General features: G+C 38.1%; 12 protein-coding genes, 2 long non-coding RNA genes, 1 other non-coding gene and 3 pseudogenes across 43 annotated transcripts; 10 read left to right on the top strand and 8 right to left on the bottom strand.

Annotated features, from left to right (window-relative positions):
* Positions 1–57,513: 57,513 nt before the first annotated feature.
* On the bottom strand, positions 57,514–184,259 carry PHTF2 (putative homeodomain transcription factor 2). 4 transcript variants are annotated; one of them, XM_053897926.1, is made up of 18 exons: positions 184,055–184,258; positions 151,787–151,866; positions 114,580–114,636; positions 107,188–107,257; positions 106,463–106,621; positions 99,075–99,240; positions 97,978–98,142; positions 87,680–87,866; positions 85,764–85,919; positions 79,734–79,952; positions 73,180–73,308; positions 71,248–71,520; positions 70,887–71,018; positions 67,915–68,001; positions 64,155–64,310; positions 63,180–63,275; positions 60,958–61,083; positions 57,514–59,924 (listed from the first exon to the last, which is right to left on the bottom strand). In XM_053897926.1, the coding sequence occupies exons 2-18, from the start codon at positions 151,829–151,831 to the stop codon at positions 59,904–59,906; spliced, it is 2,244 nt and encodes a 747-aa protein (XP_053753901.1). In that variant the 5' UTR covers positions 151,832–151,866; positions 184,055–184,258; the 3' UTR covers positions 57,514–59,903. The 4 variants fall into 4 exon arrangements, with proteins under 4 accessions (XP_053753901.1, XP_053753902.1, XP_053753903.1 ...); XM_053897927.1 differs by lacking the exon at positions 79,734–79,952 and having other exon boundaries at positions 184,055–184,259; XM_053897928.1 differs by lacking the exons at positions 57,514–59,924; positions 60,958–61,083; positions 63,180–63,275; positions 64,155–64,310 and adding an exon at positions 66,128–66,273.
* LOC109268134 (diamine acetyltransferase 1-like) lies at positions 114,988–151,867 on the bottom strand (annotated as a pseudogene).
* Positions 184,260–184,469: 210 nt separating the features above from the next.
* On the top strand, positions 184,470–188,563 carry TMEM60 (transmembrane protein 60). The gene is made up of 2 exons (XM_019451290.2): positions 184,470–184,783; positions 187,867–188,563. The coding sequence occupies exon 2, from the start codon at positions 187,917–187,919 to the stop codon at positions 188,316–188,318; it is 402 nt and encodes a 133-aa protein (XP_019306835.1). The 5' UTR covers positions 184,470–184,783; positions 187,867–187,916; the 3' UTR covers positions 188,319–188,563.
* A 7,376-nt stretch (positions 188,564–195,939) lies between these two features.
* RSBN1L (round spermatid basic protein 1 like) lies at positions 195,940–264,221 on the bottom strand. Its single transcript, XM_019451291.2, has 8 exons — positions 263,621–264,221; positions 231,271–231,381; positions 222,395–223,035; positions 206,075–206,212; positions 204,153–204,295; positions 201,123–201,290; positions 199,956–200,064; positions 195,940–199,875 (listed from the first exon to the last, which is right to left on the bottom strand). Exons 1-8 carry the CDS (start codon positions 264,180–264,182, stop codon positions 199,237–199,239), a joined length of 2,511 nt encoding a protein of 836 aa, XP_019306836.1. The 5' UTR covers positions 264,183–264,221; the 3' UTR covers positions 195,940–199,236.
* On the top strand, positions 201,143–219,524 carry LOC109268141 (uncharacterized). Its single transcript, XR_002080492.2, has 2 exons — positions 201,143–201,255; positions 219,114–219,524. It is a non-coding gene; the product is annotated as an uncharacterized LOC109268141 (long non-coding RNA).
* LOC128775725 (U6 spliceosomal RNA) lies at positions 240,142–240,248 on the top strand. Its single transcript, XR_008420705.1, has one exon. It is a non-coding gene; the product is annotated as a U6 spliceosomal RNA (small nuclear RNA).
* Positions 264,222–264,280: 59 nt separating the features above from the next.
* Positions 264,281–417,072, top strand: LOC109268139 (uncharacterized). Of its 9 annotated transcripts, XR_008420508.1 has the most exons (8): positions 264,281–264,840; positions 266,517–266,711; positions 280,777–280,958; positions 340,703–340,815; positions 356,441–356,579; positions 356,731–356,799; positions 359,915–360,094; positions 361,726–362,097. It is a non-coding gene; the product is annotated as an uncharacterized LOC109268139 (long non-coding RNA). The 9 variants fall into 9 exon arrangements; XR_008420509.1 differs by lacking the exons at positions 359,915–360,094; positions 361,726–362,097 and adding an exon at positions 416,671–417,072 and having other exon boundaries at positions 264,284–264,840; XR_008420507.1 differs by lacking the exon at positions 359,915–360,094 and having other exon boundaries at positions 264,284–264,840.
* On the bottom strand, positions 323,956–427,624 carry PTPN12 (protein tyrosine phosphatase non-receptor type 12). Of its 2 annotated transcripts, XM_019451282.2 has the most exons (18): positions 427,155–427,624; positions 385,996–386,104; positions 373,388–373,464; positions 370,768–370,863; positions 369,185–369,223; positions 368,253–368,324; positions 363,989–364,048; positions 362,440–362,582; positions 359,499–359,565; positions 356,322–356,399; positions 356,113–356,211; positions 342,435–342,520; positions 333,873–334,849; positions 329,707–329,784; positions 328,796–328,863; positions 327,841–327,871; positions 324,859–324,966; positions 323,956–324,631 (listed from the first exon to the last, which is right to left on the bottom strand). In XM_019451282.2, exons 1-18 carry the CDS (start codon positions 427,251–427,253, stop codon positions 324,570–324,572), a joined length of 2,349 nt encoding a protein of 782 aa, XP_019306827.1. In that variant the 5' UTR covers positions 427,254–427,624; the 3' UTR covers positions 323,956–324,569. The 2 variants fall into 2 exon arrangements, with proteins under 2 accessions (XP_019306827.1, XP_019306828.1); XM_019451283.2 differs by lacking the exons at positions 385,996–386,104; positions 427,155–427,624 and adding an exon at positions 377,188–377,323.
* Positions 378,879–381,359, top strand: LOC109268136 (transcription factor BTF3-like; annotated as a pseudogene).
* Positions 427,625–427,927: 303 nt separating the features above from the next.
* Positions 427,928–633,050, top strand: GSAP (gamma-secretase activating protein). 7 transcript variants are annotated; one of them, XM_053898188.1, is made up of 34 exons: positions 497,965–498,190; positions 501,684–501,878; positions 520,895–521,060; positions 526,983–527,034; positions 553,863–553,939; positions 555,032–555,088; positions 557,264–557,333; positions 557,659–557,712; positions 564,486–564,574; positions 568,625–568,694; positions 569,884–569,933; positions 579,726–579,830; positions 580,080–580,139; positions 581,096–581,139; positions 583,803–583,888; positions 591,342–591,446; positions 592,122–592,199; positions 595,687–595,779; positions 595,913–596,130; positions 598,368–598,437; positions 598,994–599,076; positions 602,284–602,337; positions 612,192–612,320; positions 613,176–613,234; positions 613,895–613,926; positions 616,235–616,296; positions 619,741–619,836; positions 622,658–622,728; positions 623,424–623,518; positions 628,511–628,630; positions 629,497–629,558; positions 631,506–631,607; positions 631,768–631,867; positions 632,294–633,050. In XM_053898188.1, exons 4-34 carry the CDS (start codon positions 526,989–526,991, stop codon positions 632,383–632,385), a joined length of 2,529 nt encoding a protein of 842 aa, XP_053754163.1. In that variant the 5' UTR covers positions 497,965–498,190; positions 501,684–501,878; positions 520,895–521,060; positions 526,983–526,988; the 3' UTR covers positions 632,386–633,050. The 7 variants fall into 7 exon arrangements, 6 of the variants coding, with proteins under 6 accessions (XP_053754162.1, XP_053754163.1, XP_053754160.1 ...); XM_053898187.1 differs by lacking the exons at positions 497,965–498,190; positions 501,684–501,878 and adding an exon at positions 427,928–428,184; XM_053898185.1 differs by lacking the exons at positions 497,965–498,190; positions 501,684–501,878; positions 520,895–521,060; positions 526,983–527,034 and adding an exon at positions 543,231–543,457 and having other exon boundaries at positions 591,369–591,446.
* Positions 633,051–634,455: 1,405 nt separating this feature from the next.
* Positions 634,456–751,408, bottom strand: CCDC146 (coiled-coil domain containing 146). Of its 3 annotated transcripts, none has more exons than XM_019451266.2 (19): positions 737,444–737,530; positions 735,008–735,177; positions 676,401–676,483; positions 673,030–673,239; positions 665,971–666,028; positions 663,651–663,827; positions 661,698–661,771; positions 660,532–660,759; positions 659,496–659,682; positions 653,266–653,361; positions 652,484–652,654; positions 651,184–651,272; positions 650,930–651,094; positions 648,586–648,810; positions 646,569–646,797; positions 641,194–641,322; positions 640,276–640,413; positions 637,057–637,305; positions 634,457–635,706 (listed from the first exon to the last, which is right to left on the bottom strand). In XM_019451266.2, the coding sequence occupies exons 2-19, from the start codon at positions 735,164–735,166 to the stop codon at positions 635,503–635,505; spliced, it is 2,871 nt and encodes a 956-aa protein (XP_019306811.1). In that variant the 5' UTR covers positions 735,167–735,177; positions 737,444–737,530; the 3' UTR covers positions 634,457–635,502. The 3 variants fall into 3 exon arrangements, with proteins under 3 accessions (XP_053753142.1, XP_019306811.1, XP_019306810.1); XM_019451265.2 differs by lacking the exon at positions 737,444–737,530 and adding an exon at positions 751,172–751,349 and having other exon boundaries at positions 634,458–635,706; XM_053897167.1 differs by lacking the exons at positions 640,276–640,413; positions 737,444–737,530 and adding an exon at positions 751,172–751,408 and having other exon boundaries at positions 634,456–635,706.
* FGL2 (fibrinogen like 2) lies at positions 709,864–716,767 on the top strand. The gene is made up of 2 exons (XM_019451268.2): positions 709,864–710,610; positions 713,091–716,767. Exons 1-2 carry the CDS (start codon positions 709,995–709,997, stop codon positions 713,795–713,797), a joined length of 1,323 nt encoding a protein of 440 aa, XP_019306813.2. The 5' UTR covers positions 709,864–709,994; the 3' UTR covers positions 713,798–716,767.
* Positions 751,409–751,554: 146 nt separating the features above from the next.
* FAM185A (family with sequence similarity 185 member A) lies at positions 751,555–860,110 on the top strand. Of its 5 annotated transcripts, none has more exons than XR_008420252.1 (13): positions 751,555–752,264; positions 754,696–754,805; positions 768,088–768,180; positions 772,575–772,713; positions 790,603–790,644; positions 803,778–803,873; positions 808,761–808,895; positions 832,989–833,053; positions 841,087–841,149; positions 842,092–842,222; positions 848,594–848,651; positions 856,658–856,758; positions 859,897–860,110. XR_008420252.1 is itself a non-coding variant. In XM_019451271.2 (8 exons), the coding sequence occupies exons 1-8, from the start codon at positions 751,814–751,816 to the stop codon at positions 822,542–822,544; spliced, it is 1,083 nt and encodes a 360-aa protein (XP_019306816.2). In that variant the 5' UTR covers positions 751,555–751,813; the 3' UTR covers positions 822,545–822,797. The 5 variants fall into 5 exon arrangements, 3 of the variants coding, with proteins under 3 accessions (XP_019306816.2, XP_053753145.1, XP_019306815.2); XR_008420251.1 differs by having other exon boundaries at positions 841,087–841,162; XM_019451271.2 differs by lacking the exons at positions 832,989–833,053; positions 841,087–841,149; positions 842,092–842,222; ... (1 more) ...; positions 856,658–856,758; positions 859,897–860,110 and adding an exon at positions 822,528–822,797.
* FBXL13 (F-box and leucine rich repeat protein 13) lies at positions 832,068–1,042,752 on the bottom strand. Its single transcript, XM_019451264.2, has 21 exons — positions 1,042,396–1,042,752; positions 1,027,356–1,027,459; positions 1,026,575–1,026,665; positions 1,007,320–1,007,387; positions 1,006,132–1,006,286; positions 1,004,722–1,004,831; positions 1,002,063–1,002,230; positions 957,353–957,448; positions 954,816–954,948; positions 925,803–925,855; positions 921,510–921,610; positions 911,945–912,074; positions 894,872–894,970; positions 894,222–894,339; positions 893,963–894,125; positions 887,919–888,038; positions 886,778–886,904; positions 861,781–861,864; positions 847,434–847,568; positions 842,104–842,267; positions 832,068–832,419 (listed from the first exon to the last, which is right to left on the bottom strand). The coding sequence occupies exons 1-21, from the start codon at positions 1,042,468–1,042,470 to the stop codon at positions 832,233–832,235; spliced, it is 2,481 nt and encodes an 826-aa protein (XP_019306809.1). The 5' UTR covers positions 1,042,471–1,042,752; the 3' UTR covers positions 832,068–832,232.
* Positions 908,635–1,025,955, top strand: LRRC17 (leucine rich repeat containing 17). Of its 2 annotated transcripts, XR_002080479.2 has the most exons (6): positions 908,635–912,004; positions 928,623–929,528; positions 938,507–938,662; positions 955,134–955,259; positions 979,402–979,569; positions 1,025,742–1,025,955. XR_002080479.2 is itself a non-coding variant. In XM_019451262.2 (4 exons), the coding sequence occupies exons 2-4, from the start codon at positions 928,757–928,759 to the stop codon at positions 943,320–943,322; spliced, it is 1,326 nt and encodes a 441-aa protein (XP_019306807.1). In that variant the 5' UTR covers positions 908,662–912,004; positions 928,623–928,756; the 3' UTR covers positions 943,323–943,665. The 2 variants fall into 2 exon arrangements, 1 of the variants encoding a protein (XP_019306807.1); XM_019451262.2 differs by lacking the exons at positions 955,134–955,259; positions 979,402–979,569; positions 1,025,742–1,025,955 and adding an exon at positions 942,925–943,665 and having other exon boundaries at positions 908,662–912,004.
* On the bottom strand, positions 959,330–959,455 carry LOC128775822 (U2 spliceosomal RNA; annotated as a pseudogene).
* A 79-nt stretch (positions 1,042,753–1,042,831) lies between the features above and the next one.
* Positions 1,042,832–1,061,257, top strand: ARMC10 (armadillo repeat containing 10). The gene is made up of 6 exons (XM_019451263.2): positions 1,042,832–1,043,125; positions 1,048,117–1,048,265; positions 1,051,317–1,051,451; positions 1,054,481–1,054,657; positions 1,059,230–1,059,301; positions 1,060,201–1,061,257. Exons 1-6 carry the CDS (start codon positions 1,042,987–1,042,989, stop codon positions 1,060,450–1,060,452), a joined length of 924 nt encoding a protein of 307 aa, XP_019306808.1. The 5' UTR covers positions 1,042,832–1,042,986; the 3' UTR covers positions 1,060,453–1,061,257.
* Positions 1,061,258–1,107,821, bottom strand: NAPEPLD (N-acyl phosphatidylethanolamine phospholipase D). 4 transcript variants are annotated; one of them, XM_019451257.2, is made up of 6 exons: positions 1,107,445–1,107,821; positions 1,085,847–1,086,153; positions 1,070,809–1,071,455; positions 1,067,705–1,067,819; positions 1,064,365–1,064,523; positions 1,061,258–1,062,911 (listed from the first exon to the last, which is right to left on the bottom strand). In XM_019451257.2, the coding sequence occupies exons 1-5, from the start codon at positions 1,107,654–1,107,656 to the stop codon at positions 1,064,395–1,064,397; spliced, it is 1,410 nt and encodes a 469-aa protein (XP_019306802.1). In that variant the 5' UTR covers positions 1,107,657–1,107,821; the 3' UTR covers positions 1,061,258–1,062,911; positions 1,064,365–1,064,394. The 4 variants fall into 4 exon arrangements, with proteins under 4 accessions (XP_019306802.1, XP_019306805.1, XP_019306803.1 ...); XM_019451260.2 differs by lacking the exon at positions 1,107,445–1,107,821 and adding an exon at positions 1,107,148–1,107,390 and having other exon boundaries at positions 1,061,258–1,064,523; XM_019451258.2 differs by lacking the exon at positions 1,107,445–1,107,821 and adding an exon at positions 1,107,028–1,107,388 and having other exon boundaries at positions 1,061,258–1,064,523.
* Positions 1,107,822–1,153,433: the final 45,612 nt, after the last annotated feature.

The following is a 1,153,433-nucleotide window of genomic DNA, read 5'->3' as shown; positions in this document are numbered from 1 at the left end:
AGTCACAATGAAGGGACTGCAAAGAGGAGCAGTAACAAATAATGAGGAAATTAGCATTTAGTTAGCATGAGCTGTGTGCCCAGCACTTTTGCATATATTGTCCAGTTTTATCCTTACAGTAACATTGTATGTTCATAATCTCCCCACTTCTACAAAACTGCTCTTGTTAAGGCCACACTATCTTGAAAACAAAATATGGGTTGGTAGAGGGTGGGGGAGGTAAGGAGGGGATGGGCTACTTGGGTGACGGATACCAAGGAGGGCACTGGGTGTTGAACCCAAGTAATGAATCACTGAATTCTACTCCTGAAACCAATATTGCACTGTATGTTAACTAAAGTTTAAATTAAAAAAAAAAAAGAAAAAGGAAGAAAAAAAAAAAAAAGGCACACTATCTCATTCCAAGACATACTGTAAAGGTAGGCAGCATGTCTCAACTTTGGCACAATTAATATTTTGGACTGGATAATTTTTTGTGGTGGGAGGCTGTCCTGTGCATTGTAGGATGCTTAGGAACATCCCTGACCTCTCCCCACCAATTATGACAAAAAAAATTGTTTCCAGACACTGTCAAATACCCTGGGGCATGGTGGGACAGCCGGCAGGAACAAAATTGTCCCCACTTGAGAACCGCTGAGCTACAATAATCAAAACAGTAAGGTATTGGCAAATGACAGACAAATAGATGAATGAAACAGACTAGAGAGTCCAACAATACATCCACACATATACAATCAATTAATTTTCAGCAAAGGCTCAATGGCAATTTAAAGGAGACAGAATAGTCTTTTCAACAGTCACATGCAAAAAAATACTGTACTTTAAAGCATACCTCACACTGTATACAGAATTTAACTCAAAATGGATCATAGATCTAACTGTAAAATCTAAAAATTTAAAAGACATTTTAAAAATAGAAAAAAAAAGTCACAGATTGGTAGAAAATAGTTGTAAAACAAAAATTTCATAAAGGAGTTGTATACTGAATATATGTTTTTTAAAGTTTTTTTTAAGTTTATTTGAGAGAGAGAGTGTGCATGGGAGGGGCAGAGAGAGAGGGAGAAAGAGTGAATCCCAAGCAGGTTCTGCACTGTCAGCTCAAGGACCCCAATGTGGGGCTTGAACCCGTGAACCTGTGAGATCATGACCTGAGCCGAAATCAAGTCAGATGCTCAACTGAATGAGTCTCCCAGGCATCCCTATTTATTTTTTTTTTATTATTGGATTTTCAGATTTTAAAAAATGTTTCTTTCTTTCTTTCTTTCTTTCTTTCTTTCTTTCTTTCTTTCTTTCTTTCTTTTTTTGAGAGAGAGAGAAGGTGAGTGGGGAGTGCGAGGGAGAGAGAATCCCAAGAAGGCTTCTCCTTGTCAGTGCAGAGTCCAACGAGGGACTCAATCTCACAAATTGTAAGATCATGACCAGAGCCAAAATCAAGAGTTGGACACGTAACCAACTGAGCCACCCAGGCACCTCTATACTGAATATATATATATTTTTAAGTCTGAAAATCCAGGGGTGCCTGGGTGGCTCAGTTGGTTGAGCATCCAACTCTTGATTTCGACTCAGGTCATGATCTCATGGTTGTGAGATCAAGCCCCACGTTGGGCTCTGCACTGACAGCAAGAAGCCTGCTTAGGATTCTCTCTCTCCCTCTCTCTGACCCTACCCCTGCTCGTGCTCTCTCTCTCTCAAAATAAATAAATAAATATATATTTTTTAAATGGATCATAGATCTAAATGTAAAATCTAAAACTTTAAGAGATACTTTAAAAAACAGAAAAATAAAGAGTCACAGACTCATCAAAAATATTAGTAAAACAAAAATTTCATAAAGGAGTTATATACTGAATATATATTTTTAAAAGCATGAAAATCCAGTAGTAAAAAATAAATACTTCAATTTATAAAAGGCACATAATATTTGTAGACACTTCACAAAAGAAGATATACAGAAGGCAAATAATCATATAAAAATATGTGCAACATTATTAATCACTAGGGAAATGCAAATTATAACCTCAAAGAAATATCACTGCACACCTACTAAAATGACCAAAATTTTAAAATTGACATGCATTAATAGCGAAAATGCAAAATGATACAACATTCTGCAAAACAGTTTGGTAGTTTCTCATACAGTTAAAATACATTTGCCATATGACCCTGAAATCCCCCTCCGAGTCACCTACCCAAGTGAAATGAAACCTATGTTCACATAAAAGTCTGTATGTGAATTTTTATAGTGACTTTATTCCTATCTTCCAAATAAAACCAAAACTGGAAAACAACTCAACACCCTTCAGCTTGTGAATGGATAAGCATATGGTGGTGAAATCCACACACTGGAATACTACTCAGCAATCAGCAATAAAGACCAAACTACCGTTGCACACAGCAACGTCTGACACATGCTGCCAGGTCGACAAATCCAGGCTCAAAAGGCTACCTAATGTATGGCTCCACGTTTATGACTCTGGGGACAGAAAACTAAAGGGCCAAAAAAGAGGACAGTGGTGGTCAGAGGCTATGGGTGGGGGAGGTGTTGACCCCAAAGGGGACTTTCTGGGTAGCGAAACTGACTGTGGTGACAGTTCCATGACTCCGTGCATTTGTCAAAATGCACAGAACTATACACTAAAATGGGTGCATTCACTGATGTGAATTGTACCTCAAACAATTATATAGGAGTAAGATTTCTACTCAGACCTTTTATTTATTTATTTTTAAATGTTTTTATTTATTTTTGAGAGAGAGCGAGAGAGAGAGTGCACGTGAGTTGGGAAGGGGCAGACAGAGAGGGGGACAGAGGATCCAAAGAGGTCTCTGGGCCAACGTGAGGTTCAAACTCACAAACCGTGAAATCACAACCTGAGCCAAAGTAAGATATTTAACCAACTGAGCCACCCAGGCACCCCTGTACTTAGACTTTCAGAAAAAAAAAATTAATCACCTAAGAACTTGAATAAAATGCTATGATTCAAGAAAATCCAATCCAATCCTGTCATTCCCTGCTGAAACTTGGCACCCATCATCCCCTCACACACCTGACTTTATTTCCTTCTACTCTTCTCTCTTCACAGGAACCACACTGGTTTCCTTGCTCTTCCTGAAACATTATCATTTTCTTTTGTTTGAATGCTTTTTCTTCTGATATCTGCATGGCTTCCTCCCTCACTGCCTTCATGGCCCTTGTGCAATGTCACTTTATCACAGAGATCTTTCCTGATCTCTCTCTCTCTCTGTCTCTCTCTGTCTCTCTCAATATTCCCTCTCCCCCTTACTCTGCTCTATTTTTTCTCCATAACACTTCTCATGCATTTATTTTTATTTATTTTCTGTTTGCATGCCCAAGAATGTAAATTTCATCTTTGTCTGCTTTTATCGCTTCAGTCTCCTAAGACAGGTCCTGAAACACGGTGTTTCTAAACTCTGGTTGAATGAATGCATAAAGGGATGAATGGGTGCAGGGATGGAGAGAGGGACAGAGGGAGCCAGGGAGTGAGAAAGGAAGGGAGAGAGGAAGGAATGGGTGGAATGGGTGGTGGATTGGTTGGATATTGATTGATTAGATGCTCTCTCTTAGAGAATTTGAATAGAAAACATGAAATGAGAGTGAGCAACCACTGTAACAGTAAAAACAGACACAAGAGGCACTGATTTACCAAAAAGATGAAACGCTAAATCAGAAGCCACAGCTACTTGCTTTTCTGAAGTACTGGTGAGTCACCAGAATAGCTGCATATGATAATAGCATGCATATGATAAACAAACATATCACAATCTGAAACTGCAGTCTCCTTCACCTGAGTCTCCTCTTCTCTGTCTTCTTTACTTCCTTGAGTATCCCTACAACAAACCCCCTTAGACTAAGACACCCTGCATGTGTCACTCACTCCAAGATCCTAACTGGGGCGCCTGGGTGGCTCAGTCGGTTAAGCATCCAACTCTTGGTTTCGGCTCAAGTCATAATCTCATAGTTCATGAGTTCAAACCCCACAGCGTGCTATGCACTGACAGTGCAGAGCCTACTTGGGATTCTCTCTCTCTCCCTCTTTCTGCCCCTCCGCCACTCACACTGTCTCTGTCTCTCTCAAAATAAATAAATGAAGTTAAAAAAGAAAAAAAAAGATCCTAACCACCCACCACTCATCCCACACTCTTTGTGGTAGATTAAGGCATCCATGGTTTTCCCTTCTAGAAAAAGGGTGCCCTATGCAGGTCTCCATGGGTAGGAGTCAGAAGAGTAAAGACACTCTTCTGCCAGCCTCAAAGCAGTGTGACAACAGAATTCTGTGCCCCGAGGACACCCCGACAGCAGCCCCTACACTGGAACGACTTGTCTCATCATGCCCTTTAACCTTGCTTTGATTGGACTTCCTTTATCCTCCAAACTTTTATCCCCACCTCATTCTGACATTCCTTTGTCTTATCCTTTTCCCTGAAGCGCTTCCACCAGAGCCCCCTGAAAATCAGCAGCAAAATCTCCATAGCCATCACTTCTTCTCTGAACTTTACTGAATCATTGTGCTATCACTGGAACCTGACTTCTCCTTCAGATAGTGTTTCCCCTGGATCCTCTCCAGTGGTAGCTGTTTTCTCTCCCATGTCTCTTGTTCCATGAGAATCTCTTTCCTGCATCTCCTTGCCACTCTCAGCCCCTTCTCCATCCTCCTCCCTAAAATGGCTAGCCTTGAATCTCTTGTCATCTGACTGAACCATAGGGATCATCTCTTCTTTTCCAAAATACACATTCATTGCTATAAATTTCCCTCTAAATACTGCTTTTGCAGTACCACATACATTTTGAATTATATTTTCTTTTTCACTTACTTCAAAATATTTTTAAAAGTTCCTCTTGTGGCATCATCTTTGACCCATGTGTTATGTAGAAGTGTGTTGTTTAACCTCCAAATATTTTGAGATTTTCCAGATATCCTTCTGCTATTGATTTCTAGCTCAATTCCATGTGGTCTGAAAATATGTTTTGTAAGATTTTTATTCTTTTGGATTTGTTAAGGTACGTTTTTGTGGTCCAGACTGTGTTCTGTCTTGGTTAAGTCTTCCATGTAAGTGTGTAAAGAATGAGTATTCTGCTATAACTAGATGGAGTATTCTATCAATGTTAATTAGATCCAGTTGGTTGATGGTGCTGTTCAGTTCAACTATGTCCTTAGTAATTTTCTCCTTGCTGGATCTGACCTCACTTAAATTCCATGGCCATTCACCATACTCCCTCCATTGCACCTTGCCCCTCTCTGTTTCTGTGCATTCCCTTACCTAAACCACAACCCTGGCTTAATCCAGCTCTCTGCATATACCTTTCCTGTCTCCACACATGCTGACTATGGTTGGAGAAAAACACCCACTCCTACTGACTGGTCTCTCTTAAAATTCATGACCTATAACCTCAAGTGGGCCTAGTATGTTGCTAAGCCAAAAGACAAACATTCCTTGGTCCATTCTCAGGGATGGACCTATTTCCATTCCACTCTCATGAATGGCTGTTTCATACCTTCTCATTTCTCCTCAAATCGCTAACACCTCCCCCCTAACACTTACCCTCTGCAGATGGCCTCACTTCCTAGCTCACTGAGAAAGTAGAAATTCCCATTACCATATTTACACTTGTATTTGTGCCCATACACTCTATCTCCAGGCCTTTTATCATGAATTGCTTGTCTGTGCCAGTAGCAAATGCCAACCCCTTCACTTATATACTAGATCCTTCTTACTTACTCAATGGTCCAGCAACTCTCCTGCATCATCCATTTGTCCCTCTCTTTGATCCCCTTCATCAGCACATAGGCTGTTTCTTCTTAAAATAGCAGACATTTTACTCCTTGGAGCCCTGCATTTGATTTATCCTCTAGGACAGATGCTGTTCACCAAGATAGCCACGTGACTCCTTCTTCTTCCCAGGCCCTTACGTACATGATACTTCCCAGGGATACCTTCTATAGCCACCTGTCTAAAATTGCAACTCCCTATGGTGGACATAGCTTAGGGTGACTTCCAATGAGCCATGCCCTTGTAGAATCCCACTCCTAGTGGCTGAGGGCAGAACCTGTTACTTGCTTCTAACAAATAAAATGTATCAAAGGTAAGGAGGTGTCACTTTCTTGACTATGTTATGTTATATGGCAAAGTGTTGGGCCCCATATTTATGTTACATTACATAAGACTCCATTTTAGCAGACTAGAGCAGGACCACTTCCTTACTGGCTTGAAGAAGTAAATTGCCATATTGTGAGAGGTCTGCTAGAACTAAGAGACCTTGAGGATCTGAGGGCACCTCCAGTGGACAGCCATCAAAAAGCCAAGGTGGGGTGCCAGTTGGTTAAGCATCGACTTCAGCTCAGGTTATGATCTCACAGTTCATGGGTTCAAGACCCGCATCGGGCTGTATGCTGACAGCTCAGAGCCTGGAGCCTGCTTCAGATTCTGTGTCTCCCACTCTCTCTACCCTTCCCCCACTCATGCTCTGTCTCTTTCTGTCTCTCTCTCAAAACTAAATAAACATTAAAAAGAAAATTTATACATATATATATATATATATATATATATATATAAAGCTGGTGCTCTTGGTCATACAACCATAAGGAACTAAATTCTGCCACAGCCTGAATGAGCCTGGATGAGGACTATTCTCCAGTTAATTCTCCACATGATAATTCATCCCAGCTGTCACCTTACTGCAACCTCTCCAGACTATGAACCGAGGACCCAGTTAAGCCATGCCCAGACTCTGGGACCCCCAGAAACTAAGAGATAACCTGCTAAGTTGGCAGTAATTTGCTATGCAGAAGAACAGAAAACTAATACATCCCCAAACACCCTCTGTTACCCTATTCTGTTTATTCTTTTATCTTAGCACTTACAGCCATTTAACATTTTCTACTTTACTTATTTACCTTGCTTATTGTCTGTGCTTCCCCCTCTACTCTTGAATATAAGTTCCACTGAGATAGGGATTTTTGTCAATTTTTTTCCTACTGTTACATTCTCAGTGGCTTGAACAATTCAAAAAATGTTTGTTGACTGAATGAATAAATGAATTAAATGCTAAGTCTTATTACCTGGGCAGAGGAATTCATTAAGGTCACATATATCTCAGAGAGGTAAGACGTGAGAGGAAAGGCATGTATTATTTTTAACATGTTATTATGGAAATTTCAACCATTGGTTGCACGTGATATGTTCAAGTAATAGCTTCTTACTAGCCTGGCTTATTCCAGGGGTAAATTATACATTCTTAGAGCAGCATTCTTCAACCTTTTGACTTGACTCACGTTAAAAAATACATTTCATGGGGGCGCCTGTGTGGCTCAGTCGGTTAAGCGTCCGACTTTGGCTCAGGTCATGATCTCACAGTCCGTGTGTTCGAGCCCCGCGTCGGGCTCTGTGCTGACCGCTCAGAGCCTGGAGCCTGTTTCACATTCTGTGTCTCCCTCTCTCTGACCCTCCCCCGTTCATGCTCTGTCTCTCTCTGCCTCAAAAATAAATAAACATTAAAAAAAAGTAAAAAAAAAAATACATTTCATGATGCTCCTGGCTGGCTCAGTCAGTGGAGCATGTGACTCTTGATCTTGGGGTCATGAGTTTGAGCCCCAAGTTGGGTGTAGAGATTACTTAAAATTAAAATAAAGCAATACATTTCACATTATGTCTTAGTATACACATATACCCAAATAAATAACAGAAACAAAAGTTTCACAAAATAGTACTTACACTTATACCGTGCTCTGACGGTTCCCCAATCCACTTCATGCTGTTGTACTCCATTTTTAAAAAACTGGATAAAACCCACTGAAACCTTCCAGGCAGTTCTCCATGAAAACCAGTCCTCTGTGTGGTCAAGCATCTCCCAGGTTTGGACTGCAATGGGTTTGAAATAGTTCTTCCAGGTGAGAATGGTGAGGGCATCTTCTGTGCTGCCTGGAAAGCTGACCCATGTGCCTTAGCAGATAGGAGAGCTGAGGGACAGGGATGGCATTTTTCCTGTGGAACTGAAAATCAGTGTGCCTGAGTTGATACTGACCTCTCTCTGCCTGCAGCTGAGCCACAGGAATACCCCAGGGCTGATGCTCATCATCATGTTTGTATGAGTGCTCAAACATTTCAAAGACTCTACAAAATCTAAATAACTGTTACAACTAACCTTCCATCATGGTCATGTCTCAGATGTCTAAATGGTCCCTGAGTCACTGGCATTTGGTTCTTGAACTTCTGATTATAAAGTGGTTTTAAAATCATTAAAACATTAGCCATTTTACATGGTTTCAAATGGCATAACTCGTGAAGCTAATGAAGCAAAAGCTCTTTTCATGTAGCATGAACTAATCCATGAGCCCAGAAAAGCTGATGTTGATGAAGTGCCATTAAATTATGGCATAAAATGCCACCTGCAGGTAAATCTGGGTCTCATTTGCCTTTTTGTAAGTAGTTTTCTATTTATTTGGATATGAAATGAAGACCCAGCATGGGTAGATGATAAATATGCTGCCCCTTCAAGACCAACTTGGTTTTAAATGTATTAGTCCTTTTGTTTAAGTAGAAATTGTTCTAGAGAACATTTTTTAATCCTTTTTTTTTTTTAATCTCTTCTTAAGTAGCTCAAGAGGGCAGCCAGAAGAAAGAAAATGCCCTTGATACTTTTTTCCTTTGCTGCCCTGTCCCTACCACTCTGCTTGAGGGTTAAGGCGCCAAGGTTAAGAAAGGGAAGGTGCTAGAAGACGAAGAATACACAGAGCTCAGGAGTAAATGAAGGCTTTCTAAAGGGTTTCTTTTTGGGTCCCTTCTCTTATTCTCCTGTAGGCTTTGCCCCTGTTTACTGTGATTCCTTCCCTAGGGTCAGATGGCCTCATCTCTCTTCACTTTGTCTCCAATAAAGCATTCCTGCCCTGTTTCTCACTCCTGTGGGATAATATTTAACTTTAAAGGATTTCTCTGCTAAGGTAACACTTTCTGTCACCATAAGAATGCAACAGACAAATTCACAACGTGGGAAATTCTATAGAGCAAATTACCCGATTTTTCTACCATATGAATGTCATGGGGGCAGGTAGGAATAGGGGCATAACCTTGTGCTGGGAAGAAAGGAAGAGGAATTATTATAAGATAAAAGAGATAAGCGGGATGCCTGGATGCTCCCTTGGTTAAGCGTCTGACTCTTAATTTCGGCTCAGGTTATGATCTCACAGTTTGTGAGTTGGAGCAACGCATCGTGCTGACAGCGCAAAGCCTGCTTGGTATTCTCTTCCTCTCTTTCTCTCTCTGCCCCTCCCCTGCGCACGCTCTCTCTCTCTCTCTCTCTTTCTCTCTATCAAAAATAAATAAATAAACAAACCTAAAAAAATAATTTTAAGATAAAAGAGATAAGAGACATTATGCATCAGGCTTAATTTTGTCTCAAAGTAGACACAAGAGTACAATAAATTTCCAACTGCTCTTCACCCAGCTTCAACATTCATCAATATTTTGTTCTTCTTGCTTCAGCTATTCACTTCGATTGCTTGTTTGTTTGTTTCATGAAGGATTTTAAAGCAAAACCCAGAGTTCGTATTATTTCACCCATAAATACTTCAGTATGTATTTCTTCCAGAAATGCACTTTGGCAAGAAGTTTTCAGCCTTCCAACAGCGGCTCTGCTGGGAACACCCCATGACTCTAAATGACAATTTTCTCTAAGGACATTATTGACATTTATAAAAATATGTTGCTCTATACAAACCATCAGAATAAAATTCCTTCTGGGTTTAGTTCAGGAGAAACTCCACAATTCCTCATCGGAACGCTGAAAACTCAGCACATGAGATCACATTTTTCTTTATACAAAACATGCTAGGAAGCTTAAAGACAAATCTGTGGCCAATCACGGCATGTACCTAAACTCTACAATATGAAATTTTGTATTAACATCATTTCCAGCTCTAATACATCCCTCTCCTTGCTGCTCCTTGCTCTTTCTCATCTGCTTCAAATCTGCGTTACCTTGTTGTATTTGTAGATCTCTGCAAGCAGAGGTGAGCTGGTGAATGTCTCACAACTGGTTCTCTGGGGGGAAAATGCATATTTATAAACATAAATTTATTACAAATTTTGCTTCCATAAATGATGTCTAACCCTTATTGTACAAAAATCACATGGTTGTGCAGAATTTACAATAAAGAGTATTGTGTATTTTACCATTATTTGCTTATTATCCTTTAAGACGTGTAGACAATCAATAAAGCAGTAAATGAAACCTTGATTTATAGTGTTTGCTCATTTTCATGGTGTAAATACTCCAAGTACCACCAATTTCAAGCTGCCAGCATGAGGGTGCTGAATGTGGATTTAGGAAGAGATGTGTGGTAGGGACACCATTCTGTAGCATTGTTGTCATGCAGAAACAATGGACATAAACTCAACAGTATGAGGAGCAGTGATACAGAATTAGGAAGTGATGAATGTGAGTATTTATTTTATTTTTAATATAACTTATTTAATTGTAAGTTTCTGTATTTTAATTTTTAATAATGGCTGTGTTTAATAATGGCTGTGTTTAACTAGGGACTTGCAAGATCCCTAGAAATTTAACAATCAATTTCTCCTTAGCCAGTACAAGATGACTCTAGCATGCACCGTCTGTAAGCCAGCTAAAATAATTTTGAACTAGGTAGGTATGAAAAATGAGTAGATCAACACACTTGTAGGGATTCCTGTTAGGGCAGGATTATGGATTGCTATTATAAAATCCTTCTGTGATTAATCCAGGTCCTGGATTAATGACAACAAATATGCTTTTTAAAGTATTGCTGAATTATTTATAAGAGCCATGACATGGAAGTAATCTAAGTGTCCGTTGACAAATGAATGGATAGAGAAAACGTGGTAAATATAAACAATGGAATATTATTCAGCCATAGAAAAGAAGGACATCTTGCCATCTGCAACAACATGGATGGATCTTGAAGGTTTTAAGTCAGACAGAGAAAGACAAATACTGCATGATCTCACTTCTATGTGAAGTCTAAAAAAACCAAACTCATAGAAACAGAGACTGGGTTGGTGGTTGCCAACAGATGGGAGGGTACGGGATGAAGATGGCTGGAGGTAGTCAAAAGGTACAGACTTCCAGTTATAAAATAAGTAAGTTCTGGGGGACGAATGTACAGCTTGGTGACCATAGTCATCAATACTGTTTTGTATATTTGAACATTGCTAAGAGTATATCTTAAAAGTTCTCATCAGAGAGAAAAAAAAAATCTTTGTAACTATGTGAGGTGATGGATGTCAATTAAACTTAGTGTGACAAACATTCCATAATATAAACATATATCAAACCGTTATGTTGTACACCTTAAACTTATGCAATGTTATATGTCAATTATATCTCAATAAAACAGGGTAGAAATAAAGTATTGATTAGCTAAAATGAAAATATGGGAAGTCACTTGGATTCAAGGGGTAAAATATCCACAGTGAGCTAAAGCCAGGTCAGTAAAAGTCAATAGATAATAAAACCAAATATAGCCCAGAATTTGAACTATCTCTATTCAAACTGTAGATGGAAAAAAGTTGAATAATATTTTCTCAGAATTTGCATCCTTAGGCCTTATTTCGCCCTGGTGTGGAGAACACATTTACATAACCCATGCTATCAAGCTGTAGGATAAAAATTAAAACAAGTGGATCTGCTGGAGACAGTCACAGAGGTCACTCTGTGCTCTCCTTTCCCCCTTGAGCTGTTCCTGCCCGGTTCCCTCCTTCAGACTAGAACCCATGCAGCCATCACCTCCTGAGGCCGCAGGGACCCCTGCCTGGCTATTGGCACCCTGTCTCCTGGGCCTGCGCCCTCAGTCAGAGCAAGACCAAAAGCCAAGAACAAGCCAAGTGAAGGTTGCCTGGGACCTGGGGGAAAGGGGTACTATCCTGGAAGGCTTTCTGAAGGACCTGAAAGCAAAGGATGAAATCAGCTCTCCCTCGAGGCAGACTAGTATTTTCATTTGGCTAACATTCTCCTTTTCATAATGAGTATTTTCTTACTAATCGCATGTACATTTTTTTAAATGTGTATTTATGTTTTGAGAGAGAGAGACAGAGTGTGAGCAGGGGGAGGGGCAGAGAGAGAGAGAGGGAGACATGTAATCTGAAGCAGGCTCCAGGCTGTAAGCTATCAGTACAGATACACAGGGCTCAAACCCACGAACCATGAGATCATGACCTGATACGAAGTTGGACACTTAACTGACTGAGCCACCCAGGCTCCCCTTCTTACTAATCGCATGTAGTGCTCCTTCTCCCAACTCATGCTACTATGGCTGTGACCCTGCTTTTCTCTAGAACAATCTGTGGCTCCTCCGGGTGGGCACAATTACTCCAAAGCCTTCCAATCTTGCACAGGTGCACTTCCTTTCAGGCCTCTTTCATACCCCCTCCACCTGCTGCAAGGACCTCCTACAGATGGTTTCATCACTACCCCTTGAAATCCAACAGAGTATGGAGAAATGCTCAAAAAGTAGCTGGATCACCTGGCTTCCACTACCCCTCTCATTTCAAACCCACTCCCCTGAGCTATTTTGCAGCTCACAGTATCCCCTCCCCTTTGAAAAACAAAACAAATGCAATATTAAGAGCTCCAGATTTTGTTTTTTTCTTTTTCTTTCTTTTTTTTTTTAATTTTTTTTAACGTTTATTTATTTTTGAGACAGGGAGAGACAGAGCATGAACAGGGGAGGGTCAGAGAGAGGGAGACACAGAATCTGAAGCAGGCTCCAGGCTCTGAGCTGTCAGCACAGAGCCCGATGCGGGGCTTGTACCCACAAACCGGGAGATCATGACCTGAGTTGAAGTCAGATGCTTAACCGACTGAGCCACCCAGGCGCCCCTGTTTTTTATTTTTCTATTCTACTCTTCCTCCCCAAGCATCAATAACCTGCTTACATGGTTAAATACACACAGCACACAAACTCTTTAAGCGCAGGAGGGACTCACCCAAATGTGCTCTGTGTGTGTTCCTAGAAGACTGGTCTCTTCTCTTTCCTTATTCCCTCTCCCTCCCCTTAGGGACTGTAAACGTAAAAAAAAAAAAAAAAAAAATTAAAACTAAGTGGTGCCATGTTAGTAGCATTATATAATGCCCAAACAGAAGCAAACACAATTCTCTGGAAGAACAAATTAAGCTCAGACAGAATCCCTCAAGTAGGGCACCTGGGTGGCTCAGTTGGTTAAGCATCAGATTCTTGATTTTGGTTTTAGGTCATGATCTCACAGTTTGTGAATTTGAGCCTCAAAGGGGGGCCCCAGAGCCTGTCTTGGATCCTGTATTCCTCTCTTTGCCCCTTCCCCACAAGCAAGTGTTCTGTCTCTAAAAATAAATAAATGTTAAAAAAAAAAAAAAAAAAAGAATCCCTGAAGTAAAACTTACCAAATACAGACAGAAATAAGTCAACATGGTGGAAGTCAGGAGTAACAATACACAAAAAATTTACATCCAGAAGAACCTCAGAGCTACTGGAAACAAAATTATGACACATGAAATGTTTATTTATTTATTTTAATGTTTATTTATTTTTGAGAGAGAGAACAAGCAGGGAAGGGGCAGAATGAGCGGGGTTTGAACTCGAGAACCGTGAGATCCTGACCTGAGCTGAAGTTGGACGCTAACAGACTGAGCCACCTAGGCTCCCTGACACGTGAAATGTTTAAAGGAAAAGACAAAATCAGAAAAGGATCAAGAAATAGAGAACCAGGAAGATTTAAAAATGATTCATAAGAAAATGTTAGAAAGGAAAAATATTATTAAAACTAAAAATGAGGAGTGGGTTAAACAGAAGATTAGAGGTACTGAAAAAAAGCAGCAGCAAACTGGAAGACCAGTCCAAGGGCATTACCCAAAATTAAGCACACAGAGTCATGGAAACAGAAAATCTCAAAGTAAAAAGAGACGAAAGATAGAAGGAACAGGTTTAACTAATGTCCACTTGGAGCAGAGAGAGTAGAGAAGTGTAAAGACACAGCAGCTGAGAGTTCTGAAAAGTCATGGGGCATTAATACACAGATAAGAAGCACATAGATAAATAAAAAGAAATCCCCACTTGAGCATGTTGTAGTAACTCTACAACACAAGAAAGATAAAGATGATCCCCAAGGCCGGCACAGGAAACAGATAACTTGGTTACAAGCGATGGCAATTAGACCAATAGCCCACTGGCTACAGCTACACAGGAAGCCACAGAAGGGTGGGAAAATCTCTTTTGAGAGAAAATAAGAATCATGCACAGCACAGAATCAGTACAGAATCACGTATCTGGCAAAATGTCTTTTAGGAAGAGGGATGAAATTAAAAAAAAAAAAAAAAAATGAGAGACTTTCATCGATAGGACCCGCACTAAGGGAAGGGTATACTTCAGGAAAAAAGGCAGGTCTGAAAAAGGACTGTGAGTAAAGAAATTGGTAAACATGGAAGTAAAATGAACATTAACTGTATTAAAAAATAGCAATATCTAATCTTTAGGGTTAAAAAACCCTCAACAATAGCTTGAAAGTAAGGACGGGGATCTGAGTGAAAGAGGTCGAATGTCTTTATAACGACGTAAAACGAATTATGATATGATTAAATAGTAGCTTGATAAGTGAAGTATACATGTTGAAGTTTCGAGGACTAACAGTAAAAAAAATGGAAATAGAGGGTATAACTTCCTAGCCAGTAAAGAGGGGGAGATGGAATAAGAAAAGTAAGCGAGTTACAGCAATCCATTACAAAGAAGGTAAGAAAGGTGAGAAAAAGGAGCTGTGTATTTCAATGGTGAAATTAAAGATAGACACCAGAAGGAAGGGACTGATTTGGGGCATCTGCAAAAGTATTCTTTCCCTTGACCCGTACATAGGCACCCTTCTGCCCCCCACAAGCCTGGCTGTCTCCGAGCTCAGGAGCCTCCTGGCAGGTGAGTGGGCAGGGGGTGCCCAAGCTCTAGACACCCCTTCTGAGAAAAGATGGAGGTTCTGCCCTTTGGGTTCTAAATTCACAGCCTGTCAGGATCTCCTGAGCGACTCTGGCACAGCTGGATTCTCCCTCTCCCAGCTGTCTCCCCAGAGTCTTTGTTTAGGTGCAATGCAGTAACAGGAAATGTCTGTTTACAGCTGGGGCTCCTGCGGCACAATTAGGGTGAGGTGGATGGGCCTGGACAGAGTCCAGTGGCCTGAGTGCTAATCCCTGCTGCACCCCTTGTGACTGTGTAAACTCAGGACATGGGTATCATCTCTGCATCCATTTTTCTGGTCTGTGCAAATGAGGAGGTTGAACCAAACAATCGGCCAGGTCCTTTACAGCTCTCATAGCCCTCCATTATGTTCATCATTAAATATGCATCAGATACAATCAGTTATAAGCTTGATTTTCTGACAATATTAAACTCTGCTCTTTGTGCATGGCCCTTATAACTTGATGTTTATATAATGTGTTCATTTGCCTACAAAACACAACAGCAATACTCCCTCTTATAGCCTTGTGTTCAGTTTTTGCCTTTCTTAATATCACTTTTCTGGGACCTCAAGTAGGAAGATCTTTAAAAATTAAAAATAAAAAAGGTAAAAACAAAAAACAAACAAACCAGAAACCCTCAGTGACTCTGCCTCACTTTGATGTATCTCCTATTGCCTTTTCTTACATATTCAGGTGCATCACCCATCCAGATGGCTCAGATCTTAAGTCCCTCACTCCGGGGACCTAATGGACCTTTATCTGCCTGGATATAGAAGCCAAGTCTTACTGACAGTGCACTATTAAGAGTTCCAAATGACCTTTCAGTAGCTAAATTAAATGGTCGTTGTCCACCATGATGCTACTTGATTTAAGTGATGCTTTTGATGTGATTAATCACAGAGTATTGCTTCACAGACTGTCCTCATTAAACTTTCAAGGTGCTAGACTCCAGTCTCTGGTGTGTTTAATCCTGTCCACACCTTTCACTCAGACAGGTTTAGTGCTCATCATTCTCATGCAGAGGGCACCCCAAAGCCTAATACTCCCTGGTCCTTCCCCTTACTTATTACCTCCCACACTTCAAGTCATCCACCTGTTTCACTAGAACAACAGTTGAGGAAAGAAGCAGCCTCCTCCTTGACTCCCACCCCCCACTCCACCCCCTACCAGCCATCTTCCTTGTGTGTGGGTGTTGTGCTCCGATGGATGGCCCAGGTGCCTCACTATTCAGAGTCTGAGACTAGGATGCTAACCTCTCACCTCTACCACCCTGGTTTCTTCTCCAGATCTGTGAGAGAATTCTCTCTAACATCTTGGGGGTGTTCACAGAATTACCACGTTAGTCTGACCGCTGGCACCTTGTATGATCTCAATCAAACCACTCATGTGCTATGCACCCAGTGCCATTTGACCAGCCCTTGCCACTTGGCATTACTGTGGCAAGCCCATTTAATACTTGTAGTACTGCCAAGAGGTTTGATATTCAGCTGGTTGGCACCAGTAAGTCCTAATGAGTGATTTATAATATATATCCATTCTCGTCGGTCTGTGCCTATGCCACATCAGCTGTGAAATGTATTAAATGTGACCTGGAGATAGATGCTACTCACGGTTTATAAATGAGGAGATTGAGGCTCTGAGCTGTGTGGGGAGAGTGTTAGGCACATGGCACCTGTTCTAATGGTGCAGACTGCAACAGAAGTGAGGTGGTCCTGGAGCCAAAGGGGTTCGGCAACTTCCTGGTCAAGGTTAAGACAATAACTGTTCTCTTATGTGGTCCAGAAGGTTGCTCCTAGAAGCTTGACGTAGAGTCTATCTCTTCAAATTCTCCTAATTCTGTAAGTACTTCCCTCAATAAACGTGCATAAAGTAGCTCTGATGGATTCTGTTTTCTGCAACTGAGAACCCTAGCTAGCGGATGTGTTTCAGGTGTCAGAAGTAAATTACAATCTGGCAATAAAGGACTGGCAGAAAAGATGGTGTAAAATATGGCTAGTAGCAGGATAAGGGAAAATTGGAGAGAATAATAAAGGGCACTGAAAATAAAATAACAGATCATAAGATATTTTGAAGTCATCAGGGAAAAGAGAGAGCTATATTTAAGATAATATTAATATTCTCTATTACATTGCATATATTACTATGTCAGGTTTAATTATCTGTCCTCCTTACTATAGTCATTTGGAAACATCATACCTACGCTCCCTTGAGAAGAGCACATAGTCTTGTTCAACTTGGTATCTAGAAACTCTGTCTTGTCCTCCTTAAGATCCCCCTGGGCCTAGAACTAGAGTGGCTACAATGTGGCCAGCACTTAATAAATATATTGAATGAATAAATGAATGAATGAGTGACAAAATCCACCACAGTGCCACACACAGAGCAGTTACTGAGTGCGGCAGAGATGGAGGACGCATATGGACATCTCCTGTAAACTCCTAGAGAGCCCCAGTGGAGAAACATGTGTTTATTCCAGGAAAAAGTCTAGAGAGAGAATAAGCAATAATAAAGTCCTGAATGAAGGCCAGAAGTGGGAAGGAAATTGACCTGGTAAGGTCAGTAAATACACTGAGAGGGAAGAAGATGGTCAGAGTAGGGAGGGATGTTTTCAAAATGTGGTCTTCAGATATCTCACACTACAATTAACTGGAAACTTATTTAACAAGAAGATTCTTGTGCCCCACCTAAGACACACATAATCCCTTTTTAAGAGGCCACTCCCCCCTCAATACCCAAGCAGTTCTTAACCATACTAGTTTGAGAAACTGCATATTATTTGCTGCATGTGAAGATAATGTTTCAGCTATAGAGCTGGAAATGTCACCTCTGCCAACCACGAGAGGTGAGAGGAGGGCCAAAGCAATGCATTTGGAGCTTAGATATTGATCTCATCTCCCAGACACAGACCTCCAGGGACTTAAGGGAGAACTAAAGACAGAGTTAGCAGGAGGTATGTCAGTTATGTTGTTTTCAACTCCAAATATCAGAAAGCCCACCTCAAATTGTTCAATTAGCAAATGCATAGTCTCTCCAAACTCAGAGTCCACAGGAGGGTACCTGGGTGGCTCAGTCGGTCAAGCGTCTAACTTTGGCTCAGGTCATGACCTTGCACTTTGTGAGTTTGAGTCCCGCACGGAGCTTGCTGCTGTTAGTGCAGAGCCTGCTTCGGATCTTCTGTTCCACCCCCCTCTCTGTCCCTCCCCTACTCCTGTTTGCATGCACTCTCTCTCAAAAATAAAATTAAAAATTAAAAAAAAACCCAAAAGGGTTAAGTGGCAGGATTGGCGTACACAAGGACTATCTCCAGATCCTCTCTGCTGCCATTCCCCCTAAGGGTATGGTCACTGATTTGGGTCATAGCATCTAAGCCAAGAGCCTTGGAGACCCTCTGCAATCTCAAGTGGCACTGGGTGGTAAGCTTCCTTCATTTTAAACTTGAGCACTGCCACTGCATCTTCATATGTAGGTTTTCCTTTTGGTTCCCAAGGTAAAGACAGTTTCTAATTAGACTACACATCCCTTATTATTGCGTTTTAAGAATTAAGAATTTTAATCTGAATCGCAAACATAACCACCATGACTCCAGCCCTCTTCTCCTCAAACCTCAATTTGGTTCATTAGATTGGCCTCTCTATTTGAAGAAACCAAGAAACCTTACTGAAAAAGAGGAATTAGAGCAAATTGAGTGTGGCATCAAATCCTGAAGTGATCCGGGTCCTACATGCAGTGTCTGCTAATTTCAAAATGAAGTCACTCTTTCAGGCTGGATCAGTATGATGGAGGGCTATCAGTGAAGTCGGTTATTCTGCAGGGCACACACATGACTATTATTTAGAGGTTATTTCTTGGCTCTTCCTGTGTAATTTTGTTAATAGAGACATAAATATATTTATCATTTATTTTGTAATTCAACAAATATGTACTGAGAAATGAAATCCAAAGCAAGCAGAAGGAAGGAAATAATAAGGATTAGAACAGAAATTAATGGAATAGAGAATAGACATGCCATAGAGGACATCAATTAAACTAAAACTTGGTTCTATTGATAAGATCAACATAATTGACAGAGTTTTAACTAAGCTGATCTAGCAAAAAGAGAGAAAATTCCAATTACTAAAATCAGAATGAAAGAGAAATATTACTACGAACCTTACAGAAATGAAAAGGACTATAAAAGAATTCTATTTGCTTAGATGAAATGGATAAATTTCTACAAAGACAAAAACTGCTGAAATTGACTCAAAAAGAAATAGAAAATCTGAATAGATCTATAATAAGAAGAGATTAAATTAGAAATTTAAAAACTACCTACAAAGAAAGTCCTGACCCAGATGGCTTCACTGGTGACTTCTACCAAATATTTAAAGAATAATTACTACCAATTCTTCACAAACTCCTACAAAACACAGAAGATGAAACAACTGTCAGCTATTCTATGAGACTGAAATCATACTAGACAAAAGTATCAAAACAAAATTACAGACTAATTTGTCTTATAGACTAATTTTGTATCAACAAAAGTAGCAAATAGAATCTGCAATATATAGAAAGTATACCTCAGGGCTAAGTGAGATTTATCCCAAAAATGCAAGAGTATTTTAACATCTGAAAAACATCAATTACTGTAATATACCACATCAATAGAATAAAGGGGAAAAAACACATGATCAACTCAATAGATAGAAAAAAAATGAGAAAATTCAAAACTGCTCAGGATAAAAACAACAACAACAACACTACAGGGGTGCCTGAGTGGCTCAGTTGATTAAGCATCCGACTTTGCTTCAGGTCATGATCTCACAGTTTGTGAGATCGGGCTCTGTGCTGACAACTTGGAACCTGGAGCCTGCTTCAGACTCGGTGTCTCCGTCTCTCTGACCACCCCCCACCTCACACTCTGTTTCTCTCTCTCTCAAGAATAAATGAACATTAAAACATTAAAAAAATTAAATTAAAAACCCACTACATTAAAAAAATCAACAAACTAGGAATGTAAGGAAACATCCTCAATCTAATAAAGGGTATCTATGAAAAAGAACACAACTATCCTCATATTAATGACAAAAAAACTGAATGCTTTCCACCTAAGACCAAGTACAAAACAAAGACGTCTGCTTTTTGATGCAGAGGTTGTACTAGAAGTTGTAGCTGGAGAAATTAGGTAAGAAAAGGAAAAAAAAATCCAAGTTGGAAAAGAAGAAATAAAACTATCTCTATTTGCAGATGACATGATCTTGTGAATAGAAAATCTTAAGGAATCCATTAAAAATCTATTGGAACTGATAAACAAGTTCACCAAGGTTATAAGATATAAGATCAATATACAAAAATCAATTGTATATTATACAGTAGTAATAAACTAAAGTGAAATTAAGAAAATTTCATTTGCAATTCAAAAATAATAAAATATTTATGTTAATTTTAACAGAAAAGTGTAAAACATACTATGAAAACTACAAAACACTGTTGAAAGAAGTTAAGAAAATTTAAATAAATAGAAAGAAATATGATATGGTTAAGATGGCAACACTTCCCAAATTGATTTATATTTTAAATACAATGTTTATCAAAATCTCAGCTGGCTTCTTTGCAGAAATGGACAAGCTGATCCTAAATTTATATGGCAATTCAAGGGACCTGGAAGAGCTAAAACTATCTCAAAAGACAGAAAGTTAGAAGACCCACGCTTCCCAATTTCAAAAATTACTACAAAGCTACAATAATTAAGACAGTGTAGTACTGGAATAATGGTAGACATATAGATAAATGGAATAGAATTGAGAGTCCAGAAATAGACCCACCCAGTTATGGTCAATTGATTTTCAAAAAGGGTGCCTAGGAAATTCACTAGGGAAAGAATAGTCTTTTCAGCAAATGGTACTCAGACAACTGGAAATCCTCATGCAAAAGGATGAGGTTGGACCCTTACCTCACACTGTATATTAAAATAAACTAAAAATGGATCAAGACCTAAATGTAAGAATTAAAACTATAAAATTCTTTAAAAAGAACATAGGCACAAATCTATGTGACCTTAGATTAGGCAATGGTTTCTTAAGTATAATAACAAAAGCACAAGCAACCAAAGAAAGAGATAAATTGAACTGGCTTATTACTGGGCAGGACTCTGGTGACCTTGATGAAAGTTGTTTTGGAGGAAAGGAAGGCGAGAAAGGTAACAAGGGTTGTATATGGAAATGGTAATGGGCATAGAGAGAACGCAAGACATATGGCAGGATGTGGCAAGAGATAAGATCTTTCCTTGGTACAAGAAAGAATGAAAAGTCAAATATGCCATATATAGCTATTTAACAAAAATACTTTGTATTGTGATTTGGTTTGCCTCGTGTGCAATCTTTCTAGTGCTGTAGAAACAAAAGTGGTTTCAGTAATAAATGGGTACTGTAACAAATATATATATAATCCCAGTTTAGTTTACACACATACATATGCACATGCATTGAAATAAGATAGAAAAGACACACAAAAAAATTCATAGGGTTTCTTCCTGTTTAGGAGACAAAAGATAATTGTAGTTTTCTTCTTCATAGTTTCAAATAAGAAAAAAATTTACAGAAAACAAAATCAAAGAGTTGTTTAAATTTCATAATGTACAATAGGAATAGAAAAAGACTAGTTTTTCTCACCTATCATCTTCCCCCACTCATCTCCCTGCCTAAGTCCTTCCTTTGCTGAGAGATCCCAAGTAGGCCTAACTTCCTTTTCTACAGGGTTGGTTCAGGAAAGTTTAACCCTCACACATAAAGTAGGAAGGATGAAGTCCCGCGCTTTTCTGAGAAAGGTAGGATTATGTAAGGGTTAAGAGCAAACCCAGAGTTCCTGACCTGGCTCTGCCCCTCATCTGTGCCTAGGACACATAGGTAATCTTCCTAACTGCAGTTTCCTTGGGTGAAATGGGCTAATTTATAGGGCTCTTTTGGTGATAACATGAGCTAATGCCTGTAGATGGGTTAGCATAGTGCACACAATAAAATTTGGCTGGTATCACTATTATTAGTATTATCTTCATGAGATTATTAGTTCGACTGTTTTCAAAGGCAGCAAAGCCCTCTGAATGTTAGAGTGCCTGTGTTCAGCAACAAACGACCAGAATTTAGAGTTTTAACAATATCTTGTGCCTGACCTTACCTGATCTACACAGAAGACTAATCGAGCCCTTCAAATGTCACTCCCAGGATGCTCTTCCCCTGACGTCCCCATGCCTTTAATCATCCATCACAATAGGAGACCTGATCAAAGTCACGAACAGCTTGGGAGCTGAAATCACAGGAGAATTACAGCCTCTAAGATGACTTGAGACTTTAAATCTTACTATTTAAAAAACTTCTAAACTTTAAAAGTTTAAGCAACCAAAGAAACAAAAAAAAAAAAAAAAGAAAAGAGAAAGAAAGAAAGAAAGAAAGAAAGAAAGAAAGAAAGAAAGAAAGAAATGTAATTTTAATATTATCAAGGGAGCTCAGAAAAACCATAGCCTGTAGATCCATAAATCTTGTGCCAAAATGAGACAGGGGGCTCCTCATGAAAATGACAAATTCAGGGTAGACTGAAGCATGACAAGAAGTCATCTTCGAGATGAGGAAGTCCCATTCTCATTTTACAGAAAGGTTGAGAGCAACTTCAGCCCCTGGCTCATGTTTCTTTCTGCACCATTGTTTCTCCCCGATAGTTGACCCACATTGATGAGCAGCATTGGTTGCGGTGTGGTCACACCTCAACCACACAAGCTCTCAGCACAGGAAGCCTCCCTTCAGGGACTCCCGGCTCTTCAGACTCCCTAGGATCAAAGTTGCCAGAATTCCTCAATAGCTGGGAAGGTGAAAGGGGAGAACCCAACAGCAAGCCTTCCAGTTTTTTTCCTTTTTTTTTTTTTTTTTTTTTTTTTAACCAGGCCCATTAAATGGAAAGCAGAGGATCAATTCCTACAGGAAGGGTCAAGGACAGAAAAGAAACTAGAGCTTCCTTGCTCAAAACGTACCCCAGAACAAAACTCTGTTCTCCATTCAAAGCCATCCCACTGAGGGGCTCCAAACTACTCCTGTCATCTTATGCCAGGGAATTCTCTCTAGCGCGCACGCATGCGCTTTTTTAGAGAAAGAGAGAGAGGGCACAAGTGAGCGAGGGGCAGAGAGAGAGAAGGAAGTGGGGCTCACCTGAAGCAGGGCTTAAGCTCACCTGATGTGGGACCTGAACTCACGAACCATGAAATCATGACCTGAGCTGAAGTCAGATGCTTAACCAACTGAGCCACCCAGGTGCCCAGGGGATTCTCATTCTGAATGAATATTACTAGCATCTCCTAGATATGTTAATCCCCATTGTCCCCTCTCCCCACAAGTTCCATTGTGCTGCCTGTTTCTACCTGTCAAAATTCTGCTTATCCTTGAAAACCCAGTTCAAACCACTGTTCTCCATGAATCCATCCCAGATCACCCCAAACAGGAAGTGGCGGTTCTCCTTTGAAACTCAGAAAGAGTCACTGGTTACACAACTTCTATAGTATCTAATGAGGAATACATAGGACAAGAGGCTCCATTTTTAAATACTGAAGGAGACTGGGAAGCCCCTGAAGAATAGGAGTCCTGTATTGAGTTAATATCCCCTCTTAGTACTGAGAACAGAGAAGGGGCTTCATAATGAACAAATGGATAAATGAATGAATGAATGAAAAAATGAACAAACAAAAGAAAGACAAATCCAACCTTCATGTTTTTCAAAAGACTATTAACCCTTAAAAAAAATAGCTCTTAGGGCACCCAGGCGGCTCAGTTGGTTAGGCATTTTACTCTTGGTTTTGCTCAGGTCATGATCTCATGGTTCGTGGGGTTGGGCCCAGCATTGGGCTCTGTGCTGACAGCATGGAGCCTGACTGAGATTTAAAAAAAAGTTTATTTATTTTGAGAGAGAGAGAGAGAGAGAGAGAGAAAGAGATTGCATGAGCAGGGGAGGAGAGAGAGAGAGAGAGAGGGAGAGACATAATCCTAAACAGGCTCCATTCTGTCAGCACAGAGTCCCACGCAGGGCTCCATCTCATGAATCATGAGATCATGACCTGAGCCAAAACCAAGAGTCAAACACCCAACCGACTGAGCCACGCAGGTGCCCCAGAAATAAATAAACTTAAAAAAAAATAAAATAAAAAACAGTTCTCCTCATAAAGACAATTTTAACCCATGTACAGCTCAAACAATATATTTATGGACCCAACAGAAGACCATCAAAATGTAAAGCACATTTGCCACTGACATGAGGTACAACTAACTTTATTATTTCTGTTTTCCCCCTTCCTCTTCAGTAACAAAATAAATTCCAGTCCCAGCAAATGGCAAATATCTATTCTTAAAGTACATTTGGATTTTACTAATTTACTTTGCTTATGCATAATTCAAAGGGGGATTTTACTTCAGTGCTTTATTTGTGCCTTCTAGTTATTATTCCTTCTGAAAACAGCCAGTCACATATATTAGGTCTAAAGCCCTACTAAAGGTTTTTGGGTCTCTCTGTGTGTTTTTAACTTCCTTTTCTTAAGCTTACAAAGTAGAAGCATCAGTTTGGGTGATTGCTTTGTGGTGATGTTCAATTTCTGGGACATTAAGAACCCTAGTGAGGAGTGAGGGGAGGAAGAGGGATAAAATGTTGAAATACCAGAATATAGGCTTATATGGTTTCTCGGAAAAGATCTTTTTTGAGCCAAAAGTCTCTAATTGCAGAGGAAATGGCCTTATTCAGAGTTTAACAGTCACATTCTCTTAAATGCCAGGAACTATATTCCCAGTGCTTGAAAAAGCAGGATTTTTTTTTTTTAAAGAAAGAAATCCATCTTACCTCAGCACTGTGATGTCAGGCACTCTCTATACCATGAGGGAAACTGCAACAAAAATCTCAGTGACTTAAGAGATAAGTATTGAAACCCACAAGAGAGGCAGGCCAAGAATAGAGCTGCCCCATACATCTCAACTCCCCAGGCTGACTCTATCAAGTTGGGTGTAATTATTGTGCTGTCAGTTTCCAGCACTTCTGTGGGAGCAGAGATAACCCATAAGGAGCATAGATAAAGTTGATTTAAAAAAAAAAAGTATTTAATTGCATGCCCAGGGCATCAGAAGTGGTTTATGAACAGGGGACAGGAGATCAGAGAAAAGAGGCCGATGGTCAGACATGGAACGTGGACAATCTACCAGGTGGCATGGTGCCTTGTGGGGAGCCTCCTAAGCAGTCAGACAAGCTGACAATGCCACTCCAGATGTCCTCCCATGCTGCCTTTCCCAATAGCACCCATCTGGCCACCTTTTTGCTTAGGCCCTTATCTCTGGCTTTCCAGAGCTTAGTACAGACAACATGCCCTTCACAGACATCAGAGAGTCAGACTTCTTTGTGGCAAAGGGCAGGAAATCATGGACATCAAAGAGAATTTTCATAAAAGTTGGAAAGAGGCTCCAAGAACAGGCAGGGACAAAGGGAGACTATACAGCAAGAACACAGCCAGACTATGGTCCCAGAACCATCTTGCCAGAACCACGCCCTGGATGCTGGATGACATTGTTCAAGGCTCACCTCCTACTGCTGAGCCCAGCCTGGAAAGTTCAGCCTCTCCCTGTGTTTTTTGTCTGTGGCTCTGCTTGGCTAGGCCTGGCACATGCCCATGTCCTGGCTGCCCTGGAGCTTCTGTGACAGGTGGCTGGCCCTGTGCTCTCCCTAATTTGGGGCTGTCCCCCAATAGGAAAGGTGTTTGGATACTAGGCAGCCAAACACAATCTTAGGAACCACTCTGCAAGGTCTAGGAACCTAAAGTCTAAAGCCTTGCACGTCAGTCCAAAGCCAGAAGTCTTTGGCACCATGGCACAGTTACTCAGACCTAATCTCTTTCTAGAGGAGGCTGTCCCATGGCTCATGACTTCTGGCTAGACCACAGCACTATAGACTGAAAGGAGTTTGGAGACCATCAGTCTGGATGAGGAAACTGAAGCTTCCAGAGATCAAGCTCCTACCTCCTATCCTCCAATCTGAGAGGCAGAGTCTGAATTCACTGCATCTTGGAAGTGTGCAACCTCTGGCTTTAACTTGAGTGGTCATTGGCTATGACTCAGTCTGAACTTGGCTGCATTAAAACATAATGGTTTTACCATCCTCAAAATAGAAACCCAGTCTCTCTCCTGACATTTTCCATCTACCATTTTCCTTGCTGAGTTGTTTCTTAACCTTCCACTAGGGAAGTTTCTTAAACAATTCTGTCTGTTATACTCCTGAAGAATATTCCATAACTGCCTGAGGTGAACTGATTAATATTAGCCAAAATCTGGAGCTCTTCTGTGACTGGTTCTGGAAAAAGAAAGAAAGAAAGAGGAAGGAAGGAGGAAAGAAGGAAGGAAGGAAGGAAGGAAGGAAGGAAGGAAGGAAGGAAGGAAAAGAAAGAAAGAAAGAAAGAAAGAAAGAAAGAAAGAAAGAGGAAAGAAGGAAGGAGGAAGGAAGGAAGGAAAAGAAAGAAAGAAAAAGAAGGAAAGAAAGAGAGAGAGGGAGAGAGGAAAAGAAAGAAAGAAAGAAAGAAAGAAAGAAAGAAAGAAAGAAAGAAAGAAAGAAAAGAAAGAAAGAAAAAGAAAGAAAAAGGAAGAAAGAGAAAGAAAGAAAACAAAACGAAAAGAAAAGAAAAGAAAAGAAAAAACAAAACAAAAAAGAAAAGAAAACATCAGATCTTTCTGGTGTTATCTCAAGAATTTGTTAGGAACAAATGTTCAAGAAAGTAGGAGTAAGACAAAGTGACATTTCCATTTTCAAATCCTTTGAACACTGTAAGATCCAGCCAGTCCTCCTGGTGAGGTCTGTCATGATTTGCCTAATGACTGAGCCCTTATTTATTTAATTCAAGAAACATAAACTAGCTTCATTTCATTAGTGCTTAAAATGCCATTAAGTTTTAGGCATTCAGTGGTGAATGGTTGTTATTTGTGTTGCATAAAGTAGAACATCTATTTGAATTGTGATCAATGCTCTCAAACTAGTCAACCAATGTCTTTAGTATAGTGGGAAGGAGACAGACACAAAGGATGTTAAAATGAGCTCATCAAACAGAAGGATGTACCATCCATCTCTGATGATTTCTAGATTCTTTTTTTTCACATTTAACATCTCCGTCAATAGCAAGGCCTTTGCTTTCTTAGCAATACACAGAATAATGATATATTTTAAAATAGATGGTATCTTAGTTTCAATAAAACACTGGCAAAGTATTTGTTCATGTGAAATTATTGGGTGATTTGGGGAAAAGATAGAAATGTTATACTAACATTTGCATGCGAAAAGTATGATTATCCATAGTGTCTGTGGCACAATGACAGTTCCAAGGATTATACTTTCCTTTGCTTCAGTCCACTGTGGCCCACCTTCCATTTACTCTCTGCCAAGACCAGATGCTCGAAGACTTCCATTATCGTTAACACATCTCACTCTACTAGAGAAACAGACTGATTTGGTGACTATTGCTTTGTCAAATATGGCCTTATTAACCAGAAAAAAAAGTAAAATATGAAAGCTAACCTAGTGATAGATGAATATACAAAAGAGTAAGGCCCTAACTTCAACCATAGGATCAGCAGACTCAGTAATGTTGTTTCTTTTTTCCCCCTTCTTTCTCCTTTTATCTAAAAGAAAGAAAGAAAGAAGAAAGAAACCACTCTGATATGTTTCAATTTCAACAGTAGTGATGATGATCTTCCCTGCTATTAGCACTTCCTATGAGTAAACACATTCAAGCCTCCCAAGGTGATAAAAGTCATCCCTAGAATCCAAAAGATGAATGCCAAGTTGTTTTCAGCTTCTGTATTGTAGCTGAAACATGAAAAAGACATTCACAGCTGGTTCAGAGATGAGCAACAAACGGTTGCTGGTTGCTGATTTTACTAAGAAGTTCAATGGGAAACTTGAAGAATGGGGTTTTGAGTCTGACAGAAATGACTGGGAGCAGACTGAGCTTACTTTGTATTCCATGATTTAACATGTAATTCCAATGATGTTTGTCATTTATTGAGTAATTTCTATTGTCAACATTTCACCCCCATTTTATTTCTGGTAACTAAATAAACCACCACCTTCTACATGTGGAGAAATCAAGTCTCAGAGGGGAGAAGTGCTTCCCCCAGATCTCACCATTCCTGGGGAAGAGCCAGACTCAGCTCTGTCTCCAGGGCCCATTCACACTCTTAACTGGGACCTGATGCTACTGGTGGGTGCTCACAGCTCTTCGGCTCTTCATAGGCTCCAAATTGTGACTTTGTTCTTGAACAAGTAGACTGTGAATCAGAAAGAGCAGCTTCCACAGGCTAGGTCAGAGATTTGAGTGCTACCACACTACGCTGTTCTCGGGAGCACTCTTTATCCACAGGGCTCTCTCTGTGTGCCAAGCGGATGCTATCCAAACCTGACACCTCAGCCTGCAGGTGTTCAGAAGAGATGAGCCAGGGTTCTGCTGGCACATGGTGCACGTAGACTAGTTAAGCGCTTGAGGAGAAGGCTTAGGCGTGAAGGGTCTTCTCAGGGAAGTTTGCCAGTGGTTCCCCCTGCAGCACACATACTGATAGGGATATGCTCTCACTCTCCACCTTGCCCCTCACTCCCAGAGGTTGGGGGGAAAGTCTCCTCTTTTTGACTCAGTCTGAAAGCTTGGGAACTGGAGACCTGAACTTAAGCTCCAGAGTCCTCTCTGGGTCTGTCCTAAGAGGCCTCATAATGCTCATGCAGACAGGACTCCTGTAGACCTAATGGCACAGCAAAGGGTCCTGAGGTGGGTACACATGCCAGACCCCACTGGGACTCTTGCCGCAAAGTCAAGGTAGAATCCGAGTTTCTAGAACATGGTTCAAGCCAAGGAGTTGGGTACCAGTCAGTTTCATTTAGTAGGTGTATGTTGCTTAATTTGGCGTATACCAAAAACGTTCACAATTTAGCATAAATGGAATTTTTAGAATTGTATTTATTGTGAAATAAAATGGTATGTATCCATTGCAGAAAATCTGAACAGCAGAGAAGAGTGGACAAAGGAAAGTTAATATCACATATATTTTCACCTCCAGAAACAACTTTTGCTGACTATTTCAAGTGTTTCTCTCTAGCAGCTCACCCATTTAAGAGCACACAACAGTGATTGTCTTTTACCACAAGCATTAGCTGGATCTATAGGAGAGCAAGGACTTTATATTTAATTCCAAACACAAATTTCTTTGCTTGAATATTCTAGAACATAATAACCACCTGGCATGTTGCCTTTTCATTTTGATAGTACCGATCTAAATATAGCATGTAGGTGTTAAGCTGCATTCAGAAACTATGCCTAAAATCACACTATTCATAGATCTTATTTTTCTGAGTAAACAGATTCAGACTCTACATTTTCATTCAGTCCTTCTGAACAGAAGGGAAAAACACAGGAATGAGTTCCAAAGTCAGTTAGTGTAGAGAGCTTCTTACTAGAGGCTGCTACTTCAGGGAGAAGAGACTCTGTCTTGCATACTAAGCATTTCTGGTGCAGTGAATAAATCCCTCACCTGTGTGTTCACTCTACTTTGTACTCCCAAGGAGCTTGGAAGTGATTATTCAACTAAATGTTAAATCTGATGAGGGCTCCATATCAAGAGATCATCCTCTTTGCTTTTTATTGATTTATAGTCTTTTTGTATCAACCCTGACTCTACATCTCTGTTACACATCAGGTTTAAGAAAAGATTCAGGTAGAAGAAAGTTAGATTTGAAAGGAAGCATGAATGTGTTGGCAGGAATTGGAATCACTGGGAATGCTCTGGGTGCAGCTAACTCTGTTCTTGACATAAAGAAAGTTGGTAAAAGGTTTCAGAACAAAGATGAAATTTAAACCATGTAAATAAAATACCTGAAAAGCAATAGGAGAAGATGAAACTGTCCCTAAGAAGAGAATTGGGGACTCGGAAGAAATTGCCAAACTCCCAGTAATGCTGCAATAACCACGTGGTTGTATTTCTTTTTAAAATCATAAACACAGAACATACAGAGTTTGTTTCACTTTAAGAGTGCTGATTGCAGTCTGATAAGCACCCCACTGAGCTGCCCCACATTCTAGATGCGTTCTGATGGGACTGCCAGTACCAATTCGTCCTCCACTCCCTGTCAAAGGAGCAGGTGCAGAACCCAGTCCAGCTATTCTTGGTTCTTCATGGTCCTGTCCAAGGTCATTGATTTAAAGGATGGTTGGTCATGCACTTTCTTACACCATACACAAAAATAAACTCAAAATGGATGAAAGACCTCACTGTAAGACAGGAAGCCATCAAAATCCTCAAGGAAAAAAGCAGGCAAAAACCTCTTTGATCTAGGCCACAGCAACTTCTTACTCAACACGTCTCTGAAGGCAAGGGAAACAAAAGCAAAAATGAACTACTGGGACCTCATCAGAATAAAAACTTCTTCACAGTGAAGGAAACAATCAGCAAAACTAAAAGGCAACCGACAGAATGGGAGAAGGTATTTGCAAATGACATATCAGATAAAGGGTTAGTATCCAAAATCTATAAAGAACTTCTCAAACTCAACACCTAAAAAGAAATAATACAGTGAAGAAATGGGCAAAAGACATGAATGGACACTTTTCCAAGGAAGACATCCAGATGGCCAACCGACACATGAAAAAATGCTCAACATCACTCATCATCTGGGAAATACAAATCAAAACCACAATGAGATACCACCTTACGCCTGTCAGAATGGCTAACATTAACAACTTAGGCAACAACAGAGGTTGGTGAGGATGCGGAGAAAGAGGATCTCTTTTGCATTGCTAGTGGGAATGCAAGCTGGTGCAGCCACTCTGGAAAACAGTATGGAGGCTCCTCAAAAAACTAAAAATAGAACTACCCTATGACCCAGCAATTGCACTACTAGGCATTTATCCACGGGATATAGGTATGCTGTTTCAAAGGGACACATGCACCCCCATGTTTATTTAGCACTATCAACAATAGCAAAAGTATGGAAAGAGCCCAAATGTCCATCGAAGGATGAATAGATAAAGAAAGTGTGGTGTATACATACAATGGAGTATTACTCGGCAATCAAACAGAATGAAATCTTGCCATTTGTACCTACATGGATGGAACTGGAGGGTATTATGCTAAGTGAAATGAGTCAGAGAAAGACAAGTATCCTATGACTTCACTCATATGAGGACTTTAAGACACAGAGCAGATGAACATAAGGGAAGGGAGGCAAAACTGATATGAAAACAGGGAGGGGGACAAAACAGAAGAGACTCAAAAATATGGAGAAGAAACTGAGGGTTACTGGAGGGGTTGTGGGAGGGGGGATGGGCTAAATGGGTAAGTGGCACTAAGGAATCTACTCCTGAAATCATTGTTTCACTATATACTAACTAATTTGGATGTAAATTTTAAAAACTAAAAAATAAAATAAAAAAAAATAAATAAATAAAGGATGGTCAGGTGACCCAAGTACAGCCAACAATAAAGTCTCCAAGGGATTGGGCCTGTGGATGCTGGGAGAGAGTTAATCTTTGTTTCTATATCTGGACTCATGATCTCAAAGGTCCATAAATGATTAGAGTTTCTGGGGATTATTCTGTGGTTGAATGGAGAACAAAGCAAACAGGAAAGCAAAAGGGAATGTGCAGAAAATGGGAAGGAATAGGAGGGGAGAGAAAATAGAGTGAAGACATGAAGACATTGAACACCTGGATGTCAGAGCCAGCACTAGCTCAGGTTGGTTTCCCATAGTTATAGGAGTCAATAAACACTCTACTGTACTTACGCTAATTTGCCGTAGGTTTTGTCACTTGCAAACAAAGACTTAGAAAGTCTTCTGACTCTCATTTTTTAATGTGGAGAAAGTAAGTTCCAGAGAGGTGTCAGTCAAGATTAGACTGTAAGATGAGGGACAGTCCTGGTTCTCCACACAGTATAGTGCTAACAGACTAACCAGCATAAATAGCCATAAAATCACAGAACTTAGATTCTTTCCCCACACTCCAGAATGTGATTTGTTAGTCTATGCTTGAGCTCATGATCATGAGTATCAGCCTTTGTCATAGCATTGTGATTTCTAGACTCCAAAAGGACCCTGGACTCTCCAAATGTCCTCCTTTCAAGCCTACGTAGTATTTTAATCCTCCTGCCCCTGTTTCTTTTTTCTAAGGGGAAAAAAAAAGAATTTATTTTTAGTATTATTTCAAAGAATCCAAGGGCAAGAGAGCCTTGCGAATGTGTAGACAACAACTGGAAAATGAGGAATTTATGCTACTCTCTGTGTCTCTTGGGAGCCAAATGGATTCTTAACTTCCTTTTATTATTCTTCTTCTTTCTTTTCTCTGTTTATGGATTTTCTCATCTTTGTACCCATGCCCTTCCCCAGCATGAGGGTTATCCAACTTTAAGTTTCAGGCATCCAACAATAGCTACTTCAATACATTTAGATCAACTGTTCTCAGACCTTTTAGTCTTAGAACCCCTTTACACTCTTAAAAATTATTGAGTAATCCAAAGACCTTTTGTTTACATGGGTTATTTCTATTGACAGTTACTAAGTTAAAAAATTAAATAGAAAAAAATTTAAGTATTTGTTAATTCATTTAAAGATAGTGATAATAAACCAATTACATGTTAACTAAATGTTTTTTATAAAAACTGTATTTTCCAAAACAAATAAAACAACTTAAAGAGTAGAATTGTCTTAAATCTTTGCAAGTCTGTTTAATACTTCCAAATAAGACAGAGTAACAGGAATCAGGTTTACCCTCTTTCTTGCAACATCTAAGCAACTGGACAAAATGTATAAAAAGTTAATTCTCAAGACATTTGGCAGTGAAAGACACTAATCTCTGAGACATGGAAAACAAATGAAATGAGTCCTAAACTTGCTGAAGCTTACTGCCTTGGGAGAATTTCCAGGGGACAATGCCAGGAAGGGAACCCAGTAAAAGTTCTGTGGTCTTCGTGAGTTGAGATGGAGCTGGAGTGTGGGTAAGTCAAATTGAATAGAGTATGTAGGGCAGAATACCAAAAGAGAGAGCCATGTAAAGAGAGAATTCCAGAGGTCCCAGAGAGCACCTGTCAAGTATTCAGGCAAGAAGTGATTGGAGAATCTATGTAAGAGAACTACCTGAAGTTAATGAGTCACCCGAAAAGATTGGGAAATGCACACAAGTTTGAAAATATTGTCTATTCCCACAGGCCAGAGTGGAAAACATCATCATTCATGAGGTATCAAAGTAGAGCACTCAGAAAATAATGCCTCAGTTATGGGGAAAGATTAATCTGAAACTAATTATAAACACTGCTCTGGCTCTGCTTTTAAAAGCTTAAAAAGCAAGACCCAAAAGGATCAAACTGTTCCCAACTAACTTATTCACTTCCCAGAACAAAGTTCAAGAATATTTATAGGAATATAAAAATATCCAGCACCCAACAAAGTAAAATACACAATGTCTGGCATCCAACAAATAATCAGGCATGCAAATAAGCAGGAAAATATAACCACAAATGAGAAATAACCAACTGAAACTGAACCAGAAATGATACAGATAATCGAATTAGTAAAAAAGAAATTAAAAGTTATTCTAACTATATTCCATATGTTTAAGAAATAAGGTGAAAGAATGAACAGGTTAAGTAGAGACATGGGTTCATAAAGAAGACCCAACTTGAAATTCCAAATAGGAAAACTACAATGTCTCTAATGTAAAATATACTGGGGATTAATGGAAGATTAGACACTGAAGAGGAAAAGATTAGTAAACTTGAAGATACCACAGTTGAAACCATACAAAATGAAATACAGAGAAACAAAAGTGGAAAAAAGATTAAAAAGAAAAGAAAATCAAAGTGTTGAACAGCCTAATATTCATGTTTCTGGATACTCTGAAGCAGGTTAGGAGATAAAAAAAAATTTAATTTTTTAAAAAAGTTTATTTATTTTGAGAGACAGACAGAGAGAATGCATACAAGTGGATAAGGGGCAGAGAAAGAGGGAGAGAGAGAATCCCAAGCAGGCTCCATGCTGTCAGTGTGGAGTCTGACACAGGGCCCGATTCCATAAACCACAAGATCATGACCTGAACTGAAATCAAGAGTCAGATGCTTAACTGACTAAGCCATACAGGCACCATCAGAAAAAAACAAATTTTTTAAAATATTTATTTATTATACAGTGAGTGTATACATGAATGCATGAGCTGGGGAGGGACAGAAAGAGGGAAACACAGAATCCAAAGCAGGCTCCAGGCTCTGAGCTGTCAGCACAGAGCCCAACATGGGGCTTAAACTCACAGACTGCAAGATCATGACCTGAGCTGAAGTTGGAAGCCTAACTGACTGAGCCACCCAGGCGTCCCAGAAAAAAAAAATTTTAAGAAATAATGACCAATATTTTAATGAAACCAAATTTGATGAAACTATAAATCCACAGATTGAAGAATCTCAATAAATTCCAAGCACAGGAAACATGAAGAAAACTACATGAAATCACTTCATAATCAAAGTGCCTAAATCCAGTTGTAAAAAGGAAAATCTTAAAAGAAACCAGAAAAAAAAGACACATAATTTATACAGAAAAAGAGACAAGGATGAAGGTAGATTTTGTCATGAACACAATACAAGGCAGAAGACAAATGGAGCTGGGGGGAAAAATTCCTACAACCTGTAAGTTCTTTTTCCATGAAAATATCTTTCAAAAACAAAGGCAAAATAAAGACTTTTTTAGACATACAAAAGCTGAAAGAATCTATTCCCAGCAGATCTACACAAAAAGAAATATTAAAGGAAGTCCTTCAAGTAAAAGAAAAAGGTCAGTAGATAGAAATCTTAAACAACAACAACAACAACAACTTCATCTACACAAAGGGATAAAGCAGACCAGAACTGGTAATTATGTCAATAATTATAAATATTTCTTTGCATTGTTTAAATACTTTAAAAATATAACCAATTATTCAAGTAAAAGCAATTATGATGCATCGTGGAATTTATAATACATGTAGAAGCAAAATGTTTGGTAAGAACAAAACGAATTCTCAGAAGAAATGGAAGTATAGAAGTATAAAGTTCTTTTACTACATGTGAAGTAATATAACATCAATTCAAAGTAGAATGTGGTAAGTTTAAAACAAACCCTAAAGCAATCAGTGAAACCAAACCAAACCAAACAAATAGCTATAGCTTAACAAGCCAACAAAAATGATAAAAAACGAATTATAAAAAATGCTCACTCCAAAAGCAAGCAGAAAAAAGAGAAAAGAGAATAAAGAACTAAAGGGACAAATAGAAAACAAATACCAACATGGTAGACTTACACCCAGCTATATCAATAATCACATTTTATGTAAATGGTCTAAATATCTCAATTAAAACACAGAGATTAGAAGACTGGCTAGAAAAGACCCAACTACAAAAAAACACAAAAAACAAAAAACAAAAAAACCCTCTCACTTTAAATATGAAGACACAACTTGGCTAACAGTGAAAAAAATGGACAAAATATATATCATGCTAACACTAATCAAAAGAAAGCTGAGATGGCTATATTAATATTAGACAAAGTAGGTTTCATAACAGAGTATATTACCAGGGATAAAGATGGTCATTTCATAATGATAAAGGAATCAATTTATCAAGAGTTCACAAGAATGCTAAACATGTAGGCACCTAATAATAAGACTTCAAAATAGGGCACCGAGGTGGTTCAGTCGGTTAAGTGTCTGACTTTGGCTCAGGTCATGACCTCATGGTCCATGTGTTCGAGCCCCACATCGGGCTCTGTGCTGACAGCTCAGAGCCTGGAGCCTGCTTCAGATTCTGTGTCTCCCTCTCTCTCTGCCCCGCCTGCTTGTGTTCTGTCTCTCTCTCTCTCAAAAATAAACATTAAAAAAAAAAAAGACTTCAAAATAAATGAAGCAAAATCTGACAGAACTGAAAAGAGAAATAGCTAAATCAATAATTATAGTTGGGGATTTCAATACTGCTTCTTCAATAACCGATAGAAAATACATACAGATAATTCATAAATGTATAGAAAACTTGAACAACACTGCTGACCAATTTGACCTGACTGAAATTTGTCATATACTCCAACAAATAGCAATACACTTTCTTTTCAAGTGTACACAAACCATTTACCAAGACAGGCCATATTCATGATTGTAAAACAAGTCTCAATAAATAAAAGGATCCACATCATGCAAAGCATGTTCACTGACCACAGTGGAATTAAATTTAAAATCAGTAACAGAAAGATTATCTGAAAAATCTCTAAAATTCTGAAACTACATAGCACACTTGTAAACAGCTGATGGATCAAATAACAAACCAAAAGGGAAATTAGAAAGTATTTTGAACAAAATGAAACTGAAAACAAATCATATGAAAATTTGTGGGATGAAAATAAAGCAGTATTCAACAAAAACTTGTAGTACTAAATGTCTATATTAGAAAAAAAAAGAAAGGTTTAAAATCCATGACCTCAGCTACCACCTTTCGAGGCTTGAGAGGAAAAAAACAGAATGGAATTAAAAATCAAAATATTTATCAATGAAACTGAAAACAAAACAAAACAATAGGGGGAATTAATAAAATAAAAAATTGATTCTTAGAGAATTTTAATAAAATTTATAAACCTCTAGCTATACTCATCAGGGTAAAAATGGAATATATAAATTTTTAATACCAGGGATGAGGGTGGTGATATCACTAAAAATTCCATAGATATAAGAAAAATAAGGGGGATAATGAATAAATTTTATGCCAATAAATTGAACATCTTAGATGAAATTAACAAATTCCTTAAAAGGCACAAACTACTACCGATCATAGAAAAATTCCTTGAAAGACACAAACTACTAAAGATCACCCCTACTAAAGAAATTTAATTTGTAGTTTAAAAATCTTCTCCACAGAAGAATCAGAGTCCGGATGGCTTCACTGGGGAGTTCTGCCAAACCTTCAAGGAAGAAATACAATTCTATACAGGGCTCCTCTGGAAAAAAAGTGAAGAGGAGGAAATACTTCCCAACTTATTTTATGAGACCAGCATGACAAAACCAGACAAGATATAATGAGTAAAGAAAACTATGGTCCAATATTTCTCATGAACATAGATACAGAATTTTGACAAAATGTTAGCAAATTGAGTCTATCAATATAAACAGAAGAGAAATAATTGTAACAGAATATTATGAAAATGTAAATGCCAACAAATTGGACAGCTTAGAGGAAATGGATAAATTCCTAGAAACATGTAACCTACCTAAACTAAAGCAGGATGAAATAGAAGATGTGAACAGCCCAACAACCAGCAATGAAGTTGAATCAGTAATCAAAGAACAGCTCCCTACCCCCCACCCTCCAAACAAAAGTCCAGGACCAGACAGCTTCACACGCAAATTTTACCAAACATTTAAAGAAGAGCTAGTACCTATTCCTCTCAAACAATTCCAAAAAATACAAGAGGAAGGAAAACTTCCTAATTCATTCTATGAGGCCAGCATAACCCTGACACCAAAACCAGATAAAAACACCACACAAAAAAGACAACTACAGGCCAATATCTCTCATGAATATAGATGCAAAAATTCTCAACAAAATACAAGCAAATTGAATCCAACAATACATTAAAAAAATCACACATCATGATCAAGTGGGATTGATCCCCAGGATGCAAGGGTGGTTTAATATTCACAAAATGTAATACATCACATCAATAAAAGAAAGGATAGGGGCTCCTGGGTGGCTCAGCCTGTTAAGTGTCTGACTCTTGATCTCAGCTCAACTCTTGATCTCAGGGTCATGAATCTAAGCCCCATGTTGGGCTCTGCAGTGGGCATGGCATGGAGCTGACTTAAAAAAGAAAAATTATAACATATATATAGAAAATAAATAAATATTCATAGTAGCAATATTTATAAAATTCAAAAAGTATAAACAATGTAAATATCCATCAACCAATGAATAAACAAAATGTGATATATCTATACATGGAATATTATTTGGCAATAAACAGGAATGAAGTTATACTACAGCATAGATCAACTCTGAACACATTATGCTCAGTGAAAGAAACCAGTCACACAACAGACCACATATTATATGATTCCATTTATATGACAAATGCCCAGAATAGCAAAGTTCACAGAGACAGAAAGTAAATTAGAATTTGCAAGGGGCTGAGGTGGAGTTTAGGGGAGCAAGAATGGGAAATGATCACTGGATGCACATGGGATTTCTCCTTGGGATGCTAGAAATGCTCAAAAAATACTCTAAAAATACACTGTGGTAATGGTTGCACAACTCTGTGAATACACTAAAAACCACTGAACTGTACCCTTTAACTGGATGAATTTCAATATGTGAAACATATCTCTATAAAGGCATAAAAATATAAAGGAGTGATGCTCAGCATCATTAGTCATTAGGAAAATGAAAGTCAAAACCACAATGAGATACACCATCCACTTACTAGAATATCTAAAACAGACTGACCGTTCAGAGTGTTGGACCAGTGTTGGTCCAGAGCCCCTGGACCTCTCATACACTGCGGGGAGGAATATCCAGTGGTATAACCATTTTGGAAAACAGTTTGGCAGTTCCTTAAAAAATTAAACATACACCTACTATATAACCCAGTCATTTCACTTCTTAGTATTTACTATGAGAAATGAAAGCTTATGTCTACACAAAGAATCATACATGCATGGTCAAAACAGCTTTATTTGTAACAGCCCCAAACAGAAATAACCCAAATGTTCAAAAGGTGAACAGATAAACAAACTCTGGCATAATACAATGAAATACTATTTGCACACACACACACACACACACACACACACACACACACACACAAGAATGAACCACTGATACATGCTATAATATTGATGAATATCAAAATAAGTAAGCTAAGTGAAAGAGAATCCTGAGGAAAAAAACCAAATGCAGTCTCATATATATAAAATTCTAGAAAGGGTAAACTGATTTATCATGACAGAGAGCAGAGCAGTGGTTGTCTGAGGATGGCAGGGGTAGGGAATGAGAGGTGCAAGAGTGAGTGAATACAAAGGGGCCAGAGCAAACTTAGAGATGACAGACACCTGCATGAAAGTGATTATGCTGCAGTTTTGTGATATGCATGTATGCCCAAATCTATCAAATTGTACACTTTAAACGTGTAGTTTATTGAATGTCAACTAGGCTTCAACAAAGATGTTAGAAAAGGAAGAAGATAGCTATACTCTCTTAAGTGTGTCTTTATTTGATTTGCTTTGATGTGTTGTTTGATTATGTGTGTGAGGAAAACTCAAAGGGCACCTGGATGGCTCAGTTGGTCATCATTGAAGTCAGAATCCGACTTTGGCTCAGGTCATGATCTCGTGGTCCATGGGTTTGAGCCCCATGTCGAGCTCTGTTCTGACAGCTCAGAGCTTGGAGCCTGCTTCGGATTCTGTGTCTCCCTCTCTCTCTCTCTCTGCTCCTCCCTGCTCACACTCTGTCTTTCTTTCTCTCTGAAAAATAAATAAACAGTGAAAAAAAAAAAAAAAAGAAAAAGATTCTCTCTCTCGCCCTCTGCCCATCTCCCCTGCTCGCACTACCTCTCTCTAAAAACAAATAAAATAAAATAAAATAAAATAAAATAAAATAAAATAAAATAAAATTTAAAAACTTCCATTAAAAAAACCAAAAACTCAGGGGTGTGCCTGGCTGGCTCAGTCAGTAGAGCATGTAATTCTTGATATTAGGGTTCTAAGCTCAAGAGCCACACTGAGTGTAGAGACTACTTAAAAATAAAATCTTAAAAAATGAAAAAAGAAAACTCATCTTGGCACAGATATGTTACTAGAAAAGAGAGATATTTTCTTAGACTTTTCTGATAATTATAGATACTCTCCTTTGCTACTACACCCAAACTTGGCATATTTTCTTAAAGGTAAGTCACAGGGTAGAATGTGAAACCATATCATGCACATTTTATACTGTTTCATTGAAATCCATTGGTCCGTATTATACTTTTATAGATCTCTTACCTGTACATGATTTTAACCTTGCAGACCCCTGAAATAATCTTGGGAACCCCCAGAGTTCCTGGAACCACACTTCGACAACCACTGATTCAAATTATTCAATTTTTTAAATGTTTATTCATTTATTTTGAAAAACAGACCTCACGCATGTGAGCAGGGGGAGGGGCAGAGAGAGAGAGGAGAGAGAATCTCAAGCAGGCACCATGTTGTCAGTGAGCAGAGCCCTACACAGGCTCAATCTCATGAACCCTGAGATCAGGACCTGAGCTGAAATCAAGAGTCAGACAGTTAACTGACTGAGCCACCCAGATGCCCCAAAACTATTCAATTTGTCAAAAAAAAAAAAAAAAAGGCTTAAATTACCAACTAATATGAAGGCAATTCTTGCAACTGAGCCAACAACAAAGGATCTGTGACAAAGAGAGGAAGGCAGGGTTCATGCTGATTTAAAGACTAGATTTAGTAGGTAGTTTGGATTAGTTCAATTTCGGCAACAAATTGCTACTCTGTCCTCTTTAAATATCCTCTTGAAACAAAGTTCCTAAAAGATCTGCAGTACCTGTGTACCACTGATGAGCACCCAGGGGAACACAGAAGGGCTAAATGTCACTGCCACTACTCAGCTGACATATACTATCTGAACATATCATTTATCTTTAAGCCCTTGAAGCAGGCACAGTTATCACTTGGGTGTGCTGTCAGCATGTGACAAGGATCAGGTCTCCGGGCAAGAGAAGTACCCCCCACCCCACCAATAAATAAAAAAATGGAAAACAGTGATACATTATTTAGGGCACAAAATTTTAAGTTGTCAGCATAGTAGATACATTTGTTCTAGCATCTTTGTTCATGTACTCACTGACAATTGTCTTCATCACTGTCTAAATGCCTTTGACAATGTAGACCAGTGTTTTAATAATGACAATTCTTGCTCCCCAAGAACAACTTGGTGGGGAGTAAAAAAAAATCCTCCTCTCAGAATCTCTAGGAGTGGAACAAAGGTATCAGTATTGTATTTTATTTTTTGAGTCCAAGCCATTGTAACAGGCAGCCAGTATTGAGTCCATTATGAAGACACCACATTCTTAGTAAACGTTTTGGTCTCCATCTGCTGTTCCCCCCTTATTCTCCCTCAGTGGGTACCTATGTTCAAAGACCTGCAATACATTTTTTTGGAATACATAAAAATAGTTACGACATAGACTTTGTTTTGAAGAGCATCTTATAACCTAGCTACATAGATGTTATTCACCATTATGGAGGCAGAATTAGGCTGGTTTACATTATAAACTACCTTACCTTCTAATAAGATGCTTAGAGAAGATAGGAAAAGTAAGTTGTAAACACAAAGTCCAACTGCACAATGCACAAAGAACTAAGTGCAGCGGTTCTGTCACCGGCTAGCAAGGTGGCACTCACAGTCGAATACCTGCTAGGGACTGAAGCAAGGAGGGAAGAATGAAATGGATATCAGTTAAGGATGCCTCGTTCCAATCCTGTAATTCACCTATTTGCAATGAGACAAACCTGTAGAAAATTAAAAAAAGAGTTGCCACCAAGAGCTGCATTTTAGATATGGGTGGAAAAGCAATGGGAGAAGAAACTTTGTTTCCAGAGTTTTAAAATAAAACTATTAATGAGATGTCATCTGATTAATGCCATGGTCAGGCGTAAAATGGCTTAATTAAGACAGACTGGTTTCAGGGAATCAGAAAAACCTGAAACTGAAGAGGGGCTTGTGTTAACACCATGGCTCTGTTTAAAAGTGGGAGTGCTTGGGGGCACCTGGGTGGCTCAGTCGGCTAAGCGTCCAACTTCGGCTCAGGTCACGATCTCACTGTCCGTGGGTTCGAGCCCCGCATCGGGCTCTGTGCTGACGGCTCAGAGCCTGGAGCCTATTTCAGATTCTGTGTCTCCCTCTCTCTCTGCCCCTCCCCCGTTCATGCTCTGTCTCTCTCTGTCTCAAAAATAAATAAATGTTAAAAAAAAAAATTAAAAAAAAAAAAAGTGGGAGTGCTTGATCCCACCAACCCAAAACGAATGAAAGCTCACTTGAGAATGGTGAAAAAAGCACAATTTGCCAAAGAGATGGGTCATGGTAAGAAACAAAACTATACTAAATTACCCGGCCCATGGAAAATCAGTTCCCTCAAATTAAAACAACTGATAAAAACATATTTTGTTGGAATAACAAGGCAGCTAAATTTCTCCACAAGGAAACCTTTTAATTTTCTTTTAGAAACTAGACGTTTATAAATTAAATAATTACCTTGGGAAATTACAACCACAGTCAACTCTCTGAAAATAAAAGTACTCTTAATTCTCCTGCTCATTAGCAGATAAAGAAAATATGGAGAACAACATCTCAGAATGGTAAAGCTAAAGGAGGAAAGATAGATCAACTAATGCTAATTCTAAAACCACCTCTATTCAGGTTCCAGGGTAAACAGCCACTCCAGGTCACACAAGAAACCAGTCTAAGAGCAGATACAAGCCTAGGTTCCAGATACTCAGAGTAAGACCTTCTATCTATGCCATATCTCACTTTGTATTTTAACTGTACGTGAGTAAATATAACTTTCAGGATCACCCACTAAGTAACAAAAGCATATCTAGAATCGCAGTGTTGAGGAGGACCCAATGTATCAACTAAGCCAGTCCTCATTTCCCTGCAGGTGAACTCCACCAGCATCCCTGGGGGCGTGGCATCCACAAATTACCATTCTGCATTGAGCAAGTACTTTGTGTGTGACCAGCCAAAATCTCACAATGCAATTCAAATTACTGTCTGTTGCTTTAAACCTCAGGGTTGATGAAGAACAGAGGATGGGGACCTTGGCTGCAAGCTGTAACATGCTTAAAGACAAATGTAAGCCTTCTACTTGTTTTATTTTCCACACTGAGTAATACTAGTGCTTTCTCCCAAAGCCTTATTTTCTTCCCTTTAATAACTTAGATTTCTTTCTTTGGACAGCTTCAGGTTCTCCATTTCATTTTCTAGTTGGATAATTTCTTTAATTTACTGAGATCTCTCTGAATCCTTGCCTATTTTCCATAAGGGATGCTAATAAAAATAATAATGTTGAATAATTATTGTGAGGTGACTAAGCATGTTCCCTAAGTGGCATGAGAACTTGGGATATGTGCTGCTGAAAGACTTAGAAGAATAAGCAGCATCCTTCCACTGTTCCAAGAAGATCATCACACAACCCTATTTTGAGCTGGATTCCCTCCCCTCCATGGGGACCACTGCTATTGGAGCTCTGGGCTGACAGTAGAAGTTGTCAGGTCCCAGAAGACAACTCCTCAGCCAGACTTTGGCTTGGGAGTCCGGTGGATGGAAAGCAGCTCATGGAAACATGGGGTGGGAGTTGCTGGGAGAGGGGCTCGTCCTCCAGAGAGGTTGCAGATGTGCCCAACGGAGCACGGCTGAGGGGTGTGTGTGGAAGGAGACAGGCACTGAGATCTTAAGGCTTTGAAGCACAGGTGAGGATTGTGAGGCTGAGTCTGGAGTCAGCCAGGGAGGATATCTATGGGAAACATCTCTGAGTTGGCGAGGACACCCATGCCCAACACACACAAGAGGTTGTCAGCCAGGCAGAAGCGGCAGGATAGAGGAAAAGCTACTATCAGAGAATAAGGACCAGGCCATTTCCATACTTTCTAGGCGCTGGCTGAATCCACTGGATTTCTGTATCAATCCAGGGAGGAGGGGTTCCTCCAAACTTAACAGACTGAATTCTTGATAGTCTTTTGAGCAGGGGCTCAGTGCCAGATATAGTTTAATTGAGGACAAAAAAATGATGTTTTGCTGTACAGGAGTGTTGTAGAGCAAGTTTATGCCCATTACACAAACCCTCTCTGATTTCATACTTGCAAGAACTGCATGAGGCTCCAACATTAGCATCTCCCCACCACATTTTACAGAAGACAATCAGGGAAGTAAGGTAACTTGGCCAAGGTCATACACATGCAAAGAATCACAGCTCTGCCTGATTCCAGAACCCATAATCTTTATCATAGTGCCCATGACTTGGGTTATTCTATAATTTAAAAAAAAATCATTTTGCAAATAATTATAAATTAACTCTGTCATCCAACTGAGGTTAATTTAATTATACACATTCTTGGATACAGATTTGTGACATGTCAGGGTTGTTTTGTTTTTTTTTTAAACGTTTATTTATTTATTTTGAGAAAGAGAGAGGTGGGGAGAGGTAGAGAGAGGGAGGGACAGAATCCCAAGCAGGCTCCGTTCTCAGCATGGAGCCCCACACGGGGCTCAATCCCATGACTGTGAGATCATGACCTGAGCCAATATTAAGAGTCAGATGCCTAACCAATTGAATGACCCAGGTGTTCCTGTCAGTTTTTTTTTTTAAGTTTATTTATTTTGAGAGAGAGAGAGAGACAGAGAGAGAGAGAGTCTGCAGGGGACGGGCAGAGAGAGGGAGAGACAGAATCCCAAGTCGGCTCTGTACTGTCAGGGCAGAGCCCCAACGCAGGGCTCGAACTCACAAACTGTGAGATCACGACCTGAGCCGAGATCAAGAGTCAAACGCTTAGCCAACAGAGCCACCCAGATGCCCCAGTTGTTTTTTTTTTTTTTAATTACATAAAAATTCCAACAGAGTCCTTAACATGTACTAAAATTTTAAGTTAACAAAATTAATTCTCAGCCTGGAGCTGGGGACTATGTGTCCCAGTGAAGAATGTGACATCTCAATTTAGTATTCAGCAAGCAACTATGACATGCCAATACTGTAGGAGGCTGTCCTCATCTTTGAGGACAAAATTCAAATTCCTTGGCTTCACAAACTCATCTTCTAGCCATACTACTGCTTGCTTATGACACTTATTTACACTAGCAAATCCATTATAGCATGTACCTCCTTCAAACTAATTTATTTGGATGACTATACCAAATAAGTATTATACTTTCATCTAACATCCAAGTTAAATGAAAGGATGGACTATATTTTAATTTCCATATATCTAGTACCTAGCTCACTGTCTAGCACATAATATTCAAAAACTATTCATGGAATGGATGAAAGAGAAACTGAATACAATTGGAATTTTAAAGTACTTGGCCTGGGGACACCTGGGTGGTTCAGTTGGTTAAGTATCCGACACTTGATTTCAGCTCAGGTTATGATCTCGTGGTTTTGGGGATTGAGCCCTGCATCAGGCTTAGTGCTGACAGCATGGAGCCTGCTTGGGATTCCATCTCTCCCTCTCTCTGCCCCTCTCCCACTTATGCTGTCTTTCTCTCTCTTAAAATAAATAAATAAATAAATAAATAAATAAATAAATAAATGTGAATGAATGAATGAATGAACAAATAAAAATACTTGGTCTGTTTCCCACATTTCCAAGGCTAACATCTTACCCCAATGTCTTCTCCCAAACAGCACAATTCATGTTGTTAGAATCTTCCAGTACCACTAATCTGACCCAGCAGTTCTGGCTGAGAGCAATAGGAAGGATATAAATAGAAGGCAGAATAGCTGCTAGCTCCAAGTCTGCATTTCTGGGCAAAAACAAGTAAATGCATTTGCTAACACTGGGCATATATCCCAAGGGATGCAAACTGGTTATAGCTTTTGGCAACAAGTCTAGTTTGCCTTAAAGCATACCTCTTAGTACCAAGGTTGGGAAAAATACAAATTCTCATATATAAATAATTGATCAAAACTTGTAAGAGAATTTGACTAAAACAACCCTGAACTCCTGAAAACCTATCTGTCAAGGAGATTATTAAATAACTTCAGAAAGTCAATGATTAAATTTGGCAGTAAGAGTTGGATTAGCTTTAAAAGACAATAAAGAAAACAAGCCACTAATTTGAATTTCAGGTCACTGTTGAATACACAGAACTAAATAACTTTCTATAAACTAAGCAGCAAGCACAACTCTTGGCACTGAGTTTGACAATTATTTTATAGACAGAGAGGATGCCTAAATATGCTGAAAGGGTAGGTTGCCAAGCAGTACACTTAACTCGATATGGGTAGAAAGAGTGAGAACTAATTAGAGAAGAAAAAAGGCTCAAGATTGAACAGGCAGCCAAATGTGTAAGTCTTATTCAGGATGAGAATCATCATTCTGTTACTTCAGGTGATGAATTTATCATAAGATAAACAGGACATGTGGCCTCATGATTCGGGACATAGAATGAAGCTCCCACAGTCCGAGACTAATGACCCAATAACACAGTCTACCAAGCTATCACTCAGTTCTCTGCCAGTTTGGGGTAATTTCTGTTAGTTGCTTCTCCCTTCTCCACTATAAGTACCTCCTTTCTACTTTATGGTTCTGCTGATTAATTCATGACTTCTCTTGGGTCTCTGCTTTTCTAGCAACTCTCCCTGCTTAACACAGTATCCTGACTCAAACTTGCGGTAACAGAGAGACACTGGGTCAGCAAGTCACCATCAAGGGTAGAAGTGCCTCCACTGGGCACAGATCTTGTGCCAGCTGGTTTCACAGGTTACTCACAGGCCCATAAAACGGCTGGCTGCTTTAGGGCCGGGCACCAATCAGCTGCATCTGAGGGAAAAGTTAATAGTTTACTCTTGCTATCTGAAAGAACAGCATTCCTATTTCATAAACTGAATAGCATAAAGCGAAGAAGCAATTACCATTACTTTTTTTTAGTGTTCCCAGACCCAAAAAAATAACCTGTTTTAGGCTTTTCAGACATCTTAGGGCTCATCTTGCTAATGGATGCACACAATAAATTGAGGACACAGTTCAAAACTACGGCAGCTTGATGCTGAGATGCTGAGTGTGGTCCCCTGGAAGGAGATTGGGAGTACTACTCTTGGGGCTCAGGGTGCCTACTCCTTCTATAACGGCTGCAAAACAAATGTTGAAGGCACTTTCACTTTTCGCCTTTTCTCATAATAGCCAAAATCCTCTTTGGTTTCTTTTGGTTAGAGGAAACAGGTACTAATGTAGGTCTTTCATAAGAGCAAAGTGGTGTCACACAAACTTTCAAAAAGCAGGGAATACCTGTATAGTCCAACAAAGCTTGATGAACATGAAGAAACAACTTCCTGCTTTGTTTAGACAAGGGCTGAGGGTATGGCGAGCCCTCACAGTGCCATCCAGTATACCATGGTTCCAGCCAACCTATAAACCTGAAACAGTGTTCTCACACTCTAGATCAAAGCAGTTCTCACTGAAATCCAAATAGCTTACAACATCAGACAAGGAAAAGATTAATGATGATGGCAGGGCAAAACCAAGAAGTATTATATAGAAGGGCAGGGACAGAATCCTGAGCACTGATGGACAGATGGCCTCACAGAGCAACACTTGTTCCACAGAGGTGACAAAGGAGGAAAGTGATACAATTCACACATGATGATGTCAATTGCTGATAGTTATAGGATGAGAGGGATTTAGGAGCTGGGGGATGACAGAGGAAGTTTGGAAGAGCCATTGTAGAGAACATACAAATGTACAAGAGACTGATTAAAACAAAACAAACAACCTGTCAAATATACAACTCAAAGGTTCCAGTAAAATCTTGATAAGTGCAATTTGTCAAAAGTCAAGTCAGATGTTCTCGCAACTCAGAGCATGAACAGTGAGCAGACAACTTAAGGTTGAGGGTTGAGACAAGGCAGAAGATAAAAAAGCTCCAGGGTGTTATTAATGAGAGAATCCATATATAAATGAAACAGAGATCTAACAATGGAAAGATATGAATAGAATATACTCCTGAGAATTAAGCAAAATTGTTCATAATTGGATATAACATGTAGGCTTACATAAGAATGAGAAAACTTCCCTTCCATATTTTAGTATGCCTGCTTATAAAGAGAAGGAATTAAATGTTGAATCCTTGAAAAGAACTCTTTGTGTATGATCATTTATATGAAGCATAATTATTAATTATGTATCATATTTGACAGATATGCACATGACACCATATGAAATATGAATGGTTTACCTTGGAAATCCTTGTTAATTGTCCTAAGCCATTACTTATTTGAAGAGGAAAAAGAACTGACCTTTCTGCATAACCCATACATGTCAGTTCCTAAGCTAGGTGCTTTCCATATGCTGTCTCATTAATCCTCCTAGTAGCCCTGTAGGATAGATATTAGTATCACTGTCAGTAATTTACAGCTGAGAAAACCAAAACTCACAAATGGGTAAGTAATTTGCCCAAGATTGTAAAACAAGTTTGACTCCAAAGCATATGTACTTTCCAACAAACCACACTGCAGAGAGTTGAACAGGCAGATGTCAAATGACTTCTGATTTTTTCCTACTGCCAAGGCCTATTACTTTATATTATTACCTCACTACAAATATGGACAGATAACTTATCAGTATCTTTGTTCTCTCCAGAATATTTTCCCATGATTAAGTATTTTAATTATTTTTTAATTTAACATAGTGTAATATTCATTTCAGGTATATGATATACTGATTCAACAAATCCATACATCACCCAGTACTCATGACAAACGCACTCCTTAATCTCCATCACCTATTTGACCCATCCCCTCGCCTACCTCCTGGTAGCCATCAGTTTGTTCTCCATAGTTAAGTCTGTTTCTTGGTTTGCCTCTCTCTCTCTTTTTCCTCTTTGCTTGTTTTGTTTCTTAAATTCCATATGAGTGAAATCATATGGTATTTCTCTTTCTTTGAATGACTTATTTTGCTTAGCATAATATTCTCTAGTTCCATCCATGTCATTGCAAATGGCAAGATTTTAATTTTTCATGGCTGAGTAATATTCATATATATGTATGTATATATGTGTATATATGTGTGTATATATATATATGTATATATATATATATACACACACACACACATATTTTTTCTTTATTCATTCATCAGTGGATGGGCACTTGGGCTGTTGTAGATAATGCTGCTATAGACATCAGGGTGCATGTATTTTTGTATTTTTTGAGTAAATACCTAGTACTGCAATTGCAGGATCCTAGGGTAGTTGTAATTTTATCTTTTTGAGGAAACTGTACTATTTTCCACCCTGGCTGCATAAGTTTGCATTCCTACCAACAGGGCAAGAGGGTTCCTCTTTCTCCACATCCTCCCCCAAACCTGCTGTTTCTTGTGTTGACTTGTTTCTTAAATGACTTTAGCCATTCTGACAGATGTGAGATGATATCTTATTGTAGCATTGATCTGCATTTCCCTGATGATGAGTGATGTTGATTGTGCATCTCTTTTATTTTTTGAGAGAGCTGGGGAGGGTAAGAGAGAAAAAGGGAGAGAGAGAATCACAGACAGGCTCCATGCTGTCAGCACAGAGCCCGATGTGGGCCTTGAACTTATGTACCATGAGATCATTACCTGAGCCAAAGTTGGACACTTAACCAACTGAGCCACCCAGGTGTCCCTGAGCATCTTTTCATGTGTCTGCTAGCCATCTGTATGTCTTTGGAAAAATGTCTATTCATGTATTCTACCCGTTTATTAATTGGATTATTCATTTTTTGGGTGTTAGGTTTTGTAAGTTCTTCATGTATTTTGGATACTAACCCTTTATTGGATATGTCATTTGCAAATATCTTCTCCCATATATAGTAGGTTGCCTTTTAGTTGACTGTTTCCATTGCTGTGCAAAAGCTTGTTATTTTGATATAGTCTTGACAGTGTATTTTTGCTTTTATTTCCCTTGCCTTAGAAGACCTATCTAGAAAAAAGTTAATACAGATAATGTCAGAGAAATTTCTGCCTGTGCTTTCTTCAAGGACTTTTTATGGTTTCAGGTTCCACATTTAGGCCTTTAATCCATTTTGAGTTTATTTTTGTGTATGGTGAAAGAGAATGGTCCAGTTTCATTCTTTTGCATGTTGCTGTCCACTTTCCCCAACACCATTTGTTGAACAGAGACAGTCTTTTTCCGATTGGCTCTTCTTTCCTGCTTTGTTGAAGATTAATTGATCATATAATTGTGGGTTCATTTCTGGGCTTTCTATTTGTTCCATTGATCTATGTATTTGTTTTTGTGCCAGTACCATGCTGTTTTGATAACTACAGCTTTGTAATATTAACTTAGAAGTCCGGAATTCTGATGTCTACAGCTTTGCTTTTCTAATATTGCTTTGGCTATTCAGGATTTTTGTGTTTCCATACAAATTTTAGGATTGTTTGTTCTAGCTCTGTGAAAAATGCTTATGGTATTTTGATAGGGGTTGCATTTAATGTGTAGATTGTTTTGTATAATATAGACATTTTAACAATATTTGTTCTTCCAACCCATGAGCATGGAAGTTCTTTCCATTTTTTTGTGTCATCTTCAATTTCTTTCATCAATGTTTTATAGTTTTCAGAGTATAGGTCTTTCACTTCTTTGGTTAGGTTTATTCCTAGGTATCTCATTATTTTTGGTACAATTGTAAATGGGGTTGATTCCTTAATTTCTCTTTTTGCTGCTTCATTATTGATGCATATAAATGCAGATATTTCTGTACAATGATTTTGTATCCAGCAACTTTACTGAATTGGTGTATCAGTTCTAGCAGGATTTTTGGTGAAGCTGTTAAGGTTTTCTTTTTTTAAATTTTTTTAATGTATATTTATTTTTGAGAGAGAGACGTTGTGAGTGAGGGAGGGGCAAAGAGGGAGGGAGACACAGAGTCTGAAGGAGGCTCCAGGCTCTGAGCTATTAGCACAGGGCCCGACGTGGGACTTGAACTCATGGACCACAAGACCATGACCTGAGCTAAAGTTGGACACTGAACCAACTGACACCCAGGCGCCCCAGCCTTTAAGGTCTTCTATATGTAGAATCCTGTCACCTGTAAATACTGTTAAAGTTTACTTCTTTCTTGCCAATTTGGATGCCTTTTCTTTCTTTTTGTTGTCTGATTGCTGTGGCTAGGACTTCCAGTACCATGTTGAATAGAAGTGGTGAGAGTGGACACCCCTGTCTCATTCCTGACCATACAGGAAAAGCTCAGTTTTCCTCCATTGAGGATGACGTTAGTGTGCATTTTTCATTTAAGGCCCTTAGGATGTTGAGGTATGTTCCCTCTAAACCTACTTTGTTGAGGATTTTTATCATGAATGGATGTTGTATTTGGTTGTATTCAACCAAAATACTTGGAACAATTGAGAGAATAAGGAATATCCCAAAATAATTGGAATAATTTGAGAATAGGGATTCACTTTTCTTTAAATATTTGGTAGAATTTGCCTGTGAAGCCATCTGGTCCTGGACTTTTGTTTTTTGGGAGGCTTTTGATTATGGATTCAATTTCATTGCTGGTTATTGGTCTGGTCAAATTTTCTATTTCTTCCTGTTTTAGTTTTGGTAATTTATATGTTTCTAGGAATTTATCCGTTTTTTCTGGTTATCCAATTTGTTGGCATATAGTTTTTCATAATATTCCCTTATAATCCTTTGTATATCTGTGGTGTTGGTTGTTTATTTCTCTTCTCTCATTTGTGATTTTATTTGGGTCCTTTCTCTTTTCTTTTTGATAAGCCCGGCTAGAGAGTTATCAACGTTACTTTTTCAAATAACTTTTCCAAAGCTCCAGTTTCACTGATCTGTTCTATTGTTTGTTTTTTTAAGTTTCTATATCATTTATTTCTTCTCTAATCTTTATTATTTCCTTTCTTCTATTGGCTTTAGGCTTTGGTGTTGTTTTTCTAGTTCCTTTAGGTGTAAGGTTAGATTATTTGAGGTTTTTCTTGCTTCTTGAGGTATGCCTGTATTGCTATATACTTCTCTCTTAGAACCACTTTTGCCAAATCCCAAAGGTTTTGGACTGTTGTATTTTCATTTTGTTTCCATGTATTTTTAAATAACTTCTTTGATTTCTTGGTTGACCATTCATTGTTTAGTAGCATGTTATTTAACTTAATGTATATGCAGTCTTTCCAGATGTTTTCTTGTAGTTGACTTCTAGTTTCATAGTGTTGTGGTCAGAAAGGCACATGGTATGATTTTGATCTTCTTGAATTTGTTGAGGCCTGTTCTGTGGCCTAATATGTGATATTATAGAAAATGTTCCATGTGCACTTGAAAAGAATGTGTATTCTGCTGTAGGATGGAATGTTCTGCGTATATCTGTTAAGTCCATCTGGTTCAGTGTGTCATTCAAAGTCATTGTTTCCTTGTTTATTTTGTTTAGATGATCTTTCCGTTGATGTAAGTGGCATGTTCAAGTCCCATGCTATTATTGTATTATTATCAATTACTTCCTTTGTTATTGTTTTATGTATTTGGGTGCTTCCATGTTGGGTGTATAAATATTTACAATCATCGTATCTGCTTGGTGGATTACCCTCTTTATTATTACATAGTGCCCTTCTGTGTCTCTTGTTACAGTCTGTTTCAATGTCTAGTTTGTCTGATATAAGTATTGCTACTCTGGTTTTCTTTGGACATCGATTTGCATGATAAATGTTTCTCTATCCCCTCACTTTTATTATTCTTTTTAAAATTTTATTTAAGTAATCTTTACACCCAACATGGGGCTCAAATTCATGACCCCAAGATCAAGAGTCACATGTTCTTCCAGCTGAGGCAGCCAGATGTCCCCATATCCCCTTACTTTTAATATGCAGGTGTCTTTAGGTCTAAAATGAGTCTCTTGTAGGCAGCATATACATAGGGTTTTTTTTTTTTTTTAATCCATTCTGACACCCTGTTTTTTTTTTTATTTTTTATTTTTTAAAATTTACATCCAAATTAGCATGTAGTGAAACGATTTCAGGAGTAGGTTCCTTAGTGCCCCTTGCTCAAATAGCCCACCCCCCCCTTCCACAACCCCTCCAGTAACTCTCAATTTGTTCTCCATATTTGATTCTCTTCTGGTTTGTCCCCCTCCCTGTTTTTATATTATTTTTGTTTCCCTTCCCTTATGTTCATCTGTTTTGTCTCTTAAAGTCCTCATATGAGTAAAGTCATACGATTTTTGTCTTTCTCTGACTGACTCATTTCACTTAGCATAATACCCCCCAGTTCCATCCACGTAGTTGCAAATGGCAAGATTTCATTCTTTTTGATTGCCGAGTAATACTCCATTGTATATATACACCACTTCTTCATCCATTCATCCTTCGATGGACATTTGGGCTCTTTCCATATTTTGGCTATTGTTGATAGTGCTGCTATAAACGTGGGGGTGCATGTGTCCCTTCGAAACAGCATACCTGTATCCCTCGGATAAATACCTAGTAGTGCAATTGCTGGGGTCGTAGGGTACTTCTATTTTTAAATTTTTGAGGAACCTCCATACTGTTTTCCAGAGTGGCTGCACCAGCTTGCATTCCCACCAGCAATGCAAAAGAGATCCTCTTTCTCCGCATCCTCACCAACCTCTGTTGTTGCCTGAGTTGTTAATGTTAGCCATTCTGACAGGTGTAAGGTGGTATCTCATTGTGGTTTTGATTTGTATTTCCCAAATGATGAGTGATGTTGAGCATTTTTTCATGTGTCAGTTGGCCATCTGGATGTCTTCTTTGGAGAAGTGTCTGTTCATGTCTTTTGCCCATTTCTTCACTGGATTATTTGTTTTTTGGGTGTTGAGTTTAAGAAGTTCTTTATAGATTTTGGATACTAACCCTTTATCTGATATGTCATTTGCAAATATCTTCTCTCATTTTGTCGGTTGCCTTTTAGTTTTGCTGATTGTTTCCTTTGCTGTGAAGAAGTTTTTATTTTGATGAGGTCCCAATAGTTCATTTTTGCTTTTGTTTCCTTTGCCTCTGGAGACATGTTAAGAAGTTGCTGTGGCCAAGATCAAAGAGGTTTTTGCCTGCTTTCTCCTTGAGGATCTTGATGGCTTCCTGACACCCTGTTTTTTGATTGAAGTGTTTAGTCCATTTACATTCAAAGTAATTATTGATATACATATGTATTTATTATCATCTTATTACTTGTTTTGTGGTGGTCTCTGGAGATTTTCTTTGATCCTTTCTTGTCTTTCTATCTTTCACGTTTTGCTAATTTTCTTTAGTGACATATTTGGATTTCTTTCTCTTTATTCTTTCCATGTTTATTAGTGGTTTTTGATATATGATTACTATTAGATTTGTATATAACCTTTTCTTTATATAGCAGTGTATATTAAGTTGATGGCTGTTTAGGTTTGAACCCATTCTTTTCTTCTTTCCTCCCCATGTTTTAGATATATGTTACATTTTACATCCTTTATGCGTGTGTGTTTGTGTGTGAGAATTTCTGACTGATTTTTTACAGAAATACTCATTTTTACTGCTCTTGTGTTTCCTAGTGTTATGTTGTCACTTTTGGTCTCCTCTTTCCATTCCAAGAGTCCCCTTTAATATTCCTTGCAGGGCTGGGTTAGTGGTCACAAACTAGTTTTTGTTTGTCTGGGAAACTCTCTTATTTTGATTTTTAAAAAATGTTTATTTATTTTTGAGAGACAGAGCATGAGTGGGGGAGAAGTAGAGAGAGAGGGAGACACAGAATCTGAAGCAGGTTCCATGCTCTGAGCTGTCAGCACAAAGCCCAACGCTGGGCTGGAAACCATGAACCGTGAGATCACAACCTCAGCTGAAGTCGGACACTAACCGACTGAGCCCAACCCAGGCGCCCCTCCTTCTATTTTTAATGACAGCCTTGCTGAATAGAGTATTCTTGGCTGTGATTTTTCCCATTAAGCAGTTTGAATATATCATGCCACTCCCTTGTGCCTTAACAAGTTTCTGTAGAAAAATCTGCTATCTTTATGGGTTTTCCTTTATAAATCACTATCTTCTTTTGTCTTACTGCTTTTAAGATTTTTCTTTATCACTATATTCTGCAAATTTAATTACACTATATCTTCATGTGGGCCTGCTTTTGTTCATTTTGATGGGAGTTCTCTGTGCCTCCTGGATATGGATGTCTGTTCCCTTCCCCAGATTAGGGAAGTTTTCAGCTATTATTTCTTCAAATAAATTTTCTGCCCTCTTTTCTCTCTTCCTCTTCTGGGACTCCTATAATACAGATATTATTATATTCGATGGAGTCAGTTCCCTAAGTCTATTCTCATGTTGCATAATTCTTTCTCTTACTCAGCTTCATTGCTTTCCATTACTTTGTCTTCTAGATCATTAATTCGTTCCTCTGCTTCTTCCAACCCACTGTTCGTGGCATCACGTGTGTTTCTAATCTCGTTTATTTCACTCTTCATCTCTGATTCTTTTTTAACTTTTTTATCTCTGTGGTAAGGGTCTTATTGATGCCTTCCATCCTTTTCTCAAGTCCAGTGAGTATACTTATTATCATTGCTTTAAATTCCCCATTGGGCATGTTACTTATATCTGTTTCATTTAGATCTCTGGCCATGGCCTTATCTTGTTCTTTCACTTGGGATAAATTCCTCTGTCTTCTCATTTTGTCTAGTTTCCACCTGCTTCTCTATGTTAGAAAAGCCAGTTGTGTCTCCTACTCCTGAAAGTAATGGCCTTATGACGAAGTCATGTAGTGCCCAGGGCCTGGCACTTTAGGAGTGTCTCCAGTATGTGCCATGTGCTCTCTCCTGTTGTGTTCTGGATGCTCTATCCTTCAGGCCAGTTGTCTGCTGAGGCTCTCCTTGTTTGCTGTGGGCACTATTTGGTCCCTGGCCTGAATGTGGTGAGCTTCAACTAGGTGTGATCTGGTCTGCTTGTGAAATGAGACCTGTCACCACCTCCACTGTAAATGAGGCCCTGCAAAACTCTCTGGTCAGGAGATGTGCAGGCAGGGGTTTGTGTTGGTCTTCTTAAGGAGGGGCTCGCTGTACTGGGACTGAGGTAAATGTGACTGAGAATGGCAGTTCCACCAGAGTACAGGGGGTGGGCCTTAGATAAGCAAGTTAGGAAACCAGTGTCCACAATGTGTTGCGTCCCACAGGTAACTCTGTGTTTATGCTGAAGGGCAGGGGAGGAGAAATGGTGCTGGCCAATTTTTCTTCCAGGAGAGGTGTCCCCGTGAACACTGCCACTCAGGGATATGCTCCAAATAGTCTTCACACCATGTGCTCCCGGTGTTCTTCAGGTCAGTTTCCACACTGTATATACCCCTGTATTGTTTGCTTGCCTTCTCTCTAGGAGCAGCACAGTGCTCTCCAGGCTCTATCCCAGCCAAGCCTGCTCATCTTTAAAACTTCAGGCCTTAAGCCCCACTGGTTGCAAGAACTCACAAAATTCAGCCCCTCTCACTTTCCAAGCCAATGGCTATGGGGAAACATTCTTCTTGTGTGTTCCCCTGTGCATTCCTCTCCATCTCGCCCTTCTGTGTGACTATGGCTGTCTCCCCTCTGCAACATCCAAAATCCATTTCTCTGAACTTCCTACCTTCTTCAATGTGGCCTCTTCTCGACCTTCAGTTATGGAATTTGTTCTGCCAGTCTTTAGGTCAATTTCTGGGGTATTTAGGATGATTTGACAGTTATCTAATTGTAGTCATGGGATGAGACAAGCCTAGGGTCCTCCTACTCTTCCATCTTCTTTGTCTCTATAGAATATACTTTCAAAGGGAATAAAAGAAAATGTGGGTTTTATCATTAACAAAGCATACCAACCTTGGGCAAGCTTCCTAACCGCTTTTGTGACGACAGGTTTTTTATCTGATAAGGACGTTGGACTAGGTGGTGTCTAAGGGCCTATGTGACTCATTCATTCATTCATTCAATAGACTGAGATTTTTCTATGTATCAGGTACCATTTTATGTGCTAGGAATACAGTGGTGAATGCAGTTAAAATCTCATGGAATTTACATTCTACAAAATTCCTGATCATAAGGTAGTAATTCTCAAGGTGGTGAGGAGTGACAGGTGGGACAAATTTTCCAAGTCACTTGGGGAACACTTTTTAAAAAATATACTGCCTCCTAGATCCACAGTCTCACCCCCAGTAGGTAGGCTCTGTGAGGAGCCAGTGCTATTGATAAGCATTTGAGGTATCCTTTGTACAGACTTGGCAGAAAAAGGGTTGAGAATCAGTGTTCTAAATGATACGGCAATTCAAAGACATGCCAGCCATATGCTCTATTTTGCATTCTGAAGGGAGACTCATTGAAAGAGCCAATTCCAAGCTTAAGGTAAGTTGCAAAGTGCAATTGAATTAAAAGTCCCTGATTAATTAAAGTCCTATGAACACTTGTACCAATCAATAGAAATATTAGAATGCTTACCCATCTTATTTTTGGCCATGATCTCTCATGCTGAACTCATGTGGCAAACTGTTTGATTAAAAATACCACTATCCTTCTGACAATGAGCTTTAATATCCCAGGCCATGGCCAGTTTTCTGTATTTAAATACAAACAAATAAGCAAAAAAAAAAAAAAAAAATTAATGACATCATAGCATTTTGGTGGCGGAAGATATTCTTTCATGTTGAGAATCATAACAAAATCTTAAATGTCGGGAAGTTTTAAAAAATTTATTTCCACTCGTCTGAAATCTAAGAGTGATAACTAAAGTTTATGCTATAGTAAATACAACATTACCATAGAAATATATATGAATTTAAAATGAAAAGAAAACAACAGAAAACCTTCAGTTTAACACTGTCAGCATAGAATATTTTATTTTAAACTTGCTGTTCAAACGTTCAATTACAACACATGTGGCAAAGAAACAACAGTTAACACACAACATCTGCCACAATTCTATCTCTGAACTGCCTTTTCTATATTATGTGATATGTTACAATTTCTTTCAATTTCTTACATTCATGGTATTCTTAAAGGCAGCAAATGTCTATTTTTTCTGCTTTGAAAACAATTCCATTAATATTTTGAAATTGCTTAAAATGACAACTTTTTCCTTTTGGTATTCTATTGCTGCCCACATTAGAGACATAATTCATAGTATTTATAGGTTGTTGAGAGGTATACTGTACTCAATAAATCAACTCCCAACTCTAAGTTAAAATGAACTTCAATCCAAAACAAGCATTTTCCTAAATCAGTATACTCAGCTACCTTTCTCAAAAATATTTCCATTCTGAAATAAGTTTTTTTTTTTTGTGAGATACAATAGTTTCATCTTTTATTCCTAACAGAACTCATGCTGTACTTTTTTTTCTCAAAATATATTTGATATATTCTGTGCAAAATGTTAAGTTCTGTATAGGTATGTACCTTATTCTGAAAAAGTTTATAAAATATAATTCCTAAAAACAACCTCAACATTAGACAATAGAGGAAGAAGAAACATATCAAACAAAGCCTAAGTTTCCACATGAGAAAATAAGTATGTTCTTAAAGCTCCAGTAATACATTCCTTGAAAGAACTCAGAATGCACTTTGGTCATTATTAAACATAGGAGAACATAGGTAATAAAACAAATTGCTTTTGTTGTTTTCTACATAAAGAAAATATACTACACAATGAGGCTGATCAAAAGGAATGGTAAGAGCAAAGTGATATTATGACATGGCTCTGTTCTCTACACATTCCTGATCTTAAGATTATGATTTGGGGATTAAAACTGCACCAATCAAATAAATCATTTACAATTAATTATTTTAATAAATTCCCTAAAACATGGTAAAAAATGTGAGGATATTCAACATGATATACCTTGCACCAAGAAAATTCTATACTGTTTCAAATAAATTCTTTGTTTTAGAAACTAGATACCCAGTTAAAAAAAAATTGCAAAAACATTTCATGTTTTATGTAATTCCTAATATATTCTTGATTGTACAAATGTAACAACTTAAAATCAAGGTCCAATGTAAGATATCACCATATTTGCCCTATCTACCTAACATGCCAACATGATATGTTCTCATTTGGACACTTGGCAAATTGTGTGTGCATGTGTATGTGGGGGGAGTAGGTAACTTTCCAGGTTAAAAGCATCTAAAATAGCCCTTATAAAATTGGAGGTGAGGGGGATGCACCAGGTTAAGTTTAGAGGATAGAATTTGCAAACTGAAGCTCTTTTCTGAAAATTTGGATATAGTTTTATAACTAGCAATCAAAGGAATATTTTATTGGTTCTTAACCTTGTTCTTAAGTTGTTCATTTGAGTGTGTATACACTATAGTGTACCATGGGGAGAAAATTATTTTACTTGAGTAAACATAATAATGTACTTTAGTAATATCAATAGGCACTTCACTTGTGAGATGAGTGTATACCTCACTCAAAAGGATACCATATCATGCCCTAGTACACTATAACATACCCCATATAAAGATACGCATTAAAAGTAACAATTTTAAAAAGTGCACATTTTGAGCATGCACAGTTGGAGCTGTGCAAACAGCCCAGTGTTTCAAATAAATACAATTATTACTAGTTAATTTTTATCAAAATATCTTACAGTATGGTAACCATTTACAATTATTGCTCTATTAAGAGTTTTATCATCAAAGAGCACTTGTTGACCTGTTATGTAATACCATATATATTAATACTGAAGGGTGTGTAACTGCAGCTTAATCAGTTCAGATCCTGGCATTGTTCCAAAATAATTCAAGAGAAACCCTGACTGGATCTTGATTCACCAAAGAACACACTTTATGTGTTTAGCTGAGTCCAATGCAATATTCCAAGTTAAAGAAGTTTTCCTCAAGTAAGGCAAGTTCACGGCATTGATGGAGAAACGGGGCTTAGCAATGGCTTCTATTCTCACGATTTGTTATTTTGTCAATTATTTATGAACAATTACCAGGATCTCAAGTATCTGGATATCAGTTTTATCACCCTTTCGACAACTAAGTACATCAATGCTAAAAATAAAATATAAAGACTAAAATAAATGTAAAAAACAGTGAACAAGTAAAATAAATATAAGAATTGCACAAGACAGTCTGATGTAAACACTTCGATTTCCCAGCTGAGACTCCTGAAGCAAAGAGTCAGTGACTGCTTTCAGGCAGCTTAGTTGGTACTCTTATTCTGGAAAAGAGGCTACATCTTCTTTTCTCTGCATTGTCATGATTTAATCTTCCACAGCTAGTGAAAAAATAATAGAAGTAGTAACCATTAGAGTCAGTTTTTTTTTTTTAATGTTTTTAAATGTTTTTTATTTATTTTGGAGACAGAGAGAGAGAGTGTGCACTTGAGCGGAGGGCAGGGCAGGGAGAGGGAGGGGGACAGAGGATCTAAAGCAGGCTTCACGGCAACAGCAACAAGCCCAATGCAGGGCTCCAACTCATGTACCACGAGATCATTACCTGAGCAGAAGCTGGATGCTCAAACAACTTAGCCATCTGGGCACCCCTAGAGTCAGTTTTAATACTGTAACTTATAAATTATATTACATAATGCTATTATCTAAATTTCATTCATAAACAAGTATAGGTTCTACTATTTTAAACTCTTTTATCCTTGCATTTTCAAGAGTAACTCACCTTAAATAAAAAAGTAAAAATCAGATTTCCCTTGCTTTCTTTTACTGGGAAGTAGCAATATACATATACCACTTGTTTAATATGAATAATCTACACCTTACTCACTAAGAGTTGTGCATATGCTGGGGGATATATGCATTGCTGTGTAATAAATAACTTTTGGCCAAAAAAAGAAATAAGGCTCTTCTTTTCCTTTTTTATCACCTAAATTAGATTCAGATTATGAGTAAAAAATGAATACCTTATTCTATACAAGAATCCTATTTGTATGAATACTGTTCCAAATTAGGAGTTCCATGAGCATTATAAACCAAGAAAATTATTCATTCTTTGTGCACAATATTATGAAAATGATTTCACCACTGTGCATTCGAGATCTCAAAAGACGGACAGGGTAAAATAAATGTCACAAGGTGTCACAGGGCACTAAGAAATAAAAATATACCTGGAAGGGGCACCTGGGTGACTCAGTCAGTTGAGTGTCTGACTCTTGATTGTGGCTCAGGTCATGATCTCACAGTTGTGAGATCCAGCCCCACCTCAGGCTCCATGCTGCATGTGGAGCCTGCTTAAGATTCTCTTTCTCTCTCTCTCTCTAAAAAGAAAAAACAACACAAAAACTTGGAAACTCTTACCTTTAAATTAAATCCAAGCAAGTCACTGATAACGCCAGAAACAGCGGACAGGATGACAACCTGGGTGATGTTATAAAGCAGTGGATTCATTGTAAGCCCATATAATCTAAAGGGACTGTCCAATTCCTAGCAAAAGAAAAAACATAAAACAAAAAACATGAGCCCAGAAATACATTAAGAATCAAGAGTTAAACTAATTCAGGGCAATATACAATGAGAATTTTTGAAAAAAACTTTCATAAAACAGTTACAAATTGTGGATAGTTTTAGAAAGGATAAACTTGGTTAAACTTAAACTATATATATATATATGTATATTATATATATATATACTTTCAGGTTTTTCTTTTTCTTAGAAGTGACTTCCATTAAAAGAACTCTGTGATCTAAATTTGTAACTGCAATTTCCGTCTCAAATGAATGACTAGTAAAGTACTGGTCTAATAATTGCCAAGAGGTATGGAAACATTTTCTAGTGTAAGAACAAAAAATGTAAGAGAATAATACCTTTTTGCACAAGAATTAGAAAAGTAGCCAAATTTTCTGCTATTATTAAAACATACACAAAACTCCCTTTAAGACAATTACTTTTCAAATATAAGAATTAACTGATTCAAAGATTTAAAATTCTATGATTTATTTATTCTCAGATTCAAAGTTATATGGCAGGCCCTGTGTTAAGCTCTAGGAAGTCAGGATTTAGTCCCTGTGCTGACAGACCTTACAGTTGAATAGACATACAAATAATTAATTGTGTCTCCCATAAAAGAGCTATGTATTAAAAACGCAGTGGGTCCTAGAGGAAGGTGCTCCTAAAACTTAGTGGGAGGAGGTAATAGATATTCCATAAGACACATGAAAACATGGCATCTTTGAATGGCTACAGGTTGCCCAGCATTGTTAGGGGCCAACTGCAAGGAAAGAAATCCTTCAAATTTGTAAAACGGGCTACTTAGGTAAGGGTCATTCTTTACACAAATCGTACTAACAGACTGAATTTAATCAGGAAGAGTGTATCAGATGTGCACATGAGAAAGGTCACAGGCAGTAGGGAAGCACTGTGGAAAACGTGCTGGAGAACAGTGAGACTAGAAGCAGGAAGGCCTGCTTTGTTCAATGGATCAAAGCTCAAGTGAGAGACAATGAGGGCCTGACCTAGGATAGTACTGATAGGGAAGCAGACATGAACTAGAGGATATTGGAGAGGTTAAATCAATGGGCCTGAGAATTTCTTGGCAGTGAAGAGTGACAGAGAAAAACCAATCTATATTAACTCCCAGGTTTCTGAGTAGAAGATTGTATATGACTGTGTGTGATCAAAAAGGATCACATTGTTGTGCTTTGTACTTTAGTTTCTCAAATTTCCCTCTACTCTGGGATTGAAGCTGCTTGTAAGTCTCATCCTGTCTAGCATAGTGCCTACACTCTGAAGATATTCAACACATATGTACCAGACAAGCCCACCCGCCTCTCTTCTGAACCTTGCTTGTCAAGGCCTATTATATACTGTGAGGCAGTACCTAATTAAGACTTTTTAATTGACTGAAGAATTAAACGTAATACTGAGAAACTACTAATTTTACACCATTCTCTGAAAACATTATATTCAATTTGTTACAGAAATTGAGATTTTAAAAAACATTTTCCTTTTAAGAAAGAAAAACATTACTAACACTGTAAAGCAATGCTAGAAATATTTTATCAAATTACCTCCAAAGAGTATTATTATGACATCAAATATTTTGAAATTATATTTTTTGTTACCAAAAATGATTAGAAAATTTAAAGGTTTATTGGTGATATATATTTATTATAATTACTCTGTATTACTAATTTTTAAGCTAACTCAGGCCACGCAGAAGACTGCTCTGAGAAATACAAAATGAGAAAATTTCCAAATTAACACCAAATCTCCCTTTTTGAAACCTATTTTAAGTACTAGGAGGCAAAATTTCCAAAGATACCAACCTCTAAATACTTTAAACATTAAAGTCTTAGATTTTCAAAAGTTATTAAAATTTCAAAATGATATGATTTGGATCACACTGGTTAGTTTTACAATAAGTAAAATGTACATGACATGAATGTGTTCAAATATAATTTGGAAACAATTTGGATAATCATAAAAACCAAACATAAGATAGGATCTGCAAACAAAAGACTAAGATAAAATGTCAGAACAGCATATTCCACGTTATATCCATTTTCAGTTTTATTTTTACCTTTAGCAGTTTAGTAGCCAGCTTTAAAACATTATTCACTAGTGTCAGTTCTTCTTTTTTGTTAGGTTTCTTCTCCATTTTCAAGTAGAGGTTTATCTTTTATAAAAAAAGGAATGAAAACGAGGAATGAATAGTTAAAAATACTTAAAATTACAACAAATATTCATTTTTAAAAGGAACTGAAAGACAGTCACTAAAACATTCATGGTGCTTCTCCGGGTATTGAGATTATAGATGACATTAATATTCTCCTTCATACTTTACTGTATATTCCAAATTTCTTACAGTAAACATTTTATAATAAAATTTTAAACTTTTCAGATTAAAGCTGACACAAGAAAGGAAAACTCGATTTCATCATTTAATAGGTGAAATACTTTACTCCTAGAGCCAAAACAAAAGAGTAAGTAATAACTAAAGTAGATCAATTGGTTTGTTTGCTGTTCTCCCCTTTCCCTTTAATTGAGCTCATGTGACAGGATTACTGATTTTTAAAAATCATACTTTCCCTGGCAAAACTACTCAAAACATTTTCACTTGCAGTAAGTTTCTTTGAGTAATTCCTATGGAATGGTAAGGAAAATATTAAACAAATTAATACACAACAAAGTCAACCATCAAAACTCTTATGCTTTATCCTTCCTACTGAATAAAAATTCCTACTTCTTCAAATATGGCTCTGCTAGACTGCCAAGCAAACATATCCCACTAATGGTTTAAAGTTCATCACTTCTATAAATAGTACTTGCTTCTTGTCAAATCAAAGTGAAACAGAAAAACAACAGGTCAGATTTGAAAGCCATATCAAGGCAGGAACATTGAAGAAAGGCTCATGTCCTATCAAATGTCAAGTTTTTCTTTGTAACACAAAAGCAATCTAAAAACAGGTTCCTAAAAAACCTCAAGTAAATGAAAAGATTTTTAGTTTAATATGTAGATTATAGGCATTAACTTATAATAAACATGCATTCTCACCTGTTCAGTAAGTAATATTGAGGTATTGCTATATTTTTTACTTGTCTCTGATCCAAGGGTAACAAATCTTAGGAGAAAAAGTGTTAACGAGATGCACCAGATTACTAGTTCCCAATTGTAGTGACAATCAAGGAAGATCTCATGCACGTGAAGCAACTAAAAGTGTACGAAAAAGGCAACATGAAGCAGCAATGTGATTGAAACAATTTCTTTTTTAAAGGAAATAACATTTTATTTCATACAAATTGATCACAAATATAGTATTTTTATTTTAAAAACATTCCACATTTATTATGAAATATTTCAAACACATCAATAATGTAATCAAAACCCATGACGAGAAGGTAGAGAGGGTAACTGCCTTACTCCCAATTTTAAAGTAAATACCCCTAAGGTACTAAATATCGTATGTACAACGTCTGCTTTAAATTTTTAAAGATATACTTTAAGATTAAGAATAGTACTTTCCAGTCATTGTATTATGAATCTCCACTGAAATTCACCAATTTGTTTTCTGCATCTGTTAAGATGATCATATGTTTTTTCCCTTTTTAATCAACTACAGGAGCTCAAACCAGATTTGTGAGTTGAAAATCTTTGCATTCCGGGTATAAACTATATTGGTCATGGCATATTTATTGTTATTAAGTTGCTGGCTTCATCTTCCTAGTATTTTGCATTGAAGTTAATAAGGAAAATTAGCTCACAGTTTTCCATTTTTATACTGTCTCTCCAGTCAATTGGTATCAAGATTCTATTAGTCACACAAAATGAGTTGGGGAATAGTCCCTTTTTTCTACTCTTGAGGTGTTTTGTGTAAGATTAGAATTACTGTTTATTTGAATAATTGGCAAAATTCAACTGTAAAACCACATGGGTCTAGAGGATTTTTGCTGGTGGCAAAGTTTTAAACTATTGAATCAATACTACTTTGTAGTTACAGGTCTCCTCAGGTTTTCAGTTTTTGAGTCAGATTTAGTACATTATGCATTTGTACAAATTGTCCACCTAGGTTTTCAACTTTAATGATATAAAGTAATTTATACTAGCATTCTTTAAACAATTTCTCAACTGTGTCAGTAGCTTACAGTTTAATACACTATGCTTTCTAAATATTTGTTATTTACATGCTTTAAAATTTCCAAATGTATGAGTTTTTTTGCTGCTGTCATTGTTTTCTACCGTAACTGCATTACTGTTAGATTAAGTGGTCTACATTGTCTCAGCTGAGAATTACTTTGTGTCCAAGTACATAGGAAAGTTTTGTAAACTGTCCTTGTGTTTGAAAAGAATATGTATTCTCTAATTTTAGAACAAAATTTAAACTATCTTGTTTAGGTACATATCTTCGTTGTTTTTTGTTTGTTTGTTTTTTGTCTGTTTAATCTATCAATTACTGAAAGAAATGTGTTAAAACCTTCCAATGACTGGGGCGCCTGGGTGGCTCAGTCGGTTAAGCGGCCGACTTTGGCTCAGGTCATGATCTCGTGGTCCATGAGTTCAAGCCCCGTGTCGGGCTCTGTGCTGACAGCTCAGAGCCTGGAGCCTGTTTCAGATTCTGTGTCTCCCTCTCTCTGACCCTCCCCCATTCATGCTCTGTCTCCCTCTGTATCAAAAATAAATAAACATTAAAAAAAAAATTTAAAAAAAAACCTTCCAATGAGGTTTTTAAAAATAACTTCTTAGTGTTATTGATTTTGGCTATCTGTACATATATTTTGAAGTTACTGGATTACATGCATACAAGCTGAGAATTATAAGACCTTGATGAATTATTCTTTTAATTTTTGTCACGCTTCCCTTTATCTAAACCCCATTGAACTTAGATTACAGTCATTTCATCTGGTATTAATATGAACTCACCAGCTTTCTTATAGCTAGTATTTGCCTGCCTCTTCATAAGAGACAGAACTACTACAGGATGTACTTCAGGAACATGGAAATTAAACTTGGAACAAAAGGCTAACATGCAATAAGGAACCGTAAGTAAAGAAATCAGTCTTTTCCTCCTGGTTGCTTTTATGATTTTTCTCTCTGTTTTGGTGTTCTGTAGTTCTTCCACAATGTGTCTTGAGTGTAGATTTATATTTATTGCTCCTTCTTATTCTTGTTGTGCTTCCTAAATCCGAAGTTAAGGTCTTAGCAACACAGAAAAACTGTTAGCCATTATCTCTCCAAATATTGCTCTCCTTCTCCTTTCCATCTGGAATTCCTATGGATATATGTTGGCTCTCCCATGTTTCAATCTCCTTTTCATATTTCCATCTCTTTATCTCTGTCCTATATTTTGGGTAGCTTCTTCCATTTCCCATTCACTATTTTTAGCTGTCTTCAATCTGCTATTTTTTATTGTGTTGTTAATGTCAATAACTGAATTTTTCGTTTCTCTGAAGTGCTGTCAGTTCTTTTTCAAATCTCTCTGTTCTTTTTTCATAGTGTTATCTGTGTCTTTATCTTATAGTTCTTATCTGATCAGTTTATCATCTGAGGCAGCTGGAGACCTAATCTCCTGCTTGTTGGTTCACTGACTGGCTCAACATGGATGGTTTCTTCAGTGTTTTGAAACCTCAAGAGGCTTCATCTGTGGACATCCTGAGGCCTAGGCTGAAGTCACATTCCCCAAGAACCAATCTTGGTTTTGCTTCTGCCAAATATCCTAGGACCGCTTTTTATATTAACTTCTTGACATGGAGATAACAGGACAAGATCTGTAATGCACATTTTAAACCCTGAACCTCTAATAAGGGCAGACCTACAGTTACATATTCTTAGGGCAGAGACTTATCCCCCCATTCTAGTCAGAGTCCAGGCAGAGTTAGATGAGCTTTCTTATTATCCTCCTGGGCTGGTGGACAGGTTGTTTTTCTTATTCTACCTTTTCATGGAGACCATAGTCCTGTAAGAGGTCTGGTTTACGAGGGGGAGCATGTATAAGGGTGTATGCAGGCTGAGGCCTCATCTTCTGTCCTCTTGTGGGCCTAAATCTCAAGTCTCTAGGATACGAAGATTGACAGTGTACCTCACCTCCTCATCCTAGCGCTCTCACAGCATTAACACATATACTTAACTGCTCTGTTTTTTAGCTTTATCTTCATTTTTGGCCCCTTACTGTCTTATAAACTCAGATATGCATGTAATATGTACATAGAAGAGCTTATATATGAATATTAAACAGCTAAGTTTCCACCCACCCTCTGGACTATACAGTATTTTAAAGCAGAAGAATCTTCAGGTAATCTAGTATGTCACAGTACTTGAAATGGAAGTTTAATTTTATAACGCAGAATATCCTGAGATACTTCTGTGCTTCCTGACTAGTCTTGGACAACGAGAGTTCTTTCTCAGAGCCTGAGGCAGTCATGTCACAGCGACGATTCAGATATAAAATGAAAGAATACTACATGTGAATAAAGCAGAGATTTGTGAAAAACAGTCTGAAACAATATTGCAATTCTAGCCACTAATAAGTTTGTTTTGGGAAATAAAGATAACCAGGTAAGTGACTGAGAAAAAGTAATTACTATATATTCAATCAATAGACATCTGAGACTATGCTAGCCACTGTTCATGACACAGAGATGAATAAGACACATTTATTTATTCTACTGAAAAAAAACCTGCAAAAGGTCAATTTCAAAACTTGTACAACTAGGCTTCCTTATAATATTATTACTGTGGTTGTTTATTATTAGAAAGCCTTCTGGAGCCTAATAATTATAGATATGATTATCTACTTTCTACACAGAACAAGTCAACTCACCTGGGCACAACAGATAAATACAACTGATATAGTCAACAAGAAAGCAGATGAAACTATAACATCAACAGATCGCTGAGGACCTCGACGCTGGGGAAAAAGAGGAAAAATGCTTTTAAATATATTTACTAATTAGCAGCTAATTCCATGCTTTCAATTAAAGTGTTGATCCCTCCCTGCAGGTTGATCATAGCTTACAATGTTGAAAATATACCTAATTTGTTGGATGAATTTTAATTACAAAGTGTTACTATTTCCTGAGGATTTGCAATACAGTAAACATGGTGAATACATAGCATAAAATTCTTAGCATAACTTCCACATTTTTTATTTCCTTTCATTCCAAATATTTTGTCAAACACTAATCATTTATTCAACAGATATTTCTTGAGCACCTTCTCAGAATGAGGCGCTGTGCTGGGCACTGAAAATACAGCACAGAACAAAACACACACGGTCCCTACCTTCACAGGAAGTAGCAGGAAGTCAGACATCAAGCTTATAGCCACAGATATATGTGATCAGTTGTAATAAGTGCTATAAAGGAAAGGTAAAGGATGCTCGGAGAAAACTGGTAGAGAATTTGGTTTAAGTATCACTTCCTTAAGGAGATCTTTCCCAGGCCCACACTCCTAACTCTTACAGGCAAGTTAGGAAGATAACCTGGGAAGATCTTCCTGATACTGTGATATTTATACCAGAATAGGGTGCTCAGGTATGATAGCACATGGCAGTGTTCCTGGCAGAAGGAAGGACAAGTGCAAGAGCACAAAACAGTAAAAATAATATTGCATTCAAAGAACTGAAGCAGTCTGGTATGGCTGGAATGCAGAGAGGAAAGTGTTTCAAAATGAGACAAGGGAGACAGGATATCCTCAGGGGCTAGGTCACGAAGGGCATTGATAAGCCCTGTTCAGATTTTGTCCTTTAAGAGCAATGGAGAACCCTCAGAAAGTTTTAAGAATCACATAATGAAGGGCACCTGGGTGGCTCAGTCGGTTAAGCATCCGACCTCGGCTCAGGTCATGATCTCACAGTCTGTGAGTTCAAGCCCCGTGTTGAGCTCTGTGCTGACAGCTCAGAGCCTGGAGCCTGATTCAGAATCTGTGTCTCCCTCTCTCTCTGCCACTCCCCTGCTCATGCTCTGTCTCTCTCTGTCTCAAAAATAAATAAAAACATTCAAAAAAAATTTTTTTAAAGAATCATATAATGAAATCTAAATTTTAAAAAGATCTCTGGTGGCAGACTGAGGAATGTATTGGAAGGAGGAAACCTGAATGGAGGGAGGCCAGTTAACAGGCATCTACAGTAGCCCAAAGCAGATGATTGAAGGTTTCATTCAGGTTGCAGACATGGAAACAAAGAAGTAAATGGATCCAAGATATATTTTGGAAGTAGAAAGGGTGGAAAATGGTGATGAGTTGGATGTTGGAAATGCAAGAGAGGGAAGTAATAAATACCAAGGATAATTCCTAGGTCTGGGGCTACAGATTTTCCTCGCTAAATTTTAAGCTCCGAAAGGTAAGGCCTTGCATGTCATCAGTAGTGGATGTTAAGTGGTTAGCATTAAATACATGTTTATTGAATGAAACAAACAATGTACAAAAGAATACAACATCTACTTATATAACAGATTGATAATGAGGACGAATTACAGATGGCTTCTCACTAAGCCACGTAACAAAGATCATATTCATCCCTCCACATAACAAAAAATTCACAGTGAGCAAAAATAATCCATGCCAATTTTTAGCATTTCCCCATGGAGACTAACAAATTAAATCAATGAACAGAACAATGAATTTTTTAAATAGAAGGGTAGACAATAGTGCAAACTTTTTTCCACTTCTTTCATTGTTACTTCAAAATAAAAAGCATTAAAGATCTAGGTATATCAGAGGGTTTCTGATCTTCTGGCCAGCTTTATTTAAGGCCTGATTACTCCATGCATAATGAAAATCACTGCATCTTAACGTAGCAAAGAAATAATCCTCAGAAGAAGTGCTTTCCTAAACTTAATTCAGAAGTTTCCCATTTCCCTCCTGAGTTTTTATATCTTACTGCCATAATTAGGAAAGTTATTTTAAAAGATTAAGGGAAAAGAACAGCATGAAGAGAATGGCTTAGAACTGCAAGCTAATATTTTTAAATAGTAATAGGCCACTTCAGTGAGGATACTCACTGATTAGTTTTTTAAATTCTTTTTTAAGCAGTGGGCTCCCTCTGCTGGCTTCTGATAACCATTCTAGGTACGAATAAAATCTTTAAGCTTCTGAATGAGTAGAAGTTGGTGAGATTTATGAAAAAAAGATTAATGTCAAGTCTAAAAAACAAAACCTATGAATAAACAAACAAAAAGCAGAATCAGACCTATAAATACAAAGAACAAACTGATGATTGCCAGAGGGAAGGGGGTGAGCGGATAGGCAAAATGGGCAAAGTGGAGTAGGAGGTACAGGCTTCCAGTTATGGAATGAGTAAGTCGCAGGAATAAAAGGCACAGGTTAGGGAATATAATCAATGGTATTGTATCAGTGCTGTAAGGTGACAGACGGTAGCTACATGTAGTAGTAAGCATAGCATAGCATAGCACACAGAGGTGAATGACTATGTTGTACACCTGAAACTAATGTAACACTGTGTGTCAACTATGCTTCGATTAAAAAAAATTAAAAATTAAAATTAAAAAAATTAAAAAATTAAAAATAAAATATAAATCTTGACAATCTGATCTTGAATGATCTACATAAAAATGTATGTAAGCCTTTCAGACCTCAGGTGTTTTATCTAAAGAACCAGTTAAACATTTATTTTCAATTTCTGAATATGGATTGAAAAGAACACTAAGTATGACCACGCAGCAGCATGTTGAGTACACAGGTGACTATACATTTAGACATATATCCATATTGAAAAAAGAGAAACTCTGAGAGGAAGGCAGCATGTTAAGAGTACTTTTATCACTACCATTCTACCTTAAGATAGGACCGGAGAGATAGCCACATTTTTATATTCTGTACTTTCTTCAACCGGAAATGAGGAACCTCAGATTTTCGAGCCCTCCTTGCAGATGTTAAATGTCCAAACAGTTTTGCAAAAAGTAATCGCTAAAAACAGATTAGGATAGGATTAATTTTCAAGTAGATTACCATAGAAAAACAAAAATCAACAAAATATGGCTTGTTATAGGATTGTATTTGCTTAAGTACTACAAAAACAAAACAGGAAAATAATTAGCGGGTCAAAATAATTTAATGAAATACGAAAATACTTCAGAAATTATCTATTATGAAAAGGATAAAATATTCTCTATTCAAAATTCTATATTATACTCACCTGTTTGTAAGTTCTTTCTGCTACACAGAGCAAAAAAAAGAAAATCCACACAAGAGACACACGAACCACGAAACTTATTATAACCATAGAAAGAACTATGACATCTTCATTAGAACCAAATGCAATCACATAAAGTTCTGAAGCAGAGTGTGTTGTGAGTTGTTCCAAGTCTGTAGCTTGGGAGAGTCGGAAAACAAATGGAGTTAAACCCAGGATTAGAGAGATTGCATTTCCAAAAATCTGGTATCCTATTCCTGGTATATGGCTGTTCACCTATATTGAGAGAGAGAGAGAGAGAGAGAGAGAGACAGAAAGAAACCCAACTGTACATAAATTTTATCTACAGTAAAATGAATTCTATTAGGCATTATTTTATTTATAGCGGTATAAAATCATTTTGTTAAAATATATGAGTTTTAATACACAAATAATGAAATTTAAATTGACTCAAAGTTTGAGAGCATATTACAGGTAGATTGTAAGTCATTATATGTTCAGTTTTTAAAAACATTTCATTATCAGATTTCTAATTCACTAAGTAGATGCAAAAGGATGAACTATTTTGGTCTTACCTAGGTCTGGGGAAAAAATTCTATAGATCTCACTATTTCAAAAGTTAGAAATATTCACAAATACTTCCATATTAAAAAGAATGAGATCTCATATCCACTTAAGCTCAGTACATAAAAAGAAAAATCTAGAATTACACTTATTTGATAAATTTGCAATCTGTGTTTTCCTTCAAAGAGCTCAGTATACAAATGGATATCTCCTTATACTTTAAAACCATTTTAAAAGAAAATGTGTTAGAGGGGGGAAAATTAAATAAAAAAGGGGAAAAAGGGAGAATTATGAAAAAGGAAACTGCAAATGAAATAATGGGAAATATAAGACTGGTAGGACTGGGAGGGATCTAGCTAACTTTCTATCATCATATTATACATTCTGGAAACAACCTGCTAGTTCACAGACAGCTAAGGTATGGAGCACCAACTAGATCCACATCTCCAGAGATTCCTTAGGAGTATGTCATAGGATGGAAATCAATTTCTAGAGCAGTTACTTTAATTTCTGTCCTCCGTAAAGTATGCATAATAGTTCTTACATAATGAACAATGCACGGAAATTTAGAAGTGTAAGTAAAATTGGGGTGCCTGGGTGGCTCAGTCGATTAAGCTTCTGACTTCGGCTCAGGTCATGATCTCACGCTCTTGAGTTTGAGCCCGGAGTCTGGCTCTGTGCTGACAGTTCAGAGCATGGAGCCTGCTTCAGATTCTGTGTCTCCTCTCTCTGCCCCTCCCTCGCTCACACTGTCTCTCTGTCTCTCAAAAATAAATAAACATTTTAAAAAATTTAAAAAAAAGTCCAAGTTAAATCATGCCTAGTTGCCCAAGAGGAATCAGATAAAATTTAATAAGTAGTAATGATTTCATAAAAGACACAATTTCATAACTGATTAAAACCCATAGTATTTGTACTCTACCTCCTGAAACTACTCAAAACCTGTTACCTCTAGCTGCATTTACTTCTATATATTTAAGTGGGCAAGCAAGTATCAATATAAATATTCTATTTTGATTTTTTTAAATAATAAATGAAGCAGGAGGGAGGACACAGGAAAATAAGCCCTCATCAACACTTGTGTATGTCTAGCACAATTTGATCCATGAAAAGCAAAAGAAAGAATAACATAAAAGAAGAAAATTTTAAATTGCATCATCTGTTCTTAGTCAGAAGAATTGAAACACTAAAGCATGACAGTGGTTTGGTGACAAATCACTGTATAAATCACAGACAGGACCAAATACAAATACTTTTTTTTCATGTTGAAGAAATGAGATAAGTTGTAAACATAACATCCTAGTAATTATTTATTATATTAATAATTGCTGTCTTATTCCTGAACTAAAAGAATAATATTTAAGCACTCACTCTGTTCATTATCATTCCACTGATTTCAAGCACAGACATGTCTGCTTTCTTGCAGTCATTGCCTTCCCATACTATAGCACTTATTTTCTCTAATCCCGGGTGGGAATTATGGAGCCAGGGCAAATGACTCTATAAAAAATAAACAGAAATTGGTGAATACATTTGTCACATTTCATAAATAAAACGTGTGTATATATATAAAATACACTAAAAAACAAATTGGTGAATGCATTTATCATATTTTATAAAACAGAACATATGTATGTCTGAACACGGGTATACCTGTATGTACATACACCCAATTTCAAAGACACTAAAATTCTATCTTAACATTAATTAGCATATACATTGAACAGATGGCATAAAAATTACAGTTATAAAAATGTGTACATTAAGAACTTCCTCTAATAGGTGTTAGGCAAGCTACTATTCAAAAATCCTCTAAAATGTGTCAGCAAAAGCCCTTAGTTGTCAATTGTCTACATAGCTACTAATATAGTAGTGTTCAAAAACAAATGGATATCAAATTGTTCATATTACTGACTCTCCAACTTACGGTTGTTCAATACAAAGCACATGACAGCTAAGATTTAAACCTCTCTGAAATACTAAACAGTGATACAATCTCATCCTGGAAGAGACTCTTCCGCATGCCCTTACCCTCATTATTTAATTTAGTTACTTTTCTGTATTTTAATCTAGCATTTCCCCAAAGGATTAACTTTTTTTTGTTCCTTTGAGTATATATTGCAAATGGAAGCACATGATACTAAAAGTACTCTCTCAATGTTTCAAGAAATAGAAAAAGGCAAAAAGAAAAAAAAGAAAAATTGAAAGCCTTAATACAAAGGATCAGATGCTTAAGTTTGTTTTTTTTGTTTGTTTTAGATAATTAAAATAATAAAACTTTGGGGTGCCTAGCTGGCTCAGTCAGAAGATGTGCCTCTTGATATTGCGGTTGTGAGTATGAGCCCCACATTAGCTGTAGAGATTACTTAAAAATAAAATCTTTAGGGGCGCCTGGGTGGCTCAGTCGGTTAAGTGTCTGACTTCGGCTCAGGTCATGATCTCATGGTTTGTGGGTTTGAGTCCCGTGTTGGGCTCTGCACTGACAGCTTGAAGCCTGGAGCCTGCTTCAGATTCTATGTCTCCCTCTCTCTCAAAAACAGATAAAACATTAAAAAATTTTTTAAATAAAATCTTTAAATAAATAAATAAATAAATAAATAAATAAATAAAACTTCAAAATAGGATGTTGGGGATTAAAGACAGCAACAAAATTCAACACTAATCTTTACCTTATCAGATATTCATGAGAAGTTAAAACATTAAAAGATTAGACCCAAAATGGCATGAATTTACATTACAGTATTACTAACTTATTTTTATAACATATTTCATTAAAATAACTTCTAACAATGAGTAGAAGAATCTACTATAGTTATAGTTATTCTCTGAAGAACAGAAATGTGATTAAAATATGGTAAAGGTAAGTTTTTTGAAAACTTAAGGAATTGTTTTCCTGTAGGGAGAATAAAATTGCATTGATTTGTTTTGATTAAAGATATAAAATAGTCATTAATAATACGTAAGAAAACAGATATGGGAAGTTATTATCATTCTGAGTCGAACATTAATTTTCTGCATGTAAAGCTATATATACCAGGTTTACTATAAGCAGAATAAAAATTGATGAATAATTACAGGCAAACCGTAATGCCACTAGCCATATTATTAGCAAAGTTCTTTTACATTTAGTTTACTTGACTATGAAGAAGTTTTCTCTAAAAATTTATCTTTTCCAAAGATATGGTATTTTAATATACACTAACCATCATAGTATATATTTCATTATTGGAGAGCCTTCAAAACTGTTAAGACACTAGTTATTAACTATCCACTTAATTCCACAAATGAAAATTCCACAAAATATTCTAACTAGGATAAAAGTTATTTGTACCGAAATATGTATCAAACTTTCCACGGAAATTTAATCATTATGAAACAACATGGGCTCAAAGGCTAGGAAGAAGAGCTAGAAGCTGAATGCAGAGTGTAAAGCCTGGAGAGACAAGATTTCAACCACTGATTTACAGGCTTCTAATCTTTTTAAACTCTCAGTCTGTTAACAGTGAATTAAAGCCTTCCCAATTACATGAAGCAAGGCATATCAAGGTCTATCTAGGACAGAAATAGGAATTCAAGAAGTTCACCCTCCAAAAGTATTCATTTTGCCCAGTCACCTTTGCAGTTACTTTACTTAGCATTTGATATCATCTTCCTATTTCTAGAAAGCCAACAGGTAGGAGAAAGAGAGCAACTAGAAACTGGTGAATTTAAAAAGACTTAACTGGAAAAAAAAAAAAAAAAAAAAGAAAGAAAAACCCAACCCAACCCTGTATCTGTGTGTGTGAAATATATTCTGAAACCACAGTCTTGTTGCAACATGTGCTGTCTACAGTGTATGAAGAGCAGCATTACATGAAATGCTTTTTCAGAAAGGCTCAAGGAAAACTGAATAATTCCATTTCATAATTTTATCATATAGGTTCTTCTTGGTATATTTTTCAGACTAAAATCTGGATCCTCATTCAAAATCTCAACTGCTTTGTTTCATGTTCATTCAAAACTGCCTGAAAACATTAACACTTAATTGGTTCCATGTTTTATTTCAAGTAAATTCACCATGACAACCGCTTTACTGCAGTTTCTACCTGTGGGAACTGTACCCATTAAAATCTGGCTTCACCTACAGCAAAATGAATTTCACTTGAATATGGCCTCATACTTTATTATATACTCAGCCACGACTGGGGGAGAGAAGTTTTCTGCTGTAGAAATGTTTCAGTTACTATTTCCAAAGAAAATAAAACAAACAATAAAACAGAACTACAGATTTGGTGACATCCTGCCTAGAACACACAGATTCAGATGCTCATTGTTTCTTCGTAAGGAGGTATTTTTCAGTTTTTATGGTGGGCAGAAAACGGTCCTCCAAACCCAATAAACCCAATACAGATCTTAGTCTAATAAGAAAAAACTGGTAGCTTTTCATTAAAGGGAGCTAATTTCCATTACATGGCTACTATTAAAACTGAAGATATGAGCTCATTTTTTAGAAGCCTGAGAATAAGAAATGTGTGTAAAATCAAGTCTTTAATCCGCAAGCAAAACCAATGTAAGTCTGTGATACTGTAATTAATATGCAGAGTAGAACATTAAAAATCGTACCAAAAAGGAGCAGAGTAGTGGGATAGATTTAGGGCCAACTAATTCTGTACAGCATCCTTTAAAAACAATTTGGAATGCTTTGAAAAACCTGTATTTCCTTTCATTCATTTACTCAATTTTTGTTAAACACCTACTAAGTACCAACCACTGTGTGATACAACTATGAGCAAAAGAACACACAGTCCCTGTTTCTATGCCTCTGATGGTGTCACTGGGAAAATAGCTCACAGGCATTTTCCTAAACTTCAATTTCAGCTCTGCCCAGTGACTTAGATGAATATCCAGGTGACTCACCCAACAACCTGTTCTCATGGATTGTTTCTTATTTTTTGCTTCTTAAATTCCAAGGACCTTCAGCTACTCCCATGGCCATAGTCTGGGCCTTGGACTGAATTGCTCGACTTCTCATCTTACCAGGTCTCACAAACCTTCAATTCTAAAACACTTCTGAACACACCTATCCTTCAGTCTATCCCCTTCTTGGTTTCATTTTCTTCTCTATCTAACATTGTTTGGACTCTTAGCATTTCCATTATTTCATGGTCTCTCCTGTTCCTTGAATAACAACTATTTACTGAGCACCTACATTGTATGACTTTGGGTGTGTTATTTAATTCTGAGCCTCAATTTTCTCATCTATGAAATGAATATATAACCATATATATAAAAGATACACTACACTGTTGTAGGTTGTGAAAATTATATGACATAATGCTTCTAGATTACTATGCACAGTGCCTGGCATGTAGTGAATGCTTTTTAAATGTTTGCTTTATTGATTACCACAACTGTATTTCAGAGACTATCACACAACTGTGTGGATTGAGCAATCACAAATTCATGGTTTCAGATTCCATCTGGACCCTCAACAATATGGCAGTGTGACTCTTAATGTGTTCATTGGCTTGAATACATGCACAAACAAACTCTCTTCACTTTTCACAAATGATAACTATGAGCCGTCACCACCAATCCTATCATCTCACTTGTTGTTAACAGACCTCCTGGCCTCCTGCACTACATTAGGCAATAATCCTTTCATCATCTTACTAATTTTTCTCTGTGCACTTACTCCTCCTCCTATTTCAGCAGAAGATGTGATCCCCTTCCTATCAAAGGCAAAACTTCCTAATTATGGTTCCCCTCTAGAATCCTAAGAAATCTCATTCAACAACTTCTTCTCCTGTATCTCTTCAGTCCTTCCCTCCTGGGTTTCCCCTATGTACACAGGTGCTCAAATATCTCACATCTTGGGGGGGGGGGGGGGAGAGGGGGGTGGGGTCAAAACATTCCCTCAATTCTATTTCTCCATCTTTTAACAATGTTTATGGCTTAATTTGTAGCCCAAAGTTTTAAATTTTAGGATATTTGAATTATTGATTGCCTCATTTTGATATTTGAATGTGTTTCTTGTGTTCTTCTTTAAAAAATTCTTCTCTTACCAAAAGTAACAAAGATTTTTCTCCTATATTTTCTTGTAAACATTTTAAGGTTTTGTTTCTTCACATTTAGGAACTATCTGGAATATATTTTTGTATATGAATAATCATTTGATCTATAACTATATACTGAAGAGTTCATTCTTCTCCCAATGGTTGTAATGCCACTTACATCATATATTAGAGACCCATGTAACATGCACTACTTCAGGGTTTTTTATTCTGTCCCATTGGTCTATTTGTTTATACACTGTCTTGGTCTGCTTGGGCTGATATAAGAAAATACCACAGAATTTCTATGGCTTAGAAACAATAGAAGTCTATTTCTCACAGTTCTGGAGGCTCGAAGTCCAAGATCAAGGTGCTGGCAGTTTTGGTGTCTGATGAGATCCCACTTCCTGGCTCAGAGACTGCCTTCTTTTTGCTGTAACCTCATAATGGTAGAAGGGGCAAGGGAGCTCTCTGGGGTCTCTTTCATAGGGTACTCTACATATTCATGAGGGCTCCACCCATATAACCTAATCACCTCCTAAAGGCCCTATCTCCAAATACCATCACCTTGGGCTTTAGGTTTCACCAAAGGAACTGGTGAGTGGGAGGGGGAGGGCATAAACATTCAGTCTATAGCAGACGCCCATAGCATACTATCTTTATTACTGTATGTACTTTCTAAGTAAGTTTTTATATCTGGCAGGGAAAGTCTCCCTGTTGTTCTTCAAAACTGCTTCAGTTATTCTTGACATTTTGCTCTTCAATGTGGACTTTAAATCAGTCTAAGTTCAACCAGACAGGCAAACAAACATAACTGGTGTAATTTTGATAGAAAAAGCAGTGATAATGGACATCTCTGAGTGTTTCTGCCTTTAATAGAAACACTTCTAAAATCTCATCATTATAGGTTTTTAGAAGCTATAGCTCTTTGATAGCTACCTTTTAGTGGATTAAGGAAGTTCCCTTCTACCTCTAATTTTCTAAGAGTTTAGTTGTTGGTTTTATTTTTAGGATTTGATGAAAAGTTAAATAAGAGAAAGAAGAGGAAGAGTGAAAATTTTAAATAACCACCGTGTTTCTGGACTGGTGAGTGGATGGATGGAGATGTCACTCACTAAGATTTTGAGTCCCAGAAGAAAAACAGATTTATAAGGGAAGATGGGGTGTTTGGTTAAATTTGAGATACTGGTGGAACATTCAAAAGAAGATATGCTATAGAGGTGTGCAGTCCAATATGGTACCCTATTCACATGTGGCTATTCAGTACTTGAAGTGGCTAGTCTAAATAAGTTGTGCCTGTCAGGGCTTACAATAGATTTTGAAGACTTAGTATAAAAAAAGCAAAATATTTCATTAGTATTTTTCACATTGGTTGTAAGTTGAAGTGAAAATATTTTGAATAAACTGGGCTAAGTAAAACATATTAAAATTAATTTCACCTTTTTAAACATTTTAAATGAGGCTACCTGAAAATTTAAAATTACATATGTGATTCTCATTATATGGGCTCTTAGGAGATATAAATCTGGTACTGAGATATAGACTTGTGAATTATAACCTTATAGGTGGAGTTAAGGCCATGAGTGCTGGTCTGACCATGAAGTATGCTGAGGGAGAAAAGGACTAATGCATCTAAAACACAATTTGACTTACAAAACTCCATTTACCAACAACCTCTCAGTAGCAACATCAGAGACACAACCATAATATAAATACTGAGATTCTATGTTCCAATGAAGCCAGACCACAGCTCACATAAAAAGGAAAAAAAAAAAAATCACAGGAATATTACTTTAATTGAATGTAAGCTTTTTCTTTACCTCTATAAAATTTGTACATACATTCAAAAGAGCTGGACTGAGAGCCCCAAATAACCCAATGCTGTAAACTAACCTGATGAAAAGGGTCGTCTCTATATTCTTTTTTCACACTTGGATTAATTTGAGGATTTTCCATATCTGTCTCACTGGTACAAGATGACCGGCACTCTGCACAGTGTAACAAGTCTTCCCATAATACATCTTCTGTTTCAGATTCTGGCCTTGTACTCTCAGAATCCTGTCTGGAACTTGAACAGCGAGAGCTGCAACTAGTACCCGATTTAGGGGCATCCTGAAATCAAGATATTCTTTGACATTAATACAATTTATGTACCCTTTCCAAATCAAAGGATTCTATCAGAACCATACTTTGCTACTTTTTGCTGCAATGACAAGTACACTGTCAAATGACAGTGAAATAGCAAAACATTAAAGATATATATTAGTGTTTAAGGAGTAACAGAATTTTTTTATTATCAAAAATCTATTTGATTTCACATCTCAGCTCAAGTGTTATTTTGCATGCAAAGGTTGTGCTTGTTTTCTCTTAAATTTTTATACAAAGTTCAGAATTCAGGCAAGCAGAGACCAGCCTAAGTTCATATGAACTGTATAGTCAATGAATATTAACCAACTTTAACCGATGTGTTTAACGTATTTTGAGTATTAAGAGTATTTTCTTACTCTCATTTTTTTTTTAGCAACAGTGGATCTCATATACCTACTGTTTTTGTTTTTCAAACAGAAGTTCAAGAAACTGATGTAAAACTGGTAAATAATCTATACCAGGAAGATAACTGCCAACTCATGTTTTTGAGGTCATCTATGGTACAAAAGTGAAACCTAAAAGGTACAAGTTACATAATTTCTAATCAATTTACTTCTTTTCCTAGGAATTGTTATTGTATAAAATAAATATTCTGAGTAAAAGTTTGATTTAATAATTGAAAACGGAGTGCCTGAGTAGCTCAGTTGGTTAAGCATCTGACTCTTGGTTTTGGCTCCAGTCATGACCTTATGGTTTGTGAGATGGAGCCCCACATTGGGCTCTGCACTGACAGCACGAAGCCTGCTTGGGATTTTTTCTCTTCCTCTCTCTCTGCCCCTCTCCTGCTCACATTCTCTCTCTCAAAATAAATAAGCTTAAAAAATAATTCAAAATAACTTTTACTGAATAAAGAATGGTAATCCTTACAGCCAAGTATGCTGAAATTTTCACATTTATTTTTAGCTATCCTATGTCGTCACTAAGACTGTCAATTTAACCTCTAAAATGTTTTATGTGTATCTCTTTCTCCTTCTCATGCTATCACCAGCTTTTATCATCTACACTTTGTTTGCTATAAAGAGGCTCCTAACTGACCCCTATCTGAAAGGCCTTCCCCACTTTCCAGATTAATCTTCCAAAAGTGCAGCTTTTTTCCATTCCTCTGACCAAAGTCCTTCTGTGACTTCACACTGCTCTCCTGGATAAAGTTCAAATTCCTTCACCAGCATGATTGTCTTCAAATGTGCTATTCTTTGGACTTTGGTTCTCCACTTGTCCCTACCACAACCTTCTCCTCCAGTGACAAGGGGCTACTCCCCAGCCCCTAAACCTGTTTGTTCTTTGCCACTCTAGTCTCTAATTATGTTCCTACCTTGTATCCTACTCTCCTTTACAACCTACTCAACCAAGCGTCTGGAAAATGCCATCTGTATCCCTTTCTAGGTGGCTTACCTTGTTTCTGACCCTTAGTTTAGTCTTCTACCAAGGGGGAATAAAACCACCTATCTTAATTAAAGGAGACACTGAAAATTAAATGAGCACTGTAGCTTTTAAGACAAACCAGGTACAAAGCAGGGGCTCCACAAATGTTAGTTCTGGAGCCTTCTAATTTTTTTTTTAACGTTTATTGATTTTTAGACAGAGAGAGACAGAGCATGAACAGGGGTGGGTCAGAGACAGAGGGAGGGAGACACAGAATATGAAACAGGCTCCAGGCTCTGAGCTGTCAGCACAGAGCCTGATGCGGGGCTCGAACCCACGAACTGTGAGATCATGACCTGAGCCGAAGTTGGACGCTTAACCGACTGAGCCACCCAGGCGCCCCTGGAGCCTTCTATTTAGAGTGATCCCTTAGTCCCTGAAGTGAGGTATTATTATTTATTTTCATGACAATAAATTTTACATTCCTATTCAGCATCTATAATATTGTCTGTTATTAAATGTTCATGTACTTCATATGCTCAAATAAGTCATAACTCTCAATTATACTGTAAGTCAATGAAAGACAAAAACCATTTTTTTGCCACCCTCACCACAAGTTAACAAAATATCTTGAATGAATGAGACAGGTTATTGATAATTAATTTACTGATATTAGAATGGAGCACCATGAAAACACATTTAGTGTGCTGATTACGGATTTGTGGGAGAATTATATGTTTGAAGGAGAAGTAAAAGTGTTTTGAAAGAGTTGAGCAGGAAAGTAAGTAAAGAAATCAAAATAAAAAAATACAGAAAGAAAAAAGGTAAAAATCAGTCTGCTTTGTCTTATAAAAAGCACTCCAAAAATATATGATTCACTAATGCCAACCAGAATACTTGAAGCATAAGCAGTTTTCATTACAACTGTTTTCATTAGCTAGCAAGGCACAGAATGCATTAGGAAACCAGTAATGGCTAGTTTAAATTTTTTGATAAAACTAGCTAATTATCTATCATTAATTTCTTTTTTTTTTTTTTTTTTTTTTAATTTATTTTTGGGACAGAGAGAGACCGAGCATGAACGGGGGAGGGGCAGAGAGAGAGGGAGACACAGAATCGGAAACAGGCTCCAGGCTCCGAGCCATCAGCCCAGAGCCTGACGCGGGGCTCGAACTCACGGACCGCGAGATCGTGACCTGGCTGAAGTCGGACGCTTAACCGACTGCGCCACCCAGGCGCCCCAACTATCATTAATTTCTGATGTAGATTTGCTAATCAGATACAGAAATGAGTAACAGGATTAAAGCCCTGATGATTATTTAACTGAAACTAATGGGTGATTTTAGGGATAAGAAAATATCTCTAATTCTTTACAGATGCATTTTGCCAAATACTGATTAATAAGTGGGCTACTTTACAAATGTAAAATCTAAAAATTATGGTCTATAACTGATTACATGCCAAACAGAATTTTGCCTGCAATATTTAGGTGATTAATGGCCACTTTGGATTCCACTACAAATTGCTGAATAAGGGCTAAAAATTAGAAATTTCTGAATTGAAGAAAGCAGCTCAAGTTAATAGCTCATTTAATTTGGTTTGCTCTGCTCATTTTAAATCATTTTAGACATTTAGCTAAAACTGAGCATATAATCAAATTAAGGGGAGAAAAAATATTTATTTGAAAGGAATAAGAATTTATAACATAAATGCTTTGTGCCAGGTAATTGTGCAAATCTTATTTAATCCTAACAATCCAATGAGGCTTGTCTCTCTCCACTGTACAAATGCAGAAACTGAGACTCAGAGAAGTTAAATAACTTTTCCAAAGTCACTTAAATATTCTGAGTCCAAGCCCACAGTTTCTTTATTATGACTGCCATCAAAACTGAAACCTAATTTTCAATAGGGAATAAAAACTGAAAGGTATTTGTAGAGTTAAACAAAGCAGGATGGGGCAGGCAACTGGGCAAATGCCTAAAAGAAGGTATCAATTCCACAGGACATCCCCTATGCCAGATAATCAAGTAACTCTACCACCATCTTCCCAACAGGAGACTAGAAGAAGACAACCAGATATACATAGTGGATAGTAGAAAAAGGCAAAAAACTGGGGCAGAAGTGGGGATGGGAGAGTTGAGGGGTGGGAGGAAAGAAGGTTAAGTGAAAGTCTACATATTGAATGACAAGACCACCTCATTTCCAATCTCCTTGATGCCAAACATTACGGCAGCCTAATATAATATCTACCACCCAAACCACCAAAGATTGGATGATTCTTCCTGAAAAACTAAAATCCCCTAAAAAGTGTATCTATAGATATTGACATTCGAGAGCCTTATAACAAATGGCTGTATCCCTAACCACTCATTTTATAGTGAAGACCACCAGTTCCACCCAAGCACAAAGTGCTTCCCAAAATGATTCCTTTGTGCCTCAACCTGAAAGAAAAAAATATCACCAGTAATTTGAAAAGAAGAGAATAATATATACATAAAGAAGTAAAACAATATTACAACACTATGGCTATCTGTCTCAATTTTACTTATTCAAAGGAGGTTTCATTTTGCTTTTTTTTTTTTTTTAATGTTTGTTTGTTTTTAAGAGAGAGAGAGAGAGAAAAAGAGTGCAAATGGGGGAGGTGCAGAGAGAGCAGGAGACAAAGAATCCAAAGCAGGCTCCAGGCTCTGAGCTGTCAGCACAGAGCCAGATGCAGGGCTCAAACTCGCAAGCCGTGAGATCATGACCTGAGCCAAAATCAGATGCTTAACCAACTGAGCCACCCAGGCGCCCTTGTTTTGCTTTTTTAAAATACCTTGTGAGGTTGATTTGAGAGTCAAAATTTTCTTGAACTGAAATGTAGTTTTTAAAGAGATTTTTTTTTAAGTGTTTATTTAATTTTGAGAGAGAGAGAGAGACTGAGCCCAAGCAGAAGAGGGGCAAAGAGAGAGGGAGACAGAGGATCTGAAGCTGGCTCCATGCTAACAGCAGAGTCCAATGCTGAGCTCAAATTCATGAACTGCAAGATCATGACCTGAGCCAAAGTCAGACGCTCAACCGACTGAGCCATCCCAGTGCCCCTGAAATGCAGTTTTTAAAATATGTTCTAGTCTAAAGCTCCTCACTTTACAGATAAAGAATCTGAAGACAAGATTTTATTTTTAGGTAATCTTTTACATCATTAAAAAAAGATTGAAAACAATCAATGCCGATTTGCTACTTATCAGCCTTATTTAACCTGAAACCTGGAAGATTTTAAGCAACATATTTATTTAAAAGTTAAGATCAGTAGAATATTGGTCTGCCCTTCAAGAATCTCAATAGTTCAAAATATAGCTGCAAATCAAGAAGAGCAAAGATTATGGGGTAAAAAAAGTACCTCCAAAGCCAAATAATTTATTCTCTTAGAGAGTGGAGACTTCTTTCTATAAGAGGTCCTGAAATCCCTTCTAGTACCAACTGACTTCTAACGATACCTAGTGTAACACTGAGAAATTAACGAGACTGAATTTCACAAGTATATCAGATGATCCAGGTGAACAGGCAATGAGCAGACACACTGGCATTAGTGTCTGCCTAATGGCAGCCACTGAGAGAAGAAACATAGCCACAGTTACCAGCAAGATTAAACAGAGCTACAACCACAGAGAAGAATGTACAAAGAAGTAACTCTTCTAAGCTTAAAACAATCAAGGTATTCACACTCACAGCAAGCATAATGTATGATTTTTCAAAAGTATAGCCCTAAATCATCCAGGAAAAAATTCTAGTATAGTCTCAAAAGAGGAGAAGGCAATGTTTATCAAAAAGTGACATAAGTGACATCTGCCTTGAAGTCAGGTAATGAAATTTTCTGTCCTTAGAATAAAAACTAAAAATACAATTGAATGAAATTCTTTTTCTATTTAAATAGTTTCAAGAGATGTGAAAAAGCTGGAAAAGGGTTTAGAGAAAACCAAATATTAATAAAGAAAGAATCAAAGAAGAAAAAATAATTGAATTTTATACTATAGGAAACTCAATAACTAGTAATAATAACATGAAAGTCACTTGGAATGATAACTCTACTACAATCAAGAAGCTATAAAGCCTTTCATACTGTGAAAAAGACTAACACAGGCGTTCACAGATTCTCTCTCTCTAGGATGGTTGTCTTTAAACGCAAACAATGAACTGAATGTATGAGAGTCTTTGGAAAAAATGCACAAAACGAGAACAAATGTGTAGCTATCTATCATGTGTGGAATACACAAATCCAAAACTGCTACTCTATAAACCCAGGTCATATAACAAGGTATTCATACTGATGGGATATATTTATTTCAGTAATTTTATTCAATTGTTGAAAAGAAGCTGTAAATTAGTAACATATAAGTAAGTATGTATACATATACATAAGGACAAAGTATATACCTCATTAGGGTAATGTTTCTTATAATGGTGTGATTTTCTGTTTCGAAGAATGTTCTCAGAAGTCCTGTCCACATGACGGCGTAACGGATATCCTGTTTCAGGGCCTTCTTCACTGGAGACTTCATCAGAAACATTTGTTATTGTCCTTTGAGTATCCTAAGTTGAGAGTACAGGAAGAGACTTATTGGTAATTTATGACTGAATTTGTTACTTTAAAACTGTAAGAGTTTAAATTATACATACATACACATATGTCTTCAAAAACCTAAAAGTGATTGATTAGTATTACCTGATTTTCTTTAAAAATGTCTTAAGTTAGTGACTATACTGTTATTTCAATTTTAAGAGTAATTCAACAGCTATTTGTCAAATACTGTCCTATAAAATTTCTGCTCACAAAAGGATGAGAAATAGATTCGAAAATTAAGAAATATAAAATAGGATAAAAGAAGAACAGAGACCATTTATTTAAGAGGAACTGAGAAAACCGAGATGAACTTATTATACTATTTCTACAAACCCAAAATGCGGTCAGTTATAAGCCCATTACTGGTTTAATAATGGCTTATGAGGCAGGGGGAAGTGAATGGCAGTTGTATGTATGTGCATATCAGACAGACAACGTTATGTCCATACCAATTTGTAAGAGACATCCAGAGTTTGGAAATTCTGAAACTGGGAGACTCCAGAGCTTTAGTTTTGATTTTCTCAATAAACTCATATAACTTTAGTAGGTAATACACAGCTAAAAATGTGTTTGAAAGCGGTAGGACTAAAAACTTATCTGGTGAATGATGATAGTGATGTGAAGCTCACAGTATTAAAGAGCTAAATGCTTCCAAAATCTAAAATCAGAGTAAGGGACTCTATTTCACTGCACCCCATGGTATTTATTGTATGCTACTGGTACTGAAAATACATGTATTGTCAAGTGGTAACACATATTTCACTCAAACCTAAAGAAGCAACATAAATGTTCATGCTCACATTCTATATGTAACAGAAGCAAACATCTTTTAATTTGGCCATACTGTTTTATTGTAACAGTTTTTTAAAGAAAAAATTACTTAACAAAAAAACCTGAAAGAAACAAAGAGATATATAATATTACGATAGGCTTTGTTACAATAAATGCTGGATTTCTTTATTATTTTGGAAAAGTAAACAAACAATTGCTATCCTTAACAAATGTCATCAATAAGAATTTTTTTTCAAATTAAAAACAAAACAAAACGAAACAAAACAAAACAGAACAAATGTGCTGACACCAAAGGTAATGAAATGAAAAACAGGTAATATTTTCTTATGGAGAACATGGATGGAAAGCCACATTCCTAGTTCAGTTTCTAAAATAATTTAAATGTTCCATTTAAAACAAATTCTCACACACACAGAGAAACGAGGAAAGAGAAGGTAGGTTTAACAAACATCAGTTATAAATTATAAAGTGCTTTAACATTTAAAATTTTTTTTAATGTTTTTTAATTTATTTTTGAGACAGAGACAGAACATGAGCAGGGGAGGGGCAGAGAGAGAGGGAGACACAGAATCTGAAACAGGCTCCAGGCTCTGAGCTGCCAGCACAGAGCCCAACGTGCGGCTCGAACTCACGGACTGTGAGATCATGACCTGAGCTGAAGTCAGACGCCCAACCGACTGAGCCACCGAGGCAACCCCAAGTGCTTTAACATTTTGGAAAAATTGGAGCCATCAATCAATTCAGAAGGCACCAAGTTACACTAGCAATCAAATTTAATCAAGTAACTTTATTTTCAGCTTTATCAGTGTGATTTGTAAAGGCTACAGAATAAATTCTGGAAAAAATACATACTTCAAAGGTGATTCCGATGTCTAAGTCACTTTCCATCAGCTGATAAAAGATCACACAAACAAACAATTTTAAAAATCACACTTACTTTGCTGGAAATGTTCCTCAGTGTTCCTGTGTGCCACGTTGTCTCTTCTGGTCCAACAGTTTCACACTGAGGTTCATGGCTTTGTATTCCCTCCTCACTGCTTTTAACAGTTTTTTTCCCTTCAAGGGATACATAGCCATTGTCAGTCTCAGTTGATTTATCAATTGAATTCTTCGCTTTCTTTGATCTAAAAAGAAGAAATTGCAGAAGCATGTTATGTAGACCTAGCTTATTTTCATGGGTTACTGATAGAAATTATGCTCTGTTAAAAATTAAATCTGGTAGTTATTTTTCAGAATTTTAATGGCTATCTTATTTTTTACAATAAATAATTTAGAAATAGAATACCTATCATAAAAAGTAAGTCAATAATTGTCAATCAATGTCCTAATTTAGCTTACTTGATTGGTTTTGAGGTCTTAACAAATATCAATTCTAAGAGACATGCCCTAACTTATCAAATGATTCTTGATTAAAATCACTTGGTCTTTATGAAAAATCTATGCTCAAAACTTTGCCCTTTTTATTACAGTTAATAATATATTTTAAATTTTTGTTTAAAAACTGTTTCTAAGGGTGCTTGGGTGGTTCAGTTAGTTAAGTGTTGACTCTTGATTTCAGCTCAGGTCATGATCTCAGGGTTGTGAGATCGAGCCCCAAGTTGGGCTTTGCACCGACAGCACGGAGACTGCTTAGGATTCTCTCTCTCCTTCTCTCTCTGCCCCTCCCCAACTTGTGAGTGCATGTGCTCTCTCTCAAAAAATAAATTTAAAAACAAAAAACAAAAAAACTGTTTCTATAATTATTAGATTAAATTGTGACTGGTGGTTTATCTTGGTTTTAATACTTTTGCTTACCCCAATACTTTACTATTAGTATATATAAATAAATATCTCTGATAAATTCATTGTAGTATACAAAGGAGCCATATAACCTTTTGTAGCATAAAAATATGTTAAGAAAGGGAAAACTTTATAATACAAGTTTCTGGGCACCTGGGTGGCTCAGTCAGTTAAGCATCTGACTTCGGCTCAGGTCATGATCTTGCAGTTCACAAGTTAGAGCCCTGCATCGGGCTCTGTGCTGACAGCTCAGAGCCTGGAGCCTGTTTCAGATTCTGTGTCTTCCTCTCTCTCTCTCTGCCCCTGCCTCTGCTCTCTTTCTCTCTCTCTCAAAAGTAAATAAACATTTAAAAAAATTAGAAAGAAATATAAATAATGGAAGAAGTAGACATGAACAACGCAAAGAAAATAAAGAAGTAACCTCTTTCACCCACTAGAAATACTCTGGAAAAAATATTAGCATCATGTAGCCATTAATTACCTAAAAGGCTACCACTGAAATTCTTCACTTATAGGAATTTAATTATTTTCAATACATAAAATACAACATGTAAAATAATAAACAAGACTTTTTGATTAACAGGCCAATGCTTGAGGAGTCTTTTTCAGAGACTCTCAGAGACTACAGAGGGTGAAAGAATAGCTATCCAAAAGAAATAGCAGAAATACAGTGGAAGTCCCACACAAAATTAAAATGTGCTCAATGCAGATTAAGCCTAAATTATTAAGCCTTTATTATTAAAAAGCAATTGCATTTAACTTTATTTAAATAAATCCCCCTGAATTTTCTGCAGAGTATCAGACTTGCAGGAAAAAAAAAATTATATTGCTTTTTTAAAGGCCAAAAAACAAAATTTTTTAAAATTTCTCAAAACTTTTTAAAACAAAAGTTTTTAAAAATGCACACAAAAAACATATCTTTAATACTATAGTTAACTCAGTCGTATTGGAATCTTTTAGAACTTTGTAGGACCTTAGAACTCACCTATTCTAAATGCTCATTTTGGAAACAATGGATCAGAGATATAAAGAGATCTAAGTAATCTAAGTAACTTATATAAGGTGACAGAACTAGTTAGAGGCAAAGCCAGCATTAGAATACAGACCTTCTGACTATGAAGGTAACTATATTCTCCACACTACCTCCAAGTGCCTCCTCTTGGGGAAATTGCCTGATGGGATTTCTTAACACACTCATCAAAGCCTAAAAAGCTTTTGTTTTATACAAACAGGCCTCTCTTCTTCCTGATCTTCTCCTGCAAGGTTACTAAATGGTACAGACCACACTTCCCATAAACTTCGCAGATGTCTGATGCCTTCTAGTCATTCAGAACACATCTCCATAGAGTTGCAAGACTCAGAAGCCCAATCTCCTGACCCTTTTCTTTCTATATGACCCTAAGAGATGGAGAGACCAAGGGAATGAACCATTGAACAAAGATCACTTAAGAGTTACAGAGGGAAGGAGGAAAATGGATTAAAGTAGAGAGGAGAAAGGGCAAAACAGAAGATAAAAGATGCAGAGAAAATGTGTGACCCTCTCTGCCTCAGGAATAAAGTGATAAAATCATCAGTTATTAATTGTTCCCTTCACATCTCTCCCTTAAACATTGCGCAACATGTGGATATAGAAAAAGACCTAGGGAAATAAAGTCTTGATATTTCAAAAATGTGAGAATTGAAAAGCTAGACCAGTGTGCTGGAAAGGGATCTATGAAGGTTCTTAGAAATTACACTGGGGTGGAAAAACGGGGAAAAGGAGATGAATGGGATGAAAGAAGACTGGAAAATTGGTAGAACTATTAATCAGACAGGATATGCAAGAGGAGAAATTTATCTTAGAAGATGGAAATGCTGGCCCTCAAGGGCCTAGGAACATCCTTAGAAAGATCACTAGGCAGTTGAAAACACAGGCCTGGAGGCCTATAGTCAAAGTAGAAAAAATAGCTGAAAACCTGCAGAGTGAACCAGAACCCTAAAGGGCAAAAAGATAAAGGCCTAGGGAAAAGGGCTTTGAATCAGTAGTAACTGCTGCCTCTGGGATTTTTCTGAGGGGAATGTACTCTTGGTGGAGGGGAGGATGGAAGTACTAGCAGTAACCCATTCCACATACCTTTCTGCTATCTCCCTTCCTCTCTTCTTTATCTCTACTTCCAATCTTCTCTGGGTTGTTTCTTTCCCCACTATCTCCTCAAAGTACATGGAACACCCTCAGGAGACATCAACAGTAAGTTACTAAGCTATAGCAGCTTTCTGATGTTTCTCACAAACTAAATGCAGAGAAGTTGCAAACCAAGCTGAAAGGACAAAGAAAATAGCAAATATAAGTACCACCCTCAGAGTTTACAAAGTAGCTCAAAATACAAACAGGCAGCTTGGCAGTGGCTGGTAGTAAGGGCTCTTGCTTGAGAAGTGCTGCAGCAAAAGACAAACAGGCAGCTTGGCAGTGGCTGGTAGTAAGGGCTCTTGCTTGAGAAGTGCTGCAGTGGGGCAGCAGGGCAGACCGGTGGCAGCCAATAATAGCACCCCATTCAAGGACAATTCTGGGGCAAGGTGTCAGGTGTAGCCCAATGGGGTTTTGGGAATGGGCTACAAATGGAGACTAACTGAATAAATAAGTATACTGAGGACAATGGGAATCAGATTTTTCAGTGATAGAGAAGGAACATGTGAATATAAAGAAAAGATAAACTTTGAGGTACCATATTTGAATTGGAGCTATCATTGCAAAGTCATGGTTTATAATACATCTAAATATAGAAATAAAAGTAGAGGGATACACACACACACACACACACACACACACACACACACACACACACCACTTTCCAGCTCTGCCCACTAAGAAGGTCTGGGAGTTTTAACACCACAACAGCAATGAGCACTTTTAGAACTCAGATCTTGCTTTCTATATACCACCCTCCTCGAAGAAATGGATGACTCCAGGGCTGAGACAGAGGAAGTACAAGCCGAACCTAAAACATTTTGTTGTTCTAGAAAGTAAGAAAGTGATCAAGGAATGATAGGGAAATATGAAAAAGACAAACTGCTCAAAGGGGCTCCACTGGCCAAATTTAGGCCAATCTGATCATCAAAATGAATAATGACATTAACCAATTGAATAAAATGAAAATCTAGGAATAAATAAGGGAAAGCTTATCCTTAAAGCAGAATGTCAACTAATAAATGCAGAAGAAATGACAGAGAAAGTAAAATCACCATTCGGCAACCACCATAATTCAGGCAATAATCATCAAATAGATGCTAAAACTAGAAGGTGAAGGTGGGATGAAAAAGAAGTTATTTTTATAATCTTCATGTGTCTCCACACAGGAGATTTGTTGATTATAAAGGGAAAAGTAAATATACAATGGAGAAATCTGGTAGATATTATATTAAGTGATTAACATCAATATCAGCAGTAAAGGAACAAATTTACTTTGTTTTCCATCTGATAGGATGCAATAAGAACTAAGTATCACTTCTCTGATATTCCTGCCAAAAATGCATAACTTGGGTTTAATCATGAAGAAACATCACACTACTAACTCAGTATTATGCTGCTAAATGTTAAACAACCAGCTCTACAGTCCTTGTTTGTAGTGTTTCCTGATTTCCATGGTGTAAGTAATCCCACCATGGCCAGTTTCAAGTACCAACCAACTGATAATGCTGACCTTGGAGTTAGGAAAAGATACACATATTTGGCACTCACAAGTCATTTGGAGTCAGATCCCAACCAGAGGCAAAACCTAAATTAAGTGACTTTGTACAAAATGACTTCCTTGTAAGTCTTCAGAAATGTTAAAAACGTGAAAGTTGAGGAAAGACTGATGTCTGTTCCAGACTGAAGGAGACTAGAGAGACATGACCCAGATTAGAGCTTCTGCGGGAAGGAACAAAGCTATTAACAGAGACCATCAGAATTTAAATGGGGTCTCTGGGTGAAAGATATATGGGAGTTCTTTGTGCTGTTCTCTCAACTCTTCTAGAAGTTTGAAATTGTTTCAAAATAAAATTACATCTTTTAAAAAGTACAAGCTGATTTGTACCCTGATTAGGGCATTCTTGGTTTGAGCATCACAAAAATGCGGAAAGGAAAGAGAGAGTAGGAAAGCTAAATTCCAATTAATGGAGGTAAAGAGGGTCAAAAACTGGCTGCTCCAGGTGATGTTTAGTTCCACCACTGACTGCTGTGTCGTTCATAGTGCCATTAAGAGCTGAAAGTAAGAACCTCAGAGAATAATATTAGTTTCTCAAAAGGAACACAGGTTACCAAGACTCAGATGCTTTATTACCACATTCCATTGTTTTAGGGAGTAAAGATACTAGAGAAAGGGAGTAGGACTGAGAGATATATTTAAAATACTAATATTGTAAAATTCTACTTAGACTAATTTTTAAAGGGATGGGTACTTCATTCAAGTCAACTTTAAAATATGTACAAAAATAAGAGTAAGTGAATAGCATTTTGATTTTAAAACAAACATATGTATCTAAATCATCGTTCTCTACCAAAAATAAAACACACAGTACAAAAAAAGCTGGTATTAGGAATTAAAGTACTGTAGTATAGAAAGAAATGGTACTTTTTTCATATTATCCACAAAAAAAATCTACCTTTTGACAGCTACATTTAATGCATATAATACACTAACTTGGTAAAAACCAGAGTTAACAATTTTTTTCTTAGATCAACCCAAATACCATGAGTCACAGGCATGTGGGCAATGAGGTTAGCAGTGCGGTGAAAACAGGAGACATACTAGGCCATACTGCTCTTAGTTATTTCTGTGATAGAAACAGTATTTCATGCGTTGGATTTTGAACAAAAAGCATTTGCAAAGAAACAATGTGCAATTCCACTGCCATGGTCAAGGCTTACCATGTTTTATAACTTTATAGTTAATTTTGTAACTAGCCTACTACATTAATCTTTGAATGGCATGACCTGTGTAGAATTGTTTTAAAAGTCTTATGCTTGACAAGTCAAGAAGGATAACTCTATGTCAAAAATACTCTGAGGAGGAAATGACTTTCAAAAATGTAAGCAGTATAATTAGCTCAGTTCCTTTGTGAGATGAATGATGATTTTGGTCTTGTCTGAAAAAATGCAAATAAATGTACAGCCTATGCCATAAATAAATCATGAAAATGGTTGCGTTTTTCAACACTGAAAACTTTAACCAAAAATGTAACACAACTTTTAAAGAATTTACTAGCTTATGAAATTTCAGATCTACTGTACCAAACATGAAAACCAGTGTGTTTCTATTTGAAAAACCTCATCAGGTAATCATAACATTCATGGTACTCTGTACTGCTATAGGGAAAAAAAAAGTTGGAAATGTTTGTTGGTGCTCTTGAAAACATTTAGAGGTATATAAATAGACCCAACTGAAGATTATCCTTCCAGTACTAAAGGATATTCGAGAGATGTTCCTATGGGGAAAGTTAACAGTAGCAAATAACTCTTATTCTAGAACATGGTATGAAATTTCTAGTCCTGCTGTCATTTCTACAAGGTTAAGAATCCAGAGGGAAAGGAAGCTAGAGAGACAGAATGCATAAAATCTCAGACATTAGAAAATGACACAGAAGCCTACATATTACCTCTACTGTGTGCACAGCTATGCATATACCTTCATGATATGCTAACATAGCCCTTCAAAGACTTTTGGGCCCCTGTTTCCCTAGGTATCCTTTGTAACATGCAAATTTGAGAGGTGTGTACCAAATTATGTATTATGTACCAGGTTTATGTATGGTACCTGTAATTTTTCTAGGACTACTCCAAAACAGAGTGGCTCTAACAGAGCTTAATGAGTTAATCTGTGACCTAAGATATAGAAAAAATTTTTTAACATTTATTCACTTTTTGAGAGAGAGGGAGAGACAGAGCAAGAGCAGGGGAGGGGAAGAGAGAAAGGGAGACACAGAATCCAAAGCAGGCTCCAGGCTCTGAGCTTTCAGCACAGAGCCCGACGTAGGGCTTGAACTCACGAACTGCGAGATCATGACCTGAGCCGAAGTTGAACACTTAACTGACTGAGCCACCCAGGCGCCCTTGGCCTAAGATATTTTTGAAAAATCTGTGATATACTGATATTTACATGGTCTTCATCCTTGTCTGTGGAAGACACGCTTCAGCCAGTTCATAGCTTAAATGACTTAAATTAAAAATAAAATTTTAATCCTTATACCAAAAATTTATGGTGGGACTGCGTACCACTTTAATTCATTATGCAGTATACTACATTATGTGAAAAAAATCAATTTATTAAATCTTTAGGTGTTAAAAATAGTCAATATGGAGGTCAGCCATCTGAATTAACGTATAACCAGTTTTACTCTGGCATCTGTCTCTCATCCACCAAGTCAATTTATATTGACTGTTTTTCAGTGATATTGTGATAGTAAATTAAAGGACAGGTAAGAAACCTTAGTATCTGAATTCTGAAGGAGATATTATGCTGAAGAGATATACTAGCTAGATGTAATTCTTCCTATTCAATATTCTTACTAAAACTTATAATTATGCTAATTTATGACTATAATTCTTTGAAATTAAAGTACTAAATACTTAGGAAGTATAGTTGATTTCTACATCTTTTTAAATTGCTACTTTCGTTGGCTTTGTTTTCTTAGGTTCATGGAATCCTTTTACAATAATTCCTAATTTTTTTTCAAATGAGAAATATTATGCCTTATCTAAAAAATTGTTTTATCCTGAAAATGAAATGTACTTAGAAATGATAAATAGGGCCTTCCCAACTTACAAATTCAGGATATAAAAATAAACAGTAGTTTTCATCCTAACATTTACAAAACCAACAGACACTCTACATGAAGCTTAAACATTTGTGTGGTCATACATTTATTTTCCTAGTTATGTTAATTCAGATACCTTAATGGAGGTATCTAGCTTTTCAATTTATTATCACCAGAAACAATTTTAAGTCTCAGTTGGTATTTCAGTTTAAGGCCTTTCTGATTTATCAAAGCTTGAAAGAACAAGACATCATCAAGATTTCAGAACTCAGTTTAGAAATTCCAAAATTAACATTTTTCTTAAGATCTTTTTGTACCTAATATTTAAAACATTCATTCATATGCTAACAAACCCGTTCCAAAATGAGACAGATTAAAATAGTACATCTTTAAAAACATTTAGAGGGGCGCCTGGGTGGCTCAGTCGGTTAAGCATCCGACTTCAGCTCAGGTCGCGATCTCGCGATCTGTGAGTTCAAGCCCCGCATCGGGCTCTGGGCTGATGGCTCAGAGCCTGGAGCCTGCTTCCGATTCTGTGTCTCCCTCTCTCTCTGCCCCTCCCCCGTTCATGCTCTGTCTTTCTCTGTCTCAAAAATAAATAAACGTTAAAAAAATTTTTTTTTTAAAAAATAAAAACATTTAGATTACAAAGTTGTCATTTTAAAGATATAAATCCAAAGGGATTTAGCCATTATAATATCAGTGACTGGTAGTCAAGGTCATTCTATAGTCCAAAAGGAAGAAAATTGAAGTCTGAATCTCATTTGACTAGAGAAACATGGTAGAATTCCAAAGGCACTAACCTATTGATCTACGGGGATTTTGAATACTATGTAATACAATTTTAGTTTTGGACAACCCAAACAACTAAATGATTCCCCAAAAGCAAAACATATATACTATGCTATTTATAAGTGCTCATCAGAAGGTCTTAAGAAACTGACTTCACAGTGATAAAACTTTCACATCCTACTGTTGGAAAGGACAGCTATTTATTAAAAAACAAACAACAACAACAAAAAAACTAACAAAGACAATGAAAGTCAAATTCAAAATAAAACCAAAGCCTGTATCTTTTCTGGACAAAGAACAGGTGGTTGGAATGGTCAGGGGATCCAACTTAATTTCATGTTACTTCAAACTTAGGCTTTGGTACAATTTCCCTCAAAATTACAAGCACTTGAAAATACTCCTAGGATACCATGGCTTAATTGTGTAACGTATGATAAACTTTATCATTAAGAGCACAAACACAAGTTGAGGAAACAATGATACTAGTGAAGGAGTTAACAAAAGTGCTCAAAAATAGTTACGTGCAGTATCCCTTGATTTATTAACTTGGCAAGTTTTATCAATTCTGTGTTTTGATCATAGCTTTTTAACTTTTTTCAAACTTATTATGTCTATGTAAACTATTAATATAACCCTTACATGTTTTGAATCAACCATTAAAAATGACAATACAAGATTGAATTAGGTTTATTTTTGAAGTTTGCTGTAATTATATTTCCCTATTTGGTAAATCTTTGCTGTGATACAAACTACACAAAAAGCCCAATGTATAAAACCAGAATTTCATGCTATGGTATACATTTTATTATTTTAAATAATAATGCCTATATGTTTTACTTCAGATAATTTTACATAATTGAAGCAGGGATTAGAGAAAAATGTACAACTCACATGGCATTAATAGTCACTTTGACTAATAGTGCTGATAAAAATAAAATGACCAATTCAATAGAAGTCAAACAGTATTTGAAAAATCATTAAATAAACCAAAATCAAGAAATCCCAACTAAACATACTGTGATGGTATATACTCATTCTCATATAGATGTATTTACACATATCCCAAAGTAAACTTTATGGTCTCTGTTTTTCCATCATCTGTAGCATTATAATTTATCAAAACAAAATCCATACCAGAACTGCCATATTTAAAAAAAATTTTTAAATGTTGATTTATTTTTGAGAGAAAGAGAAAGAAAGACAGACTCTGAGCAGGGGAAGGGCAGAGAGAGAGGGAGACACAAAATCCAAGGCAGGGTTCAAGCTCTGAGCTCTTCAGCACAGAGCCTGACACAGGGCTCGAAATCACGAACTACGAGATCATAACCTGAGCCGAAGTGGGACCAACTGAGCCACCCAGGTGCCCAATTATAATATTGTGTCTTCCTTCCTTCCTTCCTTCCTTCCTTCCTTCCTTCCTTCCTTCCTCTCTTTCTTTCTTTCTTTCTTTTTCTTTTTCTTTCTCTCTTTCCCTCTCTCTCTCTCCTCTCCTTCCTTACTTCCTTTCTTCCTTTCCTTCTTTCCTTCCTTTCCTTTTCTTTCCTTTCTTTCTTTCTTTCTTTCTTTCTTTCTTTATTTTTTTAAAATGTTTATTTATTTTTGAGAGAGAGAGAGAAAGAGCATGAATGCGGGAGGAGCAGAGAGAAAGGGAGACATAGAATCTGAAGCAGGCAGGCTCCAGGGTCTCAACTGAACCTAAAGTGGGGCTTGACTCACGAACTGTGAGATCTGACCTGAGCCGAAGTCAAGAGTCAGATGCTTAACCAACTGAGCCACCCAGGCACCCCCCAGAACTGTCATATTTAAAGTCATTAATAATCATTAACTGAGACTGAGTCCCAGAAAAGGGATAGTGCATCTCTATGCCATATAAAGCCTTGAATAAATACAAACCCTGATAAAAAGAAAGCCGCGTGCCAGAGGTCTCTGAAGACAGCGCCGACACCATAAGAGGTGCTGGTTCCGTGGCTCTGAACTGCTCCCTCCTGTGTGTTGTCTGTGGTACTAGAACCATCTCCTTCCCTATGTACTTCCAAATGGGCTGCTTTTCTTAATTTCCTTCATCAGAAGAGGTTAAGAGCCGATTAACTTTAAAATTTTAACAACCACTTTCTTGGCAGTACATTCAAAATTTTGATAAAACATAAACACAGGAACTTCAATACACAATAAAATTCAAATAAACTGGATAGAAGTTAATCCAAATGTTAAGGTACATATTTGAGAACAATTTCTATAAATGTTAGGTATTGTTTCTTGCTCTTAATGACAGGTCAGTGGACATTAGGTTGTAAGGATAACACTGGACAGATTTTTACAAAAGCATTTCTTCCCTACTTGAATGCCACTTATCTGCAGAAGAAGGAAGAAGAAAGAAGAAAATTTAGATTGGAAAGAATTATAATCTAACTGATCAATAATGCTATTTATCTAATGAAGGTATTATCTTTTCAAAACAAAAAGGGCTTAAATCTCAACATCCCCATACTGCAAATGTCACAATCTCTTAGCAACGATATTCAAAAGAGGAATTGCTCCAAAAGACCCTTTAAACAGAACTCCATTGTGCTGAGTGGCCAGTGAGACTTGCTACGTTTACTTAATCAAGGGGCAATATGAAACAGCTTCAAATAGCATTTAATAAATAGAATTTGACTGAAATTTTTTCTTGGCTCTTATTGTCAAAGTATAAGTACAAGATTTTGTAAACAGAGAGAATTATCAGCAATTCCAGCTAATATATTCCCTGCAATGATATTAGGTGCCTTGCAGATGAGCTTCAGAAAAGAAAGCAGAAACAACAAAAGTAGGTATGTGGTCTCACAATGGCCTTGAAGCAAATGCACAACCTAAATCTCCTGGCAGTTTACTCTGAAACTCCCTGCTTTATTTGAAAGAGTGACTTTACAAGATGACATTTTATTCAAGTCAAGAACAATCTTAGATTCAAGTTACAGACACACACAAAAAGATCACTTATAACAGAGTACCTCCTTCTTTTACCCCCTGTGCTCAGAGGAGGTTTCGGTGTTCTTGTTGACACAATCTGGCAATGCACAGTTCCCAGGAGCAGCATCAGCCATACTGGCCCAATCACTTCAGTCAGAGGTATGCTATGTGGGCTAGAAGCGGAACAGAATAACACTATTGCAGCAACTACAAAAAGGGAAAGAAAATATGTTTAATTATAGATCTGATAGTCACTTCTTCAAAACTTTAAAAATTGTTCTAACACTGCTTCTTGGCAGATTATTTTTCTAATTTTAAATGAGTTTAAGATGTTACTCCAGACAAGCTCTTTCAGACTATTTTTTCTTTGCCACTGGCTACCCACAGTATTCAGTAATAAACTCCTGGAACAAGATAACATCCAACACAGTCTCTAAAGTACACACTTTAACGCTATAGTGAAAACCAGCTGCATATAAATCTAAGGGCATTCCTAGTAAGATCACAATCAAAAGAACCACTAACTTCTAGTGCTCTTATTTCTTTGTTTTCCAAACAAGGAAGTAAGTCTATGATATGTGTAATAAGGCTATAAAGAGCTTCTTTTCAATAGAAGTTTATCCACTCAGAAATAGTAACATAAATTTACTTGGGTGTATTTTTCAGGAAAACCTCTAAACACTCACCAATACTAAGCACTGTCATACGAAGAAGAAATCTTGCTTTTGCCTGCTCAGCATCCTTTATACTTTCTAGACATAAAAGTGTCTACCTTTTGGGAGTCTGCCCCTTTTATCTGTCAATCAAATGGTCTTATTTCTCTGACTTCAGGGATAGAAATGTATGCTAGTCTTGCCACAGTCTTAATTTTGGGCACAGGAATTAATAAAAAGATGGGCGGGGCACCTGCATGGCTCAGTTGGTTGAGCGTCTGACTTCAGCTCAGGTCATGATCCCACGGTTCATGGGTTCAACCCCTGCATCAGGCTCTGTGCTGACAGCTCAGAGGCTGGAGCCTGCTTCAGATTCTGTGTCTCCCTCTCTCTCTGTTCCTCCCCCACTCACATTATGTCTCTGTCTCTCTCTAAAAAATAAACACTTAAAAAAATTGTTTTTGTTTGTTTTTTTTTTAAATAAAAAGATGGGCATGTGCCTAAGTGGGGCCAATCAGAATCTTTTTCAGGGATTAATATAAGTACTTGAAAGAAGGCCCTTCTCCTAGATCACAAGTACTACTATGGAAATACAAAATTACCATACCACCTCAGCCACCACTCAGAAAAAAGCCTTCTTAAGAATGAGACCAGCATGATGAGAACAGAATCAACAACACAAAAAGACATCACCTGAGCCTCTAGATCCAGCAATGCTTTAATGCAGGGCCTAGGAGTTTCAAATTCTGTTTTGGAACAACTGGAGAATCTGAAAGTTAGGAGATTTTTGCTCATTCTGTTAGGTGTGATTGTTGTAATGTCGTGTAATGTGCCTATTTTGAAGAGATGCATGTTGATGTACACTGGGGTAAAATATCATGATGTATATAATTTACTTCAACAAAATATATTAAGTAAATATTCTAAAATATCAATAATTATTTAATCAAAGAGATGGGCATATGCTGTTTTGAATGACTATGCAACTTATCATATAAATCAGGACTCTTTTGAGAGTGAAAGAAGAGCTGTGAAATAAAAGCCTCAGGACAACACAAGTAGACTTGGACGGTTGCACAGTCCCAGGCAAACTGGAACATACAGCCATCGGGCTATTGTTACTGACCAGTCTATCTAGTTTCCTGGTTTTTTTGTTTTTGTTTTTAATTTTTATAATAAGCAGCAAAAAAACAAAAACAAAAACAACACTTTTTGCAAAAGCTAGTTTGCATTTGGTTTTTGCCACCTGCAACCAAAAGAATCCTGGTCTAGCACACCAAGATGGAAGCTTAACATACCACTTTACCTCCTAATATGTATTTAAAGAGGTCCCATAAAAACAAATTTCAGCTTTATAATCTCCTAAGTAATAAGTTTCTTTAAAAAGAAAAAAGAGACTTAAATTTTTTTTTTAAATACCAATCATCTTTATGAACTACCCTGGAATTTAACTCAAAGTGTCTAGTTGTTTTATAACAAAGCTGAAATTTTGAAAAGTATAGTTTTTGATGTTTTTAATATGAACTCTAATGTGACGCTTATTAAGTCCCTTTACCTTTCTGAGCCTTGTTTTATTTATTTATTTTTTTGTAAAATAAAATCGGAGATAGGTACTAGAAATTCAAGTAAAACACTGTGAAAAGCTCCTTACATAGTGTGTATCTAACATTAGTGATAGTACTTCTATTCACTAACACTAAATTAATTATCTTTAAAAAGAAGGGGGACACAGGCTGCCCAACTGGCTCAGTTGGAAGAGCATGTGACTCTTGATCTCTTGGTCATAAGTTCGAGCCCCAGGTTGGGTGTAGGGACTACTAAACAAATAAATTAAAAAAATAAAATAAAAAATAAAAAGAAGGGGGATGCAAACGCTACTTATGAGGTCCAGAGTTTCAGGCACAAAGAAGAACATCTTAAAGAACTTCAGATTTTATATAACCTCTTGCTGGTTATTTATCTGTATTCTTTCAGCCCTGTGACTACCATCCTCTCTGGTGGGGCTGGGAACCAACTTTATCCCTCTTTCTTTCTTCTGGCTGTGCCTAAGTGTCCATGTCCCTCCCATGGCCTCAGTTCCTGAGACAGTGGTTCCTGTATCCACAGTTCTGGTATCACCTCCATCCTATTGTTCCCCTTCAAGTGAGGGGTTAAGAAGAAAGCATTCACTTCTCTTACATAATGCTAAGTTATACTTTTTGATCATGTAATGAAGTCCTGTGAACTAGACAGAACTACTGGAGATTTTTGTTAGACAGAACTTCTACAGATTCCTCTAAGAGCTCAACTATGACAAAATGTTTATTAGGCACAAAAGTTCCAAAGATTCACATACTGGCCAAGCAGAACTCTAGGGATAATCATTAGAAATAAAAAACCATCTAAAGGTCAATTTTTAGGTCTGTCAGTCTTTGAGATTTAGTGACATATGTGAGCCACTGGGAGTAGAAAGACAAATAAGACATAGTCTCTTTCCCTGCCCCTCCTCAATTTAGAGGAAAAGGGGGACATATAAAGAGTCAAGTGGGGCACTTCAGTGGCTAAGTTGGTTGAGTGGCCAACTTTGGCTCAGGTCATGATCTTGCAATCCGTGGGTTCGAGCCCCACATCGGGCTCTGTGACAGCTCAGAGCCTGGAGCCTGCTTCGGATTCTGTGTCTCCCTCTCTGCCCTTCCCCTGCTTGTAGTCTCTCTCTCTCCCTCCCCCCCCCCCCCAATAAATAAACATTAAAAAAATTAAAAAAAAAAAAAAAAAGAAAGAAACAAGATACCAGTAATGGACTGAATTGTACCCTCTGCCCTGTTCATATGTTGAAGCCCTAAACGGCCAAATGCATAGAGCAAAGGTTGAATGAAGTTGTAAGCGTGGAGCATTAATCCAATAGAGCTGGTATACTTCTAAGAAGAGACACCAGAGAATTTTCTCTGCTCACACACAAAAGAAAGACCATGTGAGAACAAGTGAGAAGGTAGCCATTTACAAGTCCATAAGAGAAACCTCACCAGACACCATCCTGATGGCACATTGATCTTAAGACTTCTAGCCTCTAGAACTGTGAGAAAATAAATCTCTGTCACTTAAGCCACACAGTCTGTGCTATTTTGTTATGGCAGCTCGAGCAGTACCTACAAAGAGTGCTGTAATATATACAGGAAAGACCTATAACTAAATTGGGGGGTTATGAAAGGATTCTCAAAGAAGGGGGCATCTGATGCCTAATCTAACTGAGAGAACAAGAAGACGCTGCTGACCAGGTAACTATAAGGAAAAAGGGTTACCCAAGCAAAGACAGTTGTGTGTCCAAAGGCAGAGAACATTAAAAAAACAAACAAACAAACAAAAACACCCGCAAAATGCTGAAGAAACAGCGAAGAGCTAATTTAGTCTGGTTAAACCTGGGGAAAGATTCAACAAAGGATTGACTAAAAACTTGGCTTTCACTTTGAAGGCAATGGTAACTAAAAAGAGATTTAGACCTTAAGTGGCTGGTTTGGATTTGCAATTTAAAAGGTAAATGGAGGGGCGCCTGGGTGGCGCAGTCGGTTAAGCGTCCGACTTCAGCCAGGTCACGATCTCGCGGTCTGTGAGTTCGAGCCCCGCGTCAGGCTCTGGACTGATGGCTCGGAGCCTGGAGCCTGTTTCCGATTCTGTGTCTCCCTCTCTCTCTGCCCCTCCCCCGTTCATGCTCTGTCTCTCTCTGTCCCAAAAATAAATAAAAAACGTTGAAAAAAAAAATTAAAAAAAAAAATAAATAAATAAAAAAAATAAAAGGTAAATGGACAGGGCTGCCTGGGTGGTTCAGTCAGTTGAGGGTCCAACTCTTGATTTCCACTCAGGTCATGACCCCAGCGTTGTGGGATAGAGCCCCATGTCAGGCTCTCTAATGAGCATGGAGTCTGCTTAAGATTCTCTCTCTCTCTTTCTCTCTCTCTCTCTCTGGGGCGAAAGGGTGGCTCAGTCGGTTGAATGTCCAACATCAGCTCAGATCATGATCTCACAGTTCGTGGGTTCGGTCCCCGTGTCGGGCTGTGTGTTGACCGCTCAGAGCCTGGGGCCTGCTTCAGATTCTGTGTCTCCCTCTCTCTCTGCCCCTCCCCCACTCACACTCTGTCTCTTTCTCTCTCAAAAATAAATAAAAATTAAAAAAAAAATTCTCTCTCTCTCTGCCCCTCTCCCCTGCTGGTGCTTTCTCTAGCTCTCTCTGTAAATAAATAAATAAATGAATAGAAGGTAGAAGATATAAGGGCTCTTGGCAAAAATCTGGGTGAGAAATGATATAAGCAAAAAGCATAAATGTAGTTGAGGATACACAGTTGAGATACTTATGTAACTGAAGTGAAAAACTATATGTAGTTGTGCAAAACCAAGTCTGACTGCATGTGATTCTTTCTACCTTTCAGGAGCTAGGGATGGTTTAGAGAATGAGGACACAACTTTTAATTAAAAAAAAATGGAGGCACAGGGGTTTCTAAGGTGCCAACAGATTTTTGAGGGTCATTAAGGGTCATATCAACACTTTGTCACTGGCTGTGTGACTTGAAGTGGGTTAAGTCACTTCTTTAAGCTTTACTAGGAGAATATTCAGTGTTTATCACTTATGAACACTTATAATGTTAAACTTTGGTTCTGAACTGAAAAAGATCTACCTCATGTCTGTTCTAACCTGTGTTTCTTATTTAACTTTGGCAAGCCAGTAAGTGAATTTCAGACACAACATGTGAACATCTAGTTACAGTGGAAACTTCCTTGCCCTCAAATAGTAGAAAGCACAATGCACAGAGATTACAATCAATGGTACTGATTACTCATTACTCTCATTAGCAATTACAGTTTCTGACTACTTTAGAATAAAGCTTTCTCCTGTAGGTAAACTAGAAAGCATTAGAAGATAGCTACATTTAGATTAAGTTCTCTTAAATCTTTTGGGGAGGACAGCAAACACAAGATGGTAACTCAATAAAAATTGGGATTACTACACCTAGAAAATAGCTGATAAAAATACAGTTAGAAGAACTATCATATAATAGCATTACTTAACAATAACAATAAAGGTCAAATTCTTGAAAGTGATTAAAAATTGCATATGAAAATCCTTGGACATGTTATTACACCCCATTGCAGGCATTCTAGGAATTTATCATAGGAAAATAATTCAAAATATAAGAAAAACTTCACAAATACATTCACTTCAGCAGTAATTCTAATAGCAAAAGACAGCAAAAAGCTTAAATGCTCAATACTGATGTAGGACAGTATATAATAATTTAAAAATATAATTATAAAGACTATGATACTTGTGATTACATAAGGCAAAAAAATACAATTGTTTATACAGAATAATCAAAACTACATAAAAAATGTTACAAAGTAAACTGAAGGGCCAGATTACAGGCAGGTTTTTAAAATTTTTTTCCTATATTTTCCAAATTTTCTTCAATTAAAATTTATCATTTCTTTAATCAGAAAAACACACAAATCTCTCTATTGATAAAAATCACAGAATCTTCATAATTTACTCTCTCTTAGGTATATATGATGTACCTTGGCTCAAAAGAAACAACTTTACCTAAATAAAAGTCTGAAGGCTTTATTGTATTTTCATTTACTTAGAAGATACTTATCTGAAAAAAAAAAAAAAGATACTTAATCTTTTACTTAGAGTTTGTTGATGAAACGTATTTAAATAATCATTCAGGATTACTATCATGTCTTTTTAAAAAAGCAAGACATTAAAAAGACTGAAAGGGTGCCCACTGAATTAAAACCACTGCTTTTGTTACAGTGCTGGGATGCGAGTGGTGTCTTCTTCAAGCCTCCAAACACTCTATAGAGCATCACGTATTATGCCTTGTGCGCTGCTGCTCTGACTGGGCACCAGAGTGCTGCTGTGCTGGGAGGCAGCGTAATGGAGTTGTGTTAAGCATGTGGCTTGGTAGTCAGATGGCTTAGACTCGAACCTGGATTCTACTGCCCCTGGGGACTGTGTGACTTGGGGCCCTCAGGTCCTTCGGGTCCCATCTCTATAAGCTAGGCAAACTACTGGTACCAACACTTCACTGTGCGGTTGTTAGAATTAAGTGAGACTCTGAAAAGCACTCAGAATACTGCCTGGCACACAGACTCTCAATACAGAATGAGGACAGTCTCCAAATATGGTGGTTAGAAGAAAAGAGAAACTATAGCTGATACAGGAAAAATGAACTCACATAGCTTGTATACAAAAAGACTGGTGTGGGAGTGCCTGGATGGCTGAGTTGGTTAAGAGTCTGATTCTGGATTTTGACTCAGGTCATGATCTCCCTGTTTGTGAGACTGAGCCCCATGTGGTGATCTGGGCTGACAGCATGGAGTCTGCTTGGGATTCTCTGTCTTCCTCTCTCTTTGCCCCTCCCCCACTGTGTGCCCACGTGCACACACACTCTCCCTCTCTCAAAATAAATAAACTTAAGAAAAAAAAAAAGACTGGTGTGGTAGGTACATGTGATATGTATGTGCATTTTGAAGAGACTTTCTAATTGTTAAATTACTCTCAATTTGTGTTTTTCTTTAGCCATTTGCAAATTCAAGTTTTCATAAAAATTATAATGGAACATAACTGTTTTCTCAAACATTTTTAACACCAAACCAGCTGTGTCTTATTAAATGAAATATCACAACAAATGTGTATCTTCATACTCCATATAATTAGTATATGTTTTCTCAAAAGCCTTAGTAAGCCTAAAAACATAACATTCTGAAAGTTAAAAGCAAAATGAATTTCTATCACTTAACTATACCTTGAAGAAGATAAAGGACAAGAAGCCAGAAAAAGATGACTTTTGATGTTACTTGTAACCACCACCGGAAGAAAAAGGGAAAAAACACAACTCGAACAATTCCCTTTCTAGTCAGAGAAGTCCAAGGACTTTCAGGTTTTGCCTTTGCAAATGCAGACCCTGAAAAAAGTCAAATAAAATGACAAAATACATGCATCATTCTTTAATTTCCTTAGAGAAAATATTTCAACATTTGAAGGACAGAGAAAACCATGTATAATTTTAGTTTGCACTATACTATGAGTGAGAAATGCCCAATTTTGGGTGGTAGGCACTTTTAAAAACATTCTTAGTGCTATCTTATTAACTTAGGTACTCTGAAAGAAACCATTTTAACTGAAATAACAGCAGAATTTCTCCCAGATATTTTATAAATACAAGACAATGTTCAAAGGTCAGTTCCAATTAGAAATTAAAAATTACCACTTAAATTTTTATAAACAAGCCATATAGTTGGCTAGGCAAACACAAGCTGCTTTTCTTTTATTTCTTGGACTGATCTTTAGTGGGGAGAAAGACTAGTCAATGGTATTTAAATACTTCCACTATGTCTTTCTTGTACTATTCCCACCTTCATTTCGGCTCACATTTCTTTTATCTCTACATATATATTTAACCCACTTTGAATAATGTTTCTTCAGGGTCAATTTCTAATTGCATTAAGCTGTTATTTATTCAAGACTCACCTCTTACAAGATCAACATCTATGAGGTCTGGTTTCACATGCGCTGTTTTCTTTGGTTTATTCCTTAAACCCTATAATATATTAAAAGTAGGATTGGTAAGGGAGTAGATCTTAAAGTTCTCATCATAAGAAAAAAAAAATCTTTGGAAATATGTATGGGGATGGATGTTAACTACTTATTGTGGTATCATTTCTCAATACATATATTTCTCAATATATAAAAATATTGAATCATTATGTTGTACACTTAGAATATAATCTTATATGTCAATTATACCTCAATAAAAAAGTAGAATTCAATTTACATATTTTTAAATCCAGAACAACAGAAAATAATCAAATTCTAAAGATTTCAATTAAAAAAACCCTGTAAGTAATACACTGGACAAAAATATAACACATCACATATTTGTTACAATTGGAACATAACTGTAGTATTGTAATAAATTTTATTACTTTCCAAAAGGATACATTTAGGGATGTGTGTAACATGTGAGGTCTGTTTATTACTAAAAGTAAAATTCTAAAACAAAGACTATCATAACCAGAACTCAATTTGGATGTAAAGCCTGAGACGGTCCAGGAGACTGTGTTGGCCCCAGATCTGCACAGGAGAGTATACTGGGTGGGGCTGGCTGGGAGAGCAGTGGCCCTGAAAAGCCCTCAAGGTGTGATGTTGGGGGTGTGGCTGCAGGAAGCAGAAGATCACAAAGCTGGGGACAGACAGGGATGCAGACTTCTCAGCAGATGCCAGCATGTGGGGGTGATACTAGCTGAGACCCGGAGAGGATGATGCAGATCTCAGGGTCGCCACTACGTTCACATGCCAACCACCAATGAGACCACAATGCCACCTAATCACCTTAGAACTTAGATGCCATGCCCAGGAGGAAGAGGAGGGAAAGCAGGAATCATGAACTGAATTAGTTTAAACCCAGAATTACTGAACACTAAGATTAAGTTTCTGCCATCAGTGTATGGAGCAGGAGCAGAGGCAGAGATCAAAATCACTGAAAAAAAAAAAATCACACTTTATAACTTAAAAAGGGATGTTAAGAATTGGAAGAGCTTAGACTAAATTCTTTAGGAGTCAAGTGCTGAAATATGACACAGTGTGTAGGTAATTTGTTTACTATTCATTCAGTTAATCAGGTAACTTTGTAATAAATTCTGTTTGGTCCTAATCCAAATAACAATGACCCGTAAGGTAATCGTTTAGTTAAGTACTGTTTGCATCTGAAACATAGAAAAGGAGACTATTTGAGCTCAGAATTAACGGAGATGTTTAAATCAAAAATGTACCCTGAAATCAAGAAGGAATTAACCTTAGAACCCCTTCGAATAGTTGTCCATGTGAAGCTGAAAACCACTGGCAGGTACAAAAACAAAAGAGTCAGGACTGAAGACACAGCCATGGTAATTTTATATATATAGTCAATCTTCATATTCATAGATTCTGTATTTGCAGATTTACCTGCTCACAGAATTTATTTGTAACCCCAAATCAATACTTGCTGTGCTTTTGCAGTCATTTGCAGACATGCACAAAGTAAGACTGGCAAAAACTTTGAGTCACCCAATGTGCACATTCCCATCTGAAGTCAAACAAGGCAACAATCTGCCTTCTTATTTCAGTTCTCATGCTGTAAATATGCATCCTTTCACAGTCTGTTTTCATAAAGTGCTGGTTTTTGCTTTTTTTATGCTTCTTGTTGGTATTTTTGTTGTTTAAAATTGCCCTCAAGCACAGTGCTGAAGTGAGTATAAGAAGGCTGAGAGGTGCCTCACTGAGAAAACATGTGCTCCATAAGCTTTGTTCGGACATGAGTCATACTGTCGTTGGCCATGAGTTCAGTGTTAGTGAATCAACAATATATATTAAATAAGATGCCTTTCAACAGAAACATACAAAAACCAAGTATAAGTACTGATTGGTTGACAAAAGAGTTGTGACTAGAGATGGAGCAACGGTCAGTATCTGCTAGTTCAGTGTTTGTGGTGACTTTACACAACTCCTGCAAATAACGAGAACTGACTCCATCTGTATTCCCATTCTAACGTCATGATCGAGTGGCTAGCAGAACTATAAATCACTCCCAACATTTTGCAAATTGGGAAAACAATTCTAACAATACACATACGGAAAAACAAAATTTCTTTAATAGAGCACTAGATGTAGAAAAAAGTTTGAGATTTAATCTTTATTAGTGCCAACAAATTTGAAAACAGTAACATACTTTGATTTACTTCTTTTACACATTATTTTCCTGATAATTTGAAAATAATCTTATTGCCAATGTTTTATGGCAAACCTGAAGCTTAATTTACTGCTATGTACCTATAATTTCTAAAGATTGTTTTAAGAACTTAAAGTCCTTTGAGTGGAACAGTAAATTATCTTGATTTCTGCAATTATGTTGTTTTTCAACAACACAAGATTCATTCTTCTTGACCTTTTTTATGTGGTTCATTTCTTATTTTATATTTTATTAAAATATTTATTTTGAGCTACATTGTAGAATCATAGCATAATTGCCAGTTTTGATAAAACTCCCCTTCAAGGTAACCTATCAGACTATTTAGTGTTAAAAAAAGAAAAACAAAGAAAAATTTCACTGATAAATCTTCTAACATTAATTATTTCAATCACAAAAATAAAAGATATTAGCACCCACAGGTGAGCATTCAAAAAATCTGATTTTAATTAAGTAGATATTTTAAGTTGGAAAAATTTTTAATTGGTTTAGAGTAGACTATATTCAAACAAAATAGCATAGCTTTCAGGTACTAACTATAATTATGGACCACCAAAAGTTTAAATGAACAAAAAATAAAAACCAAGTTAGTTTAAAATAAAAGATGTTAATAATTTTTATTAAAATTAATTAATAAGATTTTCTAGTTTACTGATCAAACTAGAAAGTAGAAACAACTAAGTATTAGAAATATAATTAATCTCTAAGAATCCAAATAATGTATTCTTTATTGAATAAATACTTAAACTCTCATAGTACCTTCCTAAGGTGCAATGACACAAATTACATGAAGTTTTGAATTTTTTTAAATCTGTAAGTACACACAGATAATGTTGAGCCAAAAAGCTTAAAACAGCTGCTTAAATTTAGAAAGTACTTCTGTTCAATGATGCAGACTTCCCATGCATGGAACTATTATAATACTTAGACTCCACCAAAGGACGTAACCATCAGTTTCACTTTCCAGAAATCCTATTTAGTTTTCCCCATCCTGTTTTTCCTCTATAATGACTTTAAATAGCATGGTTCTTTTTATTGAAGTTTTGAAACTCTAGTAAGCACTAAAGCTGGGAGAAATTCCACATTAACTTTTAAATTTGGGTTAAGGTGATCAGAAAATGTAAGTTTTCAGTTATAATTTCTAAAATGTTTAAGAAAAAAATAATCTGCAACTTACAAAAAACTTTGGCAATATCAACTAAAGGTCTCAATTAAAAAAATAAACATTTCCAAAGAATTTACTTTTATGGCTTTCTTTGGTTTCTTTAGTTGCTGCTCACTGCCATGACAGAGAGACAATCGATTACAGAGGACAAACTCAACACATTCCGTACAGTGTTTTCGAAGCACCAGGTGCTTTAAATCAAATATTATATTAATACACAGCAGCTATTTCTCTACCTTCCTTAGAGTAAATGCAAAATTATTTTACACTACAAACAATTTGCCTCCACTAAAATGTTTAGCAAGAATGGAATATTTTAGACTTGTCAACAAATTGGCCCCTTTATTTAATTCAAAATAACAAGAGTAAGTTTTAATACCATTTTTAATTCTTCAATTATAAAGTACTATCTTTAAAGGGAGACATATTCCAGAAAAAAAGTTATAGTTCTTAGTCTTCTCCAAGTTCATCCTGTCAGTGCACAAAGGAATAAATAAGTAACCCTCCTTTACCCTAACCTCTGCTTAGGCATTAAAATAGTTCTAAAAATGAGGAATGCAGTTATTTGTACTGAGCAGCTTAAGAGGTTTCAAGGCATCTTACTAAACCTGTATGCTGCTCATTACTTGCTTGACTATTCCTACTTTTCCTGATAGTCTTGCCAGACTATTGTGTCATGGATCTCTTACTCTCCACTTATATCTCCCTCTTTACCTATTACATGTTGATGTTTCCCTGTGTTCTATTCTCAGCCTTTTCCTCTCATCATCCAATGGAAATCCCCTCACTCCTATAGCTGTATTATATGATATGTTATATAATACACATAGCATACATATACACATTCCTAGATACACACACATTCATACCAAGGACTCCCAAATCTCTCTCTCAAGTACCACCTGGATATTTCTAAAGCACAATTTTAAATCTGCTCCTCTTGTAGTATTTCCCATCACACTCAGTGCTGCCTAAGCAAAGTTTCTAAAACATAAGTTTAATCAGGCAACTTTTTCGGCTTAAAATCCTTCAATGTCTAAAAACAGATAGGGAGGCAAACCATAAGAGAGAACAAACAGGGTTGCTGGCGGGGAGGTAGGTGGGGGGGGGGGATGGGTTAAATGGGTGATAGGCATTAAGGAGGGCACTTGTTGGGATGAGCACTGGGTGGGTGTTATATGTAAATGATGAATCATTAAATTCTACTCTTGAAACCACTATTACACTATGTGTTAACTAACTTGACTTTAAATTAAAAAAAGGAAATACCATATGATTCTACTTATAAATGGAATCTTAAAAAAAAAAAAAGAATAAAAAAGCAGAACCAGACCTATAAACGTAGAGAACAAACTAATGATTGCTGGGGTGGGGGGGGGGCAGGGGTAAGGAGTAGGGAGAGTTGGACAAAACAGGTAAAGAGGAAAGGGAGATACAGGCCTCCAGTATGGAATGAGTAAGTCATGGGAATAAAAAGCAGAGCATAAGGAATACAGTCAGTGCTACTGTAACAGTGATGCAATGGGACAGATGGTAGCTATACTTGTGGTGAACATAGCACAATGTATGAATTTGCCAAGTCACTAAAATATGATGCACCTTAAGTTAATGTAACAGTGCATGTCAACTATACTCAAATAAAATTTTTAAAAATCAAAGTAGCACAGCTCCAGCCATCCAAGATGCTGAAAGGAAAAAAGGCTAAGGGGAGGCTAGTTGCCCCCGCCCCCTCCTGCTGTCATGCAGAAGCAGGAGGTCAAGAAGGTGGTCAATCCCCTATGTGAGAAAAGGCCCAAGAATTTTGGCACTGGACAGGATATCCAGACCAAAAGAGACCTCATCTGCTTTGTTAAATGGCCCCACTACATCCAGCTGTAATGGCAAAGGGCCATTCTCTATAAATGTCTAAAAGTGCCTCCCACAATTAACCAGCTCTCCCAGGCCCTCGACCACCAAATAGCTGCTCAACTACTTATACTGCCCACCCCCACCCCCGACACGCAACAGAGACAAAGCAAGAGAAGAAGCAGAGACTGATGCCCTAGGCTGAGAAGAAAGCTGCCAGCAAAGGTGATGTCCCCTCTAAGAGGTCGCTTGTCCTTTGAACTGGGGTTAATACTGTCACCACCTTGGTGGAAAATAAGAAAGCTCAGCCAGTGGTGACTGCAAATCATGTGGATCCCACTGAGCTGGTTGTCTTCCTGCCTGCCCTGTGTCATCAAGAGGGGGGTTCCCTACTGCATCATCAAGGGAAAGGCCAGGCTAGGCTGTCTGGTCCATAGGAAGATCTGCACCACTGTTGCCTTCACACAGGTTAACTGGGAAGACAAAGAAGCTCTGGCTAAGCAGGTGGAAGCTATTAGGACCAGTTACAATGACAGATATGATGATGAGATCCACTATCCTGGGTCCTGGGTCCAAAGGCAGTGGCTCACACTGTCAAGTTAGAAAAGGCAAAGGCTAAAGAATTGGCCACCAAACTGGGCTAAATGTATGCTGCTGAATTTGCTGCACATCAAAGTTATAAAAAGTTCTCTTTTTAAAAAAATAATAAAATAAAATAAAGTAAAATCCATCCATGTCTCCCTCACTGTATTCCAGATTATATTCAAACTTGGCAGGTAAGGCAGTCAAGCCCCTCCATGATCTGACTCCCATTTTCCTTTCTAGTTTCGTGCCTAACCATTCCAATTTCCTTCCTCCATCCACCCTATTATCAACCAAGCTCTTGAGGATTCCTCAGTCAGTCATGTTCCTTCCTTCTTGCATATTTATTTTCATATGCTCTCCATTCTGTCTGGAATGTTTTCCTCATTCTCCCTAACGTCTGTCAAACTCGGCTCATGAGTCACTTCCTCTATGCAGTCTTTCTTAACCTCCCCGGGGATGCCTCCCCCTGCACTCCCCATCACAGACCTACACCTCCCTTGCCTAACTGAACTGATCACATTTGTAATTATGTATCTTACTACAAAAATAAAATCCATTCCATCTTTTTGTCCCCATGATTTAATCCTATATTTATCATACTATGTGTTAACACCAACTTTAATTCTTCATGAAAAGTTTAAAGATTAAAAATGACCAATGGCAAAGAACCTTGCCCTTTATCATAGATGACTAAATTGTCTAAACACTGAGATTTTTTTTAAGTAACTATTAAAACTGGTTTCCAGTCTAATATACATCTTTCTATACAAGATAGAAAATGTCAAGCAGCTAAAGTAACATTCTCTGGGCTCAGATTAAATTTAGCTCGTGCAGGAACACACAGATTAGTATTATCTATGCAAATGAAAAATATAAATATTATCAAAAAAGAGCAACTGCTGAGAAACAGAATAAATTTGGTTAAAAAATAGTTTTCATGCTAGCAAGGAGCCTATGACAATGTCTTATCAGCATAAGTGATTACATGAAAACCACCTAACACAAAAACACTTTAATTAATGCCTTATTTTCCTAAGTTCTTTTAAAAAATGACTAACTTTTCAGCGAAACTATTTGCGTCCAAGTCATTCTTGTTAGTAGCACCAAAAGCAGATCTCAATGAAGCAGAGCGGCATTTGACAGGATCACTCAGGCGGGAAAAGTCCTGAAACACTTACCAGTTTAATAAACTGTACAGAGCAATGACAGCATCAAAAGGGAGGAAAAGCAAACTAGAAGTATAAGGTGACAAGTGAAAGGGGAAGACAGACAGCTGATAAAAAAATAATCATAAGAAATTAAATTTTAAAAGAACAGAAAGATGCTAAAAAGCAAAAACAATAAATAAATAAATCATCAGAGGTAAAGACACATGATTATGCCAGCATAAGAGTTTACCTCTTTATTTAAAACTTTGGAGTTTATCTCGTTATTTAAAAGTACTTTAATTAAAAGTATATGGAAAGATATAAATTAAAATGTGGTTAATAATCAACTTATAGAACTATGTTTTAGAATATACAAAATGAAATAAACTTGTTACCTTGATTTCTCTTTGCTCAACAGATTTTTCCCATATTTGTTGATCATATGCTCCAATCTATGAAAATAAATAAAATATGACACTGCATTAAATGCTCATCGTTGGTACTCATCCAATAGGTAGAATGACTCTGCTTGCATTACAAGCAACTCAGCATTCATTCAGCACAGATGAGATTCAGCTTTGTCTCAGACTTCTGCAATCAATACTGTACTCAGTGCCTCTCAAAGTATGGTTTCAGGACCAGCAGTTTTAGCACCACCTGGGAACTTGTTGGAAATGCAAAGTCTCTGGCCTCATCCCACGGTTGCTGAATCAGTAATATGACTAATAGCACCCAACACTCTGTGTTTTAAAAATTCCTCTAGATGACTCAGACACACTACTAAAGTTTGAGAACCACTACTCTAGGGAACCTTTTTATGTTTTTATTTTATTTTTAAATCAAAGGGGAGTTTATTAAAAACGAATTAAAACAGAAACTCTTAAGTACCAGTGTGTACATTGTACACACTTAAATGACTCACAAGAATGAAGTCTTTTTCATATACATCAAGATCACACCATCTTGTTGTTTATCAAAAGATGTTCAAGGAGACTCCAAACGGCATACAAGACTACCATCTTAAACAGACCGCATTTCAAATATGCAAACTATGCCACTGGTAATAAAGCTTTGGAATGGGTGTTCATTCTATTATTTGACCACAAACAGGATAGAAAGCAAGATCAGTTGAGAATTTAATCTAAAATAGAATGGAAGCTGTCATTTTCTGCACCAGCATTCCTCACTCCTCTCCTGCCATTTTTAGCAAATACTCTTTGTCTATCTTGAAGGGTCTCCATCCCTCTTTGCTGTACAGATGAGAAGCACCTCTTCTTTTGTAGAAATTGATAGATGGTTCGTTCCATTCTGCTACCAAGAAGTGCACGCTGCTGCAGCGACATTTCATCGCAACCTGGCTTAGGTTCTTCAGAATCTGTGATCCTATGCCAAAGCCTCTGTAATCACTCATTATGAATAAGTCCTCAAGATACAACAGTGTGCCAATCCGCAGGTCATATGTAAACTAGTACATGGCAACACCAACAACGCTGCGTCCTTCCAGAAGCCGGTGCTCCTTGGGCACTTCTGCAACCAGGCAGTGGTAGAAAGGGTGCTCTCCGAAACCATCCTCTAATAGATCTTTTTCAGTTAATGCTACTTGCTCTTCCATATATTCTTATTTGGCCAGTTCCTTGATCAGCCGCAGGATGTCACTGCAGTGGGTGGCAGGGGCTGGGCAGATGACGAATTTAGCCATTCTTGTCTTTTGCTTTTCTTCCTTTTGTGGACCAGGCCCCTGTACTTGAACAGCAGGAGGAGGTGGTTCCTCATTCGTCTCCCAGGAGCGTCCCTTTCTCAGTCAGGCTGGCACCATGACCCGGCGAATCTCTGCAAGCGACGGAAAAGCTTCACCAGACTGAGACTAGCGCGGCACTGGGAATCTTTATTTTAAATAAACACAATTGCTACAGCTCTAGTACCTTCAAGAAAAAACTACCAATAATAAATTCTTTATGGAGTTATTTTTAAAGAACAAAATGTCAATGTTTTACAGAATTAAAAATTCATAAACATGTAGATCACAATTACCATGTGGGTTACGGTTTAAACTGAAAAATAAAGTCTTGAAAGCAATTGAAGACACAGGGTAAACATCGAGTAGTAGAATTCCTTTTAGCTTCTATGCCCATCATTCTCAGATGCTGGAAAGTTCTCTGAAGTACACCTTCAGCGGGGCAGCATGAAGAAACCACTCTTATGGTCCATCTCAGTATTAAGAAACTAAATACTAAGAAACTAAGTTTCCCCTTAGTTCCCAATATCCAACAGGACACTGAAATGGGTCAATAACTTATAGTTTTAACTAAGGATTTTCGCTTTTAGCATTAATTGAAAATTAGAATCCTGAGAAATTAAAATTATTTCAAATAATTACAATTAAGAGACGAAATGGACACCAGAAACAGGCAGAGATATTATGAGGAAATTCAGGAGAGAGCACTTTCTGACTCACAACATCATTCTAAAAGTCCTCTTATTTACACATTAAAAAAAAATCTTGTTTCAAGGGGTGCCTGGGTGGCTCAGTCAGTTAAGTGTCTCACTCTTGATTTTGGCTCAGATCACGATCTCACATTTTGTGGGATACAGCCCCACATCAGACTCTGTGCTGATGGGGCGGAGCCTGCTTGAGATGTTCTCTCTCCCTCTCTCTCTCTGCCCCTCCCCCTGCTCGCACGCACACATGCGCACGCTCTCTCTCTGTCTGTCTCTCAAAACAAATAAACACTCAAATAAAAATCTTGTTTCAAGGAATGAGAAATCGAGAATACAGGAATGGTTTAAAGACAGACATGAAGGAGGTACAATAAAATGATTACATGATTCTGAAAAAAAAATGATTACATGATTCTGTAAGAGCCGTTCATTTTGATTATTCTCTCTCAGACATTATCTTATTCATACTAATTTCTCTGGTCCTTTAAATCCTTTTCTCTTTTTCACTGCTTTCCTGTGACTCCTTTCTTATTTTTAAAATCACTGTGTGATATAATATACCCTGCAAATTAAAATCTTAGAACACCTAGACCAAGCCACATGGACTGAACAACTCACTTATATGTAACCGAATCTGCCATGAGTGTCTCTAAAGCAGGGTAGATAATCAGTAACCAACTGGTTGGACTTAGTGGCAGAGCTGACCTGCAGTGACCAGATGTCCTTTACCCTCTTAAATTCTGAATTCAATCAAACAATCATCTTCTTTAAAATCAGAAGAGGTAAGTATGGGGACATAGATTCCACAAGAGTAATTCTGCTCTAACTTGATAATTCAGAATGACTGGGATTAATCAAAACTTACCTTTAAAATGTGTAACTATTTCAATGGTACTGTATATTTTTTAGTGAAACAATAACCAAAACTAATAAGGAATAGGCACTAATTTTTTTTTTTTTAATTTATTTTTGGGACAGAGAGAGAGACAGAGCATGAACGGGGGAGGGTCAGAGAGAGAGGGAGACACAGAATCGGAAGCAGGCTCCAGGCTCCGAGCCATCAGCCCAGAGCCTGACGCGGGGCTCGAACTCACGGACTGCGAGATCGTGACCTGGCTGCTCCACCCAGGCGCCCCATAGGCACTAATTTGTTTTAATGATTATATTGGCAGTATTTGTTTGCATGTACAAAAGAATGTACTAAATTCTAAAGAGAATTTTAAAAAGAACTATATTTTTTATTTCAAGATGACTCAAGAATATGGACATGGAAATATATGTCCCACCATCTTAAAATCAGGAAGATAAAATAATGTATATGCAAAAGACCAAATCAGAAATACATGTTAATTGTTGGGCTAACTAGGTTTGATACAATCCCAGTACAGTACTCAGTAGCTCCAGGCTTAAAAAGGTTAGGAAAGTCTAATAAATCTTGAGGTGAAGCAGTGGCTAAAAGGCGAAAAGCTTTTTGAAGGCTGAGGCACTTGTAAATAGCATCATGTAATCCTAAAAAAAGGGCAGTGGTGGTGAGGGATATTCCTATAAAAAGGATATAAAGAGGATAAAGATGGCTTATTTTACTGGGGAGTCCATTTTTCTCCCAAAGATTTAATGGGTTAGAGGAAGAACAACTTTTACTGTAACAGAATATGGGATCTTAAAACAAAGAACAAAAAAACTAGAGAAGCATCACTTTCAATTACAAGCAATTAAATGTCTCTCCAAGTGGAAACATCAGTTTTCCTTTGCAGCAGACATTTTTTGTTTTAAAAAATACCACCAGAATGGACCCTTTAGTTACATAAGCAAATAGACTACTTCTCTGAAAAAAATTGTGAGGGTGCTGTGAACCTAAATGCAGGTGCTTTAGATGTTCGTGGCTCTGCTTAGCAATGCATATGCCATTAACAAATTACTCTTAAATAGACATTCAGACCTAATTGCGTCTGAAAATTGCTTGGTTTTTTGGGATATGTGTGTAGCACATCAGAAGTATCGTGAAATAAGGGTGGTGACAGGATACCAGAAGGGCAGGGAAGGAATTCTCAAGACCCCTTCTGGTCTAAAGCCTCATTTAATTCCACGCTGCAATCTGTCACGATAAATCAGAACCCCAGTGGCTGAGTTCAAGCTTTTCCCCTGAAAGAAACATGATCTTATGGTCAATCATCACAGAGCAAGAAAAGAAGTGAAACTCAGACTGAAAAACAGAAGAACCATCTTCTCAAGACTTAGGGTTAGGGATGAAGAATAAGCTGCAGAGCTATGCTAACAAAATTAAAAAACAAATAATTCAATACACTTTCCAAAGGTTCTATTCTACACACAAACACTTGGCAGACTTGACTAAGTCACCTAACCTTAATAACTGTTGTTGTTGTTTCTGTATTTCTTCTACATAAAATTAAGTCACAAAGCTGAGTTCAATTATAGTTCTCTGCAAAAGATCAGGACAAAAAAATTACATTATTTTTTAAATGCCATACAAAAAGTTAAAGGAATCTCAGCAGTAGCATTTGTCCAACAGAAAAGAAATTTAATCAGATAATATGTTCTTAAAAAAAAAAAAAGATAATATGTTTTCCCACTGAGAGAAGAATGTTATGTAATATTTTGGCTACTTCCAAATTTCAGTTACTTCCTTTCTGTTCTCCCCTGCCCTCCACTGTTTGGATGTTTAGAAAAGTGCCCCATATTCTATGGAAACAAAGGGATATACATACAAATAATGCTTTGTTGGTAAACAGACCAACCTTCTGTAAGGTACCTTACAAAATACCAACGTAATTAATGTATGAGTAGTTATATGGCTTTCAAACAATATTCTTCATAACCAACCATCTATTTCAAGGAGGCAAAAACACTTTCTCTCAAATTATGAGAGACTACGTTGAAATCCTGATTTACATTTGATGTGCAGGCAACCATTAAGAAAGTTCATTATCTGGTGCCTGGCTATGATAAGCAATTTTATTAACACTCTGGTTATTACTCCCACAGATTCCATGAACACCTAGGCCTCCGGTGTACTCTTACCCAACCAGAGCTGACCTACAGTTAGCTTTTTTCTCACCTGGTTCCAGACCAAACACTTTGCTCTCTACAAATCATTCTGTATCTGTAACATTCTATATCTGTAACATTCTGTGTCTGTAACAACAGGTCTGGCAATCCTGTATTGATTTGTTACAATACTTCCCATGACAGTAAGGGGAGCTCTAAACTTTCTTCCTACAGGCTTTAATTCCTAATTACTGTGAGCATTACCTCTCCTGGCAGAACATATAGCTAACCACTCCAATTACTAAGATTGAAGTCATAAGATGCAAATGTCTTCATTTCCTGTCTTCTCCATCTCTAGTATCCGTGTTCTCATCTATTACTTCTAGTATTATTTTCTTTCCTCCTATTTTGATAAACTTTGAGCCTTTACAGAGGTTGACTGATTAAAAAAAGAAGAAATTGAGATACTATAGTAATATCAAGTGAATTAAAATTGAATCAAATGAATACTATATATACTTTCTGACCTACAGAAGACTATCATAAAATGAAAATGTAGGGTGCCTGGGTGGCTCAGTCAGTTAAGCGTCTGACTTCAATTCAGGTCATGATCTCACGGTTTGTGGGTTCGAGCCCTGCGTTGGGCTCTGTGCTGACAGCTCAGAGCCTGGAGCCTACTTTGAATTCTGAATCTCCCTCTCTCTCTCCCCCTCCCCTGCTCATGTTCTCTCTCTCTCTGTCTCTCAAAAATAAATAAATGTTAAAAAAAAATTTAAAAAGAAAATAAAAAGAAAATGTACATGTTATAAATCTGAAACTAATGTGGCTAATGTTACATTAAGTATATCCCTAAATATATATAGTAGATATTTAGAAAGATACATGAAAGCCATTATTAATAGAGATTATCTAAAAGAAGTATAGGAGAATACTTTTATTTTTTTCTTTACATCATATTCCCCCTCATAATAGATATGTACTACTTTTGTAAAGTAAGATTCTAACCCAAAGTAATTTGAAGTAACTAAGAAATTAATGTTTCTACCACTAAATAGTATGTTTACAGGGAATCACCTACCTCTACCTATCATCAATCTAATTTTTTATCTTCCTGTACACTGAAACAAAACAAAATGGAGAAGGAGAAAAAGAGGGGAGGACAATGAGGGGAAGTCAGGGATAGACAGGGATAAGGAAGGGGAGGATTGGTGGGTGGAGAAAAAGAGTATCTTTGTCTAGGTGTCTGCCAGAATCAGCTCTGGCTTCTAAGGGAAAAAAAAATTGTAATGAATATGATGGTATCAAGAGTACAAATGTTAAAACCTAGATGATGATGAAATGGGAAACACACATCACTAAGGAATTCTAGAAAAGAAATGTTTGAAAAACAATTTCAAAAGCTACTCTTAGGTGATCTGATTACCCCTTAGGTCATCACATTCAGAATGGCAGTGGCTCAAATATCAAGAGACTAAAGAGAAGGTGTCTTGCTTCTAAAAGGTAGTTACCAATAGTTTAATTAGATTAAGTGCTTAGATAAAAGATTTAGAGTTAACAAATAGACATAAGCAGGGCAAATGGAGGCCCAGATTTGCACACATATTTTAAGCACCTCCTTTCCTTAGAAAATGAACAGATACACCATAATACTATATATCAAAGTCCTACTTTTTCCTACTTCTATCATGCTCAGTTTCGGTTTTTGGAATCTCATTTCAAAAACTCTGAAAAGCAACCTATTAATTCTCACAAACATCAAATTTAATTCAAAAAGTTAACACAGAACCCAAATCCCTTCTGAGTTTGGTCCACTCAATAAACTTAATCAGAGGCCAATCATGTGCCAGGACAAATGAACCTTTGATAGCAAAAGTGTGTGTGTGCGTGTGTGTGTGTGTGTGTGTGTGTGTGTGTGTGTGTGTGTGTTAATATATGAAATTTATTGTCAAATTGGTTTCCATACAACACCCAGTGCTCATCCTAAAAGAAGCCCTCCTCAATGCCCATCACCAACCCTTCCCTCCCTCCCTCCCACCCACCCCCCCCCCCATCAACCCTCAGTTTGTTCTCAGTTTTTAAGAGTCTCTTATGCTTTGGCTCTCTCCCACTCTAACCTCATTTTTTTTTCCCTTCCCCTCCCCCATGGGTTTCTGTTAAGTTTCTCAGGATCCACATAAGAGTGACAACATACGGTATCTGTCTTTCTCTGTATGGCTTATTTTACTTAGCATCACACTCTCCAGTTCCATCCACGTTGCTACAAATGGCCATATTTCATTCTTTCTCATTGCCACGTAGTACTCCATTGTGTGTGTGTGTGTGTGTGTGTGTGTGTGTGTGTGTGTGTTAAGAACATGACAAGGATACCCTCAGGGCAAGAAGCTAAAGAATCTCTTGAGACCACTTCTCAAAAAGAAAATAAAAGGAAAGATGCCTGTGACCTTCGTGATTCTTTCCATCTCTATACTGATAGTAAATATATTCTAGTTTTTTCTGTGACTATATTTTTGTACATACATCATCAACTAGAAGACCCAAATAGGTAAAGGTCATGTTGCTTTTATACCTACAAGTCTCATATTTTAATAGGGATTTATTTTTTTTTTAATGTTTACTTATTTAGAGAGAGAGAGAGAGAGGAAGAGAGAGAGAGCAGGGGAGGGGGAGAGAGAGAGGAGAAGAGGAGAGGAGAGGAGAGGAGAGGAGAGGAGAGGAGAGGAGAGGAGAGAAGAGAAGAGAAGAGAAGAGAAGAGAAGAGAAGAGAAGAGAAGAGAATCCCAAGCAGATTCCTTGCCATGAGCATGGAGCCTGACCCAGGACTTGATCTAACAAACCATGAGATCATGACCTGAACTGAAATCAAGAGTCAGACACTTAACGAACTGAGCTATTCAGGTGCCCCAATAGTGATTTAAATAGCTACACAACCAAAGATAATTTTTACCTTTGAGTCTTTTTTTTTTAATAAAAACAAAATTATCAATCAGAAAATACCCTTTGTTATATTTGGAGTGTTTGTTTTTAATCCTTTGTTCTCTCACTGCCTTAGCTGATTGACTTTTAATGTTTGCTGACAGGAGTAGCAAGGACCCCAGACTGTGCACCAGAAGTGGATTATCATCCTGCCTCCACCATGACAAGTCTTATGGTCTTGGCAAGTTTCTTGACCTCTGAACATCTGTAAAATGGGGACAACAAAACATACTTCACAGAACTAGAATGTAAAAAGAGTGTCTGGTATATAGTTGGTGCTCCTTAAATATTAGTTCTTTCCTTTCTTGGTAAATCAATTTCTCTAGGCTTCAATATCTCATTTTTAAATTGATAAAGTGGAACTATACTTAAATTAATTTATAACAATATTTATATTCACTAATGAGGATTTGGATGGCCATAATTTTTTAATGTATGAGTATGTGGGGAGAAAAGACTCATTACAACTATGAAAAAAGAAAGAACCAATGAAAGTAGCTATAAATGCCTGGGCAAAAGGAACAAAGAACAAAGCAGAAATAAGCTGTGGAGATAAATGTCATTTTGACAATTAAAAAGTCAATGTTACACTTTTTAAAGAATTGTTTACAACTTATAAATTAAAACAGGGCTGTCAACACTCACAATCTAATCTGCCCAGATATCTAAACTATATATAACTTGCATTTTCATAAATTTGGTAAAAAATAAATTGAAGCATTGAGCAATATAACAAAATTAAAGTTACTATGGGCATTCTGAAATTAGACTTAATACTTCTGTTCATATCACTAAACCATACTAACAAAACTATTAGGGCCACTTCCATCAGAATTGTTGATTAACCTTGAGATAAATCCATACCTGGTATTAGTAGAAACTGATTTTTTAGACTTCTTATAACTTTTAATTCCCAAGTATAGCTTTCAGGGCTTATCAAATAGGTTTTCACCGTTCTTTGATCATAACTACTGACTTTCAAACAAATTTCTTTACTGAATGCCTGGCAATCTCTCTCTCTCTCTCTCTCTCTCTCTCTTTTTTTAATGTTTATTTATTGTTGACGGAGAGAGAGCGAGCGCGCGTGCGAGTGGGGGAGGGGCAGAGACAGAGGGAGACACGGAATGTGAAGCAGGCTCCAGGCTTTGAATTGTCAGCACAGAGCCCAACACAGGGCTCAAACCCAGGAACTGTGAGATTATGACCTGAGCTGAAATTGGACACTCAACCAACTGAGCCACCCAGACGCCCCTATCTCTGAGTCTTTATAACTGCTCCTGAAGAACCTTGTTTCTAATCTACTATATTGCGCAGCAATTCCCATTACTTCTCCATTTTCGTGCTCTCTTGTTCTATTCTCTTATTTCTTCACAATGTCCTATTTTTTTAATGTTTATTTTTAAGAGAGAGAGAGAGAGAGAGAGAGAGAGAGAGAGAGAGAGCGCGCGCACACTTGCCAGTCGGGGAGGGTCAGAGAGAGAGCTGTCAGCACAGAGCCTGATGCAGGGCTAGAACTCACAAAAAGTGAGATTATGAGCTGAGCTGAAGTTGGACGTTTAACTGACTGAGCCACCCAGGTGCCCCCACAATGTCCTATTTTAATCAAGATACTGCCAATGTTTCTGATTGCCGACTGCATGCGTGCACATGCACTGCCCCCCCCGCCCCCCCGCCCCCAATACCTAGAGAGGTCAGACACTCAGGTGACTTTAATAATGAGGAAATATGAGGAAGTTGAATCATTTAATTACACAATATGAACTATGAATGAGGATGATGTCAGACAAAAAGGTGTGGTCTGAGGATATGGAAAGAGCTAGTAACCCTTCCAAATGTAAAACAAGTACCAAATTTTTTACCAAATCTTTAATTCTTCTGAATCAACCTTTTCTTAGAGCTCTAAAAAACATGAAAAGCCAAATCAGAGAAGTCTTTAAATCCAATCATTAAAATATTTCACCACAATTCTAGTGTTATTTGGGAAAGGGAAGACATGGGTAAGTATTCAGAGTTAAGATATCTTAATTGGGGAAAGAATTCTAAATCATGGAATAAATATGAATAATTATAAGCAAAGAGTTTCTTTGTAACCTTTGCTTCAACTGTCCTTTATTTCTTCTGCTATTAGTTATTAGCAGAATCATATAATTAATAGTTTAAGTACAGTAAAGAAAAGCTGCTTGAGTAGAAAAGCAAATAAAAAAATAAAACTTTTAAAAAGATTAAAATCTTTGGTGGGGGGGAGAATACAACTTTTCAAGAAAGAAAACAGATTTCTAGAATCCAATCAATTATGAAATACATTTCTAGGTAGCCTCTGACATTCAGACGTAAACATCAAAGTCTGAAAACACATTCTCATCTGGAGATGCTAGAATCTAGGTAATTAGCAAAGATTCTATTCATTATAATAGTAGTTAAAGCTATTTAAAATCTTCCCACATATTTTGTCAATTTATGCATCATCTTAAAATCACACCCTTTCCTGCATTAACCCTAAGAATAGTGTATTACAGGCCACATACATATAATCAAATCATGACCAATTTCCTATTGCCTAGGGAAAACCAGTTAATGATACAGTAAAACACTGACTCAAGTTTAGAAAAAATGTCTTTAAGAGTGTTCATTAATTCAACAAAAAGAAATGATTATAGTAGAACTTGCCTCGAAGAAGTTACAAATCCAAAGAAAAATACTCAGAGAATTAGTTATAATTCAAAGCAGAATCAAGTAAGTACTATTGTACTATACACAAATGAGAGATAGTCTGAAAAATAGCAGTATTTGTAAGGTAAAATGTACAACAGGAAACTTATGGGATGGGTAACTCAGTCAGTTAAGCTTTCAACTCTTGATTTTGGTTCAGGTCATGATCTCATGGCAGGGAGATAGAGCCCCACAAAAGATTCCGTGCGGGATGTGAAGCCTGCTTAAAATGTTCTCTCTCTCTCTTTCTCCCTCTCCCATGTTTAAAAAAATTGGGGGCAGGGGTGCCTGGGTGGCTCAGTTGGTTAAACATCTGACTCTCAATTTCAACACAAGTCATGATCTCACTCCCCAAGCATGGAGCCTGCTTAGGATTCTCTCTCTCCTCTCTCTCTGCCCCTCACCCTGCTTGCACACTCTCTCTCTCTCAAAATAAATAAACATTTAAAAAGGAAATAAAAGAAGAGCAAAGAGAAGAAAAAGAATAAAAAAAAAAACACTGTTGGGAGCTATAAACCTACTAGGAATTATGGCTAGAGTCAGTATAAAATCTGAGCTAGAGTTGGGAAGGTATAAAATCCAGAACTCAGGGGGCACCTGGGTGGCTCAGTCAGTTAAGTGTCCGACTTTGGCTCAGGTCATGATCTCACGGTTTGTGAGTTTGAGCCCCGAGTTGGGCGCTATGCTAACAGCTCAGAGCCTGGAGCCTGCTTCAGATTCTATGTTTCCCTCTGTCTCTGCCCCTCCCCTGCCCATGCTTTGTCTCTGTCTCTGTCTCTCTGTCTCTCTCTCTCTCTCAAAAATAAATAAATATTAAAAAAATAATAAAAATAAACTAAAAATAAAATCCAGAATTCAGCAGCAAAACCTAGGTGTTGGGACAATTTGTGGCTAATAATAATCTAGGGAAACAGAATGGCTTAAGGAGATCAATAACAAAATATTAAGAAAGATAAATATCCAGCTGGGGGGTAGACGTATCAAAGTCAGGTAAGGAGATTTAGAAAAATTAGTCAGGCAAGAAGAAAAGTGGGACAATACACTATAATAAAAGCCAAAAGAGGAAAGAGTTTCAAGAAAGAAGGTAAAATAAGAAGAGCTGAAAATATTGAAATGTTCTGAGGTGGTTAGGCAGTTAAACATGTTCATCTCAAATAATCTTGATCTCATTTAAATAGTAGGCAAAGTCATTAGCTAAGATATAGAAGCTTGGAGTTTGGAAAATGGGGGTCAATAAAAAAGGTAAACAGCAATCATTCCTTTTACCACCAAGACTCAACACTCCAGGATCAGGAGGGGAAGAATTAAACACACGTATGCACACCCTGCCACCAAATACCTACAGTACGCCAGGCATGATGCTATCACCTGGCAACACCCCTCAGTAAGTCTTCAAACGGTATAGCATCATTTCCCTTTCCCCATGCCTTTCCTGAACAATTCAGTGTCAACATCATTAAATAGGGCAGAGCCATGGGAGCCCAAAGCCAGGTCTAACACATAGGTGTGGCTAGGTGTGGGGTACCAGCCCAAGTGGGGTGTAGAGCAGGGGCTTTGTGGTGTCAGGGAACTCAGAGCCTGAGCAGGGTCATGAAGATGACCATATTTTGGGGTTACCCAGCACAGACAGGGTGTTAAAACCCATGCAGGGTGAGGAAGATCCTCACTTGGAGAACATCTATCCTAATGTGGGGTGTCAGAGCCCAAGAAAGATAAAGAGGTCTACAATAAAAAGTTTGAATGGGATGAGAAAGGTATCCATATACAGAATGAGATGGCAGCTACAATGGGAGACTGGTTACATATGTGGAGACTGAGGGCTCAATAGACTGAAAATGTTCACTGTGTTTATTCAGAAATCTCTACCTATAAACCTATTAAAGAAATAAGAGAGGAGTACCTGGGTGGCTCAGTCAGTTGAGCATCTGACTCTTGGTTTCGGCTCAGGTCATGATCTCAGGGTTTGTGAGTTTGAGCCCTACATCAGGCTCAGCGCTGCTGGTGTGGAGCCTGCTTGGGATTCTCCCTGTCTCCCTCTCTGTCTGCCCTTCCCCTGTTCTCTCTCTCTCTCTCTCAAAAATAAATGAATAAACTTAAAAAAGAAACACCTTTAAAAAAAAGGAAATAAGAGTTTACTTTTTAAAATTTAAAAAAAACGTTTGTTTATTTTTGAGAGAAAGAAGAGACAGAGCACAAGTGGGGGAGGGGCAGTGAAAGAGAGAGAGACAGAATCCAAAGCAAGGTCTCCAAGCTGTCAGCACAGAGCCTGATGTGGGGCTCAAACCCACGAACTGTGAGATCAGGACCTGAGCTGAAGCCAGACGCTCAATCAACTGAGACACCCAGGCGTCCCAGTAAGAGATTATCTCAACGACGTGAATGCTATATGTAGTCAGGGGAAAGGCTTAAAAAATAAATTACTGCATATTTATACAATAGAATATTATGCTCATTAAAATTATGTTTTAAAGGTTATTCAGGGGCACCTGGGTGGCTCAGTCAGTTAAGCATCTGACTATTGATTTTGGCTCAGGCCAGGATTTCACGGTTCGTGGGTTCTCACTGCGCTGACAGTGTGGGGAACCTGCTTGGGATTCTTTCTCTCTCCCTTTCTGTCCATCCCCCAATCACATGTGTACTCTCTCTTTCGCTCGCTCTCTCTCTCAAAATAAATAAATAAACTTTAAAAAGTAAAAGGATATTCAGTAATGTGAGAAAATACTTTTGGTATGTTACATGAAAACAGGATAATAGAAAAACTAGATACAATATGATCCTAATATTGTTGGGGGAAATTTCACAAGGTTAACAGTAGGGCAATTGTGTGATTTTACTATGTTTACCTGCATTTTCCAATTTTCCTATGATAGACATGTATAACTTTTAAATCATAATAAAATCTCATTTTAAAACATCAAGAGAAAATGAAAGCTAATCACAGTAATAACAACTGTTAGGCACTGGACTAGATGCTCTTGAACACATTTTCTCATGGAAAAATACTGTTAAGAGGGGCAAGTTGTTAAGAAAGGAATTGCCACTGCACAAAATCAATTTAATTAAGTCTCACTGTGAAAATAAATAAGGTTTTTCCTATGAGTTACAGAATGGAAATTTCAGCTAATAAGTTCTACCTTAATAAAAAAAGAAAAAGTTAAAAAAAAAAAGTTATACCTTAACAATAAAACTGTCAAAGTTGAGTACTATAAAAGGGCAGACAGACACCAATATCCTAGCTAGGATATAAGGGGGAAAAATGGGTTAAAGAACCAAAATGCTAAAATATATACTACCCCAGAAAACAACATTCCCTAAGGGACTCTTGTGGCAGAAGGGTAACTTAAATTGCATTAGGTGGTAAGGGAAGGAATTCAAATGGTTCACACAGGAAAGGGAGGCAATGGAGGGAAGGGAGCCCAATAAACGGCTACATGGTAGAACTGGGAGAACTCCAAGTTCTGGGAGCCAAGGAGAGAAGGCCATCATCAGCTTTTTGGCCTCTATAGCAACCAGCAGGGACTGGCCATGGACTGTCTCATCTGACTCCTGTTCTCCGTTCCCCCTCAGTTCTCCAGAGATTAAAATTAACCCTCAGAGCCAGTGAGATTTACTAGACACAGTGCAGATTTCAGGGGTCCCTCAATGGTCCTCAAATGCCAAGCCCCATCTTTAATAAGAAACTAATTCTTTAAGATTAAAAAGAGCAAGTACTTAGTTGATTCAATACCTATCTCTCATGTATACTTAAGTAAAATCATTAAATCACTAAGCGTAAAGAACTAAGAACCTGCTATACTGTGTGTGAGGGGCACTCTCCAGGACCAGGTCACTGTTATTTGATCCTGCAAGAAACCCTTCTCCACGGTAATCCAAAGCTAGAGAGCTGACCCAAGCTGAGCCAATCAGATTCTCTCCCGATTCAAACGTCAGATCATCAAGAGAAACACTTGGATGGCTAATAGAGGAGAATAAAATTAAACAACAAAGTCCTACAGACAAGTTTCTAGAAATTCTGCTGCTAAGGGGCCCAACATAGGGCTGGTTTGCCTTTCTTTCCCAGGTGTTGGCTGTTGCTGTTGGCGTAGTTTACATGCGTAGTGAAAAGTAGAAGCAGAACACAGTGGTGTTTTTTCCTGGCCCAACTTTAATGAGAACATTGCTGCTAATGCAAACCAACACCACTCTGCATAATTTACAAAGATTGTTTATTTTCCAACTTGCTGGTACATGGCAGTACATTCTCAGTAGATTTATTAATCAAGGTACTGCCCAATTAATAACCTTTCCCAAGAAGTCATCTTGGCAAAGACCGTTTAACTTCTGCTTTTCTACTTAACCAAACCTTGCATCATGAATTGTGCAGACCCCGCTAATGACAGAAAAAAGATCATCACTGGTTTTTATATTAATCACATGAAATAATTCAAATATGCCTTACTTCATCAATTAAGCAGAGGGTCAAGACACATTATCCAGGGTAAATACTAAAGTTCTATTTAACAAACTTGTAACATATCTCCCCAGGTTTTAAACCTTTTATATAGACAAACCCTTAAAGTTTAATTTAATTAATAATTATCTGGGCTTTTCATTAAGTGTTATCTCAACAATTCGTTTATTAAATAAAAATGTAATTTTATTAAAAATAGTTAAAATAATTATTAAAACGAATTAAAATGGCTTTTTAAAAGCTATTTACTACTTAAAACAAACAGGTTAGTTAAAAAAAATAAGGTTTCAGTTCTTTAGCTTCTAAATCATTGAAACACAGTGGAAGACCAAATAACAAACTTTATTCTCTCTTGATTTTACCACTAACAGCGCTGTTCATATTTATATGTCAAACTTAAGGGGAAAAAAACTTCAAAAAGACATGAACTTCATCCTCCCACCTAGTCCAAGAAAGGGCTTTCACTGACAACAAAGGTCACAATTCTCTTAGCCAAATATGCATTTATAAAAATTAATTAACTCAGTTAAATAATAATGACCAAAACCAAGCTAGTCAGTGTATGTACGAGTGTAATGCCTATTTCATGGGGTTGCTGTGATGACTAAATGCATGTAAAGACTTAGGAAAGTGTGCAGCACACAGTAAGTGTTCAATAAATACCACCTGTTGTTATTCAACCAGCACAACAACCATGACAGAGGAAGCTCTGGGCCAACTACTTTACTTACACAATGTCATTCGATTCTCATAACAATCCTTGAAATAGATAGTGTTCCAATTTTTTTTTTTTAACGTTTATTTTATTTTTGAGACAGAGAGAGACAGAGCATGAACGGGGGGAGGGTCAGAGAGAGAGGGAGACACAGAATCTGAAGCAGGCTCCAGGCTCTGAGCTGTCAGCACAGAGCCCGATGCGGGGCTCGAACTCACGGACCGAGAGATCATGACCTAAGCCGAAGTCGGCTGCTTCACCGACTGAGCCACCCAGGAGCCCCAGATAGTGTTCCAATTTTAAAGAAAGCTGAACAGAGATAGAGAAGTTCTATAACTTGCCCAAAGTCAGAAAGACAGCAAATGACCAAACCAGATTCAAACACAAGATGCGCTGGCTCCAAGGGCCTTATTTTTTGTTTTGTTTTTTTTCCTGATTGATTTTTAAGTTATAAGACTCACAGTGTATCCATGTGTGGTACAAATACAAATTGAGTCAACATAATGTTTACTTCAAAAGCTCTCAGATACTGTGCTAGAACTTTCTTACAAACTATTCATAAGTCAACATTTTCACTCCAATTTTAAAGATAAAAAAATTGAGTCTCAGAGAGATTGAAACAACTTGCCCATGGTCGGACAGCTTTTAAGACATAGAATTTGGACCCCATCTACAGACACAGTTGCCCATTGGCTGGCTGGCCATTACGTAGTCTTACCTTCCTAAGATAAATCTTAATTGTCTCTTCTCAAAATAATAGCAGTCTGTAGAAACTGCTATGCCTTAATAGCAGAAACCATTTCAAACTTTTTTTTTAGAAAAGAATTAAGTAAATATATCACCTATTTCAGACATATCCATCCTTCGACTTGCCAAGACTTGTTTTTTTAATAACCACACACCCAAGAACAGCTATCACTTTTTCTTTGTATTCATGATTATAATTAAAAGTCCAATATTATTACTTCTTTTGCAAAGAATAGGCTAAATGCCATCCTGGAAGAGTGGGAAAAGTTCCCACCAAGGCACTTCAGGTAGACTGAGGGGGAAGAACAAAAAGAAACATTTCCTTAAAATGAATATATATTTATATTGTCCTCTCACCTGTACTGTTTAACTATAACAGGTATTGGGCATGCTTTAACACAAAAATGCAACTTGTTTTAAAGTTCAGCCCACCTCGTAAATTCCTTAAACAGGGTTTCATCAGTCTAGTAAAACCAAAAGGAAAATTCCATAAATGTCTTATTGCATCAAACTGTAGATTAAATATTTATTTTACACCTTTTATTGCCCAACCTACAATGATGAAAAAAATGAAAATATTTTTTTGCCGACTGACATCTATTATTTGACATGTTTTCTTAGATGGTCCAGAAAGGGGAAAGAAAATTCCAGGACTACTTCATCAATTATCATCACACTTTGAGGAAAATGGAATAATAGTTCATGATAATAGGTAAGATCAAGACAAAAACAAAAAAACAAACAAAAAAACCCCAAAAAACCTCCTACAACTCAACTAGTAATAGCAGAGTTAAAGCAGGAAATGACCAGTAATATGCCAATCAGCTAAGATTGATTATTTTTTGTGTGACAAGTAATTAATCTCTTTTCCTTTTGATTTTACCTGAAGAGGCCTAAATTTTAAATCACAATTCAAAGACTTTATTTTACAGGATACAGTCAGAATCTTCGAGGAAACCAATACTTCACATGGCAAGGACCATGCCAGTTTAAGTCTCTTGCAGGATTTCCAAAGCTATAGAAATGTCATTCAATATAGACAATAAACAATTAATGAAAAGAAGTAGCCAGGCAAATTAAACCACAGAGACACTACTTCACACCTACTAACGTGGCCATAAATCAAAAGGACAGACAATAACATGTTGGCAAGGATGTGGAGAAATTAAAATCCTCATATATTGTGGGACTGTTAAATGAAGCAGCCACTCTGGAAAATAATTTGACAGTGATGACCTGATAATTCCACTCCTACTTATTTACCCAAGAGAAATGAAACTCAATATCCGTACAAAGATCTGTACATAATTGTTTATGTCTGCATTATTCATATTAGTCAAAAAGTGGAAACAATGCAAATGTCCATTAACTGTGAACAGATAAAAAAATGTGGCACAATGGGATTCTACTCGGCAATAAAAAAATTAAAAAAAAAGAAGTACTCAAACATGCTACAACTTGGGTGAAATTCAGAATCATCATGTTAAGAAGCCAGACACAAAAGACCATGTATAGTATCATTCCATTTATATAAAATGTACAAAAGATGCAAATCTATAGAGACAAAAAGTAGACTAGTGGCTGCCTCAAGGTGGGAATGAGTGACTACAAACAAGAAAGAAGTTTCTTTTTAGAATGATGGAAATGTTCTGAAATTAGATTGTGGTAATGGCTGCACAACTCTATAAATTTAGTAAGAATTAGTGAGTTAGATACTTAAAACAACCGAATTTTATGGCATTTATTTACATATCAATAAAGCTGTTTTGTAAAAGAAGAAATAGCTATATTTCTGTAAGATTTCTTTAACATGACAAACATTGAAAGTGATAAACACACACACACACACACACACACACACACACACAGGCCTTAGATCTTAGGGGAATTTGGAATGAAAAAACTTTTTCATCAAGTTTTGACTCCTAGCAGGCTATTCCTCTCTATCCAGAAGACTACTTCTGTTTTTTGTTTTTGTTTTTTTTTTTTGGTGCCTATGCTAGATTATTATTAATTAATGTTAATCTTGGCCTAACATTCATTTGCATATTGGTAAGATTTACTTCCCAAAGGATTTGAGATATTTAAACGCTATGTGGTGTAAATTACAGTTCATTGCAACTGAGAAAATAAGTTGTCAATATAAAGAAACTGTTGGCTCAGTTGGAGGAGTGTGTTGACTCTTGATCTCAGGGTCATGAGTTCAAGCCCCACACTGGGTATAGAGATCACTAAAACTAAACAAACTTTAAAAAAATATTTAAAAATTGTCTATGCTGTACAAATAGTTGCTAAATTTGCATTATTTGGAATTTTAAGGTTTATTTGAAAATATGCAAATTTTCAAATAAAAATTAAAATTACGTGACATTTCAAATAATTGAAATTATTAAATAGATAATTTTTGCTTGGATGACCAGGTAATTGCTACAATAATAAAGGGTGAGAATGAGAATTTTTTTTTTAAGTTTATTTATTTATTTTGAGAGGGGGAGAGAGAGAGAGTGCAAGTGAGTGGGGGAGGAACAGAGAGAGAAGGAGAGAGAGAGAATCCCAAATAGGCTCGGCACCAGCAATGTGGAGCCCGATGCTGGGCCTGAACTCATGAACCATGAGATCATGACCTGAGCTGAAACCAAGAGTTGGACATTTAATCGACTGAGCCACCCAGGTGCCCTGAGAATGTTTTTTAAAGGCAAGGCTGTAAGCAGACTGAACATCTGGGCAGGCCATTTATATAGTGACTGGAGCACTTAAAAAAAAATAAAACAAATGAAAAAAACTTCTGAGCCTGTTTCTTCAGTAATGTTTGGGAAACTGGACCATGATGTGTAATTCATTGAGCACAACACTTGGTATACACTAGGTGTTTAAATTTTGTTTTTAACCCCAGCCGGGTCTAGAATTACACAAAAATATCATATAATTTGGAGAGAATCTGTGTAAGTGGACTTCATCAAAGTGATCTCTCCTGAATTTTTGGATCAACACTGAAATAAAAGTATGAGTTCTTGATTCCATGACATAGTATTTCAAATACAATGGAGAGCTGAGTTAATTTCTGATTTTTAGATACGTTGAACTGTGGTATGAACTTGCAAATAGAAATGATAAGTAATTAGGAACAGTTTAAGCTATGAAGGAAGGATTTGAATGCTTATATTAATTAGACAACAGCAATTATTAAATTGAAGTATTCATTGGAAAACCAAGCTCTCTTAGCCTTCAATTTTGATTAGTTCAGCAGGGCATTTCTCTAAGCATCACAGGTACAAAAACAATTTCAATAAAGGAAATTTCCAAAGAACAAAACATCAGGAGATGGAGTCAACATACTGTGAAAACAAATTAAACCTGAATACCTGTATCTAAACATTGTTGTTTTTTTTTTCAATTTTTTTAAATGTTTATTTCTGAGAGAGAGAGAGAGAGAGAGAGAGAGAGAGAGAGAGAACATGAAGGAGATGGAATCCAAAGCAGGCTCCAGACTCTGAGCTGTGAGCATAGAGCACGACATGGGGCTCGAACTCACAGACTGTGAGATCATGATCTGAGCCAAAGTTGGATGCTTAACCAACTGAGCCATCCAGGTGCCCTATGAACATTTTTCAAACACTCCAAGAATCCCTCAACTTCTTATTTCTCATTGTCTGCATTTCTATGCAGTCACTTTTGCTTGGGGTTACATAAATGAAGATTTTCCTCATTCACAGGAATTTGTAATGTATCTCCAAGTGAATAAAAAGGGAGTCTTGTGCTAATTTGCATCAAAGACATCAACCAAGGATACTGTACAGATCAGACTTAATATTTATCTCCATTTTGATTTGATTTTAAAAATCCAACCATATCAAACTACAGTCTGTTGACACCATAGTATTTACTTTCAGGGGAAAAAAAATCATTCTATATTAGAAATGAAAGCAATTTTTAAAAAATGGAACCCAGTCTTATTACATGTCCAACTTAAGACATTACCATCTTTACAAAAAGAAATTAAATTAGAAAATATATATTCACTCTAAAATAATTTGTTTTATTATTTCTTTGCAAAAAAAAAAAAAAAAAGGCAGGAGAACTAATTAGTAAGGGCACAGAATTAAATTCCTATATTTAAACTCCAGCCTCATTACTTACCAGCTCAATGAGTTCAGTCAAATTACTTTGAGTTCTCTGGGTTTTCTCATTTATGATAGTAGAGAGACATTTCAGAAGAAATTTCCCATTTTTTCAAAATCTCTCCCCTAACCTTCCCCCTCAAGAAATCAAATAATAATAACATATTTATTAGGAGTTTTGTTTGAGAAACAGTATATATAAAAATTATGCATAACTTGAAAATAAATGTAGAAAAAAGTGTTGGTAGTGGGTGATAATCATTGAAAACAAACAACTTAAACACTACCCAAGATGGCAATAAGAGGCTATGTCTAAAATAACCATGGACTGACTGGGACCCAGCTTGGATGGAAGGTCCCGCCACTGGTTGATGGAAGATATTAAGGTCTCTGGTTTCCACTCCCTTGTCAGTCAAGGCAATTGATATTGTTAATAATAGTAGTAACAGTAACAATAACGAGTTAGCATTTATTATTTATCGAGTACCAGACACATGTTCCATGTATTAGCTCATTTAATCCTTATAACTCTATGAAATAGACATTACCGCATCCCTGTTGCACAGTTAACAAAACCTTAAATTGTACAAAGCTAAACGTAAGCAGCAAAATACAGGAATTCAAATCCAAGTGACTGGCTCCACAGCTGAGCCAGTAGTTACCCACCAGTGATTTCATTCACATTCTTAACAAAACCCACCCATGTTCTCTTTCTTGTCTTGGCTCTGATCACTAAGAGGTGTCTGAAGAGTGGCAGTTAACCCCTAACTGCTGTCAGAGACTTCTGTCTCTCATGTCTCTCCCTGGTTGCCTTCCTAGCAGGGAAGCTATCAGACCCTGTTAAAAGAGCAAATGAAAATACACGAAACTTCATGAAGTCCAACTTATTCAGCCCTAAAAATATGTAAAACAGTTAATATATTAATCACAGTACCACTTTGAGGATTAAATGTGCTAACACATACTGAGCTAACAACAGTAACAGACACATAAGAACTCAAAAAAGTTATCTATTATGTCATTGGATGAATTACCCAATGCTTCCTTTTCCCTCATACTGCAGCATGAAACAAGGAAGGAATGCATATGCCTTATCTACATTCTTTCAGTTTTTATCATAGGATATATTCTCATTTGTTATTCTAAAACATAACCTAACTAAACCACATATAAGTAATATGAATCAAGACTACAGTACCTTCCTTGTTTGCATATTTCTAATAGTGTACTATAAATAGCATAAAAATGTGTATGATATTTTTAAGGCAATTTAAATGCCAAGAGTATTACCATATCTTGGTTACTTAAGTACATTTGTATTTTAGAAAATAACTAACATTATTGCTGTTCATTCATTCATTTGAAATAAAAAATGAGACCCTGAAACAGATCTAAATCTGTTCAATTATTCAAAATCAAAACATTAATTTGTTTGGCTTCCTTCCATTTATCTATATAGGGTAACATTACTATGGAGAAAAAACTTAAGATAAATTGCTCCTGGGTGCTTAGTCCAGATTCCTCAGAATTACAATCTAAGGGAGCTAGTCCACTGTCATCATTGGTCAAGAAAAGTTATGCTGTAATTGTAAGAATCCAGGTGGCTATAAAACTGCTACTGACTCAAGTATGCCTACAGAAGTTATACCTTTAATCTTTAGTATGGAGAATTAAGGAAAAACTCTGCAGAAGAAGAAATAAAATATTCACTTACAGATTTTAACTTTATAATGAACTATTTATCTAGATACTAAGACTGTACAAAAGTACTAATTTTTGTCAAGTGGTTTGTAAAGGATTTGCAGTCTTATGCTGTATAGACCTGTATTAACTTCTTGTATTAAGAAGACAACTGAGGCTTTAAGAAGGGTCAGAAAGTTCTATACCTAGTATTTAGGGGCAGAACCCAAGTTCTGACTTACAACCCCACGTCCTTTCTGCTGAACCACATTCTTTTATGTAACTTGGTCAGCATTTTCCTAAGAATGTTCCACAAATACTTGGGGAAAAAAAACCTAAGTCAAACAAATTGAGAAATGATATCTTCTTTGCCTCTTAGGTAGTAAATAACACTACACGTATTTGCATAATAAAATCCTGTAATCAGAAACTTGTTTATCTTTGTCTAGCTCAGTATCTCCCAAACTCTTTGATCACAAAATCCCTCTAATTTTGCTAATGCCTACTGACATTATTCAGTATGCACTTTGGGAAATATTGCTATAGGTTAAAGCATTATGTTTAGCACTTAATGTAATAGATATTCAGCATACAGACAGAATTTCACACATTACCATTAAATAAGTTACTTGAATTAGTGTCTAACTTGGTGCATGGCACATCCTAAGCACTCAATATAACGAAGAACTACATGAACTAAATAAAAGTTTAAGGTAAGTATTGTCTCCCGAGAGCACTGTTCTCAAAGCAGCAGACATTTACCAAGTACCAACTATAAGGTAAAGCACTGGAATAAATGATGTAGATACAAACATAATGATTCCTACCCTTACAGATTAGCAGGGGGGGAATTAATTATAATGCAAGTCAAGCTGTGATAAATGCTAGAATACACAAATACCACTGTAACACAGAGATAAAAGAAAAATTGAATTTATAGAAAAATTTCCCTGTAATTGCTCTTAGATGGAGCAGAAGTAATTCAGTCTATAACTATACCACCATCTCAACATGTTTATATCTAGGATGATTAAAAAAGGATCAAGATCTCTCTGTAGTTTTCCTTGTCCCTATGCAGAAAGGATCGCTCCCATTTCAAATTTGCTTCTTCAAAGGAACACAGTCAAATACGACTAGACACTCAGAAGCCATCTAAAGAAGCTCCCAATGGCAAAACAGAACAATCTAAGCATGAATAACTGCAACGGTTTGAAGCATGTAAAGTATCTTTAAACCAAGAGTTCACAATGATATTTAAAAACAAACAACAGTGCTGACTTTTGAAGGATGGTATGTAACTACCATGTTACTTGGTATACTTGTAAAAAAGAAGAAGAATCAAGAAATAAAAAATACTACTGCCATGAAAACGGCACACATAACCTTTGTATAGGAGAAGTAGCTTGGGACACCTAATCCAGTCCCCATGGGGTAAGGAAAGATGTCCTTGAAGAAGATACTAGCTTTGAGTTTTAAGGACCAATTTGAGTGAGATTTAAAAAAAAAGCAGATGTGGGCATCCCAAGCAGTAAGGTGAAAAGCAGCATGGAGAGACTTCAAAAAGTTGTATTTGGTGGAGGATGGAGTTAATGAATAAAAGCTGAAGGCTGGATGGGGCTAGAAAGCCAACTGAAACTGGATGTTAAAAAAATTCCTTAAAGGCCTCGGGAAGAAGATTATACCACACGTAAGAGGAAATCTTGGAAGAGTGTTATTCAGTAGGTAAATGACAAGGTCAAATTTTTATTTAAGACAAGTCACCCTGGTGGGTTGTGAAGAGAAAATATTTGACTGAAAATAAGAATGAAGAAAACAATGAAGGAAGGGAGATCATAGGAAATCTGAAAAATATCTGGGAGATAAAAGTAGTGACAGAATGGTGACTGGAAAAACAAACTTAGATGGAAATTTATGTGACTTACCATAATGCTTTAAAGACAATTCCACTGTAGCATTTACCATAAAGTATAATAGTTATTTGCATTTTGGTTCCTCCATGATGCAGAGTTGTATTAAGATAAGCGCTCAGTGCCTTATACATAGTAGGTCCATCATAAATGTTATTTAAAGGTAGACAGATGCAAATTCTACCATGACATTATTTTTTTGGAGAGACAGAGAGACAGAGATAGTCTTGGTCATAAAAGTCTTTAGTGTTAAAAGTCAAACTGTACTAGTAAAACTAAATGTACTGAATTTTCCCCAATTGAAGTCAATGTAATAAGGCTTCACCTAGCAATTTTCCTTTGTTTTCTACCAGTAAATAAAAATAAACCACACAGCAAAGTGTTACAGTGTCCATAAAGCGGTAATTAAAATATATCCTGCTGTCTACCATTTTGAGATTGGAAAAATAAGATCTCATCTTCTTGTTCCCTAATGTTTGAAAAGACTTAAATTTTAATAAGGCCACCTGACTTTCTCTTTACATACTGTCTTTTACCTGGTTAGAGCCACATACCAACCCATTTCTCCATAAACAAGGTAAACCAGAACTCTTTATCTGTACTTCTAATTCCCTCATGGGGTTGGGTGGGGGAAGACATTAAAAACAGAAAGCAAACTAAAACAAGATTCCACTTTAAGTGAATATAACATATCCTAATAAGGATATTAATTTTAGGCAAAAACTAGAATGAGAAATTTTTAAGTTTCATAGCTTCTTCAGCATTTCCTTCTTGTGAATCAGTCCCTGGTATTGAATTAACAGCTTTCATTTGAATAAACTCTAGGGGCCATATGGCAAAGAGCAATTTAGCTTCTAAGTTACTCTGTTAAACAGCATTTATAAATGTTATTCATCGTGCAACTATAAACATTCAGCAGGTTAACACCAGTGTTTTAGACACTCTCAGGCCTTTTCAAAGCTGGTACATTTGCCTAATTTTAGGCAGCCAACGGCAACCTACCAACTTATTTCACCACTATGTCTGTTACCATGGTTAAAGATAAACTCCAAGATATTTAGAATATAACTGGCAAACATTCTATCCTTGGCTAACATTTCTATTTTAAATCTATTCATCAGAAAATGAAAATGGTTAGAAACTAGTTTTCCAGTATGCCATAAAATAATTTTCTTCCCAACTCCCAAGAGGCATAAGAAGCTTTATTCATTAAAAATTTCAACTCTAGTCAAATAATACTGTTTCTTGAATCTCCTCATACCTGTGTAAACAACTACTTTAATTATTAGGCACTGTTACTGGCAACTGCTGTAGGCACATAGATGTTTCCTTTTAATGGAATAACTATTACATTTATCCAAAAGAAAAAAAAATTCATAAGCAAATAAGTAAGAGAACCACAGCATTTCAAAGAGGTTATGTACTATGTAGAAATTCCTATTTCTGACACATCAATGTATTTGCAAAACAAAAACAAAACCTTCTATTTCCAAACACTCAGTTTCTAAAGAGGACAAACATAAATACTAACCATTTAGGTGTTTATGTCTTCACAGTTTAAAAAGATGTTGCAAAAACTTTAAAAATAGATAAAGAATTTTCTACTGAAAGTGTTTTTGTGAAACCAGTACTTCTATACTCAGGAGTACTGAATATAGGTCCCCTTGGAGTCTGTAAACATTACTGGGTAGCCCAGAAGGATATTGCTAGGGAATAGTGAAAGGTTTCTTTCTTTTTTTTTTTTTTTCTCCGATTTTTTCCATTTTCTTTACCCATGGGAGGTGAAGCTGCTATCTCAACTAAGTACAGGTTCTGCTTGTTCAAAAAGTGAAATTCTGTAAGTCATGGTACAGCTGACAAGATCTCTAGACTAGATTTAAAAAACAAAACAAAACCTTGTTCCCTTATCTCTCAGTGTCTCAGTTTCCTCATCTGTAAAATAAAAATATTAGAATGGTTAATTTTAAGGTCCTTCCCATCCCTACTTCCTGATTCCTTAGTAAGAAGTTAGATTCTAGCACACGGCAACCTCAGGGATAGCCTCAGGCAAACACACATGAAGGAAAGAAGGAAGGAAGGAAGGAAGGAAGGAAGGAAGGAAGGAAGGAAGGAAGGAAGGGAAAAGAAGGAAGAAAGAGAGAGAAAAGAAAGAGAAGAGAGAGAAGAGAAAGAGAGAAAGCAAGCAAGCAGGCAAGAAGCAAGCAAGCAAACTGGAGATTTCTGAACCTTAGAGATCTGTCTGCAAAATCAGTTCACTGGAATACTTGACTTTTTACCCAAGGAGAAATTCCCTTGAGCCTTCCATCAGGTTTTGCTTCAGAGCAATGTAATTAATTTACCTTCAGTTCCACTAACTGATTAAACAACAAATGGAGAGAAGTTTATAGAAGTAAAAATTCACAGGAAAGGAAGAGAGATAAATTACAATGCATTCTAGATCAAAGCTGAAATTAATAGACGAAAACAACCACTGCTCAGAAAAATATTAGAAATGGCTATTTCTATTCAATTTGCAGTTGAAGTTAAAGAACTTTTTGTTGGGAATGCAAGCTAGTGCAGCCACTCTGGAAAACAGTATGGAAGTTCCTCAAAAAACTAAAAATAGAACTACTATATGATCCAGCAATTGCACTACTAGGCATTTACCCACGGGATACAGGTGTGCTGTTTCGAATGGACACATGCACCCCCATGTTTATAGCAGCACTATCAACAATAGCCAAAGTATGGAAACAGCCCAAATGTCCATCGATGGATGAATGGATAAAGAAGATGTGGTGTGTATGTATACACACACACACACACACACACACACACACACAATGGAGTATTACTCGGCAATCAAAAAGAATGAAATCTTGCCATTTGTAACTACGCGGATGGAACTGAAGGGTATTATGCTAATTGAAATTAGTCAGTCACAGAAAGACAAAAATCATATGACTTCACTCATACAAGGACGTTAAGAGACAAAACAGATGAACATAAGGGAAGGGAAACAAAAATAATATAAAAACAGGGAGGGGGACAAAACAGAAGAGACTCATAAATATGGAGAACAAACTGGAGGTTACTGGAGGGGCTGTGGGAGGGGGATGGGCTAAATGGGTAAGGGGCACTAAGGAATCAATTCCTGAAATCATTGTTGCACTATATGCTAATTTGGATGTAAAATTTAAAAAAGAAAAAAGAAAATAAAAAAAAAAGAACTTTTTATAAAGAGTCAAAAATAAAACAAAGTTTGGTCATTTAAAAAAAGGTACCCAGAAAGTTCACCCAGCAGTGTAGTATGTGCCTGCAAATACCATGTAAAGTTAGGTGGCATTAAATGTAAGAAACTGTATCTATCCTTCTATTTATTTAATCTATCCACTTTATTTTTTTTAGAGAGAGAGAGAAAATACAAGTAGGGGAAAGGGGTAGAGGGAGGGAGGAAGAAAGAGAGAGAGAGAGAGTCAGTCCTAAGTAGGCTCCATGCTCAGCAAGAAGCCCAACTCAGGGCTAGATCCCAAGATCCTGGGATCACGACCTGAGCTGAAATCAAGAGTCAGATGCTCAACTGACTAAGCCACCCAGATGCCCCAATCTATCTATCCACTTTTTAATGTATCATTTGTTTTGTTTATTCCCCAAACACCTCTTGCCAAAAAAGAAGAAAATGATCTCAGATAAATAATGACATATGCTGAGAAAAAAACTATTTGTGCTAGAAATTACAGCAAAGGATAAAGGAGACAGCAATTAAATGCAAGTACAGAATACAAAAACACACAAAAGATTGACCACTTCTTTTAATGTTTTTCTATTTTAATAGATACAAAAATGTTCAGTTTACAAGAACTACTAACCAAAACCTTTAATTAACCAAATATATTATTAACAACACTCCATATTTAGTGAAAGAGAACATAAGGCACAGGAACTGGTATTTAGCAATATTTACTGAATACCTACTATACACCAACACTGTACCTGGTGTTTACATATTATCTCATTTAATCATCATAGCAATCTTTAAGGATTCTCATCTCAGTATTTTGGACAAAGAAACTAAAACTCAGTAAAGTTAAGAAACTAGTGTTGTACATAATTAGCCCCAAATACAAGTTCCTGAAGCATCAAAGAGATTGATAATTGTTCAAAAGTCTGTAGCAAATATAGAAAAAAATAGAAAAAAAAATGTTCTCATACATTTAATTCAATAAGAGTTTAAATTTTTAAAACTTCACAGTTTGGGGGCACCTGGTGTGGCTCTGTTGGTTAAGTGTCCTACTCTTGATTTCAGCTCAGGTCATGATCTCACAAGATTGAGCCCCATGTAGGGCTCTGAGCTGACAGTGAGGAGCCTGCTTGGGATTCTCTCTCTCTCTCTCTCTCTCTCTCTCTCTCCTCCCCTCACTTTCTGCCCTTCCCTGCTCCCATGTACATGTGTGCATGCTCTCTCTTTCAAAAGAAATAAGCTTTGAAATAAGAAATAAATAAAACTCCATACTTTAACTCAACTGACACAGTTTTATATCTGAAACAACAGATTAATATTTTAAACACATTTAAATATTTACTTTTATATATAAAATTGTTTGGTTCTAATATAAACAATTGGCATTTTAAGAAACAGTCAAAATTTATCAAAAAGTAGATCTGATGACCCTTAAAGATTAGAACATTGAAAAATATACACTGTGGTTTAACTTACATGCAGTTTTAAAGGGAAAGAATGTTATTATTATCTATGATAATTAAGACAATAAACCTCATATAATTAGATTAAATAAAGAACACAAATATCTATGTATTATTAAGAACTGGAAACAGAAAATTGTGTTGAATTCTATAGAAACTTCTTCCTTAACATTTCATATGGGAGGAGCTAAGTGATCACAATCTTAACTTTTAAGAATATAAAGAAAATAGTGAGGATCCTGATCTTCTTCTACTCAGTACAATACTGGTGGTCTAGGACACAGCTACACAAAAGGACATAAATAAAGCTACACATCTCCACACTGAATCCACTCAAACCAATCATATGCTTTAGACATACTTCTGTAGTGGGGAAAAAAACCACATGTCTTCCCAGAACTTTGGAATGTTACCTCACTTCAAAATAGGGTCTTTGCAGGTGTAATTGATTAAGGATCTCAAGATGAAATCATTCTGAATTTAGAGCAGATCTAAATCCATTGACTGGTGTCCTTATAAGAAGAGTCAAGAAGACAACATGAAGATGGAGGGAGAGATTGGAATGATGCATCAGAAAACTAAGGATTGTGTTCATTAGAAGCTAGAAGAGGGACACCTGGGTGGCTCAGCCAGTTAAACAGCCAACTTTGGCCCAGGTCACGATCTCATGGTTCATGAGTTTGAGCCCTACATCGGGCTCTGCACTGACAGTGTGGAGCCTGCTTAGGATTCTCTCTCCCTCTTTCTCTCTGTCCCTCCCCCATTTGTGTGCTCTCTCTCAAAATAAATAAACTTAAAAAAAAAAAAAAAAGCTAGAAGAGGCCCATGGGACAATTTCTCCCTCAAGCCTCCTTACAGAGGGAACCAACCCTGCTGACACTTTGATTTTGGACTTCCGGCCTCCTGAACTGTGAAAAAAAATAACTTCTGTTGTTTTAAGCAACCCAGTTTGTGGTCCTTTGTTACAAAAGCCCCAGGAAACTTATAAAACTTCTTACAGTATCTTGATATAATAACCACTGAGTTAATCCACTTCATTATCACAATAAATGAAACCATGAAAACAGAAACAGAAGCACTCTGAAAAATAAATGCTTTTAAATGTGAGGCAGTGCTATCACATCACCACCACCACCATCATCATCACTATCATTACTGTTGTTAAATCAACAGATATATATGTATAATACTAACCATCTTTTTTAAAAAAATGTGTATCTCCTCACTTTCGCATTAGAAGTCACCTAAAAATAAACTCTCAAATTAAACAAGAAAATTTTATAGTAAAAGTTTCTTCAGTCTGTTTTTCAAAGCTACGTTAGTACAGAAGGATGAGTGACCTGAAAGTCAGTAGACCTGAGTTTTGGTTTTATAACTAATTCATGACTATGATCAAGTTATTAGATCTACAGGCATCAGGTTTCTTACCTATAAAGCAAAAAGTTTAACAGAAACCAGATGATCTCTAAAGTCAAACTATCATGACTACTGCACAGCATAGTTTCTTTCTTCCTTATAACTAAAACTAAAACTCAAATTATTTATGCTATAAATACCCGAACTGGAAATGGATAAAGGTGGAAAATCAAGGACTTCATGACTAAAACGGGGAGAAAAACCTTAAGTGAAAAGGCAAATATTTGAGCAACTAAACTAACCAATCTATTTCTGGTAGGACAAGTCTTATTTTTGGCAAGTAAGTGATATTAAAAAGGAAGAAGTGGAAAACATGATCAGTGACTGAAGCAAGGACAGTTGAAGTTTATAAGTTACACTTAATCATGATTTTATGGTATGAGGGTTAGACAACAAACGTCAACAAATACCCACTGTTTTAACATTGAATATTAGAAGCCTGACATTTTACATTTCTCATTTACAAGTAAGAATCTTTTTTTAGCCTCAAGAGAATTTTTAGAATCCATGAAATAAAGCACTCTGATAAGTTTGGGGAACAATTCATCTGATAAGTATGGTGAATATGAAGTAATAATAATAGAAATAATTCTCATTTATTGAAGGTTTACCCTGTGTGGAGCACTTTGCTTAACATTTTACATATATCATCAGTTACTCCTAAAATAAATACAAAAAATGGTATTTATGTACATGAAGAAAGTGAAATTCAGAGACAATTAAGCAACCTGTCCAAAATCATACTGGCTTTCAAGAACAAGGATTCAAATCTCAGCTTTCTAATCCCAAAATCTATGTTCTTGTTACCCATTAAGATACACAGCTTTGCACAGTGGTCACCCTCAACAAGGGCAGGTTGTGACTGAGAGGGAGGGATGAAAGTTTTGTAGAGCTGGTTAACATTCTGTTTCTTGATCTGAGTTGTTTCATAAACAAGACACAAACAGTCCTAAACACAAACAGGTGTTCAGTTTGTAAAAATTCATGAAGCTGAACACTTAAAATCTGTGTGGTCTTCTGGGTATGTTACACCTCAATAAAATGTATATATATTGCCTTTGCATTAGTCAGAACTTTCTGTTTTGCAAGTAAAAATCCAATTCACACTAGCATCAGCAAAAAGGGGGGGAGGGGTTATTGGCTGACATGGGTAAACAACTCCAAGTTTGGAGTGAAGTTAATCTTGGGGTGAAGTGAATCCAGGGACTAGAGCGCTATGCTGGCCTGTGGTTGTCTCTTTTTTTCCCTATTTCTGACCTGCTCTGGTGCTGTCTCATTGTCTTCTGCCTGCTGCAGACTTTCAATCCTTCTAGTGCCTTGAAAGAAGCAACAGGGTCTTTTTCATCACCTCTAGTTAAAAATAAAAGGTTTGGGGGAGGCTGGGTGGCTCAACCTCTTGATTTTGGTTCAGGTCATGATCCCTTATCTCCTGAGTTCAAGACCCTCATCTGTGCTATAACAGCACAGAGCCTGCTTGGGATTCTCTCTCCTTCTCTCTCTGCCCCTCCCCAGCTTACATGTGTACGTGCTCGCACTCACTCTCTCTCTCCCTCAAAAATAAATACATTTTAAAAAATAAGTAAGTAAAATTACATTAAATATTTAATGGTACATATGAGAATATGGTTCAGGGAAAAAAAACTTAGAAGAGAAAAAGTAATAAACCCATTTGTCTGAGGCTCAGTACTTCAATTTAACAGCCTAATACTAATGGAAATCTATTCTGGTTTCTCCAATCACCATTCTTGAGGCATTAATTTTTCTTCTGAATTAGTGACTGAAGATTATTTTTTTCAATAGGGACTTTCAAATTATTCATGACTATGGATGGCTACAATAGTACCAAATGAAGTTTAAAATAAGATGTTAAAAGAACTTTTAAAAATTTCAAAATAAATCATGCAGAGAATAATTTATTTAAAGGTACCCTGACATCATCTAATTAGATTTAATACTTTAAAACTTTTGTTTTTATTTTCTCCTCGAAATTTCACATCTGATATTAGAGTTCATGTTCACAACAGTCCACAGATCAAGTCATGGTCTTTGGGGTTAGCTAGTGCTCAGTACTCAAAACAAAAATATAAAGATGTCACCATTTTTAAGTGGAAAAGGTGACACTAAAGTGAGCTACAACTAAACATACATATGTTCAAGAAAATGAAGCTGAACATTTCTTTTTTTAAAAGAAACTTTTTTTAATGTTTATTTATTTTTGAGAGAGAGCGCACGTGCACACACACACACACACACACACACACACACACAAACACACGCACGCACGCAAGTGGGGGAGGGGCAGAGAGAGAGGGAGACACAGAAACCAAAGCAGGCTCCAGGCTCTGAGCTGTCAGCACAGAGCCCAACAGGCAGGGCTCAAACTCATGGACGGCGAGATCATGACCTGAGCTGAAGTCAGACACTTAACCAACTGAGTTACCCAGGTGCCCCTGAACATTTCTTGGTTTTATTTATAGCAATACTTCCTACTATAAGCTGAATACCACTGAATGATAGGTCACAAAAATTAAAGAATGTTAAAATACTAATGTTCTAAAAATTATCTAATTGAAGACTTAGAGGGTTCAAATCAGATGCGAAAATTTTATTGTGTTTCTATATTATATACACTTTTCTGGCAATAAGATCCTGAGAATTTGGAAAGTTCATCACAATTTCAAAGGGATGATTGAAAAGCAGCTGAGAATGATTATCAAGTTAATGTAGTGAGTGGTAAGCGAAACTCAAATGAAGTTATTTGCCCATGGTCATATAATCAGCAAGTATCATATCAGCATCAGCAGTCAAGCCTTCTTTTCAATGAAACTTAAACACCTGTAAAAGGACTTTTTAAATAAATACGTATTTAAGAAAAAAACAAATCTGTATGACCTAAGAGGAGTGAAGGGAACTCTCAGGCGGATGGTAAAAGAAAACTCAAAATGGATAAAGGACCTGAATGTGAGACAGGAAACCATCAAAACCCTAGAAGAGAAAGCAGGAAAAAACCTGTCTGACCTCAGCCGCAGCAATTTCTTACTTGATACATCTCCAAAGGCAAGAGAATTAAAAGCAAATATGAACTACTGGGACCTCATGAAGATAAAAAGCTTCTGCACTGCAAAGGAAACAATCAACAAAACTAAAAGGCAACCAACGGAATGGGAAAAGATATTTGCAAATGACATATCGGACAAAGGGCTAGTATCCAAAACCTATAAAGACCTCACCAAACTCCACACCCGAAAAACAAATAATCCAGTGAAGAAATGGGCAGAAAACATGAATAGACACTTCTCTAAAGAAGACATCTGGATGGTCAACAGACACATGAAAAGATGCTCAACATCGCTCCTCATCAGGGAAATACAAATCAAAACCACACTCACATATCACACCAGTCAGAGTGGCTAAAATGAACAAATCAGGAGACTATAGATGCTGGCGAGGATGTGGAGAAACGGGAACCCTCTCGCACTGTTGGTGGGAATGCAAACTGGTGCAGCCGCTCTGGAAAACTGTGGAGGTTCCTCAAAAAATTAAAAATAGATCTACCCTATGACCCAGCAATAGCACTGCTAGGAATTTACCCAAGAGATACAGAAGTACTGATGCATAGGGGCACTTGTACCCCAATGTTTATAGCAGCACTCTCAACAACAGCCAAATTATGGAAAGAGCCTAAATGTCCTTCAACTGATGAATGGATAAAGCAATTGTGGTTTATATACACAATGGAATACTACGTGGCAATGAGAAAGAATGAAATATGGCCTTTTGTAGCAATGTGGATAGAACTCGAGAGTGTTATGCTAAGTGAAATAAGTCATACAGAGAAAGACAGATACCATATGCTTTCACTCTTATGGGGATCCTGAGAAACTTAACAGAATCTCATGGGGAGGGGTGAAGGAAAAAAAAAAAAGAGGTTAGAGAGGGAGGGAGCCAAAACATAAGAGACTCTTAAAAACTGAGAACAAACTGAGGGTTGATGGGGGGTGGGAGGAAGGGGAGGGTGGATGATGGGTAGTGAGGAGGGCACCTGCTGGGATGAGCACTGGGTGTTGTACGGAAACCAATTTGACAATAAATTTCATGTTTAAAACAAAACAAAACAAAACAAAACAAAACAAAACACCAAGAGGGCAGATGAGAGGTGTGACATGAGAACAATCCCCCCAGAATGGAAGAGAAGGACAGAGAATTCTAGGAGGTCATTCCCAAAGGGGGATTTGTGGGGGGAGGCAAAGAACTACTAGAATATTTGAATATGACTGACTACAACAAAAGGAGTTTTATAGTTCTATCAGAGACTTTGGAGAATTAGGAAAATTAAGCAAAAGGAGGAAAAAGTTGCACAGACAGAAAATATCAGAGTATATGGCATGACATAGCTCTAAACAACACATACACAAACAGAAGCTCTGCATAGTGATTTCACCAAAATTTGTAGTCATTGGGAGGATTCGGGTAAGGAATACTGGTTGAAGAGGGACTCATAAAAAAGCTAAATCTTTATCATACAGTCAGAAATCAACAAGTAACATCTATAATGAAATAATCAAGAAAGGGCCAAGTTTAAAACACAAATACCATTAGAAAAAAAAGGAGTGTAATTTAATAGGGCACTAATGCATTTTGAATAGGACAATTATTTGTTGTATTGGGCTACGTTACAGTACAGATAAGCAAACTAAGGCCTGTGGACCAAATCTAACCCAAATCTAACCTGTTTTTGTAAATTAATTTTTATTGGAAAACAGCCATACTCATTCATTCATTCATTTATGTACTGTCTATGGCTGCTTTTGTACCATAGAACAGCAGAACTGAATAGCTGTCACAGATACGTATGACTCTCAAAGCCTAAAATATTTACTATATGGCCCTTTACAGAAAAAGTCTGCCAACTCTTGTTTAGAGTATTGCATGACATTTAGTATCTGTGATTTCTAACCCACAAATATCAGCATTCTCCCAAAAGTAATTAAGAAAACCAAAACTTCACACCCCACATTTGTAACCCATCCTTCCTAACTCCCTACCAGTGATGAGGAGTAGTAGAACTTTGGTTTCAGCTATAAAGAATGTAAAATCATTGCCTCTGGGGAGCAAAGCTCAGAAGTTGGGTAAGGACAGGGAAAGGTAGTACTGGTGGCTATTTTTTTTTTTCCCAATTAGCCCAGAAACATTAATTTTTCAAAGTAGTCACATGTATTTCTTCAAGACAATTAAATTTAAAAGCAAAATTTAAAAATAGAGCAAATAAAATCTGGTTAATGGTTCTGGTGACTCAGTAACATAAAATGTGTGATTACATTTGCTAGATATAATTTGTGACATCTGTTATGGTTGCTCTGGAGAATTTTTTGGTTGCACATATCTAAAGCTGCTAGGTAAACGACCCGCAGATAAGAAGGGTATTAGTGAGCTAACTGAATGCGAGTGTAATATTTCAAACCCTCCGTTACCAAGAAAGGACAGTAAATCTAGCATGTTCTACAAATGATCTTCAGTGAAGTTTGAAATGTTTAACATAAAAAACCAGATAGATAAAATGCTTAGTAAACATTACTAACTCTCATAATAAGTAGGCATTAACAGAAAAGCTTTCAAGGATTTATGTAGGAAATAAAAAAAAAATAAAAAATAATTTTGTTTTAGTTTCATTATTCAGTTTTAAGTTGAATGGAAGTTTAAAGGTAAAGATGACATGAATACAGAACTACAAAAGACAGAATTAATAGTATGATCAATGTCAATACTTCCAATTCAGTACCTTATATGAAACATGTGATCCTGTATATCTGTGGCATGTTCTACACAGAAGAGAAACACATCCAAAGACAGACTGTATTCTCAGGTTTGCTTAATCTTGAAAGCACTCTAATTACCATTTCAATTCAAGTAAACTTACAAATTGTCTGATTTTACCCCATATGAGAAAAGCTTTAAATATATAATTATATTTTGTTAATAGGGACTTGAAGAATAAGCCATCAAAAATGTTTTAAACTATGAAAACAAACATAACTCACTATATTCACTAAAAATCTAAAATACTACATATAACAACATACATTTTAAAGAGTCTAAACAACACTCTTCAGGAAAAAACACTTTATTTTCAAAAAAGACATTTATTCTCTTGCACTTCATAAAAATATTACATTGAAAGCTTATTTTGAAATATATAGAGGACACAGCTAGTTTAGTAGTTAGGACAATTAATCCTAAAACATCAAAATAAACATTTTACTATTTTGGCTTGAAAAACACAGACCTCAAAGGTTTGTTTTATTTTATTGAAAAGATTCAACTGTTGAGTTGAACTTACAAGAAACAGATTAAGACTATATTTTCTAGATATAAAAAGTTATAAAATTACAAGACTTCTGCTAACCTAGCTTTAAAAGAAGTTAATGCAAGAAAAATTTAATGCTTTTATAAAATGCTAATTATATTCAAAGTCCTGGAAATCTGGCTTATATTATAACTGAAAATAATTAATCTAGCTACTTTAATAATGTGGAGTAAACAGTGGAGAAAAACACTGTGAAGCATCATCTTTCTAATTTCTTTAGAAATAAAATTAGCACAAGAAAAACCAAAATGCTCCCATTCCACTCAAAAGATCCTGAAATCTATATGTCATTATTTCAGGTAATATTTGACATAAACCCATAGCACCTTAAGAAAAAGCATGCATTTTTAGAATAAAAATATTTAAAAGGTTGAAAGCTTTGACGATCAACTTACCTTCTTTTGATACCAGACTATAGCATCTGTGACTTTGGACGCCATTTATTCCACTGAAATCACACATTCGTCATTTTAGGCTGTGCAAGAGAGAAAAACACACAGACGACTTTATTTCCAACGTCCAAAATGAGACTAAACAACACGCTAACATAGCACTCTGGTTACTTGCAGAGCAAGGGGTGTATGACTATACTTGTATTACACCCTTCCTCATTACTATTTTAGCAACAGGTTCTCTTAAGTAAACAAAAATCAGTTGCCATAATAAAAGGATCTTTCTAAGAGAATGTAACACTTGAATTTTCTAACAAGATGGATTTTTTTAAATAAGCCTTTTAAATAAATTTCAGAATTTCCCAGGTTATACTGGAACTTCTTCATTTAAAAGTAGAAATCCATTCATTCACTCAGTAACAGATCAGTTTTGCTACAGTTCCTATCTAGGAACTAGTGCCAATTACTGTTGCTAAAGGATGGCTTGATAAAGATGCCAAAGTTTATAATCATATTTAATGCTCCCTGGTACTCAGTAAACAGAACTTCGAACTAAAATCAAATAACTGGAGAAACTTAACTAATTTATGTTAAATACTAACTTGATATCAGGGTTAGTTACAGAGGAATAATTAATATTAAACACTTCCCAGATATCAGTCTGCTAATCTTCAGAAATTTACCACAGACCATTTCATAAGCATATTGTGTGTGTTTGTCTAAAAGAGTTCTGGATTCAAAACTTAATGGTTCCTTAGCCCTGGAGAGAATTAATTCCAGGCTGATTCCAGTTAACTCTGGAATACTTCTTTAGTCATAAGACCAGGCTGGCATGGAGGGTATGGTGTTAAGGATGAGCCTAAACAGGTTCAAACACAAACACTTGCCCCAGAACTCATTACAAACCAAGATCATCTAAGGCTACAGAGGATGTCAGGGAAATCCTGGGAGTAAAGTACCCTAGTGAGCACATGCAGGTCTGCAACTTTAGAGATGCTACTGCTACAGAGTCTGCCCAGAGTAAACAAAATACCAGGTTTACAAATCATTCTTGGAAGCATATGAGGATTCAAATATAAAGAAAATTACTATCCACAAGTTCAAATGTTCAGATGATCAGTCTCTAAATAAAATTTAAGGCAGAATTTACTTGATGTGTGTGTTTTTGACAGTGTTATAAACCAGATTGTTTTATTACCTTTCCTATGATAATAATAATTCCATCTTTAACTGACCAAATTCAACCAAACTATGTTTTGAAATTCCGGACAAACGGAGGAGCATAGAGTCTAAAGACCTGGATTCAAATACTGTCTTCCACTATCTGGTATGTAATATTGAAAAAGCAACTTAATCTCTCTAACCTGTTTCTTTCACTAGTACAATAGGAATGACAATCTGTTCATCCCTTGGAGGGTTTTGTGACTGATAAGATGATATACATAAAATGCCTACCAGAGTCCAGTACGTAGAACAGATGTTAATTATGATTATTTTTATTATTAATTTTATATTTAAAAATCCTGCAAGCCAAGAACTGGGAAGTGTTTATATTTCCTTTTTCAAACATGGCAAAAGGTTTAGAGAAGGAATACCTGTAATCAGTTTTTGTTGACATTTAAAATAAAAATAGCTACCAGACTATCATAAAATCACAATGTCAATTTCCAACTACATGCACATGGGAGTATTTAGAGATTTCAAAGTTCACCGCCATTGAAGTTAGTCAGGTATGGCTACTTCCATTTTTCTCACCAGGGTTTTTGGGGAAGCTTTCCCTTACTACTGATTTAAAATCTCTCATTTTGGGGGCGTCTAGGTGGCTCAGTCATTTGATTGTCTGACTCTTGATTTAGCCTCAGGTCATGATTGATCCCAGGGTTATGGGATCTAGCCTTGAGTCGGGCTCTGTGCTGGGCATGGAGCCTGCTTGGGATTCTCTCTCTCCCTCTGCCCCTTTTCCCCATTCGTTCTCTCTCTCTCTCTCTCACTCTCTCTTTCCCTAATTAAAAAAACTAAAATTAAAAAAATTAAAAAAAATAAAATCAGGGTGCCTAGGTGGCTCAGTCAGTTAAAGCGTCCAACTTAGGCTCAGGTCATGATCTCAGAGTTTGTGGGTTTGAGCCCCACATTGGGCTCTGTGCTGACAGCTCAGAGTCTGGAGCCTGCTTAGGATTCTGCGTCTCCCTCGCTTTCTGCCCCTCCCCCACTCATGCTCTCATCCTCTCTCTCTCTCTCTCTCTCTCTCAAAAATGAATAAACACTAAAAAATAAAATAAAATAAAATAAAATAAAATAAAATAAAATAAAATAAAATAAATAAAATCTCCCATTTTTTTTCCTAGACATCTCTGAGAGTAGTTCATTAGCTTCAACACATTTCATCCTAGAAGTTTTTTCCATTCATTCTCCCCTCTCCTGCCCTTCACCTTTGCCAAATGCAAAAGCAGAAAAAATGGTACAAAAACTATGAGAATCTCAACATTTCACTTTAACCTCCTTTCTCTTTACCTAATCTTTATTGACAAAAATTCCAGGTTATCTACCAAGATAAAAGATCCTCTCTCCTAATCTTCCAGGAGTGCAAATAATATGCATTTCATATACAAAATGTGAAAGGATTTTTTATTCACTCCATCTATTAAATGTATGAGATATTTAATACATTTGGGGAATCTTTAAGTGGTTACATATAAACAGTAATAACTTTTTTAAAAAAAGCTTCAATGAAAGTGAGGAAAACATTGCCTGCTTCAAATAAAATGATCTAAAAGATTATTTTTTAATATACTTTGGTTTACACCAAGCTACACTTAGAAATAAATTTTGAAAATCATTTATAACAGGACACAAAGTATATGAAATGTTATAAACATTTTATTTGTATTTCTTTGGATCTACAGAAATAAAAAGTCAATCTACTTTTTTTTTTTAAACAAGCCTTTCCTCAGTAATGGCAAGGTTTGTTCTGCAAACTCATTTAATAGTTTTTCCATTGTGTCAACAGCCTTTCAGTGACACAAGTGGCTCATACCTATTTTTAAAACAGGTTTTAACAGCATGCTGAGATAGATTTCTGAATTGGACATCTGAAAAAGTACACTCAGAGACACCCAAATTTCATACAACAAGAATAAGTCAACAAACGATTTCATGAATAATTAAGATGATTCTAACAGTCCAGAAACACAGGTTTACAGTCTCTATCATATTGATAGTTCATGCTGTTTTTAATGCTACATTATGACACTAAAGTTAATTTACAGACAAAAAGAGGGGCATAGAAAGCTTACTGGGTACCTTGAATTGAGAATCTTAATCTTTTTTGATCAACTGATCTCAGAGAAGGATGGGTATTAAGATATAGAAATAATCCAATTATAAACCACAGAGCTAACTGCAGACATAACATTTAAATATCAGTATAGACAGTTACTCTGAGCTAATTCTCTCCTTAACACTGCTTTAATCATTATACCTTGTCAAAACACCTGAAAATACTTTACTATGTCAAGGACAACGCAAAATGCATTTATGATGCTAAAGCCCAGGGTAGAGAAAAAGGACGACTACAAAGAGATCGTATGTTGAGTACACCTTTATAAAATCTCACTATCACAAATATAGTAATGCCCAAGGGTATTCTTTGTAGCTTAAAAAAAAGGGGGGGGGGGATTTAACCATTCCCTATGTTAGAACAAAACCCAATCTATCAAAGACTAGGGGCGCCTGGGTGGCCCAGTCAGTTAAGCGTCTGACTTCAGCTTAGGTCATGATCTCATGGTTGGAGAGTTGAGCCCCGTGTTGGACCCTGTGCTGACAGCTAAGAGCCTGGAGCCTGCTTTGGATTCTGTGTCTTCCTCTCTCTCTCTTTGCCCCTCTGTGTGCCCCTCTGGCTCACACTCTGTCTCTCTTTCTCTCTCTCAAAAATAAACATTAAAAAAATGTTAAAAAAAAAAACAAAAAACAAACCCAGTCTATCAAACACTACAAATGTTATAAGGAACTTCTCTCATTATTCTGAAACAAACTTCTCTGCTTTACCATGGTTCTCACCATGCTCCAAAACAACTCATTCATGCCCACCCCTGACGCTTCGCCTGTGCTGTTATTCTCATTCCTTTTCTCCACTCAACCATCCTCTTCAATCAGTTAGAATCCTACTTACTCTAAAATGAAGCTTCTTACAAGTGTTCACTTGGACAAAAAGTGCTGAAGCTTGATGTCTCTTTCAGACTGGTCTGTACTAATAAATCTGGTATTTAAATAAAAATGAAAAGCAGTATAGCCACATGTCATTTGATTACATGTAAACACTGTAAAGGAAAAAAACAGATGCATCTTTCTTCCTTTGTGTCTCTAAATACCCAGTACTTTAAAATAGGCGTAGAGGAAGTAGAGCAGAGAAAAAGCAATGACTAAGCATCAGGAGAATTGGGTTCTAGATCCAAGTTCTGACGCTAAATGAGATGTGCTTTTGAATTAGTTACTGAGTTCTCTGGGCCTTAGTTTCTCACTAGTGCCATCTAGCCAAACATTCCAGAACTCAACAAAGACTAAACAACTAACAATTCTAATAATGTACAGGAGTTTCTCTGCATTCCTTTACTAACTCACCCCAAAACACGACCATTAGTTAAACCAGTGTTACATAAATGGAACTTAACGTAATAAAACCTTTAGACAAAATGGAACATGGGTTATTTTTAAAAGGCAGTTTATGCAAATCTCCTCAGACCCTGATTTCATTATTAGTCTGTTCAACAACCTTGTATCACTGTCTACTGCCTTTACAAACCTATCTAGACCCTCTACCCTTTAGAATTAGACTTTTTAAAATCTCACCCTAACCAACTTACCAACATTACTGCTATCATCTTCTCATACACCCTATTTCATTCATTCATTCCTTTATTCATGCACTCATTTATTTATTTACAACCAGGTTGGTTAGCATATAGTGCAATAATGATTTCAGGAGTAGAATCCAGTGATTCATCCCCTACATATAACACCCAGTGCTCATCACAAGTGTCCTCCTTAATGCCCCTTGCCCATTTAGCCCATCCTCTCACCCACAACTCCTCCAGCAACTCTGTCTGTTCTCCATATTTAAGAGTCTTTTACATGGGGCACCTGGGTGGCTCAGTCGGTTAAGTGTCAGACTCTCGATTTCAGCTCAGGTCATGATCTCACCGCTTGAGGGATCGAGCCCCGTGTTGGGCTCCAAACTGACAGTATGAAGCTTGCTTGGGATCCTCTCTCTCTCTGCTCTCCCCTGCTTATTCTTCCTCTCTCTCTCAAAATAAATAAATAAACTTAAAAAAGAGTCTCTTATGTTTTGTCGCCCTCTCTGTTTTTATATTATTTTTGCTTCCCTTATGTTCATCTGTTTTCATACATCTTGTTTCAACCATACCATATTTTCCTACACTTTTCCACCTCTGTGTCAAAATTAACACTTCTCTTTACAAAACAAGGGGGATTTCCAGAAGGCATCCTAAATTCCACTTTCTCTACAAGTTTCTCCCAAATTTCTCCACTAAAGATTTCTCATCCTGTTCTGTGTTCCCATTATACTTAGTGTATACTCTGTGTACTTGCTGATATGTGGCCCCGTCCCATCTATAAATTTTTTGAGAGCAGTCCAATGTTGTCATTATCTCTGAATTCTCATAATAGCTTTTTTGTATATATTAAACACAATGTTTACCAACCAAATCTAAAAACTGCTAATGAAAGCACACCCACAGATGAGTCCATTTAAGGACCACAATTGAAAATTCTACCCATCAAACTCCTGCACTACTGTGACACGTGCATAAATACAGAAACATACTCTTTCCTAACACTAAGAGGTATAAAAATATTGTGAAGTATAATAAATATGGCTTATTTACTGACATATCACTCAATCAACAAATATATAAATATTTGTAGATTTAAAAAGTATAAAGTAAAGGAGTTAAAGTCAAACCTGCCAACTCTAGTCTAACTTCATTCTTAAATGCTAAAATTAAATATAACTCAGTGACTTCCTCCACAGCTAAAATAAGCCTTTTTTTTTTTTTTTTTTTTTTTTTTGCTTCAGAAACTAGGAACAAAGCTGTTCTGACCTTAGAAAGGCAATGAATGCTAAAGTTCAAGTCAAAATTTGCTACACTGGTAGCAAAGTTGGGAAGACAAGGAAACTCTGGTAGAAGGAACATGGTATGGGCTGAAGGAAATCTACCAGCTTCAAGGCAGCTACTTTCTAATCATGGGACCCACAGATTGTTAAAATTTCCTGCAAAATTTTAAATCTGGAATGAGGATATGATTTCAAAGAAATGTTGTGAAGAATAAATACCACACACTACATGTTTAAAGTTGTTTTCAATCTTAGGACAGAAAAATGAAATGGAAAATAAGGTCTAATAAAAAGAGCTATACATTTCCTCTTTTACCAGTTCATAAAAAGAATATTTGTTTTTTTTTTTTTTAATTTTTTTAACATTTATTTATTTTTGAGACAGAGACAGCATGAACAGGGGGAAGGTCAGAGAGAGAGAGGGCGACACAGAATCTGAAACAGGATCCAGGCTCTGAGCTGTCAGCACAGAGCCTGACGTGGGGCTCGAACTCACGGACCGTGAGATCATGACCTGAGCTGAAGTCGATACTTAACCAACTGAGCCACCCAGGTGCCCCTAAAAAGAATATTTGTAATTCTTATTTCCCTGCATGGAACCAGTGCATAGTCTGTATATTTGAGGCTGGAAGATAACACCTAATCTAAGAAGGAAAATTTTAAGCATGTAACTCTCTAAATCTGTATTTACAAAAACATTTTGTGCTACTGTGAAATCCAAGAGAATCCCTAGAGTGATAGTTTTAATACTACCCACAAAGACCTCTTTGAAACTTCCTGATGGGTACAACCAACCCACCCTGTATGTCCCTTAATGCAACATTGTAAATTTCAGGGTTTCTTAACCTTAGCATATACCCACATCATCTCTATTTCTTGAGCATTTGGGGGGCTTTTCTTTCTTTTTTTTTTAAAGTACTTAATATTTTTGACTGTTGTGCCACTTAGAAAAAATCAATGAGATACAGTCTAAATGGCTTAACTTCCTCATTTACTCACAAGAAATTTTTACCATCAAGCAATCAGGCGCCACTCAAATATAGACATGTTGGGGTGCCTGGGTGTCTTAGTCAGTTAAGCGTCTGACTTCAGCTCAGGTCATGATCTCGTAGTGCTTTGTGAGTTCCAGCCCCGCATTGGGCTCTGTGCTGCCTGCTCAGAGCCTGGAGCTGCTTCGGATTCTGTGTCTCCCTCTCTTCTGCCCCTCCCCCGCTCACACTCTGTCTCTATCTCTCCTTCAAAAATAAATAAACATTAAAAAAAAATTTTAAATATAGATATGTTATTACTGGCCTCTAGTAGAAACATTCACTAAATAAATGGCCCAGGTACTCTTTATCAAAATAATAATGCACTAAATGATATTCAAATGGTTTAAAGATTTAATAGATCTTAAAAATGATTTTACTTAGAGATTAAAATAGTTAACTATACCTCATCAAAAATGCTATGAATACAATTTGAAAATCATTAGAGATATTTAATCTGATCATTTAATAAAAATACTTATTTACTGAATACCTACTACTAATACTGTACTATTCTAGGCACTGAGGATACAAAAGTGAACACCAAACAAGGTCTCTGCCCTGATTAAACTTACACTGCAAAGAGAAAAGACAGAAAATGAACAAACAAGATAACGTGGTGTTGAAGAAGTGCCATAAAAGAAATGAACAGGGAAATATGATTGGGACAGGGTGGGAAACTTTTGAAAAGAATGGTCAAGAAATCCCAGTGAGATGACATGTGAATTGAGATCTTAGGGACGATAACAGCCAACTATATGAAGAATTGAGGGAGGACACCCTGAGCAGAGGGAGGAGCAAACACAAAGACCTTGAGGTGGGAATGAGCTTGGTATTTCTAAGGAACAGAAAGGAAGCCAATGTGACACAAGTGACAGTGATTCAAGATGATGTATTAAAGGGAGGTAGGGGTCATGGGATCCCAGGCACCATAGCAAATAATTTTATTACAAAGATAGGAAGTCACTGAAGTGATTTGAGAATGCAGTAATATTCTATTTTGCAAAGACCACTCTGACAACTCTATAGAGAACAGACTGGACTGAAGAGCTAGAGTGGAAGCAGTGATGCTAGTTAGATGCTAGTTAAGAAAGTCTTAATCCCATGTAGAAGATAACAACATATTGGGCTCAGGTGCAATCAGGAGAGATGGCACTAAGTGGGCAGTTCTGAGTTTTATTTATGGGTAAAATCTACAAGACCTGGAAACGGACTAGGATGAAGCAGGTTGGGGAAAGGGATTAGAAAGAAGAATCTAGATTTTTGCCTTGAACCATTTTCTGAGATGGACACACACTAAAAAAAAGTTTATGAGAGTAAATACAAAAATTTCAGACCTGTTAAAGTGACTAGACATTAAAATAAAGAAGTCAAACAGGTAGTTGGAGAGATGGGTCTGAAGCTGGAGGAGACCAAGAAGGATAGAGATATGGATTTGGGAACCATAAACACATTGTCAATATTTAAAATCAGAGGTGGATTATACAGATATATGCATTTGTCAAAAGTGAACAAATGCATACTTAATTGAAAGATGTGCCTTTCAAAGATCACTTCAATATAGATCATGTGACTGACTTATAACAGCCACTGTTATTAGCAGCCAAACCAAATCTAATGGATACTGTTGGGCATACTTTTGGTTCACTCTTCTTTTCCAACAAAACTTTGTAAACACTGCTCTGGTGTCTTCTGGCTATTGACTGCAATTGAGGAGTCTGCAGTCAGCTAAATTTTTGTCCCTGCTTCTATAGGTCATGTTCTCTTTTTGTCCAGGATGCCAAAATAATTCTCTCATTTTTAAAGTTAGTTATTTCTAAGGTACAGTCAATTTTAATCATTTCATAAATTCTCCCCCCTGGAATTCAGTGTCGTTCAACCTGAAAATGCAGGTTTTATTTCAGAATATTTCTGAGTAATTGTTTCTTTTCCATTTGTTGTAATCTCTGTCAGGGATACACGCTATTCTTATCCAGGACAGTCTTTTCGTGGTCATTTCTTTCCTTTATTTCTTTCCTGTGGCATATCTGTAGAGCTGCCATGCCTTTTTTTTTTTTTTTTTTTTTTTTTTTAAATCTTGATGGTGTTTAACATGGGGAGGGCTGTGCTAAGCTCCTACTTATTCTGATATCCAATAGGTTCTGCTTAACAACTTCAACACCGTTCTCACTGTAGCTGGGATCATTTTTATTTCTGTGCTGACATATGCAGGCATAGACAGACAGACAGACACACACACACGCATGCACGCACACACACACACACACACACACACAGTCTTCAATTTGAGAACTGGATACTGCTTTTCATCTATTTTTCTATAACCCAAAGATGCAGGAAATGGGGTACTTCTGAATGCTGAAATTTCATTAGGTATCTTGTATGAGGATCTATCCCTCCAGTCAGAAGGCTATTACACCTTCGTGGGCTTTGGCTCTTGTCCTTTACCAAAGCGTAATTAAAATGGCAATGTTCCCTGACTCTGTGAGGCTCAGCATCAGTATGAAGATTCTTCCTTGACTTTTCGCTCCCTACGCACCTCTTAGCTCTGCCTCCAGGGGCAGTATTATTGAGCTTGCTTACTGTTTTGTAGGCCTTGTCTTCCTTAGTCTGGCTTCTGGGATTTGCAGCGGGAATTACCAACCTCATCTGACACACCTTTTAGCTTCTCATTCTTTCCTTGGCCTCTAGTTTTTTAAGTATTTGGCATAAGTTCACACATACCCCTCTTTTGTCCTCTTCTATTTCAATTTTTGCCCTCTCCTCTTCCCACCCACTTTTTCCTTCTTTTTTTGGTTTTAGTGAAGAAAAGGTCTGTGATCCTACTTCATTTTTATTCAGAAACTCTACCCTTACTTTTTTTCAACATTTATGTTTTAAGTACTAAACGTAATCTTTTAAGTTACTGACACAACTGAAAAGTAAAATTTAATTATTCTAAGATAGAGTTGTTAAATGTAAAAAAAATAAATAAATAAAAGACAACAGACTCCAAATAGAGTCACTTGTGCTAAACCCCATGTCAGCAAACCAAGACTTAATACCTAACCTAACTGCAGCTTCAACTCTTCCCAGGAATGTCATCTTAAACCAGTGAATCTGGAATTTCCTGGTCAGCACTAGTGAGGTAGTCTGTCTAACAGACCCCTTCCGACCCCCAAAGAAAGATGAATTAATCTGCTCTTTCCTTGTCCCTACTCCTTCTGCCTATAAAAGTGTTCCATTTTGTTCAGCTTTTTGAAGCTCCTTTCTATTTGCTAAACGGGATGCTGCCCAATTCATGAATTATTGAATAAAGCCAAATGGATCTTTAAATTTACTCGGTTGTATTTTATTTTTTAATAAAACTAACAACAGCTGCATTTTTACTTCTGTTATTCCTAACAGAAGGAAGTACAGAGAAGACACCCAGTTTCACTTCTTCTTTTCAATTCAAGACACTCAACAGAAAATATGGGACCATAAATTAAGCTTTTCTGTGAACCTGTAATAAGTACCTCCAAGAAAAAAAAATAAAATGCATTTTCCCTTCTCAAATTGACTCCTCTTTTACCATCTATTCAATCTCCTATGCACACAAGGAACGCTAGAAACTTTTTTGCCTTCTCCCTTTCCCACCACCACTAGTTTTTTATATGTGGCACATAGGAACCATTCAGTAAACATGAAGGAGTAAATAAATATAGTCTACTTTGTCATGCTGCCAACACATCTCTCCTATAACCCTTCCGGGCCCATTATCAGGTCTGGTGCAAGTAAGTCACCATCATCTATTACCAAGAACACTCTAACAGTCTCTTACTACTTCTTCATTTTCTTTTTTTTTACTAAAAAAAATTTTTTTTAATGTTTATTTATTTTTGAGAGAGACAGAGAAAGAATGCGAGTGGGTTAGGGGCAGAGAGAGAGGGAGACACAGAAGCAGAAGCAGGCTCCAGGCTCTGAGCTGTCAGCACAGAGCCCGACACGGAGCTCGAACCCATGGACTGCGAGATCATGACCTGAGCCGAAGTTGGACGCTTAACTGACTGAGACACCCAGGTGCCCCACTACTTCTTCATTTTCTGAACTCCTGACCTCCTCATGTCTATCTCCTCTTCAAAAATATCTAATGATTTCCCATTGCCTAAGAAAAGAGTTTAATCAGGGGCGTCTGGGTGGCTCAGTTGGTTAAGCATCTGACTCAGGCATGACCAGTTTCGGCTCAGGTCATGATCTCATGTTTTGCAGTTTTGAGCCCCACATCAGGCTCTGCGCTGACAGTGTTGAGCTGCTCAGGATTCTCCCTCTCTCCTTCTCTCTCTCTGCCCTTCCCTTGCTCACGTGCTCTTTCTCAAAATAAATAAATAAATAAACTTAAAAAAAAAAAAAGCTTAATTAGTATAGTAGACAACCCCCCCCTTTTTCACAACCTGATCATAGATTTATTGCCTTTACAATCAGTAGCAGCTATCTTCTTCCACACACGACCTCTCAGCTACCCTCTCCAATTTACCATTCATATACATATCCTACAATCTAGCCATGTGGGTTTCTGAATGTACCATACATTTTCATGCTTGCCTTCCAGTCCTGGTCATATTTCCTCTGTCTAAAATAATTTTTATCAGGGAGCTCGGGTGGCTCAGTTGGTTAAGTGTCCGATTCTTGATTTCGGCTCAGGTTATGATCTCACAGTTCATGAGGTTGAGCCCCGAGTCGGGCTCTGAGCTGACAATACCAAGCTTACTTGGTATTCTCTCTCTTTGCCTCTCTCCCATTCTCTCTCTCTCTCAAAATAAACATTTTTTTTAATTAAAAATAAAATAAAATAACTTTATCCCTGTTCTGACCTATTTGACAAGACACATTGGATTCTTCTAGGCCAAGTTCATCAGGAAATTAAATTTTGAGAACATACAAGCAGTAGCATTCAAATGACTTAGTTAGAGAGTAATTTTATAGTTACGTATTTTAAACTACTGGAAAAAAAAAAAGGCTAATTAAACACGGCATTGAACTTTACTCCTTTACGCTATGTAACTGAGGGGTGCCTGGGAGCTCAGTCAGTTAAGGGTCAACTCTTGATTTTGGCTCAGGTCATGACCTCACAGTTTGTGAGTTTGAGCCCCAACCTGGGCTCTGCTCTGACAGCACAGAGCCTACTTGGTATTCTCTCTCTCCTCTCTCTGCCTCTCCCTCAATCATGCTCCTGTGTGCACACTCTTTCTCTCTCAAAATAAATAGACTTAAAAAATATATAATATATAAGGGAAATTACAGCAAAGGCATACATATATATGCACAGGTAAATAGAAAACAAAAATAAAAATGAAGCTTTAAATAAGATGTATGACTAGTAACTAACCTTGCAGATCTGAGAAAGCAGAACATGATAGTGGACAAAAGAGAACATCAACCCAATTTATACCATAAAAATCAACAAAAGCTTCAAGGACTGTGGCCCAGGTTCCACTGGAAGTAGGAGTAAAGGTGGGGGTGAAAGGAGGTCTAGTTAAAAGCTATTAAAGCAGCAGATGTGCATTCTCACTCCATACTATAATAGTGACTATTTCTCCATGCCCCTGTAGATCACCAAGTCACATGTGTATCTAAAGACAGGTAAATACAATATCAACTAAAAATGTTGAAAGTATTTGCCCCTGGGAAAGGGAAAATGTGGGGAAGGTGTTCTAGGGTTGTTATTTTTCCTAAACTTTGTATAACCATCTCTTTGTGATATTTTGATTCATAGTAAGAAATGTAGTTGACCCTTGAACTCAGCGGTTGGAGTACAGACCCCCCTGCAAAGTCAAAAATCCACACGTAACTTCTGACTTCCCTAAAACTCAACTACTAATAGGCTATTGTTGACTAGAAGCCTTACTGATAACATAAACAGCCAATTAACACATATCTTGTATATGTATTATTATGTATTATTACCCTACAGTAAAGTAAGCTAGAGAAAGAAAATGTTATTAAGAAAATGATAAGGAAGAAAAAAATACATCTGCAGTACTACACTGTACTTATGGGAAAAAAATCTGCATATAACTGGACTCACAGCGCTCAAACCCCTGTTTTTGAAAGGGCAACCATGTTTGGTCTTCATTCTTATTACAGACACAGAGCTCCTAAAATCCTCTGAATTTCCTATGGGGAGAATGCTAAAGGGGTCTTTTGTTATGTTAATAAGGTGACTTTCGGAAAGCACCTGAACAAGGACACTCTTTGCCAGTGGAGTCAAAGAGATTGGAACTTTCAGTCCTAGTACTCCCTACCCTTCCCTCAACCTCCTGGGGGCAGAGAACAGCTGGAGATGGAGTTCAGTGATTCAGTCAATTATATAATAAAGCCTCCATAAAAAATAAAAGTTCAGGATTTGGAAAGCTTCCAGGTTGGAGACCATGTGGAGATCTGGGGACAGTTAAGTGTGCGCAGACAGCATGGAAGCTCTAGGTCCCTTTCCCCATATCATGTCCTCTATGAATCTGCTGTATCTGTCTCTTCTAAGTTACATCTTTTTGTAATAAACCAGTAATCTAGTAGGTAAAATGTTTCTCTGAGTAGTGTGAACTGCTCTAGCAAATTAACTGACCTCCAGGAGGGGGTGGTGGGAACCTCCAATCTATATGTAAGTCAAAAGCCCAGGGGATGGTCTGGACTTGTGAATGACATCTGAGGCAGGGGGAGGGGCAGTCTTGCATGACTGAGTCCTTACCTGGTAGGATGTGATGTTATCTCCAGAAAGATAGTGTCAGAATTGAGTTGAATTATAGGACACCCAGCTGATGCTGGAGAATTGCTTGGTGGCGGGGGAAAAACACACACATTGGAATTGGTACCAGAATTATACTCTTAAGACATGTATCTGTGGAACTCTGATAAAAATTACAACTTGAACCAAGTTTTAGATTTCAATTTCCAAAGTTATAGCTTCAGTAAACTGGAATCCTAGTATTCATAAACATGATTCAATTATGTAAGTATATTCCAAAACATTCATTTAACATATCAGACAGCCACCTCTTTCTTACCTAATAGTCTTAATTATTCTCAGATTCTGTTATTTGCAAATTTGCCTGCTAGTTAATTGTTACTTGCAAGGTCAAAATACTCATAGTACTTTCCCTAATCATTTCCAGACACACAGAGACTAGCAAAAAACTTGAGATGTCTGATGTGAAGGTTTCCAGAAGAGGTCAAACAAGATGATGGTCTGTCTTCTTAAGACAGCTTTCACACTATCTTTTTTTAATCTTTTTTAAACCTTTTTTGTGGACTATTTTGTGACCTTTTTTTGCATGTTTTGCTTTTTATTGATTTTTTTATTTAAAATGGCCCCCAAGGGTAGTGTTGAAGTGCTGTCTAGTGTTCCTAATGCAAGAAGGCTTTGATGTGCCTTATGAAGAAAATGTGTGTTAGGTAAGTTTCATTTTCATATTAGTTACAGGGCTATTGGCCATGAATTCAATGTTAGCAAACCAACACTAAGTAAATAAGGTGTCTGTAAACAGCAACACATATGAAACAAGGTTAGGTACTGATCAGCTGATGAAAATGCTGTGACCAGTGGCTCATAGGAGCTTAACCTTGTATTTCCATAGGAGCTTTGCTTCAATGTTCACTAATTCAGTGTTTGCTGCCACCTTATAGAACACAACTACTATGAATAACAGGAATCAACTGTAATTGGAGTTACTGACTGGGCTCATTCTAAGAAGGCAGATGGAGGGTTAATATGGTGAAGTAGAAATGAGAACCAATTTGTGTTCCTGGGCTTCTTTGTCCTATAGTTACAGTGGCCAATTTAAAATTAGTATTTATGGCTTTAAATGTAACCAGAGTACTTTTTAGGGGCAAGTGAACTATTCAGGGAAACCAAGTCATTTTTAAAATGATGAACATATTGCTGGTCTGCAAATCTATTTTAGGTAAAACCGTTATTAATATGTCCAGATCATCACTTCAGATTAATAAAAATAAAATTTGGGGGCTTTGCTCCATATTACTACTAACTACCACACCAAGAGGCCTAATCTGCCTGGAAATTCAGGAATGCAACACAATTTCACAGCCACTAAACTTACATTCTTCTAATCTGAGGGAAATTCCTACATATCAGGAAAAAACAAATACTTCAATTTCTAGCCCATTCAAATCTGTATCACAGAGAAAAGTACTTTATAAACATGCTACAACTACTACTTAAACCAGAATCATGAGCTCAATTTCATGAGCTTTTCATTTTTGCCTAATCTTTTCAACAATAAAAACCATAGTAGGGGGGCACCTGGGTGGCTCAGCTGGTTGAGCATCTGACTCTTGATTTTGGCTCAGGTCATGATCTCACAGTTGTGAGTCCTGTGTCGGGCTCTACACTGACAGCGTGGAGCCTCCTTGGGATTCTCTCTCTTTTCTCTCTTTCCCTCTCTCTCTCTCTGTCTCTTTCTGCTCCTCCCCTGCTCGCACATGTTCTCTCTCTTTCTTAAAAATAAATAAAATTTTTAAAAAAAGACCACAGTAGGTGCTCAATCACTACAACTATTCCATTTCTCTTCTCTCCTTCACAGCAAAGTTTTGCTATCTTCTCCAATTTCTCTACCTTCTCTCTTCAATCCAATCATGCTTTTACTCCCCACACTCTATTGAAAACTCTCCTTAAGGATACCAATGACTTCTACTCTAGTTGCCAAATCCAATGATCAGGTCTTGGGGCACCTGGAGGCTCAGTTGGTTGAGCGTCCAACTCTTGGTTTCGGCTCAGGTCATGATCTCATGGTTCGTGGGTTCAAGCCCCGTGTCAGGCTCTGCACTGGCAGCACAGAGCCTGCTTAGGATTCTCTGTCCCCCTCTTTCTCTGCCCCCTCTCACTTGTGCTCTCTCTCTCAAATTAATAAACATTAAAAGATAAAAAAAATAATAAATCCAATGATCAGGTCTCAGTTGCTCATCATACTCAACATACCAGCAGTATACAATGCAGCCAATTATGTTCCCTCCTCTTGGAAGACTTTATTCACTTAGCTTCTAGGAAACCTGTCTTGGGTTTGCTCTTAACTTTCTGGCTATTCCTTCTCACCTTTTTTGCTGGCTCTCTTCTTCTCCCTAAGCTCAGTACTTAGACATCTTCTCTGGCTTTGTTTAGTCCCTTGACGATCACTTCAGGTATCTTGGTTTAAATACCATGTATGTAGATTACAGCTGCAGCCTCACCTGTCCCCTAAATCCACTAGTTTAGAAAAAGTCAGATAAATTTCCTTACCTAAGGACTTCTCAGAGCCTTTAATATATTACTGTGCATTATAAATATCCAAGAGAAGAGTATGTACACAATATGTCTTATACTTATTTAGAACAGAATCCTTTCCTCATGATGCATCTTGTGAGATATACAATTAACTAAGCCACTAAATATACCATACTAAGCTATCTTTCAAGTAGTTCCAACTTTTCACAGCACAAATTAATTATATAAAAATGGGCAAAATTTCCCTCTGAAGAGGTAATGACTGAGTTTGAAGTTTTCAAGGCAGCTCACTCCATTAGAAGAGAGTTTGCCTCAAAATTTTCCTTATGCAGAGAGAAACTGTGTCTTTCTTAAGTTCCATTCACCTGTATTAGTTACCTACTTTAAATGAGCACAAAACTTATTTATCACATCTTCAGCCTTCAAATAAAATAATGTAATAAGTATATGCTGTTGTTAATCATTTTCCAGATTAAATGTGCCCAGCTCCTTCAATGTTCTCCATATAACATGATTTCCATACCTCTCATGATCCAAGGCATCTTCCTCACCAGATAAGATCTAAATAATTCCTAAAATGTAGTTGGCCAAGAAAATAATTTATTTATCCCAAGAGTACAAAATACAGTAGACTTATAACTTCTACTAATTGGGACATGATCATTTGGTCACGCGGCATAAGAATATATTCACTTTTCTTAGCAGCCACGACACTGGTTGACTCAATAATCATTTCTGAAAATAAAGGTGTATTATACACATCCACACATATACATACACATACGTATACAATACATTTAGCTATGTCCACTGAGAAGGCTTAGAAGCAGCGATTCCTTAGTAGCAATAAGCATATCTAGCAACCAAATCTCTAAACACCATTCTACACTAAAAGAAACCAAGGCTCCTTAGAGAAATGTCTGATTCCAGTTGGCACAGAGACAGTACAAGGTGATTCTGGAACATCTTGTGGGGTCAGAAATTAAGAAGGTGCTCAAAGAATGATAGGGACATTGTCAAAAATTAAAATAAGAATATACTGGTATGGGGCGCCTAGGTGGCTCAGTCGGTTGGGCATCGGACTTCGGCTCAGGTCATGATCTCATGGTTTGTAAGTTCAAGCCCTGCATCGGGCTCTGTGCTGACAGCTCAGAGCCTGGAGCCTGCTTCAGATTCTGTGTCTCCTTCTCTCTCTGCCCCTCCCCAACTTGTGCTCTCTCTGTGTCTCTCAAAAAATAAATAAATGTAAAAAAAAAAAAAAAAAAAAAAAAAGAATATACTGGTATGAATGAATGAATGAATAAGAGGGAAACTTCTCTTTATAGCGAGAATAACACAGAAGAAATTAGAGAATTACAAAAACAAAGTTACCATTTGGCAACAATCTTACTGAGATGTAATTGATACAGAACATTGCATAAGTTTAAGTTGTACATGATTTGATATAATGTGAAGTGATTACCACAATAAGTTCAGTTAACATATATCACCTCAGTTACAATTTTTTCCTTTGTGATGAGAACTTTTTTTAAATGTTTTTTAAAATGTTTTTTAATGTTTATTTATTTTTGAGAGAGAGACAGAGCACGAGCAGCGGAAGGGCAGAGAGAGGGAGACAGAATCTGAAGCAGGCTCCATGCTCTGAGCTGTCAGCACAGAGATGTGGGGCTCGAACTCACAAACTGTGAGATCATGACTTGAGCTGAAGTCGGATGCTTCATTGACTAAGTCACCTAAATGACTTCCCTTTTTTTTTTAAATGTTTATTTTTGAGAGAGAGAGGGACAGAGTGCAAGCAGGGAAGGGGCAGTGAGAGAGGGAGACACAGAATGTGAAGCAGTCTCCAGGCTCTGAGCTGTCAGCACAGAGTCCGATGTGGGGCTCGAACTCATCAAAAACCTGAGCCGAGATCAAAACCTGAGCCGAAGTCAGATGCTAACCAAATGAGCCACCCAGGCACCGCCCACCCCCACCCCCCCCCACACACACTTTTTTTTTTAGTAAGCTCTATACCCAACATGAGACTTGAACTCACAACCCTGGATCAAGAATCGCATGCTCTACTGACTGAGCCAGACAGGTATCTCTGTAAAGAGAACTTTTAAGTAACCATCTTAATAGCTGATTCATGCAAGAATCATCAATAAATATTAAAGCTAATGGGCAAATCTGTGAGTAATAGGATATTTACACAAAGGTTCTCTCCACAGGTATTTTATTAGCTACAAAGAGTGACTTTACCTTGGAGAAACCTGGCAGGTATCACCTTAACTAAATAACCAAAGTTATCATCATCAGTAAAAGGAGAAATTGCAGCATTTGCTTCTTGATATAATGCACTATGAAGAACACACCATTACATCTGTGGTATTCCTGCCCTTATAGAACCAGAATCTAATTTTTGGAGAAAAATCAATCAAATTAAAATGGAAGGATATTCAACAAAATGACATCTCAACACTTAAAAAAAACGTCAATATCAAGAAATACAAACATAGGCTTAAGAAATATTCCAGCTTAAAGGAAACTTAAGAGACATGACACTAAATGCGGCATATGATCCGGGATTTTCTTTTGCTAAGTGGATACTACTGTGACAATTGGTGAAATGTGAATAATACTGGCAGCTAGATAATAGTATTGTATCCATGTTAATTTCCTGATTTTTGATCATTGCACTTTGCTTATGTTGGAGAATCACCTGGTTTTTAGGAAACAAAACTGAGGCATATAGAGAAAAGAAGTATCAGGATTCTAATAAGTCAGGAAAAAGTAATACACGTGTATCTATCAACATAGATAAAAAGGATAAAGCAAATATAGGAAAATTGTAATATACAGTTAATTTTGGCTAAGGATACACAGAAATTCTTTATACTGTTCTTACAACTTTTCCTTCAAACCTGAAATTATGTCAAAAAAGAAAAAAGCTACAATAAGCTTTAATTCAGTTTTTTTTTTTTTTTTTTTTTTCCAACGTTTTTGATTTTTATTTTTGGGACAGAGAGAGACAGAGCATGAACGGGGGAGGGGCAGAGAGAGAGGGAGACACAGAATCGGAAACAGGCTCCAGGCTCCGAGCCATCAGCCCAGAGCCTGACGCGGGGCTCGAACTCACGGACCGCGAGATCGTGACCTGGCTGAAGTCGGACGCTTAACCGACTGCGCCACCCAGGCGCCCCGCTTTAATTCAGTTTTAAAATACCTTTTTTATGTTAATTTTCTACACACAAACTATCAACTAAATACACATAATGCTTCCTTTTATTTTTTTTAAGTTAATTTTTATTCATTTTGAGAGAGAGCATGAGCAGAGGAGGAGCAGAGAGAGAGAGAGAGAGAGAGAGAGAATCCCAAAAAGGCTCCATGCTGTCAGCACACAGTCCGATGCAAGACTCTTAACTCATGAACCCATGAGACCATGACCTGAGGCGGTATCAGGAGTCAGACGCCCAGCTGACTGAGCCACTCATGCACCCCAAAGCCTTCCTCTTATAATTAAGTTTATTTTCTCATTAGTGTGGTTGCAGTGGTAGAGAATAGGATAAGCACAAGAAAACTATCCCTGTGTTTTAATTTAACAAATTTACAAATCCACCTCCATCAAAAGAAAAAGGTCACTTCAGTTGCCTATGATCAATGAGGAGACAGATTTTTAGATACTCTTCTAATATCTTTTTTTTTTTAATGTTTATTTTTGAGAGAGTGAGAGAGACAAAGGAAGGGCCGGCGGGGGTGGGGGCGGGGGGCGGTGAGAGGTTCCCAAGTGGGCTCCATGCTGACAGCAGAGAGCCCAATGTGGGGATAGAACTCACAAACTGTGAGATCACGATCTGAGCTGAAAGTAAGAGTCAGATGCTTAATGACTGAGCCACCCAGCTGCTCCTCTTCTAATATCTTAAAGCCCATTTCCTCCAGAGATTTTTAACACCATTTAATACTTATTACTTCAAAGGTTAAGTTATAATGACTGCTCAAAATATAAAAGATAACTCTGGATCATACCAGTATTTTTAGTCATCGTTACAAATATTTTCCAGTGATGATAAAAATTGAATTATTATACTTAGAGAAATAAACACTTCTCACTATTGACCCTAGTAATATTCTAGTCATATGTTTCACACTCACACAATTTTTGTCATAAAAACTGGATTTATAAAAGAAGCAAATGCAACTAATTGCTCACCTTTTAACTCATCATACATTCCTACATTTGTTTTAAAGGAAATAGGAATGCTGAGGAACATGAACATAAATACATTTATCCAATCAAAACATACGGTATCCTTTGGTTCTGGCTATGCAAAGCTAATACATTATGAAATCATGGGATTTAATTAAAACAATTAAAAAGTGGTACTTTATATTTAAATTATGACTATAAAAATATACAGGGACTCCCATTTCTTTAAAAAATTTTTTTTCTAATGTTTATTTATGCTTTGAGAGAGAGAGAGAGAGAGAGACAGCGAGTACACTAGCAGGGAAGGGGCAGAGAGAAAGAGAGAGAGAGAGAGACAGACAGACAGACAGACAAAGAATCTGAAGCAGGCTCCAGGCTCTGGGCCTGTCAACACAGAGCCTGACACAGAGCTCAAACTCACAAGATCAAGACCTAAGCCGAAGTCGAATGCTTAACAGATTGAGCCACCCAGGCGCCCCAACAGAGACTTTCATTTCTAACCATGATGAGAATATCAGGGGCCACATTAATCTTCCCATCTTAAATACCAAAAACATGGACAAAAGAGTAAAAAGTTTTCAGATACTGTACAACAGGCAGCACAATCTCTGCAAGAGGAAACAAAAGTAAGCCCTCTAATTTCTCTAGTGTTCTGTCCATAGAGTTTCTAGGATGCAGCACTAAGATGGGAAAACCAGAGCCAGAGAGACTCCCCAAATTGAGAAAACAATTGGGCACCTGGTTGGCTCAGTTGGTAGGGCACATGACTCTTGATCTCAGGGACATGAGTTTGAGCTTCACACTGGGCGTGGAACCTACTTAAAAAAGGAAAGAAAGTTCAGTGATACCAAGATAGCTGGAGTTCCAAGGACAAAGTACCAGAGAGGAAAAAGCAGCAAAAAAACCCCTCTGGAGTTCTGCAGTACATCCCCCCACAAGTCTCCGGCTGAATACTGATCAGCACATGTATGTAAGAAAGCCAGAGACAGAAGCAATCAGAATAATTACCAAAGTTCAGAAAGGAATGATAAGAGTTCACAAAGTGAAGAAATCCTGTAACAAGGGGCAACAGCTAGAGCATTCAGAAGAGGATTATACCAGTACTAGGAACAAATTAACCTTACACTAAAGGATGCTCAGGTCTCACCTAACAAAGCTTAAAAAGCAAGCCTTGGAAGATTAAACTGTTTCTAAGTAACTTAACTGTGTCCCAGAAGAAACCTCAAAAATGTAATACAAAGGAAAGGTATTTCCAAACAACAAAATTCACAATGTTTAACATTCAAACAAAAATTAGCAAGCATACAAAATAGGAAAATACAATACATAATAAGGAGAAAAACCAGTTTTAAAAATGGACCCAAAAATGACAAAAGTGATAGGATTAGTTAAGGAAGGACATTACAGCTATTATGTACAAAACACTGCTGAAAAAAATTAAATGAGACAAAAATAAATGCAAACCAACCTTATGTCATGGATTGGAAGACTTAGGATTATTAAGAAGTCCACACTATCCAAAGTGATCTACAGATTAAATGCAATCTCTATCAAAATTCCATGATATTTTTTTTGCAAAAATAGAAAAATCCATCCTGAAATTCCTATGGAATCTCAAAGGACACCAAATACCAAAATAATTTTAAAAAAGAACAAAGTTGAAGGACTCACCATTTATTTCAAAACATTCAAAACAGTGTAGTTCTGGCATAAATGCATACAAAAAGACCAATGGAATAGAACAGAGTCCAGAAATAAACGTGTATGGTCACATATATGGTCAAATGATCTTTAACAAGAATGCCAAGATCACTCAATGGGGAAAAGACAGACTCATTAACAACTGATGCTGGGAGAACTGGATAGTCACATGCAAAAGAATGAAGGTGGCCCTTTATCTTATACCACATACAGAAATTAACACAAAATGGATAAAGACCTAAACCTAAGACCTGAAACTATAAAAATCCTAGAAGAAAACTTAGAGGAAAAATTTCATGATTTTGGACTTGACAATGATTTTTTAGCTATGACACCAAAAGCACAGACAACAAAAGCAAAAACAAGTATGTGGGACTATATCAAACTTGAAAAACTGTTGTGCATCAAAGGATACAATCAACAGAGAAAAAAACCTATAGAATGGGAGAAGATATTTGCAAGTTATATATCTGATAAGGGGTTAATAACCAGAATATATAAAGAACAACTCCTTAACAACAAAAAACCAAATAACTCAATTAAAAAACGGGCAAAGGACTCAAATGGACATTTCTCCAAAGATAATGTACAAATGGCCAAGAAGCATATGAAAAGCTAATCAACATCACTAATCATTAGGGAAATACAAATCAAAACCATGACATATCACCTCACAACCATCAGGATGACTACTATCAATAAAACAGAAAATAACAAGTGTTAGCAATGATGTAGAAAAATTGGGAGCCCTGTGTACTGTTAGTGAAATGGTAGAAAGGTGCGATCGCTATGGAAAGCAGTATGGAGGCTCCTCAAAAACTCAGAAGTAGAATTACCATATGATCCAGCAATCCCACTTCTGGGTATATATTCAAAAAGAGTGAAAGCTTAGTTTTTGAAGACATATTTGCATACCCATGTTCAGAGCAGCACTAATACACAATAATCAAGAGGTATAAGTAAAGATCCCCAAATCTAGGGATCACTGGATAAAGAAAATATGGTAAATACATACATTACGATATTATTCAGCCTTAAAGGAAATCCTGTTATAAACTACAGATGGATGAATCTTGAGGACATTTTGCCAAGTAAAATAATCACAAAAGACAAATACTGCATAATTTCATTCATATAAGGTATCTAGCATAGCCAAATTCATAGAGACAGAAAGTAGAAGGGTAGTTACCTGGGTCGGGGGAAGGAGAGAAGAAGAGTTGTTTAATGGGTATAGAGTTTTAGATTTGTAAGATCAAAAAGTTCCAGAGAGTTGTTTCACAACGTTAATATAGTTAACACTCTTGAACTGGTTAAGTAAAAATGGCGAAATGATTAAGATGGTAAATTTTATGTTATGTATTTTTAACCACGACCTAAAAAAAATCCATCTACTATAAACTCCATTTATTCAAAAAAGTAGAAGACGAATGCATGAGCACTGTTAAGGAGAGACATGGAAGTTATAAACATGATTCAAATCAAACTTCTAGATATAAAAAATACACTATCTAATAAGAAACATACAATGGATAAGATTAACAGCAGATTAGAAATCGGCAGAAGAAAGGTTAGTAATTTTGAAAACATAATAATTGACAGTATCCAAATTGAGACAAGAAGGCAAAAAAAGAACTAAAAACAAAACAAAACAAAACAAAACAAAACAGTATCAGTTAGCTGTGGGACAATATTAAATGGAATACCAGAATGGGAGGAGAGAGTGAAGGGAAGAGAGAAAAACTATTTGAAAAAATAATGGCCACAACTTTTCTAAATTTGATTAAAATGATAAACCCACAAACTAAAGACATCATTTTAAAAGTAGCCAGAGGGGACACCTGGGTGGCTCAGTTGGTTGCGCATCTGACTCGATTTCAGCTCAAGTCATGATCTCACGGTTTGTGAGATTGAGTCCCCCACTGGGCTCTGTGCTAACAGCACATTGGCTGCTTGGGATTCTCTCTCTCTGTGTCTCTATCTGCCCCTACCCAACTTGTGCTCTCTCTCTCTCTCTCTCAAAATAAATGAATAAACTTAAAAAAAAAAAAAAAAGGTAGCCAGAGAAAAAAGACACTTTTAGTATAAAGAAATAGGGGGAACAGTAGATTTCAGGTCAGAAAAATGCAAATGAGAAGACAGTGGAGCATCATTAAAGTCCTATCATTAAAGTCCTGAAACAAAGAAACTGTCAATCTAGAATTCTATACCCAGCAAAAATATATTTGAAAACTGAAGTACAAAAAAAAAAAAAAAAGATTTTTCAGACATATGAAAGCGGAAAGAATTCATCAGCAGTTCAGCTTACAGTACATGCTAAAGGAAGTCATTCAGGCAGAAGGAAAATGATACCAGATGGAAAAGGAATTTGAAAGGAATGAAGAGCCTTGAAAATGGGACAGATGTGGGTAGATATAAGAACCTTTTTCCAAAAAACTATTTTTAAATCCTTAAAAGAGAATTGACCATTTAAAGCTAAAAAACTAAAAATATATTGTGCAATTTAAACATATGTAGAACTACAATGTATGACAACACAAGAATGAGAGGGAGAAATGGAAGCATAGTATTATAAAGTTCTTATATAATATGTGAAGTAGTATTTTATCCAAAAAGAGTCTGTAATAAGGTAAAGATATATATGCATACTACAAACAAAACCCCCAAAACAAAAATACAGCAAAAAAGCTACAGATAATAAACAAGCCAAAAAAAGAGATAAAGGAGAGTCATAAAAAATACTCAAGTACTACAAAAGAAGGCAAAGAGAAAAACCAAAACACAGATGGGGCAATAAAACACAAGCAGCAAGACAGCAGATTTAAACCCAACAATATCAATAATCATATTAAATATAAATGGTCTAAATTAAAAAGCAAAGATTAGGAAATTGGGTAAAAAAAAAAAAAAAAAAAAAGACTGAACTATATGCTATCTACCAGAAATCTACTACAAATATAAACACATCAATAGATAAAAATAAAAGGATGGAAAAAGAGCCACCATGCTAATACCAATCAAAAGAAAGCTGGGAGAAAAAAGAAAGCTGGAAAATCAATACTGACAAAGTAGATTTCAGAGCAAAACATATTACCAGAAATAGAGAGCCATTTCACAATGATAAAGGGATCCAATTTGTCAAGAAATCACAACAACCCTAAACATGCATGCATCTCATAACAGAACTTCAAAATATATGAAGCCAAACTGATGGAAGTACAAGCAGAAATTGGCAAGTCCACAATTAGAAAAGACTTGAGAAATTCTATCAATCAACTTGATCTGACATTTATAGCCCACTCCACCCAACTGTCTTTTCAAGTGCACATGAATCATTTACCAATATGGGCCATATTTTGGGCAATAAAACAGTCTCAATAAATTTAAAATGATTCAAATCTTGGGGCGCCTGGGTGGCTAGGTTGGTTAAGTGTCTGACTCTTGATTTTGGCTCAGATCCTAATCTCCTGGTTCGTGAAATCTTGCCTGCATGGGGCTCTTTGCTGATATAGCATGGAGCCTGCTTGGGATTCTCTCTCTCCCTCTCTGTCTGCCCCTCTTCCACTTCCATGCACACATACACATGCTTTCTCTCTCAAAACAAACTTTAAACAAATAAAAATCAGTAAAATGATTCAAATCTTATAATGTATGTTCTTTGACCACAGTAAAATTAAATCAGACATCAATATCTGAAAAATCCCCCAATATTTGGAAACTTATGTACATACTCATTTATAACCAATGGGGTCAAAGAAGAAATCACAAATAAAATCAGCAAGATTTCTGAACTGAATAAAAATGAAAATACAACCTATCAAAATTCATGGGATGCGGCCAAACACTATTTAGAGACAAATTTTACAACATTAAACATTTATATCATAAGACAATAAATTAATGAGCTAAGATTTTATTTTTAAAATTCAAGCATACCAAGAGCAAATAAAATGGAAATGAAATGGCAAAAAGAATATAATAAAGAATACAAATCAAGGACACCTGAGTGGCTCAGTTGGTTAAGCACCCCACCCTTAATTTTGGCTCAGGTCCTAATCTCACAATTTGTGAGATCAAGCCCTTCATCAGGCTCTGTGCTGACAGTGTGAAGCCTGTTTATGATTGTCTCTCTCTCTCTTCGCCTCTCTCCCTCTTTCCCAAAATAAATAAATAAATGAAAAACTTAAAAAAAAAATCAATGAAATTGAGAACAGAAAATCAATAAATAAAAGCAAAAGCTGCTCTGAATATCAATAAAACAGAAGCCTCTAGCCAAAGTGAAAAGGAAACAATGAAAAAAATACACAAATTAACGGTCAGGAATGAGAGAGGGGACATAGTTGCAGATCTTAAAACATTAAAAGATAGTAAGAGAATATTATGGACAATTTTATGCCAATTTAACAACTTAGATTAAGTAGACGAACTCTTTGAAAGATTCAAACTATTATTGCTCATTCAAAAACAAACAAATAAATAAACTAAATAGCTCTCTATTGAAATTAATTATTAAAATCTTTCCCACAAAGAAAACTCTAGACACAGGTATGTAAGTCATTTAGTATTAAGTTTAAGATACATGGAGGGATCTAGTATTTATTAATTATCATCTTGTGCTGGCACTAAGGATATATTTTAATATGTTTATGTTATTATTCAGCAAAATCATTCTGGAAGGAAGCTGTGGGAAGAACTGATTAATATGAGGCTACATCAAAACCAAGAAAACTAATAACAATCTGGGAAAGAAACGACGAAGGTCTGAAATAAATCCATGGCAATGAGGCGTGAGTGTTCAGACAGGGCATGATGAAAAGATGGATAGCTAGTAGAAAGAAAGATCAGATATAATGACTGACTGGACATGAAAGGTATGGAGAGTAAAGAGTAAGGATACTCCATGATTCTCGGCTTAAACACTGAAAAACCACTCATTAGGATAGGGAATATAGAGAGACAGATTTGGGAACAAGAATATATGTTTATTTTTCAACATATGAACTAATTAATATGAGGCTAATTTAAAACCAAGAAAACTAGTAACAATAATCTGGGCAAGAAACAATGTAGGTCTGAAATAAATCAGTGGCAATGAGGAGTGAGTATTCGGACCGGGCATGATTAAAAGACAGCTAATAAAAGGAAAGATCAGATAGAATGACTGACTGGACATGAAAGGTATGGAGAGTGAAGAAAGAGTAAGGATACTCCGTGATTCTTGGCTTAAACACTAGAAAAACCATTCATTACGACAGGGAATATAGAGGAGAAACAGATTTGGGAACAAGATATGTTTATTTTTCAACATACGATATACTTAGACATTCAGTGTCCAAAAGATATATAGCAGGCAATGGGATATATGGAACCAACACTTAGGAAATACATGTAGTTAATTTGCTCTCCTAGGAGTCCCTGCAATTAAAGCCTTCTCTATAACTGTAAAATTAATGGCTTCTATCTGTTAAAAGAATTTTAGAGATAAGAAAGTGGTTAAGGAGTCTGAGAAAAGAAAGTCCCTTTCTGTACATACTAAATTCACAGTACAAGAGACCCAATTTCAGTGACCTTTTTATTGTCATTTAGAATAGCAAAACCTTATTTATTTACTCTATCTGGTTTAATGAGTCTGACATACTATCTTCAAAAAAAAACACTTCAGAATATGAAACCCTCTCCCCATCTTTTCCTTTGTTTTCTATGTGGCTGCAATAACTCAATTTTTTTATTCAACTTTGCCTGTTGCCTGTATGACATCCTACTGCCTCCCTTTAAGGTTTTATCTGTTTGCCATTTTCTGACTTTCCCATACTCTATTTGAGAATTGTATTTTTAAAATAAAAACACAACTGTTTAACTTAACTTTAACGGCAACAACCATTTTTTTAACATGTCTTATAAGCCAGGCAATGTGTCAAGTGCTTTACATACATTAGCAAACATAATTTTCAGAATAAATATCTCCATTTTATGATTAAATAAACCTGAACCTTAAAAAGATTTCATAATGAGCCCAAGGTCACATAACTGACAGACTGAAGAACTGAGACTTGAACCTAGGTCTATAGAGCATCAAAACTTGTGCCGCATAACTTAGCAAAACGTTTTCTGCTATCTGTAACAGATGTTTTACTGAATGTTTTACTAAGGTGCTTTCATTCATGTAAATATAGAGGAGTGCCCACGACATATCTTCAAAACTTCTGTTGAAATACTTTTAACAGCTCCTTTCCCCTACTGTTTCTGAAACTGGAAAGCTGCATACAGTGCACTTTTTCCCCCCTTTACTTCCTCTCATTAAATGTCAGATTCAATCATGTTATGATTATTATCAGGTAGTGGTGCAGCCACAGCCATTTCCTGCCCAGTTCCTGTTCACTACTCAGAATGAAGTCCAGCACTCTTTCCTTGTGCTCTAAACCTACCTGTTCTAGGAAGCAGTTGGTTTTTCTCATCTGAAATCTGATCTCTGTATTTTGTGTCATTTTTGGCAATCTGTATGAGGCTAACACGTTGGAATAAAAATGCAGCTTTCCTAAATGTCATTTAATATCTTCAATTTTGTCAAATAATTCTGGTCACGAAGTGATCTACATTTATCAATCCAATGGGAACATTTATGGTTCTGTGCTAACCTGAAGGGAAGATACACACATGGGACTTTTTCTCAGGTTTTTAAGAACAGTCCCAATTTGAAACGTTCTGTCCCACTCCCATGTCTCAAATTTGGATTCAGAAAAAGCAGTCAACATATGCAAAGGGTAGTTTGCAATATTGGCTCTATGTGGCTACATACTAGATAAAGGGGTTAAGGGAAGGCAACAGTCACTTTAAGATTCTTCTTTTTTAAATACTCCCAAAATACATCCCACAAATTAAGTGCAAATGCCTCTAGTGGTGTTAAGTCTTCCTTTACAGTTTAGAGTGAAATATCACAATGAAATAATGAAAGCGCTTAGCTGGACATGTTTGGAAATGAAGTTTTAACTGACAGTGGGGAAAATAAGTATTAAAAGGTAAATATTAAATAAAAATACAACAATGCACAAATAATTTCCAACAACTTAAATATCTAAGTATGCAATTTCCAACCACCAAAATTGGGTAGTACTCACCTTGCCCAGCCACATTTATATACAATTATCATTTAAATTTGGCCTTCGCAAATACTTTTTATACAAAGCTACAATTACTTGCCATTCCTTCAACAATCCACATTCCTGTTCCAGGACCCTGCCTCCTGTTCTGTCTGTGTAGAATGCCCTCCTTCCCCAATAATGAAAACTACTACTCACCCTTTAAGGCTCCAGAGATAGCTCCCTGCTAAACCTCCAACCCCTTCTCTACTCTCTCTGAAAATTATTCCGTCTTCTTTATTCAGTGCTTACCAATGTGTCAGTACTTTATATATTCTGTTTAATACTTAATATTCCCCTTTGAAGTAATATTCTCTCCACTTAACAGATAAAGAAGCTGAAGCTCAAAAAGGTTTGCCATCATGTTAAAGGTCATAAAGCCAAATAGGAATTAAAATGGTGGTATGTCTAAACTTCAACTGATTTCTCTTCCATTAAATCACAGATTTATATCACTCTTCTTATAGTACATGTTGTATTTTATTATCATTACCTGTTTAAATATTTCTCTCCCCCACTATGGCCAGGGAAGATGACTCCATCCTTATATCCCCAGCAACACTCAACAGTCCGTACTATACAATGACTCAAAGTGTTACTGAACACCTACAATATTCTTATTCAGTTTATGATTCTGGAGCATTATTTTCCACTGATTAGTCTCCTTGTATCAGGTCTCTAATAAGCCCCCGTGGTGGTGAAACTTATTGGCTTGGAATGTAGGCTTTGTAATGATTGCACAGATTTGAATTCCAACTCCACCAACTTATTAGCTGAGAAATCTTGAACAAATGAATTAACCTAAGTTATGGTTAACTCATCTATAACACAGAACAATAATCCCATACATACCTTATAGCATTATAAAGATTAAATGAGATAGTATGTAAGCAATCCGACTATTTTTCTATCCTCAATTTTTCTACATGCCACTCTAAATTTTCTTTGGCTTAGTTTAGTGAAGCCTTTTTCATTACAAATTCCTTGCAACTTTGTATCAAATGGGCTAGTAAAAAGGTTGGTGGTTTAAAAATTGCCAGGCCATGATGTCTGGCTGGCTCAGTCAATACAGCATGTGCCTCTTGATCTCATGGTTGTGAATTCAAGCCCCACACTGGGTCTAGAGCTTATTTAAAATAAACAATTAAGTAAATAAATAACAATTTTAAAATAACAAAATTAAATTAAAAAATAAAAAATTGCTCAGGCCACCTACTCCATTTTTAGGGCCAACTGTCCAGTGCCAGTTTGGACTCAAAAAAAGTTTATTCTGGGAGGTTTGACTATGCCAGACCTCCATTGTACATTATACTTTTTCCTCTTATTACATTTTCATGCCCTATCAGAAAGTGGTAAAAATTAGAAAAGACATTTCCTACCTAACATCTAACTTAATACTATCCCATGCATGCACACAACTAACCTGTGTGGGAGGCAAGCTATTTCCCCACCAAGAATTTTTCCTGGAACTACCTTGTGTCTGGACTCAGGCATGGCTCATTCTCCTCAGACCTCTAGATTCCTTTCCTCTGGTATCTGGAGACTGAGCCACTACAACTGACAGGGGACACCCATTTCCCTCTCTTCAACTTAGCAATGTTTACTCCAAGAAGCTAGAATTTCAAATTGTTGTGATAATTTACAGTTCTTTAGGCTAAAGTGCATAGTTTCCAAATTCTCAGAATTCCCCCTTACAACTTTAAAAACGTTATGAAAAAAATCCAGTTTGGGAGGAAACAAATTTTTAAAAAATACATGATCTCTAAAAACAAGAGCAAACACCATGTCTATACCGAAAGTCTTGGAGAAAAGAAAAATCTTAAAATGGCTAGTTGGCTAAAGCTAACCAAAAACTATAAAATCAAAGCACACAACAAAATAACCTCAAAGTAAGCAGGATATACCATAAACAAAGACAGCGAGTGTAAATTAAAAAATGTTTAATACATTCACGAATTTAAAAATTACTTGGTATGTAAATGCTGACATTAATAAACTGTCCATATTCTGCACTCCCCTAGTCAGTATATGATGATATAAAGCAGTTCCTTTTTTTTTTTTCCTTTGGTCAGGCTAAAAATAGTGATGGATCTGTGACAGAATGATCTCCAAAGTTACACAAGGAAGGTGTTGAGTTTAAAAGTCATGACACGAAGGAATACCAAAATACTGGCTGTCAACATTAGATAAAAATAAGAAAAGGTAAAGCAAGCTGGTGGACCGCAGTATTGTTTCCAGAGGGGAAACAGCCCTTAAGGCCCCTGAGAGGTTTCAGCACCCGCTCCGTAGTCAGTGCTGGAATCAGAAAACTAAACTGTTGCCTGCTCAGTGGGTGCAGGGCAGCGACCCTCCCTCCAACCTGCGTCCAGCGCGCGCACAGTCGCCCTCTCCGCCCGAGCCCGCTCCTCCGGCCGCTAGCTGACCTCTCCCGCCAGCCCAGGCTCGGCCACCCGATGCCGATGCCCCTACACGCCCTCCAGGACCCGACGCGCCCCCAACACAGCGCCAGGGGAAGGAAGCGAAGGAAAGGGGCCGCGAGAGGGGGCGGAGGGGCGGGAGGCGGCGCTGGGCTTTGGCCCTTCACCATCGAGGCTCGAGGACTGCACGGGCTCGAGAGGAGGGAAGCTGAGCCTCTGCCACCGGTCAAATGATGGGAGGGGACCGCGGCTGACCCCGGCGCGCAGGTGCCAGCGGCTGCCGGGGAAGTCACCAGCGGCAGAGGGCGATGCGTTGGCCCGGAGCCCCCACCTCCATCCTGCCCGCCGCTTTCCTCTTTCGTCCTGCTCCATCCCCAGGATTCTGTCAGAACCCAACGACCTCCACACGGCCCGCCCAAGCACAGAGGTGATGCCGGCTCTTACCGTAGGAGCGGGCGCCGCGCCGCTAGGAGGCGGCTGGGGTGCGCGCGGGAGACTCCGAAGCGAGCGCCGCCGCCGCTGCGGGAGCCGGAGGAGTCACAACGAGGCTGCCGGCGGGAGCGCTGCCTCCAGAGCTGTCGCCCCACCCCCTCTCCCGCAGGATTTTGCGCCGGAGCCTGCAGTCTCCGCGCGCTGGCGCGGAGGGGGAGAGAAGGGGCGGGGCGCCCTCGGGGGCGAAGCCGAGAGCTGGCTGGTCTGATTGGCACTTGTGGGCCCAATGGGACTACGGACACTCCAGGCTGTGCTTAGACTGACTTCCCTCCTAGCCCGTAGCGGTAGAGAGGCGGGCCTAGTGGCTTCTCTTATAGCCGCCTTTTTGACAAACCGGAACGTAAGAAAAGATCGGTTGGTTCGCACTGGCGGCCAAATGGTCCAATTACCACAGGAAAAAAGGCCTCTGAACTTAGATTGGCATCCTCTCTACCTATAGGTAGAGAGGGTAGTCCCAGGGGTGGTGAGAACCTGCCCCGGATGTGGGCGTGGCCCTGAGGTAGAACATAGAGCCTCCGCCGCGGTGGTTTGGGGAGGCGGAACTGAGATCTTTTTCTTGATTATCATGTGACGGGTTCTGGATTTAATGGAGGAGAAAGCGTGGAAAAGGCCAAGGATCCAAACTGGCGAGTTTTCTGATCTTCGCGCCCCATTCCGCTCTCCGGCCAGCGGCGCTGCCAGGTGAGTCCCGGGCTCCAGTGGGCCGGGCCAGCAGTCTCCCGAGGTGCCTTTGCCCTGCCGGTGCCCCGGTGCTGGCTTCCCGAAGCCTCGGGGGGTTTGTCTCTACCTCCCACCCCATCCCACTCCCAGCCAAAAGGACTGACACCTGCTTGGCACCAGGCTTCTGCGTGCGTTTTGGATCTTGTGCAGGAAACCTCGTTCAACTCTCAAAATGTACGGGGCCGCCCAAAGCGCAGAATGGGAACAGTCCGGATAGGGCGGACCGTCAGTGTTTGAAGACTAAGGGCGAGGAGAGTTTAGGAACATCCTGAAGTTATAGGAACAAGTAGGCCCGAAAACCATGTAAGTTGTAAGCAAAACGCTGTTCCTCTTAAGGAAGGTTAAGTTTTCCAAGGCTGTTGCAGCAGGGGCCTTTCAAAAGCTACTCGTTATTTAGAGGAATTCTGTGTTGTGGGCTCATAAGCAGAACTGTCTTTTGGGATGAGGCGAGTTCATTTGGAAGAGGATTGGCGGTAGCGAGAGAAGGAAACGGGGGTGGTGTGGGAAGCACCGTGGGCAAATCAATGCCTGCACACAAAACTGATAGACGCTGGAACTGTGGGCAGAGCCCTTTCGATTTCCATTTTGGGGCGATGCAGAACGTTTTGACAATGAATGAGGAAGCATATGAACTAATAATTATCTTCCTAGTACCAGAAGTAACCACCTAAAATGGGACTTCAGTAGAGCAAATTTTTGTTTTGGAGAAGGCAACCCCCTCCCTTGAGGAGAAAGAAGAGTAGTAGTAGGAAACAACGATTGCTTCAATTAGTGAAGATTTACGAATAAAGTAAAATTAACGTTGTAGCTCAGCATCCAGAATTCTTAAAGCATCATTTAAATATCGACATAGCGCTTCTCAGTTGAGGGCATTTTAGTATAAGTGCATACAGAGCTTTTGTTGCATCCCACATTATAAAACTGGAAGCCTTAAGACTGTGCTGTATTTTTCCACCTCCAATCCTAACGTGCCTGTGTTGAGTGCAGCTACCCTTTGACCAGGTGCTTACTCAGTCTTAACATGCAAAAATATGAACCCTGACTCATCCAATGGCTAGTGGAAAAGTGTGTTTAAGCAAGTGTATTGTAAACTTTTTAAAGGTTCACAAAAATGTTCAGATAGACTGGGAATCAGGATTGAGAAAAACTTCCTTTACAGCATGAAATCCATTTGTAGTTAATAATCAGTACACACCCTTCACACCTCTTCCAAATTCAGCCCATATCCCACTATGGCAGCCTCTGGTCAGGAAATGAGACCTAGAGAAAATGCCTTCCTCGGAGTAAAAGCATCTGCTTTTCATACTGCAGTATGAAGCATCTGCCAGCTAAGTAAATGAGTGCCAAAAGATGGGTATAAGGGGAAGAGGGGTGTTTGGAGATCCATTAAGTCATTATTGTAATAAAACAGATATATGTTCTTGCCCTATGATAGCCACCCATTGTTTAAAGTAGTAGAGATGTAGCAAAGAATATCAAAGTTCTAAAATATAATTAATTAAACATGCTAGTTTAGGGCATTTTTTATTTATCTTATTTTCCTGCATTTTTCTTATCTTCTGCATTTTTACTCCTAGCTCTCATGCTTTTGCTATCTACCCCACCACCTTCTGATCCTTTCCTCTTTCCACCAAGTATCCTCTCTCAATCACTCCTCTGTAGCTTATTTCCCTCAGCTTATAATCATAGATTATTCCTTTACTGAAAAATTTCTTCTTAACCCTTTCTCAGGCTCATTATTTGTCTTATCTTTCATCTTTTTTCTCCAAATGTTTCAAAAGAATAAAATGTTGTCAGCTATTTGCATTTCGTTATCTTCTGTTAACTGCTTACCCAACTGCATGCAATCTGGCTTCTGATTTCCATTCTACTTACTCTTTCTCCAAATGGTCACAATTTAAGTATAGAACATACTGTAAACTTGTATGTGAAGACTAAATGCTTATACCATATTATAGATTAATGAATCCCAATCAAAATTCCAATTTTTAAAGAATTAGTGATTTTAGTAGTGAAAAAATGAAAGGGCGAAATATTCTGGAAAAGAAATCCCATGAGTAGGTACTAAGCTTCCCAGATATTAGAGCATATATCCTGGAACATATCCAATCATAGTCATATAGTACTAGTGCAAAACAAATATAGACCAGTAAGACAAAATAGAAGTATAAGAAATAGCTTCAGGTTGCCTGTCCGAGTCCTGAGTTCAAGCCCCACAACGGGCATAGAGCTTACTCTAAGAAAGGAAAGAAGGGACTAAATTATTGAATAATTTGGCATCTATTGGTAACAAAATGTCAAAAGTTTAAGTGGTCTTGATTATTGGATAGCAAATGATAAAAAATCATGATCTATACCACAAACCAAACAATATATAATTAGTATTAAAAAGAAAAATTCAGACTAATAGCTATTTATTAAGAATTGCAATGAGAAAGTTTAATTTAAAAATATAAGACCCAGAGACTAAACTATGTGAAAACCCAGTATTATCAATGTGTTCTGTATTATTTTAGCCCAATGACCTCTTTACTTAAGTAATTCTACTTAATATCTTAATTTTTATCATTCCCTCTTTATTAAAACTCTCCTCCCTTAGCCTGATACCACTTCCTCCTTTTTCACTACTTTGATTTTGAAAGCTTTTTCTTAGTACATCTCCAAATTAAATGAAAATTTATAGATGTACAAATGTATAAAAAAGAGGTTAAGAATATCCCTGAGATGCAGGAATAAAGTCATGAGTACTTGGAATTGAGTGACTGCAAATGAAAAGGAACAGACTATTCTTGAGACTTTTGTATAGAGCTTATGCCCAGTTGATATACTAAAAATTTTATTGTATTTTGTCATAGGCTTTAAGGAATGATGGATATAATGTTGTCAAAGATGGCTACAAAATTTTACAGGTTTTGAAAGGCAGAATAGGATTTTTCAAAATTAGGAAATCTGTGAGTGGGGGAAGAACCAGCTTTGTTCACCAGGAATGGAAGTGATTTTTTTTCTGGTATCAAAACAATCTTGACTTTTTTTCCTTCTCTTAGGGTATATTTCCCTTTTTTCGACTCTGCAACAGCCTCTTTAAACTGTTTAAATGAGAATGTCCTTGGCTCAGAGAGTACTACTCACCTGGCTTTTCACATTACTCTTCTTGATCATGTTGGTGTTGAAACTGGATGAGAAGGCACCTTGGAACTGGTTCCTCATATTTATTCCAGTCTGGATATTTGATACTATCCTTCTTGTCATGCTGATTGTGAAAATGGCTGGGCGATGTAAGTCTGGTTTTGACCCTCGACATGGATCACACAATATTAAAAAAAAAGCCTGGTACCTCATTGCAATGTTACTTAAATTAGCCTTCTGCCTTGCACTCTGTGCTAAACTGGAACAGTTTACTACAATGAATCTGTCCTATGTCTTCATTCCTTTATGGGCCTTACTGGCTGGGGCTTTGATAGAACTTGGATATAACGTCTTTTTTGTGAGAGACTGACTTCTAAGGACATCATCTCATTTTATTGCTGTTCAACAAGCTGTCATTAAAGTGTTCTGAATCTTTGCAAGCTTGAAGAAATACCAGAGAACTGAGAAAAATAACCAAATGTAGTTTTATACTGCTTCCATAAAATAGTCTTTGTGAATCATGGACTTCTAGTCAATCCAAAGCTTAATTATTCAGTATTTGAGTTACTAATATCCTTATTATCCCTATATAAATAAAGTTTGTTTTTGACCTTATTTTTATACTTGACTCTTGAATAATCTGTTATAAGTATGTGGTCAATTCTTAAAGTAAGTAAACACAGTCTTTAATCTACATTATTTGGGTAGGAGTTTAATATATCATGGCCCCATTATGACCAATGTAAATGGTCATTTGTGCTTGTAATTATGAACAAAGAAACCTAGTTAATGAAATACTTAGGTGTGCCACTTTCATGTTTACATTCAGAATCAGAGTTTGAGAGATTTTTATCTAGGCTAACTGCTTTAACTCTCTCTCCTGTTTATGATCCATGAATTAGAGGTGGCATATTAGAGCAGAGGCTTGCCTCTTTTTAAATTTAGAGGGGCCTTTTATCCTGGTTAAATCAGGACAGGCCTCATTTATGCCTGCTGTCCTCAGTCTCAGGAATTTAGTGCCCCTTTCACTCTTAGAATATCCTGGCTTGAGAATTTATAGATCATCCTACCAAGGCACTTAACCCATTCCAGTGAAGCCTAGGTGACATTACTTAGAAGAATTCCCAACAGTCTTAAGTGTATTATAACCCTAAAGCAGGTGATTGTTCTCGCCCTATACAGCCTTCATTTTTAGCTTCAGAAAGAACCTAAAGTAGTATTTTATTTGTCTTAAAAAATATCTAACACACAAAGTGATTCCTGGCTGCTAATACTTGAGAGGATTGCTTTGAATATAGCATTTTGGTCTAGTTCTCCTTTGTAAAGCAGATGACAGTTTAAGTTATAACACCACAAATTAATGTAGCTTATGAAACTACAGAGCTAAGCTAAATAAAAATTATCAATTACAAGCATTTTGCTGTCTTATAATTGGTATATATTCTATTTTGAGCATCAAAAAATAGGATGGAGAGGGATAGTTAATATGGGGAACATAATGTTCCAGAATTGATCAGATATTTCTAATTCAACTGAGAGATCCAAACCATTTGGTCTCTATAATGATAGATTCAAAGGAGAAAAAAGTTTTCATCTCTTTGAGAAACCAGATAGGATTTTGAAATTCGGCAAAAGCTGTATTTGTGCATGTATTATCTCTCAGTATAATCTCTCACAGGGAAAAGGAAAAGGACAGCACCACATGCAAACAATTAGCTAGGTCAGGAGTCAGCAAAATTTTTCTCTAAAGGGCTATATAGTAAATATTTTAAGCTTTGTGGGCTATGTGGGTCTGTCTCAACAATTCAAATCAGCTCTGTGGCAAGCAAGCAGCCATAAACCATGGCTATGTTCCAATAAAACTTTATGGACAATGAAATTTAAATTTTGTAAAATTTCCACATATCACAAAGTTATTATTCTTTTGACTTTTGTTCCACTTACTCAAAACTATCCATTCTTGCCTCACAGCCATTCAAAAAACAGACCCCTAAGCTAGGCCATGAAACAAGCAAATCTCTGTATGAGATTTTCTAAAAGAAAAATATGGGACAAGTCTCAGAGGATGAGAAACTAGGTAAGAAATATATCTAAAAGGCCATGTAATAACCAACCTGTTGACCCATGAGGATCAAGTAATTGTATCTGAAAGGTTCCCAGAAAGTAGAACTTTCTTAACTTGGTATAATGACACCATAAACGAACAACTTGAAGCAGCATAGTAAGTTATTGATGTATGCCTCCTTGATTCTGGCACCAATTCAGATGTGCTTTATCTCCATACCACCAAGGAATTAATTCAGTTCTGACACTACTTGGAAATAGTATCTCATCTCACAGGCTAAGGGTCCAATTCCAGCAGATGCCTCCTTCTCTCAAACTTCAGATACCAATTACAAATCCAGGTTGTTTCCTGTGCTTCTGACCTACCAGCATTGGATTGGATGTTCACATGACTCTCTCGATAATTTTGCTACAGCAGCTCACAACTCAAAGAAACATTTTACTTATTAGATTACCAGTTTATTATAAAAGGATGTAACTGAGGAACAGCGAGATGAAATGGTAAGGCAAGGTATGGGGAAGGGGCAAGGAATTTCCATGCTCTCTGGGCACACCACTCTTCCCCCATCTCCTTGTGTTCACCACCCCAGAAGCTCTCTGAACCCTGTCCTTTGGGGATTTTATGGAGGCTTGATTACATAGCATATTAAGAAAATCAATGGCCAATGGTGACAGAAGTCAATCTCCAGTTCCTCTCCCCTGGAGTATAAGGACAGGGGGACTGGAAGTTCCAACCCTTTAATCACACGGTTGTTTCCCCTGGCAACCAGCCCCTATTCTTAGGTTACCTAGGAGTTTTCCAAAAGTCACCTCATTTAGTTCAACAGACACCTTATTACACTTAACATTTAAGTTCCAAGGGTGTTAAAATTCCTGTGCCTGGAATAAGGATGAAGATCAAATATGTATTTCTTATAAATCACAGTATCACAGCCTCAGTGGTTGGGATACATTTAAAATATTAATTAAAGATAGGATAGAAACTATGCTCACAGAAAAAGCAAAACTAATGGAATAATAAATAATATGAAGAAAAATACCTTCCCATTTCTTTTTAATTATAGGCTATTACCTTTATAATATAAAGTTGTTTACTAATGGTGTTTATAAAAAGAACACACTCTGCCTTAAGAAAGAAACTTAAACATGAAAGTATGCAACATGAAGTTTCTTCGTGAAGTCAGTATTTTCCAGGTCAGCATGGACAAGAAGTAACTTTAATCTGATTTGGGGTGAAAGATTTATCAAAAATTCTGAGTAAAAGCAACTTGTGAACAAAATAACTTTTTATAAGACTTGGAAATAGAAAAAGTAGAAAATATGAAAGAATGCACAACTTAATTCAGCAATATTTCATTAACACAGAGGATGGGTATGGTGGTACAATCAACTTACCACATGAAACATGAGCCCACCAATGGAGGGCTTTCACGCACCAAGAAAAATAGTTGTGCAAAGCTTTGAGAAGTAGAGATCCGTCCGTGCGCTAAAGTTTACTGTAATTTTAAAAGTTATTAACCTTATGAATTAGGCTGTTTTCCATTCTGCTTTTTCACAGTGCAGCAAGTAAGAGAAACTGATGTCGATTAGTTAACAGAAGTAATGGTCAAAAAAGAAGAGGAAACCATAGAACCATTTTCATATGGGGCAGGCATGTTACTATACACCTGTGTCATCAAGAAAAGAATAGTCATTTCTCCCTTCCTGAAGACAATCAGAGTGCTTTTAGTATTATATTAAGAAGCCACAAACTACAAAAGGAGTTTCCTCTCATCTTGATTGGTCACGTTTGCACAGTAAATGTCAGTCGATCTCAAAGTATTGTTGGTGTTCCTATAATTCGTGACATAGATAGTGAAGGTACACAGGAATTACAGTGTTAGAACCAAGAAAAAAACCACCTCATTACAATGACAGAAAAACTAAAGCACAGATGAATGAAATGTAAATCAGACCATGGTCATTGATAAATGGAGACGTCTAACTCCAAATGCTATTTCCACAAATAGGTTTGCTATTGAAAAAAAATAGAAAGTTATCAGTGGAAGATGCATACCAGTTATCAACTGCTAGGTAAGGTAACCCTGGGTTAAAAGCTTTTATGAGAGGGATCTACTTTACACTTTAATGTTTTACTCTCATTTTGCTTGCCCTATGTTCAAGTTACCATACTATAATCATACTGGTAATCTTATACCTCAAAGTAAATTTACTACCACTATCATGTAGATACCACAAACACAAATTTCTAATCAGGAAAAGGCAGTCTGTGACAAGACAGAAAAAGCAGTCTGTGACAAGACATGATTTTGAATTTCTGGCTCTGGGCAAAATAGTGAACTAGGAAGAAGTTTGTTTTGTATCTCCCTAACCTCTGCCACAACCTCACCTTGATCCCTTGATAAACTTTTTCCTCTTCCCAGATACCTATCATTTGCCCAAAATTAGAGAGCGGTATACAGAGAAGAGATCATTAGTGAGAAAGGCGTGAAATGATTAGGCTGACCCAGAACATAGCTCTTCTATTCTTTTTACTATGTTAATTCCAGGATCAGAAGCTAACACTTGTAGTGTCTACAATATATAAATCAATGTGCTACGTAAACATTTGGCATGTTGTCATTTAATTCTCACCACAAATTAACAGAAAAGGTATTTCTCCCCACTCTGCCATTTTACATATGAAAAATACAAACTAAGAAATTTCTCAACATTATACAAGTGTATTATTCCCCCTTGATAGCTGTACTGCTCAAATGCCCTCAGCATAGTATCATACTAGTGAAGTGGGTTCACAGAGGGTCTGTGAAAACGTGCCACCTTTTTGTCCTTGCCCCACTCCTGCAACAGAAGGATATAGACTAAAAACACTAGTGCATGTTATCACCTTCAAAATTTTCAATTTTTGAATATTTACAGTATCAATAGGGAGACTTTATCTTGCCAAGCAAAACTTAGCAACAGTTAAAAATCTGCTTCAGACTGCTTCTTATATGATTATTTGCAATTTTAATCATTTTAGGTCTAGTTAAAATCTATCCTTAATTTGTAATGAATGTATGTCTGGTTGAAGGAAAAAAGTTGGATTTTACAGGTTTAATGATCTTTACAATATTTACTTCCTCCACATTGCTCAATGGGCCCAGATATTTAACAGGTCGCTTCTTACACTTTATTTGTAAGACCATAGTACAAAATAGAAACTTGGTCTCTTTATAGTGCCTGCTGATCTAATTTTCCTCACTTTTCTTTCTATTGCAATTCTGGAGTTACATTATGAATTAGTCAGAGACAGACTTTTTAGTAGAAATCTACATAATTTGTTTTTCCCACTCCCAGTAAAGGTACAACAGTTAAGGTTCCTTCAAATATTTATTGAATACCAAGTGTATATATTGGATGTTGAGGATACAGAAGGAAAAGAAAATGTAACTTCTAGCTTATGGTTTAGCCAGAGCCCAACATGTACTTAACTAATATGTACACTAAATAATATGCACAAAGGAACACAAGAAGCAGAGGGAAGAAATGGTTCTACACCGACTTTGGGATAAGGGCACAAATAGAACAAATTCATGACATGTGGAAGAGATGTTTAACTAGAATTTCGAAAAAAATAAGTAAAATTTCACTGTGTTATATTCCAAGCAGAGATTTCCCCAGCAAAGGCAAAGAATTTTAAAAGTACACAAGGGAAATGGCAAGTACTGGCACCAGATAAATCTGAAAATTGGGCACACACGTTAATGGAAGGTGACAACAGATGAAGTTGGAAAGGAAGGGCCATATCATGAAGGCTTTTTGGTACAATGATGAGCATTTGGCTTCTATTTAGGAAAGGAGCTATGGAATATTTCTAAGCAAAAGAGTAACAATCATTGTTTGTCTTACAAAGATTGATCTGGTAGTAAGAAAGAATGGATTGGAATGGGGATAAGGGCAGAAGACTGCAGTCAGCCTAGAACATTTTAGGCTATTTTAAGAGTCCAGGTGAGATGAACATCTACTATGGCTAAATATCTACTGTAACAAGAGAAGTAGACAAATTATAAAACTACTTCTGGGACCAAGACAAAATCTCACAATACATTGTATATAGTTAGAAGAAAAGATAGAGAATTCTGATTACTGTGAGATGACTAGGTAGAGAGATAGTGACGCCAATAACCAAATTAGGAGGGATGGAACAGCTAATGCTTGGGGGCAAGGGAGAAGAATTTAGATTTGATTACAGGGATCATTAGAGCTGCAGTGAGAATCCAAGGCTGAGTGAAGTCATGGGGTCATGAAGATAATTCAGGGACAGAGTATAGAGACCTGAGGAACCGGAGACTGCTTTAAATAGTGAATAGGCAAAAGAAGACATCCAAAGGAATGGAAAAGCAAAGCAGAACAGTTAGGTCAAAAGTACGGAGTTTTAAGGAGTAAATGATTGTTTACAAGTGCTTCAAGGATTAAACAGAAGTATTAAGTGAAGCCACTGAATCTGGCAGTCAAACGGTGACCTTTGAGAGAACCACTTCAGCAGGGTGATTAAATCTGAGGCTTAAAACAAAATTGGAGTGAAATGAGGAAATGAAGGCAGACAGAGATTTCCAAGAACTGTCAGGAAGATGGAACAATAGTATAAACAAAAGCCAGACTGAAAAGTGTGTGGGTTTTTTTTTGTTGTTTTTTTTTTTAAGAAGGCAGATGAGATTTTTCACATAAATGTCTGGCTCAGTTAAAAACAAAATTTCAAAGAAAGAAGACACTTGGGGTGTAGAGGGAAGATGTGGAACTGCCTGTCCAAATAAAATTTTAAACACTACCTTATGCAAAATATTTGCAGCTATACTGACTACATTATGCAAAATATTTGCAGCTATATCTGAATCTGCCTAGTAGTGTTAAGTAATACAAAAGCAATGAACTTTATAGGAAACTATATAGATTTAACATTTTAAAAACACACAAGATGTATAAATCCTAAATTTTAAAATGTGTAGAAGGATCCAGAGTTCTCTTATTTTGATAGTGCAGTTCTTGGAAGGCAGATAATAGTAAAAAACATAGAAGTAGTATGTCTTTGTTGTCCTCTTCGTTTCTAGTTAACATATATTCTATATGCCCACATTTTATTCTTGGCTCATTCGCATTTCCTGATTGGGTCTAAAGTCCTAGAAGGGAAGATAACCTGAAATGCAGAATGTTTTTTTTCCCCCTCCTTTCCCTGGTAGAGAATATGATATGATATACAACCTAGTAGAGATATGATATACAACCTCTGTAAACTTAAAAAAGAAAAGACATCACTGCTTTTAGCCTCTTGTGCTTGACATTCTAAAAAGCAATCATTCCATCTGCATTATGCAGTATGTCACAGAACAGAAAAGCCAGAGCAGAGATAGAGATTTACACTTCTCCCTAGTTGTCCTCTTAATTATTTTATCTGAGATACACTGTCAGTGCCAAACATAAGTCTTTCATGAAATAGACAAGGCATTCTAAAAACCAAAATTCTGTTTACATATCAAATTAGTTACATCAGGTGGGAGAAAGATTAAGCAAGAGCTCTACTACCACTCTGAAGATCTAAAACCCAACATGTCAGTTTTTACCAGCTTAAAAGTATTTGGAAAACAATGGCACTTTTGACCTCCCCTCAGGGGAAAGAGAGTCTAGAGGGAACGGAAGTAATTTAGCCCATCATCCTGTCACCCATACCTAACTAGTTTAGCAGTCTTAAAGTAATCCTCAGTATTCTAAAGTTGGCATGAATCAACTTTTGATAATTAAGTTTTAAGAGGAAAAAAAAAGATTTTCAAATTGCAATTCAAGATCTTATGGTTTTGGCTAAAGACAGAGAAACAAGAACTTTTAAAGATGACAAGATGAAAATAAAATGTCAAATATAAGAAAATAATTACAAAACAAAGGTAAAAAGATTACAGTTATCAATTTTAGTATTTATTGAAAGGTGGAAGACAAGGAAAATTCCTCTCAAACTCTAAAAACAAATCTTGCATCTTTGCTAAATGTAAAATGAATTTTTAGATATTTGCTTTACATGACAATGAACTTGTCCAACAAAATACCTGAATGCAAATTTACCAAAACAGTGCTAATCTATTATTTACAAACATGATCTTACCTGCCATAAGTATTTGGGGAAAAAACTGTTTCACTCAGGAACACTAATGAAATACCTTGAAGACCTAACAAAAGAAATAAAATTTTTCCTACCTTCCCTGGCCCCAACTCCCCCAAGTTATATAATGGATTAAAAATGGATATATGTGGGAATAAACATAATATTTCCAATAATCTTACACACATGCATACACACACATACACACACATACACAGTGTTGTGCTAGATCAACCTAATCTTTATTTAAGGTCAACAGCTTTAGGGACAAGGGAGAAAATGAATATGGCTTTAGTAAAGTTTTCAACTAAATATCACGAATGTTTAATTCTTTTGCTAGCTAACCAGCTAACCTGAGTATGGAAAAGATACTACTTCTTAGCTAAAAGGGTATGAACAAAAGTAATTGAAACAAACAAACAAACAAACAAAAAAAGCACTGTAGCAGACACCACTGAGGTACCTTAGTTATTTTTTTAAAGGTCTGTGTATCAATTTAATAATTTACATAATCACTGTTTATATAGCATAAGATCATATAGAAACTACATCTTAAGTGCTTTATTATTCTGGTCCAACAAACTGGAAGTAACCAAAACAAAACAACAACAAAAAAACCTAACAAACTGGTGTTCAGATAAAGAACTGGAATGTACTAACTAGGAAACCATTAATATAATGCAATATTGAAATAGAAGTTATTTGTGTGTAACAAAGGTAGTCAGAAAGTTCTCAGATTGCATCTGAAGAGGATTTTAAAATTATAACCCGTAAGACAAGGAACATAGCATTATTCAAGGTGACAAGGCTATATCTTGAAATCTGAGCCCAGTGATTTGTATTTCACTTCCAGAGAAATGTATGCATTTTACAAAACATTACGTTTTCAAAATATGGACAAGTTTTGAGTATTTATAAAAGAAACTATACCTAAAAGCAACCACTGTGGTTGTTTTAGATACGTCTTTTAGTTAAAAGTTTAAGGCTCATAATGTTTTGGACGGATACCCTAAAGATATTTTACTACTGTATGATCTCATGCATCTATGTGTATACTACTGGAAAACTGAAACGAAAACGTTGTTAAATATATCACCCTTCAATTAAAAAAAGAAAAACAGAAAAACATTTTAACCACATGCTCTCCTACTTCTCAATACTGGTTTGTTACTAACTTTTGTATCCAAAAGGTAGATGCAAACGATAAATTTAGCTTAAAAGAGAAGATTTAAGTGGTGAAGAGCAGGCTAAGGCAGTAACGTATAAAACAAAATCCCTATTTACATTATCATGATTTATACCTTCCTTATCCCATGAAAATTCCTATGTTACAAACATACTGATTTCCTGTAAACCACTGAGATTTCCTACAATATTTGCCTACCCTTTTAAACTGTGAGCCAGAAATATCACTGCTGCAATTATTTTTTCTCCCTAACCAGAAAGATAAGCAGTTTTATGGGTACCACAAATAAGGCTGGGACAGAAACAATTTAAATAGCAACACTAGCCCAAAAGAACCACAGTTAAAAGTCATCAACCAAAGTAAGAGCCCAGAAAAATACCAAAGGTAAATAAAATTGATCTGCAATGAGTAGAATTCCTTATATCAAAGCATACATTAAAGACATTTGTTTGACTTTCAATTACAGTAGTGGAAGCAGTCTCAAATAGTGCTGAAGTCCATCACTGAAGAGATTTGTTTTAAGCTTTAGGTAGGCACTGGCAATCATGTTTCTACCCTAATTTTACTTTCTAGAGCTTTTTTGGGGGGAAAAAAAGTACTCTAAGTTGTTTACCTGCTAAGGTAGGGAGAAGGATCCTTAGAAAAATGAGGTAACACATCTTATTTTGTTAGTTCTATCTCTGTATGGCAGCTGAGTCATTGCCCTTACGATTTTGTATTTGTCGTATTTTCCTCCTGGTCTGCAAGAAAAATGTAAAAAAGGATTTTAACTGCTCACAACTAAACATTCTGTAACTAAAGATTTTTACTCAGCTTCTATGAAGTATATATAGTACAGATGCTGATTAGTAAGAAAATTTTCTCAACTTATTCCACACACTACAGAGAAAATTTACCTTAGGGCTATGCAATCTGGCCACAAAACTTCATTAGTTAGAAGAGTTAGATATCACTAACAGACCTTGTTTCTCCCAACTTTATAAAACTGTTTCTATTACCTAAACTGCTTTCTTAATGTTGAATATAAATATTTTAAAACATATTCCAGGGAGTGAGGCTAGGAAGTTTCACATATTCATCTTATTCAGCAATTTAAGAAGTTATGCAAAATATGATATACATATATATATATTCCCATACATACACACGTATATAAATATGCTTTCATAACTGAACCTTGGTTTTAAAAATGCTTACACAGTGTGGAGAATTTAAATATTCACTAGATTTGAATACGTACATTGCACTCCATTACCACTCTAAATGCATACACCAGCAGAAACATAATAGATCAAATGATTTAACTGAATTGTCAGTTTGTCTTTTTGCAGACCCAACAGAAAACATATTTATTATTATGAACCTTTATTAAGTGGCTCACATTTCAGTATAAATCACACTAAAAAGATTTTTTAAAAGCTATTTACACTACAGTGCTGACACAGTAAAATGAAAAAAAAAATTGGTATAAATAAGCTCTATGGAAAAGCCTTTAAATTGTCAAAAAAGAATTCTGGCTCATATTACAAAATATATATATATATATGTTAATACATATATATACACATATATATACATACATATGTATACATATATATATGTAACATATATATATATGTTATATATATATATGTTAATGTCAGCTCTATTCTAAAACCTACAATTCCAAATCAAATGATTTTTTTAAAGACTCCTTTTGTTTAAACCTGTAATGTTTACAGTGCATCTGGCCCTAAGTGCTTTGATACTTCACAGTTATGGACAGGCACTGAGGAATGTTACAAAGCTACATAAACTCTATTTTGTAACAGACTTAGGAGCAAGTCCTTGGCTTGCTTTCAGAATTCATGAATCTTTATTACATTATTAACTTAAAAAAAAAAAGAATTGTAAATGGTATGTACAAATTCAGCACAAAATGTCATCATCTTTTCTATCTTGATTTGAATGTGCTGAACTAGGTTGTCTTGTATCAACTAGACTTATGTGACTTCCAGGACATAATTCTTCCTTTAAATCTTTGTTGGTATTTTCAAATTTAGAGTCCACGTCAATCTTAAATTCTGTAAATTGAACATGATCCAATTTTGCTTTAACATTCTTGCCATCCATATTCGGTGCTCTAGTCTTTTCAGGAATATAAACATTCACAGGTTCTTCCTTGATTCTTACAGATGGAATAGGTTCATGTTTAATCTGCTGCAGTTCAGATTTAGAATGAAGTTTGTCTGAAAAATTAGAATCCAAGGAGGTTTTGCTTATAGCACAAAGCATGTGGTCAGTGTGAGGTCCAAGAACTGATGATGTGGTATCTGGTGATGTGCCTGTTTCATGAGTAGCTGTATTCTGTACAGTGTCCTCCTCTAAGTGATATAACTTGAGCCGAACATGCCATGCTAAACTGCATACAGCTGAAACTGTCTTGAACTGATGAACAACATTCCTTGGAATAAAATAAATGTCATTATCATACAGCTGAATTCTGGCATAACGGATGCCTTCCCTCCTCAGTTGATTAAGTTTTGCATCATCAACCCACTGGACACACTAAAAAAAGAGACAGAAATACCAGTAAGTCTTTTCCACAATAAAAATTAAACTGAAGACAATAATGGTTAAAGATATACCTGGGACAGTGGAGGTTCATGTAAATCTAACTGCATTCGTTGAACTACTTCTAAGAAATCTTCAGCATGAAAACAAATTACATCTTTGGTTATTCGGGGTTGAGCAGGCCTACAAAAACATGAAACAATGAAGAATCTTCCATTAATGTTTCACTCAGTTAAGTCCTTATTAAATTTTATGGTCAAAACAAAAGTACTTAGAAATAAAGTCAAAATGTTTAAATATGTAAAGACCACTTTACATATTTAAACAAAGGGATAAAACCATGAGTTTTGGCTTAAACATAAGTAGAACAACTCGCTTCATTTTATTATAGCTATGTATAACCGTATTTTGAAAAAGTAAAATAATTTGAATTGGTTAATTATAGAAATCAAAAAAGTAAGGGATTATCTTGAAGGTTAATACTTCAGCAAATTAAATGCTAAAGACGAAATTACTAAATAAAAATTAGAGGTAAATATGAGAAGAGAATACTTTCAATAAAGACATATATAACCGCAATTATGTGTAAAATTCCTAAGTCACTCAATAAATTAAGAGACATTCACTAGAAAAGTGCTACTAAACTATTACCACTCTATTTGCGGAGGATTAACAGTGTCTTTATAATTCTAAAAAATCCCCAAATTCGTCAATTAAGTAGCAATATACAAATACATTTTTATAGAACATGCTAAAAAATGGATTTTGAAATGAAATTCCAAGCAACAGAACTACAAAACAATCATACCAGGGCAAATCATAAACAGATTTTTAAAAACCAGTGATAAAGAGAAAATCTACAACTTATACATTACACTGATACACAGGGAAAGTAGGGTAAGATCATCAGGGACAATGATGACACAGTAAGCACCAAGTGAACCTTAGTTTTTCTTTAACCTTAGTTAAGGCAATTGTTTTTACTTCTCATCACTTAGAAAATCAAATTATTATGGTCCAACCCAAAAGAGTAAAAGCACATTCTAACAATTAAAAAATTTTAGTGCAGTCATACAATTAGTCATACAAATACAGAGAAAAATGGAACTTTCTTTCCCCACAGGAAGGAGAATTACTGAGAAACTTCCCAAGAAAAATTTTAGAACCCAAAAACCTTTCATTAAAATAGCAGCAGTCAAAAAAAAAGAAAAAGAAAAGAAAAAGCAGTAGTTAATACATACCACTCTCCACAGTGCACAGCCTTCAACACTCCAACAGCAGCTGTAGTCTGTCGTTCAAAACCTTGTCCTATATGATCTGCATGGGCTCTTGTCCTGTCTTCAAAGAGCATCTCACGGGGCTCACTGGTTCGAGGTAGGTACTGCAGGTTTTTTATTTCATTGGTAGTTCTGTTAAAATAAAATCAAAGATAGACAGGTAGGAAGGAAGGAAGGAAGGAAGGGAGGGAGGGAGGAAGGAAGGAAGGAAGGAAGGAAGGAAGGAAGGAAGGAAGGAAGGAAGGAAGGAAGATAAATAGAGGAGGTGGGGAAAGAGGCTGGCCTACGTATTAAAGCTTAATCGCCTTCAAACATTTGTATTGATGTCCTGAGGCTTAACTGCCATCAAGGATTTAGTAATTACATAATTCAGACAAAAGGAAATTTTACATCACCTGTTCCCAAATCAAGTTCTATTTTTAAAATGAACAAGTACAAACAAAAATGCATATAATCCCCTCCTTTTTCTAACAGTCTTCACAAAAGTGGCCACTGTAAGGTGGATAAACAACTAAATCATAGATGTTGTGGTTTATCCAGGTTCCCTTCCAGAATCTTTACCTGAGGTTTGGGTCTTATCTGTAGAACCATGCCCCTCATTCAAATCACGTGGCTAATGTAAGATATATTATCTGGAACAAACAGGTAACTTTCAAAAATGGGTTAATTAATATTAATAGAATACCTACTGTATATTAGGTGCTATCTAGGCACTGCAGCTAGTGAACAAGACAGTAGTGAATAAAACAGACAAGTTCCCTACTTTCATAGGAGTTGATATTCCAGTGGAGAAAGACTAACAAATAAATAGGAAGAAAATACCAAGTAGTAAGTACTTCCACAAAACATGCATGATTTATTGGAGGCAGAAAGGAAAACCTTAGCTCCCTCTTAAAGGACATCCACCTGCATTCCCCTATGGCTCACCTAGATAAGCATACAGAAGCTGCTACTTAGTCTCATTCAATGCAAAAACCCTCTAATTTTGCTGCAAAAGGGGAAAAGGGTGAGAACAATTTCTTTGGGAGTCATCATCTTGTTTATCTTCCTATGTGGTTTTCTGTTGCTTTCAGAGACAAATCCAGATTGCCCCCATAATTTTCTCCTCTCATCCTAGACTTAACCCCTAGAATCACTCTTTCTTATTAGTTCTCTAATTTCCCACTGTCCATCTCTACTACCACTGCTCTTTGTGCACTCTTGTATTACAACACACACACACACACACACACACACACACACACACACACACACACACACGTGATGCTACAACATACTTTTTTGCCTTTTGTGACTATGTTCTACAGGTGCCAGAAAGCTAGATGATAATTCCTGTGGAAAGCTAACAGGCTTTCAAGCCTACAATTCTAGTGTCATTAACACCACATTCTAATGAATTAAAACTTTATATGAAACATTTAGCACAGTGCCTTGGGCAATATTGTTATTAGTTGGTCAGACTACTACGTGATATACAATCATCACATATACATGGATTCTAATCCCTGAGGGCAGGCAGTTTCCTCAGAGGGCTGGTGAACTCCCTTAAATCACATGTAAAATTCTGTGTATATCTGCACTGTTCTGGGGAGAGGCTTTCACAGTCTATTTCTCACTACAAAGAATGCTGAAATTAACATTCTTATACATTTACCTTTGGTGATTTCATTTCTTAGGACAGATTCCCAAAAGTAGTAGTGCTGGATCAAATAGTATATATGCATTAAACTTCATGAGCTATTGTTAAATTACTTTCACAGAATGGTTATAGCAGCTCACCTTTCTACCAACAATATATAAATGGTTCTGTTTCCTCATACCTCCCAGCCTCTAATACTTTTTTTTTGCCAATGTAATAGGTAGAAATAGTATCTCATGATTCTTTTAATGTAACTGGCTGAAGCCTATTTTTCTACTGGGTTGTGTTACATTTTTGTTGTGAATTTGGGAATGCTTTTTGTATATTAACTTTAGTCTGGCACACAATATAAATGTTTTAGTCCAGTCTATCATGGTTTTGAACTTTGTTGTTCATGTCTTTTTTCTCACAAATAGTATTACTATTATACTAGATAATACTAGATAGTATTTCTATCTTATTTCTATCTTATTTTCTATCTTATTTCTATCTTTTCTTTCTTATTTTCTATCTTATTCTATCTTATTTAAACCTACTCCTAGGTTTAAAGTTTTTATTCTTTTATTTTAATTTTTTATCTATTATGTTCAAATCTCTGACTTCTTGATAAGGGTTTGAGATAAGGGCTATGGTTTTGTTTTCTTTCAAATGGACTTCAATTATGCCAGCATTACTCATTAAATAAATCTTCCTTTTCCCATCCATCTCATACATTAAGGTCTCAACATATTTTGATCTATTTGGATACTCTATTGTATTCCAGTGATGTTTTTGAGCTTTACAATAATTTTTAATATCGAGTAATACAAGGCCCCCTCACTTATCTTCTCTTTCACAGTTTTCTTGGAAATTTGTTGACTTTACTTATCCTTCCTTCTGAACTTTAAAATCATTAAATCCAGTGCTGGAAGTGTGAGTCCAACTGGAATGCTAAAAATTTCAAAAGACACTCATTTTTATCCAATCTAGAACACAGTAGGGTTTTCCATTTATTTAGGTTATTATTTTATATCCTCCAGGAGATGTTTTAGTTTTCTTAATATGGGTTCTGAATATTTCTTATTAAATTTATTCCAAAATAGTTTATAATGTCTTTGTTGTGAATGACATTTTTTCCCATTCCTACTTACAATTTATTGTAATTTGCCTACATTACTCAAGCCTCATTTATATTTGATATTTTATAAAAAAAAATTAATCAGCACGTGTAGCCATTTTTGAATTTACATTTAAAGTATGCTCTAAACCTTCCCTTCCTTCTTTCTCCAATTTCCAACAAACACACACACACACACACACACACACACAGTGTACAGACATCTATCCCTGGCAATAAAAATTTGTATTCAACATACCTTTTCCTTTTGAAAGGTGACTTTGGCATATCGGCCACAGGGATCATTTGTTCTCCTGGGCGCACCCACATGATGGGACCATCATCACTGTCTTTTCGACTCTCTAATTTTAGACTAGATAGTGTCCCCCATGGCAGTGTACACTAGAGGCAAAGAGTTACACAGAAACCAATTATTTTCAAAATGCATCTTCCAACATACATTAAAGAATACTGCCCCCTTGACAAACTTTCATATATACCTTTATACTTATACATTTAAAACACATACCTATATTGAATATATTCCTATGTATTTATACATTTTCCTTCAAAAAATTCTATTTCAAACATATCAAGAGTAATTATTCTCAGATGGTTCTCTCCTCTAACCCTGGCAGAATATGATTTACTACATTCATCATCTGTTATTCCTCCTTCTACCAAATAAAAGGGTCATATGATGTTAATAAGCCGGCAAAATAAGCAAGTGTTCTCCATGAGAATCCATAAAAATGAACTGAGTTATAAAAACTAGGCATCTCAAAAAAAAAAAAAAAAAAAAAAAGATACCTCTATGAATAATTATCATCAAAACCTAACAAAATGAAAAGGAAAACCAAACCAAAGTCAAAACTTATTTCTGTTTAGTAGTTGCTTGAAGAGGTTGCTAGTCTAAAAGCAACTTTTTTTTTTTTTTTTTTTTTTTTTTTTAAAGAAAAGAGAGAAAAAAAATGTCTAAGGGCCATTGTCCTGGGAATGGTGAAAATGGTATTTAAAAAAAAAAAAACAACAAACATTTATCCTATCATTTCCAAGAAAGGGGAGGATTGTCACATGAAATTTCCCCTGAAAGAATGCATTTAGCTCATTTGCCTTTAAAATTAAAATCTGAAACAATGATGTTTAAATAATGGTATATATTTTTTTTTAATTTACAGTTTATTTTGAGACAGAACGAGAGAAGGAGAGTAGAGAGGGAGAGAGAGAGAATTCCAAGCAGGCTCCAAGCTCAGCACACAGCCTGACACGGGGCTCAAACTCACGACCTGTGAGATCACGAACTGGGCTAAAACTGAGTCGGATGCTCAAGCAAGTAAGCCACCTGGGCACCCCTAAATTACGCATTTTAAAAATACCACTCAAAATAAATGCAATCAAATTCCATGATTTCACTAGTAAAGGAATAAAAAAAATATAAGGGGAATGGAATGGAGTGAAAAAGCTAGAAAAGATATGCATACACACATAGATTAGAAAATGGAACAAGAAAGTGAAAAAAGAAGCTATCTACAGCGAATTATGTAGCAAATATTAGAGATAAAGGGATCCTGTCATATTCTGACCTTTAAATTACTGATGAAAGAACTACACAGCTCAGAAATTTCTCTCTCGGTGGGACAGTCCCAGCAGCCCACAAGAAGAAATATTTTCTAGAATGCAGAGATTATTGAAAAAATAAATCTGGCTAGTAATCATTTAAAAAATTTAAAAGGGCCTTAAAGCCACATAGTCTAAATGCAATGTTTTATGGATGAGGAAACTGAAGTCCAGAAAGTTTAAATGGCTTGCCCATCCCAGGCAAGTAGAGCCAAGATTGAAATACAGAGCTATAATCTCCCAAGCCAGTTTTCCACAATGCCAAACTGCCATTACTTTGTCCTAAACACTTAATTTGTAGGCATCCTTCCTGTACTTTAAATCCTCTGGTACTCAGTTGATACAAAGCTGACAAACGGATGGAACCTAATTTCCTCAAGTGGGAGCAACAGGCAAATGTTACTCTGGTCCACCACTTAGCTCTGCCATTATAATCAGTACCTGAGAGGTCACGTGCACACACACTACACAAGAATTCTATTTCTGAAACAACCATGATTTGTGTCACCCATAGTGTGAAAGTGACACCCACGATTTAGACTGCTTGATACTGTTTTCTCTTACTTTTAAAAATGGTGAATCTTCCAACATGTCAAGGAACTCAGGGAAGTAATCTCCCACTTCTTCATCAACTGCTCCCACCAAGCTGATCTGTCGCATTGGGCCAGCTCTGTAAGTACCGTGAGAATATGTTCTTTTTACCTGAAGGATATGGATTTAATTAAAAGTTACACATAAGATAATGTTTACTATCATTCTGTAACACTAAATTATACTGTCTGAGAACATAAGAACATAATGTGAGGTAAGCAAAACAAAACAAAAGCCTTTACAAACAGTTAAAGAAAAAAAAAAGCATGAAAAAAAATCCATACTAAGGCAAGCTATTTTACCTTCTCTAGCTATTTCTACACACTGCTTATAAAACCACAGATGAGATCAACAGCATAATTCTAGACACTAACTTCTCACAATACAGTTAATTATATGATCTATAAGGCCAATTAAATTATATTAAAAAGTTGTATACCAGTTTTTCCTAAATGCCTCATATCTTTTTATTGGAATTTCCCCCTGAAATGTTACATTTATCCGATACCAGTGGTTTATATGTCTGAAAGGCCACCAGGAATGATTTTCCCTTCTAGATCATACATTATTACCTAGGATCCAGTTTATTTTTATGATTAACTCTGATAAAAACTACTAGAGATTGAGAATCTGGAGTCCTAGGTTCCAACTCTACCTTTGCTATCTACCAGCTATGTGACCTTCAGAAATCACATAAATTCCTTGAGTTTTAGTTTCCTTAAGTGGAATGATTTACCTCAGATTGCTGAAGAACACTTAACAATTATATAAAGCTATAAAGCCACCTGCACAATGCTAGCAAATGGGCGGCATTCGAGTATCAAGTGAAGTAAAACAACCCACACCTCAAGAATCTTGGTACTTGAATTCTAACAAGCACATTAAAATCCTGCAAAGAAATCTATGCCGTTTCATATCCTAATGGGAGTAAACAAAAATCTTTATAAGGCAAAACAACTTCCTTTCATAAACTTTAAGCAAAATCCTAATTATCTTTTTCATCTCTGGATTAGCTTTGGTGGACACTAAATTTAGGGAGATCAAAGTATCTCACTTTGCCTGGGTCTATGGCAGTTTTAAAATTCAAAGTCCTATATATCTCAAGAGGCAAACCTGGAATGGTTAGGCTTTTGTCACATCATGGATACACTCTTAAAAGATATTCACATCACAAATCAAATTCCTATTATCACAGATGGCACAGATAGTCTTATGTACCCAAGAATGTAAGCCCTCCACCCCCATATTAAAAAAAAAAAAAAGGATGACAAAAATTCCATCACAATAAATTAATTTGACTCAAATACTAGAGAATTTCACTTCATTTTTATTATAATCAGCAAAAGCAATTAACAATGATACGTTAATTCCTTAATAAGTTTATTTACCAGAATTCCAAGTTTAAGTTTTGATTAACTGTCAAAAAGTCACTTCTTAGAACCATAACACACTCTTCCAATCCTCAAGTTAAAAAAAAATTGGAAGTTCTGTGTCCCCATTTTGTACTCATGACTTCATCTTTTTTCCTGTATCCCAAAAGTTCTTAGCATCTTCAATACTGAGAGAGCTAAATGTTAAGATCTGACTGTACTCTAGAGGTTCTAGATGGTTACATGTACTAACAGTACCACAAGAAAATTAGTCATCAGTGTGCATTCTGTAATGTAGTCTAACAAAGCTAAAGGTTATTATCAATTCAAAATTAAGCAAATTTACCAGAACGGACATAACATTAATTCTATTAGGTGATTCTGAGTTTGTGGCTTCAGTTTTGGATCTGCATATGATTGTATTAACAGACCTCATGGCCATTCAGTGAAATCAGACCTACAGTGCAAAACTCAAGTTTTCCAAGTGCTTTGAAATACATTATTTGACCTGTAAAGGTCACAGTAAGATAATAATATTTCCACTTCAAACCAAAGTTCTGTGCCTCAAATCTCCTTAATTTGTTTAACTCAGATAACTCATCTAAATCATTAACTAGTTCTGGGGCGCCTGGGTGGCTAAGTCTTAGGTTAAGCGTCTGACTTCGGCTCAGGTCATGATCTCACAGTTTGTGAGTTCAAGTCCCTCCTCGGGCTCTGTGCTGATAAGCACAGAACCTGGAGCCTGCTTTGGATTCTGTGTCTCCCTCTCTCTCTGCCCCTCCCCCACTCGCCCTCTGTCTCCCTCTGTCTCTCTCAAAAATAAATAAAACATTAAAAAAACTTTTCTAATTATTAACTAGTACTAACAAAGCCAAAATCAAGGAAGTCTTTGCCACCCAGCTTGTTCATTCTACGACATCACAATATCAACAACAATCAACTGAATAATTGGGGCAGTGACTCAATGATCAACTAAATAATTTGGGAAGGAGGAATCTTCAACAATCAAATTCTTCTAAAACACTAAGCACAACTCAATTTATGAGCTCTCCTAAAGAAATAGGCACTTTGAACATACTTTTCAAGAAAAGTCAAATGGGTGGTGGTCCACTGGACTTTCTTTCCAAGTGCAAAAATTAAATGTGTGCATATAAAAGATAACACCAAGAAAGAATGCTCTTTAATGTGAATGTTAGGAATCAAAGATAATCTTCTCTGAGGAAATGTAAATATGAAATCGTAACAATTTATGTAATAGGTAAAAACAGGTCTTACTATACTTGAAATAATTTTTTTCGCAAATAACTGAGGTAGTTTTCTGAGTTCTACCTAGCAGTTGCCATGCAATTCAAATTGCTTCCATCCTACAAAAAACAAAAACCTACTAAAAGCATTATTAAACTATAGAGAAGATGAGATAAATACAGTAATCAGAAAACCAGAACTAATTACTAACAAATTTAACATTCAGCCCTCTTAAGAGTATAATTTCTGTGTTTAAATGTTAAGTAAAAATGTATCATTTAGTAACTGAAAAAATGGGTAAAGCTTCTTGGATGATAATATTAAAGACAAATGATAATGTCTTATCTTATAACTTAAGTACTTCACTAACTGACTTAACCAGATGTTAACCAGATGTTATCTTAGCCTAGAATGATTATTAATTGAAAGGAACATATTGACCTAGTCATCTCATTTCAAATTACCTTTACATTAATTTCTAAGTTATAAACGTTGTTGTTTGTTTAAAACTAAAATGAAACGTGCTCGCTTTGGCAGCACATATACTAAAACGAAACACATCTAAATTAGTACAGACTAATTAAAAACTATTAAAAACTTTAACATAATACATTAAATAAATTAGAACAAACTTGAGTCCCCCTCCCACCATTTCTATTTTGAGGCCACCTAAAAAGAGGCTATATCTTTTGATGATGTTTTAAAATATGGTCCTATTATAAGTCATAAATATTTCAAAAGATAATTGGGAAAAACTAAATTTTCAAGAGTAAAGTAATATAGACTCTAGCCGTCAGCTTATAATCTTAAATATTGTATTTGAATCTTTATAGTTCTTGTCACCTCATGGCAAAATACATATATATTATATATGAAATTTACTTATATACATAATTTGCTATAATAAAAGTACAGGTCTCTCTCCTTTTCACCAAAATGTGCTAAAACTGTAAAATACATCCTATTTGTCTACTATTAAAACCACACAGGTAGGGGCGCCTGGGTGGCGCAGTCGGTTAAGCGTCCGACTTCAGTCAGGTCACGATCTCGCGGTCCGTGAGTTCGAGCCCCGCGTCGGGCTCTGGGCTGATGGCTCGAAGCCTGGAGCCTGTTTCCGATTCTGTGTCTCCCTCTCTCTCTGCCCCTACCCCGTTCATGCTCTGTCTCTTTCTCTGTCCCAAAAATAAATAAAAAACATTGAAAAAAAAACAAAAAAACCACACAGGTAAATTCTACTAAAAGTATGGTCTTTATATAAACTATGTATACTTATCTATCATGTTCAAAAACAAAACAGTAATTTTCTTCTAAAACATTTATTCTCCAAATATTAAAGATAATACTCTGATAACTCAATACGATGGATACAAATATATTTAAATTTAAAACTACATTTTAAAAATTAAACTGAAGTCATCAAAATCTTACTTACAAAATTTCACAAAAGTAATTTTGTGAAAGCAATCTTTTAAAATACACTGTAATATAACTTTTAATTATATACCACTTAACTTTGTAATTTCATAACCCAATATTCAAACATAGACTAAATTAGTCGGAATCACTAATTTAATGTTTTAAACATGGCATATTACACATAATAATGCATTCAAATTCAAAAAGTATGTATCTCTTGATAAAATATACAGATGGCACTTAAGTGGTTACAACAAAATGTAAGAATATGATCCACACACCTTTCACAAAAAAATGTAAGTACCTCTTGATTTAGAGGACACCTATTTTACTGCAATACTACATAGCAAATATCTATTCTTACATGGAATGAAATTAAACCTACAATATCATAAGATAAAAAGCTTCAACTCTCCAAAAATCATCTATTTAACAATTGTAACTAAAGGGCAGTGGGAGTTGAGGGGGAGGAAACAGGTAAGGTTCTAAAGAATCTCTGGAGAGCCAAAATAAATGCCATAAAACCATGACTCATAAAAGGGTCTCTTCTGACGTATGTTTCTACATTAGGCACAATCCTAACTAAACTCTAAAATCATAAAGGATAAGAAATCACAAATGTGAAGTGGGGAGTGGTGACAAGAAGCAGGCATACATATTTGCAACTCCTCTAGCATGCATTAGAGCATCAGAATGACAAACCTAGACTGAAAACAGAGTTAAATTGTATTGCATATGCTTTTAAAAAGGGTATTTTCATTAAAATCTTGGTACCTAAAACTATGGGCTTCCATTATCTAGAAAAACCACCTATCTGAAAAATATCACATCCTGATGACACTGGATATGAGATTACTTTATTTGCTTTGACTCACTTCAGTAAACAGTAGTCAAGCCATCAGTTTTCTGATGCAGTTAAAAAGTTTACTAGAAAATATCAAAACGTGTCACTGCTTTAAAACAAATCCTATATGCTGAAAGAAAAATGCATTGTTACAAAGAGTACACATATTTTTCCTCTCAATTTAGGTACACTCAAAAGACAACACAATAAAAGATAGAAATGACATTTTTGCTTATATTTAAATAGTTAAATTAAGCTCATCTTTAAAAAGTGCCTGTTAGAAGCAGATGGAATATTTTTAATCTAAATCTCCTCCCTATAGCTCCCTTCACCACCGCTGCCCCCCCCCCCGCAAAACCTACCACCATCATGATTGCATGTTTACCTTTCCCCTCTCATATTCTTTATAAATGTTATAAAGGGAAAAAAAAATCAGGAATAGGAAACTTCTTGTACCCAATGCCTGTTTAAATGTCAAAAACAAAATCTAAGAAGTTCTGGTTAACAAGAAATGAACTGTTTAATTAAATCATGTTTAAACCGAAATCCTATTCATCATTCCTCATGAAAAGTAATCTTTAAAATAAATTAACAAAAAGAAGACCTTATGATTCTGAGGTCGGCCTGCTTACAGAAAGAAAAAAAGTAGACTTTCTGACAAGAAAAACGCAGCCAAAAATAAATACGTAGGACTCAAAACTGTTTTATTTTATGTATAAATATGGCTACAAGGGAAAAAGCAAATATGGTAATAAGTAATTAAAAAAAAAAACATGAAGAATGACTCATGTGAAACAACTTGGTGCTTCCTAAAATATGTTTCTTGATATGCCAGCCCCTGCAAAGAGGATTCTATACAGTCCAATAAATTTCGGAAACTCTTCCATGTGGGAGGTTTACCACACACAGGGACTATTAGCATTTCTGTGAGGTCTCAAGGTAAACATAACTTATTTGACCCAGCCTTACACAAACTATTCTGGCTTCAAAACCAGTTTTTCTCATACTTGTTTCAGCATGCCTACCAACATCCTGAGATAGTAATGGTTCCACAGAATAATAGTGAGCCATAATAAATACAGAAGATATTACAGATGTTCCTAGCTAGCTAGTATCATCATCAATCTGAAGAAAACACAAAAACAGGATAGTTATCAGAACCAAAAATTTAGGGGGTGAGGGCAGAAGAGGCTGTCAATTCTGCTGGGTGTTTTGAGGGGAGAGGGGGAAGGAGAGGGAAAGTCTTATTTAAAAAAAAAAAAAAAAGCTCATCCCATTCTTACTGAGGCAAATCTAAAATCTAACATAAATGAGTGTGCCACAAGGGGGAGCCATTCCCCATCACATCTGGCATATCCTTTCAAATCAAAATCTAACAGGTAATGACATTTAGTCAACATTCTATTTCAAAAATATCCATGTAACTTCAACTAAAATTAGGATAAAAATATCATTATTCATTTTTAAAACAGTACAATAAAGGAAAAAGTCTCCTTTCTCATTTAGAGCACCTGGCACTTGCTACAGTAATGTTTTGCATAGATCTGCTCCTAAGCATTCAAGGAAGATGGGACAGGCACAAATGGTCAAAATAAAATTTTAATACAAATGCAGCCAATGGTTCAAAGATGGCATATCTAATCATTTTTACTGGCCTAAAACAGTGAATGACCCCAGCAAGAAGCCAACAAATGTTAACTGTCTCATTCTGCAGAGGGACAAAGCTTAACAAATCAGATCAGATTTAATAACTTTCACTATTAAGGTACCAGCCATTTAATCATGAGTTAACATCGTGACCTAAGTTATTTGATACAAACAACTCAGAACCAAGATGAAATAAAACCAGGATTCAGAGTTTGGGGAGGGGAAAGGTGGTCAGAAGATAAGTGCTCTGGTTTTCATATTCTCACAGCTCCAACTACAGTGTTCAGAGTATGTGCTGATTAAATACTGAGTGACAAGAAAGAAACCTCATTTATACCTTAACAGATAAAACTCCTGTCTTACTTGCCTTTTTGTCTTCCTACTATCAAATGAATATTTGAACAAAATGGAGATGGTAGAAAAACTAGGACAAATGTGGAGATTGCAAATGATGGCCAAAAATTCTTCCCAAGCATGTATGCTCACTTTTTTAAACTTTTTTTTTTTTAATGTTTATTTATTTTTGAGACAGAGAGAGAGAGACAGAGCATGAACAGAGGAGGGGCAGAGAGAGAGGGAGACACAGAATCTGAAACAGGCTCCAGGCTCTGAGCGGTCAGCACAGAGCCCGACGCGGGGCTCGAACTCACGGACCGTGAGATCATGACCTGAGCTGAAGTCGGACGCTTAACCGACCAAGCCACCCAGGCGCCCCTAAACTTTTTTTTAAATGTTTATTTTTGAGGGAGAGACAGAGTGCAAGCGGGGGAGGGGCAGACAGGTAGACACAGAATCCCAAAACAGGCTCCAGGCTCTGAAATGTCAGCACAGAACCCAACACCGGGCTCAAACTCACAAATCTCGAGATCACGACCTGAGCCGAAGTTGGACACTCACCCCACTGAGCCACGCAGGCGCCCCTGTGTGCTCACTTCTAAGCAACATGACTGCACCAGTCCTATCATCAAGAAGTGAATCTGGGCCTGGCTATTTCACTTCCTTTGGCCAACAGACATTAGCAAACCCAACAGAAGCAGAGGTTTGTGCACTAGGGATTGCCCTCTTTCTGCTCTGTGGAGTCCTGCACCTGCCACCATGTGTATGAGCCTAGGCTAACCTGCTAGATGATGAGAGAAATGGGATCATCACTCCAGGTGACAGCACAACAACCACTGGACATTCAAGCAAGATCTCTTAAGACCAACTGACCTGCCAATCACCAGACACGTGAATGAAGCCATTCAGCCCCAGCCAACCCAACAAAGACCTTAAGAACTCTCCAGACAGCCCAAAGAATTGTGAGAAATCACTTTAAGCCATTAAGTTTTGAAGGTTTTGTTTGCTGCAGCAAAAGAACTGACAGGCTATTAACTTACAACAAAAATCCATGTATATATGTTTCTGTTCTCAAAAAGACTTTTATCATACACTTTGACAGACATTATATCACTAACCTCAGAGCCACAACACTACTGACATGACATGACCTACTAAAACAACATTATAATTCTACATGGTCTTTAAAATTTTCAGGCAACCTGCAAGGATACAGATGAAGATAGAAAACATAATTACACAAGTAAAAAGAATTCTAAAACCAAAAGAATTCAAAGACTAGGAGGTCTCGATCATCTGTCACTGCCGTGTGTGTGTGTGTGCGTGCGCACTGTGTGTATACACACACACATATACACAAAAAATTTCAAATTAACACGTTTCAAGGATAAAGGCTGAACAGGTGCAAAAATGAGTTTTTGTGAAAACTACAGAGTAATATTACAAAGATAAACACTATAAAGATCATAGGAACGGTTACATAATTTGTCATCTTTTACTTTCCACAGAATTGAGGACAAATGAATTTTGGTTGATCAGATTTTAATCAGGGAGGAAGGAAATTAGGAAGAAGGGAGGGAAGGAAAGGAGGGAGATAAGGAAACAAACTAGTCTCATGAGGATGGACTTAGTTTGGGTTCCACAAGCCACTGGTAGTCAGGACCATCAGGTTGCACTATGAATAGGTGCAGTAACAATTTTATGTCAGCATATACAGCAGCCCTGCTGGTAGTATTAATTCTCTGGGTCTGATCTAAACTTGGGCATATGAGGACCTATTTTAAGTTGAAACAGATGAGGTTTTATTTACATTTTAAGCTTCAATATTTGCACACAGTACAATACTACAAATAAAGGAAACATAAAATACATATTTTAACATTATTATACTGTTTTATCCACTAAAAAATAGTGCTAATTCATTACAGATACTCATTATCATGAATTTCTTTTCTTTTGTTAAAATTTTTTAAAGTTTATTTATTTGTGAGAGAGCGCACACGCACATAGCACAAGCAGGGTAGGGCAGAGAGAGAGGGAGAGAAAAAGAATCCCAAGCAGGCTCTGCACTGAAGGGCAAAGCCCAGTGTGGGGCTCAATCTCATGAACCGTGAGATCATGAACTGAGTCAAAATCAAGAGTCAGACACTTTAAATGACTGAGCCACCTAGGCGTCCCTATCAACAATTTCTTTAATGCTAAGTGCATTTTCCAAACTAAGATTAAAGAAAAACAGTAAAGGTTAGATTTGCACACTTCCTCTCTATGAACTCATTCAATTATCTCTTCTCGCATGTTTCTAGATCTTTTGAATACTGCTTTTTGGACTGGTTTTGACTAAATCTGAGGTTTTTCAGAATATAAAAGGCAGAAAGAGGAATTAAAGGATAGTGAATTACAAAATTTTAAAATTCAAAACTTCTCTATAGATTTTCTTTCCTCCGCTCTGTAAAAAGTATTATCTCTCAACTATACCAGGTTCTAGTAAACCTAACCTATTGAACTTAGTTAATGAGAGGTCATGATCAAATCATCAAACTAGAACATGAATTTGGCTTTGTTTCCCACACCCCGTCTTTGTTATGGTTGATATTAAGTGAAACTACATTCCAACACTGATACCTCATTTTCTTCCTCCCGTAGAATACTACCATGCATGAGTCCAATAATGTTATCTCAACCAATTCTTTTGGTGAAGACAAATGCACATGGCAGGATGTAGGCTAATTCATTTGACATCACCAAAATATATAGCCTCACTATATGATTCTACTAATAAGCATGCTGCACAATGATGCCATAGGTAAAGGGAAGAAAGGTGCTGAAAGAGAAATAAGGTACAAGACATATTTTCAGTTTCTCAAGATGAGTGTTAATGTCATATTCTAAGAGGTACTCAGAACTTCCAAGTTCTCAAAAACAGTGATAAATAAAATGAAGTCCTCAAATACCTAGGAATGAATCTCAAAAGATGTGTAAGATCTGTAGGATGAAAACCAAAAAATATTATTGAGAGAAAATAAAAAACTAATGAAGGAAAATACCATGATCACAGACTGAAAGATTCAAAATTGTAAAGACATCAATTGTACCCAAACTTAATTACAACTTCAATGTAATCCCAATCAATATCCTAAGCAGATTTTTTGTGGAATCTGACAACTATAGAGTTTATACGCAAATCTAAAGAGCCAAGAAAATCTTGAAGAACAGCAAAATTAATACTTACTCTACTAGATATCAAGAAATATTATAAAGTTATAGCAACTAAGACAAAAAGAATAAGGAAATCGGAAAGAGCCCAGAAATGCACACCATATATACGATTCAGCTGATTTATGGCTAAGAGGACATTGCAATGTAGCATGGAATGGGTGCCTTTTCGATAAATGATCATGTCCATTGAGTACTTATATGAAAAAATATGAACCCTGATGGTGACCTCATATCATATACAAAAATCTATTCAGAAGAACTGTAAATTTAAATGCAAAAGATAAAAGAATAAAAGCTTCCAGAAGAAAACTTCAGAGAATACATTAATGACCTGGGTTAGGCAGAGATTTCTTAAGCAGGACACAAAAAGCACTAATCATAAATGGGAAAAAAAAAAACAAAAAACCTTTATAAATTAGATTACATTAAATTAAGAACTTCTAGTCATCAAAGCACTCTTAAGAGTGAAAAGGCAAGCCTTTTCGAGTAAGAGGATATATGTGCAATACATATAATTGACAAGATTCTTATCCTATCCACAATATATTAAAAACTCCAACAACTCAATGAAGAAAAAAAAAGCCAGTAGGGAAATGTGCAAAAGAGTAAACTAGTTACTTTTAAAAAGAGGATATCCAATTGGACAATGATTAGATAAAAAGGAACTTGACTTCCTTAGTCATCAGGAAAATACAAATTAAAACTACAATGAGATACTACTACACAGCCACCAGAATGGCTAAAATGAGGAAGACAGACACCACTGAGTGTAGCCAAAGATGTGGTACACTGCTGGTGGGAATGTACATTGGTACAATGACTTTGGAAAACCTGCAGTATCTAGTAAAGCTGAACATGTGCATACTTTTTGATCCTGAAATTCTAATTTTATATACAGAGCCAACAAAAACAAATACATATGCTCACAAAAACACATGTACAAAAATATTCATAGCACCCCTACTGTAATAGCCACAAACTGGAAACAATTCAAATATTCATCCATATTAAAAAGAACAAATAAATTGTGGTATGGTCATACAACAGAATATCATACAGCAATGAGAAAATAAACTGTTGCTACACACAAGATAGATGAATCTCACAAACATAAAGATAAAAGGAAGGAAGCCACACGGAACAACGCACATACTATTTGATTCTGTCACAGAAATGTTCAAAAACTGGCAAAATTTATCTGTGATATTTGAAGTCAGGAGGTAGTTGACTGGGTGCTTGTGTATGTGCTGGTGGTGGGGTGCAAAGTAGTGATAAAGAGGGATTTGGAGAAAGCTCTGGCTACTAGTAATATTCTACTTTTTAAAATCTCGGTGTGTTCATTTAGTAAAGATTCATCAAGCTATGCATTTATAATGTGTGCATTCTGTGTATATATATATACTTCAATAAAAAGTTTATTTAAAAAATCAATTTAACAAAAGCTTAAAGAAGTTTATCTTTTACAAACATTTTAATGAAAAACGGAAAATAAAACTATCATATGATTCAGCAATTTCACTTCTGGGTATTTATCTCATGGAAATGAAATTACTGTCTTGAGTAGACAGATGCACCCCTATGGTTACTGCAGCATTATTTATAATAGCCAAGACACAGAAAAAGACACAATGTAAGTGTCCATTTGTGGATAAATGGATAAAGAAAATGAGGTGTATATAAGCATACAATGGAGTATTAGCCATTAAACAAAGAAGGAAATCCTGCTGATTCCAGCAACACAGATGGACCTTGCAGGTATTATATATTGAAATAAGTTCAGACAAAGAAAGACAAATACTGTATGATCTCACTTATATGTGGAATCTTAAAACAAAACACAAAACCAAGCTCATAGATCCAGATAAAAGATTGGTGGTTGTCAGAAGTGGGGTGGGAGGGGGTAAGAGAGGGTGAAGGTGGTCAAAAGGTGCAAGCCAATTATAAGATAAGTAGTAAGTCACCGGCATGCAATGTTCAGCATGGTGACTGTAATTAATAATACTGTATTTTATGTTTAAAAGTTGCTAAGAGAATAGAGCTTAAAAGCACTCATCACAAGAAAAAAATCTGCAACTATGTGTGATGGTTGTTAATTTATTGTGGTCATCATTTTGCAATATATACAGATATTGAATCATTAAGTTATACACTAAAACTAACATAATGTTCTACCTCAATTATTGTAATTAAAATTCTCAATAAAAGGGGTGCCTGGCTGGTTCAGTCAGTGGAACATGTGACTCTTGATCTTGGAGTTGTGAGTTCAAGCCCCATACTGGGCACAGAGATTACTTAAAAAAAAAAAAAAAAAAAAAAAAAATTAAAGTTAAGAAAAAAAGTTTTGAAAATCTCAATAAAGGAAAGGCAAGAAAGAAAGAGAGAGAAAGAGAGAGAGAGAAAGAGAGAGAGAGGGAGGAAGGAAGAAAACCTCATGTCCATTAAGCAGTTACTCCCAATTTTCCCTTTCCCCCAGGTCTTGGCAGCTACCAATCTGCTGTTTCTATAGATTTACCTATTCTGGGTATTTCATGTAAGTGAAGTCATACAATATGTGACCTTTTGTGACTGGCTTCTTTCACTCAACATGATGTTTTAAAGGTTCACCCACACTATGTAACAGTATCTGTATTTCATTCCTTTTTATGGTTCAATAATATCCCATTGTGTGCATATATCATAATTCAGTGAACTCCTTATTTGTATATAAAGCATTTGTGGTAATTTTTGACCTTCAGTACTTGCTGAACTCCCTACCATAAATTAACACACTTTTAAGAATCCTCACCCAGAAGTCAGTTGTCACCTATTCAACAAAATGGAAAATTTTAATATCGCACTAAGTCACTATAACAACTCTCTTTGTATAACCTGTTAGTAGTCTATGAAATACTGCTAACAACAGCCTTGTGAATTAAATAATATTATCCTTATTTTGTAGGTGAGAAATCGGAGACAAAGAGCTGAAGTAGCAGGCTAGTGTCACGGTGGGTAAATGGCAAGACCCTGACTAGACCCCTTCTCCTTCCATCCACCCCACATCAGAGTTCAAGCAGCTATTCACACTAACCCAGTCACAACTCACTACAATGACTATAAGATATTACTACAAATTAAATTTTGAAGAGAAGTTCTCACATTCAGGACAAGAAAAGGCTCAAGTTATAAACTGGTTTAGCTCTAAATACATGTTTATAACTTAGTCTCTGTAATTCATAAAGCATTTTCCCAAATAAAAACCTATACAAATGGTTAAATAATTTCCTGGAGGGATACCACAAATTAGGTTAAGAGATGGGGGTTTACTGGGAAGAATCAAGAAACCAGAAATAAAAATAAGCTACAAAAAGTATACTCATTTCTCTCCTATTTGCTCTCTTTTGGATTCCATTCAGTTTCAGATAGCTAGCGCCTAAGAACAAACACAAGGCTACCTGCCCCAGTCGGCAGCAAACAACTTCTTCCTTGGTTTCCTCATTTTGTTGTTTTTAATAATGTTTTTATTTATTTTTGAGTGAGAGAGAGAGACAGAGCATGAGCCTGGGAGGGGCAGAGAGAGAGGAAGACACAGAATATGAAGCAGGGTCCAGGCTCCAAGCTGTCAGCACAGAGCCTGATGCAGGGTTCAAACCACGGACCATGAAATCATAACCTGAGCTGAAGTCAGACATTTAACCAAAACTGGGCCACCCAGGCGCTCCTCAGATACCTCGTTCTTAAAAAAACAAGAAATACCAAATGAGTAGTTCAAAGTAGCTCTTTGCTGGATATTCTTCCCCACACCACAGGAATGACTCAATCTGGAGGATCTTGGGGCAGTGAAACATGGACCTTGCATAGGCAGCTTCCTGCTAGTAACTATAAAGCTAAAGAGGTAAAACCTGTCCTTGCAGCTGACAGATCATATAGGGGCGAGAGCCACAGCTGGTAACCAAGAACTCTAGCATCTGCCTAGCGTTTCCTCTATGTAACATGTATTATACCAAAACCCTGGATAGGAAATGAATGGTAGGTGGCTCTTCAAGGACCCGCAACCCACAACCTGGCCACACAGTGGAACAATTAATGAGTCCCAGTATCTCATTTTAATTCATAACAAAAGCACTTATTACACAGTAACATGAAAATTCTTGTTTAATAAAAAATTCCTAATTTGAAAGAAAATGTATTTGGGAGCTATTTGAAAAGCAAATGTATTATGACATTTGAAAGATTACTGAAATAAACTTGCATAGCATGGCAGCAAGAAAGTTTGTGATATAATGAAAATAAGTGGGACTGGAAGTCAAGAGGCCGAGCATAAAACCTAGCACTTAGACGTATAATAAATGACAAATGAATGATCTAGTACCAAAGGACTATGGACAAGTTATTTCTTCTCTCCCTATTTCTAAAATTAGATTGTAATAAGGCTTAAATGAGTTATTACATTTGTGTTTAGAGCAGTTCTTGGCACAGAACTATTTATTGACTAAATAGTAGATACTATTACTAGATACTAATCGATACTATCACTAGTTCCACCACGAGACAGAGGTGTAATCTCAGACAAGTTACTAACCATTCTAGAATTCTATAAAATGACAGTGCTAATAATAGATGCTCTATAGCTCCCCTTCAGCTCTAAAAGAATATTTACATTCTGATTCTCAAACATGTTACATTAAGGAGTATCTTCCCACAGGCACATTAAAACTTTAAGTACTACTGTATTTTCCAGACAATAGTATATTACAGAATATATACCAAACATACAGTGGGGGAAGGGGGCTTGGACATGTGGATATGACTGGACATCCAGACTATCATTTAAGGTAAAAGACTGTAACTTAAACACATATCACAAAAAGAAATAGAATAAGTAAAACAGTTCTGGATGAAGATTGAGGAGACTGTGTTCTACTCCTGACACTGCTACCAAACTTAAAATAGTAAATTACTCCTATCTATGTTTGTTTGCTTATCTGTAAGGTGAGAAAGGTTGCAATACATGATCACTAAGATCTCTTTGGGACTTTTTTCACTTTTTTCCTTCTTTCCAAACTAGCATAATGTCAATTATTACTTAGAAAACTGGGAACTTTAGCACCCATAAATATGAAAAATTGGCTGATCTCCTGGCCTAAGCAAGCAGTCCCTGATCTGAGAGTGGGTGCAAATTGCAATGGCCTTTTATTATTTTTTTAATGTTTGTTTGTTTATTTATTTATTGAGAGAGAGAGAGAGAGAGAGAGCAGGGGAGGGGAGAGAGAGAGGGAAGGTGAGAGAATCCCAAGCAGGCTCCTCACTGTCAGCATAGAGCCCAATGTGGGGCTTGATCCCACGAACCATGAGATCATGACCTGAGCCGAAATCAAGAGTCAGATGCTCACCTAATTGAGCCACCCAGGCACCCTGGCAATGACCTTTTAGATGAGCCCACATTCACTTTCAAGAGCCAGTGGATTTGATTTTGCCTCTGCTTTCTAAAATAATGTACATTCTATACCATAGAGAAGGGCAGGAAAAGGAAATTAGCTCAATAAATGCACTGATACACTAACCTTCTCACTTAATTGCAGAATTAACTGATTCCTTTGTACTAAAATATATTTAACAGCCAACATTTACTCAGCACCTACTATGTGATGGATCCACTGGTAAGCACTTTTAAGATAGAAAACAAGATAATTTTAAGTGATCTTTAGGTAAGAGTACTGCTGTAAGGGCTGGAAAATACATGGCTACATCCATCACATTTCTTTCATTTCCAAGATAAATCCTTGCAAAAAAGGACAACAGAATCTTATTTCATTATCTCTAAGAAAAAAGAGATTAAGTAGAATCTGAAATTTATTTTTTTATATTACTTATTTATTTTTTTTTTTTTTTGAGAGAGAGAGAGCATGGAAGGGGAGGAGAGGCAGAGGGAGAGAGACAGAATCTTAAGCAGGCTCCATGCTCAGCACAGAGTCTGACGCAGGACTCAATCCCCCAACCCTGGGATCATGACCAATGATGAAATCAAGAGTGAGACACTCAACTAAGTCGCCCAGGCACCCCAGAATCTGAAATTTAAACTCTTATGTTCACATCAGGACAGTAATTTATTCTTAATATTCCCAAAATTGTCATTATAGTCTTACCTTTTTATTTCAAACCCACAGCAAAATAAAAAACAGAAACTTGTCTAAAACATGTAACTAAAAGTTAAAAAAAACCCAAAACCTAAAAACCTCTTACCTGAGCATGAAAATTGGACATAGTCGTTGTCTCTATATCCTTCTTTCCTAATATCTCCATTTTCACTGGTGAATTGGGAAAATTAAATGAAAAGTAGTCTAAAAAGTCAGGTAAATAAGTAGCTGCCCCATGAACAATACCCATTACATAGAAAGCTGCAGAGTTTTCATTTTCACTGAACACTAGACCCACAAACTCTTCTGCAAACCTCTCCATCTCCACAGGAGACAGGTGGGAGAGTTCATTACTGTAGGCGTGGATAACAGATGCGCCTCCATTAGGCTGGTGCTCAATATGAATGAGCTGTTTGAACTCCAACGTGTCCAACCTTTTGAGGTTATTCTGAACCCGTGGCTCCTTTAATGAGACAAATGGAAACTCACTGTTCTCTGGAATTTTGGAATCATAGTTCTTGGTATCCAAATTCTTTCCACTGTAATCCTTTACATTATCATTTAGGATGCCTTTGGCTTCTTGATCTTCAACATCAGATAGCAATCCTGAGCAGATGGTTTGAATAGATTTGCTATACATTTTTGGACGCTTCCGTTTTTCATTCTCTTTGTGTTTCTTTTTCTTTTTCTTCTTTACTTTTTTAATTTGTAAGTCTTCTGCATTTGTTTTTGGTTTCTCCTTCCCACCTGTTGAGAAAAAAATTTTTTTCACTCCATATTTTAGTTACTTAAAAATCATGCTTAAGGAACTATTGTACAATAAATAAGCAAAGTTTACTCAGATTTGAGTTTGTATCTGGGACTTGTTTTACACAATATTGATAAACATAATTTAGTCAATCTCCTTCCCTCTCTACACACACACACACACACACACACACACACACACGAAGGCCTACGACAAATTTGTACCTATCGCGCATGGTACCATTCTGATACGCAGCAGACGTTCAATCAGTGTTTACTGAAGTAATGAATGGATATTTTAGAAAGCATAATCTTCAAATTTAAATGTAAAAAATCAGAAATGGGAAGTTGAACAGAGATCAGTCAGATGTTTCCCACTGACACATATCATCATTTTAATGCATCTAAGTTATTTAAAAATTGCATGTAGTCAAAAGACTTATAAATCACAAAGGGAGAGAACTACTTGCATTGTATGAGCAGCAACAAACACAGCAATTCCTTAGCTGTTTACCATATTTCCTCCTTACTAAACTATTCTTGCATCTAAAATGGACTACTTTAGGGACGCCTGGGTGGTTCAGTCGGTTAAGCGGCCGACTTCGGCTCAGGTCATGATCTCTCAGTCCGAGAGTTCGAGCCCCGCATCGGGCTCTGTGCTGACAGCTCCGAGCCTGGAGCCTGTTTCAGATTCTGTGTCTCCCTCTCTCTTACCCTCCCCTGTTCTTGCTCTGTCTCTCCCTGTCTCAAAAATAAATAAAACGTTAAAAAAAAAATTAAAAAAAAAATAAAATGGACTATTTTAGAGGTCCACTAGATTTTGCAAAGTCCCCAATGAAGACCCAATAAGGCAGCATAAAGGAGATGACAAAATTAGAATAATTTCACATGTCCTAAGCATAAATGATACCCATGTACTAGTAAAGAGATGAATAAAAAAGTAAAACATTTAGGGATTATAACCATATACATTAATAAGCTTATGTAACTAAAGTCAGGTAGATTCTGGGTCTAGAAATTTAGAACTCCAAAAAATACAAGAGTAATTAATGCACAGAGGCTATACAGCTATAGACTAAGTGTACATATAAATGTGTAATTTTATCACAATATATTTATTTCTGTACAGCAAGAAAAATAGGAGAAAGCAAACATCTTCACAAGAAAGTATTATGCTGGGGCATCTGGGTGGCCCAATAGGTTAAGTGCCAGACTCTTTATATATGCTTAGGTCATGATCTCACAGTCCTGAGATTGAGCCCCGTGGCAGGCTCTACACTGAGCCCTCTCTCTCTGCCCCTCCCTCATTTGTGCTCTTTTCTTTCTCTCAAAAATAAATAAACTTAAAAAACATACTATGCTTCCTAAGATAGTATGAGAAAGCCATATGGTAAGAGTTAAGAAGAAAAAGCATTCACTGTTTCTACCTGTTATTTCACTTTTATAGATAACCTGTTATAAATTAAACCTTCCCAATCTGTTTCCTTACCTAAATTTTTCCATATGCACATATAGCTTTTATTCCTTTCTGTCTCCAGTGAGCGAGATGTCCTGCCTACTTTTAAAAAATAAGTCCCTCCCACCAACTCCAAAAACCCTTACAAAAATAGTTCCCTATCCTCTTCTTTTGATCAAACTTCTCAAAGCAACAATCCATGCTGAGGTCCTTCCATTTATTACCTTATTCTTATCCCTTAAATTCTAAGTCTGCTTCAGTCTACTCAAATTTACTTTCCCAGAATGTTCAAATACTAAATCCAATGATATTCTCTCAATTCATTCTTCCTGATCTCTCCAAGCTTTAACAGAATTATCCAGTTCATCCTTGATTTTTTGCTTGACATTACTTCCTTGCTAATTTTTAGTTTAAAAGCTTCATGACTGTCTTTCATCCTGAATGCTGGAGTCATATTAACCTTTCTATAAATTTTATATATTGTTGGATCATATTTATCCTTTAAGTAAACTGCTTTGAAGGGTTCTCAATGCCTACCAAATAAAATACAACCTCCTCAATATGGAATCCAAAGAAAATGCTCTCAGGACAACTGGACAGCTCAGTTGGTTAAGTGTACGACTCTTGGTTCTAGCTCAGCTCATGATCTCTCTCACAGTTGGTAAGATCAAGCCCTGTCTTGGGCTCTGTGCGTGAAGCCTGCTTGGGATTTTCTCTCTCCTTGTCTCTCTGCCTCTTCCCGGCTTGCTCGCAAGCATGTACTATGTCTCAAAATAAAAAACAAAAAACAAAAACAAAAAAAAAAGACAATGCTCTCAAGTACTTCATTCTCTAGTCAATGTGTACTACTTACAATTTCTTATAAAACAGCCTGTGTTATCTTTCTACTACTTGCAAAGACATCTCCTCTTCCGAAAATACCCTTGTCCTACCCAGCACATCTGACTTCTTTCTTACCATTCTTTAAAGACAACTCATGTCATTTTCTTCATTTTGCTTTCCCTCTCTAGTTGGAACTGGAATCACTTCATTCTAAATTCATATAGGGGCACTTGGGTGGCTCAGGTTCCTGGCTCTTTCTGCCTCACTCTTGGTGTCAGTTCAGGTCATGATCTTTACGGCTCATGAGTTCAAGACCCACATCAGGCTCTGCACTGACAGTGTGGAGCCTGCTTGGGATTCTCTCTCTCTGCCCCTCCTCAGTTCTCTCTCTCCCTCAAAATAAATAAAAACTTTAAAATAAATAAATTCATATAGGGGCGCCTGGGTGGCTCAGTCGGTTGAGTGGCCGACTTCGGCTCAGGTCACGATCTCGCGGTCCATGAGTTCGAGCCCCGCATCCGGCTCTGTGCTGACCGCTCGGAGCCTGGAGCCTGTTTCGGGTTCTGTGTCTCCCTCTCTCTCTCTGACCCTCCCCCGTTCATGCTCTGTCTCTCTCTGTCTCAAAAATAAATAAACGTAAAAAAAATAAATAAAAATAAATTAAAAAATTAAAAAAATTAAAATTAAAAAAAAAATAAATTCATATATTTTTTTCACTCATAGGATACCTGTATATCACGTCCTTCCACATACTATATGAGTGAAACAAGTAACTTTTATATGAATTATAAGAAAGAGTTAAGTGATACTTTCCCCCCCTAGCCAGGCATTGTATTCCTCATGACATTTAATACATTGCTACGGATGAACATTTAATAAATCCATAAATGAAGAGATTTCTCTCACCAATAAACTAACTGAGGTCTGTGGGTTTTTTCCTTGTCCCTCCTTCAGCCAAAGTTTTCCACAATATAAATACCACTAAATCCTAATCTTGGAAACAACAAACATAAAAATTCTCTTAAGTTAATAGCAATTCTAAAAAAGGGAAATTTAATGTTAACTTGTAAAAATTCATTACTTCTAAAAATTTATAAATATACAATGAAGACCAAATTGGTATAATTATGTAAAGCAAAAATAAAAATCTTTCAACATTACTGATTACATAGGTTTGTAGAGTCATAAAATGCAAAGTGTTAATTCTCTAATGTCTACACGTAAATAAATGAATATACTAATAAACTCATACTTGCTACCTAGGAATGATCAAAACATTAGATTTAAGTTAATATTTTAAGAACAAAATTAATAATGAAAAAAATTTAAACAGGGAGTTAATCAGCATGAAAAGATAAAATAGGTATATATACATAAGCAAAATCCAAATGCGTCAAAGAAAAAAGCAGTGAATTAAAAAATTATAACTTAAGGGGCATCTGCATGGTTTCAGTCAGTAAGTGTTTGACTCCTGCTCTCAGCTCACTTCTTGATCTCAGGGTCCTGAGTTCAAGCCCTGAGTTGGGCTCCACATTGCGTGTGGAACCCACTTAAAAAAAAAAAAACAAAACAAAAACAGAACTTAGTACTATGTGCTGCTGCAGCGAGCTCCAAAAACAGAACTTAAAGTTTAAAAGGCCTAAGTACAGTAACTAAATGGAAAATATATATAAAGTTGCACAAATTAAATGGGCTGCCAAAATAAAGAATTTCATTTCAATGAAAATATAAGCTTCATATCCTATTATATTTATACCTAACACATGTTTAAAAAGTAAAATAGAAAATATCCAGCCATTAGAATCACATGTTACTTTGAAATGAATTAGGCACAACAGTCTATTTTCTATTCACAAGGATGAATGAAAGTAGTAACAGTATTAAATGGTCAGAAACTGAAAAATGCAAAATAATAAGAAATCAGTTAAGAGAGTCTTATAATGAGCAACAAGGAATTAAATTCCCAAGACAAAGTACTCTGTAATTAAACACTAAAGCGAGCACAGTATGCAGAAGAGAGTTAACATAACATGGCTGAGACTGCTGGTCTTAGAAAGGCCTGCTTACAGGGGTGGCCCTGGGCTGGTATCTGAGAAACTGGTACTTTGGGAATGTCCCCACAATTCCTTGGTAAGAGTGGCTCACTGTATCTAAACTTTCCGTGCAAACAATATGGTTTATGTTGACACCTTTTTCCTTTTGGGAGCCTGGAATTGTACATGCTAGACAAAAGATGCCTATGTAACCAACCCCCAATAGAAACCTTCAGCATCGAGTCTTGAGTTTTCTGATAAACAACATTTCACATGTGTTTGTCACAATTCATTGTTCAAAGAATTAAGCACATCCTCTGTGATTCCACTTGGAGAGGACTCTTGGAAGCTTGTGCCTGATTTCCTTCAGACATTAATTACCCCATGTGCCTTTTCTCTCTACTGATTTTACTTTGTATCCTCCACTACGGTAAATCATAGCCATGAATACATCTATATGCTGAGTCCTACGAGTCCTCTCAGCAAATCATCAAACCTGGGGGTAGTGTTGGGGACCTCTGATGGACACAGGTAACATGCATTCTTTACAAACTGAGGCACTAACATTCACTAGACGTATTTTTACATTCACTAGATAGATTTTTAAGGTTTTATATAATCTGTCACTCATTTCCTTTGTTAGAAAGACACGTGAAATGCAGTAGACATATAGGTAGACAATCTTTAAATACTTTAAGGAAATTAGACCATTTTGATTATCAATGTTCTTCTCTTACACTAAAAGTATTTAAAGCAACATTTCTCTAAATCCTATGATTCTTCAAATCAGACCTATGCTTTTTTTTAGAGGATCGTGTATGCTTTTTTTTTTAAAGGATCGTGATATGTACCCATAACAAAAAGGGTTGTCAATTTGAACCCTCAAAAAGTATAAAAGAATAGGATTGATAAGGGACCTTCCCTCCACAGATCCATAGATCCATGAACATAGTGGACCCCAGACACACACACATACACAGAGCACCACAGACACACACACGCAACGAGAGCCAAAGAAAGATTCAATCAGAGAGAGGTGGACGGACGGACACACACACACACACACACACACACACACACACACTGCCAGAGAGGAAAGAGACCCTCACTTAAATACAGAAATAAACACACACCGAAACAGATACAAAAACAGCATGTATTGTTAATAACTAATTAAACAAAAACTTTAAAAAAATCACAAATCTACTGGCATTAATTTCTACCACTAGAGTTAGTATATTAGTGTTAACAAAAGAAAAAATAAGGGCTGTCCAGAAAAATTGGATCTGATTTCGTATCTAATACGGGAATTAATATTTATATATAACTCATTATCATACATAGAAAAAAAGTAGTAATTAGCTATTTTCAACCTCTGGGTCTTAGGGGAATGACTTTGCTTGTTTTGCATGGCAATATTTTCACTCTTCCTGACATGAATTACCTACCTGTGACCTTTGGTATACTAGTAATAATCTTGGATATTGGCTTCTTTTAACCCTCATTCCCCTTGCTCACCAGCAAGCTTCTTTTATGTGCTATAATGATAAATATCACTCTCAAAAATACTATAATCGTAACACCTCTGTTCTTACAACTTTTCACAACATAAAAATGGCTGAAACATATAAGTATGCTCAGAAAAAGTAGGTGGTAGATGTTAAACATAAAAGGATAAGCTAAATCAGCTTATTCCTTTAAACTATTTCTCATAAAGCAAATAATCCTATTTTGTCAATGAAAAACATTTACAAGATTTATGCACTAATAAAGATTTTTTAGCATGTATATAATTATGTATTTATATACATAATCTAGTCATACTCAATCTCATGCAGTTTTTGATGAAAACCTGGAGGAAATGAGACTGGTGCAGAGTTAAGAGTTAGGATCTATTTTAGATGTCAAACACTGTCATTAAACAATCAATGCCTGTGTGTGCCATACTTTGTAACATTATCAGGAGAAAATAATACAGAAAGAAGAAAGGCTGAAAGGAAAACAGGGCACAAAGGGCACACAGTAGTAAATACCAGCACACCGTCCCCACCAACAGATTCTGTTGTTGCTCCAGGACATCACCTCTCCCTGATCATAGACTAGCAGGGCAAATTGTTTCCACTGGATAATAACAAAAGCTAACACTAACTTGGTGCTTACAATGGGACAGGCACTATTTCCAAAATGAATCATGTTTTATTCACTTAATTATCTATATTTTACCTAGGGAGGAGATAATTTTGTTGTTGTTTTTCAATCGCAAGAGTTAATCTTTCATACATGTTTACAAAAAAGATTCATATCCACTTAATCTGTGGGCCAGACACCATGGTTGGCACTTCCACCATACTTTACCTGATTTAATCTTCACAACCCTGTAAAGCAGTAATTACATTATTATTTACCTTCATTCTATAATTAAGTACATTTTCCCATGGTCATCTCAGAGGTCACTAAGATTCATTTCTAAAACTATCTCATTCTTCCCCTTTATCATTACTAGGTTTCAGTTTAGTTCAATTCAAAATTTTTCCTAAATTTTTCATGTACTTCAAAGTCAAGGTTACTACTGCATACTACTGAAAAATCTCCATTTTCTTAGGCTATTTTAAATTTTGTTTGTATATATAATCTCTAGATTCACGTATTTCATATGAATGGTATGTAAGGAATCCAACATTCACCCAAGTGACAGGAATTTCCATCACTGTACATTCCATTGGATAAGAAAATGACTATCTGACTAAACCAGTAAAAAATGACTATTTGACTAAACCAGCAGGGTAAAGTTAACACTTCAAGCATTAATCATTAGCACTAGAGTGGTCAGATTTGAGTCCCGCCTCAAAGGCTTGCAATCTAATTAGACAACACAGCTAACACACGCTGTCAAAAGAAATAGAATAAAAGGACCACGAACATTAACTAACCATCAACTTAAGCTCTGACCTGTTTCTTCCAAGGTCAAAAGAATTTTATTAAAAATGAAGTTCTGACAAGTAGAAAATAGCCCAAGAACATCTGGAAATATGACAAAGAATGAAATGAAAATACAGAATCTAATATTCTGTTTATCTTAAATAATATAAATTAACCAGTTACTTCATTACACATACAATGCTATAGGCTTTTCTTCCTAATGTATATAATGGTTTATTAACACATGAGTTCAACATCAAATTAATCAAAGTCAATGTATTCTGATCCATAAATTCTCGACTTAATAGGGGCAGCAAATGAATTTGTTAGCTGTCTAGCAACCAAATTGCCATGGATTCTTCTTGCTATCTGACTGAATTTAAGACTGTTCTTACTTCTCTTCTACCACATATTTCCTGGAAGGGTTTAGATTTATTGATAGGATTAGTATTATTACTCAACCACCCAGCCCCATGTATAAACAGCAACTGAAAACAAACATTAACAGAGAAAAGGCAGGAAACAAAAACAGGATATTCTTTAGGTATGCAAGCAACACACAGTAAGAGTATACCTTCTAATTCAGCTCAGAGTAAATGATCCCTGTATGATACCAGACTTTGAGATGGTGATTACTGTCAAATATTTTTAAGATCACTTCTTCTACCATCCATCCCTCTTGTACTAAAATTGTTTTAGCTCTTTAGATGATCTAAACATGGGTAAATACTAGTAATGCAAACACAGAATTAGATAACCTATATTTAAGGAAACTAATAGTTTGATGAAGCTCAACCTTTACTACTTCTTCATAAAGTATACTGAAGAAACATACTACTAACAACATTATGGATTAGAACTCCCTACTATTACAATAACTTTCCATATTCTAACCATTAAAGTTTGCTCGCAGCAAAATTTGGCAACAAACATTAAATCACTAAGTCTGAAAGTACAATGAGCAATATAATATAGTACAACTTACATCACTAAATATAAACTTACTTTTCAGCAAAATCTTTATTTCTCCATTTTCTTTCTTGATCTCATTCATTACTTTATGCTTCTTTTTCTCTCTCTCTTTATCTCTCTCTTTAATTTTGTCTTTGATTTTATCTGAAAGACAAAACAAAGGAAATATTTAAAATCATTTAAAAATAAATAAATAAATAAAATCATTTTATAATTTTTCCCCATGAACCATAGGGCAATTTCTAGAGTTACAATATACCATGAAAAATCGGAATGAAAAACAATCATGCCTTTTGTTCTTCCTCTCAGGTTTGGGGGAAATAGATTTCTGAATTTCCTGTCATAAATTAACATGGAACACATAATATACACATCATATATTGTCAAAATTTATCATTATGAAGATTTGTAGAGATTCTAAAGAAAAATCTTCATTCTAAAGATTATTCTTCATTTAATTCATGTCAACCATATTATTAGACTACCTTCAAATCACTTAAAATAACTGGCTAATTGAGATCGTAAACTACAATGGAAAAAGTGCTAGCTTTGAGGTTGGCTATATCTGAATTAATACCTTAACAATGAAAAAACAATCACAGTTTCTTAAACTATAAAATGGTGGTTATTATCTTTCTCACAGGTTACTGTAAGGATTAAATAAATCAATTTATAAAATGACTACCCAGAGCCTGGTTTATATAAGACTAAATGTGAGTTCCCCTACCTTTGCTTGCATCTTTTAAAAAGGATATGACTGATCTGGCTAGCTGGTGATATTAGGATATTAAGATAAAAGGCATAGGGGCGCCTGGGTGGCTCGGTTGTTGAGCGTCCAACTTCAGCTCAGGTCTCGATCTTGCGGTTTGTGGGTTGGAGCCCCGCATTGAGCTTTGGGCTGAGAGCTCAGAGCTGGAGGCTGCTTCAGATTCTGTGTCTCCCTCTCTCTCAGTCCCTCCCCCACTCTATCTCCCTCTCTCTCAAAAATAAACATTAAAAAAAATTTTTTTTAAATAAAAGGTGTAAAAACTCTAGGAATCATTGATCTGCATTCTAAAAATTTAAATTTGAGTTTGTAAGATTTATTGCCCTATTCTTGTTCAATCAAGCTCCAATGCCCCCAGCAAAAGAGAAGATCTAGAGAATTTTAAAATAGTGATGTAGTTTCTGTTCTCAAAATGCTTCCCATTGATTACAAAGTCATGATTGAAGCACATAAAATCTATAAAATATCTTCTAATGTAACAGAGATTATATAGTGTATATACACAGACTACAGAATTTTTTTTTTAATTTTTTTTTTTTAACGTTTATTTATTTTTGAGACAGAGAGAGACAGAGCATGAACAGGGGAGGGTCAGTGAGAGGGAGACACAGACTCTGGAACAGGCTCCAGGCTTGAGCTGTCAGCACAGAGCCCGACACGGGGCTCGAACTCACGGACCGCAAGATCATGACCTGAGCTGAAGTCAGCCGCTTAACTGACTGAGCCACCCAGGCGCCCCCAGACCGCAGAATTTCTTAAAATCCCCCCTTACTGTCCTTTCTATAAATATTATCCTGAGGCCATAACCACCTTATGATTAGATTACCATCTATATCAGTACTGCCCAGTAGAAATATAATGCTTACCTGATATGTAAATTTGAGTTTTCTAGTAGTCACATTAGAAACAAAAACTAACAGGTGAAACTAATTTTAATAATACGTTTTATTTAGCTAATGAATCTAAAACATGGTCATTTCAAAATGAAACCAATATTAACAAATTACTGAGACATTTTACATTATTTTTTTTTTCCACAGTAAGACTTCAAAATCCAGTGTATATTTTATACTTAACAGCATATCTCAATTCAAAGTATTCAACAGCCACATGAGTGACACTAGTGACTACCACACTGAACAGCTCAGGTCTAGACTACTTAAACAGAAAATTCTTAGAAAAATAAATTAATGCACTTAACAATTTAAAACTTACATTCATTAATAAAAAAAAAATTCAAATAACATCTTCTACCGATCAAACTGACAAAGTGCTTTTGCAAAAATGATAATACTCAAAACAGAGGAGAGGACAGGTGATGGTAGAACAAACCAAAACAGGGACCGACTTAAAAAATATGCATTGCTGAGTATAAGAAAAGGGTTAGGGAAATACAAGTAAGTAAGGTCCTCATCTGTTCACATATAACTTAAATTCTAGAAATACATTAAGCTGTTCTCACACTTCAGATTAGTTTACTTTTTGATGCTTAAAGTCCTTGAGATCCTGTCATAGGCTGTCATCCAGCTATTAAGTGTTTACTCCAACTAGCTAGAGCTTAGACACATATATAAATTAATATTTCCTAAGTAAACATACATTTTTAATGAACTATTTATGCATCATTTAAAAATCACGACTGAAGAAAATAATCTGTCTCTGCATTTATTTTCCCAATCATCCCTGTTAGTTTATTAACCTAAAAGTGTTATTTCAATAACTATTGAACTTTTAAAGTTTATTAAAGTATAATATACACACAGAGAAAAACATGTAAGTATACAGTTCAATTTTCACAAAAATGAACAGCACCTCAAGGATCCCCGTCTTCCCTTCCAGTACCCCTAAGAGTAACCAAGATCCTAACTGCTAACCACACAGATGGAAATAACTACAGAATTTTAATGGCATATATGTATACAAAGACTATGATATAATATAAACTTACCACAGTCACAAAATATAAATATTTTTCAGAATAAAATTAAACTAGCTTCTCAGAAAATAAAATTATAATATGGTTATGACCCAATTTTTTAGTAAACTTAATTTATATACTTATAAATATATTTATTTATAGACAGTATAGACTTTAAGAGCAGTTTTAGGTTCTCAGCAAAACTAAACAGCAAGTATATACAGATTTTCCATATAGAACTGATACCCCTATACATCCCAATTTTAAAAAAATTATAATGTACACACATTCAAAAGACTGAAAAATAACAGTTCAAATTATTAAAAGCTATTATTTTTGGTGGCACCTGGGTGGCTCAATGGGTTGAGTGTCTGACTCTTGGGTTCCAGCTCAGCTCATGATCTCAAGGTTGGTAGGTTTGAGCCTCACTCCCTGCTCTGCGCTGACTGCCAGTGTGAAGCCTGCTTAGGATTCTCTCTGCCCCTCTCCCACTTGTGCTGTCTCTCTCTCTCTCTCAAAAATGAACAAACATTAAAAAATAAATAAAAAATAAAAAGGGTGGTAAAGGACTGAAGAAAAGCAATACAAACAGACCCATGATAAGAATTTGAACCCAGAAGCAAAACAAATATAAGAATGGAGGAAAAGAGAAGGAATAAATGACTAAGCATTATCAAACTAGAACAAGCTGTAAATTACAAAGTTGGAAAAATAAACATTTGCTAAAGACATATAGCATATGTAAAAGTTAAGATATAAAAAATAAAATTGATTAAAATAATTTCAAATAATATAAATGGGATTTTCAAACATATATTCAATTTATTGAATTACCAGTATATTTCAGATTGAATGCACCCAATATATTTCTATTGAGCACTTATGTGCAAGAGATAAAAAGAGTAATAGTGCTGTACTAAAGAATCTTACAATCAACGATATCAGTTGATATTGGTTGATTCTTACTGTTGGTACCACTATGGAAAACCAGTTCTTAAAACAAACAAACAAAAAAAGACCGGTTCTTAAATAATAAAATCACTGTTTTCATCTTGTTATAAAATGTATTAGTCTCCACCAGTATTACAGTCATTATAATATAGAATGAAAACGCACACACACATAAACAAATATTAGGTGAATCGGTCCAGTATAAAGGAAGTAGAACTTATAAAAAGCATTGTTAGAGAATCCTTTTGAGAGATTTCTAATACATCAACAATCCATTTATCTGGAATCTTCAGAATAAATTCACAGTTCCTACATAACAGAAGACTGCCACTGTTTTTTAATCATTCTAATAATTTTCAAAAATGTATTATACTTCCCTGCTTTCAAAAATCTAGGAAATATAGTCTTTTCATTATGACAAAAATTTAAACTCTCACTATCACTCATATTGATGAACTCAAAAACAAATCAAAACAAAATTTACCTGTTCAAAACTAAAAAACAGTATTTGAGTATCATTTAATTTTTATTGTCTTAGCTGTCATTTATCATTCCACATACAAGAGGTGACAGCTATAACTTCTGGCAGTCACCAATAGGCTCATTCTCATCTGCTCTGTCCTAAGAAATTAGACCAGGTCCATCAATACTATACTGTATACAACAGTATGCAGGTTCTCTATCTCTAGCCCTATTAAAACAAGTTTCACACTGTATTCTTTCTAGTTATAAACTTATCTTTCTCCTTATAATCAATCCTCCCCACCAGTATATAGTTTATCTTTGAGAGTAGAAAAGACTCTACCTCAATAAATGCTTGTTTGATACACAAAACAGGTCCTGTGATATAGTAAATTACTGTTATTTTCTGAAGCACATTGTGACTTTCCTTTTATGTGCTCTACGTTGATCTTTATTAATTCTTCCTTCTTTTCCTAGCCATACCACAGCAAGGAAGGAAATTCTTAGCCCTTAAAGCCATCCAGGAGTAGTTCCTCAAATTTATTTCCCCTTCTAACTACCCTGGTTGTTTCTGACAAAAAATCCTGAGATTTATGAAGTTGCTCCTCCAAAAACATTAGGGTTCCACAATTTTTCTAAGTCTCAATAAAGGCTAATAATTTTCCCTGAAAGACAATGGGGTAATTTCTCTTTTATGAAGAATTCTTACAACATAACATCTAAAAAACTAAGAAAAAGAAAGTAACAGTAGGAAAAGCATGTGACTCTCAATCTTGGGGTCATAAGTTTGAACCCCATGTTGAGTGTACAGATGAATAAAACAATAAAGAATTTTAAAAAGAAATAAAAAAAAATTTTAATAAAAAAGAGAAAATAGAAAAAGGTGCAAAGGACATAAAAAAATTTCAACCTTACCAGTGTTCAAAGGAACACAAAACAATATAAAACTGTGGTGCCTGGGTGGCTCAGTCGGTTGAGCGTCCGACTTCAGCCCAAGTCATGATCTCCCGGTCCGTGGGTTCGACCCACGGGGGTTCGAGCCCCACATCAGGCTCTGTGCTGACAGCTCGGAGCCCGGAGCCTGTTTCGGATTCTGTGTCTCCCTCTCTCTCTGACCCTCCCCTGTTCATGCTCTGTCTCTCTCTGTCTCAAAAATAAATAAACATTAAAAAAAAAATTTTTAAATAAATAAATAAATAAATAAATAAATAAATAAAAATAAAAAGAAATTAAAAAATTTTTAATAAAAAAGAGAAAATAGAAAAAGGTGCAAAGGACATAAAAAAATTTCAACCTTACCAGTGTTCAAAGGAACACAAAACAATATAAAACTGTGGTGCCTGGGTGGCTCAGGCAGTTGAGTGTCCTCCCCCACTTGTGCTCTGTCTCTTAAAAATAAACAAACATTAAAAATTTTTTTGAATAAAAAATAAAATAAAAACACAGTAGCAAAGGGGTGCCTGTCTGGTCCAGTCAGTGGAGCATATGACTCTTTGATCTCAGGGTTGGGAGTTTGAGTCCCATGTTGGGTGTAGAGATTACTTTAAAAATAAAATAAAATCTTAAGAAAAATACAATAGCAAAACTGAAAAGCTAAAAACATGAAGGTAAAGTTGAGATAATCTTCCAAAAAGAGAGCAACAAGACAAAGTGGAAAACAGCAGAAAAAAAGGTTACCTAAAGGATCTCTTCAGGAGATCCAATATCAAATTAACTGAAATTTCAGAAAAGAAAAATAGAATTTTACAGGGAAGGAAAATATCAAAATGAATAAATGAGAAATTTTCTCAGAAAAAATGAGTCACCAAACTTTACAGGATGAGCACAGGAGCTCAGTTGGAAGAGCATGGAACTCGACCTCAGGGTCATGAGTTTGAGCCCCCTGCAGGGTGCAGAGATTACTTAAATTTAAAAAAAAAAAAAAAAAAAAAAAAAAGAGAGAGAGGAGAACAAAGAATGGAATTCACAGTGGTAGCCCCCCTCTCCACATACACACCAAGCACATCATCATGAAATTTTAGTTTCAAGAGAAGATCCTAAAAGCCTCCTGAGGAATTAAAAAAAAACACAAAAAACCACATCTCACATAAAAGATCAGATAACAGTGTGGAACTCAACACAATAGTAGATGGTAGAGAGCAATAGGACGACAAGTGCCTTCAGAATGCTGAATGAAAGTAATGTTTAACCTAGAATTATAGGATCTGTCAAACTATCAACCAAGTACAATGGAAGACATGATCACACAAGCAAAAATTCAAACATTGTTACCACACACACCCCCTTTCTTAGGATACGCTTAAGTAAATTAAGGAGTAAACAAAGAAGGAAAAGGAAAACGGCATGAGACCAAGGAAACAGGAGACCCACCACAGGAAGGCACACAAGAAAGTATCACTACGAAAACTGTGTAGTTGGCTTAAAGGATAACCAGTTCAGGTAGAGAGCACTGCACAAACCACCTCCAAGAATAAAAGGGAATTGCCAGATTATCTCTTACTACAGAACACAAAGAATAGGGCAGAAAATGAAGATGCCAATACATATAAATAGAACTTCCTGGACTTATAATGGGATTTCGTCCCAATAAACCCTTTCATTGTAAATTGAAAATACGGGGGTGTCGGTGGTTCACCAACCATGGTTCACAGTTAAGTGTCCGACTTTGGCCTCAGGTCATGATCTCATAATTCATGGGTTTGAGCCTCACAGAGGGCTCTGTGCTGACAGCTCAGAACCTGGAACCTGCTTCAGATTCTGTATCTACCTCTCTCTCTTTGCCCGTACCCTGTTCCTGCTCTCTCACTCTTGCAAAAATAAATAAATGTTAAAAAAAAAAAACCAAAGAAACATTTTTTTTCATTAAGTCAGAAATGCATTTAATACACTTAATTTAACAAACATGCTCAGAACCCTTACATTAGCCTACAGTTGGACAAAATCATCCAACACAAAGCCTATTTTATAATAAAGTGTTGGTTATCTCAAGTAATTTATTGAATATTTCACTGAAAGTGAAAAACACAATGGCTGTATGGAGACAGAATGGTTGTAAGCATATGGGTTGTTAACCCTCATGACTCCATGGTTGATGGGGAGTTCACCTCACTGCCACACCCAGCATCACCAGAGAGTACCCTACCACATATTACTAGCCCTGGGAAAAGATCAAAATTCAAAAATATAGTTTTTACTGAATTATATCACTTTTGCACTATCATCTCAAAAAATTCCAAGTCACTGTAAGTCAGGGACCAATATGTATGAAAAGAAAGGCCATTTTTAACTATTATGAAAATCCAGAAGGCCATACAGAAAAGGATCTCTGACTTGCATTGAACAGTATTTGCAAAGTCATAATAGGCACTGATTATTGCACTTTAACTAAGTTTTATGAAATCACTGGTTAGGAAAGAAGCTAGGTTATAAAAGTGCTAAATTCTTATTACCCTTAACAAGAATGCAATATAGTGTGTCTAAAACCGATCAGTCAAAAAATAAAAGCCACTATGAGCATTTTATTCAGAAATTTGGAATTAAACGATGAGAACTAAAAGAGTTAACAACTGGGGGTAGGGGTAGGGAATGCAAAGAGTTAGGGCCATTTCTCATTATAAACCTTTCAGTATTTAATTTTTAAAAATTTTATTTTTTGAGAAACAGAGAGACAACAAGAGCAGAGGATGGGCAGAGAGAGAGAGAGAGAGAGAGAGAGAGAGAGAGAGAGAGAATCTTAAGCAGCCTCCACACCCGCACAGAGCCCAATGTGGGGCTCGATCCCATAAACTGTGAAATCATGACCTCAGCAGAAATCAAGAGTTGAATACTTAACCAACTGAGCCACCAAAGCATCCCGATTTGATTTTTTAGATTAAATTTTATTTTTAAAATTTACAAAGTCATGGCCTTCCTTTCAAAAACCCATCTCCCCATTCCAGTCGTGAGAAAACCATCAGACAGATCCCAATTGAGGGACATTTTATAAAATGCCTGACCAGTACTCCTAAAACTATCAAGATAATCAAAAGCAAGAAAAATCTAAGCAATTGCTGTAGCCAAGAAGAGCCTAAACAGACATAATGACTAAATGTAACGTGGTACCCTGGGTGGGATCCCTGAACAGAAAAAAAGACATTATGGGGGGCATCTGGGTGGCTCAGTCAGTTTAACATATGACTTCTGATTTTGGCTCAGGTCATGATCTCACAATTCATGAGATCTGGCCCTATGCCAGCTCTATGCTGACAGTACAGAGCCTGCTTGGGATTCTCTCTCTCCCTCTCCCCCTCACCCACTCACTCTCCCTCCCTCTCTCAAAAATAAACTTAAAAAAATTTTTCTTTAACATTTATTTTTGAGAGACAGAGACAGTGCCAGTGGGGGAGGGGCAGAGAGAGAAGGAGACACAGAATCTGAACCAGGCTCCAGGTTCTGAGCTGTCAATGCAGGGCTTGGACCCACGAAATGCGAGATCATGACCTGAGCCAAAATCAAGAGTCAGACGCTTAACCAACTGAGCCACCCAGGTGCCCCAATAAACTTTTTTAAAAAAGGACACTGGGTAAAAACTAAGGAAACCTGAATAAAGTATGTACTTTGGTTAATGATAATATATCAATATTCGTTCATTAATTGTGACAAATGTATCATACAAATATAAAATTTCAAGAACAAGAGAAAGTGAGAAAATTTCAAGAGAAAATTTTTCTATAAATGTAAAGCTATTCCAAAATTGAAAGCTTAATAAAACTTATATTTATCTAAATTTATAAAGGAAAAACTTAATTGTAAGAAAGAAATATAGTGCTTGCTTGCCTCAGCAGCACATATACTAAAATTGGAATGATACAGAGAAGATTAGCATGGCCCCCAAGCAAGAATGACATGCAAATTCATGAAGCATTCCATATTTATGGGACAGACAGTGGCTGTACTTGTGGTGATCACAGCATATGTATAAACTGTCAAATCACTATTTTGTACACCTGAGGCCAAAGTGCCATTGTATGTCAACCATAGTCAAATACACAGACACACACAGGTTTGTGCATGAGGCTAATGTGACATTGTGTGTCAACTATACATGCATACGTAACACAGACACATGCAGTTTGTGTGTATGTGTAGATAAATTTCACTCTATGTAATGGACAGAGTTCCAAGACACTGTTAAATAAAAACAGCAAGTTGCACAAAAGTGGTAGAATATTTAGGCTTTTGAAAATAGGCTACATATTCTTTTCTGTGCATGTATATGTACACATGTACATATGTAAATGCATTGAAAAAAATCTGGAAGGAAGAACACAAAATACCTAACAGGTTTGCTCCTATGGAAGGAACAAAAGAACTTTAAAAAAATTTTTTATTTACTTATTTATTTTGAGAGAGAGAGAGAGAGAGAGAGAGAGAGAGAGAGAGAGAATGCACGCACGCACAAGCGGGGGATGGCAGAAAGAAGAAGAGACAGAATCCCAAGTAGGCTCTGCACGGTGCAGAGCCTGATGCGGGGCTTGAACTCACAAACCGTGAGATCATGACCCGAGCTGAGATCAAGAGTCAGACGCTTAATCAACTGAGCCACCCAGGTGCTCCAAAAGGAACTACTGATTCTTATTTTAGGTAATTCTAAATTATCTGAAATTTCTACAACAGAAAGGGATTCATATTTATACTTATGTAATTAAGTTGTTAGCATACATCTCTTTCCTGAAAGAAGAACTGATAATTTCATGTTTAGACAAATTTTTTTAAACTAGATTTACAGTTGAGCACCTGGGTGGCTCAGTCAGTTAAGCATCCAACTTTGACTCAGGTCCTGATCTCATGGCTTGTGGGTTTGAGCCCTGTGTTGAGCTCTGTGCTGACAGCTCACAGCCTGGATGGAGCCTTCTTTGCATTGTGTCTCCCTCTCTCTTTGTCCCTCCCCTGCTTGCATTCTGTGTCTCTTTCTTTCTCAAAAATAAATTAACATTAAAAAAAAAAATTTTTTTTTAAAGATTTAGAATCACTCAAGGTGCATCAGAAGGAAAGAAATAAGAAAAAAAAAAAAACCACTTCAAAATAAAAGAGTGAATATGTAACCTAACACACAAACACACATGAAAATAATGTTACTTTTTCCAAATTCCTTACTTCATTAAAATTGTTCAAGTGTATTTCTACTTCACTTTTATATACATTATCTCAAGGTTATGTTATAGTTAACAAAAAGAACAAAAGGAGAAAATATGATGCAATTATACATCTATTCTCAATATGTATATATGCATGTACTACTTGTTAGATTTAATAGCTTTTAAGGAAAAGAGAGAAATCCATAAATGACTCATTAAACCACAGAATTCTGTATAAAGAAGGATCTTCATGTAGATTCATTAGATTTTTTTTTTTAAAAGACGTTGTCAGAGGGGTGCCTGGCTGGCTTACTCAGTAAACTCTTGATCTCAGGGTCTTGAGTTCAACTCCTCCCATGGGCATAGAGCTTACATTAACAAATAATAATTAAAAGTAAAAAACAGGGGCACCTGTGTGGCTCAGTCGGTTAAGCACCCGACTTCGGCTTTGGTCATGATCTCATGGTTTGGGAGTTTGAGCCCAGTGTCATGCTCTATGCTAATAGCGTGTAGCCTAGAGCCCACTCCAAGTTCTGTGTCTCCCTCTCTGTCCCCTTCCCGCTCACGCTCTCTCTCTCTCTCAAAAATAAACAAACATTAAAAAAGTAAATAAAATAGGGGCATTGGGTGGTTCAGGTAAGCATCCGACTTCAGCTCAGTTTAATGATCTTGTGGTCCCTGAATTCGAGCCCTGCATCAGTCTCTGTGCTAGCAGCTCAGAGCCTGAAGCCTGCTTCAGATTCTGTGTGTGTGTGCCTCTGCCCCTCCCTCACTTGCACTCTTTCTCTCTCTCAAAATAAATAAATAAATGAATGAATAAATAAATAAAAATTAATAAAATAAAAAAAATAAAGTGTCATAAAAATCCACACTACCTGTTCTTTTTTTTTTTAATGTTTATTTATATTTTTGAGACAGAGAGAGACAAAGCATGTACGAGGGAGGGTCAGAGAGAGAGGGAGACACAGAATCTGAAGCAGGCTCCAGGCTCTGAGCAGTCAGCACAGAGCCCGACACGGGGCTCGAACTCACGGACTGTGAGATCATGACCTGAGCCGAAGTCGGCCGCTTAACCGACTAAGTCACCCAGGAGCCCCTCCACACTACCTGTTCTTAAGGAGTGTTGGTAGAATTTTCTACTGAAGACTTCAGTTACAATACATTCTTGTACCACAAACCTCAAATAGGCTTCATGCTATGAGTTTTTCCTGCTTTGGGTATGTGCCATGATTCACACTGTAATAATACAGTCCATGAAATCAGTTAGTCTGAACAACAACACTGATCTCCTTAAACACCTTCCCCAGATAGGAGTAAGTATAGCTAGAAATAGATCTGAAAATAAGCAATAAATAGAAGAAAAAGAGAAATAATACAGAATTTAAGTGGGGAAGTAGAAGGGAAGGTAACATTACAAAAATGGAAAGAGAAAGATAAAGGATATAGTAAAAAGGGGAGCAATGCCTTCTCAGCCCTTTTTTCTTGGTCCTTACTGCAAAAGACATTACTAACCTCTTCTTCAAAATTCCTCCCTAAGTCTCAGTGGTACTGCACTATCCTGTCTACTCAGTAACTCACGATCCTACCATCAAAACTTGCACATTCTCATTAGGATCTACCTTGGGCATGCTTCTTTCTCTCTTCTTTTTCCATTGAAGAAAATGCATTCCTATGATTCAAACTATAACCGTTAGGTAAATGAATCCTCAGACTAATATCTCAACTCAGCCTCTTGGCCAAGCTCTACCACTTATTTCCATAAGAAATATTTAACACCTTGGGGGGTGCCTGGGTGGCTCAGCAGGTTGAGCACTAGACTCTTGATTTCAGCTCAAGTCATGATCCCAGGGTCATGTGATCAAGCCCCACACTGGGCTCCATGCTAAGCATGGGGCCTGCTTGAGATTCTCTCCCTCTGCCCCTCTTCCCTGCTGGCGCTCTCTCAAAATAAAAATAAAATAAAATAAAATAAAATAAAACTATTAAAAGAAAAAAAAGAAGTATTTAACAACTTGGGATGCCTGGCTGGTTCAGTTAGCAGAGCATGTGACTCTTAATCTCAAGGTTGTGAGTTAGATTGAGCCTTACACTGGGTAAAGAGATTACTTAATGTTTTTAAATCTTAAAAAAAAAAAAAAAAAAAAAAGAAATACTTAACATTAAAATTACCATCTTTCTCATATAAATAAAGTTCAAGCTCTCCTTTTAATTCCTTGTTTATGTTAATGGCACAACATCCTCCAACATCCAAATTCAAAAAATTCTCAAAAACCTTTATAATACTTCCTTAACGTTATATTATATACAATAACATATTATATATAATATAATAACATATATATTATATATAATAACTTTCCCTAACATTAAATCACTTTCTCAGTTGAGTCTATTTTTCCATTGAAATATGTCTATCTTCCTTTCCCTTTCCATAACTGATTACTTATCTTTTGAAACAAGTGATCTTCCTACTTACAGTTTCTCTCTCCACCAATCCACTCAGCAGTGACCAAAAAATATTCCTTGAAAATATAGTTGATCATGTCACTCTCTTCTACTTTAAACAAATGAACAAAACCACCCTACATAAAAAGAGAAAATTCCCACAGTATGCCATTCAAGAATCTACATATTCAAGACACATTTTAATTTCTTCTACTCTTCAACCACATGTATATCTACACAAGATTCCAGACTGATTCATTAGTACAACTTACTCCAATATTTTTGTTAATACCATTTAGTTAGGATGCCTTTGCCCATCCCAATTCTTGTTGACCAAAATCCTACACATTCTGCAAGAATCTACCTGAAATTCAGCTTTCCATTAAGGACTCTTTGGTCCCTTCAACTTGAAATGACCACTGCCTTCTTCTCCCTCTCTTATGATTTGAATTGTTTGTGTACCTTTTTTATCTGCTCTGTTGGATTATAAACTCTTTCTTGGTTATTATATCTAATGTATCTTTGTTGTCTTCTATAGAACCCAGAATAGTGTTTTGCACATAATTGATGCTAAAAATGAATGAGGATTCCAGAGGGCAAAAGAAAAAGGGTTAATATAAGTAGGAGCAAATTATTACCAATAATCATCTGAAGGGTCAGCAATCAGAGAAGACACCCCCCAAAAAAAAGCAACACGCAGAAACAGAAACAAGATGAGTAACAATACAAAGTGCCTCTTACATTGCAGCTAATAATCTTTCCAATTAAATTATACATCTTGAAGGAAAGAAATACAAACAACTTTTCTCTCTGCATTCCCCTACACAATACCAAACATATGGCAGGCAGTAAGTGTTTGTTGAATCATTTAAGAAAGAAGCAGAGGACAAATTAGAGAAACTGTGATATAATTTAAGAAAGTAAATGCTTTTATCAGTATTTTATATGACTCTAAAAATAAGTAATAAAAAAATAGAGCTCTGACAAAAATCAATAAGATAGTGTTGAAGCGGGACAGTTGCCAGAAAGTCTTCCACAAAATTAGTTTTTTTCATAGGAAAAAATTAAAGATTTCACTTATTCTCCTCATTTTATAGAGAATAAAAGTCAGGGCTCAGAGCAGATAAGATGTTCTCATGCACAGAGACTAAGTGGCAGAACTAGGAAAACTCCCAAACAGGTCCGATAGGAGTTAAAAGCTCCTATTACTACACTATAGGAAAGAAAACCAAAAACATATAATAATTCTTTGGACCACAAATGTTTCATTGAATTTAGGTAATCGTAGATAGTTCCTAACTTAAACCTGCACACGGAAGCAGCACCATTTCTACCTCTTCCGCACTACATCTTCATAAGGATATAGTAACATTACAGGGGAAGGAATAACATAGAAATGGGTTTCAGAAACTTGGAAGGCAAAGAAGAAAACCTTCCTTTCCAATTAAAGGATGGCTGAGATGTGACAGGCATGAGGCAGATGGTATTTAAAATACCTGATGCCTCCTCTGGAGTTGTCTGCTCATCCATAGTGAGGGGAAAATGCTAAAAGAGTGAAAGGTCTTCATGGACCTAATTGTAAAAACTGCTACATGTCATGAACCCTGAGATGTGAAAGACTTGTGCAGTTCCAGTAAGTAAGAACCGAAGGACTTGGGAACTGCTAACCTGTGAGAGGGCTGCAAGCTTCTGCTGCTTGTACTTGCAAATCAGGGGCTTCTGCTCACTGAGCTCTGATGACCCTTTCTCTTCTAGTGTTTCCCAATTCTGTGCTTCTATTTTCTTATGAAGGGGAAAAAACTTAGTATAATGACTCATACAGCAACAATGTCCTATATTTTGTACAGTAATGCAAAAAATGTTTCTGCCTGAACATATTATGAGGAAGTTCAGATTGTACAATACTTATCTCTTACTATTCAGGGAAAGGCAGGCTGCTTTGGCTAACATATTGAGACCAAAAAAACAAGGAAGAGAATGTTGAAAATGATATAGTTTAAGACAGCTGTGTATTAAGAAACTCTAAATGTACTGTAATATGTTGGAAATAACTCAGGCTTTGTAATTAGACATATTTAATTTCCAGTTCTGCCACTCACTGACACAAATTACTTACTAATTACGTTGTGCCTCAGTATTAATTGTTAAAGATCACAGCACTTATCTTTTTAGACTTTTTATGAGGATTAAAGGCAACATATGCATTATTTCCAACTATCCCCAGTTTATATTGCAGGCACTTGACAAAAGAAGCTATCATCATTAAATATAAATAGATTATTAGGAAAGCATTTAGTAATATGCATACACTGACAAAATAATAATAGTATAGTAATAGTATAGTAATAATCACAAGAATACAATCCCTAAAAGGAGAACAAAAAAATTAATATAGATGTACCTACATGAAAGCCAAACCAGGCATAACATGAAACAGTGGTCTGGGCGCCTTCTTGTACCATAATTAAAAATTTCAGGTCAGGTTTTCTTCACTAATCTACCAGGAAGACCTGCTTCTAAAACAGAAGTAAATACTTCCTCTCCTCTCTATATATTATAAAAGAAAGATATAAAGTAGCGAGACATTATATTTGGTATCTAGATTTGGTATCTAGATTGTATTCATTGAATTTTATACTACAGCTGTCATATAAAATGTGACCCACATACAACCAGGGGCATTCTAGACCTCTAAGTCAACATTACACAATTACTTTAATTAAAACTATATTCTATAATGCAAACAGTAAACTATATAGTTCTTTTTGTATAATGATGACAGCATATATGAGAATCATTGCTTTTATTATATACGCTTATGTTTTTTCATGCAACCAATTAAAGTTCTAAATTTTAAAAAGTTATGGGGCACCTGGGTGGCTCAGTCAGTTGAGCGTCGGACTCTTGACTTGGGCTCAGGTCATGATCTACAGTTGTGAAATAGAGCCCCATGTCAGACTCGATACTGGGCATGGAGCCTACTTAAGATTTTCTTTTCTTTTCTTTCTATTCTTTCTTTCTCTCCCCCCACCCCCACCCCTCTGCCACTTGTGCATGCACATACACGTTCTCTCTCAAAAATAAGAGTCAAGAGCTAAAATAAAGATGTTTAGCAATATATAATGTCAGAGCTACAAAGAGAATCAAATATCTAGAAATTATTTCCTTCTTTGTTTTATGACATTGTATACGTGTTTTCCTATCCAATTCCTATCCAATTCTATGAATGTTACACTTCAAATAAAGCTCTCCACCTAAATTCCTTCATCTCTTTACTGAAATCCTACCACACTATCCTTCAAAGATTCGCTCAAAAATCCCATCCTCCCTTGCCTACCTGCATTTCCACAAGTACCACCTCTACTTTCCATTTGTCTTGTGGTATTCAACTTACTGCACTAATAATTACTTTTTCTAGTATCCTGCTAGATTAAGGTACTTGAAGGCAGAAGCTTTATATTGTTGTTTTTGTCATTTTATTAAAACCTACCACAGCACCTAAGCACTAAAAATATTTGTCAAGCTGAATAGTTATACCGTGCTAATAGAGATCTCAGATTTCAAAGACAAACACAATGCTTGAAGTACCACAAGGAGTACCATAACTTCCTGAGTATTACTAAGTATCATACTGTAATTCAACTATTCCTGATTATGAAGAATTGGTAGCCTTTCACTATTATATAATTACATACCCAACTACTAAGTGTATGTAGAAAACCCAAAAGCTTTCTTATATACCAGTAACAATCTGGAAGAAACTCCCCAAAATAAAATAAAATGCCAGATGAAAACTCATAATCTGTATTAAAAATCAGTACACTTTATGGAGACATATAACAATACAAGGGTAGGTCAGGGTACCTGGGTGGTGGAGTTGATTAAGCATCTGACTTTGGCTCAGGTCATAATCTCACGGTTTGTGAGTTTGGGCCCCGCATTGGACTCTGTGCTGACAGTTCAGAGCCTGGAGCCTGCTTCAGATTCTGTATCTCCCTCTCTCTCTGCCCCTCCCCCACTCACACCTCTATCTCTCTCACTCAGAGATAAATATTAAAAGAAAAAAAAAAGAATATAAGGGTAGGTAAAGACATACATGTAACTTTTTAAATTTTTTTTTTTTTTTAATATTTATTTTTGAGAGACAGAGTGTGAGCCCGGGAGGGACAGAGAGGAGTCACAGATCTGAAGCAGGCTCCAGGCTCCAAGCTGTCAGCACAGAGCTCGACACGGGGCTTGACCCATAAGCCCTAAGATCATGACCCGAGCCGAAGTCAGATGCTCAAAATGACTGAGCCACCCAGGTGCCCCCCCCCCCTTTTTTTTTATTTTAAACGTTTATTTTTGAGCGACAGAGCATGAGTAGGAAAGGGGCAGAGAGAGAGGGAGGCATAGAATCCAAAGCAGGCTCCAGGCTGAGGTATCAGCACAGAGCCCAACACAGGGCTCGAAGTCATGAACCACAAGATCATGACCTGAGCCGAAGGTGGATGCTTAACCAACTGAGCCACCTAGGTGCCCCAAAACATACATGTAACTTTTGAATATAAAGAAAATTCTGTAATTAAAATCTGCCCTTAATTTAATCAACAAATTTAATGAAACACCCTAAGTGATTAGTGGGTTGGGAGAGTGGACTTTACAAAATAATTCTCAAGTTAAGCAAGAAGGAAAAGTAAGAATAAGGGCACTTTGATCCAAACCTCAAATACAGAAGTTTTCAAAATGCACTATAGTCCTAAAGGTAAAACCTAAAACTATAAAGTATCTAAAAGGAAACATAGGAGAAAAACCCTTGTGATCCTGGGTTAGGCAAAGCCCTCTCAGTTAAGACACAAAAAGCACATTCCATACAAAAAACAAATAAATTATAAAGTGGACTTCATCAAAATTAAATTTTTCTGCTATGAAAAAAGTGTGAAGGACAACATTAAGAGACTGAAAATTCACAGAATGGGAGAATACATTCATGAAATACATATCTGATAAAGAACTTGTACACAGAATAAAGAACACTCACAATTTGAAAATAAGAATAACAGATAATCTGAACAGATACTTCACCAAACAAGAGACAAGGATGGAAAATAAGTACATAAATGATGTTCAACATCAGTAGTCATTAGGGAACTGCAAATTAAAACTGCAATGAAATACTGCTACACCCACTAGGATGACTAAGATTTAGTAAACTGACATCAAAAGTTGGTGGGTATGAAAAAAAGTACAGCAACTTTAGAAAAGTATGGCAGTTTTTTATGAAGTTAAACATAAACTTACCATACAACCCAGTGATCCCATTTCTAGATATTTGCTCAAGAGAATGAAAAATACATATACTACAAGATTCGTCTGTGAACAATTGTAGCAGAAACAAAACCTAAAAACCAGAAACAATCTAAATGTCCATCAATGGTGAAATGAAAAAACAAACCTGTGGTATCTCTATGCAATGAACTACTCAGAAATAAAAGAAATGAGGGGTGCCTGGGTGGCTTAGTCGGTTAAGTGTCCAAATTTGATTTTGGCTCAGATCGTGATCCCTGGGGTCATGAATGAGATGGAGCCCAATGTTCTCCATGTTGAGTGTGGAATCTGCTTAAGATTCTCTCCCTCTGTCCCTCCCCTGCTCACACTCACTCTTTCTCTAAAAAAATAAATAAATAAAAAATTAAAAAAAAGGAATGAATTGATTACTGCAACAACACTGATAAATCTCAAAAAAGGAATATCCTAAATGAAAGACACCAAACATGAAAAAGTGTAGGATTCAACTTTTTTGACAATCTGGAAAAGGATTTCCATTTATAATGCCATTACAGATATGGTAAACACATGCAGATTAAAACCGTAAAATATCCTCTTTGTGTAATGTATTGATAAGCTTCATTTGTTTGACATTAGAGTATATAAAATGTCAATTCTGGTAACTCAAGCTGAGTCAAACACAATACAATTAGTATCATCTACAGAGTCTTTCTAGTTCCTGTGCCCTTAATACCTGCCTTTTGTACTCACTTGACAATTTTACCATCGTCTGTGAGTTGCTGGTCAACATCTCATCCCGTTATCACTTTTCTGCCGTTCTTAGTTGGAAATACGTGCCCAAACTTTCCTGAATAACAGGCAGACATCTCTTCTGAGCAGGCAGAAAGGGCTGACACGTAGTATTACTCATTCATTTCCGAAATAGTTATTGAGGACCCAGAGGTACCCTGACCTAAAAAGAAGAGAACCACAGCCCCCAGTTTTCACAGGTCATGTCTAGTGAAGAAGACAATTAATTGATTAAAATGAAGTGAAGAAGATAGAAGAAGTGCAAGGTGACGTGGGAAGAGACAGCAAGGGGACCTAACCTAATCTAGAGAATAGCAAAGGCCTTCCTTTCATGTGGAGTCCTGATAGATGAGTGTAGTCATTAGCTAGGTGCAGTAGAAATGTGGAACTAGGGAGGGTAGAATAATGGGTACAGAAAGTCCTAGGCAGCAAGGAGCACTGAGGAGAAGCTGAAGAGCTAAACAAGAATATGATCATTCAGAGAGTTGGAGGACATTTTGGGATTTGAACATCATGTCATAAAGAGAAAAGTGACATGATCACATATGCATTCAGATCTCTAGTTATCACTTAAGGCTGTAGCATGAAGAACGAATTGAAAGATCACAGACCTGAAGTAGGGATTCCAATAAAGAGGCAGTTATATAATGATCTAGGGTAGAGATAATGGTAATTTGAACTAAGACTAGAAAGGACAGTGAAAGGACACAGATATGAAAGATAGTGATTAGAACTGACAAGACTTGGCTACAGGTTAGACAAAGGTAAAGTGTAGAATCCAGTTTTAAAGCTTGAGCTACTAGATATATGATGGCATTGAGATAAAGAACATACACAGCAAGACAAATTTGAGTAAGGAAGGCTATGGGTTTTGAACATATTAATTTTACAGCTCTACGGAATATCTAATAGGGATTATGTCAAGGAGGCAGTTGAATCTATGGATCTAAAACTCCAAACTAAACTAAGATTTGGGGAGTGCTAACAACAGACATTAGAAAACCAACAAGGAGATTAGCAAAGTCAGAGAGAAGAGTACTGTAAAAGAGCCCCAAACTAAACCAAATACTAAGATAAGGAAAGAGATAAGAAAAATGGTGGGGGAGGCCGGAAGACGGAGGACAAATGTGAGATAAATTGTTAAATTGTTAGGCCATGTCTAATCTTGATTTTTTTTTAGAGCCCTTTTAAAGGCTGTCAACAGCTGGTTACCTAAGAACTAAGACAGGATCTGAAATTATTTGTTCCTCACAAAAAAAACAGTGGTTGTTACCTGCTACTATCAGTGACTTTTAAAATGGTCCCCTCCACATACACAATATTGAAACATACACACACTCACTGAACAGAATCTCCTAAACATTTTAAAACTTTAGGGGAGCCTGGGTGGTTCAGTCGGTTGGGCATCCGACTTTGGCTCTGGTCATGATCTCACAGTTCATGGGTTTGAGCCCTGCGCCAGAGCTCTGTGCTGACAGCTCAGAGCCTGGAGCCTGCTGTGGATTCTTTGTCTCTCATTCTCTCTGTCCCTCCCCTGCTCATGCTTTGTCTGTCTCTCTCTCAAAAATAAACATTAAAAAAAATTCTTTTTAATTTTTAAACTTTACACATTGACTCACCACTAACTGGAGCTTCATGTGATAAGAACTCTAACATAAGGTACTTGATTGTATCTCAAACTTATATACATCGTTTCCAACCAGGTCTCCTGCAAGCTTACCCACATTTTTTCAATGATATGCTTATTTTCTCCATCTGAAACAATAAAATTAAATACATAAATCCTTTGTTGCTATGTATTTGTATTTATGAAGCCCTATCATACATTCCCTTTCAAAATCTTTTCTGGGGTGTCTGACTCAGTCAATTAAGTGTCTGACTCTTGATTTCAGCTCAGATCATGATCTCACAATTTGTGAGATGGAGCCCTGTGTCAGGCTCTGCGCTGACAACAAGGAGCCTGCTTGGGATTCTCTCTCCCTACTCTCTCTGCCCCTGCCCTGCTAGCACTCTCTCAAAATAAATAAATAAACTTACAACACACACACACACACACACACACACACACACACACACACACACACACACACACACACCTTTTCCTTTCCATGTCCAGGAGTTCCAATCATCTTACTACTAAAATCACTTCACTTTACTACTAAAGTAGTCTCCAATATCCCTGTCTCTAATTTTTCTCTCAGCCAATTCATCCTACATAGTGCTAACAAATCAATATTCCTAAAATACGAATTTGAATAAATTATCACTCTATTAAAAAAACCCAAAAAACTGTGCCTTGCTGTTGCCCACAGAATGAAGTCTGAACTCCTTATCCTGGCAAATAGAAGGCATATCATGGCAAACTTTCAACTGGCATGCTGTGTTATTTCCCAACTTTGTACAAAATCACCAATCCCAGCTGAATGGTTCTATTCACAGACTACTGAACATGCCATCCACACTTCTGCTTCTGTCTCTACGATCTTACTCATACCATTCCCCCTAATAAGCCTGTCTCCATCATCTCCATTTACCTAAGTCCTATTCTTCTTTCAAAGTCTGGTTATTTGGTAAACTAGCTCACAATGTAAGGTGCAATTCTGGATGAAGGAGATTTAAAAACATTAACCCAGTTTGCACAATAGCGTAGAGCTGGGGCTCTGAAGTCAAACTACATAATGATCTAAAACTTAGATTGCCTGTTTATTTAATATCCTTGGCAGGTTACTTAAATTTTCTGAGCTTCCATACAATACTTAAAAAAGGCTAATATCTAACTAAACTTTAAAGAAGTTGTTAAAATTAGATAGAAACACATAAAAGTGCTGAGTACAGTTCTGTAAATGTTACCTATTGGTATTATTGTTATTGTTTCTGTCCTCAAGAAGCTTAAATTCTAGCTCAAGCTGCATCCAATTACTCATTGTATCAGCTTGTGGCCCAACTCAGCCTGACAGAATTTACTAATTCTGATATTTTCATCATCCTCAAAGCAGAAAATTGAAAAATGGTGGCTATTTGCTCCCTCTTAAGGTATAAAGTTCATCAGTGATTTAGCCAGAAAATGAATGTCTGGAGACATCCATTTTTCAGAATATTGTTCCACATGTCAAACCACTGAAGTGGTTCTGATTTAAGTAATATCTAAAGAAAGTATATACCCTTTCTATAAAAAAGCTAACAAGTGTAGCTACTCAAATTTGCAATGCAAAGAGGACAGATAAAATTAATTTCTTAAGGGGCACCTGCATGGCTCAGTTGGTTGCGCATCTGACTCTTGAATTTTGCTCAGGTCATGATCTCACAGGGTCATGAGATCAACCCCACCTGTGCTGCGCATGGAGCCTGCTTAAGATTCTCTCTCTCTCCCTCTACCTCTCATGGTAGAGGTATTTTTTTTTCCTTCAATCACTGAGAACAAGGCAAAGATCATAAAATGATGACTATAACGATGCCTGTTCTGAAGGCATTGATATAATGTAGTTAAACAGGAATTCATATAGGTATATGGCTAATTTATAATAGTCGACAGAGGACATTATGTAATAGAGATTATAATTTTGAAATATATATAGTTTCTAACATGCTATACTATTATATATTTACTATATTAAAAAGACTGGTAGGGGGCGCCTGGGTGGCTCAGTTGGTTAAGTGTCCGACTTCGGCTCAGGTCGTGATCTCCCGGTCTGTGAGTTCGAGCCCTGCATCGGGCTCTGTGCTGACAGCTCAGAGCCTGGAGCCTGTTTCAGATTCTGTGTCTCCCTCTCTCTGACCCTCCCCCGTTCATGCTCTGTCTCTCTCTGTCTCAAAAATAAATAAACGTTAAAAAAAAAAAAAAAAAAAATTGAAAAAAAAAAAAAAAAGACTGGTAGGAATTTCTTATTTTTGGCCTGTGTTACCAATATTGTAACAGATCACCAATTGTAACTAGACTACTACACTCAATCTTTAACTATAAGCATTCTGCAAGTAGTTTTCCAAAATTCAAACTATGGTGAATTAAGAATTCAAGAAACGTGTTTACCATGAAATTCTAGTCAGACCAATGAACTTATTTACTTTGGTACTCCAAATCAAAATAGATTGCCAAATGTTAATCGACATATAAGAGTAGCGATTTATTATGAATTCCTCATTCCCAAATCTAATTCATTTTTTAGTTAGAAATAGTTTGGCATCATTCTTTAAGTCCCAACGGAATGGGTAACTCAGGCAGAAATCATTGATACTGAAGCCATGAGGTAAAAAATAACTGAGAAACTGGATATTCACAAAGCATCAACACACAGATTACAAACTAAATGCAAACAAAAAATGAACTATAATAATGGGGACAATGGGCACCTCAACCAATTTACTAATGGCACAACCTAGATATTATATGCATCGTGATGGGATATAATATGAAATATGCCTATGAAATATTCTCACCAGAACTAGTTAATCTGAATTTAATCAGCCTTGATCTTGATACCTAACTTCCAGGTTATAACAAATAAAAAGAATCAAGTTAAATACCACCACAACATGGGTGTAGATATTAAAAATAAAATCTTTAAAAATAAATAAATAAAATACCAGAATGAAATAAATGTTTAAAAATCATGAATATATAAAAAAAAAATCTACAAGGTAACAGGTATGTTGAACTAGTATCTTCAAAAAGCCAATCTCAGGCGCCTGGGTGGCTAAATCGGTTAAGCCTCTGACTCGGTTTTGACTCAGCTCATGATCTCATGGTTCTTGAGATCAATCCCCAAGAAGGACTCTGTGCTGAGACCACAGGGCCTGCCTGAGATTCTCTCTCTCCCTCTCTCTCTCTCTGTCCTTCCCCGCTGGCCTGTGAGCATGTGCACTTTCTCTCTCTCTCAAAATAAATAAATTTTACAAAAAGTCAACGTCACATGAAGAAAAAAATGTGAGTGGGACGGTTCTAGATTAAGATAAACAGATGTAGTGTGTTTGTGGTACAATGGGGAAATTGGGGGTTATTGGAAGACTGTGAATACACGCTGTATGATTATTTTCTTGAATGTTTTAATGTTATTTTAGTTATGTGGTTACTTTTAGAAGATGAAGGCTGAACTATTTAAGAATGAAGTATCATGGGGCACCTGGGTGTCTCAGTTGGTTGGGTGTCCGACTTCAGCTCAGGTCATGATCTCACAGCTTGTGAGTTTGAGCCCTGCATCAGGCTCTGTGCTGACAGCTCAGAGCCTGGAGCCTGTTTCGGATTCTGTGTCCCACTCTCTCTCTCTCTACCCTCCTCCACTCATGCTCTGTCTCTCTCTGTCTCAAAAATAAACAAACAGGGGCGCCTGGGTGGCGCAGTCGGTTAAGCGTCCGACTTCAGCCAGGTCACGATCTCGCGGTCCGTGAGTTCGAGCCCCGCGTCAGGCTCTGGGCTGATGGCTCGGAGCCTGGAGCCTGCTTCCAATTCTGTGTCTCCCTCTCTCTCTGACCCTCCCCCGTTCATGCTCTGTCTCTCTCTCTGTCCCAAAAATAAATTAAAAAAAAAAAAAAAAAAAAAAAAATAAACAAACATTAAAAAAAATTTTAAAAAATGAACTATCATGTCTTTTAAATAAGTCCGTTCTTACATATGATAAAATATTAACAACTGTCGAATCTAGGAGGAAAATCAACATAAGATCATTGTTATTCTCTCAGCTTTTCTGTATGCTTAAATTTTTTTATAATAAAAATTCAGGAAAAAAGAAAAAGTTGGAAAAAGTTTTAAAGTTCATCTTCACTTTCTTCTTCCTGTTTATCACAGTCTAAAGGGAAAAAAATTAAGTTAACTGTAGCACTGTGTAGTTAGGCTCAGACTCTTGCAGAGATGGGGTTGATCCAAATTCTTTACACATTAGCCATGCAACTCTGAGTGAGCTAAGAAAAACTCAGAGTTTTAATCTAAAAATATTGAGATAATACCATGGCACATGACAAGCACTCGACAAATGCCTTTCCTTTCTCCCACCAAACCCTCAAATTTTATTTCCTAAGCTGTTGTGGCTGACTGCACACTGACTTCACAAGTATCTGCTCCAAAATAAATGTTATTGGGAGTTTTTTGTCTGTTTGCTTGCTTGCTTATTTATTTATTTTATTTATTTATTTATTTATTTATTTGGGGGAAGAAGAGAGCACACACAAGCAAGGGAGAGTGGCAGAGGGAGAGAGACTATTAAGCAGATTCCACACTCAGCAGAGAGCCCGAGGAGGGGCTCAATCTCACCACCTGGGCTGAAATTAAGAGACGCTCAACTGACTGAGCCACCCAGGTGCCCCTTGTCTGCTTAGGTTTACTTTGATGATACTAAATAGTTAACCCAACCCTGGGGCACAGCTGGTGGGAATATAAAATGGTACAACTGCTATGGAAAACAGTATGGCAGTTCCTTTAAAAAACTGGAAGATTACCATATGATCCAGCAGTTCTACTTCAGGGCACATACCCAAAAGAACTGAAAGTAGAGACTCAAACAGATATTTGTACCCATGTTTATCACAGCATTATTCACAAAAGCCAAAAGGTAGAAGAAACCAGGTGTCCATCAAGGGATGAATGTTTAAACAAAATGTGGTATATACCTATAATGGAATATTCGGCCTTAAAAAGGAAATTCTGACACCATGAATGAATCTTGAAGACACTATGTTAAGTGAAATAAACCTGCCACAAATGGACAAATACTTTATGATTCCACTCATACGAGGAAATGCTTAGTCAAATTCAGAGGCAGAAAGTAGAATGGTGGTTGCCAGGGGCTGTTGGGGCTAGTGGGGAGGAGAAAAAGGGTAGTTATTCTTTAATGGGTATGCAGGTTCATTTTGGGAAGATAAAAAAAGTTCTGAAGATGAATGGTGGTGATGGTTGCACAACAATGTGAATGTACTTAATGCCACTGAGTTGTACACTTAAAAATGACTAACATGGTACGTTTTAGGTATATTTTACCATAACTTTTTAAGAAGTATTTTTTAAAAGGAGTTAAGCAATATGTATATATATGTATATATATCTATATGCGCACATCTACTCCAAAAGGAGATATACCAAATCATTAATGAGTTTGGGACTACGGCAGATTTTCACTCTTTAAAAGCATACATATAGGCATTGGTGAAACTTTACAGGCATTATTAGTTCCATAATGCAAAAAGTTTCTATCCTACTTATTTTGGGGTGAAATGACAGATGCTGGGAATATGCTTTAAAATACCAGTTCAAAAAATAAAAATAAGTGGAGGAAAGGAAACGAAACTTGAAGTGTTAAATGTTAACTGTCAAAGCAGTGTGAAAGGTAGACTCAGAATTCATTATATTGTTATGGTTTCTTTTGTATTAATTAAAAATTTTTCATGAGGAAAAAATTAAATTTTTTCAATCTACAGTTCAAGAGTAAATAATATGTACAACACATTAATGTACCTTGAAAAATAAAAATGTCTGAAGTTATAAAAATATTAGTTTAGTTAAGAATGCACTTTTACCACTGATTCTCCTAATCTCATACACAAAGATTTTATGTAAGCTACAATATTTCATAATTCTTTTTACTCTAGCACAAAATAAGCATCCTTATTTTTTCAATACTCTATTTTAAGTAGTTTATGCGTAACTTGGAAGTTTAATTCATTTAAGGATGGTGAAAAATAGCAATTACCAAAATAACTACACCTCGAAAATAAAAATTTCTTTCAAAAAGTTAGTATAGGCCATACTAAATACCAGAAATTCCCAGAAACCAGGATACCAGTAGAAAAACTATACAGGTTATACCTATCTGTAAGTTCAGTGACATGAAATGTCTCTGTTGTGTTAGATAGGAAAGAAGAGTTAGGAGCTAACATCTGTTATAAATGGGTGCTATGTGCTAGATTCATGTAACTCTAACAACCACACCGTGAAAAAGGTATCTCTAGAAAACAGATAAGTTGGGCTCAAAAAGATTAAGTGATTTCATCAATGTTCCAAAAATAGGAACACATCAAAATAAGGCTAAAATTTAAGATCTAGTTTTAAAAAACATACCCAAACAATAGAGAGAAACAGAAACAGAAATTCCATCTTTCATGTAACGAGGAGATACTGTAACTGTAACCTGAAATACAATGTATAAAGGCAGAAAACCGGCTGATGGTAGAATGGTAAACAATTTAGCATAATGGAAGAAGGTTAATGTTAAGTCCTACAGAGATAATACCAAACAATCCTATTTACTATGCAGTACCCTTAGAAAGGCTTAGAAATTGGAGTTGCTAGGGGTGCCTGGGTGGTTTCAGTCAGTTGAGCATCCGGCTCAGATCATGATCCCAGGGTCATGGGATTGAGCCCTGAGTCAGGATTCTCCCCTGAAGCCTGCCTGAGATTCTTTCTCCCTCTGCCCCTCTCCCCCACTTGCACTCTGTCTCTCTAAAATAATGAGAAAGGAAGGAAGGAAGGAAGGAAGGAAGGAAGGAAGGAAGGAAGGAAGGAAGGAAAGAAAGAAAGAAAGAAAAACTGGAGTTGCTAGGAGAAGCAGGAGAGCAGACTCAACCCCCACCGCTCCCATACACACACACACTCTCACCCTCCTCCCTCTCTGTCTCTCCTAAGGGAATGAGAGGTATGATCTCCAGCAAAACTGAATCAGAATGGCTCCAGGTTCAGGTGCATCCCACACAGAAAAAGGAAGAAGTGACATATTCATATGAAAACAGGGAGACTAAATGAAAATCCAGAAACTGAATGGTGAAACTTACAGTTTTCTTCCTTGATCCAGCATTAGAGTCTTACCGTCTAAACTTATTACCTCTGCCAATCCCCTCATCTCCATTATTCCAGTTATACAGATGGACAGAAAAATGAAGGACCTTTATCTGAAGAAATTGAAAACCTTGTCACCTACTACCCAGGGAAAAGAAGATAAAATATGGGAGGGGTGTCCAGCTGGCTCAGTCAGTAGAGCATGTGACTCTTGACCTCAGCAAGGTTAAGTTTGAGCGCCACTTTGGGTGTAGAGATTACTTAAAAATAAAATCTTGAAAAACAAGATAAAACATGGGAGTTCATTAGTCACTAAGCCATGCTCATGCATGCCCAGTGAGCTTTCAAATCAGCTTTGAATGTTCCTTGAGTATGAAGGAATGGCTAAGGATCACGGAGAGCTGCAGAAAGCCTCCAACAAAAAGAAAAAGACCAAAACCAACAACAAAAAAAAATTTTTAGAGGAACCAAAAATAATACAAGAAACAAAGAAATTATAATTAATATTCTTGAAGAGGTAACAGAAGTGCTACACCCATGAAAAAAGAACAAGATGCTACAATACAGGATCAAAGAACAAGAGTTCATAAAACATTGTTTTAAAAGAGAGCTAAAATTTAAAAATTCAATGAAAAGGTTGAAATCTCCCAGATCACAGCAACTTTTTGAGATCAAATTTCTCAACATCAACACTGGAAGCTAGGCAATACGGGAACACCTCCAAACTTTTGAGGGAAAATGATTTCCAATATATAAACCTCTCAATGGCCAGTCAACTGTGAGGGTAAAAATAAAATCCCCCCCCCCAAAAAAAAATTATTTCCAACATACACTTCCACAGTAATAGTAGAGGAAACCAAAATGAAGGAATAAACCAAAAGGAACACATAGGATCCAGAAAAAAGGGACTCAACAAAAGTGAAAGAAATTCTCAGAGTATCAGCTAAGGGAAGTCCCAAGATGACAGCTTTGCAGCAGGCCTAAAGAGAAAACCAGACTAAAGCAGGAAGAAAGACAGCTACAGAAGAGATGACTACAAGAACAAATAGAACTGGTAAGTTTATCTGACAGATCTGACCATGTGGAAAATTGTACTGAGAAGCATTTTATGGAGCTGCTGGAGGGTATAGAAAGATTTTGCTAGACAAAACTAAACAAATGAAAAAACAAGGCATGAAAAAATGTTATACAAGAAAATGAAATTACAGTAAACTATGCCAGCAGTGACAAATATTTGGCCATAATGATGAAAACTCTAAAATTGAATTTAAGGTAAAACTGTGGAATTAACAATATGAGAAAGATAGGGGAAAGTATAGTTTGAAAAGTCTTCCAACATCACTGACATTTACATACCTTAAATTATTCATTTCTAACAGACTCCTGACTATAAAGAACAAACTGACGGTTATCAAAGGGGAGGGGAGAGGGGTTAAAAGCTTAAGGAGGGCACTTGTGATGAACACTGAGTGATGTATGAAATTGTTGAATCACTACATCGTATACCTTAAATAAATAGAACACTGTATGTTAACTGGAATTAAGATAAAAAGAAAAATAACTATTATTCAATTCTTTAAGAGTCTCTATTTTCATTAGAGTTAAATTCTGTATACTTTCAAGGCAAACATTCTGTGAAATGCTCTGGTTTTATCTTGAGATACTTTACAGAATCATTCTAAGGAAAAAAAAGTTAATAAATGCAAAGCAAAAACACTAACAAAAATTAGAAGATCTATACAAGTTTTACTGCTTACTTGAATCATTAAAGCACTTTGTTATCTAATAATACGTTTGTTTTGCTCTTTGCTAGAATATAATTCTAAATGTCAGACACTTCCAGCACATGTCCATTTTTTACCTTCCACATTTACCAATTCAAAAATTTTACCAATTCAAAAATTTATTCACTCCTACAGGAAGATGGAATGTGAATTCTTCAGCAGATTACCTCTATAACCAAAACTGGTTATTTTCTAGTTTTAAAAATTTTAAATGTTTTGCACATCTCCTTTTTATAAGAAATAAATTTAACTTTCACATGATGACTCAGGCTATCATGGAAATCAGCTACCGCACTATGACCAGATGGCCTCACAGGTTTTAGGTGCATAAGGCATCAACCTTTATGCTAAATGGGCTTGAACTGCCACATTTTTGTTATTCTGTTGTTTATCACTCTTAACTTTCAAATCCACTGTCAATGATCCTTACTGTGTCTGGACTAATCCACTTTTTAATTTGCTATGGGGTTAAAAAATCATGTTTCTGACTCAAATAACATTGACTAAGTGGCCTGCCAAGGCTTTTCATACACAGTTTCATTTAATCCATGTAATTCCTGTTAGAATGGTAGCCAATAAAAAAAATTAGTTCTCACTAAAGACTTAAAAAAAAAAAACAAAAAAACACCCCAAAACCAAACCTACTACAGTACAGGAACTTAACTGGTAAATGGGGTAGTGGGCTAGATTTTTTGGATTTTTGTTGTTGTTTGCTTTTTCAGGGAAGATTCATTCTATTTTCTTTGCTTAGATGTCTTTATAGCTCATTTCCTGTTCTGATTCAGATTGTTCAATCATGAAGCTATGGGATAATTGGGGTCACTGAACTATCCTATGTGCTATCCATGAACTATCCAACTTAGAGCAACACTAGAAAGAGTTATATATATATATATATATATATATATATATATGACACAACAGACCTAACCACTCACTAAGATTTTTCTAAAGTAAACTCTAAGCCCAACCTGGGGCTTGAACTCAAGGTCCTGAGATCATGCATCACATGCTCCACCGACTGAGGCAACCAGGCGTCCCCCCCCACCCCCCGCGCCATCCACTCACTAAGATTCTTATATTAAAGCCCACAGAAATGAGAATTGGATTACAAATTAGGATTTTCATATTTGCAATTATATTTATATTGAATTGATGTATGTAATCTTGCTATTTTAATAACAGTTGCTTAAGAGTTTTCTTAATTAAAATAAATTTGATTTAGTTAAATCTGAACTTTAGAAGGATAAGAGTACTTCTTAAATTAAAAGGCAAAGATTTCCACCATTAAATTTATCAAGACACTGAAAAAAATTCTTCTCTTTGATTTTTAGTTTTTTCTCAGTAAAATGGCAGCATTTCTCGCTCTCAAAAAAAAAAATGAAAATCGTACAATAGTGTTTACATCTAATCATATGTAAAAACCCTACATAAATCATGGAAAAACATGTTCCCCACATTTTAATGTAGCAGCAATCATTCCTCATATTAAAGCATAATATAAGCTGTGACCTTCAAAAGGAGGAGCCTAAACGTAAAAGACTACAGAAATTTCTCTTTAACAGCCATTTCATTTTAAGGGCCATTTTTATGCTCCATATTTTAAGTTAGACTTGTGAAAGAATGTTTACTTCTTTATTTTCAGCCATTCCAATACACTGACAAATGTTATACCCCACATTCACTTCCTCATTCAAAGAATTCAGAAGAACAAATACACTGTTTACATACCACAAATAAAACTAATACCAAACTGCAAATGCACAGACTTTCAGGCACTTATAACTTTTCAAGGTAACCACTAAAACAAAATGGCTTTAAAATACTAATCATATTAAAATTCCAGAGCTAATAGTATAAATTCCATCCTCAAAACCACTTTCCTAGAAGCAACACAGTCCAAAACTGAGAGAACTTTACTCAGTGCCAGAGTTCCTGATGGCTATGCTTAGATGTCAAGGCTTTGCTATAAGCAAAACAGCAGGGAAGAAGTAACCCTGTTACTACATACTCCTGTGCAGCATTTTTAAAAACTGTGAAAACTGCCACTCAACCAGAATTATTCATGATTTAAGCTACAATTAGATCAGCAATGCTAAAACTGCTTGACATGTCGTTTTTCCTAAAAAACAATGATACTTTCACAGTACATTTTCAATGTATATTTATAATAAACATCATTATATGCTTTAGTCTTTTGATCACATAAAAATCTACTTTTTAACCAGTCTCCATGTTGTGCCACCGTCAGATCACTATATATCAATAACGAAATAAGTAGGACCATCTATTTTAAATAAACACTTTCGGAAAATTATATGGCTAGTCTACATTTTAAAAGAAAACTGCCTAGCCCTGTCTGAAACGGACGCTCGTGAATTTGCCATTTTCTGATATTAAAACATTTTGCAGTCACTTGATCTGACCAAAAAACGTCAACGCTCCTGATTTTATCATTTGCTGCAGGAAAAAAGAATATGGCTGAAAATTCTCTCCGAAGGGTGGTGGTATTCCAAAGAGGACCCCAGAAAACACTTGAGAATACGGAGCGGTGCAGAAGGTACCTTATGAAACAGCACACTTCGGGCCCTGCACACTACCTCATTTCCCTAATAGGGATGAAAAGCTCGGGCCTCTGGTAGCTTCCAGCTGACGCCAATGCTCTCCACACCCCTTTTTTGACAGGATTTTCTGGCGCTGGAGCCTGTGTTCACAAATACGAATTCCGCGATCACGTCTAAACGGTCTAAATAATCAAGAAATCTTTTACCAGACCAAACCCTTCGCGATCCCATCACCTCCCATCTTCCTCCGTAGTCCAGCACACCTAAGCGGGTACTCTAGACCGAATTCTACAAATCTTTCAGCGCATTAACTGGGAGATAGAAACAATATTTAAAAATGAGAGTTTCGGGCATTCCCCTCGCTGCAACTGAAATTACAGGCTCCATTTCCTGTCCCCAAAGGGACTGCAAAATCGTCCGCTGAGAACGGGACGCCTCCCGCCCCCTCCAGGCTGGCGCCCGCGACCGCCACACTCCCCCTGCCCGGGCCCCGCGGGCGCGAGGAGGTGGCGGGGACGCGGGGACCCGAGCGCCCTCCCCTCCCCCTCCCAGCGCCGGCACCCACCTCGCGGCAGCGGCTTCACCTCCCCGTTCTCCTCCCGGGCGGCCCCGCTGGCCTCGCCTGCCCCGCCGAGGCCGTGCCTCCTCCTTTCCTTCTCTCGTTTCTCCTTGGGTCGGCGCGGCTTGGCGTTGGCCGAGGAGGTGGCGGCCGGGAGCAAGAGATGGTGAGGCTGAGCGTGCAGCAGCGTAGGAGGGACCAGCAGTTTGCGCGGCACCGGCTGAGATGAGGAAGCAGAGGCTGACGAAGGGACCGCGCCAGCGGAAAAAGAGAAACTGCTCCGAGCAGAGGACGGGGAGGGGGCAGCAGACAGACCGGGAAAGCTCCAAGACGCAGGGCTGCCATAGCTCTGAGGCGAAGGTGCCGCCAGCGGCTGCAGCTGCCTGCTGTTCCCGCCGCTGCTCCCTTCTCCGTTCAGTCTCCTCGGCGCCTTCTTCTCCTCAGTCCGGACCTTCTTGGCCGACAGAGGACCTGGTGGGTCCCGGAATGGGGGCTGCAATTTGCCAAACGGTTCTTTCTCCGAGACGGCAGCGGCAGCGCCGTGCACGGGGCTCGGCGGTTCCGCCATTTTGCGCTCCTGTTGTATTTACTCTCCTCGGCTCCCGGGCGCGGGGCAGGGGCGGGCCCTCAGCGAGGGGCGGGCGAGGGGCGGGGGAGGGGCGGAGCGGACGGGCCACCGGCGAAGCCCTCCATTGGACGAACCATGCTGAGGGATCCCTCTGGGAGCCAACCAAAGGCGCGAATCTGGAGCCGAAGAGGCAGGATCGCCAAGGGGACCCGTTTTGGAGGTCACAGCTCCTCTGGGCGCGGCTTAGTGGCGGAGCTTGCCGTGAGGGGAGGGTCTTCCACTTGTCGCCAGCGTGAACTCTGGTGCCCCGTGAGTGTTCGGAATGGACCCCCAAATCTGCCCCCGCCAGGTCGCACTCGACTCTGTTTCGACGACTTTTTTTGTATCACTTTCTCTTCCTTTTTGCCTTGGGGTCCCTTTGGTCCCTCCCTTTCTCTTCGCTCTCAGAAATCCGAGTTTCGCAGATGCTTAGCTCAGAGGAGAAAATTGTGTGCGGAATTAAGTCCTTCCTTCTGTTAGGCAGTTGAATGGGAGGGACCAAAAATCACTTGGTGTCCTGACAAGATTTGTTACAGTTGCTAAGATCGTCAGCTCTAATGCTTTGAGGGAGATAACTTCCTGCAAACCCAGAACTTTCGGATTTCTTCCGAGCTCGAAGGTAAGACCCCCTGGAGAATTTTTCTTTTAAACTTTTATGATACACCCGTAAAGATCTTAATTTTATTGCAGTTGTTATAAATGAACCTTGCTAAGAAAAATCCGTTAGCGATATTTATTGATGTTTGAAAGGCAAAAAAAATTTTTTTGACTGTGAAATAGTGGTTAGCATCCTGAGTGTTCCATGTTTTATAAGCGTGTGTTTTGATTTCTAGCTTAGAAGATAAGGAATTGGGGGAGATGAGGTACAGTAGTACAGTTGCAACCGAGGCGAGGAGTAAGATTTTAATTTCACTTTGAGGTTTCACAGGAGATTAACAAGTCAAAGGAACAGACGCAAAAATAAAAGTCAAATCAGGAAATGAGCAGTCGGAGAATATTCTTAAGTCTTAAAAGGAGCCCCAAGTTACCTGTAACTTTTTGGAAAACAGTTAAAAGTAACTTTCCAGGATTATCATTTCTTGTGACCATATGAAATTGGAATTTTTTGTTTTCCCTTTTTTGTTTGTTTAGAATACTTTGGAGTCAAAATTTAATAGTGGTCCTTTTTTTAGGTGCCTCAGATTTTTAAAATAATCAAAGTATTTACTTCCTTTAATACATATCAGTGAAAGAAAGTGAAAACTTAGTGGTTGCAATTGATTGTCAGCATATGTATTCACGAAAAGGAACATTGGTGGAAAAGCAGACTAAGAGGATGGGGCTGGAAATCATCAGCTACTAACTAGCTTTGAGACCTCCGTCACAATTCTTCATCTGTCAGAGCCTCTGTTTTAGCGGAATAAATTCAGTTATATGATCACTAAGGTCTCTTCCATGCTCTAAACTTCTGCTATATGCAAGAAGCTTTACAAAGTCACACTGAAACCATTACAATTAGAGTAGCTTCTTTTTTTTATTTTAAAAAAAATTTTTTTTAGTGTTTATTTATTATTGAGAGACAGAGCATGAGCATGGGAGGGGCAGAGACAGGAGAAGACACAGAATCCGAAGCAGGCTCCAGGCTCTGAGCTGTCAGCACAGGAACCTGACACGGGGCTTGAACTCACAAACTGGGAGATCATGACCTGAAGTCAGATGCTTAACTGACTGAGCCACCCAGGCGCCCTAGAGTAGCTTCTTAATTGTTGACCTTCCAAGCGCATAAATGTGTCTCTTGTGTATGGTAATATGGTAATTGGAAACTTGTGCCATTTATTTTCTCATCTCCCACATAGAAGTCTAGGATGTCTAACTTTGTAAGGGCCCAGCTACAATGTACTCTCACCTTCAGGAATTTTTTTCTGCTTGCACTATATATAGTCTTTTATACTATTATGCACTCTTATCAGTCCTAACCTTAAATTTGCAGAGCCTGGGCAAATGTGGCTCAGAGGCTCACATACCATGTGTCTAAACATTTAAGTTATAAATCAAGATAACAAACTATTATAAAAAAAATATTCTGGGGCACCTGGCTGACTCAGTGCAGCATGCAACTCTTGATCTCAGGGTTTTAAGTTCGAGCCCCACATTGGGTGTAGAGATTATCTAAAAAATAAAATCTTAAAAAAAAATGTATTCTATTCTAATACATGATGTATCTACTGAAATAATGATCTGGAAGGCCAGGTTTAAATTTAGAACTCTCAGATTTCTAGCATTCTCAGATGCATCCCATTCTCTTCCCATTCCCAGCTTCTTCACTTACCACACCAGAGGAAACCTTGCACGTGTGCATTCAACATGTCCAAGCTTATGTCCACATCCTTCACTTCCTACAAATAGTGATGTCTAATCAGCACGGCTCTGTCTGCCCCCTGATCTGGGCACACATGGTCCCCTGATCTCATGGACTCCTTACACTTTGCAATTGGAGGAAGATCCTTCCAGGTAATTCAGTTTGCACTATTACTGTTATCAGGGTTCAATTAACTGTTTTCTTTCCTGTGTAATCAACCATTCTCTTTCAACTAGATCATTCCTTATAATATTAGGAGAGAATTCCCATCACTGTCACCAATTCCTGTTGGCTTAATCTCTGCTGCCTTGCTGAAACCATCCACTTTTCTCCATGCCCATTGTTGGCACCCTATTCAAAGTACTGCCCCCTCGCACCAGGATAACTACACTGACCTTTGTTGTGATTTCCCTATATTCTTGTTTTCTCAAATCTGTTCTCCATTCTACCCAGAATGCTCTTTTCAAAACCTAAATTTGGTAATGTCTCTTTCCTTGCTTCACACCTGCCAGTGGCTTCCATTGCTTTTAGGATAAAGAGCAAATCCTTAATGTGACCTACACACATCATGATCTAGTACTTTCTTCTGTATCAAGGTAAAAGCTCTTTAGTTTCTAGAATGCACCATGCTATCTTTCAACCTAAGAATATCACATATGTTTCCACTGTGTGGAAAGCTTTTCTCCTTACCTGATGCTTCTGTGATGGTTTGGATAATGAGCATAATGGAGGCAGATATCATGAATACCTCCATTATTTCTAACCTGCATGACTTGATGGACAGTGGTACCATTCACTGAGCTAGGAAACATTGGAAAAGGGACAAGTTTGGACTACTTCCTGACCTTGGACCTGATGAACATGAGATGCTGGTGAGAAATCACTTCCTTTGGATCTCAACTTAAGCCAATTCTCACTTGTTTAGAAAGCCTACCTTTTCTTCCCCATCAAGACTAGATTCCTTGTTTGTTCCTGTTCTTTTTATCCCCATTTCTTCTGCTTTTCATTGTTGTTATCAACTCACTGATAATCTTTCCCACACCTTTTCATTCTCTCCTCTATAACAAGCTCTGTTGAAAACATACCCCATATACCCTGCTTCTCCATCTTGTTTGAAACCTTGAGGACACAGCCTGTACATTTGAAAGTTGTTTCTTCTCAGGGCGCCTGAGTGGCTCAGTCAGTTAAGTGTCCGACTCTTAATTTCAACTCAGGTCATGATCTCACATCAAGACTCCACACTGGTCTTGAGCCTGCTTAAAATTCTCTCTGTCCCTCTCACAGAATTTCAGGTTGTTAGTACTCTTTCAAAGTCATGTCAAAATCCCTCCCTTCTATCAGATTTTGTGGTATGGCTGTATCATCCTTCACTGACTTCCTGGTCATTTTGCCACACTTAATGAAGATTTTGATATTTTGCTTATGTTCATGCCCTGTACCCTTCAGCCAACATTTTAACTGACCTCAGCGTCCACACTTATGAGCCATCCAATATTCTTGCCTCAGTGTTTCTTCTAGGACTTGCATTTCCATCCTGTTTCAGTCACAAAATAGCCCTTTCCTGATCCTTTTCATCACTCTTCCATCTCTGAAATCCTAAACTATAGTGTTTTAATATTCAGGTTCCTCATTCCTCTATACCATACCCTTCGCTTTGACCTCAGCAGTACTCCCAGACTCTAGATCTTTCTTTTTTACCTAATTATGATTGCCAAATAAAATATAGGACACCCAGTTAAATTTGGATTTCAGGTAAACAATGAATAAATTTTTAATATAAGTATCCCCCTACAGAATTTGGAATGTATTTATACTAAAAAGATCATCTTTTTTTAATTAAAAAAAAATTTTTTTAATGTTTATTTATTTTTGAGAGATAGAGTGCAAGGGGAGGGGCAGAGAGAGAGGGAGACACAGAATCTGAAGCAAGCTCCAGGCCCTGAGCTTTCCACACAGAGCCCAACACAGGGCTTAAGCTCATGAACCATGAGATCATGACCTGAGCTGAAGTTAGATGTTTAACCCACTGAGCCATCCTGGTGCCCCTAATTTTTTTTCTTAATGTTTATTTATATTTGAGAGAGAGAGATACAGAGTACGAGCAGGGGAGGGTCGAAGAGAGAGGGAGACACAAAATCTGAAGCAGGCTCCAGGCTCCACGCTGTCAGCACAGAGCCCAACACGGGACTCAAACCCATGAACTGTGTGATCATGAAATGAGCTGAAGTCAGATGCTTAACCGACTGAGCCACCCAGGCACCCCAAAAATAATCTTTATTTATCTGAAATTCAAGCTTAACTAGATGCCCCTTTTTAATTTTCTCAGTAAATCTGGAAGCCCTATAGTAATCCATCCTTTCTATACTTTCTTCACTCTCCAGCCTAGAGTCTATAGTATGTAATTGGTAGCATACGTTTACTAACACCTCAGTTCCTCACACTGTAATTCTCTTCCTCTCCATGCTGCTGGCAACGTCTATACCTGCTCTTCTGTAGCCGGCCTGAGCATTGTTCCCTCTTTTCCATTTAAATGTTTGGCATATGTCCCTGCTCTCGATCTCACTTTGCACACTTCTTTGTGATAGTATGCATCACAGTGTCTTCTGATAGCTCACAAATGCTGACAGTTCCCAACTTCCCACCTGCCTTAACCTTGTATCTGATTACTGACTCTTACCCAGATGCCAAGCAGACATTGCCACCAGTGTGGCCACAAATACCTCCGAGTTCATACCACCCATTCCCATCCTCCCCTGTGTCATTTCCTACATTCCTTACCATTCAAGCTACAAACTTGGGAATCTTCGACTTCTTTTTTCCCTCCTCCTCCACATTCAGTGGGTCACTGTCTCTAGCCAGTTCCTCTTCATTCTTGCTGCTGCTTCTTGCCTTCAGGCCTCAAGCCATCTTGGGTTTTGTCAATGATTTCCTTACGAACTGGTCTGTCTACGTTCAGTCTTGCATCTTCTAAACTATGCTCCATGTTGCTACCAAATTGTATTTCTAAAATGTAAATCTGGAGGTGCCTGGGTGGCTCAGTTAATTAAATGTCCGACTCTTGATTTTGCCCCAGGTCATGATCTCATGGTTTGTGAGTTGGAACCCTGCGTTGGGCTCCATGCTGACAGTGCAGAGCCTGCTTGGGATTCTCTCCCTCCGTCTCTCTCTCTGCCCCTCCCCTGCTCATCCGCTCGCTCTCTCTCGCTCTCTCTCTCTCTCAAGAATAAGTAAATTAAAAAAAAAAAAAACAAACCTTTAAAATGTAAACTCAATTATCCTTCAGTCTCTTCAGGAATTCCCTTTTGCATATGGAATAAAAGTCACTTTTTAGTGTAGATATGAGCCATTCTTGATATATAACCCCACCACTATCTTTCTAACTCTCTTACAGCTTCCCTCTCTTTCATCTATTCTGAACTATGTGTAATTGCTAAAAGAGTTGCACTCCCTGTCGCCATGTGCATTCTGTTTCCTCTGCCTGGAATACAGTAATAAAGCTCTGCTTGCCCTTTCAGATTTAGTTTAAATATCTCCCTTGGCGGTGCTTCCTGACTGGTCAGTGAGAATTGAGCATCCCTTTGTGCCATCATCATTCTACATAGGATCATTGGTCTCTGCTTTTAGCCTGTGAGCTCCTCTTTGGCAGAGATAATGCAGTATTTATATTTGTGTGCATAGTATCTGGGATGGTCAGTGCTCAATAAATGTATATTGAAAAGACCTGTGTAAAGTGCAGGTTTGTGATCTTTATGGTAAGATGGGGACCTGGGGCTACAAACATGAATGCCAGATGGTCTTGGTGCATTCAAAAATAATAAAAATAAGGCAAGCTGAATGTTATCTAGTAAGAAGTGGGGAGGACTGTGGAAAACTAAGAATACTTGCCTTATCTACAAGGTACATTTGCTTCTCAGCTCTAACTGATTATTTCCGTATGGAAATGCAGTGGGCCTACTTGCTAGATATCTAGATTTTTTTAAAGTGAAATTTCCTAAGAAGCTGTGTGAGCCAAACAAAACTTATCAGGCGTGTAACCTAGTGTGACTTCTTATCTAGAAAAGAACAGCTTAGTTTGGGTAAGGTAGCTTTTGAGAGTTTCGTTTGTTAATCCACAACCCTACCTTTGTCAGTTGCTGAAATAGATGCTAAGTAAATGCATTTGGCCCTTGAATGACATAAATGTCAACTACATGGGTACACTTATGTGTGGATTTTTTTCAATAACCATAGTACAGTGCTACAAATATTTTCCTTATTAGTAACATTTTTTCTAGCTTACTTTATTATAAGATTACGGTATATAATATAAACAACATAGCAAATATGTATTAATTTACTGGTATTGTTAAGGTTTCTAGTCAATAGTAGGCTACTAGTAGTTAAGTTTTTGGGGAGTCAAGGTTGTATGTGCATTTTTGACTGCACAGGTAACAGTTAGGACCTCTAGTCCCCGTATTGTTCAGGAGTCAACTTATACTCAGGTTTCCAGCCATAATGTTTGTTAGCAGAGCTTAGAGCTGCCTGCTGCACCTCTTAGAATCTGGTTTCTGTATACATGATGCCCTCCCAGTATTCCTGAGCTGAATTATATTTTCACTGTGCCAGTACACTATCCTCTGGCGTTGTCCTGACACCCTTGGCTAAAGGTCTTTGTGCTTTATAAAACCCCATATTAACCTTAAAGACATCTCTTCTACCAGTCTGGCTTGGACATCTCAAAGCCCTGCTTCTACCACATTGACCTGCTCATCTTTATGTGTCTTTCTGACTTGAGTTATTGCTTGTAAAGAGTGGTTCTGTGCTTTAAGAAAGCCTGACCTTTTCAGCTACCATGTTGTCAGTTCTAATTTAGTCTACGTCTAGTACAGGGGCCAGCAAATTTGTTTTCAAAGAGTCCAGTAATAAATATTTTAGGGTTTGCAGACCACATGGTCTTTGTAGCAAATATTGTTTGTTGCACAAAAATAGCCATAGATAGCATGTAAATGAATGGGTGTGATTATGTTTCAGTAAAACTATATAAAATTAGGAAGCAGGCTAGATTTGACTGCAAGAGATAGTTTGCTGACTGTTGTTTTAGGATTTTGATTTCTACCTTTATACCATGTGAAAAGATGGTTGAAGATCGCATGCCACACTCCACTCATGCTGCATTAGCCACACTAGCTTTCTCTCTTTTCCTTGATCATGCCCATTCCTATCTGAGACCCTTTGCCCAGGCTGTTTCCCCTGCCTGGAATGCTTCCTCCCTCCCACCCCCAACTCTCTATTTTTGCAGGTGTCCTAAAGGCTTTCTTTGACCATTCAATTGAAGGTGGCTCTCTTTTCATTATTCTTTATCACAGTATTCTCTCTGTTTCAGAGCACCTATCACAGTTTATAATTACTTTACAATTATTTCTTTACTTTTTATCATCTCCCTCAGTAAACAGTAAGCTCCATAGGACACAGATCATATCTTTTTTTTATTCATTCCAATTCACCGGTGTATCTGTAGAATCTAACAAAATGTCTTGTATACATTAAACACTCAACAAATGTTTATTGGATATATCAGTATAGATAAATCAGTCAGTGAGTCAGTCTGAATTATGATTTGCCAATGTAATTGTTTTCACCAGAAAATGATAGAATAGTTCTATAGTAGTCTAAAGGTAAAACCACCAAAAAAAGTCAAAATTTTAGCTTTCTGATGAATCCAGTTATGTCCACATACGGGTTTCAGTCATAGTAATTGTTTCCTAATATATTTGTACATTCATGCACTGAAAATTCATACAACTAAAATGCCATTCTATATAACTTTTTTCCCAAAGGTACAGACAGAATGGCTCCAGCTGAATAAGTAAAACAACACCAAGTTATAGCATGAGATTTTATGTGGCATTATATCTCCTACAGGGACGTTCAAGGCTATAAGAAAAACACTGATTATAATTCTAGGAAGAAAGGTATGTTTAGATAATAGATGAAATAGTGACAGGAGTAAGAGGGTCAATTTTGATTCTTTGGTAGCTGTCTTCAGAATTATAGAGTTAAGCAACTAAATAAATTTCAAAAAGAACTCTATTAAATTAGAACAAAACATAGTATCTAAGGCTACTTAGTCTCTTTGTATGTATCTGAAAACCTTTTGTTGTATTAGTGGAGTAAAAAACCTTTAGATCAACATTGCATCTATCCACACCTAACCTGTTAAAAGAACTATTGGACTTACCTTCAGAAAGGAAACTTATGAAGCTGCATATATTACATTATTGCCTTTTCTACCGGCAAATAAGATTTCTATCAAGTTTGAAGTCCATGTATACATATATGGCAAGAACCCACTGAACCATAGATACATCATCAATTTCTTTGGTATACCGACACTGGGCTCTGTAATGATTATGTAAATCCTTTCCCTCACCCTAATTGTAATCACTGAACTTACGAAGTAGAAAAGAAGCTATTTGAGATCCCAGGGTTGAAGCATACTATATGTTGTAAATAGAAGTGTTTCATACAGAAATAAATAAGAGGCATTCAATTATTATGAGATACGAGAAAAAATTAAAGTACCCAAATAGCATTTATTAACCAAATAGTATCCAACATAAAATGTTTTTTAAAAAATAAAGGATCTAGGTGTGTGCCTGGGTGGCTCAGTTGGTTAAGTGTCTGACTTTGGATCAAGTCATGATCTCACGGTTCTTGGGTTCAAGCCCCATGTTGGGCTCTGTGCTGACAGCTGGAGCCTGCTTTGGATTCTTTGTCTCCCTATCTCACTGCCCCACTTGTGCACGCGCGCTCTCTTTCTCTCTCAAAAATAAACATTAATTTTTTTTTTTATAAAAAATTAAAAGAAAGGATCTGGGGCACCTGGGTGGCTCAGTCAGTTAAGCATCCAACTTCGGCTGAGGTCATGATCTCACAGTTCGTGGGTTCAAGCCCTGCATCGGGCTCTGAGCTGACAGCTCAGGGCCTGGAGCCTGCTTTGGATTCTGTGTCTCCCTCTCTATCTGCCCCTCTTCTGCTTGCATGCTCTGTCTCTCTCTCTCAAAAAACAAAAAAAAATAAATAAATAACTAAATAAAAGATGGGGGCGCCCGGCTGGCTCAGTCAGTGGAACATGTGACTCTTGATCTTAGAGTTGTAAGTTCAAGCCCCACTTTGGGTATAGAGATTGCTTAAAAAACAAATAAATAAATAATTTAAAAAATAAAAGATGAATTTGGGACACTGGAAGAGGATTATCTGTTAAATTCAGCAGCCACTTTCAGTTCAGTTGGATATCTCCAAAACTTTTCGGATTTATCATGCAGCTCCTTCTCACAATATTTTACAGGTTCCTCTTCTTCTCAAGCATTAAATAGTAGAGGCGCTGAAATTTCAATTCAAGGACACTTTTTTCCCTCTCACGTTATTTTTCCTGGCCAATCTCAAACATGCCATAACTTTAATAAATTAGTTTTATAGTTACAGCTCCCCAATGGACATCTCTAGACCTGACTGTTCCTGTGTGTTTATGACCTATCTAATCAGCATCTTCCATGGATATGTCAAAAACACCTCAAACTCAACATTTCTGTGGCAGAGATGGCTAGTATTTGTTTGCCCCCTTCTTCCTTACTACCGGAACCTTTATTTCATTTAGTTTGCAATGTGCCTAGGTTAACAAGAAAAAATAGCCTTCCCAACCTCCCTTCCTCTTGGAGATGGCAATAATATGGTGGATGTCTTTGGGTGAGGTTTTCAGGAAGGCCTTTTAAGGGTGGGAAGAGACACTTAGCCTATTTTCCCTTTCCCCTTTCTCTCCTGCCTGGAACTTGGATAAAGGGAAAAAAAAAGGGCAGTAAATGGTCAAGATTGAAAGCTTCCAATCCATATATTTTTTTATTCAACATTTTAGATGAGTTGAATTCTCACCTCTCAACCTGTAGTATCATTTTCCAACAAATATAAGCCAACCACTTGCTCAACCACAATCTTCTTTCCAGTTTGAATATGCACTCAAGTTCAGCAGAAACAGAGCAAAGTAGAGGAAAGTGAAGTTGAAAAGTGTAAGTGAGGGAGTAGCCCACTGTTTAAAGGCTTCATTGAAGAGCCAAAAGGAACCACAAAGCAGAAAGAAGGTATAAAGAGTAAAAGGGGCCAATAAAGTAAATAGAAACCATCTATAAATATGTCTCTTCTGGAGTTAATTTTGCTGCCAGAATTTTAATATGGGAGGACATCAGATCATTTTAGAAAAGGATAGGAAGCCTATAAAATGTATGACAGGAACCTTATTCAATGTTGTAAAGCTCTTAAAAGCATGTTTTGTCGTTCCACTCAATTCTCTGGGAAGAAGGAACTATTTTAGTTGATGACTGGTGGGTAGAGGGTAAAATATAACCATGAAACCTAGGTATGGCAAAGAGGTGTAAAGAAAAATGATAAACTCATAGAATATCTGGATTGAAAAACCAATCCTATACCCAGTTTGTGAATTTTCTTTACTACATACCCTTTCCTTTCTTTTCGAACAGGAAAACTTCACCTCCAGAATAATTGTTCTCTGCTTTGTAGCTTTAGCCACACTATCTGACCATTACTATGGGTAGAAGGATAATATTTACTGAGTGCCTCATGTAAGCCTCATATTTGTGGACATTTCACTTTATCCCGTGCTTTCAAAAAAGTTTTCCAAGGCAATTTTCAAAACTGAGCTCGAATGGCACATTCATTCTGACTCAAAGCAGTTTTCTTTCTAATGTGTCCTGTCTTGCAGGGGAGAGCAGAACTTTAAAGCATCAAAAAAAAAAAAAAAAAATGTTTTTAATTTTATTTATTTTGAGGGGCAGGGGGTGGGGAAAGAGGATCCAAAGCAGCCTCTGTCCTGACAGCAAAGAGCCCCATGAATTCAGGAACTGTGAGATAATGACCTGACCAAAGTCGGCCACCTAACTGACTGAGCCACCTACGTGCTCCTAAAGCATCAGATTTTAAATTCAGACATTTACCAGACCTTTTTAGAAGTTTCAGTTAATTAAATTCCTATATTCTGAAAATGGGCATTCAAAAAAGGTACCATGTTTCTTAGGGCACTGGTGCTTTTTTATCTCCCAGAAAAGAATAGGCCAGCATTACTACTAGGGGAAGGAGTGAGAGTGGGAGAAAGTAGGAAAGACCAACAGACCTATAGAAACAGTGGCCTCAGCTTTTATTTTATTTATTTATTTACTTATTTACTTATTTATTTATTTATTAATGTTTGTTTATTTTTGAGAGAGAGAGACACACACACACACAGAGCATGAGCAGGGGATGAGTCAGAGAGAGAAGGAGACACAGAATCTGAAGCAGTCTCCAGGCTCCGAACTGTCAGCACAGAGCCTGACATGGGTCTCGAACTCACAAACCATGGGATCATGACCTGATCTGAAGTCAGATGCTTAACTGACTCAGTACCCAGGCACCCCTGGCTCCAGCTTTTAGAGAAAATTTATAATTCAGTTGCCCAGAGAAAGTCTGGGTAACCTGAACATCGTGAAACAAGTCTAACAGATTCCAAGGGGCAAGGGGGATGACCCACAGTTAGAAGACAACAGTTTTGTGCAAACACTGCCCCTAGAACCAGAGCATTATGAAGCTATGACTGTCACAAAGTTATCATTTCATTATTTTAGCTTTACAGATTTTACTTTGAAAAGCTTTTTTGTATAATTTGTACAGAGCCATGAAGTAACATGTATCTTGCCTTAGATTCAAGTGCTGGCTCTTGATTCTCATCAGATGAATAACTATCTCTATACCATTTGATTCAAAAATAGATGTATAATTAAACAGCTATACTAAAGAACCATCAAATAAATAACCACTTTTTAAGTTAACTTTTAAATCTAACTCAAGCTGTATTGTAATTCCTATTTTTTTTTTTTTTTAAGAACTGATTTTTAAGTAATCTCCACACCCAACATTGGACTCAAACTCATAACGCTTACATCAAGTCTCCCACTCCACTGACTGAACCGGTCAGGCACCCCTGTAATTCCTATTCTTAGGATTTTAATGTTGGTCTTTTCTCTATATTCGATTTTAATGCCTAAAAAATACTAAGTTCTACACTATTGTCACTGGGAGTTTTAACATCTATTAGTGAAGAGGATGGGAAAAAAAGGTACAAATCTGGTACCTGGAAACCTTGAATACCAAGGCACAAAGCCTCGGGTCAAAGTTTGCCATATCCATCCTTGCCAACAGAGATGAACAAGTCCAACGCCCAAAGTGGATAAACTTTCTTTTTGTAAAGTTATTGTAACTTGGGTGGAATTTGTCTTGAAGTCTTAATCTTGCCATTTGAGTTCACAAATACTAGCAGTGTGCCTGGCTCATCACTTTGATACAGGTCACAAGCGTGGGGAGTATAGATGTTGAGTCTCTTCTTCACCGTGAACTGTCAGCACATAGGCATAGCTATTAGAGGCACAAAAGGTCTAAATACCAAGGGAAGTGCTTCAATGATTATCATAGGAAAATAAGCCTAAAGTAATGCAGCATCAATATAACTACAGGTATACAGTCATAATGTGTAGTGCTTATAAATCAATAAATAACTTAGTTTGGGGGTTAAATACTATTTCTGATACTCCAGGTAGAGGCATTAAACAGAAAAATATAAATACATTAGTGGCAAATGATACAGATTTTTTAAAGATGCGGAGGACATCATTATTTTTATTTCTATTGGGATACTAATAATGCCAATTACCGCTGTATAGATTTGAAAATACAAATCATATTTATCTCAACTCACATTAACTCTTCTGCCTCCCAGGATAATCTCTCATGTTTATGATGAGAGATTTTAGTAATTAAAAATTTTTTTTCTAAGTTTTTTAACATTTATTTTTGAGAGACAGAGATAGAGCACAAGCAGGGGAGGAGCAGAGAGAGAGAGGGAGACACAGAATCCAAAGCAGGCTCCAGCCTCCAAGCTGTCAGCACAGAGCCTGATGCAGGGCTCGAACTCATGGACCCCAAGATCATGACCTGAGCTGCAGTTGGCCGTTTAACCAACAGAGCCACCCAGGGACCCCCAAAATTTTTTTGCGATTCAGTGATGTTATTACTTTCTACAGTTTCTTTATTCCTTGATATACTATGACTTATGCTAGAGGTGCTTGCTTTTCTTACTACCTATTATGAATTCCCCTTTTCAGTTTATTTTCAACTAATTATTAGATAGCCTGCTTTTTATTGTCCATATGCATTAAGTAGTTAGCAGGTACTTATTTTTTTCTGTTTTTGTTTAAGTAATCTCTATACCCAACATGAGGCTCAAACTCACAACCCAAGATCAAGAGTCGCCAGGTGCCCCAAGTTAGCAAATACTTACTAAACATCCACTTGGTACCCAACAGTAGGCTAAGTTCTGGGAATATAGCAGTAGGCAAGGCAGACATGGTCCCTGTCCTCATGGAGCAAACCTTACTATCTAGTCACAAGATCTGTTTCCAATAAGCCTTTCGTTGATGCTTAATTATTCAAGACTCTTCTCTCATTTCTTATTTATTCATACAACAAACAGTAGTGAGTATCTGTATGGACCCAGGACACCATGACGATATAATTGAGAAAACAGACATAACCTAAATTATAGCACTGTCGTTAAAGTAATGCAGTGGTAGCATGAAGTATATACATTGAAAATAGAAAAGGCAGATCAACAGCTCTGGATGGAAAAGAGAATATTCAAGCAGAATTAAAGATTAGTAAGCAGAGAAGACGGAGAAGGACTCTTGAGGCTGAGGAACGAGCATTTGGAAAAAGATAAGGAATGACATGTTCAATATGCTATTCTCTGTAAGAACTTCATTGTAGTTAAGTATAAAGGACACAAAGTGCCATAAAAGGAGAGGAGTCTCTCAAATGAGCTAGAGCCAGATTGTGAAAGGTTTTGCTCACGACTGCCTTGGCATGTTGGAGTCATTGAACACATCTTATTAACTTAAGGGCTTAAATGAGGAAGAATGAAAAATGTTCATGTAACTGTGTTTCACTTCCTTCTAATTGCTCATGGGTTTCACCAGGTGCTTCTTCCTGACTTTAACTGAATAGTTCTGCTTGCCATACAAGACTCGTTTGCATTTTAACTATCATGTAATACTTAAACACTATTGCAGTTATCACAGCTTTCTCACAAACCAAGTAATAATAGGCACAATTTGAAATTTGAAATTAGATTTACTTTTGTTCTCACTAATAAATTGTTTGACTTTAAAATGATACATTCATTTCACACAACTAATCTCTTCATTTAGCATGCAAATACTTTGAAAGTAAAATCATTAAATACTTTGATGTTGGTTATAAAACAATACTCAGGTAGCTTCTTCCTGCTATTTCTCTATTTTTTTTTAAGTTAAAAGTCTATTTTGAAGAGATTTTTGCCACACATATAAATGCCAAAGCAGGGGAAAATGGTTTAAAATACCGTTAAACTAGGGGCGCCTGGGTGGCTCCATCGGTTAAGCAACTGACTTCTGCTCAGGTCATGATCTCACAGTTCGTGGGTTCGTGCCCCGTGTCAGGCTCTATGCTGACAGCTCAGAGCCTGGACCCTGCTTCGGATTCTGTGTCTCCCTCTCTCTCTGCCCCTCCCCCTCCTCGTGCTCTGTCTCTCTTGTCTCTCAAAAATAAATAAACGTTTAAAAGAAATTTTTTTTTAAAAATAAAATACTGTTAAACTAAATAAAGACAATGAAGCTTAAACCAATGGTTATTCTTATGGGAGGCACCAAGTCAATACTTATCCCATTCTTGAGAAGAAATATCTGAATGCAGGATGTTTGTGGTTTTAAAGTAAGTCTTTCCTAAAGTTCAGGAAACATATATTAAGTACTTACTCTATGCCAAACTTGATTTTAGTCACTAAAAATATAAATATGAGTAAAACATGCTTCCTGCTCTCAATGGACTTGTCATCTACTGAAATGTTAAGTTGAACCATATGAAATTGCTTTTTTTAGGTCAAAAATGGTCAAATACCAGTTCAGCCTAACATGTATATGTAAACAGATTTTCCATGATAGAGATAGGAACGAGGTACTACACACACTGAGAGAGTGCTTCATGCTGCCTAGAGCATTCAGTGAAAGCTTCCCAAAGGAGATGACATTTGAGCTGAGTTTTAGAAAATGATTGGGAGTTCACTGTGTGTTTACAGGAAGTGAAGAGAATGAGGGCATTCCAGAAATAGGAAACAGCATGTGCAGAGTTGTTGAAGCGAGAATGAGCCTAGCGCATGTGGGAAATTGCACATAGTTCAGACTGGTTGCAATGCCAGATATGTTGGGGGTGACAGGAGACGAGGCAGGTGAAGTAAGCAGAGGGCAGATGGTGGAAGGTTGGATGTTTTAAGCCAAAGAGCTTGATTTTATCCTTGAAATTGGTGAGATGTCTGTAATCTAGGGAGTGTGCAAGGCAATCTGTCAGGAGTCAGAAAGAAAATATTACTAGTTATATGTATATATTTTTAAGTTTACTTATTTATTTTGAGAGAAACAGAAACAGCAGGAGCAGGGGAGGGCAGAGAGAGGGAGAGAGAGAGAAGCCCAAGCAGGCTCCATCATGCCAGCACAGAGCCCAACATGGGGTGTGAACTCCTGAAACCGTGAGATTGTGACCTGAACCAAAACCAAGAGTCAGACACGCAACCAGCTGAGCCACCCAGGTGCCTCTACTTCATGTATATTTACCTTTGCCTTATCTTTTTCAAATTTCCAATTAAATAGGGGTTATAGGGGGCGCCTGGGTGGCTCAGTTGATTAAGCATCTGACTCTCGGTTTCAGCTCAAGTCATGATCTCAGTTCGTGAGTTTAAGGCCCACATCAGGCTCTGTGCTGACAGCATGGAGCCTTTTTGTGATTTTCTCTCTCTCTCCCTCTCTCTCTGCCCCTCCACTGCTCTCTCTCTCAAAATAGTAAATAAATAAACTTAAAAAAATAGGGGTTATAATGTATATAATTCTTAATGCAGTACTGGATGTGAATAGTGTATAAATAAATGTACATGTATTATGGTGTGTTACAGACTGAATTGTGTTCCCCAAAATTCATGTTGAAGTTCTAACCCCTAGTATCTCAGAATATGACTTTGTTTGAAAATAGGGTACTTGCAGATATAATTAGTTAAGATCACACCAGAGTAGTGTGGGCCTCTAATCCAGTATAACTGGTGTCCTTATAAAATAGATCACGCCACATGAAGATGGAGGCAGATGTTGGACTGATGCTTCTACAAGCCAGAGAATTCCAAGGTGGCCAGCATATCATCAGAAGCTATGGGAGAGGCATGAAACAGATCTTTCCCTCACTGCCCTCAGAAGGAACAGGTGGTGCTGACACCTTGATCTCGGATTCTAGCCTCCAAAACTGTGAGACAATTTTCTCTTGTTTAAGCCATCTAGTTTATGGTACTTTGTTATGGTGGCCTTTGAAACTAATACATGGTGCATGGTTGAAAAGTTTGGAGACCCCAGTTAGAGAATGAGAGCCATGGAAGAATTGGTATATGTTTAAGAGTCCAAACTATATATGTCCTGTCTTTATTCATTTTCTATATTTAATAACTTATTTTAGGGCACCTAGGTGGCTCAGTTGGTTAAGCATCTGACTTCATTCATGTCATCATCTCACAGCTCATGAGTTTGAGCCCTGCATTAGACTCTGTGCTGACAGCTCAAAGCCTGGAGCCTGCTTCTGATTCTGTATCTCTGTCTCTCTCTGCCCCTTTCCCCGCTCAAGTTGTGTGTCTCTCTCTCAAAAATAAATAAACATTAAAAAAAAAAACCGTAAAAAGTAAATAACTAAATTGAAGAGATTTCTTAGCTTATCAGTACTTCTATTAAAGGCACTATAGTAGAAAACAATGTGTTCATCTTTGTGTTTGGTGTAGTTTATGTTAAAGGAAGGAGGAATTAGGAAATACTTGACTTAGTATACTTTAGTTCAAAACAGGCCAGTTTTAGGGAAAAAACTTATATTTAAGAACCCCATTAGGCAGAAGTGGAGCCAAAATCAGAAATAGGGTCCTACCAACAGAGGGCATACCTGTGAACAGTCTGAGAGTTTATCATCAGTGCTGAGAGGACTGTAGGCAAAGCATATATTATTCTAGCTGTGTAATTTTCAAGTGCTAAAGACAACCTGTCCTTTTTATACAAGTTATACATTAGTCATGTGTGTGAGATTCCAAAATAGTATGATTGAGACAGTTTTCAAGGACAGGGGTAACACCTTAAACTCAAATGTATCTCTTTAGAACCTGTGTGTGGGTCAGCAAAATCTGGAAGTCAGCAGTACATTAATTAAATAGCATATTATTTAATAGTAACTAATCTATTAATATAAAACCCAGGTTAGTAGATATTAATTAATATATTAGCTAATTATTATGTTTCTATAGTAATACAAAATGTATTTACACATTAATGAATTTAACATATATATAAATATTTTGTTATTTTAGGTCTTTGTTGGCCATGGAATATTTGATCATTTTTGGCCTTATTTATGCAAGTCAGTGAAAACATTTTGAAGTCCTACTTTTTAAAAAATTCAAGTGTATTTATAATAGCTGTGCCATCCTTTAGACTTTTTAAAGTAATAGAATCATTTCTTCAAATAAACTCTTGTGTGGAAGCCCAGTATGCTCATAACTGCATTAGCAGTATACCCATTATAGAGGACTGGCCATTTGTAGAAATATATCCTCATGTTTTAAATCTTGTTTCTTATATCTAGTCTGGAAATTCTGTACTTTGTGGATATATTTTCTATATTCACTATAATTTAACAGAATGAAAAAGAAATTATATAGAAGAGGATAATAAATATGCTACTGACCTATGATCATAGAACCTGTGCTTGGAGTTGCTATCCAGTAGTGGAACTAGATTTGTAAGAATACATCCATCATCTCTAGTTTAGACCCCTTTGTAACCAGCACTGCAGTCTGTGACCTGTAGCTACCTGGTCCAGAATATAATGTCTACTATCCCTAGAAACACATTTCTCATTAAGGAACTTCCTTTTTGTGCTTCCACTACTGTTCTTTTAACAGTTTCTGTTTTTGCTCTATTCAGCTACACCTTTGCCACCTTTGGACTCAAAAACCTGTTTGTCCAGTTCAATAAATGTTTTTTTTTTTTTTCTCTCTCTCTCATTCATGACTTATATTATTGTAAGCTCATAAATATTTGGAACTGTATATACTTTTTGTATGTTTAGATTGTTATAAAAACTGGTACCATATGGAGAAGTTGGGCATTAGCAGTGGAGTCTTTCAGAATTAAGAGTTTTTGCCTTCATGGTATTTATCACATGGCTATTTTTAAAGAACAAAATAAGTCAGGTAGCCAATCTGACTGCCAGTAAATTGCAATTCAGACTTTTCCACTTTTGTCTAAAATGTACATATAAAAAGATAGAAACGGGGTATAATTTGATCATCAGTGAATCTTTTCAATAAAAATATACCCAGAGTCTTTATTCTTTTTTTGTTGTTGTTATTGAAGTATAATCAACATACAGTGTTACATTAGTCTCAGGTATACACTATGATTCCACAGTTCTATACATTACAGCCCAGAGTCTTATATCAAATAATGTTTATTGAGACCCTACCATGTGCTCATTATGCTAAGCCTTGGGAGGTGGACAGCAAGAAGTCAGATTCAGTATACAGTGGCAAATTAAATGAACATGATCCTGGCCTCATGGCATAGATATATTACAAATACACATATATACACACAGACAAAAATATACTAATATAATAAGTATAATATAATACTCTGATACAAGTTCCGAAGGAAATAAACAGAGTTCTTCAATGGGAGTAAAAGAAGTTACTTTAAATAAAACAGTCAAAACAGGAATGTGAAGTGAAAAGAAAGCATTCTAAGCAGAAAATAGCTTGTGCAAAGGCCTTGAGGCCCACTAAAGTGGGCTTATTCAAGGAACAAGACCTTAAGTTCCATGAGGAAAAGATATTTTTCTTTTGTCTAAAACAACATATGTTATGTAACAATCACTAAAGAAATATTTGTGTACAACTGAATGAATATCTGTATACCTAGGATTTAGTGAGTACAAGTTGAGGTTGAAGAGGTAGGCAAAGATCAGCTATGCCAAGCCTTGTTAAAAATTGAGGGACCGAATTCACATTTTATAAAGGTCACTCACAACTGTGAGAGGAACTGTTTGGTAGAAGAAGGGAAACCCAGGTTCATGATGCAGTGGAGGTAGAGACAGTGGACCAAAGAAATCAGTAAACAACTATGTTAGAGCCAAGGTCAATGGGTTTAACTTCCTGCCCACTTCAGCAGCTTAGCAAAGTGATTGTGTCCAATATAGATCTTTATACCCCTGGAACTCCCATAGCCCTTCAACCCCCAGACCAAGCCTGGAAAGAAATTAACCTTTAGCTGAGAATTTAATCAAGCCCTTAAAGAAAGTAATTTCAGAGTTTCTCCTGAGTCTTTGTGTAATTAAGGGAATGACCATCTTAAATGAAGTCACAAGGACGATCAAGAATATAGATTATTTTATAACTGCCTTGGTTTATGCCCAATGAGTATTTCTTTTGAAGAGATTTTACCACACATACAGAAGCAAAAGCAAGGTACAATCATTTTTGAAATAGTGCTAAGCTAGGGGCCCCTGGGTGTGTCAGTCGGTTAAGTGTCTGACTCTTGGTTTTGGGTCAGGTTATGATCTCACCATTTGTGATTTCGAGCCCCACATTGGGCTCTGCACTGAACGTGCAGAGTCTGCTTAGAGTTTCTCTGCCCCTCCCTTTCTCTCCCTCTCTCTCAAAAAATAAATAAACATAAGAAAGTTTAAAAAATAGTGCTAAACTAAATAAAGCCATGATACTAAACTAATGGTTATTCTTAGAAAAGGCTTGCCTCTCTCACACTTCCTGTGGCAATGTTGCAAGGAAATAGTTGTTTTCATGGAGACTCTACCTGTTGTTCTAGTCAATGGCCAATAGAATTGTGCCTAGGGACTCACAGAGAAGTGTCTGGGATGCTAAGGAGCAATTGCTTGGTGGGTAACTTAGAAGGACATTAAGACAAAGCCTCTTTTCCCCCAACATATACTAAAAATAACCTTGACCAGAGCTGTGAGACTGACAGTTGTTTTATAACATTGATTAGCACATAGGTTCTCAGTGAATCAGGATTTGCTACCTCACAGGGTTAAGTAGCCTGTTTCACTTTTGTATTGATCTAGTCATTAGAGTTACTTCTTTCATTGAGCCAAGGCTTTTCCACCTTTATTCCCACCTGTTGTATATAGTTTTACTCTCTCGATCTCTAGCAAATAAGGCTGATCACTTTTGTTGGAATTTTAAGATTTAATTTATTTTGGAACAGCTGCCTGGGCTACTTTTAATCCTGTAGTATATTGCAAGAGAAAATGAATCAGTGGCAAGAATTAAGCTTACAAGATGCAGAGGACAAAGTGCCGCCTGTGAAGGTAAATTTTGTCTTAAGATTTGCCAGTCCCTGCAGCCCTTTTAATGAGGCAACTCAGTCTACATCTGTCTAGCCAAAATAAGTAAAAAACAGATCATTGCCCTATTCCCTTCCCCTCCTCCATTCCTAAGCCACTTACATAACTGGTAGAAAATTACCAAGATCCCCCATTGAGTTGTAAGGTACCATCCTTCCACGGCCTTGACTTTGGCTGTCCCTTTCGCTGCACTCTCCCTCTGTGTATTCTATTCGGTCTCCTGCCCTCCTTCTTCAGCAGCTATTCCTCCACCTGTTTTGCCTCTTCCAGAAATGTAACCTTTGTGCCATACTTGTCATCTTGTAGTTTAACCCCTTTTTAAGAAAAAAATTCCTTTATCTTCATTGTATCTGGGCCTCTTGGAGAAGAGAGAAATACGCACTGTCCATCAGTCAGTTTGTACCAGAAACAGTAATACAACATGTATAGTCAACTGTACAAACATGTTAAGTTTGGAAAACAGGGAAAAGTAAACATCTATAATCATACCATACTAACACAAATCCATTCATCTGTTTATTTATACGCTTATTCATTCATTCAAGTCACCAGATATTTACTGACTACCTATTATGGTAGTAACTGCCATGCCTTGTAGGGAATTATGTTCTGGTAAGGGAACTGTAGCTAAGTAGAAACAACCACTAAAATACCACTGTTTCGGTATATTTTTATTGGATCTTAATCTTACAGTTTTTCTAATACATTGCAATTATACAGTCTATACAGTCTTGCATGCTTTATTCTACTTTTTAACTTACAGCACATGACAAGAGAGGGGCAAAACTATTTATTCAATATTTTTGCCTGTCAGGAATAAGATCCTATTATTTTTTTTTAATGTTTATTTATTTTTGAGGCAGAGACAGAGCATAAGTGGGGGAGGGACAGAGAGAGAGAGGGAGACACAGAATCCGAAGCAGGCTCCAAGCTCTGAGCTATCAGCACAGAGCCTGATGCGGGGCTTGAACTCACAAACCGTCAGATCATGACCTGAGCCGAAGTCAGTTGCTCAACTGACTGAGCCACCCAGGCACCCCAAGATCCTATTATTTTTAACCTGAGTCTGCAGTTCATATAGCAGACCCTGCTCCTGATCTGCTTCACAGAGCCTATCTCTAGCTATACTGTTTGTCCACCTTATAACTGGGTGAGCTTTGGGTAGATAGGTACTTCTCACTGCCCAGCAGTCTTCAATAAGGGTGCCAGTTGAGCTCACTCTTATTTAATTGGAGGCTGGGGCAGAATAGGCATCAGTCTGTGAAGAGGATCAGCTCTGGGCCAGCTATTTCAGTTCCTTACAGATCAGCGTGCGTGCGGATGATAGAGGTCTCACGACTTGAGCCATAAGTCAGTGATCCTGTGGATGTTTTCTCATCTCTTGACTCAACTCTTCTTCCTTTATTCCTTCATTCCTCCTTCCTTCCTTCCTTCCTTCCTTCCTTCCTTCCTTCCTTCCTTCCTTCCTTCCACAGTCTTATTCTTTTACCTCTTCTCCTCCCAGATTTTCACAAAAGACTACTTGTTTTTTTTCTGGAATGCCACCTCTCCACATGGAAAAAGTGAAGGCCTAGTTCATTTGATTTCTTCTTGTAGTTTTACTCTCAGGAATAGAGAAAGGGGAGGGAATAGGGCAATGATCTGTTTTTCACTTTTTTTGGCTAGATAGCTACAGATTCAGTTACCTCATTAAAAAGGCGGCAGTGACTGGCAAATCTTAAGACAAAACTTACCTTCACGTGGGGCACTTTGTCCTCTGCATCTTATAAGTTTAATTCTAGCCACTGCTTCATTTTCTCTTGCAGTATATTAGTCTTACAAATTTCATAGCCTCAGGTGTCCATTTGGGGTCTGTAGCTTTAGCCCTTGCCTGGTTTCTGCTCTCTTTGTAGTTAGAATCATATTTTAATATAACTAAGTCATACCGTATTTTTTTTTTTTTTTTTACAATTCAGTGGTTTTTAGCATATTCACAAAGTTGTGCGACCATCACCACAATCTAATTTAAGAACTTTTTCATCACCTCAGTAAGAAACCACACATCCATTAGCTGTCACTCTTCATTTCCCTTACTCTTCTGCCAGCCCTAATTAACCACTCGTCTATTTTCTGTCTCTGTAATCTGTCATTTCTTCTGTTGGTAGAGAGGATAAGTGCAGATGGGGAGAAAGGTGAGCTCTGGTTCAGAAGTGAGCTTCTGCTTCTGATTTCTGCTTATCTGCCATCCCCCAAACTTGAAGTTAAATAAAACTCCTTGCCTCTTTGAAGATGTTCTTCCAAAGATTTCCATCTGATCTCCAAAAGATAATTATACATAATATCTGTAAACATAAATATATTCCTAAATGTACTCTTATTTCATAAGTTTGATCTTTTTTCTTGTGAATGAGTGATCCTAGTGCACACACATGCACACACACTCACCTGGCCCCTATATTTCAAAGCCTTCTTCAAAGCCAGACAAAGCCAGACAATGAAGGGCATCATGCCTCAAACACTGTCCCCTAATTTCCTGATTCCTAGGTTTTCCAAATCAGGCTGCCATACTTATATCTTGGTGATTTTTAGATATCTCACAATACTAAGTAACAGTAAAGAGTGGGAGTCAGTAGAATGAACCATGGGGAATGACTTGGGGGAAACACCCCTCTCTGCTATGTATACAATTAGAATTGACCAGGGAGAGACAAAGAGGGGTGGCAGGGCAGTATGAGAAGGCTCTTTAGCAGTTATCTTTTCCAGCTAGAGCATCTTGGCCTACCTAGCATCCCCACCCCTCCAGAGTGGTCCTTTGTGATGTCTAAGCTCCCCTTAACCACCATTGGCTGCAGTGAGTGCCCTGCTGACTAAACAGAGCAGAAGGGGTGTGACTCCCCATTGTTCTGGGAGAGGTATATATACAGAGGACAAACTCCTGGGGTTAGACAACTGAGAGGCTGCAAGATGGCAAAAGTGGTGAAGAAATCATGGAAACCACAAACCACAAGCACCAAGCGGTGGAAGAAGAGGAAGACCACCTCTCAACCCAGATCAAGAGGCATTAGCAAGGTCAGATGACCCTACCCAAGCTTCTCTTCCTTTTCCCCATTTATGTTCCCCCCACCCCACCAGTCCCCTCCCCAGATAATCCTGCCTCTGCCTGGCACAAACCTCCTCCTTAGCTCTCCACTTTCCACCCAGCCCCCATTCCCTTGTCCCAACCCAGTCTCTGGGCTCACCTTGTTGCCTTACCAGGTGCTAAAGACACACAAGAAGATGAAAAGATCACTTCACATGAGTTTAAGAAAAAAATACTCTCCTAAAGTTATAACTACTTCAAGAAGAAAGAAGAGAGCAAGGAGGGCCAATTAATTTCACCCATAGACTGAGCCAAAAGCAGCCAGGCCAGACCCAACGGACTCTGTAGAACTACACCATTCCAAGACAAGACCGGTGCAAACACTACATACAGAGCAAGCTTCAGAGACCTCAGACGGTCTGCGGAGAAGTGGCCAACTGCGTAAAGACTGATACAGATGCTAATATGAAACATGGAACACAAGTGGAGGTGATTAAAATAAAACCAATAGGGTGTAAGAAGCCCCTCCAAAAAATAAAATCAGGCATTCTGCGTAGAAATGAATCGTGTTGCATTACTGCTTAAGATTGTTCCTCAGAATAAGAGAGTGAAATGACAGAGAGGTTTAGCATCTTTGTTGTAAACCAAGCTCTTGGCCCCCTGATGTCTGCCTGAGGAGAAAATGTACATACAGCTTACCAGGGATGGAAAAATGCCCTTTACACCAGAGTCTCTATCCATGGCAGATGAGTTTAACAACTTCCTTAATTCCTTCCTTCACCTATATATGGGTGAAAATCAGCAGAACATAGCAAATGCCCATGCTCACTCTAATAGACTTAAAGGCAAGGGGGACCAAAAAAAAAAAGGAAAAAGCAAAGATGTCCCTAGGAGTCTCTAACGTTGTCAGTCATGATTCACAACTGAACTGCTCAGGTCACTTGGGAATAATTTAGTTGGAAGTTGAAGGTCCCTGAGCTTCACTGGCTCCCTCATCCTCTATTGACCTGGTGAATTGTAACAAAGGACAGCAGCACCAGGCCCAGACACCAGGAGAGGGTACTCATGTGGCCACATCAAGCAGAGGCCTCACCAGATGCTCATCTCTGGAATGATTCTGCCCAGCTTCCCCAGTCTCACCCTGCCTATCAATCATCCATCCCCTTTAAAACCCAGAATGGAGCACTCAGTGTGCCCTGCAGAGTCAGAGTTTAAATATTTTCTAAGGATATAATTTCTAACTTATTATAAATATTGATATTTAAAATAAACTGTTACATTAGTCCTTTTTTTTAAATCTGCAGTATTTTCAGATAAATTCTACCCCTCTTTGCTATGGATTTAAGCGTGGGAGGCGCCACCAGACAGGGTTATTATTTGGCCTGTATTTTTCTCAGAAAACTTTGAATCTGCTTAAGTATTTAAACAAGCATATGGTGAGACCATTCTTCGCCATGCTGTATGAATGAGATGATTTTTTTTTGTACATTCTTAAAGGCTACTATTATCTGATACTGGCCTGAACCATAATGACAAGGGCAGTCTGAGCCCTGTGCACTCTGTGCTTGCAAGATCTGTTAGCTGCAAGCTGTACCCCAGCAGTAGAGCTTATTCGCTCTATATCCATAGAGTGAATATCCATAGTTTATCCATAGTTTATCCATAACTAATTGTATGGAGTTTAAAAATCAGATGTCCAGTATTGAATAGCATCTTTTGTGAACAGGAATGTTTTCACCATATTTTGCTAGTGAAAAATAACACAGGTGTTATCTATATCGATTAGCTGAATATTTTTTATTTATTTATTTTGAAAGTGTGATGGGAGGGGCAGAGAGAGAGAGAGGGAGAGAGAATCCCAAGCAGGCTGCACACTGACAGAGTGGAGCCCAATGCGGGGCTCTAACTCACGAACTGTGAGATCATGACCTAAGCTGAAATCCAAGAGTCGAACGCTTAACCGACTGAGCCACCCAGGTGCCTCTAGGTTAACTGAAATTTAAAATGCTGATGGCATAACATTGAAAACAGTCTCTCCTTCATCACCTTTGGCCCTTTCCAAATTTTTTTTATTACATTTAGAACAAGTTCCTTTGTCTCTGGAAAGATGGATCCACAGAAAACTGACAGCATTAGTTGCCTCTAGGAAAGGAAACTGAGTAGCTGGCACTGGTGTGGGAAGAAAATTCCCGTTGTCTGTCCTCTTGTGTCTATTGAATTCTAAGCCATGTGCATTGCATATTCAAACTTAAAATACAATTTAAAAAATAAGAGTTAACTAATTATGTAATAACTTAAAAAAAAAAAAAGACTTTGCTTGCCAGAATTGTAGTAAGATGTATTTCTTTTGGTTGTCAATCATTAAAACATTTCTCTAGTTCTTGAAGATTTGTCCACCAGTATGCACTGTAATAACATAATGGCAACAAAAAATTACTGGTAGGAAGATATCAAAACATTAATGAAGCCAGATTAGCAAACAGGGGCCCAAGCAAGAAACTAAGACTCAAAGTATCCCAACTTTTTATTTATTTATTTATTTATTTATTTATTTATTTTAATTTTTTTTAACGTTTATTTATTTTTGAGACAGAGAGAGACAGAGCATGAACAGGGGAGGAGCAGAGAGAGAGGGAGACACAGAATCCGAAACAGGCTCCAGGCTCTGAGCTGTCAGCACAGAGCCCGACGCGGGGCTCGAATTCACGGACCGTGAGATCATGACCTGAGCCGAAGTCGGACGCTTAACCGACCAAGCCACCCAGGCGCCCCCCAACTTTTTATTTTTAAAATAAATCCACCAGTAGTTAAATATGTTACAAATACCATATTTGCTTTATCACTAATCTGTTTTGGTCTTCAGTAGGCCCAACGGACACCGAGCTGTCTGGGACTTTGTCTGATCTTGTTAACAGTTTCATCAGAATGTCCTGATAGGACTTTGTCCTGTGAAACCCTATAGCATATTATTCTCCCATCACCAGAGCTGCTGGTGTGGTATCCTCAAAGATACTGCAGACCTGAGGGTGTTACCTGCTTTTACAACTTGGATCTGGGCCCTTTTATGTTTAATCAAGAGAACTCAGCATTAACTGAATTAATCATTAACTGTTGTCAGGTGTGTTATAGGGAGGTCCTGTGGAACTGGCATAAGGGAAGGGAAGAATTAGGGCTCCTTGGAGGAGTTATATCCATTTATAATAAACTGGTGATCTAGTAAATAATATGTTTGTGAGTGTGAACCACACTAGCAAATTAATCGAACCCAGCGAGGGGTTTGTGGGAACTTACTGGTTCTAGGCAGTGGGTGAAGAGCACAGGTAACAACAAGCTGGACTTGGGATTGGACCTGAAGTGTGTGGCGGGGGGGGGGGGGGGGGGGGGGGGGCGCGGAGGTGGGGCAGTATTGCCAGTTAGAATCGTTAACTGGGATGTGATGCTATCCCAGGTAGATAGTGTCAGAATTAGGTTGAAGTGTAGAATACCCAGCTGGGGTCTGAGAATTGTTTAGCATGGTGAAAAACACATACATTGTAATTGCTGTTGGAATCGTATTAAACGCAGGGTTCAGGTGCCAAACAGAGAAGGAACTAGAACACTTAAAGGAGATTATTGTTAGATTATCTGCATTTCTAAGTTAAAAAAACAAATTATCATGAGGCTAATAGAACAGCTTTAAAGTAAAAGAAAATGGTACAGACTTTGTAGTTTCATCTCAGCAGCCCCCCCTTCTGCATGAGAGGTAAAGAGTGTAAACTGGAGAATTTTTGTCTACATGCTTTGCCCAACAAGATTTCCAAAAAGCAGAAGATACTTCAGAGAAATAACTATTTTCCCTGGAAATAACAGAAAGAATAATTAACAGTTGAGGACCACTCTAGGGAGAATCATGGTAGGGATTCATGGTGAACCCCCTGAATAAGTCCGAAAAGCTGCTCACCACACTGCCTTCCTGCCCTTATACAGAAGCTCAAAGATTTACTATCAGAGCTCCTTTCTGTTTTTGCTGTCCTGGATCCCAAAGAAAGCCACCAAATATACCATATTTTTTTCTTAAGATGTTCATCATACTTGATCTAATGATTTTTACTTTTTTTTAATTAAAGTGTAATTGACGGAGTGCCTGAGTGGCTCAGTCGGTTGAGCGTCCGACTTCCACTCAGGTCGTGATCTCACAGTTCGTGAGTTTGAGCCCCACATCAGGCTCTGTGCTGACAGCTCAGGGCCTGGAGCCTGCTTCGGATTCTGTGTCTCCCTAGTTCTCTACTCCCCTGCTCACACTCTGTCTCTCTCTCAAAAATAAAGATTAAAAATAAATAAAGTGTAATTGACATGACAATATCCTATAAGTTTCAGATGTGCATCATAGTGATTCGATATTTTTATACATTACAAAAGGATCTGCATGATAAATCTAGTTACCATCTGTCACCATACAAAGTTATTACAGTACTTTTGACTATATTTCCTATGCTATACATTACACCCCATGGCTTACTTATTTTATAACTGGAAGTTTGTATCTCTTAATCCCTTTCACCTGTTTTGCTTGGCTCCCCCACCAGCCTCTCCCCACTTTGGTAACCAGCAGTATGTTTCCTGTATCTGAATCTGTTTCTGTTTTGTTCATATTTTGTGTGTTTTTTAGATTCTACATATAAGCAAAATCATAGGATTCGTCTTCCTCTGACTTATTTCACTTAGTGATCTTTACTTTTCAATGCAATCCATCAAATACTTTTTGTTTTCTACATTATTTCTATTTAAGTACAGAATTGAATTTAGTTGTTTTAATAATCATATATGCAAAATTCCAAATTATAGGTAGCTCCATTCATCAATTTCTGAAAAGCTTTTTAGTTTGTTTTTATAATATTTAGTTTCTAACTTTCATTGCTCTGGTTTTTGTTTTGTTTTGTTTTGTGTTCTTAATCCTATGATTTAACTTTCTGTTTAGCCTAAACCTCAGGCTTGGGAACCATTTCTTCACATATTTGTAAGTAATTGTTCATCCTGCCTGAATGTCTTGCATTTGACTGAACATGCCTAGTTCTTTTAACAATTTCTCATAGGTCTAATTTTATAAACCTTTAATCAGTTGCTGTTCTCCTCTGAACATGCTCCAAGTTTTTTCTCTTTGTACAGCATGACATGAAAATTAAATATGGTTTCTTCCAACTGAAGCCTGCCCAATGCCAAATAAAGCAAAAATAATTGCTTCCTTTTTTTTCACACATATGCCTTAATGCAATCCTATAAAGCATTTGTCTCTTATTTCGACATAGAGAAGACTCATCCAATTTAACACCAACCATAATTGTTGGATCTCACTTCACTTTGTTTCATCTATGGCTATCCTAGCCGGTATTTCCACATGTTTGTTGCAAGTCACTGGCATATTAAAAGTTAATTGTTAAGTCTATAAAATGATTTCTTCCACATATTCTTACTTCAAAGATTGTTCCGTAAACAGTTGGTATAAATGTGAATGTAATGGTAAGGGTCTCAAGAACTAAGACTTGAATGATTCTGAGGGTTTTTTTGGTTTTTTGCAACCTCAGTGAGAGAACACATTTGTGTATCATGTTTTGATATGAAGTGATCACAAAGAATTTACCCATAATAAGGCACCACAGTTTTGAGTTATTTATGTATATACATGTATGTGTACACACACATACACACACACATTTATGAGTGACATAAATACCACTTTGATCCGATATGATTTCCTGAGAGAGAAGGGTAAAATTACAGCTGACCTGCAGGGAGTTATACATAATCCACAGCCTACCTTTGTGGCCATTTTGAATTATTTTCATTTTTTTTTAGTTCACTTTTCAAATTTTTGCCTATGACTAGATAGAAGAGGAAATTACAAATGAATGCATCAGCATCTATACTACACAAAAATAAAATGTCTATGAGCATTATTATTAGTTGACACCTAATAGCTATGATGGCCAAATGAGAGCTCTCAAAGTAATAATATAAAAATCCTCCTTACATTAGTAACAAGGGTGGGAGGAATCTACCAATTACATGTTTTTATTTTAGCAATAAAATAAGGTTAATTTATATGGTTTTCAATAGTGTGAACTTGTTTTATTAATGTCAATATAGAGTAGAGGTTAGGGGAGAATCATGATATCTTAAAAAAGACATAAGCTGTATCTTGTTAACCCTTACTTGACCAATTTTATTATTATTGTATTTGTAACATTATTAGATGAACATTTAACAAAGTATTTTGTAGTGCAGTTTTCTTCATTTATATGCAAAATTGTTTTGGGTTTTTCTTTTTTCTTTTTTTTTTGCATTTTTTTTTTTTTTGAAATCTGAATGCATCCATGGAAGTATGTCACATAGATAAATATCATCCATCCTTTGTGTTAATGTGGCATAATGATTAAGAAACAATGCTATGCAGGGTGCCTGGGTGTGTCATGATAGGAAGTGGTCACAAAGAATTTACCCATAATAAGGCACCAAAGTTTTGAATTGTTAAGTCGGTGGTTGAGCATCTGACTTCGGTTTAGGTCATCATCTTATGGTTCATGAGTTCAAGCCCTGCGTCATGCTCTGTGCTGACAGCTCAGAGCCTGGAGCCTGTTTCATTCAGGTTCTGTGTCTCCCTCTCCCTCTCTGGCTCTCCCCCACTTGTACTCTTTCTCTCTCAAATGTAAACAGTAAGAAAAAAATTTTTTTCTTAAAGAAACAATGCTATGCTCCTTAATACTCTCAAGGTCTTTGGGGTAGTTCAGAAATCACTACATGTTGACAGAACTTTATAATTAAAAAATGTTTAGTGTTTTTTATTTTGAGAGATAGCATAAGTGGGGGTGGGGCAGAGAGAGAGGGAGAGAGAGAATCCCAAACACCCCCTGAAGAGCCTGGCTTATGTCTTGATCTCACCAAATGTGAGATCATGACCTGAGAAGAAATGAAGAATCTGATGCTTAACTGACTGAGCCACTCAGGCGCCCCTATAATTTTAAATTTCTTAGAGACTTAAAATCCAGGCTACTATTGGAATACCACAAGCATCTATGAACACATCATTTGGGTTACTAGGTAGCGTCTTCTATTCTCTTCCTCTGCTCTTCAGGCTACTGCGGTAATATTTGTATAGATGCGGTAATGCCTCCTCTTGGTACCAAAGTCAAGTTCATCAGTTCTGTCAAAGTAACTATATCCATGCCAAGAATTCCTTGCACTCTCAATGATTCAACAAGATTTTAGGGAAATGGTCCCTTTAGTTTTTCTTCTTCTATCAGAGCCCTCTTGGATTAGAACCCTGGCATGACTCTTGAAGAACATGTCATTTCCCTCAGACACTAGGCCAGTTTTTTGGAGATAATTCTTCATGAAATTTGCATTTCTGCACATAAGGTGGATGAAGCATTGACTGCCCCTTGTTCTGGGCTGTCTCTTCAAGATGTTTGTATAGCAAACAACCTGAGAAGATAGAAATGGTATCACCTGGAGCAAAGAACAAACAAGCTTTTACTGTCCATTATAAAAGGTTCAGATTCCCTAGGCTGAAGGTTCCTCTCCTATAATGCAAGCCCCTGCGTGTGCAGGGAATTGGGACTCAAAACTAGTGTCCTCCTCCCCCACCTCAAAAGCTGATATTCTGGATAGTGCTATTGCTGTAGTAAACCCTCCTTTCTCTCTAAATCAAGAGTCTTATGTCTTGTACCAATATCCATGTGGCAGGCTAACTTTTTGGTTTGCAATCAGGGTAAAATCTCTTACAGAAAAAGATTGCTTACATGTTGCCTTAAACCAAATGCATGTGCTTTTTTTTTTTTTTTAGTGTTTATTTATTTTTGAGAGAGAGACAAGCAGAGAGAGACAGAGTGTGAGTGGGGAGGGGCAGAGAGAAAGGGAGACACAGAATCTGAGGCAGGCTCCAGGCTCTGAGCTGTCAGCACAGAGCCTGACACCAGGCTTGAACTCACAAACTGAGATCATGACCTGAGTTGGAGTTGGACGCCCAACTGACTGAGCCACCCGGGAGCCCCCAAATGCATGAGCTTTGAACCCTAAAAGCCTTTTTAGTCCCTCATGTAAATATATCCTCAGGTAATTGGCTCCACAGTGCTCCAGATAGAACTTCCATGGCTTAATCTTAGAGTGTACAGAGCTCAGGCTCAATATTGGACCCCTACACATCTCTTTAAGTGTGAATTGTTAATAAGTCAGACTCTTCTTTTTATTATGCTCATATCATACCTCTTCCTTGAAATATACTTCTGCTTTATTCTGCCACTTTATATTGCATGTGTTCATGAAGCTTTTCCTGAGTACCCCTGCTGTGTTAGATCTGATCCCATTGCATTCAACAGAACTTGAACTCCTGATTAAGGACTAGGCATTAGCTAATGACCAGTAGCTACTCATGAACACATTCATTACTTGGTCTGCTTATCCCTATATTCTCAAAGCTAATTTCTTTGATTCAAAAAAATTAACATATATAACATATATGAGTTTATTTCCTGGCTTGAAATGGAAACTTATGAAGTTCAGACATAAATATAAAACCAAAACATCTATTTACTAATAATCCAAAGAACATTCTTATCATTAGAATTCTGAAGAACATAAGCCTGTAATGGAAGGGGCTTAAGAGTGTATTAATTTCTGGGGCAGTGCCTAAAGCAATTCTCCTGAGGCCCATTGTACCTCCTTCATATTTCCTCCTTACCCTTTCCCTTAGGAACAACTCAGAATCTTTCCTTCTACAAATTACCATTTTCCTCTCCCCCCTTCTTCTTCCAAATATTATTCCCACTTTCTCTAACCCCAGTTATGGGCTGAATTATTTCCCCTCAAAAACTCAGATGTTGAAGTCCTACCTAATCCCTAGCACCACAGAATGTGACTAGGGGATAGAGTCTTTAGAGAGGTGATTGAGTTGAAAATGAAGTCATTATTGTGGACCCTAGTAAAATATGACTGGTGCCCTTAGAGGAAATTTGGACAGACACACAGGGAGAACACCATGTGAACATAAAGACGGCCATCCACAAGCCAAGGAGAGGGGCCTCAGAAGAACCCAACTTGCCAACACCTTGAATTTGGACTTCTAGCCTCCAGAACTGTAAGAAAATAGATTTCTGGTTTTGTAAGCCACCCAGTCTGTGGTACTTTGTATAGCAGCCCTACCAAACTAACACACCCACCCCTTCCCATCAGCTATGCATTCAGTCTTGCTGTTTGCACCCTACCCTTCCCTGGGACCTTCTATTTCCTCTGTGTTCACATGTCAATATTCAATTCAGCAGACCCTTTAAATTACAAGTTCTTTGAAGGGTACAATGAGTCACTCTTCTTGATGATTCCATTTCCAGCAGATTACCCCATCATGCCACTGCAAGTCCTTAGCATTAGCAGGCAAATCTTAACATGGCTCATGTCTAGCAAGAAAGACTGGTTTTCAATCACTATCTTTAAAAATAAGGAGGATCTTTTCCAGAAGTTTCCAGCAAACCTCTTCTGGAATCGAATTGACAAGTATTGGATTATTTGCCTATTCTTAGCAGGAAGGAATAAATGAATATAGTGGTGTTAGTCCATTTAGAGCCCATCCCTGGAGCTAGGAATTTGACTAGTAGCATCTGTAAGTCTCATAGGCTACAAGGGCAAGGGATAGGTACCTGGACAAAGGATCTGTTAGGAGGAAGAGGAAAATAGATACTCGGTGTCCAACCAACATTGTCCGTTGTACCCAAAATACTGTTCTGACAAATTGATAATTTAAAAAAATGATGTTTATATAGCACTTACTATTCTAGATTAATTTTATGTGTTATAAATAGCATGTAAGATAGATACCTTTAGTGTTCTTTTTTTTTTTTTTTAACAATTATACTTATTTAAGTAATTTCTGTACCCAACGTGGAACTTGAACTCATGACCCCAAATTGAGAGTAGCATGCACTTCCAATTGAGTCAGCCAGGTGCCCCTATTGTTCTTTTTTTTAATTTCAATTTAAACAGTAAAACAAAAAACAAAAGCAATTCTCCCATTTCCCCCACCCTCTCACCTCCGCCTCTGGCAACCGCCAATCAGTTCTCTGTGTCTATGATATATATATAACACATATCTAATATATATATTAGATTCCACATATAGGAGAGATTATACAGCATTTGTCTGATTCATTTCACTTAGTATATTGTCCTCAAGGTCCATCCATTCATTTTGTCACAAATGGCAAGATTTCATTCCTTTCCATGGCCAAACAATATTCCATTGTATGCATATGTGTGTGTGTGTGTGTGTGTGTGTGTGTGTGTGTGTGTGTGTGTTGTGTGTATACATATACAGTAAAACCTTGATTTTTGAGCATAATTCAAAGCACTCATATTTCAATTTCAAGAACCACTGACTTAGTTGTGATCATGTGATATTCTGTGTCACATACTGCTTGTATTGCAAGACATCACTCATTTATCAGTGATTTATAATAAATTATCAAAATTTATTAGAAATGTTTGCTCATCTTGAGGAACATTGACAGAACAAGTTACTCATAAGCCAAGGTTTACTGTAGATATATCACATATTCTTTATTCATCCACTGATTGAAACTTAAGTTGTTTCCATATCTTGGATATTGCAAATGATGCTGCAATAAACATAGGGGTGCATATATCTTTTAAAATTAATGTTTTTGTTTTCTTTGGGTAAATACCTAGAAGTGGAATGCTGGATCATATGGTAGTTTCATTTTTAATTTTTGGAGGAAGCTCCATACTGTTGTCCATAGTAGCTGCACCAATTTTTATTTCTGCCAATAGTGCACGAGGGTTTCCTTTACTCCACATTCTTGCCAACACTTGTTATTTCTAGTCTTTTTGATAATAGTCATTCTAACATGTGTGAAGTGATATCTCACTGTGATTTTGACTTAGATTTCCTTGATGATTACTGATGTTGAACATCTTTCTATGTACCTGTTGGCCATCTGTATGTTTTTGGAAAAAGGTCTTTTCAAATTTTCTGCCCATTTTTTTTTAACATTTTTTATTTTATTTTTGAGACAGAGAGAGACAGAGAATGAACGGGGGAGGGTCAGAGAGAGAGGGAGACACAGAATCTGAAACAGGCTCCAGGCTCTGAGCTGTCGGCACAGAGCCCGACGCGGGGCTCAAACTCACGGACCACGAGATCATGACCTGAGCTGAAGTCGGCCGCTTGACCGACTGAGCCACCCAGGTGCCCCTTCTGCCCATTTTTAATATGGTTGTTATTTTGCTATTGAGTTGTGTGAGTTCTTTATATATTTTGGATATTGGCCTCTTAAGAGATATCTGATTTGCAAATATGTTCTTGCATGCAATATGTTACCTTTTCATTTTGTTGATAGTTTCCTTTGTTGTGCAGAAACTTTTTTTAGTTTAATGTAGTCTTATTTGTTTATTTTTGCTTTTGTTGCTTTTACTTTTGGTATCCTTATTCTACAAATTATGAAATTGAGAGCACTCAAATGACTTGCACTGATACTGCATAAAGATTAATTACTGGCAGATATTACAATAATTTTATTAGCACAGTCCATTTATTTGGGGATGGTGGGATGTGAACCTCAGAGTCAATCCTTGTTTGATTTTGTGGCTTGTATATAAGATCCTCCTACAAGTAGTAAATTATAATTTAAAAAATAATTCAGGTAATTATTCAGAATATGAAATGTAACAATAGCCAAAAGGAGGAAATAGCATAAATTCCCATTCGTAAGTAATGGATGAACAAAATGTGGTAAATCCATGCAATGTGATATTACTGGCCTTAAAAGGGAGTGAAGTCCTGATACATGCTACAACATGGATAAACCTTGGAAACTTTATACTAAGTAAAACAAGCCAGACTCAAAGAACACATATTGTGTGATATCATTTATTTATTTATTTTTAATATTTATTTATTTTTGAGACAGAGAGAGACAGAGGCAGAGCGTGAGTGGGAGAGGGGCAGAGAGAGAGAAGGAGACACAGAATCTGAAGCAGGCTCTAGGCTCTGATCTGTCAGCACAGAGCCCAATGTGGGGTTTGAACTCAGGAACGGCAAAATCACGACCTATGCCAAAGTCAGACATTTAACCAACTGAGCGACCCAGGTGCCCCTGTGTAATATCATTTATATAAAGTGACTAGATTAGTCAAATTCACACAGGTGAAAATAGAATGGTAGTTATCAGGGGCTCCAGGAAAAGGGTAATAGGCAGTTATTGTGTAATAGGTAAAGAGTTTTAGGTCAGGTGATGAAAAAGTTTGGGAGATGGATGGTAATGATGGCTGCACAATCGTGTGAATGTACTTGATGTCACTGAACTGTACACTTAAGAATGGTTAAAATGGATATTTTGCCACAATAAAAGAAGAAAAAATATGTAATGTGGGAGACTATTAAGATCTCTGAGTATCCATTCTTATGACACCCTCCCCACTGTACACTGGATGAGAGGTGAGCACCTGGCTGCCTAGCCAGGGACATTTCCCAGCTTCCCTTGCAACTCAATGTGGCCAGGTAAACTAGGTTTTGACTGATAAATATGAATAGAAATGATAGGTGTAGTTTCTGCTTCGGCGTTCTTGAAACTGAAATGCTCACTCTTAACACATTCTTTTTCCTTACTCATGGGCTAGATTGCAGACATGGTACTGGTGAGCTACCTCAGCCCATGTGGATGAAGACAACTGAGAGGCCCCTGGCTGGCTCAGTCAGAAGAGCATGTGACTTGATCTCAGGGCTGCCAGGTCCAGCCCCACATTGGACCTGGAGCTTACTCAAAGAAGAAAAGACAACTGAAGCAGTTGCTTTTTACTCTGATGTTAAATAGAATCCATATACTGAGGCTAGTAGAGACACATTGTCAACTGGATCCTTGGATAAATTCATGGAGTAGTCTGTCTTCCTATGCCACACTGTAGAAGAGGGAGAAATAAACATATCTTATTTAAAACAATGTATTTCAGGATCTTTGTTACAGCACCTTAGCTTAGACATTAGCTAATATGGCTAACAGTAAATTTGCACTTATGTGTCACTCAGTGTATTTAGCTCCTTATGTGGATTATCCAATTTAATCCTGACCACAGACCTATGATCTAGTCACTATTATTATCCCCATTCTGTGAATAAGGAAATTGAGACACAGAGTGAGTTAAGTAATTTGACCAAGATAAAGCAGCTAGTGAATGGCAGAACTAGGAATTAATCATAGGCAGTTGGCTTTAGAACTGTCTTAAAAAATGTTCATTTATTGGGCACCTGGGTGACTCAGTCAGTTAAGCATCCAACTTTGGCTCAGGTCATGATCTCGCAGTTCGTGGGTTCAAGCCCTGTGTCAGGCTGTGTGCTGACAGCTCAGAGCCTGGAGCCTGCTTCGGAATCTGTGTGTTCCTCTCTCTCTGCTCTTCCCCTGCTCACACTCTGTCTCCTTCTCTCTCAAAAATAAATAAACATTAAAAAAGTTTTTTACATCTTAAAAAAGTTTTTTTTAATGTTTATTTGTTTTGAGAGAGAGTGAGAGAAAGCACGAGCACCAGCAGGGGAGGGGCCGAGAGAGAAGAGAGAGAAAATCCCAGGGCAGGCTCCATGCTGTCAGTGCATAGCCCCACATGGGGCTCAACCCACGGGACTCAAACTCATGAACCGTGAGATTGTGACCTGAGCCAAAACCAAGAGTCCAACTCTTAACCAACTAGTGACTCAGGCACCCCTAGAAGCTGTCTTCTATCAGTTAATTTAATTATATCCTGTGAGAGAATTTGGGATGCTTGGGGTGGCTGAAAACAGGGAATTCCTATTCTGCCAATCAATAGTTTTCTATTTGTTTCGTTTCATGCCCAGTACCTGCACAGGAAAAATGAATTCCTAGAATTGTTGATTATTTTATTTATATTTTGCATTATAGAATCTTAATTCGGGAGAGACATTTTAGGCTTTCTAGGCATTAGACTTTTTTGTATAGTAAAATTTCCAAAATGTCTTTGGAGACTAGCTGGGAGTTTTTTGGGTTTTTTTAAAATGTTTTATTTATTTTTGAGAGAGAGAAAGAGGGTACGTATAAAAGTGGTGTAGGGGCAGACACAGAGGGAGACAGAGAATCTGAAGCAGGCTCAAGGCTCCAAGCTGTCAGCACAGAGCCTGACGTGGGACTCAAATTCACAAACCGTGACATCATGACCTGAGCCAAAGTCAGACACTTAACAGACTGAGCCACCCAGGCACCCCGGTTTGGAGTTTTTTACTTTTAGTTTGGCCAAGGTAAATACCATGGGAAAAGAAAAACCTGTTGTTCATCACCACTACTCGTAAAAGGACATCTTAACACCAAAATAAATAGAAAAGTCATTACAGGGAAAAAAAAAAAAAAGACATTTAATTTAATTGGATAAAATTGCCATTATGAAAATGTCATTCACTGCATGTTTTTATTTGGAGGGATGTACCCATGACTGGTGGAAACTTTGACATAGAGAAGTAGTGTTCTGAGAAAGAACAAGTGAATATTTGGTCTCAGTCAACCACCTTCTGCCAGGATTCAATGCTGGGAGTGTATCTCATCCCACCATGTGGCAGGGAGCCTCGCGCAGCTCCACTAGAAAAGTGTATTTTCTCCAAGTATACTTTAACAAAGGTATCTCTGGGCCATTTGAAAGTCTTTGGGAGCCTACACATCTTACATTTCTTTAGTGAGAGGGCAGCACTAGCTGGGGCAAGAGATTACTTACACCTCTAACCTTTTACAGTTTATGTCCTAAAATTTCTTCAAATACCTATTTTGAGTATAAAATGATGAAATTGTGAGGTAGGGCTCATGAGCAAATGGCTAAGAAAGAATTCTCGAGAAGTTTTTGGTGCAAAAAGGTGGTTTTACTATAGCACGGGCAGGACCGTGGGCAGAAAGAGCTGCACTGGGATTGTGAGGAGTGCTGGTTTTATACTTTTTAATTAGTGACGGTTAGGGATAGTGTAAGTCTCTAAGGAATTTGGAAGCAAGGCTTTCAGGACCTTGAGGGGCTAACTGCTGTTAAGATACAGATACTTATAGTCTCTGAAAAAACAAAAACACTAATGCAGTTAAGACAGCCATGAGTTCCTTGGGGATGGTCACACTCTGTCCGTTTCAGGTGTCTGTCTGTGGGCTGCAAGCTGTAAGGAGATTTAATTTAAACTACATTTCTCTTGCCTTTGTTATCACAAAATACAAGGTGATTTTATGGTTTTTAAATCTCACAGTTGTCCCTGTCTTGATTCCCATTTGTGATCCCTAACAGGAAAACTGATGGATTTGAAATTATTATTTGTGTTGTTCTCTATAGTCACAGTCAGAAAACACTTTGCCTCTCATTCTCCTGCAGAGACAAAAACATTATTAAAAAAAAATCTCATAGTAGCTGTTGAGATAGATGTGTGCTAACTTGATGAAGTTGTACTGAATATGGAAATGCCCTTTCAAAGGCCAAGGAAGTAGCAAAGAAAATTATCACATTGAAAAAGTAATTTAAAAATGGTAGCGTAGGGGTACCTGGCTGGCTCAGTTAGGAGAGCATGTGACTCTTGATCTTAGGGTCGTGAGTTCAGGCCCCATGATGGGTGTAAAGGTACAAAAGGGAAGTAACATCGACAGTAATGATTTGAATTCCACCGACTCTTGCCTCTACTGATTCACAGAAGACATCAGTCCCATTTCAAAACTTCACATTTATTTCTGGGAAGCCCCAGGGCAAAGTGGTCCCTGCTCTGCCCTCAATTGTGGGCAGCTTTCCTGTGGCCCCGACAGCCCTGCTTCTGCCCCAGCTTTAGGCTTCTACAGCACCTGCCACAGCAGAGCCGCCTGCGCTCTGGGGGGATGCAATGTGGGTTTATGCTGAATTACTGAAGCATGTGTGGAAAACATGGTTATATCTATAGTTGCAGTCCCAGTGGTAGGATAACCAACCTATGCTGTTAGTTTTATGTTAAGGCTTATTGTCATTTAAAAAAGAAACAACACAACTTCTTTGGTTAGTAATGACATTAAACGTGTGAAGATTATATTTGGAATCAAGCACTTGCATTCACTCATTGCTGCAGTAATTGTTCATTGAGCCTTAGCATGTGCGGGGGCTATGTTCTACAAGCTGGGATGAGTGATGAAAACAAACAGCCCCCCTGCTTTTGTAGAGAGTATCAATCAACCAGTTAATTGGAGTCCATGATACCAGCTCATTTCTGCAAATGTAACATCTTGTTTCCATCCAGTTTTCTGAGATTCTGAGCTAAAGAATTGGCTACCTCAACAGCACAAATCATTTGGTTTTATATTTTCTCTTTTATAATGAAAGTAGCTGTAAAAAGAGGAGAGTAAAGATGAAAGGTGCTGCAATCTCTTGCTAGATTTTGGATTGAGTCCCTCACTCTAATTGATGGCATTTATACTCCATGCAACCCCTTCTGTAAACCTTCTGATACTGTAGAATGCTGTAGATTAACTTTCTAGGGCGTTTTATGGTATTTGGAAGCCCTCCAGTGGCCAAATACTATACCTAAAAAACAAAACAAAACAAAACAAAACAAAACAAAACCTGCTGTGCTTAAATGTTTAGGTGTGAAATGTACTCATGTTTGCAACTTACTTTGTAATGTATCAAAAAATAAGATGAATTAATATATGAATAGAAGGATGCATAGATGGGTAGATATGTGATCAAGCAAAATAACAATGTTAATTGTAGAATCCAGGTGACAGGTATATGGGTCGCTGTAGAATTCTTTTCAACTTATCTGTGTTGGAACATTATATAAAGTTGAATAGAAATCTCTTTGCTAAACTCCAAAGACTTATACATTGTAGTTGACATTGAATTTAAATTTTTAGACATTTAAACATTTTTTAGTAAAATTGTCTTCATAAATGGATATGGATTAAATTTTCTTAACATGATTAATTTCTAAATGTTTAAAAAGCACTTCTGGGTTTTTAAAAGAAAGTTTATACAGTGGGAATATGAAATAGCTATATGATTTTCTTATTTAAAGAAGTGAGATACCACAATGAGATACACACCTCATGCTTGTCAGAATGGCTAAAATTAAAAACACCAGAAACAAATATTGCTGAGGATGTGGAGAAAAAGGAAGTTTCATGCGCCATTGGTGGAAGAAAATGCAAACTGGAAACTAGAAAACAGTATGGAAGTTCCTCAGAAAATATTTGTTTAATTACCTAATGATCCAATTCTGGTAGTTACCCAAAGAACATGAAAACACTAATTCAAAATATATATGCACCCCTGTGTTTATTGCAGCATTATTTACAATAGCCAAACTATGGAAGGAACCCAAGTATCCATCAATACATGAATGGATAAAGGATATGTGGCAGGCAGCTGGGTGGCTTAGTCAGTTAAGTGTCTGAGTTCTGGTCACAATCTCATAGTTTGTGAGTTCAAGCCCTGTGTCAGGCTTCATATTGTCAGTGCAGAGCCTGCTTGGGATTTTCTCTCTCTCCTCCCTCCCCTGCTTGCTCTCTCTTTCTCAAAAATAAGTAAACATTAAAAAAAAAAAGAATATATGGAATATATATACAATGGAATATTACTCAGTCATAAAAAATGAAATCTTGCCATTTGCAACAACATGGATGTATCTAGAGGATATAATACTAAGTTGAAATAAGTCAGTCAGAGAGAGAAAATTTACCATATGATTTCACTCGTATGTGGAATTTAAGAAACAAAACAAATGAACAAAAAATAGACAAAAACACAGATTCTTAAATATAGAGAACAAACTGGTGGTTACCAGAGGGGACCATGGTGATGGGCATGGGTGAAATAGGTGAGGGGGATTAAGAGTACATGTATCATGATGAGCAGGGAGTAATGTATAGAATTGCTGAATCACTATGTTGTGTACCTGAAACTAATATAACACTATAAGTTAATTATACTGGAATTTCAAAAATAAATAAAATAAATGTTCATCTTCCTAGAATATCTATTTTACACACTCAGGAAATTGTTAGCAAGTTAACTAGATACACTTTTTTTTTTTTTTTTAAATCAGAGAGGCAATTGTTTGACAATTTCTGACAATACCTTTTTGTAGAGGAGGTGCATTCCTCAGGATTCACTGCAGAGAATAAAATCCACTCTTAAGTAATTTAAGCCAAAAGGGATTATTTACTGCATGTTATATTACAAATAGCAGGATTGTAAACTGAGCTTCAGGAGTGCGTCACAAATCCACGCTTTAGAACTGGGCTGGCAAAGGACTGCTGCTCATGTCATGATCAGGAAGCCACTTGCTGAATGTGGAAGCCACCCTTACTGGTTTCCACAGTCACGTCACCTTCATGATAATATGCCCCGTTAAGAAGGATTCCTCATAACCTTGTCCTCCCCTCTGCATTCTAGATTCTTCACTGTACACAAGTGCCTCTAGTTGGTGGAATTTAAATTACATCCATAACTCTAGCTGCAAAGGACTTTGAGAAATATATTTTTAGCTTTCCCAACACTAAAGTCTAAGAAGAGCTGTAAGGAGGAGGATGGCATGAGATGAAAGGCTGTTGGAAACTTTAGTGAACAGATCATAATGAACAGGCTGACAGTATCTGAACACACTGATCAGCATCACCACTGAGACTACCAGACATTATGACCCTTCTGACACATGTAGTGGAAGTCAGTGACAACGTCTATGAAGCATTCTTGCCCAAACCATCAATCCTGACTCTGAGAGCCTCCCAATGCTAGCACCAAGTTTACAAGAAATAGAGGGATACAGGCACATGTTAACACCACCAGAGGAAGGCAGCCAGTGAAATCCATAGTGTGGGAAACTCTATAGGACAAGTGACACAGATTCCTCAACAGATACATGGCAAGGAAAGAAAGCAAAGGGAACCTAAAATTTAAAGAGATTTAGGAAATATATCAAGTAAATGCAGCATGGGAATTTTGTATGGAACTTGATTCAAACGAACCAGTGGCCAAAACATTTTATGAGACTCAGAAATCTGAACACATATTTGAATAATTGATTGTGTTAAAGAATTATTGTTAATTTTTTAGATGCATAACAGTATTGTAGTTAATGTCAACAATCACTCCAATCGCTTTCACAATAACCTCTTTGTTTTTTCAGATTGTTACACATTGTTTCTTTCATAATTAATTTATGGCTGTGTGTTTTATGCCAGAAAGCTTATTGTGCTAGGCAATTTTACATGTTAAATAATTTAATCCTTGTAACAGTGCTGTGATGAAGGTAAATTATTGTGTTCATTAAGAGAAATATCTATCATAGCCTTTCTGGAAGTAGATAAAAACAAATGTCTATTTTAATTTTTTTTTTAATCTTTATATATTTTTGAGAGAGAGAGAGCACGAGGCATAGAGGGCAGAGTGAGAGGGAGACACAGAATCTGATGTAGGCTCCAGGCTCTGAGCTGTCCACACAGAGCCTGATGCGGGGCTCGAACTCATGAACCATGAGATCATGACCTGAATGGAAGACAGACACTCAACTGACTCAGCCACTAAGGTGCCAAAAAATGTCTATTTTAAAGTACACTTAGTATGTCTAGGAACAAAGAGGGAGGCAGGCAGCCTTTCAGAGAAGGCTAGGAACTACTAGGCAAGGTAAATTATCAGATAATATCTCTTTTCAAGATTTGTTACTTTTTATAAAGTAAACATTAGATTTGATGTTTAAAGTATTTTCTGGGTTGCTCAGTTGGTTAAGCATCCATCTTTGGCTCAGGTCATGATCTTGAGGTTTGTGAATTTGAGCCCTGCATCAAGCTCTCTGCTGTCAGTGCAGAGCCCACTTTGGATCCTCTGGCCCCCTCTCTCTCTCTGCCCCTCCCCTGCTCCTGCCTCCTGCTCTCTCTCTCAAAAATACATGGAAATTAAAAATAAAATAAAGTACTTTAAAAATGTTCTTTTATCTCTGAAAGTATGAGAGGGCATCTCTTGTCTCATGAAGAAAAACCCAAAGCACACCCCTAGCTGGCCAAGATGCATGTGAGAAGCACACTGAGAGTCTGTCTTATGAGACACATCCAAGTATGATACCGTGGCCATCAGTGCTCCCTGTTTGGTTGCAGTCTTGAAGTTCGCTCTGTTAATGGGCTTAGGCCATAAACTCTAAAATTCTGTCATAAGGGACAAAAACAATCTTAGACATTAGAGTGGTCTGTGTACCTCCAAAGCTCAACAGTACTCAACAAAATATTATTCCTATTTCTCTCACTAGGGAGAATTTAAATCTAGAGTTTCTCCTTGTCGGGGTGAGAAGCCTATAATGAAAAAAAATTTTCAGAAACACTGACTTAGGCCAAAAGATGTTTTATGTAGAATATGGTGATTTCTCTCTTTTTAAATATTTATGTATGTATATATTTATTTATTTGACTAATCTCTACACCAAACATGGGGCTCAAACTCATGATCCTAAGATCAAAAGTTGCATGCTCTTGCAATAGAGCCAGCCAGACACCCCTAGAATACAGTGATTTCTAAATCATGTTTTCACATTCTTGGAAATGAACATCATCACTTTTACTTTTTAAATTTAATTAATTTTTAAAACATTAAAAAAAATCTTTTTAAAATTTATTTATTGTTTAATTTACATCCAAGTTAGCATATGGTACAACAATGATTTCAGGAGCAGATTCCTTAATGCCCCTTACCCATTTAAGCCATCCCCTCTCCCTGATTTTATATTATTTTTGCTTCCCTTGCCTTATGTTCATCTTAAACTCCTCATATGAGTGAAGTCATATGATACTTGTCTTTCTCTGACTAATTTTGCTTAGCATAATAATATCCTCCAGTTCCATCCACGTTGTTGCAAATGGCAAGATTTTATTCTGATTGTCGAGTAATACTCCATTGTGTATTATATATATATATATACACACACACACATATATACCACTTTTCTTTATCCATTCATCCGTCGATGGACATTTGGGCTCTTTCATACTTTGGCTAGTGTTAATAGCACTGCTATAAACATTGGGGTGCATGTGTGCCTTTAAGACAGCACACCTGTATCCCTTGGATAAATACCTAGTAGTGCAATTGCTGGGTCATAGGGTAATTCTATTTTTAATTGTTTGAGGAACCTCCATACTATTTTCCAGAGTGGCTGCACCAGTTTGCATTCCCACCAACAATGCAAAAGAGATCCTCTTTCTCCGCATCCTCACCAACATCTGTTGTTGCCTGAGTTGTTCATGTTAGCCATTCTGACAGGTGTAAGGTGGTATCTCATTGTGGTTTTGATTTGTATTTCCCTGATGATGAGTGATGTTGAGCATTTTTTTGTGTGTCAGGTGGCCATCTGGATGTCTTCTTTGGAGAAGTGTCTATTCATGTCTTTTGTCCATTTCTTCACTCGAGTATTTGTTTTTTGGGTGTTGACTTTGAGAAGTCCACTGTGTCATTCAAAGCCATTGTTTCCTTGATTATCTGTTTAGATGATCTGTCCATTGCTGTAAGTGGCATGTTGAAGTCCCCTACTATTATGGTGTTATTACCAATGAGTTTCTTTATGTTTGTGATTAAATGATTTATGTATTTGGGTGCTTCCATGTTTGGAGCATAAATGTTTACAGTTGTTAGGTCTTCTTGGTGGATACATCCCTTAATTATAATATAATACCCTTCTTCATCCTTGTTATAGTCATTATTTCAAAATCTATATTGTCTGATATAAGTATGACTAATCTAGTCTAGCTTTCTTTTGGTGACCATTAGCATGATAGATGATTCTCCATCCTCCTATTTCCAATGTGAAGGTATCCTTAGGTCTAAAATGGGTCTCTTGTAAAGAGCATATAGATAGGTCTTGTTTTCTTACCCATTCTGTTACCCTATGTCTTTTGATTGGAGCGTTTAGACCGACATTTAGAGTGAGTACTGAAAGATATGAATTTATTGCCATTATGTCACCTGTAGAGTTGGAGTTTCTGGTGGTGTTCTCTGATCCTTTCTAGTTTTTGTTGCTTTTGGTCTGTTTGTTTTTGTTTTGTTTTGTTTTATTTTGTTTACCTGTCTTTTCTCCCTTCAGAGAGTCCCCCTTAAAATTTCTTGCAGTGCTCGTTTAGTGGTCACAAACTCCTTTAAGTTTTGTTTGGGAAACTTTTTTTCTCTCCTATTTTGAATGACAGCCTTGTTGGATAAAGAATTCTTGGCTGCGTATTTTTCCAATTCAGCACATTGAATATATCCTACCACTCCTTTCTGGCCTGCCAAGTTTCTGTGGATAGGTCTGCTGCAAACCTGATCTGTCTTCCCTTGTAGGTTAAGGACTTTTTTTCCCTTGCTGCTTTCATGATTCTTTCCTTGCCTGAGTATTTTGTGCATTTGACTATGATATGCCTTGTTGATAGTTGGTTTATGTTGAATCTAATGGGAGTACTTCCTCTGTACTTCCTGGATTTTGATGTCTGTGTCTTTCCCCAGGTTAGGAAACTTTTCCACTATGATTTGCTCAGATAAATTTTCTACCCCTTTTTCTCTCTCTTCATTTTCTGGGACCCCTATGATTCAGATGTTATTCCTTTTTTTAATGAGTCACTGAGTTCTTTAATTTTTATTTTGTGCTCTTTTTCCTTAGTCTCCCTCTTTTTTTCTGCTTCATTATTCTCCACAAATTTGTCCTCTATATTACTGATTTCCCACTCTGCCTCATCCTTCCTTCCCGCCATGACATACATTCAAGATTGCAGCTCAGTTATAGCATTATTTATTTCATCCTGACTAGCTTTTACTTCTTTTATCTCTGCAGAAGGGATTCTAATCTATTTTTGACCCCAACTAGTATTCTTATTATCGTGATTCTAAATTCTGGTTCAGACATCTTGCTTGTATCTGTGTTGATTAAGTCCCTGGCTGTCATTTCTTCCTGTTCTTTCTTTTGGGGTGAATTCCTTCATTTCGTCATTTTGAAGGAAGAAGAGGAATTAATAAAGTAAAACAAAAACAAAAAACACTTAAATTTCAAAAGTTAAAAACAACACAAAGAAATCAAATAAACAATGCTAGGTCGTTGGTGTGTTTTGGCCTGGTTGTTCAAAGAAGCTTGAGAGATTAGAGAAAAAAGGGAAAGATAAGAAAAGAAAAAAGGAAAATGTTTGAAAATTTGAAAAAATGAATACAATAAAATAGAATCAAATAAAATGATGAAAGTAAAATCGATTTTTTTAAATTTACAAAAAAGTAAAATATATAGTAGAAAAAATTTTCTTTTTAATAAAAATGGAAAATAAAAATAAATTTTTTCTCTTTCTGTATTCAAGAATGAGAAAAGAAAAAGAAAAAAAAAACTGAATAAAAGGACCAGTGAACAATATGAAGTAAGGTTGAAATTACATCTGGTTTCCCATAAAAGTCAAGCTGTGAAGCACTTCATAGTTCTTAAGCTAAGCAAGCGGGAGATTTGTGTTGTCAAGAGTGCTGTTGGCCCAGTTGGGCGAGGTTTAGTGTAATGGCTCCGTTCTCCACTAGATGGAGCTGCTTAGCTTACTGGGGTGGATTGCTGTGGTGTGCGTAGGCGTTTATGCGCATGCACGAGAGAGGTGAAATGGCGTCACCCAGTTACCCAGTAGTATCAGAACTCTGTGCTCTCACCATTGGTAATCAAACACCCCTCCTTTGTCTTCAGTTTCCATCCACTCCCTGTTTCTACACTGTCTGTGACCAAGCTGTCAGGTTGCCAGGCGGCACCTCCCTTCTGAGTTTTATCTCTAATGTGGCTGTGTTTTCCAACCCCTCACTTCTGAGGGACTGTAGCTTTGATCCTCTCAGGCCTCTGGAAGAGGGTCTTTCTGAGAAATGGCCAGGTGCCGGCCCGCCCCCAGGAATGTTCGCGAGATCGCGCTGCTGCTGATGCCCACAGATTGCAGCTGGGTGTGAGCCCGCCCCAGAAAAGGTTCGTACGATCTTGTAGCAGCAGCGTTTCAGGGTTTATGGAAAATCGCAACACACATCTCGCACCAGGCTTCACTCTTAACGTCCTGTTCCATCACTAGCGACTGTGATTGTTCTCTGGGGTCTGCTGGGACCAAGTGGCAGCACAGCTTCTACCAAATGTCCTTACAACAGTGGAACTGCTTCTCCCCGTGTGGCCCGAGAACCTCCCGGACCCCGCTTTGCTTCTGGCGATTCGCCCTTCCCACCAGAGCACTGCAAGGTATTGAGGTGCAGAGTTTCAGACTCTGCGCTTCCCCTGTTTATAGAATCTTAATGGAATTTAAACCCTCTCCTTTCTCCTCTGTCCCTTTTTTGTTCAGTCCCTGCGGCTGTTTCCACTTTTCCACTTTATCTCCAGCTGCTTTTGTGTGTGTGGTGGGGGAGGGGTGGTGCTTTTCCCATGCTCTCTCCCCATCTCCATCCTCTCTCCACAAACAAAAACAGCTCCCTGCCCTCCACAGCTTCTGTCTCCCCCAGTTCACCTCTCCGCTCTGCGTACCTGCCAAGTTCTGTGGTTCAGGTTGTGCAGATTGTTGTGTTAATCCTCAAATCAGTTTTCTAGGTGTGCAAGATGGGTTAGTGTTGATCTGGCTGTATTTCAGGGATGAGAGTTGCAAAAAAAACTTCGATGCTGTTCCAACATCTTGGCTCCTCCTCCTCCAAAAACATTTTTTTTTCTTAATGACTTACATCCTTTTTTCCCAGATTTCAAATGGTTTTTAAAATCCAAATGCTACCTTGTTTTTCTAAAAATGATCCCCCTGTTGCCACTTTTTTCAAGGAAAATTGTGGCATCTCCACCTGATGGAAAATTGGTAATTAGTTGGTTAAGGAGATGTCAATGGTTGGAACTGCAGGCCTACTTGACTCGAGCTGTTGTTACAGTGAGCTTATTAACTGGTAGTTGTTGGTCTCTGCTGAACTTTGTGCTTCGTAAACAGTCTTAAAACCTGTTGGTAGGTAACCATTTAGAGTTAGTGTCCAATACCTCTGGATTTCAACCCCTACTGTTGCTTATATGGAACTGCTATAGAATTTTCTAGTTTGAACCAAAGACATGAAATTGTTATTCCTTACCCTTAAAACTGGCACTGCCCTGAGGCAATTCCTGAAATGTCACTCTGCTTGTCTCTAAAGTTCATATAACAGGATTGGGTCTGAAAAAGATGCCCTCTTCACCCTGACTGAATCCCACCTCTGTTCACATGAATTTATTGCAACTAATGTGTTCACACTGTATGGAGAAAATTGGGTTAGGCACTCAAGAGCCTTGAAGGGTAATGTGGAAGATGTATTTTTAAAACAGCTAATTTGAAATGATGTGGAAAAAATTGCTTAGAATACTAGAGCTAAGGGAACTTCATGGAAGAGCAGTTGATTTGGCCAGAAGTCAAGGGAGTGATATATTGAAAAGTAGGAAAGTTTATGAAGAGAGTGCTGTTGGTGGACTTTGAAAGGTATGTAACTGCACTTTCACATTGGAAGAAGGTGATGAAGGCATTCCAAGCGGGGGGTGGCTGTTGAGTGGGACCAAAAGAGCAAAGCACAGAGGTAAAAAAAAATTCCAAGGTATATGTGGGGTGTACATTTCTACAGCTGAAGGTCAGGGTGGAGAGTCAGTGGTGGCAGATAAAGCTGGAAAGGTTAGAGACATATCATTGATCTCAAATAACATGCAGAGGCCTTCTGCTGTCATGGTTAGTCCCAAGGGTTATTTGGAGATGTTATTTGAACACATAGTATCACCTAAATCCTTATCTGTCTCCACCCCCACCGCCTTCATCCAGTAGAAAAGGATCAGAATTTGCTGCATTGTGATTTTGGACAAGCTAGTTAACCTCTGTCTATACCTTAACTTCCTCTTTTATAAAATGGTGATTAAAGATAGTGCCTACCTCATTAAATGAGTCACTTACAACAGTATGTGGATATAGGAGGCATCGTATGAGTGTTATATACGTAAGTTATCAAAAATTCTCAAATAATTGTTTTGAGGCATAGAAAAAAAGAAGGATTTTAGATCTGTTTAGATCTATGCTAACTCCCAACCATGGGCTGAAGACTTTTAACAGTAAAAATTATGTATATCACAGCCTTAGTGTAATTGCTAAAAGGACTTTTATGCCTTTATTTTAGAGCTCATATAAATGTTTTTCCAGCCCTAGGAGCTGCTTAGAGAGTGTCATTAAATAGATGGGTACTGGGGTGCCTGGGTGGCTCAGTCGGTTAAGCGTCCGACTTCAGCTCAGGTCACGATCTTGTGGTCCCTGAGTTCGAGCCCCGCGTCGGGTTCTGGGCTGATGGCTCGGAGCCTGGAGCCTGCTTCCGATTCTGTGTCTCCCTCGCTGTCTGCCCCGTTCATGCTCTGTCTCTCTCTGTCTCAAAAATAAATAAACGTTAAAAAAAAATTTTTAACAATAAATAGATGGGTACATTTTGAGGCTCCTGGCTAGTGAGCAGAAAGTTCTTGATCTTGGAGTCATGAATTCGAGCCCCATGATGGGTGTAGAGGTTATTTAAAAATAAATAAATAAACTTAAATGTGTGTGTGTGTGTGTGTAGATAGATAGATACATTTCTAATTAAGGCTTGACTTAAAACTTTGGAAATTCCTTGGCTTTGAGCTAACAGCCTTTTGACATTTTTGGTATTCATTACCAACTATATGTTGCAAAAAGGAGAAAGGACACACAGCTATTTCATATACCTATGGACAGTGGAAAAGCGATAGTAGATAGGAAGAGTGGAATCTATATTAAATATTTGTAGACTTAGGTCATTTTTGGTTTTCCATTGTTGTTTCACTTACATATTGCTGCAGAATAAACCACCATAAAACATAATGTTTTCAAAACAACACCTTATTATTTCTCACAGTTCTGGGGAACAGGAGTGCTAGGCTGGATGCTTCTCTTCCACGTGGTATTGGCTGGGACTGAGTCTCCACATCATCTTTTATGGGTTCTATGGTTAAGCCTGAGCTTCTTTACGTGCCACCAGGGCTCAGGAGACTGGAGACCAAAGTAACCTGGCCTCTTAAGGTCCAGAAACAGAATCAGCCCAGAAACACATGTGCTGCATTCTATTGGTCAAAGCAAGGCATGAGGTCAACCTAGATACTAGAGGTGAGAAAACAGACTCCACCTTTATGGGAGAAGCTGCAAATATTGTGGCCATGATTCCAGCATTCGCCAGTTTTCAGGCTGTATGTTTTAAAGCTTACGGATAACATTTGACTTAAGTAACTAGCCCTTTTTCTAGTCAGTTAACAAACATTTCTTATCTGCTAAAGCCTACACACCTAGTTTCTCTGAAATCTAGAGACATATAGTAAGGTAAGGTTAGTAGTTAGGAGTAAGCATTTGGGAATAGGAACTAGGCTTAAATTCTGACTTTGCTACTTTGTGTGACTTAAAATTACACTGAAGTCTATATTCTTCAGGTTCATCCATTAAACAGGAATATTTACCTGGCAAGGATTTTGTGATGATTAAGTAAGATAATATGTATTCAGGGTTCAGAGATTATCAGGGTACCTGGCATATGGTAAGAATTTAGCAAGGTTAATAATTTTTATTAGATAGGCCTGAGTCTGCATGAAGACTGTTGATGCCTTAAGGTCTTGCAAAGAGGGGCACTTGGTGTTAGGGCCTTCATAAACATTCTCAAACAGTGAAGCCACTCACAGAAGCTTCTGGGTTGTTAGTTTTGTGAATTTTCTTGAGTGCTGTTCCTGATTTTTTTTGGATCCATAAATTTCCTTTTGGTTTGTTTTGCTGCCCCCTTCTGGTAGAATAGAGAAGAGTTCCATGATGTTCCAACGCCTACATCCAGAATAAAAGCTCTATTTGGAAGCCTTTATCAAAGAATATAACTTTGAAAAATTTTTGGTCCTAAGTTTATAAGTGGATTCAAATGAAAGTAAAGTGTAAACATAAAACTTCTACATGTAAATTTCAATTTATTTCTGTTACAGGGAAATCAATAGTGACAGATAGAACAATGACATTAAAATGGACAGCTCACTTTAGGCTTAAAAGATAAGCAGAGTACTTTGTTATGCTTAATAGCAATAGGAAGCTCCCTATAATCTGCATTTCACTTTTCTGAAACAATTAAATGTGTATATATAGAGTTTTGATTTTCAAAAATATTTTTCTAATGTATCAGCTAATGTGTACATTTCAAATTATGACATTGTAGTAACCTTAGATTGGCATTTAAAATTTTTTGCATAGAAGCTGCGTGAAAATGTGTGCTTACTTCAAATACAATCAGAAACGCTAAATACTTAGATTTTATATTTAATACAGTATATTATTTAAATGTTTTTTCACATTTTAGTATTAGAAGACATTGGAAATATTCTAATAGGTTATATATATGTACATAAAGCTAAAATTTAGAAGGCACAATACTTTAAAATGCCACAGAAGTGCTGGGGTGCCTGGGTGGCTCAGTCGGTTGAGCGTCTGGCTTCGGCTCAGGTCATGATCTCACGGTTTGTGAGTTCGAGCCCTCCGTCAGGCTCTGTGCTGACAGCTCGGAGCCTGGAGCCTGTTTTGGATTCCTCCCTCTCTCTCTGTTCCTCCCCTGCTCGTGCGCGCGCGCGCTCTCTCTCTCTCTCTCTCTCAAAAATAAATAAATAAACATTAAATAAATAAATAAATAAATAAAATGTCACAGAAGTGTAGATGATCTGTACATTTGGGTACTTACTAAACAGTCCTGCTGAAGAATTTTTAATGTTTATCTATTTGAGAGAAAGAGAGCATGAGCAGGGGAGCAGAGAGAAAGGAGAGAGAGAATCTCAAGCAGACTCCGTGCTGTCAGGGCAGAGCCCAGTGTGGAGCTTGATATCACAGTGTGATCATGACCTGAGCCGAAATCAAGAGTTGGTTGCTTAACTGACCACCCAGGTGCCCCTGAAGAAGTTTTCAATCAGAAAAACATAATATTGGAGGGTGAGGTGGGCAAAATGGGTGAAGGGGATCAAAAGTACATACTCCCAGTTATAAAATAAATAAGTCATGGGGATATAATGCACAGTGACTATATTTAATAATACTATATTATATATTTGAAAGTTGCTAAGAAAATGGATGTTGAAAGGTCTCATCACACAAAAAAGTAACTGTGGAAAAAAAATAAAAGAATTACTTATAAAAGATAATAGTTTAAGAAATCTAGAACTACTTTCCTGTTTCCTGTTTGGTTATTTGGGCATCAATCTGTAGTAGCTAAAGAATATGTTCTTGTTGACATTTTGGCAAGCACATTCTCAAGTCACAAATGCTACTACATTAAGTCGTGGTAACAGTACCTCTGCCATGCTATCTCTAAAAAATGTAAAATGACTGGAATCTTTAGAATTCCCTGCCCCCATTAATTCAACAAAGCCCAGATTTGTGGTAGTATAGAACAGAGGCACACTTCCTGGAGCTACCCAGGCACGACTGCTTTTCACTGGTTAAATTATCTAAATATACTGGTCATTTGCACATCTTACGTGATTTGTGCACCTTAAAGACAAATAACTGAGGAAACCAAGTGGAGGAAGTCTGTTAAGAAAATACAATTTATATTCAAAACTATATCTACTTTGCACTTTTGGCATAATATGCAAGGGCTGCTTATTGAGTGGATATGTGCCAAAATCTTAGTTAAAGCTTTTGCAATTCTCCATCTGCCAGAATGAAAATTTGAGCTTCTGGCCTTGAAGAGCTGTGTAACAAAGATCCAGTATTAGAGAAAAGAGAGTATTTAAAAACTGAAATTAATTCACATTTCATTATTTAGAAAGCTATTAATAGAATCTTGGGGTTCCTGGCTGGCTCAGTCAGTATAATGTGCAACTCTTGATCTTGAGATTGTGAGTTCAAGCCCTATGTTGGATATAGAGCTTACTTAAAAAAAAAAATTAAAAAAGAAAGCTATTAATAGAATCTGAATTTTGGTATCTAATATGATTAAAAGCAGGTAATTAGGAGATACTGTGTAAGGAAACAAAGGCAGCAAAACCTTTTCCAAAACTAGCACAATAGTGATTTAATTCAATTTAATCCTATATTTAGAATTAAACTAGAACGATTTTATAATTGCAGTCAAGAATACCAAATACAGGGGCTCGTGGGTGGCTCAGTCGGTGAAGTGTCCAACTTCGGCTCAGGTCGTGATCTCATGGTTCATGGATTTGAGCCCTGCATCAGGCTCTGTGCTGACAGTTCAGAGCCTGGAGCTTGCTTCAGATTCTGTCTCCCTCTATCTCTGCCCCCCCCCCCCACTCTCCATCTCTCAAAAGTAAATAAACATTTAAAAAAATGCCTAATACATACTACAATCAGAATACATTTTAGGGCTAAAATATAATTAAAGTGGCATTCTTGAGTTTCTCTCAAAAGCTTCAGATTGCAAACTGCAATCATTCTTTTTATTGCTTCCCTTCACATTTAACACTTTTTTTAGTTTAATTATTAAAAAGCCCTTAATATATATGTATACATGTTTTCAGAACAGAGCCAACTATTCAGTTTGGAAACCATGGATATATTCTTAGGAAAGTACTCCCAGTTAGTGGATAATGTTTTTGACCACTCTGTACTTTCGAGCTGGCTCCAGGAGCAGGGACAAGTATATAAGCAACATATTATTAAGCTCCATTCAATGAGTGTATTGATGTGGGTGCTTTAAATCATATGTCAAGAGGTATTAAGTTTGAAAATATAAAGACTGAATAGAAGAGTGCTTGGGAATGTAAATCAGAACCAGGTGTGGACTATCTTAACATGTGCTATGGTTTTGGATTCAGTTCACCTATTCAGCTGACATTTATTTTTTACTCTATGTCAGGACAATGTTTAAGAAAATACATATATTCAAAATCAGTTCTCCTTTGTACATTTAGCTGTTTTTAAAGTGTGTGTGTGTGTGTGTGTGTGTGTGTGTGTGTGTGTGTGTATACACACACACATACATGCCAACTTTTTACTAAATATCATAGTCCTTTCTCTCAAGGGGCTAGTTTAGTAGAGCAGAAAGTCTAAGTACATTGGTAAATAAATAGGGTGCAGTATAGACAAAGAGAATGGTTCATGGACTTGATGAGAAATAGGATGAAATGAAGGACTTAACAACATACAACAGCTGAATTAGACTTGATAGATGAGGAGGGCTCACCAGAACAAGGACAAAGTGGGGTATTCAAGACAGAGGGTTTGGCATGAGTCAGGTGTAGGGGCTCAGGAAACTCTTAAGTACAGCTGACCTTTGTACAACACAAAGATTAGGGACCCCTATGCAATCAGAAATCTGTGTATTGACTTTTGACTTAACTGCTAATAGCCTACTGTTGGAAGCCTTACTGATAACAGTCTATTGATACATATTTTGTATATTGTATGTATTAAATACAGTGTTCTTATAATAAAGTAAGCTAGAGAAAAAATATATTAAGAAAATCATAAATAGTGGAATACTACTCAGCCACAAAAAAGAATGAGGTCTTGCCATTTGCAACAACATGGATAGATGTAGAGGGTATTATGCTAAGTGAAATAAGTCAGAAGAAAGACAAATACCGTATGCTTTCCCTTATATGTGTAATCTTAAAAAAATGAATAAAGCAGAAACAGACCCATAAATACAGAGAACAAACTGGTGCGTGCCACAGGGGAGAGAGATGGAGGGATGGGTAAAATGGGTGAAGGGGAGTGGGAGGTACAGGCTTCCAGTTATACAATGAATAAGTCATGGGGATGAAAGGTATAGCATAGGGAATATAGTCATTGGTAATGTAATAGCATTCATTGTACAGTGAAGATGGTAGCTACAACTTATGGTGAACATAGCATAAACATAGAGTTGTTGAATCAGTATGTCATACACCTGAAACTAATGTAACATTGTATGTCACTTCAATATTGAAGTACACTTCAATATTGAAGTACACTTCAATAAAAAAATTATTTTTAAGTTTTTAACAAAGAAAATCACAAGGAAAATTTAATTACAGTACTATACTACACTTATTGAAAAAAATCATGTGTAAGTGGACCCTTGCAGTTCAAACCCTTGTTGTTCAAGGGGCAGCTGTAATTCATTGTGGCCAGAGCACAGATACAGAGAAAAGGCTCCAAAGGGCAGCAGCAGGTAGATCTTGGATGGGGTCTTGCATCCAAGTCACTGGATTTCATTATGCACTAGAATCACCTATGGTGCTTGTTTAATTTTAGTATATGTGCTGCCGAAGCGAGCACTATGGTGCTTGTTTAAAATGCACATTACTTATCCCCATTCTAATTCAGCTCTAGGGTAGGACCCTGGAACCTGAATTTTAAGGGCACTCTCTCAAATATTCTAATGCAGGAGAACCTGGGCCACATTTTGAAGAAGTATTACCATAGACAGTGAGGAACCATTAAAGATTTTTTAGGGAAAAGGTAACAATTAGAAGAGGTCACCAGCAGGTCAGACTGGCCTTTTAAGATGAGTCTGGTGGTGGTAGTGAGGAAGCTGGATTGAAGAGATGAGAACCTAGAGTGCAGAATACACCAGATGACTGGGATGGGTAATGGGAGGGAGAGGATGCCATTCACCAAGGTAAGGAACATGTTTAACCTAAATCAAGTTTCAACAAATACAAATATGAAGATTTACCATATTACTGCAAAAGTTCGTTTAAATAGCAAATTCTTCCTGAGGTTTCTGTGCTGTCATGGTTTCATTCCTGGCTATATTAATTCCCTCTTACTGATATCCAGTCTGGACATTTCTTATGAACTTCGAATCTACCTATGGACTATCTACCTCCTGGCGGTTATCTCAAACTCAACATTCAAAATTGAGCTTTTTCCTTTCCCAGCCAGAATCCTGGGAATTTAAGAGACCCTCCCTATCCCTCATACCCATCTAGTTATCTAAATAGGAATAGGAACTCCCTGTTATAAATTCAAGCTCAGAAGATAAAGACAAATTGATATTCAGTAAACTCTTCACATTCAAGAATTTAATGTTCATAGTTTCAATGATTTCAAGTGACCCCAGGGATTCAGAACATATAGTTCTGAAATTTCCCTCAGGCAAAAATCTTAACCACAGACCCCACGAGGCTGTTATACTTAACTAAGTTACTCAGCTAATGACTGAGCCTGGCTCAGCACTGACATAACTATGGCTTTATTGCTCTCTGTTTATCTGTTTATGGAGAAAATGTCCATAAAGTGAAAAGTATTAGAGTGAAAAGTACTATTTATGAAAAATTGCTCCCAAAGGAAAGCTAACTGATAGTGTTATGAAGGAAATAGAAAGATTTAAAAGCCTTTGTACCCTTAGTTATACAAGGTAGAGGTTTTGGATAAAGCAGCAGGATGAATTTGGCAGTGGTTTATCTCAGATACAAATGAGCTTACCATATGCTTTACACAGAAAAAGAAAAATGAGTAACTGTTCTACTCACAGTTCCAACCAGTATAAAAACTAATCCTTGGGAGAAAGCTAAAGCTAGAAAAAGTCAATTTAAAATCATCCTGAGGATAGGCAATAGAATAGAAAGAAAAATCTAGAAACTGACTCACAGATCAGTGGATACATAACTGGTATCAATGGATACCTGACAAAACTGTAACAGTGGAGCAAGGACATTAAATGGTGATTGGCCAATGGGGGAAAAAAAATCATTCCCTGAACAAAAAAATGGAACATTAGATAGAAATACGTACTCCGATCACAACCAACACCACTTTGTACCCATTAGAAAGGCTAAAATGAAAATTAAGGGCACTACCAAGAAATATATAACAATTGGAACAACCACTTAGGACAACTGGCAGTATCTACTTACTAAAGGCAGATATGTATGTGTACCCTATGATCCCAAAATTCCACTCCTCGATATTCTGCCAACAGATGTATGTACTACATGTACCAAATAACACATTAAAAAATGTTCATAGTGGCATAATCTGTAATATTCCCAAACCCAAGCCATCAAAATGTTTGTTAATGGCAGAATGGACACACTGTGGTACATTCATACAATGCATAACTCTATAGCAATGAAAAAGAAGTAACAGCTACTCATATGGTAATGAAGAAATCTCAGAAGCCCAAGGGGAAAGGTTCTTAGTGGCTGATCCTATTTTATTGCTGCATCTAGGTGGTAGTCACACTCAAATGGGTATAAACTTTATGATTATTAGTATGATTTTTGCACTCTTCTGAATACGTTATATATTTTTTTAAATGTTTGCTTACTTTGAGAGAGAGTGAGAGCGCAGGGGAGGGAAAGAGAGAATCCCAAGAAGGCTCTGCCCTGTCAGCAGAGCCTGACTTCAGCTCAAACTCATGAACTGTGAGATCATAACCTGAGCCAAAATCAAAATTTGCACACTTAACGGAGCCACCCAGGTGCCCCTGAATATGTTATTTTTCAATGAAGATGTTCCAAGCAATTCCTTCCCAACATAAAAATGTTTATAAATTATTTTAGTACCATATTATACAAATCATCAAGTACATGAAGGAGCTAAATTCGTTTTACAGTTACACTTTCAGTTTAGGGCGCCTGGGTGGCTCAGTCGGTTAAGCATCTGACTTCGGCTCAGGTCATGATCTCGCTATTCGTGAGTTCGAGCCCTACGTCGGGCTCTGTGCTGACAGCTCAGAGCCTGGACCCTGTTTCACATTCTGTGTCTCCCTCTCTCTCTGGCTCTCCCCCGTTCATGCTCTGTCACTCTCTGTCTCAAAAATAAAAAAAAAAATAAATGTTATACTTTTAGTTTAATTTTTTTTAGGAAAATGATATGCTATAGAGGTGTCTGTGTCTTGTGAATGTCAAGGGTCCACTGTATTCATATTTCCTTATGACCAAAACATGGGAAAAATTTGAAATCCTAAGGAGCAAACACAAAGACCAATGAGCTTTAAAAAAAATTGACGTGAAATGATAGTTTTATTTTCTCCTCTGCAATAATCCTTCTACTCAGATATGGTCACTCTCTTACTTTAGTCTTATAATTTCTTCTCTCTTTGTATAATTTTTTCAAAAGTTTATTTATTTTGAGAGAGATTGAGAGAGAGGGGGGAACCCAGGAGGGGCAGAGAGAGAGGGAAAGAGAGAATCCTAATCAGGCTCTGCGCTAACAGTGAGGCTTGAACTTAAGGACCATAAGATCATGACCAGAACCGAAATCAAGAGTCAGTGGCTTAACTGAGAGAGCCACCCAGGCTCCCCTTTTATCTCTTTCGTATGCAGAGGGAAAATATAGACATCCATTAACTTTAATCCCTGGTGTTAGAATTCAAATTTGGGACACCTGGATGGGATCTATGCTCCAGTTGTAGGATGGGAAGAAACCAGTTCCCCCTTCCTAACCTTACCTCTGTTTGGTGTTTTACTGGATCTTATTAGGCAATAATGAGAAGGATGCCTAGGGCTGACACAAGGATAAGCATTAGAATTAGTAGAAGTATTGGAATTCTTTAATTAAGAGATTAAACTCCATTCACACTCATGACTTAAACACTGGAAGGTGAATACGAACTCTAATTCCCTTGGAATAAGGAATGAAAAACCAAGACAAGTAGGCACTGTAAAATTGTTTCTGTTTTTTTTTTTAATGGCAGGTCAAATATCCTGAAACATACATATATTTTGATAGTCTTCTAATCCCACTTGAGTTCAAATATTAAAGTAACACACACACACACACACACACACTCACGAGCTAAGAGAATTCAATATTGTTCCAAGGCACTTACTGAATCTCCATGACTAGATGAAAACAAGGACAATTAGGATGGACAATTAGACAGTATATAATATAAAAATAACTTTTTGCTTACAATTTACAAAATGTATTATTATTACAATCTTTGATCTCTGATAACCTGCAACGCTGGCTGCATGAATCCAGCAATTTTAAAATTCAGAAACTATTTTCTAAAACTTCAGGGCAAATAATTTACAAATAAGGTACACAAAGATTTAGACCATGCAGAAATTTCTTACATCTTCTGTTAATAATATTTTATGACTGCAACTTTATCAAATTATATACCTACTTGCCCTGTACATATACAAAATAATGCATACATGATAAAACATTAGCAAAAGAGTAGTCCTTAAACTCAATTTATCATAAAAGTATTACTATATTAACATGTCTACAAGCAGCGTGTAACAGGGTTAAGAGACATTAAGGCAATAATACTTGAAGTTACAAAATAAACCATATGTAATACTTTTTCCTAAGTGTAGTATAAGGCAGGTAGATGGTCCTAGCAAAAAAAAATACTAAGGCAACAATCTACACTGCTGTTAGTCCCACGTTTTTAAGATGGAATACTATAAATCTGGCTTTCAGTGGCACTTGAATTTTCCAGTCTAATTTAAAGTGTCTGTTAGCTCCCTGAATCATGTCCATTCTGAAGGTGGATCTCTTGGTCCTTTGGGTTTTCCACAGCGATTACGAAAACCTATAATCAAAATGCCATAGTGATTAGTGTTCAGAAATGTATTTTAATTTACTAAAAACTCTTAATTTGCTTTGGGTAGTTTATTTACGAACCTGAATAAATCATAGCACAAAGTTTGATAAACTTTGCCTTTCTAAGGAAAGCCTGAAACGATGGCAAATACCCTTTTCTCATTCTTGCCAGCATTAACTACATAAAGTTTTTAAATTATTTAGTAAACAAATTACCAATATCTGTGGCCTCTGTTGGACTTTCTGATAGTTGGTCTTTCTTGTTACTGAAAATAGGTGGACATTCTGTACAAGTCTCTATGTGAATACCTCCTGCTGGATGATCTAAAATGCAAAATAAAGATTGTTAATCACCATCATTTGTAGCATCATATATAGAATCCTCTAATGATTTTAATGTGTGTATTAAATTAAAAGAGCAAGTTTTCTCTCTTGGACATCATAATTTCAGAGGCCCAGATAAATATAAATGCAGTGACGAACACAGGAAATCATGTTAGGTGTTCTCAAGGGCACTTAGACATCTTCAGTGAGTAGTTCTGCAACGTATGGATTCTCCTTATGCTCTTAAAATTTTATTTAATAAACTTCAATCTTGCTGTATTATATTTCCTTACAGTACTCATACTACGTGCCAATGTCCTAAGGCAATAATAGCAAGTGAACTGCTTTTATATGGAAATCAATGGCAATCAAGTTCATAGTTAATTGATGGACTACTGGCTTCTAACAGTAGTAATTCTTTGAAAGTTTTACATCAATTAAATTTTAGTTTACTTACTTAATCCCCAATGCATAAGATTAGCAACAAAAGAAATTAACTACTATGATTTATTCTTTCACAACCATTATCATATCCTCTATAACTCTCTAAGAAACTTATGGAAACTTGGAATTCAAGTCAAATAATACATGACCCTTGTCCTTTGGTGCTTGTAGTTTAAACAGAGTTCAGCAAACTTTTTCTATAAAGGACTAGAAAATAAATTTTAGGGCTTATAAGCAGCATATAGTTTCTGTCACCTCTTCTTCATTGATTTTTGCTTTTAAGTTTTTTTTTTTTAATAAGTACTACACCCAATGTGGGGCTTGAGCTCATGAGCCTGAGATCAAGAGTCGCATGCTCTACTGAATGAGCCAGCCAAAGCCCCTAAACAGTTCTTTAAAAATGTAAAAGTTATGGGGCTCCTGGGTGGCTCAGTTGGTTGAGCATGTGACTCTTGATTTCAGCTCAGGTCATCATCTTGCAGTTCATGAGTTCGAGCCTGTGTCTGACTCCACGCTGACAGTGTACTTGGGATTCTCAGTCTCCTTCCCTCTCTGCCCCTCCCTTCTTCGCTCTCTATCCCTCTCAAAATAACATTAAAAAAATTTTTTTTAATGCAAAAGTTATTTGTTCAGCTCAAGGTCAGAATAAAAACAAGTCAAGGCCTAGGCTAGAAGGAGAGACTGACAAGCATATTATTTAGTAGTGTGGTAAGTTTTACAGTAAAATGATGCAGAGTGCAATGGAACAGACAGAAGAGGTATGGAGGTGAAACCCAGTGGTGGTGAGCTATTCAAGGACTGGCTTCTAGGAAGAAATGATGACCTAGTCAAAAGGCCTCAGTTTTCTCAGTTAAATAAAAAGTCATCTACTGAACAAGAGTCAGTAGGATTGATTTCAGAAGAAAGTAAAGATAGGAAAACTCAAGGAAAATAGAAAGTGTGCCAGCTAGAGCGGATAAGATAACCAAGCAAAGCTGGGGGCCCAACTGTGGATGAAGATCCAGAACTGTAGGCTCATCTGGAAAACAGAATAATGATCCCCAGCAGTACTCAGGAATCTTGAGGGATAAAATAAAATGGCACAGGAGTTAGGGGAAAGAAACTAGAGGATAATTTAGAGTAGGACTAGAGTAATGGAGGAATAGTATCTAGATTGGATAAAGAAGAGAAACCAGAAAGTAGTTAACATATATTAGAAAAAAAAAGAATTCAATGATCCACAATAGCAGCAGTATTAATATAATAAAGATATTAGTAATACTATTGCTTCCATTTTGAGTGCCTATCATGTGCCAACCACAGTGTTTGATAGCCCATATATGTGATTTAAATAAGTCCTCACAACAGTTTTTTAGGGTAGGTACTATTATTTCCATTTCACAGAGAAAAAAAACTGAGGCTAAGATAAGGTAACTTGCCTGAAGTCATATAGTAAGTAGAATGGTAAAAATGAAATTGTAAACCAGGTAGACTTGACTCTAAAGCCCTATTCTGTTCTTTTCCTTATGTTGCCTCAGCTAGTAGACAGAGTATTAAAAATGTGTAAGATGGAATGGAGCCCCATTAGTCAAAGATGCAGGGAGAGAGCAACTGAAGCAGAATGGAGGGTAAGGGCAGATGATAGATAAACTGAGGGAATTGTATAGGCTAGGATGTTTTGTTGTTGCTGTTTTTAATTTTTATTTTAGAGAGAGAGAAAGAGAGCACGTGAGTGGGGCAGAAGGGCAGAGGGAGAAAGAGAGAGAATCTCAAGCAGGCTCCACACTCAGCATGGAGCCGGATGCAGGGCTCGATCCCACAACCCTGGGATCATGACCTGAACTGAAACCAAGAGTCAGATGTGGACGGTCAGCCAACTGAGCCACCAGGTGCCCCTAGGCTAGGACGTCTGATAAGCTGCTTTCATGGTCACTGATTTATAAGAATTAATAATAACTTGATGTATTTTACTATGATAGTACAAGTAATGTGGCAGAAAAATATTCTAACTTGGCATTGGAACAGTGGGTTGAGCTACATAATCTTATTGATCTTCATAAATGCGGAAGTCCTACAAGGAAGAATTCCAAAACAGTTTTTAGAGCTCCAGTTCAATAATCTAGGTTAATTTGGGACATCTATTCAAACCACTGTCAGATCTAGATTCTAAATGTTTTTATAAACAACAGAAAATAAAAATATTTTAAAAATAACTTTTTTCCTATTAGCCTGTAACTACCAATAATAAATGCTGTTACTTTCCAGATTAATAATAATATCTGATACAATAATTAATTTGAAATAATTATACTACACAGTTCAGGTTCTAGAAGTGTCCTACATATTCTCACATACAGAAATAACCAAGTAAATAACACACACCATGAGGCATGCTATTTTATGGAGATTAATCTCTCTCTCTATAACAGAAAGAAACAAAATCTAACTTACCACATTTTTCACTTCCAGGGGTTGTCAAGCCCTAAAAGGAAGACATTTTAATAACTATTACAATATATCTCTTTTAGAAGAAATAATAGAAAATGTGGTCTGTTATGACTGTATATCCCAAGAAGTCAAGATCTACCAAAATTTTCAGTGTTAAAGGGAAAGAAAACAATGGTGTTTTCAATTAGGCTTAAAATTTTTAAATGTTACGGTATTTTATACTGGGAATAAAAAGATAGGGGAATTACTTTTTCCTTGTGGATGGAAACTGAAATGCAGGAGCAACTACACAAAGGAACATACACACAACTCCCATTTTGCCCATATTCTACGAATTATGATATACATTGTAACACATAAATAACATCATTATTACAGGTTACCACTATTTTATATATGCCAAGTAAAGTATATTGTTTCTTAATCATTGTAAGATGTGCCCTAATTTGGGGGATATTAAAATATGGGGGAAATATGAAAAATGTTAATATTGATGAAAAATGGTATGGAAACATGGCTAATATATTTAGCTGTCAAACATTTGCTGAATGTGAAAAGGAAACCTCATGTAACCAGACAAACCAAAGGATGGGACTATGTACTTAGTGTTATAATGGAAGGAACAAATTCTAAGAAAGTACTGTGACCCTGAAAATGTTAACTCCTATTCCATTCACACTTCCAAAATGACTTAAAACATGGAATAATTTACAGATTTTAAAAGCAGTCTAGGAAAATAATACTCTGTGATGGCCATATGTAGATCATGTTGCCCTTTTTAAAAATTTCAGGTCTCACATTTTATGTAGGGTTTTCATCTGAAATCTTACCATAAAAAATGCTGATCAAAAGTTATATTTAATAGTCTTAAGGTGACAGTTATTAAACAACTATAAGATAAATTAACAAAAGAACAAAAATACTAAGTTATAGCTGTTCCAATCCCAAAAGGACTCACTTCAGATATTTTTTGTTCGGACTGTTCCTGACTTTGAGGTTCACTCCATTCAGATCTCATAGGTGTATCTGAGAAAAATAAAATCTTACAATTAACATCTTTAATTCCTGAATTTCTTGCATTAAAGATGCAAAAACAGACCCTATAGATTTTTAGAAACGATCACTTCCATAAAATATTTTATTTCTATTAATTTAAGAAAATATAGTTTACTGTTATAAGCTCATGGTAATGTATACATGTGGCAGACTTAGATGTATTTAGTAGTATTGAAGTATACGGCTTCACTTTCCACATTCTTGAAATCAGTTAAAATTAATAAAATATTGGTAAAAGGTAACTTAGGTAAAATTAGGGAGGACCCCACCAAGCACGAGACATTGTAAATATATTAAGCTGTTTCTGTACTCTTTTTTTTTAAGAAGAGACAGAGAAGAAATATATTATCAAGACTTTGAAATATCACTTTCTCCCAGTTCTCAGTGATACTCATGTGGCCTTAAGTGTCCTTCAGTTAACACCAACTGAGTTGACGCCCAACTACAACCCAAATTAAATATTTACTTACCTAAACTGGCACCCAGTGAAGCAATTAATGTCTTTTAATAAATGCTATTTTTAATGAATGAAAAGACACCAACTTACAAATACAGTTATAAATACATTTAAGTAAATTATAGTATCTAATATAAATGCAGCCATTTTAGCAATCTTAGCGAACAAAAAATATTTTAAAGTATTTTTCAAAAAAATTATTTTTCATTCAAGGAGTTAAAAACATTTGTCAATATCAAGTCAAACCTTTTTTTGAATTTAATTATGCAGCTCAATAGCAACTAGACTAAAATAAGCCATGTTTTTCAGAGTTTATTATTACAGTACAATAATAAAAAAGCAGAAGAGACACTCACTATGTTCACTTGCTAACACAAAGGATTCAGGAGTTCTTTCAGGTAGGGGAGGAGGTGAATCTTCACTAACATCAACATCTATATTAAATACATAAAATTCAGACAAATTATGAACTTGTTAAAGAATATTAACTCATTAAAAATGAACTTGTTATCTAAACTAATATAAGAGAGAAAAGTCATTTCCACAATTATCTAAGAACCAGTTTTTAGTGTTTATTTTTAAAAAATGTTTATTTTTGAGAGAGAACGCACGAGTGGGGGAGGGGCAGAGAGAGGGAGATAGAGGATCTGAAGCAGACTCTATGGTGACAGCAGAGAGCCCAATGCAGGACTCGAACTCCTGAACCATGAGATCGGGACCTGAGCCAAAACTGGACACTTAACCAACTGAGCCACCCATGTGCCCCTAAGAGAAATCGGTTTTTAAAAATGCAAATAACAAACAAGAAATCCTCACTACTCAACTTGTTACCAAGTATTATTTAATGAGCAAAGCGGAATGAACTCATTCACTGCTGCGCAGAGAAAATGATTCCTGACTTTCCTGATACCCTGCAGACATCACTGTCCTCTCAGTCTGAAGACAGCCTTCAGTAGAAAAGCCAGTGGGCAAGGGACATCTCGTTTGGGCTTGCAGATGATGTTTTGAGTACACAAAGGAAACCTTTGGTCATTTGACTCAAGCCAGTGTTTCCCAAACTGGAATCAATTGCTTAACTCTCTTCATGAGTTTTGCCATACCACCATACCACCATCTGTCCTCTATTTTTTTTAATTTCTTTTTTTTAATACTCATTTTTGAGAAACAGCACGAGCGGTGGAGGGGCACACAGACAGGAAGGCACAGGATCTGAAGCAGGCTCCAGATTCTGAGCTGTCAGCACAGAGCCCAATGTGGGTCTCAAACCCACAAACCCGGAGATCATGACCTGAGCCAAAGTCAGACACTTAACCGACTGAGCCATTCAAGCGCCCCTGTACTATTTACTTTTTAAGTCCCATTCATTTTTAATTTAACTGTGTCCTTTGGTCATATTTTAAACAGTAATGACTAAAATGGCAAATCTGAAGTGTTTGTTTTCTAATATGCATAAAAGTATTACATTTTTTGAATGTTCATTTAATGCTTAAAATCTTGTGAACAGTGGCATATGACCTACTCTGAGAATACTGACTGAAGCCATATTAAAGCTTTTCACCAGAGCTAAAACAAAATTAGCTCTTGGAAAAGATAATGCACTAAGTAAGCCTCATCAGTTAGCCTTTCTGCATAGGGTAAATGCAGTTTCATTGGAGGTAAAGAAGGAAAATATGAGGATACAATTCCGTGCGTGGGTTCTCCGGTTAGAGAGGATGGAGTGAAGAAAGGGAATGTAAGAATCCTGTATTATTTTGTCTGGGCTTTGACAACTGTTCTCTTTTTAAAAAATGAACAATCTTGCCATAATACTTTGCTATTTAACCATATCTGATAGGCTATGCATTAAAGAGACTGAAAATCAAAGCCTTTTCAGTTTTCAACTAGCATGAGCCAGGTATGATTGCTCTTGTCCTTCCTACATTTATTTAGCCAAAGACCCAAGAAAATACAGCCTCTGGGTCCTACTAAGAATTCCAGTCCAGTATTTTGTATGTCAGTCACTAGTACTGGAACTCTCTCTTGCATATAAAGTGAAACCATTAAAGAACCATCCACTTATCCAGTAGTAATAATCTGAGCCATCATCATTCTTCCCCTTGCCCTTTTATTATTAACAGCTCACAAAAAAAAGATAGCTGTTGGAAGGAAAGGATGCATAATTTTGGTACTCTGGTGCCATTTCATAATTAAGTGAACAAATCAGGAAGGACAGTCTTGCTTGGTTACATTAAGTATCTTTCAGAAATTCTATACCTCTTTTTTTCATGGCAGTCTTTATTCTTTAACACTTTTAATTTCTAACTGTGGCTCATGCTTTTCAGCTTCATGTTTTTCTTTCAATCTCTGGACCACCTTTAAGTTATAAACTTCTATTTTAGAGGTTATCAAAAACAGAGACTGCACATTTTACACAGGTTTTTGCAAATCATAACACTAAATGGGGACTCAGTGTAGCCAAGTTTGAGAAATCTTTCAGGAGGCTGAAGTCAATATTAAAATCAAAATTCATAGCCAGTAATTTTTGCCAGGCAGTAACTTACGCAAAAGGTTTTTAGGTATCAAAATAAAATTGTTCTGTCTAACTCCCTAACAAGTTCTAAAACAAACAAGGAAACAAAAATCTAATTCTTGTGCCAATGGTTCATCTACAAAGTAACTAGTAACATCAAAAACAGGACTGCTTGCAGCACAGAACACTAACACAGGAAAATCTTCAGTTAATACCAAACTCATTTAGCATAGTTTGGATAGGGCAAAAAGAAATCAAGTCACATTTAGAACTATCTTTGCTTTGAGATACAAATAAAATGCAGAGAAGTGAGCTAGTATACAGCAGGATGACTTAAATATCCTTATACAGTACTTTGCATTATTTTTTAATGTTTATTTTTGAGACATACACACACACACACACACACACACAGTGCGAGTAGGGGAGGGGCAGAGAGAGGGAGACACAGAATCTGAAACAGGCTCCAGGCTCTGAGCTGTCAACACAGAGCCCCATGCGGGGTTCCAAACTCAGGAATCATGAGATCATGACCTGAGCCAAATTTGGATGCCTAACCGACTGAGCCACGCAGGCGTCCCAGTATTTTGTATTCTGAAGGAAATTTTTCTATTATCACCGAAAGACTGGTCAGGTGGCAATAACTTTTAATGAGCATATCATATCTTGCATCCTTCCTGCCCTCACACCAAAATTCTATTTCTACCAATGGTTAAAAAAAAAATGTATTTCCTAGGTACAAGATAGATGCATGCTTGATATACTTCAAAAGCCCAAAATGAAAATTTCTCATCAACCCATTTTCTTGTGTAGTTACAACTTGGCAGTTATTTTTCAAGCTCTGAATTTGAGGAAGAAAAAGATATTAACAGTCTTAAATTATGGCAAACTGGTAAAGTAATATTTACTGTGGTAACCATTATCTTCTGAAGATCCTTCAAATAACAGAAGAATCAAGACTACAGATTATAATGTAAATTTAGGAAACTACCTTAGATTCTCATTTACTCTACCAGATACATTCTCAAGATTAAAAAACACAGTATGTGTCAGCTGGGGAAAATAAAGGCACCATAGTACGGGTAGTACTTATTAGGTCAGGAACAGAAAAAATTATCATTTAAGTTCACAGTACTTATTTGGTTGCACATTGTAAATACCAGCCTAAATACCATGACCTTTGGTCATGACCAGAGTCCACTGACAAGTAAATGACCACTGATAATCAATCTACCAGTAAATAGCTTTCGTGTTTATTACATTTGCTCTCAACTTTATGGTCTGTTTAAGAAGGCAGCCAGGATTATTTTAGTGGATCAAAGATGAATTTTAAGAACCAGTAATACATCTTGGGAACCAAGTGCACACATCCTCAAAAGCTAACACGGTTTAAAAAAAAGTCAATTAAATAATAGTATCAATGACGTAGATAAGGATATATCCCACTCACTACTAACTGAATTAAATTTCCCATATTCTGCTGAGTAGTTACAGTTTTGCTTCTTGGTTCATCTTAGAGGTAAAAGCAACCTCACGTGCAAGTATAAAAGGTGTTGTATAGTTAAAAAAGCATTAAACGATGATGAACTAGTATTTGTGATAAACATGGATGAAATTAAATGCCCAATGAAGCTGTCTGACAATATTTGTTACTTGAAGCAGTTCTATCTTCCCTAAATTATTTCTAATTATTCAGTCAGATAAATTTTTGACCCACATAAAATACTAAAAACTATTAACATAGGAGGGAAAACTAAAGAGCAAAAAAATTTTCAGTCACAACAATTGAAATACCTTGCAAACAAAATCTAGTAATGCAATTAATCAAATTAAGGTAACAGAGCTTACTTTATTATTAGTTCTTAATAGAAACCTTTAAAAAAGTATCTAAAATAATGAAACTGTGCTGTAGATTCTACAGTGAAATGTGGAACAAAACAATTAATTGATATAGTGCTTAGAACAGTGACTGTAACACAGTAAAAATATTTAAGTGTTAGATACTGTTATTACCTTTTTCAGCACCTGAATGTATTGTTCCTGCTATATCATGTCTAGCAATGGACATTGGCAATACTTTCCTTGGAGAAATGCTTTCAGTACTAGTGGCAGCAGAAACTGTGGCACTTGCTGTTGAAATACTAGTTTTATTCTTGGTCATGGCACCGTCAGAGTTCCTTTCATCTGAGTCCGAGTCATCAGAGTGAAGAGGATTAGTAAAACTGAGGGGTGCTCTAAAGAGAGGCGAGCTGTTATGATGACCTGCAGGATCATGGGTGTCAACTGGTGTTGTGGGGCTTGGTGTTAAACTCACAGTTTTCATCGTTTGACAGTGGAGATCTGAGGGTTTGCCTTCAGATGACTCAGGCATGGGTAGGGTATTTTCAGGTCCATGAAAAGACCACATTACATGTCCTTTCTCATCAAGAGGCAAGCGGTCTGGCCTTGGAGGTGTGCCTGAATTCTTCTGTGATTCTTCTGGTGGAACACCCGGAACTTTATTTGACTGTGTTGCGCTGCAGTCCACACAAGAATTCTGAGAAATATCATCTACTTTAAGATCCCCTGAACTCAATTCCTGGGACTTAGAGGTTTTATCAGTTATACAAGGTGGAGTCGATTTAATTTTAATTGCATGTCCCCTATTCAAGAGTGTGTTCCCATCAAAACTTTTTGGTCCCTCTTGGAGGGGGACCTTCTTAATCTCAAAACTTAAATTTCGCTCCAATTTTTTATCCATCTGTTCAATAGCTGATTCATTTTTCCCTGGAAGTTCTGCTGACTTATTATAGTTTCTGTTGAGGTCTGTTGAATGTTGTTCTGATGAAACCATGTGCAACACTGGCTTTGGATGGTATCTGTCATTGTCCTGCCACACAGTAGTGACTGTTGGAAACGCTGACGGGGGAGAAGGTGTCAAGATGGGTGGCACTGGATGAGGTTCTGGTGGCTGAAGTATTTCTTCCTTGGCATCCCCTTCAACAAGGCAACTGAAAACATTAATAAAAGGGCATCATAAGAATGCTCATCCTTTCATGAATAAAAAATTATAAACTGTCAAAATTTAATGTTTAGTGAGGCAATATATACTGTTTACAAATACAAGAATTTTCATGAAAAACAGGTCTCCTCCCACAGCCCTTCAGTTACCCAGAGACATCAACTTTCAGCCTTTTTAACAGCTGCTTCTAAGATTCACCTCCATTATTTCAAAATATTTCAAAATTCATAAATTATCTTTTTTCCATAAATTGTTATTTCTTGATCTATTTCACACATTCTCCATTATCTTCCTACTAGGTATCTTTTCTATCTTCCCAATACTGTTACAACTTTTAGCTAGTTCAATCTTATCAATATCGATATCATTCTTACCCATGACACTATGATTTCCTATCTTTTCTTATACAACCTCTTATTTTTCTCTAATAATTGCCGTATGTTTCTGATGGCTCAGTTCTCTATGCATCATCAATAATTTAGCCCTTCTTTTTTCTTCCACATTTATACACCTCTTCTCAGTTGGTCATGAAACACACTATAGGTAATTATCAATACCACACACGTCCCTCTTAGGCTTTTAGGTCCTTGGTGCTCGAGCTCCAGTGTGTACCACTGACTACCTAGGCCCCACAGAGCTGACGTTCTCTCCAGTAGGACTCTCCTATTTTCCAAGTCCCATACATAAGGTACACTTCCTTGTTTTGGTGGTTGTATCCTGCAATTTCTTCTTAAGAACTACATATGGGAGGCAAATTTCTTGAGGCTTTTTATATTTGAGTATTATATTTTCAAGGTTATTGATTTTTTGAAAATATACATTTTAGATTAGAAATAATTTTCCTTCACAATTATGTAATTCTGATTCCTGCTCCTTTGAATGTGAACTGTGTTTTTTCCCTCTCTTGGAGCTTTTAGGTTCTTTTTTGTTCTTGAGGTTCTACAGTTTCACCATGGAACTTTCAGAATCCATTGTATTATAAATTTTTTTATCTACCAGATTGGAAACTTTCTTTTTAAGTTTATTTGTTTTGAGATAGCGCACACACATAAGCGGGGGAGGAGCAGAGAAAATGACAAGCAGGCTCTGCACTGTCAGTGCAGAGCCCCATATGGGGCTCAAACTCACAAACCGTGAGATCGTGACCTGAGCTGAAATCAAGAGTCGAAGGTTGGGTCCCTGGGTGGCTCAGTCAGTTAAGTGTCCAACTCTTGATTTCAGCTCAGGTTCGTGAGTTCGAGCTCCACACTGTCAGTGAGGAGCCTGCTTGGGATTCTGTCTCAAAATAAATAAGTAAAAACTTAAAAAAAATAAAAATTCATGTTCTTTAATACTGGAAATTTATCTTACTATCTTTTTTCTACTTTGTATTATCTCTATTTCATCTAGGTTCCTTTTTTTCCTGCTTATTTAGGTCTATCTTTCACGTTAGAGATGTTGTCAAATGCCTGATCATCCTGGTTCTGTTCTTAAAGAATGGAGTATTATAAATGACTGGAAGATCTATACACATTATGTAAGAGGGAGGTCTTGAAGCTTGTGGCTTAGAGGTCATGTGGACTGAGTACAGCCTTTGCAACAATACTGGTGGGCCACAACGAGTAAAGTGTACATTTCATCTCTTGAGCTAGTTTTTCAAAAGGGAGGTTCTCCCACCAGCAATCTGAGAGCAAAGGACCTGGAGGATGTGACCATTCAGCATACAAATTCCTGTTTTCAGTAAGGCACTACAACACCACCATCAGTTGGATCTGATGTCCTTGAATCCAAAGACCCTCCTGGTTCAGCCACTCCAGAGTAAATCCTTCCTGTGTGTCCAAATGTGAGAGAGGCAGTCATTTGCTCAATTTGATGTAAGGAATCTGGGGTTCTAAATACTCTTAATAGAAACACTCAAGTCTCCTTGTTTTTAGTCCCATCCTACACACTAGTCTTAAAGGGGACCTCCAATTTCTGAGGTTTTCTGAGAGTTCTTTGGAGAATCATGTTGATTCTTGTGGGCTTCCCCCACCTACTGGAAAGCAAGTTTTAGCTTTCCCTGTTCTGTTAGTCCCTTTACATTGGTTGATAAGCTTTCTACTTTCCACAGTTCTGTCATCTTCCTTCTGCTGCCATCCCTCTCCAATTTTGTTTTTAAAATCTTCATACATTTTTATATTCCTTCACAATAATTTTAGGAAGTTTAGGGAGGGACCAGAGTTAAATGTGTTCAAACAGCCTTATTTAACCAATAATCTTGTTAAGTACTTTTGGAAACAGTGTGCAGGATGTTGAAAATACACAATAAACACATTCTTAGCTACTCATATTTTTAAAAAGCTTTACTGAGGTAGAGTTGATGTACAAAAAACTATACATATTTCATGTATAAAATCTGATGAGTTTGGACATATGCATATACCCATGATACCATCACCACAATCAAGGTAATAAACATACATCATCACCTCCAAAAGTTTCCTTGTGTCCCTTTGTGGGTTTTTGTGGCTACTCAAATTTGGTAATTACACTAACAGATTTCTTCCTATCCTTCTTTGATTTAAGGTTGGTTGGAACAAGGCTTAAAACACTTAAATAGCACTTTCATGTACACAAAAATTGGAAGCCCAGCCACAAAAATATATATGCTACAAATGGACTTTCCACTATAGTAACCGACACTCATGTTTTTACTAGATACTCTGATATATGACTTGCATAATTCTTATTGTAAATACTGGTTTTAATATCCTCTGTTTTGAGGAAGGCATAGATTTCACTTCTCAAAAACAAAGCAAACCATTCAGGACCTACCACATGCTAGGCATTATACCAGTACCAGAAGAGGACAGAACAATGAACACAACGGTTCGGAAAAACAGTGAAAAATAAAACTAAAAAGGTAGATTGAAGCTATACTGTGAAGGCTCAGAACTTCACACTAAGACATTTGGACTTTATAATAATAATAAATTATATTTAATTTGTTTGACCAAGTCTTAAAATGAGTGACTCTATAATTTGTTATGTTACATAAAATCAGAAAATTACTTTTCTTACAGTAATTTAGGCTGGATTCCATATGGGGTGGAAACAGTAAGGGAGTGAAGAAAATGACTACCAAAAAATTAGAACACTTTCAAAACAAAAACTTTCACTACTCTCTTTTTTTAGGGAGGTAATACCATATAATGAAGAAAACATTACTGGACTAGAAGATAGGAGACTTGTGTTCTTGGTTGAACTCAGCTAGCCTATTCACATCAGTTCTTTTGGAAAACAGCTATTAATATCCCTGTGATCAAGATTACTGTAAAAGTCACTGTGTTCATGACATCACTTACCACTCTGACATATCACTGACTATCTACAGAATGAATAGAGAATACATGGCAATCTAAAAAAGGAAGATGAGAAAACATAAATATAGGTGTTGTATCAATGCTAATGATTACTTTTGATATAATGATTAACTTAATAAAAAAAGGTTTTTTTGATGTCTTTACTTTTGACAGAGAGACAGAGAGAGTGCTAGCAGGGGAGGGGCAGAGAGAGACAAGAGACACAGAATCCAAACCAGGCTCCAGGCTCTAAGCTGTCAGCACAGAGCCTGAGGCAGAGCTCAAACTCACCAACCTTGAGATAATGACCTGAAGCGAAGTCAGACTCTTAACTGACTGAGCCCCAGGCACCCCAATATAATGGTTACTTTATATTCTATATAGCTTAAACTTTGGAATTGAGAAAGATGTTCTACTTGTGTTTATCCTTTATTTCTTGGTTTTATTATATATTCTGACCCCTATCAATAACTTTTTAAAATTATGCCTGAGATCAAAAGTATTTCTAAAGTGAAAAGAAATAACACAAGAATTAGAGAACTATAGTAAGCATACATATTTTTGCATTTTGCCAAAATCTACCCTTATTTATCTTAAAGAATGCAAATTGGGAATGAATAATTCAATTAGAACTTTAAAATTTTAATCAGTCAAATAAATCACTTTTGTCCTTTATGATTTCCTTTATCCTTCTATTATATTCCCTTCTACAAGTTTGTCAAACATTATTATTTTTTAGGTCAAACATTATATTTTGTTTCAATAATTTGACTTTCTGTATTTAATCACCTGAAGATTGCCTTGGTATTTGGTATAAGGATCTAAATATATTTTTCTTCAGATGATTAGTAATATTATATTATGACTTCATAAATAACGAAACCTTTTCCTTCTCCCTATTTAGTATATATTAATTCCTAACAAGATCTATTCCCTAGTTGTTGGTTCAACTCCATTAACTAGTATATTCTTATACCACTGACAGACTATCTTAACTATTACAGTTTTCTAGTTTTTAAAAGAGTTGGTCCTTGCTTATCACTATTTTCATCCAAAGTTTTCTATGTTATTTCTCTTTGCTCATCCAAGTTAACATTATATTGTCAAGTTCAGAAAAGATCCGGTTAGTATTTTAGTGAAAATTGCATCAAATATGAAAATAAATGATATTTTAAGTATCACTGCGAAAGCTCAATTACATTTAACTTTTCCAATCAAGAACACTTAATTTTTTTTCAATAATACAAATGAAAATAATTCTACCTAAGGTTCCACTTTCTACATAAGGCTATTTCCAGATATTTAGTATTTTGAAAGGGACCTCTTTTAATCACTTCTTATTTGGCTGACCTATAGGACCATTTCCTACTTTTATTCAATCACTTTGCTCCTTTCTTAAAAATTAGCCACTTCAAGGCAATACATTTGTTTAATATACTTGTTAAAAAAAAGAATCAACAAAAGGAAAATAGCATTTCAAAAAAGAGCCGAAGACTTTTTTTTTTTAACAGAAGAAAACAGTGCAGAAGAACAACAACTGTTTTTGTGAAATACAGGTTTCTCCATCACCTACTTTTTCCAGTTGCCATTTTCCCAGAGTTCTTGGTCACCAAAATCCTCACCAAAAAACCACATTCTTTGCTAGATGAGGGTTCCCCAAATCAGGTAACTTCAAAAGCCTCCAATGAGTAGACCTTAACTCCTGTTTTGACCCCACAAATGCCCTCACCTATTCAGGATATTCTAAGAGCCACAGATGTCTGAAAGTCTATTCATTCTCCCAGGCAACCCTCAAAGAGGTTGATATTCATGTATTTCTGGCAGATACGAAATTCCTTCACGGCTTATAGAATGCCACTGTTTTCCTGGTTTTACCCTTGGTGGTTTTCCTTTTCTACAGCTTTCTTTTAGTCTGCTCCTCACAAATGATGGTGCTTATCAGGGTTCTCTCCTTGGTACTTTGTTATATTATATCTACAATATGAAAGACTTTATTTCTGTGCAAGTCTTCCAAATACAAAACCCTCAATAAATCTTTACCTCTCGCCTCGATAACAAAATGTCTGAAACAACCACATTCCATATTCCTTCCAATTCTAATCCCACTTAAAACTGAATTGAGAGGCATTAGAAGAAAGCATCAAGTATACTGTCACTGTCTCTGAAATATTAAATAAAGAAAATTTTACTATGGCACACACCCATTTGTGTCTCTGTAGTAAACCTGTTGACAATTTATAGAAACAGCTAACAAGGTACACTTACAGAGTGCTGGAGTTAGTGAAAATAGAAAATGAAATCTGTTCAAAATCTACAATACTCTTTAAGTATGTATAAACCAGAATTATATGACTGATTAAATCTAATACAACAAACATAAGCCTTCCTCTCTAGATCTTTCTCTAAGAACATGTACTTTAAACAACCAATTCATTTATTTGCTTTCTGTAGCCATACTGAAAAAGAAAGTATACCATTATTACTTTTTAATCAGTCTTACACTGTTGTGATTTTATTTTCAGTTAACAATTTACACTAGTTCTAAAACTCATCTCAACCTGGAACTCACAGGGTATGCCTTTGTGGAACATGAGGAAATTCTGCCATTTGACTCCACTGCATGTATAAGAAAAAGGTAACTTCACATATCCCTAAATAAAATCCTGTCTTAAGTTGAATGAACAGTGTTCTATTAATACTCATTTGCTACTTCTTTATTATCCTTTTTGTTTATTAAAGAATAACAGGAGTCAAACTTTCAGAAAGACTTAAAATTCACAACATTCTATTCATTTTTTCCCTTCAAAATTAGGAAGATATTACCACTGTTTGTTGTTGGAAGTAGAGGACTATGTACATCACAAATATCAGTGTACACTTTGAGAACCTCTACATTGGCTCAATCTCAAAAAAATTAAAAGATATTGGGGTAGCAAAAATGTTTCTTGATTTATTACCTTTATAGCTAGAGTACAGTTTCTTTTAGGATCCCAAAGGACTCATATGTGGGACAAAGAAGTTAGCTAACAATTTATAGATTTTAACTAGATACCTTCCCAGGAGGCTAAGATTCCAATTTCAGTATAGATACCAAAGTGGAAATCAAACAAGAAACTACTACTGGGAAGTTTTGTTAGTGCACAGTTAACCACATCCTGAGCATTTAAATGCTGAGATTGTAAACCCACCTTCATAGGCTTTCTACTGTTCCACAGAGAAGCACATAACATAAAAGTATTCCAGAGACTACAGTAAGTATGATATCTTGCCTTAGTTATCAAGGAAAATTGTATTCTTTTGTATTGAGAAATAATGTCATTAAGGTGTAGCAACTCAATGCCAAGACCAAACCCCACTTAACTTCAGTCAACTTCTATTCAACTTTTAAGGAAAAAAAAAAAAAATTGATGAATCGTATATAAAAGAAGTCCTACTTTAAGGGAAGGCCAATTCATTTGGGCAGATATTTGCTCAAGACAAGACCCTATATAAGTCATTGTAATAGTTAATAATTGTATAGTAATTGTAATGGGAAAACTAACATGTAATGGAAACCTAATAATGTGCCAAGTCCTATAGGTAGCATTTTCACATACTTTATTTCATTTCATTCCTAGGACACTACTTAAAAACAAAATGAACCAAGGATTAAATAAGTGGCTTAATTAGAACTTCAAAGCTAGTACATGGGTGAAAGGACTTGAAACTAAATCTTTCTGATTCTATCTATATTCTTTCCATACTACCACATAACTGACCTAGCAGCTACCCTGAAAGAAAAAAAGAAATAAAAAAGGGTACAAGAATATCTTGACTTTATTATAAATGAGCTTGGTATGAAAGTAATAAAATCCGGACAGAAATAAGCTCATTTTGCTAGTAATGTTACTAAACATCTTCAAATAACTTTTTCAGTGTGCACACAATTTTTGACAATCATTATCACTTTTTCAGTCATTATGCAAAAGTGGACATCTTTTAGAAAATTTAAAATTGTAATTATACCACATACCAAAACATGAACTACTGTCAGTTCAAGGGGATGTTCACTGTTAATGTACAGTGTACTACTGAAATTTTATCTAAAGTGAAAATTTTTAGTACACTAGTAACAAATCAAATACATATGCTATATCCTAAAAAAAAGAATGATAAAAGTTATAAAAACAACTTGGAAATATTCAGAATTTGTTATTTTAATTAAGAGTAAGTAAAAGAAAAATATCCTTTCAAATAAAACGTGACATACAATACCTGCGGGTCCTTGGTGGTTTTGGAGGAGGAGAATCTTGTTTGTCAGGATCCATGGAGCTGACCATATTTTCAGTGTTAATTTCATTCTGCCGAGAAAAAAAAAGCTTCATTAAAGTTAGGAGAAAAATAATTTTCCTTCCTCATGCCACATAGCTGTTTCTAATGTTTATTTTTGAAAGTGAGAGCAAGCGCAGGGGACAGGGGGAGCAGAGAATCTGAAGCAGGCTCCAAGCTGACAGCAGAGAGCCCAACGCAGGGCTCAAACCCACAAACCATTAGATCACGACCTGAGCGGAAATCAAGACACTTAAACCAACTGAGCTACCCAGGTGCCCCTCACATAAGCAGTTTCTTGGCTTTTGAATTTGTAAAACAATGACACTTTCCCAAAATGGGGTTTACATTCTCTATTATTTTAGCTGAAAGGGCCAAACTTCAATGAGAGACATTCATATCAAAAAAAGTCTAGGGGTGCCTTGCCGGCTCAGTTGGAAGAGTGTGCAGCTCTTGATCTTGGGGTCATGGGCTCAAGCCCCACGCTGGGTGTAGAGATTACTAAAAAATAAACTTAAAAAGAAAAAAACACCACCACCACCACAATCTATTTCCAGTTACTGAAAACTCAATTGTGTACCATGGCATTTCAACACATTTCAAATGTTTCCATAAAGAAACAGATTTCCCAAGAAAATAAAGATCAAAGAAGATTTTTTTTCAGGCATCACTACTACTAGAAGCTTAACATGTGCAGAGAAGAAAAAAAAAAAGCCAGTAAAATAAGGCTTATATCTTCCACTTTTCCCAATCTTTTTCAAGATTCCTACTGCTACTTAGTACTTTTAAACAGGTCCCAGAATTCATTTTAATCAATCTTTGCCCTACCCTTTATCACCATGGAGTGCCCTTAAACTCCATAAGCATATATAACTATTATATCATTCTCTAACCAAATAAACCCAAAAAAGGCAGAGAGAGCCCATCCAGAGATATCCTTGTTCTCGCTGGTCATAAGGACCAGTAATATTCATTAACATGGATGTTCCAGAGTCAGTAGTTATAAGAATCTTAGGTTGTGTTTAGGATTGTGAATAGAAGAGTTCTGAAATTATTATATAAAACACTGCCTTGAATTAGTTTCAGCCTCAAGGAAGTACTTCATTTTTATCCAGCTAGGCATATGTTAATGGGTCGGAAGACAAGAATGATTTTCATTGCTACATCTCAGATTAATTTTAGAAAAAAAGCCATCTTTATATAAACTATGATTAAGGAACTCTGAAACTGTAATTGCCTTTTTTTTTAATCAAAATGTACTTTTGCTGGGTTCATCATAGCACCTTTTTTGCCTTTATAACTGTTTCTTGCCAATGAGTTTTTTTGTTGTTTTTTCACTAAGTAGGCCTAACCAAGAAAAAGAGATCTCCACTTTGCAACAATTTTTAGTGCACTGTGTCCTAATATATAATGAGATGTATCAGAAGAGTTTTATGCATCCTAACTCTGCATCGTACTCTGACCAAAACAACAATTACATCATGAGAATGGATGTTTTCATCCTTAAATTAAAGCCACCTACCATAACAAAGCATCTGTTGCAGGGATATCTGCTAAGGCAATGTAGCCATATAATTTATTGTCCAAATCAGAGCTCGTTAAGAATGAAAGTGGGGGCACTAGTAATTATTACACCTAGACAAATATTAAAGATACCTCCGACATATTAATTCATATGCTTATAAACATATTCCCATAATAACATTCAATATTTTTGTATCAAAATCTGTAAATATTCACATTAAATAGGTTAAATAAAGGTTAAGGGGGAACCATATGAAACTGCTTCTAACCTACAAAACTCAGCAATTTTTTATAGTACAATGTGAAAGCCTCAAGTCATGCCAACTTAGATTTTGCTTCCAAATGGGTATAATACCAAACCAACACTCTCACTCTCTCTTCCCTTCTCCCTCCCCACAACTTCAGGTTTTCAGAGCATTTTGGATTTTGAAATAGCTCAATATGTGAAATGCACTGAAGAGTAAGCACTGCAGAGGATACAAAAATGTAAACAACATAGTACTTAACTCCAAGAAGTGTATAGTCTAGTAATAATCACCAAATTAAAAAGTAAAGGGGTAATCATAAAACCATAAAGTGATGAAATCAGAGAAAGGAGATGTTATAAGAAGGTGTGGATATTAAGAATATAGTTGAGAAATATTAAGAAGTTGAGAATATTAAGGCAGTATGTTGAATGGCCTTAAAGGATAGATAAGATATTGCTACACACAACAGAGTATGGAAGGGAATAGGTGGGAAGGGAACAAGAAGAGAAACAAAGGGCATCTGCAAGCAAATGACAACAAATATGATAAAGGAAAGAAAATGTCATGAAGAATTCCTCATTCTGAATAAATGAGAGAATGGTGGAGCCATTAATAGAAAGAGCCAAAAGAAGAAAAGTAACTTTGGGGGAGGTTAAGACTTTTGAACATGTTGAGTTTCATCTTAAGAAAGAAATGAATGTTGCCAATACAGAAATGTAACTCAAGAGAACCACTGCCTACACAGCATGAACAAATCCTCTCAGTTACTGGACTTCACAATAGGACAATGTTCTTGGATTCCTGTTTTACCTACAATAATGTTTGCTCTACTCATATCTTCTGACACTCTTAACTACAGCTTTTGTCCCCATATTTGTCCTAATGTAGATAGCTCTCTTAAGCTGCTTTTATTACCTGAAACAATCACCAACTTGGTGATTCCAACTTTAGAAATAAGGTAATCCATTGGTAATTAGGTTCTAGTGTATCCTTGTTTCAAGAAGAGCTAAAGTTATTATTTTTTACCTTTTTGACCACCTTCACCCATTTCACTGAGGTAATTTTGTGTCTTATATTTACTACATAACAGCCATGTGAAAGGCCACACACAAAAAATCAGAACCTAACTATCAAATAATTACAGATATATTATCAGCTGTAAAATCAAATATTAAAACAAGGTGATTTAAAAATAAAAGACATATTTGAGGAAAAATTATTAAAAACTCAGTATCACATCTAAAATGTACACCACAACAGGGGCACCTGGGTGGCTCAGTCAGCTGAGCATCCGACTTCAGGTCAGGTCATGATCTCATGGTTCGTGAGTTCGAGCCCCGTGTTGGGCTCTGGGCTGACAGCTCAGAGCCTGGAGCCTGCTTCAGATTGTGTCTCCTTTTCTCTCTGCCCCTCCCCTGCTCAAGCTCTGTCTCTCCCTCTCTCTCAAAAATAAATAAACATATAAAAAAATTTTTTTAAATGTACAACACAACAGAAGGACCATAACACAAACTATTGCTATTACTCAGTCATCCTAGAATTGAAAAACCTGGTGTAGGTAACTGGTCTTTTATATACAACATAAAAAAGCATGCAAGCATATCTTACAGATGTTTGCTTACTAATGTATTTCTAAATTCCAAATCAGTAGGCTACTCCATTCTAGAATGAATTTTCGCTTTGGATCTCTTACTCCGGAAAGTCATCTTAGTTGTAAATACCTCTAACAAATAACATTTTTTAATGTTTACTTATTTTTGAGAGAGAGAGACAGAACGTGAGCAGGGGAGGGGCAGAGAGACGGAAACACAGAATCTGAAGCAGGCTCCAGGCTCTGAGCTGTCAGCACAGAGCCCGACACTGGGCTGGAACTCACGAACTGCAAGATCATGACCTGAGTGAAAGTCGGCTGTGTAACCTAATGAGCCACCCAGGCGCCCCACAAATATCATTTATTATAGAGTCTTATATTGTTGGTCAGCATTCCAACCAAAATTTCTATGAAAATAATTCTAGAACATACAATTTGAGAGTTGTTTTGTTTTTTAACTTCGCCTCTAAATTGTCGGAGAAATAATAAACAGATTTATAAATGTTTCTCAGAGCATAGGTTCAGAGAGGTAAGGAAAATATTTCAAATCATTTTATTCAACCATACAGTTCTAAAATAATTTTCCCCGGTTTTTTACATTCCACATTTTTTCTAAATGGCATTTATGGTTTCCAACCACATATAAACCTGCTATAAAAACAAGTCACCCAGATTCAACAATACCTAGAAAGCAAGATTTCTTAACAGGACAAGATAAAAAAATTACACAGAATGATAAGCTGTCTTTCTTCTATCCATTCCTCCTTCCACTTTTTAAATCCATTCACCCATTGAGTTATATAGTTAATACAGTATTAGTCACTACCTTTGGCAAAGTATTTTTTCTCACCAAATACAGCTTTCTCAGAATGGATTCTATAGAGAATGATTTTTCCTTTTTACAGAATAGAAATTGCCATCTTGCCCAAAAGGTAAATCCAGCAGTCGCCGTGTCAGCTTTAAAATGCAAGGACATAATCTAACATTTTAAGTTCAGTTAGCAAACATTTAGTGGGTGTCTCCTATGTATCAATCAATGATATGAGAAAGTAGGTTTGAAATAACCATTAATCTGCTATTAGGTGATATTTCATCTCATCCCATACACTGTATGATCCTTCTTGTATTCCTTAGCTATTTATAAACCTCTGAGCCATTAGACAGAAACAATCTATAACAAAATTAAATCCTAGTGTGAAGTTCAGACTAATAAAATGAAAGTTTAATTTATGAAATAAAACCTAAAAAAAAAATCAAGGTAATAAGAAAACAGAGATGAGAGAGCAATGCAATATTTACCACATATCAGTTTCTGGAGATTACTTAAATATACTTAAAAGCTTTAAATATATAACACTGAATATTGCATTAAAAATATTTTTGAGCAAAGGCAACAACAACAACAACAAAAAACAAGTGGGACTACATCAAACTAAAAAGCTTCCACACAGCAAAGGAAACCATCAACAAAATGAAAAGGCAATCTATGAAATAAGAGAAAATATTTGCAAATCATATATTTGATAAGGTGTTGATATCCAGAATATATATGGAATTCACACAACTGAATAGCCAAAAAAAACCAAACAAAAAAAAAAACTGATTATAAATGGCAGAGGACCTGAATAGACATTTCTTTAAAGAAGACATACACATGGCCATCAGGAATATGTGAAAAAATAACCATCACTAATCATTAGAAAAATGCAAATCAGAACCACAATGAGACCTCACACCTATTAGAATGGCTAGCATCAAAAAGACAGAAATAATAAGTGTTGGAGAGGATGTGGAGAAAAGGAAACCCTTGTGTATACTTGGTGGGAATGTAAATTGATGCAGCCATTATGGAAACAATATGGAAGTTCCTAAAAAATTAAAAATAGAAATACCAAACAATCCAGTAATCCCATTTCTGGGTATTTATCCAAAGGAAGTGAAAACACAAACTCAAAAATATATGCACCCCCATGTTCACTGCAGCCTTAGTTATGATAGTCAAGACAAGAAAGCAACCCAAATGTCCATTGATGGAAGAATGGATAAAGAAAACGTGGTATATGCACATGATGGAATATCATTTAGCCATAAAACAGAAGGAACTCTTGCCATTTGCAACAACGTGGATGGATCTTGAGGGCATTATACTAAGTGAAATAAGTCAGAGAAAGACAAATACTATATAATCTCACTTATATGTGGAATCTAAAAACAAAAAACTGAATTCATATACAGAGAACAGATTGGTGCTTGCCAGAGGTGGGTGAAATGGGTAAAGGAAGTCAAATGGCCGAGGTCAAACTATACAAACTTCCAATTATAAAATTAAAAAGTCAGGGGATATAATGTACAGCATGGTGACTAAATAATACTATATTGCATACTTCAAAGTTCATAAGAGAGTAAATCTTAAAAGTTCTCATCACAAGAAAAAAAAATGTACTTATGTATGGTAATGGATGTTAAACTAGACTTATTGTGGTGATCATTTCACAATATATACAAATATCAAATCACCACACTGTACACCTAAAACCAATATAATGTTATCTGCCAATTATATCTCAATAAAAAATTAAAATAAGAATGTTCTATACATTTAAAAAATGTAATAGAATATTTTTCACTTGTATATACTAAGGAAATGGTAGTCTAAAGCATCTATATTTCTGAAGTATCAAAACTTTAAAATTAAATCTTGCTTTTATAAAAAAAAAAAAATCTTGCTTTTATAAAAACAAATATTTTCCCATTACAGTTTAAAGAAAAAAAAAGCATAGCCTATTTAGCTTTCTGAAGCATTAACTGAATCTCAATTTAAATATTCTACATAGTAATATATAAACATTCTATTCTGTATTAGAAAATATTTGACTATATTCAGTACAGATTATAACAGGCTTTAATTAAACCAAGGGGGAAAAAAGATGGCCATGTATAAGGCCTAGTTGCACAATGATTCCTAGGTTAATACAGGAAATAAAAATGAGGTCACATACATTAATCTTAAAAATTTACATTATCATTTGGCTAATAAAGGAAATACATAGCCCCTAAAGCTCATGGATAATCCATATTGTCAAAATAATCAATACTATATTATTTTAAGACATTGAGACCAGCATTTGGTAACAAATCTCTCATATGTAAAACCAAGAAATTTAAACAAATAGTCTGGGAAAGTGCCAAAAACAATGTGCAAAAGAAAAGGAAAATAAAGGTTATAAATTTTGCGCCTCATTTTACTTCAGTTATCGAGGCTAAGTTCAATTTATTATGTGATAGCTATGTTAGTTTCAGTGATAAAAACGTAAAGAAATTTTATTTAAAAAAATAGCACAATACCTTCAAGGACAAGGTCATTATGTACATACAGCAAAAAAAGACCTAATTAGAAAACAGAGGCAGACATGAGAACACTATGAGAATACAGTATTTTTGTCAGGTCAAAAGTTTGAATATCCAATAAGATCTTTTAAAGCTAAAATGGGAAGATGGCTGCGTAGGAGGACGCTGGGCTCACCGCCTCCTGCTGATCACTTAGATTCCACCCACACCTGCCTAAATAACCCAGAAAATCGCCAGAAGACTAGCAGAATGGATTCTCCAGAGCCAAGCGAAGATGAGAGGTCCACGGAAGAGGGTACGGAGGGTAGGAAGTCCGGAGAGGTGGTGTGCGCTACACGGACTGGCAGGAGGGAGCCAAGGCGGAGGGACGGCCCGCCGGCGGAGCAGAGGCCCCTAGTCTGGCTTGCAAAAGCGGAGGGGCCGGACAGTGTGTTCTGACAGTGAGCGGGACTTAACATCTGGAAGGTTAAACAGCTCTGCTCGGAGAACAGGAGGGCTGGAGGACAACGGGAGGGAGAGCAGTTGAGCCCCGGACGACAGAGCTCAGCTTGGCGGGGAACAAAGGCGCTCGCCAGTGCCATCCTCCTCGCCCATCCCCCAGCTAAAATCCCAAAGGGAACCAGTTCCCGTCACGGAACTTGCTTGCACCGGGCAAACACCCAACGCTGTGCTTCTGCGGATCCATCCCTCCAGCGGGTCTGAATCACTCCCGGTGCTGCAGGGCCCCTCCGGAAGCGGATCTCCAAAGGAAAAGCGAGCTGAGCCTGCCCTTCCCGCCCCTGTGCACCTTGCCAATCCACCCCAGCTACTACACCAGATCCACAGCACCACAAGCCTGGCAGTGTGCAAGTAGCCCAGACGGGCCACACCACCCCACAGTGAATCCCGCCCCTAGGAGAGGGGAAGAGAAGGTACCCACCAGTCTGACTATAGACCCAGCAGTGGGCTGGGGGCAGACATCAGGTCTGACTGCGGCCCTGCCCACTAACACAAGTTATTCAAGGCAGCACAGGGGAAGTGCCCGGCAGGCAGTTCCGCACCACTCCAGGGACTATCCAAAATGACAAAACAGAAGAATTCCCCTCAAAAAAACCTCCAGGAAATAACGACAGCTAACGAACTGATCAAAAACGATTTAAACAATATAACAGAAAGTGAATTTAGAATAATAATCATAAAATTAATCGTTGGGCTTGAAAACAGTATAGAGGACAGCAGAGAATTTATTGCTACAGAGATCAAGAGACTAAGGAACAGCCAGGAGGAGCTAAAAAATGCTATTAATGAGCTGCAAAATAAAATGGAGATGACCACAGCTCGGATTGAAGAGGCAGAGGAGAGAATAGGTGAACTAGAAGATAAAATTATGGAAAAAGAAGCTGAGAAAAAGATAAAAAAAATCCAGGAGCATGAGGGGAAAATTAGAGAAATAAGGGATGCACTAAAGAGAAATAATCTACGTATAATTGGTATTCCAGAGGAGGAAGAGAGAGGGAAAGGTGCTGAAGGTATACTTGAAGAAATAATAGCTGAGAACTTCCATGAACTGGGGAAGGAAAAAGGCATTGATATCCAAGAGGCACAGAGAACTCCCTTCAGACGTAACTTGAATCGATCTTCTGCACGACATATCATAGTGAAACTGGCAAAATACAAGGATAAAGAAAAATTCTGAAAGCAGCTAGGGATAAACGTGCTCTAACATATAAAGGGAGACCGATAAGACTCGTGACCAATCTCTCTACCGAAACTTGGCAGGCCAGAAAGGAATGGCAGGAAATCTTCAATGTGATGAACAGAAAAAAATATGCAGCCGAGAATCCTCTATCCAGCAAATCTGTCATTTAGAATGGGAGACATAAAGGTCTTCCCAAACAAACCAAAACTGAAGGATTCATCACCACTAAACCAGCCCTACAAGAGATCCTAAGGGGGATCCTGTGAGACAAAGTACCAGAGACATCGCTACAAGTATGAAACATACAGATGTCACAATGATTCTAAACCCATACCTTTCTATAATAACACTGAATGTAAATGGACTAAACGCACCAACCAAAAGATATAGGGTATCAGAATGGATTAAAAAAACAAGACCCATCTATTTGCTGTCTACAAGAGACTCATTTTAGACCTGAGGACACTTTCAGATTGAAAGTGAGGGGATGGAGAACTATTTATCATGCTACTGGAAGTCAAAAGAGAGCTGGAGTAGCCATATTTAGACAAACTAGACTTTAAAGGCTGTAACAAGAGATAAAGAAGGGCATTATATAATAATTACAGGGTCTACCCATCAAGAAGAACTAACAATTATAAATGTCTATGCGCCGAATACGGGATGCCCAAATATATAAAACAATTACTCACAAACATAAGCAAACTTATTGACAAGAATGTGGTAATTTCAGGGGACTTTAATACCCCACTTACAACAATGGATAGATCATCTAGACACAAGGTCAATAAAGAAACAAGGGCCCTGAATGATACATTGGATCAGATGGACTTGACAGATATATTTAGAACTCTGCATCCCAAAGCAACAGAATATACTTTCTTCTCGAGTGCACATGGAACATTCTCCAAGATAGATCACATACTGGGTCACAAAACAGCCCTTCATAAGTATACAAGAATTGAGATCATACATACCATGCATACTTTTGGACCACAATGCAATGAAGCTTGAAATCAACCACAGGAAAAAGTCTGGAAAACCTCCAAAAGCATGGAGGTTAAAGAACACCCTACTAACGAATGAGTGGGTCAACCAGGCAATTAGAGAAGAAATTAAAAAATATATGGAAACAAACGAAAATGAAAATACAACAATCCAAATGGCTTTGGGATGCAGCAAAGGCAGTCCTGAGAGGAAAATACATTGCAATCCAGGCCTATCTCAAGAAACAAGAAAAATCCCAAATACAAAATCTAACAGCACACCTAAAGGAAATAGAAGCAGAGCAGCAAAGACACCCCAAACCCAGCAGAAGAAGAGAAATAATAAAGATCAGAGCAGAAATAAACAATATAGAATCTAAAAAAACTGTAGAGCAGATCAATGAAACCAAGAGTTGGTTTCTTGAAAAAATAAATAAAATTGACAAACCTCTAGCCAGGCTTCTCAAAAAGAAAAGGGAGATGACCCAAATAAAATCATGAATTAAAATGGAATTATTACAACCAATCCCTCAGAAATACAAGCAATTCTCAGGGAATACCATGAAAAATTATATGCCAACAACCTGGACAACCTGGAAGAAATGGACAAATTCCTAAACACCCACACACTTCCAAAACTCAAACAGGAGGGAACAGAAAGCTTGAACAGACCCATAACCAGCGAAGAAATTGAATCAGTTATCAAAAATCTCCCAATAAGAGTCCAGGACCAGATGGCTTCCCTGGGGAATTCTACCAGACATTTAACGCAGAGATAATACCTATCCTTCTTAAGCTATTCCAAAAAATAGAAAGGGAAGGAAAACTTCCAGACTCATTCTCTGAAGCCAGTATTACCTTGATTCCTAAACCAGACAGAGACCCAGTAAAAAAAAAAAGAGAACTACAGGCCAATATCCCTGATGAATATGGATGCAAAAATTCTCAATAAGATACTAGCAAATCGAATTCAACAGCTTATAAAAAGAATTATTCACCATGATCAAGTGGGATTCATTCCTGGGATGCAGGGCTGGTTCAACATTCACAAATCAATCAACGTGATACATCACATTAATAAAAGAAAAGGTAAGAACCATATGATCCTGTCAGTCGATACAGAAAAGGCATTTAACAAAATTCAGCATCCTTTCTTAATAAAAACCCTCGAGAAAGTCGGGACAGAAGGAACATACTTAAACATCATAAAAGCCATTTATGAAAAGCCCACAGCTAATATCATCCTCAACAGGGAAAAAGTGAGAGCTTTCCCCCTGAGATCAGGAACACGACAGGGATGTCCACTCTCGCCGCTGTTGTGTTGGAAGTGCCAGCATCAGCAATCAGACAACAAAAGGAAATCAAAGGCATCAAAATTGGCAAAGATGAAGTCAAGCTTTCACTTTTTGCAGATGACATGATATTATACATGGAAAATCTGATAGACTCCACCAAAAGTCTGCTAGAACTGATACATGAATTCAGCAAAGTCGCAGGATACAAAATCAATGTACAGAAATCAGTTGCATTCTTATACACTAACAATGAAGCAACAGAAAGACAAATAAAGAAACTGATCCCATTCACAGTTGCACCAAGAAGCATAAAATACCTAGGAATATGTAACCAAAGATGTAAAAGATCTGTATGCTGAAAACTATAGAAAGCTTATGAAGGAAATTGAAGAAGATATAAAGAAATGGAAAAACAATCTGTGCTCATGGATTGGAAGAATAAATATTGTCAAAATGTCAACACTACCCAAAGCTATCTACACATTCAATGCAATCCCAATCAAAATTGAAGCTAGAACACGGAATCCTAAAATTCATATGGAACCACAAAAGGTCCCGAATAGCCAAAGTAATTTTGAAGAAGAAGACCAAAGTAGGAGGCATCACAATCCCAGACTTTAGCCTCTACTACAAAGCTGTAATCATCAAGACAGCATGATATTGGCACAAAAACAGACACATAGACCAATGGAATAGAATAGAAACCCCAGAACTAGATCCACAAAAGTATGGCCAACTCATCTTTGACAAAGCAGGAAAGAACATCCAATGGAAAAAAGACAGTCTCTTTAACAAATGGTGCTGGGAGAACTGGACAGCAACATGCAGAAGAATGAAACTAGACCACTTTCTTACACCATTCACAAAAATAAACTCAAAATGGATAAAGGATCTGAATGTGAGACAGGAAACCATCAAAACCCTAGAGAAGAAAGCAGGAAAAGACCTCTCTGACCTCAGCCGCAGTAATTTCTTACTTGACACATCCCCAAAGGCAAAGGAATTAAAAGCAAAAATGAACTACTGGGACCTCATGAAGATAAAAAGCTTCTGCACAGCAAAGGAAACAACCAACAAAACTAAAAGGCAACCAACAAAAGATATTTGCAAATGACATATCGGACAAAGGGCTAGTATCCAAAATCTATAAAGAGCTCACCAAACTCCACACCCGAAAAACAAATAACCCAGTGAAGAAATGGGAAGAAAACATGAATAGACATTTCTCTAAAGAAGACATCCAGATGGCCAACAGGCACATGAAATGATGCTCAACATCGCTCCTCATCAGGGAAATACAAATCAAAACCACACTCAGATATCACCTCACGCCAGTCAGAGTGGCCAAAATGAACAAATCAGGAGACTATAGATGCTGGAGAGGATGTGGAGAAACGGGAACCCTCTTGCACTGTTGGTGGGAATGCAAACTGGTGCAGCCACTCTGGAAAACAGTATGGAGGTTCCTCAAAAAAAAATAGACCTACCCTATGACCCAGCAATAGCACTGCTAGGAATTTACCCAAGGGATACAGGAGTACTGATGCATAGGGGCACTTGTACCCCAGTGTTTATAGCAGCACTCTCAACAATAGCCAAATTGTGCAAAAAGCCTAAATGTCCATCAACTGATGAATGGATAAAGAAATTATAGTTTATATACACAATGGAGTACTACGTGGCAATGAGAAAGAACGAAATATGGCCCTTTGTAGCAATGTGGATGGAACTGGAGAGTGTGATGCTAAGTGAAATAAGCCATACAGAGAAAGACAGATACCATATGTTTTCACTCTTATGTGGATCCTGAAAAACTTAACAGAATCCCATGGGGGAGGGGAAGAAAAAAAAAATGTTAGAGTGGGAGAGAGCCAAAGCATAAGAGACTGTTAAAAACTGAGAACAAACTGAGGGTTGATGGGGGGGTGGGAGGGAGGGAAGGGTAGGTGATGGGCACTGAAGAGGGCACCTTTTGGGATGAGCACTGGGTGTTGTATGGAAACCAGTTTGACAATAAATTTCATATATTAGAAAAATAAAAATTAAAAATTAAAAAAAATAAAAAAATAAAACTTTAATATTTAGGTTTAAAAAAAAAAAGCTAAAATGACATCGAACTAATAAACACATGCCAAAAAGGGACTTAATTGTAGCACTCCAATTCTACTTCATTAAAAAGCCTGTACAAAATTAACTATAAAACTATATATTATGACCAAGAACAAAATACAATTCATGTAGAATCAACTTATAATTACTTAGGTGGGGGTAGAAAAGGAGAACAATAGTTAATTTAAAAATTTTTTTATTTTTATTTTTTAGAGCATGAGTGGGAGAGAGGGGCAGAGGGAAAGAGAGAAGGACAGAGGGAGAGACAGGCAGAGAGAGAGAGACAGACAGACACTGAGGTTCTTAAGTAGGCTCCATGCTCATTGCAGAACCTGACATAGGGCTTGATTTCACAACCCTGGGATCATGACCTGAGCCAAAATCAAGAGTCGGACATGCAAGTGACTGAGCCACCCAGGTGCCCCTAGTTAACTTCTTAAAAGTAATTTATACTTGAAACAGTAATGATTTTTGATATAAGATCAACTTTCCTAGCTATATTCTACAGAAAATTATTTAGCTGGTTATGGAGTCCATAAATATCCATTACAATAGAGAGATTCAAATAGGAAGAAGGAAAGGAGTTAACAAAAAAATGAAAATAATTGTCATGGATATTATGTTAGATAAAACACAAGATGACAATTAAAAAGCTAAGCATTACATCTTGGTTAAAAAGTAAAAGTTTTTGGGGCACCTGGATGGCTCAGTCCATAGAGCATGCAACTCTTGATCTCGGAGTTACTAAGTTTGAGCCTATGCTGGGTGTAGAGATTACCCTAAAAAAAGAAAGCTGAAAAATATAAAGAAAAGTTTTCTAAATTTAATAGGCCAAGAACACCTACCACTCCATCAGCAATTTTCTGGGCTCCATGAATTTCATACAGTTGTAGCTGTTTTTCAAACAGTTGGGCAATTGCTCTGTGAACAAGCTCATACTGCTCCTATTATGGAGATGAAATATTAAACAAGGGAAAAGATGTTAAAAAACAAAAAACAAAACAAGAAGACATTTATAAAAATACAGTTTATAAAGTAAAACAAAAAACTATACCTTAGTTTGTACTGCAGAATGCCTTTGTGTTCTCATTTCTTGTATTAAATTAAATACATTGAATTCCTCTGGTATTTTCTGAAACAAAGAATTTAATACATCAACTCTCTTTCATATAGACCTTCAACTTTTCAAACAGACCTTATATACATACTGGATGAGTGAAAACATGTACTGAGAACTACCTACCATCCTTCAGACACTCTTCTTGGCATTGTGGATATACAAAGCTAATCTTGACCCTCGGCAGTCAAGCTGGTGAGATATGTGAACAAATAAATATCCAGCCAAGGCAAAATCATAGTTCAGTGGGAATACAAATGCTGTAACTAACTCTGATTGGTGTGTGGAATGAAAAGTGAAGGAAATATACATAAGCACAGCAGATTAAATATATACTCTATTTCAGGAATTGAGAAGCTTGATGTGGAGATAGCCTAAAAGTGAAAGAAGGAGAAGTATTCAAGGAGGAAAGAAGGTAAGGCTACCTGGGATCAGACTGTAAACAATAAAATTTGAACTCATTCTACAGGCCACTGTTCCCTGTGCTGGCTACATAAGGACCAGCTAAGAAATTTGGTAAAAATACAGATCCCTCAGCTGTGTCTCTAGAGACTGTGAAATATCCCAGACAATTCTTGGTACACCTGGAATTAGAACTACTATAATAGGTAGCACAGACATGAGGAGATTTGATATACATATGTCTACTTTTGCAGCATGGAGGACAAGAGTCTGAAAAGGGGACAAACTGGTAGTAGTTTACTGAAGGAGTTTTTAAAAAGCAGATTTGAGGCACATTTCTGAGGTAGAACTATTAGAACTTGGTAATCACCAAGAATATTTTGAAGTGATAAGGAAAAAGAATTAAAAATGATTCCCAGGCATGGGGCGCCTGAGTGGCTCAGTTGGTTAAGCATCTGACTTCAGCTCAGGCCATGATCTCACAGTTCCTGGGTTCAAGCCCTGCGTCGGGCTCTGAGCTGACAGCCCAAACCCTGGAACCTGCTTCAGATTCTGTGTCTCCCTCTCTCTCTGCCCCACTTACACTCTGTCTCTCAAAAATGAATAAACATTAAAAAAAAAAAAAAAAAACTACTAAAAAAAAAAAAGATTCCCAGGCTTACTGCTTGAGAGTCTTTATATAACATCAGAAGATTTTTACATCAAGTCCTAACCTAAGACAGAAGATTTACCCTATGTTAAGCCAAACACAGTCAAATGAGGACTATGTTCAAAATACACAACTTCTGAGATGACCAGTTATTTATTTTGCTTACTGGCATTTATCTATATGCCTGTTTCCATCTCAATTTTAATCTTTCACTTTTATGTTAAAATGGGTTAGAATCCTAGTTAAATTTTGTTCATTTAAAAATCTTCATTTCGACTATCAGGAGATGATTACAATTTTTGAGGAATACAAAAATAAAATTTAATCCTAGACAGCTTTTGAGGAAAATTTTAAATTTAAATATTCCCTAAGCAAGAGTTTAAAATGGAAAGAAGGCAGGAGGAAAAAGAGAAAGAATAGAGGGCAGAAAGAAGGAAAAAAAACCTAAATATTTTATTAATCCTATTTTATACAAGATACAGATTGAAATATTCACAGAAACATACACTATAAAGCTATAAAGGGGGGTGCCTGGCTGGCTCAATCAGTGGAGTATGTGACTCTTGATCTCAAGGTTGTGAGTTCAAGCCCCATGTTGGGTATAGAGATTACCTAAAATATAAAATTAAAAAAAATTTTGGGGGGGGGGGGGGGAGCCTGGCTTAGTTGATGGAACATACAACCCTTGATCTTGGGGTTCTAAGTTCAAGCCCCATGTTGGGTACAGCATTTACTTAAAAAAACAATACAAAAAAATTTTTTTAACATTTATTTATTTTTGAGAGACAGAGACCGAGAACCAGCAGGGAAGGAGCAGGTGGAGAGAGAGAGAGAGAAAGAGAGAGAGAAAGAGAGAGAGAAAGAGAGAGAGAGAGAGAGAGAGAGAGAGAGAATCTGAAGCAGGCTTCAGGCTCTGAGCTGTCAGCAGAGCCCGACACGGGGCTTGAACCCATGAACCATGAGATCCTGACCTGAGCCAAAGTTGGAGGCTTAACTGACTGAGCCACCCAGACAGGCTCCCAAAAATAATTTTTTAAAAAGCTATAAAGAATTAAAAACCTCTCCCTAATGCATAGAAAATGAACATACTATAGAACCAGCAAAGGAACCAAATCTACATACAATAGGGACAACTTAAGTTTTTCAAATCTGTAATAAGGGCTGTGTTTTATTTACCTGTATATCCTCCAAAGTATTAAACACAGTTTCTCGGAATGAGTAGTGGTAGTAAAACAGTAACAGCAATTGTAATGAAAACTAACATTGAAATGAGCACGTACTACAGGACACCCACGTTCTTTTTTATTTGTTTGTTTATTTTTGAGAGAGAGAGCACAAGCGGGGGTCGGGCAGAGAGGGGAACAGAGGATCTAAAGCAGGCTCTGTGCTGACAGCAGAAAGCCTGATGCGGGGCTTTAATTCACGAACCCTGAGATCATGACCTGAGCTAAAGTCTGACGCTTAACCAACTGAGCTACCCAGGTGTCCCAAGACACCCACAGTTCTAAAGAATTTTAGAAAGGTTAACTTATTCCTTATGAGTTATTAATATTATGACCCCATTTTTCAGTTGAAAACATGGAGGCACAATGAAATGAAGTAATTTGACCAAAATCCCAAAGCTAGTAAATGACAGAGCAGGAATTTTAATCTGGGCAATTTGGCTCCAGAGTCAGCATCCTTAACCACTATACTGTGTATCCACTTAGGCATAAATATTTATAAAATTGGTTACATTTATACCTAGAATATAAAAGGCAATGAAGATTCTGTATTTGGAAAAGTCAACGCAGAGTTTACATTCTTAATGTAGGTATCAATTCACATAGATCAACCAGGAGGCAACATGTCTACCTTTCTGCCCTGTGCATTATCTCAAGGTAATATGCATCATTTATGCCTTCCTTTTTCAGTTCCATTACCTTTATTTCTTACATAGTAAAGCTACTTCTAAAAAAGCAACATGTATAACAACACAATCTATAATTTACAGAAATTAATCATTAAGTTTGAAAATAATAATAGATCAATTGGACATAATGCTATATAAAAATTATTCTTACCCCAGCTTTTAGTAAATTCCATGTATAATCTATGGCACAAATGGCACCTGTTCTTCCACAGCCTGCACTGTAAAGTTTGAAAGAACAATTTCATTTTTGTTATAAAAGAATTAGAAACTAAATGTGGATGAACATGTTAGTTTTCAGAAGCAAAAAAATCATTTAGAAATATGACAAAATTCTACCATTTTAGTAAACAGACTACAACTTAACATCTTTAACATTAGCATTTATACCTGGTTTTTATTAAATTTGGGGAACTTCCAAGATTCAAAAATTACCTATGTGATTCACAGATGACCCAGCAGCCTTCATTTTGTAAGTCTAATTCTAACTCAGAAAATCTTGTCTAGCTAACATAATAACTCACAGAGATAATTTTATTTCATGTCCAACATGGTTCTGATGCCTTACAGTAGAGGAAGAAACAACACATCATTTCAATCTGCAAAAGGTATAGGAAAGACAAAGAATACAAGCCCTAGAAACTGGTTTGAACTCCAGCAGTGATTTCAACAAAAGAACAAAGTGACCAAAATAACAAAAGACCAGTGATGTACTTTCATCTTCTACGGAACTAACAGAACCTGGAGAACGTAAGTAAAATTCTGCAGGTTTTTACATTTTAAAACATGACAAGAGTACTTTACAGCAATTGATTCTCAACTAGAGGGAGACAGGAGACATGCATCTTAGGACTGAGAATCACTCTGAGTAATTAAAGACATTACTAACATCACCAGAATCATTTTTAGGCAGGAAAAAAGTTAGGCAGCATTTAAATTTTGAAACCTTTAGAAATATCAGTAGTTTGTCAAACATGTCATGTGAAAATTCCTGATAAAGTAAATTTATAAACAACTTAGTATGATTTTTAAAAAGCTCTTAAAAGACATCAATAATACTAATTTTTAACTGTTGATACATTTATCAATTCTTCATAGCAAAATATTTCTAGAATTTTAAGTTAAGAATTACTAGGGGCTAAATGACATATATTTAAAACTTTATGGTTAAAAGTGTAACCTTACAAAGATACACACAACCAGACTGATGAAACACAATACAAAATTTAGAAACAGATCTGAGTATATGTAGGTATTACATAGTGGTGGATTCTCCCATGAAACGGGAAAGATTAGACCATTCAATAAATGGTAGAGGGAAAGTGAGCCTAACAACAGCAAAAGCTAGATTCTTACCTCATACCTTAATTATTAAAAAAATTCCAGATAGATTAAAAATATGTTTATAAAAAAACCTACAGAAGTGCTAAAAGGGTAGTTTATGCACTACTGTTACAGATGGACTTTTTCTAAGCATATCTCAATGGACAGAAATCATAAATGAAGACTCACAACTCTGACTACATAACAATTTCAAACTTATGTGTGGCAAAATATAAGCAGAATAAAAACCATGAAAAACCATGCTACTTACAACATGACTAAGAGCTAACAATCTCAATATATAAAGATATGTAAAGAATTTATCACATAACTAAGAGATGAATGCCTGCTTTAAAACAATTGGCAAAGTATACAAATAAATTCACAAAAGAATATAAACTACCAAGACAAAAAAAATGAACAAAAAGCTTGCCTGTCATACAGGCATTAAATCAAACAAACAAAAAATTAATAGTACTGGGAAGAATATAGGAAAATAGGCACTCCCACAAACTAGCTAATTATAATTAGCATCAACTTTATGGATAACAGAATATAAAATATGTATTAAAAGCATAAAAATGTTCATGCCCTTTGACTTAAAAATCTCATTTATAGAGATCTATCTTAATGAAGTAATTACCGATATGCTCAAAGATTTTGCCATGAAGACTAGCCATGTGGACATTTAAACTACTGTTTAAAATACATGAAAAAGGATGGGGGTGGGCATAATAAAGGAATGGAGGTTAAATATAAAGTAGAGCACAGTCATAATGAATTGTAGAGAGAATAGTTATATGATTTAGAAAAATGTACATGACAAATTACATGGAGAAACATTCTGTAACAAATACAGCACATACATGGAAAGGAAATTCACCTCGACTGGAATTGTGATTTCCTTGCTTTTATGTATGTGTTTTCTTTCTTTCTTTCTTTCTTTCTTTCTTTCTTTCTTTCTTTCTTTCTTTCTTTCTTTCTGTTTTCTAAGTCACTACAGTTAACATACTATTTTGACTATTAAAATATTAAATGGTGTATTTATTTTTTTAAAGGAAAACCTTCACATCAAATTGGATTCATGAGCTGTATACACTGGGCAACGATGACAGCACAAGAAATAATTTCAACTAACTTGTAAGAAATCAAGTCAAATTTAATTTCTACAATTAAATGGACTTTTTTTTCTTCTTAAACACTCAACTACTTAACTGAATGGTCAGCTAACCACTGAATTAACTATAGAAAAATATTTTTTTAATTAACCAAGTTGTTAATTGATTCCCACATGTCCCATCAGCAAGTCCCCTTTCTGGCCCACAGCAGCCTTTTCAACACACTAATAGGCATTACAATCAGACCTACTGGATAAGAAAAACTACCTTTGGTGTTCTGTCTACACTAAAAAAAAAACAAAAAAAACCCAACTTTGAACTATTTAATTAACCTGTAAATTTCTGAGTCTGGGAAATTTCATTTACTCTTTATAACAAATGTGAATGCAGATAAAGTCACTTCAAGAGATAAACTGATAGCAGTTTTATGAAATAAGTAGTAGGATTCTAAGTGTTTTAGAAGAATCTAATGTAAAATAAAAATTCAGAGAAGAAAAACTCTGATTCAGACAGCTTTTACTATTTGGAAACCCATATAATGACCTATCTCATTTGGTAATTCCAAAAATTAGGTTTCAAAATACCATACATCACCCATATTATAATGCCACTTATATTCCAAAGTACTTAAATATTTGGAAAAATTTTTTGTACCTGCAATGAATACAAATAGGCACATCTTCATGTTCTTGGTATTTCCTCATTAAGCTTATCATGTCCAGAATGGAATCAAACGATGAGGGAACATCATGATCTGGCCAGTTCACGTAATGAAACTGATACAGCCTACGAGATTCCTTCAAGAAAAAACAGAAATTCAACAATTATAAAAAGACATTACAAATTTTAAAGCATGCAGAAAAGCTGCACATCTGACTTTACTGTCATTTCTGAAGTTTTTATGTGGTATTTAACACTGCCTTAAAAAAGTAAATGATAGGCTATATTTATTGACTATCATACATCAAGTCTTAATCTAAGGGCTTCACATGTAACAATTTATTTATTCCCCATGTAATTTTATGAGGAAGGTACTGTTAATAGTATCCACGATTTATAGGTAAGGAAACTGAGACAGAAAGATTACATAACGTGCCTAATGTTTCACAGCAAGTGACAAATGTAGGATCTGAACTCAGGCACTCTTATCTCCAGAGCATGCATGTTAACTCTAACACTATGTATATTATTTGGTAATCCACAGTAAAGGGATGAGCAATATACCATAAGCACAGTGTTTGAATCTATTGTAATTAGAAAACTAATAGGATATTTAAACTGAAAAAGAAAATTAGAAACAAACTTGTCCAATGCCAAACCCACTTCCTTATTTTAGATGAGTGGTTCTCAAAGTATGGAGTGCTGGAACCATGTCTACTTGTAAAAAGGAAGGTAGGCTGTGGAAGTGTGTTTCAAATGTACCAGTTGAGGAACAACTGTGCACTTGATGGCCATGCTTAATTGTTCATAATGGCTTGAAAAATTAAGATAATAAAAATACAGAGATCTTGGAAGAAGCTGATAGCATTTTCTAATGTCCATCAAATTTTTGATTTCCTAGAAAAATTATCATTTATCATTTTTTTTTTAACGTTTATTTATTTATTTTGAGACAGAGGGAGAGAGAGAATCCCAAGCAGGCTCCACATTGTCAGTGTAGAACCCAACGCAGGGGCTCATTCTTATGAACTGCAAGATCATGATCTGAGCCCAAATCAAGAGGCGAATGCTTAACTGACTCAGCTACCCAGCCGCCCCAAGCAATTATCATTTTATATAGTTCTGAAACACGGAAGTCAAGGGCGTCAAGTGAAAGCAATATATATCAAAATGAAGATTTAGCTTTGATGGTGGTTCATCTATGTCTAAAAAGTTGTAAACTAGCAAAAGTGGGTAAATAATTTGGAAAGAATGCTATAATCTGCTTAATGTAATAGAGAAAAAAATATTTATGGCAAATAGATACAATAAATTTAATTTAGGGAAAATTGTTTTAAGTAAGTCAAGATTTATATTACTTTAATTTGATAAGCTCAAGGCTCAAGACACTAAATAAAAATTACACTTTGATTTTCTTCACTATTTTACATAAGGAAATTTGCTAATTATTTTAGTTAACTATGTAAGACCAGATAGCATGCAATTTATATACCTTCTCTTCAAAAATTTCCTTAGAAACGGTCTCTAAATGGAAAATACTTACATTTTGAAATTCAAGTAAGAGTGTCCTAATGAAGTAGTCTGTTCTTGCTTGTTCAGCTTCCTAAATACAGGAAAAGTGAGTCAGTGAGAACATTGAAACCAAAACATCCACACACCAAAACAAACAAAAACCACGTATTTAAAGTCTACAATATAAAATTAACCTTTGAAATTCCAGATATATCTAGTAATTACAAAAACAACCATTCTAAAAGTCACTGATTTGTCTACTCAACTTTGCTGTTCTGATGGGCAAACAGGTAAATTAATAGGCAAGGCAATATTCTAGTAAATCTTTATTTACAAAACAGGCAGTGGACTAGACTGACCTATGCATAGCGTGCCCACGTCTGGTCTAAGTGGTTACATGCAGCGACATGCAACCAAGTTCCTCCTGGCTAGTCCTCCGTGTCCCAACACTTTACCCTCTTTCTCATCCCCAAATCAAAAGTGCTCCTGATACTGTCTTTTCTCAGTCTCAAAAACTGATTGTCAAGAAGTCAAGTCATGTACTATGGTTATTTTCACCAGCTTGCTTTCTAATTACAAACTTGATTTTTATTTACATCAGTAATAACAAGTCCTGAGTTGCTGGAAACAACCACAAGACATACAAATTACTTTCCATCTGAAATCTTGAAAGAAGAAATTTGCTTCTTCAGTATGGATCAGTCCCAATATTGACAAATCAAACCAGCTATCGCTAATCAAATCAAACTTATTCAAAAGATGATTAAATTATCATTTCGTTCACTCTGAAAAGTCATCCAAAAAAGGTCATAGTTTTCCAAATTATAATCCATTTCTTTACTCATTATAGTAAAGTCTTTTAATTTTTATTTATTTATTTTTGAGAAAGAGCAAGAGAGTGAGAGAAAATATGCATGCGCGAGCAGGGGAGGGGCAGAGAGAGGAAGAGAGAGAATCCCAAACAGGCTCCATGCTGACACTGCAGAGCCCAATGTGGAGCTCAGACATACTAACTGTGAGGTCATGACCTGAGCCAAAATCAGGAGAAGGATGTTTAACTAACTGAGACCCTCCTCTACTCATTATTTTAAATGTTGTTTACTATTCTTGATCCCCAACTCTTCAAAAATTTCAACTCATTTAGCTGTTGAATGTTAAGCACTATACATTTTCACTTGAATTGTAACATTTAGTACAGATATCTTATTGTATTCAAACTTACAAATGTTCAACACAACTACATTGCACAGAAAATAGATTTCCTGAACAGTTCAGGGGCATAATATTGTAGAATACTTTATAGATTGGTGAGAGGGGAGGTGTTCTCTCACAGAAATACATAATGTGGTATGTATTGGTTTTTATCCATTCCAAATAACATGACATGCAGTAGGATTTAAAATTATATTTAATCCACAAACAGTTAATTCTAACCAGGACTTAAGAATACTGGCTGCTTCCGCTCTGGAAAGCAGTGTGGAGGTTCCTCAGAAAATTAAAAATAGACCTACCCTATGACCCAGCAATAGCACTGCTAGGAATTTACCCAAGGGATACAGGAGTACTGATGCATAGGGGCACCTGTACCCCAATGTTTATAGCGGCACTCTCAACAATAGCCAAATTATGGAAAGAGCCTAAATGTCCATCAACTGATGAATGGATAAAGAAATTGTGGTTTATATACACAATGGAATACTACGTGGCAATGAGAAAAAATGAAATATGGCCTTTTGTAGCAACATGGATGGAACTGGAGAGTGTGATGCTAAGTGAAATAAGCCATACAGAGAAAGACAGATACCATATGGTTTCACTCTTATGTGGATCCTGAGAAACATAACAGAAACCCATGGGGGAGGGGAAGGAAAAAAAAAAAAAAAAAAAAAAAGGTTAGAGTGGGAGAGAGCCAAAGCATAAGAGACTGTTAAAAACTGAGAACAAACTGAGGGTTGATGGGGGGTGGGAGGGAGGGCAGGGTGGGAGGGAGGGCAGGGTGGGTGATGGGTATTGAGGAGGGCACCTTTTGGGATGAGCACTGGGTGTTGTATGGAAACCAATTTGACAGTAAATTTCATATATTAAAAAATAAAAAAAATAAAAAAATAAAAAAAAAAGAATACTGGCTGCTTATTAAATCCAGGCAGTTCAACTATGTGTTATAGTTAACATTACAAAAATCGCATTGTATTTATAAAGCAGACTGTCCACACACCTCAAGTCCTTTCTACAGTAGAGCAACCTAGAAAGCAATAAACTTTGTATGGAATTTAAAAGTCATTAAGTAGAAATAATTCATAAAACCATGGACTTCTTGAACTCACCAGTGAAAATAAAATCACAGAAATTATATTTTACTTAACCATGGAAAACATAGTTACAAACCAGCAATTCTCAGTTGGAGAATGTAACAGTTAATTCCATGTGTCAATGTGGCTGGGTCACAGAGCGCCTAGATGTTTGGTCAAACATTATTCCTTGTGTTCCTGTAAAAGTGTCTTTGGGTGAGATTAACATTTAAATCAGTGGACTCTGAGTAAAGCAGACTGCCCTCTATAGTATGTATGGGTGGCCCTCCATCCAGTTAGGGCCTGAACAGAACAAAAAGACCAACCTCGCCCGAGTGAAATTCTCCACTAGCCTACTTTCATGGGCAAGGATGGCTCTTCAGTTCTACAGCAGACTGTCTTTACACTAGAACTGAATATCAGCTCTTCTGGGTCTCCGCCTTGCCTACCTTTTAGCTCTCTTGGCCTCCAGACTAGATCTAAAGCACAACTCTCCTGAGTCTGCAGCCTGGCTGACCACCCTACAGATTTTGGACTTGCCAGCTTCCATGATCCTGTGAGCCAGTTCCATATAATAAATCTTTTTCTCTGTATATATGTATATCCTACTGGTTCTATTTCTCTGGGAAACCCTAACCAATACAGGGAAGTTATTTAATTCTCATCTATGTTTAGTCATGGTCTTTGAGTATGAGTAAATAAGACAACATATTTCTTTCAGGTGATTAAGAAAGATGCCATTGGGTGTAACCAAAAAGCAAATTGTTGGTTCTATTCTAAAGTTCACGTATATTTTACTTCCTTTTTAAAAAATGTTTCCCTTCATTCTTTTTCCTTTAAATTCATTTACTTAGATTTCTGCTGTGTTTTAGAACTTAAATTTATTAACTCATTTCCAAAGTTAACATATTAGGTATATGTTTTAAGTTTCATAATAAATTATCTGCCATATAGGATCAATCTTTCCTTCTAGGATAGCAGTTCTCAAACCCATCTTTGTATATAATTATAACAATTCTGGATAGCATAATGAACGTATGAAAGATTATCACACAAAACTATACTTCAGTCATCAAGGGTCCTTCCCATTTCAGTTTGAAACTACTTTACACCAATTTTTCTTTTTTCTCTTTAAGATCTTACTTTTAAGTAATCTCTACACCCAACACGGGGCTTGAACTCACAAGCCTGAGATTAAGACGTGGTTCACTGACTGAGCCAGCCAGTTGCCCCACCTTTATACCAGTATTCAAATAGAGCACTCAAGGGGTGCCTGGGTGGCTCAGTCACTTAAGCGTCCAACTCTTAGTTTTGGCTAGGGTCATGGTCTCCTGGTTGGTGAGTTCAAGCCCTACATCGGGCTCTGTGCTGACCATGTGGAGTCTACTTGGGCTTCTCTCTCTCTCCCTCTCTCTGCCCCTCCCACACCCTCTCCCTCTCAAAGTAAATAAATGAACTGAAAAGTTAAAAAATAGATCACTCAAAGGACAGTTAAGTTACTGTTTACTTTTTTAATTAATGTTCATTTTTGAGAGAGAGAGAGAGAGAGACAAAGAGAGCAGGGGAGGGGCAGAGATGGAGACACAGAATCCAAAAAAGGCTCCAAGCTCTGAGCTATGAGCGCAGAGCCCGACAAAGGGCTTCAACCCATGAACCGTGAGATCATGACCTGATAAGAAGTCAGATGCTTAACTGACTGAGCCACCCAGGCGCCCCTGTTTACTCTTATATATGTAACACTTATCATCAGCTTATCTACAAAGACTAACACTAAATTAACATAATAAGTTACTAGGAAATTACACATTTATGAAGTCATTTTCAAAGTTAAATTTAAAGCTGTATAAAAACAAACATTATTATTAACATTTATTATAATTAAGTACAGATTTATGTGGAAATACTGAATGCTTGGCTTATGTAAAACTAGGTTCATTCCATATTATATTCTTCAGTCTAGCATCCCAAATTTCTGATTAAATAATATGTATATAAATAGGTACTTACACAAGAAATTTTAAATGGTGCAAATGTTATAGGTTCTTCTCCATACAAAGGCCAATAGCGTTCACATTTTTTCTGTTATTCAAACAAAAAGAAGTAAGTTAATCCATATGATAGAATTTTTCTTGAACTTTTACAAATATTTTGTGCCCAATTATTCAGCTTCTTGCCCTTCCCAGAAAACACAGAAACTGACATCAGATTAAAAAAAAGTTTACTTTAACTCATGTACCATATTAGTATAAGGAAAATTCAAATCACCACATAATTTGTTTTCTGAGTTTGATGTACGTGTCATAATTATAGAAGACCACACTTAAGTTTTACTTAATATTTATTCTCTGTAAATATATTAGCACCTCCAACATTGAAGTCTTTGGAATTGATGCTGGAGGGGATCACAATGGTTTTAAAACTAATTTCACTTGGACACAGTATAAAAAACACCCATGTTGAAAACTTCATATTAAGAATTTTGTTCTCTTTCCTTCTGAAGATAGTATGAACAAAAACAAAAAAATGTAGTGGTATTATCTGACAGAAATCAGAATATTCAAGCTATAACCTGATGATAATTAATAAAAATTATTTTATTGAACTCATTTTCATTTGCTCAATTTTATTCCTGTTTTAAATTACGTCTCTATTTCAGTCCATAAATAATATTCTACTTACAACACCATTAAGCATCTGAAGACTAAGTAATAATATGGTATCTGTTAAGTGTATCATAAAATGAAATGTAAAAATGTAAAAAAAAAAAGGTTTATGTGCCTTTTAGAGATTATTATGTTCCTTGTATCAAATAAAACCAATGGCAGAACACAAAAAAGAAGTATCTACTTAGAATATAATAAAGGACCAGGAACATATATCCCTAGAAATGATGAAACGGACACTCCACAGTTATTTTAAGTGTTAACAGGTATACATACCCTTCCCATCTCAAATTCTCGACAGGCCATTACAATGATCTAAAAAGAAGTGGGGGATGGGATGAGATGAAGAATATATCAGCTAAACACAATTTTACTTTTTTAAATAAAATACAAATTCCAAGAATTACCTTTTATTCCGAACAAAATTATACCTGGCCTGTCAAAATAAGTAGGTTTTTAAATTTTTTTCTTAGTGTTTATTTATCTTTGAGAGAGAGAGACAGAGCGTGAGTAGGGGAGGGGCAGAGAGAGAGGGAGACACAAATCTGAAGCAGCCTCCAGGCTCTAAGCCGTCAGCACAGAGCCCAACGTGGGGCTCGAACCCATGGAGCATGAGATCATAACTTGAGCTGAAGTTGGGCATTTAACTGACTGAGCCACCCAGGCACCCATCAAAATTAAGTAGTTTTAACATTAAAAGTAGGCATTAAAGCAATGTTCAAAATCACGCCTTCTATTTTTTTTTTTTTGAAGTTTGTTTTTTTTAAGTTTTTTTTTTTTAACGTTTATTTATTTTTGAGACAGAGAGAGACAGAGCATGAACAGGGGAGGGGCAGAGAGAGAGGGAAACACAGAATCTGAAACAGGCTCCAGGCTCTGAGCTGTCAGCACAGAGCCCGACGCGGGGCTCGAACTCACAAACCATGAGATCATGACGTGAGCCGAAGTCGGATGCTTGACCGACCAAGCCACCCAGGCGCCCCTGAAGTTTGTTTATTTATGAGAGAAGGAGAGACAGATAGCACGAGTTGGGGAGGGGCAGAGAGAGAAGGAGACTCAGAATCTGAAGCAGGCTCCAGGCTCTGAGCTGTCAGCACAATGCCCGACATGAGGCTTGAACTCACAAACCATGAGATCATGACCTGAGCCAAAGTCAGATGCTTAACCGACTGAACCACCCAGGCGCCCCAAAATCACACCTTCCAAACAAGGGATAACTATATAGCAACAAATTAAATTGGCTTCAATTAGCATTATATATGAATTAAATTTTAGGACTTTTATAGATCTACCTCCGACTTGAAATTATATTAAAATATCACTTTTAGGGTATTTACTTACCCAACCAAAAAGCACCATGAAATATTTTAAACATATTTAATAAAATTATCTGAAGGTTTAATGCATTTAATACTGTCTTTAAACATAAATGTTATTGGATTTGCTTCCCCATCCCAACATTTGACAATGTTTCAAACATATAGCGAAGTTGAAATCATTTTACGGTAAATACTGTATAGCCACCATCTATAGTCTACCATTAACATTTCACCGTATTTGTTCTATCACATAGCTATCCCTCTATCCATCTATATAAATCCATCTTAGTTGGTAGCTGTCTTATTAGTTGCTGACTTTAGAAAAGAAAGTATTATCACACTCTTCTTAAAATATTTTGACTAACTTGTCAGTGTTGAATGAGACATCCTAGACTTCAGTTTCTGTCTTTTTAGTAAACATTAGCAATAAGTAACATATCCTTATGGCTAGAAGGTCTTCTCATTCCATATTCAGTAAAACATCTTATGTCATTACATGTAATACTTCTCAAAATAGATTATGAAAAGTAAATTACTTACTACAACATTGTACTCCCATATCATCCTCCAAAAATCTATTACTGTATTTGCTAACGGTCCTTGGGTTGCCACATACGCTTTTGGCCCATAAACACCCTAAAATGGTTAAAAGTAAATTTCATATTTATTATAGTTACCAAAAATATTTCCTTACCTAAATTTTAATGTTTAAATTTTCTTAGTAATACTCCTCTTTTCACTGGAAGTATGTCCAAATAATTTTAGCACATAAAAGCATGACAAAATATATTCAATTCATTTCAGCTTTTTGTGAAGTACTATTTTTGTGTATGTATTAGACCTGGCACACAGAATTAATAATTAAACTGCTTTATGCTAATTTACAAATTATTATTTACCTGTCTCTTCAAAAAGTGCCTAATACCCCAATACATAGTCCATAAAGCTAACTGTACAGAAACATAAAAAGCATGCTTTGATTCTAAAAACAAGAGTAAAACTACCTAATAGTTCCTTCTTAGCCAGATTCGTCCATAGATACCTTCAATTATCTACTCAATTTAAAAGATTTATTGTGTGCCTATTATATATATATCTAACAACAAACCTGGGAATATACCAAATAAAACAGTGGACTAAAATACTAAAGCAGCACATAGTTGAATCACACGATAAATCAGTGTTACTAAGTGGAATTAAAAACTACAACTTTTTTTGTTTTTAAATATTTTATATTTAAGTAACCTCTACACTCAACATGGGGCTTGAACTTACAACCCTGAGATCAAGAGTCAGATGTTCCACCGACTGAGCCAGCCAGGGGCCCTGAAAAGCTAGAACTTTTAACAAATGTCCTTACAAAATAGTATCAACATAACAACATCTGAAACAGCAAACCACCTACAGATTAGTTTTGGGTTTTGCCATAATTTTAATAAAACTAATTTTTTTGGGGGAAAAAAGTTTTTATTTTAAACCATGACAGTTTATTGTTGACACAGGTAATATTAATATTACCATATACCTTGTACCACCATAATATTTTGATCAACAAAATATTTTTTATATCTATAAATACCAAATATAAAATAAGTAATTATTATACTGTCATTCAAAAACAAAGAACAGCTAATGGAAAAAAGTAGTCTTTTATTTAATCAAGTAGCATTTTGCATTTTTTTTAAGTTTATTTATTTGGGGGGGGGGGGAGGGGCAGAGAGAGAATTCCAAGCAGGCTCCACACTGTTAGCACAGAGCCCAACACAGGGCTCAAACTCATGAACACACCAAACTGTGAGATCATGACCCAAGCACCTCAAGTAGTAGTTTGCACTGGTCTATTGACAGCTATGTATGAACATGACTACTTTTCACCTAAGAGTATCTAAAAAAGGTTCTCTACATAAGGATTGTATTTAATCTTTTTTAAATTTTAATTTAAATCCAAGTTAGTTAACATATAGTGTAATAATGATTTCAGGAGTAGAATTTAGTGGTTCATCACTTACCTAACACCCTGTGCTAATCCCAACAAGTGCCCTCCTTAATGCCCATCACCCATTTAGTCCATCCCCTCCAACCCTGACCCTCCACTAGCAACCCTCAGTTTGTTCTCTGTATTTAAGAGTCTAATGGTTTGCCTCCATCTCTATTTTTATAAGACTGTATTTAATCTTATATTCACTTGTATTGCCACTTGAAACAGACAGTTGCCAAAAGGTTTTCATCTAAGTTTATATTCTGTAATTTTAAATCAGTATTACCCAGTAATTCTATCTAGCCCTGATAATTTATCCTAAGAAATGATTCAAAAGAATAACAATGTTCACTGCAATATTACCAACAAGAAAAATTGGAAACAACCTATATAGTTCAACAACAGGGAACAACCATGTATGTGCATTTCTGTACATTTGTGTACATAAACTTTGTCAAAGGGACAATGGAGAAGATAATTTAGTAACCAGTAAACTGTTTATAAGCTTTAAATGTAAAAAAAAAAGAAACAAAATAGAAAACCATCTCAACTTTCATGAAACTGAGCAAAACTCTAACTTTATGAGTAAGGTTAGAAGGAAATCACATATGGGATGTGGTGTGTGTATACACGTACAATGGAGTATTACTCGGCAATCAAAAAGAATGAAATCTTGCCATTTGCAACTATGTGGATGGAACTGGAGGGTATTATGCTAAGTGAAATGAGTCAGTCAGAGAAAACAAAAATCATATGACTTAACTCGTATGAGGACTTTAAGAGACAAAACCGATGAACATAAGGGAAGGGAAACAAAAATAATATAAAAACATTGAGGGGGACAAAACAGAAGAGACTCATAAATATGGAGAAGAAACTGAGGGTTAGTGGAAGGGTTGTGGGAGGGGGGATGGGCTAAATGGGTAAGGGGCACTAAGGAATCTACTCCTGAAATCATTGTTGCACTATATGCTAACTAATTTGGATGTAAATTTTAAAAAATAAAAAATAAAATTTAAAAAAAAAAGGAAATCACATAAAAGTGTGATTTTATTTTTCTTCGTTTTCTTCCTTTTTTTTTTTTGCTCTTGGTATTTAGGAAATTTAAAAAATTTTTATAAAACTATTATGCAGGAAGACATTAAGTAGGGCAGAGAAACACCATTTGAAGTTAATACATACCTTAATAAAATTTGCATTGATATAGTCTGAATCTTGAGAAGGAGTCTTTAAAGTCAACTTAACTCGGCTGTGATCAACTACAAGGAAAAGAAAAAGGATTTCATAAATTATGTCCTGTTGGTAGACAGGTGTTTTCTAATAAGCCACAAGTAAGATTAAATAAGTAATTCAAAATATTGTCTTTAAAAAACAATTAATGAAAATTGACTCTAGATACCAGCAGGGTAATTTCTAACATCATATTTATAGAAAATAAGTCTATAGTAACAAAAATATGATGATGTAAAGTTGTGTTTTAAAGCTGTAATCAAAATAATCTCAGGAACTCTTTTAAAATACAAACTCCTGGGCATCATCCCACATTTGCTAGACAAGAGCCCAGGGTGAAGACTCTGCAGTTTTTAACAAGCATTATGAGGTAGTGAACACTAACCAGTGATGTACAAGCTCATTTGCCAAAATTCTTATTAGGAAATGTAGCTTTCATATTTCACAAGAAATTATAAAAATTAATTAACTATGATAAATAAATGAATTATGATGATGCATAAAAAGTGCTCAAGGGGTACCTGGATGGCTCAGTTGGTTAAGCGTCCGACTTCAGCTCAGGTCATGATCTCACAGTTCGTGGGTTCAAACCCAGCATTGGGCTCTGTGCTGACAGCTCAGAGCCTGGAGCCTGCTTTGGATTCTGTGTCTCCCTCTCTCTCTCCCCCTCCCTCTCTCTCTCAAAAATAAAATAAAACCATCTTTAAAAAATTAATAAATAAGTAAAGTGTTCAATAATGCAGTTGGCAATAATATTATTAAGTAATGCAAACTTAAGGTAAAAAACAGTTTACAATAAAGTTCAAAAGTGTAAACTTTATTACTTTTATAAAATTGTTACTTTATTTTTTATAATTTTTGAGAGAGAGTGAGCGCTATGAGTGGGACAGAGGGAGAGAGAGAGAGAGAGAGAGAGAGAGAGAGAGAGAGAGAGAGAGAATCTAAAGCAGGCTCCACGCTCTGCCGAGCTAGACATGGGGCTCAATCCCACAACACTGGGATCATGACCTGAGCTGAAATCAAGAGTCAGACGCTCAACTGAGCTACCTAGGTGCCCCTGCAATTTTATTTTATCTAATAAATTATTTATTTTTCATAATTTACATACAAGTTAGCACACGGTGCAACAAAGATTTCAGGAGTAGATTCCTTAAGCCCCTTACCCATTTAGCCCATCCCCCTCCCACAATCTTTCCAGCAACCCTCTGTTTGCTCTCTATATTTAAGAGTCTTTTGTTTTGTCCCCCTCCCTTTTTTTATATTATTTTTGCTTCCCTTCCTTTATGTTCATCTGTTCTGTCTTAAAAGTCCTCATATGAATGAAGTCATATAGTTTTTGTCTTTCTCTAATTTCACTTAGCATAATACCCTCCAGTTCTATCCACATAGTTGCAAATGGCAAGATTTCATTCTTTTTGATCGCCGAGTAATACTCCATTGTATATATACGTATACATATATATATATATATATATATATATATATATATATATATACACACATATATATATGTATACACACACACACACACACACCACATCTTCTTTATCCATTCATCCATCGATGAACATTTGGGCTCTTTCATACTTTGGCATTGTTAATAGCGCTGCTATAAACATTGGGGTGCATGTGTGCCTTTGAAACAGCATACCTATAACCCCTTGGGTAAATACCTAGTAGTGTAATTGCTGGGTCGTAGGGTAGTTCTATTTTTTTTTTTTTTGGGTAGTTCTATTTTTAATTGTTTGAGGAACCCCCATACTGTTTTCCAGAGTGGCTGTATCAGCTTGCATTCCCACCAGCAATACAAAAGAGATCCTAAGAGATCCTCTTTCTCCACATCCTCGCAAACATCTGTTGTTGCCTGAGTTGTTAATGTTAGCCATTCTGATGGGTGTGAGGTTGTATCTCACTGTGGTTTGATTTAAATTTCCCAGATGATGAGGGATGTTGAGCATTTTATCATGTGTCAGTTGGCCATCTAGATGTCTTCTTCGGAGAAGTGTCTGTTCATGTCTTTTGCCCATTTCTTCACTGGATTGTTTGTTTTTTGGGTGTTGAGTTTGATAAGTTCTTTATAAATTTTGGATACCAACCCTTTATCTGATATGTTGTTTGCAAATACCTTCTCCCATTCCATTGGTTGCCTTTTAGTTTTCTTGATTGTTTCCATCACTGTGCAGAAGCTCTTTATTGTGATGAGGTCCCAGTAGTTCATTTTTATTTTGGTTTCCCTTATCTCCAGAGACATGTTGAGTAAGAAGATGCTGTGGCCGAGGTCAAAGAGGTTTTTGCCTGCTTTCTCTCCTCTAGGATTTTGATAGCTTCCTGTCTTAGGTTTAGGTCTTTCATCCATTTTGAGTGTATTTTTGTATTTGGTGTAAGAAAGTGATCCAGTTCATTTTTCTGCATGTCGCTGTCCAGTTTTCCCAGCACCATTTGCTGAAGAGATTGTCTTATTCCATTGGATATTCTTTCCTGCTTTGTCAAAGATTAGTTGGCCATATGTTTGTGGGTCCTTTTGTAGGTTCTGTGTTCTGTTCCAGTGATCTGAGTGTTTGTTTCTGTGCTGCAATTTTATTTTTTAAATAATATATGTATCTGATTTTTTAAAATGAGATTTAAGAAAAAAGTATAAAATAAAAAGTAATCCTCTCCCATCCATAAAGTCCAGGTCTCTCCTTCCCAACAAAGACACTTCTAAGGTTCTTTTTTCCTTCCAAAAGTAATTTTTATGCATATACCTACATACTTAGAAAAACTATGCAAATGCGTTCATAACATATACATGTTCTGTATCTCACTTTTCAGTTAATTGTATAACCTGGAACTCTTCCCAGAGCTAATACAGATCTATCTTGCTCAATGTTATATGAAATCTATTATAAATAGAAATCTCATTATTTATTTAACCAGCTACACTACTGCTGGGCCATTTTTTCCTATTAGAAACACTACCACAATGAACTCACTGCTATAAGTGGTATAGGGTAAGTTTCTAACAGAAGAAAAAAACTTATCTTCTAAAAGGTATATACAGACTTAGACAATTCAGATGCTATATGTGAGAGTGACAGGATGTTATACCTTTTAATAGTTAACTTCTAAAAAGTAAAAAACTCAGACTTGTATTTCTTGAACTATGCAAATGGTTGTACATTTTCATACAGTTATTGGTTATATTTATTTTACCATAAGTTCTTGTTTATATCCTCTGCACATTTTTATCTATGTCTATGTTTTCCTACTGATGTATATGAAAAATTAGTCTTTAGTACATGTAGTGCAAATAGTTTTGTTCTAGTTTGTGTTGATTCTTAAAAACTCTTTATTTAGAGGTGCCTGGGTGACTCAGTCTGTTGAAAGTCTGACTCTTGTTTTCAGCTCAGGTCATGATCCCAAGGTTGTGGGATCAAGCTCTGCTTCGAGCTCTACACTGGGCTCTGCATTGAATATGGAGCCTGCTTAAGATTCTCTCTCCCTCCTTCTGCCCCTTACCCCAGCTCACATTCTCTCTTAAAAAAAAAAACAAGCAAACAGCACCCTTTTTATTTAGAACTAATTTTAGAATTAAAGAAAAATCGCAAAAATAGTAGAGAAAATTCCTATATCCCTCACTCAGCTTCCCTTAATGTTAATATCTTACATAACTATCAGTTATCAAAATCAGAAAATTAACATTGTCACACAACTAGTAATTAAACAACAGACTGCATACAAATTTCACCAATTAAAAACAATATTTTTCTTACTAGGATCCCACATTTAGTTGTTACTTCTCCTTAGTTTCTTCCAATCTATAATAGTTCCTTTGACTAATTTTTTTCCTATGTTTGGAATGAGGTTTTGCATTTTGGTAAGAACACCAGAGAACGATGATGTGTCCTTCTCAGTGAGAAGACACACCAAGGGGTTTATGATGTCAATGTCCTATTACTTGTATGTCAACCTTGGTTACTTGGTTAATAGGTGTCACCTGGTTGTCTCCACTATAAAGTTAATATCTTTCTGTTTGTAGCAATAAATACTTGGGGGGAGATACTTTGAGCCTATGAAATCCTAAAGTAGTAGGAATGCCTAATATTCATGAGTCTCTAGATTAGAAAGAACCACAACATGTAATATGTAAAATGCCACCATCACATTACAGTCCTTCCTAATCCAGAGACAATGAATATTAAAGGCAATTAAAATACAAAATGACGAATACAAAAATGGTAATAAGATATGAATAAGACTTCTTAACAAAACTCTTAAAAGTCAGCTAATGAATAACTAATTTGTCAATGACTCAAATTTTATCTATCAGTACTAAAAGCCCAGTTCTGCTGAGTTTATTAATTTTTGGTGAAATCTTTGGAAATCTGTAGGAAGAGATATCTAAGAAAGACATACTAGCCTCCAATTCAAATTATTTCTCTCTTTTCTATGATTCCAGGAAAGAGAATATGTTTATCATTTCACTTGATGTTCTGATAAATATTCACTAGTTTGGATAATGACAGTTAAGTAACTACACACACTTCCTCTCCCCATGTCTGCCAGTAATGAGGGGTCCCAATTAATTACCCTTAATCATGTGGCATATTAGCCTCTAGTCAAAGTATCTCAAACATAGGACTTTGTACAATAATTGGTTTACCACTGGATCCTCAGTAAATGTGTCTGGGGATTGTGAATCCAAATGACAACAGTGGCTCCCAAATAACAGTCAAAACTGGTTTCAGGCTGCTACATGCAAGCTGGTAATTTTTTAAAAATATTCTATAATGGAAAACTGTATGCATATACAGGAAAATAATGGTATAATGAATCCCCATATAGCAATTACCAAGTAATTAAGAAATTATTAATAATTTCAACATTTTTTAAAGTTTTTACTTAAATTCCAGTTAGTTAACACAGTGTAATATTAAATAATTTCCACACTTGGCACGCCTGGGTGGCTCAGTCAAGTGTCCAACTACTGATTTTGCCTCAGGTCATGATCTCACAGTTCGTGAGTTTGAGCCCCACATCGGACTGTGTGCTGACAGTGCAAAGCCTGCTTGGGCTTCTTTCTCTCTCTCCCTCTCTTTCAGTGCCCCTCCCGCTCTCTCAAAATAAAGTCAACTTAAGAAACAAACAAACAAATAATCTCAACACTTTGCCGAACTTATTTCATCTATCTCTAGTCATATAACATTTAGGGGCTAGGGAAAGTTAATTAAAATACAAAATTTCTAAGTACCATATTCTTCAGTAAGTTTGATTCAGTAAGTTCAAGATGGGGCAGAAAAATGGCTTAGTCTAAAGCACAAGCAAATTTTGTAGTCAGTGCTTTATACTACACAATCATAGGCTATTACTGCCAATTTTAAAAATCAACAGGGGCTCCTGGGTGGCTCAGTCAGTTGAGTGTCCAACTTCAGCTCAGGTCATGATCTCACGGTCCGTGAGTTCGAGCCCCGCGTCGGGCTCTGTGCTGTCAGTTCAGAGCCTGGAGGTGGCTTCAGATTCTGTGTCTCCCTCTCTCTCTGTCCCTCCCCCACACACGCTCTGTATCTATCAAAAAGTGAATAAACGTTAAAAAAAAAAAAATCAACATTAGGTTGGTTAGATAACGTGTCATCACGTTGGTGCTTCAATTCTTCACTGGTGCTCCTAGTAAGTATAAACATATATAGAACTTAAAGAATATTAAAGAAATGAAAACAAGCAATCCTCTCCATGTTTTTGTTTTGTTTTGTTTTGTTTTGTTTTTTGCTGACTGCCACTACAATCTCCCAACAATCCAATTCCAAACAGATAAAACCAAGATTGGCCACACGGGAGACTCTTCAAGCAGCAACTTTTTTTTTTTTTTTGGTCAAACAAACATCAACAACCTATGGCAACAAAAAGAAAAGTATTTGAATATCGTTACCTCCAAAGAAACTGAAATTTCCTACTGGCTAAATACTATGTCTCAGGAGAAAAAAAATAATCTTAATAATTAACATTACAATACACATAGTACACTGATCCATTACTTGTAAAAACAGCTAGCAGCTCGGTTTTAGCCCTCTCAGCAGACAAAGCACAGATCATTCTTGACACAAGAGTATCTAGATATTTCTTAACTCTGAAATTGGCCTCAGTATTTTTTTTTTAACGTTTATTCATTTTTGAGACAGAGAGAGACAGAGCATGAATGGGGGAAGGTCAGAGAGAGAGGGAGACACAGAATCTGAAACAGGCTCCAGGCTCTGAGCTGTCAGCACAGAGCCCGATGCGGGGCTCGAACTCACGGACCGCGAGATCATGACCTGAGCCAAAGTCGGACGCCCAACTGACTGAGCCACCCAGGTGCCCCTGACCTCAGTATTCTAGTATAAAATAAACCAAATCTCCAAGACAGCTCCAGAAAAACCTACATAAACTTTGGACAATAATGATACTACTTTTAATGGATCACAGGCAAAAATGTCTGCTCTTGCCACTTCAAGTCAACATTGTATTAGAGGTTCTAACTAATACAATAACGCAAAAGACACATTCAGATAAGAAAGGAAGTAGTAAAACTGTCATTATTTGCAGATAAAATGACTCAGTATGTGAAAAATCCTAAAGGATCCACAAAAAATTACTAAACTAATAAATGAGCTCAGGAAGGTCATTGGATTAAAAAAAATCAATACATGAATAGAAACTAGATTTCTATGTGCTAATAATAAAGAACTTGAAAATATTTCATTCAGATAGAAGAATTTAAAGAGTAAATACAAGACTTATACACTGAAAACCGTAAAACATTGCGGAGAGAAATTAAAGATCTAAATAAACGGAGAGAGACATTTCATGTTCATAGATTGGAAGAATCATTATGGTTTAAAATGGCAATTCTCTCCCAAAGTGCTCTACAGATTCAATGCAACCCTTATAAAAGCCTATTAGGATTTTTTGCAGAAATTGACAGGCTGATCTTACAATTTATATGTAAGAACTAAAAAAGAACCAAACAAATTTTAAAAAGTAAGAACATGGCTGGAGGACTTCTTGCTTTCAAAACTTACTACACAAAGCTACTGTAATGAAGACAGTATGACACTGGCTTAAAAATAAGACACTGTAGGTGTGTGTGCACCTGATCTCAGCTGGTCTGCCTGAGACCCCCTGAGCACCAATCCTAGTCACCTGCGCAGTACCATTTCTGCTCCAACAAGGCTAAAGAAACTATCATGAACCAGGAGAAACTCACCAAACTGCAAGCACAAGTGCACATTGGTGGGAAAGGAACTGCTTGCTGAAAGAAGGTAGTTCATAGAATGACTACAGCAGATGATAAAAATTTCAGTTCTCCTTAAAGAAATTAGAGGTAAAAAATATCTCTGGTACTGAAGAAGTGGCTATGTTCACAAACCAAGGAAGAATGATCCACTTTAACAACCCTCAAGTTCAGGCATCTCTGGCAGCAAACATTTTCACCATTACAAGCCATACTGAGACAAAGCATCTGACAGAAATGCTACTATCTTAAAACAACTTGGTGCAGACAGTCTGACTAGTTTAGGGAGACTGGCTGAAGTTCTGCCCAAACAATCCGTGGATGGGAAAGCACTACTTGCTACTGGAGAGGATGATGATGATGAAGTTCCAGATCTTGTGGAGAATTTTGATGAAGCTTCCAAGAATGAAGCAGACTGGATTGAGTCAACTTCTGAAGAAGATAAAACTTGAAGAAGTTACTGGGAGCTGCTATTTTATATTATGACTGCCTTTTAAAATTGGGTTCATAGAGCTGATAAAATCTAGATCTGTAATATTTTTAAGCCCAGGCCCCTTGGACACTACAGCTCTTTTCAGTTTTTGCTTATACACAATTCATTCTTTGCAGCTAATTAAGCTGAAGAAGCCTGGAAATAAAGTTTGAAACAAGGTTAATAAAGTTCTTTACCTACTGTAAAAGAAAGAAAGAAAGAAAGAAAGAAAGAAAGAAAGAAAGAAAGAAAGAAAGAAAGAAAATGAAAAAGGGAAACCATGTAGTAGAATTAAGGGTCCAGGGGAAAAAAAACCTTGTATTTATGCTCCAGTGATTTCCAACAAAGATACCAAGGCAATTCAGTGGAGAAGAAGATAGTCTTTTTCAACAATTGGTACAAGAACAATCTTACATACACAGATTATTTCAGATGATTAACTGAAAATGGATTACAGACCTGAATGTTAAAGCTAAAGCTACAATACTTCTAGAAGAAAAATTTTAAAAAACAAAGAAAATCTTTGTGACCTTGACTTAGGCAGAATTCTTACTCAGAGTATCAAAAGCATGATCCATAAAACTGATAGGTTGGACTTCATCAAAATTAAAGGCTTGCATACCTTAAAAGACACCTTAAGAAAATGAAAAGACAAGCCATAAACTGGGGGAAAAAATGAATAAAGACCTGTATTTAGAACAACAGCTAAAGAACTGAAACAACTCAAGAAAATAAAATCAAATCTAACAAAAGGACAAATGATTTGAAAAGACTTTTCATCAGAGGATATATAAGTGGCTAATAGAACATGAAAAGATGTTCAGTTAGTCATTAGGGAAATGCAAGTCAGAACCACAATGAGATACCTCTACACACCCAACTAGAATAACTGTAATCAAAAAGACTGACAATAAAAAGGAACGTGGAGAAACTGGAATGCTCATATATTGCTGGTGGGAAAATAAAATGGTACACAGATACTTTAAACAGTTTAGCAGTTTCTTATAAAGTTAAACATAAGCTACCATAGATCTAGAAATTCCATTCCTGGGTATCTACCCAAAAGAAAGAGAGCCATGTGTCCACACAAAGATTTGTATGGAAATGTTCATGGTAGGATTATTCATAATGTTCATCAACTGGTGAATGGATAAACAATATGTGATATACCCATACAATGAAATATTACTGACTAAAAAGGAATGAACTCATATATGCTACAACACAGATGAATCTCAAAAACATGCTTAGGAAAATCTAGAGACAGAAAGCATTAGTGGTGGCCTGGGGCTAAAGACTGAAAAATGGCCTAAATGATTATTTTAGGTTGATGGAAATGCTCTAAAACTTTACTATGTTGATGACTCTATAAATTTACTAAAAATAACTGAATTGTATATTTAAAGTGGGTAAATTTTATGGTATGTAAATTATACCTCAATAAAGCTATTTAAAAAAATACTGGTATCCAAACACTGAACATGCTAAACATACAAAGGAAATTGACAACTTACATTATTTTTATGACAGCAAGTAAATATACATCTCTAAGTACAATTGCTTTTAATAACATTTTCCAAATTAAAATGACTAGAAATTTATTGGAAACTGACTTATCAATCCTTCAATAATTTAAAAGGAAAAAAAGACACTGCTAGTTTGACTATATAGCACAATGAATAAGAGCTCAGGATTCAGAGCAAGGTGTCTCAACCTCAGCACCCCTGACATTTTGGCCTTGAATAATTCTTTGCTGTGGAGAGGGTGTAGCCTCTGTGTTATATAGGATGCAGGAGCATCCTTAGCCTCTACCCACTAGATGCCAGTAGCAGCATGCCCATTCCGTATCCCAGTTGTGACAACCAAAATGTTTCCAGACTTGCTAAATGTCTCTTTTAGGGGCAAAATCACCCTAGTGGAGAACCAGTGCTCTGAATATAAATTCTCATTGACTCTGTTAGCTGTGTCACAAGCTATTTAATCTATGTCTCAGTTTCCCATCTGCAAAGTGGCACATAATACCTACACCTCAAAGTTTTGTGATTATGGCAAATAATACATTTACTACAGAAACTGACAATACAAATCAGGGTTTCTATTTTTTAGAGGGGCAATTTAGAAGCACACCAGTGAACTTCCCCTGCTACCTCTATTTAAAATTGTTAAGCTTTCTATTCTCAGTTTTCTCTACATGCCTAATCCCCACTGTATTATCCTCAGTACCGCTAATCACCATATGACAGATCATGTATGTTATTTGTATTCACTGTACATTACCTTAACTAGAATATAAACACCACAAGGGCAGGGATTATTGCCAGTTTGTTTTCTATGGAATCTCTAGCATACAGTATATGCTCAAATTTTTTTGTGGAATGAATAAATAAAATATAACTTAAGAAAATAGAAACCTAGAGCTGTTTAAGACTCATTTGCCCAGATGCCAGAAAAAGAAAGAAGAGAAAATGTGTTTTTAAAAGAATGTGCATTGGGACTCCTGGGTGGCTCGGTTGGTTAAGCATCTGATTTTGGCTCAGACTATGATCTTGCAGTTCGTGAGTTCAAGCCCCACATCAGGAGCTCGAGCCCGCTTCAAGGGAGCTTGAGCCCTGCTTCAGGCTCTGCATTCTCTCTCCCTCTCTCTCTGCCCCTTGCTCACTCTCCCAAAAATAAATAAATAAAATAGCATCCCTCTAAAAAAAAAGAGAGAGAGACAGAGAAAGAGAGAGAGAGACAATGTGCATTAATTCCAGAGTACATTAAGAGTATCTCAAGGGGTACCTGAGTGGCTCAGTCAGTTAAACGTCTGACTTCGGCTCAGGTCATGATCTCACGGTTCGTGGGTTCGAGCCCCATGTTGGGCTCTGTGCTGACAGCTCAGAACCTGGAGCTTGCTTTGGATTCTGTGTCTCCCTCTCTCTCTCTGCCCCTCCCCTGCTCATGCTCTGTCTCTCAAAAATAAACAAACATTAAAAAATTTAAAAAAAAGTATCTCGAGATTGGGGTACCTGGGGTGGCTCAGTCGGGTTAAGCGTCTGACTCTGGATTTTGGCTCTGGTCATGATCTAAAGGTTCATGGGATCATGCCCTGCATTGGGCTCTGTGCTGGCAGCTTGGGATTCTCTGTCTCCCTCTCTCTGCCCCTACCCTGCTCGCACTCTCTTTCTCTGTCTCAACAGAAAAAAAAAAAAAAAGAGTACCTCGAGATTATCGTGCTTAATAAAAACTATCCAGAAACCCATACCATCCACCATTCTGAGGAAGACTGGTAAGAAAGTAGAGTGTATTTTCAAAAAGCTTAATGAGTAGTTACTATGTGCTAGGTACAATCCTAAGCATTTTAACATGTATTAACTTATCTAATGATCAAAATAATCATAAAAAGGATTATAATCTTTATCTCTATTTTGCAGATGCAGGGAAAAAGGCACAAAGAGGGTGAGTCCAAAGTCGTATATTTTAAAAATTCTTTTGAGGTTTATTTATTTTGAGAGAGATAGAGACAGTGTGAATGGGGAGGGGCAGAGAGAGAGGGAGAGAGAGAGAATCCCAAGCAGGCTTTGCACTGCCAGTGCAGTCTGACGCGGGGCTCAAACCCACAAAACTGAGATCATGACCTGAGCCGAAACCAAGAGTCGGACGCTAAACCGACTGAGCCACCCAGGCGCCCCCAAAGTCATATAAATAGCAGGTGGTAGAAGCAGGATTTGAACTTCAGAGTCAAAACTCTTCACCATTATACTATGTAAACTTGCCACTTAGTAATTCTGCTAATACTGGCCACCCACAGATCCCACAGCTGAGAATACAGTTGAACAACAACAAGAAAAAGATGAAGGATTAAATGTATGCAAAGAAGACCATGAGAAAGAGAGGGAAGCAGACAAGAGAGGGAAGAGGTCATTTGAAAGAAAGAGATCATGGAAGAAGAAAATTTCAGAAATAGGGACTAGTCAATGGCATCAAAATAGTTAACAGAAAGGGGTAAACACTGAACAAAGTCACCAAATCCAGCATGAAGAAAATCACTGGAAATTTTTTCAAAGACATTTTAGAGAGAACAAGCTTAAAAAAAAACAAAAACAAATTTTTCAAGTATATCTCAATAAGGCTGGAGAAAACAATGAATTAGAGTTGAGGGAATGGTGTCATGGAATGGAGCTGTTTTAAGACAGTTGAAGGGAAAGAAAAAGACTAGTGGCAGCTTTAAGGGACAGCATGCATGATGTAAAGTTTTTATTCTGTAAAATAGGACACATGGAAGTATGCATGCTTTTAGAGTTAAAGGTATTCTGCCGAAAACCATGCTATTTAAGAATACAGTTACATTATTATAATATAATGCTATCAGTCTAAAGTATACTCTCAGAGATACATATTTAGACTACTGAGTACAGCCGACATGCGGGCATGAACCACCTTATGGTTCACTTTTTCATGCATAATTAATGTTCTGATTGTGAACAGGGAATAGATAAGAGTTAATATTTTTGGCATTTTATAAAATTTATTCCATTATACTTACTGAATTATCTATTTTATTTTAACAAAAGAACTTCTTTGAACAGGAGTCCACAAAAGATATTCTTACTTGGATTTTTTTTGTATTTAAAAGTAAGTATCAGAATAATTGTGATGCTTAAAGAAAAAAAAAGCAAACAACAAAAACTACTTTCAGAAGGAAGAACAAGAAGCACAATCACAAATTATTATCTTATAGTGTACCTTACAAAAGAGGTACTAACTCCTTAACAATCAAACTCATTAGGAAGAATAAAACTAGTTTAGGATACAAACTTATTAACATTTCCATTTGTTCTATGAAGGGCATTTCAAACTTACATGGCAGTATGTCCTTATATCTGTTCTTTTTAACATTTTCTTCTTTTTCTCCAGTGGCTGTAGGATAAATCTTTTCTGTTCTATATTTGGTAGACAATCTTCTTAATCGCTTAAAATACAAACAAAAAAATTTAAGTTTATACAAACGTTAATATTTTCAAAATTTTAATGATTTACAAATAGCTCTTTATTGAATTTTGCTAACCCCAATTCCTTATAACTCATTTTCCTATTTTTCCAAGCTCACAGTATTTCCCTATCTCTTAATAATTAACCCTAAGGATAATTGTTTTTTACCCTAAGTGCAAACATAAAATTAATACTCCAAACAGCACTCAAAGGGGACACTAAAATAAAAGTAAGAAATTTGTTTAAAGACATCATTAATAAGCTAAGTCAGAATATTTAACTCAGTCCTTAACTTACTCAAGTAATTTTAGTGTTTAACTATGGGTCCCTAAAACCAAGTAAATAATGCGTAAAAGATTATGTACAAGTTTCTTTATTCCTTCCCTCAATAAACCTTGGGCACCCATGATGTGCCAGGCTCCTTCCAAGGCATAAGCTAATAATTACTTATAAGACACTACAAAACAAAGTTCTTTCATATTGAATTGGAAATGTCTAACAAAGACCAATTCTGCTTATTCACTGCATTACAGAAGTGGTTTGTGAGTTAGTGACAAATTCTTACCACATATGGCAGTAGGGATGTTCTTTGGGCTGGAATATTTCTGCGTGTCAGTAATACACTTCCTGCTTTCAGAAGCACTGAAAGTCAGCATTGTGAATTGTTTAAATTCACTACTCAACTACATTGCTGAAATTTAATTTCAAAGGAGCCTACTTTCTTCCAGGCTTAAAGACATATTGAAGGCATTTTGGTTTTACTATTCAACAAATTATTGAATACAAATGAAATGAACAAAGTCTGGTAACATTTAACTTTTTCACCATTTTACTTTTACAACTTGTGATGCTGATATTTAAGCAGTGAAACATTTTTTTAAATCACAGATAGATTATACATAGAATAGTGAGTCTTCTGTTTCTTTGAAAAACCACTAAACTTTATCATGACAATTCTTAGAGACCTAAATCAGGAATACACATTTTTTTCAGTAAGATGAAAAGACTTATTAGAATCCTGTTCTGCACTGGCACAACACTGAAGTTAAATTCCCCACATTTATGATGCTATTTTCTATGGTAATAAAGTTCTCAAAGTAGGATAGGGGAAAAATTATATTTGAAAGTAAATGGGCTGTTGGTGAGGATGTGGGAAAACCAGAACTTTAATACAATGCTGGCAGAAGAAAACATTAACACAACCCCTAACGAGGGTAATTTGGCAATTTTAAATACATATATCCCCTTAACCCAGGAACTGTACTTCTTAAAATCCACCTGCACAGGTGAAATGATATATCATGCACAAAGTTATTTATTGCAGCATTGTTTTAAAACAGCAAAGGACTACAATCAAAAATGTCTATAAATAGAAGACTGACTAAATAGATTCATTTCATTTATACAAGTAAATATGATAATGACTGAAAACCATTAAGAAAGTTCTTTATATATAGTGATATGGAAATACTTCAAAATACATATTAAGTGTAAAAAGCATGGAACACTACAGTGTATATAATATACTACTGTTGGTGTTAAGAATAAAAATATTATTTGCATGTCTTTGTACATGTGCATAAAATATCTCTAGAAGAGAAACTATTAACAAGGTTGTTGTCTATGGAGAAGAAAAATGAATAGCTATAGGAAATGGATGAGAAAGAAACATTACTATATGCCATTTCATACTTATTAGATTATATAAATGTATTGCCTATTCAAAAAATTAAATGTTAAGGGGTGCCTGGTTGGCTCAGTCAGAGGAACATGAGACTTGATCTCAGGGTCATCAGTTCAAGCCTCATGTTGGGTGTAGAGATTACTTAAGTAAATAAAACTTAAAAAAATAAAAATAAATGCTACAAAAATTAAAGGAAAATAGAAAAGATTGCTCATGATTTTCTTAATCCACATTAACAAAGATCTTCCCAGTTATGCACATATATCTTACATATATAATTAGACTCTATAATGTTTTTTTGTTCAAAGATTTTAATTTTGTTATTTATAGTATCTTAATACATCAAAATATTGTATGTGAATGTAACCTACAGAAGGATATCAATCTAAATATTTGCAGAAACACCAGGGGAAAAGGAATGTAACTTAGGTAATAATCACTGAAAAAAATTATAGAACTACAAAGAAAAGGAAGAGGGGATGTATTTAATTATAAAATATGAATACACTTCTGGAATATCTGCTGCAATCACTCCAAGCATTTCTTTTTTCACCTGATGAATTATGTTATTGAGAAATGGGCAAAATAAAGATTTTATGTGAAATGACTTCCTTTTTCATATAATAAAACTTAACACTTTTGTGTACAAATAAGTATCTCATTTGAGTCTGAATTTTTATATATCCAGTTTTCTTGAAGCCTAGCACAACATGGAATGCTTTCTACTTCAAGCTTCCCATGAAGAATGTTCTATTAAAATAAGCCTACAGAAGTAGTGTACTTAAAAAGTTTCATACACATCAGAAATACTCATCTCTGGTGTAGTATAAATAAAACAAAGATGATCTGTTAAACATAAAAACTTTGTACATTAAAAAAAAAAATCAACATCAAAAAAATTCTACCCAAATGTATCAAAAAGGTATCAGGGCGCCTGGGTGGCTCAGTTGGTTTAGCGTCCAACTTAGGCTAGGTCATGATCTCACAGTTCATGGGTTCTCACAGTTCATGTGCTGACAGCTCAGAGCCTGGAGCCTGCTTTGGATTTGTGTGTGTGTGTGTCTCTCTCTGCCCCTTCCCTGCTCGCGCTCTGTATTCCTCTCTCTCAAAGATAAATAAACATTAAAAACAAAGTTAATATGAGGATAATACCCACACTCAGAAAACAAGCCTCCAAATCTTATCCATCTTTTAAGTCCTGGCTCCATCAAAGTTTCTTATGTCTCTCGTGCAAAAATAATCTTTCCCTTCTGAGTTCTGTTTAGACTATACACATTCTTAAAACACCACTTCCTTCTCTTTATGATAAATATATAAAGAGAATACACTTTACTTCCCCTACTAAACTGTAAGCTCTGTGAGTACAAGATTATAGTCACATTGATATTTAAGGCCCTGTACCCCTAGAACATATTAAATGCTTACATGTTAAATAAATTAAATTTAGAATAAGATTTGAATGCTGGCCTAGACAAAAAATTTTGTTCTTTTAATATATCATAATTAACATCCAAATAGTGCTTGAAGTAGAGATAGCACCAAACCTCATTTAACTACATGAAATGGAAGTATCTACACATGCAATTTCATTTTAACTTCCTGACCGCCAATTCCATTTTCTCTAAGTGAAATTAATTACTAGGAAATTAATTAATTGAGAAACATGTTGTAAATACTAAGGCATCTTATTCGTAAGTAGAGTGCATGTGACAGACTGTGTGAAAATAGCATTAAGGAAAACACTAATAAAATAATTCATTCATTAAGCTTAATAATTATTTAATATAATCCTAAAGCAAGAAAGTACTTTGAATCATTGACTATCCTAATTGGGCGAAAATATAGCTAATTGGCATATTTACATAGGCTTATAAATACCAAACCTTGTGTCATATTTTCTTTTCTTTATGCAAACAAAACTAAAGGCCTTTAAGAAAGATTTCCAATTGTCTATCCTTAAACATCTTGAAAAAGTCACAAAATAAATTCTTTTAAATAATTTATCTCAGAATTACTGTCCTAAAAGACAAATCTGATCATTTAAATTTTAGTCCCTCACTTAAAAATCCTCCAGTGGGTCTATTAGCTCCAAGAGAAACTACCAATTCCTTTTTTAATTATAACACATTTTGAATGCTGCCTGTCCAGTTTCCTAGCTTCTTTTTATAACACTCTCTTAGAGTTTGATGCTTCAGCCATATAGAATCACTTACCACCACCATTGCCACAAGCAACCCTTCACTCCTCAACATCACAGTTTGACAATTTTTACTCTTGCTGGTGAGTTAATAGTAGGACTCTGGCTAACGTGTCATTTCCTTTGTGGAGCTTTCTCAAACCTTTCCTTAACAGCTCCTCAGCTTCCAGCACTGAATAGTCAACAATACATTACCCTATTACCACTTGTGAGATTCAATCTTATATGTCTCATCCACTGAACTATAAAACTGAAGGCAGAGACTAGACTATCTTATTGGACTTTAGAGACCAATGAATTATGTATATGACCAAGATCTAATGCAAATAACATTAAAAATGGGTAATTCATTTCTTTATTGAGCTTTCTTAGACAAGTCATACAGATGTCTCTAATACATTATAATTAAAAAAAATTTTTTTTAACATTTATTTATTATTGAGACAGAGAGAGACAGAGCATGAGCATGGGAGGGGCAGAGACAGGGGGAGACACAGACTCTGAAGCAGGCTCCAGGCTCTGAGCTATTAGCACAGAGGCTGACACAGGGTTCAAACTCACAAACCGTGAGATCATGACCTGAGCCAAAGTCAGACGCTTAATTGTCCTGAGCCACCCAGGAGCCCCTCTAATACATTATAATTTTTAACACAAACAAAACCCAAATTTAATATTCACTTTGTTTTAAAGTTCCAAATTATTTTCTCTTTCCTTCTTTTTTCTTTTTTTTTTTTTTGACATTTAAAAATTTTTTATTTTTAATGTTTATTTTTGAGAGACAGAGAGAGACAGAACATGAGTGGGGGAAGGGCAGACAGAGGGAGACACAGAATCAAAAGCAGGCTCCAGGCTCTGAGCTGCCATCACAGAACCCAATGCAGGGCTTGAACTCATGAGCCGTGAGATCATGGCCTGAGCCGAAGTCCAACGCTTAACCAACTGAGCCACCCAGGTGCCCCATCCTATGAACATTTTAATAGTGAGGTTTGGGGCTCTGTAGGACCTTGGTGGAGTCCTACCTTCCTCCCTGCCCCTCATATCCCACTACACAGGCACTGCCTCCTCCCTCACCCCCCACCACCCCCCACACCAGGGCACACTTTCATAAGAAAGAAAATACTTGAATGTCTTCTCACTCAGTTACCTTTTTGTGAGAACAGATCTTTTTTTAATTTTTTTCTTTTTAAGTTTTTTTTACTTATTTTGAGAGAGACAGAGACAGCGTAAGTCGAGGAGCGGCAGAGAGAGAGGGAGAGAGAATCCCAAGCAGGCTCCACACTGTCAGCCCAGAGCCCAATGCGGGACTCAAACCCAACAAGCTGTGAAATCATGGCTTGATGAGCTGAAAGCAAGAGTCAGACACTTAAACGACTGAGCCACCCAGGCACTCCTCTATTTCTTAAAACACAAAAATTTTATTTCCTTAATCCTAAATCAATAAACTTATTCTCAAAGGCTTCTAAAAGTCACATGCAATAGAACTATGCTCTTTTTAGATATCCATTTGTGTGTCAAGATTTGAGTTCCTTAACAAAGTAGAACAGTTTCACTGTTTATCAAAGACTTTAAGCTAATGAGTATGTGTTGTGTGCTGTTTGTTGTATCTGTCCAGTCAAACAGCTGTATACCGGACTGTCCACTGGGTGTCTCATGAGCATTACAAACATGTCCAAATGGCACTACCATTCCACAGTTGTTCAAGCCTAAAAGCTAGGAATCATCCTTGATTCCTTCCTTTACTCTCTCCTACAACATCCAATCCATCATCAAGTTGTGTTACCTTCAGGTCTAAAAAATATCTAATTCTCTTCAGATTCACTGAACACTTAGAATTCATAATACATTGAGACAAGAAAAGTATTAAACTTAATTGTTGGCTGGATTTTATATCAGGACAATTAAGAAAAAAAATGGACACAAAAAGTAATAGAGCTAAAATGGAAATTAAGCTAACTCAAATTATTTTGGGAATAAAATGGAATATAAATAAATTAAATATTGGAGCTCAAGACTTCTCTTGCTATTACCAGGCCACACACTATGGTGCCAAATTCCTCAATGTCAACACTTAAAAAACAGTATGAGTTCCAAAAGACAATAATTTTAGTAAATATGCACACAAGAATATACAAATCATAAAACTGTACTTCAAGGTGAAATCAAAATGAAATCATACTTTAAGCTTAAAAGTTATATTGTAGCAAAATACAAGAATACCTAACACATAAAATAGTAGTGCATTTGCCACTATTCTGAAAAATTTCTGAAGCAATTACTGGAGAATCTATCTGAATTTTAAAAGGTATGGAACTTGGCAAACAGTTGGAACTAAATAATAACTGTTAAATGAAGAGATTCACCTGGTTTTATACCTGAAATATTTAACTGATCTGTTACTACAAGTTGTATGATCATTAAGTCAAAATATTTTTTAAGCCCAAATACAAAGTAACAGCAACAAGTAGTAAAATCATAGGATTTTCCACTAAAACTATACCATCTCTAACCAGCTTTTCTTAAATCTTTACAAACCTATTTATATAAAAATATGCATATTACTAATACCTGTTACAAGCAACTAAAAAAACCAAAAGGTCTTTAAACTATACATCTGCAATGCCTACCTTTAAGTGTAAAATATGCAACTCTGCCTTTCAAAATTCATCTTCCTATCTTTGCTCATGCTTTACCTGCTGCTGTATAACAGACTAAATTGTCTGCCATTCTTTTTCAGATACCAAAGCTATGCCTTCTCATTTGAAGCTAAGTTAGGATTGATAGTAAAGGGCACATTGTGAAGTAGGGGCCAATCATATGGGTCTTTAGGTAACAAAAAGATTTTATTCTTTGTTCTTGTTGATTTCAATGCTTCAGTTATTTCCCTCGTAGTATACACCAAACAAACTCCTTGCTTTCTTCTAGATCACTACAGAAATTGTCTTGCTAAAACATTTCCTGAGACTACTCCTGGCACCAACCTCCATCTTCCACTTCCTCCCAAAGTGCTTCCTCATCGCTACCCACAGCCCTTTATATACGCGTCTAATCTAGAACATAGCACAATCTACAACAGTTAATATGCCATCAGAACATGGAGTCCCTGAAAATGCACACCCTGTCTTCTTATTCTATTAATACCAGCTACTACCAGCATAACCCATGACAAATAGTAGTAATTTAGATCTTCTCCAGTGTTAATGTCCAAAGAAAATGAATACAAATTAGAATTGACCAGTATACTTACGAAACAAATTTCTCTGCCCTCTTACACTTCATTATCACTTCACAATGGGACAGCTTTGAGTCAGAGAAGCTGGGATTCAATTCCTATATCCATCAATTACTAGCAAAGGAGAACTCAACGTAGCACCTTTATAACCCTTTCTGAAGGGGTAAGCAGTAGACCTTAATTTTGAGAACTTGTTTTAAAATAAACCTCTGCACTACAGACTTATATTTTAAAATAATAAATATGGCAAGCATAAAAACTAAAAGAAAATAAAAGTTATAGAAAATTCACAATAGTCTATAATCGTTTTTTGCACAGCCTAGACAGCAAGCAAAAATTTTCCTTAAAGGAAAGCCTCCTGCTCTTGGGTCAGAAGAGAAAATACAGTGCTTTCTCAAGATGGAAGTAAGTTAGGAGGATGTATGCAAGTTTATCCTCTCTCTACCTCCAAATTATATTCTTGTGGAAATAAAGTAGAAGTCCATTTGAATGACGAGGAAAATAGTTTTGTGATATATACTAATGTTACTGAAATGAAGATATTTAATACAACAAATGGAAAAGAAAAGAGTTCCCAGGTTTGATTACTTTGTTTCTACACACAAGTTCTTACCTTTTCTTTCATCTCTTCCTCAATCATTCTGGTCCTCTAACCATTTAACTCATGAAACTGTTGGCTCCAGATTTTACAGGTCAATCCCAAATTCAAGTGTTTTGTTCCATTGTCTCCACAGCAAATTGCTCAAAAATTCCAAAATTTGGGTATTAAACCTATGGCCTCTGACCATGCCACCCTTCATCTATCTGGTAATGTGTCTTGATTTAAGCAAACACTGTCACTTCAGTCCCCATTACCCTTTAGTTTACACTGGAAAATACTTTGCCAAGCTCAGACTCTTAAAGTGTTCCAAAGCAATCTATCACCAACCTCATTATTCCATAACATAGACTATGAACCATACAGTAAAATTGAGAATACTGAGCTCCAGCTTTAACACATTAAGCCATAATAATATCAACTGTCCAACTAAAAAATTAAGGAAGACCCCCAAATTAATAGCATGGTTACAGAATTTTTACTTATCTTTGCAAAAACAAATACAGCACAGGAAGAGTCACCTTAGAAGTTTAACAGAGTTCAATACATATTTACCACTATATGGAAATAAATTATTTTTTGCTAGGCTACACTGCTTCAAAGCTGTGGTCAACAGACCACAGTTTTAAAGAAAAACTGGCACTTCCTAGTGAACCATTAACTCCTGAACCCCTTAAAATTTTCATTCTTCCCTTTACCACTTCTACTGAAACTTTTATGAAGTCACCAAAAATATCCAAATGACACCAAAATCTCAAAGCCTTAATTCCTATTAAGTATTTAACAAAGATGATCCTCCCCTTTTAAAAACTCCTTTCTTAGATCCATGAAGCAAGGGTCCCTTGATTTTCCTCTTACCCTGCTAATTACGCCTTTCTGGTTCCTCTGCTTCCCAAATCCTAAATGTTGTGTTCTCTTAGGGAACTGTTCTCTCCTCAGATTTCATCTTTTAGCGAGGTTATCCCCTACCTATTGTGACTTTAACAAATACATTTATGAAGATCCAAAAATTTCTATTTCTATCCTGACTTTTCTCTTCAGTTCTAGTTCCATATTCAAACTGCTTATTGAACATCCCCCAAAGCAATTCAAACCTAACTAGATAAAAAGAAATCTACCTGACTTTTCAAATGCTTCTATGTCTCTTTCTTTTCATGGCACCTCTACCTTCCTTACCTCTTCAGCCTTAAGAACTCCTAGTAGTTTTGGGCTTTCCCCCCCTTATCTATCTGACTTGTTTCCTCTCACACCCCATCAATTTCAATTTCTGAAGAATCCACCTCAGTAAGTATCTCCTAAACCTGGCCTTTACTTTCTAGGATGGAGACAAAAAGTTGTTTTCATATAGGATACAGGTTACTTAATTTTCTTTCCTTTAATTACACTGTTTCAATTAAAAATAAAAAGATTTAAGAAATCCTTTGAATGAGGGAAAAGAACAAACTTAGTGGGCATAACAAAATAAATACTATAATTAACATTATTTATGTAATAATTACTTTTTGAATATGATAAACTAATTACATTAATTAATACATGTCAAGGAGTAAAGGCAGAAGAAATGCATTTTTTAACCATGCATGTAAAGCACCCTACATAGCACCTAGCATAGAGCATACCTTTAAATACAGAAAAATTGAGGGGTGCTTGCATGGCTCAGTTAGTTAAGCATCTGACTTTGGCTCAGGTCATGATCTCGTGGTTCATGAATTCGAGGCCCACGTTGAGCTCTGTGCTGACAGCTCAGAGCCTGGACCCTGCTTTGGATTCTGAGTTTTTTAAACAGGAACTGGAGCTGATAATGAGCACTGTGATCTCAAATATCTCACTCCAGTACGGCACCAAATTGCCTCTCTCTCTCTGCCCCTTCCCCACTTGCACTCCATCTCTCTCAAAAATGAATAAACGTTAAAAAAAAAATTAAATACAGAAAAACTGACATGAGTATGTAAGATTTATTAATAAATGAGGAATTTAACAGAAAATTTTCATTAGCTGCTTCAGATTGGCTGAATTGGCAGACACCAAATTATGTTTATTTGTATATTCAAATATACTGCCAAATTTTTATTCTTAAAAAGCAATTTAAGGGGCACCTGGGTGGGTCAGTCAGTTAAGTGTCTGACTCTTGATTTCAGCTCACAGTTCGTGAGTTCAAGCCCCACACTGGGCTCTGCGCTGACAGTGCAGACAGAGCTGCTTGGGATTTTCTCTCTCCTTCTTTCTCTCTGCCCCTCCCCTCCCCTCTCTCAAAATAAATAAACAAACATTAAAAAATATAGCAAAAAAAAAAAAAAAGCAATTTAGTCAAATTTTGTGTGTACCCTAAGATTTGGTGCCATACTGGAGTGAGATATTTGAGATCACAGTGCTCATTACCAGCTCCAGTTCCTGTTTAAAAAACTCAGAAAGCAATTTTTAACTGTACATTGCAAGTCTATTTAGACACATTAGACAAATCATAAGCCAAATTCTAAAATGGTAGAATAAACTGTCATCGACATTCTAATTCTTCCATTATTAATCTACACAGAAACCACATAAGCCCTAATTGTTATATATATATATATATATATATATATCCAAAAGCTTGAAAATTACCTAGCAAACCAGAGTAAGTTTACAAGCTGTATTTTTGCACCTTCTCATTTCAACTCCCCAAGTCTAGTAATAACTAAAGCATTACTATTGAAGGATCTGTTGTGCCAATTTTTCCTATCAATGCATAAAAATGTTCTTGTTTAATAAAAGGTATTTATGTTTTAAGATATAAAAAAATAAGTGTAATGAAGGATCTACTTTAACACAATCATTACCATTTTTCAAAAAGGAGAGACTAAGCAGAGATAAAGTCACGTTAGATTGCCAAACTTTTGTCTGTACTATTAGGTTTTAAATTTGTAATAGAAGCACAGTTTGGCAACTCCTCAAAAGGTTAAATATAGAGTTAACATATAACCCAGCAACTCCACTCCTAGGTATATGCCCAAGAGAACTGAAAACATAACTCTGCATAAAAACTTGTACACAAACGTTCAAAACAGCATTATTCATAAAAGCCAAAATGGGAAACAGCTCAAATGTCTGTCAAATGATGAATAAACAAAATATGGTATATTCATACAATGGAATATTGTTTAGCCATAAAAAGGAATGAAGTACTGATAACATACTCAACAGATCAATCTTGAAAACATTATATTAAGATATACAAAAAGCATATATGATTCCATTTATATGAAATGTTCAGAATAGGAAAATCAATAGAGGCAGAAAGTAGATTAGTGGTTACCACAGTATTGGAGAGAGGGGGAAATAAGATGTTACTGGTAATGGGAATGGGGTTTCTCTTGATGAAATGTTCTGAAACTAGATAGTAATGACAGATGCCAGCTTTGTGACTATACTAAAAACCACCAAAATATGCATTTTAAAGATGTGCATTTTTATGGTATATACGAATTAATCTCAATATATGTGAATTTGCCTCAACAAAGCTATAAAAAAATTTATAAAAAATTTATTAAAAAGTTATAAAAAATCCTTAAAAGGAGGTTAATAGGAATTATTAGCAGCATCAGAGCATGCTAACCAAGGCATCCAGTCCCATCCAGTAGTAAGGAATATCCATCCTCCTCAAAATGAGTCTTACTCAGCCTCTGTTCTTCACTACAGACATTCTCATTAGAACATTAATTTGACAGAGTCAAGCATAACAAGACTGCAGAATCTGGTCTACACAGGGTAACACAAAAAAATCACAATTAGGTCTACTAGAAACTTGTGCCAGTGAACTTAGCACACAACTCTTTCAGGGAAGGATAGGTAAGTATGATGAATAAGAAAGATAAAATGGGGGCACCTGGGTGGCTCAGTTGGTTAAGGGTCCTACTTCAGCCTAGGTCATGATCTCACCGTTGCCGAGTCCAAGCCCCACATCAGGCTCTGTGCTGACAGCTCGGAGCGTGGAGCTTGTTTCAGATTCTGTCTCTCTTTCTCTCTCTCTCTCTCTCTCTCTGCCCCTTCTTCACTCATGCTCTGTCTCTCTCTCTCTCTCTCAAAAATAAACATGAAATACGTTTTAAAAAAAGATAAAAAATGGAGTTTTTAACATGACTTGATGTCCAAACCACACTAATGAAGCTAGCCAATGAATGTGGAAGACTGGATATTTAAGAGAGGAAGACAGTAAGCAGAAAATGGTGAGGGAGAGAGGGAATAATTAGTAAGCTAAGATTAGAGTTAAAGTCTAAACTCTATCACTTCTATAACTCTAACCCAAGGTCAAGAAAGACTCAAATAAAAATTTAAACCTAAACCTGGGTAATTAAACAAATACATTATTCTTAAAGTTTCAGTTTATTTCTCTGCAGAAATAAATTGGAGATTATTTTTTATACTAAACATTCAGATTCCTTGCAAAAAGTATTTGATTCTGACATTGTTTTAGACTTAGTCCTGAAGGCCAGACCACCCTACTAATGAAGATATGTGCACCCCAAGTTACCAAGGGCATGATTTGATCTTCAAATATCTCTTTGTAATAATGATAAACAGTGTTCCTCTTTCTTCCAACATGTAAAACCCAACACAAATAATATCTTACATAAATATACAAACTTATGCTATAGAGGAAATACATGACTAAAAATAACTTAAAAATATAATCTAGAATGGGTTTCTTAACTTTTTTTGAGTTTATTTATTTATTTTGAGATAGAGAAAGAGCGTGTGCATGTGCATGAGCACAGCGGGGGAGGGGCAGAGAGAGAGAGAGAGGGAGAGAGGGAGGGAGGGAGGGAGGGAGGGAGGGAGGGAGGGCGAGAAAGAGAATACCAAGCAGGCTCTGTATTGTCAACACAGAGCCTGATGTGGGGTTCAAATTCACAAACTGTGAGATCATGACCTGAGCCAATATCAAGAGTTGGACACTTAACCAACTGCACCACCACCCAGGTGCCCCAGGTTTCTTAACTTTTTTAAGAAAAACATACAAAAGAAGCAAAAATTTTAAATAAAAGATGCAATATTTTGACAGCTTTTGAAACTGGGGTCAAAGTCACTGAAGAGAATATACTTTAAGAAGAAACTTTACTGGGGTGCCTGGGTGGCTCAGTCGGTTAAGCGTCCGACTTCAGCTCAGGTCATGATCTCACGGTCCGTGAGTTCGAGCCCCGCGTTGGGCTCTGTGTTGACAGCTCAGAGCCTGGAGCCTGCTTCAGATTCTGTGTCTCCCTCTCTCTCTGACCCTCCCCCGTTCATGCTCTGTCTCTCTCTGTCTCAAAAATAAATAAACATTAAAAAAAAAAAAAGACGAAACTTTACTGAGTCAAGCAGAAGATATGTCAACCTGTTTAACAGTCCTATGAGGAAAAATGATAAATAACTGAAACTTCAGCTGATTATAAGAACTATTAATTAAACTAGAAATATGATGCCACATAACTATCCTGCATAAGAGCGTTTTACTTTAAAAATGAATCATAAATTTTGTTTTATTATAATTGGTAACTTTAATAAACTGATGCTTCTCTCTGCTAAAGATGGATATATAGAAATATCTTGATATAAAGAACTCCCACAACTCAACAACAAAAAAACCAAACACCATAATTAAAAAATGGGCAAAGCACTGGGTAGATACTTCTCCAAAGAAAATATACAAATAACCAACACGAATGTGATTAGATGCTCAACACCACTAATCAGCAGGGAAATGCAAATCAAAACACAATGACATATTATCTGACAACCCATTACAATGGCTACTATCAAAAAAATAAAGTAAGTGTAGGGGGACTGTGGAGAAACTGGAATCCTTATGACTACTGGAAGTGTAAAATGGTACAGCCATTACGGAACACAGTATGGCAGTCCCTCAAAAAACTGTAACTTGACATTATCAGATGGTCCACTATTTCCACCTCTGGGGATATATCCAAAAGAATTACAAGCAGAGTCTTGAACAGAAACGTGTACACTCATGTTCTTAGCAACATTATTCATGATAGCCAAGAGGTGGAAGTAAACCAAATGTCCACTGACGGACAAATGGATAAACAAAGTGTGGTACACATCTACAATGGAATATTATTCAGCCTTAAAAGGGAAGGAAATTTCAACACATGCTAAAACATGGATGAACTTTGAGAACATTATTCTAGTTGAAATAACGAGAATATTGTAAGTAAATAAGGTACTTACAAAGTCTTAAAAATAAAAAGTGGAATGGTGGTTGCCAGGGACAGGGAAAGGAGGAGAATGGGACTTCTGAGGACAGAGTTTTCATTTTGCAAGATGAAGAGAGTTATACACATTGGTTGCCCAACAACGTGAATGCACTTAACATTAGTGAACTGTACACTTATAAATGGTTAAGATGCTAAGCTTTATATTTGAATTTTACCACACTTAAAAAAAATTGTAATGAAAAGTAACCCTTTCTTATTTGCTTAAAAAATAAATGTCCAATCCAGTTATAGAAAGGGTACAAGCCGGTTGTGGGTAATGTCATTGAGTATCTCAGATTACCAGGCCACACAACATTCATAGAACATTAGATAGCTCTGATGAATGACCAGTTACAGTTTTCAAAAAAAAAAAAAAAAAAAAATCTACTTTTCCAGTTTGCTGACATACTAGATTCAGACATTTATCGTAAAAGTAAAGAGTGAGATTCAATTATCACCCTCATTAGAATGAATGATCTCACATCATTTTCTCCTAACCTATCCTATGTGCCAGATTTTCTTTTAGGTGCTACAAATATAGTGGTAAATGGGACAAAATCCCTACCTCATATAGCATACATTCCAAAAGTATATCCTGGTTGTGTAGCATTTATTATTTCTGCCTTTTATATCCATCATTTGTTTACATGTTTTAACCCATCCTTACCCCAGCTGCTATCAAAAAAGATTACAATTTCCTGTCTGTCAGAGACAATCTTTTATACTTCTCTTTATTTCCTCAAAGTGCCTAGTGTCTTCCATGTACTATATATTAAACAAAGCCGGCAAGAATTTAAAACAAAAAAATTTTTTTAATGTTTAGTTGAGAGAGAGAGAGAGAGAGAGAGAGAGCGAGAGAGAGAGCAGGTGAGGGGCAGAGAGGCAGGAAGACACAGAATCCGAAGCAGGCTCCAGGCTCCGCTATGTCAGCACAGAGCCTGACGTGGAGCTCGAGCTCACGAACGGTGAGATCATGACCTGAGCTGAAGTCAGACGCTTAACCAACAGAGCCACCCTGGCACCCCAAGCATGGCAAGTTTTTTAGACATAATGGTAACTGATAACCACATTCAGAACATCACATAATCAATAAAATTGGCATTCTACTATGATAGTTATAACACATTTAGTTCACTAAGTTGAAATAATATAGTCTATATAAGTGGAGATACACACTTAAACCCCTTTTATTCGGTTCTTTATTATATTACCTACAATGTCACCAAGGAAAGCTTTCAATCTTTTATCACCAGGGAAAAAATGTGCAGAATAAATGGGTCACATAACACACACATTTAAAAAAACTCATCAACATATCCTTAGAGATGAGATGTGCGTGTGTGTGTATATATGTGTGTATGCCTTACGTATATACATATACATATATAATCTAAACATGTAATACATTAAATTTAACTTCTTAAAATATATACACTCAATACATGCAGATGCTGAAACACTGAAACCATACTGACAAGTTGTGTCATGGATTCCCAAGACCACCCTCAGAGTCAATGATTCATGAGGAAGAGTCCTAGGACTATATACAATCATATTCACAGCTATGATTTATTACAGCTAAAGGACACAAAGCCAAAGCAGCAAAAGGAAAGATGCATAAGGCAAAGTCCAGAAGAAACTAGGGACAAGCTTTCAGTGTCCTCTCCTAATGCAGTCACATAGGACCCATTTAATTCCTCCAGTAATGAGTAATGGTAACACTTGTGAAATGCTGTCTTCCTGGGAAGCTCATTAGAGAGTTAGTCCCACGTGTTTTTATTGGGGGCTAGTCACTGCCTTGCGCGGACTAAAATTCCAGACTCCCAAAAGCAAATCAGGTGTTCAGCATAAACATACACATACAGTAAAGGTATGGTAAGCTACTCTTATCATGGAATGATGGGAACTCTCCCAAAGGTGTAAATTCCCAGAGATTAGCCAAGAGCCAATCTTGCAAGCATGCCATTCTAAGGATAGCAGTTTTAGGTTTGCTATGTTAAATCTATTTTGCACACAATTGGAAAATAAAAAACAAACTCCCTCTCCTCCGTATTTCTTTCCTTATAAGTAGTCAACCATGTTAAACTTCTTTATTAATAGATATTTTGTTTCACGAAACTGCTACAATGAACATACTTGGACATATGATTTTATGCACAGATGCAAATATTGTAAAGAAAAGATTCCTAGAGGTTGACATGCTGGGTCAGAATATACACATCAATTCTATTAGAAGTAGCCAAACTGCCTTGTGAAAAATATTTCACCACTTTACCTTTCTGTCAACAGATCAAGAATGCTAGTTTTTCTATTATCTTTACCAACAATTGCTATGATCATTTTTTGAATTTTACCAAATTTGGTGGAATCTAGTGAACCCCCACAAAATTTAATGTTGATTAAATATTTCTTGAATTATTAGAGAGTTTGGTGACTTTTCCCCATGTTCGGTAATTATTTGCATTTTTCTTCTGTTAATTACCATTCATAATATATGCTCATTCTTCTATTGGGAGTGTTTTTATCAATATATAGAAGCTACTCATGTTTTATATAATCCATCAACTGATACATGTGTTGAAAATATTTTACCTAAATCTATATGCTTACCTTTTATATTACAGATTTTTTTTAATGAGGTCAAATCTGATCTTTATTGTATTTGTGCTTTAAAGGTAAGTCAGGAGAAAAAGCATTCTAATTCAGAATCAGCTTTGCCCCTAAATGATGTTTTCATCAATCTCTTTACATCAACATAATGACTCCCTCTAAGCAACTATTTATTACATTAAAAAAAATTTTATCCAACTAAGGTAGTTTTTTGAACTTGCTTATTTTAAAATAAATTGAAGAAAATAAAAAAAATAAAATAAAATGAAGAAATCTGATGATTCAGCTATTTTTTATACTAAAAAAAGTAGTCTTAGGCAAAGCGGTATGTTTCTGCATTACTCTGTGAGGTAACAATTCTTAGGTATCCAGCTAATTTCTAATAGGATGAGGACATAAGTGTGACTCAATACTACACCATCAGCTTGACTTCTTTGGGACATACAACACTTAATATTCAATGTGTAGTGTGGGTACACTGGCAATCTCTGGGGTTAAATTATTTTAGATCATATCCCCTATAACCAAATAACATTGATTGCTTTAATTATAAATCTTTTGCTGACCAGAACATTTCATGAACACAGACCAAATCTACTTTTATCTGTGGAAAACTGACCTAACATTTATTCTTAAAATTCACAGTATTTTAACCTATTCCTTGTTTGTTGTCTTAGAAAATACTTATAGGGGCACCTGAGTGGCTCAGTCAGTTGAGCATCCGACTTTGGTTCAGGTCATGATCTCACTGCTTGTGAGTTCAAGCCCCGTATCAGACTCTGTGCTGAGAGCTCAGAGCCTGGAGCCTGCTTCAGATTCTGTGTCTCCCTCTCTCTCTGCCCCTCCCCCGCCCACGCTGTCTCTCAAAAATAAATAAACATTTTAAAAAAATTTAAAGAAAATACTTATAAATTCACCAACCACTCTACTATATTAGCTATTTCTGTAAGTGCTATTTTTTTTACTGCTCTTATTTAGTTAATGCTATTAATTGCTGTTTCCTAAAGTCCATTTATTATTCCCACTCTCATTTGTTTACACAGAGTTCCCTGTACTTGTAAAGTCTCTCCACCACAATTCACCTATCCTTATGGATTCATTTTAAAAATCCTTTCTTATAAAGCATTCCATGACTGTCCTAACAGTATATGACTTTTCTCTTTTAGGAATCCTCACTGTACAAAAATGTCAATGTACTTAATGCCACTGAATTGTATACTTTTACAAGTGTTTAAAATGGTGTACATTTTACCACAGTAAAACAAAGCTGCAAAAAAAAGGGAATCCTCCTGGCACTTTGTCCTGTAGTATTGTCCTCAGTTTTGCATTAGTTATTTGTGTACTTCATTATTTCCCCATCTCTACTGAAAATGAGCCTATTTGCCTTACTTTTACATACTAAATTAATGCTACACTCTACTTTCAATACAATTTTATCTTTCAGCGAAGTTGTTACATTGATAAGAGACTTTAAAAACATACGATCATATTATCAGTAGATTAAATATTATTTATCAAAATATACACTAAATAGTAGAGTACTAAAGGCATATGAACAGAAATGCTTTGATTGATAAGTTTGCAGAGATGAAGTCACCTCCCATGTGTGATTAAAAATGGTTCACATGTATATCCATTGATGGATGAATGGATAAAGATGTGGTATATATATATACATATTTGCAACTATGTGGATGGAACTGGAGGTTATTATGCTAAGCGAAATTAGTCAGAGAAAGACAAATATCATAGGACTTCACTCATATGAGGACTTTAAGATACAAAACAGATGAACATAAGGGAAGGGAAGCAAAAATAATATAAAGACTGGGAGGAGGACAAAACGTACGAGACTCTTAAATATGGAGAACAAACAGAGGGTTATTGTAGGGGTTGTGAGAAGGGGAGTGGGCTAAATGGGTAAGGGGCATTAAGGAATCCACTCCTGAAATCAGTGGTGCACTATATGCTAACTTGGATGTAAATTAAAAAAATTAATTAAAAATTTTTAAAAATGGTTCACATGTGGCACACCTAAGTGGATCAATCAGTTAAGCATCTGGCTCTTGATTTTAGCTCAGGTCATGATCTCATGGTTCACATATCAAGCCCCATGTCAGGCTTGGCGCTGGTGGTACAGAACCTACTTGGGATTCTCTCTCTCCCTCTCTCAAAATAAATTAATAAACTTAAAAAATAATTCCATGGTAAGAGACATGGGACACTAACATGTTTAATCCACACTCAAGTGTATTTAAGGTGAAGAATGTCAACAAATAGTTGACAGCCAGCAGATATGTTAACAAATTCTAGGTGTCAGGCAAACACTTATTTCAAAAGTTCTGCCAGTCACTTTCTCAAATTAGGGATGGATGATCATGCTGCTGGTGCCATCCATGACTACACTGAAAGAGGCAATAAAACATAATAGTGAATAGCATAAGTTTTATAGTTGGAATAGTGCTTCCACTCACTACCCATGTGACCTTGGGCAAGTTCAGATTCCTCATCTGTAAAAATAGGACTTGGATTAGTCTGAGGATCCAATGTAAAGGACCTAGTGACATTTACTGCAGAGTTTATCATATAAACAAGATATATAGCATTATATATATATACATATATATGTATATATATGTACATATATATATATATATACACACACACACACACACCTCATTATTTGTGTTATCTGATAAACATACTTTGTAAGTATATTGTAATGACTAATTTATCTAACAAGATTTACCAAGCACCTATCATACAGCCATTGGCTAGGTACCAAAGTATAAAGACAAGATAGACTCAGGCCACTGGATCTCAGAATCTCTGATTCTGGATCTCTGGTCACTGAAGTCCTTACAACCTAGTAATAGAAACAGAAAATAAATATATAACTGCAATATCATATGGTGAATTATAATCGAGATAGATGCGAAGTGCTATGGGAGCAAACAAGGAGAAACCCTTTACTTTGTCAAACCCTGTTTATTTCATCAACAGTTTTCTGCCATATCATATACACTGATGCACCTTAAAAGAGGAAACTTCTGCATGGCATTACCTACTATTTGAGGTCTACTTCTCCCACTGCTCTTACCATGCTGAAGGACAACGTTGGCCATCTGTTTCCTCGTCTACAAAATGGACATAATATCTTGCTCATTTGGTTGTAGTGAGAAGTATGAGAGTTCATTAAGCACAAACTGGCACCACCTCAACATTTGTAGGGCTTTAAAATCATTTTCTGGATTCCATAATCTCTGGGCTTTAAGCCAGCTCTGGTTGCAATGGAAGACCATTTGCTTTTGTGATAGAATGCCATGTAAACAGCAGCACAACAGTGGCAGCACAGAGGATAGAAACGGAAGAAGGGATCCAGGGTTAAATGAGGAGAGAAAATAAACAAAATCAACAGATTAGCTTTTTGACTTGTAATCACTCCCTTCCCCAGTTTTTTTCCCTGAAATGACTATAGGAGGTTTACCTTTCAGGACAACTCCTATGTATGATGGGATTTCACAAACAGGGCAATTCTCCCACTGCTTTGAAAAATAAAATAAAATCTATTCTTTCCTATTAACAACTGCCTAAAACTCCCTTAATATCTTCCATTTCTCAAAAAAAAAAGAAAAAAAGTTTTTAACGCAAATCTGTCACACCTTCTTCTCAGTGCTTTTGACAAGGTAACCCAGGACTCCTAATCACCAAATCCAGGTTTAAATTCAAATTCTCTTTGAAAATCCTCAATCCATTTGGCCTCTACACCACCTTCCAGGTTCTGCTCCTAACTCTAGCAAGCACTGAGAGTTTATCAACCTCAAACAGGCACTTAAGTGTCTCTAACATTCTGTATTCCTTTCTCTTTATTTTCTCTCTCTCTCTCTCTCTCTCTCTCTCTCTCTCTTTCTGTGTGTGTGTGTGCGTGTGTGTGTGTGTGTGTGTGTTTTGAGAGAGAGAGAGAGAGAGCGTGAGTAGGGGGAGGAGTGGAGGGGGGGGATGGTGGGCTCTGCGCGGACAGCAGAGACCAACACAAGGTTCGAACTCACAAACTCTGAGATCATGACCTGGGGCAAAGGCAGACACTTAACCAATGGAGTCACCCAGGCACCCCTCTCAGTATATATTCTTTACCTCAGAAATCTCATCTTCTTCCATGAGTTCCACAATCAACCCATACACACACAAAAAATTACAATCTAGAGGGCCAACCATGACACTGACCTGAGACCTAAACTCAGTACATCTACCACTGAACCAATTCATCAGATTCATCTTTCGTCCTGTATTCCCTATCTCATTACTATCACTTAGTGTCCAAGTTGGCTTAGATGAGTTCTTCCTCACCTTCCAATATGACCAAGTCTTGTGAATGCAACCTCAGAATGCCTTCTGAATTTATCCCTTTTCATTGTCTTCAGGCCCTTCTGCTTCAATTAGTGGAAAGCTTTAAGTGGTCTCTCCTTCTGTCCTTACCCTTCTACATTTTATTCTCCATACAGCAGCCACATGATCCTGTTAAAGTTAACATAACACCTAAGAGTAAAACCCAAGAGTAAGGTTCTCATCTTACTTAGAGTAAAAGCCATTCTTCTTCTTTTTTTTTTTATGTTTATTTATTTATTTTGAGAGAGAGAGAAAGAAAGTGCAAGCAGGAAAGGGGCAGAGAGTGAAGGAGATAATCTGTCAGCACAGAGTCTGATGCAGGGCTCAAACTCACCAACTATGAGATCATGACCTGAGATGAAACCAAGAGTCGTATGCTTAATCAACTGAGCCACCCAGGTGCCCTGAGTAAAAGCCATTCTTACAATGACCTACAAGAACCTAGTCAGCCGTAACTTCCAACCCTACCACAAATCTACTTCTCTGTCACCTATTCTGCTCAAACACAGAATTCCTTCAACACTCTTAACTTAGGTCCATGGGACCTTTAATGCTCTACCTGGAATGTTCTCCTCGCAGATAACCTCATTTCAAGTTTTGGTTCAATGTCTTCACCACCTTTTTTAATAGTATCTCCTATACCTGTGATAATGGTAGATTGATCCTATTCAAAGCCTATTTTTCATCCTTCCATATTTTAAACCCACATTTGACTTTGCAGTTCTTTTGACCTACAAGATAGAATCTATTCCCCCACCCTCTGAGGTGGAAATGGTATTGTAACTGGCTTTGGTCAACAGAATGTGATGGAAGTTACAGTGTGCCAGTTCTAACTTGCGTACTTTCCCCCTCAGCTGCACCTCTGCAACAGCCACGTGCCACAGCCGATAGCCTACTGGGGAATAAGAAACATATAGTACAGTGCCAAGCAATCCTAGTCATCCCAGCCACAGCCAGGCTAGATGTGCTGACAGCCAGCCAACCCTCAGAAATACGAATGAACTCAGACAAGAGCAGCAAAATTGCTTAGCTGACAAACCAATGGCATGTAAAATATGTATATATACGTACATATATATGTATATATATGTACGTATATATACACACACACACATATATACACGTATTTTTTTTTTTTGAGAGAGAGTGTGTGTGTGTGCGCGAGCACGCACACAAGTAGGAGGGAAGAGCAGGGAGGGGAGTGAGGGAGTCTTAGGCAGGCTCCATGCTCAGCATGGAGCCCAATGCAGGACTCTATCCCAGGACTCTGGGATCATGACCTGAGCCAAAATCAACAGTCAGATGCTCAGCCAACTGAGCCACCCAGGTGCCCCAAGAATATTATTATATGCCACTAAGGTTTTGTGGTTGATATACAACATTATTGTGATAACAGATAACTGATATACTCTACTTTTTTTCCTCCTTACTGTTTACTGGCCTCTGTAGCACTTAATATCTGGCCTAGTTATATTTACTTGTGTACGATGTTATTTTCTCTTACCAATAGAATGTATGTTCAATGAGGAGTTGTAGTCTTCAGGGTCTAGGATAATACGTGGTAACAGTAGGCATTCAATAATTATTAAATGAATAAATAAAAATAAGCATGATGAGGGACGCCTGGGTGGCTCAGTTGGGTGAGCATCTGACTCTTGATTTTGGCTTAGGTCATGATCTCATGGTTTGTGGGTTCGAGCCCTACATCAGGCCTGTGTTAACAACATGGAGGCTGCTTGAGATTCTCTCTCTGCCCTTCCCCTGCCAATGCTCCCCCCCCCCAAAATAAATAAACATTAAAAATAAAAAAAATAATAAGCATGATGATTTAATAAACCATTTGGATCTATGTATCCTTGTCAGGTATCTTTTTTTTTTTTTAAGTTTATTTATTTATTTTGAAAGAGACAGAGACAGTACAAGTGGTGGAAGGGCAGAGAGGGAGAGAGAGAATTTCAAGCAGGCTCCCAGTTGACAGAGCAGAGCCTCATATGGGGCTTGAACTCATGAAACCATGAGATCATGACCTGAGCTGAAACCAAAAGTAGTATGCTTAACCGACTAAGCCACCCAGGCACCCAGGTATCTTTTCAATCCAGGGAAGCCATTATATTCAGAGCTAGTCTTTCAAATCACTATATCACAAAGTGTTAAAATCAAGATTTTTACAAAGTATTATAATTTTACTAAAAATTATACTTTGTCATTAGTAAATATTTTTTAAATTTACGTATATTATTTGTTTAGGCTTCATCTCATCCTAATTTTTAATATGTATTTTACAATAATAAATTTTACACAGTTGTATAAGTAATGTATAAAATTATAAGTTAATGAAACTATATCAAGAAGGTGCACACCTAAAAATTTTAAAACTCAAGTTTAGGCAGCTCTTTCTGCCCATGGGCCCTGTCCCCATGCTTTAATAAAATAACCTTTTTGCACCATAAATAAATAAATACATACATACATACATACATAAATAAATAAAAATAAAAAGTTTAGACATCACTGGCTTAGAGGATAAAATCAAAACTCCGGTTACTATCAATGATATCTTCAGATAATTACATTATACACATTATTTTTTTCTCTATCATCCAAGAGAGTCCAAAAGAGAAAAAGAGCAAGGGGTTGCCTTTTTCTTTCACATTTATTTTACTTCTCAATGCCATTTATCACTTTTCATTCCTAACTATCATTTATTTAGAATAACATCTAACACATATTATTCACATTTCAACTAATTCTCACACTGCAAAATACTCCTGTTTTGTGGATAAGGAAACTCAGATTCAGAGTAGTTTAAGTAATGTACTCAAAATTACATACAGTAAAAATGGCTAAGTTTAATCCAGATGAAACTTGTGATCTACCACTGCTGGAATACCCAATATAACAACACCAGGCACTCAAATTGCTAAAATCAAATATATCATAAAGATATGCTACTTTTGTCTGGTCCTTTCTGTCTTGACATCTACTCATTCCTTCCTTAACCTCCTATGATTAAATTCCCTCCCACTAGTATGAAAGATTACTTTTCTTCCCTCTTCTAGTTACAACATATCTTAAAGATAAAAGAGTGACAATTTATATATATATTCAATCTACAGTCTATTTTAAAATAAAATTTTCTTTCTTTTTTTAATAAAATTTTCTAACCCTTCTTTAACAAGAAAAATAAGTGATATGATAATTCTGGAATATACTTAGATATGGCATAGTATTAGATATGGCATAAAAAATATATGGTTTGCAACCAATATAAAAACTGACATATAATAAAGTAGTAACAGAAAATTAAATGTATTAGTTAAATATTCGTCCTATACTTCTAGTTTAGATTAAGTTGCATTTTCCAAAAATAAAAATAATTTGCTAGTCATCACAAGAATGTAGAGTATGGGGGTATCTGGGTGGCTCATTTGGTTAAGCATCTGACTCTTGATTTTGGCTCAGGTCATGACCTCATGATTTCTAAGTTCAAGCCCCACATCAGGCTCCATGCTGACAGTGCAGAGCCTGCTTGGGATTCTCTCTCTCTGCCTCTCCCCTGCCTCCTTGCAGTCATGCACACTCTCTTTCAAAATAAATAAACTTTTTTTAAGAAGATTAAAAAAAAGATTGTAGAGTATGAGAAAATATTAGTATTTTATTATTCTTTGAGACTCTTTACCAACATTAGAATAATCCATGTCACTATAGTCAGTTTTACAAGATTAGTAAGATTTCTAAATATTCAAGTATTCCATTATATTTCCCTTAGGACATACCAGGGTAAAAAACAGAAAAGTATGTTGCATCTGAGCCACTATTAGAGACAGAGACTAAAGAGGTAGGTATAAATGATGCTTCAACATCAAGGCAAGGACTTAGGAAAGGAAAGGAAAGGAAAGGAAAGGAAAGGAAAGGAAAGGAAAGGAAAGGAAAGGAAGTTAAAGAAAAGAAAAGAGAAGAAAATTAAAGAAAAGAAAAAGGAAAGAAAAGAAAAAAAGACAGTCAACAGTGCTGAATGCTAAAGAGGCATCAACAAAGATACACATTACTATAAAGGATGTACTAGATGTGTCCAGAAGATCTGGGGCAACCATAGTAAATGCAATTTCAGCAAAATGGTAGACCTTGAAATCAAATTACAATGGGGGTTAAAGGAACAAATAAGAGGCTGAGGAAGTGAACCTAGCCAATGCCTGCCTGACTACTCAATCAAGAAAGGAAATAATAGTTCCTATGAATGTTGATTTTCACAAATAAAAATTTTTGTTTCAAGTTTTTGAATTATTAAACTTTTTTTTAAAGTTTATTTATTTATATTTGAGAGAAAGTACAAGCAGGGAAGGGGCAGATAGAGAGGGAGACACAGAATCCGAAGCAGGGTCTAGACTTTGGGTTGTCAGCATAGAACCAAGGTGGCCTCGAACTCACCAACTATGAGATCATGACCTGAGCTGAAGTTGGAGGCCCAACCAGCTGAGGCACCCAGGTACCCATCCTCTTTACTTTTCCATAAAAGACCAAAGCATATATTAAGCATTAAAACCATATTTCTCTTACTTTAATAATCTTCTGCTATCCATATTATAAATTAAATAAGAAAAAAATTTTAAACATATAATAATGCCAGTGAATAGGTTTAACGATAAATACTTGGACATACCCAGTTATTTCAGTTGAGAATCCTATTACTGATATCCATCTACTCTATGTTCTTCCTTGGCATTTATGTATAATCTATTTACAGTATTAAAAGAAAAGAATTATAGCGGTGCCTCAGTGGTTCAGTCAGTAGAGCATGTGACTCTTGATCTTGGGGTTGTGAGTTCAAGCCCCATGTTGAGAGTAGAGCTTACTTTTTAAAAAAGGTAAAGAATTACAGACACTGGGCATAAATTACAGGAAATTTCTCAATTACACAGTACATCCGAATCTATTTCTAACACCCATTTCCAACACACATTAACAAATCTTAAACACAAACAGGTCAATGGACAAAGTAGATAAAGAAAACTAGACAAAAGGTAGCAGAGGCGCAAAAGCAGACAGATACAGAGGACAGGAAGAGTGACAACCAGGCAATACATCACAGTACTTAATTTTTAGATGACTCAGGTACTATAGGTACCTGACTAAAGGTACTATAGATTTATTTTATATCATTATTTTATTGATGCGAAATCTGTTGTGAAGAAAATATATTAGTCTTTCAGATAATGCTATATTTCAGATATATATTCAGGGAGTGAACAAAGAATGACCAGACACAATGCTTCAATAAAATAGATCTTTAGAATAATATTTGCTTGCAAAAAGGTAATGTTCTGGTTCTAATATTTGAACTCTGAGAAATTACAATTTAAATTTTAGATACCATAAACATGCAGCATACAGACTACTTTAATTTTATAGTTTTCACACACACAAAAATTTGCCTTTTAATATGTATTGTTATATGCAAAATAACACTCTACCAGAGCCAAAAGAATGTTATCTCAAGTCATAATGACTTTTTTTTTTTAAGTTTATTTAAGAGAGAGTGCGTGTGAGGGATAAGCAGAGAGAGGGAGAGAATCTCAAGCAGGCTCCATGCTGTCAGCACAGAGCCCAACATGGGGCTCAAACTCACGGACCAGGAGATCATAACCTGAGTTGAAACTATAAGTTGGACGTTTAACCAATTGAGCCACCCAGTGCCCCTCAAGACATAACAACTCTTTATCTTTCTTTTTCCCTTCTCTGAAGCAAAGTGGGTAGGGTTTATTTGGGGCTGAAACCTTAATAGTTAATTTTTTTTTCAGTTTTGCTTCAAGGATTTTTTTACTACTCTTTGCACTACCTGCCTTGTTAGTGAACTATCACTCTCTTTCCATAGGAAAAGTCCTTTCCCTTCCATATGTATGAACAAGCTCCACACCTTGTTCAACTCACACAATACTCATGTCACTGGCAAGCTGAATGACTCTTTAAGTAATGTAAAAAGGAGATATAGCAATTATAGTCATTCTGATCTCTTACCCCAAACTGAAATAAAGTGAATGAGATAGATTAAACACCAAAAGGATTGTCTTTATTCAGAATATGCAGTCCCAAACAGTGAAAGCCAAACTGCACAAAGAGAACAGTAAAGCAGGTGCAAAGAAGCAAAGCCAAGTATCCAGTCATCTAGAGACAGAGAAACTAATAAATCATAGAGGGGCTATGAAGAGAAAAGGAAGAAGAGAAGTGCCTAGCTTTATAGATCGCTCTCCATTCCTTGGTTCCTGTGCTTCAAGTAGCTCAACGGCAGTATTCTGTTGCAATAATCTTTTTTTTTTTTTTTCACTTAAGCTAGTTGGGAAGTAGGCTGCAAATAAAAATCTATACCGGCAAAGAATTTTTTTTTTTTTAATGTTTATTTATCTTTGAGAGAGACAGACAGACCGTGAGCAGGGAAGGGGCAGGGAGAGAGGAAGACACACTGAAGCAGGCTCCAGTCTCTGAGCTGTCAGCAAGGAGCCAGACCTGGGGTTCGGACTCACGAACAGCATGACCATGACCTGAGCCAAAGTCGGACGCTTAACCGACTGAGTCACTCAGGCACACCAACAAAGAATTTTTTTTAATTATTTTTTTTAATGTTTATTTATTTTTTGAGAGAGAGACAGAGAGAGAGAGAGAGAGCGAGAGAGAGAGAGCGTGCATGCGCGTACCCGCAAGTGGGGGAGAGACAGAAAGAGAAGGACAGAGGATCCAAAGCAGGCTCTGAGCTGACAGCAGCAAGCCCAAACGTCAATTGGGGTCCAAACTCATGAACTGCAAGGTCATGACCTGAGCCAAAGTTGGACGCTCAACCAATTGAACTGCCTAGGCGCCCCAACAAAGAATTTTTCTGTATTTCTCATGCCCCGCTTTTTTTTTATTGACTTTTCCCGTAAATAGTAAGAATGCAATTGTTGGCCAAAGCAACATCATGTCATAGAAAAAGCATCTGCTTTGATAACTGGGGACAAACTCAGCTCTGCCAACTTCTAATGGCAAAATCTGTATGAAGTTCTTTAATTTCTAAATTTCTAAACAGGTTTAATGTCTATAACTTATGAGTAAACCCGTTGTGTATAATGTGGGAAGAAGGCATCCAGAAAAGCTATTCTTTACTGTTTTGTATTATGGAATCTAGAACTATTTTCCTTTCTTTCTTTGGTTCTGGTCCCAAATATGTAGTCTCAAAAACTCGAGAGTTATCTTATGCAAAACTCAAATTTGTTAAAAAAAAAATCCAAACTAAGCAAGAGGCCAGCCACTATAAATGACATGCCTAGGTCCTACAGACTTTTTAGTGTAATTTTTTTTACAGGGCACTTTTAACAGAAGCCAGCGAAAAATACTGATCTAAACATCTAAGAATCATATAAACAGGGTACTATTTTATCTATCTGGGATAAAGTAAAATTACCAGATTTGAGAATACTGACCATGTGGTTGAAACTCAGTTTTAAAAAGATTTTTCATACTAACCAAATAATACATTGTAAGGGTAAACAACTATGCCATAATAATAAGACATCAAAATACTCCTCACCAAAACATTCAAGAATGCAAAGGCCAACTTCATATTCATTTCATACTCCGCATTTAAGTTGTTCTCGCTGTGGGAATACCCTCCTATTATTTCAGTATACAGGCTTTTCTTATTTTATCCTTTGCCAGCCACTCTGTTCCTCTCATCTCAAACCCACAGTTCTTATCTCTGTGTGTCTGCAAGCGCTGTTAGTTTTCTATCTCTGAAATGCCTTTTATGCTAGTCTACCTAACAAACAAGCAGATTTAGGCTCGCCTGCCTCGTAGGTTTAAATCTTAAACACACTTCCATTAGAATAATATGACATCTTGAATTACTATTGAGTAGTCTCTACATAGTATGCTAGTAGCTTTACATACATATTATCTTTATCTTGGTCAATCAGGTAGGTATTATATCCACAATTTCCCTAGATAACCTGCTCATAATCATAGCACAGCCAAGATAAAAATTCCTGTGTGGCTCCAAACCTTGTTGTCTTTCTACTAGTCTGGAGGTATTAAGGTTTTTGGAACCCAAGACCCTTGAGAATCTATGAGCTATGAACTTTCTCTACCACCTCCCCAATAACAAACTTACACACAAAATATTATGTACAACTTGAAAAAGTTCACAGGCCTCCTGAAGCTCATCCAACACCCCCAGGAAAACTTTCTGCTGTTCTCACAAGTCTATCCACAGTTGGTAAACTTCTTGAGGAAAATGTCCTATTTTCAATTGGTAATTGTAAACACAGTGCTTAGGCATAGTGGGCACTTAAGGAATATCTTTTGTATGAATGGTGGATGGCAAGAACCATAGAAGGATGATAGGGACACATTTTTGCATTCCTCCAGAGTCTACCAGGGTAGCTACTCAATGTTGTTAAATAGCTTTTCAAATGCAGAGTACATATAAGAACAATTAAAGGAAATGTAGATATTAGTAAACATCCCAAAGCCTCTGAGATTAACATGATCCACGTTCCACATTCTCCAGGAAAAACCAAGGGACAAACTACTTATATCTGCCATAAGCCAATTCATAGACACTATAATATTTTACAAATGGAAACAAGACTTTTGTGTATTTCAGAGGAAAGGAAGTAATTGTCAAGGTATGACTGCATGAATCTAAAAAATTTTTTAGACTCTAAAGAATCTAAAATGTAAATATATGACAGGAAATACAAAATGTTGGGAGAAAAATTCAACTATTTGGATGAGACTTAGGGTCTTAAGGGTTAGAATAACTGCATATCACTGGGCTTGCTTTAAACGAGTCTTGAACTCAAATTTAATGCAAGGCTTTTTTCCATGACATTAAAAACTGAATTTTACAGTGGAGATATCATTACAATGAGATAAATTTACAACGGAGAATACTTTAGATAAACTGAGCTAAAATATTTATCCCAGAAAATGAGAATTAATTTTTGTTTCTGAGTTCGGGGTGAACATGGTAAAGCCATTCTAAATTTTTAGTGTTTTGACCTTCAGAGTACTGGCCTATAAGGAAAGTTTGCTAAGAAATGGAAAAAGTATGTTTAATTTAATAGTACAACCACAGATAAGATTTCATTCATTCAGTGGGTAAGCTCAAGGACAAGAAATGGCTTATTCTAGAGGGAAGAGGATACATACTACAGAGTACAGGAGTTTAATACTGCCAAGGTAATGTAAAACTATATTTAAAAGGCTCTGGAATGCCAAGTTAAGAAGTACAGACTTTATCCTCTTGCCTTGTGATATTAAACTGGGGCAAAAGTTACAAAACTGGGAGGACAGGAGAAAGGGAAATTGGGAAGACAGCATATAATTACAGTTTGAAAATAAGCACAGCTTTGATCTGATGCTTCAATTTGGCATAGGCATCCAAAATTCTAATAATTTTAATGGTGATCAAAGGGAGCTTTGAGTTGTTTTTGAACTTACGTGTTTTGATAACAAAAATAAAAACATGTTTCCAATATGGTCCTACATAAATGTATTACTAAACAGAACTAAGTAGCAACACTGGGACTAAAATTCACATATCCTGATTTTATAATCAGCATGCTTTCTATTATTCCACAGATGCCAACACTTGAAAATGGTATTTTAGGAAAGTGAGTACAATATGCAGAATGGATTGGATGAGGCAAGAAACTAGAGGCAAGAAGAGAACAGCTATTGCTGTAATCACTCTTAAATCACCCACAAGTTACAAGGATATTGTTATTTTTGCAGAAACACCAGTGACATGGTATGTAGATTTTATTAATGAAATCTAAAATCAAAAGTTAAAAGTTGATATTTTATTAAAATTAATATTCTAAGATAGTGTCCCCAAAGTATGATTCATGGGATGGGAGATGCATTAAGTGTTTCCCTGAATCCTTATGTATATCAGACAGCATCCAGAAAAAAATATGTACCGTTCTATTTTTCATATTTAGGCAGAAGATATTACAATTAATAAAATCCTATTTACCTAAATGTTTTCTTGAATTCAGTCTAGTACTTTATCTCATATTTTCTTTTTCAGTGGATAATGAAATACAACCACAGTTGTATAAGTACATCTTTATGCATATAAAGGGGAAAAGCAGTTCTCAAGCTCATCTAAGAGACAAGCTCTTCAGACCATTTGAAGAATCCACTTGAAGAATAAATCTCTTACAATTTTTTTTAATGTTTATTTATTTTTAAGGGGTGGGGGGCAGAAAGAAGAGGACAGAGGATCCAAAGCAGTATCTATGCCTATAGCAGTGAGCCCAATGTGGTGCTTGGATTCACAAACCGTGATGATGACCTGAGCCGTAAGTCAAACACTCAGTGGACTGAGCTACCCAGGCACCCCTCTCCATCTCAGAATTTTAAGCTCACTACAATTTCTGCTCATGCAATGGCCACTAATGCCTATTAAGTGCCAAGTACTATATTAGGCAAGAAGGATACACAGATAATTAAGTCGCTAGCCCTGGAGGCTTTCAGTCCGGGAAGTCAGAAATGTAAATGTTTATGAATCTAATGAACTGAGTGCTATAGAAACACAGAAGTGTTTAACACATGAACAAAAAAATTTAACCTGTCTAAATGTTAAGGTCTTACTTTCAGTTTCAAACTGTCAAACCTTTTCCAAACTAAATGTCAAATATTGAAGGGAAAAAAGCTAACGGTATTCTAAAAGTAAATACGGACAATCAAACATTCTTGCGAATTTAACACTTGTAATAGGATGCTGTCTCCAGTGAGCCATATCAGGAGAGTTACTTAAAAGTTTACTTCCACTTGCAAAGTTAGAATACAAGTATGTTTGGCTACATACCCATCAAAGGCTGAATAAGAAACTGAACCAATTGCGATGGGAAAACCCTAAAATTAGCTCAAATGGAAAAACGTGGAAAATACTTCCTATCACTCTAGCTTTGAAAGACACGTTAGACATACATACAGCACCAGTTATATAAACTTACTAAGATATTTTAAAAACCTACAAGCTACAAGATAACCTACTTCACACCCACAAGGATGGCTATAATCAAAAAGACAGACAATAACAAGTGTTGGTGAAGATGTAGAGAAATTGGTAGGAATGTAAAATGTACAGCAGCTTTGTATAACAATCTAGCAGTTCCTCAAAATGTTCAACAGTTACCATATCACCCTTTAATTCTATTCCTAGGTATATACCCAAGATAAAGGAAAACATATATCCTAACAAAAATTTGTACATAAATGTTTATTCATAAAATATATTTTATCTATTGTTATATAAAGAAAAGATTTCAAAAAGTGGAAACAACTCAAATGTCTATCAACGGATGAATGGGTAAACAAAGTGTAGTATATCCATAAAATGGAATATTATTCAGTCACAAAAAGAAATGAAGTATTTCTGAGTCCTACAACACATAGATGAACCTTGAAAACATTATATATATTAAGTCAAAGGACTTCGCCACAAAACATCACATATTGTATGATTCCATTTACATGAAATGTCCAGGAGAGGCAAATCCATGGAGACAGCAGGTAGATTAGCAGTTGCCTGGGGCTAGCGGGGAGGTAAGGGAGGAAGAATGACTGCTAATGGAGGGGGGGGTGTCTTCTGGGGGTGATAAAAATTGATTGTAATGATGACTGCACATTTTTGTGAATATACTAAAAACTATTAAATTACACAGCTTAAATGGATAAATTTTATTGTAGGTGAAGTATCTCTCCATAAAGCTGTTACTGATTTTTAAAACACCTACAAGCCACGGTATTAAACAATTTAACAAACAATGAAAATGTGTATACATATTTTGGCTGTGCAGCATGAGACCTTCCAGGCTTTCAGTCTTTTCTCCCCTCCTGTTTTCTAACATTTCAAATCCAAACTTTAAATAAAAAACTTCAGAGGTCTCATTTAACCAAAAGACAAGTTCTCATTATCTGTCTTTTAAAATCGTATTTAGGGGCACCTGGGTGGCTGTTGGTTGAGCATCTGACTTCGGCTCAGGTCATGATCTTGTGGTCCATGAGTTTGAGCCCCACATCGGGCTCTGTGCTGACAGCCTGGAGCCTGCTTCAGCTTCTATGTCTCCCTCTCTCTCTGCCCTTCCCCCGCTCGCACTCTGTTTCTCTTTCTCAAAAAAAAAAAAAAAAAAAAAGAAAATCATATTTAAACAGCAATCATTTCACAAAAGAGGGCATACAGATAGTTAAAAAACATGAAAAATACCGCATCTATCTTATCTAAAAAAAAAAAAAAAAAGGCAGAATGTGGAAGGGGAGTTCTCCTTCAATCTGTCTTCCTCTAGTTTCTACTGTCTGCTTTCAGAATGTTAGAGTAAATGTTAAGAATTTATACTTGGGGCACCTGGGTGGCCTCAGTTGGTTAAGTGTCCAACTTTTGGTTTCAGCTCAGGTTATGATCTCACGATTCGTTGAGTTCGAGCCCCACATCGGGCTCTGCACTAACAGCATGGAACCTGCTTGAGATTCTCTCTCTCTCTCTGTCCCTCCCGCACTCACTCTCTCTCTCTCAAAAATAAACATTTAAAAAAGAAAAAGGAAAAAAAATTTATACTCATTTTACCTATTTTCTCCTCAACTATAATCTAGATTCTTCCTATATTCCACCCCAAGCTGCTATTTGTGGTGACCAAATCACTCCTATTTGGCAAACAAAATGGGTACTTTCTCAACCTTACCTTACCAGTCCTCCCAGAAGTATTTGATTTTGCTAACTACTCCTTTCCTGAAACTCTCCCAGACTTTTCTGACAGCTTCTGGGTTCTCTTCGCTTCTTTCCGAGCATACCTTCTCAGGAACAGTCACTAACCTCCTTTTCGGACTGCTATTTATTTATTTATTTACTTACTTACTTATTGTTTTTCGGACTGCTCTTTAAATGCTGTTGCTTTCCAACCTAAAACTGGTCACTTTATATGTTTATCTGAACACACTCATTTGCTCCCATACTTGCAACTACCTCTTACATGCTTATATGACAAGTTTCAAATTTTTAACTCCATCCTGTCAGCTCTCTTGAGCCCTACATTTCTACTCAATGTTTCACGCACCTCAGTTTAACACATTTAAAACTAAATTCTCCCCTACCTTGAAATCTCCTCCAACCGTCTTCTGCTTGATCCCCTCTACCTGTTTCTCCTCCCATACTCCTAACCCTACCAAATGATATCTTCTATTGGGTGATAGTATACCAAACCAGGAACCTTGGAGTCATACTGCAAATATTTCTTTCTCCTTTACTACCCACATCTAGTGAAGTGTTAAATCTTCTTTCTTAATCCTTATCAGATCCTTTTTATACTCTTTCTACTGTCTTAGTCTTCTTATATTTCAACAGCTTCCAAAATGTTCTCCTCCATCACTAATTCCACCCTTAATACTGCCATCAGAATCAACTTTCTACAACACAAATCTGTCAAATAACTGCTTCCTCTTTTTTTTTTTTTTCTTTAGAGAGAGAGAGAGAGAGAGAATGAGAAGGGGAGGGGCAGAGACAGGGGAAGAGAGAGGGTCACAGGATCCGAAGTGGGTTTTGTGCTGGCAGCAGACAGCCTGATGTGAGCCTCAACTCACTCATGTGAGAACATGACATGAGCCTAAGTAGGACGCTTAGCAGACTGAGCCACCAAGGAGCCCAATCACTGCTTACCCTTCTTAAAGCATGAAGTGGCTCTCCAGAGACCAACAGTAGTGATTCTTAGCTTTTCTACTAGCACCTATCTGAATGACAGAAATGAAGGCTCATACTAAAGCAGGCTGGAGCCAGAGGGTGGGGGTGAGTGGTTGAAGGTGGAGGAAACACTGCTAGAATGCTCAGCTACTATGTGTATTTTCTTAACACCTGCCCACTATCCATGTGAGTTTAGTGTAGAACTGTTCAAAATTATTATCATTGAACTACAGAATAAATTATAGCATAGATATAAGAACTTTCACAATCTAACCCCTACCTAACTTACTCAGCATCGTTATTAGTCCTTACCATGCATTACCTCATTGGTTCTCAAAGTATGGTTCAGGGACAGCCCACCCCCAGATCATTTCAGAGTCCATGAAGTTAAAACTCTTTTCCTAATAATATTAAGTCATGTTTCCTCACCTATAAATATGATAACGCACAGACTTTCGCACAATAATTTTTAAAAATCAGTTTCATTCTCTGAGGAGTATACAGTAGAGTTTTCTAGAGTACATGACATGTGATGCTATGTGAAATGTAACATTGCAATGGTATGAGTGAAGCAGGGGAGGGGCTTCTATTAAGCCAGACGTAGAAATTTGCAAAATATACAAATAATGCTGTTTCTCACTACCTTTTGTTCTGAATAATTATCTATCACATAGTTAATATGGAATGAGTTTATTATCATTATCTTAAAGTGTACTATTTTTTAAAATGTTTTAATTTGTAGTATAATAAATAAACAAAAGCTTTTTGGGGGCCTTCAGTAATTTTTAAGAATGTAAAGGACTCTTGAGATCAAAAGATGTGAACTGCTGCATTAGTTATAGCAGATTATCTTTTCCTTTTTTTAAAATATAACTTATTGTCAAATTGGTTTCCATAAATTATGGCAGATTATTTACCACTTCCCTAAACATGTTCCACTTTAAAACTTCCATCCTTTTGCATGGTGATGTGCCCTCCCTCCACCACTAGCCTAGTCCCAGCTAGGTCCTAAGAGACCTCAGATGTATCCTGGAGAAACAGAACAAAAAGAACAGAGGTTTGGGGGTACCTGGCTGGCTCAGTTGGAGGAGAATGTGACTCTTGATCTTGGGGTCTACACCTGTGCTGTATATATGTATGTATGTATAGAGATTACATACATACATATATACACAAATAGAACAGAGGTTTTGAAGTCAAGCAAGATACTTAACTCTCAGAGTATGCTTCCTCATGTGTAAAATACAGGTTATATCTACCTCATAAACTGTTGAGTTAGTAAGAAAGGGTGTAAAGTATCTGGCGCAGTGTTTAGTATATAATAGAGATGAAAAATGTTAAGTTCTTTCCTACTTAAAATAACTTATAAAGTCACTAATGTTACCATAGTAAAATAAAAACCGTATAACAATTATTTAATCATAACAAAGCAAATAGGCTGGTCATTTTGAGCAGTTCTGTCAGGATTACCACTTGTAGAACAAATGGTTTTATATAATAAATCCCCTGAAATAAATAACTTCTATGGTAGTTCTTGGGTATCTTTGATAAATTAAGTTCAGATTAGTTTAAAACATCAAAGTTATTTTAAATAGCATATTAATATAGGATGGCTTGCTATTATACCCAGTTCAGCCTCAGAAAAATGTCCTTAAATCCTCTCCTCCCAATATTTCACAAAAAAGTACTAGAATTCACACCTCTGTTGCATTCTATATTTTAAATACTCCACTGAATTCACTTATTATGTTTTTGTTTTCACCTTCATAAATGTAGAGAAAGCTGGCTTTTAAGCTGAAGCTGCCATATTTGTTTGTAGCTTAAGTGTCTTTTGTGATTTTTTTCATATACAACTGTGTAATGTAAATTAGATAAACTTTAGCCTGATCAGAAGAAATCTACTTCTTGTTTTAATGTTTTAGACATTACAAAGCTTTAAAACGCACAAGAAAATGATTGAAAACAAAGCCCAGATACTTCTTTCTTTCTATGTCTAGTTATCTGTAACTGACTATATGAATTAGCCATATGAGAATACACAGACCTTAGCACAATAATTTGTTAGATGATGACCCTAAACGTCAGTCCCAGACCTCAGCCCTGTGAAGTAGCATTTTTCTTCTTTAAAAGATCAGTCATCTGGGGCGCCTGGGTGGCTCGGTCAGTTAAGCGTCCGACTTCGGCTCAGGTCATGATCTCACAGTCCGTGAGTTGGAGCCCCGCGTCGGGCTCTGTGCTGACCGCTCAGAGCCTGGAGGCTGTTTCAGATTCTATGTCTCCCTCTCTCTCTGCCCCTCCCCTGCTCATGCTCTGTCTCTCTCTGTCTCAAAAATAAATAAATGTTAAAAAAAAAAAAAAAGATCAGTCATCCTATTTTAAGTGGCCTGCTCATGGTCAGACAGCTAGCCAATGAAAGAGATGGGAGTAAAACCCAGGTCTGTCAAACACGAATGCACACCACTCTACCTTATACGTTTGTTTACTTGTCATGATCACTGTCTGCCATCTTGCAAAGAAGACTTATAGTCAATGGGGCGCCTGGGTGGCTCAGTCAGTTAAGCGTCCCACTTCAGCTCAGGTCATGATTTCGCGGTTTGTGGGTTCGAGCCCCGCATCAGGCTCTGTGCTGAAAGCTCAGAGCCTGGAGCCTGCTTGGGATTCTGTGTCTCCCTCTCTATCTGCCCCTCCTCCACTCATACTCTGTCTGTCTCTCTCTCTCAAAAATAAATAAACATTAAAAAAAATTTTTTTTTTAATAAAAAAGAAGACTTGCAGTCAAGATAGGAGAAACCAAGTTCTGGACCTGCCACAAATCAGATGTTTAACCTTCAACATGCAAGTAATCATCTTGGTACTACAGTTTACACCATCTCAGTATCTTAGTTTTCTCCTTTCTAGGGTTGGGCTGGGGAGGACTCAACACACCAAGGCCAAAAATAGAAAACTCAAAGAATAGTTAATGACAGGTGGAAAATTTTCAAATTAAAACAAGATACTATTTTCCGATCATCAAATTATCAAAGAGCAAGATAATTAAATGAACACTCATGCATTACTGACAGTTGTATACATTGATACTTCTTCAAAAGGTTATTTATAGATCTGTATTAAATGTTTATATCCTTTTACCTAGTACTTCCACTACTGGAATATATCTTATGCAATACTCCAAAATAAGGAAGCTTTACACACAAGTGTTCATTACAGAATTATGACATTGTAATAACAGAAAATAAATGGCCTAAACATTCAACCACAAGCAAATGGTTAAGCTATAAAATGGTTGCCAGGTGAAATATATTATATAGCCACTGAAAATGACTTTTGCAAGTGAAAAACACTTATCAAAATGTTAAGTTAAAAAACAACAACAACGATATTGGGGCACCTGGGTGGCTCAGTAGGTTAAGCATCCGACTTCAGCTCAGGTCATGATCTCCCGGTTTGTAAGTTAGGCCCTGCGACAGGCTCACTGCTGACCACGCAGAGCCTGCTTGGGATGCTCTGTCTCCCTCTCTACCCTCCTCCGCCTGCTCACATGCGTATGCGTGCTCTCTCTCTCAAAATAAATAAACATTTAAAATACATATATATTTATATATATAATGGAATATATATATGTATATATATACACAAAATGGAAAAAATATATATATGTAAAATGGAATATATCGTATGGTCACACAGATGCATTAAACAGAGACAGCCTTTGAGTGATGGGACTAGGTAGGCTGGATACAACAATGGAAAGAAAACATTTTGGATGTCCACCCACTTCCTAAGAGTAAGGCATTATTAATTAGTCTATAATTTCCAAATTTGAAACAATGAACATTAGTACTTTATACTTGAACAAGATTATAACAGCTAGATTATCTCTAAGGCTCAGTTCTAAAATGCTAAAATTTAAAAATGCATTTTTAGCCCACATAAGATTTGAAGAATAACAGAACACTTAAAATTATTAGCTGATTTTCTATTCTCTTTCCATGGTAGAAGGGCATGGTTTCCCACCAGCATACCACCCAAGGGAAAAAGCACAATCTAGCAGTCTTAATTATAGCTATTGCTTATCAAGTCATGGAATAAAAAAAGCAAGCACTATAAAAGAATAGCCTTAGTCATCAAATCTCGAATGTAGACTCACCTAGTATCCCTAGGTATTATGGAAAAAAAAGAAACTCATTTAGTCCTTCAGAAATGAAATCTCCAATAGGAATCCCTGACTCATCCCCAAAGCACAAACCCCAAGGCTACTTCCCCTGTAGTTCAGAGACTGGGCACCTGTCCTGATGGCCTTCATCACCAAACAATGCTCTTTCCTGACAGGATGTGCCCAGGGATAACCAGATGACTAGCATGCAAAGGAGAAGTGACCAAGGACCACACCACCTCTTCTTCCATAACCAAAATAAGACTGCAATAGACTAATTTTAAACTTTTAAAATATCTTAAGTAAATATTTTCTATTTTTGCTAAAAATATAGAAAAAAGGGACTCCATCCAATTATTGGTGACACTACCCAAAAGATACGAACACAATCAAAATTCTCAATGTAAGATGAGAAAATGTTCCTTACCTTTACTTCGACCAAAAATTAATTTTTCAAAAATACATAGGCTAAATATCAACAGAAAATGTTTAAAATAAGTCATAGATTATTTATATTTTTCTGTTCTGAAAAGATACTAACAAAATCTTACTCCTATCCTCTATTATTGGTCTAGGAAGGCGGGAACCACAAAGCTCAACAATATCATTATTATATTGAGTAAGGTCAACGATCTATTTTATAAGCTGTTAACAATTTTAATGCTAAAGCTTTACTAGACTGGAGTCGCTTTAAAATGTGAAAAAGCATTTCAGGACTAAAAGTCATATCACCTGCACCTTGTAAACAATTAAACTGTACTTTGAAACAAAAACTAGCCAGCGTTTGCTGCTCATTCATTTTTATAGACATTAACTGTGTATCCTTTTTACAATCGAGAATTTCGGAGTTAAGTGCTTATTCTTGGAGTTGTATCTTGCCCAGGAGCAAAATTTTCCCTAGCTTATTTCCCATTCTCAAACCCCGCCAAGGCTAAGGAGCAACCTCTTCCCAAAGTCCCACTTCCTTTTCCATTCCCCAGACCTCCAGAGTTTCCAACGCCCCAGTCTTGCGCAATATCCGTAGGAGCAGCAGCCGCAACCACCGCCTCCTAAGCCGAGAAACAACCCTAAAGGGAACATTGTCCAGCAGAAAAATAAAAGGGGGGCCGGAGGGACAATGTAGGAAGTCGACTTCTGGTCCCACGCCTTTGTATCTGACCCCCTCAATAAGTGATGTATCTAGAGCAATTTCACGAACAAGACTTTTAACCTCCTCTCCAGCCAGCCAGACCAAGCAGAGGGCGGAAAGAGGGGGGCGGGGGGAGGCTGAGAAGGTTATCTCCCAGTTCAGGGCTTCAGCCCGTTTCGTTGCCTCCGCCCCACCAGGACTATTGTTCCCAAGTTCCCCACCCCCACCCCGGATAGGAAGTGATAGTCACATCCCCTCCGCCTTCGACAATATCCCCTAGGGAGTCCGAAGTAGGCTTCCTTCAGGATAATCACCCCCTCCACACACACACACACTTACCCCCTCCACACACACACACACACACACACACACACACACACACACACACACACACACACTTACCCCGTCAACCTAAAGTCACGATGACCCCAACCCCATCTCAAACCTGGGTCTCCAGAGACAAGAGACCGGACGAGGGTAGATGGAATTGGGCAAACCAAGGGATTCCTTACGGACAATCCTTTCCCAAGCCTTGGAATAATAACTGCGAACCCAAAAAACGGCAGAACTCCTCCCTTGCCCACTTCTGAGACCAGCCTGAGCAAAGGGACCCCAGGAGTTAATGCCAACCTCAACACCCCCGTCCCTCCATCAGCTGCGATCTGCTCTCCACCCAGGGTAGACACCTTGCCTCGACCCTCCCAGGAGGGGCAGGCTGGTTAGGGAGTGGGGGTGGAGGGACGAGCCCCCCCTCCCGCCCCGGGTCTGCACCTCCTTCGGCTTCGATTCCCGGCCCGAGAAACAATAGGTGGTCGCCGGCGGCGGTGCAGAGTGCGGGCTCCGCCGGGGCCGCTCCTTTCGCGCCCCTGGCGCCCGCGGTGGGGGCCGCGAAAGCGGGATGGGAGGGAAGGCGGCCGAGGGGCGGAGGCGGTCTCACCTCCCGCCGGCCTTCGAGACCACCCGGCCCTAAGGAGTTGGTGCGCGCCACTCCGCCCCTCTCCTCTCAGCTGCACACAAAGCGCTGGCTGCCCGGGCCGGCTGGGCGAGGCGGTGGTGGGCTCCGGTGCCGGCGAAAGGAGGCGACAGCAAGGAGAAGGACTCACCATGAAGTCCCGGGCGAAGTTGTCCTCCCCATTGTGGTCCGGACTCTTCATGGCCTGAACCCTCTGGATAAATTTCCTCAGGATTTCCACTTGCTCCATCCTCCCGCGTCCCCCCGGCTGCGGTGGCTGGCCCCCCCGCCGCCCGCCCGCCCGGCGCAGAGCTCGCTCAGTCTTCCCCAGCTCGCTTTCCCGGCCCTTCCCCTCCCTCCCGACCCCCGCCTAGCCTCGCCACTCCTTTCGGCTCCTCACCGCTTAAAGCGGCGGCAGCGGCAGCACCGGCCCGGTTCCCGACCCCACAACTTCCAGGAGCAGCGGCCGCTCTCCCACAGTACGAGGCGAGCCGCTGCGGCTAGCGCCAACCCCAACCCCCAGCTTGCTCCATCCTCCTTCCCCGCCCTCCTCCTCCTTCGTTGGGAGACGCCGCCACCGCCTCAGGAACACGGCTCTCCGCTCTCCCTGCCCCCCCCTTCCCGGTTCCTCCTCCCCCCCCCCCCCCCCACCTCCACCAGCACCCGCAGCCGCCTCTCCCCACGGGCGCGGCCCCGCCGCCAACCAGACGCGCGGCCCCGCGCCGTAGCTCCGCCCAAGGCGCTAGGACGCGCCGATTTCACCCCACCCCACCCCGCCCACCCCGCCTCCGGGCTACTCTCCCAAGCCCGCCCTGCCGGTGCTAGCCCCTCTCGGAGTGGCTGGAAGGCTTTTAGCTGTCGGCTGGGCTACTTGACTCTACTTCCGGGGCGTGGTTCCGCCCCGCCTGCTAGTAGGTCTGAGGAGGTCTGGAAGGAGGGAGTCCGCCTCTGAACAGAGTAAATCCTAGTCAGTCGAGTAAGATTTTAGTTGGAACTTGCGGGCTCACGGCCTGCTAGTGGGAAAAGCATCGTTCTAGAGCGCTTCTGCGCCGCCCACAACTGTGGGCTAGGACTACAAGTCCCGACCCGCGGGAGTCCAGGAGCGGGGGCGGGAGAGGGCGGCGGTGGGATAGAGAGGCATGCTGGGAACTGTAGTTGTGTCACCTCCACGTTCACAGCAGGTATGTCTTCATCTTACTAGTGGTTTGGTGACTATTGACGGCAATTAGACATTGGTACTTTGGGGAATGGCTACGGTCAAGAAAAAGGAAACGTTTCTTGAGTGAAAGGACTTTTGCTTTTTTGCAAATCCGTCCAAACCCTGACGAGTGAGCTCCTAGTTGGAGTGCATCCAACACGCTTGTGTTGGGGGTTGTGATTGCTGAATGAAAGGGAATTTGTCTAGCGCTTAGATTCGCAGCCCTTCCAAAATGAGTAATAGATTTTTCTCCATTGAATGGATTGTATAAATCTTTATACATCTTTGTAAATCTAGTGATCAGAATATCCGTCCTAGTCTAATTAACCATTTTACAAAGAAAGTGATTCGCCTAAGTTCCCTCAGCATATTCTTAGCAGAGCCAAAACTAGAACGCAAATCTTGTTTTCAGTACAACGGTTATATTTCCTCTAAGGAAGGTAAACATGTGGTAATGTGACAGAAGTGAAGGATTTTATTCATAGACTTTTTTTTTGGTCACTTATACCCACAAGCATTTTTTACAGATACACTGCTTGGTCAAGGAATTTGGTTAAATAGAAAATATAAGTGATAGCCCCCTTTTCCCAGATGAATGTTTAGAACTACTATGGAATAAACTCCTTCAAGAGAATAGGTATGAGTCGCAGATAAAAAAAATTTTTTTAATAATACAATTAGTGTGTACTAATCCACTCCTCCTCTCAGAAATAGGCACTTGCAGGTGTGCCTTTCTAAATCTCTAACTATGCATTTACATAGAAAAATATACATTTTACATTATATATATTTATATATATTTATATTTATATTATATTATAAATTATTATATATTATTATATATTATATTTATATTTATATTTAAATATATAATATATATATTTATATATATATATAATATATATATATATATATATGCAGTGTAAAATGATACAGGTTTGTTCCATATTTAAAAATTCACTTAGAGGAACAGTTCAGTTTCTAAGGTAAGCTTTATCTGAAACAAGGGTCTGGAGTATTTTACTTTAATCAGTTACTGAGACTCCATTTCACTGGATGGAAAGGTCAGGATCTGGACTTGATCACCTACTAAGATAGCTTGCTGTAGGTACCCCCTTTTCCTCCAGAACTGGAAAAGAAATTAGACTCTCAGCAAAGAAATGGGCAGATGATCAAGAGTACTTCTACTTTTGATATATCAAAAGAATGTACAAACCAGAGGGTGATTTATAAAGACTATATGCTAGACAAGTTGTCTAACGGTCTAGGGACAGTCTGATGGGAAGTGTTACTTGTTTTGAGTTACTGAGTCTATTTTGACTAGTGTTTTTGCAATTTTTTTACTTTTCCTCTTAATTGGCATGCTTCTCTCTCTTTCCTGTAACACTGTATGTTTTTTGAGTTCTTAGCAGCTACCTGTGGCATCTGATGTAGGTTAGGGAGAACAAATGTACCTCTGTGTATTTAAACTCTTTTGCAAGGGCTTGGCAGTACCTTCCTCATTTTAACATACTTAGGTCATGTTTCAATCTACAGATATTTCTTGTCTACCTCAAAATATGAAGGGTTGTAAATATGAGAGATTATGCTGTGTGTGTGTGTGTGTGTGTGTGTGTGTGTGTGTGTGTGTGTGCGCGCACGCACATGCAAGATACATCAGTGTTTTTAGGGATGGCTTCTTAGATTGCATAGCCTGGAGGAAAAACAATAAGCAGTTAGTTATACCATGAGTGATACCAAATGAGTGATACAGATGTTGAGTCGTTTAACAGTTCTGAGAAGAGACAATTGTGAATTGGTTATCACGATGCAGTGGTCCTATCCTTGAAGGATATGTGAAATTGGGTTTGAACGGAAAGAAGAGCTTCCACGTAAGAGAAGTGATGAAACAAAAAGCATGAAGACAGTAAAACAGAAGTTTGTAGCAGAATCTTTATATATGTGTGAAGGCGCTAAAGTGGATAGGGATTGGATTCTGGAGGATGTTGAATGCCTGGAGAATGATGCGCACTTCATATTGTCAGTGGAAGCCACCAAAGGATTTTGAGAATAGAAGTAGAATTAGGAAAATAGCAATCTGGCACTTTTTAGATAAATCATGACTTAATAAGTGGAAAGAATGGAATGAGGTATTAGGAGCCAATACATGAAGCAACAAAAGCTGTAACTAAGGTCATAGTACTTCAATTACAAAGACATGGATGGGGCGCCTGGGTGGCTCAGTTGGTTGAGCACTGACTCTTGATTTCGGCTCAGGTCATGACCCCAGGGTCATGGGATCAAGCCTCAAGTGGGGATCCACGCTGAATGTGGAGTCTGCTCGGAATTTTCTCTCTCACCCTCTCTCTCTCTTCCCCCAACCTCTGCCTCTCTCTCCCCTGCTCTTTCTCACTCTCTCTAAAATAAAAATTAAGGAAAAAAAAAGACACAGATGGAATTGGAATTGAGAGAGACAAAGAACTCAGAGAACTAGATGACTGACTGACTTAGTGAACAAGAAAGAAGGTAGAATTACAAATGACTGAAATTACCAAATTAGAAGAGATCAGAAAGGTTCACAGTACACAGGGCTATGCATGGTATGGGCAAATGGAAACTTTCATGCACAGATGATGAGAAGCAGTTTGTCCATAAATGTATAAAAATGGAAACGTTATGCATGCTTTGGCTGAAAAATTTATAGATAATATTTACAGCTGTATACAAACATATATACTTATTGCAACCCTATTTGTAGTAAAAGTGGAAACAATATACCTTCATACCAAAAGGGACTAGTTAAAAAACAAAATCACATACATATAATTAAGTTTTTTGAAGCCATTCAAAATATGAAAAAAATAATCTTTATATTTTTATGTGGAATAGGCCCCAAGACGTACTTACTAAATGAGACAAGGTAGGCATTGTATTTATGGTATTTATTTACTTTTATGTAAAATAGAATGTGGATAAAATGCTTGAACATAGAACTTTGCAAAAAATACTTCAAAAACTGTTCGCTTGTGTTGGCCTCTAGGAGGGCTTTGAGAATCTTTGGTAGAAAGGAGACAACTTCCAGTGTGTATACCCTTTTATATTCCAAATATTTTACTCTGTGTGCATTACTTTTCCAACAAAATTAAATCTATTTAAAATTTTTTAGACTTCCAATCTAGGTGATAAGAAGAATGGCAATATCTTCTTTATAATTCTTTTTTTTTTTTAAGTTTATTTTGGGAGAGAGAGAGAGAACATGCGGGGGATGGGGAGAGAAAGAGAGAGAGAGAGAGAGAGAGAGAGAGAATCCCAAGCACGGAGCCCACTGTGGGGCTTGATCTGACAAACTGTGAGATCATTACCTGAGCCAAAGTCTAGTCTGATACTTAACCAGCTGAGCCACCCAGGTGTCCCTGCAATATCGTTAATAAAAACATACAAATGAAGAAAAATGAAAGCAGATCTTATTTGAGAGAATTTTTTAAGTAGCACAGGCTAAGTTTCAGAATACCGACCTACAACAGTTCTCAAGAAACTTGACTATCTTGCTCATCGTCAGCCGCACTTGACCCAAATTAACTAATCCCCATGTAAAACTGGCCAGCATCCTGTGACCTGGTGTAGAAACATCATGTTGGCCAAGCAGTTCTCACTGTTCAGAATCCGAACTTAGAAACCTAGAGAGCATTAAACAGCAAGGATAGAAGCTGAATGCCATGGGGTACAATTAGGGCAGGCCTTGTAAGAATAGAAATTATAAAGAATCCAGTTAGTCAAGAAAGAAACATTAAGCAGGCATATAGAGATGTGTAGAGATGTCACGATACAACCCATGTGGCCATGAGAGAGGTGGGGAGAATCCCTGGAACAACTTGACTTAATAACTTTTCAGGACAGGTCTGTTTGGCATTTATTCCAAAAAGAAATTCTGCTTTTCCTGAAACAGAACAGGGCAACAAGAAAGAGCATGGGCTGTGTGTGAAGTGAGAGAGATGAAGTTTCAAACGCCCACTCCATTTCTTACCCAGGGTGTCACTTAAGCTCTCTAAGCCGTGGTTTCGTCTTCTAGGAGGTATGTTTCAGAATTAGTGTGCTACACACATTACCCTCGCTCACCAAAAACACAAAATAAGAAACTGGTTAAAAAAACAAACAGTGAATGATTTCTGAACCTTTTACTTTTTTACCTCCTGTAAAAGAGCCCTTCTTTGGGCTCTTGCCCTACTCACTCGCCACCTTCACTCTGGGTAAAGACATGAGGGATGAAAGGAAAACCAAAATACCGCTTTCAAAATTTATCTTCTTACTACTTTTGTGAAGGTTGGGGGAGGGGGTGGAGTTTGAAACCAATAATTCAAAATGGGTTTCAGGATTATCTACCTGTTTCATATTCACAGTGTACCCTTCCCCCCTCACTCAGGTAAAAGTAATGCTTTATATCTGTATAGAAATTTTAACTTTTGGAGTATTTTTATGTATATTCTTTCATGAAAATTACCTTTGTTATGGCTTTCATGGCATTGTGACTCTTTGCAAGTTGTTCTTTGTTCTTTTTTAACAACTCTGGGATGTAATTTCGCATCATTGCCCTCATTAATAGATGAAAACTAAATAAAACATGGGAGTGGGCATGACTAGCTCACTTGTAAAATACAAATGTCAGACGCATGGCCAGAACCCACAGGTCCTGAGTTTCCAGCTTGTTGCACAAACCACTGAGTCACAATGCTTTAATATCTGGTGTAATTTAAGTGAAACTGCAGATGAGGATTCAAACCATTCCTGAGATTCCCCCAAAGTAGCACTTGTAATATTCACTTGTCATGTATAAACACCTCTTAGTCGTGTCTACATTTTCAAACTAAAGGTCTCCTAACTAGGAAGTTACAGGAGAGTGAATACGGAAGAAGGGAGGGGAATTCTTCTCTAATTTATTTCTGGTATCCCTTACTCCCTTATTCTCGGCCTAGTCACCACAAAAAAAAAAAAAAAAAAAAAAAAAAGCTGTAAAGCTGCTGACCATTTTTAATGTGAGTTTACTTTTGAAGCATATAGTCCAATAGATAGGGAACTGGGGAAAAAGCAGCGTAACTTTTTAGTCTAGTATGGCATAACATTTGTAGAAAAAGGCACATAAAAATGGAGAGAAGTTTGGGAAAGGATGAGATTTCTTTAATCCTTAATATGTATTTCCAAAGCTAATATTTCAGAGCTTTTTGACATAATACTCTCCATTTATTCCCATAACTCTACCGCAAGGTAGGTAAGCCGAGTATGATTATCTCCATCCATCTTTATGGATTAGAATACTACTGGGGATAATAATGCCTAAGCTTAAAGGAATTAAATGATTTGCCCAAGGTCATATAGATGGCAGAACTGGAACCAAAACCCAGGCAATTCTCCACTCAATGAAAATTTCCCAGTGTTGTATAACAAAGGTTAAAGAGTATAGTAATAAATACTAACTGCAGGTGAATGCAGTAATTAAATCTACCCTCTAACTTTTCTTTTAACTTCCAAAGATGTTAAAACATCCATTTCATTTAACATCCAAAGAAAAATTAAAATTTTATAAATAACTTCAAAGTCAAGTACTACCTTAGTATCTAATTAGTGATCTTTCAACATAATGACATTTATTTTTTTTTTTTTTTTTTTTTTTACATTTTCTTATTTATTTTTGGGACAGAGAGAGACAGAGCATGAACGGGGGAGGGGCAGAGAGAGAGGGAGACACAGAATCGGAAACAGGCTCCAGGCTCCGAGCCATCAGCCCAGAGCCTGACGCGGGGCTCGAACTCACGGACCGCGAGATCGTGACCTGGCTGAAGTCGGACGCTTAACCGACTGCGCCACCCAGGCGCCCCGACATTTAATTTCTATATTCAGAAATGGATCATTAGCAGGGGCTGTGAAATATGATTGTACCATATAAAATCCATCCAGTGTATTTACTGGGCTCAGGCCCAATTAGCAACAGAAAGCCCCAAAATAAAACAAGGAAAAATCCCTTTCATTCAGTGACTGCTAATATTTTGGATTAAAAATAAATTGTAGACAGAGAAAAATGCTGAATGGTCTCACTTATATGTAGAATCTAAAAAAGAAAAAAATAAACCACGCTCATAAAAAAAGAGATCAGACTTTTGGTTACTAGCAGTAAACGGTGGAGGAGAGGAGGATTTGGAGGAAGATGGTCAAAAAGTACAAACTTCCACTTAATAAGATTAAGTACTGGGGATGTAATATGCAACATGATGATTATAGTTAACACTGCTATATAATGTATAGGAAAGTTGTTAAGAGAGTAAATCCTAAGAGTTCACATCACAAAGAGAAAGGTTTTTTTTTCCTTCTTTTATTCGTGATAATGGAGATTAGGTGAACCAATTGTGGTAATCATTTCACAATATATATAAGTCAGAACATCATGATGTATGCATTAAACTTACACAGTGATACATGTCAATTATTTCTCAATAAAATTAAAAAAAAATAAATTGTGATTCCACTTACATGAGGTATCTAAAGCATTCAAATTCATAGAAACATTAAGTATATTGGTATTTACCAGGGACTGAGGGTAGGGGGAATAGAGCAGTTGTGGATCTTTTTTTTTTTTCTTTTTTTTGTTTTTTTAATTCCAGTGTAGTTTATATTAGTTCCAGGTGTACAATACAGTGATGCAACAGTTCTACACATTAGTCAGTGCTCATCATGAAAAGTGTACTCTTAATCCCCTTCACCTATTTCACCCATCTGTTCTTCTACCTCCCCCTCTGGTAACCTCAAGTTTGTTCTCTATAGTTCAGAGTCTGTTTTTTGGTTAGCCTCTTTTTTTCCCTTGATCATTTGTTTTGTCTCTTATTTCCACATATGACTGAAATCAGTTGGTATTTGTCTTTCTCTGACTGACTTATTTGGCAAGATTTCATTCTTTTTAATGACATGTGTGTGTATATATACGTGTGTGTGTATACACACACACACGTATATATACACGTATATGCGTGTATATATATGTGTATATATACACGTATATATACACGCATATACGTGTATATATATATCACCTTTTATCCATTTATCAATCCATGGACACTTAGGCTGCTACCATAATTTGGCTATTGCAAATAATGCTGCTATAAACTTGGGGGTGTGTATCTTTTCAGATTAGTGTTTTCATATTCTTTGGGTAAATACCAGGTAGTGGAATTACTGCATCATATGGTATTTTTAATTTTTTGAGGAACCTCCATACTGTTTTACATAGTGGCTGCACCAGTTTGCATTCCCACCAACAGTGCGTGAGGGTTCCTTTTTCTCTACATCCTTGCCAACACTTGTTGTTTCTCATGTTTTTGAATTTAGCCATTCTGACAGGTGTGTGGTTTTGATTTGCATTTCCCTGATGATAAGTGACGTTGAACATTTTTTCATATGTCTTTTGGCCATCTGGATGTCTTCTTTGGAGAATTATCTGTTCATGTCTTCTGCCCATTTTTTAGCTATTTTAATTTTAACTATTTTAATTATTTGTTTTTTGGGTGTTGAGTTGTATCACTTCTTTATATATTTTGGATACTAAACCTTTATTGGATATGTAACTTGCAAATATCTTCTCCCATTCAGTAGGTTGTCTTTCAGGGAATTTTTGTTCGTTGTTTCCTTTGCTATGAAGACACTTTTTATTTAGGTACAGTGCCAACAGTTCAGCTTTTGTGTCCCTTGCCTCAGGAGCCATACCTAGAAAAATGTTGCTGTGTTCCATGTCAGAGAAATTACTGCCTGTGCTCCCTTCTAGGAGTTTTATGGTTTCAGGTCTCACACGTAGGTCCTTAATCCATATTGAATTTATTTTTGTGTATGGTATAAGAAAGTGGTCCAATTTCATTCTTAGACATGTAACTGTCTCTTCTTCCCAACATCATTTGTTGAGGAGACTCTTTCCAAATGCGTATTCTTGCTTCCTTTGTCGAAGATTAATTGACCTTATAATCATAGGTTTATTTCTGGATTTTCTATTCATTATGTTGATCTATGTGTCTATTTTTGTGCCAGTACTACATGTTTTCTTCACTACAGCTTTGTAGTATATCTTGAAATCTGGGATTGTGATATCTCCAGTTTTGTTTCTCCTTTTTTTTTTTTAGTTTATTTATTTATTTTGAGAGAGAGAGAGCCCAAGCTGGGGAGGAGCAGAGAGAGAGAGAGAGAAAAGGAGAAAGAGAGAATCTCAAGCAGGCTCCTCACTGCTAGTAGCGAGCTCTGACATGACGCAGGGCTCAAACTCAACAACCATGAGATCATGACCTAAGCCAAAATCAAGAGTCAGATGCTTAACTGCCAGAGCACCCAGATGGCCCTTATTTTTCTTTTTTAATATTATTTTGGCTAGGGTCTTTTTGCAGTTCCATACAAATTTTGGCATTATTTATTCTAGTTCTGCAAAAAATGCAGTTGGTATTTTGATAGGGATTGCATTAAATCTGTAGATTAATTTGGGTAGTATGGACATTTTAACAGCATTTGTTCTTCCAATCTATGAGTCTGGAATATCTTCCCATCTCCTTATGTCATCTTCATTTTTTTTAATCAGTGTTTTATAGTTTTCAGAGTACAAATCTTTCACCTTCTTGGTTAAATTTATTCTAGGTATCTTATTATTTTGGGTGCATTTGTAAATGGGACTGTTTTCTTAATTTCTCTTTCTGCTACTTCATTATTACTCTATAGAAATGTCGTGGATTTCTGTATCTTCAATTTGTATCCTGTGACTTTACTGAATTCATTAACAGTTCTAGTAGTTTTTTGGTAAAATCTTTAGGATTTTCTATATAGAATATCATGTCATCTGCAAATATTTAAAGTTTTACCAATTTGGATGCCTTTTATTTCTTTTTGTTACTGCTTTGGCTAGGATTTCCAGTACTTTGTTGAATAAAAGTGGTGAGAGTGGATATCTTTGTCTTGTTCCTGACCTTAGGGGAAAGGCTCTCAGTTTTTTACCATTTAAAAGATGATGTTACCTGTCGGTTTTTCATATATGGCCTTTATTATGTTGAGGTATGTACTTTGTTGAGGGTTTTTATCATGAATGGATGGTGTACTTTGTCAAATTCTTTTTCTGCATCTATTGAAATGATCATACGGTTTTGTCCTTTCTCTTGTTGATGTGATTTTTTTATGTTAATTGATTTTCAAATATTGAGTTATCTTTGCATCCTGGGACTAAATCCCGCTTGGTTGTGGTGAATGATATTTTTTAATATGTTGCTGGATTTTGTTCGCTAATATTTTGTTGAAGATTTTTTGCATCTGTGTTCACCAGAAATATTGGCCTGTAGTTCTCTTTTTCTGTGGTGTCTTTATCTGGTTTTGGCCTCATAGAATGAATCAGGAAACTTTCCTCCCTCTTCTAGTTTTTGGAATAATTTGAGAAAAGTAGATATTAACTTTTCTTTAATTCACCTGTGAAGCTGTCTGGTCCTGGACTTTTGTTTGTTGGGAATTTTTGATAACTAATTCAGTTTCATTGCTTGAACCATATACTTTAAAAACCTTAAAATAGTAAATTTTATGTTAGGTATGTTTTGCCACAGTAAAAAGTAAATTTTGTTTAACGTACCAATGTGGAGACACCTGGCAGGCTCAGTTAGTGGAGCATGTGACTCTTGCTTTTGGGGTTGTAAGTTCCAAGACCCACATTGGGTGTAGAGATTCCTTAAAAATAAAATCCTTAAGGGGTACCTGGGTGGCTCAGTCAGTTGAGCATCCAACTCTTGGTTTTGTCTCAGATCATGATCTCACAGTTTCATGAGTTTGAGCCCCACATCTGGCTCTGCACTGGTCCTCCCTTGCCTCCCGTTTACGCTGTCTCTTGCAAAATAAATAAACTTAAAATTTTTTTTCAATAAAATCTTTTTTAAAAAGTACCAATGTGATTTTCTCTTTTTATCTATAACTTTCATTATTCTGTGAAAAATTTTTCATTTCATGTTTCTGTGTAGACCACTGTTAAAGCTGAGATTTCTTTGAGCTTCTCGGTTATTCAGCCTGTAGTCAAACATACATAATTGGTGTTGTTAGGGAGCTATTCAACTCTATAGAGGGAAATTTCTAAACTCTAAACCTAAACCCTAAACTCTATAGGGGGAAATTTCATTTCCAGAAAGTATCATAACACTGTGTAAAAAAATTTTAATGCCCATGGAATTCCACAAGGCACCTTACATGCATATTATGTTTCATTCAGTGAAATCACTAGATGATTACCTTGCCTCGTCAGTGACTATCACATTTCAAGCTGCCCATTTTGTAGCCATATTCAAGTTCATCTAGTAGTTTAAAAGTTGTTTAAAGGCACTTACTGTTCATAGATAGCTCATTTTTCTTAACTTTGAACTATAAGCATTCAGTGCATTAAAATAATTGTAAAATTTTCTTGTATTATGTTCTGCCAGTTACTTTTGTTTGAAAAACAAACCTTAAAAATAGTTTATTTTAAACTTTAAGGTATGTATTTCCTTCATTTCAAAGAAATGAGCTATGTAATTTATCAAAGCAATTATTATCTACCCTCTCCTTGTCAATAGTTAAGTAGTCTCATTTCAAAATTTTAGTGAGATATTTGTATGTTTCTTTAATCCTAACTTGTCCCCTAGAGATCTTTCATTTCCTTTTCCTAGTTGAATGTTTGACATTTGATGTTGCTTCAGTAGATACCAATTTGCTCTCTCAGTTTATTCTTGACTGATCTTTCTCTTGCATGTTACGTAAAGACTACTTTTAAGTATATGTATAATATGTCACAAATCCAATAACGTGTCATACAGATGGTACGGTATAGTGGTTTTATTTCTGATGAGCAATTTATGAGGTATAATATTAATTATGCAATGCTTTTAACAGTTAAAGTTTTTAATTGTGGATTTGTGTGTCTGTGTGTATGTGTATACACAAGATATTTATGATTTCCACCAAAGCCCTCAAAGCTGCCCAGTCATTTATTTATCTATCTCTTTATCTGTTTTTAAGTTTTTATTTTAATTATCTGGTGCTCATCACAAGTCCACTCCTTAATCCTAATCACCCATTTTACCCACCCTTCCCCCAGCTGCTCTTTGGTGACCATCAATTTGTTCTCCATAGTTAAGAGTTTTTTTCTTGGTTTGTGTGTGTCTCTCTCTCTCTTTTTTTTTTTTTTTCTGTTGCTTGTTTATTTCTTAAATTCCACATACTTGTGAAATCATATAGTATTTGTCTTTCTGACTTATTTCACTTAACATTATACTCTTTAGATCCATCCATGTTGTTGCAAATGGCAAGATTTCATTCTTTTTTTATGGCTAAGTAACATTCCATTGTGTATGTGTATATATTTCTTCTTCTTTATCCATTCATCATTTGATGGACACTTGGGCTGCCTCCATATCTTGGCTGTTGTGAATAATGCTGCTGGAAGCATAGGGGTGTATGTATCCTGGTGAATTAGTGTTTTTGTATTTTGGGTGTAGATACCCAGTAGTGTGATTCCTGGATTGTACGGTAGCTCTTTTTTTAACTTTTTGAGGAATCTCCATACTGTTTTCCAGAGTGGCTGCACCAGTTCGCATTCCCATCAACAGTGCACAGGGGTTCCTTTTTCTCTACATCCTCACCAACACTTGTTTCTCATGTTTTTGATTTTAGCCATTCTGACAGGTATGAGATGATATCTCTTAGTAGTATTGATTTGAATTTCCCTGATGATTAGTGATGTTGAGCATCTTCTCATGTGTCTGTTAGCCATCTGGATGTCTTTGGAGAAATGTCTGTTCATGACTTCTTATTTTTTAATTGGATTATTTGTTTTTGGAGGTGTTGAGTTGTATTAGTTCTTTATGCATTTTGGATGCTATCCCTTTATTGGATATGTCACTTGCAAATATCTTCTCCAATTCAGTAGTTTGTCTTTTAGTTTTGTTCATTGTTTCTTTTGCTGTGCAGAAGCTTTTTATTTTGATGTGTCCCAATAGTTTATTTTTGCTTTTGTTTCTCTTGTCCCAGGGGACCTATCTAGAAAAATGTTGCTATGGCTGATGTCAGAGATATTACTGCCTGTGCTCTCTTCTAGGGATTTTGTGATTTCAGGTCTTACATTTAGGTCTTTAATCCATTTTGAGTTTACTTTTGTGTATGGTGAAGGATGCTGTACTTTGTCAAATGCTTTTTCTGCATCTATTGAAATGATCATATGGTTCTTTTCCTTTCTCTCATCGATGTCATGAACAGCACTTCCAACCCAGAAATAAATCCCACTTGATCATGGTGAATGATTTTTTTTTAAGAACTTTCTTTCTTTCTTTATTTTTTAAGTAATCTCCACACGCAACATGGGGCTCGACCCCAACTCCACCATCAAGAGTTGCATGCTCCTCTGACTGAGCCAGCCAGGTTCCCTGTGAATGATTATTTTAAGGTATTGTTGGATTTGATTTGCTAGTATTTTGTTTAGGATTTTTGTATCTATGTTCATTGGAGATATTGGCCTGCAGTTCTCTTTTTTTGTGGTGTCTTTATTTAGTTTTGGTATCAGGGTAATGCTAGCCTCATAAAATGAATCTGAAAGTTTTCCTTCCTTTTCTATTTTTTGTAATAGTTTGAGAAGAATATGTGTTAACTCTTCTTGAAAGGCAGTCCTCTGGGGCTCCTGCATGGTTCAGTTGGTTAAGCATCCAACTTCAGTTCAGGTCATGGTCTCAAGGTTCATGAGTTCGAGCCCCACATTGCTGTGTGCTGACAGCCCAGAGCCTAGAGCCTGCTTCAGATTCTGTGTCTCCCTATTTCTCTGTGCCTCCCCTACTCGTGCTCTCTCTCTCTGTGTCTTTCTCAAAAATAAATAAACATTAAAAAAAATTTTTAAGAAAATAAAGGCAGTCTTCTTATTCATTCTTGGTACCCCCGTGGCTGTCCAAGCCCTATACCCTGCTTCCTCATTCCTAGAAAAAATAGGAATTACCAAGTTTAAACCCATTCCCTCTCTCTGCTTTCCAAGTAAAATTTGGAAATCATAAATTTACCTCATACTTACTTGTTTCTCTCCATTGTTAGGATTCTTAGTCCTTTCCAAGGCTAACCTCTCTCCCTGTTAAACCTTCTCTGCCTTCTTTTATCTCTTCCTAGTTGTGCTGTACAAATATCTCTTTTATCTGTCTCCAGTCTTTCCCTCTCCACTGACTCCCCTTATTCTACAAAATACTCAAGATTCCCATGAACTACTACACTGGCCCATCTATTGCAACCCCAACAATCTGACTACTAGCACACTTCTCCTAAATGGACTTCCTACTTGCCAGGTCTAATGACCTCTTAGTGTACATCCTCTTCCACTCATGTGGGGCATCTGACCCTTTTCAATAAGTATCCTTCCTTCCTTGAACTTCTCCCCTTACTTAGTGTTATTTTTAATGTGACATGACATTGACATAGCATAAAATTGACCACTTTTAAGTGAACAATTCAGTGGCATTTAGTATATTCACAGTGTTGTGTAACTGCCACCTTTGTTTATTTCCAAGACATTTTCATGACCTGAAATGAAACCCTGTGCCTGTTAAGCAATTACTTCCTACTCCTCCATTTTTCTGTCAACCCCTGGCAGCCACCAGGGGTGGCTCTCATCTGTCTCTATTTTTTTTTTAATTTTTTTTTTTAACCTTTATTTATGTTTGAGACAGAGAGAGACAGAGCATGAATGGGGGAGGGGCAGAGAGAGAGGGAGACACAGAATCGGAAGCAGGCTCCAGGCTCTGAGCCATCAGCCCAGAGCCTGACGCGGGGCTCGAACTCACAGACCGCGAGATCGTGACCTGAGCTGAAGTCGGACGCTTAACTGACTGAGCCACCCAGGCGCCCCACATCTGTCTCTATTTATTATTCTTGGTATTTCATACAAAGGAGACCATATAATATGTGACTCCTTGTGCCTGGTGTCTTTCATTTAGTGGAATTTTTTGCTTATCTTAAATTCTAATGTTTTGTCATATTTGCTTCAGATTTAAACATGACAGATAGAAGAACTGAGATCTCTTTTTAGCCCTTCCCTTTCCTCCTTCCCCAGAAATAATTATTGTCTCAGATTTAGAATTTTTATTGTTCCAATGTTCAGTGTTAGATTGAGTGGTGTCTTGCCTTTTAAAAAAAAATTATGGTACAGGATACCTAGGTGGCTCAGTTGGAGAGAAACTTCAGCTCAGTTGGTTAAGCATCTGACTTCATGATCTCACCGTTCATGAGTTCGAGCCTCACATTGAGCTCTGCGCGGACAGTGGTGGAGCCTGCCTGGGATTCTCTCTCTCTCCCTCTCTCTGCCCCTTCTGCTCTCTCTCTCTCTGTCAAAATAAATAAACTTAAAAAATGTCTTAATAAAATAATTATGGTAAAAAATATAACACAGAATTTATTATCTTCACTATTTAAAAATGTACAGTTCAGTAGTGTTGCGTATATTCACATTTTGGTGAAACAGATATCCAGAACGTTTTAATCTTGAGAAATTGAAAAGCTATATCCATTAAATAACAACTCACCTTTTCCCCTTACCCCCGGCCCCAGAGAATCACCATTCTACTCTCTGTATCTGTGCATCTGATTGCTTTAGGTACCTCATGTAAGTGGAATCATACAGTGTTTGTCTTTTTTCTCACTGGCTTATTTCGCTTAGCATAATATCCTCAAGGTATATTCACAATATTGTGTAACTGCCATCTCTAGTTATAAAACATTTTCATGTTTTATAGGAAACACGAAACCCTGTGTCCATTAAGCAATTACTCCTCCATTTTTCCCTCAACCACGTCCATTTTTCATTGATGGACATTGTTTCTATCTTTTGGCTTTGTCAGTAGTGCTGCTATGAACATACATGTACATGTATTTGGAGCAGTAGGTCATATGGTAATTCTATGTTTAACTTTTTTTTTTTTTTAATTTTTTTTTTTTTCAACGTTTTTTATTTATTTTTGGGACAGAGAGAGACAGACAGAGCATGAACGGGGGAGGGGCAGAGAGAGGGAGACACAGAATCGGAAACAGGCTCCAGGCTCTGAGCCATCAGCCCAGAGCCCGACGCGGGGCTCGAACTCACGGACCGCGAGATCGTGACCTGGCTGAAGTCGGACGCTTAACCGACTGCGCCACCCAGGCGCCCCTATGTTTAACTTTTTAAGGAACCATCACACTGTTTTCCAAAGTGGTCTGCACTATTTTACATTCTTCCTAGTAAGAGTCCTAATTTCTTCATATCCTTAATTTTTAGTCATCTTTGTGGGTGTTGAGTGGTACCTCATAGTGGTTTTGAATTGCGTTTTCCAAATGACTATGATGTTGAGCATCTTTTTGTACAACTGTTGGCCATTTGTGTATCTTTTTTGGAGAAATGTGTATTCAAATTCTTTAACAAGTTTTAGTTGAGTTCTTTGTCTTTTTATTGTTGAGTTGCAAGAGTTCTTTATATATTCTAGATACTAAACCCTTACCAATTATATGATTTGTAAATATTTTTTCCCATTCTATAGGCTGTCTCCTTTTGGGTTTTAAAACACTACTCTCTGCTGTTTTCCTCTTAATGCTTTTTCAAACATTAACTTTATTCAGGAGGAAAATTTTGATCTCCCAGTATATTGTTAGTCACTGTTTTATATACTGGCAGTAAAAAATACAAATATTTACTATCTGACACCTTTTTATTTCTTTCACTGTCTTCTGTATTCCTCTTAATGCCTGAATATGATGATTTTCTGTAGTTATGTTGCCTTCTCTGTGGAGGCTTCCCACCTTCATTTTGTTACAGAAAAAGCCTATTTAACCTACAGGACCCAATCTGAACATCAGTCCTCTGAGAAGATTCTGTGATTTCACCAGGCAGAATCAATCACTCCTTCATAGCTCTTACAGCACTTTATGCATTTAACACAATATTATAACCCTTACATTGCTTTATAATTGTTTTTTTATATATGTAGATATGAACTCCTTAACATGTGTTAGCCTCATAGTTAATAAATCTTTCCCAAGTCCCTAGTAAAAGTCTGGCCGTAGCAGTTATTCAACAAATATTAAATGAATTATTAGGCCCTGGATTTTAAAAACTTTTTATTGTGAGAAATTATAATTTTATACAACAGTAAAGAGAATAGTGAAATGAATCACATTCTTCATTAACCACCTTTGACAGTTATCAACATAGGGCTAGTCTTATTTCACTGAATCCCCTTAATTCTCTCTCCCTACAGGATTATTTTAAAGCAAACTTCAAAAGTCATTTCATTCATAAATACTTTTCTGCATTTTCAAGGGAAAAATTGGGACATTAAATATAAAATCGGTGTACCTGTGGCCAACCAAACAGAATCTTCAATTAGTTTTTCCTCAGTTTTAAGAGAACACGACAAATCATAAGAAATTATCTGCAATCTCAGAGTTTAAACTATTCAACTTAGTAGATTCTAGTCTTAAAACAATTCCAGCATAATCTAATGAATTTCCACACTTAGCAAAACTCATATGACAGACTGATATTCACTACACTGAACTTAAGGTATTGAAAACTAAATTATCAAAGAAGTAGCCAAAATAAAATATTTTACTTAAGCAAGAAATATGTTTTTTGTGGCAGTTTAAAAAAAAAACTTGAAAAAAACCCTTTTTGTTGAATCTTATTTCAACAGAAAATAATGTGTCATTGTATTTAGATATAAAATGACACAGCTAAAACCGCAGGGTGTTTTTTAGTTGCATCAAATAATGAAGTAATGTGATATGAGTATTGTTAAGAATATTGAAAATTACTACTCTTTACTTCTTTTAATTTAACAAACATTTTTTGAGTTCTTTCTTTATTTACATGCCCTTTAGGTACTCTGAAACTTATGAAGGGCTTTCCTGGTACATCTCATAGTCCCACTTTGGTACTGTCCTTGGCCAAGCCGCCGTCATCTCTGACCTGCCTTTTATGATCTTTGCCTACCTCTGCCCCAAAGGTTAGAACAATCCTTTTCAGACGTGTCAGGTCACATCCCTCCTCTGCTCAAAACCTCTAGTGTCTTCCCATCCCACTAAGAGACAGCAGGAAATATTCACAGTGGGGCTGGTATTGCTCAGTAGGGTATATTTTGGAAATCTGTGGCAAATGTTTTTGGATATAACCATGATTGAGTGGCATTTAGTGTGGGCGCTCCTAGGCTGCTGGTCCAGCCCACAGATTCCCTAACTTTAAATAATTTTCTTCAATCGTGCATGACATTTTTTAAAATCAGTTTTTGAGATACAATTTAGAAATATAATTTTTGAGGTACAACAGTATAAAAGACACCATTTGGAGTGTACAGTTAGAGGAGTTTTGATAAATATATACACGCAGGTGACCACCGCAACAATCAAGGTATAAAACATTCCCATCACCACAGAAAGTCCCCTCGTGTGTCTTCTGCATGAATTCTAGATGTCCTCTGGACATTTCTGAAGGTAAAAAAAACCTGTTTATAATGATCTGAGCCTGGAACCTAACTCCACGTATATATAACTACAAAATATTTTTTGCATGGTTTTAGTGTGCACTTGCTTTTCCAGAAACACAGCTATCATGTAAATTGAGGGAAGATGATACTCTGTTCAGAATTTTACCAGAGGTTTGCCATTTTGGCAAAACCACATTAGAAACTGCATCAGCGCCATCAATTGTGGCCTTTGAGTTTCCCAAGAATACATTCCTCTGTCAGTCTGCTTTTGTAACTGTCACATTTATAGTGATTCTCCATAAAGGTGACATATTTCATTATATCTTTTATAGTGTTCATGTGTGAACATTTACATATTGAAATATATTATTTTAAGTTACTTTCATTTACTTCTCATTTATATTATGGTTTTTTTCATTTATTTCTCATTTATATTGGTTCCTTTGTAAGTTAGGTGTTTAGGTAGGTTGTATCATCCGTGAGGTCAATTTCAGGATAGTAAAAGAAAGGTAAAAAATGTTATAGAAGGAGAGCATTGGGCCTGTGTATTCTCATCCTGTCCCTTCCCTCCCCTGGAATACCTCCAATGAGATTTATTCACTGTTCTCTGTGCCCCCTTGCTGCAGCCACACTGGCCACTGGCTTCCCTGCTGTTCCATGGAAGCCCGAGGCACATGGCCACCCCTGAGCCTCTGTCTGCATTTGCTGCTTCTTTCCTCTGCTGGAATGCTCTTCTACAGGTATCCACATGATTCATTCCCTCCCTTACGTTTAGCTCTTTGCTTCAATGCCACCTTCTCAGTAAGGCTTCCCCTGACCATTCCATTTAAAATTGTACTTCTACCGTCCAGTATGCCTCATGTTTCTTCCCTGCTGTATTTCTCTTGTAGAACTTACTAGTCTCTGGACAGACTTTATATTTTACTTATTTTTTGTCTCCCCCCCCCTCCTCCACCACACTAAAATATAAACTTCATTATGACCAGCTACAAAATGTAGGTTGGTGCTGGTGAAAAAAAAGTATTCAGTTCCCCAGGAAAGTGGCGTCTGTTTTGATATATTACATAGTCAGCCTGGGGCTCCCTTCTTATCTTGCAGCCTGGCATATTATACTGGCTTCCCCCATCCCTTATTCCTGTTTTATAAAGGCAACAGTGTTCCTGGAGTTTAGAATGGTACCCAGCACATAGTAGGTCCTTGATAAATATTTCCTGAATGAATGAATGTCTTTAGAACTCTAAGAGGAGTGTTTTTGTATGATTTTATCTTAAAGTTTGAAGATTTAAATATTTTTACTTTTATATTAATATGCGTTTCTAGAGAGCAACACAAAGTATATTACCTGGAGAACTGCCATTTACACTCCCTTGTGCTGTAAAAGTTGGTTGATGCATAATTGGTTCTTTAGAGGTCCTATTGTATTCTTTTCCTCATTAAGAGGATTGACAGCTATAACCTAATGTTATTTATAAGCTATACCCATAGGCACATTGAAGTGTGTCCTACATATGGTATAATTAACCTGACTCATAAATTACTTATCAATCATTTGCCCCCAGGTGTCAGAGGCAATATATGGTGTCTTAAGAATAAAACTGGGGAAACATTGTTAATACAAATATACCTCATTGATTTGGGCCCCTACTGTTTCAGATATTGAGTTAATTTGCTTGAACTGAGCTAACATTTTTAACCCTTGCCTAACCCCTGAACAAAAGCCAATCAGTGGTTTAAGGACAATTATAGGAAAATGATCAACCTATTTAAGAGAACAACCTTACTTGTAAGTAATCATTTCAAGTAATCATTTATTCATTCAGCCAGTATTTATTAAGCAACTCCATATTACAATTACTGGACCAAGCATGGGTCTGGAAATATAAGGACAAATAAGGTAGAATCCCAGCTTTTAAGGAACTGATATTGTAAATAGATGAGAATACAAGCAAGTAAACAAAGAGGTACAATAAAATATCACAGTTGCCAAGATAGCAGTCTGATGGAGGACAGAAAGTGATAGAGGTGGGAGTGCGGTGGTCACATCTAACTGCAGTACTGGGAATGAGGCAGAAAAGTCTTCAAAATGAAGATAGTGCTTGAACTGACTCTCTGGAGTGAAGAATGTGGTTGTGTGGACTGAATGGATGAGATGAAGCTATTCTAGGCATAAAGAGCAGCATGATCCAGAGGTTTGCAAAAATCCACCTGGTTAGCAGAATTGTCTGGCGGGTTTAGAGCATATACTACTCCTGAGGGAGTAAAGTGAGGTAAAGCTGGAGTGGTGGGTGGCGGTCAAGGCATGGATGGCCTGGTACCATGGACTAAAGGAATTTGAACTTTATCTTGTAGGTAGTGGAGAGCCAGTGAAGTCCTTTCAGTAGGATAATAACATCAGCTTATTTCACTGATGTGTCAGCAATGGATTAGACAGGTGGAGCTAGGAGTGGTTAAACTGTTATGGTAGTCCAGGTAAGCAATGATTGAGATCCTGAAGTAGGAATGTAGTAATCAAGATGAAGGGAAGGGAGACAGATTGGAGAAATGCTGGAATCAATAGGACTTGATGATTGATTGGAGAGGAATGGGGAGAGGAAGGATTTAGGACAAGAGTTACAATCTCAGATGCCTTGAGAGCCAGACAGATGATACAGATCAATAAAAGGAGCTTCAGCATCCATTGTTGCCATTAAAATTACTGCATGACCTAGGAGCTTATCTGAGTCTAAATGGGACATCTGTTACTCAGCTCTAGCTGATTGTTCCATGTAGATAGAGCCTGATGTTGCCTCCTCTTCTGATTTTTAAAGAGAAGCTGTATCTCTATTTTTATGTGAAATGTCCCAAATCTGAAATGTTGGTTCAAAGTTTTCTAAAGTTCTGTCTGAACCAAATAAAATCAACTTCAGCACATAAGCAGATAGGTTGCAGCCTCTCTTCAGAATGACTCCTGTTTTTCATTTTGAATGAGTAGAAAAGTATGGCACCATTCAGTAAGATAGGAAAGGGAGGAAGAAAAGCAGCCTGGGAGGTGATGTGGGGAAGACATAAATGTAATGAGGATTACATTTTGAACATTCAAGTTTGAGGTGGCTCAACTGAATGCAGGTCTGAAACACAAAAGCCAGAACTGGAAAATAAAGACCTGGGAGTTAAATGTAGGTAAATAGAAGGTGGGTGAAACTCCTGAAGGAAGTGGATTTGCTTATGGAAAACAGTGTATAAATGAGATGAAAAGGGAGCCAAGAATAGAATCTTAGAGAACACTGTCATTTAAGAGGCAGGTGAAGAAAGGCAGCTAGCAAAAGACAAGAAGAGGAAATTGTCACAGAAGTGTGAAAAGAACTGGAGATCAGTTATGTCCCTCAAGATCAGAGAGTTGAATATATTTTAAAAGTGTTAAATTTCTTGAAGTACTCAAATAAGATTGTGTGGGTGGGTGTGTGTGTGTGTGAGAGAGAGAGAGAGAGATTATAGTTGATGAGTGAGGATTAAATTTTGACCAATTGCTGAAGATAATAGACATAACAAGCAGAGTTGCATTGACTGTTTTTGAGAATACAATGCCAACTGAGATCCCCTTGGTCCTGTTTTGATTTTAGCAAACATTAGCCTTTGCTCTTCTCTCCAGTAGAATATTATAGAGAAGTTATTCTGGTGTTTCTGAAGAAACTGCCATAGGCCATTAGCAGGAAGAATTAACCAACTTCCTAGATGGTGAGCTTCTGATAGAATCATAGACGTTTGAAATAGCAGTAAGGCCTGAGATTTGCATAAGCCATTGGGTCTCCACTCTAGTTACATATTAGAATCATCTGAGGGGCTTTTAAAAATACTGTTGCCCTAGCTCTACTCCAGATCCATTAAATCAGGACATCTATGGGCAGGTATTTTCTTAAAACTTCCCAGTTGATTACACAGTTGATTTCTAAATTTGAGAATTAGTGACCTTGTGGAACTGGAGTCACCTTGAACTGCTTGGGGAAAAAGATACAAAAGTACAGTTATTCCCATATTTACAATAATGGCGATTGCTATTATTATTCATAAATTATAGAAGAAAAATACATTTTTTTACCTTCTATAATAGTCTAAATTCACTTTTGTGCCTCCAATCCCAATAGGCTAACAGAAATTTTTTTTTTTAATATATGAAATTTATTGTCAAATTGGTTTCCATACAACACCCAGTGCTCATCCCAAAAGATGCCCTCTTCAATGCCCATCACCTACCCTTCCCTCCCTCCCACCCCTTCATCAACCCTCAGTTTGTTCTCAGTTTTTAGGAGTCTCTTAGGCTGACAGAAAATTTAAGAGCAATCCTTTAAGCCCTCCTCATCCCCCAATTTTGCCAGGTCCTGGTATCTTACACATTGTCAGGTTGTCAGGTATTGGCATCTTGATCGGGTAATGAAGCAGTGCAGCTTGCTGCTGACACAGTTACCACCCCGGTTGTCCATGTGGTAGCCAGCTTCCAGTGATTCTTACCTCCTGACTTATGCCCCCCTGCCCCATCATATCAGGGTTGGTCTATGTGACAAATAGAATATAGGGGTAATGATAGCCTGTGACTTGTGAGATTAGGTCAAAAAGGAGACGTGGCTACCTCTGACTACCCCTCTTGGATGTCTCATTCTGGGTGAAGCTAGCCACCATGACCCAAGAATACTCAGGCAGCCCTGGGAGAGATCCATATGATGAAGACCAGGCTGCCTGCCAGCAGCCAGCATCAACTTACCAGCCATGAATTGAGCCGTTTTGGAAGTGGATTCTCTAGCCCTAGTCAAGTCTTCAGATGACCACAGCCACGGCTGATATTTTGACTACAACCTCATGGGAGACCCTGAGCCAGAAGCACCCAGCTAAGCCGTTGCTGAATTCCCCACCCACAGAAACTATGTAAGACAAATGTTGTTCTTTTAACCCACTAAGTTTTGGAGAGGTAATTTGCTATACAACAACACCTACCTAATGCAGCATGGCTCATTCAGATATTAACGTTGTCTTTTGCTTACATGACACCCCAGGAACTTAGGAATTCTCCTGCTTTTTCATGAGGTGCTTGGAGTATGGAAATTATTGTGGGCTTGTCTATGGCCCTGTTTGTCCCAACACACCATGTAATTATTCTTTCACTGGGATTGTACCTTCCTAGTTTCTCTGCTCAGGAAGCAAGGCCCAAGTTCCCCCTTTTCCTTGAAACACAGACCTATTTGCGGACCCCCTGTTCTTCATTCACAGCCGGGGACATTTTGTTTCTGTCTTCAAGGAATCCTTACCCACCTTTATGGCCATAGTATCTTGTTCTTCAATCTTCTCATCATTTCCAGGACTTTTGGAAATAAAAGTCAAAGCACTTTCTGGCTTAACTTTTCTACCATGTTATAATCCCTTCCCTGAGACAGTGAACACATAGCTATCACTTTAAATTTGGGGCCGTGCAGAAGGGAAGAGGAAAATGGAGGGACGAAAAATCATAGGTAGATATCTCAAAATATATGCTACTACAGTTATCAATATGTGTTGAGTGCTTATATGCACCAGACACCATACTGAATGGTTTAGATATTTTATCTCACTGAATCTTTACAGTAAGCTATGAAAGAAATACTATTAGTTCCACTCATTTTACAAACAGGAGTCTCAGGTTTAGAGTTCAGGCTTTTGACCATTACCATGCAGTTTTTTGGTGAGGATGGGAGAGGGTGGATCTAAGGATTCTCCCCTTTGACGTCATTTGTTCACATAAACGAGTATGCCAATCGGAGCTAATATTTATCTGTTTATTAAAACATTTCTGGGAGCGCCTGAGTGGCTCAGTCAGTTAAGCGTCTGACTTCGGCTCACGTCATGGTCACATAGTTCATGGGTTCAAGCCCCACGTCCGGCTCTGTGCCGACAACTCAGAGCCTGGAGCCTGCTTCAGATCCTGTGTCTCGCTCTCTCTCTGCCCCTCCTATGCTCACACTGTCTCTCTCTCTCTCTCTCTCTCTCTCTCTCTCTCTCTCATAAATAAACATTAAATTAAAAAAAAAACATTTCTGACAGGCAGACCTACTCTGTGCACTTGAAAATTTTAACACTGCACTTCTAAAATACTGAATCAGACAATTTCATTTGGTTAAGCAACCACATAGTTGAGAATAATTGAAAAGCACAGCGGATGCTTGTAAACGAGATAACAAAGAGGTTTGTTTTGCCACACGAACAAATTAGAAGGATTAAGACTCTCACCTCACAGCTAGAATCTTGTCTACAGATATTCTTTGTTTGGTGTAGGGTTTTTTTTTTGGGGGGGGGGGTTGTTTTTTTTTGAATGCCTTTCAGCAGGCCATCCTCCAGTTTCCTGTCTACCCGGGGCCACCTCTTCATATTATATTTGACCTAACTAATCACATAGTTAGGTTTCCTATCTATCCCTGCAGACATTTGAGTTCATTTCTTTTGCTATAGCAATGGGGAGTTAGCTGAGGGTATTTTAAGGCAGAGATAACATGAATGCATTTGATCCATTTTGGTCTGTCTTTACTGTGGAGGATGAACAGTGAGGCCGCATGGTAAGGGGTGAAATGCAGTGCAAGATTAAGAGACCCAGGGAGCCTGGGGATAGGGAAGAGTCATGATTCCTAGGCTCCCACTAGATGAAGCATGGTGCCATTTTCCCCAAATGGAGAAAACAGGTCTTACTCTATACATTATATAAAGTCATAAAAGTGTTCCGGAGCACGTGGGAAGAGTCCATATAATGGACAACAGGAATACCTAGATGAAATTTACCAGGAGGCTTTTCAGAAGTATATTAAATGTGCCTGTAAATATTGTGACATATTTATGCCACCAATCAGGATACATGTAGGACATGTTGGTATGTATCAGTTGTAACAATGAGACACAATGTTGAAAAATGGGAACTGTTCTGAAAAAATCTGGGGCCTGTGGTCACTGTATATAAGAATTACTTTGTTGTCTCATTCGGGCTTCCTCTTGGTCAAAGTTCTCAGTTAATGAAAATATTGACCACCATTAGAATGTGCATGTTTAAATGATCATGTCTTAAGTACAGCTAGTCAGTCTTCAGCTACAGTCGCCCCCTCCCCCATTTGTGGTTTCAGTTACCCAAGGCAAACTACACTCCAGAAGCATATGATCCTGTTGTCAGAAGGTCAGTAGTGACCTAATACTACGTCACGATGCCTGCATCATTCACGTCTCTTCATCTCATCCTGTAGGCATTTTATCATCTCATATCACAAGATGAAGGGCAAGTTACAGGATGAGAAGATATTTTGAGTGAGAGAGACCACATTCACATAACTTTTGTTATAGTATATTGTTATAATTGCTCTACTTTATTGTTACCTCTTACTATGCCAAATTTACAGATTAATCATAGGTATGTATAAAAAACATATATATAATATAGTATTATATTAACAGCATATATATATATATATATATATATATATATATATATATATATTATATATGTAGGGCTCAGTACCACCTGCATTTTCAGGCATTCATTAAGGGTCTTATCCCCTGTGGATAAGGGAGGACTACTGTATTTCCTTATTCTCATCTCAAATAACTTAAAACTCCTTTCTATCATACTTTTCCCTACAGCTATAAATGGGTAGCCAACCCCATCAGCTTACTTGACTTTCCTCTCTTTTTCTCTAGCTCACGTTCACTGGAGATGTTAATGAGAAATATAATGTCTAAAACACAGGAAGCAGGAAAGACATGGGTAAATCTTCAAACTGGATACTCAGGTACTGAGGAATCTTAAATCCACAGAAATCTCTTCCATAATCTATAAAGTGTCTAGCACTCAAAGTACAAGGTAGATATAAAAAGGAAAACCACACTGCAGCAATGTATCCCTGTTATTCTGTACATGTTAGTATATTATAATTTTATAACTTTGGTTAAACCTCATTTTACATTAGAAGTAATTACATCACAAATTTTCAAAACACAATAAACCTACCAAAAATAGTGAGTTAACTACATAGAATGCAAAAATGTATAAGACATGATTTCTTCCTGGAGTTTAACAGAGGCAATAAGACACATTTATGGAAAAATAATAACATAAGCTACTATATGTTGTCAAACAAATACTTCTAATGATAAGTACACACTTTACAAAAAACATGACAAATAGTACAAATGATAAGGAAGTCATATTTTTTTTTAATGAAAGGGGCCCAAATAGGATTTGTCAGTAACAGGGACTTAGGCTATTTACAGCAAATAACATGCTAATACTCAGGAAACTTTACTAGTCAGTACAATAATATGCTCATGACATTCAAGTAATGACAATGGAAGGTAGTCTAAGTTTTTTTAAATAAATAAAATACTGTATTACCAAATTCTATTTTAATTTTTTTGAATATAATTTACTGTTAAGTTGGCTAACATTCAGTGCATACAGTGTGCTCTTGGTTTTTGGAGGTAGATTCCCGTGATTCATCACTTACATAAAATATTTTAATTTTTTTAATGTTTACTCATTTTTTGACAAATAGAGATAGAGACAGAGCATGAGCAGGGGAGGGGCAGAGAGAGAGGGAGACACAGAATCCAAAACAGTTTCCAGGCTCTGAGCTGTCAGCACAGAGCCTGATGTAGGGCTTGAACCCACAAACTGTGAGATCATGACCTGAGCCAAAGTCGGACACCCAACCGACTGAGCCACCCAGGCACCCCTGTATTACCAAATTCTAGACCAAAAAGTCAGCAGTTCATAAGAAAGTCAAATATTGCTCACATTAAAGTCTTTTATCAATTACAGATAATAGATTTTAAAGATATAAAGCAAATTATTGTTTTTAGCATTATAGCTTTTATAGTAACTTGTATTTTTTCTTATCCCAAAAGTCATACATGTGCATGCAGAAAGCTTATGTAAAAATAAGCAAATGAGTTCTAATTAGTAATGAGTTCTAATATTATAAAGTAAATAATTTGACTAGCAATGGTAGCCTAGGTTATTTGGACCAATCTTCCTGATAAAAGTCACTAAAAATGCTAGAAAAGATATAAATAGTTTTAAAGCATTGAAGGTATGGGAAAACAAACTCACGTTGGTGAGCACAGAAGCCGTTTGCTAAAAACAGTTGCTGATCTCTAGCAAATTTCGGCTTTCATTTTGATAGCCTTATGGGGCCAGGGCACAGAAATCAAAGGGCTTGGCCCACACAGCAGAGTCAGTAGGCAATATGGACTCACACAGTTAGGTGAAACTCAAAAACAATACACCTTTGTGGTAAAGGTAAATTTGAGATAAACCAGGGCTCGGTACACTAGCTTGGGAGACTTCTGTCATAGTATTTCAACTCACAACAGTACAGATTTATAATGTTTTTCCATTTGTACAAAAGTAATTAGTTCTGGTTCTTAAATCACTTCTGACATGTCAATTTCTACAACTTAAGGAAGCGAAAACAACCTGAAACACTGAAAAGAGAACTAATCATTCCATCCCTGTATCTGTTCGGAATAACTTTAGGTGTGAGTAAAAGACCCCAAATGACAATGGCTTAAACAAGACAGTCTTTTGTTTCTTTCCCATATAAAAGTCTGGAGCTAAGGTGGTCCAGGGCTGTTGTAGCTTTATTCCCAGAACACTTCATGTTCTAACTGGGCTACTCACAGCCATCACAACCACATTCCAATCTGGAGGAGGAAGAAAGAATCAGGGGCAAAGGATACATGCCAGCTATCTTTTAGAGAAGGTTTCAGTGCCACATTGCGCTCACCTCTAAGAAAGAGAAAAGCAGCCCCTGACATCCAGAGCCTCTCTGGCACTCACAGCAGGGCCTTGGTATTCTGTTAAGCACATGGCAATTTCAAAGAACACCAGCATCAGGCCATAGAAACAAAACTCCATAATTATGCCTGAACACAGACAAAAATAATGAACATTGTCTAAACTGCAAAGTGACCAAACATCTCCTTATTCTGCCTAATATAAACGACTGCTGCTTTGTTACCAGTTACAGCTTTGGTCGTGTGTCATGCCTCCTGATAATATTTTAAGACACCTAATTATAGAATTGCCCCTGCTTCCCGATAGCATGCATTCCAGAGCAAAGCCCTGCATTCTTCATCCTTCCCTAAAATGGCCTAATATAAGCCGAATTCTGTACTAAAGTGTAACACCTTCTCACTGAGTGAGACACCTAGGTTCCCAATGGTTTGCGTTCTCCCTCATCGCAACAAGCAATAAACCCAACTTCTTCAACTACTGGCTTATTTCTGTGGTCTTAGGATGAAGGTTATGGACACCTGTCATTTGCAATAAATTAGTTATAGGACCACACTCAGTTGTGGGGGTTGCTGAGAAGTGTAGTCTTTTCTTTGGGCCACCATGTACTCCGTGTAAATTGGGGTCTCTATTGTCATAGAAAGGAGGGAGAATACATATAGGGACCAGCTAACTGTCTTTTGCACAGTCTCTAAACTTAAGAAAGCCTAAAGGCTTTTCTAATGTGACTGCCCAAAATAAATGTGTGCTAAGAAGCAAGAAGATGCCTTCAGAAAATAAGTAAGCCATATAATTGGCATGAGGCAAAGAAGCCAAGTTGTAGTCTCAGTCTCTTTCAAAAAAAAGGGAAAGATGTCTCAGGTGAGAAAAGCAGACTCCACAAAGGAGAGCAAGCCAAGTACAAAATAGAAATCAGCTGGACCCAAACCAAATTCAAAGAGCACACTGCAGAATAAGACATCCTTTGTAAGCTCTGTTCTAACAGGAGAAAAACAAAGTAATAAAAAATTGTGATTGTTGATGATAAATAAATGTTGGCTACTGCTAACTCCAAGGTACTCTGGAAGCAAAAATGGAAGGAAAGATTGCTTTTGTCTGGGAAATAGGAGAAATCTCAGTGCCAGCCTCACAGAGGAGGTAATATTTTAGCTGCACTATGAAAAATGGGAAGGAGTCTGCTAACAGTACAAGTTTTAGGGCAACAATAATAAATGAATGGATTTTCTTGTATTGGATATAATAAAGGTCATCATTTGTGGGGGGAAAAACATGTTGCCAATGTGATAATAAAAGGAGTAATGAAGACAGTTGGTATTAGTGTTGTCATGATTTTCCTGTTGATGGGGCACTTGGTTGGCTTAGTTGGAAGAGCATGTGACTCGTGATCTTGGGGTCATGAGTTCAAGGCCCCCGTTGGGCATAGAGCTTACTTTAAAAAAACAAAAAATAAATAGTAATAAAGATTTTCCTGTTTAGAAGTTACTTTTGGCATCCTTTGGCTAGTTCTTTGTGTTTCTGTTTGCTACAGGTAAACATACTAGATTTTTTTAAAAATTTTAACGTTTATTTATTATTGAGAGACAGAGCGACACAGAGCATGAGCAGGGGAGGGGCCGAGAGACAGAGAGACACAGAATCCGAAGCAGGCTCCAAGCTCCAAGCTATCAGCACAGAGCTTGATGTGGGGCTCGAACTCACAAACCGTGAGATCATGACCTGAGCCGAAGTCGGATGGTTAACCGACTGAGCCACCCAGGCACCCCTAGATTTTTTTTTTAAGCAGCAAAACAAATATCTGTGGGGTAATTGCTTAAACAAACAAAAAGTTATTGTAATAAAGTTAGCTTCATAGATGTTTCTTCGAAGACCCTTGTTAAAGTCCCTTCAAAGAAAGAATCCCATGGCCTAATGAAGGTATTCTTCACCTTCTGACTTCTTGCAGACTGAAATAAGGCAGGGGCAATGACAAAGTAGGAAGGGAACATTGCCTCTTCCACAGTGTTGGTCCACCACTAAATACAATGTTAGATGATTGATATCTGTAGGTTTGTGAATAATAATAGTAGCTAACAATTTTTGATCCTTAGTATACTAATTCATTTTAGCCTCCAAACAACACTATGAATTATCTTTTATTTTAATTTTAAAGATTCTTAAAGTTACACAGCATATAATTGGCAGAGTTGGCATTTAAACACAGGCATTTAAATTTTAGAATCTGAACTCTTAACCACAAGTCTGTGATGCCTCCAGTTATAACATAATAAATAATGTACTGGCATATTATTTGAAAGTAAGCAAAGGGTTGAGTAAATATGGTATTTGAAGGCAAAAAAAGGAACGAAGTCAACTGTTTTGAGCAACTACGATATGCTAGGCACTGTACTGTGTGCTTTACTTGTATTATCTCATTTAACCCTGACACACCTACTATAAAGTAGATACTATTTTTTTATTTTCCATTTTATAGATGGGGAAACAGGTTCAAAGAGCTTTTTTTTTTCATGTTTTTTCTTCTTGAGAGAGAGACAGAGACAGAGACAGAGTGCAAGAAGGGGAGGGACAGAGAGAGAGAGAGGGAGACACAGAATCTGAAGCAGGCTTCAGGCTCTGAGCTGTCAGCACAGAGCCCGACATGGGGTTCGAACTCACGAACCGCAAGATCATGACCTGAGCTGAAGTCCGATGCTTAACAGACTGAGCCACCCAGGCACCCCTCAAGGAACTTAAATAATTTATACAAAGTAAGTTCAGGTACCTGAAAGGAAAGTTCATGCTCTTAATTACCGTGAAGTGTTGGCTACCCAGTCACCCCCATAATTAACTCTTTTGTTTTAGGCAAAAGAGTTCTTCTTTATTAGTGCTGTTAACCCCTTTGGATTATGCCACTAGTCATTCGCTTTCCACATACATTTTCAATTAACAAAATAGCGAAAGTAAAATATACTCGTTTTAAAATAACTTAAACATGGGGTGCTGGGTGGCTCAGTCAGTTGAGTGTCCAACTCTTGACTTTGCCTCATGGGATCAAGCCCCATGTCGGGCTCTGCATTGAACATGGAGTCTGCTTAGGATTCTTTCTCTCCCTCTGCCCTTCTCCCCCACTCACACACTCTCCCTCTCTCTCTCTAAAATTAAAAAAAAAAAATAATAATGAAATAAAATGTATAGAAAATGAAAATCTTTTTTGTAGTTTTGTTGTTCTTTTCCCTCATCTTTATTATTTTTTAATTTAAATCCAAGTTACCTAACATATAGTGTAATAATGGTTTCAGGAGTAGGATTTAGTGATTCATTACTTACTTATGACACCCAGTGCTCATCCCAACAAGTTCCCTCCTTAATGCCCATCACCCAATAGCCCATCCCCCCACCCAACACCCCGCCAGCAACCCTAAGTTTGTTCTCTGTACTTAAGAGTCTCTTATGGTTTGCCTCTTTCTATGTTTTTTATCTTATTTTTCCTTCCCTTCCCCTAGGTTCATCTGTTTTGTTTCTTAATTTCCACAAAAGAGTGAAATCTTATGATATTTGCCTTTCTCTAGTGAAAATCTCCCTTAACTTTGCCTCCAGTTCTGTTCTGATTGGATTTTTGCCAATACCGTTGAGTCTATTTTCAAAGATACATTTATAAGTGTTATACATATATGTGCATTTATATGTATCTGTATATATCTATACATGTACATATGTGTACAGATACATATGCACACATCTGTGTGTGTGTAAATATATACAGTTTAAAATTTTTTCAACATATATAAATCTACGTCTTTTAAAAAAATTTTAAATACTAAAATCACTTCAACATGCTTATAATTCTATTTCTTACTTTATTAGTTTAAGACTTTGTATTAGTTATCTATTACTGTGTAACAAATTACCCAAAAACTTAAAGGCTTAAGACACATTTATTATTTCATGGTTTCTGTGGGTTAGTACTTTGAGAGTGGCATAACTGGGCGATTCTGGCTCAAGGTCTTGTGAGGTTGCAGATAAGCACTCAGCCTGATCTGCAGGGTGGACTGGGGGCGGGGCCTCAAGATGGCTCATGTGCTGAGACACTGGTTCCCCCTCCATCTTCTTTAGAAATTTGTTAAAATGTCTTGCTGCTGCTTCTCATTTTCTATTGTCTTTGTCATTAGGGGTTTATATGCTGTTTTATTCCTTTCCTATCACTTAAATGAGATTTTGTATAATCGATGCGTCATCTTTAACTGGAAGACCGCCTCATACTATTTAAAGGCTGCACGGTATTTCACGGTATGAATGTACTATAACTTATTTAATCATACTCTTATGGAAAGACATTTAGATCTTTTCTCTTTTCATTTAGATCATCCTTCTTTAAAGATCTTTGAATATATGTAAAAGTGTTTCTATAGGATAAAATTCTATAATTTGTTATCCTAAAGGATATGTGTTTTTTTTTTTTTTTTTAAGGTACCACTAAGGGGTGCCTGGCTGGGTCAGTTGGTAGAGCATGCGACTCTTTATCTCAGGGTTATGAGTTCAAGCCCCACATTGGATATGGAGCCTACTTAAAAAAATTTTTTTCAGGGGGGGTGCCTGAGTGGCTCAGTTGGTTAAGCATCCAACTTTGACTCAGGTCATGATTTCATGGCTCCTGAGTTCAAGCCCCACATTGGGCTCTCTGCTGTCAGCATGGAGCCTGCTTCAGATCATCTGTCTCCCTCTCTCTCTGCCCCTCCCTCCCTCTCTCGTTCTCTCTCTCTCTCTCTCTGTCCCTCTTTCTCAAAAATAAGCATTTTTTAAAAAGTTTTTTAAATTAAAGGTACCACAAAATTGCCTTTCCCAAAGCTATACCAATTTACCCTGAAATTAATTTTTGGTCATAGTTTATACATAAACATTTGAACATCCCAGGACTAAGGAAAAATTCCTCCGTGTTATATCCTGTTCATAAAAGAGTGGGAGGAAAAGAATATATAAGGTGTTTCCACAGCATAATGACAATTCCATCTTTAGCCTATAAACAGGAAGTAGAACCAGGATAAAAACATGACTTCCTCCATTTTCAATGAGAAAAGCAGAACAAACACCCATCCCCCTACAGCGTCCCCCTCTCCACTCCCCACCCCCCCACACACACACAAAGAATCAAGCAACTAAATAAACAGGCTGCCGCCTATAGATAGCCACATTCACAAGTAAAATTAAGGTTGACATTTTAATCAAATGAAAGCCAGCCCCAAACTAAAATGGGATCCCTGTGTATAAGGACATATGCCACTGAGGCCACCTCAGTTTGTATATACAATAACTGTCCCAAGTAGCTGTGTGTAAAATGAGCTTTTTTAAATGGAACAATATGTCACATTTACAAAGAGGGTTCAGTTCTTAAATGAACTTTATGGCAAATCAATCTCAGTGTATTTTTTCATTCTGTAAACATCTGTTTTCTCATATGAATTCTGAATATGACCCCATAATTAGAGTAATTGAAGCCTTTATTTTAAAATTAGCCCATTTTCTTTAAACAACATTTTAAGAAGATATTGTTTTTTCATTCATGCTCACTGACAACAGTTGTTAGAGATACCTCTCCTGTCCCATGTAGGAACCATCTATAGTACCTGGCACAGTCAAGGGCTTCAGGAAAATTCACTTTCTGACCAAGGCAAGGATTTTTCTCTTAGTTTCTGAAGCATTGTTCTTATCCCCATATCTGTTGCCTTTGTGTGTTTCTAAGCAGGAATTTTCTTATCTCTGATGGTACCAGAACCGAGATGGAGTGGGCTTTCTAAAAAGTCAAAATGTCTCCAGATGCCACTGTTCTTATGATGTTACAAAATTGTAAGCTCTTAGAAGGTAGGAAATCTTCTGCCTTGTTCCATGGTTCTCCATTAGTGGCTCATTTTCTCTGTGTACACTCAGAAATATGAATTTTGGGTATTTATTATGAATTTTTCTGCCACATGAAGATAGATTAGTTTTACAGCGTTATCTCAGTAGCTTGCTCACGTTACAGGTAGGTTGTGGGTCATTTTGTATCTCTGTTCAGCCTTCTGGTAGGCATCACATGTCTCCTCATTTAGGACCTGGGCTGAAGAAGCACTCCCTTTGTGAGACATTCCCTTCTCGTGGCCGGATTGGGGTGGGAGTGGGGGGGATGGTTGTGGAGATGACTCTTAGAAACACAATGTCTTTTAAAGCTTTTGCTCAGATATTATGTGTATCATATCTGCTCGTATTCCATTGGCCAGACCCATCATCTGTGACTGGAGGTACATAATCCCTCTTTCAGGAAGCCTGTACCCACAGTCCCCTGTAGAAGATGACTGTATTTTTTATGATGTGGGTGTGATGAGGAGATGAGAAAAAGTGCTACAATTGAGATTGTATTCTTCTGATAGAAAAGGAAAGGTGCCTAGAATTATTAGGCCTCTGTGCAGAAGAGTGGAGGCTTTACTGGTATTGACATCTTGAAAGAAAGAGCCAGATTACAGTGGGGTGAGTCTGCAATCAGATCTCATGCTGGATTGCTAACAGCATAGGGTTTCTTTTCGGGGGGGTGATAAAAATGCTCTAAAATTAGTGATGATAGTTGCACAACTTTGTGAAAATATGAAAACCCACCGAAGGGTATACCTTAAAAGGGTGCATTTTATGGTATGTGAATTATATTTCAACAAATTACTGTGATAAAAAAAATACTTGTATGCTGAAACTGTAAAGTAATGCCCTCGATAATTTAAGGAACTTTATATTTTTCTTGGGTAATGTTAAAAAACATTCAAAGAGATATTAGGTGGTATTTTTAAAACTCAGTTTTATAACATTTTAAATAAATATAATAGTACTTATGAAATCTTTAAGCTTTGTACTATAGAAAATTTTAAATATGTATAATAATAACACAGTATTATAAAGTCCATATACCCATCACCCAGTTTTAACAATTATCAACTCACCAATTTTGTTTCCTTTTTTTTAATGTTTTTTAGTGTTTATTTACTTTTAAGAGAAAGAGAGACAGAGCATGAGCAGGGGAGGGGCAGAGAGAGAGGAGACACAGAATCCAAAGCAGGCTCCAGGTTCCAAGCTGTCATTACAGAGCCCGACACAGGGCTTGAACCCATGAACTGCAAGATCACGACCTGAGCTGAAGTCAGATGCTTAACTAACTGAGTCACCCAGGCGCCTCCCCAATTTTGTTTTCTACTATACCCCAAATTATTTGACATCCTAAGTGTATTTTGTAAATATTTGTAAATATTTAGTACACCTATCTAAAAGTAATAACTCTACCATTTAAATATAATCACAAAATTGCTATTAGAGATCCAAAAACAATGCTAACTTTTTAGTATCATCAGCTATCCAGTTAATATTTTTCTTTTCCTAGTTGTCCTATAAATAATATCTTTTTAACTTGAAAAAAATCTAGTACTATAAATTATTGTAAAAGAATTACAGGGGCGCCTGGGTGGCTCAGTTGGTTGAGCATCTGACTTCAGCTCAGGTCATGATCTCGTGGTTCGTGAGTTCAAGCCCCACATTGGGCTCTGCGCTGACAGCTCAGAGCCTGGAGCCTGCTTCAGATTCTGTGTCTCCCTCTCTCTCTGCCCCTCCCCCACACACATTCTGTTTCTCTCTCGAAAATAAATAAATATTTAAAAAATAAAATAATTACAGTATTCAGAGCAAGAAAGTGAAATTCTTTTATTTTTAAAGTTTATTTTTTATTTTGAGAGGGAGAGAAACAGTGCATGAGCACGGGAAGAGCAGAGAAAGAAGGAGAGAGAGAATCCCAAGCAGGCTCCATACTGCCAGTGTAGAACCTGACTCAGGGCCTGAACCTACGAATCATGAGATCACGACCTGAGCCCAAATCAAGAGCCTGATGCCCAACAACTGAGCCACCTGGGTGCCCCAAGAAAGTAGAATTCTTTAAAAATGACATCTAAACTATTTCCCATAAAAAAATAAGTATCTGAAAGGAAGAAAGGAAACTTCTTCCTGCCACCTTGATGATATATCTTTACCCTGATACTTAAATATATGTATGTGTCTGTGGATGGAGGTGAGAAGGGAGATTTTTTTTTTTTAATAGGCTCCACATACAATGTGAGGCTTGAACTCACAACCCTGAGATCAAGAGTCACATGCTCCACCAACTGAGCCAGCCAAGCACCCCAGGAGATTTTTTTTAACTTATTCTCTATACTATTTGAATTTTCTAACTGTGACTATATATTTTGTTTAAAAACCAATATCAAGAGGCGTTCTCTATGTATTCCACTTTTGCTATGTCCTTTTTATTTTCCTCTATTAAAATATAATAAGTATTACTTTTTACGTAAAACAAGAATGAAGACTGAGACCAAAGACAAGATAATTGTAAGATGCAGTAAGGGTGCACATATACCTTTGGACCCTATATTGTTGTCAAGAACGGGCTACAGATTTGTCTTTAGACTTTATAGTAACCAATAAGAGAATAAGCTGGTGAGATACACAAGATACAATATGAGAAGAAAGTGAACCAACTGCTTAGGATAAGCATACGTAGACCTCTTAATAGAGGCAGAAGAAAATCTCTCCTAACGGTCCTCACAGAAGATTCCACTTTGTAAAGAACATGGAAGCCATACTCTTGACTATAGCTGAATACAGTTTCTAAGGCTGTTTTATAGTATCCCTAAATGTAGGCTGATGACAGCCACCAAAATTAAAATCAGTAAAAGCAATACTGACTCTAAAACGGCAATGTGTGATATAATCCTAGCATTCAATTCTCTACCGGTCTCACTGATCTTAAAATATTTACAGGCTTTGCAAATGCAGATATGTGTGGACTGTGACCACCTGGAGAGCCCCTGCCCTGATTAAAAGGAACACAGCTGCCCTTTCTCAGCTCCAGCAGATGTTGCCATGTGGGGACACTAGTACAGTGTTGCCAGTCCTTCTATATTTGAAATCTCACAATTTTTCAATGTCGGCTTAAATTTTTGAAGATACAGTTTGGGCCAGAGAAAGTATTTCTGTGGGATAAATTGATCTTATTTTGTGGATGGTTATCTAGAGGAATGAACTGATTTCATACCCTCAGATAATCTCCATGAATGTGCTTCTTTTTACACATATATTTGTTCTAGTTTCTTGTTGTTGTTGTTGTTGTTGTGAGTTGGAGTTATTATGATCAGCTTCCTCTTGCAAGAATAGAGTTGCTTAAATGACAGGCATTCCTGAAAAAGAGGCCAAAAAGGGAGAGAAAGTAATACTTTCCTTCTCAGTTTTCATGAAATGATCAATAATCAGCAGAATGTTGATTTCAAAGCTAGCCAGTCTTCTTCCGGGGTACACTTGGAACTCATCCAGAAGACGCCTAGCTTGTTACACAGGGGCCAAAAATGACCTGGTGGAAACATCCAGGAAGCACTCCCTCCTCATTTATGTTCTTCTATTGGCACCTCCCACCACTGATACTAGTGTTGATGTTCTCTTACTCGTAGGTAGCCAATTCAGAGTTCGTACATGATGGTGACTAGAAGGCTTGACCCCTAATTTTATTAGAACCAAAGAGTACTATCGAAATGTCAGTATATTGATTCGTGGGTGTCCAGTTCTTATACAGTGGTTCCACAGCTCAGCCTTTCTGATGAGTGCATATCACCAGGCTAAGTCCAGGACAATGCTCTAATACAGTGATCTTCATTAGCATCTTCTCAAGGACACGTATAAAATGTACATAGCTCCTGGACCGGCAAGGTTCACGTTTCAAGATGACCTCAAATATTCAACTAAGTCAAAGGGAATAAAAATTTTAGAGACCACATCTGGAAATATGTCAGACATGTTTCTTTTGGGACTATAAATCCAGGGAATGATTGAGATGTTTTAAAAACTAATATATAAAGCCATATGATTAATACTATTAATTAAAGGAAGTTTTTAGAGTATTTTGAGTACCTGGCATTACATTAATAATGTAATAAATCTGTTTGGAACTGTTTGACATGTTTGGAGGTAACCACATCTGCTGCTACAGTGTGTCAGTAGATTACATCCAAATAAACACGCATCCCTAGCATTTGGCTCTTGTGAACAATATTACTTATCAAGAGTCAAATTTAACCTTTAACATTATGTACCCAGACATAATGTTAGCTTTAATCAAAATAATTGCTAAATTATGAAAAAAATATGTTTAATTTGACAGTATATAATTATTTATCTGATTCTTTCTAAAAATATTTGAAGTAACGTGTAATGAAGTTCAGAGGCATTAAAAAAACCCAAGAGTAAAAGAACAAAAGTCACTTTACAACAGGGTGGTAGGAGTAGAAGGTGTAGGGATGGTGAATAATTAATCTGAAAAGAATGAGTAGATGTTACAATCAAGTAGAAAACTTAACTCTGCACTTCTTGGTAAAAAGGGAAATATAAGTCGCAACCAAAATGAAACATACTAGTTGATCAAAAGAAACAAATATTGCCGAGCATTAAACTCAAAGAAAAATTGTCCACACAGATCTTATTATATGGAGGACAAACAAAAGTGTCATCAAATTACAATTTTATGAAAGATGTCAAAATAGTCCTTAGGTGGTTGTTTCAGTGTAGGCTTTTGGCAGAAGTCCAAGAATGTAACGTTACATACGTTTCTATGAAAGCTGAAGAAATATAGATTAATTTTGTAATTTGGGGAGTAATTGTAACATGAACAAGTATAGACTCAATAATTACTATGCCTCTTAGAACGTCCACTGCATGAACCATATTGAAGAAAACACGTTTCAAGACTCACAAACCTTCTGAGATCTTTTATTTTCATTAATTCAGCACGTATTTATTGATGTCACTACATATGTGCTTGTTCTGTATATGCTCTAGAATGTTCATGAATATCTCATCATTAGATGGTCCTTAAGTATGTATATATGATGTGTACATCCACTTGGTTCTAAGGAAACATTGTACTTACTGTCAGCTCAGTCTCTGAGGTATATACATATTAAAGGTTATATTCAACTTCTGTTTTCATGAGATCTATAGATAGTTAATTTTTACCCACAGTAAATGGAAAAAATTTCAAGAAAATCATTCATTCCATGGATCTAGTTTGGACAGAATGTTTAAAATTATTAACAATACAATCAATTGTATTAACAATCAATTAACAATACAAACAATTAAAATAATAATAGGCAAGGGATTAAAAATAACCAGAAGTTTCAGACCCTCCAACTTTTATTTGGCTCTGATCTAGCCATTTGTATTTCTGATAAAAATCAAGTGTTTCTGGTCAAGTTCTCCTATATGCATTTATTTTGAGCCTCGGCTTTGGGAACACAGACAGCTAATATACATGCCAGATGATTTTGATCATAATGGGTGATAAAATATTGAAATGCAAACCCTGTGTCAAAACTCCAAAGCATAAAGCTAACAATTTTCTCTACTTCTGTCCTTGGTTTTTGTGGGAAATTATGTGTGACATTAGTTTGACATGGGTGAAGAGCCTTTCCAAAGATAGCAGAAAGGATAGGATTAACTTCACTGAGGCTCTCCCATGAGAGAGACATTGTAAGGCATTATGCTAGGCATCTTTTATAGGTATTCTGTGTTCTCAGATCCTGTCCTTGGCATCTCGTACATGAGAGAACAGAGTTGGGTTAAGTAACTTGATGAACAAAATGCACCACGTGAGGATTGTAAGGATGGCAATAATGTGAGGAGGCTTGCTCCAAAGGGGATTGGGTAACCTACCCAAAGTCCCACATTAAGGAAGTGGCAGAATAAGGCATGAAATTATGGGACCAGTTTAATTCTTTCCTAATACATCATAGGCACTTTTTGTAAGTAAACAAGAGGACACTGTGATGATTGTTAACTTTTTGTGGAGAGAAGGATGTGGTTGGCAGGAGAACAAACTCAGTGAACTAAGTGAACAAAATCCAGTGCTTGAGTTTTCTGTGCTCCCCACCAATCCCTCCCCTTGCTTACCCCCTGTTTTCCTGTCACATGCTCATAAATTTGGGGGAACATGGGAGTTTAGAGAAATCATAAGAGCATATTTTAGGTGTATGAAGTTCTCCCAAATTAGCTTACCCTCTACCAGTTTCTAATTGAAAGTATTTCCATTATCTAAAAAAATTAGGACTGGTGGTTTATTTAAAAATAAAAATACAAAATCGGTTCTGAAAGCCTGAACCTAAAGTTCTCCAGATGGTCTATTTACTAGATTTCGTGCAGAATAAAAATTTTATTGTGTGATGTGATAAGTATCTATTTTTGCTTTGGACAGAATACTTTACTCATGGCATTGAATTTTTAAAACCACAACAACTCCTTTGCCTCTCATTCGAAACAAGTCTTTGTCCTCCCTCAGTATCTCCTATCATGTCTAGTCGGGGGTGTGTTGTCCAGAGAGCTTCTTTCCTTTAGAGAACTTTTCCCATGACATATCTGCTTCTTCGGGGATGGAGATTCCTCAAATTCACTCTCTCTGGGTAGCTGGTTCCAGTGTTTACTCGTCCTTATAGTCAGGAAGTTCATCTTTACTGCATCTACCATATATGTTTCCTCCTGCAACTTTGTCTGGCTCTGCCTTCTGTGCCGATGGCAGCAAGCTGGACAGAAATATACTCACCGGGGAGCATTCTCAAACTCTCAGGCAGAGAACACAGGAAGGAATGGTTGTTGGCTAGGGAGCTGTAGAACAAATTACAATGTGCCCACCATGCCCGTTAGTGACAGTAATCCTAGTCTGATGCTCAGCTCAAACTGGCTGCCCAGTAAGTCTCAGTATCCCTATATTATTCTGTCTCTCTCCCTTCCCCCTTCAAAACAGCTACTTAATAGGTATTGAGTAGAGCAAAGTATTACCTGATGAAGTATTTTTCATTTAAATATGAATCATTGAAAAGACTTTTTTTCTCCAGCAGGTATTTATTTTTTAAAGCAAGCACCTATTGATTAAGGAATAGGGGCACCTGGGTGGCTCAGTTGGTTAATCATCAGCACACAGCCCGTTTTGGATCTTCTGTCTCTCTTTCTCTCCGTCCCTCCCCCGCTCACTCTCATGCTCTCAAAAATAAATAAACAAAACAAAAAAAAAGGAATAAAATGCTTATCACTGAAAGATATTTAGAAGTTGGAGCTAATATTACTTCCTCTCAGGCATGTTTAAAGTTTAGAAATAGTAATAATAAAGTGCTTAGTAGATTATACCCATACAGCAAATAGTGTCTACTATTATTAGATCCTATAGTCCAAATAGTCTTTGATCCTATAAATAATATTTCTATGGCCTTAGCTGAAGAGTTTGCTGCTTTAATACAGTCCATATTAATAATTTTTAATTAGAGTTGACTAATAAGCTCAGTTTCTTAAATTTGTCCTTATAGGTCTGATTGTATATCCTTTAAAGCTTTTAGTTATTTTTCCTTAGAATCTCTCATTATAATATATCTATAAATATCTACTTTTCCAAAATGTCTGTAAGGTGCATACATTTTAAAATGTGAGCAGCCAAAATAGAAACACTATTGCCACTAAGACCTAAACAATGTTGAGAACTAGGGAAGGATAACCTCGTGGTAGTAGATCTTGTAATATTGTTCATACATAATGATATCAGGCATATTTTCAAATATGCTCCTTTCCTGACTCATATTTAGAATGAGAATCACTCTAATTCTCTATTCTTCTCTGTTCTCTCCTGATACACATAAAACCCATCCTATACCACCTTGTGCTTAAGCAGATTATTTTACCACAGAGCCCACTTCAGATCTCTCTCCCCCTCACTTTCTGCCCTGCCCCTGCTCTTGCACGCAGGCTCTCTCTCTCTCTCAAAAATAAGTAAACATTAAAAAAAAAAAAAAAAAAGTATGCTACTGGTACCCTGCAAAGCATCTTCTGGTCTTACCCATGTGTTTTCCTGTTTTGTTAGAAATTTTAGTTTTAATGCACTTTTCCTAGGTTGTACCCATGCCAGCCACTTTGGAATTACTCTTAATTATCATCATTCAAATTATTAATGGAAGTGCAACGTGGCACAGGGTTCAGGACTGATCCTGTAAGGCAATCTTCAGTGCCCAAGTCCTAATTAGCTGTGGTATATCGGAAAGAAGGAAACATTGAAAAGATGGAGAAATATGTGGAAAGGAAAGAGGGCAGAATGAGAGAGACCTAGAGATCCAAATATTCAGAAAGAAAGATACAGATGAGTAATAAGGCTAAATGGGAGAACATGAAAAAGGAAAACAAGTCTGCAACAGAGAAACATATGATAAATAAAGTTCAGTAAGTGGATAAGTAAGCAGAAGTTTAACATGTACAGCAAATCTTGCTTAAAGCTGCCACACCAGCTGTCCATTATTTCTAGTGTCTATTTTAAAATATACTCTTAAGATAATTCTTTAAATTTACCATTACCATTTTAAAAAATTCTCTTCAAAAGGTCAGCTTTTTATATGGAGAAAAATTAATAACATTTCTTTTTGGTTTTGGCTAACATATGGAAAGAGATTTTTCATTTAAGAGAATTGCAACATGATATGCTATGGAACAAGCAGGGGTTTGAGATCCAGGTAGATTTGAATTCAAACATTATCTTTTCTTGTTAACCAACCCCAAAGAATCACTGAATTCTCTTGCCTGAGTTTCCTCATCTGTAAAATGGAACTGAAATTAAAGACTTTCAGACCTGTAATAAAGTTTAGAAATCATGTACATAAAATGTTTTGCAGGTAGTATGCATAAAACAAGTCAAACCTATTTTTATTAGATCATACAGTCCAATTAGTCATTGATATAAGTAATATTTCTTGCCTTGTTCCCTGGCATTTCATTTAATAGCAGGCCTGTGTATTTTCTTATTTTGTGAGCTTAGTATTTTGTCATTAAATATGAAATTTTAATATTCTAAAAATAACCTACACAAAAGAACTCTAAAATGTCATCTAATTCTTTCTTTTTTTTTAGTTTTTTTAATTTATTTTGAGAGAGAGAGAGAGAGAGAGAAAGCAAGCAAAGGAGGAACAGAGAGAGAGAGAAAGAATCCCAAGCAGGCTCTACACTGGCAGCACAGAGCTGGATGTGGGGTTCAAACTCACAAACTTGAGATCATGACATGAGCAGAAATAAAGAGTCAGACATTTAACCAACTGAGCCACTCAGGAGCCCCTAATTATTTCTTTATTGCAACCAGTAATCTTGTTTTGCTAATGGGCACTACCTTAACCTAGTGACCAAGGTAATGTCACTAGTGAGAAAAACTCTTCATCATGTGCCCCCTGAAGTGATGCACTGAAGAAGACACCACATCACACTTATTAAGCATTCTTGCCAAAAGTATATATATTGATTTAATTATGAGGAGACCTCAGAGAAATCCAAATTGGAGGATATTCCATAAAAGCAAATAGACTGGGGACACCTGGGTGGCTTAGTCAGTTAAGTGCCCAACTCTTGATTTTGGCTCAGGTCATGATCTCACAGTTCATGAGATCAAGCCCCACATCAGGCTCTGTACTGACAACATGGAGCCTGCTTGGGGTTCTTTCTCTCCCTCTCTGTCTGCCTCTCTCTCTCTCTGTCTCTTTAAATAAATAAACTATAGGGGCACCTGGGTGGCTCAGTCGGTTAAGCGGCCGACTTCGGCTCAGGTCATGATCTCGCGGTCCTTGAGTTCAAGCCCCGCGTCAGGCTCTGTGCTGACAGCTCCGAGCCTGGAGCCTGTTTCAGATTCTGTGTCTCCCTCTCTCTCTGACCCTCCCCCGTTCATGCTCTGTCCCTCCCTGTCTCAAAAATAAATAAAATGTTAAAAAAAAAAATTTAAATAAATAAACTATAAAAAACACAAATGGATGGTATGCTATAAAAAAAAAATATCAGTGTCACAAAAGACAGAAGAAGCCAGGGGAACTTGCCAGATTAAAGGAGATGGGTTATCCTGGATTGGATCCTGGATTAGGGGGAAATTTGCCATAAAGATCAATATTTTTTTTTTTTTAATTTTTTAATGTTTATTTATTTTTGAGAGAGAGACAGAGACAGAGACAGAGACAGAGCTCCAGGGACAGAGCAGCAGAGAGAGAAGGAGACACAGAATCCAAAGCAGGCTCCAGGCTCTGAGCTGTCAGCACAGAGCCTGATGCGGGGCTCGAACCCACGAACCGTGAGATCATGACCTGAGCCGAAGTCGGACGCTCAACCGACTGAGCCACCCAGGCGCCCCCATAAAGATCAATATTGAGAAATAGGTGAAGTTTGAATAAGGACAGTATAGTAGATAATAATATAATATTGTATTAAAGTTTAAATTTCTGGGGCACCTGGGTGACTCAGTGGAGCACATGACTCTTGATCTCAGGTCTTCATCTCAGGGTCCTGAGTTCAAGCCCCGTGTAGGGTGTGGAGCCTACTTTAAAAAAAATAAAATAAAAATATAATTTAAATTTCTGATTATGTAAGAGAATGTCTGTAAATATAAATACATACATACACACATGTATAGATAGATAAGCAGAGAGAAACAGAGACAAAGCAAGCACTAAAGCAAATGTGACAAACTGTTAACAGTTGGTGAATCTGGGTGAGGAATATCCAGAAATTCTATGTCCTAGTGCAGTTCTTTTGTAAGTTTGAAATTATTTTAAAATAAAAAGTTCAGAATGAATTTATCTTGTTTTATAGAGAGCAACTGATTTTTTGATGCAGCTAGTTGACTTTTTAAGTAGAATTTAGTGAGGAAAGGTTTTATAAGCTTAAATCAGGCCCAAGTCTGCTCTGGCAGCCTATTGAGATTTATTTACCATAATTGATGCCTTATTCTCATGAATGTGCTTAAAAGAAGTAATGAGAGTGATGAGCTCTCTGCCATAATTTTATTATGTGGTTCTTCTGGGCAAGTACAATGTCATGTATAGATCTGCATGTAAAAGTTTGCATTATTGATGGGAACTGAATTGATGATTAACTAGAAAGCAATAGTTACAGTGAACAGTTTTGAGCTCCCATATATAAAAGTTGTATCAACCACATAAAAATTAAGCCTTCTTTAGGAAAAATCTCAATTCAGCACATTAATCTTCAGAGAAAACTGTTTATATGTACGTTTTGAAAAATCATTTGAAATATTTTAGATTTATTTTCTCTTAGAATTTAAGAAAGTATTGCTAATATAACTCTCTGAAATCTAGAAACAAGATTAAATCTTACTTTTTGTATTTCAAAGGATAAAAGGGGGTGTCAAATATTTCACTTTTTCCCTCCTTATTAGGATTGTGAGATTCTTTATAGGTAACCATCAAAATATGCTGTTTTCAACAGCATGAAAATAATACTGTTTTTTGGATTTGCATCATATGTATATTTTCAACTTTGTGTGAATTCATTTTAGAGTATAACTTTGGATTCCATTTCTATTTAAAAACATACATTTTCTTTATAAAACTAGCAAAAAAGGAAGTGCTGATTTATTTAATATGTTCTCCAGTTGAGAATGGTCACAGAATTGCAAGAGTCCATGTGTCATGAGGTCAGTGAAATCGTTTCTGTGTTGTGGAGCCCCAGGATTTTTTTGAGTCCCTGGGTAGTCTGGCCGGATTTCCGGGTTGAGTTAGAACAACCTTTGATATCATGGGATGCCTTGCCCTGGTTGTGCAATGTAACCATCAAAACCAAGCAAACCTGTTCAACTACTTCAATCCTGTTTCTTCTGTATCCAAATCAGGTTATTCCCATACAAACGTGGTTCAATAGGATATTTACCACTAGACAAGAAGGGTTGTAAAAATTTCTGTGGACTTAGTGGATTAAAAAAAAATAGTTTGAAAGTATGCCATGAGCCCACTGGGGCTTGGAAGGCACTCTGAAGAAACAATGTCTGTGTAGAATTCAGGTTCAACCAAGAACAGGTGACATCAGATGCAATTGTTCTTTATGGGTGGCTCTCCCTTTCTTCTTTCTACCCACCTGGGCTATGCGCAAACTCTTTATTTCTCATCCTAGAACTATACCACAGGTGGGGTAGGTGTGGCACTGCCATTGGCATAATACTGGAAGAGATGCTCCTTCTTCCCACTCAGGCCCAACACCAAGTCACTGGTATAAAAATGGATGGGTTTGTTCTTGTTCTGGGGCAGAAAGGAGGAGAGAAAGCCAGAGGGGTGTATGAATTGTCCTGACAAGAGAACATATTAAGTCCTAGTTTCAATCATTCCAAATTTCTTTAGTTTTTACATGATGACCTTAAGAGTCAGTCATCTATTTTCTTTGAAGTAGATGATTCATTTTTTATGCTTTGTGTTCTGCCTTCCGAATTTATTTTGAGAAAAAATGTGGATCAGCTAAGTTTGAACTCAATTTTAACTGGTACTTAATTTGTTAACTCCTCAGGTATTAATCCCTGGAGAAAAAAAAATACAATAATTATGAGCCCCCAAAAACTAGATTTGGAAATTTTATTTTTAAAAAAGAAGAAAAGAAATTGCTAACATTTCTTTGGGCAGTTCTGTGTTGTAACTTTCCACTGCCGACATCTGAAACTTCCAGGGTTACTGTTACAAAAACTGCTCTTGCATAAGGTTTTTCTTCTTTGCTTTATTTTATAATGTTTTGGGCCTGCAACTACTTTACTGCATTCTGAGGACATTTCAGGGTCTAAACCGTGTAAAGATGCACAGGTTATTAATTGTGCCTATGTTCTAAACAAATGATTACTAAGAGCTTACTATGTGCCAGTCACTGTTGTGTGCCCAAGATACAATAATGATGCTCACACTTTAATTGCGAAATTTATATATATCTAAATAATTATGAAGTAGTCACAGAGGTGTTAAGGAAATACTTACAAAGTACAACTAAGACCAGACAATGGAACCACTAATTGTGCCAGAGAGAGTCAAGGAATGTGGTAATATTTGATCAAGGTCTTAAAGGATGACTAGAGATTCACTCAGTGGGTTCACCCAGTGGGAGTAGGCATTCCAATCACAGGGAACATTGTTTGCAAAAGCACAGAGGCCTGAAATGCAAGATAAATCCTGAAAGTGGCCTGGAATCACTGGAATTTAGGGTACAAAGATTAAGCATAACTTCCTTTCACCAGTTGGCTTGCTCTCAGCTGCCTCTCACATTCTCCTCTTAGTTTCATTCCTGCTTCAGCCCCCAATACAACAGCGCTCTTTTTCTCACCCAGCATCTCTGGCCACCGGGTAGGCAATTTCTAGTTTATGAGCGTCAGACTCCTTTCATGAAAGGGCCACACCTTGTGCCTCTGTTGTGTATATTACTCTCTAACAACACCAATCTTGCCTGGTCTGATTACTCCTCCTGTTTATTGGGGTTTGTTCCCAAAGACTTTTGACTGTTTTCAAGTCAAGTCTATCCTTGAAGAGTAAAGATTTGTCATCATTTAGGATAATTAAGGAATATGTTGCACATTCTGAAAATAATCCTGAGAAATATTCCAAAAATGTTTTGAAAAGTGCTGGCATCACTTTATAGCCTTTTAAGGTGATTCTCAGAGAACACTCCTTTGGATATGCAAATTATAGTATATTTTAAAATAGTCACATATTGTTCATTTTTAGGTGTGAAAATGATATTGTGGTTGTATCTTTAAAAAAGTCACTTTTTAGAGATACATACTGAAATAATAAGGTGAAATGTGAGATTTGCTTTAAAATAATTCAGTGGTGGGAGGAGAGGGCAGGCAGTGTGGGGAGTACAGCTGAATTAGTGGATAGCTATATAAGGGTTATTGTACTTGGTCTTGCACATGTTTCTTTGTACATGTTTGAAAGTTTCAATAATAAAAAGGTTTTTTTTTTTTTAAGTCACATTTAGTCACCCTTCATCTTGTGCTTGTAGGTAGGAAAGAATAATCATTTTCACAAATATGAAGATCCATGTTTACTTCAATGTCATCAGTTCATTACTCTCTCCGTATATTGAGAGAGTCTGATTTCTTTTTAAGGACCTCTACTACCTTTTGCTATAAGGAATTTTAAATGTTTATTTTGGAGAGAGAGCACACCAGTGCGAGAGGGGCAGAGAGAGGAAGACAGAGGATCCCAGGTGACAGCAGCAAGCCCTATGCGGGACTTGAACCCACGAACCGTGAGATCATAACCTGAGCTGAAGTCAGGTGCTCAACTGAATGAGCCACCCAGGCGCACCTGCTATAAAGAATTTTAATATGGGGCGCCTGGATGGCTCAGTCAGTTGAGCGTCTGACTCCTGGTTTTCGGCTAAGATCATGATCTCATGGTTTTGTAGGTTTGAGTCTCACGTTGGGCTCTGTGCTGACAGTGCAGAGCCTGCTTGAGATTCTCGCCCTCTCCCTCTCTCTCTGCCCCTCCCCAACTTGTACTGTCTCTGTCTCAAAATAAGTAAACTTTTTTAAAAAGTTTAAAAAAGAATTTTAATATATATATTCATATGTAGATAAATAATCTTTTAGTATTTCTGAAGATAACTAAGTAGACAGCTAAATGTATATTCTAAAACTAACAAATTAACATATACTAAAAATTCTACCTTTTAACCCAAAGAATGCCAGACTTCTAATTTTAGCTTGTCATTTTTTTTTAATTTTTGTACCACCTCTGCACTATGAACACTAATGAATAAATATTGTCAGATGTAAATGTAGAGGTATTTTTCTCTCTGTTACAATATATCAAGTTACAGCAATTTTATTTGTCCTCTTTATACTGCCCACCTCCACCTATTGAAAAAAATTTTTAAGAACTCCAGGCATTCTTGGACAATAAAGATCTTGTGGAAGTCAGGTCTCTCTTTAATTCAAATTGTTGAGCCTGTAAAGTAGCTTATACAGTGGGGTGTCTTCAGGCCCTCTCCAGCATGTAGAATGTTTGCTTACAGGAATGGTATGGAGACTCATTAGGTACTCTTCTTCCCTGGGAGAGCCCACAGGCTCCAGAGCACAGAGTGAGCTCCCCAGTCTGAGCTCACCTGCTGACCGCAAAGAGCCACTGAAGATGAACAGTTAAGGCAAGGTCGTGCTCTTCCTATTCAAATCAATCCTGAACTTATAATACATGCAGTTTGTAGTGGTCTCCTTGCTCCAGATTCACTTTAGTTAACACACCCCTAGTTCTTACCTTTTTCATTTCATAAACCACCTCTATAAATTTCAATGTATACATTTTCTAGGACACTTTCCCTTTAGGTGAAAGTCTCCCAAAGTGTGACAAAGGTTCAGTCACACCCAAATTGCTTGGAATGCTTGGAGTGCTGTCCCCTACCACAGACGTTCTAGAGCAAATCACTGGAGGCAAGGCAGGGGCACAGGGCTCCAGTAATGGTAACAGTGACAACTAAGCTTTAGAGGAGGTTTCCATTTGGCTATGGGATAGTAGGACCAAAAACAATAAACCACCGCTCCACTCCTGCCCACCACCTTCTTTAGAAGTGTATTTTCTGGGGCATCTGTGTGACTCAGTCAGTTTAGCATCTGACTCTTGATTTTGGCTAAGGTCATGATTCCAGGGTCATGGGATCAAGCCCCACGTTGAGATTCTCTCTCCCACTCCCTCTGCCCCTTCTCTTCCTCTAAAAAAATAAAAATAAAAAATTAAGTATATTACCTCAAGTTGTAAAATGCACTGTTGATTTAACAACAGCTTCTGGTGCAAAAAAAAAAAATCCTACATTTTTGCCAAAATTTTAGAAATATTAAATGCAAAAATATCCATCAGTTCTAAGAACAATAACATTGCAGATACATTTACTAGTTGTCAGGTCACTTAATAGTAAGCTCTTTTAAAATACAGACTTAAGTGGTTAGTCATTCTCATCCTTTTATGTTTTTTTTTTTTTTTCCAAATTGTATTTTATGCCAACAAGGAGATACTACTTAGGCAAGTTGTTTTAGGGTAGCAGTCTTCAAATTATACCTATACCTATACTATGGTGTAGGAAGATGTTACAAAAGATATAAAGGTCAGGAGAACTTCAAGGGAATCAAGATTCTGGATATTCCACTTCCCTTTCCACTCCTTAAAATTGATCTAAAAAATACTTACTGGAGAGATGACCAAGATGGTGACATAGGAGGCTCTTCAGCTCCCCTTGTCCCATGGACACATGAAAGTGCAGCTGCCCCTCAAGTGATTCTCACTGAAAGAAACCCAGAACCTAGCCAAGCAACTCTACACATAGGTTGAATAAGAAAATACTCATATCAGGGGCCCCTGGGTAGCTCAGTGGATTGAGCACCCAACTCTTTTTTTTTTTTTTTTTTTAATGTTTATTCTTGAGAGAGACAGAGCATGAGCAGGGAAGAGGCAGAGAGAGAGAGAGACAGACAGACAGACTGTGAAGCAGGCTCCAGGCTCTGAGCTGCCAACACAGAGCCTGATGCAGGGCTTGAACCCACAGACTGCAAGATCATGACCTGAGCCGAAATTGGTCGCTTAACAGACTGAGCCACCCAGGCGCCCCAAGCATCCAACTCTTAATTTCAGCTCAGGTCATGATTTCACAGTTTGTGAGATTGATATGTGCATTGGGCTCTTGGTTGACAGTGAGGAACCTGCTTGGGATTCTCTTACCCCCCTCTCTCTCTGCCCCCTCCCCCCCCCACTTGCATGTGCTCTCTCACACACACTCTCTCTTTCTCAATAAATAAATATTTTTAAAAAAGAAAATACATCAGATAGGAAAGTCTGAGACCCACACTCTTGCCATAAACAACCCCCCCCCCCAAACAGCACTCCTAATTCCCAGCTTCTCCCTGAGGAACAAGGGGTTTGGACCCCACATTTAGTGCCCCATCGAGTGTTCCACTTGCCCACTGGCCCCCAAAACACCTAGCTTTGAAAGCCATTGGAGCTTGCATGCACAAGACCCACAAGACCATAGCCAAAAAAATAGCATCATCAGTAAATGGTGTTGGGAAAACTTGCCAGCTGCATGCAAAAGAATGAAACTAGACCCCTGTCTTACATCATACACAAAACTGCCTCAAAGTGGGTTAAAGACTTGGATCTAAGGCCTGAAACTGTAAAACTCCTGGAAGAAAACTCAGAGGGGTAAGCTCTTTCAAACCATCCTTGGCAATGATTCTTTTTAATGTTTATTTGTTTATTTATTTCGAGAGAGAGGTAGAGAGTGAGTGGAGGAGGAGCAGAGAGAGAGGAAAACAGAGAATCTCCAGGAGACTCCGCAGCTGTCAGCACAGAGCCCAGTGTGGAGCTCCAATTCATGAACCATGAGTTCATGACCTGAGCAGAAACTAAAAGTCAGATGCTTAACCGATTGAGCCACCCAGGGGCCCTGGCAATGATTTTTTAAATTTGACAACAAAAGCAAAAGTAAACAACTGAGACTACATCAAACTAAAAATCTTCTACACAGCAAAGGAAACCATCAACAAAATGAAAAGACTACCTATGGAGTGGGAGAAAATATTTGCAAACCACATACCCAGTAAAGGGTTAATATGCAAAATAAATAAGACATTCATACAACTTAATAGTAAGCAAAGGAAATAACCCAATTAAAAAATAGGTAAAAGACCCGAATACACATTTTTCCAAGGAAGAAAAACAGAATAGAGATGGCTACCATGTACCTGAAAAGGTGCTCCACATCACTAATCATCAGGGAAATGGAAATCAAAACCATATTGAGATATCACCTCACACCTGTCATAATGGCTGTCGTCTGAAAGAGAAGAGATAACAAGTGTTGGTGAGGATGTGGAGAAAAGGGAATGCTTAATGCTTGTGCATTGGTGGTGGAAATAGAAATTGATGTAGTCACTGTGGAAAATTTGGAGATTTCTCAAAACATTAAAGGTAGAACTACCATCTGATCCAACAGTTCCACTTCTGGGTATATATCAGAAGGAAAGGAAATAACTGTTTTGAACAGATATGTGTACTCCCATGTTTATTGCAGCATTACTTACAATAGCCAAGGTGTGAAAACAGTTTAAGTGTCCATCATTGGGTGAATGCATCAAGAAAAGGTGAGGTAGTGGGTGATGGACATTGAGGAGGGCACTTGTTGGAATGAGCACTGGGTATTGTATATAAGCCAATTTGACAATTATATTTAAAAAAAAGAAAAGAAAATGTGGGATATGTATACAGTGGATTATTATTTGGCCTTTAAAAAGAAGGAAATCCTGTCATATACAACAGTGTAGATGAAACTGGAGGGCATTATGCTAAGTGACATAAGCCAGACAGAGAAAGGAAATACTGCCTGGCAACACTTACATGTGGGATTTAAAAAAATAAGGTAAATTCATAGAAACAGAAAGTGGAAAAGTGGTTTACAATGTGTGGGAGGTGAGGGAAGCAGGAAGAAGTTGGTAAAAGGGCACAAACTTTCAGTTATAAGATGAATAAGGTCTGAGGATCTAATGTATAATATGATGACTGTGGTTGATAACTGCATTGTATAATTGAGACTTGCTTAGACAAGAACTTAAATATTCTCTCACACACAAAAAGTAACATGATGGATGTGTTAATTCAGTGGGGTGAATCCTTTAACAGTGTATATAATACATCCAATCACCACCTTGTACACTTTAAATATCTAGTAATCTAATTTGTCAATTATACACCAATAAAGCTGGAAAAAATAATTTTAAAAAGCCTGATCAGCCTGAGGATATATTTCCAGCTCTTCTTCCACCCGTCCCTTCCCTATTATCTCATGTTTTAAAGAAGAAAGGCCCCCTTCTCACGGTAATCTTTCTATAGCTTATTTTCCTACAGTAGAAAAACCTCTGTAGCCCACTGATATAATTAGAAACATAGTGTAGGTATTGGTATGGGTGTTGAGAAAGGGAGTTACACTAACAAATGAGTAACAAGTTCTTTTGCAATTAGATGGTTTCCTACTTTGCTTTCAGTACAATTGCAGGAAGATCTACAATCAGTTGTCAACTGATTATTGAAAACAAATTTTGGTGCTTGGTTTCCCCATGATTTTGGTGTATGACTGAAAGTGCAAAGAACTGAGGGCATTGCTGTAACAAAACTTCTGTTCCCATCTACTTATTTACATAAACAGGTTTTTTTTCTCAACATTTTCAAAACGCAAAAAGGTTGGGGAGATAAAACTAAAGTTGAACCTTGTCTTAATTTAGCCACAAGTAATAAGTAATTATGGCTAAATTGATACCTGACCCAATTTTAGCAAAAATTAGATACTCGGCCTAATTTTAGCAAAACCAGCCAGTCTCCATCCAGCTCATTAAGATACATGTAAAATAAAAATTGGAATTTTCTTTCTAATAACTTAGCAAAATTTATAATCCATGTTGTTTTCACCAATAGTATGCTAATAGTAATTGAAATAAGTCAACCAGAATAATTTGTTTTAATTTTTTTTTTTAATGTTTATTTTTGAGAGAGACAGAGACAACATGAGTGGGGGAGGGGCAGAGAGAGAGGGAGACACAGAATCTCAAACAGGCTTCAGGCTCTGAGCTGTCAGCACAGAGCCTGACGCGGGTCTCAAACTCATGGACTGTGAGATAATGAGCTGAAGTCGGACTGAGCCACCCAAGCGCCCCAAAGTCAATCAGAATAATTTTTAAACACAACTTCATAGTTACCGGAAATAAAAAAATATATCATTTCAACATATATGCCTTTTGTTGTGGTAAGATAATTGACCAAAGTCTTAGAAGAATAAAAATATGTTATATTAGGTTGAAATTTTTTGGTAGAAGCAGAATAGAAATATGAGTTCAAGAAGAAATAAAGATGCTAAATCTCTGATTATTAAAGAACAACTTGTTCATGTTTTTTTTGAAAACAGATGATGTGGTATTTAGATTCTATTATAAATATAATATAATATAATATAATATAATATAATATAATATAATATAATATAATATATAATAAATGAGTATATATATTAATAATATTATATATATATTAATGATAGTATTTATAGTGCACTGGAAGTGACATCCTTTGCAAGTATTTTAACATGGGATGAAAAGTTTTAGATGTCAGCTTAATAATGTACAAGAGGATACAAAGCTTTACAAAATTATTTTGGAAGTGTTTGCAAGTAAAAAGTTTCAAGACCACTATTTTAAGAAACCCAGTCAGAGATCAGTGTGTAGAATGGGGAGAAATTGGGCAGGGCACCAGTTAGGAGACAATTGATTTTTTCCAGATGTAAGGAATTTGAACTGTATTAAGTTCATAGTCATGGAAATGAAGAGAAGCAGACTGAAATCAAAAGCTGCTAAGAAATAAGAATTATTCATGTTGGTCTTCATTTCATCTTAAATTTTAAATACTGTCAAAACAGAATTTTCCGATGTTTTCTATCTGTAGACAGATAGATTTAGTCTTGAGTTCCTTGCTACCCACTTTCCCTCCCTTCCTCCCTCCCTCCCTCCCTTCCCTCCTCCCTTCCTTTCTCCCTTCCTTCCTTCCTTCCTTCCTTCCTTCCTTCCTTCCTTCCTTCCTTCCTTCTCCTCCTGTTCATCAGATATTCTGCTAAGTGCTGTGACTTCTAAAACAGTTAACATCAGGTTCCTAGCCTCTGATAGCTTCCAGTTTAGTAGAGAAGCTTACAGCTAAGTATGATGCCAAGAGAGATATATATGGCCCATATATATCCTCTCTTCCCTTCTAACATGCTAGAGGACAGGGAGCTAAGGCTTCCATTTCCCAGACTTCCTCAGATTCCATATGTGACCCAGCTTTTGCCAAAGCAGACATATGAATGTTATATTTGGAAGACAGAAGTGAGACAGAGGTGGTTCTTCTGCTGTTTCTACTAACAAGCAAGGATACGGAAGCTCTGGTTTTTCTGTGGCAATGTAGCAGGGGCCCCGGTGTCTGGTACCTATTTCTGTGGGTGCCAGGGACATCTATTTTAATGGCATGGGTCTGCACTGAGGCAGCGTGCCTGGAGCCAGGAGTCAAGGCTGCCATTTCCTTATTCCTCAACTTTCTGGTCATTCCAATTCTCTGACCATGGCACAGGCTAGGTACTCTGGCTGGCACGTCTGGTGATTGCTCCTAGAAGCTCATCCTGGAGCCTGTTTCTCCAGACTTTCTAACCATTTTCTAAACATTTAATTCATTATGTTAAATCCTTTTGAGTTTAAATTAGCTAGAATGGCTTTTTTTTTTATTGGAAACCAAATCCTGCCTAATACAGATGAAGCCCATCATTCCTACCAGCCTCCTAACCAGCCACTTGTTATTCCCTAGGTCTCTTTTATTTTCAAACAGTTGTTATTCTCTGGGCCAGTGATAACCCTGGAATGGTACATTACTACTTTAGTTGCTACGGTTTCTCCTCTGTGTGCTTTAATTTTCAGAACTAGTCTCTGGCATATTCTGATAGGTCCTCTTTTTGTTGAACTGGAGTCTCTAATGCCCTACCCTGGTGAAGACTATTCATAAACAGATCTAAATGGTGGCTCCAGAAGTGTTGAACCCTTACATTCTGTTTTTCTGCCTCTGTGTTCCGTTCACCTGCTTGGGACCCCATTACTCCCTTCTTTGTCCTTTGGACAGGGTATCTTACCCACCTAGCTGCTCCTCCACAGTGTGTCTTTCTATAATTGGGTCATTTCCTTTAGAGCATTGATTCTGTTTATTTGGCCTCAGAAGTCCTCTGAAGAATTTATTTAAAATGCAGATTCCCCAACTCAACCCTGATATTAGGTCTGAGGTATACCTGGAAGAATACATTTTTAACAACTGCAACAGGGCATTCTGACCCACTTGGGCCTTGTACTAAACCTTAACAACTCTGTGATGTCAGTGTGTAAACCACTTTAGTGATTAGGACAGAGAGTGGGTCCTAACTCCTTCCTTTTTCCCTGTACTGTGAAGGATGAGAAAAGAGAGAAGATAAAGGTAGCACCTAGGTTGTAAACTTGGATGATTACGATTACGATTATAGCACTGGTTCAAACAGGGAAAATAAGAAGGGAAACCAGTTTGTGGAGGAGATAGTGAGTTCCATTTGAGACATGCTGGGTTTGACATCCAAATGGAGATGATATATTGTTGGCAGCTTGTGATGCATTGATGACTCAGGTCTGGAGGTTATGATTAGTGGGATGGATTCTTTGTTGTGTGGACTTCAGAGAATCACTGTTGTAGCTAAATTATTTCTTTAATGTGGTACATCCATGATTGTCCTGAAGATGACATACATCTATCGGTGTCTTTCTCAGTATGACATGGAATCAAATATATTTTGTATTTTTCCTGAACTGTGTAAGAGGAAAAGTGAGAAGATTCATAGTAGGATAACCATGTTAGAGTTTCCTGGGAGATGTCTAAGATCCAGCTCTTTCCCTTAGATCTCCCCTTCTCTCCCTCAGTCCTTCCTTCCCTTTCCTCCAGCCTACTGACCAATATACATTAGGTATGTAAATTGGGGAAGGAAAGATTATGTAGGATAAATGTAAAAGAAAAGAATAAAAACCAAAACTACAGGTATTATTATACATGTAAATGTCTCATGGGTCTTTGTGTAAAGGAGAATTCTTGAGTTGTCTTCCAGCCTGTTGTAAAAGTTCTGTTTCTTCTCTAGGACTTACCAAGTGTTTAGGAGTGGTTTACAAGTTCTCTTCAAGTGAAATCTTATACAGAAAAAGGATTTCAGAAATGTAACTGTACTTGATTAAGTTCAAATATATACCATTTATTCATTCTAAAATTGTAGCTGAGGTTCTATGAGAACAATGAGGGTATTTTGATGGAGATAAAAGTTCAAAGGCTAGGGCATGTGGACAGTGGTTGTATGTGAGCAAACAAATTTCTTTCCAGATTTATACTGATAAAATCCTGATTAATTCAGAAAAGTAATTGCAAATGAACACTTTAAAAACAACAACGTTTTTGCAATTGTGGCATATTATAAGTAAACTGACACGGTACCAGAGCCCTAGTTCTGAGATCTACCCTGTAATTATTTAACTTTGTCAGTTGGTCAGTCATAAATATTCATTGAACACTTAGTATGTTCTAGATATGCTGAGGTTGTATTAGAGAGATCAGACACCTGGAATTTAAGGCCTAGAAGGGAAAGTAGACCCTAAAAAAAAAAAAAAAAAAATGTAAGTAATTTACAAGTGCATAATTTATAAGTTGAAAAAAATTCTAAGTATGCCAGGAATGTATGACAGGAGACCTTACCTTGTGTAAAAGTGGTCAAGGATGTTCTTTCTAAGGGAATGATGTTAAATTGAGACATAAAAGGTGAATAGGCAAAGGGAAGGGCAAAAAAAAAAAATGTTCCAGGTTGATGGGCCACTATGTGCAAAGGCCCAAAGGTGGGAGAGGGCATGAGCTATTTGAGAAACTGAAAGTCAGTATGGCTTTTCCCCAACAGAGCTGGAGAGACTGACTAGTGAGCTATTGATAGAAACCAAATAGTATAAGACTTTCTAGCCAATGCATTGGGGTAATTTGTAAGGTATTAATTGATGGTTTTCAATGCTGGTATTATTATTAACCTTGAACCCTCCATCACTTGGGCTGTAGGCCAAGAGTTATTCTCCCAAGAGGTAGACGGAGTGCCACAAAGAAAACCAATAACAGAAACTTTAAATTTTTTGCTAAGTCTTGTTTCAAGTCTTATTTCAGATTCTGTGTCTCTCTCTCTCTCTCTCTCTCTCTCTCTCTCTCTCTCTCTCTCTCTCTCTCTCTGCCCTTCCCCCACTTATGTTCTGTCTCTCTCTCAAAAATAATAAAATAAACATTTTAAAAAAATTTTAAGGCAGGGGGAGTGCCTGGGTGGTTCAGTTGGTTGAGCATCTGACTTGGGCTCAGGTCATGATCTCACAGTTCCCAAGTTCAGGCCCCACATCAGGCTCTATGCTGACAGCTCAGAGCCTGGAGCCTGTTTCAGATTCTGTCTGTCTGTCTGTCTGTCTCTCTCTCTGCCCTTACCCCTCTCATACTGTCTCTCTCTCTCTCTCAAAAATAATAAAATAAACATTAAAAATTTTTAATTTTTTTGCTAAGTCTAAACCAAAAAAATAACAGGCTGGGCATTAGAAAAAAATGGGGCAATATGCTTGCTGAGGTGGAATATAGTATAGGGCCTGCATAGGGTACCTGAGAAAAGAACCTGAGCACAGCTTCACAGATAAAGGTGATCCCCAGTGGGCTGTGGGGAGCAGACCAATATTTTCCAGTGTGACCAGAAAGTCACACTAAAAGGTAGGCTGACCAGGAAGTTGCTTGTGAGGCAATGCAAACACTGAGAGCAGCGAGTGTTTAGTGGGGGAGGCACAAGGGATTAGTACCTTGGGGTGGGTTGGAGTCCATAAGTTAATATTTCTTATCATCCTGAGATATCTATATTAAGTCTTGGGCATTATTTGAAAGGTAGTAGAAAGCCACTGGGGGATTTTAAATGGAAACCTGACTTGATGATATCCCTCTAGCTGGGTACAGAGAATGGTTTGAAGTATGTGAAACTGATTTCAAGGGAAAACTGTTAGAAGGATATTGCAGTAGTCTATCTAGGCAAGAGATGATAAGGACAGTAGCAGTGGAGATAATAGGAAATGGACAGTTTATTGATATCTTTATCTGCTCAGGCTGCCATATAATAAAATGTATAATAAAGATGAGAGCTTAAACAGCAGAAATTTATTTTCTCACAGTTGTGGAGGCTAGTCGTCCCAGATCAAGGTCTACCAGCGTTGGTTTCTGGTGATTTCTCAGCCTAGCTTCCAGATGGCTTGCATTGTGTCTTCACATGACAGAGAGGGATCTCTTTCTGTCTTCCTCTTCTTACAAATGACCTCATTTAACTTTGATTACTTCCTAAAGCCCCGTTTCCAGTTATATCACACTGTAGGTTAGGGCGTCAGTATTTGAATTTAGGGAACACAGTGCAGTCTGTAGCAATATATTATATCTTTAGGAAATAGTCCTTGATTTAATGTGAGGATGAGGTGGAAGAGGGTAGGGGAGTCAAGGATGAACTTAGAAATAATGGTGCTATTTATGGAGATTGGGCTCACTGGAGGTAGAGAACATTTTAGGGAGAAATATCTAAGCCTAATGTTTAACTTGTTTATTTTGAAGTACTATGAGATATCAATAGGAAATGGCAAGTGGGTAGTTGGTCATATGGGCCTGGAATTCAGAAAAGACATCTGGGATACAGATGTAGTTGTAGGGTTCATCTGCCTATAGATGGTTGTTCACTATAGGAGTGGAGGAGAGTCCATAGGGTAGTGGTTCTCAAACTGAAATTTGCATCAGAATCACTTGGATAGCTTGTTAAAACACAGATTGCTTGGCCCTACCCCCAGAATTTCTGATATCACTGTACTTTCAGCAGCATATGAATATTTTACAGCTCTTGAAATATACTGGTAAATTGCTTTTCGGAGAGCTCATAGCAATTTATATTTTTATCAGATGAGTATAACAAAGCCCATCTAACTGTACCCTTTATTGCATTGAATATTGTAATTTTTTTAATACTAAAGACAAAAAAGTAAACTCATTGCAATTTTATGTTGCACATCGATGGTTATCTGTGATGGTAAACATTTTTTCACATTTTATTTTTTGTTTATCTTTTTTAAAAGAATACTTTCATTTCTTTCTTTCTCTCTTTCTTTCTTTCTTTCTTTCTTCCTTTCTTTCGTTCCAGAGAGAAAACACGAGTTGGGGGGAGGGGCAAATGGCAAGAGAAAGAGAATCTCAATCGGGGTCCACGCTCACCATGGAGCCCAATGTAGGGCTCAATCCCACGACCCTGGCATCCTGACCTGAGCCGAAATCAAGAGTCGGACACTCAACCAACTGAGCCACGCAGGTGCCGCTTCTTTTTCACATTTTTAAAATGCTGTTTGCATGTCCTTTGGTTTTTGGTAAAAACCCTTTTGTTTTTACATATTTATATTTTAACACATATATTCTTTGGCCCCTTCGGTACACCATTGTATTTTGTGACCAGCATATTTGGGAGATAATTTGCACTGATGAAATGTACCCTAATGCATGTGAGTTGAAAGAATTAGGCAGGTCTTTAATATTCACCTTTGTCAATATGATGAAAATACTCTGCTACTGATACTTTTTCAAGTTGAATAACATAAAAATGAGGCCTAAATGGTGCTACAGTTAGTTTCCATGTGTGTGTTTAGGGTAAGTAAAACCAAGACCTGGTTGTTCTGATTGACACTAAGTTCTCCCATGGCCTTTTAAAGGGGCTGAGGCCCAGAAATTCTTTCTCTTCTCTAAATTAGAACACACTTGACTGGCTCTGACAAACTGGCCATGACCTCATGTTCCTTCTTACACCATCCCACTGCATGTGAAAGCCAGCCCAAATGCTTAGTTAGGCAGCAGTGAAGCTACTGATGACAAAACCAGATCCTGCTGGGAGCTCAGCTGTCTTGTCTCTATGGCTGTTTCAGTCAAAATCGTGTTACTTTTCTGACAGCCTCTTTCAGTCAGCGATGTTAGATGACTTGAAAGTATACTTCAGCGTATGCTTCAAACACTTTTAAGACTCTTTCCTGGCCTACAGTCTCCCTTGTTAATTGGTTATAACCTCTGCCATGGCCCCCTGTCATCGCTTGTTTTGGAACCTACAGTCTCCATGCACTGAAGCCAGGACTAGGTCTGGTTTGATGGCTGTGAAGCAAATGTTCCCACAGTCATCATCAAATTGCATCTCATAAACACCCACCCTAGAGTTAATCATAGAGATACATTCTGGCTATCTGAAGTGAAAGAGAGCCAGCAGATTTTTCAGATAAAACGCACAGAGGTATATATATGGTGTCCCAACAAGGCCAACTCTCTTCATTTACACAGGACATTGGATTTTACAATATATTTTTGCTCTGAATGGAGATTCAGGGACCTTGCACCTCTTCTTAGACTGGGAACAAAGCAGAGCATGATGGAGTAGACTTGAACTTTGAGTTTAAACAGACCAATCGCCTGGTTCTGTGGCCTTGAGTAACTTTCTTCGTTTCTCAGAATTTGTTCCCTTATTTGTGAAATGGGGTAATACATTTCTTACAGGGCTGTTGAGAATGCGGAAACATGTAAAACATTGCAGGTGCTCAAATGTCAGCCCCCTTTCCTTACTGACTAGGAGTAGGCACCACTTTATGAAAGGAGTGGTCAGTGTCACTCGGTATGGAGTGGGAAGGTAAGTTCTCTAATGGATAGCCTTATTCTTGGATAACAATGGCTCAGCCACAAGGGCTTGAGTAATTGTTTTATTGCTTTGAACTTCCTTTGGCCCAGGGCCCCACCCAACCCATGTGAAAATGAATACCACTGAGCAGCCTAGTGTTCCTCAATTGTTAGCACTCTCAACACAAATTTGTAAAAAGAATTTAATTGCCAAAAATCAAATAACTACAACTGAATATTGCATAGGAAGACCAGGATTCCTAGTACATCCCAGGACTCTTACTTGTCATGTCCTTAGCATGACTCTCTCTCTCATTTTTTTTTTTTTTTTTTTTTTTTTTTTTTTTGGTAGTCCATGATGATAGGAAGAAGCAAGGAGGTAGAAAGAGAATGTACCTGTTTGAGGCTCCATCGAAAGCCTCTGATGCAGTTTCTTGCCAGGCGTCCACTTTCTCTTTGCTGGAGATTTTTCACAATTACAGTTACATCATCATTAGAAGGTCTGAAAATCACAAATTAAATAAAAGCTGGCTGGGCTTGGGGTGCCTGGGTAGCTCAGTCGGTTAAGCATCTTGACTCTTAATTTCAGCTCAGGTAATGATCTCACAGTTTGTGGGATACAGCCCCGAGTTGGGCTCTGTACTGACAGTGTGGAGCCTACTTGGGGTTCTCTCTCTCTGCCCCTCCCCAACTTGTGCGTGCGCATGCTCATGCGCTCTCTCTCTCTTTCTCTCTCTCCAAATAAATAAATAAACTTTTAAAAAAGAAAAAAAAAGTTGGCTGGGCTTTAGACCCCGTTAATGTAGGGTTGTGTGGAACAACTCAGCTTAGACTTGTCAAATACTGATCACCTATCATCCATATCTAGTTATTAAAACAGACTTTCTAATTAATCTCTGTGAGCAAGACATAGTCAGTTTAGACTTACTGCTATTTTTTTCTCCAAAGAAAAATTTTTTTTCTGAATTAAAAAAACTTTATTCTTTTCATTAATTTAGGCTGTGTTTCCGCACAATCTCCATCCTCTTCTACTTCAAATTTGACATCTATAATTATTTGAATTATTTTTCCTTTCATCATACTGAATACAGATATGAAAATCAGAACTTAAATAAAATATAGTGTAATTTAGAGGCTGATTATTAACTTTATGAGAAAGATTTCCTTTTCTAGTCGGAAATTCTCTGCTTCATCTAAGTCAGTGGTAAGGTAATGGAAAAGACAGGCAGGGATGCTTGGGGGGAGCTCTGGTCTAGGTTCTAGGGCCATTACCAACCAGTTTTGTCTCATTTGTTGTATCAAATAATCCTCTGGTGCTCAGTTCCTTAGTATCAGGGGGTTAAGCAAGATAATCTCCATAGTTATTTCTGTAAATTCAAGTTACAGGAACTCATCTGTTGTGTAAACCAAGGCCCAAATTTCTGTCTTGGACATTCTGAGTTTCTTATATAATTGTTAGTAGAGTCAGAAATTTCCCAAATTCTGTTTCCCATAATTCCTTAGTTCTACTATTAAGTGTCACTGGTAGTAGAATTCTAAATATTTTATTATAACAACAGCAATTTAAATTCAAGGGCATATGGAGAGAAAGTAGTTCATGTAAAAAGCATACTAATATATCTCATAAGATAATGAGCTTATTCAAAAGCTTGCAAAGTTTCTAACTAATGCAGTATTATGTTTTACAACTTGTATCTATAAAGTCCATTAAGCAGTGCATTTCCCCTTTGATTCAAATTTATGCATGTTCATATTAGTGATTACATTTTTTTTTTCAAATCACACCTAGAGTTCATGACTCGAGTCCTAAATTTAAGTTCATATTGGATTTCAATTCCATTGCCTTCTTCTGATACATTTAAGATACATTGATATTACTCGACCACATTTTTGGACATTTAGGATAACTCTCATTATTTAAAACAAATTTGAGAACCGAAACTCCACTAACCATAAGAATGACTTTAAAAGTGACTCACCCAATTTGGTAATCAACCTGTTTTTTTAAATATTAGGTTTGAATGGAAAATGAAGAAAGCAAAAGGCTATTAATAATGACATGAGGTGGGTGTATGAACAGGTGTAGTAGATTGTGGTGACAGAGATGTGAAATTGCTGGCTATTCTAAAGAACCACATCCCCATTTTCTCTGTCACCTTCTCAGCAAATGGTGGTTTTATGATTCGAAAAAAGATGTACTGAATGTTGAAACGAGACCATCAGAGTCTTTTTTGTTCAAGAGGATGAAAAGGTTTTAATGTAAAACTTCAGGACGCAAAAACAAGTATTATTTCTTTTCATGTGAATATGGATCCATAAAGGAGATCAAACATTTCCACAAGCATTTTTAATGTCTCTGACCAGGAAGTCCTTCATTTCACACATCTGGGAAGTTATCAGGTGTCCCTGACTTTATGTCCTAAATATCTTCAGTTGCCTCCTCTTCTCTGTGTCTTCATCATCACTACGTAGGCTCCTGCCATTATCCTGTCTTACCCGACAACTGCACCAGCTCCCTGTTCCCAACATTAATTCTCCATTCTGTCAACAAGCCCTGACCTTCTCAAACGTGAGTCTGGCCCTCCACTGTTAAAAAGCCATCAGCAAATTCCCATTTCCTTGAGAATAAAATGCAAACCTTCAGCATGACATAAAAGATTCATTATGGTCTGCCCTTCTGTTTAGCTTCAGCTGCCAACAAAGTCTTCCTCTCTCCCAACTTAATTTCTTGGTCGTGCTGAAACAGATTTTAGTTCCCTTAATTCACCTTGCTTTCTCACCACACTTCTCTGCACATACTGCCCCTCTTGCTTGGAAAGCCCTTCCCCATGTCTTCATCTGGGAAACTCTTGCTCATCCTTTATGACTCCACCACCATTCCCTTTTTCCATCTTTAATCACTCTTTCAGGTCGGTGTTACACCAGTGTGTTCCCATGCATGCCCGATCGCATGCTTCATTCTACTCTAAATGGCACTTCATCACTGCACCATAGTGCAATTGTCCATCGCCCTACACTGAGACTCTGGAAGGGAAGGACTACCTTGTTCATTCTTTTCTCTCAACACTTAATATAGTGTCTGGCACAGAGCAGGCATTCTATAAATGTATGTTAAAATAACCAATGCATAAATAATCCAGGAAGGAAAAGTTCAACATGGAGCAACTGTATTTATTTAAGCTTATTTATTTTGAGACACAGAGAAAGCATGAGTGGGGCAGAGACCGGTGGGGTGGGGGGTGGGGGGATAGAGGATCTGAAGCAATCTCCTTACTGTCAGCACAGAGCTCAAAGTGATGCTCGAACCCATGAACCGCGAGATCATGACCTGAGCCAGAGTTGGATGCTTACCTGACTGAGCCACCCAGGTGCCCCTGAACATGGAGCCACTTTAAAATGGGATTAATTAGGACACTGATTCACATTATTTTTAATACTATTGAAGCTGCTATGATATACAACAGAAAAGTGGCCCAAAACAGTACCGAAAACTCACAGTAAACATTATTTTCTACTTGACTAAAAAGAACATTAAAACATCAACAATCTTTCCTGATACTTTTTTATTTTACTTGAAAAGAAAAGGAAGCCTTCTCCCCTCATCATAATTTCATAAATTCATGATTTCCCCTCTCTCAAGCTATAGTTATCAGTGGCATTTAAAATCTCTGAAACTTCATTTATTCTAATTAAAACAGAAGAGGTAACTATTAATTGTAACTCTTCAACCACTTCTGTAAAGTTATTAGAAATTTTATTTATATATTCACAATGTAATTCTGTAAAAAATGCAAGCCCCCAAATAGTATGCTTTCATAGGGAGAAGCAACAGGTGAAACAAGGGTAAATCTCCATAAGCTTGGGCGACCAGGAAGTACGTCCTCACTTTTCTATGTGCCTGTTAATTTCTATACCAGGCCAAGTAGGAAGGCCAGAATGAGAGGTGACAGAAACTTAAGCTCAATTTGGACTTCTCTTTTCTTCTTGAAGTCTAGGGACTGATTTAGTTTCTGGGCATCAGAGGGGCAGGGAGAAGGGGTCTTTGGTCCTTAGTTTCATCCTTTAACCAGCTACATCTCAACACACACATGAAACAAGTGACATGGTAAAATTACAGGCTGTACCCCATTGGCTATTGTAGACATCTGAGCTCGTGAAAACAACAGTGATAGCATACTGCTCTCCACCAGAACCAAGTGATAGATTTTATTAACTAAGCTCTGAGAAGCTCAAAGCAACTTCAGATAAGTTTAAAATGTTATGTAAGGTTAATGGGTAAAATGAGTTCTACATCAATTATATAGAGTTCTACATCTATATAATTAAAATATTATATAAGGTTCAGTGTATGTGATATGCTGAACAATATCGTGAGAAGTGGGTGATTTTTATCAATAGGAAATCATGACCATGAAACAAATCCCGTGGTTTTAAACACATAGGAAAATAATAATGTCTTCGAAGTACACGAAAATATAAGCCCACTTGGAACTTCATACATATCTGTGCAGCCTTATGTATGTAACAATACAAAAAAATCAGAAAAATGCATTCTAAGGTGTAACATTAGTTATTTCAGAGCAGCAGGATCTCTGATGATTTAATAATTTCGCCTTTCATTTTTGTGATTTTCTAAATTTTCTTTAATACACATTATCATTTCTAGAATAAAAATAATTAAATTGCATTTCTGTATTCTACTTTTGAGGGTATTATTACTGAGACAGAGGTATGTGTGTCTGCTCATGTGCACCCATGGTGAGTGTGAAGGTAGCATGAGGGCCGACTGTATTCTAGGCAGTAGAAATAAGCTTAAGTGATGATGAAATTGGGGAGGGCATACAGAGTGTGGATGAGAAAAAGCAGGTACAGTGGAAGGGCAAACCCTATCTCAAAGGGTACTCATTGCCAGCTGACTGCTGCATAGCTCATAGCAACTTTTCATGAGAAGCCAGATATCTAGATTTTTGTGTGAAATTTTTTGATGTTGGAAGTAAATTAGTTTTTAATTGTGAAGCACTGTATCTGCCACACCAAAGATGTCTGTAGGACAAATGTAGCTTCCGGAGAGTGTATCTGGACTTTTCTGCTCAGACCTATTGGTCCATAGTTTGATAAATTAATTTACAGTGCTTCCCAACATATTTGAGACCAGAGCACACATAAAGATATGATAACGTTCGTACAGCACACTGAAAGGAGCTTCTTGTTGCCTGGAGATATCTGAACTGTGGCCTCCTAATGCCTAGGTCTCATCCCCTCTCCTACCCCGGCCCACCCTGACTTATTGAGGAGCTGAAGAGCTATCTCGGACATCCCTGTAACTCACCATAATGCATTTGCATCACCCACTATGGTATGGCCCACTCTACCTGAAAGTGTGGAGGAAATGAAATGAACATGGCTTTCGGTGGTGGTGGAATAGGGAACAAGGTTATGGGGAGAAATCCCAGGATGCAGAGAGCATGTGGCAGGAAGCAGGGAGGGTGGCTGTCTGGGCTGGGGCACCTCAGTCAAGAGCCTGAATCCTAATCAACTTGTGTGAGCTCCTTGCAGACCAGGACTATAAAGGTCTTTGTGTCCCTGGGCCCTGGTGCAGAGGCTAACAGAGAAAGTGCCTAGCAAATGTTTGTTGAATAAATGAAGTGCGGTCCCAGGGTGCTGATTCAGGAAGAAGAGGCCTTACCTCAAGGTTCTACCACTTTTTGGGGATAGAGGGTAGGTACATTCCCTGAATTACTCTATGGACACCTACCACTCCTTTCTCTTCCCTTCACCCCCAGATCCCTTTCCCTGAGGAATTTAACTTATCCTTAGGAATCATACTGGCTTTTCCTACAACCCTCAGAAAATACTCTTGGACTTATTTTTCTTTCTTACGTCTCCTTCCCTCCAACCACCCCCCCCCCCCAAATAGGGCATGATGCAAGAGGAAATGCTAGTTAGTTTAAACCCACTGAGGGTGCACAAGATTTCTATAAAGCACAAGGGCCTAAAGAAAGATTTCCTGGATGGAATCCAGTTTCTGGATCTTCAGCTTCCTTCACTGTCCTTAAAACTGATCTGCCTGAAGATATCCTTGAGGTGTGGTGCTGTTTCCTTTGTCACTGCCTCTTGCATAATCCCCCTCCCCTCCACCTCCCTCATTATGAAAGGGCCTCCCTCCCCCTGGAGAGGTTACTGCAGCCCATTGCCCTGGGGTGGAAGAACCTCTAAAGTGGCAGACAAGAAGACAATTCAAATTATTGGCTTGGATGGTGAGAGGGGGGAATAATTATAATAATCCTTTTGAAACTCAGGAGGTTTTCAGTTCTTTGAACAGAATTAAAGGGGAAACTAATTGAGCGGTCAGCTGGTGATTCATTAAAAAATAATTTTTATGATTCATTACTATGTGATTTCAATTATATAACTCTGAAGGGGTTCAAATAATTGTAGGTCATTGCTGTAATAAAACTTTCAGTCTCGTGTTCTTATGTATGTGACTAAGTTTTTCGGCACTTGAACATTAAAAAAGAAAGTTACATGTAAGTCTAATTCTAGCATAAGTAATATTAACCCACAGATACAAAAGCTCATTGAAAAAAAGGCCCCGTTAGCTCATTAAAACATATGCTGACAGTAAAATGTTAACCTATATTTAACATTTATGTAAATGTGTCATTCGTGGTGGTTGATCAGTGTTGTCATTAAATAACTATAATGGTAACGACAAAAGAAAGAAATGCCAGCATTATAGAACCAGAGAACATTTTGATTTGTATGTGTATTTTTATTGTAAAGAATTATGATAGAATGACCAATCATGGATTTCAAGCATCAAAAATATGTCATATTAGAATAAAATTTTGTGGGGAAAATGGAATGGAAATACGAGTTAAGGAGAAAACATGATGTGAAATTTCTGACATAAAAGAATTTGTTCCTATGTATTTTTTTAATGATGTGGGAATTAAACATCTCTGGTGTTTACATTCCTGGATTATATTTAAGAATCACATAATAGTTTTTTAAACAATATGTCAATAGTTATAATACACCAGATATATAATTATATAATAATGTCAATAGTTATGGTACACATCCTTTGCCACTATTTAAATTTATGATGAAAAAGTTTAGATGCAAATTTTAAAATGTGTGAGGGACTATAAAGTTTTCCGAAATTATTTTAGGGAGCATAGAAGCAGAGCCTAATGACGACTCATTTAGGAGCCAGGGCCTAGGACTGAATCAAATCTATTTTTCCCAGTGGTAATATAGACTCCATCTTTAGAATTATAATAATCACTTTATTTCCTTCTTCAGTGGTTAAAAAAAAAAGCTGTAAGAAAATCTCAGTAATTAGCTGTTACTCAGTAATAAGGAGAAAACATCTAGAGTATTTAGCTTTAAATAACTTCTGACTGCAGATGATTCACAAACTTAAAGTTTTCACCCAGACCTTTCCTCTCCGTTCTAGATGTACATTTCCACCTACCTGACACAAGTCCACATGGCATCTCTGACAGGCAGTTTGCCCAACCATGTCTGCTGTTCCAATTCTGAGGCTGTAATTCCCCTCCCAGAACCTCACACTGGTTTCCCTTCTCAATAAATGTCCCTTCCCTTAGAGTTTTAGGTACCGCGGCCCCCATGCTCTCATTACTGTGGCTGTCCGGAGTGTGGAGGATGAAAAAATAAGAAAAGGGGAAAAAAAAAAAGATTAAAAACAACAAAAAAACCTAAGTGATTTTTTTTCTGTTTTCTAGGAGCATTAGAGATCTCCTTTCTTGCTCATTGGACCAGAACTAGAGCCTTCTTCTGGAATTCTCTCTGTCTAGGCCTGGTTTCCACTTCTGGTTTTGGGCTATCCTGAGTCCCGGCTAGGAGACCCTGGAGAGAAAAGAAAATGGGAAACTCCCTTCTGGTTCAGCAGGACTTCAATTTTCTTCTTTCCCTATCTGCCTGCTACCATTTCATTTTAGAGTACTCATGTATTCTGCCCCTTTTATGTCTGCATTCAGTGGGTGGGACAGGATAGAGTCAGCTTACGTCGAAATGGAACCTCTGTGTTCTGTATCTTAACTTCTTATCGTAGAATAAGCATTTTCCATTTTGATGAAACAGTTAATGGGTGCATACCACACTCTTGATTGGACGTTTAGGTTGTTTCCAGTTTCTCCCTATTATAAATTGTGATGAGTTCAGTTAGAACACAGGGGAGTCTCTCTTTCTGTGGGGGCCTGGGCCTTCCAAACAAATTCCTGTTACAGTGAGACTCTTCACCACTAGACTGTCTTTTAAATTAGCTGAAGCTAGTAGTTGTTAAGTTATAAGCAAGATCAAGCAACTCTATCCATAGTCCAGTAGTTTGAATTTAGGGGCAAATGTATTTGACCTGTAAGACTGATAGCAGTGTAATTGAGGGTGCATGGGTGGTCCAGAGCAGGCAAGCCTGACCTTTACTGAAAAGACACATATGTATATCTGAATAGTCCCATAAACGTTAGAGCCCTCTGACTCTCTCCCTGTCTGTCTGTCTGTCTCTCTCTCTCTCTCTCTCTCTCTCTCTCTCTCTCTCGGACAACCTGGCATAGTAAGATGTTGGTTACTGTGATGTGTTACACCTGCTGGAACCTGCAGAAAGCATTACTTTTCTCTCCTGTGGTTATGAAGCAGACCCTGTGATCTTGGGAGACCCACAGGCTTTCAGATACTCCCATTTCTCTCCATTGCCAGTACACTCTGCCTCTTCCCTGGAGTGGTGGGAGTTATAGCCCTTACTCTCTCCTGGGGTTAGGGGCCCTCATCTTTCCATCTCAGTGAGTCTGCGGAGGGCAGGAGGTGGCATAAAGCTTGTGTTTCTTTCTGTCATGTGTCATACATCCATGTTCTCTGTGTAAGGGCTCTCTTGATTAGAGAAAAAAGAACCAGATTTTAGTTCCAACTTAGGTAGTAGGAAATTACTCCCATTTTCTTCTGTCAGAATTCATCTGTCTAAAGGGTTAGATTTCTCTCCAGAAAGATGGTAGCAATTTACATTTCCACTAAAAATATATAAAAGTGCCCATATCACCACACCCTCACCAGTAATTCTCATTTATAATGTTTATTAATTTGACAGATGAAGCATGGCAGTTTCTTGTTTGAAATGTTATCTCTTTAATTGCCTGTGAAGTGGAACATTTTTCCATGTTCACTGCCAGTTGAATTTCTTCTTTGTGAATTGTTCTTGTTCATTGCCCATCTATTTCCCAAGTGTTATATTTTTAAAGATCTAACATTTTATATTTATCATTTAGAAAAATCAGCAGTGGAAATATGAAGATGTATAACAAAACTCTATTCTCTAGTTCTGAAATCATTTTACTGCATTATTTATTCTAGGTCTACATAGAAGAATGTTGGCAAATTTTGCATTAATAATGAAATCTAGAAAGCCTCTAAAAATCTAAATTAAGATAATGTCCTAAGTGTTCTTCTTACAACTTTTTGAGCAAACCAGTTACCAATGCTCTTCTTCCTGCCCTGCCTGCCCTCTGGTGGAGGTGTTAAAGAGCAGGCCTGGAGATCAAGCAAGCCATAAGGGAACTAGAAGTTGTGAAAAAGACCAGGGTAAGTGCAAATGACACCAGCCGTTGACTAATTGCAGAGCCAGAGTTTGACTTAACAAACCTCTGTTTCTTGGTTTTTCTAACATTAAATGGAGATAACACCGTTTACGGTGGTGGCACCTTTCCATAGGTGCCGCTCTCCACCCGTGGTCCTGCTGACCCAGATGGTCCCTGAATGAGAAAAACATGCCCAAATCTGTATCTGGAAAAGAATACGGTTTGGTATAGTATAAAGAATAGTGGTCCAGGATGTTAGGGTTCTCTTCCCAGCTCTGGCACTTGCTAGATAGTTGAGTGCCTTTGGATAAGTCCCTTAAGCGCTCTGTAAATTAAGAACAATGATATTAATGGGTCTATTGTGAGGCTCAAACTAGTAATGCTAGTGAAAGTGCTTTGTAAACAGTAAACCTCTGCGGATGTAGGGTAATATTAATACAATGTTGACAACTTTTTCTCTCGATCAATATTTAACTTGACTTAGTATCTTTTGTATTTTAAAATAAGAAATAAATCAGTTTATCCTTTTAATCTTTAGCAAATAAATGGAGCCTTTGGTCTCATAGCCATAGAAAAAGCAAATTACATGTCCCAGTGTGACCCAGGTCTGTGTGTGTACTCTCTGATCTCACTTTCATTTTTGTTTTAATTATAGCATTGAAAGAGTAGAAGGTTTAAAATTACACCTTTCAGAACTAGTCATTATTCACTGACTCTGTGTTTCAAAAATATTGCTCATGTCTTTAAAATAAATTATCAGGTTCTTTTATTGTTACCTTGGCCTAAATATAAATTTATTGACATGGTGATGATAATGGTTTTTAGTGGTTTTTAAAACATTTCTTTGAGGCTGTAATAATGTAGAAGATTCAAACATACTATTTAAACATATTAAATATTTACATAAAATTTAAGTATTTAAATTGCTTACACATTTTGTTCTGTGTAGCTGAAGATAAATGTGAAAATACGTAGATTTATAGAAATAGAAGGGTTGAGAGTTTTGTGCTCCTTTCTCTGCTACATACATAGTCTCTCCTCCCTCCCATCCACTTCAGTATGATACAGTAGAAGGATATAAGAGGTAGTTATCTGAAGAGAGATAAAACTGTCAAAGGTACCTGGCCCAAGTCGCCATTATTCTTGCTTAGATATTTACAGTAGCTACCCATCTGGTTTTTCTACTTCAGTATGTCCTTAAAATAGCAGCCAGGACGATTCTGTTAAAATCCAAGTCAGATAATATCATTTTATTTATTTTTTAATGTTTATTTATCTTAGAGGGAGAGAGAGAGAGAGCATTGGGGAGAGGCAGAGGGAGAGGGAAACAGAGGATCCAAAGCAGGCCCCGAGCTGGCAGCAGAGAGCCCGATGCAGGGCTCAAACTCACGAACCATGAGATCTTGACCTAAGCCTAAGTCAGGCTCAACCAACTGAGCCATCTGGGTGCCCCAGTAATGTCATTTATATGCTCAAAAACCTCCAATGACCTTTCCTACCCAGTCCTCTTTTCCTACCCACCCCCTCACTGTCTGGCCAGCCACACAGGCCTCCTTGACCACACAAGGTCCAGTGCAGCTTTGCCCTGGAAAGTGCTTGCCTCAGAAATCTCCAAGAGTGGCTGCCTGACCTCCTTCAGGTCTCTTCATCTTCTCAGTGGGATCTTCTCTTTCGCCTCTTCTAAAATTTCAACTTTCACCCCACTCCTTCATCCCTTCCTTCCATAATGCTTATCACCATCTAACATACAATATGTTTATTTATTTCTTCTGTTTATTATCTGTCTCCCATTCGAATGTAAGCACCATGAGGTCAAAGGGTTTTGTTTGTTTTGTTATCTGCTGTATCCTCAATGCCTGGCTCATAGTTAAGTTCTCAAAAAATGTTTGCTGAATGAATAAATGAATGAATAAAACAAAGACAAGTCATGGTCTTGTTTGATTTGCAACATGTAAAAATTATAAAATTTTCATCAAAACTTTTTTCAAAAGCCAGATAACTTTGGATGGTTTCTGGTGATGAAAAATCTAAGGTATATGTGTTCTCCTCTTCTACCCCCTCCAAATACTTTGGCCATTTTATGTCTCAAGAATTAAGATCTCCATTAATCCATCACTGTCCTGTTTAATCTAAGTGTAATTGTATAAATCACTCCCAGTTTGTCATGAAAGGAGGAGAGAATTGAATAGTAATGAAATATCTGTCCTTTGCTTTTTTTGACACTATATTCTGATGATCTTAGCTTTGTTTAAAAATTTTTTTTAACGTTTATTCATTTTTGAGAGAGATACAGAGCATGAGCCAGGGAAGGACAAACAGGGAGGGAGACAGAATCTGAAGCAGGCTCTAGACTCTGAGCTGCCAGCACAGAGCCCGATGTAGGGCTCGAACCCACAAACTGCGAGATCATGACCCAAGCCAGTCAGACACTTAACTGACTGAGCGACCCAGGTGCCCATCAAAACTAATGATGATCTTAGTTTTGGCAACCCATTTTCTGACTTCTCTTTCTCCCATGTTTCCAAAATGCAGGCACCACCAGAGGATCTTGCTTGGATTTCTTCTCTTGCTTTGTGTATTCTTAACCACTTTTCTGGCTTCTATCATCTCCTTTTCTTAGATGACTCTTAATTTGTAAACCCAATCTTGATATTTCTTATTGGCTCTCAGTTCTGCATGTCCCAGACTGACCATATCCATCTGGCCACCTTTCAAGTTCTCAAACCTTACATATCTAAAACCACATTTATCTTTCTCCTTTAAAACTGGCTCCTGTTCCAGGAGTCCATTTCTGTTAATAACTTCATCTTCTTCCAAGTTTGGAAATGTTTCCAAGGTTTGTAATCGTTCATGACTTTTTCCTTGTTGTCAATTGTCAACCCTTCTTGCTTATATCTCTAGAATATTTCCTGATTCATCCTCTTCTTTGCTTTAAGTAGGTCAGGAATGTGGCCTGAGATTCGGCATTTCTAATATGCTTCTGAGTCAAGCTGGTTTTTGGTCTGTTCACCACACTTGGAGTAACAAAGGCCTGCTATAGGTTAACAGTGGCCGTTTGAACACAGTCTTTCATTTCCTGGTCCATGGCCATATCTAAGAAATACTTAATTCTCTTTCAGAAATAGAGATCTGATATTGCCTGGTCTTGCTTTAAAAGAGAAAATGTCTTTTCTATGTCATAGAAGATTTAGAAAATTACAGAGACAGAAGGTAAAAAATTCAAATCAGCCATAAAGGTCAGTTCACAATTAATCATTAACACTTAGATATATCCTTTTAGTCCTTTATTTCTTTGTCTATAAATATATTTAAGTTACATTTATATTTTTAAAACCATAGAGGAATCATTCTTCCTTTAGTTGCCCAATGTGTAAATATGCTAAGCGTGTTGAATCCCCTGTCTTAAAAAGTGGAATCTGCCTTCTCTATGTGATAAAAATGCTCACTGCTCTGTTTCTTGACCTCTCTTACATCTGGGAACTCGGGACTTGGTGCAGCCAAGCAGATGCATCCTCTCTAGACTTTGATTCAAGAACTGGTGACTCAAAGCAGCAGGGATGACGCAGAATCCGTTCTGGCCAGGGCATAGCAGCAATGGCAGCTGCATCCGGTTTCCAGTGGCGGGAGAGACAGCTGTTCTGTGGCAGTGTGCAGTGTCCAGCATCCAAGGACTTGGCATTGCAAATTACGAGGTCGGTGCTTGGCAGCTGTGGTAATGACTTCACAAAACCAGTTTTTCAGAGTGCTTTGGGTGTGGTTCTTGCCCAGTGGTTTATCTTTCCACCTTTACTTCTTAAATTAGCTTAAAAGTTGACTTAATTTACTGGCAACACATACTAATGATATTAACAATAACTAACTCTTAGTGCTAATTATGTGCCAGGCAAATTTCAAAGTATATTTACATGTAAAGTATGCTTTATGTATATTAATTCATTTAATATTTATAGCAACTCATTGTGTATGTACTAGTGTTATCCCCATTTTACAGATGATGATACTGAGCCACAAAGAGGTTAAGTTACTTGCTCAAGGTCACAGGACTTTAAATGGTCTTGAAATTCAAATCTGGTCAGTCTGACCTAGTTCTTAAGAGCCCTATCTGATACATGTACTGTTTCATAACCTGATTTTTTCATAAGACAAAATTTCATGAGCATTGCCATGTTATTAAATATTCATCTAAATATTTAATGTAGCTGCATAGTGTTCAATTATAAGGATGATTCCTGATTTGTTTAACTTGCTATTTTTGGACATTAAGAATATCCTGTCGCCTAAACTTTTTGTTTGTTTGTTTGGGAGAGAGAGAGGGTGCAAGTGAGTGAGGGACAGAAAGACAGAGAATCCCACAAGAGGCAGAGAGAGAAGTGGGGCTTACCCAAAGTGGGGCTCGTGCTCACGAACCGTGTGATCATAACCTGAGCCGAAGTCAGATGCTTAACTGATTGAGCCACCCAGGCACCCATAAACTGTTTTTGTTTTTGTTTTTGTTTTTGTTTTTGTTTTTGTTTTTAATAGCCATGACTCTCCTTGGGATAAAGTCCTAAAAGTAGAATGCTTAGTCAAAGGGTATTCTGATTGCTTTCCAGAAAGATTATTCCAGTTTACACACACAGTAGTGTGAGGGAGCGTCCTGTTTCCCTCAGGTGTTAATAGCATTGAATATTGTCATTAAAATTTTTTTCTTTGTAATATTGAAAATGATAGACAGTTTTCATTTAGGCCTGAACTTCTTTAAACATTTAAAAATATATGTGTTGGTCATTTGTCAAAAGTTCTTTTGTGAATTGACTGTTCCATCACCTATGGGATAAAGTTGAAACCTTAGAAGACAATTCTAGGTTCTTTCTACTCTGACCCCAACTTCTTGTCTATCTAATTCTCCTATAAGTCCTAAGAATCCACCCTACACATCCTGGGGATTATTTTGTTTTGTATGAGTTGAAACTGTATGAATGTGCTATTTTTATCGGCCAAAAATGGTTGACCGTTGACATTTTCATATGGTTAAATTTTATAAATCTCCAAAACATTTGCTTTCCCACTAGAATGTTTTCACAAATGTCTTGGTCTCTCTCTGCTTGGTGAAATCCTTCCCTTTCCTTATGAAGCCAGGTTCACTGGTCATCCCCTACCCCTCTATTCCTTTGCCATCACATTCCTCTTCCCCTTCTTACCCCAGTTTAGGTAACTGTAAATAACTCCTCTTCACCATCTCCACTCTGCTTCTTGCCTATCATAGCCGTAGAATGGATTGCAGCTGGATAATGAGTTTGCATCTGCCTGGCAGAGGCCAGGCCCTCTGCTGCTCTTTGCCAGCAGAGACTCTCTTATTTATTTTGGCAGTTAACAAAGCTAACAAGGTTTCTGGCTCACAGCAGTTGCACAGCAAATATATGTTGAAGGGAAGAGCTAGTAACTTTCAGGCCCAGGAAGTGCCTTATTAACCAAATAATAATTGCAATTTCCTTCCATGTTAAGTAAGGAAGAGTATGTGTAATGTCTTCTAATTTGCTTGGTTGGTATTTTGTTTGGCATTGGCCCTTCTTATTTTGAATCCTCCCTCAATTTAATTCATTTTTTCCTATTTTCAGATGTGGTAGTTATATTTCAGTTCAAAGAAATTAATTTATTCCATGGCACAGTTCTCAAGGGTGAAAGAACACAATTCTCTAACTAACTGTATAGTAATCAGTGTACTTTCCAAGGAATAAATGTACTTTTTTCCTTTTAACTATATTCATCTTTTTTCTTAGGTAGACTTTTAGGAACTTTTAGTGACTTCCAGGAAGCACTAATGCTATAGATAGAGTTGTATTTCAACAAGCTTCAGGAAACATTAAAAGTAGAATTTTCTTTAATTAAAGTGTAGTTGACATACAATATTATGTTAGTTTCGGGTTTACAAAAAGTAAAAATATTTTTTAAAACCATTAAAAACACTTAAACTGAATCTTATTAAGGTAAAGCCTCTATTTATAAAAGATAACATTGAACGATCAATTTATTTTTTTTTAATTTAAGTCCACGTTAGTTAACATATAGTATGATAATGGTTTAGGAGTAGAATTTAGTGATTCAACACTTACATAACACCCAGTGTTCATGCCAAAAAGTGCCCTCCTCCTTAATGCCCATCACCCATTTAGCCCATCCCCCCTAACCTCCCCTCCAGCAATCCTCAGTTTGTTCTCTGTATTTAAGAGTCTCCTATGGTTTGCCTCCTTCTCTGTTTTTATCTTATTTTTTATTCCCTTCCCCTATGTTCATCTGTTTTGTTTCTTAAATTCCACATATGAGTGAAATCCTATGATATTTGCCTTTCTCGGACTGACTTATTTCGCTTAGCATAACACATTCTGTTTCCATCCATGTTGTTGCAAATGGCAAAATGTTTTTCTTTTCGATCGCTGAGTAATATTCCATTGTGTGTGTATATATATACATATATATATATGTATATATATACACGGGTATATATATACACGGCATGTGTATATATATATACATATATATGTATATATATGTATATATATATACACTGCATCTTCCTTATCCATTCATCAGTTGGTGGACATTTGGGCTCTTTCCGTAATTTGGCTATTGTTGATAGTGCTGCTATAAACATTAGGGTGCATGTGCCCCTTTGAATCAGCATTTTTGTATAAATACCTAGTAGTACAATTTCTGGGTCGTAGGGTAGTTCTATTTTTAATTTTTTGAGGAACCTCCATACTGTTTTCCAGAGTGACTACACCAGTTTTCACTCCTACCAGCAGTGCAAAAGTGTTCCGCTTTCTCTGCATCCTCACCAACATCTGTTGTTTCCTGAGTTGTTAATTTTAGCCATTCTGACAGGTGTGAGGTGGTATCTCATTGTGGTTTTGATTTGTATTTCCCTGATGATGAGTTGCACGATCAATTTAAATTGCACTTACAGGAAGAAAGTCATGGAATCATAGAACTTTAAAGGTAGAGGATATCCCCAAGGTTTTCAGTATGTACTCTGGTGGAAAAATTCCAAGTAGGAATGGAGGAGAAAAGATAATAGTTTCACTTTAGCACTGGCTCCATATTCCTCTCTCCAGTTAATTTTCAAGAGAAATTACAACCCTTACTCATCTTCTCTTACCTACATATCATGCCCTAGTCATGCTTCAAACAAGTGCAGGTAGAAGCAATCTCAATCCAGGCCTCCTTTTGTTTACAGCCTGAAGGGACTGGATGCCCTGGCTCCCCCATGACCCCCAGACATCCAGACATCTTTGGTCTTTTCTTCCTGCTTGCTCATTAGGCATGTGTGTGCTCAGAATTTTGCCTTTCTTTGCTAACCAGGGAACTGGTTCAGTTTTCCAGATCCAAAGATCCAGAAGATCTGTTTGAGATTTTTAAATAGGGGGTGGGAGGTTATAATGAAAAAGATAATAGCAACTAAATGGTAAGAATGTGGATAAATTGGAACCCTCATACACTGTTGATGGGAATGGAAAATGGTGTAGCCACTTTGGAAGACAGTCTGGCATTTCTTCAAATAGTCAAACATAGAGTTGCCATATGATTCAGCAATTCCGCTTTTAGTTATACCCAAGAAAAATGAAAAGATATGTCCACACAGGAGCTGGTACATGAATGTTCATGCAGCATTAATCATAACATCCAAAGAATAGAAACAGCCAAAATGTCCATTAGCTGGTGAATGGATAAATAAAATGTGGTAAGTCCATTAAATGGAATATTGTTTATCAATTAAAAGAAATGAAGTACTGATACATGCTACAACATGGATGAATATTAAAAACATGCTAAGTGAGAGAAAACAGTCATAAAGGACCATATATTTATGATTCTATTTATATGAGATTTCTAAATAGGCAAATCTGTACTGAGAGAAAGTAGATTAGTGGTTGCCTAGAGTGATGGCAGAGGGTAGGGGTGTGGGTGTTCTCTTTGGGGTAATGAACGTGTGCTAAAATTGATTGTGGTAATGGATGTATAAGTCTATGAACATACTAAATGCTGTTGGGTCATACACTTTAAATGGGCAAATTATATTGTATGTGAATTTATGTCAGTAAAACTGAAAAAAAAGAAAAGAGGGGGGCATTTGGGTGGCTCTGTCATTTAAGCGTCCGACTCTTGATTTCAGCTCAGGTTATGATCTCACAATCCAGAGATTGAGCCCCACATCGAGCTCTGTGCTGATCGCACAGAACCTGCTTAGGATTCTCTCTTTCTCTCTCTCTCTCTCTCTCTCTCTCTCTCTCTCTCTCTCTCTCTGCCCTTTCCCCACTCATGCACGCCCTGTGTCTCAAAATAAATAAATAAACTTTTAAAAAAAGAAAGAGAATAGGGGTTTTGTGTCTTTTTCATTTAATTTTGTCTTCTTGTACTTCTGTGGCTAGCTGGACGTTCCCATGCCTAATTTCAAACTCATTTTGCCCTTTGATTCTGCCTGAAGTCCAGCCAATAGCTAATGTGGCAGGGTGGAAATTTAACTCACACTACAACCCAGACACAAAGAGAAAATATAAGTTCTTTATTTAGTCTATAACAAGTCTGGCTTTTCTGAAGCCCCAACTGATGGATAGTGGTGAAACGAATGGCATGGTTAGCAGTCTCTGGGAGGCCACTGTGGTGGAAGAAATGGCTGGAACTGATTTACCTGTAGCAACCACACACACAATTCTTGTTGTGACTAGATCCACTCAAATGACCAATGGACAGAACAGTGTGATGTTCCATGTATATAATTCTCAATTCTTGTTTTGATTCTTGATTCTCTGCCTTGCTTTGGCCTTTGTTTTCTATGTGATTCAAGACTTGCTTTAAACCCTGTGTATGTATGCTCCTTAACTCCCAGTGGCTCTCCAGACATGTGACTATGGGCTCTGTCTTAAGCACTGATTCCCAGGTGATGCATATGTCTCTGAGTTTGCTGTATTCCTGCGCCTGGTCACAAATGTTCAATGTCTCAGTCTCTTAATCATGGCTTCTAACCCCATCTCTATCTGTGATCAGTAGCTGGCTCAGGTGATAAAATAGTTTCCTGAGGCATTAGAGCTGTAGAATATATACACTTAATTCCCTTCTTAGGAAACTATATTTAAAAGTACTCTAAAATGTTTTAAATAAAATTTGCCATAATTTTGTATTGATAATGCTCTGAGTACTTATTATACTATTTACAGTTCTATTTTGTTTGTTTCTTTGGAAAGAGGACTGCCTAACTGTTGATGCTTTGAATGGAGGGAAGTACAAAACAGTGTTATATTAGTCAGCCCAAGAGGAAGATGAACTGTAATGTATATTTGCTTTTCCATTGTTTAATCTTGGCCAAACCAGGTCAGTGAAGTGACAGTTCAGAAAGGAATTCAAAGAGTACTTACTGGCTGCTTTGAGCAATTGATTCTGAAGAATTGTGACTTCTGTAAATACCAACAAATTTCAAAATTGGTATACAATCAGGACTTAAGGAATAGGACCTTAGCATTGATATATGCCCTACTGTCTGAGTGCCAATATAATGGGAAGTCTTTTTTCTTTTTTAACAAATAATTCATTATTTGGGGGGAAAAACAAATTCAAAAATATTTAACATTATATGAATACCTGTTGAATTTACAAAGAGACAAACTTGATTAAACTATTTGACTACTAAGTGAACATGGATTTGGTGTATTTTATAGGATTTTTTTATTCAATAGAAACTATCTATGTGTTATATATAAATCAAAGTCCAGGGGAATATATATGTAAATATATATAAATAAATATGTACATATAAGTAAATCATGACTATATATATATTCTTAGGTATATTGTGCTAAGTTTCAGCTGGATATAATTTTCACAGCAGCCTGGAGCCTGCTTCAGATTCTGTGTCTCCCTCTCTCTCTGCCCCTCCCCCACTCACACTCTGTCTCTCTCTCAAAAATAAATAAACATTAAAAAATTTTGTTTAAAAAAGTGAAAGGTTGATAATGACAACCTAAAACAATTATATTCTTTTGGGTATTTATTTACTTACTCAGATACTCACAAGTTCTTATGAAGTTTAAAAATTCCTGAGACATTTATAACAACTTTAAAGCAGCTATGGAAGAAATACTAATAAAGCATGAGGTGTAATTACATAGATTGCTAAACTTGAATAAATGCAATGATGATAGACAAAGAACAGTCAAGGAGAGGGAAAACTGGAAATGAGAAGAGTGAAGCATTGAAGGAATGATCTAACTGTAGCCCTGGATGAGTCACTGACAGTCAAGGGGAAGAGTGGGGCATAGGAACAACATGTTTGCACAATTTAAGCACCGTGTTGGAATTAATGTGTGTATTCCCACACAAACTCCTACCTCTCATTCCATTTGTATTGGTTGGGATGCAGATTAGATAGACCACTGTATCAAAGGGGCCCAACTTATAATGAGTTAAACAAGGAAAATCCAGAGTCTATAAGGTGGCTTCTCAGTGTCTAGGACCAAGGCTCCTTCTGTCTTGTGGCTTGGCCATCCTTGAAGATGTTGCTTTTATCATTCACACTGCAGAAGATGGTTCACCACCATCCCAACTGGGCCCACATTCTATCCAGTGGGAAAAGGAAAGGGGGAACCAGATGGTCTTATGAAGCCTGAAATGATTATTAGAAAGGGAAATGAAAGAGAAAGGAACCTGACCATGTGTCCAGTATGATTTAAGAGAAGATTGATTTGGAAATTTAGGTAGCATTATGTCCCTTAGGTAACATTATGTCTTTCTAGGAAAAACTGGTCAATCTCCGGGGTACCCCCACCTGTTCTGTTTCTCTTCTTAAGGAGATGCCCTGTTATAATGGGAAGAGGGATGTGGTTTATTGTTTCCCTATTGGGGTGAATTGGAAAGGTTTGGCTGCACACCAGCATTCAGCAAGGGTCAGCCACAGAAATGATCTTTCCAGGGCACTACATGAAAATCAAGGACAAACTTTGATGCCATTGGTATTACTTTCATTTATTCAACACTGGTTCTCAAAGTGTAGTCGCTGGATCAGCAGTATCACCATCACCTAGGAACTTGTGCAAACTCTCAAGTCCTACCTCTGACCTACTGAATCAGAAACTCTGGGGGTGGAGCCCCACAACTATGTTTGAACAAGCCTTCTAGGTGATTTGAGGCATGTTAAGTTGGCGAACCATGGATTTAATGCAACTCACTAAAAGGAGGTGTCAGAATACATATTTAATTGACTGATTCTCTTTCTCTCTTGGTTTCTTTCTCTATTCCTTTTATAATTCCCTGGGACTAAGAAACAGTGAGCTTTCATTTACTTCTCCTAATATCCTACTTCGATAAAGCATCCACTTTCATATCAACCTCACTTAAGAAAACAAGCAACTAACAAACTAAACTAACCAAACCATAAGAATGGGCCCTTTGGAGGCACCTGGTTGGCTCAGTCTGTTAAGCATCAGACTCTTGATCTCGGCTCAAGTCATGATCTCGCAGTTCATGAGTTCCAGCCCCACATGGGACTCTGTGCTGGCAGTGCAGAGCCTGCCTGGAATTCTCTCTCCATCTCTCTCTGTCCCTACCCCACTGGGGCTCTTTCTCTCTCTCAAAATAAATAAATAAACTTAAAAAAAAAAAAAAGAATGGGTCCTTTGGGCTTTGTTGGGGAGAGGAGAGGGAATAATAGGTATTTGGAAAATAGCCTGGATTGCTGCATGATCCTATTTTGAATGCCAGAAACTATTTTGTCTTTGCATTCCTTTAATATAATACTAATTTCCAGCCCTTTTCCTGATGGATCTGACTAATGGATTCTGCCAAGGATACTGTTTTCAGACCAGGAAGAGAAGAGCACATTTTCCACAGTATTGTATCACCCAATTACATCTATTCACTTTTGTTAGAAGTCTACACTTACATTTTTTAAAAAAAAATTTAGTGTTTATTTTATTTTTTAGATAGACAGAGGGTGAGTTGGGGAGGAGCAGAGAGAGAGGGAGACAGAATCCGAAGCAGGTTCCAGGCTCTGAGCTGTCAGCACAGAGCCTGATGCAGGGCTCGAACTCACGAACCGTGAGATCACAACCTGAGCCAAAGTTGGATGCTTAGTCAACTGAGCCACCCAGGCGCCCTAGTCTACACTTAAATTTGATGAGAATGATGAAGAGGACCAGCTGCCTACTCCTACAGTGCTTCACAGAAAGAAATAGTACCAGGCAACAAAAACAGAGAGAAATAGTCAAGAATAGACAATGTCTAATTCTGGCTCTGTTTCTATCCCAGCATCCTCAGTGTGCATAGTTTCCCTTGATTATAAAATAGAGATAAATTCTAAATGCAACATTACATAAAAACACATTTATTTTTACTCCCTCCTCTGCATGGAGACAGTAATTTGTCTTCATCTCAATGTGAGTTAGAATTTATAATGCCTGAATAAAAAATATTTCAATTTTCATCCATTTAGCAATAGTATGTTTCCTTGGGAGAGAGTTGCCTAGTAAACAAAAAAAAATGTGTGGGATGTTAGGCTCTTATAATCACTTAAAAGAAGTGACTCTAAATATGCTACATTAATATGGCTATAAATCGGAAGTTGTCATTTTTGTGAATGGAGAGTTTATGTAAAAAGAGACACGGTTCTTCCCTTCACTTAATCCATTCTCCACATGTCTGACCTTTTGAATAATCATTTTAAAAATATAAATTGCATCACTCTCCTCTTGTGGGGCTTCCGAATGCACTTAGTTGCTGCTGAGACACTACAGGATCTGCCCCTGCATTCTTCCTTGGTGTCGTCTCCAGGCTTTTCCCCCTTGCTTATATTGGCTTTCTCCCCATTTCTTAAAGAAGCCACATTCTTTCATACCCTAGGGCTTCGGGGTGCGCCCTTTGCCAGGAATGTCCTTTCCCTTACCTCTCACCCAGTTAATTCTCGTTTATTCTTAATTTCTCACTGAAAGTTCTCTTCCTCAGGAAAGCCTACTGTGGCTTTAGGAGTCTGCTGACCCTTTCCCTTCATATACATTATCAGTTTGTAGTTATGAATTGATTTGGTGCTTATTATTTTATAGTCTAAATTAGAGAATAAACCCTGTAACATCACAGATCACGTCCATTTTGTTTACCTCTCCAGAGCCAGTGCCTGGCACACTACCTGGCAGGTAACAGGGCTCAATAAATATTTCATGACTGGATTACCAAATGTCTTGTCACACAGCAAAATAGACACTGTGGTTTGATTTATAAATGATCATTTATCCTGAAATTCTAACATTACAGTGTATTGAATTTGATTGTTCCCAAATGAGTTGAGTTCCAGAATCTGCAAACTGGTTATTTGACAGATTACATTTCTCTATAGAAAAGCTGTCATCGTTGGTCCAGGCCTGCATCTGCCAAGAATAACAATTAGAGATCCGTTCACCTCCATTCCGAATATTGGTGTCCTTAGACTTCAGTTTCCAAATCAGGGTTCCTAGTTTTTAGCCTCCACATAGTTTTTGAGGCCTTTGTTGTTGTGAAATTAAGATAGAAATGGTGCCTTAAAAAGATGATTTTTAGTTTATTTTCTCTCAGGGGCTCTTTCATTATTGGAGTGTTTGCATAAGGAGAGAGAAGCATTACTGTCAAAGTGTGCTCAGCATTAGAGGTGGCCTTAAGAAGCTGGGAAAAAGAACATCTTCCAAGAGTATTTGGAAGAGATCTGTCAGCATCCCGTGACAGCTTCCACTGTAGAAATGTATTTGTGTATATGTGGATTGCAGGTGGGGTGGAAAAGGAAGAGAGACATATTCTACTCAGAGGAGGAGGGGTGACCCTGGAATCAGTCCCTTGTACACTGGAGTGTTCCCTGCTGTTCAGTCACAGGGGCAGCTGCAAGGCCCTAGCTACAGTTGGAATGCTGGCTCTCAAAGACGTCAATGGCACCTAAGTGCCACCCACAAACGCAGATGTATTACTTACAGAGCCCAGTATTAGTCCGGCATCATAAGAATTCATTGCAACTCTCCTTCCTTGAGGTCAGTTTAAATCAAGTTCAGTTTTGCCTTCAAGTCCCTCCCAGACCTGTAGAAGCACATTAGTCTCAGAAAAGCCTAAGCGGCTAAAAATTTCCCTACCAGAAATTTCTACTGCAACAGCCCTGACATGTGTTCCTCCAGCCTTTGTTTGAATACTCACCTCCTTCACAGATAGCCTGCTTCATATTTGGACAGGTCTCATTGTTACATATTTAACTTCCTCATAGTGTAATGAAATATGCCTCCCTGGTCTTTCACCTCATTTGTCTTTGTTTTGCCCTATGGAGCTATGCAGAATATGTCTGATCCTCCTTCAACATGATAGTTCTTCAGACATTTGAAGACAGCTGTCAGATCCTCTCCCCTAAATCCTCTTTGCCAGGTAAAATAGCCTCAGATCTTCCAATTGGACCTTTTATAAATAGTGTACTAAAGTGAAAAATGTATGAGCAACCAGCCTAGGCAGACCTGGGCGCTCTTGATTTGTTTTTATTCAGTTACTTCCTCTTTTTGCATTTGTTCCCATCAGTAAGTAGAATAAGTATGATACATCCTAACAGGGCGAAGTGCTTGGCTCAGTGAGTTCATACAGTAAGGAGGGACTTGACCAAGGCAGGGGAAGTCAGCTAAGCCTTTCTTAGGAGGTCAGTGTTGAACTGAACTGATGGATGGGTAATAGTTACCAAGGTGAAGAGGAGAAGAATTGCTCTCCAGGCAGAAGGAGCAACATGTACAAAAGCCCTGTGATGGGTAGGGCATGTGATGGAGGTATAACCTTCTTGGTCTTTAATTTCTATATATATGCAGAGATGGATTATAATACCTTCTCCTTTACTAAAAGAATTATTTCAAGGACCCTTTAGATGGGTATGAATGTGCTTTAAAGTAGTAAAATACTATGATTTTAATCACAAAAAAAAGAATCCCTTAACCCAGTCAGGCCTGTTCCATCAATAGGCATTCCCATGTCTGTCTTTTTGCTTCTGCTCTCCCCATCCTAGAAAGGCCTCTCCTTTTCCGTTTATCCAATCCCTGCAATCTGTATTGCCCATCTCCTCTTCTTATTCGTCTGGGAAGCTACCCTGGGCAGTGAGGCTCAGGTCTGTTTCTGTAGTGCAGTGGTTAAATGCAGGGTCTTGGAGTCCTGAGTTTGAGTGCAGGTTCCATTCCTGACCACCTCGTGGTTCTAGACAAATTGCTTAATTTCTCTGACATTTAATTTCCTTATCTGTGCAAAAGAGGTAATAATAGTAACTATTTCATTCAACTGTTTGTGAGGATTAAGTGAGATATCTGCATCTCTCTCTATATTTATCTCTTTGTATCTGTACATATATGATAGAGCCCTTCCTGATGGTTCTTACTTCCTTGTACTGTACCTCCTATGTGGCCCACACCAACTGGCTCAGTAATTTTAAGGCAGATTCTAAGGATAGAGGCATTGGAAGGAAGCCATATGCTCTGCTCCTGAGTATTTGAAGTCTCTGGTCCACTGGCTGTCACTACTGCACATCCGTGGAAGTGCCCCTCCATAAGCCCACATGTGCATGTGTGCACAGGACCTGTGAGCCACCCACTAGCCAAACCAGGTACCCTATAGCTCCCCAGCCTCAGAGTCACCGTGCATGACCAAATCACCCCAGCAAAACTGCAGAAGGCAAGTTATATTATGCTTTAAGTGGCAAGTAAAATCACTTTTCAAAATGCCTTCAAGTCTAAGGCTTTTCTGGATTAATAATTATTTTGCAGAATCTGATTTCATAAATACAGCTTGACAGTGTTTAATAACAGCAAAACAAATTATTTAATCCTTAAATTAACAGGTTTTTAAAGTTCTTACATTAAAATGAGGTTAACTAGGTGAAATTCTAGTATTATTTTCTAAAACATTGTAACCAGTGTGTCAAGACTACAGTCAAGGTTCTTGTAGTGGCAAGATATTTAATTTCTATTCTATCTTGGAAGAGACATGAAACATGCTAAACTGATTAAGTCAATTGATTTAAGATTCTTTATGTTTACCTCCTGCAGACAATTGTGGTTCAATATTGCAAGTAATTTTCTTCTCTGTAGAATTAAAAGAATGTACAAAACAGAAACTAAATCAGTGTTGTGCTTGCAATTTAAAATATAACCCCCTACCAACACCACTCTGTGTTTATTTCATACTTCAAATACTTCTCATGCTCTGCTAGGTCAGGAACTATAAAAGACATTGTAATGGGTGTCTAGTTCTGCGATCAATAAAGCTAATTTAAACTATCCTCTAATAGGTGAGGTAAAAGATTAGTATTTAGGTCTGGGATTAACAAGTGAAAATAGGCCATTTTGTGATATCTTCAGGGACACAGCACAGTTCAGGGTTTAAGGCTCAAGGAAAATCTATTTTGAGAAAGACATGAGTCGTATACTTCATTATGGACAGATTTGTATCCCATTAATGACGATACCTTTTATCTTCAGTTCTGGAAGCATCATCTCTCTGTTAGGGTATTAACACTTCTTTGCCCCACCAAGCTCAATTTGTCAGCTGAATTTTTCTGCCCTTCCCTTTGGTTTTTGAAGTGGGGACTCCAGTCACATTTACTTTAATTACTGCTTTGACAGATACTAAAACCAAGATCAATGTGCCTATTTTTCTGTTGCAACCATTTTGAACAATAAGTATTCAAATAGTATGTAAAATCTCACTGAAGCATTTAATTCAGAACCTAAAAATGTGTGTACAAAAGCCACTACCATGATTCTGTAGAGTTCAAAATTGACCATTTTGTTTTCTTACGAAATTGGTCAAAATGAAAATGTACATTTTGTTCTGTTCATTCAGTTTTCCCTAATTCTCTTTAATTCAGTTTTATTTCCTTTGTTCTTTGTAGTCTCCCTCTTCCCCACACTGATTTTCTTTCTGCAAATCCTTTCAATGATGGATACTGACATCCGTGTCCACAGTTTTAACACTTTTATTAAATCTAATATCTTTCATAAAAACCCAGGCACACCTTAGGGAATCAGGAGCTTACTAAATGTTCACTTAGCCTCATTTTATGTCTAAATCCCTCTTTTCCTGTTGCTCTAACATTTATTTTATCAATAATTATTATCTTTTGATCAAGCATCATGATAAGAAATGTGATTTTTTCTTTCATTTTTTTTCTTTCACCACCCAACATCTTATTTGGATAAACTTCAAACAGACAGAAAGGTTGAAATAATTGTATAGTGAATATCCATATGCCCACATATACATATTCTATTATGAACATTTTACTATATTTGCTTTACCACCCAGCTGTGCATTTGATCCATTTTTCCATGCATCTGTCCATCAGTCCATCTTAAGTTTTTGATGAAGTAAGTTACAGATACCAGTGTACTTCAGCCTGCATATCATTAACTAGAGTTCTATATTCGTTTACAAATTTTTTTTTTCAAGCGGTATGTCCATGTAATGAGATGTGTGAATATTAGGTTGCCATTTGCTGCATTTGGACAAATGTAGATACCTGTGTAACCTAAACCCCTATTAAAACAGAGAACATTACTGTCACTCCAGAAAATTTCCTCATGCTTCTTTCCAGGTGATCCTCACTCACCTTGCCCCTTCCCCCAGGCAACCACTGTGCTAATATTTTACCACCACAAATTAGTTTAACCTGTTTTAGAACTTCATATAGATGGAATTATAAAGTATATGCCTTTATGGGCAAGATTTCTTTTACTCAGCATAGTGTTGAGATTCACCCATTTTTTTTTAATTTTTTTTTTTAACGTTTATTTATTTTTGAGACAGAGAGAGAGACAGAGCATGAACAGGGGAGGGGCAGAGAGAGAGGGAGACACAGAATCTGAAACAGGCTCCAGGCTCTGAGCTGTCAGCACAGAGCCGGACGCGGGGCTCGAACTCACGGAACGCGAGATCGTGACCTGAGCCGAAGTCGGCCGCTTAACCGACTGAGCCACCCAGGCGCCCCAAGATTCACCCATTTTTTAATTATTGTGTGAACCAATAATTAGTTCCTTTTTACTGCTGAATGGTATTCTGCTATATGACTGTACCAGTTGGTTTATCCGTTCTTCTATTGATGAAACCTGAGTGTTTTTCACATTTGACCATGATGAATAAAGCTGCTATGAGCACTTTTGTACAAGTGTTGTGAATATTATTTTTCTTTGCCTTGGGTAAGTATTTAGGAATGTAATTGCTGAGCCATAGGTGTATACTTAATATTATAAGCAACTACCAGACCCATTTCTAAAATTGTGCCATTTCACACTTCTGTCAGCAACGTATAAGGTTTGGTTGCTCCACGTTCTTGCCAACATTTAGTGTTGTCAGTCTTCGGAATTTTACCTATTTTGGTGGGTACACAATGAACCCATTGTGGTATTCATTGGCATTTCCTGATGACTAATGATGTTCAGTACTTTTGACATGCTTACTGGCCATTTATAGCCCTATCTTTGTGAAATGTCTGTTTAAATCTTTGTCCGCTTTTTAATTAGGTGGTTTATTTATTTATTTATTTTTGAGCCGTAGTTCTGTGCGTAACCTGGATACCAGTCTTTTGTCATATATGTTTGTGAACCCATTTCTTCTTTGATTTTATCCATCTTGGTGTCCATGCTGTAGCATAACTGAACCGGTATATTGTCTCCATAGCTTGTCCAAGACCCTTACAAGTTTTTAAAATAAATACCTGCTATATTTTTCTTTAATGCCATAGGAAGGCAATGGTGGACTCCTGAAAACTGTTGAATGTCAGGAACTAGTTTTTCTATTTGTCCTTCAGTGGCTTATTTTCAGGATGGAAATTAGCACTTTCTTAGTTTACTTTGAAAAATAGTTTCAGGGGCGCCTGGCTGGCTCAGTTGGAAGAGCATGTGACTCTTAATCTTGGGGTCATGAGTTTGAGCCCCATATAGAAAGTGAAGATTATTTAAAGAAATAAAAAAAAATAAAAAATAGTTTCATCTAGTAACCTTCCTATTTATAAAGTGATACAAAATGAAACAAATCTATGAATAATTATAAATCTAAGAAAACAAAACAGCAATGGAACAGGATAGAGAGCCCAAAAATAAACCCACTCATATATGGTCAATTAATCTATGACAATGGAGGCAAGAATATTCAATGGGAAAAAGAATATTTAATAAATGCTGCTGGGAAAATTGTACAACTACATACAAAAGAATGAAACTAGACCACTTTCTTACACCATACACAATAATAAACTCAAAATGGATGATAAATCTAAATGTGAGACCTGAAACCATTAAACTCCTAAAAGAAAGAAAAGACACATTATCCTTAGAAACATGTTTATGGATATGTCTCCTCAGGCAAGAGAAACAAAACCAAAAATAAACTATTGGGACTACACCAAAATAAAAGTCGTGGGGTTTTTTTTGTTTTTTATTTTTTGTTTTTTTTCCCCCCATAGCAGAGGAAACCATCAACAAAACAAAAAGCAACCTAATAAATGAGAGAAGATATTTGCAAGTGATATATCCGATTAGGGGTTATCATTCAAAATATATAAGGAACTTACACATGTCAACACCAAAAAAAAAAAAAAAAAAAACAAGCAATCCAATGAAAAAATGGGCAGAGGACCTCAATAGACATTTTTCCAAAAAAGACATACAAATGACCAACAGACATGAAAAGATGCTTAACATCACTAATCATCAGGGAAATACAAATCAAAACAACAATGAGGTACCACTTCACACCTGTCAGAAGCCAGTATCAAAAAGACAAGAAATAACAGGTGTTGGTGGGGATGTGGAGAAAAGCGAACACTCATGCGTTGTTGGTGAGATGTAAATTTATGGCAACCACTGAAGAAAACAGTATGGAGGTTCCTCAGAAAATTAAAAGTAGAAATACTCTATGATCCAGTAATTCTACTACTGGGTGTTTACCCAAAGGGAAAAAAACCCACTAAATGAAAAGATAAATGCACCCCTACTGGAGCATTATTTACAATAACCTAGATATGGAAGCAACTCAAGTGCCTATCAATAGATGAATGCATGAAGAAGTGGCACACATACATATAATGGAACGTTGCTCTGCCATCAAAAAGAATGAGATCTTGCTATTTGCAGTGACATGAATAGACCTAGAGGATATTATGCTAAGGGAAAGAGAAAGACGAATACCATGTGATTTCACTTATATGTGGAATCTAAGAGCCCAAACAAGGAAACAAAGAAACAGACTCTTAAATACAGAAAAAACAAAACAAAATAAAACAAAACTGGTGGTTGCTAGAGGGGAGGTGGTGAGAGATGAGTGGGAGAAATAGATAAGGGAGATTAAAAGGTACAAACTTCCAGCAGTGCCTGGGTGCTCGGTTAAGCATCTGACTTCATTTCAACTCAGGTCATGATCTTACAGTTCACGAGTTCCGCAGTGAGCTCTACGCTGACAGTGTGGAACCTGCTTGGGATTCTCTCTCTCCCTCTCTCTCTCTCCCTCTGCCCCTCCCCTGCTCACACGTGCTCAAACTCTCTAAATAAATAAATAAACTTAAAAAAAAAAGGCAAGATGTTAGTGAAAATCTTGGAGACTGTAAGTACTTTTGCATCATGCATTGCTACATTGTAATACAAAAGATTGGCAACAATTCAAACAAACTGTTTCATCCATCCAGTGGAACACTTACCCCTTCTCTACCTCCTACTGGATGTGTCACCTGTGTTGTTTTATGTTTTCCTTTATGATTTCATAACCAAAGGGCTCTATAGATGGAAATAACTTTGGGATCATCTGATTCTATCCCTTCATTTTACAGATATTAAATATTATGTCTCAAACAATAGAACTTTGAACAGTTTGAGGAGTTACTATTATACATAGGACTAGACATAGATCTACTGATTGAATAATCTTTTAGTTTCATGTTTTTTCTTCTGTTGTCCAGCCCTATGGGTTTTTGCTTTAAGATGACACTTGCATTTACCCCTTCTTTTCTACTGCCTTTACCAATATAATCTCTAATTTTATCTAAACTGGATTGTCACTCATTTAATCTATTTCCTTTAGGTCCATCCTGCACTCTTTTGTCTCACTGACTTTCCTAATATAGACCTTTCAACAGGCACTCTTCAGAAACTTCAGCGGCTGCTGTTGAATCAGGTCCTAAATTCTCAAGGATCTTTCATACCCTACTCCCACTCTTCTCTTCATCCTTATTTCCCATTCTCCCCAACCTGCACCTGCTCATCAGGGTGGTCTCCCCATTCCCTGGCTGCATGTGAACTCCTATTGTGGTTCCTTTCTTAGTCTCCTATTCTGGTAACTCCCACTCCCACCCCTTCTCTCCAGTTAGTCACTGACATACAGCTCATAGTTCAAAATACAGCTCAAGCTCCATCCGCCTTCCCCATGAAACATTTTCTAATTTCACAACTGCAATGATTTCTCACCCATGAATATACACTGCAACATCCCACCTAGCAATTGACCTGTGCACTAGCCTCCATGAGAGATAAAACCCCAAATCTCAGTGGCTTAACATCATAAAAGTAAACTTCTTGTTCAGTGATGATAGTGTATTTGTGTATTGTAAGTATTTGTGTATTGTTGATGGTGGTGATGGGAGCACTATGCTTGTTACAGCCATTTAGGAGCCAAGGGTGATGGAGCCTCTGCTCTCTTTATTTATGTATTTTTAGTTTTTTTATTTTATTCGTTCTTTTTTAAATTCATTCATATTTTATTCAACGTGGGGCTTGAACTCACAACCTGAGACCCAGACTTGAGCAGAGATCAAGAGTGGGACGCTTGCCCAACTGAGCCACCCAGGTGCCCCAAGGCTCTGCCATCTTTAATACAAAGCTCCCAGAGTTACTTTGGGTCAGGTCATGATCTCACAGTTCATGGGATCAAGCCCCACATTGGCCTCTGCATGACAGTGTGGAGCCTGCTTAAAATTCTCTCTCTCCCTCTTTCTCTGCCCCTTCCCAGCTGTCTCTCTCAAAATAAACAAACTTAAAAAAAATTAAGAGATATGTCTAAACTGTAGTGTTTGGATCTTGATTTGAACAAACGAATTGTTTTTTAAAATGGGAGAAACTTGTTTACTAACTGGATTATTTAATGATAACAAGAAATAACTTATTACTTAAGTGAGATACAGTACTGTGGAGTTTTTTAGGCCTTTTTTATTAGCAATACAAATGGAAATATTTACATGTGAAACAAGAGGACATTTGTGTTTAGTTTCACAAATGAGAGAGAAGTGAGGCATATAGATGAAACAAAACTGGTCATGAATCAGTCATTGTTGAAGCCAGGAGATATGTACATGGGATTTCATTACAAATATTCACCCTATTTTTTGTGTATACGTCAATTTTTCTATAACAGAAAAGATTTAGGAAGAGCAAGAGAAACGAGGTGCACCAACTAAAATATTTTATTTTATTAAAAATATTTTTTGGGGCGCCTGGGTGGCTCAATCGGTTAGGCAGCTGACTTCGGCTCAGGTCATGATCTGACCCGTGAGTTCGAGCCCCGCGTCGGGCTCTGTGCTGATAGCTCGGAGCCTGGAGCCTGTTTCAGATTCTGTGTCTCCCTCTCTCTGACCCTCCCCCGTTCATGCTCTGTCTCTCTCTGTCTCAAAAATAAATAAACGTTAAAAAAAAATTTTTTTTTAATATTTTTTAATGTTTATTTTTGACAGAGAGAACATGAGTGAGGAATGGGCAGAGAGAGAGGGAGACACAGAATCTGAAGCAGGCTCCAGGCTCTGAACTACCAACACAGAGCCCGACGTGGGGCTCGAACTCACGAACAGTGAGATCATGACCTGAGCTGAAGTCAGATGCTGAACCGACTGAGCCACCCAGGTGCCCCAACAATATTATTCTTCTTAAATTGAATATAATCCAGTTGCATTTCACTTTCTGTGTGTGAAGAATACATTGCAAATGTGTTCTTAAAAAAGTTCCCTGGCACGGTTTACCGAGTAGTACCTATGTAGTCACACACAGTTATATATGAAGGGTAGAGTTGCAAGACAGGTTCTAAGTAGTTTTTTGTTTGTTTGTTTGTTTGTTTTTTACTTTTGCTATGGAAATTTTTAAATATACACAGAATAGAGAGAATAGTACAATGAATCCTTATGTACCCATCACTCAGTCCCAATGTCCATTAACCTAAAGCCAGTCCTATTCTATTCTTTCCCTCATTCACTCCCCCTTTTGTATTACTTTGAAGCACATTACATCATATCATGTCATCTTTAGGTACCTGAAGCATATTTCCCTAGAAGAAACAAACGTCTCACAAAATAATCACCGGATCATCACACCTAAAATTTGTTAATATAATTAAATAGGCAGTTGGTATTCAATTTTCCTGTTGCTGTGTATACATCAGCTTTTTTAGTTCCTTTTTTGAATTGGGATCTAATCCTCTCACATTGTGATTATTTCTCCTTCAATCTGTATATTACTTTTCTCTTTATTCAGATTTAAGAAGACAGATTATTTTTGACCTGTAGCTTTCCTCATAGTCTGGATTCTGCTGCTTACATTGCTGTAGCGTAGTTCCAAGTCAGATTTAAATATTAAAGAGAGTGTTCATGCACATTATGGTCAGGTTTCACCCAAAGTGGTGGTATTATTTTGGGCCCTGGTGATAACAGCTAGAGGTCAGGGGAGGCGGCCTTGCTAGTGGATCCCAGCTGGCTGTGAGCACCCTGTGACTGGCTGAGGTGTGCTTGTCAGGCTGAGAAAGCTTGTCTCCTGCCTCAGGCCCTTCCTGCTCTCTAAACTCCATTGGGCCTCTTGTTATGGATACAGTGTCAGACCATCCTCTACTTTTCCTTCAAGGAGAGGGTAACAATTTGTAAATGTAGTGGGCTTCCCCAGTTTATATTCCGAAAAGTCAGGAGTGCATGAATGTGACTTTGAATTCTGAAGAACACGTAAACCATGGTTTCCAGCTAGGAACGGGATGACACAGACTTGACAGTTCGTGATAATCATTTCCACATTGGAACTTTGTCTCTTGTGACTAAACACCAAGTTACATTTAATTTTTCTTCCCCTTCTTTTCTCCCTGGGGAGGACGAAGCTCCTGGGCCAAGGTCATCCTGTATATATGCGGTTCTTTACTCAGCCCTCACCTGTAACTGAGAGGCTGAGGCTATGTCTTCGTTTTGCATTCATCCTGATTTCACAGATCTGTAAAATCTTTGTGCCCCATCTATCCTCCAAACAGACAAGGAGAGGAGATTGAGAGGAGCCAAGAGTGGAGCACAGATGCCAACGGGTGCCAAGAAGAAGCACCGGCACCCTGTCCCCTACGGGGCAAAACCAAGGGAGGTCATTGCAATATCCAGATTTACTTAGATGAATCTCAAGTTTGGAATAGCACCCAGCCAATAGGACGCCTGGGTAACAAGGACTGAGTAAGTTCTGGCAGATGGTCTGAGTGAGGGCAGCATTCTAGAACACTACACATGTCAGAGTGGTGTGAGGAAATTGCTGAGAGGTTTTAAGCCCCTGAAGGATTTGAGGGTGGTGGCAAATTGCCCATGCAACCAGGGGAGACTGTGTGTGCGAACCTTGAGGCTGGAAGCAATGGTGGGGACCATGGACACCACCAGTGGATGCCATATACCACTTGCAATAAACTGTACCTCAGCTCATGTATGTGACCCACCAACGACCATGTGGACAACCACACTACAGAGGCCCCTCATGCACCGATGCTGCAGGGTAGTTAGGGTTCCTGGGGAAGTTGCTAATCCTCAAAAAAAAAGGGAAACAGAAGGGGAAGGAAAACTTTGAATCAGAATGAATATTTACTAGTTTTAAATGGAAAGATACTGAGTTATCTTCAAGTGGCAAGACTGAGCTCATTTTCCTTCCATCAGCAGAAAGGGGACTCAAGAGCTAAGTTTGAATTCCATCAGAAAAAGATAAAGGCACATTCCAGCACATCTGGGCTGTGACTATAAATTTTAAACTCACTACACAACCCACATTTATGTGTTTATTTTTAAATGTCTGTGTGCACTGTATTAAAAGTTTCATGAGGGGTGCCTGGGTGGCTCAGTTGGTTAAGCATCCAACTTCGGCTCAGGTCATGATCTCGCGGTCCATGAGTTCGAGCCCCACGTCGGGCTCTGTGCTGACAGCTCAGAGCCTGGAGCCTGTTTCGGATTCTGTGTCTCCCTCTCTCTGACCCTCCCCCGTTCATGCTCTGTCTCTCTCTGTCTCAAAAATAAACGTTAAAAAAAAAATTTTTTTTAAAGTTTCATGAGGGCACAGACCATTTCTTTTGTGTTGTGTATTCTTAACACCTAACCCAGTGATTAGCCTTGACAGACACTGAAGAAGGAGTTGTTGAATGAATATTGGACCCACACGCCAGAGCTACTTCCACAGTACTTAATACAGAGCAAGCTCATGATAGATGATCTTTTCCCTTCGTTCCTAAAGGAATATATATTTCTTTGGGGACAGTCTATCTTTCTGTTGAAATCCAGTTCTAACTTGAATGGCTCTGAAGGTAAATCAGCTATGTTGTTTTTTATGGGAGCTATTTAAGAAAATGACGTCCTAGTGTTTGTCTTCTCTGACCTTATTCTGTATCCAAAGGGTATATTGGATACAGCAGTAGCCATACCTGCAGATGCTCAGGGTTATTATGTGGAAGATGCTGATAGTAGTGATTGCCCCACCACCCACACAGTCCTGGCCCCTTGATTCCAAAACACTCTCTCCTTTTGCTTCCCAGCCTCAGATTCAGTCTGTTCTCATTCGCCTCTCCTTTTTCTGTGCCAACGCTCTTGTCTGCCCTTCCCCATTCACACCCCTGATCTTCACCCCTCTCAGGGCAGAACTCCTACCTAGCCAGCCAGCAGCCATATGTTTTGGATGGTTCTCATTTCACGTAGAGTCATCTCTGGAAAAACCAAAAGGGAATTTTATTAAAAGATGTCAATGTGCAATTGATTATCTATATCTTTAAACCATTAATTTGTATTCCACTTTATTTATAAAAGTATTTGAGGTAAGTAAATATATCTTAATAAAACATGTGTTGTAAATAAATTCACTAACAAGTAAAAAAAATCTGTGAGCTCTGATTTTTGACTTGGAAAATAGGGACCCCACAGTCCAGTATTTCCTGAACTTGCCTGGTAAGAATTACCTTGCTGCTGGGGCATCTGGGTGGCTCAGTCGGTTAAGCATCCAACTTCGGCTCAGGTCATGATCTTGCAGTCTGTGAGTTCGAGCCCCGTGTTGGGCTCTGTGTTGACAGCTCAGAGCCTGGAGCCTGCTTTGGATTCTGTGTCTCCCTCTCTCTCTCTGTCCCTCCCCTGCTTATGCTCTGTCTCTCTCTCTCTCTCTCAAAAATAAATAAAGATTTAAAAAAAAGAAGAATTACGTTGCTGCTTGTTAAATACAGATTTCCTCAGCTCTTCCCCTCAAGACTGATTGAGTGGGCCTGATTTTTTTTTCTTATGCTTTAGGTAATTCTTTTCATTTGATTTGATAACTTGAATAAAAATCGCCAATGTAGCAGGGATAGGGAGGATGAAAACTCATGAGGAATAGGGACATAAGTTTGTGGGGAGGGACAGAGACCTTTCTGAGTGAAAAGGAATTTGATTCAGTAGGGTTTTTTTTTAACAGTTTGTTTTTTTTGTTTCTGAGGTTTTTTTGTTCGTTTTTTGGGTTTGTTTTTAGTAAACTTTACCCCCAACATGAGGCTCAAACTCATGACCCCATGATCAAGAGTCACATGCTCTACTGACTGAGCCAGCCAGGTGCCCACACACTCTTTTTTCTTTTCTCAGTATGAATATATCTGTGTGAATGCTGATAATCAAAAGCACTCATGGCATTATGGAAAGATCGATGGTGGCAAATTATACTGAACTATCAAAGTTAAAAAAATAAACCGAAAATGTTGGTCAAGCTGTGTCAAGTAGTACCAATTACTTTTCAATGATCTCCTTACTGTTGTATCTTATTATCTTGCTGCACAATTAGGTATAACATCAAATGTGTCCGGTTAAGTAAGCTGTAAGTTTTAATTTGATTAGAACAGTAACTTGCCTCCCTCTGAATACCTATTTGTATCTTTATATATGCCATCTTCGTAGGTTGTCATGTATGAGCATGTTACCTTCTCGATTTTAAAATATTAGAAGGAACAGTGCATAGATAAGATCTTTCTTTATTCTTATTTTCTGAAATTTCAGGCAAACCCCTGTTGGATCAGTAAGTCACCCACTTTATAGTCTGTATCTTTTGAGAATTTTGTTCTTTTCCGCTCCATCCCCTTCTTGAATGGAATTCCACACTTCAAAAGTTACTCCACTTGGTGAAGAACAGCACTTACAGGAAGGGAAACCCAGGGAAACCCTGAAGTTTTGTCCTTTGAGAGCTCCACCCTCTGAGGGCTCCGTCACCCTTCATTCCCTACAGTCTCAGGTTCACTGGGAGGGAGCTTGTGGGGAGGAGAGCCTCCAGGGAGGTTGGCAGGTATGAAGGGCAGGGATGAGATTGGGGGAACTGGGACGCTGGGATGGGCTGCTGCTTCTGAAAGACCTCAGATGCTAGGGATATGTGAGGGCCTTGTGGAAGCTGACAGTCTGGAGACTTCCTGTCATAGTGTCCATTGCTTAGACGGTGAGATTATTAAAACCAGTAATTCCTAAAGTCACAGTTTCTGTAATAGGAATCTCTTCTCTTTTTTTTTAAAGTTATTTATTTATTTTGAGAGGTGGGGCAGGGCAGACAGAGAGGGAAAGAGACAATTGCAAGCAGGCTCCACAGTGTCAGCGCAGAGCCCGACGCAGTGCTTGATCTCACAAATCATGAGATCATGACTTGAGCCGAAATCAAGAGTCAGATGCTTAACTGACTGAGCCACCCAGGTACCCCAATAGGAATCTCTTAAGAAAACAGTACCATGTGAAAGGCGTTGCATAGTGCAGGGTTTAAGGCCCTTGTATTCTCCTCTCCACTTTCATGTCAGCAGTCTGGCTTCTGGTCAGGGACAGCATATTTTCTAAGCCTGTTGCCCTGAAAGCTATTGTCATTCAGAAAAATTCCCGGTACCTTAGTACTTCCCAAATGTTGGGTACTTTTAGAGGTTTGCAGCTGTGCAATTATGACTATTAGTTTAATACTACTCCGCCCGCACCCTACACCCTGTCTGCTTTTATGCAAATAACAGCATGGTGCGGGCTGATCAGGTACCGATGGAATGCAGCATAGACCTTGATCATATTATTCAGGAAGGTTAAATTTTGGTTTCATAGACTCACACTGCTGCTGCCCACATTTACCACTGTCATCATTTCCTCTCTTCAGATGTCCCTACAGAGTTTGGGACATCACTGAAGAATGGAAAAATAATGCCTTCAGAGTTTCCCACCTTTTCATGAATCAAAGGAACATGGCATTGATAGGAGAGGCAGATTGTATTAGAATTATTTGGGCCCTTAGTTGGATTTCCTTCTGGGCTGGATTTCAGTCCCTTCCTTTGTGTCTGCCTATCCATCTGTGAAGAGGGGAAAATTACACCTGTTCCTCATTTGCCTCAGAGGGATGGTACAAAGATTCATTTAAAAAGTCTGTAAAGGTTTTTGAGCACGAAAGAGTTATAAAAAAATATATTGTCGCGTCAGTGGTACTGACAAATATCTGAAATCACTTAATCTGAATCGCTGAAAGTGATTTCAGTCATCAATGTAGAGAGGAATACACATTTTTCACATACTCTGTGTGTTTTTTCCCAAGGTGTGTATGTCTAAGAGGAGAGAGTTTGGAGAACAGATCATCAGCCACAAAGGTAAGTTTTAAATAATCCACTTTCTTTTAACTAACTGTGTTCAGGCTTAAAGCTAAAGGAGATGAGCCAAAGAAACGACATGAAAAAAAACCCAGCAATCCTCAGCTGCACTGTGCAGACTCTAATATTTTTCTGGCCTATAATAAAAAATGACCATCTGAGTCAGAAAAGATTTCTTCAGGTCAGAAATGCTTCTTTCTGTTTTGTTTTGTTTTGTTTTGTTTTGTTTTGTCTAAGTTCTTGTGTAAATCTTTGCAAATCACCTGGACCTTTTTTTATTAAGTTTTTATTTTAATTCTAATATAGTTAACAGTGTTACATTAGTTTTAGGTGTACAAATAGTGATTCAACAATTCTATACATTACTCACTGCTCCTCATGGTAAGTGTACTCTTAATTCATCTGGACCTTATTTATTTTTTTATTTTTATTTTTAATTTTTTAATTAAGTTTTTTATTTTAATTCCAGTATAGTTAACATACAGTGTCTTATTAGCTTCAGGTATACAATATAGTGATTCAACAATTATATACATTACTCAGTGCTCATCATAAGTGTATCCTTTAATCCCCATCACCTATCCCCAACCCCATCCCCCGACCCAACTCTACTCTGGTGACCCTCAGTTCTCTATAGTTAAGAGTCTGTTTCTTGGTTTCTCTCTCTCCCTCTCTCTCTTTCTAGAGTGGCTGCACCAGTTTGCATTCCCACTAACAATGTGTGAGTGTTCCCTTTTCTCCACATCCTTGTCAACACTTGTTTCTTCAGTTTTTGATTTTAGCCATTCTGACAGGTCTGAGGTGATATCTCATTGTAGTTTTGATTTGTATTTCCCTGATGATGAGTGATATTGAATATCTCTTTATGCATCTGTTGGCCACCTAAAAGTCCTCTTCAGAGAAATGTCTGTTAATGTCTTCTGCCTATTTTTTAATTGGATTATTTGGTTTTGGGGTGTTGAGTTTTATAAGTTCTTTATATATTTTGGATACTAACCCTTTATCAGATATGTCATTTGCAAATATTTTCTCCCATTCTGTAGATTGCCTTTTAATTTTGTTGATTGTTTCCGTTGCTGTGCAGAAGCTTCTTATTTTTTTGTAATTTTTTATTTTATTTTATTTTGTATTTGTTTATTTTTTAATTTACATCCAACTTAGCATATATTGCAATAATGATTTCAGGAGTAAATTCTGGTGATTCATCCCCTATGTATAACACCCATTGTTCATCCAAACGAGTGTCTTCCTTAATGCCCCTTACCCATTTAGCCCATTCCCCCCCACCCACAACCCCTCCAGCAACCCTCAGTTTGCTCTCTGTATTTAAGGGGCTCTTATGTTTTGTCCCCCTCCTTGCTTTTATATTATTTTTGTTTCCCTTCCCTTATGTTCATCTGTTTTGTATCTTAAATTCACCTGAACCTTTTTTAAAAAATTTTTTTAATGTTTATTTATTTTTGACAGAGAGACAGAGCATGAGTGGGGGAGGGGCAGAGAGAGGGGGAGACACAGAATCTGAAGCAGGCTCCAGGCTCTGAGCGGTCAGCACAGAGCCTACGCGGGGTTCGAACTCACAGACCGCGAGATCATGACCTGAGCCGAAGTCAGACACTCAACCGACTGAGCCACCCAGGCGCCCTACACCTGGACCTTTTTAAATGATAAGTTTTCCTAAAGATTTGAAAAGTCAGTTGACACATATACTTTATTTTTTTTTAATGTCAATTGACATCACCCCTAAAATTTCAATTGTCAATTATGTTAGAGGCATGGCTATCACAGATATATAGGAAACACTAGTTTCTTCCAAAATATCAATTTACCTATTATTAAATTTTCATTGTCTTTCAAGGAGGTGAGTAACAGCTGTTTCCTGAAAATTGCTAAAATTGCATCAACAGCATGGGAAACAGAGTGAGGAAAAGTACAACAAATAACTATAAACTCCCAAATGCAAATGAACTGATTCCTGTTTTTTTTTCTGTTCCACAGCACTCAACCCTGATCTCCCATTATGAAAATGAACAACAAATGTTTGTTAAATGCCTGCCATGTGTGGGAATAGTCGTTTTCCTAGACTAGCGACATCAGCATCACCTGAGAGCTTGTTAGAAATTCAAATAGGAAGCTTTGAGATTGGAGCCCAGCAATCCGTGTTTTAACAAGCCCTCCAGGAGATTCCCATACATGTTAAAGGTGTCATTTAGAACTGGAATTTCACAGGGTAATGGTGAGGTGGGGACTGGGCTGGGCATCCTGTGGGCAGCATGGGATAGTGGCTGAGCACAGAGCTCATTCCTCTGACTCTTAGGGGGTGCACCTCTCGCCACCTCAGGACTTGCATTTGGGGAGGAGAATCATTCTTCTCTGGGAGTCAGATCTCATTCCAGATAAAATGCTCAAATGGGAGATATTCCAATTTGTGGTTAATACTGTGTGCCGGGAAAACAAAGCTGTTCTCTATTGCTGTCATGACATTCGCTTATGGAGCATGAGGAGGGACCTAAGAAGGAGTGAAAGGGGACAAGAGGGCCCGAAAGAGATTTGATCCCTACCATTACCATGTCTCCTTTCCACTACCCTGTCCCACAACTCTTTCCCCATTTACCTCTTGACCTCCCTGGGTCCGGCATGCTCTCCAGTGAATTTTGGGAGAGCTGAAACAGTGAAGGGGAGCTATGTACTAGAGATGGTGTAGAGAGGGAGGATGCCCCAGGCCAGTCCCTGCCTCACCCTTTAACCAACAAGATTCTGATTCCAAGGGCATGTTGCACCTTCACTAACCAGAGCTGTAAGAGTATTCAACCCCACTTCCTTTTGCTTTTTTTTTGGGGGGGGGGTGCGGAAAGCAATTCCTGGAAATAGAACTTGTCTTTCACTTCAACAGGATGTAACTCTGATGTACATTCCAATGTCAGCTGTTGGTGACCCAGCCCTCAATAGGAAGGCCAGCCCATCCCTACACTAGTCCTTGGCTGAGAGTGCCTGACTGCTTCCCAACTTCCTGAGGGGCACAGAGCTTGTCACTCCTCCACACACCGTCTCAGTAGTCAGATTTAGGGACCAGTCATGCTTGGAATCAGTATTCCCAACAAGAAAGCTTTCCTTTTGGAAATTTTTGATCTTTGCATCATCAAAGAGACTGGGAGAGAGCAGTCTTTAATTTTTACTTATGGCTTAAAATTAATATGTAAATATATGAAAGAGGGGAAACTGAGTGGACTCAGTCACTAGACATCTGAGTCTTTATTTCAAAATCAATTTTTTTGCAAGATGACTACTCAGCTACATACATTGAAAGAGACTAATGACCGAAGGACAGAAGACAGAAGGGTTGGTTTATCTGGGTTCCATATAATCCATATGCAAGGAGATAGATTTGTCTAACACTAAAAAAACCTCAACTAAGTCGTTTTAAAGCAAATACTAGCAACATTGCTTGAATCTTAGATTAACTAGAGGGGTTTAACTATCCCCAAAGAACTATCAGGCATTTATCCAGTGGACTGTGGATAAACCTACAGTTTGCTTTTTTAGGTGGCGGGGGGGGGGGGGGGGGGTGCAGGGGGGGATTGAGGGTTAGAAGTAAATTGGTTTTTAAAAAGTCCCTAATATTCCTTAATCCTCAATTCCATTTTTCTGCGTTTCTTTGTACAGCATATCTATATAGGGTATCTGTTAAAATTCTGGTGTTTCTTTGGTTACTAGAGTTGCAATTTTTCTCCGAAGCCTCTATTGACATATGAACTTACTGACAGAACTTACTGTTCAGAATCATAGAACTGTTTATAACTAAAAGGGACTTCGAAGATTATAGTCCAACTTCTGTTATCTTACAAACAAGGAAACCAAGTCCAGAAAGTTTGAGTGACTTGCCCAAGGTCACAGAACTAGATGCTAGTGCTGAGACAAGAATTCTGGCCTTTTTTTTTTTTTCTTCTTTTTTTAAAGTAAGTGCTGTGCCCAATGTGGGGTTTGAACTCACAACCTCAAGATCAAGAGTTGCATGCTCTACAGACTGAGCCAGCCAGGCACCCCAAGAATTCAAACTTCTTAACTCACAGTCAAGGACTGAGTACATCGCCCTGTTACTTTGCTAGTTTGTTTTTGTTTGTTTGTTTGTTTTAATACCCGAAATTCTTTACCCTCTTGAGATTCCTGGAGCATTTTGCCAGTATGGTGTGAATATCAGGCTTTTTCTTAAGCAAGGAGGATTTGATACTATCAAAGAACACCTACATGGGGAACTGCTCCCAAGGGTGGACACAGATTAGATGAACATTTGGAAAGCTGGAGAGAAAGGTGACACATTGCAGGCTTTAGGCTGCCATTAGGACTAAGTGTTCTGATGGTATTCTTATTTCTCTTTAAGAGCAAGAGATCTGATTCCTCTTCCATTCTTTCAACAGACCCAGAGACCAGTCTTAATTAACATAAATATCTTGGATTTTTGAGAATGAGGAGGGTTTAAATTTAATATGGTTACAAAAATTAAATGAACTGAAGGGGGAACATTAATGGAATCCTCAATTAAACTTGAAAAAAATCACCTACAAACGCATAGTCATTTTGGCTACTAACCGCTTGGATCCTCTTGAAATGCACTGAGCTAGTTATTTCTCTGAAGTAGTCTGTATTAGCATGCACCTAGAGAAAGGGTCAGAGGTTTACGTTTTTGGGGGTTTTTTTTCTTTCTTTTTTTGGCACGGTAAAATCTTTTTCAAAAAGATTTTCTATGATACAGATTTTTTTTAATACTTCAGGTCAATTCATGTTCCCTTTGTATATGGTGATTCATGGTAAGATAAATAAACCACCACTGAAATTTGAAAAGAAGCTACTTAAGGAAGATCTTTAAGTAGCTAATGAGTCAGTGTGTATTCATAGAACTTTGATCAGTGCTTGCAGGGACTATTTTGTGCTGAGAACAAAGACACCAAAGAGATAGGGCCACTGGGAGGAAACTGGAGGGAGTGAAAAGGCTACCATGCAACACTGGAATCAGGAAATTCCCAGCCCTAATAACCAAAGCCAAGTGCAGGGGAGAGCAGCTGGAAAAAATTCGGAACCACAAACAGGTGAAAAATGCAATTCTTAGCAAGGAGAAACACCTTTTATTTTAGATTACCTACATATTTTCAGTGTACAGTCTTGCCCAAGAAAAGAGGTTCATTTGATTCAACAGCTGAAGGACAGCCTGTCATTCCCCCCTCCCCCAACAGCTGACACTCACTGGAGGGACACCAGAATCTTCTGCATCGGAGCATTACATCTTACAACAAAACATTTAATTTTAATTGAAAGTATTTTCCTAGGAGGATTGAAAACACACACCAACCCACCGCTTTCGGGATGGTAATTTATTTATGTAGGTTTTGTTTATTCACGACCTAGATTGACTGATGTGGTTCCTCCAGGAATTGCCCCTCCAAAGGCTCTGACAATAGGTCTTCTGTGGAGGGGACTGCTGGGAGAGCGTTCAGCTTCAGTAAAGACAGCTTTCAGGGAAAGCAGGAGCTCAGGGTCAGGCTGCCAAGATTTTAATGAATTGCTTCAGATATTCTCTCTCATGGCTTCCACTGTGTTCAGAAATCTGAAAGAAAAATAATAAATCTGCATACAAAACACATGGCAGTTGGACATAGAAGTTGCTGCACACACAAATACCTGTTACATATTTCTTTTTAAATGGCTAAGTGCCATTTAAAAAATGTGTACATTTTTTAATGAAAGTGTTTCTGTAATAGTTATTATTTAATCTTTTTCCATCTATTTCCCTATGAAATAAAGTCATATGATGGCTCTGAAAAAAAATGTTTCATTTTAGTAATTTTTTTTCCTGAGGCCAGTTAATGGAAGATTCCTATTAGGGAAAAAAGTCATTGAAGAGGTGAAAAAATACAGTGTTCCATCATGCTTCTGCTTTTATTCGACTATGGCTTATTTTCAGTCAGTTGGGAGTATTCACTTCTTTTTTTTTTTAATGTTTATTTATTTTTGAGAAAGCGCAAGCAGGGGAAGGGCAGAAAGAGGAGGACAGAGGATCCCAAACAGGCTCTGTGCTGACTGTGGAGAGCCCGCCCATTATGGGGCCAAAAGTCAGGAACAGTAGAGGTTATGACCTGAGCCAAAGTTGGACGCTCAACCAACTGAGCCACCCAGGGGCCCTAAGGGAGACTATACTTCTTAAAGCACAAGGTTAATAAGTTCAGAAACTTTCTTTGCATTTCTTTAAATGTAATCTAATTTAAAGCCTTTACATCTTCTGATAATTTGATGTTTTAAATCCACCCACCCATGTCATTATTTAAAGTTTGCTCTTAACACAAAAATAATAGTTTTTTCTCTGGGAAAAAAATAAAAGTTTATTTATTTATTTTGAGAGAGAGCGGGGTGGGGGGAATTGGGCAGAGAGGCAGAGAGAGAGGACAGAGAGACAGAAAAAAAGTCTCAAACAGGCTAGAGCAGTCAGTGCAGAGCCTGACACATGGCTGGGTCTCACAAACCATGAGATCATGACCTGAGCTGAAATCAAGAGTCCAGTCAGCCACTTAACCGACTGAGCCACCCAGGGACCTCAACGAAAAAAAAATACTTTATAAAGCTTCTGAAACACCAGTCATTTTGAAAATATTTTGTTTTTGTTTTTTATTTTTGTTTACACATTTTTTTTACATGTATCTATTTATTTTGAGAGAGAGATGGCTGGGGAGGGGCAGAGAGTGAGCGAGATAACCCCAAGCAGGCTCTGTCTACACTGTTAGTACAGATCCCATGAACCTCAAGATCATGACCTGAGTTGAAATCAAGAGTCAGACGCTCAACCGACCAAGCAACCCAGACACCCCATGAAAATATTTTTGTTTTAAAAATATTTTTCACATCTTGAAACAATCACAAGCTTACAGAAAAGTTGGAAGTATCCTATAAATAACTTTTTTTCTGAACCATTTGAGAGTAACTGCCAATCTGATGTTCCAATATCCTCTAAAACTTTAGTATATATTTTCTACAAGCAAGAACATTCTCTTACATAAACACAGTAGAACAATCAAAATCGGGAAACTAACCTCAAAACATCATTACCACCTAACCCTCAGACCCATTCAAGTTTATTCAGTTGACCCAAAGATGAATTTTATAGCAAAATATCCAGGTCGTGATCATGGGGAGAATTTAACTGCCATGTTTCTTCAGTCTCCTTCTGTCTGAAATACTTTGTCTTTCAGTGGCTTTCATGACCTTGACACTTTCAAAAATAACAGTCCAATAATTTTGTAGAATATTCTTCACTTGGGTTTGTCTGATGTTTCCTCATGATTAGATTAAGGTTATCATTTTGAGGAGTGATTATATACTATAATTTCCATTTGTTCCATTACTGATGTTGTTTACTTTGATCCCTTGATTTAGGTGATGTATACCAAGCTTAATAAGTATTTTGTGGGATAGTACTTGGAAATTATCTAGATATCCTGTTCCACATCAGATTGTGTGTGTGTGTGTGTGTGTGTGTGTGTGTGTGTGTGTGTGTGTGTTCCTATGGTTTTCTTTTTTATTTAACATGTTTGTTAAATTAATTCAATTTAACAAGGAGGCCATTAGACTGAAGTGGCTCTAATGCCATGGTGGCTTTTGTAAGCAAATCAAAATCTAGGTCTATAAATGACTCAATGTTATGAAATCAAAACCCAACGAAAACCAATCACAGTCAACCAAGCTTTAAGCTATAGCCAATCAGTAATTTCCTTACTCTGCTTTCTCCTTTTCTCTATAAAAATTTTCCCCCAGAAGAGCACTTCTAACCATTTCCAGTTTGGTGCTGCCTGGTTTCAAATGGATTTTTTTTCAAATAAAATGTTAAATTTTAATATACCTATTTTTTTTAAGTTCATAATCCTTTGTTGTAATTGTTTATTTTGATACTCAGATTATTCCAGATTTGGCCATTTGGGAGCCCCTTCACACTGACTTCTGTGTACTGACATGTCTTAATCATACTTGAATAATGTTCTTGCTTTCTGGCACTGTGAGATGTTTCACGTGCATCTTTTTTTCTTGTGCCAGGTGTGTTAACTGATACTGGAGGTATTGCTGTTCCCAGGCTTTCAGTGGACAGAACTAGGGAATATATATGTATACGCATTTACCCATATACACATTTATGTTACATCTACATTTCTGTCTATTTCTGTCATCATCATCTCTCTGTCTAGTGGAAACTATAAGTTTACACCAGTACCTCCTATTCCAATCCAACACTATGTAGTTTATTTTAGCTTTTTTTCTCTTTTTTTGTGACACCCTGGCCTAACAGTAACACAACTTACATTATTCTTAATATATTTACTTAACTGATCAATCCTCCTGTAAGTAGCCAAACTCTCATCTCAGCTGCCATTCTCATCCTCCTACAGATGCCCTCCCAAGCCATTTGAAATGTGATACCCCATGCTGGACAACCCCCACCCCTCTGCTACCTACATGGATGCCTGCAATGTTTGTATTGGACTGGATTCTGATACCTCCTACTGGGTGACTCCTCCCACCCCACAAACACTTTATCCACCCTTCTTGGGCTCTGAAATCCAAATTTTGGCAGACACCCTGCCCTCAACCCCACTGTGTAGATGCTTACCTGCCTTTGCCCCATCTGATGGCTTAAGGATGTAATTGTTTAGAAACAGAAGAGGAAAGGGAATATAGGGAATTAGGGGCAAAAAAAAAAAAAAAAGAGGAAGGAGAACAAGGAAGGAGAAAGAACAACACTTATGTTGAAATAGATCACAAGTAAGCAGATTAAGTTTTTGTTAATGTGATATGGTTTAAATACAAAGAATCTAAGAAGCACTTAGAAATGGAGTGCTGTCTGACATAGAATGTAATACGTTTTTTCCTGGTCTTGACAAAATCCATGTATTACAGGTGGCAGCCCAACTTTCACATGATTATATGTTTTGTGGATGATCTTTTCATATTTTGTATATCTATTGTTCTTCCTATTTGAGATACAGTAATTCCACCCAGTTTTAGTATTTGCTCATCAGTAAATTTCCCAGGAACTTGGTGAAGCGTTCTTGCTGCCAGAAATGTTCAGTACCCTTTCTGTTTCATCCCACTTCTTCCCTATCCCATGATTAAATCAGACATAATTCCTTTAGAATGTATTCAGACTGTTGTCTGGTCCATCTTGTTCAAGGTCAGTGCTTTATTTCCCTCAAAATCATAAGGCTATCATTCTTTGTAACATTTTCTTAAAAGATCTACGTCAGTCTTCTTTTCAACAAATTACAGGGAGAGGCTCTCATACTAACATCACAAATGATAAGTAAGCAGATTTAAAGTTGTTCGATCAGTCACTGCTAAATACAGTGTCAGCTCTCTATGGAAACATGTAAAAACAACATATGATGGGCGCCTGGGTGGCTCAGTCGGTTGAGCGTCTGACTTCGGCTCAGGTCATGATCTCACAGCTGGTAAGTTAGAGCCCTGCGTCGGGCTCTGTGCTGACAGCTGGGAACCTGGAGCCTGCTTCGGATTCTGTGTCTCCCTCTCTCTCTGCCCCTAACCCACTCATATTCTGTCTCAGTCTCTCTCAAAAATAAATAAACATTAAAAAAAAAAAACAAAACCATATGATATCCCTTAGCATTCAGCCATCTCCACAACAACACGGGGCAAAAATTGGCACAAACATGGTTCCTTAAAACTTGAACAATACTGTTATTATCAAAATCAGAGTGAAGATGTGTGTGTGTGTGTGTGTGTGTGTGTGTGTGTGTGTATAAAGCTACTTTCAAAATTAAAAAATTAAAGGTTTAAAAACTTTCACATAATTACATTTCTCAGAGATAACTATTGTTAACAGCTGAGACAGTCTTTGGACTTCCATTTGTAGCTGGTAAGAAATAGGACTATATCTTCTATTTTTAAGCATATCTAAGTATGATTCCTTTCTTAGATGAAGAAAGTGTGTGGGATGTTATGTGATTCATTTTAATTTTTAGGACAGAATTTAAAAATACTAAAAAATGACTGTAAAAACATCCTTATCATAACAGAACTTGGAATTGGTGATTAGGGACATATGGATTACCCACCTTGAACATTTTGTAGGTTTTTAAAAATTCTCTAGAAAGATGTCATATTTTTTCCATCTCCAGTTGTTTAGATCTCTAATACTGTTACTAGAGTTACATTAAATAAAACACTGAGAAGTCTGAACATAGGTAAAGAAGATCTTGACTTAGATGTCCATTTATTTTATTAGGATCACTGTGTTCTGATGTGCACAGAGCAGGCTATTTTTTTGGAGGACTCTTGTACTCATGGATCTTGGAGTGAGGTTTCTGCTCTGCACCATATCAAAACAGGTTTGAAACCAATAATTCAGACACAAACAAACAGAAAAGGAAGAAGACAACTCTTTTTTTTTTTCATATATGGTATTAGAACTGTTCTTCTCAAACTTTAATGTGCACATGAATCATCCAGGAATCTGTTAAAATGCAGACTCTGGGGGCACCTGGGTGGCTCAGCTGGTTGAACATCCAACTCTTGATATTGGCTCAGGTCGCGATCTCACGGTTTGTGAGTTCCAGCCCCACATCAGGCTCTGCACTGATGGCATGGAGCCTGCTTGGTATTCCCTCTCTCTCTGCCACTCCCCAACTTGCTTGCTCTCTGTCTCTCTCTTTCTTTCAAAATAAGTAAACATTAAAGAAGATAAATTGCAGACTCTGATTCACTGCCTTGCTTCACCTCTTTCTTGCCTTGTGTTTGCACCTCCCCTAAAAAGTGTTGGCACTTTAATTTTTACCAGGCTGTACTTTCTGGAAGTCCTGGACTACCAGCCTTTTCATTTTTTCTAAACCATCCTGCCTTCAGTTCCTGATTTTCTGTGGTCTGCCACTGGAACTGGTGGCCCATGGCCTGGTTCTAACTTACATAATCTGTACTCACCCCCATGTTAGACTTCTCTCTGGACTCTGGGGTGTCTCCACACCTAGCACATCCCAGCCTATCCTCACCGGCCCCTCCTTGGGGGTGAAAGGAAAGTAGGAATACACAGGTGGAAAGATCATTGCAATAAGCAGCAGAGCTTTACAATTCATAGTGTCATCTGTGGACCGGCAGTGGCAGCATCACCTGGGAGGTTGTTAAAGTGTAGAACCCAGACTGCCCACTCAGAATCTACAGTTTAACAAGATCCTCAGGTGATTTGCATGCTTATTCAAGTTTGAGAATCCCTGATTTGACGTGCGGTTAGCAAAAGTAACTGAAAATCCAATTCAAACGGGCTTAACACAATAAAGGAAATCTGTGGCTCCTGTAATTGAAAAATGTGCTGATAGAATGAGTTTCAAGGGTGATCAGATCCAGGGGTTCTTTTTTTTTTTTTTAATTTTTTTTTTAATGTTTATTTATTTTTGAGACAGAGAGAGACAGAGCATGAACGGGGGAGGGGCAGAGAGAGAGGGAGACACAGAATCGGAAGCAGGCTCCAGGCTCTGAGCCATCAGCCCAGAGCCCGACGCGGGGCTCGAACTCACGGACCGCGAGATTGTGACCTGAGCTGAAGTCGGACGCTCAACCTCAGGACTGAGCCACCCAGACGCCCCAATCCAGGGGTTCTTAAGTCTTTAGGGCTCCGGAACTCTTTTTGCTTATCTGGGCTTTTTTCCCTCCATGCCAACCCCATTCACATTATTTCATTTTATGTTAATAAGAATAATACAAAGATACAGGACAATGTAACTGTTAAAATAAAAAACTTGTTATGATCATACCACTCTTTGGTGGAAGCTACCAGAACTTTGAAATGATAGCCCTTTAAAGCTGAGACCCTTGGCTGCAAGTAAAATAAAAGCCTGACTCAATCTTGTTAAACAATAGAAAGTTTGTTATCTTTAATCTCAGAAAGGCCAAAGGTAGGGCGGGTGCCAAGAATGACATGCCAGGGCTCCCTTTCTTTGCACTTCTCTGGGCTCTGCCCAATTCCATCCGTGGATTCCGTCTTCAGACCAGAGCTAGACTGGTGAAGTTCCAGGAATCATATGCAGGCCTTCAAATACATAAAGGCTGAAAAAGACCTTTTCCCATGTCTCCTTTTTAAGGAGTAGATAAATCTTTCCCAGAAATAACATCGCATAGGTTTCCTTATAGCCCATTGTCTAGGATTAGGTTTCAGGCTCATGATAGAGACCTCTAATTACTTGTGAGCATCCATTCTCTCTGCTCTCTTCAGTAATATTATTCTGATTTTATATGGACATATGGCTCGCCAGCTAAAGACTAGATTCCCTTGCTTCCCTTGCATCTATATTTGGCCATATAACTAAGTTTTAGTCAATTAAATGTAATAAAAATGTTAGGTAGAACTTCCAGGAAGTACCCTTAAAAAGAGAAGTAGCATCCTCTTTTATCTGTCTTCCATTCTGATTTCCGGAACGCAAACAAAAAAGGTTGAAGCTTTTACGGTCATCTTAGATCATGAGGATGAGGATACACTCAAAGAGCTGGTAGAACAAAAAGCTGGAAGAAGCTTGGCTCCCTGATAACTTTAGGGACTTGCCCTCACAAGTATTGTACTGCCCACCTCCAGTTATGTAAGAAAATAAAAGCTTGTATGTTTGATTCACTTTTAATTTAGGTTTTCATTAACCTCCGGTGAACTTAATCCTGACTGATGCACTTGCCCATTCCCAAATCAATCACCGGCCAGAGGATGTGTTACCACCTGACTGGTGGCAAGTGGATTTGGGGGAAGTCAAATGATCACCACATTAAATATTTATTTACTTAAGTACATATTAAATATTTCCATTAAAAAATAAATTATTATAGGGAAGCGGCCTTCTCAATATCTACATATATCTACCTTGTTGTGAGTGAGCATCTTAGTTACTGAACTTTAATGATTATTTCCTGTGAAGGGCAGAGGCACACTTTACCTTCATTTAGATTCTAATGGACATTCTGGTAACTTCTATTCATTTTCATGAAAAAATTCTTAGCTGTGCTTTCAAAGGATTAGCCTCCAAAATGCAGGGTTTGGTTTTGAGCTGATTCACTTTTACTTTTTTTTAAGTTTATTTATTGATTTTGAGAGAGAGCACATGGCGTGCAAGCAAGGGAGGGGTAGGAAGAGAGGGAGAGAGAATCCCAAACTGGCTTTGCACTGACTGCAGGGCCCCACGTGGGGCTTGATCCCACAAACCTCAAAATCATGACCCGAGCCAAAATCAAAAGAGCCAGAAGTGTAACCGATTGTAAGTTCTGCAATTTCTCACTGTGGTCCGAGAATTCCACCCCCAGTCGGGGTGTGGTATTTGGATGACTAGAAATCGTCAGGCTGTAAGGTAAGAGTACTTTAGTTCAGTTCACTGGATGTATTAACACAAACACCAGTAGCAGGAGACTTGTTGTTCTGAGCCCCCAACTTTGTGCTTAATTAACTTTGCTGTTTTATACCAGACACTCACTTCACCTTTTTGAGCCTCAGTTTCTTCTATAAAATAAAGGCCTTGATTACAAGATCTTTAAGTCTCCAATTCTGTGCTATGTGTGGATTTTAAGGAAGACAGTGGCTTATTTCTAAAATCCTCAAGAAGCAGAAATATTTCTTCTCTCCCCAAAAGTCAGTTCCAGTGCCTGATGATTATGTAAGGCAGCTTTCTTTTGTTTCCAGCTTTACTGATGTATAAATGGCAAATGAAATTATATATAAAGTGTACAGTATGACTTAATACACATATACATTGTGAAATGAGAACCATAATCAAGTCAACACATCCATCAATGAGGCAGCTTTTTAAATAAAGAGGATAGCACTGTCTCCAGTTCTGTCTTCTCTAGAGTTGAAGGATAATCCGCTAGGATTCTTCTATTAACCCTTCACAAATCTTAAACCAGTAAGTCACCATTCACCAGTCTTTTTTCCCTAGCAAATGATCTTCTGAGCTCAGCCATTCATGTACTCCTCCATAGTTTGGGCCTCATCTTTCTGCTATCTTGGTTCTTATGTTCTCTATGTTCCTTTTTACTTAATTTTGAAGAGAATTTTTATATAATCACTGCTTGATGAGGATTATGTATGAGGATAATATCAGTCTTGCTTGGCAAAAATAGAGGTTAACTATGGGGGGAAAAAAAACAGAAACTTAACTGAATTTTAAAATAGACAAGGAAAGACTTTATGACAAAAGCAACAAGCTTCATTTGGTATGAAGCATTTGTTGTAGTAGCTCCCCATGACTTCAGTGGTCTTCCTTTTGTGCAGCAGCATTATCAGTAGCCTCAAACCTTTCTGTTAAACCTGCATGCACTTTACAGGTGGGAAGATGTTCTCAGGTATGTGGTGGTAAGTAGTGGGGTTCTACCTGAAATCATCCACTACCTCAGGTGGAGACGCATGTCTCTAGGGCAAAATCAATAGCTTCTTTTACCTTGATTTAGGATAATTTTCAAACCTTAGCCTAAGAATCACCTGAGGTTCTGGCTAAAATGCTCATTTCTGAGCCTCACCCAGGTCTATACTAGAGCCTAAGAATTGTAAAACAACTTCCTAGATGATTGCATGGCAGGCAGTTTTCAGAGCCTAACTTTGAGAAACATCTGATAAGGCTTTCTTCCATCTATTACTGTATTTCTTTATTCTTCAATAACTGTTGAGCACTTTTCAGGTGCTCTGGTAGGTGCCCCTGATAGGAGGCAAAAGGGCAGAGGGATGTGCCAAGACTCGAGATTCGGTATTCACGTCTTGAGGCAGTATATGACTATGAAATGAGGCACACTGGCAGTATCTTTCTAGGAGTTCGGGGTTGGGAATATTGCTGTGGGCTGAAGCTGTGAGAAGGCTTTGTGGATCCAGATTGGAAGGACTTGATTTTTGTTTTCTTTTTTTTTGTTTGTTTTTCAGAGGAATCAGCTTCTGGAAATTAGATCAGTCTGGAGGTGAAGTTCTAGGTGCAAAGGCTGGAAAGTCCCTTAAAGTGTAGGCACTTTATCCTAGGGCCATCAGCTGTTACTCAAGGTCTTCTGCCTAGGGACATGAGGGTAGCCTTGTTTTAGGGAGTAATAACTGGGTGTTGATGTTCAGGATTGAATCTGTCAGTGCCAAAGGCACAACACCCATTAAACTTACTGAGGGTGCATTCATGGGAAACAGAAGAAAGCTAGGGGCACTTGGGTGGCTCAGTCAGTTTAGAGTCTGATTCTTGATTTCCACTCAGGTCATGATATCTGGGTTGGTGGGATAGAGCCCCGTGTTGGGCTCAGTGCTGGCAGCGTGGAACCTGCCTGGGATTCTCTCTCTCCCTCTGCCTCTCCCACTCTCACGTGCACTCTCCCTCAAAATGGGTAAATGAAGTTAAAAAATCAGATCACACACACACACACACTATATATATAATACGTATATATATAAAAAGCAAAGTGGTGAGACTAAGAAAACACCAGATTTATTTGTAGGGGTGGGGATGAGAAGGTGTCCTGCCCAAGATAGAAGAATGAGAGCACTTAGTCACAGCGGGAATCCTAAACAAGTCAACAATTCAGCTTTGTAAAAGCCAGTTCATAAAATCCTAAACAATTCCTTTTGTAAAAAGGGAACCTCTTGAACTGGCAGAGGACCTGTTTATGTTAAGATCGTTAACCCTTTCCAGGGTCTCAGTATCTCCCTCAAAATAGAACTATCTTCTTCACAAGCTCCCCGATGCTACCTAAATACTGCTAATGAAACCTTATCTCCCTGCAGCTGGGTCAGTAGGCCCGGGATACTGCAGGCTTCGAGCCCCGCGATGAACTAGAACCTTCTCAGGTGATCCCGCTAAAATACCTCTCTCTCTTGTCAAGTGGTTTCCAACTTTGCTGCAGAGGAAGCACCTGAGGATTTAAAAAGAAAAGAAAAATAAGCCTAGAGCCTCCTCTAACGCGCAGCATAGTTTAAAAACCATCGGTTCAGCGACATCTCCATGGCCCTTAAATCCCTCCACTCATCTGCCCTCCGCCCGAAGGGCGCACGTAGAGGGTTCGCGCCGGGTGGGCTTGGTCGCCGTGCCCCAGTCCCCTTTCCTCCTAGTCCGCGGTGCCGAGCTCGAGGCTCCGGGCTCGGCGCAGGCCTGCAGGAGGCGGCGCCCCGGGCTCCCCGGGCCGGGCCGCAGCAGAACCGAAAGCGGCTGGCGCGGGAAGGCGGGGGAGAGGAAGGAGGGGCGGGCGCCGCTGGGGAGAAGGGCGAGGTGGCGCGCGGAGCGGAGGGCCGGGAATGCCCGCGGCGCGGGGCCCGAGCCGCCCGCTGGCCGCGTCCGGGCAATGGCTCTCCGTCTGGTCTCCGATTTCGACCTCCGGAAGGACGTGCTACCGTGGCTGCGGGCGCAGCGGGTGGCGTCAGCGGCCGCCGGGGCCCGAGGCGGCGGCCCAGGTGCTGGAGGCGCGCGTCCGGGCCAGGGGCGGGGGGCAGGTGCGGGCCGGCGAGGGGTGAAGTCTGAGTGGTTCCTGCCGAGGGGGTTCCCAGGACCGGAGGGGGTAGGGGGCGTTGACCAGAGGGGGAGCTGCCTGCAGCCCCCGCCAACCTGAGAAGGTTGGTGCGGAAGGGGTGAGCTTCCCTCTTTGGAGTCTGTGCTTTGCCACCCTCACCCCCGGGCACTGGTGCAGGTCGGAGGGGCAAGCCCTGGGCAAGGTCGCGGCTGTACTGCACTGCTTATTCTAGCGAGTCCTCCAGCTTCTGGTTCACTTGTTGCCTAGTCACTCACCTTTAATAGAAAGGCCGAGGACACTAGTGATACCTCAGCATCACCTCATCAGGGCAGGGCGTGGAGGAGCACGATCCTCCGGTCCAAGTCTGCAGGGAGTGGGACAGGGTCTTCTGCGTGCTTCATTGGCATCTCACCTGCCTGGGAAGGTTCATCACCCTTGTAGGGGCTCTGCCAAGACTGGGGGCTCCTGGAAGTTCTTGCGTTATGAGAAAAGATGAATCAAGGCCACCAAGAAGGCCACCATAGAAATACTTAACGGTTGCACAGTTTTTCCTCACATTGGTGAGGTGTGTTTCTGAGCGAAGTGGACGTGCCTCTTCAGATGTGAAGCGCGAGAGGGCAGGGGCCTGCCTGCAGGATGTGAGCAGTGAACTCGAGCCTCCGGTTTTCCAAAGAAGCTCCAAGCCCATCGCCACCAGCCCAGAACACTAGCCTGTGCGGGCTAGCAAGAGGAGTGTGAGACAGTGACAGGTTTGCTGTTCTACTTCCTCAGGGTGAATGAGAACACTTCCTTCACAGTTGAGGCTTTGGTTTTCATCTGTCGCAAAAAATCTTTTGTTTTGGTTTTGATGAGGGAGAGAAAAGTGACTTTTGAGCCTTTCCAGCATTAATCAGTCAAAACTTTAAAAAAAGGGGAACTCTGATTTCTCAGATTTTTTTTTTTCTTTTTAAGAAGCTTGCTGCAAATAATGATCCATTCTCAAGGCTTAACTTCAGCTTCAAAAGCTATGCTACCCTGGATCCCATCTTGTTCACAGGAGCTTTTCAGTGTGTTTGCCCCTGCCCTTGTTTTTCCTTACACGCTATAGACTGCTGGAGGGTGTTGTTTTGGAAGGGTTATCTCGTATCTACAATTTCTTTCTCCTTAACTCTGGTGAAAGTTTTCTCTCCCTGCCTTCTGTCTTCACACCATCCTATGTCTTTAACAGAATTATTTGTAGGGTAGCTTGTCTTGGCCTGTTGGTTGTTAGTTCCAAATAAGGAGTCATCTTCCTGTAGCTTAACGCTTGAGTTTGTTGTAGTGTCATTATTAGTAACGTGTAGCTTTTTTTGGAAAAAAAAAAATTCGTCTCCTAAAGAGTTTTGGAAGCTTTAACTTTTTAAAATACAATAGGCAGCCCCAAGTCTGCTTTCCACCACAAAGTAGTTTTTTCTCTGAGCCTTCACCTCCTATAGCTAAATGGCAGGTGTCTGCAAATGAGAAGTTACGCGAAGTGTGAAATGCCAGTCTTGTGTTTCAGTAATGTGTGTTGTGATTGAAAAGCTCTATGTGAGCCAGTTCAGCTTTAGCTTCCTGTGCCTTTCACTCATCTGTGAAGAAATATAAACTTGTGTATTGACATTCCGCTGAACAGATGCACTTGGGTTCTCAGAAGGTAAACCTACTAGAAATACCAGCTTTTTCTGATATTGGTAGTATTTCCCTCTTGCAGAGCACCTTGGCAAGATTAGTAGCTCTGTTATGCTAACAGAATTGTTACTCCTTTCTTTTTTTAAAAAATGTTTATTTATTTTTGAAGGAGAGAGAGATGGAGTGTGTACAGGGGAGGGGCAGAGAGAGAGGGAGACACAGAATCCCAAGCAGGCTCCAGGTTCTGAGCTGTCAGCACAGAGCCCGATGCGGGGCTCGAACCCACAATCCGTGAGATCATGACCTGAGCCGAAGTCAGACGCTTAACCGACTGAGCCACTCAGGCACCCCCAGAATTGTTACTCCTAAGGATCACCAGTGGGTGGTAGCTCAAAAAAAAAAAAAAAAAAAACACAGTTAATTCCTCTTCCATAATTTGTAGTACTGGCAAGGGAATCTGGGATTCTGATTTATTTCTAGCATGGTTATTACTCCACACATTTGACAAATTATTTTCCTTTCAAAGTCTCAGCTTTTCAAATGTAAATTATAAGTAATTATACCATTGTAATGTCTCTTCTCTACACACTTGCTTCCTAGATTTGAAGACTTAATATTTTTACATCAACAAATACAATTAAAGATTTCTTAGTGGTGCTAAGTAATACTCTCTAAGTATGACATATTCCTGGCAAAATAGCCAGGGAGCTGGACTAAGTTAGCCATGGAAATTAAGTGCCTATGTGATAGTATTTTAGTCAACCAGGGGTTACAGAGTAGGGAGATCAGATTTGGTTACTACGTACGCTACTGGTTCTGGGTTGAATTTGGGAAAACGGTCTTTCCTGAAATAAATAGAAAAAATGTTTCTTTTAAAAATTAAAACAATTATACAAAATATTTTAACACATATAAGCTATACATAACAAAAACCATGTACCCACCTTAAAATAGGATAATATCAAGACTTTGGAAGGCTCTTGTGTCTCTCTATCTGATCCTATTTCTCTATCCTTCACCTCTTGGAGGTAATAACTACTTAAACTTTTATCTTATTTGTAGTTTTAAGCTATATAAATAGGTATAGATCTCCCTATGCAAAATATCATTTCATTTTGCTTGTTTGTGAACTTTAAATGAAAGAATATTATATGTATTTTTTGCTTTTTTTTTTCTTCTTATATTCACAGTGCTATAGGTCATTATTTTTCACTGCTGTATAGTATTCCATTGTGGGAATACACAATGCTATGGTGGACATGGAGGTGCCCTGCTTAGATCTTCCTTTCAAGGAAGGGCTTGTCCCAGGTGCTGAGGGTAGTTAGCAGATAATCTTCTGTCAGCCCCTTCAGGGATTGCCTCCACAGAAGGTTTCCTTCCTCACCCAAAGTCAGGATGTGTTGGGTGTGGCCCACTTTTAGTTAGGGACTAAAGTGGGATATAAAGGCCTGACCATTTTGACTCAACACAGGACAACTTTGACAATCCATTTCAGTTTGAGAGCTTCTCCAATAGGGGATTCTGAGATTACCTGAGGCTATGGTAGCTTGTCTTCTCCCCACTTTGTGGACCTCCTTCCTTCTTCCTCCTACGGGTGTTAATCCCACATCCCTGAACACTCACTGGTAAGTATCATGGATACTAATCCATCTCAGGGTGCTTCCTAGCTTTGCTTATGCTTTTTCTATTGGTGACATTTGGGAAGTTTCTGGGGTTTGCTATTACAATCAATGCTTTTACTCACTTTCTTATGCATGTCTCCCGGTGCAGGCATGCACAGGTTTCTCCAAGGTGGATATCTAACTGGAGTTGCTGAGTCACAGGCTATGTACCTCTTCATTTTTCCTGGGTAGTGCCAAATTGTTTTCCAAAGTAGTTGTTCTTATTAACAACCCCATTTGCAGTGTAGAAATGTTTTTGGTACTCTTGGTATTTCCAGATTTGTAATTTTTTGTCAAATGGGTGAGTCTAAATGTTATGTCATTGTGGTCTGAAGTTGAGCATCTTTCTCTATTTATTGACGATTCAAGTTTCCCTTTTATGAGATGTCTGTTCATCCTGTCCATTTTTCTATCATGTTTTTTTTTTCATACTTTTAAGAGTTCTTTATTCTGGTTTCCAATCCTTGGTTCATCATCATATGTTGCAAATATTTTCTCTCATCCTGTTTTTTTCAGTTTGCTATGGGGTGCCGTTGATAATTGAGAGTTTTTAGTTTTAGTGTAGTCTAATTTATGAGTCTTTTCCTTTTTGGTTTGTGCCTTTTTGGATATTGTAAAGAAATCCTCTCCTATTTAGAAGTTACGAAGACATTTTTAAATTTTCAGGGTTTTGCTCTTTGCATTTTGTTTTCTAATCCATCTGGAATTTATTTTTGTACATGATACGATGTAGGAATCTGACGAGGGGACACAAGAGCCTTCAGAAGTCTTGATAATGTTCTATTTTTAAGCTGGGTGGTGGGTAAATGGTTTGGTTTTGTTATTTATAGCTTACATGTGTTAAAATGTTCTTTTGTAAATTGTCTTGGTTTTCTGTATTAATCGTTCTAGTGACACTAACCAAATAAACCTACCTGTTCTCATTGACAGCAAAACCACTTCCGTGACATATCAAGTTTCCACATATGTATGGGTCTCCCTTCCTGGCTTCTTAATTTTGTTCCTTCTGTCAACTTAAGATGAAGACGTGTTAATAACTGTCTTTATGATAAGTCTTGATACCTGGTGGAGTAAGCCCCCTCACCTCGGCAGTCTTAAGGACCATCTGGGCTATTCAAAGTCCTTTGATATCTTATATATATATAATTTGGAATCCGCTTACCAGATTTCACCAAAACATCTGTTGGAATTCTGATTTGAGTTGCATTGAATCTGTACATCAGCTTTGGGAGAATTGGCATCTTTACAATATTAAATCTTCCAACTATGAACCAAGTATAATTTCCTATTTATTTAGATTCTCTTTATGATCTTAATAAGTCTTAAAATTTTCTTCATGGAAGTTCTGCACACTTTTTCCTAGATTTATTTCTAGGTTGTTATTTTATGTTGCTTCCATAAATGGCACACTTAAAAATCACATGTTCTACCTATTGGTGTATTGCAATACAACAGATCTCAGGTTATTAATTTTTTATCCAATGCTTAATCCCCTCTTGCCATGTATCACTTTCAAGAAACTAAGAAAGTGTATATGGTATGCATATTTCTGAAGGTTTAAATGTCATCTATATTTAAGACCAGAAAGAATGTAGGCTTCTTTGCGTATATATTCTTGCCTTCTTTGATATTCTTAGATCTGATACACAGATTGATTCATCTTTCAAATACTGTAATCATTCATCTTTACCAGAGAAGTGATATATTTTACCAGATGACTGATTCAAGAGTAATGTCTTTTTGTTGCCTCCTATATACCCCCAGACAGATTTGAGGGCCAGAGGTCTGGCTTAGCCACATTGTTTTTTTTTATTGTTCCAGTATTCTCTTGGAAGGCAGCTGTGCTCACCACTATACCACCAGCGCTGCACGCCAGTATTGATACTATCCTTTTCGCTTTTCCTTCCCCTACCTTCCTAGCCTCCTTTTCTAATTGTCATACTTTTCTTATTGCTTCTTAACTAAAGCACCCCATCCTTTTTTTTCTTTTTCATTTCATTCAGAATATGGGTATAAACCACATAATGATGTTTACTTTATAAGTTTAGGAATTATAATATCTCGGCACGTTGAGACAAATACTTATATGAATTATTTACAGCATACACGTGTTGTAGGTATAATCCTATCTTAGCACCTCCTGATCTATATAGGAGCAATTCAAATTTTTGTGTAACACTGTGAGACCCCTCGTTGGAAGACAAATACTTTCATCTGATTTTTGTCTGAATGCAGCTGGGAACAAAATTTACACATTTGGCAAACATCTTCCTATAAAAGGAAATCACTTGTGTTTGGCAAAGAAGAGCTTGCAACGCATGAGAGTATCTGACAAACCAGCTTTGATTTCACGTGAACTGTGCCTTGCCAACACCTTTTAGTGTGGAGGTACTCTCCTTTTCTTCAGTAGGTTCACTTATGCAAGTATCTACATTTTTGCTTCATGAGCTCTGAGGACATTGAACTGTAAAATTAAACCACATTTCCTCATTTGAATTGCTAAACTTCCTCTTCTGGACTTTCCAGTGATGAACTACTGGGAGAAGAGTCAGAATGAATAAGCAAAGAGGCTATTGACTACTTCTTTTTTAAAAGGGTGTGTCTAAACCATGAGCAACTAATCCGGGGAGGATGGGTTAATAGTGTGTGGTGAGACACTGGTGTCTGGATTTCCAACATTGCCAAATTTGTCTAATTCAGATGTTTTTGAGATGAGAACCATGAACTTATTAACTACAGGATTATTTTAAGACTGCAGTTATTACTACGTAACAGATCCACAAAGGCATTATTTTTATTATTTTTCAACTCTATCATGATTACATTATAAGTTGGTCCTAGTTATGTTATTTAATGAATATTGTTTAATATATAATACAAATATGTGATTCAGTGATTCTCAACCCTGGCTGCACATTAGAATCAGATGGGGAGTTTAAACACACACACACCAGAGACTGGGCTCCTCACCAGCCCAATAAAGTCAGGATAGTTCGGGTAGGGCTTGGGCATCCATGTTCTTTTAAAAGCTCCCCTAATCAGGGGCACCTGGGTGGCTCAGTTGGTTAAGCGTCTGACTTCAGCCCAGATCATGATTTCGTGGTCCGTGGGTTCGGGCTCTACGTCAGGCTCTGTGCTGACAGCTCAGATTCTTTGTCTTTCTCTCTCTCTCTGCCCTTCCCGTGCTCATGCTCTGTCTTTCTGTCACTCAAAAATAAATAAACATTTAAAAAATTATTTTTAATAAAAAAATAAAAGCTCCCCTAATCATTCTAACCCAAAGCCAGAGTTGAGAACCACCAATTTAATGGAACAAGCATATATCATTTGTTGTAATCTGTATGGGGATTTTTAAAAATTGTTTAGTGTTTTGGAAATAGATGTGCTTTTGTAAGTAAATTGAATTTTCTTAGCGAGATTTCTTGTAAAGGAGTTTCTTATCTTAGCTGAAACCTTTTAAGTGTACTTTGGAGAGGGTCTCTCCCAGCATCCTTATAATCTTGAAAGAAAAAAAGTACTTCTCAAAATATTGACACATTACATTCCAGAAGTTTTGAGTCATGTGCAGGATGAAAAAAAAAAAAAAAAACTCCCTGAAATTCTCTTTAGATGTCTACAAAATCTACCTTAAAGGATTTTTTTGGTAATTATCCATTTGCCTATTGTAAGCATGATACAGGAAACTTAGTTTATTCTGTTTACCTTTTTTCTGAGTTTGAGATTAGTCTGTGCCACTTTTTTGATATATTGGCCAAGTATCTGAACCTCATTGAAATTCAAATGTTTCATTAGTACAGTGAGCCTGTAAAAGCTGACACAGTGTGGCTGAGCTAAAAATAACTCAGTAAATTGTAAAGTGCTATTTATCGGCGAGCTATTGAATCATACTATTCTCCTAAGAAGACTAGGTGATTATCCTTATTTTTAAATCAGTGGGAAGTGAGTCTGACAGCTCATTATACATTGAAAAATGGATGTGCCCACGTTAAAACAAAAACAGCACTTCGCCCCCTGCCTTTACCTTGCTCTTAGAAGATCCAGGCAGCTTCTTCCTGTGAGGGATGGGGAAGAGAGATGCCAGGATGATTCCCACATTTTCTACAAAACCTGCTCTTTGTCTTTTGAAATGTTTCCCACCTCCAGTTCCAGTACAGGGCTCCAGGTCACCAGTTATCCTGTTTTGTTTTGTTTTTCTTTTTAAATCAGGAATACAACCTGAAATTTGCTCTGAGTTGGAGAATATTTGCCATATGTCTTCTCTGAATATTGAAACTTGTCATGATCAACATAATTTAACATCTAAAACACTATTCATGTGTGGGGAAAATGAGTCAAGTTGAAGCGATTTTGTGGAAATTAGGGAAATATGTATTTCTCTCCAATTAATGATAATTATCAAAGCTGTATCTACTAATGTTTAAATCCCTTAATTGTAGGGACACCTGGGTGGCTCAGTCGGTTAAGTGTCCTCCTTCAGCTTAGGTCATGATCTCACAGTTCATTTAGGCTCTGTACTGACAGCTCAGAGCCTGGAGCCTGCTTTGGATTTGCCTCTCTCTCTCTCTCTCTCTGCCCTCCCCTGCTCACACCCTGTCTCTCTCTCTCTCTCTCTCAAAAAAATAAATAAACATTAAAAAAATTTTTAATCCCTTAATTGTAGAATTGAGAGGAATATACCAAAATTTTGACCAAAATATGATGGTCAGTTAAGTTACAAGTTAAATGTTTTGTATAAAGGACCTTTCTATCTTTCATCAAAATATGGCTTTCATGCAGAAAGGTACACAGATCATAAGTGTACAGCTCAGTTAATATTCACAAAATGAAACAGACCCTTGTAACTAGCACTCAGAGCAGGAAAGAGAACATTAATAGAACCACAAAGGTCTCATATACCCCTTTCCAGCAATCACTCAACTAGCACCATACGTTCATTTTGCCTGTTTTCGAAACTTGTGTATAAATTAAATCATATAGTTTGAACCTTTCTTGGGAGGGGGCAGGATCTTGGCTTCTTTTGCTCAGTTATTTATGTTGAACATCATAACAAGTTATTATGACTATTGTACAATAGGCCATTGTTTGGGTATCCTACAATTTATTCATTCTTTGCCTGATGGATATTTTGGGTTTCCAGCTTGGGCTATTATGAACCATAGTGCTATAGAAATTACATGTGTCATTTGCTGAAATAAGTGTATATTTCCATTGCGATATATGTACAAGTACAGTTGCTGAGCCATGTATGTTCGGCTTTAGTAGCTACTGCCAGTTTTCCAATATATATTCCTGTTAGCAGTGTATGACATTTCACTTGCTTCACATTTCTTGCCATCCCGTAATATGAAAACATAATTAGTTAAGGACTAGTATTGTAATCTTTAGGATAAGTAGTAATACTAAAAGATTGTATAACAAATTAATAAGTAGGAGAATTAAATAAGTTTTTTGATTAATCCAGAAGAAGGCAAGAAAAAACAATTGAGTCGTATAGAAAATAAATAGTAATATCATTGATACAAACCCAACATATCAGTGATTAAATGTAAACGGACCACATACTCTAAAGGATGTTGCTTGTAAGACATATCTTAGGTGTAAGGACACAGGAAGATTCATAATAAAAGGATAAAAAATGTTATGTAAGCACTAATCAGAAGACAGCTGATGTTGCTATACTGTAATCAAAGTAAACTTTAAAAGCAAAAAGAATGTATTCATGAAAAAGGGCATTTTATGGTGAAAAAAGGGATTAACTAGTCCAGCTCCTGGTTAAAAAGCTATGTGTGATTTTTCAGGCACAACCGTATGCAATTGCAAAAGCTTAGGGATGCCTGGGTGGCTCCGTTGGTTAAGCATCCAATTCTGGATTTCAGCATCGGGCTGTGTGCTGATAGCACAGAGCCTGCTTGGAATTCTCTCTCTCTCTCTCTCTCTCTCTCTCTCTCTCTTTCTCTCTCTCTCTCCCTCTCTCCCTCTCACCCTCTCTCCCTCTCTCCCTCTATCTCTCTCTCTCTCTCTCTGTGTGTTTCTCACCCTGCCCCCCCCCCCAAATAAATAAAGAAGTTTTACCTGGCAGCCCTCATGGGGGGAAAGCTGCCCCCGCCCCCCAACCAGACTTGGTGCATAGCCAGTGCACTGCAGTTCTCCAAGGGAGTTGCAATCGACTCAGGCCCCCTCTGGGTGGCCATCATCTTATCCATAGCTGCGTTCTCAGCTGGGGTGCCTTCATTCAGAGGCCTCTTTATCAGGAGCTATCAACGCAGACCTTCTTTAGGTACCTGTGCTGAAACCACCCCAGGAAAAGTTGGGGAACCTTGAAGATACTCTTTCTCCACACTGACTCAGTACTTGTCCATGTTAGCTCTTCTCCCTCTCTCTGCCCTGAGAACCCTGGGGTTCACAACACTGCCGGAGCCTTTTGTTGAGGGCTCCTTCAGCAGTGAGAGATTCCCCACCTCTCTACTGATCTACCTGACCCTCCACCACATGTCATTCCATGGGAGAAAATAAACTGAGAAGTTGATGCTTTCTCTGGTATAGACTCTTCCTTATACTCTCATAGCCAGTGAGAAAAGACTTGACTATTACTTGCTTTTTATCTTGTTGCTTTCATCTGATAACTCTGCTGAGTTCCTAAATGTTAATCCACCAGGAAGCTATAACAGCACTAAATTTTTATACCTCTAATAACATAGTTTCAAAATACATAAAGCACAAACTAATAGCTACTTAAAATGTATTGAAGTATAACATACAGAAAAGTATTTAGGTTAAGAGTGTACAGCTCAGTGAGTTATTGCTAAGCGAGTATATCAGTATACCCAACACATATTGCATTACCAGCACCTCAGAAGGCTCCCTTGAGATACCTCCCAATCACTAGATCTTTCCTCTTCCCTAAAGGTCACTAAGTAGATTAGTTTTGCCTATTTTTAAACTCTATATAACAGAATCATCAGTATGTACTCTTTTGTATTTGGCTTTTCACTAATATTTGTTAGATATGTTTTTAAACATTCCCTGTTAAATATTAACTTGCTGCTATTATCATTTTAGGTGTTTTAGAAAATAATTATGAGAGCTTACGTATACTAAATGTTGAAAGAAACGGAAATGTTATTTATACCTATAAGGTATGTATGCTTTTTTATTGTGGTATGATATGCATGACATAGAATTTACTATTTTAACCATTTATGTTTTTTCACAGAATTTTATGCTATATCTTACTGAGGGGTAAGAATAAGTGCTGGCATTTAACTTTTAACATGACTTTTATTTTATGAGATTCAACAAACTAATTGAAATTGAGTCTTAGGAAATATTTTTTTAAACAAAAATTACACACAATATCTGACCCAGCACTCAAATTTTTTGAATAAATGAAGTTCCATTCTTCAGAGGAACAAATGCTAAGTGAAAGACGTTTAAACCTAATTAATATGTAAAGTTTTGATCTTTGAAACATATTAAATATGATTACATAATCTGTTTAGGTATCATCTGTTTTGAGGCATTATTTAACATGTTTTCAATGTTCAGTGTTATCAGGAATGAAAATTTAACTTTACTGATTACTATAGTAGGGAAACACGAAAGAATAGTTTTAGTGGCCAGTTTGCTTTGCGTAGATGTATTACTGTTTTTTTGTTTGCTTGCTTTTTGTTTTGTTTTTTTTTTGCTTAAAAGTTATTTTAAGTTGGGGCACCTGACTGACCCAGTCAGTGGAGCATGCAACTCTTGATCTCAGGGTTGTGAATTCAAGCCCCATGTTGGGTATAGAGACTACTTAAAAATAAAATCTTTAAAAAAAATAGTTATTTTAAGTTGTGTCTATAAGTATGCTGCATTTAAGGAAACTGTGTGATTCAAAAAGTTTTATTTATAGGAATATCATAGACTTGTTTTAGCCACTCCCAATCTCTATCATATATATTATATTAAATAAAAGGAAGTATAAAAAGATTCACTCCTTTACTATGCTCTGTCCTACTAGCCAGGGTCCCCCCAGTCTGGGTCCCCCAGACTCACCAAACTGTACACTCTTCATTCATTTCACTCTTTGAGCCCCTATTACTAGTTGAAACAGGTTTGGTCCCTTTCTGACATGCTACCTTTAGAGTGCTAATTGCTAATATTGATTGAATTATTGCAGGTTTAAGACTAACAACATCCTAACTTCCTGAACAATGGTATATAATAAATATCTGGTTAATTTTTTTAAGGACAATAAGGGAAATGTCTTCTTTGGATTATATGACTCCCAGACCAGACAAAATGAGGTAAAAATTACTATAATTCATAGATAACTCATTAGTTACTTTATTGTTTTTAGAGATTTTTACTTCTTTCTGCCTCCTTTTTCTAGATACATATTCTCATTTCATTTTCTAAAAAATTTTTTTGCCTCCTCCCTTTTACCATCTCTTGGACCATTATCTTGAAAAATGAATGAATGAATGAATGAATGAAGTGCAAGAACTCCTGGACCAAAACATTACCTGAGGTTTCTTAGTCCTTTGAGATTTAAGCAAAATTGGCTCAAATCAATTATCCAATATTCCATAGGAATGTAGGAAGTCCAATGCCTTCCTGAGATTTGTGTGTGTGCTCTCACAAGTTTAGGATCTCATATTGACCTCTGGCTCTGTGTTCTTCTCCTTAACCTTCACTTCTCTTACTTCTTAAACATCCAGGTATAGAACGCAGCCTCCTTTTCTTAATTTTTCCTCAAACCACCCACCTAGAGCAATGGTTGACGTGACAGGCTTACCTAACTCTCAGTGTAAATACAATGGGGTCCCTTTGTGCCTATGTAAAAGCAACTTACAAATATTAAGGGACCAGGAAGTCTAGAAATGTACCCTGGCACAGAAGGTTCTCTAAACATACTATTACCTGAAAAAAGCAAATTGCCAGAATAATACATTTCATTTATGTTTAAAAAAACTTTCAAGAAAGTATGAATACATATGCATAAACATATATTCATTTAAAAAGATCTGCAAGCCTAGCGAGTAAATAAAAACATGTTTCCTTTTGGAAGGTAGTTCGTACTGGGTGAGCATAGCAGGGAGCTTTGACTTTTTATTTGATGGTGTCTGTGTGTTTTAAACACTGAGACTATACTCGTGTTATTTTATAATTAAAAAGGTAAAACACTAAAAATTAAGTGTGTACAACCATAATTCTTCTTACTTATAACTTAGAATCCCTCAGAGCAAGAGTCAAAAGAGACCAAAATGTCTGAAATGAATTGAGAGCCTTCTTATTCACTCAAAGTCCACTTTTTCTAATCAAGCGTTTAGTGACTTCTCAACATTTTTCAACTTCTGGCCATAGGGTTTTAGTGTATTCTTGGTACTTTTTGTATCTATAGGTACTAATTACTTTCCTAGTACTCCTGCCATGTGTTGTTTCTCTTAGCCTGTTCTCTCCTGAGGTCTAAGACTCTTGATCTTTTCTTACCTTCTCAGTGTATTGTAAGAGAGTTTGCCTAATATAACTACAATTGTCTTTATTTCCTAAATCTGCATGTCATATCCTCCTCCTGTATGACCATTTTCATTTTCTTTAATATTTAATAAGGAAATGGAATCTTGCTTGTTCAAACAGCAAGAAAATTTTTTAAAAAATAAAGATTAAATAAAAACAGAAGATTACTTTGCCAAGGCTCTGAATATGAGAGTCTTAGAGGAGATGCTCTTGTGATTCTGTCTTAGCCTTAGTTAATGATATCATAGTTAGACAATTTGGTTAAAACTTTACTTGTCTCAATAATTATAAGAGCTGACATCTGAATGCTTATTATGGGTGGCAGACATTATAATAAGTGCTTTGAATGGATCATCTCACTTGATCCTTCTAAGGATTTCATGAAATAGGTATTACGATTTTTATTTTACTGATAGAGATTGTCTAAAGTCACACAGCTAGTAAGTGGCACAGTCAGAATTTGATCCTGTGTTTAACCTGGCTCCAAGGTTTAAACTCTTAACCACTTGGTCATGTTGTCTCATGGTTAAGCTTCAGTGCCAACTCTGGTCTATGATTGCAGACTTTTTCTTAAAAAATAATCTGAGGGGCACCTGGGTGGCTCAGTCAGTTAAGTGTCCGACTTTGTCTCAGGTCATGATCTCGCGGTCTGTGAGTTTGAGCCCTACATCAGGCTCTGTGCTGACAGCTCAGAGCCTAGAGCCTGCCTGGGATTCTGTGTCTCTCTCCCTCCCTACCTTTCCCCCTCTCTCACTCTGTCCCTCTCTGTCTCTCAAAAATAGATAAAAAGTTAAAAAAAAATAATCTGAAGCTTCTCAGTATGGATAAACTGGTTCATTGATGGTTCTTTAATAAAAGGTCTTGCCACCATGACACCTGTTTCAGAGCTAAATGGGAATTTGAATTCTATAATTGTTATTTAACACAAAACTCCAAATTAAAAAATAATTTTGTTTTAACAGCATCTCTATACATTTGAAAAAGACTTGCACGTTGTCAGCTGTTCTGTCAATAGTGATAGAACTTTGCTGGGTAAGTTGGACTCTTTTATTGCTACATGTCAAGAACTAAACTACATTTGTTGAGTTTCAAAGTATTGGACTTTTGCTATATTTGACTATTCTATAACAATGATTTTCTGGGAGGAGATGCTCCTGGGAGATTAATTTTGAAATAAAAAATCTGTGGAATCCACCTACAAAAAAAAAGAAAAAAAAAAGACTTCATTCTGCATTACCTTTATCATCCACTGACAGATTTTTTGAGCCTTCACTTATTTCAGGTCTAAAATGGTAAACTTTAACCAGCCACTGCATGGATCACTTGCTAATGGATTATTTTTTTCTTTTTCCATTAGCTGCGAGTTTAGTTCATTCTACTAAAGAAGGAAGAAAGAATGAGCTTCAACCAGGTATGACATAGTTTTTAGTGTCTATTGAAAGATGAAGATTTATTAACTAAGTCACATTTCAAACATCTTTACAAATAGCTTTATCTCAGAATGAAAAGGCAAAGGTCATGAAAATGGTTTTTTTTTACTTTTTTCAAGAGAACAAGAAAATACAGAAAATAATGTAACAGTGAATAGTAGAAGTATTAAAAAGGCATTTAGTACCTGCAGACTAAATAAACACTGAGGACACACTAGAATCCTATGGTTCAGAAGCTGGTGTAAATGGCTGGGCTTTTAAAGGGTTGATATTCCTTCAAGAATGCATTTTTGTTCTTAACATCTGGTGAACTATTGAGCAGTACATAATACACTATGAGTAGTCCACCAATTCTAAATAAAAATTCCCATTTGCCAAGGTCACTTTGTAGTTTATTATCTATGTGATACTCCCCCCTTCTTTTTAACATTATGTGTCATCCATCTGTCCAGAACTCAACAAAGAAGTGCCTGCAGTGGGTCAGGCACTGTGTTTGATGCTGGGAATGCAATGTTATGCAAGAGAGGTGTGGCAATTGCCATGGTGAGCTATAGAGACTAATGGTGGGTGGAGTGCCCCCTGGGGCATGGGTCTCATCTTCAAAGGACGGCAGTAATCCCTGTGGGAGCAGCTTTTCAATTTATCAAGAGAAGTATGGACCTTTATGTAAAATTTTAATTTAATCAAAAAAATTTTAACGTTTATTCATGTTTGAGAGACAGAGCGTGAGCAGGGGAGGGGCAGAGAGAGAGGGAGACACAGAAGCTGAAGCAGGCTTCAGGCTCTGAGCTGTCAGCACAGAGCCAGACGCAGGGCTCCAATACATGAACCGCGAGATCATGACCTGAGCCAAAGTTGAACATTTAACTGACTGAGCCACCCAGGTGCCCCTAAAATTTTATTTTAAATTTTGGCTCAAATATTTTTTTAAAAATTCTGCTCAGGCAGTGATAACCACCTGTGGCTGATGTAGCCCATGGACTACCACCATTTTTCAATCTCTGGTCAAGTTCTCATTTCAGTCCCTTACTATTCCCATCCTGCAGCGCTTCCCATCTGTTGTGTTTATTCGGGGCTTAAGCTCCTTTTGTTAGCATAGTTCCCACTCAGATGTGTTCTTCTGTGGTTGTATGTGATGGAAAAACTTCTTGCACCTTCCTTCCCCGTGGGGCTTATGAGGCAGTCCTGGGTTCCCACAGAGTCAGCTTAGAGGGTCAAGGGAAGCAGAGTCAAGTCTGGATGGGATCTTCTCAGGGACCTTGGCAGAGAGATTATGGGAGATGCTGCTGGGCAGGAGGCTCACCTGGAAACCTCATCATCTATCTGATGATCTATACCATCCTTGCCTTCCCTCCTGCCTTGTTACACGGAGAACCACAACAGCCACCTTACCTCTTGAGTGCCATGTCCCCCTCTTCACATCCTCTGCTCCTCTTAGAATGAAGTGCAATGCTCACTTCAGAACTGATGGAACTGGACTAGTTTAAGTGAAATAGGATCTAAGACATTGGTGTCCTGACCCTAAAACAAAGGCATATGACCTCAATCTCCTTTACTTAAGAAGAGAAAGGCCTCGTCTCTTGTGCTTCTCCCAATCACAAGCCTGGGCATCTCTACACATCCTTCGATTAGCTCCCTGTGCCTCCCTGTTCTTTTTGGCCCCTATTCCTATTTGCCTCTGGAATTCTTTATTATGCTGGTAAACCAGTAGAACCTATATTCTTCACTTGATGTTTACCATCTGTGCTTGATTGTCATGCAGAACAGTGGCGATTATGTACATTACAAAATGCACTTTCAGACCAACTTTACTGTAAATTTTATTAAATTAAATCCTATTCGGATACGCTTACTCTTGAAGTTTGGTGCACTTCTGGTGAGATCATCTGATTGCATCTTTAAAAATACTAAAATGAACGTTGTTAGTTATCGTATTGGCTACCTCATGCTTTATATCTTCTCAGCTCACCTTTCATGCCAGCTGCCATGGTAAGAACCAGCTCCCCACAAACGTAATTCGACAGACAGTGCCTTAACTCTGCTGCTCTACCTGCTTCTTGCTTTGTGCCCAGAGCCCTTGGGAAATTCTGTTTGCTACCTACATGTGTGCCACCTGGAAGCATGGCTGGAAAGGATTCCCAGTAGCATAAGCCATGACCAACCAGGGGCCAAGGAGCTGAAGGATAAATACTCTTCTTTCCATCCCTTAAGTGGATTATTCTGAGGGCACGCTGCATGCAGCTCAAATCCCACAGTGGTCACAAATTGGATTGGGTTCCTTACAGTGGTAGACTCTTCTTCCTGTTTCATGCTGCCCACTCCCTCACGCCAGCCCTCAGGGCTAAAGTGATCCTGGCCCCTGAAATTATTTCTTGTCTTGGTTTGGGTTTTCCCCCCAAAGTAGAGTCTGAGGCAAGTATTTGAATGAAATTAGTTTATTTGAGGGATGATGCTAGGAAATACTATTAGATGAGTATTTAAGCAGAGATCTGAAAGAAGGGAGGGAGCAAGCACATGGCTGTGGGGAAAGCACATTTCTGGCTGTGACCACAGCCAGCACAAAGGTCCTGAGGCCAGAGTGTACTTGATGGATTTGCTGATCAAGGACAGTGAGGAGGTTAAAAGGGGAGAAAAAAAAAAAAAGGATAGTGAGGTCAGTGAGGCTGAATGAAAAGGGGCAAATCAGTAGGAACTAAGGCCAGAGGAAAACGGGGCCAAAGTACAGACAGATCATGGAGACCCTTATGAGATCTTCGTTCAGTTAAGAGTTTAGAAATGATGTAACCAGAAAGCACTGTAGAATCTATTATAATGTTTTGCCCTTTGAACAGTTATTTTGGAAAGCCTTATTTTATTTGTCCATGAATGACCTGATAAGCCATTCAATTATAAAATGTGGTTTGCCTGGAGGTGTTGTTTAACACTCTGTTGCTTATGGGATTTTTCCATTGTAAGTGAGACAAACTGTCACATCTTTCCTATGAACAATACAGGGTTCTTTGGTCCACATATTTTACAGCACAGTTTTTATCAATAGTGCTTCTCTTGTTGGCTGTGGCCATGGCAGAGTTAATGTTTTGTTTGGAAAAGAGGGAAAAAAGAGATGCCTGGCAGTCAGTAGAACATGTGACTTCTGATCTCAGGGTCATGAATGCAAGGCCCATGTTGGGTCAAGCTTACTTGAAAAAAAAAAAAAAAGAAGAAGAAGAAGAAGAAGATAGGGAGCCTGAGTGGCTCAGGTGGTTGAGCTTCTGACTTTGGCTCAGGTCATGATCTCACCGTTCATGGGTTTGAGCCCCGCATCGGGCTTTGTTCCATCAGCTCAGAGCCTGGAGCCTGCTTCGGATTCTGTCTCTCTCTTTCTCTCTTTCTCTTTCTCTGCTCCTTCCCCACTCACACTCTGTGTGTGTCTCTCTCAAAAATAAGCAAACATTAAAAAAATAATAAATAAAAAAGATTTAGGGAAAGAAAAGAATTAAAGGGCCTAGCTCCCCCCTTCACCCTCCCCTGTGGAATTGCATTTGCCCCAAGGCACAGTAGATTCCCCCTGGGCAGCTATTGGGGTGTCCACATGTGTTGGCCACTGAGACTCTCCTGGGGTCCCCTGCGTCATTATAGATAGTTGAGTGCTGTGGATGTTCCCTGGAGCTGTGCTTTGGTTCAAGAGCTCCAGTAACCAGAGCTGCTTCAGAACCATGCCCTACTGGCCTTTACCAACCTTGTCAGTCTTTAAAGTTTGGTGCACCTCTAGTGAAGTTAAATGATCACATCTTTAAAAATACTAGAATTTTCACAGCATATGTCTTCACCAGGTTCTTTTGCCCACTCTATCCTCCCCATGCCATGCCTATCCCTATGCTTTTATTTTTTTTTCAATTTTTGTTCAATTTATTTAAGCTAAAAAGACAGAACAGTTCACTTATTTCTCCCATTCTCCACCCCAACCCCCCACCTCTTGTAACTGCTAATTTGTTCTCTGTATCTATGCGCATGTTTCTTTTTCTCTCTTTCCAAGAGTCCACACATAACAGATACCATACAGTGTCTTTTTCTGACTGATTTCACTTAACACAACGCCCTCAAGGTCCATCCAAGTTGTCACTTTTGATCTTGCTGTCTTTACTTTCTGTGATATCTACATCCTGCCTGGATCCGTCTTGCCCTTCAGTGATGCCCTCCCAGTCTCCCCTGAGATCGGTATTCTCTAACTTCTTAAGACAACTGTAAGTACTTCATGGAATCATGGGATTTCATGACTGAAAGTGATTGTGGAAATGATCTGATTCTGTAGTTTTTTGTTTTTTTTTTTTTTAATAGCAAGGCACTAAAGCCTTGAAAGCTTCATCCTTTCTAGTTGACACTAGAGCTGATATCTCTAGAATCCTGATCCAGAGTGCATCATATCACACCATGAAAGCACATGGTGTGTTATTGAGAGAAATTCCTTTTCCACGATTACTCTTATGATTATGCTGATTATATTAGTTAAGTGTCTGGGCTGCCCTAAAGAAGGGAAAGATTCGTGTAGGAAGATAGTTTCTGTCCTTGAAAATCCTCCCATTTTAAAATCAAGTGAATTTAGCTGATAGCTGGTTATCAAATTCACTGCCAAAAAATCCAAATGTGAGGTGATTCTTTACTTTTGCAATGAGTAGGATCCTCTACATGTCCCCTTAAAAGGTGGGGTTTTTTTGTTCCCCAAATTGGAATATATAGACTTTTAGGACAAGAGATAAAATAGCCAAATGTCAACTTATACTACTTTATTTACTTAGTTATACATACTTCGTATAAAATAATAAGGAAAATAGTTTTTTTCTCATTGTCACATTTCACAAAACATTTCTATTTTTCTTAAGTATCGTTGGCACCAATGTTTTTCTTATTCCTAGAACCCCCTTTTTTTTTTCTTTTTGAGTGATCAAGCAGATTCCCAAAGCTCCTGAGCTTTACCTCTGTCCCAGTTATTAGAAGTATAGTTCTTTCGGGGCGCCTGGGTGGCTCAGTCGGTTAAGCCGCCGACTTCGGCTCAGGTCATGATCTCATGGTTCGTGAGTTCGAGCCCCGCGTCGGGCTCTGTGCTGACAGCTCAGAGCCTGGAGCCCGTTTCAGAGTCTGTGTCTCCCTCTCTCTCTGACCCTCCCCTGCTCATGCTCTGTCTCTCTCTGTCTCAAAAATAAATAAACGTTAAAAAAAAATTAAAAAAAAAAAAAGAAGTATAGTTCTTTCGAACTGGTGTATGATCGTCTCACTGGGATTTTTGTTTGTTTTGTTTTTTATATATTTATTTATTCTTGAGTGAGAGAGTGCGAGCAGGGGAGAGGCAGAGAGAGGGAGACACAGAATCTGAAGCAGGCTTCAGGCTCTGTGCTGCACAGAGCCCAATGTGGGGTTCGAACCCACAAGCCATGAGATCATGACCTGAGCCGCAGTCGGACGCCCAACCGACTAAGCCACCCAGGTGCCGCAGTGTCACTGGAATTTTTATCCCAAGCTGTAAGTACCATTGACCAAACAGTATTTGATTTTCATTTGTTCTGTCCTTGTATATTTCAGATCCCACATAATAACTCACTGTCTTGCTTTCTCAGTAATCTTTAAAAAGCATGTTTATAGAGATATCCAGTCCTTGCAATTGTGAGGCCATATCCCAGGAATTGTTTCACATTCTTTCCCTTAAAATAAAAATGTTTACTTATTTATTTTTGAGAGAGAAAGAGCAGGAGTGGGAGAGGGGCAGAGAGAGAGAGGGTGAGAGAAAATCCCAAGCAGACCCTGGGCTGTCAGTGCAGAGCCCATCACGGGGCTTGATCCCCAGGAACCGTGAGGTCATGGCCTGAACCGAAATCAAGAGTCAGACACTTAACCTAGCCAACTGAGCCACCCAGGCGCCCTACCTAAGACTTTTTGGGTTTTGGGGGTTTTTTTTGTTTGTTTTTTTTGTTTTTGTTGTTGTTGTTTTTCCTAAGCAATGCTATCAGGTTAGTTACTTAAATAGTGAAAACTGGCACTGATTCAATTCCAGGTTGCTGTGCTGTCTCCAAGTTGTATATTATTTTTCAAAATAAAGTCATTGAAAAAGCATCAGAGAATAGTTAAGTCTTTATAAGAACTCAGATATAAGACAACTCCTTCTTCTCTGAGGTTTAGTCTTAGGGGAGGGGAACTTTTGGCCTAAATGTAGATATCTGTGGTAATCCCATTGTAGCCTGTGTCCAAGGACTTCCCTTTTAATTGCTATCTTTTAGGACATTTGCTACAATGTGACACTGAGGAAGTAAGTGGGTCTTTATCAGGGCAGTTCCAGTACCTTTCCCAAGGGAAGCCAAGCCCCTGTCCTCTTAATAGGCACTCTCAACTGTAACATGTTCATGCTTCAGAAATATCTTTACATTTTCATACACAAGCAGTATTTGCCAGTGTGCTGCAGAATTGGAGTGATAGAGAATTGAGTTGTGTTTGCTTAGACTTAGAAACTCAGAGGGCCTATGAAGCTGTGCCAAGTGGCTGAGGAGTGGGCAAGAACTTGTTCCTCACTTGTTCATGAATGCGTATTGCTTTCTCTTTCATGAGGTTTTCTTTATCTGTTGTGGGTTTTAAGAACTGTCAATGTAAATTTTAAGAAAATTACTTTTCCTGGTTGAATAGCTAATACAACAGGTAACGTGTTTATATTTTCCAAGTTCAGACGTACATGGAGAAGATCATGAATGACATTCTCATCTTCTTACTAAAAGCCTCCTTTCCTTTGTAGGATCAAAGTGTTTAACTTTGTTGGTTGAAATCCATCCTGTTAACAATGTGAAGGTTCTAAAAGCAGTGGATAGCTATATTTGGGTGCAGGTAAGCGAGCATGTCCATTTATCACTCATCTCACTAATCAGAAGGTGTGAAACCTAGAGGCAGTGGTGCTTACCAAGTGTTTTCACACCCATTATCACATTCAATCCTCAAAGCAATCTGGTAGATGGGTATGGTTGGAATTATCAGCTCACCTTTTGCAAACACGGAAATCAAAACTCAAACCTAGTTCCTCTGTCTCTGTTATGTCATGGTTTATAATGTTTTTACATGATAAAATACTCTCAACACACATTTAAGGTAAGTTTAAAGAAAAGTTTGTTTGGTGTATTCACATAGTTGACAGAGTACACATGATTAAATGGCTAAATCACTGAATTTGTCAGCTCCATGAAATGGTACAGAAGCACTGTAGGTACAGTGTGGATGGACCAGATCTAGTCAACATTCATTACAAGCACATTCTGAATTTGTGAGTTGTCCTACTCACTAAAATCTATTTGTGACATCAAAGTCAATACTCTTGGTGCCGTCACAGTTATCTACAGACATGTGGAAAGTGGTGAAAAATTTGTCACTCAGCTGAGGTTGAACAACGAGACACTGCCTTCTTGATTGAGTTCTTATCCTATAAATGAATGTCATTTTTATGATCTATTTAGCGCCATGATTTTCACATTTTTGAGCTTTTTGTTGGTGATTTCACTTTTCAAATGTCCCCCATGCATAGTGCTAAAGTGCTGGCTACTGTCCCTAAGCTCAAGAAGGCTGCCATATGCTTTATAGAGAGAATATGTGGGTTAGGTTAGCTTCATTAGGGCATGAGTGCTGTTGACCATGAGTTTAATGCTAATGGATCAACAATATATATTAAATGTGTTTTATAAAAACAGGAATACACACGAAACAAAATTATGTATTAATTCGTTGACAAAAATGTTGTGGCCAGGCAGGAGCCTGTCCTTGTATGTCCCCTAGGAGTAATGGTTCAGCATTCAGTATACGGTGTTTGTGGTGACTCCATGCGATCTGACTACCACAGATGACAGTGGACTGTACATGTTCATGCAGTGCTATAGCATAACTTCCTCGTGTAACCTGAACTCTCTGCTTCTCGTTGCTCCCCCCCCACCCCTGCCTACTCCCAGCCTCAAGCCACTGGGTCTCCCTCTTGCAATGTGTCAGGAGAGGGACCTCTCTCCCATCTCCACCCCCCCCAGGTCCTTCACTGGGGGCCACTGCCTGTTTCCAGCTCCTAGGCTGTATTCCTCCTCCGTCAGGAAGCTGCTATGTTTACACTGTCATCAGTACAGGGGTGACTATGGGGCAGACCACACTTCCCTTTTTTGGTCTGTTCTTGGCTTCCTTAGCATGTCCACTCAGGGCTGAGTAGGCGATGGAGATACTAATGAAGGATTAGGGCAGCTAAAGGGAATTAGAGCACAGGAGGGAAAGGATTTTTATAAGTATGTAGTTGCACAGCATTGTGAATGTATTAACAACTACTGAACTGTATACTTTAAAACAGTTAAAAAGGTGATTTTTCTGTTATGCAAATTTTATCTTAATTAAAAGCAATTAATAGTACATGATGCATGACTGCATCCATAGGCCAAAGGGGAAGTCCCCACCCAAATGAGGTAAAACTCGTACTTGTCTTGAGGACCCATCTCTGTGCCTAGCCCTGCTCCCTGCTCCTCATTCTTATGCTTCTGGAGGGAGAAAATCCTCCAAACCTCCATCCAGGACAACCCCCCCACCTCCCTTTTTCCCTCCTTCTCCCCTTTAGAGAAATGCCATTCATTGTCCACTGAATTTGGTCTTGCCCTGAAATCTGTCTCCCTTTCCTTACCAAAACATTCATGGTGATCTCTGATAGTACATTTCCCCAAGTCTGTATGTGCAGCCTTGACCTCCTTCACAGAGAAACTTGAGCAGGACAATAGTGGTTAGGGTTTGGATCCCAACCCGGTACCTTTGGAGAATCGCCTACCAGCATGACCTGCATCTTCCAAATGGCTCCAGATATCCACCTATAGTGCATATCTTCCAACTGAGTATTAATAATCAGAGTCTAGCTCCATATCTGTGAAGATAAATATTTCCCTAATACGATGTAATCTATATAGACCTCTACTCAAACTGCAAGAAAACAAAAACCTTGCATGCTTTTATAGAGCTGTGTCTAAAACCTGTCTGTCTGTCTCTTTTTATTTTTGAGAATGAGCACACATGCAAGCAGGGGAGGGGCAGAGGAAGAGAGAGAGAGAGAGAATCTCAAGCAGGCTCCGTGCCCAGCACAGAGCCTGACACGGGAGCTCAGTCTCAGACTGTGAAGTCATGACCTGAGCTGAAATCAAGAGGCAGACGCTCAACTGACTGAGCCCCCCCAGGTGCCCTGAAGTCTATTTATATTCTCATTTCTAGGCCTTGCTCTAAGGCTGCCTCATAATAGAAAGGAAAACCACCACCACCTAAATGGAACTTTTAAAATCATGTTCTCACTGATTGCGGCACAAACACCAGGCAAAGGCTTAGAACTTGTCAGCATCATACTCCAGGTCACAGCCCTAGGCAAGTACGCCTTGGCCACCTCTGTAGTCCCAAGGGAGGCCGAATCATCTTCTCTAGGAATATTTCCTTGTTTTGAGGCACCGAGTGTTGGCTCTTCCGCTATCTGTATGGTGTCACTCAGCTTTGCTTCTCCTCAACCCCAGGACAGGCAGTTTCCTGTTTGAGGTGCACAATTTCACAAATCAGGACATAGTAAGTTCTACATTATTTTCATAGCTGAATTCTACAGTACTATTTTATAATTTTGAAGATTTGCCATGAAAAATGGTGTATCGTTAATGTTCTGTTTTTCAATTCTAAAAAGGAAACTTGACTATGGACAATTAAAAAAATTTTGCCAGTTCTAGGGGTGCCTGGGTGGCTCAGTTGATTAGGTGTCCAACTTCGGCTCAGGTCATGATCTCACCTTTGGTGAGTTCCATCTCCGCATCGAACTCTCAGCTGAGAGCTCGGAGCCTGGAGCCTGCTTCAGATTCTGTGTCTTCCTCTCTCCCTGACCCTCCTCTGCTTGTGCTCTTTCTCTCAAAAGTAAACAAATAAACTTAAAAAAAAAATTGCCAGTTCTATTTTCATTTTGTCATCATGAAAAGTTAGAACACCAGGTAATACATTTTGTCAAAAATGTTCCTAGTCTTTAGAAAGGCTGCCGATTATAAAATAAGGACATAAAAAGGCTATGTTCTTTCATAATGCTTTGAACTGTGGAGGGAAACAACAAAATTCACGGGTGGATCCTATCTAGTAAGCTGTTTTTCATGTTACAAAATGAAACTGCTGATTTATAGTCACCCTTTTGATGATGAAAGAATTAAGTCACTGGAGTCATCCCAGGGCCCCTTTTCCCTCATTATCACTGCTGATGACATCAGGCTGTTTCTGGCTGGCTGCTTTGTCCTGTGGGCTGACCCATATGGGAGAGCATAGAGAAGGAGGAGTAGGGTGGATGGAGCCTTTTCTTCCCAACGGCAGTCATTCTATTATTTGAGGCTTGCAAATCCTCCACCACATGCCACATCGTGACTCACTCTTCTGCATTGGAAAGTCCCGTGTTACGTTGTGCTTTGTCTTTTGGATGTGGGACTTTGGAAGTTGTAGGAAAGCCTACATTTACTTGGTTGTCAAATTAAATACTACATTTAATTGCACAACAGATGTATTGACCCCTTTTTTGTGTGCTTGCAAAACAGAACTTTCTGTACTGATGTTTATATTGTTGCTGATTAGCTTCAGAATCACGTTCCAAAATAGGAAGCACCATCTCTAGAAATAAGCTTATACTTTAGCCTTACTGTTTAAATGAATTATGTTGGCCTGCCATCAATTTCCCCCTGGAAAACTGAGCTCCTGAAAGTGTTTCTTTTTCCTCCTTGCTTCCATTTGTAATGTGTGTCTGCAAACTATTCGGTGGTTCCCAGTACCTTCTAGGCTGTGTAGTAGTACAGTGATCAAACACTTTTGGAATATTTGTGTAAGTAAGATAGTCTTTGCTTATGATTTTGGTTCATTTCCTTTTTATAGTTTCTCTACCCCCATGTGGAAAGTCACCCCCTTCCAGAGAACCATCTGTTACTGGTTTCAGAAGAGAAATGTAAGTGTATCTTTAGATGATATATACAAACTTCATGAAGGGCACATCTCCTAGTGAAGTATGGGACTTGACTGAATCTTCTAGATGTTCACTCACCAGTGCTGAAGGTCCAACTGACCTTTGATGTTCATTTCAGATCTAGCACTCCTGTGGAAGGGCTTTTCCTTTTCGCCCCACTGGTCCCCTTAGGCTCTGCTCTGTTTCCCATCCCAGGAATGATGGGCTCCTATATGCATGGATTTCCATGTTTGTCACATGGTAGAGTGTAGACCAGTTGTGGAGGTCACTTTTACCTTCTTTAGTTCATCCTTCTTCAGGGTATCTGTCACCTTGGATGGAGAAGGAGGAAGGTATTAGAAGCCAGTAGAATTTGATAGTAGAATTTGAGGACACATACTTGGTCACATTCTACCTGAAATAAGATTGGGACATCCTCTAATGAAGTTTTTTTCACTTTGGATGGGGAGGGTAGCAGAGAAGGGACAAAATCCACTCGTGGATCTTACCTCGTAAGCCATCTTTCATGTTATAAAATGAAATTGCTGATTGATAATGGGAAGAACAGGCCTGGGGGTGTTAGGTTCATGTTCACTTTCTATGCTCTTGACCAATTATCTGTCTCCCATTTTTGTACCTAGTCTGGCAGAAGGTTAAGTATGGCTAATTCTAGATTGCTTCCTGAGAGAAAGGGACCATCCACAAATCTACCTAAATTGCTGAGAGTTCTCTTATTGTGAAACTGATCCCTGTAAAAATACCCCCCAATATCTTGTATAATGAGTTTTCTCCCCATTATTTTCGTATGATATTTTCATATGATATTTGGAAATTGGAGATAAACCCTGCCAAAGGAACCCCTGTTAGCTCCAAATAAGACTGATGGTGCAGGGGAGGCCAACATTTGAGGAAACCCAGGGGAGCAGAAGGGTTAAATGTCTCATCCATTGTTGACATTGAGGAGCAGAGTAAATGCTAGATTTGCAATAGACTATGGAGAGAGGCTGGAGAAAGGTGGGTTTTGTTTTGCACTTATATTATGAAATTGCTCTCTGTGATAATACTATTTTTCCAGCCAGTTGATTCATCTGCATTGCTTTTATAAATAAACGTTCACCACTGTTAGGTGTAAAAAGGTGCTCATAATTTTCATAAAGGTTAAACTGTCTTTCTTTTGTTTATCTTTTTAAAGATATCGAAAAGTTTCATATCCAAGTCATCCAAGAAGATGGAAGTAGAGTGGTAAATATTTGAAATTTCTCTTGCTTCACAGTTTTTTCCCACAGAGTGACATTTCTAGACTGTTAAGGGTAGAGTAATGTTACAGACACAGACCATTTCTTTATTCGACGTCTTTCAGATGACAGACTTGCTGTTGTAACATGTGAAATAATGTGAGATCTATGAAGGAGTTAATTATCTCCTTTATCTTGACCTCACTGTCCAATCTCAGCCTCCTGAGATAACTCATGACAGCCTGTGTGACTCTTCCCACACCTTTACCTTGCTCATACAAACGTACACATATGCAGGAATTCAGTTGTTTTTACCAAAAGAGAATCTATTAATTTGCCATTTTTGTTTTTTGCTTTTTACTTAGTATATCAGGGCTATCCCCGTAGGTTTTTAATTAGGAATGTAACCTTTTCCACTAATTTTTATGCATACATAGAATAAATGGGATCATAACATATATGCTAGGGGATAATACAGTTCAAATTTTTTTTCCTTTTTTCTTTTTTTCTTTTTTTTTTTTTTTTTGCTTGTATGCTACTTCTCCCTTGTGTTTTCTCCTCTTTTGTCTACAGCCTATTAGGTGTCCTTTCATGCTGTTCTTCATGCGTGTATATATCTCATCCCCACCCCTGACACACCCAGAGGTTTGTTTATTAACCACTCCTTCCTCCTACAACTTTGTGGCATTACCTACAAGTCAACCTGAATATGTCAATTCATTCTTTTTAGAAACACATAATAGTCCCCGGCGTGGATGTACGCAACTTCAATCATTCTCCCATGGATGGCCACTTTTTTTTTTTTTGAGTAAATAAATATCTTTTATTTATTTATTTTTTCAATATATGAAATTTATTGTCAAATTGCTTTCCATACAACACCCAGTGCTCATCCCAAAAGGTGCCCTCCTCAATACCCATCACCCACCCTCCCCTCCCTCCCACCCCCCATCAACCCTCAGTTTGTTCTCAGTTTTTAAGAGTCTCTTATGCTTTGGCTCTCTCCCACTCTAACCTCTTTTTTTTTTTTTCCTCTTCCTCCCCCATGGGTTTCCGTTAAGTTTCTCAGGATCCACATAAGAGTGAAAACATGTGGTATCTGTCTTTCTCTGTATGGCTTATTTCACTTAGCATCACACTCTCCAGTTCCATCCACGTGGCTACAAAAGGCCATATTTCATTCTTTCTCATTGCCATGTAGTACCCCATTGTGTATATAAACCACAATTTCTTTATCCATTCATCAGTTGATGGATATTTAGGCTCTTTCCACAATTTGGCTATTGTTGAGAGTGCCGCTATAAACATTGGGGTACAAGTGCCCCTATGCATCAGTACTCCTGTATCCCTTGGGTAAATTCCTAGCAGTGCTATTGCTGGGTCATAGGGTAGGTCTATTTTTAATTTTCTGAGGAACCTCCACACTGTTTTCCAGAGCGGCTGCACCAATTTGCATTCCCACCAAGAGTGCAAGAGGGTTCCCGTTTCTCCACATCCTCTCCAGCATCTATAGTCTCCTGATTTGTTCATTTTGGCCACTCTGACTGGCGTGAGGTGATATCTGAGTGTGGTTTTGATTTGTATTTCCCTGATGAGGAGCGACGTTGAGCATCTTTTCATGTGCCTGTTGGCCATCCGGATGTCTTCTTTAGAGAAATGTCTATTCATTTTTCTGCCCATTTCTTCACTGGGTTATTTGTTTTTCGGGTGTGGAGTTTGGTGAGCTCTTTATAGATTTTGGATACTAGCCCTTTGTCTGATATGTCATTTGCAAATATCTTTTCCCATTCCGTTGGTTGCCTTTTAGTTGTCTTGGTTGTTTCCTTTGCTGTGCAGAAGCTTTTTATCTTCATAAGGTCCCAGTAATTCATTTTTGCTTTTAATTCCCTTGCCTTTGGGGATGTGTCGAGTAAGAGATTGCTACGGCTGAGGTCAGAGAGGTCTTTTCCTGCTTTCTCCTCTAAGGTTTTGATGGTTTCCTGTCTCACATTCAGGTCCTTTATCCATTTTGAGTTTATTTTTGTGAATGGTGTGAGAAAGTGGTCTAGTTTCAACCTTCTGCATGTTGCTGTCCAGTTCTCCCAGCACCATTTGTTAAAGAGACTGTCTTTTTTCCATTGGATGTTCTTTCCTGCTTTGTCAAAGATGAGTTGGCCATACGTTTGTGGGTTTAGTTCTGGGGTTTCTATTCTATTCCATTGGTCTATGTGTCTGTTTTTGTGCCAATACCATACTGTCTTGATGATTACAGCTTTGTAGTAGAGGCTAAAGTCTGGGATTGTGATGCCTCCTGCTTTGGTCTTCTTCTTCAAAATTACTTTGGCTATTCGGGGCCTTTTGTGGTTCCGTATGAATTTTAGGATTGCTTGTTCTAGTTTCGAGAAGAATGCTGGTCCAATTTTGATTGGGATTGCATTGAATGTGTAGATAGTTTTGGGTGGTATTGACATTTTAACAATATTTATTCTTCCAATCCATGAGCAGGGAATGTCTTTCCGTTTCTTTATATCTTCTTCAATTTCCTTCATAAGCTTTCTATAGCTTTCAGCATACAAATCTTTTACATCCTTGGTTAGATTTATTCCTAGGTATTTTATGCTTCTTGGTGCAATTGTGAATGGGATCAGTTTCTTTATTTGTCTTTCTGTTGCTTCATTGTTAGTGTATAAGAATGCAACTGATTTCTGTACATTGATTTTGTATCCTGCGACTTTGCTGAATTCATGTATCAGTTCTAGCAGACTTCTGGTGAAGTCTATCAGATTTTCCATGTATAGTATCATGTCATCTGCAAAAAGTGAAAGCTTGACTTCATCTTTGCCAATTTTGATGCCTTTGATTTCCTTTTGTTGTCTGATTGCTGATGCTAGAACTTCCAACACTGTGTTAAACAACAGCGGTGAGAGTGGGCATCCCTGTCGTGTTCCTGATCTCAGGGAAAAAGCTCTCAGTTTTTCCCCATTGAGGATGACGTTAGCTGTGGGCTTTTCATAAATGGCTTTTATGATGTTAAGTGTGTTCCTTCTATCCTGACTTTCTCAAGGGTTTTTATTAAGAAAGGGTGCTGAATTTTGTCAAAGGCCTTTTCTGCATCGATTGACAGGATCATATGGTTCTTTTCTTTTATTAATGTGATGTATCACGTTGATTGATTTGAGAATATTGAACCAGCCCTGCATCCCAGGAATGAATCCCACTTGATCATGGTGAATAATTCTTTTTATATGCTGTTGAATTCGATTTGCTAGTATCTTAGAATTTTTGCATCCATATTCATCAGGGATATTGGCCTGTAGTTCTCTTTTTTTACTGGGTCTCTGGTTTAGGAATCAAAGTAATACTGGCTTCTTAGAATGAGTCTGGAAGTTTTCCTTCCCTTTATATTTCTTGGAATAGCTTGAGAAGGATAGGTATTATCTCTGCTTTAAATGTCTGGTAGAACTCCCCTGGGAAGCCATCTGGTCCTGGACTCTTATTTGTTGGGAGATTTTTGATAATCTTCGCTGATAATTTCTTCGCTGGTTATGGATCTGTTCAAGCTTTCTGTTTCCTCCTGATTGAGTTTTGGAAGAGTGTGGGTGTTTAGGAATTTGTCCATTTCTTCCAGGTTGTCCAATTTGTTGGCATATAATTTTTCATAGTATTCCCTGATAATTGTTTGTATCTCTGAGGGATTGGTTGTTTTAATTCCATTTTCATTCATGATTTTATCTATTTGGGCCATCTCCCTTTTCTTTTTGAGAAGCCTGGCTAAAGGTTTGTCAATTTTGTTTATTTTTTCAAAAAACCAACTCTTGGTTTCGTTGATCTGCTCTGCAGTTTTTTTAGATTCTATATTGTTTATTTCTGCTCTGATCTTTATTATTTCTCTTCTTCTGCTGGGTTTAGGCTGCCTTTGCTGTTCTGCTTCTATTTCCTTTAGGTGTGCTGTTAGATTTTTGTATTTGGGATTTTTCTTGTTTCTTGAGATAGGCCTGGATTGCAATATATTTTCCTCTCAGGACTGCCTTCACTGCATCCCAAAGCCGTTTGGATTGTTGTATTTTCATTTTCGTTTGTTTCCATATATTTTTAAATTTCTTCTCTAATTGCCTGGTTGACCCACTCATTCTTTAGTAGGGTGTTCTTTAACCTCCATGCTTTTGGAGGTTTTCCAGACTTTTTCCTGTGGTTGATTTCAAGCTTCATAGCATTGTGGTCTGAAAGTATGCATGGTATAATTTCTATTCTTGTATACTTATGAAGGGCTGTTTTGTGACCCAGTATATGATCTATCTTGGAGAAGGTTCCATGTGCACTCGAGAAGAAAGTATATTCTGTTGCTTTGGGATGCAGAGTTCTAAATATATCTGTCAAGTCCATCTGATCCAATGTATCATTCAGGGCCCTTGTTTCTTTATTGACCGTGTGTCTAGATGATCTATCCATTTCTGTAAGTGGAGTGTTAAAGTCCCCTGAAATTACCACATTCTTATCAATAAGGTTGCTTATGTTTATGAGTAATTGTTTTATATATCTAGGGGCTCCGGTATTCGGCGCATAGACATTTATAATTGTTAGCTCTTCCTGATGGATAGACCCTGTGATTATTATATAATGCCCTTCATCATCTCTTGTTACAGCCTTTAATTTAAAGTCTAGTTTGTCTGATATAAGTATGGCTACTCCAACTTTCTTTTGGCTTCCAGTAACATGATAAATAGTTCTCCATCCCCTCACTCTCAATCTGAAGGTGTCCTCAGGTCTAAAATGAGTCTCTTGTAGACAGCAAATAGATGGGTCTTGTTTTTTTATCCATTCTGATACCCTATGTCTTTTGGTTGGCGCATTTAGTCCATTTACGTTCAGTGTTATTATAGAAAGATACGGGTTTAGAGTCATTGTGATGTCTGTATGTTTCATGCTTGTAGCGATGTCTCTGGTACTTTGTCTCACAGGACCCCCCCCTTAGGATCTCTTGTAGGGCTGGTTTAGTGGTGACAGCTTCCCTCAGTTTTTGTTTGTTTGGGAAGATGTTTATCTCTCCTTCTATTCTAAATGACAGACTTGCTGGATAAAGGATTCTCGGCTGCATACTTTTTTCTGTTCATCACATTGAAGATCTCCTGCCATACCTTTCTGGCCTGCCAAGTTTCAAAAGAGATCAGTCACGAGTCTTATAGGTCTCCCTTTATATGTGAGGGCACGTTTATCCCTTGCTGCTTTCAGAATTTTCTCTTTATCCTTGTATTTTGCCAGTTTCACTATGATATGTCGTGCAGAAGATCGATTCAAGTTACGTCTGAAGGGAGTTCTCTGTGCCTCTTGGATTTCAATGCCTTTTTCCTTCCCCAGTTCAGGGAAGTTCTCAGCTACTATTTCTTCAAGTACACCTTTCAGCACCTTTCCCTCTCTCTTCCTCCTCTGGGATACCAATTATGCATATATTATTTCTTTTTAGTGCATCACTTAGTTCTCTAATTTTCCCCTCATACTCCTGGATTTTTTTATCTCTCTTTTTCTCAGCTTCCTCTTTTTCCATAATTTTATCTTCTAGTTCACCTATTCTCTCCTCTGCCTCTTCAATCCAAGCAGTGGTCGTTTCCATTTTATTTTGCATATCGTTTATAGCATTTTTCAGCTCCTCCTGACTATTCCTTAGTCCCTTGATCTCTGTAGCAATAGATTCTCTGCTGTCCTCTATACTGTTTTCAAGTCCAGTGATTAATTTTATGACTATTATTCTAAATTCACTTTCTGTTATATTATTTAAATCCTTTTTGATCAGTTCATTAGCTGTTGTTATTTCCTGGAGATTCTTTTGAGGGGAATTTTTCCGTTTGGTCTTTTTGGATAGTCCCTGGAGTGGTGCGGACCTGCAGGGCACTTCCCCTGTGCTGTAGTGTATAACTGGAGTTGGTGGGCGTGGCCGCAATCAGATGTGATGTCTGCCCCCAGCCCACCGCTGGGGCTACAGTCAGACTGGTGTGTGCCTTCTCTTCCCCTCTCCTAGGGGCGGGATTCACTGTGGGGTGGCCGTGGCCCGTCTGGGCTACTTGCACACTGCCAGGCTTGTGGTGCTGGGGATCTGGCATATTAGCTGGGGTGGGTAGGCAAGGTGCACAGGGGCAGGAGGGGCAGGCTTAGCTCTCTTCTCCTTGGTGATCCACTTCAGGAGGGGCCCTGTGGCAGCGGGAGGGAGTCAGACCCGCTGCCGGAGGGGTGGCTCCGCAGAAGCACAGCGTTGGGTGTTTGCGCAGATCAAGCAAGTTCCCTGGCAGTAACTGGTTCCCTTTGGGATTTTGGCTGGGGGATGGGTGAGGGAGATGGCGCTGGCGAGCGCCTTTGTTCCTCGCCAAACTGAGCTCTGTTGGATGGCCACTTTTTCAAAATCTGTTTTAGGGGCGCCTGGGTGGCTCGGTCGGTTAAGCGTCCGACTTCGGCTCAGGTCATGATCTTGCGGTCTGTGAGTTCGAGCCCTGCGTTGGGCTCTGTGCTGACAGCTCAGAGCCTGGAACCTGTTTCAGATTCTGTGTCTCCCTCTCTCTGACCCTTCCCTGTTCATGCTCTGTCTCTCCCTGTCTCAAAAATAAATATACAAAAAAAATAAAAAATAAAAAAAATGTACGTTATAAAACGTTTTTTAAAATCTGTTTTATAAATCATCTCAAATGTTTTTTATAGCTATATATATATATATATATATATGGTTTTTTATAGCTATATATATATATAAAGAAATATACATATTTCTTTGGGTTAAATTCTCAGGGAGGGATAATTGGGTTGATGGATGTACGCATTTAATATATTTCAACAGATTTTGCTAAGATTGCTTTCCAAAACACCTTGTAACAATTCACAGTTTTACAAGCAATGTGTAAGAGAATGCTTTCCCTCTACCCATACCAATCATAGCCACATTTGCCTTTTATTTATTATTTTTATTTTTTTACGTTTATTTTGAGAGAGAGAGTGCAAGCAGGCGAGGGGCAGAGAGAGAGGGAGAGAGAGAATCCCAAGCAGGCTCAATGCTGATAGGGCAGAGCCTGATGTGGGGCCCGAGCCCAGGAACCAGGAGATCATGACCTGAGCTGAAATCAAGATCAGATGGCTAACCAACTGAGCCACCCAGGTGCACCTGCATTTGTCTTTTAAAAAAATTTCCAGGGGTACCTGGGTGGGTCAGTTGGTTGAGCATCAGACTTCTGCGTAGGTCATGATCTTGTGGTTCATGAGTTCGAACCCTACATCAGGGTTGCTGCTGTCAGCCTATCAGCACAGAGCCCACTTCAAATCTTCTGTCCGTCTCTCTGTGCCCCTCCCCTGTTGCACTGTCTCAAAAATAAATAAAGATTTAAAAATTTTTTTCCAATTTGATGGGTTTAAGTTCATATCATTATTTTAATTTGTATTTCCCTTAATGTTACTGGCTATGTGAATTTGTTTTTCTGAAAATTGCCTAATTATATCCTTGTCTGTTTTTTTATTGAGCTGTCTTTTTCTTGACAATTAATGTAACATAATAATATATTATTGGTATTAGAAATTATTTCCTTCAATATTTAAATAGTCTTCATCAAAATAATCTTCTCTGAAGATTTTGATTTTAAAGTTATATGAACAACATTGAAATGAAAAATGTCATTTATTAATTATGTATCTATGATTGAAATCTCAACTCAAGAGGCTGGCTGGAAAATGACTAGAAAGTAGTCAGAGACAACCATAGAAAGTGGTTGGAGCTCTGGGCCACCAGTGGCATGGATGACAGGGCATGGACAGGGCTAGTGGTCAGAAAAGAGACCAGAGAGGAAAGGTGAAGGTAGAATCTGAAAGCCAGCAATGTGAGTTTAGAGGAGAGCATCTTCTAGGATTTACAGGTCAGTGAAATAAACAAGACTAGAAGTGGGTATAGACAGAGGACTGGCTGGTTAGAAGAGGGGCTGAGAACCACGAGAGACACTGCAGAGTGAGGGCCTCTGTCAGCAGCCAACACAGTATGGCCTCAGCACTCCATCCTTTTGTGCCCTTCTGTGAAGCATCATTGCCCTTATTCTTTAAAGGCTTGGATGACAGCGTCTTAAGGCACTGTGCAGTTCCATGCATTCATCACACCCTGCAATAAGTAGGCAGTGTTGTAATTATCCCCATGTTTACAGAGAATACAGCCAAGGCTCACAGAGGTGAGGTAACTCCAGAGAGGGGCAAAATTGAGATGTGAACTTGGGTTGCCACACTCTGATGATCATTTTCTTGCCAGTATATTCCTCTGTGAGTCCCCAAATCTCTCCTAATTTAACAAATTTCAGAAAAAATGGAAATAAGATGGGCTCCCCAAAGTTAAGAATCTTGTTGAAAATATAAAGGTATTGAAGGGGAGTGCATACTCATTGGGGTAGACTTATAGGAGTAGTTAAATGTAACTGTAATAGAAATATGCCAAAGTACAAGGATGTGGAGAAAGGAGAACTGTCTTGCACTGTTGGTGGAATGCAAACTGGTGCAGCCACTCTGGAAAACAGTGTGGAGGTTCCTCAAAAAATTAAAAATAGACCTACCCTATGACCCAGCAGTAGCACTGCTAGGAATTTACCCAAGGGATACAGGAGTGCTGATTCGAAGGGGCACATGCACCCCAATGTTTACAGCAGTGCTATCAACAATAGCCAAATTATGGAAAGAGCCCAGAAGTCCATCAACTGATGAATGGATTAAGAAGATGTGGTGTGTATACATACACATATACATGCACACAGGAATACAATTTGGTGATGAAAAAGAATGCAATCTTGCCATTTGCAACAATGTGGATGGAACTGGAGGGTATTATGCTAAGCAAAATAAGGCAGAGAAAGACAGATATCACATGGTTTCACTCATGTGGAATCTGAGGAACTTAACAGATAGGGGAAGGTAGGAAAAATAAGATAAAAACACAGAGGGAGGCAAACCATAGGAGACTCTTAAATACAGAGAACAAATTGAGGGTTGATGGGGGTGGAGAAAATGGGTGATGGGCATTAAGGAGGGCACTTTTTGGGATGAGCACTGGGTGTTGTATGAAAGGAATGAATCACTGGATTCTACTCCTGAAGCCAAGACCACACTCTGTGTTAACTAACTTGAAAATTAAAAACTAAAAAAAAAAAAAAAGAAATATGCCAGAGTACCATAGAAATACAGAGGTAGTGAGTTTTGCCTTGGTTTTGGGGACAGGTGAAGGAGGGCTTTGTACAGGAGGCAGTGCCTAAGTTAGGCCTTGAAGGATGTGTAGTAAAGTATTGCTTGAAGGATGGGCAGTATCACCATACTCATTGTGGAAGAGATAAACGTAAGAAGCATGGCATGAATACTTTATGGCCGATCTGGGATTGTTGCCCAATACCCCTCACCCCTAGGCCTGAGTTCTTTCCTTGGCCTCACAGCTGCTGCCTTTGGTAGTAAAGTCCTTTTGTCTGCAGATACCTGAGTGGATTAGGTGCAGAATGGGAAACTCTGAACCTTCTGTTAGCCTAGGTATTGATTTGTGGTAGGTGTGGCCTTGCCTTCAACATCCCTGGCCTATCTGGCAAACTAGGGACAAGAGTAATATTGCTTATTATAAAATGGTTGGAAAGAGTAAGTAAAGAAATAGTGCCTTAAATCTTTTCTGGAAAGGCTTTCCATGTATATGTGTTGGGGATCAGGGACTGCGAAAAATAAACCGTGGCAATATCTGTATGTATTATAAAGATAGAATATGCAGAATAATAATGAAATCCAGATATAGTCTCCTTTAAAATAGTTACTTATTTCTAAAATCTCTTTGCCTCTTTAGGTAATTAAAGACTCTGGTCATCTCCCGAGAGAGAGAGTAGCTGAGGATTTTGTTTGGGCTCAATGGGATATGTCAGAGCAGAGATTATACTACATTGACCTAAAGGTAAAAATGAGTCCACTGGCCTCCTTTCACAGGAACAATTTAATTTTGACATTATCATTGTTATAATTACTGCATTTTCATTAATGGGGAAGTCAACAAAGGTTTATTAAAAACGTGAAAAGGTTTTCATCACTGTTTGCTTCTTGGTTGCTTCCTTTTCACTCTCCCTCTCTCTTTTTCTTTTTTTTACTAGTGTTTTTATTGTTTTTTTAAATTGTGATTTGTCATTTATCCTGTTTTTTCTTCTAGAAGTCAAGGAGTATTTTAAAATGCCTCCAGTTTTCTGCTGATGAGAAGTTTAACTTAATGGTAAGTCTAGAGAATGATGGGACTATAGGAAATTTTATAACACATGGCCTCCTTTTAAAGAGAGCTGTTATCAGAAAGAGCATCTTAGACTTCTTGTTGCATTAGTCACTTGTATGAGCAAGTAGCACATTTCTTGCCTCTTAAGACTTCAACTCTATAATATATACAATCAATATAGGTGATTAGAAGAGCACATAGGAAATTTCTGCTAACTGAATGTCTCTCATTAAAGAAACAAGTATATAAGTGAGGTCTAGTAGAAGGTAATAGGAATTATCTATAGTAGATAGCTTTAAATAATTACAAGTCATTTGACCCCAAAAGACTTGTGAGGATAGTGAATTTGAGTATGGAGTAAAATGTCAATGAGAGTGTATAGTCTGATTAGTAAAAATCTAGCATCACTCTTGGCAAAGCCATTTGGAATGCTAGTCTCATGAGGAGGAATTATAAGTATCTTTTACCTGTGATGGATAGAATGTTATTCTTCTTCCCCAGGATTAATATTGGTGTCTAATATAGATTGATATCATACTGTTACAAGAATTTCATTTACTCCTCCTGCCTTTTTTTTTTTTTTAAACTCGTTCTCCTTCTAAAGACACCCAGTCTTTCCCTCCGTACATGGTCATCTGTGTCTTGTAAAAGTCTACCCCTATTGACTGGCTTATTATATAACCTATTTATGATACTCAGATCCAAGGCAAAGTTTGCCAAGTATTAGCCCTTTAAGAAATAAATATACACCAAGCTTGTGATTGTATGTAAATGCCAGAATATTTCCAGTGGACTTCCTGTGCTGTGGATTTAGGAGATAATCTCTGAAGATAATGATGGTTAAATAAATAGGTTCTTCATCAAAAGGCAAGCACAGCATTGTCAGACTTGCTCTGGGCTCAGAACGATCAACGCTTAATGTTGTTTTTTGGTTTATTTTCTCATGATTTTTTTGACAGTTTGAAGCACCCTTGGATATAACATTAAGTGACTCAGGATTTAAGTAAGTTATTCATAGTTTACAACTAATTTTTATAGACACTTGTGGGCAGAATGTTTATACTTATATTTAATCTGTGGTATACAGATAAAAGGACAGTTCAGTATTCCGTGTGTGTGTGTGTGTGTGTGTGTGTGTGTGTGTGTGTGTGATTTTTTAGATTTCTGTCCTCTATAGGGAACATAAACGACTTTATCAAGCACAAACACAGGGTTTTTCATGTAAAGTCAATCATATTGATTTTTGTAGCCACTTATTTCTGTAGGATGTTTCCATTTATTTTGATCTGTGGAAGTGCTCTTCTCCCTGTGATTCAATAAAAGGATTTGATGAATCAGGGAGGGCTGCATTTAGAATCCAACATCAAAACCCTTTCCTTGTTGCCATCAAAGAGGATTGTAGCTCAGTTTTATCTGTTGTGTTGCTATTTGTTTTCCTTTTTACACAAAAGGTGAGCTTTTTTCCCCCCAGACTATTTACACATAGTAAAAACATGAACACTTTTGAAAAAATAGGCAGAAGCCCACTAGTGCACAGAAGAAATGAAAGTTGTCTTGAATTAGACTACTGATAACCCTAAACTGTTCTATATTTCAGTAGCTTTATTTCATCACATAGGAACACTCAGTTGTACTTATTTTGAAACAGTATATGCAGCACTCTTATTAGAAAAAAGTTACATCACTTTCAACTTCTGTTTTTATGTATTTTTTTCTCTATTGCCAGCACCATGCCATTTCTGTATGGTAGGTTTTTTTTTTTTCTTTTTTAAATGTTTGTTTATTTTTGAGAGAGAGGCAGAGCGTGAGTGGGGGAGGGGCAGAGAGAGAGAGGGAGACACAGAATCCGATGTCTGGTCCGAAGACACAGAATCTCATCAGCACAGAGCCTGATGAGGCATTTGAACCCAGGAACTGTGAGATCATGACCTGAGCTGAAGTCGGACACTTAACTGACCCACCCAGGTGCCTCCTGGGTTTCTTTGTTTGGTTGTTTGTTTGTTTGTTTTTTATCACGTTTTTAAAGAACTTTTTTTTCTTTTAATTTTATTTTTTATTTTTGTAAATTTACATCCAAATTAACTAGCATATAGTGCAACAATGATTTCAGGAGTAGATTCCTTAGTGCCCCTTACCCATTTAGCCCATCCCCCCTCCCACAACCCCTTCAGTAACCCTCAGTTTGTTCTCCATATTTGAGTCTCTTCTGTTTTGTCCCCGTCCCTGTTTTTATATTATTTTTGTTTCCCTTCCCTCATGTTCATCTGTTTTGTCTCTTAAAGTCCTCATATGAGTGAAGTCATATGATATTTGTCTTTCACTGACTGACAAATTTCACTTAGCATAATACCCCCCAGTTCCATCCATGTAGTTGCAAATGGCAAGATTTCATTCTTTTCGATTGCTGAGTAATACTCCGTTGTGTACATATACCACATCTTCTTTATCCATTCATCCATCAATGGACATTTGGGCTCTTTCCAAACTTTGGCTATTGTCAATAGTGCTGCTATAAACATGGGGATGCATGTGCCCCTTGGAAACAGCACACCTGTATCCCTTGGATAAATACCTGGTAGTGCAATTGCTGGGTCGTAAGGTAGTTCTATTTTTAATTTTTGGAGGAACTTCCATACTGTTTTCCAGAGTGGCTGCACCAGCTTGCATTCCCAGTTTTATAGAACTTTTAAACAAAAAGGCCCACATTATCTACTTAAATTTCTCAGGAACAAGTCTCTACCTTGGTGGGTATGTTATAGCAGTTACTATCCTTTATGAGGGAACTTTATTTTTTATTTTTATTTATTTATTTTTAATTTTTTTTTAACGTTTATTTATTTTTGAGACAGAGAGAGACAAAGCATGAATGGGGGAGGGTCAGAGAGAGGGAGACACAGAATCTGAAACAGGCTCCAGGCTCTGAGCTGTCAGCACAGAGCCCGACGCGGGGCTCGAACCCACGAACCGCGAGATCATGACCTGGGCCGAAGTCGGCCGCTCAACCGACTGAGCCACCCAGGCGCCCCTATTTTTTATTTTTAAAAAATTCTTCCTATTAAGGGTGTCTGGGTGGCTCAGTCAGTTAAGCATCATCTCTTGATTTCAGCTCAGGTCACAATATCATGGTTTGTGGGATCAAGCCTTGCATCAGGCTCTGTGCTGACAGTGTAGAGCCTGCTGGGGATTCTCTAACTCTCTTTGCCCATCTCTCCCTCCCTTCTTCCTCCCTCTCTCTCATAAATAAATAAATAAATAAATAAATAAATAAATAAATAAGAAAGCAAATAAATATGAAGCAATTAAAAGATTCTTATTCAAGTGTAGTTGACACACAATGTTATGTTAGTTTCAAGTTTACAACGTAGTCCATTATTCAATGCTCCCTGCGTTAAGTGAAAGAGGAAACTAGTTTTTTTTTAAGTTTATTTATTTATTTTGAGGGAGAGAGAGAGAGCAGGGGAGGGGCGGAGAAAAGAGGGAGAGAATCCCACACAGGTTCCACACTGCCAACTACAGAGCCTAACATGGGGCTTGAACTCACAAACTGTGAGATCATGACCTGAGCCAAAACCAAGAGTCTGTTGCTTAACTAACTGAGCCACCCAGGCACCCCAAGAGAACTAATTTTTAAAGGCATTCACAGTTTCTTATGCTTTATGTTTTTAGACTTGTAAACTTTGGATGTGATGATCTTCAAGACCAAGAGAACTTATCGAAACACCTGACCCTGTGCGTTTTTACCAACCATACAGGTAGAACCAGGATTATATTTATCAATTTATTCAATTATACTTGAGTTCTACAAAAAATTTAGTCATTGTTTAGATATATGGATCCTTAAAATATAATAGAGCCACAATCTTACATAAGTGATCCTATGGATATTTATACAGTGTATCAAATTATCTTCTCCACTCCAATTTTATACATCTGTTGTCTGCATAAAGGAAGCCACAGTCAGCAGGGTTATTTTTTTGTGCTTTTTAATAGAGGGGATGGATTCGTATGTAATCAATCTACATTTTCTCACCTGTTCCGTCTTTTAACAAATGTCATACAATTATGAGGATGCTTTTTGTGTCAGGCCTACTAATATATTTGGACTCTAAACCTATGTATCAGGCTGCTTTAAGAGCCATTCTAGAACTTACTGAGCTAGCAATCAAAGCTTGACATAAAGTTTAGTGTACTGTAAGCCTCTACAAAGTCAACACTAATAACTAAATTTGATAGCCATTTTTAATACCCTAGCTTGAGTAGACAGTTACCACTGAGTTAAGTAGCACTTGGAATAAAACTGTATTCCTTTAAAACCAGATTATGTGGTATTCACTAAGCCAATGTTTATGGAGACTTACCGTATGCTAGGTATTGGAGAAATGATGATGAGAAAAAATGACCTAATTTTCATTAGTAAAATCCACTATTTGAATTTTAGACATTAAATAAGTGCACACAGAGTATTTCAATAGAATCTTGATAAACTGTAGGAATTAGGAAGTCATGAGAGTGTATGATAGAAGGTACTAATATCTTCAAATATGTTCTAGTTCAGCTAGTCTGTCCCTGTGCTCTTACCCTCCAGCACGTTCTGTCTTAGTCCTGAAAAGTGTCTGCTTTCCCACCTCACTCTTTCTTAGTCTCTCCCAGTTTTTCCTGTTCATCCCAGGTCTCAGGCACAAAGTCCCTCCATAAACCAGTCTTGAGAGTTTAGGAAGGCAAGGATATTTCACGTGAGACTTGGAGGGTGTAAATGAGCTAAGAACAGTGTGACTGAAGTAGAGGGAGCAAGGGGGAGAGAACTGTGGCGGAGAGGTGGCTTGAGCAAGGTTACGTAGGGCCTTGCAGACCATGAACGACTTCATATTTTTATCCTGAGTCTAAAGTCATTAAAGGTTTTTTTTTCTTTTTTTGACATTTTATTTTGAGAATGCCCAAACATTACAGCAAGTCTCAAGGACAGAATGAACATTCATGTACCTTTTACTTAATTGTATCATTTACAGTATTTGCTTGATCACTCTCCCCAAACACAGGTACCATTTTCTTCCTTTTGACTAAGCCATTCAAAAGTAAGTTGCAGACACCCTGACAGTTTACCAGTACATTATTTAGCATGTATCTCCTTAGGTTAAGGACACTCTTTAACATAACCTCAGTTCCATTATCACTGAAAAAAATGAATTACACTAATCAGTAATAATTTCATATTCAAATTTCCATAATTGTTTCAGAAAAGTTCTATATGTGTTTAGATTTCTATATATGTTTGTATATGTGTTATATATTTGTGTGTATGTATAAAAATGAATATATGTTGTGTGCATAATTTTTAAAGTCAGGATCCCATCAAGATTTGTTATTATATTTGGTTATGTCTTTGTAGTCTCTTTTAATGTAGACCACTCCCCTCCTCCTATCCTCTGTCCCCACCCCCTGTTTTTTTTGTATTTTTTTTCCCCTACAACATTGATATTTTGAAGTGTCCAGACCAGTTACCCTGCATTCTGGATTTGTCTGTTTCCTTGTGGAAGTATTTAACTTCTTCCTCTGTCTTCCACATTCCCTGTATGTTGATAATTAGACTGAAAGGCATCATTACACATAAGTTAAAATTTTTTCATAAGAATACTTCATGGGTAATATTGTGAAATTTACTCGCACCAGATCGGGAGGCACATAATGTCAGGATGTCCTACTACTTGTGATGCTAAGTTTGGTCATTTGGTCACGTGGTAACCACTGCCTGTCTCCCTTAAAAGGTACATTTTAATCTTTGCAGGAGTAACCTGTGAGCTATTGTAGTATCATGCGACTGCCTTAGTCCCCAACAGCTTTTTACTTGGCACTCCTTGATGCTCCTTCACTGAATGTTGTGGTTTTTAAGTTTTTATTTATTTATTTTAAGAGAGAGAGAGAAAGAGAGAGAGAGAGAGAATTCCAAGCAGGCTCTGCACTGTCAGCATAGAGCCCAACGTGGGGCCTGAACTCACATACCATGAGATCAGGACCTAAGCCAAAGTCGGACACGTAACCGACTGAGCCACTTAGGTGCCCCTTCACTGAAGTGTTTTAAGCAGGCAGTGATGTGATTAGGTATGTATTTTTAAAAGATCGCTTGCTGCTGTGTGAAGAATGGATAGGAGGCAAGAGAAAAAGTAGGGAGATGAGCAGTTAGGATGAGGTTATGGTCGTACATTTGGGAGGGGGATGGCTTGAACTAGGATGGCAGAGGTGGTAATTTGGTGGGTTTGAGATGCATTTGGAGATGGAACTGAGAAGACTTGCTATCAATTAGCTGGAAAGGAATGGTTCTCAGGTTTCTCACATGGGTGAACAGTGGTGCCATTTACTGAGGTATAGTGGTTTGGGTCAGGCTTAGAAAGAGAGATTGTGAGGGTTGTTTTGGACATGTTAACTAAGAGATCTGGGACTTAGAAGAGAGGTCGGGACTGGACATGAATAAATGTGGAAGTCATTAAGTCTGCAGTTGGCATTTGAAGTCATGGGAGGGGTATAGGGTCAAAAGGGAAGAAGTTTAGGAATAAGATCTGAAAAGCAAAATATATAAAGATTGGGTGGAATATCCAAAGAAAAAGGAAAAAGAAGGTCTGGAGAGAGAAGGGGAAAAGCAGTTGTTTTACTATAGCAGCCAAAGGCAGAGGGTTTTACAAAGGGGAAATTGGCTAACTGTTACTAGGCAGTGAGCGGTGGAGTCCGTGTGGTCTGGCAGCATGGAGGTTACTGTGGGTGATTGCAGTGAAATCCTGGTTGTGCTGGGTAGTGGCACATGGGAGGTGAAAAAAATCATAGCAGGTATAGACATGAGAGGGGCAGCAGCTAGAAGGGGTAGCAAGATTTAGGGAGTATTATTTTTGAGGATGGTAGAGACTCCAGTATGCTTGAATGCTTACATGGTATTTAGTGGCAAGAGAAAAGATGACAACACACAGCAGAGAGGAATCTTTGGTAGAATGAATTTGCTCGGAAGGTGGGAGGTAACGGGATCCTGAGCTCGTGTGGAGGGACCTGGGTAGGCTCTTCCCTGGTGCTTTATTTTAAATCTGCCAAATATAAACAATCATTTTAGGCTTTCATTCTTTGAAGCTTTTATTCCTTTTCATTTTATTCCCATAGGAATTTCTCATGAACAGTAGCAGCTATAACTTACAGATGGGTGATCTATGATGTTTCTTATTCAATAAAATGTTGGGTTTATCTGCACCAGAAGGGGAAGAGTCTGCTTTTTTTCCTTTCCCAGCAATGTCTAGGACAGTAGAAAATGAGCCTTGTTCTTCACAGTCAGCTTCGAAATACAAATAAGCCTGTTTCAAATGGGATACGTCCTGATGTAAGATGCAAACAAGCCAGGAAGCATCCTTTTAGTTTTTAACTCAAGCTGTCACCTCATGTATTTCCCAAATTTCTCTTGTAAAAATGATTTTTCACCTTTGCAGTTACCAAACAAAAGCCTAGTTCAGTGAAGTAGGAATGGAGAAGGGAACAGATAGTCTAATCCCTATATGGCTCCCTCTGTACCAGAGAGCTTAATTTTCCTCGGGTGTGGAGACCAGAGAACAGGGTTCATGCAGTGAATGCTGATCAGACTCAGGGTTGTAAACAAACCTGATCTTACGTCACTGATGCCATAATAATATTTGGTGTTCATTTGTCCCATATTGGTCATTAAGAGCTACTCTGTCCTTTCAACATTGCTTGTTACATGCTCAAAAGCATCTATGTCCTGAATTTTCCTGCCCTAAGAAATGAAATCCACTACCTTCCAAGGAATTAGAGCTGAAAATCTGGATGATGGGGGTGCTCATGAGCGGTGATGGTGGGCAAAAGTGCTGCCACTTATGTATTAAGATTGAGTTCATGCAGATTTTTTTAAAATGTTTTTAATGTTTGTTTATTTTTGAGAAACAGAGTGCAAGCAAGGTAGGGGCAGAGACAGAGGGAGACACAGAATCCGAAGCAGGCTCCAGGCACAAACTATCAGCATAGAGCCTGAGGTGGGGCTTGAACTCACGAACTGTGAGATCATGACCTGAGCCAAAGTTGGATGTTCAACCGACTGAGCCACCCAGGCACCCCATAATTAATGCAGATTTTTAAAGATAGTTTATAGCAGGAGGGTAAATCAGAGACTTCCTAAAGCAGTGAAGGAAGGAAAATATTCTTTTCCTAATAGTCCACTCTATAGCTGTACTTCAGTCAGTGGCTGTGTTCTTTCTTGTGCACCACCTACTGGGAGGTAGTGAGGGGTGAAAAGTGTAAATTCTCTTTTCCTGTTCATATAATTGCAAGAGTTGCCCTTCACAAGTTCCCAGAATTAGTCTTGTGTTTTAGCATTTTATAGAGCCTTTTACAATGAGATAATTTCCCTTGGAAAACTTTGCCCATAATAGCTTTCATTGTCCAAATAGTTTCCCAAAGGCTAGCCAACTCTGAGATTTTATCTTCATCATTGATGAATATTTATTAAACATCTCTTTCTGGATACACCATTAAGAGCATGCTTTGTTTTTTTTTTTTTTTGAAACTCTGACTTCCCCCAAGTGAGTTCCCCCAACTTGTAAATAGCAGCAGAATCATTCTGGAATAATCATAATCGCAGCTAACCTTTATAGCCAGACATAACTTCTTTGGCAGAGCTTTATACATACATCTCATTTAATTCCTATGTAAGAACTATATGAAGTAGGTTCTATATTTTCTTTTATAGATGAGGAAACTGAGGTTTAGAGAACTTAATGTGCCCCAGGCACATTTTAAAAATACTGATGCCTGGGTCTCACCTTCAGAGATTCTTTTTCAGTTGATTGAAGGGGAGGTTTGAGAATCTGTAAGCCCCAGGTGAGTTTAATATGCTTTCCAGGTTGAGAACCAGTGCTCCATTGCTGTGTTGTCCAGTATGGCAGCCACTAGCCACATGCTATTTACATTTATTAAAGTTAAACAGAAAAGAGTCACAGTAGCTACATTTTATTTAAAAAAATTTTCCCCAAATCAATACAGCTTTTATTGCATCTTTAAAATTCACAAACAAGTCTGATAAATTGTCTGGCATCTTGGTATTTCTGTAGCTAGACAAGTTAGATTTTATTCATCAGCCTGCTGAACTGTTCCTTTTTCAGAAACATAGATACCATCCAAAAATTTTCTGATATCCTTGTTTTTATGTAGGTACATTTTAAGTGCTCGATAGCCACATGTGGCTAGTGGCAACCAATTTGGACAACAGATATAAAGCATTTCCATTATCAAAGAAAGTTCTATCCATGGGACAAGCTTCACAGAGTCGGTGCACACCCGTGTCACCTTGCTGTGTCTTTATTATTTTTCCCACCTTTGGGCTAGGGAAGGGTAACTAAGCCACAACCTAGTAACTATTTGGAAACGTTTGCTTATGAGATCTGAAGATGGCTCCTGGTGAATGTAATTGGGTACATTTATTTTACATCTCACTTCAACTTTCTGCAAAACAAGAAAAATGATGACCTCCATTCTCTAAAGGATGGTGTGGAGGATTTTGCTAGAAGGGGGGGGGATATCATCTTCTTTATTGTGGACATTTCATGTTCATGCTACAGGATAGATTCCTACAAGAAGAATTTGGGTCGACAGGTGTGAATATATTTAATCCTCTGCCAAACTGTGTTTCAGAGAGGTTGTAGCAACTTCCTTCTTATTTGAGAATGTTTTTCCTACTGCTCCCTTGACAGAATTGATTATCATTTTAAAAACTTTGCTAATTTGAAAGAAAAAATATGGTGCCTTTAAAAAAGATTTTATTTTGTAATTACTAGAGAGGCTAAATTTTTAACTATGTTTGCTGAAAATTTGTTTCTCCTTGTGATCATAGAACATAAAAGGACAGGGTAAACCAGTAGTTTTTTGCTGGTAGTATCTTTACTTTATAAAAATAGTCCAAGTGGTACATAGAACTTTTTTAACTGTTATAATTACTATTTTTGTTTAAGCTTTAGTATAGTGTTACTTGGTTTCTTAGTCTGCTGTAATTTTAAAGAAAAGTTATTATTGTATACTCAGTAGCCATAACAGTAATTTTACATCTAGTAGAATTGTTACTATTTTTATCTGATAAAATTACTCTTTTAAATTCTTTTGTACTTAAGATATTGCAATAAAATATACTTCTAACAATATGGTGCGGTTTTAAATGTCATTAAAAATAGTCACAAATGATAAATATTATAACAAAATTCTCATATATGTCTTTGAATAGCCTTCTTAGAGAAAATTGGCGCTTTTTTTTTTTTTTTTTTTTTTTTTTGGCCACCCTGATTCTTTGACAAAGGACCTAGTGAAGTGTAACAGAGGAAATACTGCTATTCACTGAAGTAATGATTGAATTTACATGGCTAGCTAATTGTAGTTCTGGGACCAGAACCCAGGTTTCCAGATTCCTTGTTAATTAAGTTCCTTTCCACCTGGAAATCTCCTATTTTGGGTAATCACATAAACATTAGCATTGGAAGTATCAGTTTCTGTATAATGCCCTCAATGGTAGGTCTTTGATGAGAATATCTAGTCTATCCACATAGCAACAGCTGCTAGAGATGATGGACATATTACACACTGAAGGAGGGGTGAAGGCTGAGGGTGTTCTGGAGTGATGGGGTAAGTAAAGGCAGTCAGGGCTCATCTGGGAGGACTGCTTTGTGCCACAAACTCTTCTTTGCCCTTGGACCAAGGCTCTTGGTGACCCAAATATGTTTGGGTATGGTCCAACACACATTTGCTTTTATTGGCCCAGTTTGCCTTCCATTCCAGATAACAAAGAAGACTGGAAACTTTCTGTAAAGAAGAGGTACATTTTTGTTAAACTAGGGTCTATAGCTATTAGTAATGGCCTGGAAGGCAAGCTAAATAAGAGAGCAGGGCAGTATATGTATATTAGGAGAATCTTATGAAGCTTTGTAAATTTCTCTAGACACTCATGATTTCATATGTAGGAGTGTATCTCTATTCATTTTCCTATTCTTTAGTAGCTCATCACAATACATTGCTTATGTGTGTGCTGAGTAACTGTGGAATTAGCAACTTGTTAACTTATTAATAGACCATTTCTAGATTTGGGAAATAATCTCTGTATTAAGTTGAGGCAGAACGTCTAAAGGAATAGAAGCCAGGTTAAGTGACTTAGGAAACTTTTTATTTGTCTCCTATTCTTTTCAGCTCTACTAAATACCTTCTTACTTCTAGGAAGTTTATGTGTGTGTTACAGTCCGAAGTTTGACTCTTGGGAAAAATTCACATATTCAGTGTTTTACTTTCATAAAGGTACATGCCATTTATTCTTATTTTTTTTTTACTTTTACATAATCACTTTTTCCAAATGGTAGCAAGTTAGATAAATTTTAAAGACTTATTACCTTGTAATGAATTTTATCAGTACATTCTATACCTTTATACCTATATAATACATGTTTCCTGAATAAATTCATTAATGATGAATACAGTTAACCCTTGAACAACGTGGATTTGAAGTGCACAGATCCACTTACATGCAGGGCTTTTTCGATAAACACAGTAGAGTTCTATAAATGTATTTTCTCTTCCTTACAATTTTTCTTAATATTTTTTCTTTGCTGTTAGAGTACAATGTAGAATACACATAACATATATGTGTTGACTGTTTATGATAAATGTTAAGTGATAAACATTACAACAAAATGCTTCAGATCCTTCTATCTGAGCACAACCCATCTTATAAAGTCTAATATTATACTCCAAGCCCAGAACAAGTACTAGATGGTGATTGCACTTGTGATCCATTTTCTCTGCTGGTTTTTGGAGAATGATGGGGAACCACGAAATCCAGAAGTCAGACACATGCTTTGTCAGTTTCACAGCTCCTAAATGTTGAGAGTATCACATAGAGTAATAGCCTTGGGTGGGATTCCGGCTCTTTGTTTCTTACCATTCTTTTCTTGGTTTCCTGTTCTCTACCCACAGGGCACGGCAAGACCTTCACTGCTGCTCTTGGGAGTGTTGACTCACATGTGACAAAGGGCCTTACTTTTCTCAACCTTGGTGAGTGAGAGGGAGATGGGTCTCTCTGCTCTGACACTCCTTTCTAGTACATGTGATACTCAGCCTTTTATATCTCATTTTCTCATCTGTGCACCCCATTTTCTCCTACCTCTTCAGGACTCGGATTGTGAGGACAATCACTGACCTCTCTGAAACCTGATAGGGGAAGGTTTTCTCTGGACACATTAGCACCCGTAATTTGTCTGTTGTTCAATAGTCAACTGTATTAAGTTAGTTAATATTTTTATAATATATTTTTTCCTGACCTATGTCTTTTTCAAGGCTTATAGACCAACCCTAATGGACGTATTTGTGTCCCCCCATCCAGATCAGCTTTTTTTTTGGGGGGGGGGGGGATGCATCTCCCTTTTTAGAGAACACAGGCTGTGAGCTTTCCTGTGTTTTTAGTAGGAAAGAAGCCTGGGCACACATCTCAGCCCTTCTGAGCCTCAGTTTCATTATTGATTGTAGAGAGGACAAAGGTCTTTGAATAATCGTCCATTTCCTGTTGCTAGAGCCTTCCAAGCTGTAAATGATTTACGGATCAGCTTGAATGTGTTGATTTTCATTGAGTAAATATGGTAAGGGAACTTGAGTGTTAGGTTGGAACGTATTAATGGAATCTATAATGAAGAAAATAAAGAAGGAGTTTATTGTACCAACCTCCTGAAAGCTGCTTTTGCATGTCATTTGGGGTGAGGGTCACAAACAGGTTAGCACAGAACTAAATAACAGAAGTATTGCTTGCCTACCCAAGGGACATGACAATATTTAAAAAGAAAAGCTTCAGCTTTAGAGCACATGATTCTTTGATGTATTCCCCTATTCCTGTTCCCCAGTCCTTCTACTGTCATGACAAAGGCTTAGGAAGGTGTGATGTGAGGGAACTTGGCAAAATGAGAATGAAAATGATAAGAAAGTACATAAAAATATTTTTCTTTTGAATGATACTATTGGTGAGGTATCTAAGGCTGAGTGGGCTAGTATGTGGCAAATGTTAACATGAGCTTTGAACCTGTGGGAAATTACTTTAGAGAGGCCTGATTCTACTGCTTCCTGTGGTAAGAGAGATAAATATAAGGTTTCCTTGGTCTGAGACTTGATTATTATCAAGTAGCGAATGCTACATCAACATCCCATCTAAGAGTGATAGGGGAAACTTTCCACTAAAAATAACCTTAGCATTTTGTGAGGTCAAAGGTAACCTTCCTTTTTTTCCCCAGAGAGTGACTTTAAAAAAGGGCAGGCATGATTTAATCTATGGTCTTCAGACCGTGGAGCCAGCAGAAATACTAGAGCTTTGTAAAAATAGGCCATCTTACATAAGTTATCTTTCCTTCTTAAACACATTTTATCTCATAGGCACAAAATTATACCCAGGATTAAAACTATTCCAGGAGTAATTTTTATGACAACAGTATTGCTTTGTGAGTGATGTATTTTTTCCTATAAATTGCATGCAATTTTCCTGATTGCTACCCTATTAAAAGGGGGCTTATATTGATTAAAATACTAAAGGATTGGGTTTTGGGACGTTTTCTATAAATCCCAAACACCTCTATATAAGAAAGATACATTGGTAAATAAAAAGCTATCATTTTGAAAAATGAATACTATATGCTAAGTTTGTTATTTAAATTATCTTGATCCTTAAAATTCTGTTTGGTGATGTTATCCCCATTTTACAGATAATGAAAGTGAGGCTCAGAAAGGCTGAGATGTGCACCCAGTCTTCTTTTAGTGTCTCATGTCAGGGGCACTGTGTTAGTTTCTTATGGCTGCTATAACAAATTATCACAAATTTAGGGCTTAAAACAACATAAATGTTGTCTTAGGGATCTGGAAGTCAAAATTCTAAAATCTGGAGTCTTGAGGGGCTAAGCCAAAGTGTAGGTAGAAATGGTTCCTTCTGGAGATTCTGGAGAAGAATTCATCCTTGGCCTCCCGCAGCATCTTGAGGCCAGCATTTCTTGACTTGTGACCGACATGACTCCCATCTCTTTCATCCTCACATGATTTTCTCTGTAGTCTGGTCTCCCTCTGCCTCCCTCCTGTGAACACATTTGTGGTTCCATTGGGTCCACTTGGATGTTCCAGTATACTCTCCCCATTTCAAGATCCTTGATCCCATCTGCAAGGTGCCTTTTATCACTTAAGGTAACATATTCACAGGCTCTGGGATTAGCACCTGAACATCTTTGGGGGTCAACATTTGGCCTACCACAGGTACTGTTGATATTTTTGATGAAACAATACTTTTTGTGTGAGAGTGTCCTGCACGTAGAGCGATTTAATAACCTTTACTCCCTACCACGCCAATGACTGGGACAACTCAAAACACCCTGACATATTTCCAAATGCCTTGTCTCCCAGGGACAAAATTACCACCCTAATTAACTGGTTAAATGCTACAACTAGGAGTTAACTTAGATCATTTGATGCCTAGACCCTTTCCACTGTATGCTACTATATCATTATTTGTGTCTTTCTACTTAAATGTTACCATAATAAGAACATTATTGCAACCATTTGTGCTATAGACTTGAACATCACTTAATCCCCTGTGACTGAGAGGGCACTTCTAAGTCAAATCATTCAAGTTTTACATCCTCTTTCCCTTCCTTTCCACTGAATGCCTTCTATGCAAATGATTTTTTTTTTTTTTTTTTTTTTTTGCTTCTTAGGGAAAAAAAAAAAAGAGTCCAGCTGGCTCACTTAAAATCTAAATGTGTCTTCTATGTGAAATTCACTGCTATTGCATGAATTTTTCTGTTTTTCTAAGGTCCTAGAAAAATTATTGGCAAGGGCTACTTCCACCTTCCCATTCCCCAGAAACCTATTTTTATACCTTGCTTCAATCTGTGTACAAATGTTCTTGGTACAAAATTATCTAATGCAGGGACTGTGAAGGTGTGAATTCTCAGCAGTTAGCTATGCAAGGAAATGTATTAATATTTCACAAAGCATCAGAATGCCTGCAGAGATTGTTTTGATGAATATCAATTTAAAGTTTCTCTAAACAAAATGACGATAATGATAGTGATGATGACAATGAGTGGGCAAACACAGGAAACTAAATTTTAGAGCATCCCCAAGCTGGCAGAAACTAGGAAGGAAATTCCCATTTTAAGCCGTTCCCAGACTATCAGATAAAGGAAGAATTCATCTTGCTTGATTTTTTTTTTCTAATTTGTTTTCAGAGGTCATTTAGGTTCATATAAAGCCACAATTCACTTAGAAACGGAATTACAGATGTCAATTAAGATAACCGTGACTAAATGTATGAAGAAAATTAGCCACAGGTAGAAATAAATGAGATCTGGCTAGTGAGATGAAATGTACTGATATAAGACAGCTTATTATTATACTGGTCAAAACGTTTGTGTTTTTAAGAGGCACAAAGAGGGCTACTGTGAACTTCTGGGCTTTATCTTTGCCTATGTAGCTCTTGCCACATGCAGATAACATAAATCTTTCTCTTCTACAGACTATTACTTGGCTGTTTACTTACCTGGTCATTTTTTTCATCTACTTAACATTCAACATCCAGACCTAATCTGCCACAGTTTGTTTCTGACAGGTATGGTGATATGGCTGTAATTTTTCATTCACTAACATGATCCATTTGGGTTTGTCTTGGCAACATTTACATTTGGGTGAGAAGAGTTTCTTTTATTTGCTGATGTAATTTTTGTTTTTTGTTTTTTGACCAGGAAACAGCGAAGTTGTTGATATGCTACCTCATAGTCCTTTACAGTCACTGTCAGGGTCCCTGGTACTGGATTGGTGTTCTGGAAAGCTCTATAGGGCACTCCTCAACCAGTCATATTTATTACAGTTCCTATGGAACGCTCGGCTAGACTGTGAGAAGATGGCCGTGTTGCACTGTGTGCTCTCCTGTGGTGGAGACCGCCGGTTCCTGGAAGCCAAGGTGGTTATGTAGCTTAAGTTTAAAAACTGGCAAATGGACAACACCAACTGTATATATTTGTGGTTGAAATGGATGGAAGTCATTTTTGTTTGTAACAATTAATTGAAGTTTATGGTTTCCATCCTAACTTGAATATCTTTTCTTGTGCTTTTTTATAGACCCCCCAAATACACCTCAGACTGTGAGCATGTCTGTTCTTTTGACTACTCTCTTTTCCATACTGTGAAAAATGGTAGCTATATCAGTAACATTCCAAGAAAGTGCTCAGTGAACAGTAAATAGTTTCTCAAATATCTACTTTTCCTCCTGGTCTCTATATGATATATAGTGTCAAAACAACTAAATCTGATGGCATATATTTATCATATTGTAATAAAGATAGCATATATTTACACTGCATGATATAATTGAAGAAGGACTTTCACACACTTTGTCATTTAATTGTACAGCTATCCTTTGAAGTTGGGAGAACCCCCCCTGCCCATTTAGACTTGACTGGGACCAACAGGTTGTTGGGTAATTGAAGAAAAGATGTCTGAAACATTTTAACCTAAACCAAAAAAATGTGCACTTATTCACCTGTCTTTTGAGGTAGACTAAGACCCTTTCTTTGTATATTAGTGGTTAGAGTTCACAATTATTTTTCTTACATAAAACCGCTAGTAATGTGTTGTCTCTGACTTCCTGTTACTTCTTGCTTTTTTTTTCCCCTTTTTTTTTTTAACCTTACTTTCTTTTTCTTTTTTTAATCTAAGGAGGGCAAGTTTTTGAAGATCTTTCAAAACAATCTGTGTATATTGGGCCATTTTTTTCTAATCCTTTCTAGTTATCTCATACCTAATTTTTTTTTAGTAAGTGTTTTAGACATGCCTTTGAGTCTTTCCAAAGCATTCAACTTTTGGGATGGCGTGGGAGGCTCAGTCCATTGAGCATCTGACTCTTGATTTTGGCTCAGGTCATGGTCTCAAGGTCATGAGATGGAGCCCTGCATGGGGCTCTGCACAGGGCGTGGACCTTGCTTGGGATTCTCTCTCTCCCCTTCTCTCTGCTCCTCCCCTGTTTGTTCATGCATGCATGCTCGCTCTCTCTTGCTGTCTCTCTCTCAAAATAAATAAACATTAAAAAAAACCCCACAAAGCATTCAACTCTTATTGACCAAACAACACTCTTTTTGCATCCATATTTCACTCATCTATGGTAATATTTTATTAAATTACCTAATTGTGAAAATAAGTGTAACTAGCATGAATGCGTTTGGAAATAAAAACAGCAACTTATTGGTAGGAGCAGAAACGTGAGAGTGCTCTGTGGCTAGGTAAGCCTGATAGTATCCTTTCACTGGAAGGCTGGGAACAAGGAGTTTCAGTCCTCCAGCAGGAAAGGATGGTTGTGGAGACTGAGGGAGTTGTTGATGCAGCATGCCCTTGGGAGGACCATATAGTGATGCTCACAAAGGTTAGATGGTGTGACAATGTTCACACTGATGGCTTAGCTGGATTCAAACCCAGGTCTGCTGCTTCCAAGCTTAGTGGTGTGGTTTGGTTTGATTTTCTCCTGTATCTCACAGCCCTTCACACTGGTATTTCGCTGTAATGAGATGTACCCTAGCAAAAACAAACATGGGGTCGAAGAAGCCTTACTTGGATTCCAACCAAGGACATTTAGTAAAAAAGATGTGTAAAATGGACCTGATTTATAATACTACTTAAGCCACAGTCTTGCATTATGTGTCTTGAAGAGAACGTAGGAGTGTGTTCTTTGGCAGTACCAAAATAGAGAATTTTAAAAGATTCATATATATATGTATATATGTGTGTATATATATGTATATATATGTATGTATATATATGTGTATATATGTATGTATATATATGTGTATATATGTGTGTATATATATGTATGTATATATGTATGTATATGCATATGTGTGTATACATATATATATATATATATATATATGTATACACACATATATATCCTTTTTTAATGTTTATTTTTGAGAGAGAGCAAGCAAGGAGGGGCAGAGAGAGGGAAACAGAGGATCTGAAACAGGCTCTGTGCTGACAGCAGAGAGCCTGATGCGGGCTCAAACTCATGAACCACGAGATCATGACCTGAGCCAAAGTTGCTGAGCCACCCAGGCGCCCCAAAGATTTGCATATATTTTGTACTTCTTTGGTGGTGGGCGCAGGGTGCAGATGTAAATACTAACAGAATTGTCTTCTCACTTCTTAAAGATTATTCAGTGGATTTCTGAGAATATCTCTGCCTGCCATTCATTTGACCTCATTCAGGAATTTATAATTGGTAGGTGTTGCTGATGGTGCATATTAAGTTGAATCCTTGACCCTTTTACTGGAGGGAGAACAGTAAATTGATAATGGCTCAATCTGTCAAAATGTTGGTTAGGAGCTGTTTTTTTTTGTTTTTTTTTTTTAACTCTATTTCAGTCAGCAGCTAATTAAATTTCATTCTCTTATGGTCTGTGAGAAGTTGCAGCCATTCAGAGACTGATAGGATATATGATCTTCATTCTATAACCTTATTAGTGATTTTTTTCTCCCCTGTGAGATGTAACTTTCTTAGTTCCGTTTTGTGTTGGCTAGTTCCATGTGAAGTGGTATAACATCACTGGGATAGATAGAAGTACCAAATAAGTTTTATTATTATTATTCTCCTTGTAAAGAGCAGAACCTGAACATTTAGTGAAAGTGAAACCATAATAGCTAGGCTTTCCAGGGTAAGGATAAGGCAATAAAAACACTTTTGGGTTTGCTTGTTGTGGTGAATGACAGTGTCTACTGCCTTATTCTTATTAAACCATGTCTTTTTTTTTTTCCTTTCCTTTCACAAATCTGTTCAGCTTCTTCATATTGGAGCATATGTCCAGAAACCAGTAACATGGATAAACTTTTGCCATATTCCTCAGTGCTCACTTGGAATACAGTAAGTTAACCCTTTGTGTTCTTTATGTAATTAAAATTGATTCACCGTCATGGGTCATTTGTAGGACATCCCTGTCACAGTAACCATGGCTGTGATTTCATTTGTCTTTTGACTGATAAGGATCTGAGTTGGAGTTTTCTGGCAGAAAAATAATAGTAAATACTTGCTGTTAGCCAAAGTATTTATATAAAATGGAATTGAAGGTGAAGGTATAGAATATGTGTTACTCTTCTTACTACTAAGAATTAAGCCTCTGTCATCTTCAAATGGTATTTTAATTTTTTTTAGCAACTAGGGTGGATTAAAATATTTCTTAGGTTTTTATTAATGAGGAAGGGCTGGGCCAATGCTATTGTTTGTAAGCTGCTCTGTTTACTAAGTAGATTTACTAAGACCTCTTCCCAGCCTCATAAGGACAATTTGTAATAAGTGTAGAGCTTCAAGATCAGTAGAAGTTAGTAATCCTGAGAAAATTCACTCCATTCAACCTTTTCTTCCTCTTTGTCCTTCCTCTCTACTTTTCAGCTGGGAAGTGCTGAGATAAAATATTGTTTCTTTTCCCCTAAACATGGGGCAGTAAACTGAGTTTTTGTTGGATCAGAAAGCAAAAACCATGGGGTGCCTGGATGGCTCAGTCGGTTAAGTGTCTGACTTCGACTTCGTCTCAGGTCATGATCTCACGGTCCATGAATTCGAGCCCCACATGGGGCTCTGTGCTGACAGCTCAGAGCCTGGAGCCTTGTTCGGATTCTGTGTCTCCCTCTGTCTCTGCCCCTCCCCGGCTTGTGCTCTGTCTCTCTCTCTCTCTCAAAAATAAATGAACATTTTTTTTTTAAAGCAAAAACCATGTATAGGCTGCCCCTGAAAAAGGTTTCTTCTTTCGTATTTAGATGTTAGAACTATATGCTTAGTCTCAAGGCAGTGGTTTGTATCAAAAAGGCATTTAGAAAAATAAATTTACTTTAGGTAACACAGACATAGGAAAATAAGTACTGGCATAAATTGTGATACTTGCCCATTTTGTATTTAGACTATCTAAATATAATCAGGTGTGTTTGATTCATTCCTAAATTTTCTGTATGCACAGTGGTAGTGTTTTCCTAAAGGCCCTTCCATCTTTTACTGTAAAGAGTTATTAAATTTTCCTGCCTCACTGTAGAAAAACAAAGAAAAGATGAGCTTGTTCCTTCACCAGGCCCTCACTGTTTCCTTTGAGAACCCTTGTCAATAGACATGCAGACTGTAAGTGATGCAGCAGGAAGTGTGCAGGTTAAACCACAGGGAGTCAGGAAATACACGTCTCTGCCTCCTTTCCCCTCCACCCAACCCTGTCATCCTCTTGTGTTCAGTGTCTGACAGGTGGGGACCGGGAACCCCTCTAATTCCCAGAGTTGTGTTTAAGGATGGAGCATGTGTTCATTGGATGACCCATGACAGGCTCATCTTGACAGGCAATTCTTCACCTTTGCATTTCTCATGACTTTGTGGGGGCAGAGGAGCTCTTGTAGACACATAGAATGATGGCAGCAAGTCCTGTGAGCAGTACAGTGTAAAAAACCCCCAGTTGTAATCACCATCTACTGAGCTTGTTTTAGCGTTTTCCACATTGCCCTAAACTTCCAGTGGTTAGAGCAGGTCGCCTTAAAGGTCTCTTCTAATCCTAAATTTCTAAGTGTATGCATATCTTTAGCACTGATGTAAATCATTTACTTTTGCTTTTTCTAATCTGCAAATGCTCTTAATCCTACACCTTAATAAACAGTTGCCACAGTAGGAGATATTAATTTCATGCATCTGTATGGAGACAGATTATTTCTGTAAATAACTGAATTGGATTTAAGTTACTAGAACATACGATGCTCTTATACATAGATAATCCTGAATTGTGCTTTGCAAACAATTATCCTTGTTCTACCTATTTTAAGATGCCATTTATAACCTAAACCTGTAGTAAAATTTTAATGCTTTTTTAAAGTGTCTTCTCTACTGAGTAGTGATAAGTGAAACACAAAATATATTCTTATCACTGGCTTTCAGTGGTCATAGCAGACAACTCAGTTGCTTGAATATTCTGGAAATTTATTTCTCCATTGCTATGATGCCCCTTTCCACAGGAATGTTGTAGGTCAGTAAAAATCCAGGACATTTAAGTTTTAAATAAATACCAGATTTTATTTCTACATAACACCTTCTAAATTAATTTCTAGTATATCATTTTTTTTTTTAGAAAATAAAAGGTGAATTCACTAGTTGAGAGTCTAACCTACATAATTATTATAGAAACACACTTCCAAAATAACTGAATGAAAGGCAATCCTGGAAGTTTATATTTTTATTGAAATTTTTGTTTAATTTTTTTAATGTTTATTTTTGAGAGAGAGATTGAGAGAGACAAAGCGTGAGCTGGAAAGGGGCAGAGAGAGGGGGAGACAGAGAATCCCAAGCAGGCTTCAAGCTGTCAACACAGAGCCCGACACGGGGCTCGAACTCACAAACCGTGAGATCATGACCTGAGCCAAAGTCAGATACTTAACCAACTGAGCCACCCAGGTGCCCTGAAATTTTTGTTTTAATGCTCACTAGGTAGCAGAATGTTATAATTTGGTCTTCCAGGTGTGAATTGTATATCTTTCATATTTGTCATGGTGATACTGCTGTATAAACTCTTCATGGAGATTTTTTTATTTCTGAAATTATGGTGGAGGATGAGGTAAAGAAAAATCTTCTGCTAAAGTCAAAAAAGAACCCCATTAATCTTGGTTCCTCCTAGTGAGGCAGGGGCTAACTATAATGTAATACATTTAAGCAAAAGAGAAGAAGAGGGACGAAAAAGCAATAAAAAAAAAGAAGGAACATGTCCCCCTGATTATTACACTTCATGGTGCAGATGTAATTTGCCTAATTTGTTCTTAAATGGGAATGTGTAAATATTAAACTATTTACTCTGTATTCCTAATAGTCTTCTCCTTTCCTTCAGAAACCCTGTCATCTATTGTAATCATAACTTTGAAGAACATTTCCCTTCCCGAGGCAAAAGATGGGCTGTGTTCACTGTTATTTATAAACCCCAAGGTTTATTTAAAGTGGAGGTTAGCAAACTGGGAGCTGCCCGCAGCTTCTGTCTGTGCAGAAAACACTTCCTGAAGGCTCAAGCTTGTGGTGGTTGATAGGTTTAGCAGTTGTGTGTATGTTTTTTCCCCACGATAGGAAATTCCTGGAATAACCCTTGTGACAGAAGAGATCGCGTTGCCTTTCATGAAGGTAAGTCCTGATAGGCAGAGGCGAGACCACGGCTGTGCACGGCTTCCTTGCTGGTCTCTACGCCCAACTGGAGTCCTGTCCCTGCTGCCCCAAGTATTAAGGTGGTTCCCAGGGGGGCTTGTAAGCTGTTGGGGGAGGATGTGGGTAGGGGTTAGTTCTCTAGAAAATCCATTCTAAGGGGTTGAGTAGTCACTGATAGTGATATTATGGCAATTCTTAAGAATACTCTTCGGAGAGGGCAGTTTTCTGAAGATAGAGAATTACAGGGCTCAACGGAAACCGTATAGAACCGGTCCTTTCCACCGCACCTCAAATCAGTTCACACTGGAGGAGTTCTTTCTTGTAAACTGTCCTTGGAGGACCTGGTAGCTGTAGCTGTTTCTTTACTTCATTTGTGCTCCCACCTCCTTATCATATGTGCGCGCGTACACACACACACACACACACACACACACACACACACACACACCATTAAGTAACCTGGACTGGGATTATCTAATTTCCTTCTGGTTCTAAGAACCGCTTTTCTGTTTCTCAAAAGAGATCTGTAGTGGCTCTGTATGTGGTCTCTGTGAAGCTTCTGCACACCCCCTTCCTGCCACGAAGTGGTAGCTATTAGTGTCTTTCTGCAGTTTGGTGGTTTCAGAAGAGTTTCTGAGTACAATAGGGAGAATGGGGTGAGGTGAGCAGAAAAGAATGTGTATGTAGTTAAAAACTGGAGAGTATTTTAGCAGTATTCTTGAAGCTCTTTTGTTGTTTTTGGCATTGCTTCCTGTTAATTGTAGTTTGGTGTGTAGTGGGAAATCTCAAGTTTTGCCAGCAGGCAGCTCACTGTGCTGTGCCCTTTCATTTACACTTGATTCTTGTGGGTTCATGAAGGGCAGGCCAGGCCTGGGCAGCTGGGGGGAAAGCCATGAGATCTGAGGTTACGGTGATGCCCTGAGAGTGAGAGAGGGCCAATGGGGACAGGTGTAGTGGTTCTGGGTTTTGGTCCTAAGAAGGGTCCTTCAAGGAGACCAACAAGTGATGGTTCTCGGCCACAGCCTGAGACCACTGGGAAGCTCGACAAAGGGAGGAAGATGGAGGGGAAAGAAAGGTTTGATTAATAGCTTAAAAGGTTCTTAAGACCCTCTCTCCTTTCATTTCTTTTCTGCTTTTATCACTAGTCCTACCAAACCCATAATGTGTTTAGTGGACACACAATAAACCACACAATGGAAAATTTTAAAAAGAAACCAGTGTCACCCACAACTCTACAGGTCCTAACATATCAACTGTCGGTCCCCCTCACCCCTCCACTTCCTCCTGGTCTCTGTCCTAGGTATGCATTTATTACCTAGTAGTAGTGGCCATCTAGAGATACTGAATAAAGATGGCAAATCATATCAAGCAGTTTTCATGCTGCCACGTGATGTCATGATTATGATCTCTAATGGCTCCATAGAATTCTGCTGGGTTGTTGTGTCCTCATTAATCATTTTCCTGTTTTGAAATATTTACTTTGTCTTCAGCCCCCCTTTTAAAAAATTGCTATTAAAAATAACGTCTCAGTGAATATTTTTATATAGACAGTTTTTCCTTTGATTTGTTCCCCCCAAGGTTAAATGTCCAGGAGTATTACTGGGTGAAAAGACTGACAGTTTTGATAGCTTTTGATTCTTATTGCCAAATTGGTATTTTAAAAAGAAGTTGCAGGTGAGCCTGGGTGGCTCAGTCGGTGGAGCATCTGACTCTTGATTTCCGCTCAGGTAAGTGATCTCACAGTTTGTGGGTTCAAGCCCTGTGTTGGGATGTATGCATACAGCATGGAGCCTGTTTGGGATGATCTCTTTCCCTCTCTCTCTGACTCTCCACCTCTCGTTCTCTCTCTCAAAATGAATAAACTTTAAAAAAAAGTTGTGATTAACTTACAAGGAATGTACAAGTTCATCAGTTTTACTATAACCTTATCACTGTCGTATATTTTCATTTAAAAAATTAAGTATAGAAGAGTGATGTGAAGGTTCTCTTCATTTTTTACCCGTTGGCTTAATGCTAAGAATATGATTTGCTTTGCTTAGGAACAAAGTGGCTTGTTTTTGCACTTTTTCTTTCTTCTTTTTTCTATTTGCTTATTTGTGTGTAAAATGATGCGTTTTTATCTTGTTCGTGTTTTCTCTCCCTTGATATTCCCTCTGCCTTCTCACTAATTTCTCCTCTCCCCTAATTATCTTTAGCATTTGGCCTTGCAGACAGCTGTCTTCCAAACCTGCTGAGGAGCTCTCCCACTGCTCTACATGTATCTACACGCTGGCAGGAAGGGTTACAATAGCACAGGTTCCAACTATAGATCTCTTCACGACCTGACCTTGTCCTCACAGACAAGATCTGTCTGGGAAGTTGAAGGTACACTGCTGGGATGGGCTTTGGGCTCAGGAGGAGATGGTACTAAATTTGGTTCCGCCAGCTCCCCAGCCCCCACCCCAATCACTCAGCATGGGAGACCCTAATCAGAATCTCCCAGCTCACAGGACACCTGGCTCTGATCTGTCTCACGTTTCCTCATTTCTGCTTGCACAATACCCCTCACTATAAGCCGCTGCCTTTGACCTACTTCTTCTACCCCAAGTCCCAGCTTAATTATATTGCGATGGACCTGCTTGCAGCGGCTCAACCCCCACCACCCCCATCCCGCTCCTCCCTCCCCGGTCCCAGCTATATGACTGTTCTTGCCATGCTTATTCAGCTACAGGACTTGGCTCTGAGTACCTATGACCTGAATCACAAGTTACCTTTTGAATGCATGCTTGCTGCCGGAATTTCCATGAGGCCCAAGGGACCCCTATTTACTCTGACCACACTTGCTTCCATTCTCCTTGGTAGATGACTGCCCTGATAAGGAGTCAGGAGAGGGAAAGGCAAAGTGAAACTAGATAAGCACTTTCTTCCTGCTCTCTCTGCAAATAATTCTCCTGTGGAGTACTTTACAAACGTTTAACATATGAATATGTAATTTAACTAGCATAACCCAGTTACATTAGAAGTTTATCACCTGAAAGACAAGTGGCTTCCTTGCTTTATAAAATGGTTTCCAAAAGATTTTAAACAATTAATAAGTATATTGGAACAAGGTCCTTGCCTTAAAAGCAGTGTTATCAAGAGTGACCTTCCTATGAATGATTTTACCCCTTCATAAAACATGGTTTTTTCTGGGGAAGTGGCTATTTTTGTGAAAGGTTTAAAATTACCCTTGATTAAAAAAAGTTTTTTTTAATCTTTATTTATTTTTGAGACAGAGACAGAGTGTGAGCAGGGGAGGAGCAGAGAGAGAGAGGGAGACACAGAATCCGAAGCAGGCTCCAGGCCCTGAGCTGTCTGCCCAGAGCCTGACACGGGGCTGCTCACGAACTGAGAGATCATGACCTGAGCCAAAGTCAGACGCTCACCTGACTGAGTCACCCAGGCGCCCCAAAATTACCTTTGATTTTATGGTGAGAAGAGAAACTATTAAAACTGTCCAACCACAAGAGCACCTAAGGATTAAAATATATAAACCACCTACTTGAATATAAAGATAAAAGGTGAACAAGCATATCACAGATGGAGAAATGGGGAATTTTTACCAAAGGTTTTTTTGGGGGTTTTGTTTTGTTTTTTTTTTTTTAACATTTTGTTCATTTTTTGAGAGAGGGGGAGACACAGGATCCAAGCAGGCTCCGGGCTCTGAGCTGTCAGCACAGATCCAACACGGGGCTCGAACCCACCAACCATGATGAGATCATGACCTGAGTCAAAGTCGGACGCCCAACTGACTAAGCCACTCAGGCGCCCCTACCAAAGTATTTTTTAAGCCAGACATCTCTATTTTCATTTTATAAAGTAAGGAAACCTTTTTGTCATTTGATTAGAGATTAACTGTCTGACCCAGAGACTGGGAAAGTCAGAGACTTAAATCCCCTTCCCACTTACTTCCACTCAGAAGCGAGGGTGTTATGTCAAATGCCTATTTGGGGTCTCAGTACCCCTGAGCAATTGGGAAAACAATTATTGGCACCTGGGCTCTTCTCCGTGTAGAGGCTTGTTTATTTAATTATACTTCTTCACTTAAAAAGTGTTTTAAGAATACTGTTTTAATTGGGTAGAGCATGGGTGTCATTAAGTGCTTGGTGAAATACAACACTTTTTCCCTTGACCCTCCCAGTACAGACAACCACCATCATTTAAATAAAAGGTTGGTTAGAGATCCGAAGTAGCAACAAAATTACAACGTAATAGCTTACAATTTTAAAAATGAGGATTGTTGTTTTGATAACAATGTAGCATTACCAGAAATGTCAATTGGTTATGTGACAAATAGTGATTTTTCCAAAGATCAGTCTGTATATATGTGATACTATGGTAAAACTAGAAATACACTTTTGGTCTTCATCCATGATTCCTGACAGAGAGTTCCTTATAATTTCTTAAGTGGTAAGAACTACAGGGACATCTTGTGTTATATTTAGTGTTTGTTCCCAGTGCCTGAAATCACCCCAGGGCACAAAGGTGTAAAGAATGTCTTTTTTTTTTTATTCATAGCAAGCTCCTTTCAGCTACACCCGAGTTATGTTAATAAGGTGATTTTTCGAAAGCACCTAAGACTAGGAGCTGGTTGTCTAAAGAACCAAACACGTGATTAGAAAGTTGGAAATTTAAGCCCATTCCCTCCTCACTTCCAGAGGTAAGAGAGAGTAGCCAGAGATTGAGTTCAGTCCCCAATGACCAATGATTTAATCAATCCTGCCTATGTAATGGAGCCTCCATAAAGAACCTTTACTGAAGGAGTTTGAAGAGTTTCTGAGATGGATGAACAGGTGAAGTTGTGGGAGGGTGGTGTGCCTGAAGAATGCATGGAAACTCTGAGCCCTTTCCCCCATGCCTTGTCTTATTCATCTCTTCCATCTGGTGGTTCCTTAGTTGTTGTTGTTGTTTTTTTAAATGTTTGTTTATTTATTTGTTTAAGTTTATTTTTGAGAGAGAGAGAGAGAGAGAGAGAGAGAGAGTGTGTGTGTGTGTGTGTGTGTGTGTGTGTGTGTGTGTGTGTGTGAGTGGGGGAGGGGCAGAGAGAGAGGGAGACACGGAATCCGAAGCAGGCTCCAGGCTCTGAGCTGTCAACACAGAGCCCCATGCAGGGCTCAAACCCACTAACCATGAGATTGTGGCCTGAGCCAAAGTCAGTCACTTAACCAACTGAACCACCCAGGTACCACTAATGTTTCTTTATTTTGAGAGGGAGAGAGGGAATGAGGACATGGGCACTGTGTATGAGTGAGCTTGGGAGGGGCAGTGAGAGAGTGAGAGAATCCCAAACAGGCTCCATGCTTGGTGGGGAGCCCAAAAAGGGGCTCAGTGTCAGAACCGTGAAATCTTGACTTATGCTGAAATCGAGAGTTGGACTCTTAACCGACTGAGCCACCCAAGTGCCCCTGGTTTTCCTTAGTTGTATCCTTTTACAATAAACCAATATATAGTAAGTAAACTGGTTTTGTTTTGTTTTGTTTTTTTACTTCTGTGGGCTACTCCAGTGAATTATCAAACCCCAGGGGGTGTTGGGAACCTCCAATTTATAGGCAGCCTGTGGGATTTGATGCTGTCTTCAGGTAGTGTCAGAACTGAGTTAAACTATGGGACACCCAGCTGGTGTTGGAGAATTAATGGATGGGGGCAGGGGTGGAGTTCACACATTTAGTGACAGCAGAAGTGAAGTCTTCTGTGAACAGACTGTTGTAGAAAAGTTTTTTCCTGTACAACATATTTTCCGGGGCAGTGAGTTATGACAAGTTCAGTGAATATTGTCAAACATAATTTTATGATGCTACAAAGAAGTGCTTCCTATTAGAAATGGAGCACTAGGCTGGTATATTCATTTCTATTATATCTACAGAGATGGGGTATCTTCAGTTTATATCTCAGATGATGAAACTGAGGAACAGATTGAGTCACTAGGCTGTGCTGCTGTTATTCATAGGTTTGGTTGGAGATGTTCTGTTGAATGCTTAAGGTTGAAAGGAGGGAAATAGCATTGGCTTCCTCAGGGTATATGCTGATTGTGAAATGGAATAGTTTAGAGTCATATTTAGTGATTACATTAAAATGCAGCCCATTAAAAATGGCTAAGGGAGCCACCTGGCTGGGCAAAGAAGAGAGATTTTTTCCTAGGTGGTGAGAAGAAAGAGGAAGTTAATTTATAAGTAGGAGAACTGGCACTTACAACATGCAGTCCCCTTTGTGGGAAGCTTCAGGAGATCTAGTCACTGGTCCTCTGTATGGATCTGATGGTCTGTTTAGAGCATTTTGGCTTAATATGGTGCTTTGCTGGGTTTATGGACACACAGGTGTTTCTATGTTCTATCTGCACTAGAGGTAGTGGGTCACTGTGTTTCTCTGGGCTGCAAATAGAAGTTGATACTGAGATGGTATCTACTGAACAAATTGGATTGATGCTTTAGTTCTGCTAGTTGAGCCCTGGCATGAAGAGTAAAGGTCTCTGAGGTGGCTTCTTCTCCTCTAAGAAGATGATGGTTAATCAGATGTAGAACCAAAGCCAGAGGGACTTTTAGAAATAAAAGGCAGATTTTGTTTTGTTTTGTTTTTTGTTTTTCCTGGCAGTAATTTGCAGATGAGCCAGTACCACAGGGATTTTTTTTCCTCCTAAAATCAACTGGCAACCCAAATCATTAACGGGGAACAGTCCCTTAATGTAATTCTTTGGTCCTTTGGTTCAATTAATAGTTTTGATGGGCTTCCTTTAATAATTATTTCATGTCCTCCTAAGAGATAAAAGGAGATTATTTTTCAAGAGGAGACCTGGGATAATTTGCCTTCTTTCAGAATCAAACTTTAAAACTCCTTCTTGTGCAAGAAAATACTTCTGGGGCTTCCCTGAGGATCTGATGGCTTCTAACACTAGCATCTCCCAGAAGTAGTTAAATTCATGAATATTTTTTTTACAAAGTATTTTTGTGTATTTTAAAGTTTTGAGCTCTTCTGAAGTAGCCTGCAATGTTCTTTCTGGGCTGTTGTGGCTTTTACTTTGTGTTGATGCTGTTGTTTCTGATGAACACAATGTTGAGTTCACAACTGGTTCCATAAGTGCTAATTGAGCAACACAGGAGTGGTTTTCTGTGCTCCCAGGTTGACTGTTAGGATGTGACTGTGTAGCTTTCACTCTCTCTTCCCCCCTCTTTCTGTGTTAAAGCATCTAAAATTTTATCTTGGAACTGCTTGAATTCTCTGGGTTAATGAGTATGCTTGTTTTTCATTGACGTTCGAAATCTGTCCTAGATTGGCTGACCTTCTCTTTGACCCTTTCTCCTACTATTTAACAACACAATCATGAGTCTTCAGACAGCTGGTTCTTCATCAGCCTGTAAACCAGGGGTGTAGATGAGGCAAATATGCGAGGCTGGGTGGGAGACTGGGATTACCTGGGCAGGCATGCTTAAGCAGGGTTCTCTGCCCTGGCTGTGCATTGGGGTTTCCCAGGGAGCTTCTAAAACTCAGGAAGCTCAGGTCACACCCCCCCACCAGTTAAATGTCTAGGGGATGCAAGCCAGGTGTTTACTGAGGTTGGGAGTGACGTGCTAGAGGCAGCAATCTTTGCCACAGAGAACCAAGTGCTATTGTTTGCTTTCTCTGCTTTCTCTAATGCTCTCTGATCTAAACCCCGGATCACTCCAGTCTTTCATTCAGTCTTTGCTCACTCTCTACATGCCCCATCTGGAACATCCTCCCCTTGTCTTTTACGTACTCAAATCTATTTTCAAACTCTGGGTCTTATCTATTACTTAGGCCTCCAAATAGACCTTCCAATTACAGTGATCCCTGAGAATTTTCATAACTTAAAAAATTACATCACTTACCTTGTAAATACCATGTAGTGACATCGGCCACTAATTGTTTTCACTTATGTTATGGCATGCAGCCCAGTGACATTCTTGAAAGACCCACCGGTTTAAGTAGAATATTTCTGGGACTTCTGATTAACAGTTGTTTCTTATTTAAAGTGTTTTTTGTTTGTTTATTTTTAAAACTTAGATCCTTTTCCTTCTAACCCAGTGGTTTTGAACTATTTTAGGTTATGAATTCCTTTGAACATCTGGTGCAGGCTGTAGACCTTGTCCCCAGAAAATTGTTCCTACAAGTCACTCCATTTTACATATAATCAGTGGGTTCATAACCCTCTTGGAAACCTATCTATGGACTTGTTTTATCTGTTTATTCTCAGCTGAGAACAGGGATTTTTTAATGGGGGAGGAAGGAGAAGGAAGGTAGCTTGGGAGAGATCTTGTCTTAGGAGTTACAGTGTGTGAGTGGGGTCTTCAGACAGGACAGTGGTGTTTGGCTTGAGGGGAAGAGGCCCCATGACAGATAAAAGGGCATCCGTGTTCCTCACAAGATCAGAGGGGTGGGACTGTGGTGGCAAAGCAGGCAGAGTTAGTATCTTAACTGACCACTAGGTGTCACCACAACACCAATTAGTTTTTGGGCTTTGGCCCTAGAGTGCCTGAACCCAGGGGTAGAATAGCAAGAAAGCTGTACTGACTTCCTGTCAGGGACTGAATACTGCCAAATGTTGGCAGTATTTGCTTTCATTATTATTTTTTTAAATAGAAGGAAGACCAAAGGGTGGATAAAGGTATATTAATTTTAAATAAATTGAAAGAGGAAGAAAAGGTGAGGTAGGTAGGTCAAGTTGGTGGTGTGACTTGACCAGTGTGCCGGTTTCCCCTAGAAATGCCCTTTTCTTGAACATAGTTTTTCTTGTCTCTGTGAGAAGGGATGTTGGCTGGATGGGCCTTTCAGCCTTCTAAAACAGTAAGTTAATATTATTATGTAATTTACTGATACTCCAAAATTCATTTTGAACCAATGGACTTCCAATAAGAATTTGGATAATGTGCTATTATTTAACGTAAGGGCATTTTTCTTGGTTGAGACATATTTTGTATAAATTCTCTTTTTTTTTCTTGCAATGCAGCCAAGTCTGTCACCACACTAGGCATTAGCTCACTTTGTTTTATGGCTACACATTGCACCTTTGGCTCCAGTCCTATCTTTTATAAACACGTATATTTTGGCAAGAAAGTGTATCATAAATCTATCTTCATTGATTTAAGAAAACAGTTTGTGTCAGTATATACTTTGACCTCAGCCACAGAAACATTTTTCCAGATATGTCTCCTTAGGCAAGGGAAACAAAAGCAAAAATAAACTATTAGAACAATATAAAAATAAAAAGCTTTTGCACAGCAAAAGAAACCAACAAAACAAAAAGGCGATCTACTGAATATGTCCAATAAGAGGTTAATATTCAAAATATATAAAGAACTTCTACAGCTCAACACCAAGAAAGCATAGGGAATCTAGTCAATAAGATTGTAATAATGTTGTTTGATGACAGATGGTGACTACACTTACCATGGTGAGCACTGATTCATATATAGAAGTCTTGAATCATTGTGTTGCACTCCCGAAGCTAATATAGCACTGTATGTTAATTATACTTAAATTTAAAATTTAAAACTTTAAAAGCAATTTGTGTCAATATATCCTTCAACATTAAAAAAATGTATTACTATTACCTGAGCCGAAATCAAGAGTCAGATGCTTAATCGACTGAGCCACCCAGGCACCCCAAGTCTCTCCAATTTAGAATTTCTTTCAGGAGGGAAATGCCATCTTTCGTGAGAAGAATTCACTCATAAATGCTACCCTATGAGAGCTGAGGAAGTAAAGCAAGCCCAGCTTTGCAGCAAGGCTCCAGCGATCCTTACCGGGTAGTTTGGGCCACAGGCCCTGCTTCTCAAGCTCACCAATGTTTTTGTCTCCTACAGGTGCATAGTTTTAAGGGCTACTGGGAAAAACTGAACTCCAACCTGGAATATGTTAAGTACTCCAAGCCACACTTGCACTATAACAACAGCATGGTCAGGAGAGAATGGCACAGCCTGATCTCAGAAGAGGTTTGTGTTGATTCATAAGAATAAAGCAAAAAGCAAAAGCATAGTACATTTGATGAGGTGATGCCCTTAAGTCTTGAGGCTGGCTTAAATTTGCAGGTCTCTCCAGTTGCCAGGTCCTTTTGCATTGTTGCAGGAAGACTAAAGTGCTTCTCTGCTCTCTATTCTCTTGAGGAGGAAAATCAAGTGCACAGAGGTTAAGGGACACACACAGCATATTCATAGTAGAAATGGGATTAACCTCCAGGTCTTAACACGGGTTCTTGCGGTACTTGTATAGTTAAAATTTGATTTAAAAATCTAGGTGTTCCCAAATTAGTGGTTGCTAGGGATTAGGGATAGTTGAAAGAAGAGTGGCTGGGACTGACTACAAAGCGGGCAGCACAAGGGAGATCTTTGGAAAGATGGAACAGTTACGTAGCTTGATTGAGGTGGTACACTATGGTACATGAATCTGCATATATGATGAAATGACATCGAACTATACCCTCATCTTACCAACATCCGTTTCCCGATTTTGATATTGTACTATAGCTGTTTATAGAAGATGGAGATGCTTGGGGAGACCGGGTGGAGAGTACATGAAATCTCTCTTTAGCATTGTATATAATTGTAGTTTTGTTGTGTATAACACAACAGTGTATAGTTGACTTGCACCTTCCTATAAATCTAATAATTTCAGACTACAATGTTTTCTAAACTAATTTTTAAGAACCTAGGTATTTTGGTTACTTGGAAAGTATATTTCTTTTTTGCTAAAATTATACTTCTTTCCTATATTGCATTATGTCCTTAGTGTGAAAAATGTCACCCACAAAACCTCTACCTTCCACACTTCTGACATGTTCTCCCTTCTAGAAAACAGGAAGAAGAAGGTCCATGGTGTATGTGAAGAATATTCTTGATAATGCAACGAAGTAAGTAAAATTAGGGATTGGTGTTCCTATAAGATGGCTATCTTTTGCGATTCCTTTTTTGGGTAACTTTCATGGAAGTAGCTTACTTTTGTTGAGTACCCTCAGATGATGCTGTCAACTTAAATGAATGCAGCCACCTGGGCCCTATTCTTGAGTTCAGTGCTGGAGTTTCTAGTGGGAAAATTGTATGTGTTAAACCTTGTAGACTTTCATCAAGAGGATGGATGAATTATAAGTGATAAAGCTCTTACTAACTGAGCACTTTAAGGTGGGTAGAGACAGTAGGTTCATTTAAAAAGTGTCAGTGGACTGACGAACTGGCTCTTATTTTGAAAGCACATTTTCTGGATAGATGAGTCATCTCAGAGTGCTACAAGTGTAGGCCCCATTCCAGCCCTGTTCTATTTTCTGTTCCCATTATTTCCAATAACTGAGAGCTGCGATTGTTCTGAATTATTGTCATTGTTTGCACTAAAGGGTTTTGAGATCTTATAATTGCCTAATGTGGCTTTTGCCAAGTTGATTAAAGTGTTTGAGGTTTTCAGCGACCTGAGAACAGTTTCTGCAGTGGTTTTTATGGAGGATGTCTTTGTATGGTATTGTGGCTTTTTTTTTTTTTTAATCTTTATATGTGAATAACATTGGCTAATTTCTTTGTAGGGTGATTTCTAACCTAGAAGCAAGGAATTTGGGTAAGAAAAGACCTATAATAAAGCCTTCTGGATGTCAGTGTTTGGTTTGTAACACTGTCTTTCGTACCACTGTGAGTTGGCAAGAAAATCACACCCAATAGTGTAATGAAGGCAGTACCCTTGAATATCTTCCTGTTAGAGGGACCACCCAGCTCCTTCCCTGTCTGTCTTGGCACCAGGACCTGCAGGGGCAGCTGCTGAATGTACTTTAGCTGGGCCAGTCCTTCACTGTTAGCCTTGTGGTTTTCATTATTTTTCTTCATGGACTTAATCTAATTACCATGCCCTGTGGCTGTACCCACAGGATGCACTTGGGCAGTTCCCCTGGCCTAGAGCTGATTTCTTTCCAGCAGGCTGATCATGCGAGAGTCTGTGACTTGGTTAACACTTGGGCACTCACTAGGCTAGGCCATAGGGGTACAAAGATGAGGAGTCTCTGGGTGAGCTGTGTGGTTATGGGGGAAGAGCACAGGCTTGGACCTGGACAGAACTTGGCTTGACTTCCAGTTTGTCCACAGCGCTCTCAGTGTGCTCCTGGGCAAGCCGTCTATTCATTTTGTGCGCTATCCTTTTCAGGGCAAGGTGAGGAGAAAATGAGAGTGAATGGGCTGGTGTTTATAGTGCCTCATACAACACAGTGCTTGGTGCAGGGGATACCTGAGGTGGCTGCTTTGTCATGAATGTGTGAGGAAGAGGTGCTAACACATGGTTTCTAAACCAGGTGACAGGTGTTATAGAACCATAGTGGGGGAGGGAGTGGGTCAGGAGTGGGGGTGATTGCGGAAGAGAGCGAGGTTAGAAAAGCCTTCCCAGAGGGAGCAATGTCTGAGGTAAGTCTTGATGAACAGGTGTTTGTCCAGGTGAAACTGGGGGAAGAGAATGTTAAGCATACCCAGATACAAGTTTTCTGTGGTTTTGCCCCTGGAACTCTTTCATGCCTCATAGAGGCCAGCCTCCATTTGAAAAGCTGTTATTTTTACATCCCACTGTTGTTTTATAGGCTCGGGTGTTTAGGTACATATTGGGTGGCGCTAACAGAAAATATTTTATATAGTGTGTTGGGGTACATCCTGCAGCTGTGTGCACAGCCCATGTGAACCATGATAGTGAACTTGTCATCCAGCCCAGGCCGACAGAGCCTGTGCTCACTGAACAGCCCCAAGGGAACCATCCTCAGCCTGTGTTACCAGGCCATCCGTGCCTGAAGCCAGGGGGTTCTGCCACTAGCTAGAGTCCTGCCCAGCGGCCAGGGTGTGAATGTGTCTGATTCATGCTCACCCTCCACGTACTGCTGGGAATGTTGCAATCTGGGAAGTGTTGCTGGTTGTCCAGGATTTTGTCGTGTCCGTCACTCCTGCCCCTGTACTTTTGGCCAGTTTGCATCCTGTGACCAGTATCCTTTTTGAGAGCACATTAGGGACTTGTCCCTTCCTCTCACGTGCTTAGTTTGTACTAGTTTCCTAGGAAGAACGTCATTGCTAACAGAAACAGAACAATCTGTGTGAAATTCAGGACTGCTGGAGTCAAGTTTGGAATGACTTCATCTAAATCAGGAAGATTGTGTAGGATCCAGTAGAATTTATCCAAAGGGGTCAAGAGGCCTCTGTGCCATCCCACATAGGGTCACCAGCCTGCTGAGCGGGAAGTTCTGCTCTCTTGACAGGTGCTGTGGCTCAGGTGCTGCAGGAGAGGAGGAGCAGGGCACCCAGGTGCTGTTAGAGGAGTGTGAGGGCACATCTAGTGAGACTGTGCTTGCCTGCCCCTTCCCTGTCACTTTCCCATCTTGATCTAGTTACCTTTTAGTTGGATAACTTGTTTCAGTTAGTATTATTTGATACAGGAATTAACAGGTCCCCTCAGTTCTGTGACTCTCAAGGTCACTAAACTACAGGGGGTCACAAAGAAGGGAGTCATGCGATCCTTTCACCAAGTCCCTGTCCCTGAGTTGTGCCCTCCTTGGCAGTAAGAGAGGACGCAAGTCTCCCTGACACCAGTGAAGCAGAGGTTCTTAGTGGTGAGTTTTCATGTTGAAGAGGAATCAAAGCCAGATCCTATTGGTGTTGGGAAATGTGTTCCTCATTTTCTTTCTTTCCTAGTCTCTACCTCTGTTAGAATAGAGCTGCGTATCACCTGAGTGATAAGTTCAGCTTGTAGGAATAGGTCACACATGTAATGAAAAATTTCATCCTATCAACAAAGTGTTCAGTTTTCCCAAAAAGTCAGAGAAGGGAAACCCAGGCTGATTTCTCTTCTTCTAGCCCATTTTCTGAAAACCACTCTGCTTGACTCGTGCTCTGTTTAATTTCAGAGCCAAGATTAACACCCCTCTTCCAGGAGGAGGACAACCACCAGAGACTGCTTATGGGTCTGGTAAGCGGTCTGTGGGCCATTTGGGTGCTGGGAAATGATAGGCTTCAAGAAAAGGGGAAAGGGCTAGATTGTACTTCTCATGCTAACCTTATCTTTCATTCATTCTTTTCATTCATTCATTCATTCATTCATTCTTTTAACATTTGGTGTTATCAGCCCTGTAGGCCCTGTGTGGTCAGTGGTTAAGCAACACAGATAAGATTTCTGCACTTTTAGAATTTTTTTTAAGGTTTAATTATTTATTTTGAGAGAGAGAGAGAGAGCACGTGCAAGTGGCGGGGGGTGCAGAGAGAGAGAGAGAGAGAGAGAGAGAGAGAATTCCAAGCAGGATCCACACTGTCAGCACAGAGCCTAACTCTGGGCTCATGAACCATGAGGTCCTGAAGCTGAAATCTGGAGTCAGACGTTTAACCAACTGAGCCACCTAGGCACCCCTGCACTTTTAGAATTTATAGTTTAGTGGGAGAGACATACATAAATCAGTCACCCCCAAAATATATAATTACAGAACATCATAAGGAAATGTACTCCACTGAGTTTTTGAAACAAGGGAAGAACAATGTCTCTGTGGCATTTGTATTTGGGGTTTAAAACACAACAGAATAAAGTATTCTTTCTCAAGAAGTCCTACTGTAGGAAGACCAAAGAGAGTTATATAAATTACTGTAAGAGCGGAATTGGTAAATAAATCCAAAATATGTTTTAAAAAATGATTAAAGAGACATCTGAAAAGTTTAATAAAATATTTTTAATACTGTACAGGCTTAGGAATGGGGTAATCCATCACGTTAAATTACAGAAAATTTTAAAATATGAGAAAAACACATTTGAAAATTCCAGTTAAATTTTCCTTAATAAAGAGAAATACCAAACTTGAGCCAAGAAGAAATAGAAGTCCTTGAAAGCACAATAACCATAAATAATTTGAAAAAATTGTCAAAAATTATCTCCAAAAAAGTCACCAAATTATTTAATGAGTCAGTTCTTTCAAACTGGCTTAAGGATCTAGATCATCCCCATGCTATGTAAATTATTTTTGGGGGGAAAAAAAATGGGAAGCTTCTCAGTCACTTTAGAAAGCTAGCATAACCTTAAAACCAAAATCTAACAGTGACCACTTTTACTTATAAACATAGATACCACAAGCTTAATTAATTATTTTCCAGTTGTCCATTTGAAAAATATGGCATGGTCAGGTGGGCTTTTTTCTAGGAAGGCTTAATATTAGCAAATACATTAATGTAATTCATCATATCACTAGTTCAAAGAGGGGAAAAAAAGATCATCTTTATAGGTGCTTAAAATTGATAAAAGTAAAATCCCACTCCTGTAATACATCAATTAGGCAAAAAAATATTCTAATACTAATGGTTAACACCCTTCTTAATGGAATGTTGGGGACATTCCTGTTAAAATCAGAAGGAAGTTAAGGATCCTTGCTATTTTCACTAAAATTTTATATTGTTCTAGAAATTCTATACAGTGCAATAAGAAACAAAAGTAAAAGAAGATGCTATGATTGTCCAGTGCAACAAACAAATAAAATAATCAACTGGGGAAATGGGGAATAATAAGGAAAAAGTTAATAAGCTGGTGATTCTAAATTTATTTTCTTTTTTATTAGGATTAACCAGTTAGAAAAGTAAATGAAAAACATTATTCCATTTCCAAATCCTTAGCTTCTAGGTTTAATAAAATTACAACTAACAAGCCAATGAAATTTCTCTGACAGTTGACCAAGTGACTCACTTGACAAAGAGGACTGGAACTAGCATTGCCAGATAGCTAAGTATGTTGTTGAGCTACGATAATTGAAACAATGTGGTGCTTGTACAAAATAGACCATCAGGAGACTCTAGTTTTAATCTGAATGTTCAGTGTATGATAAATGAGGCATTTAAAAATCACCATGGAAAGAAAGAATTTTCAATCAATGACTGGCTATTTGGAAAAGACCATTGAAGTCCCCCTATCCCAAATACCACTACTTTATAGCATAAACCAACAAAAATATTAGATAGATTAAAGAATCTAATATAAAAAATTTATGTATGTGTGTATCAAATTGTCAAAAATTTAAAAATTACAAAGTTCAGCATACGGGAAATTGGGCAGTCTCATGTGATGTGGCTAAAAATTAGTATAACCACAGTGTCTCTGTGTCTTTCGGCAGTGTCTCTACAAACCTTAAGTATGTGACCCAACAAATTCCATTTCTAGGAATTTAGCCTGAGAAAATAATTGGGGATATGGCAAACAAATATTGTATAAGGATTTTTTTCAGTACTATTAACACTTGCATAAGAAGCATCTCATAATGTGTAAGAAGGGAATAAATAATTCTAGTACTTTCCTAAAATTGAATACTGTGCAGCCATCACAGCCTGTGTGGTTAAGAATATTTAGTGACATAAACTATTATATGAAGAAAAAACAAATTAGGAAACATTAGAATGAATGTGCACACTAGAGAAAAGGAAAATAAAAAATTCAAAATGTTAACATAGATGATAGGATTATGGGTGACTTAAATTTTCATGTTTATGGCTATTATAGAAAAATTGAAAAGCGCAAAAAAGCATGCAGTAGTCATGAATCAAAAAATTTTAAGCCTAATTGATGAACACATGGCCCAGAATGCCACAGGCTAAGTTTTGCTTAGGATGTTATACATGCAAATCTGCTAAAATAGAAGATATGTACACATATAATGTCAATTGTACGATTCTCATGGTGTTTATTCATGCAAAAATCTCTCTAGCCAGGAGGGCATCTAGCTGAGTAGGGCATCTAGGCAAAAGGGAGGGGAAAAGAAAGGAAGGAGACAGAAAAACAAAAGGTGGGGAGGGCTGGGATGCCACACTGATTGGTGAGCTCCAAGAACAGAGTAGGTATACAAGCCTGTTTGGAGGCAATAGAATCAATAAGTTCATTACTTTTCCATGTAGGGGCTTTATTCAGTGTCTGTAACCACTGCGCAGAGGAAGGTACCTGATGCATTTCCTTTTTACTCCTGCCTGTGTCCTTCCAAAGGTCCCACACCATACCTCCCCCCCTCCAACTCCCAGTTGTTCTGTGATTAGAGTAGTTCTTTTTAGTTCTCCAGGGCTGGGAGCACTAGACTTCAACCATCTGGTACATCCCAAAGACTTCTAAGTTAATGGTTTTGCCCAGCTTCTCTGGAGAATTCTAATTAAGGCTGGGAATCTGATTCTTGGCTGCTCACTGAGGGAATCATCAGTAGTTCCTCTTGAGGAGAACGTTGGTGCCCTTGACTTATGCCTGTTGAAGTAACACTATGGGTTTGTACATTCCTGCTGGTGGGACCTTCAGACCCAGTATTTTTCATATTGGTAAAGAGTGTTAAAAAATGGATCTAGTTTAAACCAGTAGCAGGTGTGAGTGGGCAGGTTGTGACTTATCTAATCTGTATCCTGTTTTCAGATGGTGTCTGAGCTAAAAGACCATCTTCTGAGACACCTACAGGGTGTAGAAAAGAAGAAAATTGAACAGATGGTTCTGGACTATGTTTCAAAACTGGTTAGTTTTGCTTTTTTGTTCTCTATCATGCTCCTTCCACCCTGGTCTCCCAGTATGTAGCTCCCAGTATATGGTTCAGTTTTTCAGATTAGGTTTTTTACAGATTTCCTGTCCTCAAACCAGTATATTTGGCGCTGGAGATTGAATAAAGGGAAAAAAGAACCAAAAAAGCAATGTTATGAAAGTAGTTTATTGCAGTTCCTTCAAATGGTGATTTTTATGTTCATGGAAGGATAGAACAGTAATGAACTTGGCATGGTTGCCAAATGTTCATATGTCATATGTCATCTTGGCATCTTCTAGCTCCTTATTAAACCATAGGTAATGATTTCTGTACATGGAGGTTTATGAAGACATGAGAGAACTTGAATTTAAATTCTTAATGAGTGCCTAACAGCTCAATTAGGCCAGATTCTAGCTCAGTTGTGTAAATACTCCCACATTAGAATCTGCTGGTGGGATTGGTAGCTTATCTACTCAGTAGCCAGTAGTCACTCACTGAAGTTGTGTGATCCAAATTAATAACACCAGTCCATGTGTAAATAGAAGTGGTGTGACCAGTTTGAATTTTGAGGCAATCTTGAGTCTCTCAGAAAGTGTATGGAGTTCAGGCGTGACCCTACTAAGAACCTAGAAATAGTGTGGTAGACCAGTTTCTTGAAGTATTTAAATTCACATAAAGAGAAAGAACACTCCATTTCTCCAAGTTTGGGTAAGAACAGTATGCAAATGACCAGTGTGTGAACATATATGTTTGCATATATGTATTAGATATAGCCCTGATTGAATTTCTTGTTTAATTTTATTACCTTTTATAGTTTTCTGCCTTTATTACAATCACCAGTGTCTTTTTATTTTTTTTTAATTTTTTAAAATGTTTTATTTATTTTTGAGACAGAGAGAGACAGAGCATGAACAGGGGAGGGGCAGAGAGAGAGAGGGAGACACAGAATCAGAAACAGGCTCCAGGCTCTGAGCTGTCAACACAGAGCCTGATGCGGGGCTTGAACTCACAGACCACGAGATCATGACCTGAGCAGAAGTCGGATGCTCAACCGACTGAGCCACCCAGGTGCCCCTCACCAGTGTCTTTTTAAATAGTATCTTTGAATTTCACAGTTTTTAATACATTAGGTGAGGTTGGAATCCTCATATATTGATATTTACAAGCAGGGCATTGAAACTTTCTTCTTCGTCTTTTTTTCCCCCCAAATTTGTTTGTTTATTTTGAAAGAGAGCACAAGCAGTGTGTGTGTGGCCGGTGGGGGGGGGGGGGGGAGTTGGTGGAGAGAGAGAGAGAGAGAGAGAGAGAGAGAGAGAGAGAGAGAGAGAATCCCAAGCAGGCTCCACACAGTCAGCACAAAGCCCAATGCAGGGCTCAAACTCATGAACTGTGAGGTCATGACCTGAGCTGAAATCAAGAATCAGACGCTTAACCAACTGAGTAGCTCTGGTTCTCCGGCATTGAAACTTTCTTAAATAATAATAATTCTTTGTAGTAAAACTATACCCAGGAACTCAATTTATGAACGTGTTCTTGATCTTCCCATGCTGACATTAACTTGCTTTCTTTGCCCTTTAATAACACAATTATTTAACATGTCCATCTGTCATCATTCCTTCTGTTGACTTTAAATTTCACCTTCCAATGTGTTAAAGGATTTTTGTTCAGGCGTCATGCTTCCTTGCAGTTAATCACATACAACTTTTTTTTAAATTTTTTTTTACATTTATTTATTTTTGAGAGACAGGGTGAGACAAAGTGAGAGTGGAGGAGGGGCAGAGAAGAGGGAGACACAGGATCGGAAAGGCTCCAGGCTCTGAGCCGTCAGCATAGAGCCCGACATGGGGCTCGAACCCACAGATCGTGAGATCGTGACCTGAGCTGCAGTCGGACGCTCAACCGACTGAGCCACCCAGGCGCCCCCACATAAAACTTTTAACAGCAGTTTGTGTTAACAACCACCAGAACTAATAGGACCAGAAGTGGTAGAGCTGTAGCCTCAGAAAACTCAATACCCGTGACTTTCTGACTTGGCTGCCACTGATGGAGGCCAAATCCACCTGCTCCTGCCCAGCAGCAAACAGCCTTGTCTCCCAATCCTCTCAGGAGGGTGGCTGAACAGGCTTTCTAAAACAAATGGAGGAAGTTGCTGCAGAACCAGACTATATTGCTTATGAGTTATCTTACCTGATTTCAGCCAAAGAGAAACTGAGAATCTCTGTCACTGAGAATAAACTCTTATGCCTGTGCCTGTATGGAGATCCTTTCTGATTTGCCCCCTGTGCCCCCCGTCCTTAAGCCTACACGTGTAGTGCATGGACTCATGGCTGGCAACAGCCCCATGGAGACTGCTCTGTTGCTGACAAACTAGTCAAATGTATGACCTGGACTTGAAAGCAGTCTTACTCCACAGTCGACACTCAGGACCTCCATTCTCTTCTGTGTCTCCTTTCTTCTCACTGTCAGCCACTGACCTTTGTCATGTACCAGGCCTAGAACAAATCCAGTTGGACTTGACCTTCGCTGGTGGCAGAGGGCCTATGATTGAGGGCCTGTTAACCAGGCTGGGGAAGCTCAGTTGGGGCACTGCCTGCATAGACAGAAGGGTCTCTGTTAGACTCGGGTGTGCATTTTCAGTCTTTCCATTTTGGATTCCAGTGCCTCAGAACGGACTGCAGAAAGGCTGGTTCTGTGTCTGGGCACAGGCCACATGCCAGCTGCCCTGAACGTGCCCATCAGGCCTGCAGAGGGCTAGCTATAGGGACCCCTGAGGGAAAGGGTATGGGCAAAGGCTAACAGGCTGTCTTTATCCTCCAGCTGGATCTCGTCTGCCAGATAATGGAAACCAGTTGGAGAAAACACAGTCTTCACCCCTGTGTTCCCCACTTGTACGCAAGTATCTCTTGCTCTCTCTTATCAAGGTGTGCAAAGAGTTAAAACAACCCTAATTGCTGCCTGTTTGGGCAAAGCTTTTTTGGAAGTTAACAGTTGACAGCAGTTGTCACCAGCCCTGACACTGTCTATCTTAATTCTATACTCAGCATTTAGGGAATCGCCCTGTTACTTCACCCATCCTCTTTCCCTGACACGTGGTTGATGAGGAGGGAGGGACGTGTGAGCTCAGGACTGCTAGGAAGGGGAATTTCAATTAATACCATTTATCATTTATGTGCCTTCTGTCTGGTTAGATTCTAGGCTTTAGACTGATGGTCGCCATCATACTTATGAGGCTTTCAGCAGGGCCTAGCCTTTCACCATTAGCATGAATTCCATCTCTGTTAGGTACTCAGAGCCACTGCTTAGAAAAACAGGTTTTTTTTTAATGTATGTTTGTTTATTTTGAGAGAGCGAGAGTGCACATGAGTGGAGCAAGGGCAGAGAGAGAGGGAAGGATAGAATCCCAAGCAGGCTCCACACTGTCAGCACAGAGCCCCACGGGGCTCGATCTCACGAACCGGTGAGATCATGACCTGAGCCAAAATCAAGCGTCAGAGGCTTAACTGACTGAGTCACGCAGGTGCCCCTACAAACAGGGTTTTAGAGATTAACCCTTGGCTGACTGTGGCTGTGTTGTTTTACCCAGCAGTGGGAGGGCCAGTGCAGCTGAATTTAAAGTCTTTCACATCATGACCAGGATTCTGGAAGCTACCAAGAGTTTGTTTTTACCGCTGCCTCCCGGTAAGTCTTGGCTCTTCTGTCTTTTGTTGTAAGAAATTTGTTTTTTCTTCTTCACGTGGTCCCAGTCTTGGCACATTATGAGTTTAAGGATGTGATCTCCTGTGTCTGAGAAATTGGGTATCTGGCATCACCGTGAGAGATGGGCCTGACATTGGTTCTCTGCAGACCAGATCTCTCCAATTATTAAACTATGCTATGCCTTGTCACTAACTTTAGGGAGCCTAGGCTGGTCCCCATGCAGCTTGCTAAGATACTTTGAACCAGTGAAGATGATTCATGGAGATCTTTCTCTGATGTCTCCAGGCTTAGTTTATCTGATTGAGAAAGTTAACACTCAGAAGGAAGTGGGTCTGGCTGGGTGTCAGAACTTGAGCTGATTCTTATGTGCTTGGAAGCTAAAAATTGCCCTTAGGACTTTGAAACAGGAGCAAGTCAGGCCTCAAAACAACCTTGGCATGTGCGTATGCAGTCATTCATTTAATTGGTCATTTGTTCATTCAGTAAACAATTTGTTGATTTTTTAAATTCCATTCCATGTACTGTGCTAGAAATTAGAGCAGTTACAAAAATTAACAGAAGTCCAGTTGGGAACAGGTGTATATAAATCAGTATCCTTTATACAAAACAAATAAGCTCCCATCGGCTTTGTGTTCATTACATCTAAGTTCTGACAAGTGTTAAGCTTTATGATAACTATCACTACATAATGTTTATCAGCCAGTTTTGTTTATTTATACACATAAATCTATCCAATAATATACCAGTAATTCATTCTTTTATTTATTCATTTTAAACCAGGACCGGGGAGCCTAGGTGGCTCAGTAGGTTAAGTGTCTGACTTTGGCTCAGGTCATGATCTCACAGTCCAGGGGTTTGAGCCCTGAGTCAGGTTCTGTGCTGACTGCTCAGATGCTTCAGATTCTGTGTCTCCCTCTCTGACTCTGCTCCTCCCCCGCTCACATTCTGTCTTTCAAAAAAAATAAACATTAAAAAAAATTTAAACCAGTATGAGTATGGTGCCCATTTTATGCCCGTTACTGTTCTAAGTACTTTATATAAATAAGCACGTTTAATCTTCATAACAGTCCTAAATGGTAGGAACTTAAATTGAACCACATTAAATTGTCAATATCCAACCAGTTTTTGACCAACAAAAATGGCACTTTCATAGGGTTCCACTTATGATTCTTCCCCTTTTATGATGATGAAATTGAAGCACAGAAAGGCTAAGCAACTTGCCTAAAAGTCACACAGCTATTAAGCAACAGAGCCAGTATTCAAAGCCAGGCAGTCTGGCTCCAGAATCTGTGCTTTTAGCTACTATTCTGTGCTGTCTCTTGAATTTTATATTCCATTTGAATTAGTTGATGCTGAAACATTGACTATTTATGGGCCCAGGAATCCCCACAGCAGTCTTGGCTTGTCAGCATTTGTGATACATCCTTCATGCTTTGGAATCCTTCATGCTTTCTCTATCCATACACCTTATCTTATAAGAGCTGCTTGTAGTGGAGGTACAAAAAGAGTTTCTTTTGATTTTGTAGGGATCTGAAAGTGACCATTCATGAACATTATAGATGGCTTTAAATGATCCTGATGGAATCTGAATTGCAAGATGCCCTCTAGAAAGACTGAAGGGATTTCATGAAAACTATATTATAGCTCTCTGCCTTAAGCTCTTAATTATTTGTCATGAACACAAAAGACTTGTTAGAGGAATGATTGACACTTTCAGATTTGTTCACCGTGGATGTTCAAGCCTCTTTTGTAAATAAATGAACGTGACTCATGGGGAAAACATTATACTTGGGAGATCAGAAGACTTTACCTTCTGTGGAACATCACATTCTTCCACAGGCATGTGTAAGGAGGGGAAACATGGTGGAAAAGTGTTATCCATAGTGGCTGAGAATAATTAGGAGTACACTTAATGGTTTGTGTCCATGGGTCAAGTAAGAGCAGTATCCCTCTCTCCTCTTCTTTTAAATCTTTGTTTCCCTCATTTGACGTGGAAATAGAGGTGAAGTGAGGTTGGATCACGTGGGTGTGCATGTGTGTGTAAACACCGGTGTTTTCCCATGTCCCTGTGTTTGTGTGCTTGCTTTCCAAGCCTCCTGGATTAGTGAGAACTGTTTGAGTTCCAAGGGTCAGAAACTTGTAATCCATTTGGTTAAAGAGGAAAAGGCAACAAGGACCCCGAAAAGGAAGTCATGGTTTAACCATAGCTGGAGCATTTGCAGTTTGAAGGGAGCCTGGGTTCCCCTCACTGGCTACCTGAGGCCAGGAGCCTCGGAGGATGCGGACGGGGGCTGCAAAAGCTCTGCCTTGGAACTGATGCCTACTTGGAGCCAGTTGGCTGTGTTACTTGGAGCTGATGTGTGGAGGCAGCCAAGAAAGGACTGTTGGATGTGGGGCTGTGCCCTAGGGATAGAGAATGAAGCGTCATCAGGGGTTTCCAGGACACAGACACAGGGCTGGAGAAGGGATTTTGAATCCAGGAAACCTATAGGACGCTTATGTAAACTTTTCTTCAGAACTAATTTCACAACAGTTTTTAATCTTAGGAAGAATGTCCAAATCCATGTGAAAAATCTCATGTTGTTGATTAGTTAGTAAAAGTCACTTTTTTTTTTTTTTGGATTCAGAGAAGCCAGTGGACTCCTCCAGCTGTCAGCCCATTAACATCTGTTTGTGGGCAGAGTCCGCACTTTATCTGACCCTTGATGTGGCCAGAACTTCGGACTCAGTCCCTCATTGCTCATGATTCATGTGCTCAGAGACAGAAAACTCCATGACGGCTCTGAATTCAAGTTCCTGCTCTTTGGGCATCATTTCCTTGTCATGTAAATTCCTAAGATTAGGCTGTGATCCTTTGTTATTCCCTATCCACACCCCCTCAGTTTCCAATTCTCTACCTGTTGCCACGTGTCTCCCCCAATCCCTCCCTTCCTCTTTCAGGGTCAATGCCCTCATCACCTCTGGTGCAGGTTCATGAAGTAGCCTCCTGTAAGTCTCCATACCTCTTGTAGCAAAGTGTTGGTACTCCAGTCCATTCTTTGCCTGTTGCCATTTTAATATTCCAAGAGTAAAACTGAAATCCTTTTTCCATCTTGCTCAGAAACTTTCAGTATCCCTCTCCAGAGTCTAATAAATAAGATATTCCTTGCCGTCATTCAGCATTCAGTCCCTGCCAATACTCAGGGCACCCTGCACTTTTCCTTCATGGAGCTGGTCACATTTTTAAGAATGTATGTTTTGTGACTATCTGATTGTCTTCCCATCAGACCGGAAGGTGGATGGGAGCAGCAGTGACGTCTGTTTTGCTCATTATCGTGCACCCAGCTCCTTGCCTGGTGTCTGGAAGGCATCTGATTTGTTAAATAAACTAACCATTCCAGCCTTACCTCCTACCATTCCTCTCATACACCTGATTCCAACTCAGCTGGGTCATTTAATGCTTTCTGAACATGCCCTGTACTTTCTCACTTTTGGGCCTCTGTTCCTGTTGTCCCGTTAACCCAGCTGCCAGCTATTGGTGCGGGGTAATGTTATAGGCTAAAATTCCATAGCCCGCCTTCAAATTTAGCTCTGCCACTTACTAATGGTATGATTCTAGGCAACCTTCTTAGTGCCTATGGATCTTGGTTTCCCCATTTATAAAATGGGAATCAGGTAGTTCCCACCTAATAGTGTTGTATGAGGATCAAGTTGGCCGGTGCCTAGACTGAAGGCCTCAATACGTGTTTGTTATTTGTCACTGTTGTTCTACCATGTGCTCTGCGCTTCATAGACTTTGCTCTAGTTCTCAAAGCCACACTGTGGGAACCGTACTGGTGGCTCCATTTTAGGGATGAAGAAACAGGCTCATAGGGGCTTAGTTACCTATGGTGAGTAAGCAACATGGCAGGATTCTAGCTTTGGTCTGCTCATGACAAGCCTGGCTTTTTTTTTTTTTTTTTTTTAACTGTCTCCACTCTGTATGTTCTCTGACCTCATTTCCACACACAGGAATCACATTTACCCTTCAAAGGTCCCCTTCTATGCTGTCTTTTCCAAGAGGGCTTTTCTGATTATCTGCTGGAGTGCTATCTTCTTCTCCCATGGATGTTGTTTTTATTTATTATTATTATTATTATTATTATTATTATTATTATTATTAAAGTTTATTTATTTATTTTGAGAGAGGCAGAGACAGGAAAGAGAGAGGATCCCGAAAAGGCTCCAGTGCTGTCAGTGCAGAGCCCCATGCGGGGCTCGAACTCACAAACCGTGAGATCATGACCTGAGCTGAAACCAAGAGTCAGACGCTTAATCGACTGAGCCATCCGGCGCCCCTGTTTTTATTGTGTGTTGTTAACAGTGTACTTAGAACTCTAGGTTTCTGAGTGTTTGAGTAACCCTCCCCACAGGACTTAGGTATGAGGGTGGGCCATCCTCTCTGTTGAATTCCTATAGATATGCTATCTGACCATATTATTTACATTTTTCTTTTTTATAATTTACTTCAAGTAGACCCCCAAAGCCTTTCTTTAGGGCATACCCAGAGATCAGGCATATAGACTGTCCTCTTCTGGTCCAAAATGTTTCCTCTTCAACAATGTGGTCCCCATCTATCAGCCTTTTGGCCTGGCCATATGGGGTTTGAAGTTCTTCTGTTAATTGTTCTCTTTTGCCATCTTACTGTAGAATCGCAAACCTATTAAACTGTAAAACTATTTTTCATTGGGCAGGCCTTGCATTTTGTCTGTTTGCCTAGGAAGGGACATGAGGTGAAGGCAGTACATTCTTGTTGGGAACTTACTATGTACCCAGAGCACTACTTGGTCGTGATAACACAAAGAAGGAAACTTGGACCTTGTCTTCTAGCAGCGTTTATTTGACTCTAGGTGCCAAGGGACCAAGCTAAGTGCTTTATCTACATTACTGAATTCCTTTCCTCTGGAAGGCTGGGATGCTGGCCGACTGTGTTTACCCTCCTGATCTCTCTACTAGGTTTTCACACTCTGCACACGATCCTGGGTGTCCACTGTCTCCCTTTGCACAACCTGCTGCATTACATTGATAGCGGAGTGTTGCTTCTCACCGAAACAGCTGTCACAAGGCTCATGAAAGGTATGAGGCTCTGAGTCTGCCAGAGTGCCAGCTCCAGGCTGAGCACCATCAGGCTGGCTTCGCGGGTGTGAGCCTGTGGGGTCACACGGGGCCCCGCTGCACTCAGGAGTGCAGGGGGATTACCGGGCACTCAGGAGTGCCCTGTGCCCTGTTGAATGCTCTGCGTTAAATCTTGAAATTCTTAGTAGCGGAACAAGGGGATCCTCATTGGCCTTTTGCAATGGATTCCATGTAATATGCAGTTGGTCCTGTTCATTTCCTGTAACCAGCCTTTGGGCTCATTTGAAGTGCCTTAGACCTTCAAGAGGCCCCAAAGGGGCTTCTCAGTCCACACACAGCTATTACATTCCTTCTCTGTACACGGGGGCACTTGAGGATAGGAGACTCTGAAGGCTTGTTTCTCGAGAAAATGTCATGAAATGGCTTACTTTCAGCTGATTAACTCTGTCATCTCAGACTTAGGCTTGAAATGCAAGAAAAGTTAAGAGATGCAGGGCTTACATGAATTTGCATTCGACAGCCCCTAGTATAATCACTTGCTGAAATTACTCATTGTGGTATTTTATAGATGAGTTTTGTTAATGTGTGTTAAAGTATTTGCCATTCCTCAAGGTGCCTTCTGTTTTAAGTTAGTAAAATTGTTCTGTGGCTGGCAGCCATGTTCCACGCCATATAGAAACAGCTTCAATAAAAACAAAGCCCTTTTATTCAGAGACACAACTAAAATTTTCAAGGTACTGTTAGACTTAACATGAGAATACAAGGTTGGGATGTGTGTTATCAGAATGAACCACTGAAGTAGTATTTGGCTTGCTCAGATATTAAAGTGGAGGTTTGTTTTATTTGCCAATCTACCTTTCTTGTAGATCTGGACAATACAGAGAAAAATGAAAAACTAAAATTCAGCATCATTGTGCGGCTTCCCCCGGTAATCCTGAATTATATTTTATTCTCTCCATAAGCCTTGGTATGAACATCCTTCAGTTTCTTCTTGTAAAGGGAGCATTTACTTGTTTTGGGCTAAAGTCAACTGAATTGTTTCACTTTTCAGTCCTTTCCAAGAAATCCCATCCATCCCCACCCGTCGGCCGTTCCCTGCTGCGCCCACAAAGGGCTTGTTCCTCTGGCTTTGTACAGCCTGGCACAGCCTGCCTGAAGCACTGAGCCATTTTCCCCTCTTAGGAAACCACGCTAATATTTACGTCTGTGAGTCTGAGGGGAGGGACAGGGGAAACATGTGCTTTTGGCATTTAAACTGATAAGAAATTTAAATACAGGTGAGGTCAGAAGGTTCTGGAACTGCATTTCCTCCCTCTGTCATTTCCACCACAGCAGGAAAACATTCCCAGGTCGAAGGAAGAATGAGGAACGTGAGAGAAAGGGTTATCCAGACACTCCTTATTTTTATGGAGGATATTAGCTCTCTGAGTCAGAAATACTAAGAAAATATGAAATTCCACAGCAAGGTCTTCAGAGCCTCGGACTCCACAAACTTCCTGACCCTGAGAGCCTCGGCCAGCTCTCTGCTCTGTTTGCATACCTTGAACACTCGTATCTCTGGCATAGTCCTCCCACAAAGGGATGTCCGTTGCCTTTCTGGACCTAATCATCTTCCTTTGTAACACCCTCTCCTCCTCACAGCTTAGTGAAGCAAAGGCGAGGGTAGAAAACAAAGCATACTTTCCATGGCTATATCTCTCTGGGGAAGGTCTCTGAACATTTAGTTTGGTCTCTAATTTTTTTTTTTTTTTTTTTTTGCCTCAAACTCTTAGGGAATTATAATTTTCTGGGCAAGACATTGGCAGAGAAACATGGCTACAGACTTTTGTTTCCTATCAAGGTATCACTTAGAGTTGCAGGTACCCGATTTTGAAGAGTAGCAGATGAACTCCATTTTAGAAAAAGAATTTGGCAACATCAGTGTAAAGGGCCTCTCTTTTAGACTAGTTACTTGTTTTTAAATTTTTTTCATTTTTTTAATGTTTATTTTTGAGAGAGAGAGAGAGAGAGACAGAGTGTGAGTGGGGAAGGGGCAGAGAGAGAGGGAGACACAGAATCCGAAGCAGGCTCCAGGCTCTGCGCTGTCAGCACAGAGCCTTATGTGGGGCTAGAACCCACATACTGCAAGATCATGACCTGAGCTGAAGTTGGATGCTTAACCAACTAAGCCACCCAGGCACCCGAGACTAGCTACTTTTGAATAATTCTTTTTAAATTATTATTTTAAAAAAATTTTTTTTAACGTTTATTTATTTTTGAGACAGAGAGAGACAAAGCATGAACGGGGGAGGGTCAGAGAGAGGGAGACACAGAATCTGAAACAGGCTCCAGGCTCTGAGCTGTCAGCACAGAGCCCGACGCGGGGCTCGAACTCACGGACCGCGAGATCATGACCTGAGCCGAAGTCGGCTGCTTAACCGACTGAGCCACCCAGGCGCCCCCATTCTTTTTAAATTATAAATAGATACAAGGTACATTTACTTAATGCACTGTAAGCTATATTCTCCTCTCTATATTTTTTCCATTCTTTTATTGTTATTATTGACTTAATTTTTTTAGAGTAGTTTTAGGTTCACAGGAAAATTGAGTGGAAGGTGCAGAGATTCCCCATATGCCCCCTGCCCCTACATGCGCATAGCCTCCCTCATTATCAACATCCGCCACCAGAGGGGTCCATTTGTTACAACTGATGAACCTACACTGACACATCACAATCACCCAAAGTCCATGGTTAACATTAGGGTTCACTCTTGGTGTTGTTCATTCTGTGAGTTTGGACAAGTGTATGATGCAATGGGTCCATCATTATAGTATCATACAGTGTTTCCACTGCCCTAAAACTCCCCCTCTACATATTTTTCAATTTGCCTAAAAGCTTATTGGTCAGAAGATCTGTCGACTTTGGGATCATCCTATGAGCTCTAACATTATTTCCCGGAACCACGTGAAGAGACTGCTGCAGAACTATAAGAAAAAGGTGAGTCCGTGGGAAAGCACAGCCCCACTAAATGTTCTTTGGAGCCTGTCTGCCCACTTCAATGTATCCGTATAGGCAGCAATTGTCATTCTGTGCCCTTTTTGTAAGTTTGTGCTTGTTGGGGAGATTCAACTGATACCAGAAGTGGTTTCTCTTTTAGCCCCCAAGTTCCGTGATTCACAAGTCGTCATTCAGTGTGGAATTTCTGCCTCTGAACTACTTTGTTGAAATACTGACAGACATAGAATGCTCCAATCAAGGTAATTTCACTCCTCCACTCTTAGCATTTCCCTGCTGTTCTCTTGACACATCAGTCCCTATTCATTTCTGTGTAGCCTTTTCTTTCCAGAATACCCCTTACTTACAACTTAGTCCTTTCTGCAATTGATCTTGGTTTGTAATGTACAATTTAGTTCTTAGAGTAAATTACCAAAGGGATAATCACCTTTGAGGTTTTAAAAGGATTTAAGAGATTCAAAACCCATTTGGTTGCTGCACATGACCTTCCTTAGGGCTGAGGTTTGATAAATTTTAACCACACATTTTCAGAATAATGTGTATTACCAAAATATAAAAGAATTACAATTTCAACGAGCTGCGAGCACAATGTTATAGAAGTTCCATGGCTTCATAGTAACTCTTTTCTCCTCTCTCTTTCTCTCTCTCTCTTTTTGTTTTTTTCCCAGCCCTATATGCTTTTGAAGGACATGACAATGTGGATGCAAAATTTGTAGAGGAAGCAGCTCTGAAACACACCATGATGCTTTTAGGCTTGTAAAAGAGAAAATGCAATTATACCCGCCTCCAATAGTTTAATCTTGCTCATTAGCTTGACGTCTGTCAGGAATCCTTGACCAATATTTAAAATTGGTAACCAAAGTCAGAATGCGTTGTCAAGCCGTCTGACTTTCAGTCTGGTACTTGTTGAGACAGAATCAAACTGCTGTGCCTCATCCCAGTTTTGGACAGCAGACAAGAGGTCAGTGACCGACAGTCCAGGAGGCACGCAGTGTCATCAGTGATGCTCTTCCCTAGTGGCTTACCTTCCTAATGGCTTCCTAGGTCAAAAGCTAGTTTCTGTTGCACTCTGAAATAAAATATGCTTTAAAAAAATGTAGGGAACAGTGTGTAGAAAAACAGAAACTAGATGTGTCGTTGAAAACAACATAGGACAAGCAGAAAAATTAAATGTTACATAAGAACTGTATTTGGAAAGAGGATACTTTTTAAAGAGCTGAATTTGGACCAGGTCAAATCTGCTATTTCTAGAATAGAATAATTTGTAACATACGGCAGTGTGTACATCCAGTATTTAGAGTAGGATTTGTTTTTATAATGGTTCAGATGGAACTGTATGTATATGTTAAAGTTCTTTTTTTTTTTTTTTGTATTTATAAAAGTTTGATTTAGTAATATCTTGCCATTAAAATAAGAAACACTGAAGGTTTTGGCCTCTTTCATTTTCTCAACATGGCCTTTTTATCCCAGCCAGGAATCATGAGTCTGTGAGTATGTTCCCTCGAGGCCCCCATGACACCTAACTAGTTCTCCTATTTTTCTTTTTTCTTCCCTCTCTCTCTTACAGTGACTACATTCTGATCTATAATGGTAGTTGCTTGCCCGGGGTCAGTCTACCCTTTGCTTTTTTTCTCTTCACCCTGTTTTCCTGCAGTGATCTTGTAAAATTTTAACGATTATAATTATCACTAGCTGGTGTCATAATTCAACTTCTTTTCTGAAATCATAGTTGTGTTCCAAATATTGTCCTCCACTACAGAATTTCCCTTTTTGGTCACATATTTAATCATCACAGAGGCTGCAAATCTGGGGGCCTTGTCAGCATGTTAGACTTTTTTTTTCTCTTGAGAAGGTCATTGGTTTTCACTCCCTACCCTTTTCTTTTTCACACTTGCGTTTTGGTGTCTTTCTAAAGTCTGATTCCTCAGACTTACGCTGAAACTGGTCCTGCTCATAGCCTTTCAATGACTTGCCATTCATTACAGGATAGGATCCAAACTCCTTGTGGCTCTTACACAATTCCCCAACGTGAACATGCTGTTCTAGCCGGGCCAGTTTGCTGGGCCTTGAATTCAGCTTTTGTCTTCTTACTTCCAAACTTTGCTTAGGCTTTTCCCCCCACTTGGAATCCCCTCCTCACTTATTAAAATCTTAATTATGTTTAAGGGCCAGATAAAAAGTTCCATCTGACTGTGATCCCTGGCCATTCCAACACACAGTGACACCCTCCCCCTCTTAACCAGTAGCACACCTGTAATATTTAAACATCCATCCCTTTGTGTTACAAATTATGTTTCCATTCTTATATTGTTCCTACATGTATATTTTTTGGATCCCTAATGCAATTACTAATTCCTACAACACAGGATTTGTGTTTAAGTATACAGTATTTCTTTGTGTTAACCACACAGTGTTACTTATCATAGACACTTTACTTCTTAATAGCTTTCCAAACCATCCAGTTAGATTCAGGACTGACTTGTAGGCTGAGAATGAGATTAAATTTCCTTCCGGTCTGGCAGGATGTGGGTTTGCAAAATATTTTGTTTGATTTAGCAAAAATCAAATGAAGGAAGGAGGGATGGAAGGAGGGAGGGAGGGGGGTAGAGAGAGAAAGGAAGAAGAAGGAAGGAAGGGGAGGGGAGGGGAGAGGTGGGGAGAGGAGGGGAGAGGTGGGGAGAGGAGAGGAGAGGAAAAAGTGGTATTTCTTACTCCCAGAATTATGACACAAAATCCATACCTGATACCAATATGAAATACAGCTTGAATATATGAAGTAAAATCAGTTTTCAAATTTACTTGTGTATTTTCATACATGAGAAAATATAAAAACGGAATTAGGAAAATATACGTGGGTGAAATGCAATAAAATTAGAGTAATGAAATAAGTGGAATTGGCCTCATTTCCAATTCTGTCACATGCAAAGCTACAAATGTTTTCATTGGAATTTTTAAAAATCTGGAGTCAGAACTTAAAATAATCACAGGTTTATTTACATATAACATTGTAAAAAATCTAGATTTATAAGATAAATTTTTATAGCAAAAGGATTCTTTATTTGTAAAAAGAATTACCATAATATACTTTAAAAAGGACAAGCCTCCTTACTGCTTTTTATTTGATTTACATTTACCAACAATAATTTCAAATACAACTATTTAACAAAGTGAATTATACCCCTGTGTTACTTGGGATGTTTTCCTTTTTAAACAATCATTCTGTCTTTCCCTTTCAAGTGAATATATTCAACAGTATTTGTGTTTTTTCTTCTTTAAATTTTTTTAAATGTCTGTTTTTGAGAGAGAGAGACAGAGACAGAGTACATGTAGGGGAGGGGTAGAGAGCAAGGGAGTCACAGAATCTGAAGCAGGCTCCAGGCTCTGAGCTATCAGCACAGAGCCAACACGGGGCTCGAACCCATGAACTGCAAGATCATGACTTGAACCGAAAGTCAGATGCTTAACCTACTGAGCCACGCTGGCACCCCATTTTCTTCTTCTTTAATAAACAGAGACCACTCTGCCAATTTCTGTACGTCACTGAAATTTGATTTATTTTTCTTGCATTTTTATAGCCCCTGGACTATACATTTCTGAAAGGTAGTCAATATATAGAGTGAAAAAGAAAAAAAAATAAACACTACAGATATATGCCTTGCCATAACTGTAGGACAATTCTGTGTCCTACTTAACATCATGTAAAATATAGTAGTTGATGAGTGTAAAAGGAAGCCATGTTGTTCTCCACTGGTGGTCAATTGCAATATTTTGCAATAATTTGTATGTTAGAACTCTTATGCTGATATTTTCCAGCTGTGGATATGAGGAAACCTGATTGAAGTGTCTCTCGTTGAGAAGCCTGGATTGGTTCACATACTCAGATTTCAATTGGCTTTATAACAGGTTTTCTTATGTGCCTCATATTGGCCCCAGGTTCACTGGGCTTAAAAGGAGCCAAAGCGCCATATGGTTTTGGCAAGGGAAGAGCGGCCTCTGCCTCTGGGATATAGGCATTTGGACGTGGCTCTGCAGTTGTGTAAACACCGTTGGGTAGCTGGCGAATATCTGCCGCCAAGAACTCCTGCAAAGAATGATTTTTCCTTTTGAGTTTCCTGAAAACTATAGTGAAGCCAATTCATCCTCAGGGCCCAGCAGACACAGCTGGGTCTGAGCAGTCTTAGGCTGTGTTGACTGATATTCCCCCAAAGGGACAGATGGGTATGAGGGTGGAGTTGCTAAACACACACACACACACACACACACACACACACACACACACACACACAGCATCTAATTGGAATTACCCATGTTACCCAAGTATCACTCTGTTGCTGGGGTTTAGGGTTTATCATAAACTGGTTAGTGGGTTTTAAATTCACTATATTCCAGCTTTAATAGCTTTCATTACACACTATTTCCATGATTTTGAAAAAGGCTGGAGTAAGTCATTGGTGAGCAAATGTTAACAAAGAGGGAAATAAGGAGTGAAGTAGAACCAGAGGACAGAAGTGGTCAGCACCTTGCTTTGAACCTCAGGGTCCTCAAGATTCTGCCTGTGCTTCTGGAGAATAGAGGAATTTTTTACAGCATTAAAAAAGAACTCTAAATAATGGAGACAGGTAAATGACAGCTGGGACGTCATAGGTAAAAATGAATGCCCTAAAAAATAGAGTCCCAGGCAGTGTGGAAATTACAAATCTGACCCTATTTTCAGGCATTTCTAGTGTGTGTTTGGAAGGCATGTCTTCTTGGGATAGGGAGTGAATAGTGATCCTTTGGGGGATATCTACTTGCCAGTCTGAGAGTGAGCTGTAGGTCCCCAGAATGTAGTTTTCTTAAAAAGAGATCCTTAATGCCATTTTAAGAATACTAGAAGGTCATGGGAGTAGGCAGAACTCGGCACCCGATGTGTAGGTCCAGTGATAGACCTAGATTTAGGTCAGTGGTTGGAGAAGAAAGCTGTGGCCTTGAGGCCTTTGATGCCACCAAGTGCATAGTCTGCAGAAGGCCGTGACAACCTTCCCAATCTACCTTGGTGGTCCCAGTGGCCAGACATGGGAAAGTAAGGTGTAGCCTGAGCAGGGGTGCAAGGACATAAAGCCCTATGGATAAAACCAGTGCCAGCCTGGCCACTGTCCTGCCGGTGGGAGTCTATGGTGTTCAGCCACACTAGCCCAGGATGTAAGTCTGGGGGAGGGGGGTGGTTGGTGCTTGATGAATGTTTTCTGGAAAATATTACCGCACTTGGGATGTTATTTTGACTTGTCCCCTACATCATATCTTAATAAAAACAAAACTCCTTTCTACTGCTTGTTGGAACTAGGTGTGTGCTAGAGTGGGAGGTTTTTTATATATTTTGGGAAGACTGAAATCCCTGAAAATAGCCCTTCCTGCCACACTGGACAAATGCAATATAGAAGACAAAGCTTACCTGAGATTTTTCAGCGATGGCCAAAGCATACATTTCTTCATCTCGAAGTACCTTCAGCCATTCTCTTTCAATGTCTTTATTGAGTGGCAGACCCTTTTCTATCCTGGAATTGCAGGAGAAGATGAAATCTTCTTTATCCATGACTTCCTTTTGGAGTTCAATGGCCAGAGCCTGTTTCATGGAAAGCTCAGCAACAAGAGCCATCATTTTTTCCGTGGCATCTTTGATCTTTTTCCGGTAGCCGTTCATCTAGAATGAAAGAGCCCAAGGTTTAGACTATGTATACATTAAGAAAATGGCAGGCTGCTGGCTGTCTAGAATGGTGGGGGGCAGTCTTGGCTGGAGGACAGAGAGTTTAAGTGGGAATTCAGAGGAAATAAGAATTGGAAGAGATCTCAGAGATTGAGCCCAATTCCCTGGCTGTGTAAATAAGGCCCTCCTCTCACAGGCACACACACTCACCTCCACACCTGGAGAGAGCCTGGCCCTGGGTAAATAAAGACAGGAGGGAAAAGAAACCAATCTGTTCATCTACTTACTGGAGTTCCAAGTGGATAGCATGGAGGGAAATAGTCCCTTTATTTTTAAGAGGTGATAAGGAGAAGGGAAAGGGTATTCTTGATGTGTAAGTTCTGGCCTAATTTTGCCATGTCTTTAATTTGTCACCTATCCAGTGGAAAAAAATCTGGTAGAAAAAAAAACTACATTTAAAAATTACTCTTTAATTATACGAGATAATCAGCAGAGGTCCTGTATTCTGAAATGATTTTTAATGGAAAATATCATACCTCAATGTGGTTGCATTATTGATCATAATTCCTGGGATGCATCATTATTAGGTCATAAGCAAGCATGAGTTGAACTGGGGAAAATCTGGTCAATAATTTGAAATGAAATGTTTCTTGTTCTATGGGTATGTTTACCATTTCACATCAGCTAGTTATCATCAAAGAATTAAAAGATAGGACTAAGTGGAACATAGGCACCCAACAAAATTAAAACTGAAATTTTGCTGAATGAAGGAATTAATAAATTCTATTCTATTCTATTTTAATCCTTCAGTCTTTTGAATAAAGGTACACTGGGACCTGAATATGAGCTTCCAAAATCTACAATGGGCCTTGAAATACTTTATTCTCCTAATAGAGTGGACACTGATCTATCTGTATATTTGCTTAGAGAAATATTGCTGTTTGTGATTTACCTTCCTCTGAAAATATGTCTAATTGTTATATACACATTTTGTCTCTTTAAAGGAAGAGGGAATATACATTTTAAAAACTGTTCTATATTTTAAGAAGCATACAGTGAATAAAAGCAACTACTTTTTAAAGCTTCAATGGTGAGTCATTATCTTAAATTTCATTAATCAGTTATGGTACACTTGAATGTTGTGTGTATGTGTGTAAAGCTAGCCAACCTCCTTATCTCCTCCAAAAAAGGATGGTATTATTCCCGGTTGCTCTAAGTCTTTGTTTGGGATTTCCCATTTTCTGTTCATTTGGGAAATTTGCAAGTGGAGCCATAAGCTACCTGGGAAAGGTGAGAGATTTGAGATGTGCATTCTCGTTGAGTTCCTGCAAGGAGCTAGACCACTTCTCAACTACTCAATGCTTGCAACAACTTAAGCTGATATCAACACCCATTTCACAGAGCAAGAAACTTCATTTTAAGATCATTTATGTATCTTTCTCAGGGTCACTCCCTAGTATTGGCAAATCACAGATCTGGGGTCTGAACCTTTCTACCTTCTAGTTCTGCCTACTATAAGGAAATCCTAATTTTAAATAAAAAGAGAAAAAGCCAAGTAGATAGCACTGAAGGTGGGGAAAGGTACGGGAAGATAAAGCAGTAGGCTAGACTCCGCTTGCTGGATCCCGGGTAGCAGTTGTCACCATTTGCATTTCTCTAGCATTACAGCTGACTTCCGGACTGCCAACAGATTTGACAAGCCAGCCCTCAGTGACGACTGGACTTCCCCTAAAGAAAGGGAAATTCATTTTGCAAAAGGAAGGAAGGCAACATTTAAAGAAACATCGGGCATGCTAATTCAGGCAAAGTTCATGAGCCTAAAAGAGTCTTAGCATTTCTTATTTGATGAGGTAAAGTCGTGAATTGCCCATGAGCCATGGATCTGATGTGGAAGTCTATTAGTGAAAGTCATCAGAGCAGGTGTGTAAATGCCAAATAAAAATGGCAAAGGAGGCTCGAGGTTTACAGTGATTTTCTGTTTATTTGGTGAGCGAGAACTTTCTAGAATGGGACTGACTTCACTTATTCAATAATTTTTTTCTCTCGAGTTTAGTACACGCTGGCCATTGGGGAAATTAAGGACGAGGAACAGCCACTGTGCTCAGGAGCCCACCATCATGGGCTGTTTACCTGTCTGCCAGCACTAGGTGTGGACAGTGTGTCCATTCCTCTTTGTTCCTGCCCTCACACCTGGCATCAAGGGAGCACGCAGCAGGTTCAGTAACTAAAATCCCTGGGCTGTCACAGCAGATGCTCCAAGGGGCCCAGAGGTCAGGTGAGCAGCATCTCCTCTGAGTGTCCTACGGTGCCAGGTCCTGCCTCACCTAAATTACCAGCCTCCTTCCTGCTGGTGGCCCCTTTCAGCGCAGCTCTAGCAGTCCCAGCCTGACCCTGGAGCTTTGAATCAGCAGTCCTCATATTTGAAACTTAAGAAATCGGGAAGCTCCACATGACTGGTCTTTCCTCACTAGTGTGGCCCTGTAGTGGCTTCATCCCAAGGACTAACAGGCATGGGTGTTGTGTGACTGACTGCTGTTCTCTTTAATGGTCCCGTCCATTTCTGGGTTCTGGCTGGGTTCTGGATTAGGGCTGTTTTCGTGCAGACCGCTGGGTAAGTGAGGCCCTCTAATCACAAGGAACTAGAAAGGATTTAAGTTGGCACATGAAATATAAAGGTATAATTGTCGTAGTTGGAGTAGGTGGCCTATTCAGGGAAACTTGTAAACTGTCATCAAAAAGCTTAAGTTTTCCCAGTACAAAACAATTCATTCAGGGGACAAGATTGAAACTCATTTTGGACAATTCTCTAAGAGTCCTCTTTACCTTTTTAATTTTACATCTTTATGTTTCTCTAGTCATAAAGCCAAATCTCTTCAGTGCTACTCTCGATAAATAAAGCAGACTGTGCAAAATGACAGGTAATAAAGGAGTAAGGGCAGGAGGGAGAAGGCAGGGTCTCAGGCAGACCTTCTTGGCTAAGAGCAGAGTGTCCTGTTTGCAGGCCTGAGTTTTGCTGCAGAGTCTGTCTGTGAGCCGGGAGACCTGTTCATAGATGAAGTCCTTCTCCAGTAACTTCTCCTCCTTCTTGGCCAGCTGTAGTTCCAGCTATGGTTGAAAACAATTTCAGTAAAAAGGAAAAAACAAAGTCATGTAACTCAAATTCTTCTTTCTTTTAAAAAAAATTTTTTTTTAAATGTTTGTTTATTTTTGAGAGACCCAGAGACAGAGCACAAGCTGGGGAGGGGCAGAGGGAGAGGGAGACACAGAATCAGAAGCAGGCTCCAGGCTCTGAGCCTGATGCAGGGCTTGAACTCATGAACTGTGAAATCATGACCTGAGCCGAAGTGGGCCACTTAACTTACTGAGCCACCCAGGCACCCAAAAATATTCTTTCTTAATTAGAGCCCTATTTTTTTCCCCTTAATGAAAACAGATTGCTTTTATATAGTTGCCAAGATATCTCTGGAAAAGTCTTTAGCACTGGTCTAAGTCAAGACTCTCCTTGCTCCCAGCCCCCTGCAGGCAGCTCTGGGAGTTCTTCCTTCCCAAGGTAGGGGGCAGCCCTCTCAGCTCCATTTAGCTTCCTGTTGTCATTCCTCTGATACTCTCCCTTCAGGAAGACAAATTAATCCACTAAAGATGCCAAAATTGTTCCTTTGGGCTATGAGACAAAAGTGGGCATCTAGAAACCACACAGGTTTTACTTCTTTTTGGCAAGCATTTGAAACAAGCTTAGGTTTTGTTAAGGGATTACAATGACACAATTGTTAGTGGCTAGAATTGTGAGGGATAAATCTGTCTGCATAAGATGGAAATAGCACCACCGATATCTGTGACACTGATCAACAAGGGGCTAGTAGGTACTACTGTCAGAGGAATGCTTACCGAATCTAATTTTTTGATCATTTCTTCTTGGGTCATATCTTTCCCTGGAATGAAGCGGGTTCTGTTCTCACCCTCAGGATTTATAAGCTGTTTCTCCAGGTCTCTTATTCTGTCTGTGCACTGTGAAAACTATTAAATAAGAAAGAAACATTAACTTCAAAACTAACCCTCTTGCTCCATAAATTTTAAAATCACATGGCCCATGGTCTTTAAAGTCTTCCAGTGGGATCAACCCAGGGAAAGGGGCAAGAGAACTCTTTTTTTTTTTTTTTAATTTTTTTAATGTTTATTTCTGAGACAGAGAGAGACAGAGCATGAGTGGGGGAGGGGCAGACAGAGAGGGAGACACAGAATCAGAAGAAGGCTCCAGGCTCTGAGCTGTCAGCACAGAGTCCAATGCGGGGCTCGAACTCACAAACCATGAGATCATGACCTGAGCCGAAGTCAGTCGCTCAACTGACTGAGCCACCCAGGTGCCCCCAGAGGACTCTTAACATCCCATCAGCTGGGACCTGAGGTTGAACAATGTGTCTGCCCACCCATGGTGCCATGAGGATGATGCCTGTAACTGACCCTCTGAAGTAAGTCTGCGAGTTCAGAGCCATTAAAGAAAAACCTGATCTTACAACCAGACCTTTGACTATTTACCATTTTGTGTTATACCCATGGGATGCTGCATGGTCGCAGAGCAGAGCTTTTTATGGAAGATTGTTCTAGAGGCCAAAGTAGACAACATACAAAGCAGACAACATCCTGGACTCCAGTTTAAAACCCTTTGTTGGCAATAGGTTTAATGGTGTTGCAAAGAATGAAGTTCTTAACTAGGTCAATACAATGTACAGTCTGTGAGGTATAGCCTGAACCATTTATATCTTTTTTGTTAACCACCTAATATAATGCTTTATATATCAACTATATTTATCGAGTCAAGGAGACTTTGGAGGTGAAGAAAATAGCAGTTCACACATAGTTTTTATATGGAGAGATGTGGAACACATTGAAAACCAAGAGTTATCATTTTAAACCTACTGAAAACCTGTAGAATCTTGGGCAAATCATTTATCTTCTCTAAACTTTAGTTTCCTCAACAGTCAAATGGGAAGATAAGGCCCAACCTAATGGGGTTGATTACTTAAATGAGATACCACATTCCAAGTGGTATTTATACTTTACACACTTTACAACGTGTCCCAGAGTGATATAGGTAGTATTTAATTTTTAATTTATGTATGCTTCTCCTCCTGACAAAAAGAATTCTAAGTGGTGACATAAATAATTTATTCTTTTTCCTTTTTCTTCCTCTCTCTCCACACTCCTTAATTGCCCTTAATATGGAGTTAAAGTATACATCTACACATAATTAAGCATAAATACATTATTGTATTTTTTTTATTTTAACTTATTTTTTATTTTTGTAAATTTACATCCAAATTAACTAGCATATAGTGAAACAATGATTTCAGGAGTAGATTCCTTAGTGCCCCTTACCCATTTAGCCCATCCCCCCTCCCTCAACCCCTCCAGTAACCCTCAGTTTGTTCTCCATATTTATGAGTCTGTTTTTGTCCCCCTCCCTGTTTTTATATTATTTTTGTTTCCCTTCCCTTATGTTCATCTGTTTTGTCTCTTAAAGTCCTCATATGAGTGAAGTCATTTTTGTCTCTCTCTGACTGACTCATTTCACTTAGCATAATACCCTCCAGTTCCATCCACGTAGTTGCAAATGGCAAGATTTCATTCTTTTTGATTGCTGAGTAATACTCCATTGTATATATACCACCTCTTCTTTATCCATTCATCCATCGATGGACATTTGGGCTCTTTCCATACTTTGGTTATTGTTGATAGTGCTGCTATAAACATGGGGATGCATGTGTCCCTTTGAAACAGCACACCTGTATCCCTTGGATAAATGCCTAGTAGTGCAATTGCTGGGTCGTCGGGTAGTTCTATTTTTAGTTTTTTGAGGAACCGCCATACTGTTTTTCAGAGTGGCTGCACCAGCTTGCATTCCCAATTATTGTATGTATTATTAACAATTGATATTTCTGTTTCTTAATTAAGAAATTAAATAAGGAACAAAAATATGGTGCTTGTTTATCAAAGCAGTACCTTAATTGCTCTGGTTTCCCCATGGGTCTTTGAGGAAAAACTGTTTACTTTTTTTTTTAAGTTTTTATATAAATTCCAGTTAGTTAACATACAACGCAGTGTTAGTTTCAGGTGTAGAATCTGGTGATGCAACACTTCAATACAACACCCTAGACTCATCACAGCAAGTGCCCTCCTTAATCCCCATGTTTACTTTATTGATATAAAATAGTGTTGTGCTCTAAAATAGTTCACATGATTTCCAAGATCCCTGAAAAGGAGCCATTATTATAAGCACCGGGAAAATATGACTCATGATAATCCTTGGATTAGACTGTTGGACAATTAAAAAATGTTTCAAACAACTGAGAAAATGAAAACCTTAAGAGAATTCTGGAAATGATGCAAAAATGGGAAGACTTTACAAAAAAAACCCAAAAACATTGCAGCTGTAACAAGTAACAGGATGTGACAGGGATCTGGCACAGCAAGGCAGAGTACAAAAATGACTTGCCTAAAGCTTTAAATTTCATATCATGGCCTTCAAAGGACCCACATGATTAGTGCTAAGTAGACAAATAATTAAGTGCAGTTGGAAGACTAATGGGAAACTTTCTATTCAACAGTTTTGTTTTGTTTTGTTTTGTTTTGTTTTGTTTTAGAGATGGAGCGTGAGCAGGGGTGGGAGGGGCAGAAGGAGAGTGAGAGAATGTCAAGCGGTCTCCATGCCCAGACTGGTGCCCATCTCGAGGCTAGATCGCAGGCCCCTGAGATCATGACCTGAGCCAAAATCAAGAGCTGGACACTTAACTGAGTGAGACACCCAGGTGCCCCTGTTCAACAGTCCTTAAGCTTAGAATAACCTGGCAAAACAGGTAACCGATGGTAATACATAGTCCATATTGTCTCAATTCATTTGCAGTCAGAATGGAAAAGGCTCATGTCAGGCATAAATGCATAAATATTTTCCTCTTGGGTAAACTGAATTCGTATTTTACACCAGATAACTGTATAATGAAATGCCAAGTGTGTATATTTTAAGAACAATGAATTTTATCCATTGACTAGAAGTATTGATTTGCAATTAACACAAATAAAATGCTTACACAATAGAGAGAGAACTTTTCTGTTGTGGATCTTACTGAATTTAAAGTCCTTTTGTTCTGCTGGGCATCTTGATAGTTTGGTATGGACAAAGATGGCCCTGAAGCTGTGTTTTGGGAAGGAGCTAGAGAAAGGCAAATTATTCTGTAAAATCAAGTGGGACAAGTATGGAGTGCCTGGAGGGCAATCTGGGGTGGGGGTGATGTGGAGAGGCAAAGGGGATGAAAGATGGAAAGACAAGCCAGTGAAATGGAGGTAGGCCAGGGTGCTGCATGGGCTAACATACCTGGGGACTGTTACCAGTGATGGGGTGCCCCACAGAGCTCTGTAGGGCATGGATAGCTGATAAGGAATTTATAAGTTCTTTACATTTCTGTAAGGTATCCCATCATACTGTTGCCCCAAATCTCCAATCAGTTCATAGACAAAGATCTTGCATGAATGATTTTGTGTCAGTAAGCTGAAGAAGGAGTGACTCCTGAGTTTTGCACTGACATGGCACGGAAGTGAACCAGGCACTGTTGTGTGTGAGCTGACGAGGGGATCCCCCAAATGAACCACTCATTGGTAGCAGGAGTCAGAGCCATAGGAATCCTGGGGAGGCTACCTTGGAGACCTGAGAGATGCCTAGGGGTGTTTCAACCAATCCATCTAAATTGGGCTACACTTATGGAGGAAATCAATAGGAGAATTTATGGCTCAAAAAATAAACACTGGAATCCTATCATTGATATAGCATTCATTCATTCAAATGGCATAAAACATGGAAGTGGACCCATCATCTAGTTCCACAAAGTCACGTGAATCGCCATGACATGATTAAATGAAAACAAAACAAAACAAAACACAAACCCAGGATCCACAACTGTCTGTAGCATGAGCTAATGAAAACTTTTTACTTGTACATCTTGAAGAAGACCAGAAGGATCTCTTCCAGATTTTTGATAATTTTAATAGTGATTATATATTGGGGATGGAATTTTATTTTTTAAATTTTTTTTAATGTTTATTTTTATTTTTGAGAGAGAGCAAGCAGAAGCAGGAGAGGGCAGAGAGTGAGGGAGACAGAAGCAGGCTCTGGGCTCTGAGCTGTTAGCACAGAGCCCGATGCGGGGCTCAAACCCATGAACTGTGGGATCATGACTTGAGCTGAAGTCAGAAGCTTAACCAACTGAGCCACCCAGGTGCCCCTGGATTTTTTTTTTAATTTTTGTATTTTTTCAAAACTTCATTAACTGAACATGTTTTAATTTTATAATCAGAAAAAACCTGAAAATAAACCTGACATTTTAGAAACCATATTATAGGTTAAAAAATTATTTTTACGTTTGTTTATTTTGAGAGGAATAGAGACAGCACAAGTCAGGGAGGGGCAGAGAGAGAGAGAGGGAGAGAGAGAAAAATCTCTTGGAGACCCAACCAGGGCTCAAACCCACGGAAGCCACAAGGTTATGATGTGAGCCGAAACTCAGAATTGAGCCACCCAGGCGCCCTATTATAAATTAAAATTTGTTCCTGCTGCATTGAGTAAATGGAAAAAAGATCTCTATTCTTTAAAAATAGAAGAAAAAGTACAGTTATTACATGTGAAGAAAGTAGCTTTATATTCATTATTTATGTATATATGTAGGTATTTCATGTTTAACGTTTGTGGCTTTATTCCATTTTTAAAAAGACTATGTCAGAGATCAGGCTATTATATTACAGGGAAACTACAGGGATTAATAAGGAGTCCATTTATATGTGATTGCCAATTAACAAACAAAAATCTCGGCTTTGGAGGACAGGAGTTCTAAAAATGAGAGCAAGATGGTCTTCAGGATCTTTCCAGCAAGCATCAAAAACATAGTTATGCTGGTGGCAGTGAAAACCTGGCTTACTTAAATTTTGAGCTATGAGGAAGCTGAGCAAGAGTTGAGATTTGGGAGGATCTAAATTCCATGGAAGGCAGAAAATGTTTCACGGGGAAAAAAAGACAATCTGTAGCGTGGATGGCTGATTCCACCCTGAAGCAGGGGCATTTTTAAAGAAGACTTATAACTTATGGGTTCGTACAGATACTAGGAAGGGCATAGCTTAATTTACATGTGAGAGCTCAATATGATCTACAAATCTCTAAAGAAGAGGCGGGGGAGGGGAAGCAAATGGCCCTGGAAATGTCTGATGAATATTTTCCCCACCTGAATCTGGAGCACTGCTAAGTCAGCATCCAGGGCCTTCTTGGTTGGCAGTAATTTCTGGGTCACATGAATCTGTCTTTGCTTCTCGGCAATCTTCAGTTTCAGGAATCGGATCTTTTCTTCCAGGACATGTATTTCAATTTCTCCATTTAGCTTCATCTTTTCTTGGATATTTATTTTTTCATAGAAGATGCACACTTCCTCTTCCCGCTCTATCAGCTGAACGCCACTATGGCCAAAAGGAGAGGCAGAGCAGGCTAAGAGGATGTTGAGGTCACTTAGTCATGGTGGTTCCCCCTGGATTTGGGCACCAAATACACATCGACATTATATAATTCCAGAAGGCAAAAGATATTCACTGTTGGCTTTCTAGTTAAACTCCACACTTTTAATTTTCCTGGGGATGGGAAAGGGAGGACTGTTTAGCATCTTGACTCTGAGCTAACCGTGCAGTTGGCTGGTCATGGTATCTCTGCAAATCCCAAAGGTTTTCCTGGGGTGGGAAAAAAATGTCATTCCCCATGCATGAACAAAGTAATCTCATAATCTGATTTTCTGCAGACCCTTTTCTTGGGCCAGACTTGCCAACTGAGCTCTGGGCCAGAAGTACCCAGGCAGGGGGCCAGCGAATGTGTTTCTGCAGCAATTCTGTGTAACTTGCCAGGCCTATTAGGTTCTTTGAAAGTTGAATATTTCTGATGCAAATTGCCCCATAAATAGGCAAAGTCCTGTCCTTTGTAATCATGCCAGGGGAAAGACCCCTCCATGTGAGGAGAATGTGGGAAAGAAACAAAGTAAGAATTTTCTAATTCCAGCCCTACAGGTCTGATCAGGGCCTGGGAACACACTGCTTAACTACTTGTTTTGTGCCAGGAGCCAAATAAGAGGACTTTTTTTTTCTTTCTTTTTTCCCAGAGAAAACACCTGCCAGCTGTTTGAAAAAGTAGTGTTCTTCACACCCTGAAGTTCTTCCCACACTCTGTATATCCATTATCCCAGAGTTCATCTTTAATTGCCTTTATCTCTGTCTCTCTCCCCTCCCTTAAAACATGTATACACATCGTTGTATTTGCTTAATCTTAGCTCTTTGTTTTGTCTCATTTGCCATTCATTGGCTCCTCAGGATCCTCTTACTTTTCTTGACACAAGAAGCCAGGAGCAATGCCATACCACCTGTTTGTACTTTCAGGGTCCAGCACTTAGCACATAACTTCACATGGAGCAGCCCACAATCAAGCCACAATGAACAGAAGATCTGATACCAGATGTAATTACTACAGGGCTCTACAATCTCACATACCACATTTCTCTAGCACAAGCACAGTTACAGTAGCAATTGATTAATGACATAATTGTAGTCTGGAAGAAATAATGCTGTTCTGAAACATCTTACTTGCTGAGAAAATGAGCTGGGAAAATGGCTTAATAAATTTCCTACTAAGACCAAGCCTGTCACAAAAGTGGATACGAGATCCAAAGACTTACTTATGTCAATTATACTGAAATAACTTGATGGTATCCTGAATGGTAGCCTGGGAAAGAACTTTGATCTTTAAGCGGGCAACTTCTCAAACCCTAGTCTTGCCTGTCTCACTTACAAGAACAGAGTTTCTTATTTTCAGGCAAAACACACAGCTGACCCCCTACCCTGCCCCCACAAAAGGCTAATGAAACCTGAATGTCACATGCCCCTCACTACCCACTGTCAAATCCAGATAGAAAAAGGGGCAATATTTGTTTTTTTTAAGCATTTTTTAATGTTTGTTTTTATTTTTGAGAGAGAGAGTGCAAGTGGGGAAGGGGTAGAGGGAGTAGGGACAGAGGGTCTGTAGTGGGCTCAGTGCTGACAGCCGCGAGCCCTGTGTGGGGCTCGAACTCACAAACCAGAACCGTGAAATCATGACCCAAGCTCAAGCCAGTCAACCGACTGAACCACCCAGGTGCCCCCAAAAGGGGCAACATTTCTAAGTAGGATCTCTGGGTGTTTCGTTTTTCACACTAGGTTGCTAGTTTTTACCTTTCATTTCGATGCTGAACGGCTTTTTCGTATCTCTTGCGAAGTTGCACCATCTCCTCTTCAATCACTGTGATCATGTTGGCAAGTCTGTCGATGTTATTTAACTGGACTTCCTTCTTCTCCTTCATTGCCTGAAGTTTTGCTACGATTTTGCACACGTCATTTTGCATGCTTTCTCTGATGGTAACATTGTTGGCAAGTTTCAGCATGGAATTTTGTAACTTTCTTTAAAAACAATGGGAAAATGGGTGAGATCATAATTTTCTTTACTTTAAAAACAATGAAGACTTCTGAAACTAGCAACATAGCTCTTGCTTTCAGTATGTCCATTGAAACGACAATAGTGGTACCGTAGTCCCCCCATCCACCGTCTGGCTTTCTGCAGCTTCATTTACCCGCGGTCATCCGTGGTCCGGAAGTAAATGATCCTCCTTCTGACTCTTCAGAAGGTCAATAGTGGCCTAACGCTACGTCGCAACGTCTGCGTCATTCGCCTCGCGTCACGTCATCAGACAGGCGTTTTGTCACCTCACGTCCTCACGAGAAGGGTGAGTACAGTACAATAACATATTTTGAGGCAGAGGGAGAGAGACCACATTTACATAATTGATTACAGTACAGCCGACGCTTGAACAAAACAGGTTTGAACTGCATGGGTCCACTTATATGTGATTTAAAAAAATAAATAAATACAGTACAATACTGTAAATGTATTTTCTCTTTTTTATGATTTAAAAAACAATTTTTTTTTAACGTTTCTTTTTGAGAGACAGAGAGCATGAGTGGGGGAGGGCAGAGAGAGAAGGAGACGCAGAATCCGAAGCAGGCTCCAGGCTCGAGCTGTCAGCACAGGGCCTGAAGGGGGCTGGAAACACCCTCTCCCCCAAATCATGACCTGAGCCGAAGTCAGACGCTTAACCGACTGAGCCACCCAGGTGCCCCTTTTTTATGATTTTCTTAACATTTTCTTTTCTCCAGCTTACCTTATTGTAAGAATACGGTATATAATACATGTACCATACATAATATTTGTTAATCAAATGTTACTGGTAAGGTGTCCAGTCAACAGTAGGCTCTTAGTAGTTAAGTTTGGGGGGGGAGTTAAAAGTTATATGCAGATTTTCAACTGTGCAGGGGGTGCCCCCCCGCCCCAACCTGTGTTGTTCAAGGGTCAACTGTATATTGCTACAATTGTTCTATTTTATTAGTAATTATACTCATCTCTTACTGTGCCTAATTTATAAGTTAAACTTTATCAAAGGCATGTAAATATAGGAAAAAAAACACAAAATATATAGGGTTCAGTACTATCTGTAGTTTCAGACCTCCACTGGGGGTTTGGAATGTATCCTTCAAGGATAAGGGGGAACTACTCTGGTAGTAATAATGTTTACTACTATAATTATTATTACTGTAGTAATAATGATATTCATTATATGATACTCTTCAGGAGTTTCTATAGTTCCTCCCTCCCACCTTGGATTAGGACACCTTTTCTTTTGTGCCCCAAGCCTCTGCTGCCCCACTTTGCCAAATCAAAAGACTAAAGGAATTCATTTAATGCTCTGTTGAGTCTAGAAAGCTGTCTTTTTTATTTTTTAACATGAAATTTATTGTCAAATTGGTTTCCATACAACACCCAGTGCTCATTCCAACAGGTGCCCTCCTCAGTACCCATCACCCACCCCCCCATCAACCCTCAGTTTATTCTCAGTTTTTAAGAGTCTCTTATGGTTTGGCTCCCTCCCTCTCTAGCCTTTTTTTTTTTCCTTCCCCTCCCCCACAGTCTTCTGTTAAGTTTCTCAGGATCCATGTAAGAGTGAAAAAATATGGTATCTGTCTTTCTCTGTATGACTTACTTCACTTAGCATAACACTCTCCAGTTCCATCCACGTTGCTGCAAAAGCCAAATTATGGAGAAAGCTATCTGTCTTAATCACTCCACTATACTGCCTTCTCCAAGCACATTAGATGCTTCAAATCTATAACCAGGGAAAGCTGGTTGATGAACATTTGATTGTCTTCCAAATTTGAATGCAAATGATCAAATTTGTGTTTTTCTTTCTAATTTGGTAAATGAAAATAAATAGTGTAAACATAGTGTTTTATTCACTTAAAAATATGGCTATCAGACAGTAGAAGCATAACGAATCACATTCAGATGCTTAGACTGTCATCTGTAAAGCATCTTTGAGCAAGGGCTCTTACAGCTTTGTAAGACTATTATCTTCTACTATTTACTTTATTCTACTTTATTATCTACTTTATTATCCACAGGGTATTTTAGAGTTCAATGAATCAGAAGAGAAACTTTTGAAAAGACAATAGTTATTATTACACTTACCTTTCTTGAGTAACTGCACTATTTCTTAAAATTTCCAGTTCATTTAATGACATTTTATGCCTTTCTTTTATTTCATTTACTTTCTGGTGAGCTTTGTGAAGTAAGTTAACAAATTTGTTTCTCTCATTTCGAACAGTGTCATACAGTTTAGCAAACTCTCTGAGTCTGTGGAAACACAAGTGTTTTTGAAACTCATGAAATAAAATTCATTTTTTGCCCATCTAACAAGATAAATCGTCATGTAATTCTTTTACCTCCGATGAATTTCACGTTTTTTCTTCTTGTGTATCCTGATTTCAAGATCCTTTGCTTTGATCTCCTTAACAATATTGCTATATTTTTGCTGAAATATGAAAATTATGTGTGAAATTAAGAAAAAAAAAAAGCTCAGCACCACTAACATGAATACTCCCAGCTGCACCTGATCTCATTCCTGGCCATTAAGGAGAATTCTATCTTAGCCAGCTGGGTTGTGCAGTTTGGGGTGGGGGTAGGGGAACTGTAAGGGAGAGATCTGAAAATTGCCTGGCCAGCTGAACTGAATTAATTAAGGACAAGAAAGAAGGAGAGAATAGAGCAAGAAAAAAGCCTATATGAGTTGTCTTTGAGGAAAAGTTTGGGAAGCTTTTAAGAGAGCGCAGGAGTGAGTATGGACATCACAGCCGGGCTGGTAAGTGAAGAGTTTGTGAAAGATAGTTGAAGGAAGATGATTTGTAGTCAGTTTTGACACATGTTAGAAATGGAACCCCCTGTGGTATTTTGTGAGAAACAGAAGCCATGATTTTCAGGCGCTTTTCCGAGGAGAATGCCATCCCGTGTCAATGCTTGCTCAGAATGAAGGTTGCCCTCAGAAACAGCCAACATCTGGGTCACAGGGTAAATTCAGGTATTCTCTTTTTGTAATGTGTCATATCATATTCGTTTTTAACAGGGAACCTGTGAACATAATCCCTTTGCGGAATACAATGATTGTCATGTTAGAGTGTTAGCTAGCATGACAGGAGAGTTGTTTTTGTCATTGGTTTCATTGCTCTTTTGTTGGCGATGTTGCACTGGGTCAGCTCTGCTAGTTTGTTGGGAGCCCAGGAAAGTCATGGGGTGGAGTAGTAACTAAGGGAGTTCTCGCATTGGTTTAAACAACGCTGGCTTGGTGAACCTGGGAGGCACGGGTGGGGGGGTGGGGAGCAGTTTAATGCTACCGCTGTTGACTTGTTCTTGGACACATCTCACCATGTGAGATGGTGGGGAATCACAGAGATCTGCCCACTATGTCAGGCCTGTCCCCGGGAGGCACCCACCTTTTTCTTACTGAAATCGTCATGTGCTCGAATCCTCTGCTGATTGCCACTGAAGCAGTTCATTTTTCCTCTAGATTGCTGACTACTGCTTATTAAATCCTGAAACTATTTTTCAGTACGTGATTGAGTCTTGTTTGGGGAAACTGTATAGTCAAACTCAAGGAGACAATTACAGCTTTCTAATGAACAGTATGTGAAATTGAGGTTATCCTGAACTTGTATAGTAATTAATGGATGGTTACAAAAATGCAATTACCTGAGCTTTCAGGAAATCCTTGGATTTTTGCTCCTTCTCATCAATTTTGATTTGAGTCATACGGACAAGGTTGAAGGCAAGTTCTCGCATGTTTTCCTGCTCCTTTAAAAGCTTGTTTTCTTCTGCAAGTTGCTGTTCCACTAACTTGGACTCAGCTTCTGATAGGATTTTCTTTTGAAAAACACCATATATTATAACTGATTTGTTTGAAGAAACACACTAGGGCCAGTATCTTAACATTTTTTTAATTTCCTATGTAGAAGTTAGTTTGCTAGAACATAAAACAAAGTAACTCGACTGCTTTAGGTCCAAGTATTTTATCTTAGGAAAGAATGCGCAAGTACTAGCATTTTAATGTGATAGAAGTTTTTCTTAACCAGACTTTGTTTTCAAGTAACTTGAAGAAAAAGAAGAGACATAAAATCATGTTTTAAAATACTTTAACAGTAGCTTGAATAAACAAAATTTGAAAATTTAAAATTAGACATTGGTGAAATAAAACATTTATTGCTTATTTTTAATCCGATTATATAATCAGTAGCCCTTTTATTTTAAAATCTCATGCATTTGTATAATTTTGTTTGTTCAAACACATCCTTTTTCTCCTGTTTAACGTGGGGTTCAAGTAGACCCTGAGATGAAGAAACAGACCCACATTAAATAGGATCATACTATATTTGATGACTCTCCTATTGATGAAGTTTTGTGGAGCACAGTTAAAAACACCACAACTTCGTATTAATCACCCTTAGATAGAAGCTTAGATAAGAGTCGATATTGACCTGTTGAGCCAAATTCCTCTTAGCCACTTCAACTTCCTTGTGGAGTTCTCTCCTTCTCTCAGATAATGTAGAATCATCTTTAGGGATAGCTTCCATCTGGAAATAAAAATGTAAAACCACTATTTACACAAGAAAGAAATCTTCAATGTCATGTAGTCAACTCCACTGTGTACCTTTTGCAAATGGTGGGCAAATTATTATGCTGAATATTCTTTATGAAGTCATGGTAAACTAAAATATGAAAACCTGCCAAAAATCTATAATTCACAAATTGCAAATATTTCTCCTTCATTTGGAAATAAATCTTGCTAATAATAGCTGCTAACAATTATAGAGCATTGAGAATGTGTCAGGAGAGGTTCTAAGTGCTTATGTGTATGGTCATATTTAATCCTCACAATAAACCCTATGAGGTAGATAATATTATTCTCTCTAATTGTACAGATGAAGAGAAGGAGGAACAAAGACATTTAAGCAACTTGCCTCAGTGATACAGGTGCAAACCCAGGAGGATAGACTCAGAGTCCATGAATCTAACACTGTATTTTACTGCTTCACTAACTCATAACTCAGCACTTTGGAAACAGGCATGTTCAAGTGATATTTATCATACTTATAAAATATAAATGTTTATGAAATCTTATAGATTAAAAAAATTGGAGCCATTTAGGGGCACCTGGGTGTCTCAGTCGGTTAAGTGTACGACTTCTGATTTTAGCTCAGGTCCCAATCTTGTGGTTTGTGGGATCGAGCCCCATGTTAGGCTCTGTGCTGACAGTGTGGAGCCTGCTTGGGATTTTCTCTCTCCCTCTCTTTCTGTTCCTCCCCTGCTCGTGCACATGCACTCTCTCTCTAAATAGATAAACCTAAAAGAAAATAGGAACCATTTATTAATCTAGTAAGAATACTTGGCTACTCAATATGTAGTAATTTGATGAGTAGCTGGAAAAAAGTTCTTACCCAAAAGAAAAGCCTCTTACATTTTTTTTGTTGATACCTGAAATTCCACCATTACATTTCTATTGTATTGGCTTGTGCTTTTGTCCTCTGCTAAAGAATTTCAGGAGAAAGTAACATTTCATTCTATCAGTTTTTGCTGCCTTTTAGGAATGATATTGTCAGATTCTTTATGATGGAGAAGAAAGCAGAGAGGAGGAGGGGGACACACAACAGCTTCTGGGGAAACACCATCCAAAGACAGGAAGGGTTATCTTCGGGTGCTGACAGCATACTTGAGTTAGAGCAGGTTTAGAGTCAGACTTTTATACCAAAAGCACATGACTCCAACTTGATAGTTTATTTCCTATGTAACAGCTCACACTTCTAGGAACTAAGGTGGAATATTGGCTAAAATCTGTACCAAGAGGGAAAGATCATGCTGTTTAGTGATTTAACAGTGTCTTTCTGAGATTTGTGTTGCTCTCTTAAAATAACTAAGTCTTTGGATGTCCCCAAATCCATGAACTTGTGTATCTTCAGTAGCACCTTCTGTACCCCCCCAATGCCCAAGATTCCTGCTTCCATCTTACCATGGAGAGCTAGCTACTGAGGAGCACATCCTGGATTAGAAAGACGAGACATGGTCTTGTGAAATCCATATAACAATACACAGAATTTGTGATTTTGAGGAGCAGGTAAATGCTATATCAGGTCAGGAAAGGGACAGCTCAAAGTAGACTTGAATAATCAGGGAAGATTTTATGGACGAGTTAAGAAGTCAGATGGAAAGAGTTTGATTTCTCCTTCTGGAAAGTAGAGTTCTTTCTTTCAGAGGAAGGCCAGCAAGTGTCCCAGTTCCTGTGTACTTCTCTGCCACAGGTGCCCAGAAGCAGGCTACTCCAAATGCTTGGCTCCCAAGTGTAGACAAATCTGTGTATGAATGCTAGCTGGGATGAAGAAACCTTACAAGGTCTTTTCAGAAGATATGATGAGGGCACACTCACTAGCTTCTCTTGTCAATTAAAGCCCCTAATGAACTTTCCTGGTTTCAGGTCTCAGACATTTAGGTTACAAATGTCTGAGTGTTTTGAATTACAAACAATACTGCAATGAATTGTATTTATTTTTGGATTCTGGCTAGCTGCTTCTCTGATACTTTTCTTAAGTCTCCATAAACCTAACCCTCAAGTTTGAGACAGGAATTAAGGATGCTTGGTTTGTGGGAGAAGTATCAAGGTGGGCCATTGGTAGCTTAGCCAATATCCACCCTCTTCTTTGACCTTACTAATAAAACCCCAGTTTTGTTCATAGCTTCAATGTATCCTGGATTCCTTAGACTCTTTTGTAGCTGGGGGTGACCAGGATATGTCAGTGAAATGTAAATGGAAGTCTGCTGGATGGGACCCCTGGGACAGTGATTGTTTTCCTGCTAAAAACACCACCTCAACCAAGCGAGCTGCCATATGCCTTTTATTCTTTGCCCTTCCCCATGTTTGTTTGATCTTATGCCTAAAGGTGGAATGGCTGTCTTTTGACCTTCGAAACAAAATATACACATTAAGGGTGACAGAAAAAAGAGCTAAGAGGATCTTGGGCCTACCTCTGGACTTTTTATTATGTGAATAAAACAGTCCCTTATTTAGTTAAGTCACTATAATTGAGTTTCTGTTACTTCTGGCAGCCAAATTGATTCTAGCTATATTCTAGTTATGTACTAATACTGGGGTGACTTGAGATATTTACCACTACATTTGAGCCTCAGATTGCATATATCAGCAGGTTTTGTAAGCTTATTTATTTTAGTTCTATGTTTGGGTTTTTATAGAGTAGCATTTCACACTTAGAAAAAAAAATTGTGTTCATTGTAACCAAACAAAACAAAGTGTTTAAAGTAAGAAATTAAACACCTGCTCCCTACCTTTCCTTCAAATACTACTCCCCACAAGTCATGGTTAATAGTTTAGTGTCTGTTCTTCCAGACATTTTCAGTGCATGAACAAACATCAGTAACCTTCATAAAAGTTAAGAAGTTAGACATGATTCTGTTGCAGTAAACATCCCAATTATTTGATATCAAAAGAACCTCAGTTTCTTTAAAGCTTTGATATTTTCCTAAAATATTTCAAACTTTCACGAGGTTTGTGGCTTGACTTTCTGGAGTCTCTACAGTCAAAAGCAATAGGAGAATCAAACAACTCTCTCTAGGGGGAAAATGAAGTCTGAAGAGTAGCGGGAACTCTTCATACTTACCTTTTATCTCCTTCCTTTTTGGACTGTGTGCAAGGCTGAAATGTTCACTCAGTCTGGGAGTGACTATTTTCAAGTGCTGCCAGCCAGCGTAGGACTGTGGCCAGGCTAATTATAAGTCATGAGGTCAAAGAGGAACATAGTCTCTCATGGAAACAAACTGCACTAGGGCAAAACCAGATTTTTCTCAAAACCAACGAAGGAAGAAGATTTTATTTTATTTTTTAATGTTTATTTATTTTTAAGAGAGAAAGAGAGAGACCAAGTGAGAGCAACAGAGGGGAAGAGAGAGAGGAAGACACAGAATCCAAAGCATGCTCCAGGCTCTGAGCTGTCAGCACAGAGCCCAAAGTGGGGCTCGAACTCATGGACCATGAGATTGTGTACCGAGCCAAAGTCGGACACTTAACCTACTGAGCCACCCAGGCGCCCCAAGAGGATTTTAAAATACGTTTTCATTTCTGTTCATTTTATATTCAGTGGGTGCTATTTTGTGAATTTAATAGCTAGAGGTGTCCTACTATAAAAAGCTTTTATTTATTAAAATCTGAACAATGTGTGAGCATTCTATTGCAATCTCCCATTTGGTCAAGGCCATTCCTTATATATATTTGTGTCCAGCCAGATTAACCTGTAGTGGCAAGCCTTATCATCAGAAATAGCTCCCAACTAGCTTTATTGTGCCTTACTCTTAAATATAAGGAGATAGCACAGGGTCTGTGTTTGCCCAAAGTTCCAACTTAGCCGTCATAATGTGCTAGGACCTGGGCTAAGATGGAATAGCTTGTAGTAGACCAATGCTCCTAACAAGAATAACTTGAAAAGTTGGATTAAAAAAATATGTTTGAAGGTGTAAGAGTTGCAAAGGCAAACAGAGTTAAAGTCTTCAAAGGTTCTACCTAGCACTGTCTGGAAAGTAGCAAATTATTACTTTATATGGACTCTAATTAAAATCAAGGATGAATGTTGTAATCTTTAGGCTAATGGGTGGGAAGAGAATGCAGAACTAACTAAAGCATATCTAAAATGGGGGAAATAGGACAATTGAAAGTAGAAGTAGAACAGCTCATTTTTTTTTTTTTTGATTCATCCAAAAGAAAGATATATAGGAGGGAAAATGGAACATAAAAGAAATGGGACAAAGAGAAAGCAATAGTAATATGGTGGGCAAAAACCCAAGTAGATCCATACTTACATGAAATGTTTTTGGACTGAATACAAGAACTAAAAGGTAAAAATTTTCAGACCAGATATTAAAAAGTATGTGCTGCATATAAAGGACACATCTAAGTAAGGACACAGAAAGAGTAAGAGTAAATGGATGGAAAAGGAAATAACAGGCAAAATCTAACCAAAAAAAGCTAGTATAACATATAATGTCCTAATATCAAAGGCAAAAAGCATTTCTAAAGAGATTTCACAGTGATAAAAAGAATTAATCTACTTGCTAGAACTGTAATAAAAATATTAGAAGTATATGAGAAACAAAAAAAATAAACAATTTTAAAAAAAAGTATGAGAAACATAAATAACTGTTCTCTTTGTTTTGCAAAAGTGTAAAAAGCATATTTTGCCCCACTGAGATAGGGGGAAAAAAAAAAAAGGTTTGTGAATGCCATTTGTAACACTCCTAACCCTAACCAGTTTTGTCCACACCTTGCTAAAGATTAGCGTTTCAGTCAGAATAAGTTAGGTTATGCTACAGAAATAAACAACCCCCAACTATCATGGCTCCAAACCATGAAGTCTTATTTTTTGCTCTGACAAAGCCTATGGACAGTCAAGATGATTGTTCAAGACCACAGTTTAAAAAAAAAATTTAATGTTTATTTTTGAGAGAGAGACAGAGCATGAGCAGGGAAGGGGCAGAGAGAGAGAGAGAGAGAGAGAGAGAGAAAGAGAGAGAGAGAGAGAGAGTCACAGAACCCAAAGGAGGCTCCAGGCTCCGAGCTGCCAGCACAGAGCCCAACGTGGGGCTCAAACCCACGAACTGCAAGATCATGACCTGAGCTGAAGTCGGACGCTTAACTGACTGAGCCACCCAGGCACCTGAGTCCAAGACCACTATTGGCTGAGCCTTTGGACTGCTTCCATTTTACAGCACCTATGTATCATCATGTACTTCCACAACTGCTGTAGGAGAGGAAAAAAGCTAGAGGGTCTCACACGGGCAATCAGATATTCCGGGCTGGAAGTGACATGTGTCCCTTCCATCCACAATCTGTTGGCCAGAACTAGTCATGTGACTCTGTTCGACTGCAGGGAAGTATACACTTCCCACATGCCCAGAAGGAGAGGAGAATTAGGTATAGCTTAGGATCAGTAGTGTCTAGCAGAGTTGGAAACTCCTGTTTAAATTTCTGAGGTCATGAACCTCCTTATGGTCACAGAGCATGACAATACTGAAAAGAATGGGTATGGTTTTTATACACCCGGCTGCTTCACCTCAGAGACTGCTCTCTTTTCCACCAAAGGATGCATCCTGCTCAAGGACCTACTGCCTTTCAGAAGTGCTTGTTCAATTAGTAGAGGCTGCTGTTGGAGGAGAGTGCAGAGGCAACAAGACCAAAAACCCTCACTTGGGAGCACAGAGATAGAAGATACCAGCTATCCTGAGCATCCTCTGACTGGAGTACGGCTAGTTGGAGGTGCAGGCTGACTGACAAACTTTGATCTAGTCCCTGACTATTGCAGTCTGCAGTGACACCACGCTGGATCTGACTCTTTCAACTGGTAAAGACAGTGGTCCACTTGGTCCTACTCTGTAGTGAAGCCTTGAGCTCTTCCAGACCTGGATGGCCTCACTGCTTCCCCTGGCCAAGCTGATGCCTGATTCAAGTAAGACACGTCTCTAACCTTGGGTTAGCAAAAAGAGATCGAAAAATGTTAAGACAGAGCCTCTATGATAGATCTGATGCAGTTTAAAATTAGCATTCTCTGTTTTCCATTTCTTTACTGGTAGCAAAAACAACTTTTTAAGATATCTTTACTTCACAAAGATGGCACGGATCTTGAAAAATCAAAAAGTGGTGCACAGCACCCACCTCTAATAGAAGCCTTTGATGTAGCGCTTGAGTTTGAGTGAGTGCATCGCAGGACACTTTCAAGAGTAGCTCCATCTTTCTTAAATTTCGAAAATCTCGTTCTTTTTCTCTTTGCTTACGAGAAAGTTCATCATGGTAGTTCTGCTTGTCAATGAGACAGTTTCGTAAATTGAGATCCAAGATTCCTCTGTTCCAGGAAAAGAGAGAAAATGAAAGTGATTTGTCATCAACTGCCCTTCATGCTTCTCAAGACAGCATGCTCAGCATATTCATACAGAACTATCCTCGTATGAGAAACCAATGTTAAATCATGCTAAAAGCCACTTTATTTGTAAGTTGGTATCATTTAGAGTCCCAGGCTAATTAGAAAAAACCCAAATGGAGGGAACCGGGTGGCATCCCACTAAGCGTCTGACTTCAACTCAGGTCATGATCTCATGGTTCGGGAGTTCGAGCCCCGACAGCTTTGGGCTCTGTGCCGACAGCTCAGAGACTGGAGCCTGCTTTGGATTCTGTCTCCCTCTCTCTCTGCCCCTGCCCCGCTCACTCTCTCTCAAAAATAAATAAACATAAAAATATTTTTAAAAATAGCAGCTCAGCAGAGACAGAGGTTCCCAGTTTCCCTAAAATTTTATTTACAAATAGGAATTAACACCTTCCCAAGGAATTGCATGGACCACAAAATTATTCCCATTAGGAAAAAGTCATGATTACCTGAGGAATACCGTTCATATGTAGGAAAGATCCCACAACTATAGCATACTCCAGTGATATACTTTTCAGAGGCACATTTCAAAAACTTACAATAATATAAACATTGTGTCCTTGAGATTTGGTCACAAGAAATTGAGGAAAATGATGAGTAAACAATGGGGAAAAATACTGGGAAATACTTTATTTTTTAATAAAGGTAAAAATCTATTCAAAATTCTATAAACTATTTATTGAATCAACATAAATGTGTTTGAGATTATGTTTTGAATCCTTAAGTAGAAACTGAAGACAAGTTTAGATGACAGACACACATAAATGTAACCTTTCAGTCAGTGAAGTTGCTTCATTCTCTCTGGTCAATTCCAACAGCTTGACCAATTGGTTATATTCTCGTTCTTTTATTTCAAGTAAGGCTCGTTTGCCTTCAACTTCCTTTATTACATCCTCCTTCTCTTCCATTATGGAATTAATTTTGGTTTCAACTTTCTTTAGGAAGTCATTTAGCTCTTCGAGTTCATATTCTAAGACAATCTTTTTCTTTTCCATTTCTCTGTGGAAACATACATACAGATACAGTTACATACATACATGCATATGTGTGTATACACACACACACACACACACACACACACACACACATACACACACACACACACACGTTTGCCTTATTTCGAGCTCATGCTGTCTCTGCCTATTTTTACTACCTGAAGAGGCGATAGAAGAGCTAGTGGTGAACTCAGAAGTGGGGTGAAGATCACAGATGAGCGGGACTTAGGGGTGTCTCCACTGAGTGCCAGTGAGGGCAGTGATTTGTCCAGCCTCCTCACTTCCTCCTTGGCTCCCCACTGCACCACCTTCTGGGATCTACCCTCTCCCTGACCAGCCTTCTTGAACTGACCTGAATCTCTCAACTTTGGTGGTCGTGACAAGGTGGCTTTTAGAACTGTTACTAATGCCTGCTTTCTTCTTTCTCCTTACCAGAGCAATCAAATGGTTTCTCCAGAATTTTTGTTTCTTCATTTATCTTTATTTTTTTGAGCTCCTCTAAACCTTAAGAACTTCCTCCATGATTTCTGCCTCCAAAATTGCTCTGAATGTTTGGGGGTGTTCCCCAGGTGATTAGATGACAAAGTAGAGTTACTGTCATCTGGGCTTTAGGCTTCTGGCTGGCTGACACACCATAAAATTCTACACATTAAAATTCCAATAATTTATCTTTTGCACAGCTCTGTTAACATCTGTAGGGACACTCCATACAGATTCAATTTATAAATTGGAAAGAGACATAAATAAATGTTATGAATGTTAGTAATATGCTGCCTTACTTTCTTTTAATGAACTTGATACACACAACTGAGGCAAGGCTAAATGCAGATATTTCAAAGGTTGTAATAGTAATTTGATGTGTTCAATGGCTAATATTCTCGTTTTAGTGAGCATACACTAACTTAGGGCTGGCAGGGCTTAAAACATAATATTAAGTCATACACTTTTTTGCGTGTTGTTTTTTCTATCTCTTTTCCAATTTGTACAGGAACAGCTTGATGGTGGACTACTTCATCCTAGTAAAGAAAAGGAATGTTACATTATGTAATTTTAGACCAGAGTTAAATAGAAAAGAAGTACAATGTGTAGAATTCTTATCTTCCCCCTACTGTCTAGGGTGCTTTAATTATTTCATTTAATACTCACAGTGACCTTACAAGACATGGTTTGTAACCAGTTTAAAGAGGAGGTAGCTGAGTGTAACGAATACTGTCTGTTCCCTCTATGGATGTCCACCCATCTTTCCGGGTTTGCGGGGGTTGGCTCATGCCTGTTTTCCTCTCCATAGGATCGCCACTGGCTCAGCAGACCTGTCTTCTCAAGGGATAGGGAATGCAGGGAAGGGGGCAGCTCTCTGTGACCAATGACTAATTGATGTGGTGATACCACGGCCCATCCCCCCTGCCTCTGGGTGGAATTCATGGTCTAGAGATTCCCACAGGATCAGGTTGAGACCAGTATTTTCCTGAAAACACATTTTGGCCTAGTTTCTTCCCCCAACTTTCCTGACATTCCTATCAGATTCCCCTTAGAGACCTCCCTCAATGAGTATTTGTCTGAATACTAGAAACTCTGCTTCTAGGGAACCCTAAGACTTGTGCTAAGAAAGCTTAAATAATTTCCCCAAAGTCACGCAGCTAGGAAGTGGTAAGGCCGAGATCAAAAGCTAATTTTGGCTAGTACCACTTTTCACTATGCCCTGTGGATTCACAGAAGGTTCTATTTTAGCCTCAAGCCACTTATGTACAGGGCAGGCATTATGAAACAGCCCTTCCTGCCCAAGGATCACACTGGACTTTGGTGCCTGGGGTAATACATGCATGGAGGTTGAACACATCATGGCAGTGAAGTGAATTTATCCCGGGATCTCGCTCAGTCCAGGGGCAGGTCCAAATTTTGTAAGGCTAAGACTCTTATGATTTGTCAGGGGGCCTCTCTAAGATAAAGAGTAAAGAATTATAAATGCTAAATAGGTACAGGGCCTTGGAAGAGGTTCATGCAAGTGAGGGGCCTGAAGCTTTAGCTTTGTTAGGCTCCTCGTAAATCTGTCTCTGCTGAGGTACTATGTTCCAGGTAGCAGCTGGGCACGTCGTGTTTGACTGCTCTAAGATCTTCGAGGAAAAAGTGGTCAAAGTGAATCATAATTGTCATTAAAGCCAATGAGTCTCAGATGTTGTTTCTAAACCAACTCTAGGGGTGTCTGGGTGTCTCAGTAGGTTAAGTGTCTCACTCTTGATTTTGACTCAGGTCATGATCTCACCATTCATGGGATCAAGCCCCACATTGGGCTTTGCACTGACAGCGCCAAGCCTGCTTGGGATTCTCTCTCCTTCCCTCTCTTTCTGCCCCTCCCCCACTCACGCATGCTCTCTCTCTCAAAAATAAATAAACTGTTAAAAAGGTAAAATAATTCTAGGTTATTTAAATTGTTTTGAGAGTTATATATTTTTCAAAATAAAATGAATTTTAATTATTTCCTAAAACATAAATGCATAAACAAAGTCTTAGTCACTTTCATGGGGAAGAGAAAGTAAAGTGAAATCACACAGATAAGGGTAAAGTTATACAAATATATGCAAGAGGTTAGGACATTTGGTTGCTCTTCAAAGAAGTCACTGTGTTTGTGACATCCAATTCTAATGTAGAAGAAAATTCTTAGTGAGGTCTTTTCCCTGGGCCAGGGCTCCAAGTTGGAGAGATCCTGTCAAACACTCTTAAAATTTTTTGTGAATTCCCAGGGCCCAGGTTTAGTTTGATTAGATCAGTCACAATGCTGAATATTTCAGTTTGTGTGATGCTACCCCTCTTTGTCAAACCTGTGTAGTTAATCTTGATAACCATGCATTTTTATGTCCACAGAGGAACAATGTTTAAATATTTATGTAAGTAACACACCTTTAGGTTGACCTGATATTCCAACAGTTCTTCTAGTTCCTTCTGCTCCTTCAGTAATTGCTTTTGCTTAGATGCCAAATCTTCCCGTAAATTTTTGATTTCTAATTTCTTCTGCATTGTTTCCTTACGTAATTCTTCAGTGCTTTCTCTCAATATTCTCATCTTCTTCTCCATTTCCTTAAAAGTCAGGAAAATTATCAGGTTATATAGAGCCTGAGCAAGTATCTGTCTACCTAAAAATCAAATTAAAAATAATTTTACTCACCATTTTGATTATATTTGTTTTGAGTTTCACAAATGACTTCTTCTAAAGTTAAATACAAAAATGACTTCTGACATCTTCAATCAAGGCATGACAGTTGTACTTCATGTATTAAACACTTTACATCAGATTCAAACTCTTTTTTTTTTTTACTAGTGGCTCCTTTCTATCCTGTATTTTATTTTATTTATTTTTTTTAAGATTTTATTTTAATCTCTACACCCAACATGGGACTCAAACTCACAACCCCCAGATAAAAAGAGTCACATGCTATTCCCAGCTGAGCTAGTCTGGTGCCCCTCTGTCCTATATTTTCAATGTGTCCTTTTTCTGAGTTAATTTTTATTTCATACCAAAAAAGCATGAGTGAAAATTTCCAGCCCATTTTCTAGTAGCTTTGTGATTTGACATCAGATGCAAACCATCTTTGACTATTGGGCTTCTGGTTCACCTGAATCCCACATGAGAATTAAAGACTGAGGAGTTCATATTTGGAAAACCCAACCCTTTGTGCTCCTTAATCCCCCTCTTTGTAACCCATTCATATTCTCCCCAAAGGCCCTCCACTCCAGACTCAACACATCTTTGTTCCCTTGCCTGATTATTTGGGGAGTGTTTGACTTATGGGAGAGAAGCCTTGTACTCAGAAAATCTACACATTATTAATGACTGAGCGAATGGATCCATTTAGCCTGCTCTGGGTTTTCTACATATCTCCACCCTCCAATGCTGATGAGAGCGGGTAAAATTGGTGATCCTATGGTCTGGAACTAAAATCCAAAATTCTTTTTCCCATAAAATCTGTGTGGTAAATGGTAGGTAGGTACTTATATAATAATGTATATTTTATATGCTATATATGTATATGTACATATCTATACTCATACACATACACACACATATAAAAAAGTAGTATTTTACTCTATGACAAACAGGTTTTTTTGCCTTGGAATGAAAACACCAACAGCATGCTTCTGAAATATAACCATTCAGAAGGGGGTAACAGTGCAGAATGTAGTGACATTTCTCTTTACTTTGTGTGATAGATCACAAAAAATGTGATCTCACAAAAATGGATTCCCAATTCCTCCTGTTCCTATAGATATTTGTCATTCTTCTCATTAAGAAGTAGAGCTCAGAGGAGCCTGGGTGGCTCAGTCATATAAGCATCCAACTTCAGCTCAGGTCATGATCTCATGGTTAGTGAGTTGGAGCCCTGCATCAGGCTGTGTGCTGACAGCTCAGGGCCCGGAGCCTGTTTAGGATTCTTCCTTTCTCTCTCTGTCTCTGGCTCTTACTGTCTTTCTCTCAAAAATAAATAAACATTAAAAAAAAAAAAAAAGTAGAGCCCGTTTCTCTAAACCTTGATTCTAGACTTAGCCATGTGACTTGCTTTGACCAATGACGGATTACAAAAGCAGAGGCTTGAAAGGTCTTATGCTTTGGGGGTCTGCCATCACTTGAGGCTGTTTTTTTTGAGGCCGGAAACCCTTCCACTACTATGTGACGACTGGTGACATGTGATCTTAGACCAGCTAGCCTGCCAACTGGCTGACAGATGAATGAAGCCATCTTGGACCACCCAGCCCCAGCTGAACCAGCTCAGACCAGGAAACCTCTGTGTAAAATAAGAAATGTTGGCTGTTTTAGGCCACTAAGTTTTGGGGCAGTTTGTTATGCAGGAATGGATAAGTGGTACATCTCCTTTATAAAAATGTCTTATAGTAAGCTTGAGATGTTCAAGAAGCTCTGAGGGTAATAACTATGCAAAAATAATGTTTTTAAGTGCTAACCACAGACACCCCCCCTTTTTTTTCTAAAAACAAAGCAGATATTGTCCAACTAAACACAGCCTATATTAGATGCCAAATAGCTAAGCCTGTAATAGGCATCACTATGTTTATTCCAGAAGTTATTCCTTTCAGCATTGTCTATAGTTAAGACTTTTGGATCTTTCAAATGTCTCAGGGTATGGTTGTTGTGATAAACATTAATATTTATCAAAAGGGATATTTGAATCCAGTTGTATTAACAAACTGTAGACCATCTAAGACTTACTCCTGGCTTAGGTATCTTCTCAAATTCCTTTATTATGAGGTTTTTTTCTTCTGTTAAGCTGTTAAAAAAAAAAACAAATTTGACAAAGTACAAAAGAGTAAGCTATTTCTGCAGTAATAACTTTCTATTTTCTCTTAGAACGCACTTCCTGTGTTTGTTTGCCAGGGAACCTGGTGTCCGTTCTTTACGATGGCTTCAGTGACTCCCGGTTAGGTGCTTCCTCCCCAGTCCTCCCACAACACTCACTGCGTATACCAACCCATTAGAACAGTTATCTTATCGCATTATAGCTACTTGGTAGCAGGCCCTTCCCCACTAGACTCTGACTCCTTCCAGGCAGGCTCTGGGTCTTTTCTTTTCTTTTTTTTTTTTTTTATACTACTTGCAATGAACCAATGCCTGCCTGGATTACTGCAAAAACTTCCACAAGCTCCATCAAATAAGCAGATCTCATGAGCCAGTAGATCTGGGAAGTTGGAGCAAAACATGCACACCAGCTTTTATTTTTATGAATTTTTATTTGCAATAATGTAAATTAAGGTTAGTATAATAAGTACGTACCACATGGAATTTAATGTAGGTTAGCTGGGACACAAGTTGAAGTTGAACTTTCAGAGTTTTGAATACTTAGGCCTTTGCTGTTAGAGCTTGCATACACATTGACAATATTTAACTTCCAACCTATTGATCCTACACCTCATGCAGGCTGCCACTAGGGGGTGGTAGTGTGCTGTCATATTTTGATTGTAAAGGCCACCTTAGCGTCCCTGAGTTGGAAAAATGGTGACTTGAAGCTCTCCCACAAGATAAGACTCACAGTCTTTCCTTTAAGTAAATATAAAATAATATATTTTTTAAAGAAACATAAGATGGCTAATTCTTTAGGACATTTTAAACTAATTACGTCTCTATCATGTGTTTTTTATTAAGAAAAATTGACTTTCCCTTTAAGAGATGCATATTTTTCTATTTATAAAGAAGTCTATCATTCATAATCCCATCCCATCACAGTTGATCATTTTCATTTTCTTTGTATCTTTTAATTAAATTATATAAAATGTGTATATATGATTGAATCCATTTTTACCTAACATGTAATTAAAGTAGCTTCCCAACTGCAAAACAGTCTTTGTGATTAGTAATTTAATAGTTAGTTTCAAGGTTTCCTAGTGGGTGAGTGTAGCATAATAAAACAATCCCAAACATTGTCCATCTTTTACTGAACTTATATCAGGTAATTTACATGCATTTCTAAACTTCAGAACTTACTACATAGGTATTATCTTCATTGTACAAATGAAGAAAACTGAGGAGTTAAGCGCCTTTTCCAAAGTCACACAATCAAAACTAAACTGACATTCAAACCTAGAAATTGAGCTCTGACTCCACGGTGCTTTTCAGTATCAAGCTGCCTGCCTGTGGAACACATTATTATTTAAATATTCCACTATTTTTAGAATTTAGATTGCTTTCAGTTTTTTACTCTTAAAAGTAATCATTTAATACATATTCTTGTGCATTAATGTCTTTTTTCCCCCTCCTCTGGATTCTCCTTTTTGCATGGCATTACTGAGATAAAGAAAAAATACTTTTGTGCCTCTTGATATATATCAACTTCTAACCTTTTAAATTGACATCAAACTTTAAATCTGTCTGACATTTTCAGCTTTCCTGACTAAGGGGTGCTTCAGTGTCAAAGCTACTCAGGATTTATTTCTTTTCTGCAGCAAGAGAGTCCTAACTGAAACCATGTCCTCAAAGGTTTTTAATTTTAAGGACTTGGGAGTGAAGAGACAATGCAGGAAACCCTGTGTGTGGCCATGTGCAAGAGATATTTTTCACTATCAGTAGTAGAACCAGTCTGAATTAGTGGAAGTTGCAAGAGGTAGATTTTTGAACCAATACAAACCATAAACATCTAAAAATCAGGCTGTCCAAAGCTGGAACGGGCTGCTGTGGGAGGCTGTGTGCTCCCGTCAGAAGGTGTTTAAGCACAGACTGGTGATCACTGACAGAAGACTCGGGTGGATTCTAACCTTGTAGTCAGGGCTGAGAACTGCTTTCGGAGCCAACAGTTCTTAAAACTCTGACATTTCTCAGAAGTATGCTGGGATCTTGTAAAAACTGCAAATGCTGCCTTGGGTGAGAAGGCTTGGAACCATTAGTTTTAAGGTTGGATCTGCCTTTCAATCAAGTTTCTCAGGTCCTTCTCTTTTAGATATGAAGACCACACCCTGCAAAACCTGTTCTAAGCTCATTCTGCTCTTGGTTGCCACAAGGAGAGCAGGAAAGATTTAAAAAGTGTTTAGGAAGTGAAATCTATTCCAGCAGTGAATTTTTCCTTACTACTAATCCTAATGACCTGTGTGCCCCTGTGTCGTAGCTAACATTCCAGAATTCCAGATGCTTTGCTAAAATAATCCCTCTGTTCCTTTCTTGCTGCATCTGTTTGTTTCTTGGTTCCAACTTTGCTGTTACTACTGGACTAAGAATGGCAAATGGCTACCAAGCCCGGATTACACCACAGGGATGGCAGGGACCAGCTTGGAATAATGAGCAGTCACTAAGGCCAGGGTCACGTTGGGATAGCCCTGCATGTGAACAGCATGAGTGCTCCCACTCTCCATGTCCCTACCTGTGACAGATAGCAATAACTTGCCATGGCCTTGTTTCCCCACCTGGCCAAGACTTGTCATAATGCATCAGATTTAGTATCAGAGACACAATTTACTTGCTGTCCAAATCTGAGGAGTTATTAGAAAGCAGGGAAGCCCCAAAAGGTAACAAAGTGAAGGCAAGGAAATGGTTGAAAAGGATATTGGAAAATCTTTTCAGAGGCTGTTTTTAGAAAGATAATGACTTCTACTTTGTTTCAACATAAGTTCTCAGGGTGCCTGGGTGGCTCAGTCAGTTAAGCATCAGTCTGACTTTCACGTTCATGATCTCACAGTTGGTGGGATTGAACCCTGAGCCTGGCTCAGCATTGCATTGCAGGCAGCCTGGAGCCTGTTTGGGATTCTCAATCCCAGTCTCTCTGCCCCTCCCCTACATGTGTACACTCTCTCTCTCTCTCAAAATAAATAAATATATATTTAAAAAAAATTTTGAGTTCTCAATAGTATTTAAAAACCTCATTATTTATAATATTAATTGAGCTTACTTAAGGTTACATATCCTTTTTTTAAAAAAATATTTATTTATTTTTGAGAGAACACAAGTGGGGGAGGGGCAGAGAGAGAGGGAGACACAGAATCAGAAGCAGGCTCCAGGCTCCATCCTGTCAGCACAGAGCCCGACATGGGGCTCAAACCCACGAATTGTGAGATCATGACCTGAACTGAAGTCGGATGCTCAACCGACCGAGCCACCCAGGTGCTCCAGGGGTTGCAAATTCTTTCCTAAACTGCATATTCAAGAGGTCAATGAGTATTAATCTCATAACTGAAACTATGGTAATAGATTTAATTGTAACTTACCATTAGCATTTATTAAATAGAGTTTATATTATGTGACAGCATAAGAAAAGTCAACCAAATTATAGAGTAAAATTTTATTCTCTAGAGCATTTGAACAATAAATTATTCTTCATAGCTGCCAGTGATTCAGAAGTTCCTAAAGATATTGGGGTGGACAGCATTCTTCTCGAAACTAGAACAAGCAATCCTAAAATTCATATGGAACCACAAAAGGCCCCGAATAGCCAAAGTAATTTTGAAGAAGAAGACCAAAGCAGGAGGCATCACAATCCCAGACTTTAGCCTCTACTACAAAGCTGTCATCATCAAGACAGCATGGTATTGGCATAAAAACAGACACATAGACCAATGGAATAGAATAGAAACCCCAGAACTAGACCCACAAACGTATGGCCAACTCATCTTTGACAAAGCAGGAAAGAACATCCAATGGAAAAAAGACAGTCTCTTTAACAAATGGTGCTGGGAGAACTGGACAGCAACATGCAGAAGGTTGAAACTAGACCACTTTCTCACACCATTCACAAAAATAAACTCAAAATGGATAAAGGACCTGAATGTGAGACAGGAAACCATCAAAACCTTAGAGGAGAAAGCAGGAAAAGACCTCTCTGACCTCAGCCGTAGCAATCTCTTACTCGGCACATCCCCAAAGGCAAGGGAATTAAAAGCAAAAGTGAATTACTGGGACCTTATGAAGATAAAAAGCTTCTGCACAGCAAAGGAAACAACCAACAAAACTAAAAGGCAACCAACGGAATGGGAAAAGATATTTGCAAAAGACACATCGGACAAAGGGCTAGTATCCAAAATCTATAAAGAGCTCATCAAACTCCACACCCGAAAAACAAATAACCCAGTGAAGAAATGGGCAGAAAACATGAATAGACACTTCTCTAAAGAAGACATCCGGATGGCCAACAGGCACATGAAAAGATGTTCAACGTCGCTCCTTATCAGGGAAATACAAATCAAAACCACACTCAGATACCACCTCACGCCAGTCAGAGTGGCCAAAATGAAGAAATCAGGAGACTATAGATGCTGGAGAGGATGTGGAGAAACAGGAACCCTCTTGCACTGTTGGTGGGAATGCAAATTGGTGCAGCCGCTCTGGAAAGCAGTGTGGAGGTTCCTCAGAAAATTAAAAATAGACCTACCCTATGACCCAGCAATAGCACTGCTAGGAATTTATCCAAGGGATACAGGAGTACTGATGCATAGGGGCACCTGTACCCCAATGTTTATAGCGGCACTCTCAACAATAGCCAAATTATGGAAAGAGCCTAAATGTCCATCAACTGATGAATGGATAAAGAAATTGTGGTTTATATACACAATGGAATACTACGTGGCAATGAGAAAAAATGAAATATGGCCTTTTGTAGCAACATGGATGGAACTGGAGAGTGTGATGCTAAGTGAAATAAGCCATACAGAGAAAGACAGATACCATATGGTTTCACTCTTATGTGGATCCTGAGAAACATAACAGAAACCCATGGGGGAGGGGAAGGGAAAAAAAAAAAAAAAGAGGTTAGAGTGGGAGAGAGCCAAAGCATAAGAGACTGTTAAAAACTGAGAACAAACTGAGGGTTGATGGGGGGTGGGAGGGAGGGCAGGGTGGGTGATGGGTATTGAGGAGGGAACCTTTTGGGATGAGCACTGGGTGTTGTATGGAAACCAATTTGACAGTAAATTTCATATATTAGAAAATAAAAAAAAAAAAAAAGATATTGGGGTGGAGGGGTGTTACTTACTAGAGCTTCTATTATTTAGACCCTGAATAAAATGAGTTTGTTGTACTGATCTGAAAAATATCATCTGTGTATTTGAATGAATGGTTTTCTCTCACTGGCTTAGTTTCTTTATTTTTAGGTGGGGATGAAAATATCTACTTTTTTCCTGGGGAGAGAGTGTTGAGTGAATTTGTTTCTATACAGTGTGATATGAAATATGTTAAAGCCAAGGAAATACGCAGCCTATATAATTCTTTCCTGGTATTCCTTTGGGAATCACCATTATTTTTATGAAAATAAGTTTGTTAATACTTGAGATGTGAGGAAGTCTGCTCGAGCTCAAAGTATTATGCGTTGCAAATCCGAAAACAATACACGCTAAACATTTCTGCAAATGTGAGTCCTGAATATTCTTGTTCACTGTAGGTCACTATGCACAGTTCCCTCCCTATCCCAGGCAACTCAGTGAACAATTTGCCTGTCTATACCTAAAAGGCAAGAGTTCTGGTTGTTGCTGGGTTTTTTCCTTGGCAGGAATACTTGGAAATTTTAAACAATTTAAATATCAACTGACTTATGTTCCCTTTACCCTTTCATGGAAATGTCAAGCATTCTTATCTTCAGTACTAATGAACAACCACCAATTGTTTTAATTTCATTATTTTCTCAACTGAAAGAGTGCTTACAGAGCACAGAAATAGCTAGCCTTTCTTTTTATAGATCTCAGTGTGAGCCTGAAACAAGTTTAGATTGAAAGACGAAAGAGAACTCAGATTTTTTTTTTTTGCCCCGAATGTAATTCTCCTGATGAAACTAGCCTTCTTCAGCCCCCCAGTTGAAAAGATAGGACCCAAAGAGAAGATTTCAAAACCCAGGGCTTACAGAGTCCTCAGAAAGTCACTTAAATAATTTGCTTAACTCTCGGTAGCAATGAATTATATTCGCTCTGTCGGAGATCTACTGAGATTCTTAAAATTAGCCAGAGGAAAGTTCTGCCACCTTAAAAGGTAACAAATCCTAGGAGCGATTATTTGGCTTTCTCTTCAGTGCCCAGGCACAGCATCCAGCATACCACAGCACAAAGCGTGGACTGTACTCATTTTGAAATTCAATCTAAATAGTGTGATTTGCTGAACAAACTCTTCCACTGACTTACTACTCCCTCCACAGGAAGAACATTAGAGATTTTGGAAATACTATTTGCCTTTCTAGCAGTACCTTTCTACGTTAGTTCACTGAATGACATACTCTAGATCTGGATAGGTAAATGTGTCTTCCAAAAGGATATTACTGTCTTTCTTGATCCTGAGGGATAGTTCAGGAGAACAAGGTTGAACAAGTGGTCTGTGTTCGTGTATTAGTAAAATATAGTGAGCTAGATGTGACCCTCAGCTCACACAGGTTTGTCTGCAAAGTACATGTGGGGCGTCCGCTGTGCAGCCGTGTGGTCTGGTCCTGCCGAAATGATACTGGGCTACCATCAGGGCCAGAGAGGGCGAGAGTGTGTGCCAGGTCTTTGTTCCATGTAGTGTGCTCTTTGGCTGCAACTTCCAAAGCTTATGACTTTCCGGACACAAGAAAACACAGTAGAGATCTCCTCCATGAACACGTCTCCCTGTCACTTGAGCCTTTTTCTATAAGTTGTGTTACCTTCTTGTTCAGGGATGGCCCGTTCTAGGCAATCAAGGAAAGAGCTAGGCTTGTAGTCATCTTAACATTGCCATCTTACACTCAGTGTGCCTAAAGTTCCTTCCTAATTTAGTTTAATTTTTATCATTTTATTTATGTGGAAAGAGCTTTCCTCAAGCGTATCTTCAGTGTGCTTGAGAGAATTGTGCACTTACCTATTTAATCTGTACTGATTATGGAACTCTCTTTCCTTCACTGCATTATATTCATTTTGATACTTGAGAAGTTGTTCTCTCATTTTAGAGACCTCAGTGGTGAATGCCTCAGGAAAATTATCAGCTTGCTGCAGGTGAAATTGCTGCTGTTGTATTTGCTTGGTGAAACGTTTGGCATCCTGGAGCAGCTGGACCTCTGACTCCTGTGTGCTGGGAGCCATGAAACAGAGATTGAAATAATGAGAAAGGTGTACTTTTAACATCCATAGGAACTCCTGTAGAGATCTAGCAAGGAGAGGAGGGAGCGTGTCCACACAGCTCCTGGTTCCTTCCGTTCCTCAGTACAATTCAATTCAGTGATAAGTTTGTGCCAAGTATTACAGTAGGTACTAGAGGTGAATGGAACTTACAATCTAGGAAGGGGAACAGATGGAATAGGAAGCTGGAGTACCAGCTGACAAGTACTACCACTATCATGTAGATCAAAATGGTGGGAGAGACAGAGAAAGCACTGAGTTGGATGGGAATATGGTATTTTTATTGGGCTTTGAAGAACAATCATGACTTCCCGGACTGGCAGGGGGTGGGGGTGGGGTTGATAATAAGAGAGTGGGTCCTCCTTTTAACTGCCTCAGCAATGCTGGCTCTAATTCTTGAATTCTCCTGACCTGACTATAGGGAAATTTTTTCCTCCTTAATGAACTAAGAAACAATAAAGTTTTCTAATGACACTTTACTAAGAAACTGGGAAGAAAAATTTTCCTATAAAATTATGGACATAAACTCCCTTACAGGTTTCTGATCCTATCTTCAATGTCTGGCTAGAGCCAGATTTAAATGTCACAGTTGAGGGGGATCCCCTATCTAGGTCTTGTTGCTATATAGGAAAAAAGGTTAAATATCTGGCAAGAAGCAGATTTGAATGGACACAGAAACTGGACTTGGTGAAAGCTTCTAAAACTCATTCATCTGTGCTGCAAGCTAGCCCCAGCTGTAGCCTTACCAGCAGACTTGATTCACGTTTCCCAAAAACCCAACTGCCTCACATTAGCTACCTCTCCTGTTTGGAAGCAAGACAGGGCTGGTGCCATTTCCGGTTTTAAAGTCAGCACGCCTCTTTGGTGCACACCCCAGCAAGGACCCTTGCCGGGAGAAATCTTCAGGTTTCTCCTCATTTGCAGAGATGCCCAATGACTTGACAAAGGCTGTCTCAACTGAAGTTGTCTGCTCCACCCATTTCCCCTAGTGTTAATACGTCATTTGCTCAATAACATCCAGTGAGACATTTACTGGGACATACTATGCCCCAGGCACTATGTTAGGTACCAAATACCAACACAGCTATGGTGATAACACATATGATTTCTGTTAACAGAAGTTGGAGTTTTTTCTTACAATTTGGTTTCCTTGCATGTTAATATACTTGGTAAATCCAAAGTGGCCTGATCTTCAACTGTGGAATTGTGAATGGTTGTTGGCTTGTGCCACGGTGCCTGATTTCCCCCAGAAAGAAAGTGGACAAGGTGGTTAGGGTTCCAGCCAGAACACAAATGGTAATTCGCCTACATGGACTTAGACTATGCGCCAGCATAAGAGAACTGAACAACTTTTATAACGTGGTTCCTATGCAAAATTCATTCAGCTTCAGTTCAGCATTTCCAGGCTCTATATGCCCTGTCACAGCCCCAGCAGCAAGAGTGGAGAGTTGGTGTCTTCGTGCTTTTCTCGCCCCCCAGGCGGGAGGAGTGGGAGAGGGTGGTGGGTGTTTGTAATCACAAGAGAGGGAACTAAAGGGTCAAGAGGAGGTAAAATGTGGGTAGCAGAAGGGAAGTAATGGTTTTGCAACACAACCTGGAACTAGGAAGAAATAACCAAGGCCATAGTCTTGGTCCTACATGGCCGTCTGTCACTGGGGCCCGGGCAAGGAGGAAGCTGAATCAGCACCCCACAAGGCTCTCTGGGCTGGGCTCTAGACTAGAGCTATCTGGAGGGTGAGAAGTGTTGCTGTAGGACTCGTATTGGCAAAGAGTCTTGAAGGGATGTTCTAAGAACTGCATGGATTTTTCCCCCCCACTTAAGCAGTGTGAAGTATGTTGAAAAAGATTACCCAGACTTTCCATCTAAATCCTCCAAAAGTTCGTGTATCTTGAGAATTATGTGTCTACACTGCCAGTCGGGGCCAATTGTGGGAAATGACAGGATAAGGGTGAAGAGTTAGCTTGAGGCTGGCACAGAGGAGGAGGAGGAGGAGAAGCCAGAGCTGGGGGGTTGTTAGGAACCTGGATGGAGTGAAAGTGAAGGGTGCATAGAGATGGAGCTCTGCTCTTCTCCTGCTGCTTCACTTTTCCCTCATGCTCCCTTCCTGAAAGTAGTCAAATGACTTTGGGCAGGAAAAGAAGTAGAGCTAATGTTTGCAGATTGGGGGACAGGATGGATGGGGAATGACAAGAGGGAGTTTCTATCCATTGCTGCCTCTCCTTGGCTTTTGATGAAGACCCTATGCCAGGTTATGAGGCAGGAGGTTATGGAGAAAAGGAAGAACGAGGCTGGGGAGTAGTAAGGAGTAGCAGCAGAACAGGATTTCCCTTCTTTCTTCACTCTCCTTCCCTCTTGATTCCCACTGGCTGATAGCAGGTGCTTAGGAAACTTTGTGGAATTGTCCTGTGGAAGCATATTCTTACATGCTGTTGATTGTGACTAAGATTAGGAGAGTAGCCTAGGGTAGAAGGAAGAGGTGAGAAAACTGAAGCCTCAGCAAATGTAGCCTGGGGTTGTGCTAGTGCGTGAAGGGAGGTGGGGAGCACGGAACACTGTAGGAGTGTCCTGTAGTAGATAATGTCAGTGCCCCACCAAATCCCCTTGGCCCACTCTGGGGTCACCTGTAGCTTTGGTGGACAGTTACCGTACATCCCGACAGACCTGTGTGCCTCTGCCTGAGAGCTTTGTCTAGCCATAGCAACTTACTTGGCTTCTCAAAAGGCATGCTAGAAGTGCGGGGGGCTCCTCTCCCTAGGAGTAATCTTTGATCAACGATGGATGGAAATTAGTGGACAAATATCCCAGTTTCTTTACCCTTCAGTGGGAGAGTTCCAAGGTGTGTCCTACACACTCAGAGGGTCCTCAGTGAGACTGAGCACCAGTTGGCCACAGTGTTAACCTGCACATTAACACACCCTGGCCGGATTCCTCTCTTCCCCATCTCACTTCCCCATTCTCCCACGATAATTTCCGGTATCACTTCTCAAACTACTTGAACTCAAATCTTTGCCTCAAGGCCTGCTTTTGGGAGAATAAAAAACAAGATAGATCCCATCACAAAAAAAGAAATATAAATATGATAAAAGATGTCTCCACGTCCACAAATAGCATACCTTATCACGGTATCATGTAGCAAGGTGTACTTCGCTTTTAACTCTGCCATTCTGGTTCCAGGAAGTTTTCCCATAGCATGTAACTAACAAAGAGAACACAAGACCACGATTAGCCATTAGCCATCACACTCCTTATGCTTAAAGCAGAGATAAAATGGATATATGGATATCTTATAAGATCTTTCCAGTCGACATTAGAGAGGAAACACACCAGACAGGATGGTATATTACAAAAATGCTGGGTGTTTGGAGAAAATAATTCTAGTTCTATTCTGCCTCCAGTAAGCTCTACATTCCTGAGCAAGGCTCTTACCTCTCTAGACTATGATTTCTCCATCTGTAAATTGAGGGAAGGAATTGAGTTAAGTTCTTCCAATTCTAAGAAAACATATTTCTAGTTTTAGCAAACAGCCTGAATAGTATAGATGTTAAGTTAAAAACTTACAACAATTTGTAAGTTGAGAGAACTAATAAATTACTTATTTATTAGTAATAGCTGAGCGTCTATTACAAGCAAGTGTTATATTTCAGTTATTTCAAAGATATTTTGTGAAGTAGGGATGAATCGCCATTTTAAACTAAGGTTTGGAAAGTTAAGTGATTTGTGTCAAAGTTACAGAGCTAGTTAAAGGTGGTGTGTCAGGATGTAAACCCAAGTGGTCCAGCTCTAAAAATCCACGACCACTCCCCTATACCACAATCTCTCTGCCTCTACTGTCGAAGAAACATGAGAGTTTGTTTGGTATGTAAAGTGCTATTATTTGTTTCTTTTTCATTTTGGGTAAAAGAACTTTTACTCTCAGAACTAGATGATAAGTAGTAATAGACATCACAGTGCAACACAAAACACTGAAGTTTTACCATAATGCAGTGAGCATTTGTGTTAGGTTTGACTTTACCTGAGCTGCTACTGACACAGTATCAAAAAATGGAGCTAAAGGAAAGATTTGTGTTTATCAATGCCCTGTGGTTCTTACCTCCAAAATATCTCCTGAATCCATCTGTTTCCCTCTCCTTTCTCTGTGACATCCCTGGCTAGTCTAAATGACATCCCACAATAACGAAACCTCCACTGTCCCCCTAGCCTTCCCTGTGTCCACTCAAGGCCCTTGTCTGTCTACTTTCAGGGAGAGCTTTTAAAAAATTAAATGAGGTTTTGCTATGCTGGGTGTTCAGAACTCAAGTGGAATAGAATTCAAGACCCTGGGTGTGACCCCTGAGGTGCTGCGTGACCCTGCTGCTTTCCAGTCTTCTTTTCCAACCTGCTTCTCAAGCTCTTAGTGCTCCAGCCACACTGCCTGCCTTTTATTTCTGTAAATGCACGAGTCTCTTTCCTTCCCCAGAGTCTCTGTGCTGGTCATTCCTCACTTTTCCTTGACTTCACCCCTATTCTTTCTTCATACCTCAGCTTAAATATCAATCTGTAATCAGGCATTCTCTGACTTCTAAATTAAGATAGATACACACACCACTCACCCCAAAAGAATGCTGTACTTAATAACAGATGCCATATTACAATCTGCAGTAATAAAGAAATGTGACTAAAGAAATGTTACTCCCCAACTCATGTATAAGCACCATGAAGAAAGGGTCTGGGCTACTCTGTTCTTCACCGTATCCTCAAGCCAGCAGAACCCCAGACCTGGTGCAGGTACTTGGCAAACATGTGCTGCATGAGTGAATGAGTGTGGCTGATAAAATGTGATGGTCTGAGTCTCCACAGTAAGGTTTCATGGTCTCTCTACCCAAATCAGGGTAGAAAAAACAGTGTTAAATCCACTACGAAACCCTTTTGTGAAAGTGGGATCTTTTGAGAGTCACCTACAAGTTGGTACCAGACCTGGGTTCCAATCCTCACAACCCTCATTTTCTCTATATGGGTAGATATGTAAACAAGATTTTTTTAAGTTTTTATTTAAATTCTAGTTAGTTAACATACAGTGTAATATTAATTTCAGGTGTACAATTTAGTGATTCAACACTTCCATACAACACCCTGTGCTCAACACAAGTGCCCTTCTTAATCCCCATCACCTTTCAAACTTATCCCCCTCTGGTGACCATCAGTTTGTTCTCTGTAGTTGAGAGTCTGTTTCTTGGTTTTCCTATCTCTCTTTTCCCTTTGTTCATTTGCTTTGTTTCTTAAATTCCACATATGAATGAAATCATATGGTATTTGTCTTTCTCTGACTGACTTATTTTGCTTAGCATAATACTTTCTAGCTCCTTCCACATTGGTGCAAATGGTAAGATTTCATTTTTTATGGCTGAGTAACATTCCACGGTATGTACGTGTGTGTATATATACATCATGTCTCCTTTATCCATTCACCAGTTGATGGACATTTAGGCTCTTTGCATAATTTGGCTATTGTCAATAGGGCTGCTGTAAACATCGGGGTGCATGTGTCTCTTTGAATTTGTAATTTTGTATCCTTTAGGTAAATACCTAATAGTGCAATTGCTGGATCCAGGGTGGTTCCATTTTTAACTTTCTGAGGAAGCTCCATCCTGGGTAAACAAGATTTTTAAGCCCTGTGAGAAGGTTCTACTTCTCGCTATATCAAATATCTTAAAATGTATTCATATGCCGCCTTAAATATAATTTACATGTAACTTTTTAAGTGTTGAGTTGCTGTTGGTAGGTTGACCTAATGTTACATTTTATAGATATTTAATTAAACATATTCTGGTTTTTCAGTTTTCTTTCTGTACTTTTGAGCTAATATGTAATTTACTTCAGATCGCAAGCATTTTCATTGGTTCCTAAAAACAGTATAGGACATAGGTACTGTGCCTTCAAGGTCTAATATGTTAAAAAAAAAAAAAAAAACAACTTCGCATCAGGACACTCTTAAAAGAGAAAAATTACTGGGAAAAAAGTTATGAAAAGGTTAAGTGTGTGAATGTGTGTTTGCATGTGTATGTGTGTGATATGAAGACCATGTGGGGACCAGTCTTGTAATTAGTCAACTAGGTAAGCCATTGGTAATTATGGACTCCTTTGTTTAGAAACAAATAGAGTATTTGTAGTTTTGTTTTCAAGCTGAAAAGATTTTTTGTCTCACCCATGGTCCTGCATGATGGAAGCAGAAGTAAATATGACATGGGTCCTGTCCTAAAGTAGCTCACAGTTTGAGAAGATAGACACAAAAGAAACCATATAACACTTACACTATGCTCAGTAGTTTTTTTTTTTTTTTTTTTTTTTTTTTAATTTTTTTTTTCAACGTTTTTTATTTATTTTTGGGACAGAGAGAGACACAGCATGAGCGGGGGAGGGGCAGAGAGAGAGGGAGACACAGAATCGGAAACAGGCTCCAGGCTCCGAGCCATCAGCCCAGAGCCTGACGCGGGGCTCGAACTCACGGACTCACGGACCGCAAGATCGTGACCTGGCTGAAGTCGGACGCTTAACCGACTGCGCCACCCAGGCGCCCCTCAGTAGTTTTATTGTTAGTAAATAACTGCATTTGGTATTTTGCGATCATTTCCTTGACATTGTAAGTTAAAGCAAATAAGTAAAATTACAAATTACAGACCACTTCCAGGGGATGGAACTTCCAGAATGGTCACTTGAAGAGCTTGATGAATCTTCTACCTCAAAGAAACATTAATTAAACCCACCAGAATTATCTAACACAGCCATTTAAAGTCCCTGGAAACTGACCTAAGGGCATGCAAAAACTTTAGATGTATGTATTTAATAAAATCTGAAACTCAGTAAGAACGGTGGGAGACTGTGGCACGTGAACCATGAACTGCCTCCATTGCCCTGAGGTCCATGTTGTGGAAGAACTATTCCAGGCAGGCTTGGCAGCCAGTAAAGAGCCCATCTCCCCCACCTTGCTATTGTTAAAGACCTATTCAGGTGGGTGGGGCAAAGTTAAAAATAGAAAGGCAAGAATATCTACATCAGAGACATCAGAGACTGCACACTTCGGGGGAGATACACTTCACAGAATTAGTCCAGCCAAGTCACTAAACAAATAAACAAATGAACAATGCTAACAAAAACGTAACAGCAACAACAAGAAGCCTGGGAAGATTCAGAAACCAGAGTTGTTACAATATATTATCTAAAATGTCCAATTATCAACAAAAAATTATGAGCCCTTCAAAGAAATAGGGGGAAAAACGGCAAAAACTCTTTTGGTGGGTAGCAGGTGTTGGACTTAACCAAGACTTCAAAGCAGCTATTATAAATATGTCCCAACAATGAAAGGAAACCACATTTAAAGAATGAAAGGAGACTGTAATGATAGTTCATCAAATAGCGAATATCAATAAGGTAGAAGAATAAGAACTAATATGTTAAATGATGTTCTTTGGTCAGTAAGAATGTATGGTTTTTGTCTTTTTATGTTTGCTTATCTGTATCTTCTAATTTTCTCCAACACATATGTATTGCTTTTAATAATAAGAGGTTATTAAAACATGCTTGAAAACTATTGCTGTAAACAATAGAGATTCAGAGCAAAATTTCAAACTAAAGTGTGCCGTGATCAGATCCAACTGGCATATACAGACAGATTCTAGGTCAAAGGTAGTGAAAACTCAGCTGTGTTTTCCCTAAGTTAAGTCTCTTCTAAAATACCAGTTAATGGAAGCCTGGTGGTATGTGGCCAGGGGTGCGTGTTGGTGGGTTTTATGGCCACAGAAAAAGCAGGACGGCTAGAGAGGTTTCCTTTCCTACTTGTTTCCAACACTCCAGAAGCCATACTGCCTTTGATACCTACAAATCTGTCAAGAAAGCTGGCAGGGCAAAACATGATATGTTTTTATAGTTTCTATATAAATTGGAAAAAGTTAAGTCATAGACATTTAGAAAGAGGATTGATAAGCTATCTTTTATTTGGTCTACTCTCCTAAAAACAAATCTGTCTTAAAAAGAAAAAGACCAAACTGTAAAGAGTGGATTTTAGCCTCCTTAAAAATAAAATTCATAATCTAGATGTAATACTCATCAAACAGTGACTTTCTGTGAAATTGTAAGCTGTCTCCTTAAGCAGGTCTATCTCTGGTTGGAAACTTGAGACTTAATTCTAATAGATGAAATGTTTCACTTATAAACATGGAAAAAATAGTTGCATTTTCACACTGCATGATACAAATGGGCACAGAAAACAAGTTTGTCATATTTTAAAAATGCAGGATCTAAGAAATAGTGCATAAGACCCAATTCAAATTGTCAAAGAGTATACATAAGGAAAGGTTAGATAGTATGTCATTAAGTTCATAAATATGATTGCACAATAGGTACTTGTGTTACTGAATTGCCTTGTTGGTAATTGAGACTGGAAGGAAACATTTACTCTAGAGCTGAAAGTTTAACAAGAGTTCATGATTCATGGATAGCATGTAATGATATGGAAAAAATTTCAAAAATGGAAATTCTAAGACATTCCAAGGAAAGTAAGAACTTTCACCAAGTGAACTGATCTGGAAGGGGGTCAGCATGAGGAAACAATTAGGTGTTTGTGTGGGCGTCTACAGGGCAACCACAGTGACCATGGTTTTTAACCTACTATATTCTTGTTGCCTCTTTGACATTACCTATTTATTGGTTTGATCTTATCCTCTTGAATAGTTGGCTTTGTCAGGGTAGCATAAACTTGAAAGCATAAATATCCTTAGGATCCTTATCTGCCACTCACCTGCTCCCTTTCTCTACTAGAAATAAACAATCTAGCCATTTGAAGCAGTTTCCAAATGCAGTTGAGCTCTCAACAATGCTTCCTTACTCCTTTTGTTTGACTTTCCGCCTTGGTTGTTATATCAAGCGTCAGCTTTCCCTTATAGGTAACTCATTCACCAAACAAAATTAGGCCACCTGAACTCATCTACATCAAAAGATCTATTTATTTATAGCCGCAGCCACCCTTAACTTCTTCCCCCAAATTTCAAAAATGAAGTCTTCTTTTCCTCTTGGTTAAGGCAAGCCTATCCATCTGTGTTTTCAAATATATACTCTCCTATTTCTTCCTAGGCATTAAAGCAACAGTTATACCTCCCTCTCCTTTATAATCTCTATTTCTCCCACTTAACTGGCTCAGCGTAGTATTCTAGTCAAGTACATCACAAGTGGACTTTGATTTGAATTCCAGCTCTACCACTTTTTTTAAATTCCAGTATAATTAAATTCCAGTATAAGTTCTATTATATTCAGGTGTACAATATGGCGACTCAGCAATCCTAAATATTACTCAGTGCTCATCATTAGTGTTCTTATTCTGTCATTTATTTCCCCCATTCCCCTGGTTCCCTCTGGTAACTATCAGTTCTCTTATTTGAGTCTGTGTTTTTGTTTGTCTCTTTTTTTCTGTCTTTGTTTTGTTCAGCTCTATTACTTTTTGACCTTGTAACTTGGAGTAATATTTAATCAAGCTGTGCTTCAGTTTTTATAGTTTGTAAAAGACAAGAAGACAGAAGTAGTCCCCATTTCATAAGTCCATAGTGACAACTACATTAATAATTACATATGAGGTATTTGGTGTAGTATCTAGGACCAAGGGCTTAATCAATGGCAGTAATTTTATTATTATCATTATTGACATTATCCTCAACCTATGAATGTCTTTCTCATTTAAAAAACAAACAACACAGGGGTGCCAGGGTAGTTCAGTCAGTTGAGCCTCAAACTCTTGATTTCGGCTCAGATCATGAATCCCAGGGTTCTGGGATCGAGCTTCACATAGGGCTCTGGACCGAGCATGGAACCTGCTTAAGATTCTCTCTTTGTCTCTCTCTCTCCCCTTCCCTCTCCCCATCTGCCTCTCTCCCCGCTCTCTCTGTCTCTAAAAAAAACCCAAAAAACCACAAAACACACACACACACACAAAACCCCTAACAACACAAAATCTACGCTGGATGCTGTGCTCCTTTCTCTCTCTCTCTCTTTCACTCTCACTTCAGCTTTCTTCAGGAGAGGAGTCTCTGTTCTGTGTCTCCACCCCCTTACCTTCCGGGCACTCAGGGAGTTGTAGTCACCGGCTTGCCAGCACTTAACCAAACTAATAAATGGATGGATGACTAATTTCTCTGGCAGATTTTGATATTTTTCTCTTAACCACTGTTTTCCAGTAATTTGTTTATGATATATCTTGATGTGGTTTTGTTTGGCCTGAGATTTGTTCACAATTTTGGATCTGTGAGCTTATAGTTTTCATGAAATTTAGAAAAATTTTAGATGTTGGTTTTTCAAATATTTTTTCTGTCCCCCTCTCCTTCCTTCTGTGATTAAATATTCATATATTTGGCCACTTGATGTCCACAGATCACTGATGTTCTCTTTTTTATCTTATACTCCTTTTTCTTTGTTTCATTTTGAATAGTGTCGATTGTTACCGAAACCTACCAATCTTTTTTTCTTTAGTGTCCAATCTGCTATTAATCCCATCCAGTGAATTTTTCATCTCAGATACTATGTGTTTCATCTTTAGAAGTTTAATTCAAGTCTTTTTATAACTTTCTCTTCTCGCATTATGTTTATGCTTCCTTCCACCTTTTCCCCAGTATTAAAATATGTATAATATCTGTTCTGATGGCCTTGTCAATTAATTCTATTTCCGTGTCTACTCCATTGTTTGATTTTTCCTGTCATTATAGGTCATATTTTCCTGCTTCTTTGCGTGCCGGACATTGTGAATTTTACGCTTTTGGGAAATGGATTTTTTTTATATTCCTTTAAATATTTTTGGGCATTGTGAGTCACAGTTGAGTTACTTGGAAACAGTTTGATCCTTTCAAGGCTTACTTGTAATCTTTGTTAAGGAAGTTCAGAATGATCTTTTGTTTAAGGCTAATTTGGCCCCACTACCGAATCAGTGCCCATATGTCAGGAGGTCTTTCTGTCCTGATTTGGCTCTATGTGAGTTCCAGGTATGGTTCAACACCTCTTCTCTGGGAGTTCTTTCTCCAGCCTCAGCAGTATCCTTACAAGCACGCACTGACCAATATTCCTCTGCAGTTCTCTGGAGCTTCCTCTCTGTGAAACTCTGCCCTCTCCTCACCTATGTATTTTAGCCAACTTGGCCTCCATGAATCCCAAACTCTGTCTCCACAAATCAGCAAGATCACTTAGTTCTGCTTGGGGTCCCCCTCCCTAAGCTATCATTACTTGGAAACACTGAGTAGTGAGATGGGGCGATGATAGTTCTTAATTTATTTACCTACCCCCTCCCCTCAGAGATTACTGTCCTGTGCTATTTGTTGTCCAAAGTCTGAAAACCATCATTTCATCTAATTTGATTTGATCTTAGTTGTTTAAGGTAGGAGGGTATATCTGGTTCCTGTTACTCCATCTTAGTTGGAAATGGAGCCCCAATGACCTCTTAATTATTATATTCAAATGATATTCCTCTGTCCTTAGATTACTTGATGATTTTATGCCATTTATTACTATTGACTTATCATTCCTGGAACTCTCTCCTCTTCCAGTTACTGTACTATATCATCTCATGGTTCTCTCTCTTACTCTTCTGTTTTCTTCTCCAGTCCTCCCTTTCAAAGTTGGTGTCCTCCGGGATTTGGTCCTTATCCTTTTCCTCTTTTTAAATTACTTACTTTCCCCAGGGCCTCTTATTTATTCCCATAGTGTGAACTACCGCCTACATGCTGATGGTCCCCAAACAGGGGAGTCTACAGGCTGTTACTGGTCTAGTTAGAACTTGATTTGTTCAAGGGCCTTGTTAAGACAATGGGAGTTATGGTGAAAGAATAATAAATGTCTTCTTTGTCTAACACCTGGAATACATGAAATTGTTTCCTTAACACAATATCGACATTCAGGTATTGTGACCATTTTTTTTTTAGAGAGAAATGTATTATCATGTGGCATTTTATCTATAGATTTTGTTGAACCAGATATTGTCAGTTTTATAGAATAAACAGAATCTGTAACTCTTTGCTGAGCATGTGGCAATAGATAACCACTTCCTCTGACTTCAAGTCTTTTCTCCCTTGAATATGTCCTCCATGCTGCCAGCAAAACACAATTTAAAAACACAGTTTTCACCTTGCTTTAAACCCTTCAAAGGATCCCATCACCTTCAGGATTAACTCTAGGTCCATTAACATGCTGTTCAAGGGCTTTCATTATCTGGCAGTTGCCACCCTCTCCAAACCTATCTCCTCCCTTTCTAAATCTCCTGTGACCATTTCAGTTCTGGGTTATCTCCTGTGAATGGCAGAATGATGTCTTTCCCCTTCGCCCCCAAAGATGTGCACATCCTGATCACTGGGACATCTCTAGAGATATTTTACCTTACAGGGCAAAAGGGATCTTGCAGATGTGATTAAGAGTGTGGACCCTGAGATACGGAGGTTATTATGGATTATCTGGCCAGGCCGCAGCTACTCACAGGAGTCCTTAAAAGTCCTTAAAACCAGAGGAACTTTCCTGGCTGGTTTAGGGAGATGAAATGGAATGAGGAGGAAAGTTTGGAAGTGTGAGAAGGACTTGACCTGCCAGAGGAAGGGGGTCATAGGACAAGGACTCTGTGTAGCCTCAAGAAACTAGAAAAGGAAAAGAACCAGAAATTCTAGGAGAGACTCCCAAAAAGAATGTGGTCCCACCTAAACTTTGATTTTAGTCCACTGAGGTCTGTGTTGGACTTCGACCTACAGAATTAGAAGATAATAAATGTGTGTTGTTTAGGCCACTGCGTTTGTGGTTAAGAGAGCAGTAGAAAAAGAATACAGTTCCCAACCATACCACGCCTTGCATGTTATATTCCCTTATCTTCAGTTTCTTCTCTCTCTTGTCCACTTGGAGAGCTCTTACTCTACCTTTGAAACATCTCAGTGGTCACCACCAGAGACACTGCCAGGCAGAATTCTTTTTCTGTCTTTTTAGATGCATTTGCTATTGTACTCATTATACACTATTAACGAAATAATGATTAAACATGTTTCTTCCCACCAGGCTGTGTACTCTTTGATGATGGAATCCCTACCCCTTTATTCATCTTCGAGCCCTAGCACATGGCTTGGTATCTTGTAAGTGCTCGATAGTGTTCACTAAACTGTTGTTGATTTCACCTTACCTTAAAACAAATGATGCAGTTGGAAGAACTCTTGTTCATTCGCTTCCTTCCATTCCAACCTCCCCATTAGAGAAGGTGGGCATAAAAGAGGAACAGAGCAAGGTAACTTGGCCTGAACATAGACTCGAAAGAGCAGAGAATGTGCTGTACAAAACCAGCTGCCTCACCCACAGCTTCTCTCCTCCCTTCTGCGTGGCTGGCAGGGCGCACAGGATGAGCAAAGAGGCCAGGGACTGTTCTCCCACAGCTGTCTTGTTCCTCCTCTGGTGGCCCATCATAGGAATGCGAGGGGGAGGCTACAAGTGGCAAACAGGGCCTCCCAAGAGTTAAGGCATTAAGTGCAGTGGACACTGTGGATGAGTACTGCAACTGCTTAGCTATATGTAAGACTTCAAAGTTAAGTTATAATAGTTTTAAGATAACATGTGCAGCCAAATAAATAAAAAGCAGGCCTAAACACATACATGCTAAAGGGTGGCATTCCTTTAAAACACTCACATTTGTCCCCCTGAAACTACGATTACAGTTTTCCCTTGTTTAAAAATTTTCCCCTTCTCTTCCAAAGATCATGAGGAGAAATGATAGCAGGTTGGAGTGGCTGTGAGCCTGGGAGGCAGGAAATGAGCCAGATTAAAACCCAGATGCCTCTTCAAGAGCTTCAAAGGGTGAACTAATGATTGAGAGCAAAGAACCTAACTGGGCCAGAGACATGAGAGGCAGAACATAACTGGAGTCAAGAAAAAGAGCCAGGTTAAAACCAGTGAATGATGAACATCACAAAATAGGAACCAGAGGAGTAGGCATTGGGGGCAGGGGTGGCATGAACCCCAGAAAGGATTGTGTTGCTGGCCGATTCTGACCAATCAGCTTTCAGTCTTACACATCCAGAGGTCCCACCTCTAGTGCACCTTTATAGATCTTGAGTTGGTTTAGGCAGTGAGAATCCCGAAACAAAGCTGGGGCCCTCAAAGGCCAGGGTATTTCTCACACAAAATTTGTGAATGTATGAAGGTCATGTCCACAGCTGGTCAATTGTTCATCTCACTGTGTAGTTCACAGACCAGAGCCGCTGCTCAGACCCTGCTGTAAGGGTCTGTCATTGCGAATGTGGGTTGGATCCCAGGCCTGGCTGCTCTCTCTGCTGCTGGGTAGGTGTGGTCACCCACCTTTCAGACCTTCTCTGGTCTGCTGACAGCACCACCCCGTCAGCTGGCTGCAGGCCAGGGATCCCCAGCTCTGGACCATAAGGTTACAGGTAAGGGACATAACCTCTCCCCACAACAAAGAAACTTGGGACTTCTGGTGCCCGCCTTCCTGTTTTGAAGATACTTCTGCCCCACAGTGCTCTTGCCAGTATTCATAAGTAACAATTTATTTAGTGTAGACGCATCCAGGAAGCCACCGGCACCAGCAGCACCCTCCACTTCCCCTTCTAGCGGGCAGATTGTGATGGACAATAAAGCCTTTCACTGTTGATTGCAGAAGTGTTCTTTAAAAAAGAACAAAAACCCAAAGTTGCAGCTTGAATTTCCCCATTGATACCATAAGATGGAAACTTGGGAGCAGAATATGGGGTTGTTTGAGTTCCACTCTTGTTTTTTTCCTTTTTTTTTTTTTTTTTCCCAACAAGAACATTTTTTACTTGAAGCATACTTCAGAACACATGGTGCTAAAAGATACATATAAAACATTTCATCCAAGAAAAACAGAATACACATTCTCCTCAAGTATGCACAGAAGAATCCCCTGGTTAAATCACATAAAAAGAAATATAACAAGTATTACAAATTTGAGAAAACTGAAATCATACCAGGTATATTTTCCAACCACAATGGTACAAAACTAAAGATTAGCAATAAAACAAAGCTGGAAAATCTACAATGTAAATATTAAACAACACACTACTACACCAGCAATGGGCCAAATAAGAAATCAAAGAGCAAATCAAAATATGTCTCAAAACAAAAGAAAAACACAATATTCCAAAATCTATGGGATGCAGCAAAAGCATAGTGTTAGAGTGAAATTTATGCTATAAATGCTTGTATTAAGAAAAAAAGTTCAAATAAACAACTTAATATTATACCACCAGGAACTAAAAAAAGAAAAAACTTCGCTAAAATTTAGTAGAGGAAGGAAATAACAAAGACCTATCAGAAATAATGAAATAGAGACCAGAATAAATAATAACATAACATTGAAAGCAATGACCAGTTTTTCCAAAAAAATAAACAAAATTGCCAATGCTTTAACTACATAAACCAGGAAAGAAAGAAGACTCAAAAGCCAAAGTGAGAAATGGAAGAAAAAACAGATACCACAGAAATACATAGTGTGATAATAGATCACTGTAAACAATTATATACTAAGAAATCAAATAACTTAGAAAAAAAAAACCCAGATAATTCCAAAAACACACAGGTTACCAAGATTGAATCATAAGTCTTGAATCCAACAAGTAGGAAAGCTTCTTAGACCAGTAACAAGAGTGAAAGTTCAATTAGGAATCAAAAATCTTCCAGCACATAAAAGCCCAAGACCACATGGTTTTATTGGTGACTTCTATCAAACATTAAAAAAAATAATGATAATCAAATTCTTACAAATAATGGAAAAGAGGGAACACATTAAAAATCATTCAATGAGGCCAGTATTACCCTGATACCAAAACAGGATAAAAACAATACAAGAACAAAAAAGTCTAGTTCATCTGATATAAGTGTTGCTGGTCCTGCTTTCTTTGGACATCCATTTGCATTATAAATATTTCTCCATCCCCTTGCTTTCAGTCTGCAGGTGTCTTTAGGTCTCAAATGAGTCTCTCGTAGGTGAGTTCTGCTCTTGTTGATTCACTGGTAGGGGGCTTTAAATCATAGCAGGATATTTAGACAAACCATTTAATGTTTATTAAATTTACCCCAAGTATTTTATTCTTTTTGGTTCTGTTGTAAATGGAATTGTTTTGCAATATAATTTTAAATTGTTTGTTTCTAGTGTGCAGAAGCAATTCAATTTTGTCCACTAAAATTATTAACCATGAAAATAGGGGCCAATCCTCGATACTCTGGTGTCAGCCTTTTTATGTGTTGTATAAATGTTTAAGTTAGGGCAGAATATCTTTGATCCCCTTGTTTACTTGATGTATCCTGAGCATCTAGAATAAACTGACACTGAAGTGCACAAAAATATTTAATAAGTGAGGCCATTATATCTCACACATTCCTCAATTAGAGTACATATCTTGCCAGCGTTGAAGTCTTGCTCATATGTCTGTCCACCAGATGAAAAGCTCTCTGAAGGCAGGGATCATTCTAGTGCCCCAAGAACCTTGTATAGTACATGTCTGAAGAACCTGTCAGTATCTAGCAGAGTGGGGGTGTGACCTGAAGGGTTGAACATACCACAAAAGGAAATTTCAGTATATAACTTCCCCTCTCCACATACATGTGTGAATTGGGCTAAAATGATCATCAAGGGCATCACCACAAGAATATAAAGAAGTAAGTCTAGAAGGAATACCAGCAGCCCGAAGGGTGTTTGTGTGTGTGTGTGTGTGCGTGCGTCTGTGCATGTGTGCACATGTGTGTAAAGGTAAGATGACATAAACCTGATATTGACTGTGGGAGATTTATGGATTGGTTGACTGTATGTGGCATACCCTTCATGTGTACAGGTTGGAATGGAATAGTGAGCACCTTTGAAGAGAACATTTGTCACACATTTTCTCCTGACAGCTTGCCACCTAGGACAAGTCTTAAATTCAACATGCTCTATCTCTGAGGATGGATTACTCTGCCCATAGTTGATATTAATAACTTCAGTAGATTAGTGGGCCAAATTTAAGTACCAGAGAGATTCAAATGCATAAACAAAGCAGAAAATCTAATACATGAATATTTGAATCCTAACAAAAACTCTTTAAAGGGCAAGATAATAGAATTTTTTAATAACTAAATAGATATCATAAAGTGTTACATTTAAACATAAGGTTAGATCCTAAGAATCTTCTTAGTTTATGTACTAATGTGAACCACTTAGTCACCTTATAAATTTTCTGAAATACTGTAATTGAATGGTAACAGATGGATAGCTATTACCCATGGCAATTATATAACAAATTATCCTGGAATTTCCTCAGAAAAGGGTGGAATATTCAGAAATTAACATAGTTTTCCAAGAAATCTGGTTTTTATGATATTCGGAGATAGTTTGTTAGCTTGTCTTTGTTTTGGACAAAGGAAAGAAAGCCATATAATACCACCAAGTATAACTTTAACTTTCTTCACTTGATACCAATTTTGATACCAAGCAAAGAAAAGTAAAAATAAATGAAAAACAAAAAAGTTGAAAAATAGATTGTAACAAACATTTTGCCAAACACAGCTGTTTCCAGTTCACTAAGTCAACTATTACAAAATATTTTAATGTGCCTTCTGGCAAACACAAATAGCCTCATTTCATGGAAATGCCACATTTCCAATTATTTCTGATAGCTTGTAACAGTTTAAGGATATGCAACCATTTCTACAGATTTTTTTTTCATTTCTACAGATTTCTATATCAGGAAAAGAAGGTAAGACACTACCTACTCTTTAAATATATATCAGATAGACCTGAATCCATATCATAACAGCATATTTCACAAGAGCAAACTAGTAGCCAATAGTATAAATACACTCTGCAGATGTTTTTAGTATGCACAATTTAAAAATAAAATTAGAGAATTAGTTGGCAACATTTAAAAATTGGTAGATTTTATATAAAAATGGAATTTTCAGCTTCTCAAAAAATTACTAGATTTGATGACACTGGATTCATATTCCAATATTGCAACAGTCAATTGGCATTTAGCAGAGGCTGACTTTCAGAGATACTAAAAGAGGCTGCCCTTTTTAAAAAAGAACAGTTTGCCCCACCCATGCAATGCATGGCCCATGTACTAATACCTAGGCTGTTTCAATCATTTATGTTACTTTTATGGACCTTATAGGCATTTGAGATTGGGACTCTGTACATATTTTATGTTATATATTTATATGAGATCTATCTATCTATCTACCTATCTATATCTCAAGGTAGAAAATAGTCAATTGATTAAGAGAATGGCTCTATTTATAAAACTCTTGCACAAACTTTTTGGAATGTCATATTCCTTAGGGTTGTATCTGTCTCTTTTGCCTATCCGTGTAACTACCAGAGCACAAGGGTGTCTGACTGCATTATCTGAGATTTAGTACTTAACACTTTAAAATTTGAGATTTTTTTTTTGCTGTTTTTCCATTTCAACTCCTGATAATTTTATCAAATAAACTTGAATCTGACAATTTTTTAACTAATTGAGATACTTAAAATTCATTTAAAATGAAATATTTTATTTGGATGTTGAAATGTGTTTTCATTTCAATAAAACACCATGGGACAAAAATAAGCTAAAAAGATTATGAAGACACTGTGAAAAAATGTATCAGTCAGCAAATTTTGTTGGGGCCAAAAATCAGGAAACATTCAGTTAACATAAAGGACTTGTATTTTTTATTTCAGTCATTCATTGATTTCATAATAAGACCCAGGATTGGTACAGCTACCTCAGGCTAGCTGAGGTTACCTTCATCGAGGAACCAGGCTTCTCTGTGCCTGCCTCCTTGTCTTCATAGTCACAAAATGACTGCTATCCCTGTGGAAAGTCAAGAAGCAGCAGAAAGGGTAAAGAGAACAAAGCCTCTTTTTTTTCCCCCAAGATTTTGCTTTCTTATTAAGGAAAGTCTTTTATTATTATTGTTGTTGTTGTTGTTGTTGTTATTTACTTTTTAATTAACATAGAGGACTTTTTAAAAAATCTACAAATATTATCGTTGCAGTTAATTATCCCTTTGGTCCTGTACTTTAGGACTTGATAAAAAAAATTATAATTTGTAAGGGAAGTGCAGATAATAAATTCCAAACAACTTACTCCAATAGTTATCATTTTAGTGGAAGTTTGGGCCAAATAGGAAGTGAACATCCAGTAATGCAGTCAAATGAGAAAATTATTTCCAGGCAAGTCAGGCACCAGCACACTAGGGATTCTAAGAGGGGATTTATAAGGACAAAAAGAATTTATTCAGAAATAGCATAATTTATGACTTGTGGTAGGATGGAAGACTGGAAGTTCCATTAAGGTAGGGACCAGGTCCATTTCTCCCATCACTGTATCTCCAAGGTCTGCCCCATGTGGAACTCACAAATACTTGAGTAAGTGAAAGAAATAACACATGTGACTGCTTAGCAAATAGTAGTCTTTCAATAAATATTTACTAAATAAATGAGCAATTCCTGAAATGAATTGATTCAATAAATATTTACCAAGTGAATTAATACACAAAATACAAATTAATCATTCTTCTTTTATCTCTTATTGAAAGTAATGCTTGGGAAACAAAAGCAAAAATAAACTATTGTGGCTTCATAAAAAGTTTCTGCACAGTGAAGGAAAAAAATCAACAAAACTAAAAGGCAATTGATGGAATGGGAGAAGATATTTGTAAATGACATATCTGATAAAGGGTCAATATCCAAAATCTATAAAGAATTTACCAAACTTAACACCCCAAAAATCAAATAATCCAGTTAAAAAATGGGCAAAAGACATGAATAGACATTTTTCAAAATAAGGCATACAGATGGCTAACAGGCACATGAAAAGATGCTCAACATCACTCATCATCAGGGAAATGAAAATCAAAATTATAATGGGATATCACCTCACATCTGTCAGAATGGAGAAAATTAACAACACAGGAAACAACAGGTGTTGGTGAGGATGCAGAGAGGAAGGAACCCTCATGCACAGTTGGTGGGAATGCAAACTGGTGCAGCCACTGTGGAAAACAGTATGAATGTTCCTCAAAAAGTTCAAAATAGAACTACTCTGTGATCCAGCAATTGAACTACTAGGTATTTATCCAAAGGATACAAAAGTGCTAATTCAAAGGGGTACATGCATCCCAATGTTCATAGCAGCATTATCAACAATAGCCCAATTATGGAAAGAGCCCAAATGCCCATCGACTGATGAATGGATAAAGATGCATGTGTGGAATATTACTCAGCCATCAAAAAGAATGATATCTTGCCATTTGCAATGATGTGGATGGAGCTAAAGAGTAGTACGCTAACCGAAATGAATGAGACAGAGGAAGAGAAGGAGAAATACCCTGTGATTTCACTCATATGTGGAATTTAAGAAACAAAACACACTAGCAAAGGGGGAAAAAAAGAGGCAAACCAAGAAACGGACCCTTAACTATAGAGAACAAACTGATGGTTACCAGAGAGCGCTGGGTGGAGATGGAAGGGTTAAATAGGTGATGGGAAGGCAGCTATGCTCACCACTATATCACCAATGTACGCCAGTGATGGGGATTAAAGAGTGCACTTGTTGTGATGAGAACCGGGTATTGTATGGAAGTGTTGAATCACTCTTTTGTACACCTGAAACCAATTTTACATGTATGGTAACTAACTGAAATTTAGATAAAAACTTTTAAAAAATAATGCTTAATATTTATTTATTTATTTATTTATTGAAAGATTGCTATAGGTTATGTGTTTTATGTATATTATCTCATTTAGTCCTCACAATTACCTCATGAAATAAGTATTATAATCCAAATTTTTAAAAATATATTTTAAAAAATTTATTAAAAAAAAATAAAGCTTTTATTTTAACAACAACAGCAGCAACAAAACTCGAGGTGGTTGAGAAACTTGACCAAGGTCACAGCTGGTGAGAAGCTTTCCAGGGATTTGGCCACAGTCCTATTCTGTCAGTCATTTTTGTGAATTAAGGAAAGTCAGAAATGAGTAGCATAGCCTTGCTGATGGCATGGAAACAATGTGAAACATTTAGAGAACTTAAGGTAATATAGATTGGCAGATATGAAATACCATGCAGAGGTGGATGATATCCATGAAAGGGTACTGTGTCAAATTGATGCTGTGAGGAGGGATGGGGGGAAGAAGACATACTAGTTAATTTTGATATCACTTATAGTGGGAAACCAAGAGACAGTAGTCAAAATCAATTATAAGAAAGAGGGAGGGGCACCTGGGTGGCTCAGTCGGTTGAACGTCTGACTTGGGCTCAGGTCATGATCTCACCATTCCTGAGTTCGAGCCCTGTATTGGGCTTGCTGCTGTTTCAGTGCAGAGTCCACTTTGGATCCTCTGTCTCTCTCTCTCTCTACCCCTCCTCCACTCACACACATACTCTCTCAAAAATAAATAAAACATTTTTTTAAAAAGAGGGAAAAGGGTATGATATAATAATATGAATATAAAGATAACATTATAACAAAAGCACAGATCTTCCTAAATTCCAGAAGCTATGTTATGAATAAAAACAGATATATGTAAATATAAAGGAAAGATAAACCTTGAAATAGAATTATATTATAGGAAGAGACAGGGATCAGGGTGGAGGGCCTGGGGATAAAAGTTAGAATTCTTTGAATATACTTTGTTTTGGAGAGATGGTATAGAACAGTACCTTAACTATAAAATTAAATTGAAAAGCAATTCTAAAAATTGAAAACAAAATAAATCGATCAAACGTTAACTATGTTGGTGCATAACTGTGCAATCATAAAATCATATAGGACAATTAGAGAAATATGAATACTGACTGGATATCTGATGATATTAAGGAATTTTTGTTAGTTGGGGGAGAATAATGATGGCATTGTGGCTACAGTTTAAGGGAGTTCTTGCCTTCTAGAGATACATATGGAAATGTTTATAAATAAAATTCTTGGATAATTTAGGGATTTGCTTCACAATAATCTGGAATTGGGTGGTGTAGGAAATGAGTGGGGGCTGACTCAAGATTGGCCATAAATTGAAGCTAGGTTATGGGCATTCGGGTTCATTATATGATTTTCTTTATTTTTGTATAGGTTTGAAAATTTTCATTAAAGGGTTATACATTTCTTGATAACCAAAAGTACCAGAGTTTAGATATCCAAGTGAGTGTTGACCTAAAATACTTTAAAGGCTATCAACTTAATCCAAGAACTTTATGTTGTGTCTATATATAATTATATATTATAATAATCATTATTATACTTAATCATCAGAATAGACAACTTTGCTTTGAAACAAAATCCCTATCAATTGGCTTGATTTCCTGTCTTAAACACCAAACTTAGCTCTACAGTGAGCTAAGAGGACCTTTGACTCTCCTTGAAACCCAAATCTATCCTCAGAGAATGAATACTTGCCAGCCATAGAGGTGATGAAAAGAACATGCCAAAGAATTAGAATAGACTATGTCAACTAGTTTAAAAAGAAAGCATAAAGGAATAAAATCCACATTTTGATACTTTGAATATGGTTCTGAATTTCTCATTAGAGACAACACCTTATTCCACAAAAGACAAGAGAGTGTTAGCAATAATTAGTATCACATCAAAGGTTTTCACTGAGGGTATCCTTATCCTGAGCATTGAAAAACAGATGGTGTAATTATCAGTGCATTGCAAACTATCATGGATTTATAAATGGGTTATTGCAGACATGAATAGAATATTAGTCTTACACACAAACTTATGGGAAAATGTGAACAATCTAAACTATAGTGCTTAGATGAGGTTTCAGTTTAAGAGTTAACATATGCATAATTATATATGCCAGAAAAATGTACTGGGGGACTTGAATATGCTCTCTCATTTAATTCTTCTAATAATCCTATGAGAGAGGTATGTCGCAGAGAGGCTATGCTCTAAGGAGACAAACGAGGGTTCACATTTCCTGTGACTCCAGAGTCCTTCCTCTTTTCACTCTGCTGCTCTGCCTCCTGCCATGTTGGCTAGAATCAGACACAACACTGACAGGCCTAATAATAACTATTGATAATTTATTATCTTTAAAAATGCAAATTTCAAACAAATAGCCAGCATCACATTTAATTATAGAACACTGGAGGCATTCCCATTAAAGTCAGAAATAAGGTAAGGAAGGGTACCTGATAAAAGCATGGTCATTGAATATGATTCAGAATGCGTGCCAAGGCATTTAGACAAGAAAATGATGTGTGTATATGTGAGAAAGAAGAAACAAATGATCATTATTTACATCTGATAGAAATGCCTACATGAAAAATACAAAATAATGTTATAGTGAAATGAGGTGACCATTTATAAAACAAATTTAAAAAAATATAGCTTTCTTTTTTAAATTAAAAAAAAAATTTTTGGGGGGCGCCTGGGTGGCTCAGTTGGTTGAGCGGCCGACTTCGGCTCAGGTCATGATCTCGCGGTCTGTGGGTTTGAGCCCCGCGCCGGGCTCTGCGCTGACCGCTCAGAGCCTGGAGCCTGTTTCAGATTCTGTGTCTCCCTCTCTCTGACCCTCCCCTGTTCATGCTCTGTCTCTCCCTGTCTCAAAAATAAATAAAACATTAAAAAGATTTAAAAAAAAATTTTTTTTTTTGAGAGAGATAAAGTGCAAGCGGAGGAGGGGCAGAGTGAGAGAGGGAGACACAGAATCTGAAGCAGGCTCCAGGCTCTGAGCTGTCAGCACAGAGCCCGACACTGGGCTCGAACTCATGAACTGTGAGCTTGTGACCTGAGCCAAAGTCGGATGCTCAACTGACTAAGCACACCCAAAATATAGCTTTCTTAATAAGAAGCTTGAAAACATATTGAAGAAACGATCCCATTTGTAATAGCAATGGGAAAGATAAAAAATCTGGAAATAATCATTAAGAATGTGAAAATCTATATATAGAAAACTAATAAATAGGGAAATGTAAAAGCAGATTTGAACAAATGTCCTAGGATGACAAAAATACTTTAAAAGAGGCCATTTACCTCTGAATTAATCAATAGAATTTTAGAGCATAAAAGATGATTATAAAGTACAGTTGAAACAATAAATTTTATAAAAGGAAGACTGTTAAGTGTGAAATCTCCCTTTCAGACTGAAGATGTATTCTAAACCTATGAGATTTAAACAGTGTGACAGTAGCACCAGAATAGAGTGCTGCTTTATCATTGTAACCAGAAAATAGCTTGTTTATGCATAACTTAATATACAAGTTCAAGTCAGTGCAAGGAAAAGATGGAATTCATCAACACAGTGTATTGAAAGAACAAAATTAAATATTTGGGGAAAGAATAAAGCCAGGCCCCTATCTCATATTTTACTTAAAAATATATTCTAAAGGGGCGCCTGGGTGGCGCAGTCGGTTAAGCGTCTGACTTCAGCCAGGTCACGATCTCGCGGTCCGTGAGTTCGAGCCCCGCGTCAGGCTCTGGGCTGATGGCTCGGAGCCTGGAGCCTGTTTCCGATTCTGTGTCTCCCTCTCTCTCTGCCCCTCCCCCGTTCATGCTCTGTCTCTCTCTGTCCCAAAAATAAATAAAAAATGTTAAAAAATATATATATATATTCTAAAGTTTTAAAATCAAAACAAAAAATGAAACTATAAAAATAAGAACAAAATACACATGGATATTTTATATGATTGTAGTGTTGTGAAGGAATCAAAGGGAAACAACTAATATAAGCACACAACATCTAAAGACTTCCACATATCTACATACACACTTAAAAATCAAGTGTCAAACTTGAAAACAGTGTGCAAACACTTGATATACAAAGGGTTAATAACACAACTTTATGTATAAAAAAAGTTTTAGAGGTCAAAAAGAAAACCACCACAAAATGACTAGTGATCATAAAAATATGTCACTAAATATAAGACCAAATGACTGATAATTACATGAAAAATTGTCTAACAATCCCTTTCTCAAAGCAGTTCTATTTCTTGGGAAGTGCCCATTCAGGTGTATGCACGAGTACCCCAAGAAACATACAAGAACGTTCAACTACCATTATTAGCAATTGATGAAAATTGGAAACACCCCCAATTTCCATAGGCAACATAATGGATAAGTAATATTGGCATAAAAATACAATAGAAAAATACATGCAAAAATATGGATAGTTCTCACAAATATAACAGAGTGAGAGAAGTAAAACACAAAAATACATTTTGCATGATTCTATTTACATCAAATTTAAAATATAGGTAAAATAAAAAGTATGGTGTTTAGGGATTCATGCTTAAGTGATAAAACTATGAACAATTAAAAAGGATTATAAAAGTCACAGTAGCTACTACAGGTAGAGTGATAGGCTATAAAGGGAATTTCTGGGAGCTGGCAACATTTTATTTTTTGACCTGGGTAGTGGTTGAGTATTTGATTTAACTTATACCTTTATATTTTAGACACTTTAACATAGGTGTATTACGCTTCAAAATTTTAAAAGATTAAAAACTATGTAGAAGATGGTCTATTTTTTTTATAAAATTACACATTCAGAAAAATTATTTGAAATAGTCCAAAATGTTAACAAAAGTATTATTACACTTAACAACAAAAAACCCAAACAACCCAATTCAAAAATGAATAAAGGACCTGAAAATTCATTTCTCCAAAGAATATAAATGGCAATAGGCACATTAAAAGATGCTCAACATCACTAATCACTAGGAAATACAAATCAAAATCACAGTGAGATATCACTTCACACTCATTCAGATGGCTAGTATTGAACAGATATCTGTGCACCCATTTTTGTAGCCTCATGATTCATTAAAGCCAAAAGGTGGAAACAACTCAAACGTCCACCAACAGAGCAGTAGATAAACAAAATGTGATATACACGTACAATGGAATTTCATTCGGCCTTAAAAAGAAATGATATTCTTTCTGATACACGCTACAACATGAACGGACCTTGTAGACATTATCCTAAGTGAAATAAGCCAGGTACAAAAGTACAAATATTGTATGACTCCACTTACTTAAGATACCTCGAACAGTCACGTCCATGGAGACAGAAAGTAGGACAGTGATTACCAGGAGTGGGACAGCGAGGAGTGAGGATTTACTGTGTAATGGGTACGGAATTTCAGTATGGGGTGATGAAAAAGCTCTGGAGGTGGATGGTTGTACAACAGTGAATGTACTTAATACCACCGAATGTACATTTAAAAATGGTTCAAATGGTGCATTTAGTGTTATGGTTATTTTACCATGGTAATAAAGAAGTAGGATTATAATTTTCATATGCATTTCTGTATTTTCTAATCTTTTTTACAATAAGCAAGTATTTGATTTGTAATCAGAAAAAAAGTTTTCAGAAAAGGGATTTAAAAAAAACTGGTCACATGCCTTCTAGAATGCAGCTCTGGGCAGGGTCGGGCACAAGATGGTTTTTTTGTGGTTGTTTTTTTTCTTTTTCTTTTATTTTACTTACATCCAAGTTAGTTAATATATAGTGTAATAATGGTTTCAGGAGTAGAATTTAGTGATTCATCACTTACGTTTAACACCTAGTGCTTATCACAACAAGTGCCCTCCTTAATGTGTATCACCCATTTAGCCCATTCTCCCACCCACCAGCCTTCCAGCAACCCTCGGTTTGTTCTCTGTATTTAAGAGTCTCTTATGGTTTGCCTTCCTCTCTGTTTTTATCTTACGTTTCCTTCCCTTCCCTATGTTCATCTGTTTTGTTTCTTAAATTCTACATATGAGTGAAATCGTATGCTATTTGTCTTTCTCTGCCTGACTTATTTCGCTCAGCATAATACACTCTAGTTCCATCCACGTTATTGCAAATGGCAAGATACTTGCATTCTCTTTGGGGCACAAGATGTTTTCAAAAAATAATTATCTTAAGAATTTATACTCTAAAGGCAGACAATACAAACAAGCATAGACAGAAAGACAAGTGGGAAAAAAATTATGGATACAGATGTGTATATGTTGGAGAAATTGTCTGAATCATTTTCATGCCCAGCAAGGCATGTGAATAGCACATATGGGAATTCCCAATTCTTTTGAAAGACCTGAAGAAACCGTATTGCTTTCTAAAATCCCAGCAGCATTGTACTAGGAAAGTTTTAATATGGGTAAACTATATTTTGGTGGCATTTTTCTATAATCTAATGACAAATTAAGAGTACTATACACATCAATCCAGAATTTGCTGGAATAGCTATTTGGGAAGTTGGAAGACCTGAGCAGCCTTGGTCAGGTTTGGACAGATCATTTAGCTTTTCCTAGACCTGTTCACTTATCTGTAAAATGAAGGCGTTGGTCTTGATAACATGAAACGTCATTTCCTGAGGTTTTGTGGCACAGTGAAAAGCTTGCAACAGCAGTTTAATATTAAAGTTCCTCTAGTAAACACTAAACACTATTTGTTCTAAATATTCTATATCAATTGCTGGAATATATATTTAGTATATGCACCTTCCCCCTGACAATGTTATTTTGCTATTTGCTGTAGTACAGGTGTTCCAAAATAGGAAAAACTCAAGAAATTACAAGGAATTAAGTTGTTATGAAAGCAAACACTTCCACAACAAAACTCCTTTAAACATTTGGAAGTTGGATATGCTGACTAAAAGCTCACACTGTTTGTTAGGTTAAGCTGTTTGGAACTCGTATGTCTTAAAAGTTTATTTAACTTTGCGGATGGGCATCATAACAATGTAATCTGGAGCGACTACTGACACGCGGGGCCACTGTCAAAATGATGGAGGAGGTGCTCAATCATGAGGCCCTAATGCTCTGATTCCAACCGTATCCTATTTGTTCTCTCAGTATCCACTCCAGAAAGGAAAATCCTGTAAAATTAGCTTTACATGTGGATTTAATAATCTTCATTGAACGAAATATTGTGATACATTAAACAAAAGATCCCACCATGATGCAATTTCTCTCTCTTCATCCCCCGCTCTAGTCTTTTTTTCTGTGTTTCTTTGTCTCTGTCATCTTTATCCCACCACCTCCATCTCTCAGAGCTCCACTTTATTCCATGACACTATATTTCTGTCTTCTATGTTTGGGTGGGAATTAGAGGGGAAAATTATAGAAGATGAGCACATAATAAGCAGCAGATGTTAGCTATTTGTGGAGCAGGGAGGAAGAGCAACTTAAACTTGGCCAAGATTCTCCAAGTCAGGCCAGGCTCCTCTTCTGGTGCCTGCCCTAGAAAGGAGAAAAGTCAAATCCCCCAATCCATATGCTGTTTGCCCCTTCTTACCCCCACTGCTTCACACTACAGAAGCAAAGATATAAAAAGGAGGGGAAAAAATAGGAGAGGAGCAAATGTAAAAAGCAGAAAGTTTTAATATATTTACCTCTTGTGCTTTTATAGTTTCAGTGCTACAGTTATATCTATTCTGTGCATTCTGCAGAATTTATAATTTATTGAATTGATAAACCCTACAGTCATTAAATAAGTTTTAGACCTAGGGAAGCTACATGTGCTATTTGTATGGGGTATGGTTTTCTTTCTAAAACCCCTTTTGTTCTAAACCCTTTTTCTGCTTGGTACACAGAAGATTTTGGAGTGGTGGTAGTTAGGGAGATGGGTTAAGAAGCAAAGAAATAAGCCTAATAAAGGGGACAAACAGGAAGCTCTTTTCTCTACCTAGATAGCATATATCCAAGGTAGCAGTGGTTATTTACAGACACTATACAACCTTTGTGGTCTAATTTGGAAAAAATGACTTGAAAAATGGCCATCTCAGGAGTAGCAAAAGGAGAGGCCAGTGCTATGGCATAGTGAGAGGGATTGGGGTGGGATTCAGAAAAGGCAAGTATGTTCTAAGGCCAAACACATTGCCTCTGTCCAAGGCTGGCTCTGGCTTGGAACATATTCTTCAGGTTAAAGCTCCACCAAGTAAGGAAGTGTCTGTTTTTTCACCCTTATTATCCCTAGGGCCCAGTAGAGAGCATGGTTCCATAAATGCAAAATAAGTATTCATTGGATGAATAGCTAAAACAAAACAGATCTTCATAGTTTTCCATTGTAATTAGTGATTTAATTAAAGGATGCTCTGTACTTAGGTTTATATTTTAATGATTTGCTTTCCTATTATATGGCTTCTAATGAACAACATTTAGAATCATAAACTATTACAGCTGAAAAGGGCCTTAGTGATCTCTAACTTGACTTTCTCATATTACAGACTTGGAAATGAAAGCCTACTTAAGTGGCAAGAAAGCAGAAGTTTCCTCCCTAAGAACACGAGTTCCATAACTACCATCCTAAAGTTCTTTTCACTGTATCATGACATGCTATTTTTGAGATGATCACAGTAACGAATGAAAATTTAGTTTAAATTTATATGTGACTGACAACTTTTGTGCCTGTCTTGTCATCTTTTTGTGTATAAGCAATTGTTGCAGCTAAACTTTGTATCAGTTGTCAAAACACATGCCTATCTTTTGTACATACAAACATAGTCAAAACAACTTTGTATTAAATACACAAGCAAAGGAAAGCTGTGATAAATAATAATGGATACTTAAAAATAAACAAAATAAGGGACAAGCAATTTTACATCTGTTGATAATGATCTAGAAGTAGTTTCTTCTACCCTGAAAGATTTTCACTGAAAAGAACAGGAAATGACTCAAATCACAGATATTATCAAACTAGAAGCAGAAAAAGAAATAAACTAAATAACATAATGCTGTACCTTAGAATGCTATATTGTAAATACATAAAAAGATTTCCAAAGGACTTGGATGAACTGTCAGTGTTTCAATATGTACTATATACAACCTTTAATCCATTTCATAAATTTTCTTTACTTACCAGCACCATACAAGACACCTTTAAGTTAACCTTTATTGAGAGAGTTCATGTGTTGTCATATATTTCATAAGATAAACTTGAGTTCTTTCAAAAATGAGTCTCAGAGTAAAGGTAGACATTTAAAAGACATGTATTCAGCATGAAATTATTCAGTTGGTGTGGAATTAGTTTAATATCTTCATTTTTCCATAATGATTTAATTATTTAAGATGCACACTATTCTGATGAATGAACTAAAATATTAAACTAAATCCTTGGGGCGCCTAGGTGGCTTAGCCAGTTAAGCATCTGTCTTGAGCTCAGGTCACAATCTCGCAACTCATGAGTTCATGCCCCACATCAGGCTCTGTGCTGATGGCTCAGAACCTGGAGCCTGCTTCGAATTCTGTGTCTCTGTCTCTCTCTGCCCCTCCCCTGTTTGTGGTGTCTCTCTCTCTCAAAAACAAATAAAAACATTAAAAACTAAATAAAATAAATCTTTAAACTAAATTTTATGATTCAACTTATATTTATATACATTATCTAATAACATGATATATATATATAACACAACACATACATGTGATGTATGTTTATACATGTAATATGTTATATAAAAATTTAAATATTATTTTTAAATGCCAAATAAAGACAAAAAACAATAACCCAAGGGAAGCAAGGTAATACCTGAAACAGGTAATACCAAATTAACCTTCTTAGCTTAGAATGAATGTACAGACATTTCCAAGGATTTAAAGCTCTGGATTTTGTAGCAGTATACAGTCAGTCCTCATTATTCATGGATAGTGTATTTGCAAATTCACCTACTCATTAAAATTTGTTTGTAACCCCCAGATAATACATGTGGCTTTTGGGGATCATTTGCAGACATCCCTAGAATGGTGAAGCTCTGCTGTCTTGCTTCAGCTCTCATGGTGTAAACAGAATCCTTTCGGTGGTCTAAGTGTCACCTTTTGTTTTGTTTCTTGTTTTCATTTTTTAATTTGTTAATGTTTATTTTTTGAGACACACACACACACACACACACACACACACACACACACAGAATCCAAAGCAGGCTCCAGGCTCTGAGCTGTCAGCACAGAGCCCGATGTGGGGCTCGAACTCACAGATGGTGAGATCATGACCTGAGCCGACGTTGGATGCTTAAGTGAGCCACCCAGGCACCCACCCCTAAGTGTCATGTTTTTTCACACTTTTGTGCTCCCAAGTTTAGTGCTGAAGTGCTGCCTAGTGTTCTTAAGTACAAGACTGTTGTGATGTGTCTTATGGAGAAAATACATGTGTTAGATAAGATTCCTTCAGGTGTGAATTATAGTTCTGTTGGTCATGAGTTCCATGTTAATGAATCAACAATATGAAATAAGATGTTTTTAAACAGAAACATGTTTAAAAAAAGGTTACGTATTGATGGCTTGACAAAAGTACTATGACCAGAGGTTCACAGAAACCTAACCTAGTATGTCCCCTGGGAACAGTGACTTTGTAGGACGTAACTACCAGAAATAATGGGAGACAAAGAGAAGATGCACAGAAAGCCACAACTGGGGGAGGAGGGAGACATAATTTGATTTTCATGATTTCTTTACCATGCTTTTATTGTTTGTTTTGTTTCAGGAATATGAAAAGAAACAAGATGTATTTTCAATATAGAAATAAAAATAAATACATTTTGTTTCTCCAGCATTGGTTATATGAAGTTTCCTAAGTGTCTGGAAATTAGATGACAGCAAAATTAGATGTCATGCCCCATGGATCTCTTCAATCCTTTATGATCCCTGGCTTGGTGGGTGGTATATGGTAAAAGGAGATACTGTTGATAGATGACAACTGATGGATATCTCAAGACTTCCATGGAATATTATAGTTTCATAAAATTCTAGCCCGAGGAGCCCTGAATACCCCACTGAAGATCTGGGCCATTAGCACATCAGATAACTGTATATATTCTGTAGTCTTATAAAGAGTGGACCCTTGTATGTTTATGCCCTATATTTCTTTTGAACCAAAACCCTTAAGAATTCACATAATGGATCTTTCATGGTAGGTCCATACTAGAGGGATTTCTAGTCTGCATCTATGCTAGTGAGGTACTTGCAAGACAGACCAAAGAAACTATCAACTCTTATTCTAGTTTTAACCAAAATCAGGCAATTCGTGATCTCTCCATGGGTTGCTGAAATCAGGGCTTTGTTTTAAAGTTCTGTGAAATTTATAACGAACAAGGACTAAGACCCCAAAAGAATATTAAAATAAACATTACTTACTGTTGGCATTTCAAATCAAGTACTTTCAAAAGTGAATGTTTAAACATTTCTTATCATAAAAACATGTATTCCCTAAAGAATAATCAAAGGCTCTTGAATTTAAACATAAGAAACTACAAATATGTTAATACATGTAGTACCAGTGAAAATATCTCAATGCTATAAATAATGATTGTCATTATATTCCTTTGGTACAAATAGAATCAAAGTGTTCCCTTAAAAAAAAAACCGTATTATAGGAAATGGAAATTTACTTTTGAAATCTGATCCAAATACAGTAAATGCAGATCCTCCCTTGAATATACTTTGAATAAGACAACACTAAAGAAGTCTGAATAGAAACCCCACCATATGTCAGTGCTAAATAATTTGTTTAGATTTAAAAAACAAATCTTTAAATGGGCATCATCTGTCAGTTCTGGGTTGAGGACAGATGTGGGGTTGGAGGGAAGATTCTGATGCTGCCATGAAGAATGAGAGGTGACATTCGAGTCGGGGCAGACTGGGCATGAGAAAATCCAGGAAGACTTTCCAGCAAAAGGGAGGAGGCAAAAGGTCAAGGTCAGATGGTGGGAATTCCATAGTATTGGACAAAAGTTTTTCAAGCTTTTGATTATCTGATAGCTAGCTGCCTTCTTGAAAGCCTCTCTCCTGGTCTTCACAACACTGTACTCTTCTGGTTCCTGTCCTGTTTCTTTGACCATCCTTTCGGTATCTGTGGTTTCAAACTGATACCCACATTTATTCTGTGATGATTTCATACCTAGGTGTCCAACTGTTTGGTAGATGTCTCTAATTAATGGCTTGTCAATGTATTCCAAACAGAAGTAATACTTCTACACTCTCCCCAATCTACTGCTCCCTTCCAGTTGTCATTGCCACATTACTTAACTTCAACCAGAGTCGTATTTCATAGTTCTCCTTCTCCCCCCCACTTCTGATCAGTTATAAGCTTTCATGGCTTCTATCACTGCTTGGAAATAATGTCTGCAATGCCTTGACCACCCTCCTGCCATCACACTAATACCTCTCATCTAGAACTCCCATTTCCTACTGGTTTCTAGTCGAAGATTCATTCCTAAGAATGGACCTGGGGTGGGGGGCAAGGTTCCTACTGTTAACTAACATTTGACAAATGCAGCATACATCACTTTTCTCTTGACCAGCCATAATACACTTTAGTGTATGACTGATATTTCTCAGAACCGCTTGTCCTGGGGCTCTATTTTCATATTACATTCATCAACATCTAGTTATTCACGTTCCAGAAAACACACTTTGGGAAACAATGACTTGAACTATAAAAATGGCCCCTAAACCGCTCTCCTTGCCTAAACTTTCCCTTTCCAGTGCATCGAGTATTTCACTGATAGATTAATTTCTCTAAAGTACTTAACTCATTACAGTATTCCCTTGCTCAGAAACCTTCAGTGGCTCTCCATTGATCTAAGCAGTGATGAAGCACCAGGTTCCCACAACGTGGTACTAATGTACCTCCCAGTGTTATCCTTTCCCCCTACATGGCCGTGTGGCATAGGAGAAAACACATGAACTTTGGAGTAAGCTCCAGGTTCTTAAAAACTGTAAAACAGGCTTTGAGTCCTTTCTTTGCTCATCTGCAAGTGCACTTAGTAACTGCAGAGATGGGAGGAGGCAGCGAGATAGTATTAGTGAACATTCTCGCATAATTGTAGCGCATACTCTCTGGCCCCATGGGTTATAGACTCACTAGGCAGGTTGAACCTCTGTCATGTTGTAGTCACCTAGTGTCTTCCTGCAGTAAGTGACCAGTGATGTTTTAAACTGAGAACGCAGAGGATCACCTGCCAGTGTCAATGAGAACTGATCAGTAAATCAGTACTTCTATTTGGGGAATTTTTTTACGGGTCCTGAAGGAGCCAGTTCCCACAGAACATCCAAGCTTTTTAGGTGGAATGTGCCACTGGCGCTTGGCTGGGGTGGGGGTGGGGCGCAGGGTCCAAGAATCAGCAGCGATGCTTGAAAAGCAAATGTCCAATTCAAACAGATGAAACAAAAGCCCACTGCAAGAGTCAGAAAGCTGCACTTTTATTAGATTCAGAAACTTTTTTTGAAAGTTTATTCTGAGAGAAAGAGAGAGAGAGAGAGAGAACATGCAAATGTGTGAGCAGGGGAAGGGTAGAGAGAGAGGGAGAGAGACAATCTCAAGCAAGCTCCATGCTGTCAGTGCAGAGCCCAATGTGGGGCTCGATCTTACGAAGCATGAGATCATGACTTGAGCAGAAATCAAGAGTTGGACGCTTAACCAACTGGGCCGTTCAGGCCTCCCAGAAACTTTTAAAAGTGCTTACGATTTACTTCAAAGTCCAACATGAAGAAAATACAAGGTCCTCAACACCCCTGCCTACGAAGGAAAAAGGAATTTTTGTTTGATTTGATCACTAGCATAGTCTAAGTGCCTCAAATGGTGTCTTGCATGTAGAGGATGCTCAGTTAATATGATGGAGGGATGGAGGGATGGATGGAGGGATGAATGGATGGAGCAAGGGATGGAGGGAGGGATGGATGGAGGGATGAATGAATAGTTGGATGAATGGGTGGGTGGTGGATGAATGAATAAATGATTGAATGGATGAGGCCATGGCATGCATTTTATATACAACCTAGTAGAGCACTGAATATATAGAAGATCCTTAATAAGTAATTGGCTAAATATATCAATTGTATCCCTAACCAGATAAGGGCATTTATAAAAAATGTACCTTAAACTAAATATTATTCCTATATATTTCTAATTTATAAAATATTTTTATATATTATCTATATTATCATCATTCTCTTTCTTTTAAAATTATCTATTCATTCATTTATTTCTCCCCTCACAACATGGGAGTGTCAGAGCTTAAAAGCAGGTGAGGAGAGAAAAATGAAATTAAGAGATTAATTAGATGTTCTTAGTCAGAAGGTTAAAAAAATTTTGCCTAAATTGGTTTGACTATGTTGAATGGAATGAAGAGAAAACAAACTTAATTTTTTTAAAAACCTGGAAGAAGATGGAGGAAAATGAGGCATAAGGTGTGTAAAACATGTTTGATAAATTTGTCTGGAAAGAATGTTATGCTTAAATGCATTCTTTTCCCTTAACATTTCACTCAAAGTTTTTATAACTATCATTCTTGTATGAGGGAATAATAGCCAAATATCTCCTTCACAGCACAGGCACCAAGCCTCAGTGAAGTTAATGATCTGTATATTCAAGAGCAGGTAGATCCAGGGCTAGAATCCATGTCTTCCAAGTATTCAGGAATAAACACAATCGCCAAAGTGTAAAGTGAGCCTGACACATTTAGAGAACATAAAGAGTTAGGGTGACTAGGGTATCTGGCTGGAATGAAGGGGATATATAGAAAAGTCATAGGAAATCAAATTAAGGAAATAACTGAGATAGATTACAGAGTGCCTTAAAACACAATAAAGAATCTAGATTTTTATCCATGTCAGTTATTTTTGAAATTATTTTTAAAGCAAAAAATATCCTTTTTAAAGTAAGAAACCTTATATGAGATGCCAGTATGCAAAACAACTAAAAAGAAGGTGGTTTCTCCCATTGAAACTGTTCCCTCCTTCCTGCCCCTCAGCCTCTGAGGAGAAAAGGTTGAAAATTGATAAAAGGTTTAAACCAAGGAAAGTCTGAAAAGGCATAAGTCTGACAAGTGGGCAGGGCAGTGCTAGAGCAAGTGGCATAGAGACCAGGTGGAGGAACCCACCGTGGGAGGAACAGAGCACAGAGGCATGGTTGTCAGTGGGAAGAGGAGGCAGAGATGCCGGGGACAGAGGGAGAATCTGAACAGAGCCAAGAAAAGTTCAAAGATTCACATGTGGGCAACTGTAGAATATAATCACAAACGTGGTGAAGGAAAGCAGGAGGCTGCTGGTTTTGATGAAAGGCAATGATGTACCTTTTGTCATGTAGACATTTCTACTACGCTAGGCTACAGCCAAAGGAATAGAAAGTAACCCCTTTCTACCAGTTTTCTTCTGTTTTTCAAATAGATGAAACAAAAGTGCATGGCATGAGTCTGAAAGCTGCACTTTTTGCCATATTAACAAAAAAATTTAAGTGCTTAACATTTCACCTGAAACTCCAACATGAAGAATATACAGAATCCCCGATGACTCACCCCATTCTACAAAGGAAAAAAAGACCATTTCCATTTTTGTAAACTTTCTGTTCTTCAGTCTGGGTAACTAGCACATTAATTTTTTTTTTTTTATCTTTAAAAGCTAGTTTTTCCAGGGGCATTAAGTACAATTTATTTCAAGCATAATTATTTTGAAATCCAAGATTTTTCTGGTGCTTCATAAACTAAATGGTAAAAGTGAAACTTGAGGAATCTGTACACCCAGGCAACCACAGTAATTCTGATGCGTATTATTTTGAGAATAAATAACAGGTTTTGGCAAGCTGCGTGTAAAGAGGACAGTCTCCTCTTCCTCTGTGATTCTGAAACTGGTGATGCAAGCGCTCCCGCCCTTTTCTGAGAACACAGAAAACCTGACTCAGGCAGGCAGCTGCGGCTATTAAAACAGCGCCGGCCCGCACGCGTCCCCGCTGGGGTGAGGGCCACCGCCGCCGCCGAGCAACGATGAAGCTAGCCAACTGGTGGGGGCTGAGCTCGGCTGTCCTTGCGGCTTATGGCGTTTTGGTTGTGGCGAACAATGAAACGGAGGAAATTAAAGATGAAATGGCCAAGGATGCCTGCCCGGTGAGACTAGAAAGCAGAGGGAAATGCGAGGAGGGGAGCGAATGCCCCTACCAGGTGAGCCTGCCGCCACTGACCATTCAGCTCCCGAAGCAGTTCGGCAGGATCGAGGAGGTGTTCAAGGAAGTCCAGAACCTCAAGGAAATGGTAAATAGCCTCAAGAAATCTTGCCAAGACTGCAAACTGCAAGCTGACGACAGCCGAGACCCGGGCAGAAATGGACGGCTGTTACCTAGCCCAGGAGCGCTAGGAGAAGCCAATGACAACAGAGTTCGAGAATTAGAGAGTGAGGTTAACAAGCTGTCCTCTGACCTAAAGAATGCAAAGGAGGAGATCGATGTGCTTCAGGGTCGCCTGGAGAAGCTCAACCTTGTAAATATGAACAACATAGAAAATTATGTTGACAGCAAAGTGGCAAATCTAACATTTGTGGTCAATAGTTTGGATGGCAAGTGTTCATCTAAGTGTCCCAATCAAGAAGAAATACAGTCACGTCCAGGTATGTATAATGTCTTCTTACCATCTGTTCATGAATATTATATAGCTAGACAGGATCTATAATCATTAACTTTTGCAAAGAAGTTAGACAAAGGACAGATGAAAGAAATTAAGCCTTTTATTCATCAAGGTAGTACAGGAAAAACTAATATCTTTGCAAATGTGACCACAGAAACAAGAATTAATTACAAAAATCATAATTCAGTATCCATTAGAAAGCACTTTCAATTTCAAAGATCTTGTTTGTTAATGCCAGAGCTACACACAAACCAAAGTAGAGAGATATTATTTCTTAATATTTTACTGCATTTCACTTCTCATATCTCCTCATTGAAGTGTTTGAAGACAACACAGATAAGGCAGTATTTCCAGCTGTGTTCATTGGAAGTCAGTTTCCTGTGGTTGGCTGACTACTCCTCTCATGTGGCCACAGGAAACCTTTGCAAGATTTTAACTTATCTGCCAATCATAATCCCAAATATCTAGTGAAAACAGGAGATTTTATAAATGGAATAAAAGCAGCTATATGGCTTCATGTGTGTGCAAAACTTTTTGCTTTGAGTGGCACAAAAACATTTTAAGGGGAGAGTTTTGGCATGACAGAAGACCACAAACTTAGTTACCTACTGTGCCCACAAACTTCTAGCTGTGGCACTGGTTCCTCCAAGTGCTGGCTTTCCACCTGATTCACTGCTGCTGATGGTCTTGTTACACTTTGGAAAGCCATCTCTGCATTAGGACCTCCACTTACCATGCATGTAAGGTTGAAGGGATATGGTGCCTGGGATGGAGATCACATTCATTTGGAACAAACACCTCATGTGTGCTCCATCCCCAAGGAATCTGCTAGGGATCTGAAGGTGGGGCTTTCAAGGACCACTGTTGCTAATACTCCTGCCAGCCCGTATCTGAACATACCCTGAATGGCAAGGCAGAAGTTCACATCTTAGGTGACATCCCTGGGTGCACACTAGATTTGCTGCTGCATGGCAGCTTGTAATGATATGAACAAAATTCTACCGTCTATTTTTATACTAAGAGTTTAGGGGAAATGTTGAAATACTTTGAGTTCTAAATACACATGAACAGATTTTGTTTTGAGTAGTAACTTACTTTATCTGGCCCAAATCCTTATAAAAATTATCTAAGAGTAAATACCTGTATTTGATTCCTATAGAACCATCCTGAACATAACCACCTGTTGTTCTTTTCTAGAAACCAAACATGTGAAACCCTGGCTAAATACGTTCCAGATAATAAATTCAGAATAAGAATGTTGGTATAGAGAGTATGATGCTAAGTGAAATAAGTTAGTCAAATAAAGACAAATACCATATGATCTCACTTATATGTAGAATTTAAGCAACAAACAGATGAACATAGGGGAAGGGAAGGAAAAATAAAATAAGGCAAAAAGAGAGAGGGAGGCAAACCATAAGTTCTCTCTTAACTGCAGAGAACAAACTGAGGGTTGCTGGAGGGGAGGTGGGGAGATGGGCTAAATGAGTACTGGGCATTAAGGAGGGTACATGTTGTGATGAGCACTGGGTGTTGTGTGTAAGCGATGACTCACTAAATTCTGCAGAAAACAAAACTACACTATACATTAACTAACTTGAATTTAAATAAAATATTGGAAAGAGAAAAGTTTGCAAACGTATGCGTGGAAGCATTAAAAAAAGGATATTGGTATATTATTGAAAAAAAATCTTTTTTTTACTTGAGCTTCTTAATTTAGTTGTCAAGAAAGTAAAATAAATATGAATTTATGATCAAGTCTGTACATTAGAATTTTAATACATAATTTGGAACATATCCTATAAAACGTTCTGGCAGAAGAGGATATCAGCCCCGTTAGGTGAAAGGAAATAGAAACTCTGCTTCTTCTGTAAACATGGAATGCAGTTCTAGAAGGGTTGGAAGCATCTGACCTTTAGGACCAAGGAATGCAGTAGTTACAAGAACAAGCTTTACAGCCAGCCAGATCTCAGTACGTGCCTTGGCTCTACCACTTAATGCTTCTGTGAAGTTGACCAAGCCACTGGTTCTCTTTGACCCTAACTAAGTATCCTCACCTGCAGACTGGAAATAATACCTACATCATAAGGTCAACGTGCAGACTAAGTGTGAAAATGTTATCAAGTCTTTGGCAGAATGCCTAGAACACATAAGTAGCACTCACTAAGTATTACTAAATTACCAAAACTATTTCATTGACTTCGTTGTTGTTTTTTGTGAACATTGTTACTATTATTACCAACCAAGAGTATGTTGGAGAGCCTTGTCTGCTTTATAGCACCAAGTTCTTATTCTGAGGCTTTAATAAACATTTGCTAAACAGGTTCAAGTAAATTTTGCAGAGCAAGGTTTCATGAACACCACTGACTAAATTATCAAACTGCTTTTGTACATATAAAGAATTCTTCATATGCATCATTTTTAGTAACAAAATCCAATGTCTTTCTCTTCTTCCCCCTTCAGTTCAACATCTAATATATAAAGATTGCTCTGACTACTACACAATAGGCAAAAGAAGCAGTGAGACCTACAGAGTCACACCGGATCCCAAAAATAGTAGCTTCGAAGTTTATTGTGACATGGAGACCATGGGGGGAGGCTGGACAGTGCTGCAGGCACGTCTCGATGGAAGTACCAACTTCACCAGAACATGGCAAGACTACAAAGTAGGCTTTGGGAACCTCAGAAGAGAATTTTGGCTGGGGAACGATAAAATTCATCTTTTGACCAAAAGTAAAGAAATGATTCTAAGAATTGATCTTGAAGACTTTAATGGTGTCAAACTCTATGCCTTGTATGATCAATTTTACGTGGCCAACGAGTTTCTCAAATACCGTTTGCACATCGGTAATTATAACGGCACAGCTGGAGATGCCTTACATTTCAGTAAACATTACAACCATGATCTGAAGTATTTCACCACCCCAGATAGAGACAATGATCGGTACCCCTCTGGGAACTGTGGGCTCTATTACAGTTCAGGCTGGTGGTTTGATGCATGTCTTTCTGCAAACTTAAATGGCAAATATTATCACCAAAAATATAGAGGTGTCCGTAATGGGATTTTCTGGGGCACCTGGCCTGGTATAACTGAGGCACACCCTGGTGGCTACAAGTCCTCCTTCAAAGAGGCTAAAATGATGCTGAGACCCAAGCACTTTAAGCCATAAATCACTAAACTCATTCCTCTGGGTATTTATTACCTAATAGGGCAATTAATTCCTTGAGCACTTTGGAATATGTTTTATACTCCTTTACTATGACTAAAAATTTATCTCTAGGAATAGGTTCTTATGCTACACAGCATTTGAAATAAAGCTGAAAAAGCACACATTTTATAGGCGTCTTTTGTTGCTGTTATACTGTTATCCAGATGAATATTTGCAAAGCAATTGGGAGTGTTGAGAATTACACATTAGATTTATGATTCCCTTAATTTCTATTAATTGAAAGATTTTCTATTTACTTATGTTACTTGCTATAATTATGAAATCATTGTTTCTTTAGCAGGCTGGATTTTTACACAAGTAATCTGTATTTTGATTGTGATTTAAATACCTTTTTTTCAGGCTATAGTCAGTTATTGGCTCTTTATGTCTCTAAATACCTTAATCCTCATTCTGAGATAAACCTTCTCGATTTATGGCATTTCTTTTGGGTCAGGAAGACCCTACAGCATTTTAGCTCCCAGACAAAGGGAAATACATGTAATTAAACCTGTTCATGTACTATTTGTGAAATGTAAAATATTTGTCATTTAAAATATTTTGGTGGTAGCATAATGTCACTCCTAAAAGCATTCAGAAAATTAATTCAACCTTAAAGACCATGATTTAAAGGTTATTAATTCACAGTTGATAACTCTTTAGGTGTTGGATGGTTAAAACTGCTTTACTATAAAAATTAGCTTCCTTTGCTTTGATTGCACAACAGTTTTTAATTTAAGATTGCTCATTACTGTGCATGACTACTGGTAAGCTTTCTTTTGGAAGGGTAGGTGTGGGTGGGGAATGAAGCATTTATTTATAGACTAGATTACTCTGAGGGCCAAAGCATTTATATCCAAAGCAATATTTTCATTAAGTGATTCACTTCATAGAAAGCTAAGTTTTATAAGACATATGTATTTTGATATATATAGAATAGTAGTTCAAATATTATGTATATCTTAACCCTAACTGGTGTATTGCTTATATTCTTATCAGAAAATTTAAATACAGGTGTTTATTTTTTTTAACCAAACTAAAATATATGAAGCTTTTATAATTCACTAATTCTGGAGTGCAGACCATTTTTTACAGATTATTAAAAAAATAGTGTGTTAAATTTAATCATTGTAAAAAAGGGATCATTTCAGAGAGAACAGTGGTATTCTGTTGAACATTTAAAATATACTCTAGAATAAAATTTGAAACAATACACTATAGTGTATGTGAGTCATAGAAATGTATTCAATCTTTAATTTCTAGTTTGTTTCTACCACAGTAACTCAAAATATACTCAAAAAGATGCAACTTTACTCATAATTTGAAAATAATTAAGGATAGTAGCTTTAGGAAACAAAGTAACTTTTCAAATATTGCCCTTTATAGAAAATTCTAACCAAAAAGAAGCAAGATACTCTTAAAAATATATGACATACAAAGTTTTCAGGTACACATGATGAAAATTAAGTTATTATGAATACTATTAAAGTATTAAGGCAAGAGAAATGCAAAGAGAATTGTGACAGCCAAAATACAAAATATCATGGTACATTTCAAAAGCTTCATATCTACTCAATAGTATAACAGATGTAAATGTAACTGATTTACACTTTTATTCTTTTTTGTTTTTTTAAAAAAAGATTAAGAAGATTTTTATTTTATACAATGTATTTATTTCACATAGAATTTTCATTTACTATATGTAATTGTTGATATATGCATAAGTTTAAGTCAATTCCCATGATCAAAAATGGACTCATGAAGCAGGATCTGATCCTCTCAAACTTCTATTTCTCACACTGAAAAAAGGAAAATATACGGACTCTTCGCAAAATACAGTTCTAAAGAAAAATAGCTCATAAAGCGAGTATCCACTGATATAATGGGAATGAGATTATCATTTCAGAAGATTTGCCAAATAATCCATTAATCCATGTAAATACTCAAAAGCTGCCTTTTATCTTTCCACTTATTTCAAAGGATCAAATTTTATTTCTATTATACTTTTATGACACTTTTCCAATAAAAAATTCTGTGACATAGAAATTCCTTCTTGAAATCATTTCATGTCATTTATAAAATGTATTTTATACTTTATCATTTCATGTCATTTATAAAATATATTTTATGCTTTGCTAATCTTTAACATGTTGATGGAAATAGATTATATCTGAAAGAGCGTTTTGCTTTAACATAGTTATTCACTAATATGTGCTAATGTTCACAAATGTGGATTGATTATTAACAAATTGGTTCCATTTTAAAGGCTAATATTTGTTATCTTAATAAGACTTTATTTCTAAACTTTATCATTCTTTGAAAATGTTGACTAAAACTAGTCCTTAGAAATTCCAACTGAGGGGCACCTCGGTGGCTCAGTCGGTTGAGCCTCTGACTTCCGCTCAGGTCATGATCTCCTGGTCTGTGAGTTCAAGCCCTGTGTCGGGCTCTGTGCTGACAGCTCAGAGCCTGGAACCTGCTTTGGATTCTGTGTCTCCCTTTCTGTCTCTGCCCCTCCCCTGCTTGTGCTCTCTCTCTCTCTCAAAAATACATAAACCTTAAAAAAAAAAAAAAGAATATATAAGTGAAAATAGAAGTCCTTAAAAAAAAAAAAGAAATTCCAAGTGAAACTGATCCACTCATTGCTAAGAAGAAAAATCAAATTTTTCCTATAGGCAGTAATGCTTCAAATGAATGAATGACACATCTGTCCAATAAAGAGCTTAAATATACAAAGTATAAAACATACTCTAGTAACAAAATTTGCTGGTCTTATTTTTGAGTGGCTACCCAGGGAAAGGTTTTAAAAGTAAAAGTGATGGGTAATGTCATCATGATAAGCTTTTATTTAGAGTTCTTCTTTTCTTTTATGTATAAATAAGTTTATGTCTCATGTCTTTTAACCACCCTATAAAATAAAAGATTTAATCTTCACATCTATTTATTTCTGCAATATGGAAACATTAAATATTGTTAGTAAAATTATATTTATATATTTACTCTTGTCTGAAAAGTTGCATAATGTTCACCTAACTAGACTTTACCTTTGACTCTTTTTGAAGACTTTAATGAGTTCTATTTCATTAACAGGAAGACCATTATCTCACTTCCCTCCAGCATACTGTTGACACCTTTGAAATACAAAAGTTTCCGTTTTGTTTTGCAGCATTTAGCTCCATCTTTTTCCATCATTAACATTCCTGCTGGCTCAGCCCTCATCAACTCCTTTGGATAATGCAAATGCTTTCTCAGAGTAACCCATGCATCCAGTTTCCACCCTCCATTTCACTGTCAGAGAGACTATTTAAAAATACAGTTGTTATCATATTATTGCCCTGCTTAAAACCTTCCAACAACTGCTCATTTCCTATATGATAAATCCAGCAAATAAACCCCCTGTTCTTGCACAATCCCCACATTCCCTGAAGTTTTCATTATTCTGTGTATACTGTTCCCTTGGTCTAGATAGAAGGCCATCCTCTACCAGAGTTTTGTCTTCTTACTGCTTGTGATCTAGAGCAGGGACTCAGAAGCTGGACTTGTTAGGTTTGAATTTCAGCTCTACCATCTGCAAGCTGTGGGATCACAAACACAGTCACTTAATCTCACAGTCCTTTGGTTCTTTCAGTTATAAAATGGATAACAGTCGGGGCACTTAATCTCACAGTCCTTTGGTTCTTTCAGTTATAAAATGATAACAGTAGGGGAACCTGTGTGGCTCAGTCCGTTGTTAAGCATCTGACCTCGGCTCAGGTCATGATCTCCCAGTTGGTGAGTTTGAGCCCCGTGTTGAGTTCTGTGCTGACAGCTTGGAGCCTGGAGCCTGCTTCAGATTCTGCATCTCCCTCTCTCTCTGCCCCTCCCCCACTGTTCTCTCTCTCTCTCTCTCTCTCTCTCTCTCTCTCTAAAATAAGTAAAAACATTTAATAAACAAAATTTTTAAATGGATAACAGTAGAATCTGCCCAATAGAGTTATTGAGAGGATAACATACGAAGCACCTAGAATATATATAGGTATCACCTTCTCCCCATCCTCCTCTCCCTTCTCCTAAATAGTTACCTCTTTTGGGCATTCTGTTCTGGTAACATTAGGAGGGGGTTGGTACCCCTCTTCTTTGGTCCTATACCATCCTATATATTCCTTATTATATGTACATTATTCAACAATTGTCTGGGTTCTACCTTGAAATCAATCTGTTTGGCTAGGATGTAAAGCCAATTTGTGACAGTGTTGTTATTCAAAGTGGTTCATAAATATGTTACCAAAGAGAGCTGTAGTCTGAGGAAGCTGGAGTTATAACTGGGGAAGGAGCAGATACTGTCAAATCTGAGGATTTGGGAGATTGTGAACACAGGCGAGAAGTGGTTGAAGCCAGGGGGAAAGTTGGCTCAAGAGAGGATCAGATATACTATAGACTGGATACATACATACACTGGCAAACCTCTAATTTAGAAGGGGTTCTGGGACCGTGCCTCTGTGTCCATACCACACATGACAGTACCAGAACACACCGTGATTGTTCTACCCGTGTTCCTAAAGAAAAAAAGTGTTTTTTTCATACTTCTTATACCATATTATAATTTTGAAATTAATTTTAATCATACCAAATTCATGAATGGTTTAATTTAAAAAAATTACAATGAGACTAAAGACCCCTTTCTAGACCACCTTTAATTCCAATCTCCTCCCTCTCCCCAGAGGTGACAAGAGAGTTGGCTGAATCCCAACTAATTTCATCCTGTGTCTTGCCAAAATGCAATGTCTACTGAATCGTATTTATGCCAGGTTTCTTTTGTTTACTGATTGGGAATAGTTGGAAGTGAGAATAGAAATGAGGGAAATTGGGTATACTTGGAGAACTCACTCCCCTGAATTCCCAAATGTGATGAGCCACCTTTGCTCCTTGAAGTGGCCCCTCTCCCCACACTGAGGAGGCTCATCCTGTTGCAAGAGTGTTGCTTTCTCTTCTGAGGGAGAGATCTTATTCTCCGTGAGGCTCCTTCATCCCACTCCTCAGCCTCTCCAGACCTGTAATCAGGGCATGCTGTCATGTAAATTATGACGTCAAATTGGAGGAGAAGCCTTTATACAAATTTGTGAATTTTTATCAGCAGAAAGCTGGGGAATACATGTGGGGACAGATTTTGAGGTTGCTTGACTAAGGAAGCAAAAAACAGAATTTCAGATGAGACCGGATCTATTGATATGGGTATATTTACCAGAAGTTCTGGATTCTGTGGGCTAGCTTGAGCAGAGGTGTTTGCTTCTAATAGTTCATTTGATTAGTTAACGAAAACCTAGTTTCGACAGCAGCTCACGCTAACTAAAAAGCCAGAAATGTCTTGGAACGTAAAGCCTTGTGGAGATAGAAATGTTGAAGTGGATTCAGGTGTAATTCATTCAAAAAAGCATTTACTGAGTGGATACCATGTGTTTTAGGATGTCAGAGATACATCAGTTACCAAAAACCCTGTAGTCAGGGAGTTTATATCTTATCAGAGGAGATGAATAAATAAACAATATATTAAAATGCCATAAAAATTAAACAGGATAAGGGATATAAGGAGTATGAGAGGAAGGATTCTATTTTACATAGGCAGATTGGGGAGACCTCCCTGAAGAGGTGACATTTGAACAGTCTTAAAGATATGAGAGAATGTGCCAGACAGATGGCTGGGAGAAGATATCCAGGCCAAAGGAGCATCAGGTGCAAAGGTGCTTGGCCTGTTTTAGGTTCCGCCAGGAGGCCAGTGTAGGAAAAGCAGACAGTCTAAGACAGAGGGGGGTTGGAAGATGAGACCAGAGGAGCTGGGGAGCTGGGGTGTCGTGGCAGCTGTCAGACCATCTAGACCTTAAAAGTCATGGTAAGAATTTTGCCTTTTCCTCCACATAGGTAAAAGCCCTAAGGGTTTTGACCAGAGGAGGTACATGATCTCACCCACTTTGAAAAGGGCCACTCTGGGGGCGCCTGGGTGGCGCAGTCGGTTAAGCGTCCGACTTCAGCCAGGTCACGATCTCGCGGTCCGTGAGTTCGAGCCCCGCGTCAGGCTCTGGGCTGATGGCTCGGAGCCTGGAGCCTGTTTCCGATTCTGTGTCTCCCTCTCTCTCTGCCCCTCCCCCGTTCATGCTCTGTCTCTCTCTGTCCCAAAAAAAATAAATAAAAAACGTTGAAAAGGGCCACTCTGGTTGTTAAGTGGAGAATACGACTGAATCACGAACAGTCATCTGACAGTGTTTGCAATGATCTTGGAGAGAGATGTGCACCACGGTGGTTGCAGGGAAGTAAGTCCTGCAGGCAAAGCTGACAGAATTTGCTGACCAGAGATCGGTGGGGGCGGGGGCGGGGGGGGGCGGTGAGAGAGGGTGGGGGGTGGATGGTGAAAAGATCAGAGGGATCACAGAAAACGACAGGACTTTGGCCTGAGCAACTGTGAGGGACGGAGCTGCTGTTCACTGAGGTGGGGAAGGCTGCAGGGAGAGCATGTCTGGTAGCTGGCGTGGGGTGAGGGGTGGTGATCAGCAGTTTTGAACATTCTAAGCTCAGAGATCGATAATCCATCCCAGCGGATGGCATTTTGAGAGCATGATGTACGGAGAACACATCTAGGGTTCAGAAATGCAGGTCTATATTTAGAAATACGAGAATGTAGATGGTAAGGCATCCATGGGCCTCAATGAGATAACCTAGTAAGTGTACATGGAGCAAAGACTCTCACAGAAGAAAAGTTGGAGATAAGGAGGAACCAGCACAGCTGCATTCCCCCCACCCTGCCCACCCTGAAACTAGGTCATTTTCAGAGGTCACAGGGCTGCTGCCTTATGGAGAGGGCAGAGATTTATTCCCACTGGAATCACAACTTTCTCTAGATTATTTTAGATTTAGATGTGCTTTTTCTTGCTTCTGTCAGCAACAGTATTTTGTTGAGAAACTAAATGTCTTTTTTTAATGTTTATTTATTTATTTTGAGAGAGAGAGAGAGAGAGAGAGAGAGAGAGAGCAAGGGAGGGGCAGAGAGATTGGGAGAGAGACAGAGTCCCAAGCAGGCTCTGCACTGTCAGCACAGAGCCCGACGCGGGGCTCAAAGGCACAAACTGTGAGATCATAACTTGAGCTGAAATCAAGAGTCAGATGCTTAACTGACTGAGCTACCCATATGCCCCAAATTACTACATGTCTTATAAGCGAGTACTGTATTCTGTAAATGGTATTCTATAAATCATTGCTTGTGACTTAGGCTGTCACTTCACAGAGAAGGGAGGAGGGTCACCTATTGAAGTCTCAGATACTGCATCTTCTGGGACACAGCACCTTGTGAAGTTGGAATGCTGTGATGTAGGATACGGTGTGTTTATGTGTGTGTGTGTGTGTGTGTATATATATATATATATATATATATATATATATATATATATCGCAAGAGAATTATGAACTAGGCCACAGACCAAAAATGTTCTTTGTTAACAGTGTAATGATTGTTTTTTCATTATTTACTTTTGAGAGAGAGAGGGGCAGAGCATGAGCAGAGGAGGGGCAAAAAAGAGAGGGAGACACAGAATCCAAAGCAGGCTCCAGGCTCTGAGCTGTCAGCACAGAGCCTGATGCGGGGCCCGAAGCCCATGAATCGTGAGATCATGACCTGAGCCGAAGTCAGACACTTAACTGACTGAGCCACCCAGGTATCCTTACTCTTTAGTTTAGAGACATTAATGATGTCAAGGCTTGTTTCTTTCAAAAACATTTTCCAAAAGTTATCCCAGTTAGCAATAACCAAAATCTTCTGTTTCTAATGGCTTTCAAAGTGTTAACACTAGAATGGCTATAAATGAATCTGACAGGCAATTTTTACTTAATGTTGGGTCAAGCTGGAAATGGGTGTAGTCCTCTGTATATGGGTAGGTTCCCCTTGTGTGTGTTTGCACACATATACACACTGATAAACATGTATGATACACATGCAGGCTTATGTATGCTATTTGTAACACATGCTATAATATGCAAGGAAACCTGCCCACTGAAATAAATTAGATATGCAGCTCATAGAGTCAAAAGTCAATACAAAAAAAAAAAAAATCACCATGAGCCAATAGCTACCATATTTTGAACAATGCTATTTATTTATTTATTTATTTTAATTTTTTTAATGTTTATTTTAGAGACAGAGAGACAGAGCACAAGTGGGGGAGGGGCAGAGAGAGCCAGAGACAGAATCTGAAGCAGGCTGCAGGCTCTGAGCAGTCAGCACAGAGCCTGACACGGGGCTTGAACCCACAAACCGTGAGATCATGACCTGAGCTGAAGTCGGACGCTTAAATGACTGAGCCACCCAGGCACCCCTGAACAATGCTATTTAAAACAGACTGACATTGGGACGCCTGGGTGGCTCATTCAGTTAAGCATCTGACTCTTGATTTCAGCTCAGGTCATGATCTCACAGTTCATCAGTTTGAGCCTCACATCAGGCTCTGCACTGACAGTACAGAGCCTGCTTGGGATTCTTTCTGTCTCCCTCTTTCTCTTCCCCTCCCCTGCTCTCGCTTGAGCTCTCTCAAAATAAATAAATAAACTTAAAAAAATAAAATAGACTGATATAAAAGAACTTCAGATAGTTTTCTTTAAATCCCCTGTAACAAATTCTATGGATTCATGCTGCTGTTATTCCTTGAACTGGAATATTTCTTTCCTGTCTCTCTTTTCCTCCACAAGCCCATAGCCTGGCTCCTTCTCCTTTGCTCCTTTTACTCTTTGACAACTGCTGTCAGGTCAGCAGCCTGCTGTTCCCATGTCCATATTCAATTCTGCCTCGGCACTTTTGCTCACCTAAAGTCCCAGGGGTAAACCAAAACGAAAACTATGATCTAGCTAACTTGTGATCAGCATCTTCCTAGACATCACAAGGTATCTCAAAAAGATCTGCATTATTTTATTAGCAATTTTCAGAAGGAAACCCACACTATACCTCTCAGGATATAAATTCTTCCAAAAAAATCATATTTAAAAATAAGTAGCCTTTTTGTCTTAGCCTCTTAAAATACTTGATATTACATTCATGTTTATTATTTTAATAGAAATATTTATTATTTGCCTACTATGTGTATAGCATGATGCTATATGTTTATCAAAGTATTTTGAATGAGACTTTTTCTAAATAGTAATTATATAAACTCTCAAAATCTGAGTCTAATCTCTAGCATTCAAAGTTTTCTCAAGTAATTAAGGATGATGCCATTTAAGACAAATTGCTTCTCTCTTACAAAAGGCCTTATACAAAGGTTCATCTTATTTGGGAATCATGCAGAATTTGAAAACTCATTCAGTTTCTATCTCTGGAAATTGGCTTTCTCATTTCCTGCAAGAAGCAAATAGTTTGTGCTCATGTACAAGTTTATCCAAAGACGGGTCCACGAAACTGCTTACATTTATTTCCCATTCAGTAACTGTAGTATCAAATTTTTACCAGTTAATTAAGTAACCTTTTAAAATTTTTGTTTAGAGATTCTTCCTTCTGAATTCTAATAATGATAAGCAGCTGTCATATGCTGAGTGCCAGTCTTGTGCTGGACACTTTCCTTGGAGCATTTCCAATGTTTTCTCTGCTGTGAGTAATGTTGCAATAGGGAGGAAATGTTTTACACTTAACTAAAGTCTTCCCTGAAAAAAAAAGCCCAACAATTAAACCAACCTCTGTTCCCTAAAACTTGTTGATCATCTGTAGACCATTACCCATTTTCAGCTTTCCTGGCTTTCTTGGTATATTTCTCATGAAATGGGCTAATTTTGCATGACAAATTACCTATGGTGATTCCATGGTAAAGTACACTCATAAGTAAATTTCAGTATCACCCCTGCTCTGACTTTCTATGTGAATTTTTCAAGTGGAAAATGATTCCAATTAAATCTCAATTTAAGGTGAGGCATATTTTTTTTGTATCTTAACAACACAATTACATAATATTCTGGTGACAGGAGATATTTTAAAAATTAATACATTTTCAAGGGTGTTAATGTCCCTACTTAACCTAGCAGTTAAAATTTATTTTCTTCCTGCAGCGAAGTCAGAATTTATAACAACTCTGACAGAAAAGGCCAAACAAATATTCTATGCTCTCCAAACACTATTTTACTTCCATGGTTACATGGCAGAATTCACTGATGAAAACATTCTGCTTAAGTACAAAGCACTTTGTAAGTTCTTTGGAAGCCAAAAGATCTCTCATGTAAATGCCAAAGTTCTTATTTTCATTTGTTACATAAAATAATTCTTTAAAAATGTAAACATCACTTACGAATGAATGGTGTTAGTGATGGTGACTTTCTATTTCTGTTCTATATTCAAGTAAAAATTTTCTCTTTATCTGATCAAGTCAACGATTGCAAATCTACAGAGGCTCTCATAGCATGGGTAGCTATGCAAGATGGACAGGAAGACTGACATTTGTATGATGAATACGGAGTTGGTGTTTAACATGTTGAACAACTAGAGTAGAGCTTCTCAAACTGTGTCCCTAAGGTTCTGCAGACATAGTTCATGAATGCCAAAAAAAGCAAGGGTAGGAAGAAGCCAGGAGAGTGTGTGATGTATGGAACACTGCTCGCCTAGTAAATAGTTCTGATTTAATTTCATATCTTGGGGGTCCACCTTAAATTTCACTTAAAGGACAGGTTTGTTTTCAAAAAAATATTTGAAAATCATTGCCTCCCCACTACATATCTGTTTGGGGGCTCAGCCAGCAAAAATAAAATTCATATAGATGCATGACGATTCCAACCTGGCATGGTATTTCTAACTTTAGACATTTAAATCTCTGAAGTTTTAGGTAGACTCGATGTGGTTCAATGCATTCAGAAAGTTGGAAGACATTTCCTCTTTAAGTTTGCTTTGTAAAATAGTGATTCAGTAGTGTGTGTGTGTGTGTGTGTGTGTGTGTGTGTGTGTGTGTGTGTGTTTTGTGGGGTTTTTTTAGTAGAAGGCTCTAACTAGTTACTATGAATATTCATTCTTTGAAGATGACTTGGCTACACGCAAGATGGTAAGCTAATTAAGAGTTTGCTAGGAATATCAAGACAAACAGCAAAGGCTTCCTGCTTTCAATGTTCCTAAGGCTACTAGTTTAAAACACAGGGAAGAAAATAGTAAGTGGGATAAGGTACAGGCACTATCCAGGGAACTGACAGCAGCAAAAGTGATGACACTTTGTCAGGAAGAGGGATGCTTGAAGATAAAGATAGGACCTGAGCTTTCCTTGAAAGATGAGAACAATGAAGCCCAGAAATGTGAAGGAGACCACTTCTGGGCTGGGTATGGGATGAGTAAAGGCATCAATCAGCAGGTTGGAAAATCAGGAGCTAGTTCAGAAAACAATCATGTGTCTAACTTGGCTGGAGCATGGAGTCTGTGACCGGGGACAATAACAAAAAGAAGAAAGGAATGGTGGAGACTGTAAAGGAATTTTCCTGTATGGTCAAGGAGGTGACACTTAATCTTAGGCAAGAAAATCTAAGGGAAGGAAAAATTCAAATTTAAGTACAGTACCTACTATCTCCCCTGCCACCTCCTGATTGCTCAGTTCTGTGCCTGAGTCTGTGAGGTGATAATGGGATACGGGGTGAGAAGGAAAATTAGAAGGAACCCTGAAGACTGTTTTACAAAATAATGAAATGACCAAAGATATCAAGGAGAGGATGGGTGGAGATAGGGAGGGAAAAAAAAAAAAAAACAGCTTGCGTGTAGGGAAACAATTTCTAGGGAAGTTTTTAAAGAGGGGCTTAGAGGCGTGTGGGAGAGGCATGTGCTGTGACGAGGAATTTTAGGAGGTTTTGCTGCATGACATGCCGTGGAACTCTCTCCTCTGTTCTCCAAGGAGCGTTCCGTACAATCAGAGTGCTTTCCAAGGCTTTCTGGAGGCAGATCTGTGTTTCCTTTAGGCTGTGCTGAGATGGATTTTAAGGTGGGAGAGAGCTCAGTTTTATTCAGCTCACAAACTATCTGTACAGAGCATGGGGTTTCCCCAGTGATGCCGGTGGTGACAGGAGATGTGAAGGGGACCTTCCCCTCTGCATCCTTCCCCTCTGCATCCCTACATCCAAATCTGCTTTACATAGTGTGCTTCTGTGTAAGGTTTCCACTAGAAACGAGTGACAGAAGCAGCTTAAAAAACTGTCTACCACCAGGGTAGACACTGAGGTACCCCTGAAGGCTAATATGCTGAGAAATGTACTATTAGTGTAAAATGAGACTCAGAGAACCAGATTGAATTGCTCAAGGTTGCATGGCTAGGACATGCACACGTAGAACAAAGACCCATTTTTATGGAACCATTCCCCCACCCTCACCGATCAGAGATTTTCTTTTCCAAGCCATTAAGATTTAAGATATTTTGAGCCTGTTGATTCTTAGACATAGTCTTTTCAGATGGCATAGTCTCTCTTTTTTTTAATTTTTAAAAAAATGTTTTTATTTATTTTTGAGAGAGAGAGAGAGAGAACCAGCAGGGAAGGGGCAGAGAAAGAGAGGGAGGCAGAGCATCCAAAATAGGCTCTGCACTGACAGCAACTAGCCCGATGCAGGGCTCAAACTCAGGAACCATGAGATCATGACCTGAGCCGAAGGCAGACACTTAACCAACTGAGCCACCCACACGCCCCTAGTCTCTATTCATTTAATCTGAGGTTTGATGTCAGGTAATTCTTATACCTCCTCGTTTCGTATCTCTGATGCACCCTGGTGCACCTGTTTGCGTCCGCTGGGTATGGATGGGCTGGGGATATGTAAAGAACTTTTGCCTCAGAAGGCATTGGACGTGGCATTAGATTCTAAGCGTGCTGCTGGCATCTCCTTTCTGTTTGCCCTTACGGCACCATAAATGCCCAATGGAACAAAGGTTAAAATATGATGACTCCAACTATCAACATGCTAGGAGAAAACACAGGAAACAAATTTATCATCTCAGAGTAACAAAGGTCTTCTTAAAGTATGACATGGAATTTGAAGCTGTAAAAGAAAAGCACATTAAGAAATAAATTCCCGCCCAAATAAATACATTTCTACATAAAGAAAAACCACCTTAAGCTAACTCAAAAGAAACCCAACAAACTGAAAGCCTTTTGCAATGCATATTACACACAAAGGCCTGTTTTCTAAATGTATAAAGAGTTTCTATGAATCTATAAGAAAAAAAAACTACACAATAGAAAAATGGAAAGAAAATGTGAATAGAATTCACAAAAAAAGAAGTACAAATGGGTCTTTGTAGTATCCATGCTTCTAGCTTTTGTAGAGTTGCCGCTTTGACATTTGTACTATGTGACTATGCTGGCCGGATACACCTTGTTCTAGACAACCTGATAATATGCCTGAGTCACCTTGCCTTGGCCTCCTGCCTCCCTTATTGTCCCCCTCCCCGACTTTGAGAGGAATCCTCCTTCCAGAGGTATACTTTCAAATGCAAACCAGCCAATCCAGAGTCCACACTCTCAACTGGCTCCTTATTAGGTTCTCACATTCAGGCCACTATACACTTTCCCTTATCACTACACCCCCACACTCCTACCCCTGCCCCATGCCAAGTACCAAATAACTAGGGACAGCCCCAGAGTGACAAAGATCAAAAAGTTAGATAGCACACAGTGCTGGTGTGAGTAAAGACACATTCATTTATTGTTTCTGGAAATATAAATTATTACAGCCTCTATGGAGAGCACTTTAGCAATGATAACAAGATCAGAAAACACAGGATTCGTGATCTGGCAATCCTACTTGTAGGTATATCTTCAAAAGAATTGAAAGCAAGGATCTTGAAGAGATATTTGTACACCTGTTGATAGCAACATTATTCACAATAGCCAAGAGGTGGAAATCACCCAAGTGTCCATAGACAGATGAATGGATACACAAAATGTGGTATATACATACAATGGAATATTATTGAGTCTTAAAATGGAAAGAAATCCTGTCACATGCAGTAATATCAGTTTGAACTGCGTGGGTCCACTTACACATGGAGTTTTTCAATAAACGCAGTAAGGTGCTTATAATGTATTTTCTCTTCCTTATGATTTTCTTAATAACACTCTTTTTCTCTAATTTATTTTATTGTAAGAATACAGTGTATAATACATATAATGCAAAATATGTGTTCATCAACTATGTCATTAGTAAGGCCAGCAGTAGGCTATTAGTAGTTAAATTTTGGGGGAGCCAAGCTATATGTAGATTTTCAACTGTGCAGGAGGATTGGCACCCCTGATCCCCATGTTGTTCAAAGTCAAATGTATATTCAAATAGTTCTTGGGTTTCTGAAGGTACTGTTTCACAAGATGCACATTCTCTACTGAGAGCGACAAGCTTTCAAAAGCCAACTTACTTTATCTCCCAAGAACTTTCTCAAAGGAGAAAACTATACCATTAAGTATTTCTTCCTAATCCTTATTTTAAAAAGCAACATCTGGGGCACCTGGGTGGCTCAGTCAGTTAAGTGTCTGACTTTGGTTCAGGTCATGACCTCACGGTTCATGAGTTCGAGCCCCGCATCGGGCTCTGTGCTGACAGCTCAGAGCCAGGAGCCTGCTTCAGATTCTGTGTCTCCCTCTCTCCCTGTCCCTCCCTTGCTTGTGCACTCTCTCTCTCTCTCTCTCTCTCTCTCTCTCTCTCTCTCTCTCTCAAAAATACATAAATATATTAAAAAAATAGAAAGCAACATCCATTTGCAGTGACAACTAAAAAAACAAGCATCTGAATATAGATTATTATTTCTAATATTTAATCGCTTTGCTACAACAGTTTAGCTAAAGAATCAAAGAAAAATACAGAGGTAATTCAAATTTTATTAAACATATAATGAAAAATAAACACAAGCAGGCACACATACACAAGCTAGGTCCTCATTATGTCTGTAAAAGAATCAAAAAAGAGAAAGGGAAATTAAGGACAATTAACCACACAGATGAAGGGTCAGATGAGCTGCTTGGGGCAAGGCCGCTGTGGCATTTTTCTCTGGTTCCCAGCCCTAAGTCTAGCCTGTGCTCCATGCTCAGTAAAGATTTTTAGAATGAGTAAAGGAAAATAATCTCCAAAAGGAGGCAGAGGAGCTACCAATTTTTTTTTGTCCCCGATTTTCAACTCTTTTCTGACTCTCACTTGCTACTGATCACAGCCTGTTCAGATGGCAGAGTTTTCCAACAATACCTCAGATTCCTGGCCAGAATCAATCTTCATGTTTTTCATTTTTAAAAGTGCCAAGGATGGGGCACCTGGGTGGCTTGGTTGGTTAAACGTCCGACTTCAGCTCAGGTCATGATTTTGCATTTGGTGGGTTCGAGCCCTGCGTCGGTCTCTGTGCTGACAGCTTAGAGTCTGGAGTCTGCTTCTGATTCTGTGTCTCCCTCTCTCTCTGCCCCTCACCCGCTCACACTCTGTCTCTCTCTCTCAAAAGTAAAGTACACATTAAAAAATTTTAATAAAAAAATTAATAAAAGTGCCAAGTATAAGGATCCCCTAACATGGAACTTTCTTTTCTGTGTCCCTGGACTCCTGCAGTGTATGATTTTGCTGATTGAATTTAAGGGTGTTAATCTACTTTGCAAAGTGGAATATGGCTTGTATTCTTACGATCCTCATATAAACCTTTAATCTTTGTAAATAGGTATTAGCCATGTCAATATCCCAAATGTTTAAGTGCATTCCAGGCACCTCCCAAAGTCTTTTTCCATACTGGAAAGATTTTAAAATTTCCACCTGACTGTCAGACTAAAACAAAAACCAAAAACTTTATGGGAAACATGAACCTATCTGTATTATTTAATAAATTATCAGTCTGTTTAAAGTTTCTTGACAGCCAAAAAAAGATCTTGAAAAATTATTCTTGCAAGGCTGCCTGGATATCTAAAGGAAAAGTGAACAGAGGCCAACAATAGCAAGACTTGTAGAAAGATTTAAAAAAGAAATTTAGTAGTTTTTTTTTTAATGCATATCCTCTGTGTACAGCTATTAATAAAGTGTGATAACTAAGAAAAGAAGAAGGAAGCTAAGGAGAAATATTTAAATAGAACATTAAATATTTATCTTTATTTTTTCTTTTAATATACAGTTTACTTGAAAAGTCAATTTGTAAAATCCTAAAAGAGTAGTGTTTAAATGTATGAATGTCAAGTGAAGAATGTCATCAGATGAGATGTGCGCTAAGGTAGGACACAGGAGATAGCGTTCCTTCTGCGGTTCTGCATCTGTCTGGTTGTGCAACCCAGCAAGTGTCAATGTTTTTAGAACTTTAAGATAAAAATAATATCTTAAAATTCCTATTCCTTATAGAATCCCTATGAGAATTAAATTACACACTTAAAACTATGTTGACTAAGTTCCTTGAGTGTGGGGATCTTATGTTTTCATCTTTGTAAGCAGTTACTTGATTAATTCATGTATGAAAGAAATAGGGATCATTTTCATTCGTGAAAAAATTTTAAATTTCATTACAGATTATCTCAGGAAACTCCTTAGTACCGATAGGGGGTCAAGCCTAGAAAATGAAGGAAGCTTTGGTAGCATCAGAAAATCACCAATGTTTTCAGTAACTACTTGAAACTTCTTTATTAAAAATTCCTAGGCTTATTTAATCTGTTACGAGTCTTAGGAGAACAAAATGTATAACAAATGAGAAAGTATCTTTTGAACATGTGACTAGGGAATTAAATGATGGCCATGGTAAAAGGTGCCATTAAATATACATAAAAAGTAATGTGCAATTTTTTCAGAAGGCAATCTGAATACAATTGAGAACCTGTTCTGTCTAGATATCCAGCCCAAGGACTTCCCTGGGAAGTTCATGACCCACATATTGGGCATTCCTTTCAGGCCTGTTTCTTCTGAATTTTCTGTCACTTAGAATGTCATATTCCAGCCACTTTCCTAAATCGGAAATCCAAGCATCAGTTCAGACTTTTTCTTCTTTCTCACTCTACTTCCCCCATCTATTTAGACACTAAGTCCAGCATTTTCTACTTCCTTAATATCTCTCCTATATATATTCTGTCCTTTTCCCCACTGCCCCTGCCTTGATTCAGTGTCTCCTTACATCTTATCATGATCATTGAAATGCCATTCTAATTGGTGATATGGCAGGAATGGAACAGAGACAAATTTAATAGATGTTTAAGAGAACCAATTGATAGAATACAGGAAGAAAACTAGGTTTGGGAGAAGAATAATGACTTTAGTTCTGAGCATGTTTAGCTCAAGGTGCCTTGGGGTCATCTGGGAAAGATATTCCCAGTATGTGCACGTATGGGTGTGGGCAAAGCCTAAGGACAGAAAAGTCGGTTCATAGTGAACACTATGGATATGGCAGAAATGTCCCCTCTCATGTCCTACTCCTCCAAAAAGCTTTTTCCAGATCATCTCATTCCCACAATGATTATTCCTTCCATTCAATTCTAGTAACTCTAATTGCACCTTCCAGTTTCACAATGATATGTTGCTTTTTGTTGATATTTAATATTTCAACCCCCCCCCCCCAAATTAAGCTTCTACAGAATAGTAACCTTTGATATGCGTTATGCCTGTGAATGCCTATGGCATCTAGGGCGACTGGCAAGAGGCTCAAGGGACACCCTCTGCCCCCCGGTTGCAGGAAACATTGATCTTGATCTGAGTGGGAATATGGCAAGAATGAAGAACAGATAAATCCAAGAGATATTGAGAGAGGTATTTAACTCTCAAACTGACAAAGAGAATACAGGAGGAGAATTAGGATTGGGCGAAGAATGATGAATTTGGTTCTGAACACATTGGTTATAGGACTATGTAAACATTCAACCAAGCTGTACACTGAATATTTGTGAGCATCACTGTATGTATGGTATATGATAACAAAAATATTTTTGGATAACAAAAATGTTTAAAATAAAAGTAAAATAGAGCAGCATCAAATTTTCAATAAGACAAGGAAAGTCTGTGGCGTGTCAGGCCTCATACATAGGCAGCGATGGCAGAGTTGGGAAGCAGATGTCTAGCATTAACCCGCACAGTCTACTGACAGAAATCATGTGGCTTAATTCCCAAGCGCCACTTGGAATCTTCATCCCAAAATCTGAATTTACACAGTGTAGTTCCTGCCCTGTTAGGTCTTATTGATTAATATAATCACAATGTCAGTGGAGAATTCTAAATTCTCCATGCAAAATATTATATGATGAGAAGATACTCAATAAATATGTTAAAGACCTAGTAACACATGACAGGTGTAGCCTACAAATGCTGTAATAGTTGAGAGTTTGTAGAAGATGCTGGCAAAGTTTCTCCAAGGACATGGGCATTAAGCTAGAAGGTCATAAAAGGTAGGAACAGACACAGGGGTTGCAAAGTACAGCCTATGCAAGTATTTGATTTGATTTCTTTTTGTTTGAATGGCACAATCTTTCAAGAGATAATGTGACTAGACATATTTCTGGACAGCCGTAACCTTACATCATGCTTTGTGTATATGTGCCCGTTTCCTAGGCATCTGAATGTGGGAGAGTCCCTATGAAGGAGTGCAGCATAAACAGAAGATCATGAGAGTCTAAGTGAGTTATTAGATTGCACAAGTAGTTTGGGCCCACATCACTCAGTGCCATGAAAACCATCCTGAATGTATTCTGCAGGCAATGTTAACCAAGATGATGACCCCTGTGTATTTCAGTAGTGTGGGCCAGTTGTGTGACTAGCATTAATAACAATAAATACTGTAAGCAGCTTCTGGTTCTTTCAATGTGATGCCAAGCATCTGGACCTTTGGAAGTGAATTTCTTCCTGCTTTCTTTCAGTTGCAATCTGAACTCTTGCTATTCTGCAGAGAAGGCTTCTGTTTAGATAACCGAAGGAGGGAAGCTTATATAAAGTAGGTTAAAAATTTTGTTGAGACTCATAAATCTTAGAGGAGTGTTGAAATGATTAGCAAATAAAGCTATAGATGCCAAGAGGAACAGTTTTAGTGGTGCTTCTTATGGAAATAAAGTTGTTTGAAACCAATAACCATTCTGCAAGGTTGTGCTGGCTTGAGGAACAGTTGTCATGCAATGAAATTACTGATTTAATTACTGATATAATTTTTCACTACTCAAAAGGGTAGGTAAGACAGTTCTTTGACATTATAATGTAAGGTATTCACTTTATCAGGGGCTGGTCATATCCAATGTTTAAGAACTATAATTTATGCATACATGTATGCTGAGAGATTGAGATATTTAATTGTTATATTGCAGACTAACATGCAGGAGAGGTTGTCCTGAGTTCTCCTTTGACTGTACAAAAGAAATCTTTCATGATTATTTATCTGTGCCTTAAAAAACTTGATCATAATTTTTATTATTAGCATAACTTTTGGTAGAAATAAACTCTAGTTTAGCCTTATGTTTTATTTGATAGAATTATTAAGGGTAGTGGTATAAAAGTACAAATTCTATTGCAAAAAGTTGGACATATGATGGATTTTAACAGAAACAGAGAACCCTGGTCACTTAAAAATATTGAGACTAGAGATGTGGATTCATGGTTTTAAATATGTAAATATAGATATAGAAATAGATACATTTGTAGATAAATATATTCATGCATCCATTGCCTACCTCTGTCTGCTGAGAGGACTTAGAAGCAGTGACAGACCAGTAGCAATGGACATACCCAGCATTGAGATCTTAGTTTGCAAATATATCTTTCTCCACTAAAAGGTACCAGGGATCTTTGAGAAATGGCTGATTCCAGGGTTAGAGCAAAGAAAATGCAAGATGAGCCTGGACCATATTCTTATAACAGAAAGTAAAGAACTACACAAAGAATCATAGGGGCATGTCAATAGGACAAGTGAGCCTTCCTGAAGAGGTGTATACTGGCCAAATCCAGGACAATTGAAATGTCAAAATGAATAATGATAGTAATGGATTATAACCCACTGAAAAGAAAAAGAACTCATAGGTCTAGAAAGATAGATAGATGGATAGAGAGATAGAGATAGATGGGGAAAAGGTAGATAGAAAGAAGAGAAGGTTCTTCCTTACAGTTGGAACCCAACTAATAAATGTAGAAGGAATAACGGAAGTAGACAATCATCATTTGGCAACTATCATAATAATAACTGATTTGGGCAAGTATCATCAAGAAATATATAACTAGTAGGTGAAGATTTTAGGAGGAGTAGGATACTTAAATAGACTCAGAGTATCTCCCCATAGGTACTTACTAATTTCAAACAGAAAAACAACACCTTTACTGAGGAGAAAACTGATGGAAGTCACCACCTTAACCAAGTGATCAAATTAATACCACCAATAATGGGACAAGTTGACATTGTGTGTTCCTGATAGGACATTTGTATATATAAAATAAAATCTCAACAGTGGTGGCAGCTATTGTTTGAAATATTTACACCTACAAAATATTTGGGTGGGATTTGGTTTTGCTTCTTGGTTTTGAATAAATTCTGATTTTGTTCTAAGACTTTCTAAGCTTATTTCTATTACGACTATCAACTTACTTAGATGTTTTATTCAGTTATATCCACATAATGTTAATGTCCAGAATTCAGATGTTCTGTAAAATACTTTCTAAAGTAGAGTTCTCAAGCATGACAAGGTAACAGTTGCATATATAGTCAGTTACTATTTAAAAAAAAAACCCTCTCCTTGTATATAGGCATTTCCTAAATGTTCATCTTGGTTTTTTTTTTTATTAGAAAATCAGACAAAAATCCTATTTCCCTTTTTGTTTCTCTGCTAATAGGAAAGAGTGGATTTTAATGCCCTACTGCTCTAGCTACAGTTAGGTAAATGCGTATTTTTCTATCATTGGATGTCAAGATCTTTTATCTTCATTTTATGGAAGTAAATGTAGTGTATTCAATAATGAAAGGAATTTCCCTTTTTATTTCATTTACAAACCTATGGAATGTACTTAACTGAGCACATATATGCAAATATTTATTATGCTATAAAAATGTCAGAACCTACACCACTGTGTTCATCCAGGATTGTAGGATAAGACTTTGGAAGAGAGGGTGGGGATTATTTTATTTTCAAGTGCTTCAAATGATACATATTGCCTACAGGTTACATGTAATAAACCATTTTGATAATAATATTAGCTTCACCTGAATTTTAAGTAGATAATGATTCAGGTCTTAGTATAGTAATACGTAAAGAGAAACATACCTCGTGCAGACAAATGAAAGCTGGAGTTGTAGATAAATCAACAAACCGTTCATCTTGGATGTTAATTGTGGGTGCTATGGCATAAACGGGGTCCTTTTGATCCTTTTCATCTTTTTCCTCTTCCTCTTCTGGTTCTGTGTCTGTAGTACTGTCTTCCATTTTTCACAATTCTAAAATAAATCATTCCATTTTCAGCTATTTCAGGATGTCATCGCTTATAAAGTAAAATGGGTGGAAAATAATAAAAGCAAGCAAAAGTCAACTGGAGTAAGCTAGCCTCCAATGAAATTATAGGTCAGGAAAGTTGGCTATGGATAAATTATTATAAAGACTATTTTGTTGTAAAGATACACTTCATTGCTACATTCAAATCAAGAATTCTTTTTTTTTAATTAAAAAAGTGTTTATTTATTTTGAGAGAGAGAGAAAGACGGAGTGTGAGTAGGGGAGGGGCATAGAGAGAGGGAGACGTAGGATCCGAAACAGGCTCCAGGCTCTGGCTACCCAGGTGCATCTCAGATCAATAATTCTAATTTTTTTTAATGTTTATTTATTTTTGAGAGAGAGACAGAGTGTGAACAGGGGAGGGGCAGAGAGAGAGGGAGACCCAGAATCCAAAACAGGCTCCAGTCTCTGAGCTGTCAGTACAGAGCCCGACGCGGGGCTCGAACCCACCAACTGTGAGATCGTGACCTGAGCCGAAGTCGGACACTTAACCAACTGAGACACCCAGGCGTCCCAATAATTCCAATTTTTAAAAGCAGGCTATTGTTGCACTACTTGGAGAAAAATGATATGAATAGAATGTAAGTTCCATGAGAGCAGAGACTTAATTTTATTTGAGTTGGCACTCAATCACTATTCATTGATTGGGTAAATACCTGTAACTTCCACTCTTAAAATATAACAAAAAGTTAATTCAAATTAGTTTTGGGGAAATAAATGCCAACACACTGTGGTGGTCCACACTGCCTGAGGCACACACCTGTGCACCTGCGCAACAGGCTAATTGCTCAATACCTGAACTGCCTGCTATGGCCACAGCTTGGGCCGATTCCCCACCACCTTGACTATCTCTGCTGTTACTTGTGTGCTCAACTGTCCCATCAGGCTTCACTTACAAAACAGAAGCTCAAGAATAAAATTAAGGATATTAAGGTGGTGACACTAGAGCATTAAACCAAGTTCAGGGCCCTTTAATACATACATACTTTTTTTCAGTGCCATAAAGCAGTGTTTTAAAAGAACCTGTTGTTATTGAGGCATCACAATGCTTTGATTTCGGCAGTTAATTATAGTTTATTGTTTAAATCTTCAAGGAGCTGAAAAGGTTTGATTATATAATCTAGATGTGTTTATGTTTATAAGCAAAAATATGTACGTTCAATCATTTCACGGGTGAAAAATGTTAATGACTATCCCAGAAAAGTATCTCCTTCAGAGCATTAGACCATACCTGTGAATTTTAGCTTTATTTCAAATAAAAATGAAAGTAACAATATTTCAAACCAAAAACAGTATAATGAATCCTCAAGTGCCCATCAATCAGCTTCAATACATATCAAATCCTGAGCAATTTTTGTTTTATCCAAACCCTTCCACTTACCCCTCCACTCTCCATATTATTTTGAAGCAAAACCTAGACCCTTAGACTTAATAATATAGCCAAAGAACTCCATAACAACATGCAGAGACAGCCCTCAGGCCACTGCAGAGCTGCCCAGCACACTTTGCAAAGATGTGCCATAGCTATTCAAATCATTCCCACATTATAAAAACAGGGGATGTTTCCAGTTTTCTGCTATCATAGTTTTTTTTGCACAGTGTAGTACATATATTTGTTTAAAATATATATTTAAAAGCTCTTGGAACTTTCATAATCAAGATGGCATTGACTTTAAAAACTTAATTTCAGGGTTGCCTGGGTGGTTCAGTCAGTTAAGCATTAAGTGTTATGTTAAGTGTTAAGTTAAGTGTCTGACTTCATTATAGGTCATGATCTCGCCATTCTGAGTTCCAGCCCCGCAGTGGGCTCTGTGCTGACAGCTCAGAGCCTGGGGCCTGCTTCAGATTCTGTGTCTCTGTCTCTGTCTCTCTGCCCCTCCCACCCTTGCACTCTGTCTCTATCTCTCAAAAATGAACATTAAAAAAGTTAAAAAAAAAAAAAAAACAATTTCAGGGGTGCCTGGGTGGCTCAGTCAATTAAGTGTCTACTTCAGCTCAGGTCATGATCTCATGGTTCATGAGGTCAAGCCCCACCTTGGGTTCTCCACTTTCAGCACAGAGCCCACTTCAGACCCTTTATCTCCCTCTCTTTCTGCCCCTCCCCAGCTCGTGCACTCTTTTTCTCTCTGTCAAAAATAAACATTATATATTTGAACTTAATTTCAGGCAATCTTCTGAAAGCCACTGCACTTTAAATATGGTAAAGCTTACCTAGGCAACAAAAGAAGGGCACTATGCTGAATTTGTACAGATTTCTCAGTCTCCTGAAGTTTTCAGTCTCTATTATCTTGAAAACATTCCAAATATTTTAAAGCAGGTAAAACATTAAACAGAGGGAAGCAACTAAAAGACACTATAACAGAGTTCTGATACACATTATCAGACAAACTTTGACCTTTAGAAAAGAAAAGGGAGAGTGAGTAGGGAAGTAAGAAAACACAACAGAGACAAATACAAAAGTCTCATGTGAATTTAAACCTAAAACACTAATTAATCTAATTAAATAACAGGTTGGAAAGCGCTTGAGTAGATAGCAAAGTTTAACGGAGAAAACAAATATTCAAGGATTCATTAATGTAGGATTGCAAAGCCCATTACATTAATATTACCATGCTGTTGGCAATATGATTGACAGCCATAAATAAAACAATAGAATAAAATACATTCTTAGTCTACAAGATATAACCAAGAGAACATTTATAAAACATCTTAAATTCCTGGTGTATGAGGAACGTAGCTATCCAGTATAGTAATTCTAGAGACGTATAATCTCCCTAATACATAAGTCAATTAAGCAAATATTTACTGAGTTGTTTTATGAAGATCAAGAATTTACAAAAAGGCAAGTAATTTACAATACAGAGAGAAGGGAGTAGCTAGCTCTGTATCATACAAGGGAAGGTAAAATAAGCCTAAAGAAAAAGCAATGTTGGTAGGAAGGTAGATATGGCTTTAAAGGCAACTTGAAGCCTGAAATTTAGATTTTAATCTATAGTTGTTGGAAAACCATTACATTTTTTTTCTGCATCGAGGAGTTATCTGAGTTTGTAAAGATGTTGGTGACAATAAGAGGAATGTTTTTTTTTTTAATTTTTTAATGTTTATTTATTTTTGAGAGAGAGGGAGACAGAGTACAAGTGGGAGAGGGGGAGAGAGAGAGGGAGACACAGAGTCTGAAGCAGGCTTCAGGCTGCAAGCTGTCAGCACAGAGCCCGAGGTGCGGCTCAAACTCACGAATGGTGAGATCATGACCTGAGCCGAAGTCGGAAGCTTAACTGACTGAGCCACCCAGGCGCCCCTACAATAAGAGGAATGTATTAAAAAGGGTGTGAATTTGAAGGCAAGGAGACAATTTAGTGGCTATGAGTTAGCTCCCTTTGCTATGGGCAGGGGATAGATTCATTGGTGAGCTTTAACCAGACCAGGTGTCTAGCCTCAGGGGCACTCAGCGACTGGTGAGCAAGATAGAAAATAATCAGAGAATCACAGAGATAAATGTAAAAATAAATATAACTGAAACAGGTGCTATGCAAGCATGCACTGCAGAAGCAAGGTAACCATGTGCTGCACATTTCCAGCAGGCGCCATTTCCTGAAAAATGGCAAAATGGTGCAGGGAGGAAGCCTGATTGGAAGGTTAGATGCTGAGAACCCAAGCCGAGGCAATACCATGCTATGCCATAGGAGTCTGAAGAGGAGGAGAGGACGTGGTTTTGTGGGTCTTTCTAGAAGGGAGAAGACAGGTACTGATCTTCGACACAGAAAAGCAAAAGACTGGTGAACCCTGAGCTCCTGTATAATTCACACTTTGTCTCAGGGTTAAAAGATAAAGCCAAAATAGGAAGCTTCACAAAGAGTAATTAAGTAATGAATATTGCAGGATATGCCTTGTTTTGTAAGACACAGCACTGCTTCCTCTTCTCTAAAGCTAAAGAAGTGATCATCATTTTGTGTTTTGATTTTGAACTCTTAAGGAAAGTTTTCTTGACAGTTACAAGCAGCACATGCCAAAAAACATTACATGCACAAGGGAATGGGGTAGGATACACCAAGGATGTGTGTTTTTGAAGGTAAAAGGGCAATGCTTACTTCTAGAAAGATACAGCAGGAAACCACACTGGCGTTTGATATTATTTACCACTGAACCAGCACAAGATTTGCTCATTTTAGAATAGCAGGATATAATGCAAAGTCCAAAACGATATGGTCCTACACTGAACCTGAGCATTCTTTTTCATAATTTAGTTCTTCTGTCCACCCTGGAAACAGGATCACATGCTCCTTTCCCCAGCAGGGCATTGTTAGAGGTGAGTTACAGGACAGTTTCTGCAGTGACTTAGAGCCATACTTGTTGGAGGAAGGGAGATGTCTGGGATGCCTATTTTGTTTGCTTGTTTCAGTTTACTATACTTATTTAAAAACATAGACATGGTAAAATGGGGTTACAAAAATTGTGGTATATTTAAAGCTGTATCAGTGTTTCTCTGTGATTGTATGCATATTCCCTTTTAGGGATAAGGCTAAAAGTCAACACTGAAGGCCCTTTGTGAGAGGCCACTGGTCCACATATGACAGGCTCAGAACATAGGGCAGCCGGTCCCATATGTGTCCTCCAGTTCACTCAGATCCATTTAATCCAACAACAACATCACCACAGGACACCACCAGCTTGGGAGTCCTAAATGCAACAGATAAAATTATTGCACATATTCACGTCTAGCTCTTTTATTCATGTACAATTATACAATGCACATTATTAGAGAAAGACAAGATGCGACTTGAAACATTTTTTTAAAGATAGACAGATTTCAGATCATGTTTTTAAAAAGAGGGGTAGAAAAGCTTTGTCATTCAAAGGCCCAACAAATCAAACCACAACTTCTTTCTGTTCCTGAAAAAAAGGAAAAGAAAAAAAAAACTTTGCAAAAAACCCCAATCTGGCACAGAAAAAAATAAAACCACTGCAGATCAGTATGTACAGATAAAATCTACCTCATAACTGAAGTGTCAAAGCAACAAAGTAGGTTAAAAACATACATACACATAAAAGAAAACTCTTGAGAGGAAGCTCCAAGAGCATATTGAGGCTTTAAGATTTTTTAATGTTTATTTATTTTTGAGAGAGAGAGAGAAAGAAAAAGAATGTGAGCAGGGGGAGGGGTGGAGAGAGAGGGAGACACAGAATCTGAAGCAGGCTCCAGGCTCTGAACTGTCAGCACAGAGCCCAATGCGGGGCTCAAACTCACAACAGCGAAATCATGACCTGAGCCAAAGTGGGACGCTCAACTGACTGAGCCACTCAGGAGCCCCTATTGAGGCTTTAAAGTACATGTTCACAGTATTAGATAGTTAAATCTTAAATTATATGCATGTGTAACCAGTGAGGAACCTGTTCACTGCCCATGAGCATAGAGAACCAAAGACTCTGTTATAGGTTAAGGAAGCTGAGAGCGCTAGGCCTTCTCCCAACTCATTTCACTTAGTCCTTTTGCCTTCCTTTGAACCTTCCAACACCAAACACAGACCCAAGGAAAGTTATTCACCCTCTTTTTAAAACTTCTTACATTTTCTCTTCTTTTTCTCAGAAACCCACACAGTCAAGATGAGCTCCATAGTACTCATTTCTGAGTGAGTCAGGATGGGAAGCACCATCCATGTGGAGACTGTCATAGAAACAGACATGATTCTTGTCTCTATCATATGCTCCTGGTTGCCCTCACCAACATGCGGGCACTGCTGCTGGGTGGTCACTCACCTGTGCACTTACTAATAACAGCATTTATATAGCCCTTGACAGTTTAAGCAAAGCTTTCCTTCATATTATTTCACTTTATTCTTATGACAACCATGTTCGTAACTATTATTATCTCCATTTTATAGAAGAGGAAACTGAAGGTCACAGAATATAAGTGATATGCCCAAGATCACACAGCCATAAATGGCAGTATTTATTCAAACTCATGTCCGCTGGCTCCAAATCCCTTACCCTTTTCTATTATACCATATAGGCCTCTTGCCATGGCCTTGGTAAAGCCCTTTCCTCCTGGCCTCCAGTAATGTAAAACAGGATCAAGGATCAGACTGGCTAATGCAATTTGACTTCTGTCCCTGTAAAGGTTTAAGCTAAAACCCCTTTAGCAAACAGCAGGCCAATATAAGGTAAGTCAATTAAAGACAACTTAGTTCTTGTAGAGCAGTGATTACTAGGCAGTCCATGAGGTGGTAAGACTGAGCTGTGCAAAACAATGAGCTATAGAACTTGTTGCTATAGTTACAAACCAAAGGAAAGCTTTCACCTCTACAAAGTGTGGCAAGAAACACTGGTCTTATATCTGCAATAATTTATAGTCATTCTGCAAGTCCAGTCAGGCTTCAGAAATTCAAAGATGCCTGAGAGGCCCCCATAGTTCCCTTAATGGTTTCCCAATAATTTGGTAGTGAGTAGAAACTGAGCTCCAAATCCTGTGGAAGGTTTAGAATGTTTAAGTAGGTCTGAAGTTGACAGTGTTTCAGAAGGTCTGTGAAGCAGAGATTCTATGTTTGTGTGTGATATAGAATCTTCACATTGCTGGCCATTCCTTACTTTTGCTATAAAAATATCCATGTTTTTCAAATCTACTTCCGCCTTTGTTTGAATTTTTAGAAGCATATCTGAAAGCACATTCATAACAATACCAGTCAATATGTCCTACTAATTAGGCCATTGCCTTGCAAACCTGCTCTTTTAATTTACCCCTTTCCTCTCCCCCATACCCTAGTCTGTAGGAACTGTGAATCTAGATGGGTCTTTTTCCTTAGCAAAGAACTTCATTTAGTATGGGCTATCCCTGCTTCCCATCTGCAACAGCCCTGGCTCTTCCCTTCCTTCTTGTCGTCGTCGTCATCGTCGCCGTCCTCCTCCTCCTCCTCCTCCTCCTTCTCCTCCTGTTATTTCATCAAAGACTGGGATTAGTGGCTTTAACTTAGTCTACCAGGATGACAACATGGAGTAATGGAAATGAATAGCCTGAAGTTAATCAATTCAGGGTTGAATTTCATTCTTCCCTTTCCTGTGTGAGCTTGGGCAAGATATTCATCCTCTAAGTGGATATTTCCTTTACTGCAAGATGATTTAAGGGTTGTTGTGAAGATTAAATGGAACAAAATCTCAGCCCAGACCCAGCATGATCAATCATTAGTTCCATTTTCAGCCCTTCTTTCTTCTTAGGAGAATGGAGGCAGGGCTGAAAATTCCAAACTTCTAATCATGGTTTGTGCTCTCCTCAATACATGTTAGCTCCCTCCCACCAATTTTGGGTTCTTCTGTTTTCATGTGTAATGTGCCTTAAATGATTTTGACAGGGATCAAATAAACAGAGGTCAGCCTAGGACTGGATCAAATAATTTAGGAATCTATAGGTTGGACAAGGTGATCTGGGTCTTCTCTAGCATGAATTTGTCCCAGAATACCTCTTAAGATTTGGTGTAAGAGTCCTGGTAAGCCTAACCTTCAAATCCCACTATGAGACGTTTTAATGTAGGAAAAGAAAGACTATGTAGGATACTGAGTATTGCGGCAGGGTGGGGGTGGTGGGGGGCGAAGGGAAGCAAACAAAAAAAACCTTTAAAGTCCTTGAAAGAATATGTGTCAACTCTTAGGGCAGGCCCAGCTTTAGACCGTAAGTAGGCAAAGTTCCTTCTCCCATGTCTAGAAATTTCAGAGCCTCCTTTTCATTGCATAAGTACTTCCTGTTCTCAGGCTTCCCCTGGCCCTGGGCGGAACTCCACTTCAGTCTTCCTCCCTTTGGGCAGCATCCCTTACTCAATTTCTTTCCTTCCTGTAAAAGCAAAGGTTCTTATATTCATTATAGGGTTAGAAGAATATTTACCAAGCCAATTTTTCTACCTTACATTGGAAGAGGAAGTTAAAAATAAAATCTTTGCCAAACTCAATATCACAAGATTTTCCCCTATATTTTCTTCTGGATCTTTGAGAGTTTTAGCTTGTCTACTTGCATTTTTTGTCTATTTCAAGTTTTTGTGTGTGGTGTGAAGGGTTGATATTCTTTTGGAGAGGAGAGGCGTATGGATATCCAGTTGTTCCAGCACCATTTGTTAGGAAAAGTATCTTTGCCATTGAATTATCATGGCATCTTTCTCAAAAATTAAATCAGTCTATGGGGCGCCTGGGTGGCTCAGCCGGTTAAGCGTCCGACTTCAGCTCAGGTCACGATCTCGTGGTCCGCGAGTTCAAGCCCCGCGTCGGGCTCTGGGCTGATGGCTCAGAGCCTGGAGCCTGCTTCCGATTCTGTGTCTCCCTCTCTCTCTGCCCCTCCCCCGTTCATGCTGTGTCTCTCTCTGTCTCAAAAATAAATAAACGTTAAAAAAAATTAAATCAGTCTATTTCTATGTTCTCTCTTTTGTCCCATTGATTTATGTCTATTCTTACACCAATACAACATTGTATTAATTATCATAGCTCTGTAGTAAGTATTAAAAGGAGGTAGAATATGTCCTCAAACTTACTTCTTTTTTCAAAAATGTTTTAGCTATACTATGTACTTTTGTTCCCATATATAGTTAAATTTTTTTAATGTTTATTTTAATTTTGAGAGAAAGAGAGAGACAGAGAGAGGCAGAGTGTGAGTGGGGGAGGGGCAGAGAAAGAGGGAGACACAGAATCCGAAGCAGGCTCCAGGCTCTGAGCTGTCAGCACAGAGCCCCATACAGGGCTTGAACTCACGAGCTGTGAGATCATGACCTGAGCCAAAGTCGGATGTTTAACTGACTGAGCCACCCTGGCGTCCCTCCCATATATATTTTAGAAGCGACTTGTCAATTTCTATTTTTTTAAAAAGCCTACTGCAATTTTGACTGAGCAATGAATCAATACATTAGTGTGGGGTGATATGCCATCTTAATGTTGAGTCTTATTGTTCCTCGAACATTCTCCCCACTTATTTAGATCATCTTCAGTTTCTTCAGCAATGTCTTATGGCTTTCAGAAGATAGGTCTTGTATATGTTTTGTTAAATGTATCCCTAAGTATTTCACATTTTGTATGCTATTGTATTATTTTTAAATTTCAATTTCCAAATGCCATTGTTAGTCCTTAGAAATACAACTGGTTTTGTTATTGACCTTGTGCCTTATAACCTTGTGAAACATTTTTATTAATTCAGTAGCTTTGCATAATATACCTTGGAACTTTCTACTGACATGATTGTGCTTTCTGCAAATAAACACAATTTTACTTCTTCATTTCCAACGTAGATTCCTTTTATTTCTTTGTATTGCCTTATTCCACAATGTAGGATCTCCAGTACAATGCAGAACAAAAATAGTGAGAGTGAACATTCTCTCTTTGTTCCACATCTTAACAGGGAAAGCATTCAGTCTTTTATAGTTAAGTATGGTATCAAGTGTAAGTTTTCATAGCTGCCTGTGGGGTGGAGGAAGTTTCCTCCTACTCCAAGTTCATGGAGAGTTTTTAACAGGAATGGGTAATGAATTTGGCTAATTTTTGTTAATGCATTGAGATGATCATATTTTTCAACAAATTATGCTGGAACAACTGGACATCCTTATGTAAAAGAATGCACACACCTCAAACCATACCCTGCATCATTTACAAAAAGTAAACTGAAATGAGGTACATACCTAAATGTAAAATCTACAGTAAAAAATGTTCAGAAGAAAACATAAGAGAAAATATTCACAACCTTGGTTTGGAGAAAGTTTTTTTTCCCTGAGATTTTTATAAATCATAAAGGTAAAAATAGATATTTTGGAATTTTTCACAATCTAGAAGATCTGCTCTTCAGAAGACGGTATTGGGAAACTGAAAACAAGTCACAGATAGGAAGAAAATATATGCAAACAATGTAGCTGATAAAAGACTGGTATTGAGAAATACAAAGAAATCTCATCACTCAATAACAGGAAATCAAACAGACCAATTTTAAAAATGGGTAAAAGATTCGAACACATACTTAACCTAAGAAGATATACAAATGGCAAATAAGAATGTGAAAATATGCTCACTTCATTAGTAATTGGGGAAATGCAAATAAAAATCACAATGGGATATAATTACACACTTATTAGACTGTTTTAAAAAAAGTGACAATACCAAATGTTGGTGAGGACGTGGAGCAACTGGAACTCTCACGTACTGCTAATGAGAATACAAAACTGTACAGCTTCTTTGGAAAAGTTTACTTATTTCTTATAAAGCTAAACATACATTTATCAAATGACCCAGCCATTCATTCATATGTACTTATTCAAAGGAAATGAAGATATACATCTATTCAAAGGCTGTACACAAATGTTTATATTGGCTTTATCAATATTCACCCCAAATGGGAAATGCCCCAAACTGGAAACAGATTGTTTTCATACTGTTCATACAATGGAATTCAACTCAGAAATAAAAAAGAATAAACTACTGCTATATTCAACAACATGGGTGAATCTCAAATACATTATATTAAGTCAAAAGGCTATGTATTATATGATTCAATTTATATGAGTTTCTGGCAAAGGCAAAAGTATAAGGATAGATCAGTGTTTGCCACGGACTGGGTGTTGGGGGAGAAAGAGTGACTATAAAGTGGCATGAAGGAGCTTTTGGCAATGATGGAAAAATTCTACATCTTGTCATGGTGGTTATGTCACAGTATACATTTGCCAGAATTAATAGAGCTGTCCACCTAAAAAATGAATTTTACTGTTTTTCTTTAAAACCATGAAAAGCAGGGGCGCCTGGGTGGCTCAGTCGGTTAAGCGTCCGACTTCGGCTCAGGTCATGATCTCGCTGTTAGTGAGTTCAAGCCCCGCGTTGGGCTCTGTGCTGACAGCTCGGAACCTGGAGCCTGTTTCAGATTCTGTGTCTCCCTCTCTCTCTCTGACCCTCCCCCATTCATGCTCTGTCTCTTTCTGTCTCAAAAATAAACGTTAAAAAAAAATTAAAAAAAAAAATAAAACCAAGAAAAGCAAACAAAAGAAATGAACTTACACAAAGTGCTAAAACTGTAGACCATCTAAACAAAGAAAAAAAAATTCTAAAAGCAACCAAGTTCTTTTGTCTCTACAAAAGAACTAAGTTAGACAGATAGAAGACTTGTCATTAGCAAAAACTGTACTTCTTCAAAGTACTGAGAAACGGTAACTGTCAACTAACCTATTATTTAAAAGGGCAAAATAAAGACATTTTCAGACAAAGTCTGAAAAAATTACTCAGAGATCCATTGAATAAATATAAAAATATACTTCAGTAAAAACAAAACTAAATCTAGAAGGAAAGAGGTGAGCATATAAATTGGTAAATGTTGCTAAATTCAAACAAGCACAAAATATAAAAAACAATAACAACTACTTGTGTGGCCTCAAAAAACAAAGTGAAACTAAAATATACAAGGCAATATGACATGAAAGATGGAAAGGAAAAAACTGATGTTAAAGAATTCCATTGTTCAAAAGGAGGATGAAGGTATTGATTGATTAGAGGAAACAGGTGAATAAAGAAAAATATATAGACTAAATGAATGGAGAAAAAAGAGGACCCCACCCTGAAAAAAGCAAAAAAGAAAGATTAATAGAAAACACAAAATAAGATGGTAAGAATACATACAAATGAAAGAGTAATTACAAAAAATGTAAGTGGATTAATTTACCTATTGAGACAGATTCTCAAATTGGTTTTAAAATATCCTGCTGTATTCTGTTTATAAGACACAAGCCCCAATTATAAGGTCACAGGTTTGAAGTAAAAGAATGAAAATATTTTTAGGTAAAAATATGTATCAAGACAGAAAGTGGGGCACCTGAGTGGCTCAGTCAGTTGAGCATCTGACTCTTGACTTTGGCTCAGGTCATGATGTCATGGTTTGTGAGTTTAAGCCCCTCATGGGGCTCTGTGCTGAGGGTGCAGAGCCTGCTTGGGATTCTGTCTCCTTCTCTCTGCCTCTCCCCTGCTTGCTCTCTATCTTTCTCTCAAAATAAATAAAAATAAACTTTAAAAAGACAGAAAGCAATACTAGAGATAAAGAGGGTCATTACTTAATGACAAAAAAGAAAATTTATCAGGAAGCAATATGAATCTTGAACCCATACATAACTAACAGCATTGTCTCAAAATATATAAAATGTAAGTGATATTTCTACTCAGTGCTACCACTGTGTGAATGGTTGAAACACTATTGCTATCTTGTAGAAATGGCGTTAAGTATTAGCACATACAAGAACTCTTGCCTAAGTTAGCTTTAAAAATTTTTCTATTATGAATAAACTTTGGTTGCAATAAAATATTATCTTAGACACACAAACACATATACACACAAATACATATTGTTTTAGCATACAAAGTACTCGAGAATATTTGTAACATAGGCAACTTCTCAAGGTGTTTAAAGTGGGGGAATTTGACCTCATGAAATAACAAACTTTTTCCGGTACATCATCTGCATGGAAATAACATGTAGATTTCAAATGAGGCTACCTATGTGTTCATTAAATACTTCTTAGTACTGTCAGTTATTAGTTTATATTATTGATTTATTAAGATTTCATAAGAAGAATAAAAGCCATAAGATATATTTATTTTAAAAGTTTATAATGGAGAAAGTTAGCAAATTCCTAGGGCTTCCCTCACTGAAGAATTCCAGAATTCTTTAAGTTACATTTTTCTGAAAACTCTCTCATGCCCTCTGCTGTCCATCTATTAACAATTATTAAATAAAATCTTAATGGGCACTTAAATTTAGATAGTAAGAAATTCTCAACCTATTTCATTATTTGAGTTAGTCTTAGGAAACAATGTATTTTAAGAAATTCTTTTAATATTTTAAAATTATAGATGTAATATATGTTTATACACAAAAAATGAAAAATTAATTATCTCACTACTTAGAGATAACCATTGTTATCAAGTTGGAATTGTTTTAATGGAATATATTTTAAATACAATTGTATTTTAAAATTACTACTATTATTATTATAGAATTGAGATCATACTAAACATACAATTTGGCATTCTACTCTTTTCACTTAATATTACTGTGAGATAATAGAAAAAATATATATTGATCTCTCCTTGGTTCCTGGCACAGGGTTCCTGAAACCCTTGTAATTTCTGGGTGTGATAGGATTACCTTTCGTTCTAATGAGGTGACTTTGGGTGGGCTCCTGGATGGCTCCTGGATGAGGGTTTGGAGAGCACAAACCATGATTAGAAGTTTGGAATTTTCAGCCCTGCCTCCATTCTCCTAAGAAGAAAGAAGGGCTGAAAATGGGATTAATGATTGATCATGCCTACTTGATGAAGCCTCCATAAAAATCCCAATAGTATGGGGTATGTAGATCTTCAGTGTAGGCAGACAAATCCACACAAGGAAGGAGACACATCCCAACCCCAGGGAGACAGAAGCTCCTGTTCTAGGGACCCTCCTAGACCTCACCCTATGTATCTCTTCATCAGGCTGTTCATCTGTATCCTTCATCATATCTTTTAATAAACTGGTAAACATGTTTCCCTGAGTTCTAAGAAACACTCTAGTAAATTCATCAAAACTGAGAAGGGGGTTGGGGTGCCTGGGTGGCTCAGTCAGTTGAGCATCTGACTTTGGCTCAGGTCATGATCTCACATTTTGTGAGTTTGAGCCCCACATTGGGCTTTGTTCTGACAGCGTGGAGCCTGCTTCAGATTCTCTGTCTCCCTCTCTCTCTGCCCCTCCCCCGCTTGCCCTCTCTCTCTTAATAATAAACATTAAAAAATAATAATAAAAACTGAGAAGGGGTTGTGGGAACCTCTGATTTGTAGCCAAATCAGACAGAAGTTGTGGGTAACCCAGGGACCACTACATGTAATTGGCATATCAAGTAGGTGAGAGCAGTCTTGTGGAACTGAGCCCTTAACCTGTGGGATCTGACACTATTTACAGGTAGATAGTGTTAGAATTGAGTTAAACTGTAGAACACCCAGAGTATCAGCAGAAGTGTTGTGAGTGTGTTAGTAGTGTGAGAGTAATGGAGAAACACACAGAAAGAGAACTGGAGGTTTTTCCTTTCCAATTATATTATGGAAGTTTTCCCATATCATTGAATATTCTTCAGAATATAATTTTAAATTGTTGCAGAATATTCCAGATATATACTGATTTATGTAACTATGACTATTTCTGGACATTTAAGTTGCCTCACTTCTTCATTATCATAAGCAACTCTATAAAACAAAATTCTTTGAACATAAGTTTTTTGAACATCCATAGTTTTATGCTTACATTAAATCCCCAGAAGTATAATTTCCAGGTCATGTATACACATTAAAAAAAATTTTTTTTAATGTTTATTTTTGAGAGAGAGACAGAACGTGAGTGGGAGAGGGGAAGAGAGAGAGGGAGACACAGAATCTGAAGCAGGTACCCGGCTCTGAGGTGTCAGCACAGAGCCCAATGTAGGCCTCGAAGTCACAAACTGTGAGATCACATGAGATCACTCCTATAATCAGAAAAGCAGTTTTTCAGTCACTTTTCTTTAGCTTTATTTGAAAATAATCAAACAATTATTTGCCACATAGACAACTATGGTTCATTTGCCAATTCCATTAACTTGGTTGTTCTCAAAAGGAAATATTACCATAGAAACAAAATAATCTGGTAGGTATTCCTAGTTAATCTAAAAATATTTGGCATGTGCACAACAGATGTGAGTGCATTCTTAACTTGCTTAAACCAATGCCTTTTTCAAATTGATTTTCAAAGTTATCCCTGTGGGTTTTCATTAAAAAGACAGTTTGAAGAGCAGTTTGAATAATTATGACCAAATGAAACACAAAGCCAAGGACAGAACTAGTATACAGCAGGAACTTGGTGAACCTAAAAGCTAAGCATCTATCATAAGTCTTCAGTAGGAGGGAGAATAAGGAGGGAGAAAGAACTAGGAGGACAGAAAAGAGCAAATGATAACCTAAGAAAACACTGAATTTTTAAAAAGGTAATAGCTGGCAGAGAACCCTGTGACCTGGGACCATGAGGACTTTAGCCAACTTCATTAGGACTTAGCTAGTCTCTCTATCACTATACCTCCCAGTAATTCTGCACTTGGCCAAGGGCTTCAGTTTTCTAAGACATTTGGTTTCAGCCCTTGCATTTTATTAAACATCATTGCTTGCAGTTTGTCTTTACTAAAGAACTTAGGGAATAACTGGTAGGAGGAGAAAGGGGCACAGAAAGGGAGAGATATGTCGGCAAGCAGGAAATAAATCTCATGGGTTTTTTTTTTCCATTTTTAAAATTGCCCATAGAATTATAGAAGATAAAAATGCCTTACAGAGTCATTTAGTACAATCCTTCTTCATCTTAAAGCTGAAGAAAGAGATCCAGGAGACGCAGATAAAGAGCCAGGTGACAGAGCCAGGAAATAGTCCCATGCTCTTCTCATTGCACTATGCTGACTGATTTTTCTTTGTAGGAGCATTTGTAGTCAAAGAGATCAGTGCTGCTGTCAACACAAGTTCTGATCTCTCAGATATTTCTTTGTGACTAAGAATCAGTGCTATCCCTAAAATAAAAATACAGTAATTTACACGGCAATTTTGTAGCCTGTGCCTCATGTTCACATCCATTTATATCATTTGATCCTTACAAAAACTCTGAGGCAAGACAAGGAAAGTATTATTGACCTCGTTTTAAGGACAAGCAATTAAAACCCAGAGACGTTCAATGACTGGCTTAAGATCACTTAGGATCAGGAAGAAGGCAGGGCTCTAATGCTATTCCTAAATTTGTTATCAAAAGAGGGAGTTCATCAAAAAACACCAATCTGGCTCTTTACCCTCTTGCCCAGGGATTCTCCATCTCAGGGTAACCCCCACTAGTTTAGTGAAGTTTGGATCTAACCACCCACCGAGGGTACTTTAGTTTGCATCTAGTTCTCACTTTTTAAAAGCGCAGTTTCTTACCCCTTAACTTGGTCCTGATCCTTATTTAGTTCCTATATTTCTCCGTGGATTAGGGCCTCCAGGGTCTCACTCCAGAGCTCCACCCTCTATCAAAGTAGTCGCGTCCCGGGTATCCAAGGAAACCACGCAGTCCTGCCCACCTTGTTTCTTCCGCGCTTTCCATTGGCCAGTTGGATTCCCAAGTAGATTTTTTTTTTTTTTTTTCCTATTCCTCCAATGGCTAATGGGCTTCAGGCCAGCAGCGCACGCCTTCGGAGGCGGGTCTAACACGTGGTCCTACTACCCTTTCTACCCTGCGCGTTGCCTCCTGGGATATGTAGTTTCTAAGCTGCTCAAAGCCCTTCGGACCTATCGTCCCCTTTGAAACTACGTATCCCATGCACCTTTGCGAAAGGGGAGGGCGCAGGCGAGGAGTCCAAGTCATAGTAGATACTGAGAGCTTTGAAATTTCAACTTGCCGGTGAGGCGTGTGCGGTTGAGGTTTAAATTGCCAGAGAAAGTGGTCAGTCTTGCTGTTGCTTCAACAAATCCTCTCAAACGACCCCCCTTTGACTTGAGTAGGCGTAGTGATCAAGTTGACTGGCTGGTGGCGAGACCGGCCTGTGGTTGAGGGGATTAGAGGGAGCACGAGAGGGGCGCGCCATGTTCGCCCCCTGCTCGGGCTGGGGGTTCGGCCGCCTCCGGCTCAGCCAGCTCCGAGTTGGGGCCGGCAGAGCTGCGGGTAGCTGGGCGTGTCGGGCTGGTTCGGCCCGGGAGTACGGCTCAGGTGGGGGCCAGCGCCAGCCTGGGTCCGAGCCCACAGTCTCTCGGCCAGGGCTTGCGCGCCAGGCTCTGAAGGAGTGGGCGCTGCTAGTGAACCCGTTCGGTCGGCTGCGGGCGCGGCTTCCGTGCCATTTGGCCGTGAGGCCCCTGGACCCCCTCACCTACCCCGACGGTGACCGCGTGCTGGTCGCGGTGAGATCAGCGGAAGGCGGGGCGCGGGGCCTGGCCGGCCTGCAGGTGAAATACGACGAGGCGCTGAAGGAGGTAACCATCGTGTCTGACACCATCGACCCCCAGGCGTCCGTGGAGGTGAACGCGCCCCTGAAGTTTGGCAAGTGAAGTGAAGTGAAACGGGTTTGGGTCCCAGGGCACAGCCGGCGACCTTCTGAAATTGGGCAGACGTGCACTTTTCATTGGTTCCTTTGACTTTCCAACCCAATTTACTATTGTCCCCCCTCGGAACCTGCTCCCCCTTTTTCTTTTTGTTTGTTTTTTTCTTGTTCTACTTTGGGTTTCCTGGTGAAAGTTAGACATCAGGTTCGCAGTTAAAGACATTGGAAACCTCATATGGAATAATCTAAGTCAAATATTATTTGTGGAACCCTTATATTCTCCTTTGGCACTTAGTTCCTAATTTTTCTGTCACTGCACTTTGTCAGTAGCAAAGTGGTTAATTTTTCAGGGTTGTAGTTTCTTGATAATCCATTCAGTGCTCACAGCCTGGGGTCTGTTCCAAAACAGCTCTGTCTATAGGATGTTCCATATCTAACCTGGACCAAGTGTTCGCTTTCAAATAGGCACCCAGCCTTTTACTGATACGTCTCCATTGTAAATTTTCCATGAGTAGCAGTCTTTGAAAACACACGCACGCACACACACACACACAGTAAAACTGCCTGGGAAACTTCAGTTGATAATGCCTGCAATGTTTCTAAGTATTTGGGCTCCATGATATTTCTCAAATGCAAGCCAGTGTGTACACATTGTTCTAGGGAAGTCTCCCCAGGCTCTCCTTCCTGACTGAAGGATGATACTAATGATGATCCTAACAGCAGCTAACACTTCTAAGATAGTCTTTTCTAACCCTTACAATTGCGCTATAGAGTAGATACTGTTATTGGCACTGTTTCACCTAAGGAAGTGGGAGAGATCGCGAGTTTCATCAAGTGTTTATTGTGGGTGACAAAGTAGAAAAAATCTATGCCTTCGTGAAACTTCTGTTCTCATGGGGATAGATCAGCTATCTCTCAGATATAAAGTGGTGGAGCTGGAATGGGAATTGACTGCAGTCTGCTCAACCACTATGCTTTACTGCTTCTCAACTTCTTTAAACTAGTCTAGATGAATAAGAGACCCTAACCTCAAAATAGAACCCTCTGGGTTGGGGAGAAAGAGTTCCCGTTATATTATCATAATAAAAAATGGACTAAGTATCGAAATAGAGTTAAGCAAAATTTTTATGGTAGCGCAGATAAAAGTGAAACCATCCATACTAATGATCCTTAACCTCATTTTTTTTTTTTGTAGATTCCTCTTTTTAGAGCCAGAATCCCATTTCCAATTTACCATTTTCTACATGTCTATACACGAGCTCCTTAAATCAACATAATTCAGTTTTCTTCATACTTACTTGTTCCTCCAGTTTGTTTATACCTGTTTCTGTGAGTAGATAAGAGTAGCATTATTACCACTCAGTGTCTGGCCTTAACTTTTCTACCTACCTAGTGGGGGGGGGGTAGAGTGTATTTAGAGTATGTTTCTTTCTCCCCATGTCTATCAACACTGCCTTGGATGAAGGCTATGTTGCAACACTACTTAACTGGGTAAACGCTTCTTGGTTACATTTGTTTCCATGTAAAGATGGGGTAAAACTGTTGGTTTGTATAATTTAGATTATTATAGTATTGCTGTTTATTAAACCTTTATAGAGACTGCTATATACAAAACTAGAAAATTTTTTATGCCATAACTATTAAAATTGTGATATTAAGCCCCAGTAGTTTGTGTGGGGGGACAACAAACACAGATACACACTATTCCTGTACATGCTTTCAATTTATAGGAGATTTGAGAACAAATCTTTAAATCTTCATGAATATGAGAAGAGGCTAACTGGCATATTCAGTTTACCATAATGACTTAAAAAAAATTTTTTTTCTTTAATATTTATTTATTTTCTGAGAGACAGAGACAGAGACAGAGCATGAGCAGGGGAGGGACGGAGAGAGGGAGTCACAGAAGCCAAAACAAGCTCCAGGCTCTGAGCTGTCAGCACAGAGCCCGATGTGGGGCTCAAACCCACCCACAAACTGTGAGATCATGACCTGAGCAAAGTCGGATGCTTAACCAACTAATGACTTTTTAACTTGCTATATTCTTATTCGAACCTGTGTGTGTGTGTCTGTGTGTATGTGTTGTCTCAGTGGGGAAGAGGCTTGTATGATCTTTTCCAGGAATGTCTATAATAACTAGAGTCTCTGATGACCTCCCTGACTTGTCTCCTATATTACTTACTTTCTCTTTAGGTGATACAGGTCAACAGAAATCACTGCTTTATTTCTTAAAACAAGCAGAAAAGGGCACTACATCTGGTCCTGTTGCTGTGGTGGGACCCCTTAGGTGCTGACAACTGTGCTCTCTCCAGAGTTCAGTAATATTATGAACATAACTCAGGAGCTGGATTTCTAGGGGTTACTAAAATGCTTTGGAGCTCATTAGCCATAGTACTAATTTTCTTTTTCTTTTTTTTTTTTTATTTCTAGATTTGAATATCAAGTCATCAGGGTCTGGCTGTGTAAAAGTCCAAAATATTGAGTGTGATAATTGCAAAATTGAAACTGAGCAGGGAACTGGCATCTTACAGTCTGTTAAGGTATGAAAATTTTTCTAATTGTGTTTCAATATTACTGTTTTAAAAAACCTTAAACTTTGAGCTGCAGTATCAAAATAAAACTATTATTCTGAGTATCATGTTGAGAATGTTAAGTATTATTTATTCATCTTTCAGACATTACTGGCAGAAATTTTACCTTGAAATCAGTTCTGTTCTGAAAGTCCAGAGGTTGTAGCAACTCTGAAGGTTTTCCTCATTTTTCTTTATTTTTTTAATTAAAAAATTTTTTTTAATGTTTATTTACTTTTGAGAGCATGAGTGTGCATACGAGAGCAGTGGAGAGGCAGAGAGAGAGAGGGAGACAGAGGATCCAAAGTGGGCTCTGGGCTCACAGCAGAGAGCCTGACGCGGGGCTTGAACTCAGGGACTGTGGGATTGTGACCTAAGGCTGAAGTCAGATGCTTAGCAGACTGAGCCACCCATATGGCCCATCCTCATTTTTCTTTTAAATTTCATTTTAAAGTGTACAGTGAAACTAATAATACATTCTTAGTATTCTGAGATCTTATTAAGTTAAAGAAATTTTTGTTTTAACAAACGGTTTTATTCTGTTTATTAAAGAGTAAGGAAAGGGCCTTAAGCACTAAAAATATGCTTAATGAAATAAGTTAGAGAAAGATAAATATATGATTTCGCTCATATGTGGAATTTAAGAAACAGAACAGATGAACATAGGGGAAGGGAAGGAAAAAATAAGATAAAAACAGAGAGGGAGACAAACTGTAAGAGACTCTTAAATACAGAGAACAAACTGAGGTTGCTGGAAGCGTGTTGGGTGGGAAGATTGGCTAAATGGGCAATGGGCATTAAGGAGGGCACTGGTTGGGATGAACAGTGGATGTTATATGTAAGTGATGAATCAATAAATTCTATTCCTGAAATCATTATAACACTTTATGTTAACTAAGTTGGATATAAATTTAAAAAAAGAAAAATAGATTAAAAATAAAAATAAATTAAAAAAATAAAAATATGCTTAAAATAGTAGTCACATTTTTAATGTGTTAAGTAGCTCATTATTTAAGGATTAAGTAGGTATTTGTGCTAAACAACAAAGGATTCATCTTGTTTTGTAATAACACTTTAAAAAAATTTTTTTTAACGTTTATTTTTAAGAGAGAGAGAGAGAGAGAGAGAGAGGGAGAAAGAGTGAGGGGCGGGAGGGGCAGAGAGAGAGGGAGACATAGAATCTGAAGCAGACTCCAGGCTCTGAGCTGTCAGCACAGAGCCTGACGCGAGACTCGAACTCACAAACCGTGAGATCATGACTTGAGCTGAAGTCAGACACTTAACCGACTGAGCCATCCAGGCTTCCTGTAATAACACTTTTTTATTTAATTTTCTTAAAATTAGATTGGTCTCAGCTCTAAATGATTTCAACTACATCTCTGATAGGCGCTAGCTTTTCATTTCTACTGCTACTTCTTACACTTGCATTGTCAAGTACTTTTGTGAACTTTGATGGCATATAACTTTGTTGAAGAGAAGTCAGTCACCTTTGCTTCATAATTGCAAAACATTTTCATTTTTAGATTCATAAACACTAACTAGAATGTTTAATTTGATGCATTTAAAAATTTTTACATCATTTGTTTTTTGCAGCCACTTTTATTTGCATACCTTCTGTTGCAGGGAGTATGGCCGGAGTCGCAAAAGATGAGTCTGAGAACAAAGTGCAGTTAAATGAAGGTCCTCATACTCTAGTGGGAATGAGGCCCTGACTCCAGAATGAAGCTTCTTTTTATTAGGATAATTGCTAAAGGCTGTGTGCATAAAGTCAGCCAAGCAAGTGTGTTAATCAATGTAATGGTTTAGCTTTTCAAGGTTGAATTTCCAGTTAACTGGTTTCTATATCACTAGGAAGGGTCAGGTGTGAAGGAGGATCCGGCCTTTGACGATGTTAATGGCTCTAGGCGTTCCTTATGAGCCTCAGCAGTGTTCAGCTGTGTAAACATGTCCTAAGGCCTTGCACCTTCTCCAGCCCTTCCCTTTTGAAGTCCTTTCCTTTGATGCGTCTCTCCTGCATCTCCCACATCTCCCCCTTTTCTTTCATTTGGCAAAGCTGGAAAGCAAAGACAGAGGCTCTTCTTGCAAAGAGCCTATTCTCCGCTTCGTTGCTGTCCTCTTCTCCAGACTAGGTATATGCAAAGTAATAAGACAAAGATTAATATAAAAATACCAATCGCAGAAAAGCTTAAGGGTTTTATATAATTCATTGGATTCAATCCCGAGATTCTATTAGTTATCTCAGATAGAGAAGGAGCACCAGAAATCATCTCAAGTTTATTTTTGAATGTTTCATAAACGTCCTTTTGTAATTGAGCTATATTAGCAGAGGTATTGCCTTGATTAAGAAGGTGTCGACGCACCAGGTCCCGTGATATCTTAGATTGATTATATACATGGGGGTGACACAAAAGGTGGTTATGTTCCAATCACACTGAAGCTTTATCTGTTGTTGTAAACTAATCAATTGATCTCCTAGAAAAAGAACAGCTTGTTGCAAGTCAGATAATTGGCTCTCTATTTGGCTATCGATCATCTGTTGGCTGTTCCACAGCCTTTCTGAATCTTGATGTCAGTTTTGTACAAAGTGGGTGGTTTGTACAGTCTGATGTAGCACAAAACCAGCTGTTGCTGCTGTAGCTGTAATAGCTATAATCCCAAGTACAGCAGTTACCAGTAAAGCTACAAACTGTAGGCTGCAGTGTTAGACATGTTTCAATATTTCATCTATGAGTAACATTTCAGGGGAGTGTTGCCAAAGCTGATCCATGATTACAGGCATCCAAACCCCATTATGTGCCTTAAGGTTATATAAGCTTTGTTTTTCCTGGTTAAAAGAAATAGTAGAATTAAGACAAGTATCAAAAGAACAATTATGGCAAGAAGATTGTTATCAGGGTCCCAATGAGGCATGCCTAATATAAACAGAGAAGGAAGTCTGACACATGCTTGGATTTTATGAGTCTCATTTAATCTAAAAGAGATGGAGAATTTATTTGAAATATTCATTAAGTGGCCTTTCCAAGTGGCCATGCCTAATAATCTAGTACCAATTTTCCGAAGTTCTGAATGAACTGGCCCATCAGGTAAACGTGGGCTGGGGGGAGCCATCCCTCCTTCATGCCATACAATGGGTTCAGATGTTACATCTGAAATGATGTCGTCTTGATATCGACGCCATCGCAGCTCTCTTTTGGAGTATTTGGTCCAAACAGAGCCTACAGAGGCCCAATTCATGATGCTTCCTTTGGAAGTATTAAGAAGGACTCTATTAATCTCTCCTCTACAGAGTTCCCAATTAACCCATTCCTCAGGATTTATAATCTTTCTTAATTTACATCGAGGCAATTTAGGAGGGTGATCCTATGTAATTCTTTGACTTCTCATGGAGACTCCCTGTAATAAGTACAATATAGAGACATTAGTCCCATTGGGTATTTTTGTTATCCATGCCTGTGAACGAACTGTAACACAGTGTTCACCTGTTCCAAAGCATATAGGTGGCCCATCTGCACCTACAGAATATTCAGGGATTATTTTCCTTCTTCTTCTGGTTTAAATGGGCCTCTATTATCATAAGGTCCAGGCAACCAGACTGAATGATTTACATAAACTGGGAAAGAGGGATCATCCCATGTAATTAATCTATTAAGAGGCGGATTTAGAATATAAGCCCAATATGTGTGATTCTCTTTAGTGCTCACGATAAGGGTAAGAACCGACATCACGGCAATGAACAGAGTAGTAGAGGCTTAGGTGTTCCTGTTTTTTGGAGGATCTGTTCTGCTTCTAGAATCATCTTCTTCATCTGTCCCCATGTCGGAGGTTTGGCTTTGTTTTGTTTTGTTTTGTTTTTGTAATCTCTTCAGGCTTAATTCTTCCATATCTTTCTCCAGTGGTCGAAAATTGTCAACTCTTTTTCTGTTGGCCCATCTGTTCATATCGTGGTTTTAATTGCCGGGCTGGGAGCCAGATTAGCCCCGTCATCTGTGGATATAAGAGCAAATCCTCGACCTCACAATTTAACATACCCAGGGCACCATTGGTTATTATCATTTTTCCAAAATATTGGTTGTAAAAAGGGTCTGGTATTAGAGACTGTGTGATGTTTTTCAGCTGCAGTGAGCTTTTGTTCACCTCTTAAATCCAAAAAATTAAGTGTAAATAATGCTTTCATTAATTGATTCTTTGGATTCAAGGTCATATCCCCAAGTTTTTGTTTTTGTGACATGGTTTTTAATGTATGATTAGTATGTTCAATAATAGCTTGATCTTGTCGATTGTAAAGGAATGCCTGTAGTATGATGAATCCCCCATTTTTGGCAAAATATAAGAAAAGTGTGAGAAGTATAAGCAGGGCCATTGTCATTTTTAAGATTCTGGGAGAGTCCCGTTGTGGCAAATGCTTCTAAAAGGTGCTGAATAACATGGGCCGTTTTTCCTCCTGACAAAGGTGTAGTCCATACAAAACCAGAAAATGTATCTATTGATACATGTACATATGCAAGGCGACCAAATTGCAGAACATAAGTAACATCCATTTGTCATAAATCATTAGGTTGTTGACCTCTGGGATTAACCCCCTGAGAGTATGGAGGAATGACAATAGGCCCACAAGTGGGGCAGTTTGTGATAATTTCTCTAGTTTAAGAGAAATAGAAAAGTGTTTACTTAAGCCTTTAGCATTAAGATGAGTCAGATTGTGAAAATCTTGTGTTGTAATAACAGGAGCTGCCAATAAGGAATCTGCTGTAGCATTTCCTTCTATCGAGGGATCAGGGAGGCCAGAATGAGATCATTTGTGAGTAATGTATATAGGATGGGATTGGTGTTGGAGACAATGTTGTATTCAAAAAAATAAGACCATTCTGAGCCATCTGAATAAATATTAATGGTTTCCAAATTTTCAATCATTTGTTTAGAATAGGCTGAATCCGTTAAGATGTTGATGGAGGAGGATACATCCTTAAGTAATAAAAATATGGCAAAGAGTAAAGAGTTCAGCCTTTTGTACTGAAGCATATGGGGATTTTACATATTTAGAAGTAGGACCATAATATGCAGAATAACTGGATTTGTTGGCATCTGTAAAATAATTAGGTCCATTTACAGGTACTAATTGTACAATTCGAGGCATTATAAAGGAGGTGGTTTTGATAAATTCAGTTAATTTGGATTTAGGATAATGGTTGTCTATGTGACCTATATAATCTGCAACTCCAAGTTGCCATGAAATGCATTGCCGATATGCCATGGATATTTGTGCATGAGACAGAGGTACTATAATTGTCTCAGGGTCTTGGGCTGTTATTTCCTTAAGTTTCTCCCAACCCTTAAAAACTAACATTCCGGGGCGCCTGGGTGGCTCAGTCGGTTGGGCGGCCGACTTCGGCTCAGGTCATGATCTCATGGTCCGTGAGTTTGAGCCCCGCGTCGGGCTCTGTGCTGACAGCTCAGAGCCTGAAGCCTGTTTCAGATTCTGTGTCTCCCTCTCTCTGACCCTCCCCCGTTCATGCTCTGTCTCTCTCTGTCTCAAAAATAAATAAACGTTAAAAAAAAAAAGTTTTTAAAAAAAATAAAAAAAAAACTAACATTCCTATTTTGTCTAATTATGTAGATAATTTTTTAAAGGCTTTGGTAGAAAGAAATATCCATTCTGTGATTCCATTAGCCTGCCAAAGTACTCCCATAGGAGAATGAGGTGATGGTAAAATTAACAAGGAAACAGGTAGCGAGGGGTCAATTCGAGTAAACCGACAGGAAGCAATTTTTTGTTCGATCCATTGTAATTCTTGGGATGCTTCCGGCGTTAATTTTGTAGGGCTATTTAAATTGGAATCCCCTTTACGTACATCAAAAAGATGAGTCAGTTGATAAGTAGGTATACCTAGAGTAGGACGTAACCAGTTAATGTCTCCTAATAACTTCTGGAAATCATTCAAAGTATGCAAGGTATCTCTACGAACTTGAACATTTTGAGGCATTATTGAATTTTGTACTAATTTCTGACCTAAATAGAACAAGGGATCTTCAAATTGAATTTCGTCTTCTGAAATAATGAGGCCATATTTTGAGAGGGTTGCCTGAGCTGCTAAAAAGAGTGCATGTCAATCATGTCGTTAGGGTAAAGCTAATAGGATGTCATCCATGTAATGGATGATCTTAGCATGAGGAAACTGAGATCATAAATATTGGAGAGGTTCTGCAACAAAAAGCAGACAAAGAGTAGGACTATTTAACATTCCTTGAGTTAAAACTTTTCATTGAAATCTGTTTATGGGCTCCTCATGATTAATTACAGGAACGGAGAATGCAAATCTCTCCGAATCTTTAGGGTTTAAGGGAATGGAGAAAAAACAATCCTTAAGATCAATAATTATAATTTTCCAATCTTGAGGGATAGCAGCAGGTTGTACTCGGAAGGCCAGGCTGTAGAGCCCCCATAGGTTGTAGGATTTTATTTAGGGCTCAGAGATCAGTCAGCATTCTCCATTTTCCAGATTTCTTTTTTATGACAAAAACCAGAGATTTCCAGAGACTAATTTAAGGTTCAATATGTCCCGCTTCTTATTGTTCAGAAACTAAAGATTTTAAAGCTGCCGGTTTTTCTTGAGAAAGCGGCCACTGCTCTATCCATATGAGCTCATCATTAAGCCATTTAAAGGCAGCGCATATTTTTGTTCTTTGGCAGTGGTCACTAGGATAAATTTGGATATCCTAGCGTTGTGGCTTTGTGTTTGGGGAAAATATCGAGGGGTGTTTTAATGCCTTGTTGATTTTTATCTAATCCCTTCAGTGGGTCATATCCCATGGCACATATTATATTTTTATTTTGAGTAGATATAGATGGGATATTAATATATGCACCCCATTGTTGAAGTAAATCTCTACCCCACAGATTAATGGCAATGTTAGCCACATAGGGTTTAAGAGTTACTATCTGATCCTCAGGTCCTTCACATCTCATAATCTGTTGACTTCTTTTAATTCCAAGAAGCCAAGTCCTGTAAAAATTACAGGTATGTTCTCAACAGGCCAAGATGAAGGCCAAAACTTTTCAGATATGATGGTAACGTCAGCTCCAGTGTCTACTAATCCTATAAAAGATTTATTATTAATTTTAAGATGTATTTTGGGACGAGGATCTTTCAAAAAAGTTTGCCAATATAATTGTTTTCCAGTATTGCCAAAACCTCCAGTTCTGATAACAGGATTGCTGTGGCCCTCTGTGTAAAGAAGAGTAAGTAATTGAGCAATTTTATCTCCTGGTTGAATAGTATAAGGGTTATTGGCTGATATCATAACTTGAATGTCATTTTCATAATCATAGTCAATAACACAAGGATGCATATGAATACCTTTAAGTGTAAGACTATTCCATCCAAAAATAAGGCCTATTGTGCCTTTTTCTAAAGGCCCATATTTAGTGATTAGTGTTTTAGCTTTTTATCTCATTAGATATCCAATGAATTTATCTCAATTTATCATGCAAACAAAACTTAAATGTTTTAGGTTACCAAAGACTTTGAAAGCTATCTTAACAATTACCCATGAAAACTATGAGGCAAACAAAGTTAACCATTACTTTAAGTCATTCTTTTGTTAACAGATTGGAACAGAGATAACATGAGTTTATTTGACCTTTAATAAACCTTAGTAGAATAAAGTTTTATATTTAAAGTTGATAATTTGAAAGACAAATCCAACAAATATAAATTAGTTTAAATATTAAATATGTTTTATTAACCATTTAAATCCTGGGAAGTTTGTTATAACCTTAGGATGTTATTATAAAGCATATCCTAAATAGGATTGTAAATTATTATAAATCTTAAAATTTTATTTATTTAATTAACGTGTCAATAAAAGATCCTAAAGGCGAATGTATAGCATTATATAGTTGTTAGCAAAACTTAGTTCCTTTAATATTGAGAAGTTTTACCTAAGCAATCAAAGACTTGATAAAGATGAAACTTAAAGCTTTGGTGTTTTTGGCAAAGAGAAAAGAAAAAACCTTTGTTTACATTGTCTTATCAAGAGCAGAACAGTCAAAGAAAGCTCTGTTTTTTGAACAGAGAGAAAAGCGGAATTTTAACCTTATACCAGTATATTTTAAAAATTCCATTTATCTCAACCTTGGTAGAATAAAGTTAAAAGACATGTCTATCTTAATATTTTATCTGTGTTTTCTTAAAAGTTTATCATTGTTAATTTTTTCCCGTGGAACCAGTGAGGAAATTTAAAGTTTAAGGAAGTGTTTTCTTTGCCTTTTGACAGCGTACATCTTCCTGAAGGTAGACAGAGGCGCAGAGGGCAAAGAAAAGAGTTCACATGGTTCTAAAGTCTGCCAGCTCAGATAGACGAACAGATACCGATTTTTGTTTTGTTTTGTATTATTTGTTTGGTTTGTTTTTGTTTTCCTTTAGTGGAATCAGGCAGTCTATGTTGGGCCAGAGAAGACAGGGAAGTTTCCCGAAACAAAAGGAGTTTTGGCAGCTGCTTGGGAATATTCCTTAAAATCTCTATCCTGATGTAGACTAGCCAGAGACAATTGGCTCTAATCACTTGTGGGTGGCGGCGGAGGCCATTCTGGTAAAGTATTTTCCTCAGGTGCTATATAGCTTTGATTCCTTTGGAAGAAGATTCATCCTCAAAACTATCAGATGTAAAATCCAATTCATCTTCTTCTTCTTGATGAGTTTTTAATTTAGATGAAATTATATTTTGTTCTGAGTCAGACTGTAAAGGCTGTAAAGCCATCTCAAAGAGCATAAAAGACCAAACATTTAAAGAAATGATATCTCCATTTTGATGAGCATGTGTAAGCGTTTTCGTAATTAATCTCCATTGTTTAAGGTTTAAAAGATTTTTTCCAGAAGGATTAAACCAATAGCAATGTTTTTTAACCAAGTACCAGAGCTCATCAAAGGTTCCCCTTTTCACTTTTACTCCTGAACTTTGCAATAAAGTACGAAGTATGTTAGAGTAAGCTTCATGATCCTGAGACTGGGAGTTTCCCATACTTCACTATCCCAAAACGGGGACTTACCTGTCCTACCACTCCGCTTTGGTCCCCTGTGACTGTAAACTGAAGTAGTCCAAGACTGCTGCACTGAATCCTGCCGACTCCACCAATTGTCCCAGAGTCGCAAAAGATGAGTCTGCAAACAAAGTGCAGTTAGTGAAGGTCCTCATACTCTAGTTGGAATGAGGCCCCCACTCCAGAATGAAGCTTCTTTTTATTAGGATAATTGCTAAAGGCTATGTGCATAAAGTCAGCCAAGCAAGTGTGTTAATCAATGTAATGGTTTAGCTTTTCAAGGTTGAATTTTGAGTTAACTGGTTTCTATATCACTAGGAAGGGTCAGGTGTGAAGGAGGATCGGCCTTTGACAATGTTAATGGCTCTAGGCGTTCCTTATGAGCCTCAGCAGTGTTCAGCTGTGTAAACATGTCCTAAGGCCTTGCACCTTCTCCAGCCCTTCCCTTTTGAGGTCTTTTCCTTTGATGCTTCTCTCCTGCATCTCCCACAACCTTCCTTTAGTATCTGTTCACATGTGAACCATTTCAAATAAATTTAATTGTACAAATGTCATAAAAGATTAAAGAATCCTATCATATGTCCTTTTAGCAAAATGATATGGTTTGGGTTCTTATTGTAAAAGATACACAATGAAATCTTCATGTTGAATGACTAATTGGATGAGAATATTCATAGTTCCTTTTATATTGTTCACTCATCAGTGCTTGAGTTTTAGAATGTGCATTTAGAATATTGTCTTCTGAAAACTCAGTATCGTATACTTTCAGTTTCATAATCAAAATTAGAAGCTAGATGACACAAACAAATGGAAAGATATTCCATGCTCACGGATTGGAAGAATTAATATTGTTAAAGTATCCTTACTACCCAAGCAATCTACAGATTCAGTCCAATCCCTGCCAAAATGCCAATAGCATCTGTCACAGAACTAGATCAAATAATCCTAAGATTTGTATGGAACCATGAAAGACCCTGAATAGCCAAAGCAGTCTTGAGAAAGAAGAATGAGGTGTCACAATCCCAGATTTCAAAATATACTACAAAGCTATAGTAATCAAAACAGTATGGTAGTGGCACAAAAATAGATGCATAGATCAGTGGAACAGGGTAGTGAGCCCAGAAATAAACCCACACCTATATAGGCAATTAATTGGTGACAAAGGAGACAAGAATATGCAATGGAGAAAAAACATTTTTTTTCAATAAATGGTGCTGGGAAAACTGGACAACTACTTGGCAAAAGAATGAAAGTGGACTACTTTCTTACATCATACACAAAAACAAACTCAAAATGGATTAAAGACCTAAATATCAGACCTAAAACCATAAAACTCCTAGAAGGAAACATAGGAAATAATCTCTTGGGCATCAGCCCTAGCAATATATTTATGGATATGTCTCCTCAGGAAAGGGAAGCAAAAGCAAAAAACAAAACCAAAACAAAAAACTCAGAATTACAAAATGAAAAAGTTTTACACAGCAAAGAAAATTATGAAAAAAATATTTTTTTTAGAATGCAAAGAATTTTATTTTTGAACTTCTAAATTTGAAAACAAAACAGCCTAGGTTAAATAATGTAGTTTTCCAAAGCTGAATATGCTCATTTGGAGCTCAGTTTTTCTGGCTTGCAGTAAGAAAATAACTTCCTAAAATTCCTATGCAGGAACACTACTGTTTGATTATCTGTGATTGGATGAACTGACCAATCTCAGTTGGTAACATCCCTTTTTTTCCCCCTTGATAAAGGTTTAAAAAATTCTAGAACAGACATATTTTTCTAGTCTTATACAGACAATCTCATTCTAAATGTCTCCTAAGAGGCATATACCATATACAGGAATCCATTTTTGTCCTTCTCACTTTCATATACTTGAGAAATCGGTGTGGACACACTCACTGTGCTGTGTCCATCCACTAACAGGAAGAAGACTTGATTGGTGTTCAGCTGTAAGCACCTTCTAATTATCTTGATGGGCTCACCCACGTTGACATGATCAGACACAAGAAACTTGGTTTTGTCCAGGACAGGAAGTTCAGGAAGTTGCTTCTCACCCTTGTTACCGTTCTAGTGAATGGGAGAAGATATTTGTGATGATATATTTGATAAGGGGTTAATATCCAAAATATACAGAGAACTTAGCACAACTTAACACCTAAAAACCAGAAAATCCAATGGAAAAATGGGCAGTAGACCTGAATAGACATTTTTCCAAATAAAACACATAGATAGCCAACAGATAAACGGAAAGGTGCTCAACATCACTAATTATCAGGGAAATGCAAATCAAAACCATAATGAGGTATCACCTCACACTAGTCAGAATGGCTAGTATCAAAAAAGATAAGAAATAACAAGTGGTGAGGATGTGGAAAAAATGAAGCCCTCATGTGCTTGGGAACGTACATTGGTGCACCACTGTAAAAAACAGTATGGAGGTTCCTTGAAAAATTAAAAATAGAAATATCATATGATCTAGTAATTGCATTACTGGGTATTTACCCAAAGAAAACAAAAACACTAATTTAGAAAGATTGCAACATTATTTACAATAGCCAAGATAAGGAAGCAACCCAAGTGTCCATCAGTACATGCACGAATAAATAAGATGTGGTGTGTGTATACATATACACACGTACATGTACATGCTCACACACGCATGCACACACACAGGAATATTACTCAGACATAAAAAAGAGTGAGATCCTGCAATTTGTGATAACATGGATGGACCTAGAGGGTGTTACGCTGCAAAGTAAGTCAGAGAAAGACAAATACCATATGACTGCATTCATATGTGGAATTTAAGAAACAGAACAAACAAGCCAAGGAAAACAAAACAAAAAAGCAGAGAGAGAGAGACAAAGAAAGAAACAGATTCTTAACTATAGAGAACAAACTGATGGTTACCAGAAGGGAGGTCAGTGGGGGATAGAGGAAATAGATGATAGAGATTACACATACCATGATGAGCACTGAATTGTTGAATTACTATACTATACATCTGGAACTAATATAACACTATATGTTAACTATACTGGAATTAAAATTCATAACTTAATAAATAGTATATTACCATTAAAAAAATTGATGGTGATTCTGTAGGCACTGTTCAAGTATAAAGGTACTCAAAATAATCACAAGAGTGCAGATTTAAATTTTTTTTTTTTTAAATCAGAAGCTACTATGCTGCTGTCAGTTTCTTTGCATTTCCCTCTTTTTCTTTTGGCATTTATCTTTTGATTCATTTGATAATACTAAGATATCTTTTTTGTCATTTTTCTTCCTTCTGCCATTGTGGCATAAAACAAAAAATGGTTTCTCAACTTTGGCACTATTGATATTTTAGGCCAGATAATTTCCTGTTATCATGGGCTGAACTGTGCCCTGTAGCATGTTTAGAAGCATCCCTGGCCTCTACCTACTAAATGCAAATAGCACACATTATGACAATGAAAAATATCTCTGGACATTGTCAAATGTTCTCTGGGGGACAAAATCATGTTTAGTTGAGAACTACCATTCTAGGCAAGTCCTTCAATTCTTCTGTTGCCTTATCACGGGCAACTTAGGCTGTTGCCCTAAGTGTGACTATATCCTTCTTCAAAAGACTCCAGCCATGGAGTGTGGGTTTTGAAATCATACAGATCTTGATTCTGTTAATTTATATTTTGTTGTTTTCTAACTGTCCTGTACCTTTCTGATTCTTGGATTTCTTCCTCTGTAAATGGGAAAAAATATAACACTTATTTCTGAGTTGTGAAGATTAAAATCATAGATCATATAAAGTAGTTAACATTGTATTTGGTACAAAGAAAATGCCAAGTAGTGATAACTATTGTTATTAAAAATGATAAGTATTAATAATGATGAGCAATAACAATAATTATTATCATCTTCTTCATCATTTATGTTTAGTTACCCAGTTATGATGATCTTATATTCCCAAACGCTTCTTCAGTGAAGTTACTGGAACACGCAAATATCTCTTCTTATTCTCTAATGAGTACAGATGACTTATTTAACCCCTTTAATAGCAGTTGGCTCTCTTTCCTAGTTGTTGTAATTATTCCAAACAGTGCATTTCTGTTTTATTCCTGGTTTCTTTTTCTGCTTTATTATTATTTAAGAAGAAATGTATAAAATGTTGGAAATGTTTTTATGAGTCTCAATCAAATTTATTTTCTCCTCTATATTTTTGTATTTGTCTTTCAGAGTCAAAAGTTGCATGTTCAAACAAAAGGAGGCAAAGTGATCTGTCTGGGAACAGTTTATGGAAATATAAATATTCATGCATCAGATAAAAGTGTAAGATTGAAACTTTTTTTTTTTTTTTTTTTTAGCAATTACAGTTTTGTATCCAATTGGCTCACACAACTTGTAGGTAGGTTCTTCAAACTTTGTGGCATAATATTCCATCTTTTGAATGCATTTTAGTTCATTAGTAAATTAAAATTTGAAATTTAACTGATCAAGTATTATACAACTTAAATTTTAGCTTGTGACTTAATACTTTTGACAGTTCTTTAGTTCTTTATTTGGAATCAATAACATCTTTAAATAATAAATGTTTAATCCAAGTTCTAAAGGGATGTTTATGAACATGGATTAAAATCGATCATTAAGTTATACTGCCATGATCAGGATTAATTTTTTTTATGTGTTAGGTTTATTTGAGCATTTTTCTAAGACCTGATTACTTTTCCTTTGGACTAGTAAAGGTTGAATTTCAAAACAACTTTCTTCAGCATTTTCCACAAGATGGCACCATTAGGTAGCATTACTGTTCTCCAAAAGCTTTTATTACCTATAGGGATTTTTTGGTTGTTCTAAAATAGCTTGTATTTTTAAGTTAACTTTTGTTGCTTTCTGTGATTTTGCCTACAATGAAGAATATAGATGTAATTTTGAAATATAAATTATCACAGTTTTCTTAACATTATGGATAATGTTTTAAATCTTTGAGAAAGATCTTGGTCACCTTTTATTTTACACTTACACAATTTGTGAGAATCTTTCTTTGTAAATTTAAATTCTCTACTCAGCTTTTCTCTGAGATAATTGGTGAGGACAAGTTATAAATATATCTTGTAGGTAAATTATTGTTGGCATAATTAAACAATGTAGATTTTAACAGTAACTGTTTCTACTGTCATCACTTTTATTTTCCATCACCTGTGTCTTAGAACCTTTAGGACATTGTTTAAACCCAAACATTTGAATTTATCCTTTAACTTAAACTAGGAAAGTATTGAAAGATACTGCCTGGCCTTACGTGGCAGCTTTTTTGAGATGGCATTTAGTTTCACCCCTTGGATTGCTGTGGGCTTGGAAGTGCAAAAGCGAAATTGTACCAACTTTGCAGCTCCTTTAAATCTGTCCTTTAAATCATGGCTTATGTGAATTGAAATGATTTAAGTTACCAAAATATTACATTTTGATATTCAAATAAAGGTATCAAAGAAAAATTATAATCATTTCTTAATTATTAGCTGCTGTTCCCACTCATTAGTTATTTATTTGTTCCAACTTTCATGGTTTATTAAATATTCATTTATTCCTACTTTCTATTATACTATTTTGTTTCTTGCCTGATTGAGTTTTGTGTTGTGTTAATGTAGATATTTTCTTTATATTGTGTATAGTGTTCATATTTAAAGTATATTTCTAAGTTTATGGGTTTTTATATAAAATAAATGCTTATATATTTACTCTTAATATATAACTTTCACAGAGATGTGCTATAGATATTTGAGAGGCAGCATATTGAATTGGTTAAGAGAACAGAATTGAGAACCAGACTACTTGGGTTTAATTCCAGGCTCAGCCACTTACTAAGCTCTGTAACTTCAGACAAGTTACTTAACCTCTGTGTCTTGGTTTTCTGAAAAATGGAATAATAGTAATGGACTTAACTCAGAGGGTTATAATGAGGATTAAATCAGTTAATATAGATGAAGTACTTAAAACAATGTCTGGCACATAGTTATCTCTAATATGGTATTTACTATAATGATGATGGTGAAGGTAAGTGAAAGCACAGGAAAGATGACTAGTCCTAGATCTACCAGTTAACTTTACGGAGTCTCGTTCCATTATTCATAAAATAGGGATGGTATTATTTGTTTTTCTTATTCACAAGATTGTGAGAATAAAATGAGTACTGTAAACACTTAACAGCATTTTTAATATGTTGTTTTAAATGGAGTGTCTATTTCTAAATAGTATCATTAATTTTAGTATCCTAAGCTTGGTACTGAGAAACTAGAAATACATTCCCTCTGATGGTTGGATGAATTCATGACATGGTTGTCACTTGACCTCTCTTAGTCTGAGCTACAAAGCCACAGTACTTTCTTAAAGTTTGATTTTTATTATATATGTTGATTTATAATAACTAAACTTATGAAAAACTTTCCTTCTTGTATGGAAAAGAAAATTAATTTATAGCAATATCTCTGTCAAGAAGGTATTAATTTTTGGATCTACTTTTTGTTCTTTCTTTAAACAGCTGCTTCTGTTAATAAGCAAGCTATACAGTTTAATCCAAAGAGTCTGTTTGTTCCCTTAGCATTAAATAACTATAAATCAGAACCTCAACATTTTGCTATAAACTATGGTGTCCTATCTTTAATTGTTCTAGTTTGTATCTGATATAGTGCATCATATGTGGCCCTCAGTGAATTTTGAATTTCTTTGAAGTTAATTTTGTGGAATGATTGGTTAAAATAACTATATTATTGTAGTGGGGAAGGTGTGGTACTTTCACATGCTTTCATTTGCTTTGGTACAGCAGGGGAGGATATTTTTCTAGTTTTCTACAAAATAAAATATTTAGAGTTTAATGAACAAAGTAAATCCTTGACCATTTCCAGATACTCATAAGGAGTCTCATAAAGGCTTTATTTGGTTGTGGGGAGAGTCTAATCAAAAGTGCTCCTTTGCTAATTTAATTAAGTTTCAAATATTCTTTCAGTATTTATCTTTTGTTATTGCCTAAACCAGCCTCACCATCTATAAAAAGCTAGAGTGTTCCTCCTTGTCTGCTTTATGGAAATACTTGGAGAGTTTGAAGCCATGCATAAAGCAGCTTTTCATGAAGAACTTTGTAGGTAAAGGACAGATTTTTTCAGGAATTTTACACCTATGCTATAACACTGAGGAATGTGAAATATCTATATTCTCGCAAATTTGAATGAATTGTAGGTAAAATATCTTTTTTTGACTGATTTATTGAAACTAGATTTAAAGTGAAAATTCCTATGAGTCTATAATTAGCTTAAAAGAAACTGTAGATAAGAAGCAATCAGGTGCATATTATATACTTACTGAAAGCTAAAAAAGGAAGTTATATATCTCAAATCCAGAGGGTGAAGAAATTCTAATTTGCTTCCTGGTGGAACTTCTGAGTGCTTTTCTTTCTCTTTTTTGTACTTACAAATTTTAGTATTCTTGAAACTCAATTCTTCTTATATAATATTTTCATTTTTTATCAGTTTTTGAAAAACGTATTAGGAGTGGATGACACTAGTGTGGTGATGATGTGTTGAAAATCGATCTTTCTTTAAACACCCCAGCGTAATACTTGAATTTGATGCCAGGCAAAATTGTAGCATGCCTTCCTGGTGATTCTGTTTCTATGTCAACATAAAAGTAATTAACACTCAGACATAATTAACACTCGACGCTTATAAAACGTTTGTTTGAACTTTGATAGAGATGATTAGAAATTATTACTGGATATCTTCATTTTATATTGTGTTCAATATTTGAAACATAAATTCATACTAAATTTTGTTAGGGAAGCTTAGGGATAGATACAAAATTCTTTTCATTTTGTTTAATAGAAAGCTACTTTGTTATTAGATGTAAACTGGAAAAACTGTATAATTGATAGTGTATTCACTAATTAACAGATGACAGGAGAAAATCATGATAGTACAATAAAATCAGATAAAATATGTGCTAAAATTAAAAGCCTATTTATAATTTAAACAAATTTGAAATAGTTGGAATCTGATACAAAGGATCCAAAGGATATCTAGAGCAAACATCTTACTCAATGATGACGCTATATTGTAAGTTTTCCCTCTGAGAAGAGACATAAGTTTAGGATGCTTGCTATCTCCTTGCTTTTGTTCACTGTTGAGTTGGAGACCTGAGCCAGATAATTAGGCAGGAAAGAGCAGGAAAAATGCATTAATATAAGGATTGGAAAGGAAGTAAAGAAACTATCACTTGCAGGTAATGTAAATATGCATGTAGAAAAATTTTCTTAAAAATCAGGAAAATTATTAGAATTAGTGAGTTTAGTGAAGTTGTTGGATTTAAGATCACATACAAAAGCCAATTAGGATAAAATGAAGTTTAAAAAAAGATTTATAATAACACTTAGAAAATACCAAATAGGAATAAATTTAACAAAAGCTGAAGAACTCTACAAAGAAAATATAAAACATCATTAAGAGAAATTAAAGATCTAAATAAGTGAAGGAATTTAATGGGTCTATTCCACATTCCACAGAGAATACATTGTTGCTCACAATATTATAATTAGAGCTAGAGAATCAACGTAAATAAAGTGATTGTGTACTGGGTAGTATCTTTTTATCTAGTTGCCCATTTAAATCTGAGGGTACCATTTTGACTTTTTACCAGTCTTTGTTTTATAATGAACTGATTTTGAGTTTTTCTTTTGATAGACTGTGACCATAGATAAACTGCAGGGAAGTACAGTTAATATATCTACTGAAGATGGTTTGCTGGAAGCCAAGTATCTTTATACAGAATCATCATTTCTGTCTTCTGCTGCTGGGGATATTACATTAGGAAGTGTTCATGGTAAGATGACAAAGGCCTAATACATCTCAGACTCCATATAACATAAATTTTTAAGAGGTGACTCTTATTTCTCTTTAGTTGAAGAAGGATCTGCCATTAGGAAGCTGGCCTTCTAAATAATTAATGGCAAACTCATCATCTTTTTAAACAAACATAAAATAAAATGACTCATAAACTATTATATTTTATTTTGGCAAGATATTGAATATTATGCTGTTATATTTGAAGGTAATAGTAATTCTGGTTTTTAATGCGTTTCCTTTTGTTACTTATTTTTTCATTTATTTTTTGCTCAGCTGTGCCTTGAATAGTTCTAGTGATTTGTAACTCTTCATTTTTTAATAATGACTTTTATGTAGTATTGCATTTCTGGTAATGGCAGTGAAAAGTACTGTACTTAATATATTGAGTAGCTTTTAGTAGAAAAGCAGTTCTTTATCAAGTCAGATGTTGACTAACACCCGTGATTAGAACAGCACTGATCTTTGCAGTGCTTTTTACCATATTTACATTAAATCCATTAATGTTTAATTTCTTTTGCTTTCTTTTAACTTAGATAAAATTGAATTTGGTACAGTTTGCCATTAATAGCTTACATGAGAGTAAACAGAGGCGCTTTTTTTGAGGAAGTCCTCAAAAAAACTCTTAAGTCTCTTGATTATTGATTACTTAAAGTGCTGAAATGGAAACAAATTGCGAAGAATAAAATAATTTGTTCCTTAAGTTTTGTAAAGCCTTTTATATTTACTGACCTTTAATATGAAGTCAGATACCTTTCCTTGCGTGGTTTAAATATGAGTCAGATCTGGATCCTCTCTTGGGCTGTTGTCCTCAGGTTGGGTTTCTTGAAAGCAGGCGCTGAGATGGAAATTCGAGTGCAGCACATTTACTAGGGAGGCGTCTTGGAACCAATGCTGTGCAAAGGAAGGAAGCCCAATTTCTACTGGAGAAGTTGGACTTGATGCAGCCACAGCAGTCCCAAGGGGGAGCTCTAAAGCTGGGGTGGTCCTCAGAATTGTCTCAAGTTAAGGTGAGGGAAGCTAGACCTTTAGATCCCCAATCATTAGATGCAAGATGCCCCAGGAAGGAGTATGATTTTGGGCCAAGATGGCTCTTTTCAGCTGAGGTAATACCCTAAGAGGGCTGACAGCTGAGGGCTGTCTGTCAGCAGTACTCCCATCAGCTAGAGAATAAGCCTTGGGTATAAAGGGGTTCTGGATGACAAATCATAGCATTCATTGAAGTTATATTTATTGATTCATTCAGTACACATATTGACCACCTATTGTGTGCCATACTTTCAGACACCAAGGGTACATAGTTGGGCAGGAGATGATCCCTATCCTTAAAGAACTAGTGGTGTAATCAAAGGATTGAATGTCATCTTCTTTATTTGTAATACTGGCACAGCAGTGAGAAGAAGTAAGGGAAGGGAAAATTTGATCCATTTGCCACTGTAGAAAAGCTTACATGTTATACAATCCTGCTTTCCTCCATCTGGTCCTTGGCCCACAATCTGCTTTGGTTTTTCAGTGATAGTAAGTATGTAAAAGAGAAAGAAATAAGAAAGAAACCCTCCTATTAGTCACACCAGTGTCTGCCTACTTTTTAATCACCTTTCAGACAAGCCTACGTTTCTTGCCTCTCTCATGCTACCCTTATTTCCATCCTTGTCCTAAAGGACATCCTTGTCAGTATGTGAATGTGCTAGTGGAGTTTGGAGTTTGGAGGTGGGATGGGTATGGAAGAACAGGCAATGTTCTAGGCCTACATCCTAGTTGGTGAGAAGATCAGAGTTGTGGCTAGTGAAAGGAAGTCCCTATGTTCTAGCTACTAGGATTTGAGTAAGGAGGAATATCTTCTGAAGATCATCCCAAGCTGGAATTCTGAGTATATATTGCAGTGAATTCTTTGTTCTTCTCAGTGGGGATGGTCATATAACACAAATTATATTTTGGCTATATTTAAACAAGCTGGCTTGGGAATCTTAAAACTTGTTTTTATGGGAAAATGTGTTGCTACTTCTAAATGTCTGGCTTACAGAAAACAAATTTGGGATACATTCTAAGACCTGCCTATCTAGGATTTATTTAGTTTGGCTTCCTTTTCCTTTAACAAGGCTTAAACTGATTTTTTTTTTTTTAGTAGATTTTTAGCAACCCAACATACAGATGTTATAAAAAAGCCATTTTTACCACAAATACAATGTCAGTAGCTGTATAGTTGTCTTTTTTGATAGATTTACCAAGAAATATTAGTTTGGAGGTCTTGGTGTCAGTGGGTGGGTGGATGGTTTGAAAGCAAACTGAAAAGAAACATGTATTGAGTGCCAAAGTGGACCAGCGCCTTTCACTTAATGGACATTTGGCTGTTTACAAATGAAAACAAAACTTAGAAATGTCTAATTGTTTTCTCTCCATTACAAGTTAATTAATGGAAGAGCAAGGATTTAATCCAGGTTTCTTGACCTTCTAGGAGATATTTGTAAACAGTGTTCAAACAAATCTGTGTAATAGCCATGGTGAACCCAAATGCCATCATTGCCCTGAGGGATTCCTGGCATGCTCTGGAGATGTTTCCTCTAGACAAACAGCACTACCACACAGATGGACTGTTTCAGCTATGTTCTATATCGTAAACTCCAGTTTCAGTGACATTTGTGATGCCTTAAGACATCTGGAAAAAATGTGGATGTTCTGTACAATGTTTTGGTTCAACTTAGTCTCATGGAGATATTTAGGAATTCAGTTTATTCCATAAAAGTGCTCTCTTCAGTGTATAGTTTCTAAGGCTTCCATAAAGGAAGAGAGAGCATGAAACTTATTTCTTGTATATATTTTCTGTTTGTTCATATAACCTGATGGCAAACCAATACCCAACACAGTGTTAAGTACTTAGAGGATGCCCAGTAATGAGAAAAGGGATATTGCAAGCAGTAATATGTCTTTTCTGGCCTTGCAAATTGACTCCTAGATGTAGAGAAGAAGAAAAATCTATCCTAATGGTTTTCCAAATGGAATTATTAAGTATAGTTAACTATATATTCTAGATAAGAAAATGAGTAAGCTAATTGACTAATGATATTCACTATTTGTAAGGTTGGTTGAATCATATATATTAGGTATGTATGTCTTCTAATATAAAAGAAACTAGTTTATTCGTTGATTCAACAAATATTCCCTACTCTCTTGGCACTAGCAATCTAGGAGAATAAGTAGTTGGATAGTTTGTACTTAGGTATAAAATTTTGGGACAGTTTACTCTCTTGATTTCCTTCTAAATTATCAAAAACATTAGATACTATGTGAATTATGTTTTATTATATTCTGCTATTTGAATGTTTATTATTTTAAAAAGTCCTCTACATGTATGTATAAGATATAAACATATTTTTATATTTAGTATTCTACTAAATATGTTTTTAAAATATAAATATATATAATCTCCTGACTCTAAAGAGAAACAGAAGCTTCCTTGAAATGGTTTGCTGGGGTTGGTTTTTATTTATAACATAATTTAAACAATTAATGAGAGTTTAATATGTAGGCATACTCAGGGCACCTGAGTGGTTCAGTTGGTTAGATGTCTGACTCTTAATTTCAGCTCAGGTCATGATCACACAGTTGGTGAGATTAAGCCCTGTGTTGGGCTCTGTGCTCTGCACAGAGCCTGCTTGAGATTCTCTCTCTCCCTGTCTCTCTGCCCCTCCCCTGCTCTTGGTCTCTCTCTCTCTCTCTCTCTCTCTCTCTCAATAAATAAACGAACACTAAAAATAAAATAAATATGTAGACAAACTCATGACAATTGTTTTAGCATTTTATATTTAACTTATGTTATTACTTGGAATAAGTTATCAATGAGTAAAAGTATACTTTAAATATTTAGCTTCCCCATGTAATTTAAGGTCTTATTTTAGGTTCTTTGGGAATATACATAGATCAATAAATTACTGAGCATTAGTTCTCTAATTTTCTCTCTACTCAACTACTTTGGATTTTAGAAACTCCCAGAAGTAAAAGTTCCATTAGCTATAGAAGCACAGTTGGTAACTTTGATATCACTCAGAATTTCATAAAGAAATGTCCGAATTTGCTTTAAGAAATGATTTTTAGTCACTGGTGAATTTATTAATCTGTCTTGTGAATTTAGAAAGACAAAAACAATACAGAATTTCAAAAGAAAAGCTTTTATTGGATAAAATAGAACTTTTCATGAAGTTCATGAACATGCTTTGTTTAAATTCTAGGATTTATTATTTAAAGTCTTTTGTAAAGTTTTGGTTTGATTTTCATTTTGACATATGACAATGTTATGTTAATGTTGACTCTGGACACTTAAAACTTTTTAATATAAATACTAGAAAGGAATTGCTTGCTTTGTGGTACAGACAGCATAAATTTTGGGGGGGGATTTAGACAATGTGATACATGCTGTATTTGGACTCAGTTCCTTAGATGGACTTGACTCTCTCTGTAAAAGTGATGCTGCCATCTTCAGTGTGTGGTTTCCAAGCTTCCACGAAAGGAAGAGAGATTAGAGGTTCATGCAAAAAATTTCAGAAACCAAACCTAAAAGTATATATATTGCTTCTGCCATATGTTTTTAGCCAGAATATTTCATTTTATTTAATTAATTTATTTTTATTATTTACTTTTGTTGTTTAATTTATATCCAACTTAGCTAGCATATACTGCAATAATGATTTCAGGAGTAGAATCCAGTGATTCATCCCCTATGTATTAACACCCAGTGCTCATCCCAACAAGTGTCTTCCTTAATGCTCCTTGCCCATTTAGCCTTCTCCCCACCCACAACCCCTCCAGCAACCCTGTTTGTTCTCTATATTTAAGAGTTTCTTATGTTTTGTCCCCCTCCCTGTTTTTATATTTTTCCTGCTTCCCTTCACCTACGTTCATTTGTTTTCCATCCCAAATTCCACATACGAGTGAAGTCATATCATATTTGTCTTTCTCTAATTTTGCTTAGCATAACACCCTCTATTTCCATCCATGTTGTTGTAAATGGCAAGATTTCATTTTTTTTTTGATTGCCGAGTAATACTCCATTGTGTGTGTGTGTGTGTGTGTGTGTACACAGCATCTTCTTTATCCCTTCATCTGTCGATGGACATTTGGGCTCTTTCCATACCTTGGCTATTGATAGCACTGCTGTAAACATTGGGGTGCATGTGTCCCTTTGAAACAGCACACCTGTATTCTTTGGATAAATACCTAGTAGTGCAATTGCTGGGCCATAGGGTAGTTTTTTTTTTTAATTTTTGAGGAACTTCCATACTGTTTTCCAGAGTGGCTCCACTAGTTTGCATTCCCACCAGCAGTGCAAAAGAGTTCCCCTTTCTTCACATCCTTGCCAACATCTGTTGTTGCCTGGGTTGTTAATTTTAGTCATTCTGAATGGTGTGAGGTGGTATCTCATTGTGGTTTTCGTTTGTATTTCCCTGATGATCAGTAATGTTGAACATTTTTTCATGTGCGTGTTAGCCATATGGATGACTTCTTTGGAGAAGTGTCTGTTCATGTCTTTTGCCCATTTCTTCACTGGATTTTTTTGTTTTTAAGATGTGGAGTTTGATAAGTTCTTTATAGATTTTAGATACTAACCCTTTATCTGACATGTCATTTGCAGTTATCTTCTCCCATTCTGTCGGTTACCTTTTAGTTTTGCTGATTGTTCCCTTCACTGTGCAGAAGCTTTTTATCTTGATGAGGTTCCAATAGTTCATTTTTGCTTTTGTTTCCGTTTCCTCTGGAAATGTGTTGAGTAAGAAGTTGCTACAGGTGAGGTCAGAGGTTTTTGCCTGCTTTCTCCTCTAGGATTTGATGGCTTCCTGTCTTATGTTTTAAGTCTTTCATCCATTTTGAGTTTATTTTTCTGTATGGTGTAAGCAAGTGGTCCAGGTTCATTCTTCTGCATGTTGCTGTCCAGTTTTCCCAGCACCATTTGCTGAAGAGACTGTCTTTATTCCATTGGATATTCTTTCCTGCTTTGTCAAAGATTAGTTGGCCATATGTTTGTGGGTCCATTTCTAGGTTCTCTATTTTGTTCCATTGATCTAAGTGTCTATTTTTCTGCCAGTGCCATACTGTCCTGATGATCACATCTTTGTAATATATCTTGAAGTCCAGGATTGTGATGCCTCCAGCTTTGGTTTTCTTTTTCAGGATTGCTTTGGCAATTCGGTTTTTTTTCTGGTTCCATACAAATTTTAGGATTGTTTAACAATATTTGTTCTTCTAATCCATTAGTATGGAATGTTTTTCCTTTTTTGTGTGTGTTCTCTTCAATTTCTTTCATAAGCTTTCTGTAGTTTTCAGTGTATAGATTTTTCACCTCTTTCGTTAGGTTTATTCCTAGGTATTTTATGGTTTTTGGTACAACTGTAAATGGGATTGATTCCTTCATTCCTCTTTCTGTTGCTTTATTATTGGTGTATAGAAATGCAATGAATTTCTGTGCATTGATTTTAAATCCTGCCACTTTGCTGAATTCATGGATCACTTCTAGCAGTTTTTTGGTGGAATCTATTGGGTTTTCCATGTAGAGTATCTTGTCGTCTGTGAAGAGTGAAAGTTTGACTTCCTCCTTGCTGATTTGGATGCCTTTTATTCCTTTGTGTTGTCTGATTGCTGATGCTAGGACTTCCAGTATTATGTTGAATAACAGTGGCGAGAGTGGACATCCCTATCATGTTCCTAACCTTAGGGGGAAAGCTTTCAGTTTTCCCCCGTTGGGGATGATATTAGCAGTAGGTCTCTTCTTTATGGCTTTTATGCTTTTGAGGTGTGATCTTTCTATCCCTACTTTCTTGAGAGTTTTTATCAAGAAAGGATGCCATGTTTTGTCAAATGCTTTCTCTGCATCTATTGAGAGGATCATGTGGTTCTTATCTTTTCTTTTATTATTGATGTGTCACATTGATGGATTTGTGGATATTGAACCAGACTTGAATCCCAGGTATTAAGCCTACTTGATTGTGGCGAATAATTCTTTTAACGTATTGTTTAATCCAGTTGGCTAGTATCTCGTTGAGAATTTTTACATCCATGTTCATCAGAGAAACTGGTCTCTAGTTCTCCTTTTTAGTGGGGTCTTTGTATGGTTTTGGAATCAAGGTAATGATGGCCTCATAGAATGAGTTTGGAAGTTTTCCTTCCACTTCTATTTTTTGGAACAGCTTCACAAGAGTAGGTGTTAACTCTTCTTTAAATGTTTGGTAGAATTCCCCTGGAAAGTCATCCAACCCTGGACTTTTGTTTTTTGGGGAAATTTTTTATTAATAACTCAATTTCTTTACTGGTTATGGGTCTCTTCAAATTTTCTCTTTCTTCCTGTTTCAGTTTTGGTAGTTAATATGTTTCTAGGAATTTGTCCATTTCTTCCAAATTGGCCAACTTATTGGCATATAATTGCTCATAATATTCTCTTATTTTTGTTTGTATTTCTGTAGTGTTGGTTGTGATCTCTCCTCTTTAATTCTTGATTTTATTTAGTGGGTCCTTTCTTTTTTCTTTTTGATCAAACTGGCTAGGGGCTTATCGATTTTGTTAATTCTTTCAAAGAACCAGCTCCTGGTTTCATCAATTTGATTTATTGTTTTTTTTTTTAAATTTAAATAGCATTGATTTCTGCTCTAATCTTTATTATTTCCTGTCTTCTGCTGGTTTGGGGTTTTATTTTGTTTTCTTTTTCCAGTTCTTTTAAGGTGTAAGGTTAGGTTGTGTATCTGAGACCTTTCTTCTTTAGAAAGGCCTGGATTACTATATACTTCCTTCCTATGACTGCCTTTGCTGCATCCTAGAGGTTTTGGGCTGTGGTGTTATTTAAACTGGCTTCCGTGAACTTTTTAATTTTCTCTTTAACTTCTTGGTTAACCCATTCATTCTTTAGTAGGATGTTATTTAGTCTTCAAATATTTGCTGTCTTTCCAAATTTTTTCTTGTAGTTGATTTCGAGTTTCATGGCGTTGTGGTTTGAAGATATGCACGGTATGATCTCAATCTTTTTGTACTTGTTGAGGGCTGATTTGTGTCCCAGCACACAAATCTATTCTGGAGAATGTTCTGTGTATACTCAAGAAGAATGTATATTCCACTGTTTTAGGATGAAATGTTCTGAATGTATCAATTAGGTCCATCTGATCCAGTGTGTCATTCAAAGCCATTGTTTCCTTGTTGATACTCTGTTTAGATGATTTGTCCATTGCTGTAAGTGAGGTGTTGAAATCCCCTACTATTATGGTATTATTACCAATAAGTTTCTTTATATTTGTGTATAATTGATTTATATATTTGGGTAATTTCATGTTGGGGGCATAAGTGTGTACAATTGCTAGATCTTCTTGGTGGATAGACCCATTAATTATGTAATAATGCCCTTCGTCATGTCTTGTTACAGTCTTTATTTTAAAATCTAGATTGTCTGATATAAGTATGGCTACTCTGGCTTTCTTTTGGCAACCATTACCATCATAGATGGTTCTCCATCCCCTTACTTTCAATCTGAAGGTGTCTTTAGGTCTAAAATGGTTCTCTTGTAAACATCAATTAGGTGTATATTGTTTTCTTATCCTTTCTGTTACCCTATGTCTTTTTATTGGAGCATTTAGTCCATTGACATTTAGAGTGAGTACTGAAAGATAGGAACTTATTGCCATTGTGTTGCCAGAGTTTCTGGTGCTGTTCTCTGGTACTTTCTAGTCTTTTGGTCTTTTTTGTTTTGTTTCATCTTTTCTCCCTAGCCAGAATATTTTAAATGACTTTATCGAACTGCAAGAGGCTGAGATTGAGAGTTTAGCAGTGTTCTAAGGCAGGAGAAAAGCCACAAATATTAGTGGGCACTGGCAGTCTTTTTCATGTCTTATATTTATAATTGATCTTTCTCAAACTTCTATGAGCTCCTCCTTTTCCCATTCCCTTGGTATTCTCCAAGATTTCATCCTGTTTTATTGTTGTTTTGCTTCTTTCTTTTCCTTGGGCATCTTACATGCTTTTGAGTCTTAACTACTCTTGTATTCTGGTAATTCAAATCTGTATCTCTAGCCCTGACTTCTGACTTATACATCCATCTGCTTGGTAGATATAGCTAATTGGATCTTTACAGGCATCTCAAATTCAGCATTTCTAACTTTTTTTTTCTTATTTTCCCCTCCCCCTGACAAACCTTATCCATAATGTGTTTTTCCTCCTTTATTTCTATTTTCAGTTTCTGATATTACCATGTACCAAACTCCCCAAGCTAGAAAGATTGAAGTAATCCTAGATTCCTCTCTCACCTCCCAATCATCTAATTAATCACCAAATTTAGGTGGGTTTTATTAGCTAAATATTTCCTCATTCTGTCTCATCTCTTTCTAATTTCTACTGTTCTATTTCAGACTCTTGTCATCTCTTGCCTCCACTCAGCAATACCTTGGCTTCCAGTCTTTCTTTCATCAACTCCATCCTCCTTACTGTAGCCTATGGTTGTTTATTAGAAATACACATTCAACATGGCATTCTCTTATTCAAACCTTTCCGATTGCCTGGATGATTGGCCTAACTTTCTGTTTGGACCCTGTGCCTTCCGGAATTATATAATCTCTTACTTATCTGAATATATTCTTACCTGTTTTATATTTCTGAGTCCTTGATTAGAGTCTTAGACCTACTGATCATTCTGTTGATAGTCTTCAAATGCTTTTCCCACCTTTCTTTACCTCATTGACTTTTAGTAATTTTTCAGTACTCATTGAAAACATCTGCTCTTCATCTCTGGCCTTCCATTGATCTGTACATTCTTGCCTAATTATAAATTCCTCAATAGAAAGGATCATGTTTTATTCATCTCTATATTCTTAGCGTTTAGAACTGTGGCTTGCAAATAGGAAGTGCCTCCCTTACTTCTCACCCTCCCCCCACCTCCTGAAAATACAAAAAGAATTTAACCTTTAAGGATATTTGCTTGCTCCGTTTGGATTATTGATGTTATGTGCTTTTTATTTATTTTATTTTATTTTATTTTATTTTATTTTATTTTATTTTTTGTTTCAAGTTTTTATTTAAATTCTAGTTAGTTCACATATAATGGAATACTGGTTTCAGGGGTAGAATTTAGTGATTTATCACTTACATATAACACCCAGGGCTCATCACAAGTGCCCTCCTCAGTACCCATCACCCATTTAGCCCATACTTTGCCCACCTCTTCTCCACTAACCCTGTTTGTTCTCAATAGTTAAGAGTCTCTTAAGGTTTGTCTCCCTCTTTTTTTTCTTACTTCCCCTATGTTCATCTGTTTTGTGTCTTAAATTCCACATATCAGTGAAATTATATGTGATTTGTCTTTCTCTGACTGACTTATTTTGCTTAGCGTAATATACTCTACACGGGCGCCCCTCCTCTAGGATTTTGATGGTTCCCTTTCTCACATTTAAGGTCTTTCATCCATTTTGAATTTATTTTTGTGTATGGTGTAAGAAAGTAGTCCACTTTCATTCTTCTGCATATTGCTGTCCAGTTTTTCCAACACTATTTGTTGAAGAGACTGTCTTTTTTCCATTGGATGTTCTTTCTTGCTTTGTTGAAGATTAGTTAACCATATAGTTGTCGGTCCATTTCTGGACTTTCTATACTGTTCCACTGATATATGTGTCTGTTTTTGTGCCATTACCATACTGTCTTGATGACTACAGCTTTGTAATATAACTTGGACTCCGGAATTGTGATGCCTCCAGCTTTGTTTTCCTTTTTCAGGATGCCTTGAGCTATTCAGGGTCTTTTGTGGTTCCAAACAAATTTTAAGATTATTTGTTCTAACTCTATGAAAAGTGCTGGTGGTTATTTTGATAGGGATTGCATTAAATGTGTAGATTGCTTTGGGTAGTATAGACATTTTAACAATATTTGTTCTTCCAATCCATGAGCATGGAATGATTTTTCATTTCTTTGTGTCCTCTTCAAGTTCTTTTGTAAGTGTTCTTTAATTTTCAGAGTACAGATCTTTTACCTCTTTGGTTAGGTTAATTCCTAGGTATCCTGTGGTTTTTGGTGCAGTTGTAAATGGGATCCATTCCTTGATTTCTCTTTCTGCTGCTTCATTATTGGTGTATCGAAATGTAACAGATTTCTGTATGTTGATTTTGTGTCTTGCAACTTTTAATGAATTCATGTATTAGTTCTAACAATTTTTTGGTGGAGTGTTTTAGGTTTTCTACACAGAGTATCATGTCACCTGTGAATAATGAAGGTTTGATGTCTTCCTTGCCAATTGGGATCACTTATTTCTTTTTTGTCTGATTGCTGAGGCTAGTACATTCCAGTACTACATTAAATAATGATGAGAATGTCTTGTTCCTGACTGTAGAGGAAAAGCTGTCAGTTTTTCCTCATTGAGTATGATATTAGCTGTGGGTCTTTCATATTATGGCCTTTATGATGTTAAGGCAAGTTCCTTCTATGCTCACTTTGTTGATGGTTTTTATCAAGAATGGATGCTGTACTTTGTCAAATACTTTTTGTGCATCTATTGAGAGGTTCATACAGTTCTTATCCTTTCTTGTATTAATTTAGTGTATCACATTGCTTAATTTGCAAATATTAAACTGCCTTTGCAGCCCAGGAATAAACCCCACTTGATCGTGGTGAGTAATCTTCAAAAGTACTGTTGGATTTAATTTACTGGTATCTTGTTGAGAATTTTTGCATCCATATTCATCAGGGATATTGGCTTATAATTCTCCTTTTTGTGGGGTCTTTGGTTTTGGAATCAAGGTAATGCTGGCCTCATAGAATGAGTTTGGAAGTTTTCCTTCCATTTCTATTTTTTTGAACAGTTTAAGAAGAGTAAGTATTAACTATTCTTTAAATGTTTGGCCTGGCTGGCTTAGTTGTTTAAGCATCTGATTCTTGATTTTGGCTCAGGTCACAGTCTCACATTGTAGGATTGAGCCCGCATCAGGCTCCATGCTGGGTATGGAACCTGCTTAAGATTCTCTCTCTCCGTCTCCCTCTGTCCCTTTCCAACTTGCATGCATGTGCTCTCTCAAAAAAAAAAAGTAAAATTCCCTTGGGAAACTGAGGATATGTGCTTTTTAAACCATAATCACATTTATTTTAGTGAAGAAAAATAAACTAATGTTTCTCTCTAATTGATAGTTTATTTTTCCTTCTGACCATACTAGAATGAAGAATTACTGGCTGAAAAAAGCAATATATTTTCTCAAACACTGGGGTTTGTGGAGAAGTTAACATAACTTGAAAGAAGAATACACACACATAGTACAAACCATATGGTGTCTCCTTTATTACAAAGAAGCCTTTTACATAGATCCACCCCTCTAAAGTAGTTGATTTGTTTATTGTTTTTAGTGGTTGGAGATGAAATAGGTGGAACCAAAATATAGAAAACTGTGCTAGTGATGCCCACTTAGTTATCACCTTTTAAATATTCTACCTAATTCCACAAAGTATTTGAGGTAAAAGGTCCATTTTGTATATTCTCATGACTTTGGAATATTTCTGTTTAAGGTAGAGTTTCCTAAATATTTTGATATGAGTTAAAAATACATTTTTTATTTATTGCTTTAAAAATCCTTTAGTATTGACATGGGGCACCTGGGTAGCTCAGTCAGTTAAGCATCCGACTCATGACTTCAACTTAGGTTATGGTCTCGCGGTTCGTGAGTTCAAGCCCCGCATTGGGCTCTGTGCTAACAGCACTGAGCCTGCTTGGGATTCTCTCTCTCCGTCTCTTTCTGCCCCTCCCCCACTTGCTCTCTTTTTCTCTCTCTCAAAATAAATAAAAATAAACTTAAAATCCTTAGCATTGACAAAGATATTTTGAAATATTCTTTATATTTACAAATATTCCTTATTTCCATAGTTTTTTCCTTCCACTATGCTTTTATTGCACAGAACTCTTTAACATTCAAGAAAGATGTAGTCTGAGACTCTAAGGTCCCACTATAATATGAACTAGTCCTTCATTCTTTAATTGATCTAAAACTTCTGTTTTATGGCTGTAAGAACCATAACTTTCTTTGAGGTCACTTTACTTTCATGATAAGCGCTAATGATAGGCTTTTTGAGAAAGAACATATTTTCATTAAAAAATAGCAAATTTTGGGGGGCACCGGGGTGGCTCAGTTGGTTGAATGTCTGACTTCAGCCCAGGTCATGATCTCACGGTTTGTGAGTTCGAGCCCCATGTTGGGCTCTGTGCTGACAGCTCAGAACCTGGAGCCTGCTTCGGTTTCTGTGTCTCCCTTTCTCTCTGCCCCAACCTGCTCACACAATCTCTCTCTCTCTCTCTCTCTCTCTCAAAAATAAATAAATGTTAAAAAAAATAGCAAATTTTTATAGCTTTAATTGAAGACTAGTGTAAGATAATAAAGCTCTTTTGCCTTCCTGAGTGGGCAACTGGACTCGCTTGCTAAAGGACTGACTATAAAACTATTACAGTTCTTTACTAACAGTTATAATCAGAAAAATCAGTGGTCTACTTTATCTTATGTTTGAAGTGTTCAGGAGGTGGAAGCAATAAAGAGAATTCTGAGTGAATGTCTTCACTGTCTCACACTAGGTTAGTCTCCCTAAAGCATGGTTTTCTTATTGTTATCCATCTTGAAATTCTTCACTGACTTCATCAATTTAGGATAAAGTCAGTAGAAGACTAGCACTCTATGGCTCTTCTACAGATTGCTCTTCACATGTTTTTCCAAACTTAATTTGAACATTTGTTTAAAAAATGATGATGTTTACTATGTAGTGGGCACTGTACTAACCTTTCAGGATATAATGCTAAATAAGAAAGACATGATCTCCGTCCTCATAGACTTGCCTAATTGCTTGTGCTTAACTGATTTGCATGATTTCAACATAGCATGTGTAGTTCTACTTTTTTTTACCTTTGCTTATGTTATTCTTCTTCCAAGAAAAATTTTCCTCCTCAGAATATTCAAGTTTATCCATGTTTAAAATCTCAGCTCTAGTTATATCTCCAATATGACCATTCTCGTTGTCTGTGCCTGGTCATTTTAGTCTCTTTCCTCTGAGTGGCCGTGGCACCTAATACATATTGTTAACTTAGGACTGTCACTTATAATTATTAATAAATACTGATTTTTAATTTTTCATGTGTATATCTTCCCAGATATCCTGTAAGGCTTTGGATGGCCAGTCTGTCTTCCAGCCCCTCCCCCAAATGTCCCTCTCACATGCAAAATACACCTCCTTTCTTCCAAGTTTCCTAAAAGTTTCATCCCATTATGCACCGCATCAGAGTCCAGAATCTCTACATCAAAATCAGTCTCATCACCTGATGAGACTCCTCAGGTGTAGTTGCTTAAGTACAACTCATCAAGAACAGTTTCTCTGAATCTGAAGACCTGTGAACTAAAGAGACGTTATCTAGCCACCCCCCCCCCCCCCCGCACTTTACCACCCCTCCCCCACAACCTACCTGCACACCCAACATACAATCATGGGACAGGTATAAGATAATTGGTATAGACCTTACTGTTCAAGAGGAGGAAAATGAGAGGCATAAAGAGGTCACTGCTCCATAGTGATTTTAAAATTTGGGTGGGCAAATATTGGAGTTTCCTTGATTTATATCTCAAGGCCTGGGAGTAATTATTTAGCATTTCATGCTTTGCCCTCTGTGCTTTTGCTCCTTCCTCTGAGTCATCCTTCCTTTTTCATGAAGTATGTTTGCATGTGAGTGATTTTCTCAGTCGGCTGCTTGACAGAATTTTGGGGGTCCAGTGGTCTCTTTTTACCTTGTACTGTCATTGTTCCTTTCAGTTCAGTTTAGCGGTGTGCTTGCTGTTATTATTCTCTCAAAAATTTTGTCAGCCTCCTGTGAATCACATTGGGGTTTACTCATTAGATAAAAGCCACATCCAAGAATCTCTTCAAAATGTGGGCTTCCGCAGAGATACTGAGGTAAAATGCACTCAAGCTTTCTGAAGTATTGACTGTTGATTGAGAGGATCTGTGAAACATACTTTTAATCTTTTTAAAGGATTGTTTGTATAATTGATTATTATTATTATTATAAGGTACCACTGTTGATCTTTCTGTGGTCTTTGCAGTCACCTCTCAGCTTCATTTTGAGGCCATGTTCTGCCAATGCTCTTGGATTCAAACTTTGTTTGAAAGCTATTCCCACCTTTAACATCTTTTGTCATCTCGGGGGGCTGAGAATTTTCTTTTTCCTTTTTTTCTTTTTTGAATTTTTATTCTTCCAAGATTTTATTTAAATTCAAGTTAGTTAATGTATAGTGTAGTATTGGTTTCAGGAGTAGAATTTAGTGATTTGTCACTTACATATAACATCCAGTGCTCATCACAAGTGCCCTTCTTAATGCCCATCACCCATCTAGCCCATCCCCACCCACCTCCCCTCCAGCAACCCTTAGTTTTGTTCTCTATAGTTAAGAGTCTCTTATGGTTTGGAGTGGCTAAGAATTTTCAAAACTATTTGTGCCCTGGTTTTGTTTGTTTAACAGTCCTTCCTTTAGATTAATCTTTCTTCTCTTGCATTTTACAGTAAGTGAAAAAAAAAAAAGTAGCACTTACAATACTTTAACCTGCTTAGAAATCTTAGTTAAATCCCTCAGTTCATTAAGGCACATTTCTTACTTTGCATGCACATTACTGAAGGTGATGGTATTGCTAAGTTTCTACAACTACTTATCAAGGATGCTCCTTCTTCCAATTTCTTTTTTTTTATTTAAAAAAAATTTTTTTAATGTTTATTTATTTTTGAGAGAGATAGAGACAGAGATGAGTCAGGGAGGGGCAGAAAGAGAGGGAGATACAGAATCTGAAGCAGGCTCCAGGCTCTGAGCTGTCAGCACAGAGCCTGACGTGGGGCTCGAACCCACAGACTGTTGGGATCATGACCTGAGCTGAAGCCGGACGCTTAACCGACTGAGCCACCCAGGCACCCCTCCTTCTTCCAATTTCTAAATACATTTTCCTCACTTCATCTGAGTCCTTGTGGAAAGCATACTCAGCTTTCTACTAACAGTCTGTTCAAGGCAATTTAGGCTTTCTCTAACATGCTTTTGAAAATCCTTCCAGCCTCTGCTTCACTGCCAAGTTGCAAAGCTACTCCTACATTTTTAAGTATTTATTATGGCAGCACCCCTCTTTTAGCTTTCAACATCTGTACTAGTTACCTCTTCCTGTGTAACAAATTACCTCAAAACTTAGCAGCTGAAAGCAACAAACACTTATTATCTTACATTTGGATGAGTCAGGAATCTTGGTGTGGCTTAACTGGATTCTCTGCCTCAAGACCTCTTACGATGTTGTTACGAAGCTGTCAGTTGGGGCTGTGGGGTCATTTAAAGGTTCCACTAAGGGACAGTCTGCTTCCTAGCTCACTCGTGGTTGCTGGCAGGATTTGAGTTCAGATCCTGTTCATTAGAGGCCTCTATTGATTCCTTCCTAGTGTGTGTCTTGGGCAGTTGGCTGATGGCTTCCATCAGAGCAGAAAAGGGCTACCAAGACAGAAACCAGAATCTCTTTGTAACCTAATCTTGGAAACAACATCCCATCACTTTTGCCTTATTTTCTGTGTTAAATTATTAGGTCCAACCTATGCATGAAGGGAAGAGATTATATCAGGGCTTGAATACCAGGAGTCAGGGATCTTTGAAAGCCACCTTAGAAGCTATATGATCTTTGGCCACTGTTTGCATGTGATGGTGAATCTGCATTTACTGGGTTTGAAAATTGGAAGAGAGTGTCTAGAACACACCGATGAAATAATATTTACATAACACATTTAAAAGGATCTTTATAACTTTGTAACTTACTGAGACTTGAAAATAATTTTAGGAGCTTAATTTCTCCACACAAACCAAGTTTTATTTCTACACAAATGTACTCCTTGTTCATATCCTCACATGAAGGAATATAAGACTCTTTGATTTTTGCAATCAAAATACATCTGACTGTTGGCAAATGAATCAAGTGATTTGTTTGCTTTTTCTCAGGTGCTGGTGATACATGTCGGTATTTACAGGATGTAAGAAATTAAATAAATGAGTTCATTTACCCTAGATTATTTGTGAGATAAAATTTATTCCTTTACTCTTTTAGTAGTTTTGGAATTATGACAGAAGAGGTAACCTTGATTACATTTTCAGTACAGTAAACATAGATCGTATGGGTCTAGGAATAAGTCTATAAACACACATATGAAGAAAAATCCTATGAATTTTGGTATTGGGGGAAAGGGGGCTGGGAAGAGCAGTTCCAGTATCCTATACTTTTCCTGGAAAATATGTTTTCATCAAAAGACTTCTGAAACCTTTTTCTTTGTTAGTCATACTTCAATGTGTTCATTATTCCTGCCCTAAACTCTTTGACTCTTGGCACAGAAACTACTTTAATCTAACAGACATGGCATCACGGCCTGAAAAATAACAGTAATAACTTTTTTCCACAGATTATTTCAGTGTTATTTTAGTTGGCTTAAAACTTGGCTTTGAGTGGTCTGATAAATACAGCAATGTTTATGTTAAAAATACATAGTACGTTTAAGCAACTTTTTCATTTATGGATTATAGAAGTATCATTATTTTTCATCCACGTTTCCCAGAGAGTATGGTGGTTTGTTTTGTAGTTATGCTAGAGAACATTAAGGTGGAATATTGGAAGAGAGTTTGTATAGATGACTAAAGCTAGTTATTTCAGAGTTTCAGCTAATTCTCTTATTAGATTTATACTACTGAGAAGAATTGCCAACAACAATAACAGTGTTATTAAATAATATTGTGAATATCCAACCATGTTATAGAAAACCATATATTATAATAGTTCATTTTTAGACTTTCCCTAGTATATAAAATTGTCTTTTTTTCTCTCTCTTTTACAGGCAATATAACATTACACAGCAACATGGGCAACATCACAGTAGGTATGTGCTAAGCTGCTAGTTGGTAAATTTTGCATGCTTTTAAAAATAGTTATATTTGTGATATTTTATAAATAAAATCTGAAGTTTAGCTCATGAATCTGATATGTTCCTGATATGCAAGTCAAATATAGGCAGACCCAATGTATGAATATGTAAAATTGTTTCTGAAAATTCATTGACTCATCATCCTATATATATTATATAATTATAGATTTGGTATCAATAAGAATAAAGTTAGAATTCTAATTTCACCACTTTCTTTTTTTTAAAGTTTATTTATTTATTTGAGGGAGACAGAGACAGGGAGAGTGGGTGAAGGGCAGGGGGGGGGGGGGGGAGAGAATCCCAAGCAAGCTCTGCATTGCCAGTGCAGAGCCCTATAGGGCTTGAATTCGTGAAACTATGAGATCATGACCTGAGCAAAATCAAAAGTCGGGACACTTAACTGACTGATTCACCCAGGTGCTCCTGATTTCACCACTTCCTATACATGGGCTAATTACCTAACTTCTCTGTGCTTCAATTTGCACATCTGAAAAAAATAGAAATTATAATAAGTACCTATTGTAGAGGGTTATTGTAAGAAGTGAGATCATATATATAAAGTACTTTAGCATGGTGTCTGACATATGGTAAAAATTCAATAAATAATTGTCATTTTAATTATTGTTCCAATCCCAGGCCAGAACTAATAGTGGCTAATGGTACTTAAGACCTCTTCACTACATGTGATGCTGTGCCTGTGGGAGAAAAGTTCAGCTTTCCAGATAGTTTAGATAGAGTTTTTCTCTCTCCCAAGGAGCACCTGCTTACCTATAGGCAAAGGCATAAGAGTGGTGGTTGTTTTTAGGCCTTAGAGAGTTGGGAGTATGGATGGAAAATGAGGACCTTTGAGGGGAGGCTGTGGCTTATTGCCAGGATGAATGCCCAGGGCCTCTTGGCTTTGTCCTTTTTGATGGTTTAAATTTTTCCTTTCTTTGTACTCATTTTAATAGTGAACATGTCCATTAGTCCTTTGCACTATCACTCCTAGATTTTCTGACTTAAAGTACATATCTTTTTAAATAATTTTCCAGAGATTATAACTTTTATGTTCAATTAGGGACTAAGTTGAAAAGAAAGGCTTCTTTCATGATAGTTGTAAATCATTTTAACTAAGACAAGACAGAAAGATTTACCTGTGTTCCACTGGAAAATTGAGATTTACTGTTAACTATTCAGGCCATTTCATCAGAGGACACACCTAAGCATAGTAAAGGAAGTTTCTAGTGTGAACAAAAAGGTATGCTGGTAAGAAGCTGAGCCAGCTGGGGAGAGAAAATGCTAGACATGGGTGGCATTTGTAGCATTAAGGCAAGTGGGGAAAGAAGGAGAATGTTGCAAAATGAGGCACAGGGAATTTCATTACCAACTAGAAGGCCTTTTAGGCAGATATGAATTTGAGGACTATTTGTAATACAATATGATATGATCATGCTAGTATTATTCTTGGATGGAAATGTGAAACATAAATGAAAAACCCTTCTCTCTAAAAGTGGAAATAAATGGTTATTTATCCATACTGGAAAAGAATAGTAGTAGCAAGGATGAAATGAGCAGCAATTTACATCTCTGAAGATGGTTTCAAACTGTACAAATGATTAACATTATGAATTCTTGTTAATTTTTCATATGAACTTTTTCTCACTGTTAAGTACTAGAGGGATTTTAAGATGAAATGTTTTCTTTTTCTTTGATAAATCTCTGTCCACTCAAAGAAAATGACCTGAGTACAGTGTTAAGAACTATAATTTATAATTTTCTTTATCAAAATATAAATTGTGTCCATGGCTTTAGGTTGTTCTTAAAAATCTACAAATATATGAAGGTAAATAAAGCTTGAATTCTTATTTTGTAAATATCATTGATAAACTTTGAGTTTTATTTTGGAAGAATCTCTTACAATAAGAAAAAAAGTTTTACATTTGTTAAGTTATCATATTTTGATCTCTGGTAGTGTGGAAAAGTATAGACTTTAGAAGTAGATTTGGTGGTAAATTTTGGTCCTACCATATATTAGCTGTGTGACTTTCTCAAATTACCAAGTCTCTGAGTTTGCATTTTTTTTTTTTACATAAAATGGATGCCATTTACATAGCACAAGGTTGTTGAGATAATAATTAAAGTAGTACTAATAGCCTACTGTAGACTGAAAGCCTTACCGATAACACAAACTGTCATTTAACACGTACTGTGTATGCTATATGCATTATATATTGTATTCTTACAATACAGTAAGCAAGGGAAAAGAAAATGTTAAGAAAATCATTAGGAAGAGAAAATACATTTACAGTACTGTACTGTATATTTATAGTGGCCCCACACAGTTCAAACCCATGTTGTTCAAGGGTCAACAGTATATAAAATACATCGCAATGCATGGTAGTTATTCAATAAACTATCCCTCTCTTTCTCCTCTTCCAGTTTATTATCTATAATATAGAACAAGTCACTATGTTTTAAACTTAATTATTAAGGAAGTGTTCATTTCATAAATTCCTTTATTTCTTTCAATATCTATATTAATACTTTGGAAGAAAGGTATAAATTATGTCTTTATTTACTGCTCTCAAGATTCTGTTAACATTTGAAGACAACCTTGAGTATGGCAGTAACTAGTCAACATGTATTTATTGAGTGCCTGTTCTATCTCAGGAACTTTTTTAGGTACTGAGCATAATATTGGTCAACAAAAACATAGTCTCCATGCTTACCTTCAGCCTGAGAAGAAAGACAATAAGCATGCAAATAACCAAAGATAACTTCAGATTGTGCAATGAATAAATAAGAGAGGGTAATAGGATAGAGAATGGGGAAAACAAAGTTACTTCAGTTAGTAATCAGGGAGGGTCTGAAGAAGGGACACTTGAACTCAAGCCAGAATAATGGGAAAGAGGCTCATAAAATTTTGGATGCAGAGCTCCCCAGATAGAGGAGTAGCTAGCGCAAGCCCTGAAAATGGAATGGATCTATCATTTTCAAGATACAGATCCAGAAGCAGAACTCATGGAGAGTTGTGGGAGATGAGGTACCTGAGGGCTAGATCATAGGGCCTTTATAGACATTGTGAGAGTTGGGACTTAATTTCAGCTACAACAGGTGTTAGCAGGCAAGTAATATCTAATTTTTTTTAAAGAGCAACCTAGCTGTTGTTTTGTAATGTACCAGAGGGTGCAAAAGTGGAAGCAGGTAACCAGAAAGCTTAATTTGTTTATCCATTCTCCTGTTGTTGGATACCTTGGCTATGTCTAATTTTTGGCATTTATAAATAAAACTGGTATGAATGTTCTTAGACAAGTCATTTTATGAAGACATATATGGATGATATATATATTTTTTCCCCTTCTTGGGTAAATACCTAGGAATAGAATCACTGATTTGAGTAGGTATGATAAACTTCCAGACTTTTCCCCCAAAGTTCCCTTTTACACTCCTTTCTACAACATATGACAATTCTAGTTGTTCCACATCCTCACCAACATTTTTGTCAGTCTTTTATTTTTTTTAATGTTTATTTATTTGTTTGAGAGAGAAAGAGAATGCCTGTGTGTGCATACAGGAGAAAGGCAGAGAGAGAATCCCAAGTAGGCTCCATGCTGTCAGCATAGAACCAAACAGAGGCTTCAAACTCACCGTGAAATCATGACCTGAGCTGAAATCCAGAGTCAGCCACCCAACCACCTGGCACCCAGGTGCCCCTGTCAGTCTTCTAATTTTACCCGTGTGCAGTGGTATCCCTCTGGTATTATTTTACATTTCCCTGATGACTAATGATGTTCAGTACTTTTCATGTGCTTACTGCTTATTAGTATATCTTTGTGAAATTTTGTTCAGGTCTTTTGCTCATTTATTTTTCAGTTGGATTGTCTTTTTGTTACTGAGTTGGAGGAGTTCTTTATATATTCTGGGAACAATCCTTTGTAACATTGTTTTTCTGTATTTTCCCTCAGTCTGTGGCTTGCCTGGTCAGTCATTCTGTTTTCTTTTCTTTTCTTTTCTTTTCTTTTCTTTTCTTTTCTTTTCTTTTCCTTTCTTTTCTTTTCTTTTCCTCTTCTCTTCTCTTCTCTTTTTTCTTTTCTTTTCTTTTCTTTTCTTTCTTTCGACTGAGAGAGTATGGGCAGAGGTAGTGGGAGAGAGAGAATCTTAAAGCAGGCTCCACAGTCAACCTGACACGGGGCTCAATCTCACAACTGAAAACATGACCTGAGCCGAAATCAAGAGTTGGACACTTAACCAACCAACTGACCCACCCAGGTGCCCCTGTCTGTTCATTTTCTTAATGGTGTATTTGGATGAGAAGATTTCCATTTTGATGAAGTTCAATTGACCAATTATTTTTATGGCTATTGATTTCTGTGTCCTGAGAAATCTTTGGCTGCCTTCAATCATGAAGCTGTCCTATGTTTTCCTCTAGCAGCTTTCAAATTTTTGCTTTTACCTTTGATCAATCTCTAATTTTTGTGTTTAATCTGAGTCAGGAAATCCGGATTTATTTTTTCCCATCTGGATGTTATTGTTACATCACCATTTGTTGACAAAACTTTCTTTCTCCAATGTATTACTTCAGCATGTTTGTCTAGAATGAAATTACTGTATAAGTTAATAGATATTTTATTATTCTATTTTCTATTTTGTCTGACTTTACATTCAGTAAGTGGTACTTTTCAAGGAATTTGTCTATTTTATCACATTGTCAAATTTGTTCACGTAATGCTGTGCAGAGTATTCCCTTATATTCCTGTTTATGCCTATAGGATCTGTAGTGGTATTTCTTTCCTCTTCATTCCTGATATTGATATATGTATTCTCTTTTTCTTGATTAATGAGGGTAGACTTTATTTTCAAAGAACCAACTTTTCACTTTGTTAGTATCTTTATTGTTTGTTTTCTGATGTATTAATTGATTTCTGCTCTTTATTTATTATGTTCTTTCTTTTATTAACTTGGAGTTTCCTTGCTCCTCTTTTTCTAGCTTCCTCAGATAAAACATTAGGTCAGTGATTTTAGACAGTTTTTTTTTTTTTAGAATTTTTGTTAATATTAGCATTTAAATTATAAGTCTGTTAAAGGCAGTGTATTCCCCACATTTTGCAATGTTGCATTTTTTTCTTCTATAATTTGGCTTTTGTAAATAATGCTGCAATAAGCATCAGGGTACATGTATACCCTTGAGTTAATGTTTTTAATTAAGTTTTTATTTTAATTCTGGTATAGTTAATATACAGTGTTATATTAGTTTCAGCTGTACAAAATACTGATACAACAATTTCATACATCACCTAGTGCTCATCACAAGTGCACTTCTTAATTCCCATCACCTATTTCTCTCATCCTTCTACACACCTCCTCTTTGGTAACCATCAATATGTTCTCTATAATTAAGAGTCTGTGTCTTGGTTTGTCTCTCTCGCTCTTTTTTTTTCTTTGCTCATTTGTTTTGCATCTTAAATTCCACATATGAGTGAAATTGTATGGTATTTGTCTTTTTCTGACTGACTTATTTTATTTTTTTATTTTTTTTAATTTTATTTTTAATTTTTTTAAATTTACATCCAAATTAGTTAGCATATAGTGCAACGATGATTTCAGGAGTAGATTCCTTAGTGCCCTTTACCCATTTAGCCCATCCCCCCTCCCACAACCCCTCCAGTAACCCTCTGTTTGTTCTCCATGTTTATGAGTCTCTTATGTTTTGTCCCCCTCCCTGTTTTTATATTATTGTTGTTTCCCTTCCCTTATGTTCATCTGTTTTGTCTCTTAAAGTCCTCATATGAATGAGGTCATATGATTTTTGTCTTTCGCTGACTGACTCATTTCACTTAGCATAATACCCTCCAGTTCCATCCACATAGTTGCAAATGGCAAGATTCCATTCTTTTTGGTTGCCGAGTAATACTCCATTGTATATATACACCACATCTTCTTTGTCCATTCATCCATCGATGGACATTTGGGCTCTTTCCATACTTTGGCTATTGTTAATAGTGCTGCTATAAACATGGGGGTGCATGTGTCCCTTCGAAACAGCACACCTGTATCCCGTGGATAATTGCCTAGTAGTGCAATTGCTGGGTCATAGGGTAGTTCTGTTTTTAGTTTTTTGAGGAACCTCCATACTTTTTTCCAGAGTGGCTGCACCAGCTTGCACTCCCACCAACAATGCAAAAGAGCTCTTTCTCTGCATCCTTGACAACATCTGTTGTTGCTTGAGTTGTTAATGTTAGCCATTCTGACAGGTGCAAGATGGTATCTCATTGTGGTTTTGATTTGTATTTCCCTTATGATGAGTGATGTTGAGCATTTTTTCATGTGTCAGTTGACCATCTGGATGTCTTCTTTGGAGAAGTGCCTATTCATGTCTTTTGCCCATTTCTTCACTGGATTATTTGTTTTTTGGGTGTTGAGTTTGAAAGTTCTTTATAGATTTTGGATACTAACCCTTTATCTGAGATGTCATTTGCAAATATCTTCTCCCATTCTGTCAGTTGCCTTTTAGTTTTGTTGATTGTTTCCTTCGCTGTGCAGAAACTTTGTTTTGATGAGGTCCCAGTAATTCATTTTTGCTTTTGTTTCCCCTGCTTCCGGAGACGTGTTGAATAAGAAGTTGCTACAGGTGAGGTCAAAGTGGTTTTTGCCTGCTTTTTCCTCGAGGATTTTAATGGCTTCCTGTCTTACATTGAGGTCTTTCATCCATTTTGAGTTTATTTTTGTGTATGGTAGAAGAAGGTGGTCCAGGTTCATTCTTCTGCATGTCGTTGTCCAGTTTTCCCAGCACCACTTGCTGAAGAGACTGTCTTTATTCCATTGGATATTCTTTCCTGCTTGTCAAAGATTAGTTGGCCATACATTGTGGGTCCATTTCTGGGTTCTCTATTCTGTTCCATTGATCTGAGTGTCTGTTCTTGTGCCAGTACCATACCATCTTGATGGTTACAGCTTTGTAGTATAGCTTGAAGTCTGGGATTGTGATGCCTCCTGCTTTGGTTTTCTTTTTCAAGATTGCTTTGGCTATTCAGGGTCTTTTCTGGTTCCGTAGACATTTTAGGATTATTTGTTCTAGCTCTGTGAAGAATGCTGGTGTTATTTTGATAGGGATTGCTTTGAATATGTAGATTGCTTTGGGTAGTATCGACATTTTAACAATATTTGTTCTTCCTATCCAGGAGCATGGAATCTTTTTCCATTTTTTTGTGTCTTCTTTGATTTCTTTCATAAGCTTTCTATAGTTTTCAGTGTATAGATTTTTCACCTCTTTGGTTAGATTTATTCCTAGGTATTTTATGGTTTTTGGTGCAATTGTAAATGGGATCGATTCCTTGATTTCTTTTTCTGTTGCTTCATTGTTGGTGTATAGGAATGCAACTGATTTCTGTGTGTTGATTTTATATCCTGCAACTTTGCTGAATTCAGGAATCAATTCTAGCAGTATTTTGGTGGAATCTTTTGGGTTTTCCATATAGAGTATCATTTGACTGACTTATTTAGCTTAGCATTGTACTCTAGCTCCATCCCTATTGTTGCAAATGGCAAGAATTCATTCTTTTTCATGGCTGAGTAATGTTCCTTTATTTATATATGTACACCACATCTTCTTTGTCCATTCATCTATCAGTGGACACTGGTCTGCTTCCATAATTTGGCTATTGTAAATAATGCTGCTATAAACATAAAGGTACATATATCCCTTTAAATTAGTATTTTTTGTATTTTGGGGGTAGATACCCAGTAGTGTGATTACTGGATCATAGGGTAGTTCCATTTTTAACTTTTTGAGGCACGTCCATACTGGTTTCCACAGTGGCTACACCAGTTTGCATTCCCACCGACAGTGCAAGAAGGTTCCTTTTTCTCCGCATCTTCACCAACACCTGTTGTTTCTTGTGTTTTTGATGTTAGCCATCTGACAGGTGTGAGGTAGTTTTGGTTTACATCTCATTGTAGTTTTGGTTTACATTTCCCCAATGATGAATGATGATGAGCACCTTTCAAGTGTCTGTTGGCCATCTGGATGTCTTCTTTGTATAAATTTCTTTTCATGTCTCCTGCCCATTTTTTAATTGGATTATTTGGCTTTTTGGTGTTGACATGTGTAAGTTCTTCATATATTTTGGATACTAACCCTTTATCAGATAAGTCATTTGCAAATATCTTCTCCCGTTTAGGTTGCCTTTTAGTTTTGTTGATTATTTCCTTTACTGTACAGAATGCTTTTATTTTGATGTAGTCCCAATAGCTTATTTTTGCTTTTATTTCCCTTGCCTCAGGAGACATATCTAGGAAAATGTTGCTATGGCTTATGTGAGAGAAATAAATGCCTGTGCTCTTTTCTAGGATTTTCATGGTTTCAAGTCTTACATTTAGGTTTATAATTCATTTTGAATTTATTTTTGTGTATAGTGTAAGAAAGTGGTCTAGTTTCATTCTTTTGCATGCAGTTGTCCAGTTTTCCCAACTGAAATTTATTGAAGAGACTGTCTTTCCTCCTTTTTCAAAGATTAATTGACCATATAATTATGGGTTTATTTCTGGTTTTTCTAATCTGTTCCATTGATCTATGTGTCTGTTTTTGCATTAGTACCATACTATTTTGATACTGTAGCTATGTAATATAACTTGAAGGCTGGAATTGTGATATCTGAAGCTTTGCTTTTCTTTTTCAAGATTGCTTTGGCTATTCAAGGTCTTTTGTGGTTCCATACAAATTTTAGGATCATTTGTTCTAGTTCTGTGAAATGTTGCATTTTAAAAATCATTCTTTAGAAGATTTTTAATTGTGCTTTTGATTTCTTCTTTGATCTTTAGAAGTCTATTTTTAAATTTTTGTGTACTTAAGATTTTTATAGATCTCTTATTTTATTGGTTTCTAACTAAATTCCATTCTGGTCAGAGAAAATTCTTTATGTGATTTCAGTGTTGTTGTTGTTGTTTTACATTTATTGCAGTTTATTTTATCATTCAGCAGCATATGGTTCTATCTTGTGAATTTCTGTGTCACATGCCATTGAAATGAGCATACGGTATAATACATTTTTGGGGGGTCTTAGCTGTTCTATAAGTTGCTGAGAGAGGGTTGTTAAATTTTTCAATGAATTCTGTCAGCTTTACATTTGGTTTTTGAATCTCTGTTATTTATGATATTCATATTCATGATTGTTATGGCTGTATGTTGAATTAACCCTTTTATCATTACAAAATGCCCTGCTTTATCTCAGGTAATATTCTGTGTCTTGAATTTTCTTCATCTAATGATGAAAACACTCTTCACTTCTTATGCTTAATATTAGTAATAATAAAGGCACTCTTGCCTTCTTATGCTTAATGTTAGCATGGTATATATTTTTCTATTCATTTACTTTCAGTCTATCTGTTTAAAAATCCTTTTTCATAGACAGCGTAGTTGGCACTTACTTTTTAAAGTTCATTTTGCAAACTGTCTTTTAATTGGAGGATACAGTCCATTAACATTTAATATAATTATTGATATGGTTGGATATGTGTCTACCATTTTATTTTATTTTGTATTTTCTATTTTTTGCTTTTTGCCTTTATCAATTAATTTGATATATTTCAGAATTGCATTTTAATTTTCCTTTTGACTTTTTATTTATGCCTCTTTACATGACGTTTTAGCAGAGTTTCTAGTAATTTCAATATAGAAACTTAACTTTTCACAGTCTATTTAGAATTAATATTATGCCATTTTGTATTATGTCAAATAGATTCATTTATCCACTCCTGTCCTTTGTAGTATAGGTTGTCTTACACCTACATATATTATAAAGTTATATAGTATTATCAAGTTGGAATATTAGGAGACTTCAGATTATTTAAGTATTATCCTGATTTCAGGATAATAGATGAAGTAGTTTTCCCATGATTCCTTTATTTAGAAGAATATTTGTAATTCAGGTCAAAGGAGTTTAGACAATATAATTGATCAGATTCTTAAGTGATCTCATCAGTCATTTGGATTTTGTATACACATTACCACTCACCTCCCAAAACCCTGTACTTTCTAGTTTCCGTAACACCGATCTCTCTCAGAAGCTGAAGTGATATAAAAATTTTGATTATGTATATCAGAACCAGGGTTTTCCTTGGATTCATATTTTTTTTTAAAAATGCCTTTTTTCTGGAACACCAGATCATCTTCTATTTAAAATGAGTCAACAGGACAAGGCAAAGCTTGATAATAGATAACAGTAAGATAGAAGTATAATAGAGTTGTTCACCTCGCTTTACTTTCTTTGCCTTATGTTGCCCTTTTTTTTTTTTTAATTTTAGGGAGAGAGAGAGAAAGAGTGTGAGTGGGGGAGAGGGGCAGAGGTAGAGAGAGAGAGAGAGAGAGAGAGAGAGAGAGAGAGAGAATCCCAAGCAGGCCCCATGCTCAGTTTGGAGCCTGATGTGGGGCTCAGTGCAATGACCCTGGGATCCTGACCTGAGCCAAAATCAAGAATTGGACACTCATTGGACTGAGCCACCCAGACACCTCCTTTTCTTTTTAATTTATATGTGTTCCCTTTTTTGGAAGGCACTGCCAGAAGCCATGTACTAGTAATTTTATCTTTAAAAAGAGAAATATGTTCATGGTTGAGTGGGGTGGTTTTGCCTTGTCTGTTCCTTTAAGCCCAGCCTCCGTATGTTCCCTCCCTACAGAATAACAAGCAGGGCACTAATTTAGAAAGCTTTACATGAAGTGACCTTAAAATTCTGCCTTTGCAAATCCTTTATGTCCAATGTATGAAATTTGTTCCTTGTTCATGCAATTAGTGTAGCTTTGGAAGTGTAGGAATTAAGTTGCAGAAATGAAAAAATACCTTTTGTGTTGCTGTTCCTTAGTATCTACATGTTGAAACTTAAGGTAAAGTGATAAAAAAAAAAATTCAGAAAATCTTTCTGAACATGTTTGACCCATTTTGAGAGAATTCTCCCATTATCTGAAAGAAAATGGCAAAATTTGGAATTTTAGCCTTTCAAGTAGTTATTATTCTTTGCTGTTAGCTAAATGTATATTACAAATAGCTTCTTTTTTTTTTTTTTTTTTTTTTTTTGGTTGTATGTAGTGATTAACTGGTAGTTGACATCATTTTTTCCTAATTGTATCTGTAATTTTCTGGGAAAACTCAAATCAAACAAGATCTTTGTCCAAAATTGGAATGATAGAAGACTCTCTGTGAGAGTCTACTTATTGCAAACATTACCTGGATTAATGATTTCTGTTCACTTCTTAATCACCCACCCTCTAATGTATATTTCCCTTAAGGCTTCTTCCAAGACCTATGGAATTTACCCATTATGTGAACTTCCAAAACAAAAATGAAATTTTTTAGAGAAAGCCTTAATTTGATTCTTGAGAATTAATTTTTAGTTCCAGTCATGTGTATTATAGAAAACAAAAGAAAATTAGTGTTTGTTTTGCTCCATAGCTTTTTAAATATCACTTTTGCTTTCTCTTTTGAAAACATATCTTGAGTTTTAATTTTTTTTAAACAGTCTTCAAGGAATTGGCCATTATCAGAGCTCAAGACTGATAACATGAGGATGTAATTTCTCAGTGGCTTACGAGAAAATTATTTAGCTCTTGTTTATTTCCCATTGGGATGGGGGGAGAAGTGAAAAGTACTGTTTATTAGCCTCATGAAAATCTTGTGTTTTTAGCCCCCTAGAGAAAGCAAGAAATCAAACTAATGTTTCAAATATTTTACTTCATTCAACCTGGGATAATACACACATTGTGTAGTCCACATTTTTTTAACCACAGTATATTTTTACTTGGCTTCTTTTAGGATGCAGTAAGAGGTTATAAAAAAGGAATTTCTGTTGGTAACTGAGGAGAGAGATATTCCTCTTTGCCCAACTATTCTATGTCATTTATCACTAGTGACTTAATTTCCCAGCATCAGTGTTTACTTTTTATACTTAAAAATTAAATAAATTGGGTCTGATAAAGGGCAATTTTCAGTATAGATTACAGATAATTATTATAAATTATCTTGGGGTCAGATTTTAACCAGCTTATTCCCAAGTTGTTTTCTTTATTTGGGGCCCTTTAAAACTTGAAAGAAAGATGTCTAGTATATGAATGTTTTTTCTCCACATTTTATTAAAAATATAATATAATTTTTGGCATTATTTTCACCACACTCCCTATTTTGTTTTCACTTTGAAGTAGTAAAGTTCCTAATAAAAGTTCCTGATAAAATAAGCTTTTTAAGAGGCCTTTCTAAAACAAATATGCTTTGGCCTTTCTCAGGGCAGGTAAATTAAAAGGTTCAGTTGCTATAGTTGAGGAGGAAAGAGAAGCTACTTAGTGCTGACTCTTCAACGTCTTTCACTTACTTCTTTAACTTTATCAGCTTTTTCTTCAACTTGAAATGTTGGTTTTTTGAAAAGTAGGGTCAATGACAACTGAGAAATTTGAGTGTCAAATCAGAACCACTTAATTCTGATTTTCTTCTCCTGACTTAATAATATCTGTTTAATTCCAAATACTTGAAAAGAAATATTTAGATATAAACAAGCTTCACCCATTCTTTAAGTGACTGCCTTTTCCTCCATTTCTGCCCCCTAAGAAATGCAACAAATTCTTATCTAAAGTAATCTTTCACTGTTACAGTACTTTTTTAGCACTAGCAAATTTGTTAAAAGGAGAAAACATCAGAAGTTTTTATTTTTGTTAACTTAGCTACCACTCCTATGTGTCTGTACATGAGATAAAATTCTTAGGAAATATTGAAAGTTGAGAATAAACTAAATATATCAATGGTGCTTAATAGTCTTGGCTGTCAAGGATCTACTGCTTGCATACTGTCCTTACTATATATTAGGTTGCAGAATAAACATGTTTATCAATAAGTTATGCAGGTTACTATAGATAGGGATTTTTTGTTAGTTATCTAGGTATAGATTTGTAGATTTCTGATACTGTTTTCATTTTTAAGTGAAAGATGGCATAATTATGAGGAAAATACAGAACCTTGCAAGACTCTTAGTGCCTTATCCTAATGCTGAAGCAGAGCCTTTTATTTCAAATTTTTCATTTCAGTTACTACAATAAGAATGATTATGTTTTTTTTTTTTTTCTTTTTTCCTAGATTCATCCTCTGGATGTCTAAAGGCCTCAACTCATCTGGGTGCAATAGATGTTTACGTCAGCCAACTAGGGAAAGTGGAGTTAAAATCTCATGAAGGTTAGCCAAGTGGAATGTTTTATTTTGACATATGGTGTACGGAAGGTTTTATGTAACATCTAGGAAACAGATGGTCAGATTATCTGTATTGACATCGTGAGCTCAAGAAGATTTCTTCTGATAGAACTTGATTTAAAGATTGACTGGAGGGGGTACTGGCTGGCTCAGTCAGTGGAGCATGTGACTCTTGATCTCAGGGTTGTGAGTTCTAGCCCTACGTTGGATATAGAAATTGCTTAAAAATAAAATCTCTAAAAAGAAAAAAAAATAAAGACTGATTTGAAACAGATGGCCATAAATACTATCATTCCCTTTGTAGTGCAAACAAAAATGTTACAATAGGGGCGCCTGGTTGGATCAGTTGGTTGAGCGTCTGACTTCAGCTCAGGTCATGATCTTGCAGTTGACAAGTTTGAGCCCCACGTCAGGCTCTGTGCTGACAGCTCAGAGCCTGGAGCCCGCTTCGGATTCTGTGTCTCCCTCTCTCTCTGCCTCTCCCCTGCTCATGCTCTCTCTCTCTGTCTCAAAAATAAAGATAAACATTAAAAAAAAATTTTTTTTTAATGTTACAATATATTGACTGTTACTGTGGAATTGTTAGTGTTTGGGTTTTTCAATTTGGTTTTATGTCTGAAATAGAATATCCTTTTGAGTGAAAATGCTCCCATACATTCTTTTGGAAGCTTTTCTACCCTCATGTAAGAGGACCTTCTTGAAGAGAAGAATTTCTCTAGAGAAATCTTTGCAAAGTATGATCCCAAAATAAAGGTATCACCAGGAAGTTCCTCTAACGTGATTGTTGACTTAGTATTAAGACTAGTATGACATGTCTCTTTATATATATATATCTGTTACAAATAACTTTTCTAAGAATCCAAGTATTTCATTAAAAATACATTTTTTAGTCACGTGAAGACTGAATACAAGTCTTTGTGTACATGGTGCCAAGTGGCTCAGATACTTGGAATAGCTTGCCCATAGGGGCTGAAGTGGCCTGGGTACAGAAAGTTCAGAAACATAGCTCTGTTTATTATTTGTTTGTTTGCTTTTGTTTGTTTTTGTTTTTTGTTTTAAAGTTTCATTTATTTATTTTGAGAGAGAGAGAACAAGCAGCAGAGGGGCAGAGAGAGGGAGAGAGAATCCCAAGCAGGCTCTACACCATCAGCGTGGAGCCTGATGCAGGGCTGGATCTCATGAACCTTGAGATAATGACCTGATCCAAAATCAAGAGTCAGATGCTTAGCTGACTGAGCCCAGCTGCCCTGAAAAACATAGCTCTGTTTAAAAATTGTTTTAAGTAGGGGCGCCTGGGTGATTCAGTCAGTTAAACATCCAGCTTGGGCTCAGGTCATGATCTTGTGGTTCATGAGTTCAAGCCCTGCATTGGCTGCCCAGGCAGCTCAGAGCCTGGAGCCTACTTCAGATTTTGTGTCTCCCTCTCTCTCTGCCCCTCCCCTGATCATGCACTGTCTGTCTGTCTGTCTCTCACTCTCTCTCTGTCTCTCTAAAAAGTAATTAAACATTTAAAAAAAATTTTTTTTAATAAAGTCCAGAAGATATTGCATATTGGCCAGAACAGAGCTATATGTATAACAAGGAAAATACTTCCTTACAGAAACCGGTTATTCCTGATGTTAGCAATATTTTTGGTCATGTTGGTTTAATACTTTTTTGTGCAACAAGGCTCTCTTTTCAGAGTGTCAAAATAAAACTACAAACACAGAGGCCTGAAACAGAAGGTTTTTTGCTGACACACAGGTGTGATTTGATTTTGCAAGATCACATTTTTTTGTCCTTTAAAATAGGATAATATTGTGTTTTCTCTAAATTTCTGAGATCTTCAGTAATGCCATTCAGGGTATTTTGTAAGTGCTATAAAAGTCATATAGGGGTGCCTGGGTGACTCAGTCAGTTAAGCGTCCGACTTCAGCTCAGGTCATGATATCATGGTCCGGGAGTTCGAGTCCCGCGTCAGGCTCTGTGCTGTCAGCACAGAGCCTGGAGCCTGCTTCAGATTCTGTGTCCCCCTCTCTCTCTGCCCCTCCCCTGCTTATGCTCTGTCTCTCTCTGTCTCAAAAATAAATAAAAACATTAAAAAAAATTTTTTTAAGTCATATAATGCATTCTCTTATTATGAAGGCCCAAAGAGAAAAATGTAAACCATTGCTAATTTAATGTAACTAGTAACAGAGTAAAAACAGAGTTTTGAATAAGTAGCTCTTATATGAAAGTTATTTCCTGTTTTTATATGGATGGGCAAAAAGATAAAATAAACAAAAACATTGTTAATCTTCACTTAAAATACTCTTGAGCATTATTTGGAATGTTATTCCAGTAACCTATTGAAATAGCGTATGATATAACAAAATTTGATTAGGATTATAACTTCGTGTTTTTTCCTATTGGAAATGGCATGAAGCTTAAAGATAACTGGAAACAAAAATTTCTGTCAGGTCTTTTAATTACACTTGGGAACAGTAACTTTTTAGAGTAATGGAAAATTATTCAGGATTCTGTTGCTTAATGGTTAGTAAAGACATCTAGAATCCTTTCCAACTCTGCTGCTATCTTGCTGTAGGGTTGGGGAGCCAACCCCTTGAGTCTCTTAGATGTTCTTCATTTTGCCACGCGAAAAAGAATGTTGCATGCTTGTTTTCTCTTCCTATGAGTTAACATGATGACCTTATTAATTCTTTCAAAGAGGCCATGTTTAATAGGCTTAAGAGTCAGACCTGTATCTCAGTACTTACTTTTCCATTTAAAATTTGTCCTTGATAAAACCACTGTTCTTAATATAGTATGTCTTCAGTAAATGGTACAATTAGTATTAGTTCACCTTTTAATTTTAAAAAATGGTATTGAGGGGTACATGGGTGGCTTAGTTGGTTAAGCATCCGACTCTTGATCACAGCTCAGGTCTCAATCTCAGGGTCATGAGTTCAAGCCCCGAGCTGGCTTAAACTTTATTTAAGTAGGCTCCACGACCAGTGTGGATTGATGTCAGTAACCATCAAAATAGTTTATGAAGTGAAGGAGGTTGAAGATATAGCAAGAGTTCTCTTTTCTAAACAATATAGTGTTAAAGATGGGAGATTTGGAAAATTTTTCAAGTCATGAGAATTCTTTCACAGACAGTAATGGAGTTTTGGTAGTGCTGATTTTTGTTTTTAAGGATGTGGAGAAAGATAAGGATAGAGCTAGTTGCATTGCTTAACAATTGTTTTAATTTTTTAAGAAATTATGTTCATATATTTATTTTTTGAGGGAGAGAGAGAGAGCATGAGCAAGCAGGGGAGGGATAGAGAGAGAGGAAAAGAAAAATCCCAAGCAGGCTCTGTTCTGTCAGTTCAGAGCCCATTGTGGTCCTCTAACTCATGAACTGTGAGATCATGACCTGAGCTGAAACTAAGAGTCAGATGCTTAACCAACTGAGCCACCCAGGCGCCCCTATTTTGCTTAACATTTTTAAAGCTCTCACGTATTTAACATCGCTTTTTCATTTAAAAACAGAAAAAAGTGTTCATAAAATTACCACATTTGATTTGTTTAGAGCTAAAAAGTCCTAGAAAAAGGTTTTAAAAATCTACTTTTTGTTAACTTAAATCCCTCATATCTGTTGTTATGGGGAATCTCCTGTCAGTAGTTTACATTTAAATCTTGAAAAGCAATTTGTTTTTTAAATAATATAACCCAGTTGTAGTGATATACCTTATTTCCCCCCTTTTTGAGGGATGATTATGAGAGTTTATCAGTTTTAGCTCAGACTTTCCAGCTTCAGTTAGGAATGCTGAGAAGATATGAAATTAGGGAAACTTAATCTGATGCTAACCAAACTAAAAGACAAACAGTGACCCATAAATGAGTGCATTTTAAAAGGAATCTTTGCAACATTCACAATGAAAGTCGTCCTGACCACTTTTGTCCACAGAGGAAATGGACCTAATGCTTTATGGCAGGGGTCTCTTACTTATTTTATTTGACTTATGAGAAACAGAGAAAGAAAAACTTCTGAAGCAGGAGTGTGTTGATGAATTTGCACTGCAACCCCAACAGATGTAATTGTTTTGGAAAATTATTACTTAGCTAACAGAGTACTTTTTCTTATTTCCTCCTTTAAAAGCTTAAATTACTATAAGATTGTAGTGGAAATAAAGTTGAATGTCTTGTCTCATACACAAAAAGACTGATATCCATTGATATCATTGAAAAGAATTGAAAAGAAACATGAATCAGTTGAAATTCAAATGTTCCCTTTTTTATTATTGTTATTTCCCCCATTCCACCCCACCCCCCACCCCAACATACACACACAGGTTACAACTGAAAACACAAGAGTTTAGGATTCTAGTTGTGTCAGTGATCAGTGAAAACCGAAGTCCTAAATATGATGAGGTAGCAGTATGTGCAATACCACAGTGGTTATGAGCATGGGCCCTGTTGTCATTGAAGTGAATCTAGTTTGCAACACTAGTGCTATTGGGAACTTGAGCAAGTAAAATTGGGATTACAATAATAACTTATAAAGTTGATATGTAGATTAGAAGAGATAACCTAATTAAGCTGTTTTGCTCTCAGCAAATGCTCAATTAATGGTAAATACTATTTACAAACTACATGTGTAGTACACTACACTTTTCTGATATTGGGTAAGCTGACGAGATAGAGCTCTTGGCAGAAGGAGTTCATAATGTTCTAATGACCCATACCCTTGACAAGAATTACTGTGAATGCCTTGGGAGTAAGGAAAAGGCACTGCTGTTTAAATAAAATATGCCAAGGAGTAAAGACAGGGTTCTAGGAGCAATGCTGCCCTTTCAATCATTTTCCAAATAGCCCTTGGTACTTTTGATTTCTTTGCATTAATAAACTCGTTTAAATTTATTACAGGCTCTATTCTTGTCAAGGTCGCATCTTCTCTTCAAGCTCGTTTAGAGTTATCAGGGAAAGAGGTTGACGTGAACTCAGAAGTCCATGTTCAAGAAATGGCTGAAGCTCATAAAGATGATGGTGTAATAATTACTGGTAAGGGTGCTGCGTTTTGCTATGTAAGGTGAATAGTCATCTGTACATGAGTAGAAATATGGTATACATAACTGCAGTTTTAGTCTTTTATTCCTTTACACGGTCACATTTTGGTGTTTTGACATTCTTTTCTTCCAACTGCTTATCGGTAGCACAATGCAGACATTTAATTTGAACTACTCACTAACCTGTCATTGGATAAAAGCCATTTAAAATATTTTTCTATCTTCAAGAGATATTTGCACACTCATATTCACAGCAGCGCTATCACAGTAGCCAAAAGGTGAAAGCAACCTAAATGTCTATTGGTAGATGAATGGTTAAGTGAAGTGTGGCTTATATAGACAATGGAATATTATTTAGCCTTGAAAAGGAAGGAAATCCTGTCACATGCTACATGCATAAGCCTTGAAGACATTATGCTAAGTAAAATAAACTGGTCACAAAAAGACAAATACTGTATGATTCCTCTTATATGTGATATCTATAGTACTCAAGTTCATAGAAACAGAAGGTAGGGGAAGGGGAAAATGGGGACTTCTTCCATGAGTATAGAGTTTGAATTTTGCAAGAAAAAGTTCTGAGGATCTGTTTCACAACAGTGTGAATATACTTAACACTACTGAACTGTAAACTTAAAAATGATTGAGATGGTAACTTTTATGTTATGCATTTTTTTACCACAATTAAAAAAAATTTTTTAAACCATTAATTTTTTTTTTTTTTTTTGCTGGTAAAGCTGCTTTCTAACTGTTGGCCTTAAAAATCATCTAAATACAGGGGCGCCTGGGTGGCGCAGTCAGTTAAGCGTCCGACTTCAGCCAGGTCACGATCTCGCGGCCCGTGAGTTCGAGCCCCGCGTCAGGCTCCGGGCTGATGGCTCGGAGCCTGGAGCCTGTTTCCGATTCTGTGTCTCCCTCTCTCTCTGCCCCTCCCCGGTTCATGCTCTGTCTCTCTCTGTCCCAAAAATAAATAAAAAAAAAGAAAACAAAAATCATCTAAATACATAGAATGCAAGATTTAAGGTTACCTTTATATGTTTGCAATAAACACACATTTGGTTTGGTATTAGGCACATTGTAAACTTGCTCTTTTAATATAACAATTTCTTAGTCCCAGAAATGTGAATGGCTTTTGCACGTTTTTTTTAAATTACCTTCGGCTGCATTGATGGCTGATACTACTTTTTAAAATATTTATTGTATACATGTACATAATAAATACATGTAAACGATAAAAAAAAAAAAAAAGAATTAATGCTGGTAAAGTTTTCCTTAAAATCTTACCAGAACGGCATTGGAAAAATGTGTGTGGCAGTGGTGGTGGTGGCAGTCGTGGCAGTGGGGTGTCTTCATGAGATCAGGTTTCAGTTTTAAATACAAGCATACCTCAGAGATACTGTGTTCCAGACCACTGCAATAAAGCAATTCAAATGAATATTTTTGGTTTCCCAGTGCATATAAAAGCTATGTTTATACTATACTGCAGTCTGTTAAGTGTGCAATAGCGTTATGTCTAAAAAACAATGCAGGTACCTTAATTAAAAATGTTTTATTGCTGAAAAATGGTAATCATCATCTGAGCTTTCAATGAGTCATATAATCTTCTTGCCTTGATGCCAATGGCTCCTGCTGACTGTAAGGGTAGTGGTTGCTGAAGGTTGAAGGTCTAGGTGGCTGTGGCAATTTCTTTAAAAGATGACAGGGAAGTTTGCAACATTGATTCTTCCTTTTACAAATGATATCTCTGTAGCATGCAATGCTGTTTGGTAGCATTTTACGCACAGTGGACCTTCTTTCAAAATTAGAATCTATCCTCTCCACCTCTGCTGCTACTTTATCAACTGAGTTTATGGAATATTCTAAATATTCTAAATTCTTTGTTGTCATTCCAACAGTCTTCACAGTGTCTTCACCAGGAATAGATCCATCTCAAAAAACCACTTTATTTGTTCATCCATAAAAAGTACCTTTTGATACATTCAAATTTTATCTTGAGATTGCAGCAATTCAGTCACATCCTCGGGCTGTACTTCTAGTTCTTTTCCTCTTTCCACCACATTTGCAGTTACTTCCTACACTGAAGACTTGACCCTCTCAAAGCCGTCCATGAGGGATGGAATCAACTTTTTCCAAATTCCTACTAATGTTGAAATTTTAACCTCTTCCCATGAATCATGAATGTTCTTAATGGCATCTAGAATGAATCCTTTTCAGAAGGTTTTCAATTGACTTTGCCCAGATCCATCGGAGGAATCGCTGTCTATGACAGCTATAGCTTTATGAAATGTATTTCTTCAATAATAAGAATAGAAAGTTGAAATTGCTCTTTGATCCGTAAGCTGCAGAATGGATGTTGTGTTAGCAGGCATGAGAACATTAATCCCATTATACCTTTCCATCAGAGCTCTTGAGTGACTGACCACTGCATTGTTAATGAACAGTCATATTTTGGAAAGAATCTTTTTTTCTGAAAATAGGCCTCAACAGTGGACTTAAAGTACTTAGTAAGTCATGTTGTAAACAGATGTACTATCATCCAGGCTTTGTTGTTCCATTGATTGAGCACAGGCAGAATAGATTTAGCCTAGTATTTTTAAGGTTTTTTTAAAACTTTTATTTATTTATTTGAGAGAGACAGAGACAGAGAAGGGCAGAGAGAGCGGGAGAGAGAGAATCCCAAGCAGGCTTCATGCTGCCACCACAGAGCCTGATGCGGGGCTCGAACCCTGAAACCGCGAGATCATGACCTGAGCCAAAACCAAAAGTCAGACAGACATTCAACCGACTGAGCCACCCAGACGCCCCTTGCATAATTTTTAAGGTCCCTAGGATTTTCAGAATGGTAAATGAGCATTGGCTTCAACTTAAAGTCAGCAGCAGCCTTAGCCTGTACCGAGAGGGTCAGTCTGTCCTTTGAAGTTTTGAAGCCAGGCGTTGACTTCTCTTCTCTAGCTATGAAACTCCTAAGTAGCATTTTCCTCCTATATAGCGCTGTTTGTATACATTGAAAATCTGTTGTTTTTAGTGTAGCTACCTTCCTTAATGATCTTAGCTAGATCTTCTGGATAATTTGCTGCAGCTTCTACGTTAGCACTTTTATGTTATCGAGCACTGTTATGTTATGTTATGTTACGTTACGTTACGTTACGTTACGTTACTGCTTCTTTCCTTAAGCCTTATGAACTAACCTCTGCTAGCTTCAAACCTTTTTCTTGCAGCTTTCTCACCTAAACCTTCATAGATTTAAAGAGTGTTAGGCCCCTGCTCTGGATTAGGCTTTGGTTTAAGGGAATATTGTGGCTGGTTTGATCCTCTATCCAGACTGCAAAAACTATCTTCACGTCAGCAGTAAGGCTGTTTCACTTTCTTATCATTCGTGTCTTCACTAGAGTCACACTTTTAATTTTCCTCCAAGAACCTTACTTTGCATTCACAATCTGGCTAACCATTTGGCACAAGAGGCCAAGCTTTCAGCCTATCTTGGCTTTGGACAAGGCTCCCTCACTAAGCTTTATCATTTCTAGCTTTTGATTTCAAGTGAGAGATGTGTGACTCTTCATTTCACTTGAATACTTGCAGGCTAGTGTAGGGTTGTTAACTGGGCTGATGTTGTTGGCACAATATTGTTGTGTCTCAGCAACTATGGAGGTGTGAGGAGAGCGAGAGACGGGGGACTGACCAGTCCGTGGGGTAGTCAGAACATACACATTTATCAATTAAGTTTGCAGTCTTACACGGGTGCCATCTGTGGTGCTTCAAAGCAGTCACAGTAGTTACATCAAAGATCACTGATCGTAGATCACCCACCGTAACAAATGTAAAAATAATGAAAAAGTTTAAAATATTGTGACAATTGCCAAAATGTGACAGACAAAGTAGCAAATGGTAAAGGGGCCAGTAGACTTGCTCAGTGCAGGGTTACCACAGACCTTCAATTTGTAAAAAAATACAATGTCTACAAAGCACAATAAAGCAAAGTACAATAAAGCAAGGTATGCCTTTATTGGTTTTCTATGTCATAAAATTAAACAATCTGTTAAAAATCATAGAATCTTAACAAAAAGCATAACAAGAATAAAAATAAGACCTGTACACCCACCCTCAGATCTAACTCAGTGCCTAATGGCCAGACTCTTAGTGACATAGTAAAAGTTTGATGAAAATTTAACTGTATTTAATGTAGTAAGAATCAACTTCTTATGATCCAATCTCTTGAGTTTAATAAGGAGACAATAGAGTTAACTTTTTTGGCCCCAGTAGTCTAAAGCAATAATATAAATTTGTTTAATAATGTTCTGCATGATAGCATAATCACATTATTTTACGTATATTAATGTTTAAATTACAAATTAAAGTTACTTTGTCATTTTCTATTGTTACTCATAGAATCATGAAATTTAGATTTCATTTTAATTCAGTTTTACAACCCTATTCTCAACACTTTAGCCATTAAAAAAGACCTCATTAAATTATTTAGGAACACTTACTAGTCCTGTCACTGGATAAAATCACTATCTGCAGACCTGATCTCTTTTTTCTTGCCCATTTCTATTCCACTAAACCAGTACCACCTCAAGCATAATATATTTTAAAACAAATGTTCCCTTCCCTTGCCTATCTCCTCCTCCTCCTATCTTCTGTGTTTTCCTTTATTTGGTAAGTCATTCACTCAACAAACTTTTGAGTCAGGCACTGCTAGAAACTAGGAATGAACGATAATAGAGTATGGTCTCTCTGTCATGTGGGAAGCTTACATCCTAGTAAGGTAAGACAAATCAGTGAACACAATGAAGTGGAATAAATGTTGTAGTAAAGATATGTATATGGTACAGTGAAAGCATGTATGTGACCTATCTAAATTAGACTACCATTGTGAGTTTGAAGAGGTGAGAGAAGCACAATATAGCTAGAATATAGAGAGTAGGGGGAATGTGGCATAAAAGAAGGCTAGAGACTTTGGAAGGGGTCAGATCATATAGGGCTGATTTGGATTTTAAACTAAGTGCATGCAAAGGCCCAAAAGGTTTCATCTGGGTTTACACAATCAAATCTATGCATTAAAAAGTTCGCTGAGTGGGGAGCACCTGGATGGCTCGGTCAGTTAAGCGTCTGACTTCAGCTCGGGTCATGATCTCGTGGTCCGTGGGTTCAAGCCCTGTGTCAGGCTCTGTGCTGACAGCTTGGAGCCTGGAGCTGCTTCAGATTCTGTGTCTCCCTCTCTCTCTGCCCCTCCCCTGCTTGCTCTCTGTCTCGCTGTCTGTCTCTCAAAAAAATAAACATTAGGGGCGCCTGGGTGGCTCAGTCGGTTAAGCGGCCGACTTCAGCTCAGGTCATGATCTCGCGGTCCGTGAGTTCGAGCCCCGCGTCAGGCTCTGTGCTGACCGCTCAGAGCCTGGAGCCTGTTTCGGATTCTGTGTCTCCCTCTCTCTGACCCTCCCCCGTTCATGCTTTGTCTCTCTCTGTCTCAAAAATAAAAACGTTAAAAAAAAAAAATTAAAAAAAAAATTAAATAAACATTAAAAAAACTTTTTTTAAAAAGTTCACTGAGTGGTGCCTGAGTGGCTCAAGTTGGTTAAGTGTCCAACTCTTGGTTTTGGCTCAGGTCATGATCTCACATAGTTCATGAGTTTAGGCCCCACACTGGAACTCTCTCTCTCTCTCAAGATAAATAAATAAACTTAAAAAAAAAGTTCACTGAATGTTGGGGCGCCTAGGTAGCTCTGTCAGTTAAGTGTCTGACTTCGACTCAGTTCATGATCTCACAGTTTATGGATTCAAGACCCACATCAGGCTCTGTGCCGACAGCTCGGAGCCTGGCATCTGCTTCGGATTCTGTGTCTCTGTCTCTCTCTGCCCCTCCCCAGCGCTCTCTCTCTCTCTCTCTCTCTCTCAAAAATAAATAAACATTAAAAAAAAAATTTTTTTTAAAGTTCACTGAATGTTGAGTGGAGAAAGATTGGAAAGGACAATGGTGAATGAAGAAAAAGCTAACTAGCAGGCTACTGCAGTAATTCGGAAGAGCTCTTTCTGTGGCCTGGACTCCATAGTAATCTCTCTTAAACTCAACAGAAAAATAAATAAGCCTTCAACAAATTTTGCTTGAAGAAATAGATAAATGGATGCTATGAAGAAGATACATGCTTACCCCATTGGTATTTATGAAGCTCCTCAGCCTATTCTTTTTGTGTGTAATTTTTTATTATGTCTTGTACTCTAGCCCCTCCTTCCTAAACCAGAAAGGCCTACATTGCAGAACAAAGTTTATTTCCTGCTCACAACACAAGAATCTAGGTACTGATCAGCAGAATTTCTTTGTAGAGTCCCACATGACCTACTACAAGCCCCAGATGTATCTCTAGATTGTCTCTGATAGTAGGTTAAATCCATTAGAGTAATTGTGCAGAGAGACCTCACATAGAGACAGGGCAGTCCCTTTTGGAGAGAGCCGTATGAACAAGTGACTGAGTTTACAGAAACTTTCATGTTTCATTTTGATTCTAAAACTGTTTGGTGCCCAGAAGGCCACAGACCTTATTTATCAGATGGATGGAATAATTTAAGAGGCCTAGAAAATCAGGGCAGATTGCTTTTTTTGTGGAGATTTCCAATCTGAAACCCAGTTTTGGAAATAATGAGCAGTTTTATATGTGAGTTGTTATTATAGGCAGCTGAGCTCAGCTCATCTGGGCCTTCCTTACAGAGCCTATGAGGCATAGAAACAGAAATACCCTCACTGCTAAGAGGTCTGGATTGTATCTGTAGCATGACTTCTGCATGATTTCTGCAAGAAGCATGCCAGTAAAAATTAGTCCCTAGGGCTCAGGCTTCCCACAGGGTCTGATGTGTCAGCCTTGTAATTTTGATTTCCTGCTTCATGATTTCCCTTGCTGTTGCTGTCACTAATAACTGTACATTGCACAATTCTTAAAATGACTTACAAGTTTATATGCTATTCTGAGGTCAAAAGAAAGCTCAGGCTGAAACATTTACCTACTTTAAAAGCTGTGTGCAGCATGTATTCTTTGGAGTGCATTTTTAAATCCTTTTAAGATCCTTGGTTCCAAGTTTTGTGCTCTACCCATATATAGCAAATTCAACAGGTGGTGAATGGCTTAGGTAAGATATTTCTTGTAAGAAATTGACTTCTCCATTAGCTTTTGGCCTTGGTTCATCAACTTAGGTATAAAACCTCACTGTGGTATATAATAACATTCTCTGAGCCCAAAACTGCATGTGGTACAAAGTCTTTCTATCTTAAAAGCCCCAGTTTAGATGTTTAGAGAGTGTTAGAGATAAAGCGTGTTGCCAGCCAAATGATGCGTGTCCTCATCTGCTTAGTATAGAAGGTGATACTACTGGGTTAATTTTATTTTAGTAAAACTAGAAATGTAAAGCATATAAAAAATAAGTTCATTTGGGATCCGGCCACCAAGCCAAAATAGAATTCTCAGCTTGTTTTCAGGCCAGAGAGTTATACATTGAATGGTATTGTGATTTATAATGGAAAACTGATTCATGAGTTGGAAAAGAAGTTGAAATGGGACTAAGCCCACAGAATGCCACTTTTAGATCTAGAGACAGTGCTTTACCTCCAAATGGGGGGAAAAAATCTAGTGTTTTATTATGACTCATAGAAATAATTCTTTTTTTTAGAATACTCTGAAGTTTGAGTTTTCTCCAAGCTTATAACACATGGATTTATCAGTCATGTAGATGTGTTTTAGGATGACATGGAAGAAATTCAGAAAGAGAATGAAGAATGCTATAGACTTATGGCTGTCTGCTTAAAAATACTTTAACAGGGGGGCACCTGGGTGGCTCAGTCAGTTAAGCGAATGTCCAACTTTGGTTCAGGTCACGATGGCATGGTTCATGGGTTTGAGCCCCACATTGGGCTCTGTGCTGACAGCTCAGAGCCTGGAACCTGCTTCGAGTTCTGGGTCTCCCTCTCTCTGCCCCTCCCCCACTCACGCTCTGTCTCTCTGTCTCTTTCTGACTCTCTCAAAAATGAATAAACATTTTTAAAAAATACTTTTAACAGGGAGTTAATGTAGAAAAACTGCCTTCAGATTTTTTGTGCTTTTAAAGTTTATTTATTTATTTTGAGAGTGAAATAGAGCAGAAGCAGGTGAGGGGCACAGAGACAGAATCCCAGGTAGGCTCCATGTCATCAGTGCAGAGCCCAGCTTTGGGCTCGAACTCACAAGCCATGAGATCATGACCTGAGCCAAGATCAAGAGTAGGACACCTAACCGACTGAGCCACCCAGGTGCCCCAGATTGTGCTTTTAATGTGTTTTTGTTTCCCCATCATTTTGTTAAAGTTCTGGGAATGTCATAGATAATTAGACATGAACTTTATTTGTTAATGTTTACCAAAAAAGACCAGGTTTTGTTTCTTTTCATATGCAAACTTTATGTGTAAGACTAGATAGTAAATATGTTAGACTTTGCAGGCTACATACGGTTTCTGTTGCATAGTCTTTTTATTTTTAATATAACCCCTTAAAAATGTAAAAGTCATTCTTAGCTATTAGGCCATAAAAACAGGCCTCAGGCCAGATTTGGCCCATGGGCTATAATTTGCTTACCCCTAACCTAGAGATCAAAGTGCAGGTCCCAGTCTTAGAGCATGTGAATTCTGTTTGTAATGCCTGGGGATTTTTGTTTGTTTTTGTATTTGTATTTATTTTGGTCATTTAAGAAATACTGAATCACAGTCAAATCTTACCCTGAATGTACTCTTCCCAGTAATGAAGAAAAATGATTTGTGTCCATAAAAGTGTGATTGCATAAGATTTAAGAAACAGTGCGCTAGGAATTTATCCAAGGGATACAGGAGTACTGATGCATAGGGGCACCTGTACCCCAATGTTTATAGCGGCACTCTCAACAATAGCCAAATTATGGAAAGAGCCTAAATGTCCATCAACTGATGAATGGATAAAGAAATTGTGGTTTATATACACAATGGAATACTACGTGGCAATGAGAAAAAATGAAATATGGCCTTTTGTAGCAACATGGATGGAACTGGAGAGTGTGATGCTAAGTGAAATAAGCCATACAGAGAAAGACAGATACCATATGGTTTCACTCTTAGGTGGATCCTGAGAAACATAACAGAAACCCATGGGGGAGGGGAAGGAAAAAAAAAAAAAAAAAAAAGAGTTTAGAGTGGGAGAGAGCCAAAGCATTAGAGACTGTTAAAAACTGAGAACAAACTGAGGGTTGATGGGGGGTGGGAGGGAGGGCAGGGTGGGAGGGAGGGCAGGGTGGGTGATGGGTATTGAGGAGGGCACCTTTTGGGATGAGCACTGGGTGTTGTATGGAAACCAATTTGACAGTAAATTTCATATATTAAAAAATAAAAAAATAAAAAAAAATAAAATAAAATTAATTCAAATTCAAAAAAAAAAAAAAAAAGATTTAAGAAACAGTGCAACCATAGAAGATATACAATGGCAAATAAAAACACAAAAACATTCAGTATCACTAGCCATTAGTGAAGTGCAAATTAAAACCAGAATGAGATATTACCTCTTAGAATACATAAAATAAAAAATACTGCTAATATTAAATGCTGGCAAGGATGTGGAGAGATTGGATCTCTCTTACATTGCTGTTAAGAGTGTAAAATGATATATCCACTCTAAAATTCAGTCTTGCAGTTTGTTAAAAAACTAAACATGAAACTACTGTATGATCCAGCAATTATACTCCTGGGCATTTGTCTTGAAGAAATGAAACTTAGAGTTCACATAAAAACCTGTACACAAAAAGTATAGCTTTATTTGTGATACCCCAAAATTGGAAATCATGAAAATATCTATCAGTAAATTGTTATACAAACTGTAGTATGTCTGTGCAATGAATACAATTCAACAGTAAAAAGGAATTTTTATTGATACACACAACTTGGATAGACCTTGAGGGCAGCATGCTGAGTGAAAAAAGCCAGTCTCAAAATGTTACACACTGTATGATTCCATTATTATAATATTTTTGGAATGACAAAATTATAGAAATGGAGAATAGACAAGTGGTTGCTAAAGGTTAGGGAAGAGACAGGATAGACTATAAAGATGTCACAAGAGACTTATTTTGTGGTGATACAACAGTTTTATATCTTGATTATATTGACGGTTATAAATCTGTACATGTGATAAAATGTCATATCAGTGTACACAAAAATGTAAAAAAGTGAGTGCATGCAAAAAATGGTGAAACCTGAGTAAGGTCTGTAGTCTAATTAATTGTACTTCGCCAACCAATTACTTGGTTTTGATAATGCACTATAGTTACATCACCATTGGGAGAACTGGGTTAATGGGTGCATAGGACCTCTGTGTACTATTTTTGCAACTTGATTCTTGCAAGTCTTTATTATTTCAAAATAAGATGTTAGAGAGCATAGTAAAGGGAATGGGGGGGGGGGGGGTAGATGGGGAGAGGGAGAAAGAGAAGAAAGAAACAAGGAAGGCTTCCAGGCAAGAGGTGGAGTAAAACGGACTCATTTTATCCTTTTATCTAAAACAACAATAATAAAATTTTGTAAATAAGAAAAATCAATGAATAAACACTTTCTAAGACATGATACATCAAGCAATGAAAGAAAGTGATCACTGAGAGATGCAAAACAAACAAAATGAGCCCTGCTTACTGTCTTGAAAAAGTCTCCAGTCTGTAGTACAGAGAGAGAGAGGAACCCATTGTGGAGCCCAGCAGACTCTCTGATTTGAGGAGACCATGATGAGGGTCCACACAGACCAAGACAGTGAGAGTTCATAGGACGAAGTACCAGAGGAAAGACGGCCTTGTGTTCACACTGGTCCAAGAATAATGCCTGTGCCACCTGCCAGACTGGAAAAAATTGTAATTCATGGGACACTGGGTAGAGCACGTAGTTGTTAGAAACAATTATCCCTAGAATGAACATCTCCCCAGAACTGCCTAACAAATCATAAAAGCAAGAGATGAAATGCTTAAACTGTTTCCAAGTAACTGCATCTCTGAACCAAGCTCAAGATTTATAGGAATACAAAATCAACTAGCACCCAAAAAAATAAAATTTACAATGTCTAGCATCCAAGCAAAGATTAACAGACATGCAAAAAGGCAAGAAAACATGACCCATAATAAAGGGAATGTCAGTTGAAACCCACCCAGAACAGATACGGATGTCAGAATTAACAGAGAAGGAAAATAAGTTATCAAAACTGCATTCCACATATTAGAATATAGAATAAAGTTAAGACATGGAAGATGTAAAAAAGACCAAAATTGGATTTCTAGAAATGGAAACTACAATGTCTGAGATGAAGAATACAGTGGATGGGATTAAACATAAAAAATTTGAAGAACAATGAGCCTTTTTGAGAATACTTTTTGGGCAAAACTGTCTACTTGCTCGAAGTCTAGAGGTCTGTTGACTTTGTTATTATTCCAGGTAATTGAGAGAAAATGTAATGATGGAAACCATTAAAACTAGTTTAAAAATGGGGCCAGATCATGACCTGAGCCAAAGTCGGCTCAGTCAGTTAAGCAGCTGACTTTGGCTCAGGTCATGATCTCCTGGTTCGTGGGTTCGAGCCTGCATCGGGCTCTGTGTTGACAGGTCAGAGCCTAGAGCCTGCTTTGGATTCTGTGTCTCACTCCTTCTCTGCTCCTTCCCTGGTCGTGCTCTGTCTCTCACCCTCTCTTAAAAACAAATATGCATTTAAAAACAATTTTTTTAAACACTAGTTCAAAAATATTTTCTTGTCGGTAATAATTTGTTAAGATGCCTGGGGCTGCATTGTTGTTAAGGGCAGGCTGTAAATACTTGTAGAATGTTGACAACATTGAAATATTTGGTTATAGAATTGTATATGGCTAGAGGTTTTATTTGTGAAATATATGCAGTAAAAATAATAAAATTTCAGAGTATTTTCATGTTGTTTCATAAGTTTATGATTTACTTTCCTAGCCAGTTGGTAAACTTTTTGAGCATATTAGTATGTCTTTGTACATCTTCTGAATATAAAGATGTAAACTACTTTAGCATGGTGCTTCCCATAATGGGTGGTCAGTAGTGTTTATAATGTAAAAGAGGGAATCTTCCAACTATGAATCATTGAAGTTAAATATGCTAATAAGGCAGCACCAGAATTATCCTTCTGAATCAAATGTAAATAAAGTCTGTCATAGGGTTGGGAAAGGGAGGTGGAGGTCAGGAACAGGGGAGGGGAAGGGAGAAGCTCACCTTAGTGAAGAAGCTTTTTAAGCCTAATTTTAAACAAGAGAATTAAATTCTGCAAATTACTACTTAGAGCCCTATCTTTATCCACAGAGAGTGCTGATTAGATCAGGTGTATTTTGGGTTAAATAATGACTAATGCTTCTCAACTAAGTATTTGGGGGGAAATAAAAGAACTTGGAGATTCATATATTTGGGTAGATTTGGACAGGGAGGATTTAGAGAGCAAACGCTGTAGTTTAAAAACGTCCTTAGAAGAAACTCTTCCCCCCGTTTAGTTAATGGAAGCCAAACTACATAGGGATAGGGTAGTCATTTCCCTTTTTTTTGGCCAATAAAACACTGATTATCATTGGCAAGGGGAATTAAATAAGGAACAAGTTTTCTGCAACCACAAATTCCAGTGTGTGTTGCAAGATTTTTGTAGGAAGGAATTTATAAACTTTACAAATTAGAATGGAGTCTCCACAGATTCAGGCCAGAGTATGAAAAGCTTTCAATAAATTACTTATAGGCAAGATAGAGAAAGCTATTTTCAAGCAACCCAAGTGGAATTGTATAAATATAAACTGTCTTGTTTTTTGAGTATTGTCTCTAGCCTAAAATTGCTGTGTGTTCATTTTGTTAGTAGCAGTAGCACTGTGTGCAGTATGAGGGCTAAGGGCAGGCTGCCCCAGGAAAGGCCACTTTGGCATAAAGATGATTTCAAGTTATAAGTAATCAAAACCCAGTAGATGCAGTAAAAGCTGTCTGCCTCTCCCTCAACTGCATAAATTTACTTTGGAAAGGAAAGCCTGTGCCAGCAAGAGAGCTATTAACAGAGACTCCCATTTACCTAAGAAACTTACCTGCATAACTGGGGCAACTTTTGTTTTTCAAAGCATCTCCTTTCACTTTCCTGCTAATGAGCTGCTCCCCTTTGTATCTTCAGGCCCCACCCCTTTCCTTAGCTCATATAAGCTTCAAGTTGCCTCACTGTCTTCGGAATTTCATGTGTGTGGGGATTCTCCATATGCACACATACTAAATTTGATTTTCTCCTGTAGATGTCTCATGTCAATTTGATTCTAAGTCCAGTTAAAAGGACCATAAGGCAGAGGAAGGCCTTTCTCCCCGACAGTAGCCTCTTCTACTGTTGCAAAAGAAAATGAGTAGATTGGCTTCTCTTTCCATAAGCAAGAAAAGCGTAACTGGGGAGGTGACACATAAAATATTAAGGAAAAGATCTTAGGTATTTGGGAAAACCTTACTATCATTTACTATTGATGCCAAAGAGTGTAAGAAAATAATAAACTTAGAGCAACCAATGTTCAAGATTTCCAATTCTTTCCTCTATATTTATTTGAATTACTAGGAAAAAAATTATGTATTATAGAAAACCTATTGCGTGCAGGTACCTCAAAATCCTGACCTACCAAATGCAGCACAGGCACAAAAAGAAGAACATTAAAATTGACATAGCTGAACTCCTTAATGACAAGTTGGAGGAAAAACAGAAGCTTCTGTGAAATAACAAAATTCAGCCAGGTAAATTTGAAGACCTAATTGGCTTTATTAAACAATTAATGATTTGGGCAGCACCTCACCTAGCAAGTAGAGGGGCACACCGAGGTGTTGTACAAAATGGAAGGTTTTTCCAGAAGGAGGATGGGACCAAGAAAGTTGTTAGCAAAAGAAAAGGATTATTCCAGGCTAGGCCCTTTCTAGGGGGGAAAAAGGGGGTCTTCCCATGCAAAGGACCTCATCATTCTCTGGGGAATGAAGAGGTCCCATGTGGCAGAGTCTTGTTGCCACTGACTAAAAATTCCTGACTGACCAGCGAAGACTACGTTTCTGTGGGAGTTTGAAACTGCAATTAGATTATGTATTAAGCATCTGTTTGGGAACTTGTCTAAGAGACACCATTTGGGCCTGTGATGTTTTGTTTTGTTTTGTTTTGTTTTGTTTTGTTTTGTTTTTAACACATCTAACACAGGGATTTACCAATTGGAATGAGATTTTAATCAGTTTAATGAGAAGTAGAGTCATGATGATACTGAAATCTAGCAAGAGAGGGTACCTGGGTAGCTCAGTCAGTTAAGTGTCCGACTCTTTGATTTCAGCTCAGGTCATGATCTCATGGGTTCCCAGGACCAAGCCCTGCATCAGACTGTGTGCTGAGTGTGGAGCCTGCTTGGGATTCCCTGCCCTGCACCCCCCCCCCACACACACACACACATTAAGGGGCGCCTGGTGGCTCAGTCAGTTAAGCGTTCCAACTTCAGCTCAGGTCATGATCTTGCAGTTCATGGATTCAAGTCCCACCTTGGGCTCTGTGCTAACAGCTCAGAGCCTGAAGCCTGCTTCAGATTCTGTGTCTCCCTCTCTCTCTGCCCCTCCCCTGCTCATGCTCTGTCTCTCTCCCTCTCTTAAAACTAAACAAACAAACATTTAAAAAAATAAAAAAGAAATATAGCAAGAGAAGTAGAAGGAAAAACTCCAGAGGAACTTGAAAGATGCAATGAACTCTAAAACACTGATAGATAAGATTATGGCTCAGATTAAAGGGGAGGCAAGAATTCAGAGAAGAATTTGTTTCAGAAAAGCACTCGACACAAAGATTGGATGGTGTAAAGCACCTTTTCATCAGCTAGGAATATCATATGGTACTAACAAGGGAAAAACTATGCTAAAGAAAAATTGTTTCCTGATTGGTGTGTTTGGGTTCAGCAAAGAAAATGTATATAAGGAATTGAGACAGTGTATTCTCAACTCTCCTCAAGTACAGTTTTTGTTGTTTTTTTTTTTTTGCCAGTGCAATATTATTATTTATTGGGTTCTGTTAGATTTGACTCAAACAGCTGATACACATTTCCCTAAACTAAGCCTAAAAAGCTTCACACAAAAAAACATTGTCAGCACCAAGGATATGTTATCACAGAGGTAGGTGGCAAGAGATTTTTGCCCCCTAAGGCTGGTATTTGGCTTGGTTGAGCACTACCTAGAAGCCAGAGTATAGAAGTGAGTTGAAAAGAGCTATTTATGTATATGTTCAGAATGGGTAGATATTATACCTGTCTGAAGGCAAAGAAGAGAGAATAGGAAATCGCCCTTACACTTAGGCAACTTGCAAGAGAAGTACGAGAGGAGAACCAAACTCACTGGTACAATCTTTCATAGCACAGTGACACCTAGAACACAGTCTAGTGTGTTCTCACACATCCATAGCAGTTCCTCCTCCCTAGGAGGCAGGTGGCCTAGAGTGAGGGCTTGAGCAAGTCTTCTCCCTTAGATGCCTACCATTTTAAGGTAATTTGGGATGAACATTAACACCTCCTTAGGCCTATCAATCCTAACTGAATTGACTGAGGTTTTATAACATAAACAGTAGTTTGAAACACTAAAAAGCTTACTTTCATATTAAATGGCTTCAGAACTCTGTATGAGGTCGATATTAAGATGTTTTTTATCTTGCTACCAGGGCTTGGAGATAGAAATGTCACAATCGGATTTCTGTTGCGATGGGGATAATAAGACCTCAACTCATAATACTAGCTCAGTGATACTTATTTACTAATACATTTCATCATTGAAGTTGGAAAAGAGCATTATAAAATTACAACTCAGAGATAAGAAATGGTGCCAACTTTTTTAAAGTATTTCATGTTTTGTCATGCTAAAACAGGGCCCTAAGATCAGAGAATTGGGTGAGGATTTGGAGGAGCTTAATATCTTAATCACTTAATTTCCTCTAGTTTTCCCGTGGGTCTAAGTTGGTAGTGTTTCTTCATGTGGGGAGGAGACTGAAATTCTGAAGGTTGTGCTACTGGCTAGTACAAAGAGCCTGTGACCTTGGGCAAGTAACTTAATGAGTCTTCCTGGGCCTCAGCAACCTTCAACCATAAGACTTTACCCAGGCTTTGCTTCAAATAATTTCCACTTCTTGGTTAGAGCTGCTCTTAGGAAAATCAGCATATACATAACTCGCACAGAGAGTAAACTGAACCATGTGCAGAGAGAAGAATCTGAAAGTCATTAATTTTAAAATGACCAACGCTCTCGAAACTAATTTATTTAGTCCTTCTCTCAGTTGCCAGTTGAGCCCTGTCCCCACTCTGGCCTAAGCTGTGGTGGCCCAGGCAGCCCACCCGGGTGTCAATCACTTGACCCAGTGGCGTAGCCAACTGGCTCCCTTCCTTCTCGAAACCCTCACAGAAAGATGTGCCCCAAAACACTCCTGGGAATTGTGAGGAGAAACTGTCAACGTTGGAAGACATTCAGAAACCCTTTGCCACACTGGTAGTCCCTACCCAAGAGCATACGTCACGGCTTCCAGACCCTAGGATCTGGAAAACAGAATAAAATGCCCCAGCGGCTGCACTCACGCACTTTCTGGCATTCCTTTCAGCCATAAAGGCTTCCAACCACTTTGACTCCTGGGTGGGTCAACCGTGAACAGGGCGTGTTGATGTGGGGCAGCCAGTCCTCCTCAGTACAGTTTTGATTGGTCTCTTAAATTCAGAGTTGCACTGGAGCTTTAGACGAGGTATACCACCTTCATTACCTTGATTGAAAGAGAAAAAAACCTAGAACTAAAAGAACAGAGATGGGAAATAAACCAGGTGAGCTGTATCACTGCTACAGCGTATGACTTTGAGGGCAGGGAGCAGTAACACAGAGCCCAGCAGACTCCTGAAGTGGAGACTGAGCTGAGCATCTCGGGAGACCAGGGCTGCTAGATTTCAGAAGAAAGAATTCCAGAGAGGAGGGATCTGCAAAGGGTGCCCATGAGCATTCATACGTAGTGTTTCTTCATGTGGGGAGGAGACTGAAATTCTGAAGGTTGTGCTACTTCATATTCCTTCATATTCCTTCAATGAAGGAAATGACCTCATCCCTAGTACAGTGTGAATGAACTTCAGAATGATTATGCTGAGTGAAAGAGCCTAGATTTTTAAAAAAGAATAAAATGCATACTGTATGATTCCATTTATTAAAATTTTAGAAAATGCAACTAATCCATAGTGACACAAAGTAGACCAGTGATGGGGGGTAGATCAGTGATGGGGATTTCATGGGGGAGTGTCTGGAGGTGACAGAGAAGGGAAAAGAAGATGACAGAGGAGCAAAAGTCAACTTTTACGAGTGATAGATATATTCATTATTTTGATTTAAGAGATGGCTCCACAGATTTTTACATATTCCAAAATTTACTGTATTGCATATGTCTTTTATCAATTGTACTTAAATAAACCTCTTTTTAAAACCTGCACACACAAACAAATACAGATAAAAAAAGAGTAGCTTCCCTTTCAGTTGTTCTGAGAAAATGAAAGGAGGGAATAAGCCCAGGTAACTGCAACTCTTTCCCGACTCACACTGTCTTTACTAAGATTTTTGCTGTTCCAAAGTGTTTTTCAGTTTCAGAGATGTGTTGTTAGGATCTATGTCATAGTCAGATATTGTTCTTGTCAATGAAGATATAACTTTATGCAATTTTGTGTTTCAGGGCTCATGAATCAAGCAAGCAAACATGAAAAATGGATTAAGGCCGATGCCCCAAAAGGCACTATAAATTTTAGAAGTCAAAGCTGGTTTCAGTCCCTGAAACTGCAGGACTAAGAATGGTTTGAATTTTACTTATAATTTTTAACAATGATCAGCAGATCTAAGACTACAAAAATGCAAATACCACAGTTCATATAAATGTTGAAAACAATTTAGAATGAATACTGGTGAATTGTCTTGTGGAGACCTTTTCAAAATTTGTACTTAGCTATTGTATTCATTTTTTGTTGCCCTGCAATAAATTACCATAAATGTAACCAACTTAAAATAGCATTTACTTATTAGCTCACAGTTCTGTAGGTCAACAGCTCTGCATAGCTAGGCTCTCTGCTCAAGGTGCACAAAGCTGGACTCAAGTTCTCATCTAGATCCTCTGGGGGAAAAAAATCTGCTTTCAAGCTTATTCATATTGTTGCCAAAATCCATTTCCTTGTGACTATGACTGAGGTCTCTCTTTTCTTGCTGTCCATCGGTAATGACTCTAAGCTTCTAGAGGCCACTTGCATTCCTTCTCATGTGGCCCTCTCCATCTTAAAGCCAGCACTTGCTTCTCGTGCACTGAATATCTGACCTCTTCTGCAACCAGCTGGAGAAACTGCTTTTAAAGGATTTGCTTGATTAGATCAGGCCTTCCCAGAATAATCTTTGTTTTGCTCTGTGATGTAACATAATCATGGGAGTGCTCGCTCATCATATTTACAATTTCCATTTATACTCAAGAAGAGAAGATTATACGAAAGCATAGGTCATGGGCGGCAGTTATCTTGTAAAGAAGCATTTCTTTCACTTTAGCTCTCTTGTAACATGTTAGTATTTCTTATGACATCAATGTAAGTGTAAGCTGTCAATAAAATACATCATAAAAATGATGCATTTGCTACTGATTCTTAATTCTTTTTGCATAATCTAAGATACAATGCATTGGGAAGAGGAGAAACATTCAACTGTTTTACAGCCTGCTGTATGAAGATTGATTTTTATTTTTACAATGGTGTAGTGTATAAAGTTATTTTATAAATTCTCTTTCTTTCAAGCCTACCTGTCTACTCCTGGGACATTTAATTTACGTAAGACTGAATAGACCTATCTTTCAGATTATGTCTTTTATGGTTAGGATAAATCAGCTCTTAAACAATGGTTTATAATAAACCTTTTCTTTCTTTCTTTTTTAAGTTTATGTATTTATTTTGAGAGAGACAGCACAAGCAGAGAGGGGCAGAAAGAGAGAGGGATAAAGGGTCCGAAGCAGGTTCCATGCTGACAGTAGTGAGCCCGATGCAGGGCTCAAACTCGCAAACTGCGAGATCATGACCTGAGCCGAAGTCAGACACTTAAACGACTGAGCCACCTAGGTGCGCCTATAATAAACCTTTTAAAATATTATGACTTATAATAGTCTCTTAATATTTGTTTAGAGTCCTGTCTATTTTTAACTTCATATTTATGAAACAAAAAGTGAACTTTGTGGAATATCTCAAAGTCTCCTTTTAGTTCAATCTTCATGAAATCAAAATTTATTAAAGAAATTGGGACAGTACTCATGTTAGTATGTTTGATGTGATGTGTGTGTGTGTGTGTGTGTGTTAGATTATTAAGTAGAGGAAACTGTGAGGCAATGAGGCAATTTTTATAATCTTTTTTCACCCTCATGCAATTATATAAATATTTTCATGATTAAAAATAAAGTTTGTGAAATTAGTCAACAACAGCCAGAAAGGTCATGAGCATAACAAGCAGTAAACTGTACTTAAAATTCTTAAAGGAATTGTGCATATTTGAACCACATAGTTAAGTCCAAACAGAAAGGAAAAGCTGCCATATTTTGCTCTCTTGACCACTCACCTATCTATGGCAAATGCCTAAGAGTTGAAGACCTAAGTAATATTTTGGATATTTTGAGTACTTTGCACTGAGTACTTGAAGATTTCACCACCTGTTCCTTCTGCTTCTTGGTCCTCCTTTATAGCCTACTTTTTCTAACACCTGCCCCCTTTTTTTTTCATTTGTGTGGTTATAAAATGTGTCTTTCCAAATGTGTCTCCTGTTTTGTTTAAAAGAAGATCTTACTCAAAAGAGTTTTAGAGCAAGCTTTGACAGTTAAATACCAAACACCCTACTTGGTTTCTAGAGAATATAACAGGGTGTCTTTCTCCTTATTCTGATCTTCCCCATGCAGGCTTTATTCCTTTAAAAAGCAGTTGCCTCTTTTATAGGTCTCTCCAGTTGTGTGCTTGAAATTCTTAGGGAGCAGACACTTAGGGATCAGAAGCAAATTTTTCTGCAGCTGCCAAAAATCTCTAGATTTAAAAATTACCCTCTTAAGTCATCTTAAATCTCTTGGCTCATTTCGGAAAGCTTCCTACTCAGCTGATTCCCTTGCAGTCCACTTCTAGGTGGACTATCCTATTTCAGAAACTCTTTCAAAATCAACCTTAAAAAGGGGGAGAATTATTAAAAACATTTAGGTAATACAAGGTATTATAATCATACTTTGTGCAGCCCATTTTAAACTTTTCAAAATAATTTTCATATTCTTTACCTTAAGTTTTATCCTTGCTTCCGATTTTGGGGGTACAAAGAGACTGTGATTAACTTCATTTAAGAGATAACCAACAGCATTTTCCACAGAACTAGAACAAACAATCCTATAATTTGTATGGAACCACCAAAGACCCTGAATAGCTAAAGCAATCTTGAAAAAGAAAAACAAAACTGGAAGTATCACAATTCCAGATTTCAAATTATATTATGAAGCTGTAATATAATCAAAACAGTATGGTACTGGGACAAAAACAGACACAGATCAGTGGAACAGAATAGAAAGACCTGAAATAAACCCACGATTATATGGTCAATCTTTGACAAAGGAGGCAATGGGAAATGGGAAAAAGAGTGTCTTCAACAAATGGTACTGGGAAAACTGGACAGCTGCATGCAAAAGAATGAAACTGGACCACTTTCTTATACCATACACAAAAATAAATTCATAATAGATTAAGGACCTAAATGTGAGACCTGAAACCATAAAAATCCTAGAAGAGAGCACAGGCAGTAATTTCCTTGACGTTGGCAATAACAGCACCTTTCTAGATATATCTCCTGAGGCAATGGAAACAAAAACAAAAACTATTGGGACCTCATCAAAACAAAAAGCTCTGCACAACAAAGGAAATAACCAACAAAACTAAAAGTCAACCTACTAAATGGGAGAAGGTATTTGTAAATGACATATCCAATAAAGGGTTAGTATCCAAAGTACATAAAGAACTTACACAACTCAACACTGAAAAAACACAAATAATTCAATTAAAAAATGGACAGAAGATATGACCAGACACTTCTCCAAACAAGACATCTAGGTGGCCAACAGGCACATGAAAAGTGCTCCACATCACTCATTATTGGGGAAAAGCAAATCAAAACCACAATGAGATATATTACCTTGTACCTGTCAGAATGGCTAACATCAAAAACACAAGAAACTACAAGCAGTGGTGAGGAAATAGAAAAAAAGGAACTCTCTTGCACTATTAGTGAGAACTCTCTTACAAACTGGTGCAGGCACTGGAAAACAGTGCAGAGGTTCCTCAAAAAATTAGAAATAGAACTACCCTACAATCCAGTAATCGTACTACTGGGTATCTACCCAAAGAATATGAAAACACTAATTCTAAAGGATATATACATCCCTTTGTTTGTTGTAGCATTATTTATAATAGCCAAATTATGGAAGCAACCCAAAGGTCCATTGATAGATGGATGGATAAAGAAGATGTGGTAGGGGAGCCTGGGTGGCACAGTTAAGCGACCGACTTCGGCTCAGATCATGATCTTGCAGTTTGTGAGTTTGAACCCTGTGTCAGGCTCTGTGCTGACAGCTTGAAGCCTGGACCCTGCTTTGGATTCTATCCCTCCCTCTCTCTCTGTCTCTCCCCAGATCGCACCATCTCTCTTTCCCAAAAATAAATGAGCTTTAAAAAGAATTAAAAAAAAAAAAAGATGTGGTAGATATATACAATGGAATATTATTCAGCCATAAAAAGAATGAAATCTTGCCATTTGTAACAACATAGATAGATCTAGAGAACATAATGCTAAAAAAAATAAGTCAGAGAAAACATGATTTCACTCATATGTAGAATTTAAGAAACAAAATAAATGAACAGAGGAAAAAAGAGATGAACATAAAAACAGACTTTTAACTAGAGAGAACAAACTGATGGTTACCAGAGGGTGAGTGGCTTGGGGGGATGGGTGAAATAGGGGAAGGGAATTAAGAGTATGCTTGTCATGATGAGCACTGACTAATGTAAGGAATTGTTGAATCACTATATTGTACACCCAAAACCAATATAACACTACATTTTCTACACTGGGGGAAAAAAAAAGGTATGTAATAGAGGAAATAGGTTAAAAGACTGATCCAGTATTACCAACACAGCTTGTTCATGGCAGTCAGAACAGAGTTGTGCTTGCTCCTGGACTCTATCGAGTGTCACATAATATCAAATAATGATATACCACCGTGTGATCACTTGAATTCTGTAGTTATTATCTTTTACCAGAGTGGTAAAAATCCATAGATGAAAGCTTATTAACACTAATAAGGAGTGGGCATGTGGTGGCTCGGTTGGTTGGGCAACCGACTCTTGATTTCGGCTCAGGTGAGGATCTCACAGTTGTGAGATGGAGCCCTGCATTGGGCTTTGCACTGAGCATGGAGCCTGCTTAAGAGTCTCTCCTTCCCTCTCCTTCTGTCCCTTCCCCACTTGTGGGCATGCACTCTCTCCCTCTCAAAAAAATTAAAAATTAGTAATAAGGAGGAGGTACACAATTAATAACCCATATCTCCTAGCATAAAATAGGGAGAGCATCTTTTTTGGCATAGCATATTTTAAAATTCCTCTATAGTGCAGATGTGATTAAAAAGAGATCTTTCTGAAACATTGCAGAGACATCCTTTCTATTCACAAATAGTTCATGTTTCTATTTAATTTGTCCCTGACTGTTAAGTCAAATGTTGAGATGGGTCCAGGGTCAAGTGGCATTTAGTTCTTATTGTTAAATGTCTAGAAATAACAAGAAAGCCTGGTTACCTTTAAAAATGTATGCCCATATTTTTTATAATATATCATCACAGATCCTTAAAGCCATTGCCCTGGCTCAAACTCCTACTCTGACTCCTATGGCTATCTCTGCTTTCTTTTGTAAAGAAAAGCTTTTAAATGGTTGTCAAAAACATCACATCTCTCAGGGTTGTTTTATATGACTGTAACCTTAGATTTGATAATCTCATCAAAACTATCAGTTTGATTAAGGTAAATTTAAGTGGAAAATTTACAGTGTAGCAATACTTCATTTGGCTTTTAAACCACAATTAAACCAATTAGAAGAACTAATAATGTACTTAGAAATATTTGTATTTGGAACAAAAATCAGGAGATGATTTGCTGGTTGTTCACACTGTTGAGATCCAGCTAGTGAAAATACTTGCATCAAATGAAGTTACCAAGTTCTAGATTTTTTTGTTCTTCTTGCTTGAGGCTGAAGGTCATACTACTTCCTCTTGACTACTGTGTGTTGACTCTGTCACTGTCCATTCTACATTTTTAGGTGGTGGTATCTCATGTTGTCTTGTAAGGGGCTTGCCTTCATAATCATAGCCAAACCAAAGTGGAGGGTCACCAGGGTTATATTCCTGCTGCTGAACTATAGATGACATTCTCTTTGCTGCCTCCCTGCAATAACAATGATTAGCATTAGCCAGTTGCAGAAGTAATTACTGGTGTAGAATTTTCAAACTAGAGCAAATTTGGAGTTAAAAGAACTGTCACAAGTTGAATGAATTTCACAACTATCTTGCCTTACCGAGAGGGAGGGTATGGGTAATTATGTGAATATTCAGGATCCCAAAGCTTGAGTAGCTCATAGCTCTCTGGTTCAGCCATTTCAGAGATTAACAGATACAGTGAATGGGTAAGGAAACTGCATGGTCATGGAGTAGGAACACTGAGGGCACTCTCTAGTGTTCTTGAGTCCTCTGGCTCTTATTTCCAATTTCTTTGATGAGGGAGTGTCCTAACCAGCCAACCTGCAAAGGTCCACCATGCAGGAGCTCATAACCCAGAGTCCCCAGATCCCTGTTGGATATGTGGGTGAACTTCAGGGAGGTCCATGAATTCCCTGAAAATTCATGCAGTTTTGTGTCTAATATACATTTTTCTGAGGAGAGGGTTTGTGACTCATCAAACTCTCAAAAGGTGTCAGCGACCAAAATGATTAAAAATACCATTTCTGCCTTTCTTAGGAAGAAATAAGGAAGAAAGCAAAGAAGGCATCTAAAGGTTGTTCTGGACCCCAATTTTAAATTGGGTGAGTGTGGGTTTCCACCACCAAGCAATTCTTTTCTTTTCTTTTCTTTTTTTTTTTTTTTTTTTACATTTATTTGTTTTTGAGAGAGAGAGAGAGAGAGAGTGAGCATGGGAGGGGCCGAGAGTTGGGGAGACACAGAATCCAAAGCAGGCTCCAGGCTCTGAGCTGTCAGCACAGGGCCCAACCTGGGGCTTGAACTCACAAACCAAGAGATCATGACCTGAGCCAAAGTTGGACGCTTAACCGACTGAGCCACCCAGGCACCCCCACCACCAAGCAATTCTTAGACAGCAGCTGGGTGCCCTACAATGCAACCCAGTTCTGACACTGTCTACCCAGAGATAGCATCAGATTCCACAGGTTCAAGGCTCAGTCTCACTAGACTGCCCTCCACTTTAGATCCCAGTTGCAAGTCCAGGTTGTCATCTGGGCTTCTGACTGACCAGCTATAGATCAGGAGTTCCAACATAACCCTTTCTTGGATTGGATTAATTTGCTAAAGTTGCTCACAGAACTCAGAGAACCATGTTGGTTACTGGATCACTGGTTTATTATAAAAGGGTATAACTCAGGAGTAGCCATATGGAAGAGATATATAGGACATGGTGTGGAGAAAGGGTGAGGAGCTTCCATGTCCTCTCCAGGTGCACACTCCCCAAATCTACACACATTCACTGACCCAGAAACTCTCCAAACCCTTTTAGGATTTTATGGAGACTTCATTATGTAGTCATGCTTGATGAAATCATTGGCCATTGATGACTGATTTAATCTCCATCCTCTCTCCCTCCCCAAGAAATCAGGGGATGGGTCTGAAATTTGCACCCCCATGCTCGTTGTTGGTTCGTTCCCCTAGCAACAAGCTTCCATCCTAAGCTGCTTTCCAAAAGTCACCTCATTAACACAAACCCAGTTGTGGTGGAAAAGAGTTTGTTATCAATAACATGACACCTATTTTCATCTTTATGTCTCTGAACTAATTTCAGGAACTGAGGGTGAGACCAAATATTATGACAAAAGATGTTCCCATTGCCCTTATTACCCAGGAAATTCCAAGGGTTTTGGGAGCTGTGAGCCAGGAACCATGAAGGAAGACCAAATATATATTGGTATCTAAATGACCAAAATATGTTTCTCATAAATCATAATATTACAGCATCAGAAAAATAAATAAATCTAACTTGAAAACATGTCTTTTTGAGGGTAGAACAATGAGACCAGTGCTTTAAAAAAATTGAGTAATTGGCAACTTTTGTAGGATCAGAAATGAGTAATGATAGTTGCCCATGAAGGGGATACTTTTCCCACTATTGCCAAATATTACATTGAGTTATTACTTGCAAGTCTTGAAACATAAAGAAGCTGGTATTACCCATATGCTTTGAGTTAAATTTGTGCTCAGTGGCTATAGGAGTTCAGGCAGGACAATGACATTGGTAAAAGGCTGAGATACCTCAGTTGTTTAAAATGCTGTTTCATTTGAACCAAATTTTAGATGTCTTAAAATAATTATAACGAAACTCAACAGGGAGACAACCAAAGCATTGCTAATTCCATCTCTTACTACATTACTTTTGGTTTCTATATTTGCACTCACATCTCTTACCACATTCCTTTTTGGTTTCTATATTTGCACTCACATAAAACAAAACTAAACAAAAAACAAAATACTAAAAGCAAAAAAAAAAAAAAACAACTAAAAACAAACCACACAAGTTTAAAAGAACAAGTGTGAGTAAAAGCAAGTTATACTAATTTCTGCTTCTGAGCCAACAATCCTATGGACTAAAACTTGGCAAACAAGTGTCTTCTCTTTAGAGAAATACTTATTCTCAAATTTGAAAATGATAACTTTATGATCAAAGATGAAGTTTTGCATTCTGTTGATGTTTTAATTTTTTTTAAGTGTGGTCCTACATTTGAAACTTCTTATATAATCTTTATATAAGTAGGACTTCATTATGCAGTAATAATAGTGTTCTATCTTTAGCTGTCCCCACTTTCTTCTAAAGATTATTCTCCCTTTCCAATTCTGTGGAGTTGAGATTGACATGTCTATGAAGGTGTTTTCCATGAGATTGTTTTCCCTTAAGTACTTACTGTAGCATAATCCCAAATGTTAAGGGAATCTGAAGCATAAATTATTGGCACCATCAGTTTCAAATGTAAAGCAGTACCCTAGGCAACAGAGCTTCACTGTTACTTACCCTTCACCCCATCTCTGCCCATTTAAACTTGATGCATCTTTCAAATCTTCAAACCAATCCAACCTCTTGTAAAGACCCAAACCCAATCTCTTCCTCCTCTGAACTTCTATAAAAAGTTGATCATAGAGGGGAAAATGGGTGATGGGCTTTGAGGAGGGCACTTGTTGGGATGAGCACTGGGTGCTATATGTAAGCCAATTTGACAATAAATTATATTAAAAATAAATAAATAAATAGTTGATCATAGAATTAATTTCTTTCCAATACATAAATTCATGGCATTAATTGTTTATAATTATAAACTTTATTGTTTTCCTTTTGTTTAATAAGGTATTAAGTTATTTAAGGGTGTATTCCATTTCTTTGTATCTTAAAGGACAGCCAAAACAAGACACTTTCAGCAGTTTATCCCAGCAAGGAAGCCCTTTAGGTCTCTTATCTTCTGCAGGTTTGAAGCATTCTTAGGTTGCTATTTCCAACACCCACTTGCCCTCTGCCTGCCAAACTGCATTGTTCTGGACATACATACTGTAGTTAACAGTTGTTGATAATGATTCAATGCTACTGATGATAAGGCAACTACAACTATAGGCAACAATGGTCTTGACCTTTAGGAAAAGGATGAGTTTGGGGAGTAAAAGATTTGTAAGTAATTGACCAAAGTATATGTAACCTTTGGCCTCAGAAGAGCAATAATTTCTGAGAGTTCTAGATAACTGGTAAGAGGATAAATACTCTTAACGCTAAACTTGGTAACATATAAATATTGGGTCATACAGTTCCTTAATCAGCTACAAGCCACAGTGAATTAGATGATAATTAGGGCAAATAATGGGAGTTTGAGAAAATAACAAGAAAGCTGGGGATACTGAATCCTCAGTATAGACAAAAAAAAGTAGGGAATGCATAGGGAAGAGTACTCATTAAATGCAATGTGATGGGACAAGATCAAAATGAGCTGCATATTGAGCACTAGCTATGAGGGAAGTGCCCAATTTTACCTTAAGCTGTTAACTTTAAGGATTTTAAAGAGCAATTTTATTTAAGATAAAAAAAAAAAACCAGCTTATTTGGGTATAGCAGAGGAATTGCAATTTGGGACAAGCACGCTATGGTAAACCATAGCCAAGTCCAAAAAGACAAAGGGAAGGTCAGCTTTTATTAGGTTTCAGGCGGAAATTGGGGAGGGCTGTTTTCAACAAAAGTTTATTGGAAAAGAACAAGAGTTTGAGGTTGTGGCAGTTTCTCATTGGTTACAAGTAGTGGTCAGAGCTTTGTTGCTGGGGCAGGGAGGGATCTTCCTTCCTTTTCTGAAACACGGGAGATAAAGTTCTTATGAAAAATGTCCTCCCTTGTTGAAATACAGTTGACCCTTGAACAACATAAGGGTTAGAAGTGCCGACCCCTTATTTCTTGGCTCCCTGCCACCCTTACCTTAGCTCTTAGTGGTAAGCAACGCTCTTTGTTCTACCTGTAGTCAGCTGCACTGAGACTTAAACATCCAAGGGTCCCCTGATCTTTGGAGGTGATGCTCACAGACCAGAGAGGAACAAAGGATCAGGTCTCAAACCCTCCTTCCCTTCCCTTCTTCCCCTAGTCTCAAATGTCAGGAGGTTAAGGCTTTCTGTGGTCTAGAGTGTTTCTAGGGCCTATCTTAAAGCATGTATGCTTTCACAGCAAGAGTAGTCCTAGGGAAAAACTGAAAATCTGAATTTGACCTGGAACAAATTTGGGATTATTATTAGGATTTGAATGCCAGTATAGACTATTCTGAAAGCCACGTCCTCTCCACTCTTTAGAAAATCCTTAGCGCATTGGGGAGCCTGGGTGGTTCAGTCAGTTGAGCATCTGACTTCAGCTCAGGGCATGATCTCACAGCTTGTGAGTTCAAGCCCCTTGTTGGGCTCTGTGCTGACAGCTCGGAGCCTGGAGCCTGCTTCAGATTCTGTGTCTCCCTCTCTCTCTCCACTCCTCCCCTGCTCACACTCTGTCTCTCTCTCTCTCTCAAAAAATAAATAAACATTAAAAAAAATTTTTTTACAAAATCTTTAGCCCATGAACTAGCTATCCTCACCACCTTACTTAGACCTTTGGCATCCTCCTATGGACTGACTCCTAAGGCTGAGGACCTGGCCAAGAGAACAGACCAGCATGCTGACTGGCAGCAAATATCTCTGAACTCTTTTTACACATCCTGTGTTACTGTGTGTTTGCACACACGCACTTTTGAAAAGTATCAGGGAACTTGAAAATCTAGAAACTGAATATTCCTGCCAAAAAGAACTCACTCTGTCTCTGTCTCTCTCTTTCTCTCTCTCTCTCTCTCTCTCTTAAAATAGTTTGGTATCTGGTATGGTCAATATATGGGAGCTAGGAAATATTGAAAAGAAAATGTATAGTTAGGAATTACTGTGTACTCTAAATTTCTTAGAGTACATATGGAATCCTTTGACTACCTTCCACTCTGGCTGGACCTAAGTGAGTCCCAGGTCCTTGGACATTGTAGGAGATGATTTGGGAACTGAATCCAGTATGCCGCAGTGGTAGTCATCATTACTCATTTAACCTGGTGAAACAGGTTTCTCTGGATCAATATAGAACATGATTTTCAGGGGCACCTGGATGGCTTAGTCAGTTAAATGTCCAACTTTGGCTCAGGTCATGATCTTGTGGTTTGTGGGCTCGAGTCCCATGTCCAGCTCTGTGCTAACAGCTCAAAGCCTAGAGCCTGCTTTGGATTCTGTGTCTCCTTCTCTCTCTGCCCCTCCCCTGCTTGTACTCTGTCACTTGCTCAAAAATAAACATTAAAGAAATTTTTTTTTAATTTAGGATATGATTTTCAAAATGATATGCCACAAACAGTTGTGAAACATTAGATGTTTAATAATAATAAGGTACTGAAGTTTGTAGGTGATTTTTGGTTTTTATATATTATAGGGGATTCAAGGTTATTCTTATAAAAATATTGCTTGCCCTCACGCACATTTCCTTCTAGTTTCTTGAGTAGGCAAAAAAAGGGGGGAATGTTGGAGACAACACAAAGAATGCTGGTAATCAGCAGCCTCTCTAATTTATGCATCAGTGAGTAGATTGGGTACAATAGGACACATGTCTCCCCTTAGTGATCAAGTCCCTTGAATGTCTGAACTTTAAAAAAAAAGCTTGAGAATCGCTAAAGGCAAAAGAGCAACATAGTAATGCTTAGGTACAAAGTATAGCTCTGCCTTTTATTTGTTTGACCTTGGGTCTTATTTACACTGTTTAAACCAATTTCCTTATTCATTTTTATAGTAATGGGGTATTTATGAGGATTAGATGAGAGAGTCAACATAAAATAGGATTAACACAATACATGGCAAAAAATAATTATTAAGCAATATATTTTTTCATACTAATACAGCTCCCGATCACAAAGGTCTTTCCCCAAAGATTTTTCCATGAGCTGGGGAAGAGAACTCTGATAAAGGTTTTATTTCCTAGCAACAGAGATCTCTCAGGGTGCCTGTGTAATAATCCATGCTGCCAGCAACTGCTACAGAGGCCTTCGAGAAATCTCTGTTATTGCTGTTTGGGCTCTCCAGGCCACTAAGACTCTACTCATCTCTTTAGAGTTGAAAGTTTTAGACTCCAGACACAAAAATGTCAGAAAGGTCCTTTTATTCTTTGCTAAGTATAGACTTAATGTTTCTTTTACCTCTTTGTGGTTCAAACCCTATCGGGTTGTGGAGACCATTGTTTGGGTCTTGTTCCCTCTCTCCCACTATGCTTTTCTTCCTTTGTATTGCCTTTCTTGTTTTTCCCACAAAGGGCCATACGTTGAAATGTTGGTTGTACACAATTGTTTCAAATATAAACAACTAGATATTCTTTTCATGTTTATGATCATAGTTGCTACTTATTTCTCCTTGAGTTAAAGGAGCCTAGATTGTATCTCAGCATGATGCTCTGGAACCACTTCTTGGGATCCCTTCAGGCTCTGGGGTTAGTAGAATGATAGCATATCTTATGCTGGAAGCTCTCTTGCAAAAGAGCTGTAGCTAATTTTCTCATTGACCAAGAGTTTGCTACTCCCCCAGTTCAGTGGGACAGACGTCTTTGATTTGCAAAGCTTGTGCAATAGTTTTAGATTCCATTGAGTATGGGGTGATTTGTTTCTTCTGATGGCAGTAATTGGATTTTAAGAGCCATATCATACAATATTTTCATGTTCAAATGGAATCAAATGTGTGGAAGTTCAACACTTTGTGATTCAAAGTCATTGAACGTCTTCCCAAGTATGAACAATTTCTTCTATTTCAACTACCAAATGTTCCATTTCACCCAGACAAAATAGCCACTGCAGTTGAGGGAGCCACATTAGCCCTGGTAAGAGCAAACAACTATGCTTTTTCAGAGTGAACATAGATAAGCAAAGGATTAAACAACATCATGAACTTGAGTCTTGAAGGGGCCACATATTTTGTGTAGCATTTCCAATTCCACCAAGGATTTGAGCGGAGAAGGAGGCTGCTTTAAAGTCCTCAGAGCTGACTCCAAACAGCTGCAAGTGTCCAGGCCTTACCACTTCTCTAATCAAAGTTTTCAGGACCAGGTATCTTGGGAGCTCCTTGGCTAAAAAACAGTACCCTGTCCTAGAAGTTGGGAGTCAAGACAAGCACTCTTGGAGCCTTACTAGTCCAAATGCTGGGACTCTCCAAACCATTCTGCTGTGGGGACTGCCCTTCTTTATTGCTAGACAAAGATAGAATCAGAGCATTCTAGGCCTCTTTCCTGCTGGAGCTTAGCAGGGGTGGGGCTATGAGGGAGACTGAAGTAGTTTGGCCTTTTTAGACGATGAGATGGACAGACAAGCCAGTTCCCTTCTAAGCATTAGGACCATCTCTCTGCTTCTTGCTGGTAGGGACAGCCAGTCTTGGTGGTAGAAAATAAAAGATGCCTTCACTGTCCTAGCTTAGGTAAAGGAATTTTTCATAGATCCAACTAGTTAATTAGAGTTTCGCATTGAGTTTTAGTGGTTACGCCTAGCTACTAGTAAAATCTTACTTTGCCTTGTTTGGTTTTCTTCACATATTTTTTTTACCTAGTCACCTTGCAAGAGGAGAGTGGGCCCGTCACAGGCAACATTAGGATATTACTAGATATCTTGGGTCTCCTTAACCAAACACCATTATTTATCACACTTTAACATCCATACCATAATTAGGTTCAGAGAGACCTGTGCCAGAAAGTCTCCATTCATTCTTACTTAAAATCCCACTTATTAGAAGTTCAGTGATATTATTTCCCCAAACTAGTGATTATCAAAATGTAATCAAAAGATTAGAAGCCAGACTCCTTTGTGTAATATGTTATTCATTCATTGTCATCTACCCAAAGTTCACTGTTTAATGATATGACAAGGCTGACAGGGACTCCTAGGACCGTATTTCATGATAGCCTCTTTCAATGAAGTTAATCATACCCATATCAGTCATCTCCAGACTTATTAGGGAGGGTTGGGTCTCCACTCCTCTTCAAAAATTTTCAAAGATCTGCTTCTTTATTTCTGACCCCACTTCAGTTGGCTGCCTTCCTCCCTGTGGGCCCACTGGTCCCAGTGGCAGTGCCTATTTTACAAGTAATAATTTTTGTGTCCTTTTTTTTTTTTTTTTCATTTTAATTTAACATACACAGCCTTGGATCAGGAACTATTGTCTTCCTCAGGCTTCCAGTGACCAGATCTCATGGTTCTGCTCATGCCAGGGCTACTTAATTAAGCAAGTTCCTCTGCGAAATATATGTGTTTAGATAATTGATAATATTAATTCTTAGTATTCACTTTTCCAGCCTGCAGAAAAGAACCAGACCTTCAAGATTTGGTCAAGAATTTTCATTTTGAAGACTTTACAGGTAACTTCATCAGGTCAGTTAAAACTACTTGCACATTTTTACTCTCAGTCAATAGGAAAACAACTACACAATGTAGCAAATAACTGCTTTATATTTAAAAACTCATGGGATAGGGCACCTGGGTGGCTCAGTCGGTTAAGCGTCCGACTTCAGCTCAGGTCATGATCTCACCATCCGTGAGTTTGGGCCCCGCGTTGGGCTCTGTGCTGACAGCTCGAAGCCTAGAGCCTGTTTCGGATTCTGTGTCTCCCTCTCTCTCTCTGCCCCTCTCCCACTCATGCTCTGTCTCTCTGTCTCTGAAAAAATGAATAAACCTTAAAAACAAAAATTAAAAAAAAAACTCACGGGATAGACACCTGAGAACTTCTACCTGTGTATATTGCTCATTTCCCCAACTTTTATTTCAGTGGAAACATTTTGCAGATTGAGGGAACCAGCACTTGGGCTGTAGCAGTCAAGCCAGAATGCTTTACTCTGACCTCGCTCCTAAGGGAAATCCCTAAATGAGTAACAACCATCAGGCAAATAGCTTTGAGAGATATGTGGCTTAGGGTTAACTGTTAGTAATTTATACTTAATTGTGAACTGGTTTAATCTAATTATTTTTAACCCCTAGGGGAGACTGACTGACTGGAAGTATTTTGAGAGATGAGTAAAGAAAGAATAGTGACAGTTCTATAAGAGCAGAGTTAAGGCTTTGAATACCTGCATGGTCAAGGAAGGAGAAGTCCTTGAAGTAGAAGGGCCAGTGGGAAAGGGATACGAAACTACAAAGACAGTTTTAGAAGAGAGCTTCCCCTGGTTCAACTCAAAATGTTGGCTTCAATTAGGCAAAAACTAAAATGAAACTTTGTAACTCTGAGAGCCACTATGTATTACGAATGCCATAGTCATGTATTCTGTTTTCTCAGAAAGTAGTTCTCAAAGCTTTTCATGTTTCAGGTTCATACTTACATGGAAATAAGTCTGCAGTATTGCATCTTAAGAATCCGGAGTTGTTTGCAGCCTATCTGAAGGTCCTCGAGCATTTGGTCAGTAAGCAGGACACAACCAGAAATATCCAAAATGTGCAGGTAATGGCATTTTGCCGATAACATCTCCATCGCTGAGTCAGTAATCTGAACACACAGCCAAAGTGAAGTACTGATTATTCCCATGAACTCCATCCCAGGGAGGAACAGTGAACTAGTCAGTTTGGGCTGCTGTAACAAAATACCACAGACTGGGTAATTTAAACAACAGACATTTGTTTCTCACAGTTATGGAGTCTGAGAAGTCTAAGATGAGATTGCCCACAGATTGAGGGTCTGGTGAGGACCCTCTTCCTGGTTTGCAGATGGTTACTTTCATGCTGTATCTTCACAAGGCAGAGAGACAGCTCTAATTTCTTCCCATTCTTATAAAGACAGTAGTTGCATCATGGTGGCTCCACACTCATGACCTCAGTCTAAGCCTAATTAGTTCCCCAAAGCCTTACTTCCTAATGCTGTCACACTGAGAATGAGGGTTTCAACATATGAATGTAGGGGGCAGGAGGGAGGGAGACAAAAATTGAGTCCATAACAAACAGAATCACAACCCTTCCCAGCTTGTCACATGATGGGCCTATAACACACGTTAGTGATTTAACTATTTCCAGAACACTAAAATTATGTTTCAGGTAGCAGCAATAGACTTTGTGATCTTGCTGTTATAACTTTCATATTAGAGTTCTCTATTTTGGATGGGTAATTTCATCAAAATTTCCTTAGTAATACCCATCACACAATATGAACAATTTATGAAATGCCGCAGTAATGGAATTTGGCTTTAAACTTGAAATCCACTCTAAGGCATCATCAATTTAGAAAACTAAGTTTAATAATATAATATGTTGCAAAGCTATAAAATATATATATTCCCTGAAGTTAAACCACAGACAAGGTCAAATTGCCATGAGAAGGGATCTGGACATCTCTGATGGTTTGTGTGTAGAGTAAAATGGTTCTGGAAGGGGACAAGTAGATGAAACAGATGTTTGTAGGCAGGGGAAAAAAGAGCAGAAGCCACAGACACTGCATGAATCTGACTCTGAGAAATTCTGCTGAGGGTTCCAATATCTTGAGAGTTTGTCCAGATGTTATACAGAGATAATTCAACTCTCATTCTTAGATTATTTTATTTACTCAAGGTCTAGCTCTTGAATTCATAGCTGTACTAAGACTTGCTGTAAAATCAGTGAGATTACTTTCCTCAAAGGAATTTTTTTTCCAACTGGATTTAATTTCTTATTTTAAATGTTTGAACATTCTAAAAAACATGCCATGAGGCTTGGCTCTTGTTCTTAATATAAAGTTGAGGAAATTATGTAGAAAACTCTTCAGTTTGAAATGTACACTTTCCAAGTTTGGAAAATAGATGTTGTCATTGTCTAAGCATGACCTGTTTTCAGAACACGTTCAGGACCAAGGTTTAACATTGTGCCTGATTCTCACAAAAATACCTCCATACATTCCTGCCATACTATCTTGGTCTCTGAGGATCTGATGTCATTGGGGGGGAAAAAAGCCCTCAGAATTATAGGCAAGACAATGAGGTGATAGAAAAGTCCAGGACAGGTAGAGCTCAGAGCACTACGTTTTATTGATTCTGAAGGAGTGAAAAAGGAGCCTGACATTTCCTGTAGATCAGAAACTCAAGATGTTTAATGACTGAACAGATGTTGTTGGGACTTATAGGGCTGGGAACTAGAGGTGGAGGTGACTGGGTAAATTCTTAGCTCCCAGTCCTGATCTCAGTCCTACTGAGCAGAGATTCTATTATTCCCATTTTAGCACTGGGAAGGGTGGGGTCACAGTACTGCTTACCAACCTTGGAGGTTGGCTGGTTGCAAGAAAAAGCTGGCCTTCCAGGAGATGGATAAGTGACCATGCAAGATTGACCCATGGGCTTTTGAGAAACCTAGTCTAGGATGATGAGCCAGACACTAATGTGTTTTATAGCTCATCAAAAGCAATGTAGGTGGAAATATAACACTGTATGTCAACTATACTGGAATTTAAAAATTAATTGAATTTAGTTTAAAAAACCAATGTAGGTAGAATATATTAGACTGGACCATAGCTTTATGGTTTCTCAATGAGGAGTATTCCTATTGGCCCAAATTATGGTCACCACATCTTCTGAATGAAGATACTTATTTGACTCACAGTGGTAGTAAAGCTAAACCCTTCTCTCTTACATTGAGGTTCTAGAATAATTTACTCCCTTTCCTTTTTTTCACGCTAGATCTTTGATATAGGGTGATTTGTTTTATAATATCTTATTTGTGTAACATCCTCCTTAGTTTCTAGGCTGCAAGACAGTATCCACTGCACAGTGTATAGAAGAAATTCCCTCAGCTTCTCCTTACCAAAAAGCAAAAACAAAACAAACAAACAAAAAATCCTCTGCCCAATTCCTATTCTCACCAGAGTCTTTACTTCTCTTATTCTCCTACTTTCCCCTCTAATTAATAGAGCCACTAAGAGGCCCAGCCCCCATCTGCATCTGCTTTGTGGCCAGGGCAGTTCACAGTGAGCCATGTGTTGCCCATGTGTCCACGTGTCTGTGTGCAATGAAAACAAGAACACTGCAGAGGGTCCATGGTCAGTGTGGCTAAGTATGCTTAGTTCCTTGACCCACTTCTAGAGCCAGATGATGCTGACCAATAAGGCATTTGGTTTCTCTAGGTCTAAACAAGTACATTATTAAACAAGAATTTTGTTGTGAACTTTCTAAATTAATTTTGTCATGATTTACCACATCTTTCCCCCCACTGCCTTCTCCTCCTTACTACAGCACAGTTAACTATGGAGGAATTAGGAGTTTCTAGCATCCTTCAGTTAATCCACTAACCACATAGAAGCTGACTTTTTAGACGAGCTAGAATGCAGGATATCTTGAGATTTCGGGTGGTACTTTACTAAAAAGAAGCCCATCAGTGTGCACAACAGAAGACAACAGGTTGTTAATGGTCATATAGTTTCTGAGGATTTTTTAAAAAGACTTTTTAGTTTTCTTCCCTCTGCATATTTTGTTTCCCCCAAGTTTTTCCTATTAATTTGTTTTGGTCTTTATCTTCCACTTTAGAGGCTTTTCTATTATGTCTGGTAATCCTTGGCCGTCTGCTATTAATTAATAGCAGAAGGGCTACACACTGATTGGAAGGGTTGAGTGCATGATCTGGGCCTTCTCTACCTAAAGCTTCAATGGTTCTATGGATTATTAGTTGGTAAACCTCCAAATGTCAATATTTTTCTGTCTTTCATCTTGTGCTAGTCAGAGTCTCCAGAAAACAGGCTTTCAGTCTCCTGCCTGGAGGGAAAGGTCTGGCAGCCACATTCTGGATGCTATGTTGGAATAGCTGTTGAGTGTCTCTGCATTTGGCATTCAGTCACTGAATTCCTGTTTTCACTGTTGTACTCAAACTCTGAATTTGCATGGTATCTCCCAGCCCAGCAAGCCGCTATTTTACTATCGGTAGAACAAATAATAGAGCAATTTTTCCCCCCAGAGGACATTTGGCATTATCTGGAGACATTTTTTATTGTCACAATAAGGGGGTGGGGGGGACCTGGTGCTACTGGCATATAGTGGGTAGAGAATAAGAATGCTGTTGAGAGAGCCAAAGCATAAGAGACTCTTAAAAACTGAGAACAAACTGAGGGTTGATGGGGGGTGGGAGGGAGGGGAGGGTGGGTGATGGGTATTGAGGAGGGCACCTTTTGGGACGAGCACTGGGTGTTGGATGGAAACCAATTTCACAATAAATTTCATATTAAAAAAAAAGAATGCTGTTAAACATTCTACAGGGTCGTGTACAGAATAACCACCCCCCCCCTACAAAAGAATTATCTCATCCAAAATATGAATAATGTCAGGGTTGAGAAATCTGGGAAATTTAGGAAATAAGTATCCAGTCTTTTGGTGAAGGTAGAGAAGGGCAGTTGCCCAGAGGCGTGAGGTAGAGGAGGAGATCTAGGATCTGTCTACTTCTCAAGAGCTCTTAACCCAGTCTTCCTTATTTTAGCTACCCTCTCCACCCAGTTCCAAAGGTAAACAGTGCCACCAAGTTTGAAGATCATGGTATAAATCAATCTTTTCCCCCACAGTTTTCTCTGTTGCTGGCTTAGGATTCAAAACTGCCTCTGTCTGCTAAATTCTATTGGTCGATCTGGTTTCAAGCTTCCAAAACTTTCTTGATCTTATCTCTTCTGTTTTCCCTACCAACAGTTCTTCTGTAGGTCTATAAGATTTTAAGAGGGAACAAAATTATATGTGTATATTCAATCTACCGTATTAATCCAGAATCAGAGATCTCTATTTCTTGACATGGAAATATGTCCATAGTGTATTAAGAAAAAGAAAGTAGGCTACAATGTCTTTTGGAAAGTATGATTCTATTCTTAAAAAAAAAAAAAAAAAAAAAACAAACCTTCTATAACTATTTCTAATCTCTGTGTACATAGAAACAGTTCTAGAAGATAAGTATAAAATGCCAATACTGGTTATGTCTGGATGGTGGTATGACAACAGATTTTTACTTTCTCCTTTTTGTTTTTATATGTAGTCCAGAGGTTTTACAATAAGTGCATATTTCTTTTATAAACAGATGTCAAAAAAATTATCAAACACTAGAAATAAGAATGAAGATGATTACATGTATTTTCAGTGTCATACTGGAACATCTTTAACAGGCTCACCAGAGGAATTCTATAAGGAATTATGTCTTTGTTTGGCATATTAATTAGTACCGATTAGGGCCTAAAGTCGATGAAGTTACATGTTATAACTTGTTATATTTTTGTCCAGGGGAGATGAAAATTATTTCTTTCTGGTAGAAACTATAAATCCAAGGTTATGGATTTATTACCTTATAGGACATTAACCAACTTTGGATCTAACCTAAAAATCATATTCCAACATTCTTTTTCTTCAGTTCCTATAAATATCCAGTTTGATCAAATGCTGTATGGACTGGTTTTACCATTTTGCTGGTCCTCTCATTAATGAATTCATAAATCTTGACACATTTTTATATTTGAATGGGAATTGTTTTTAACTTTTTGAAAATTCTACTTTAACACAAATGAAATCATAAAGCCATTTCCCAGTTGAGGAAAGAGAAAAAAAATGTAATGAATACCTCAGGCATAGCAAAGAAAACAAATTCTATGATGACACTGACCCCTGACTGCTACCCTGCCTGGGTTCCTTGTCTGTGTTTCAACTGGACACATCTGAGCTCTGACTCCTGCACTTACCTTTGGACAGCCAGCAATGCTGAGAGATGTGAGGGAAACACAATAAATGGCCAGTGCTTTAATAATCTCATTTGACAGCTGGGAGCAATAAGAGACATCCAAGTGTTCTAAGATCAGTGAGCCTTTGCAGAACGCCTGCAAGAAATTTCAAAGTCAAAGATTTTTTTTTCTTTTTTTTCTCTTAGTCTTTATTCATCTAGAGCCATCTTACCCACAGCAGCTTGCTTAGTATGCATTTCAGTCCCTGAAGTATAGATGTGTTACATCTTGTTGAAAAAAAAAAAAAGAAGAAAAAGCTATTACATCCATTTTTTTTTTAAACAAAAGATATTCACACACCAGCCTAACCGCTTAGTAGTATACAAATTCCTGTTAGCAGAATTTGGTATTCCTGACATTAGTGCTGAGATTTTACCCATATGGTTAGTAATTATTAAAGTTATATTCAGCCAAATGAGTGGAGGAAAAGAATCTAGGGGGGAGAATTAGATGGCAGACACTGTGGGGTAATGTAGTGGGAAGACCACGGTCTTTGGAATCAGGCAGACCTTAGCAACTCCATCTTTCTGAGCCTTAGTTTCTTCTTTTTTAAATCAGGGAAAATAACATCCACCCTCTAGCATTGTTCTGAGATACCAAAATGTTCATCTGAAATTTCTAGGGCTAGAAAAATCCTGGAAATCATTGGAAATTCTTCCCTTTACCTTAGTAGTTATTAATTTTCATTCCCACTTTTCAGTTAAATAAAGACAAGAACTGAGTGATAAGAAGAATCCATGAGGAAAAAGTTTACAACCAAGCAGTTATACAAAAACAAAATGATCCACAAAAGTAAAATTGCAGTTGTAAAAATATACTAAGATGGATAGGAATTAGAAACCATGACCAATTCCAGATATACCAATTCCAGATATTGTACTTAACAAAAGTCCCTCCCCCAAATTATAAAAATTAGAAATTATCAACATGTGCTCAGTCACTTTAGAGGTTTTTCCTTATTGGAAAACAGCTCAAATTCTTAAAGTACTAAATCAAAGACTTCAGTAAATGATAGTTTACATTAATATTAGATTTTAGTAACTAGTGGCTTACTAATAAGGCATTGCTTATTTGTATGTAAAGATGGATGTCCATTGGACTACATGTCATTTTCCTTTCAGAACTGAGGGAAGGACCTGGGCTGTTGGATCACTTGATGCCATCAGGATGACTCTAGAGGTAAGACAACCAGTGGGCCTCCCTCCCACTTGACTATGCCAGTTTCCCATCATTTTAGCCCTAAGGAAGACTGGAAAGAACTAGTCAGCCCACTATTTTCTTTAGCAAGTTATAAAAGAGGCAAAATTTCCATGAGAGGCAGTTTAGCATAGGAAGTAAAAAATAGTACTAAAAGATATTGGTGATTTAACCCTCAATCATGATCTTTTCCTGACCAGAATAGCCAACAGTGATTCCTTTTTCCTCTGACCTCATGCAAAATTTGTCTTCTTCAATTGATTCAGCAGTTAACAGTATTTGATTTACTCCTGTATTGTGGCTAGCTTCGTATGGAGATCAGTCTTCTTTAGCAACTAAGTGATGACAAAAATTGGAAGGGGCAGCTTGTCATGAGATAGTGAGGTCCCTGTCATTGGAGATAATCAAGCATAGAGAGAATGCCCAGTGGTGGTGCAAGGGGAATCTGACTTTGAAGGACTGGAATGATTGGTCTTAAATCTCAGCTTGGAGATTCAACAGCTTTTTCAATGAGAATGCAGTAAGACTCTCAGAGGTATTGTGTGGAATTCTGCTAGCTTTTTATACCCTCTTTCACAAGCATCATATTTAGGATGCAGTAGGTTCTCAATAAATACTAGTTGGTTGATCCATCCTTTATAAGCATCTTCGAGAATATAAAGAATTCTGTTTTAATGATACAGGAATTCTTATGTCACAAGGAGTAGGGTAACATTGTTTTCTTCTTAGAAAATGGACAGAGTTCAGGGAACCATAGAAAATTTAAGGCGGGAAGGAATATTTAAACTAAGAATAATTTATTAAAAGATGAAACAAAATTTGAAGGGAGATTCAAGGCACTTAGTGTCTGAAAACCCTTTCAGTAACATCTGTCAATGCCTTGCACTGCTTGAATCAGTTCTGCTTTAGGTCTTAAAAAAAAAACAACTCTAATAGTCTTTGAAGTTGAACTTTCTCAGAGGTTTTAAAATTAAAGAATAACATAAAAACATATTAGAAGGTCTATGATACACTCATGGTAGCATTTTCATCCATGGAAAATCTGAGGCATAAAGACTGGTCTCAGGCTTTATGCTTGGCATAAGTCAGTGCAGATCTGAGAAGTCAGTCAGACCCTCTCCTCTCTTTGTAATTCACATTTTCCTTAAGACACATATAAGTCATAAGTAAGTTAAGTCTGCAGGCATGTTTCAACATAACCACTCATGAAATTCCATTTCTCCCCTACCGATAAGATTATTTTATGCTTTTCTGGCTCCAGTGATACAGATTCATATATATTTATCAATGCTGTTGATTTTCTTTTCTTAGAAAATGTCAGACTAAGCTTCTTCTAAGATGAAATATTTTACAGTGAAAATGGGGAGAAAATACAAAAGTTATCAAGTTTGGCTCCCATCCCACATATCAACCAGTTTTGCTGTGGGTTAACAATCTTGAAGAAAACTTCCAAATGTCTTTAAATCATTTCTTCTGTCTATCTTCGCAGCTGAGTCATAGTGTGGGAAGGCTTATTGACTACATTCCTAAACTGGGTATGTAGAGGAGACTGAGTTCCACTAACACTTATTGATTGTCACAATAATGTGCTTCTGCCAAAATCCTGACTTAAGCCACCTCAACAGGTGGCAGCTCTCAGTCTCAAAAAAGCTCCCCCTCGTGGTGCATACCCATTTTTGGACTATTTGCTTCATTTTTTCTTTTTCCCAATTAAAAATCTTGGGAAAATCTTGTAATGTCAAAAACCATTTTCTGTAATGAAGACTATTTTTGGCTGCTTCAAAGGCTAAAGTACAACGTCTACAATTTTAAGTTATAAACTGAATTCAAAACTTCAGTTTGTTGGGCCTCCTATATCCTACCAAACATAGACTTGCTTTCACTAGGCATTAGAGCAGATGGATGTAGCTGTGGCCAGGGCACACTGAGCTGGGAAATCTGGGCATTGCCACCAGAACTAAATTCTACAGAGCCCAACGCCTCACTACTAGCAAAATGCCTCTCCTGTATTCCCACTCTCCCTGCCAGGGAAACCAGGCTGAGCAAGGCTCAGCATACTTCTTAGTATGCTTAGTAAATATGGAGGGGATTCTTAAAGGGCAAAGGCCAAAACCCAAAACAGGCGTTTCCGAAGATGCTTTCATGATGCAATTTGTTACCTAATTATATGGTGATTTGGGAGATAAGCTGTAGTTCAAGCCAGCTCAAATGTGGCTAACTCCACAAACTTTTCCCCAGTTCGTTCCTCTGGAAGAAATGCCTCTTCCAAATCCCTATAGCTTTTAACTTTTTTGTCTTTCTCACTTTCTACTTGTATTATAGCTATTTACATAATTTATCTCCTGCACTGACTGCAGCTTCTTGAGAGCAGAATCCATGTCTAATTTAACTCTTGCAGCCCCAACATCTAGCATGCAAAAGAGGTTCAAGATGAGAGAGTGTCCGAAGGGAATGGAAAATGCTGCTTAGCACAGGAGTAAGGAAAATGAGCTCCCATAGATTGCTCTTAGGACACTAAGTCCAGTCCTTCCCCACACCCTATTTAATAATTGAAGTTCTGAAGGTGGCTAAGAGCACAGAGTCTGGGGTCCACCAGCCTAAGTTCATATCCTGCCACTTAGAAGTTTGTGTCTCTGGATAAATTACCCTACCTCTCAATTCCTCAGTGATCTCATCTGCAACAGGAGAATAACATGGTACCTTAATATGACACCTACTTCATGGATTTGTAGGGAGGATTAAGTGAGTTAATATGAATACAGCAACTGAACAGTAGCTGGCACGTAGTAAGCAGTCGGTAAATAGTAGTCATAAAAAGAGATCAAATGTGGGGAAATTAAACAACAGAAAGGGTAAGTACTCAAAGAGAACGTATATCGGAAAGAAGACCTGGAAAAGCATAACAAAAAAAATACCCTTGAATTAGAATTTGTGGGGAGAAATTTCCAGAACAGTTTCAGGTTTTAGACTCTATCTCCAAAATAAAAATAAGCCCGGATTGGGCTACTCAAAGGTCAATCAGGCATTTCTCTTGTGGCCTGTAAGATAACCTACACTTTTTCCATTTTTCTAAGATAAGTAAAATTAAATGGGTGCCCAGTGGCCCAGTTACCTGGCACTTCCCCAGGGGTTTCTTTGGGATAAGAAGGGCATGGAAATTATCTAAGCTATACTAATCAGCCTGAAAGAATTGATAGGTTTCTGTTTACACAGCCAGCCACTCCACTTATTCTCTTTCTCATTCTTTCCAAGAAAATGGCAACTCAGAACTTTCACTCCGAGGGCTAAGTCATACTGTCCTCCTGTGACCTCTTCCATTTAAAGATCTCTAGGAAATAATGAGTTCATGAGCCATCGATGCTGCTTTGATCTCCCATTTGGGGGGGTAATGAACTAAGAGATGATGTAATCAAGGGAGGTTACTGGTTAAGCAGAAAACTTAAGGGGCCTGAAGTTGGGTTTGTGATCTTCAGAAAGTTACTTAACCTCAAGTTGTCTCATCTATAAGCAAATGGAAACAACCATTAACCTATCTCACAGGCTTATTGGAAGATAATGTACTCCAAAAGTACTTGACAGACATAGCACCCTTTACAAATCTTGGTTTTTGCCTCTCAGCAGTGGAACCAGAGAGGTCTTAGAACAATATTGTCTGCCATTTAAGACCCCTGAGAGAACATCCTCACTATCTTCCATATGTTGAAGGCTTTCAGATGAGGAAATATCATGTGCTAAATTTAACTGGAAGCTAAGAGAGAGGACAATTAGAAGTCATAATGTGGAAAAATCATAGCTTCTGTGAAATATGCCACAGGTACTCAGTTCATGTCAGGTGAGGCTTAGTAAGCAAGACCTAGGCACGCTACATGACAGAAAGATCAAACACAGATTGGCCACTTATATTTAAGAAGCAAAAGAAGCATAAACTCATACTCTTGTGGGAAAGTGGAATTTTGATGTTTATTTTTTGTGCCCCCCCCTTTTTTTTTACCTTCATACAATCTGACAGTTCTTATTTAACTTTTGGCAAGTTTCATCTTACACAGGATAAACTCATGTTCCAGGGACAGCTTACATGTTGGGAGAGTCCTCCAAAGGATTATCTTCCTTTTGACATATTCTCTTATAGTTCTTCTCTGTGGATGGTCAACATGAAAATAACAGATGTGTGCTTTCATTTAGCAAGTCTATCTGCTTCACTTGTCCAAAAATAGTTCTCCCCAGTGGGAGAGGGCAAGAAGCCAGGATTGGTGTTGGGTATTCTCAGTTTCGGCTATTTATCAGCCAAAGAAACATGGTACCCATGACTCCAGTATCCCTTGGAACCTTACAGACTGTGGGAAAACAACAAGCTGTCAAATCCCACATCCTTTGAAGTCTTGCAAATTTCTAATTCTATTGAATTGCCTCCACAATTGGGAACACACTAGGTTGAGGAACAACAGAGAATACTGAGCTTATTTCTTTTGCTCACAGCCTTAGGTAGAGAGAATAATGCCTAAGTGTCTTCTGGGACCTTGTAACTCTCTGTTAATTCCAAGTGTCTTAGGTGTGTTGGTTATGCTGTTCTATTATAGATTCTAGGAGACAGTTCTTGGTATGGATATCTATGAAGCACAGATTTCTGTAACAAAGATCTTAGTTGCTCTAGGTTTTGTTGGAGTTGCTTTTTCCACAAGGTAGCAGATACCTTCCTCTTAATTCTACCACAGGAATTCCATAGTTTCCTCTCCCCAAACCCTGTAAAATGATTCTACACCTGGGACCTTCTGGGATCTTCATCACAGAGAGTTTAGTCACTTATTTCCTAATAGTAACCTGGAATATTGGAGGAGGCAAAGAATTTTAATGAGCAGTATGGCCAAGAGACAGTGTCCAGATGTCTGAATGTCCTATCTCCCCACACAGAAGATTTCAGAGCTTCCACTGTATCAAAGGCCAAAGAGTAAAGCCATTTTGGAAAAGGATCCTCTGTTTGTTGCTTCCCTCACAACCCATAAACATAACTATATCCCTGGAGAAGAGGTGGAGTTATTGAAATCTCATACTTTGACAGTTTTTGAATGATTTAATCTTAGAAACCAAATAGAAATAAATGTTGGTTTTTTAAAAAATTGTTGCTATGTGGAACCAGCACATCTAATCCATCTTTGGCATTATAAGTCAGTACATGTCAAAGGCCACTAAAACCTCTAAACCACCAAGGGGGTGGAGTCTTTCAACTGATGAGAATGATTGATGAAAATCTTGCGTGAGCAACATTTTATAACTAGTCAGAAAGTTTAGTGATTCAAAGTAAGAGTTTGAGATCAGAAAAGAGTCTCTGGAGCATAATCCACTTGCTCCTAGGTAAGAATGAACCCGACATGGATGTTAGGTCAAGACATGAACCCAGTTCTTCTTACAATTTATAGAGAAATGTCCAGAAGAGACTGTCAATGGGCCATTCTTGGAGAGGAGGACTCAGAAATGTTGCTGAATGTTGCAGGTACTCCTAGGCCTTTTTGACTTGAGTATCCATGTATGCTCTTCAGTTATAAGAGTTTCAGTTCTCTAGCACAGGTAATGCAGGATACAGGACAGAGAACCCTGAACCCTCGGTCCCCACTTGGACTCAGCCTGTAGCAGCCTCACATCTACAGAACCCCTTGACTTGCTGAACAGTCCTGGATTGGGCTGAAAACCAATTGAATAGTAATGGATCTTAGTCTGCTGCTCTCCCAGCCATAGAGTAGCTCTTGATTCACCCATGCAGCCACCCTTCCCAGTCCTTATTCCTTGATCCCTCTTCTCTACATCTCTATTTATAAATCAAGATAAATCAGTTACAAAGTAAAGGTCAAATAAAAAATAAAATCAAAAGTTTGTAACAAGAGAATGGATAAAAGATGTTAAAGGTTAAAAGACAAAAGGAACTCGTAATCTCAAGTGTCCAAGCACTTAGGTCAAGATTAAGGGTCTCAAAAAAGAAAGACTGTAAGAGAACAGTGAAAGAAGTGGATGTTCTAGCATCTCTACCACTGCTTATACCCCATAAACAAAAGTTGTCAAGTATTTTTGCGATCATCAGAGAATATGACATTATCCTAGGCTACAACTAGGTTGTTAAAATTCATCAGTGGTGCCATTTGGGAGATGTCAGTAAACTGCTTGAGAAGGATATATGCAACAAATCAGGCAGAAAAGACACTAGAGAGTAGATAAGGCTGAACCACTACCACATGCCTCTTATTCTTCTTATGTAGTTATAAATACATCCACTGCATTCCGGCTGCAGGGCTTTAAAACACAGATATCCATCTCTATTAGAGAGTCTTTTGAGATATGTATATATACACACATAATAAAAGGTAAGAGGAGACCATGTTTGGGTTTGAAGAACAGTGATATTTATCTAAGTCTGAATCTTCTCCTCCTCCCCAAACCATAAAATCTATAGAGGGAACAAACAAAACTACATAGTACCCATATTCTCCCTATTAGAAGATAGAGAACAACTACAACCTTCGAATTACCTGTAAGTAGAGTAAAAACATATTCCAACGGAGCTCCCTTAGCCTGCCTGCAGCCACTACAAGCCTATGGATTCAGAGAGTGGGAAAGGGGACTCTGTCCTAAGAGTATAAGGGTAAAGAGAGCTTAGAGAGGAAGCACAGACAGAATCACTCACAAAGAAGAGAAAGTGCAAAACTAAACGTCAAAATACTGAATAGGACTTGGTAGTTCATCGCACTGGCTACATGACTTAGCTATGGGAAAGAGCTTGAAAATGAGGGTACCATAAATCTCCCAGGCAGCCAAGTCAGATGGACGGATGTCATCCGTAACCATGTCTTCACTTCCAAGCCTACTGAAACTCAACAGTTCCATGGATTTTACTACTTAAATGTTCTCCAATCCATTCCCTTCTCTCTAGTCTCACTGTTACTGTCCTTGTAGGCCTGCCACTCTCTCTCTCCTGGACTATAATAAAATCCTCTTACCTTATATTCTTTCTATAAATCTTGAGAGCTGTCCTCTCTCCCCTCTACCCTTCAGTCTAAATTCCACATTTCTTCTTAAAGTGATCTTCCAGTGGGTAAGCTTTCCCTGGCATTCCCACGCTGACTTAAGTACCACAACTGAATCCTTCTGGAGATTTCTTTATTACAGTATAATAGCTAGAATTATCACTTTGGAATTAGACATTATACCCTAGCTCATATGTTTATTTGTTTCATGACTTTGGGCAAAATTCTTAACCTCTTTGAACCTCGATTTCCTTATCTATAAAATCAAATTAAAAGTATTACCTACTTCATAAGGTACTTAATTAATACACAGGAAATACTTAGAACAGTGCCTTGCATATAGTACATGCTAAATTAACATTAGCCAACAATCAGCACATGGTATTGGATTTTTCTTTTTATAAGCCTATTTGACTAGGCCTTGACTTATTAAAAAAAATTTTAGAATGATTTTTGTTTTCAAAAAACTGACAGATTACCTCAGTGTCCACTGCATAGAAAATCCAGTTCACATGTTCTTAGTTCAATCACTGAGCAAGATTTTCACAAAATAAATCTGAATGAGACAATTTGAATATTTTCTTACATGAAGGCATAGAGTTATTCATCTACGTTGAACTTAATCATTTCAGTTTTTGCCAACTCAGTGATTGCAAATCCTGGGGTTGTACTAAGGAAACTTAAGAATCTTTATGAATGGACACGACCAAAGTACCTGAACTTCGGGGCAGCCGTAGGCTCTGCCTGTATGAGCACAGCTAGCTCACCAGGCTGCACACTGCAGGGAGTTCAAAGAGAGCAAGCTCCCGACACCAAGGGCAGTGCTCAGCACTGATGGCTGCCTACCTGCCCAGCTCGCCAATAGCTTTCTGCTCTTGGCTCCTGAGCTCTCCAGTTCCTGACTTCATTCCTGGACTCTAAAGGTCTGATTCAGGCCTAATTTACATTTATCATCCCTTTTGGTTGTTATTGATTCAGCCAGCATCCATGAATCCAGAAGCAATGTTCCAGACTTCCAGTTTCCAGTCTGTCCTGAGAGTTTGGAACTTATCACTTCTATCCTCAAAAGAAGAAAAAGGGTGAGTGAACTGAAAATCAACAACTCTTCTTAGATCTGTCAGATAATTGCGGTCACAAAGCAAACCACACTCTGAAAACTGGGAAGACAGGTGAATACAGAGAATCAGGGCTTACTAGGAGCAGAAGCCGGTGGCTGAAGCCAGTATCAGCTGGAACATTTAAAGGGCTATTGACTAACTGCCAGAAACTGAGAGTAGATTAGTTTGAGAGAAAAGTTTCTGGGGCCCAGCCTTAGCTGAGCCCCCATGCTTTCATGAGCTTAAACAGGAGACCCACCAAGTTCTCAGGATGAAGATCAGAGAAAAATGCCCTCATGCTTCCTACATGGGGAGAGGGAAAGTAATCATTGTAAGATACCTCCAGAGCATCTGTTCTCATTAACAAAAGCTTGACCTCAAGGGATACTGTTTTACCAGAACCTACCCAACACGGGTTTTATGAGAGCCAATCCAGCAAAGGGTCAGGGAAATACCCAAATCCAGCCCCTCTCACCTTATTGTCTTACCTCAGTGTAGCAGAGGCAGGGAGAGGGGTTGGAAGCACTTGTAAAGATCACTGTCCTGGGACACAGGCCCGTTTGAAGACCGAGACTTAATCATATGAATATAGAATGAGACCTCCCACAACACATCTAACTACCACACAAATAGTGTTCCTGCATAATAACACCTTAACAAAAAAGATTAGAAATCAGACAAAATATGCTCTCAGGGTAAGATGGAATTAAACTAGAAATCACTAAATAAATAAGTAAATAAATATTTTTTTTAAAAAAAGTAAATAAACTAGAAATCACACAGACAGCTAGAAAATCCTAAAATATTCAGAAGTTGAGCAACACATTTCTAAATAAACATGGGTCAAAGAAGTCTCAAGAGGGTTGATGGGGGGTGGGAGGGAGGGGAGGGCGGGTGATGGGTATTGAGGAGGGCACCTTTTGGGATGAGCACTGGGTGTTGTATGGAAACCAATTTGACAATAAATTTCATATATTAAAAAAAAAAGAAGTCTCAAGAGAAGATTTATGCATATTGAAAAAATATGTTTAATATCATAATCCCAGTGAAAAACAGCAATCCAATTTCTTTTTAACTGGTTTGTTCTCTTATTCTATTTTCAAGAAAATAGCAATTGTATTTATGTAGTGTTCTAGATTTTTTAAATGCTTTTACATATGTAAATTTATTTAGTCATTTATATTTAAGTGCCTCTGAAAAATACATGATTCATTCACAGAAGTAAAAACTAATAAGCTGTTTCTTCCAAGAACATATTCTAAACTATCTCCTTAGCATTAGAGTAGTTTGGCTGTCATGATTACCTGCTTGCTGACTCTGGTTAACTAAGGTAAACAAATTATCAAACTATTATGCCAAATATGTTTATTTTTTATTTACTAGTATATGTTAGTTTCTATTTCATTAAATAAAATAATAATCATAGTAATAGGCAATATTCATCATGCATTGTGTCAGAAACCATGCTAAGTACTCAGATGTTTTATATCATTTAATCCTCACAACAGGGAGACTGTTTTATTATTACACCCATTTTTACAAGTGAAGAATCCAAGGCCCAGAGAAGGAAACTAACTTGTCCAAAGTCACACATCTTGACAGACTAAAACTGTAAACTTCTGTCTGACTCTAGAGCAGATGTTGGCAAACTGCCAAATTTTTACTTGCAGGACAAATCTTGTCTGTCACTGTTTTTTATATGGCCTTCACTCTGAGAATGGCCTTTACATTTTTAAGTGGTTGAAAAAAATCAAAAGAAGGATAATATCTCATGCCATGTGAAAATTATATAAAATTCAATTTTTCCATAAAGTTTTATTGGAACACAGTCACTGTCATTTATTTATGTGTTGTCTATGGCTGTTTTTTACTCTACAGTAGCAAAGTTGAGCAGTTGTGACCACAAACTGTATGGCCTACAAAGCCTAAAATGTAAACTATCTGACCCTTACAGGAAAATGTTACAGAAAGGTTATACGAAAAGATGACTCCTGTTCTAGGGTGCTAGTTCCTGTCTGCCTCACAATTATAGCCACTATGGGAGCAATGAATTGTTGTGGAGCTAAGTGAATTGTGTGCATAAGATTATGTAGCTATGTAAGAGGCAGAATCAGGATAAAAATAAGGATTTTGGATAGCTAGGCCCACATTGCCAATATTATATCCATTGCCTTTGCTATCAGAGAGCTAGTCTATACACTTTTGTAAGAAAAGATCCTTTTAATTTACATGGATATTTAATTTTTAAAATTAAAATATAAACAAAAAGATAATTATTTAACAGACTAATTTTTATGATTTGCTTTGAATATTGATCACTAACTATCTGGTCTTAGCCTAGAAATATATAATCTTACAGCATCTCTATATGTGTGTAATCTAACATACACTAAAATGTGTATACATAATTTAATTTACACACATATACCAGACATGCAGATATACACATCGCTGCATGTAAACATGCAATCTAACATATGCTAAAACATATACACATTTAATTTGCACACATATACTATACATAGGTATACATTTACATACATATCTTCATGTAAGCACATATGTACGCACACTTTTCCCTGCATATACATGTGTAAGCCCTTGTGGTAAGTCATAACTAACCTTGATTTTTTCCTCTCCAATGCCCTTTCTTAATCAGCTACCTCAACTTACAAACACGGAAATAATAAAAAAATTTTGTCTAGCTGCAAAGGACCTACATATGGTCGTATATATGACCATTACAAAAATGCATTTACAGCATACTTCATTCCAAAAACAGGGAATGAGAAATATAAACGAGATAAAGGGAGTAGAAAAAGCAACTAGAGAAAAATAAAAGCAACTAGAGTAAATAATTACATTTGTTCCGTTGGTTCTATCCAAGTAACAAGACAACTTCCATTTTCTCTATATTGCAACATCCCAATTAAACCAATTATTTTACCAAACTTGACAGTTTGTTATTTAATTAAATTCATAAAATGTTCAAGGAGAAGTTTTCCTGAGAAATGCTCAGTTATGACTGCATCAAACATCTTTTCCAAAAGATGCGTGTGCCTTTGAAGAGCACCAAATAATTTTAGTCTAACATGATCACTAAATGTCTAATGTTCTCAGACAAAAGACTGAAGCTGGAAGAAGTAATTAAAACCAGATCCTAAGTCAGTACATCTGAGACTCCAGACACTTAATCTGCATGTGCTGCGGTTTCCAGTTAAACACTAAAATGAGGTAATTTTTTATTCTGATTATGTTCATGCCTCTTGCAAAACCTAACCAGGGTAAAAATGTTTATCTCATTTTTTTCATTAAATCATGATGTTGAATCTAAGTTTCAATGTCTTGTGCTAAAAAGAGAATCTCCCATAGTTACCTTTTATAAGTAACAAGAAAGCAAATTCCTGACAAATTGTGGATAATGTAAATATCTCAGTATAATCACCTTATTTTACTCCCTTCCCCTCTCTTTTGTAAATCCAAATAAGGAGTTGTGAAATAGGTTTCTGTGTCATTTTCTCTTCTCACCTTCTTTGTCTCCTCTCTTTGGGGACTTAATACTTGGGCTGGAGGAGGCACAGAGGAGAAAGATTGTCATATGCCCAGAAGTATGAGTATACTGGGAACCTTAGAAAGGTAAAACTGATTAACAGCCACAACATACATATACACACCAAAAGCAGGAGAAAGAGAAAAAAAAAAATTTTGTGAACTTGAATAGAATAGCTGATCTTATGTAACTAATAATTAAATAATTTCGTATTTCCGTGCTCCTGTATTCCCTTTTTTTATTTTCTCTTCTAGATCACTGAAAAAATACATACCAATTTTTTAAAAAATTACATTTTTTTCCACTCATCTGAATGATCGTGTAGTTAGCATATGGAAGAAGGCTTTTATTTAAAGTCTAAGAGTGTCTAAAAATAGTGTAATTTTCAGGTTTCAAGGACCGAAAATAAAAATGCCTGGAACCCATGGAGTCAAAGAGAAATGGCAAAAAGCTCTGGCTTCCTAATACTTAGCCTCATATTTTGTTTTGTTTGTTTTAATGTTTACTTATTTATTTTTGAGAGAGAGAGCACAAGCAGGGGAGGGGCAGAGAGAGAGGGAGACAGAATCTCAAGCAGGCTCTGAACTGTCAGCAAAGTGTCAGATGCAGGGCTCGATCTCATGAACCACTCATCATGAGCTGAAACCAAGAGTTGGATGCTTAACTGACTGAGCCACCCAGGTGCCCCTAGTCTCATATTTTGATCAGCACTTTCTCATCCCATGGAATGTTTTAAAAATTAGTTAGTAATTGGTGTATGTTAAGAGTCCATGTCATCACCATGCTAGGTTTCCAGTGTAATTGATCACCATATAAAAAATATAGCCCAGGGAGGGGAGGGTGGGTGATGGGTATTGAAGAGGGCATCTTTTGGGATGAGCACTGGGTGTCGTATGGAAACCAATTTGACAATAAATTTCATATATTTAAATATATATATATAGATAGCCCAGTATTAGAAATGTTAATATTTAACTGTTTTATTTTAATAATCTTTGTTCTGTCACCTTGTCAAAGACCTTTTAAGAGCCTGACTTTATCGTATTCATGGATAAAGTTTTATGTAAATGTACGTTTAACTTTTAAATGAACTGTAGTAGGGTAAATCATTGTTTAACCTTAGAAAAACCTTTTGGCTTTTTCTCTTAGTAGATTACAGGCATCTAAATGTTTTGTAACCCCTTTTGTTAAAACCTTGTCCTATATGGAAGTTGTTAGTCCTTATTTATCCCATGAGTCTAACACTGGGAAGAGAGAGAGTAGAGAGGAAAAACGAGAAAATAAATTCCCTTAGTCACCTTAGGCTATGGAGACCTGTCTAAAGTCCAGTTTACCTTGTCTCAATCAGCATATTTATAATCCACTTATTTTTTCTACTCTGACCTATAAAGTTTGTTCAGTTTGTGCTTAAATTTTAACCATAATTCTTTAAGAGAAGACCTTAATTATCTTACCTGAATTCCAACATCGGTGATTTTATAACACTCAGATAGAGAAAGTTCCTTTAATTTTTTATGTCTGGAAAGTGTCATCAAACCCTAAAATATAAATAATATAAAGATCATTTTGTGATTATAATTTAGTACAAACAGTATATGTCTAGTAAAATAACAACCTTTTATGCAAAATAGTTTAACTTCTGTCTTATATTTCTTTACACTTGTAAAATTACTTTCATTAGGCAACATTTTAAATAAAAATTTCAGGTTGTCTCTAATGTTTTATAAAAAGTATGATAGAATCCTCCTGAGGCAAGGGAAATAAAAGCAAAAATAAGCTATTGGAACTACATCAATATAAAAAAAACTTCTACACAGCAAATAATCAACAATACTAAAAGACAACTCACTGAATGGGGGAAGATATTTGCAAATGATATATATGATAAAGGGTTCGTATCCAAAATATATAAAGAACTTAACACTTAATAAATGAGTAATTCAATTAAAAAATGAGAAGAAGACATGAATAAACATTTCTCCAAAGAAGATACCCAGATGGACAACAGACATGAAAAGATGTTCATCATAACTTGTCATCAAGGAAATGCAAAGCAAATGAGATATCACCTCACACCTGTCAAAATGACTAAAATCAAAAACATAAGAAATAAGTGTTGGTGAAGATGTGGAGAAAAAGGAACCCTCTTATGCTTGTGGGAATACAAACTGATGTAGCCACTGTGGAAAACAGCATGGAGTTTCCTCCAAAAGTTAAAATTAAAATTACTATGATCCAGCAAATGTACTACTGAGCATTTACCCAAAGAATACAAAAATGCTAATTAAAAGGAATACATGCACCCCTATGTATATAGTGGCATTATTTACTATAGCCAAATAATGGAAGCAGCCCAAGTATCCATTGATAGATGAATGGATATATATATATATATATACATGTATATACTATATATATAGTATATACATGTATATACATGTATATGTATATATATATATATATATATATATATATGTATGTATATAGTATTTCATTGTGTATATATAAAGTTACCATGTGACCCATATGACTGGAATATTATTCAGCCATAAAAATATTGAAATCTTGCCATTTACAACAACGTTGATGGATCTGTAGAGTGTTATGCTAAGTGAAATAATTCAGAGAAAGATAAATACTATATGATATCACTCATGTACAATGTAAGAAACAAAACAAATGAGCAAAGGAAAAAAGAGAGAAAGAGAGAGAGAAAGAGAGACAAAGAGACAGACTCTTTAACCATAGAAAACAAACTGATGATTACCAGAGGGGAAGTGGGTGGGGCATGGGTGAAATAGGGGAAGGGGAGGAAGAGTGCACTTACAATGAACACTGAGCAATGAATGAAATTGTTGAGTCACTGTGTTGTACACCTGAAACTAATATAACACTGCGTGTTAACTATACTGGAATTAAAATTTTTTCAATAATAAAAATTAACATTAAATTAAAAAATAAAAAGAGGGCATTGGCCACTCTTTCATTTCTCCTCCTCTTGCCCCGGATCTAGCATAGGAAGAGGGGAAAAAAGTGTGACAGAATCCCAAAGCCAGAAATTTCCTTGTTACCTGTATTTAGGTAAATATTATCTAAGTCAATTATTTTGAAGACACTTCATGTGGCTACTTAATCTATTTGTCAGTAAATTCTTACTTGTGCCCAGCCTAAAAATCTGAAATCTTTAGCTCATTTTACTATGTTTAATTGCTTGGAGAGGGAACAGATCTTTATATAAAGGCCTACAGATAGACAATCATTCATCAATAATAGCTCTCTCTTTCAGTTTAAAAGCTTTGTTTCTTGGGGTGCCTGGGTGCTCAGTCGGTTGAGTAAGTGTCCGGCTCTTGACTTAGGCTTAGGCCATGATTTCACAGTTCGTGAGTTTGAGCCCTACATCAGGCTCTGTGCTGACAGCAAGGAACCTGTTTGGGATTCTCTGTCTCTCTGCCCCTCCCACGCTCATGTGCTCTGTTTCTCTCTCTCAATAAATAAATAAATAAATAAATAAGCTTTTAAAAAAGATTTAAAAGCTTTGTTTCTTTTTAGTTAACAAAACATTGATTACACTTTTTAGTTCTTAAATGTTTTTAATGTGTGATTCTGCTGTTTCATTTCTCAGTACTTTCACCATTAAACTGGGGAAACTGATTAATGTGCCTTTTAGATACCATTTTCCTGGTTTATTATGCTTCCTATAAAAGGTGGACAAGAGCAGTTTCCTCTCATTCTGTGGTCCCAGAGCTGACTGGCAGGGAAAATACCAGAAATGGTATATGGATTTGTCCTTTTTAAATTTTATTTACAGGATTGGTTTACATTTTATTGAGCTTAAATACAGCATTTGGACCATAATTTAAAATGGGTTATGCAAATATTATACCCAGTTGTTTCACTGATGTACATATTAGGCCCTTTTGTTTAAAAAATAAAATGAAATCCAGGTCAAGGAAAGAAGTGCTTAAAAATCTTTTTTTTCTTTTAATAATCTTTTTTTATTAATTTTATTTTTTTTAATTTACATCCAAATTAGTTAGCAGATTGTAAAACAATGATTTCAGGAGTAGATTCCTTAATGCCCCCTACGCATTTAGCCCGTCCCCCCCTCCCACACCCCCTCCCATAACCCTCTGTTTGTTCTCCATATTTAAGAGTCTCTTCTGTTTTGTCCTCCTCCATGTTTTTATATTATTTTGGTTTCCCCTCCCTTATGTTCATCTGTTTTGTCTCTTAAAGTCCTCATATGAGTGAAGTCATATGATTTTTGTCTTTCTCTGACTGACTAATTTCACTTTGCATAATACCCTCGGGTTCCATCCACGTTGTTGCAAATGACAAGATTTCATTCTTTTTGATTGCTGAGCAATACTCCATTGTGTGTGTGTGTGTGTGTGTGTGTGTATATATATATATATATATATATATATATATATATGCATGCACACCACATCTTCTTTATCCATTCATCCATCGATGGACATTTGGGCTCTTTCCATACTTTGGCTATTGTTGATAGTGCTGCTATAAACATGGGGGTTGAAACATGTATGTTTGAAACAGCATACCTGTATCCCTTGGATAAATAACCTAGTAGTGCAATTGCTGGGTCGTAGGGTAGTTCTATTTTTAATTTTTTGAGTAACCTCCATACTGTTTTCCAGAGTGGCTGCACCAGATTGTGTTCCCAGAAAATCTTCTTAATTGATGCCACTGTTTAAACGGCAATTTCTAATTTCATTTAACAGTTTTGTATATCATCCAAAAATAAAATCACTCCATTCATTTTTAAAATTTTATTGCAAATGTGGACTCTTTGGGTAGGAACACATTATGTTTTCTGCCTCCTTGTTTCAAAACAAAAAAATTACTAAACCCTGTGGAGCCGGCACATGTGGTCTCAGTTCCAGATGTGGATGCTATTTTTTTTTTATTCATGTTAGAAGAACTGGAGCTTAGATATTCCCCCAGCAGAAACCAAATTGTTCAAACAAAAGTAATAAGTAAGAGATACAAGGTTTGTCTCATTGCCCTGTACTTGATAATAGCTAAGTATGTGTTATTATCCTATGGGGAATTTGTCCTATGAAACTATCTCTGGAGTTTTCACTTTTGTTTCTACTTTTATGTAGCCAAGTTAGAATTTTTTAAGATGAACTGGAAACAAAGTACACCTGCAAAGTATGACATTTGACAGCCTATATTCTCTTTACCACTTTATTCAAAAACACTATGTGGTAATATTAAAATAGAATGCTATGTTTCATCACTATAATTGTTCGTTAAAATATATGGCCTCAAAATTTAATTAAGATAATTAGCCATTAGTTAAATGCACATCAAAACCACAATGAGATATCACTACATACCTACAATGATGGCTATACTTAAAAAGATAATAAAAAATGTTTGTGAGGATGTGAAGAAATTAAAATCCTTATTCACTGCTGATGGGAATGTAAAATGGTCCAGTCACTCTGGAAAATAGTCTGGCATTTCTTCGAAATATTAAACGTAAAGTTACTATATGACCCAGCAATTCACTCCTCAGTATATACCCAAAAGAAATGAAAATATATGTCAACACAAAAAACTGGACTCGAATGTTCCTTAGCAGCATTATTCGTAATAGAAAAACAGTGAAACAAGCCAAATGGCCATCAACTGGTAAAAGGATAAATTAAATAAAATGTGTTATATCCTTAAAACGGAATATTATTTAGCAATAAAAAAGTATGATGCATACGACCATATAGATAAACATGTAAAACATTATGCTGAGTAGAAGAAACCAAACCCTAAAGGCCATATATTATATGATTCCACTGATTTGAAAAGTCCAGAATAGGTAAATATATAAAACCAGAAAGTAGATTAGTGGTTGCCTAGGGTGGGGTAGAGGGTGGGTCCAGTCTAGGGAGTCACTGTTTATGGTGACTTTTTGAGGTGATGAAAATGTTCTGGAATTAGACTGTGGTGATGGTTGCATAACTCCATCAATATGTTAAAAACCACTAAATCGTACACTTTGAATCATAGAATTTTACAGTATTTAAATCATTTCTCAATAAAGATGTTTGTAAAAACTGAGATTGATTGGTATAATAACCATATAGCTAAATACAGAGTAGAAATATTCCTACAGCATCCTTCAGTCCAAGATGAACACAGAAAGTTCTCAGATCTGGACACCCAATCTCTTAGCAAGACAGGGAGCGAGAGATGCCATCATCTAATGTGCTGGACAAGTTACCAAAGGTCTTGCTGTTGTAAACACAACTTTGCAACTGAGCAGCAAATCTGAGCCAGCTGGAGGAGACAAGTCCTCTGCTGAAAACTGCCTTGTGCTTGTATGGGATGACAGCTTCTCAGTACAAGTGAAATACATGATTCCAGTCAACAGGATTCATTTTTAACCGCTTTTTGACTCAGAAGGTTTTCAGATAAATGACCTAAAGAACATCAGAGCCAGCTAGGTAAAATGTTCTGCTTGGCACCGTGAGGTTCATAAATGCTCCAAATTAGGTGTTCTCTGAAACACTTGTTAAGTGCTTGGGATGAAAGTCCTAGGGACTTTACTTCTAGGGGGGTTGGAAAGAGGAGAGTGGGAAAACAAAAAGAAGGAGGAATGAGGAATCAACAAAAGGGAGTGACTGGGCCTCCCTTGGGTAAAGGGCAGGTGGATGCTTACTTTTCAGGGAAGTTGTAACCGTGAAAATGTAAATCCTCCTTAATGTCCTTCAAAAGTCAGCCAAACTCATGAACGTTTTGCAGGAAAAGTTTTGGCTTATTTTCCCAAAGTATAGGAAGGGAATAAATTATAATCAAGTGAAGCACAGAGGAAAGTTACTCGTGTGGTAGCCAAGATTGCAGGTGGTATAGTTTCATTATTATTCATTATTATTGATTATTATTCATTAATGAAACATAGTTTCATTAATATATCTGTATGAATATAGTTTTATATATACACACATCATATACATAGTATATATTCTTAAGTCTGCCTATACATACATATATAGGTGGTATGTGAGTGCAAGGTCCCTGGAATCCACACAAATCCTAAGGAGCAGTTTCCTCCTTCATAGGCCATGGAACTGAGGGATCTGGATCTGAGGAACTTAAGAATTCCTAGTAACTGGTTTATATTATAGCTCTGGTATCAGGTCCAATGAAGGAAGCGTCAAGACATAACACTCGAAAGCAGGCACCAAGTCCCAAGAGTCTTGTACGTCATTCTAAGGAATTTGGGCCTCATTGTGTGCAACAGAGTAAAACAAAACTTTTCCCTCTTGAAGGAATAGGAGTTGATACATAAGTGGCCATAATGCAAAAAAGAACGAGCATGTGTTTCAAGAAAGGTACAGGGACCACAGAATGGGAGGTGGCTGTCTAGAAAAGATTTTCATGGAGGAAGGGGAATTTGAATTAAGCCTTAAAGACTAAGTAAGATTTTGATAAGCAAAATAATAAGAATAGTGTTTCAGGCTGAGGAAACGACATGAACAAAACTTCATAAGGATTGTGTGAATTGTTTGGGAAGTAGTTCAGTCTGGGGTCACTGGAAGAAGTGGGAGGGGACACTGGACACTGCCAGGAACAGCTACATGTACACAAGTCATTTCAGATCAAATTCTTAAAAACAATTCTCCCCACCCCCACCCCCAATTTAACATCTGGAATTGTTTAGCTGATGTATATAGACATCAGCAATGAACTAGTTACCAAATGTTGGGATGGTATGTGTGTGTGTACTTAGTATACAGCTAAGTCAAACACCTATATGCTCCTTACCTAAATTCACCAATTGTAAACATTTTGCTATATTTGCTTAATTAATATGAGTGTGTGTGTATAAATATACATAGTTTCATTAATATATCTGTATGAATATAGTTTTATATATACACATATATACATAGTATATATTTTTAAGTCTGCCTATACATACATGTATATGCAAGTTTTCTTGATGCAGTTTTTTAAACTGCAAGTTTGTATCTCTAAATCCCCTTCACCTAATTTGCCCATCCCCCCCACCTCCTTCCCCTCTGACAATCACCAATTTGTTCTCTATATTCATGTCTATGTTTTTTGTATGTTCCTTTTTTTAAATTCTACATATAATTGAAATCATATGATATTTGTCTGTCTTTATCTGACTTATTTCACTTAGCATAAGACCTTCTGGGCCCATCCATGTTGTCACAAATGGCAATAGCTCATTGTTTTTTATAGCTGAGTAATATTTGTGTATATAAACACACACACACACACACACACACACACACACACACACACACACACACCTCCTCTTTACCTATTCATCTACTGATGGACACTTGGGTTGCTTCCATATCTTGGCTTTTGTAAATAATGCTGCAGCAAATATAGGGCTGCATATATCTTTCCAAATTGGTGTTTTCATTTTCTTTGCGTAAATATCCAGTAGCAAAATTGCTGGATAATATGGTATTCCTAGTTTTAATTTTTTGAGGAACATCCACACTTTTCAATAGTGGCTGCATCAATTTACATTCCCACAAACAGTACAGAAGAGTTCTCTTTTCTCCACATTCTTGCCAATACTTCCTATTTCTTTTCTTTTCTGATAGGTGTGAGATGATATCTCCCTGGTGATATCATCTGGTTCACCTGATGATTTGGACTTCCCTGGTGATTAGCAATGTTGAGTATCTTTTCATGTGTCTGATAGCCATCTGTAGGTCTTCTTTGGAAAAATGTCTATTCATATCTGCCCATTTTTCCACTGGATTTTTTTGGTTTTTTTAGGTGTTGGGTTGTATAAGTTCTTTATATATTTTGGATATTAACCCCTTATCAGATATATCATTTGCAATTATCTTCTTTCATTCACTAGGTGTCCTTTTTGTTTTGTTCATGGTTTCCTTTGCTCTGCAAAAACTTTTATTTTGGTGTAGTTCCGATAGTTTATTTTTGCTTTTGCTTCTCTGACCTGAGGAAACCTATTCGTAAATATGTTTCTAAAACTGATATCCAAGAAATTACTGCCTATGTTTTCTTTCAGAAGTTTTATGGTTTCAGGTCTCACACTTAGGTCTTTAATCCATTTTGAGTTTATTTTTGTATCTGGTATAAGAAAGTGGTCCAATTTCACTCTTTTGCCTTCTTTTGTAGCTGTTCAGCTTTCCCAGCACCACTTATTGAAAAGACTGTCTTTTCCCCATTGTACATTCTTGCCTTCTTTGTCATGAATTAATTGGCCGTATAAGCATGAGTTTATTTGTGGGCTATCTATCTACTATTAATCACTGTGTCTGTTTTTGTGCCAGAACCATACTCTTTTGCTTACTATAACTTTGTGGTATATCTTGAAATCTGGGAGTGTGATAACTGCAGCTTCGTTCTTTCTCAAGATTGCTTTGGCTATTCGGGGTCTTTTGTTCGTTCCATACAAATTGTAGGATTATTTGTTCTAGTTCTTTGAAAACTACTATTGATATCTTGATAGGGATTGCACTGAATCTATACATTGCTTTGGGTAATATGGACATTTTGAAAATTTTATTTCTTCTAACCCATGACCATGGATTTGTTAGGAGTTTTTTTTTATTACAAATTCAATTTTATTACTCATAACCAGTCTGTTAAAAACTATTTCATCCTCGGGGCGCCTGGGTGGCGCAGTCGGTTAAGCGTCCGACTTCAGCCAGGTCACAATCTCGCGGTCCGTGAGTTCGAGCCCCGCGTCAGGCTCTGGGCTGATGGCTCGGAGCCTGGAGCCTGTTTCCGATTCTGTGACTCCCTCTCTCTCTGCCCCTCCCCCGTTCATGCTCTGTCTCTCTCTGTCCCAAAAATAAATAAAAAACGTTGAAAAAAAAAATTTAAAAACTATTTCATCCTCATTTGCTTTTGGAAGACTGTAATTTTGGGGGAATTTATCCATTTCTTCTAAGTTGACCAATATGTTGGCATATAATTTTCAATAGTATTCTCTTATATCTGTGTTGTTGGTTGTTATTTCTTCTCTTTCATTTCTGAAAATATTTTAGTCCTCTCTCTTTCTTTTTTGATGTGCCTGACTAAAGGTTTGTCAACTTTGTTTATCTTTTCAAAGAACCAGCTCTTGGTTTCATTCATCTTTTTTTTTTTTTTTTTTTTTTTTTTTGGTCTCTATTTCGTTTATTTCCACTCTAATCTTTCTTATTTCCTTCTTTTTACTAACTTTGGGCTTTGGTTGTTCTTCTTTGCCTAATTCCTTTAGGTGTAAGTGTGGATTGTTTATTTGAGATTTTTCTTGTATTGAGATAGGCCTGTATCACTACAAACTTTCCTCTTAGAACTACTTTTGTTACATCCCAAAGATTTTGGACTGTTGTGTTTTCATCTTCATTTGCCTCCCTGTATTTTAAATTTTCCCCTCCTCACTGACCTATTGGTTGTTTAGTAGCATGTTGTTTAGCCTCCGTGTGTTCGCGGGTTATTTTTTTCTCTTTAGTTTTTTTTTTTTTTTCTTGTAATTTATTTCTAGTTTCATACCATTGTGTTCAGAAAAGATGCTTGATGTGAATTAAATCTTCTTAAATTTATTGAGACTTCTTTTGTGGCCTAACATGTGATCTATCCTGAAGAATGTTCTATATGCAGTTGAAAAGAATGTGTATTCTGCAGTTTTGGGGTCGAATGTTCTGTATTATCTGTTAAATCCATCTAGTCTTATTCACAGCCATTGTTTCCTTGTTGATTTTCTGTCTGGATGATCTATCCATTGACATAAAGTCCCCTACTATTATTGTATTACTGTCAGTTTCTTCCTTTACGTCTGTTTAGCTTTATGTATTTGGGTGCTCCATGTTGAATGCATCGACATTTGCAATTGTTATATATTTCATATTATATATGTTATAAATTTACCTGAACCATTTGAAAATAAGTTTCAGATATCATGATACTTTACCTCTGAATATTCTATACGTATCTCTCTAGAAATAAAGACATTTTAGGGGCACCTGGGTGGCTCAGTCAGTTAAGCGTCCGACTTTGGCTCAGGTCATGATCTCACAGTTCATAAGTTTGAGCCCCATGTTGGGCTCTGTGCTGCTGGCACAGAGCCTGGAGGCCTGCTTCGGATTCTGTGTCTCCCTCTCTCTCTGCCCCTACCCTGCTTACTCTCTCTCACTCAAAAATAAACATTAAAAAAATTTTTTAAGACATTTTCCCATATATATAGTATAGTATGTATAGTATTATAATACTTAAAATTAATAGTGATACCATACTATTTAACAGAAAACCAATATTTGTTTTTTATTCAGGACTCAGAGTTCATGCATTGCATTTAGTTGTCATGTCTCTTTAGCCTTTTTTTTTTTTTCTTTAAATTTTGTCTTTTAAGCCTTTGACTTTTAAAGATCTCAAGCCAATCATTACATAGAATGTCTCTCATTCTGGATTTGTCTGATTGTTCCTACTGATTAGATTCTAGGTAAAAATTTTCTGCAAGAATACTACCTAGGTGCTGTTGCAACCCTTTAGGGGCACATATATGAGACACCCCACTGTTGGTGATGCTGCTTACTCACTTGACGTAGGTGGTAACTATAGATCTCTTCAATAGCATGTATTTTTACTTTTGATTTAATAAATAATCTGTGGGGTAATTCTTTGAGACCACAAAAATACTATGTTTCTCAGAAAACTTTTAGCCAAGTTAGACTTCAGATTAATTGGTGATCCTTGCCTAAATCACTTTTTCCATTAGGAGTTGCAAAATGCTGATTTTTATAATTCTATCCTTTCTTGTATATTTTTTAGCTCTTTTCTGGCTTTTCTGTCACCCTTTCTCTTCAGTTTTGCTGAATATTTTAGGAGGTGTTTTGAATAAGATTATTTTAGACGTAACAACTATTGCAGTTAATTTTTTGTGTTACCTTAACAATCTTCAAATTTTCCCAAATCCCTGTTGACCACATTTACAAAATGAAGTTACTGTTTTGGTTGGTGTGATTATGTTACTCGTTGGCAAAAGATGACACACTGAGGAAAACAAAAACACCAATACTTTGCCTTGTTGTAAGACTGAACATTTGGTCACAATTTAAAAACAAACATGTTTTGTAAATGAAATTGAAGTGGGTGAAACCTTATTAAACAAAGCTTAACGTTCTGAAAGTAAATTTATTCTTTAAAACTTGCACATGGATTTTTTTTCTGAGACACTGTGTTTGCAGAAAAAGTCTGGAAAGATGGTCTAGGAATAGTAATATTAGAATAAAATATAATGTAATTTATCTAACAGCCACATGGCTACAAATCATCCTTATTTATAGTATGTTTCAGTTTGGAAACTGTCAACACTTTAATACAGACATAACAGAATAGTAAATAAGCATAAATAAACTTTATAATCTGTCTTGCATATGGTTAAAGAAATAATTTTTTGGAAAAAATCTACATAAAATGACATAAGATTGCATAGTTCAACTTTTGATTCTTTTTTTTTTTACAAGCAGTAGCTTGTGGGCTTTCCAATTAAAATACTAAAACTAATCTCTTTCCCACAGTAGTGAGATAAGCTGTTGTAAGGATATGGAGAAAATATGACAAATGATTAATAACTACGTTATTATAAACAGTTCATACAAATTGGCAGAAGTATTGATACCCCAATGTCAACAGAAAATTCATAGAAGGTGAAATATAATTTCAATGAAAAGCAGCAGATATAGGACAAAATTATTGATATTACTAGATTTTTTAAGTTTATTTATTTGAGAGAGAGAGAAAGAGAGCACGAGCAGGAGAAGGCAGAGAGAGACAGGTGAGAGAGAATCCCAAGCAGGCTCCACATTGTCAGCACAGAGCCCAATGTGGGGCTCGATCCCACAAACTGTGAGATCATGACCTTAGTCGATATCAAGAGTTGGGTACTTAACCAACTGAGCCACTAAGGTACACCTAGAATTTTTTAAAATGCAAATTCAAATAACAATAAAGTTCTAATTCCTAGCGATTTTTGCGAAGTTATAACAGGTAATCTTGATGAATGAGTATAAGTCTATCATAGTTGTTTTATTGCTGATGGCAATAAAAATCGCTACAACCTATAGGGAAAGCAAATTGCCAAAACAACAAAATGTCCTGTTCAAAAGAAGAGAAAAATTGATGGGGGAAAAGTTTATAACAACTTTAAGGCAAGCTGCTTGTCTTATTCTTGGTTTTACACTCAAACCTGGAATTGCTGCTCTAAATATTGTAGGACTTAGCTAATTCTGTATCAAACGAAAGAAGAAAATAACAAAGAAAAGAATGAATCAATAAATATGTGAAATTCCTCAATGTGTGTGAAAAATAATTTACAATAATTTGGAAAAAACAACACCTGTGCCCATCATTAAGTCTTTTTGTACATCAACAAAAAATTATACAAAACATTAACACCATGTTTAATTCCTTTACACAGACCCGTAACAGTACTGGGCAGTTTACTGTCTATCCCAAACAAACTGAAACAGCACACAGCACCAACATTCAAGCAAAATACTAAGCTGTGAATGTTGCCATGTACAAGTATATACATAGATGAGCAATTTTATTTTACAAAAATTGATGCTTCTGTTTTCACAGTACTTGAGCCACCTGTGAAATTTGACCTTGCTGACAATCTCTTGCTTTTGGAAATACCACCTCACTTGGTTCCCTTGATATCAGTCTGAACTCTTTCCTCACCTACATCTCTGGATGTTCATTTTCAGTTTCTTTTGTGGGTTCACCTTCCAAATCCACCATTTCGTGGAGTCTTGAACTTGACCTTTTTTCACCTTCTGTCTCTCATCTGTGACTTCCATCATGTCAACCATCTCTACATCTAGCTCAGATCCCCTTCCTGAGCAACAGATCTTTCCTGATTGATAATTAGACACATTAATGTGCCATAAGCACCTCAAACTCAGAACTGCTACTTTCAGAGGACTAGTACTTCAGTTTTTCCTACTCTTTCTGCTAGCTTCAGGAAGGAGTCTGGTGAATGGCTCATGATGGACTTCTCTAAGTACCTTGCTCTTTTCTCTGAACTTTGCAACTTTTATGATTCTCTTTATAGGTCCTAGATTTCCCTGGCTGGGAAACCTATAAATATAACCTGTGCAACTTAGCATATTTGATGTTTGAATACAGGATATTAAAAATCACATTCTATCAAATAAGATGCAGTGAGTGCCCAGGAGTCTAGAATAACTGAGAACTCTGATGTAACTATTGGGCATTAAGATCACGAGAAATCTAGAAAGGAAAAAAGGTCCCTGACAGCAGACATAAAAAGCTTCCTTTTATACTGCCTTTTTTTTTTTAAGGATAAAAATGAGATGTTAGTTGTAATAGAGGGGATAGAACTTGGAGGTTGTTGAAAATCTTTGTGTAAATCTTCTGCTTTCAGTAATGGTTGAATTGGAATATACCTAGTTACTATGATTTCTTGCCAGACATATTGAGGAACAAAACAAAACAAAAATGGTGATTCCAAAAGTCAAATGGCTATGCATTCTTTTCGTCACTCAGGATTGAAGGGGCCCGTAGTGTAGAGAGATGTGTCCTAGTACTGGAATTAAACATGTCTAAAATGGAATTTGGCATCTTATTTACAAGTCCTAATCTCTCTCTGAGGTTCTTTTTCTGGGTCCTGGTACCACCATGTCTGCAGTTGACCAAGTAAAAACTTGGGAATTTTCTATGTCTCCTCCTATCCCCTCTGCTCTCCATATCCAACCAATCACCAGGCCCTCCCTACCTATATACTTCCTAAATATCTCTCATACATGTCCCTTCTGTCACCACTATCAAAACCTCATTTCTCGCTGTATGAGTTCTACTCAGAGTTCTTCAGTGGCTCCCACTGCATATAGCATGAGTCTGAATCTCTTTGCAGAGCACCCAAAGCCAGTCACATTCTGTCCTCTACCTCTTTCTCCAGCCTCATCCCCTATCTTCTTGGGCCATGCTTGAACAATACAAAGTCACCTGTGGATCTCCCAATACAAACCCTCTTTCATGTCTCCATGCCTTCCCACCTGTTTCTTCCTCCACCGAGAATGTCCATCTTTTCCTTGCAAACATCTACTGAAGCTTTCAGCTACACCTCAGAAGCTGAGAAGTGTCCCCCGACTCCTCTATAAATGGACAACAGAAACATAAGCACTCACTTTTCAACTCATCCTTGCTGCCAAGATACAGCACATGTACCCAGATGTATGTATCTTCGTCACAACAAATATACCTCATATGTCATAATTTGAATAAATCATTGCTAAGATGTATTGACTGTTTACCATATGCCAGGCACTATGTTAAGCACTTTATATTTATTATCTTATTTAGTCCTCACAACACTATGAGGAAAGTGTATTTTAAACACTGTTTTAAAGAGAGGGAAATTGGGGCATCTGGGTGGCTCTGTTGGTTAAGTATCTGACTTTGGCTCAGGTCATGATCTCATGGTTCGTGAGTTCAAGTCCCGCGTTCAGCTCTCTGCTGTCAGCCCAGAGCCCACTTTGGATCCTCTTTCTCTCTGACCCTCCCCTGCTCGCTCTCTCTCAAAAACAAACATTTAAAACAATAAAATAAAATAAAGAGAGGGAAATGGCACAGAGAAGTTAAGTAACTTGCCCAAGGTCTCTTAGTGTGATGGCACCAGACAAGATGTGAACCCACACTCTGGACTCAGGCTTTTGGTAACTTTTAACCAAGTAGTGTTGTTACTCTTACTGTTATTGTTTTGCCACTAGACTGTACCTTGAGCCCAGAACTATGGCTGTAAATTTAGTACTCCCAGTACCTCACATAATATTTAACACACAGTTGACAATGAATAAATATCTGTGAATGGATGAGTAGCCTGTAAAATTATCTGTTTTTATGGAGCCAATTTTCTCCTATGTTGTGGCATATTCTCAGAACTCTTGGATAGAATCTATTTCCCTTAGTAATTATGTGAGTTAGTGTTTATATTTCATATGTTCCTTTCTGAACAATTTGCTGTGTTTGGTATTGCTTACCACATTCTTTTATTTTTTTTTGTTTTGTTTTTTGTTTTTTGTTTTTGCTGGATTATTATTTATTTTTATTTTTATTTTTTTTAATATATGAAATTTACTGTCAAATTGGTTTCCATACAACACCCAGTGCTCATCCCAAAAGGTGCCCTCCTCAATACCCATCACCCACCCTGCCCTCCCTCCCACCCCCCATCTACCCTCAGTTTGTTCTCAGTTTTTAACAGTCTCTTATGCTTTGGCTCTCTCCCACTCTAACCTCTTTTTTTTTTTTTTTTTTTTCCTTCCCCTCCCCCATGGGTTTCTGTTACGTTTCTCAGGATCCACATAAGAGTGAAACCATATGGTATCTGTCTTTCTCTGTATGGCTTATTTCACTTAGCATCACACTCTCCAGTTCCATCCACGTTGCTACAAAAGGCCATATTTCATTTTTTCTCATTGCCACATAGTATTCCATTGTGTATATAAACCACAATTTCTTTCTCCATTCATCAGTTGATGGACATTTAGGCTCTTTCCATAATTTGGCTATTGTTGAGAGTGCTGCTATAAACATTGGGGTACAAGTGCCCCTATGCATCAGTACTCCTGTATCCCTTGGATAAATTCCTAGCAGTGCTATTGCTGGGTCATAGGGTAGGTCTATTTTTAATTTTCTGAGGAACCTCCACACTGCTTTCCAGAGCGGCTGCACCAATTTGCATTCCCACCAACAGTGCAAGAGGGTTCCTGTTTCTCCACATCCTCTCCAGCATCTATAGTCTCCTGATTTCTTCATTTTGGCCACTCTGACTGGCGTGAGGTGGTATCTGAGTGTGGTTTTGATTTGTATTTCCCTGATAAGGAGCGACATTGAACATCTTTTCATGTGCCTGTTGGCCATCCGGATGTCTTCTTTAGAGAAGTGTCTATTCATGTTTTCTGCCCATTTCTTCACTGGGTTATTTGTTTTTCGGGTGTGGAGTTTGATGAGCTCTTTATAGATTTTGGATACTAGCCCTTTGTCCGATGTGTCTTTTGCAAATATCTTTTCCCATTCCGTTGGTTGCCTTTTAGTTGTCTTGGTTGTTTCCTTTGCTGTGCAGAAGCTTTTTATCTTCATAAGGTCCCAGTAATTCACTTTTGCTTTTAATTCCCTTGCCTTTGGGGATGTGCCGAGTAAGAGATTGCTACGGCTGAGGTCAGAGAGGTCTTTTCCTGCTTTCTCCTCTAAGGTTTTGATGGTTTCCTGTCTCACATTCAGGTCCTTTATCCATTTTGAGTTTATTTTTGTGAATGGTGTGAGAAAGTGGTCTAGTTTCAACCTTCTGCATGTTGCTGTCCAGTTCTCCCAGCACCATTTGTTAAAGAGACTGTCTTTTTTCCATTGGATGTTCTTTCCTGCTTTGTCAAAGATGAGTTGGCCATACGTTTGTGGGTCTAGTTCTGGGGTTTCTATTCTATTCCATTGGTCTATGTGTCTGTTTTTATGCCAATACCATGCTGTCTTGATGATGACAGCTTTGTAGTAGAGGCTAAAGTCTGGCAGTGTGATGCCTCCTGCTTTGGTCTTCTTCAAAATTACTTTGGCTATTCGGGGCCTTTTGTGGTTCCATATGAATTTTAGGATTGCTTGTTCTAGTTTCGAGAAGAATGCTGGTGCAATTTTGATTGGGATTGCATTGAATGTGTAGATAGCTTTGGGTAGTATTGACATTTTGACAATATTTATTCTTCCAATCCATGAGCAGGGAATGTCTTTCCATTTCTTTATATCTTCTTCAATTACCTGCATAAGCTTTCTATAGTTTTCAGCATACAGATCTTTTACATCTTTGGTTAGATTTATTCCTAGGTATTTTATGCTTCTTGGTGCAATTGTGAATGGGATCAGTTTCTTCATTTGTCTTTCTGTTGCTTCATTGTTAGTGTATAAGAATGCAACTGATTTCTGCACATTGATTTTGTATCCTGCAACTTTGCTGAATTCATGTATCAGTTCTAGCAGACTTTTGGTGGAGTCTATCGGATTTTCCATGTATAATATCATGTCATCTGCAAAAAGCAAAAGCTTGACTTCATCTTTGCCAATTTTGATGCCTTTGATTTCCTTTTGTTGTCTGATTGCTGATGCTAGAACTTCCAGCACTATATTAAACAACAGCGGTGAGAGTGGGCATCCCTGTCGTGTTCCTGATCTCAGGGAAAAAGCTCTCAGTTTTTCCCCACTTACCACATTCTTTTAGAAATGAAGAACAAAACTTATACTTAGAAATATGTTTTATCTTAATTACCACCATATCTTCTTTCTTTCTTTCTTTCTTTCTTTCTTTCTTTCTTTCTTTCTGTTTATTTTTGACAGAGAGTGACAGAGCACAAGCAGAAAGGGGCAGAGAGAGGGAGACACAGAATCCCAAGCAGGCTCCAGGCTCTGAGCTGTCAGCACACATCCTCTTTCTGAAATCACTGAAAACACTATCTTGTACAAAGTCCTTCAGAATGTATTTTAACCTCACAAGTGATTTTCCCTTTTATGCTACGGTTAGCAGTTAAAATTTTATGCAGTTAAAACTTTCTTTTTTTCAATGATTTTTATTTATTTCTACTTACTTGATTGTTAGTATGAATTTTGTTATCATATTTTTTAATGTAGTAACCACTCTGATCTAATTTACTGACCTACAGGTCTAAAGGAAAACAGGCTTTGGTCAACACACAGAAATAGGTCCTCTATATATTTATGGAGAGAAAGAAAATCAGCATCTATGTTACCTAGAAATAGAGCAACTGGCCTTGAGACTCCTTGCCTCCTACCTGATGGAGGTCAAGAGGAGAGTTCTGGCACCAACTACTCTCCTTGAGGGAAGTGACAAACTTAAATTGTTCACTTCTTTTTGCAATTTTTCTAGTAGGCATTTTGCCAGTTACAGGAGACAATTGCCTGTAACCTCTGTAAGGAAAGCCACTATTGCTACTGGTGGTAGCAACAGATTCCTGTAAAGCCAGTAGCTAGGAGATGGGCCTGGAAAGGACTCAAAAGAGGTCCAGCTCCATATGGAAGAGTATAACCAGGGCAGAATTTTTGTTATGTGCCTTTGAAAATCCAAGGCAAACGCATCTGCCTCTGAGTTTCCCTGCTTCCTTTTAACTCCCATTCTTTCTATTTATCGAATCCCAAGCGATTTCATGTGTTTCCTGCTTTAGAGGTTTTGCTTCACTGAGCCTCAGGCCTTATTTATGTGTGTGTTCCATGCAGATGGGTGGTCTCTTGAAAGTGTATCGTCAGATGAAGACATTCGGCTGTAAGCACTCCTACTCCAGCTCAGAGAATAGCTGAGAAAATGTGGAAATTGAAGAAACCGTAAGTGTTTGGTTGAAAGGAAGGAAATGGTATGAGATTCATTCATTCACTCACTCCCTGACTCACAAATCAAATATTTTACGTGCCTCTTATGTACTAGGCATTATGCTAGGCTTCCCAAAGATGGGATGATCCAGGCCTTACCATCAAGAAGTTTACAGTGTTGTAGGGAGACAAGTGTGCAACAAATATTAAAGTATAATTAGTTAATGGCTTTACTGGGGCCATTGTGAAATATGGTAGAAACAAGACAGAGAAATCCTAAGTCTGTTTAGGAGTTCCAGGAGAGCTTCACACAGTTGAAACTTGAGGGATAAGCAGGAATTTACTAGGGGGACAAGGGGAGAGGGTATTTTAGACACAGGGAATAACTTGCAGAGATGGGAAGGCAAGAGGAGCGTGACACGTTCAAGGAGCTATAGGAGAGTCAGCTCTGTGTCTGTGGACCCGAAGATGAAAAGTGGGAATCTGGGGGAAGTGAAATGGTAGAGGTGGGCAGCAACAATCTCAGGAAGAGTTTGGACCTTTACACTAATTGTTTAGACTTTAAACTGTAAGCAGTATGGAACTCCTGCAGAATATGCTCCAGGAAGCATTAGGCTCCAATTTGCATGCTGAAGGATCATACTGCAGTCGAGTGGAGAACAGATTTGAAAACAGTGATATTTAAGGCAAGAGAGGTTAGTAAGGAGAAATAGTGCTTGAACTATGGCAGTGGCAGCAGGGATGGAGAGGAGGCAAAGGGATAGACATAAGCGGTATTTATATCATAATACAATTTAAACTTTATAACATATACAATTAAAATTAACATGGAATGTGCATGCCAATATTCAATCGATTTTTTTTTTTGAAGTTCAATGAAAATAATTTGTGTGCTACCAATAATTCAAGAGGTATTATTACTGGGAGGCCATCTAAATAGATAACACCTCTCTGGAGAACTATGCTGTAATGTGACAGAAATAAGATACAGGATATTAGGAACTAGAGAATGCTTATTTAGGAAAAACGCCTAGAGACATTAATGTCACCATGTGATTTATGTTTTCTTAAAGAGAGAATGCATCAGTAATATAAAACCCATTGATATTTCCTTGGAATGATCTGGACTGGGAAGTGTGATTTTCTGATAATTATGGAGAATATGGCCAATGTTTATTATAAAATTATTTTTAAAAATCTTGAAAGGTACCATTTGCCAAGATGCATTAGCTATTGTTATGATCCTCATTGATAATTTTCTCAGCATCTACCTATCCAGGCACATGAAAAATAGAAGGAGGAGCATCCCATGCAGACGTTACAGCATGTATAAAGGTCCTGAGGTAGGAAAGATTTTTGACTTGTTTGAGGAGGGAAAAAAAAGGCAGTGGAGCTGGAGGAAAGGAAATGAGGGGAGCAGGGGCATGAGATGATATTGGGAGAACAGGCAGGGATCTGTTTAATAGTAAATATTCTTTCAAATTTTGGTCCTTTCCTGGTTTACCTTCTGTGTTTTATTAAACACTGTTGGATATTCCCTTAATACTCCACACATGGTTACACTCACCTGGTTCTCTTACAACCTTTCTCACCTTCTTTCTTTAGTCCCCTTTATGGATTCATCTTATTTCCACTCCTTGCCTTTAGTCTTTCTCCCCTCCAATCTGTCCTCCAGAGAGCAACACAAATAATGTATCTAAAATGGGAGACTATTATGACTCTGACTTCCCTGCTAAGTGTTGTCTCCTCATCCATTGGTTCAAGTCCAAGCTCCTTGGCCTAGGATGGAATTCCTCAGTGACATCTCCTTTTCACAGTACATTTTAGTAGTGTGAAGCTGCATAAAGTTCCTTGAACAAGCATGCATTTGCATGGTTGCATGTCGAGCAGGCTGAGTTAAGAGATCCCTTCCTCTCTTCTTCCAACACTACACCTGCCACACCATGTTTAAATTACTCATACTTACCCTTCCACATTGGACTGCAGAGAACAGATCTTATTCCCATTTGGTAACTCTAGAGCTCAGCATTTGTTCCTTCATTCAGTGAGTATTTATCAAGTGTCTATTACCCCCCAAGGTTCTGGGAAAACAGCAGTGAGCAAAACAAAGTCTCAGTCTTCTTGGATCTCACATCCTAGTAAGGGGACTCTAGGAAATAGCGTACATGATAGGCACTCAAGATATGCTACTCATAATTAAAAATTTCAAAAATCAGGGGCCCCTGGGTGACTCAGTCAGTTAAGGTCTCACTCTTGATTTCAGCTCAGGTCATGATCTCACAGTTCATGAGTTTGAGCCCCATATCGGGCTCCATGCTAACAATGAAGAGCCTGCTTGGGATTTTCTTTTTCCCTCTCTCTCTGCCCCCCCTGTGCTCTCTTTCTCTCAAAATAAATTTAAAAAAATAAGACTGTCTTTAAAAATTTTAAAAAATAAAAATTTCAAAAATCAGGCAAATGAAAGAGCCTTAATTAAACCACTGTCTAAGCACACTGTCTGGACCATTGCTCTGACTCATTTCTCCTTTAAACAGCAAATATGGCAGTGACTAAAGCAACTTAAGCAATGGATTGAACTTCCCTAACTGTAGGTACTATGGTCTTCAGTAAGTGATAATTCTCCCAACTAGAGGAAAACATTTTCCCCACATACATGAAGATATAACCTCATATTCAAACAATCCTCTGAGGTAGGAAGGGAATGAATAACATCCCATTTAATGAGACATTAAGAAAAGTTGTATAAGAGATTAAAAGACTTTTAATGATACTAAGATACCATCACATTAGTGAGCTATTTCCCTCACTTGTGAACCCTGTCCTCTTTATATTAAAAGAAGAAAATTGACGTATTTCCTCATTCTCTAAAATGTGCTTACTAGATAACTTGTTATACAAGCTTTTATTCCTGGATGATACATTTTTCACTATTTTCTAATTATTATAAGAAATGTATACAGCTTTAAATAACTGTGTTCTCCTCTTTGCTTCCCCCATTTAAGCTAGCTCTCTCACTTAAGCATTTTTCTAAATTTCTAAATATCTCTACTTTTGCTTTCGCTGATTAACTTCCTCACGAGTTTCCATGACTTTCAGAGTGCAACACGCCTTCACACTCTGCAAACCTAAAAAGCTCTTCTGTCTCTAAGGAGTGAATTTCAGCGATTTGTCTGCTTATTTCCTGAGCTCTACATTTCTCTAAAGCTGTCTTCCAGGTGACTCAAACCAAACAGCAGCCCTGCTCCTTGCACTGTGGAAAGGACCCAGCTCAGTAAGGGATGCCACCATTTAAACAGATGCTCAAGCCAAAAATCTGGCATCATCCCTGATTGCCTCCCTTCCTTCTTTACCCCCATACTCAGTCTATTTCTATTTCCTGATGATTCATTTTCCTCAGTGTCTCTCAAATCTGCAGATTTTGCTCCAGCCCTACTGTCATCTCCCTTAGCTCTAGCCTTAATGCAGACACTCATAACTGGATTACTGCTTTATAATTAGTCTCTTGTTCATCTATTATCCCCTTGTCTATCCAGCAGGTACAGTCATCTTTAAACCATGTCCGTCTGACCTTGTTACAGTCTAATTGACAGTCCTAAATATCTTTCCATTGCCAAAAGGGCAAAGAACAAATTCCTCAGTATGGCTTCTGGGCCCCTCGTGACCTGGTCCTTGCCTGTCTCCTGGGCATCATCTCTTATCACTCTCCTCATGGTCAAGTCGTACCCAATGTGCAGATCTCCTTGATGCCACCATACTTTTAAACCTCTGTGTCTTCGTTCAGGCTGTTTCTTTGGCTCAGCACATACCCCTTCTTTCTCTCTTAGAAAAGGTCTTCTCTGACTTTCTGAGGGAGGTTGTCTCCCATACCCATCACAGTTTATAAACCACTTGTCCCATGCCTGAGGAGCCATGTTTGTCTTGTTCATTCCAGCATCCCAATACTGACTACAAAGTACTCAGAATAAAGATTTGTTAACTAAATGAGTGGTGCGATTCTAACTGAAAACTCATTATTGAAAAAAAATTGAGAGAGAACAGAATTATTAGAAAATGTAAGAAGCTTTTTTTTTTTTTTCAAAAGGTGTAATTGGTCACATTTGATCTCTGGTGAATATCTGTAACATTCCAGAGTTTAAATCCTAAATGTTAAGTTTCTAGTCGTATTTGCACTTCATCAGACCTACAATCCAGACTGGTGTTTAGCTGCCCAAACTGACATCTGGGCTGACTCATTTTATTTTTACTATTTGAGATTACTACCACAGCTATTGTAGTACTACAGTGTTGACCATTTGCCTTTTATTTATTTTTTATTTTTTAAAATTTATATTCAAGTGAGTCATCATATTTTTTATTTTTATTATTTTTTTAATCATTCACCTTCTAGATCAGAGTTTAACCAATTTGGAGGAAGAAAACAACAACCTTCAGAAGACTTCTTTTTAAATGTTTTAGCAGAATATAACTAGCATTCTCCCCCACAGATATCCACTTACAGCTCTCTCATATTGTATACCTTCCTTACAAGCAAAACAACAACAGTGAATGGGACTTGAGGCTATATTCTTAAGTTTTTAACTTGTCCTCAGCAGATAGAACTTCAATATATGGTCTTTGAAAATAAAAACTGAGTTTTCCCCAAATGCTAAAAACTAGGATAAAGCTTCCAAGCTTCACTGCTTTTGTTCAACAAATGTTTATCATTCAGGCTTGCAAGGAGTGCTGTGGTGGAACGATATCGTGATGTGTTTTGTAATGTGCTTTGATCCTCCACCTTTTGTTACCCTGTGACCCTTCTAACAGCAGCTGGGCATTCTACTTGTATGTGTCAGGGAAAGGTTTTCACAGAAGAACACAGGAGGAAAAAAGATATCCCAGGCCTTTAAGCTTTACATAAACCATGAAAGACTTGAGACATAATATTTTTCAAACCATGTAATGGAGTTGGAACATTTTTTCCCATCCCCAAATTAGATAGTCTATGTCAAGAGAAAAGAAGAAGAGCTAAAAGAGAGAGAGAACAAGGGAGAGAACAAGGCAGAGGAAGGGAGAGGAAAGGAGAGGAGGAGGGGAAGAGCAGGGGAAGGGGGAGCTAGAGGGAAGCAAAGAATGAGTTCTGGGGGATGCCCCACACAGGACACTGTTCTAGACCTCCCTGGACTCTATTCAGTTGGAGAGAAGGTTGGAACCCCCAACCTGATAGGTTTGGGGATCTAAGCAAATGGGAACCCATCCCACCTTTCCCTGGAAGGGTTGTGAAAAGCAACAAGGCATCCGAGTTTTTCCTGGGCTGCTTGTTGTGTCAGCTACGATCTAAAGAAGAAAACAGAAACTGTATTTAAAACTGAGGAAATTTAATTGTGATAGGGAACTGGCTAGATATGTGGTAAAGAAACTGAGAAGTGAAATGGGATAATGACACAATCTAGAGATGTGAGCAGGAGCAGGAAGCCACTACTCCCCCTGTGCTGGAAGGCCAATGAGAAGAAACGGTGTTATTGGAGGCTGGACCCAAGGTCACCCAGGGAAGCTGGGACCACAGAAGATCTCACTGGAGGGAGAAGATCATGAAGGAAATGCAGCTGCTGCTGATGATGCAAAGAAAGGTGGAGGAAAATTCTGGTCTTTTCCCTCTTCTTACCCTCCAGTTGCTCACAAATGCCTGACAAGCACCAAACCCAACTGGAAGCTGGTGGACATGAGTCAGCCACCGCAGCAGAGTGAGAGAAGGGTGAGGCATGGGTCTGCGGCAAATACACCCAGATGTGAGAACAGGAAAATGTCTGCAGGGGATGTCTAGGACTATGGGCCTAAGACAGCCTCACAGAGTCCCCATGCCCCAGCATGACCCAGAGGGGTCCAGAGGAAGGCACACATGACAAAGGAGCCTGCAGACCTAAAGGGGCTTTGGAGCTGACCAAGGAAGACACATCAGGGATCTAACTAAGCAGGAAACCAAAAACCAAATGAGCCTACAGACATCCCAGTGGATTCCAGCTTGGACAGAAGACAACGTTGTAAAAATCAGGCTTGCCACCACCAAAGTGAGTTGACTATATGTAACTGCCCCTACCCCACTCTCGTACCACACATAGATGACACTACCAAGGAAGGGGAGAGGAGACCGTTTAGCAGGATGGAGGCTGAATCTAAATTCACTCTTAGATAAAGAAAGGAAAGAACATAGACCAATAAACAGAGCCCACTAAATGTTGGAGAAGAATGGACACAACACAGATATCAGTAATGCAGTAAGAAATGGAGAGAAATGGATCATGTTAAAGGATGTACTGGGGCAAGAGATCCACATAGAGAAGTAGTTCCTGTACTTGCCTGTAAGGTAGGGCTTTTCAGAGAAGGACTTCTAGGTGATTTGATGAGCATGAGGGATGAACAGGGATTTAGCAAGCAGATGGGGTAGAGATCCTCAACTCTGTTGTCTTCCTATATCCCTCCCAATGCACTGATTTTCAAGAGAAGCCAATGCATTTCTTATCTAACTACAGCCCATTGAAGTCTTTCAGAAACATGGCAATCTCTCCAACTTTATCTTCCTTTTGATTAGTAAGTGGGGCAGTGCCGCAGTGATAGATAAGATACGATAAGTGTGAACTGAGTTTCAACTCTGAGGAGTAGCATCAGCCTCTTGCAGGAAATGAGTTCCTTAAAATGTATTCTTTTGTAGATTTGATGAGGCCGTTTCTAGATTTCAGTTTTGAACTAAAGAGTGAGGTTTCAAGGCATTCACATAGTTTTACAGAATGTTCAGTCCACCAGAAAAACATATATAAGCCAACTGGAATATATTACATCCACATTGCCACATTTCTATAATGAAACAGATTTCAGATCTGTCGTTTAACATTCTGATCTGTCAGGACTTTGCTCAAAATACTGAATTTTCCATTTTGTAAGCAGAGAAACAAGACCCTTGGTTTATAAATAACTTCATCTATCACTATTATAGAAACAGTATTCCTAAACTGGCCTTTTATAATCTAATAACTTAGGAAATAAAAATAATTAATGTTCTCTCCATTGTTATACTACTGAAAACAATAAAAGTCATTGAACTATTTTGAAAATTTTCTTTACCTCATTAGAGATGTTTGTTCCAGAGAGATCTACTGATACCAAGGAAAAGATGTTTACAACATATTCAATTGCTAGGTCAGTCAAATGTTCACAATTTCTCAAACTCAAGTAGTTTAAATTAGGGCAGCTGGAAGAAAGCAGCATGAAGAATTAATTTTAGCTTTTAATCACAGTATTGGTAGCCATTTCTTTATATCAAAACTGTCTAAGGAAAGCAAATGGTATTGAAACAAGGACTTTCTTTTTCTCAAAATCAAAATAGGCTTAAGAAGCACCTGGGTGGCTCACTCAGTTAAGCGTCTGACTTCGGCTCAGGTCATGATCTCACGGTTTGTGAGTTTGAGCCCCGCATCGGGCTCTGTGCTGACAGCTCAGAACCTGGAGCCTGCTTCAGATTCTGTGTCTCCCTTTCTCTCTGTCCCTTCCCCGCTCTCACTCTGTCTCTCTTTCTCAAAAATAAATAAATATTAAAAAATTTTTAAAAATAGAAGTAGGTTTAAAAGTGGAAAATAATTTGGCATTACAAAATAGGATGAGAGGGAGGTGGGTTATTATATAAGATAGTCTTTCTGTGGTTTCATTTCATACTGTAATTTCTAGTGAGAAAAAAACATATCACTTGCATGCAAAAAATTGTCGTGTAAGTATGATGAATGACCCCTAAAAGTGCAAGGTTAAGTTTCTCATTTATCTCTTACAAGTTCACCACAGGAATTGGGCTCGACCCTTTCTAGTACACAGGTCTCTGACAAGTAGAGAGAATCAAGAATAAACCCACCATCTAGAACATCTCTTGGGAAATGCTGGAGCATTTCCAAAGCCTGGAGCAAAGGTTTACACAGAGGTAATATCCTTGAAAAGCACAGAGAAGTCACTCATGTCTAGATAGTGATAACTTCATTAATGATTCCATCTGAAACTTTCTCTAATATGAAATTAATAAGAAACCACTCATATATGATCAAAAAACTAGTTTAATCTATGACTCCAGTGTCTTTTCTTTTATTTCACTGAGTATTGGACCAGCTTCTTGGCCTCTTGATATTTCCCAAATGGCTCTGAAGGTCTATCTCTGAGCTCTCCCATTAGCAAATATACAATTACTAATGATATGATGTAAAATATTATTATTTTATCATACCACTCTGATAGTTTCATGATAGAGGCATCACCCAGGTGGATACAGTTACTTAAATTTAGCTCTCTTATCCTTATGCTCACAGGACCATCAAGAAATTGCTTTACTCCCATATCACCAATTCTGTAGGAAAGAGTAAGAAAAGCTTTACATATGATTTTATATGTAAATATATAGAATACTACTTAAGTAATAGTTACTACATTCAATGCATTCTAAAATAACATGGTAATATCCTTATATTGGTATTGATTGTGCCAGTGTTTTAAAACCAAATTTGAGAATACAACTTTTAGTCTAATAGAAAAGGTATAAATGATAGTAATGGGAGAAGTATTAATAAAAATGCTCTTCCTGCTCGTTTTTCATTTAATTAGGTGACATAATTGTAATTATGAATAAGACAGATGGTTCTTGAAATCTTTTTCTTGATTTAAAATGTGATTGAGTTAAGCGGTCCCAATGCAAACTCCTGCACAAGAAAAACACCAAAACTTAGGAGAGTAGAACCAAAACTAACAGTCAAGCTACTGCCAGACTCTTAGAGGAATTTTCACTAAATACAAGGTCAAGTTAGCTGGACTGGAAAGCCAACAAGTGACCTTTGGATTTTTTCTGCTGAAGTACAGAAAACCTAGAAGAAGACTTTGACCTCAGTCTTCCTACATTGTCTATCCCTAATCAGAGATGCCTTTGTGTCCCTGCCATTCCTTGCCCCCTCTCCGAACCATGCTTTATAAATGGCTGGAAGTCTATTTGACCCATCCGTTCCCTGTCTTCCATTGGGAGCTTTATTTATGATTCCATTTGGAGACCACTGGTTTCTTCTAAAAAGCATTCCAGTAAATAAATACAACAGGAAATTGCACATTGCATCCTAAGAGGTAGATTTCACATGCAACAATCCTACAGGTGGGTGTACAGATGGGAAAAGCCTTGGAACCAATATATGTGGACTGCTGACATCTTTCATACCCTCTATTTGATCAGATTTATAAAAAAACTGAGCAGTACAGGCAGAAGGTGAATGGGCCTGTTTGAGTTGAATGGGCCACATTAAGTGCCTCCTGTGCCCATAAACTCACCTTCCATCTATAATATCAAAGGGAGACTGTGGCAGCACCTGGGAATGCATTAAAGGGCCTGGTGAGTGAGTGGGTGGATGGGGGAATGGGAGGGGATGGGATCAGTGCAAACACAACTGATCAACTTATCTGTTGGCAAACACCAGGGCTGGAGTATTCATTGAGAGATATTTTTACTAACAAGAAAACAAATTCATCATGGGATTTGTAAAACTTAAGAAAGCATATCTCTGAAAATGATTTGAAAAAGAAGATACAAAAACATTAGAACAAATTAAGCAGTGTAAAGAAGCAGTAGGAATTAATAAGGGTGACCTGACTGTAGCCAAAATAAAGATATTCTAAAATGCAATCTGAGATGAAAAGGTGGCCACCTGAGATAAGAACAGATGGCAAACATAGCAGTGTTTTTCTAGATATCTCTTCTAAGGCAAGTGAAACAAAAGCAAAAATAAACTACTAGGGGACTACATTGAAATGAAAAGGCTTAGCACAGCAAAAGTAGCCAACAAAACAAAAAAGCAAACTTACTGAATGGGAGAAGATATTTGCAAATTATATATCTGATAAGGGGTTAATATCCAAAATATATAAAGAACTTATACAAGTCAACACCAAAAAAAAAAAAATAGTCTGATTAAAAAATGGGCAGAGGAACTGAATAGATACTTTTCCAAAGAAGACATATTGTTGGCCAACAGATACATGAAAAGATGCTCAAAATCACTAATCATCAGAGAAATGCAAATCAAAACCACAATGAGATATCACCCCCACACTAGTCAGAATGTCTAGTATCAAAAAGACAAGAAACAATGAGTATTGGTGAGTATGTAGAGAAGGGCACATTTGTGCACTGTTGGTGGGAATGTAAATTGGTGCAACTACTGTGGAAAACAGTATGGAGGTTCCTCAAAAAATTAAAACTAGAACTACCAGAAGATCCATCAATTCCACTACTGGATATTTACCCAAAGAAAATGAAAACACTAATTCAAAAAAATATATCTACCCCATGTTTATTGCAGCATTATTGACAATAGCCAAGATATGGAAGCAATATAAGGGTCCATCATTAGATGAAAAAAGATGAGATCATGCCATTTGAGACAACATGGATGGACCTAGAGGGTATTATGCTAGGTGAAACAAGTCAGACTGAGAAATTCCAAAACCACAGGATTCAGATCATAGTGAAATCTTTTTAAAAAATGAATAAAAAGCAAAAAGATGAATCAGACCTATAAAAACAGAGAATAAACTCATGGTCTCCAGAGGGTAGAGGGGTAGGAGGATAAGCAGAACAGGTAAAGAGGTGTAGGAGATACAGGCTTCCAGTTATGGAATAAATCAGTCACAGGAATGAAAGGTACAGCATAAGGAATACAGTTAATGATATTGTAATAGTGATATATTGGGACAGATGATAGTTTCATACAGATAGTGAACATAGCATAATGTATAAACGTGTCAAATTATTAAGTTGTATACCTGAAACTAATGTAATATTGTATGTCAACTATACTCAACAAACAAAAGAAAAACAGCTGGTAAAAACTAAAAATTCAATAACCTAATTTAAGTCATCAAAACCAAAACTGACCCTTTTAGAAAATGAAATTAATAAGTAGAAGGCATATTTGAAAAGTTCCTTTGAAATGCAGAAGGATAAAGAATTAGAAATAAATGAGATTGAAAACAGAGAACTAGGATTCAATCTTTAAATAAAGAGGATTCTTGAGAAAGAGAGAAAAATAAATTAGAACAGCAATAACCACAGATATATAAAAGCTTTTAAAATAGGAAAACAATCCATATGTTAAATCAAATTAACTTAATAAGGAAAGTCTAATTCCCTTAGACATTAAAACATATTATAAAGCAATAATAACAGATAACATTTATTGAATGCATATTATATGCCAGACACTATTCTAAACATATTACGTGAGTTAACATATTTGATCCTTACAACAATCTTGAGTATATACTGTTATTTACCCCATTTTATAGATAAAATACTGTGCAGGATTAGATAGAGGATGGATAAATGAATGGAACAGAAAAGGTAGTCTGAAAACATATACATATACACACCTATCTTTTTTTTTCAGTTTTAAAAACACCATTTTATTTTTTTCTTAAATTTGTGAGGTACATCTTTGTGAGAAGGATTTTTTTTAATCTGTGCACACCTATCTATATCAACTCATATATGTGTGTATGTACGTATATATGTGTAAGTATATGTATATGTATGTATATATGTATATATAATTTTCTATTATAATCCAGGAGGCATCAAAAATCAACAGAAAAGGATTATACAGGTAATGGTACAAGTTAATTGGTTAATGTATTTAGTCCCAAACCTGGCTGTGCATCAAAAGCAGCACAAGCTGGGTTCCATTCCTAAATATTCAGGCTTAGTAGCTCTGTGGTAGGGCTTGGACATGTGTAGTTTTATTCAGCTCCTCAGGTGATTCTGATACCCTGGAATTTTTATTTTTAAATCCTATATATGTTTTTAATTTATCTTTCCATTAGTGATTTCTAATTTAATAACATTGCAGTGAGAAAATGTAATTTGTTGATACCAATAATTTGAAAATCGTTGAAATTTGTCTTAAAACTTCATGCACAGTCCATTTTAAAAAGGAGGGTTGGGGGCGCCTGGGTGGCTCAGTCGGTTGGGCAGCCGACTTCGGCTCAGGTCATGATCTCACGGTCCGTGGGTTCGAGCCCCGCGTCGGGCTCTGTGCTGATGGCTCAGAGCCTGGAGCCTGTTTCGGATTCTGTGTCTCCCTCTCTCTGACCCTCCCCTGTTCATGCTCTGTCTCAAAAATAAATAAAACGTTAAAAAAATTAAAAAAAAAAAGAAGGAGGGTTGTGTGGTTGAGGAAAATGTATATTCTCTGACTCTCAAATTGACTGTTTTTAGGCTTATCTCTTAGAGATGAAGTTTTAAAAATCTACTGTGAAACTCTGATATCTTCACCCCATGATACACTCTTTCATATTTTTCATCTTTTTTTTTTTTTCACTCTGCTGTCATGGAAGAGATTATCTTCTGTCTCTGTACTTCTCTCCTCAGTGAGTTCTAACCTGCTGATTGGCAATCCATTTAGTTTCTTTATTTCAATAACTGCACCATACTTTTTATTCCTAAAAGTTTTATTTTCTTAAATAAATCTAGTTATTATTATTATATATTTTCCCTGATCATATTTCTGATTTCATTAATTTCCTCAAACATTTTATACATATTTCTTATATCCTATGTCTGATAACCCCAATAATCTGAATTATTTGAAGGTCAAATTTATTTTGCTGTTTCTGGTGACTCATATCTTCATACATCTAACAATCTTTAATCGTGAGCACCTATATTTTATTCTTAATCTATAGGAGTCCTGGAGGCCTAAATAGAAAATACTTTCCTCCAGAGAAGCTTCGAGCTAACTTCTTTGCAGGACCCTGGGTGCTACCTACCTAAAACCATTTTGTCCGCCTTAAAGAGGTCCAGGTCTAGCCCCTGTGGAAGTCTCAGGTTCTGCTTCCCTACCTTGAGTCTTGGTCAGAGCTGATTCTCTCAGTGGCGGCGTTGACATAAACATTTATGCTCAGAGCAGCAACGAATCCCAAGAGAGCGTTCGTTGAGAGGATGGTACAGAATCAGGATATTGGATATTGGATCTTTCTCTTACTCTCAGCAGTGTATTTAAAGTATGTCTCATCAAGGATCTAAATTGTGGCAAAGAGTCCTTTGAAATGTTTTGTTAACTATACCGCTAGAAGTAGAAAACCTCCATTTATTTTAAAAGTAGTTAACCTGCAGAAGCCTGAGTGAAGTATGAGGATGAAACTCAATTTTATTTCACATATTAATACAGATAGGATACTGTGTGTGTGTGTGTGTGTGTGTGTGTGTGTGTGTGTGTGTTCTGTATCACTATGTACCTAATAAACCCAAACTTTGTGCCTTAAACATTTATTCTCTCCCAGTTTCTGGGTCTTGGGAATTTGGGAGTAGACTAGCTGTATGGTTCTATCCTAGGGTCTTTCATGAGCTTGCAATAAAGATTCCACTGGGAATTCAGTCATTTGAAGGCTTGACTAAGGCTGGAAGGTCTATCCAAGCTCACCCACGTGGCTGTTGGCAGGAGGCCTCAGTTCCTTGCTGGGCTATTCACTAGACACTTGGATTTCCTAATCCACATTTTTCCCCATTTCAAATCCAGTTCCTTCCCTCACCCATGGTGACTTCCCATTTTAATAATAGGGATCATGGGTCAAGATTTTTGTAGTTTAACTTATTACTCTGAGTAGTCCTATGCTCTCCCAAATATTAACCGACTTCCTAGTCAACTACTGTTTTGCCAGCCTGTGGCCCTATAAGATCATAAAAGTGTACACAGACAAAAGCCTGAGATCCACTAGGGAAGAGGTTCCAACAAAAATTGGACCCTTGCCCACCTGAGAATACCAAGGGAGAAACCCAATGCCCAACTGAAGAAAGGGTTTCGTTAAGAACTTGTCTTCTGTCCATATGTTAGGGGATCCACACAGAGGAGAAATCTCACCAGTACTCAAGAAGAAACCCTTCGGTAAGGTTGGTTCCTCCTAAGCAACTAACGAACTCCATTTGGGAAAAGACCTGTTAAATGAACTAGCCATGAGAACCCTCACTAGGAAAAATAGCCCACAAGTGTTCCCGTGATTTCATTTAATCTTATAAGGGACCATGATTCCAATTATCCTGACAGTCTCCTTGCCTTTCTGTATAACCAGCCTGGGGTCGGTGCCCCTTAATTGTGTTACCACAGAACTCTGTACTTCCCTGCACTTGGACTCCTGCTTTTCATGTTTATTCTACTAACCAATGAGCACCTTGAGGAGAGAGTCTCGCACATTCTAATAATCAGTATTTCTTAAACAACATTTAACTGAATGACTCATTACCGTATACAATTTGCCAAATTCAACACAGTTAGTTGCTTCAAAGGTGAAAGTGACTTAAGGCTACTATCTGTTAATCTCTTGCAGTCTGCCATGTAAATGTGACTGATATTTGGATAATTCTTATCTATAAATTTGAAGCACGCATCAGTAATCCTTTTATTTCCTGTTTAAAAAAAAACAGAAGACAAGTATTGTATTTGTAATGCCACAAGAGTAAAAGTAAACATTAATGCTGAACCCCATTTTTAATATCACAGACCTTCAAATCGGATCTTTCTGAGGTTACACGTAGAAAGAGCTTTAAAAGCACAATCAGAGATATGTGGAGCGCCAATGAAAACTATTGATGTAATACAAGGGCACCTTTCAACTAAAGCCTTTAGAAGAAGAAAAGATGATAAAATTTACCACAGTGTATAGAACAAGCTTAGCAAAGTAATGAGGTTGTTTTTCTCCATACTTTCAGAAGCAGACATATTAACCATTACATTTTCCTAATTTCAAAGACAATGGGACTTTTATTCAATATATTTTAGTACATTCACATTTGAGTACTGCAGAGGAATCAGAATTAAATCATGTTACAAAGGTATGGGAAAACATGAGAAAATGAAATGCTGACAAAAAAATCACTACATTTAGAAGTCTGACATATAGCACTAAAGTCAACATTTATGCTTAGGCTATAGTATCTTTGAAACAAAAATATTCCAATTGTGAAACAAAGTGTATTAGGGCATGTATAGATTCAAATGTTCAACTGTATGTGCGTGTATAAATTTTAAGATGATTTTCTTGCTCTAAAAACAGCTAACTTGAAAATCCCACTCATATTTCTCAACAATTCAGGCCACTAGAAAATGTGTGCATTAATTGGGACTGAGAAGAAAATACTTTGCAACTACCTACTTTTATACAGTTGTCCGTCAGAGTTGGCATGTCGTTGATGGTCAGATGCATAATTCCAGTGCAGCTGTTTGCAATGTTCCTGAAGCCTTGGACTGAAATCTGAATCGTACAAAGTAGGTGAAAATGATGGTAGAACTCATTAGCATGACAGCTAATAAAACCCGAATGAAGTCGTAAGCAAAGGTATGTCATGATGTTGCTACCATATTTTAAAATTGGAACCATAAAATATGACAGACATAAGAGGTAAAGAATCTAGTCTTGATTTCTTTACTATTTAATTTCTTATATGTATATTATGCAATGATCATCACAATAGGTCTAGTTAACTTATTGTTTAATTGTTTTATTGAGGCAAAATTCACATAACGTAAAATTAATCACTTAAATGGGCCCTTAACCATTCATGATCTTATGCAACCACAACCTCTATATGGTTCCAAAATATTTTTATCACCCTAAAAGGAAACTGAATCTATTAAGCAGTTGCTCCTTATACTCCCCTTCTCCTAGCCCCCAGCAATCATTAATCTGGGTTCTGTCTCTGTGGATTTACCTCTTCTAAATATTTCACAGAAGTAGAATCATATAGTATATGGCCTTTTGTGTCTTCTCTCTTTCACTTAGCGTAATGTTTTTGAGGTTCATCCATGGTGTAGCATGTATCAGTACCTTATTCATTTTTATGGCTGAATAATATTCTATTGAATGAATATACGGCATTTTGTTCATCCATTCACCTATTGATGGATATTTGAGCTGTTTCCATCTTTTGGATATTTTGAACAGTGCTGCTATGAACATATATATGCATCTATTTGTTTGAGTACCAGTTTTCAATTGTTTTGGGTATATATGTAGGAGTGGAATTCCTGGACCCTATGGTAATTCTATGTTTAACTGTTTTAAGGAACCACCAAAATGTTTTTTACAGTGATTGCACCATTTTACGTTCCAACCAGCAATCTAATAGTGTTCCCACTTCTCCACATCTTTGCCAACATTATTTTTCATTTTCCCATGTTTTTCTTTTTTTTAAGTTTTTATTTATTTATTTTGAGAGAGAGAGTGCACAAGTTAGGGAGGGGCAGAGAGAGAGAATCCCAAGCAGACTCTGGGCTGTCAGTGCAGAGCTGACATGGGGCTTGAACTCACAAACCTGTGAGATCATGACCTGAGCCAAAATCAAGAGTCAGATGCTCAACGAACTGAGCCACGCAGGCACAATGCATGGCCACATTTTTATCCATATCAGCATCTTTGAGATTATCTACCCTATCTGGCACCACTAAGTGCCTGAACGAGGCATAACTAAAAAGAAAGCTTTAAGATTTTATTGTTGCTTCACATTGCTAAGTTAAAACAGAAACTCTCAAGCCCTTAAAGTTCTGATCCAAAATACTTAATAAAGGAATTTCAGTTTCTTAAAGTTAAATAACTAAATTAGGAGGGGAAACATTCCATTTCTAAATGCATGTGAATGAGTATTATTTAACTTGTGTAGCTGTGTGAGAAAGTGTTTTCAGCCCTGTTAGAGTTCTCATAAAGTGAATGTGATTGTACCATGTTATGGAAGTCACAGCTCATAAGTGACTCCTCACATGTGATGACATATTACAAAATGCCTGGAGGTGGGAACAGCAGAAGAGACAGGTTATCATAAAGATCTTGGACTTCTCTTATAGACTGAGGTAGCCTCCAGGAGATGAGGAAACAAAGTATCAGGTTCCTTGATCAGTTTTCTCCAGATTACAAATTGACAGAACAAGAACACAGATGTTCAAACTCTTAATCCAATGTTCCTTCTGATGAACATTCTTCAACAATAACATCCATTTCAACTGTCCCACCCCACATGCCGTAGTTCTTTAGACCTAGCTGCTCCAGCCAGAAAGACATCTTACTTCTCCAGTACTCAGTGGACCTCTCTGTTCTTTGTCTGACCTTGTACCTCCCTTTGCCTCTTTCTCTTTTCATCTATTCAAGCCTTAACTATGTCTCAAGTTCCAATGACTCCAGCTACTTTCCTTCTCTTTCCCTTACAAGCCTAAAACTCTTTATTTTAGCCATAACTCTTTCCTATAACCTGCATGTCTTAATTCCCCCAAGGAGATGATCTTACACTCTTTTTTAACTTCTTACTGTGTTGGACAACTATCTGTGGCTAAATGAATTAAATTTAGGAGTAAGACAAATAACGTCTGGGAAAGAGTACAGAATTTGGCTACAGAAAAAACCAAAAACATTTCCAAGTCGAAGGTAAAGCACAAAAGTGAAAGGAAAGCAGTGGGAGCACTGGACTTGGATGAAGTGGCAAGGTCACCCCTGGGATGAATAGGAAAAGGTAAGGAGGGAGGGAAAGCTAATGGAAGACCCATAAGGCAAGAGTGAGATATTTTGTATTGTAGTGTCATGGATTCTTGAATAAGTTTCCATAAGTATTCCCAGAGAAAGGTCCAGGGGAGATGAATAAACATTAAAAATCTGGAGATCAGAGGAGGGAAGAATGTTGGGCTTAGAATCAGCAGAGCTGGGTTGGAATCTGGCTCTGTTTCTTTGTCACTTGTAACACAAGGCAACTCAACCTCTCTGACACCTAGTCTTCCCATCTGTAAAGTGGGGATTATCATATGGGTATATTATTAATAATTCTAATTAATATTGATATAATAATGGTAATTGATAATGTAATGGTTCATTAATTATAATTATTAATAACATCTGTTTTAGGAGATACTTGGGAAAACAAAATGGGGTAATGTGTATGTAAAAGTGGTCAGTTAGCACAATGTCTGGCATGAAATACTGGATACCAGTTTTCTTATTAGTGTTCTTCTGGGTGCATTGTGTTCCCACAGAGAAGTACAGATTTGTGACCTAGAGATAGAAGAGCTTGAGAGATCATTCTAGTGCATCCCTCACATTGCAAAAATAAAGAAATAGTATTCAGAGAAGTAGTGTGATTTGAGAACAGGTTCTTTATCTGTTCTTCATGTCCCCAGTGTCCCCAGTGCTGGACAGTGTCAGACAGAGTGAGTGCTCCATAAGTGCTGAATGAATGAATGAATGGTCTTGAGTCACATCATCTATGGCAGAGCGAAGGCTAGAGGCCACCTCTCCCCATCTGACCCACAATTCCAGGGATGGGAATAGTTGGGTTTTTTTAATATGAAATTTATTGTCAAATTGGTTTCCATACAACACCCAGTGCTCATCCCAACAGGTGCCCTCCTCAGTGCCCATCACCCACCCTCCCCTCCCTCCCACCCCCCATCAACCCTCAGTTTATTCTCAGTTTTTAAGAGTCTCTTATGGGAATAAGTTGTTTTTTACAACACTTCTAAATTTCTCTCCTTTCTCTCAGCCCTGGTCTATTACCCTAGCACTATTATTTCCAATAATGGCTTCCCCTAAAACACAAGATAAAAAAAATTAAAAAATTAAAAAAACCTTTTCTCTCTCGCTGTCTTGGAAACATATTTATGACAAGATTTTCTGAACAAGGGAAAAAATTATAGCAGTAATCAGCCACAGCTGAGTGATTCCTTGCAGCACAGCCAAACGCTTGGTGCTATCAACCAATAAGACTGTGTCCAGAAAAGGGGTGGGGGAAACCTCTAAGAAGAGCTTTTTAGTTTTGTCCTGGCATGAAATGCTTAGTTCTCTACACAGTTTATTTTAGAATGTCCAAAAAGATGCTTGGCTAATACTTTATGACTCAAATATTCTCGCCACAGTCTTTTAGGCCAACCAACTATTAACTTGTCCTTTCTCTTCACTGAAATAATGGGAATATAAGCCTGAGAGTAACAATCCCTCTCGAAGGGGAAAAAAAGTATTTTACCATGTTAAAACACCAGGCTTTGCCACAGCTGATACATGTGTATCGTGTGTTTAATATTCTTACAAAACTCGGGATCTAATCTCACTGTGTTTCCTTGCGAGGTGATTTGGACTTCAGTTTTGATACCAAGTGGAGCCCTGCCACCCTGCTCTTTGCTGTCAAACCCCCGTTGGTTAGGAAATTGGGGGAGCTGGCCACACCAATGCCATCATAATCGCAAGTCCCAGCAGACAGCTACTGCTGCTAATGGGGGCAGAGAAGCTTTGGTGATCATAGGAAATCCTCTCCAGCTGCCTCTGGGTGGGTCTGAACCCATGAGCAGGACAGGACAGAGCTGTCTGAGGAGGAAATGAGTTGTCAGTAAGCCACACGAAATGAAGACCAAAGCGTTGAGCACCAAGAACTAGCTCACATCCCGCTTTGCTGCTGCAAGGTGGTAAAAAGAAGGAAGGAACTTATCTCAGGGAGAATAACATATTACTAAGCTTCCACTTTCCACTTCTTTAAAACACTGAACCAGTTAGCTCAGCAACACAGAAAGGAGATGTATGTAGGGCCAGAGCCTCTATGACAGCTAGAAATATCCATCTTAGGTAGACATTGCCCAAGTTGTGTTCCTGTACCATTTCCAGCTGTTTCTCTCATTTGAACAACACTGTAACCCATGACTAATGGGTAATGTAATGACTTTAGTCATATCCATATATCCTTCATGACCTCCTGGTGACCTCAGAGAAGCCTGGCTTAGCAAGTAGAATGAATTGTTGGAGAGAAAGACAAAGATTTTTCCCCAAAACATGCAACACTTTGTTTTATTCCATTCAAATGTGCCACAAACTTCTAAAATAGCAACAGTTCCCAGAGTCTGTGCTAAAAGGGCTTGACAGGCTTTCATATATTGTGTCCTCTGTGATGACAAGAAGAGAGGCCTCGTTATAACTGCTTAGATGATGCTTTACTTTCCAGTCTATATATTCTTCATGGCTACCCCCTCCTCTACGTTTGCTAATGTACTTCTCCTAGGTAGCCCTCCCTGACCACTTCAGGTAGAACTGTTTCTTCCTCTTGGATCTCAGAGCACCAAACAGTATAGCCTTAAGTTTGAATTTTGTATCCTCTCCCTTGTATAATAATTATGTGTACACATGTTTACCATTCCTGCCCAGGAACACAGACAGAATTTTCTCCACCATGCCCTTCACAGTACCACACAAGTGCTTGGCACTGAGTATGATACTACAACTGTTTGTTAGTAGACCAAGTCATTGTTGAATAAACTGTTGTAGAATGTAAATGAGAATTAATAGTTCTAAGGTGGGGGAAGGGTAATAATCAATACGGTCATTTGTTAAAGATTGCTGTATTTATCTAAAAACATTGAAATGCCAAACATAAAAAAGAAAGTTTCATTTTCCAACGTGAGTGGGGAATTAGAATACAAGATTAGTGAAGCCTCCAGATGCCAGGAAGGCAAGCATTGCAACTCCGTGCACTCACTGCACAATGACTGTGAGCTGTGACCTGCCGAAGTAGGCTTGACCCTTCTTACACTTCATCATTCTTGTTTAGCGTACACCATCTTCTTCTTTTCCTCACCCAATGGCCAAATTGTTCACAGCTCCTCCTGTACGATAAATGGAGCTTCATCTCCCTTTTAACCAAGAGAATCACAACCATAATACTTTTTATTACAACACAATGATCCACAGAGCTACTTGATTTGTCTAGACTTATTGAGCTAGATGGTGGCTTTATAGCTACCATTGTAACCATAGGCTTCACTGGGGGCCCAAGACCCAAGTAGAGTTTTGTGAAGAGTTGATGAAATTCTGTATGTAAGTCACATCCTAAGAGAGGGAGCAGAGAAGAAACTGAAAGAAGGATGGTTTTTCAGAAAGCCCTAAAGTTTTTCCAAACCTTTTTTAGGAGTGCGAAACATGATCTTAGTCCCCTAAGACTCATCATTTTGTCATCTGATTCTTCAAGATCTAAAAATTGTTGCCAGATGTTTCATTTGTTACTGCTTAATGTAATAAACATCCTTACACATTTTGCCTACAAAGAGATTGCATTAAGCTATGGATGTTAGCAGTAGATGTTTGTTATATTTATTTTTTATTTTCAATATGGCTAGCATAAAGTTATATTCAAACTCGTAACAACCATTTAAATTTAGATGAGCCCTATCTACAAGATATGTAAAATGATTTTCCTGTTCAACACAGTTCAAAGTATAATTCAGAAAGGTCATAAAGCATTCCTTTAACAGGGAAACTGAGACACAAGACCTGACTGAGAAAAGCAGAAATTGCACTGTGGTTTTTCTGATTCATGACTGATTTTCCACTAGAACCCCTTCATATTAATGACATTTAAGACCACAAAATATTTTTTTCAAATAGAAAAAAGTGCAACTTTTTTTTTCTTTTTTACTGTTTGCAGTATATAGCACTTCACAGTTTTACAAATGATAGTCTAGTTGTATAGAGCATGGTATTCAGAATTAGTTGGATCAAGGTTATCATTTTGGCCCGGACACTTTTTGTGTGGCCTTAGGCAAGTTACTTTATCTTAGCACCATTTTCAATAGTGTGTGGGGCCAGTTTATACCAGTTTGCAAGTGCAAGTTGTTAAATTTGTAGGAACTCTGCAAGCCTATTGTTAAAGACAGTTATATTAAAAATTAAGTCATATAAACTTAAAATTAAAATTAAATAAGTTCTATTAACAAAGGTAGTGAATATTCCAACTCATCAACTCCTAATTATTTTATTACATGTTACCATTTCCTATGCTCTTGAGGATATTTGTGTGTATTGGATATATACAGCGACAGCATTACATAACAGTTACATAACATTACATAACTCTTCAGTGACTTCTCATTGGCAAGTTGAAATAGGTCATGGTGAGAGTATTTACACCATGGAAATCAGCAACCATTGCAAATCAGGGCTTTCTCTGCTTCCTGCCAGTTGTTAAATGTTTACCAGCACATGATTTTTCAGTTTTCACATCTCTAAAATGGGACTAATGATACCTACCTCATACAGTTATGTATAAAGATTAAATCAGATAATAAATGTAAAACACTTACCTCAACACCTAGCACCAAGTTGGTACCCAAACAAATGACAGCAATTATTATCACCATCCATTAAAATACAGAATAAGGGAAAATGGAATCAAACAAATGTAAATGAATCATAATTTTGAATTAACTGTTGACAATTCATTTTGGTACATAGTCTGCTTATTCATAACTGGTTTAGCTGGTCACACAACTCTTACTGTTCCAATTGCCCCTTATTGGTAACCTAGCAAATCTGTACCTCCACTCTCAGCTCTGTGCCAAGGACCAGACTTATACACAGAAACACAAAATTCTCAAGCTGAAAAGGATCTCAGAGATCATCCAGCCCAAACTAGCCATTCTACAGATAAAGGAACTGAGGCAGAAAAGCTAAGTAACCATTCAGAGTTGCACAAGAGGGTAGTGGCACAGCAAGGACTAGATCCCAGGTGTCCCAAGTCTAGCTTGGGGCTCCTTTCACCATCCCACTGCCTTCTGCTGCAGGAGAGAGAGAAAGAAAGAGAAATCCCTTTCCACTCTTACTTTGCTTATGCAATCTCCCTTCCATTTGGCCAGTACATTCATTCCTGGACATGCCTCTGTGTCTTTCTCCCACCTCCACCACAATCCCCAGAGGTGAACAAGTAAAACCTTCCATGATCTTTGCCTTTCTAGAAGGGGAGTCTGTAATTTATGTAGCCTAGAGAGAACTGAAATGACCTTGGAATCTTCCTGTTTGCAGTTTGCACAGCCTACCTTTAAGATCCATGGGTCCCAAAGAGACGTAACAGTACAAGAACTACTGATAAACCATTATTATTGTGTTGAGTCATTTGAACATTTCTGGGATGCTGTCCCTTTTCATTTTTGTTGACTTGGGTGTAGTGACTAAAAAATAATTGATGAAAAAGTACTTTCACTGTAGTATTTCATATTTTCCTAAGCTCTTTTCTTCCCCTAAATCTAAAGCAATGTGAAATTCCCCCCTTACCAAGAAAAGACTATCAGACTTTGCTCTGGCAAGTTGCTAACTTCTCAGCTTCCTAACAGACTTCTTGAGCTTCCACCTGAAGCATCTGGCTGGCCACACCCTGAAATTGGCTGCCACTTATTTCGTTCATTCATTCACTTGTTCATGAAACGTTGATCAAAGTCCTACTCCTACTACATGCAAGGTACTTACTGTATTATGTGCTGAGGATAACAAATACACAGATAAATAAGGCACCATCCTGGCCATCAAGGAGGCCATGATGGGGAGGACAGCAGACAAAAAAGCAAACCACTGAATATGTAGAGAATGCTTAGTGAAAGTACAATAATAAAAGAACAAACAGGAAGGATCATAACCTAGCTTGAGTTGGGGGAAAAGGAGGGGGTCAGTGAGAACTTCCTAGAGAAAGAAGGTTGTGATTGAACAAAGCCTCAAAGGATGCATAAAAACTAATCTGGTGAATGGGAGAAAGGGACAATATGAGGATCACTCTAGATGCTGGGTTGAGAGTAGACTTGTAGGAGGCAGAAGTGAAAGCAGAGAGACCAATTAGGAGGTCGTCATAATCAGTGCCAAAATGGCCAGTGCCAGACACCCCAAGGCAAGAGCTCATGTGTTGAAAGAACAGCAAGGAAACCAGTGTGCCCAGAACAGACTTGGTAAGTGGCAGACCAGTAGGAATTAATGCCAGAAGGGCAGTTGGGGGAGAAGACAGATTACATAGGGTCTTGAAGTTCCTTCCAAGGTTTTTCTTTTAATGAGTGGGTAGGATGCCTCACCAGGTGTTTGAGAAAAGGAAGGACATTGACTTGGAAAGAGGGTACAAGGTGAGCCTAATAAAACAACTGAGGCTGGAAGTGAAGAACAGGGGAGGCACAGAGGCAAAAGCTTCTATTGCAAGCTCTCTTATTCTCTTGTTTAACTCTCATATCTGAAAATATAAATCTGAATCTTGGCCTTCACCTGGCTCTGTCTCTCACTCTGTTCAGAGTTGTTGGTTTCTGGGCATTTGGGTTTCAGCCTGAGATTGGCTACAACCCTAGCCTTCCTTCCCAGCATAGCTGTCGTTGTTCTGTGCTTGGCTTCCTACACAGTGTCATAACCCATGGCTACATGCATTTGGGGATACATAAATCAGTAGGAGAAGTGGCCACCCAAAGTTAATATCAACAGGAGAATCCTTGGACTTACAAACAGACAAAGGATAAAGGGAAAGCATAACCAGCAATCACTGCCCTCCTCATAGGGACTTTCTCATGTAAAACTAGAAAAGCTTTGTCTTCTCCATTAAAATTTTTCATCCTACCCATATTTTCTATTTTGAGATTTTCAAAGAAACAAGAACTTTTGGAGAGTACTGAAATTAACAGGGAGTGATGTAGATATCTTAAGAGCATTTTAGCTGATACCTTTTTATCTACTCATTCATCATGGGAGCATGTGAGGAAAGTCTCAAAGGAGGGGAGGAAGTTAGCCATACAGATAGCTGCAGAAGGAGTATTCCAGGCAAGGAAAATGGCCAGTGTCCAGTAGCAAATACCCTGAGGCAAGAGCTCATGTGTTGAAACAACAGCAAGGAAACCAGTGTGACTAGAATAGACTTGGTAAGTGGGAGAGCAGTAGGAATTAATGCCTGAAGGGCAGTTGGGGGAGAAGACAGATTACATAGGGTCTTAAAAGTCCTTCCAAGATGTCTCTTTTATTGAATGAATAGGATGCCTTGCCAGGTATTTGAGAAGAGGAAGGACATTGACTTGGGTTTGAAAAACCACACTCTAGATACTGGGTGAGGGGCGCCTGGGTTGCTCAGTCGGTTGGGTGTCTGACTTCAGCTCAGGTCACGATCTCGCAGTCCGTGAGTTCGAGCCCCGCGTCGGGCTCTGGGCTGATGGCTCAGAGCCTGGAGCCTGCTTCCGATTCTGTGTCTCCCTCTCTCTCTGACCCTCCCCCGTTCATGCTCTGTCTCTCTCTGTCTCAAAAATAAATAAACGTTAAAAAAAAAATTTAAATAGATACTGGGTGAAAGAAGACTTGCAGGGGGGCAGGAGTGAAAGCAGAGACACCAATTAGGAGGTCATCACAATAACGCAAGCAAGAGAGGATGGTGACCTGGGCTGGGGTGACAGCTGTGGAGGGAGCAAGGAGTGGTCCGATCCTAGGTGGTTCTGAAGTAACAGTCACTGGACTTCCTGACAGAGTGCATGTGGGGGTGAGAGAGAAGAGTCCAAGATAACACACTAGTTTGCTGGGTCTGCTTTAACAGAGCACCACAAACTCAGGGCTTAAACAACAGAAATGTGTTGTCCTACAGTTCTGGAGACTAAAATTTCAAGATCAAGGTGTCCACAGGGTTGGTTCCTTCTGAGGTTGCTGCCTTTAATATGAGGGAAGGATATGGTCCAGGTCTCTCCTCGTGGCTTGCAGATGGATATCTTCATGTTAACATGGCACTCTCTTGTATGCAGGTGTCTGTGTCTAAATGTCCCCTTTTTATCAAGGACATCATTCATATTGGATTAGGGCCAATCTTCATGATTTCATCTTAGCTAATTACATCTGGAACAACCCTATTTCCAAATAAGGAGGTTCTAGAGAAAACCGTATTTTTAAACCCCTCTTCTTCATTTCTCTTAGTGAAAGTGGTCACCAAGGTTCTAAATGCTTGTTAAATATATTTGAAAAGAGGGAAGTTTAATGACATCTACTTGATGTGGAAGTGAACGTAAGATGATTTAAACAGTTATTGCTAATTTCTGAGAGGGGAAGAATACTTATCAGCATAGAAATCCATTCCTGGTTTGAATGTTGCTCTCCTACATCTCTTATAGTGCACTTTACTAACAGTGCTGCTGTGAAAATAAATTATGTGACTAAATACAGGGAGTGAGTATGGAGAGCCACGGCATCAGCTTTCTCAGAGAAATCGTATCTATGTGAGGTTTCTAAATCATGAAACTGTCGTTAGGATTGACATGTCCAATTAAGGAAACTAACAGTATTAACAACAACCAAACATACATATACTTCATAACCCAGACATTCAACTTCCGTGTGTATAGAGCAGAAATATCTGCCTGGGTGGCTCAGTCGGTTGAGTGTCCGACTTCGGCTCAGGTCATGATCTTGCGGTTTGTGTGTTTGAGCCCTGCGTCGGGCTCTGTGCTGACAGCTTGGAGCCTGGAGCCTGCTTAAGAGTCTGTGTCTCTCCATCTCTTGGACCCTCCCCTGCTCATGCTCTGTGTCTCTCTGTCTCTCAGTAATAAATAAATGTTAAAAAAAAAATTATAAAGAAAAAATATCTGCTGTCTTCATCAAAGGATAAGTACATGAATGTTAAGAGAATCACAAATCAGCCTAGACTTACACTCTCCAGGCCCTGCAACCTCAGGAAAAACAGAATTTATTTTTCCCAGTGTTGAATACTTAGAAGGATTCTGAATGGTTCTGGTAGGGTCATGCCTCTCTCCTGGAAAAATCACAGCCACTGCAGATGGAACTTAGGATTGTCCAGGCCAGGGTCAAATGACCCAGTGGCCATTGGAAAACCCTAATGATTACTAAGCATTTACTCTGTGATGCCACTGTTCTAAGCATGTTATATGTATCAGATCATTTCACTTACACAACACATTTATGAGGTAGATCCTAGTACTTTCCCCATTTCATAGATATTGAAGCTGAGAACCCTCAGGTAACCTGCCACAGTCCCATAACTAGTAAATGATAAATTCAGGATTAAAAAGCAAGTGCTCCGGAACCCATGCTCCCAATGACTACCATGTATTGCTCTCAAGGCGTCAAGAGTGACACAGCTCTGCAAAGTCACAGGGAAAGAAGAGGAGTGGTTCCTGAAGCAAAGTACCAGGTGCAGAGGAAAACTACCAATGTTTCATGCAATAGCTCATCAGTTTCATTTATCTAACTAAACATCAATCCAAATATTCAATAAACATCTGATAAATGTCTGCTGTGAGTTAGGTCACACACCATTCTTTAGAGCAGAGCACAAGATGGACCCATTCGTTGCCACCAGTTGTCTCCCTGACCATAGATAATAAAGGAGCATAGGAAAGGGTACTTTTCTTTACACAATAAAACTATTTTGTCTCTAAAAAGTCTCCCCAAATTGTGTTTAAACATAGTTTTAAAAATATTGTGGTACTTGGGGGGTTTTGGTTTTGGTTTTTAATGTTTATTTTATTTTATTAAAAAAATTTTTTTTAATGTTTATTTTTGAGAGACAGCATGAATGGGAGAGGGCAGAGAGAGAGAGGGAGACTCAGAATCGGAAGCAGGCTCCAGGCTCTAAGCTGTCAGCACAGAGCCCGACGCGGGGCTTGAACCCACACCCCGTGAGATCATGACCTGAGCCAAAATCGGACGCTCAGCTTACTGAGCCACCCAGGCGCCCCTATGTTTATTTTATTTTTGAGATAGAGAGAGAGACAGACACAGAGACAGAGTGTGAGAGGGGGAGGGGCAGAGAGAGAGTGAGACCCAGAAGCTGGAGCAGGCTCTGTGCTGACAGGAGAGAGCCCGGCGTGGGGCTTGAACTCACAAACCGTGAGATCATGACCTGAGCCAAGGTCAGACGCCTAACTGACTGAGCCACCACCCAGGTACCCCTAAAAAGTTGTTTTACGGCATAAACTTAAATTTTATATTATAACTGAGTAAATAATAAATATAGAAGCAGACGTATTAAATTTGTTCAACTGATTCGACCAGAATTTTTTGTTAAATGAATGTAGATTGGTTTTCTTGTTCTTCTTCTTCTGAAAATACTATAAAGAATATGTTGCACTCAGGCTCTGAAAGAAAACTTTTAATTAATTTGAAAAATATTTTAACAATGGCAGCTGGTTGGACTAAGAATCCTTGTTATTAGGAGCGCCTGGGTGGCTCAGTCGGTTGAGCGACCGACTTCAGCTCAGATCATGATCTCACAGCTCATGAGTTCAAGCCCCACGTTGGGCTATGTGCTGACAGCACAGAGCCTGGAGCCTGCTTCAGATTCTGTATCTCCCTCTCTCTCTGCCCCTAACCCACATGCATTCTTTCTCTGTCTCTCTCAAAAGTAAACACTTAAAAAAAAAAAAAAAAGAATCCTTGTTATTCAACAAATATTTATTAAGTGCCTGGGTATGATTTAACCTTACAAGTGATCAGAGAAATACAAATTAAAAATATAAAATATCATATTTGATGTCAAATTGGCTAAAGTTTTTTTTTAGATAATACTCTTATGAAGATATCAAACATTATTTTACATTTGGCAATTCACACATTGGCAAACTTTGTAGAGCATAGATGGCCTTAAAAATAACTATATGCTCTGACCGTTTCACTTCTAAAAATTCATACCAAAACGTTGCATAGACTTATGGAAATATATGGCTATGAGAATTTTCCTCACAGGTTACTGATGATAGCAAAAAATGGTAGGTTATAGGGGCGCCTGGGTGGCTGGTTGAGCGTCCGACTTCGGCTCGGGTCATGATCTTGCGGTCCCTGAGTTCGAGCCCTGCGTCGGGCTCTGTGCTGACAGCTCGGAGCCTGAAGACTGTTTCGGATTCTGTGTCTCCCTCTCTCTCTGACCCTCCCCCATTCATGCTCTGTCTCTCTCTGTCTCAAAAATAAATAAACGTTAAAAAAACTTTTTAAAAATGGTAGGTTATAAATATAACACAATACAGTATAATATAATATATAGTTAAATAAAATAAGATATTTATGGAATATTAAATAAAAGATATGTGTACTATCTAATCCACTTTAGTTTAAAAGAAGTATAGCTGTGCATAGAAAAAGAGCAGAAAGCCTTACCCTTATTATTTCTGGGTGGCGAATTTTCAGATAATTTCAATTTTTGCTCATTTCTCATATTTTTGTGTTTAACATGTAAAAAGAAAAAAAAGCAAAGGTTTTTAAAAAGTGAAAAAATAAAATTCAAAGTGACAAGTATATTGTTAGAAAGTTGCAATGTATGGTGTAAGAGCTCACTGGAACAGCTTTATCCTGATTTAGGGCCAAGTGAGCAGAGATTTTTCGAGAAGAAACTGAACAGAGGCGTCCCCTCAGTCACATTAAAGATGAGGACACACAAGTGTATATGCAAGTGCTGATATTTGTTAGGAAATCAGTCGCATTACTTACTGCACCTATAGTGTTTATCTAATCCCAAAAGCATTCAGAGTATTTCTAAAACATGTGTAATCGATTTTCACTTTTCTTTGCAGTTCTCCATTATCCATTTATGTATTTTTTCCAACAACTATGGTTAAAATACTTCCACAGTATTGTATAAATCCATCTTTCCTTTTTGGGCGGCAGCCACGACTGCATTAAAGTTTAGCCCTTAACAGACTTCACTTACGTTAACCCAGAGCTCCTTAAAGACAGGGATGCTGTTTTATTCATCATGCGTGTCCAGCATGCAGCAGGCACAGATAACACCAGCGAAAAGCAGGTAGGTGTGAGCTTCTATTCTCAAGTCTTTTGTTTTATTAGGACCTTTTTTCTTTGGCAGATATACTAACACATGACTTCATAGTGCAAAATTCTTGTAAAAAGAAAATAGATTTTAGTTTCCAAGCAGAGAACCTGGGAAATCTGTGAATCATCGATTTTCCTGCTTTGAAACCATTTTTGTGCCACCCAGTCAATACAAGTAGGCCTGGGAGAGTGAAACTGTCCTCACACCCAGAGCTGGGGAGGCAGACAGAACCTCCCCACAGAATTTAACACATCCCTCGGAAGCAGTAACATCCAAGCTTTCCTCATTCTTTCTGAAGCTAGAGCAGCAGCTCTATCTGCTCATAGGAGATCTGTGCTTACTAATGAGCCCATTTCTTACTCTCAGTGAACCTGAAGGGGTTCGGTTTCAAATGGCACAATTTCCAGTGACTGAAACAGTGTCTGACACCTGGAGTTAAATCTCCGTTGAATTATAAAATAAACAAATGAAAGCGAAAGACAGATGAACAAAAGAAATTAACGTTGCTTTGCATAGCACTGTGAAATACTAACTTCACTGTGGATTGAGATGTACAAATTAAGGGCCAGTCGGGGAAAAGTATCTATTCTTTATACATTCAGACCAAACTTAAATACCCACCAAGGACAGGCAGGCCATGCAGTTAATTGGTAGGTGTGCGTGTGTGGACGTTACCGAGTGGAGGAGAAGCCAGCACACGCCATTTCAAGGGGACGAGGCTGACTCAGTTCCAGCCCTTTGTTGCCATATGGCGATGTTGGCCCAACTTTGTTAGTTTTTCCAGTTTTTTAAGAGAAGCTTGGAGTCTAGATTTCTTTATGAAAACTCCAGAATTTAAAATGTTGGCTCAAAATTTAAAAGTAGATAAACTGTATCTGTGAGTTCTGCATGTATATCTGGCTAGAGTAGAGGCACATTGATTGGGAACCTCTCATTTTGACTTTACTGTGTCTGAGAATATTTATCCTTAGGGACATGTGCATGTGTGTTCATGTGTTTGTGTACGAACTGTATGTTGTCGCCATTACCTTGTGGAAACTGAGAAGAAGCAGGTAAGTCACACTGTGGGGAGGGTTTTTAAGGACTTGGTTAGCTGGTGGAAAATAGTGGAGGATGTATCTTTAGAGGGGAGAGCAATCAATAGGATGCGTACACCCATATCGAAAGTAGACACCTACCCTCCCAGAGAGACTGGAAGATACACGTGCTACTACCCTTAATGATTATGTATCAAAGGATGGCTCCCAGGTCCTTGAGGGAGGCGTTCCTGGGTTGTAACACTGGCAAGAAGCTTTTAAAGAAGTTTCTATCTATCTCAAGGAGAGCAAAGAAAGAATGACCAGTTTCAAGTTTTCTAAAAGAAATGCTCTAAGAAAAGGGAGGTCAGGGACCTAGAGTCAGGAAGAAGCCGGTCTGAGGTCGAGGGAAGCTGGAGGGAATGGTAAGTCCGTCTCTTCTTGATGTTTAGCAAGCTACACACCAGTAGGTCAGAAATAAATGTAAATTCTAGATGTTTCAACTCTAGCTCACAGCCCTCCCCTCCTTGCCCCCACATCCTCCCTACTGCCTAGTGTACCAGGGCACCATGGGATGCCAGTGATGGTGACTAAGTTCTATCCATTTAAGCACTTGGAGGAGAAGCCCATTGTATGCCTAAATGCCCTCCAGGGGACTCTGCCTGCCTATGTAGGTACCAACAGGTGCTTACAACTGCCCCAGTACCCTGTGCTTTCACCAGCTGGGCAACCTTGGGAGCCTAGCCTCTGCATTCCTAAATGGGCACAATAAATACCAACTACACAGCATTTGTAGTGAATCTGGTCTATGTGAGGCACTCAATATGGTGCCCGGCATATAGTAACAACTCAATAAACAGTAACTATCAAGGTTTCAGCCAGTTCTCATCTGTGCAATTGTATTATTTCTGTAGAAGGAGGAACATACATTAACAAAATACCTAGAGAGGTGAAAGAAAAGAAGTTAAAAGAATAATGACTTAAATCTGCCAAAATCAAGAAGAAACTACCAGTGAGGCAGTAACTGTTCGCAAAGTGCCATGACCTTCCCTCCTCAACTCCACCGATTTTCTACCCAATTTTCCTTTACCTTATTCCCTCAAACTAAAGTATTTCCCTATGTACATCTCAAATCTCCATGTTATTTAGCCCAAGGATACAATGCAGTTTTAGAAATTACAACCTTTGTTGTATTTCCTTTCTTACATTTAGAACTCGCAGCATTTGACCCAATACCCATTTATTTTTTGAAAGCCCGTGTGGGAGCTAATTGACTTTCCAGGAAGTTCTTTGCCAATCCTCCCCCAAAAAGGTTTCTCCTGTGTTTGTATCTGGTAGCAATTCTACAGTTTTCAACGTTTGGAACTCTGGTATTATAATTGTGCTTGAAGTATCTACACAGAAATGGTCTGTTTCATCATCCCCTGAGCTCGGCCTGTGTGTGGATGTGACATTCCAGTGGAAGAAAGCCAAGAGCCTATAGTAGCGATCCTGGGGAAAATTTAAGCAGCTGTGGCTGTGTAATTCAAAACCTCTGAAAAGTGTGCTGCAGTCCGTGCACAGCATTAGTATAACATGAGGGCTGGATGTAGCCCGTCCTCCGGAGGACTTCCTTGCCCGCTGCAGGAAAGAGAAGATTGAAAGACAAACCTGGGTGCAGCCGGAAAGGTCCAAATAGATGAGCTTGTGGCATCCATCCCCTAAATTCAGGTACCGTAATCCTTTGTCTGTGAACTTTTTGCAGTAAGCCAAGCTGAGATTCTGTAAGTTGTGGAAGTGCCTGAAAAGACAGGACGAGAAAAGAGAGGAAGGAAGGGGATTAAACTTGAGTCGTTTTCCACATCTTTCTTCAGCCACTATGACAAAGAGAAGTAAAACTCTAAATTAATCTTTTCTCCTTGCAGATATTCAACAGTTGGACTTCATTGTTAATTCTCTTCCTGTTATGTAAAGGAGATTGTAGTAGTATGTCAGATAATGCATAATTACATTTTAGATGAAAATAAAGATTTACCTCGATTTTTAAGAAAGCTAGTTGGGATAAAGCTTTGGGGGTGGGGGAGATTTGTGCATTCATATTGTTTGGACGTTAGTTTGTGTTCAAAACCAAAGTTACAGAGTTTGCATTATTGTTGCATTTAGGTTTTATCTTTGGAGCACCAAAACAATGTGCAAAATGTCTAGAAGGACAAACCCTTTGTAAACATTTAAATGGTGATTAACTGTTACATGACAGTGAGGACTGGGGACAGAAAGGAGGCAAAGTTAAACATAAGAGGCTCTTAAAATGGACATGATTAGCAAACGATTTGAAATAGACATTTGAATATGCATGATTTCATAAGAAACAGTTTCATATTTATAGTTAAAGAAAGACTAATTGATAGAGCTTAAAAATGGGTTAAAAAGAACAGTCTGCAAATGAGTTGGGCAACACATGAGGGGAATAAACACTACATCAGAGGCTATCTGTCTCACTGGAGTTCAAACAGATTAAATGTGGCATTACCACCATGACCAAAATGATCGCTTCCAGAAAAAAAAAAAAAAAAAAAAAAAAAAAAGAGGGTAATTAAGATGAGCCTGTACTACCCGGCAAGGGCTTACAGTTTGAGGACCTTCTGTGGACAATTTTCCAAGCCTTCCTAAGCCTGGCATTTTTTAAAAGTGCAAGAACTCCCACTGTTGCCGAGTCTTGTAATGGAATTAACAACATGCTCTTGGTTTGTGATCCGCACCAGTTTAACACCAAGTTGGAAAACAAGAACAAAAAAGTGGAAGAAGATGCCTCTCTGTCCCTCAAAAGCCCACAAATGACAAGTGAAATTTACCTTCACATAAAATTGGGAAATAAGATATGTGAGCATTGACAATCAGATTGATTACTAAAGTTTGAAAAACTCATCTATATGATATAAGGATTCCCATTGCATAGTGATTTGTTTGATGCAGAACACACATTCCCCTCTGGCAATGGCTGTGTCCATGAGATTCAACAGAACAAAGAGGGACGCCATCTGGATTCCCCAGTGGCTGTGGGCAGGGCCATGGAGCAGAAAGCAGTACTAACATCCCAAGGACACGTCCCCTCTCCTGGGGCCCTTGAGTTAACGAAGATGTATGCCAAAGTTTTGAAAATGCTTGATCTTCCTCTCCCTGGAAGGGTACCCTTGTGATTCAAGAACAGCTTTCTTGGGGTGTGTGGAGGGTGCAGGGAGGATTGTCATTTCTAACAACACTTAAACTCTCTAATTTGGAGGAGGGAGCCTGAGGCACACAGCACAACACAATGGAAAACACACAAAGTTTTGGAATCGGACCAAACTGGTTTCAAATTTCAGCTCTGACACTTATTGCAACTTCCCTAACCTCTCAGAGATTGTTTCTGCATCTGTTAAGTGGAGATTATAATATGATGTCTTTTCTTTCTAAACCCTGACCAACTGTGTCCAGCTTTCCTGAACCTCAGTTTTCTCATCTGTAACATGGATGTAATTCTATCTGCTATTTCCTCTTAGAAGTATGACAATTCTATGAGAACATAGATGTAAGAGTATATATTAAGGATGACTTTTGATGATTAAAATCAGGAGGTAGAAGCTTTAAAATATATGGGGTGCCTGGGTGGCTCAGTCGATTAAGCGTCTGACTCTTGATCTCAGCTCATGGTTCATGAGTTCGAGCCCTGTGTCAGGCTCTGTGCTGACAGTGTGGAGTCTGCTTGGAATTCTGTCTCCTCTCTCTGCCCCTACCCTACTTGTGCTCTCTCTCTCTCTATCTCAAAATAAATAAATAAACTTAAAAAATAAAATAAATTTCAAAAATAAAATAAAAATATGTATTATTGTTATTACTAATTCAAATGATAACATATTAATTGTTCTTATGAAGTTTGTTGGGTCTTCTTTCATGTAATGGAATGGGTACTCATCTGACAAGGTGGTGCACACAACTGATTCCAAGGGTTTGGGGGAATTTCCTATGACATCTACACCCTCAGTTTGGTCAAGGTTTAAAGCCCTATTTAATCCGTTTGAACTCCAGTGAGATTGATAGCCTTTGACGTAGTTTTTATTCCCTTCATGTGTTGCACATTTTCAGACTGTTCTTAACCCATTTTTAACCCCTATGTCAATTAATCTGTGTTTAATTATAATAATGTAACTGTTACTGACAAAATCATGCATATTCAAATATATTCAAATCTAGTCCAAAGCTGTTGTTTGATTTTTTTAACTCCTTGTGATCAGTTAACAAATACTGTAAGTAGGAATTGACTGAGGAGTTCTTAACTTTTTTGTGTGTAACAGATACCTCTGGGTCTATGGACCCTTTATCAGCATAATGTTTTTAATACGTAGAATAAAATACTTAAAATTACAAAAGCAGCTAATTATATTGAAAGATATTATTATCAAAAATTTTTAAGGATCAAATGAGTAGAATAATAATATGTGTGCTTCTTTATTTTTAACATGTTTATATTATATATATATATATATATATTTGTTATGTAACATATGATATCATATGTTAATATTAAATAACAAATCTAGTGGCAGGGCTAATAACTACCCATGGTTTTGAGTGGGCGATGAATGTCAGTGATACTTTGAGATAACTATGACAACTATAGTAAGAAAATATTTCAGATTTTTATGGGTAAAAGAGTCCCAGGAACTGCTAGTGCTATTCTGATTTTTCACTTACATTTCAGTTAGAGCTTAGCAAAGACGGGGATGATTTTTCCCCCATCAAAACTTATGGAACCTCTGAATTCCATCCTTGTTCCTTGGGGGATCCACTGACCCCATGTTAAGAACCTCAGATTTGGCAAAAGAAGTTGTTCATTGGACTAAAGGACTCCCAGACTGAAAGTCTCTAGGTGGCTGTCCTCAAAGTGGAACCTCATGGGAACCATCAGTTTGAAAACCTAGCATAGGAGGAATCTTGAGTGGCCCTGTGGCCTTTCCAGGGATTTACAGTGCTGCAGACTCAGAGCTTCTGGGAATGGGAAAACAATCAGTTGACAGTGAAATCACTTGGCAAATTTTATGCAATACTGCAACTTTTTATTCTGAATTTTGGCAAAGAAATACATCCCTTACGTGAGTGAGATCTGGCTCATCATGTTCTCAACCCAGAGACAACTTGGTATTTCTAATTCCACTTTGAAGCTGTGTTTGCAGCCTGTGTTTATCTTTTCCTAATTATTTGATAACTAACTGTTTCTAATGGGGGGAGAGGTTCTCTTTGTGATTTATTTTTCTACTGCTACTATAATCTTTAAGAAATAACAATTCTTGGGGTGCGTGGGTGGCTCAGTCAGCTAAGTGGCTGACTCTTGATTTCAGCTCAGGTCATGATCTCACGGTTTGTGGGTTTGAGCCCCACATCTGGTTCTGTGCTCACAGCGTGGAGCCTGCTTCAGATCCTCTGTCTCCTTCTCTCTCTCTCAAAAATAAATAAAACATTTAAAATATTTAAAAAATTTTTTAAAAATCACAATTCTTACAGAAACTACAGAGATCACATTTTTTTCTGTTGGCTTTTTTCCATTAAAGAATCGAGGTCTTCTTTATTAGATCACCAATACCTGAGGGCATTACTGTTGGAAGGAATGTAGAATTCTGTATTTCAACAATGATTTCTCTGAAAAAATCACCAAGACAAGGCCTAGTTTGTAAAGGAGATTTGCAGGTAGTCTCTTTTGATTTAGTGCTGGGCTCTTTAGTTTCACAGATGCAGTTTTGCATAATAGGATCCCTGCAGAAATCCAAATGCAGTGTTTTGACCTTATTCATAGACTAGACCTTGAGGATGTACAGTCAAGGAAACAGCTTACTCTTTCTGCCCCACTCTGATGGGTAAGACCATATAACCTGAGAGCACCTATGTGTAAAGAAATGTCCAAGCCATTTGAAGGGACTATGTGAAAAATAATTAAACACCATGCCACTACAGCACATGACACTCCATTAAAGAGCAAAGATCATAATAGCTTTACTCACTACTATATGCCCAGAATGTCCTGCACACAGTAGTTGATCAATGCATGGTAAAAAAAAAAAAAAAAAAAAAAAAAAAAAAAAAAAAAAAAAAAAAGTGAATGAATGTTACTGTTAGGATTCAGGGAAAGGAGAGATCATTGTGGAATTGTGGTAGATGGTATGACTCGAGGTATAAAGGCTATGGCTTAGCAGAGAGAAGGAGAAAGAAATTCCATCTATAGAGAAAGAGAAGCTTGCAGCAATCCAGATGACCAGAGTTAAGGGCTTCCCTTGGAAAACCAGGGCAGATAGGTTTCATCACATAATGTTAAGGACCTATACAGGAGAAGTTTGATCAATGTTAAAGGACAGTAAGGGAAGAGTCTAGACCTTCAGCATGTCAAAGACATGATAAGACTATCATTTCAGGATGATGCCTCTTACAGCGTAAGAAAAAAACAGATTGAAGGGAAGAGAGACCAAGGGTGAACGGTAGGGATGCAAGGCCAGATGAGGCGCTGAGAGTGCCACCTAGGTGGTGGCAATAGGAGTAAATGGAAAGGGTTCGATTCAGGAAATATTTAGAAGCAAAAATGTCCTGGAATGGGCATGAGCTATGAGCAGCCCTCATTTTCAACTTCAGAAAATGGAGCAGGTCCCCAAAGAAGTGAGGAAAAATATTCAAATAAAAAGCTGGCAAATCAATGTTGTCAAGAAGGGCAAACAAATTATATTTTTCTTCTGGCAAATGATTTCTTTGGAAAGAAATACTAAAGGCAACTGGGGAGAGAATGACAACAGCACACAACATTTCTCTGGTTATTTATAGTTTAAAGAACACTTTTGCATTCCCAAACATATTTGAAACAATGGAAAACAGAACAAAAATAGGGAATCATAATGAAATGTATTTTTATCATAGATAAGAAAGTGTACATTTTTTTCATATGACAAAAATCATCAATATCAAGTATATTTTTCGTGATTGTTCTCCCAGTCACAAGAACTACAGTTAAAATCAAAACAAAATTCTCATTTTGGGTCCTACCTATTTTTTTTATCTGTTGCCCACTAAAGGCATAGCTTCATTTGCAAAATAAGTGTTCCTAAAAAACTATGCACGGTTGTAGTATTATCTTAATTTTCCTAAGAGAAAAAATTATCTCAAAGTATGATATCCCAAATCATCTACTTCATAAATTCTGTTTTTCACATAGGAATTTAATGGATTTTGTAATATATTCTCTCTTTTTCTGTACACACACACACACACACACAAGCATACATGTTCTCTCTCTCTCTCTCTCTCTCTATATATATATATATATATATACACACACCACACACAAGCATATATGTTATCTCTCTCTGTATATATATACATATATACACACACACACTCATACATGTACATATATACATATGCATATACATCTCCCTATGGAATTCCTAAAGAAAAGTACTGAGTGATATTCTATATTGCAGGACTAGAGCACCTTTTAGAATTCCTGAAAGGGTCAGGACCCTCCACAGTAGCATCACTGGAGCTGGCTTGCACCAGCCCATGAGAGCCAACTATTAGCATTTCTTTCCAACTCCACATTCAGTGACATCATGTTGGTAGCTTAAAATTGATCATGGTGGTAGTATTTACATCACAGAAATCAGTAAATCTTATAAATCAGAACATCCCCTTAACCCCTACCCAAACTAGTTATTAAACATTTATTGGAACCCAGCTATCCTTGGAACACACTTTGAGAACTACTGATGTGGAGAATGCAGTATGCTGAGGAAATGTATACAGAGATAAAAATGATGAAAGAGAAGATGACAGCTTTGAAGGACAGGAATAAAAATTCTATCTGAGAATAAAACAGGATTCTTAAGACAAAACCTGAACAAATGGAATAGAAGCATTAAAAAGGAAAATGCCGGGGCGCCCGGGTGGCTCAGTCAGTTAGGCGGCCGACTTCGGCTCAGGTCATGATCTTGCGGTCCGTGAGTTCTAGCCCCGTGTCGGGCTCTGTGCTGACAGTTCAGAGCCTGGAGCCTGCTTCATATTCTGTGTCTCCCTCTCTCTGACCCTCCCCTGTTCATGCTCTGTCTCTTCCTGTCTCAAAAATAAATAAACGTTAAAAAAAAAAATTAAAAAAAAAAAAAGGAAAATGCCTTCCTTGCCTGAGAAAAGATCTAAGTTTTAATATTCAAAAGGTTTACTATGTTCCAGGAAAAGTTAATTGAAAGAATTAACCTCGGATAATGTTTTTAATTTCTCAGTAAAAAGGAAATTCTTGCAAGCATATTGGCAGAAAAATAGGTTTCCAACAAAGGAACAACAACAACAAAAAAAATCAAGCTAGCTTTACACTTCTCTTTAACCTGAAATACCAAAGATTATGTGGCAATATTTGTAGGTTTTTAAGAATAAAGTAAGGGACATAATTCAAGAGCTATACACCAAGAGAGGTTGTTGTTCACCCTTCAAGACAAAAGAAAGTCATTTTCAGAAAGCAATGGCTAAAAATCTAACACTTGTTTATCTTTCTCAATAAAGAGGTTTTAAAACTATATGTCCAGTCATCATGAGATGAATCAAAGTCAGAAATAAAGATTAAGGAAATTGTGGAACAAATGGACCATCAATGAATGACAAACTTAGAGGTAGGACTCCATAATCATAAATATCATCACAATATTGAGCACAAACATGAAAAATCAATATTAAAAGTAAGTTAGATGATTACCAAAAATCACAAATAATATGTGTTTATGGACAAGGGGGTGGAAGTAGAGAAGCATCAAGTTCAAGGGAGAATGAAAGAGTATTAGATCTCTAACCAACGTCATTGTTCCGTCACAACTTTGATAACTGAAAAAATGCATATTAAAAACATGTTTTTTTAAAAAAAACATACACATAGCCACTAGTTAGAATACAGAACAGAATGTGCACATACCCCTGAAATACATTAAGATTATAAAAGTAAACAATATAGTTTATATAGCAAAAGGCAGAAACAATGAATACAGTATAGTAACATAAAAAATCAAAAACAAAGCAAGATCATAAAAATAAAACCATACACTCAATTTTGAAAGGAAATATTACTTGTAAACTATCCTCTTAAAAAGGCAGAATGAAAAATTTTAAAACAGAAGTTAGCTATGTGCTTCATATAAAAGGAAAACCTAAAATACACCAACATAAAGATTAAAAACACAGGGATACATAAAGTTATTCCAAAAAACCATAAGCAAAAGAAAATAAAGATGACTATATTAATAGCAGATAAAAAAGAATCTGAGGCAAAGAAACATCAACCAGAATAAAGAATGTAATTTTATGTGAATAAATGCTATAATCTATATTGAAACCTGCTACTTATTAATCTTTATATATAAAATAAAAATATCAAAATAAAGAAGCTTGATTCTAAAAGACAACCAATGTATCACTATTATACTATGAAATATCAAGAATTCATACATATATACACACACGTAGAAATTTTGTTCCCTAAAAAATACTCTCTTGTTTTAAGCATTCATGGATGATTTACTAAAATTATCCAATAATTATATAATTAATTTACTAAAATTAATTATATAAACTGGTCCACCAAGAAATCTCAATAAATTCCAAAAGGTAGAAATAATTCAGCCCACATTTCTTGACCACAGTGTACAAAATTAGAAATTAAAACCAGAAGCCTAATCAAAGAAACTTCAACTACTTGGAACCAAAAATTCTCTTCTAAATAATTATTGGGTCAAAGATGAAAATAAACGTGCAACAGTTTACAAAATGAGAACAATACTTATTAAATCTTACAAGCTTTGCCTATATTCTTATTCAGAGGTAATTTCATATTAAATCTTACAAATGAAAGAAATCAATTAAATCTTACAAATGAAAACATTAAAAGGACACTTGTACCTTGTACCCAAGTCCAAAAATGACCATTTGGAAAATATAATGAGAAATTAAAATTAAAATTTAATTAAAACCAAGAGTCAGAAGCTTAACCAGATGAGCCACCCAGGCACCCCTTAACAACTCTGAAAGTGTAAAAAATATTCTTAGCTCATGGACTACATTAAGTCAGGCTTTGGACCACACAAGTCATAGTTTGCTGAACCCTATTACATTGTTGCCTCATTTATCTACCAAAATAAATTCTAGATTGATTATAGATTTAAGTAAAAACAAATCATACAAGAAAAAAATAATAAATGACATCAAACACCTGGAAGGAAGAAAACCTTTATTTAAAAGTTTAAAAGTATCAGAAAAAATTTCAAAGGAAAAATTTGATAGATTTGACTAAACAGACTTGACTAAAATGTGGAAACTCAATTAATGGGATAAACAGAAAATATGTTACCACTTTTTTTAGGCTTACACATTTCTAGAAAATGATCAGAGACAGAAGATAAGGAAAATAACCACCTAGAATTTTCTCTAGCTTTTTCAAATGCTTTGCTGTTATTTTTCAAAGAATCTCAAAAAGTTATATTCTCAAAAATAATTTATTCTTTCGCAATAGTTTGAAAAAAATGTTTTGAATCTCTCCCAATATGATTATCTTCTCTTCCTGATTAGTATTTCCTTGGTGAAAATAAATAATTGAATGACATAAAATTTGAATATCCTGTCAACTTTTGGTGATGTCTTGTAGTCTTCTGTCCCTTCTCCTCCAACGAAGCACTAGCTGAGGAGATGCAACATTTGTATTCAGCCCATAGATCAAAACACAACTCGTATCAGATTTCCTGGAGGTGGTGGAAGTCCCAACAGGTAACCAGAGCATGGCAACAGGGAATATGGGATCACAGTGTTCAAGGTCAAAGAAAGGAGGGCACTGGTGTTCTGTTGTCAAGAAGTCCAGACATGGGACTGGAATTTAGAAGCCAGGCTCCATTGCCCAGGAAGGAGGACCAGAAAGAGACTGGCAGAGCCTAACTCAAGCTACTGGGCACATTGCTATAAGAGTGACACAGAAATGTTGGCCAAGCAGAGGACCAGTTATTTAATCTGGGCCCGCCCAGGAGGGAGAGAATAAGCACCAGGTTGGGGACTTGAAAGCAGCAGTCCTGTTACTAGATTAGTGGTGCCATGATGGTGGGGTGCTAGATGGTTAGATGGTGGGGAGTGCTGGAACAAGCCAGAACCTGGAGGAGCATCACTATTTTCAGTATAACACCTATAACACAAACATTACCTCGGCAGCAGTCTCATGGTCCTGTTGGTGATAATTGTGTTAGATAGATTGAGGTACAGGACTCCAGGACAGCCTTCAGAGATGTATCTCATTGATTCATCCTGCATAAAAACAGAGGGAAGAATCTTATCAAAGTCTAACAGGGGATGCCTGAATGACTCAGTCAGTGAAGCATCCAACTTTGGCTCAGGTCATGATCTCACAGTTCATGGGTTTGAGCCCCGCATGGGGCTCTGTGCTGACAGCTTGGAGCCTGGAGCATGCTTCAGATTCTGTGTCTCCTTCTCTCTCTGCCCCTTCCCCACTAGTGCTCTGTTTGTCTCTCAATCTCTCTCTCTCTCAAAAATAAATAAACATTTTTAAAAAATTTTTTAAAAAGTCTAACAGGCTCTGTTATTTCCCCATGATCTCTCTACTATCTATCTCCCTGCTCCAAAAATACCATGCAAGGCTTGGTCTCTTCAATTCTTTGATATTGGTTGTAAGTCAAATTAAATAGAAGGTGATGGTTTTGTTTGAAGCTTCATTACTCTCTCCCCTTCCCTTTCTTTGGAAATCAAGTCCCATTTGATCACAGTGACACTTCGTTAAACTTTGAACCCTTGCAAGTTCAACTCTGACGGGAAATTTGAGCTTAAGTGTCAGAGTGTCAAACGCTCCTGACTCTTCAGATGCATGAAAGTAATTAAATCCTGATCTATTTTTAAGCTCACTAAAATCATTCTGAAAGACAGGAATAGTAAATGTTCTCAACTGGACTTCATTAAAAGTGACTCCATATTTACACATATAGATTTAAAGAAATGTGTGTGTATGTGTGTGTATGTATAATTAAGTTTTTGTGGTTCTATTACTGAATTATTAAAACAGCTGAACAGATCCTCACCAAATTTATGGTAAGTTTGAGATGGCCTGAAGTAAAATATAGGCTACATACATGTTGAACGTGAAGTTCAGTGTTGAGGGTATTGTGGGCAACACTCTCAAAGATTCAAGAAACCCTCCCCCAGAGAGCTGAAACTGGGGTACCAGGGTACAATTCCACTATGACATGAATGAGACAGCAAAACAAATAGTGATTTCAAGCCTGAGCCCTATCTTGGCATTTACAAGACCAGATCACTTGCAAGCTTTCATTGCAATGAACTCCTTCCCATATGGGTAACTACTTATAAAATGCTTTAGTATGAGTAAGTAGCAGCATGGTTTTTATTTATTTAATTATGGTTGATGCATCTCCCTAGGGACACCGACAAGGTCAGCTCATTCTAAATATTTGTGGCACATCCGTCCTGGAAATAGGCCATTGGAATAGGCCATTGCAGGAAGAGGTAAATCGTCACTTGACTAGGGGATATGGTTTGGGAAAGAATTCTGCATGTTCAGTATGGCCACCTCCAATACCACTAAGGATGGCAAAGGCTTATTTTCAGTGGGATCATCAGTGTTTAACATTGTATTCCTAGCTATTTCCCAGAGTCAAGGATATTAAAATAACAAAATCATGCAGTTGTAAAAGCTGTAGTTCTGCTGTAGGGAAAGGTACAAGTACATGGCATGAGTACAAGGGCACTGTATTCTTGCCACTGCATTCAAGCTGCCAGTGATTTTTCTAGACACTCCAAACTAAAATGTATGATTTAGATATACATGGATTGGTTTAAAAACAAAAGTATGCCGTACAAGTTTCCCAGAGGTATGGAGAGAATAACCATAACGAGCGGCATTGTACTTTAATATAAACAAAATCTATCTTCAAAAATGTTCATGGTACCAATAAAATATCAAAGTGATTGTACACCTGTTGAAAGTCTCTGGCAAAAATGCAAATGAGTTGGGCAAGGAGAGGATAGAAAGCTGGTTTCTACACCCAACCTTAGAGAGGTAGCCACAGAGAAGATGAAAATGTGGGGCCAGGAAGAGCAAGATAAAGTATGTCTTCTGCACCATAGAGGAATTTGATTTTTCCTTTAAGATATGGAGGCAAACCATTTACTGGATTTTCCTGTCTGGCAGAGCTTGGATATCCAAAAAATTTCAGATGAATCCTATTCTCAGTGTTTAAAAGAACTCAAGTTTCTTTTTCTTTTTTTTTTTTTTTTTTTTAATTTTTTTTTTAACGTTTATTTATTTTTGAGACAGAAAGAGACAGAGCATGAACGGGGGAGGAGCAGAGAGAGAGGGAGACACAGAATCGGAAGCAGGCTCCAGGCTCTGGGCCATCAGCCCAGACCCCGACGCGGGGCTCGAACTCACGGACCGTGAGATCGTGACCTGAGCTGAAGTCGGACGCTCAACCGACTGAGCCACCCAGGCGCCCCAAAAGAACTCAAGTTTCAATCCCCAAACACTTGAGCACATAAACTCAAAAACTGTTTGAGTATCCTTATTGCAAAATGGTTTCTGAATTTGTTCACAATGCACTCAAATCTTTCTGAGTGTAATATATTCATAAGTCAAGTTTCTTAGAAATAAAGTTTTCTGAAAGGATGTTACATGGCTCCTTAAATGTAAACCTGTCTCCCCAGTCTATGTCTCAAAGCGAAAAACAATAGTAAAATGTAGCTGGATAAAATTATCAGCCCTGTATAGTATTAGACTCCAAAACTGGGAAAGACTTTGATGTTCACAAATTCAATCCAGATGGCATTGTTTTGACTTTCCTATTACAAAGCCATATTTCAAGACTGTGATCTGTTATTCAAGTGCAGAACTGAAGCTCCCTGAGGACAGGAACTGAAACTTGATTCATTTTAAATTCCCTCTAACACCTGTATTTTATAGCATATAAACTCCCTGTATATCTTTATATATAAAAATAAATACATCTTTAATGTAGTAGGTACTAAAAATATCCACCGAATGAAACAGAAATTTGAAAGAAAGGACAATAATGATGATGCTGGGAGGTAGCAAGGAGGAGTCAAGGGTGTGGATGTCACTCTGGAGTTGCTGCTTAATGAGGCATGACACAGTCAGACCTTTCTGTTTTCACCCTGCTTCTCCCACTGTTCTTTCTGGAGATTCTTTGCTATTTCTTCTCTGTCTACTTCTAAAAGTCAGCAACGCCCCAAGTTTTACTCCTAAATCATCTTCTCATGCCTTCTTTCTCTCTCTAGGCTGACCATATTCACTTTTGTGATGTTAACTAAGCATACGAACATGTCAACCCAAGATGGAATCTCAAGTTCTGTGCCATGTTGTCCATTACCTGCTAGGTGACTCCACACAACTCCATTCATTAAACAAATGTATAGAGTGTTTACCATGCCAAGATCTGTGCTATGTGCTATGACTACCACAAAAAATAAGACACATCTCCTGTGCTTTGGGCCCCTTAGGCTACTGAAGGAGGCAGAAACACTGTGATTAGGGCTACTTATTAGAGTAGCAGAGGAGTAGAGGAGTAGAGTTGCAGAGGAGCTGCAACGAACCCAGCCCTGGGAGTCAGTGATGTCTTGATAAAGCAAGCAGTACCGAAAGTAGGCCTTCAAGCCTGACAAAGAGGATAACAACACCTGAGGACAAAGCGAAAGGGCATTCCATGCCAAGAGCACAGGCTGAGCAAAAGTGAAACAGCAAAGAGCAGCTTGGCTCATGCAGCAAAGAAAGCATAGCAGTGCATGGTTGCTGCAGCTTAATGTGAATGCGGGGATTGGAGTAAGATGAGGCTGGAAAAGGAGGCAAAGCCAAGAGTACAGAGGGTGTTTGAGGTAGAGTAATGTTAAAGAGCTTTGACTTTATCAACAGTGTAGGTGACGAATGTGTGTATAAATTATGGAAAATGGGAGTGAAATAATCAGATCTTCCTTTTAGAAAGTGTATGTGCTCACAGGGTGGAAGACAGATTGCATGTGAAAGAAAAGCTTGGAAAGAAGGCCAGGAAGGAGCTGCCCTGGGTTACATGTTCATTTCTGTCTTCTTTGGCACACACCTGATAGCCGTGAAGACCACTAAAATGAGCCTATTGTCTCTACTGGGACCCAGTTTTTTCTGTCTCAGACACACATGGCCTTAAATATAAATATAGTTCATTTTTATGTAATTGTTGAATAGTTTCCACTTTCCAGAGACTCCAACCTTGGGCATATAGCTACAGGATGAATAATAAATAGCATTATACAAATGGGATAACATTTCTTGCCAATGTTTAACATAGTTTGCTTTTTTTACACATTTGATCCTAAATGAGCAGACAGGCATGCATTTTGGCAAAATCTCTGTGTATTGGCACTCCAATATAGCAAGTCTGAATCTATATAAATAACAGTAAAATAAACTTCATATACTCACTGTGAGTGTTGGGCAGTCAGAGACATTCAGCTCTTGCAAATTTCTACAGAGGCCTAAATCAAACAAGTTAAACATTACTAAACAACATAGTACAAATGTTTAAACTTAAATTTTTTCCATCCTACATTCAATGCAATGTATTCATTAGAAAACAAAAATCTTGGCATGTAACTTGTTCTAAGTATATGGTTCCTTTTCCCAGAAAATCGATTCCTTCTGGCTTTAAAATTAAAATATATACACATGTTTATTATTGCTTGAGGATTACAGAAGGAAGGGGAAAAAAGAAAAGTACTACTCTGGGAAAAACAGTATATACTTAGAGCTTGGAAGAAAACCAACCTGCTTATTTTGTGGCATGGCTTTTTGCTCATTTTGGGGATTTTGTTTTCTTTTATTATTTTATTGTAAAATTTTTCAAACACAGAAAAGTGGAAAGACTTGAAGATTTGTACAATGAATATACCCATTACCAAGATTCTATTTCTATTGCACGATATTTGTGTTATCACTTCTTCACCTACATATCCATCTTTCTATCTTTCAATCCATCTTATTTTTTATGCATTTTGAAGGAAGCTATAGGCATAAGGACACATCCCCCTCCTACCTCAGCATGCATATTGTAAATAATTCAGCATGCGTAATAATTAATAAAATGTTTAGGATTTGTTTAGATTAGATCTACATACAATTTATAATGAATTGCAGAGAAATGGAGGACCAGAAAGGCCAAGTGTCTGATTTGCTCTAGGACCAGGGGCAACTGTACAGCTTACGGTGTCACAGGGAAGAGGACACATGTCCACAAAGAGCTGGGTAGCAAAGTGTTCTACAATCAGCACTCTGGGGCTAGACCGACAGAAAGTACAACTCCAAATCTGAGACAGAAAACAAGCATCTAGGGGAGAGGACACAAAACAGTAAAGGAGAGGAACACTTGAGGCAAAGAGGGGAAAGTCATTCTAGGTGGAGGAGACCCTCATCGAGCAGGAAAACTCCAAATATCCTGGCATCCACACTGCTACAATGAATAGAAAACACATCTGCTGCTCATAACCACTTAGCGCCACAATAATAACAACAGAAATGTTATTAATTATAAATCGATTTTGAACATTTCTTCCTTTGCCAAGAATGGACTGTGTCCTAAGTAATGAATGCAAACCAAAACCACTTTCAGAATTTAAAAGTGAAAATAATTCTTTAAAATGTACAGATCTTGGAAGTCATCAGTAATACTCGTTAAGGAAGAAAATAGATTCCCCAAACAATGCAATAACTAAATTTATGATATTAATATTTTTAGAGAATACTTACCTGAGAGTAAGCCATGCATTTAACAAATATTATCAAGAACCTGTTACGTGGGGGCACCTGGGTGGCTCAGTCAGTTAAGTGACTGACTTCGGCTCAGGTCATGATCTCATGGTTTGTGGGTTCGAGCCCCGTTCGGCTCTGTGCTGACAACTCAGAGCCTGGAACCTACTTTGAATTCTGTGTCTCCCTCTCTCCATGCCCCTTCCCCTCCCCCACTCACACTCTGTCTCTCCCTCTCTCTCAAAAATAAAATAAAACATTTTTTAAAAATTAAGAAAAAACAAAGAACCTGTTATATGCCAGAAACTCTACAGGTGCTAGAAGTACAGCAAGTGAACAAAACAGACAAAGGTCCCTGCCTTTAGGGAGTTCACATCCTCACTGGGGGAGACTGACAGTAAACACAAGAAGTAAAATATCTACTTTGACAGGTGGTGATTAGTGCTGTGGAGAAAAATAAAACAAAAAAGAACATAGAGAGTGGCTAGCAAGTGGGAAGAGATGCCACTTGACACAGAGTGGTCATAGAAGGCTTTGCTCAGGTGACATTTGAACCAAGATGTGCAAGACTTGCCAAGGACAGTGCTGTTTACTTTGAGCATTTCTGTATCTCACATTCAATATGGTTGGTGATTGGGAGACAGTACAGGAAAGAAAAAACAAGCTCAGGAGAACAGCTGTTGGGGACCTACTTTTTTTTTTGCCCATCTCAAGGCTGATGGAAGTATCCCTTTCATTTCTTGAATCTGATGTGCTGATACAGTACATGTTTCAGTTTTCATAACGCTAAGCCCTAAACAGTAGAGTACTTCTCCTGGACCAGGTACTGTGAAGTGTCTTACGTGCATGAGCCCGTTTCATTCTCCTAGCAATACGACGAGGTATCCTCAGCCCCATTTTTTTTTAAGTTTGTTTATTTATTTTGAGATAGAGAGTGTGAGCAGGGGAGGGGCAGAGAGAGAATCCCAAGCAGGCTCCACACCACCAGCAGAGAAAAGCTCGATGTGGGGCTAGAACTCACGAACCATGAGATCATGACCTGAGCCAAAATCAACAGAGGTGTAACTGACTGAACCACCCAGGCACCCTACATCAGCCCCATTTTACAGATTCTGAAGTTGAGGTTAAATAACTAGCCTGACGTCATATAGTTAAGCAAGCAGGAGAGTCTTCATTGAAACTCAGGGGCCAAACCCTTGGCCACTAAACCAGACAAGTGGGAGGGTGCACTCACCACTGTTCAGGATGTTCCTTTATTAATTGCAATGTCTTTGCTTAAGAGAAAAACAAAAAATTTATTGTGGTGATCATTTCACAATATATACAAATATTGAGTCATTATGTCACACACCTGGAACAAATATAATGTTATATGTCATTTATACCGCAATAAAAATATATATATAAAGAAAATGAATGTTTTTTAAAAAGCTGCTACTATCTGTTAATAACACAATGTTCACAGTGGTTCTTCAGAGATGTTTTTCTCTTGCAACCTAGGGACTCCATCGAACCTCAGCTGGGTCTCATCGTTCCGAATTGCATTAGTTAAGATTACCCAAGCTTGCATTTCAAAGGATACTTTCATCGTTCCCTCTGTCACCCCAAGTAATTGGGGCCAGCTGGATGTCAGGATGCGCGTGGTTACGGTGGTAATTCTGCTCTTCTTTTGTAAAGCCGCGGAGCTCCGCAAGGCCAGCCTTGGGGGCTCGAGAAGCCGAATGAATCATGGCCGGGCGGGTGGGAGCAGGAGAGGCTCCAACCCCGTCAAACGCTACGCGCCAGGCCTCCCCTGCGAAGTGTACACGTATCTTCACGAGAAGTACTTAGATTGTCAAGAAAGAAAACTAGTTTACGTGCTGCCTGACTGGCCTCAGGATTTGCTGCATATGCTGTTAGCAAGGAACAAGATCCGCATACTGAAGAACAAGATGTTCTCCAAGTTTAAGAGGCTGAAAAGCCTGGATCTGCAGCAGAACGAGATCTCCAAAATTGAGAGTGAGGCTTTCTTTGGTTTAAATAAACTTACTACTCTCCTCCTGCAGCACAACCAAATCAAAGTCTTGACAGAGGAAGTGTTCATTTATACGCCTCTCCTGAGCTACCTGCGTCTCTATGACAACCCCTGGCACTGTACTTGTGAGATGGAAACGCTTATTTCAATGTTGCAGATTCCAAGAAACCGGAATTTGGGGAACTATGCCAAGTGCGAAAGGCCACAAGATCTAAAAAACAAAAAGCTGCGACAGTTAAAATCTGAACAGTTATGCAATGAAGAAGAAAGGGAACAATTAGACCCGAAACCCCAAGTGTCAGGGAGACCCCCAGTCATCAAGCCCGAGGTGGACTCCACTCTTTGCTACAATTACGTGTTTCCCATACAAACGCTGGACTGCAAACGGAAAGGTTTGTAAGTTTCTTAGTTTTTCATTTTCGTGGACGATTAAAAATGCTCTGAATCTTATCACCCTCCCTACACTCCACCGTGCCTTGGGATTTCTGGTGTCACTTCCACCAGAAATCTTTTCCCGGTGACAATGGAATTTACTGCAAGCTTTTCTAGGGTTCGGACTCAACACGGTTGGGGTTTTGGGGGACAGTAGAGGAGGGTAGGAGGTATGCTCAGGAAGAGCAGCCAGTTGGGCACTACTCTTGTTTGCTAATAAAACCTGTGGCTGTCAAGAATCCCCTTTATCTTAAATCACAATGTGGTATAATTTAGGCAGACCAGTGGGTATAAAGACAAGTCCAAATGCTGTCTATATAATGTGACTTAAAGCGAAAACATAGTGTGCGTCTGTGGGGAAATTACCTCCAGGAAAATCATGTGTGGAAGGGAACAGGTGAGAACACTGTGAGAGGGAGGCTATGTGGGATGTAATGGCACGTCTGTACTTCTCAGAATTTGGCCTCAAGGTTTTTTGTTTGTTTTGAGAGAGAGAAAGAGAGAATCCCAAGCAGGCTCCATACTCAGTGCAGAGCCCAATGTGGGGCTCGATTCCATGACCCTGGGATCACAACCTGAGCCATAATCAAGGAGTCAGATACTCAACTGACTGAGCCACCCAAGCACCCCTGGTCTCAATGCTTGCTAAATGCTTGCTAACATCCTATATCTTCATTGTTCCCAAGTTCCCCAAAATAAAACCTAAAAGTATTGAAAGAACTAAGCTGAAAATATTTAATCCAAGAAGTATGAAGCTAAGAAAAGCTTTCCAGAATATTACCTACTTCCTGAAAAATCACTGCTGAGTTTTACATCCCACACAGTTTTGGTGTGGTGCTGCATGGGGCACATACAGGATTAATTCATGAAATAAGAAAGTGGGAAACTTTAGTAATGCTCTTGACAGGTTAGTGAAGACATTCTCAAAGTGTGGTCTGGGAACTGCTAGTCTACCCAAGGATAACCAGCCACAGGACAGTGTCTGTTTCATTTCTGGCATGGATTAATGACTTATTCGCAAAATTCAGTTAAAGCTAGATGTCACAGGATCAGGGTCACATCAAAGCAGGATGTCATTCCTTCCACTTATTTTAGGACGTTTTGCTTTGTCTTGTTTCTTTAAGAACAGAAAGAGAAGGTTAAAAGCAACATAGAGACCCTGACTCCTTTCCAGGGAACCAGAAGCAGGAATGTGTTGACACTGAAGAGGCAGGCAACCTGAACCAGGAGAAAATTTGTTCATTTATCAGCCAAGAAGTGCACAAGCCTTGCCTCTCTGTCCCAGACTCCATAAGTGGCACCTGGTGAGAGCAAAGCACAGCCATGTGACATGGAAAGTTTTGCTTACTACAACACCCTGTGAGACGTGTGTAATTTGGTGCCATAGTAGAACAATTACAGTGTCATGACCAGGGAGATGCCATGCCAGGATCCTCTGAACTGGAGAGCAACTGTTCATTAATTGAAAACCTATTCTCCAGGCACTCCACACACATGTTCTGCATAGCTTCCAGTAAGGTAGCACTATCCCCATTTACAGCTGGGAAAAATGAAGCTTAGCGAGGTTCAGTGACTTGGTTGAGGTCTCACAGGTAAGCAGCAAAGCCAAGGTTTGAAGGTTGGTCTGCCTGATCATGCCATCTTCTTTGATCACATTCAAGCAAACAGCTGCCTCACCAATGGAAAGATTAAAGAATTCTAGAAAAGTCAGTATATGCAGTTTCTCTGCAGCCAGATTGGGTGAAATTTCCCTGACCTTGTTACAGTGACTACTTAGTTTTCATGCTGAAGAACATGTCTTATTAGCAATGCCTTTGTGATGCTTAGATTAAAAACTTAAATTACAGGGGTGCCTGGGTGGCTCAGTCGGTAGAGCGTCTGACTTCGGCTCAGGTCATGATCTCACGGTTTGTGAGTTCGATCCCCGGGTCAGGCTCTGTGCTGACAGCATGGAGCCTGCTTGGGTTTCTCTGTCTTCCTCTCTCTCTCTCTTTCTCTCTCTCTCTCTTTAATAAGCATTAAAAAAAAAATAGACCCGGGGCCCCTAGATGGCTCAGTCAGTTAAGCTTCTGACTTCAGCTCAGGTTATGATCTCACTATTCATGAGTTTGATCCCTGTGTCAGGCTCTGTGCTGAGAGTTTGGAGCCTGGAGCCTGGAGCCTGCTTTGGATTCTGTGTCTCCCTCTTTCTGCCCCTCCCCTGGTCGTGCTCTGTGTCTCTCTCTCTCTCAAAACTAAAAAAGCATTAAAATTTTTTTTAAAACTTAAATTACATATTTAAAAAACTAACACAAAGCTACTAATCCTAGACTTGGGTTAGAAAAATTACTTGATAAAGCTGAGGCTCTCCCCTCAAGCTAAAGATAATTTGCACTTGTTGCATCAGGTGATCAAGTTAAGTATGCACAGTTAAGTTCATTGATTATCTGAGAAAAATGCCATCGACACAAAATCAAAGACTTCTACAGCTAGACTGCACTGTAATTTAAGAATAGATAACGTGTTAGGAAATATCTGCCATTTTTACTGCTTTACTGCTCTTGGGCCATTCAACCCCCCCACAATGAGCCTATTTCTGCCTTTGTCTTTTTTCCCATGATATTTTTGTCTCATTTTCTTTTGGCAAACATCAACTTATAAAAACAGAAGTATTTTCTGTTTTCTTTCCTCAACTTATTGTCTAAACACGACCTTCCAGATATGCCCCGTAAACTCATCCCCCTTGTGTTAAAATACACCTATTTACTGGAAACAATACACACTATATATATATAATGATACTGACTCATACATGAAAGGACAATTCAAGTTCCTCCAAACGTTAATGACTACACAAAGGAGAGCATATGCCATTTATATTACAAAATGAAGGGCAATTTTGTCTTTTAATATCATACATATAAATTGCCTTCACTATTATTGATATAAATTTATGAATCAGTTGATAGTTTATTTTTTGTAAAAGCCATGGTCTTGTCTCTGACACCCCCTGTACTCTCAGGTACTGCCTGGAACAGGGCTATGCGCTTTAGACTGATGATAATAACTGTGCTGCCTTCTTTGCTCTTGCAAAGGCAGTAATTTAAGCAACCTTTAAAAATAAAAATACATAGAATTAAAAATCATGGCTAGAATTCAAGTATGACAATCTGTATTTAATCTGTAATTTTCCTTATTCCATTCTATAAATAGATAACAAATGTCAAATACTAAGAATGTTCAGCAATTCATCTCTAGCTCCCTGCCAAAGAGTAGTAATACTTTTGCTTATGCTCTACGTGTTAGATACTATGTAGAATCTAAAGAAGCCCAAAACATGCTGTCCAAGGTGGAACCAGCAGTGGTGTTAGTGAATATAAGCTGTCTGCTAAAGGCTCTGTGTGCCTAAGACATAGCGGTTTACATGCATTACGTAATTTACTATTCAGCCTTCAAAGAGCACTATTACTACCCTCACAAAGGAGGAACCTGAGGTGTAGAGAAGGTAAGTTGCCCTTCTAAGGTCCCACAGGCAGTCCCAAGCCATTGACCACCATGCAATGTCATCTCTTCCTTCATGATTCCAGGTACATCAACCAAGAAAAATGTATAAAAGCTTTCTGGGTGCTTTCTCCCAGTACTGATTCTCCTCTTTTTTTTTTTTATTTTTAAAAAATGTTTATTTTTGAGAGAGAGGGACAGAGTGAGAGCGGGGAAGGGGTAGAGAGAGGGGGAGACACAGAATCTGAAGCAGGCTTCAGGCTCTGAGCTGTCAGCACAGAGCCCGATGTGGGGCTCAAACCCACACACCGTGAAATCATGATCTGAGCCGAAGTCAGACACTCAAGCAACTGAGTCACCCAGGCACCCCTACTGATTCTCCTCTTAGGCTCTGTATGATATACCATGTACATGAGCACACACAGAAAACCCAAATACAGATTACCCTAACTCAGAAGTTGTGCCTTTCCCAGCTGACAGATGATGAGTCAGATGGTGTGCATAGGGCACCTAATATGTGCCAGTTTGACCACACAGACCTCAAAAATCACTAATTTTGCTTTAAACGTTGGACGGCACGAGAAAGAAATAATAGCTTTATTCACTGGGGGACAGGCACTTTGCCAACAAAATGTAGTCTTCCAAAGGGAATAAATGTGAAATTAGTTGAAAGGCATGTTTATGCCACATTGAGGTAAATGTATTTGCCAAAAAGACATGAAAGAATTGAAAACTGCATTTTTAGCTTTATGTTTACCAGAATCATTTACAATTTCTAAGGATTCATTTTACTTCTGAGATTTGGACTGGGGGGTATTATGCAGGTAAGGTACTCTCAGCTGCCTTTGAAGTTAATTTCATCGCTAGTTTAACAATGATTAATAATTTTTTATTTGCAAAATCAGGGTTATTTATGCCTCTTTGCCTACTACCACCGAGCCTTCAGAGTAGTTCTGATATTACTGACAACTAAGATATTGCAATCCCACTAAGGGGCGCCTGGGAGCATAGTCAGTTGGGTGACCAACTCTTGATTTCAGCTCAGGTCATGATCTCACAGTTTGTGGGTTTGAACTCCAAATCAGACTCCACACTGACAGTGTGGAGCCTGCTTGGGATTCTATCTCTCCCTCTCTCTCTCTGTCCCTCCCCAACTTGTGCGTGCTCTCTCTAATTAATTAATTAATTAATTAATTAAAAAAAGCTAACCCACTAAATGGGAAATTACATGGAGAAATTTTCCCAGTTCACTCCTCAGACTCAGCAAATTTTGGTTGGGGAATGGTAAGGTTTGTCAAGGGTGACGATAGAGTAGATGAGGTATGTTTTGAGTGTTTACCAAGAATTTTAGGTAGCAGCAAATAACAATGTGGTGCCTGGTCTAGAAATAGGGACATTGACCAAATTTGACTTGTGGCTATAATCTTTATCATTTTACATTATTTTACATCACTATTTGCAATTTTCATTCAAGTTTAAGATAAAAGAACTAAAGAATTGTTTTTACTCGTCAGTACAACAAATAAGATTTTTCCATGGTTTTTCTAAGCCATACTAGCAAAGGCTTTGGGTTGTATATCCTGGTTTACTTGTGGATCCTATTTTTACCCTATTTTTACTGCTGACAATGCCAAAGTTGGTTCTGCAATTCATAGTCCCTTTCCAGCATCCACAGGCCCTGTCATACTGCTTACACTGAGTTTCAGGGAGTTCTCATAAACTATTTTTTCTACCCATTTATTTGTGGTTTACCCACTTCAGCTTGTCCCACAGTGGTTGCTTGGGAGGTCTCTGTCATCCACCCCATGTCCAACCCAACAGATGTGGATTCAGCAAGCAAATCCTGATAAACAGCCTGCTTTCCAAAACCTAGGAGATACTGCCTGTGGTGGCAATGAAGATCTACAGTTCTTAATGGCCTTATAGGACCTTAATGAGGACTTGAGCTTTTATTCATAGTAAGATGGGAACATCTGGTGGATTAGAAGCCATCTGGGGAATTGACATGGTCGTATTTATGTTTTGACAGTTTAACATGGGCTTAGGACACTTTGGGGATAATCCAGACAAGAGCTGATGTTGACTTAGACCAATGTGGTAGCAATGGAGGAACTGAGAAGAGGTAGGATCTTGGGTATTTTGAAATAAAACTCTATTCTGCTTTTAAAATCTTGCTAAGAAGATGCCACAGCCATTTTCAATAATTATTCCAAACACTATAATGTCCACAAATTATTTCTTTGATTTGTCCTCCGTTGTCTCCATGGTTTTTAATTATTGCTGGGATCTCCATTTACTTGTTTAAATGTAGGACCCCAGAGAGAATATAGCTCTTCACTTGGGGTCTTGATGATCCTAAAGGGAGGAATACCTCACTGTTGGAACATTATAAGTTCAAGACTTAAAATCTTTCACCTTTCAATTATATTGGCAGACATAATTCTAAGTCAAACAGAATAGTGCCTTACCAAAAGACAAAAATAAGATCACTCCATATTTTTTTATTTTTATTAAAAAAAATTTTTTTTAGCATTTATTTAGTTTGGAGAGAAAGAGAGAGACAGAGGCGTGAGCAGGAGAGGGGCAGAGAGAGGGACAGAGAATCCGAACCAGGCTCCAGACTCTGAGCTGTCAGCACAGAGCCCAATGCGGGGCTCAAACTCAGACCACGAGATCATGACCTGAGCTGAAGTCGGACACTTAATTGACTGAGCCACCCAGGTGCCCTGATCGCTCCATATTTTAAAAGGATTTTTATTACAAAAGTGCTCAGTATCCTGAAATCATCAAACTCAATGTTTCATGAGCTCTTATTTACAATGTATTATCTGTGATGAACTACCCCAATACTTAGTGGCTTGATACAACACACATTCATTATCTCACAGTTTCTGTGGGTCAGGAAACCAGACATGGCTCAGCTGAGTCCTCTGCTTGCAGATCCTTCACAAGGCTGCAGTCAGTGTGTTCACCAGGACTCACGTCTCTGGTCCCATCTGAAGACTCAACTGGGAAAGGCTCCTCTTACAAGCTCATGTGGCCATTGGCAGAATTCAGTTCCTCAAGGGTTGTTGGACTGAGGACCTGAGTTCTTTGCTGGCTATTTGCCAGAGGCTACATTCCTTGCCACGTGGGCCTCTCCAAAATGACAGCTTACTTTATCAAAGTGAGCAGAAGAGAATCTGCTGGCAAAATAAAAGTCATAATCTCTTGTAACCTGATTGTGGAAGTGGCATCCACTGACATTTGCTGCATTCTATTTTTGGAAGCAAGTCATGGGTTCAGGCCATATTCAAAGGAGGTGTTTACACAAGGGCATACGTGTTAGTAGAGAAGAACATGGAGTGCCTTTTCAGAAGCTGTCTGATACATATCATTTGTTTAGGATATATTAGGCATCGTCCTAAGCCTCCACCATGAAGCTTCTATGGTGGGGAGGGGACAAAAATGAAAACAAACAGTAAAATGTATACTACATCTGATGGTGATAACTTACCATTGAGGAAAAGCAGGAGTATTTGTTATTGCTAAACTGAAAACAGGAGACATCATTTTAAATACAGAGCTAGGAAGGTCTCATGGCCACCCAGTGTATTGACTCCACCTCAGTTCCTCCCCCACTCCAACTTTACCCTGTGCCAGGCTTGAGGATTCAAAGGCAGATGGAATGGCATGAAAGAAACAGAAAAGTACCAGGAGCAGAGTGGTTAGAAGCATATATTCTGAAGCTAGCATGTATATTTAAATCCTAGGACTAAACTACAGGCAAATTGTGCCTCAGCTCCCTCATCTGTAAAATGAGAACAATCATACTTAGCCCATAGGGTTCTTGTCACTTAATACTTGTTAGAACATACAGAACACTTCCTGCACATAGATACCAAGATACTAAGATCCCATCGAGACGAGAAAGCAAATTTAACAGTAACAGGGATACTAAAGAAGGATTTACCAATTCCATTCCATTTAAGACCATGGATTTGGGGTTTTAAAGGGGAAAAAATAAACCTGAATCTTTATGAAAATAAATATACTATGGGCTAAGAAGTCATAAATACCAGAGTTTTGGGGTTTTGTGTTTTTTTTTTTTTTTTAGTATTTTGAAGAAATTGTCAGCAATTCAATTATCCTGTTCCAAAAATATTATCATGAATAAATGGATACCACCTTTTATAAGCTTATTTTCTGTACCCAATTCAACAAATTTTATTCACAAAGCCTTTGGGTCATGCTATTTCTCAGTTATCAGTTAATCTGGACATTTTATTACTTCTAGTTTTCTTTTGTGGAAACAGGCTTGTGTCTCTTCACATTTCTCACTTGCCCTACTTAAAATTAAATAAAACCTCCTTAGACTATTTTTCCAATGATTAAGAGGGCAAATATTACACTAAAATATAAAATAACACTATATTTTTTAGGAACTCCTGAGTGGCTCAGTCGATTAAGTGTCCAACTTTGGCTCAGGTCATGATCTCCTGGTTCATGGGTTCGAGCCCTGTGTCAGACTCTGCTGACAGCTCAAAACCTGGAACCTGCTTTGGATTCTGTCTCCCTCTTCCTCTGCCCCTCTTCTGCTCACGTTCTGTCTCTCTCTCCCATCCCCCCAAAATAAATAAACATTAAAATATTTTTTAAAATAACACTATATTTTTTAAAGCATAATTTAAAGAGAAATGTAAATAGAGACAAATTAGGTGAACCTTGATTTCCTATTAACCTGTGAAAGATAACCTGGACTCCTCTTCCAGAGGCTTCTTCTCTAGTAGTAGTAACAGTAATAGTGTTGTTGTTCCTGAGGTGTCTGGGAGTCTAGGAGTGCTGGAATATAAACTAAGTCACAAGGATTCAGGGAATACATGCTGAGGAAGAAGCGGGGGCAGCAGGTCAGGACTACGCTTCCTCAAGTTTTAGCATCCAGGGAAAGGAGCCATAAGATCAAGGTCAAAAGCTTTTTGTTAATTTTTTAAGGGTAGAGAGACCTGAGCACTTTTTGTTAGCAGAAAAAATCGAAGGAGAGGAATGAAATGAAAACACAACCCAGGGGCAGCAGTTAATAGTGAAAATTCCTTCCTTGAGCAGATGGGAAAGGATTGGAAGGGACACACATAGAGTGGTTTGATTGATTTCACTTCCTTTTAGCTTTTTTCCCCTCTAAAGCTTCCCAGGTGCTTCTAATGGACAGCCAGGAGTGAGCCCCACCGCCACGTCTAGGACATTTCTCTGAACAGCTCAGCAAGGAGTGCTATCCATTCCTCTAAGCCTGACGCACCTGGTCCAGGAGGCTTTGTTGGAGTTAGCACATTCTATATCTCATTCATACCAATGTTCTTTAGCTTTAGATGATCCCTTTCCCCTTTAGCTTTAAGAGTTGACCCTTCAACCACAGGTGGAACAGTAACTAAGAAGATGGCATGGGAGGAAACCTCGATAACCAGAATGTTATTAATTTTTCCAGAGCTGAAGAAAGTTCCAAACAACATCCCTCCAGACATTGTTAAACTTGACTTGTCATACAATAAAATCAACCAGCTTCGACCCAAGGAGTTTGAAGATGTTCATGAGCTAAAAAAATTAAACCTCAGCAGCAATGGCATTGAATTCATAGATCCTGGTAAGTTCCACAGAGTAGCCCTTTAAATGGGTGATGAGTATTCTCTGGGGGTTTTTTTCCCCCTTTATGGCAACATGTATGGTAAGTACAATTTAGTTTTGAAAAACCTATATAATGAAAATTTTAAATTAAACATGATGTCTAAATCAGAATTTGTTTGGCACTCAGAAATATTTACCAAAATGTTGCTTTATGAAGGATAAAATACTGTATATTACTAAGCAACAGTTATTCAGTTGGTCCAAATAAGTGTTTTGTAGAATGGATTTAAAAAATAAGAATATGTGGTCAATAATATCTTAAACATGTAGTGACTTTTAAAGGGAAATTCAGATTTGGCATTTTCTTTGCTATTCATGAAGTTCCAATTTGTTTAAAGTAAACTTGAAACAATCTGCTAAGTACCAAGCTCATAAATTCATATAAAATGTGTTCAAGCCAGAGCCAGATGTATTTTATCTAATCCCAGATCCAGATTAATTTTCGTTTCCATCCCTCAAATCTCTTCTCCATTTGCTAATAATAAAGCCTCTGGCGAAAATGAGCATGTTAAGTAAACACACTGGATTTGGAAAGAACTGAGAATTACTGCAATATTGATCAGATTTGGGACATACATAACACATATGCCTTCATAGTGCTGCTTCAATATGAAAACTCCAGTCTATAAAAATGATTATTGATACTATTAATAATATAATGTTAATGTTATAAATGTTTTCAATTCAGTTGTTACTTCTGCTTTGCTTAATGATAATGCCATTAATAGAACAGTAGGATTTTAACATTGTAGAAGTACAAATTGAGAATGAATGTTCTGGAGCTGCAAAGGCATATTTTAGTATTTGTAACATCTTTTAAAATATTGAGAAATCATAATTTAAGGGGTGTCTGGGTGACTCATTCGGTTGAGCATCCAACACTTGATTTTGGCTCAGGTCATGATTCCAGGATTGTGGGATCGAGCCCTGCATCAGGCTCTGCACTGAGCTTGGAGACTGCTTGAGATTATTCTCTCTCCCTCTCTCTGCCTGTTCCCTGCTCACACTTGCATTCTCAAAAAAAAAAAAAAAAGTCATAATTTAAAAATTTCCCAAAGGAACAGCATTATGCTACACTTATACCTTAGCCTGTATAGACTTGGGGGTGTCTTTAAATCATGAGGTCAAAAGTCATTTTCATTTCACAGTGAATAAGAATACAACAAAGACATCCTTCTCCCAAATGAAGTGATCATCATGTTAGTGTGGAGATCAGTGACTGATAGCCAGTCTCCACAAAGCCAGGCCACAGGGTGAAGAATCTGGAGATGGAGACCCTCTCTTGCTGCAAGAGAACCAAAGAATTGCAAGACAAGCATGCCTTGTCACAGGTCCCTGGGCTTTCACGTATCCAGAGTATCAGTGCAATCGAGTTTTAGAGTTATCTCTAAAAGAGACTGAAATGTTTGTTATTCTAATGACCTAAGTTAAATTTATTAAAGTAGTGAGTAATGGTCCAACAATATTTTAATTGTAATGGAACCAGTGTATAAAGAAAACTAGAGTAAAATGAAAAAACAGTGTAGAGACAGATAATAATGCAACGTGGGTTTGTTTTACTTCGAGTGATATTTTTCCCTCATCAACTATGAAGTTCCCATAATTGCAAGGATTCCTTTACCATCCTTGAGATCTCCTGAAGCCTCCTGAACTTGTTTACCCAATGTGTTTTCCTTGCTGACTCACAAGGTGAACTCTTGTTACCAGCAATAGTGTTCTTGTTTTCTCCTTTGTTCAATTCAGTCCCAGGAAGGTATTTTCTACATTAACAAATATGTGTTGAGCACCTGCCAAATGCCAGCCACTTTCTTGGTATGTCTTCTGGAACAACAACAAAAAAATCTCCACACTTCAATAAGTCAAAATAGCCTAAAGAAGTTTCTAAAATAAAAGACCTTCTATATTTCAGGACCTATGAGATGAAACAGTGCCAAAGTAAACTCTGTTAACTACTTATGTTAGCAGGTATACAAATGCAATGAGATTTACTGGGGTCGTTTAATGTTTATTTATTTTGAGAGGGAGCAAGCAGAGGAAAGGCAGAAAGAGAGAGAGGGAGAGAGATAACCCCAAGCAGGTTCCACACTCAAAGCCGATATCAAGAGTTGGGCACTTAACCAACTGAGCCACCTAGTGATTTACTGGTTTTAAAAGGCATGAAATAACAATCTCATAAAATGCCAGACTTTATTGCAAAAGAGAGAAAGAAGACACCCTATTAAGGATTTATCTCCTTTGAGAAACAAATGAAAACCAGCTTTCCCAAATGCCTGAATACATATGGTTTAAGTAAAAACTATAGCACTTTCAAAATAAAATCTAGGAATGTTTTCACATGCTTTCAGTCTAAAGGGCTGACTTGTTTCAAGGAAAGTAAATTGTGAGATCATTGACTTACAGAGTGTTGGCAAATAGGGGGGAAAATGCAGTGTCTTCAAAGCTGTCATTATACTGGCTGACGTTTTGCTCCTCCCCAGCCCCCTGCCCTCTCCTAACACTCCTACCCAGGCTATTGCTTTTGCACCAAAGTAGAAAAAATTCTTTTTAGGGGAAATTATGCATTTTGTCTGAGAACAAATGATATGAAAATGGTTCATGATACTGGTATTAGAGCACATTTCCCAAATCCAAAATATGGACATTATATACCCTAAGTATTTTAAAACAATATTAAGGGGTTCTGGGTGGCTCAGTTGGGTTAAGCATCCAACTCTTGATTTCAGCTCAGGTCATGATCTCTTGGCTATGAGATGGAGCCCCATGTTGGGCTCTGTGCTGGGCGTGGAGCCTACTTAAGACTTTCTCTCTCTCTCTCTCTCTCTCTCTCTCTCTCTCTCTCTCTCTCTCTCTCTCTTCCTCCTTCCCTCCCTCCCTCAAAAATAAATAAATAGACAAACAAAAAACCGTAATGAGAAAATGTTTGAAATAGCAGCAAAATGTTTGAAATCAAAGTTGACCAGTGAATTCTAGGGTTAGTCCACGTCAACTAAAATCTATGTTTAGATTTCCTTTTTACTCCTGGAGGGGGAAAAAGAGTTTTGTTGTCTTATTTCGTGTTACATATTTGATATTTGCTAATTACCCACACTCCAGCAGAATTAAATACATATGGATTCAGAACTGATAGCTACCACAGCTTGCCAAAACACAACCAGATGTTTTCAAAATGTTGATAAAAATTGTTTAGTTTTGGACTCTACAGGAATATCGTTCCCTCCCCCTAAAAAGGGAAAAGCTGCTTCCTAGGCATTTTCAGAGTTTGCTGTTGTCCCAGGGAACTGTCAGATCATCACCATACACATTTTTTCATTTTTTTATGCACTTATGTCTTACATTTGAAATATTTTCCTAATTCATGCCTTTTTTGTGTGGCATCTTTCCAGTGAGTATTTAAAAAATGCACATGAGCCCAGAAACCATTTTTAGAAAGCTAACATAAAAGTGATTTTTCAAATAAAATATTGTAGTCAATTAAATCAAGGGAAGAGCTTTGTGTAAGCAAAAACATACTCCGGAATTTTGCATTGAGACACGTTACCGTTAGGAAAATATAATTAAGACCAAAATCCTCCAACACGGAAATTCTCTCCACAAAGGTAGTTGAGGAAAAAAGAAAACATTTATTATTGAATAAGCATTAAACCAAGATGTGACGCACATCACGGGCAATCTTCTAAGCGACTGCAAAGCTGAAAACGCAATACTTACATGTTTTCAGGGTAAGTAACTCGTCCTCAAGTGAGAGGGCTTGACAGCATTCTTTGTCATACATGGGGCATCTTCACTCTATCTGGTAATTGAGGTGGCCAGTTATGTTAGCTAATTGGCTTTACCCAGAGGAAAACAAATTCCATCTTCGTGACTAAGGAGCAAGGCCCCTACCCTCCCTCAGAAACTGGGAGATAAGGGTACTAGCTCCCCTGACGTTTACATTTCAAAGAGATGGCTCTCAGGTCCTTGAGGAAGACATTCCTGGCTCATAAAGTTGACAGAATCCCTGGTTAGGCTTCTGAAGGATATGTATACATTTCAAAGAGAGGATAAAGTACTTAAAATTACAAGTTTTCTAAAGTAAAGCTCTGAGAAAAAGGAGAGGAGGGAATTTTTTTTTCAACAAGGAGAATTAGGTCTCTCATTTTTGTGTATATGTCCTTATAATACGCCATACAGTTGCATGTAACCCAGCTACTCATTGCGTTAATAACTACTTTCTGTTTCTAGCTGCTTTTTTAGGACTCACACATTTAGAAGAGTTAGATTTATCAAACAACAGTCTACAAAACTTTGACTATGGCGTATTAGAAGACTTGTATTTTTTGAAACTCTTGTGGCTCAGAGATAACCCTTGGAGATGTGACTACAATATCCACTACCTCTACTACTGGTTAAAGCACCACTACAACGTCCACTATAACGGCCTGGAATGCAAGATGCCCGAAGAATACAAAGGGTGGTTTGTGGGAAAATATGTTCGCAGTTACTTTGAAGAATGCCCCAAAGACAAATTACCAGCCTACCCTGAGACATTTGATCAGGATCCGGAAGATGATGAATGGGAGAAGATTCATAGGGATCACACAGCCAAGAAGCAAAGTGTAAGAATCACTATAGTGGGATAACTTAGGAATTGTTTTGGTTGCAACTGTTTTGAGTTTGCTCTACCGGTGTCAGAAAACCATATGTTTACATTTTGATTAACTGTGTTGCCTATTTATGCAGGGTTATCCAGTTACAGGAAGGTTCCCTTAATTATTATTTTTATTGTGAGAAATTCTAGCAACCAAGGGAATACTTCCATCCCGCTTGCCTGCCTGTTTGCAGACCGGCCTTTGGTGACGGTTCCACACTGGTAAACTGCGGGAGTTGGGTCCTAATGATGGCATTGGAATTTCATAACATCCTGTATATATGTTTTTACTGCCTTTTGAAAATAAAATTTTAAAAAAACTTGGTTCATTTTTATATGCCTTGTGAGAGCTGCTTGTACACACCTAAAGATGATCAAAGTGAAAATATATGAGCGCTTAGGAATAATAAAATATCACTCTCCCCTCTGCCCCTCCCACTTTTTTTTCCAGCAATTCAGCTTATACATAGAATAAAATTCCATTTCTGATTCCTGTGCATTCCAAAATGTGATCCTGGCAAACCCAAATTTTCAAGTGCTCTTCACTGATTCTTGCAAAAAACAAAACAAAACAAAAAACTGTCAAGCTAGACCTGAAGGAGAATTGTCACAAACAATAAATAAGAGAATCTGAGAATTATATTGGAGACTGGTCAGAAGATGGGACTCAGAAGAAGTTGTAGATGGTGTGAATCATAAGCAATGAAGAGGTATAAACACTAGTGAATGTGGAAATAGTGCTGATTTTTGAAAGAATTCAGACTGGGGAGCCACCTGCCAGTGGGAAATGCCTGAGCCCTTCCTGCTAAGCTAATATGTCAAGCATAAAGCAAAGGATGAAATTAGAAATCGGGGTCAGGATTTGGGATGAGGTAGAAGCAAACAGGAGGCAGTGATATCAATAGCAACTGAATAAGAAGGCAGTGTCCAGGAGAAGCCTCATGGTATGGGTTTGCAGGTTAGAAATCACTCACCCAGAGAAGCAGATCCACACAAAAAGAGGAAATACCTGGAGACAAACCCCATCAGCTTGTGTTTTGATAGTTAGCTATACTATTACAAAAATAAAATGAAAAGAATATATACATATCCTTTACAATACCACTTTTTTCGGGATAGCTGGCTGGCCCAGTCAGTTGAGCAACTCTTAATCTCAGCTCAGGTCGTGATCTCACAGTTCATGGGTTCGAGCCCACGGTGGGCTCTGCACTGACAGTGCAGAGCCTGCTTGGGATTCGGTCTCTGTCCCTGACCCTGACCCACTCTTTCTCTCCCTCTCTCTCTCTCTCTCTCTCTCTCAAAATAAATAAACTTAAAAAAAATTTTTAAACAACTTTTTCCTTTTTATAGACATTTCCTTTTCACTCTGAGTTGAATACATTTTCATTCTTCTATCAAGGTATTCCTACAAAGTTTAGCAACTGGTCTCATTTGATCCTTGCACAAAAGCATAGAAGATAGTATATGACAAATAGTTTCTTTCATATACAAATAGTATATGACAAATAGTTTCTTAAGCACCTACTAGATGCCATACACTGTGCTAAAAGCTTCACATATTCTATTTCTAATTCTCAACAAGATCCCTCTGAGGGAGGTAATACTATCTGTCTTTTCTAGATGAGGAATCCAAAGCTTGGAGTTTAGGTAGCTTGGATAACGTCACAGAGCTGGCGGGTGACAGAGCCAGCATTCAGGTCCATCTAAGCCCTGGCTGCCGGGCAGGTGTGCAGAGCACTCTCACAGTCACTGTTGGCCACGGCTGCCTCACATCAGAACCTGCAGAATCAGACCCCAGAAGAGGAATAGGTACCAGGAAAGTTAAGCCTTTTTGTCCAGAAACACCCACGAGGGCAGCTGACAGGAGAGAGTCTTTGGCCCAAGTCATTTAGTACACATCAGAAACCAAGAGAATGGGATGCTGGAAGAATTGCTGGAGCTAATGGTTCAGGGAAGGACCCTAGATTATGAGGTTCTAACCACACTGCCCATTTTACCAGTGGTTGGAATTAGGGGGAGAGACTTATGCATACTTGGGTCTCAATGCAAATCTTCACCTTACTGTTCAATCTGTTACCAGAGTGTGAACGTTCATGAACACTCAGAATAGTAAGGACACAAGACCTGAAACAGCCAAGATGTGACGGTGGAAAAAGCCTGAGTGGGACCTCAGTAGGAGACCAAGTCAAGTGGTAGGGACACAAGGGTTCTGGGAGGAAGAAAAAAAAAGAGATTAAATCCAATTCAGAGAAAGGACCCAAGTTACTCTCTGGTTCAATTTTTGGAGGCTAGTTGGTGATTTGATTGGTTGATTTTTATCTACAGTGTCACCCTCCAGGTCTAATTGGAAATAAAGCGCTAGCAATGCATAGAAATTGATCCAGACCATCCAAAAGTAAGTTAGAGTTGTTAGTATCTCCCAGGACTGAAACTGAAGTACATTTTTGAAAGCTTAGGATTTGCCCCTTCTCTGTATCAGAGTTTATACTTTTCAGGGAAGTAATAGTTGATCAATGATGGAATGAACAATTAGGTACATCCCCTTCTGCCAATTTCTTGATAGTTTAATAACTTGCCTTTGAAACTGCCTTCTGTTCAATAGATGATGAGGGTCAGGAGATTTTAAAAAAATAAGTATATTTTGTGGCAGTCAAAAATATAATAATCCTGAGAACTACATATTTGAACATACATGTTTAAATGTCACTTGACTATTTATCCAAATGTTACTTGAGTATTTGGATAAATACTCAAGTTTTGTTTTGTTTTGTTTGTTTTAACTTTCCTGCTAGTCCTGAAATTCCCTAATTTTTCTGAAGTAAGATTCACTTCAAGCTGAGGTCTCTTGAGTCCTAAGTCTGAGTCAGCTCAGACCTACTGCCTGGTTATTTGGGAAAGATATTTAACATTAACCAGTTCAGAGTTTTCATTTACTAATCATTCATCCTCTGGAGCTTTATGCCCTATGTCAACTAACACCTGTTTCTGAAAAATCTGTTTCTCCTGCTCTGGCAAATAGAAGCAATTCAGTACTAAGAATCTACTTGCCTAAATTCTATGAGACATCGAGGCTCCTTTCTTCAGGAGGTGTGGGGTATTGGTGTGTACAGGAAGATGTCATATGTGACTAACAAATCCGTATCAATGCTAGAATGAATAAGAACAACACGAACGTGGCAGGCAGACTGGAAAATTACTTCATAATCCTGTTCAAAAAAATGTCAATATTGTATCTCATAAATTCTAGAAGCATAAAAATGCAACTCCAAGGGTATCCACAAGTCAAAGCTTCTTCCAGACTGCTCTAATCTTGCGGTCATTGAGTGAGTGGAGAAAAATTAGGGATGGCTCCTCATCCCTAATATATCTGTTTTACTCCAGCACAACAACACAACTGCTGAACTTAAAAATCACTTGTGGGGGCGCCTGGGTGGCTCAGTTGGTTAAGTGTCCGACTTCGGCTCAGGTCATGATCTGGAGGGTTCATGAGTTCAAGCCCCACGTCGGGCTCTGTGCTGACCGCTCAGAGCCTGGAGCCTGCTTCAGATTCTGTGTCTCCCTCTCTCTCTGCCCCTCCCCTGCTAGTGTTGTGTCTCTCTCTGTCTCAAAAATAAATAAACACTAAAAAAAACAATCACTTGTGTACCCTTGCCAAACATTTGCTAAAGTGTTTTAGCATATACTCTGCACACTTGATTGTCACAATATTAAAGCAAGCATTTTCTCCCCTGCCTTCATCTGCCTTTTAAACATTTTAAGATAACAATTTAAAGCTAATTTTATTATAGAGTTTTTGCAGACCAGGATTTTGTACAACTCTTGTGGCCATTCAGCCAAACAGCTCAAATAATCAGCCAGTATTTATCTTCAGTGTAACAGTCAGAAAGTCAAACTTCTTGCCAAAAATGTGTGTAATTCTAGACACACCAACAGACTAACCTTAGCTGGGGGGAAAAATTGAAAAGCTGAAACATCTCTGAGGTTGGGTTTTATTTAATCTTTGATACACTCGAGGTAGCTGGAATTAAAACTGATTTTATTAAGTAATCCTTAGCAAATTGAAAATATCACAAAGATGAGATAAGCATTACATTTACTTCCTTAGAAAATTAAGGTCTACTCAGGCTTTCATGTTTAATTTTTTCCATGATAAAGGCATTTTTACCAAGAATTACACTTCTAGATAAATACTAAATTAAAAAAAAAATTTTAAGTTTATTTCTTTATTTTGGGAGTGAGCAAGCATGAGCTGGGGAGGGACGGAGAGACAGGGAGAATCAGAAGCAGGCTCTGCGCACTGCCAGCACAGAACCCAATGTGGGGCTTTATCTCACAAAAAGTGAGATCATGACCTGAGCCAAAATCAAGAGTCTGCCACTTAACTGACTGAGCCACTCAGGTGCCTTAATACTAAATTTTTTTCTAATTTTTTTTTTTACATTTATTTATTTTTGAGAGACAGAGCACAAGTTGGGGAGGGACACACACACAGAGAGAGAGAAAGAGAGAGAGAGAGAGAGAGAGAGAATCCAAAGCAGGCTCCAGGTTTCGAGCTGTCAGCACAGAGCCTGTTGTGGGGCTCAAACTCACAAACTGTGAGATCATGACCTGAGCTGAAGTCAGATGCTTAACTGACTGAGCCACCCAGGCACCCCTTAGTACTAAATATTTTTAAGTAGACAACAAAATATCAAAAAACTTAAGACAGGGGGCCCAGGGTGGCTCAGTCAGTTAGGCATCTCTTGATTTCAGCTCAGGTCATGATCTCACTTTTCATGAGATCGAGCTTCACATTGCCTCTGTGCTGACAGCACGGAGGCTGCTTGGGATTCTCTCTCTCTCTGCCCCTCCCCTACTCACTTGCTCTCCCTCTCTCTCTCTCTTTCTCTCTCTCTCTTTGTCTCTCTCTCTTTCTCTCTCAAATAAACTAACTTAAAAAAAAAACCCTTAAGACAATATTTTTGGCTCTCTTAGACCTCAGATAAAATATAAACTAAGGTCCACGTATCTATATATATGATACAATAAATGAAATACATATGACATATAGAAGACATTGTTATCTGATGTAATGAACATATGCCCATTGTACAGTATAGAATTTTCATTTTTTGGCCCTCTCTGTATTTTCCACACAAGTTGCAATTTCATGTTGCCCATTTCATCTCCATCCCAAACTTCCCAGTGGACTTTGTGCATAGGCATCAGGAAAAGTGTTTATGTGGAAACATGTTAAAAAAAAATCCAGGGAAGATTATAGCCATATATGCCAACATTTTAAAAGAATATAAACCTCAAATCAATAAGCTTAACCTTCCACCTTAAGAAACTAAAAAAGAAGAGCAAGCAAAACCCAATGCAAGCAGGATAATAAAGATGGGAGCGGGGATAAAATAGAAAATAGAAAACCAATAGAATCAATAAAAATCAAAGTTGATGTTTAAAAATCATGTTCATAGCAGCATTATTTCACAATAGCCAAAAAGTGGAAGGAACTTGTGTCTACTGATGGATGAGTAGATAAACAAAATGTGGTTAAGAACATCTAATGGAGTATTTTTCTTTCTTTTTTTTTTAATATGAAATTTATTGTGAAATTGGTTTCCATACAACACCCAGTGCTCATCCCAACAGGTGCCTTCCTCAATACCCATCACCCACCCTCCATTCCCTCCCACCCCCCATAAACCCTCAGTTCGTTCTCAGTTTTTAGGAGTCTCTTATGTTTTGGCTCCCTCCCTCTCTAACCATTTTTTTTCCTTCCCCTCCCCCATGGTCTTCTGTTAAGTTTCTCAGGATCCACATAGGAGTGAAAACATGGAATCTGTCCTTCTCTATATGACTTATTTCACTTAGCATAACACTCTCCAGTTCCATCCACGTTGCTACAAGAGGCCATATTTCATTCTTTCTCATTGCCATGTAGTATTCCATTGTGTATATAAACCACAATTTCTTTATTCATCAGTTGATGGACATTTAGGCTCTTTCCATAATTTGGCTATTGTTGAGAGTGCTGCTATAAACATTGGGGTACAAGTGCCCCTATGCATCAGTACTCCTGTATCCCTTGGATAAATTCCTAGCAGTGCTATTGCTGGGTCATAGGGTAGGTCTATTTTTAATTTTTTGAGGAACCTCCACACTGTTTTCCAGAGCGGTTGCACCAGTTTGCATTCCCGCCAACAGTGCAAGAGGGTTTCCGTTTCTCCACATCCTCTCCAGCATCTATAGTCTCCTGTTTTGTTCATTTTGGCCACTCTGACTGGCATGAGGTGATATCTGAGTGTGGTTTTGATTTGTATTTCCCTGATGAGGAGCGACGTTGAGCATCTTTTCATGTGCCTGTTGGCCATCCGGATGTCTTCTTTAGAGAAGTGTCTATTCATGTTTTCTGCCCATTTCTTCACTGGATTATTTGTTTTTTGGGTGTGGAGTTTGGTGAGCTCTTTATAGATTTTGGATACCAGCCCTTTGTCCGATATGTCATTTGCAAATATCTTTTCCCATTCCGTTGGTTGCCTTTTAGTTTTGTTGATTGTTTTCTTTGCAGTGCAGAAGCTTTTTATCTTCATGAGGTTCCAATAGTTCATTTTGCTTTAATTCCCTTTCCTTTGATGTCTCAAGTAAGAAATTGCTGCGGCTGAGGTCAGAGAGGTTTTTCCCTGTTTTCTCCTCTAGGGTTTTGATGGTTTCCTGTCTCACATTCAGGTCCTTTATCCTAATGGAGTATTTTTCACTCTTAAAAAAGAGAGAGATTCAGATATGAGCCTCCACATGGGTGAAACTTGCAGACATGATGCTAAGTGAAAGAAACCAGGCTCAAAAGAGCAGATATTATATGATTCTACTTATATGAGGTAGCCAAATCCATAGAGAAATAAAGTATAATGGTGCTTGCCATGGGTTGGTAGTAGGGAGAAATGGGGAGTTCATATTTCATGGTTCAGAATTTCAGTTTTGCAACTGAAAAAAAAAACTTGGAAAAGTTCGGGAGGTGGATGGTGATGATGGTTCCACAACAATATGAAGGCACAGAACTGTACACTTAAAATGGTTAAAATGGCAACTTTCATGTTAAGTATATTTTTCTACAACAAAAAAAGAACTAAAAGTTGGTTATTTGAAATGATCAACAAAATTAACAAACCTGTAGCTAGACTGACCAAGAAAAACAAGAGGGAAGATGAAAATTTCTAAAATTGCAAATGAAAATGATGCATTACTGCTTACTTCAAGGTATAAAAAGGATTATAAGAGAATTCTATGCACAATTATGCCTCAACAGATTGGTTTACCTACATGGAATTGGCAAATTCCTAGGAACACACAAGCTATCAAACTTGACTCAGGAAGAAACACAAAATCTGAATACATCTCTAACAAATAGGTATATTAAATCAGCAATCAAAACACCTCCAACAAAGAAAAACCTAGGGCCAGATGGCTTCAGTGGCAAATTCCACCAAACATTTAAAGAAAAATTAACACCAATCCTTCTCAAACTCTTCGAAGATGTGGAAAAGGAGAAAATAGCTCCTAACTCATTCTGCGAAGCCAGTATTACCCCGATAACAAAGCCAGGCAAAGACGTCACAAGAAAGGGAAACTATAGGCCAGTATTCCTTTTAAATATAGATGTGAAAATCCTCAACAAAGTATTAGCAAAGAAAATACAGCAGCATGGTGAAAGGATTATACACCATGAATAAGTGAGATTGGTCCCAGGAAAGTGAAGGTGGTTCAACATATAAAAATCAATCAATGTGATAGCAACATATTAATAGAATGAAGAAAAAATCTCGGTGAAAAACCATTTGACAAAACTCAACACCCTTTTATGATTAAAAAAAAAAAAGACTTGGAATGAAAGCTTCCAGAGATATGTGCCCTGCCATTTGTCAGAAACTCACCCCAGTGTTCAACCACCATTGCCAACATGAAAATCTTAGGTCAAACCAAAACATTAAATGTTGCCATCTCGAGTCCATTTTCTTCCTTCAAAAAAGAGATGTATTTAATAGTACATTTTTCTGGGGACAGAGAGTGAGTTTGGGTGGCTAGCACATTTTTTAAGTTTTATTTAAATTCCGGTTAACATACAGCATGATATTAGATTCAGGTGTATAATACAGTGATTCAACAATTCCACGCAATGCCCAGTGCTCATCACAACAAGTGCACTCCTTAATTCCCATCACCTGTTTAACACAATCCCTCCACTTACCTCCCCTCTGGTAACCATCAGTTTGTTCTCTATAGTTTAGAGTCTATTCTTAGTGTACCTCTTTCTTTCTTTCTTTTTTTTTTTTCTTTGCTTGTTTTGTTTCTTGAATTTCACATGAGTGAAATCATAAGGTATTTATCTTTCTGTGACTTCTTTCACTTAGCATAGTACTCTCTGGTTCCAACCATGTCGTTGCAAATGGAAAGATTTCATTCTCTTTTATGGTTGAGTAAAATTCCATTGTATACATACTACTTCTTTGTCCATTCATCAGTCGATGGACACTTAGGTTTTTCCATAATTTGGCTATTGTAGATAATGCTATAAACTGGATGGCTAGCACATTAAGGCTTACAATTATTTTAACTCTTTATTACTAATAAAGTAATAAATTCATTCAAGATAGCAGACTAAGCCCATATTTCAGCTTTCCTCTCCTACCCAAATTCTGAGAAATGATTTTTTTTTCAAAAATCTGTAATATCTCTGGAAAACAAAACAGGAATGGTATTGGTGGATCAGAAATTAATAGTTCCTAAAATTCCAAAGGCAGACATGACCAGACTGAATGAGGAACAAACAGAACATGGCTGCTGTAAAAAAAGGAACAGCATTATATCTCTATAAAGAGTGTATCCCAGAAATAAAAGATATAATAATAACACTATTCTCATTAAAAACATGAAAAAAGGAGTCAAGAATAAGACAATATGGCTCCATATCCCTGCTACTGGGAGAAAAAAAAAAGGAGAAATAAAAGATATAAGACTAGGAATGAATGGAAATAAATGATCTGCCTGTAAAACCCAAAAGAATCAACTGACAAACTGTTAAAACCAAGAAGACACTTTAATATGTAATCAAATACAATAACATAAAAACTATAGCTTTTTTCAGTATCAGCAACCAGTCAGAATTATCCCATTTGGTATATTTTATTTATTTTTCTATTTAAAATAATCTATATTTATTATTTTTCTATTTAAAAAAAATTACAGATACACTTGAAACTCTTTGTGAACCTTTTCCCCATTTCATTCAACTCTGTCCACCTCAAGAGATAACCACTATCTTGCATTTGGAGTTTTCCTTCCCATGCATGCTTTTTACATTTTCCTTAAATATGTATTATTGAAATTATTTCAAAAGGTAAAGTATATATTATTTTGCACATTGAAAACTTGTATGCAAATGGTATTAGATTATCTATGTCATTCTGCAACTTGCTTTCCCTCATATATCTCTAGACTCATGTTGAGTATGTTGGTATTTACATGTTTATGGCTTTCTTTCTCATTATCTGAAATCAGTATGAATGTACACTTTTCTAAATATGTTTTTTCTCTCATTTCCAGAAATATATAAGGAAGCTGAAATGCACCTTAAAAAACAAATGGGTTGGGGTGCCTGAGTGGCTTAGTCATTGAGTGTCTGACTCTTGTTTTCAACTCAGGTCATAACCTCATGGTTTGTGGGTTCATGCCATTAGCACAGAGTTTGCTGGGTATTCTCTCTCTCTTTCTGTCTGCCCCTCCCCCACTCACATACTCTCTCTCTTTCAAAATAAATAAATATATATGTTAATGCAATGGACTGAATGTGCCCCTTGGCCAAATTCACATGTTGAAATCCTAGCCCCCTGTGTGATGGTATTAGGAGGTAGGGCCTTCAGGACATAATTAGGGTAGAGCTTTCATGAATAGGATTAGTGCTTTTATACAAGGAACCCCAGAGATCTCTCTCTCTCTCCTTCTCTCTGCCATGTGAGGACACAAAAAGATGACAACCATCTATGACCTAGAAGAGGGTCTCTCTAGACCTGATCTTGGACATCCAGCTTCCAGACTGTGGGAAATAAGTTTCTGGTGTCTACGAGACTTTATTATGACAGCTCAAACTGACTAAGGCAATTAAATACACATGTCACAGTGAAAGTACAAAGCAGCTGGGAGAAAATTGGAAATAACCTCAATATCCATCAAGAGGAAGAAAGTTAAATTATGCTACATCCACAGTATGGAAAATGAGTTTAACGATTTAAAAATAATTTAGTAGTTCTTTTTTTTTTTTTTTTTAATTTTTTTTTTCAACGTTTTTTATTTATTTTTGGGACAGAGAGAGACAGAGCATGAATGGGGGAGGGGCAGAGAGAGAGGGAGACACAGAATCGGAAACAGGCTCCAGGCTCCGAGCCATCAGCCCAGAGCCTGACGCGGGGCTCGAACTCACAGACCGCGAGATCGTGACCTGGCTGAAGTCGGACGCTTAACCGACTGCGCCACCCAGGGGCCCCAAAAATAATTTAGTAGTTCTATATAGACTGACATGGAACAATATGATCCATTGCATATTAAAATTTTTAATTGTGTATTTTTAATCACATATATGTAAATGTATTTTAGAAAAACAGAAAACTAGGGGTGCCTAGGTGGTTCAGTTGGTTAAGCACCCAACTTCAGCTCAGGATATGATCTTGTGGTTTGTGGGTCCACATTGGGCTCTGTGCTTGCAGCTGGGAGCCTGGAGCCTGCTTCAGATTCTGTGCCCCGTCTCTCTCTGCCCCTCCCCCACTTGTGCTCTGTCTCTCTCAAAAATAAAATAAAAACATTTTAAACAATTTAAAAAAAGAACAGAAAACTAATACCATTGAATACCTTTGAGTAAGTTAATGGGTTTGAGGGAGATACAGGAAGGTTTTTTGCTTTTTACTGTCTATTGTTAGAATTTTTAAATTGATAATATATTCTTATATTGTATTTTTTTTTAGTAGATGAATTGAAGATACATAGATAGACAAATGCTAGACCAAAAAAAAGTGGTCAGTAAGAATGGACAAAGGACCAGAGCACCTGGGTCTCTCAGTCAGTTAAGTGTCTGACTCTTGGTTTCAGTTCAGGTCATGATTTCATTATTTTGTGAGTTCGAGCCCCATGTTGGGCTCTTGTGCTGGCAGCATGGAGCCTGCTTGAGATTCTCTCTCTCCCTCTCTCTCTCTCTCTGCTCCTACCCTGCTCACATTGCCTCCATCTCTCTCAAAATAAATAAACTTAAAAAAATAAGAATGGACAAAGGACCAACTCCCAGATCATACAATCCATTAAGAGTTGACTATATTATAAGCATTTTAAATGTTTTTAATTGGCATTCTTATGGCCTAAGACCATAACTGAAGTGTCCATTTTATTTTATATTTTTCTTTATATTTGTTTAATTAAAAAACATAAAAGCAAGACAAAGAGTTGTAATGAACATACTCACTGACAGATCTCAAGGTTTTCAAGCGGAGAATACAACCACGAAAATTCAAACGCAGCACGTTTAGACGCCACCTTTGCAAAGTAGACACTATATATTTATCTGTGATGATGTTTTTTACTGTGGAAAAATCAATCTAAAAAGGATAAACAAAAGACGTTAAGAAGTGAGAAATATCTTTTGCATGTAAAAATTTTTAATATTTTTAAAGCACCAAGCAACATTTCTTCACCACATCTCTCATTTTTTCATTTCTTTGTTTTCATGGTCATTCTGGAGTTTAATTACAAACACATTTTTTTTGTTCATGGTCATTCCCAGGTTTAATTGCAAACAGATTCCAAATGTCCAGTCCAGGTCGACAGCTGGGAGGACAAGAGTCTCACATCTACCCCACAACAGAGTTGATTGTCTTGGAGTGACCTGGATAGCCCCCCATCACCCCAGGTGAGCCCCAAGCCTGCTTCAGTGTCAATGAACTCATCCTGGGTTCATTATTAATATATGCCTGCTTCTTTATTCATGAGCACAGACTATGTGTTAAGTTCTTGACTATGGAAAAGACAATTCAGAGCGAGAGATTTATAGTGGCCTTTTCATAACTCATAATTTGGAGGAGGGAGGTCTGGAGAGAAGGAAAGAGGACTGACTGTACCTGGCTGGTTGCATGTAAAATTGAAGAGCACAGAGGTTTATGTGAGTGCTGAGTGATAAGGGCTGGTTGACAATAACATTGATATCATAGTATTAATAATGTCTTTCAGCTACAAGATTAAGTTTATGAACTTCCAATTTCTCACTGCCTTCTGAACACAGCTATTCTTTGTGCTAAAATGTTTGTTTTAGCTGTGCCACATTTGAGCACTCCAAAATGAAGGCAAAACTAATAGAAGATGAAGGCAAACGTAGAATTGCGGAAAGAGAAATGTGCTGAACATAAAGCCTTCCTACCCAGGCTTTGTTCTTCACTGACATGTGCTCAGATTTTCTCTGACTTAACCTATTGAGAAGTGCTAGTTTTTTCTGCCAGGGCAGAAATGCTTTTTCTGCCAGGCTTCTGCAGGATTTGTCCTGATCTTAATGTCATATATATTCTTTCTCTTTCCAATCATTTGGATTCTTTTTTTTTTTCTTTCCTAATTCTTTACAGGTTTTCCAAAGAAAAAAGTAACATTCCCCAATCTGTCACATAAGAAAGAGATTTATTACTTTAAACCATTGATTCTCAAAGTATGGTCCTGGGACCAACAGCATCAGCATCACCCTTGAACTTGGAAATACTAATTCTCAAGCCCCACCCCAGACCTACTGAGTTAGAGACTCTGGGTTGGCAACCAGCAATCTGTTTTAACAATCCCTTCAGATAATTCTGATGCATTCTGAAGTTTGAGCATCACTGCCTTAAACTAAAAATAAACCTAAGGCAGGAATATTAAATTTGGTAGCTAAGATGGATTAGCCGAGACAGAAGCACATTTTCTTCTTGCCATTGTTGCACAAGGTGAGAGTGGAAGCCAAGTGAAGCCAAGAATGGAATGTCAAGAGGTTGACTTGATTTATGAGTGGTACCTGTCAGCCCCTCTTAGTTTCTTCGTTTAAGGTTTAGAATTTATGTGGAATGGTTCCAGCCACCTATTCATAGGTCGGTCTGAGCACATGATGTTATAAGTCTTCTGATCACTAGCAGTTAAGGAGGGGTGGTAAAGTCATCTACTAACTGGACATTAGGTGACAGGGAAGATGTTGCCACCATAACACTAGTTGACAGCATAAATTATTACAGAGATTAAAGTATCATCCAAGGAAAAGAAAGAAGTCAGCAGGGGCAATTTATGCTTATTTTTTGTTGTTGGCTGAGACCCCTCCCCAGTGTCTCATTGGAATAAGAAACACAAGCATGTTCTAGGTTACAAGAATAGTATAAAAATAGTACAATGACAAGGATAGTATAGAGGTACCTGCCTAGAAGTCTATATTAGAAAACGCCTGAGTGTATATGTGTCTGTGTGCATGCAAACACACTAAGAATATCAAACAAGTTTTGTTTACATGTCGTATATTTTAGCCCTATTTCTTGTTAGTTTTTTTTCCACTTTACTCTATATTTTGTGCTATTTTGTTATGTTTTTTAAACCAATAATAGGGGCTGATATTTATTGAGTGCTGCCTACATGCCAGGCTTTATAGGAAGCACTTCACTTGCATTTCCTCAACTTATCTCTGCAGCATCCTGAGTGAGGCAATGTTAAGTCTAATGCAGATCTAACGGAGCTTTGTTTCAATTTAAAAATAATATTTGATTTATATCTACCATTCAAATTAGAAAATACTTATAGTCTATCTCTTAAAATAACATTATTATCTTTCTGTCTTTTCCTTTGGACTTGTGCCTGGGCAGAAGAGAAACAAATGCACCTACTGTTTGTGGCCCTGTGGGGGGAGCAGGGGAAAAAGTAGTCCCTAGTACAGTTGGCTTTTGTGGGGATCGGTTCTCCTTTAAGAACTAGGATCAAGTCATAGTTCAGGTAGTGTCTACTTACACCATTCCACAACGAGCTTGCTTGTGTCATCAACATCCAGGAGTGACAAACGTGACTACATATTATTTTATCTTTTAAGCTGAGGTAGAAGAAAATCTAAACACAAAGAAGAGAAATACACAATTTTGAAAACTGTGTGAATTTGGATATAACTCTTCCACTTACCTTTTGTTGGTGTTGTTAATCATGATAATATAATTCATATTGTAGTAGCAGGGGTTTAAGTGCTGGAATTTTATCTGATGATAGGAATTTTATCTAAAGCACTGGAACTTATCTGATGATGCCTTTGATATAATGTGATCTTTACAATTGATAGTCACAGAAGGATAGGGAAGAAGACATGCAGATTTATTTTCTGAATGACAGTGGCTTTCTGCTACAAAATGAGTGATTTTTCTAAATAGATGGTACGTAGAAGATGGTACATAGAAGACATTCAATGATTGCTTGCTGAACTCAACTGGATTCTTTTTAAAGTTAAAGAATTCCTAGGAAGGGCACCCGAGTGGATCCAGGGTGGCTCAGTCGGTTAAGCGGCAGACTTTGGCTCAGGTCATGACCTCATGGTTAGTGAGTTTGAGACCCACGCTGGGCTCTGTGCTGACAGCTCAGAGCCTGGAGCGGGCTTCAGATTCTGTGTCTCCCTCTCTCTCTCTGCCCCTCCCTTGCTCATGCTCTGTCTCTCCCTCTCTCTCAAAAATAAATTTTGAAAAACATTAAAAAAAAAAAAGAATCCTAGGAAAGATCAATAAACCCATCTTGCCTTCTGTTTCTGGAATAACAGTAGACTAGAAAATCTGCAAGTCCTCTTGACACAAAATATAAGTAAATGATAAAACAAACCTTTTAAAAAATATTTCTTTAAATATTTTTTTAAATGCCAGCTTCATTCAGCTATAACTGACATATAACATTCAAGATATTTTAAGTACACATTGTGGTGATTTGAGGTACATATACATAGTGAAAGGATCCCCCTCCCGCAGACAGTTAATTAACATATCCATCACCTCACATATTTATCTTTTTTCTTTTTGATGATAACATTTAAGTTTTACTCTCTTAGCAAATTTCAATTATACAACACAGTGTTATCAATTAAAATCACCATGTTTTATGTCAGATCCTCAGACCTTATACATCTTATAGCTGAAAGTTGTAGCCTCTGACAACCACTTTTCTACTCTCTAAAACAAACATTTTTTTTTTAACATACCTGGGTTTTTAAGAAAGTAAAGAAAATATCCAGGCCCAAAGTCTTTGTAAACCCAGACTCATAAGAAGGTGTTCAGTATAGTTGCTCTACATAAGGGAGCAGTGGAGATGGTTGCTGCTTTGCATAATAAATAGATTCAGATTTTACTGGTCATGCAGGGACAGAAAAAGTTACCAAGCTTGTACAAAGCTGGGAGTCCTAACTGAGTCAGAGAGATTAAGAGGAACAGACAGAGTCAGAAAAGAGGAAAAAGAGAGAGAAATCCAGCATTATTAAACAGACAGGATTAAACAACAACAACAACTACCTATTTGGTGAGGAAAAAACTAAGGTAACTAGCCTGGGATTAAAAACAAACAAACAAACAAAAAAAAACCCAGAGATTTTAAAACCAAATACTAGATATATGGATTGGAATTTTATTATTTGTGGGGTCCAGTTTATTACCTTTGTAATTGGATTTGATACATTAACATACAAAGAGCCGCGAACTTGGTGGTAACTCTGGGATATTTGGCAGAAATAAATACCATTTCTATGAAGAGACACATCTTCAAACCATGCCTTTTAGGATTCCTACAGATTAATCCCCCCCAAAGATGAGCTTTCAATAGAAATTACAAAACGTATGAGGGAAAAAAATGGAGTTTGCCTACAATAGACCCTTCACAAAAGAACTTCCAAAGGACAATGGAATCAGAAGAAAGGAGTGAGATGGAAATAGTAATGATGGGCAAAGAAACTAAGTATGAAAATAAAACCATTAACCTTAAAAATCATGTAATGGTCATGACTAATATGGGATACAAAAACAAGGTGGAATAAAAACACTAGATAGTACTAATATTCTACACTTGATCTTAGCCAAAAGGCCGAGAAGCGATGATAGTACTAATATTCTAAGATTGAAGAGAGAGTAACCAGAGTTTAAGTGTTTTAAATTGTAGTGATTATGAGAAAGAAAGTATGGGTCATAATTTACTTTAGGCTTTATTAAGGTAAATTCACATGTTAAAAATATTTCAGAGAAACCACTGATATAGTAGAAATAGAATGCATATCTTTTAAAGCATGAAAATGGGAAAAAGGGGATAGATTTTTTAAATTAAAAAAAAAAAGGCAGGAAAGGAGAAACGAAGCATACAAAAAAGAGGATAATAGTATAGTAGTAGAAGAGAAATATTAATCCAGTTATATCTAGTAACAATAAATTTTTAAAAATCCATTAGTTAGAAAACAAATATTCCTAATGATATTTTTGCTTAAATGTTTTCCCTCTGATACTACCAGAGCTATAAACTTTCATCATTTTGTGTTCATCTTGTTCAGAGTTGTATTTTAGATAGATTTTTTTAATATTAGATAATATTTATTCCCATTGTAATGAAGAGAAAACTGAGGGTGAAAGACTGTAAGAACCCCTCTATATGACATGTAGACTGATGTGACAGAGCAGGAATTCAGGTCTATTTTTTTTAATTAATTTGTTTTTTTGATTGAAGTATAGTTGGCACACAATGATACATTAGTTTCAGGTGTTCAATGGCAATTTGACAACTCTATACATTATGCTGTGCTCACCACAAGTGTAGCTACCATCTGTCACCATGTACGCTATTACAATACCAGTGACTATATTTTCTATCCTGTACCTTTCATTCCTGTCACTTACTCATTCCGTAACTGGAAGCCGATACTTCCCACTCCCCTTCATCCATTTTGCCCATTCTCCCATGCCCTCCCCTCTGTCAACCATCAGTGTTCTGTATTTATGAGCAAGTTTCTGCCTTTTGTTTGTTTTGTTGTTTAGATTCTACATTTAAGTGAAATTATATGGTATTTGTCTTTCTCTGTATTACTTCTTTCTCTTAGCATAATACCCTCTAGGTCAATCTACGTTGTCCCACATGGCAAGATCTCATTCTTTTTTATGACCAAATAATATTCCATTGTTTATATATACCACATCTTCTTTATCCCTTCATCTATCAGTAACATGTAGGTTGCTTCCATATCTTTGCTATTGTAAATAATACTGCAGTAAGTATAGGGGTTCATATATATTTTTGAATTAGTTTTTTGTTGGTAAATACCCAGTAGTGAAATTACTAGATCATTTGGTATTTCTATTTTTAATTTTTGAGGAGCCTCCATACTGTTTTCCACAGTGGCTGCATCAATTTACATTCCTACCAATAGTATGTTCCTTTTCCTTCACATATTTACCAACATTTGTTATTTCTTGTCTTTTTGATTTTAGCAATTCTGACTGGTATAGATGATATATCATTGCAGTTTTGTATTTCCCTTATGATTAGTGATGTGGAGCATCTTTGCATGTGTCTCTTGGCCATCTGGATGTCTCCTTTGGAAAAAAATATTTGGGTCCTCTGCCCATTTTTAAATTGGATTATTCTTTTTTGTTGTTGTATTTGGATACTAACCTATTATTGGATATATCATTTGCAAATATCTTCTCCCATTCAGTAAATTGCCTTGTCATATTATTGATGGTTTCCTTTGCTGTGCAAAAGCTTTTTTATTTTAGTGTAGTCCCAGTAGTTTATTTTTGCTTTTATTTCTCTTGGCTGAGGAGAACTATCCCTAATATGTTGCTAGGACTGATGTCCAAGAAATGACTGCTATGTTTTCTTCTAGAAGATTTATGGTTTCAGGTATCATATCTAGGCCTTTAATCCATTTTGAATTTATTTTTGTGTATGCTTTAAGAAAGTAATCCAGTTTCATTATTTTGCATGTGGCTGTCCAGTTTTCCCAGAGCCATTTATTCAAGAAACTGTGTTCTCCCTATAGTATTTTCTGCTTCCTTTGTTGTAGGTTAATTGGCTGTATAAGCACGGATTTATTTCTGGGCTTTCTTTTGTGTTCTGTTGATACAGGTGTCTGTTTTAGTGACAGTACCATACTGTTTTGATTATTATAGATCTGTCATATATCTTAAAATCTGGAGTTGTGGTACTTCCAGCTTTATTCTTCTTTCTCAAGATTGCCTTGGCTATTTGGGGTCTTTGGTAGTCCTATACAAATTTGAGGTTATTTGTTTTAGTTTTGTGAAAAGTATTATTGATATTTTCATAGAGATTGAATTGAATCTGTAGATTGCTTTGAGTAGTGTGGACACTTCAACAATATTACTCCTTCTATTCTATGAGCATGGTATGTCTTTCCATTTGTTTGTGTCATTTTTAATTTCTTTCATCAGTGTTTTATAGCTTTTGGAGTACAGGTCTTTCACCTCTTTGGTTAAGTTTATTCCTAGGTAATATATTCTCTTTGGTGCAATGGTAAATGGAATTGTTTGCTTAGTTTTTTTTCTGCTACTTTGTTATCAGTATATAGAAATATAACAGGTTTCTGTGTATTAATTTTGTACCCTGCAACTTATTCGTTTATTACTTCTAACAGTTTCTTGGTGGAGTCTTTAGGGTTTTCTATGTATAGTATCATGTCATCTGCAAATAGTGACAGTTTAGCTTCTTCCTTACCAATTTGTATGGCTTTTATTTCTTTTTCTTGTCTGATTGCTATGACTATGACTTCCAGTACTATGTTGAATAAATTGGTAAGAGTGGATATCTTTGTCTTTTTCCTAATTTTAGAGGAAAAGCTCTCAGTTTTTCACCATTGAGTATGATGTTAGCTATGAGTTTGTTATATATGGCCTTTGTTATGTTGAGGTAGTTTCCCTCTAAACCCACTTTGTTGACTTTTTATCATGAACAGGTGTTGAATTTTGTCAAATGCTTTTTCTACATCTATTCAGATGATATGATTTTTTCTTTCATTTTGTTGATGTGGTATACACATTCATTGATATCAAATATTAAACCATCCTTATTTATTCCCCAGAATAAATCCTATTTGATTGTGTTGAATATCCTTTTAGTATGTTGTTGAATTTGGTTTGCTAATATATTGAGGGTTTTTTGTTTTTTTTTTTGGATCTATGTTCTTCAAGAATATTGGCCTGTAGTTTTCTTTTCTCTCTTTTTTTTTTCTTTGATTTTATATCAGAGTAATGCTGGCCTTGTGGAATGTATTGAAAGCTTTCCTTCACCTTCTATTTTTGGAATAGTTTGAGAATAGATATTATCTCTTCTTTAAATGTTTGGTAGGATTCACATAGGAAGACATCTGGTCCTGGACTTGTGTTTGTTGGGAGTTTCTTTGTTACCAGACTCAATTTTGTTACCAGTAATTGGTCTGTTCAAATTCTCTATTTCTTTGTTACCAGATTCAATTTTGTTACCAGTAATTGGTCTGTTCAAATTCTCTATTTCTTCCTGATTCAGTTTTAGAAGATTGTATATTTCCAGAAATTTACCCATTTCTTCTAAGCTGTCTAATTTGTTGGCATGTAATTTTTTTTGTAGTAATCTCTTAAAGTATTTCTGTGTTGTCAGCTACTACTTTTCCTCTTTCATTTCTGATTTTATTTATTTCACTTCTCTCTTTTTTTTCTTGATGAGTCTGGCTAGCAGTTTATCAATTTTGTTTATCTTTTCAAAGAATGAGCTCTTGGTTTCATTCATCTTTTCTATTGTTTTTTAGTCTCTGTTTTATTTATTTCTGTTCTGATCTTTATTATTTCCTTCCTTCCACTAACTTTGTGCTTTGTTCTTTTTCTAGTTTCTTTAGATATAAAGTTTGATTGTTTATTTGAGATTTTTCTTGTACATCTATACATTTCCCTCTTGGAACTGCTTTCTCCACATCCCAAAGATTTTGGACCATTGTGTTTTCATTTTCATTTGTTTCCATGTGTTTTTTTAATTTCTTCTTTGATTTCTTTATTGACCTATTGATTGTTTAATAGCAAGTTGTTTATTCCCATGTATTTATGTATTTTCCAATTTTTTTTCTTGTAAGTGATTTCTAGTTTCATACTTTTGTGTTGGAAAATATGCATAGTATGATTTCAATCTTCTTAAATTTACTAAGACTTATTTTGTGGCCTAAGACATGATCTATCCTGGAGAAAGTTCTATGTGCACTTGAAAACAATGTGTATTCTGCTGTTTTTGACAGAATGTACTGCAGATATCTGTTAAGTTCATCTAGTCTAATGTGTCATTCAAAAACACTATTTTAGTATTGATTTTCTCCCTGGATGATTTATCCATTGATATAAGTGGTGTGTTAAAGTCCCCTATTATTATTGTGTTACCATCAATTTCCTCCTTTATGTCAGTTAATATTTACTTTATGTATTTAGGTGCTTTAATGTTGGGTGCATAGATATTTATAATTGTTATATCCTCTTGTTGGATTGATTTATTTCAGGAGGATTTTTAAAGCTTGTCTGACAAAGAGAGTCACAATATCATAAATGAAGGAAATAATTCAAACTATGCACTAAAGATTTATAACAATTCTAAATGTGTAAGCCTCCAATAACATAACCACCAAGATACAAGGAGAAATTGACAAATCCACAGTCATGATAAAAAGTTATATGAAAGATCTCAATTACTGATAAATCAATGTGAGGAAATAAATCTTCCCTGAATTTCTCAATGCTTCTATAAAAACCTTTAACCTCTGGAGGCACAGAAATCTGTATGATATAAAGGTGATGTTTTGCCTTCACTTCCTCTATGTTTTTCTTTCCATATACCATGGGGATTAGATCTATAACCATTTGTCCACTTGTCTAGTTTATTGCTCTGATCCAAAAGGTAGTAGCTCTTCTCTTGTTTCCCCAAGAAGGTCAAATGATTATAGTTTGGCCTCCTCCTTTAGATCAAGCTTCCAAGATGCCAGGAAGATCCCTAGTAATTTACATATAAAGGAGATATGTGTCCCAGGCAGCACCTTGAAGATATCTCTAGGTTATAAAAGCTAGAGACACTGGGGCTTATCCAGCCCTTGGAGAGACATATTTATAAGAGGTCCTGTCGCCCTGTTTTACTTACAAGGACCTATGTGATTATACTGAACCCACCCAGATACTCAAGGATAACTCACCATTTCCAGTCTTAACCACATCCACAAAGATTCTTTTTGTCATAAAGATAACATATTCACAGATTCTGAGGATTAGGACACGGATATCTTTGTGGGCTATTATTCTGCCTACCATACTATGTAAGGAAATCATAAACACTGAATTTAAGAGAGCAGTTACTTCTGAGCAAGGGAAGACAATGCAGTGAGGCTTTAATTGTATTTGTTAAACTTTATTTCTTAAACTGTATAGTGATTACACAAGTGCTCATTATATTTCTTTGCATACCTAAAATATTTTAATAACCTCATTTTTTAATAAAATACATGGAATAAATTTCACTAAATTCTTTCACGGTGAAAGACTAGTACACTGAACACTACAAAACATTACTAAAAGAAATTAAAGAAGACCTAACTAAATGGAAAGACATCCCATATTCATAGACTAGAAGACATAATACAAATAACATATAACAACAAATGGAATTAAATCAGAATTTGAAGTCTGCCCATGAACAAATAAACACCAAAGTATTTTATGAGAGTATTCTATCAAATATCCAAGGAATATGTAATGCTTACTAAAGAATATTAAAATATCATACAACCCAAAGTGATCTGTAGATTCAATGCAACCCTATGAAAACGCCAATCGTTCTTTTTTTCAGAAATGGAAAAACTAATATTCAGATTCATATGGAATTGCTAAGGGTCCCAAATAGCTAAACAGTTTTCAAAAAGAAATAACGTTGGAGGACCCACACTTCACAATTTTAAAACTTACCACAAAACTACAATAATCAAAATAGCATGGTACTGGAACAAGGATAGACACAAAGACAAATGTAATCAAATTGAGGATCCAGAAGTAAACCTATACATCTATGGCCAATTGATTTTTGACAAGGATGCCAAGATCATTCAATGGGGCAAGGACAGTCTCTTCAACAAATGATGCTGGGACAAGTGGATATACAAATACAAAACAATGAATTTAAATACTTATCTCATACCATATGTTAAGTAAACTCAAAATGGATCTACAACCTCAATATAAGAGCTAAAAACTATAAAACTCTTAGAAGAAAACATAGGGGTAAATCTTTATAACCTTGGGTTTGGCAAAGGATTCTTAGATATGACACAAAAAACTGGGGTGCCTGGGTGACTCAGTCGGTTAAGCATCCAACACTTGGTTTCAGCTCAGAGTTCCATCTCACAGTTTGTGAGTTTGAGCCCCACATGGAGCTCTGTGCTGACAGTGTGGAGCCTGCTTAGGATTCTCTCTCTCCCTCTCTCTCTGCCCCTCCCCTGCTCGTGTTTTCTCTCTCTCAAAACAAATAAACTTAAAAAAAATTTTTTTAAAGATACGACACCAAAAGTGTGATCAATGTAGGAAAAAATAAATTATATTTCATCAAAATTTAATACCTTTGTGCATCAAAGGACTTTATCAAGAAAGCAAAAACTTTACCTTTTGTCTGTATGTACCACAAAGGAAAAAATATGCCATCAATTAAGTCAATTATTGAAATGGTCAGGAAGCATTGGAAAGGTACTATGGTAGATCAGATGGACTGAAAACTATACTTACACAATTTTATACATGTACTACACTTGTACTGTTTTTTAAGAGAGAAGCAGCATCATGACAGGGCCTATGCCCAGAGGTAAAAGCAACCTAGAAAAGAGAGGTAGTAGCACAGAATGGCAGTAGAAGCAGAGGACCAAATTTCTGAGAGTATAAGAAATGTGAGAACAGATGACTTGTGCAAGAGTTGTATAAGAACAACTTCAAAGAGGGACAAGGATGGGAAGTAAAGCCCGAAGGACAGCAAACTGTATAGAACTCGTGAATACATGAGGTCAATAAAGGGAGCACCTCTAAGTACCCTCAAGATGCAGGCAGTGGACACAAGAGCACAGCTGCTCAGAGTGTGGACTGAGACTTTATTCACTGGGCCTTTATTCCTGAGTCACCACCACTCCTTGGAAGGTTACTGTCTTAGTTTCCTCAGGCTGCTGTAACAAATTAGCACAAACTGGGTGGCTTAAAAAAACAGAAATGTATTCTGTCATAGTTCTGGAGGCTGGAAGTGTGACATCAGTGTCAGCAGAGCCATGCTCCCTTTGGAGTCTCAAGGGGAGGATCTTTCCTTGCCTTTCCCTAGCTTCTGGTGGTTACCAGCATTCTTTGGCTTATAGTTACATCACTCCAATCTTTGCCTCTGTCATCACGTGGGCTTCCCTCTTATGTGAATCTGTGTTTCTGAATCTCCTTCTCCTTTCTCTTTTTTTTAAAAAAAAATTTTTTTTAACGTTTATTTATTTTTGAGACAGAGAGAGACAGAGCATGAACAGGGGAGGGGCAGAGAGAGAGGGAGACACAGAATCTGAAACAGGCTCCAGGCTCTGAGCTGTCAGCACAGAGCCCGACACAGGACTCGAACTCACGGACCGTGAGATCATGACCTGAGCCGAAGTCGGATGCTTAACCCACTGAGCCACCCAGGTGCCCCTCCTTCTCCTTTCTCTTATGAAGATGTCAGTCATTAGATTTAGGACCCATTCTAATCCAGTGTGACCTCATCATAGCTAATTACATCCAATTCCAAATAAGATTATATTCTGAGTTTCTGGTTGGACATGAATTTTGAGGGGATGCTACTCAACCCAGTACAGTTACCTAACTCCTCTGAATCTGTTTCTTCATCTGCAAAATGAAGTTCTTTGTTGAGGTAGTCTCTCAAATTCTATTCAATACTGAAAATTTTGTGTTACTTTTATGATTTGTGGCCAGATAGTCAAAACTAGCCTCCTAATTGTATTGTCATTGTGTAATCTTTAACGTCACATTTAAAAGGTTTATTTTTTCCCATCATGTGATTAAATTATTTTCAGCTATGAATTTTAACAGTATATTATATATAATCAAAAGAAAGTCTACACCTAATTGGATTGTACCCATCATCTATATGCAAATCCTTGCATAAGTGGAGACGCACTTTCATCTGAAAGGTATACCTACATTCTTATATTGTAGAGAAGAAAGGAGCTATTTGAAGAAGACCACATAATTCCTTTCCAAAATGTAGGGAGTCATTAATTTATTCATAAGTGCATTTAATACTCATTCTTGAGCACCTACTCTATGATAATCGTACTCACTAATTCCGTGGAATTTTTCCCAGATATATTTATAAGGCAGGTGTTCCACATCTCAGTGAAGAATAATCTTTTGCAAAGAATTTAAGTGCAATTACCATGAACCTATACTTTCTCCTAAGGAGTCATGTCATTGTTACATAATGTATATTGAGAGTTTAAAAACCTTCATATGTATTTGCACTTGGAAAAACTAGAACCTAATTCCACAGGGAGCGTGGGCTGTCACCAACATGGAAACCTGGGAAGAACATCAGGGCAAGTGCGTGTGGATTCCTAATTCAATTCCATACATAATTACATGGTTATTCTATGCAAGACATTCTAACCAAAAAAAAACAAAAAAAAAAAACAAAAAAAAACAAAAAAAACGGTAATAGGTGATACAAAAGAAAAGGGGACCTTTTAAGAAAACTGTATACCACTGAAACTGCACATAATTATGAAGTATGAGGCTACTCAATCACCCTATTCAATATGTATCAGTTTCCACTGTTTCCACAGTTGCCATTGTGCCAGGGGGAATTTGGATCTTTAGGAGAAGAAAGAACATCTAGTAGACTGGGAACAAATAGTGAAGTGAGCAAGAGGAATGAAAGCCCACATCACAAGAGAAATGGAGGCATGTAGTAAAGAGGATAAAAAAGGAGAGAAGATCTTTCACCCCTAATAGGGAGAGAACAAAACAAAAAGAATTCACAAATGCAAGGAAGCCTGCTGCTGCCCCTAAGGGGTTGAAACAGGTCCTGATAGTATCTGATCCCAGCTAAGGAATATAAAGGCAGCTACAAGAAGAGTCATCCTAAAACAGTGTGGAGGTTCCTCAAAAAATTAAAAATAGACCTACCCTATGACCCAGCAGTAGCACTGCTAGGAATTTACCCAAGGGATACAGGAGTACTGATGCATAGGGGCACTTGTACCCCAATGTTTATAGCAGCACTCTCAACAATAGCCAAATTGTGGAAAGAGCCTAAATGTCCATCAACTGATGAATGGATAAAGAAATTGTGGTTTATATACACAATGGAGTACTACGTGGCAATGAAAAGAATGAAATATGGCCCTTTGTAGCAACGTAGATGGAACTGGAGAGTGTGATGCTAAGTGAAATAAGCCATACAGAGAAAGACAGATACCATATGGTTTCACTCTTATGTGGATCCTGAGAAACTTAACAGAAACCCATGGGGGAGGGGAAGGAAAAAAAAAAAGAGGTTAGAGTGGAAGAGAGCCAAAGCATAAGAGACTGTTAAAAACTGAGAACAAACTGAGGGTTGATGGGGGGTGGGAGGGAGGGGAGGGTGGGTGATGGGTATTGAGGAGGGCACCTTTTGGGATGAGCGCTGGGTGTTGTATGGAAACCAACTTGACAATAAACTTCATATATTGAAAAAAAAAAAAAAAAAGAAGAGTCATCCTGGAGTCTGAGACTTTTCACACTTCCTGCCCACTTCTCACTCCTCCTGATTCATATGGGAATCGCTGACCCCCTTGGAAGAGACCAGGGATGGCTCTTGGGGTGGGGTGACCATGACATGTTGACCACACACTGAAGCACCAAGAGCACATTTTCATTTTGACCTCAAATGATAGAACTAGGATCCCTAGAAGGAAATCAACAGCAAACAGTTTTCAGCTTTATGTAAGCAAAGACCTCTAGGCTAGTCCCTGGCTTGCACAAAGACTCCATGACTTTAAGATTTTGTCATTCTCTGCTCTCCAAAACAAGCAAGTTCCAAAGGAAAAGAATTTACAGTGTTTGTTGTGAGCACTAAATATATTCTATAAGCCCCTGGTGTTAGATTGATTGGTATCAGCACATGTGTTCCACGCAAGAGCAGGGGGAATGATTAAGGGAGAGCTAAAATGGAGAGGACCGACTAGGAAGGGTGCCAGTTCACAGACTATGATAGAACATCGGGTGTATTACTGAGGGGACACAGACTTGGGGTGGAGAAGCCTGTTGGAAGAGATGAACTTCCTTCTAGCACAAAAATTCCAAGATTTTGTAATTCATTTCCTCTAAGACAAGCCAGCCAGCTCTCAAAAAAAAAAGAAAGAAAGAAAAGAAAAGAAAAGAAAGAAAGAAAAAGAAAGAAAGAAAGAAAGAAAGAAAGAAAGAAAGAAAGAAAGAAAGAAAGAAAGAAAGAGAAAGAACGAACTTTGTGAGGACTAAATCTGTTCCCCCGTAAGACCAATACATAGTACGTATTTGTTAGATTGCCTGGATGGTAATGCATTTCATGTGGGAGTCTTGCTGTAAGAATAGTGGAAAACAAACAAAAATAAATCCAGACACTATTGGCACAGGAGGAAAAAAAGTTACAGTATGAATCTTCTAAATTAGACACAGTTTGTACATCACATAATTATTTGACAGTGTGCACCATCAAATAACAGCAATATCTTCTTAGCAACTGGATAGCACTTAGTTTACAAAATGCCTTTACGCACATACTAGCCACGTCATTCTGCAAGGACTCTGTTAGTGAGTTGTGTAACTGAGAGACCATACCTTAAAGTTGGAGAAATGGAAAAGATCCTTTCTTCTTAGTGGAAAATAAGATATAATAAAAAATAAAAGTTCAGTTTTGGTCCACTAAACGTAATGTGTACCAAAGCCTATATCACAACCTTCAGGTAGGTCTGGTCTTCTGGCTAGGAACAAAAAAGAATGATGGAAGAGTAGGAGAACATGGATCCCTTCCTCTTTCTAAAGCCATAAGTAGGGCTAACAAAGTAAGCATCTACATGGAACGTGGGTAATAGCCTCTCCTAGAGGAGGGATTCCACTTAGGAGGGCGCTCCAGTGCTGATGTCCATCCATACTCCATTGAAAGAGGCAGGCATCCAAGTGAGGCAGAAGAGAGGGGTTTGGGCTGGGCAGGGCAGAAGGGGCATGATGTGGAATGTGGGAACCCCAAGAGTAGAGTGTGAGAAGACCAGTTTGGCACTGGGGTTGGAACCCAAGTGCATGGGAAAGTGGTCTAGTCAATGAGTGGTGACCCCAGGGGAGATAAAGCAGGTGGTCACACTAGGCGGCAGAGGTTGAATTTGGTAGTATAAGAAGCTCATCTGCTCATGAGATAAGGGGGTGGCCTGTGTGGAATGTCAAAAATTAAAAGCGCTTAAGGGGGTTATTTGCATGGGAAAGGAGGCCATGCTAATGGGAGGTTAGTATACACAGGGAGGAGATACATATATCAAATAAGTAAAAATATTAGCAAACTGGGAGCTAGGTTCTCACTCTAGGACAAGGATGTTACAAGTAGGGAAAGGAATAAAACTATAATTTTGTAACATCCTGCCAGTCACTGCCCAATAGATCATCAGAGTAGGGAGAAAACACTTTGGGCTCCAGGATGCTTTCACCAATACTTTGACTTCCTGGGTGTTACCCACTAACCTGTAGTAACCTATGGTGACCCTCTAGACTAAGAGTCAGCAAACTTTTTCTGAAAAGAACCAAACAGTAAATATTTTAGACTTTGTGGATCTCGGGGCAAGGTTATAAACTCTTTGAGCAACTGTTCACCAAAAGTTAATGGTGGGTTTTTTTGTTGTTGTTTTTTTTTGTTTTGGGTTTTTTGGTTTTTTTTTTTTTTTTTACATTTTATACTTGAAAATATAAAAAACTATTCTTAGTTCAAGGTCAATACAAAAACAGCCTCCCCTCAGGCCATAGTTTGCCAACCCTGCTGTGGACCACACCCATCCCCAGAATGCCTGTGGTGGGCCCAGCTTGGTGGCTTTCCAGATTCTTATTCAGCTAGATCTATGGCACCTGCAAGAATCCTTGGGGCAAGCCAAACTCTTAACCTTACTCACTTCTTGTCATCCCTGTCCTGAGGGCACCCTCTGTCCTAAAACATTCATTTCATCTGAACAAATAGAGCCACATTTAGGGACAAAAAATGAAAACCTCCAAAAGATCTTTTTGGCAACACTGCATTTTCATCAAAAGGGCCAGTTTTCACAATTCCCAGACGTTAAAAGTAGAGTTCTGGGGGTACCTGGGTGCCTCAGTCGATCAAATGTCCAGCTCTTGATATTGGTTCAGGTCATGAACTCTCGGTTTGTGAGTTTGAGCCCTGCATCGAGCTCCACGCTGGCAGTGCAGAGCCTGCTTGGGATTCTGTCTCTCCCTCTCTCTGTCCTTCCCCCACTCGCTCTCTGTCTCTCTCAAAAATAAATAAACACTAAAAAAAAAAGTAGAGTTCCGTTAGAATGCAAATGTATGTAAACATTCACTAGTAATTTAGGTCACTGTAGGCATTTTGGACATAAGTGTTTTTAAATGTCAGAGTAAGCCTCTTGGGTCCATTCCAGCATTGACTGTATACCAGTGGGAGGGTTTAGTATTGGTTTGGTACTGCTTTAGTCATGTTTAGTATTGGTAGGCCTATTCACAAACATTATAGCTTGTATCAACTCTATCCGCATTATACAAATCAGGAAGAGCAGAGAGATTAAATTACATGCCGTAGATTACACAGTGTCTCAGTCAGCTTGGGCTGCTACAACAAAATACCATAGACTGGGTGACTTAAACAACAGATATTTATTTGTCACAGTTCTGAAGACAAGGAAGTCCAAGATCAAGGTACTGACAGGTTCTTAGTAAGGGCTCTCTTCCTGGCTCTCCACAGCTGCCTTCTTTCTGTGTCCTCACATGGCTGATACAGGAAGCTCTGGTGTCTCTTCCTCTTCTTCCAAGGGCAGTAATTCCACTATGGGGACCCAATCCTCATGACTTCATCTAAACCTAATTACCTCCCCAAGGCCCCAATTCCTAAAACTATCTCATTGAGAGCTAATGCGTCAACATATTTTTAAAAAAATTTTTTAAGTTTATTTATTTTGAGAGCAAGAAAGTGCACATGTGTGGGGGAGGGGCAGAGAGGGAGAGAGACAGAATCCCAAGTAGGCCCCTCGCTGCCAGCACAGAGCCGGACATGGGACTCGAACTCACAAACCACAAGATCATAACCTGAGCAGAGATCAAGAGTCGGATGCTTAACTGACTGAGCCAAGCAGGTGCCCCCGTGCTTCAACATATTAATTTGGTAGGGGTACAAACACTGAGCCCATAACACACAGTTATCCAGAGCTGGAATTCATACTCTGGTTTTCTATATACAGGATTCATTTCCCTACACAATTTCTATAATTCACACCATTCTAGAATAGCAGATTGTTGCTGCCTAACTGCCATCCAGCCAAGAATAGAATGAATTTATTTATTGGTAAAACACCTTTCAGCATAAAATTCAATCTTCACCATATAAACTGTATTTTGAACATTTTCCCAAAGGCACATAATTATTGGACATTTTCCAATCATAAACTACTTGACAGTCTGTAATGATGATTTTCTTAATTTTGCTGACAAATTCTCCTAAGAGATACTCATGTCAAAATTCTGCAAACACCCATCTGTTTGAAGACAAAATTTGTTCAAAAGTAAACCTCAGTTGTATAATGAAGTCATTCACTTCACCCAAAATAAAACTGAAACTTTGACCAGTACAAGGTCAAGTTTTTTGTTCCTTGTTTAAACTAACCATTCCTTTTTGCACAGCATCTAATGTCAAAAAAATATAACAACACTTTCACTTCTAAATACTTAGAGGAAAATTTAACCACATCCCATTAGAAATAGAACTCCCAAGAGTAAAACACTTAACAATCAAACAATCTGCTTCCATGGCTAAATTGCATGTTCTGTTTAACTTACTCTTTAAAATTTTTAAATAATAATACAACACCTGAACTATTCTTAGCAACTATCTTGTTCTGCTTACCCAAAGTAGGACATTTTATAAAAGGGTTTTTTTTTTTTGGGGGGGGGGGTGGGTTCTGAAGTTTATTTATTTATTTTGAGAGAGAGAAAGAGGGAAAAGAAGGAAGGGGCAGAAAGAGAAGGAGAGAGAGAATCCTATGCAGGCTCCATGCTGTCAGCACAGAGCCTGACACGGGGACTCAAACGCACAAACTGTGAGATCAAAATCAAGAGTCGGCTGCTAACCAACTGAGCCACCCAGGTGCCCCACAAAGTTATTTTTTTAACTCAGTATTTATGATGCATAAATGGTAGATATTCTAAAAATTCTTTTCATGTATATAGATCTTAAGAGAAAAATACTAAATTAATATCTAAGTTTTTCACTCTGTATTTTTCTTCTTTGTTCCCCCAATTTAAACTTATTGTCAAAAAAGATATATGATCTCTAGAAGATGGTATTCTAAAAACAATTCTACTGTGTTTCCCAAATGCCATTACAAGTCAGAATACTATTTTGGATTAATTAATAAGTTCCATTTAGGTCTGAGCCATGGTGGTTATAGTCCAGCATACAAGCATTGGATCCCAGGGACATATAAACCAATTCTTTCTATAAATGTTCCTTAAATTATTAAAAAATACTTTGTAGGAAAAAATGATTGCACAGCCAAATAAGTGTGGGAAAATCTGATCAAAATGAAATAAAACATTATGAAGCATTTAAGCATTTAAAGAAAGAAAGAAATTTATAGCAAGTATATATCCATTAAATCAATTTCACAAGTATTACCCTTTTAGAAACTAGTCAGAAACTTTTCTTTAGGACCTTCTTTTATCCTCAGAAAGACAATGACATTAACCATTTACTGTGGACCTTGTTATGTTTTTTGTTTGTTTTGGCTTTTTTAATGAAAATTCTTTATCTTCCAGCTTCCAGGATGCCAATTACCCATACTAGTCCCTCCCCCCTCCCTGACTCCTGGTTCTCTGCTCCCTCCATTTGTCCCTATATTAGTCTAGAGAAAAAGAACCAATAGGAGATATATCAATTCAGATATATTGATATATTTTTATGACAGATGGTTCAGTTTAAGATTTTTCAGCATTACAATGGTCAAAAGCCATACGCATTCAGTAGAAACTATACTCAAATTTTGAATTTGGGCTTTTTCCCCAGGCCAGCAGTATGCAGGATGATCCTGGATGCAAGCCAACAACTCCTAGTCAGCCATATAATCACAAGGGTAAACAACTAATACACTTATTCTGTACCCATACAACCATTCTGTTTTTCACTTTCAATACAGAATTCAATACATTGCATGATATATTTAAAACTTTATTACAAAATGGGGTCTTGTGGGGGCACCTGGGTGGCTCAGTCTGCTAACCGTCTCACTCTTGATCTCAGCTCAGGTCATAGTCTCACAGTTCATGAGATTGAGCCCCACATCTGGCTCTGTGTTGACAAAGCAGAACCTGCTTGAGATTCTCTCTGTCCCTCTCTCTCTGCCCTCCCCTGCTTGTTCTCACTTTCTCTCTCTCAAAATAAATAAATTAATTAACTAAAATAAACTAAAATAGGCTTTGTTTTGGATGGTTTTGACCAACTGTGGGCTAATGTGAGTGTTCTGAGGATGTTTAAGGTAGGCTGGGCTAAGCTGTGCTGTTCTATAGGTTAGGTGTATTAAATGCATTTTTGACTTATGATATTTTCAACTTATGATGGGTTTATTGGGACATAGCCCTATCATAAGCTGAGGAAGATCTGTGTGTGTGTGTGTGTGTGTGTGTGTGTGTGTGTGTGTGTGTGTGGTGTATTTTTTAAAAAAATTTTTAAATGTTTATTTTTGAGAGAGAGAGAGAGAGACAGAGCACAGGAGTAGAAGAGCAGAGACAGACAGAGACAGACAGAGACACAGAATCCAAAGCAGGCTCCAGACTCCAGGCTCCGAGCTATCAGCACAGAGCCCACGTGGGTCTCAAACTCATGAACTGCGAGATCATCATCTGAGCTGAAGTTAGTCGCTTAACCGACTGAGTCACCCAGGTGCCCCTGTGTGGTATATTTTACTATAAGAAATTGACTCCCACAATTATGGAGACTGAGAAATCCAAGGTCTGCAGTAAGCAAGCTGGAGTCCCAAGAGAGCCAGTGGTGTAGATCTTGTGTGAGTCTGAGGACCTGAGAACCAGGAAAGGCAATGAATGGTATAAATTCCAGTGCTAGTCTGAGTCAATTGCAGGAGAAGACTGATGCCCCAGCTCAAAGGCAGTCAAATATAGAGATAATTCTTTCTTACTCGGTTTTTTATTCTAGTCAGTCCTTCAGTGGATTAGATGATGCCTGAGCCCACTAGGGGTGGGGGATATCTGCTTTACTCAGTCTACTAACTCAAAAGTTAATCTCATTCAGAAACATCCTCACAGACATACACCAGAAATAATGTCTTACCAAGTATCAGGGCACGCCATGGCCTGTTCAAGGTGACATAAAATTAACCATAACTGTCCCCAGTTGGCTTCCCTGCCTTTTCTCACATCATGGGTATTCCCCAAGACTCACCTTTTGGCACCAGCAAATTAAAAAAAAATTATCTCCCTCAAAGGGTTCATTCATTCTGGGGGCTTATGTGACGTTTTATTGATTACAACTATCTAAACAAAAATTTTAATGCTGTAAGATGGGAAAGAAGGTTGTAATGGAGGAAGAAAGGGAATTTTTATTTATTGTGCATTTCTCCTGTGCTGGGCATTTCATTTTAAGTCTTACAAGAATCCCATTACATGTCCAGTATTATCCTGGTTTAAAGAGGGAGGCACTTAACTCCACACCATTTTTCAGTTCTACCTGGATTTAATTATAAGATGCCCAATTAAATTTGAATTTTCTATAAACAATGAATACATTTTTAGTGTAAGTATGTACCACATAGGACAAACTTATACTAAAAAAAGAAAAGAGAACTTTATCTGAAATTCAAATTTAACTAAGCCCCTTGTAGTTTTATTTGCTAATTCTGGAAACCCTCACCTGAACTGGGGTTCTTCATTGCTTGCACTGGCTCCCCCTCTCCCTTAGCCCTGCATACAGACCCTCAGTGCCTGCCTGACCACTTGTCCCTGATCACCAGCCCATCACCAGTGTCACCACACGCCGACAACTTCTATACCCTCGTCACTGTGTTCTGTCCACCTACAGGAATCTCACCAGGTTGGAATCCTTCCATGCTCACCACCTGAGCTGACTGTGGCCCTTTGGTCAAATCCCCTGAAGACTATTTCTTACACTAAGCAACTATGAAACAGTTTGCCCCTCACTCCACCCAGGAATTACACCACCTTGGCTCCTGATGGAGTTTCCCACCAGCATACAAATCACTCCCACCTTCCATATAATACAAGGTCTCATGGGAAGGAGGAAAATGTAGATAGATTAACTGACAAAAAGCAGACCTACAGAGGCATGTCACAACTCAGAGCAGCAGAATGAGCCCAAGAAAGGGGTGTAGATAGGATTTGTGTTCAACATTTTTTTGAATGTGGATAAAGCTGTAAATATCATGTTTATCAAATCAGTAAATTCCACAAGACTGGACGACATAGCTAACTCTCTGACTTTTGGAATCAGAACCAAAATCAACAAGATCAACTTGAACAAGAATAACAGGAACTGCTGTGTCTAGATTGAGAATAGCAGTGACATAAGGTTGAATTGCTGGCCAGCAGTTCAGATAAAGAAGACCTCAGCATCTTGGTTCAACACAAGTTCAAGGATGGATATTATGTAGTAGAGGGAAAAAAATAAGCCATAGATTCAAACAAATCTTTTTTCAGTTCCTGATTTCACTACTGAATTCCTGCAACCCAAGTGTCTCTCTCCTCATTGTAAAACAGGTGCAATACCAAACTCACTAAATTGAGAGGATTGACAAGATAACATACATTAAGCGTGTCATAGCACTTGGAAGATAATCTATTGAAATATTAATTTTTGTTTTGCCAGAAGAAATGGGAAGGCAGGTGTGTGTGCTAATATTTGAGCCCTTTAATGGCATTTATACGGCAGGGCCAAAAGCAGAAGTTGCCAACCACCAGAAGCCAAATAAGCCCCACAAGACACCTAGCCTCAGAGGAATTGGATTTAATCAGTGAAAAGAATTGCCAGTTGAGTGAGTACGTTCCTGAGACTTAGAGGAAGAATTGGGGCACAAAGCAGACACCTGTGCTACATTCTCATGCAGATGCTATTAAGAGGTGACAGGGCCACTAGAAGGCCACCACATCTGACCACTAAGAAACCTGCACTGAGCACCGCGGTAAAGATCACTGTGCCCAGGCTTGGCTCAGAAACTTTGCAGCCTCCTGCCTTTAAGGGACTGAGTTAATTCAGGCAGGAAGCACAAGTATGGTGGCCAGTGTGGGCTCGAGTCTAGTACTCTTCTTGGGCACGTGGGCTGTAAGAGACCTCTAAGATTCTTGTGCAGCTAAGGAGCAGGGGCCAGGTGGGGGGTGGGGGGGAGTGGTTAGGGTTAAGTTTCATGATTGAGATTGATTTTACTGGCTGCCAAATGAGTGGGGACAGGTAGCAAATTGACCTGATGTAGGAGAATAAATAAATATGGTGTTTATTTTCATCCAAAGATGAGAGAGTATGATATGAAAAAGTGGGACCAAAGATGCACCACAGACACGTCCACTTCAAGGAAGGTAATACTTGCACTGGATGCTGTGCAAATTGAGTCACATTTTCAATATTTTTTCCAACTCTAGGCACTATTAAGTGATTGGAGGAGGAAGTCATTGCACAGGAAAAGCAGGCAGGTGTCAAGATTAGGTAGTGGCAATAGAAGATAAATTAGAGAATTCAGGGGAAACCAAATAGATAAGCCATATTGTGGGGAAATGAGAAAGACAAAACGAAAAGGCACAGGCAGCAATGTGGTGATTTACATTATTTTAAGGACAAGAGTGACAGTAGCCAGGAACACAGTGGGAATCGGCTCCCATGAGGTTAAGGGTCTGAGAACAGTGTATTCTCCACTCCCAATTGTTTTGCCAAAGGACCCCAGGAGCAAACAGCATTATGAGGCTATCCACAAGCTACAAAGGAAACCATAAATGGCGCAGAGCCTTGAATGATCTGGGTGTCTCCATCTGGGAGACAGAGCTTTCCATGTAGAAGGATTAGCTTGAACCTAGGTGCTCAAGACACATTTTGGGCTGCTGCTTCTCCTACTGATTCTTATTTGACTCAGGGTTAAGTAATAAATCATGTGAGTGAATATTCAATGTCTTGTGTAGGTTTCTCTTACATTGCTACTTGAAGGAAAGCCTCAGGACTGGGATAAGGAGGAAGGTGAGTATAAGGGTATGAAGTGATATAGGCAACCTATACCTGGGGAGATCCCCTGCCCTTCAAAGTGGGAGAACACAGGCCCACTCTATGAGGAACAGACTGAAAGAGAGTTCTCAAAAGATGGCAACCAAAAAAGTCTCAGAAGTGGGGATGGCAGGGCTGAGACTAGAAACAGTCATAGAAGAATAAGTGATTGTCTGAACTGGAAATTTGTAACCATAAAAGGACTACAAAAATAAAATTATAGTGGTGTTTAAACAATTGGCAAATTTGGTCTTATTCCTTGTGGATGCAGAAATTTCTGTCCTAGGGACAGAAGGTACTGGTGAAGCTACTGTCTCTGATGGGAGGAACAACTTTCTGATCATTCAATCCTTCTCCAAATGGAACAGAATAACCTCAAAGTCAACAGCCTCCCTAACACAGAAAGCGTTAAGCCAGAGGCAAGATAAATATTACTGTTAATGGAGATGTTTCATTCCCTTGGCCCCATGTTTCCATCTGGAAGCATTTCGGTAACACCCCAGGCCTCTCTCTCCAACCCTCAGGCCTCCTCAGGAGAAGAGGAGAGACAAACTGACTGAGGAGTTTGGGAGAAAGAACCAGGCCTGCAACTCAGCTCCTGCTCTACTCTACCCTGACCTGAATGCCTGTACCTGGCTGCTCTCAGTAACCTGAGGAAAGTCTGCAGTTGTCCAGCTGTGCAGTGACTGATGGTGAGTTTATCTGATCCAGAGGTGAACGTACCTAGTAAGCCACCTTGGTCAATGATCTTAATCCAAAGTTTCTTATCAGCTATATCAGTTTACTGTTTTGATCTCCATCTATTAACTTTTCAATTGGTTGCAAACCCAGACAAGGCAGAGATGTTATGATATTGCCCCTGAAACCTCAAGTTTATCTATGAGGACTATTTCCTAGGAAAAAGTTTGGACCACATAACTCTAAATGTTCTATAGTTGTTCTATATGTAGGATTCTATGACTTTATGACTCTTCAGATACTTCTTGGACCTTCTAACTTAATGCCTCACTGCCATTTCACGTACAATGGATCTAAAATTAAATATCTTTTCCCCCCAAACCAGCTCAGACTCCCAACACACCCCACACTGCCGCACATCAAGAGGTACAACTGGCCTCACATTTCATTCAGATTTAAAAGATTAAAGTTCCCGGGGCGCCTGGGTGGCTCAGTCGGTTAAGCGTCTGACTTCAGCTCAGGTCGTGATCTTGCGGTTTGTGAGTTCGAGCCCCGTGTTGGGCTCTGTGCTGACAGCTCGGAGCCTGGAGCCTGCTTCGGATTCTGTGTCTCCCTCTCTCTCTCTGCTCCTCCCCCACTTGTGCTCTCTCTCTATCAAAAATAAATTAAAAATGTAGGGGCGCCTGGGTGGCTCAGTCGGTTGAGCGTCCGGCTTCGGCTCAGGTCATGATCTCGCAGTCTGTGAGTTCGAGCCCCGCGTCGGGCTCTGTGCTGACAGCTCGGAGCCTGGAGCCTGCTTCGGATTCTGTGTCCCGCTCTCTCTCCGCCCCTTCCCTACTCATGCTCTGTCTCTGTCTCAGAAATAAATAAACATTAAAAAAAAAAATGTAAAAAAAATTTTTTTAAAGATTAAAGTTCCCAAATGGTAAGGAAGTTGCAAATGTCCCTATCATAATTGCAAATCAATACCAACATCAGCGAGTGGTGGTCAAAAGCCCACCTGTGATTGCCAAGATTTAGTGAAAGTGTAGAGAAAGGAGAGAGGGCCAAAGTCAACATTCAGAGGTGCTGGCAGAGAGCCAGAGGGTGGGGGAGAGCAAGAAACCCATAATGAGGACAAAGAAATAATTCCCAGAAGACAATAACCAGGAAATGTCATGCCATGGAAGCCAAAAAAAAAAAAGAGTATTTCAAGAAAGAAGGGTAGTCAAATGTTACAGAAAGAGCAAGGAAGATGAGATGTGAAGATTAAGGAATTCCTGGAGGGAGAACAAGCTTGTAGTGATAGAGCTGAATGGGCAAAAAATCATTTTTCATTCAATCATTCAGCCAACATTTACTGAGCATCTAGTGGTTGAGAATTCAGAACATGTGCGACACTATCCCTGTCCTCAAGGCACTTACCATCCAAGAGAAAAACAGAAAATAAATAATTATAACAGACAATAAGAAGTAGTGCCTCAAGGGCTCTAGGAACATATATGATGGGCAACTAACCAAGATAAAGGGAGAGGACAGAAAAGCAAAGGTAGTCTTTCTGAGAAAGATGACATCTAAGTTGTGCCCAAGCAGAAATGAACCAAAGAAGATGAGAAGGGGGCTTACATAGAAAGGGCCTGTTGGCTGGAGGGAGTGCCTTGCTCTTGGGTAATGAGAGTAACTGAGCATGGCTAGAGCCAAGGATTCCTGTGGGGGGATGGTGGAGAATGAAGCTGACAGGCATGAAGGCCTAGAACATGAAGGGCCCTGTGGGGCATGTTAAAGCCGATGGTAAGTCAGCGAGAGATTTTAAGCAAGAAAGCAACATGAATAAATGTGAATTTAGAAATACAGCTCTGGCGGGCAAGTGAAAAAGTTTTTTTCATTTGACCTGGTGGGAGGTCAAGGTCAAAAGTAGATGCCAAGAAGACCCAATTAAGTGGCTCTGACAATAATGTCACTGGTAGGTAAAATGAGAGGCAGAGAGAATGGAGAGGAAACAATAAGAGAGATTACACATTTAAAATGGAAAATGGTGTGCCTGGGTGGCTCAGTCTGTTGAGTTCAGCTCAGGTCATGATCCTAGGGCCATGAAATCAAGCCCTGCTTTGGGCTCCACACTGCTGGGCTTGGAACTTGCATGGTATTCTTTCTCTTTCTTCCTCTGCCACTCCCCACTCTCTAAAAAAAAATTTTTTTTAAGGGAGGGGTGCCTGGGTGCCTCAGTCGGTTGAGCATCCGAATCGCAATTTCAGCTTGGGTCATGATCTCATGAACCATGGAATTGAGCCCCCTGTCAGTCTCTGTGCTAACAGCATGGAGCCTGCTTGGGATTCTCTCTCCCTCTCTCTGACCCTGCCCCTCATCTCTCTCTCTCTCTCTCCCTCTAAAAAAAATTAAACATTTAAAAAAAAAAAAACGGAAAGAATACGCAGTTGGGAGTAAAGGAAAGAAATCGAAGATAATTCCCAAATTCTACCTAGGCCAATTAAGTCGATGATGATGCCATTCCTTTAGAAATAATACAGAAGAAAGAGAGGGTTGGAGGAAAGAAATGATGAGTTCTATTTTGGAAATGATAAGTTGGTTTGTGCCTTTGGAACACCCAGGTGGAGACTGTTTAAAAGCAGTTTCTGAGTGTCTCAAAAGGGCAGGTGGGAGGTACAGTCAAGTTTGACAACACATATAAGGAGGAAAATAGAATTTTAACTCAAGAGAGAAAGATGATTGAGACATGTTTTTAAAGGAGTGAGTTGAATACGTTTATAGACATCAGGGAATAAGTCATCAAAGAGAAACCAACTGAAGATGATGGGGCCAGGGAAGGCACAGGGAAGGAGCAGGGGGAGCGGTTCTCTCCGATTTAATTTTACCTTGTGGTGCAATAAGAGTGTTGTCTTCTGAACATAAAACACACACTCTTGAGTTAATTAGTAAATTGCTTCATGCAGATCACAAGCCATCCAAAGCAGACGGCAAACTGCTAAAATGAATTAGACTCCACCATTTCAATGGAACATTGTATGGTATGGAAAGAAAAACACTTGGCAAGACAGGAAGCATGAGTCAGGAAAAAGTATTGAGTGGTATTATGAGTCATGCATTTAAACTCAGTGAAAACCTGGCTCTACTCCTGACTTTATTACTTCTGAGCTTCCCACCCCTCTAATCAGTCAGGCTCAGTGATGATCCTATCAGCCTCCTCACTCATTCTTTCGCTCCATGTACTGCTGGTCCCAGAACTGTGTTAAGACTTTGCTTCCCACATGGGTCCTTTCCTTCTCTTTCGTGTGTGTGTGTGTGTGTGTGTGTGTGTGTGTGCGCGCGCGCGTGCGCGCTGCGCGCGCTGGCAAGTTTTTATTTTTTCAAATTTTTTTGAAGTGTAGTTGATATACAATGTTATATTAGTTTCAGGTGTACAACACAGTGTTTCAACATTTATATACATGACAGAGGAAGTGATCATCACAATATGTCTAGCTACTGACTGTCACTATACAATGTGGTTACATAGTATTAACTCTATTCCCTACGATGTACATTGTATCCCTGTGCCTTACTTATTTTATAAAGGGAAGTTTGTCCCTTTTAATCCCCTCTCTCTATTTCTCCCATCCCTCCACCCTCTCCTCCCCTCTGGCAGCCACTAGATTGTTCTCTGTATCTATGTGTCTGTTTCTGTTTTACTTTGTTTATTCATTTGTCTTTTATTTATTTATTTTTTTTAATGTTTTTATTTATTTTTGTGACAGAGAGAGACAGAGCATGAGCAGGGGAGGGGCAGAGAGAGAGGGAGACACAGAATCGGAAGCAGGCTCCAGGCTCTGAGCTGTCAGCACAGAGCCCGATGCGGGGCTCGAACCCACAGACTGTGAGATCATGACCTGAGCCAAAGTCGGACGCTTAACTGACTGAGCCACCCAGGCGCCCCTGTTTTGTCTTTTAGAGTCTGTGTATCACTCCCACCAATGCTATCCTAGTGCTCCTTCTTTTTCTCTTTTTTAAGTTAGTTGTTTATTGAGAGAGAAAGAAAAAGTGCAAGCAGGGGAGGGACAGAAAGAGAGGAGAGAGGGAGAATCCCAAGCAGGCACTGCACTGCCAATGCGGAGCCCTTACACGGGGCTCAAACTCTCAAGGGGCTCAAACTCACAAGCCATGAGATGATGACCTGAGCCAAAGCAGACATTTAACCAAATGAGCCATCCAGGTTACCCCCTACTGCTCATTCTTAGAGAAAACCCTTCCTGCCTTCAGACTTCACCCAACCCTCACGACCTAACTAGAGCAGTAGGAAGAGGAGGGAGAGACAGGTGAAGGGGAAAGAGAACCACTTTCTAAGTCTACCATTATGTCATTGCCCACTTATTCAGGCCCAACTTCTGAGTGGACACTCAAGACCTCAACAATATAGCCCCAGCCCTTCCAACTGTATATCTTGCTGCCCCCAACATAAATTCTTCATTCCAGCCAAGCCAACCTTATTCGACCACTGCTGAAATGTTTCTCCCATTTTCTTAGTGTTATTTTTCTTTTAATTCTTTCAACAAATACACTGCAGAGAGAAGCCTCCCCCAACAACTAGAGCAGTACACCCCCGTCATTCTTATTTTTAAGTGAGATATAATTGACATACAACATTATATTCATTTCAGGTATACAACATAGTGATTCAATTTTTGCATATATTGCAAAATGATCACCACAATAAATCTAGTTAACATCTATCACCACATATAGTTACAATTTTTTTCTTGTGATGAGAACTTTTAAGATCTGCTCTCTCAGCAACTTTCAAATATATAGTACAGCATTATTAACCATAGTCATTATGCTACATTATATTCCCATGACATTTATTTTATAACTGGAAGTTTTTACCTTTTGACTACCTTTACCCATTTTGCTCACCCCCGACCCTACCCTCTGGAAACCACCTATCTGTCTTCTGTATCCATGAGTTCAGTTTTCTCTCTCTCTCTCTCTCTCTCTCTCTCTCTCTCTCTCTTTCTTTGTTTTAGATTTCACATATAAGTGAGATTATATAGTATTTTTCTGTCTTTCTCTGACTTTTTTCATGTAGCATAATCCCCTCAGGGTCCATCCATGTTGTTGCACATGACATGATTTCCTTCTTTTAAATGACTGAGTAGCATTCTAGTGTATGTATATTACCATATTTTCTCTTTCCATTCATCTGTTGATGGACCTTTGGGTTGTTTTCATGTCTTGCCTAATGTGAATATTGCTGCAATGAAAATGGAGTACCTATATCTTCTCAAGTTAGTGATTTTGTTTCTTTCAGATAAATACCCAGACATAAAATTGCTGGATCAGGTGGCTTTTCTACTTTTAATACTTTGAGAAAGCTCCACACTGTTTTCTATAGAAGTTGTGCCAATTTACATTGCTACCAACAGTGCACAAGGATTTCCTTTTCTCCACATTTTCTCCAACACTTGTTATTTCTTGTCTTTTTGATACTAACCATTCTAATAGGTGTGTGAGGTGTTAGAGTTTTGATTTGCATTTCCTTGATGATTAGTGATATTGAGCATCTTTTCACATGTGTTGGCCATCTTTATATCTTCTTTGGAAAAATGTCTATCAGATCCTCTGCCCATTTTTTAATTGTTTTTTTTTTTAATTTTTGCTATTGAGTTGCATAAGTTCCTTATATACAGTTGACCCTCCAACCACATGAGTTTGAACTGTGCAGGTCCATTTATGTGCAGATATTTTCTCAATATAGTACAGTGCTATAAATATATTTTCTCTTCCTTATGATTTCTTAATAATATTTTATTTTCTCTAGATTACTTTATTATAATAATATGGTACATAATACATACAAAATATGTGTTAATTAACTTTATGTTATTGGTAAGGCTTTGGTCAACAATAGCCTATTAGTAGTTATGTTTTTTCGAGAAATCAAAAGTTCTAATGGATTTTCAAGTACATGGGGGTTGGTGCTCCTAAACTCGGTGTTGTTCAAGAGACTTGGCCCTTGGATATTTTGTATTTGGGATATTAACCTCTTATCAGATATATAGTTAGCAAATATTTTCTTCCATTCAGTGGGTAATCTTTTCATGTTGTTGATGGTTTCCTTTACTGTGCAGAGCTTTTTAGTTTGATGGAGTTCCATCAGCTTTTGCTACCTCTGCTTTTGGTGTTTCTTTTGGTAAAGGTGTTCATCCTTTATCCTGACTTCTTTTTCTTCATAACATTTCATTCTTTGTGACATGTTCTTGCACACTTGTTTACTTCTTCACTGTTTCTTCACATGAAAATATAAGCCCCAAAACCTTCGTACATTGTAGGAATCCAGTACAGTTGTTAAACAAACAAAATAAAATCTTCATTGAGTGCCTGCTTGTGACAATCTCTTAGATGCTCAGGGTAAAGAAATAATCAAAACATGGGGCGCCTGGGTGGCTCAGTCGGTTAAACGTCTGACTTCAGCTCAGGTCATGATCTTGCAGTCCGTGAGTTCGAGCCCCGTGTTGGGCTCTGTGCTGACAGCTCAGAGCCTGGAGCCTGTTTCAGATTCTGTGTCTCCCTCTCTCTGACCCTCCCCCATTCATGCTCTGTCTCTCTCTGTCTCAAAAATAAATAAACATTAAAAAAAATTTTTAAAGAAATAATCAAAACAGGTATAATATCTGAACCTAAAAAGCATATACTTCAGTGAGAGAGACATTAAAAAAATAGTAAGCTATTGAAAGTTAATAGCTATTTAGAATGAAAAGTGCTCTGAAGGAAAAGAACAAGGCCTTAGAGCAGTGATTGCTTTTAGATTGGATTGTCATGGGGTGCCTGGGTGGCTCAGTCGGTTGAGCGGCCGACTTCGGCTCAGGTCACGATCTCGCCGTCCGTGAGTTGGGGTCCCCCGTCGGGCTCTGTGCTGACAGCTCAGAGCCTGGAGCCTGTTTCGGATTCTGTGTCTCCCTCTCTCTCTGACCCTCCCCCATTCATGCTCTGTCTCTCTCTGTCTCAAAAATAAATAAACGTTTAAAAAAAAATTTTAGATTGGATTGTCAGGAGAGGTCTGTCTAATGGACGCCATTTAAGCTGAGACGTAAAGTAAGAGAAAGAGCTAATCGGGCTAGTAGTGGGGTGGAGAAGCATTTGGAACACAGGCATGAACCTGGACAAAGCCCTCTCCAGGATTTTCTGCATTCACTCCTGATATCTCCTCTACTGGGATGCTTGTTTGCATCCATGATTCATAGATGTTTAAAGCTAGAAGCGATTCAAGAGGCCATCTAGCCCATCCTCTCGTTTTACAGAAGAAACTGCAAGTACATACTCTACTAGAGATTTTCAAAGTCTTTAAACTGAGGCTGAGATAGGTTAGATGCCCTGTGGGAGGTCAGCAGGCTGACAGCGCTACTGACTACGTGTAGAACCATGTAGAATCCGGTCTTCTGTACTTCCTATTCAGCTGTTTATTCATCATTCAGACATCCACATTCAACATATCAATAATAGTAACTTTGCTGGGCACTTGGGTGGCTCAGTCAGTTGAGTGTCTCACTCTTGATTTCAGCTCAGGTCATGATTCCAGGGTCATGAGATCGAGCCCCATGTCTGGCTCCGCACTAAGATTCTCTTTCCCTCTTCCTCTCCCTTTGCCCCTCCCCTGCTCATGCTCTCTCTGTCTCTCTCTCTCTGAAATAAAGTAAAATAATAATAATAGTAACTTCCACAGAGAAATTACTATACACACTAGGCATTGTTCTAAGTGCTTCATATGTATTAATTCATTTAATCTTCATAATAGCAAATGCAGGAGATATTTTTAAATTATCCTCTCATTACTTAGAGACAACTTAGAAATAAAAAGATTAAGCAACATGCCCACAGTCACACAGCTAGTGACAGAACTGGCCACCCACGTTCCAGAGTACACACTCAGTTTCCAAGTGGCTGCCTCTTTCTGTGCTGTAGTTTTCCATCCTAGGGATGATGTTTCATTTTGCAAAGGTCGTTCCTGCTAAAATTAATGTGACATCTTCTACAATTTGTCATTAAAGCTTTATAGTAAAATCATTTGTAAAACTGCTTAACTTAGTATTACTGATTAGGACTGAAGCAATGAAATCGAGGTCTATGGGCAGAGCAGGCTTTCACCAAAAATAAGCTGATGCTAAAACAATTTTTAGATGTTTTGTTCCATCTGCTTTTTCACCCACTCCACAAGTTGAGCCAATGCACACATAGTTCCTTGATAGAGCAAGGTTCTGGAACCTTCTCTTATCTGAAGTTCCCACAGTACATGCGTACGAAACCTGGAATCACTCTCTGCTTTGGTGAATTGAGGTCAGACTGACCCCTGAGGTTATCAAAACATGGAATTCAAAAAGTCATTGAGAATTCTGTTTTATAATTCTAAGTAACTGAATCCAATGGCCCTGAACCATCTGCTTTGTCTCCTGCAACATGGTACAAGTTTTAATAGTTATCCACGTTTTGTGTTTTCTTTTTCCAAGTGAGAAGATGAGTCATAACACTGAAGGTGATTTTAAAACTCTGCAAGTCCACATGCTATTATCTTTTACAAACAAACAAAAATAGTTATTTAAAATGAAAGGTAGCCCCAAGACACCATTTATATTGTTAAACTAATCAAGCAATTTTATATTTTAAGACAAATGCATTGCCTAACTATATATTATTTAGACTTTCCAAATTCATCAAGTACAAGGCTTTTCTCTGTATTGCTTGCCAAACTACACACATGCCAAAAAGGGGAGGGGGGGGGCGGGGAAGAAAAAGAAAAACCTTATATTTTCATGGAAAATGGTCTGAGCCAACCCTCCCACTAGATCTGAATTTGAGTGATAGTATATGATCCCTACCATCTGTAAGCAGACTTTCCCAGTGGGTAAATGATACGAAGGAAAATTGTTATAAAACAGAACCTGACCTGTTTTCATGGGTTGATTTAACTGAACCTAAAAGGCAGGCCTGCAGTATAAGTGTATTTTCCAAGTAAGTTCAAATTGTATGTCATTCCAGATTGCTGTTTTCAATTATTTCTTCAAAACATTAGGCAAGCTAAATTGTACAAATATCAACTTATTTTAAAAACCAACACTTTCAAAGGCTTTAAATAAAGTTAGATCCAACTCACATTACCTTTTCATGTTTTTACATCTTTGCTCCTCAAGTCCCTGAGAATTGGCTGACCAAATTAGTCACCAAATTAGATGGCGTTTTAAACCATGATGTAAAAAATTAGCTTTGCAAATCTGTAGCATTAATAAGCTTAAACCCACCTGTTCAAAACATGAGTCTTAGAATCATTAATTTCCAGTGTTCCACTATTACATAAATTCACTCATTTAATGCCTTTGCACTTTTAATAGACATTCTTGACAATTTATTTGATTGGGAAAAAATTTGAGAATAACCAAGAATAATTCTGTACTTTCGTGTTGTATGAAGATTTAGTCATTTGGAAAAGAAAAATATTACTCATATATTTTTAAGGGGAATGTAACCAAACAGAGGTAAATGGTAAATTCCATTCCTTTTTTTGTCTCATAAGTAAAATATACATATTACGTTTCTTTAGAATTCTCCAAGAAGAAAAAACAGAATAGAGGTTATAATTTTAGACAAGAATTAGCAAAATCAGATTCTGATCTCAGTTTTGTAGTTGTCTGGCTTTGGGGATGTCATTTAATTTCTTAGGTCCACAGGTCCTGAAAAACATAAAAGCTCAACAGAGAAATCTCTACATTCTTTTTTCTAGATCATGCTATGGCTTGAGTACTCTGGCAGACTTCATAACTCTGATTCCCAAAGGCTCTCCATCATTCCACATGGGAGTAGGGGTGGGAATCAGGGTGGAAGAACGGATAGCAAGCCTGATCACAACCCATGACATGATACCAGAAAGTAACCTGTTAAATGCAAAAACTGGCAATGGCTCCCATTGTCCTAAAACTTCAATTAATCCAACGTGAACTCTTTTCCATAAATTCAGAATTTAGTTGGAGAGATGACAGCAGGGAAGTTTTAGAGATCAAGGGCCAAGAGGGCTGATATTGCCTAGGGTCGTGTTGCTAGTAATTGATGAGGAAAGATGGGAGCCCAGTTCTCCTGAGTCCTGAGCCTGAACTTGTAACCACTGTATTATCAAACCAAAACACTTTTATGAGAAAACATACAAGTTCATAGCTCATCATAAGTGTTGAAATTTCCAGGTACAAGACTCTGTTAGGCCCTGGATCACTTTATGAGATGGTTTGCTAACACCGGGTGCTGTGGTTCTTTATCAGTTGGCATTTTGGGCCTCTTTGAGTTGGGAGAGGGAAGAGCATTAAACCAGAATTCCTTTGCAGCAATCATATACTGACTTCTTAAAGATTTGCTTGCTTCTTATCTGTTGTAACTCACCCAATCCCCACTCAAAGTCCCCTCCTGACTAGCAATCTTGCAGTTAAACATGGCCTAGTGACAAAGTTCTAGCCTAAAATACACCAGTGAAGGTCTTAACTGTGGCTCTTGGGGAAACTTCGCTTTCCTACTAAAACGAAATAGGCCAACGTTTTCCCCTGCTAGCACTATGATTTTCCTCCTTCTTCAGGCCTGATAAGTAAAAATATGGTTGGAGGTGGAGTAGCCATATTGCAACCATGAGACAGTAAGCAAGAAGATGCTAAGGATTGTGGAATGAAATGATAGAAAGATTCTATTTTTATTGGCATTGTGGAAGACCACACCTGGATTGCCTTCCTCCGGAATCTCTGTTATAGGAAACAAATAAGACCTTATTTCTTTAAGCCCCACCATCTGCCATGCTTTCTTATATTGGTAGGTGAAGGCAGTACTAGCTCACAGCTTAGATAATTACTAAACCTGAATGCCTTGTTTAAAATAGCTACTTGGAGGTCTCCTGAAGAGTCTGCAATCAATCAATAAGCTTCCGAAACTATAGCGTTAACATTTTTTATTCTTGCCTTAAATTGTCTATATGGAGGCCCATAAAAAGATGGTGCGTTCTTGAAAAAATGTGGAGCCTAAAGATATTTCAAAACTTGATCTCCTTTCTGTTCTGTTTCAATCAACGATATTTCTGTAGTTATTAAAAGCTTACCTTTTATGCCTACTCGTCAATAATTGTTTGGAGAATTGGCTTTCACAGACAAAAGAAATGGCCTGGTGAAAATATTGGTGTTTTTATTATAGATCTGTACCTTCTTTCTTAACCTTGAATTGGGACAGCATATGATAATTTCTTAATTTTTTTCAATGTTTATTTATTTTTTGAGAGAGAGAGAGAGAGTACAAGCAGGGAAGGGGCAGAGAGAGAGGGAGACACAGAATCTCCAGGCTCTGAGCTGGCTCCAGCTCTGAGCTGTCAGCACAGGGCCTGACTCAGGGCTCGAACTCAGACCATGAGATCATGACCTGAGCCAAAGTCGGGGGCTCAGCCGACTGAGCCACCCAGGTGCCCCAGCATATGATAATTTATTAAATGATAAATTCATTCACTTGATAAATATTTCTGGATGCTTATAAATCAGGAAACATGAATAAACATAGTCCTAGATGTCAAGAAAGATTCAGTTTGGATGGACCATTGAGTGCCTTGGTTAGGAGGCAACAGAAATTATGTTGAGAAACTGTCTTGTATTTGAAGTTATACAGCTAATTATGCAGCTTTCTGTCAACTACTCCTCATTTACTCAAAACTGATATTGATAATGATTTGAAAATAAGATTGCATCATCACCTCTGGCAGAAATTAAAGAAAAGCATCTGAAATAAATACTGTACATGACATAGGCAACACCCCTGAGAACAGAAAAGGAAACAAAGGTGGGTATGCATGGTATATTTGAAAAAGGGCAAATAGGGGCGCCTGGGTGGCGCAGTCGGTTAAGCGTCCGACTTCAGCCAGGTCACGATCTCGCGGTCCGTGAGTTCGAGCCCCGCGTCAGGCTCTGGGCTGATGGCTCGGAGCCTGGAGCCTGTTTCCGATTCTGTGTCTCCCTCTCTCTCTCTGCCCCTCCCCCGTTCATGCTCTGTCTCTCTCTGTCCCAAAAATAAATAAAAAACGTTGAAAAAAAAAATTAAAAAAAAAAAAAAAGAAAAAGGGCAAATAGATCAGGAAAACAGGACTGAGGAACGTGGTCAGGAATTATGCCATCCTACCTGAGGGCATATATATTTTTCTCATTGAAGAAGGACAGAAAGTGAGGTGAGGGGCAACGAAGTGGGGGATTTATAATAAAAAAAAATGAAAAGAATTGTATTCGTTTGCTCAGACTGCTATAGCAAAATATTATACACTAGGTGGCCTAAACAACAGAAACTTAAATTTAAAAAATGAATACGATAAGAAAGAATGAACTCTGGCCATTTGTTGCAATGTGGATGGAACTGGAGAGTGTTATGCTAAGTGAAATAAGTCAGGCAGAGAAAGACAGATACCATATGTTTTCACTCGTATGTGGATCCTGAGAAACTCAACAGAAGACCAGGGGGGAGGAGAAGGGGGAAAAAAAATGTTCCAGAGAAGGAAGGAGGCAAACCATAAAAGACTCTTAAATGCTGAGAATAAACTGAGGGTTGATGGGGGGTGGGGGGTAGGGGAAAGTGGGTGATGGGTACTGAGGAGGGTACCTGTTGGGATGAGCACTGGGTGTTGTATGGAAACCAATTTGACAATAAATTTCATTTAAAAAATAAAAAATAAAATAAAATAAAATAAAATAAAATAAAATAAAGTAAAGTAAAATAAAATAGGAATAGGAATTCAATGACCTGCAGGAAAACATTAAGTTGCCTAAGCAAAGTAGACATCCATGCCAGAGTGAGGGTGCAGAGGAACTCTTTTGGCCCAAAGCAGGGTATCAGAACTAGGGTACATAAAGGAGAGTATCCACTCAGTGGACAACCTTGCACAGGGTTAGGGAGCCCAAGATGGGTGAGGAGGGTGTTCATAAGAAAGAATGGCTCAGAGTGGAATGTTCAAGCCCAAGTGGAAAAGGGAAGGCAAAAGTGAAGAAGCATGGCTCACTCTACGATGTTGCAGCCCAAGGGAGATGAAGCTCAATGAGGGGACATCTGCCCAGTGCAGACAGTCAGAGAATAAGCAGGGTGAGAAGGGCCTCCATCCATGTGGAAGGATATCCCAGAATGTTGAAGTCTAAGAGGGATGGGGATGGTGTTCCTAATGAGAAGAAGCTAGGGTGGGATGTCAGAGCCTGCGTAGGTCAAGGAAGGTAAACCAAGGAAGGAAAACCTAGTGTAAAACACCGGAGGCCAAGCGCAATGTGGAGCATGCCTATGTGTGGAGGGATGGCATGGGGTGACGGGACCTATGCAGTGTAAGGAGGGCATCCCCAAAAAGGGCAGCCTACACGTGCATTGTCAGAACCTGAGTAGGATAAGGAGGGCATCTACATAGGAAGGCACTCAGGATAGTGTGTGTCAGCCCAAACAAAGTTAGTGAGGAAAATACACAGGAAGAAAGGCAACTGACACATGGCGTCAGAGCCCAAGCTGTGTGAGGAGGGCCTCTTCATAAGAGGGTGGCCTGGCAAGGAATGTCAAAGCCTAAGCAGGATGAAGAAGGGAGGTAATGGTGGCAGCAACCTGTATGAATGGTTACACACAGGGGGAGTGATCAAATAAGTAAATATATTAAGAATAATGAAAGCTAGGGGGCGCCTGAGTGGCTCAGTGGGTTGAGTGTCAGGTCATGATCTCAAGGTTTGTGAGTTCGAGCCCCGTGTCAGGCTCTGTGCGGTCAGGGCAGAGCCCACCTCGGATCCTCTGTTCCCTCTCTTTCTGCCCCTCCCTCGCTCACGCTCTCTCTCTCAAAAATAAATAAGTAGTTTAAAAAAAAGAAAAAAGAAAAATAAAAAAAGAAATGAAGGCTAGGATTCTCACTGGTGGAGAAGCACATTGCAAATATGGAAGAAGAACTAGAATGAGCTCTGTGGTGCAAAATTAAAACTGGAAGTATCCATGTGCAATAAGTTTGGGTATGTAGAAGTATGTTGACATGGAAATAAATGTGTACTTGCATGTACCTATTATAGTCTCCCACTCTGTCTACTGCGAAGACATGGGAGAAGTGACACAGCAATGGCAAAGAATACACGTAGTGCTCTAATCTTGGTTTCTATGTACAATTTCCATTAAGAAGGATTTAGGGACTCATGGAGAAATAACTCATCTGAGGTGGGGCAGGGAAAGTGTGAGATGAGCCTGGGATATCATGCTGTGCTATAAAGTAAGAAAGTATACCGAAGGAGCTGGTTATATGTCAAAAGGACATGGAAGGCAACTTGAATTCGTCTGAATCTAGGACAATTTGAGCACCAAAATAAATAGGGATAGTAATGGATTGTAACCCGTGACTAAAACAGAGCACCATGAGTCCATACTGCTATCAATAAGCAAACAGGAATATTTATATAATTTTAAAGTAATTACCCACAAAATGCATATCAATCACAAAGGGTGTGATTGAATTGGAGAAGCCTGATAGACACCACTTTTTTTTTTAAGTTTATTTGTTTATTTTGAGAGAGAGCAAGTGGGGGAGGGGGAGAGAGAGAGGGAGAGGCAGAGAATCCAAAGCAAATTTTCTATTTTTTTTCCTAATTCAGTTTTGGAAGGTAATAAATGTCTGACTGTGCAGAGCCTGATGTGGGGCTCAAACTCACAAACCATGAGATCATGACCAAAGAGGAAGTCAGACACTTAACTAATTAAGCCACCCAGGCGCCCCTGATAGACACCACTTTTTAACCAAGTGACCAAAGTGAATGTCATAGACAAATCCAAATCCTGTCACTGATATGATACAATGAGAAGAGCACAGCACGATGTCTGTGGTATTTCTAATTTTTTTTTTAATGTTTATTTATTTTTGAGACAGAGAGAGACAGAGAATGAATGAGGGAGGGTCAGAGAGAGAGGGAGACACAGAATCTGAAACAGGCTCCAGGCTCTGAGCTATCAGCACAGAGCCCGACGTGGGGCTCAAACTCATGGACCGTGAGATCATGACCTGAGCCAAAGTCAGACGCTTAACCGACTGAGCCACACAGGTACCCCAGTGGTATTTCTAATGAAAACGAATAACCTGAATGTATTCTTGAGGAAACATAAAACAAGCTCAAATTAAGAGATATTCCATAATAAAACCGACCTAATCTTCATGTCAAGGTCATGAAAATTAAAGAAAGACCAAGGGGCAGTTGCAACCCCTCAGAGGGTAAGGAGGGTAAGGAGATGTGGCAACCAGTTGCTACAGTAGATCCTTTTGCATTAATGAGACAATGGAAGAAACCTGAATTGGGTTTGAGGATTTTGATAACTGACCATAAGTAAATGATCTTGTTTACAGGAAATAAACCAACAGCAGTCAGGGGTGATGAAGTATCATGTCAGCAACTTATTTTCGAAGTGTTTAGGAAAAAGAGTTCTTTGTATAGTACTGGCAACTTTTCTGTAAGCTTCAGATTATTAAAGTAAAAAATGTATTGAAAAGACTTGACTTCTTCCTTACCAATCTGGAGGCCTTTTCTTTTGTCTGATTGCTGTAGCTAGGACTTCCAGTAGTACGTTGACTAAAGGTGGTAAGAATTAACATCCTCGTCTTGTTCTTGAGCTTAGAAGAAAAGTTCATAGTTTCTAACCATCGAATATGATGTTTGCTGTGGGCTTTTCATAGATGGTCTTTATTAGATTGAGGTATATTCCTTCTAAATCGACTTTGTTAAGGGTTTTTATCATGAATGGATGTTGTTGTCAAATGCTTTTTCTGCAATTATTGCAATGATCATATGGTTTTTATCCTTTTTTTAAATGTTTTTTTCATTTTTGAAAGAGAGAGAGAGCAGGGGAAGGGCAGAGAGAGAGGGGACAGAGGATGTGAAGCAGGCCCTGCACTGACAACAGAGAACCCAATGTGGGGCTCAAACCCACAAACCGTGAGATCATGACCTGAGCCAAAGTCGGATGCTTAACTGACTGAGCCACCCAGGTGCCCCCTATCCTTTCTTTTGTTGATGTGATGTGTCATGTTGATTGATTGTAAATATTGAACCACCCATGCATCCTGGAATAAATTCCTGTTGATAATGGAGAATGTTTTTTAATGTATTGTTGGATTTGGTTTGCTAATATTTTATTGAGGATTTTTGTATCTATATTTATCAGAGATATTGGCCTATAGTTTTCTTTTTTTGTAGTGTCTTTGTCTGGTTTTGTTATCAGGGTAATGCTGGCCTTGTAGGATGAATTTGGAAGCTTTCCTTCCTCTACTACTTTGTTTTAATGTTTATTTATTTATTTTGAGAGAGAGAAAGAGAGCATGAGCAGGAGAGGGACAGAGAGAGAGGGAGAGAATCCCAAGCAGGTTCAATGTTATCAGTGCGAAGTCCAACATGGGACTCAGTCTCACAAACTGTGAGATCATAACCTGAGCCAAAATCAAGAATTGGATGTTTAACCACCTGAGCCACCCAGGCACCTCTCTTGTATTTTTTGAAATAGTTTGAAAACAAGCATTAACATTTATTTATTTATTTATTTATTTATTTATTTATTTATTTATATGAAATTTATTGTCAAATTGGTTTCCATACAACATCCAGTGCTCATCCCAACAGGTGCTCTCCTCAATGCCCATCACCCACTTTCCCCTCCCCCCAGCCCCCATCAACCTTCAGTTTGTTCTCAGTATTTAAGAGTCTCTTATGGTTTGTCTCCTTCCCTCTCTGTAACTTTTTTTTCCCCCGCCTCCCCCTCCCCCCTGGTCTTCTGTTGAGTTTCTCAGGATCCACATATGAGTGAAAACATATGGTATCTGTCTTTCTCTGCCTGACTTATTTCACTTAGCATAACACTCTCCAGTTGCATCCATGTTGCTACAAATGGCCAGATTTCATTCTTTCTCATTGCCAAGTAGTATTCCATTGTATATATAAACCACATCTTCTTTATCCATTCGTCAGTTGATGGACATTTAGGCTCTGTCCATAATTTGGCTATTGTTGAAAGTGCTGCTCTAAACATTGGGGTACAAGTGCCCCTTTGCATCAGCACCCCTGTATCCCTTGGGTATATTCCTACCAGTGGTATTGCTGGGTCACAGAGTAGATCTATTTTTAATTTTTTGAGGAACCTCTACACTGTTTTCCAGAGCGGCTGCACCAGTTTGCATTCCCACCAACAGTGCAAGAGGGTTCCTGCTTCTCCACATCCTCTCCAGCATCTATATTCTTCTTATTTGTTCATTTTAGCCACTCTGACCCACATGAGGTGGTATCTCAGTTTGGGCATTAATACTTTTTTAAATGTTAGGTAGAACTCACCTCTGAAGCCATCTGGTCCTAGACTTTGTTTATTGGAAGTTTTAAATTGCTGATTCTATTTCATTGCTCATAACCAGTCTGTTCAAATTTTCTATATTTTTTCCTGTTTCAGTTTTGAAAGGTTATATATGCCTAGGAATTTATCCTCTTCTTCTAGGTTGTCCAATTTGTTGACATACAATTTTTCACAATGTTCTCTTCTGTGGTGTTGGTCATTACCTCTCCTCCTTCATTTCTGATTTTATTTTAGTCCTCTGTCTTTTCTTGACAAGTCTGGTGAAAGGTTTATCCCTTCAAAGAACCGGCTCTTACTTTTATTGATCTTTTCTATTGCTTTTTTTTTTAGTCTCAATTTCATTTATTTCTTCTCTAATCTTTATTATTTCTTTCCTTCTACATGACATGATACTATATACGGAAAACCCAAGATTCCACCTAAAAACTACTAGTACTAGTAAACGAATTCAATAAAGTCACAAGATGCAAAATTAATATACAGAAATCTGCATTTCTATACATTAATGAAATAGCAGAAAGAAAATTTTAAAAACAATCCCATTTACAGTTGCATCAAAAAGAATAAAATACCTAGGAATAAATCAACAAAGTCAAAGACCTCTACTCCAAAAACTATAAAACACTGATGAAAGAAGTTGATGATTACACAAACAAATAGAAAGATATTCCATGCTCATGGACTGGAAGAATCAATATTGTTAAAATGTCCATACTACCTAAAACAATCTAAAGATTTAATGCAATCACTATCAGAACACCAAGAGCATTTTTCACAGAACTGGAACAAGTAACCCTAAAATCTGTATGGAACTACAAAAGGTGCCAAATAGCCAAAGCAGACTTGAAAAAGAACAAACTTAGAGATATCACAATCCTAAATTTCAAGATATATTGTATAGCTATAGTAATAAAACAGTATGGTACTGGCACAAAAACAGACACATAGATCAAGGAAACAGAATACAGAGTCCAGAAATAAATCCACACTTATATGGTCAATTAATCTACCACAAAGGACAGAAGGGTATACAATGGGCAAAAGACAGTCTCTTCCACAAATGGTATTGGGAAAACTGACAGCTATACCCAAAGAATGAAACTGGACCACTTTCTTACACCATAGACAAAAATAAATTCAAAATGGATTAAAGACCTAAATGTGAGACCCGAAACTATAAAACTCCTAGAAGAAAACATAGGCATTAATTTCTTTGACATTGGCCAAGGAAGCATTTTTCTAGATATGTCTCCTCAGACAAGGGAAACAAAAACAAAATTAAACTATTGGAATATACTAAAATAAAAAGCTTTTCCCACAGTGAAGGAAACCATCAATAAAATGGCAAGGCAACCTATTCAATGGGAGAAGATATTTACAAATGGCATATCCAATAAGGGCTTAATATCCAAAGTATAAGAATTTATACAACTCAACATCAAAAACACAAATAATCTGATTTAAAAATGGACAGAGACATGAACAGACATTTCTCCAAAGAAGACATCCAGATAGCCAACAGACACATGAAAAGATGTTCAGCATCACTAATCATCAGGGAAATGCAAATCAAAACCACAATAAGATATCACTTCACACATGTCAGAATGGCTAAAATAAAAAACACAAGAAACAACAAATCTTGGAACCCTCATGCACTGTTGGTAGGAATGCAAACTGGTACAGCCACTGTGGAAAACAGTACGGAGTTCCTTAAAAAATTAAAAATAGAATGACTGTATGATCTGGTAATTTCACTACTGGGTATTTACCCAAAGAAAATTAAAACACTAATTCAAAGGGATAAATGCATCCCTGTGTTTATTTTAGCTTTATTTACAACAACCAAGATATGGGAAAAAAACCAAAGAAGAGGTAGTGTGTATATATATATGTATGTGTGTATATATACACACACATATATATATATATATATACACATATATAGATATATATACTATATATGTGTATATATATATATATGTATATATACCTATATATGTATATATACATATATATACACACACACACACATATATATATATACACATATATATACACAATGGAATATTACTCAGCCATAAAGAAGAATGGATCTTGGCATTTGCAACAAATGGATAGACTTAGGAGGTATGATGCTAAGTGAAATAAGTTATAGAAATGCAAATATCATTATGATTTCACTCATGTGGAATTTAAGAAACAAAGCAAATGAACAAAGAAAAAAAAGACAACCAAAACAAAAAAAAACAAGCTAATGACTGCCAGAGGAGAGATGAGTGGAGGGGTGGGTGAAACAAAGTAGGTTAAGAGCACACTTATTGTGATGAGCACTGAGTAATGTATAGAACCATTGAATCATCATATTATACACCTGAAACTAATATAACACTGTACACTAATTATACTTCAATAAGAAAACAACAAAATAATAAATATATTCTATATCAACAATAGCTAAACTATGAAAAGAGCTCAAGTGTCCATCAAGTGACAAATGGATAAAGAAAATGTGGTATATGAAATGAAAATGAAATGTTGCCATTTGCAACAACGTGGATGAAGCTAGAGAGTATTATGCTAAGTGAAGTAAATCAGAGAAAGATAAACACCATATGATTTCACTCATGTGTGGCATTTAGGAAACAAACAGATAAACATGTACGAAGAGGGGGAAAAAAAAGAAGAGAGAAGCAAAGCATAAGACACTTAAAAACATTTTTTTAATGTTTCTTATTTATATTTGAGAGAGAGAGAGAGAGAGAGAGAGAGCGCCAGAGAGACAGAGTCAGAATCTGAAGCAGGCTCCAGGCTCCAAGCTGTCAGCACAGAGCCCAATGCGGGGCTCGAACTTACAAGCAGTGAGATCATGACCTGAGCTGAAGTTGGATGCTTAACCAACTGAGCCACTCAGGTGCCCCAAGAGACTCTTAATGATAGAAAACAAACAGGGTGGATGGAGGGAGGTGGGTGGGGGATAGGTTAAATGGGTGATGGGCATTGAGGAGGATACTTGTTTGGATGAGCACTGGGTGTTATATGTAAGTGACGAATCACTGAATTCTACTCCTGAAACCAATATTACACTACATGTTAACTAACTAGAATTTAAATAAAAACTTAGAAAAAAAATAATAAAGCAAATTAGGGGCAGGTCTCCCTGCCCTTTACTCATAATAAATAAATACATAAATAAGTAAATAAATGCTGGGTAAAATAAAATTGACTATTTTGTAAATAATTTTAAGTTTATTTTTGAGAGAGAGAGAGCACACGCAAGTGGGGGAGGGGCAGAGAGAGAGACAGAGATAGAGAATTGAAGCAGGCTCCAGGCTCTTGAACCCACAAACCATGAGATCATGACCTGAACTGAAGTCAAATGCTCAACTGACTGGGTGACTGAGCCACCAAGGCGCCCCTTTTTTAAAAATATTTTTTAAGATTATTTATATTTGAGAAAGAGAATATAATTGACTATTAAAGTAAAAATAATAAATTGCATTGTACGGTTTATAAATACCTCAGAATATAATGTATGGCAATACTAGCATGAAGCACAGGAGAAGGAAAACGAAAGCTTACTCTTAGGTTTTAACATTATACATAAAGTGGTAGAAAATTTTGTGAAGGTGTAATCTGTGATAAATTGAAAAGGAATATCGTAAACCCTAGAACAGCCACTGATAAAGTAAACAGAGAAACATTAGCAGTGAACAGCTTAGGAGTTCAAAGACAAAAAACAGCTGTATAAACTGTAAGAAAGAATGTGACATAGCTTAGGAAAACAGCTAAGAATGACATATTAATATGGCACAAAAGGAAAAGTAATTAGGGCAAGAATGACAGACTTCGTTACAGAAAGCTCTAAAATTTTTCACATTGAAGGACTCTACAGACAAAATTGAAAGCAAACATCAAGCATGGAGGGGTGGAAATCTCTAATATATTCCAGGCAAAGGGTTGATATTACCAATATATAAAGGGCTATTACAAACCAGTAAAAAAAATTATAGGAATTCCAATTTAAAAACAAACCAGAGGCAATTTATAAAGAGGAAATTATGGGCAAAACTATCCTTATCCTAATTCTATGCTCTATATAAAATGCAAAAAATTAATAATAATAATAATAATATAAAATAAAAAATGGGGTGCCTGTATGGCTCAGTCAGTTAAGCGTCTGACTTCAGCTCAGGTCATGATCTTGCGGTTTGTGAGTTCAAGCCCCGCTTCGGGCTCTGTGCTGACAGCTCAGGTCATGATCTTGCGGTTTGTGAGTTCAAGCCCCGCTTCTGGCTCTGTGCTGACAGTTCGGAGCCTGGAGCCTGCTTTGGATTCTGTGTCTCCTTCTTTCTCTGCCCCTCCCCCACTTGTGCTGTCTCTTTCTGTCTATCAAAAATAAATAAATGTAAAAAAATTTTTTTTAATTTTTATATAAAATGCAAGATTAGGTGTAGATACATAGATACCTGTTCCCAAATATAACTTGAGCTTGATTCTGTGCATTTAGAGGGGTATATTTAATACATGGGATTTTATAATGTGAAGCTGCCATCAATCAGAATGAGGTGATATTTTACACTTCTACCACTTATCAGGTAGCCTCACAAAGTAGAAGTTACTTTTCTATCAAAATAGGAGAGAATATAACCAGTAGTTGGAATTATGGTTTATTTTTCAGAGATCAATTCAATGAATTGTAAGATGTAACTACATGATTCTTTTTATGAATTCACAATCTAAGGAAGAAAGTATAAATATTTTAACTAACTGAAAGTTGCAATAAGACAAGACCATTTACATCCCCGAATAGAGGAATAATGTTAAGATTAAAAGATTAGGGAGGGATTGGAGATTAAAAAGTGAGCACTGGAGTATCTAAAATCTGTTCCACCTTAAATGACAACATGTACTTGAAGGAGGAAGGAAAGAAAAACATTTCCTACAGCTTTACTTTCCCCACTTTTGACTGTCAGATTCATCTTATAGCCATCCAAAAGGATGGCCTCTAAAAAAATTAGCTTAACCCAAATGTAGTTGTAAAAAAACACGTATATCTTTGAAATAAAATCTCCATCATCCATGTAAGGTTTATAAAACCACTCTTTAAATAAGCATTGTGAAAATGACTAGTTACGGTACATGAATTCATACAAACCTGTGAGACCGCTCTTTGGGGTAACAGTGAAATGTCACATTCAGGAATATTGCCTTCAAGAGAGACTTTAGACAGACTTGGTTCAGGAAAAATGGATTCTCCATTAGCAGCTACTTTGAGTTTTAGGTTGTTTCTCCATTTTAGCAATTGAAGTTCATGTTTTAATATCTGCCATGAAAATAATTGATAAATTCCATGGAATTGTTGTAAAGGTTAAATGAGATGATATATATCAAGCATAGTGTGGGGCACCTGGGTGGCTCAGTTGGTTAAGCTTCTGACTCAATTTCAGCTCAGGCCATGATTTCAAATGTTCATGGGATTGGGCCCATTCTCTCTCCCTCTCACCCTGCCCTTCCCTGGCTTGTGTATGCGCATGTGCTCTCTCACTCCTTCAAAATAAACTTTTTTAAAAAAAGCACAGTGCTCAACACCATGATAGCACCAATTGAGCACTATTTATTGTTACTATCATTGTTATATAAACTGTCTTGTCAATAGCATGTTTAATATTCTCTGGACCACCAAGGCATTAGAGATCATTTCCATTAGTTGTAAGACAACATTGGCACAGGCAACTACCTTGAAGATGTGGTCCAGCTCCTCCTTCAGATGAGAAAGCTGAAACCCACAGAGTCGAGGTTCTGGTAATGATAGAACTGATATTTGGGGCATGGAAAGGAGGTGGTTAGCACAGAAATTAAAAAAAAAAAAGGAGAGACAGAAGAAAGCATCTGGGGACTTGCCTGATTTATTGTGACAAGAAGTCCCCATTTTAACTTTCAATACATTCCTTAAAACTGCATAATCAAGAAAAAGCCATAAGGGCAAACAAATCTTACACACAATTTTGATTATTATTAGTTATATATAATATATAATTATTACATATTATTATATAGTATATATTATATATAGTTATATAATTATTACATATTATGATATAGTATATATTATATATAGTATATATATATTATTATATATACCTGCCTCCTTCACTTCACCCTCCTAAGTGAGTGATTATTAGGCCAAGAAATCACATAGCTAGAAGCAAATATTTTCTCTAAACACTCAATTAACTATATAATATACATCTATACTAAGGATAATACTATATTATGTATAATATACATTATTATATGTATTAATTGTGTCAACTACTACATGCAAAACATTATACTCAATGTATGTGTATGATTAAGAGAACGATTTTGCCTCAAGGATGTTCAGTTTTAGAGGGGTGTGAAAGGAGCAGACTAGTCACGTACAGTTATTTATTGTACCATTGGACAATCACTGATCAGGCATGGGGGGAGCCAAGGTCAAAGTACTAGCTTAGTACACAGTGTTGAAAAACACTGAACAAGCAGATTAAAACAGTGGTACCTGAAGTATAACTGTTTAACTGGCAACATTGAAAATGAACTCCACAAAATTCTAGAGGACATCTTATAAGAACACCTGTTCAATACCAGCAGATAATAAACTTCCAGAGAGCAAGTATATGCTTTATGCATGTCAGTATCCTTTGCAGGCTCTAGCACTGTTTCAAGGATTATGTAAGCAATAAATCTTTTCATGCCCTCTCGGGACGTATGTAGTATCATCAGTCTCAACATCTGAACTAGTTAGCGGTGGGAGGCATTGATCCTGCGCTCCACCAGGCAATGACAAAACAGGAAGTTTAACTTCTTATCTTTCTCTTTCCTATTTATTCCAACTTTGTATTTCAAAGACTATTGATAAAATATTACCTACTGAATAATATAGCTAAAAAAATTTCAGCATTTTTCTGTCTGATCCTAATAGTTACTGTGCTTACTAAAACAACGTTAAATAGTAATTTACTAATAGCTTAAGCAAACTAGAGATATTTTCAGGTTTGGAGGAATTTCCTTGGATCCTCTATTTTAATTGTTTTAATTCCTGGAGGTACCTGGGTGGCTCATTCGGGTGGGCGTCTGACTTCGGCTCAGGTTATGATCTCAGTTCCTGGGTTTGAACCCTGCGTCAGGCTCTGTACTGACAGCTTAGAGCCTGGAGCCTGCTTCAGATTCTGTGTCTCCTCTCTCTCTGCCCCTCCTTCCTTCTTCATTCGCACTCTGTTTCTCTCTCTCTCAAAAATAAATCAATATTTAAAAAAATTAATTGCTTTAATTGCTGGGGGGGGGGGGAGGAGGTGTCCCAGTTAAGAATGATCCTTTAATTTTAGTAATTTAGTAATTTTTAAAATTATTTGATATTAAAATTATAATTTATTACATTAAATGTTGAAAAAGAATAAACAACAATTTAATCTTACCTAGAAAAAAGCTATTCAGTCTTTATCACAACAAATAGTTTCTCTTCCATTTTAGATATCTATACCCATCTAATCACTTGCTTGAGCAAAATTCTTAGTCTTTATCAATAACTTTAAACAAAATGTTGAAATGATTTTTCTCAGTGTTCATAGTTGAAACAACAGAATTTATTAGAAAATATTCTTGGTAGCTGATGTGAAATTTAAATTATTAAATTACAAGAATAAAGACCCCACCAAAAGTATGTAATATTCAGGATTTTAGTACTTTCCACACATAGCATCATTGTCTGAAGCCACATCAATGTAACACCAAAATTAAATTTCTAAAAATACTAAGTTTCCAAGATACCGTACCAGCTCATCTTCTCTCTTTTTATACTTAAGTCTTGCTTTATCCCTCCATTTAGTTAGGATAGCTGTCAGCTTGTAACAGTGCAACATCTTTTGTACCTGCGATAGTGTATCTAAAGAAAAGTTATTAGATTATTGTATATATTTAAAGATATTTCCCAAAAACCCAGTGTCTACAATATGAACCAATATTGCATCTGACAGTTTTTGTTTGATTTTAATTTCTTCTAAAATTAATTACTATGGATAGCAGACTTCTACTCCCGAGACTTTATTAACCTGTAAACATCACCTTTGCCCTTATAAATTAAGATGTCATAGATGTGATAGCACATCTTTATAAAACCAGAATTTCCAAACTTATTCATAGAAATAGAATCATGCGATAGTATTCTAATTTAGTTAAATGCATTATGATTAAAGAATTTGCTCCATTTTATGTTTTCACCAAGGGTCCAAAGCTCAAATACACGGGTGGGGCCAGGAAGAAGGATGACTAAGGCAGGCCCCCGGATACCACTGACAGAAGGCAGTGGCTTCCTCACTGCGACCAATTGTTTCCTCCCAGAATTAGAAGTCCATCAGTCTTATGTCAAAACCTTCAGAGGGTTCACTGTGACTGAGAGACCAACAGGAATGGATCAAGAGGAAATAATTCTCTAATTTGCAGCAACGATAAACCAATATTTGGTGAAGTGGCTAAAATCTGAACAAAAGGCTGGAGTCCCCCGGGGTGTCTGGGTGACTTAGTCCCCTTTAAGCAACCTATTTCAGCTCAGGTCATGATCTCATAGTTCATGGGTTTGAGCCACACTTTGGGCTCTGTGCTGACAGCTCAGCCTGGAACCTGCTTTGGATTCTGTGTCTTCCTCTCTCTCTGCCCCGTCCCTTCTCTGTCTCTCTCTGTCTCTCAAAAATAGATTAAAAAACATTAAAAAAAATAAAAAATAAAAATAAAAAAAGGCTGGAGTCCTCTATCCCTGCTCCTAAGATCATGTACTTGCACTGCCTGCTCATCAAAGGTTTAAGGAAAAGAAAATTCATTTTCTTTGTTTCCTCATGTACCCATTTCAAATGAAATACCTGTCATGAATGGAAAACTCTCTACCAAGAAATAATCAATTTTGGTACCCATCTGTGATATACCAGGGGTCTATTAGTAAAAAAGCTGATAGGAGATCCCTATTTCACACAAATACATACAGAAGTTTCTTTTAAACATGACTGTTTTCTGTTACGATGAAACCCTTTGACACAAATCTCATTAAATATTTTAAATTAGGGGCTTTACATTTCATGACAGCTCTCTAGACATAATAATAAATTCTCTAGTACAAACTGCTTAGCCATTAAGTGTGTTGATTCTTTGAATACCTGAATATAAAAACAAATCAATACTATGTAAGGATTTACCTGTAAGTTGTTTTTTTTGACCTTTTACATAAGAGTGCCAGAGACGAAATACATATTTTTGAAGTCTGAAATTATTATATTTCATTGCTCTTTCTATTTTCTCAGCCAGCTCATCATCTTCATTTGTAAGAGGTATTGCTATGTCTCTCCAAGAGCTAGAGGCAGAAAATATAGAAAAATAGTATTTTGATGTTATGGCAATACATTACTAAATAAATGGAGACGGAGAAGGAGTAATACCACCTCCTTTAGCTCCTCAAAAACCACAGCATAGAAAGAAACTGTTCAATTATTGTTATTGTTTTATTTCTAGCTAGTCCTTGCATTTCCTTTGAGCTTGCACTTCCCTTTGCTACATTTCTAAAACCCAGAAAGATCTGGAATCCGGAAGTTTTTCCATAACCTATTTAGAGGCAAAACTAGACCTGATCTAATTTTGCTTTAGAACCTCCCTGGAATTGACACATAATTGTTAATAGTCTTTTTTCATTTCATTTCATGTATATACATTTCATTTTATTACATACATATATAATATATACATAGTAGAAATACTAATATGTTTGAATACGTTTGGTTCCAGCATGCTGTCTCAGACACCACTGAAGATGTTATATAATACATACAATGTGCAGAAATACCTTTGTAAAAATTTTTAAGGAAAGGAATATAAATTTGAAAACATATCTCCAAGGGTTTCAAATGAAGGGATTATAGACCTTATACTTTCAATTTTGAAGTTTTAATTTAAAAAAAAACGAAAACACCACAGGGGCACCTGGGTGGCTCAGTCAGTTGAACATCCAGCTTTGATTCAGGTCACGATCTCACGGTCTGTGAGTTCGAGCCCCACATCAGGCTCTGTGCTAACAGCTCAGAGCCTGGAGCCTGCTTCAGATTCTGTCTCCATCTCTCTGCCCCTCCCCTGCTCATGCTCTCTCTCTCAAATATAAAACAAAACATTAAAACACACACACACACACACAACAAAGTAATACCATGAAGAAGTAAAGAACATACTTTAAGTAAAAGCCAAGTGAAAATAAATTAAATATATAATACAAAATGGTGGAGACATGATTAAATAGATAAAATCAGAACAACTGGCTAAAAATGAGTTGTTCTTCATATGGAGAGTATTAAAAAATAAAAACACAGAGAAATAGTATGTAAAAATCACATTCTTACCAAAAGTGTGTCTTTACTAAACGTCCAGTATAAAAAGTACATGCTTTTATCATCAATTCTGGAGTCATCTAAAATAAATAAATAAATAAATAAATAAATAAATAAATAAATAAATAAATGAATGAAACAACAAATATTAGAAATGAATGGAATCCAAAGGCTAACTCCAGAAGCTACACGAGAAAATGAGAGCAATGGTTGCCTTGGGCAGTAAGGAGACAGGAATGGACTGGAAGAACTATATACCATATACACTTTTTGGAATGTTATATTATCTATTTTTTTAAGTTAAAATTGCAGCTTAAAAATTTCCCATTATATTGTATTTACTTTAAAGCATTTTAAGGGGTGCCTGGGTGGCTCAGTTGTTTAAGTTTCCAACTTCGGCTCAGGTCATGGTCTCACGGTTCATGAGTTCGAGCCCCGCATTGGGTTCTGTGCTGACAGCTCAGTGCCTGGAGCCTCCTTCAGATTCTGTCTCCCTTTCTCTCAGCCCCTCCCCCCCTCGCGCTCTGTCTCTGTCTCAAAAATAAACATTTTTTAAAATATTAAAGCATTTTTAAGTAAGTCTAAGGTATTATTATTGTCAGCTGTATTGATAATATAGAGTTGTAGGTCACTATTAAACTGAATGATTTTGCCTTCTCAAGAATATAAAATGAAATTTTCTTTAAAAAAAAAAAAGAAAGAAAGAAAAAATAAAAAGCTTACCAGAATGCCTCACCAAACAGGCATAGGAAAACCATATAAATTAAGATTTCAGAATATACTGAAAGAGGTGCAAATTTATTACTTGCTACTATTCACAATAACACACATTGACTGACATGTGTGTTGAACACCTATGTGAGGATTCCTGAAATTATCTGTACTTTCTGTATCTCCTTTAATGAGCAAAGATAATATTATATTAACACATTTGTTATATGTACATGGCTACTATGAAGTGCAAATGGGGTTATTTTTTCTCATGTTATCGCCACCCTTGTTTGCCATATAAATAAACATGTGGCCACGTCTGTTTGGTATAGAGATAAGCTTGGTTCAAATCTATACAAACTGCCCAGGATTCTTAATTCCACTTTTCAAAGACAAATGTTCTCCTCCTCAATCATGGATTTATTTTAGGCATACAACAAAGGCCCCTTGCCCCCCCCCCCCATCCCGGCCAATATTCTGCCTGATGTTCAAAGACATTTGGAAACCCTCAGTTTGATGGAGATTATATGCAAATTTTGCTTATGGTGAGGGGGAACATAAATCATTGGAATCATTCTTTACTAAATTCTGATTTTCATAAGGGAAAGGAATTCAGATGAGTAAAGTAAGAGTATTGGGGATATCACAGCAGGGTGGATAAAACCAGGAAAGGAATGAGGTGACAGAAGAAAAGACAAATTTCATCTACAATACAATCTTTCTGTTCTGCTGTTAGCCCCTAAATTTACTAAGATTAAACTTTTCTTTAGAAGATATAACCTGGGAAGTAATATATAAATATCTACAATAAATGGCATCATTCATTAAAAAATGAGTATATTACATGATCGAATTATAATTCAGCCAGTAAGACTTGAACTTGAGTTTCCTTTTTTTTTTTTTTTTAATGTTTTTATTTATTTTTGAGACAGAGAAAGAGCATGAGCAGGAGAGGGATAGAGAGAGAGGGAGACACAGAATCCAAAGCAGGCTCCAGGCTCTGAGCTGTCAGCACAGAGCCCAACGCAGGGCCAAACTCACGGACTGTGAGATCATGACCTGGTCCAAAGTCAGACGCCCAACCCACTGAGCCACCCAGGTGCCCAGGGTTTCCTTTCTAATGATCCACTCTTTAAACCAGCATAAAAGTGTTCTTTCTAGTTCTTTCTATTCTATTGTTGAAAGAAGTTGAAGTCCTCATTAATTCATGACTTATTATGCTGGAAGAGTCTGTCATCCTCATATTCCTTTTTAAAGAGTTTCTTGCCCTGAATTCTTATTTTAATTTCACAGATACTGTTCTGACTAAAAACAAAACACACAAAAACACTAATAAAATGAAAATAGCTATGATTTTTCCTCATTGTTGGCATCCTCCTGTTTTCTCCACAGGGAAAATAGCTTTAAGAGATTGCTCTGAGGTACTGGCCTCAGCAAAGACTCAAGCTCAGTAATGCCCCATCCCCCACGCGGGGCTGGGCACGGCTTTACTCCACTGCAGCACCTCTGGCCTGTGCCCATATGTTTGGTCACATGATTCTGCTTCCACTGCTCAACGTTTTCACTGTTGCTTTAGCAACTTGCTTTCTACTTTCTGGGGGGGGGGGAGTGGGTTGAAATATTTTTATGTATTATTTATTTATTAATTATTGTTGAAATATAGTTGACATACACTGTTATATTAGTTTCAGGTATATAACAAAGTGATTTAAAAATTCTGTACATTACTCAATGGTTACCACAACTAGTTTAGTAAACATCTGTCATCATACAATTTTTTTTACAATATTATTGACTAGATTCCCGATGCTATACTTTTCCTCTCCATGACTTATTGATTTTTTAACTAAAACTTTGTATCTCTTAATCCCCTCTGCCATTTCATGTATTTCTCACCCACCTCATCTCTGGTAACCATCAGTTTGTCCTCTGTATGTATGAGTCTGTTCCCATTTTTTTGTTTGTTCATTTGTTTTTGAGTCCACATGTAAGTGAAATCATATGGCATCTGTCTTTCTCTGTCTAACTTATTTCACTTAACATCATACCATCTATGTTTTTGCAAATGGTAAGATTTCATTCTTTCTAATGGCTGGATAATATACCGTTGTATACCACCTTTTCTTTATCCATTTATCTATTGATAGACACTTGGGTTGCTCCCATATCTTGGCTATTGTAAAAAATGCTGCAGTAAACACAGGGGTACACATATCTTTTTCAATTTGTGTTTTCATTTTCTTCAAACAAATACCAAAAGTGGAATTAATAGGTTATATGGGGTTTCTATTTTTAATTTTTTGAGGAAACTTCATATTGTTTTCTGTATTAGTTGTACCAGTTCACATTCTCACCAACAGTATACAAGGAATCCTTTTTCTTCACATCCTCACCAATACTTGTTATTTTTTCTTTCTTTCTTTCTTTCTTTCTTTCTTTCTTTCTTTCTTTTTTTTCTTTTGTTGTCTCTTTCTTTCTTTCTTTTTCTTTCTTTCTTTCTTTTTTTTCTTTTGTTGTGTCTTTCTTTCTTTCTTTCTTTCTTTCTTTCTTTCTTTCTTTCTTTCTTTCTTTTTCTTTCTTCCTCTTTCTTTCTTGCTTTCCTAGCTGGCCATTCTGATTGATGACGTGATCTCATTGTGGTTTTCATTTGTATTTCCCTGATAATGAGTGATGTTGAGCATCTTTTCAAACATCTGCTGGCCATCTATATGTCTTGTTTAGAAAAATGTCTATTCAGGTTCTCTGCCCATTTTAATTAGGTTATTTGTGGGGTTTTGGTGTTGAGTTATATAAGTTCTTTGTATATTTTAGATATTAAGCCCTTATCAGATATATCATTTGCAAATACCTTCTCCCATTCAGTAGTGGTCTTTTCATCTTGTTGTTAGTTCCCTTTGTTGTGCAAAACCTTTTTATTTTGGTATACTGCTAATAATTTATTTTTGCTTTTATTTTTCTTGCTTGAGGAGACATAACCATACATACATTGCTAAGGCTGATGTCTGAGAGATTATTGCCTAGGTTTTCTCTTAGGAGTTTTATGATTTGAAGTCTCACATTAAGGTTTTTAATCGATTTTGAGTTTATTTTTGTGAATGGTGTAGGAAAGTGGTTCAATAACATTCTTTTAGCTGTAAGTATTTGGTTTCCTAACACCATTTGTTGAAGAGACTGTCTTTTCCCCATTGTATATTCCTGCCTACTTTGTCATAGATTAATTGACAATGTAAGTGTGGGTTTATTTCTGGGATCTCTATCCTAGTCCCTTGATCTATGTGTCTATTTTTGTGCAAGTACCATACTATTTTGGCTATAATAGCTTTGTAGTATATCCTAAAATCTGAGATCGTGATACCTCTAGCTTTGTTCTTTCCCAAGATTGCTTTGGCTATCCAGGGTCTTTTGCGGCTCCATACAAATTTTAGTATTATTCTAGTTTTGTAAAAAATGCTATTTGTATTTTAACAGAGATTGCATTGAATCTGTAGATTGCTTTAGGTATTATGGATATTTTAACAACATTAAGTCTTCCAATCCATAAGCGTAGTATGTCCTTCCATGTATGTCATCTTTAATTTCTTTCATCAAGGTCTTGTAGTTTTCAGAGTATAGGTCTTTCACCTCCTTGGTTAAGTTTATTCCTAGGTAATGTATTCTTTTGATGCAATTGTAAGTGAAGTTGTGTTTTTTTTTTTAATTTCTTTCTGCTACATTGTTATTAGTGTATAAAAATGCAACAAGTTTCTGTATATTGATTTTCTATGCTGCAACTTTGGTGTATTCATTATTAGTCCTGATAGTTTTTTGGTGGAATGTTGGGGTTTTCTGTATATAGTATCATGTCATCTGCAAACAATGACAATTTTACTCCTTCCTCACCAATCTGGATGCCTTTTATTTCTTCTTGTTGTCTGATTGCCATGGCTAGGACTTCCAGTACTCTGTTGAATAAAAGTAGTGAAAGTGGACATCCTTGTCTTCTGCCTTGTCTTAGAGGAAAGGCCTTCAGTTTTCACCATTGAGTATGATGTTAGCTGTGGGTTTTTCATATATGGCCTTTATTATGTTGAGGTATGTTTCCTGTATACTCACTTTGTTGAGAGTTTTATCATGCATAGATGTGTATTTTGTCAAATACTTCTGCGTCTATTGAGATAATCATGTGGGTTTTAATCCTTCTTGTTAATGTGATGTATCATTTTGATTGATTTGCAAAGGTTGCATCCCTGGAATAAATCCCACTTGATTGTGGTGACTGATCCCTTTGATGTAGTATTTGGTTTGCTAATATTCTGTTAAGGATTTTAGCATGTATGTTCACCAGGGATATTGGCCTGTCATTTTCTCTTTTTGTAGCATCTGTGTCTGGTTTTGGTATCAGGGTAATGCTGGACTCACAGAATGAATTTAAAGCATTCCTTCATTTTCTATTCTTTAGAATAGTTTAAGAAGGATAGGTATTAACTCTTCTTAAAATGTTTGGTAGAATTTGCCTGTAAAGCCATCTAGTCCTGGACTTTTGTTTGTTGGGAGATTTTTTGTTTTGTTTTGGTTTTGTTTTGGTTTTGGTTGTGGTTTTATATTACTGATTCAATTTTATTACTAGTAATTGGTCTGTTCAAAATTTCTATTTTTTTCCTGATTCAGTTTTGGTTGTATGTTTCTAGGAATTTACTCATTTCTTCTAGGCTGTCCAATTTGTTGGCATATAATTTTTACAGTATTCCCTTATAATCTTTTGTATTTCTGTGTTTGTTGTTCTTTCTCTTCTTTCATTTCTAAAAAAAAAAAATATTTATTTACATCCTCTTTTTCTTGATAAGTCTGACTAAAGGTTTATCAATTTTGTTTATCATTTCAAAGAACCAGCTCTTGGCTTCATTGATCTTTCCTATTATTTTTTAGTCTCTGTCATTTATTTCCCCTCTTTTTTTTTTTTTTTTTTTTTTTTGGAGAAAGAGAGAGAGCACACATGAGTAGGGGAGGGGGGTGGCAGAGGGAGAGAGAGAATCCTAAGCAGACTTCACACTCAGTGTAGAGCCCTGATGTGGGGCTCAATCCCATGACCCTGTGATCATAAGCTAAGCCAAAATCAAGAGTCAGATGCTCAACTGACTGAGCCATCCGGGCACACCTCATTCATTTCCACTCTAATCTTTATTATTTCCTTCTGTCTACTAACTTTGGTTTGTTTGTTCTTTTTTTTTTTTTTTTTTTTTTTTAGTTCTTTTCGGTATAAGGTTAAATTATTTGAATTTTGTTTGTTTGTTTCTTGAGGTAGGCCTACATTATATAAACGTTTCTCTTAAACTACTTTTGCTGTGTCCCAAAGATTTTGCACCATTGTTTCCATTTTTATTTGTTTCTGTCAATTTTTTTGATTTCCAGTTTGATTTCTTCTTTGCCCTGTTGGTTGTTTAGTAGTCTATTGTTTAGCCTCCGTGTGTTTGTATTTTTTCCAGTTTTTTTTTTCTTGTAATGGATTTCTAGTTTCATGCCATTGTGGTTGGAAAACATGCTTAATATGATTTCAGTCTTCTTAAACTTATTGACACTTGTCTTATGGCCCACCATGTTATCTATCCTAGAGAATATTCTGTGTATATTTGAAAAGAGTGCATATTCTGCTGGTTTTGGATGGAATGTTCTGTGTATATCTCTTAAGTTCACCTGGCCTAATGTATTGTTTAAAGCCACTGTTTCCTATTTCCTATCTGGATGCTCTGTTAATTGATAAAAATGGGGTGTTAAATTCCCCTATTGTTATTGTATTACTATCAGCCTCCTTTTATGTCTGTTAATATTTGCTTTATGTATTTAGGTGCTCCTATGTTGTGTGCATAGATATTTGCAATTGCATTCTCTTGTTGGATTGATCCCTTTATCATTATATGATACCCTTCTTTTTGATGTTGCAGGCTTTGTTTTAAAGTCCATTTTGTCTGTATAAATATTGCTATCCTGGCTTTTTTTTTCCACTTCCATTTGCATGGAATAGCTTTTTCCATCCCTTTACTTTTAGTGTATATGTATCTTTAGGTCTAAAGTGAGTCTCTTGTTGGCAGCATATTGATGGGTCTTGTTTTGTTTTTTGCTTTTTTTTTCATCCATTCTGTTTTATCCATTTTATCCATTTTTTATCCATCCATCCATACCCTACACTTTTTTACTGGATCATTTAGTCCATTTACATTTAAAGTAATTAGTAGTAGATATGTACTTATTGCCATTTTGTTCATTGTTTTCTGGTTGTTTTTATAGTTATTCTTTATTCCTCTCTTCTCTTGCTCTCTTTCCTTGTGGCTCAATGGCTTTCTTTAGTGTTATGCTTGGATTCTTTTCTCTTTATTTCTTTTGCATCTACTACAGGTTTTTGGATTGTGGTCACCATGGGGTTCATATATTACATCCTATGTATATAGCAGTCTACGTAAAGTAGATGGACACTTAAGTTTGAACACATTTTAAAAGCACTAAATTTTTACTTGCCCTTCATGTTTTATGTATGTCATATTATAGTCTATATCTTTTTATTTTGTATATCCCCTAATTGTTGTAGATATAATTGATTTTACTACTTTTGTGTTTTAACCTCTATATTGGCTTTATAAGTGATTAATCTGCTGTCTTTACTGTATGTTTGCCTTTACCAGTGAAATTTTTTCCCTTCCTAATTTTCTTAATTCTAGGTATGGTCTTTTCTTTCCAAGTAAAGCATTCCTTTTAACATTTTTTGTAATCTGGTTTAGTGGTGATGAACTCCTTTAACTTTTGTTTGTCTGGGTACCTTATATCTCTCTTTCAATTAATGATAACATTAGTATTCTTGATTGTAGGGGTTTTTCCCTTTCAGCATTTTGAATATATCATGCTATTCCCTTCTGGTTTGCAAAGTTTCTGCTGAAAAATCACCTGATAGCCTTGTGGGGCTTTTTTCTGGCATGTAACTGTTTGCTTTTTCTTGCTGCTTTTTTTTTTTTTTTTGGCCATTTTAATTCTTATGTGTCTTGGTGTGGGCTTCCTTGGGTTCATCTTATTTGGGGCTTTCTTTGCCTCCCAGACCTAGATGTCTGTTTCCTTCCCCAGGTTAGGTAAGTTTTCAGCTATGATTCAAATAAATTTTCTGCCCCCTTCTCTCTCTCTTCTTTTTCTTCTGAGATCCCTGTAATCCAAATGTAACTATATTTGATGATGTCACAGGTGTCCCTTAACCTATTCCCATTTTTATTATTCTTTTCTCTTTTGCTATTCAGTTGATTGGGTTGCTGATCCATTCTTCTGCATCATCTAACCTGCTGTTGATTCCCTCTAGTGTATTTTTCATCTCAACTATTGCCTAATTCAGCTCTGACTGGCTATTTTTTATATTTTCTATATCTGTTGAAGTTCTCATTGAGTTTATCCACTCCTCTCTCTAATGAGTATCCCTGAGTATCTAATGATCATTACTTTGGTCTTTATTAAGTATATTGTCTACCTCCATTTTGTTTAGCTCTTTTTCTGTGGTTTTGTCTTATTCTTTTTTTTTTAAGTTTATTTATTTTGAGAGACAGAGAGAGCAGAGGAGGAGCAGAGAGAGAGGGAGAGAGAAAATCTCAGGCAGGCTCTGTGCTGACAGCATGGAGCCCAATGTGGGGCTCAAACTCACGAACTGTGAGATCATGACCTGAGCCAAAACCAAGAGTCAGACACTTAACCGACTGAGCCACCCAGGCATCCCTGTCTTATTCTATCAGTTGGGACTTATTCTTCTGTCCCCCCATTTTGTCTCTCTGTGTCTGTTTCTATGTATTAGGTAGGTCAGCTATGGCTATTGGTCTTGAAAGTAGTGACGTTGTGTAGATGGGGTCCTGTGGTGCATTGTAGTTCAGTCCCCCCTTGGTTACCAGAACCAAGTGCTCTAGGGTGACTGCTGTGTGGGCTGCATGCGTCCTCCTATTGTGGCTGAGTCTTGATTGCTGTGGGCATGCTGGTCGGTGGGACTGGCCCTCAGCCTGGCTATCTGCAATTAGTTGCTGTGACAGCTGTGGGTGTACTGATGGGCAGGACTTGTTTCCTGCGCACAAACTGCAGGTGGGGTCATGTGTGGGGTCATCTCCCCACCTCTGCAGGGCAGGAGTCACTTTGGAGAGGTGCTGGTTCTAGCCAGGGCTTCCTGCCAGGTGTGGTGGGACACCTGCCAAGGCAGGTGAGTTGGATAGGGCAGGGCTGAAAGAAATTCCAGGGCTGGCCGGTGAGTGTTAGGACTGACTCCCACAAGCATGCAACTATCTAGGCTGAGGAAGGACAAGAAAAAGAACTTTTTCTCCCAAAGAACTCTCCTGCAGATCTCTGCTCTTCCAACACATGACCTCAAATTAGTCAATAAATCTTCTTCATGTATACCCGAAGCACTTTTATTTTGTATTTTTTTATTAGAAAGATTTTTTAATGTTTATTTATTTTAATTAATTTATTTTTTAATGTTTTATTTATTCTTGAGAGAGAGACAGAGCATGAGCAAGGGAGGGGCAGAGAGAGAGTGGGACACAGAATCTGAAGCAGGCTCCAGGCTCTGAGCTGTCAGTGCAGAGCCCGATGCAGGGCTTGAAGTCAGAGGCTTAACCGACTGAGACACCCAGGTGCTGCCCAGGCTGCTTCTGTGCTGTGTCTCCAGAGAGTCACTTAGTATCCTGGCTCTTTAAGGGCAGAGGCTTGGCTTGCTATTGCCATCCAGCTTTCGAGAGTTAAGCCCTGGTGATTTTTTTTTTTAAGTTTATTTATTTTGAGAAAGAGAGAGAGAGCACGAGCTTTGGAAGGGCAGAGAGAGAAGGAGCAAGAGAATCCCAAGCAGGTTCCATGCTGTCAGCAAATAGCCTGATGCGGGACTCAAACTCATGAACTGTGAATCATAGCCTGAGTTGAAATCAAGAGTCAGACACTTAAGTGACTGAGCCACCTCGGCAGCCCAAGCCCTGCTGATTCTTCAAGCTCTCAGAGTGAAGTCCCACTGATTTTCAAAGCCAGATGCTATAAGGACTCATCTTCCCAATGTGGGTCCCCAGGGCCAGGGATGCCCTAGTGTGGGGTCTGATCCCATCACTCCTCTGTGCTTGTGGTGTCCCTCCCATTTATAGTTAGTGACACCAGGGGTTTGGTTCCCAACCACATCTCTACCCCTCCTATCCTTTTTTGCAGACTTCTCTCTGCAAATAGCTGTAGAAGATCTGTTCTGCCAGTCTTCATGTCACTTTCAAAGTCAGTTGCAATACATGTAACTGTTGACTCAGTGAGCTCAGGGTCCTGCTACTCCACCATCTTCCCCACTGCTTTCTACTCTGCATAGCTGTCATATCTTGGTTAGCTGCTAGTGACTAGAAAATAGTCTTTCTCTCACTTTTTTTTTTTTATTCCAGCTGATAGGATTGCACAGAGTAGGAGCTCAACAAATATTATAGGGACTAACCTACTTCCTTGGAAAACTGCCAATTCCCTGCCATCTGGCTTCTAAAAATGGAGAGTAAAGGATTCAAGCAATGACTGTGGGGAAGTTGCTGGAAAAAAGTAATTGACATTGGTATAGAGGGCCTCAGAGTGAGAACTCTGTTTCCAGGCCCTCACAGACCACGTCCACCAATTTCCCACAAGGTCCTCTACACACAGACTTTCGAGTGATAACAGAAGAGAAGGAGGAGAGAAAAAAGGTGGACTGCCACACAATTTCTAAGAGTACAGTTATAAGATTAGCTTTGAGTCTGGAAATAAAAGAAAAAATTCTGCCATGAGAGATGGTTTTGAAAGTTAAAGGGCAGAATGTTAGAATCTCCTATGAAATTTTGTAAAATACTCATGCTCACTCCCCACCTCCATAGGAATTATTCCTATGATGAGTCACTATTACTACTGAGAATATGTCTTATCCCTCATGTTAAGGCTCTCTGTTTTAAACTGAGTTCCAATGAAATACAATATGATTCAATGAAAGTACATTCAACTTAACACACTAGTTTCAAGGAAACATTTTGTATAGCTTGGAAGAAAAATAAAAGAAGTAAAATAGAATATTGATCCCTTTTTAAAAAGATACTGCATATAGCATAATACAACTCAACTCTTAAAAATAGTTTTAAAAAGGGGCGCTTCGATGGTTCAGTCAGTTAAATGTCATACTTCAGCTCAGGTCATGATCTCGTGATTTGTGAGTTCAAGCCCCACATCAGGCTCTATGCTGACAGCTAAGAACCTGGAGCCTAGTTTGGATTCTGTGTCTCCCTCTCTCTACCCCTCCCCTGCTTGCACTCTGTCTCTGTCTCTCTCTCTCTCTCTCTAAAAAATAAATAAACATTTAAAAATTTTTAATGTTTTTTATTTAAAAATTTTATTTAAACATTTTATTTAAAAATTTTTAATTTTTTATTTAAAAATTTTTATTTAAAAATTTTTAAATAGTCTTAAAAATATTTTATGTAAAAAAATTTTATGTAAAAAAATTAAATTTTTATTTAAAAATTTTTAAATAGTCTTAAAAATATTTTATGTAAAAAAATTCAAATGTACAGAGAATTAGAATAAATACCTACCACCCCCTAGTCTACATTTAACATTGTCAACATTTTGCTATACTTGCTTTTTCTCTTTGTAGTATATAAAGTATATAAACCAAAAATTTTAGTGTCTATTTCTAAAGTATAGTCACATTTTCTTCACAACCACAATTCCATTATCCCACCTTGGACAATTAACAATAATTGCTTAATATCATCTAATACCCACTCCATATCCAAATCTCTGGAATTATTCCCTCAAACATCTTAAATAGTTAGTTTGTTCAAACTAGGGTCTAACTAGGGTCTAAACAAGGGTCATGCGTTAGCACTGATGACTCGGTTTATATGAAACTCTTCATTAAACTTTATATGAAACTTTTTTCTTCATTCTCCTTTTACATATTTTTCAACATTTAATGACTATGAAGGGCAAATAAGGCATAGTCTCTGGCTAAATCTGATGAATTCACTTTTCTGGGTATCTTTAATGTATTTTTACAGAGAAAGTTCTAGAAGTCAATTCAAATATTTTTGTTGTGAATTTGTTTTGATGAGAGTTTTCTTCTATCATCTGGAAGAATGATAGAAGTGAGGAGTGGGGACAGGGCGCTGCATAGCTCCTGTCACAGCCCCATGGATTGGAGGTCTGAGCTTTAAGGAAGAAGAGACTGGAGGCAAAACCCAAACAAACTGCTCCTCTGAGGCACTTCTGTACAAGACAAAATGAGAGAAGGCATTTCCTCCACTTCCGTGTGGCACCCACAGCACAGTGGCATCCAATTTTGTGTAACTTTAAGTTTTGAAAATCTGAAATAATGTGATAAAAATATTACAAACATCTTACATGATGCCAAATTTTGAAATAATGCAATCCCTCCACTTAAAATTTTATCAAGAAGCATTTCATTCTAAAGCTAGTGGGAGCATGGAAGTTTTAAGTTCTTGGCACATGGTGGTACCATTTTGGCAGGTAAAACGCTTGTGGAATGAGTCTTAAAGTGCAAGCTTGACTTATTCGAGGTCTTTATAAAAGTATCTCTTTCAAACAGTGTGACCTCTAGGTATGGTCTGAGTAGAGCAACAGAGAAAGGAGCACTGTTTTGGCATTTTAAGGATTTATGGTGGAAAAAGACTAGAGCTCCACCTCAGTTAGACTTCAGAGCTCTCAGGTCAAGAGCACCCACACTACGGCTTCACCTTCAGGCAGCCCAACAGGCTTGAGACAGAGACCTTAAGAGGAATTCTTGAATTCACACGGGACAGCTTTGGGATTCCCAGATAGAACTGGTTGGAATTTTGAGGGAAACCAACCTCCTGCAATTGTGAGCTAGGGACTAGAGGCAGTGAAATTTGGAATATTACTATCAACATTGCTCTACTTGTACCCCAGGCTGGTGAGACCTGGAAAATTTTGTAATGAAAAAAAGAAAAAAAAAAAGAAATACCATTACAAACCATGAATGCTAACTTACAAACATACTCAATTTATGGCTCTTTAATGTTAGTAGTAATTGGTCCCCATTAATTTTTAACTTTGTTAGATACTATCTATTTATGATATATGAGAAAACTAATGCATTCAAATAATGCCAATAGGAAAAAAAAAAGTTTTACTTCTGTGATATTTGAAATACTTAATATAATATTAGGACTCTGATAAGAACCAAACAAAAAATAAAGGTAAATCATTAACTTCATATTATAATTTTTGGTTTTTAGTATAACAAAATTTTTCTTCTGGTAAACAATTCCATTTTTTGCTCAGTTAATCCAAGAATCAAGGAATTATATATTAAATTATCATAACATGTCATCATATTTTTAAAAATTTTTTTAATGTTTATTTTTGAGAGAGAGAGAGAGACAGAGCACAAGTTGGGGAGGGCAGAAATAGGGAGGGAGCCACAGAATCCAAAGCAGGCTCCAGGCTCTGAGCTGTCAGCACAGAGACTGACGTGGGGCTGGAACTCATGAACTGTGTGAGATCATGACCTGAGCCGAAGTTAGATGCTTAACCAACTGAGCCACCCAGGTGCCCTCATCATATTTTAAAGTACATGTCTTTACTTCATTCATGAATTCATTAATATCCCACATAGCATCATCGTAGAATGCTAACAAAATAGTATGGGATTTGCTATAGATTGAATGTTTGCGTCTCCTAAAATTCATATGTTGAAACCTAATCTCCAGTGTGATAATATTTGGAGGTAGGGCCTTTTGGAGACCAGCTCCTGAGGGTAGAGCCCTTATGAATGGGGCTAGTACCTTTATATTTTTCTTTTTCTTTTTAAGTTTATTCATTTATTTTGAGAGACAGAACATGAGCAGGAGAGGGACAGAGAGAGGGAGAGAGAGAGAGAATCCCAAGCAGGGTCCATACTGCCAGCGTCACCAACCATGAGATCATGACCTGACCCGAAATCAAGAGTTGGACGCTTAACCAACTGAGCCATCCAAGCACCCTGGATTAGTGCCTTTATAAAAGAGACTCCAGGGAGTTCCTTCACCCCTTCTGCCATATGAAGTAACAGCAAGAAGATGGCAGTTTATGAACTAGGAACTGGGTTCTCAGTAGACACGAAATCTGCCAGCACCTTCATCTTGGACCTCCCAGCCTCTAGAACTGGGAGAAACAGACTTCTGTTGTTGATAACCACAACCCAGTCTGTAGAATTTTGTTATGACATCCCGAACAGGGTTTATAAATATGTGTTGAAGGCATTACTTCAAATCCCTCCCAGTTCTGATATTTTTATTATTCATGGTCTGGAAAAGTTAATAGTAATAACAAAAATACTAAAATGAAACCATGTCTTTAATGCAAAAGTGAGTAGTGTCTATAACAGTACCATGATGTGGGTAAAGTGTTGGATTTTTCATGATGAGTAATTTTCTTATTATTTTTATCTTCTGCAAATTATTGAAAGATTCTTTAATGCCCACTGGGCTCTTGTGCCTGGAGACAGACACTGATTGATATTTGTACTTTAGGGCTCTAAGTGTTAATAAACACATTTAAATAAATACAACTTTGAAAAATCAGTTTTCCTTAAACATGTAAATGTTTATTACAAATTTTAAGAAAGTCCCTGAAACATTTTTTTTTAATTTTTTTTTATGTTTTTATTTTATTTTTGAGAGAGACAGAGAGACAGAGTGCAGGCAGGGGAGGGGCATAGAGAGAGCAAGACACAGAATCTAAAGCAGGCTCCAGGCTTCAAGCTGTCAGTGTGGAGCCCAATGTGGGGTTCGAACTCATGGACTGTGAGATCATGACCCACGCTGAAGTCGGACGCTTAACTGATTGAGCCACCCAGGCGCCCCTGAAACAATTTAAACTTATAAAAATGTTCTTTAGAACTCTCAGATGCCACACATAGTGGACAAACATACAAAAACGCTCTATCATTAACTATTATTACTTACCTTACACTTAAATTTATCCTAAAGTAAACAACATGAATCCAGTTCATATCTTCATTATTTCTATTCCTTCCAGGTTACTGTAATACTTAGTTTGATGCCTTCTCAGGGAAGAGTAATCTACCAAATTTTAAAAGGAAAAGGATACTTTTGCAAACCAGGAAGGGTAGAGGGTGTGGTTATTGACCAGTTGATTTTTGTTTGAGGCATAGGATCTGCTGGCCTCTCCCAAAAGGTTAAAACCTAGCCACTGGGGTCATAAGGTTAAGTCTCCTTTTCATGGTTAAACTTTGTTACATCAGTAAGACTTTTAAGTCCACATCTTTCATTTAGATTTTAGGATTTTGTTACACAGTGCTCCCTATGATACCATCATTTTAAAAGCCATAGCATCATTTTAAAAGGGAGTGATCTCTAGGACACATTAAGTGAGAAAAAGCGACACACAGTCTGCTACTTCAATGTAAGAAGTTGATGGGAAAAGAATACAATGTATGTGCTCATAATTTTCAAAAAGAAACAATGGAAAAACTAAATAAATAAACCAAAGCCTACTAACATTGGATACTTAGAAACAGGGATGGAATAGGAAGGAGAAAAAGGCAGGAATAGAAGCAATACTTCTCTGAACACTCATTTTATTGTTTTGATTCTTTGAACACTCATTTTGTTGTATCATTTATTGTTTTTATTGCCAGTAATGTTATACATAATTGGAAAAGCATAATTATATCAAAGAGAAAAAAAGATGGCCATCGGCACACACAAAAAAATAAGTATCTGGGGTAACAAAAAAAGTATTTTTACTGAAAATATTTGATAGGATATATACATCTTAAAGGCAAAAAAAAATTGCATAACTCTTTTGAATTGCATACTTTTCGTAAACTACATTCAGTAGTTTTATCGTTAGTGATCTTGTAGTATCGTTATTCCAAAACCATTATGCGTGTATTGTAAGATGAAACTAATAAGCAATTATGTTAATGTCTAGAAGAATCAAGATTGATAAAAAGTGGGTCTGCCACACTTCTGGGTGCACCCCCATGTGATGCACTAGGAAGAACCACCCTTCCCCATGTAGTTATTCTTGTCCCCAAGAGAAAAAAAGGGGAAAAAAAGAACCTGAATATCAAGTTTGTGGATCTAACTACAAACTTGAAGGAAATACAAGAAACAGAACAAATGAAATGATGCCAGAGGAAACAATGAGAATGTGGGACATTTTACAGGACAAATGATGTTTTCCTCAGTAAATGAGTGGCATGGGAAATAAGAAAGTTTATTACAAGAAGTATTAAATATATGATACCCAAGTGCAATGTGAACTCCATATGGATTTTGATTTGACAGAGTCATGTTTAAAAAGGTATTTTTGAGACAATTTGGGAAACTCGAATATGGACTGAATATGGAATATATATATCTGAATATAATCTGCACTATGCGATGTTCAGAAATTACTGCTAATTTCATTACATACATAATGGCACTGTGCTATGTTCCCTAAAAATGTCATTTTTTGTTAGAGATGCACACTGATGTATTTACTGGTAAAATAATATAACTCCTGGGATTTGCTTTCCAATACTTCAGCAAAAAAAAGGACAAGGGGAGATAATTAACAAGATTGGCAAAATGTTGACTGTCATTGAAGCTAGATGATGAGGAATCATTATGGTGTTCTGCTTGTGTGTTATGTTTAAAATTTTCCATGATAAAAAGATTTTTTTTAATATTATAGAAGTCTTTTCTTCTTGTAATCAGTACCCATCTGGAGATTTCATTTCTTAAGAAATGAGAATCAAGTCTGTGAAGTTAGTTTCCTCCTGACAATGGTTGATTCTTTCATCTTGGAACACATAGTTAAACTGTCTTTCTATTTACTATTATGAGAGCAGTTCCTACTTTTTCTCTAACAATGTGGCTTGCTCACAGTTTCCTGTATTCAATTTTCTCTGTTTGCACAAATAGAAACAAATACTTTGTTATAAATAGGCAGAACAGTGTGGAGACAGAAGCATGCTGAGACAATACAAAGCAATCTTTTTTTTTTTAATTTTTTAATGTTTATTATTTATTTTTGAGAGAAAGAGAGACAGAGCATGAGCAGGGGAGGGTTAGAGAGAGAGGGAGACACAGAATCCAAAGCAGTCTCCAGACTCTGAGCAGCTCAGAGTCTGATGTGAGCGAGGCTCCAACTCACTAACGGGAAATCATGATTTGAGCCAAAGTTGGCTGTTTTAATCACTGAGCCACCCAGGTCCCCCTACAAAGCAATCTTAATAATGGGAAAGATTACAATTGTTTGTGATCTTTAAAATGTTTTGTCAGGGCCCCTGGGTGGCTCAGTCGGTTAAGCATCTGATTTGGGCTCAGGTTATAATCTCACAGTTTGTGGGTTCGAACCCCACATCAGGCTCTGTCCTGACAGCTCAGAGCCTGGAGGCTGCTTCGGATTGTGTGTCTCCCTCAATCTGTGCCCCTCCCCCACTCACACTCTGTTTCTCTTTCTCTCAAAAATAAACAAACATTAAAAAATATGTATATTTTAAATGTTTTGTCAAAACATTAAAAACGCTCATCAGTGATTATAGCTGTATATGAAACTATAGGAAAGAAAAATGGGGGAAAAAAGCAAAGCTGATATTTATTTAGTATACTATAATTTAAAATACTGGAAACTTGGGGCACCTGGGTGGCTCAGTCGGTTGAGCGTCCGACTTCGGCTCAGGCCATGATCTCACGGTCCGTGAGTTCGAGCCCCGCGTCGAGCTCTGTGCTGACAGCTCAGAGCCTGGAGCCTGTTTCAGATTCTGTGTCTCCCTCTCCCTCTGCCCCTCCCCTGTTCATGCTCTGTCTCTCTCTGTCTCAAAAATAAATAAATGTTAAAAATAAATAAAATAAAATAAAATACTGGAAACTTTAAGGATTAAAGTGTCTTATCCTTTGTAAAAAAAAAAAAAAAAAAGAATTTTTCATTGTCCTCTGAGGGTGAAGGAGAAATGAATTAATGCATATTCAATCTCGGCTGAGCCCTCTAACAAAGCAATCATAGGCACCTAGAGATTTACCTTTTGTGAAGTCACATCTAGTTTCTACTTTTCCTACTTTATAAAATGAAGCAAGACATCTTTTCTATACGTATGAATTGTCATCCTCCTTTCTAAATGTGCATGAGCTTCCTGTATTTTATCCTTTGCACTTTCAACATCATGAAATATCTCTGAGAATTCTTTTTCTAATAAAACTTTAGGTTTAAAGTTGTTATGGTGTCTCAGAATTCTGTGCAATTCTTTAAAAGATTCTCTCTAGGCTTCTGGCTAGATATTGAACATAATCTGATTATATTTTACAAAATCACTTTCAAAATATTGACAAGGTTCACCCCTCTGCGTCAGTGGTTTTTAATAATTTTAGTATCTTTTAGCAATGATGTTTAAGCTTTTTTCATATGACATTATATTCAAAGTGGAATTGTTCTAGAGTGTAAGGTGGGGGTGAAAGACCCTGAATCCCCACCCCCTGGAGCTCCCCCTCAGCTACTGAGGTGGCCCCCAAACATCTCCGAGAACACAGTTTGCAGACACCTGCACTTCATAGTAGATAAAGTTCTATGGCTGATAAAGTGAAGTCATTAAGACACCCAGACACCACAACACAGATCAGCTAGGATTGGACATGTGGGTTCTTCCCATTGTATTGGTACTCAGAATCATCCCAGTCTTGGCAGAAATATCCTGTCCCTCTATTTCTGTCTCTCTGATGCAGACCACTGAGTAGGATCCAGTGTGACCCTCCACCCAGCCTTCCAAATTATGCTTCAGATTGATCCTGGCTCTCAGCATCCACCTTGACCCAGGCTTCGATTTCACTTTTTGGCGCCCAAGTTCACCAGCAGCTCCCAAGCCCTGCCTACGTTTACCAAGACACCAGCCTGGGATCTGGAGGTATCACACAAGGCCCCACACACATGTAATTTGTGTTGGCATTTCTCTCCCCACATGCCTTTTGCTATTTTAGCTTCTCTCAGATACACAGTCTTTGTTCTAAAAGTCTCCGTGTCCTGAATTACTTCCTTGCCCTCTGTACAGGATCAAAACCAGCTGTTAGAGCTGGTTGTTCCTTTCTTTAACAATCGGTCTGGCTTTTAAGTTAGCTCTCGTTGTTTGGCCATATCTTTATGAGCATAATCCCTGGGCAGATGGCAAAGAGAATGGAGAAGGGATAGAATACAGAAGGAAGTAGATTAGAAAGGAAGGACAATATCCTCATTTAAAGCTTTCCATAATGTTGGTTTTATCATTATAAAGATGCAAGAGGAGAGGAGAAGGAGAAAGAGGAATGGGAAAAATATAATAGAAAGATTTTATCAGAAGAGGAAGAATAAATGTCTGTTAAATACTTCTGGAAATTTGGGAAGTTTACTATGAATGTGGCTGTGTGCAGGGTGTTGGGGGGGGGTGATATTCCTTCACTTCTCTGAGTGTCCCCAATTCAAAAACAGTTTGACCTCATACATCTTATAAAATCTAAAATCTATTTGAGAACTTCCATCAAAACTTGGGATGTATATTTTAGAATGTCTGATTACTAATACTGACCAGTTGATCATCCAGTCCAAAAAGTTGTTCCATGTAAGTTTCAGACAACCTCCGAATTTTTGGCCTCATTGATGGATCAATGCACATATCCCTTTGATAAAATCATAAAACACAGTCAAACATTTCATTTCATAGTAGTTAGTTCCATAATTAAATCAGTGATTTGAATCCATGATTCTATGGGTGGAGTTGAAGGGAGGGGAAGGAGGAGACACCTCCCCTTGGGAGAAGTATATCAAAACCTACTGCAGGACTTTGTCAACCACCCCCTCCTCCAGATTTTGCTGTGCCCCCCAAGAGAGTATGCCTCTTTTTCCTCATCCCCAACTTGAAATAACTGCCCTACAAGCACATTATTGATGAGAGAGGGCTATATTTCTCAAGTTAAGAACCAGTGGGGAAATTGTTCCTATTGAAGTCTTTCAGACTTAAAAGCCTATGAAAGGGGGCGTCTGGGTGCCTCAGTCAGCTAAGTGTCTGACTTGGCCTTAGGTCATGATCTTACGGTCTGTGAGTTCGAGCCCCACGTCAGGCTCTGTGCTGACAGCTCAGAGCCTGGAGCTGCTTTGGATTCTGTGTCTCCCTCTCTCTCTTCCCCTGCCCCACTCGCTCTCTCTCTCTCTCTCTCTCTCTCTCTCAAAAAGAAATAAACATTTTAAAAAAGCCTATGGAGGGATTCCTTAACCATCCTGAGATTAGAAGACTTCTTTTGGTACTCTATAGTGAGTGTTTTACATTCAAAATAAAATATCTCCCTACCATAAAGCAAAACAATACTCACCAGAGAAGACTTTCGAGACCATTTTCCATTATAGTAATGATCATTTTCTGTAAATATTTCAGTGGATCCTCAGGACATGTAGTAAGTAGGCCACATAACAGAGCCTAGGGAAAATGAAACAGAATCACTCTTTCTGGATGTGCATGTTCTTTTTTTTTTTTTTTTTAACATTTATTTATTTTGAAAGACAGAGACAGAGCACTAGTGGGGGAGGGGCAAAGAGGGGTGGGGGAGACACAGAATCTAAACCAAGCTCCAGGCTCTGAGCCATCAGCACAGAGCGGGATGTGGGGCTCGAACCAACAAACTGTGAGACCATGACCTAAGTCAAAGTTGGACACTTAATCAACTGAGCCCCCCAGGCACCCCTGGATGTGCATGTTCTTACTAAGCAACAAATAGGTTTCTCTCCTACAATTACAGAATCAAATAAAGTGATAGGTTTTTTTTTAAATATATTTTTATTTATTTTTGAGAAAGAGAGCAAGAGGTGGGAAGGGGTAGAGAGAGAAGGGGATAGAGGACCAAAGCAGACTCTTTTCTACCAGTAGAGAGCCAGATGTGAGGGTCAAACTCACAAACCATGAGATCATGACCTGAGCTGAAGTGAAATGCTCAACCAACTGAGCCACCTAGGCACCCCAATGTGACAGTTTTTTAAATAAGCGTACCTTATAGACACTCCTTTATTTATCCAGTGTTCATATTTTGTTAAAAGTCTAACAAATGAAGTTTCACCTTTACTACTTAAAAAAAAATCCATTGTAAATGACACAATGGAGTTGCTGCTCAGTGTTTTACATTCGATGGGCGGTATTTTGGAGTCAAATTGAAGACACAGTTGTGATATTTTGATCAGTGGTGTCTACCCCTTTTTAGTATGAAGTCCTCCTTTTTAACGTCAAAAATCTCTTCAGACCCAACCACAAAAGTTATTGAGAAAATCCACCCTCAAAATCTATTACAAATTCAAAGAGTCTTTTTAAAAAATTTGTATTTTATCATTCACAACATCTACAGAACATATATTTGAAAAATTATAGCTTATGGGGCCCCTGGCTGGCTCATTTGGAAGAGCATGTGACTCTTGATCTTGGAGTTGTGAGTTCAAGCCCCACATTGGGTGTAGAGATTACTTAAATAAATAAAACTTAAAAAAGAAAGAAAGAAAGAAAGAAAGAAAGAAAGAAAGAAAGAAAGAAAGAAAGAAAGAAAGAAAAAGAAAGAAAAAGAAAGAAAAAGAAAGAAGAAAGAAAGCAAGCTTGTAGCATAGTTCACAAAGGTGGGAAACAAATGGCTTACTGGATCTGGATATTTAAAGTACATATATGAGGGGCGCCTGTGTGGCTCAGTCGGTTAAGCGTCCGACTTCGGCTCAGGTCATGATCTTGGGTTTGTGGGTTTGAACCCACATCGGGTTCTGTGCTGACAGCTCAGAGCCTGCAGCCTGCTTCGGATTCTGTGTCTCCCTTTCTCTCTGCACCTCCCGCACTCGCATTCTGTCTCTCTCTCTCTCCAAAATAAATAAACATTAAAAAAAAAAAATTAAAGTACATATATGAACTCAGAAAGCTGTTGCCATCTTACTTTCCGCATTGAGTTTTCCCAAAATGGAGAATATTTCTCCATTTGAGGCAGAGAAAACAGTTTACAGCACACATCCCACAGAAACCACCTGGAATCCTCCTTAGACATTTCTCTTTGCCATTTTGGTTCACTGCCTGCAGGCAGGGTCTAGTGTGCATGGGGCAGGACTGGGGGTGGAGGTGGAGAGGCCGTTCTTTTACAGAGGGCCTATTCTCACTGGCTTTTTTCCTGCTCACTCACTTGTGAACAAAGTAATTTCACCCACTGGGTCATGCAGGGATCTTCCCACCTCCATGGACCAAGTGTCAGCAGATCCAGGCCTGGAAGTCCTGCCTTAGTCTCTTAGCAGTTCTCATAGTGTTCTTCCAGAAGGAAGAAATTGGATAATTTCCCCTGACTGGACCCTGCACAACATAGTTCTCCCTTTGCAATTAGCTCCATGTCCCCCTTTTAGTGTGCAGGCTGCAGGCTGAGAACCCAGCCCTCAAGACTACGGCAAAGTGGTTAGACCTACATGTCTCTCCTTCTCCAGCTCTGCCTCCTGACCGAGCCCCACCCCAGATGTTCACAGTGAGCACTTAGCCATCTGCTGACTGACTTCTTTCTCCCCTAGACCTACAGAATATAATTGCACAGGAGGTCAGTGATTCTCACCACAGTTGCAAGATGGATATGAATAGCATTCTGTTACCCAAGGCCGGAAGTCTTCTATTACGTGGAAGCCAGACTTCAGACAGCTCCCTGAATAGTCCCATGAAAGGCCCATCTGCTTTCTGGCACTGCTGTGCCTGAGTCCCCAGAGTGCTGAGTTTCTCCATTCCGCACTTACCACATCCTGCATTCCATTCTGGCACCCTGAGGATATCTGCATTGGAATCACCTGGGGAGTGAATTGGTCTCTGAAGATGGGGCCTGGGAAGCTGCATTTTGATGAGCTCCCCAGGTGATTCCTCTACACACTGAAGTCTGAGGATTGGTGCCTTGAGGTGATTTTTAAGAAAGTTGGGATCTGATTAATGAATACAAGAAATTACTTCTTTATATTTCTAAGTTCCACAGATTAGGAAACTACTTCTCCTGAAAAGTTATCTTGCAGAAGTCAAATCAAGGTGAGAGGAAAAGTCTCTGGAATGATAATAAAGGCATATGGAACTAGCATAGTTCAAATGTTCACTTTTTGCACAAGATATCTCATTGTTCAGTTTCCCACTGGGCAAAATAAAATAGGCTAAGGCTTTATATATTAATGTGTAAACAGCGTATAGCTATCTGCCAATAAGAAAACATAATTAGTGAATCACTAGCTTTTTTTCCGCCCAATGAAAATAAAAATTGCAAAACCATTAGTTTTGCAGAGGCAAAATTATGCAAAATTCCCACAAGATGAATGTTTGGCTGTCAAAAACACATTAATTATTATTAATTAGCAATTATTATCGCTAGGTTTCTAAGTAAAAACTTACACAATCAAGGACAAAAAACACCATGACTTAAAAAGATCTAAATTGGCTTTCTGAAGCTTGTATTTTCACAAAATAATTGTGCAATCTTCCACTTGCTTTTGGCTCTGTCTAACTCAGTCCCCAGTCTTTCTCAAATATTCTGAAAGATGTATGGGGACTGATGACAAACATGGGTTTATCCAGGACCATTGTTTCTACTCCTTTCAACTACCATCCATCTTTCCAGGAGCAAGATAATGCAGTGCTTGGGTTCCACTAGCTGTAAATTCTGGATCTGCAATCTCCCAGTGGGGAAGCTCTGACAATTACTTCTCTGTTCTTATTTCCTTCCCTATACATATCATAAAGGTACACATATCATAGGTCTATCATGAGAATTAAATGAGCTAATATATGAAAAGTATTTTGAATAGTTTCTAGTATAAAATAAACACTCCATAGATGATTATGGTAACAAGCCATTCACTGATAATCATCACCTCCTGTAGAGCCAAATACTTGACCAAAGAGAAAAGAAATTCAAAACTATTCCCTTGTACCATTCAGAGGCCAGTGTGATGACAGAGAGATTGACTTTATACCAAGCCTGATGGAAGAGATTAGAACAAATACATTTGGGGGAAAGGATTAGGAGAGAGAACTTGATAGAACAATAGTTTAAATATAAATAGCAAAGTAGTAATTATCTATGAGACACTTAGATACTCAAGGGAGCAAGACTTATTTGACTTTCCAGATACTGCAGATAAATATAGTAAAATATACTAAGGGCCTAAGTAGCAATGCAAAAATCAATTGCTTCCCCAGTACAGAGATAAAGTGATTACAAAAGCCTTGTGAGGCCCTGGGCAGTGGGAGAAACTTCCAGGTAGCAAGTACTGAGCAGATGGTTTGCAAATAGGGTCTTTCTCTTGGCAAGAGCAACACCTCAGGGGCAGAGACCAGTTTGGCTGGAGTAAAGGGTTCTGATGAGAGAGAAGCAGACATAGCCAGAATTTTATACTGGGACCTGGGACAGGGTCTTCCTCTCTCCTCTAGACTTCTCTAGGCCATTCAGAAGCAAACCCCAGCAAGACCAGTCACATGGCCAAATGTCGCAGACAGCCAAACATCAGAGAGTCACAGTTCATTTTGCTTCCCAAAATCCCACTAGAGTTGACCTTGACTTTTAGAGGTTATGTTCTTATTTCTGGATTTCACAGATGAGGCAAAGTAGGGCCAGGTGGTACATAAAGTGAGAAGGTTTTTAAACTACAAACACAGGGCTCCTCCCGTGCCCATAGCATTGCACTCATGCAAAATTGTTTGCATGTATATCTTCCTCCAGAACTCGAGGGGTTTTTTCACGTTAACTATCTGGAAATATTTATTTATTTATTTATTTATTTATTTATTTATTTATTTATTCATTCATTCATTCATTCATTCATTCATTTATTATTTGGTTGTTCCCTTATTCATTTTTTTTTATTATTTTAAAGAGAGAGAGTGCATGCTGAGAACACGTTCAGGGAAGGGAGGGGGAGAGAAAAGAGAGAGAGAGAGAGAAAGAATCTTAAGCAGGCTCCACACCCAGCGCATAGCCCCACATGGGGCTCCATCCCAGGACCCTGGGATCATAACCTGAGCCGAAATCAAGAGTCAGACCCTTAAACTGACTGAGCCACCCATGCTCCCCTTGAAATATTTTATTTTTATGCAAACTAGAAAGACATTCTTCTTTTAAATTAATGGTAGAAAAATCAACATATAGTTTTCACCTTATTTGTTTTAGATGAGATTGCTTTTATTTTTATTTATTTATTTATTTTTAATTTTTCATTTAATTTTTAGAGAAAGAGAGAGAGAGCATGTATGTGCATGAGTGGGGAAAGGGCAGAGGGAGAGGGGGAGAGAGAGAAGAGAGAGAGAGAGAGAGAGAGAGAGAGAGAGAGAGAGAGAGAGAGAATCTTAAGCAGACACCATGTCCAGTGGGGACCCCCACATGGGGCTTGATCCCACGACCCTGGGATCATGACCTGAGCCAAAATCTAGAGACTGACATTCAACCAACTGAGTCACTCAGGCACCCCAAGATGAGACTGCTTTTAAAAATGCAATGTCAGGGGCGCCTGGGTGACTCAGTCGGTTGAGCGTCGGACTTTGGCTCAGGTCACAATCTCGCAGTTTGTGGGTCTGAGCCCCACATCAGGCTCTCTGCTGTCAGCGCAGAGCCCGCTTCAAATCTGTCTCCCTCTCTCTCTGCCCATCCCCCATTCTCTCTCTCTCTCTAAAATAAACATTAAAAAATAAAAAAATAAAAAAAAAATAAAAATGCAATGTCAGAATCACACAGTTACAGAAACCCCTTTTCTTAGGAATAAGGTTTAAGTCTCTGTTCAAAGTCGCTTCTAGCTCCCTCCCCTTGCAAACAAGCTCCAAGTGACATCTCACAAATTCTTGCCATCCCATTATGGTAGAAATGGAGTTGGCATGCTATTGTGTCATTGGAGGGGAACTCTTAATCAGTTTCTACAGAAGTTACTAAGTTAACAATTTGAGAACAAAAGAGTTTCTGTGTCTTCTTGACATTTAAATAGAAGGTGTCAATTTTTTATTTTAGAAACTCTATAACTCAAAGTATACTGAAGATTATTTAAAAGGGTCAGCTGGCTTCAGCCATTCAGGAGGAACACCAGCGAGAGAAGATGTCCCTCAACACTAGAACCTGAGGGGTTTTAAGGCAGGTGGGACATGTGAGGAGACCCAGTCTCCGTGAGGTGAGAGCAAGACAATGGATTCTGATACCTGCTGGTGGTCACCAGCTGTTTAATCCCTAAATAAGTAAACTGTTACTGGAGAAATAATCATTGTATACTTTTTGGTTATTTAAGTGTTCCACAAATTTGCCTCTGGAAATGCATCTGTGAGTTGGCTGACTGGGCTAAGGGAACGCAGCAAACAACTGCCCTCAAAAGATACGTCTATCCCCAAGGTCCAGTAAAAGGAGTTAATAGATCAGTTCCTTCTCTCCTGCATTGGCTGGCGGTCTCTTGCTCCATATTCAATAATTCCTGATTCTTGCATCTCTAGTAAATATTTGCAGCAATTAGTTCCTAAAAAAAATCCCCAGGGGCGCCTGGGTGGCTCAGTCAGTTGAGCATCCATCTTCAGCTCAGGTCATGATCTCACAGTTCGTGAGTTCCAGCCCCGCATCAGGCTCTGTGCTGACAGTTTAGAGCCTGGAGCCTGCTTTGAGTTCTGTGTCTCCCTCTCTCTCTGCTCCTCCCCTGTTCACACTCTGTCTCTATCTCTCAAAAATAAATAAACTCCAAAAAAAAAAAAAAAAAAATCCCCGGTAACAGAATCTATGTAATTTAGAAATAAATGCAATATTCTCAAAATACAAATTGGAAGCTATCATGAAAGAAATATAAAGCATAAAAGATGAATAAAAATCATAAAAATAAAAAAAAAACCACTTATTTCTAAAAATAGAAAACTTTGCAAAAAAAATTTTGATTTGTAACTTAAATACGCCCTCTGCTGGGAATATCTAGTTTTGCAAACTAAATGTTAAACCGAAATCTGAGCTAACAATTTGCAGAGCACTTTTCTGCTCTCAGAGACAATTGCTATGTACAGCTGTTTACTAATTTGGTAGACACTATACCCATAGTATCTCACCCATCCTGGGACCATGCTGACTTCTGCCTAGTAGAAAATTGAAGAAGAAATGGATTTCTAAATATTATTGCCAATGTTGGGGCCACTGGGTGGCTCAGTCAGTTGAGTATCCGATTTCGGCTCACGTCATGACCTCACGGTCTGTGGGTTCGAGCCCCGCATCAGGTTCTGTACTGACAGCTCAGAACCTGTGTTCTGGTTCTGTGTCTCCCTCCCTTTCTTGCCTTCCCCGCTTGTGCTCTCTCTCTCTCTCTCTCGCTCTCTCAAAAATAATAAGGCTTCATTGTGTATTGCTATCTTAATACCTTTTAAAATACAAATGTCTTTTGTAAGGAATATTTCCAAGGAAGGAGATTCCAACAGTAGTGGGATGAAGTATTTCAGAATTCTAAGAACTATCTCAGAGAGAGAATCTAGTGAGTGAGAAATCAGAAGACAATACTCAGTTTTCCCACAATTCTATCTAGGTGCAGGCTCTGAGTGTCCACATGCAGATGTTTTTTAAAAACGTGGAATTTCTAAAATATATTTTTCCTGAATTAAAAATAGTATGTAGAGAGTAAATCTCTTATTGCACAGATTTCCAAGTATTTGATCAATTAGTTCATTTACTTCAAACCTAAAATTAAAGTTTACAAAGTACTTGACTCCATGGTCTAAAAAAACAAAACCCACAGCCATTCTGTATCTCGATGTTTGTACCTCTTGCACAAACAATACATGTAGGTTTGCATGGAAGCCATATTAGATACTGGTTGCCCATGAGGGAAAGAAAAGACACATGAGAACATGAACCATGAAGGAAGAGATCATTTTCCTGACAGAACTATGGTGATTGGTCACAGTGATTTCAAATACATTTTTTTTTTTTAGTCAGAAAAAAAAAATCTTAAAAAAAACCCAAAACAACCTCATGGGAATCCCAAAATATATCCAGATAAAAGCAGAGCTGCTCTTTGATGTTGTAGGGTGAGTGTATAAGGGGAAGAAGACGAGCTCTCTTCTTCCCGATGCCCTTTCTCCAGCTATACAGTGTTCCTTGTAGGAGTCGTTAGAACCCTGGGATTCTGCTAACAGAAAACAAAACCAAACCTTTGGAAATCTGTCAGTATGCAATTAGGCACACACAGGGCTATCTGGAAACCGAACCTGAGGAAGAGGGTTTTATGACAGTGCTAGCTGGGACAGAGACTGGCCCATCTAGGAAATGGGGTATCCAGGAGACCTCATGTACGTGGCCTGAGGCAAAAGGGCGCTCAATCCAGGGAGACCAGACGCAGGTCTGCAACAGGCCAACCAGCTGTACCTGGGATGAGAAACCATCACTTCCCAGTAATAAACGCTTTTATGCTCCCTGTGTTTTCTTTATTGCTTTCTAGTTTATTTGCTAATAGTATGGGAAAGCAAAAAAGGGGGCATTTTTACTACAGTTAGACCAGCATTTCAGTTAATATATGAACATTTTTTTCTGACTATAAAAATAACATGTGATCTATGCAATTTGGAAAATTCAGAGAAAATACAAAGAAGAAAATACAACTCAACCATCATCCTGCCAACCAGAAATAACCTCTAAGAAAAATTTTAGTTTCTTTCCTCAGTGCATATATTTTTAACAAATTAAATTTTAAAATGATAATTGTACACATTAAAATCAGGATTATATATTGGTGTATATTCTTTTTTTTTTGTATATCTTTTTTTTTCCTTGGCTGGTCATTATGTTGTGAACATTTTTCCATGTCTCCCCAAAATTCTCAAACCATCGTGTACTGAGGTTGGTTGATAATCTATTGCAAAAAATAGTACCGGGGTGCCTGGGTGGCTCTGTTGGTTAAATGTCTGACTTCGGCTCAGGTCATGATCTCACGATCTGTGAGTTTGAGCCTTGCATCAGGCTCTGTGCTGACAGCTCAGAGCCTGGAGCCTAGTTCAGATTCTATGTCTCTCTCTCTCTCTCTCTCTCTCAAAAATAAAGATTAAAAAAATTTTTTTAAAAGAAGAAGAAAAAAAGTAGTACCATAAATGTTTAATAATTTCTAAATGGTTGGCCACTTGGGTTATTTCTAACTTTTTCCCAGTATTAAAAATTATAGGATATAATATTAATTTTTATTAATAATGATGAAATGTACATATCTTCATCTCTATTTTTTCAGGATAGATTTCTAGAAGAATATAGAATCAGAAGGTGCGTCTTGAAGCTCTTCATACATATCTCAAAATTGCTTTCTAAAAACGTCTTATCAATTTACACTCTTATTAACAGCCAATGTGAGTGTCCATTTTACCTTGCCAACACAGAGAATAATAAAATTTTTGATTTGACAGGTGGAAAACAGTAATTCATTTCATCTACATTTTGTTTTTGTCAGTGGGGTTAATTTTCTTACATTTACTAGCCACTACGGGCTAATTGTGTTCCCTCAAAATTCATGTCTTCGTTGTGATGATATTTGGAGATGGGGCCTTTGGGTGGTAATTAGGGTTAGGTAAGGTTGTGAGAGTTGGGTCCTCATGATGGGATTAGCACTGTTATAAAAAGAGACACCAGACAACTTGCTCTCTGTCTCTGCCATGTGAAGACACAGTGAGAAGACAGCCACCTGCAAGCCAGGATGAAGGCCATCACCAGAACCTCACCATGCTGGCACACTGGTCTCAGACTTTCAGCCTCCAAAACTGTGAGAAAACAAAGTTCTGTGGTTTAAGCCACCCAGTGTAATGGTACTTTGTTATGGCAGCCCAAGCAGACAAAGACACTAGCCATCTTTGATTTTGCATACACTTTACTTGTCCTTTATTGGGACAGACTTCATTTAGATAGGATTAGGGAGGCAGATATATCAGTGTCCAAAGAGAGAACCCCAAAGGAATGATAAATTCAGAAAGACAGAAGCAAGGCCACTTGTTGAATCTCCATTCATGTCCCCCAGTCTCCCCTAGAGACCTTCTCAGCTACAGATATAGAGCGTTTTGTGATTTAAAACAAATAAGTCATTTCAACAGTTAGTCCATGACCTAGTCTCCTAGTCCATTAGGGCTTCTGTAATACAACACCATAGATTGGGTGACTTACAAACAACAGAAATTTATTTCTAGAGGCTGGGAAGTCCAAGATCAAAGTACAAGAAGATCCTGTGCCTGGTGAGAGCTGATTCCTGGTTCATAGACGGCCATCTTCTCAAAGTGCCCTCACATCATAGGTGGGCAAGGGATTTCTGTGGGGCATCTGTTATAAGGGAACTGATCCCACTCATGAGGGCTCTGCCTCATGACTTAATCACTGACAAAGTCCCCACCTCCAAATACTATCACATGGAACATTAGGTTTCAACAGATGAATTTGGGGAGACCCAACATTCAGTTGATAGAATGCTCTCATCACTTCTTTCATTTTCACAATAAAATCTAATTATGGTGATTCTTGAAGATTTGAACCTAGACATCAATTTCCTTTGGTGTATGTGAGAATAGCTGTCCTATGTGTGACTCCACTGATCGTTGTAAGTCACCAAGCTGACTGGCCATTATAGCCCCTCTACCCTCACTGTGCCACTCAGACTCTCCCTGAAGTTCCAGAAGCTTTGTGCTCTTGAAAAGAACAAACTTACTTAGAGACACAGTGATCACTTCTGGGTCGGGGTAATTTTCCTTGATTTATTAAATATGTAAATACATTCTAGACCTGCATTGTCCAATATAGTAGCTACTATTTACACATGGCTACTGAGTACTTCAGACATGGTGGTCCAAATTGAGATGGGACGTAAGTGTAAAATACACATCCAATTCTAAGACATAATGTGATTTCACATTGAGTCCATGTTGAAATGATAATATTCTGGACAGATTGTTTTTCTAAAATATATTAAAATTAACTTCACCGGGGCTAGCTCAGTCAGCTGAGGGTCTGACTTCAGCACAGGTCAGGATCCCACAGTTTGTGGGTCGAGCCCTGCATCAGGCTCTCTGCTGTCAGGGCGGAGCTTGCTTCAGATCCTCTGTCCCAGCTCTCTCTGCACCTCTTCCACTCACAATCTCTCTCAAAAATAAATAAGCATTAACAATTTTTTAAATTAACTTCACCTATTTATTTTTATTTCTTTAATGTATGTATTTATAGGACACCCAAATAGACAAATGCACAGAGAATGCAGGAGAAAAGTTTGGGCTAGAAACAGCTTCAAATTCACAGCTGCAAGTGGCTAAAGCCATTGAGGTATTTTCTACTAACACATGGTAGATGCCCAGCAAATATTTGCTGATGGAATGATCTAATGTACCCTCCTTAGCTTACCACACTTACCATCCCCTAAGAAAAAAAGGCTGGCTGGTGTCAAGAGCATAATCTGTCGCTCAAAAAAAAAAAATAAGTTACCTAATGAACTTGAATTGAACATACCTGGTTCTCTTTAGAAACATTTGCTCTTAGGGGCGCCTGGGTGGCGCAGTCGGTTAAGCGTCCGACTTCAGCCAGGTCACGATCTCGCGGTCCGTGAGTTTGAGCCCCGCGTCAGGCTCTGGGCTGATGGCTCGGAGCCTGGAGCCTGTTTCCGATTCTGTGTCTCCCTCTCTCTCTGCCCCTCCCCCGTTCATGCTCTGTCTCTCTCTGTCCCAAAAAAAAAAAAAAAAAAAAAAAAAAGTTGAAAAAAAAAAGAAACATTTGCTCTTAGAACTGAGCCACCATACTGTGCGGGCGTCCAAGCAGCTCATGAAGAGGCCCATATGGAGAAACCAAGCCTCCCGGCTCACAGACATAGCTGAACTCCCAGCCAACACCCAGCACCAGCTGGCCAGGCATGTGAGCAAACCATCTTAAAAGTGGATCAGAGGACATGCTTCAATACCGTTGACTTGGGACCTTGCTGGCAGGGGATGACTTCTTATCTTATGCCTTGATAACTTCAAGGGCCATCATTGTCTCATGTCCCACAGCAATAATGGCTTGGAGGCAGGTAATCAGAGAAAGTCTCTATGCCCATGGGCTTGCTGGGGATAGTCTGCACAGTGGCAAACACACACACACACACACACACACACACACACACACACACAAAATTAAATTAAATTAAATTAAATTAAATTAAATTAAATTAAATTAAATTAAAAAATAAAAGTGGACCTTTAACCCCTGTCCATCACCCCAGATGGTACCACATGGAGCAGAGAAAAACTGAAAAACCTTATCAGAATTCAGATTTTTGAGCAAACAAAATGATTCCTGCTGTTTTAAGTCACTAAGTTTTATAGTTGTATTACATAGCAATGGATAATTGATACAGCAAATAGAAAATGACTATACAGCCAAATGAAACCTATTATTCCATCCATCCCTAGTTACATACATTATGAGAAAAAACACCCAGCCATTACTCTCTTGTAACTTCTTATTATAGAAAACTTCAAACACAGAGAAAGTAAACAAGAGTATAATGAACCCCTGTGTACCCATAACCCAGTTTCAAACAATCACCCCATTCCGTGAGACTTCTAAGTTGTTCATCTTAACAATGATTTTAAAATAACAACATATTAATGAAAGCAGGAAATGGTAGACAAAATGGATAAAAAGATGCAGAATTTTGATTGGAATGTATAAAAAAAGACTGACATTCTAAAACTGGAAAACACACTGTTTGAAATTAAAAACTCATTTGATATATTTAACAGTAGACTGGACACAGCATAAAACGGAATCAATAAACTTAAAGACAATCAGTGAAAAATATCCAAACAAGTACAAAGAGAAAAATAGGGAAAAAACAAAACAGAACAAAAAAACCAAACCTAACATATTTATGATTGGAGTCCCAGAAGGAGTAGAGAGAACTGGGTAGAAGCATTGTTTGAAATGATCCACAATTTTCTAAAACTGATGAAAACCGTCATCAATTAGAATCAGTAGCCCAGTAAGTGAAGCAGGGGTTTTTTTTTGTTTTGTTTTGTTTTGTTTTGTTTTGTTTGTTTTGTTTGTTTTAAATCAGCTTCCATGCGAGGGTTTTCAGGGAAATGATATCCAGGTTTTATTTAGGATAGGTAGGTGAAGTTCAGAAGAGGTTAAATACACAGAGAATCCATGATAATATGTGTGTGTATATGTGTGTGTCTGTGTGTGTGTGTGTGTGTCACACACACACACACACACACACAGACACACACACACACACACTCCAAAGCTTGTAGAAGATGGGTTTTGGAAAATAGCCAGTCCTGGCAAATTGGATTAGATGAATAGCTGTGCAGGAATATAAGGCACAATGAGATTTATCCTGATAGTCTCCTGGGGTTAGTGGGTTAACCAAGTTAAGGTGGGAGTGTGAGCCCCCAGAAAACTGCTCTCTTGCGCCTATTGGTAACATGGTAGCAGAAGTGAGTGAAGGACTCCTGAGAGTCATGAGAATGTCACCTTAGGCCAAGGGCACTTCTGAGGGCCTCTTTCTTCTGGGAGCAAAGCAACCTGGTAGGCTGGTGAGCAAAGGATGCTTTTACCCAAAGGAGGAGCCAGGGATTACTCTGGCAGCTTCTGAGTGTTATGGCAAGTGGAGAGCAAGATGAGGAGAGGCTATCACTTCCCTGATGTTCCCTGACCCTCAACTCAAGTCCACTTCTGCTACCTACTCCACAGCCAACCTGGACTGAGTCATCACTCTGCCCTAAATCTTAAATACAAATATTCCACTTCCTGATCCCTACCTCCTACTTTTCCAGTTCCCTCACTCAATTACTCCCTTTACACCTCTTCACTCCTTAGGAACCTTCACTTTCTGCCCATAGATCAATCTCACATCCTACTCTCATTTCCCACCCAGTTCCTTGGCCCATCAGGCACTCTGAAAAGCTTAGTTCCTTTGCCACTGCCCTTCCATACTATATGCCTGGCAAACACCTATCCTGGTTGAAATCAACTCTTATTTCTGTATCTACATGTGGTTTACTGACTGCTGCTTAAGAAAAATCACACAATGGGGAAGATGAGTACCATGCTCTCCAGATATTTTAAATATAATTGAAGTAAAACATGAATCAAACTCATCAGAAAAAAACTAAAACAATACAGATCTATATAGAACAAAAAATTAGGGTTCTCTCCTAAAACAAACATTTGCTGTCAATAGTGTTGCAATATGTTCTATGCATGCGTTATTGTTTTAACTGTAGATAGATATGGACACATAAATATATGAGTAGAGTCAATTGTAGACACTTCTGGGACAACTTGCATTTTTCCCCCTTCTTTTTAAATGTGTCTTGGAGGGCTTTTGTTTTGAAAAGGTACACATATACTTTATATACTAGCCCATTCTCTCATTCATATATAAGTTCTTTATGATTTTCACTATAATGAATATCCTTGGACAGCTTTCTGGGTACATGTGAGAGTATACCTCTAGAGTGGATCCCTAGAAATGAAATGTTTGATCAACAATATGTCTAAATTACCATCCAAAAAGGCTGTACCAAATTGCACTCCCAACTGTATAGGAGTTATTATCCCAAGCGGGCCTCTCAATACTGCCTGGTTCTTTCCTTCCCTAGCTAGACCTCTCTCTCTGTCATTCTCCACATACTTTATTTCTGCTCAAAACCCCTTCTGCAGCCTCCAACTCCACCCAAACATATAATTGTTAGCAAATATCTTACCAAATATTTGTAGAGAAAATGGAAGTCACCACAGAACTTTCTTGGCTTCCTACCCCCAAAACTACAAAACCTATCCACCCTCTCCTGTCCTCCTTCCTCCCTTCCTGTTATAATGGTGGGGGTAGGGAACAGTCTGCTGTTTAAGGCAATCCCGGTGGTGGGGTCTTTCCCCTCACAAAGGGCCGGCTACCTTCCGTCGAGAGGTCTCTATCTTCTGCCTTCACCACTCCATTGAAACCCCAGGCTCACCGTGTGCCAAATCCACTATACCTCACCTTAGGTGGCACTATTGCCCTCTCTCTTCATAAAGCCACACTCTTCGGATATTCCTCCTCTGTTTCTAGGGCACTGCTTTCGCACTTCTCTTGTCCTCAGGCCCCTCTCGCGCCCCATGCGCCCAAACCTTAAAGTTTGGAGTTTGGGGTTTCTGCCCCGGGACCCTGTACTTTCTCCCCGAGTTAGGTCACCCATTCCCCCCTTTCAGCCACCATCACCTCCCTCTGTCCTCTCCTTTCAGATCTGTATCTTCAGCCCAGATCGCCACCCTGCTCAAGGCTAACCTCATCCTGTCCCATTCCGCCCCAGAATCCCTCCGCTCCCTCTGCGGCTAAACACCAGCTCCTCCCAGATATCTTCGGATTCTCCCCTCTGGTAACTCCGCCGCCACGTGGCTCCAGTACCTCGCAGACCTGAGGAATGTAGTTCTCTTTGAAGTAGTTCCTCAGCCGGGAGTTGGCAGTGCGTAGCGAGGCCATGACCACAGGCCACACTGAAACTCCCCGCCTGTTTTCCGCGCCTCGCGTACCAGGCGCGGAGCCCGAGCTAAGGGCTAGCGCGTCCCGGCGTTGCCCCGGCAACCGCGGGAGAGGTGGGGGGGAGGGGCCGGGGCTGCTCCCGAAGTTCCACGCCCCTACCGCCCGGGGCAGCCGGGAAGGAGGCGGGCTTCGGCCCTAGTGGGGCGGGGCCCGGGCCGAAGCGAGGGCCAGCCCGCCTCCGGACAGCGGCGGACCCCAGTGCGCCCCCTGGGAGACGCGCAGTCCTTGCGGCCCTTCACATAGCCCTGCCCCCCGCCCCTCCTCTGCCGAGCGGCCTGGACGCTTCGGGGCCGGAGTGGGCGGTTTTACTATTTTAGCAGGGCCGTTTCCGGGAGGCGGAGCTCAAGCCCCATTTCCTTTCTCGTCCTTCGGCTGGCGCTGGGGTGGCGGCGGGACCCGCTTGCTTCGGAGCCTCCCGCGCCAGGCCCAGCGCTGCGCCTCAGCCCCAGCTGTAGCATGGGCCGCTCCCGGCACGTGGGCTGGGTGGCGGCGGGCCTGGTCCTCGGGGCCGGCGCCTGCTATTGCATTTACAAGCTCACGCGGGGCCAGCGGCAAGGCGACCGCGGGCTTAGGCTGCGTCCCTCGCGCTCCGCAGGTGAGGCCGCAGGGGTGCCCAGCAGGTGGCCGGGGACGGCCGGCGGGGCCTCGGTGTTATCCCGAGGGTGCGGGTTGAAGACTGCTGGCGCTCGTGGCTCTCCCGTGCTTGCAGAGAAAGGAGCCGAGCTGGAGGAGGGAGAGCGGGAGGGAGATTCGTGAGAAGTACAAGGTCGAGAACCGCAGGTGCAGAGGGCGGATCGTCCGCTTGACTGGGTGCGGGTAGGGTTCTGAGCCGCCCCTTGCCTCCATTTGGTTCAAAATCGTGGGATGAAAAGTTGCCCCGATTTTCCTGCCTGAGTGCGGCGTCACAGCGGAGGGTTGATTAGGTTTCTCAAAAGCATGTCGATTATTCCTCACGTTAAAGCTTGCTCCCGGACTCTGTGTTACCAAAGGGATTGTCCCTACTGTGGCCCGGGTTTTGCTGGCCTTGGAGCGGTAGATGATGAAATTGTGCTGGGACTTGCCCTGGAAGAAGGAACCCTTGAGGATTATCTCTGCCTGCATTCGGCCCAGCCTCCGAGGGGAGGTACCTTGATGTCACTGGTTCATACACAAAGTTGCAGAGAGATCCTGGAAGTACAGACACAGGTGTATATATCAGTTGAAACAGTAGTCTGCATGGGAGGGTACCCTCCTGGTGAACAAAGTGTGTGGTTAAATTGCCATCCAAAAGTTGATTGGTGCATTCGGGATTCTGAGGATTTGCTGAGTGTTCTGGAGGAATATTTCAGGTCATGGACGCTGTTACAGAAATAATTAAAAGTAAAATTACCAACTAAGAAATTCCTCTCTACAAATAGACAAAAGAACTAAAGAGTTTTATTGTTGAATAAGCATTAAACTAGATTGCCGAGTCGTCACAGGCAATCTGCTAATGGGATTGAAAAAGAGTGCTCACTCTTTTATGTACCCAGGCAGATAAAAATCTATTTCATATTACCTGCCTGTTGGCAAGATTAACATGTCCTTAAGCGGACTTGACAACACCATTTGCTACACATAGTTCATCGTTTATTCACTAGTAATTGAGGTGGCTATTTGTGTTAGCTAATTGCCTTTATCCAGAGGAAAAATAAGACTTCTCAGTATCTTTAGGATAAACAGGAGGTGACAACAGGGAGCTAGGTGCCAAGGCTAAACTCAGAGATCAGGGCTTCATCTTTCTTGATGCTTAAATTTCAAACAGATAGTCCCAAAGCCTCTAAGAAACACTTTGTTGCATTGTAAACTGACAAGAGGGTTACTTAGCGTTTAAAAAGATGTTCATTTATGTCAAAGAGACAGAGGATTTACAGTTATAGCTGACTCTTGAACAACCAGGGTTTGAACTGTGCAGGTTTACTTACAAGCAGATTTTCTTCAGTAAATATATGTACGATTCTGAAAATGTATTTTTCTTATGATTTTCTTTATTATGAGAATACAGCATATAAGACCTAGAGCATACAGAATATATGTTAAATGACTGTTTTCGGTAAGGCTTCCAGTTAATGGCAGGTTGTTAGTAGTTAAGTTTTGGGGAGTCCAAAGGTATACATGGATTTTCAACTTCTCAGGCATTGGCATTCCTAGCGCCTGCCTTGTTCCAGGGTCAGCTTTACCACTTTGCTCAAGGAAACACTCTTAAGAAAACAGAATAGAGGGAAAGTGTAGTTCCTTTTGGCACAAAGGAAAACAATTTTTTTTTAAAGATCTTTATTTACCTTTACTTACAGCCTAATTTGTTGTCCTTGAGAGATTTCCATATAGGTAATTGGTCTGGTGGCCTGGACTTCAGATACCTTCTTAACCTGGTAAACGCGGATAGTGTTACTTTTAAACTTAATTTTACCAGTTTCCAAAGTCACCATTACCTTAGGTCAGGCAATTTACAAAATAAGTTGCTCATGGCCCCTTCTTCCTGAAGCTACTCACCTTTATTTTTGAAGAAGACTTGAGAAGTACCCATTTTTTTAGCATCAACCTTAGATTTCAGAAGATGATCTTTTTTGTTTTAATTGAGATATAATTCACATGTAACTTTGTACTAGTGATAGGTATACAGTATAATGATTTGATATGTATGTATTTGATATCAAATATATGGTACATATATTTGATTCAATTTGATGTATTTGATTTATGTATTTGTACATATTGCCGAACAATCACAGTAAGTTTAGTTAACATCTCTCACCTCAAAAAGTTACAGATTTTTTTGTTGAGATGAGAACTTTTAAGATGTACTCTCTTAGCAACTTTCAAATATACGATACAGTATTGCTAACTGTAGTCACCAAGCTGTACATTACATGCCTAAGACTGATTTATCTTAAACTCAGTTTGTACTCTGACCACCTTCATCCATTTTACACTCCCCCTTCGCCTGCCTCCAGCAACCCCAATCTCTATTGATTAACTCATTTTTTGTTTGTTTTTAGATTCTATATATGTGACATTATACAGTATATAAAACCTTGGTTTGAGAGCATAATTCGTTCTGGAAACATGCTTTTATCCAAAGCATTTGTATATCAAAGAGAATTTGCCCATAAGGAATAATGGAAACTCAGATGATTCATTCCACAACCGAAAGATATTCATATAAAAGTGATTACAAAACTGTAATATAATGCAAAATAATAAAATACAAAATATAAAGAAAAATAAATTAATTAACCTGCACTTACCTTTGACAACCTTCGTGGCTGGTGTGAGGGAGATGAGAGGAGGATTACTGTGGAGAATGAGTTTCATGATCACTAACAGAGTCACTGCTGTCTACTGGCTCTGTAGAATCCTTTTTTCATGCAACTTTAACAAGGAACCTAGCCAATGACGCTTGCTTTTGCCTCCTTTTGAGGATTTTGCGGAAATGTGACATTGCACTGTCATTAAACAGATTCATTGCTCACACTGCTACAGCCTTATTTGGGTGGTGATTTTCTACAAAATTTTGCAGTTTCCCACATTTGACATATCTCCCTAATTGCATTTGAAGTGAGGGATTCCTCTGCCTCTTTCTCCTCCTCCTCCTCTGCAGACGAGATGCAGACATCGGCTTCTTATAAAATCTCGGCCACCTCTTGAATTTTGACTTCTTGAATTTTGGCCACTTGCACACCTCCTTCATACTTCCCAGTGTGAGATTTCCTTCTTCAAAAGTAATCATCTCCTTACCACCTTTTTTCCAACATTTTTCTGCATGGGGCCATTGTATACGCTCGCATGGATGTTGACTATAGTACAGTATTAATAAACTCTGGTCATATACTGTATTTAATGTAACCGGCAATGTAAGGCAGCAGAGGACAGGGTCTATATCTGCAGGCAGCCTGACCTAGAATGAAGCAAGCATTCCTAAGCTTACTCTTAATACAGAAAAGTGAAGGACTGTCCACAGGCGCTTTGAAGCGACAAAAAATACACTAGTGCCAGTTGTGAGCACCTTCCAGTGTTCTGAAAATTCACTGATTTCTGCCAAACACCGCAGCCTGAGGCTGAGCATCTGAACATGGGAGATGATCACCCACAATCCTGCAGTGAGAGACAGAGAACACCATTGGCTCAGTTGTGATCATGTGACATTCGGCATCACATACTGCTTGCATTGCAAGACATTGCTCTTTTATCAAGTTAGAATGTATTAGAAATGTTTGCTCATCTTGCAGAACACTCTCAGAACAAGTTACTTGCAATCCAAGGTTTTACTGTACTTAATTTTCATTACAGGAGTGATACATATTTATTGCGAAAAAGAAAAAAAAGTATTCCTAAGCACAGGATAGAAAACAAGTCATTCAAAATCCAACACCCAAAGATAACCATCTTTAATAATTTGGTATCTATTTTAAAAACGAAAAGGCACAGGGGCTTCTGGGTGGCTCAGTTAAGCTTCCAACTTCTGCTCCGGTCATGATCTCATAGTTCATGAGTTCAAGCCCCGCATCGGGCTCTGTCCTATCAGCATAGAGGCTGCTTTGGATCCTCTGTCTCCCTCTCTTTCTCTTTCAAAATAAATATATTTTTTTAAAGGCACAGATATGACATCATATAGCAACTATTGTAGGCTGCCCCTCCCCTGGCAGTGAATTGTGGACATGTCTACTGTCTAACCTGTAATCATAGGTTCATTTTTCAGGAACGAACACACAATGATGGTGTTATAAAATGGTTTCTATTCTTCCTGTGGTAATTTCTGTAAATATAGTTGTGGGTTTCTTTTAAGATAGAGCGATAAATTCTAAAAGTCACTGACCAGATCCAGTATTCAGCTGCTCTAGCTCTACTCAAAACAAGAGCTTTGCTTTTGTCCTTGTCCCCAGCAAGACTGTTATTCTAGCATCTAGAATCCCAACCAAACAAAAATGCCGCACTAGCAGCATGATTGGCTTACTCCCATAACTTTGTCTCCAGCCTGAGGTATTCTTAAAATTGTGATCAGAAAACATCTGCTTAATGCAAACCCTTTTCCTTCAATAATCTATGCCTCTAGGCAAGTGTTCCATTGGACAGGTGTACCTGATTTTTAAAGGAAGTAGAAAATGTTTCAGCATGCAGTGCCTTACTAAGAAAGAAATACCAAGTGACCGTTGGCTAATTTCTTAATGTCTGTAAGCCTCAGTTTACCATCTGTAAATTGAGAATTATAATGGTATCTTCTTCCAAAGGTTACTGGAACATTAAATGAGATAAAGTAGATGACATGCTTAAAACTGTGCCTGGCATCAGAGTATGCATTCAATATTGTTTAAAAATATTATCTAGGGGCACTTGGGGGGAGGGGGTTTCAGTCGGTTAGGCATCTGACTCTTGATTTTGTCTCGGATCATGATCCCAGGGTTGTGGGATTGAGCCCCATGTCAGGCTCCACACTGGGCATGGAGCCTGCTTAAGATTCCCTCCCTCCCTCCCTCCCCTCACTTTCTTCTTTCTCAAAATAATAAAAATAAAAATCCTTTAATCTCCTATTGATTTTAAAGAGTTTTAAATAACTTTGTTCTTCTGCAGAAGATTTAACCGATGGTTCATACGATGATATACTAAATGTTGACCAGCTTCAGAAACTCCTCTACCTGCTTGAGTCCACTGATGATCCTATAATTATCGAAAGAGCTTTGGTCACTCTGGGTAACAATGCAGCCTTTTCAGCTAACCAAGTAAGTATCTAGTCTCAGAATGGGTGCCTCCCATTCTTACACCCTAGCAGTAATTGTGACCCTGATAAGGTACTTAATCCCAGAGCCTCACTTTCCTCATATATACGGTGTGGGGATGTATCCCTACAGCATAATGTTTGCTCCTGAAAAGCACATCCTAATAGTGACATAGTGTTACTGGGATTTGAGGTCCCCTTGAAGTTCATCACAGGCATCACGTTGGTTAGTAGATAAATGTTATCTACACCACATTTAGTATTGCATGGCTTTTTAAATTATTTGAAACTCAACCTTGTAGTTGAAAAGTGAAAACATCTAACATTGAAGTACATGCCTTCTATTATATGTAAGTCTTGTGGGGGTGGTTCTGATGCAGGTGGGCCCTTGATTGCTAACAACCACTAACCAATGTTACCTTCTACCAATAGCGACTTGGTAACACTAAGTCTCTCTAGCTCAATTTGAATGTTACCTTCTCTCTATTACTGCCACGGAGAAAAAGTAAAAAAAAAAAAAAAAAAAAATTGGAATGGTTTTTAACTAATGCCTTTCATTAACTTTGTCATGAAAACTATGTTGAATTTACACTCTATTTCAGTCAAGTTTTTTCCAGCATGATAAGGTTTACTGTAAAACTTTTGAGATTTATAGGGAGATATAAAAATATTTGTTGATTACTCATATTCTTTCAGTTGCAAGTGACAGAACCCAGCTTAAATTATTTAAAAAGATTTTTTAATATTTATTTATTTTTGAGAGAGAGAGAGACTGAGACAGCATGAGTGGGGGAGGGACAGAGAGAGAGGGAGACACAGAATCCGAAGCAGGGTCCAGGCTGAGTTGTTAGCACAGAGCCTGACACGGGGCTCGAACCCACGAACCATGAGATCATGACCTGAGCCAAAGTGGGACGTTCAAATGACTGAGCCACCCAGGCGCCCCCAGCTTAAATTATTTTAAACCAAAAAGGAAAACACTGAGCTCAGTTAACTTGGACATCCAAGAATAGCACTGGCTTCAGGCACAAGTGGAAACGTTTAAGGTTCCGGAATGCATTATCAGAGCTCTCCCTCCCTCCATCTTTTGGCTGTGCTTATCCCTGCTTCTTTTTGTATATTGGTTTTTTACCTCTTTGGCCACAAAAAAGTTTTCTTCACAGGATGGAAAGAAAGCCACTGGCCACCCAAGCCTCCATCCCTGAAAGGTGGAATTGCTCAGCCAGGGTCAGGTGCTGTGCTAATAAGGCTCCCCGGGCCATGGGTAGCAAGGCTTGACTCACGTGAGCATCTCACGGCCAGACAGCAGGGGATGGATGTGGTGGGTGTGAGCACGTTCGCCCAGCCGTCCCATCGGAGGCTAAATGGGAGAAAAGAGGTGCTCTGTCTGCCCCCCGGGCAGGGGGGAGCGTCACACAAACAAAAACAACAGATGGTGACTGTTAGCATGCCTATATAGTGCTGTTTCTGATGCCATTGTTTCATATCTCTCTGAAACAAACTGTAGCTTGAAGAGTGTGTCTGTAGCCACTGCTTGAACGAGTGTTTTCTTGGCTAATGGAAGTTGGTGCCCCTGGTCGTAAATTACAGTGCCTTCATCTACTTTAGTAGGATAGTTAAAACAAACAAACAAAAATCTGTTTTCTAGTAATCGCAGTTCTTTGGGAAGAACCTGGATTGCACAGGGGGTTTCTTTTTCTCCCAGTGCTGAGCCCACTCTGGACAGTAGAGTAGGGCTTGGGGCTGTTGGTAAAAAATGGATGATGGCAAGATACTCTTTTGTTCTTTTTCTCATAGAAGGGCATGTTTTGGCCCAACAGGAGTAATGTTCAGCTTACTTTTCTTGTAAGAATAGAAGCAGTTAATGCATCTTTTAATGTTGAGGACAAAGGCGCATAGTAGTAGCATAGTGTTGCAACTGATGGTGAGAAATCCCCCAGATTATTATTTCTTCAGAAATTTGGGTATCATTTCCCAAATTGCGTGGAACTCCCAAGTCTTCCAGGTGTTGACAGGTGTTTCCTCTGACCCCACTCTTCCCTCTATTTTGTGTACAGTTCATGGAAATGCTATATTGAATGGTCCCCTCTTGGAGATTCCCAGTGCACATGATGAATATATGAATGCTTCACAATAAAGAAATGTTTGCACTTAATATACACAGAGTTTCTCAAAATTAACCATGAAACCTTTTTTTTTCTTTTTTTTTTTTTTTTTCTTTTTTTTTTTTCCAACTTTTTTTATTTATTTTTGGGACAGAGAGAGACATAGCATGAACGGGGGAGGCGCAGAGAGAGAGGGAGACACAGAATCGGAAACAGGCTCCAGGCTCCGAGCCATCAGCCCAGAGCCTGACGCGGGGCTCGAACTCACGGACCGCGAGATCGTGACCTGGCTGAAGTCGGACGCTTAACCGACTGCGCCACCCAGGCGCCCCGAAACCTTTTTTTTTTCTTAATAGAACATCTATTAATATCTTGAGGGATTTGTGTTCCAAAGAATACAGTTTAGCAAAGCATAACACTTTTCCAAATTTGCCTATAATAGGAAAGTCCCAGAACTTATTTCAGAGGAAAATCATTTGTAAATTGCTTTGAGATCATTTAAGTAGCTCTGCAAATCTTCATTGTATATCTCCAAGCTCTAGTTTTTAAATAACTATGTATCGTAATTTATTTCCAATCTATTTTCTTACCTATAAACTTATGGAAATTTAATTTTAATAAAATTTAATAATTTTTTTTTTAAATAAGAATTACAAGCGTACCTGGGTGGTTCAGTCAGTTAAGATTCCGACTTCAGCTCAGGTTGTGATTTCGCGATTCGTGGGTTTGAGCCCTGCACTGGGCTCTTTGCTCTCAGCACAGAGCCTGCTTTGGACCCTCTGTCTCACTCTCTCTCAACAATAAATAAATAAGTAAAATAAGAAATACAGATTGTGCATAGGAAAGGTATTCCCAAAGGGTCATTAATTTTTATTTGTATTTGTAGATGCAAAAAGTTTGATGAAGGGGGTGCATATTGAAGTGATGGTCCTCGTTTTTTTCCCTCTTAGGTCATTATTCGTGAATTGGGTGGTATTCCAATCATTGGAAGCAAAATCAACAATCCCAACCACAGTATTAAAGAGAAGGCTTTAAATGCACTGAATAACCTGAGTGTGAATGTTGAAAATCAAGTGAAGATAAAGGTAAGTTAGCTGAAATCACAAATGTGTGAGTCTTCTATGGTGTTACCTAGGACCTCCATCACTTCACATAATTACCTTTTGTGTGTGTGTGTGGTGAGAACATTTAAGATCTACTCTCTCAGCACCTTTCAAGTATATAATACAGTATAGTCACCCTGTTATCCATCAGCTCCCAGAACTTACTCATCTTATACCTAGAAGCTTGTGCCTTTTGACCAAAATCTCCCCATTTCCTTCATCCCTTAGCCCCTGGCAACCACCACGCTACTCTAATTCTGTGAGTTCAGCTTTTTTAGATTCTACATATAAAAGATACCTTCAGTATTTGTCTTTTTCTGTCATGTCACTTAGCATAATGTTCTCAAGGTCTATCCATTGGTTGCTAATGGCAGGATTTCCTTCCTTTTTATGGCTGAATAATATTCGATTGTATATAGACCACATGTGCTTTATTCATTCACCTGTCACCACAGGTTATTTCTGTGTCTTGGCTGTTAAGAATAATGCTGCAGTGAACATAGTGGGTACATATGTCTTTTCAAATTATTCTTTTTGCCGTTTTCAGATAAATGCCCAGAACTGGAATTGCTAGATCGTATGGTGGTTGTATATTTAATATTTGGAGGACTCTCCATACTGCGTTCCATAGTGGCTGTACCATTTACATTCCCACCAGCAGTGCACAGGATTCCCTTTTCTCCACATCCTTGCCAAGACTTTTTTTTTTGACAGTAGCCATTCTGGGTATGAGATATGACCTCACTGTGGTTTTGATTTGTATTTCCCAGAAGATTAGTGATTTCCCAGAAGATTAGTGATATTGAGCATCTTTTCATTTATCTATTGACCATATGTGTATCTTTTGGAAAAATATGTATTCAGGTCCTCTGCCCATTTTTTATGGAGAATAAGGCAGAGGAAGGAGGAATCTGAACCAGGCAGTAAGAGGTGCCTTATGCTTTTGAGTTTGGGGTTCGTTTTTTTTTTTTTTTAATGTTTATTTATTTTTGAGAGACAGAATGCTAGTGCGTTAGGGGCAGAGAGAGAGGGAGACACAGAATCCGAAGCAGGCTCCAGGCTCCAAGCTGTCAGCACCAGAGCCTGACGTGGGGCTTGAACTCACGAGCCGTGAGATCATGACCTGAGCTGAAGTCAGACGCTCAACCAGCTGGGCCACCCAGGCACTCCTGGGGTTCGTTTTAATCCAAGTGTGGTAAAGGAAACTGGTCAGTCTGATAATATCAGCAGAAAGATAAAATAAATTAGGAACTTCTGTTTTTTCAGCATTCATTGAGCTCCTGCTTGGTGGTACAGAGTTTAGAAATGAACACAATTAACTCTTGTTTTAAGAAAGCTAGGAGAGAGAAGGCAACTCCATAAACAGGCATGATGCAGGGCAGAACATGAAGTACTTAAAGGAAAAATGTAAGTAAAACATTGTTGAGTACATAGAAGGATGAGATCTCATCCAAAAGTTTTGTAAAAGGTAGAGTACAACCTGGCTCTGAAGAATGTCTGGTTTCTAGAAGCAGAGTTGGGGCGGGAGGGAATTCCAAGAGAAAGGAGCAAGGGGAGGTGGGCACAGCTCCAGGAATAACCAAGGTGGCCCATCTGGTGATCTTGTTGCTAAAATTGAACCGGTGGAAAGACTCAGAGAAAATAATATTGGGGCACCTGGGTGGCTCAGTTGGTTAAGCATCTGACTTCGGGTGAGGTCATGATCTTGTGGTTCGCAAGTTTGAGCCCCAGGTCAGGCTCTATGCTGATAGTTCAGAGCCTGGAGCCTACTTCAGATTCCTTGTCCCTCTCTCTGCCCCTTCCCTGCTTGTGCGCTCTCTCAAAAATAAATAAACATTAAAAAAAAGAAAAATGCTCAATGCATTTTAGGAAATGCTTTGAAAGACATCAGCCTCTTATGAAGATATATGATTTATAAAGAGCTAAAGAAATGTCCCCCCCCCTTTTTTTTTTCTAAGGATGGGTGGGTATGTGATGAAATTCTAGCCAAAGAGATCCAGGTGACTTATATCAGATCTGAAACAAGACTAAAAATCTAGTCTCTCTTTACTTTACTGCCATTACTCTAGTTTCTATGGTACCATGGATACCTTTGGTTTTTTAAAAAACTTAGAATTGGCTTATGGGACAATTGATAATTTCTTAGCATTTCATATTAGGAATTTTTTTTTCTTTAGCAGTTAGAACTTCTGGTGGAGTTTTTAGTTAAGTGAATAGTAATTATCTGTGAGACCTAGTTTTTCCAAGCTGGAAAGATCCTGGCCAGAAATAGAAAACAGTTTCAGAAAACTTTCCATCACCGGTGGGTTCAATTCTGTCATGTGTGAAATAGTACTCCTGTACTGTTTGCATTTTGTTTTGCCAGTGGCAGTTAACAGTATCAGGAAGGAGGAATTTGTATGCATAAACTAGGTAAATAAGAAAACTGGGCCAAAGAGTTTTCCCTCTCCTTTTGATAGAACTAACCTTAGAGAAAAATTCTTTCACTGTTTCCTCTATTCTTTACTTCGTAAGGATAGGGTCCTATTGTTAAGATACTTACCTTGATGCCAAATGGCCAGACATGTCTTCCTCCTTGGTCCTAGTGTGCCTAGACCAGTTAACACAGAAAGGTAGACTGAGTTGGGAGGCCCCCAATAATTGAGAGACCACTGGTGTTGAGAGCATGGTCTCTGGAATTGGACATTGCTCCCCTACCAGCTGGCTTGATATTGGGCTGGGGATCCAAGTTCCTTGAGGACTTGTCCTTATCTGTAAAATGGCCATCCTCTTCTGGATTAAGTCAGGTATATTTGTAAAATGCTCGCACATTGCCTGGCATTAACAAAAAAGCTACCCCAAGGTAGCTTTAAAAATCAAAAAAGTTGCCCAAGTTCAAGGGCTGGATAGAAATGTCTTTTCTGAGGAGCCAGTCTCATCCTGAACAACTGCCCTGCTCCACTGGGCAGAAAAGTTACTATTTAACAGACAGACTTTTGGAGAATTAAGATGCTCACTTCTTTCCCCCCTAGGTATACATCAATCAAGTTTGTAAGGATGTCCTCTCTGGTCCCCTGGACTCTGCTGTGCAGCTGGCTGGACTGAGATTGTTAACAAACATGACAGTTACAAACGACCACCAGCACATGCTTCACAATTACATCACAGACCTGTTCCATGTGTTGCTTACAGGAAACGGAAGTACCAAGGTACGAATGAAACGGTTATGACTTGGAAGTGCAAGGAACTATTGCATCAAGTTTATTAAGACTCGGATTGAAAGTTTTTTATTTTTATTTTTTTTTAAGTTTGTTTAGTTTTGAGAGAGAGAGTGCAAGCGGGGGAGAGGCAGAGAGAGAGGGAGACACAGAATCCAAAGCAGGCTGCAGGCTCTGAGCTGTCAGCACAAAGCCCGATGCGGGGCTTGAACCCATGAGCTGCGAGATCATGACCTGAGACGAAGTCAGACACTTAACTGACTGAGCCACCCAGGCATCCCTGGAATTGAAAGTTTATTAAAAGGCTTTTCATGGACCCAAGAAAGTTAATTATGTTTATCCCCAAATATTCAATTTTAAAATTAATTTGTGAAAATCTGTTATTTCACTTATCCATAGATTGACATTTGTTTGATTTTCTAAAAACCAGTTTGCCTTTTACTGAGGTGACATGGGTGGCTCCCCCCACCACCAGGTATAATTATACATAATTGAGTAAAATGAGTCTCTGAGTTAATGCTGGTTGATTGAATTTTTGCTTAGCCTGGGGTTAGAAACATTTTTTTGATTTAGACATTATTTGCTGAAAAATCTTTTGAAAACCACTTTTAAATTAGTAATAGATGTCTCGGTGCTTGATTTTGACCAGTTGTGTAGATGGTAGGAGGTAACAGAGACTAACCTGAATTAAGTAGGATCTCAGGAAACACCCCATGAAAGTAACTTGGGTAAACCCCTCATATTAGTGGGCATTTTTCTCAAGTGCCATTCTTTGAGAAACAGCATAAAAACAGAAGGTAGACTAATCAAAGGTTCCGATTAGTTGGGTCGGTCATTCATCAGCGTTTTACTATATTGGTCAATGTTCTCTGGCACGGTTGAAAGAAAAACATGAGCATTTTAGAAGGACTAAACGTGAAGCCATACCCCAAATATTCAACATCACTGAAGCCATACCTCAAATATTCAACATCATCATAACCCTTACGCCTGAGGTTATCAAATGTGATGAGGAGAGCCTCCCTACAGTCCTTTTAAAATTTGTTCCAGACTTTCCACATTGCCAGTAGCCAGACTTATTTGGATCCGGTCTAAGATTTACCCAAAGGCACTGAACATTAAATGTAATAATCTTATTAGCAGTATTTTTGCAGTATGATCCATTCATACGCAGTTTCCAAAACATAAGCACCCATCGACATCTCTTTCCCCAGGGGAGCAAGGTAACTTCCAGCCTCTGAGGCGCCATGGAAACCCTTCCCTGTTCCCAGTAGCATCACAAATATAGGACAGATCTCCTCTCCCCAGTCTGCAGCTGCTTTACCCAAAACCTCAGGAGAAACGCTGAGTTTCGAGCCAGGCGAGTCTGGCCTTGGGGCTGTATGGATCTGTCTCAGACATGGTCTGTGTTTTAATATATTTTATGACTTTTTTAGAAGGTGACTCACACCACAATAATATGTTCTATTTTTGTTTTGTTTTTCCATTCCATTGCCTAGTACAGCATTTCTGGGATAGAAAATTTGCTTTTTTGGTCTGTCTGGGAACCTGACCCCAATTATAACATCATTTTTCCATAAAAAGTGAATGCAAAGTTCCAACTTACAAATGAGCTGCTAATGGACAATAATCCACTTGTGAGAAAATGTACCCGTTTTAGGTATTTTCTTAGTAAATAACGACCAAAATGAAAACTTATTTTTAGAAATCTTTTACTTAATTTTTTTCTCATTTATTTTTTAGAGAGAGCACATGAGTGGGGGAGAGGGGTGGGGAGACAGAGAGAATCTTAAGCAGGCTCCACACTCTCAGCATGGAGCCTAATGCAGGGGCATGACCTGAGCCAAGATCAAGAGTGCTGCTCCGCTTGAGCCACCCAAGCACCCCTAGAAATCTTATTTTTAATAAGAGGTCTGACCATCCTATAATAATCTTTTGGGTACAGCAGTGATTCCTAACCAAGTATAAGTAATGGAAGATTAACATAAATAAACCCCGTGTTTGTTAAATCTCCAGTGAGAGCAAAGAACTAATGGCTTGAAAGAAATGTCATGGAGTCACCACAAGAGGGCACACGTGATAAGAGAAAGAGCTTAACATGGTTCAAACCAAAATACAAACACAGGTCTCCCCTGCTATCTGAAAGTAGGGCATTCCTGTAAATCTTTTCGTAAGCCAAAATGGCATGACGCGAAGCAGCACTTAGCATTAATTCATATGGAAAAAGTTTTGAGTGGTCCCAGGCCCAAGAAAAAAACCTCTCTCAGGCTTTTCTGATAGCGTGGAACAAATCTTGCTCACAGATGCACAAAATAAATCAAGATAAAGCGCAGATGCTCACAGGCACAGTTCAAAGCTATGGCCGCTTGATGCTGAGATGCCGAGAGGAGCTCCGGGGTGCATGATGCCCCCACTAATGCTGGCTGCAAAACAAGCACCCAACCCTGTTTTCATTTTTTGCCTTTTTGTTTTGTAAAAGCGAAAATCCTCTTTGGATTTCTTTTGGATAGAGAAACAGGTACTAATTATGTAGGTCTTTTATAAAAGCACAGTGGTGGGGGCGCCTGGGTGCCTCAGTCATCTGCAGTTGGGGGATCAGGCTCCACGCTGAGCATGGAGCCTGCCTGGGATTCTCTCTCTCTCTTTCAAAATAAACATTTAAAAATTTTTTAAATAGTTGATAAATAAAATTAAGCAAACCGTTTTATCCTCTTTAACAAATTAGTATGTACAACATAATCAAAGGAATATGTGCATAGATAGGATAGGTATATAAAAAGACCAGAAAGAAAATACCAAAACTTAATAGTGATTGTTTCTAGTCACGGAAATATAGGTGAATTCCTTTTCCTTTGTGCTTTTCTATCACTTTTTCAAAATGTTCTATAGAAACACAGAGTGCCCATGTAAAAAAAAAAAAAAAAGTCTCCTGGGCGCCTGGGTGGCTCAGTTGGTTAAGCTTCCGACTTCAGCTCAGGTGTTGATCTCTCATGGTTCATGAGTTCAGGCCCCACATCTGGCTCGCTGTTGTCAGCGCAGAGCCCACTTCAGATCCTCTGTCCCCCTTGCTCTCCCCTCCCTGGCTTGTGCTCTCAAAAAAAAAAAAAAAAAAGTCTTCTCAAATAAAGATATAGGTTCCCTCCCAGGTCTGGTGGGGCGCACCTTCGCCACTCCCCACTCCTCACTTTGTGTAATTTCAGGTGTCTTTTACAAAGTATAGCTTTATATGACTGTTGTTTGTAAATAGGAATTGTATTTGATGATGTTTTTACAGTAGTCCCCCCTTATCTGTGGTTTCACTTTCCGTAGTTCGTTATCTGCTGTCAACCACATTTGGGACGTGGATGATCCTTCTGACTTACCATCAGAACGTCACTAGTAGCCAAATAATCAAAATGCCTGTGTCATTCACCTCACTTCATTTTGTCACCTTACCTCATAAGAAGGGTGAGGGGCACCTGGGTGGCTCGCTCAGTTAAGCATCTGACTCTTGACTTTGGCTCGGGTCATGATCTCATGGTTCGTGAGTTCGAGCCCCACATCAGGCTCTGCACTGTCAGTGGGATTCTCCCTCTGCTCCTTCCCCACTTGCACTTGCTCTCTTTCTCTCTCTCTCTCTCTCTCAAAAATAAACATTAAAAAAATAAGGATGAGCACAGAACAATATCCTCTGAGAGTGCTCACTTCACAAACACTAAAATTCGAACGATATGTTGAGAGATCACATTCACTTGTTATAGCACATTACTGGAATTCTATTAACTATTGATAATCTATTACTTTGCCTAATTTGTAAATTAAACTATCCTAGGTATGTATGTGTAGGAAAAAACATAGTATATATAGGGTTTGATACTGTCCATGATTTTAGGCATGTGCTGGGGGTCTTGGAATGTATCCCTTGCAGATAGGGGGTCTACTATACTGACCAGTTATAAGTGATGGGAATGCCGATATTCTAGCTAGTCTGCTAGAAGTTAACATTTGTTTGCTGATTATTTTTATCACTGCCTATTTGAAAGATTTTAACATATTTTTCATATAAAAAAAGATCAGCTCAAAGGTTCATAGTAACCTACTAAAAAGAAAAGGGCCATATTTTTATCTAGTCTTGGTAACTGAACTGCTCCAAGATTTTCATACTTTAAATAGAAATAAATCAAGCTTTGAGAGATTCTCTTTTTGTTCCAAAGATCGTATTTCACTTACCAGTAATCATAATAAAGCTCATTTATGTAACAGATGTTAAGTTTATTACCATGGGTTGGGGGTTGGGTAGGCAATGAGACATTCAGGATCTCTTCCCTGACGATGTACATGAAAAAGTAAGGTTTAAATAAGCCTGCTGTGTGAGAAGTGCTCCCGGAGTGTGCCAGGTGTGGAAGAGGAGAGAGGCCCTCACAAGATGCACGCAGAGAGGGCTCTGTGGGGCAAAGGATTTGAGCCAGACCCGGAAGCCCAGGCAGGACTTTAGAATGTGACTGCAGTGAGAGGGCAGTATTGCCGGGAAGGGAAAATCCATGCTCACTGGTCTGAAACAAACCAGTATTATTCTTATTTCAGGTTCAAGTTTTGAAGCTGCTTGTGAATTTATCTGAAAATCCAGCCATGGCAGAAGGACTACTTGGTGCCCAAGTAAGTAGTTTACATATTTGTTTTATAAGTATACAAATATATAGATTTGGCCTAGAAAGATTTATCTCAACATGTTAACAGATTTTTTTTTTATTTGGTTCTTTTTGCCTATATATGAATTTCCTAAATTTTCTGTAATGAACATATTTTCCTTTTAAAAATCATTGGAAAAGTTCTCCCTGACATATTGTTATATAAATTATAATCGTTCTGCCTATCCATTTTGGGGTACCAGTATGTCATCACGTCTCCTATACTTGACCTACTTGTGTTCGCATGTATCTTCACATCCACTGAAACACTAGTCTTCACCTACCTAGTCCCCAGGATGTGCCAGATGCCAGGCTGAGTGCCAGGACACACCAGTGGGCGCGTGTGGCATGGTGCCTGTCCTCGTGGAGCTTGTGAGAAGAGACAAAAATATGTAACAAAACAAGATCACTAAAAGCTGTGATAAGTGTTCTGAAGAAAGCGAAGGCGGGTACTGATAGCAAACAGGCGTCAACTCCTGTAAAGGAGGGAACCTGTGACAGTGACCTCATCCATGTGCCCCATGCCCATGCCCACAGTGTGCAGTGGGCAGCAAATGTCTGGGGAGTTGATGAGCTCCCGTGAGGAAACTTGGACCTTAAAAAGGATATGGGTGTTTTTCCAAATGACTACAATCTAGGACTCTAAGAAAACAGAATTTTTCAGCTAAAACTATGAAGACTCTTTTTTTCCATTGGTATACAGTATAGGGGTGCATTAAGATTTTACATTTATGTTAGGTGATTTTAGGGATAATTTTCTATGACAAGATTTTTTTAAATGTATTCAGTGTAGTTTTCAAGTGGGAAAATATAATGAAAAATATTTTCAAAAATTTAAAAAATAATAGTCATTGTTTCCTATTTCAGGTGGATTCATCATTTCTTTCCCTTTATGACGGCCATGTGGCAAAGGAGATCCTTCTTCGGGTTCTTACGCTATTTCAGAATATAAATAACTGCTGCAAAAAAGAAGGCTGTTCAGCTATGCAGCCTACTTTCCCTAAAGGTTCACTGTTTTTCCTGTTATACGGAGAAGAATGTGCCCAGAAAATGAGAGCTTTAGTTGATCACCATGATGCAGACGTGAAGGAAAAGGTAACAGTATTACCAAAATTCTAATTGGTCCTATTTTTCATCTTCCTTACCAAGGGAGCTGAAATTCTTTTCACCTGCTGAATTTAAATGGTAATTTCCTCATTAACACAACATTTCAACATTAACACAACATAACTTGCCATGGTCTTCTGGTTTATTTTGAACCATTTTATTGATACCAAATGAAGAGCTTGTTCTGAAAGCATGTCTTTTTATTTTGCTGTTTGTGGAGTTTACTTCAATTATTTCCTCTACGTGACATGACAGTTTTCTTTTTTACGTGTAAGCTAACCTGCCCTTAGAAGTGATGTGCAGTTACTTGTCTGAGACCCCATTAGTGTGTGATTAATTAGTTCGTCGGGGCTACCGCAGGAATGACCTTGTTCTCATGGTAGAGTTCCTGAGCCTTTGAGGCCACCCCCCAGCCCAGCCATACCACATGCTTCCAGAAGTCTGTTCCCAGCATTAGAGTTTAGTCTGAGTTGGTGAAAACTCTCCCCGTCCTTACCACTCCCACTCAGCACACCAGCCTGTGAAGATGCCGTGTATAATCAAATGTCCATCCACAGGCAACTGGTTAAGTCACTTACCTAATCTTAGAAGAAATAAGCAAGTCTGAATGTGCTCATGTGGAAAGGCATCCATGAAACAGGCATGTGTTTTTTAAATGAACAATTTATGCTTCCATCCAGAGAGAATATTTTCTAGAATGATACCAAGATGGGACTGAGGAAAGGTCTTTTCTATGTTTACCCTTCAATTGTCTGAATTTTACTATGAGCATAAGTTTTATAATTTTTTAAATAAAAAGGAAAAGAGTTCATACACATTTTCTCTTGATAGTACTTTATTCATTTTCATCCATATTTTAGAGATTTTCACATATTGTAAATTTTTATTCCATAAGCTATTGTAACTTAATAGATTTCCATTCAGCCAGGTTTTATAATGTTCAAGTTCATAACCATCACCATGCTTAGTATTAAGTAAACCAGTATGCAAGCAGAAGTTTTCCTACTCCAGGTAGTTAAGGCAAAGCCGTACGAGTACTTTAAGTTCATTCGTAAATATGTGGATTTCCATAGGAAGTCACAGATCCTCAAACAGAAAAATGTGTATTTTCAGGCTTATCCCAATATAGAAATCAAACTTGGAAGAATTACTTTTATAGTAGAAAAAGGATTCAGTATTAAGGTGAAAACATGGAAGTTCCCAGGTGGCTATAGCAGTAATGTGTATATGCTAAGAACACTAGTTAGGTTTGCATCACTGATGAATAAAAGTACTAATTCCCTGAAAGGCACATTTCTTTATAACGATTTTTTTAAAAATCTGCCTTCGTTAGTGAAAATCAAAGTGTGCACATGATAAAAACTAGGATTTGGCTTTAATGTGCTTTGGCAGCACTGGATTCTAAAACCCCACATCTTCTTTCCTCTGTTTTTAGTTTGAATAGATCATCCCATTTCCTGGAGATCAGAGCATTAGGTCTGAAATGTGAAAATACACAAACGGATCTAGGTTGGTGCAGATCATGGCATATCTTGGCTTTTCTCAGGATTGCCCCCCACTGGGTGATCCCACCCTCCAGGCAGGGAGGAACATCAAGGGGTTCCCCAGGAGAAGGAATCCTCAATCAAATCTCCCATGTTCGAATGGGTGCCAAAGAGCAAAATAAAACTGATCAAATAAGATCGAGTAAAAGGTATTACCGCAGAGGTTAGACTGAATAGAGGCTAAAGAGTGCATCTGGCTTTTCAAAATTTGGTTTTGTTTTGTACATAAACGTACAAATGTAGCTAAGTGAGACAATGGAAATCACTCAATAGAACGAGACTGTACAAGGAGATCTGAAGCTCGATGTACTTAACAAAATGTCAACACAGAAATAATGTGAATGGTAATAAAAATTAAAGCTTGTGAGGAGGCAGGCCTAATTCAGTGGAACTAGAACATAATTTAAAGTGCTCAGAGCCCCGCGGTTACACAGTGCACATGAATACAGAAATGATGTTAAGGCCATTCATGGAGCAAATTAAGATGAGCTTGGTCTGCTTCAGAGAGCAGAGGCAAGAGATGCGCGTTGAATGCAGCGTGCAACAGAAGGAGGGTGACTGCGTGAACACAGCCAGTGTCAGGGCACCAGGCCCCAAAGCTAATCCACCATCAACCTAACTTCTCCATTCCCATCTGCTTGCTAGAATGTTCCTTCAGAGTGAAAGGTTTATGGTGGTTCAGTTTTTGTTTTCCTGAAGGTTATCTTACGGGGAAATTTTTTGTGCTTTAGTGCCTCCAAATCACATACATTCACACACATTATATACACATTTCCCCCTGACAGATTTGCATCTTTGTAAGATAAAAAATGCTAAATTTTGATGAAGATCATTTACATTTATTTTGGCTATTACTCCCCAAATTTACAAAATGAGCTGAAGTTGTTAATCCTCAGTGTTTCATGTCCTAGGTACAGATGCTTGAATCTGCAATGGGAACGATACGCGACCAAAAGCATGAGCCTAGTTTTAGCTTTCAGATCTCTAGTAGGCAGTGAGGTCTTAAGAAATAATTTTCTCCCTTATATTTTCAAAGTGCTTTTTAAAAAAATCACTATTCACATTTTTTTGGAGGTAGGTCAAAATTATCCTCTTGTTGCACATGAGGAAACTGAGGCACAGTGAGTGTAGGTGACTTGTGGCAGGATACACAGAAAACCGTGGTGGAAGCAGGATTAAAATTCCAATTAAGTGGCTAACAGGTGGCGTGCATAGATGTGTATGTGAAAATAAATAGAATAGTGCCCGTTTAGCATATGCTGTAAAAAACCTACTTTGATTATTCTGCGAATGAAATTTATTTCACTGAGACTGGGGAGCAGGAAGATGGGATGGGCCTCTAATGTACCTCATTGGCTCTGAGGAATGTTCAGAGCAATCAGGCAATCCCAGGGCCCTTACGGGACCTAACTCAGGTCACCTAATTCCCAGAATTACTTTTAAACTGCTAGTATTCCGTGCTAGCTTAGTAAAAGCAGAATTGTGCGTATGGGTCATTTAATATAAAAATATAAGACCTCTGAATCATGTAAAACATAAATTATTTATAAATCTTATTGATACATCGAGGGTTGGAGCTAAGAAACGGGGGGGGGGGGGATGAGTAGGTGGAAAGAAAAGAGAATATAGAAGGAATTGTTAACATTTTAAGATCTGCATTTATCTTTGTAAAATACTATTTCCTTGCAGTGATCTTTGTGCTCAGCAGGTCTGACTTGTAGATTAAAAATAGAAAATGTCATCAATCATGTCCTCATAACCACACTCTCCCTTCCTCTGCCCAACTCAGGCAGCTTCTGATTTGGGGACTGGGGATGTGCAACAGAATATATTATTCCTCTTTGAAACAATGATGTCTTTAAAAATGGTAACTTAGCCCAATCTCCTGTGGTTTTATACTTAAAAAAATAAATCATTCAACATTTGGCATATAAGCTAATGTGGATAGAACAAGAAATGCTGAAGGCAGGTGGGTGTCCATTCCATCACTTACTCTAATGTGAGTTAAGAAGTTTAGATGTGCAGCCTCAAACCATCTAGGTAGATAGACTTAACCTGTAGAAGGCCCTTCACCAGAAGAACAGAAAGAAGACTTTAAAATCAGTTTTCCTAACTTCCAAATTCTACCACTAAAGCATAATCCTTTAAAAAAAATTCCATTTCAATGCTTCTACCATTGAGACAGGATTCAAATTCCCCTCTGCCAATTCAGTATTTAAATGACCCACCTCTGAACTCTTCTTTATATGAACTGGCATTTGGAGTAGCAAGCAAGCTGTCACACAAAACATACAACACAAACTTATAGAAGTGGTTTACAAATGTAAAACATCCTAATATTCATGAATTTCTTAGTCTTTCCTAGAAGCTTAGAGGATACCTTTTTCACTAAAAGCTCACGTGCTCACATTCATTCAGAGTTTTCATCGTCAGTATGGAGGTATCTGGATTCTCCATGCTTCAAGACAAAAAAATCTTCAGTCTTAAGTCCATATCTTCCTAGAGCCTCACTCAGTTTCACTGGGGGCTCTAAGTAATGCTGGCAGAGGGCACACAGAAAACAATGGAAAAGGATTAACCTTGCATATATTGGGGGGTTATTTCAAATGAGAGTTGAAACTAAAATAACCAACATATGCCTACTTAAAATAATGTCTTTTTATTCAAGCATTAGCAAATGAGCCAATCACATTTTCTAATATAGTCATTAACAGAAATATATTATCTGTCCAAATACCATGAATGTCAAATTTGGTGCCAACTTAGATTGAACATCACTAGATTGCATGAAACCTGATGACCCTTTCACTACATGAAATTCCAGTCTAAATGGAATCAATGCCAAAGATAGTATTACAGAATTAGATACTACCAACATTTTTTAAGAATATGGAAGTTTAGGGAGCACCTGGGTGGCTCAGTTGGTTAAGCATCCAACTGGCTGAAGTCATAATCTCACAGTCTGTGACTCTGAGCCCCACGCCAGGGTCTGTGCTGACAGCTCAGATCCTGGAGCCTGCTTCAGATTCTGTGTCTCCCTCTCTGCCCCTCCTCCACTCACACTCGCTCATGCTCTCAAAAATAACATTAAAAAAAGGTTTTTTTAATAAAGAATATGGAAGCTTAGATTATAAGAGTGTGAGCAAATGCTGGAGAAAGATTTTTGGCTCCTAGAAGGTTGTCACCCTCAAATCCCTAGGCAAATATCGACACTGTAGTCTACAGAGTATAAGAGGGACCCAGAGAACAAAATCTGGTAGCATTTCCCCCATTTCCCCTTGTTTCCTATTTTTTTCCTTTATTCAAAGATTCTTTTTTTCTCAATTTCAATTAGAAAAGCTGTGGGGCACTTGGATAGCTCAGTCGGTTAAGCATCTGACTTGATTTCAGCTCAGGGTTTGTGGGATTGAGCACCGAGTCAGGCTCTGCACTGACAGCGTTGAGTCTGGTTAGGACTCTCTCTCTCCCTCTCTGTCCCTTCCATGCTGGCTCGCTCTCTCAATAAAACAAAAAAAACAAAACAAAAAAAACCCTTCTAAGTGGCTCATGCTAGCACTTTAGTCCCACAAGGGAGGTAAAAATGCCCCACAGCCATACAACAACTATGAATCAAGCAAGACAGCAGATCAGAGGTAAGAGTTAAGTGGTGGAAGAAGCACCCAACACTCTGATTCTATTAAGGGCTAGGTAACCAGCTGAGACAACTCTAATTCCCTTTTAAAGGGTCACTGTTTTATGATCTCCAATAGGTTAAAAGGTAGCATATCTTATGTAATGCCTGAAATGTTTCCACCAAAACGAGTGCGTTAAGTTTTAGTACTTACATAACATCATGTAGGAAATTGACTCATAATTCCCTAGATAATTAGATGTTGCTATATGTACACAATTTTTTTAAGTGTTGCCAGGTTAAGGACATCCTTGGTCAGCTTATAGTAAGCAGCTATTATAACTACTTTTATGCAAATCATTTTAAAGTGTTTACTCATAGGGTAAACATCCAAAAATTCTGTAGTCTTTGTAATTTAACAAATTCATAGTTGTCAGGTTTATGCAACTCATGTCAGAATGTGAACACATTCTAAATTGCTAGGACTTACGGAGTTGTAGGTTTCATTAAGAAATAAAGATGGAGGTTAGATTTATAACAGGAATAATTCTTGAAAGCTGAATAACTAATGAAGTCTGAGGTTTTCTACCTTTTCCTTATCTTCCCCATCTCAGTAAAGACCATGAGCATCTTCCCCGTTAAGTTAAAAACCTAGGGAGTCATCCGTGATTCCTCTTTTTGAATGGGTTTGAAAAAATACTATTACTTCATCTAAGGCTCTGTGTATGTCATATATGGAATACATATCTATGGGTATGGAATGAACATACACAGTTATATACACATAGAATAAGAAATTGCCACTGAATAGTATGGTATGCCACTGGGAAGCAGTATCCAATTTCCTTTTCAAATACACACACATACTCCTGTTCCCCTTCATCCTCCCCTGGCCCTGTGGTCATTCATTTATTTGCTCCATTCCATCTCCCCCTAGCGTGGCTCAGGGTTGCTGCATCATGGGACGGGAATCCTAACTGGGGGCAGTAGGGGTGGGCAGGCAGTGTTTTAGGTAACTACAGAAAAAGATACAACTTAGGGAGACGGCAGGCCAGAAATCAGGCAGAGGGAGTGCCTAGAACAGCCTGAAATCACAGGGTTCCTGCAGAGAGGCCCTGGGATGTGGAAGAGGCCACACAAAGCAAAGTAGGAGAAGCCAAGTTCAACTTTTTTTTTTTTTTTTGAGAGAGAAAGAGTGTTTGCAAGCGGAGAGCGGGGAAGAAAGGCAGGGTGGGGGGAAGATGGGAGAGAGAATCCTAAGCAGCCTCCACACAGCACAAAGCCCAACGTGGGGCTCAATCTCACAACCCTGGGATCATGACCTGAGCCGAAATCAAGAGTTGGATGCTTAATCGACTGAGCTAACCAGGTGCCCCTTGCCCATCCACTTCTAATTTTTTACTTAGGACAGGCCCCAGATCCAAGAAAAGAGAAAACGTTTTTTGCTGAGGAAAAAAATCAGTCTAGGAATAAAGCCACCATTTATCCATTGCCTGGCACAGAGCAGACACTCACTGTTTACTGGATGAATAACATTCCTGAAAATTCCAGGCTGTCCAGCCTCACTTCCCCCGTTGTCCTCCACATCACATCCATACACTCACTGTTCCCCTCACTTGCTGCCTCTAAGTCTATGCTCTGCCCCTTACTCCTCTTGAAATGCCTTCTCACAGCCACATTCAGATATCACCTCTCCCATAAAGCCCTCCCTGATCCCTCCAAATCAAACATGTGACTCTTGAGAGCACTTTATTTCACCATGAAGCAGTCAGTCCTTTCAACACATTTTAGAGTTATGTATACAGCTTACATCTGCTGTAACAAAAGCCCCCTTGAGAGGGAAGACATGATTCATTTTTCTATTTTCCAAGATTATACCTGTTTTAGTTATATAAACCCATGCTTCCAAAAGAACAGCATGTAATGAGGTGGTTTTTTTTTTCACTGTATATGAATATGGTTTAACTAATGTGGTTTACCCCCTTAATTCATTTGAGGACTGTGCAGGTTCTCATTCTTGTCTGATCTCTGAACACACTGCAAGGTGTGCTGATCCCAGGATCCTCTCAGGTCAAACACATAACAGAAGTTACTTTTATCACAAACTCACCTCATTTGCTAAGGCAAAAGTTCCCCAGTGAATTGCCACAGATTTCTTTGTCTGAACATCGATGTGAATCCTTACAGCTTCTTCTGGGTCTATATGCTGGTATTTCATAAACCACCTGATAAAACAGCAATTTATTAATTCTGGCCTTTGAAATGTGCAGTAAGTTATAATTACTACTTCATGTAATCAACCTTTAAGGTTATGCACAGGAATAAGACATTAGGCAAAAACATCTGTTTTGAGCCCACTTTCCTGCTGGAAAAAAAGCAAAAATCTTACTTGCACAAACCCAGTGACGCCACAGCTAAGTCTCAAGCAAAACTCCCCTTTGAAACGTAAGATGTTGTTTCATGTGTATTTGATTTTACTGATGATTTATTCTAAAGGTAGGTCTTAATCGTTAAAAAGGTATTTTGCAATCTTGATATGAATCAAAGAAACTGGATAATGGATAAATGACTAGAAACCAAAAGTGCAATTCAAAAGAACCTAAATTGCTGAAACCGATTTTAATGCATGAAGCAAAAAGCAAAAATTAGGGTATAAAATTGAAAAACTGGGAGCAAAAAAAACCCAATTACCATTCAAGGATTTTATTTGAGCATCCTACAGCTGAACACTGAGGCGTAGGATTGAGCAAGCACAGGGTACACGCTGGGGACTGAACAAAGAGAGTGTGGAAACAGTGTAAGGCTGCCGAATGCCTGTGAAAGAGTGGGGTTCAGGAGGCAGTGGCCTGCACGGGGACCCCTCCCAGCTCGACCAGCTGCTGGGAATGTGGATCTCAGCTCTGCTACTGCCAGCTCTGCTGCAGTTAAGACTCATGGACATGGATCTGACACAGGTGCTTCTGGATTTTAGACAACACAGCATGGAAAAGCTATCCATCTCCAACAGCTAAAGGGCTGTTATTTACTGTTAGGAGCTGCTGGGCCTCCTGGGAGCCTAGGAACAAAGCCACTGTGTTCTCCTCAACAGCAGACTAGAGAAGTACTATTCTGCCCTATTTCCTGACACTCGGAATTCGGGGCAGGATCAAAACAGTTTTTGGTGTTTCTGTTGATTTTTTTTTTTTTTAATTCCTACAACAAATCAAAGGGATTTGCTTTCCACCTTCACGTCTACCTGAAATAAATATAAAGTTTTTATTTTGGTGTGAAAGTTACAATAAAAACATCCTGGGCACCTGGCTAGCTCAGCATGCAGTTCTTCACATCAGGGTCATGAGTTCAAGCCCCACATTGGGTGTAGAGCTTACTTTAAAAAAAAAAAAACAGTGGGTGGGGATGTGCCTGGCTGGCTTAGTGAGTTAGGCATCTGACTCTTGAATCAGCTCAGGTCGTGATCTCAGAGTTGTGAATTCAAGCCCTGCATTGGACTCTGCTCTGGGTGTGAAGCCTACTTGAAAACAAAACGAAACAAAACACACAAAACTTCCTAACCGACCTGGATGGAATACGTAGACCATACTATAATGTAAGTACGAATGTTACAGGTCTACTACTGAAAGCCGTTTTGGTGTAATCATTTCACATTTATAGAGTACTCTGAAGTTGTTGGTAACCTTATTTCTAAACCTGTCAGTACTGACCAGAGCAATGGATTACACAGTAGAGGCTACCACACTTTAATTCTCTTAGAGCAAATTCTGCCCTCCTGGCTTTCACCCATCTTAAGACAGCTACAGTGCAGCAGGAAGAGGGAATTCTGTGAATGAATTTGTGTAGTTAATCCGTACACATTCTACCATCCCATATATATGATCTTTTTTTTTTTTTTTTTTTTTTTTATTTTTGGGACAGAGAGAGACAGAGCATGAACAGGGGAGGGGCAGAGAGAGAGGGAGACACAGAATCAGAAACAGGCTCCAGGCTCCGAGCCATCAGCCCAGAGCCTGACGCGGGGCTCGAACTCACAGACCGCGAGATCGTGACCTGGCTGAAGTCGGACGCTTAACCGACTGTGCCACCCAGGCGCCCCTATATGATCTTTATATACTGTGACACAGGAAGAGTTTTCATAATTACAAATGAGATATTCTAATACAGTAGGAACATATACTGAGGAAAGATCAATACTATATGAAATTGGTTTGAAAACAGGATGTTTTGAGAGATTTCATTAGAATTACAGTGGAAAAGTGTAGTTCAAGCACTACTACAGATTCATAATATTTTAAAATAAGGTAAAAGTGTCCAGCCTCTTAAACTAGAAAAAAAAGAGGGAGAAAGAAGCAAGCATTCATAAAGATAGTGAAGAAATGGTTTTTAGTGAACCTTACAGGTTAAATACATGTAACAAAATCAGATGGAAACTAATCATCGGATTTGCTCAATTCATTTTTGAACTAGTGTTTTACTGCTTGTAGGATTGCTGAAATAAAATGCCATAATACATACAATTCTGTATCTGTGCATGTACTTTAGTGTTTAACTTGTTCCTGTCACCCAGTTAGCTGAAATCTAACTGAATTCTTTGAAGTCGCTTCTCTTTTCCTTAGACAAGATGAAATAGAACACAGGCAGGGCTGGGTCTCCTCGGTCTCCAGTGCGAGTGTGACCTTTAAACTGCTCTGACTGTGGGCGAGGGGCATGCCGTGGGGTCACTGCCACATTAACTTCAGTACAGACTGAAGTAACACCATTGCAAGGGACTGATTGCTAGCTTTCCTCGCCTTTTCTCTGCCAAACACAGGAGGGCTACAGGCTGGGGACAGGTGCACACCAGATGTGAAGTGAAAGGTAGTTATGTAGCATGTCCTCCATGTGAAGAATGTGAGCTAGGTTTGATTACTGGCTGGTAGGTTCAACTTAAGTCAGAACCGAATGCCAACTTGTAGCTAGGTTATGGCAATTCTTTAAACCTTGGTCCATCTTTCTGGGTGATATAATTTCTGATTCTGAGTAATTACTTAATGGTATGATTGAAACGCTTTCAAAAGAAATTTAATTGAATCTGACCCACCACCCCCCAATAACGCCACCACCACCAAAAGTCCACCAGCAAAATCAGAAAGGAGATCACAAATGACCACAAACTCAACTACTTCAGAGTTGAGGCCACTTATTACGTAGCAGGGCTGCCATCCTGGGAAGTGCACATACCTTGGTTCATATGCTCCGATGGGAATAGCTGCAAGGTCAAAAGGTCCAAACCTTTTTCCTATCTCTTCAAAGGCAGGGCAATAGCCAGTGTCTCCTGCAAAAAAAAATCGGCTCCAAGGCCCCAAGACAGACCAGCTGCCCCACAGAACCTTGTTGTCATCCACGAGAGTCCTTTTGCACCAGTGCTGGGAAGGCGTAAAGACAAAGGTGACCTTATCGTGTCCGGGGACACAATTCTCCTCCCACCAGTCCAGCTCGATCACATTCTCACAGCCGCACTTCTGCATCCAGTCGAGGAGACCCAAAGGCACAAACCATCGCAACTCCTGACCAAATCGTTCATTCAGAGCGATGACAGAATTGTAGTCCAGGTGGTCATAGTGGTTGTGACTGATAAGGACAGCATCTATCGGGGGGAGTTCACCTATGGTGCACGGGGGACGACGGAACCGCTTCGGACCCATGTGCTGCGATGGTGATGCACGGGAGCTAAAGACGGGGTCTGTGAGAAATATGAGCTCGTCCATTTCCACCATGACTGTCGCATGTCCCAGCCATGTGACTCTGAGGCCAGCTTCCCGCACCCCAGCTTCTTCGGGGTCATCGATAAAATACGGCCTCAGCACTGGAAGCTCTTTATCAAGTTCCTATGCACAGAAAGAAAGGGAGAAAAGCAGCTGTTAGTGGGGGGGATAAAAGGTATCACAACATATTTGGACTCTGATTATAGAGAGAAGGGCTATTTGAGGAGAAATGACCTCATTCAATAAATTTGCTATTTTTGCCTTTTGCATGAAAATGCATACCTCTTTCCAAATCTGACTCAGTAATCATGACAGTATCAGGTCGTCTTAGTCCCAGATGCAGTACACAAAGGGAAAATTAAATGTGCAACTTCAAGCATTGCTGAATTTATTTAAAATTTTAGAAGCTCTCTTCTGTAAGTGCTGGAAGCAAAACTGTAGCCTAGCTGCAGTCACTCTGCCCCTTTACTTGGCTGGTGCATTTGCTGCTAAAAATGGTGTCAGAAACAGGTGGGCTCCTGGACAGAGTAAAGAAAACTTACAGCCATTTATTGGTAGACCTTGTATCTCAGATATGAATCTGAGCACACAGAACTCGAAGCAGAGCACTGAGCAAACCCCAGTCACGGACGGCTCTCCTCATTCCTCACCCATAAGGTTTTCTCCTTCGGATCAAACCAAAGCAGAACATGGTCCCTGCCTATGAGAAGGTGACTGCTTTTGGGGGTAAATAGATGTAAAACAGTAACCAGAACAAAACAGAAGCATTACTTCTTTGGTTATTCTCCATTTTATCCTTACAGAAGCTCTGTTGTAGGGTCACAGTCCTGGCTTTTATAAAACTGTTTTCTAAGTTGTGCTTTATTATTATGCTCTACCGCTGTATCAAGGTCATTTACAGGAAGACGCCTCATGAACCTGGCCGTGTATGTACTGGAGAGAGGTCTTTAAGACTCAGTATATCTCCAACCTCCTTCCCCACCTTCTCACTCACCCCAGAAACATTTCTCTCAATCCTCAGTATCAGGAAAAGCTCTTCACCAGAGCAACTGGCCTTATTCATCTGGCCACTGGGAAAACTCGTAACAGTTCATGCTTCCCTCTTTGCACCAGGAAGTTGGGAAAAAGCTACTTCCAACATTGTGCAGGGCATGACAGCACATGTTTCTATACTAACTTTATACTTGGCTTTATTTCTCTACCCTAAGAGTCCTTTTGCTCTTCTCTGTTCATCTGTTTTTTACCGCTACGTGGATTTTTGTAAGTTGCAGCAAATCAGTTTTAACAAGTCTGGTATTGGATAATTACGTAAAATACAAGACACACTACAGCCCAATAAGAAGGAATAAAGAGTCCAGTCGCCTAAGGCGACACAGTAATCTGTGTGAGTTTCCTGACCAATTGACAAGAAGTTCATGATGCAGAGAAAAGGAAGGAGGTCATTTTAGGTGGAGAAAATGCCCAAGCAAAGGCAAAGAGCCAAACAGGAACAAAAGTGGCATTTGGAGACAGGCGACAATCTATGAAGGATGAGAACACAATAAAAGCCTTGAATGCCAGACAGGAAGTATCTTAAAAAAAAAGATTTGTCCCAATTTATGTTTAGAGAAAACATTCTGGAATGCAAATGACGACCTGGAGTGTGGTCACAACAGCTGCCATGACAGATGAAGACTGAACAAAGGGGACCGCAGGGAGGTGGAGGCAAGAGAGGGAATGGGGGGAGATGCCAGGGAAGGAAAGCTGAGGTCACAGAGATGGTCTGAATGGGAAAAGGGTCCCGACAGGGGAAGAGAAGGAGCAGCAGAGGTGGAGGGCAATGCAAACACCCTCTAAGCCACCCTAACCCTTAGTTTCCCCATCTGAGAAAGGAGTATAATTGTACCTACACTTCATTGTGGTGGGGACCAACCACATCAGGAGCAGCTGGCACACCGTAAACACTCTGCAAGTATTCCGGGAGGGGAAAGAAACCACAACCTGGACAAACAATCAGGCACCAACTCTGTATTTTTACCCGTTTCCTTGATCACTAAACTGTCTTACTGTCAAACTCAATCCATACACCAGAGCCACCTCAAAAATAGTCTACTTACCATACAACTGTCTCCCTTTCTGGAACATCTTTACAGGCTCTCTACTGACAAAACACGACTCCCCTCCTCGGCCCAGGAGGAAGCCTGGGGTGGATTCCCCCAGTCTTCCTCTCCAGCTGTGTCTCACCCAACTCCTGCAGGGCTGTGCCCCACCGACACTGGGACTGATTCCTGCTCCCAGATAGAGCTCGGGAGCCCTGCACAATACTGAACCCATTTCTCAGGTTAAAATGCCTTCCCTCTGATCCCTTTGAGACCTTTAACTACATACCCTTCACGGGGCCAACACCAAGTCTCCACAGACCGGGACAATCACTCCAGCCACTCAACTTCCACCCCACTCTGTTCATGCACCATCCATGGATATTCTGCCCAAACCCTGGATGGGCGTATACAGGATGTATCTCACGTCTTACTCAACTTGGAACCATCCACGGGGCGCAATGCACAGTGCAGGGACAAACACATCATGTGCTCGACAAAATCTGTTGGATGAATGAGTGGAAATTTTTCAGATCTGTTCTCAAAGTTGGTAGGAGTTAGGGCTACTGAACAATAACAAATGTCATGTGGTATACTTATCAACCATGAGGGAAAAGGGAGAGAATTAATATAAACTGAGTATCTGAGTATTAGGCGTCACACTAGGCACATAGTAGCAATGGTGATGAATCATCCAATATGTCAAGTACTTTAGTATAACACAAAATAACACTAACAAGAGCTATCATTTATGGAGTGTTAGTCGCCATACTAACTACTTCATTAAAAATGTTTAACTTAGGACCAACCATAATACTGCAGGTAGCTCCTGTTAACTAATGCTATTTTACAGAGGAGAAAACAAATAGTGATGACAGTCACACAAGGTCAGCCCGCTAGCCTCCACACATACTATCTCCCCCCACGGACTCCTAAGTCAGTCCTAATTTTCTCATTTAATACATATTAAAAAAAAAAAAAAAAGCCACAAGTACCAGCCCAGGGATATGAGATGCATTACTAGGGATACAAGGCAACTATTGGAGATGACAGGATGTACATCATCCTGTGATCTTTTCATGAATATATAAACAAGTCAAAACTCATTCAATTGCATTTTTTCAATATGTGGAACTTGAATTGTTATTAAAACCATTTAAAAAATCTTAAGCAGCATCATGTTTAAATAGTGCATCAAAATATCTGTAATAAAATTCCCTGAAAACAGCTGCACCTCTTTTTTGCTCTAAGTTTTTTTTTTTATTAATTAAAAAAAATTTTTTCTGCTTATTTTTGAAGAGAGAGCGAGCGTGCGTGCAGGCAGGGGAGGGGCAGAGAGAGAGGGAGACATACAATCCAGAGCAGGCTCCAGGCTCTGAGCTGTCAGCACAGAGCCCGGTATGTGGGCTCAAACTCCCGAACCACAAGATCATGACCTGAGCCGAAGTCGAATGCCTAACCAACTGAGCTACTCAGGCGCCCTTTTGCTCTAAGTTTTAAAAGCCACAGTATCTTCTGACTAAACCTTTAGCAGAGCACCTCTGGCTGCCTCACCTTGCTCTCCAAACAGAAGATTGACAGGTAAAGTGCTGAAAGAAGCCAGTCACCAAAGACCACAGACTGTATGATCCTATTTATATGAAATGTCCACAAGAGGCAAGTCCGTAGAGACAGAAGATAGATGCGTGATTTCCAGGGGATGCAGGAGGGTAAGAGAACTAGGAGCTGCTGAGTAAGGACATGAGGTTTCTTTTTGGGGTAATGAAAATGTATTAAATGTGGGAATGGTTGCACAACTCGGAGTGTACTGAAAACCACTGAACTGTACATTTAAAACAGGTCAGCTGTAGAGTATGTGAATTATAGCTCACCTAAGCTGTTTTTTTTTTTTTAAAAAGCAAAGTACTGACAAGACATCTGAATTAAGCAATCACACCATGTTTCTGCACGCCATATGGTTTCTCAGCCCATTACAAAAGAGCACCTTAAAGAATCTGATCTCTAACACTATGTCCCATAATAATCAGTCAACAACTGAGATTCAAAAAAAGAAAAAATAACTTTGTCCTAATCAGAGTTGGTGTTTTCACAATTTTTTTAAGCAGGCTCCATGTCCAACATGGGGCTTGAACTCATGACCCTGAGATCAAGAGTCACATGTTCTACCGCCTGGCATGAGCCAGCCAGGCACCCCCTGATAATCAGAGTTTGAAAAAGCAGTTAGAGGGGCACTTGGTTGGCTCAGTTGGTAGGGCATGTGAATACTGATTTCAGGGTTTTAAGTTTGAGCCCCATGTTGGGTATAGAGATTACTTTATTATTATTTAAGATTTTATTAAAGTTAAAAAAAAGCACGTAGATGGGGGTAGGGAAATTCTTATTTGAAGAAACCAAGCACTCACTTGGCATTTTCTTTACTAGGTTAGGACTTTCTTGGCTGGCAACTGGGAAAATCCCTAGGCCCATAATTAATCAGGATACTAGTTAATATTTACTTTTCTTTGGGAAAGGGAAAAATCCTAACATTCATTCAACCACTATTCTTTGCCAGATGCCATAGGTGGGTTCTGTCATCTAACTCTAATGAAGGAATGTCACTGCCATTTTACAGATACCCAGACGGAGGGGGAGGGATCACTAAGAAGGTTGCCCAGGGCACACAGCAAGCGCATGCACGCTCACTCAGGAGTGGAACTGAGGTCTTCCTGGCTCTAAAGACCCTACCTTTTCATTAAACCATAGCTTTCTCCATGGCATAACTTTTACTCATTAACTTTAAAACAATGAAACCCATATTCTTAATAATATAATTATTTTAAGAATATGTGTGCGCATGAGAGATGATGCAAATCTGCTAAAATGTTTTTAAAAATAATTATGTTTAAAGAATTTAGTTAAGCCTTTTCTTCCGACTGAAAGTATCTTTTTACTGAGGAAATTCACAGTTTTGCTTTGCAACTCTGATTTAAATAAAAACTATTTTTCTTTTTCACATTTATTTTGCCGATATTATGTGAACACGGAACAGAGATGGATGTTACCAAAATACCTCAATTATCAATGGTAATGTTTTATATTTTTGCCATGCTGTGTGTAGCAGGCGTACTAGATCCATCAGAATGGCTTAATATTTTTAAACTTCTCCTTGATTATAAAAGAAAATACCTTTCATAAAATGTTTGGAAAATCCAGTAAAATATAAAGAAGAGCAGCCATCCATACATCTGTTTGCAGAGATTATAACCACTGTTAACATTATGCTATCTTTAGACACAGTCCTATTTCTATGCATAGTTAAGATCATAAGGTATTTGTATTTTCTTTTTTAAAGAAACTCAAATTTTGACATTGTCACTACCTCTTAAAACTCTGAAACACATACTAAAGTATTTAAAAATGAATTTATTGTCAGGAAATCTGTGAGAATGCAAAAAAAATGATGAAATACAGGAAAAAGAAAACTACAGAGGACTGATCTAGGTGATCCACAACCTAATTCGTAGTTGTTTCATAAATTAAAAGGATGAGGAAAGGAAATTTTCAAAGAATACTCAAATTTTCCTAGAACTGAAAGAAACAAACTTTCACATCTGAAAGTTCACATCACGAGGCATCGAGCATGATCAATAAGTAAAACACAACTTGGGATAAGTTTCAAAAAAGAGATGATCCTCAAAGTTTCTACAGGGGAAATACAGGACATACAAAGGTTCAAGACTGGCACTGAACTTCTCTACAGCAATACTACAAAGAATGTCATGGAGATAATACTTTGAAATTCTGAGAGAAAACGGTTTCCAAACAAAAATTCTATACCCATACTACCAATAAGAATGAGAACAGAAACACAGTTCTGGTCCAAGAATGGTTACCTCCTCCAGGGCCATCCCAAATCTACACCTATTTTTAGAGCAATTCCTCCCAAAGAACTGAGGGCTGACCCAACAGCTTCTGCACAATGAAAGAGGGACCACACAGAGAACAGCAAGAGAGAGGGAGACACAGTCATGAAGGGAACTCCCACCCCGCTCACTGTGGACTGCAGTGGGAGGGAGGGATGGTACTGAGGGAGGGGAGCATGGGGCACAGAAACAGGGTGAAAAGGACAACTAGAATTTAAAGGAGCCAGTCCCTAACTACTCTGGCCAAACAGTGGGTAAATACCGGAATGTTCTGGGTCTGAGAGGCAAGTGAACACCCCGGTTAACATTTGCCCTCCACCTTGACAGCACAGATGGGAACAGCTTTCAAGATAAACTACAAAGCTGCAGCACTCACAACGGTATAGCACTGGCACTAAACAGACACACAGAGCAAGAGAACAGAATAGCAGAGCCAAGAAATAAACCCACACTTATATGGTCAATTAATGTATGACCAAGGAGACAAAAATATACAATACAGAAAAGAAAGTCTCTTCAACAAATGGTGTTGGAAAAACTGGACAGCTACATGGAAAAGAAAGAAACTGGACCACTTTCTTCCACCAGACACAAAAATAAATTCAAAATGGATTAAAGACCTAAATGTGAGACCTGAAATCATAAAACTAGAAGAAAATATAGGCAGTAATCTCTTGGACATCTGCCTTAGCAACATTTTTCTAAATGTGTCTCCTCAGGCAAGGGTAAGAAAAGTAAAAATACACTACTGGGACTAAACCAAAATAACAAAGTTTTTCCACAGTGAAGAAAACCATCAACAAAATGAAAAGGCAACCTATGGAATGGGAAGAGATATTTGCAAATGATATATCTGACAAAGGGTTAATATCCAAAATATATAAGAATACAGCTCAACACCAAGAAAATAATCCAATTTAAAAATGGGCTGAGAATCTGAATAGACATTTTTCCAAAGACATACAGATACCAGCAGACACATGAAAAGATGCTCATCACTAATCGTCAGGGAAATACAAATCAAATCACAATGAGATATCACCTCACACCTGTGAGAATGGTTAAAATGAAAAAGACAAGGGGCGCCTCAGTGGCTTAGTTGGTTGAGCATCTGACTTCAGCTCAGGTATGACTCACAGTTTGTGGGTTCGAGCCCCGCATCGGGCCTGGAGTCTGCTTTGGATTCTGTGTCTCCCTCTCTCTATGCCCCTTCCCACTTGCGCTCTGTCTGTGTGTCTCTCTCTCTCTCAAAAATAAATAAACATTAAAAAAAAATGTAAAAAAAAAAATGAAAAAGACAAGAAATAACAAGAGGCGCCTGATTGGCTCAGTCAGGGGAGCATGTGACTTTTGATCTCCGGGTTGTAGATTTGAGCCCCATACTGTAGAGATTACTTAAAAAATAAAAATAAAAAGAAAGAAAGAAAGAAAGAAAGAAAGAAAGAAAGAAAGAAAGAAAGAAAGAAAGAAAGAAAGAGAAAAAATAAAAAACACTGGCAAGGATTTGGAAAAAAGAGAATGCTCATACACTGTTGGTGGCAATGTAAATTGATGCACTGTGGAAAACAGTGTGGAGGTTGTTTAAAAAATTAAAAATAGAAATATCATACAATCCAGTAACACCACTACTGGGTATATACCCAAAGAAAATGAAAACATGAATTTGTAAAGATATATGCACCCCTATGTTTACTGCAGTATTTACAATAGCCAAGAAATGGAAGCAACCTAAGTGTCGATAAACAGATAATTAAAATGTAGGATACATATTATATTTATATACATACATGTACACATATATAATACATATATATATTAAGTGTATATATATAATGGATTATTAATCAACCTTAGAAAAGAGAGATCTTGCCATTTACAACATGGATGAACCCAGAGGGTATTATGCTAAGTAAGTCAGAGAAAGCCATCTATCACATGATTTCTTTATATGTAGAATCTAAAAAACAAATGAATAAACAAACAAAAAGCAGTAACAGACCCATAAATACAGAGAACAAACTGATGATTTCCAGAGGGGAGAGGGTTGGGAGGATGGGCAAAATGGGTAAAGGAGAAAAGGAGATTCAGGCTTCCAGTTATGGAATAAATCACAGGAACAAAAGGTATAATGTAAGGTATTACACAATGATATGAGAGCACAGCATAACATATAGAGTTGTCAAATCACTGTATTGTACACCTGGAACTAATAAACATTGTGTGTCAACTACAACTTAAAAATGGCAAAAAAAAAATTATAATAAAGATACTTCAGACAATCAAGTTCTCAAAAACCTGACTTTCTATGCACCCTTTTCTCAGGAAACTGATTAAGAATGTGCTCCACCAGGGTGCCTGGGCGGCTCAGTTTGTTAAGTGTTCAACTTCAGCTCAGGTTGTGATCTCACAGTTCGTCAGTTGGAGGCCGGCACTGGGCTTTCTGGTGTCAGCGTGGAGCCTGCTTCGGACCCTCTGTCTCCCTCCCTCTCTGCCCCTTCCCCGCCCATGAGCTCTCTGTCCCCAGAATAAACAAACATTAAAAAAAAAAAAAAGGTGCTCCACCAAAATAGAACCTGTTCAAGAAAAAGGAACAAGTGGGGTGCAGAAGACAGAGCCAGCACTGAAGAGGCAGTGGGGTCCAGGATGGTGGTGAAGGGAGACTCCAGAATGGAAGCTTGCAGAGAAGCGGGAGGGCTGTCAGCCCAGAAAGAACCCAGTGCTAAGAAACCAGCTTACAGTCTCTCCTCAGGAAAGCTGTTGAGAAGGAATGAGAAGGAGGGAAATAATCAGTCATAAATACATACAAAGTTAAGCAGGTGAAAAATGAGGCATTGCTAACCTCGGGGGGAAAGAGCATATTAAGAAAGGAGACATGGCTACGGTCCATGACTGGGTTCGTCACAGTGATACAGTCACCATAGCATATAAAGAGGTCAAGTAGGCCTGTGGGAGAGAGACGGGGAGGGGTACAGAGGGAGTTAAATTTGACACTAAACATGAAGGAACACAGAAACACTGCTTGGTTCCACACGTTAATATCTAAGTAGTTAAATTCACCGAATCAAAAAGTGGAATGATGGTTACCAGAGGCTGGGACGAGAGGGAAATGTGCAGTTTCTATTGCCAGGCCTAAAGTTTCAGTTGAGCACGATGAATAAGCCCTAGAGACTTGCTTGTTACAACACTGTGCCTACAGTCACCAATAATGTTTTGCACACTTAAAAATTCAAGAGGGTAGGGCATCTGGGGGGGCTCAGTTGAGAGTCTGCTCTTGATTTTGGCTCAAGTCACGATCTCATGGTTCGTAGTATTGAGCCCCACATTGGCCCCTATGCTGACAGTGCAGAGCCTGCTTGAAATTCTCTGCCCCTCCCCCGCTCTCTCTCAAAAATAACTATTTTCAAAAAAAAATTAAGAGGGTAGATCTCGTGTTAAGTGTTCTTACTACAATAAAGTTAAAATAAATAAAAGATGAAGGTAAGCTCCCAAGGAAACAACTTAAAGGTCTGTAAGCTGTTGCCTCCAGAGAGGGGGGACAGGTTACAGGGGCTGGTTAGAGGAACAGTATTTGTCTAATAAGCCTTTCAGCACCATGACTTCTTAGAAACTCTGTATACATGTAATTTTTATAAAGATAAAAAAGCAACATGTTAGCATACTACAGCAGAAATAGAATTGATGTTTTTCATTTTTTCAAAGGGCACCACTCTATTCTTCCATATTTTACATCTAAAGAGTATATTATATTTTCAAAGTACTTTCATGTGTCATGTGAACCTCAAAATCTTAGGGACTAAACTGTCTTATCCTAACCTTATGGACAAAAAAACAAAACAAAACAAAACAAGCCCCCCCACCCCCCCGCAAAAAAAAAAAAGTGCCTTGAGGATCTGTTAGAAATAAAGTCAAGTACTCAGTGAGGTATCCTGAACCTGAGCCTGGTTTCTAGACTCCGGGTATCCCACTTTTCCTACCAGTCCAGGATGCGTTTTCTCAGTTCCATGTCTGTCTCATACTCCAATGTGACCGTCCCTTAGTCACTTCTATAGTAGTGACTGGTAAGCACAGCCTCCTCCAACCAGTGAACCTCAGGACATTCTGCCTCCCTCCTTCTTTGAAATTCTCCAACTGTCTCTTCCCCCTCCCCCACCCTGGACTCTGGTAACTATAATCAACAATAACCAGACAAAGTCACTGAGCTTTCCAACAACCCAAAGCAATGACAGCGTCTCAACAGCATGAAGCCTGTGAACTGGCATGCTGCCCAGAAAAGGCAAGTATCAGAAATGGTCCAAGTTAAAGAAATGATTTTCTGAATAGCCAACTAAATGGTTTAGCTTTGTTAATGACCAATTTTCATTTTACTTAGACCTGTAAATTACAGGTTATATTATAACATATTAACATATGTTATATGATATATGTTATAATGATATAAACTGCCTAATATATAGTAATTATAACCCTATGTGTATATTATCCTGTCTCCTTCCAAAACAATAATTTGAAGTTTTATTTCACTACACTTTAGCCCCCCAATGTCTAACAAAAACAATTTCCAGAATCTGATTACATTCTGAATGGACCCAATCATCTGAAGCAGGTATTCTTCATGTTTGGGGGGTGGTTTTCTGGAAAATGTGGAAGACTATCATATTTAAAAGTTGGTAAAAGTTAATAATTTTGCCAATGTAAAGGGATTAAACATGGAGCTTTAGTTACATATGAAAATAAGAAAAGTCAACATGCATCTGATCTAGTTCTTAGCTGTATGTGGAAATGAGGGGGAACCTAGATGTGTTTCTCTCGCAATGACGACTGTTACTGGCACTGTGCTTTTCTTCCTCACTGGATTGATGTATGAAGCAAACTAGGCATCAGCTTTCAGACCAGAAACATTTTCAAGAAAAATTGCCCAGGATCCTTCTGAGGCTTTAGAAAAAGAAGCAGCAGCAGCCATCACCTCACTGTGATACCATCTCAAACCTGGAAATTCTTCTGGCTTTGGGTATTTTAAAGACTCTTAGTTTTAAGTAAGAATAAACTCTGGCTTAAAAAAAATGGATGAATGGTTAAAGAAGATGTGGTATATATACACACCATGGAATATCGCTCCTCCATAAAAAAGAATGATAACATGGATGGACCTTGAGGGCACTATGTGAAATAAGTTAGACAGAGAAAGACAAACACCATATGATTTCACCTTATGTGGAATCTAAAAAACGTGAACAAACAAGTAAATTTAAAAAAGAAAGACTCCTACACACAGAGAACAAACTGGCTTGTCAGAAGGGGTGTGTGTAGGATACTGGGTGAAATGGGTGAAGGGGATTGAGAGGTACAAACTTCCAGTTATAAAATAAACTAAGTCACAGAAATGAAAAGTACAACATAGGGAATACTGTCAATAATATCATAATAATTTTTTTAAAGTTTCTTAATGTTTATTTTAGAGAGAGAGAGCATGAGCAGAGGAGGGGCAGAGAGAGAGGGAGACACAGAATCTGAAGCAGGCTCCAGGCTCTGAGCTGTCCACACAGAGCATGACGTGGGGCTCGAACTCAGGCACCGTGAGATCATGAGCTGAGCTGAAGTCAGACGCTTAACCAACTGAGCCACCAGGCGCCCTCTGTAATAATTTTGTACTGTAACAGAGGGTAACTACACTTATCATGGTGAGCGCTGAGTAATGTATATAACTGTCAGATCACTGTGTCACACATTTCAAACTAATATTATATGTCAACCATACTTCAATTAAACAATTCTGCCTTTAAAAAAAAGTTTACACTTCATTAAAGAATGTAGTTCCCATCTCCACCCTAATTCCTTTCTCTGCTTTGTTATTCTTCAAAGCACTAGTCATATTTTAATACATATTTTACCCATTTGTTTACTATTTCTCTCTTCCACTGAACCCAAGGTCCAAGAATGCCACAGTGTCTTTCTGCTTTGTTCAAGGGTCTCCCTCTACTGCCCAGAACTGTGTGCTCACACAGCAGGTGCTCAATAAATAGTAACTAAATGAGGGGCGCCTAGGTGGCCCAGTCAGTTAAGCGTCCAACTTCGGCTCAGGTCATGATCTCACAGTCCCTGGGTTTGAGCCCTGTGTCAGGCTCTGTGCTGACAGCTTCGGATTCTGTATCTCCCTCTCTCTCTCTGCCCCTCCCCCACTTATGCTCAGTCTCTCATTCTCTCTCAAAAATAAACATTAAAAAATGTTAAATAAATAAGTAGTAACTAAATGAATGGATGAGTGAATGGATGAGTGAATGAATGAGGAAGGGCTTGAGAGAATCCATGAACTCACTGAAATTACAGTAAAAGGCAATGTGTTTATGTCCACATAAGGTGTACAGCTTTCATCAGACATTCAAAAGGAGCCAGGGTGGAAAAGAGCTTCAGAACCACTAGCCTGGCAAGTTCTCATTCAACCCAGTTTCTAGAATATCTCCAAATCCTTAGAACACACAGATGTATTTCTGCCTTCGTGTGATCGCTCACTTCCCATATGAAATGAAACAAATCTAAAATTACCACTGCTTGCCTCTGCAGTTTTAGAAGCTGTGGCTCAAAACCAGTAGGAAATTTACCCCAAACAGGTAGCCCCCTGCCCTACCCCTCCTCTTCACAACACCCTTCCATGTTGCTCTTCATATGGCTTCTTCAGAAGGAAAAAACAAGTGGGGGGAGGCTTCTTGTTCCTCCCGGCCTCAAAGCTGAAACACGTAATACGGTTTTATCTATTAATGCCCTGCCTGCCTCATTCTAACAAGGTGTTAGAAAAGCATTAATCATATTAATCAACTCTGTTAACTAGGATTAATACTGTGAACACTCCTTAGCATCAAAGTGTTAATACCGTTTTTAAATCCCATGTCCTTAAAAAGACACGCTTACCCAAGGATCTACCACCACCACCACAAGCAGCCACTCCCCCTGTTGTCTTTCCCACTGCAGATCAAGCCTTCAAGGATGCCCCCCACTCTTTTCATCTTGTCCCCCACTCCCAACATCAAGTTCTCTCTCTCTCTCTTTCTCTCTCTCTCTCTCTCTCTCTCTCTCTCTCTCTCTCCACTTCCTCCAAAGCCTTGTAGGACAGAGGTTGGTAGAAAAGAGAAGCCAAAGGAGACAGGTGGTAGAGAGAAGCAAGAAAATAAGAAAAAAGAGGGGGCAAGAAACAGCTCTTGCAATTGGGAGCCACCCACTCCCTGCCAAATGTAATCACACTGATCTAATAAACTGTATGCCAAATGTTAGTTTCATCCTAAAGGGGCACCTGGGTGGCTCAGTCGGTTAAACCTCCCACTCTTGATCTCGGCTCAGGTCATGATCTCACAGTTTGTGAGTTCAAGCCCCGCATCAGGCTCTGTGCTGACAGCACGGAGTCTACTTGGGATTCTCTTTCTCCCCTCTCTCTCTCTCTCTCTCTGCCCCTCCCCTGCACATGAATGCTCTCTCTCTCAAAATAAGAAACTAAACTTAAAAAAAAATAAAGTTTCACCCTAGGTAAATATCATTTATTTAAAGGTCAGTGACCTACTGCCAATTTTTTAAGGTCTGGAAAGGTTATCCGAAGATTCCTTTCACAGTTTTAGCGGCCGTGTCCAAGGACGCCAAGCACTCTGGGCAAACACACATCAGGTTACTACTTGATGGGACATGCCATGCACATTCTCACCTCCATGACCTTGTTCATGCCATCATCCACCTGAAAACCACTGCCAAAATACTTTTTATCTTTTTAGGCCCGGATCAAATATCAAATTGCCTCCTCTGAGAAGCCATCTCCAGCCCTACCAGCTCGGATCCACCGCTTCCTTTCCTGTACTTTTTTTTTTTTTTTAATTGTCAAGTTGGCTAACATACAGAGTATACAGTGTGCTCTTGGCTTTGGGAGTAGATTCCCTTGACTTATCGCTTACGTACAACACCCAGTGCTCATCCCAACAAGTGCCCTCCTCAATGCCCATTCCCCCCTTCCCTCCCCCATCAACCCTCAGTTTGTTCTCTGTATTTAAGAATCTCTTATGGTTTGCCTCCCTCTCAGTTTGTAACTATTTTTTTTCTTCCCTTCTCCCACGGTCTTCTGTTAAGTTTCTCAAATTCCACATGAGTGAGCACATATGATACCTGTCTTTCTCTGACTGACTTATTTCACTTCGCATAATACCCTCCAGTTCCATCCACGTTGTTGCAAATGGCAAGATTTCATTCTTTTCCACTGCTGAGTAGTATTCCACTGACTGTATGTGTTATGTATGTATATCACATCTTATTTATCCATTCATCCTGTACTTCAAAAGCACTCTATTCCTACCCCAATTGCCACCAGATCAGAGTGGTTATTCATATACATACTTTGTTGCTAAGTTATGAACTTGAGGACACCTTATTCACTTTTTCTTCTCAGAACTTAGCCCTATGCCTTATCATATAAAAGGAGCTCAATTAACTAACTTGAGTGTCATGATACAATTCACAGCAAAATTAAGTGATAATAAGAGCCCCCCAGAAAAACCAAACGCTACCTCTTTGGAACACGGAACACTGCTGTGATCTTTCTCCATTATTAGCCATCTAAGAACATTTGGAATAGAGAGATTTTTCCAAGTTGGCCAAGGGTTGACAAATCTGCCATCCTTTCCTTTCTTTGATTTAGTTACATCTTCTTCTAGTCTGTAATCCAATTTGAAACTTTTCCTGGAAAACCTAGAAGAATCACTTCCTACAGAACTCCGTGCTGAATTTTGGCGTTTTCTTACTGCTTCTTTAGGATACTGGCTGCTTGTCATCAGAGATTGGTTGCTTTCATTTTCATCCATGTCCTTTTCAGAGCTAAAAAACAAAAAAGGGGGGGGGGGGGCGGAGGGAATACTGACTTTAACATAAAGGCATTAAGACTCATTACACAGCATCCACAGTATTTCTTAGCTAATAAAAATTTTCTCAAACTTACAAGAACATTCTGTCTCTGTCAACGCAAACTTTCTTCCTGCAAAATACCACTTCTGAATCCAGAATTACTGTTTGCTAAATAGGAAAAAACGTTTGCTTTATCTTTTCTTGACAAACCATTTAGATATTCCATATCTGCTGTAACTGAAAGCAGTACTCCACCAGCCAGCATTTAAACACATGAATTTTTCCATTTCAATATCTTACAGAATTGAAGAACCTTCCTGAATGTGTAACATTTTCATACCTGAATTTTAAAAATACTATTGTTAATAATACATAGTGAGAAGGACTGCCTTAGTTCCTTGAGTATAACTCAGTAATTCCAGTGATTTATATAGAACTCCGCGAGGCCTGGTCATTTTTACTTTGAAAATAATCTTTTAAAAACCTTAAAAAAATAATTTTACTTTGAAAATAATTACCAGTGCCCCTAAAAAAGCACACTGAGTTCAAGCCCCAGGAAAGGAAACAATAACAGTAATGGAGAAACATTTCAGTCATGTATTTAAGTGGTTAACAATACAAATTTGAATTAACTCAGATTGAGAACTGCCAAGACAGTGTAGTATGTATCCTAGCTGTATGACCTTAGGTAAGTTTCCTACCCTCTCTGTGCTTCGATTTCCTCATTTATAAAATGGAGATAATAATACCACCATCTCTGAGGTTTATGGAGAGGTTTTAAAAAGCTAATACAAGCGAAGCCCTTAGAAACATGCATGTAACATGTATATAACAAATGTAACACATATACATACATGGTAACAGGTCTACAAATGCTAGCTGTTGCAGCTGACATTCCCACTACCACCACCACTGCCCCCAGACTCAAGGAAGCGAAATCCTTGATTTTGATCTATATAGGACTCCAGATACATAGAAGTGATAATATATTAAGAATATGCATTGAGGGGTGCTCAGTCGGTTAAGCCTCCGGCTCTTGATTTCGGCTGAGCTCATGACCTCACATGAGTTTGAGCCCCGCGTGAGGCTGGGCATTGTGACATGCGGAGCCTGCTTGTGATCCTCCCTCTCTCCATCTCTCTCTGCCCCTCCCTCTGCTCACTTGTTCTCTCTCTCAAAATAAACATAAAAAAATTTTTTTTAAAGAATAAGCATTTATTGGGGCACCTGGGTGGCTCAGTCAGTTAAGCTTCCAACTCTTGATTTTGGCTCAGGTTATGATCTCACAGTTCATGAGTTCGAGCCCCATGTTGGGCTCTGCACTGACAGTGTGGACCCTGTTTGGGATTCCCTCTCCCTCTCCCTCCCTCCCTCTCTGCTCCTCCCCCACTCACACACTCTTTCTCTCAAAATAAATAAATAAACTTAAAAAAAAAAAAATAATATGCACATATATGCCATGAATTTCATTTCTTTCCTATTCCACTAAACAAACATTTGCTTTCTGTCTAGTTTAAATGCACTGCATACACATAATACACTTCATAACCCCTGAGAAAATAAGCACAACAGAAAGCCAAATATTTTTATGGCCACAATGATGTTTACACAGAAATACCATCCAGGAGAGAAAGGGAAAGAACATAAACACTAGGATGAACACGTATGCTGAACTAAAACTTTTTCCCAAACCATCTACAGTAAAATAGTCTCTGGCCTGGACAATAATGGGTGTTAAGAAAAGAAACTAGGGCTGACAAAAGCTGAAGCACACACGGTTGGTTGCTCAGCCGCCCACTGTCTGCTGCAGAGCCTGACTGCTAGGAGAGCCTAACAAGCTTTAGATCTGGGCAACCACCCACCTCTCTCTAGTCCTCAATATTCTCGCCTGTAAAATACCTACTTATCTCATGGGGGTTCAAAGGATCAAATGACATAATGTACATAAAGGGACTGCCACCCACCAAATGATAATTCTTTTTTCCCTAATCCTGCTAACTGGCCATATACCTAAATTCCTTAAATTCCATCCCAAAGCAAAAAATCTGGGTGAGTTATCTCAGTTCTTCTCAAAGAAGTGCTCTACCTGGGTCATAATTAAGTTCAGGCCCAGGACTTTACAAAGCACTAGGGCAAATACCGTCCATTTGAACCCCAATACATTTAACAGACGCAAACACACCAAGTTGGGAGACTTTTATTTCCCCAAGAGTAGTATGTCTAAGGGATGGCAGAGCTGACCTGATGCCACCTGCCCTTTGTGATGAAAATCGGCTTGTGAGATATGTGCATATTTATATAAACACATTTACACATATGTGTATATATACATGTACATATAAATACATACATAATATTGCTCCCAACTATGTAATAAATTTTTGGCCCAATGTTTTATTTTTAACGTTTATTTATTTTTGAAAGACAGCGACAGAGCATGAGTGGGGGAGGGGCAGAGAGAGAGAGGGAGACACAGAATCTGAAGCAGGCTCCAGGCTCTGAGCTGTCAGCACAGAGCCTGACACGGGGCTCAAACTCACGAGCTCAGATCATGACTTGAGCCAAAGTCAGAAGCTTAACTGACTTAGCCACCCAAGTGCCCCATTTTGGCTCATTGTTTTAAACAATTAGAGGATAAGGAGAAAGGAGAAATGAGCCCTCTGACTCAAAAACCACAAAAGCAAAGCCAAAACGGGGTTTTGGGACAACATCCAGCCATCCAATGTGGATGTAAGAAGTAAGGGAGGCTTGTGAGAGCCAACAGTAAAGGTATGAAGGATGGGATTAGATCTGGGACCTGGCCCCCCGAATAGCCAAAGTAATTTTGAAGAAGAAGACCAAAGCAGGAGGCATCACAATCCCAGACTTTAGCCTCTACTACAAAGCTGCAATCATCAAGACAGCATGGTATTGGCACAAAAACAGACACATAGACCAATGGAATAGAATAGAAACCCCAGAACTAGACCCACAAACATATGGCCAACTAATCTTTGACAAAGCAGGAAAGAACATCCAATGGAAAAAAGACAGTCTCTTTAACAAATGGTGCTGGGAGAACTGGACAGCAACATGCAGAAGGTTGAAACTAGACCACTTTCTCACACCATTCACAAAAATAAACTCAAAATGGATAAAGGACCTTAATGTGAAACAGGAAACCATCAAAACCCTAGAGGAGAAAGGAAAAGACCTCTCTGACCTCAGTCATAGCAATTTCTTACTCGACACATCCCCAAAGGTAAGGGAATTAAAAGCAAAAATGAACTACTGGGACCTTATGAAGATAAAAAGCTTCTGCACAGCAAAGGAAACAGCAAACAAAACTAAAAGGCAACCAACGGAATGGGAAAAGATATTTGCAAATGACATATCGGACAAAGGGCTAGTATCCAAAATCTATAAAGAGCTCACCAAACTCCACACCCGAAAAACAAATAACCCAGTGAAGAAATGGGCAGAAAACATGAATAGACACTTCTCTAAAGACGACATCTGGATGGCCAACAGGCACATGAAAAGATGCTCAATGTTACTCCTCATCAGGGAAATACAAATCAAAACCACACTCAGATATCACCTCACGCCAGTCAGAGTGGCCAAAATGAACAAATCAGGAGACTATAGATGCTGGAGAGGATGTGGAGAAACGGGAACCCTCTTGCACTGTTGGTGAGAATGCAAACTGGTGCAGCCACTCTGGAAAACAGTGTGGAGGTTCCTCACAAAATTAAAAATAGACCTACCCTATGACCCAGCAATAGCACTGCTAGGAATTTACCCAAGGGATACAGGAGTACTGATGCATAGGGGCACTTGTACCCCAATGTTTATAGCAGCACTCTCAACAATAGCCAAATTATGGAAAGAGCCTAAATGTCCATCAACTGATGAATGGAGAAAGAAATTGTGGTTTATATACACAATGGAGTACTACGTGGCAATGAGAAAGAACGAAATATGGCGCTTTGTAGCAACGTGGATGGAACTGGAGAGTGTGATGCTAAGGGAAATAAGCCATACAGAGAAAGACAGATACCATATGTTTTCACTCTTATGTGGATCCTGAGAAACTTAACAGAAACCCATGGGGGAGGGGAAGGAAAAAAAAAGAGGTTAGAGTGGAAGCGAGCCAAGGCGTAAGAGACTCTTAAAAACTGAGAACAAACTGAGGGTTGATGTGGGGTGGGAGGGAAGGGAGGGTGGGTGATGGGTATTGAGGAGGGCACCTTTTGGGATGAGTACTGGGTGTTGTATGGAAACCAATTTGACGATAAATTTCATATATTGGGTAAAAAAAAAAAAAAAAAAAGATCTGGGGCCTGGCCTGAGACGTTAAGGAGGTCTGGCTACACTGTAGGCAATGAAGAAAAACTGAAGGAGGGGCGGCGCCTGGGTGGCTCAGTCAGTTAAGCATCTGACTCTTGATTTCAGCTCAGGTCATAATCTCACGATTTGTGGGACTGAGCCCACATCAGGCTCTGAGCTAACAGTGTGGAGGCTGCTTGGGAGTCTCCCTCTCCCCCCCCCCCCCTCTCTACCCTGCTTCCTCTCTCAAAATAAATAAACTAAAATTAAAAAAAAAAAAAAAAGAAGGAAAAAGAAAATTGAAGGAGCTTAAAAAGGAGATAACCCACAGCAGGATAAAAAAAGGCTGTGGCTAAACACTGGAGCCAGGGAGATAAACTTGTGAGTAGGAATGGGCAGCCCAGAAAATCCAGTAGTAGCAAAGCACGCTGTTACATGTTTGGCACATTTCATTTAAATTAACGCTCCTGGCAAAATTTCAGGGTAGGTAGGATAATCCCCATTTCTAACTGAAACACCAAGAGGTAGAGAGCAGCCCTCTCAAAAGATGAGAAGGCAGTGACAGTGAGAAGAGAAAGAACCGAATAAATCCAAGAGATAAGAGGATGAATCAGTAAGACCTGAGTCTCTAAATGGTCCCGAACTTCAGACCATTTGTAAGGCAGGGTGGGGGATAGGTTAAAAAAAAAAAAAAAAAAAAAAAAAAAGGGGGGGGGGGCAGGATCCAGAAATGACAGCACCAATAACTGAGTAAAGGATTTAGGGGAAAGCTAGTGTTTGGAGTACATAAGAGAAGGTGGAATTATGACCCAGTGAGCTTGCAAAAGGGTTTGAGACAACAGGAAAGAATCCAAGCAGAAGTACTCACGGACACCAAATGGAAATGATGACCCTGGGACCCAGGTTGCTTTGGGGGTGATAAAAGCGAAGGTAAGAGAACAGAGAGGTTTTCAGGGACCCGGGAGTAAAATGAAAGTGAAAAATGGGTTCACTGATCTGCTTAAACCTGAACAACAAATTTTCTCAAAGTTGTCTTTTCATGTGTCCCCATTTTCTTTCCTCCCATCCACTCAGGCTCTCACCCCAATCAATTCTGTTAATAGTTTTCTCGCAAAAAGCCATCCTCTCTCAACACGCCCTTCACCCCAACACACACAAAATCCAGTCTTCAGAAAAGATATTTTTAAAAGCAAATCTGATAAATAAAACAGAAAAACAGAAGATTGCCTTGGTTCTCAGAATGAGGGCAAAGGTCGGGAAGATGGTCTATGAAGGTGTTTCTAGCCCTGCCCACACTCTCCCCTACTTCAAACACAAGCCTTAATCTTTCTCAAATGCATCATGTTCCTACCTCGGGCCACCTATTGCTATCACAGGGCCTTTGAGCATGATTTTTAAAATATTGAGTACTCAGAGATATATCCCCAGGATTATGTACTACCGTGAAAGTGTTCAAGCAACACAAAATGTTGGTGCTATGTTGTGCCATTTCACACTATGCACTGTGAGTGTGAAACGATAAGAAAAAAACAGGACATGGAAACCTGAACTATCACAATCTGGACTTGTTCACCTGGAGGAAAAGTACTGGCAGTCCATTCAGTGAACATGCAAAGTGACAAGGTCTATCAACAGGTGCTCCAGTGACAAAGTGAGCCTCGGCCAGTGGAGATGTATGGAGCCTGCCTGAGAGCTGGGTCACATGAGAAGGCTCCTCATCAAATCTGTCTTCTGGTCACTATGTAGTGGACGGTGACAATCTTACAACGGTCATCTCTAAACACCAAAGATAAAATGATGGGAAAACTAGGACTGAAGATGAGCAGGTTCTAAGTATGGCCCTGCCAGTCACTAGCCCTCAGCTTTGCAAACTCAGACAAACCCCTTAACATATCCAGACTGGAGTTTCCTTAATTAAACATAGCAAATCTCCTCATTATTTCTGGTTATAGATCTCTCTCCAAATTTAACAATGTAAGTAAAAATTCAGCCTTGATCTCTGGCCAACAGTAAGTGAAAGGAGATGTGTGAACTCATGAGTTCAAAACTGGGTGAAGTTTACACCATCAGCATTATTTACATTATGCTAATTTTCATCCAATTTTAGGCACCATGAATGAATGGTAAGGTACACTGTTATTTTATGTGCCACTAAGAAAGTAACAATATCAATTATAATGTCACACATCATATGATATAACCTGCTATCAGTGGTGTTCAAATGTGCATAAAATGTCTGTCTTGACATTGATGAAATACACCAGTTTTTACATGGAAATATAAATTCTGGAAGAGGAGCAAAACATTAACCTTGGTAATTAAATATAATCAGAACCACAATTAATTTGTGGACCCTCCTTTCCTCTGTGAACAACTAACTTTGTGACCAATAGCTAAATTTGGACTAAAAAGCTAGAATCCAGAAGCAAATTTAAACAAAGCCCTATGACAACTAATATAAAATATAAATGCTCTTCGGGGTGCCTGGGTAGCTCAGTCGGTTGAGCGTCCGACTTCAGCTCAGGTCACGATCTCGAGGTCCATGAGTTCGAGCCCCGCGTCGGGCTCTGGGCTGATGGCTCAGAGCCTGGAGCCTGTTTCCGATTCTGTGTCTCCCTCTCTCTCTGCCCCTCCCCTGTTCATGCTCTGTCTCTCTCTGTCCCAAAAATAAATAAACGTTAAAAAAAATTTTTTTTAATATAAATGCTCTTCTTTAAAGAACAATTTGTGGGGAGCCTGGGTGGCTAGTCGGTTGAGCATCCGACTTCGGCTCAAGGTCACGATCTTGCGGTGCATGAGTTCAAGCCCCATGTCAGGCTCTGTGTGGACAGCTCAGAGCCTGGAGCCTACTTCAGATTCTGGGGTCAACCTCTTTCTGTCCCTGCCCCACTCATACTCTGTTCTTTCTCTCAAAACTAAATATTAAAAAGAGGCCTCCACAGCTTCATAGTAAAGAATAATGTGTTACAAAAAGGACAACATAAATTCTATCTAGTAACTATCAACTACATTCTCCACATTTCTCTGAAGATTAAGTGCCTACTTAACAGGAGAGGAACTTACCCCAATGTCTCTAACCAAAGAGAGATCTGAACTGTGACATTTGGTGAAGACAAGTGTGCCAAGTACAAATATTTTATTTCAATAACTGCACACATGGGTAAGACGCTTTCAAAAAACAAGAACTCTCTATTTCAAAAGCAAATGTTTTACCCTTTCTTTCTTTGACATTTAAGATTTGCCAGCTGCCTAGAAGTGAATGCATTATCATTTTAAAAACTGAAAAAAAAAATTACATTAGTACAATGTACGTTTGGGATTTCAACATACTCCTAAATCATGACATTGCAAATCATTATTCCTAAAGGTGACATTTAATAAATATTAATTGAGTGGCTATCCATTACATACCAACAAAGATGCTGACACTAAATCTGGAAAACATTCAGAACTGTATTTTCAGATATCTAAAAATAACAGGAAATCCACAATTTTATATCTGTGGTCCTATCTATAGTGAAGAAAAGGGTCCTTTTAGTGCAATGCTAGATAACATAGCTAATGAAACTATTTCAATTCACTGAAATGTCTGCAAAGGGCTTCCATAAATTAAATTAAACTGTTTCCATCCTTCACATGCAATACAGGCTTCCCTTGAGACTGGTATTAACCCCCACATGCCTATCGGAGTCTGGTGGGAGGGTAGATATGTCCAAGAGTGAGAAGTACACTGGCTAATGAAAGGGAGAATGTTCTGTGGGAGGTATGTGCACCACATACGTTAACAAAGAAATTACCACATTGTTTGTTTTCTAGGACTTTCTTTTACTCACTTTGTTGACTTAACAACCAGTTTCACTAAAAAGCTAAGAAAGCAAAGCAAATAACTTAATATACAATACCTGGGAGCACACTAAAACAAGTTATGACAACTTTTAATAACAGAATATATATGTGCATACATGTGTCCATTTAGATAGATGTATATATAGGATAAATCTATATACCACACCAAATAATTTACCTTCACACAAGTGAAAAGAACATTAGTTGGGAGTGTAAAAGGACTCCAGTTTTACCACTAACTACAGAGATATTAGCACAGGTAAAGTAACCTAACCTCTCTAAACGTGGGCTTCAGCACCTATTAAAGAGAACTCCTAAATATCCCCTTGAAGGACAGTAATGAGAAGCAATGACGTCATGGAGCAGTATCTCCAACCACTATCCAAATACAAATTGTTACGTTCAGTAGAAAAGTAAATCATGTGATAACCAGAAACTTTTGATCCAATTGAGTTGTTTTTCAAAATGAAAAATAACACTTCAGAATTCTAGATAGATTTAAAAAGAGTCCTAAAATCTTTCTTTCCTTAAAAACTTTATGTTAAAAAAAAAGTATTTGGGGGGCACCTGGATGGTTAAGTCAGTTAGGCATCCAACCCTTGATCTCAGCTCAGGTCTTGATCTCAGGGTTGCACGTTCAAGCCCCCAGATGCTGGGTGTGGAACCTACTTTAAAAAAAAAAAAAATATTTTTATAAAAAGTCTAAGTTTCCTTACCCTTTATAATAATCAAAGTATTGTGTTTAAAAAAAAAAAAAAACTTCAAATCTGTCTTATAAAGTGTTCATCTGATTATAGACAGAAAAGTTACTTCAATACTTCAACAAATGATAAAGTTAATTCACACATCAGGATCCACAGAATGGAGGCTGCCCAGGTGGCCTGGCCCACAAATCTAAACTCAAGTCAGCCTGCACTTACAGGAAACCCATCAGAGAATCCTAACGCACATCAGCCACAATCCTCCAACTCAGCTTAGCTAGCTTACCTTACCCTAAAAACAGGACCTGCTAGCCTTGTAAGAAAATCCCGACCTCCTTCCCAATCACGCACTGTTTCCACATCACCTCTTCTGTGCCCTATAAAATGGACTATTGCAAAAAATGTCTCAGAAAGAGTGCTCCACGACTCCTGAAGCACTGTACTCCCCAGATCCATGGATTTTTTCTTCCCTTAAAGACACTGAATTTGTTATGAAATTGTGTTATTTTTGTCATTTGACACAAGTAATTCACAAAGAAATTCTACCTTAACAAAAGCACCAAGACTCAGAACAAACAATTTTGAGACAAATGAGTGTGGAACACACCTGACTCTCTGAGGTACAAAGTAGAGAACATGTTCTCCCTTCAAAACCAGTCAAGGACAACAAATGTTCTTGATCACAGAACACCAAAGGCTCTGAAAATCTTTGCTATCTGAGACAATTCAAAATACTGAACTAAAAGTCATTTCATAAGCTATTAGAAGATTTTAAGTCACTAAAATATGCACACTATAGGTGCCTCCTCTACAAGACATTTTTTCCAATATGTAAATAAGAAAGCAAAGGGTTTTTTAATGTTTATTTGAGAGAGAGTGAGGGAGAGAGAGAACCCCAAGTAGGCTCCACGATGTCAGCACGAAGCCCAACGCAGGGCTCAATCCCATGAACTGTGAGATCATGACCTGAGCCAAATAAAGAGTGGGATGTTTAACCAACAGAGGCACCCAGGCACCCCTCTAGTAAATAAATATTTTAAAAAAAGACGTTCGCTCACATGCTCTCTCTCAAACTTTAAAAAATGTATTAGAAAGCAAAGCTTTGATTAGAATTAGAAACAATAAACAAGGTGAGAATTGGAAACAATAAACAAGGCAGCTTAAGACCAAAGCCCATTTTATTTTTTTTAATGTTTATTTTTGTGAGAGAGAGAGAGAAAGCAAGAGAGACAGAGAGTGTGGCGGGGGGGGGGGGGGGGGGGGGGGGGGAGAGGCAGAGATAAAGGGGACAGAGGATCACAAGCAGGCTCCACGCTGACAGCAGAGAGTCTGATGCGGGGCTTGAGCCATGAGAGCATGACCTGAGCCGAAGTCGGACGCTTAACAGACCGAGCCACCCAGGCACGCCAAGACTATAAGCCCATTTTAAAATACCACCTACAGGGGCGCCTGGGTGTCTCAGTCAGTTGGGAGTCTGACTTCGGCTCAGGTCATGATCTCACAGCTGTTGAGTTAGAGCCCCGCGTCGGGCTCTGTGCGGACAGCTCAGAGCCCAGAGCCTGCTTCAGATTCTGTCTTCTCTCTCTCCGCCCTCCCCTGCTCACACTCTCTCTCTCCAAAAATAAATAAACATTAAAAAAAATTAAAATACCACCTACAGTAATACAACTGGAATCCTTAGGATAATCATACTAAAACGGCATGTTATGGCAAATTGAGAAAGCATGCATAAAGAGGTATGTTTAGGGGCGCCTGGGTGGCGCAGTCGGTTAAGCGTCCGACTTCAGCCAGGTCACAATCTCGCGGTCCGTGAGTTTGAGCCCCGCGTCAGGCTCTGCGCTGATGGCTCGGAGCCTGGAGCCTGTAGCCTGTTTCCGATTCTGTGTCTCCCTCTCTCTCTGCCCCTCCCCCGTTCATGCTCTGTCTCTCTGTCCCAAAAATAAATAAAAAACGTTGAAAAAAAAAAATTAAAAAAAAAAAAAAAAAAGAGGTATGTTTAATGAAACAACACGGTTATCACCTCAATTTCTTAAAAATAACGCAAATAAGCACCGTCATCTGTTATAATCAGTGACACCTGTATGATATAATTACTTAATTGAAAAGGTTGGGGCTGGTGGGGAGGAAAGACTAACTTGATGGTTAAGAAACTAAGAAGTACATCCTAAATCTGTTATATGACCTTAAGTGCTCATTTACTGTTCCTTAAGCCAAGATTTGAACAAAAATATTCTTTCAAATGTGGCCTCTCTCTCCCCTGTCTCTCTCTCCATCAATTATGCAAAAAGAAAGCTTTTTGTTTTTTAAAGTATAACCCATAAAGAACAGGAATGGAGAAACTGGTCTTCATAGCTCCTGGATAGAAAGGAAGGGGACTGAGGGGGAAAGCACTCTCTTTTACTTCTGACTTCAGTTCTGGTTCCAGCTTTTACTGTACTGAGCTTTCTTGACTTACAACAGGGTGAATCCCGATAAACCCATCCTGAAGCTGGAACTAACTCAGATCAAAAATGCATCCAACACACCTAACCTACCCAACATCACAGGCCTACCTTGCATGTGCTCAGAACACTTAGTCAGTCTACAGCTGGGCTACATCATGTAACACAAAGCCGGTTTTGGAATAAAGGGCTGAACAGCTCATGTATTTATTGACTGCTTAAAGTGAAAACAGAATGGTCGTGTGGGGACAGAATGGCTCTAAGTGTGTCGACTGGCCACCCTTGTGATCATAGGCCTGACTGGGAGCCTGGGTACTGCCAGGATCATACCATGAACATTACCTTGGAGCAGTTCAAAATTCAAAGTGTGGTTTCTACTGAATATGTATGGCTTTTGCATCATCATGAAGTTGAAAAACCAAAAGTCAAACCATAGTAAGTCGAGACTGCACTGAATTGTGTAACATTTATTTTTTCTTTTTTAAAGTTTATTTATTCTGAGAGAGCAAGTGAGAGAGAGCAGAGAGGAGGAGGAGGAGCAGAGAGAAGGAGAGAGAAAATCCCAAGCAGGCTCCATGACACCAGAGAGGAGCCCCAACTCAGGGCTCGAACTCACGAACCAGATCATGACCTGAGCCAAGATCAACAGTCAGATGTTTAACTGGCCGAGCCACCCAGGCATTCCTGAATTCTTTAACACTTAAAAAGTCACTATCATTGAGATTCACTTTCTCCATCTGTAAAATGAGAGGCCTGGGCCACACCCGTCAGGCCCCTTCTACCTCCCTGATTCTAACAGCCGGTGGCTGCACCAGAGAGCCTGCTCAAAGCCACAAAAGAGCTGTCCCCTCTAGCGTGGCTACTACCAAGCCACGTGCCCCTCCCAAGTTCTCCTCCCTGCTAGGAGGTTCCCCTCTAAAGTTAGCTCAGATGCAGCCACCTTCCCAGGCTGGGTCAGCAAGGAATAAGCACAGCATTTTTCATCTGAGAACAGCAAGGTTAGCTCCTTGGAGAAAGTGTAGTTTCATGGGTTTATCAAGCAGACCAGGAGATTATTTAGAGCTTAAAATCTTTCAGGAGAGATTTCACAACAAATCTGATAATCAAACAGCCATTAGATTTCCAACCTTATAATAAGATTTCAGATATAATTTGTAAGGGCCTATATACTTAAATCATTCTTAGAGTCATTTACCAAACATGGTGTGAATGTCTACTATGTCCAAATTCTAGCTTTCCAGGTATGGTGGACAATACAAGCCTCTAACCTCCAAGCATTCAGAATCCTTTAGGGGGGAAAAAACATCATAAGCAACCATATAGATTTTGGAGAAACAGGTTTACAGAAGTGTCAGCTATGAATACTGAAAACTGTAGTTTTTAGTATAAGGCATTTCCATAAGAACTGGCCCAAATTCAACTGGTAAGGAATACTTTTCCCTGTATGCCACGTGGTTCACACAGGAAGTTCTGTGACCCCAGGATCAGGGATGCCAAAAACGGAGATAAAAAGGTTAATGACAAAAACCAAACCACTAGTGGGGGTTTTTACAAGGAGGCAAGGCCCAGGGCACTACTGAGGTCAGACCCTGCTCAGCCCATCTCCTGACAGTGTAACATCAGGTTCAAAGTGGCATCATATGACATCCCCGAGAGGTCAACTAACAGAATCAAGTTCAAAGGAACTTTGAAATTCTGTAAGTTCAACCCAGTATATTTTCAGAATACTAGGAAGTAGGTAGCAAATTATAAAAGCACATAAAAAATGGATATAATTAAAATACACTTGGGGTGCCTGGGTGGCTCAGTTGGTTAAGCATCCAACTTCGGCTGAGTCATGATCTCACAGCTCGTGGGTTCGAGCCCTGCATCGGGCTCTGTGCTGACAGCTCAGAGCCTGGAGCCTGCTTTGGATTCTCTGTCTCCCTCTCTCTCTGCCCCTCTCCGCTCATGCTCTGTCTCTCTCTCTCAAAAATAAATAAACATTGGGGCGCCTGGGTGGCACAGTCGGTTAAGCGTCCGACTTCAGCCAGGTCACAATCTCACGGTCCGTGAGTTCGAGCCCCGCGTCAGGCTCTGGGCTGATGGCTCGGAGCCTGGAGCCTGTTTCCGATTCTGTGTCTCCCTCTCTCTCTGCCCCTCCCCCGTTCATGCTCTGTCTCTCTCTGTCCCAAAAATAAATAAAAAACGTTGAAAAAAAAATTTAAAAAAATAAATAAATAAAATAAATAAACATTAAAAAAAAATGTTTTAAATTAAATATACATGCATCAGTTACCAGGAAAAACCACATTACTAGGAAAAGGAACATAAAAAATTTAAAACATTTTAAAATAAATACTTCCTAGTTTGTCATCTCTGACTCTTACAGTTTCCTTGTCTGGTGCCCATTCACTGTGATACTGGACAAAATGTACATAAACCATAGCCTAGTGTCTGGCACACAATAAGCCCTCAATAACGGTAAGCCACTATCTTATATTCTAAGCACTTTAGTGGAATACATATTCGATTTTTAAATTTCTGCACTTATAAGATATGAGAGCAGAGAGTAATGGCATGAATAAACTGAAATGAAACTCTGGAATGTGTTTTTGTTCTTATATTTGAGTAAAAATAAGTCCCGGTCTTCCTGGAATTCATACAACTCAGAACAAAAATGAAACCACGGTTCTCCAAAGGATTCCTATGCAATCCCATAGCCCCTTATGGCCTCAGCAACTCTCTGGATTTACCAGAAGACTTTTCATAAACCTTGAATAGTGTCCTAGCTCTGAAAATAATAATCCTCTCCACCTCACCCTCCTTATCTCTCTTTCCTGCCCCCAGGGAGAAAAATGTGCAAACTCATAATACTAACAGTGGCCACATCTACAATCAGCACCTTCCCCAGAGCTTGAGCCCCATTTACGAGAATTCTTTGGCTCAAAGGACTTCCCACCATAGGAGCCCGTAAAATAAGCAAGCATGGCCAACTTTGGCTAAATGTCCCCCAAAGCAGTTCAGCGTCTTGTATCTCTTACCCAAGTGATGACTAATCTCAGTGCTCTGCCACGTCCCCTTCTGGTGGTCAAAACAGGTTATTAAGAAAGGATGTGATCTCCAGTATAACTGATAGAGAGGAGTCCCACGTTGTTACCTAAGTATTTCCAAGCCACCTGAGTACAAAGCCTTCGCCCTGGGATTCTCAAGGCTGGCTACACATCAGAATTACCTATGAAGGCTGTTAAACTATACCTGAGTTGGGGCACCCAGGTGGCTCAGTCAGCTGGGGATCCGACTTTGGCTCTGGTCATGATCTCACAGCTCATGAATTTGAGCCCCACGTTGGGCTCTGTGCTGACAGCTTGGAGCCTGGAGCCTGGAGCCTGCTTCGGATTCTGTCTCCCTCTCTCTCTGCCCCTCCCCCACTTGTGCTCTCTCTCTTAAATATAAATAAACATTTAAAAAAAATTTAAACTATACTTGAAGCTACTGAATTAAAATGTCAGGTGGGAGTTCCCCAGATAGTTTTTAAAAACTCTGTGGGTGATTCCAATATAGGCAGGGTTAAGAACTGCTGCTTCGAATTAGTCATTGGCATAGAGGTAGGACAGGCATCTAAGAAGGACCAAAGGGACTTTCTGACACCCCTGAATTTATGCTAGCCTAGCAACTGCCAACAATAAAGCCTACTCTTCCTCCCTGTCCCACACTACAAGTTGGGGGGGGGGGGGGGCGCATAATCCCCAAGATGACCACACAGCACAAGGACAGGGAAGACCACAATGCTAAGGACAAAGGTTGATAGGTCACAGACTTGTATTCAGTCCAGCTGGGTCACAAATTTGACTCTGTGCTCCCAGGAAGCCAAACCAAAAGAAAAGGAAACACAGTCAGTGGTGATTCACATTGCCTATTGTAACCCAAAGTAGCCTACACATAAGGAGTGCCCAATAATATTTATTGAATGAATAAATGAAGAACCGGAGTTTAATTGCCTAATTACTCTTCACTAGGGCAGAGTTAATTGTTTTTGAAAACAAAATTATAAAATCAAAATTACAGGAGAAGCAAAAGTAACCAAAGGACAGTGAGACAAAAAGCCAACAGAGGGCATTCCCACTACTAATTAGAGAAAGAAAAACTGAAAAATCCCAGGAAATTCCTGAGGTCTTGAGTTCTATGCTGGTAAAGTTGTGACCTAGCGGTAAAGACTAGAAGATGCCTACCATAAAATCTAGTCCCCTCACCCTCTTTCTCTTCAGTAACAGAGCCTCGGTTTCACTTATGGTTACTAGCTCTGCGCCACCTAAATGGCTACCTTTCCCACCTTTCCAACTAGGGATCAGCCATATTAACGACATTTTGTGATTCAAGCAAAAAGAAGTCTCACGTGATGCTCTGGGAGTCTCCTTAAGGGAAAGGGAGACATTATTTTTGATTCTTCCTGCATCTTGCTGGCTGGAGCCACTGTGAGCCATGAATATGATGGCGATTCCTGGGAATGGCACAGAGGTCTAAAACGACTTCGGGGGCCCCCCATAACAAGTCTGGACTTTCCAACTCTAGGCCTCCCCGAACGAATCCCAACTGAGACAATAACCATAGCTGCAAAGTTCAGGGAAGCTATGAAAACACAATCCTTCGTAATACAGCCTTCCTAATCCAAACGTGGGTACCCCGAGCAGCAGACATGACCGCTACTGTTTATCGCCATACTTACTATGTGCACTTACTATGTGCCACTTTAAATGTATTCGTTATCGTGTTTGATCCTCACAACATTCCCAGCATAACATAACATTCGATCCTTATGTTAAAGGTGATGTCACAAAAGGTTTACAGAGTTTAACAGTTTGCATAAAGTGAAAAAAAAAGCTGGTTAACAGCTAGACCTGGAGATCCAACCCAAGTTGAATCAGATTCCAAAGTCCATGCTCTTTCCACTCACCATGCTGGATCTGCAAGGAAAATCCAATAAATTTATCTAGAACAGATACCAGTTTCAAAGTTAGCAACCTATAGCTAACAGTTAAAGGCTCACAGACAGGCTAGCCTTTTTTTGCTTTCAACATTGTCCTTTTTTGTCCCTTTCAAAGTCAAAAGCACTTAGTAGTTCCCTGATAAGTTCCCTTATAAATATTAACTGCCCTTTTAATTTTACAGGGAGAGGATTTCAAATGATGTGACCCATTTAATTACTGAACTGTTCTCATTTAAAGTTACACTGTGTGGGCACCTGGGTGTCTCAGTCAGTTAACCGTCTGACTTCGGCTCAGGTCATGATCTCACAGCTTTTGGGTTAGAGCCCCACATCGGGCTCTGTGCTGACAGCTCAGAGCCTGGAGCCTGCTTGGGATTCTGTGTCTCCCTCTCTCTCTGCCCCTCCCCCCCCAAAAAGGAACAAACATTAAAAAATATTTTTTAAATATATAAAGTTACACTGTGAAGAACAAATAATGAAGTGTTTTTATATAGTTCTATACTTCAGCCATATAAACAGAAACTACACATGAGGCCTTGAAGAGCTTTTCCTTGCCTTGAAAAGATGTCTTTGAGTCCATCCAGCATATAACCACCTAGCATCTTACCCTTCCAACCAAGAAGAATTGTTAATCAAGTTCCATGAAGACAACTTCAGGCATGGGGATCAATGTATCTAGCGTGCCCAGGGCTTTCCCAGTTTCAGCACGGAGAGTCCTACATCCTGAACTTCCTCAGTCTCAGGAAAACCTGGAGGAATGGTCACTCTACAGCCTCGGGGTACCATATAAATGCATAGTTAGGTCTTCAATAAGACTTGCTAAAATGTGAGCAGTTGGGGCACCTGGGTGGCTCAGTCGGTTAAGCGTCCAACTTCAGCTCAGGTCATGATCTCGCGGTTTGTGAGTTCGAGCCTGGCGTCGGGCTCTGTGCTGACAGCTCGGAGCCTGGAGCCTGCTTCGGATTCTGTGTCTCCTTATCTCTCTGCCCCTCCCCACTTGTGCTCTGTCTCTATCAAAAATAAATAAAACTAAAATGTGAGCAGTTTATAGTAAATTGGAGATAACCATTATTATAAAATATGATTTTAAGATATTTAGGCAGCTAAGCAAAAAGGAATTACAAAGGTCTACATATTCATGCTTAACCAAGAGAATATTGCTGACAACATCAAAAGGTTGTCAAACTCTTCATTGTGATTTATTCAAACGTGTCTACCAGCATTCATATTTGCCAGTTAAAAAACAAGCTGAGAACAGCACACATACAACATGTGTATACAACGAACAATTCATCTACACATAAAACTGAGACACCATGGGGCGCCTGGGTGGCTCAGTCGGTTGAGCGGCCGACTTCGGCTCAGGTCACGATCTCACGGTCCGTGAGTTCGAGCCCCGCATCGGACTCTGGGCTGATGGCTCAGAGCCTGGAGCCTGCTTCCGATTCTGTGTCTCCCTCTCTCTCTGACCCTCCCCTGTTCATGCTCTGTCTCTCTCTGTCTCAAAAATAAATAAATGTTAAAAAAAAAAAAAACTGAGACACCATATGGGCAAAGAATGACAGAGGAATCAACTTCCATCCAAGAATGTTAAAGTATATCTCTGTGAAATGGTGAAGCCTAATTTTGAAGTTTTGGCTTTGTGGTTATCATGATTGGCTAAAAACTCTTGCAAGAGTAGAAACAGGAAATCTGTAAATTAAACACGAGGTACACACTTCAGTCCTTTCTAACTTGAACATCCCATGACTCAAGTTCATCACTGTGTGAACCCCCTTACTTCACAGGTGAAGCGAGTCAGGCTGGAGAGTGACATGACATTCAGAGGCTCCAGCTCTGCCTGGTGATAGAACCTGGACTACTTATGAGCCATGCTCTCATCGTAATTATATTTAACAACACTTGGATCAGAAGAGCAATGATCAGAATAAGAAGATAAAGGACACATTTCACCTCATGCAGGATATTTTACTTAGTTTAGCTCATAAACAGATAAACGGGCCTTAAGTTTTTTAAAAAGGGAGTCTAGAAACTTTTTAACTGTCCTTAGTTACTTCAACCATATAATAGCACCATATTCTGAATAAACGCACAGTACTTCTTTTCACAAACTCTCCAAACAAGCCAAAGGAATGAACACAGTAACTTAAAAAGAGAACAAACATCTTTGTAGTTTGAAGAACTACAGAAAACTTTCCAAACCAATTACTGCGTGTTGTCCAGATGTCCTAGCATCAGAGTCTTGTAAGCAAAGCAAACAAGCATCTGACCAGGGTAAGGAGTGCCAGGAACAATCAGGAAGCTTGGTGTTTCTTTATTCTGACAACTTTACTTTCAGAAATAAGAGAGATTTCAGAAGAGCATAGAGGTGTACGGGCACTTCCTTTCGGTCAACGTGTTACTATTCCTTAATCTGGGAAGACCCCCAAATAAGATAAACATGAAAATCTGCTGCCTTCAAGGGAAAAAATGGATTGTTTTAGCTAACAGGTACATACTGAGTTATTTCTCAAACACACTTGTGAATTTATGCTGATCCATCTATAAGCCAGTCCTGGGCCTCTTTAACCAGTGATACTGACCATTCACAAACAATAGGTTTAGGGGTACAATCTGTGGCTGTGACGCTGACCAGAGCTTGCTGAGCAACACCACTCTACCTTGGCTTCATTAGCACACCTTTCTGACAAGAGGCAGCAGTGGATACTACTACAGAAGGCCAGAGCTGCTGTGCTAAGGGACCTTGGGAAACCACTAAAACTTCCCAGCTCTCAGTTTCCTGTTTGCATCATCTGTAGAACAACGTTAATAATTTCACACACTGTAGGTCTATTAAATTAAACTAAAAATACATAAGTACGTGAAAGGGCTTTGTAAGTCATAGTTATAATACTTATAATACATTATTTAACCACCTGAGTTGGCAAAAGACTATTTCTGACATAACCAAACCGACCCTGGGGTCATAGGAGTTCATACATAATCTATCACAAAAGTCTATTAATAAGATATTTAAATACACAATAAATAGTTGTAAATTCAAAAGACAAGTCCCGCAAAGCACTAACTATAAAGAGATAGGCAGGCAGAGATAGGTAGAATTCTTCAGTATTATAGCAGTTAGAATGGTTTATTACTTGGGCCTTATGCTAGAATTAACGAGGGATTTTTCTTTAATGCCACTTTTATACATGCTCTCACAGGCCTTCAGCATAAAGATGCTCGCTCATTAACCATTACTTATGTGCGAATATGGCTCCCAAATACTTCTTCAATGCTAACACTTTTTACTTGTGTGCTTTTCAATCTAAAATGCCAGATGAACACAGCCTCCCAGCTATAGCCATATCTTATTTACATAAAGAGTAGAATGGCATGGAAAAACCCACCACATCCACAGCCATCTACCACTACAAAGAAAAAGCAGAATGAAACACCAAAATCAAAGGCAAATAGTATCTTTCCCAACAGAGACAAAATGTTCCCCCTCAGTTTCCCAAACTCACAAACACCAAAGGAACATAAATAATACCGTTTTCAAACATGAGGATGACTCTATCAACTAAAACATAACCAAAACCCTACGATGGAATGCTTACATTAAAAGGTCCTTCATACAATTATCCTTGGACTACTTTAAAAATTAAGTTTTGCAATATGAAATCGGTACAACTTAACTTGGAATTGTGAGTGAAAACAAGGTATGAGAAATACATTAAGTATTTTTCCTCTTTTGGAGACTTACCGAAATTCTTGCAGCAGGAAAGCCTGCAGAATCTAACAAAAAATTTCTGAAAATTGGGACTGTGTTTTCAGTTAACCCAAAACAGTCTTAAGTGAAGTCAATCTCTCTTAAATACACTTGCCCTAATTTCTCTCACAGACCTGATGTTTTCTTGCAACAACATCAAACTATTGTGGGATATGGGTAATCTTTTCCTTTTAAAGATTACGTAATTTCTTCCTAAATGGTATTGATGTCCGAGGCTAAATCAAAAACACTAAAATATAAATAGAAATGCTAGATATCCACTTTTAAAGAGATTGAAACTGTTTAATTTTCAGAGAGTTGTATCTCAGGAGTGTCTCTCAATAAATTACTCAGAATTATCAAATAGCAAACACTTCATGCTCAGCCCAAGTAAAGGAGGTGAGTCATATTATAACAGTAAAGGCAAGGACAAGAACTAAATGACTTTTTAAAGGTTAACTTTTCTCATTCTCTTAATATTCTCCAGGTTCGGTTGCCGTGTTGATATCAGATCGTAGCCCGAGGAAGCATATTTATCTCAACTATCAGCGCCCCAGCGAGTTCTATACCGGGGGCGGGGACCGCCCGCAATAATACCCAACTTAAGAAACAACCACAGAACAGAAAACTCAGAAAGCACCAGCTTCCACCACCCCACCCCACCTTGCTCCTTTCTTCTGCTATTCCATTCGTGGTTCATTTTCAAGACAAAAGCAAAGAAACCTGTTGGAATGAAGTTTTAAAAGATAAACACCCTATATGAGGCAGAAATAAGTTGCTCTAAGAATGCTGTCGACCCATTCATTTACATACAGCCACAGAAAATACACCCACATGTATTTCGATCAGCGAAGATGTGACCTGGTGATTTGAAGAGAAGATGGGATCTAAAACAAGTCCCAGAGACGGCTACTTTCCCAAGAGAAAAAAAAAAATAATAATGTGGCTCTTCACCCAGGCAGCTTCAGAGACGCGGGCTCCGCAACTCTAGAGGTGCAGAAATTCAAACGAACGCCTGCCGCTCACAAGTACAGCATCTCCAGGACGAGGCAGGGCTCGGCCCCGTAATCCCACCCACTGCGCGCTCCACTTCGCCGAGCAGTCCAAACGGCCCCAGGCCGGGGTGTGCTGGCTGCCCCACCCAGAGGCCGAGGGGGAAGCGAGCCGCGAAAAAGATACGCGGGCGGGAGAGCGAGCGGGAGCGCGGAGCTCGGGGAGCTACAGCTCGAGGCGGCAGGGGGGCGGGCTCACCTGGCGCGGGGGGCGGCTGGGCGCGCGCGCCGCCGCCGCTGCCGCTGCTCCAGGGCTGCGGGCCACAGCGCCCCCGGGCACAGCACCCCCGCGCGGAGGGAGGGGCCGCGGCGGCCGGCGCCTGGGTTCCGCCGCCCCCGGCCCCGGCGCGCCGGCTCTGCCGAGGGCGCCAACAGCTGCAGGCAGCGCCTCAGCGCTCGTCGCCTCGCCATCCCGGGGGCGAGCTGTACCCACAGACCGAGGCGAAGTTCGCTCCACGTGGGCTGCTCACTCACTCGTTGTGACCTTCGAATCTGGCAGCTCTGCCAGCGGTAGCCCCCTACGGGCCGCCGCTCTGGCCTTTACAAGATGGCCGCGCCCGTGGACCCCAGCGCCGAGGCCATCTTGGTAAAGGAGGCGCCGCGGGGCCCGCGCTTAGCGCCCCCTCGGCCGGCCCGCACCTCTCGAACACTCTGCAGAAGCCTTTTTTTATACAGGATTGGTTACCCTGACCTAAATCAATAGCTAACTTTCAGATGCATGAACACGTTCCTAGACACCGGCCCTAATTGCTGAGACTAAATGGGATTTAGGTGGCATCTCACAGCCGTTGCGATTGTAGTAGACAAGCACTTGGTAGCAGCATACTTACAACCGATGGTGCCATGAGCCTGGAAGCGAAGAAACTAATTTGAAGTGTGTTGTACAAGAGGTGTTGAATATTAATGGCAGTACTGCCTGGTCACGGTGTGCTCATTACTTTTTAAAGCGATGTCACAGCCTACTGGTACACACAGTTCTTGTCTTTTTTTTTTTTTTTTTTTTTTTTACACTCTCTAGATGATGACTAAAGAGCATGAAACTGTGATTCTGAGTTTCTCCCAGGATTTTCTATTTAAACTGCAGGATGATATTAGCTGTTTCAAGAAGTAATTTATAAACAGGTTGAAATCAGGTTGAAACAATTCAACAGCAGGTGGTTGGGCAAAAAGATTGCTTCATTCAGAGTCTTCTGTTTGTGTTCATGGTCCTCCAGGACTTGAGGGGCGGGGTGGGGTGGCATGGCATGCTGGGGAAGAAACACCACACAGGGCCCAAATGCAGATAGGACTGCTGGAAAATGCAAACCAAATTACTTTACTATTTGCAAGTGAAAGTGCACCTGTAATGCTGTAGGAATACACGGATAATGTCAGGTGTGGACTTTTATTCCCTCAACCGAGCTTGCACAGTTCCCAAATGTTACTGCCTGAAGTGTGATTTAGAGCTGGTTGTGCCTGGGTGGAGCTCAGACTGCATTCAGAAGCTGGTACCTGAGGTGCGAAAGGAAAGGAACAGAGCTACAAACCAAAATTGTGAGTTAAAGTTATGCTCCGAGGTTCTTCACAGTGCTTCTGGCTAAGGAACGTAAAAAGAAGCTCGTTGTTCCCCTCACATTTTGTTATGAAGTTGTCCAAATATACAGAAAATAGATATGCCTTTTTGTTATACCCATTTGAATAAGTTGCAGACATCAAAACTTGTCACCCCTAAATACTTCAGCCTGCCTCTGCTAAGAATAAGGACATTTGCTCCAGAATTAGAATACCATTAGCACACCTGAGAAAACAATTCCTTGATGCCATTCAATATTCACTCTATATTCAAGTTTCTAGGATTGTCCCAAGAATGTCTTTATAAACCCCCTTTCCCCCCCTCTGAACTAGGATACTGTCTAGGCTCATGTGCTGCATTTGCTTACTATGCTTAAGCAATTGGAAACGTTCACTTGCTAACTCTTCTCTACATATACTTACAGATACTATGAAGAGACAAATGTTCACAAGGTGTTTTCCCTTGAGGACAGGTAAGCACCTCTCTGTATATCAGTGGAATCTAAGAGGAACGAACAGTCTTTTACCACAACATTGAAATGGTAATTGAAGCTGTATTAATTAAGGAGTAGTGTTAATGCTTGCTTAACTCCTGGAATACTACATAAACTTTATGGATTGTGTTACAGTCTCTGTCAGCTCAACTTCTAAAGCTTAATGGTTGGATTTTTTTCTAGACCATGAAAAGAAGCTGATTAGTGTAACAATTTATATTACTCCAGGCAAAATTTCTCGTTAGCCCTGCTTCCCAGGATAGGGCAAAATGAACACTGCACCCTCTGCATTTTAACTCATGGCTTAATTTTAGATCTTGACTTGCTGAACGAGTTTTATTTGTCCTTCCCTCTTTTGCCGCCCCTAGGAAGTCAGGCACTTTGCACATAATGATAACTATTTGTCTTCTAAATTGTTACTGTTAACAACAAGACATCAGGCCCCAGATGGAGTCACTCCTGCTAAGCTTCACATAGCCAAACTGAGAATTCGTTTTTTTGCCTCTCAGAAATGGGATCTTAAACCAACCAGGAATCTCCTGGTCAGCACTATTAAGATCATCCACCTTAATAGAACCTGCCATCACCTAAAGGAAAGGGACCTTGACACAACGATCCACTTTTTCCTTGTGTAACTTCTTTGAAACCCCTATAGACACATAAAGACGAATGGAAATTAAGACGGTCACACTAATGCTTCAGCAAGGCTTGACTTTAAACTGTACGTGTTTTTCTCTTCCTTATTCTTGAACCCTCTCCCTCCCCTTCACTTGTTTTTCTGTAGAATCCTTTGTTCCGAGAACTCAGTAAAGGTGTTGACATCTTGCTAACCTCAAGGTACACTTAGTAAGGAGTGGCTCCGGTGGCCAGTGCTGGTTTGATGCTAGCTAGAATACAATGAGCATGGCTGGAGGCTCATACCAGATACCTATGGAAACCATTTAGATGCTATATTTCACTTTGAAACCCCTCAGTCTTTTACCCCAGGCGGGTCTGCAGTGTTGAAGGCATTAGCCTACAGCATCCTCCTTTGCCTGGCAAAGTAATAAAACCATTGGTGCTCTTATCCCCAAACTCTGTTTTCAAGTTATATTTCAGCTCCAGAGCACAGAAGTCGGATTTTAACAACACCTCCTGCCCATAAAAGTCTTTCATTTTGTACAGCCCCTTAGAAGTCCTTTCTATCTGCTAGATGTGATGCTGCCCAATTCATGATTCATTCACTGAATAAAGCCAATAATATCTTTAAAATCTACTCAGTTGAATTTTGATTTTTAACATTACTTAATTTTTAGAGGCACCTGGCTGGCTCAGCCAGTAGAGCATGCGACTCTTGATTTCTGTGTTATAGTTTCTAGCCCTTCATTGGTTGTAGAGATTACTTGAAAATAAAGTCTTTAAAAAAAGTACTTAATTTTTAAATGTTAATTAAAGCTGTAAAAAAAGAAAATTAGGAAACGGTTCTCTATGCATGGCTAATGGCCAATATAACTTTTCTGGAGACTGCTACTAATTATTTTAATACTTCACAAAACGTTAGGTGCTACTTACTTTGAAAAAGTCACATATAAAACAATTTCAGCATGATAGCTCTTTCATCTTTAAAGTGAGGCCTCCTTCGGGCTCCTGGGTGGCTCAGTTGGTTGAGCGTGACTTCAGCTCAGATCATATCTTGGTTTGTGAGTTTGAGCTCCATGTCAGGCTCTGTGCTGACAGCTCAGAGCCTGGAGCCTGCTTCGGATTCTGTGTCTCCTTCTCTCTCTGCCCTTCCCCTGCTTACACTTTGTCTTTCTCGCTCTCAAAAATAAACATTAAAAAAAAGTTTTTTTTAAGTGGGGCCTCCTTGCTCCAGGCCTAAATACTCGGAGCACTAAAGAACTAGTTACTAGAAGACTTTAATTCAGTACATATTTATAGCAGCACCTGTGGAATCCAGTTAACACCTGCTTTCACCTCCAGTCAAACTAAAGACTGTTTTCATGATCATTAGGAACCTATAGATACTCAGGGCACCTGGGGGCTCAATTGGTTGATCCTCTGACTTTGGCTCAGGCCGTGATCTCACAGTTCGTGAGTTCAAGCTCCACATCAGGCTGTCAACGCAGAGCCTGCTATGGGTCCTCTGTCCCCCTCCCTCTGCCGCACCCCTGCTTGCACTCTCTCTCAAAACATTAAAAAAAAAAAAAAAAAATCCATAGATAACTCCAAATAGCAAGAAAGACGTTGGGTAACTAAATTCTAATGGACACCCTGCCATGAACTCTTTGTTCTTGGAAACTACCCATCTTACCTCCCCAGACTCCCTACTCTGAGGCTGTACGGCCACTTGCATTATAATATTTGAAGATTTTATTTAAAAAAGCTTTGAGGGGCACCTGGGTGGCTCAGTCACTTAAGCGTCCTACTTGAGCTCAGGTCGTGATCTCACGGTTCGTGGGTTCGAGCCCTGCCTCGAGCTCTGTGCTGACAGCTCAGACCTGGAGCCTGCTTTGGATTCTGTGTCTCCCTCTTTCTCTGTCCCTTCCCTGCTCACACTCTCTTTCTCTCTCTCAAAAATAAACATATATACATACGTACATACATAGTTTCAAGGAAAAATGCATGAAGACAGGACAGGGTGCCTATAGGGGGAGTTGAAATGCGTTTAGGCCAAGGGTCAGCAAAATTTGGCCTGAAGGCCAGATGTTTTATTTTCGATTCAAACTATTTTTCAGAATGCAAAATTCTCAACATTCATTATATTATAGCATTAGGTTTTCTCTTGCTTTTTTTTTTAATGAAGAAGGAATCACAGTATCAAGATTTAAAAAAAAAAAAACATTTGAGAGAGAGAGAGAGAGAGAGACAGAAGATCTGAAATGGCCTCTGCACTGACAGCAGTGAGCTGGGTGTGGGGCTGGAACTCATGAGATCATGACCTGAGCTGAAGTTGGACGCCCAACCAACTGAGCCACCCAGATGCCCTTGGTTTTCTCTTTTTCTATTGCAGTAAAAAATACCCTTAACATTTAGTATCTTAACCATTTTTATGTTAAGGGCATAGTTCAGTAGTGTTAAGTGTATTCACATTATTGGGAAAACAGATCTCCAGAACTTTTTCATCTTGCATATCTGAAACTCTGTAAACCCATTAAACTCTGAAACCCATTAAACAATGCTCCCCTTTCCCCCTATCCCTAGGCCCTGAAAACCAGTATTCTCCTTTCTGTTTATGTGTATTTGACTAAATAACTCACATAAGTGGAATCATCCAGTAATGATCTTTTTTGTGACTGGCTTATTTCACTTGGCATAATGTCCTCAAGGTTCATCCATGTTGTAGTGTGTGATGGGATTTTCTTCCTTTTTAAGACGGAATAATATCTCATTGTATTTATTTACCACATCTTATTTATCCATTCATCCACTCATGGACACTTGGGTTGCCCTCTTGATAATTGTGAATGGTGATGCTGTAAACATGGATGCTCAAATGTCTCTTCAAACCCTGCTATCATTCTTTTAGATATGTACCCAGAAGCAGTAATGCCATATGATCTGGCAGTCCTATTTTTACTATTTTGAGGATCCTCCATACTGTTCCTGTAGTGGCTGCGTCATTTTACAACCACACCAATACCGCACAAGGGTTCCAATATCTCCACGTCCTTACCAACATTTGTGATTTTCTGGTTGGTAGTAGCCATCCTAATGGGTTTGATGTGATAGCTCATTGTGGTTTTTATTAACAGTTTTCTGATGCTTAGGAATGCCAAACATCTTGTTTGTATACTTGGCCATTTGTATACCCTCTTTGGGGAAATATCTATTCAATTCCTTTGCCCAATTTTAATTATTTTATTTTTCATTGTTGAGAGATAGGATTCTTCATGTAGTCTGGATTATTAACCCCTTATCAGATGTATGACTTGCAAATACTTTCTACAACTCTGTAGATTGCCTTTTCACTCTCTGTCATTGATGCACAAATTTGAGATAGTCTCATTTGTCTTTTTGCTTTTGTTGCCTGTGCTTTTGGTGTCCTATCTAAGAAACTACTGCCAAGTCCAAGGTCCTGTTTTCTTCCTGCAGTTTTCCAGTTTGAGGTTGCACCTATTTTCATATGGCCTGTGAGCTAAGAATGGTTACATGGTGGGCAGAGGGAGTTGGGAATCAAAAGAAAAATATTTGGGGGCGCCTGGGTGGCTCAGTCAGTTAAGCGTCTGACTTTGGCTCAGGTCATGATTTCATGGTGCATGGGTTCGAGCCCCACATCGGGCTTCGTGCTGACAGCTAGGAGCCTGGAGCCTGTTTCAGATTCTGTGGGTCCCTCTCTCCCTGTCCCTCCCTCCCCCCCCTCTCTAAAACAAACAAAAAAATTTTTTTTAAAGAAAGATACTTTGTGACATCTGAAAATTATGTAAAATTTGCAGTGCCCATAAAGTTTTATTTTTCCACAACAACATTCAATCATTTACATATTGTCTAACTGCTTTTGCACTACAAGGGCAGAGCTGAGTACTTGTGCCAGAGACATTGGACCCACTAAGCCTAAAATAGTTACTATCTGATCCTTCACCAAAAAAGTTTGCTGACCTCTATGTTACCTTTCTTTTCTGCCCCTAGTCTCTTAGTACCTGAGATGGTCTAGAAGAAAAAAAGGCAAGGGGAACCTGGGTGGCTCAGTGGGTTAGGCATCTGACTCTTGGATTTTGGCTCAGGTCATGATCTGGCAGTTGGTGGGATTGATTCCCACATTGGACTGCACACTGGCAGCATGGAGCCTGCTTGGGATTCTCTCTCTCTGCCCCTCCCTTGCTCATGCTCTCTGTCAAAATAAACAAACAAACAAGGTAGAGTCAAGGCTATGTTCTACCTAAAGGGAAGGGACAGTTAAGTAAAAATTCTCCAAACGTTTCTTCTTTTTAAAAGCAGAAATAGCAGCCTAGAGGAAATTCTTTGAGTCAAATGATGTCAACTTACAGCAACAGCTTCCAAAGTGGGTTGCCCCAGCCCAGTGAGTATGCAAGAAAAAAGAACTTCTTCTTGGGTTTTTAAATCTCATCTTTTCTGCTTTCTGATCTTGAGTTTCATAATGAATATGTATCCGTACAGAAGCACATTATAAAATACACATGAGATTTTTGTTTGGCATTCACAAAAATTGGAGACGACTGCAGGTCTCTCAATTAGAGGGTGATAGTGGCAACTGGAGAAGGCAGCGGATCCAAAGCAATCACTAAAAATTTAGCTTCTTTGCCTTCTTACAAGGAAGTTCACACACTATAGTTAGGAGATCATACTTTGCATTTGATTTAGCATTTATCCCACTAGAAAAGAGACTACCCAAATATTATGGTATTTTAGTTGTGTGGAAAGTAACATCCCTCTTACTGGTAGCTGGCCAGTTTATTTATTTTTTTTAATCTGAAAGATTCAGAATATGATCTTCAAAATGTAAAATCTAAGCCCCAAGTAAACTAAGTTCTTCTGAGAAATAGCATTTTCTGTGGATTAGCACCACAAAAAAATACAGGGGAGAACTCCAAGAGCAGAGGGGTTAGTCTGCCACTATTATCACGATCTATTCCACCTGGAAAATTCTGTGCCTCCAAGAATAGCGCTGAGATAGTACAAGTTAGCATGCTACTTTTAATCATGAAATTTGGGGCACCTGGGTGGCTCAGTAGGTTAAGTGTCCAACTTCAGCTCAGGTCATGATTTGTGAGTTTGAGCCCCACATTGGGCTCTGCGTTGACAGGTTGGAGCCTGGAGCCTGTTTCAGATTCTGTGTCTCCCTTTCTCTCTGCCCCTTGTTCTTTCTCTCGCTCTCTCTCTCAAAAATAAACATTTAAAAAAAATCATAAGGGGCACCTGGGTGACTCAGTCGGTTAAGCGTCTGGCTTCAGCTCAGGTCATGATCTCACAGTTCGTGAGTTCAAGCCCCACATTGGGCTCTGTGCTGACAGCTCAGAGCCTGGGGCCTGCTTTGGATTCTGTGCCTCCCTCTCTCTGCCCCTCCCCCACTCACACCTCTCTCTCTCTCTCTCTCTCTCTCTCTCTCTCTCTCTCTCTCTCTCTCTCTAAAGTAAATAAACATTAAAAAAATTTTTTTAATAAAAAAATCATGAAACTAGAGATTTAAAAAAAAAAAAAACAAAAACACAGCAACAGGTGAGGTGGGCCTGACTGAATCAGTAGGCACAGCATGTGACTCAATCTCAGGGCCATGAGTTCAAACCTCATGTTCAGCATAGAGATTACTTTAAAAAAAAAAAAAAAAAAAAAGGAACCAAAGCAATCATTATGCAATCATTATGTATTTTGTGCTTAAGAAGAATTTTAGATTTCAGAGGGTTTTTTGAGCTTTTATACTTGAATTTGTTCTTCATTTAAAACACTAGTTTTAACTTTTAAAATGGTATCAGTGTTGAATAACTGATTTTAACAGCTTTTAATCCTCACCTTAATTAGGTTGGGAGAAATCCCTGATAAGTTAACAAGAAATTGGTCAACCCACTATGGTTTTCTTCAGTGAAAAAGAATCCCTTCATACCTAAGTGGTTCACAGAATATTATTTGACGGAAGTCTTTTTAATTTTTTAAGTTTATTTATTTTGAGAAAGAGAGAGAGAGAGAAAGAGAGAGAAACATGAGTAGGGGAGGGGCAAAGAAAGAGGAAGAGAGAGAGTCCCAAGCAAACTCCAACCTGTCAGCATGGAGCCTGATTCAGGACTCGAACTCATGACCCTGGAGACTAGGACTCCAGCCAAAATCAAGAGTCAGACAGTTAACCGACTGAGCCACCCAGATCCCCTGAGTGAAGTCTTCATGGGGGCACACTGGTTATGAAAAATCACTTACTTTTTTGGTTTAGGTTTTTTGTTAACATTATTTTTAGTTCCCATGGAGCTGAATTACACAGTTACAACAAAAGATTATAACTCAGAATAAAGAATCAAACATATTCCAAAATCTAAACACCAAAACCTGACAGTTAACACGGGAGGCATTAAATCTCATTTATCTCCCTCACCCCAGCTAACTAAACACCCTATCTTTTGAAGGTTGAGGCCCTGAAATAGAGACTTTCCTAATGACTTGAGGGATTCATTGAACTTTTTGCATTCCCTTGAGTGCCCAGAGAACTTGACATGATTACTTCCTATCATGGTGCTTTCCTTGTGCTGCTTTGTGCTATGTGGGCACACCTCTCACTTCCACATTGCTACTGGTAGCAGTGAGCATAGGTCTGGCCAGCCCTGCCCCTAACACGTGCAGAGCCCAAGGCAAGAGGATTAACAAGGCACACATCCTACATATCTTATTATTGAAAAGTTATACATCAGGGGTGCCTGGGTGGCTCAGTGGATTAAGAGTACAACTCTTGATTTTGGCACAGGTCACGATCTTGTTGTGCATGGGTTCATTCCCTGCGTTGGACTCTGCAAGGACAGTGCAGAGCCTGCTTGGGATTCTCTCTCTCCCTCTCCCTCTGTCTCTGCCCCTCCCCAGCTCACTCACACTGGCTCTCAAAATAAATAAACGTTAAAAAAAAAAAAAAAAAAAAAAAGGTTATACATCAGACTGACAAACTGTTAAGTAAAAGATATTCAATCCTCCTACCTTAACAAAATACACCTTCGTAAGGATGAGGAAGCCTGGGTTCTTTAGAGTTCTTTGCTTCTTCAGAACTCTCTGCTAGACCCAGGAGCACACTCGGGGAGAGTTGGCAACTGGTTCAGGACATTGGCTTCAAGCTTTTGTCCTGTACTGTGATGGCCTGCAGCTTATCCATGTGGACCCTTCCCCGTGTCTGAGTCCCATCCATGACCAACAGAGAGCCACCCCCAGGCTTTGGGCTTTGAGGTGACTGACCTCATAAGGACAGTCATGGGGGAGAGGTTGCTGCTGGCCCTGAAGGCAGGCTTGAGACCATTTTGGCAGGACTCCAATTCCTGGGTGCCTGGAGAGTGGTCAAGGATGGAGATTGGGCTCCAAGAGCACATGTCTCCATGGAACACTTGGAGAGAAATGCAGCAAAAGGAGCCAGCGTGGGCTCTCACATGCAGGGTCCCTCCACCCCTGACCGGCGTCTATGGATAGTTATGCTCTCAGACTACAGCATGTGCCAATCTACCATCAGAAACAATGAACCTTCAAGGGTGCCTGGGTGGCTCAGTTGGTTAAGCATCCAACTTCAGCTCGGGTCATGATCTCGTGATTTGTAATTTCAAGCCCCACATCGGGCTCTCTGCTGTCAGTGGGGACCCCACTTCAGGTCTTCTGACTGCCTCTCTCTGCCCCTTCCCCATGCACATGCTCTCTCTCTCTCAAAAGTAAGCATAAAAAAAAAAAAAAAAAAAAAAGGAAAGAAAAGAAACTGATCCTTCAGTATTTCCACAGTTTATTCCCAGTGCTCAGCCAGTCATGTGGCTCTGCCATCAGTGACTCAGCAAACAAGAATTTCAGTTTTCTAATCCTTTTTAAATTGCCCAACATATTTCCAGTACAAGGGTCATCCAACTTGGATGGCATTTATTATGGACAGAGGGAGAAAAACTATTGCCTTCTTCCCCACAAAGATTAGACCAATCCCTCTGGTATCTGATTCTCCATGGACTCAGTAACCCAATAAGGGTTCCTTGTCCCAGCCCTTCCCACCTACCCCTCAATTCCCAAGTCCCCAGCTGCAGACAGGTATGTATTGTCTGCATGCTTCCAATTCAGGGATGAAGAATACTATCTGTAGTAAAGTGAACAATCCTCTCTTCTCCCTAAAAAATCTGCCTCCAAATCCCCAGAATCTGTGAGTGCTACCTTATGTGGCAAAAGAGACTTTATAGATGTGATTAAATTAAGGATCTAAAATTGGGAGGTTAGCCAGATTATCTAAGTGGGCCCTAAATATAATTGTAAGGGCCCTTCCCTTATAAGAGGGAAGCAAGAAGCTCAAAGAAAGAAGGCAGCAACGTGACAACAGCAGCGGAGATTGGAGTGACATAGCCAGAGCCAAGGAATGCAGGCAGACTCTAGAAGGAACCAGTCCTGTGAAACCTTCACCTTAGCCCAGTGAAACGGATTTTGGCTTTTGGCCTCCAGAACTAGAAGAAAATAAATTTGTACACACCACCAAGTTTACGGTCATTTGTTACAGCAGCCATGGAAAACTAACACAGTCTTCTTTAAACAGTCTCTGAAAGTCTGATAACAATGTCTATAAAATATTGATGATCTACTAACCTGACAAATGAGTAGACACATATATCTAAACCCTATATTGTGACTTCCAGATTGAACTCTGAGACCCAATTAATTTTTTTTTTTAATATTTCTTTTTGAGAGACAGAGCATGAGCAGGGAAGGGGCAGAGCAAGAGGGAGACACAGAATCTGAAGCAGGTTCTGAGCTGTCAGCACAGAGCCCGACGCAGGGCTCAGACTCACTAACTGTGAGGTCATGACCTGAGCCGAAGTCGGACACCCAACTGACTGAGCCACCCAGGTGCCCGAGAGACCCAATTTCTGAGCTTTATAGGAATAATTTGCCTGGCTGGAGCTAGGGACATGGTTGGAGAAAGGAGCAGAGACCTAGTGTTGGGAGAGATTGCTTCTGGTCCTGCCACGATCAAGTCACTGACCACCCTGAGCCACCATGATCACAAAGATCCCTTCAGATCGAAAAATCGGAGCTGGAGCCAAACATGTCTTACCTTTGAACTTCACATTCACACATTCCTGCTATCACAATCTCTCTCCAGGCTTCTGGTCCACATGTTCTCCAAGGCAAGTGCACACACACACACACACACACACACACACACACATGAGCTTGCACACGCGTTACTACTTCTGCTGGGAATGGTCTTCCCAGCCTCACACTCTGAGCCCTCAGGCTTATCCCTCACACTCAAATCAAGAATCACCACCTTTGAGAAAATCTCCCACCTTCCCAAAGCAGAATGGTTGTCTCTGACCTTGGTGCTTTCAGAGAACCATGAAAGCGGTTATTATAGTGCGACTGTTTGTTTCCATTTCTGTCTCCTGAAACCAGAACATGGGCTACTCCTTTACACATACTCCGATCCATATTTATACCTCTAGCACCTGTGGTTGGCATACAGCCCACACTCCTATTATATCTGTAGACTAGATAAAATAGAAATTGATTATTCCCTGAATTCTGAAGAGCCTTCTTGGGGCTGGGCGTGGGGTGGGAAGTGGAGAGGGATGGAGGTAAAGTACAAGAGGACAGGGAACTCATGTTTCAGCAAGACATCCAGAGCCCTGGAGAAAAAGAGGAGGCTGATTTGTGTGATGATTTAATTCAAGGCTATACTCAGATGCTCATCGTACATGCAATTTGGCATCTCTCTTGACCTTGCTTCAAAGTCAGTTTCTGAGTGGAGTTAACAGTACGAGCTACCTTGCACAGCAGTCTGCTGATTAGAAGCTCTTAACTGGGGCGGATGGCAGGCAGCCACACACGATTTGTCAGCTCTGCGTCCTTGCGTGCCTCTCGGCAGAGGCTCCGACTTTAGAATTTCATGGTAGCTAGTTAACAACCCTGTCCTCACAGACCATTCTGGATAACAACTCAAAACTGTCCACACTCATTTTTCCTTCTTAGACATTAAAAAATACCCTCCCCCAACCCCTTGAATGCTCCAGGTAGATCATGCATTTTCCTGATGCACAAAGCACAAAGGCCAAACCCACTCAGAAAACCTCCTTGAAATGGAAATGAGGTTGTCATTTCCACACACCTCGAAAAACCATGGAATTAGACTTCTCATAGAGACTGCTGTTAATTTACAATGTGTCTTTGATCATGCAGCACTCTTTACTATGTAATCATCTCTGTGTATTCCTTTGCTTTTTTTTTTTTTTAGTGTTTATTATTTTTGAGAGAGAGACAGAGAGCAAGCAGGGAAGGGGCAGAGAGAGGGAGACACAGAATCAGAAGCAGAGAGCTCTCAGCACAGAGCCCGATGTGGGGCTCAAACTCACAGACCGCGAGATCATGACCTGAGCTGGAGTCGGCTGCCCAACCGACTGAGCCACCCAGGCGCCCCTCCTTTGCTATTTTTTTTTTAACTGTATATCTATGCTGGTTTAGAATTTCACATTTCAGGCTCAGCTGTTTTAAGGTACAATTTTGTACATTTTCCATGTGCCAAATATTATGCTAAGTACATTCTATTTCTCATTTGATCTTCATAACAAACTCAGACACTAGGCATTATTACACTCTTCTTAGAGAGGAGGAAAGTTTACATGTAGAGAGACTAACTTTCCTGAAGGCACAAGGCTAATAAGATGTGGAAGCAAGAATCAGGCCCATTTCTGTTAGATGGAGGGATCTAATCATTAGCCTATCTTCTTGCCTCCTTTTTATAATGCTAATGTGACATTATATTGATTAATAAATACTACTCAGCAATTAACAATTGCCTTTGGGGGTAATGAAAAAATGTAATCCTTGTTTCCAAAATTCAAGATTTCTATAATTTCCATTGTAGAAAAGCAGAGGCTCTGCCATCATGTAATATCTATTTATCATCTAGGTGCATAGCACTACGTATTATCTACGTGCAGTTTCCTGGCATTAATGGCTGATGGTTAACCCTCATACTACTGGGGGTTTTTTTTAAAGCTTTTAAATGTTTACTTTTTATTTAGAGAAAGAGAGTGTGTGCGTGAGTGGGGGAGGAGCAGAGAGAGAGGGAGAGAGAGAATACCAAGCAGGCTCTGAGCCATTAGCACAGAGACTGACGTGGGGCTTGATCTCATGAACCACAAGATCAGGACCTGAGCCGAAATCAAGAGTCAAAAGCTTAACTGAGCCACCCTGGAGCCCCTGTTTTAATTCTTAAAGTTAGAGCAGAGTTAGAGCCCCAAGGACTCCCCGCATGGATCTAGGCCAAAAATGAAATCTAGGTTTACCATATACATGTAAATGTACATTGAGGGAAACATTAGTAGAAATTAGAATGCTTTGTGGAAATTCACATTAACTCACAGCCTCTGTCATGTTCTGTGCCATTGTTACAATGAAATCCATTGTGAATTAGGATTATTTAAGTAAACACCATCTGTATAATATCCTGCAAACTGGATCTTCTATGGAAGGATAGAGACTATGAGAGGATTTCGAAGGCAAGCACAGTGAATTTAGGGTTTATGGATTGTTCCAGATTTGCAAGAAGAGTCAGATTCACTCTTGGCCTAGTCTTGGCTCCTAAAAGAAGCTACTCAACTCCTCAAGGGCAAGAATAATAGACTTCACTTCAGTGATGTCTATAAACAAGCCCACAAGACTGCATAAAAATCATTGGCAAGTATTTTTAAAATACAGGCAGATGAGCCTCACCCAGCATAAGTGTCAGTAATAATAACAACTAATACTTTACACAGTAGCATTTACTGTGTTCTGGGCACTCTTGCAAGCACTTGACAAATATATACTCATTTAACCTGCTCAACAACCCTGTGAGGTAAATATTGTTATCATCACCATTTATCAATGAAGAAACTGAGGCAAAGAGAGGTTAAGGAATTTGCTCAAGGTCACCCAGCTAGTCAGGGGCAGAGCCAGACCTGAATATAAGCTGCCTGGCTCCAGAGTCTGCACTTTTAACCCCTATGCTATGTTCTCAATAATCTGTACATTAACGAGTTTTCTAGTGATTCTGATGTGCAGTAAGCCTTGGAAGCCCTCAATGAGTGTAGGAATCTCCTTCTCTTACAACCTGCTACCTCGGAGCCTCTGAGCTAGGGTTGGGAGTCCACCATCTGAGAACAGTCTGGGTTTTAAATATCTAGTCATTAGCATCCTCTGCTCTGTGGAGACTAAGTCTGATCCTGGAATGCAGATAGGAGAGTGTGTATCGGGAGTAATAAAGTGGTATACTGGATTGACTCCTATAACTTGCAAGTTACACACACCTCTTCTCAACTCTGTGTTTAAGAGCATCATGTTGGTAGTTTGGAATCCACCCTGATCGGAGCATTGACACCAGAGAAATCAGCAAATGCTACAAACCAGGGATTCTGTTTCTCGAGAGATCCAGTAGTTAAACCTCTCACCAGCACAGCACTGGATTTGCGCCACGATCCCCAGATCGACCACCTATCACTTCAGCACATTCTTGACACTCTCCAAGCCTCATTTTTCTCATTTGTGAAAATGGAAGCAACAATAACTGTGGAAATCAAAGGCGGTAAAAAATGCAGAAGTATTGGACATAGTTTTGAAGAGATGGATGAAGAGTGGTCACCTTACCAATATTCTTTCCTTTCCATTTCCCAGTCGCTCCCAAACATCGGAAGATATGTAGCGAATCCTCCCCTCATGCCTGCTTTCCCAAGCTGGATTTCTGCTCCTGCACCAAGGACATGTCGCTTAGACCCCAAAGTCTGGAAGTGTTTTGCTAAAATTGCTGTTTAGCTATTTTACTCCCATACCCTTTCTATAGGAATCAGGTATGAATTTGAGGGGGAAGGGTTGCCTGAATCAGCAGATAAATTCAAGTGATAAAGTTTATCATGGGGATGTAATGCACAGCACTGGGAAGAGTCAACAATATTGTAACACTTTGTACGGCAACAGATGGTAACCAGACTTACTGTGTCAGTCCAGCTTTGTAACAGATCTAAATAGCGAATCACTGTTGCACACCTGAAACTAGTATAATATTGTTTGTCAGCTGTTCAATTTACAAAATCCTTTGAAGTTTATCCAAAGGACACAGGAGTGCTGATTCATAGGGGCGCATGTACCCCAATGTTTATAGCAGCGCTTTTAACAATAGACAAATTATGGAAAGAGCCCAAATGCCCATCAACTGATGAATGGATAAAGAAGATGTGGTTTATATATACAATGGAATATTACTTGGCAATGAGAATGAAATCCTGCCATTTGCAGCAACGTGGATGGAACTGGAAGGTATTATGCCAAGTAAAATAAGTCAGTCAGAGAAGGACAGATAAACATGTTTTCACTCATATGTGGAACTTGAGAAATTTAACAGAAGACCATGGGGGAAGGGCAGGGGAAAAAATAGTTTCAAACAGAGAGGGAGGAAAACCATAAGAGACTCTTAAATACAGAGAACAAACTGAGGGTTGATGGGTTGAGGGCGGGGGAGAGAGGAAAATGGGTGATGGGCATTGAGGAAGGCATTTGTTGGGATGAGCACTGGGTGTTGTATTAAGCGATGAATCACGGGAATCTACCCCCAAAACCCAGAGCACACTGTATACACTGTATGTTAGCCAACTTGACAATAAATTATATTAAAATGAAAAATAAATTAAAAATTATATTAAAATTATATTAAAATAAAAAATCAAAAATCCTTTGAAGGGAGAGACTGAGCCTGGGTGGCTCAGTTGGTTGAACATCCAATCAGGTCATGATCTCACAGTCCATGAGTTCAAGCCCCATGTCAGGCTCTGTGTGGACAGCTCAGAGCCTGGAGCCTGCTTCGGATTCTGTGTCTCCCTTTCTCTGATCCTCCTCCACTCGCATGCTCTCTCTCTCTCTCTCTCTCTCTCTCTCTCTCAAAAAACAAACATTAAAATAAAAATAAATACGTAACTAAAATCCTTTGAGGGGAGAGAGACAGACACCAGCATCTTGAGATACAGAGGAAGAAAAACCACACTAAGAGGAGGGGGAGTGGGGGGGGGGGGAAAGGACACTCTCAGCACACTCATACATTAGATCTCTGTGCAAAGGCAGCAGGCTGCAGGAGCAGCTTCAGCAAGCTTTTGGGCAGGGATTCTAACTATTGCCCATGAACACTGTTGTCAGGACGATGCTGAAGAGGCAATTTATTAGTTATACATAGAACACTCCAGCTGCTCAGAGGGAGCACCTGAGGGTCACAGGCATCAATGATGATCAAAGATCCAAAACCAAGGTTAAGAGGTCACAGAATGCAGGAGGGCCAGCTGGAGGGCTAACTCAACGTTCCTCATGTTCTCCTCCCATCCTATTGAAAGAGTAAGAACTGTCTAGAATTAAAAGATGAAAAACCGGCTCCAACTGAAAAAAAAAAAAAAAGCAGCCCATTTTTTTTAAACATTAATGGATATCTATTTTTAATGTTTATTTTTGAGAGAAAGAGGTTGGGGGAGGGGCAGAGAGAGAGGGAGACACAGAATCTGAGCCAGGCTCTGAGCTGTCAGCACAGAGCCCAACGTGGGGCCTGAACCCACGAACCGTGACATCGTGACCTGAGCTGAAATTGGACGTCTAACCCACTGAGCCACAGGTGCCCCGGCCCTGCTGTAAATCAGGCTGGGAGGATGAACACAGATAAAGACAGCTGCAAAGTCAATAGGAAGCACTGAAGCAGATGTAAAATGCCACAACCTACCCTTCCCCACCAACTTTGAATGGTTACTGCTTTCTTTCCAATGATGCCCCATCCCATTTGATTATTCCCATCTCTTAGGAGGGATTCCCAATTGCTAAACCACCTCCCCTCAGGGCAGCACCCAACACCTGGTTTACTCCTGCTTTTGTATATTTTTTTCCAGACATGCTGATTCTTCATTCTTTTATCAGACTTTGTATTTTTTAATACTTTAAACAGGTTTTATATTTATATATGCATATATATATATAATTTATTATCAAGTTAGCCAACATACAGTATATACAGTATGCTCTTGGTTTCAGGAGATTTCCATGATTCATCGCTTACATACAACACCCAGTGGTCATCCCAACAAGTGCCCTCCTCAGTGCCCATCACCCATTTCCCCCCTCCCCCCGCCTCCCCCATCAACCCTCAGCTTGTTCTCCGCATTCAAGAGTCTCTTATGGTTTGCCTTCCTCTCTGTTTGAAACTATTTTTTCCCCTTCCCTTCCTGCATGGTCCTCCATTAAGTTTCCATGTTCCACGTAGGAGTGAGCACATAGGATACTCTTGCTTTTCTTAAAACCACTGCAGAAGTGGCACCCAATGCAGAGCGGATGTGAGCTTCCTTTACTCCTTGGAATCCTTCAGAAGGAAGCTAAACCTTACAAAAGGCTTCCTTCTCCCCTCTTGTTTGAGGTCTCCCCTGCCTGCATGCAGTCAATCAACCTGATTTGCCCAGACCACAGGTTTGGGCCTGGTGATCTTAACGCCATGAGGCCTCACTGTCCTCTCCCTGCTTCATTCCCCCTAGTGCTGGGGAAATAAAGTTGCAATGAGGTAGTGCTACAATTCTGAAACTGTTACTGGAATTCAGAATTATAATTGATAGAGAGCCTTTTACTGCTCATTGCTCATCTTTGTGCGTTTGACTAGAGTAGGCAATGATATGACTAGTTTTTTGGTGGGAAGGAGTAGGGCAGGGCCTCAATAGCTCAGCAGCCTTTGAACAGAAACCCTCCCACCAGGATTCCTGTTCCTGTTGACAATTTGCTTTAACATTCGAGGTTTAATCTTTCTTTCTGAACTACTCTAATTTTGTGTAAGGGCTCCAATGGCTACCACCTGATGTTAATTTGCAGGGTTTCCACAGAATTAGCAAAATGGTCAGCAAGAATGTCAAAGCTACTACAAGGTCCTGTCATTCTAGAAGTGTTCATGTTTTCTGGGGCACCTGGGTGACTCGGTTGATTAAGCATCAACTCTTGATTTTGGTCACGATCTCACAGTTGGTGGGATCAAGCCCCATGTCGGGCTCTGCAGAGCCTACTTTGGATTCTCACTCTCAAAATAAATATACAAACTTAAAAAAAAAAAAGTGTTCATGTTTTCTCAGCATAATGACAATTCCTGGTTACTTCAATATGAAATTACAGGCTATTGATACTACCAGCTTGATGCTTGGACTTTTCCAGGAATTAAAAAAAAAAAAAAAAAATCACAGGGGCACCTGGGTGTCTCAGTTGATTAAGCATCTGACTCTTGATTTCAGCTCAGGTCATGATCTCATGGTTTGTGAGTTCGAGCTCTGCATCAGGCTCCTCACTGACCGTGCAGAGCCTGCTTGGGATTCTTCTTCTCTCCCTCTCTCTCTCTGCCCCTCCCCTGCTCACATTTTCTTGGTCTCTCAAAATAAATAAAGTTTAAAAAAAGTCACTGTTTTAACATTAGTCATAGGTTTATTCATGGGGTAGAAGGATTGTGGGTTTGGCCTTAGGTAGACCTCAGCTTGCCTCTTCTTAATGCTGTGACCTTGAGCTATTATGTGTCCTCTGAGCCCCAATTTCCTCATTTATAAAATAGAAATAATTACACCTACCTCCCAGAAGTGTTTTGAGGTTAGTAATAGTGTATGCAAAATCCCAGTGCAGTATCTGACACACAGTAGGTACTCAGCATGCAGTTGATGCTTTTAGGACTATAAGGTACTATCTGGTTGCCAACTATGTAATCCCTCCCCTCACTCAAGTCTGAGGCCACCCCACACTTGCTCCAGCCCCTGCTTCCCACCAAACGGCTCAACTCTGGGCCAGTGTTTATGCCAATCCAGACCTCGATGTCAACCCTTTCCAGGAGCTAGTTTTCCTGCCCATACCCCCTCACCCCTTCTACTTTGCGATGTAGACCTATGCCCTGCTCCTGTGGGCCTGAGCTTTGCTGCTCCACCCAGTACCAAGTCTGTCTCTTGGGAACCCTCCTGTCAGACTCCCAGCCCCCACAGCTCCTCCTCCACAGGGAGGATCAAAGACAACAGCACTGCTCACCGGGCTGCTCCCACGATGTGGTCCTACCACCAGCTAACAAGCCTCCCCACCGCCTGAATTTGCAAGTACCACCTGTTGTGACTCCCAGGCCTTGGGATAGTCCGATGTCTTACTTGCAGCTCGACCTTCCTTCACCTGGCCTGGATAGCATGTCCTGCCTTCCAGATCCTCCTTTCACCCAACATATGTTCTTGTAACTCATGGATGGCCCAGCCCAGTTATCGGGCCTACCTCCTGAATGCGGTTCATTCCTCCGGCCTATTCATAGTGGTAGATACACCAGGACAGTGAAACTATTATATCAAAGCCTTTAACTGAGGGTTCCTGTGGAGTGTGTCAGATCTAGTTAGCCTTCGACCTTTTGTCCTTGCAAATGGTATGGAGCCTGCAGATGTTAGGATGCTGGCAAGTTACCACTTCTGTGGAGCTCTGAGTTCATCTCAAATGTTCATGTATCAAAAAGCTGGAGAGTGGCTACTCTTCACATTAATCCGTTCACTGAAGACAGCTTCAGTTTAGATGGTAGATTAGTGTTGTAATAGCACAAATTCTTTAGAAACAAAACAAAACAAAACACCACACAGCTGTCAGTTGGTTGTTGTTGTTGTTGACTATATTAGGAGCTGAAAAGTAATAAGCGGGCATGGCTGGTGCTGTTTTGTCAACACTGCCCCAGAGGTGTGCCCGGTTCTGACCCAGCAAATCACTGGATTTGGTCACCCTCTCTTCCTGATGAGGCATCTGGGGAGGCTTCCAGCACTGTGTGTCGTTATAGAGAATGGTATCTCTAACTTTTCTAACTGCCATTGGCAATAATGTAAGTTACAAGGAAGACAAGAAAGTTTTTTTTTGATTGATGTTGTTTTAAGAGAGCATAGGCAGGGGAGAGGGGCAGAGGGGGAGAGAGAAAGAGAGGGAGGGAGGGAGAATCCCAAGCAGGCTCCACACTCAGTACAGAGCCCAATGTGGGACTTCATCCCACAACCCTGGGATCATGACCTGAGCCAAAAATCAAGGCACCCCAAGAAAAAATATTTTATGATAAAAATAATTCATGTTCACTTTAGAAACTGAGAAAAATACAGTGAGGCATAAAGAAGCAGATAAAATCATCATCTATCCCAGCATCAAGAAATACACACTGCTAGGGGCACCTGGGTGGCTCAGTCGGTTGAGCGTCCAACTTCATCTCAGGTCATGATCTCACAGCTTGTGAGTTTGAGCCCCACGTGGGGCTCTGTGCTGACAGCTCAGAGCCTGGAGCCTGCTTCTGCTTCTGTGTCTCCCTCTCTCTCTGCCCCTAACCCCCTTGCCTTCTGTCTCTGTCAAAAATAAATAAACATTAAAAAAAAAATTAAAAAAAAAAAAGAGATACACACTGCTAACATTTGTACACTTTAATACTTGTAGCTTAAAGAGAACTCAGGTGTTTATAGGAAACAATGTTTGGAGGAAAAAATAGAAATGACTGAGCACTTCTTACGTACCAGACTCTATACTAAGAGCTTTAGTGCATATTAGCCTATTTAATTCTCCTAACAGCCCTGTGAGGGATGCTTGTGAGGTAAACAAAAGCAGTTTCAAACCAGGCAACCTGTCTGGACCATGTGTCCTACCCAATATACACACAAAGGAGAAAGAGGGGCTACTAATATTCCTAGGACTCAGGGGACCATTTTAACAGGGTACATCTCAAGAAACGAATTTTGTAATTCATCAGAAAATGTATTATCTGGTGGTTTATGGAACAGGAGCAATATTAAATACAAAGCCATCAACACTGGTAACCTGTACTAGTTCTTTTCATACGGCGCCGCTCCACAGTTTAACAGGTTCTGTTATAGGCGGAATGACACCATAGCTAAACTTGTGTCCATTCCTTTATTCCTTAATGCATTCGATCTATTGTGCTGGGAGTGACCTGGGGGAAAAGTCCGGGAGAAGAGAGAAATAAAGGAAGACAGAGAACAGTGCCTGAACAAGCTGGGGTAGGAGACCCCTGAGACAAGCTTTCCAACTCCCAGTTTAAAATTAGCCTCTTCTGAACACAATTAGCCCTTCCGTGGACTAGTGCGATAGTCACCTTGCTGGTCTACCAGCACCCACTCTGACATGCTCCCATCCACTTTATACATAGAGCACAAACATACATTTGTGTTTTGTAAAGACACAAATTTGGGCCTGCTATCTCTTACAATGACAAGCTCCTTACCTGGCCCACTAGACCCTGTGAGCCTCATACTGGCTGCTGTGGCTCCCTCGGACTCCTAGTCCTTCTCCCTTCCAACACAGCCTATGTTATGACCTTAGCCGACATCACAGTCCATAGGCTGCTTCTCCTTCCTGGGCTCAGAGGCCCATTCCTCAGAGGAGACTTTCCCGACCCACCTGAATATGCCAAGTTTCCATTCAGCGGGGACTTAAGGCACTGTCCACCTCTCCTTCCCAGCACGTGACACAATTCCAGTTTTACATTTGTGTGCTTGGCCATTTGAGAATATGTGTCTCCCTGACTGGAGTGTGAACTCCATGAAAACAGGCTCCATGTCAACAAGGGATCCCAAGGGGATCTAGCAAAGCCCCCGGCATACAGTAGACATCCAAAAAATGAGTAAGTGAGGGGTGCCTGGCTGGTTCAGTCGGTAGAGCATGAGACTCTTGATCCCAGGGTCGGGACTTTGAGTCCCACGTTGGGTACAGAGATTACTTAACAACAACAACAAAAAAAACAAAAACAACAACAACAACAACAAAACAGGGGCACCTGGGTGGCTCAGTTGGTTGAGCATCTCACTTTGGCCCAGGTTATGATCTCACAGTTCTTGAGTTCAAGCCCCACATTGAGCTTTCTGCTGTCAGTGTGGAGCCCACTTCCAATCTTCTGTCTCCCTCTCTCTCTGTCCATCTCTCTCTCTCAAAAAATAAACAGTAAAAAAAAATTTTTTTTAAATAAGTGATTGACTAAAAACAAAAATGTGACTGGAAAGTTTACTAGTTGCTGTTTTTTAAAGTAAGTTGCCCAGGTGGCTCAGTCAGTTCGGCCCAGGTCATGATCTCGTGGTTTTTGAGTTCAAGCCCCGCATCAGGCTCTGTGCTGACAGCTCAGAGCCTGGAGCCTGCTTCGGATTCGGTGTCTCCCTCTCTCTCTGCCCCTCCCTAGCTCGCTCTTGCTCTGTGTCAAAAATAAAAATAAACCTAAAAAAATTACAAAAAGTAATCTGGGTAATTAACGGGCTAAGTTAACGACAGCATTAAAGGGAAAAACAGTAGTAAACAGTGAGCACTAAGCTGATTTTTACTATTCCTACAAAGAACAGAAAACCGATTCCACAGAGAGGGCTTCAGCTCTGTGGGATGGAGCCTCAAGGAATGGTGGTGTTACGGGGTTTTAGAGCCATATCCACAAATAGTCCATATGCTAATGGGCTTCCTGATGGCTTGGATTCAGCCAGCAGAGTTAAGTCACAGACTGCAAACTGACCATTTCACCATCAGGGGGCTTTGCTGCTGGTTCTAATCAGTATTGAGAAAAACTATTCTAGTTCTTCCTTCTGGAGTCCTGACTGCTATCTTGACATTTCTCTTGCCCTCTACCGCTCTCAGACTTCTGCAAGTCCTCACTAAGAGGACTTGTCACAAAGACTGGGTTTTCTTACCTTTACCCGGTGACATCGGTTTACATGAATCTGTAAAACGAGGCCAATGTTATCTTCCTCAGAAGATTCTTGTATTAACATAATTCAAGGAAGGGAGATAGTGGGGCATATACTTAGTAAAGATCACTTAGAGGTTGTTGAAAATGTCCATGATTTAAATAACATTGGTTTTTCTTGAGGACTAGCGTGTCAAGTAACTTGTGCTATGCTACTAAAGGCTATTTATTCCCACTTCCATGCTGATTTTTTAATATATGAATGTTTATTCATTTTTGAAAGAGAGAATATGAACAAGCAGGGGAGGGGCAGAAAGAGAGGAGGCCAGAGGATCCGAAGCAGGCTCTGCGCTGAAAGCAGTGAGCCTGTTGCAGGGCTCGAACTCATGAACCATGAGATCATGACCTAAGCTGAAGTCAGACACTCAACTGACTGAGCCACCCAGGCACCCCTCTATACTGAGCTTCTAATGCAGAAGCAGAAAGATAGCTTATGGAGAATCTCCCTAAACAAGTTTTTCTTCATTATTTTAAATAAAGAGATGCCTTCGTCACCATAACAGTCAAGACTGAGGTTGTTTGGAGAAATTCCTTAGACAGCTCATGAAAGTGAAGACTTAGGATGGGGGGTGGTCCATAAAGTACAGAATTTGGTCAGAGCTCTGGGTTCTTTTTAGCATCTCATCTTGATTTCTTACAAGCTATGTGATCTTCTCAGAGCCTCAATTTCCACATCCGTAAACTGGCTCTGATCGAATTAGCTGCTCACCACCTCATTGCAGGGACTAACATTTTGTGGGAAACGGCCAACTCCCACATGAACTGAGTAACTCTTAGTTGTGCATATAAAAATATCAGTTTTACAATAACAATAACCTGGCCTAGTTCTCCATAGAAACACAACCATATTCCCATAGGCAGCAAGTTGGTCATAGGCACCCGATAAAGCTCAACATACTTAAGTGTTAGGGGCCCCAAAACACCAATACAGAAGATGACCAAGTGACCAGGTGAGGTTTAAAACCATAATATTGGCATATTTTTCTAGGAAAATGTCCTGTCTCTAGTCAACCAGGAAGGAGTATATCAGTATAATGCATGAATTGTGTCCCATCTGATTAAAACTAAAGGCATTATATTGTTGCTATGTAAATGCTATTCTAAATGAAAACACTAAGAATATACATATAAGATTTGATGTGAGATAAGCACAAGAAAATAGTCTAAAAACAAACATATTAAATATAATCCCATGTGACTACTAGCTTTAAAGGAAAAGTCTCTACATAGAGTTGATGACCAAGCACCTGTACTCCCTATGTATGTATGTGCAAATGCACACGTGCATAGCCTGTTTTCCCAAAGGAATTTTCATTTATTTGAAGCAAATAAATGAGTCATTTTGTCATTCCCCTCATCCCTTTATTTTTCAGGTTAGGAAAGGATTTCATGCATCATTCAAACTAATTTTTTATGCCTGAGAAAGTTTCAGCTAGCTTAGAAGCAGGCTGACCAGAGACAAAATGACAGGCCGACTTTTTGTGGGTCTCTTCAAACGCTTGGTAGCTAATGTCTGCAAGCAAAATCTGTGTGTGAAGACTTTGCAGCCTGATTCTCCCTGAAGGAAAATCCTAATCACCAATTTCAAAAGCATGAGCTTTGCTAACGAGCAACGCTGCAATCTGCAGCCATTATGTTTTGCTTGAAACAAGATATCCGTACAACTCCAAGTGCAAAGAATCAATCTCAATGCCCTGAAGATTCTTCAGGCAGTGATTAATCATGGGGAAAAAAACCCTATTTTCAACTTAATTGGTTGGAGGCCAACCCATAGATATAAAAAACGCAATTCATAGCCACTAATGAACAGCTATTCAAGAAATGCACACGTTGAAAACACTATTTGTATACATTATAAGGAACGTATAATGCAGAAGACTGCTTAATTCACACAAAATCTTGCTGGTCTTATTTGCTTGCTCTATTTTTTTCAGTTCCTATCTGCTGCTTCAATAAGTGAAAAGAACCTCTAGGCAGAAGCCATTGAAACATTCTTTAAACCCTGTGCATATTTTTATCAAACATTCCAAGGCTGAATCACAAATGCTGATGCTGGCCAAGGAATCACAGAACAAGGGAGGTGTGTGTGTTGTGTGTGTGTGTGTGTGTGTGTGTGTGTGTGTGTGTGCGCGCTTTTGTCTTTTCAACCCTTCTTTATTACAATTGTTATGAAGCTTTAGGGGATCAGTTATGGTTTGACTGCCTGTGTAGCCAGCTCATTTTATTTTATTTCAAAAAGCAGTTGAAAAATTCTCCATCAAGGCTTAGAATGGTTAAATCTCAAGTTCAGAAGGGGCCCTTTCTCGGTGAAGGTACTGGCAGAAAACAGCGTTCCCATGCACAGGATGTACCTGAAGATCATGTCATGGCAAGACGATTTAGAGGGATGTGGGCAGGGTTAAGGGATCCAAAAAGGGAGGAGGAAGCACCCGGGGCTCATGGTGGGGCTCTTACTACCCTGGCCTTGAAGGGAGAGAGAAGATAGTTGTGGGCGCTGGGAGAGATGGAGCCATGGAGGGAGCTGTAGCCCACCACCATCCTCCCTCCCCCACCTCTGGAGGAAGACACAGCCACTGCTGGAACCATAGCTGCTGAGCAGGAAAGGACCTCCGTCTTCCCTTTCTCCCACTCTCTACCCCCTTGGCAGTACCTCCTGCTGGATGAACCCCATGGGAAGCCAGTGGCAGGGATGCTGTTGCTAAGGCTCAGCTCCCAGGTAAACAGATCAGGGTAGACAGGGATGGAGAATGGAAGAGGGGAGCACGAGAACAAAGAGACTAACCCAACAGACCCTTAAAGGCCTGCACGTCTAGTGGTCCTTAGACCTGTGCAGGTGGCAAAGCATACATAGACCAGCTTATTCCTGGTACGGTACCTTCAGTCCGACCAACTGTAACTGCATACCTACCACGTGCTAGGCCCTGCTAAAAGCAGGTAAATTCAGAAATGCATAGAGCATCAATCCCTGTCCCAGAAGAACCTGGAGCCTAAGCTAGGACAGAGTGGCAAGGAGATAATGCCTGTGTAGCATGGTACATACAAATGGATGTTTACTTGCAGTCATCTACCGTAGGCTTGTTTGCAACAGCATGAAAGTAGAAATAAATCTTCCATCAGTTAGGTAGGAGTTAAATAAATGGGATACCAATTCAGTGGAATCCTCTGTCATTGTAGATTTATTTTAGTTTATTATTTAATTAATTTATTTTAGTGTTTATTTTTGAGACAGCGAGAGACAGAGTGCGAGCGAGAGAGGGGCAGAGAGAGGGAGACACAGAATCTGAAGCAGGCTCTGGGCTCTGAGCTGTCACCACAGAGCCTAACGCAGGGCTTGAATTCAAGAACCCCAAGGTCATGACCTGAGCAGAAGTCAGATGCCTAACTGACTGAGCCATCTAGGCACCCCTAAATTTATTTATTTTGAGGGGGGTGGAAAGGCAGAGAGAGAGGCAAAGAGAATCCCAAGCAGCCTCCTTACTTAAGTCAGCACAGAGCCTGACAAGGGGGCATGATCCCACAAACCCCAATATCATGACCTGGGCCAAAAATCTCAAGTCAGACACTCAACGGACTGAACCACTCAGGTGCCCCTGTACTTGTACACTTAAAATGAATATATTTATATAGTGCTATAGGACAATCATGGAGCTAAGCTGTTTAAAAAACATGGGGGGCGCCTGGGTGGCTCAGTCGGTTAAGCGTCCGACTTCAGCTCAGGTCACGATCTCGCGGTCCGTGAGTTCGAGCCCCGCGTCGGGCTCTGGGCTGATGGCTCAGAGCCTGGAGCCTGCTTTGGATTCTGTGTCTCCCTCTCTCTCTGCCCCTCCCCCCTTCATGCTCTGTCTCTGTCTCAAAAATAAATGTTAAAAAAAAATTAAAAAAAAAATTAAAAAAAAAAAAACATGGGAGCTGAAGGGGCACCTGGCTGTCTCAGTTGGTAAAGCAGGAGACCTCTTTATCTCAGGGTTGTAAGTTCAAGCCTTACATTGGGTGTAGAGATTACTTAAAAAGTAAAATCATTAGTTCATTCATAAATAAGTATTAAAAAAAACACAGGAGCTCAAAGTTGTATATAATATGCTGAGATTTGTGCAAGAAAGGGGGAAAGAGAGAGAAAGATCAGCATATATGTTTTTTTTCATATATTGGTCAAATTCTCAAAGGCCATAGGTGGCCTCTGTAGAAGACCATAAATAAGTATTAAAAAAAAAAAACAAACACAGGAGCTCAAAGTTGTATATAATATGCTGAGATTTGTGCAAGAAAGAAGGGAGGAAGAAAGAGAGAAAGAAGATCAGTATATATGTTTGTTTTCATATACTGGTCAAGTTCTCAAAGGCCATAGGTGGCCTCTGTAGAAGGGAGAGGTGTGGCCAGGGGACAGGGTAAAGAGGAGGCATAGGATTTACTTTCTTTAGAATTTTGGACCACATGTATGTATTGCAAATTAAAAAATAAAACAAATGAAAATTAAAAATTTTAACTTAGTGGGAATGCAAGCTGATGCAGGCACTGTGGAAAACAGTATGGAGGTTCCTCAGAACACTAAAAATAGAGCTACCCCACAACCCAGCAATTACACTATTAGGTATTTATCCAAGGGATACAGGTATGTTGTTTTGAAGGGACACATGCACCCCCATGTTTATAGCAGCACTATCAACAAGAGCCAAAGTATGGAAAGAGCCCAAATGTCTCTCGATGGATGAATGGATAAAGAAGATGTGGTGTATATATACAATGGAGTATTACTCGGCAAAAAGAATGAAACCTTGCCATTTGCAACTACGTGGATGGAACTGGAGGGTGTTATGCTAAGTGAAATTAGAGAAAGACAAAAATCATGACTTCACTCATATGAGGACTTTAAGAGACAAAACAGATGAACGTAAGGAAAGGGAAACCAAAATAATATAAAAACAGGGAGGGGGACAAAACAGAAGAGACTCAAATATGGAGAACAAACAGAGGGTTACTGGAGGGGTTGTGGGAGGGGGGACGGGCTAAATGGGTGAGGGGCACTAAGAATCTACTCCTGAAATCATTGTTGCACTATATGCTAACTAATTTGGATATAAATTTAAAAATGAATAAATAAAAGTAAAAATTTAAAAAAAAAGATCCTCTCTCTCCCTCTGCCCCTCTCCCCCATGCATTTATGTATTCAGTCTCTAAAATAAAATTTAAAAAAAATAAAAAGGAAGCAAGGAAAAACACTGCTGACATCAAAAAAATTTTTTTAACTCAGCATAATAGGATAGGTAGCAGCACAGGGTGTACAGAGCCCAAAGGAGGGGTCTGTAGCCCAGCCTGAGCCCCGAACTGCACCTTGAAGGAAGGGCACAGATTGGAGAGGAAGGACTGAGGCAGCAGGGACAGTTTAAGCAAAGACAGAGGTCTGAGGTGGGCTGTGTGCCATGGACTGTGCAAATCCATGTACTGCAGGACTAAAGAAAGTGAAGACCCAAAAAAGTGAAGTGGGAAGGCACAGGAGAGGGGACAGGAGAGGGGACAGTGGTGGGAGCCCTGTGGCCCCTGCTATCAAGGTGGGATTTCCTCCTGAAGATGAAAAGTCACTGTAAACTCTGGGGCTAAGGGGGAGTTTGAGGGAGATGGAGAGGATCAAGTTGTATTCCTTGAAACACACGTACATCTAATCCCATCAGCTGAATATAAATCTGGGCCAGCAGGAGATCCAAGGATTTGATACAAATCAACAGGAGACCATTGCCTAAGAACAATTTTTTTTTTTTCTTTTTGCTATTAAACTATCATCTGTGCTTGCTGTTGGTTCATGCATTTTGACAGGTTTCAGAAGAGAGTTCCTGGAGAAAACTGGAAACGGAGAACATTCTATCAAATAGCTTACTATCAGGATCAGCAAAGACACATTGATGTCAGGGGCAGTGCACCTTGTTAACACCAGACTACTTTTCTGAGGGGCACAGGGTGAGAACCACAGCTCTCATCCAACCCACAGCTCCTGTGCCACCTGACCGACTCAGCAGTTGCTGGAGGAAGGACCATCTGCCCCCAGAGCAAACCTCCCACCCTCTACCCAGTCCACGTAGAAGTAGAGGATCCCTGAGATTAAAGCTGTAGCGACATCTGAGCAGCTCAATCAGTTAAGCATTTATTTGATCTTGATTTTGGCTCAGGTCATGATCTCATGGTTCACTGATAGCATGGAGCCTACTTGGGATTCTCTCTCTCTCTCTCTCTCTCTCTCTCTCTCTCTCTCTCTCTCTCCCCTCCCCTTCTTATGCTTGCTCTCAAAATAAATAAACATTGGAAAAAAAAAAATAAGCTTACAGCTTTAGTTTCTTGTCACAGATCCCTTCCTCACTACTTATATGAGCTTGGGCAAACACTTAGAAATCTGGATTCCACATCCATGAAATGGGGGTATTTATACTATCTCACTAATACACAGGTATGTTGCAAGAAGAAACTGAAATAGTGTATGTGAATGTGCTTCAATGAGGGGCATCTGGGTGGCTCAGTTGGTTGAGCATCCAACTCTTAATCTCTGCTCAGGTCCTGATCTCACAGTTCGTGGCATGGAGCCCTACGTAGGGCTCTGCATGCCAGCAAGGAGCCTGCTTGGGATTCTCTCTCACCTCTCTCTCTGCCCCTCCCCAGCTCATGTTCTCTTGCTGTCTCAAGATAAATAAACTTAAAACATAAAAGAAAGAAAAATAAAGCAGGAAATAAGTTTGTCATTAATAAAAATCCACTGATGACTGTCCCAGACACAAAACAGTTTAATGGAGCTCCTTAGCCCTGCCTTACTCGGCATTCAATAACAACCAAAAACAATGAAACAAAATCTCCAGTTAATCTCCTTTTTAGTCATGGTGAGATCAATGCTCAACACATCATAGATTCCCAATAAAATAGGTGGACTGATGGTATTTCAAAAGACTAACATATTCTAAGGCTTATACCTAGTTTTGACATTGACTCAAGCAAAGAAGTTGAGCAAACCTTTTACTTCTGTGTAGCGCAAGATGATTTAATCAGTAGCTTGAGAGGGAAAGGAAATAAGTAGGAGGAAAGAAACACAGGTGTTAGAGCCTTCGATTCAGTTCATAATTAAGACTTTCACTTGTTTTGTGCCCTGAGCGGAGTGGCTCTTGCCCCAAACCTCAGTGTCTCAATACTCCAAGGTGAATAAGGAAACACCACCCACCACTTGACCAAACTATTTTCTCCTTTTTTTCCTCCTCCTACTCATTCTTCACATGAGGAAGAATCTAAGTTAATGGAGATTGGTTTTCCAAATGCTTCCACTTAAAAACATGTAAAGGAGCCCCACACAACTTGCAAGTCATGGTCCAAGACACAATGTAAGCATTACATCCACTGCCAGCTGTGCTGATCTTGAGAGAAGGACGCCAAAGTCACACATTCGTTCATCCATTCAACAACTTACTAACACCATCCCCCCGCCCCCCAACCATGGTACAGGGCAAGGTACTACTGCTGGGGATACAGGGTGGATGAAACAGGCATGGTCCCCACCCTCACAGAGCTCATGGCTAATAGGGAAACAAAATAAATAAACCCACAAATATAAAATTGCTATCGTGCAATGAAGGCAAAGAGGGTCTATGTGCAGCAGTAATGGGGAAGGTCATTTCTATTGTGGGCGTCCTAGTGCAGGTTCTCTGGAAGCAGAGCCTACTGAAAGGATGCTTGCACAAATCCTTCATTGAGGGAGTGCGCTCAGGACAAACCTGTAAGGGACTGAAACAGGGAGAGGGGAAATCTGGGAAGTTTGGGGTTTCAGGAGAACTCTAGCCGCAGTCTGGTCTCGCCGAGAGCTCTGGAGCATTAACTGCAGGGCCAAATTTGTCCCACTCACAGGCAAGGGGGCTGAATGGTCTTACCCCACATCAGCTGATGGTTAGTGAAGGTTGCTCTCTGGGGACAGAATAACCGCCCAGGCATCTTTCAGCAGGGCAGTGTTCATGGGCTGAATGCAGTGCTCTGGAACGGGGGCAGGTGTGAGCAGTTAGCAGCAGCCACACCTGCAGAGGCTAAGGGATGGGTGCACTACTTGGGTGCAGGTGATGTAAACAGAGCATCAATAGCCTTTGCTACAGTGTCTGGGGAGGCTTCTCTGAAGTCCCTTCTAAGCTAAGAATTAATAGAGGCGTACGAGTTAGCCAAATAAGGGATTCCAGGTTCCACCGACCATGTGTGCATGAAGGAAAAGAAGATCAACAGGGCTGGGAGAATTGTGAGGAAAAGTCGATCAATATTACTTGGGGGAGAGTCTAGATCCTTTTGGATTTTGTCCTAAAGACAACAGGAAACTACTAAAGCATTTTAAGAAGCGAAGGGACACAATCCTCGCCCATATTTTACTATCACTTGGGCCTGGCAGAGAGTGTGTAGACGAAGGAAAGGGAAGATGCTGGGACCCACATGGAGGCCAGATGGTAGCTGTCTGGGCTGCAGTGATGGTGGCATAGAGGAGGGTGGAATGGGGACTGAAAGAAAAAGATGGGCTCGGGATAGATTTTGGAGGTAGAATCAACAGAATTTGGTAATGAATGGCCTGTGATGGGCAAAGTTTTACATCTTTTGTTTTTAATGTGTTTTAATGTTTATCTTTGAGAGAGAAAGAGATGGAGTGCGAACGAGGGAGGTCAGAGAAAGAGGAAGACAGAATCTGAAGTAGGCTGTAGGCTCTGAGTTGTCAGCACAGACCCCAATGCAGGGATCGAACCCACAAACTGTGAGATCATGACCGGAGCTGAAGTTGGATGCTTAATCCACCCAGGTGTCCCTAAAGTTTTATATCTTGACTGGAGATAGAGGTAAGAATTTTTAGTTATGCTATTTCCCCTCTTTATGTTTGTAATGTGCAAAATATAGACTTAGGGCCTGGTGTTAAGGGTACTTTTTTTTTTCCTATTTGTGTTAGTTGGCAAGGCCTACCGAAAAAAAACTGACAGTGATGGAAGAGAACAAAACAGCCACTCTGAGCAGCCAGCCCAAACTCTGGAGATTAAATGGCATGTTCATTTAATACTGCTGCAAAACACACAAGCTCAGTGCTTATATCATGCATATGTTATCTTGGCTTCCGTGGGTGAGGAACCTGAGCTGGCTTACCTGAGCTCTCTACTCCAGGGTCTCACAAGGCTGTCTCCACAGTCAAGGCTGGGGTTTCATCGTGAGGTTCAGGGGCTTCTTCCAAGACCCCACAGTTGTTGGAAGACTTCATTTCCTTGAGACTATAGATCTTCTGGCGGCTTGCTGCTTCAGAGCCTGCCAGAGAATCTCTTACTTCTAGACCCTTTTAAAGGGCTCACCTGACTAAGTAAAGTCCTCTCAGGACTATTTGATGAACTTAAGCTCAACTGACCAGGTACTTAATTCCACATGAAAGATCCCTTCACTGAGGCCATTTGAGAAAACCTAATCACAGGAATGAGATTCCATGGGGAAGGGATTATACCGGGGCCCGGGTCATTAGGGGGTCATCTTAGAATTCCACCTACCACAAACTGAAACTAAAAAGAGATCTATTACAGAAGATCAGTTAAGTTTAACTGCAGCTTATGGATTTGTAGGAATTTTTAAAACTACCTTTATCATTAAGTTTCTACTTCAGTATCTCTACCCAAATTTGGGGAAATCAGCCAGGGGTAAGAAGGGAGGGGTGCATACAGGAGATTCAGGTAGATAGGTCATCAAACTGACATGACTATATTCTCTTCCTGGAAATCTAAGTTAACTGGGAAATCATCATCCCTAAACTTCTGAATCTGTGCTTTTCTCAGATACCAGAAAACCGAGTAAATGTAGATAGGGTCAGTCTACTTTTGTAAGAATCTTATACCAATATCTGAAGAAGAGCATCTTGGGACCAAGGTGATTTTGATATTTGGTATTCTTGCAAATTTGTTTTGAGATCATTATTGAATCTCTTCCCACATTAAATTTGAATCTAGACTCTATCTTTCTCTTCCCCTCTTTACCAAACCCCTTGGACTCTTCTCTTAAAGATTTAATGAGTGTAAGTCTATCCTAAGGGTACCACTGGAGACATCTAGAGAAAACATTTGTCTAGAAGTTACCATTGGTCTCCACTAAGGGAAGCACAGAGTCTTCAGGAAGGTTTGTGGAATGAATAGAAACCAGGGGCAGAAATGTTCAGTATACATCAATCTGGTATGAATCAAGGAGCACAGGAGGGGGGACAAAGAGAAGAACAAAATGCAGAGGCAAATTAATGATTTTAAGGATCCTAGAAATACCCATGGGTGTGGAAAAATCCTCACAATTTGGGGTCCTCTAGGTCAAGAGGAAATTAAGGAGAAGAAGACAGAAAATCAGATCTTGCTGGTGTCAAAACTGCTGGACTTGGAGATATGGTGGGCTGCATGGGGGTAAGTGGGAGTTCAGATTTTTCAGAAACTACTTTTCTTCTCCTCTACTTGATTATCATTGATTCCTAGCTAATAAGCACTAACCAGAAGTTTGAAGGATGTAAAGTTGCTTGTGTACAGTGCCCTACATTTTCTTCTGCTTCTGCCCTCAAGGACAAATCAGCTAACCTATAAGCATTACATGCACAGGCACACATACACATGCTCACTCAAACTCAGAAACATTCAGAACATAGAAAAGGACTTTGACAATAGACATGTGGGGGCTATGAGCCACATTCCCAGGGACTGATTGTGGCCTCAATTCCCATGGCAATTATATATTCAACTCAGGGCCTACTTCTCACTCACTATAGCCTCATTAAGAGGCAAGAGACAAAAAGAAATAAAACTGAAACATTTCAATGAGTCCAGACTGGGCACAAAGGCTGCCAGCCCCACAGCCAGATGCAGGGAGCCACTCAAATTGTCACATTACACATCTCATAGCACACTAATCGCTCCCTCGTCACCAGGGGGCCATTGTAGAAAAGGCCAGATCAGGAAAGCTTCGTGAAACATGCCAAGATTTTTTTTTTTTTGCTCCAATTCATTTGCAGTTCCTTTTATTACTTTATTAGTTATGGCCAAATGAACAATTCTGAATTTCTCTTCCCATTTCAATTTGTATAAGAATCTGTGACCGGTGTGTGTGCATGTGTGTGCGCACACGTGTGTGACTGTGATACATGATGATCAATAAACAGAAAGCAGTACTCTTCCCACTCATAATAAAAAAAAATTCTTTTGGAAATATAATTTCACTTTTTTTTTAATTCACACTTTTATTTTGAGATGATTGTAGATTCACATTCAGTTGTAAGAAATCAGGAGCGTCTGGGTGGCTCAGTCATTTGAGCGTCCAACTCTTGATTTTGGCTCAGGTCATGATCTCATGGTTTGTGAGATCGAACCCTGAGTCCGCCCTCAGCACTGAGCCTGATTTAGATACTCTCTCCGCCGACTGAGAGTCTCTCCTCTCTCTCTCTCTGCCCCTCCCCATCTCACGCTTGCTGTCTCTCAAAATAAATAAACATTAAAAAAAAAGAACGTATATAAATGGAATAAAATAGTATGGAACTTTTAAGACTGGCATAATTCTTTTGACGTCTGTGCATGTCATTACATTTATTAAGAGTTCATTTCTTTTTAGTACTGAGTAATATTCCATAGTATGGATGTACTTCTGTTTAACCATTTAATTGTTTAACCATTTATCTGTTGAAGGAAATCTAGGTTGTTTCCAGTTTGGGGCTATCACAAATAAAGCTGCTATTAATAACCATGTGGTTGTTTTCATCTCCCTGGGATAAATGCCCAAGATTGCAATTGATGGGTTGTAGGGTAAGCATATATTTAATTTTATTTGAAAAAAAAACAACCTGCCGAGCTATTTTCCATAGTGACTGTACCACTCTTGAATTTTACATTTCCATCCACAATGTATAAGAAATCTTGTTTCTCTGCATCCTCACCAACATATAGTGTTATGCTAGTTTTTACTTCAGCCTTTCTGCTACATGTGTAGTGATATGTCATGATTTTAATTTACGTTTCTCCCATGGCTAATGATGTTGATCTTTTCATGTGCTTTTTTGCCATTTGTATTTCATCTTCATTGAAGTATCTGTTCATGTCTCTTGCCCATTTTTAATTGTTTTTGTTTGTTTTTACTATTTTGAGAGTCATTTATATATTGTAGACACCAGTTGTTTGTTGCATGTATGGCTTGCAAATGTTTGCTCTAAATCTTGTCTTTCCATCCTCTAGCAGTGTCTTTTGCAGAGCAAAAGTTTTTATTTTGATGAAGTTCAGTTTATGCCTTTTTTCTTGTATGGATTATGCTTCTGGTGTCAAGGCTATAATCTCTTTCTCTAGCCTTCCATCCCAAAGATTTTATCCTATGCGTTTTTCTAAAAAATATATAGTTTTACATTTAAGTCTATGACTCATTTTGAATTAATTTTTACAGAGGGTGTGAGGCGTAGGCCTAGGAATATCCAGTTGCTCCAGAACCATTTGTGGAGAAGGCTATCTTTTGACCATTGAATTCCTTATGTGTCTATGCAAAAAATTAGTTGGGCAGATGGATGTGGGTGTTTCTGGTGTGAGATAATCACAAAAGATAAAGAAAAAATGACAAAGCTTCAGGAAATTAGAGAGATGCCAACAAATATGGAAGACGGTTGAAGTAATTCAGCATAGGGATAACTTCTACCCCTGAATAAAGAACCCACTGAATGGAATGCCAGGTATATTGAAAGAGAATTTTCCTAAAATGAGGGAAGAACTAAATCCACAGATTGAAAGAACATATTGTGTTTCTTGAAATTTTGATAAAAATCACTCAACACAAAAATTACTCAACATTAAGACATACTCTAGTTCAGTTGTTAAGCTTCAAGAATAAAATGATTTTTTAGGTATTCAAACAGAAAAAGCAAGCCATATTTAAGGGTGGTAAAAAATCTGGTTAGCCTCAGACTTCTCCGAGGCAATATTCAACTCAAGAAAATAATGGAGCTATGTATATAAATTCTGAGAAAATGAAAATGTTACCCAAGAATATTAGGCCCAGATAAATTATTCAAGTGTAAAGGCAAAAGTGGACATTTTCACACATAAAAGAATGAAAGGAACAGGACATCCACGATGAAAGTTTCAAAACAACCAAAATAGCAACAACTGGGGCACCTGGGTGGCTCATGTGGTTAAGCCTCCGACTCTTGATTTCAGCTCAGATCATGATCCCAGAGTCACGAGATTGAGCCCCGCAATGGACCGTGGGCTGTCAGTGAAGAGATTGCTGCTTGGGCTTGAGATTCTCTCTTCTTCTCTCTCTGTCCCTTCCCTGTTCATGCGTATGCATGGGCACATACTCTCTCAAAAATAAAATTAAATACTGACAATAATACTATGAAATCATCTGCCATCCTAATACAATGTAATAAATACCAATTGTCTGCTCATTTATCCTAATACTGATTAACACACATTTAAAACTTGCTATCATTCTACTTTCTGACTTATTCAAATGGGGTGATTTGAAGAGAGTTTAATAAGGGGTCTATTTACAAATGTAGGGGCAGGGTATAGAGAAATCAACAAGGGGAAATGCAGCATTCCAGAACTAGCAACTGCAGAGATCTGTCCCCACTTAGCCTCGAAGGTAGAAGAGGAAGGAGAGGCCACTAGAACCCAGAGGATAGCTGTATAAGGGGCCATGCCCTTGGCAGAGAGATGCATCAAGTCCCAGGAAAGAAGCTGAGAGATGAAGGCACCTCCCTCGCTTCTCTAGGCTTGTGTATCCTGCTGTGACTCTCATTGGCTAAACCCAGCTAAAAACCGGAGGAATCAAGCTATCTGCAGGGCAGCTCCCTAAAGCACAGAATAGAGTGGGAAAGGATGGGGAGTGGGGACAAAGGGAAGATATCCAGACACTGTTAATAAATATAGCATTTGTTGTATTATCCCATTCTCTTAAAGATTAAGTATTCGGTCACCATAGCTATGTGCTGATCCATTCTTCCATCTATCCATCCATCCTACCTTTCTAGGTACATATACACATTAAAAAGGTATCTGAAATGTTATCCTAATGTTAATGGTGATAATTTTTGGATAGTGGGATTTGGGGTATTTAAAAAAAATTGAGATATAATTTATATACAATAGAATTTATCTTTTTAAAATGTAACATTAAATGGATTTTAGTATACTGTCATACAACCATCGCCACTGTTTCCAGAAAATGTTTATCACCCCTAATGAAACCCGTAACTATTAGCAGTAATTCCCTATTCCTCCCTGCCCTCAGCCCCTAGTAAACACTAATCTACTTTCTGTTTCTTTGGATTTCCTGTTCTGGATGTTTCATATAAATGGAACATATAATATGTGGCCTTTTGTGGCTAGCTTCTCTCATAGCGTAAAGTTTTCAAACATCCCCATTGTAACATGTATCAGCACTTCATTATTTTTTTAATTTTTTTTTTAACGTTTATTTATTTTTGAGACAGAGAGAGACACAGCATGAATGGGGGAGGGGCAGAGAGAGAGGGAGACACAGAATCGGAAGCAAGCTCCAGGCTCTGAGCCATCAGCCCAGAGCCCGACGCGGGGCTCGAACTCGCGGACCGCAAGATCGTGACCTGAGCTGAAGTCGGAGGCTCAACTGACTGAGCCACCCAGGCGCCCCTGCACTTCATTTTTTTAAAGTAAGCTCTGTGCTCAACATGGGGCTTGAACTCACAGCCCTGAGATAAAGAGTCACATGCTCTACTGACTGACCCAGCCAGGCACCCCAATACTTAATTCCTTTTTGTCACTGAACAATATTCCATTGTACAGGTATGCCACATTTTGTTGATCCATTCATCAGTTAGTGGACATTTGGATCATTTTCACTTTTAGGCTACTATGAATAATGCCATTATGAACATTTCTGTATAATTTTTTGTGTGGACCTATTCTTTCATTTCTGGGGTATATATAGCTACCTAGTAGTGGAATTGCTGGGTCAAGTGGTAATTCTATGTTTTACCTTTTGAAGAACTGATCAACTGTTTTCCTCAATGGTTGTACCATTTTACATTCCCATCAGCAATGTTGAGGGGTGCAATTTTTCCATAACTTCATCAACACTTGTTACTGTCTTTTTCATTGTAGCCATTTTGGCATGTGTGAAATAGTACCTTATTATAGCTTTGACTTACATTTTCCTGATGGCTCATAATATTGAGCATCTTCATGTGCTTATTGGCTGTTTGTATATCTGCTTTTGGGAAAAATATCTGTTCAAATCCGTTGTCCAACTTTTGGTAATGGATTTATTGAGATAGAATTTCACATGCCATAGAATTCATCCACTTAAAGTGTACAGTTGAATGGTTTTCAGTATATTCATAAAGTTGTGCCACAGTCACCACTAGTCCCAGAATATTTTAATCACCTCAAAAAATAAACCCCCTACCCATTAGTTGCCAACCTCCAATCCTCCCATTAACCCCAAGCCTAGACAGCCACTAATGTACTTTGTTTCTCTATAGGCATTTCATATAAATGGAATGGCTGCTTTCACTTAACATAGTGTTTTCAAGGTTCATCCATGTGGTAGCCTGGATCAGTCCTTCATTCATTTTACTGCTGAATAATATTCTGTTGTATGGATATACCAAGTTTTATTTAATATTTCATTAATGGAAGAACATGTGGGTTGTTTCCACTGTTCGGCTATGATGACTCATTCTGCTATGGGTATTAGCATACAAGTGGGCATGCTTTCATTTCTCTTGGGTATATATCTTGGAGTAGAATCGCTGGGTTAAATGGTAGCTCTATGTTTAACTTTTTGAGGAACTACCAGATTGTTTTCAAAAGTGGCTGTACCATTTTACATTCCCATCAGCAGTGCATGAGGGTTCTAATTTCTCCACATCCTCACCAACACTTTTTATTGTCTTTTATTTAAGCATCCTAGTGGAGGTAAAGTGGTCCTTAGGGTTTTGACTTTGACTTTGATTTTTGAGGGAGAATAGGGGTAGTAAAGAAAATACATGCAGCAGAAGTGGCCATTGGAGAGCTTAAGAGTATTGCAAACACCAAGCTCCCAGTGGTGGCAGGTGCCCTTGACATCCTGGTCCTTCTTTGGATCCTGCTCACTTTCAGAGCTTGAATCTCCACTCACTCCATTGATTCTGTGAAGCACAAAAGTTTTTAACTTGATGAAGTCCAATTTATGTTTATTCCTTTGTTGCTTATACTGTAGGTGTCATATCTAAAAAATTCAATGCCGGGGCACCCGGGTGGCTCAGTTGGTCGAGTGCCCAACTTCGGCTCAGGTCATGATCTCATGACTTGTGGGTTCGAGCCCCCCATCAGGCTCTGTGCTGACCAACTGCTCAGAGCCTGGAGGCTGCTTAAGATTCTGTGTCTCTTTCTCTCTCTGGCCCTCCCCTGCTTGTGCTCTGTCTCTCAAAAATAAATAAATGTAAAAAAAATTTAAAAATTAAAAAAATTAAAAAAATTCAATGCCAAATCTAAGGTCATGAAGATTTATACCTGTGTTTTCTTCTAAGAGTTTTATAGTTTTGTCTTTTTGACTTACATCTTTGATCCATTTTGAGTTAATTTTTATATATGGTATGAGATGGGAGGTCCAACTTCATTCTGCATGTGGGTGTCTAATTGACTCATCACTATTTGTTGAAAGGACTATTGTTTTTCTTTTGAGTTGTTTGGGCACCCTTGTCAAAAATAAATTGCCCGTAAACATGAGGGTTTATTTCTAGATTCCTAATTCTATTCCACTGTCTGTTCTTATGCTAATACCACACTACTTGATTATTGTTGCTTTGTAGTATGTTTTAAAACTTGGATGCGTGGGAATCCTTTAACTTCATTCCTCTTTTTTCAAGATTGTTTTGGCTATCCAGGGTCCTTTGAATTTTCATATGAATTTGAGGACCAGCTTGTAAAGTTACACAGAGAATCTAGCTGAGATTCCGATCTGGATCTCACTGAATCTATAGATCCACTTGGGGGAATACTGCCATCTTCACAATATTAAGTCTTCTGATACATGAACATAAGATGTCTTTTCATTTATATAGATCCTCTTTAGTTTCTTTCAATAATGTTCTATAGTTTTCAGAGTATAAGTTTATACTCCTTTGCTAACTTTTCCCCTAAGTATTATATTCCTTGTTTCTCTTAAAAAATGGAATTATTGGGGCACTTGGGTAGCTCAGTTGGACTATCTGACTCTTGATTTCAGCTCAGGTCATGGTTGCAGGGTCATGGGATCAAATGGAGTCCTGTATTGGACTCCATTCTGGGCATGGACCCTGCTTGGGATTCTCTCTCTCTCCTCCTGCCCCTCTCCCCAGCTTGTGTGTGGTCTCTCTCTCTCTCTCTCTCTCTCTTAAATAAATAAGGAATTATTTTCTTAATTTCATTTTCAGATTACTTTCCTTTATTTTTGAAAGATCATTTCACTGGATATAGAATTCTTGGCCCAATCTTTTCCTTTCAGCACTTTGAGTATGTTCTGGCCTCTGTGGTTTCTGATGGGAAATCAGCTACTAATCTTACTGAAGATCAAGCATATGTGATAAATTGCTTTTCTTTTGCTGCTTTTGAGGTTTCCTTTGTTTTTCTAGGTATGGGTCTCTTTGAGCTTATCTTACTTGGAATTTGTTGAGCTCTTTGGACACATAGATCACTGTTTTTCATCAAACAGTATCAAACCTTTGATTTCTTCAAAGGTTCTTTCTGCCCCTTTCTCTCTGTACTCTGTCTCTGGGACTCGCGGACATGTGTACATTGGTATGGTTGAGGGTATCCATAGGATTTTGAGGCTGTGTTCATTTTACTTTATTCTTTTTTAATTCTCCAGACTGATCATCTCAGTTGACCTATCCTCAGTCCTCTGATTCTTTCTTCCTACCAGTTCGTGTCTGCTTTTGAACCCCTCTAGTGAATTTTTTCATTTCAGTTATTGCATTTTTCAATTCCAGATCTGTGATTTTTTTTAAAAAAATAATGATTTCTGTCTTTTTATTGATATTCTGTATTTGGTGAGCCATCATCCTTATTTATTTATTTATTTATTTATTTATTTATTTATTTATTGGCATTGTTTCCCTTAGTTCTGAGAACATTTTTAAATGGCTTATTTTATTTTTTTTAATGTTTTATTTATTTTTGACAGACAGAGAGAGACAGAGCATGAGCAGGGGAGGGTCAGAGAGAGAGGGAGACACAGAATCCGAAGCAGGCTCCAGGCTCTGAGCCATCAGCACAGAGCCCGATGCGGGGCTCGAACTCACAGACTGCGAGATCATGACCTCAGCCGAAGTTGGATGCTCAACCGACTGAGCCACCCAGGTGCCCCTAAATGGCTTATTTTAAAAGCCTTTGTCAAGTCCAATGTCTAGCCTTCCATGGGACCTTCTCTTTTCTTTTCTTTTTTACCTTTTTTTTAAATGTTTATTTATTTTTGAGACAGAAAGAGAGAGAGAGAGCACAAGTGGGTGAAGGGCAGAGAGAGAAGGAGACACAGAATCTGAAGCAACCTCCAGCTTCTGAGCTGTCAGCACAGAGACTGATAGGGGCTTGAACCCATGAACCATGAGATCATGACCTGATGCTCAACCAATGGAGCCACCCAGGTCCCCCACTGCCCCCCGCTGTGGGGACATTGTCTATTGATTTTTTCCCTCTGAGTATGACCATATTTTCTTATCTTATAATTTTTGGTTGATAACTCAACTTTTTTTTTGTATTAAAAAAATTTTTTTTAACATTTATTTATTGTTGAGAGACAGAGTGAGACAGAGCATGAGCATGGGAGGGTCAGAGAGAGGAGGGGACACAGAATTTAAAGCAGGCTCCAGGCTCTGAGCTGTCAGCACAGAGCCTGATGTGGGCTCGAACCCACCAACTGGGAGATCATGACCTGAGCTGAATTTGGACGCCCAACCAACTGAGCCACCCAGGCACTCCTGATAACTGGACTTTTAAAATAATATAGTGTCAATTGTGAATATCTGATTCTACTCCCGTCCCAGGCTTTGTTGTTGCTGTTTGCTTTTGTTTGTTTTCTGAATGAATTACTTAAAGTCATGTGTGACGGCTGAAGTCTGCCTGGTTAGCTTAAAGGTCAGGTAATGACTGGACAGATACTTCATTAAAAGCCTAGAAACAATGACTTTCCCAGTTTTTGTGTTTGTTTGTTTGTTTATATTTTTATTTATTTTTAAAGGTTACTTATTTTAGTAATCTCTGCATCCAACGTGGGCTCAAACTCACGAGCCAGGCATCCCCTCTGACTTTGTTGAGGAGCTCTGTGTGGGGCATACCATCAATGTTTAGCTAGATGGTTGACATCTATGCCTTAGTCTTCACTTCCTGCTCATACGGAGCCTCAAGGTCAGAGAGGAGGGTTTAAGTCTTTTTCAGGTCTTTCCTGGGCAGGTGTACATCTCCAGGTATGTACATAGTTGTACACATGTGTATGGCCTTGGAAAGGTCCCAGGGATATGTCTGAGCTTTTCAAAGCGTCTATAGATATCTCAGGCCTTAGCTTTTCCTTTTAAGCTTTTTGTTTTAGCTATTGTTTGCCCCTGTTGTTATCTACCACCTCCAGGCAGCCACAAAGTGAAACAACTACCTCTAGATATTTTTGACAATACGCCCAGAAAAAGACCTTTTGCTCTGAGTCAAGTCAAACAAAGACAAACTTGCAAGTGAGATCTTCCAAGGAACCACAGGATAGGTCAAATAATTCCAATTCTCTGGGTTCGGGGCCTCGAAGGAGCTTGAATCCAATTCTGCCATGCCAGGCTGCTGATTTTCATCGTGGTTGTGGGATGTGGCTTTCCAAGATTACCGTGAAGATATGGGGAAGCGGTTCAGGATAAAACAAGTTAAAATACTATAAAGCTCACTCTTCTTGAAGTTTAGCTGTTTTCATGAAATAAAAGCTCCCCAGATTACGTCAAGCCTTTGTTTACTTTCTAGAGTTCTGAAAATGTTGTTTCTGACAATTTTTTAAATGAGTTTTCTCATTTCTTTTATAAGAAAAAGAGGAAAACTTTGGAGGCCTTTATTTCTGTCATTTTCCCTGACATTCCAAATTAATTTTAAGTTAAAATGTGCTAACATTTCCCAGGTGTTTCCTGTGATTATACCTAAATATTTTTGTATATATACATGCATGTTTGTATTTCTTTATTAACGTTACCACACGTTTGTTTTGGAAATATGAAGAAATAACCTTGGTTGTCCTTATTATGTAATAGAGCCTGTGGGTTGAAGCTGTGAATCCTAGCAGAGAGGGTAGATGGCAGAAGTGAGTCTAGAAAGATAAGTGGGAGTCAGATCCTGAAGGGTCCTATCTGCCATGCTAAGGAGCCTTCACTTTATCCTGACCATGGAGTTACTGGAGGATTTTTCATAATGGGATAGTCATGCTAACAGTTGCATTTTAAGAAGATCCATTGGACAACAATGTGAAAAACTGTGACAATGGGGCTAGAACAAATTCAAGACGCAGGATCGGAGTACATCAGTTGGATGTAGAGGGTGGAAAAAAGAGAGGAGCTGATGATGAAATTCAGGTTTCTGGTTTGGATGTTTAGGTGATTGGAGGTCTCCTTGGCTGTTTTGCATTGGATATACAGGAAAAGACTTAGGACAAGACAGTGAATTGTATTTTGGACAAGTTGATATTGAAATGTCAATAGAATATTCAATTATAGTTTTCTAGTCATTGAATGGTTAAGAGGGCCTGGAGCTCAAGAGAAAGTCGCGGGTGGCTAGTCAGGGAAGTCCTTATGAAGAAGTAAAACCATTAGGGAGAGTGTGCAGTAGAAGGGGTCCACGTCCACAACCATGGGGAATACCAACTTTTCAGACAAAATATTGTGGTATTTAAGAACACCAGCTTTGCAGTGGGGCACTTGGGTGGCTCAGTTGGTTAAGTATCTGACTTCAGCTCAGGTCATGATCTCGTGGTTCATGGGTTCGAGTACCATGTCAGACTCTGTACTGACAGCAGCCTGGAGCCTGCTTTGGATTCTCTCTCTCTCTCTCTCTCTCTCTCTCTCTCTCTCTCTGTGTGTGTGTGTGTGTGTGTGTGTGTGTACACCCACCCCTGCCACCACCGCTCATGCTCTGTCTTTATGTCTCTCTCTGGAATAAATAAACACTAAAACTTTTTTCTAAAGAACACAGGCTTTGGAGCCAGACAGCCTCTTGTTAGCATGGTGACCTCAGGCAAGTTATTTTACCACAATTTCTACATTTTACAGATATAAAATGAGCATAAGAATAGCACAGTTAGAACAGTGCTTATTACTTTTAGTCTCATTAAGAGATCTGTGAATAAAGAGTTGTCCAAGAAAGTAAAGAGGAAAGTAGTAGGAAAAGGAGGAAGGCCTCTAAGATACAATAAGAAAATTTCAAAGAGATCTACCATGTCAAATTCTGCAAGATTCTGTAAGATAAGGTCTGAGACGCACCTGTCTTTAAGCAATTAGTGGCTTCACCAAGAACGATCTCTATGGAATGAAATGAACCAGACAGTGAAGTGTTTAAGAACAATGAAGTGACAGAAAGAAAAATCAAGGAATCGATCCCATTTACAGTTGCACCAAAACCCATAAAATACCTAGGAATAAATCTGACCAAAGAGGTGAAAAATCTATACACTGAAAACTATAGAAAGCTTATGAAAGAAATCGAAGAAGACACAAAAAAATGGAAAAAGATTCCATGCTCCTGGATAGGAAGAACAAATATTGTTAAAATGTCGATACTACCCAAAGCAATCTACATATTCAATGCAATCCCTATCAAAGTAACACCAGCATTCTTCACAGAGCTAGAACAAATAATCCTAAAATTGTATGGAACTAGAAAAAACCCCGAATAGCCAAAGCAATCTTGAAAAAGAAAACCAAAGCAGGAGGCATCACAATCCCAGACTTCAAGCTATACTACAAAGCTGAAATCATCAAGACAGTATGGTACTGGCACAAGAACAGACACTCAGATCAATGGAACAGAATAGAGAACCCAGAAATGGACCCACAATGTATGGCCAACTAATCTTTGACAAAGCAGGTAAGAATATCCAATGGAATAAAGACAGTCTTTCAGCAAGTGGTGCTGGGAAAACTGGACAGCAACATGCAGAAGAATGAACCTGGACCACTTTCTTACACCAGACACACACACAAAAAAAAAACCTCAAAATGGATGAAAGACCTAACTGTAAGACAGGAAGCCATCAAAATCCTCGAGGAGAAAGCAGGCAAAAACCTCTGTGATCTTGGCCACAGCAACTTCTTACTCAACATGTCTCCAGAGGCAAGGGAAACAAAAGCAAAAATGAACTACTGGTACCCGCATCAAAAATAAAAAGCTTCTGCACAGAGAAGGAAACAATTAGCAAAACTAAAAGGCAACCGACAGAATGGGAGAAGATATTTGCAAATGATGTATCAGATAAAGGGTTAGTATCCAAAATCTATAAAGAACTTATCAAACTCAACACCCAAAAAACAAACAATCCAGTGAAGAAATGGGGAAAAGACATGAATAGACACTTCTCCAAAGAAGACATCCAGATGGCCAACCGACACATGAAAAAATGCTCAACATCACTCATCATCAGGGAAATACAAATCAAAACCACAATGAGATACCACCTTACACCTGTCAGAATGGCTATCATTAACAACTCAGGCAACAACAGATGTTGACAAGGATGAGGAGAAAGAGGATCTCTTTTGCATTGTTGGTG

Source organism: Panthera pardus, unplaced genomic scaffold (assembly GCF_024362965.1).
Source record: "Panthera pardus isolate Hobbes unplaced genomic scaffold, ASM2436296v1 HiC_scaffold_8, whole genome shotgun sequence".
In the NCBI taxonomy this organism is placed as follows: domain Eukaryota; kingdom Metazoa; phylum Chordata; class Mammalia; order Carnivora; family Felidae; genus Panthera; species Panthera pardus.
This window is presented reverse-complemented; position numbering and strand designations above follow the sequence as displayed.

Excerpts from the sequence above, each read along its gene's own strand:
- TMEM60 (XM_019451290.2), top strand. The coding sequence starts at position 187,917 with ATGAGAATGTCCTTGGCTCAGAGAGTACTACTCACCTGGCTTTTCACA.
- CCDC146 (XM_019451265.2), bottom strand. The coding sequence starts at position 735,166 with ATGGAAGACAGTACTACAGACACAGAACCAGAAGAGGAAGAGGAAAAA. Across the intron at positions 659,683-660,531 it reads GCAACTTCACTGACTGAAAG|AGGAATCTTGGATCTCAATT; the intron begins GTTACATTTATG and ends TTCCTGGAACAG. Across the intron at positions 651,095-651,183 it reads AAACGTGAAATTCATCGGAG|ACTCAGAGAGTTTGCTAAAC; the intron begins GTAAAAGAATTA and ends GTGTTTCCACAG.
- FBXL13 (XM_019451264.2), bottom strand. The coding sequence starts at position 1,042,470 with ATGGCCTCGCTACGCACTGCCAACTCCCGGCTGAGGAACTACTTCAAA. Across the intron at positions 894,126-894,221 it reads CAGAAAGATCCGATTTGAAG|GAAATAAAAGGATTACTGAT; the intron begins GTCTGTGATATT and ends TTTTTTAAACAG. Across the intron at positions 847,569-861,780 it reads TCACCGATGTTGGAATTCAG|GCGTTCTGCAAAGGCTCACT; the intron begins GTAAGATAATTA and ends AATTTCTTGCAG.
- LRRC17 (XM_019451262.2), top strand. The coding sequence starts at position 928,757 with ATGCGCGTGGTTACGGTGGTAATTCTGCTCTTCTTTTGTAAAGCCGCG. Across the intron at positions 929,529-938,506 it reads GCTGGACTGCAAACGGAAAG|AGCTGAAGAAAGTTCCAAAC; the intron begins GTTTGTAAGTTT and ends TAATTTTTCCAG. Across the intron at positions 938,663-942,924 it reads CATTGAATTCATAGATCCTG|CTGCTTTTTTAGGACTCACA; the intron begins GTAAGTTCCACA and ends TTCTGTTTCTAG.
- PTPN12 (XM_019451282.2), bottom strand. The coding sequence starts at position 427,253 with ATGGAGCAAGTGGAAATCCTGAGGAAATTTATCCAGAGGGTTCAGGCC. Across the intron at positions 329,785-333,872 it reads ACATTCAGGTGCTGAAAAAG|ATGTTGATGTTAGTGAAGAT; the intron begins GTAATAACAGTA and ends TATTTAATATAG. Across the intron at positions 328,864-329,706 it reads TGTGTTAGCAAGTGAACATA|ATACACCTATGAGATCTGAA; the intron begins GTGAGTGTCTCT and ends TATTTTTCTCAG.
- NAPEPLD (XM_019451257.2), bottom strand. The coding sequence starts at position 1,107,656 with ATGGCGAGGCGACGAGCGCTGAGGCGCTGCCTGCAGCTGTTGGCGCCC. Across the intron at positions 1,086,154-1,107,444 it reads CCAGCCGCCCCCCGCGCCAG|CTCTGAAAAGGACATGGATG; the intron begins GTGAGCCCGCCC and ends TTTGTTTTTTAG. Across the intron at positions 1,064,524-1,067,704 it reads CTTTTGCCTTAGCAAATGAG|CATTACTTAGAGCCCCCAGT; the intron begins GTGAGTTTGTGA and ends GCCCTCTGCCAG.
- PHTF2 (XM_053897926.1), bottom strand. The coding sequence starts at position 151,831 with ATGGCGTCCAAAGTCACAGATGCTATAGTCTGGTATCAAAAGAAG. Across the intron at positions 106,622-107,187 it reads AGATGTTGATCTTGTAAGAG|GGTCTGCATTTGCAAAGGCA; the intron begins GTGAGTCTTGAA and ends GACTTTTTTCAG. Across the intron at positions 64,311-67,914 it reads TATTTATCTGTTGTGCCCAG|TTGCTTCACGTGCATGAGAT; the intron begins GTGAGTTGACTT and ends GTACACTTTTAG.
- GSAP (XM_053898184.1), top strand. The coding sequence starts at position 543,349 with ATGGCTCTCCGTCTGGTCTCCGATTTCGACCTCCGGAAGGACGTGCTA. Across the intron at positions 557,334-557,658 it reads TAGTGATAGAACTTTGCTGG|CTGCGAGTTTAGTTCATTCT; the intron begins GTAAGTTGGACT and ends TTTTTCCATTAG. Across the intron at positions 599,077-602,283 it reads CAGTGCTCACTTGGAATACA|GAAATTCCTGGAATAACCCT; the intron begins GTAAGTTAACCC and ends TCCCCACGATAG.
- FGL2 (XM_019451268.2), top strand. The coding sequence starts at position 709,995 with ATGAAGCTAGCCAACTGGTGGGGGCTGAGCTCGGCTGTCCTTGCGGCT. Across the intron at positions 710,611-713,090 it reads AGAAATACAGTCACGTCCAG|TTCAACATCTAATATATAAA; the intron begins GTATGTATAATG and ends TTCCCCCTTCAG.
- RSBN1L (XM_019451291.2), bottom strand. The coding sequence starts at position 264,182 with ATGGCGGAACCGCCGAGCCCCGTGCACGGCGCTGCCGCTGCCGTCTCG. Across the intron at positions 223,036-231,270 it reads AATAAAGATTTTGCTGAAAA|GTGGGAAGGAGAAACCAAAA; the intron begins GTAAGTTTATAT and ends TTTTCTCAACAG. Across the intron at positions 200,065-201,122 it reads GCTGTGCACTGTGGAGAGTG|GCCTGCTCAACCCCGAATAA; the intron begins GTATGTATTAAC and ends ATGTTTTTGTAG.
- FAM185A (XM_019451270.2), top strand. The coding sequence starts at position 751,814 with ATGTTCGCCCCCTGCTCGGGCTGGGGGTTCGGCCGCCTCCGGCTCAGC. Across the intron at positions 752,265-754,695 it reads GAACGCGCCCCTGAAGTTTG|ATTTGAATATCAAGTCATCA; the intron begins GCAAGTGAAGTG and ends TTTTATTTCTAG. Across the intron at positions 772,714-790,602 it reads TACATTAGGAAGTGTTCATG|GCAATATAACATTACACAGC; the intron begins GTAAGATGACAA and ends TCTCTTTTACAG.
- ARMC10 (XM_019451263.2), top strand. The coding sequence starts at position 1,042,987 with ATGGGCCGCTCCCGGCACGTGGGCTGGGTGGCGGCGGGCCTGGTCCTC. Across the intron at positions 1,048,266-1,051,316 it reads CAGCCTTTTCAGCTAACCAA|GTCATTATTCGTGAATTGGG; the intron begins GTAAGTATCTAG and ends TTTCCCTCTTAG. Across the intron at positions 1,054,658-1,059,229 it reads CAGGAAACGGAAGTACCAAG|GTTCAAGTTTTGAAGCTGCT; the intron begins GTACGAATGAAA and ends TTCTTATTTCAG.